The sequence below is a fragment of the Stegodyphus dumicola genome, chromosome 6 (genome assembly GCF_044657685.1).
Source record: "Stegodyphus dumicola isolate Sdum_Otavi_A_Nest chromosome 6, ASM4465768v1".
In the NCBI taxonomy this organism is placed as follows: domain Eukaryota; kingdom Metazoa; phylum Arthropoda; class Arachnida; order Araneae; family Eresidae; genus Stegodyphus; species Stegodyphus dumicola.
Genome location: NC_140773.1, coordinates 83,235,253 through 84,388,685, shown reverse-complemented (window position 1 = coordinate 84,388,685; position 1,153,433 = coordinate 83,235,253). Strand labels below are relative to the sequence as shown.

The 1,153,433-nt window shown below is 33.7% G+C and overlaps 9 protein-coding genes and 1 long non-coding RNA gene across 20 annotated transcripts; 6 read left to right on the top strand and 4 right to left on the bottom strand.

Annotated features, from left to right (window-relative positions):
• Positions 1-44,488: 44,488 nt before the first annotated feature.
• LOC118200555 (glutathione S-transferase 3, mitochondrial-like) lies at positions 44,489-93,541 on the top strand. Its single transcript, XM_035372517.2, has 6 exons — positions 44,489-44,764; positions 53,916-54,049; positions 62,531-62,595; positions 82,104-82,161; positions 89,796-89,868; positions 93,255-93,541. Exons 2-6 carry the CDS (start codon positions 53,924-53,926, stop codon positions 93,353-93,355), a joined length of 423 nt encoding a protein of 140 aa, XP_035228408.1. The 5' UTR covers positions 44,489-44,764; positions 53,916-53,923; the 3' UTR covers positions 93,356-93,541.
• Positions 93,542-238,469: 144,928 nt separating this feature from the next.
• LOC118190147 (glutathione S-transferase 3, mitochondrial-like) lies at positions 238,470-302,398 on the top strand. 3 transcript variants are annotated; one of them, XM_035360832.2, is made up of 6 exons: positions 238,470-238,837; positions 243,981-244,113; positions 255,231-255,295; positions 255,376-255,433; positions 255,531-255,603; positions 302,177-302,398. In XM_035360832.2, exons 2-6 carry the CDS (start codon positions 243,985-243,987, stop codon positions 302,275-302,277), a joined length of 426 nt encoding a protein of 141 aa, XP_035216723.1. In that variant the 5' UTR covers positions 238,470-238,837; positions 243,981-243,984; the 3' UTR covers positions 302,278-302,398. The 3 variants fall into 3 exon arrangements, with proteins under 3 accessions (XP_035216723.1, XP_085674748.1, XP_035216722.1); XM_085818622.1 differs by lacking the exon at positions 238,470-238,837 and adding an exon at positions 239,748-239,997; XM_035360831.2 differs by lacking the exon at positions 238,470-238,837 and adding an exon at positions 240,024-240,158.
• Positions 270,709-277,701, top strand: LOC118190148 (uncharacterized). The gene is made up of 4 exons (XR_004758370.2): positions 270,709-270,901; positions 271,980-272,085; positions 274,136-274,178; positions 277,496-277,701. It is a non-coding gene; the product is annotated as an uncharacterized LOC118190148 (long non-coding RNA).
• Positions 302,399-302,423: 25 nt separating the features above from the next.
• On the bottom strand, positions 302,424-414,934 carry LOC118190146 (WD repeat and coiled-coil-containing protein-like). 2 transcript variants are annotated; one of them, XM_035360830.2, is made up of 10 exons: positions 414,794-414,934; positions 392,129-392,249; positions 391,856-392,037; positions 385,194-385,317; positions 385,035-385,101; positions 374,535-374,599; positions 374,272-374,425; positions 348,590-348,712; positions 318,038-318,133; positions 302,424-303,461 (listed from the first exon to the last, which is right to left on the bottom strand). In XM_035360830.2, exons 1-10 carry the CDS (start codon positions 414,846-414,848, stop codon positions 302,502-302,504), a joined length of 1,947 nt encoding a protein of 648 aa, XP_035216721.1. In that variant the 5' UTR covers positions 414,849-414,934; the 3' UTR covers positions 302,424-302,501. The 2 variants fall into 2 exon arrangements, with proteins under 2 accessions (XP_035216721.1, XP_085674747.1); XM_085818621.1 differs by lacking the exon at positions 414,794-414,934 and adding an exon at positions 406,439-406,481.
• A 160-nt stretch (positions 414,935-415,094) lies between these two features.
• Positions 415,095-575,684, top strand: PolZ1 (DNA polymerase zeta catalytic subunit). Its single transcript, XM_085818620.1, has 20 exons — positions 415,095-415,278; positions 415,421-415,577; positions 415,752-415,956; positions 424,382-424,456; positions 424,562-424,643; positions 424,966-425,147; positions 438,278-438,369; positions 452,250-452,354; positions 454,401-454,482; positions 457,758-457,804; positions 474,689-474,748; positions 486,553-486,903; positions 488,966-498,042; positions 501,101-501,211; positions 506,414-508,015; positions 530,463-530,600; positions 531,705-531,895; positions 542,563-542,790; positions 549,443-549,671; positions 566,207-575,684. Exons 2-20 carry the CDS (start codon positions 415,439-415,441, stop codon positions 566,351-566,353), a joined length of 13,143 nt encoding a protein of 4,380 aa, XP_085674746.1. The 5' UTR covers positions 415,095-415,278; positions 415,421-415,438; the 3' UTR covers positions 566,354-575,684.
• A 6,832-nt stretch (positions 575,685-582,516) lies between these two features.
• LOC146996792 (protein GVQW3-like) lies at positions 582,517-582,936 on the bottom strand. Its single transcript, XM_085819668.1, has one exon. The coding sequence runs from the start codon at positions 582,934-582,936 to the stop codon at positions 582,517-582,519; it is 420 nt and encodes a 139-aa protein (XP_085675794.1).
• Positions 582,937-586,243: 3,307 nt separating this feature from the next.
• Positions 586,244-911,670, top strand: LOC118204554 (uncharacterized). 4 transcript variants are annotated; one of them, XM_085818614.1, is made up of 7 exons: positions 586,244-586,356; positions 864,537-864,845; positions 865,857-866,407; positions 891,043-891,182; positions 896,541-896,775; positions 908,142-908,413; positions 908,520-911,670. In XM_085818614.1, the coding sequence occupies exons 2-7, from the start codon at positions 864,627-864,629 to the stop codon at positions 909,899-909,901; spliced, it is 2,799 nt and encodes a 932-aa protein (XP_085674740.1). In that variant the 5' UTR covers positions 586,244-586,356; positions 864,537-864,626; the 3' UTR covers positions 909,902-911,670. The 4 variants fall into 4 exon arrangements, with proteins under 4 accessions (XP_085674740.1, XP_085674737.1, XP_085674739.1 ...); XM_085818611.1 differs by lacking the exon at positions 586,244-586,356 and adding an exon at positions 649,939-650,335; XM_085818613.1 differs by lacking the exon at positions 586,244-586,356 and adding an exon at positions 757,800-757,960.
• Positions 590,666-594,346, bottom strand: LOC146996791 (THAP domain-containing protein 5-like). Its single transcript, XM_085818610.1, has 3 exons — positions 594,274-594,346; positions 593,017-593,174; positions 590,666-592,559 (listed from the first exon to the last, which is right to left on the bottom strand). Exons 2-3 carry the CDS (start codon positions 593,167-593,169, stop codon positions 592,251-592,253), a joined length of 462 nt encoding a protein of 153 aa, XP_085674736.1. The 5' UTR covers positions 593,170-593,174; positions 594,274-594,346; the 3' UTR covers positions 590,666-592,250.
• LOC118183211 (ribosomal biogenesis protein LAS1L) lies at positions 910,663-1,074,115 on the bottom strand. 5 transcript variants are annotated; one of them, XM_085818615.1, is made up of 14 exons: positions 1,074,043-1,074,114; positions 1,073,842-1,073,906; positions 1,067,904-1,067,996; positions 1,039,780-1,039,920; positions 1,039,616-1,039,688; positions 1,034,245-1,034,475; positions 1,027,240-1,027,328; positions 1,013,744-1,013,826; positions 1,002,076-1,002,282; positions 989,119-989,236; positions 970,036-970,181; positions 968,601-968,672; positions 968,360-968,516; positions 910,663-911,642 (listed from the first exon to the last, which is right to left on the bottom strand). In XM_085818615.1, the coding sequence occupies exons 1-14, from the start codon at positions 1,074,073-1,074,075 to the stop codon at positions 911,513-911,515; spliced, it is 1,638 nt and encodes a 545-aa protein (XP_085674741.1). In that variant the 5' UTR covers positions 1,074,076-1,074,114; the 3' UTR covers positions 910,663-911,512. The 5 variants fall into 5 exon arrangements, with proteins under 5 accessions (XP_085674741.1, XP_085674742.1, XP_085674745.1 ...); XM_085818616.1 differs by having other exon boundaries at positions 1,073,842-1,073,959; positions 1,074,043-1,074,110; XM_085818619.1 differs by lacking the exon at positions 1,073,842-1,073,906 and adding an exon at positions 1,045,084-1,045,117 and having other exon boundaries at positions 1,074,043-1,074,103.
• A 379-nt stretch (positions 1,074,116-1,074,494) lies between these two features.
• LOC118183210 (transforming acidic coiled-coil-containing protein 3-like) lies at positions 1,074,495-1,083,917 on the top strand. The gene has a single exon (XM_085818609.1). It carries the CDS (start codon positions 1,074,620-1,074,622, stop codon positions 1,076,123-1,076,125), a length of 1,506 nt encoding a protein of 501 aa, XP_085674735.1. The 5' UTR covers positions 1,074,495-1,074,619; the 3' UTR covers positions 1,076,126-1,083,917.
• Positions 1,083,918-1,153,433: the final 69,516 nt, after the last annotated feature.

Genomic DNA, 1,153,433 nt, shown 5'->3' with positions numbered 1-1,153,433 from the left:
CTATCATCAATGACAATAGCTAGCTTTTAAATACTTTTAATTTTGCTGCTTAAAATTTTTACATTTCAAAATAATATTTCTATGCAGCTTTTAAATAATTTTTAATGCAACAGAAATCTAAATAACATATTTTCCACTGCAGTGGAATTCTAAATAACTTCAAATACTGACTAAAATTCATTCCAATAATTCGTCGCTTTAAATTTCTGTTCCTTGCAGATGATACAGGAAAAACCTTTTCTAATAATATATTTCTAATACTACCAGAAATTATTGATAAATAACCCGATGAAAAAAATTGATACAGGAATAGATGGAGGAGATGTAAATAATTATTACGAAATAATGTGAAGCAGAATATAGCAAGTGTTTGTAAATCACACTGAAGAAATTTTATAATTCCTTAATGCTGTTTATTTAATTCTTTGAAATAAGAAAATAAAAGCGCGAATATACGTTAACAAACTAAGCAGGATAATCCAGTTTACATTAATGAGAATTATACATAACATGTAAAAAAATTACATCTAAATAACGAATTATTAAGCTCAATATATGTTAAAAATTATTAAATGCACTCTTAGACAAATTAAAATGAAACACATATTAGAAAAATAAGCAAGTGCAATCGGTATGAACGTTAAAATAACTAATAAATAAAGTTCCACAACATTGCAGTTGTAAACATCACTCGACAGGCATGGAGATTACGAATAAGCTAGCGTAGGGTTGCTTTAGTCGCCAATATTTCTCCCCGCGCCAAAGGTTCACCATCAAGTATGCGCAGTAAGCAAAATTCGCTTAACACTGTTCAACTCAATGTGCGGTCTGCCATTACCCTTCCCGGACGGCTTCGCATTGACTCAAATACGCAGGCGTTGTTCTCCCTGCCTGGTGATTGCAAAACGTATCCTTCCCACATATATCATAATCCGCGCTTTTTTTGTTCAGAAGCATACGCTAAAGCATGATTGTGTTATATATTTGCAAGAAAAAGGTGGCAAAGCATGTCAAAACCAAAAATGAAATAAAAAATTTACATCCTTCGCTGCATCGTCATCGAAGGTTAGTAAAACGAAAGAAGTAAAGAAATCTGCGTGCTTCTGAACCTACAAAGCCACAAAATTTAAAACTTGAAATAATGGCAGAACAACAGTTGAAGTAATCTGTGAATCTGTAAGTCCAACCTCGAAAGGCCGAAGTAAGCAGTGTAATAAATTGCAAAAATTATAGCTTCAGAAACATAAACAGATTTAGAAATATTATCATTCTAAGCAGACTGAGTCCAAAAAGCAAAACATGCAAATATAAGCAATCCAATACATGAAAATATAAAAAATGTGTGCAAATTTTGAATTCATACAGGTTGGATTAAAAACTTCAAAATATGTTTTTATAGCAACAAAATCGTAAACAAGCAAAAAAGCTTAAAAATCTAACAATGATAATTTCATTTGAAGTGGACTGTGTCCACATAAAATGTAAAAAGAAATAATCTAACATATGAAAATTTGAACTAAATTTATAAAAATAAAAATTGAAATAAAAATAAAAAACGCAAGAAAAAATTTGAAAATCATTCAGATTTTATATTTTTATATTTTTTTTAATATTTTTTTATTTCAGATTTCAGATTTTATACTACGCTCGCTTGCTGGAGATAAAAATGTTTTATTCTGCACAGTGTTGCTGTTGCTCGCTTTGAAATCGTTGAGTTTGCTAATCAAAATTCGCTAAAGTCTTACGAAATTTGAAATAGATTAAAAAAATGCGAAATCATAATTCGTGCTTTCAGGTGCCCATCTATGGGTAAAGGATTACATTATTCAAAATTTGATGGCTCTAGGTACCTTTGTTTTTTCACAATACAAGGACTATCTGAAACGTTTCCGACCTCAATAAGCAGATGGCAACTCAGATCAACCGAAGTGTGGGGAACCCGTTTGGGATCACTTGATAACTACCAATCAAAATTTTAGCTGTTTTGAACAGGAATGTTTTATTTGATAGTTACTTTTGTGAGCTAATGTAACAGCTTTTGGAAAAATAGGAAAAAAATCGAGCATCGTGCTGTCATTAGACTCCAGTTTTTGAAAGGTAATACGCCTACTCAGATTAAAGAGTAGTTGGACATAGTGTACAAGGACTCTGCACCATCATTTATTAATGTGAAATTTTGGGCAGTTGCATTTAAACGCGGGCGTACCAGCTTTGATGACGAGGAACGTTCATTAAAAAACTGCAACCACTGAAGAAAACATCGCTAAAATCGACCAAATTGTGCTAACGAGCGTCGAATCAAGGTTAAAGAGATAGCAGAGGTTATTAGCATGTCCAAAAAATGTGTTTACCACACACTGAAGCAAGGTTTAGATATGCGCAAGCTGGCTGCCCGTCATGTGCCGCGTTTGTTCACTTTGAACCGAAAAGTGTCAGAATAACATTTGCACCGTTCTGCTGGCGCAATAAACCGGAGGTTTTTCGACTATTAATCACTGTAGATGAAGCTTGGATTCATCATTACAGCCCAGAAACAAAAACACAGTCAAAACAGTGGACTGCAAAGGGGGAATCGGTTCCAAAAAGACAAAAAATGTTTCTTCTGGTGGTAAAGTGACGACAACAGTTTTCTGGCACAGCCATGGGATTGTCTTTATAGATTATCTTGAAAAGCGGAAAACATTACCGGAGCAGATTATGCAACGTTACTTGGCAAGCTGAAGGCAGAAATTGCGAAAAACGGCCACATTTGCTAAAGAAAAAAATTTTGTTTCATCAAGGCAGTGCTTCTTCTCACACATCAGAGTTTGCAATAGCGAAAATCCATGAATTACGGTATGACCTATTCGCCACCAATAACATTTTTTGTTCCCTAAGATAAAAGAAACACTTGGAGGACAAAGATTTTTCATCAAATGAGGATGCATTACAGAGAAAGATTCCACATATTATTTATGCGAGTTGAAAGGATAGGAGCATCGCTGGAAGAAATGTATGGACTTACAAGGAGACTATGTCGAAAAATAAAGGTAATTTTGGAGAAAAAATATCTTTTTTCTTTATTAGGTGGGAAACTTTTCAGACAGCCTCCGTACATTCATACACATTTTCCTTTATTTAATTTCTTTTAAAATAATACAAGGCTATAATTTTTGGTGGTAACAATTTGAAAAATGATTCAACCTTTTATAGTGATTCAACTCAAAATCCCGTTTCGAAACTAATAGCCCTTCTACGTTAACGCTCCTGAACTAACAAAAATGCTATATAGTTAAAGTAAAAGAGAATAAAGGCAGAAAATAAAAAATATTGTCAGATGTTACAGAATATAGAACTCACTTAAGCGGGCTTTCTTGAGACTTGGAAGCTGATAAGTCCATTTTGTTAATAAAAGAGCTATGTAATTAGTACACAGTCTAACTACACAGTTTTCATATAGTTAAAGTTTTTAACATATAAATTTTCTTTTTTCGTGTATTGGATTGTTTATTTTTGCCTTTTTTTAGGACTTGATCTGCTCAAAATAATAATATTTTACAATTTGTTTTTGCTTTTGATACTATAACTCTGTATTTTTTACACTGCTTACTTTAACCCGTAGGTGTTAGACTACTAAAGACACATATTACTTTACATTTTGTTCTGAGATTATTTTGAGTTTTAAACTTTATTTTGCGTCTTTGTTCGTTTAGAAACAAGCTGATTTATTTACTTTCGTTCCATCAATCCTCCGACGACGATGCAGCGACGGCTATAAATTTCTTATTTCATTTTCACACGTGTGTGTTTATGTATGCAGGGATGATTCGCTATCGGTGAGACGAAGTTATAAGAGATACATGGGTATAAAGATGATTCGGAATCACAAAGCATTGCAATGTCGAAATGTCTTTGTCGTGTTAAACGGGAGGTCGTGTGAACAGCGATCCTGTTGGAAATCAGCATTTGCGAAGCGGTTTTCGAGGCAGTGGGATGAACGGATATTGAAACGTTGAACTGGCCGACATGCACTTCGCGTATGGAGCTGCGGACGATAACGAGCGCGCAGCTATGCGCTTGTACCAGCTCCCGCACAGACGTGCTGCTCGTCATACGATCTTCTGACGTCTCCACGGGAAGTTACGTGAGACTGGTTGTTTCATGAGACCTACGGTGAATCTAGAGCGAACGACGAGGAAGTTAGACAATGAGGAGAATGTCTAGCAGAAGGTAATACGTGTACCAGTATTCGTGAGGTAACCTAACGATTGGGTTTATCCCAATCGATTGCACGGAGGATACTGTCAAGAAACTAAATTCGTTCGTAATCTACAACGCATCCAGGCATTGAAACCTGCGGAATATCTTCTCTGGAGGAATTTTTCTACTTGGTATCTTTAAGAGAGTGCGGCAGGTAGCGTATTTGCGTCCGTATTGTTCACGGATTGGGGCATTTTTCATAAGAGAGGGAGCTTTCAATCAACATAAAGCCCATTCATATGGGCGTTGGATAACTCTCATGCCACACGAACACGTGCAACTCAAACTCGTTCTTTATCAATGTTTGGGCCGACATTGTTGGAGACGTTCGCCTTGGATCCACTCGTCTGGACGGTAGAGCATACTTTATCTTCTTATATGAATTCCTACCCGAACATATTGAAGAAGCACATGTTCTTCAGTTGCTGCGTCGTTAAATGCGGCTCGAGCATGATGGGGCACCACTACTACAGTGACATCTCCAGCACCTAAGCCGTAACATTTGGACAGCATACTGGATAGGTCGTGTTGCTTCGGTTCAGTTACATCGCCGGACCTATCATGCCTCGACTTCTTCTGGAGTCAAATGAAGACACTAAAGTATCATATCTCCGTTGACTCAATAGAAGATCTCGTCGCTAGCATCACTGTAGCTGCCGGGGAGACAAGAGACACACCAGGACTCTTCCAGAACATAGGAATGCCACTGTGAAGTTTGTGTGCCTGCTTCTGGACGTCATTTCGAACACCTTGAGTAGCATGTAGCCTTTTGCTAATATAAGCTTGTAACAAAATAAATTGTGTTACGCTAATGTGTTGCTGTTCTTTTTTTCTTTCTTTTAACCGTAGCTCGAGTAGAATGTATTTGGGAATTCCGCAATGCTATGTGACATCGAATCGTCTTTGTGCCACCTATATCCCCTGTAAGTTTGTTAAAAGCTATTGCTAAAAAGTACATTTGACACTGTAGTTCCTGTGTAAAACAGTTACATCACGTAAAAAAAAACTAACAATACTAAATAATTCTAAGTCATTGCTTAAAAAATTATTGTAAAAATTACAAAACGAGATAATTTAAAATATTTTTAAAATTTTGCAGCTCTATGCGCAAAATTCCTGACCACTAAGGTCTCTCTTGTTCATGTTATCTTTCTACTTTTTTATGTATATATATATGTATATAACTAAAGGAAATTATATATATATATAATTTCCGATGATCTGAAACAGGGTCAATACAGAAATTGTTTTTCTCTTTTCAAAAGCATCTTGAAATATATATATATATATATATATAAACTTAGAGCATCTAAAGTTAAAAGTAAACTGAAGTCAAAGCAAGGCAATTCCTCAACAATATTAATAATTGCATCATTGTATGAGATGTTTAACACAATATCTAAACAATTCAGTATTTAAAAAAAATGACCTTAGTAGTAGAAACTCAAAAACTAAAAATGGAAAAGGGAAAACTTGTACAAGAAATAAAAACATAAAATTTAATCTTCTTTTACTGAAACTCCAATTCAGAACTCATCAGGGAAAAAAGAAATTAAAGCTTCATAAAAGTTAATTAATATGCTTTGAAAACGTGCTTCGTTCTGCAAGTTTTCCGAAGTTTATTTTTAATTACTATTAAAATATCTAGAAGAACATGACAAGCACAATATCGCAAATTCTGAAAATCTGGACACTTAGGGTAAAGATCAGGACTATTACGGCTCTTCGAGTTCTGCTGGACGGATACAAAATCTCTTGTCTAAATGAAATAGATAGAAATTGTCCAAACTCTTTAAAAACTTTTAATTACGTTTGGGGAATTTATGAGGACGTCTATTAAGAAGTCTTTGAAGAACGATAAATAAAAGCATCTGAATTCATTATTGTTATTAGTTAAGCGTCTTCCGTTAACCTTCATTGGTTCTTTAGCTCCAGTAGTAATAAAAGTAATTTTTGCCTCCAATAGTAGTAAAAACAGTAGCTAGATTCTTTAATTTATTATCTGATTTATAGGCCTACCCACTATCTGTTCTGTAGTCAAACACTTGAATGACTGTTTCAAAGCAATTATACCTTTCCGTATGTATTTACTTTCAAAACATTGCCACACACTTTCTGCAATTCTTTAATATCTCCAGGTCTGTATTATTTTACGGTGATTCTCGCTTGAACATTGTACATTTATAATTCTTTTAGGAATCATTCCAAAACAACAAAATTTTTTTCCGTTTGCCTCTGGGAATTCACAAAGGTGCATCTGTGCTTTTTGGTGAAAAGTTGTTCTGATATTAAATATTACCAAAAGTGTACTTCAGTTCTTCAACATATCCCCTTCAATTTGCTTTTTTGAAAGAGAATTTGTGGTGCACCATTATCACCATTGAAAAAAATTGTTATGATCATGCGATGATCTGAAACAGGGTCAATACAGAAATTGTTTTTCTCTTTTCAAAAGCATCTTGAAATGTCAAAATAAGATTAGGATTAATTTAGGTTAAAATAAAACGCCGAACAAATATTAATTTAGAAGTCAAACAACAAAAATCAGCGCTATATTTGCAAATTTTCGCAGGACTAGTTCATTTGCCCTTTGGCAGCTGAGGATAATGGTTCAGTAAAACCATCGAAACTAGTCCTGTGAAAATTTGCAAATATAACTGAGTTTTGTTACTTGACTTCTAAATTAAGATCAGGATTAATTACACTGCCTTTGTAATGCAAGTATGTTAGAATTCGGAATAGCCACAAATCAATCATTTGCATGCGTTTCAGATCTTCAAGGTTATGTCCGAAGACATTCAGATCATTATTTTCTTAGAAGTTAAGGATTAAAACGGCAAGCGAGATAAGAGTATTTGAAAATTAATGCCATCAAAATTTAAAAGAGTGTTCTCAGGTTGGCAATAGAAAACGAAAAATTTTAAAATGACTTTAGCCTTTCCAGGCATTTAACTTGTAATTTTAGTTCCATTTTCAGAAGCCAATTGGCTAATAATTTTAAACGTTGACGGAAGTTTATCCTTCCCACTAACAAGAATGCCACTGGCAAATTATTTGAACTTCGGGAAAGCTTCAAATGGTATTAAAAAAAACTATAGTATTTCAAAGAATCATAAATAAAATTACATACCATATTAAGTAAGAATAATCATATTAAATAAGGATAAGTATAATCTGATTTTGTTGTTATGAAAGAGATTATTAGCGTTCCACAAATATATTTCTCATCCTTGAAAGGACGTTTTAAATTAAGCATCATAAAAAGAACTCAAACTATAAAATCTTCAAAAGGGCTAGTAGAACTCAGCGAAATAAGAGCAGATTCTGAGTTTCCCAGAATGCGTCTATGAAGGCTTGTTACTTTACCTATACAGAAGAAAACATTTATTAATCATCTATCCCCTTTTTGATATGTTTAACATCCTGTAGATTACTTTGTGGACCAGAGATCTTGCGTTAAAGGGCGAAGTTTAACAGCATTACAAAATTTCAGAAAAACATAACAAAAGACTAAAAAGTAATTACAAAATAAATAAATTGCTACCTACTGAAGATAAACAAGTGTTTACACAACTAAGATTTAAAAATTTAATCTCACTGTAACTAGTTGCAAATTCCTAAGACATTAACAAAATTCTGAATCATTAATCCCTTTGAGGCATTAAAAAACTTGTATCATTGAACGGGTACTTAAATCTGCTAATGTTACTGCATGTTTTTGACTGCGTAATTAATTAAATTGCAGACCTAATACTGCTCAAATTAATTATCAGGCAAATACAAATTCAAATACCTCAAATGTACAGTACACCAAGGGTATTCATTAGCACTGCATATAATTAAATAAAATAATAAAACATTATTAATTATTTTATAGTAATGACACATAATATAACTGTCAAAGCATGATTTCCTGGTTAATATTTGAAAAAAGACAGAAAGTCCCTGGAGTTGTACGGGAAGTTTCTCTAAACTGGACGTGTGCCATCCCAATATTTTTAGTATTACTCATTACGCTCATGCAGCCTTGATCTCAGGATTCCGTTTAACTCATTTTATGGTACGTACTGTTCAGGTACAGGATAGAAGCGTCGTTACATATTCAAAGATCAGTTAAAACATGCTGGTCTGTTGCCATCACCATAATTTATATGTTGGAAAGAGAATCACAAATGATTTGCCGCCGCATAAGTTCCTGTGTCCAGCATTAGGAAGCATATACCCTTGGATAATTATTCAGATGAATTTACTGTACTGTATTAAACGTTAAGGGTTTATGATAGGAGTAAGGGGCTTCCCAGATGCACTCCAGCATAGCGAACTAAATCACTGATTATTCAACATGCAAATGGAATGCATTCAAATATGAAAATCTGCTGAAAAGTAAGAAGCGAAATCCTTTACAAATATACCAACTGACGATCTTATGCATAAAAGTATTAAATGCTGATAACTTCGACTACGAACTGAATCACAGAGTAATGAGTTAGTTGTTAAGTTTATGGGTATTTTTTAAGAATTTCCCCTTCCATGAACCAGCTTCAAATAGAAATTCTTCGACAGTTGATGTCTTTCATAAAGCTTACAGTTTTCGTATTAGAAGGCATCTGATGTTTCCTGGTACATGACTTTGACACAAAATTTGCTCAAACGTTTGCGAGACTTGAGTGATCAGTGTCACTTAAAAATAATTATAACATACTTAGATAATGGAAAATAAATGCACAACTTTTGTTTAAAAGGAAAAATGGGCAAAGATAAAAACTAAAATGTTTAGTGTTTTATATTTAAGTCACAGTTAATATAAATTTTATTTGAAGGATATCATGAAAATCCATTCGCAATGAGGCCTAAGCTATGTTTAGTCATTACCTGTGACTCTGAGTCAGCCTTAGATCTTGGCAATTTGCGAAACTAGCGTGGCGGAAAAAAACTTAAAAATGATTGTATGCTTTTAAGAGTTTCCTCAAGTCAGTATAAATACGACATTCTCGAAAATTATTCTTTCGTTTAAGAGTTAATGCATTGTACAAGCGAGTATAATGTCCTTCCTCTTCCTTATTATTAAGTGAAATTTATTGTTTTCCTTTTTCTTGGATAATTTGCACCATGTCGTGTTGTTAGAACTAAGCTGAAAAAAGAAGTATCGCAAATGAAGAATTTGTCTTTTATATATTATGACAGTAACATTTTATATTTCTTTCCTAGGGTTATTATTAAGATGCCTTTCCTGTTGTTTATTTATCTGCGAAAAATATAAAAAGTAGTTTTTGATGCATTTAGTCGACTTTCTTGAAATTTTGCGTACATGAGCATTTGCGAAGTAAAAGCTCACCAGAGGTTTCATAAAACAGGACTTAGTGAACAATGTATACCTCTCCGTGAGTCATAGGGCTATTTTAAAAAGATACATCATCGAAAAATATTTTGGAAGGACGAGATTTTAGAAGTGATGGCATATGGGCTCACAGATTTTTTTATCTCAGAGGAACAATCAAACAATCAAAAGAAATAAACCTATTAAAAATGGTCCCAAAGATCCCAAATTAGTAATATAAGACCTACTATTAAAATAAAAAAAAATGAATTGAGACATACACGACATATACACATCAAGGTTTGAAAAGCTTTTCGTTGTTGATTTCAGTACCGATGGTCTTGATACTTTAGCGAAGTGTAAGCGTGAAGATCCTAATGAAATTTTACTTGAATTCCTCACTAACCTTGAAGATTCTGCAAAACTTTTATTATTGATGTTTATAAATCAAACTTGGAAAAATGGTTTGATACGTGCCTGGAGAAAGGTTATGATTATACCAATTCTCAAACCTAACAAATCTGTAGAGAATTTTGACAATTATTGCTCGATCTCTCTTAGAAACATTTTATGTAAATTAACTGAGAGATTGGTTGCTAACAGATAGTTGTTTGTGTTGGATGAAGCTCGTGTAATTTCTGAAAGACAGGCGGGTGTTCGAACACATAGATGTACTGCTGAACAAAGAGTACGCTTATCTCAAGCGATAAAGTATCGCTTTCAAAGAAAGCAAAGTACTCTTGCTATAGTCGTAAATTTTTAAGAATTATTTTGATAAAATTTGAAGAGCTAGTTTGCTTAAAAGACTGATTCCTGTTGCATTAATGGCAACTTATATAACTGGATTAAAAGTTTCCTTGATCAGCGATTTACGAGTGTTAAATGTGGCCAAAATATGTCGGGTTATCGACAAACAAAACAAGGTTCATCTCAGGGAGCAGTACTCAGTCCTATTATTTTTAATGTTATGATAAATGATTTAATTGACTATATTTCTAGACTTGTCCTGGCCATTAATATCTTGTTCTTTGCAGACGATATAGAAATGAGTGCTACATGATCCGACTTTTCTGCCCTGGAGAGTGTCACACAACAGACCTTAAATGTCCTTAACACCTGGACTCATGAAAATAATATGGTAGTAAATACTGAAAAAAGTACCTACCAGTTGTTCTTAGTACTATGACATTCTCCTTCATTATAATAATAAAGTTCTAAACAGAATACATGATTCTGTTTACTTAGGCATTCATTTGAAGCTAAAATTATCCTGCAAGAAAACAAATAAATTCAACTATTGATGGAGGACGTTTGTGATCTAAACTACTGAAACGTTTGGCTGGTTATTACTTGGGTTTCGATCCAAGATATTTTGTATACAGCCTATAAAACTTATGCGCTTCCTGTTGTTGAATATGGTAATCAGGTTTTTATTGCTGCCTCACATTCTAATAGAAACAAGCTGGATATTTTCCAGAACAACATGTTGCTATTGATCAGTGGTAGCGCAAATTCTACTCCTATTATTGCTCTGGAATTACAGACAGATTTGGAGCCTTTAAGTGAAAGGCGTCAAAGAAGTGCTATGAATCTTGTTGAAAAAAAAATCTTCGGAAGAAAATAAATTTATTTTAAAGTGAAAGAACTAAAGATTTAGTTCTATAGACCAGTAAGTTCTTCCTTTCGACTGTATATGATCTTTATGATACTTATGATATTCTTACACCCAATCGTCAGGTTTTCTCGCATGAGTGGAATCCCATTTTCAATTTAGATAAGCTAGAGAAACACCTAGATCTTGTTTGGAATAACAAATATCCTTCCAGGAAAACAGGAAGAGGTAAGAAAACTTCTAAAGGGTATGCTGGAAAGCCACGTTAACGAGCCTTCAGCAAGTCCTTGAGCCTCTTTCGTCCTTGGGCTCTAGTAGTACCTCCTACATACCCACACATCTGTTTCATAAACAGATGGCGCCAGTAGCTTATCTACTGTCCAGGCTTTCTTATCTTATCTAATTATTATATCCTATCTCGTTCATTTGCGCTTTTGCAGCTGAGGATGATGGTTCGGTAAAACCATGGAAACTAGTCCTGTGAAAATTTGAAAATATAACACTGACTTCTGTATTAGTATTTATTCTGCGTGTTATTGTGTCTTAACCTAATGTCTCTACATCTTTATCTCATAAAGTATGCAAAGCTTTCTTTTAACGTAGCGTAAAATAATGAAAAATAATCTAGAAAATTTATGCAATGAAAGAAACATTAAACGCACATTAATGACTTTGGAATAACGCTAAAGTATAAATCATCGTAAATTAAAAAGAAAAGAGCTGTTTAAATTGCAAAACATATTCGAAAACATTTTGTGTCATATTTTATTGAAAGCTCTAAGGTCAACCATGAATTTATAAACTAGCTTACTCAGAAACGTGTATTTTTTCAAATAGATCAATATAAAAATCTGACTTTTGCGAAAATATCGCAAAGATCAATACAAGGTTTAGCAGAAACTGATCCAGTTTGCTAACTTAGATACGTTTCTGCAAGATCTTGAAGACAAACTTTTAATTATAAGAAGGTTATTGAATTCACAAGAACACCGATTATTTGAGAAAACAGTATTAAGAAAAAGATCGAATACATTTTTTCAAACCTAGTGAAATCTGTGAATGAGATGAACTTCATTATCAGATCCTAAATATTACTAGGAGATTCTTTGAATACCTCATCCAAAAGATCTCCAAATCAAACGAAAAAGTTTCTAATTTGGTACTGATATGTGCCTACACTTCTGTTAAATATAGCATTATGTCTTCAGAAGAAAAGAAGCTATAATTTAGACTTTTTGACAAGTAAGGGCAAATATTTCTTGAAGAAAGGTCAAGAGAAAATGCTAAAGAAGGAAGTTTGCTAGAAAAAATTGGGAGGAAGCCCGAAAACTTTGAAATGGGAAATGCATTTAGTTCTCTGAAGGTTCAGCTGAGATGGGTCTCTTTCTTCATAAATCCGTCACTGATGCCAAGCCTGAAGATTATCGAGTATAAGACATTTCCCAATAAATTAGCTATCACTGTTTTAATAGTCCAAATTTCACTTTTTATTCTATTTGGACAAGATTATTGGCACTTCATGAAAAAGATATGTTGCAGTGCTAGAAGAAGAGAGGTGATAAGAGTTTTTTACTAATATCATCTTGAAATTATGCCAATGCCAGTAGTATTAATATTTGAAAAAGATCTGGATACATGAGTGGCAAAGTCGTTTAAAAAATACGACTGTATAATTAGCTAATGCGTCTCGTATAAAGTCATTTCATTAAGTAAGAAAAGCTCCAGGCTGATAACAGAGAAGTTTTTTCAATGATACTATTTGGCGGAAGTTTCGGGCTAGTAATTGAAAAGGTTTTTTGATGACTCAGTCAATAATAGTATGAAGGCTACTCTACTGCGTGACAGTGAACATTATTTATTTAAATGAATTGACTATACAGGAAAAGAAAACGCGGATGTTTACAAAATCAGCCCAGGTTGTTGTCGAATCTTCCTCTTCCCCAAGAAGTATTATGACACGAGACATTTTAGATAACTTTACTGTATTCTTTGTCTAAGCTGTTAAAATTTTAAAGCGAACCACTCTAGGTTTAAAAAGCGTAACACCAAACAAGAAGGTAAAGCGTAACTAGACTAATAATGTAATTCTGAAAAAAAGTTTATGATAATAATTTACTGCGTTTTGAGTTTGAGCTCACTAAATATAACAAAAATCAAGCCATAACATTCTTTTAATAAAAAATATACTTTTCTACCTTAAACATAAAACTAACTTAAACATAAATCTAACTTAATAACATAAACTAAACTATAAAAATGCTGTGTTTCTTGAAATAAAAGAGAACAATCAGAAAAATCATATTAAACAAAATTCTTGTTTGCTGACATTCCTTACTTAACTGGCAGAGCTTATTTCATTATCACATTTCAGTCACAGTGTATTTGGAGACATGTATCTATGTGAGCTAATTTTTCTGATGAAAATGTTAAAAAAAAATACCGTATAAACTACTTTTGCGATTCTAATAAAATTTGGAGCGAATACATTAGGAGCTTTTAAAACAGGGCAAAAACGCTTTATATTTTTATTAGAAAATTAGCTTATAGAGATTTCAGCCCGCAAATGAAGTGTGACTGAAAGGTGACAATGCTATGGGCAGACGACTTAAGTAAGGAATGTGGTCTCTTATTAAAATCAGATGAGAACCAATACCCAGGGCCGGCGATAAAGTGTTCGGAACCCTCCTGAAAATTAAAAAAGAAAAAACATTCTTCGAGATTCAACATTTTTATTTTCATTTTCTATCAATGACAGAAAAACGTTTAGAAAAAGAAAAAACAACATAACCGCATTCTAAACAATTAAATTGTATTTCAATAAAAATATAATTATAATTAAAAAATTAATTAAATATATTAATAAATATTTAAGTAATTAAAAATAAATTAACTTTTTTACACCTGAATTTTAATTTTTCGTATATTAGATGAATGAAATTATAAATTAATTCTTTAATGGCTAATTCGAGTATTATAACATTTAATGTAATTAAATATTATAAATATGATTAAAATAATATAAATGTAATTAAAAACATAATTTTCAACTGCTATCAGTGCTAGTGTCAAAAATCTTTCCTGAAACATACTCATATGTAAATCAAACCTTATTTAATTCTGATCTTTTACTGCTTGCAACCCAACAGGCAACGTCAATAATATTCTTAACGAAGTGGGCAAGTTAGAAACAATAAATAGATGAATGTAATTAACTGCAGAATGTCCAGACTCGCGCCAAGCCTAATCGGCGCAGTCGTGAAAAATGTCTAGCGAGAGCCTTTATTTAGTGGCGATATTAAAGGGACAAATATTACTCATGGTTAAGATTTAAAATGAAGCATTATTAACATAATAATATGAAAAACCAAAAAAATTACATTTTATCTTTTGGCTAGATATACAAACATTTTGTGCTGCGTTATAACCCCCACTGAAACATATTTTTTGAAGAATTATACATACATTTATGTTATAAAAATGCCGCCCAACCGGTATAGTGGTTAGCGTTGCTGACTGTCGAGCCGAAGGGCTCGGGTTCGAATCCTGGAGAAAACATGGATATTTGTAAATGCATAGTGTCCGTGTAGCATGAGGGTACTCTAAATATGTGAGGCGAAAGCCCTCTCGAAAGATTGGTGGTAGGGTAAGAGGGGTGGGAGACGCTCGGAGCCGTTACTCGATAAAAATTGCGGGCGAAACTGAGCTTACAGGTGACAGTAAAATGTAAAGTGTTGCCAACGACAGGCGTATGTATCTTGCGCTCTTTACCAAGAGAAATTTCGTGGGCTTGGGCTGACAAGTGAGCATTATTAGTCAACAACAACATGTTATAAAAAAGTAACACTGCAAGCGAAGCGAAATTAATATACTAAATGCATTGCGTACCAAATATGTTGCTGAACACTATTTATTATCTTAAAATTAAAAACAAATTAGTGTACATATAAGTTTGCACTGAATAAATTGTTGTACGCAGCGTAGTTTACGACAAGGTTCAAACTGTGATTAAAACAGGGCACAAAAGATGTTCTAGGGATATCTAGGAATATATCCAAAATTCTTTTCTGCACACCGCTATGTTGACAACGATATAGCATACAGTTTCAATCGGTGATGCTACATTTCCCCCAAAAGTTTGCAAAAACTGCAGTTCATGCATAAGATCTTTACTATTTATATCGCTTTGATTTTTATAAGTTAATACTTTTCGCAGTTTTTGACATAAGTTGAGCTGATCTTGTATATGTGTATCTAATCTTCTATACTAATATATGATTTTGTATACTAATATATGTGAACAAAAATACGTGATGCCGATGCGTATGTAAGGGTATAGGAGGCGCCGTAGACGCGTTCGACAAATTGCTTAGTTATTATTTTGTGTCTATTGTTGCAATCGTAATTTGTGCAATATTATCTTTCCTTGTTTTTTATTTGGTGATTGCTTATTGTTATTGTTAATCTATATAAAAAAGGTAAGTGCATTTACATATTTTGTTAAACTCAGGTTATCTTTTTAATTCAGAAAACCGACAATTTGAGCATAATTACTCGAAAAATGGGGTATTTTTTTTTACATGAACCATTTGTTTATTAAACTAAAAATTATCATCTTTCGAGAAGATAGTATTGACATATTTACGGAGTACCACTGAATTTAAAATATACCTAATTGAGTTTTGAAGTGAAGTAAAAATATTCAATTTATTCTGAAATCCAAAATTGGTCATTTTCCGATTTTCAGCTATACGGAAAACCGAAGGAAAATGTTTCGTTATTTAATTACGTCTTAAATATCTACTTTTAGAAAATTTTGGTTTATTTACTTTAATAAACAAAAGAGTACCACCACCTCCTTGAATTATTTGGTATTGATCTAATAGTTCATATATTTTTCAAGCAATGGTTTAAGATATACTCACTTTTTCAGAAGTAAGGTGGTATTTCAAACAGTGACTCTCCAAGTGTTTTAAAGAAAAATATATGTTTTACGCAATAGTCCTTATAATAGTTATTTTCTACTTTTATTTTTACTTCCACTTTTTCTGTTTTCATTTTCACCCCATATGTCGGAAGAAAAACAGAAAAACTGTCTAAGTATCAAAATATAATGAAGAAAAAGTGAGGGAAGACTTAATAAACCAGAACTTTAAAATTACTCAGTTTTTCCAAAACCCAAAGAATACCCAAGCTGACACTACTAACACTAGTTGTTCATCAACGTCTCAGCTACCATTGTAATTACCAAATGAACCTAATAATTAGAAAGAGTTAGAAAGTGTTTTCACCCGGGAATTACCTTTAGTTTCAATGCAGCCGGTCGGAAATACTATTGAAATCTACAATTTCTGCAGTAGATACGCATTTGCCTGTACCTTATGATTCCGCATTAAGCCCAAGTCCATTATTGCCATCCCAAGTTCAAGCCTTAATAGAAAATCGTCCTCGATATTACCAAAACCTGGTTTCAGTTTTAGTTTCCCAAAAGACAAAAATAGACGTAATTTTTTTTTTTTAGATGTACTTCTGTCGAACCTTACCAAACAACGAAAGCGTTCAACCTATTTTTTAAAACGATTACGAAAGAATAAACCTGTTAATTCCGAATTTCAAATTTTCTTAAAAAAAGCGACTAAACATTGACGTGATGTTATTGAAAGAATTATCTATGCCATTCAGGTTTTAGCCAAACAAAATTTAGCCTTCCGTGGTTCCAGTAACAAATTATTCGAAAGACATCATAATTGTTTAAAGTTTATAGAAATGAGCTCAAAATTTGACACTATGATGTCAGTATATACTAATAAAATTCAAAATATAAAACATATGCTTCATTACCTTGAAGATAAAATTCAAAATAAAACAATTAGCTTATTAGGGGATAACATAAAGCAAATTATTTTAAATAAGGTAAAACAACCAAAGTATTTTTCTATTTTACTTGATTGTACCCCTGATGCCAGGCATCAAGAGCAGATATTAATTTGCATGAGGTACCTTAATTTAGAAAATACGGACATGAGTATTGAAGAAAGGTTTTTTACCTATTTGTCGAACGCGTCTACCCATACGCATCGACATCAAATATTTTCACATTTAAATAAGACAGAAGAGAATGGCAAACTCCTGCCCTGGTTGTAACTTTCGGTCAAATGAGACAGTGTGCTAAGAGGAAGGGGCCTTCAGACCTGGCAAGTTCCAGGCGGCCTTAACACAGTTAAACGCCCCAACCCCTAGAGGCGATTCAAAAGGCCGCTAACCTATGGGTCGAGCCGACGAGCTAAGACTAAGCTGAGTCGACAAGAATACTCAGCAACTCACATTCCCCGTCTCCGTTCTGAAGGGGTGGTAAAAACATCTGCCATCAACAGGGACCCCAACCCCGGACACTTAAACACTGTCAGACAGACCGGGCTACCAATCCGGCCTGCTAACACTACGTCATGATATACAGATTTCGGCTTTAGGCACGACAAGAGGGAAGCTAAGGAAGGATATAAATATGCAGTTTTGAGGCTCCAGGCGTCCACTGAAAACCTCAAGCAGTTTAAAGGCTCGCTGAATTCGCCAGCTCTATCGATGGGACGTTTCGCCCCGGACAACCATGAACATCTGGCTGTATAGCTCAACCGCAACCAACGGAACGGACAATGGTCCCTGCAGAGCCTTAAACAGTCATCGTCAGCGATGACTTCAGTCTTGTGGAGACTGAATTTAAACACCCGTGCCGAGACTGCCTATGTACAGATCTTAATCAGTAACTTCCCAGGTTTTACCTGAATTGGTCTCCGGAAGAGGCGTTCAAATAAGATAAGAATTTTCTTGTTAAGACAGGCAGGGAGATTAACTGCTTGTTTTAATGATTGCTCGGTGCCTTTCTGACTCAGCGCCGTCGTGCGCCGCAAGACCATGCACAGTCGGCGCGGGCCTGAGAATGTCAAAGGGAATTTGAATGGTTTCCTTTAATTGGCTTTTTAAGTATATCTTCCAAAATATCTTTAAAAGCATATATTTTTAGATTTCCTTCCCCCACGCTGTTATAATATTTCTGTAGATCTTTATTATCAGCTTCTGATAAATTGTATAGAAAGCTAAAATCATCGTAGTATAATTTTAGAAGTTAAAAACATTCCTTTAAGGATGTCCATGCAACATGTAAAAACGTATAAAATTCATAATTCTAAATTTGACGTCAGAAATTTTCAGTGATTTCTCTTGACGTTCAAACCGAAACTGATATGTCTTTTGCCTTCGTCGGATTTTAACTTTAAATTCAAGTTTTCCATTTATATTTTTATAAGGTATTTCTCTCACCTTCCTAGCGTGCCTTTGTAGTGTAGTAGTCCAGAGGTCCGTGGTTCCATTCCCGGCGAAGTCGATTGCTCAATTTTTCATTTTGTCTGCTTCCAAAAATACCTAATGTCTCTACAGTGCCGCCCGAACTAAAAAGGGTGTTGGATGATGATTCTCCTCGCCCAGGATTTGTCGACTGGGTCCCCTAAAAAATTCAGTCGCCCCTTAAAAAAGGGAAGTATATAAGGTATTTTTCCCGCCTTAATAGTGTGCCTTTGTGGTGTAGTGGTTCTGCACGCTGGGCCGGTATTCCAGAGGCCCGTGGTTCGATTCCCGGTGAAGGCGTTTGCTCATTTTTCATCTTACCTGCTTCCAAAAATAATGTCTCTACACCTTCTTTATATGTTTAGGCAATTTTAAGCATATTGCCGTGATTAGAATCATTTTGATCAGAACTCTAATAAAAATATTTATTTCTCTTCAATGGATTCTAAAGCAAGATTGATATTTATAGTTTTATCTTGAATCTGTTTGCCAGTCGGATTTATTGTGTTAAAAACATTCAATTAAATTACCATAGAGGAAATAAATTTAAATGTCTTTAATTTTAACACACAAATTTTGTGTTTAATATTATACTGCTTTTATTTTGTCGTTCATTATTTTATAAAATGCGTCACAAATTTCTCGCAACTGGTATCATCAAATTGCTTTCTTTCCTGCTGATTTGTATCTGATAGCTGCTACAGCACTGAATTGGATTCAAAGAATTGTTCACAACTCTTTGGTGGAGAAGCAAAGAATGAATATTTAGTTACAGATATGAGGGAAAAGTTCTTTCATATCTGTAACCAGCAGAAAAAATGAAGTAAAACCCAGCACATGAAACTATTAAGTAAAATCATAGGCTTTTTTAACGAATTGGAAGAATATTAGTGGCTTTATAATTTTAGAGGCCAAGTGCTGAAGAATTCCTGAGGGTATAACGACTACCAACTTTAGGGATAATAATAGCATTTGAATCACAAATTTAATACATGAACGTTTTTAATTTTAGATCAAAATTACAATGGAATTATTTTTGATTGATTTATAATTTAAATTAATAATAGCAGAATTTAAAGTATTGTCACCTGGACAGTTTTTCATCCTCACAGTCAAATTTTTCAAATAGTCGAAGGATCCTCCAGACGGTCTGCGGACCAAAATTGGCCAGCGAGCGTCACCAATTCGGTCCACAGTAGGGGACCTAACATGATCGGCATTTGTCCCCCACACACAGTTCATTTTGATTATATTTAACATTTACAACAGGAGTAAATCTTACAAAATAATAATCAAAAGAAACACAGTAATTGTCGCCAACCGGTATAGTGGATAGCGTCACTGACTGCCGTGTCGAAGGGTTCAAGTCCCAGAGAAGGCGAGGATGTTTGTAAATGTACAGTACCCTTGAGGCATGGGGGCACTCTAAATATGCGGCAAGCAGAAAGTCCTCTCGAGAGGCTGATGGTAGGAGGCCCTAGTACCTGCCCCCTCCTGGATGCTCTTCATATAAAGTGGAGGTGGAAATGAGCTAAATCGCACTGTCACCTGTAAGGTGCTCAAGGTCGTTGCCAACGACAGGAGTAAATTTGCGATCCTTGCCACGTGGGATTTCGTGGGTTTGGGCTGACTATAAGACAGAAAATGAGCATTAACAACAACAACACAATAACTGATATACATTATGGAACTAAGCATTTTAATCGTAATTAATGATATGACCTCAGACAGGCCTTCAACTCACTATGGTGGTCTGAGGTACTAGGCACACTTAAAGAAATCAAATGCCCGAAGAACCTGTTTAAAGTATTCCAGAACTATTTGTCCAACAGAAAGAGCATAATAATAACCAACAGCAGAACCATCGACAGAAAACAAAAAAGAGGCTGTCCGAAAGGTTCTTGTCTTAGTGCTGATTTCTGGAATCTAGCATTTAACAAAATAGTACAACATTAGTGGCCAGACCACACAAAGTGCATTGCATTTGCTGATGATGCAACCTTTGTAATCAGTGGACGCTCTAGGCAAGTATTGGAGGTCAATGTTAATACCACTCTGGAAAAATTCAACGAACTTTGCAAGCACCAAAAACTAACAATATCACAAGAAAAATTTCAAGACATGATATTTCATAAGTCTTCTAAAAAAATAACCAGGTTACCGAAATTCCACGTTAACAATAACAAAATTAAAATAGTCAAATCCTTAAGATATCTTGGGAATAGATAATAAACTTAACTTCAGTGAGCACCTACAGCAAATTAAAAAGAAAACCTCCAGTATAGTTAACAACCTGAAACGAATACAAGGTGTCGGATGAGGCTTAAACCCCCAGATACAAAAGCTGTTGTATAACACTGTTATAAAAAATAGCATTGTATGGTGCAGTGATATGGGCGTCACCAATGACGGTGAGAAAACGAAAGCAACTCCAATCCATCCAAAGGCCCTTTCTCTTAAATTATTTCCGAGCTTACAGAAAAACCTCAAATGCTGCACTGTTTCAGCTCACCAGCAGCATCCCCTGTTCTTAGTTGCGGAGCAGGAACATGCAAAAGCTTCAGTTCTTCAGCTAAGAAAAGACTGCAAAATTAAAAATGAAATAGTATCTGCTAGCTCCTACACTTCATTGACCCATCCATATAAAAGACACTCAGGTAGCCGAAATAATATCACACTATGCATAAGGCAGAATAGATACCAAGCATTATTTCCGAAGATCTACACTGATGGTTCTGGCATAAACAACGAAAAAGGATGTGCTATAAAAATATATCTCAGTGACCATGACATAAAAGACTTCAAGTTCCAACTTGACAAAGAGAATAGCGTTTTTCAGTCGGAAATGTTCGCGATTTTGCAGGCAATCAACGTAAGCACACCTCATCATTTTCCAATGACTTACATCTATACAGATTGTCTCTCGGCAATGCACGCACTCGCGAACACAAATAATAGATCATCATCATTATTAGCTCAAGAAATTCTTAGAAAGTCCTCCAATGCTCAAGGCCAACATTTCTTTATAATCTGGATCAAGGTCATAAGGGAAACGAAGTGGCTGACATATTAGCCAAGGAGACAGCACAGAGAATCAATGCCAAGAAAATAAGCATCCCCTGGTCAGCTTCTCACCTCAAACTAAAACTACAGATCACAACTAGAGACTTTTGGCAACAATTGTGAAACGCTGCAAATACAGGCAGAAGAGTTTACAACCTCTTTCCCAAAGTTGACTCTCTTCCAATCCATCTCCCCAGACATATCCCGTGGTTTATCATGGGCCACGGTCCTTTCCTACGTACCCTCTATGAAAGAAATCTCTCTTCATCAGACTCATGTGCATGTGGTGAAAAGGGTCACCCCGAACATTATCTATTTTCCTGCCCGTTTACAGATTTCCTTCATCTAAAGAAGCCAAATTCAGAAGAGGATTTATTCCCATTTCTAAGATATGGAGTTAAGCATAAGCACTCGAGGAATAAAATTACGAAGGTTATTGACTTTTTGGGTGCTAGAAGTCAAGAGTTATGTAGTGTAATTTAACCTTCAAAGAAATGCTCCAGCAATAGCAAAATAAAGCAATTAAATGCAGATATAAGTATACCCGGTCGTACCTTTATAGGAAAGAAATAAGCATCGCAAACCATATGAAGCACAAAATAGGTCACTCACAAATATGGTAAGGGGCTCCTATCTATTTACTTCGGGTAAATAATAGATTACCCCCACATTTCTATGTAACATAAGGTCACATTACCTGATAAGTGAATACATATAATAAATTACGAGCATTGAGTTGGTAAAGTATCAACAATGTAATGTATCATAGAATGCAATTCTTGTAAACTAATTATTGTAAAAACACACGAAATTGCATACAATGAACTGACAAAAATAAATTGGCAATGTATCAGCATATGATTGCAGGGTGTCCGCCGATAACATCGCGGCAAAAACATCGCGGACGAAAACGTCGCGGATAAAACCACGCAAGGCGAAAACGTCGTGCTACAAAACATCGTGGGAGAAAATATCGCAAGGAGAAAACATCGCAGTTCTAAAACATCGTGGTACAAAACATCATCGTCGAAAATAAAGCGGTTCAAAAACTTCGCAGTTTAAAAACATCGTCGTCGAAAATATCGTGGTAAAAAATAAAGTATCTACAAATCATCGCATGACTATAACATCTCAGACATGCTTTTTTCAGGCTTTGATAATTGTAAATAGATATTCCCATAATGATTTGTGAGCGTAAGATGGAAAAAAAGGATAATTTTTACTCTTCTGTAAGTTTTTATTAACTAATAAATTTTTGCTGATAAAGTAAGAAGGAAACTTAAGCATAGAAAATTAACGCGACTTACAGCACTTAACAGAATTTTAAACCGACATAGTTAACTAGCAAAGGTCATTAATAAATTATTTTTTATAAAGTTTTTACTGGTAATTTATCATGAAAAGTATAATCTAAAAAAGATTAGAAAAAGGAAGGTAAGAAACTGCATGACCTTATCTATAAAAAAATTGCTAACTTAATTGTGAGATTATTTTCTTCACTTTTGTTAATCTAATACTTTATATTGAAAATTATTTCTTGTTTTGCTTCAATTTATTCTTAAAGTGTTATTAAAATTTTCATGCACAGCGTGCAGTCAGTTACTTGAATCTCGGTTTGTTAGTTATGACGAAAGTCAGCTACATAATATTTTAGTAGGGTTTGAATTTACTAGATTATGCCAAAGCACACTACGGCTATCTGTTTAAGGGGTGGGGTACCTTTGTGGAGTACAGTCTCAGGAGCTGGTTCATATACTTTATTCATTCATTATACTTTAGAAAATCCCGAAAATCTTCACGCAGTTTTTTGTTTGTTTGCTTTTTGTTTCTTAGAAATAATGTATACTTGCAGTGAACCTTCTTGGTAACTATCTCCCTAAGACGAACAGTGTTTTGATCATTACGCAAGTTCAGCACATTCAGACAAGATTAAAAAAATGCAAAATTTTGAGTGGTCGCTTTAAATTGGATTGCTTAAATTTACGTTTAGATTTAGACATTTCTTATTAGCACTTTTAAAGTATTATTTAATTTTTCATATGCATTTTATTCGAAAATTTCGTAGTTAATTACTGAACTTACAGTGACCAACTTCCTAAGACAATTTTAATGTTTTTCTTCGGTGTTTCTTAATTTTCAAAATATCTTAATTTATGCGCTCGAAAAATCTGTAGCGAAATTAATATTTCTGAGTGATCTTCTATTTTGCGGCGATTCTTTGTCGTCGGAATTCTTTGCCTAGCAACTATGAAGCAACTAATTTTTCTTGTAAATGTTTAATTAAAGATAAAATTTAATGAAATAAAAGCTTAATTTTCCTTAAATTATTTTCAAGGATTAAAAACTGCACACATTTTACATTGACTTTTATTTTCAGTGACCGAAATGTTTCAAGTACTTTATTTTTTGTATTTCAATGACAAACTCTTTGGAATAAGAAACTATGATATTTTTATGTATCATTTTAAATGTTTTATAAGCATATGATTTTGAATATCCACCATAACTAAATTTTAAAATCCGGGTTCGCTTCGTGCATGATTACTTTTAATTAAAATAATCAGAAAGAGTATTATTTTTAAATAAAATGAAAGTATTAGTGTTCTACGCAGTCAACTGAAAGTATCTAACACATTTCGGAAAAAGATATCTTTAAACAAGGCATGTTTTCCATAGTTTACGTTTTAAATCAAACAAAAATATATTTTTCATCTTCATATTTCGTGGAGTTAGCCATTTCTTATACTTTATGCGTTCTCTTTAATATACATGCAAGGCTTAATTAGTATGTTGGTTCTGATTCATACTATATATTAATACTTGTATACACTTGAATCACATGTTTTTTTTCGGGGGGGGGAATAATGGTTTGCTTAGACTCCCACTTTTTTGTTCATTTTATTGATGCAACATGTTTAATTTTTATATAGTGGCCATGGTGTGGGAGTGTGAGAAGTTGTGTATAGTCCTTATTTATTTTAAATATTGTCCTCATTCATTTTTGTAGTCTTTATTGTATTGTATATTGTCCTTATATATTTTGGTAATAACCATGGTTTATTACCAAAATATATAAGGACCTGTGATTCAATTATTTTAATGATACTGTGACTCAATTATTTTAATGCATGTTATATGTTAGTGCATATTTCCCACTGAAAATATATTATAAAACTCTATTTATATACGTCTTCAACATATTAAAAACAATTAATTCAAACAGAGTTATCAATCTATGAGTTTTTATGAGCAAAATTTTATAATTTTACATGTGATATAGTGCAGAATATCAAAAACAAAGATGTACTAGTTGTCAAAATATAAAATCTTTAAATGAAAGGAAAAATACTTTTTGAGGAGTTAAATACATTTGACAAATGGCATTTGTAGACGATGATTTTGGTGCTTGAAATCTGAATAACTAAATACTGAAAATTTAAAAAACATCTTTAATTGTTTAATCCTTTCAGTCCCAATTTATTTGTTTGTTTCAACTGACTTGATTTTTTTTTATGTATTCTTGGTAATTATCACAAATGATACAAATGAAATTGACATAAATTGACAGTCTGTCACGAAGCCTCTATAAGAAGAGGCGCGTTACAATTTTGTAGTAGGCATGTTAGAAGTGATGCCTACTTTTTTGGATTTTCGTTCATTCGAAGACTGTTAAAAATGCCTCCTCAAGCATCTGGGAAAGCTGTAAAGAAGGCCGGAAAGGTGTGAGTGGTGATGAGTAAACCGACGAGTGAGTTTAACCCTAACGCGGATAGCTTTCCGCCGCTACCCCGTGACTCCGGCGACACGGATATGGAGTGTGGGGTCGCCGCTACTTCTGTTTCTTCTACGCCGTTTCCTGTGGATTTTGCTATGACTGAAGACGACCTGATTGATAGTGTTGCGGACTTATGGAAACTACGTGCCAAGGTGCAATTATATGGTGATACCATCTGCGAAATGGAGCGGATACGGCAGCCATCGGAACCCCCTTCGGAGACTTTGGTGAGCATGAACCAGGCACTGAACAAGCTGGTCCCGGAGATCGAGATACTGCAAGGTAAGTGCGAAATTATGGCAAGTTATTTTCCCCATTTGAAAATTAATCTTGGCAAAGCTGGTATTGATAATGTAAATGATAATAATGGAAATATTTCTTCTAATTTAAATGATGCTACTGTTGATGTATGTAAATCCGGAGGAAATTCTAAGTCAGTTTCCAACGGCAGTCAGTCTTCTCATGTGCACACTCCCGCCGTTACGCGCAGTGCTGCTAAAAGGAAGTCGTATATTAATGACTCTTCGGATAGCGACGGCTTTGTGAAACCTATTAAAACGGCTAGAGCCGTACACATGAAAAATTCTCCAAATAATGATATTGCTACTAAAAATAAATTTGATGCTCTAGCCGAGGCTTCTCATGATAATGTAAACAATGATATGGTCAATTCTAACGTTGCCGCTAGTCTCAACAACTTAACTTTAACTGACGGCAATAACTTGCAGCAGCAACAGGCGAGCGTAAATTCTGTCCCCCCTATTATGGTCAAACCAGGAGCGGAAGCACGATTCGACAACTATCTGGACGAGTTGGCTGTTAAACTACCCAATGTTGATTTTCTTGGCCGCATTAGCGGTGAATTTTTAAAAATCATGCCAAAAACGCCGGATGATCACAGGATCATCAGCGACTATTTTCAAAAAAATAATGTTGAGCATTTTCTGGTAAATTTACGGCATGAAAGGCCAATTAAAATTGTTATACGAGGATTGCCCTCGAATATGGATAAAACAAAAATTCATAATGCGCTTAGCACGAGAGGCTTTCACGTTCACAAAGTTGTGCAGCTTACGAAGTTCCGTACCAAAGCCCCTATGCCACTGTTCCAGGTGCAGTTATTTAAAAATGACCGAGTTGAGGACATCTATTCACTACAAGATCTACTGAGGTTTTCCATCACGGTGGAAAAATATATTACCAAAAACCTGGTGTCGCAGTGCTTCAACTGCCAGAAATGGCACCATAGCTCCGAGAATTGTCACTTCGCTCCGAAGTGTGTAAAGTGCGCCGGAGACCACCAGACCAGGAATTGCACCAAAGGACAACTGGAGGAACCCAAATGCTCAAACTGCTCTGGTAATCACCCAGCAAGTTATCGTGGATGCCCACGCTTCCCCTCGGTACGGAAGAAAACTCCAAAATTTTCAAATACTGTGTCTGGATACAGCTATGCACAGGCGGCTAAGGTCGGATCACAAGATGCACGGAACTCAGATCGGCCCATTGGCCACGCCCATAGTGCACGCCCTGCTGCTGCAATGCGGACACCATTGGTCAATGCTGCTAGCCAAAATAATATTACCACCAATAACGCTAGTACAGGACTGCTTAATTTTAACTCAAATAATAATGTGTCTAATATATCTGATTTTATAGAGCTGATGCAAATTATGTCCGAATTTCAAAAAGCATTTGGCCCTAATCTAAACCATATTCTCAGAGCTTTCAAAACTGAATTGCCCAACATTCAAAATTGTACGTCGCTAGGCGACAAAGTTAATATCCTATATCGCGTCGTTGAAGACGTTAACGGGATAGCTAGCATGAATTGATTATGGCCAGTGGTGTTCGTATCGTAACATGGAATGCTCAGGGATTGTTTCACCGAATCCATGAACTTAGAGAATTTATAAAGGAGTATGACCCTGATATCATCCTCATACAGGAACACATGCTTGGTCCTAATGTAGTGTTTAGTATCAATAATTATGTTTTGTATCGCCTAGATCGGATCAGGAGCTCGCGGCATGCTGAAGGCGGTTTGCTTGTACTCATTAAGTGCTCTATCCCTCATACTCGCATAACACTTCCACAGCTTTTAGCCGTAGAGGCATTAGCTATCACAGTCACTCCACGCACCTCACGACCATACACTGTTATCTCCACTTACATTCCACACAACAAACCCAGGCATAAGCATGTAGCTGCCGATTTACAACTACTTTCGAGACTCAACAATAGAATAATTTTAGGTGGAGATTTTAATGCACACCACCGCGATTGGAACTGCGTTAACACCAATTACCTTGGACGAGTAATCCACCAGTTCGCCCATACGGCCGGTATTACCATCGCAGCTCCCCCCACCCCAACACGTTACGGCGAGACTACTGCTTCGGTTTTGGACTTTTTCCTCATCAGGGGAATTATGCATGCTACAGCCGAAGCAGTCGATGATCTTTCCTCGGATCATAACCCTGTTATTATCAACTTGGATATTGCTCGCCCTAACTCACCAGACCAAAGAGCTTTTGTCACTAATTGGTGCTCTTACACCAAAGCTCTAAACAACACACACTATGCAACACATGAAATACACAGCAGGGAACAGATTGATAACTTGGTGAGTGAACTAACTTCCGAAATGCATGCAGCACTCGAGCAAAACAGCAAAGCCATTCCAGATCGTCGAATGCAAAGAAACGCGGAGGTTAAAAACCTCATCAAACGTAGGAATGCGGCACGAAAAGAATGGCAGAGACGCAGGCATCCGAGTGACAAGCTGTTGCTCAAAAAATTAAATCACGAAGTCAGGAACCTTACACGACAACAGGCACATAAAGATTGGACTAACTACTTACAGTCGCTTAACCCGGAAGATAACTCTATCTGGGAAGCGGCCGCTAAGTACAAAAGATGCTACAACAACATTCCGCCCCTTAATGGCCCGCAAGGAATTGCATACACTGACTCTGAAAAGGCTGAATCGCTTGCCGATCACTTTGCCGATCAGTTTCATACACACAACATTTCTCACCCCCCCACAGAAAAATTTGTTACTGACACTGTCACAAACTTCCATTACAATCCCAACGCATACAACATTCCTCCCGTTCTCCCATCGGAAGTTCTTATGCACATCGTTAAACTTAAAACGCGTAAGAGTCCCGGACGGGACAAAATCACTAATAAGATGCTTAAAAATATGGGTATAATTACTGTCTTCAAACTAGTTCACATCATAAATCTGATTCTACGATACGGCTATTTCCCCTCGGCGTGGAAAACAGCAGTTATTTCACCTCTCCTAAAACCAGGGAAAGATCCAACTGCAGCGATCAGTTATAGGCCAATCAGCTTGCTGTCGGCACTTAGCAAAGTCGCAGAGCACGTGATCCTGAGAAGACTTCTTCAGTTTGTGGAGGAAAAACACATCATCATTCCCCAGCAACACGGATTTCGGAAATCACATTCAACCACCCATCAACTATACAGAGTTACCGAACTTATCTCCTATGGATTGCAGAACAGATTAGCTACTGGTGCCATATTTCTCGATGTTGCTAAGGCTTTCGATAGGGTTTGGCTGGAGGGCTTCATAACAAAGCTCATAGTGCAGGGAGTCCCTGCCTACATTACACACACCATCTCTTCCTATCTACGTGATAGAAATTTCGTCGTTCGTGTTAATAATACATACTCCACAAGTCGTACCATTTATAGTGGCGTCCCACAAGGGTCGCTTTTAGGACCATTACTTTTTAGTCTTTACACGAACGACATTCCACACATGCACGACTCTACACTCGCAATGTACGCAGATGACACCGCAATCCTTGCCCAAAATGCATCTGTTAGTTCAGTCGTACAAACACTCCAATCCCACGTTCATGCATTGGAAACCTGGCTTCAGCACTGGAAAGTTAAGGTCAATGTTGAAAAATCGGAGGCCATTCTGTTCACCCATAAAACTAAAATGGATGCCTCCTGGCAAATTTTTATGAATAACAGTACAATTCCCTGGACCAAGCAAGCCCGATACCTAGGTATTATTCTTGATAGCCATCTCACATGGAAGCCCCACATTGACCATGTTATTACAAAGTACCGAGCTCGTAAAAGTGTACTCAACCCCTTAATTGCTCGGGACAGTGGTTTATCTTTAGCAAATAAGTTACTCCTTTATAAATCCATGTTACGACCCATCCTAACATACGCAGGTCCCGCATGGGGCTTCGTATGTGACTCTCGGATGAAAAAATTGCAAGTGAGCCAGAATACCTACCTACGACAAATTACGCGCTGCCGGTGGTTCATACGTAACGAGGCATTGCACAGGGAATTAAATATTCCCACCATACGTGATTTCATCAAGCATCTATCAAAAAGATTTATCCGAAGGATTCCACGTACAGGCAACTGTACAATTCCTCGTCTCTCGTACAATTTTCGCCATCCTCGTTATCGTAGAAGACCACTAGCAGTGCTCAGATAATTGTCGCTGTTGTATTTCGAATGAAATCTTTATCCTTATATATTTATTGAAAAAAAAAAAAAAAAAAGTTTAAAAATTTATGTGCACAAAGAAATGCCAAGAAAATCAAATAATCAGTAAACGCACTTGTGTATATGAGGGAAAAAAAAAAAAAAAAAAAAAAAAAAAAAAAAAAAAAAAGGATTTGTATATATATTTTTGATTATGTGTGTTCAAAGTTAATATAATGCTGTTGTTAATGTGTAAAAAGCTTGTAACATATGGTATCATTTGCATACCTGTGACCTTAGCTTACTTACTGTACATAGGTTTAGCCCGAAATTCCGACCGGGCTAGAATTGTTCCTGTCTCTATTTCAATGTTTTGTATTATATTGTATTGTATTTTTTGTAAATTCTGGCTCACACGGCAATCATCCGACTGTCTAATTGCTCCTAATGTATAATATGTTATTTCTAATATGTTGTATTTCTGTAAATTAGTCCAATACTCAGTACCAGCTTTTCCTAGCATCTGATTGGTTGCTAATAACAGCCTCTCGCGCTACCAGACTCCACCCCTTTTCTCCTGCAGCTTGCCATGATTTCGCACATGGACTTCCCACTTTCGACCAATCAGCGTAGCGCCTGCTCTGTAGCGGGCAACTGATCCTTCGGCGACCTTTCTTACAACAATCCGTTCATCTATAATGTTCGGGCATGTTATTTTCGGCCCATCTTTTGTTCTCTGTACCACATGTTTTGTTTTTTCTCTACATTTCAGGAACATTCTATGCTCAGTAAAAATCACAAGTTCGAAAATCGCCAACACTGGTTATCCCGGGATAGCGCAACCGCGCGGGAGCCCGCTTTAGCGAACTGCGTTCGCCTGAGTCGCCTACTACCAGTGGGACATCAACTATGTAGTAAATTGATGCGTGTAATTCCATCTAGGCTTCTTTAAACATACTGGGACTTATATAACCCATTGGGACTGAAAGAGTTAAGGGAAAGAATTAAATGCTATATTTCACCGCAGTTAAAATTTTCAGAATATTGATTTATGAGTTTTACAAAAGTTTATTTTTTAATAAATTATTTAGTTTCACATTTTATATTCAGTTATTTTATTCATAAAATGAAATTTTTTCTTTCATTAATAGTAGTATATATTTGTTTGGAAAGAGAAGTGAGAATCCGGGTTTGGCTGGAAACTGTAGTAATCTGTGTGCAAGATGAAAACAATTAGGAACTTTCGGGAAACTAACGCTTGAAGCTCTTAGTTCTGAGAATTACGTTGAAAAACAAGCTAAGCGGCTGAACTCAGGAGGAGGGAAGAATTACAGCTACTAAAATGCCATGGATGTAGGACCCAACTTTACCCATTTTTAGCTCGAAAGAGCAATCTGTCAATTAAAAACAAAATCCTTCTCTATACTTCCATAATAAGACCTGTCTTTATGTATGCATGTACAATCTGGGGTACTGCTGCAAAAACTCATGTGAAAAAACTTCAATCTTTTCAAAGTAAAACCTTACGTATGGCCCTTAACGCAGCTTGGTACGTCCGTACAGATGTGATTCATTCGGACCTTAACATTAAACCTGTTGATTACCTTATCAAAAAACATAGTCAAAATTTATTCCTCAAAATTGAACAGATTGATAACCGAGCACTTCAGCAGATGCCAGCCTACGATCCTACTATTCGCAGCTCACAGAAGAGACCAAGAGCCGTGATTGGCCGAGAGTTCGGCATCTACCCTCCATCTAAAAGGGCAAGACACGCCCTCTCAACATCAGTTCCAGCTCCCGCGCCATGAAGGAAGGAAGTCTCTTCAGCGAGCTGCCATATAATTGCTTATTACCATCTCTACCTGCAACCAAGATCTTCAAGCAAAGTTATCAATCTGTTCGCATAGAGTCACATCTCCCGCAGATTTTTTAAAATCTGCCTATGAATATTTTCAACGCGTTCATATTTATTATTTGCACTATCCTACACAAGCCACATGCCAATGAGCCTATTAATCTTAAAATCTTTCCTCTCCGCTTTCTGCTTTAGTGTTGTATTGTGTATAAAAAAATTTATAAAAACCAAAAAAAGTATAAAATATAAAATACAAAAAAAAAAATTATAAAACCTAAAAACTTTTAAAAAATATTATGATTCTTAAGTTTTTATTATCTCATCTCTATCCCTAAACTTTCTTGAGCCAGTGGCTCCCTCTAGTGTGCATCAGGTAATTCACTTATGCAAAATTTTTTTTCTCATTTCTGCTCGCTTTTAGTAATTCTGATGAGGAGGTAAATGGTTTTGAACCATAGGAACTCCGTAATTTTCAAATCATTGGCATTGAATGTAGGAAAGGACTTACTTCCTACCTCCATGTAAAAAGCTCGGGGGGGGGGACGAATTACAGCTAGGAGAGTCAACCATTAGAACGGATGTTTCGATCAAGCTTAACTTCTGGGGATCTCTCCCCTCTAGGCGCTTAAGGCTATTTGGTTAATAAAAGACAGCTGAAAATTTTTAGTCATTACTGATGATGCTCCACGTACAGAACAGAAATAGCATTTCTTATCTTATTAGTATTTGTATGTTTTACAGCTATTACACAGTTTAAAAAGAGAACCCAGAAAAGCTTAGTTTAGAGTTTACCAAACAAGGAGCTCCTTGTTACCAAACATGTTTAGACCGCTCTTCCTTGTTTGGTTTTGATAAAGCCCTTTGCCTCTTTTGCATATATGTATTCATACATACAGATTTATTTAATTAATATATAATTCCATCAAAGAATTATATTAAAAATATAGATTTAATTGACATTTTTTCCTTTTTTTTTTTTTTTTTTTTTTTTTCTTTTTTGGCCAAACTTGGCAAACTTTGGCAATACGAATAATGAATAATACAACATTTTAATCTTTTTCCAATAAAATGAAATATTCATGCAGTTCGATTAAGGAGGCGAAACTTCCCGATTATACGTATGATAAAAACATCATAAATTAAAACTTTGTCGCTGAAAATGGAAAATATTTAGCATCTGAGTAACAACATTTTCCAAAATTAAATACATATTTTTTTAATTATATAAATTTTAAGCAGTGTGTTTTTAGAGCTGGGCAATATGCATTTTTTATTTTTATTTTTTATTTTTTATTTTTTTAATTTTATTTAATTATTTATTATTATTATTATTATTATTATTATTATTATTTTTCTTTATTATTAAATACTTCTTCAGACCAATAAGAGAAATATACAAATTTTCCCGAAACATGTTTAACTCTGTCAAAATAACGTTAAAAATTTGCTGTCCGGTCTTTACACGCAAAAATTATAAATATATTAAATCGTAAAAGCAAATTTTAAGGCATAAAACTTTATGTAAATAATAGCTTACGTAAATAATGAGAATAATATAAATAAAAAGAAATGAAAAAAATATAAGTGCTTTACAAGTATATGAAATTGGTATAATGCTTTAAAAGTACTGTGTTTTTTTCCAGTTCAATCATCAAAAATCAGACAAGCAATTAGTATATCTGTTATTTACAGTGGTGTACATGGATAAACTAAATTCTACATTTACCTAATAACACACCTCTCATTGATTTAGCTAATTCATTGTATATCTTTGTTTATTATTATGAACAGTAAAACTAAAACTAGTTAATTACAGAAAAAAAAAAAAAAAAAAAAAAACTATAAGATTTGTAAAATTGTTAAAGCGGAAAGATACTTTTGTTTGATTTAAAACGTAAACTATAAAAATTAACATGCCTTCTTCCAAGATATCTTTTTCCAATAGTTTAATGCGTAGAAGCACTAAATACTTTCATTTTATTGAAAAAAATATTCTTTCTGGTTACTTTAATTAAAAAATAATCATGCAACAAAGCGAACCCGAATTTTAAAATTTAGTTATGGTTGATATACAAAATCATAAGTTTATAAAACATTTAAAATGATATATAAAAGTATCATAGTTTCTTATTCGAAACAGTTTGTCATTTAAATACAAAAAAATTGTACTTGAAACCTCTCAGTCACTGAAAATAAAAGTCAATGTATAATGTGTGCAGTTTTTAATCCTTGAAAACAATTTAAGGAAAGTTAAGATTTTATTTCATTAAATTTTATATTTAATAAAAATTTACAAGAAAAATTAGTCGCTTCATAGTTGCTAGGCAAAGAATTCCGATGACAAAGAATCGCCGCAAAATAGAAGATCACTCAGAAATATTAATTTCGCTACAGATTTCTCGAGCGCATAAATTAAGATATTTTGAAAATTAAGAAACACCGAAGAAAAACATTAAAATTGTCTTAGGAAGTTGGTCATTGTAAGTTCAGTAATTAACTACGAAATTTTCGAATAAAATGTATATGAAAAATTAAATAATACTTTTAAAGTGCTAATAAGAAATGTCTAAATCTAAACGTAAATTTAAGCAATCCAATTTAAAGCGACCACTCAAGATTTTGCATTTTTTTAATCTTGTCTGAATGTGCTGAACTTGCGTAATGATCAAAACACTGTTCGTCTTAGGGAGATAGTTACCAAGAAGGTTCACTGCAAGTATACATTATTTCTAAGAAACAAAAAGCAAACAAACAAACTGAAGATTTTCGGGATTTTCTAAAGTATATGAACCAGTTCCTGAGACTGTACTCCACAAAGGTATCCCACCCCTTAAACAGATAGCCGTAGTGTGCTTTGGCATAATCTAGTAAATTCAAACCCTACTAAAATATTATGTAGCTGACTTTCGTCATAACTATCAAACCGAGATTCAAGTAACTGACTGCAGGCTGTGCATGAAAATTTTAATAACACTTTAAGAATAAACTGAAGCAAAACAAGAAATAATTTTCAATATAAAGTATTAGATTAACAAAAGTGAAGAAAATAATCTCACAATTAAGTTAGCAATTTTTTTATAGATAAGGTCATGTAGTTTCTTACCTTCCTTTTTCTAATCTTTTTTAGATTATACTTTTCATGATAAATTACCAGTAAAAACTTTATAAAAAATAATTTATTAATGACCTTTGCTAGTTAACTATGTCGGTTTAAAATTCTGTTAAGTGCTATAAGTCGTGTTAATTTTCTATGCTTAAGTTTCCTTCTTACTTTGTCAGCAAAAATTTATTAGTTAATAAAAACTTACAGAAGAGTAAAAATTATCCTTTTTTCCATCTTACGCTCACAAATTATTATGGGAATATCTATTTACAATTATCAAAGCCTGAAAAAAGCATGTCTGATGTTATGGTCATGCGATGATTTGTAGATACTTTATTTTTTACCACGATATTTTCGACGACGATGTTTTTAAACTGCGAAGTTTTTGAACCGCTTTATTTTCGACGACGATGTTTTAGAACTGCGATGTTTTCTCTTCGCGATGTTTTCTCCCACGATGTTTTGTAGCACGACGTTTTCGCCTTGCGTTGTTTTCTCCGCGACGTTTTCGTCCGCGATGTTTTTGCCGCGATGTTTTCGGCTGTAACCGTATGCAGATATATCTAAAAGTACGTAGTACGCATAAGTATGCAGATGAAGCTATTTTTTTCTTTTGTTTTCAGACTTATTTATTTATGTCTTTTATTATTTTATATTCTTTTCTAATTTTGACTGCTGTTTGTAAAAAATGATATAAACAAGTCATGATTGCAGGCATGGTCTATATACTAGAAATAAGTTGCTTCTAGCCACCACAATTTATAATGTCATGATCAATTTTTACATGCAAATAATAATGTACTCTAGATAATAATGTAATTTCTGAAAATTAACACAAACATATGTTACAGCGTTATGAATAGTCAAAATTGAGCTTTTAAGGTTTCAGCACAACTTAACAACAGTACTGAAATGTAAGCTTTGTAAAAAATTTTATAGTTCTTAATTAATTCTGATAGTAAACAGATCATGTTTACAAAAATGATTTCTAACGTGGGAATATCACGTCTGTTTCTAATGCAATATATAATGTCCTGAAACATGTTGCCTGTACCCACTACAATAGATAACATCTTAAAATATGCACCTGCACAATTATGTATATCGCAATGTATATCATGTAATTTAACCCCCTTTACTTGAGCTAATTTAACGCTGAAAGGTAAGAGTACCGTTGATGCCGCCGCCAGTTGGCAGTACTTGTAGTGCTCGCTGGAGTCACAATTTTCATCACGACTCGAAGAAATGATGCCAGAATGTTGTTAGTTTTCTAGTTAGTGTGTAGGGCTAATACCTACTTACTTAGGGTAAATATCAGGTGATCCCCCTCACTTCTACATAACATAACATAATTAATGATATGACATTTATCCTGAACTTACAATAAGTAACGTACATACGCAATTCACACAATGAAATTAAGCTTTATAGTTTGTAGAGACATTACGTTATTTTGAAGAAGGAGACAGGAAAAATTTGATAATTGTTTGTAGTTGTAGAGTCAAGTTTACTAATAGAAATTATCAACAGTGACTTGGATCAACAGTGACTCAACTGCTCAGCGGTTAACCTAGATCTGCAATTTTTTTTTTTGTATATTTTGTTTTGGAGAATACATTTTCAGACAAATAAGTACTTCCGAAAGCGGAAATAAAGCCACAAGCAAATTTATGAAACTGATCAAATTATGGGAGAGCAAGACTCTTGTAAAATTCCAGCAATGATGCATTACACTGCAAATCAATCTGGTTCAAAGTTCTGGGGCAAGCGTTTTTATGTCTTTGTTGGATTTTGAAAAATCTTGACAACGTTTGCCATTCCTTCAAAATCTGAAGAAAGAGACTCAAAATTTATTGTTTAAGCACCTAAATCTTTAATCTCAAAATCCATGAGAAATAGAGTCTCAGTTTGCTGACTGACTGTTTGGCGTATATTAAAATGCGTGAAAGTTTTTTATTTTTTTTTTAGTTGGGGTTAAAACAAAACTATTTTTTGTCGAAAGAATAGTGTTGTTGCTTATGTTCACTTGCCTGACGTAGTCAGCTCAAGCCAACGGAATTCCTCGTGGCAAGGAGCGCTAGATCCCCCCTGTCGTTGGCAACATCCTTGAGCACTTAACAGGTGTCAGTGCGATTTGGCTCAGTTCCTCCCTCAATTGTGATGGACAGCACCTCGGGCGATAGGTCCGAAGGTCTCCCATCCCTCTCCCCTTCCACCAAACCACATTAGAGGACTTTCAGCTCGCCGCATATTTAGAGTGCCGCCATGCCGCACCGATACTATACATTTACAAGCATCCATGCCTTTTCGATATTTGAATCCAGAGATTCGAACCCGGGCCTTTCCGCTCGGCAGTCAGCGACGCTAACCACTATACCGCCTGGGCGGCAGAGAACTTCATATGAGTATTAATCAAGCAGAAGTTAATTTTCTATTAGTAATAATAAATTAAGCTCATTCATATATTTAATTAAATATGTATGAAGTGAGCACTTTTATAACCATTCATTGTTTTTAACTCTGTCAATGGACGAATCTTTTCATTCAAGAAAATTTCGTTACTTGCTCGGAGCTGAAAAAAATCACGTTAGAACTTTTCCGAAGCTAAGCGCCATACTGCGGTATAATATGGTAAGTCATTTCTCCAAGCTATTCATTAAACTCGAGGAATTGACGATGATTGAGCGCACGTGATCTATAATTAACAGCTGACATAACTGGCTTTCAAACTTCTGATATATCCAATCATTTTCCGCTCAAAGACTGTTGATACAATGTATAAAATTAATAGTTTTGAACAACGTCATTTTCCACGGTCTTTGATGGAAGAACAACATTACTTTTATTTTTTCCACACAAGTATTTGCCACCATCCGCAGTGATATAGTTGAATTTTTTTCATTTAAGACTGTTTTTATGAAAAGCATTTTCAACTCCTTTAAAAATATCTTCTTCAGTAGTCGTGTTGTTAATGCTATGAACTGCTGACACTTCGATGATGCTGAGTCTAATTATGTGTGTCTCGTTCCCTTCAGACCTTTACAATTTTATCTACTGATTTAGGAAATCAGGATTCGTTCGTGAACAAGATGTTGAGCTAATATGAGATAGTCTAATAGAGATGCTGACGACACTACTTCTTGTCCACACATTCTTGTCCACACAGACCCGGACACATACTCGCACGCACGTATTCGGACAGATTCGTCCTCTGACGCACAGACCTTTCATGTGAAGCCTTCAGCACACAGTACTTGCAGACAAAGTGACGCTGCAGCTATGGACATAACAGTTGTGGAGGTGGCTCATATATTCCGCTTGACTACTATTGCAGTATATTGACTTTCAGAAAAGGAGGTAACCCTTAATAGCCCTATCACAGGTTTGCCTTCGATATTATTTATTCGATATTTCCCTTCGATATTTCCCACTCAGTATTGTATCCTCACAGTATTGTTTGACTTGTTCTGCATTGGTTCCACTTTTGAGAAATTACAGAATGGTCAACACCATAGGAAAGAGTGAAATCTTTGGCTCACTGCTTTGCTTCAATGTTTTCGACGGCATGACAGCACTCACTATCTACTATTTGTCGTCTTTCAGACATAGAAGTATGGATTTCATTATAAATTAGCGTACGAGAGTTATAAACCCTTCGTATCAGCATTTAAATGAACCTCCTCATACAATTTAGAATGCTGGCATCTTCAACGACCGTTTAATACATAATTCACACTGAATGCTTAACTTCTGGGAGCCAGTGTATATGAACTATTTCTTGAGCTCTTTATCCGCGCATTGTCGCATACATATTACTCTAGATTGTCTTTGGAAAACATAGGGAACATATTTCATTTTCCGCACGGAACTTACAGATAAAGCGAATCTTATTGCTAAGCCTGCGATGAATTGAGTTTAATAAACTTTTATATCTACTGTCGTAAAACAGAAACGGCGTGCAGAAATTTGCAAAAATATCGAGTCTTTGGAGTTACTTCTAATGTTCAAGGGTTTAAAAATATAAATGAAGGAAACAGAAGAAATGCAGATGGAAAACATCGTGAACAATAAAGATAGTAGAATTTTATAAAATTAACGCAGTTTAATAACAAAGACTGAATAGAAACCCAGAAGAAAGTAAAGAGGAAAGTGAAGTAAAGATGCTATAAGAGTAACCACAATGACGAACTAAAAGTTTTAAACGAACTGTTGGATTTGTATAAACGTAGCTTGAATTAAATGCCGTCACAGATCTACACAGAATTCTCTATTGAGTCAACAACATAATTATCGAAAAGAATACAACAGAAGTTAGAAAGATAGAAGATAGAAAAGAATACACATAAGTTTTCACAAAGAAATATTGGAAATGTACGTAGGTACAATTCCAATATTTCTTTGTGTACTGCTGCTAAACCGCTGCTAAATAAATGTACTGCTGCTAAACTTTCTGTCATTCAGAGTCTATAGACTTTTCCCGTCTACTAACTTTCCCCGCCGGTGTCCTCGCAAGGGTGGGGTGTCTGCCCTAAATATACCTAAATTCTAATATTTAATTGAATTCTAAAAATATTTTACATTATATATTTGCGTTGAAAGCAATTTCTTACACATTTTTAAATTCAATTACACAATTCATTACACACTTTTTAATTTGATTTGTTTTTTTAATTTGTTTATAAACACATAATTATTAATAAAAATCAGGAGGCTTAAACTACTATCAGAGAAGCGTGTGCGGTAACTCCCCTTTCATGCCTTCCTCCATATGCGGTGCAAGTACGCTTCTTTTAGTCCTGCCAGTAGCGTCAGTACACTGCCATAGTAGCCAAGCGGAATAGTTCTTTCAGGCAATTTGATAGCCTTTTTTTTTTTTTCTGGATTATAAGTCTGCATCGTGATGTCGAACATAGAAGGGATTTTCGTAAATTTTCTAGAGGTATTGTTTACTATTCCTCTTCCACTACTTTTTAGAGTAAATCAATCGTGGAGGTTGTGCGCTTAGAAAATGCTCTTTTTAAGAAACGAAGGGCATAATAATCCGTTGTTGAAACAATAGCGGATTTTGCAGGAATACATTGAAAGGTATATATGCAATACCTTAATCCACATTTTAATAAAGAATACATAGGTACTTTTCGGATTATGATTTGTTGATTTGTCTTGACGAAGTTTAATTCTTTGATGTAATTCGGATTCTCTTTACATTTTTTCCGTAAATATCGGACATATAACTTTCTCTTGATAATACGTGAAGTTTATTTTAACATATTTCTCACTCTTCTTATTTTTAATTTCGCACTGTAAGCGGATCTTGCGAGAATTATAAGCCCCTTCCTGAAACTTCCTTTGCATTAACGGAGGCAGATTTATAAATTTTTTCTCTTCATTCTCAATAATAATAGACGTTTTATTTTGCAGTCATTTAAGTAAATCTATGCTTTATCAAGGATCACAATGTATTTCCCTTTATCTCCCGATAAATAGTTTTCATATAGAGTTTTACAAATCGTTCTGCATTGAGCCATATGCTATTCGGCAAAAGCTGGTGAATGTTATGGCTTTTAACTTGTTTAAGTTGTAAATCTTGGTTTCTTTATTTTATTTCTTATTGATACAGTTTCACTTTCCAAATGATTTCAGGGTCGGCGGATTATCTCTTGGCATCAACTGTTTATCTTTAGAAACATTAGGAAAATTACATACTTTTTTCTGGTATTCATTTGAAGTTTTCTTTCCATGTAGAAGTAATGATTGACGGTTTTCCTTATCCGAATAAAGTAATGTTGCTTATTGTGCATTTAGAAATTTTAATACCATGTATTTCAGCACGCTTTTGAGTTATGGAATAGGAATATTTCTTTTCATAAAAGTCAAAATCGTATCCCTCTGCCCACAGCTTTTCAGATATTATGAAAGAAGAATAAATTTAAAAGTAGCAGATGATATTTCTTATTTTTCAAATAATAAGCTTCTGTCAGAAATTTTTTTTTCAAACATTTTCTGTTTTAATTGTTTACAGAAATCGTTTTAAAAATGTGTAAACATCTTCTGTATTTGCGGAAAGTAATTTAGAATTTCATATGGAAATAAATATGCATAACGTTTTAAGGAAATGTATGTGTATTTATGATGATTGCCGACATATATGTAGATTTGAATTATGGAACTACAGAAATGAATGATTTTGTGATTTTGTGAAGGATTTATTAAGGAAAATGGATTTTATTTTATATTAGACAGTAAAAATATCACGGAAACTTCAGTCTTTCCGTTTTGGCAAAGGAATTCATAACAGGGCTAAACTAATTTTCATCATTTTATCAAAATGAATCCCTTTTCGCCTTAGCTGGTAGAAAAATGACTTTATCTGCAATTATCCTGTTTAATTGTTATGTTCAGACAGTCAAACAGCCATACTGTCCATCCGAAACCCAGGCAACCATTTTCATTTGGTCACCCATGAAATTAAGGAAATCTCTAAAGATCCATAACTTGGATCAAAGGGCACAGCTGCAACGCTGGCAACGACACAGCCGGCAGTCTTGCAAAAGAAGACGTTGTTTCCCAAGTAGGAGGAAGACTAAAACATAATATTATTAAAAAGTGCCTAAAGACAACAGCTGCCTGCAGAAAAATTGCATTATTTTCTATCTGATACAATCCTGCTTAAGTATTGTGTGAACTGCAACTTGTAGTAATGCATTAACTATGAATTAGGCCTTTATTAAGTACAAAACATATTTGCAAAAAGTAAGTTTTGCTGCAAGCGAATAGCTTACGCAGGAAATATTTTGGATAAAGTAAATATGCAATCAAATGATAAAGGTAAAAACTATGAGTTTAATGTTTATTTAATTGAACGCGGCAAAACATCTAAGATTAAGGGTGTCTTCGTGGAGGACTTTCTAAGGGAAACTGGTTTGTATTAATGGAAGGGAAACCCCGGAGATACTCAGACATATAGACTATTCTCTAGAGTTCGAACCAGAACCTATCGACTACTATAAAAAAAATCAAGTACTTGGTTACTGTTAAGCCAAACATTTAATTTCTTTGCAGTTGTATTACAATTCTAAATGCCGTTATGTTATGACTGCAATAATAGTTGCATTAATATAGTTTTAACTATAAAGTTACTACAATGAATTATCAATTTTGTTCAATAATAGATAACTTAATTTTGAAAGATAAATTAAAGACCTGCTTTACCGAATGATAATATTCTGAGAAATTACTATATGCGAGGGCACATGATAGTTTAATTATGACCTTATATTTCGCGCATTGGCAGTACTTCCCGAAAGCTGATTTTAGATTATTTCCGTTCATCCCTTCAGTCAATTTCTGAGGCATGTTCGCGTCTGTAAATTTTATTTCCGAGGACAATGTCATAATAAAAATAATGCGCTTCAAACTGCGGCTAAAATTTAATTGTAATTATAAATCGTGCAACATTATAATTAAACTAACTGCAGTTACAATTTTGTTGCAATTGTGCAATTTGTAATATAATTACATTGCATTTGAATTAATTGTAATTGCTCAATTTATAATTACAATTACATTGTAATTGAAGGGTTTCAAATTTCACTTACATTATAATTGCTATAACTAGAATTACATTGTAATTTTAGCTTCAATTACACTGGAATTGTAAGTTATTCAATTATAATTTAATCAGTTAGGCTATAATTGAATTACTTATATTTGCAATTAAAATATAATTCAATTATTAATCAATTAAATTGTAATTCAATTATGACCAACACTTCTATAGACCCATTTCAATCATTCTTTCACATATGAGGGAGTTACGTAAATTACTGACAGAATAAAGATCTCTAAAAAGCCTCATATATTCAGTTCGGTAAAAGATGGTACAATATTTACAGTAGCAACAATAAAGATAATTGTAGATGAGTCCGTGTAAATGCCTCCTCCGTTTTGAAATTAATTATGCATTCGTTTTTGTTCAGAGATCTTAAATCTAGGCCTTATTTAGTTAGGGTTTTATGTTTATTAATTAGTTATTTTATTATTTTGCTTGTGCTAGCACTTCTATTTTTATCGGCTCCCCTCCAGGATGCAGTACACACGAAAAGATTTCTTGAACTTGAGAGAGAGTTTTCTGGCAACGAACCGCTGACCGTTTTGATCCGATGTTTTTCCCACTTATGAATTTATTTGAATCTTCTTTAACCAGAGCTAGCCGTGTTTGCTTGCATGAATCGAGGGTCTGAGACAAAATTTATAGGCAATTTGTCTTGTGAATCTCTCATATTTTAAATACTTGAGCTTTACTTTAAATTTTATGCTCGGTAAATCTCGCAAGTAGCAGAGCTTTTATGTTTTATACATGAGTTTTATACATAAGTTTTATACATAAGTTTTATACATTTTTTGTGTTTGATACATAAGTTGTTAAATTGAAGAGCCAGTAAAAAAGGTTTGCTTTAAACTTTCTCCTGATACGGTGCTGCTTTACAAGATTACGATGAGCGATAAGTCGCCCGGCCTGCCTTTATGAAGACAGGAATTAACATTTAATGCAGTTATGCTTCGCTCATGCTTAGAAATTGAGCTCACAATGTATGAGCAAATAGAAAAGCTCGTATTCATTATCATATCCTGTACAGGGTACCTCTAACTGTCACACATTTGGCAAACGAAGTATTTTAGATCTTTTTCGATAAAACTACGAATTTTTTTATTTATATTCATATCGTGAAATATCGATTCATTGCAAAATAAATGTTTTTAATTTATTATTTTCTTTCAGATACTGAAATGACCTGGACTAATATTCACAAGGTGTACTTATGGGGCATTTCTCTATTAATTACGTGGCAAATTTGATGATAATCGTTAGCTAAATTTCGGAAAATTTTCTGATAGTTCCTGAAGTAATGCAAACTAGGGTAAATATTTTATTATTTTAAAATAGTGCCTATAGTAATCACAGCAAATGTCCAAAATTATGGATCTTACCAATGCAAACTTCTTTTTGAGGTGAGTTAGTAAAGAGCTATAACAATACCTGAGGATTTTCTATATATGAAATCTCTTGTTCTTTAAGAAAGTAATTTTGTCTATTGAAGAAGCAAACATTATGGTAAATTCTGTGAAAATGAGCACAAAATTTCCGCAGAACTATTAAAATCTAAAATCGGATTTTCTAATTCAGTTACACAATTACAATTTTACAATCTAAAATCGGATTTTTCTAATTCTGTGATTTAGAATTTTACAAAAGCGTTTCATTTCAGAAAACGCTATATTGAATAAAAAAAGAGGTTATCATTACCATTTTCAGTAAAATGTTTCTAATTATACTTCAAGATAAGCCATGTCTTTTTTAATATGCTAATGATAACATTCTCCGTCATAAGGATTTTATTTCAAAATTTTGTTCGATAACGATAGAGGATCTTCTACCTACTGCCTTTTTTGTGCACTTCTCTAGCATTCAAAAGAAAATCATTTTTATTTCTCATTGTTTGATGACGATTAACTGAAACGAGAAATTATCATTATCGACTAAATGTCCCGCAGTCATGAAACTGTCGTAATATGTTTCAGCAAAACTGAATAATTATACTGATTTTCATAAGAGACTTTTCGGGTCACGTGATTCTTAACACTGAACCATGGCTGAACTGAGTAGGGAAGGAAGTATTTACACCGCAAGGCAAAAGGGAAAGTTGTCCTTCACCGAATGTTGTAGCACTGTCTTGAAACTGATTAAAAGGTTGTATTGCAAGGCAATTCATATTTCTTGCATATGATTGGTGATTCATACTTCTCTTTTGAGATGAATAAGGCGATTCCTTGAAAGTACAATATTAAATAAGAGAACTGAGATAAAGGATAAAAAGACAATCACATTAATTTCTATTGTCTTTCTGACTTCATTTTCAACACCAAGCTGGTCAACATCAGTTTCCTGAATACTTCTGAAAGTAGCGCACGTGAGTATATTCTTTCGGATATTATTTCGTTATCGTTGAATATGTTTGAAAATAATTGTAATTTTTCTAACTTTCGTTTCTTTTTCTTTCCTGTGTATAAGCTTAATTTTGGAGCCTTACACAGATCTTGTTATCTCAGCAAAATTTTGCTATGTTTGCAAACAATTTGTGATGTTTAAACGGAATTAATTTTAAATACTTCAAAAAATATTTAAAAACTGCTTGTAGAACCGTTTATTTATGTTTAACATTTCCTACGTTTAATTTAATGCATTCAGTTTTACAGTATACATAAATACAGATACAGATTTTTAAGCGATTAATATTATTTTTTTCTGAAAATTTATTTCCCCAAATTAAAATTTCCAGTTTTTAACTTCGGTTTGTTGCCAAGCTGTCAGTGTTTGATTAAACTCATATTAAATGAATTTAAAATTTCTTATAATATTTAATCTTATTGTTCTCAAAATTTAAATATTCATTAACGTTCTTAATGAGAAAAGTTGTGTCATAAATAAATTTTTTCAATATTATAATTTGACCACTGAACTTGGTTAATTTAATTCTTTATAGTTTTTCTAACTAAAATAAATTAAAATTTCATAAATTAAAATTTCATGAAATTGACTATCTCGTACTTTAAAATTCTTATTCAAAAAGGTCTTTTAGTCATTTTGAAAACTGAATTCATACTTTTGTTGATGAGATGGAATCTATGCATTTCCTTTTATACAAGCAAACGTAGCAAGTCAGAAATGTTGCAGAAATTCTGAAGTCATATGGGAAAGATATCTAAACAAAGGGTAAATCTCATTCAAAACTGAATATAAAAAGTCTTAGTACTCGAAAAAAAGATGAAAATATCTTCAAGAAATAATAATGAAAATTAAAAAAAAGAATAAATAAATTTAAAAAAAAAAAATTCTTCCCCCCCCAAAAAAAAAACTGCATTTGGTTTACGTTGCACTAATGTTAAAAAAACATTAGATATGCATACATACATATCATATTTCTTTATTTTTAAGACATCATCGTTTATAAGCCGCACCTCTTGATTTCAGCACTGTCAATAGAAGAAAATGATTTTAATTCTAAAACAAATAAATGTATTAGCAAAAGCTTTTTTAATAATAGACTTCAGTTTACTGACAACAGTAATACAACTATTAAAATTAGCAATTTGAAAAATCATTTGTTTCGAGATACTTAGTAATTGGGGGGGGGGGGAATCTACGCTTCTAAAACACCATACAATCTAAGACGTATCTCGTCTTTTGTGATATTTAAAAGGGGGAAAATGCTCACCTTAGAATGCAAGAAATATGGCAACACATCTTACAAATGAAGAAATGTATTATATTAAAATATGTTGAGCGTAAACTTTAATAGTTTGAATAAGATGAAACGTGAAGTTTGAAAAATCAGACATGAAAATTTCAAAATTCACCTGTAGACTCAAAACAAAGATCATTTACAGCTACGTTTTCATGTCCTATTTAATATCTCCACTTTACATAAGGCTTTTCGTTTTTATTTCATGCTAGAATGAGTTTGTTTTCTCCTAGATGAGAAAGAAAAGAATTTTCTTCACGCATGGTTCAATAGCAGTGTTGAATCGTCTTAGCGTGTTAGAAGAATATTAATATATTTTATTTTATTCTTCACACGTATGGAAATAATTTATTATCACCAGTTAGTATGAACAGGTTACAAATAAAATAACTGTTTTATTTATCTGTTTATTCATGATTATATATGTATTAAAAATAATAAAATGCAAAAATTAGTTAAAGTCGACTTTAAAAATTAGAATCCGGGGATAATACAGTTGAGAGTTTTATTAAAAGTATAAAATTAAATAAATTAAATTAATACAATTAGGAGAATTTTGAATTAATATTTTTTTAGAAATGCAAAATTGGAGTGAGAAAAATCTTTGAAGTGTAATTTGAAATTAATGTATGTGCATGTGAGTTTGAAGTAAACACAAAATAAATATAATTAAAAAAATTGTTGCTAATTAAATGATTTTATATTGACTCATTAGGTTTCAAAAATTAGTTAAAGTGGACTTTGGTTTTCCTGATTATTTAAAAGCCCATTAACTATTTTTTAGAAACAAATATATGCTTTCATCAGGTCAGGAGAAACAGAAAAACTTATTTTAGGATTCTTAAATTGTTGACTGATAGAATGATTGGGGTTTACATAGCCAGAGAAATCAATTTAAAATCATTTAATTAGAAAGAGTGTGCTTGATTATGTTCATTTTTATGTATTTATTTAAAACTCCCATTTACCTACATTAATTTAAAATAAAAATAATTTTTTTTAATTTTAAATTACAGTAGATGTAGGGCTTTAAGTAATTTGTTTCACTCCTCTTTTACATTTCCAAACTAAACAAAACTATCCATACTGAATTCTAAAAATTTTACAACAAATTTTGAGTTCAAAGTCTTAAAATTTTTTCAGATACAAACTCGGCAAATTAAGCTCTAAGTTGTAGAGTTATGAGAAAACTGGTGCAATTAAATTATTTATTAGTTCAATAGTATATGAATAAATATTGCAGAGACATTAGGTTATTTTCGATCTCAGGAAGTTGAAAAATTAACAATGCCCTCGCCAGGTCTCAAAACCGGATCTCTCGAATACGCCCGGATAGTGCTAACCGTTACACCACGAAGGCACACTGTGAGGGAGAAAATACCTTATATACTCCCCCCTTTTAAAGGGAGACTGAGGATTAGGGGATCAAGCCGCTAAACCCTAGTGGTGAAGAATCATCATTCACCTCCTTTTAGTTCAAGCGCCACTGTACATACATTAGATTATTTTGATGCTGGAGACGTGAAAAATGAGCAATGCCCTCGCTGGGACTCGAAACTGGACCTCTCGAATGCGCTCCGAGTGTGCTACATACACTACGAAGGCATGCTGGAAGGAGGTAGAAAGTATCTTAGATACTCCTCCAGTCGCCAAATCCTGGTGGTGAAGAATCATCCTCCACCACCTTTTAGTTCGGGCGCCACTGTAGAGACATTAAGTTATTTTCGATGTCAAGAAGCCGAACAAATGAGCCGTTCCCTCAACGGGACTCGAACCTAGACCTCTCGAATACGCACTGAGTGTGTTAACCGTTACACCACGAAGGCGTGCTGGAAGGAGGGAGAAAACACCTTATTATATAAAATATGATATCACAAAATTTCAGTATCTTTCAAATGTAAAAGAAATCAGTTCTTTTGGTGGATCAGTCCGGAGTATTTATGTCCCGACCATCTTCAAAAGGAACTTTTGTTTTGTTTAAAAAATAATTTCATCTCGTACATTGTAGATCTTAATTTTATAATTTTAAATGAGGAACACTGCAGTGTTTTTTTTTACTTTCATTCATATACATTAAATAATCATTAATTTACGTAAAATCTTTTAATAAATTGAATATTCCGACAAAAAGAATTTTCCAGGCCCCTCTGCATTAGTCTGTTTTTGTTTTACATTACATTAGTTTAGGTTTTTAGTTTACATTATATTAGTTTACGTTTAAGTTAAATTAGTTTACGTGTATGAGCGTATAATCTTAAGATATCTGTTAAAAATTTTAATCGACAATGTTCTTTAAATTTCTTATATAACAAAAAAAAAAAAAAAAAAAAATGTTTGAAAATATTCTGTTTAGAGCAAATTAGTTATTAAGGATTGACACTGATGTTTTCTATCTCCATAAAAGAGAAATTTTCCAGACCCGTTTTTAAAAATTAAAATGCGAAATCGGTGGGGGGGAGGAATTCGGAGTTTAGCCTTTTGTTCCTGCTACTAAACTCATATTTTTGTAATTTGTATTTTATTTCGATACAGTTGGAAAAAATAATAAAATTTTTCATATTTTAAATATTCTAAGAAGATTTAGAGACCTCCTGAAATGGAAGGCTTACTTGAAATGGTTCGCATCAGCGAAAAATCAGCTTATACTAACTCTTAGGAATATAACATTGAAAGACACTGTGGAAATCTTCCCATGCACTCTTGTGGGGCAGTGGTAGTACATCTAGATAAAGCAGGTATAAGATTCATGTTTAGTTTCCTTGCGAGGATGCAGTTCATATTTCATGCTTCTCGGGGAGGCACTGAGAGAACTGATTTCTTTAGTGGCACCCGAACTGAAATATGACCTATCCAAGCCCATGCATACCTTTATTCGGCTGACAAGGTCTCGTTCTCATAGTCTCCGGAGGGCAAACATAAGGAATTATGGCATTCCTTTCATGTGCCTTTGTGATGTACAGGTTAACACGTTTAGTTAGCAAATGGGAGATTCACGGTCCGATTTCAAGAGAGACTTTGTTGACTTTCAGACTTCCCACTCCGAAAAAAACTTAATAGTCTCTCAAACTTCAACAAAACAACCTTTACTAACGTTGAAACGTGCCTTCTCGCTGATTACCCAATTGTTTACAAGATGCATTAACTGTTTATTTAATTTTTTATTTATTACAACACGTAATTTATGAATACAAATTTTAATGTGGATACGTGTATATTTTATTTTATTTCTATCGTTTCAACTTTAGTTTTGTTTACCTCTGCATATACTATGCCAGTTATTGCATATTTCTAGTAAGTATGTGAAGCGAAAAAGATTGAAAGTACTAATTTTAAATATTATTCTAGTCTTCCTTCTTCTAAATTGTACTGCATCTTCAAAATTCGATGCAAATTTTTCATCATCAATATACGCAATCTGGCCTTTTTGAAATTACTGCGTTTACCTATGAAACACAGTTCACAGATTAAAAGCCTTGACACTCTTCTCTTTGCATCATGAGGACTGCTTGTGCTTCTCTCCTTGATTCCCAGATTTTTGAAGTAGAATTTGGGTTACAGCCTAAAAATTATTTCCATCTTAAATGTTGAATAACCTTAAGGCAGTGCAAAAAATAGTCCAATGAAGGGTAATATGGCTTAATCTGGGCTGCCCTACACAGTATAGTGATTGACGGAATGTATTCCATACCAATGGAGTTGGGAATGAGTCTCATGTAAATTTTGGAGGTTTGTCATCCATGTATTTACGTGAAGCAGAAACGCATATAATTTATAGGTTGCAATTCCCCTTGTGTAGCTCTTGCACTAATATTCTTCTAAACCAATAAACACCACCCTACATTGTTTTTTCTTTAAATCGAATGCTGCGGGCTTTGTTAACGGATATTGCTGAAGAGTATCTTTCTGCGTACACTAATCTAACTTGGAACACATTTTAATATTTTCAACAGCTATATCATTCTGAATGCATCAGCCTCATTTGCTCGCATCTTAATATTGAAGGCATAGCTGCCGAGCGGTAAAATCGCTGAACACGGGTAGTTCCGATCTGGGTTCGATTGCAGGCGAACGAGGTGGTTGCGTGAACATTTTCGTGGTTTTCCCACTGCGTAACCTATATATGAGCCAGTTTCCCTTAGAAAGTCATCCAAAATGACCTCCTCCCTCAGGCAGATAACCCTAGAGTGCTTTTCCGTAATCTCAATAAACCAAACCAATTCAAACTTAATATTGAGAAGCAGAGATAAGGTTCTTACTGTCTCTGTGTAACATCAACGATATTTCAGAATGGCGAATAAGAGTACATAACCTTTTATAGCATTGCACAGAGAATTCATCTTAACTTGTCATACGGTGATAGTATGAAAATTTATATTTTTTAATGCAGCGAAGGTACATTATAATTTTAACAACACAGAATCTGGTGAGGTAATGTTGGAAATATTCCCTGATTATCGTATTTTGAACAAACTAAGAGATCTATGATAATTCTTAATATTTGGTTTCGTAACCTTAAAAATATTTCTTCTGCACTTATCAGAGCCAAGGAAAGAAAAGATTTTATACTCGTTTGAATACCATGCTACTCCTAACTGCCGCTAAGTTTTGATTAAGTGATATGTTTTAGAGGAGGTATTCAAAATTTTGCTTCTACCAAAAATAATATCTCAAGGATGTCTTCTGTTTATTGATGGAGTTAATAAAATAACGGAGGTCAACGGAAAACATCGCCTGTTGCTTCTACCAAAAAGAATAGCTCAGCCATCATTCTTAAAACCAATTATTATTCTTTCTGAGGAAAGTTTGAAACACGGAATTCTCTTTTAAAGATATCATCGAATAAGCTAAACTAATACGATATTTCTAGTTGGCAAAATCAATTACAATAAGAAATTATTTGGAGTTTTTCATTCCATGAAGGTTAAAGTAAGTAAACAACTGATTTCTTTGACCTTCAGTCACAGAGTCAAATAAATAAAAAAAATATTAACTTATGCTATCATTTTATTAAAAAGCTATGGTTTTTCTCACACTGAAATTTCTAAACTACGTACAATCGAAACTACTTTATTTAAAACCGCACGAAATAAGCAGATGTCCGAATTTTTTTCCCTTTTTCTTCTTACTTTACATTCATAAATTAATATGGTTATAAATGCCACCATAGAAATGATCATATGATTATTATTAATTATCAAAATTTATTATAGACCACAATTTCGAATTTCAAATATCGGTTTCTTAAGCAAAATGGCAAATTTCTCATACTGAAAAATAAACCCATTTGCAGACTTTAAGAACTAAATTCTCGCTAAATCCGAAAGAATATTTCATTCAGAATTCAGAATTTTTTCGAACTCCGTAGATGTAGTGAGGAAAGAAACATGAATTCAGAGTTTGAGGAAAAAAACCTTTTGCTTTTCAAAATCAAACAACCTTAGTTTGACATTCGTCTCAGAAAAACTGTTTATTTCAAAGAAAAGTAATTATTCAATAAGCAAACAACTTGCGTCTGATTTAATAATTCTTAAAAATATGTAAACATATATATGAATCATGGAAAGAACAGATAGGTCGAAAATTTGCACCTGCGAAAATATTAAAAACATAATATCCGTTTTATTTTATATATTCTTTTAACCTCTAGCTTAAAGATATATTAAAATGAAGTTACAGTTTCTTACAGTTGTGAAAAAATGTTTTTATAAAGAGATAAAGTTTTTGATTATTAAATTAATTATATTTCAGTGAAACGCTGACCGCTTTTTACATTTAATTGCACTAGTATTTGCAATGATTAAGTATTAATTATTAGCACCTTTTGCCTTAATTTTAGGATTAAATTTATATGCTTTGTGAGTGCTTCTAATAGTTGCATGGCATTTCTTATAATCTTTAGTGCAGCATTTGTTGATACAGGTGAATAATTACACCGAAAATTCATGCGTTTCATGTAAAATACCACTTCCGGTTACTCCGTTTTACCCTAAATCTAGTCAGCTTTTTGTATTAATATAGAAAGCTTAAATACAGAAGACGGGAATTTTTTAAATATTTCATATAAGAGTTATAGTGGACAAAGATCATCACATCCATACACACATAAAAACACTTAGGCAGATAGACATCATTGCAAAAATAGTAAAATCGTGTTATGAAGCCCCTGATTCGTGTGTATTCGCTGAAAACTCACTATCAAATTTTTGCACCAAAAACGTTACCTCCTTTATCTACGTATATATGTTGGGAGGTAAGAAGGGAAGTTACTAAATTCCAACCAACATCCGTAGTGATGATAAGCACTGAAAAATAAAATAGAGCACTTAAAATAATATAAGTAATGACTGACATTCAGATGGAACAGAAATTGTTTCATAAATCGGATTCGTATAGTATTATTCTCTTTCTTTGCTTTTTACTTGCACGTTACATATAATTTTACCATCTAAATTTAGATTATTTAGGTCATGGCAAGCCGTTCAAATAATATGTGGTAAAAACATGGAAGCCTACGTGAAAGAATTTTTTAACTAAACTACCTCGTTATCATGTTACGCATTTAGAAAACTATGAAAGCTTCCAAGCAACTAACCCATTCTCTGATATATGAAGCGTTTCGAACTATCAAATTAAACGGCTTCACCGCTTGGCTGCTGGTAGGCTTGTTTCACCATTAGATGCTTGAACTAATTGAATCGAAGATAGCTCAGCTCCATTTTATCTCTGCTGTTTGTTGGGGCTTATCTTACTTGTCTAAAGCAGAGTAAGTCCACGAATTTGAATGTGGCAAGAAGCGCATGACTTCATTTGTCGTTGACATGAGTCTAGAGATTCGAATCGCATTGTTCATCGTATAACAACAATACGACTCTATCCAGCTCCTTCCTAGTTTTGAAGGGAGAATCTGGGAAATGGATCTAAGGGTCTCTCACCTTTCTTTCGCTATCACCAAACAGCTCAAGGGTGTTTTCGATTCGCCGTGTATTTTGAGTGGTTCTATGCCGCATAAGGACTATTTTGTTACAAACATGCCTGCCTTCTCATGCGAGCGGTAAAATATTAACAAAACCGGGTAAGTTAAACCCGGATTCGAGACTCGCGCTGGCTGCATGGGCGGTTTCGTGGTTTTCATTGAGTGTATACACTCAGGTGAGTGTAAGACTTTATAACGTGGATACAAGCCGGTTTCCACTAGAAAGTTCTCCAAGAAGATATCCCTTCTCTTAGGCAAATAGTCTTTTACCATAATCAAGAAAACCAAAGCAAACTAATTCATTTCTTATCGGGAATTCGAATTCAAACCTAAAGAATGATACAGCAGCCAGGAACTCTAAGCACTAACAGGTCGGCCATTTTTTATCTCTAACAAATTTAGAGATAATTTATTTTTCGAAAGGATAATTCTATGTATTGAAAGCAAAACATCTAAATTTTTTGGAGAAGATAGTTTCTAAAAATATATGATATATGCGTTCTTCTGCGTGCTTCATCTGGAGTACGAGTTTACTCCATAGGCGCAGGTGTATGATAAATGCATTCTTCTGCTTGTTTCATCTGGAGTACGAATAGGCAAATATATGATGTATGCATTCTTCTGCGTGTTTCATCTGGATTACGAGTTTATTCTCTAGATATCACTTGCGTCTCATTAAGTTTCACTGTACAATAAGAGAGGTTTAACAACAGAAATAATAAACGTGGCAATTTCTGTGCATTACAGTGTATAAGAACTTTTAAGATATTATCCAAACTTTTAGTTCTGTTAACCTTAACTTAGAGGCACCTCAAAAATAAAATTTAATTTTTGTTATTTTTCCAGCATCAGTGATGGCTGTAACATTGGCGATTGATGAAGACTATGGCTATGTCATTCTCGTAGGTGTACTTTCTATGCTATTCGGCTATGGACTTGGTGCAAATGTTTTCTTAGCGAGAAAACGTTTTGGTATAAAAGTGAGTTAATTTTCTTATTACCTTTTGCAGTGAAGTTTAATATTTTTTTTTTATATTTATTTCTTGCATTACGTATTTTTTACATTTGTATTAAGAACATTTTATCATTGCTTATTTCAATCCCTAAATAAACCACTTCAAAAAATGACAGAGACGCTTTAAAAGTTATTATTATTATTTTTATAGGAAAGGATGTCCAGTGTATAAAGGAGACAAATTTGAGATTTTAAAAGTGACTACTGTAATAGCTGTGAAATTTTACCTGAAATTAGAATATTAATCAGATAGATCTTTTTTCGATGTGCACATTCAAATTGCAGCACAGCTTCGTTTTTGGCCTATCTTATGGAGATGTGCTTCACTTATCCTTAAGGTTGCTTGTAGCGTTTCCTTTAAATGTTGACCTTCATTTAACTAACTTTTATTTGACTAACTTTAAATTACTTTAAAGTAATTTCTGTTGAATTAAATTAATGTTTTAGATTCCTAGTTACCATAACAGTACTTTCCTTCAACAATTGCCCCCAAAATTTTTGATTTTCCGAAACATGTTAGTTGACTTTTATGAAGCTTTAATTCATGTTTCCTTGATGAGTTCTGAATTGAAGTTTCAATAAAAGGAGATTAATTTTTATTTGTATAATTTTGTATATTTTCCTTTTCGCATTTTTATTTTTCGAGATTGTTCTACTTGAACTCTTTCTTTAATTGGATTAGTTTTGATACTGTGTTAAACCTCTTATACACGGTTGCAATTATTATATTATAGTTGAATTGCCTTGCTTTCATTCCAATTTACTAATTAATTTAGATACTTTGCGTTTATATATATATATATATGTAGAATCGGAACTTACTGTCTAGGAATATGATGTTTGTAAACTTACTTCCGATGTGGCTGTCTAGGGGCTAATAAACTAGTCCGATTTATGTAAAACTTGAATATTTAATGAAACATGAATAGTTGCTACAAACTACAAGGTAATTACATACGTAGAAGGAAACAGATGAGATTATTTACAGATGAAGAGAAGGAATCGTATTTTATAAGCAAACATCTTTGAATCGCGTCATCGTCTTAATGGCGGAATCGTCTGCCTTCTATCATCGAGAAAGTAAAAGATTTATTCTCACAGCTTGTCGCGTTGTCCGATAATAATGAACGATGCCATCCCACATATATATATGTAGATATTTATTTTTAAGAATATTTAAACTCCTTATGCACTACATAGTATTACGCAAAGATTACAAGGGTAAGTAAAAACAATACCACAACACAAGACAAAATATAACAAAATTAAAAATTCACAAAGAAATGTAAGAAATTAATGTACAGGAAGAAATGAATGCCATTTTATCTTCAAACACATAGAAAGGGAAGAAATCTTAATGTTTAAAAAGTTACAAATGAATTCTTTTCTTCGTTCCTAAGCTTTGAACAGTAAAACAATGAATATTCGATATTTTGCACTTCCCCGAAGCTATAAGAATACATGATTGTACTAGATAGCCCAAAATCTATCCGGATATGGTTGAAATTACCATGCTCAGTTAGGAATTTAGTAATTTTTAAAACTGTAGAAAAAAGGTTTATTAATTAGTCTAAGAGAAATAGAAGGAAACATTATTTAATCAGAAAGGCAGTAGAAGAATTTCTGTATCCTTCCACCTGCAATAATACGGGATTCTTTCAATTCTGCAATAATACGGGAAATAGTCTTTTCTAAAGATGCTCCCCACACTTTAGAAGCATAGCAAACAAAAGGGACTATAACCTGTCTATAAATCATACCAATAATATTAGATTTTAAACATAAAGCATTGCAAAAGATACGATCAACCTTCTGAGTACATTTTCGCATTTTTTGAATAAATACATATTACGATTTTCCAGAAAAACTTATGATCAAGAATAATGTCTAAATATTTTATTTCATTCACAGTTTCGAGTAATATATTATCAAAGTACAGTTGCTGGTTTGTACAACTGACATGCTTTCTTTTAAATTATCATAATTTTAGATTTATTAGAGTTGAATTCCAACTTCTGCTCCCTAGACCAATCTGAAACCCAATCAAAATTGTTCTGAGCCTTGTTAAAAGGAGTATTGGAACACTTCCCTTGAAAAGAAATCAATAGATCATCGGCAAAAGCAATTGTTTTACAGCCCGAAAAATCTGAGAGTATATAAGGTCATTCATAATTAAATTCCACAGTAAGGGTCCAGAAACAGAACCTTGGAGAGCAAATCTTTCTAAACTGTGGGAAGTAGAAACATGGCCAAGGGAGAGCAACGCAGATCTGTGATGAAAAAAATCTTCATTAAGGTGAAAAATATTGCCTGGAACTAACTCTAGCTTTTATTAAAAAGGCAAGTATTCCAGGCCACTATTTAAAGGCGCCTCTGATATCAAGAAACACGAAAACTATGCGTAAATTCTAAACGAGCAGTCTTTCAGGTACATCAGAGCTGTCTTTCGGGTACAGAAGAGCAGTCTTTCAGATACATGAGAGCATTTTCACAGCTCTTATGAGGAGCAAAATCAAACTGTACTTTGTTTAAGAAATTTTTATTATGTAGAAACTAAATAAGTACATTAACAAACAGTTTTATAGGCATTTTTCTAAAATGGGAACAAAATTAATGCATCTCAAATTTTCTGATGCAAAGACCATTTTTCTTAGGGATCGAAATGACATTTGGTTTCTTTCAGCAAGAGGAAATGAACCAAGTTTAAGAAAAATATTGGAGATTTTAGAAAACAAATTTTACAATATTCTATGAACTTGCTTCAAAATTTCATTTGAAATAGAATCAAGATCAGGAGGCTTATTGTATTTAAGGCTTTCAATTACACTATTGAACTAGTAAAAGGAATCCTGATTAGTAACATTGTTTATAGAAGCTTTAAGCCGAATCATAATATGAAACGAATTATGCGTGCTGAAAAGGTCAGTGAGAAAACTTCTGTTAGGAAACTCGTTTACTATTTTAGCGATTTCCTACGATTACCACATAGGAGATAAATTCCAGTAACTTCAATTCTTTTCATAAAATTTTGCTTTGTATCATTCGTATATATTTTGTTCCTTAACATTCTTTTCATTCATTAGAAAAATCACTCCAAAGATTACGCTTTGCGCCTTGGAGCTTTGAACTGTAACTATGACAGAAATGAAAATATTTTTGTTTTTAAAGGTCTCTAATAGTAGGATTGCGATTTCGTTTAAACCTACATCTAGCAGGATTAATTTTCGTTTTCATAAATGCGACTTCAGTACCTTGTGAACTCTTCGATTTAAGCTTTTGATGCGTTATATAGAATAGAGTCCAGTTTTTAAGTACAGAGTTTAAGGCATGCTTATCTGAACAGCAGTCAATGAACTACCACAGCTCATCAACCGATTGTCTAGATGAAAAATAAAAAATATGCCAGTTAGCTTTCTTTACCTCGAAGACTATCTTGCTGTTGTCTCTGTCACAAAGAAAGTCATCAGGTGTCGCAGATAGATCAAACTGAATTACACTGTGATCAGAGAGGGATTTATGACGCGTTACACACACACACACACACACACACACCCAAAAAAAAAAAAAAAAAAAAAAAAAAAGACTGGTCCAATAAATCATTGCACTTACAGAATCAGTTCTCCATGACATGATCACCATCAAAATAGTTCCCTTCAGCATTTACACACTTCTGCATTCGGTGCTGGCATTGCTAGTAACAGTTCTGAAACGAGGTTTTTGGAAGGAGGAGATTCTCCGTTTTTGCCTGAACTCTTCAACTGAGGTAAAATGGGTTCCCTTTAAGCAAGATTTAACTTTAGAAAATAAAAAAGAAAGTCTCATGAATCCGAATCAGGTGGATAAGGAGAGTGCCCCATCACAGTAATATTTTTGCTGGTTAGAAACTGCTTGATAGACAGGGCCGTGTGAGCGAATGCATTGTCCTGGTGCAACAGCCATCCATCACTTCTGAACCATACTTGTATGTAGTAGAGTTGATTAACAGTCTGACCACTGGGAACACTTGAGTGTGTTCCATTATAATAATAATTATAATTATAATTGATTATAATTCCATTAATGTCGAAGAAGACAATTAAAGATTGCCTCTAATTTTCATGTCTTGACGTTCATTATCTTCCACACTGTCCTTTCCACATGAAAACTTCTTATGCCATTCAAACACATGTGCACGAGACAAATTTTCATCTCCTTAAGCTTCGGTTGACATTTGAAATGTTTCCGTGACTGATTTCTAAAGTTTCACAAGCAACTTGATTCGCTGTTCGGTTTTTACATTAGTCATTTTTCTAGCAGAATGCAGTTGCACGTGTTTCCTCAATGACGCAGTCCTCCCAACTGGCGTGATCGGTTAAGTCAAAACTGGGCGCATGGATAGAGGAGGTGTGTGGCATTACATCACCAAAACAGTTGTCGCCAACTCCACTCTTTTTTAAGCTACACACTTAATCTCGTTTAATGATAATTTCAATACAGCTTGAACATTGAGTACTGCAGAAAGTGAGACCGCAGTCTTCATTGATAACGAAAAGATTATTCCATTAAATGCTTTTCTTTTAGAGTTAAAAATGCATTAAGTGCTCCATTTATCATAGAATAGCTGTTAATTCATTCTATATATGACGATTTCTTATAAATCTAATTTCTGAGCTAGCAATTATTTTGCAATGAAACACACTACGTATCAACATGCATGAGTTTTTTTAATTTTCCAAGCGTAAAACATAATTTACTGTTGTTAATGCTTTCATTATCCCTAAATATGTCAGGATTTTGATCACACAGAACAATTAAAACATCTCTATTTTCAGTTTCATTTAGCGCATGAACAGAGCGCGGCATTTTTAAGGCTTTGAAGCAGAAGAAATTAGCTCAGGTTTGTTCTTTATTTCATCTTTTAGTTTGTCATGATTAGTAGAAGAACAGCATTGCGCAAAAATTCATCCTAATATCACTAAATTCCTAAATCTCGAAAATTATCCCGATAAGAAGTCATCCTAATATTTTTAATATCTTATTTCTTTTCTGTAGAATTAATCTTTTCTTTCAAAAGTATTTTAACATCGAGGGATGAAAAATTTTCCAATCCAACAGCTGCTGTAGTCACGTGACAATTTATTACATTTTCTTCCCTAAATAGCGAAGAGTATCATATCAGCATAGGAAGGTTTCATAACTTAAGCTTTCAAACTTATTACGCAAGCTTCGCGATAATCAGCAGGTCTTTCGAAATTCTTAGTTATAAGAGATTTTAACTTACCCTAAGCAGTCCTGGCATGTTCTCTCTGCTCACCATTCATATTACATTTACACAATACTGATGTGTTGAAAGTACCATAATGTTTTTCAAGAGACTTGTAGAAAGCTTCTTCATCTGCTTTCTGAAGTCTTGTACCCGTAATTTAATTATTATGCAAGATCAGTTTTCTGTTCGTTCAGACAGTTGATAGCATCTTTTTTGAAATGGCTGGTAGATTGTTTGGCCAAAACAATTACCTTCATTATGCTTAAGTGGTTTTGCTGAAAGGAATCAAGCCTTTTTCATGATTCAAATTAATGAGAACGCTTAGAGTTTTGTGAAAAATGATCGGCTTAGAAACGCTCCACTTTGTCTATGGCTACCAGAGCATTCCGTTTCTTGATAAAGTTTTAGTCATTGTCATGAAATACACATGAACTAATGTTAGATGTTAAATGCTAATACTTAGAACCACCGGAAGCTTTATTCATCATTTCTGATAGGCTACCTTTCCCTTCGGAGGAAATCAGCAGCTTATACATTTTTAAAGCATGTCCTTGTTTGCTAGAATTTTCGAAATTTTTTTTATACTTCGAAGCTGTATAATAAAATTTCAAGCCCAAATCTTTCTTAATTCAATGATTCTAATATTTTCAATTTTCAGCAATTCGGTGGATAAAAATATCAATTTTGCTTATGAGTTTTATTTAAACAACCTATTTGTATCTCTTTTGTATCTTTGATTTATACCAACGTAACCCATTCTCAAAATACGGAAAAAATTTCTATGATTAGTAGCCAATAGTGAACTAAAGTATTTGTGTTCTTATTTTTTTATACGAACCTTTAGGAAGACTTTGTGAATGAAACTTTCCATTTCGTTTGAATCCCATTCTTGTTGTTGCATGCATCTACTTTTTGCAATAAGTTTTCGTAGTATTTTTCACGACTGGTAAATCAATGTCAATGGTTTGTTTTACGAGGGTTGGAACTTTAATAGTGGCAACTATTTATTTACAAGGAATACAAAAGTGATTCATGTCACCATGTTTTACAGTCCTTCAATATAGTCGCCAGCCTTGTGTACAACCCGTTTCTAACGATGTGGAAGTCGCAGAATACCTGTAGCAGCGCCTGTTTTGTTGATAGTTTGAATGGACCGGTCTACTGCCGCAAGAATCTCAGGAACAGTTTGGAAGCGAGTGCCACGAAGTGGTTCCTTCATCTTAGGAATTAAGTCATAGTCACAAGGGCTTAGATCTGGGGAGTATGGTGGATGGTAAAGCACTTTCCAGCCCCATCGCTTGAACAAATCAGTCACAGCTTGCGCTGCATGCGGCCGAGCATTGTCATGCAAAATGAGAGGAGCGCTCTGCAGAAAGTGTCGCCGTTTTTTTCTCAAAGCTGGTCGGACATTGTTCTCCAAAAATGAGCAGTAATACTGCGCAATGACGGTCTGCTGTGGGGGAACGGTATGCGTTAGGATGACACCATCACAGTCGTACACGAGAATCACCATAACTTTCACATTGCTGGGGTTCTGTCGAAATTTCGAACTTCGTGGTGACCTGTGATGACGCCATTCGTTTGATTGGCCTTTCAGTTCTGGCTGGTACGATCGGGCCCAAGTTTCATCCAGCGTACTGATACGGCGTAAAAAAGCATCTCCTTCGCGCTCATAGCGCTCCAGGTGGGTTCGGGCAGCATGGTATCGTAGCCATTTCTGCATTTCCGTCAATTGATGTGGAACCCATCGTGACGCAATTTTTCTCATGGACAGGCGTTCCTTCAGAATGTGCAGCACAGTCGTATGCGCTAATCCTTTTTGTCCGGCTAGCTGACGAATCGTTTGGCGGCAATCACTGTCCATTAGTGCGGCAACAGCTTGCACGTCTGCATCGCTGACACTCCGACGACCTGGCCGCAGCATGTCTGCCACGTTTTGCCGTCCTTTATTGAATGCTTTAACCCATCTTGCTACGGTTCTTTAAGGCAATGCAAATTCCCCGCAAGCCTCTTGTAGCCCTTGATGACACTGTCGTGCTGTACGACCTCTGGCACATTCAATTTTTATCCAACATCGTTGTTCTTGTTAAAAAACATCCTGACAACACTTACTTTAGACCGCGAGCTAATACAAGGATTCGTTCTTCGCGTCACTCCGCATGCGCGTGACGTAGGCAGGACGAGTCTTTTTACTGAGAGGTAAGGTAGGTATGTAATTTACGTGTGGTATACTCGATATTCTTTGGTTTTGTTGCGTAACGTTTTTTTCAGCTGTGTTGCCACTATTAAAGTTCCAACCCTCGTAATAGTGCACTTTTCTCCTGCCTGCTGAGATATTTTTCTCTAATGTCAAAAATTCCTTGACATAAAATATGTGACCTTGACTTAGAAGACAATCGTGGCAATGAAGTCATATTCTCTTTAAAGTCATATATAGCAATCGCATATTATAACCACGCTTTTATACAGACATATTTATTTACTAAACGAGAAGATAACTCCTGGGAATGCTTTTATCAAAGAGTACATCAACTCTGTAGTATAAAAGAAACTAGCATTGAAAGGGACTAGGAATTGGAATCTCGAAAGTATTAGCAAATAAGACTTTCGATGAACATTATACTATAAATAAATAAATAAAACTGTTTTACGCAGAACTGCAGTGCCAACAGTATTTTTAGTAGCATTCTAAGTTCAAATATTTAATTTATTTAAGTTTTTTTTTATTTTAGGTATATTAATTTAACATACGGCACACAATTGTGAGCATTTGAAACGTCACTTTGGTCAATTTACATTATGCATCCTAAAATTTTACCGCATCCTGAAATTTATTACTTTAAGTAATAATAGGCAATTTCACTAAACCACAATAACCTACTCCTCTTAAGACCTTTTATAGTCGCGAACGCATAGAAATGTAGTCTGTTGAAAAGTACTTCAAAATACAAAAGTCACCCTCTTATACAACTTGCAAAACTACCTACTTCTACAGCTTCCCTGTATTAAAAAAATTTAAATGTGAGTTTTATTAACCAAATGTTAATTTTAAAAAAGGAATTCCTTATATAATAACTGATAAACTTTGGTTAAACCTAGATACCACTGTTGTGATTTCAAATGTTTAACAATAATGTATGGCAATGAAATTCTGTTAGATTCAATTATCTAGTCACTAATTAATGTGTACTTTTTCTATAGTATCCTGCTATGTTCAGTGAGACAAATATGCAGTTTAACTGCATGCAGCGAGTGCATGGAAATTAGTAAGTTCTATTTTCTATATTTTCTTTGAAAAGAATGTTGCATATTTTTAACATTCTGAATAAAATAATATAGCGCATTAGCCTGCATTTTATGTACAAAACTAAGCTCTTGAATATAAAACAGAAACACTTAATTGTTGATTATTTTTGGTAACAAAGCGAAAAATGTTGTACAGGATTTTACTTTAAAGTATTATCGTGGTTATTACAGATTTATTATTATTAATAAAAAAAACTTATAAATAAATGTAATTGCAAATCTTACTGCAAACTAGTAAGGATTTATCAGTTGCTGTTTGTAAGCTATCTATTCATGTGACAAATATCAGTTATTAAGAGTTACGGAGTTATTATTCTATTCGAAATAAAAGTACACAAGATCTTTCCCATTCGCAGTGTAATATTACTCAAGTGTATAGCGGGGCATAGGCCAGTATTATGGTTGATAATTGTTAACGATAATACTGGCTTGTAATGCTCCTTAGTACTTTGTCTGTGTTAAAGTGTCGAGAAACACAGTAAATTAAACAGTGAATTATCTCAAATATGTATGATAGAGTCTTGAGAAGGGTTAAAATACTTTTTTGCTCACTCAGAGAAATAATAACAGATGACCTCCTTCACGGGCTTACAGGAAAGCCTCTACTCCGGCTTTTAAATCAGAATAAGAAAATAAGAAACTAATCTAATTCTAAACTAGACTTAGCCGAAGCTAGACACATATACCTAACGTAGTTGGCCTTTTAATTAACCTAGCCGGCGATTATCAACAGGCGCGTACAATGCGGTCGAGCGTACTAGATTCAAGAACAAAATAGCCAAAAGGCATGTACGGGCCACTAAGGACTCCCAAGCACTCTCTCTCGAAGTAAGTAGAAATTCCCTTAAATACTCCTTCTAACTCATTTGCGTAAAACGTAATACTAAAAAACTCATTCTGGTAGGGACTAGTAGATGGGAAAGGAAAATAGATAGTAAAGCATGTTTAAACTTAAAATAACTGTTAGAAACTTGCTGCCTTTCAAAAATAAAACTACTGCTTGTTACCAGGGGAACTGCATTAAACTCGTCAAACAGCCGCATGGGACTCACGACACGCAGCTTGAGCACACGTACTCTAGAGATCTAGATTTCCACTCTACTACACTCCACTATCAACATCATATTATGTAGTGCTACTAGGGATTTATCATTCAAACGGCCTAGAGAAATGCCAGACAAGAGAAGGTGGGGCTATTCGACGCTTCATGCGATCTCTATATTTCAAAATAAAACTGCGCATTGTTAACTAATCGGAAGGTAAAAGCAAAGCACGTATTTTTGAATGCTTTATATCTTAAATTTATTTTAAGCCCAAAGTGACTATTAGTGTAAAAACACGATTTTGCGTGGTTTCACAGTTCTTTCGAGAATGGCAATAAACTTGAAAGAACTAAAAACTGAAAACTGAAAGAACTAAACTTGAAAATATTAAATATGTCTGTTATTAATTAACAAACGAAAATATTTAAAAGCAACAGATGCAGTTCTTAAAAATATTTGTTTTTTACATTTAATCTGATTGATTTAAATAAAAATGTATTTAATTCAAGGTATAACTAATTAAAAACATTAAGTATTTTTAAAGAATCACATCACATATTTTTTCACTTTTTAAATACACAGAAAGTATAAGAACGGTCCCATGTTAGTCTAAGGGCGTATTCATCTAATACCCTGTAATGTTCATCGATAATCATTACTGATAAATCATATTAAACTTTAAAAGAACCTTTTGGGGGATCGTTAAAAATGTTTTTTAATTACATTCTATAACTGGTGTAATTTACAATTCATCTAGTTTATGGGAATTGTAATATACCTATCCCATATTCTAGCTGCCCATAATTCATATATAGCTAACTAATATTCGTTATAACTAATATTCAACTAGTTTATATGATTTGTAATATAGCTAAACTTTCTTTCTTTCCACCGACGGCCGGGCAGCCGATCCACTGGGACAGTTAGCATTTCGTACAGGTGGCTCCGCTGACGAAATTAATTTTGTTACAAAAGTTCCTGCATTATTGGCGGCCCAGGCCTCTGTTTGATGAAGAGGCAAGTATACTGCTGTGTTTCAGTCCTTTTCAGAAGTCTATAAAACACTTTGGGGGGTTTTCTGCAAGACGAGTGCTTTGACAATTGCTGACGGATTCGAAAAAAAGTGCAGGGCGAGTCAGTGGTTCAGAGATGGAAGAAGGGTGCAATACGGGTAAGGAGAGAACTTTCGTGTCCACAATATACAAAGCTAGAGATGGACAGATATAACTTAAATAATGTTAATGGTCTTCACAACATGAAACTTTAATGAGCTCTTTAGATACAGGTAAAGGTATGACTGAGTTACATGGGTATACTTGATACCATAAGCTATATAATACACTGGTGTGATAATGAAAAACTAACGAGTTACCGATACAAAAGGATAAAATAATACATTAAGTAAGGCAATATACGCAATTATATATACAATTCAAGGTTAAAATTAGAGTACATAAATTTACTAAAAGATAATATATGTATATGTTACGGTGAAACACCGAAATCTGGAGAATGTCGACTTTCACCGGTGAATGTCAACATTCACACAGTCTCTTGGTGTATGTCCGAAATATTTTCCAAATACTCTTATTTCTGACTTACACCGGTCAATGTCGGCATTCACCATATACTAATTGTGAATGTTGAACATATAAAAATATTATATTTTCTTCTCCGTAATTCAGTCGCGAATAAACGCACTTGAAACTTGAAATAAGAACTTAAGAACATGAGAACCTAAAACACACAATACATTCAAAATGAGAAAGGATAATAATAGAAGTTAAAAACTTACTTAATTATACAGTACGTTCTAAATGAGAAAATAAAATAACAGTAACAAAAAACTTACTAAATTATGTGATTCAAATTTTATTTATTTATTGCAACAGCTTAAATTATTATGGCACTTTATAACCTCTCTTTTCGACTTTCACCAGAGCATATCTGTGATTGTCGACATACACCGGTGAGGTTCCGAATATATAAGAATGTAATGAAATATTCGGTCTTTCACCGACATATTTGGTGAATGTTGATATTCTCCGGTGAAAGTCGACATTCTCCAATTTCGGTCTTTCACGTTAACATATGTTTATATAGTATGCATTTAATGTGTATGTGTGCATATATATATATATATATATTGTTGCGTGCGTACGGGTTCGTTACGAAATGAATGCACAAGTCCGATGAAAAATGAACAAAAATTTATTATTATCACAACAATAATGCTTAAATTTTCTCAAATTATCATGCAGTATTACAATATCTCACAGTAGTAATCTTTTAACAACTCAAATGTCCAATAGAACGTAATTCAAAACAGCTAAAGAAAGCTAATCCGCGAATTCGCTACAATCAACAAGAGCAGTTTTCTAATCAACAACAAACTAAGCAACTACTACAAACTGAGATGTTTTCCTCCTTTTATAAGATTTTAAAATCACGCGCTAGAATTTTCCAGTACTTTCTCGAAATCAAAAAGAGATATTTATTTATTTAATGCACGCGCTCTTGTATTTTCAATTTTCCGACTTAGCTTTTTTTTAATATTCGTCACGCGCTGCACTGCGCGAGAAATAAAACAATTTAATTTATAGTTGAACTAACATTAGCTTTTTAAATACCAAATTCGTAACACTGCCCCCTTCCCAAGGACTGCACATCCCGGGCAGTACAATCCCTGGACAGGAAGCTAAATTTACAACTGTGGCATAAATGCATTAATAAGCATTACAGCACAATAATAAACAACATGAACAATAAATGCAATAAATAAAACAAATCAAATGCTATCAAATACAAATCAAATACTAAATGCAAATCAAATACTAAATACAAATCAAATCAAATACACATTTAAAAACAAAAACGACCATGGTCTTATACTATTTACAATTATTTACATTACGTAATATGGCCATAGTAATGAGCTAACCTGTCGTAATGAACGACTTTAGGTTTAGAGTTCGAAGACTTACGAATCCGAACCACGACGTCATTCAGCTTGTTTAGGACTGTGTACGGGCCATCCCAAGGTGACTGTAATTTCGGACAAAGTCCTTTGCGTCAAGTCGGATTCCACAACCACACCTTGTCTCCTTCGTGGAATTGATGTTCAGTAGCTCTTGTGTCGTATCGGGTCTTCATCTTCTCCGTCGCCAAGTTGACTCGCTCTCGTGCAAAGTTGTGCATCACTTCAAACCGGGCCTGGAGATCTTGAATATATTCCTCAGACGAAGAAGGAGCATCCGGAGGGCGGCCAAACAGTAGATCACAAGGCAGACGAAGATCACGATCGAAGAGCATCTGTGATGGAGAATAGCCGGTAGTCTCGTGGACAGCACTGCGGTAAGCCAGCAAAAAGAGTGGTAATTTCTTGTCCCAATCCTGTTGGTTTCTGGAAACCACTAATGAGAGGTTATTAAGGATGGTTCGATTGAACATCTCTACTATGCCGTCCGACTGGGGATGCAATGGCGTAGTTTGAGTTTTGTCAATGCCGAGTAGTTTGCATAGTTCTTTGATTACTGCCGAGGCAAAATTCCTTCCCTGATCGGAATGTAACTGAAGAGGCACTCCGAACCTGGAAATCCAGTGCTGTATCATTACCTCAGCTACTGTGACAGCCTCTTGATCAGGAACAGGGTACGCTTCAGGCCATTTGGTGAAGTAATCAATGACAACGAGTATCTATTTGTTGCCATCAGCAGTTCGTGGAAGAGGTTCCAAGATGTCAAAGGCGATACGTTCAAAAGGCGCCCCTACGTTGTAACGTTGCAGCTTGCCTCGGCTGCGTCTCTTCGGTCCTTTTCGACCTGCACAGGCATCGCAGGATCGGCACCACTTTTGCACGTCATCATTATTCCAGTAAAAGCGCTCACGAACTCTCTGTAAGGTCTTCATTATTCCAAAGTGACCTCCCGTAGGGCTGTTATGTAGTTCTTTAAGGACATCAGGAATGCGAGATCTTGGAAGTATCAGCTGCCATCGGAACGTCTTTCCATCATCCGATTCGAATTTCCGGTATAAGACGCCGTTTCGAATGTGAAGTGAATCCCAGAGTGCCCAATACTGTTTGGTTGAAGGATATATATGCCGTATAGATAGAAATGTCTTGCCAGGTAGGTTTTCTGGTTGATGACTCCATTAAATCAATTATGGGTTTAATGTCGCGGTCTTCCAGCTGGTCTTTCCTGACTTCATCATCACTCCACGGTTCTCGATCAGCCGATGTTGATGTTGTAATTTGTCTTGCAACCGGAGTCAGCAGCTCGTATTTCGCTTCCACCCTGGAACAATATCGGCAGCTTTCTTGGCAAGGTCTTCTAGACAGGGCGTCGGCGTTTCCATGTGATGATCCCTTACGATGACGGATAGTGATGTCATATCCTTGGAGTCTTTATCCACTTGGCTATTTGACCCTCAGGATTCTTGAAATTTAAAAGCCAGGTCAATGATGCATGATCGGTGCGGAGCAGGAATTTTCTGCCGTATAGATAGTGATCGAACTGTTCTACAGCTTTAACTATGGCGAGCAACTCTTTCCTGGTGACACAATAATTCCTCTCCGGTTTAGACAGGCATTGCTCCAGTACGCCACTACAAGTTCTTGGCCGTCTATTTCTTGGGACAAAACAGCACCGACACTTTCATTGCTCGCGTCGGTGTCTAGAATAAATGGTCGGTCGAGCTGAGGATACGTCAGGATTGGAGCAGATGTTAAAGCCTCCTTTAAGTTGTTAAATGCATCCTCGCATTCTTTTGTCCACAAGAACTTTTGGTTGCTCTCTGTCAGCTTGTGAAGGGGTCTTGCCATGGAAGAAAAGTCCTTCACGAATCTCCTATAGTAGGTGCAAAGACCTAGGATGCTTCTCAGCTGATGGACATTTTCGGGACGTTTCCAGGATTTAACCGCTGATACCTTTTCAGGATCCGTGCGCACACCTTCTGCAGAGATAACATGTCCCAGGTAAGTCACTTCCTTTCGGAACAATTTGCATTTAGCGGGACTCAGCTTCAGATTGGCTTCTTTCAGTTTCTGAAGCACCTTCCTAAGATTTTCTAAATGTTCTTCAAAACTCTTTACGACGATGATGATGTGGTCCAGGTATATCAGGCAGGCTTCGTAGGAAAGGCCTTTCAAAACAGTCTCCATAAGACGTTCGAATGTTGCCGGCGCATTACACAGTCCAAACGGCATCCCCTTGAATTGCCAAAGCCCTTGTCCCGTAGTAAATGCCGTCTTTTCTCGGTCTTCAGGCTGTATTTCTACCTGCCAATACCCACTCTTTAAATCAAGTGTTGAGAACCACTTGCTTCCAGAAAGAGTGTCTAGAATGTCGTCAATGCTAGGAAGAGGGTAACTGTCTTTCTTCGTAACCTTATTCAACCCGCGATAGTCGACGCAAAATCTTGTTGAGCCGTCTTTCTTTCTGACTAGGACGATCGGAGATGCCCATGGACTTACTGAAGGCTCGATGACATCGCCTTCTTCCATATCTTTTAACAGTGTTCGCACCTCTTCCTGTTTAGCAAACGGTAGACGTCTTGGATGTTGCTTGATCGGGGGATGATCGCCGGTATCTATTCTATGTTGTGTCAAACTAGTTCGACCCATGTCAGAAGATGAGCGGGAGAAAACAACTTGAAGATCTTTAATGACGCGATCGGCAGCATTCCTCTCTTTATCGTTTAATTGTGCATTCTGCAATAACTCCGATGTAATGATCTCTGAGGACACGGATTCTTGGATGTTACTCTTTCTTTCAACGCTGGTTACTGGAGTACATGCTGCTACCACTTCACCTTTCTTAATAACTCTCGCCTTCTCAGTTACATTGGCGACTCTCACCGGGATAACCGTTCTGGATAGGTCGACGAGTGTTGAGGCTACTAGTACTCCTTTTGGGCTATTACAGTTATTGGGATATTCTATGATGCCGTAGCGGAAATTTCTGTTTTCGGCTATGGATCCAGGAAGTAAAATTTATGTTCTTGCCGGTATTGAGATATTGTCTTGTGCTATGATTTTATGAACAGATTTAACTTCTTCATCATTAACTCCAAATAACGCTATGTCCTCAGATGTAGAATGCAATTCGTTGTTTTTAAAGTCCAAAGAAAAACTGTATTTCCTTAGAAAGTCCAATCCGAGTATGCAAGAATCAGTGATCTCTGCTACATATGCCGTGTGATGGTAAGCGGCACTTCCAAACGTGATGTTAACATTTACTTTTCCGTCGATGTCGATCTTCTCACCGGACACAGTCTGGAGGTAACGCAGGGCGGCGTCCAGATAAGTTTGTTTCCTAGTTGTTGAGCCAAATCTTTACGGATGATGGTAACGTCGGCTCCTGTATCTATAGTCATATTGTACAGAATTCCATTAATATGTCCTATTATGAAAAGTCCATTACTGCCGCCTGTCACTGCAGAAATCTGAAGCGCTTTAAACGGGGGTTTTTCATTATCTGGCAACCTCCGCCCCGCAAGATGGCCACTAATTAGTTTCCCTGCTGCTTGTTAGAAGCGGTCTTAACATCCGTACCCTGGGGTATTCTGCAGTTTCGTCGTATGTGCCCTTCAGCACCGCAGTTCCAGCACTTAACGGTCGGTTTCTTCTCACCAATATTCCGTCTCAAGGCGTTCAGATGTCTAGTTAGATCGTCTAGACGAGCGGTGACTTGATCCCCTGGCTCCTGGACTTGAGCAGCTCTGACTTGGTGTCGGTCTCGACGAGTGGCTTGCTGGGCTGCTTCGAATTTCATGGCGTACACTAGAGCACTTTTAAATCTTTTACATCAGCCATTCGTAGAGCTTTCTGTATTTCAGTATCCCGGATGCCGTCGATAAAGTATTGCAAGGACAGGATTTCCCTTGTTTCTGTTAAACATTCCAAAAAGGCGAGATGGGACAGCCTTTCAACATCCGTGGCGAGCTCCTGAAGTGTTTCGGTAGGCTTCTGTTGACGAGATTTTAATTGGAGCCTGCACTTCTCCCCAAAGCGCAGCTCCAAGGCGCCGGACAGAGCTTCGAAATCTAACCTTTTGTTTTCGGGAAGAGTCTGAAGGATATCCGCTGCGTCGGCTCTTAAAGAAGCGGCGAGATGACAGGCTTTAGCTTGGGAATCCCATCCATTCGCATCCGCCACGATAGAAAATTGTGTCTTATACACCTGCCAGGAGGTCTTCCCATCATATGTGGATAGCTTCAGAGGTGGACGAGCAGGCATCGGTAGGAATTTAAAATCATCACTCCTGCTCCTTGCCGACGCTACGAATTTCTTTAAAGTATCCATTTCTTTGGCAACTGCAGAAACTCTCTCATCAATTTGTTGTTCGATTTGTTGTTTAACGGAACAAACTCTTCCTTCTATTTCTTCTTTGACTGAATCAACTCTGTAACCTATTTGTCGTTCCACTGCCGAAACTATGTCTTCTATTTGCTCTTTCACAGAAGAAACGTTTTCTTCAATTTGTCCAACTTTAATTTCGACTGCGTCTATTCTGCTTTCCATAGCCTCAAATTTATTTTCTATTACGCAGGTAATTTCTCTTTTCATTTCGTCCTGACCTGCTTTCATCTCATCTTTAAGCGATTTCATCTCTTCCTTAACGGATTCCTGGCCCAATTTCATTTCTTCCTTAACGGATTCCTGGCCCAATTTCATTTCCTCTTTAATTTCTTCTTTAAAAGATGTTTGGCCAGCTTTCATCTTTTCTTGGAACGCAGCAAAAGCAGTAATGAGCTGTCTCAATTGTTCTTCCATCCCTCTTGTTATTGGCATTCAAATCCCACCTCTGACACCAAAAATTGTTGCGTGCGTACGGGTTTGTTACGAAATGAATGCACAAGTCCGATGAAAAATGAACAAAAATTTATTATTATCACAACAATAATGCTTAATTTTCTCAAATTATCATGCAGTATTACAATATCTCACATTAGTAATCTTTTAACTACTCAAATGTCCAATAGAACGTAATTCAAAACAGCTAAAGAAAGCTAATCCGCGAATTCGCTACAATCAACAAGAGCAGTTTTCTAAACAACAACAAACTAAGCAACTACTGCAAACTGAGATGTTTTCCTCCTTTTATAAGATTTTAAAATCACGCGCTAGAATTTTCCAGTACTTTCTCGAAATCAAAAAGAGATATTTATTTATTTAATGCACGCGCTCTTGTATTTTCAATTTTCCGGCTTAGCTTTCTTTTAATATTCGTCACGCGCTGCACTGCGCGAGAAATAAAACAATTTAATTTATAGTTGAACTAACATTAGCTTTTTAAATACCAAATTCGTAACACTATATATATATTAAATAAAAATAATTTAAACTCATGAAAAAGAGAAATAAGACAAAAGAAAATAAAAATAAAAAGTACAGAAAATGTTAACACGTTCGCTGCCAACCATGAATTATCTGGCGGTTCGAAATTTGTGTTTAGACGCCAGCTACGAGTTAATTTGCAGAACGTTTTCGTTTAAACTATGCCACATAGATCAAACTCGTAGTATTTTCATGTCCTTTGAAGTTATCAGGCTTTGGGGATTAACAAAAAAAAAAAAAAAAAAAAGAGAATTTGGCGCAATTCAAGAAATTTATTATAATTTATATAAGTCTAATATAAATAGTTATAAAGTAAATAACATAGGACCTGTAAAAATAATCAAGCAATTTATAATAATCTTTGTTATAATAATTGTAAAAATAACCAGTCTTTGTTACAAGCAACCCCCAACTACGAATATACTCGTTACGAGTATATTGGTAGTTGGCGCTGTCATAAAACATTTTAACGCAAAAAATCGACTACAATATAACTCGTATAATTAATAAAACGATTAATAATTTCCTAAATTCAGTATGTTTCCCATAAACACACCTTTTGTATTTTTATTTTACAATTAAGTAGTTAAAATTTGTTGGCTTGGTGGAACCGTTTTTGAAAATGTCGCTCGATAGCGAACATGTTAAATATAATAAAGGCAGGCACGGAACGTAAAGGGGCTGTACTGACGACGAGGACAACAGCTAAAAGTTACTCCATCCCGTCTGAGATATTAGATGCGATTTTGGCGAAACTGAGTATGCATTTCAAAGCATAGACATATTTTAAAATAATTTCAGCCCACATATGGATATGCTCATCTATTTGTTGGCTAAGGTGATGTTCTGGAGTCTCTCTACAAACGAACATATTAATGATCTGGATCTCATGCCGCCCCCCCCCCCGCAGGAGCACTCGTCATTTTCACGTCGTCTAAAGAGGTAGGTAAGTCATGAAAAACTCCTGCCCAGTTAGAAATTGAGTAAAGTGAAGCGATTCACTTCTTAGAAGCTGACCTTAAAAAAAAGATTTTAGACTCTTCTGTCAGTATTCTTTGCTTCCCACAGACGTTGCCAACGATTCAATAATTCTCTTTCGAGCTCAGCTTTTAAGAACGAACCATGGAGAGGCAGATGAAATGCGCTTACGTGGGGCTCAGTTGTTGATCTCGTGGCTCTTACATCTGCAATTTCGTTACCCACTATTCCTATGTGGGTATTTACAAATTGGAGTTTGGGCCTATGATTACAATATATATATATATATATATATGGTATATTTATGAAACGTTTTGCACGATTCTAACGAGTAAAGTTTTACAGTATGTATCTTGAAATGCCTGAAGGCTAGAGGCAGAGTCTGTGTAAATATTAGAATAGTTATTAGGCAATGTATAAGCAAGTGCATCTTTATGCAAACAACTCAGCGTGCAAAAACTGAGTTATACTAGCTGAGTCTTTTTTCCCAGGTCTTTATGATATGGCTTCCATGCAGTCATGACAATATCCACTGTCGAGCCACATTCTCCTTTGGACCCATCAATGTAGATTGCGATGGCTTTGAACCACACCAGAGACTTAAAGTAAATTGAAATACTGAATTCAGCCGAGTGACAAGATAGCATACTAATTCAGAAATCAAACAACAAAAATCAGCGTTATATTTACAAAGTTTTCACAGGACTAGTTTCGATGGTTTTACCGAACCACCATCTTCAGCTGCAAAACCGCAAATGAACAAGATAGGAAATAATGATTAGATAAGATAAGAAAGCCTGGACAAGAATAAGCAAGTGGCGCCATCTGTTGGTAAAACCAGAACTAAAACATAATTTCTTTAAAGGCCGAAGGCAAATTTGGATTGGAATTAGGATCGTTAACTAGAACAGAAAGATTTTTATGAATGTGAAATGCCTCTAGAAAATCCAGTTCTCCAATGGAAGATGTTTTTTGAATAATTTTGGCAGCAGTAAAACTGAAAGTGTGGTTTTCGGACCAACAATCTTGAGCAACAGAAGACTTCTGTGTTTCCTTTTTTCTAACATATGCCTCATGTTCCTTGACGCGAAATTTTAAGGCTCTCTTAGTTTGGCCAATGTAAATTAAACCACACTGGCAAGGAATCCTATAAATACCCCAGGAATTCATATCCGGAATGGGGTCCTTGAGTATGGAACTCGGAATTTTATTGATGGGAGAATAAACAACCCGAAAGTTAAATTTCTGCAAAATATGTGCAACTTTATAGCTAATTGATGGAAAGAAGGGAATGACAACAGAATTTTTATAATCTCCTAAAACAAGATTGTGCCTTTTAGTGTGTTGAGATGAGAATTTTTTAACTGCTTGATTAATAATGTTGGGTGGAAAGCCCCTGTCAATAGCTGTTGCTTTTAAATACTTTAGTTCTTCATCAAGGGCTAGTTTGGAGGAGCAAACTTGAAGAGCACGGAAAACATAGGAATAAAAGGAAGCTAACTTTTGTTTAGTCGGATGACATGATTTAAAGTGTGGTGGAAGGCAAACCGATGAAGTTTTACGGTAAACCGTAGTACTGAAGTTGGATGTGTTACGTGTGACCAGAATGTCGAGAAACGGAAGAGAATTGCAAGTCTCAAGTTCAAAAGTGAACTGAATAGCAGGATCAATAGAATTCATTGTTGAAAGAACTTTATTTAAAAAATCATCTTTATTACCTTCAAACAGAGTAAAAGTATCGTCTACGTAGCGGAACCATGCCGGGAAGTTTAAAGTTTCAAACAATTTTGATTCATAATAATGCATGTAGATATCAGCCAGGATGGGACTGAGGGGGCTTCCCATGGCTAATCCCTCAGTTTGCTTGTAATATTTATTTTGGAAAACAAAATGTGTTTGTTTCAAACAGAGTTGAGTGAGAGAAATTAGCTCATCAATTTCGATGCAAGAGAAATGAAATTCGCGAAGTCTGGTTTCTAGACATCTTAATGCACCCTCCACTGGGACATTGGTGAATAATGATTTTACATCAAAAGAAACCATGAGTAAATTACTAGGAGAAATGTTTTTAACTTTTTTTACAAACTCTATTGAATTTTTTATGGTGTAAATGTTATTGTCTAATAGAGTTGAAAATCTAGAAACTAAATATTTAGCTAATGGATACGAGGCAGTACCTAAATTTGATACAATAGGGCGGAAAGGAATACCACTTTTATGAATTTTGGGAAGAGCATATAATCTGGCACAATTCGCAACAGATGGGATAAGTGAATTTTTTAAGTTGGCCGAAATGATTTGCGAAGATTTGATCGCAGTTTTTATTTTTGACAAATCCGAAGGTGAAGGATCTTTAGGGACCGGATTATATGGTCCTTCGTTTAAGAGTTTAGTGACACCATCGATGTAAGTGTTCCTATCCATGACGACTATCTGGCCACCTTTGTCGGCCTTTGAAATAATAATATCCGGGTTAGAATGAATTTCACGCAATGTAGCTCTTTCTCTCGCAGTTAGATTTGGTTTCAAAGGTTTATTAGTTTATTATTGAATTTCACATTATGAGCGATAAGATGCCTAATCATTTCTTTCTGTGAATCTGAAACTTTACTGAACTTGAAAGCTTTTTCGATAGGAGCTAAAATCTTTGGAATCGAGGGTTTACAGGTTTGTGAGAAGTTAAAATTATATTTTAGAATTCTCTCTTGTTCTTCTGAAAGACTAACATTAGAAATATTAACTATTGGCTTGATGTTTACAATGGGAAGATTTTTTGAACTACTTGAACTGGAAGATTGTAAAAGAAGTTTTTTCGAATTTAACTGCAAGGGTGTTTTTATGACGGTTAACTGCATTCTCCGTTCTAGACCAAGACTTTTGTTCAAGGGCAGTGAATTTTGGATATGATTTAGCGAGTTCCAGATGAAGCTTATAGAGTTCACGTTCAATTTTGGACAATTGTTGACGTGTATCCCTTATGACGGACCGAAGTAAGGCAAACTTGCAATTTAACAGAATTCTTGAAACGCGACTCGAAGGTTTTTGATTAGATTTGATTTGAATAAAATTGGGGATCAATTTTCTACATTTACATTTAAGTAAAAAGTCAAGATGATTCAGGAATTTTTGCCGTTTCAGGCATAATTTAGTGAAACGATTAACGGATGAAGGCATGATAAACAATACAGAAAATCAAACTAAATTAACTAAACAATAATAAAGCACACACAAAACAGCAGAAAAATTCCTCACTGAAATTAATAGAAAACAAAACGTTTGTAAGCAAAATGCATGAAATCAGACAAGCAAAGCACAATATCCAAATATACAAAATATAAACATAACTTGAAAATTGCAAAAAAGTACTTACCGAAACTCATGCAATCACAAAATGGCGGCCACACCACGTGCAAAAAAGAAAGCAAAAAGTAAGCCTGTTTGGGGCTTCTATAATTAAGACACATTAACACGCCGAATAAATACTAATTCAGAAATCAAACAACAAAACAATTGTAAACATCAAGCCAATAGTTAATATTTCTAATGTTAGTCTTTCAGAAGAACAAGAGAGAATTCTAAAATATAATTTTAACTTCTCACAAACCGGTAAACCCTCGATTCCAAAGATTTTAGCTCCTATCGAAAAAGCTTTCAAGTTCAGTAAAGTTTCAGATTCACAGAAAGAAATGATTAGGCATCTTATCGCTCATAATGTGAAATTCAATAATAAACTAATAAACCTTTGAAACCAAATCTAACTGCGAGAGAAAGAGCTACATTGCGTGAAATTCATTCTAACCCGGATATTATTATTTCAAAGGCCGACAAAGGTGGCCAGATAGTCGTCATGGATAGGAACACTTACATCGATGGTGTCACTAAACTCTTAAACGAAGGACCATATAATCCGATCCCTAAAGATCCTTCACCTTCGGATTTGTCAAAAATAAAAACTGCGATCAAATCTTCGCAAATCATTTCGGCCAACTTAAAAAATTCACTTATCCCATCTGTTGCGAATTGTGCCAGATTATATGCTCTTCCCAAAATTCATAAAAGTGGTATTCCTTTCCGCCCTATTGTATCAAATTTAGGTACTGCCTCGTATCCATTAGCTAAATATTTAGTTTCTAGATTTTCAACTCTATTAGACAATAACATTTACACCATAAAAAATTCAATAGAGTTTGTAAAAAAAGTTAAAAACATTTCTCCTAGTAATTTACTCATGGTTTCTTTTGATGTAAAATCATTATTCACCAATGTCCCAGTGGAGGGTGCATTAAGATGTCTAGAAACCAGACTTCGCGAATTTCATTTCTCTTGCATCGAAATTGATGAGCTAATTTCTCTCACTCAACTCTGTTTGAAACAAACACATTTTGTTTTCCAAAATAAATATTACAAGCAAACTGAGGGATTAGCCATGGGAAGCCCCCTCAGTCCCATCCTGGCTGATATCTACATGCATTATTATGAATCAAAATTGTTTGAAACTTTAAACTTCCCGGCATGGTTCCGCTACGTAGACGATACTTTTACTCTGTTTGAAGGTAATAAAGATGATTTTTTAAATAAAGTTCTTTCAACAATGAATTCTATTGATCCTGCTATTCAGTTCACTTTTGAACTTGAGACTTGCAATTCTCTTCCGTTTCTCGACATTCTGGTCACACGTAACACATCCAACTTCAGTACTACGGTTTACCGTAAAACTTCATCGGTTTGCCTTCCACCACACTTTAAATCATGTCATCCGACTAAACAAAAGTTAGCTTCCTTTTATTCCTATGTTTTCCGTGCTCTTCAAGTTTGCTCCTCCAAACTAGCCCTTGATGAAGAACTAAAGTATTTAAAAGCAACAGCTATTGACAGGGGCTTTCCACCCAACATTATTAATCAAGCAGTTAAAAAATTCTCATCTCAACACACTAAAAGGCACAATCTTGTTTTAGGAGATTATAAAAATTCTGTTGTCATTCCCTTCTTTCCATCAATTAGCTATAAAGTTGCACATATTTTGCAGAAATTTAACTTTCGGGTTGTTTATTCTCCCATCAATAAAATTCCGAGTTCCATACTCAAGGACCCCATTCCGGATATGAATTCCTGGGGTATTTATAGGATTCCTTGCCAGTGTGGTTTAATTTACATTGGCCAAACTAAGAGAGCCTTAAAATTTCGCGTCAAGGAACATGAGGCATATGTTAGAAAAAAGGAAACACAGAAGTCTTCTGTTGCTCAAGATTGTTGGTCCGAAAACCACACTTTCAGTTTTACTGCTGCCAAAATTATTCAAAAAACATCTTCCATTGGAGAACTGGATTTTCTAGAGGCATTTCACATTCATAAAAATCTTTCTGTTCTAGTTAACGATCCTAATTCCAATCCAAATTTGCCTTCGGCCTTTAAAGAAATTATGTTTTAGTTCTGGTTTTACCAACAGATGGCGCCACTTGCTTATTCTTGTCCAGGCTTTCTTATCTTATCTAATCATTATTTCCTATCTTGTTCATTTGCGGTTTTGCAGCTGAAGATGGTGGTTCGGTAAAACCATTGAAACTAGTCCTGTGAAAACTTTGTAAATATAACACTGATTTTTGTTGTTTGATTTCTGATTTAGTATTTATTCGGCGTGTTATTGTGTCTTAATTTAAGATAGCATACATAAGTCCTATGTTTCTTTGAGTCATAGCGCACGCACTATTGCACTCTCGGGTTGAGCTAATAGATGAAGGGGCGGCAGGTTCCAAAATCATGTTTAATGCATTAGTAGGCGAGGTTTTGTACCTCGGCAAATGTTTAGGAGGAATGGTATTTGTGCAGAGCGTAGCAGATTCTCCAATTTAATAGTGACAGTTATGCCCCACATGGAGGCCCCTGAAAGTGCTATTCGCTTTACAACTATTGTGTACCACAAAGATACCCTATATGTTCTATTGAGATGAAACTGTGGCTGATTATTTCTTCTGTTGTTTACTATTATTTGTCGTAAGTCTTACGGCACAGGGTCCACCTATCTGCCAGGAATGAAACCGTGTTGCCTTTCACTTACATTTTGTCCAGAAAGGATATAGTGTTTCAGTGTTTGAAGGACAACACTCTCTAGAAGTTTACCGAAGGCGGGCAGGAGGCCAAACGGTCAATAAAACGCCCCACATTACGGTCTTTGTTCTCTTTTAGGAACAGCAACACCTCGCGAAGTTTCGTGCCAGCTGAGGAATACTTGTTGCACCAAGAAGGTGTTACACAGACGAACAATAACACCGAATGTGTGCTGTTTATGATTTGCATAGTCTACCCCATCAGAACCTGGGGCTTTATTGGGTTTTAATATTTTTACTATATGCCGCCCAATCGGTATAATGGTCAGGGAAGTTGACTGTGATACCGAAGGTCCTGGGTTCGAATTCCGGAGAAGGTGTGATTGTAACTGTCCGTCCCTTCATTGAAAAAGTGATAGTGGCCCACTTATTAGGTGACTCCAATTGTTATATTATGCAACTAAACTTCAGTATGGGATGAGAGTGCGTGTTTAAATTTTATGTTAATATATTTCGTTTTCCATTAGTTCTTTGACATAAATATAGCTAGCTAACTGATAATTTTTATAAGAATTTTCGTTGTTGCTGTAATAATTAATATATGTTTCTTAATTTCTAATTTTGCGTATTGCGGCATAACTAATGCCGCATAATTGTCTGGAGCCGTCTAAAAATGAGTCTACTATTCTTTTAAACATAACAAACAGAGAATAACGACACTTCGAGTATTATTGTATATGTAGCAAGGATGATAAATTTTGAGATGAATTTCCTTATACTATTCGAAAAAAGCTAAGAGTTTTTAAAAGTTTCAGCGATATTTAATTTTAATCATCAAATTTCAGATCTAAGAAATTAAGGCTTTGAATGCTGCATCTTAACTTTAAGGTGCATTAAATGTTAAAACTACCGTTAGAAACTCAGAATAAATTTCTAACATATCTATCTATTTTTATTTCCTTGTACGAAGTAAAGAAAGTTATAAGATATTTCTCACGCTTTCCTAGCGTGCCTTCGTGGTGTAGTGGTTTGCACACTGGGCCGGTATTCCAGAGGTCCGTGGTTCGATTCCCGGCGAAGGCGTTGTATATTTTTCATCTCTCCTGCTTCCAAAATACCTAATGTCTCTACAGTTGCGCCCGAACTAAAACGGTGTTGGATGATGATTCTCCTCACCCAGGATTTTGCGATTGGGTCCCTTAAAAACCCCAGTCGCCCTTTAAAAGGGGGAGTATATAAGGTATTTCTCCCGCCTTGCTAGCGTGTCTTCGTGGTGTATTGATCTGCGCGCTGGGCCGGTATTCCAGAAGTACGTGGTTCGAGTTCTGGCGAAGGCGTTGTTAATTTTTCATCTCTCCGGCCTCCAAAAAATACCTAATGTCTCTACAATGTATTGTAATCCCGAAAAATTTCGGATATCAAATTTCAACGAAAATAGCAATTTTGACCGCTCTCGAATCCATTCATACGACTTTACATCTGTAGCAACGGGCAGAAAAAAGGACTCTTTTTTCCAAAACATTCTAAAAGAGATTCAGAAAGGCCGTTTTTTCATGACGTCTGTGCGTATATATGTATGTATCTCGCTTAACTCAACAATGATTAGCCGTAGAGCACTGAAATTTTGTATTTGGGACTATAACGTCTAGTTGTGCACTTCCCTTTATTATTGCAATCAGTGAGACAGAACGTATATATAAGTAAAGAGTTAAATAGATTGATAGGTAAAATAGTAAGAAATTTAAAACCGTAGCCACAACGTCAAGAAAGAAATTATATATCTATATATGTCCACTCTCTTATCCGGCTCGGTGAGCTCTATTTTTTTTATTCTTGTTCCTAAATTGTGCATGTTTTATTTTGAAAGTGCCTTTAATTAAGCTGCATGCAATAGTTGTATAATTATCAACAATTTAAAAGTGTAGGTGGAGCTAAAGCTAATCTAAAGCGAATTTGTTTGCATCTGAAATTAACTTATTAGTAAATTAAGTCAGCTAGTGCACTAACTTCAGCGGCTTTTTATCCAGTAGAACCAAAAGTTAATTTTCAGTTTTGTCTTTATGCCAGTTGACCGAATTGCTTGTTTTTTGCCTGAAACTTTAAAGTTATTTGTAAAAATTGCTTTTTTATCGTTTTTAATTATATTTGGTACATTAGGTTTCCTGTACTTTGAAATTTTTAATGGAGATATTTTAAGTTTTTATGAATTTTTGCCTTGCAAAGTGAGAACTGAATTGATTGAATGAGAAATATGAAATTGGAGGAAATAAGTTTAAATGAAGTGCAGCCAAAACATGCGTGTAATTTAATAGCCGTGCAAGGAAGGATTTAAAGCCGTGCGTGTTCATGTGATAATCACATCAGATTTTTCCTGATGCTAACCAATTTGTCTTTCTATTGTTCATATTATTTAGGCATCGAATATCATGTCAATTTTTAGCTATGGATTTCCTTAGATGTCTGATAAGATTATTCTTACGAAGTAGTCTGCATAATAACATAATATTACTATAGCCAACGATCTGTCATTACGCTTACACGCATTCTTTAAACTGGTTTTAAAGAAAATAATAAGGTTCCTTTAAAGTGGTATTCAGATATAATTTCTTTCTTTTCAGCTACAAAATCTTTCAGCCACAGAATGCACGTTTCTCCCAAATAAATAAAAGATGAATAAAAAATTACTTGTGAATAATCCCTATTTCATGCGAAAGTTACATTCATGTACACCACGGAAGCTTTTATATTTGCAAAGCACGTTCTAAAGATTTTCAAATACCGATAAGAAATGATCAGCTTGCAAATGAATTTTGCTTAATCCAGATTAAGAAAGCGTTACCGCCAAACGAGTGAGATAAGTCAAAACAACAGCATATGGGATTGATAATGCACCATTATGTGATGATTCGAAAACTTTTCTGCGTATTATTTTCACTCAGTAACAAAATAATCGTTTGGCTTCGTATAACAATGACTTTTTTATTTTACTTTAGTAAATGAATTTCTTATTTATAATTCTTTTTTGTTTAGCATATAACTGAAAGTATCCTTATTTCTCTTTGTAGTTTGGAAATGTTCCCAACATTTCTGGTCCTGCTATTCTGCGGTGGCTTAGCACATCCAGTAAGAAATTTTTTAATTACGGGATAAATACTTCACATGCACCATCCTTATATTTGCATTTATCTTGTTATTAAATAATATGAATATTTGCTCTACGAACACATACATAATTCTTGAACCGTATTATTTTGTGGAAAAACTTACATTTATTACAAATTAAACAATTGAAATTAAGTACAGCACCTTTAGAAATTTGGCAATCTTCGGGACAATCGATCAAGAATCTTCAAATTAGCTATATTTTGAAGGTTTGCTCTGCCAGTCAATATCTCAAATAAAACCCAAGATATTATTTTACTCAGGTCATAATATATGAAAAGAGAAAAATCAGAGTTACGTTTTCCAGACTGCTAAGCTGCGTTCGTTTTTAACACTCACATAGCCTACAAAGACTAAGTACGGTGAGCATTTCTAAATTTTTCTAATTCACAACTACTGGTTTCCCTCTCCCCTGCACTACAGTTTCTGAAACCATTGATTTTATTCTTAGTTTAGTGGATATATTCTTTTTCTCAATGACTATAATTTTTCTACACTTATTAAGTGTTATTAAATTTTGAGGCCAAAGTTACCTTGCTTTAATTGAGTATAAGGATAGCCAAACTTAAATGCAGTGTCATTTTTCAACATCCAAATAAGTGATAAAGTGAAAAAGATACCCGAAGTAATCTATTTAAACATTTATATGATATTCCGTTTACTGCCCTTAAGTACCGTTATACCGAATAAAGTAAATTGAATACTTTCAAATAAATTTCCAAAGACAAGTCTCATAAGTTAGAGGATTTGTATTTCCCCAAGTTCCAGAAATCTTTCTTCAAAGTTACTGCATCGAAGTCTCTCTGCCTAAGGATGAGAAGGCATTCTTGGAGGACCTTTTAAGGGGAACTGGCTCGTATTAATAATACACATGAGGAAGACACAAAAATTTCCCTACAACTAGCCAGTTCATCGAAAAAGAATCCAGGTCAAAATCGCAGTGTCAACAGTATCTGGATCCAAATGTTTTTGGAAGAAAATGAGGCCAAAATGTTATGGAATATGGCAAAATGTTTTTTAGCGGGAAAATGAATAGAGAATTCGTGAGTAAAATAATCAGAATAAATCAATTTATTGATTTAAAGCAGCCAAAAATCTCTTAAAAGGAAACACACATAAAGAATTAACTTAAAAGGATAATTTATTTCATCAGCAAGATAAGCACATTTTTTTTCCCTGGGGAAAAATATTGGCGTAGAAATAAAAGTACTCAAGAACGCAATGCTGTGAAGTCGATTTCAAGAAGTAAATTATCTATTTTCTAATTCCAAAAGCATTAATTAACAAGATGTAGTAAATTTCAAACAACACTAATATGTTAAATGTCTTATACAGAGAATTTGTTCGCATTTGCTCAAATCCTGCATATACTAAGATGTACTGAAAGAAATAAATTTTTCTTCGGCACTATGGATATGAGAGAGTCAGCTTTAAAATTTAGTGTACACTACAATACAAAGACACTGTTTTTGAAATAAATGACTCTCAGAAAAATTGAACTTGGTATTCTATTATTTCATTATAACCACTGCAGCCCACTCGGGGCCCAGCAGCAGTAAAATTGCTAAACTCTGGTAATTCGACCCGGGTTCAAATCCAGGCGAACGATATGTTCTTATGGAAGCTTTCACGGTTTTTTCTTATGCAATGTTAAATAGGAACTAGTTTTTTTAAAAAGGCCTCTACGAAGACTTTCTCCTCTCAAACAGAAAGCCGTCGAGTATTTTGCCGTAACCCAAATATTTACTATGATATTTACGTCAAATAGCATAACTTGCATCCATTAACTTGCTTTGTCTAATTAAATAAAATCTGTTCCTTCAAATTTCTGCCAGAACAACTGGTACAAGTTTGGAGCATTCTTCGGCAACTCTAATGGTCGACGGGTACCATTTTAACTATTAACAGTTTAAGACATTAGAAACTCTAATGGTACCATTAACAGTTTAAGAGATTAGAAAGATTTATATTTCAGTTTTTAATCAGAAACTGCAGGGCAATTTTTAATTTGTGATTGTAATAAATATTTGAAATGCAGTTTGTAACGTTACTGTGATAGACATCGACTTAGTAGTATAGCCAGAGCTTTTGTCGCCCCTCTCAATGTATATTAAAAAAATCTCCAACATTCTAAACTGTTATTATTTTTTGTTTTGTTTTGTTTTGTTTTTCTGTTAGCAAAATCTTCGAGAAATTCTAGTAGCCTATCTTTACTCTAGTTGCTCTTCATTAGACAATACAGTAAGATTTCTTTTCTTTTTTTTTTTTTTTTTTTTGTTTAACACGTGCTTTTTAATCAGTTCGTATCTAAACAAAATCCTCTCGTAACAAGTAATACCTATACAGTCATTGTGAGAAAAATTCTTAGTAGTATTACAAATATTTTAAAGTGCGTTCTGGAAATCTCTTTTTTTAGAATAAACTGCAGAAGTCGAAAACGCAAACCTTCCCTAGCATTGCTTCGTCTTCCCTAGCAGTAGCGACCCACTAGAGGCCGCGCAACAAAGTAGCTGAATACAGAAGTTTTAACCAACAATTCGATTCCACTCAAACGGGCTGATTCCATCGGCCTCTTACTGATTTTCCTCCTGTGTAATGCGGATACGAGATAGTTTCCCTTAGAAAATCTTCCACAAAGGCGTCCCTTCCCTTAGGCAGATAGCCCTTGAGTGCTTTGCCGTAATCAAATAAACCAAATAAAACCCTTTGCAGAAGCAGAAATAAAACTCTGCGGTATTTCTCTCTCAACGAGTAGTTCTTCCTCGTTGATGTCATCATGATTCATAATTTAATTAACAGCCGTATTTTTCATGCAGAAGTTTCGATGGGATAAGAAAGGCAAAACAAGAATATGAAGTTGAAAATGAAATTATTTCTTTTAATATTCCTTCCAGTATAAAATTAATTTTTCTTTTTAATTTAGATTCACGTTACAGTTCAGCATTTCTCGATTCCTTTCCTATCATCATTTTCTCATTTTCGGCTTTGTGCCTCCCTAGATGATACAATGCAAATTATATTTCACGTGAGAATTATCCCAAAAAATGTGCTTCGCCTCTTTCAACAGATTTATTAAACAAAATAGAAAAATCAGATGTTCATGCAATCGAGCATCAAAGTTGTACCTTTATGCGACACGTGTCTTCTGAGCCGTTTGAACTTTTATCATCTATCTCCAAGGTTATGATGAAGAAGTCAAGGCCACTTTTGACCTTGACTCACTCAAAGAAACAGTCACGATCTACATTACGGCTATCAATGTAGTTCCTAAAATTCAAAACATTTTGTTAGTACTATGCTGTTTTCCGTCTTATTTCATCGTAATGATTTTTTTCCTTTCATTACTTTTTTATATCAGTAAGAATTGACCAAAAATATCCAATGCAATATTTCTATAAAACTTAGTAATTTAACAATAATTTATATAAAATTATGAATTAAAACAAAACGTTGCAGCAAAATGATTAGAAATGGAAAAGTAAATTTACAAAGCATATATCTCTCAACTTCGAGTTCTCAGTATTTCTGGAAAAAATCCGTTTGTCTAAAAATACATAATAAGAAAAAAAAAAAAAAAACACTATGTTAAAACGCTGTACAAGCGAGAAAGAAAGGTAAAAACAGCAACATTGACAATAAATTCTATTTTGAGATTTTCCTAATTTTAGAATGCTATTTACAGAGCTTCCAAGTATTCCACCAATGGCTGAGTGATTAAGACCACTGATTGCTGGTAGTTTATCCTGAGTATGAACTCAGGTGAATGGGCTGGCGCACAGTTGGTATTCGTAGTTTTCCCGATGAATAATGAAAGTGAAAATATGAGCGAATTTCCTTTAGAAAGGCTGCCACGAAGGCATCCTTCCTTTAGGCAGCTTGTCCTCATAATCTCTGTTGTATTCTAATAATCACACCAGCCATAAGAATACAGAATCTTTAAATAATAGATACTTAGAATAAATGTTTAAAATAATAAGCGATTAGATACATGCAGAATTTTAATTTGCATTTACATACTCTTTAAGGACTTTCATTTCTACTTTATTTATCACTTGTGTTTTCCAACATATTTGTTTTCAGTCAGGGTTTTTTTATTTATGAGTGGAAAGTGTGTGGGATTATGGCAAAGCCTCGAGAGCTATCTGCCTAAGGTGAGGAATGCCTTCGTGGAGGACTTTCTAATGGAAACTGGTTCGTATACACGTTACACATGGGGAAAACCAGGAAAACGCCCATGCAGCCAGCCCGTTCGCGGGATTCGAACCTCGGACCGAACTACCAGTGTTCAGCGACTCTACCGTTCGGCCGCTGGTGGGCCTTAAGAGTGGAAAGAAAATGTTTATCATATTTTTCCAAACATGTAATCCACTTTTTATTCTATTCATGAAGAAAGCTTGTGATTTATTTTTCTGCCATTTGAATAGGAAATTTTCGTTTCGATTTTAAATTATGAGTATTGATTCTTAAACATCTGTTTCAATTCTGGGAACAATTAATATCGGATAATATACAACTAGGCTGTAAAGAAGGCGACGGTTAAATATGAACTTAAGAGCTTGCCATTGTTTCTATCATTTACTCACTTCAGTGCGGCCTTGCATTGTCGTGATTCCAAGAGGAAAATAAGTTTCTCTTTTCTGGCCTTATTCTATGAATCCCTTGTTTAAATGTTCTCAAGACTTCGAAATATCTTTCAGAAGGAACGGCCATTTCCTTAGCCAGAAATTCTGAACAACTCACAAGTTTGTGTCCTGAAAATGGTGAACATGGTTTTACGTGCTGAAGAACTTACTTTAAAATTCTTAATATGTAAAGAACCTGAATGAAGATATCAGAGGCAGGATCATTTGTTGTCATCCATACAACGATCAGCAAAAATTAGTATATAGATAAACTGGTATTCAACTTTGAAGTGCAAAAGTTTTTATTACTGATTAATAATTTATACGTAATTCAGAGACAATACTCCTGATTAATGAATGCTAGTCCTCAAATGGTTAAACAATAAAATAATACTGAGAATTTTTGCACCTAAGAATTGAAATTATAGGAAGTAGGTGAAGGCAATTTATTTTCTGCACCAACTACTAGTGAAGCTATGCGGTAGGAGATCCTATTTATCAGTGAACCTATATGTATATTCATTATTATCCCAATAGGAAGTAAATTAATAAATCACAATAAAATATTCTGATTATTTAGAAGTACCGTTTTGCAATTTTTTAAGTAATAGTTTAATTTATTTTCTGTGAGCAGGAATTAATTTAATTAGCATTTTTAATATTAATATATGATAAAATATTTTTGTTGAAATTATTAAAGACAAGTTAACAGCCACTGATTCGATATTTTAGATATACGCTTATGATTTTACTATGTAGATTTTTTCCCCTACAAGAATACGAATATTTGTGGAAGAAGCTTTGAAATAGACATAAATTAACATCATGCGAAGATGACTTACCATGTTTCGTAATATTTTACTTCATTCAAAAATAAATTGACACAGTGCTGTTTTTTCGTTACTTTTATTATTTAAGTTACCATCCAAGGCTTTTAGGTATCACATACAAGCAATGCATTTTTAATTTATAATTTAATCGGGTTGCTACATAGACTATTTTATTATACCTTAAATCAAGGAATAATTACATGTACTATCTCTGGAGCTGTACTAAAACTAGTAATTTTCCTTTTTAAATCCAAATCTACCCTATCTAAATCCGGTATCACATCTACAAGCTACCCTAAACAGCCACCTATACAAAACCAGTCCTTTGGAGAAATCATTTAAGGGACAAAGTTTCAAGTAAAATACTTTCAGTTCGGTTTCAAAAAGTCTCGCGTAACTAGGCGGAACATCGGTTGCAACGTACTATGTTTAGGTTAGGAACTCTCCAACGGTAGGAGAAGGAAGGGCTCGTTTCTCGGAAAAGTTTTCTTCCACCTTTGAGCGTCCTTAGATGTGATAACCCCATTAGATTATGATTAGAACATCTGCAGTTTCAGATGATTTTGATCGTCTGTGGAAGGGTTCTTTTTAAAGAAACTTTTTATCATTGAGGACGATTATTGATATTCATAATGACTTTACCCAATTTAAGGCTCTCGCGATCTGTTCAAGAAGAAAAATGGAGCTCAGTAATGACGTTCAATATACCAGTTTATTAATACAATTACGAATTGATTATAAAGATTAAGTAGGAAATTATGTAGCAGAAAACAATGAGAAAAATTTGTCTTACAGTATTTATTCTTAAAACTATAAGTGAAGAACTTACTGAATTCTTATAGTGACCACTTATGGTTTCAGACTATTATGGTTTTCCGGGGAGGTAATCATCTTAGAAAGGTTATCATCAGTATTGAAATTTATTTATTTTCTGAGCAATACTGATAATTTCAGCAGGTATTAAGAGAATCGACAGTAAAACTCAGCTGTAAGGAAGTTGCCACAAGATGGCTCGCTGATCTTTAAAATACTAAATGCAGATCTTATACGTAAACCCATAAAAAAAGAATTGTATAAAACCCAAGATTAAGAATTTCGTTTAACAATTCGAAATACACTCACTTGCTATTACAACGTTCCTCAATTTTAAGAGTACAAGTTGCGTGCTTTATTTTCCCTCTTAATTGATTTTTTTTTTCTAAAGCAGTTTGAATTGCGTAAAATAAATCATTTAACTTATTGCTGTCTACTTCTTTAAATACTAATTATTTTAAACCAATATCTTTAACAACAAAGATTCCTTTGCCAGTAGCAGCTTCAGTAGCCTGCAGTACGCCTCTAATGCTGTGACATTTTATTCTTCAAAAATTTTAACCGAAGGCTTTTAAAATATATTAATCTAAGATTAATCAAACTTATGAAGTTTAAAATTTTAAAAGATATATATACCCATACACGGTCTTAACTTCCCACTAGGAAAGAAACATGACTAACTACAATCGTAGTGAAAACAGAAATGAACTGCTTTGGAATCTCTCGAACATTCAGAAAATGAAAAATTAGTACAAATACTTAAAGAATGCGAAAAATAATTTAACAGTTCATTGTAGTACATATGATAAATTACGCCGTATTAAGAAAGGCCAATGATAGTATTTCAGTAATCAATAATTAGTAATTAATTTTCAGCAATGATTAATTTTCTATAAAAATAATTTTTTCTGTTGCAGTAAGAACTGAAAAAGTAAATCCTAGATCTCTTAAGCACATAAAATAGTTTAATTTGGTAGCCAAATTAGATGTTTAGGTGGTAGCTATAAAACATATTGTATAATCTCGGTTTATGTTAGGAAATGGTTTTATTACAGAAAATATTTCAGTTACCAGTACGAATGTTTATTTATGTTTTCAGAAATACTTTCTATTTTCAGAAGTGATTGCCTGGAAACGGTACACTGACTCTGTATATAAATATTGATGAATACTTTTTTAGACTACAACTTTACGATAAAACCTTTTTTCATTTGTAAGTAATGAGAGGTGGCGATGTATTCTAAAACTAATATGTCCGCCTATTTCACCATTTTGAGTTTATGAACGTTGACTTGTATTTAATTTTATAAAGAATATATATATTTTTCAGATGTATTGTGCTATCGCTGGAGTTATTTATCTCCTGGGAAGATTAGTTTATTCTATCGGATACAGCACTGGAGGTAAGAACCGATTTCGAATGTAAATGAAAATACGTTGTATTTACGTATTATATTGAATTTTTTAATGCAGTTACTATTTATTTTACAAATGTCTAACATTAGTGTTTAAGCCATTAGTTCACGAGCTTTTCAGTACTTTTTAATAGTATCCTCATACCAAGAAAGTGCAATACAATTATTTAAATGTTCAAAAATCTTAGGCTGATTGAAGTCACACAAAATACAGTTTGGGGAATCCACCACTCCAATTCTATAGAGGTGGTCTCGCAAACAGCCAAGTCTGGTCAAATATCTAAAGAGCTACCGCAGTCTTTCTTGGAAAATTGGGAATGAAAGTTGTCTCTTTCCCCAGAATCCTCCAGCTCTTATCCATAGCACGTTGAATCATATCCTGCTTAAGAATTTCCTTAAGAGTCAGGTTAACAACACATAAAGGAAAGCGGTCTATTAATGCGTTACATTATGAAAGTTTCTTTCTTAGCCAATGTATCAGCTTTTTCATTTCTCATAATTCCATAGTGGGCTGGAATCTACTAGAAAGAAATTTTGTATGCCATTGCCTTAAGGAAACGCCTACTGTCCAAGATTCTTTGGAAACTATTTTGATTATTCAGAAGAGCTTTAAGCGAACTTTTGAATCTGACAATAACTGCCTTTACAAAAAAGTGGCTAAGAATCGGCAGTTGTTGAATAGCCACAGCAATAGCATCGATTTCACCATCAAAAAAAAAAAAAAAAAAAAAAAAAAAAAGGTGGTCATTGTTAAGTAGAAACTGGAAAGCTCGCTATGAATACCTGCTCCAGCACCGCGCGTTCTTTCTAACGTAGAGCCGTCAGTGTAGACATGCAAACGCTCATTTTGAGGATAGCGAATCCCAATAGTTTCCATTGCAATAGATCTTAATTGTGAAACGGTCATTTCGTTTTTAACAACTCTTTGAATAAGGTCAAGATTTATATTCAAATTCAAAAAGTACAAGAGACAATGAGGAGGGGGGTAACATTAGATAATCTTGGCTCAATTCCAAAGCATCAGAGTCTCTCTGAGCAACCTGTATAAAAAGCCAATTTGAGTTTTAAGATTTCCCGAAATTTCCTTATCATAGTTACTCCAAAAAGCGTTGTCGCGCAAATGCACCAACTTCTGGTATAATATAGTATATTTTTGCAATTAGTATAATAATTATAATATTTTGTATGTTCCTTTATACTTTTCATAGTTTTCCTTTAACTGTAAAATATGTATAAAGTGCGATCAAAGAACAATAGAATTATGTAGACTTTGCCCAACAGAAATATCTTAAGATCACTATGTTGAACCATTTAAACACGACAGAGTAGTAGTTATATTAGGTATAGCGACAGTTATTTTCTTCCTTTTCACATTACGCCCACCAGCGGCCGAGCGGTAAAGTCGATGAACACTGGTAGTTCGGTCCGAGGTTCGAATCCCGCGAACGGGCTGGCTGCATGGACGTTTTCGTGGTTTTCCCCATGCGTAACGTGTATACGAGCCAGTTTCCCTTAGAAAGTCCTCCACGAAAGGCATCCCTCCCCTTAGGCAAATAGCCCTAGTGTGCTTTGCCATAATTAAATACACCACACCACCACCTTTTCACATTACAAAGAGGAAAGTTTAGAGGAATTATAACGTATTTCTTAGCAAATGTTTTCAGTTTTCTTTCAGGAAAGAATAAGTAAACGCATTATATGATAATCATCAAATAGTTATGCGAATCTTTCATGTCATAAAATCAATGTCACGAAATTCTAGAGGATCGGAACTTTCGATTGAACACGATCATTATCTCCAGGTATGTAGAAGAGCAGGTTAGCTTGTAGAGACATTAGGATAATTGGACGTAGGAGAGATGAAAAATGAGCAACACCTTCGCCGGAAATCGAAGCACGGACCTTCTAGAATACGCGCCCGGCGTGCTGACCACTTCACTACGAAGGCATGCTAAGAAGGCGGGAGAACTATCTTATATACTTCCCCTTTTAAAGGGCGAGTGGGGTTTAGGAGGTCTAGTCGCAAATCCTGGGTGTGGAGAATCATCATCCACCACCCTTTTAGTTCGGGCGCCACTGTAGAGACATTACGTTAATTGGAAGCAGGAGAGATGAAAAATGAGCAACGCTTTCTCTGGGAATCCAACCTAGGACCTCTGGAATACGCGCCCAGCGTGCGAATTCTACACTACAAAGGCATGCTAGGATGGCGGGAGAAATACCTTAAAAGCTTACTTGGGTAAACCAATGGAAGTGCGTTCTCGCCCTCTGTTGGCTGTACGTCATTCAAGTTCTCTCTAATCAGAATAGTATAAGTTTCTCCGCTGATTTCAGCTGAATGCAATTTTTTTACCGCTGCAGGGAAAATTAATTTTTTTCCTATAACGAATGTTATTAAATAATTACAGCGTAATGATTGGTATATACTGTGCGGTAGCATTATGCACTAATAATGTATGAAACAAAAAATTATTAGCAAAGCGTATCATTTTAAATTATGAAAATAAGTTATTATAGAATAATATGTAGTAAAATCTTTCTTTTTGTATTTTTGGTGAATGAATTTATGTTTCTTCACTGCAAGGATATTTGAGTTATCATATATCAAATACATATGTCTGCTTTATTTAATTTTAGGCAAACCCAATTTAAACATTTTAATTGCTTCTCAAAACACAAAACTGCACAAGTTATTGAAAATGTCATTTTTATCCATGCGATTTAATTCTTTAGCATATTACATTACCGCCCCCCGAAGATTGTCGTAACATTTACGGGACACCATGTATATACACTCTGTCACAAAATAAATAAATAAATAAAACGTATATATATATGGACTCAGAAGAAATCGAGCCACAATCACGAAACAAAAGAATCAGTCTTAAAATTTTTCGTTCAGTCTTCGCATTTTAAAGTGTTTTAATAGAAATATTAGAAATTTTTACATTTGCAGTAAGTCGTTTATTTTCGAAAACTAATGCTGAAATTTAACCCTAATGCGATTCAAAAGATTATTTTCTTAATAACTTTTATCACCGCTGAACGAGTGTAATCTTCGAATGCAAAACATAGAATAAAAAAATTGGATCGCTACTCTAGTCATAGAAAATTAGTTTAACTGTTTGGCAAAAACGTTCTGTCAGTTCGATCTTCGATACAAAATAACAAAAGCTAGAATTATTTATCTGCTTTTATTTTAAAGTAAAATATTTTTAGTGAAATTTAAAGACCTGAACACGAATACATGTTAAAGTTTTTGATTTAAAATATTAACAAAGTATTAAAAAAAGAAGTTTTTTTTAAAAAGTTTTTTTTTTTTTTTTTTTTTTTTTTTTTTAAGTTTCATTTCTGTATTCATTCTTTCCATTTAGATCCCGAAAAGAGACTGTTTGGACTTTTCTCCTACCTTGGACTTATCTACCTCCTGTACAGCACTCTAGAACTAGCAGTAAGATTACTGCGATGGGTGTGAAATGAAAAAAAAAAAATAATTTTCAAGTAATCTTAAAAACAAAATTAATTTTCCATCAGTACTGATTTTGTTGAATTTAGTCTTCATGTGTACATCTTTTTATTGTTGCTTGATGGCTAGGACATTTTATACCTTACTTTGTTGAATTTGTATGTAATTTAACAATAAACGTTTTAAAAAAAATGACGTTTAGAGATTATTTATCATTTTTAAGACAGATCACATAATTTATCTGTTTATGTGACTACGGGTGTACTCCAACTGCGCTGATGAAAATCCCCCCCCTCGTCCTGAGATAGTCCAACTGCGCCGATCAAAATTTCTTTCCCCCGTTGGCCACAGGGTTACAATTTTATTTTTCGAAGCCAACTGTAGCCAAGAGGAAAATAAAAATAAAGAAATATATTTTATGTAAATGAATAGATGAATAGCGGATTAGTTGCCAATCTAGAGAAACTAAGCTTCGGCAACAACAAAGATAACGCCTTCTTTTATTATTATTGTAAATTAAGTCATGCTTAATCCTTTCTGGAATTTATTCCAGGAAATAAGTGTTTAAGATTTCTAGAGTAAATTTCTTAGGGGTTGAAATTAAAAAAATACAGCAGAAATGAGAAGAGAATTTAGATCTCTTTCATATCATAAGTTTATTAAGCATTATATACCCTATACGGAGCACGCACTCCTTGAAACTGAAATACGGACATAGCGGAACAGAAAAATATTTTTTTGAAAAGAACTATGTAGTAATGCATAAATGAAAGAAATTAAATAAAAACTATCAAAGAAAATATATAATAATTATTACATCAAACACTCTCTTGACCGCAAGTGATAGAATTTTGTTTTCTCGTTTATCTTTCAGCAAAGCTTATACAATTAAATAATCACTTTCATTCGTGTAAAATTATAAACAAATGTAAATTATTATAGAAAACGCATAAAGTTAAACACTACAGTGTGAAAGGAAAATTTTGGAATAAAAATGTTAAGAAAATTAGATGAGAAATAATCAATAATTTATTGATATCCATATAAACTCTATGCTTTTGGAAAAAGTTACACATAATTTGCACTGAGGTATCAATCACCGAAACCAAGTCTTAATTTCTTTCCTTATTTTTTCTTATCAGAGGGATTTGTAAAAAGACACGCTAAGGTGAAAAATTTTGCAATATTTTTAAAGAATAAATTTTAAAAGTATTTTTATTTCATGAAGTGAAATTTTTACTATACATTTTTACAAAAAAAGAAAGAGCTAGGGGATCACTGGGACAAGAAACTCGAGTCGTACTACCAATGTTTAGTGACTTTTCCGCTTGATCATAAGACCTTTTGAAATTAGGCTGAACAGTATATTAAAGAAAATAGAAGATACAGCACAAGTAAGAACAAAAGTGGGCTGAATTAGATATTTACATGTTTAATGAATAAGTTAAACTTACCTGTATGACATTATGAAATATTAGGAAGTAGCATTAAAGCATGAGTGAAGAAGGCAAAGACAACTAAATCATTCTAATCTAAATGTATAACATTATCCGTATCTGCTATTAATTTCAATACTGCTGAAAAAATTATAAATGAATTATATGATAAATCGTATGAACTCGTTGCATTATAAATTACAACAGTTAGAAATATTATTAGCGTGATTTAGCGACCATCTTTGTTAACAAATAATTTCAAGTAACTAATTTTACAAATACGTCAGCCTGAAACTAGGTTAGAAAATAAGCTACATGCTGAAGATTAAGCTTTGCCAAGGTGTTAGAAACATCTTCTATTAACTAGAGTTATGAAGCAAGAATTTGTAAAAATTATCATTTAAATATAAGTTGGCATAAATACAATACAAATTATATAAATTTTACATACATGAAAACTTGAGTACAGTGCAATAATATGTGAAAAAGGTGGTGGTGTGTGTGGTGGTGTATTTAATTATGGCAAAGCACACGAGGGTATCTGCCTGAGGGGAGGGATGCCTTCGTGGTGTATTTAATTAATTATGGCAAAGCACACGAGGGCTATCTGCCTAAAGGGAGGGATGCCTTTCGTGGAGGACTTTCTAAGGGAAACTGGCTCGTATACACGTTACACATGGGGAAAACCACGAAAACGCCCATGCAGCCAGCCCGTTCGCGGGATTCGAACCTCAGACCGAACTACCAGTGTTCAGCGTCTTTACCGCTCGGCCGCTGGTGGGCGGATGCCTTCGTGGAGGACTTTCTAAGGAAAACTGGCTCATATACACGTTACACATGGGGAAAACCACGAAAACGCCCATGCAGCCAGCCCGTTCGCGGGATTCGAACCTCGGACCGAACTACCAGTGTTCAGCGACTTTACCGCTCGGCCGCTGGTGGGCCCCTGTGGGAAAAAGGAATGGATTAAAAGGGAGACTGAAAAATCCCAGGATATGAATATAAGGGAGTTTGAATTTTTTTTTTTTTTTTTTTTTTGTTAATTATAAAAATTCTGATGACGCTCATAATTATCAATTTATTAATTAAATGTGTATTAGAAATTAAATGTATGCCAAGGTACATCAGGTGGAAAACAGAATAAATATTTTCTAGTATTAGAATATGGAATTTGTTAAAAGTTCGTTTCTAGTATTAAATATAATAAAGTTAAATATAATAAAGTTCGTTTCTAGTATTAAAATATGGAATTCGTAACAAAGTTAAATAACCTTAAAATAACTAATGATTAAAAATGGAAGGCTTAATACGGGAATATATTGCAATAATATTAGTGTGAATTTAGAACGACTTAAGAAGTCCAATTTTTAGATTTAATAAAGAGAATTTTTATAATTAAATTAGAACTGTTTACCTAAAATGGTAAATTTGAAAGTTAAAACCATTCTGCTGTCTAAGAAGATTTGTTAATATTTATCTAGACAAGAAACTTATTTAAGGTGAGCTACAAATCCGATATTTGATACGTTGATTATGTATCAGTTTTGTGTATGTCATTATCTATCAATTTTACTATTCAAAACTGATATATATATATATCAGCGACTAAAATCTACTAATGGAAAGTTTTTAATTCTTACAGAGAATAAAAAAAATCTGGCTCATCATTCCTTTAAGCATAATAAAACTTTAAAATGAGTGTAAAAGAAATTTATTTTTTATCACACGCCAGACTTTAAATCAATACTTGTTTTACATGCACAGTTTTTACAATATTGATAAACGAAAATAAAGGCTTGCAGTCTCAATAGAATGTCCTATTAATGGCGATAGACGACTTCTTGTAGCACACAATCTTCTTGGAAAGAAATGGGGGCCAGGAAACGTCGCGCAGTTCGTGGATTAAAAAAGAGGGGGACGGGGATTTTCGATCAAATTTGGCGCAGTTCGTACCCTGTTTATCTGTTTATGTGACTTCGTACCCTGTTTATGTTTTTTTTTCTTATTTTATTTTCTTATTTATGATATAACTTGGTTCCAAATGCTGGGAAATATACATTGGCAACGGATTTTCTTAACGGTAAGTTGACTTAACGGGAGCAGAAAGATAAAGTAGCTAAATACTGGTAATTGGACGTGGGTTCTGATATCGGCGAATGGGTTGCCTGCATGGGGTTTTCGCTATGGATAACGTAGATATGAACGTTTCTGTTAGGAAGCAATACATGGAAGCCTCCCTCCCTATAGTTTCTGAAGCTAATAATATTAGCAGATAGTCCTCAAGTTCTTTTACCTAACCTGATAGATTAAAGTATATGGGAATTATTTTTCTTCAGTAAGAGTATGTCATCCATAGCAAATAAACCTTATGTGACTATTTGGTAATTAAGAAATTTTGTACTAAAATAACCAATCCAAAAGCAGTTCTTTAAACTCATATTCGTGGCTTTCAGAAACTGGCGTCAGTTTTATCGTATTTTATTGTTAGAAAAGTATCAACATATGTGTCCAAAACATGACCTCCTGCCAATTCCATGTTTTTAATAGTAACAAGCTTTAAGTAAAGGATCATTCCTAGTCAATCGTTTGTAAACAAAATCAAATTTGTTATTTCAATAGTTAGAAAGGTCCGTAATACAAAATTTTAGATAATATTTCATTAAGTATTCATGGACATTTATTAAAACTGATCAGCATAATCAAATATTTGCCCCTTTATTTCTTTTCAATTAAGGAAAATCAAGTGCTTATAATTTATTTAATATTAAATAATTTGAAACGATACCATATTTTAATTTTCGTCTGTGTTATTTCTACAGCACCCACAAATCTGAATTCATTTTGATGTGCGCGTATTCCCCCTTTCTGATATGTAGATATCAGTAAACAATGCTGGTTAATTTGGGAATTACGGTTGAATAGTGACCTGTGTTTTCTGGGTACTGTAAAAAGAAATAGATGTTTTCTAATTTTCTATTTACACTTGTGCCTCGTCGTTCTCATCAGTGCAAAAGAATAAAAATCTGATGCGTACACCACATGACTTCCGTGCATGGAATATTAAATAATACGAATTTTTTCCTGCATTTCATTTAAACTTATTAAATTAAATTAAATATACTTCGTCGATAGCTCATAAACCACAATAGAATAAATGCACTCTTTAAAATTCCCTATATTTATTTACCATAGTGACACTCTGGCGCTAGGTTCACTTAACAGCGTTACATCTCATTTATTTTATAACTCGGAATAAGCAAAAATTTTATTATCTTAAGAATTATCTAATCGTTGCCACATGTTCTATTCAAGTATTATAATAATTCTAAAAAAATGTACAAAAGAAATTAGACAAAAAATCTGATGTGTACACCACATGACTTCCGTGCATGGAATATTAAATTATACGTATTTTTTCCTGCATTTCATTTAAACTTATTGGATTGAATTAAATATACTTCTTCGACAGCGCATAAACCACAATAGAATAAATGCGCTATTTAAAATTCACGATATTTGTTTACCATAGCGACACTCTGCCCTTAACAGTGTTACATCTTATTCATTTTATAACTCAGAATGCACGAAATTTATATCACCTGAAGAATTATCTAATCGTTGCCACATGTTATGTTCAAATACTATAATAAATCTAAAACAATGTATTAAGGAAATTAAAAAAACAAACAAAAAATAAATAAAAATTTTAAAAAATCTGGGTTTTCAGATTTTAAATTACGCCCAAAGGGACGTTTTTTAAACGTTTTGTGTGTTACATTTATTTATTAAATAGTAAGTTCTTTGCACTTAAACCATAAAATTCAGTTCAATAGCAATGTCGCAAAATAATTTTAAAATGAGCATATCTTTAGAATTTCCGATACACAGTTCCATGCGTTGGAGATAAAAAGGTTTTTTGTTCCCCGTAGAGTGTCGCTTTTAAATCGTTGAGTTTGTTACTCAAAAATTCGTTAAAGTTTTACAAAATATGAAATCGATCATAAGACAAATTCCAAATTTCAAATTTGGGCTTCCACATGCCCATATTCGCAGTAGGATTACGTCATTCAAAATTCGATGGCTCTATGTACTGTAGTTTTATCACAATGCGAGAAATATACATACATTTACTCATATTTTTCATTATTTAATTTCTTCAAATATAATGCAGGACTCTAACATTTTGTGGCAACAGTTTGAAAAGTGATTCGCCGTTTATAGTGATTCAACGCAAAATCGCAAAACGAAAACAATAGTCCTTCAGGGACAAAGCCATTTCGGACTAATAAATACTTCTCAAAGTATTACTATTTTCTAGGGTTAAATGTCACTAATTTCTTCTACCAAGATCAGAAATAATGGAAATGTATAAACAAAATCTCAGCCTATTTGCATAAAACTATAAAGGCTAATTAGAAATTGTGAATCCCTATATTTAGACCACACACTGGCATTACACCTGATTTCGTCTACGTAAAATAAAGGAACCACGTAAAAAAAGAGATTTCAGAATAAGCTAAATTAATCATCAAGGTACAAACATATAATCTGCACTAAAAAAAAAAAAATAAATAAAAATAAAAAAAAAAAAAAAAAAAAAGCGATCAGAGACATTTTTGAATTGCGAACTTTTGCAAACATTACGCCAATAAAATTTCAGGTCAATACTATGCTCTTTCTGTGCTAATTTCATTGCTTGCCAAAGTGTCTAAAATTAAGCTTAATACCTACAATTTTTAAAAAATTAGACGTGGTAATGAAACTTAATTTTAAAATATTAGAATGATTTATATAGATGCTTGCTAGAAGCCTAGTAGATAAACTGTGATCCCCTGATCCGAACAGAAGCATTTTATCCCAGTTTATTCATTAATATATTTATATAAGTAAATCTAATCCAGTTTGTTTATATTGTAAGGATCCTAAGTTTTACTAACGTTCATTTTATTTTAAAACTGTACTTCATTCTCTTCATCATTGCAATAACTGCAACAGTCGTTCTTATCATTGCAATAACTGCAACAGTCATTCTCTTCATCATTGCAATAACTGCAACAGTCGTTCTTATCGTCAAAATACGCAATGAAAACTCATCTTAATTTGAACATTTTAATTGCAGGATTTTGTTTTCCTTCTGAGCATAACACACATGTATATACACACACAAAAAAAAATCAATAATCAACTTATAAGGTATTTTCTCCCTCCTTCCAGCATGTCTTCATGGTGTAACGGTAGCACACTCGGCGCGTATTCGAGAAGTCCATGTTCGAGTTCCGGCGAGGACATTGCTCATTTTTCACGACACCTGCATCAAAAACCCAAATGACTTTACTTACTTCAAACCTCTGAGAACTTCAGCGCATAAACATTCCTAACAAGAACGTCAACCCATGGGAAAAACATGCTTATAGAAATAAGGATGCAGAGTATTTTACGTTAATTAATTAATTATTGCGAATTAAAACTTTTACTATAATTTCTTCTCTCCGTAGTCATCACCATGTTGTAGATTAAATGGTGCAATATTTAAGTCGAGAATTCTGAATGTTTTATAAACATCCGCGACTGAACTTAGACTTTGACATTGTCGCCTACAGCTGAAGAGAGATTTTTGCTTCATCGCCAACAGTTACGTTCTGACTTAAGTTTGCGTGAGGAAATATCCCGGCTTTAGACATTCTGCTAGCCGACGCTAAAACGTGTCATTAAAAAACCGAGTCATAGGCGGGTTTTTTCATTAACGTTCATTTCATGAACTGCATTAACTTTAATCTGAAATTTATTATTTTAAACAGCCGCAAGTGGCGCAGTTTATTTATACTTAAGAATTGCGTTTTTTTTTCATTTAAATAAATAATTAATACAAGTATTATTTAAACTTTTGCAAGACTGTCATACTGCTTCGTACAGAACGATAATTCGCTTATCAGTCTAACAGAGTCTGAAGGAGTTAATTTTTACACATCCAGGACCCTATAAGGAGCAACGTAAACAAAGGTGAAACTAAACATTTCAACTTAGGTATAGCTGAAAAATAAAATAAAGGCCTAGATAAAAAAAAAAAAAAAAAAAAAAAAAAAAAAAAAAAAGATGCTGAGAAACTTAATTACAAACGTGGTATGATTTTAATAAATTTCGCTTTGAAATTTTTTATATCAAAAGTTGTATCTTTTATTCTCAAAGAAAAAAATGCTATTTTAATTCAAATATTATTATTCCGTGTTAGGCACTATTTGCCGCAGTTACCGAACATGAATTTGATTAAATATAAATGCAGAAACAAACTCATAGATGAATATCGTCATGACTGACTTCGAATCGGAAGTACCAATGAGCAATCCATATGTTAAAAGTGATTATCGTACTTCCCAATCGTTAAATTCGTTTATCATTCGTTTAAATTTAAAATTGTATTTTATCCCAGTTTATTCATTAATATATTTATATAAGTAAATCTAATCCAGTTTGTTTATATTGTAAGGATCCTAAGTTTTACTAACGTTCATTTTATTTTAAAACTGTACTATCACTTCTTATTTTCTACTTCCGGTCAGAATTAAATGCTTTAACTTGGTTATGCAAATTGTCTTGCTAACGGCCAAGTACTTAAGTTGTGGCTTTTTGCCAAGCGAGAGAGAGAGGAGTTTTAGGAAGCAAGCCGCTTGCCACTGTAGTTTTACGAGTTTTCACTCGGTTGCTGGTTGCCTTTAAGGCCAGAGGTTTAGCCCTCTGGCCTTAAAGGCATACACGGTAAAAAAAAAAAGTCCGCTCTTTACAGGCAAAAGTTTTGTAAAGTTACAGAAATAAAAAAGTTACACAAGAATTTCCTGTAATGGTAACAGGTTGAAAGCAAACTGTGGCGGATACAGCAGATTTGCCTGTAACATTACAGATAATGTTTCACTAGCCGCGCGGAAGAATCACGTGACTGACTGAAAATTAGCCAATCAGGAGAAAAGTGTTTGAAAGCTAGTTGCAGAAAAAAACATGGCTAAATGCATGCTGCTTGTATAGCGCAGGTAAGTAAGAAAATGTTTACAATTACTGTTTGAAATATTTTTTTGTTCATTTTATGCAGATTATTCTCATGCACTTTGCACTGTTACATGTAGTGAGTAATTATTTAAACGTTTAAGCTTAGCGATTAATTAATATCAGTGTTCGTAATGTCTAATGAGTTGAAAGAGTGCAAAATATGTATTCCAAATGCAGATCTAATAGTAGTATTTTGTCATTGTGCATCCGATAAATTACGCCTTAAATTGCCCGTATTATTATAACTAATTATTCCAAAATTTAATCACTGTTATGGTATTTAATTGAACCGGTAATGTGGTTGTTGAAAACAATATTAATTATGTTAGCGTTCGTTTGCAATCGTCTGACCAAAGAACGTTTGACATCTTTTTCCCGGCAGGCCTTGCGAGAAAAGTTTATGTAAACATTTAGAATTCTGAATGTAATAATGTATATATTTTTTGCTTACTAGGTTTAGTTTATTCTTTCTTTAGGATTACCTGATTAATTATACTTGATTTATAATTCAGTCTAATAATATGTTTATGTACGAGTGTGTTATGAAGTAAAATTACAAAAACTTGAACAACGCGGTCGAGAATCTCATTTATTCTTTAGTGTAATAATATTATTTTTCTCACTGGTATTAATTTCTTACGAAAATGTTATAATTCCAAAATGAAGTAATTATATTGATTAAAAATATGTCGCATCAAATACTTTTCGTAATGTTCTGTTTTACTAACTAGATGCAACTTAATTATTCCATATATTTTAATATACCAATATCAACAGGGGAAAGATGGAAATGACCTAAAATATTTTTCTAAAAATTCGTTAAACTAGTTATAAACGAAAACTAAAATTTTGTACATTATTTTCAAAAATATCATTTCATTATTATTTTATAAATGACAAAATTTATTATATTGTATAAATATCTACCACTGCATACTTATAAGTTTTAAACATTTAATGTAGAATTTATGTTGATTTTATTTTGCCCAGTTTTAATACAGTTTTGAAGTATGATAGTCTTGTTACTAGGATAGCATGAATCTGCTAATACAAGTTTAATACATTTCTTGACAAATGTTTCTCTTATTCATGTAATATAATATATAAATCATAAAATAAGTTTTCTTTAAAATAAATTATGATTGTTTATTGGAATTTAAAACAATTCTGTATCTGTATGTTAGTATTAAAAATAAAATAATAATTAAATTTTAATGAAGCATTGATTTTAGCATTTAACAATGTAAATATATATACTATATACCCACATGAATAAATGGAAGTGCAAGCTATTTTTCCTTACAAAGCCGTCCATGAATATATACTTTCCTTTAGGCTGATAGCCTTTGCATGCTTTGCCATATTCTATCAATCAAATGATGCAAATATGCAAAAAATTTTACTTTTTAAAGTTAATGCAGGAAATAAAATTCAGTGCATTTGTAAACTACATTAGTTCTCTTATAGCTTGCCATTTAATTGCCCAATGATTTACTAGTCCAAAGTAATGCAGAATTCAAATATCGTTCAAGTAAAAGAAATTTATGAAGGTCTGATGTTTTAGACGTATATATGAAGATTAATTTTTTTAAATATTATTTTAAGTTAACCAAATTAATTTCAAATTTAAGTAAGTATTCATGTCTTTCAGTAGCATTATTTTTGGAAATCTTAAATTAAATATCTGAATGCAATATTTCTTGTTAATAAAAGAAAAGCAATGTTATGAAAGACTAGTGAAGTCGATTTGCAAGTTCTAATTACGAAAGGCCATTTTTAAAAATAATTAATTTAAAGAAAAGTTTTTAACGTAAAACTTCCAAACTCACACATGTGGAATCATGTGTAATTGATCATGTATATTTCATGTGTCATAAGTCTTTAAAATGAACTTAATTCTCATCATATTTATTAACACAAATTTTTTTAAAGAAGAAAAAGTCACATTTGTTTTGCTTAGTTGCACACGAAGAAACATGCCTATATATATATAGAGAGAGAGAGAAGCAGGAGTTATGTTTACTTGCAGACTTTTTTCTTCCTTTTTACTAATATTATAGTATGAAAATCAAGGGGTAAATTAAGCAATCAATTTAATTTTGAAGGATGTGATTACAGTAAGATAACCAATCAAAAATATCCATTAATGAACTACTGGTAACTATCATATTATTATTTAAAAGAGACCTACATTCCAATAAGAATGCTTAGTAACATTAACATTTCAGTATCTGATAATAATAATTTTCATTCCTACTTCCCTATACCTTGAATTTCACTCTTATTATTGTCCATTTCTACTCCCTAGACCTCAAAGCACTTAAAGAATCTGGAACTGCAATTTGTGTCGTCTTCTACAGCATTCAAGTCATCACCGTTCAGTTTGTACTAGCACGACCAATGATCTTTAGAATTACCGTATTGCGTTGCATTTTCCACTCCACCCAGCTTTAGAACCAGATTCTCAAAGTTAGAAAAATATTTGAAGAATTTTCCAATTTTTAATGCATTCAGAAAATGAAGATCCTAAGATTTTAAAATGGATATTCGATATAGTGATTGTTTTCGTCATACTAACAAAGGCAAACTTTTGCACACTAAAGGCCCTGTTGAATATTATGTCAGGCTAATAAAAAAATGATCTATGATAGTTAAAGCAAATACCAACTGCCATTCACTGTGCAATTTTGCCATATCAGTTGCATATTCACCTTCTCTAATTATTTATGTATGATCTGAGGCCTAAGGAGTTGCAAGAACAACAATCAGAATGAAAGAAATTCAAATTATAAAGAAGTAGAAATGAGATAACTTATTAGATGTTGCAATTGTGTGTATTCTTATTGAAATATAGGTTTCTTTTAAAGAAATAATATTGTGATAGTAGTAGTTTATCCATGATTACTTTTCATATTACTGTGACTGTGTCCTTTGGAAATTAATTTATTCACCTAATTTTTCCCTCTCAATTTTCGGAAGATAAAATTAGTAAAAATAAGTGGGAATATGGCATCAAGAGCATTAGATAACCCCATTTTCTTGAAGCTGTTCACTATTATTGTTTCATCAATGATAGGCCATGTACCCAAAATCCCCTAGCAAATCGGTTAGTAAGATGAAAACGACCACTATGCGGACGAAAAATTTAGGGTAACAAACATTATTAAAATCATTAAAACATATTCAGAATCCTGTGCTAAAAGAAAGCTAGGGGGAAAATGTTGTCCGAGTCCCAGTGATTCATTTGGACCAATATGTAATATTGTTTTAGAAATTTAAGGTAATAAATACAATATTTTTCGAATGCTAGAATAGTTCGAGAAATTTATTCAAGTTATAAATTCTGAATATAAGTATACTGTATATTATATTTAATAACTATGGTGGCTTCATTTATGAAAAGATTTGCATATTGGCTGTTTTTATACAATGAACCTTCTCTAAACTAGCTATACGTGATTCCTGAAGATTTTGATCTTCAGTGATAGTGGGCATCCTAGAGAAGTTATGTTTACTAATTAGTTATTTTATGAGGAATGCTGGGTAAATTTAAAAAGTGGTTGACAGGGGTAGTTTGTCGTAATGAGATGGTTCACTGTAATCCAATATTTTAAAGAATTTAAGCTGTTCTTAATTTCTTAAGATATTATAAAGAAATATGATTAGAAGTGTTATATAAGCACACGTTTAAAACATCTATTAAAATAATTTTTATAAGCTTTTAAGAGCATGGTTATGATTTTAAAAGAATGTTTGTTTCTTTATTTAGGAGGCATGGTTTACAAAGAGGGAAAAACCATTCTTTTTTTCCAAGCAGTCGAAACGAATTTTTATGAAATGTTATATTGTGTTATTTTTAATTAATTCTTTTTTCAGATTTTATGTAAAGTTTATGAATTAAGTAATAAAGTATTTTTACTTCTGTATTTTAGTTAGCATATTATTTGCTTCATAATATTTCACAATAAAATTATAAATTAAATAAACTTCTTAATTAACATGCTGTAATATATATATATAAGGCATAAAGTTTGTTTTCTGGTGCCACGTGTATATTTCACAATTTTGTATGCAAATCTCGAACTTTATAATAAATAGGACTACTTTTTTAGTATCACTTTCTAAATGGTAAATATTAAGCTTAAATTTATTACATATCATGTTTGTAAAAAATTATAGGTAAAAATAAAATGCATTAAATTTTAAGATAAAGTGAAGTATTAATTTTTTAAACAAATTTGTTAAAGGCATAATTGTATTAAACATTAAGAATTTTAATGGAAGCAAGGCTTTGAAAATTAAGGTCAGTTGGTGAAGTTTTATACTTATTCAAAAAACATGACATTAGGCTTTTAATGAAAGACTTCTATCTGTTAATTCAAAGGAAATTATTTGAAGGTAAGTTAAAAACGTTATGCATTTACCATCTATTATTTCAAGCAATAGCAGACTGTTGACAAACACTAAGTGCAGATAAGAATAAAAAGATTAGTTGGACGTTGTAATGCAAGCTTATGAACAAAATTTTGAATTCCTTGTAGTAACAAAATAAAGTTCATTGCTATGTTGAATTCTTTAATTTACTGAAAATGTCATTTTTTAGAAGGAGAGAATATAATATTTTTGAAACATAAAGAACAGCTGTTCTGAGTTCTTCATAGAAATATTTCACAAAATGTCTTTTACAGTAATAATATGATTATATCAACATGCAACATATTTACTCATATAATTTAAATCTAAAGCAACATGTGTCTATTTTAGCTAAAATTACTAAAAAGAAAGTTCTAGAACATATCTTAATAATTGACACTAAAACATGCAAATAAAGCATTTTTTTTTCTCAGCTATTTTACAGGCCAAATATAAATTCCAGATGCCATTTCATTATTTTATATAAAGGATATACATGTAATTTAATGTAAGGAGTAGCATATCAATTTAAACTTAATTATCAAATTAAACTCAAATCGATTATTAATCAAAATGATATATCTACATACAGATATTGTTTTACTCAAAATATATTGATTTCAATGTATTTTATTATAATAAGCATCATTTTAGACAAAAATCTATTACTTTTATAGACATATCCTTTAGTATTTCATCTATGAAAAATATATTCTGCACACATATAATTACTTAATGAGATATTAGAAGGAAATAATCTGAAACCTTTACAGATACAACCATTGGAATTTTACGTAAGAAAAGTATCTTCTAATCACATAATAACTTGCTGAAATAATACAAGCAAATAACCTGTAACGGTTACAGATATATCTGTTGAGATTTTACATGAGAAAAACATGTTCTTTTTACATAAATATTTGCTGTAATATTACACGCAAATAATCTGTAACCATTACAGATATATCGTTTGGGAATCTACATGAGAAAAATATGTTCTACTTACATAATATATGCTGTGATATTACAAGAAAAAGATCTGTAACCATTACAGGCAAAACTCTTGTAATGGTACAAAGAAAACACCTGTTTCTGTTACTCAAATAACCCATGGCATCCCAGTTTCCATGAGTTTTCTTAGTAAACTTACAGATTTTTTTTTACAGTGTATTTGCAGACGTATCGTAGTTTTAGCAGCTCGGCGTACTACATAAGTACCTTTTCTAAAGGCCAGTCTTAGTGCTAGGCATTTGTATACTAATTCAAAGTTAGCTTTTAGTTAGAGTTTTAGTTAGTAGTTTTTATGTTCTTACGTTCAGACCACAAGTGGTTGGTATCTATTCCGAAGTTCGGAAATATCTGTAAAGTATTGAAAATAAAGGGTTTTGTATACCCTTCCTGCTTGTGTTGTCTACTTCACACCCTCTTGAACATAGCTTGAGTAAGTTCCCTGTTCCTATTCAGGATCATTCATGTTTCCAACGCAAATAAAGAGAAACACAAGTCCTGACAGTGGCGCCCGAAGAAGAAGAATAACCATGGCCGAGTTTCAAGAAGAAACCTGAGGTGCCTGCAGCAGCGGCTCAGAATCCAGAAATGCTAGCTGCCGCCCTAGAAGGATTTGGTCACATCGTCCAGACCATGCGTGCATCGATGAAACCAGCAGCAATCTTTGACGGAAACTCACAGGTGACCAGACCAGTTTTTTGGAAAAATTGGATGACCACTTCATGCTATATTCAGTCCATGAGTTCCAGAAAGTCACCTTAGCTACCAGCGGTTTGAGGGGCCAAGCGCTTAATTGGTTCAAATGTATAGGAAGAAACCTCTTGGGTCAAGCGGGAAGTCCCACGTATACTTACGAAAATTTCAAGACTGCCTTAGTAAAAGCCTTCCCTGTAGTAAGAAATCGCGCAAAATTGGAAGCGGAACTCTTCAGCATATACCAGCAACGAATTGAAAATCTCTCAAACTTTATTTTAAGAAAAATACACGTATATAAACTCTTGTATGGAAGCCGGACGGATCCTGAAATAATCCAAGTAATTTTGCCTAGGTTACTTCCCCAAGTACAAGATTTTATTGAATTAAGGAATCCGACGACATTGGAAAAGTTATTTGCGCTCGCAATCCAGTTTGAAAGTAGAAGAACTGCGGACATTTAAAGAAGACGCCAGTACGAGCAACGAAGCCAATTTTGTGCGCCAAGACCACAGCAAAGGCAAGAGCATGGCTACGGAAGCAAGTCGAATCAGTGGTCAAGGAAACCCAAGTATCCAAAAACAACCGGCGAACGTCGACAGTTCAATAATAAGTCAGAAAAAAAACTGAAGGCCAGCGGAAAAAGAAGGAAGGCATGGAAAAGAAGAAAGAAGATTTAAACTAAAACGGATTTCTGCTGACGCGAGGGTGCGGAAATCCGAAGGCCGAGAAAATCCCTCTTCCTTCAAGCTAAATACAGTTATTGTGAAAAATTTGATTCTTCCAAAGATTGAAGTTTTGGTGAACAATATTCCAGCCACCGCACTTCTGGCGGTGGCGGGAATATTATTCACAAAAAAAAAAAAAAAAAAAAAAAAAAAAAAAAAAAAAACAGGCGCGCATTGTTCCTGTGTGGCAGAAGATTTTTTTAGGAAATACTGCCGTAAATATAGAATATATAATTCGGATAATACGACAGTGTTAGCTGCCCAGGGGGAACGATGCAAATGCATAGGTAAAATACCACTCTATATCCGTATTAAGGACGAGCAGGTAAAACTTATGTTTTTTATCGTAAAAAATGTACAAGCACATGTCATTTTAGGGATAGATTTTCTTTCAGAGGCAGGAGCAACGCTGGATTTTAACCAAGCGTCCCTTAAGCTTACCATGAAACCAGTACTCGAAGAAAAAAGAGAACCACTCACGTTAAATCTCAACCACCTGCCTACGGGAGAGCAACAAAAAATTCGCCAAGTGGTAAGTGAATTTGCTTCGTTATTTAGTGATATTCCTGGATTTACTCAAGTGACGAACCACGAAATCGATACAGGAGATTCACTGCCAGTTCGCCACAAGCCGTATCGGTACGATAAGACTAAAGAAAAAATTATAGAGTGGCACATTCCAGATATGTTGCGTAAAAAGATCATAACGCCCATCTCAAGTAGTTATGCCAGCCCGGTTGTGTTATATAAGAAAAATAACTATTATCCAGTAACACATCCGAAACGGTGGCGTTTTGGAATTGACTATCGTAAATTAAACTCCATTACTAAATATCCGATATATCCGTTACCTATTATTGAAGAAATTCTAAGGAACATAATTTCTACGAAATACATGACTACGTTAGACCTAACGACCGGTTATTTTCAAATAGGTGTGAAACCAGAAGATGTGCCTAAGACTGCTTTTATAACTAAGTCTGGCACTTATGCATTCTTGCGTATGCCGTTTGGCCTTTCAGGGGCACCGGCAACATTTCAGCGATGTATGGACATTGTGCTAAGGCCTATTCTAGGAAAGACCACATTTATCTATTTAGACGATATCATTATTACTAGTGATAATCTGGACCAACATGTACAGGATTTAAGACAGGTGTCGCTCTTAGGACCGCAAAACATGATACGACGGGCAAAACTCCTGCTGAGTTATTTTTAGGCAGAAAGATTATAACGCCGTTAGATAAATTATTTTATGTTCAACAAAGAGCCCCTGAATTTCAAGTGGGCGATATAGAAAAATTAATTAAAGAAGCAAAGAAGAACACTGAAGTAGCACAAAGAAAACAGAAGCTGTATTATGACATGAAACGACAGGGAGTAGCTTATAAAGTAGGGATGAAGTGTTAAAAATTAAGCATTCACTTTCTTCAGCACCAGAAGATAAAATTGCAAAGTTATATCCACGGTTTGAAGGACCGTATGTAATAGAGAAAGTAACTCGGGCTGTAGTGGACCTGCACCGCAAACATTGACCAGATCAAACCATTCTATAATCGTAATAAAATGCATATATTTAAAGATCTTTTGCAGGATGCGGCACGGCAGGCACAATCTCCAGAGGTGGTACAACGACAATCACAAGAGAAGCCATGAGTAGTGAGGTCCGTATGAAAAGAAAGTTCCCCCGTTGGAAAACTGAAGGTAACGAGAAAAAGAAGCCTTTCCACCGACCAGAAAAGAGAGGGCACGACCACCCCCAGCAGGAAGAAGGGAAAAGTTCTATTAATGGAAAGAGAGCCAGGAGAAATGGCAGCAACCATAACACGGGTCCAAAACGAAAGATGTACCCATCGGATAGGAGTCTACGCAGCAAATGTCGACGAATCGACCCGGGAAAACCAGCTGCAGATGCAAGGAAGCAACAAACGTTTGAACAGCCAGCAACTAGATTCAGGCAACAACGGGAGAGAGTTGTCCCGATTCCGCCAAGAACAGCTGCCATCAAGCGTCCGGGAGTACAATCAGATGCTAAAAAGAAGTTCTTCAAGGGTCATCAAACAGGAAAAAAGAAAGCTCACTGAGGAAGGAACTGAAGAGCGAACCCGAACAAGACGAAGGATAAACCAGACTATAGTCTTCGCCACTTTCCAGGACTGGGCGGCAAAACGGATGTCGGAATATCACAAATATAAGTAAAACTTTATGTTACTTTGAAAGTTTAAGTTAATTTTTCATTCTTACTGCAAGTGGCAGAATTTAAGAAGTTTTACCTAATGTGAGGCCTACCTTTATCGCCAAAAAGGCGAGAAATGAGTTTTATCTATTTTGTCACTACGTTTTTCAATCACTCGCGAGTAAAACTAAAATTATTGTATAATAGGAATGTGTAAATACTTGAATATTGTAAAAGCATTGGTAATCTTTGAGAAAGGTACCTTAAGAAAATTGTAAAATTATTGTATAGAATTTTATTTAAAAGATTCTGTCAAGAAAAGAAGTTTTAGTCTGAAGGACTTTTGAAATGTTGTATTGCAACGTAAAATAATTAGCACTTGCTTAGAAAGAAATAGAAGTTAACAAACATTGTGCTACTAATGTATGTTTTAAAATGCGTAAAATTAACGGCATGTTAATATGTCCTTATGTACAATGTGAACTGTTATCTTAAAAGTTAAGAAATACTGTGATATGTTAAAAATGAAAATGTTATAGTAATGCCAAAATTTTAACTTATTGGTATGACTGTAAAAAGAGCAAAGTAGTGTGAGTATGTGCTAAAGGTTGAATGAATGTAGTTAGAATGTAGTTCTGAAAGGTTGAATGAATGTAGCGTGTGCACTAGTAGTTCAAAGGTCAAGTTCAAGTCCAGTAAGTTGAAACATGTACACTTTTGTTTTATGGTTTGTGTTCTTAAACTTAATACGTTTCACAAACAATAATCAATCAACAAATGGACTGTATTCCTACACTTTTATTTTATTATACTTGTCAGCGATGCGAAATAATTGATACAAAATAAGCGAGCCATTCTACATGGCTGTCACAAACACAATTCTATCAATCAATTATCTTGTTGCCACACATAAAGTTCAAAACTAAAGGAAGAAAAACTAAAGGAATTTACGCTGTTTGCAACAATAAAATGAAGCAAACGATACTCACATAAACATCCTGGCCCTCGTTGAAATCCCAGGGGATTTCAACAGTTGGAGCATTTTGAAACTTCTTAGTCTGTAATAAAGATAAACATAAGAAAAATAATACAAAATATTATATGCGAAGCAGTTCATAGTTTTTTAGTCTGAATAGGAAGAGGACACAATTTCACGACTGGTCGTTTAATGACACCATGACCAGTTTTAATACTAGCAGGCGGAAGGTTGTCTTCTTTGATGAGGACTAAGTCATTGAATTCTAAATTCTTTTGACTTTAGTTTGCCATTTAGGTCTTTGTTGAAGCTGAGACAGGTATTCTCGACTCCATCTTTTCCAGAAGTGCTGAAAAATAAACTGTCTCACATGCCATCTGTCAATGTGATTGAAGGAACTATAATTTAGGTCTGGTTCAGGTATGGCAGTTAAAGACGTTCCTATTAGGAAATGACCAGGTGTTAATGCAGTTAAATCACTTGGATCAGCCGAAGTTGGACACAATGGCCTAGAGTTGAGACAAGCTTCAACCTGCGCTATCAAGGACTGAAATTCTGGATAGGTCAGCACAGTATCACCAACAGTCCTTTTTAGATGTAATTGACTTTACTGCCGATTCCCATAGTCCACCAAAATGGGGAGATGATGGCGGGTTGAATATCCATTTTATTTCCTCTAAAAACAAAAATTTGTGAATTTCTTGATTTTGCTTACATTGCAAAAAACATTTTCTGATTTCTTTGTCTGCACCTTTAAAGTTAGTACCGCAGTCATTATAAATCTCAAATGGTTTCCCTCTTCTTGCAATAAATTGTTTCAATGCACTTAAAAATGCTTTTGTTGACAAATCTTCTACCACTTCAAGATGTACTGCCTTGATTACAAAACACACAAATAAGCATACGTAATATTTAAATGATTTTTGTCCACGTCCTGCACGATGTTTAATCATGAACGGTCCAGAAAAATCTATTCCAGTTCGATGAAATGGTCGCGATTGTGTTACTCTAGATTCCGGTAGATCAGCCATTATTTGACTTGCAGTTTTAGCTCTAATTTTGCAACACGTGATACAAGATCTTACTACTTTTCGGATAGCAGATCTAGCAGCTATGATCCAAAATTGCTGTCTAATTAAAGATAGAAGAAGTTCCGGTGCTGCATGCAGATATTTGACATGAAAGTGTCTAATTATGATTTCTGTCAGATTGTGTTTTGAAGGTAATAAGATTGGATGTTTTTCATTTTCTGATAGTTGCGCATTTTTCAGTCTTCCTCCTACACGTAACACTTTGTTGTCATCTAAAATTGGACACAAGCTAAGGAGGTTGCTGTTTGTAGGTAAGTCCTTTCCCAACTCCAAACATTGAATTTTTTTTAAAAAGTGAAATCTCTGCATTATTCGGACAATACAGAAAGTTGCAGCTTGAATTTCATTATTAGATAAAAAAGACGTATTTCTTTCTAGATATGCTACTTTAGAATTCGATATGAATCTTAATATCCAAGCAAATATGCGTTGTAACTTTGGAAATGAAGAAATATTTGATATAATAGCAAGTTCCTGTACAGGTTCAGAAACTACAAATGAGACTGTTTTACGTGCATCTGGTAATGCCTCTTCATCTATAAGAATATTTTTAGACAAGGAAATCTCACTGCACTTTAACCAAGAAGGACCATTCCACCACAATTGATGAGATAATAGTTCTGAAGGAAATAATCCACGTGAAGCACAATCAGCTGGATTTTCCTTTCCATCAACATGACAACAGTTCTCAGGTGGTAAGATGGATTGTATTTCAGAAACTTTATTGGATACGAATACTTGCCATTTTTTAGGATCTGACCTTAGCCATGACAACACGATTTGTGAATCACTCCAAGCTTGCACTAAATCAAAATTTATAACTAATGCAGCTTTTACAGACTGAATCAAGCGTGCCAATAACACTGCTGCACATAATTCCAGTCTTGGAATCGTAATAGATTTTAATGGTGCTACACGAGTTTTCGCTGTTACGAGTTTAACATTAATGTCAGAGTTATTGCAAGTTTTGATATAAATAACTGCTGCATAACCTCTTTCAAACGCATCACAAAATCCGTGAAGTTCACATCGAAAATAATCAGGTAGCAGAATTTTCCTAGGTATATTTATAGAATTAAAAAGTTTAACTTCTCTACATAGATTTCTCCAATTTCGATCAATCTCTTCTGTTACAGGATCATCCCATGATAACTGTAATTTCCACAATTGCTGAAGGATCATTTTAGCGAGAATTACAAACGGAGCTATCCACCCCAATGGATCGAATAGTTTTGCTACGAATGACAAAATAATTCTTTTAGTCGGAACACTTTGATACTCTATTACACCGACATTACATTTGAATTCATCATTGTCCGGATGCCATTCCAATCCCAGAACTTTCAATGGTTTGTCTTCTATTACACGATGAATATTGTCACTATCTGTGTTTGTTAAGGCAGAGGTTTTTAACAATGACGGTTCACTTGTCGACCATTTGTGAAGCTCAAAGCCATCCCTTTTTAGCAGTTGTTGCAATTCGTATATCAATGCAATACCTTCCGAACTATCTTTTACACCAGTTAACATATCATCAACATAAAAATCTCTTAAAACTATATTCTTTGCCTTTGGAAAGTTCAATCCTTCATCAATCGCTAACTGACTCAAAACTTTGGTTGCAAGATATGGAGCAGCTGCAGTTCCATATGTAACTGTTTTCAAACGACAAACTTGTATTTGCTTATACGGGCTATCTCTCCATAATATTCTCTGAAAATCTCTATCTTTTTCATGAACCTTTATCTGTCTGTACATCATTTTAATATCAGCGGTTATTGCAATGTTATGAAGTCTAAATCTTAGTAAAATACAAATTAAGTCATCTTGTATTTTTGGGCCTATCATTAGTGTATCATTTAAAGAAACACCTGTGGTTGTTTTAGCGCTCGCATCGAAAACAACTCTCAATTTTGTTGTTAAGCTAGAGTCCTTCAACACGAAGTAATGTGGGATATAATAGTGTTTATTCTCTAATTCATAATCTGTGTCTGGCACTAATTCTACGTGTTCTAGTGAAAAGTACTCTTTCATAAACTGAATATACTGGTTGTAAATTTCTTTCATAGATAACAGTCTCTTCTCCAAGTATTGAAATCTTCTGTACGCCATTTCACGGGAGTTACCTAGAATATCTCTATTATGTTTGAATGGTAATGCAACTGAATAACGACCTGATGTGTCTCTAAAATACGAGTTTTTAAAATGTTCTTCACAAACTTTCAATTTTCTTCATTTGTTAAAGGTTGTACATTTGGAAACTTTTCTAACTCCCAGAAAGAATTTACTATCTCATCTGTGTTTGTATTCAAATGATTTACATATACTGGCTCAAAATTTGTAGATTCAAAATTTGTAGTACCCGAAATTATCCATCCCAACCTCGAATTTAGAGCAAATGGTAGATCAGGACCACGTTTGACAATTTCTCCCGTCATTAAATGCAGAAATACATTTACTCCAAATAAAATGTCAAATGGTTGTGACTTGTAAAATAATGGATCAGCTAATTGTAAATCACTGAAGTTATCGAATGTGATTGATGGCAAAGATACATAGGGAATGTTATCTGTCACCTTGTCCAGTACAAACGCTGATGTTGATACACGAATATCACTTTTAAAATGAAAAGTGAATACTAAATCAACTTCCCCATTACTTATAGTATTAAATTCTCCTAGACATGATACAGAAATGGAATTATCTTTCACTCGTAATCCTAATTTCTTCACACAATTCCTTGAAATAAATGATCTCTGAGATCCAGTGTCACATAAACATCTACACTTCACAAATTGTTGCTTAGAATTTTGAACTTTTATTAAAGCAGTACACAATAAAATGTGACTGGTTTGATTACCTTTTGCATTCGAATCATAATGAGAGGCACCAACTGTGGCTGAAACGTCCTTAGGACTCGTTAATTCATCTCTTTTAATGATAGATTGCGTAGGCGGAGATATACTGTTTAACTGAGTTTTATTCTCTGAATTATTTACAATATGCAAAATACTGTGATGCTTCTTAAAGCAATTTTGACATGTATTTAAACTCTTGCATTTTTTGAGCAAGTGCATATTAGATAAACAATTAAAACAGTAACGATTAGATTTTACAAATTCTATCCTTTGCTGAACCGATAAATTTAGAAATTTCGAACATTTGGCTAAACTATGATCTTCTTTACAATAACCACAACCCAAAGTAGCAACCAGAACATTATTCTTATTTTGAAACGCAGATTTAGGTACCTTATTACTTGTTGATTTGCTATTTTGAAGTGTTCTTGCATAGTTTTTTAGGAATTCAATTAAAGTCGTAAGTTTTGGAATTTCATTAGATCTTAACTTACGTTCCCACCATAATTTTGTAGAAGGTCTAATTTTTGCAAAATTAAATAAGTCATTAAAGTGTCACCAAAATTATCAATGGTTTGATTCAATACTTCTAAAGAACGAATTACTTCAATAATATTGTCAACTAAATTTAAAATAGCAAATGCTGATTCATTTTGAATAGTTGGTAAACTTAAAAAACGTTTAATATATGCAAAAATTTGTTCTCTCTTATTTGAATATCTTTCGTCTAACAGATTCCATGCTATTTCAAAATTACAATCCGAAATTTGAATGGTTTGAATAATGCGATATGCTTCACCTTTCAACGAAGCCTTCAAATACTGCAATTTTTGAGCATTAGATAAATTTGTATTATTTCTTACACAAGCACTGAAAAGATCTTTAAAAGCTATCCATTCTGTAATATTACCACCAAAAGTCGGTAATGTTAACTTGGGTAATTTAATATTGTCAAGAACCTGTTCTGAAATTACACTATTAGAATTATTTTTATTATTTTTATTTTTTAATAATTTTTCACCTTTAAATTTCCACAAATAAATTTTATCTGTGTACTCCTGAACATTATCTATTTCGTTTTCTAATTCTTTAGTATCTGTAATTAAACTTTCGATTTCAGAATCAAGCTTCCTTAACTCAGTTTCTTTTTGTGTCAATAATTCGACACATTCCTCTAGTTGTATTAAATTAATTTCATCTGCCGTTAAAATAGTTTCAATTTTCTTTACATAATTAGTAACACTCCTGCGTAAGACCGCTCTTTTTGTTTTAAAAGTTATAAGTTCACTCATAATTGATCAATTCAAAAACAGAAATTGTTCTTAAATCACTTAACACTATTATTAAAATGAAATCGAATTCTATGTTGTATTACAACATTGTTCTTAAAATTTAAACAGTAACTATCTTCACTAGCTCTCCGGCTAGACTTTTGACGAACAATAAATGTTCTTAAACTTAATACGTTTCACAAACAATAATCAATCAACAAATGGACTGTATTCCTACACTTTTATTTTATTACACTTGTCAGCGATGCGAAATAATTGATACAAAATAAGCGAGCCATTCTACATGGCTGTCACAAACACAATTCTATCAATCAATTATCTTGTTGCCACACATAAAGTTCAAAACTAAAGGAAAAAAAAACAAAAGGAACTTACGCTGTTTGCAACAATAAAATGAAGCAAACGATACTCACATAAACAGTTTGATTTATGGGTTCACAGTCGGTTCATCCGTATTTTAGGTGTGTACTGTAGTAACTGAAGGCAACAAAAAACAAAGTAAGAAGCTAAAAGCAACTAGATTTTTTTGTGTGGTTTGCTTTTACTTAAATCTGTATAAAACTAAAGTTGCCGTCCCAGAATATTCTCGCGAACGCAAGAAGGCAATGTTGAAAGTTCTCCATCTCACCATATGATAGCGCAATTACATTGCGCTTTTATACACACGGCGAGGTGCCTTGAACCTTCGCGACAGATTTGGACTGTTCTGCAAGATCTTCGTAAAGTATATAAGCAAGCGTTGCCGGTTCTATTCAGCCAGTCGATTTATAATCTACGTCTAGTGGAATTAAACTCGGCGCTTCATATAAATGAACAGTGATATAAATTAGCTCATATAGTATAGTTAATGTTACATTACTTTTTATTTGTTGTTTTGATACATAGTTTTGCAATCTTTTACTCTTGTATCTTTGGCAATGGATCGATTTTTGAACAATAATAAAAGTAATAGCTAAGGATAAAGAAAGTACGTATTCAACCAATGGCACGACTGTAAATTTTTTAAGCCGGCGGTATAGCAGTTGTACCGGGAAAATGACTTTCTTTAACGACGGCTGTGGTAAAACCTGTAGTACCAGCATTCCTTTCCCTATTTTAGAGTAACCGCCTATCTGTAGATCTCTGAGTGGTCCATTGTCGCTGCTCAGAATAGTCGCTGGCTGCGCATTATTTCCTTCTTCTCACCAGTTTGGCTACATTTTGACGAAAACCGCAGGTTTCGTCTCACGCCAATATACACTCATTGCCATAAAAATTTGCACATCAAGAAATAATTATGGGATCGTAACGAAAGTTGGCATGAAGGTACATGTCGGGTAGATATGCAAATGATTAGAAATGCAGCTTGATTGCGCATTGCGTAATGCCACTAGAGGGCGTTGAACTTCGTTCTTCTTGGAGTATAAAACAGGTAAGCAGAGCTTGTTTGAGTGTACTTAACATTTTGCTAAGAAAACGCTGAGGTAGACATGCCGTTACGCCGCCATCGAAGACAATATCAGCACTGTCAGAGTTCGAGAGGGGAAGAATCATCGGGATAGTGGAAGTTAGGTGATCAGCTCGGCGAGTAGCTCGTAAGGTAGGCCGTTTTGATTTTACTGTCAAGAGGTGTTGGAACCAGTGGACGGAAGATACGTCATTTACACTGCGACCAAGCTCAGGACGCCCTCAACAGACCAGTCGTCGAGAAGACCGAAACATCCTACGACACGCACGCGTAGAGCCAACTGCCTCACTGGCCGCTATCCAGACACAGGCAGCAGCTTCATTACGGGTCCCTATATCTTCTCGAACCATTCCAAGGCGCCTGGTTGAAGGACATTTGGTATCGCGGCGCCCATTCCGTGTGCTGCCAATGATACCCAACCACCAACGCCTCTGTTTGGAGTGGTGTCGCGCATGACTGGATTGGACTTTAACGGAATGGAACCAAGTTGTCTTCAGCAACGAATCTAGATTCAATTTGACCAGTGATGACAATCGTGTTCGTGTGTGGAGGCTCCGTGATGAACGCCTCAATCCTGCCTTTGCTTTACAGCGAAGCACCGTTCCCACAGTCGGTGTGATGATATGGGGTGCCATTGCTTACGACAAACGGTCACCCCTAATATTGATCCATGGCACAATGACAGGCCAACGGTACGTCCATGACATCTTTCAGCCACATGTGTTGCCACTCATGGCAGGGCTGGACTGTGTCAACGCTGCTGCTTTCTGAATTATAAAGTTTATCCAAATATGTATGTATACGCTAACCTTCGCATCAACAATTTTTGTGTTGTACTTCTCGATTGCTGCATATTCTGCTTGATACTTTCCGCTATCCGGATTCTTCAGAAAACTACTAATTAATAAATTCTTTTCAGATAGGGAAAAAGAGATTTAATTTCCTTTTCCTGGGCATCATCATTGGTACAATCCTAGTATACGGCACGGCCTTGATTTCGCTAACACCAAAATGTCGCATTTGAACCCATCACCAGTCGCCAAAAATCTCCAAATCCCATGTGTACCGTCTACTAGGATCAGACCTCATCAGTATTCACGTTTTAAATCAAAACATTATAAGACCTAATAAAGTTAGTAGTGATAGGTGTCCATCTCTCAACGATCAAATCCATTTTCATGTCGATTTTAAAGAATTCTTACTTCATTAAAAATTACACGTACCTTCTATTTACACACACACATCCTCCAGGTTACTATTTATTTGACGCTCTATTTGAAGTTTGTTTCATTCAGTCGTTTCTTCACTTATAATATGTTTACATTGTATCTTGAAGAAGCAAAATAACAAGCAATTTTTCTGACTCGATTTCATTTTATTATTTCATCTACAAATAATGATGCCATTCCCAAAATTTCATTTTATTTCCTGCTCAACAATAAAATTGATTTAGTTCAGGGCCAATAGCGCTCATGACAACTTTCATTATTGATTGAAGAAAGAGTGAGCTTTTCAAAATATTTTCCAGATAGCTCTTTTTTGTTTGTGCGTTTTGTTTACTTAAAAAGACTGATTCAGCAAAAATGATGAATAGCTTTTTAAAATTATATCTTAATGATACAGTTTCCAAGCCAAGATTTAAACAATAGTTTCAAAAGTTAGCGTATTTACGTTGATCTTTTATTAATCCGATATTCGTGCTACAGGCATATAAAAATTACGAAATGATCCCGGGAAGCATTATTCACTAAACCAAGCTCAGGAAGTTTTTAATGGAGTTAGTTATTTACATGTGACTTTTAAAGCAAGTTTAAATATTTCAACTGTTATATTTTAAATTATTTTCAATCTTTACTTGGGAAACGGTCTTTACTTTTCAATCTTGTGAATCAGCAGTGGTAAGTAGAAATTTTTATGTTAAATCGAAAAAAAAAAAAAAAAAAAAAACGAACCGTTACAATGCAGACAGAACGGCAAACATATAAAGTATTTAGGTGTGAAATTGCTAAATATACTACTGACCAAAGAAGAGAAAAAAAATATCTAGTATAGCTAGTAGTTTTGTTTAAACATTTTATGATATCTCCAAAGTTGCGTTTATTTTTGTAGAACTCGAGGGCTGGTAAATTCAAATTCATTGTGGATCCGTTAATGTTCCAAAGGGTTTCTACGCTAAAATAAGATTTTTTATTTAGCTGCAGAACGTTCTTTAATCTGTAACACTTCTGTTGTAGTTTTTAATAAATAGCTTAAATAACTGCTACAAAAAACTGGCAAATACTCTAAAACGTTGCTGTTAAAATTAAACTTGTACTTTTAAAGTATGTCTCTCACGGTTGAATTTGCATAATATTTCTCCATCTAAGCGAATATTGTAACATGTTCCAAAGAGGATAGGATAAGGTTTAACCCATCTTTATCGCTTGATGAAATTGAAAATAATTATCACAGATTTAGCATTGAATATTAAATAAATATGGTCATTAAAATATTATTCCCTGCTTGCAGTCTCTGGATGACACATCTCAGTCACTGTTCGACCATATGATTAGAAGCTTCATGCTTTTTAGAGGGAATATGGCCGAAGATTGTTTTTTTATTAAGATTAAAATTATATTGCACTGTTGCCGCATTTCATTTCTTATGAATAAAACAGGTTACAGAGGGCCACGAAATCATATTAAGTGATATTAGTTTGTAAAGAAGAGAGTCCTATAGGCCTTTTAAAGTCAATCTAATGCTGAATTTTGACCAAATTATCAAATTATTAAGTTTAAGTTAGCTATGCTTCTTATATCTAAAAACAATCTGGTTTAAAGTCAGTTGGTTTAATCATTAGACTATGAAATCTAGACCAAAAAACATTACGGACTATTGGCCGGCAACATTTTAGTAGTAAAATAATTCAAACACAGCTGGAGATGGTAATACAGAAGGAATTCTAGAAGATCGTATTTAGTATAAAAAGCTCTCTTTAAACTAAACATTTAATATGCAAAATGAGAAGAAATACTGCGAAGAAGATACGTTTGGTTTTTAATTGAAATTTCTGTAATGTCAAAAGAGGATGCTGGGTGTAGAAATGCATTATATTTGATTGAAGGGGGTATAAAGTGCAAGAAATTAATTACCTTTGCTAAATCACATTAAAATAAAATTATTAATGTTTCACAAAAGGCACAACGCATTTCAAAATACAGACATTAGAGTTTCTAATGGCTATTACTCATAAATTAGCATTCTTACTGTCCAGAGAGAAAATGTTGTGCAGTTTTATGGCATGCAGTATAATTTTGTACTTTAACATCCGTAATTTTGCAGAACAGAATATGGAAACCTGTTATGCATTATGCCCAGCATGCGGGAGAAATCATTGTCAAAATACTTTTTTGAAAGCAATAGGAAGAAACTGTGAGTAAATGTTATTTTATTTCATCAATAACAGAGTACTTAATTGCGACCTATAATTTTTATCTTGTGATTTATTTAATTTATTACTTTGTCTTTCTGCATTAGCATTCGCTAGAAATCGGAAAACGTGTACCATTATCAATACTATGCTGATGAAATTCCTATTTCAATATTTAAGAAGTTAAATTTTCTATGTAAAAGAAAAAGCACTAAGTTACTGGCAATCTATAAAACTTTTTAGCGGATAATAACTCAGCTACGATAAATCTTTAAATTTTATTAATGCAAAGGCTATTAGATTAACTATAATTTCTCTCTGCTAATCAAAATCAGAAAGTACTTTAAGTTAATAATAACTAAAAAAAAATTGTTAAATGAGTCTCAAAATCATTAATCTACAAATCTTTTACAAAATGAAAGGGAAAATTTCAAAACACAGAAATATAAAATATCACATCTAAATGATAGTTAACGCTTTTATAGTTAAGTGAGTACTAATAAATTTGTTCAAGCAAAGGGGAAAAAAAAGAGAAAATTTTAAATAAAAATATCTGCACGTACTAATCTTATGAAATCAGCAGATTTTCATTTTTAAACAATAATTGCTATTTATTTGAAGAAATTACCATCAAATTGATACATGTTTGCCCTTTGTGTATTAAACCTTTAGTTTTGTCTTTTGTTAGATTCTGAGAAACAAGCCTGAATAAACCTTGTGGAACACCAGTCATACACTTATAGTCTTGCTATTCAACCAGTCGTACATTTTGAACATTCAGAGTGATAGCAAAATCTGTTTCATGGGGGAGAAAATACTTTTCCTTTGTAACGAGGTACATAAAGATTGCATAAGGTCTTTCAGAATAAATATCTGAAACCTGTAAAGTGGTTTCGAGATGTTACACAAGCTGTCAGATCTAGAAGCTTTTAGCTCAAAATTTATGTGTCAAAACTGTGATCCAGATATAAAAATGGGTACTACTTTGGTAGACTTCGGGAGCACGGATTTTTGACGAATTATTTTATCGCCATTGCTGGCGCGGTTTTTACGATCGCCTGTCACCTTGATAAATACTGCTAAGCATAGCAAAGTATTCTAAACTTCAAAAATATGCGATATCGTTGAAAATAATGAATTGATTCTTTATTGAAAGCATCGTTTTCAATATGGCAGATAATTGGAAATAAATACATTTACCGAATATAAAATACTAAAATAAGGTTAAATTATTACTTTTATAACAAAGAAATATAATAGAAACACAGCTTTAATTGAAACACAGCACCAGCGTTTAATAAGATTAAAATATTACTTGAATTGAAGCACTTCAAAATAAAGTAATTTTATAAATACAGTTATTTAAGTGCAAAATATCTGTGGCAATAAAAAAATGTGCTAAATGTGCTAAAAAAGCAGCTAAATTCCACAAATTCCTCATAAACTGTTCCTATTACAAAACTTTCTTGTTGTTATTACAAAACTTCCAAATCGAGGTTTACAAGGCTCTGCTGTTGATTATAATCAAGGCATAATGAGTGATCATGAGATCTATCGATAAATGTTTTCAATCTGCCAGTGTAGTTTGTTAATTATTCCCTAATACAAGTAGTTTATTATGTTTAACTGACTCGTAGCATTTTATTAAAAAAATTATCTTTTTAAACCAGCCAGTAATTTGCAAATTTCAGCAATAATTTGTGTAACGAGGAATACATATATTAATCATGCATGTGTAATACTTATGGCGCAATGGTGAATTTTTACAGTAAAAGAACTTTTGTTTACACGCTTGTTATACATTTACTGTTTAATGTAATCAATTGACATTACATGTGATGAAAGTCTAACTCAACATAGCACTTACTCGAAAATAAAATACTCCCCGAATTTAAGAGTGCCTTTACATTCTAGGATAAATTTCAAGCAATATACATTAAGTGAACATTTATTTTATCTTGTAGTAATTCTGTAAAAGGGAATCTTGGAATTTTTTTTTTCCTTTCAGAATTTCCTTGAAATAATAACACCGTTAGTTAGTCGTCCAAGGACATTGATTGCATTAATATCTACTTAATTAAGATGCAATAACACGGCGAAACAGAATTAATTTAGAAGTCAAACAACAAAAATCAGCGTTATATTTTCAAATTTTCATAAGACTAGCTTCGATGGTTTTACCGAACCATCATCCTCAGCTGCAAAAGAGCAAAATACAATTCTGTAAGACTGCCCCCTTCCCAAGGGCTGCACGTCCTGGGCAGTACAATCCCTGTACAGGAAGCGAAACTTATAACTAAGGCATCAGTGCAATAACAAACATTACATTACAATAACAAACAACATACACAATAATTGCAATAGTACCTTAAAACAATTCAAATACTATCAAATACTAAATACAAATAAAGTAAGTGCATAAATTTTACAAATTTAGAGAAAAAAGGACTATAGTCTTATTCTATTTACAACTATACACACTACGTACTATGGCCATAGTAAGGATCTAACCTGTCGTAATGAACGACTTTAGGTTTAGAGTTCTAATGTTGAATTTACGACTTACGGATCCGAACCACGACGTACTTCAGTCTGTTTAGGCCTGCATAAGCACCATCCCAAAGTGCTCTAGTTTCGGACAGAGTCCTTTCCCTCGAGTCGGATTCCACAACCACACCTTATCTCCTTCGTTGAACTATGTCCAGTATCTCTTGTGTTGTATCGGGTCTTCATCTTGTGTCGTCGCCAAGTTGACTCGCTCTCGTGCAAAGTTATGCATCACTTCAAACCGAGCCTGGAGATCTTGGATGTATTCCTCAGGCGATCAAGGAGCATCCGGAGGGCGACCAAACGATTGATCACAAGGTAGACGAAGGTCACGAACGAAGAGCATCTGTGATGTGGAATAGCTGATAGTCTCGTGGACGACACTGCGGTAACCTAGTAAAAACAGAGGCAATGATGTCATCCAGGTCAGGCTTCGTAGGAAAGACCTTTCAAAACAGTCTTCATCAGGCGTTCGAATGTTGTCAGCGCATTACACACTCCGAATGGCATCACTTTGAACTGCCAAAAGTCCTTGTCGCGTAGTAAATGCCGTCTTTCCTGGGTCATCAGGATGTATTTCTACCTGCCAATACCTACTATATAAATCAAGTGTTGAGAACCACTTGCTTCCAGAAAGAGTGTCCAAAATGTCATCAATTCTAGGAAGAAGGTAACTGACTTTCTTCGTAACCTCATTCAACAGGCGATAGTCGAAGCAAAATCTTGTTGAGCCGTCTTTCTTTCTGACGAGGACTATGGGAGATGCCCATGGACTTGCTGAAGGTTCGATGACATTGCCTTCTTCCATATCCTGTAAGTGTTAAAAGTGTCCCTATTTAGCAAACGGTAGACGTCTTTGGATTTTGCTTTATCAGGGGATGATCGTCGGTATCGATTCTGCGTTGTATCAAACTGGTTTGATTGACGTCAGAAGACGAGCGGGAGAAAACAACTTGAAGATCTTGAATGACATGTTCGGCAGCATTCCTCTCTTCATCGTTTAATTGCCGCATTCTGCAATAACTCCGATGTAATGCTCTTCTAAAAACATGGATTCTGGAGTGTAACTGTTTCATTTAACACTGGTCACTGGAGTACATGCTGCTACCACTCCACCTTTCTTAATAACTTTCGCCTTCTCATTTACATTTGCAACTCTCACCGGGATAACAGTTCTCGATAAGTCAACGAGTTCTGAGGCTACTAGTACTCCTTTCGTGGTGTTACAGTTATTGGGATATACTATCATGCCTTAGCGAAAATTTATATTTTTGGTTATAGACCCAGGAGTAAAACTTCTATTCTCCCTGGGGTTGTGATGTCGTCTTTAGCTATAATTTTGTGAACAGATTTTTATTCCTTCATCATTAATCTCGAAGAAGGCTACGTCCTCAGAGGCAGAATACAATTCGTTAAAGTCTAAGGAAAAATTGTATTTCCTTAGAAAGTCCAATCTGAGTATGCAGGAATCTGTAATATTTGCCATATATGCCATGTGGTGGTAGGCGGGACTTCCAAATGTTATGTTAATGTTTAATTTTCCGTCGGTATCGATCTTCTCGCCGGTCACAGTCTGGAAGGTAACGTAGGGCGGCTTCCAGATAAGTTTACGTTCCATTTATTGAGCCAAATCTTTTCTGATTATGGTTATGTTGGATCCCGTATTGATGGTCATATTGCGCGGAACACCGTTGATGTGTCCCATGATGAAGTGTCCATTACTGCCGCCACTTACGGCAGAAATCTGAAGCGCTTTAAAATGGGGCTTCTCATCATCTTGCAACCTCCATCCCGCGAGATGGCAACTAATTAGTTTCCCTGTGACTTGTTAGGAGAGGTCTGAACATCCGTACCCTGGGGTGTTCTGCAGTTTCTTCGTATGTGCCCTTCAGTACCGCAGTTCCAGCACTTTACGATTGATTTCTTGTCACCAATATTCCGTCTCAAGACATTCAGTTGTCTAGTTAAATCGTTTAGACGAGCAATGACTTGATCCACTTGCTCCTGGACTTCAGCAGCTCTGATCGGTTGGCGGTCTCTACGAATTGCTTGCTGGGCTGCCTCGAATTTCACGGCTTACACTATAGCGCTTTTCAAATCTGTAACGTCCGCCATTCGCAGAGCTTTCTGTATTTCAGGATCCCGGATGTCGTCGATGAAGTATTGCAGCGACAGGATTTTCCTTGTTTCTGTCGGGTACTCCGAAAAATTGAGGTGAGATAGCCTTTCAACATCCGTGGCGAGCTCTTGGAGTGTTTTGGTAAACTTCTGTTGATGGAATTGTAATTGAAGCCTACTGTAGTCTTTCAAACACTTCTTCCCAAAACGCAGCTCCTATGAGCCGGACAGAGCTTTGAAATCTAGACTTTGGTTTTCGAGAACAATTTGAAGGATATTCGCAGCGCCTGCTCTCAAAGAAGCGGGAATATGATAAGCATAAATAGGTTCACATATGACCATTAAGGGTGCACTATGCACTCCCCAAAATGTTATATTTATATTTATGTAGCTATTTACATCTTTAAACAATGGCCCAAGCAGAACGATGAGAAGTGGATGTATGTTCGCAGCAGCAAGTGAAGAAGAAAAGGAGGTCAGCATTCGCAAAGCGCGAGATATAGAAAAACGTTTCTTCAATCTGATTGTATGAGAATTGTCCGAATTGCAGCATGATTGCATGAGAAAGCATAAAATTAATTAATTTGGAAAGATCTAACCTGTTACTATAAACCATATTATAAGCAATTTCCACTTTTAGAACAGAAAGGGGGATAATCAAATTTAAATTAGGAATAAAAAGAACTATTGGAAAATTAACGTTAATACTTTTTTTCATATATGTATATAAATATGTATATATATTCGGGATTATACTGGTTTTAAATTTCATTTCTTTCTTGTCTTTGTGGTTTTAGTTTGAAATTTACTTTTTTTATCTATCATTTTATACACACACATACACACACACACATATATATATATATGAAAGATCTAACAAAATATGATAACTGTTTTTAAAAAAATAATTGGCGACCTCAAAATTAACATCCTAAATTTGGTATTCTGTCCCTAAATTCATCTCTTCTCACAGGTTCCAGATTTTTCTATGTTAAGTAAAGTTTTAATGCAGATACCTCTTGTCCAATCAAATTAATTGTAAACCAAAACTCAGAAGTGAAACTTTCCTACTCCCAACCTTTTTCCTCTAAAAAGTACTATAACTTTTAGCATAAGCTCTCCTGCCGGCAAGACGCTTTTCATGCATGCTGTTGCTGCTTACTTGCTTAAGATGACGTCGAACTTCAAAATGAAACTTGTTTTCAAATATAATTAGGAAACATCATGTCTGCAAAAGGGTGGTTTGATATACGTAAAAAAATTAATTTTGTGATTCTTCAAGATCCCGTTGTGCCAAATGTGTCATCATGCTTTTCCACTCAGCCACCAAACCACTACGCTCTTTTCAACCATCAACGTAACATCGAAAGCTGTTAAAAGTACCTGTCTTCATCTACACATTTTAAAATTATTACTTATTTATAAAAAGTCAAAACAGGATTAATCTGGTGCAAGTTTCCCTAATGGTCTTCGAACTCTGCTGCCTTAAACTTCCAGTGAATCATCAAATTCGTTTCTGGTGTGTGATTTAACGGCAAAATAATCGAGTATCTGTAAGTTCAAAATCGAAAAGAAAAGTTTTTCGAATCCAGGTCAGTGCCTCTCTCTCGTTGCGAATGTTTATAATGTTTATATATTTCCGATCATCGCCTAAAAAGATAATTAAACATCCAAAGTGCTTTGGAGGTCAGCAGTCTCATCAGTGAAATGTGAAACACGAAATAGTATTTTGCGCTCTTTTGCGTGTTCAGAGCTTTATTCGGCAAATTCTTCACATTCAAAGAATACAATATTATCAAAAGTCATCAAAATTTATACTGAAGTGGTATTAAGTTCCAAATTGAGAAATTACGTTTTAAAATAACTTTGTATTAGAAGTAACTTTGCATTTATAAGTAGTTGTGTTGTTTTGTGATTTATTGATGGTAACATTTTGCTGAAATCATTTTAAGATCAAAGTTAATAATTAAAAAATTGTATGGTTTACTTATTTTATTTATGGTTGTATTTCTGAATCGGGGTGGAAAATATTGAATTTGATAAAAATTAGGTAAGGAATTTGAAGGTTTATCTTAGGGAAGGTTCCTAATATGAATAAGATTTTTGTACTATTGAACTTTTACTTTAAGAAAGAAATTATTGTTTGAAATTTTTTAATTGTAGGTATTTAATATTTTCAAGATAAACGTTGAAAGCTCTCCCCTTATGAAAAAATACATTTTTTTAAATTTAAGTATTTTAATTTTTTCATAAAATAGAGTGTGTTTTTAATTTTTTACAATGGAATGACAGCAGTTGGAAAAAGGCCAGTTGTCTCTATTGAAGAAACGGATGCCTTTTCTACAATAGCTGCTAATTTGGCAATTCTTTTGGCCACTGTTGTAGAATAAACACCAGTTTCTTCAACTAATAAACCAATGTGAAACAAATACTGGTATTTAAAGAAAGTTGTGGAGTCTTCAGGTTTCGTAAGGAATAAGTAAATTTTAAGTGTCTTAATAATAGTGAAAAGTTTGAATTTTGTTCTGTTTATGAATGACGTGTTATAAATTTTTTATATTTCAAAATGCCTTCCTTAAAAAAGCATAATTAAATAACATGAAAGTTGGCATCTCAACCTGTATTTTAGTAGAAATATTTTCATCAACAAAAGTTGGAAAGACTTTTGTTGAATATTTACTTTGTGAAAAATTTTGAATTTTTACCATGTAGAACTGTTTTCATAAAGAACTTTCCAAATTTCATTGGACGTTCTTATCTCAGAACTCTAAAATGTGATATTGTTTTAAAAGAATACAATGTCTAAAATTATTATCGAATTCAAAATTTAATGGCTTTCAGTGAAAGGTCAAAATATCGGTCAAAATTTTATGACAATAATTTTTTGTTTACAAGTTAATAGATTTGTTAATATGTTTTGTGGTTTGTTAACATTATTTTGTATTTTCAAAATATCTTTAATATTTTGCTACTCTAACGCTTTTTCTTCCATCCTACTCACAGAGCCGTCCTTTCTCTTGAAAAGTGGGGAATAACCCACTACGGTTTTCTCAGCCATCAAGGCAACATCGAAAGCTGTTAAAAGTTCCGATGTCTTCATCTACGCATTTTAAAATTATTACATATATATATGTGTGTGTGTGTGTGTGTTATTTAAAAAGTAACATAACAAAGACTAAAGGACTTTTAAAAAACATAATCAAAATGTTGTTCAAATGCTTAATATAGTTGCTAATTGCTTTCTTATTAGAGTTAAAATGTTTCTTAAATTTTCCAGGGTAGTATAATCTTTACGGTTTACTGTATTTTTTTAACTTTGCAAAACTATATATATATGTATATTACATAATTAGTACTACCAAATTTGAGAACACAAATACAGCAAAAATATTTTAGAGCTACAAGAACTTTCAAATTTTAGGACAGAAATACAGCAAAATAGAAGTCTTCGAGTAAATACTGTAATCAATAAAACCTGTGTTTCGTTCGTTTTACCTTTTAATAGCTCAAATTAACGTCTTTTCTAACATTAGAAAGGCCTATTCTTTACATTTTTCATGTCAACGTCAGGCTAGCTTCCTTAGTATGAAATGCATTTTTAAAACAGGCACTTCCCTCATATTCAGTTGCTACATTCCCTCATTTTCAGTCGTCGGAAGTCATAGTTACTGTACAATAATTATTTTCTCTATGTCATTAGAGACTGTAGTTCAAGTCAGCCTTCATTCACGCGTTCATGTTATCAATTTTCATAAGATAAAACATGCTAAGAGGAAATGGAATGAATATAAATAATTAGGCGACTCGAAACAAAATGACCTTAGAGCTTCTATTTTGATTTCACAGAATATAGGGTAAAAATTATTAATTGCCCTTCCAGGCTGAAAAGTGATTCTCACAGCTGTTGCAAATTTTTCGGAAGAAGACTTTGCATTTATGTGTTCTGGCCGTCTAATAGAAGACTACTGTCAGTCTTAACATAGAAATTTTTTTATTATATTCCAAATTAAGATCTGCTTTGCACAAAACGCTGTAAGTTGAGCAAATTATAAATAATACGCAAAGTTCTTAATGGGTTTAATGATCACAAATGCAATATTTTTTTATAAATCAAATAAATACAATACGCATTTAATTCGTGTTCTAAAATTTAAAGCGATTTATACTTTTTAATTTTGTAAATCACTGAACGAGATAAAAGGTTTTATCAGTTAAAACGTAACGTATTTAAACGTATTTTATGCCTATACCCAAAAATATGAATGTATAGAGTTCCTCACTTTGTAATACTAAGTTACTGTTGGAAGTGAAGACTCTTAAGAACTGTAAGCGAATAATCGCTTGAGTTCGTGTGACAGGAAACAACAAGGTAGAAGATTAAACTAACCCATTATTATTCCAAATAAAGTTTAACAAAACTCCGTCTTGGAGTGTACAATAAAGCCGACACTTCGGCTTGAATTTAAGATACTAAGAATTTAAAGAGGTATAGCCGAAGCTATCAAAATTCTAACAGAGTTGGCCTCTTAACGTTAATAAACTGCGAAGCTAACAAGGGCCTAAAGTACGGCCGAGCGTTATAACAGCTTACGAGAGAGTGGCTTAAAACGGCGGACGCGTGCAGCCAGAATACCTGGTATCTCTCTCTCTAAGACCGAAGAACTTCGCGGTTAAATACCACTCTTCCTCATTATGTATTCAGACGTGATTCTAAAACTACGTTCTGGCCGGAAGTGCTAAGTTGAAGTTAAGAATCGATAGGAAAGGAACTTAAAATTTAACTGTTAATAAAATTAACATAATCCTTACAAATGTTTACGCAAATTTAAAAAGCTACGAATTTATTTTGTCATGTAAAGATACGTGATAAATTTCTATCTTGCTTTCTCGTGAATTATGACGAAGAATAATTTTCATTTCTAATATTTAAAGGTATTGACTGCACCTGTAAGGATTACAATAAGTCAAGAATCAAGAATGAAGTATGCAAACTATGCAGAATCAATAATGTATCCAAAGCTATTAGCTTAATAGATTGTGGAAAAAGAAGAAGCGATTGCCGATTTCGAATTCCATACGCCCTTAACCACTTCTATCGTTGCATTCCTGAATACGGTATTGCCAGAGATTTCAATCTCCCGATGCATTATTGGAACTGCGTAGGTAAGAGACGTATTAAAATAAATATTCCAGTAAAAATTTGGCCATTTAACTATATTAAAAAAGGGAAAAAAAGAAAGAATATCAGAAAATAGCTTTTCCTTGAAGTCGAAAAAAAAAAAAAAAAAAAAAAAAAAAAAAAAAAAAAAAAAAAAAAACACCTTTTTCATAATTATTATTTTAATCCTCAAATGCATATAATATTTTATCCTTGTAATAGAATTATATTAGGAAAATAGGCTATAATCACATAAAGGTGCATTTAAGTGTAAAGAAAATAAACAAAGTAAAGAAACAAGATTTGTATAATAAAATTTTTTTAAGACAGAAATATCAATCAAAGCATGTATGGAAATGAAACATACTGCATAGAATATTTCTAGGCGATATTTTCCAAATGGGAAATAATTTGTAGATCAGGATTCTATGTTCCTATTTTATTGTAACCCTAATTTTTTTGTTATTTCCAATGGCTAGGCAAAAAGTTACAAAGAACTAAAATCTTATAAGCAGAAGTTACAAACAATAGAACTAAGAACAAAAAGACCGAAGTCATTGCCTAAAGAGCCTTCTTAACTCCCAGTACCTCGACTCTTCTATAAGACTACCGAACAGCCCAATATCGGAGTAAGTGGTTCCTGTCTCTTTCTTCTCCAGATTCAGAAAAGTGAGCAAATAGGATCGGTTGAAATGCCTCTGCGGTGCAGGTGAGCTACGATAAATTCATGTCCTGCAGACAGACGGAAAGCCGCACCTGCATTGCGTTCTCGGACAATCAGGAGTAGAGGAGAACTTAACCGTCTTCCAACTTTTTAAGTCCGTATGAGTCTGAAGATCTCGTGAGATAGTTAGATGTAAATATATATATATATATATATATATATATAAACAGTTTAATCCTTAAATAAGAAATGGCTGTATTGATATGTTGTAGTAAGCTGGCACCTCTTTTTGCAAGGAAGTCCGCTTGTTCATTGCCTCAAGGCCACAATAGCCAGGCATCCACTAGAGAACGATTTGTTTTCCCTCTAAAGTGGGAGTTCTCGAAAATTCTTGATAATGCAAAATTTCAGGTGTTAATGAGTGTTCAATAGAGCTAATTGATTGAATGGCTGCGTGAGAATCAGAAAAAATTACTGCTTTTGCAAACTTGTAATGGATAGCTAATAATTGCTTTAAGGCTATACATGTGGCTATTACTTCGCCATCAAGAAGGTACCAATGTATCCTGCAGGGACGTAAAAAGAAAAAAGATCCGAAAACACACTAGCTCTAACAATATCTAATACACATAATCGCTGTTACATTATACAATTACTATGCACAATATTTCATCAGCATATAGCTTAAATAGATACGATCCTGATTGCGTACTAATATATTGTTCAGTTACTATTTTTTGGCATAAACTGAAACGTTACACAAATACAGATTCCATCTTACCAAATCCAATACATTATACAATTGTACCTTATAGAGCAACCTCGGACTAATGCAAAAAAAAAAACTACTAAATAATTACTTATACAATTGCTAAAATGTTACAAGACCTTTATAAATGCCAATACCAATGTGTAATTTCCCAAATATAATTACCAATGTATAATATAATTACTGATATATATTATAAGGCACGCTCAGTTGCAAATACATTATACAATATATCGTACCAGAACACAGTACAAATGTACTACCATACACATGGAGCATTCTAATTTGCTATAATCTTCATATAATTACGAATGGCCTATCCCTCATATCCGTTTACAGCATTTCCTCGTTGAATTAATTATGCTGAAATCACTTGCCTATGTTAAGATTATTTGTCTGCACACCAGTCAGTAATGCTTTTGAGCCGGGTGGTTGCATACTTATTATTATTGGAGACTCTTGTACCATATGGGCTTATTGCTATAACTTGGCTGCCTGAGTCTCTGATCCCTACGTAAATTGAAGCTAAATGCAAAGTGGTCCGGGCTGCCTTCCTCACTACAGTCACAAGAAGCATTATCTCTCTTCTTAAAGCGATTGAGATAAGAGGGAAAAGGGCCATGGCCCATCAAAAGTTAGTAGTATAGTAAGGCGGAATATATCCGTCCAGGGAGAACCTAAGGATGTATTTATATACTCTTTGTCCTGTGGTGCTTCTATTCAATTCGTATTGCCATTTAATCATAAGTTGAGACATTGTTTGTTGGTTGAGGAAAGAGGTTTGGTAGCTGGTAATTCTGAGAGTTTGGTTAGAACATGTCGCTTCTTTGGCAATATGGCCAGCCATTTCATTGCTACATATGCCAATATGTGCGGGACCCAGTGCAGATGAGGCCTATTGTCTGAATGGAATAATTGTAGCAACAGGTGTATAATATTATTCACTAATTGACTGCGTGAAGCAGTCCTTGTTATTGCAGCTAACCTTGTGACGAAGATGTTATGAGATACCAGAGGCGCTTCGAAAAGATAAATTATGGCTTCTCTAATCACTAGCAACTCTGCTTGAGAAACTGATTTAAAAGTACACAGTTTATTTTGCCACCGGTAAGTAACTCTATTGTTTTCTATATAGTAGAGGTCATTCCCTGTTCCCTCTAAGGATTTAGAACCGTCTATGTGTATTCCATCTGCACTATTAAGGTTATTTGGTTTCATAAGTGAGACATACTTCTCGAGGTTATTTGCCGCTGGATGTCAGGGATCTTTTGGGCTATGTTGTTCATAATCTGAAGTCACGTACTTTTGTCCCCATACATTAACTGTGTCTCCACATCGGGAAGCCTTCACTATCGTATCTTCTCGCTCTGTGACTAAGTCAAGAGGAAGCGGTACCGGTATCACTTGTAGTGGCGTTACCGCTATTACTTGTAGTCAGAGATGTGCGATATGCCCTTTAGACCACAAGAAGTTTCTGTTTCTGGATATAATTAAGCATACGTCTCATTTGCGGTGTAATATGTATACCGCAGACCGCACAGGCCCTACTACATAGTCCCTCCAGAAGGAATTCTCTATTGCAGTAAATTTTCATAAAGAACGAAGGCTTTTATTTTCATAATTTCGTGGAAGTGTTTATTTCCTGTCAAAAATAGCATTGCATCGATAGGTGTGGACTTCACAACTCCTATAACCAAGCGAAGAGCTTGGTTTTGCATCACTTCAAGTTTATTAACCATCGATTGTGGGGCTGTGATGAGAGCTTCACAATAATACGTCATTAAAGGCAGGATATACGAATTAAATGTAATGTTAAGAGTGGACCGAGAGCACCTCCAAATGCATCCTGCTGAACGTTTAAGAATACTAAGTCTATTTAAAACACGTTCAATAAGCTGCTCAACATGAAGCTTCCAATTAATTTATTATCAAAAGTCACTCCCAGATAAGTAAAGTTGTCCGGGTTGGCAATCAAAGTATCTTGGTACTTTCACTTTGAGCAAAAAATTTCATCGGTTAGAAGTGTGAAGTTGCCTTTTCCAAATTTACAGTCGTGTTACTTTACTCACACCATTTCAAGACCACTTGCAGGGCCTTATTTAATCGACTTTCAATGAGGGTTTTTGCATCGTGTTTTGCAGCCTGTGTCCAAATTACCATATCATCAAGAAATAGAAGACAATTAATACCAGGTGTTGATTTAAGAGAAAAAATTAGATCGTTGACGTACATATTAAATAAGGTGCAGCTGCTAACTGCTCCCTGAAGAAGCCCAGTTTGTAAATTAAATTCTTTGAAGGGGTAATCTTTAAACTTTACCCTACATGTCTTCTGGATCGTGAAAGACCTAATCCAGTTAAATAATTTTGATGAAATACCAATACTCAGGAGCTTGTAGTAGAGTTTTTTCCCTTCAGGCAGAATCATAAGCCCCCTTAAAGTCAACATAGACAGCTATAAAAATGTTTCTGTCATCCAAAGCATCCTTAATAAACTGGTTGAATTTTGTCACCTGGGTCACACGTTGATCTATGCCTTCGGAAGCCAACCTGTTTTACAGCTAAAATACTATATTCCTCAAGATACTACTAGTTCAATCGGTTTACCACAAGCCTTTTCATATTCACATAAAGATGTGAAAGTGCAAGAAATATTAACGACACTTTAAGAATAAACGGAGACAACATATAATTTTCACCAAAACAATATCAGATTAACGAACGTGAAAGAAAGTAATTTGATAGTTAACTAAGCGATTTTTAGAGAGGTAACGTCATGCAGTTATTTATCTTCCTTTTTCTAAAAATTCTTAAACTGTATCTTTATGAAACATTATGAGTGAAACTTTATAAAACAATCTGATGTGTACACCACATGACTTCCTTATCCGGAATATTAAATTATACGCATTTTTTCCTGCATTTCATTTAAACTTATTGAATTGAATTCAATCTACGTTGTCGATAGCACACAAAGCACAAGAGAATAAATGCGCTTTTTACAATTCACTGTATTTATTTACCAGAGCGATAATCTGGCACTAGGTTCACTTAACAGAGTTAGTATCGCTCCTTCATTTTATAACTCACAATGGAAAAAAATTATATCATTTGAAGAATTATCTAATCGTTGCCACATGTTTTATTCAAATACTGTAATAAATTTAAACAATGTATAAAAGAAATTAAAAAATAATAAATAAACAATTTTCCACAGACGATTCAGCGCTGCTTACCTAATGCGCATGCGCTAAATATGTCCTAAACAGATTGACGACAGTACTTTTCTGCTAATATGAAACACTTTACTTCCTCGAATTTCATTAGAGATGAATTTCTCATTCAATTAATTCAGTTCTCACTTCGCGGCAAGACTAAAATAATAATAATAAAAAAAAGTCTTCATTAAAAATTTAAAGATATAAAAAACATAAAACACCAAATACAGTTAAAAATTTTCAAAAATAGTTTTTATGATTAAAATTACAATTTCTATGCAAAAAACAGGCAATTCGGACAGTGGGCAAGAAAACAGGGATATCATAGATGTATCTTATCAAGGGGAAGTTGCCCCCAAACCTACTCAATTACTCAATTCGTGTTTATATGGATGACGAAACACGAATTGAGTAATTGAAGAGTTAGGTTTAGGGGCAACTTCTCCTTGACAAGTCTGTCTACTGCCTGCTCGACAATTATTCACTTATGCAATTTTTAGGAATAATAAATTTAATTTTTTGGAATAATATATTTTTTCATGGTTTTAGATAAGTGAAATTAATTTACATATGCTCTTAGAATTTAAATGATATTGTAAATCAGTTCGCAGCAATAATAATTATTTTTATTTTTATTTCTTTGCAATTAAAATTTCTTAATTAAATTTTTTATTTTAATTTTATATTTGCTTTATACGAGCAGAAAATTTTATATTTGCTTTATACGAAGAGAGAATATTTGTTATATATATATATATGCTTTTGGTGCGGTCGATTGCAACGAAAAAGAGTTGTGCACGTCTACATGTTATAGCAGTAGACGAATTTCAACGTTCTGAGGCTATTCGTTTCTGAGTTATGAGAGATACATACATACTTACGCACGTACGTACGTACGGACGCCACGGAAAAAATGTCTTCTGAATACATTTTATAATTCGTTTGGAGAAAAAGAGTGCTTTATTCTGTCCTTAGGTACATATGTCATGCAAAAACATCGTTAAATTGCATTCGATAGAGATCAAACTGGATATTTTCGTTGAAAATGGTATACGGAATTTTTCGTGATTACAATACTTCCTTTAATTTGTACAAGGAAGTAAAAAGACCAATTTATTAATGACCTTTGTTAATTAACTATGTAAATTTAAAATTCTATTAAACTGCATTAATTTTCTACTCAGTTTCAATTTTTTTAATGCTTAAGTTTCCTTCTGACTTTTTCAACAAACATTTATTAGTTCATTCAAATATACGAAACATAAAAGTAAAAAAATCCCTCTTTCCTTCTTGCGTTTCCAAGTCATTACGTGAAAGTGCATTTACAGCTTTTGAAATCTGAAAAATGCATGTCTGCAATGTTATCATTATGCGATAATTTGTAGGTACATTATTTTTTACCAAGATATTTTCGACGACGATGTTTCTAAACTGCGAAGTTTTTGAATCGCTTTATTTTCGATGACGATATTTCGTACCACGATATTTTAGAACGGCAATGTTTTTCTCTTTGCTTTCTTTTTCCCTATGATGTTTTGTACCCCGATGGTTTCTCCTTGCGATGTTTTCTCGAAGACGTTTCCGTCTGCGATGTTTTCGGAGGACACCATTATTGGAGGACTGCTCTAGAAAGTTCATGCTATGTCTCGTGGAACGTAAATGATCGTAATTCCTCCTTAGACATTTAGCTCATTCATGCTTTCGATATGTCTCTGTTATTCCAAAGAAATTCTTTAAAGTTTTAATTTGGGTACCATAAAGACTGCTATCACTTGGAACTTAGATGAGTATTTCTCCAGCCGTGCATCAAATAGTAGATTTTAGTCTTATGTTTGCGACACTAAACTACTAATATTCGTCATTTATCATGTAAATAGGAAATGTGATTCATTTTATGACACCATTTTACAAAAATATCCCTTCTTACCACTAGACAACGTATTCGGTAAGATGGAAACACTATTTTTTCAAAATTTATTACGTGCTCCGCCATTATGCACTATCCGGAAAAAGAGGAATGCCCCTTAGAGAATTTAATGGAAACTTGCTCGTGTCGATGTTACGCATGGGAAAAAAGCCATAAAAACGCTCATGTAGCCAGCCAGTTCGCCGAGACTTGAATCCCGGACAGAATTACCAGTGTTCAGCGGTTTTTACCGCTCTTCTGGTGGACGCGGGAACACTATTGTCACATGAATAAAATGTAGGCTTCTGCATTCTAGAAAACTCGGCATTCATCGATCTGTTTGCTCTCTAAAATCCTCGATATTCCAATATAAAATATATAAATGGAATCTGTTAAATTCCTGCCCTTTGATTCTGTCTCTAGTCGTCTATAAAATCTACACTATTCTCTAAGGTGAATGGCACTTACGAACCGCAGTTTGATCAGTGGTGGTTGGCTCATCCCTCAGTTTCATTTCACAGATACGTTTTGCTTTATGAACATTCCTTTTAAGAAAATTTGCTTTTGTGAACAATGTAAATTACCACCTTTTAAGATAAGGTGATTTTTTTAATGTGACGATAAGGCTTTTAAAATAAGAGAAAAAAACATAACTGTAGTTCAGTTTAGGCAGTTATTGAAGAAAAGTACAAAGAAATATAATATAGATGTGGTTTTAAGTCTGTTATTGAAGGATGTTTGAATTGTCTGCAAAGAAGCCAAGCATCGTACATCGAGTTTTTTACGCCAGCAGAAAACAAACAATTTCTGTTTTCGATATTGGATCAAGTAGGAGCGTAAATTATAGATATAGTGGCTTGATGAATACAAATGATGTTAAGGTAATGATTGATCTCTGTTCCATCTCGCCTATATATTGCATCGAGTATCCTGCCCTAAAGAATATCCGATGGCTCAACGCACCATTGTCACTGGCACTACTATGATTTCGAGTGTATTCGCTCTTTACTTAGTTTTGGAAATAGAAACTACATCGTACACATGTTATTTCTATTTGTATGGTTTATTTAATTACGGCAAAGCATTCAAGGGCTATCTGCCTAGGGAAGGGAATGCCTTCGAGAAGGACTTTCTAAGGGAAACTGGCTTGTATGCACGTTACATATGGAAAAAAACACGAAAACGCTTATGCAAGTTATCCCATTCGCAGGGATTCGAACCAGGAAAGATCACTGTGAGTGAACTGTTCAGTGATTTTAGCACTCGACCGCTAGTGGGCCCCTATTTATATGATCTGTGTTTCTATAACATTAATTTGTTGTGTTAATTTGGGTTTTAAAGTTAACATATTTGGTATGATTTGATAGATGACTTTTTCTTTGAAATCAGGACTAACTCAGAGATTCTTTCCATATAAACTAATAGTAATTGTTTCAGCACGTTATGACATTTTAGTTAAACAATATGTTCCACGGGAATGCTTTATTTTAGGAAAGCAGAATAATCTCGTATGTCTTTATAAATAAATAAAATTAGTTTTAAAAATTGTTCTTAAGAATGCCTTATAAGGCTATCTGAAGAGCAATCATATCAAGTATCTACCGATCTTATGAGATCTTAACTGTGGAATATTAATTAAAAATTTCTTTCTAACTGTATTATAATGGCAAGCAAATTATCGTTTCATCTGAAACATTACAAGTCTTAAGATGGGTTTAAAATAACATTTTTATTTAATCTCAAAATGAACAGATGGCACACTTGTGAGTATAAAAAAACTCCACCACTTATGAGTATTTTAAAATAATAAAGTTAACCTGTGTAGTCTTTGACCTGTGTAGTCAAAGACTACACAGGTTGGCCTACTTAGGCTGCTCAAAATTTTAATGGCGCGTTTTAATATTGGCTAGGAGAATTGCTAATGCCAGTAATTGACAGGCAGAGCTCAGCGATAGAATGTAAACTGCAAGCGTCGCTACCTAAAGCTCTAAAACCTTTGAAACTCTTTACTTAGATACGCTTCTACATAATTTGCGTCTTGATGAGCTCTAACGGAAAGGAGAAGTTATAATAAATATTCAAATTATAAAATTTTGTTAACCTAAAATACCTTGCAGTGTATATATTCTAATCGTGCTTCTTCTGCTCTTCCGCCATTTCAGAGATAGAATGTCTTCCCTATCTTGAAACTCATATACCTATACATACACAATCAAGGTATCTAAAGTCGCCACTTTAACCTATTTCTATGAATAGCAACATTATATTTTGAGAAGTTTAGATATTTCTTCTTTGGTTTCGTTTCACTACATTTGGGCAAGCAAAGAAGTACTTTCACATCACTATAGCATTTAATGTTTTTGTCATTTGCAATATAATTCAAAACACTTTAAAAAAACTGCTAATTTAATCGAAGTTATTTAGTAATTTAGTTCGAATCGAACAACTTCATATACAAAATGCGCTTAGAATAATTCTCCAATTTTAGCTCTCTCACCATTTTCTTCTATTTCAAGTTAAATTCTATTTCATGAGAATATAGTTGGTTTCTATTTACTAAATTATATAAAAAATGTAGTCCGAATAAGCAATTAAACACAACGTCAATCTTTAGAAGAACCATTTTTCATTTATTTTAACAATAACGACGGTAAAAGACTGGTAACCAAGGTAACACTTTGCGCACATAAGTCTCCCAGACGATTCTCACAGACAATGTGCCAGCGTAGCAGAACAAATAAAAAACTTTTAAACACACCCCACCTGTACTCTGTTAAAAGTACATTAAATATTAACAAGAGATCGAATACAATACAAATTAATAAATATAAAATAAGTATAACATAAATACAAATAGTACTATATGAGCATACACTGTAATGACATTTGTTATGCATAAGACAATATTAAAAGAGAAATGTCAGGTTATTTTAAGTGCATAAATGAACTGGATTGGTCTTTTATACTGTCCTTGTCAGTTCGAATAACACACGTACGTACGTGTCCATCACGACCAGCAAAAACCTCTTCGCCAATACCAAATGGCCATAGAAATTTTGATTTAGCGGCCCCCTTCAAGCAAAACTACATCTACTCTTTTTAAGATCCTTTCCTGGTGATGGATTTACAAAATTATATGCATTTTTCAATTGCATCAAATAATTATCTTTCCATTTCCTCCATAGTTGACGTAAAAGGTTAGTCTGATATAATTTTCGACGAGTCAAAGTCTCCTTTGTAGAAGGTTGACTGCCGAAAATTTCAACAAAATGTATAGGATAGCTAACATTCTCTTGACCAGGAAACAAAAAATGGGCTGGAGTAAGAGGTTTGGGTTCATTTAATTTATTGCTTACTTAAGTAAGGGGTCTGTGATTTAATACCAATTCAATTTCAGCTAGAATGGTCGTCATTTCCTCGAAGCTAAGACAAGCCTTTCCAAGGACTTTCTTTAAAGGTTCCTTTATGCTTCTAATGAGTCTCTCATAAACCCCCCCCCCATGGGGCATGAGGGACGATAAACTGCCACGTTATTTCATGTAAAGCAACAAATTTTTTTAAGTTCGAATCAACCAAAATTTGTGCGAAACCTTTCAAAATGTTGTCTGTGGTCATAAACCTCTGAGCATTATCAGAAATGATGACCTTACAATACCCCTTCCCAAAAACGTTTTAAGGACAAAATAAAATTTTCGTCGACATATCAGTAATTAATTCGATATGAAGTGCTCTAGTAACTCCGCACGTGAATAAGGCTATGTATAATCTTTGTTGAGTCTCCTTTTTGGAACGAAGAAAGACTGTAAATTCAACTTCAGATACAGTAAATGGAGGATTTTCCAATATTCAATACCTTCGCAATTGAGCTGTTATCTTTTTAGCAGGTTTTACGGAATATCTGCTGCAAATGAGACAATTTTTAAAACCTTCTTTACAATTTGTTTACCCTTTGGAATCCAAAACATATCTCTAATTTTAGCAAGAGTCGCAGATACTCCACCATGATAAAATTTGTTATGATCCTTTAAAATTAATAACTTAGAGAATTTTGACTGTTTGGATAATATAACTGGATGGATTTCATCAATGGCAAAACCGCTTTGCTCAAACCTACTTCTTACGCGCAAAATACCGCTTCCATCGAAAAATGCGGCTAGCTTATAAAGAGACGATTGCTTAGGACCTTGGGTTTCACATTTAAGGCATTCTAATTCAGAAGATTACACAAGTCCTTGTTTATACTTTATCCAGTTCTGTTCTGCCTTCAAGAATTCAACTGCAGGCTAAGGTTATATTTTTACATGTTCTTTTCTAAGTTTACCAAAGAATCTTTTAATTAATACCGTAATTTTCAGTATCTTAGATTAATTGAGAATTCTCGACTGCTCCTTTATTTTGTGTTATAGTTTCAAATTGCGTTCTCAATTCTAAATTCTTAGACAGATTCTCAATTTTAATTTTATCAGGCCAAAACTCATAAGGTTGACTCAACCAAGGTGGCCCATGCCACCAGAAAGCGTCTCCAGTTACGTTCGAGGCTGAAATACCCCTAGAAAGGACATTCGCGGGATTTTGAGTTCCAGAGCAATGATACCATAAGTTACGATCGGTCAAATTTTACAAAGGGTTTGTATTTACAGGCCTCCCCCCGGGGGTTGACTCAGGAGAATTCCTGGGAACTACTGGCTATGATCTGTACTTAAGCAGTCTCAACCACGGGGGTATATAATCACTCTTCGCAGAACTAGAGTCTCCGTTAATTCTGGGGATGGTTCAGGCTTGGCAGGGACCGTACTGGTACTGTCTTGCCTGTCCGTTGGCTGTAGGGTTCTTACATCGTATGATACGTGGCTATCTTTTGAGGGTTTGATCTCATTTGGCCCCTCTTGAGGGACTTGTGCTGTTATGGACCACCCTTTTGAATATTCGATGCTCCCAGAGAGGTGACCGGGGCAAAGAATCTGCGTTTCAAACTCGTCATAGCGTTGTTTGGTCCCATGTTTCGTGGAAGCCCAAGTGGGACCGGTGGGGCTCGTGCCCCCTGGATGTTGTCCGGAGTATGGGCACAATTCCCCGAAGGCATAGTACCATGGCGTGGTTCGTCACTGCTGTTCTATATTTACCCTTTACCCAAAACAGACATATTTTGGAATCAGTCCAGAAGTAGCAATTTACATCAAATTTCAAACATTTACTTACATTTTTAGCAAGCCTAGAACATAGCAAACATGCTAACAGTTCCAAACGTGGGAGTCTTATAGATTTGAAAGGGGCGACTCTATTCTTAGAACATATAAAACTAGTAATAACTCTGTCATCTTGAGTGATCGCGCTCAAATATACCACTGTCCCGATACCGCTATAGATGCATCCGAAAAAGAATGAATATAAAATGAAACAAAATGACATAAATAGAATTCAGGAAGATAATATCTAGGAACTTCGACGTTATTTAAACGTTAAACTTCGCTGCACCACAACTTTCACTTGTAGTCCAGTGAAGAGGGGAGTTCATCATCCCAGTCCACGCCAGTTGTCCATAGCTCTTGAAGTAATAGCTTAAGTCGAACTATAAAAAGTCCGATGAATCCAATTGGGTCAAAGATACGACCCAATATGTGAAAGACGAAGCGCTTTGTACTGGATCTGTTGGAAAGAATATTCATCAAATTTTTTATGTCAAAAAAAATCAAGTCTGTATTCCAGACCATTCCTAGAACTTTCGACTGCGTACTATATCCAGTGATGACTTCTTCGTTATCAATGGTTTATATACCGTCTCTGTTCCATAGGTTGCGAAGTTCGACAGAATTAGTCTGTCATTTCCTTAGCACCATTCCAGCATTCTTAAGAATTCAGTGCTTTCGAGAATGGTTTTCAGAGCTGTCTCTACTTCGTCAGCTCCAGCAACAAAATCGTCAACTCAGAAGGAATTTAGTAGCAATTCACAGGTTTCTGGATACAAATTTCGATAATTTTCAAAATGAAATTTCCGTGTAGCTGCGAGCAAGTATGGACTTGATGTAAATCCAAACAATACACGAGTAAAATTCAGCACAATAAATTCGCTTGAACTTAGATCATTAATCCAGAAAAATTTAGTATACCGACGATTTTCTTGGTCGATTTGAATTTGCAGGAAGACTTGCTGTATGTCTGATGTATAAGCTGTAGAATTTTGTCTAAATTTTAATAGCAGTTCAAATAAATTAGGATACAAGTTCGCATCAGTGTTGAGACAGTCATTTAGTGAAAGTTCTCCTTCTGTATGAGCCATCAAATACAATTCGCAGACGGCTTCTGACTTATGACTCGAATAACAGCGTGGTGGGGTAAGTAAAATGATAATTCATCCCCTACAAATCAGAAGATGTTTCAACTATTCCTTCTTTAAGATAACTATCAGCAACCTTCCGATATTGCTTATACAACGACAGATCTCTCTAGATCCTCTGAACTATTGAAACGTACGTTTCAATGCGACCTCCCTATAACTTCCCAATTTCTCCCGCATACCTGCTATCCACGGGAACTTCGCACAGTATCTTCCATTTATAAACTGAATCGATTCGTTAAACTCCTTCAGAATTTCCCTTTCTTCGACACGGAAATACCTGTTTCGTCACTTTTAATGCCCAATCTTTTCAATTCCAAAAAGCGTCTTAGCTCAGCGGAGACTCAATCTCTTTCATTGAGAACGAAATTAATCGACGTGGAATTACTTAAATCATCATATTTCCCTTTTAGTGACCATCCAAAGGCAATTTTTATACTTACTAATGACGTGTTTAACAGCTCAAATCTCTTTATCAAATTCCAGTAATAATCTTCTTCTATCAACAATGAAATTTCACAGTTGCTAGATAACTCTTTAAAATCAAAAATTTGAGAGAAATCCTTTGGACTTCATTTCTGCACAAATACCTCGATTTGGAATATTTATTGCAGCTTTTGATATTTCATCAATTTCTATTGCTTCAATAAGCACATCAGTTCCATTCAAAATATTTCTCAACTTCAATTCCACTCTTCGGCAAATCTGCCCTTTCGGAGTCTTTGCGCCAAAGCTATAAATATTCAATTTTTCTGAACCAACAAACCTTTAATCCCAAACTTTCAGAAACTTCTTTCTTTAAAAATGTGCGCTCAGATCCATTATCAAATAAACTAGAAATAAAATCGACGACTCTTTTCCAACAATTTCCACCTTTACACATTGCAACAAAATTCCTCTTCTGCCATTCAGCATATACTCGTAATTCGATGAAGTAGCAACTGTTTCATTACATTTTATTTCCGAACCATGTTCGATCCTTTGACATATGGGCATTGATTAATACATCTTTCTCTGGCCAAAGGTATCTTGGATTAATTTAAGAATTGATTTAGAGTTGTCTGAGGTAAGAGCAAAACCTTTAATACAAGAAAAAACTTCGCCTCCCAGGCAACTAAACAAATAAGAAAATGTTTCGGAAAGGGAGGATTTTTGTCAATAGAATTTTCGAATTGATTCCAGAAATTTAAATACTCAGACGGGCCCCCGTAATACGTATGAACTTTCAGTTTATGTAACTTCGCGTTTGTATTTGGTCTACTTTGGTTTGTTACGTGTTGCACACATGCGGATTCTTGTACAGAGAAGGATTGCAAAGATTTTATTTTATTTTTATTTTTACAGAGTATAATTACTGCATTATATTCGTAAATACTCTCTATTTACGATTGCATTTCTGCATCATCTAAACGATCTTCGATTTTATTATCAGTAGGTTTGAGTCTTTGATTTGAATTGAACTAAAAGGCTTTCCAATTAATCTACTGATAATAATCTACTTCTATATTTGGTTTCAGACATACGATTTTCTATTTTTGATATTAATTTCGTGACCTGTCCTCTATGGTAGGTACGTTGCTTCTTAAGTCTATCTAACTCTTTAGCCATTATAATAACAATACTACAATAAAACAATTCTATACTGCCGAACGAAACCGTAAACAAACTACTACTACAGAATGCAATTTCATTTAAATTCTTCGAAACTCAAACAAACTATTATCAACAAATTCTCTAAACTAAGTACTATTACTTACCACACTTTCGAGTGTTCAAACGATTTACGAAACGAGATATCAATTTTACACCAGGTGGTTCATACAATTTCTCAGAACGATGCACCAATATATAAAAAATGTAGTCCGAATAAGCAATTAAACACAACTTCAATCTTTAGAACAACAATTTTTCATTTATTTTAACAATAACAAAGGTAAAGAAAAACTGGTAACCATGGTAACACTTCGCGACTAAGCAGACAGTCTCGCAGACAATTCTCACAGACGATGTGCTAGCGTCGCAGAACAAATACAAAAATTTTAAACATACAGTGTCTCACAAAAGTGATGGGACACTTGTGCTTTACGAAAGGAAACTGTAGTAAAATAAATTAAAAAAACATGAAAAATTTTTTGTGGGTGTGTTTCATACTTAAATTTAGTAACAATTATTACATAACATACATTTTCTCAAAATATTAAAATAGTAATTTAATAAAAATACAATTGTTTAGAACGGAGCAAGAAATGGCTCACATAAGTTATGGGACACTTACTTTTCCATCAAATATTTATCCAAAAATGTTACTTCTTAAAATGTTTTAATATTTTGTTGGATTTCCTTTTACTTTTAAAACGTGATTTAATCTTCTTGGGATGGCTTCGACTAATTTCTTTTTTTGTGATTTCTGGAGTGATTTTACCCCATTCTTCTTGAAGCAGTGATTTTAATTGTTGTTCTGAAGAAATTGTGTGTTTGCGAATTCTTAATTCCAATTTTTGCCAAATATTCTCTATGGGATTTAAGTCTGGAGATTGTGGTGGTGTTTTTATTATTTCAGGACAGTTATACAGCAGCCAGAGTCTAACGTTCAAAGCAGTGTGCTTGGGGTCATTGTCCTGGTAGAATTTAAAATCGTTATGAAGGGTCAATTTTCGTGCTGAAGATTTCAAATTTTGATTTAAAATGTCAATATACTTGTACTGATCTATTATACTGTCAATAAAAACAAGATTACCAACTCCAGCGGACGACATACACCCGCATACAATAACTCCTCCTCCAACATGTTTTACTGTTGGCACCAAGTTCTGTTTGTTTGCGAAATTCTTTCTTGGGAATTCTCTACACCAAGATTCTACCGCAGAACCAAATATATTAAATTTACTCTCATCAGCAAATATAACTTCATTCCAGTAATCAGAGTTCTTATTTATGTTGGGATATTGCGAAAGCCATTCTGAGTTTTCTATTCTTTTCACTTACGAAGAATTTTTTCCTGGCTGCTCTACCGTGATATCCAGCAGATCGAATTACTCTTCTAATAGTCTCAAGATTAACAATTATTCCACATAATGCTTGTAAATCAGCAGCAACTTTAGGAGTACTCATTCTTCGATTTTTTTAAATATTTTGAACAATAAATCGCTTTATTCCATTGGATAGCTTTGATGGTCTTCTTTTATCCTGAATCATATGATTCTTTTTATATCTTTTAATGATATTGAAAACTGTTGAATGACTCATGTTAACTGTTTCAGCAGTTTCTCTAATACATTTTTCACGTTCAATATGCAAATTAATAACTAATTTTCGAATTTCAGGCAAAGTTTCTTTTTGTTTAGCATCCATGGCTGCACAGAGCTAAAAAACACAAAATTTCCAAAACAAACTGGAGAGAAATACTACAGACGATTTTATAAATCATTGCCAATTGCTTTTAAGTAAAAATAAAAACCCCAAAAAATATTTTTATTGTAGTACGTAGTAGTATCTAATGGTGTCCCATCACTTATGGAAGCCATTTTTTGCTCCGTTCTAAACAATTGTATTTTTATTAAATTAATATTTTAATATTTTAAGAAAATGTATGTTATGTAATAATTGTTACTAAATTTAAGTATGAAACACCCCCACAAAAAATTTTTACATGTTTTTTTAATTTATTTTATTACAGTTTCCTTTTGTAAGCACAAGTGTTCCATCACTTTTGTGAGACACTGTAAATGTCTAGCTTATTCACTCAAAAAAATTTTCGCCAGAATTTCCTTTTCAGAGGAACCTTTCAAGACTCCCAAGATTCTTTTGCAAATTTGGTTTCACCAGAACCGAGTGTTTAAGACCGCTGAATGCTACGTGATCTAACCTAAGAGAACGGATTGGCTGCATGGTTTGTTTCGTGGTTTTTCTTTATGTATAACGGGAATAGAAGCCAGTTTCCTTCATAAACTCTTTCAAGAAGGCATCCCTCCTCTTTGCGAAATAGTCGTCTAGACTTTGCCATATTCAAATAACCTAACTCAAGCCTTTCAAAACCTAGTTAAAATATGTTAAAGTTGTTTAATTTTGATAGCTTGATTTTATTATGCAATCCGACAAGTTGATATTTACAAGTTTTATTTTGTAAAGGTCATTCACACTGCAAACACGGCCAGTTAGGCACTATTGAAGAAAAGGCTCTCACTATGCAGAAAGACGCATGCTTGAAATACATCTAGAAAAGTGAAATATTATGATTATTAAAAAATAAAAATTTTAATGTTTTCGTTAGATAAGCATGTAAATCTTCTCCAGATATTTCCAATAAAAGTATCAGTATAAATTGTTTGTTTATCATAATTTGAAGTTATTAAAATAAGAGTTCTTTGCAATAGAAGTAAGATTCGAGAAACGATTCTAACTATGAAAAAAGGAGCATGCCTGAAATACATCTAATAAAAAGAGAATTATTCTAATCATCAACCAAGTAATCATTTGAATGTTTTTGTTAAATAGTAATAAGCAAATTTTCTCCAAATATTGCCAAAAAAGATATGCGAATAAATTATTTGTTTACCATAATTTTAAGTTATTAAAATAAGAGTTCTTTACAAAGGAAAATTCAAGAAATTATTATTTTCGTGTTTTTCTTCATGTGTTAGCCATGTGTTGCCAATAGGAGCCAGGTTCGCATAAACTGTCCCACAAAGGCACCCCTTTTCTTTGTGGTGCTACTAGAGCTCACTAGGCTCACTAATGGCGAGAGAAATTTTCCTTGTAGATGGACAGATCATCGCGTTCGTTTTCAAATGACGTGCGCCTAAAGATGGAATGATAACATAACATGTGTAAATATGAGCAGATTCTACTTACCGTTAACTTGGCATATTTGCGAATTGAATTGTTATTTTTCTATAAAATTTCGTATTTAACGTAGTGTTCAACGGATTGCTTTTAAATTTACAAATTGTGTGTTTCTTCACGAATAAGTATCTGAAAGCTGGTAGGATCATTGAGAAAACAGACAGCGCAGGAGACAGTGATGAGAAAAACTCTTCGAATTCCGTTTCTTTAACTTTCGACATCAACCAAATACGTCTGGAAGCTTCTGCCTCTACAGAGACGAGACATAAACAAATAAGAACAAACAAATGAGTTCGTAAATTTGACAATGAGTATATACAAAACCATACAAAATATGATTTTGTGATTTTTATCATCTTCAGTACATACAAATATGATTTTGTATGTACTGAAGATGATGAACCAAGTGCTAAAGGCGTTCCGTTCCTGGAAGTACAGTCAGACTAGTCACTGTAACCAAATAAACTGCAAAGTCATATTTACACGCCAGGAACCCAGAGAATATTTTCAGAAAAATATGGCACTTGAAATGTAAGCAAAATTATTACTACTTTAATCGATATAAACAGAAACGCTTTGAAGGCTTCTTACTGAGTGAGCTATCGTATAGCTAAAACTGGCAAGCCATACACAATTGCTGAGTAGTTAATTATTCCAGCAGATACAGGGTATTGCAGGCATTAGGTTTGGCGAAATGTAAAAGCAACAGACATATCAGATAGCACTCCCTCGTATAGCAAGTGTCGCATAATATACAAAATGGCAGATAATGTGGAACGGAAACTTATAATCAAAATAGCAAAACGTAAATTTTTTTATCTTCATCTGGATGAATCGGCAAGTCGTGGAAAACTTTTCAATGTTCCTATTTACTTAGTCTATGCTGAACGTAGAGAAACCTAGTGAACTGTGTAGTGACTTATCGCTGAGATCAAGTATTTAACGCCAAAGTACAAAGAAGGGTTAAAATACCATTTTATTCCCTCAAAGTAATATTAGCAGTCGGCCCCTTCTCGGGCGTACAGGGAAGCCTCCACTCGGTCTTCAAATCAAGATAAGAAAAATAAAAGACCAATCTAATGCTAAACTAAACTGACTTAGCCAAAGCTGGACACAAATACCTAAAGTAGCTGGCCTTTAACTAAATTAGCCGGCGATTATCTATAGGCACGTAAAATACGGTCGAACGTAGTAGGTTTAATAACGAAGTAGTTTGACGGCAAACATGCGCCACTAAGGATTCGTTAAGCTAATCTTCCTTAAATACTTCTTCCTTATGCAAGGCGATATTAAAAGCTCATTCTGGTAGGGAGTTGCAAGTGGGAAACAAAAATTTAAAAGAAAGGTACAAACTTCTTTTCTTTTTCTTTTTTTTTTTTTTTTTTTTTTTTCTTTTTTTTTTAAGGAACTGTAAAGACTACTAAAGAAAAAACTTTAAATTATTAAATTCTTATATTACGAGGAATAAAATTTCTTGGGGAAAATGTGTCGGAAAGCGCAGTGAGGGATAACATGGGCCCATTACATGATTCATAGAGAAGCGATTGTATCGAAAAATATGCCACTGTCTAAAAAGACTGTCTTTGATAATGGAGTTAAAATAATAAATTTTATGAGAGCGCCTCCTCTGAACTCTAGAATTCTTGCGCTAAAAATGCGGAGAAATGAGCAGGGAACATCGGCAGCTTCTGATACATACAGAAATGTGTTGGCTTATAAGAAGCGGGATCCTAACGAGTCAGTCTGAACTCAATGATGAAGTGTTTGTATTTTTAAACGACAATGATAATGGTAAAAATAATTTTAAACTTTTCATTTGATGAAGAATGGCTACATACGTTAGCTTACTTAAGTGATACATATTTTTTTCAAACTGAACGAGTTGAATTTAAATATTCAACTCGAATAATTAAATAAATTTCTAGCTAATGTAAAACCAAAGTCATTACAAAGAAAATTGCTTTGTGGTGTTCATACTACAAGATAATTAATTTTGAAGCATTTCCTACTTTAGAAAGTTTTATTACAGAAAACAAACTAAAAGTTATTCAATAGGTTGTTAAAAATCCGTCAATTTATTTGACAGATGTAGAATAAAATGACGTCTTCCATCTACGTGACAAACATTTATTAATGCTATGAAGACGTAGAACAACGGAGTAGCAACATAGTAAGATATTATGATTACACAGCTCTTAGCACGTCTCGCTCACATACTTATACTCACCATTGACAGTGACTACATGTTAAAAACGTATTGCGAAGCAGAAAGCTTGCTTATCATGAGCATGCACTAGCGGAATCAACGGCGGTTGCCAACATACCCCTTTCGACGTTAATTCTTCTATTCCTGAAAAAGTAAAAAAAAAAAAAAAAAAAAAAAAAATACATAATAGACAGTATTCAGTCCTATAATTGTACGACAGGTTTGTTGTTTAACAGGAGTCAGGGGTTTGGTTAACACATCAGCTCCCATTTCACTGCTGGGTACATCCAATTCACCGCGTTCATATACTTCGCGCACAAAATAATGGCGAATGTCTGTGTGCTTTGTACGGGAGTGAAACACTGAGTTCTTCGTAATTTGAGCTCCTTGATTGGTGCAGTATATTTTTGTTAGATTTCCTATGCTGTAACCCAGCTCTTTCAGGAAATGACGTAGGTAGACGGTTTATTTGCCGGCGTCAGACAGAGCCATATTGTTAAGCTTTCGCCATTCACGTACGTTAAGCTTTCATTGATTTAGAATAAATAACGATCACACTTGATGAAAAATCGAAAAAAAAAATATTTTCCAGTATAAATCAAGACAGCTCCAAAATCACGTTTACAGTCTTCGAAGAAATACTATAAGCAAGCTGAAACAACCAGCGACGCAGCCTTCGGGTTATCAGGCTATAACGGTGTAGACAGCTTCACGGCAAAGCACCTGAGTATAGCTCCCGACTCTGCTCTGTCGTTCTGGGAACTTTACGTACTCTCGAGACTCTCCACGATACAACTCACGATACACTGGAGTACAGCTCCCTACTCAGTTCGGTCGTTGCTCGACGACCAACTTGGCACTAGACTTCGAGAAACTCGCCTACTGACTATTAACTGACTCAATTAGCACTCACAGACTGACTATCAGCTCGTTAGACGAGACACTAACTAACTCTCCGCGTACCAGCAGGGTTTATATAGCTTTTGGCTTGCGTTCGAGAACACTCTGGGCTAAACCAGTAGGAATTCATTCCAGAAGTTTCTCCTTCCGCCTATGGCATATCGCCAATTTTGTCGCCAAATGGTGATATCTCGGCAAATATGGCAACCTTGCCTTCCCTTTCCATTTCTGGAAACCCTAAACCTGCCTTCGGGGAAGCTATCTTACTGCGCTTGGATATTTCGTAATAATATTTTCCGACTCCGTTGAAGATAGAGCTACACTGTATTGTTTTCGTCTTTTACAGGTTAAGGCTGAGCAACTTAGTATATATACAAAACCTGTATGTGATTTTCGATCATCGACATTTGATGCCTAATCTACATCCACAAAGGCGATGAGTGGTTTTACTGATTTCGTATAAATTAGTCCTTGATCTTGGGTTCCCTTTAGATATCAAAGTATTCTTTTCGCACCATGCCAATGTTCTTTTCCTGGATTGTTGTTAAATTGAGTTCAGAAATTCACGGCGTATGTGATATCTGGTTTAGTAGCTACTAAAAGGTACACTGCGCAAAAAAAAAAAAAAAAAAAAAAAAAATGGGGGGGGGGACAGTTCTGTATCTCTCGTTCCACTGGGACGATTGACGAAATTCAAACTGCGTTTTTCATGTCCCGAACGCGCAACTTAGGATACATATTAGATTTATATATAGCATTAATGTAACATTGGTATTTTGACAGAACATCAGACGTTTTCTGAACATACCAATTTTTTTTTTCACATTACGATTCAAATTATGCCTAAATATTAAATTTTGTAAAATTTGGTGTAAAATTTGCAGTTAAATTCAAAAGTTTATCTTGGCGTATAATTTTCAGTTTGCGCTTAGAAAAATTCACTCGGCGAACTTCTTAATTTATAGCAACATATTTTGCTTTCCCTTTTTACGTCGTGCACGAAGGGAAAAAAGCCACACCGTTCCTACTTTCAAATAATTTTAACAAAGTTACTAAACTACATTTGATGTTTTAACGCTTTTAACAAATATGCCAAATTTCATAACTCGCCGATGTATAGATTTAGGTATATCTTCGGAAATTTTGAATAAAATACTCTTAATTTTTTGCAGGTATGCTTAGAAATACATCTACTTTAGATGATGGTAAAAAATTTATAGGTTATAATTCAAAATGTTTTTCGAAAAATTTATAACAGTTATTCTAAAAAACAAATTTCAAAAATAAATCATAAAATGACCGAATTTTATTTGGAAAAAACTTAAATCTCGAAATGTGAAAGGAAGAATCAAATAAGTTTAATAGAAAAAGATTAATAAATATATATCAAATTCAACAGGAGGAGCTAAAATTTTGAGTGCTAATGTTTTAAAAACTACTCGTGCAATTTTTTCAAAACTTGGTAGTTTGGCATAATTTAGTCGTAGAATCGAAATATGGAAAAACCTTGGCATGTCATATCAGAAAAAGTCCGATTTTGTGTCAAAATACTTATATTAAACAATGCTGTATATAAATCTGATACATATCCTAAGTTTTTCTTTCGAGACATGAAAAATGCAAGTTGAATTTTTTCAACCGGCCGAGTAGAACGGGAGATATAGAACTGTCCCCCCCTTTTTTTTTCTTTTTGCATAGTGTACATAAATGATCCTATTAGATTTCTGAATAGAACAATTTTCATGTAAGCGATATCGTTTTCGTTTTTAGGACTCATCTCTTTTGATAATTTTTGCTATTATCTATAAGTGAAGACACGGATTTAGCATTTTGCATATTATACCGATTTAAAATATCATCAATGTATTTCTTTTGAGAAATTTTAATTGAATTCTTATTTTGGCAAAATTCTATGCCTAAGCAATTATGTAATTTCCATAAATCTTTCATTTTAAAAGTAGAAACGAAGCTAAACTATCGCGAATTGTTTCATTGGTTTTCGTAGAATCTGTAAAAACGATAAGATCGTTTACATGTACAATTATAATAGTTTCAATAATTTGCGTATAATTTACGTCTTTTTAATGTAAACAATTATCTGAATTAAGAGTTTTAATTTTTCGTCTTTTGTACCACTGACGTCCTGACTGTTTAAGGCCGTAATAATGATCTCTTTAACCCTCTGAGCGTTACGGGTTTAGCCTTGAAATTTCAAAGTTCCTCAAAATGTCATGAATAAGTGATATTATCTTGATTTTAATTAAAAAATGTCTCTTTCATTTTGCACCTTTATTCCTTTTCTTCCAATATACATCCAAACTGAAATCAGATACATTAAAAGCTAGCAGAAATTTTCATGTATAATGAATGTGGAAGGCAACCTTCTGTACGGAATTTTCCGGCCTTAACGCTGAGAGGCTGAGAAAGATACACTTTATCTAAATTAGTTTGCTTGCGAAAACCTTCAGGAGTTTCCATACAGATTTCTTCACCTATATTTCCATTTACATATACCATTACAAAATCTAACTGCTAACTTTTCAGACTGTGTTCTACAGCGTAGGTTAAAATTGTTCTTATGGAACTTAAGGGGAAAAGTTTTCAGTGAAATCAAGATCAGAGGTTTGAGCGAAAAAAAAAATTATAGACTATGTATCGGAAATTCTAAAGATAAGCTCATTTTAAAATTATTTTGCAATACTGCTCTTAAACTGAATTTTATGCTTTAAGTGTGAATAACATGGTATTTAAAAAATAAAGGTAACTCACAAAATGTTAAAAAACGCCCCTTTGGAAGTAATTTAAAATCTGAAAACTTTAAAAAAAAATTTTTTAATCCAAAGGGGCTTTTTACTCTACGGGGGAAAAAACCTTTTTATATCCAGCGCCGCGAAACTGTGTATCGAAAATTCTAAAGATATGCTCATTTTAAAATTATTTTACGACATTGCTATTGAACTGAATTTTATGGTTTAAGTGCAAAGAACGTGATATGTAATCACAAAACGTTAAATACACAAACGTTAAATAAAAACGCCCATCTGGACGTAAATTTAAATCTGAAACTTTTCAGATTTTTTTTAATTTTGTTTTTAATTTTTGTAGTTTTTTAATTGAATTTTATTTTCAGTTTCTAAGTGCAATACGCCAAGGTTTAATTTGCAAATGCTTGATGCTAGTCAATTTTTCAACTAAATATTTGGCAACTACCGACTAGATGTTCAGTTCATTGTATTTGTTTTGACACTAGCGTTTATTTTCTATAAAAAAAAATAACTTAGCTTCTTCCTAGATTCCTGTTGGAAATCATCTGATCTATAAGTAGGAACTTAGTATATGGCAAAATTATGTAACATGTTAACAAATTTTAGAAAATCGCCTAATTAATATTTTTTTTTAAATAAGGCTAAGTGTTTTTCTTATAATATGTGTGATTATCAAGAAGTTATAAACGATAGATTTTCAGTACTAGAAAATTTAGACATACTACGTACATAATAATAAAAAATTAATCGATTTTCGATAAGTTGCCAGAAATCGATAAACAACTAATGACCTTTGTTTATGTGAGTATCGTTTGCTTCATTTTATTGTTGCAAACAGCGTAAATTCCTTTTATTTTTCTTCCTTTAGTTTTGAACTTTATGTGTGGCAACAAGATAATTGATTGATAGAATTGTGTTTGTGACAGCCATGTAGAATGGCTCGCTTCTTTTGTATCAATTATTTCGCATCGCTGACATATTATTTATAATTAGTGTAATGAAATAAAAGTGTAGGAATACAGTCCATTTGTTGATTGATTATTGTTTGTGAAACATATTAAGTTTAAGAACATAAATTGTTGGTCAAAAGTCTAGCCGGAGAGCTAGTGAAGATAGTGACTGTTCTAAGTGTATTCTAACAACACAAATATGCATATGGTTGGTGAAAATTATCCACTTTGTGAGGTAAGTGGATTTTGAACAAAAATTCGTTTAATTTGTTGTTAAATTTTAAGAATAATGTTGTAATACAACATAGAATTCGATTTCATTTTAATAATAGTGTTAAGTGATTTAAGAACATTTTTTGTTTTTGAATTGGTCAATTATGAATGAACTTATAACTTTTAAAACAAAAAGAGCGGTCTTACACAGGAGTGTTACTAATTATGTAAAGAAAATTGAAACTATTTTAACTGCAGATGAAATTAATTTAATAGAACTAGAGGAATGTGTTGAATTATTGACACAAAAAGAAACTGAGTTAAGGAAGCTTGATTCTGAAATCGGAAGTTTAATTACAGATACTAAAGAATTAGAAAACGAAATAGATAATGTTCAGGAGTACACAGATAATATTTATTTGTGGAAATTTAACGGTGAAAAAATATTAAAAAATAAAAATAATAAAAATAATTCTAATAGTGTAATTTCAGAACAGGTTCTTGACAATATTAAATTACCCAAGTTAACATTACCGACTTTTGGTGGTAATATTACAGAATGGATAGCTTTTAAAGATCTTTTCAGTGCTTGTGTAAGAAATAATACAAATTTATCTAATGCTCAAAAATTGCAGTATTTGAAGGCTTCGTTGAAAGGTGAAGCATATCGCATTATTAGAACCATTCAAATTTCGGATTGTAATTTTGAAATAGCAAGGAATCTTTTAGACGAAAGATATTCAAATAAGAGAGAACAAATTTTTGCATATATTAAACGTTTTTTAAGTTTACCAACTATTCAAAATGAATCAGCATTTGCTATTTTAAATTTAGTTGACAATATTAATGAAGTAATTCGCTCTTTAGAAGTATTGAATCAAACCATTGATAATTTTGGTGACACTTTAATGAGTTATTTAATTTTGCAAAAATTAGACCCTTCTACAAAATTATGGTGGGAACGTCAGTTAAAATGTAATGAAATTCCAAAACTTACGACTTTAATTGAATTCCTAAAAGACTATGCAAGAACACTTCAAAATAGCAAATCAACAGGTAATAAGGTACCTAAATCTGTGTTTCAAAATAAGAATAATGTTCTGGTTGCTACGTTTGGTTGTGTTTATTGTAAAGAAGATCATAGTTTAGCCAAATGTTCGAAATTTCTAAATTTATCGGTTCAGCAAAGGATAGATTTTGTAAAATCTAATCGTTACTGTTTTAATTGTTTATCTAATATGCACTTGCTCAAAAAATGCAAGAGTTTAAATACATGTCAACATTGCTTTAAGAAGCATCACAGTATTTTGCACATGGTAAATAATTCAAAGAATAAAACTCAGTTAAACAGTATATCTCCGCCTACGCAATATATCATTAAAAGAGATGAATTAACGAGTCCTAAGGACGTTTCAGCCACAGTTTGTGCCTCTCATTATGATTCGAATGCAAAAGGTAATCAAACCAGTCACATTTTATTGTGTACTGCTTTAATAAAAGTTCAAAATTCTAAGCAACAATTTGTGAAGTGTAGATGTTTATGTGACACTGGATCTCAGAGATCATTTATTTCAAGGGATTGTGTGAAGAAATTAGGATTACGAGTGAAAGATAATTCCATTTCTGTATCATGTCTAGGAGAATTTAATACTATAAGTAATGGGGAAGCCGATTTAGTATTCACTTCTCATATTAAAAGTGATATTCGTGTATCAACATCAGCGTTTGTACTGGACAAGGTGACAGATAACATTCCCTATGTATCTTTGCCATCAATCATCTTCGATAACTTCACTGATTTACAATTAGCCTGATCCATTATTTTACAAGTCACAACCAATTGACATTTTATTTGGAGTAAATGTATTTCTGCATTTAATGACGGGAGAAATTATCAAACGTGGTCCTGATCTACCATTTGCTCTAAATTCGAGGTTGGGATGGATAATTTCGGGTACTACAAATTTTGAATCTACAAATTTTGAGCCAGTATATGTAAATCATTTGAATACAAACACAGATGAGTTAGTAAATTCTTTCTGGGAGTTAGAAAAGTTTCCAAATGTACAACCTTTAACAAATGAAGAAAAACTTTGTGAAGAACATTTTAAAAACTCGCATTTTAGAGACACATCAGGTCGTTATTCAGTTGCATTACCATTCAAACATAATAGAGATATTCCAGGTGACTCCCGTGAAGTGGCGTACAGAAGATTTCAGTACTTGGAGAAGAGACTGTTATCTATGAAAGAAATTTACAACCAGTATATTCAGTTTATGAAAGAGTACTTTTCACTAGAACACGTAGAATTAGTGCCAGACACAGATTATGAATTAGAGAATAAACACTATTATATCCCACATCACTTCGTGTTGAAGGACTCTAGCTTAACAACAAAATTGAGAGTTGTTTTCGATGCGAGCGCTAAAACAACCACAGGTGTTTCTTTAAATGATACACTAATGATAGGCCCAAAAATACAAGATGACTTAATTTGTATTTTACTAAGATTTAGACTTCATAACATTGCAATAACCGCTGATATTAAAATGATGTACAGACAGATAAAGGTTCATGAAAAAGATAGAGATTTTCAGAGAATATTATGGAGAGATAGCCCGTATAAGCAAATACAAGTTTGTCGTTTGAAAACAGTTACATATGGAACTGCAGCTGCTCCATATCTTGCAACCAAAGTTTTGAGTCAGTTAGCGATTGATGAAGGATTGAACTTTCCAAAGGCAAAGAATATAGTTTTAAGAGATTTTTATGTTGATGATATGTTAACTGGTGTAAAAGATAGTTCGGAAGGTATTGCATTGATAGACGAATTGCAACATCTGCTAAAAAGTGGTGGCTTTGAGCTTCACAAATGGTCGACAAGTGAACCGTCGTTGTTAAAAACCTCTGGCTTAACAAACACAGATAGTGACAATATTCATCGTGTAATAGAAAACAAAACATTGAAAGTTCTGGGATTGGAATGGCATCCGAACAATGATGAATTCAAATGTAATGTCGGTGTAATAGAGTATCAAAGTGTTCCGACTAAAAGAATTATTTTGTCATTCGTAGCAAAACTATTCGATCCATTGAGGTGGATAGCTCCGTTTGTAATTCTCGCTAAAATGATCCTTCAGCAATTATGGAAATTGCAGTTATCATGGGATGATCCTGTAACAGAAGAGATTGATCGAAATTGGAGATATCTATGTAGAGAAGTTAAACTTTTGAATTCTATAAATATACCTAGGAAAATTCTGCTACCTGATTATTTTCGATGTGAACTTCACGGATTTTGTAATGCGTTTGAAAGAGGTTATGCAGCAGTTATTTATATCAAAACTTGCAATAACTCTGACATTAATGTTAAACTCATAACAGCTAAAACTCGTGTAGCACCATTAAAATCTATTACGATTCCAAGACTGGAATTATGTGCAGCAGTGTTATTGGCACGCTTGATTCAGTCTGTAAAAGCTGCATTAGTTATAAATTTTGATTTAGTGCAAGCTTGGAGTGATTCACAAATCGTGTTGTCATGGCTAAGGGTCAGATCCTAAAAAATGGCAAGTATTCGTACCCAATAGAGTTTCTGAAATACAATCCATCCTACCACCTGAGAACTGGAGTCATGTTGATGGAAAGGAAAATCCAGCTGATTGTGCTTCACGTGGATTATTTCCTGCTGAACTATTATCTCATCAATTGTGGTGGAATAGTCCTTCTTGGTTAAAGTGCAGTGAGATTGCCTTGTCTAAAAATATTCTTATAGATGACGAGGCATTACCAGATGCACGTAAAACAGTCTCATTTTTAGTTTCTGAACCTGTACAGGAACTTGCTATTATATCAAATATATCTTCATTTCAAAGTTACAACGCATATTTGCTTGGATATTAAGATTCATATCGAATTCTAAAGTAGCATATCTAGAAAGAAATACGTCTTTTTATCTAGTAATGAAATTCAAGCTGCAACTTTCTGTATTGTCCTAATAATACAGCGATTTCACTTTTTTAAAGAAATTCAATGTTTGGAGTTGGGAAAGGACTTACGTACAAACAGCAACCTCCTTAGCTTGTGTCCAATTTTAGATGACAACCAAGTGTTACGTGTAGGAGGAAGACTGAAAAATGCGCAACTATCAGAAAATGAAAAACATCCAATCTTATTACCTTCAAAACACAATCTGACTGAAATCATAATTAGGCACTTTCATGTCAAATATCTGCATGCAGCACCGGAACTTCTTCTATCTTTAATTAGACAGCAATTTTGGATCATAGCTGCTAGATCTGCTATCCGAAAAGTAGTAAGATCTTGTATCACGTGTTGCAAACTTAGAGCTAAAACTGCAGGTCAAATAATGGCTGATCTACCGGAATCTAGAGTAACACAATCGCGACCATTTCATCGAACTGGAATAGATTTTTCTGGACCGTTCATGATAAAACATCGTGCAGGACATGGACAAAAATCATTTAAATATTACGTATGCTTATTTGTGTGTTTTGTAATCAAGGCAGTACATCTTGAAGTGGTAGAAGATTTGTCAACAAAGGCATTTTTAAGTGCATTGAAACGATTTATTGCAAGAAGAGGGAAACCATTTGAGATTTATAGTGACTGCGGTACTAACTTTAAAGGTGCAGACAAAGAAATCAGAAAATGTTTTTTGCAATGTAAGCAAAATCAAGAAATTCACAAATTTTTGTCTTTAGAGGAAATAAAATGGATATTCAACCCGCCATCATCTGCCCATTTGTGTGGACTATGGGAATCGGCAGTAAAGTCAATGAAATTACATCTAAAAAGGACTGTTGGTGATACTGTGCTGACCTATCCGGAATTTCAGACCTTGATAGCGCAGATTGAGGCTTGTCTCAACTCTAGGCTATTGTGTCCAACATCGGCTGATCCAAATGATTTAACTGCATTAACACCTGGTCATTTCCTAATAGGAACGTCTTTAACTGCCATACCTGAACCAGACCTAAATTATAGTTCCTTCAATCACATTGACAGATGGCATGTGAGACAGTTTATTTTTCAGCACTTCTGGAAAAGATGGAGTCGAGAATACCTGTCTCAGCTTCAACAAAGACCTAAATGGCAAAAATGTCAAAACAATTTAGAAGTCAATGACTTAGTACTCATCAAAGAAGACAACCTTCCGCCTCTTAAATGGAGGTTAGGGAGAATAATTGCTGTTCATCCGGGCTCAGATCAAAGAGTCAGAGTTGCTAGTATTAAAACTGGCCATGGTGTCATTAAACGACCAGTCGTGAAATTGTGTCCTTTTCCTATTCAGACTAAAAAACTATGAACTGCTTCGCATATAATATTTTGTATTATTTTTCTTATGTTTATCTTTATTACAGACTAAGAAGTTTCAAAATGCTCCAACTGTTGAAAACCCTGGGATTTCAACGAGGGCCAGGATGTTTATGTGAGTATCGTTTGCTTCATTTTATTGTTGCAAACAGCGTAAATTCCTTTTATTTTTCTTCCTTTAGTTTTGAACTTTATGTGTGGCAACAAGATAATTGATTGATAGAATTGTGTTTGTGACAGCCATGTAGAATGGCTCGCTTCTTTTGTATCAATTATTTCGCATCGCTGACATATTATTTATAATTAGTGTAATGAAATAAAAGTGTAGGAATACAGTCCATTTGTTGATTGATTATTGTTTGTGAAACATATTAAGTTTAAGAACAACCTTCATTTTGGATATCAGTAACCTTTCTATCATTTGGCATAAAAGCTGATATTATGCAATAATTATTTCCATCGTAAAGCAAGGGTACGTGTGATAAGCAATATATATGCATACACATATACTTCAACATTTTTTAAATAAATTCAAATTTAAACTGCATTTCCATTACAAAATTACTAATTTAAATTAATTTTATATGATGCACCTAAAATACAGAGAGCTCTATGAAACAATATATTGGTTCAATTCAAGATAAATATGTTTTCATTTGTAATTTCATTTGCAATAATTTCATTCGTAACTTCATCTTTCATATGTAAGAAAGCAATTACAAATAAAGTGATTAAATTTTGTGTTTTAAAGCATATGTATTTGATTTGTAATCTCATCACGTTGTGTTAATTTTATCTAAAAGTTAACAATACATTTGTAATTAATGCTGCGTATTTATCGATTGCAAGAAGTTATATCGATTTGATAAGCTTTTCCGTTTCTCTTTATAAGGCTTCCATCGATCACGCCACGAGATGAACTGTCTTATGACAAGTATTTTATTTACCAAATTGGATTACGCGATTACTTTAAATGGATTGTAATAACAAGATCTAATTTGAGTCATATGTCTGTTAAGTCAGAAAAGTCTGATTCAAATGACACATTAAAAAATTTTTTGACGTCATTGGATACTCTAAAACAAAGGCAATCTTAGAAATGGGATTGAATTACAGCTCGACAAACAAGAAAGCTGTGAATGTTGTAACTGATAACAGCCGAAACTTTTCGCTATTTTTCTCCGACTTTTTTCTGATGTTCAAACAAAAGTGCCACAATAGAAATTCGTTTGCAAAAAATATTAAAGATGTAAACTTTCCTTTTGGATATGATGCTCAAACGATGGAGACAATAGTACATCTGTGGTTTGTAAATGGCCTACACACAGCAAAATGGCAGCGCTTGAAACAGAGCCTAAAAAACCGACTGATGAGAGATTTTCTCGATACTTTGTACTGCACCTCTCAAGCATTTGATGAACTGTTCTTACTCTTGTTCGCAAATGCTAAGTCCCGTTGTTTCATCATGGGTCATAATAACCAAATTGGTATGTCTTCAGAAGAACTGCAAATGATAGTTGAAGACATTTTAAAATATTCATCTGTGTGGGAACTTAAGTACTTTCACATTGTGAATGGGCAAAGGCAAGTTGAAAATCTTGTGGATTTCCCTTTAAAAACCTTCAGTCTTTGTCCTTGTACTAGAAGGCCACTTTATGTGGCGATGTATCTCAGCAGACCAGATATTGTGTATTTACTATTGAAGAACGGTGCTAGAATACCTTACGAAGATATCTGTATATGCACAGCAGCACTTCATCACCCGCTAAAAAATGTAATGGATGTCATCAGAGTACATTTTGATGGAGTGACAGACTCAAACTTTCACCGAAGGGAAAGGAATGCTATGTCACTGAAGCTACTTCTTATTGATCTTTTTCATTACAGCCACTTGTGGAAACAGGTGTGCGAATTATACCAAGAACTAAGTGAAGATCCAGTAACTGATATTATTCCTTCATTAAAACATATCTGTCGTGCAGAAATTCGTCAGAAAATGAGAGAAACTCGTCATCTTTGTCAACCTAGCGCATGGGATAATCTGAAACTGCCTAGTACATTGATAGCGTACATTAATATTGATGAACAGTTTCGTTTTTGCGTGGGAGAAAATACATAAAAAAATATATTTTCAAATCTGTCTAAAATATATATTCTTTTCATAATTCTAAGAATAAACATTCTTTGAAAATAAAAACATATTGAAGAAACGTCTTCAATTTTTTTCTTCAAATCATCTTTTAGGTAAGTCCTCAGGTTTTATTTTCTTAAATTAGAGAAATTAATTTTAAATAAACAGTTTCCATACAACTCTTTATAAATTTCAAAGAAAAGTAAAATACAGCATTTAAGTTTTTAGTAATAAATTATTCGAGTTCTCATTTCTGGTTAATGTTAGTCTTTCAAAAAATTAAATCATACTATGCGAGAAATAATTTTTAGATTGTAGTGTTCTTACGAATGTTTGTTATTACGATAACACGTCTGCTATTTAATTATTTCTAGCTTTATTTCACAGCCCTTAGTTTCAATATATGAATAAAATTGTAAAAGTATTAAAAGGGTTTTTCGTTTCTTTTTCTATAGATTGAAAAAAGGGTAACGCTTCCACTGTTGTTTAATACGCACTTGGTACACCGTATGAAAAACTAAATTACTACTTCTCGTAATATGGATCTCCTGATTTCATTGCTGTTAATCACCTTTATAATAATGCCATTTAAGTTAATTATTTACATGCAGAAATTTTATAATCAAATTTATTTTAAACAGAAAATTGTAGAGCAGATTTAATTCATAGATCTGAATGAAATAGAAGTAAAATACCCTCTTAATCATGACTGTATATGTTCATTCTGGGTAAAATTAAATGACAAAATTAAATACAAAAAAATTAATTATATAAAATATGAAAAGTTTAAGGAAACGTGGCTTTATTTAATTTCCTCCTTGACAATGCAATTATTAAAGATTTTTAATTCTGTCGTGTTTCGGACACCCACCGCTATACGCAGGTGCTGCGTCCCCACAACGTCGTCAAAAATATAATTGGTGTCAAATGAATTCTTATATATTGTAATATCCTACCTAAATTAGATTTCCTTGTAAGTTAGCATATTGAAGAAATGTTTAGCGACTGCTCGCTGAGTTCGTATAAGTAACAAGTCGAAAGAAGGGTTAAATAACCCCTTATTCGAATCAAAATAAATTAACAGATGACCCTCTCGGGCGTACAATAAGCCTTCTCTTGGGCTTTAACTCAAAACAGAAAGTATAAAACTAATCTTCTATTAAGTAAAATTAACCAGCCGACGCTCCGCAGATTCAGCTAACGGAATTGTCCCTTATTTAAGATCACCAGCGTATACTAGCAGGCACGTATACTAGAAGTACGACCCTAGAACAATAAGCTTAGATTAGCAGCAACAACGTGGACCCAGACTTCAGCTTAAATACTCGTTTCTACCTCATTTGCTTAAACCATAATTCTGAAAACTCATTCTTGCAGGGAAATGTAGGTGGAAACTTAGACTGTAAAGGAAAGGCTTGTTCAAAAACTAAAAAATTAAAAAAAAAAAAAAAAACTATTGGAAAAATAAAAATTCTATAATATTCTGCGAAAGGGAAGAAATATATGCTTCACTCATCGTACAACGTTTTTCCTATTTAATAAACCCATCTTAATGTGAGGTTTTTAATACCCTAAAGAAGGTGTTATAACTGTCATTACGCGAATGTTTGCCCTAGCGAAACAGAAATTTGTGAGACTTAACGAGAGAGAAATATTTGCTGTAAACAATAAGAGATGACCCAATGAAACAAATGTTCAGTAAATTTTAAATAATTGCATCCCATCTAAATGTTAAGCTTTCCATGAAGGTTTAATTTATAACAGAATAATATCGTAATAAGTCCCCTTCCTACAATTTGTCATCGCTATTTCGAACGGTTATTTTCAAATACATAATTTCATTCTATATCTTAAATTTATTTCTTATATTAATTATTTATCTTAACACTGCTATTGAAATCTGAATACGAATGGAGAGCAGTTCTTTAGTATTAAAATTAATATTAAATACATATTTTCATATTAATAAAATAGAAAATCATGAAATTACAATTTAATTATTTTTCTTACCACTATCAAAAGGCATACTAAAACTCAACTAGTTTAAAAAAGCGCAATATTAGACAGCAACAAGACATAAAGTTAGATATCTGTAGATGAGATAACTGAAGCAAAATGTCCATGGTAAGTTAAAATTCTAGAAAACTTTTGCAATAATCTACCAACTTATTTTCATAGATAAATGAAAATAGCATTAAAGTCCATCATTTGAGTACATAAAATAAAAATAAGTAATTTTGTACTACTTTTATTTATATCATTTGTTTTATCAGTTTACTACTTGCATAGTAGAATAAGGAGATGAATTAAAAAAAGAACAGGTATTGGATAGTAGAAGACATTCTGTTATCTAAATAATTTAACTATTCTTCATTTTACATGGCAGATGATTTTTCTGACATTTTGTTCTCTAATGAAATTTCTAGAACAGGAAAACCAAAATCAAAATCTCCTGTCACAAGTAAAATGCACTTCTGTCTTATAAAGATTTTGCAATCAAATTAAACTACTTCCTGCGCTGGTCAGAATATTTTCATTCCGTGTGTGCGCCATTATCCTTAAATTCCATTTTTTACTAAATTTTTCTAAATTCCATTTTTTTACTAAATTCCATTTTTTACTTTTTATCCTTAAATTCCATTTTTTACATTTTTTACTTACATAGATTTCAAATGATATTTTATCTAGAATAAACATAACTCTGAACAAATGTAACAACAATGTCTTAATGGTACTGGAGAGCCTGTGATTGGTAATGAACAGCTTGTAAAGCAGTTTTGTGTCTTATTTGATCTTGAAAAAAAAAAATGTTAACTAAAAGAGAAGCAGGACCCTTCTAAATCTTCAGCATGTAAATATAATCAGAAAGCAAGCTTTCACGTAAGTTTACCATGAAAGAGTTAGGAAAATGAAATAGACTGCGAAAGACTCATTTCGACGGACTTTCAAAGAATATGATTATATAGCATTTCAAGCTATCCCAAATGAGGCTTTTTTAAAAGTCGGTGCATTTCAGCTTTTCTCGATGGGGTAAATAAAAATAGTTCCCATTTCAGTCTTCCATTTCGGGTCAACGCTAAATTTTAAAATATGATTGGAGGCTATGTTGTAGAGTTTTCCTTATTTTGCATAACAAATCTATTTTAAGTTTGATTTCCTGTTCTAAACTTCTCAACTTCCCCCTACATTCTCTCGCGAGGATGTAAATTTGCATCCCATCTAAATGTTAAGCTTAAGTGAAGTGCTATTTAAACGTGTTAATATCTCAGTTTATTCAGAGCATGTTTCGCTAGCCAACCGCACGTTTCGTTGTTATTTCGTGGTCACGCTAAGTAAGCCTCTTGGCCTTATCAGATTAGTATCATTCCGGTTAGATTTCTGTGAATCCACTTAGACGTAAACTTAAGTGCGCTCGTGCACTATTTATTTCAGGTTTGACTTATATCATATTCTAGGTTTTAGTTCCCACCGCAAGTGGACGGTGTTTCTGTAACGCACGAAGTCCGCGCCTTTCTGTTAAATGTTTGAATTAATAAAGGGTTATTTTTCACTCTTCTTCTGTGCTGGTAATTTATTCACACCTGTGCGAGAATTTGCCAGGTTCATTGTAGGATCTAATTTAGTTTATGTGGAATAATAGAGAGAGGTCTTATAATGTGAATACGAAATATGTACGAAATGATGTCAAATGATGCTCCGTCCTTAAATTTCGTATTCAGACAGTGTTTATAGGTATAATATTAATGCCGCATAGTGCCGATATTCTAAAAATTTGATTGTATTTCATTGTTTTTATCTTTAGATGTGAATACATTGGTTTCTAAAGAATGGCTAAAATAATTTGAGAATTCTACATCTTAAATTAAAACGAAAGTTGAAAACTTTTGAGATTTGTCTAGTAAAAGATTTAATTTTAAAATGTAATGCTTCTAATTCTCATCTAGTTTTAGTTACCAAAGAGTGTGAGATTCTATAAGGCATAATTATATTGCAGTTATTGGACATTAATGATTTGGAAGGAGTAGTAATGTTGCACCTTTCAATTAACTTTTCTTCTTAAAGTTTTTCATTCTACTTTTCAAAAAATTTAGATTATTTGTTCAAGATAAATAATGAAACAAATGACAGCCAATAATTAAGAAAAACAGTTTTTTTTAAACAACTACGTTACCAACACATGGATAAAGACATTTTATATATATGACGCAATTCCTTTAAGATTGTTTTTATTTCTAGTCTTTATTATGCAACATATTGATGCGATTGTAGATATAGCTTCAATGAAATTCAAATCTTCCTAATATGTGAGTGTCAAAGATTTGTAGAACTTTTAATCGAATCTGGAAGGAATTTGTAAAATTTTAAACACATGTAGGATGGTTCGTATAACCGCCACTGCAGTTGGCTGACAGAGAATTGCACTATAAAATAAATTATTATGAACTATGTAAAGTACAATTCTTTCCCTACTGTTGATTTGACAATTATTTTTGTCACAGAAACTAAACTTCCGTGACCATCTTTATGCTGTCACTAACTCTGCGAGCGTGACACTTGGCATGCTTGGCAGGATGGATAGGATAAGTGCACTATGTATCCATTTTAAACCTTTTATTGCCCATTTCCACAACTTATATGCACAGCTATACAAAGACTCATGTATATTTTAAAGAAGCAACTGTAGGTTTAAAGGTCTTTAACTTAAATGTTATTTCAAAATTTTACACAGTTATACTAGCTACACTAACTAAAACACAAGTGTCAAACTCTGGTGCAAACAATTCTACAAAAGCACATCCGAACTTCAAATGTCTTTCTCTCTCACTAGCTTATCTCTGGCAATGAAGATAAAGTTGATTGGCTGATTATGGAGAAACAGATGACTGTTGCGTATTTATAATTTAATCAATTATGTGTAAATTATAGCAACATGAAAATTATTTAATAGTTTAGTTTTGAGGAGCTTGTATATTCCACCAATAAAACGCAAAAAAATTTACATATTACAATGTTTGTTTCCCTTTTTAAAGGAGAAAATAAATTGCGTTTTTTTCCGTTTCGAGGTGAAGATAAATGGGTAATTTATTTAAGACTCCACATTTCGGTCACCACCGGACGTGATCGTTTGGAAATACGTTCATATCAGTTTTCTATTTGAGACATTTCGTTGAGTTAGACTTTATTCTGAGTATTAAACTAATGTAGGTAATAAATGTTTTAGGAAGGAAAAAGGCGATTAAGGCTGAATTCACCAAGCTTTTAAATTGATATTTAAATTGATTGATTAAAATTGGTATCTGTTTTCGTTTGGAACACTCGAGGGTTCGAAGGTGGGGTAAATAATAATGTTTAGTTTAAAGAATTTGTTGATAATAGTTTTCTTGAGTTTCGAAGTTAAGTGAAATTGTATTGTGTAATCTGAAAAAAAGAAATAAAAACACAATGCATAAAAATTGCATTGTGTTTGTTTACGGTTTCGTTTGGCAGTTTAGAATTGTTTTGTTGTAGCACTGTTATTATTAATGGCTAAAACGTTAGATAGACGTAAAAAGCAACGTACCTACCATAGAGAACAGGTCACGAAATTAATATCAAAAATAGAAAATCGTATTTCTGAAACCACATATAGAAACAGATGAATTTGAAAGCCTTTTCGTTCAGTTACAAATCAAAGATTAACAACTCAAATCTATTGACAATAAAGTCGAAGATCTTTTAGATGACGCAGAAATGCGGCGGGAAATAGAAAGAATTGATGAATGTAATGAAGTAATTGTATTTAATTTGGTAAAACTAAAAAATAAAATCGTGGCAATCCTCATCTGTGCGAGACCCCGCATGTGTGCAACCCATAACAAAACAAAGTAGACCAAATACAAAAGCGAAAATATCTGAACTGAAAGTTCATATGTATTACCCACCTGAGTATTTAAATTTCTGAAATCAATTCGAAAATTCTATTGATAAAAATCCTTCCCTTTCAGATGCCAAAAAATTTTCTTATTTGTTTAGTTGCCGTGGAGGTGAAGCTCTTTCTTGTATTAGAGATTTCGCTATTACTTCGGACAAATATTAAGTCTGCTCTTAAAATTAATCCAAGATATCTTTGGCCAGAAAGATGTGTTAATCAATGCCTATATGTCTAAACTGTTGAATATGACACCGTTAAAGAACGTTTCTAATTTACAACAATTGAGAAATCTATACTTTAAATGCCAAACCCAAATTCCTTCTCTTGAGAGTTAGGTTAAGTCAGAAAATTATAGCGTAATGCTTTGCGCTGTAATTTTGAAACTTTTTCCCAGCGACTTCGTTTTGGAATTCAGCAAAAATCAAATCTCGAGCACTAATCCCATAATTTAAATGAGTTGATGGATCTTTACATCATTCCATTACTGCAAGGGAAAGAACATTTCATATACACTCTTCTTCGCAGGCAACACTTAGCCAGTATGTAAAGGCCTGCAAACGCGCAAACAGCTCCTTTTGCAACGGTAAACCCTCCCGCGCAATGTGCTTTAAATTAGAAAATTCTAAAAATCAAAGGATCGAACATAGTTCGAAAACAAAATCTAATGAAACAATTGCTACTTCATCGAATTATATGCTGAATGGCAGAAGAGGAATTTTGTTGTAATGTGTAAAGGTAGAAATTGTTGGAAAATAGTCGTCAGATTCTATTCCTTGTTTATCTGACAATGGCTCCGAGCCATTTGTAAAGAAAGGATTTTCTGAAAAGTTAGGATTAAAAGTTGTTAGTTCAGAAAAATTTAATATTTATAGCTCTGGCGCAAAGACTCTGAAAAGGCAGATTTATCGAAGGGTGGAATTGAGAAATATTTTGAATGGAAATGAAGTGCTTATCGAAGCATTAGAAACTGATGAAATATCGAAAGCTGCAATAAATATTCCAAATCGAGGTATTTGTGCAGAAATGATGTCCTAAGGATTTCCATTAGCATTTGATTTTAAGAAGTTATCTAGCAACTGTGAAATTTCTTTGTTGATAGAAGCAGATTATTACTGGAATTTGATAAAGAGATTTGAGCTGTTAAACACGTCATTAGTAAGTATAAAAATTGCCTTTGGATGGTCACTCCAAGGACAATATGATTATTTTGGTCCATGTCAATTAATCTCATTCTCAATAAGAGATTTGGTTCTCCGCTGAGCTAAAGCGTTTTGGGGAAATGGAGAGTTTGAGCTTTAGAAGTGACGAAACAGATACTTCCGGTTTCGAAGAAAGGGAAATTCTAAAGGAATTAACGAATCGATTCAATTTATAAATGGCAGGTACTATGTGAAGTTTCCGTAGATGCCGTCGAAAGTTCCAGGTATGTTCTGGAATACAAACTTAGACCTGGTGTTTTTCGACATAAAAAAATGTGATGAATATTCTTTCCAACAGATCCAGCACAAAGCGCTTCGTCCTTGCATATATTGCGTCGTATCTTTGACCAAATTCGATTCATCGGACCTTCCATAATTCGACTTAAGCTATTATTTCAAGTGCTGTGGACACCTGGCATGGACTGGGATGATGAACTCCCCTCTTCACTGGATTGAAAGTGGCAGTTGTGGTGCAGCGAATTTCAACATTTGAATAACGTCGCAGTTCCTAGATATTACCTTCCTGAATTCAATTTATAAGATATTTCTCCTACTTCCCTAGCGTGCCTTCGTGGTGTAACGATAACACGCTGGGCCGGTATTCCAGAGGTCCGTGATTCGATTCCCGGCGAAGGCGGTTGCATATTTTTCATCTTTTCTGCTTCCAATTCAACCTAATGACTCTACAAGTGACGCCCGAACTAAAAGGATTGTGGATGATGATTCTCCACACCCAGGATTTGGCGAGTAGGTCCCCTAAAACCCTAGTCGCCCTTCAAAAAGGGGAGTATATAAGGTATTTCTCCTACTTCCCTAGCTTGCCTTCGTGGTGTAACGGTAGCACGCTGAGCCGGTATTCCAGAGGTCCGGGTTCAATTCCCACGAAGGCGTTTTCTAATTTTTCATCTCTCTGGCTTCCAAGAAATCCTAATGACTCTACAAATTTATGTGATTTTGTTTCATTTGATATTCATTCTTTTTCAGATGCATTTATAGCGACATACGGGCCAGTGGTACATTTGAAAGTAGTCACTCGAGACACTAGAGTTATTATTAGTTTTATATGCTCCAAGAATAGAGTCGTTCCTCTCAAATCTATCACACTCCCACGTTTGGAACTGTTAGCATGTTTGTTATATTCTAAGCTTGCTAAACAAGTAAGTAAATGTTTGAAATTTGATGTAAATTGCTACTTCTGGACTGATTCCAAAATATGTCTGTTTTGAGTAAAGGATAAGGCCTGTAAATACAAACCCTTTGTGAAGAACGGAGTAGAAGAAATTCAAAATTTGACCGATCCTAACAAATGGTATCATTGGCCTGGAAAGGAAATTTCTACGGATATCCTTTCTAGTGGTATTTCAACCTCGAACTTAGCTGGGGATCCTTTGTGGTGGCATGGACCACCATTCAACGTTATGAATTTTGGTCTGATGAAATCAAAATTGGGAATCTCACAGAGGATTTAGAATTGAGAAAGGAATTAGAAACTATAACACAAAATAAATGCGCAGTGGAGAATTCTCAATTCCTTTTAGATTTGAATAACTATAGTAACCTGACTAAGGTACTGAAAATTACGATATTAATTAAAAGATTCTTTGGTAAACTTAGAAAAGAATATGTAAAAATGGGACATAATACTGCTGTTAAACTCTTGAACCAGAACAGGACAGGATAAAGTATGAACAAGGACTTGTGTACTCTTCTGAATTAGAATGCCTTAAATGTGAAATCCAAGATCCTAAGCAATCGTCTCTTTATAAGCTAGCCGCATTTTTAGATGGAAACGGTATTTTGCGCGTAAGAAGTAGGCTTGAGTTAAGCGGTTTTGCCATTGTTGAAATCCATCCAGTTATATTACCCAAACAGTAGAAATTCACTAATTATTACTTTTAAGAGGACATAACAAAATTTACCATGGTGGAGTATCTGCGACTCTTGCCAAAACTGGAAAAAGGTTAAAAGGTATTTCTCTTGCCTTCTTGGTGTGATGGTCTGCACACTGGGCGCGTGTTTCAGAGGTCCATGGTTCGATTGTAGGCGGAGTAGTTGCTAATTTTTCATCTTGCCTGCTTCCAAAAATGCCTAATGTCTCTACAGTAGCACCCGAACTAAAAGAGTGGTGAATGATGATTCTCCACACCCAGCATTTGCCGACTGGGTCCCTAAAGGGGAAGTTTATAAGGTATTTCTCCCACCTTCTTAGCATGCCTTCGTGGTGTGGTGATCTGCCCGCTGGGCCCGTATTCCAGAGGTCCGTGGTTCGATTCCCGGTTGAGGCTGTAGGGTTTATATTTATTTTAACTAACATTTATTTTAAATTTAAACTATCTTTCCTGTCAAGCCTTACTTTCCCCTGGAACTGCCAATGCCAGAGTATGTAAAATCTAAATGAGATTATGAGTTATAAATTGACGGATTTTGGGATGTATGCTTTTTTTGACGTCGGTTCGCTTGCACCTACTCACTTTTTACGTTAGTTTAACTAAAAGGAGCGAGCTACTGTTATCATAATGAGAATGAATTCCTTAAATGAGGAGGAAGTTAGACGAATTTTAGAGGATATTGACCCTTCACGGGTAAATCTATCGGATGTCGAAACACTTCTTCAGCTTCAGGCTGCACACGTAAATAGTCTTAAATCAGGTATTTTTAATGCTGAGGTAACTTAGAGAATAAATTTCTTACAATCAGTGAGTGAAATTTTGGCTCAACTTCGTAGTCAAGACTCAAATACGCAGCTTACACGCACTCCAGTAAAGAAGGAAGAAAGAAGAAAATATTAACCAAGATGAGGTCTGTGTTACCCCGTGTAACGCTCTCAAACGCACCAGATCAAACACCGATGTTTCTGAGCCATCTCAGAAAAACAAGTTCTAGGAATTAATCAACGATGACGCGATGGAAGAAAATGACGCTGAAACCGGCTGTATACAGCCACATAAAATAGCTGGACACATTCCTCCTATCGTTCTTGCGGACTTTAGTCGGAATTGGGATAAATTGGAAGAGAAGATCGAAGATAAACTTGAAATAAAGAAATATAAAGCTAACATGAAAGGTGATACTAGAAATATTCGCGCTTATTCAACTGATGACTACCGTACTATAAACACTCATGTTACAAGACGAAGGAGTTTTGTTCCATACATTTCTCATCAGTTCTGAACGGCCTGTTAAGGCTATAGTGAAAAGATTACCTCACAATCCTACGAAGTGTTAAAACAGATAATTCTCGGATTAGGCATACCAGTGCTTAAGATCAGACAACTTACCAGCTATCGGAATGGACAAGTCACCAGTCTGCCGCTGTTTTTGATAGACACAAAAAGGAACGAAGATGGTAAGAAAATCTACAAAGTCGAAAAATTACACGGGTTAGAAATCACCGTGAAAACGTAAAAAAAGAAAAGGGCCGGTACAATGTTATAAGTGATCATACAGGAGAGCTTTGTAACTATGATAAGCGCTGCCTAAAATGCGCTGGCCCTCACGAAACTTATCTTTATAAGCAGAAAAAGAGCGAATTACCAGCGCACTGTGCCCTCTGTGCCGGTCCTCACGTTTCGCTGGCTGTACCGCGGGTATGAGTAATACCTCCAAAACAGAAGAATTGCAGCTCAAAATACAGCTGAGGAGAAAAAAAAAGAATTAACAGGGATTTAAGCTAAATAACAAAGAGTTTCCCTCTGTTGTATCTTTCAATAGAATTCTAAAAGTTAAAAAGAAATCTCTTATGTTTTCTTTCACCCGGGAGCCGAGCTTGATCCATTCCAAACTCTTATTCGATGAAATATCTAAATAATTCCAAGCTTCTGCACAAAGACTGACACTTCTGTATAAATAAAGATATTATATTTAGATACATTTATACATTTTATATACAATTATTAGGTTGTAAGGATCTTAAGTTTTACTAACGTTTATTTTATTTTAAATCTTTACTATCACTTCTTATTTTCTACTTCCGGCCAGAATTATAAGCGTGAAGGAGTTTATGCAAAGTTGTCTGGCGAACGCCAAGTATTTAAGTGTGGCCTTTTTGCCAAGCAGAGGAGAGGAAGCCGTGAGTTCGAAGCAGGCCGCTTACCTTAGAAGTTACGCAGTTGCTACTTTGCCTTCCAGGCCAGAGGTTTTAATCCTCTTGATAAATTAAACGTATTGTAGTGTTCACAGTCTCTGTGCTACATACGCTTTCTGTTATTATAAGGCCAATCTTATTCTAAAGTTAAATTAGAGTTTAGTTTTATTTTGATATCTTTTAAGTTAGACCCCGAGTGGAGGGTCATTGTATTCCGAAGTACGGAAGTCATTGTATATAAAGAAAAAAATAAAGGGTTTTGTATACCCTTCGTCTGTATCCTGTCTACTTACTACAATTAGTGAACATAGCTTTAGTAAGCTCTCTGTTCTAGTCAGGTCATTGTATGTTTCCGAAGAAGGTTAGAAGAAACATTGAACCTGATAGTGGCGCCCGACGAAGAATAACCATGGCCGAGTTTCAAGAAGAACCTGTGCTGCCTGCAGAAACAGCTCAGAATCCAGAAATGCCAGCTGCCGCCCTGGAAGGATTTGGGTATATTGTCCAGACCATGCGCGCTTCGATGAAACCAGAAGCAACGTTTAATGGAAACTCACAGGTAACCAGTTTTTTGGAAAAATTGGATGACCACTTCATGCTCTACCCCGTGCACGAGTTTCAAAAAGTTACCTTAGCTACCAGCGCTTTGAGGGGCCAAGCGCTTAACTGGTTCAAATGTATCGGCAGAAGTCTCTTGGGTCAAGCAGGAAGTCCCACCTATACCTACGAAAATTTCAAGACTGCCCTACTAAAAGCCTTCCCTGTTGTAAGGGATCGTGCGAAATTAGAAACAGAACTTTTCAGTATATATCAACAAAGAATGGAAAACCTCTCCAGGTTTATTTTAAGAAAAATTCACGTTTTCAAGCTCTTGTATGGAAACCGTCCGGATCCTGAAATAATTCAAGTGATTTTGCCGAGGTTACTACCCCAAGTGCAAGACTTTATTGAATTGAGAAATCCGACTACACTGGAAAAATTATTTGAGCTAGCAATCCAGTTTGAAAGTAGAAGAACGGCGGACGTCGAAAGAAGACGCCAATATCAACAGCGAAACCAATTTGGTACGCCAAGACTACAGCAAACTCAAGCACATGGCTACGGAGAAAAAGCGAATCAGTGGGCAAGGAAACCCGAGCATTCAAAAACAGCCGGCGAACGTCGACAGTTCAATAGCAACCCAGGAAAAAAGTCTCAAGGCCAGTGGAGAAAGAAGGAAAGCACCGAAAGAAAAAATAATTTAAACTAAAACGGATTTCTGCTGACGAGAGGGTGCGGAAATCCGAAGGCCACGAAAACCCCTCTTCCTACAAGTTAAATACAGTAATGGTGAAAAATTTAACTCTTCCGAAGATTGAAGTCTTGGTAAATAATATCCCGGCCACCGCACTCCTGGATACCGGCGCGCAGTGTTCCTGTGTGGCAGAAGTCTTTTTTAGAAAGTATTTTCGCAAATACCGCATATATAAGGCGGATAATACAACAGTATTAGCGGCGCAAGGAGAACAATGTAAGTGCGTAGGTAAAGTACCTTTGTACATCCGTATCAAGGACGAACAAGTAAAGGTGATGTTTTTTATAGTAAAGAATTTGCAAGCACACTTAATACTAGGAATAGACTTTCTTTCAGACGCACAAGCTACACTGGATTTTAATGAAGCGTCTCTTAAGCTGACGATGAAACCAGTGCGTGTAGAAAAGGTTGAACCGCCAAGGGTAAATCTCGACCACCTGCCTAATGACGAGCAAGATAGAATCCGACAAGTGGTAAGTGAATTTGCTTCCTTATTTAGTGATATTCCAGGATTTACCCAGGTTACTAACCATAGTATTGACACCGGAGATGCATTGCCGGTTCGTCAAAAACCATACCGGTATGATAAGAATAAGGAAAAAATTATAGAATGGCATATTACCGATATGCTACGTAAAAAGATCGTAACGCCTATCTCAAGTAGTTATGCTAGTCCGGTGGTTTTATGTAAGAAAAATAATGATTATCCTTTGGAGCATCCAAAAAGGTGGAGATTCGCTATTGATTACCGTAAATTAAATTCCATAACGAAATATCCGGTATATCCGTTACCGATTATAGAAGAAATTTTAAGGAACATAAAATCAACCAAATTTATGACAACTTTAGACTTAACGAATGGTTATTTTCAAATAGGGATCAGGCCTGAGGACGTGCCTAAGACTGCTTTTATAACCAAGTCTGGCACTTATGCATTTTTGCGAATGCCGTTTGGCCTTTCAGGCGCCCCAGCAACATTTCAGCGATGCATGGACATTGTGTTAAGACCTGTTCTCGGAAAGTCCACATTTATCTATTTAGACGATATCATTATTACTAGTGATAATCTAGACCAACATGTACAGGATTTAAGACAGGTGTTTTCTTTATTAAATGAGGCCGGTCTAAAAGTTAATGTCGAAAAATGCAAATTTGCAGCCCCTGAATTAAAATATTTAGGTTACAAAATATCGCAAAAAGGGATCGAGACAGATGAATCAAAAATAATCGCTGTACAAAAGTATCCGACTCCAAACACGGCAAAGAAGCTCTCTTCTTTTCTAGGACTTTGTTCATATTATAGGTCCTTTATAAAAGATTTTGCGGCTATCGCTGAGCCATTGTTAAAATTAAAAAGGAAAAAGGCAAGATTCTCGTGGACGGCCGAAGCCAATAGTGCTTTCGAAAAATTAAAACAAGCATTAACGCAAGCCCCTGTGTTGAAATTTCCTGAAAAGGATGAAAATTTAGAAATTTCAGCGGATGCTTCGGATTATGCGGTAGGAGCGGTACTTTCGCAAAATCAGCAGCCAGTAGCATTTTTTAGCCGAACTTTAAATCAAACACAAAGAAACTATTCCGCGACCGAGAGAGAGGCACTTGCAGTTCTGTTAGCAGTGCAAAAGTTCCGAGTCTATTTTGGAAAGGCGCCGATAACAGTATATTCTGATCATGCGGCGGTAACTAGATTGTACTCTGGAAAAAATTTATCCCCAAGGTTAATAAGATGGGCACTCAAGCTGCAAGAATATAATCTGGTAATCAAGCATACCCCCGGAAAGGAAAATATCGTAGCAGATGCCCTGTCACGAATTAAATTAGACGAACAGGGTAATACCGTAAAAGTTGCAATGCTGACAGCGTGTACAATAAATTCCCGAGAAACTGTAATAACCGAACTGGGTAAGGATCCTGAGTTTGGAAGTATTTATGAGTATTTGAAGGATCCTGAAAATTTTAGCCACCAAGATATTGTGGCGATAAGAAATAGGGCGGCCCATTACGAACTAATAGATGGTCTATTATTTTATACAAAAACTACGAATTCCAACAACGAATTTCGACCTGTTATCCCAGCTAGTCTTAGATTAAATATCCTGCAAGAGCTCCATGACAGCCCTTTAGCTTCTCATGCTGGTATTCGAAAAACTACTCAACGCGTACGCGAGGCAGTCTACTTTCCTGAACTGCAAAAGTTAACAAGGGCGTATGTCCAGTCCTGCCCAACATGTCAAGCCGTTAATTATATTAATTTCCGCCCGGCCGGGTTTCTAAATAGTATTAAATCCGAATTTCCAAATGAAATAATCGGTATCGATTTATTGGGCCCTTTCCCAAAAAGTCAGTTAAACAAAAGTCGCTATCTCCTTGTTATAGTTGATCATTTTAGTAAATGGACCGAAATTGTTCCCTTAAAACGAGCCTCCGCGAAATTAGTTACCGATTCTATTTTAAATAAATATATTTTAAAATACGGGGCGCCCCTAAAAGTTATATCGGATAATGGTCCTCAATTTGTAAGTAATATATTTGAAGACATGTGCCAAAAACTGGGCATACGTCATTTAAAAATGGTCCCGTATCGGCCGCAATCAAATATAGCGGAACGGGTCAACAGAAATATAGTGAAAATTATCCGTAGTTATGTTAAAAATTTTCATAAAAGCTGGGATAACTATGTCAATGAATTTGCTTTCGCCCTTAGGACCGCAAAACATGATACAACGGGAAAAACTCCTGCTGAGTTATTTCTAGGCAGAAAGATTATAACACAGTTAGATAAACTATTTTATGTGCAACAAAGAGCCCCAGAATTTAAAATGGGTGATATAGAAAAACTAATAAAAGAAGCAAAAAAGAATACAGAAGTAGCACAAAGAAAACAAAAATTGTATTATGACTTGAAACGACGGGGAGTAACTTATAAAGTAGGGGATGAAGTACTAAAAATTAAGCATTCACTTTCTTCAGCACCAGAAGATAAAACTGCCAAATTTTTCCCACGCTTTGAAGGACCATATGTTATAGAAAAAATAACTCACGCTGTTGTAGTATTAAAGGCAAGAAATGGTGAAACCTGTTCCGCAAACATTGACCAGATAAAACCATTCTATGACCGTAATAAAATGCAAATCTTTTCAGATCTTTTGCAGGATCCGGTACGGCAGACACCGCAGGTACAAGTTCCAGAGGTGGGAAAACGACAAGTACAAGGGCAAGCCAATGAGAGACAGAAGCAAGTGAAAAGAAAATTGCCCCGCGGAAAAATTGAAGGTACAAAGAAAAAGAAGCCGTTCCACCGTCCAAAAAACAGAGTTCACGAACACCCCCAGAATGAAGAAGGGAGAAGGACGACGTATGTGGAAAAGACCGGGAGAAAGGACGGCAACTATAACCCGGCTGTGAAACGGAAGATTGACTCATCCGACAGAACTCTCCGCAGCAAAAGTCGCCGAACTGCGGAAGGGCCATCAGCGGCGGAGGAAAAAGTACAAGAAAAATTTGAACGGCCAACAACGAGGTCCAAGCAGGATCACGACAGAAGTTTCCCGGTTCCACCAAGACCAGCTGCCTTCAAACGGCCAAGACCACAAACAGAGGACAGAAGGAAGATGTTCAAGGGTGGCCGTAGTGGTGAAAAACGGAAGCTTCCAGAGGAAAGCACTGAAGGGCGAGCTCGTACAAGAAGGAGGATCAACCAAGCTACGGTCTGCAGCACCTTTAAAGACTGGGCCCAGAAAAGGATGTCTGAATATTACAAAGATAAGTAAAATTTTGTGTTACTTTACAAACTTAAGTTAATCTTTCATTCTTACTGCAAGTGGCAGATTTGAAGAAGTTTTACCTCATGCGAGGTCTACCTTTATCGCCAAAAGGGCGAGAAATGAGTTGTGACCGATTTTCTTATTATGTTTTTCAATTACTCGCGCGTAAAACTAAAGTTGATGTATAATAGCGTTGTATAAAGACTTAAATATTGTAAAAAGTTATTGTATAAATTTTATTTAAAACATTCTAACAAGAAAGAAGTTTTAGTCTGAAAGACTTTTTGAAATGTAGTATTATTTCAATGTAGAAAGAATTGGCACTTGCTTTGAAAAGAATAGAAGTTAACAATGTACTACTAATGTATGTTTTCAAATGTGTAAAATTAACGGCATCTTGATATGTTCTTGTATACATGTGAACTGTTATTTTGAATGTTTAGAAATAACGTGATATGGTAAAAGTGAAAGTAATGTTAAAAAATTTGTTATTCGTGTGACTGTAAAGATTAAATCATGGTGAATATGTGTTAAAGGTTGAATGATGTAGTTAGGCTCTCTGACGCTACACTTTAGAGTTAGCCACTTTCAGAATAGTACCTCAGGGTCTAGAGTTGAAATTAGGGTGTGTTAAGAGGTCTCGTATGTTGAATTTTAACACGTTAGTGTTTTGATTGTAGGAGGAAGTGTTGAACACATAGACAGAAACACATTCGTGTTTGGTGTTTTTACAACACATGTCAGAGAGCACGGGGAGAGATAATTAAAATAGTCATGAATGAAATAAGAATGTTAAGAAAAGTATATTCTATATGTTATTTGCAATGTCATTCTGTAACATTTCATTAAACTAGTTTTCCTTCCAGATCTCTGGAAGGAACCAGAATTGAATAAAGCTCCTGTTTTGATGCAGTACAGATGAAAAAGAAAAAAGATTGTTGTATATTCCGGGAGCTGCTATTGTAACAAATTTCTTTCTTTTAAAATTTTCTAGTTTCTAGCTAAGTTATGTTTGTAAAAGTTTGGCCTCGCGTTAGTTTCTAGAGCTAAAAGTTTTCAACAAGGTCGTTTTAGACCTCAGTTTCAAACTAATTAACTCTGGCGGGAAGTATGTAAGGATCTTAAGTTTTACTAACGTTTATTTTATTTTAAATCTTTACTATCACTTCTTATTTTCTACTTCCGGCCAGAATTATAAGCGTGAAGGAGTTTATGCAAAGTTGTCTGGCGAACGCCAAGTATTTAAGTGTGGCCTTTTTGCCAAGCAGAGGAGAGGAAGCCGTGAGTTCGAAGCAGGCCGCTTACCTTAGAAGTTACGCAGTTGCTACTTTGCCTTCCAGGCCAGAGGTTTTAATCCTCTTGATAAATTAAACGTATTGTAGTGTTCACAGTCTCTGTGCTACATACGCTTTCTGTTATTATAAGGCCAATCTTATTCTAAAGTTAAATTAGAGTTTAGTTTTATTTTGATATCTTTTAAGTTAGACCCCGAGTGGAGGGTCATTGTATTCCGAAGTACGGAAGTCATTGTATATAAAGAAAAAAATAAAGGGTTTTGTATACCCTTCGTCTGTATCCTGTCTACTTACTACAATTAGTGAACATAGCTTTAGTAAGCTCTCTGTTCTAGTCAGGTCATTGTATGTTTCCGAAGAAGGTTAGAAGAAACATTGAACCTGATAAGGTTACATGAAAATTATGCGCTCTCCAGCTGACAGTCATTCGAGTTCGAGTTCAATGTTCTAACTACGTTCTTACGTAGGATTATTCTCGAGTTTAGATGTAATGGTGCTGATAGTTCGGAGTTTAGATGTGGTGGCGCTGATAGTTCGGAGTTTAGATGTAACATGACCTCCCACCATTGAGATCTAATGATGCGGAGGAACTCAATACACACAGGTCCAGTCGATGAGGAGGCCGAACAACTCGTCCAGCTCTGGTCATGACTCGAGGACTTAAAGGCAGGTTCTGGAATACTAGCAGCCTGATCAGCCTGACCAGTTGCATGGTCGTTTGTATTTCGAGATGCTCTGTCGGGGAACGTAGGGCCAACGGATTCGGAAGTAGAGATCTCCAACGGGAAAGCCGGGGCACTGGACGATACAGAGTTCCATTTCTTGTCTTGACCCTCGCTAGTCTAACTATCCCGTCTTTACTGGTGAAAAGCTCGACTATCTTGGCTAAAGGCCAATGTATGCGTCGTCTCTGGCTGTCTTCCAACAGAACGACATCGCTTACTTGCAACTGTTGAAATTTTCCCTTCTTTATTGCCTGTTGTCTCAACTAACCAAGATATTCATTGTGAAATCTGTTTCGTAGATCATGTCTTATTCTCTGTCGGTATTTGGCTCGGCGTCTTAGTTCTTTGGAATCTACGTAGTCCATATCAGGAACTCCTGATGATGGCAATTCTTGCAGGAACATCATAGGGGTCAGTGATGATGGATCTTGATTATCCTCTGATACGTATGCGATAGGTCGCGAATTAATCACTTGTTCACAGTCACATAATATGGTATATAATTCTTCATAATTTAAGGACGTTCGACCTAATACTCTTCTTAAATTTTCTTTCACCATTCGCACAAGCCTCTCCCACCAACCTCCCCACCAGGCGGCGGTCGGAGGGTTGAACTTCTACTTCCGAATCCGTTGGCCCTACGTTCCCCGACAGAGCATCTCGAAATACAAACGACCATGCAACTGGTCAGGCTGATCAGGCTGCTAGTATTCCAGAACCTGCCTTTAAGTCCTCGAGTCATGACCAGAGCTGGACGAGTTGTTCGGCCTCCTCATCGACTGGACCTGTGTGTATTGAGTTCCTCCGCATCATTAGATCTCAATGGTGGGAGGTCATGTTACATCTAAACTCCGAACTATCAGCGCCACCACATCTAAACTCCGAACTATCAGCACCATTACATCTAAACTCGAGAATAATCCTACGTAAGAACGTAGTTAGAACATTGAACCCGAACTCGAATGACTGTCAGCTGAAGAGCGCGTAATTTTCATGTAACCTAATAATTGTATATAAAATGTATAAATGTATCTAAATATAATATCTTTATTTATACAGAAGTGTCAGTCTTTGGATAGAAGCAGCTGAACATATGGCGTTCCAATTAACTTTCTTAAGAACACTGTTAGTCCCAACAAAATTAGTTCCGTTGTCGGAATATATCACATAAGGTCTACCTCTTCTGGTAATGAATCTACGTAAAGATTGGATGAAAGTTTCCGTAGATAGAGAAGTAACTAGTTCGAGGTGAATGGCTCTATAAATGGCACACGTATACAAGACTATCCACGCTTAGACCCCTCACGGAGATAGAGAGAACCCGCTAGATCTACACTGACGACTTCAAAAGTCGCCCCTTCTCTGACTCGGTCTTCGGGTGGAAATCCTGGCTCGACTTCCACTCTTTGTGTAACAAATCTTTTACATCTTACACATTTTCTGATAATATTTCGAATACCTTTTCTGGATTTTAATATCCAAAAGTTTTCTCGAAGATTTGTCATTAAAGTGCTGAATTAGCATGCTGGAGTTCTAGATGCTTCTTGTAAATTATTCTCTCAACAAAAATATGTTTTGAAGGTAAAATGATAGGATATCGGACATTTTCATTATCTTGACGCTGTAGGACGTTCGTTTTGGCTCTTAAAATTCCATTTTGGTCTACGATTGGTCTCAACGCACGAATAGCGGGATCGTTTATGCCTGTAAATGATTCTTTCTGTACCAATCTACAAAGTGCCTTTTCAGCATTCTCCAAATCATCAACTGAGACATCAGGAGTGAGGTTTTTATCTTTGTTCTTTAAATTGTGATAAAACCTGAAAATCCAAGCGATCATTCTCACGGTTTTTCTATATGAAGAGAAGTATTTGTAGTACCGGTCCAAATTGTCTCCATGATCTAGAAGAGTCAGAATCGTTTTCCCCATGCTTGATCTCTTCTTATCCACCCCAAAGCTGTAGAAGAATCACTACAGAACACTGTTCTACAATTCTTAAGTTTCAAATCTGACAGAATTGTTTTGGCAAGCCTGGCACCTATCAGACAGGAGAGAAGTTCAAGACGTGGAATCGTAAGTTCCTTAATAGGGGCTATTCGACTTCTCGCGCTTACTAACTGAACCTTTACACCTTCGATGGTTTCAGCTCTTAAAAATGCACATGTGGCATAGGCTCTTTTACTAGCATCCGAAAAAACGTGGAGCACTATCTTCGTTTTCGTAATCAATATTTACCCAACGAGGAATTTTAATCTGAGATAACAGAGACAATTGGTTCAACCAAGTCCCAAACTGCTGACTTAGAGAAAGAGGAAGATCTTCATCCCACTTAATCTTCTGGTTCCAGGTTTCTTGCAAAATTATTTTAAGAATTACAGTTAACGGTGCAGTAAAGCCAGTGGGATGAAAAATTTTCTGGGTAATTGACAAAACTTTTCTTTTGGTAATAGGTTCCCTCAAGTTAAATGTTTCTTCGATCTTGCAACTCAAACTATCTTTTTCTAAATCCCATACTAATCCTAATACTGGGACAACTTTTGTCTTGTTCTCTATATCATCGATCATGTCAATGCGAAAATTTGATCGCCAACATCTTAAATTGAAAAGCCCCGAAGCCAAAATCAATCTTGCTTCTTGAACGAAATTTTCGGCTTCATCTACGTGATTTAAGCTAATTAACGAATTATCGAGGTAAAATGAATCCTTCAAAATATTAAAAGTTTCTACAAACTTTTCTGGGACTGTAGTCAAAAGGTGACTAAGTGTAGCGGCTAGCAGAAACGGACTTGATGTGAGTCCAAAAACAACTCGGTTATGTCTGTAAATTTTAAACTTATGTTGATTATCGAACCATAGAAACCTTAAAAAATCTCTATCCTTTTCTGCTATTTTGATTTGACAAAAGGCCTTTTCGATATCCGATGACACTCCTGTGCGATATTTTCGAAAACGATTCAATATACGTGGAATAATTTCTATTAAATTTGGTCCTTTACTCAATCATTGAGAGAAGGTGAATTCTTAGAACGTCCAGATGCATTGAAAATAGGCCGTATCTTTGTAGTTTCACTAGACTCCTTTATTACAGGTCTGTGTGACAAGTAGTGCACTCCTTCCTCCTTTTCCTCAGTTACTACCTCAATAATGTTTTTCGCTTCCCACTCATCAAATATTTCTTCGTAATCTTTTCTTCTGCGTGTGCTAATTAGTTTACTTTCGGTTTTGACGAGGTGTCTTTCTGCCATAGTACGGTTACTGGATAAGATGGATTTATCTAAAATAAAGGATAAGGTTACTTCATATCTCCCTGAGCTATCTCGTTTTACACTCTTTAAGAAATGTTTTCGGGTTTCTTCTTCCAAGACACTTTTCGTTTTGTTTTCCTCGCTTGAAATTCCCAAGGTGTCTAAACGCCAAAGATTGGACAAATTTGTATCGGAAACATGTAAGGATAAAAAAAGAACGGACAGGGAACTCGACGTATTCGCATTCTCTTTAATCTTGCCCATTAAAGTCCAGCTTAACTTGGTCTCAAAGGCTACGTAATCCCCCTCAAAATGTTCAATTCTTTCAGTGAACAATTGTGCTGCGGTGTCCGCTCCTAACAGCATATGAATCTCATCCGGATTTTCTTGAAACAGACAGAGATTTCCATTCTCATGATTGTCGTTGATAAGGATTTTCCTTTTTTCCATTACTTTAACCTTTAACTACTGTGACTTAAATTGTCGCATAACTACTGTGAGCGGTCTCTCAGACCGCTTCTGCTAAAAACAAAATAAGATTTTTTTTTTTTTTTTTTTTTTTTTTTTTTTTTTTGTTCCTTATTTGAATAAATATTATTTAATTTCATATATTTAACTTTTTCATGAAGATATAAAGCAATTTTTATACTTAAATTAATTCATTAATATAAAATATATACTATGATAATAATTCCTTCGCTTACGTATCTGGATGGAAGAAGTAAATTTTAAAATTCAACTTTTTTATTTTGCATTAAAATTTGCGATAAGAATGATTTAATAAGAATATAGAAAATTAATTTTTATTTTATAAATTATATTTCGAGCTGCATTTTATACATACTTTTCTAATGCTTTGTAGACACACTGATTCTTTGAGTGCTATATATTTGTAAGTTTTTTTTTTTTTTTTTTTTTTTTTTTTTTTTTTTGCTCAGTGGACAAAAATAGCACGTTCTTTTTTTTTTTTTTTAATTTAATTTATCGTCTTCAATATCAATGTTTCCTTCATCATCATTTATTCCGAAAACTAAACCAACTGAATTGCTAATGAAATCTTTTCGTTTCATTTTCGGAGCCAGTGGGATAAGATTGAAATAATACGAATGCATTTGTTGCACAGATATCCAAGTTTCTGAAGAATATTGCCATAGGCCAACGTCGGGTTCGACGAGCAGTTGAATAGATTGAATAGATTGATAATATTGTGACTACGAGTTCGAACATCCTTGTTGGGCTCTTGAATAGACCATTTGAATTCATATTTTCCAATAAAAAATCTCTTGTAGAAGGGGAACATGGATTTTCATTTTCATCAGCAGATATTTCTGAAGTTGTGTAGTGGTCGCTCTCAATAATTTCATCATGGGAACCTTCATCAGAGAACTCTAAATTAGACCAATTTCGAACTATATATTCAATTTGGTCTTAGGTAAGATATATAGAACGTTTTCTGCACGCATTTGAAGCCATTTCAAGAATATTTATACAAAAGCGAAATATGTAACAACAACGAAAAGTGAACTTTATCGGCCGAAATTTGAATCGTATCTGCTGTGATCGGTCTCACAAACCGCTGAGGGAGAAAAATTAAAAAAAAAAAAAAAAGTGAAAGAAGAAATATAGTTACCCAAATGCAACTTGGTATGTGACCTTGGACAACTGATTTAGAAAGGTACTAGGAATGGCAATACCCATTAATTATTCTAAGGGGTGGAAGCATTTAATGGAAAATGTCTTGCGGTCTGAGAGACCGCTCACACCAGTTAAAGGCTAATCAACTTTTCGTCTTTGATATTAGGTAGTGACGAACAAATTTTCCTCTGGTCTAGTGCTTCGATTTTACACCTGTACATTTTATCTAAACTAGTTAAATCTATTTGATAACGATTATGATCTTCCGAAACTTCTACACCCCCAAATAACCCATGTTTAATTGTTTCAGTTCCTATCTTTTCTAATTTCAACGTTTTAGCAGCATATTGACTTATGTACGTGTTCTGATTTCCGGTGTCTATTAGCAGTCTTAAATAACCCTTAAAGGTTTTCCTAGCTACCCCTACGACCAAAGTTTGTAAATAAACTTCAGAACGGTTACTTTGATTCAAAAGTACTTTATTTTCAACTTCCCGGACGGTTTTGATCGTTCCCTTTTTACTCTCGGAATCAATTCTATTGCACATAATCGTACTAGAATGCTTAGAGTAACAATGGGAGCAAAAAATGTTAGAATCACAAAATTTGCTGATGTGACCCTTATTTTGTAAACACCTAAAACAAGTGCCACTTCAACCTTTTCGTCATTCGTTAGTTTCTGTTCAATAGGACATTTATGGCTTGAATGGGAAAAATCTCCTCAAAAAACGCATGCCTTAATCAATTTTTCTTTAATACCCGTGGACACTAAATCAGAAGCAGAAGAAGCTTTCGTTTAATTTATTGCTCTTTTCATCGCTGAAATGACGAGTGTTTATTTTCTGGACTGCATACGCCATGGACCTTATAAGAGATAGACTAACCCAGTGGGCGGGGCGCGCGTCACCGACATGTCGGCAAGAAAGAGTAGGGACGATCTGGTTTACTTTAACACTGAAACCTATGGCGTTTGTATCACATAACTCTTTTTAATTTTTAAATGTGATACGTTGCATAGTGATGAGATTATAAAAGCCACAATTTCTTCCAAATAGGATTTAATATATCTCATTGAAGCACTTTTTACTGCATTTCGCCCATTTTGTTTTTACGCGTAACTCTTGTACAAACATCTTTATTTTGGTAAAACAGTAAGAATTCTAAGCACAAAATTTATGAACTTAATTTTGCGTAAAAATTAAGTAAAATTAAATAAGATTGGTAGTACGCGATGCTTTGAAATAAATAAGGTAAAATTAAACAAGATCTGATAAATTTTTTTTTAATTTAATGAACATTTTCAGGCATTTTCCAAACTATAATAACATTACAAACGATCATATTTATTTCATTATATGATCATTAAATTAATAACATTAAAGTGGACTAGGTATTTTAATAATTCATAAAATCGGAGCATAAAATTTTCTGAGCGTAATGAAGGGAAAAAATGAAATAAAATAAAATCTAGCAGCACTTAGATTTTATATTACGCCCAGAAGGAACCATTTTTTTTAAAGTTTTGTGTGTTACCTAGTATATTTATTGAATATAAGGTTCTTCGCCCATAAACCACATACATTTGAAAACAGAGTCTTTAGAATTTCCGCACCGTTATTTTCCATATAATGCTCGCTCTGAACACGTTGAGTTTGTTAATCAAAAATTCGTTAAACTTTCACAAAATATGAAATAGATTGAAACAAATTCAAAATTCGGCCGTCCAGATGCCCATGTTCAGGTGGAAGATTACATTATTCAAAGTTTGATGGCTCTAGACAGCATCGTTTTTGTCTCAGTGCGAGAAACATACATGTATTCACGCAGATTCTTCATTATTTAATTTCTTTAAATATAATACTGGGCGATAATATTTGGTAACAACAATTTGCAAGGAGACACGGACATTTATAGTGAAACAGCGCAAAATGCCGCTTCGAAACTAACAGCCTTTCTAGGCTACCGCCCCTTTGGGCTAATAAATTAAATTAACAGTAAATAAAAAAAATCTTATGCAGAACTAAAAATAAATTTACAAAACTGATCACTATAAAATACAAGCAAAATTAATTATTACGGTTAAATACAATTTTAATATTAGCAATCAATGCATAAAAATTTTTAAGGAGTCAAAAGTGTTTATCGCTCTGATTTATGAAATATAATTGAAATAAAATTCCTTTATAGAAATTGTGCTATGATACACATCTATAATTTTAAAAAAGCAGCACAATTTAGAATTTTAAACAAAACTTTCAAAAATTCGTTTTTAAATTAACTTTAGTAAGTTAATTCAAAATTTTCAAACTTTCAAAAATTCGTTTTTAAATATTTCAGTATTTTTTACTTATTTACACCAAGAAAAAGCATAAAAATTGCAAGAGAAAATTGTTTGTTTGAAATTTTCTATTAGTTCAGATTTAAAATATTATTTTCTAAAAGAAGCAGTTACAAATTTCCTTACGGCATAGGAAAAGCTAAAAAAATATCCAGCCCTGAAAGTAATTTTTATATTATTCATATTATGCTTATTTTCGTGTCAACTGCCTCTCACAGTAGAAATTCTCCAATTTAACCCTCATGTGCTCAAGACTCGAACTGAAATTCTCTCATTTACATCCCTCAGGGGGCTCACTTTTATGAGTACGGGTGTGGCAATCCCGAGGTACCCTAGCCCTTCAGGGGATCATCTTCTTGGTGAGACGGGTGTCACGATCCTGGAGCCCCAGTGATCTTTCCTCTTTTCCGTCTCCTCTCCTCTTGGCTGGAACTTTTCCCCTTCCCTTCTCCCTTGTGGTTTCTCTCTACGGAGTTTGGGGCTCGTCACGAGAGACTGAAACAGACCTTGTCTCTAGTTTTCGAGTGGCGAGAAAACTGCCCACGTGTTTGCCGTGCGTGGAGACCCGTGTCGCTGGAAAGGAGGGTCCTGGTAGTTGAGGGGCGAGGTACTGTCCCCAACACACTGCTTTGGCCTCTGCTTCAGCTAAACGGGAGGCACCTTAGTCGTCCTCACGGGTGTCAATCGGCTGGTCACTAGTCCTTGTGTCAGTGGCTTGGGGTCAAGCTCTCGGGAGTACCTGCTTTCGGGAAAGCCGACTGTGGGGCTTCAGTTTGCGTATAGGTCCGGCTAGCCCTAACACAGGAATCTGTGTTCCCTTGTTGGGCTCCGTGGTGGGCGGGGCCGTCGGACCCAAATCTTTTATTCTTAAATATGGCTTCTCTCTTTATCCTTAAAAAACCCGAGTCTAATGAAACCAACCAAGAAATCGAAATTGTCGACAAATCCATTAACAAGAAGATCCGTACAGATACAAATGCCAAAGATATTGAAATTGTTGACAAAACCATTAGCAAGAAGATCCGTACCGATGCAAATGCCAAAGAATCTACTGTTTGTCCGCGCTTCCTTGTTGTCTCTAGTCCATCTGGTGAACTGCAAAAGATGTCTTCTTTTCTCGTAAGCAAATACATTCAATCATGCATATGTGAGCCAAAGAACATAAAGCGTCTCCGTTCTGGAGACCTGCTTATTGATACCAAATCGGCCACCCAGTCTGCTTCTCTTTCTCGACAAACCAAACTTGGAGAAATATCTATAACTGTGTCAGCACACAAAACACTTAATTCTTGTAGAGGTGTGATCTCGGAGATCGACCTTCTGTGTGTTTCAGAAGAAGAGTTCGTCTCCGAGTTAGCTGACCGAAATGTCTGTGGTGCTAGGCGGATCAAGATGCGAAAGGAAGGTAAGTTGATTGACCCGAAACACGTGATCCTTACCTTCAACACGCCTGTTCTGCCTAAGAATATTAAGGCCGGATACTTAAATTGTCCTGTAAGACCTTATATTCCTAACCCTATGCGATGTTTCCAATGCCAGCGTTTCGGCCATTCTAAGATGTCTTGTCGTGGCAGCCTCACATGCGCCCGATGCTCAGAGATTGGCCACGATTCTGAAAATTGTACCGCTGCGCCTTCGTGTATAAATTGCAAGGGTCAGCACCCAGCATTTTCACGCCTGTGCCCAAAATGAAAATCCGAAAAAGAAGTGCAGACTGCAAAAGTTACCAGAAACATCTCGTACGCTGAAGCCAGAAAACTAGTTCAAAGCACACAGTTCCAACAAAACAAATCATATGCCAGTGCCGTTAAAACAATACGTAGCATTGCCACCCAAACATCAATAGGCACGCAGACTGTACCAAATAAAGCCCAACCGAACACATCCAACAAGAAAACGGAAAAGTCAACTCATTTAATACAAAATAAAGAAACAGTCATTCAAAGTAAACCCAAAACTGCCACTAAAATGTATCAAATAAAAATAGAAGTTTCAGCAATAGCTCTTTTGATAAAATGATTTCTAAATCTGCGGATTCAGACACTATGGAAGTAGAGGAGGGTCTAGAAGTTCCCAGGCATCTACTTCCACGAAAAACCAAACAAGAGCACAGAAAGAACAAAAACCAGTCATAATGGCCACCCTCGTCTCGTGGAACTGTCGCGGTTTCCACCGAAATTTGCTCGACATCAAAGCCATAATTAATGCTTATCATCATGTATGCTTCGCAATACAGGAAACAAATCTAAGACCAGAACAACAGGCAAAACTTCGGAGGTTTTCCTTCGTCAGGAAAGATAACCTTGCAGGTGAGCGTGCCAGTGGAGGTGTAGGTCTCGTCACCTCACTGGATTATCCCTCAAATGTGCTTTCTTTGACGACATCCCTCCAAGTTGTCGCTACTCAAACAAATTTTGATATTGTTGTTACAGTCGTTTCTCTGTATTTGCCTCCAAATGCGCATATTGATCAGCAAGATTTAAATGGTCTTTTAGAGCAGCTGCCTGAGCCTTTCATCATAATAGGAGATTTTAACGGCCATAGTCCGCTCTGGGGTAGTAAAGATACAAATTGCCGAGGAAGACAAATTGAGCAGATGATCGAAGATCATAGCCTTTGTCTCCTGAATAATGGGCAGGATACTTACTTCCATGAGCCTTCAAAGACATTCCATGCTCTAGACCTTGCCATCTGTTCACCATCTCTGTTGCCTTTTTGCACTTTTAATGTGGGAAAAGATCTTTACAACAGTGATCATTATCCCATTTTTGTGTCTCTTGCACGAAGAGGAGCAAATCCCATGTCGAGACTCCCTCGGTTTATACTGGAACTGGACTGGGAACTCTTCTCTTCCATTGCAGAGCTCACAGATCAAATGGTAGAAGATGGGCATATCGATGACGCTGTTGAAGCTGTTACTAATACTATTATTCAGGCAGCTATGCTCTCCATTCCTAGAACATCAGGAAAACTACTAAAATATTCAAAACCATGGTGGAATCGCGACTTTCATGAAGCACTGAAAAAAACAGAAAAAATCATGGGGTATTTTTCGTAGATATCCTACTCTGCGAAACCTCATAGCCTTTAAAAGAGCCAAAGCAAATGCACGAAAAGTAAGAAGGCAGAGCCAGAGGGATTCCTGGATTTCATATGTGTCGTCAATAACATCCTCCACGCCTAGTAAGCGGATTTGGGAAAGAGTTCGAAAAGCATGCGGCATATATAAAGACCACTCACTTTCCTTTTTAGAAAAAGATGGCCGAGTGATTAGCTCCATAGAAGAAATTGCGAATACTATTGGTGAGGCATTTGCTGCCGTTTCTTCCAGCTATTCACCTGCATTTCTCTCTATGAAGCAGAACTCTGAAATAAATCCTATCGCATTCAACTCTTCCAAATCTGAGCCTTACAATAGAGACTTTACTATGCTTGAATTAAGGAGTGCTTTATTGCAGACACATAGGTCGGCTCCGGGTCTTGATGGCGTGAATTACGAAATGCTAAAGCATCTGTCCTATAAGTCACTGAATGCCCTTCTCACGCTTTACAATAGAGTGTGGAAGGAGTGTACCTTTCCCAGTGCATGGAGAAGAGCTGTTGTCATTCCTATTGCTAAGCCAGGGAAAGATCCAAGGAATCCCTCCAACTATCGGCCAATAGTTCTTACGAGTTGCCTATGCAAACTGTTTGAAAAGATGGTAAACAGCCGCCTAGTCTACTTCTTGGAAAAGAATAATATTATATCGTCTTATCAAAGCGGTTTTCGAAAGGGAAGAACGACCGTAGATAATATGCTTCTTTTAAAGACATCTATTCGAAAAGCTTTTGTCAAAAGAAGTCACCTTGTCTCAATATTCTTTGACATTGAGAAAGCTTATGATAAGGCATGGAGATACGGTATAGTTCGCAATCTCCACGAGAGTGGCTTGCGCGGCAACCTACCAATTTTCATTCAGAATTTCTTGAACGCTAGAACTTTTCAAGTAAGAATTGGCTCTGCTTTATCGAATGTTTTTAAACTGGAAGAGGGTGTGCCTCAAGGCTGTGTGCTTAGTGTAACGCTGTTCAGCCTAAAAATAAACTCTGTATTAAAAGAACTTCCTCCTACCATCTTGGGATCTCTATATGTAGATGATTTACAGATTAGCTGTCGAGGGGCATGTGATGACTTTGTGGTTTAATAAGGCACCATTTAGCAAGACGAAACAAACATTTATTAAATATATAATTCAAAGCATAATATAATAGTTACTCAGAGCAGTACGTCGCTCCTACCGCATAGTACAATCTACTACCTTCCTCCTCCGAGGCTAACATGCAACTCTTAATAAATACATTAACCCTTTTCGGAGAAGGGCTACCTCTGCCAAGCATGCTCTGTTGATCGCCAAACAGTCGCCAGATATCATACCCCCATCGTAAGATTGTTGTTGATATTATTTACAAATCAATCAGCAATCTGGAAACTAAAACCTAGCAACTGTCTGCGATCAACGTGAAAAAGAAAAAAAACTACGTATACTTTTATACATTCTATCCTAATTTTCAAATCTCAATTACTATAGACATCTGCAATATACCTATAATTGCACCTCAATTTACTACCTAAACATAAATAAATATAACCAAAACATTTTTGTATATAAACATAGATAACTCATTTTTAACTTCACTTGTTCCGAACCTTATTATTATTGTAATAATTTATCAATTCTTAATTCAAAGAAACCAAGTTGATATTTTCTTTTACAAACATGTTAAAATATACTTTAGTATTATTCCAATGGTGACAGTAAAATTATTAAGTTTCTTATATATATATATAAAATTATATTCTTAACATTCTTTTTAATTAATGATGCTGCAGCATGATTTAAATCCTTGGGAGACAATTATCTAAATTTACCACTTACCTCGAATATTTGTTATCCAATAATTTTTCTATCTATTTCAAATTACATAAACATCTTATTTGCACAAAATTGTAAAATGATTATGAAAAGCAAAGAAAACTATCTAATCATTAACTATACAAAATGTTCGTGAAGATGAACAGTAAATTAATGTTCAAAGTTCACAAGTGGGAAGTCTGGATAATGCATCCGCGTTTGACAGTTTTTTTCCAGGGCAATGTTCTATTTCGAGATTATATTTCTGCAAAGCTATGGCTCATCGTTGTAATTTGGATGATTGCGGAGCATTTCTTACTATAAAGGCTAGAGGATTACGATCAGTCACAATTTTCACTGATGAACCGAATATCCAAGGTTCAAACTTCTTCAATGCCCATACTACAGCATAAGCTTCACGCTCTATAGTCGGCCAGCTCTGTTGAGGTTTCGATAATTTCTTGCTCGCGTAGCAGATGGGAAATTGCTTCTCTCCCCTTTGCTGTGATGAACATGCACCTATTCCGATTTGGGATGCATCAGAATGAATGACAAACGGATCCTGCAGTGTTGGGGTGATCAGCTCCGTTGACATCGCTAATCGTTCCTTCAGTTGTTGAAATGTTGACTCATGAATTTCTTTCCATTCGAGTATTTCCGATTGTTTATTTTTCGTGAGTTCTGTGAGTGGGTAGGCGATCTCTGCATACCCTGGGATATAATCGCGATAATAATTACATAATCCTAACAGACTTTTAAGATCTCTTTTCGTTTTCGGTGTTTCCAGCTTCTTGATTGCCTCTATTTTCTCGGGATCTGGTTGATGTTTTCCTGATCCAATAATGTGTCCTAAATATTTAATTTGAGGTTTTGCAAACGAACATTTCTTCGAATTGATAGTAAATCCAAGTGACTCTAATTTGGTAAAAACTTTGTCCAGATGTTGGAGATGAGTGTCGAAATCCGTGGAAAATATAGCTATGTCGTCAATATAGGCTCTTGAAAATTGTTGAAATTCTTTCAGCGCGTTATTCATTACTCTCTGAAAAGTTGCTGCTGCGTTCCTTAATCCAAAGGGTAGCACTTTAAACTGATATTGACCTCGATGAGTTTTGAAGGATGTGTACTCTTTACTTTGTTCCTCCATGGGAATTGCCCAATATCCTTTCAGCAAATCTAAAGTTGTTATGACGTTGGCTCTTCCTATACTGTACATTAAATCAATGGCGTTTTGCATAGGAAAGTCATCCGGCTTCGTTACTGCATTCAAAGCTCGATAATCTAAGCACAATCTGATATCTCCATTTTTTTTTTTTTGCTTACACAAACTACTGGATGAGCTATATCTGCATTACTTTCTTCTATTAGCCCCGATTTCAATAATTATTCTACTTCTTCATCGACCTTGGGCTTCAATGCTTCAGGAATCCTATAAATTTCCGGTGAATAGTGCTCGGTGTTTGTTGATAAGAGCTATCAATTTTCTTCTCTGCTGCGGATTCAAATTTTCTAAATTCAGATTTGCATCTATTTTAAAATCTTCCAGGGGGATCGAGAGATCTTTTCCTGGTAAAGTTATAATTTCTCCAAATTCTTCTTCATTTTCAAATATCACTCCAACTGCATTGACACTAGCTTGGAATTTTCTAATTTTATTTGCATGAACATGTTTGAAATCAGGTAGTTTTACTTTATAGGAATGAGGTGGGCAATGATTTACGATTTCTCCTGGACCAGTCCATCGTGCATAGAGTTTGTTATTTGAATCTGGTATGAGTAAATAAACTTGTTCTCCGATTTTGAAATTTTTTGGTATTGATCTCCGATTAAAGTAGTCAACATATTTTTGTTGTTTATCACTTGCAATTAAATTGGCTTGTTCTAACCTTATTTTTAAAAGCTGTAAGTAATCCACTGCCGATTCACTTAGATTAGGTGGTATAGGTATTTCTCCTGACCATGAAGACTTCAGTACTGCTAAAGGACCTCTTGGTTGTCTTCCATACATTAGCTGAAATGGTGAGACACCCGTGGTGCAGTTTGGTACTTCTCTGTATGCAAAGAGCAAGCTTGGATGTGCTTATCCCAATTCGAAGGATCAGTCCTGATGACATGATGTAACATTTGCTTGAAGGACTTGTTCCATCTTTCTACTAATCCATTTGAAGCACTGTAAGCAGGTGTAGAGAACCTAGGGTGAGAACCTAGTCTTTTCTGGAATTCTTTAGTTAATTTTGAAACAAAGTTACTTCCGTTGTCACTAGCTATTGTATTAGGGATTCCTGTTCTCATGAAAATCTCCAAAAGTGCGTCACAAGTGGCTTTTGCTGTCAAACTTCTCAGTGGAATGGCTTCTGGCCATCGGGAATGTTGATCTACCAGACATAACACATATTTATGTTTCCTAGCAGAGGGGGGTTCAATAGGTCCAATAACGTCGATGTTAACTGTTTCGAAACGTAATCCTGGCCTTTTGACCGGTGTGATGGGAATCTTGTCAGATCGCTTTTCTGGACTATTCAACTGACAATCTTTGCACGTTTTACAAAAGGTTTCGACATCTTGTGCTAATCCAGGTCAATAAAATGAATATCGTATTCGCTCCTTTGTTTTTCCTTTGTTTTTCTTATTCCAAGATGTGCACCGAAAATGGAACTATGTGCTAATTCCAACACTTGTGCTCTTCTACTAAGTGGAAGCACTAACTGAAAAAAGGTCTGTCCTAATATTTTTTCTTGGTGATGTAAAAGATGATCAATAAATAAATAATTTCCTTTTTTTCTATTGCTAGCTTCCATGCTTCTCTCAGCGAGGGACAGTTAGCTTTCTCTTCGCGTAGGCGTCCAGCAGACGATAAGTCTGTGTTTACATAAACACTCACCTTCTCCCCTTCCTCCTCTTCGTTTTTCTCCTCCATAAGTATTAGCGGGGGGGGGGAATCGACGCTGTCGTTTGACTGTGCATTGGCGAATAAACTTCGAGCGTTCTCGCTTCCGTAATTATTTCTTTCTGCGTTTGGTTCTTGTGCCGCAGGATTAATCAATAGTTCGTATATTTCTGGAGTTATTAGGCAAGGCACATTTAGCTAATCAGTCACTGCAATTAATGTATCCACAAAATTAAATATATTGCTTCCATGATCTTTATGGTAAATAGGTACACAGCAAACTTTTGCTTCAATTGGTTGTCCGAAAGCAGGTGTTAGCAATATTTTACCTCCTTCTCTCTCCTCTAAATTTGGAATGAGCGATGAATGTACGATCGTTATCTGCGTTCCAGAGTCTACGATAGCTTCGATTTTCTCAGAGTTAATAAAAATATCTACTTTTTGCAGTGGTTGAACGATGCGTTTTGCGAATTCAGATCGTAGATGGGATGAGTCTACTTTAGCTACAATGGCTTCTTCTTTTGATGTTCTGTTTGAATTTTTTTGAGTTTTGGAATCATCCTTTCCCTTCTTATTTACTGCAGTTTCGTTCTTTCTTCTTTTGTCTGGGCAATCTCTTGCGATGTGTTGATAATTTCTACAAATATAACATTCTTTTCTTCTCGCGTGAGATCTTTCGTGTTTTGGATATTCTTTGCTCATGGGTGGCGGAATATATTTGTCTTGTGCACATATCGTATCCAGGAATCTCGGTGATCGCTTAATTCCATTTCGAACTTCGTCGAAAGATTTTCCTTTGGCCGTGAAATAAATATCACATTCTGTAGCTAATTCTTGAGGCTTCAGCCATTTATTTCCTTGGCGTATTGCGACGTGTGCAGCTGTTTCTTCATCTAAAGCTTGGAATAATTTATCGGAAATAATTAGCTCCTTGAGTGTTTCGAAATCCTTTACTTCTCTTGACTTGCAGTAATAGTCCCATGTAGCTGTTAGTCTTGAAGCGAACTGGATATGCGTTTCGCCGGAATAACGTTTAATTCTTCTGAAGTTTTCTAAACAGGTTTGAGGAGTAGGTTGATATTCCTTCAGAACAAGAGTTTCCACTTTTTCGTAATTTTGCAGATCTTCCTCCTTTATATAAACAAGAACATTTGAAGCTTTTTCTCCAATTAATTTCAATATTATTTCTGATTTGTATTCTTCGGGAACCTTCTTGTGCTTAAATGCTCTTTCGATAGAATCGAAAAATATATTCCATTCTTCTGCTCTCTTCGGTACTGGTATAGTCTGTGTTTCTACTCCTTTGATCAACTTGTCCAGGGAAATTTCGGTTTCTCGTTCCGTGTTTTGGATTAAAGGTGTTGGACTTCTACTTCCTTCATTTTGAGTTGCTCGAATCTTCGCTAGTTCTATTTCGTGTTCTCTTTCTGTTCTTATTCTTTCTTCTTCCATTTGCATTCTTTCCATTTCTTCTTTTCTTTTTCTATTCTCCACTGTAGTAATCAGAATTTCTTTCACGAAATCAGCATCTTCGATGTATTCCTTGCTATTCTGGAGTTTGTCTTTCAGTTCTACCAGCTTCAAATCTGGGGATGCTTCTTCGCCAATTTCCAATAGAACTGTTACTAAATCCTCTTTCTTTGCGTTTTTGAAAATTTTCTTCTATTTTCCTTTAGAATCAAGCCTTTCAAACTCCCGATTAAATAATTCTCACGTTTTTACTCTCTTTTTCAAATGCACACTTCTTTCGTTAGTTAGGCTTAACTTTACGCCATTTCCGTTTTCAACGCTCTAAGCTTCTAACCTCTCTGGTTTTCTCGTAAGAGAGCGTGTTGTGATGACTTCGTGGTTTAATAAGGCACCATTTAGCAAGACGAAACAAACATTTATTAAATATATAATTCAAAGCATAATAAAATAGCTACTCAGAGCAGTACGTCGCTCCTACCGCATAGTACAATCTACTACCTTCCTCCTCCGAGGCTAACATGCATCTTTTAATAAATACTTTAACCCTTTTCGGAGAAGGGCTCCCTGCACCAAGCATGCTCTGTTGATCGCCAAACAGTCGCCAAATATCACAGGGCAGACATGAGATACATAGAGAGGCAATTGCAGATGGCTCTGAATAAGATCCAAGAATGGTCAAATAAACAGGGATTTACTTTTTCAAAACAGAAAACTGTGTGCGTGCACTTTTGTAGGAAGCGTTGTCTCCATCCTGAACCTGAGTTATATCTTAATGGTACAATTATTCCAGTTGCGCCTGAAGTAAAATTTTTAGGAGTGACGTTCGACCGAAAATTGACTTTCCTTTCTCATGTTTTAAACCTGAGAAAGAAGTGTCTAAAAACGCTAAATATTTTAAAAGTGTTGGCGAACACCTCCTGGGGTGCAGAGCGTTACTCCATGCTTCGCATTTATAGAGCGCTTATCCGCTCTAGACTGGATTATGGCTCAGTTGTTTATGGATCCGCTCGCCCATCTGTTTTGTTAAAACTGGATCCTGTTCACTATCAAGCTCTGCGGATTTGTTCAGGAGCTTTCAGGACTTCTCCTGTCCAGAGCCTGTATGTTGACTCTAACGAACCATCACTTTATCTGAGACGTGAGCAATTGTCCCTTTTGCAATATTTTAATATTCTATCTCAACCTGAACATCCTAATAAGCTATGCTTACTTGATAATGAGTGTAATACATTATTTGAAAGACGTCCATCCTGTATTCCTACCTTTCCTTTAAGAGTTCGCCCTATCATTGAGGAACATTCACTCTCTGATATGCGCCCCCAAGTAGTACAGAACTTTGAAATCCCACCTTGGGAAAATTCACGGATTCAGCTTCTTGATGTTTTCAAACATCGCGTGAAGGCAAGCACTAACGAGATCGTATACAGACGACTCTTCGCTGAGCCCAGGCACAAATATAGCAGTTATCTTCCAGTCTATACAGATGGATCCAAGCCAAAAGATCATGTTGGGATGGCATTTGTAATTGAAGATCGCATGGAGGGCAGACGCTTGCATCGTGATTTCTCTGTCTTAACATCCGAACTAACTGCGATATATTATAGTCTCTTGTACATCTTAAGGCTCTGCCACAAAAAGTTTATAATTTATACAGACTCGTATAGTGCGCTTAAATCAGTAGAAGCTTTTTCTAACACTCAAAATCCAGTAATAGTGGATATTCTTAAGTTACATATAAACTTAACAGGTCGTGGATATGAAGTCCTGTACTGCTGGGTTCCCAGGCATGTGGGAATAAAAGGGAATGAGCTGGCAGATATCACAGCGAAATGTGCTGTTGATCTGTCCAGTCGCCTCATCCCTTTTGGAGACATCTGTTGTGTAGTCAAAGAGAAGATCCGGAAAAAATGGCAGCAACTTTGGGATGTTCAGCTTCAAAATAAATTAAGACATGTAAAGCCTAGAATTGAGCATTGGGAATTAACCAAAAATCGTAAGGAGGAAGTTCTTTTGACTCACCTCAGAATTGGCCACACTAGAGTAACACATAACTACCTTTTAAAAGCTGAGAATGAGCCTGTTTGTTCAAATTGTAATGTTTGTCTATCTATCCGTCATATTTTAATTGAGTGTCCAAGTTTTAATAGTCTTCGTCAGAAATATTTTAATAGCTGTGACTTACCTGTCGACCGTTTAATCGGAAGAGAGGTCAATATTAATTTGTTTTATTATTCAAAAGAGACTGGATTTTATCACCTAATTTAATTTGTTTTGAAGATTATGTCTTGAATTTTAATGTGTGCTTTTAACTTGTTTTTATATGACTTCATCCTCTGGATTTGATACATTTGTATACTTGTTTTTAATTATTGTATTTTAATTTCATCATTTGTAATCATCCCATCTTGTGTTTGGCGCGCTGTAATCATCTTTGGTTTTGAGCTATAATCTCTCACTCACTCACTCACTCTCTCTGTTAGAAATTTAATCTGCATTTACAAGAATTTCGCTATAAGTTTTAATTATTCAAAAATTTGAAAATTTCAGTAATTTATGTCATTCACATTATTATACTGTATTGCTTTATACTCAACGTACTCTATTGCATTCTATATTCAACTTATATAATTTAATTGTGAATTTCAAGCAGTAAGATATTATACACGCTCGTTCTTCTCATGCAACTTAATTGTTTTCACAAAACCTTGACTCCCCTTTCCACGGCCGCAGTATCTCCGCCTTTGGGTAAGTGCGTTCGCACCTTGATCTGTTTAAATACGCAATTGGCCTAAAGCATATGCAAAACAAACTGGTTAAAATCTTAATGTGATTGTGAACCAGTATACCAGAGACTATTCGGATTAGGATCTCAGTTTCAGTTGTTTAGATAACTGTTATTTGTTGATTGCAGCGAATTCGCGGTGAGATCGAATTAGCTTTCTCTGCACTTTGGATAGCGTTCTACTTAACATTTTAGTAGTTTAAAATATAATTACTACATGATATTGTACGAATATCTGCGAGGAAAAATTTCACCATTTTGTTTTATTTCTTGTGATTAGAATAAATTTTATTAACTTTTTATCGGACTTGTGCATTTACTCTATTAGGAACCCGTAAGCAGGCAACACTTTTTGCTGTCAGAAGTGGAATTGAATTGAAATGACAAGACCGATGAAAGAGCAATTCAGGAAGTTGATGGCTGCATTTGCTGCATTCCAAGAAAGGATGGAAGGGGCCGTCAACTCAGTTAAAGAGGAAATGAAATCGGGCCAAGCCGAAATAAAAGCAGGTCAAGAATCCGTTAAAGAGGAGATTAAGGCGAATCAAGTATCTGTTAAAGATGATATGAAGTTATTCGGCAAGCTGTTGAAGAAGAAATCAACCTGGACCAAGAAGAAATGAAAAGAGAAATCACCTGCATAATAGAAAATAAATTTGAAGCGGTGGAAGACAGAATTAACGCGGTTGAAAACAGAGTTGGAGAAATTTAAGAAAAAATTTCTGCAGTTCAACAACAAATTGATGAAAGGTTTTCTGCAGTAGCCAAAGAAGTTGATGCCCTGAAGAAATTCATAGCGACGGCAGGGAGCAATTCTGATGGTTTTAAATTTTTACCCATGCCTGCTCGTCCCTTCCTGAAGTTATCCACATATGATGGAAAGACCTCTTGGGAAGTATATAAGACAAATTTCTATAGTGGCTGAAGCGAATGGATGGGATCCCCAAGCCAATCACATCTCGCCGCTTCTCTGAGAGCAGACGCAGCGGATATCCCTCAGACTCTTCCCGAAAACAAAACGCTAGATTTCGAAGCTTTGTCCGTCGCGTTGGAGCTACGCTTTGGGGAGAAATGTTTAAAAGACTACAGTAGGTGTCAATTAAAATTCCATCACCAGAAGCCAACGCAAACACTCCAGAAGCTCGCATCAGATGTTGAACGGCTGTCCCATTTCGCCTTTTTGGAGTGCCCGAGAGAAACAAGGGAAATCTTCTCCCTACAGTACTTTATCGATGGCTTCGGGATTCGGAAATACAGAAGGCTCTACGAATGGCGGGATGTCACGAACATAAAATGCGCTCTGTTGTACGAGCTGAAATTCGAGGCAGCCTAGTAAGCAACTAGTAGAGATCCCCACGCAGTCAGAGCTTTGCAAGTCCAGGAGCCAGTGGATCAAGTGATGGCTCGTTCAGATGATTTAACCACACAAATCAATGCTTTGATACGGAAAAGGAGTGAGAAGAAACTGATTATAAAGTGTTTTAAATTCGGTGCTGAGGGCCACGTATAAAGGAACTTCAGTACACCCCAGGGCACGGAAAATTAAACAGATAATTTGATCGGACAAATTAGTGCTTTGAGAGGAAAAAGGAGGGAAAAGATATTAATCCTGAAGTGCTGGAACTGCGTTGTTGGAGTCCAAGTACGGAGGAACTGCGAAACACCCCAGGACACGGAAAATAAGACCATTACCCAGCATCAACGAGAGAAGCAAATTAATTATCCAGGAGAGGAATTAGAAGGATAATGAGAAGCACCATTTCAAAGTGCTTCAGATATCTGAAGTTATCTGCAGTGAGTGGCGGCAATAACGTACTCTTCATCATGGGACATATTAATGGAATTCTTTATAATATGATGATCGATAAAGGAGCGAATGTTACCATCATTCCGAAAACTTTAGCTCAACAGTTTAAAGATGAACTCATTTGGACGCCATCCTGTGTTACCCTCCAGACTGCGTCTAGTGACAAATCCACATAAATGGGAAGTTAAACGGAAACATCACGTTTGAAAGTGCAGCCTACTATCACATTCTATATGTGGCAGATATTACAGATCCTTTTATACTCGGATTGAACTTTCCAAGGAAATACAATTTTCCTTGGACTTTAAAAATAATGAACTGTATTCAGTCTCTCAGGACATAACTATCCATCATCAGAAGGGATCCTCGCCTGAAAACGACGAAGCCTTGTCTGGAAGACTCTGCTCAGAAAGCTGCCGATATCATACTAAGGTAGTAGAGCTGCTAAATCCAGTCGCACGACAAATTACAGCATCAACATCAACTGATCGAGACCCATGGAGTGACAAAGAAGTCAGGAAAGAACAGCTGGAAGATGGCGACATTAAACCCATAATTGAATTAATGGAGTCTTCAAATAGAAAATTACCTGGCAGGACTTTTTGATCTACAGTCCTACGCCAAAACGATATTGCGTTCTCTGGGACTCACTCGACATTCGAAACGGAGCCACGAACTGGAAATTCGAATCGGATGAAGGGAAGACATTCCGATGGCAGCTGATACTCCCAAGATCCCAGACGGACTTAAAAAACTACATAGCAGTCCTATAGCAGACCACTTTGGAATAATGAAGACATTGCACAGAGTTCGAGAGCGTTTTCCCTGTAGCGATGCAAAGGATAACGTTCAAAAGTGGTGCCGACCTTGCGATGCCTGTGCGGGTCGCAAAGGACCGAGGAAACGCATCCGAGGCAAGCTTCAAAGTTACATCGTAGGAGCGCCATTTGAATGCATCGCCTTTGGCGTCTTGGGACTTCTGCCACGAACTGCTGATGGCCACAAATACATCCTTGTTATCAATGATTACTTCACCAAGTTGCCAGAAGTACATCCTATTCCTGATCAATAGGCTGTCACAGTAGCAGAGGTAATAATACAGCACTGGATTTCCAAGTTCGGAGTGCCTCTTCAGTTACATTCCGATCAGGGAAAGAATTTTATCTCGGCTACAATCAAAGAACTCTGCAAGCTACTCGGCACTGACAAAACTCAAACGGCGCCGTTACATCCCCAGTCAGATGACACAGTAGAGAGGTTTAATCGAACCATCCAACTTTCATGAGTGGTTTCCAGAAACCAACAGGACTGAGAAAGCAACAACATATGGGCTTCCTTGCTCCATGAACTTGCTCGCACTACAAGTCCCCCCACTCGTCAGAACCAGGCGTGGAGGTTCAACCTCCGCTCTGCCCCCTCAGAGAGAGAGGTGCACCGCGTGGGAAATTCTCCCAGCACTGGTCGCTAATTTGCTACCTCCCAGTCGCTCGGGCTGCCCGTCGCAGGGGGACATTACCCAGCGAACCCTAGGGCGCTACCCACCGGGCTACTAGACCCATACGACTCAGGACGTGCCATAACCCAGGCCGGCCAATAAGTGACCTTTCGTGGGACCTTCAGAACCACCAAGTTCATAAATTTCATACCCCCGTGGCCGAGACTGCCTATGTACAGATCCCAGGCAGTAGCTCCGCAGAGTTCTCTACGTCAACCCCGGGGGGTGGACTAGGACAAGAAGTTACCACTGTTTTCACTGGCTTACCGCAGTGCTGTCCACGAAACTACCTGCTACTTCCCATCTCAGATGTTCTTCGGTCGTGACCTTCGTCTGCCTTGTGATAGTTTGTTTCGTCGTCCCCCGGATGCGCTTTCATCGCCTGGGAAATACATTCAAGATCTCCAGGCCCAGTTTGAAGTCATGCACAATTTTGCACCAGAGCGAGTCAACTTGGCGCGGAGAAGATGAAGACCCGATACGATACAAGAGCTACTGCACATCGATTCAACAAAGAAGACAAGCTATTGGAAAGAGGGTTGAACACCTAACAAGTGCCTGACCACAAAGACAAGCTGTGGTTGTCGAATCCGACTCGGCGAAAATAACCCAGTCCTAAACCATAGTCATCGTGGGATGGTCCTTACACATTCCTAAACAGGCTGAACGACGTCGTGATTAGGATATGTAAGCCTTTCATTACGACAGGTTAGCTTCTACGCCCATAGTACGTAGTGCATATAATGTAAATAATAGAAGACCATAATCCTTGTTGTTTCTAATCTTGTAAATTTATGCATTTATTTATTAATTTGTAGTTTTCCTTATTTTAAGTTACTTATTGCAATAAGTTTTTATGCTGTTACATGGTAAGAAATAAAATATTACATTTTTTTTTACTTGTTTTCTTTTAGTTGCTTTGTTTCCCCTCTAACTTGTGTAAAACGTAAATGTATTTTAATTTCTAAATTGCGACGTATTTGTATATTTACTTTTCGAAATTTGTCTTATGAACCTCTATTTAAATATTTCACGAACCGTCGCTGGCCCTACGACAAAACAATATTGGGGTCTTTGGAACTCACTCCATATTTGAAACGGCATCTTATACCGAAAATTTCAATTGGATGATGAAAGGCTTTCCAGTGGCAGCTGATACTTCCAAGATCTCGGATTCCGAACGAATTTTAAAGAACTACATAGCAGCTTTACAGGAGGCCACTTCGGAAAAAAATGAGGACTTTGCAGAGAGTTCGAGAGGCTTCTACTGGAGCAGTGCAAAGGATGATGTGCAAAAGTGGTGCCAATGTTTGCAATGCCTGGTGCGGAGGGAACCTACAACGTTACAATTATGGAGGTTAGACCTCCATGGTTACAATGTAGGAACGCCTTTGAGCGTATCGGCTTTGACATCCTGGGACCTCTGTCACGAACTGCTGACGGCAACAAATACAGTCGGTCACAAAAGTATTCGAACACCGGTACCCTATCAGAAAATGACAAGATGGCGTTTTTTTTCTCTTTCTCTCTCTGTGTCGTGTTATTCCATCCTAGGTTTTCTTCTCCCCCCCCCATCTTGGAAAAAACTGGAAAAAATTGGTCACGATCTCTTTTTGAATGGGGAAATGCCATTTTGAGAAAAAGCTGACGACCCTATCTTGGAGAATGAACATGACCGCTCTACACACCCTTTCTCTCTCTCTTTGAATTGGGAAGCCATTTTGGGAAAAAGCAGACGACCCTATCTTGGAGAATGGAAATGAACGCCTCTCCCTCTCTCTTTGAAATGGAAAGCCATTTTGGGACCCTCTATTCTTGGGGAGGGAGAAAACTGAAGTCTGCACTTCGCTGTCTCTGAAAAGCGGACCCTCTTCTTCTGATCTTGAAGAACTGGAAATGAACGCTCTACACGATCTCTCTTTGAATTCAGAAGGTATTTTGGGACCTTCTAATGTTGGAAAACTGAAATGAACGCTCTACGCATTTTCTCTGTCTCTCTCTCTTTGAGATGAGTAGCCATTTTGGAGGATTCTCCACCACCATCCTAACCTTGGAAAACTGAAATGAACGCTCTACACCTTCTCTCTCTCTCTCTCTCTTTCTCTGAAATGGGTAGTCATTTGAAAACTCCCTAACTTTGGAAAAAACAGAAATGAACACTCTACACCATCTCTCTTTGAAAATAGGGGGTGTCATTTTGAGACCTCCCTCCCCTATACTTGGAAAAAAAAACTGAAATGAACGGTCTACACTTTCTCTCTTTGGACATGGGTAGCCCTTTGGGGACCCTCTCCTCTTGGTAGAAAAAAAAGAACTGAAGTGAAGGCTCTACACAATCTCTCTTGGAATGGGATCCATATTTCGGGAAACGTGGATCACCTCATGCTGGAAAACTGAAGTGAACCACCAAGATTGGACTCTATATAATATTTTTTTAAATTGACATCATGACCCTCCTCCAATTTGTTATTAAAAAGTTTTTTTGTTTTGGTTTTTATCCCATTTCCGATGTGATTTCAGAAATGCAATTCCATAACAGTTCAATTTCATTCGAGGTTAAATGATCTAAACAGTCTTTGACCCACCCATCCGTATGATTATTTTCTTCTCCTTCCTGTTGCATCAAATTTTGTAAGTCCATATAATCATTCCATACGGGAAGGGCTGGATCCTCACAAGGCTGTCTTGAAACACCTGGAGTCTCTTTGGGATGAGTGGAGGGATCTAGGATGTCTGGACCCGGCTGCGATTCTACCTCCATGATTTCTGGACCCGTTGGAACTTGTTTACCCGGCTGAAATTCTACCTCTACGATTTCTGGACCCGTTGGAACTTGTGAACCCGGCTGTGATTCTGCCTCCATGATTTCTGGACCCGTTGGAACTTGTGGACCCGGCTGACATTCTACCTCTACGATGTCGGGACTTTTTGAAGCTTGTGGACCCGTCTGACATTCTACCTCTACGATGTCGGGACAGGTTGGAGGAGGAGAAGAAGAAGAAGAAGAAGAGGATAGTGGAAGAGGTTCTGTCTGTGAGGAGTCCGAAAGAGGTTGCCTGTTTGAACAAGTCGGGGAAGAAGAAGAAGAAGCTTCTGGATTCTGAAGCGGATCTTGCACGCCAGGTAGGTTCCGGTAAGTCGACCGTTTTTTAAGAGGTAATTTTTTTTCTTCCTCCTCATCTTCAAATGTGATGACTTCAATTTCATTCCGTTGCCGGGTCGATTTTGTTTCGGGCCATGACGGTTTGGTCCAGCTCCTCTTATCATCTAAGGAAGGGATGGGTAAAGGTGGCGGAGGGTTTTCGTTTTCTTGAAACATCATCGGCGATTGGAAAGAAATCTCCTTTTTCAATTGTTTCCAAAGCGAGTACGAGCACCGATCGACGAGAAAGAGACTCTTCTGGGTTGTGACGATGAGATATTGCGTTTTCGGGGGAACGACATAGTTTTGAAAAGGTCTTAGAATATATTTCTTATATTTCATCCTGTCGCTGACTTTAAAACTTCTTTCCTTCAGATTGGGGGACGATGATTCGTAATAGGCGAGAGGAGCGGCTGTGGTTTGAACAATATGAACTTCGTCCTCAGCCGTCGTTCTCACTCCAAACGTAAAATATCGTTTCGTGAGAAAAATATTCTTCCACCGAAAACTCGTGCGCGGATCCGTATATCGCCGGTCTGTTTGAATGGGCCGTCTCAAAGCTCGATCCATCCGATTCCAAGAGAAGGGAGATTCCTCTTTCGTTTGTTGCGATTCGAATAAATTTCTGTATATATTCTGAACGAGCAGGTTGGAGGATTCGACATCTTGGTTGAAAGAAACGATCGCTTGATGAGGTGGTAAATGCGGAATAAATGTCGCACAATGACACGCCAAAAAAATTTTCAAGTTGGAGATTTGCTTTAGCGTCTTCAAATCCTCCCCGTTCGAAATCCGTTGAGTTGGAAAAACGTCTAATAGCGACATGGCTCCCAATGGAAAAGAAATGATCTCGCCCAGTACTCTCGCCTTTATATATATATATAGAGAGAGAGAGAGAGACACACACACAGACACACATAGAGGCTCTATGACGTCCGTTTTATTTTTTTTCTTTTTTGTTTCTCTCTCTCTTCTTTCCAAGAAATCTTATCTCCATGACCTCTTTTTCTTTTCTTAAAAAGATGAATGTGTGTGGGAATGAGGAAGTGAAAGTAATAATTTAATAAACAAAAAATTATCCAACCATGACCTTCTTTTTTTTTCAAAGTCATCCTTTCCAATCCAAGAACGTCCAGAGATAGAGGAAGCAGGGCGAGAGGAGGAGGGAAGGGAAGGTCACACTCTCTTTCTCTCTATAAATAAAAGGGGAGAGCCCCAAAGTCGTATTTTTGTCCAAGTGGATCATGAGGAGGCATCCCCAGCTCACTACGTGTATTCCTTTCAAATATAAATATGTTGATCTTTCCTTTTATATCATCCAAGGAGTCGTTTACCTGAAAGCCTCCGATTTTTCAAAATGTGCGGGTTATCATACCGTGGGGAGTTATCAAAAGATGCGGGACGAAATTTTGTCCGACTAAAACGTGTTGATGGCTCGTGGCATTCCACCTTTGGATGCACAAATTTTGTTAATGAAACGAGCCAAATATTTTTACACGTCCCACTTTCTAACCGTCTCGCAAATGAATAGGATTATGGATCGTCTTGAGAAGACAAAAGGGATTCTCGTTCATTTTAGTGAATGGTTGCACAAATGTTTGCACGAACCTCTCTCGATCGAGAAGACTGGGAAGAATACCTATTATATTCTTCTCGAGGACTCTCCTCCTTCGTCTCATCTTAAGGAGGCCACGACTTTTGAAAAAATCCTCGAGCAAGAAAAAATAGAATGGTGGAACAACTACCCCATCCCTCTCCCCGAGCATCAAGAGGAGCCTGTTCAGAAGAAAAAGAAAAAACCTTTCCAAAAGCCTATCCTCATCCTCCTCGATAATGATGGGGATGAGGAGAAACCTGTTCAGATTCCTCTCCGTTTGTCAAAACCCGTCGAGGATGAAAAACCTCTCCCTTTCTCAAGACCCCTTGAGGAAGAGAGACCCCTCGAGAAGGAGAGATCTCTCCCATTGTCAAACCTCCTCGAAGATGAAAAACCTCTCCCTTTCTCAAGACCCTCGAGAAGGAGGGACCTCTTCCTTTATCAAACCTCCTCGAAGATGAAAAACCTCTCCATTTATCAAGACCCCTCGAAAATGAGGGACCTCTCGATTTGTCAAAACACCTCGATAAGGGAACCAAAACTTCTCTCTCTTTCGAAGAGGAGGGACCTCTCAATTTGTCAAGACCCCTCGAGAATAAGGGAACCGAAAATCCTCTCCCTTTCCCAAGACTTCTCGAGGAGGAGGAGGAGAGACCGCTCCATGTCTCAAGACAGGACCCCCCTCTATCTCTTGAGGATCCGAGGGAAACGATTCCTATTGAAAAACCATCTATCGACGATCCCCAGAAAAGGTCTTCGGAGGAGATTAGACTTCCATGTAGAAAACGAATCTGCCACAATCATAATAATAATAATAATAATAATAATATACCCCCTTCTCAACAACAGAATCCTACAACATTTGCAGATAAATGCACTCAAACCAATCCCTTTATAGTAACCCTTTTGATTGGAGAACCCGTGCATTAGCCTCGAAAAAAAAATGAGATTCTAGACTGTTTCTATGACCAGAATGTTAAGCCAATAGATAAGTCTAGCTCAGAATTTTTCTTTTTAAAAGAAAATAAATAAATAATCCAAAGACTATTCGTAAATATAAATGGTAAAGTCTCGAGTCGGCTGGAAAAAAATTTTCAGAGCTGAGAAAAATTCTCCAACTCAAAAAAAAAACTTTTTGTTAATTTTTATCATGTCTTAGACATGATAAAAATTAACGACCCCCATCCCTTTTCGTCTGGGAATAATGTCTCACTCTTGAAAAACAAATCGTCATTCATTCATGGAATGATTGCCATTAGAGAAAGGATGAGTCATGGTCTATTTTTAGAAAGGGTGAAACATCCTTCCCAGACAAAAAGGGAGGGTCATTAATTTTTATCATGTCTAAGACATGATAAAAATTAACCAAAAGTTTTTTTTTTTAGAGAATTTTTATCTCAGCTCTGAGAAATTTTTTTTCTCCCAGCCGATTCAAGACTTTACCATTTTTTTTTAAGAATGATTTCTCCCTGATCTATTATTTCAAAATTCCAAGTTTCGCTTCAGAACCATCTGTGCTGTTGAAGAAGTAACGTGATATATATATTTTTTTAATGAATTCTGTCAAGATTGAATTGTGCAGGATCGACCTTGCGAATTTCTTCTCTGTGTCTTTAAATAATAATGATACCGAACCGCTTTTTGTAGAGCGCAATGGAAAAAACCTTTTGTATGGTTAGGACAATTCATGTGTTCGATCCCATTGTATTTGAGAATCTCTTGCGTCGATCCCGAAATGCAATAAATGGATCTTTGCAACCATTTCTCTAAAAACCGCCGTTTCATTTCTCCTCGCACCCAAATCATGGAAAAAGGTTCCGTCAACATCGTTAACACCCATGGAAAATAACTGTACGGAATTTCTCCTTCGTACCACGACATGCCGTGATAATAATCACTCGCCCACACAGCGGTTCGTTTTTCTTTTTCGGTGAGCATTTGCCATGGAAACGGGGGTTTAAAAACAAATACCCCTCGAGAAGTACCGTCCAATGTGACGTACGCCAATTCTTTCACAATAAAGGCTCCTTGAGAATCGTAGAAACCTTCAAAGTCGAGCACGAGTTCCATGTTTTTTTTTCCAAGGTGACCTTTATTATTATTATGATGGATGTGTATTGAGATACGCACGATATTATTCAAAAACAAATATATATACGAATGTGACCTTTCCCAGAATTCATACGACCTGTCACGTGCAACCTTCTCTCTCTATATATAAAAGAGGAGACGGCGACAGAACGCTATCCATTTTTTCCTTCAGGACACACAGCGAGAGAGAGAGAGAAAATTTTGTTTTCTTTTTTCCTCAATTGAAGAAGATGGACATTTTGAGTGCCAAACCTCTCAAAGATTCCTACATTGTTCTGGACATGGAATACTTTCACTGTTATGATCCAAAGACGGGAGATATATGTTTCATCTTGAAAGAACTGGGCTACATCACTTGCGATTTAACCTTATGCGGATCCATGATTTTTCTCCCTCCTGTCCATTACGATGACTTATCGTCCCGCAATCAAGCTGTGGTCAACCAGACTACAAATAACCGACACGGCCTGCAATGGACCGAGGGTCGTCTTTCCTACGAGCATCTTCCTACGATCCTGAAAATACTGACCGAAAATGTGGAGACGATCTACGTCAATGGATACGATAAAGCCGAATTTTTCAGCAAGCTCTGCCAGCGATCCGTTTACGAGTTTTACATCCCAGGGAAAACCGAGTGGCGGAACAAGTCGAAATGCACGCGACACCAATATTTCCAAAAGATGATTCATTGTGCCGAGAACAAGGTGAGAAATTTTCGATACCATTTGATAGAGGGTAGTTACGTTTTTCGGAAATTACATTGTTACCCCTCCAAGAGCAAAGCTGTCGAAGACGAAGAGGAGGCGGAAGAATCTCCCCAGGAGAACTCAAGCGACGATGAGGAGGAGGAGGAGGAGGATGAACTTTCTAATAATAATAATAATAAATGTCTAAGTTGGGATGCTTTAGAGACCCAAGAATATTGGTCTCAACCCTTATCTCACCTAGACCTGAAAGAGGATCCTCAAGTGTACTCTTTGTGGTCCTCTTCTAAAATTTGGTCTTGGAGAGAACCCTTGAATGTTCATGAATGAAATGGTATGTAAATCCCTAGAGAAAAAATAGAAAAAAAAGTTCCTTTTTTTGTAATATGTTGATTTCTTTCCAATCCCATTTCTTTTCCATAACTCCAGCCCAATCGACGAGAAGCAGAATTTTCCAAGTTACACAAGACGAATCTTCCAAGTTACACAAGACGTAGAAAGATTTCACAAGGATTTATAAATCACACTCTCCCACATGATATATGTATAGAGAGATAAAGACCCTCTGTTCTCTAGCCAATACGTCAAGACTTCCCTAAACTAAGAGAGACCATGAGTACCGATGAAACCTTAGCAGAGCAAGTGGAAAGACTTTCAAAGAGATTAGAAGAGTTAAGACAGGATAGATTTACAGTTCCGCCGACTAAAGAGGAAATTATCATCGATTTCAATAAACCGCTGTACTTTCATCCCCTACCCCAAAGAATGAGACGAGTGGACTCGCCGTTGAACAGTTCCAATGAGAAACAAAATGTCACTTATTTGAATAGCCAATTTCAACACATGAATATTTCATAAGTATTTTTTTGTTTTTTTCCCTAAAGCGTAGGGAGATCGGATCAGTAGTTTTTCCCTTTTCATCGTCGAAAAAGATTGGGAGGAAAAATCTTTCTCAGCTCTCTCAGAAAAATTTTCAGCCTTAAAAAAAAAAAAAAAAAAAAAAAAAAAAAAACTTTTTGTTAATTTTTATCATGTCCTAGACATGATAAAAATTAACTCTACCCCCCTTTTGTCTGGGAATGTTGTCTCACACTTTCTAAAAATAGACCATCACTCCTCCTTTCCTAAAGAATAGAATTCCAAGAATGGGATCTGGTCTATTTTTAGAAACGGTGAAACCCTATTCCCAGACAAAAGGAGTCTTAGAGTTAATTTTTATCATATCTAAAGTTCAGGGTCCATCCATCTTCTTATGTGAAACGGTGACCCTGACGAGATCGAGATAAACAAGTCCTGTGAGTTGTTTTGTAATCTTGACGCGATCCAAGAAAGACTTTTTATTTTTTTTTTTGAAATAGGCGGGGGGTGGGGAGAGAAAATGTTCTCACGACCCTCAGATATCTTTTCATAAATATATTTTTTGTCAAAGTGTTTCTTTCATTCCGATCCTTTTAAGAGGTTGGAATGACCCTGACATTTAGATGGGGTCACGATCCCGACAGATGTCGCGCGAGTATAAAAGTGTGTGTCCTCCGCAACATTTCTTCAGAGAACAGAAGAAGACGTGAACTGAGCTGGTAAGTCCCTTTGGTCGTATGAATATGGTTATCTATAAAATCGATTTGATTCTTAGTTTTTTTTTTAATAATCATAATAATCATAACTTCATTTAAAAAGAACTCTCTTCTTAACTCTTTGAAAAGAAAAATGTCTCTTTCAAGACGACGACTCTAAAACGTTTTATTGTTTTTTTCCCCCTTTCTAGATCTTCCCTGTTATACATATATACCTTTTCGACTCTTTTTTTGCTCCTGTTTGTGGGAGACATCACCTTATTCATCGCCATGGCGTGTTCAGAAAACTTTATCGTGCTCGATCTAGAGGGTTTCCAGTCCTACAACCACAAGAAGGGTGAATTTACCTACGTTTTAAAAGAATTGGGCTATGCGACAAAAGATTTGTTGACCGTGGGATCGTTGACGTTTGCTCCTCCTCACCCCTTCCACCAATTGAGTGACAAAAACCCAAAGACGAATGCCTGGCTGACGAGAAACCGGCACGGACTTCGTTGGAACGAGGGTCATATTCCCTACAACCATTTAGGACGCATTCTTCAATCGCTCACTCACAGCTTCTCCACGATTTATGTGGTGGGATGCCAGAAAGCTAAATTCTTTGCTAAAGCCTTGGATTATCAAAAACCCGTGACGGAAATTTATGTGCCAGATGGAATCATTTGGAAGTATCGGGAAAAATGTGCCCGACATCATCAAAGGAGGAAATATTTCCATTGTGCCGAAAACAAAGTGCGCAACTATCAATGGCATATTCCGGAAGTAGATTTTCATATCAATCACGTCTATCCAGACGGAACGGAGAAAGAGGAGAGGATTCAGGAGGAAGCAGACAATCCTCTGCAAGCTTTTGATAAGGCCTACGATCAGTTAGAGAAGGATCCGTCCCCAAAAGCGTACGATAACCTCATCCAGAAATGGGATAATCTGTCCTGTTTCCAAGTGATGGAACATCCGGATGAGCATACGCCTTTAAACTTGATGGGCTCTTCTACTTCTTCTTTGTCGTCAACTTCCTCCAATAACTCGAGGAAGACGGAGGGTTGGGGAGACATACCTGAAAATATTCCCCATTACGATCCAGCAGCCTGTTGGGACGAACCTTCCAAAGAATCTCATGAGACCCCCCAAAATATCTTCAGAGGATCCAAAGACAAAATCCACTGAGTGTTGGGACGATGAACGGACGACTCATGCTCCAAAATCCACTAAGACTATGTCCACTGAGTGTTGGGACAATGAACAGACGACTCATGCTCCAAAATCTATTGAGACTATGTCCACTGAATGTTGGGACAATGAACTGACGACCCATGCTCCAAAATCTACTGAGGCTATGTCCACTGAGTGTTGGGACGATGAAACCGAAAAGACGACAGAGAACTGGGATGACCGTTCTCAAAAGTATTTGAATTTATATATACATAAACTCACGAGAAAAAAAAAAGGAAAGATTTTTAGAAATAAGTAGGGAAAGGTTCTCCGCTTTCCCTATATTTATGGAAATGGACTAAGAAGAGAGAGAGACGAATCAGGAGACCAAAAAAATGGGTCTTGGAAGGAATGAGTGCAAATGCATTCGATTCCTTCCGAGACCCATTTTTTTGGGTCCCTCTCTCATCCAATCTTGGAAAAGAACTTTGTCCTATTTTTCTAGGTCCATTCAAAAAGAAATGAATCTATCCATAAATTTTCTTAAAAGAAAAAAAACAAACAGATCCTTTACCTCTTGACGGTCCAAAGTCGAGAATCTTGGAAAAAGTCATCCACTCTCCATCCAGTCAAGCTTCTCTGTAGAAAATCTAGTAGGTGCATCTGCATTCTTGAACACCCGGCAGTTATTATTGGACGCGAAACGTCGAATGCTGAAATAGTTAACAGTGAGCCCATTCTTAAAGAAACGGGGATGTTTTATTCATCCATTCGAGTGCGGAAAAATTTCTGAGAGCCGGAGAAAAATTTCTCTGGTTGAAAAAAAAAAAAAAAAAAAAAAAAAAAAAAAAAAAAACCCTTTTAGTCTGAAAATTGATGTCTTCAATTTTTCAAAAATTGAAGACATCAATTTTCAAATTTTCAGACTAAAATGGGGGGGTAATTTATTTTTCTAATTGCATCCAATGTAAGATCCAAGTCACGGTTTGTGTTTTCAAAAAATTGAAGACATCAATTTTTAGACTAAAAGGGAGTATTTTTTTTTTTTTTTTTTAAATCTAACTTTGAGCCACAGAAATTTTTTCCGGCTCTCAGAAACTTTTCCCAGCCGACTCGATGTGAATAAAACTTTACTGTTTTTTAAGAATGTTATTTCATGGATCGATTTCAACCTATCGAGTTTCGCTTCAGTTTTAGATGTGAATAAAACTTTACTGTTTTTTAAGAATGTTATTTAATGGATCGATTTCAACCTATCGAGTTTCGCTTGAGTTCCGGCCGTGCTGTGGGCCCACCTGAATACACGTTTTCCCCTTTTGGAATAGAATTTCCGTCAAGGTAGGCTACTTTTCCTCTTTTTGCATTTTTCATGTCATTTCATTTGTATTACAATATACTGAAAACGGGCGTTCGAACTGATTTCTACGCTATTTCTATACAAATGGAGCTCGATCCAAGAAAGAAATGATGTCTTTTTTTTATTTTGTGGACTACCAATTTGTATTGGAATATGCTGAAAACGGGTGTTTGAGTCGGTTTTCAGTATATTTCAATACAAATGGAGCTCGATCCAAGAATGAAATGATGTCTTTTTTTTATTTTGTATTGGAATATACTGAAAACGGGCGTTCACGTCGGTTTTCTGTATATTCCAATACAAGTGGAGCTCGATCCAAGAAAAAAATGATGTCTTTTTTTTATTTTGTGCACAGCCAATTTTTTATTGGAATATACTGAAAACGGGCGTTCACGTCGGTTTTCAGTATATTCCAATACAAATGGAGCTCGATCCAAGAAAGAAATGATGTCTTTTTTTTTATTTTGTGGATAACCAATTTTGTATTGGAATATACTGAAAACGGGCGTTCACGTCGGTTTTCAGTATATTTCAATACAAATGGAGCTCGATCCAAGAAAGAAATGATGTCTTTTTTTTATTTTGTGGACAACCAATTTTGTATTGGAATATACTGAAAACGGGCGTTCACGTCGGTTTTCAGTATATTTCAATACAAATGGAGCTCGATCCAAGAAAAAAATGATGTCTTTTTTTATTTTGTGGACAACCAATTTTGTATTGGAATATACTGAAAACGGGTGTTCACGTCGGTTTTCAGTATATTCCGATACAAATGGAGCTCGATCCAAGAAAAAAATGATGTCTTTTTTTTATTTTGTGGACAGCCAATTTTGTATTGGAATATATTGAAAACGGGCGTTCACGTCGGTTTTCAGTATATTCCAATACAAATGGAGCTCGATCCAAGAAAAAAATGATGTCTTTTTTTTTTATGTTGTGGACAGCCAATTTTGTATTGGAATATACTGAAAACGGGCGTTCACGTCGGTTTTCAGTATATTTCAATACAAATGGAGCTCGATCCAAGAATGAAATGATGTCTTTTTTTTATTTTGTATTGGAATATACTGAAAACGGGCGTTCACGTCGGTTTTCAGTATATTCCAATACAAATGGAGCTCGATCCAAGAAAAAAATGATGTCTTTTTTTTTTATTTTGTGGACAGCCAATTTTGTATTGGAATATACTGAAAACGGGCGTTCACGTCGGTTTTCAGTATATTCCAATACAAATGGAGCTCGATCCAAGAAAAAATGATGTCTTTTTTTTATTTTGTGGACAGCCAATTTTGTATTGGAATATACTGAAAACGGGCGTTCGAGTCGGTTTTCAGTATATTCTAATACAAATGGAGCTCTATCCAAGAAAAAAATGATGTCTTTTTTTTTATGTTGTGGACAATCAATTTTGTATTGGAATATACTGAAAACGGGCGTTCAAGTCCTTTTTCCGACTATTTCTATACACATTCCACTATATTAAAATGACGTCATGGTTGAGTCCAAACAGAGTCGTCCCCGGACAGATTCGTCTCCGGACAAAGTCGTCCCCGGACAATTTTATACCGAATTTGTATAGAAATATACTTAAAATGGGCTTGGAGGGGGGCGCTTTCTAGTATATTCCTATATACATTCGGTTGCATTCAGAAACAAAAAGAATGTCTTTTTGAATGGACAGGATGACTATGGAAACCGGATCTCTCTCTCTCTCCCAAGATTGGATGAGAGAGTGCCTCCTATTTGTATTGTAATATACTGAAAACGGGCTTTCGAGTCAATTTCTAGACTATTTCTATACAAATGGAGCTCTATTTACGAAAAAAATTATTTCTTTTTTATTGTGTGGACAGCCCTATTTGTATTGCAATATACTGAAAACAGGCGTTCGAGTCGGTTTCTAAACTCTTCCTATACAAATTCCACCATATATATAGAAATGATGTCATCGTTGAGTCCAAACAAAGTCGTCCCCGGACCATCTTGATGACCGAATATGTATAGAAATAGTCTGAAAATGGGCTTGAGGGCCGGTTTCTGGACGATTCCTCTACAAATTCGGCCGCATCCAGAAAAACAAAAATACATAATTTCTTTTTGGGTGGACAGGAGATGATAATTTCTTTTTTTCTCTCTCTGTCTCCCAGGATTGGAGGAGAGAGTGGCCCAAAAAAATGGGTCTTCGAAGGAATCGAATGCATTTTGAAATGCACTCATTCCTTCCATGACCCATTTTTTTGGTCTCCTGATTCAACTCTCCAGTCTATGGTATAGGGAAAGCGGAGAACGTTTCCCCTTCCTTAAGCGACTGGAGACCATAGCGCATCATCATCATCATCATCATCATCACCATCTTTCTGATACTTTTCAACGAAGGCTTGATGTCTCTGGATGATTTTGGGGAGATGATGGATCCCGAATTGAGTGATGAAAAAGAGAGGACTCTTTTTCCTTTCTTGTTCGTCTTGCACAGTCTCTCGGAGGGTGATATACGTTACCCCGTCCTCCTCAATTTTCGTCAGAGGTCTCATGAATATTTTACACATCCAAGGGAAGAGCGACTTGTTATGCAGGGATTTCGAAGCGACGAAGGCCGCTTCATTCGAAGTGAGGACAATCTGGTTCGGATGACCCCATTCTTTGGAGTAGTTGTCCAAATCGCCTAGTCGAAGAAAATGGTGTCGATTAGGGAAAAAGACTTGGAGAACACTCGTCGTATGCGAGACGTTCGTAGGCAAGAGAGTCAAGATATCTTTGGCATTCCAGTACAGGAATCCTAGATCCACATACGCGTGCACGTAATAGTCATCGTTATATTCCAGTTTGAGCAGCATGGCTTTTGTATTTTTTTCCGTTCTCAAGGCGAAACACTCGTCTGATATGAACAAGAGCTCGCTGGCGATCCGTTTATATAGACTCCTCAGAGAGAGAGAGGGAGAGGGGAGGAGGAACAAGGTTGATGAATTCTAAAATAAAAAAAAATGATAAAACATGAGTGTTTGTGAAGGTCATAGAGAGATGATTATAAAGTTGTTTTATTTTTTATTTCCTCAAAAGAAAAAACCAAAAGGGTCCCATTCCATACGACATAACCTTTGAGAAGGTGACGGGGTCATGTGTCTACAAAGTTGATAAACTCTAGAATAAAAAAAAAGCTGTCATCACGTAGCTCTCGAGAAGAAAATGACAGGGGTCTCTAGGAGAAGGTCATAGGTAGTATACAAAGGATGGTTGTTTTTTTTGTTCCTCTCAATCCCATGACCTTTGAAAAGGTGACGGGGTGTCCTTTAGGGAAAAAAATAGAAGGTCATAGAGAGAGTAGAGAGGCGAGTGGAAGACAGACTCTATTTCCCAGAGAGAAAGACTGCTGTGCGTAGCTGTATTTATATTCAAGATGATGATCCGCGTCTTATATAATGAGTTTGTGAGCATTCGCTGTTATGTGGATGACGGAAGATTGTTTTGGAACGCTACGGACATTTTGCTTCTGATTCATACTTCCAGTAAAAAAACCTGGGACATTCTCTCCGTGTTTTTCGACGAACACCACGTCTTCAGGAAAATAAAAGATCTCGAAAGTCTCGGGAGTTCTCAAGAGGGATATGTCCTCTCCAGCGAAGAAATGTTACATCTGGCCGAAAAGAATCCTAAAAATAATCAGCTTCTGGCCTGGGTGTATAGCATTTTAACTCAGCCGCTGGTTCGAGTTGTACCCAATCAACCCGTTTACCGACTGCTCTATCCGGGGGAGAGATTTCCCTTCATCACCCTCTTTAATCTGGGAGTGCGCTACATACCGCCTCATCCAGGCATGACGGACTCTTCTACTTACCCTAAACAATATGCCAGCGCTTATTGCCAGACAGACCCCCATCAAGAAAAGGTCGTCGAGACTCAAACGGATCCTCTGGTGGTCTCTTTAAATTTCACTAAAGTCATCACCTTCTAAAAAAACAACCACCACCACCCAAAAAAAAATTTGCTCCTCCTCCAAATTTTTTTTATCTTCTCGAAAGAAAAAAAAGAAACTTTTCCATCTAGCCTCTTTCTTTCAATCCCTCTTAAGAGAGAGAGGGAGGAGAAAAGAAAGAGAGTTCTGAGGAGGCAAAAGAAATGGGTCTGGAAGGAAACGGGTGCATTGCGAGAAAAAGAGGGTCCTCTTTTTTTTGTCGAAATGCACCCGTTTCCTTCCAGACCCATTTTTTTGATCACTTCTTCAAACCAATCTTGGAAAGGGGGGGACACAAATTGTGCGTAAAGTCCATTTCGACCAAGACTGGATTTTTTTTTGAAAAGAAAACATAATGTTATATATAGATAGCTAAATCTTTATCATGATATTCTTTAAGAATTTCTTAGCCATTTGTCAAAGAAGGGGACTATAATTGAAGAATTTATGAATTTGGGAACATGTCACCCATGGCAAATCTAAAATCTTGGAAGTGGATACTGGAAAGCCCCGCTCTAATTATAATTCTGAGTTCTAGCATGGGACATTTTTTAGATCAATAAGCTAAACTATTTTCCTAGTCTCATATTCTCTCGTGACTAGGGTTCCAGATTTGGGTAGAGAGAGACACTGTTCTGAACAGAAACGTGGAATGCTTTTATAGAAAAGTGAAGAGTTGAAAGTGAAAGTCGAAAAACGAAATGGGATCGGCTAGGAAAAATTTCTCAGAGCTCAGAAAAAAATTCTGAGATGTAAAAAAAAAAAAAAAAAAAAAAAAATTTTTGTTAATTTTTATCATGTCTTCTAGACATGATAAAAATTAACTCACCCCCTTTTGTCTGGGAATGTTGTCTCCCACTTTCTAAAAATAGACCATAACTCATCCTTTTAAAGAATAGAATTCCAAGAAAAGACTGGGTTCTGGTCTATTTTTAGAAACAAAAAACGGTGAGACAACATACCCAGACAAAAGGGGGGTGAGTTAATTTTTTTCACGTCTAGAAGACATGATAAAAATTAACAAAAAGTTTTTTTTTTTTTTTTTACATTTCAGAATTTTTTTCTGAGCTCTGAAAATATTTTGCCAGCCGATCTCATTTCGTTTTTCGACTTTCACTTTCAACTCTTCTCTTTTCTATAAAAGCATTCCATGTTTCTGTTCAGAACACTGTGGGCTGTTGAAAAGGCAACACGCCTCCCTCTCTACCCTAATCGGGAATCCTGATCCAGGTGTCCCCCGCTTCACGCTACCCATCTTCACCCATTTCTAAAGAATCTCAGAGAAAACTAAAAGCGAGATTGCAAAAAAAGAAATAGCCTCCAGTGAACACAATTCCAACGACAGTGGATAGCTTTTTGGGGTCCTTCCAGATATATTACCGGTGACCGATAGGTTGTTCAGGGTCTACAGCACAGACTCAATGTACCCCCTTTTGTCTGGGAATGTTGTCTCACCATTTCTAAAAATAGACCAGAACCCATTCTTTTCTTGGAATTCTATTCTTTAGAAAGAATGAGTCATGGTCTATTTTTAGAAACGGTGAGACAACTTTCCTAGACAAAAGGGATTAGTTAATTTTTATCATGTCTAGAAGACATGATAAAAATTAACAAAAAGTATTTATAATATATATTATATAATATATATTATATAATATATATATTATATAATATATATATTATATATTTTTTCTTTTTTTTTCTGACTCAGAATTTTTTCTCGGCTCTCAGAAATTTTTCCCAGCCGATCCCATTTTGCTTTTTGACTTTCACTTTCAATTCTTCTCTTTTCTATAAAAGTATTCCACGTTTTTGTTCAGAATAATGTGGGCTGTTGAAAAGGCAATATGCCTGGTCATCAAGATGGTCCGGGGACGACTTTGTTTGGACTCAACGATGACATCATTTCTATTAGATGGTGGAATTTGTATAGGAAGAGTTTAGAAACCGACTCGAACGCCTGTTTTCAGTATATTGCAATACAAAGAGGGCTGTCCACACAATAAAAAAGAAATAATTTTTTTCGTAAATAGAGCTCCATTTGTATAGAAATAATCTAGAAATTGACTCGAAAGCCCGTTTTCAGTATATTACAATACAAATAGGAGGCACTCTCTCATCCAGTCTTGGGAGAGAGAGAGAGATCCGGTTTCCATAGTCATCCTGTCCATTCAAAAAGACATTCTTTTTGTTTCTGAATGCAACCGAATGTATATAGGAATATACTAGAAAGCGCCCCTCCTCCAAGCCCATTTTAAGTATATTTCTATACAAATTCGGTATAAAATTGTCCGGGGACGACTTTGTCCAAAGACGACTCTGTCCGGGGACGACTCTGTTTGGACTCAACCATGACGTCATTTTAATATAGTGGAATGTGTATAGAAATAGTCGGAAAAAGGACTCGAACGCCCGTTTTCAGTATATTCCAATACAAAATTGATTGTCCACAACATAAAAAAAAGACATCATTTTTTTCTTGGATAGAGCTCCATTTGTATTAGAATATACTGAAAACCGACTCGAACGCCCGTTTTCAGTATATTCCCATACAAAATTGGCTGTCCACAACATAAAAAAAAGACATCATTTTTTTCTTGGATGGAGCTCCATTTGTATTAGAATATACTGAAAACCGACTCGAACGCCCGTTTTCAGTATACTCCAATACAAAATTGGCTGTCCACAACATAAAAAAAGACACCATTTTTTTCTTGGATGGAGCTCCATTTGTATTGGAATATACAGAAAACCAACGTGAACGCCCGTTTTCAGTATATTCCAATAAAAAATTGGCTGTCCACAACATAAAAAAAAGACATCATTTTTTTCTTGGATCGAGCTCCATTTGTATTGGAATATACTGAAAACCGACGTGAACGCCCGGTTTCAGTATATTCCAATACAAAATTGGCTGTCCACAAAATAAAAAAAAGAGATCATTTTTTTCTTGGATCGAGCTCCATTTGTATTGGAATATACTGAAAACCGACGTGAACGCCCGTTTTCAGTATATTCCAATACAAAATAAAAAAAAGACATCATTTCATTCTTGGATCGAGCTCCATTTGTATTGAAATATACTGAAAACCGACTCAAACACCCGTTTTCAGTATATTCCAATACAAAATTGGTTGTCCACAAAATAAAAAAAGACATCATTTTTTTCTTGGATCGAGCTCCATTTGTATTGAAATATACTGAAAACCGACGTGAACGCCCGTTTTCAGTATATTCCAATACAAAATTGGCTGTCCACAAAATAAAAAAAAGACATCATTTTTTTCTTGGATCGAGCTCCATTTGTATTGAAATATACTGAAAACCGACGTGAACGCCCGTTTTCAGTATATTCCAATACAAAATTGGTTGTCCACAAAATAAAAAAAAGACATCATTTCTTTCTTGGATCGAGCTCCACTTGTATTGGAATATACAGAAAACCGACGTGAACGCCCGTTTTCAGTATATTCCAATACAAAATAAAAAAAAGACATCATTTCATTCTTGGATCGAGCTCCATTTGTATTGAAATATACTGAAAACCGACTCAAACACCCGTTTTCAGTATATTCCAATACAAATTGGCAGTCCACAAAATAAAAAAAAAGACATCATTTCTTTCTTGGATCGAGCTCCATTTGTATTGAAATATACTGAAAACCGACTCAAACACCCGTTTTCAGTATATTCCAATACAAATTGGTAGTCCACAAAATAAAAAAAAGACATCATTTCTTTCTTGGATCGAGCTCCATTTGTATAGAAATATACTGAAAACCGATTCAAACACCCGTTTTCAGTATATTCCAATACAAATTGGTAGTCCACAAAATAAAAAAAAGACATCATTTCTTTCTTGGATCGAGCTCCATTTGTATAGAAATAGCGTAGAAATCAGTTCGAACGCCCGTTTTCAGTATATTGTAATACAAATGAAATGACATGAAAAATGCAAAAAGAGGAAAAGTAGCCTACCTTGACGGAAATTCTATTCCAAAAGGGGAAAACTTGTATCCAGGTGGGCCCACAGCACGGCCGGAACTCAAGCGAAACTCGATAGGTTGAAATCGATCCATTAAATAACATTCTTAAAAAACAGTAAAGTTTTATTCACATCTAAAACTGAAGCGAAACTCGATAGGTTGAAATCGATCCATGAAATAACATTCTTAAAAAACAGTAAAGTTTTATTCACATCGAGTCGGATGGGAAAAGTTTCTGAGAGCCGGAAAAAATTTCTGTGGCTCAAAGTTAGATTTAAAAAAAAAAAAAAAAAATACTCCCTTTTATTCTAAAAATTGATGTCTTCAATTTTTTGAAAACACAAACCGTGACTTGGATCTTACATTGGATGCAATTAGAAAAATTAATTACCCCCTTTTTAGTCTGAAAATTTGAAAATTGATGTCTTCAATTTTTCAAAAATTGAAGACATCAATTTTCAGACTAAAAGGAGAGTTTTTTTTTTTTTTTTCTTTTTTTTCGACCAGAGAAATTTTTCTCCGGCTCTCAGAAATTTTTCCGCACTAGACTGGATGAATAAAACATCCCCGTTTCTTTAAGAATGGGCTCACTGTTAACTATTTCAGCATTCGACGTTTCGCGTCCAATAATAACTGCCGGGTGTTCAAGAATGCAGATGCACCTACTAGATTTTCTACAGAGAAGCTTGACTGGATGGAGAGTGGATGACTTTTTCCAATATTCTCGACTTTGGACCGTCAAGAGGTAAAGGATCTTTTTGTTTTTTTTCTTTTAAGAAAATTTATGGATAGATTCATTTCTTTTTGAATGGACCTAGAAAAATAGGACAAAGTTCTTTTCCAAGATTGGATGAGAGAGGGACCCAAAAAAATGGGTCTCGGAAGGAATCGAATGCATTTGCACTCATTCCTTCCAAGACCCATTTTTTTGGTCTCCTGATTCGTCTCTCTCTCTTCTTAGTCCATTTCCATAAATATAGGGAAAGCGGAGAACTTTTCCCTACTTATTTCTAAAAATCTTTTCTTTTTCTTTTCTCCTGAGTTTATGTATATATCAATTCAAATACTTTTGAGAACGGTCATCCCGATTCTCTGTCGTCTTTTCGGTTTCATCGTCCCAACACTCAGTGGACATAGTCTCAGTAGATTTTGGAGCATGGGTCGTCAGTTCATTGTCCCAACATTCAGTGGACATAGTCTCAATAGATTTTGGAGCATGAGTCTTCTGTTCATTGTCCCAACACTCAGTGGACATAGTCTTAGTGGATTTTGGAGCATGAGTCGTCCGTTCATCGTCCCAACACTCAGTGGATTTTGTCTTTGGATCCTCTGAAGATATTTTGGGGGTCTCATAAGATTCTTTGGAAGGTTCGTCCCAACAGGCTGCTGGATCGTAATGGGGAATATTTTCAGGTATGTCTCCCCAACCCTCCGTCTTCCTCTAGTTATTGGAGGAAGTTGACGACAAAGAAGAAGTATAAGAGCCCATCAAGTTTAAAGGCGTATGCTCATCCGGATGTTCCATCACTTGGAAACAGGACAGATTATCCCATTTCTGGATGAGGTTATCGTACGCTTTTGGGGACGGATCCTTCTCTAACTGATCATAGGCCTTATCAAAAGCTTGCAGAGGATTGTCTGCTTCCTCCTGAATCCTCTCCTCTTTCTCCGTTCCGTCTGGATAGACGTGATTGATATCAAAATCTCCTTCCGTAATATGCCATCGATAGTTGCGCACTTTGTTTTCGGCACAGTGGAAATATTTCCTCCTTTGATGATGTCGGGCACATTTTTCCCGATACTTCCAAATGATTCCATCTGGCACATAAATTTCCGTCACGGGTTTTTGATAATCCAAGGCTTTAGCAAAGAATTTAGCTTTCTGGCATCCCACCACATAAATCGTGGAGAAGCTGTGAGTGAGCGATTGAAGAATGCGTCCTAAATGGTTGTAGGGAATATGACCCTCGTTCCAACGAAGTCCGTGCCGGTTTCTCGTCAGCCAGGCATTCGTCTTTTGGTTTTTGTCACTCAATTGGTGGAAGGGATGAGGAGGAGCAAACGTCAACGATCCCACGGTCAAAAAATCTTTTGTCGCATAGCCCAATTCTTTTAAAACGTAGGTAAATTCACCATTCTTGTGGTTGTAGGACTGGAAACCCTCTAGATCGAGCACGAAAAAGTTTTCTGAACACACCATGGCGATAAATACGGTGATGTCTCCCACAAACAGGAGCAAAAAAAGAGTCGAAAAGGTATATATGTATAACAGGGAAGATCTAGAAAGGGAAAAAAAAACAATAAAATGTTTTAGAGTCGTCGTCTTGAAAGAGACATTTTTCTTTTCAAAGTGTTAAGAAGAGAGTTCTTTTTAAATGAAGTTATGATTATTATGATTATTAAAAAAAAAACTAAGAATCAAATCGATTTTATAGATAACCATATTCATACGACCAAAGGGACTTACCAGCTCAGTTCACGTCTTCTTCTGTTCTCTGAAGAAATGTTGCGGAGGACACACACTTTTATACTCGCGCGACATCTGTCGGGATCGTGACCCCATCTAAATGTCAGGGTCATTCCAACCTCTTAAAAGGATCGGAATGAAAGAAACACTTTGACAAAAAATATATTTATGAAAAGATATCTGAGGGTCGTGAGAACATTTTCTCTCCCCACCCCCCGCCTATTTCAAAAAAAAAATAAAAAGTCTTTCTTGGATCGCGTCAAGATTACAAAACAACTCACAGGACTTGTTTATCTCGATCTCGTCAGGGTCACCGTTTCACATAAGAAGATGGATGGACCCTGAACTTTAGATATGATAAAAATTAACTCTAAGACTCCTTTTGTCTGGGAATAGGGTTTCACCGTTTCTAAAAATAGACCAGATCCCATTCTTGGAATTCTATTCTTTAGGAAAGGAGGAGTGATGGTCTATTTTTAGAAAGTGTGAGACAACATTCCCAGACAAAAGGGGGTAGAGTTAATTTTTATCATGTCTAGGACATGATAAAAATTAACAAAAAGTTTTTTTTTTTTTTTTTTTTTTTTTTTTTTTAAGGCTGAAAATTTTTCTGAGAGAGCTGAGAAAGATTTTTCCTCCCAATCTTTTTCGACGATGAAAAGGGAAAAACTACTGATCCGATCTCCCTACGCTTTAGGGGAAAAAAACAAAAAAATACTTATGAAATATTCATGTGTTGAAATTGGCTATTCAAATAAGTGACATTTTGTTTCTCATTGGAACTGTTCAACGGCGAGTCCACTAGTCTCATTCTTTGGGGTAGGGGATGAAAGTACAGAGGTTTATTGAAATCGATGATAATTTCCTCTTTAGTCGGCGGAACTGTAAATCTATCCCGTCTTAACTCTTCTAATCTCTTTGAAAGTCTTTCCACTTGCTCTGCTAAGGTTTCCTCGGTACTCATGGTCTCTCTTAGTTTAGGGAAGTCTTGACGTATTGGCTAGAGAACAGAGGGTCTTTTTCTCTCTATACATATATCATGTGGGAGAGTGTGATTTATAAATCCTTGTGAAATCTTTCTACGTCTTGTGTAACTTGGAAGATTCGTCTTGTGTAACTTGGAAAATTCTTCTTCTTCTCGTCGATTGGGCTGGAGTTATGGAAAAGAAATGGGATTGGAAAGAAATCAACATATTACAAAAAAAGGAACTTTTTTTTCTATTTTTTTCTCTAGGGATTTACATACCATTTCATTCATGAACATTCAAGGGTTCTCTCCAAGACCAAATTTTAGAAGAGGACCACAAAGAGTACACTTGAGGATCCTCTTTCAGGTCTAGGTGAGATAAGGGTTGAGACCAATATTCTTGGGTCTCTAAAGCATCCCAACTTAGACATTTATTATTATTATAATTAGAAAGTTCATCCTCCTCCTCCTCCTCCTCATCGTCGCTTGAGTTCTCCTGGGGAGATTCTTCCGCCTCCTCTTCGTCTTCGACAGCTTTGCTCTTGGAGGGGTAACAATGTAATTTCCGAAAAACGTAACTACCCTCCATCAAATGGTATCGAAAATTTCTCACCTTGTTCTCGGCACAATGAATCATCTTTTGGAAATATTGGTGTCGCGTGCATTTCGACTTGTTCCGCCACTCGGTTTTCCCTGGGATGTAAAACTCGTAAACGGATCGCTGGCAGAGCTTGCTGAAAAATTCGGCTTTATCGTATCCATTGACGTAGATCGTCTCCACATTTTCGGTCAGTATTTTCAGGATTGTAGGAAGATGCTCGTAGGAAAGACGACCCTCGGTCCATTGCAGGCCGTGTCGGTTATTTGTAGTCTGGTTGACCACAGCTTGATTGCGGGACGATAAGTCATCGTAATGGACAGGAGGGAGAAAAATCATGGATCCGCATAAGGTTAAATCGCAAGTGATGTAGCCCAGTTCTTTCAAGATGAAACATATATCTGCCGTCTTTGGATCATAACAGTGAAAGTATTCCATGTCCAGAACAATGTAGGAATCTTTGAGAGGTTTGGCACTCAAAATGTCCATCTTCTTCAATTGAGGAAAAAAGAAAACAAAATTTTCTCTCTCTCTCTCGCAGTGTGTCCTGAAGGAAAAAATGGATAGCGTTCTGTCGCCGTCTCCTCTTTTATAGAGAGAGAGAGAAGGTTGCACGTGACAGGTCGTATGAATTCTGGGAAAGGTCACATTCGTATATATATTTGTTTTTGAAAAATATCGTGCGTATCTCAATACACATCCATCATAATAATAATAAAGGTCACCTTGGAAAAAAACATGGAACTCGTGCTCGACTTTGAAGGTTTCTACGATTCTCAAGGAGCCTTTATTGTGAAAGAATTGGCTTACGTCACATTGGACGGTACTTCTCGAGGGGTATTTGTTTTTAAACCCCCGTTTCCATGGCAAATGCTCACCGAAAAAGAAAAACGAACCGCTATGTGGGCGAGTGATTATTATCACGGCTTGTCGTGGTACGAAGGAGAAATCCCGTACAGTTATTTTCCATGGGTGTTAACGATGTTCACGGAACCTTTTTCCATGATTTGGGTGCGAGGAGAAATGAAACGGCGGTTTTTAGAGAAATGGTTGCAAAGATCCATTTATTGCATTTCGGGATCGACGCAAGAGATTTTCAAATACAATGGGATCGAACACATGAATTGCCCTAACCATACAAAAGGTTTTTTTCCATTGCGCTCTACAAAAAGCGGTTCGGTATCATTATTATTTAAAGACACAGAGAAGAAATTCGCAAGTTCGATCCTGCACAATTCAATCTTGACAGAATTCATTAAAAAAATATATATATCACGTTACTTCTTCAACAGCACAGATGGTTCTGAAGCGAAACTTGGAATTTTGAAATAATAGATCAGGGAGAAATCATTCTTAAAAAAAATGGTAAAGTCTCGAATCGGCTGGGAGAAAAAAAATTTCTCAGAGCTGAGATAAAAATTCTCTAAAAAAAAAAAAAACTTTTGGTTAATTTTTATCATGTCTTAGACATGATAAAAATTAATGACCCTCCCTTTTTGTCTGGGAAGGATGTTTCACCCTTTCTAAAAATAGACCATGACTCATCCTTTCTCTAATGGCAATCATTCCATGAATGAATGACGATTTGTTTTTCAAGAGTGAGACAACATTCCCAGACGAAAAGGGAAGGGGGTCGTTAATTTTTATCATGTCTAAGACATGATAAAAATTAACAAAAATTTTTTTTTTTGAGTTGGAGAATTTTTCTCAGCTCTGAAAATTTTTTTCCAGCCGACTCGAGACTTTACCATTTATATTTACGAATAGTCTTTGGATTATTTATTTATTTTCTTTTAAAAAGAAAAATTCTGAGCTAGACCTATCTATTGGCTTAACATTCTGGTCATAGAAACAGTCTAGAATCTCATTTTTTTTTCGAGGCTAATGCACGGGTTCTCCAATCAAAAGGGTTACTATAAAGGGATTGGTTTGAATGCATTTATCTGCAAATGTTGTAGGATTCTGTTGTTGAGAAGGGGGTATATTATTATTATTATTATTATTATTATTGTGGCAAATTCGTTTTCTACATGGAAGTCTAATCTCCTCCGAAGACCTTTTCTGGGGAATCGTCGATAGATGGTTTTTCAATAGGAATCGTTTCCCTCGGATCCTCAAGAGATAGAGGGGGGTCCTGTCTTGAGACATGGAGCGGTCTCTCCTCCTCCTCCTCCTCCTCGAGAAGTCTTGGGAAAGGGAGAGGATTTTCGGTTCCCTTATTCTCGAGGGGTCTTGACAAATTGAGAGGTCCCTCCTCTTCGAAAGAGAGAGAAGTTTTGGTTCCCTTATACTCGAGGTGTTTTGACAAATCGAGAGGTCCCTCATTTTCGAGGGGTCTTGATAAATGGAGAGGTTTTTCATCTTCGAGGGGGTTTGATAGAGGAAGAGGTCCCTCCTTCTCGAGGGATCTTGAGAAAGGGAGAGGTTTTTCATCTTCGAGGAGGTTTGACAATGGGAGAGATCTCTCCTTCTCGAGGGGTCTCTCTTCCTCAAGGGGTCTTGAGAAAGGGAGAGGTTTTTCATCCTCGACGGGTTTTGACAAACGGAGAGGAATCTGAACAGGTTTCTCCTCATCCCCATCATTATCGAGGAGGATGAGGATAGGCTTTTGGAAAGGTTTTTTCTTTTTCTTCTGAACAGGCTCCTCTTGATGCTCGGGGAGAGGGATGGGGTAGTTGTTCCACCATTCTATTTTTTCTTGCTCGAGGATTTTTTCAAAAGTCGTGGCCTCCTTAAGATGAGACGAAGGAGGAGAGTCCTCGAGAAGAATATAATAGGTATTCTTCCCAGTCTTCTCGATCGAGAGAGGTTCGTGCAAACATTTGTGCAACCATTCACTAAAATGAACGAGAATCCCTTTTGTCTTCTCAAGACGATCCATAATCCTATTCATTTGCGAGACGGTTAGAAAGTGGGACGTGTAAAAATATTTGGCTCGTTTCATTAACAAAATTTGTGCATCCAAAAGTGGAATGTCACGAGCCATCAACACGTTTTCGTCGGACAAAAATTCGTCCCGCATCTTTTGATAACTCCCCACGGTATGATAACCCGCACATTTTGAAAAATCGGAGGCTTTCAGGTAAACGACTCCTTGGATGATATAAAAGGAAAGATCAACATATTTATATTTGAAAGGAATACACGTAGTGAGCTGGGGATGCCTCCTCATGATCCACTTGGACAAAAATACGACTTTGGGGCTCTCCCCTTTTATTTATAGAGAGAAAGAGAGTGTGACCTTCCCTTCCCTCCTCCTCTCGCCCTGCTTCCTCTATCTCTGGACGTCCTTGGATTGGAAAGGGTGACTTTGAAAAAAAAAGAAGGTCATGGTTGGATAATTTTTTGTTTATTAAATTATTACTTTCACTTCCTCATTCCCACACACATTCATCTTTTTAAGAAAAGAAAAAGAGGTCATGGAGATAAGATTTCTTGGAAAGAAGAGAGAGAGAAACAAAAAAGAAAAAAAATAAAATGGACGTCATAGAGCCTCTATGTGTGTCTGTGTCTCTCTCTCTCTCTCTCTGTCTCTATATATATATATATATATAAAGGCGAGAGTACTGGGCGAGATCATTTCTTTTCCATTGGGAGCCATGTCGCTATTAGACGTTTTTCCAACTCAACGGATTTCGAACGGGGAGGATTTGAAGACGCTAAAGCAAATCTCCAACTTGAAAATTTTTTTGGCGTGTCATTGTGCGACATTTATTCCGCATTTACCACCTCATCAAGCGATCGTTTCTTTCAACCAAGATGTCGAATCCTCCAACCTGCTCGTTCAGAATATATACAGAAATTTATTCGAATCGCAACAAACGAAAGAGGAATCTCCCTTCTCTTGGAATCGGATGGATCGAGCTTTGAGACGGCCCATTCAAACAGACCGGCGATATACGGATCCGCGCACGAGTTTTCGGTGGAAGAATATTTTTCTCACGAAACGATATTTTACGTTTGGAGTGAGAACGACGGCTGAGGACGAAGTTCATATTGTTCAAACCACAGCCGCTCCTCTCGCCTATTACGAATCATTGTCCCCCAATCTGAAGGAAAGAAGTTTTAAAGTCAGCGACAGGATGAAATATAAGAAATATATTCTAAGACCTTTTCAAAACTATGTCGTTCCCCCGAAAACGCAATATCTCATCGTCACAACCCAGAAGAGTCTCTTTCTCGTCGATCGGTGCTCGTACTCGCTTTGGAAACAATTGAAAAAGGAGATTTCTTTCCAATCGCCGATGATGTTTCAAGAAAACGAAAACCCTCCGCCACCTTTACCCATCCCTTCCTTAGATGATAAGAGGAGCTGGACCAAACCGTCATGGCCCGAAACAAAATCGACCCGGCAACGGAATGAAATTGAAGTCATCACATTTGAAGATGAGGAGGAAGAAAAAAAATTACCTCTTAAAAAACGGTCGACTTACCGGAACCTACCTGGCGTGCAAGATCCGCTTCAGAATCCAGAAGCTTCTTCTTCTTCTTCCCCGACTTGTTCAAACAGGCAACCTCTTTCGGACTCCTCACAGACAGAACCTCTTCCACTATCCTCTTCTTCTTCTTCTTCTTCTCCTCCTCCAACCTGTCCCGACATCGTAGAGGTAGAATGTCAGACGGGTCCACAAGCTTCAAAAAGTCCCGACATCGTAGAGGTAGAATGTCAGCCGGGTCCACAAGTTCCAACGGGTCCAGAAATCATGGAGGCAGAATCACAGCCGGGTTCACAAGTTCCAACGGGTCCAGAAATCGTAGAGGTAGAATTTCAGCCGGGTAAACAAGTTCCAACGGGTCCAGAAATCATGGAGGTAGAATCGCAGCCGGGTCCAGACATCCTAGATCCCTCCACTCATCCCAAAGAGACTCCAGGTGTTTCAAGACAGCCTTGTGAGGATCCAGCCCTTCCCGTATGGAATGATTATATGGACTTACAAAATTTGATGCAACAGGAAGGAGAAGAAAATAATCATACGGATGGGTGGGTCAAAGACTGTTTAGATCATTTAACCTCGAATGAAATTGAACTGTTATGGAATTGCATTTCTGAAATCACATCGGAAATGGGATAAAAACCAAAACAAAAAAACTTTTTAATAACAAATTGGAGGAGGGTCATGATGTCAATTTAAAAAAATATTATATAGAGTCCAATCTTGGTGGTTCACTTCAGTTTTCCAGCATGAGGTGATCCACGTTTCCCGAAATATGGATCCCATTCCAAGAGAGATTGTGTAGAGCCTTCACTTCAGTTCTTTTTTTTCTACCAAGAGGAGAGGGTCCCCAAAGGGCTACCCATGTCCAAAGAGAGAAAGTGTAGACCGTTCATTTCAGTTTTTTTTTCCAAGTATAGGGGAGGGAGGTCTCAAAATGACACCCCCTATTTTCAAAGAGAGATGGTGTAGAGTGTTCATTTCTGTTTTTTCCAAAGTTAGGGAGTTTTCAAATGACTACCCATTTCAGAGAAAGAGAGAGAGAGAGAGAGAAGGTGTAGAGCGTTCATTTCAGTTTTCCAAGGTTAGGATGGTGGTGGAGAATCCTCCAAAATGGCTACTCATCTCAAAGAGAGAGAGACAGAGAAAATGCGTAGAGCGTTCATTTCAGTTTTCCAACATTAGAAGGTCCCAAAATACCTTCTGAATTCAAAGAGAGATCGTGTAGAGCGTTCATTTCCAGTTCTTCAAGATCAGAAGAAGAGGGTCCGCTTTTCAGAGACAGCGAAGTGCAGACTTCAGTTTTCTCCCTCCCCAAGAATAGAGGGTCCCAAAATGGCTTTCCATTTCAAAGAGGGAGGGAGAGGCGTTCATTTCCATTCTCCAAGATAGGGTCGTCTGCTTTTTCCCAAAATGGCTTCCCAATTCAAAGAGAGAGAGAAAGGGTGTGTAGAGCGGTCATGTTCATTCTCCAAGATAGGGTCGTCAGCTTTTTCTCAAAATGGCATCTCCCCATTCAAAAAGAGATCGTGACCAATTTTTTCCAGTTTTTTCCAAGATGGGGGGAGAAGAAAACCTAGGATGGAATAACACGACACACAGAGAGAAAGAGAAAAAAAACGCCATCTTGTCATTTTCTGATAGGGTACCGGTGTTCGAATACTTTTGTGACCGACTGTACATCCTCGTTGTCAAAACTGCTGCACAAAACCAAAATAAGAAGTCAAAGAATTGCACAAACTCGGTGTCCATGTACACATTGATCAATTTTCACTTAAAAACATGAGAAAATTGCACATTCTCGGCATTACCAACACCGACTCTACTACAAGTCAGATGGCGGTTTTGTGACGTCACAAGTTGTGATCATCGGGAATTTAATGCGTCGTCCGTTGTAACGAAAGAAGCGTGGTTGTTGCTATCGCTATTTTACAGTGTTTTTTTGTTGACATATTTGTTGGTCGATTCCGACTTAATTTTGACAAATGTGGGTGGATGTGTTGCATCAAATTGTTCCAATCATTCAAAAAATAAGTTTAGGACGTTTCGCCAAAAATGAAGAAAGACGAAGAAAATGGATAATTAATTCTCGTCAAAATCAATGGATTCCGATCTCAAAAGCCTGTTTTTGAGGTAAGTTCAGCTTCGAATTTTCCCATAGAATGTTAGAATAAATTACTCTTCATATTTCTTTAAAACGTGCATTTTCGTTTAACTATCATTTATTGATGATCAAATGATTTTATAAATACAAAATAAACTGCAGAATGTGTGTTTGTGCAGTAAATTATAGCCGATACTGTTTGTGATGTTTCTTTTATTATCGTGAATAGTTTATGCTGTTAGTTAAGTAGAGTCGGTGTTGGCTTCATACGAAGTGGCTAATCGTACCGACGGTGCGAATAGCTAAAACAGGTTATTCACACCTCCTACTTTTGCGCATGCGCACAAGCAGCCAAGGTACCAGCATTTTACCAAGGTTTCTACGGACCTTGGCCAAAGATGCCTTGGCATTTTACGCCGATTTCCGTAAGGCAGGCGGTAGTGAGAGAGAAGGTTGTTAAACCTAACTCAGCAATAGAAAGGGTTGTTAATAGTTCATCATCAAGAGAATAATTTGCAAGTAATAATTATCAGTTACAAAGACGAGGTCAATCTATATACATGATAATGTTCAGAAAATGATTAGATAAAATAGGGATTTAATGATGGTTGTAATTGCAAGCGAGGACGAGTAATTAGTTAAAAAATCTTTAGTGTATTGACAAAAAGGCTACAGAAATTACTTAAATTCTTTTATTTAACAGAGGAATTTTTATGCAAACTTAGACCCTATTCTTATAGGACTGTCAGAATTCATTATCCAATAAGAAAACTTACTGAAAATGATAATATTCTTATATATTCATCACTTTTTCAGTATCCTCACAGATTCATAGGTTCAAATGCCATGTTTCAAAATCAAAGTTATTTATGAGATAAAACCTTACAAAATCTGATAAATCATTTGTGTGTGCAAATTTTTAAATCTGAATCTCTTACGTTAAATTATTTCTGTCTTTTAAATTACATCCCATTATTTATTTCAATTTAATTGATTAATGTGTTTGCACTAATATTTCTTTGAAGCACTTTTTGTGTCGTGAAAATGCCAAGTATTTCCATAAAAAAAAATAAGCAGGCATACAGAATAATTCATTTAATAGTTCATATAATCGCTTTTAACTTATTTCATGTCTAAATTTTCTACACAGAAATCCGCTGTCTAATTTTTAGTATCGTTTATCGGACGAAATTTTGCAAAGAGGAATGAATTAAAGGCTTTATTGAGCCAAACACATCTTTAAAGCTAAATGTATTCTAAGAAGTACAAAAACTGTCAACACGATTTTGCCCTCCCCCTTCAAATCAGTCATTTAAACTATTCAAACCGTTCAAGAAAAGGTTAAACATTGCGAACATAAAAAATCTGCCCTTTTTTATATATATTTTAACAAAAGGAAATGTGTTCCTTCTTTTTATAAGAAAAGGAACCCATTTTCCTTTCTAAACTTTTGAAAGTCGCCAACGCTTAAAAAATGATTAACTACGCCAAGGTAGAAACCCGCCTTTGACAACTTAATGCGCATGCGTGGTTAAGATTGGTGCGAATAGCTTAAGCAAAGAATCTCTAAAGGCCCGTCCACACGAAACGTAGCTGACGAACGCGCTTTTACGTTACCAGCGTAAAAGCGTCCAAACGAGTACGCTTGCGAAGAGTGCGTTTAACCAATAGAATTATTTTGCGCAAAAATCACGTGACGCTGTAATATAGCGTCAACAGAGCTGTATCTTATTACTTCGCTGTTCTTCTGTATGTTTGCGGCAAGTTGTCCGAATCAGATAATATTTTTTATAGCTGAAACTTTACTATTATGTGCAATTATTAAGCAAAGGCAAAACCACAAAAAATGGCAAGAATGGGTCCGAAAGATTTATTTAAAGCGACCTGTTCAAAGAGATTTTTTTTTTTTTTACTGCCTTGTTTGCGAAAGGAATATCTGGAATTATTAAATTCCTACTATTAGCTCACACTCGCCCTATATCTTGTTCAAATTTTCAGTACATAAAATGCTTTTTATTCATCCACTCAAGTTCAAATACAATTTTTTAAACTTGCAGTGAATGACACTTGATACAGCTTTTTCACATATTAAATTTTTTTAAATTTTTAATTTAAAAAATTATGTTTGTATTTTTATTTATTTATTTATTAATTTTTGTATTTTTAAACTTTTCTTTGTGGACCTAAGTAGGAATTGACTTAAATTTTTTTTGGAGGGGGTATATTACTTGTTTTTTAATTCCTTCAGGATGAGTATCGACCAGTTTGACAGACTTGCAGATTCTATATCGTATGAAAATTAGGATTTATAAAATTGGTTTGGAATACAGTATATAAAGAGAATTAAATTATTTAATTATTTAATTAAATAATTTAATTCTCTTTATATACACCATCCACCATATAATAAAACCAACTTCATATTTTTTAACTCGCCCTTGGTCTTTTGTTTTTCTTTTTATTTATTTTGGAATTTAGAATGAGGTTCAAACTTTGGACAGTTTATGAGAAATTATGTGCATGATAAAATATGCAATAAAGTAAAAATAAAGAGAGAATTTATAGATGATATATGATAAAGAGATGCAGATATATTTTTGCATAAGGATTTCTATTTGCACTGCACATTTTAAACTAAAAAACAATAATAAGAAATGAAAATAATAATAATAGGTAAAATAAGAATATAATGATTCATGATTAAACGTAAGAAGCACGTTTCAAAATGAGAAAATCTAACTGAATTATACCGTCTACGGGTGAGGTTCGAACTTGCAACCTTTCCATTCCTCCGTCACCAAAGCCGCGCGCTGAGCACTCAGCTATCTGTGAGAGCAGTGTTTGTGAAAAATAATGTAACAAGTAGAAGTCGCTGCAAAGGTAATTTAATTAAACTTCAATAAATGATCGCTGTATGACACAAGTTGTAACTTTCCTCCAAAATTTCGTAATTGTATTTTATTGAATACTCTTTCACAGTCAACTGCTTTATTTTAGAAGTTATTATATTGCTGAAGTTAGTTTTTGGTGTATTTAATATTGGGATATTTATAGAGCTTCTTGTTACACATGATATAGCAATATTTATAATAATTAAGGAGAATTTTGTAAGGCAGAAACTTTGATTTGGTAGAAACTGTAATTTATTTAGGTTCTTATTACTTACGGTGTTATAAATAGGTGAAGCATATGGATATACTGGTCGGATCATTGCTTTATAAGTGTACAGTTTTCGCCTTTAATGAGAATTTTAAATGTATACTAATATGTACGGTTTGAGAAATCTGAAGATGGCGTGAACAATGCTGATTATTTTATTGCTGTATACACTTATATTTCTAAGCAAAAACTCATCTCTGTGTGGCTCTGACGCCATATTGAAACGGGTAAGCAAGAAGGTTTTCTGATTATGACACGTGATAAGAACTCGGTCGGCTATTGGCTATACGCGCGCGTCGCGGGCGAAAAAGCTGAACAGGAGCGTACTCAGTTTTACGTCTTCTGCGTCCTGCGAATTTACGCCGGCGTCAAAAAAGTTACGTCAACTACGTCGGGAGATACGTCGGGCTTAAGCGGCTATTCGCCGGTGCGAATAGCATCGGCCGATTTGATAGAACCCGCCCCCTTGCCTTGCCCTCCTCCTTCTTCGCCACTGGACATTTTTATTTTCTTTCAAAGAAGGAAATAAATCAAAATGATTTTGAAGGAAGTAGTGTAATCGTAAAAAAATTGAAAAGTGCTGACTGATATCCTTCGTCCAATAGTATTTTGACAACCTTATCTGCGTTTTTATTAAGGGTTGATTAGATAATCACTTGTTATGAAACCTGTCTAATCGTAAAGCTCAAATTCTCTTTTCTAACAAATGTGAATAGAGGTTTACCGGCAAATTGCTTCTTGAAAGAGCCTTGCATTTCTAGGTACGTAAAATATTTTTTACTGTAAGGATATTGCTTATTACAAACTATCTCAATCAAAGCAAGTTCAGGAAGAATAACCTGTTTTACTACTGAAAAATGAAAATTGAAAAAAAAAACGTAAAAGGCCTTATATTCAGTTTTATGCTTCGGTACTTGTTTCAGTGCTGCTTTCAAAGATTTAAGTGTTTTACTGATGAACTAATCATGAGTTCAAATAAACGAATTGGTTGCATTACGCATGATTTAAATGTAAATGTTATACTAACAAGCTAAATTTATAGTTTTTCGCAGTTCACTTTTCAAGGAAAATGATTTGCTTAAGATATTTATAACTTATTTCATATACTTGCTTGACTTACTGCTAGAATAAAGCTATAAGTTATATTTCCTTAAGAAAATATTGGTAAAAGTTTACAATTGGGTGCTACTTGTTTCTTGGCGATTCTTTTTTGATGCCAAGATCGGCGCTTGGAAGTCACAATATCAAGATGGCCCATACACAAAACCAAAATAAGAATTCAAAGAATTGACAAACTCTGTGTCCATGTACACATCGATCTGTTTTCATTTAAATAAAATCAGGAAGCTAAAACAACGTTAAAACTATCATGGTAAACAGAAGTGAGGTTTTATCGCCAAAATTTAAAAAAAAAAAAAAAAAATTTTCGCTAATCGAGGGGGCACCCAGATCTACACTAGAGCAAAAATATTTTATATTAAAATATGGAGAATTTTTTAATTGTATTGTTATAGTTTATGAAATTTTGATTTTACTGAAAAGAAAAAAAAAAAAAGTGGCTCTAGTGTAGAATTGGGTGTTCCTTCGATTAGCGACAATTTTTTTTTTTTTTTTTAATCTGGTGATGAAACCTCACTTTTGGTTGCCATGATAGTTTTAACTTTGTTTTAGCTTCCTGATTTTATTTAAATGAAAATAGATTGATGTGTACATGGACAAATGTAATGCAATGCCTAGTTTGTGCAATTCTATGATGTTTTTTTAAGTGAAAACAGATCGATGTGCAAATGGACACAGAGTTTGTGCAATTCTCTTTGACTTCTTATTTTGGTTTTGTGTAGCGGCCATCTTGAAATTTTGCCTTCCTGGCGCCGATCTTGGCGCAAAAAAAGAATCGCCAAGAAACAAGGGGCACCCAATTGTAAACTTTTAATAATGTATTCAAAAAGATTATTAGTGCTATTTATAAACGTACTAAGCTGCATTTTATCTCGTTTATATGTTTATGGAAAGTAACACATGAAGTGAATGTGCTTTAAAATTGACAGAATTCTCCCTCAACCTGAGTGCAATGACTAAAATGTAAATTTTTTTTTTAATCAAATAAAAAAGTAATGAAAATTTAAGTAAGTAGGAATAAAACTGTGATAACAGCCTTTAATTTTGAGTTTAAAAGTGACATTTTGTAGTAAGAAAATACCAAACTAATTTTCAAAATAAATATCAGTGGAAGACTATTATGAATGATTAACTTTATATATATATTAACTGTAAGACTGATGAATCACATGGAATGTTTTCATTAAAATTTTGCTTCAAATCTTCATTTAATAGGAATCTACAGAATTTCTTAATAGTGTCTGTTCAATATTTATTTTTAAAATGTACGAAAAAGGTATATGCTTCTGAAAAATTAATGTACTTCAAAATATTTTAAATGTCTATTCACTCAAAGTACATATTTTCATTTTAAAAGTGCCTCTTCCCAATGTAAAGTATTTTATATTCAACTACAAATAAATTCTGATTTTATAGTTTATTTTCTCATGCAGAAATATTTTTAATGATATTTATATGTATTAATAAAATGTTATGTTCTTTTTAAAGCAGCATTAAATAAATGTGTATTGTATAAAATTTTTGATAAATGTAGTTGTATATGATTGCTGTTACATAAATAACCATATAAATAAAATAGGAAATTTTTATTAACTGGAACTATCCGATTTGCAACATTGTCATCATTTAGAATAAAAAGGAAAAACCTGTACATCAATTTTAACTCAAAAAGTTCAAAATTATTGTTGGAATTTTTTTAATCTGTAACTCATAGTTTACTAATAAGTCAGATTTTTTTTAAATATTTTTATTTTAAAAGGAAATTTTTCATTCAGATAAAAAAAAAAAAAAATTTTTTATCTGAATGAAAAATTTCCTTTTAAAATAAAAATATTTAAAATAAATTTTTAAGTATTTATTAGAATTGCTTTAATGACAACATGTATAAACAGTAAAGATATATAAAAAAAAATATTCCAGTTTATAATGAACCCTTTGAGTACTGAATGATTTGAATATTTTTATGCCCATAGGATGGATTTAATTTGTTGTTATATGGATTAATATATAAAAGTAATGCATTTTATTTGAAATATACTTATATTGGTGATATAAATATATTTTTGAAACAACATTTTAGTTACAAAATTATAAATAAATATATAAAGGAAACAAAATAAAATTAAAAAAGTATGTAAGCAGATGAAGAGTCTCACTCGTCAAAGGTACCCAAAAGAATAATTATTATTTGGTACCTGCAAAACACTTTTGTTGGTTATGCTTTGTAATTCAAATATATCGACTGGTAATTATTGGTACGTAGACTAGCTTTTCTTACATGTTTAATTAATCATTAAACAACTTAGTTTCATTTAAACTAAAAATAAACAAATTACGAGACTTTATAAGTTTTCACAGAAAATTAATCAAGCGGGACAAAACTTCAAAATAAATTATGACAGCTTGGTTTCTTTCTCTTATCTATGAAATGTTTTTCAGCCCATAAATAAAAGTACATGTTTCTATATAAATAATTATCAACTTCTTTATTTCTGACTATAGCTTGACAGTTGATGGCATGTTGATTCTGAAAAAGTTTGTTCATCCTTGGAGAGAAATTAATAGAAATTATCTTCCTTGCAGATTGTAGATACTGATCTGTCATTTATATTTTTCTTTATTAATTTGCAGCTGTGATAAAAAGTCTGTTCATGTGTAAAAGTATTTCCAAAGTGATTATTCATTGTGCAAAAATTAATTGTGTGCAAAGAATAATCATTGAATTGCTGATTTATTTCTGACATGTACAAATATAAGATAATGAAATATGTCTTTTGAAATCTTTGAATAAGATTTATATCACATTTGAAATTAATTAGTTTCTTCATTTATATATAATCTACATTAATTAATGTAGATATTCTAGTTTGTTTTTCATATAAAAGAAAATGATGTAAATTCAGACTTCAAAGTTGAATGCGATAGAAACCCTATTATGGCATAATTGGTTGCATGATTGTGGTGAATTTGAATGATGGGGAAAATTTAGAAAGGCTTGTGTGTCAGATTTTGGATAAGAAGTACGTTGTTATTTTGTAGTTTACATGGTAAAATGGTTGAATGTGGTAAGATTAATTTGAAGTTTCTCTGTGATTTGGAATGAAATGAAAAAGAGCATTAATTGACTGGTGTGTAAATGAAGGTTTACTTAGTAGCAATTATAAGTGTCCTGTTTGTAGGAAGGAAATGTGTATGGTCGAACGTCGCATGATACCAGCACTACGGAGGGTGCCAGCACGATACCAGCACCAGGCCTCTCGGAGGGTTAAAGTAAATGAAGGTTTATTATGGTTTAAAATATTACTTTAATTTGTATGTGGCATCAACTATACTGATAGCTTAGGATGTAAAAAATTTGGGAGCTTAGCCTATTTGCAATGTATATATTTAGTTCAATTTTGATAATATAGTAACATAAAAAGAACAAAATTAGGTACTATTCGGTTTCGAGGGCCGTAAAAAATCGCCAAACTATTGTTGATGCCAGTGCTGCCAAAAGCAATTGCGGCAACCCTAACGTAAGAAAGGAAGTATAATAGTAAATAATTATCTAAATATTGATGTTTTAATTTAGATGAAAGGTTAATTTCATATAATATTTCGCTACCGAGTTATCGCTAAAGCATAATGTCATCTCGTTGGTTGTTCAAACATAATTTTCTATGATAAATGATGCCTTTTCTTTGAAAACATTTTCGGTAAAATGCAGAATCGTCCGCTTATTTCTTTGCTGCTTTTTACAAGGGTAAAAACAATTGGAATTTTGTCAATTTTCTTTTACTTTTTACGTGACAATATGTCGATGTGTACATGGGGTCAAGGGTGTGCGCGGTGCCATTTTTGTGCAAGTCTGGGAATTTTTTTAAAGTGAAACTAAGTCGATGTGTACATGGATACCGAGTATGTGCAATTCTTAAAAACGCGTCAAGCAGTGGGTGATTCTGCACTTTACCCAAAATTCTATCGCAGACTTTTCATCATAGGCAATTCCCAAATTGTTAAATCCATAGGATATTAAAAAAGGAATTAAAAATTAAATTATTATTTCAATGGCGTCTTAAGAAGTATAGAACTATATAAACTTACGCAATCTGAAATCAGCTCGTACGCGAGATTTGGCACGCTGTTAAATGGGCGTGTTTGCTAGATTTGGCGCTTTCGTGCATACATTTTCATTGCAATTTTTTTACGGCCCTCGAAACCGAATAGTACCCAAAATTACATATTGATTCCATTGTGTAGTAATCATGTCTGCTTTTGCAACAGGATATAACATAATATGTATATTTCATTTGGTGTCTTCTTTAATAACTGTTATTTGGTAATACATTACTTAATATGTCCAGTTACCAAAAAACTTACCTGTGGCCAACAGGTAAATCACAGAACAGTAGCCTGGGGTGAAATTTCTGGTGAATTGGCTAGCTATATGGAAGTTCTCCTAATTTTCCCCTTGCATAATGTGAATATGAGCCAGTTTCTTTTAAAAAAGCCTACATGAAAGGACATAATCTTTTTAGGCTGGCATTTCTGGGCTTTGCTGCAGTCTAAATAATCCAGTCCAGTCTTATCTAATTACCAATCAATTATCAGTACTTTACTGGTGTAAATAATGATATTAAATATTTTTAAATACATGTATTGTGCATTATTTATTTTTGAAAATCATAACTTAATTAATATTATTTATCTTTAGAGATATTTAATAATAGTTAAAGTGTGATGAAAGAATGCCTTTTGAAGAAATATTTTGATATTCAATTTACATTTATTTGCTTTTTTCAGAATCATGAGTCTTGTAAGTTTTCAGTTACCACGAGAATATGGATATGTCGTACTCATTGGAGCTTCATCTGTTTTTGTTGCAATGTGGCATGGAATAAAAGTTTCACAGGCTCGCAAAAAATTTGGAATAAAAGTAAATCATTAATTGTTATATTATAATATCTGTTAAGGAAAAGCAAATGATACTGTGTTATTTGTTAAGATAGAACAAAATGTATTTGAATTTTTAAGGCAAATGTTATTATTTAGTAGATGTATTAATAGCATATAAATATTTAATGACATTTGCTGAGATTTTAAGTGCATAAAATTTGCAATTTTTTGCTAGAAGTCATTTAAATTATAAAAGTAAATAATTAATTGTTATATTATAATATCTGTTAAAGAAAAGCAAATGATGATACTCTATTATTTGTTAAGATAGAACAAAATGTATTTGAATTTTTAAGGCAAATGTTATTATTTAGTAGATGTAATAATAGCATATAAATATTTAATGACATTTACTGAGTTTTTAAGTGCATAAAATTTGCAATTTTTTGCTAGAAGGCATTTAAATTGGGCCTATTATACAGCAGCAAGTTTTTTTTGGGGAAAAAAGTTAAATCATATATACATCCACATATACATAATTTTATTCTTTACATTAATGTACCCATCAGAGGCCAGATAGATAAACTTTAACAGTGATAGTTAGGTCTAAATTAACTGCCCATGTGGGATATTGATGCTTTATCCCCAAATATAATCTGTTTTTCCTAGAAAATCCTCCATGAAGGAATCTAGGTGCTTAGGCAGATAGTTTTGAAATACTTTGCCTTAATCAATCGACCTTCACTAATTTTCATATCTTATTTATTTCAGTACTTACCTGTTATTTTAATGACCTTAGTAGAAGTCGCCAAAGTTTTGGAATATGCCAAACTCTGTTAACCATGTGCATAACAATTATTTAGGCAACCATGCACATGACAAATATTTAGTTTCCAACAATGCCATTTTTGTATGTGTTTTTTTGCTATATTAAAAGTTTCAACAGCTTTTATAGAAAAATTGAGATTATTTTTTGTCTTAAATTTAATTTTTAAAATTCATGCTTGTGAGATTTTCCTATAATAGAAAAAACAAAGATGAAATATCTATGGAAATACAGTATTTAGCTGCTAAATTGCTGAAGGAATAATGGTTTGAATCTTTTCTAAAGGCAATTGCTACGAAATTTTCACCACGTCAAAAACATAAGTCCATTTGTAATGAGGTTTATTGACTCTTTTTTGGGATAAATATATTTGTTAAAATGTAAAATATTGTTGTGAATTTTGTATAGAGATAGGTAATAAGTGAAATTATATGTGAAATTGTACAGTACAAAGTCTGTAATCCAGACATCCATTATCCGGAATGATCTATAATCTGGACCTCAAAGCCACAAACTTTTTTTTTTTATGCTTTGCGCATGCATGTTTAATGTTTACACGTGCATGTTTAATGTTAGGCATGCACATTTAATGTTTACGCATGCACGTTTAGCACAAAAAACGAAGCAACTTAAACAACTTACATTGAAAGAAATGTTTAATAAAGTAAACAAATAAATATTAAGCTTTTTTTTTTTTTTTTTTTGTAAATTTTGATTTCTTTTAGATCATAATTGCTCTTTATTTCATAAATTAAGGTTTCATATTTTTAATCATATAATTTCTGCATGCTATCTTGCCAGATTTAAATTGATGATCTATAATCCGGAAAACCCCTTAATCCTGAATCGCCGAAGTCCCGACGAGTCCGGATTATGAACTTTGTACTGTATTTATTTTGCCTGAAAATCTAAAGGAGCTTCTATAAAAGCTTGCCGGAAAAGTAAGAATGTAGGGTCAAATCTATTTAACATTCAGTAAATGGCTATCTCCCTAATTTGTCGAGATATCGCCAAGCTGGCAATGGTTTTAATGACTAATTTTTGTCCCTGAATTTGGTGAGAAATTGTCAAAAGTGGACAACTTGGTGGCATTTTGGTCAGTTCCCTGTATCACTAATAGATATTGCAATTGAATAACTGTAACTGATTTTGGATGTTTGTAACCTTATTCAGCCTTCCTTTTCAGTAATTTCGATAGAAATATCTTTATGCCAGATGAAAAACTATAAAAATGCAGATAGAGTTCTGCTCTCTGTTGTTGTTGGAAACTGTATTGGAGTATTGAAAGCTTTGCCTTTTAGATACGCTTTGCTTGAATAGTGTTTAATGTTCCTAGTAGTTTGAAGTGTAACTACTGATTGTACTTTGCATTACTATAAACACTTGTATGAATATTTCTATGGAAAGTTCCAGAACTTTGAAGTGTTTCTTTTAATAAAATAAATTTTATCAACATATCCTCAGACCAGTATGAATTCGATTTGTTACAAACCCATACACAATAATATATATGTATATAATTTATTTACAATAAAATTAATTGTTCTTTTACATTCACTTCCAAAAGTTAAGCACGAAGATGTAAAATGCAAAAAAATCAAAAAATACTGCTTTGATTGACACAAAATTCGGCAGGAAAGTAGCATACTATATATTTATGCATAAAACAAAATCAATAATTATATACAGAAATGAAAACAATATTAAATTTTTGAAAGTTATCAGATAATGACATACTGGAGACTTAAACAGAATTATGTAAAAAGTGAAAATAAACAGCAAAAATGAAAAAAAGGACATTAATAAGGTATGTGATACTCCTTCATCTGTATACAAAGTTTACACCTTGTGACCATGCTTTCAATTAGGTGGTTAACCACCACAGAATTAAGCAATCACCATTCTTCTTGTAGAGCAGTTTCCAGCTCAATAAGAGTGGCTGGAGGGGAGAAACATGAACATACAGCATGGCCGAGAGCATCCCAAAGATTTTCAATGGGATTAAGGTCGGGCGAATATGCTTTCCGTGCCATACGTGCAATCCCTTCACTTTCCAGGCAGTCATCGATGATGTCAGCTCTATGGGGACGTGCGTTATCATCCATTAAAACAGAAGTAGGGCCAACTGCTGCAGCGCACAATCTCACAATGGATTCTAGGACTTCATCTCGTTATCGAACAGCGGTCAAAGAATCCCGTTTAAAGATGTGCAGGTCGGTGCGGTATCCTAATGAAATCCCTGCCCATATCATAATGCTTCCGCCTCGGAATGTGTGATGTTTTGGGACTGATTACGTGTTCGTTGTTCACGCCATATCTTTATACGCTTGTCATCTGACTCCAGAGCAAATCTTGACTCGTCAGTAAACATGACATTGCCCCAGTCAGACACATTCCAATAGACATGTTCCAGGCACCACTGTAATCATGCCCCTCTTGATTGGATGGATAGAGGAACACAAACTCAAGGTACCCGGGCGTACAGTAGGTGCAGATATCATCTTACCAATGGACGCGGTAACCAATGGTGTCCCACGTGTGGAGGTCGCTCTGCGATTCCGCTTGGCTACAATAGCAATATATCGGTCTTGTGTACTTCTTTATTAAATAAGTGCATGCTTGTAATTTGAGGTGAATATTATTATTATTTTTTGTTGTTGTTTTTGGTACTTTTTCGTTTTGTCAACGCAGGCGATAAAGTCGCCAATAATGATACAACTGATCCCAAACGGAATATCCTCGCTGGTAACCTTTTACGCCTCATTTTCAAAACAAGTAGCAGCCATTTCTTATCAGATTGATTGTATCTTTCAATACTAGCATACAATAACATAGAATTTTTACCCAGGTAGTTCAATTTTATGGCCTAAGGTCATTCGTGGTAATTAAGTCAATTAGGATGCAATCACACCGCTCACCCGAAGACAAAGATATAGAAATGCAAAGTCGGGTTAAACTCATCAATTCGAATGAGAATGCACTAACGAAGTAAAGCACTACGGTTTTACATAATTTCTGAGTAAGCTATTCGTACGAATTGAAATAATTCTTGCATTTAAACTTGTATTTCAAATTAACATTTAACTTGAAATTAATGTAGATAATTAATCAGAGAATTAGATTTTTGTAGTTTACATGAGATGAGATCACTTGGGGTCACATGATATGAAATGGCGAATCGGGATGTTGAACCGTGAAAGCTAGTAAATTCTTAAGTTAGTGTCTTTTTACAAATTTATTGTCTTTAACAAATTTTAAAAGATATTAAAATTTTTATGCCTTCGAAATAAATTCTTAGAACTAACATTTGTTAACATTTTTTAAGTGTATACTGTATGTTGTCGCCAATGAAATCTGCTTGGCGAGATTTGTGCCGGCGAAACGGAAAAGTACTTTTTTGGGGGGTTATCATTTGGCTTGTTTTAAATACTATATGAGTTTATTTTTTATATCTTGAGTGACCAAGGGATTCATTCTTTAAGGCTTAAAATTATTTTAGGAGTAAAGTTAAAATGTGCATCTAGAGTTCTGAAAAAAAATTTTAGGATAGTAAATTTTTAAAAAATTGCATAGTTGCAAATTTTTAGTAACTCATGATGTTTATGTTTTAAATTATATTTTTTAAAACTGTTTGAAACTTTAGAGACAATAAGCTGTTTAAACTTTTTGAGAATGCAATGTGAAATTTTAAGATTGTAATTTTTTCTCCTCCAAGTTGTAAAAATTATAACTTGTTTTTAATACGTGTTATTGAAAGAAATGGAATATTTTCTTAAAGCTGTAAAAATTTTGTTTATATTTTATTACACTTTCTTATAATTTTAGAACTGTTATATATTTTTTCTTTTTTTTAATGCATAAGTGTACTGAAAGTTTTATTGTTCATTTTTATTAACTTTAAAAAATAATTCTATTCTTAAAAGAATAGAATTTATAATTATTTGAAAGTTAAATTATTTTTATTGTTTTTTCTGCATTTCTTTTATTTCGTAATATTTGGTGATTTCTTTTGATTACTATATGTATGTTCACAATAAATAGATATATCAGCGTTTTGTTTAAAATTTTCTCCTGTTTCGTTATTAACATCATTAATAATACACGCTATTTGTTCACACATGCTTGCTATTTGTTCACACAGTTGATTTTATTTTTATCATAGAAAAGTTTTTAAAAATGTTATTTTTATTGCTAAAAATGATTGGTTTTATATTTGTATCCTTTCTAAGAAAGGTTTCCATGTGGCTAAATTAAAAAATTGTTTAACTCTATTGCTTTAAAAAGGAAATTGTATTTGGTCTATGTTGTAATGTTCTACGCAAAATCAAAACCTAGAGGAGATAGTTTTGTTATACTGTTAAGTTTTAATTATCATAACTCCTTAAATACAGTTTAAAAAGCAGTGTTCTAATGCAGGCCAAAATCGAAGAATGAAAAAGAATTAGAGAAACACTGGGAAAAAAAAAAAAAAAAAAAAGCTTTGAAAGTAGATTTTTAAAAATGCATAAAATTCCACATTAAAAATTACCTCTTTGTTTCAGAAACACATATCTGTATTTAAAGCTTTGGTTTTAATAATAAAGAGGAATAGCTGAGATGCACTGCACATTAATAATTCATTCCACATAGCTCATTATATGTTAAACCAAATACTAGTATACATGTTAAAGAATAAACCAATGGCTTTCATATTTTTTCATTCCTTGAAATAACATTTTCTTACAAAAGAAAGAAATTTTGTTTGAAAAATATCTGGTTTTTGAACTTCTACATCTTTAGAAGAATAATTATATAATGAGATTTTAATTCCAAGGAGGAAATACTTGAGATTGGATTTAGTATTATATCTTTTAGTGAAACTCCGAGATTCGGACTCGTCGGGATTTCTGCGATTCCGGATTTGGGATTTTTCCGAGCATTAGATCATCAGTTTAAATCTAGTAAGATGACATGTAGAAATTATAAATCTGGGTCTAGAACCATACAATTTGCCACCCATTAATTGACTGATGATTGGAGCAGTGTCATCGCAATGAAAAACTTCTGTTATATTATCTTCATTTATTACCGCTTCTTCACATTTCTTGACAAAATCCATTAATTGAAAAATTTTACCTGTGGTTTGTGATATCCAAAAGCCTTCAAATTCGCAGCTATCATCTTCTTCATACTCACCATAAAATATGGTAGCGGGTTGTAAATTATGCCAAGTATTTTTTAAAGTATCTGGAAGCACATCCTCCCACAATCTTGCGATGCTCCACACAGCAGATTTTATGCTAAAATATTTCAAAAGTTCTTGAATAATCTTGCCATTATTCAAGAAATTTAAGATGGATTTTTAAAATGCTACTTTATATTTACATTTCGGCGTGCACACTATTCCGATATCCATAGGCTGAATGATGGATGTACAGTATGCAGGAAAGAATAACACGAATACATTATCTTTCATTAAAACTATGAGTGAAATATGAGCTGAACAGTTATCCACAATCGGAAGTTTTTTTGTCATCAGGGACAATTGGGACAATTTTTGTGTCATCAACCTAATTCAAATTTTGCCGAACCTTAGGTATGAAATAATTTTCAAACCAATCGCACATTAACACTTGTGTCATCTGTGCTGTTTTATTTGCATCATATATAATGGGAAAATCTTTACTCCTTTAAATGCTCAAGGCCGTGTATTTTTTCCCAACTATGAAAAGTTCTTGCACTTGTGCATTCCTGCAGCATTTGAACATGCTAAAATTGTTAGTCTCACTTTGGAATCTTTGACACCAGTTGGAGCCTTTTCTGTAGAAGTTGCCAAAGTATTTTGCTGTACATATTGCCAAAAAGACCAGTTTCATCAGCTTTGTAAATTTGTCCTGGAGATACTATTTCACTATTAGTGAGTTCAATGAATTCATCTGCAAATAGTTCAGCAGCTTCAGTATCAGCTGAAGCTTTTTCACCTGAAATTTTTAATCGCATTATATAGTGGCGATTTTAAAATTTGGTTAGCCAATCTGTTGAATATGTGTACTCAGTTTTTAAGTTCATTTTTTCATGAAATATATTGTTTTGAGCTATTTGCATTGGACCCGTCGGTGGCCCGCTCTCACTGCATCTCTGTCTGACCATTCAATCACCACTTTGTCATGATCCTCACTTTTAGCATAGCGAATAATTTTTCTGTTATTCATTGTGAGTGCAATGCCGGAATCCAGAAAAAATTCATAGTTCTTTTTTCTGTTATATCATATACAGTTTACTTTCCAATGCTATACTCCTTGCAGAATTTTGAGACAGGTATACCTATATCCATTTTTTTGCAGCAATTCTACTTTTTGTTTAATGAACATCGAAACATGCTTCTACTTTGTAGATCCTGTTGCAGCTCCAGACTTAGAAACTCTTTTTGACATAATCAAAAGTTCAAACTTTAATTTTCATAAAATTTCTGTAGTTATAAGAGCCTGCAGAAAATAATAAACTGGATCAAATCATAAAGTTAAGGAGCAGCCCAATCTGCTATATTAACTGAAATTCTTTGAAATCAGTGAAGTATAATTTTAGCCTAGCTTAACAGCGTCCACTATATATTATTGGCTATGTAGCGTGACATTGACGATGAAAGACAAAATGTTCCATTAAATTTTGTCTTTCTATTGTGCACTGAGACAATTAAGCCTGAATTGTATTAATTTCGTTATTTATTATACTTATGTCTAATTCTTGCACATGCTTAAGGCTTCTCTGAGTCCTGAATAAATAAATTCACACATATACTTGAGCTTACTGAGGGCTGGCACTAGATATTTTGTCACCTGATGCAGTCTCTGTGGGTCCTAAATTCTTCTGTCAAGCGCCTCCCTAAGTTCTGAATTTTTGCACCCTAAGTTTTGGGTCCCAGTGCTTTCCCTAAATTCTAAAAATTTTATCATCCCTTAATTTTGTTACTCAGTGGTTCTCTAAACTCCAAAAGTTTTGTCTTACCTAAATTCTGGCGTTGGTTCGGGATTTATGCTAGTAAAAAATCAGTTATTCCTAGTTTAAATAGCACTAAATTCATTCTTTTGGCACATGAATATCATTAACAGAATCTGTTTTTAGCATATAGAAAGAAAGTTTTGTTAATTTTTTCCTCGTCAATATTTAGTGCATTTAACTTAAATCTGTAATCATGGCCAAGCGTAATGTCAACATAAAAGGTTTCCATACTCTTTGTGATTCTAGGTATCACTGTGTGAGTCATTACTCAAGTTGTCATGAGTTGATAAACATATGGTGATGAAAACAAAATATAATAAATAATGATTCGCCAGGTTTGCATCGGGGATATAAAATATTAATAGCTGTAAAATCAACATGTTTCTATGTAGAATGTTTCAGTTTGAGATGTATGCTAAGCAGATACATAGCTACAGAGCAAAATTATTGATCACACAAATTTATGCTAAAATGATTTTTTCTTTAATAATGAGGTATTTTACTTAATGCCAAAGTAAAATTAAGAATCAGGATTCTCCACGTTTTTGGAAAAAAATCAAATGCGCATGTGTAAAGCATAAAAAAAAAATCCTAAAAACATTTTTTGGTGGTGGCTTTAAGGTCTGAATTTCAGATCATTCCGGATTTTGGACTTAATCCTGTAAATATATATTGTGAACACAAAAATCCTTGTCTGACCTTTACTTTTGTACATTCATTTCCAGTTAGAAAAATGTTTTAAAAAATAGAAATATTTATGTTCTGGCATTTTTAAACTAAACAAAAGAAATTATAAACATTATGAAATTTAACAATTCATACATTCTCCTAGTCATTATATTTGCAGTTAGAAAACTGTTATACTCATGGTAAATAAAATATAAAATAGAAAAGTTGACTGAGATATTTAGACTTAAAAGTTTCCGACAGTTTTTCTTGAGAACTCGGGAGTTGTATACGAATTGCAGAGAATAATATTTAAATTTGAATGTAACTGAAATAAAATATCAGTTAAAGAAAAGGCCTCTGATGTTAATGGATTAAGTGCTGCATACTTATATCCAGACAGTAATAAAAAATTTTGATCACTACAAAACTTTTAAATATTTTTAGCACAGAATGCAAATAGCAAGAGTCCATTTGCAAAACAGTTCTCTAAATGAAAAAATCAATCTGCATATTCATTTGAACAGAAAGAAAAATTAAAGATGGAATGGTATTTTTTCAATAATCAGAAACCAAAGTGTATGTAGTATTTCAGAAGTTGATGGAAAAACCTCTTATAGAAAACAGCAGCAGCAGTAACAACAGCAATAAAAAATCAGCCTTACAAGTAACCTATGTTTGGTAGTACATAATAAAAAATATGAAAACAAATAACTAATTCATGAAAATGAAACATACAGTTAATTGAAATTAAAAACAGCTATAAATAGAAAGCCATAAAAAAAATGAGAAATTCTAAGGCAAAACACAGGTTTCATTAATTGAATGAATTCAGTGTAATATTTGTTCAAAATATCTACCTACATCTACTGCATATAATTGTGTTCAAGTATTGTTGAACTCTATTAATATAATTTATGTAATTGGTATTACACGTGTACTCATGCCTAATATATTATTGAGCAGGTCTATATGATTTGTTGATTTTGTTTCATACACTCTGCTTTTTGAAACCCCAGAAAAAAATGTGCTGTGTTAAAGTCAGCTGATCATAGCATTCCACAGTATTCAATAATGTAATAATGTTAGTTTTAAATGTGTACTTTACAAAAACTTGTTTGGTCCTGCAGACATGTGCTGGAGCACCATTATGATGAAACTACACAGATGACATAAGTGAGACATTATCATCTAAGAAGTTGGTCCATTTAATATTTGAAATTTTATTTATGTGCACTTCTCGCCAGTTAAGATACCATAAAAAGAAGAATGCTCCAGTCATCATTCCATAATTCATACCGAACAATTACTAATTATAAAAATCATAAATGAAAAAATGTTATAGATTAGTAAATCACAAAAGAATATCATTGAATGACATTAAATGGAAGTAATTCAATTTATTTTAATTTTTTCTTTTATTAACTTACTCATCAAGGAGGGCATTAAATTCAGTTTTTTGGAATTGTAAAGTCTTTACAAATCACAGACTTTATATACATTGAGCAATTTGTGAAAGTCAAACATTTTGTACTTTATATTTTAAACTGATTATAATATTTTCTTAAGTATAAATGTAAGAGCTGGAATAACGTACTATAAAAAAGTTAGATTTCATAATTCTTACAAAATTTATTTTTTAAAATTCTAAAGCATAAATATTTGCATCATTTAAAACATTTTTTTTAATTGAATGTATCTGCTTGTGGCTAATGGTTGCGAAAATAATGGCCTAGTAAAAACTTTCGTGGATGTAGTGTATTTAAACTTAAGCCATTAAAATTGCTAAGCTATGAAGATATCATGCAACAGACATCAAATTTACATGGAATTTGCACATGTTGGGACATGCAGTTAATTAGAATTTTAGTGCAAATGTACAAAGCAGGCATGAGTAATGCCATCTATATTGTGTATAAATGGCAAGATTGTAGAGTGGGTTTTCTCATTTGAATGTTGGTTTCCTCATGTAATAAGAAGAAATTTCTACCAATATGTGTCAGAATTTGATCATGACAGGATCGTGATCCCAAGTCAAGCAATTATGGAATCAGAGAGTCAACGAGGGCCAACCAGTCCATCCATCATCTTTTCATTACTTTTTCAGATGTTTCCTGATTTTGCACATTACCATCTTTTCAGATGACTCCTGGTTTTGCATATCATCATAATGGATGTATCAATCTGTGGAAGCACCAAGGAGAATGAATGTTGCCAGCTTTCATTTATCATAATCATACAGACCCAGCACTTGGCATACTGGTATGGGGTACCACTGGATACAATTCCCAAGTCAACCGAAGATGATTCACTTGAACATACAATCCCAGAGAACAATTCATAAATCTATGAAATCACTTTGAAAGGTAGAAAATTGTAGCCTGAGAATTAACTAAAATGTTTACTGGCATATGTTAGCCAATTTCTATCAAATAACATAGAAAAGATTGCTGAAACTCTGGTTTGATTATGTATATTAGTGCGAAGATAAAAATTATGATGTTTCAATTCATGAAAAATATGGAAATAATAAAAATAAAATGTAATTTGTGTCAGCCTGTAAAATTAATGTTCCAAATTAATTTTTAAAAAATTCGTGTATTTTATTTGAATTTTATTCATTTTCTTTTGACACAAGAAAATCTATAATTCTAATATATATTGTTAATTATAATTTTTCTTTTCAGTATCCCATAATGTACAGTGATAGTAATAATGTTTTCAACTGTATTCAGCGTGCACATGGAAATTTGTAAGCATAACATTACATTCTGCAATATTTTATTCTAATTATTCTGTGTATTTTTTATTTACAATTCCTTTCAATTTTAGCCTTGAAAATTATCCTCAGTTTTTGTTTTTACTGGTGACCGGTGGCTTATCATATCCAGTAAGTAATTAATATGTCTATCAATTTATAATTTATTTGTTTATTTTTCAAATGTCTTAGTATTTGTGTTCTAATTGTTGATTATAAATGTCTACAGAAATTAAGTGCTGGTGCTGGAATTGTTTACCTGTTAGGAAGAATTGTTTATGCACTTGGCTATTCAACTGGAGGTAAGCTGTAATTTTAAAACAGTGCAATTTATTTCTGTCTTTGCTGTTATTATTAACTCCAACATAATATCTGCAATAAACAAATTTATCAATAATTATTTTAACATAACAAAACCACTGAAAATAAAATGCAGAATTATTCAGCAGATTAAAATTATGGTAGTTTTATTCATGTTTGTTTATACAGAAGAAAAGTAGGCATTGATATAAATTAGAATAGCTGTAAAAAGCAATTTTTGCAAAACTTGGCATTTATACATAACTAGGTGTGAAATTAATCTGTGGAGGAGAAACAGGCATTTCTTTAAAAAAACATTTACTTATGAAATAATATATATATTTAACTTAGCTTTCTATATATATGAATGCACACATACCTATTAAATAAAAAATATAAAAATAAATGATATGAAGCAGATATTTTTATTTTGAAAGTACAGTGTCTCAAAAAAGTGATGGGACACTTGTGCTTTACAAAAGGAAACTGCAATAAAATAAATTTTTAAAAAAATGTAAAATTTTTTGTGGGTGTGTTTCATACTTAAATTTAGTAACAATTATTACATAACATACATTTTCTCAAAATATTAAAGTATTAATTTAATAAAAATACAATTGTTTAGAACGGAGCAGAAAATGGCTCACTTAAGTGATGGGACATTACGTACTATGCAACAAAAATCGTCTGATGTAAGCAATAAAATATCTTTTGGGGTATTTATTTTTACTCAAAAGCAATTGCCAATAATTTATAAAATCGTCTGCAGTATTTCTGTCCAGTTTGTTTTGGAATTTTTGTGTTTTTTAGCTCTGTGCAGCCATGAATGCTCAACGAAAAGAAACTTTGCCTGGAATTCGAAAATTAGTTATTAATTTGCATATTGAACGTGGAAAATCTATTAGAGAAACTACTGAAACAGTTAACTTCAGTCATTCAACAGTTTTCAATATCATTAAACGATATAAAAAGAATCATATGATTCAGAATAAAAGAAGACCTGGCCGACCATCAAAGCTATCCGATGGAATAAAGCGAATTATCGTTCGAAATATTTTTAAAAAATCCAAGAATGAGTGCTCCTAAAGTTGCTGCTGATTTACAAGCATTATATGGAGTAATTGTTAATTCTGAGACTATTAGAAGAGTAATTCGATCTACTGGATATCACGGTAGAGCAGCCAGGAAAAAATTCTTCGTAAGTGAAAAGAATAGAAAACTCAGACTGGCTTTCACAAAATCCAACATAAATAAGAATTCTGATTACTGGAATGAAGTTATATTTGCTGATGAGAGTAAATTTAATATATTTGGTTCTGACGGTAGAATCTTGGTGTGAAGAAAACCCAGGGAAGAATTTCGCAAACAGAACTTGGTGCCAACGGTAAAACATGGTGGAGGAGGAGTTATGGTATGGGGGTGTATGTCATCCGCTGGAGTTGGTAATCTTGTTTTTATTGACAGTATAATGGATCAGTACATGTATATTGACATTTTAAATCAAAATTTGAAATCTTCAGCACGAAAATTGAACCTTCATAACGATTTTAAATTCTACCAGGACAATGACCCCAAGCACAGTGCTTTGAACGTTAGACTCTGGCTGCTGTATAACTGTCCTGAAATAATAAAAACACCCCCACAATCTCCACGATTAAATCCCATAGAGAATATTTGGCAAGAATTGGAATCAAGAATTCGCAAAAACACCATTTCTTCAAAACAACAATTAAAATTCGTGCTTCAAGAAGAATGGGGTAAAATCACTCCAGAAATCACAAAAAAATTAGTCGAATCTATCCCAAGAAGATTAAATCATGTTTTAAAAGTAAAAGGAAATCCAACAAAATATTAAAACCTTTTAAAAAGTAAAATTTTTGGATAAATATTTGATGGAAATGTAAGTGTCCCATCACTTAAGTGAGCCATTTTCTGCTCCGTTCTAAACAATTGTGTTTTTATTAAATTAATATTTTGAGAAAATGTATGTTATGTAATAATTGTTACTAAATTTAAGTGTAAAACACACCCACAAAAAATTTTACATTTTTTTAAAAATTTATTTTATTGCAGTTTCCTTTTGTAAAGCACAAGTGTCCCATCACTTTTTTGAGACACTATATATATCTTGGACTGTTATGCCGTGTAAAATTCCATAGCAGTGAAGCACTTGGAATAGACAAGTTTTTGTGCGCCTTCGTTACACACATCTGCCACCAGTCCATTAAGAAATGCTGGAACTCTTTATTTATTGTTTGCTAGAACTATTCATTCTCAGCAAAGCATTTTCCTTAAAATTTCTGATAACGTGATTATAACTGAAGCTGATGAGGGCTGTAAGCAGGTAGCTTTTACATTTTTACTGAAAGTTTTGAAGCATCTTTTGAGTATATGCAGCTGTGGAAGATGATCACTTCATCAACCAAAAGGCCTCTAATGAAATCTGCTCCCCAACACATGTTTATTGTATTTCTTATCAGAAAGGAATTTCTGTAGTTTGATGAAAGAATAAAAATGGGGATGATGCCATGCCAAGGATTATCATTTGCATTCAAGCATAAAACCAAGGTTCATCTGCATAAAACCTTTCATTTCCATATATAAAAAATATCAATGTAATTCCTATATATTCTTTTTCTATATTCCTTTTTAAGTATACATAGTACCCATTTGGCATAAACCTTTCCATAGTTGAAGTAAATGGATAATAGTGTCATTCATAATTGATCTTGGCAGATACATTTATCAGTGGTAATATAGTATGCGATTGCATTGCATGACTTCACCTACATTATTAGTAACTCATCCATAATGATGGGCAGATGGTCAAGACATTCATTATGTTGTACATTGCATCTTCCAATTTCAACGTTGACTCAGCCATCATGTCAACATCATTGCAGTGCATGACTTTACCTACATTATATAGCAATTCATTCATAGTGATGAGTAGATGGTCAAGACATTCATTATGATGTATACCAGCTCTTTTAATCCCAAATATACAGTGTAATAATTTCAACATTGATTCAACTATCATGTCAACATCATAAACTCTTAAGGGTACTTGCTGGTTATCTGATACCTGTCAGTACACTGCAAATAATCTATTGGTGTCCTTTGATAGTGGAATCTGATTTTTTGATTTCTGGTGGATTTTGTTTGATGGTCACAGTCAAAATGGCATCAAACACATTATTAATTTTTTGCAACTTCTCTGCCTTCATATGAACTCTGGTAAGTGCGAAGTGGTGACGTGAAGCGACATGTTGCCACTTAGTCCTCCATTTTTGCTGATTCTTATGCATTCCTGCTGTCCTTTAACAGGAGAAAAATATTGTCAAGAAAGAAAAAAGAAATGAAAATCTTATTTATATAGAAGAATCTAGAGTGACTTTAAAGATTGCCAAACATATACAAGAATTAGACATGGGTGATATTTTTGGTGATGTATCAGTGGATGCCAGATAACCAGCAAATACCGTGTTAAGATCTCCCAATCAATTTCACACTGCCTGGTGTTTAACATGCAAAAATCAAACAACAACTTTTGCTTTGAAAGATCTCAGTTATGCAGTTTGCTTCAGTTATTGTACATTTAGATAAACCTCAGAATGTATGACAAAATTTACTGCATTATTAATTAAAAGCCAGTTTTATCTAAAAAGTTTATCATAAAGACTCCTTAGTAAATATCCTTCATTTTTTTGGTCATAATTAAGTAACTAGCCGGCAGTTTGCTTCCACAAGAAAAGTATACTCACTGTACTCTAGAACTCTATAAGTATTGAGATATCAATTATACATATTGCTTGTTCTTTTGAAATGATTTAACACTTTATTGAAATTTCTTGTATGGGACTGGTATAACATCTAATTGTACACCTCATTTTTTATTGCAAACAGCAGAACCATATATATATATATATAATTTATTTCCTAAACAATATTGATTAATTGATTATATTATCTCCTAAGTTTAATTAAAGTAGAAGTATTTTAAAAGAGTGAATCCATACTGGTAAGTTGTATTTTGAAAGATGTATTGAAGTAATTTGAAAGCAAAATGTTAATAATGTTTTAACGGGGACTGGAGTTAAATCATCATGAAGAATAAAATTTCAATTGTAAAAGAAAAATTAAAAACATGTAATCATTGTCATTGATCGGAAATTAGTTGACTTTTCAAGGGGAACAAACCAACTCCCGTTCAATGAACAATAATTGATAAAAATACATAAATACAAAGGTGTTTCGTCTTTACTCGAGTTATAAGTTAAAGCCAAACCGGCAATTCTAGTCAGCCAAATATTTCCGTGAATAGAAGAGATTATGAACCAATGCTGATACTCAAAGAACTTATTCTTATGAAGCATTTTAGTCAATTCAATTTGGAGTAAAAAGCAATTTCTGTAGAGAAATCTGAAATAACTCGAGTAACCGTCCCCGACACCTTCCTGTTTATGCATTTGAGTTCTATATTATATGTAAATGTATTGTATATTATATGTATTGTATTGTATATTATATGTATTATATGTATATGTATATTATATGTATTGGAAATTGTCATTATGAAATCGAATTCAAAGTAAAGTTGAAATAAACATAGAAGATTACAAAATAAGATAAATAATGCAAACTTTGTAAAAACAAATCAAAGACAATATAAAAATAATATATAAGAAGAACAGTGAATGTACATGAAGATATAAAGGCCAGAAAAGGTATTAAGTAACTTACATTCTTTCTAGTGGGGGAGTTGGCAAAGTGTTTTTTTCATGTCTGACTCATAAGTGTAGGGTGTCCAAAAATTCTTAGCAGCTGTGGGGGCTTTGAATAATATCAGTAAGACTTGGGTGAAGTAATTTATGGTAGTGGGTGGGACTCGGGAATTCTTGAGGGATGTATTATGTGGAGTTCTTATTTGAGTGAGACTGTCTGTTAAGATTTTTTTTTTTTTTTAATACTAGTGAATGGAAATTAATTAATTTCTGGCTAATTGTCATGTCGCAATGATTAAGAGTTTAAGAAAGGAAAAAAGGAATTTTCACTGTCCAAGAGCTATTAGACAGACTAAAGTCATGAAATAGGCCCATTTTTTTAGTAACAGCATAGTAACAGCATAAGTCTGAAGACAATTAGCTTTTTACAATATATACAATTGAGTAATTACACTATATACAAATCCTTCAACTGACAGTCATCCAACTTATACTGCCTTCTCAGGTTTAGGAACAAATTATCATATCCCTATCAGTTAAATGATTTAGAGTGAGTATTTAACGCCTTCTCTTTTAAGGCAATGGTTGATAAATTGAATGGGTATTAGATTATTTTTGAGAATTTTAATAAGGAGTAAAATTTTGCTCCTTATCTATTGTATCTGTGTGCATATAATTTTAATTCGTTGTATTTGATTAATTATAGTATCGTTAATTACTTTTTTGGATATGTTGGAGTTCCAATTTATTAATTTGTTAGTATTGAAATTGAAGTTTCTTGTTTTATCAAAAAGTAAAATTTTTTTGTAGTTAGCTATTTTGTGAATTATTAGTTTTATTAAGTGTAAGACAATTCGGATAAATCTCGGAGTGTTCAATTTTACCAAAATTATTAATTGTAATAAGGTCATCAATATATCTGTAGGTGTGTTTGTAGTAATTTAACTCTTGTGGTTGTAGATTTTTTTGGAAGTTAAATTCTTTGACAAATAAAAAGATATTACAGATTGAGGTGCTGGAATGTAAGCCCATTGGCAATCCTCTGACTTGTTTAAAAAGTTGATTTTGAAACTTGATGTAGTTATGAAAAAGTGTGCATTTTAGGTAGGTTTTCCATTTGTCAAGAGTCATGATATTGAGCATATCAGGGAAGAGTTTAGGTAGATCAAGTAGACTGGTATAGATTTCTTCTAGAGGAAGTGAGGTATATAAGTTTTCAAAGTCATAGCAGTTAATGTTTTGGATGTTAATGGTTTGAATGGTATTAATGACAAGAGTGTTATTATGAATGATCCAGCAATAGTTATGATTAGTGTTACAATCATTGAAAATAAATTTACAGATTTTATTAAGTTGAATTGAAAAATAATAGTATACATTTTTCTTGTAATTGATGAAAATTAAGGGGGTGACCTGTGCTGTAATATCCTTAAAAGCTGAAGGTAAGGATGAATTGGAATTAACCCCTTAACTGCCTCAGGCATACGCCTTGCTCAGCTGATGCGTTAACTGCCTCGAGCATATATATACGCCCTTCCAAAATACTATCCTTTCTTTGTGCTGCTACCCATAAAATTATTTGCAAAGCTTTGGAATGCAACACCACAATGACCTTGACAAAGTATGCGAAGAAGGATACTGTTTCAAAGAAGTGTGGGGATAAATTGGAGAGAGGGATGTGTCTAAAGTGGTGAAAGTAATGACTGCACGGTATTGGCTGGTGTTGTTTGAGTAAAGCATACTTTTTTTCATTCTGTGTCCTTCCGTTTTCATTTAAATTTCGTTTACATTTACGTTACTACTTTCATTCATTACTTTCATTTTGTAGTAGGTTCCAGGAATAAAGAAAGATATAACGGGTGTTTCAGACCCATTTATCTTTTTTTTTTTTATAAATTTTTTGATGAACTGCTCATGCTTCATATTGTTACTGAAACTAACCGTTTTATAGACGAGTATATGAACCAACAGCTTGCAAATGAAAAATCAAGAACAAAATTGTGGCATTCAGAAGTTGAAGAAATGTATGTTTTCTTAGGCATACTGATTTCACAAGTTATAACACTGAAATCTGATATTACACTTTACTGGTCTAAAATTAATTGATCAAAACTCCATTTTAGGGATCTTTTTTATTATAAAAACATCATTTTTATTATACTTACATCTTTTTATTATACTTTTACTCTAAATATTAAATTTTGTGCATTCATTTTTTTCTTTTATTCTTTATTTTGTGAAAGTAAGCAGTTTTTAGAAAGTAAAACTTGCACTTATTTTTCCCCTAATACATCACATAACTACGCGCGCCTGTGTGAAAAAACCGTGGCACTGGAAAATGAATCTTGTGCATTTTCCGCGGCAGTTAAGGGGTTAAGATTGTTAACTAGAAAATTTTTATGAATCTCAAACACCTCCAGAAAATCTAATTCACCAACAGAAGATGTTTTTGAAAGAAAAATGGAAAATGTGATTTTCTGACCATCATGGTTGGGCAACAGAGGATTTATGTGTTTCTTTTTTTCTAACATATGCCTCATGTTTAGCACAAAATTTTAAGGCTCATTTAGTTTGACCACTGTAAATTAAACCACACTGGCAAGGAATCCTGTATATACCCCAGTTCATATCTGGAATGGGGTCCTTAAATATGCAATTGCAAATTTTATTGACACAAGAAAAACGATCCAAAAGTAGAATTTCTGTTAAATATTTGCAATGTAATAAAATAGTACTATATGTGTGATATAATAGAAGCAAAAAGAATGTGTTTGGAACTCCTAGATTCCATACTTCGAATAAAGATGTCATTGAAAGAAAAAGAAATCTGCTGCATTGACTTTATATCCTGTTTACCCATGCTTACATATAGCTCTGATATTTACAAAGAAAAAGAAATGAGGATAACAGATCAAGAAATTGAACAGGATGATGAAGAGCTCTTAAATTCAGTTTTCTTTTAAGTAACTGTAAAATAAGAAATGCTCATTTTTATATGAATTTTTCCTTCTAAGCAAATAGTAGATTAATCAGGTAAGTTGTGATAATATGTTCTGTAATATATATATTTTATTTCAGTTCAAGTTCCAGACAATTTAATTTTAAAATAAAGAACAATTTTATCGGAATTTATTTTGCAAAACAAAGTGCAATACAGTCAAAAGTTGTTAATTCGGACCTCAAAGCGACGCATGCGCTTTACGGCTGCGAATATGTTTGTGCACGTGCACAAAATACATTTACGATTGTGTGTTTAATGTATAACAGACGTTTTAAGCTAAGCTAAAATTATCTAATTATCTATTTCAGTTAATGTTGCAGATTGCAATGTTCCTTAATCTTTGAATTGGATCCGGCTTATTATTTTTTGCAAACTGTTAGAGCAATTTTATAAAAGTAAGCTTGAACTTTCGATTATGTCAAATAGAATTTCTGATATATATTTACTAATATGTAAAGGATTTACAAAGCGAAAGTATGTTTCGAAGTTCGTTAAACAAAAAGTGGAATTGCTGCAAAAAATGGATAAAGGCATATCCTTTGTTTATCTAAACTTTAACGTTTGTTTATCTAAACTTTGTTTATCTTTAACGCCGCAGCGGGTGCGCTATCAATTGGAAGGTGATCTGTCAGCACTATCCTTATCTTCAGGACAGATGTTTTTATTTTATTTGGCTTATAATTCCTTACTAAATGTAATATTTCATCTCGATGTACTCCGTCTTTGATATGATTTAAATCAAATTCCTCGTCGTTATAATTTGCTTCCGATAGTGAAGGAAGTGACAGAGGTTATTGAAAACGAAAAAAATTTGGATTGACAAATTAGTCAGTAGACACAGCAATTATAGGACTTGAACAGCGGAACTTTGTAACTGAACAAGAAATTATGTCTGTTTATAGAATTCAAGAGAATGTATTATCACGTAAAAAACGAAGCAACTTAAACAACTTACATTGAAAGAAATGTTTAATAAAATAAACAAATAAATATTAAGCTTTTTCTTTTTCTAAATTTTGATACCCTTTAGATCATAATTGATCTTTATTTCATAAATTATGGTTTCATATTTTTAATTTTATAATTTCTGCATGCCATCTTACCAGATTTAAACTGATGATCTATAATCCGGAAAAATCCATAATCCGGAATCGGCGAAGTCCCGACGAGTCCGGATTAACGACTTTTTACTGTAATTAAATGTGCAAGTCTTTTTTTTTTTTTTTTTTTTTTTTTTTTTGGTGATACTAGATATCACACTATAGTTGAATAAGATTACAAAGCAATCACTTCTTAAAATGGCCTGTATTTGTAAGAACAGAATTAACATTGACTTCATAAAATGATCATCTCCCCAGAAAATCAAAATTATCTGATTTGTTTTAGAGAGTATTTACTATGTTTGTTCTATAACATATTTTATTTCAAATGCTATTTTATTAGCTTTGAAATGAAATATTAGACAATGAATACATGCTAACAGCAAAACAGAATTAAAATTGTAGAAGTTAAGACATGAATGTCTGTTTATAATTGGAATAATTGTTTTATTATATGTATAAAATTCCAATATGATATTACTTAAAGTTTCAAAGTTTTAAAATCCAGTAAAAAATTTCAAAATTTGTAGCAAAATTATAGCCCAAAAATTTTTCTTTTGAACTCAGCAAAGATTATATTGTATTATTGATTGATAGGACAGTTCCGTATAAACAGTAGCAGTAAAAGGAAAAATGTTGCAAAAGAGTGTAAAATAGAGGGTTATGTACCTTAATACAGTCAAAAGTCGTTAATCCGGACTCGTCGGGACTTCGGCGATTCCGGATTATCGATTTTTCCGCATTATAGATCATCAGTTTAAATCTGGTAAAATGGCATGCAGAAATTATAAAATTTAAAATATGAAACCGTAGTTTACGAAATAAAGAACAATTATGATCTAAAGGGTATCAAAATTTACAAAAAAAAAAGCTTAATATTTATTTGTTTACTTTATTAAACATTTCTTTCAATGTAAGTTGTTTAAGTTGCTTTGTTTTTTATGTGATAGTACATTCTCTTTAATTCTATAAACAGACATAATTTCTTGTTCAGTTACAAAGTTCCGCTGTTCAAGTCCTATAATTGCTGTGTCCAGAATACCGACTAATTTGTCAATCGAAATTTATTCGTTTTCAATAACCTCTGTCACTTTCTTCGCTATCGGAAGCGAATTATAATGACGAGGCATTTGATTTAAATCATATCAAAGACGGAGTACATCGAGATGAAATACTACATTGAGTAAGCAATTATAAGCCAAATAAAATAAAAACATCTGCCCTTAAGATAAGGATAGTGCCGACAGATCAACTTCCAATTCATTGCACGCCGCCGCCGCGTTCAAGATAAACAAAGTTTAGATAAACAAACGTTAAAGTTTAGATAAACAAAGGATATGCCTTTATCCATTTTTTGCAGCAATTCCACTTTTTGTTTAATGGACTCCGAAAGATACTTTCGCTTTGTATATCCTTTACATATTAGTAAATATATATCGTAAATTCTATTTGACATAATTGAAAGTTTAAGCTTACTTTTATAAAATTGCTCTAACAGTCTGCAAAAAATAATAATCCGGATCCAATTCGAAGATTAAGGAACATCGCAATCTGCAACATTAACTGAATTCACACGCAAATTCGCAGCGGTAAAGGTCTTACGCGCATGGGTCAAAGCGACGCATGCGCAGAAAGTTTGTAGCTTTGAGGTCCGGATTATAGATCATTCCGGATAATGGGTGTCCGAATTAACGACTTTTGACTGTACTAATGTTGATGATTTTAGTATTGTACAAATTTTGTTTTCAAGTCAGTTTTCCTCCCAGTTCTCTAGTGATAAAGAATCAAATGAAAGAATTTGTAGCCTACGTGAACAATATTGGGTACTCAAATGGAGGGGGGAAAATGAAATTCATTCTCCTGGAAAGAACTAAACAATCGAAATAACTTAAAAATAAAACCAGCATCATTTTTCTAAGTAACAGTGCGAAGAAATTTAATGGTGAAAGAAGTAGTACAAGTTACTTTCATAAGTAATCAGAATCTGATAAATAAGTCTATTAAACAGAATGAAAAATTCAGTAACCATTCAAAATTATACATTTATAATTAAATATTCTGTTTACAACTAAGTAAAAATTAATTAATTAAAAAAATTAACTGCCAACTAAAAAAAATTAGTATAAAAGTGCTAGCAATCTTAAATGTGAGGAATCATTTGAGAATGGATATACAAATTAATTTTAAAATAAAAACCTAAATGAGAATTAATTTAAAAAGAAATGGATGTTTAAAAAGTGGAATGTGGGCAATAAAGTTTTAAAATTTTGGCAAAACTAAGATGTGTTATTAAAATGACTAAGAATCAAATTACAATCCGTAACTTACAGAACCAATAGGAATTTGTGATGACATCATGGGTCATGTGAACATGTAACAAAATCATGTGGTCTCTGACATCATTTGACATTTTGCAACTTTTTGACTGTTCTTCTGCTACATTCGTTAAAAATTTTTTGGCAATACTTCTAGATTAAATTTAGGCACTACCTTATACCCATTAGTTAAATATTTAGTTTCTAGATTTTCAACTTTGTTAGTTAATAGCACTTACACCACAAAACATTCAATAGAGTTTATAAAAAAAGTAAAAAGCATTTCCCCTTGAAATTTCATCATGGTTTCTTTTGATGTAAAATCATTATTCGTCAATGTTCCAGTAGAAAGTGCCCTTAAATGCCTAGAAACAAGAGTTCAAGAATTTCATTTCTGCTGTATCAAAATTGACGGGTTAATTAATTGCTCTGTCTGAAACAAACACATTTTGTTTTCCAAAGAAGTAGTACAAGAAGATTGAGGGATTAGCCATGGAAAGCCTTCTTAGATATCCTTGCTGATATCTATGTGTCATTATGAATCAAAATTATCTGAAATTTCAACTTCCCTGTGTGGTTCCACTAAGTTGACGGTACCTTTATATCCTGTTTGACAATAATAAAGGTAATTTAAATAAAGTTCTTTCAAGAATGAATTCCATTCATCCTGCCCATTTAGTTCACTTTCGAACTTAAGACATCCAGTTCTCTTCCATTTCTCGACATCTGGGTCACAAATAACATATCCAACTTCAGTACTAGTGTTTACAGTTAACCTTCGTCTATTTGCCTTTCACACACTTCAAATCATGTCATTCAACTAAACAGAAATTAGCTTCGTTTTATTCTTTTGTTTTCATGCACTTTGAGTTTGCTCCTCCAAATTGTCTCTTGATCAAGGATTAAATTACTTAAAAGCAGTTGCTATTGAAAGAGGCAGTTGCTATTGCTGAGCATTTCAACACATCAATAAACACCTTCTTCTTTTAGGAGATTATAAGAATTCTGTTTGTCATTTTTCCTTTCCATTGATTAGCTATAAAATTTGCATGTGTATTACAGAAATTCAACTTTCAGGTCATTTTCAATAAAATTCATAGTTCCATACTTAAGGGCCCCATTTCAGATATGTACTTTTGGGTTATATGCAGGATTTCTTGCCAATGTGGTTTAATTTACATCGGCCAGACTAAGAGAGCCTTAAAATTTCACGCTAAAGAACATGAGACATATGTTAAGAAAAAAGAAAGACATAAATCTCCTATTGCTGAATATTGTTGGTCAGAAAAATCACATTTTCCATTTTTCTGCACCAAAAATTATTCAGAAACATTTGTTGGTGAATTAGATTTTGAGGCGTTTCAGATTCAAAAAAAAAAAAAAAAAATCTTTCAGTTAACACTCCCAATTCCAATCTGTCTTTACCTTCAGCTTTTAAGGAAATTATTGTATAGGTTTTTTTTTCTCCCATTTTTCACCATTAGAGGGCACCAGTAAGACTTCTTTCCACTTATTCTTTTCCCCTTTTCTTATCTTATCACTGCCTTTTCCTTTGTCATTATCACTTCTGCAGCTGAAGAAGAAAGTTGCATAGTTAACCCTCTCACTGCGCATCCCCCGATTTCCATGGGCAACGTAGAAGTAGCAAAATTTGCGCAACCCACGATTTCCGCAGGGATGAATTTTTGCTGTCTATTTAACTGTGCAAACCGCTCTTTCCATGTTCAAGGTTTCCTTTCGGCTTTTCTGTGATGTTTAATTGTGCTTTTAGATGTGGGCTAACAGATGGTATTAGTTGCCCACATTTCTGCCTAATATACAAGAATACATAATGTAGTATTTTGCGCTCTTTTCAGAGCTAAAAAATGTATGGCAGGAAGCATTTTGCGAGTGATGTAACCTATATTCCTGACGATATTTCCGACACTGATAGTAGTTCCGACTCTGATTTCAAGTATATTGAAGATAGTTATAGCGAAACTGATGAGAATTTCTTGGATTCCTCTGTAAATAGTGATGAATCTGAAAATTAAATTTCTATTGAAAACATTCGACAGTGGTGCAGAATTAATATGCAAAATATGACATTATCCAAATATTTTCGTTAATATGTATATGTTTTATCTTTGTATTTTACAAAATAAATCATAATTTAACCAATATTAATTTTCAAAATTTTCCTTTTATATCATTATTCTTCAATTTCAGTATTCTGACAACCTTTTTCTATGATCTAATTCCAAATTGAAAAAAAAAACTCTTTTACAAAGATTTTTCATATATTTTAACTCTAAAATATATGTTAATGTATTTTAATATATTTTAACTCTAAAATATATGTATATTTGAAATATGTAATAAAAAATATGCAATTTTTAAACCTATTTTGATAAAAAAAAAAAAACAAAGTACGCAGTGAGAAGGTTAAACATTCAAAACCAGTCCTGCAAATTTATGAATATTCGCCGATTCTTGTTGCTTTTTTAACTTCTTCAATAACTGTTATTCGGTGTGTTATTTTAACTAAAATATGATGTCTTTTTATCTTGATATCTGAAAAATAAAATAATATATTTAGTTTTAGTTGAAATAAAAATGGACTTTTAAGGCAAATACAAATACCCAGGCAGCACGTCTCCAAAAATATACGTATAATTTTGGCGAAATAAGCGTATGGTATTTTTTGCACGTTACTTTTACGAAATTTATACGAATGAAAAAGGCTGAAGTTACTGTTGACTCTATATCGTTATTTTCCACACATTATTTTTACGAAAATTATACGAATCCGAATGTACTGAAAAAAACTACCGCCATAATGGTATATTTTATTCGTTACTTTTAAGCATATTATACGAATCCGAATGTTCTGAAAGAAACGACTGCCTTTATGGTATATTTCATTCGTCACTTTTACAGATATTATACGAAGTCTAAAAAGATTGAAAATGAAGTTTTTTTAATTCAAAATATTTAGCGCATTTTTGGCATTTCACTTTGTTTTCCTTGTCCACGAACATGAAAAAAGGGGCATTCATATATGAGGCTAAAATTTTTCTATAAATTTTAACATGTGAGCTAAATCTTTACGTGCATTTTTGCAAAAAATTATATTTTCTTAATTTAAAGATCTTCAAAATAACTTATTTATTTTCTTATATCAAATTTGTTATTTTTATTCATATCAACACTTGCATTAATTTACACAATTTAATTTCTTTTATGAAAATCCTATTACCCATCTAACTGGAATAAGCTGTATATTAAATTTGTGTACTTACTGAGTTTGGTACAATACTCGCCTTATTTTATTTAGCAAATGTGGGCATTTAAATTGGAATAAGACTAGAAAATCTTTCATGTCGAGGAATAGAATAATAAATAGAGCAGAAGATGCTTGAAAATGTTTAACTTCTTGAACAATAGTTTAATGTAGACCAAAGGATCATTAATTATAATCAAAGATATACTAATATTTTTATTTAATAATAATAACTCTACGAAATTGCAAGCTGAATCCTGATATTTTGCATATATTTCAGTCCCTTTAATCTTTGTTATAAAAATCGCATGAGGCTAACATTTTTTAATTTTGTTTAATGTACGGGAAAAATGATATAGCGATTTTAATAATTTTTATATGAGGGAAAAATAAATAAATAATGTAAATAAATAATTATATTTTTCCTGAAACAGTTAAAGACATTCTTAATATGGAGATCTACAGAATAAGTACAAGGGTCCAGTTAAATGAACTCAAAAAATTTGCATAGTTAATTTTACGCTAACTTATAAAAATTGACCGGATTTACGATTATACACTGAGCATGCGCATACACAGACAGAAAAATTGAATTATTACCTTAATACAGAGATGCTGTGAATATAAATTTATATAATGCAAAAGTAAGTTTATTTCATATGCTAATTTAGAGGCTTTCTTAATATGTTTAATTATAAAGAAAAAAAAAAAAAAAGCGTTGCAATTCTTGTTCACTGACCAATGGCAAAGCAGACACTTTCTACTTCCGGTTGCGGCGGGATATTTGTGAAGTCAGCAATGGCGGTCGAAAAGAATGGTAAAGTTGCAAAGAATACTGTTTGTTCGTGGATTGGTGTTTGTGACTGAATCCATCGATGTTACTAATTATTTGAAGAAAGTAAGTGAATATTTTATATTTTCAGTGTTTAATACTTGTACTTTCTTCACCTATATAAAATTTTATAAATAGCATCTGTGTAGGAAATGTGATTTTCCATGTGTTGTTCTTTTGTGTACGTGCCTAATGATTCATTTTCAGGATTTGGTACTGTTAATGACATAGAATACCAAATCAATAAATTGAAAAAATTTGCACTAGTCTGTTTCTTACTGTTTGTGTCACTCCTGTTTGTATGTGTCTCACCTTTTTATAGTTATATTATTTTTACTCAAATGTTTTAATATTTATCTTAAAGCATACTGTAATTAAGCAGGAAATAGCTTTTAATGGAAAAAGAAAGGCAATATTAACGTGATTAATTATTCAGAAATCTGTTCTGGAAATATCTACCGAAAAAAAAAAGCATGTAAATTTCATTTATTTATGAAATTCAAAATTTTGTATTTGCTTAGTGTTTCCCCTAAAAATAATTTAATTTCTTATTTTTGAATTTAGTTTTATAAATTTGCTTTAATATATAATCTTTAACTCAAAGATATTGTGCTATTAAACCAGGAAATTTTATGCGATAGAAACACGGGTACTTTGTTCCAAATCTTTGTTCATCTTATTTTATATATATTGAATTTTCATGCACTTGTAATAATTACTGAAATAATTTTCTTTTTTAAGTCCTTTCATGAATGCATTTCTTTTTTGTTTGTTTGATTTTGTCGTTTTAAAAGATCTGCCATAGTTAAAGAAAGAAAATAAAGTAAGAATGCTTTACTTTCAGTTTTGAATAAATTTATTATTATTTACTGCAGCCTCAGGTTTCTCTAAAAATAATTTTCGAAGTCAAAACTTGATAGTTATGTCGATTATTAGACTTGCATGAAAAAATTTATTGAAAAGTTAGTATTTGAATACCGTAAATTATTTGAATTCTATTTTACTAAATCATGTATTTTGATATAACTAGTTAGTTAAAAAAATGAAAATTATAAATGTGCAGAAATGCTTATATAAAACCAAGAAATTGTTTATATTATTGTTGCTTTTTCCCTTGTAAATTAAATATATATATATATTACAGTCTGGGGAGTCAGCACCCTGCTGAATTGTAGTAAACGAGACATCCAATCTACTAGACCATACAAAGACGTTGGATTTTCTATTTCATAGTTATTGAAATCATAATGGTATGTTTGTTTAAATTAGTACTGTTTATGAATGTGATAAAAATAAATTCTGATAAGCTAAGAATGATTTATTTTCTATTAATTATGAACTGTAAATAATGTAACCAATTTTCTTCATAGTATTTACTAAACATTTTTTTTTTTTTTTTTTTTTTTTTTTTTTTTAAGGGAGGTAGTTTTATTTATACTATTCTTGCAGAGATACCATAAAGAAATAAAACATTTCAGGAATTTTCACTCAGTATATCTTGATGTGTAAAATCATGTTGTTCAATGCCATATTACTTTTTCACAGGAAAGTAATTTTATTGATCTAACTTCTGCATAAATCAAACTTTTTTAAGAATGATTACAGTTTCTAAGCTAACTTAAAATTTTCTGATTTAGAAAATTTATGTTTAATGAAGCATTAGTTTTCCATGGAATAGAAAAGGTTTTAAAAATGTTCAGTTGTTAGAGGGAAATAATATAAATGAGATTGTCCTGATATAGTTTCAGCTGGAAATGAAACTGAATTTTCGGATAGTGAAGATTTCATTTAAGAATTCTAATAAAACTGATTAATGTAAATCCTATGATTCATGTAGGTATTCTTCTGTTATCAGGACCAGATTCAGAAATGTGTGTTTATATTCATGCATTTTAAAATGTAGGTGCTCATGTGTGCATGTGTATATTCTTTATGTATGTATGTGTTTACTTATACACATATATGCGTATACATGCATATACACATGCTTACATATCTACAGTGGAACCTCGAGATACGAGTTTAATTTGTTCCAGCATTCAACTGGTATAGCGAATTTCTCATATCTAGAAACAAGCTTCCCCATTGAAAATAATGGAAATTCAGTTAACCCGTTCCACACCCCAAAAAATATCAACATTTTAATATCAAGTCAATTTTTCCTAATAAATAACACTGGTAAATAATATAACCATAGTTTAACTTTTTTACCAACATTTTAACTCCTTCTCATTAATCCACGCCAAATACAGCTTCTCAACATCTAGGAGTACTTTTATGGTGCTTGGAAGCAACGATAATTCCTTTGGCTACATCAGGTTTCTTAATTTCTTCCTGCTTCTTCAGAATAGTATAGATTTTCAATGTTGAAAAGCCGCAAGTCTTCGCCAATTCCATCACCATGCTTATGTTTATCTATGATTTCTTTCTTGATATTGACAGCCATGGCCTCCTTATTTTTCTTTGCAGCACTATCTGAGGCAACAATCTTCTTGCGAGGCATCTTGAAATAATTATTTTCACGTTAAATGTCAAAACAATTATTTACAAGTGCACAAACACGTATATAAAAGAACACTGAGTGATCTGACGAGGGGATTCCCCGAGTTGAGCCAGATAGGGAAATGGCGCCACCCATACCAACACCCTGGCTCATTGCTCGTTACTGAGTCAATGCTCGTATTTTGCTCATACTTTCCTCGTATCTCGAGGTTTCATTGTACATTTCTGAATCCCATCCTAATAACAGAGGAGTACCTTTGCCAGTATTGCAACTGAGCTAGAATGAATTATTGTGTTAAATATGTGGAAAATGCATGCTTAAAGTACTGTTATTTTCTGAAAATATTCTGTATGTCTATTTTTTACAAGAAGAAAAAATAGCTAAAATTGTTAATTTATTTATTAGTCCAAAGGGGCTTAGTCCCTAAAGGACTATTGTTTTTGTTTTGCGTTGGTTCACTATAAATATCTGTTTCACTTTTCAAACTGTTCCTACCAAATGTTAGAGTCCCTAGTGTGGGATTAATACTCTCTATCTTAGTGCCCTCTATAACCTATGTTAGGGTTAACCTGTATAACCTACAAGGATTGCCTATTTAGGCGAGATATCTAGGTAGTCATCATAATACTACCTTATTTTTTATTTTTTTAAAATTAAATTGAAAGTAATAAAGTAGTTTTCAAGAATAGAGTTAAACTAGATTTGCATTCAACTCTGGTTTATTGTGTTAGTGATGTGTTGCTGTAACAAATATGAATTTTTTGTTTAAGTATAATAATTTAAAATGTTTTTTCTAGAGAATGAAGTACTGCCACTAAGTCGTACTGGATATGTTGCAAGGTAATTTTCTATTCTACATTAATCTTTATGTCCTGTTACAGATATATTGGCAGAAATAATGAAAACCTGACATTCAAAAAGAAAAATAATAACGTTGAATGTAGTATATTAGATGGTTAACTGTGGTTTGGCAGCTCATTAATAATCTTACACATATTGAATACGAATAATTTTGACAATTACCGGTATTTTCAATAGTATAAAATTAGGCAAGAAAGCAGTTTTAGTTTAGCACCGATTTTAAATACAACTCTCTTAATTTCGAAGATGATCCTGCACACACAGGTCCTGTGTAATAGAAGACTCGCCAACGGTAAAGTTGCTGAACAATGGTAGTTCGGTTCAACGTTCGAATCCCGCAAACGGTCTGGCTGCATGGTCGTTTCCGTGGTTTTCCCCATGTGTAACATGTATACGAGCCAGTTTCCCTTAGAAAGTCCTTCACGAAGGCATTCCTCGCCTTAGGCAGATAGCCCTATTGTGCTTTACAGTAATCGAATAAACCTTAACCAAACCTGTTACAGATGTATTTTTATGTTACTAAAATAGTAAAACTTAAAACTAAACTGGATGGCACAAACAGCCCTTAGAGAGCCATGGCTGGCAATGCCTTGATATCTTACTTTCTAGATGGTGAGCTCTGTGGTGTTTGTGCATAAGTGGTCAGCTTGTTGCAGACCCCCCCCCCCCCCCCGGTATTCAGTCTCCAATGGAACTTGGTACTAATTGTATCGACCCACTCAAGGGATGAAAGGCTGTTTCAACCTTGCCCAGCCTGGGAATCAAACGTCGAACCTCTGGTGCTGCTGCGTGACACACTAGCCACTGTACTACCGAGCCTCCCTAAAATAGTAAATTTATGAAAATTATTAAAAAAATTCAAAATATCAGGGTACTTTTCCGTTTTGCCGGGGCAAATCTTGCCAAGCAGACTTTATTGGCGACAACACACAGTATACACATAAAAAATGTTAACAAATGTTAGTTCTAAGAAATTTTTATTTTAAAGGCATAAACATTTTAATATCATTTAAAATTTTGTAAAATGATAATAAATAAAGACAATAAATGTAGAAAGACATTAATTTGTATTTGTAAAAAGAGATTAGTTTAAGAATTTACTATGCTTTCATGGTGCAACATTCTGGTTCGCTGTTTCATATCACGTGACCCCAAGTGATCTCATCTCATGTTAAACTATGCTAATTCTCTCAGTAATTATCTACATTAATTTCAAGTTAAATCTTAATTTAGAATACAAGTTTAAATGCAAGAATTATTTCATTTCGTATGAATAGCTTACTCAGAAATTATGTAAAACCGCAGTGCTTTACTTCGCTAGTGCATTCTCATTAGAATTGATGAATTTAACCCTTGATTTTGCCTTTTCTATATTTTCGGGTGAGCATGTGATTGCATCCTAATTGATTTAATTACCGCGAATGGCCTTAGGACATAAAATTGAACTATCTGGTAAAAATTCTATGTAATTGCATCCCAGTATTGAAAGAAACATTCAGTCTGATAGAAATAGCTGCAACGTGTTTTGAAAATGAAACGTAAAAGGTTACCGGGGAGGATATTCTGTTTGGCACCGGTTGTACCATTTTGGGCGACTTTATCGCTTGCACCGGCAAAATGGAAAAGTACCAATATTGGCTTGACAAAGGTAAGATATAATTGAATTTAATAAGTTGGAAATACTGTCTGTCTTTCCATGAGTTAAAAAATAATTTCAAATAAAATTTCTTTTTTCATGTTATTTGTTTAATGTTATTGTAATCTGATTTATCATATTTAGTCACATATTCCATCCCTCTTTGCACAATAGTATATAATTCAAAGGACAATTATTTTTTAAATTGAGATGCTTTTTTGCACCCAAATGTTTAAAGCCTTCCAGATTTGTTACTTGATCTAACTTCTATTCCTAATAAATAATCTAGCTGCATACAGTTTACTCAATTTCTGCCATGTGTAAGGTAAACAGTATTAGTTTTTCTTAAATATATCTTTTACAACTATTCCATCAGGTAGATTTTTTTCATATTTTGCCTTAATCGAGTTATCCTGCTAATTAAGAATTTATTAAAGTTAATATGGTAAGTTTTTGTGTGTATAATTCATTTTAAGTATGTGCAAGCAAATGCATACATTAACAATTACGTAGAATTATGTTTTGGGTATCAAATTCAGAAATTTTTGGGCTGTTTTTAGAAGATTTATTAATGATTTATACTATATTAATATTGGTAAAAAAATTCTGTGGCTTTCATATGAGAGTATATACGTATTTTAAAATAGCTGCATGATATGGTAGAGGTAAAAAGCTTCATGAGGATCATAAATTAATATTATGTGGGAATTTTTCATTTATTTAATAAAGAAAATATTCAAGCCACAATTAATTTTTTTTCACTGGCTTATTTGCATACAAAGTTTGCAGCAAATATTTCCTGCAACAAAAGTGATAATTTTTATTTTGCCAAGACAGGAAATTTAGTTAGTGAAAGCAGTAACCCTATTTTTAGATGTTAAACAGGAAGGCAAATTTTTGAATTTAAATTGATTTTTAAAGGAAGACTTAATTTAGTCTTGCTATCATTCTATGTGGCTTTTAAGTTTTTTTATGGTATTTATAATTTTATTGTTATTCAGCTTTCTGTTTGCTTAGAATGCACATGAATGCAGACTTGAAATATTTTATATTGCAAACTGAGATGCCATTGTTATCATAATTAAAGATTTGTGTTCTGATTTTGGAGGAATTTACTCATAATACTTTTAATTCTGTATTGGTTTCTGGTTTATTGAAATGTGTAAAATAGCCTCTTAATGTATATACATATGTTAATGACATGTATATGCTTATGAAGTATTCTGTTATATGTATATAGTGTTGTGATTAGTTTTCTGCTTACTCTTTATTTAAGAAAAAGTTATCTGTAAGAAAGCGAATATTCTTTACTATATGTAGGAGTAAAATTGAAAAGGCTAATGCAATATAATTAATACAAAATTAAGTTTTTTCTCATGTACTTAAATACAAACATAGCCATTAAAGACTTTCTTAACCTTGCAGTTCTAAACAAATCTTTAGGTATTTTTTACTTGAAATTATAGGCATTGTGTAAGGTATATAAATGAAGTTTACTGTGTGATAGTATGAACTTAAATTTTTAATTACTGAAATGTAAATTTTTAAATATGAAATACTCAGTGCATTTTATATGCATCTTTTAATACTTCAACTATATTTAAAAACTGAAAACGTCTGAAGTGTGAAATTATTACAAATTTTTCTTTTTCTTGTTTAGGAGCTGTTCTCAAAACATTGGGTGACAAAGAATTCACTTTTACAAAAATCGAGCAGGATATTAAAGACAGCGAACTATAGAACAAATATGGCGAAGCTGAATGAAATCTATGTTTAATTTTATTATTGAAAAAAATTATGATCTTCAGAGTTAATGTTAGTTTTTATTGTTGTTTTCAAATACCTGTAAAATAAACCTAATTCTTAAATTAATTTCATGTGTATTTCTTTTGCAAGTATTACAGTTCATAATACTTCAAACAAGTTGAAATTTGATACTTGTTAATTTATGTGGGATATGTTCATAATAATTTTATAATTTAAATAACTCATTGTCATCATATGAGCATAATCTAAAATGCACAACAAATTAATAAAAAATTAGCCAACTTCTAATTGCTTTCTTTTGTCCAGTTGCCTCCTTTTAAATCATTTAATACCATAAAGCTATTTGATGAAAAAAAAATAATTGGTATGTACATTTATAATGATGTTATGGAAAAAGTCACATGAGATAAATATTTAAAAACTTCAATATTCCTAAACAAATTAACTTTTTAAAATTTTATCTGGTATATAAGATAAAGAACATATTTAGGTAATTTTGAATTTGCATATGAACTTGTTTATGAAATTAACAGTTACATTGTAAAAGGGAACTTTTTAAAAATGCCTCGATAAAGCATTTCTTTTGTAGAGGTGAACTTTTAGTACTGATCTTATATATTTATAAGATTTTAAATTGAGAAAGATAACAATAATAGATTACAATACATTGCAAGATTGACTGATAAATGTAAAATTTTTACATATCATAATTATGTGTGTAATTAAAATAGAATTTACTCGATTAACTTACATGCAAATTATTTTCTTTAACATGTTTGGGATAAACTAAATTTTAATAAATAAGTATGTATATATTTGTGTATTATCTGAAGATATGAATGCAATATTTGTGACATTAAACATTCAACTTCGTAACTATTGGAAAAGGTAAGTTTTCTACAATTTCCTGGTCTATATTTAACAATTTTAAAATTTAGCACACTCATTCAAATAATCTAAACGTATGATGTTTTCTTTTGCGCTACAGTTGTTTACTGAATTTGGTAATTAATTACCAAATTCTACTGAATTTGGTACTGATCTAATATATTTCTAACTACTAAATTCTACTGAATTTGGTACTTTAGATAGAAATTAACGTAGATATTCCCCGTATTTTACGGTACAAAAACTTATATATTTGATAATAATTGACCTAAAAATTTCCTATGTTTTCTTTGTATATACGGCCCACCAGCGGCCTAGCGGTAAAGTCGCTGAACACTGGTAGTTCGGTCCGAGGTTCGAATCCCACGAACGGGCTGGCTGCATGGTCGTTTTCGTGGTTTTCCCCATGTGTAACGTGTATACGAGCCAGTTTCCCTTAGAAAGTCCTCCACAAAGGCATACCTTCTCTTAGGCAGATAGCCCTCGAGGCTTTGCCATAATCACACACACACATTTTGTATATACGAATGACTTTGGTAAAAATTTAGTCCGATGTCTTATCCTCTTTACTGTGTGTAAGTGCACATTTTTGGCAAAAAATTTGCATAAATCTCCAATTGCCTATTTACTGCATTTTTCATAAAATGTGCTTATTTTAATCTCGTGTTTTTTATATAAATCTATGCAAAAATGTTCTGCATATTATGATTAAAAGATAAAATGTTAATTTGATATCAAATTTTTACATATCCACCTTTTAGGTATGTACAGCAATATAGAATATATATAACTGGAAAATTTAAATGCAAAAAAAAATTAATTTCTATTCAAAAATTACATAACACTTAAAGACTGAAAATCACTTTTAATATTTCATTTCAAAGTGACTACAAAATATGCAATAAATTTTGTAAACCTGAGTTTTATGTTTTAAATCAATGCTATCGCTCATTTACATGGCATAAGAAAATGTCCTTCGGAAAAGCAAATAATTTTTTTAAAGTATTATTTATTAATAATGAATTTAGTAAACAACTGTTTGCTACAGTTATTTACTAAATTTATGAAATGAATTTAGTAAACAAAAATGCAAATGAACGATAGCATTAATTAATTTAAAACATAGAATTGATGTTTACGAAATTTATTGCATATTTTGTAGTCACTTTGAAATGAAATATTAAAAGTGATTTTCAGCCTTTAAATGTTATGTAATTTTTGAATAGAAATTTCTTTTTTTTTTTTTTTTCCCATTTACTAGTGCATTTAAATTTCCCAGTTATATATATTCCATATTGCTGTACATAACTAAAAGGCAGATATGTAAGAATTTGATATAAAAATGATTTTACCTTTTAATCATAGCATGCAGAAAGTTTTTGCATAGATTTATATAAAAAAAATATGAGATTAAAATAAGTACATTTTACGAAAAATGCAGTGAAAAGGTAACTGGAGATTTATACACAGTAAAGTGGAGAAGACATCGGATTAAATTTTTACCAGTCATTCGCATATACAAAGAAAACGTAGGAAAGATTTAGGTAAATTACTATCAAATATATACGTTTTTGTACCGTAAAATACAGGAAATATCTACTTTAACTCTTTCGCATCAAAGTTGCCCGTAGCACCCGTTCATTCAGGCAACGGCAAACCGCCCCCAACGCCTCGTTTATTTTGTACCTAGTTCTTTCCCCTCCACGTTAGTGTATGGCTCATTGGTTTTGCGAGTTGTTAAAAGACATGTCAATCATTCTTTTGAAGCAAATAAAGGAGAAATACGGAAAGCTATTGACGTTCGCAGGTGCAATCCGGCCCTAAGGTGAAACTGCACACAATGGATGAAACTCCAGAAGGGGGAAAGGAAAACCATTCCCAGACACATTCGTAAACACGGGCGTTTTCGATGTTTGTTGAAAACAGATTTGGTCGTCTCTCGATGCGAAAGAGTTAATTTTTACCTAATATATACGTTTATATACAGTAACACATCGGGGAAATTTACGTAAATTTTTACCAAATATATACGCATACGTGAAGCAAAAAATTGAGATTTACGTATATGCGATAAATATACGTAAATCCCTGAAATTTACATATATTATACGTAAAAGTTGCGAATGAACAGCAGTCTCTCGCGCAAATATACCTACATTTTACGTAATAGTTACGTATAGTATAACGTAAAAATATACATAAATATTTAGTAATTGCCACTGTACACTTTTTATGATATTTTTATGTTCAACTTGAACGATTTTTATACGAAAGGCCATTCGTAAATTGCACTTATTTTTCTCATGCAATTTACGAATGCATGCTGCCTGGGTATAACTTTGACATTCAAGTATTAAAATTTTTTTTTTTCTACACTTTGTTTAACAAACATAAAAATGTTTTATTTTTATATCTATGAATGAATATAAAAATGCCAAAAATATAGCAGGCACTCACTTATATTACAGTAAATATGTACCTGGATGGTAGTCTTTATTACTGAAGGAAACTGGAATTCTGTTATATTTAGTTTATTATTTCCCATTTGCACAGTACAAATATGAAAAGATTCCTTAGCATCTACTTTCATATTTATGCTTTGCTCCATGAAATTTCAAATATAGAGGAGTGCTTTAAATTAATTTATTGAAAATATTTAGTTTTAAAATACAAAGAAATGTAAAAGATCTAACATTTGATAATGTAACTAAAAAAGAAAGAAAAGAAAAAACTTTTAAATTATCCATGTTTATTAGGTTCCAAAATTTAAAAAAAAAAAAAATTTAAAACATATCAGTTTAAAAACTAAGTTTTAGCAAGTTTTAAAATATTAAGTAATAAATTACTATGAACTTCTCAATAATTACAGCTGTTTAATAGTATAGTGTAGATTTATGATGGCTCCAGTTTGTGGAAACTTTTTTTTTTTTTTTTTTTTTTGTGTGAATATTAAAGGAACTAATTTTACTTAATTTATTTACTTGAATTTTATTAATTTAATCTCATTAGGAACATATTTCTGGTGAGATTAATACATATTGCATGGGATTATTACAATTCTACACTAAACTTTTATATTAAATTTACTTTACATATTTTAGTCTCCTTGTACCATGATTTTAAATTACTGCTTTCATTTATATTTTATTCTGAATATTAGAAACCCCTAAAAAGTACCATGAATATTTATAAAAGAATATTCCAAGTGATACTTAGTTTTGTGAAAATTAATTATATAAACAGAGAAATAAAAAATAAATAAATAGAAAAGAATTATGACATTTTCCATGTAAGCTAAGAAAGGAAAGTGTATATTTGAACTGAATTATATACATTTACAGAAAGCAATTTTTTTAATTATAATCTTTTATAGCATTTGCCTGAAGAAACCATTCTTAAAGTTTTTTTTTTTCATTATCGTAAATATTTAAATTTCAAATTCTTTTATATGAAAGTTATCACAAAAATACCTACTAGATGAAATTTCATTACAAAAATAATTTATGGCTACAGAATTTCCTATACATATATTCTCTTTGAAGTAGCTGTGAACATTATTATATATAAATACAACTATTAATGTGCTGTTATCAACCTAGCATCTTATATGCCAAAACCTAAACTTAATACTAATGCATATACTTAGATATATCACTATTTTAATATATTTAGTTTTAAGTATTTTAAAATATTTAATGAATGCTTCTGACAGATTTGATATTATTTTTCTTCTTTTCACGTTCGTGAGTACGGGTTCATCGGATTTGGAGTGAATAATGAAGACACTTGATGAAGTATCGAAGCAATTGGCCAGTATTATTCAAAACAGGTCCAATAACATGTTTACACAGTTGTCAAAGAATTATTGTAAACATGCTGACACAATCACTGACACAGCCTTTGCACTATCAGACTATAACGGCGGAGACAGCTTCATGGCAAAGCACCAGAGTACAGTTTCCAACTCTGTTCGGTCGTTCTCGGAACACCACGCACTCTCGAGACTCCACGCTACAACTCGCGATGCACTCGACAATACACTAGAGTGCAGCTCCCGACTCTTCATTTCAGTCATTCCCGAAGCTCAATACACTCTCTCGACGATGCACTAATTACGATACACTAACAGACTCTTTTAGTGCACTCGGCACTCGCTGACCGACTGTCAACTCGGACTAACTAACTAGATGATACACTAACTCTCCACGTACCGGCAGGTTTTATATAGCTTTAGGCTTGTGTTCAAGAACATTCTAAGCTAAACCGGTAAGAATTCATTACAAAAGGTTTTCTATCCATCCATGACACATCAGCAATTTTGTCGCCAAATGGGCGATTTTTTGCCAAATGTGGCAAACCTTTGCGGGGTAACCTACCCCACCTCGCCTTGACATTTGGTAACACTACCCCCTCCCAAGGACTGCACGTCCTGGGCAGTACAATCCTTGATCAGAAGCATAATTCGATACAAACAAAAGGTAAACACAAACAAATAACATAACTAAAGAAACAAATATTTACACTATGTACAAGTTATATATGCAAATTAAACACATAACAATTTCAAATTATACAAATTAAAGTTCTGAATGAATTTCAGTCTCAGTCTTGTCATTAAGTAATACCCAGGTCAAATACTCTTCCACTGCAGTTCTCAGATATATTTATGTTTTGTATATCACTGTCTGAATAGTCAATCCTTTCAGACATTTCATCTACAGAAAGATCTGAAACAGTTTGTTCACCACTCTGTAGTTTTTTCGCATCATGTGTACAGTTTTCCTCAGTATTTTCAGCAGCTGGTACATGTTCATTTTCCTCCATTTCTTGGGAACCAGCTCCAAATTCTGCATCGGAGTCATGAACAGAACCCGATTCTTTACAATCACAAGTATCCTGGCTCAGAATCAAGTCCGTGTCTGCACGATCTGTATTAGGAGACACGCACTACGTTTGTGGAGTGGGTCAATTTTCTTGCAATACTGGAGTACACTGCTTAAGCTGCACATCAACTTCTCCCATCTCCACATGCATTTTCAGATGGTTCCATACTTGCTAACTGCGACTTCATAACTTCACTACAAGTTTCTACCAACTTAACTGTCACATTTTTGCGTTCTTCAATATCTACTTCAGGCACCTGAGAATCAGGAACTTTATTTACATGAAGTATTTCTTCACCTCTTTCAGAAGCCATTACAAGCTACTTCATTTATTTCTTCATCTTTACAAACAGTATTATCACTGTCTTCTAGTTCAACTTCGGACACCTGAGGATAAGAAGCATCTTTCCCATCTTCATCTTTTCACTCTCTTTCTTTAATCTCATAAGATGTTTCATCCTTTATTTAATTAGCTTTCTCAAATACTTCACCAGCTACTTCCTTCATTTCTTCATCCTCTGATTCTTGAGATGCCACTTCCGTCATTTCTGCATCTTCTTTTATGGCTCAACTTTCATCTGTGGAAGTTGCTCTCGCAGCTTTTCTTGGCCGGCTTTCATCTCTTCTCGTTCGGTCTTCACCTCTTCCAGTCCAGCTTTCCTGTCATCTCTTCATATTGAGCTTTTATCTCTTCTCACCTGGCTCTTATCTCGGCTATCAGCTGCTCTTGTCTGGCTTCCATCTTTTCTTGGAATTCAGCAAAGGCAGTCATGAGCTGTCTTAATAGCTCTTCTATTGCTCTTGTCACTGGCATTCACACACAAATCCCATTTCTGACACCAGTTATTATGTTATTTTTCTTCTTCTGACATTTGTAAGTATAGGTTCGTCGGATTTGGAGTGAATAATGACGACACTTGATGAAGTATTGAAGCATGTTTTATTGGCCAGTATTATTCAAAACAGGTCCAATAACATGTTTACACAGTTGTCGAAGAATTATTGTAAACACGCTGACACAACATCTTTAAATTTGGAGACAGTTTCATGGCATGAAGTACAGCTTCCGACTCTGCTCGGTCGTTCTTGGAACTCCACGTACTCTCCACGCTACAACTTGCGATGCATTCGATGATACACTAGAGTACAGCTCCCGACTGCTCGGTTCAGTCGTTCCCTGAACTCGACACATTCTCTTGACAATATGACTCTGCGATATACTAAGAGACTCTCTCGATGCACTCGACGACCAACTCGGCACTAACTGACTGACTATCAACTCGATGGACTCCGCACAGACTAACTAACTAACTGACGAGACACACACACTCTCCGCATACCATCAGGGTTTATATAGCTTTTGGCTTGTGTTTGAGAACATTCTGGCCTAAACCGGTAAGAATTCATTCCAGAAGGTTCTCCATCCATCCATGGCATATTGCCAATTTTGTCACCAAATGTGGCAACCTTGCCATTTTATGGCAACCCTAAAACTGCTTTTCTGGGAAGCTGCCCCATCGTGCCTTGACATTTCGTAACAATATGTTTCATACAGGGTTTGTACGGTCCTTAAAAGTCCTTAAGTTTATTGGAATCGATTTTTGGTCTTTTAAAGTACTTAATTTTGGCCAAAATCAGCAAAAGCTCCATAATTTTAATCATGTGAAATTTCTGTGTTTTTACAACTGCCATTTTGAGAGTGATTTAGCAGTTTGGAGGTATATTTTTGGCGATTCACTGATAAATATGGTTATTTGAATGGGTTATGATTTGTTCCTACTTCTAATATAAATGGTGGGATACTCGAGTTTCTGAGCAAGAAGTGAAACAAGTATTTCGAAAATATTTCACTTTTTCTAATGAAGAGCTTTTAAACAACTTTTCGCTTTTGGAGATGTGAATTCTTTTATTTAACAGCTTTAAATTTGGTGACTTATCAACATTTTGACGATTTTTAAGATCAGTTTCTATAGAAAATTTAAAATTCCATGATCTGGGAATTTTTCGATGATTTTTTTTAACATTCTAACATTGATAAATATCATTAAAATAATGGTAATATATCGAAATTATATTTAAAAAATAACATATTAATTAAAAATAACTTCTTTTAACTTTTTTCATGATAAGTGTAATTGTCTCAGAGTGTTCAGAATTCTCAGAATATGCATCAGTTTTCTCTATAAAATTAATTTCACACTTTTTCCATCTGATTTTTACTTCCTTGTACGAAGCAAAAAGGAAGTATTGTAATCGCGAAAAGTTTCAGGCAGCATATTTCAACGAAAATATCCATTTTGACCGCTATTGAATGCAATTTAACGATGTTTTTGCGTGATATCTGTACGTAAGGACAGAATAAAAGACTCGTTTCCTCCAATATATATATATATATATATATATATATATATATATATATATAAAACTGCTTTAAAATTAATTCTAAAAAGAAATTTTTGTGGTGTCTGTACGAACGTACGTACGTATCTCGCATAACTCAAAAACAAGTAGCCTCAGAACGTTGAAATTTTGTATATACGACTGCTACAACATGTAGATGTGCACCTCGTATTTTGGTGGCAAGCGGCCACACCAAACGTATATAAATATATTTATATACATATCCATTCTGTTACCCGGCTCAGTGATCTCAGTTTCTTTACTCTTATATGTTTGTAAATTGTACATTTTTTGCTTTAAAAATGATTGAATTATGTTGTTTTTATCTTCCGGTTAAGGTTTTTATGCCTTTAGTAAATCTGTATGCAATATTTTTAGAATTATCAACAATTTTAAAGTTGTTTAAATGCCTCTCATCCTTTTTTTTTATGGCGGCCATTGATTGTTTACATTTGAAACAGCAGGCTAGTGGATTTGTTGCCAATCTAGAGAAACTTAGCTTCGCAACAACAAAGATAACGCCTTCATTTATTATTGCCAATTAAATCATGCTTAATCCTTTCTGGAATTTTTTCGAGGAAATAAGTGTTTAAGATTTACTTCGTAATTTTTAATATAGATATTTGAGTTTTTATGTATTTTTGTCTTCTTGCGAAGTGAGAACTGAATTAATTGAATGAGAAATACTCAATTGTCTGTGAAAAACTGTTTCTTTTTTGTTTTATTTGCTTAATTTCTTTTATACATCATTCTAGCTTTATTATTTATTATAGTATTTAAATAGAACATGTGGCAACGATTAGATAATTCTATTCTTTAAATGATATAAATTTCATGCATTATGAGTTATAATATGAACGAAATATAATATTGTTAAGTGAATCTAGCGCCAGAGTGTTGCTATGGTAAAGTGATGGCTAGAGTGAATTTTAAAAAATGTATTTATTCTATTGTGGTTTATGCGCTGTCGGCAAAGTAGATTTAATTCAATCCAATAAGTTTAAATGAAATGCAAGAAAAAATTTGTATAATTCAATATTCCGTACAAGGAAGTCATGTGGTGTACACATCAGATTTTTTTTAAATATATTTCTGGCTGTTTGCTGTTACAAAATTGGTAGGCGTAATTTTTCTTCAGAACATTAGACATTGCTACTTGGAAAGTTTAGAAGGATTTGAAGGCAAGATTTATAGACTCACCATTTCAGAAGATTTTAGAAAAATGTGACAAAATGAAAAATGTCTCTATGTTATTAACACATAATGGATGTGTTTTACAGAAAGTTTGCAATGAATTTCTTACTTTTTGGAGAATATCTGGAAGAACAATGAAAACATAATATTTGAATGTTTTACTTCTGATACTAAAATCTTTTTCTTAACATCCTTATCTTCCCTTTATTTTCTCTACTTTTCGCTAGACACAAGTATGGAAAATATTAAAAATGCTTCTAATCTTATCACATGGACAGGCATTAAAGAAAAGAATTTTTTTATTAATAAAGAAATTGAAAACTGGCAATTTCAAAGATTGATCTAATATTTCTTAATGCATCATATACAGGTCTGACGCTAGACGTTTTCCCACCTGGTGCAATCACGTGCACTATTAAATATAAAGAAAGAATAAGAAGTAAAATAAAATATAAGAAATAAAATTAGCAGCTTTTTCTATGCATTCTAAATGCATCTAGTTTTTTTAGAATAACAGAAATCTTTAATTAAATCCAAAAATTCTAAAATGAAAAGGAAGCGCTTTGAAGAAAGAAACTGAGTACATACAGAGAAAGAAAATTATTCTTCATATATATATATATACAGGTATTATTATGTAAATTACCCAGTTGTTTATAATTTCAGCCTTTACTACAATTTCCCGTTTCTATTTCCTCTCCAGAATACAAATCACTTAGGCAGTTTTTAAACTGAGGTTTTTGGTGTGTAAGATGGAATGTGTTTTTAATCTCCACTTGTTCGCTGCATTAGTTCCTGCCAGCTCTGATAATTTGTAACTTTTTGTCTTTGCATTATCGCTGCTGACATTTGAATTTGTTATGACAATAGAGTTACTGAGCCAGCTTAAATTAAAATTAAATTATATAGTCATTGACCATTAGTCCAAGTATTTTTGTTTGAATTTGATTGTTCTTGTTTAATTACATCACCACAAACTGCAATTGAATTGATTAGCATAAGAACAAGTTCTTTTTAAATAAGAGGCTTATTTAAACCTTTGTCTGGCTTTGTAGTTACTTTGAGACATAGCGATAACTTGCTTCACGTTTGTCGGGAGTTTTTGGACTATTTAACTTTTACCAGCTCAATTAAACCCTCATAGGTACATTGTGGAGAGGTTGACAAGTTAGGAGATAAAGCACGCAGAAACTAGTCAGAACATTGGTGTGTGTATTCAAAAAGATTTTTAATTGTTAGGAAAGATGTTTAAAGAAAAGAAAATTGATATAAATTAAGCCAAAATGTCTGGAAAGGCTTCAAATTAAAAAGATGCATAAATATTTTGTTAAAGTGTTGTTGCTACAAAACATAAATGTTTTGTAGCTTTAATGTATAATTATCCTAATATCGTTTAAGAATCAATGAAATAAATTGCATGTATTTTAAAGTGTGAAATTTTATTAGATTGTGATTTTAATAGGGACTTTTAATAATATTGTTAAACAATAAGTAAAATTTAATAGTAATCGTAAATCCATAATGACTAAGGTTATCTAACTACCTAATTTAATTTATAACTAACTGCTTACCCTTAAAAATTATCTCCGTGTAATAAAGTGAGTTATTGCCTTTCATTATTCCTTAGCGTGGTACAAGGTAAAATACAAAAATGTAAAAATTCATGTAAAACTTATTCTTAGTATCTACTGAGACCTAAAATAATACAAAACAACTTAGTGTCACCTCTGGTGCTTTAGTGGCTTATTGGAACCTTAAAGTATATTAACTTGGTTACAACCCCTGGAACTCTACACGGAGCTACGACACTAACCGCAACAGACAGAGCACAACTAACTTTCAAAATTAGCTAGCCGTGCCCACATCAGGCCTCTCAGTTTTGTTCTGATCAGCAGGTATCTCTCTAGGTAAGGAGCAGCGGTGACAACAGCCAGTCTTTTGTTATAAATCATTCTGATTCTGATTTTACTTCTCATTTTAAACTATGACGCTTGACATAAAATCTACCTGCTATTTACTAAACTTCTAGATTGAGCAAGTAATGAGACATAAAAAAAATCAACATGAAACTAACTATAAGTAAAACGTAAATAAAATGTCACTTATCTTCTTTCAAATATACCGAACTATTGTAAGTGTAAAATATTTAATGTTGCTTGATAAATTTCATAAAGTATATTTTATGCTCAAACTAATTAATAATTAAGTTATGTTTAATAATAATGCTTCCTACTTACGGATCTATTTTGTTTTTTGGGTGGTATTACAAAAGTGAAGTTCAGGCACATATAATATTTTAATTGAATTTATTAATTTGCTATTTGCTCATAAGTCCTTAATTTTTTTTCAGTAATGGTCCTTAAAAGTACTTAATTTCCTTGTGCAGAAATGTGTATGAACCCTGTTCATACCTTTAGTTAAATGCTTAGACACTTCTGTGAGAAATGTTTTTTCTCTTGTAGAGAATCTGTAACTCTATTAACCCCTTAACTTCCGCGGAAAACTTACAAGATTCATTTCCCAGTGCGACGGTTTTTCACACAGGCGCACATTGTTATGCGATGTATTAGGGAGAAAATAAGTGTAAATTTTACTTTAACAAAATAATGAATAAAAGAAAAAAAAAATGAATGCACAAAATTTAATGTTTTGAGTAAAAGTATAATAAAAATTACTTTTTTTTATTAAAAAAGATCTATGAAATGGAGTTTCGATCAATTCATTTTTAGACCAGTAAAGTGTAATATCAGGTTTCAGTGTTATACCTTGTGAAATCAAGTATGCCTAAAAAAACACATATTTCTTCTGAACTGGTTGAATGTCAAGATTTTGTTCTTGATTTTTCGTTTGCAAGGTGTTGGTTCATAACTCGTCTACAAAACGGTTAGTTTCAGTAAAATTATGAAGCACGAGCTGTTTATCAAACAACAAAAAAAAAAAAAATTCAAAAAAGATAAATTGGCTTGAAACATCCATTATATCTTTCTTTATTCTTGGAACCTACTACAAAAAGTAAACGGAGGACACAGAATAAAAAAAAAATACGTTTTACTCAAACAACATCAGCCAATACCGCGCAGTCATTACTTTCACGCAAACATCCCCCTCTTTGAAATAGTATCCTCCTTCGCATACTTTGTCAAGGTCATTGTGGTGTTGCATTGCAAAGCTTTGCGAATAATTTTATGGGTAGCAGCGCAAAGCAAATGATAGTATTTTGGAAGGGCGTATATATATGCCCTTCCAAATAACTTTCAAATTCCAGTTAACGCATCGGCTGAGCAAGGCGTATATATATGCCCGCTGTAGTTAAGGGGTTAAGAGATAAATTACATTGCATACATTTTTAATAAAATATTTATTTTAAGTTTCAAAAATGAAATTAAATTAGGAAAAAAGAAAAAGCAGGATAAAAATTAGCCATATATTTCTCAGAAGGAAAATGACAATCTTAGCCTCGCCAGTTTCTTCCATATTATTATAATTATAGAGAATCTTAAATTTGTATATGTATGTCAAACGTACTGTTGCAAAATGTACAGGCGCAGTAAGATGGCTTCCCCACAAAGCAGATTTAGGGTTGCCATTTAAATGGCAAGGGAAGCAGGGCTGCCACATTTGGCAACAAAATTGGCAATATGCCATGGACGGATGGAGAACCTTCTGGAACGAATTCTTACCGGTTTAGCCCAGAATGTTCTCGATAAGATGGCTTCAGGCACGGTAAGATGGTTTCCCCACAAAGTTTTAGGGTTGCCATTAAAATGGAAAGGGAGGCAGGGTTGCCACATTTGGCAACAAAATTGGCAATATGCCATGGACGGGTGGAGAACCTTCTGGAATGAATTCTTACCGGTTTAGCCCAGAATGTTCTCGAACACAAGCCGAAAGCAAGAGTGTCTCCTAAAACAAGAGTGTGCCTTTTAGTGTGTTGAGATGAGATGTGAGTCTGTTTGAAACAAACACATTTTGTTTTCCAAAATAAATATTACAAGCAAACTGAGGAATTAGCCATGGGATGCCCCCTCAGTTCCATCCTGGCTGATATCTACATGCATTATTATGAATCAAAGTTGTTTGAAACTTTAAACTTCCCAGCATGGTTCCACTACGTAGACGATACTTTTACCCTGTTTGAAGATAATAAAGGTGATTTAAATAAAGTTCTTTCAACAATGAATTCTATTGATCCTGCTATTCAGTTCACTTTTGAACTTGAGACTTGCAATTCTCTTCCGTTTCTCGACATTCTGGTCACACGTAACACATCCAACTTCAGTACTACGGTTTACCGTAAACCTTCATCGGTTTGCCTTCCACCACACTTTAAATCATGTCATCCGACTAAAGAAAAGTTAGCTTCATTTTATTCCTATGTTTTCTGTGCTCTTCAAGTTTGCTACTCCAAACTAGCCCTTGATGAAGAACTAAATTATTTAAAAGCAATAGCTATTGACAGGGGCTTTTCACCCAACATTATTAATCAAGCAGTTAAAAAATTCTCATCTCAACACACTAAAAGGCACATTCTTGTTTTAGGAGATTATAAAAATTCTGTTGTCATTCCCTTCTTTCCATCAATTAGCTATAAAGTTGCACATATTTTGCAGAAATTTAACTTTCGGGTTGTTTATTCTCCCATCAATAAAATTCCGAGTTCCATACTCAAGGACCCCATTCCGGATATGAATTCTTGGGGTATTTATAGGATTCTTTGCCAGTGTGGTTTGATTAACATTGGCCAAACTAGGAGAGCCTTAACATTTCGCATCAAGGAACATGAGGCATATGTTAGAAAAAAGGAAACACAGAAGTCTTCTGTTGCTCAACATTGTTGGTCCGAAAATCACACTTTCAATTTTTCTGCTGCCAAAATTATTCAAAAAACATCTTCGATTGGAGAACTGGATTTTCTAGAGGTTCTTCACATTCAAAAAAATCTTTCTGTTCTAGTTAACCATCCTAATTCCAATTCATCTTTGCCTTCGACCTTTAAAGAAATTATGTTTTAGTTCTGGTTTCACTAACAGATGGCGCCACTTGATTATTCTTGTCCAGGCTTTCTTATCTTATCTAATCATTATTTCCTCTCTTGTTCATTTGCGGTTTTGCAGCTGAGGATGGTGGTTTGGTAAAACCATCGAAACTAGTCCTGTAAAAATTTTGGAAATATAACGCTGATTTTTGTTGTTTGACTTCTGAAACATCCTTATTTCAAATCTCAATAGCAGAATGTTGTTTTATCAGTATCATTAATTCCTCTTTTTTAAATTAAATTTTAAAAGAAAACTGATTCATGAAAAATATCTCTTACATAGTAACACAAAAATGTGAGTAATATAAAAATTCCATGAAAAGAAAAGGTTCTGTTTTTTTTTAACACACATGTATTTTAACAATTAAAAACAAAACTGATAGGATAATACAGTCAAAAGTCGTTAATCTGGACTCGTCGGACTTCGGCGATTCCGGATTGTCGATTTTTCCGGATTATAGATCATCAGTTTAAATCTCGTAAGATGGCATGCAGAAATTCTAAAATTAAAAATATGAAACCGTAATTTATGAAATAAAGAACAATTATGATCTAAAGGGTATCAAAATTTACAAAAAAAAAAACCTTAATATTTATTTGTTTACTTTATTAAACATTTCTTTCAGTGTAAGTTGTTTAAGTTGCTTCATTTTATGTGATAATACTTTCTCTTTAATTCTATAAACAGGCATAATTTCTTGTTCAGTTACAAAGTTCCGCTGTTCAAGTCCCGTAATTGCTGTGCCGAGAATACTGACTAACTTGTCAATCAAAATTTTTTCGTTTTCACTAACCTCTCTGTCACCTTCTTCATGTCTTTATCCATTTTTTGCAGTAATTCCACTTTTTGTTTGATGGACATCGAAACATACTTTCGCTTTGTAGATCCTTTGGGAGCTCCAGCATCGGAAATTCTATTTGACATAATCAAAAGTTCAAGTTTACTTTTATAAAATTGCTCTTACAGTCTGCAAAAAATAATAAGCCAGATCCAATTCAAAGATTAAGAAACAACGCAATCATCAACATTAACTGAAATAGATAATTAGATAATTTTAGCTTATACCGTCCGTTATACATAAAACGCGCACGCGAAAACTTATTCTGAGCTTGCGCAGTCGTAAAGGTCTTACGCGCAAACGTAAACGCCTATGCGCATGTGTCAACGCGGCGCATGCGCAGAACATTTTTAGCTTTGAGTTCCGGATTATAGATCATTCTGGATTATGGGTGTCCGAATTAACGACTTTTGACTGTAATTGTTATAATAGCATTCAAAGTAAAATATTTTGTCATTAAACACATTCATAAATGTGCTATCATAGTTTGATAATTTTTAAACGCTTTTCAAAGAAATTTAATTACTTCAAGGAAAAAAGCACAGTATCATTCAGAACATCAGATGGTTTCACATTTTCCATCACTGTATGTTTGTGTTTAACAAACAATTTTAACAATAAAAAATAATAACAAATTCATTTGGGCAAATTATAAAGGATCTTGATTTTACTAAAAATACAAAAATGAAAAGTGCAGATATATATTTTCAAAATGTTAAGTGCATGTGAAAAAGAAAGCAAAAAAAAAAAGAATGAATCCCTCGTAAGGGAAGCAGATGACGAAACCAACATGTTTAAAACAATAAATTTTTAAATCCAGTTTTCTTTTGACATTAAAGTCCTCTTTCGGAAGGCTCTTCAATGTCGACGTCACGTTCTTCTTGATGTCTTCAATATCCACAAAGTGTGTTCCTTTGATCGCAGTTTGGAATGTTTGGTCATACCTCCTGACTTGGTCTTCGCAGACTTTTTTCTTTCTCAAACACAAAACTGTAACCAAAGGAACACGCTTTGTGGATGTTGAAGACATCAAGAAGAACGTGACGCCGACATTGAAGAGCCTTCCGAAAGAGGACTTTAAAAGTTGTTTCCACAACTTATACAGCCGAGCACAAAAGTATGTTATGGCCGATAAAGATTACTTCAAAACATATTAAAAGGTTAAGTTTTTCTCATCATCTGTTCTGGTGTTATTAGAGCAGTCCTGAAAATTAATATCCACACCTTATATGAATTTAATTTTAGCATTATTTTATTTAAAATATTTTTCATTAATAATTTTCCTTTTCAAATTAAAAGCCATAATTATTAATACCAATAAAAGACAGTGCTGCCAATATCAGTCTAAAATGCACACTTTTCATTCACAATGCTGGTATTTTATCATGAAGACATCAAGGAATTTGATAAGCGAATAAACTTAAAAAATGTGAATGTAACTTAAAATTTTTCCCTATATTTTCTCTCCATATTTTAGGCATGAACTCTTCTTCATTTAGATATTTACTTTAAATAATTATTCAAAACTAAGAAAAATCCCCAAGCATAAGATCTCATGTTTTCTTTATCAGAAGATAGATGGATGTGTATACACTCTGTTGCAAAAAAATCGAATCACCAAGAAGGATTTGTGATCATGACGAAATTTGGTATGCAAAAACATCCTGATCGAACATGCAAATAATCAAAGTTTCAAGGCAAATTAATAGGAATTGCGGTCATAGCGCACATTTCTAGTGCGCAATTTGCAAAGTATAAAACCATTAACAGAGGTGGAAAATGTATCCCTTTTTTTTTTTTGGTTGCTGCCATTGTAATTCTGTAAACAAGCAACTAATGATGCCATTACAACGATATCGAAGACCTTACAGACAACTAAACGACTTCAAAGTCGTTGCATTGTAGGGTTGCGTGAAGCTGGATGGTCATACCAAGCAATAGGCCGCCAGCTGCAGCATATAGACACTGCTGTGCAAACATGTTGGCAGCAATGGTTGCTTAGAAAAACAAGGAAACTGCTGACGAAATGAAGGCTCTGGAAAGCCAAGGAGCACAAATGCGAGGCACGATAGGATGATCGTTCGCCAAGCCCGAACCACCCCAACGGTATCATTGTCGGCTATTCAACGCACTACAGCCACGTCTATACCTCCCGTGATACCGTCCACCATCTCACGCTGCTTTTCTTAGGAGAGGTTATGCTCACAGAGGGTTTTAAGACGTTTGCCTTTGACCCCCACAACATCGGCGGAGTCATCTGGAGTGGTGTCGCAACCGATCATCATGCCTGCCATCAGACTGGCATCGTATAATGTTCAGCAATGAATCCTGCTTCACTCTTGAAGCAGATGACCACTGTGTTTGTGTCTGGAGAGGACAGGGCCAGTGGTCCCAATCAGCCTTTGTTTTACAAGGGCATACAGCCATAACCCCTGGTGTGATAGGGTGGGGCGCTATTTCTGATGACAGCAAATCATCTTAAGTCATCCTCCGTACATCTTTAACAGCTCAATGATATGTTGATACCATCCTGTGGCCGGTTGCATTACCCTTCATGGCACGTCATCCTTGGGCTATTTTCCAACAAGATAATGCCAGGCCTCATAACACTCGCATATCTCTGGACTGTCTCCCTGCGGTTGATACTCTTTCTTGGTCAGCAAGGTCACCAGACCTTTTAACAATCGAACATGTCTGAGACATGGTAGGCCGCCAGATTCAGGGACCACAAGATATCGCAGATCTGGAGCGACAACTGATGAATGACTGGCAGAGTATGTCGCGGAATGACATTACGAACATCTACCACCCCTTGCCTCGACGAATTTAAGCATGAATTGCCACCAGTGGCGGTTCGACCAACTACTAATTTGAACCCTCAGTGGGTGATTGTGAGGTGTGAACAGCTACTGTTATTAACAGGTACTATGATTTTTTAATCATTTTGTTATCTGTGTATGAGCTATACACATATTCAATTTCATCAAAAACAAACACTTCCTTCGTGGTGCTTCGATTTTTTTGCAAAAGAGTGTATGTAATATTTTAAGGCGTAGCTAAAGGCATGAAGAAGACGTTAACAAAACTGATTTCAGTGAATCACCATTTTTATTTTGACATATTTCAGATCCTCTCTTTGGCAAACAAATTACTTTTTAATCATGGTTGAATACAATACATTTTTATATGCACTGGTTTAGAAAGTGGGACAGAGAAGCACAGTGGCACAGAGTTGTTTGCATGGCAGAAGTCAGAAAAAAATTAACCATAGTTCCTCACGAAGCAGTATTTATACTGTGTAGGTGCACACCATTTAATTATCTTTTTCAAGCAGTGTTACATAATTTGGAATGATCTCTAATTCAGGGGAAAGGATGAACTTAGACGGAGAGTATAAAATCTGGAATCGTTAATTTTCAGGTCACCAATTATTTCTTATATAAGGTATAATAATTTTATTCAACCAGCTGAGTCTTATGTGGAGACAAGCGTTGCTAAGGCATGGTACGAACAGTCTGGGCACACCTAAAATTTTCCTTCTATACACACAGAAAAATTGAATGAAAAATGATTTATGTTACTGTAGGTTACTTTGATTCTTCTTTATTTATACTAAATGACAGCACAACAAAAACCAATTCATATATTTTAGCCATGTTTAGTTTTCAAAGTCCATGTTAGTTAAAAACCCTAATTTTTCAAACAAATATTCCAGAATTTTTTAGGAAATAAAAGAAATTTCTATGTTATTTTTTTGCTGTATGCTAATCTCCTTATGCATTATTTTAAAATTTTTACCTTGAAGTCTTGCCTAAAATCAAACAGCGAACATCAGGTGTGCCCAGAGTGGAATCACTGAAACACTAGGACCAGACCAACAACTGTATTTTTGCTTCACAGCAGCTCTCCATTGAGCTCATTCATAATAATACAGTGGGTCCACATCTGTGTTTCATTTCCTGCTTTTGAATCGTATGCAAAATCTTTTACTCTATTATGCGCTTCCCAGCAATGCTCGCTTCGGCACTCTTTTCGAAGCCCTATTCAATCAGCGAGTCTGTTTCGGGCACACCCACAGAATTAAAATGGCAAGTTTTATCTTCACAAAATTTTACCTGAGTACTTCTCTAAGCCTGATTAGGCTGCCAACCATTTTTTGTTTGGTGGGGGAGTCGAACTTTCCCACTTTTAAAGATAGCATGCCGGAAAGGGTTAAGAGGAACCCTGGATCAACTACATTACTGAAAAAGAACAAACGTAGGGCTCTAAGATCTTCTCTGTATATCTCATAGTTGTCACGGAGCCTCTGTTGAACATATTCTGAGGTGTGCAACTGTCCATGGTATCTTGTTCCAGGCTCTCTCCAGATACAGGTATATCAAGAATTGGTTTCCAGGCTGAGTCACAAATCATCTGTAAAAAGCACAGTGCTTCACATGAGTATAGTTCAAGGTGCATGTTGTCTCTACCATGCATGTAATGTGCTGCAGTAAGAGGGATGTAAACAGCCTTAAAGTAACTTAGACCATGAAACTAGAGTTCTAGTGGTTGCATACAACTCACATGAGAGCTGTGAAGCTGTACCAGCCCTGTTGCTATGCTGAAAATCCCAAATAACGAGGCCAACTTTGCCCAGGTCTTCTGAATATGGATCTAGTGTCCTGAAATTGTTTCCACCAATAGCAGACGACACTGGACATTACACTGAGCTCTGTAGTCATTTGCACTTGTGGTTGGCTTGCTTCCAATCTACCGAAAGGTAGGTCCACATCTGTGTTTCATTTCTTGCTTTTCTTTCTCACTTTTTTTTTGGGGGGGAAGGGAGGTTTGGTTTTAAACCAAGAAATTGTTGGGGTGATTTTGTGAAGGTCAGGAGTAATTTTGTCAGCTGTTTGGTTTTTCACTAGAGCAACTCTCTTTTTCGCTAACACCATAAAAAAAATAGATCAAAGAGTAAATATGAAATGTAAGTAATGTAAATATCATATACCGAAGTTACTTTTTTTGCTTAGCTCCTTGCTACTTATTTTACCTAATACTTTAAAAAATTAACCCAGTTCTTCCCAGAAACAGAGCAAATGTCACGAAGAAGTACGAACACACAAATCGCTAAAAAACCCTATGTGCTTATGTATTCAACTCTGAATTTGCATAATTAGTATCTTTTGTTCAATACGTTTTATTAAAATGACATAATTTGCAAATTCTCTTAATTCTGCATATAAGTGTACAGGTACAAAGCAGGTACCTTCCTTTACTGCTCATTTGATACAAAACTGACTAATTTTTGCATTTGCTGTATTGCCCTGGAAATGAAATATTCAATAAATATTTTATATTTGTATTTAAAACTAATATGCTGTATAATTATAATTACTTTCGATAAATGAAGTTGAAGCACACAAATTAAATTAATCCATCTATTAGTTTCATGCTATCTATATTTCATCTATTAATTTTATTGAATGAAGTTGAAACTAAATTTGTATAATTACTGTTGCTAAAAAAATTGTTAGTATAGCTCTTCTTGTAATAAATTTCCCTGTACCTATATACCTGAATAAATTTTTCTTATGCAACATATAATATACAGAATTTTTTATGTATAAATAAATATGAATTATTCTTTACTCAGTTCAGTCTGATTTTATTACTCATTCTGTAAAACTAATATAGGAATTCTGAATTATATTAAGATGTTTTCTTTGGACATTTCCTTGACTGCTATACACAAGGTTTCTATACATTTATACAGTCAAAAGTCGTTAATTCGGAATGATCTATAATCCGGACCTCAAAACTAAAAACTTTCTGCGCATGCGCCGCGTTGACACATGCGCATAGGCGTTTACGCGTGCGCGTAAGACCTTTTACGACTGCGCATATGAGTGTGCGCAAGTGCAGAATACGTTTTCGCTTGCGCGTTTTATGTATAATGGACGTATAAGCTAAAATTGTCTAATTATCTATTTCAGTTAATGTTGATGATTGCGTGGTTCCTTAATTTTCGAATTGGATCCGACTTATTATTTTTTGCAGACTGTAAGAGCAATTTTATAAAAGTAAGCTTAAACTTTCGATTATACCAAATAGAATTTCCGATATATATTTGTTAATATGTAAAGGATCTAAAGCGAAAGTATGTTTTGAAATCCGAAATCTGTTTATCAATTTCACGCTGCTCGGCGGGGGGGGGGGATCGCCGCGGCGGGCGCGTAATGAATTGGAAGTTGATCTGTCAACACTATCCTTATCTTCAGCGCAGATGTTTTTATTTTATTTGGCTTATAATTCCTTACCAAATGTAGTATTTCATCTCGATATGCTCCGTCTTTGATATGATTTAAAACAAGTTCCTCGTCATTATAATTCGCTTTCGATAGCGAAGAAAGTGACAGAGGTTATTGAAAACGAAAAAATTTCGATTGACAAATTAATCGGTGTTCTAGACACAGCAATTATAGGACTTGAACAGCGGAACTTTGTAACTGAACAAGAAATTATGTCTGTTTAATAGAATTAAAGAGAAAGTATTATCACATGAAACGAAGCAAAACTTAAACAACTTACATTGAAAGAAATGTTTAATAAAGTAAACAAATAAATATTAAGCTTTTTCTTTTTGCAAATTTTGATACCCTTTAGATCATAATTGTTCTTTATTTCATAAATTACGTTTTCATATTTTTAATTTTAGAATTTCTGCATGCCATCTTACGAGATTTAAACTGATGATCTATAATCCGGAATCGCCGAAGTCCCGACGAGTCCGGATTGACGACTTTTGACTGTAATAGATTACAGTATCTTGTGAGGTGGCATATTGAGGAGGGTAGTTCTAAAAACTGTTCAGTTTTCACATTTTTAGATTAACTATTCTTTTTTCCCTAATTTTCACATGCAGAATGAATTAAAAATATTTTATGCATAAAACTTTCAAAAATGCATTTATTCATATGTCTTCCCCTTGCATAGCTTATTAGCATAATGCAGAACTTTCATTAGCATTATTTTCAACTTATTCCAATAATTCAGTGACAAAAATGACCAATTCTTAGAAATTTTGTTCATATGCTTCAAGGCCCAACTTATTACCCAAATAAACATGAGAATGGACTTCTCTTCCCAAAAGCCGAAATGTTAAAATAATCCAATGTAACCCTATTGTCAAAACAAAAGATAAACACCAAAGTAAAAACATTAAATTAGCAAAACAGCAACCTTCTGTTTGGTGTACTCTATTGATTTCAAGAGCAAACAGGTACAGGCCCCTCTTCATCATGAGCAAAGAAATCTGTAACGAAAGACAAGGCCATGGCTGAAGTCAGTCTACACCAAACAAAAAGTTGTTGTTTTGCTCATTTTATGTCATCTGATTGTCTTTTTTCCCTTGTAATTAACCTCCAGCCATTAATTATAGGATGGTCTAGATGTTGAAGATAAACATAACAGTTTCTCCTTCCTTTCCTTTTAAAATTTATAGGTCTTTTTTTATAATAAAAATCTTTTAGCTTTGATTATGTAACTTAGAAATTCTGCGTTTACCTATAATCAAGGGATGGATAGTAATGCACAATGCAGAAATTTAAAAAAGAGGAGACAGTAATATTAGAACATTTAATTCATATGCACTTTTGAATAGTTATATGTATAAATTTTCCCTTTACCTTTACCCTCAGAGATGGTATACACCACTTTTTCGCTTTTCAAGCAATGAAATTATTGAAGAATTGGAAAAATTTGTTAGTACAGTCAAAAGTCGTTAATTCGGACACCCATAATTCGGAATGATCTATAATCCGGACCTCAAAGCTACAAACTTTCTGCAGGCGTTTACAACTGCGTGTAAGACTTTTACGGCTGCGAATATGCATGTGCGCATGCACGTTTAATGTGTAACGGGACGGTATAAGCTAAGCTAAAATTATCTAATTTAGTTAATGTTGCAGATTGCGTTGTTCCTTGATCTTCGAATTGGATCCGGCTTATTATTTTTTGCAGACTGTTAGAGCAATTTTATAAAAGTAAGCTTGAACTTTCGATTATGTCAAATAGAATTTCCGATATATACTAATATGTAAAGGATCTACAAAGCGAAAGTATGTTCTGAAATCTTTTTATCAATTTCACGCCGCGGCGCGCAATGAATTGGAAGTTGATCTGTCAGCACTATCCATATCTTCAGGGCAGATGTTTTTATTTTATTTGGCTTATAATTCCTTACTAAATGCAGTATTTCATCTCGATGTACTCCGTCTTTGATATGATTTAAATCAAGTTCCTCGTCATTTTAATTCGCTTCCGATAGTGAAGAAAGTGACTCAGAGGTTATTGAAAACGAAAAAATTTCGATTGACAAATTAGTCAGTATTCTCAACACAGCAATTATAGGACTTGAACAGCGGAACTTTGTAACTAGACAAGAAATTATGTTTGTTTAATAGAATTAAAGAGAAAGTATTATCACATGAAATGAAGCAACTTAAACAACTTACATTGAAAGAAATGTTTAATAAAATAAACAAATAAATATTAAGCTTTTTCTTTTTCTAAATTTTGATACCCTTTAGATCATAATTGTTCTTTATTTCATAAATTACGGTTTCATATTTTTAATTTTGTAATTTCTGCATGCCATCTTACCAGATTAAACTGATGATCTATAATCCGGAATCGCCGAAGTCCTGACAAGTCCGGATTAACGACTTTTGACTGTATTATGTATAGACAAATATTTTATAAAGCAATTTTTTCATAACGCTTATCTAATTACAACAGAATACTGTTTACTTAAAAGATTAAACAATGGATGACTGACAAAGACATTCACTTTTGAAAAAGATAATCTTTTTGTCCTAATAAATATCCACTTTTAAAATAAGATTTCTCTTGTTATTGATTAAAACTTGAAATTTTCCTCCTACTTATGTGGAAAATGTAATAAATGTCAAATGGAACTTTCTACTCAAATGCAATAAAAAGGAAGAATCTTCATTTTTCCCTTAAGTAATTCATTTTTATAAAACAGCTTTTCTTGTGCTTCACAAAATGTCATGTTGTTCTGGATTTAAATATGTTCAACTAATCTAATCTTACATCAGATATTCTACAAAATCATTTCTTGCTACACATGATTCATTTATATTTGATTGGAAATAAATATTTTCAGATAAATATATTATTTTTTATTCAGTAATATGGATTTTGATTTTTATAATATTGTACTTATCTAGCTTATTAAGTGAAACAACCTTCCATATTTTAAAATGCAGATTAAAATTTATAGTACTGCTTTTAATACTAATCTTATTTATATTTGAATTTCTGATTTTTAGATCCTCAAAAACGCATGCGGGGCATGTTTATGCATCTGGGTTTCCTTACTTTACTCTACACAACTGGATATTCTGCAGCAAATCTCTTGGGCTGGATATAAAGCATTATAATGACAACTATATTCACTTTTCTTATTACAAACTATTCAAAAGTGTATATTTTTGAAGCTATACCAACAAAAATTATGAAACTTCTGAAAATAAAAAATGATTCTTTTTGAATTGTAATAATTATTAAATACAAATATAATGTTGAGTGCAGAGTAGTAGTTTATTTACATGTTTTGAGCTTGACAATAACTAGATGAAACCTGAATAAATCCATCTATGAATTTTTTGAAAGTAAAGTATTTAATTCCTTTCGTATTTCACTTAGTTTTCGATCTTGATGTTTCATCCTAGAATTAATGTCTATAGTCATGCTGTCCAATTTATTTTCAACAACATGGACACTATGCTGTAACTCCTGTATATGGCACAGCAATTGTGCATTTGGAGGACTATTTGTACAAGCCATAGATCCATAATGTAAAGCAGAAATACCCGAAACTACTTTTTTCAACTCGCGCAGTTCTGCTTTGATATCATTGAGCTCAGTTGTATGCTTTTCAAACATATCTAAAACACATCTTTCTATATCAAATATTTTCCTTTCAGCATTGCCTCGTAAAGTACTACCTCGACTGACTGAAGAATATTGCCCAATACTGTAATAATCTTCATTGCTTGAGGAATTCATTTCAATTTTTTTTGGCATCACAATTGACTCGGCAGAGTAATAGCTAAGGACACTTTTATCATCATTTTCTATATCATTACAAGTTTCTACTTTATCTAAATGTACTTCAACAGCTTTGTCACAGAATTCTTTTTGACGTACGGTGGGATTAACTATAATATTATCACTATCAAAGGTTTTGGTAGCTTTAAGTGTAATGCTTTTAGATGTGATTTCAGCTTTGTTAGGAACACTTTCAGGCACTGGCATTCTTTCAGGCAACTTGATACGGTTTTCTGAACAAAATCGGCTCTTAGGAGTATTTTTTCTACTGTCAAAGCAGCTAGCAAAATCTTTTTCTTGAACAATAAACCTTTTCTCCGGTCCTAAAAGTGATTTTAATGCAATAACTCTAAATGTCATGTTGCAACTAATATAACCATCATCAGGAATGGTAAGTGAGGCAGTGCAGTCTTCACATGACTGACCACTAAGCAACCACAATAACTTTGTGTGATTGAAGGTGCTTATCGCTATACCTTTAGGTACTTTCCCTTTCTCCAAAACCTTAAAAAAGAAAACAGCAATATAAAAAGCTATACTATAGATATATGTACTTTATTTATATGAATGATACAAATTTAAATTGACAACAAAAATACAATAAACCCTTGCTTGCAATTATGCACATATGCATTATCTGAAGTTTTTCCGTTTAATTTGTTCAGTGCCAGAATTTCATTCATATGCAATATGTTTCAGAGTATCAGCCATGCTGCCATGTCAACAGTCTGTTTAAAATAATTGCTCCTAAATCATTTGGCATTTTTCAAACAATTCAACATAAGCCACTTGATATAAATAAACTAGCATGGGAACCAGTGAATTTATCAACACTGAATACTTGCTGGCATTGATCAGAAGTTGTCAACAGTTTTAAAGAATGTCTATCAATTGTAATTGAAGCCAAAGAAAGCATAAAAATAATTGCAGAAGCAATTAATAGTGAAGGATTTTCAGATATGAAAGGAAAAAAACAAAAAGGAAGTCTTAAGAATTAATCGAGACATGATGATGATGAATCAGATGACCTTGTAACACCAACCGGCAGTCAAAGGAGCACTACTGAAGAATATAAAACATCTTTAACTTACAAGAAGTTAAACAATTTAAACAAGCACAAAAACTGTCTGCTTTGTAATGCAGATTAACCTAAATGAAAGAGGAGAGAACATAAAAAGCACTGAAAAATTCTGCACTCTTTACTGCCAGACTTTAAAAGACCTACACAATCATTATTTCAAGCAAAAATCACCAGGTTTTTAAAAATTTACTGTATCATGTACCAACTTAGTAATCGGTAATAAAAATCCTTTAAAATAAAATTGCCTTCATTGTTTCATTTCTCCCTTTTTATTAACAAAAGTATCTAGGTTTGCTTAAATTATACATACACATTTAATTTGAACTACACCTAACACATTTTCTGTATAGATCATTTTGCAGAATATACAATTTGCATAATATACCCTTTTGTATAATAATTTATTTACAAAAGAAATATTGAATATATTATCTCCTAATGTAAATTTAGTAGAAGTATCAAGTATTAGTATTAATGTGCAAATATTTAGAAAAACTTGTTTTCGAACTAAGTGAATTTAAGATCATACAACTTTTGTATAATATATATACTTTCTATAGTTAAATTTGCAGAATGTGTTTTGCCATGCACACAATTATAGCAGCAAGGGTTTATTGCGTACCACACTTTTGCTTAATGTATAACTTTTATTGACATACATTTATTGGCATACTTCAAGTAACAAATTATAATTTGGACATACCGTATTTGACGGCATATAAGACGCACTTTTTTATTTTTTTCCTAAATTTGGTCTCAAAAACGTTACCTGCGTCTTAGACGTGAAGGACACAGGTTAACAGGACACGGTGAATGTTATTACCGGATAAAGGTCTAGACACACATAACTTTTTCTACATCTGCCATACTTATTTTGCGCATGCGTGAAATATCTGTCGCCAAAGGTCGAAGTTGATGTCGAAGTTCGAACAGGTTCGACAGTCACATTATGTCTATGGAGCCTTTCCTTCTTTACATAGACTTTCTTTGACTCAGCCGACACACGTGTCGGTATTGGTGCTACTCTGTATAAACGTGTCAGATGGAAAATATAACTACAGAAAACAAGAGATTAAGCTATACAATTCAGTATAAACTAGGAATGTTAAACTACGCCAAAGTGCATGGAAGCAGAGCAGCAGCAAGGCATTTCAGTTCACCACCTTTATTCAGTCCAAGTACGTATCCAAAAATTGATACGTACTTGGCGACTACAGGAAGATCAACTGAAAACTGCTAAAAAACAAAAACATAACCTTCGATGCCCAGCTCCATCTTGGCCTGAACTTGAAAATGCCGTAAAAATGTGGGTGATAGATAAGAGAAAATCTGGGATGTTTCAACCAAAATGATAATCAATGAGGCGAAAGGATTTGCAGAAAAACATGGGAATCAGAACTTTTCAGGGTCTGAGGGCTGGTGCTACAGGTTCATGAAAAGGCAAGGCTTATCAATACGCATAAAAACAACTATTGCACAGAAAATGCCAACAGATTATGAAGGAAAAATACTATCATTTCATAGGTTTGTTATAAATGCACGCAAGAAAACTTCTTTTGAGCTCGGTCAAATAGGAAATATGGATGAAATTCCACTCACATTTGATGTACCATCCAACAAGACAGTGAGTATTAAAGGGTCTAAATCAATAACCATAAAAACCACAGGTCATGAAAAAACCCGATATACGGTAGTTCTAACATGTTGTGCTGATGGCACAAAACTACTGCCGTTTTTCATATTAAAAAAAAAAACTTCCAACAGGTGCAATTGTTCATGTTCATCCGAAAGGCTGGATGGACGAAGCTGGAATGAAACTGTGGTTACAGAACGTATGGGCGAGGCAACCTGATGGACTCTTAAAAAAACCCTTTCTTTTGGTTTTGGATCAGATTAGCGCCCTTAGAACTGAAACCATAAAGAATAAAGCGAGAGAATTAAAAACCCAGATAGCTGTCATTCCTGGTGGATTGACTAGCGAATTACAGCCTTTAGATGTATCGGTGAATAAGCCATTTAAGGAAAAAGTGCGAGAACGATGGAACAAGTGGATAGGCGAGCCACATCACACCCTCAGGTAGAATGAAGCGGCTCTCTATTTCACAAGTGTGGGAGTGGGTACAAAGATCTTGTGAAGGACGTAAAGGCTGAAGTAATTGTTAAGTCCTTTAAAAAGTGCGGAATCAGTAATGCTCTTGACGGAACAGAAGACGATGCATTATTCGAAGAAGGTGATACTACCGATGACGATATTCTCGTTTTCGATGATGATGATAGTGAAAAGGATTTTTATGGTTTCGAAAGTGATTAAAGTCTAATTTCATGATATGCAACGTTTTCCTTGAATCTGTAGTTTTTGTTGTTTCTGCTTTATTTTGTATTATTGCTTGCCGTTCATTTTTTTTATTCATTATTGAAATTTACATATCATGTTCAAAATAGCCTGTCATTTGTTAATTTTAATTAATAAAAATATGTTTGGTAATTGCATTCAATGATTGTTTATTTGGCTTTTATGAAACATGAGAACTAAAAGAAACCACATTTTAAGTTATTGTGGACTATTGAAACTTTTTTTCCTTGTGTGTGGCCTTCTAAATAAGGGTGTGTCTTATATGCCAGTGTATCTTATATGCCATCAAATACGGTATGTATTATTTATTGTAACTAAGCATTTGAAGTTTCTGAGCCAGTTATGAATATAATCATGAAATTAGGCTATATTTTAAACATCAAGCAATTAGTGCATAAATGCATTAAAATATATTTGAAATTATTTTTATTTCGATCTAAATTCTGCATCAGCATTTCTTAAATTGGGATAAAAACCAGGAGTATGGAGAATATTCAAAAAAAAAATTTTTTTAATGAGATATCTCATCGGCAAAAACTAAATCAACTGCCATTATGTTCATTAACAAGAGAGTTTTATTTATAACTAATGAAAATAATTAAAAAAGCTAATTGAGACTAATTTAAATAAATTAATTAAAGACTGGTTATATGTAATTTTTTTTCAGTGATGAGATTATTTTCAACTGCACAGTTATTGTATTCTCACATTTCATACTAAAAAAAAAAATTACAAGAACTGTAAAAAATTTTACATGCTTTCTTAAAAATTATAAATGCTAGAAAAGTGTTTGTAAAAATTTTAAAAATTAGTTCAGTAAGATTCTATATTTATGTATTTCAAGATATAGAAACATTAAAATTTACTTTTATTATTGGAAAAGGTTTAATATGTTAAAAAAAATTCTTCCTAAGACAGAATTTGAAACTTACTCCATTTAACTACCATTATTATTTTATTTAATCAATAACACAGAAATTTAAGCACAGTAATTTTATTAATGAATGCAGTTCACTAATCTAAAATATTAAAAATCAAAATTAAGCATTAATCAAATATACCTTCATTCAACTCCTATCATTACTAAGTGTATATTCATTATATTTTTTGTAATTCTCCATTAATATGAGCTTGCATTAATTTTTTTAAAAAGATTCTGCAATTTAAATAAACATATTGTATTTATATATATCTAAGTTTTACTTTTATTATTGAAAAAGGTTTAGAATGTTAAAAAAATTCTTGCCAAAACAGAATTTGAAATTTACGCCATTCGACTACCATCATTATTTCATTTTTATTTAATCAATAACACAGAAATTTAAGCACAGTAATTTTACTATTGAATGCAGTTCACTAATCTAAAATATTAAAAATCAAAATTAAGCATTAATCAAATATACCTTCATTCAACTCCTATCATTATTAAGTTGTATATTAATTATATTTTTTGTAATTCTCCATTAACATGAGTTTACATTAATTTTTTTAAATAAGATCCTGCAATTTAAATAAACTTATTGTATTTATATATTTATGTATTTTTGGGGGGTGGACTTGCATTTTTTAATGATGCTCACTATCAAATACATATTTGATAATATATTTGCATTATTTTTTTTAAATCATTAAAGTGTTGTATAAAAGATTTTCCAACCATATGAATTTCTAAAACTTCACTTATGTCGAATGTAAAAAAGACATTTATTCAAGTAACAATAAATATAAAAATGAATATTACATTCATAATTTTCATATGCATACATATTTTACTGAGATGTATGCATTAAATTTAGTGGCTCCTTACTATCATCAAAAAATGCAGTTCAGAAAAAAGGTCTGTTAAATAAAAATTATGCAAGGTCTTCATATATTCAATACCATGTAATTCAATACCATTCAATAATGATGGCTTTAACAGTTATTTACTATACAGTAAATTATCTACAGTATCTGCTAATACTAGGTTCATCAAACTTTACATGAAGTATAACTGGATAATGCTTTAATTTTATTGTAAAAACATATGAGTAACTGATAAAAGATTTATATGCACATTTTAAAAAATGGGAGAAGAAAAACTTCATTATGATTGTTGAATGTAAAGTTTATTTTAAAAGCTAGAAGTAGAATTTTTCTGCATCATCAGACACAGTGGGGAAAAAAATCTTTTAAATGAAAACTTCTTACATAATTTCTTATTTTTTGGTAAATTAAAAAAAAAAAAAAACATTCAATTATTTGACATTTATTGTTTCAAAATTTCAACTAAAAATGCATCTCTTACAAAGCTTTGAAATTTTCACGTATTATAAAACAAACCCTTAGCTCTCTTTTTAAATAAGAATATATCAATTGATTTTCTACTCTTTTCTTTTTCATCTTTCTTTCTTTCTTTTTTTTTTTTTTTTTTTTTTTTTTTTCTTTAATGTTGCATGTTTCTTTAATGTTCAATTTAGCTTGGGTGATTGTTTTGCATCAAGTGATTTTCTTTTCTTTTCTTTTCCAATGGCAGATTGTGAACAGTTACAGTGTAACACAGTCCATTAGTCTATATAAGGCCATATGTGGTGGTCTCTTTATTATGGTGGCACCTAATAGGTGGGCCACCATCGCCTCCTATGAAGCGACAGACAGTTATAACCATGCCTTCTCCGGGATTCGAAACCAGGCCCTTCGCAGTCAGGCTTCCCTAACCACTATAGCGACTGGGTGGCTCAAGTGATTTTCTTGTTATATACATTTTTCTTAGCATTTCATTTTTATCTGAATTTTATTGTGAAATGTAATATTATATTCTTCTATGGGACTAAGATTTTAACATCCCAAAGTTATTATTATGTTATACAAAAATATGAAATTTTCACAAGTTTTAAAACAAACTCAACAAATATGATTGAATAATAATTACATGACTTTATAGAAATTTGTTTAAACCTAAATACTGGTATGGTCGGTCATCAAACTGGCATGACTTGCTTGACTGAGAGCAAATCAAATATAGTAATTGTATTAATGGAAAAAAACTATTTGCAGGTCAAACATACATTCTTTTAACAGAGTAAAGTCACAGGAAGGACTTAACATTCAAGAGCTGGATAGGATAAATCTGACTGAAAGAAAAGTCGTATAATAATAATGCGCACCTTCCAAGATAGTCTGAGGTCAAATACGTGAAATTTTTTTTATTGCAGATAATACATTTATATTTTAATGTAAAGTTCGAAATAATATATTTTATCAAACATTTGTAAATAATATCCGCACTGTAGGAAGTAAAAGTGATTATTCATTAATGAAGAATAATTTTTCAATTAAGTTATTTGACTAATAAAGTTTTGATTTTTATTTAAAGCTTGTAAAATAATTAACTAACTAAAGTAAAAAAAATAATTTATCATATAGTTAATGGGAATAAGATATTAAATAATTCCCTGTAACCTACAGTTTTATATCAGAAAATATTAAAGACTAAACAATGAAACCTAATAAAACTGAATTGTATTGTCAAAAGTATAAGCCATTATCTTTTATCACGTTTTAATAAAAATTCCCGCCACTGCAAATATCGCCTGAGCAAACAGTTCACATTGCCCTATGTAATCATATTTTGTTAAACGATTTTTGGCATTTGAAATAAAGAGACTTGCTTTAGAACACTGCATTGTGATATTTGCAAAAAAATATCATTATTAAGTACAAGGTGTTAAAATGGAACTATCATGCTACCAGATTAGAACTATCATTTATTTCCAGTTCTGATGCAAAAAGTGAGCTACAAAATGTCACCAGATCATGTGTATAGCTTTAGGTACTAATGTTGTATCATATGTCACTGTGAAGGTTTAGTATCGAAAGTTCAGAAACAAGGACTATGACATTCAAAAAGCAGAGCACTCTGGGCAGCCTACCGATGTTGATGAGGCCCGCCTGCAAGAACTTGTGGAAGAAAATCAGTATGCAAGCACTCAAGAATTTGCTAAGGAGTTAGACCAGAGGTGGAAAATGTGTGGCCTCTAGCTATTGTATTAATTAATATTTAATTATAGAGAATGTGACAATTTGAAAATTAATAGAGTTAAATAATATGCTGCCACCTAATGAGCATAACATGAATTACAATGCTGCATTGTTGCAGTTCTAGCAGTCTTTCATAGTCTAAAATTATTGTCATTCTGGCACACTTTTCAGTTTACCAATGTCCAACAACAGAAATTCTTCTTTGTTCTTATTTTTGGCCATGGCTCACTCTTACTTGAAATATACTTACACTGATGCTATAGCAACCGCCATCCACCAGATACAGTGTCAGTTCTGAGAGACAGACAGTACCTATTTTTCTTCCTCTGCCCTGCACCCCTCATGTTGCAGAGTTGGTGATTTGTAGTTATCTATGCATGCTTGTAACAGTCTCATCTCATACTGCTATCAGCCATCGTTAAAATCTAATTATTATTTTACTTTTCTAAAGTTTTACTAATACACAATTTTATTGTATTTTTAGTAATTACATGCTTTCTTAAAGATACTATTTGATATTCATTTTTGCTCCATCATGCCAAATTGTACAAGAAGAAAATTAAATGAAGAAAACAAAACATTTAATGCAGAACGAGAGTTATTTCTTATTATAAAATGGTGTGTTTTTTGTGCAATAGAGTTTTGACTACTCTGAAAAAAGCAAATCCAAATAAACTCTATTTGACTAATCAAGAACGTAAATGTTTTAATTAAGAAAATGAATCTCGACAAGCTGCAATTCAAAAATTGAAACATGGAAAGCATCTTCAACAGGCATTTTTTAATACTTTTGTAAAGAAAAATACCACTGCACTTGCTGTTACTTACAAAATAGCACACATACTTGGAAAAAGATGCAGACTATTTAGCAACGTAAGAATAATTAAAGAAAATTTTGTTGAAGCAGTAGGTATGTTTTCAGAAAAAGATGATAAATACAAAGAATTGCCTCTTTCAAGAAGAACCATAATGGATCGGCAGCACAAATTAGCTAAAAATGTAACACAGCAATTCTATACAATTATACAAAATGAAGAGGTTTATTTTTCAATTGCTTTAGATGAAAGCATTGATAAAACTGACTTGGCTTAAGTTTTATATTTTATTCATCCTGTAACTAAAGGTCTCCAGTGTTACGAACTTGTGTTGGGTACACTGACTGGAAAAACTTGCAGAGTTGACATTTTCGAAAACTTCGGAGATATATGCTATCAATTAAAATTAAATGTCAGTAATTTAAGCAGTCTCTGCACCGATGCCACACCTTCTATGAGAGATAAAAAAGACCGATTTATTGCTTCATTAAAAAAGGAAAATTTGAAAAAAAAATGATATAATTTCACTGCATTTTCTTCTTCTTCAATGGCTCAACAGTCCTGGTTGGGCCCTAGCTTTCTCCAGGCATCTCTACCTTTGGAAACTGTTTTCCAGTTTTTAACCTTTAAAATATTAAGATCTTTTTCAACACAATCAATTCATCTTAATTTTTAGCTAATTTGTGGGGGTCTGCCCCGAGGTCTATTTCTCATGGGCTTTGCGAGAAAGATTTTCTTGCAGCAACAATTTTCATTCATTCTAGCCAGATGGCCAGCCCATTTAAATCTCTGTAATTTGATGAATTTTACAATATCAGGTTGTTTGTAAATTTTATAGAGTTCTAAATTAGATCTTCTCTATGATGCATTCACTTGGACCCCACCAAGAATGCAACGTAACATCTTTTGCTCAAAACTTCCCAGAGCTTCCTCATCACATAAAGTCAATACCCAAGTCTCTGACGCATAAGTCAAGACAGATCTTTAGTAAAGAAGCAATTTAGTTCTTAATTTAAGAAAGCTGGATTTTAAATAACTCTTCAGGACATAAAAACATCTAGTTGCAGGAATGATTCTTTTATATATTTCTGGGGCCAAAACATTTTTATTATTTATCTCTGTTCCCAAATAAGTAAAACTGTTAACTTTTTAAAATTTATAATTGAAGTGATTAAAGTATAAGTCAGACTTTAAACTGGGTAAATAATTAGTTTTAATTTCGTTTACAAAAAAATGTATTTTTTAGCACTTTCTCCCAGTGCCATAAATGCCTGTTTGTGAGCCAGTTAGGTTCATGCAATAATGCCAATGTCATCAGCATAAGCCGTTATTTAAACTTAATAAAAATATTTACTCTAATATTGATCTTTGAGTCTCTAATAACTTTTTCGAGTGCTATGTTAAACAGGAGGCATGCCAATGTATCTGCTTGTTTGTTGCACTCTATTTTTTACCTCAAGTTGTTCTGTGTAATCATGCTGTATGCGTACTTGAATTATGGTTTCTTTGAGAGTCAAGGCTACAAGTGCAACAAGTTTTTATGAAATTTTCAATTCATGCATAGCTTTAATGAGGGTTTCTCTGTTAATATAATCATATGCTGTTCTAATATCGATAAAAAAGATTGTGAGTCTTGATTCTAAATTCTCTACATTTTCCAAGAATCTGTTTTAAGTTGAAAATTTGCTCAGTTGTAGATCTTCCCTTCCTAAATTCACATTGCCTATCAAGTTATAAACAAACAGCAAAAGTCTGTCAAAAAGAATAGTAGACAGAATTTTATAGGATATGCAAAGAAGACTGATTCCTCCATAATTATTACCGCCTAGTACGTCACCTTTTTTGTGTATCATGCAAATGGTACTAAGTTCCCTTTCCATTGGAAGTGTCTCACTCTTCCAATTATGTTGAATTAATTTCTTTATTAGCTGTACACAGTTAGATCCCATAACTTTTAAAAGTTCTTAACAGTATATTGTCAGGTCCAGGATATTTATTTATTTATTTATTTATTTTTTTTAAATAGTATTATTCACTTCTATCAATGGGGGAAGGATAAATAGGCTCTAAATTTCTGACTGTTGGTCCACTAACTTTTCAAGGCAGATCGGAATTCAGCAGCTCATTCAGGTGCTCCCTCCATCTTTGAAGAATGTCACCTTTTGCACTTAAAATATTGCCATCTTTTCCTCTGCATAGTGTAGTTCTTGCTTGAAGCTTCTTTGCCCACGATTAATATCATGAAAGAAAGCTCTGCTTTCCATTAAACTCACCTAAGATGTTCAACATCCTTTAAGAGATTTTCATGAAAATTCGTCTTCTTAATATGGCAGATCTTTTTTTTCCGGCACATTTATATTTGTGAATGGCTATTCTAGTACATTTCCTTTGTATCATATTCTTATATGCCCTATTTTTAAGTTCAGTAGCAGCTCTGCACTCCAGATCAAACCAATCATCAAATTTTTTTCTTTTTAACTTTTCCCATGACAGAGTTGCCAGTTTCCTTAGTAGCCAATTTTAGTGAATTCCATTTCTCATTAATATTTTTTAATTCATCCAATTTAATGTTTTTCAATTTTGTTTCCAATTTATTATGATATCTTTGCTTAATATCTGTATCTTTCAACAGCTGACAGTTATATTTTTCTAATTTCACCCCTTAGTTTTTACAAGCATTAGAAATTTTTGCTCTAATTTTCATCATTACTAGGTAGCGGTCTGAGTCAAAATTTGCTCCACGATATGATCTGACATCCAGTATGTCTGATGCATGTCTATGATCGATTAAGATGAGATCAATCTGATTAAAGTTGTCACAATCTGGAGAGCTCCATGTCATTTTGTGTATATGTTTGTGTTGAAAGGAAGTATTGGCCACCACCATATCATATCCTGCAGCAAAAAATACTTACTTCTATCTGTTATTATTTGAATAGCAATGTAGGCTGTGCCCACCAGTGGTGGGTCTGAACTTGTCTTCTTTCTCAATCCTGGCATTTGCATCACCTAACAGTATTTTTATACCATGTTTGAGACTGGAAGAATACAATGCATGGATTTTTTCATAAAAAGTATCTTTTCCTTTCTCATCTTTGTCCTTTGTTGGGGCATGTATATTTATTATACTATAGCTTAAAAATTTGCCTCTCAATTTCATCTTGCATAGTCTAGGCGATTTGGCTTCAAAATCAATGATAAGATGCCTAATCATCTTATGAACAATGAAGCCTGTACCAAATGTATGCTTCTTAGGATCACAACTGTAAAATACTGTGTGATTTCTGCCATCCTGAATTCTCTGTCCAATCTGTCTCATTTCCCGAAGGGCCATCAAATCAATCCTATAACTATTCATGATTTCTGTTAAAAAGGATAGACCCTTGTTTCTATAAAGCGAGCATAAATTCCATGTACCGAATCTCAAATCCTTAAAATCCTTTCCAAGTCCTCTCTGCATTGTTAGTCCAGAAAATTCCTCCTTTGATTTCGTAACAAGAGTTTTTTTACAGGGTGAGGTAGTTGGCCTCACGCCCAACTAGGAGGACCAGGCCTCAAATTTATAAACCCCCTGGAGGCAGGGACGCCCAACTATAGCCCTGGATACTGGGTACCCATTTTAGTCACCTTTTAAGACATGCATGACTATTCTTTCACACCCATTCAGTACACGGGTACATTGCATTTTGCTTCAGCAAAATCTTTAAGAAAAAAATAACCATTTTGCAAGGCACTCTGGGTAGAACTATTTCGATTGTCAACTTTATTCGCTTAAACGCAATGCGTCAATGTGAATTTTGGCAAATGCTAAATTTAGACAAAGAAATTAACAGTGTTGATCGTACCACTGCATGGCTATCAACAGGTCAGGTTTTGATAAAAGTTTAACTTTACAACCATAAATTTTAAACTTTTGTCAAGAACAAGGAAAACTAAGTGATCTATCAGATGAAGCATTTCGCAGAAACATTGTTTTTTTTTTTTTTTTTCTGATATTATGAAAAACAGAACAATTTAAATATTTGCATATTAAAATGAAGCACATATATGAAATGTGGAAAAGATCCAAGCATTTTGAAAAACAAAATTAACGTTTTTCAAAACACTGCTCTTTTGTTTAGATATATCTGAAGAAGATTTCCTGGAGCTACAAAAAAATATTGAATGAGCAAAAATGTAAAATTAAAACATTCGATGAATATGTAGGTGTGTTGGATATTTTAACAGATGAATATACTGGAAGATTTTCAAATTCTGATGAACACACTTCTGCTATGAAACTGGCATTTGAACCATTCTTAGTAGATATATCAAAATTTCCTACGAAACTACGAATAGAGTTATTTTAGTCGCAGGAAGATAGAATCCTCAAATCTGTTTTTGATGCTAAAAAGAATCCCATAGAAATCTGTAACAATGTTGTTGAATATCCATGCGAACTAGAGTATCTGCGCCATTTACTTTCCTGCTTTAGAAGAGTACTTGCTGCTGCGAAGCAACATTTTCTGTCATGACAAAAATGAATAATGCATTTAGTAGTAAAAAGTAGTAATAGCAATGAAAGTTAAAGAATGCAAATTACAGATGCTCATTTAGAGGATCTACTAATGCTGCACCTTATGAAACTTGATCCAAATATTCAATTACATTCAGGTAAAAATCAAATGCAAATATCTCACTAAATTAAATTTTCCATTGGATTTTAACATTATTTTACATACTGCTGCTATGTATTTTTTATAATTTAATATTATTTTCTGTTGTTTGTCTGTTGTAATTATTTTCTGTTGTTTGTCTTTAGAATGTAATACATTTATTGAAAAATACTTCTATTTTATAATTTTTATTTGAAACGGTATTTAAATACATATAGTTGCTTATTAAAAATTCTTAAAGATTAATGTTATGATAAGTTATTACCATAACATTAATCGATACTTACGTTTGATTAATGACACTTATGTGAATACAAAACTATTTTATATTGAAAATTTTTATTTGAATATAAAATATTTAATTAATTATTGTTTTTCTCCCTGTTATTTCTATATAATGCAATAAAGTGATTGAACTATACAAAACTGTAGTATTTTCACAAAAGCCACATGTATAGGTATATCAAGTTATGCAGCCTCCTTTATCACTGCCTAATTTAAATGTAGGGTCTCATGGTAATAAGGTTTCCCACCTCGAGTTAGACATTAGTGCAATGTCCATCAGTTGTGCTAAGCATTAAATAAACTTGACATACAATTTCAATCACTGGGTGCTGCATAAGCTGACTCAAGCAGATAAGGACAGAAATGTTTGGGCCTGCACTAATTTGCTCGAATATCAATGCAAGGACAAAATTCTGGACTGGATCATCACTTGTGATGAAAAGTGGATTTACTTCAACACAAGCCAAAATGGGGGTTGGTCTGCGGCCATTGAGCCCATTGGCAGCGTCGCAAAGCACAATTTGACTAACAAAAATATCATGCTTTGTATCTGGTGGAATTACCATGGTATTATCCACAAAGTGTATAAGGGAAAAGGTTAACCCTGAACAGTAAGGTGTACAGTGAGATGCTAGTCTGTGTTGACACTGCTATCAAGGGAAAACCTCGAATTGACTCTTTGTCACACCCACCATATAACCCTGACATCGCTCCTTCGGACTTCTACATTTTTTCACGCCTGCAGGTACACCTTGCTGGTGCTATCTTCTATTCTGCACAGGACATCCAAAATGAGGTTGATCTGTTTTTGGACTCATGGCCACCAAGTTTCTAGTACCGAAGGCTACTACCAAAACATTGGCAGAAAATCAGAGATTTGAATAGCGATTACTAACCGTACTAAAGCTTTGCTTTCATTTTTTCTAACTTTATTAAGAATGTTTTTTAGTCGAAAACTTTTATTACAACCAGATAAATTTATCAAGGGCACCTCATGGTTTTATTATTCATAATGTGAAATTATAGATAAATTTTTTACAGAGAATTATTTTTATCTCTTATTCCTGATAAAATATATACACAGTTTTTATCCTTTTTAGTTCATTAACTATTTTATAAATTTTAAATAAAGCTAATTTTGTAAAACCTTAGTCATTTATTTATTTTATTACATATTTTTTGGTTGCAATATATAATTGTTATGCACACAAAAATACAACTTTAAATATCACCATTTGGATGAAATGTGAATTTTCAAATTAAAAATTTTTCACATTTAGGATTCAAATTTAATTTAGTCAACCATTAGACAATACCCCTTGTGTTTTAATGGTTCTTGTAAATATATATTATATTCAAAAGAGCTTATAAATAACTAAGTAATTTCTGCAATAATAAATTAAGGTATTTTTAAATTATACTTTAAGTAAAAATGATATGCTATTTGTCTTTGACATAGAATAACAATTTTTAGATATACTTCTTAGCTGTTACTAAATGAATAATTAAATTCATTAGAAAATGCTCATTACATATAAATCCTTAAATTAGAAAATAAATAACAGTATATTTAGTAAGTAGAATTCTTAAATTTTTAGTTTCTGTAAAACCTACAAATTAATCAATTTACACTTCATATTTTTAACCTCTTCCAATAACAAGTAATACTATAGCTTAAAGCTAAAAATCAAAAGTATAAACTCAGGTCTGTGCTTAAATTTAGGTATGCTCTTACAAATAAAACGTAGCAAAAATTACAAAAAAATTTCACATTATATGAAATTAAGATTTTATAGAAATGTTTCAAAATATAGCTACATTTAATTTTAATTGCCTTAATCAAAAGAAGGATTCGAAAAGTTAATATTTACCATTTCTGCAATTTTTGTAATGGGCAACTTTTCTATTGAAAAAAACTGAATGCGAGAGCTACAGTTACTGGCAACTATGCAGAGCCCATTTGTCTCCTGTTGAAATAAAACAACTGTATAAAGAATCAAAACTATGCAATATATAAATGTCAAATACTTGTTATTGCTCATAATAGCAACTATGTAGCATGTTTAAGATACTTAAAATCAACTTATTATTTAGTACTATTAGGTTAGTTTTTATTTTTCCCACATTTAAATGATGCTGTTTATGCCCAAGTCCTAAATAGTCAAAGAGCAAAAATAGTATTTTTAAGAATAGTTTCATAATTTAGATACTACCTGATACTTATTATTCCAATCTTAAAATTTTGAACATACCTTCCTCAATGATGTTTATGTGAATTTTTTTTTTTTTTTTTTTTTTTTTTTTTTTTAATATGCAGGTCTCTCACTACAAAATTGGAAGTTTAAAAGAATATAATATACAAGTAATAATGTAAAGAATAAAAAGATACTTCTATATTTAATTTCCTCTGACAATCTTAAAAAGAAAGAGTAATAAAGTTAGAAATGAATTTTGTCTAACATTTCTATCATAATCTCACAGAAATTGCTAAAAAATTTATTTCATTTATTTATTATAACTAATAGGTATATTTAATTGAGCAATTCAATTATATGCAGTATTGTTTGAAAGTATTCAAATATAAACTCCTTTTACTTCTTGCAATCACATAAAGCATAATTAAGAACACATAAAAGATTACACGTTTTTCGTTTAACTCGAAAAACAAAATCATTATTTCTATTGAATTATCAGCATAAAATATTTAAAAAAAAATATTTTTGCTTTTATTGCAGCTTTGAACCTCTCTAGCACTGAGAAGAGTAATTTTACTACATCTTCTTTATTAGATCACCCACCTTAATTTGTACTTTTCTCAAACTGTTCTTAATTTCAGATTCATCAACAGTTGGTCTACAAAATCCTGTTTGTGTTTAATGTTATTGGTTTTGTGAACAATGCGGATATTGCAGGATTTGGAGCACCTCAGTAGCTTCTCCTTTTGCTGAATACAGTGAATTCTTGGTCACAAATATAATTTGTTTCTGGAGGCTGTTCATCACATGAAATATTCGTAAATAATTTTTCCCTCAGGAAATATTTTGATCCATTTCTGGACTACAAATGATTTCTTAATTAAATTTTTACAAGACTACTTAGTGCAAGGGTTTCTAAGAAAAACTTGATGGGAAACATCAAATCAAAGATAAAGAGGGGTAGAAACACAATACAAACAAATAAAAACTTAATTTTATTGTATTTATATCAAAAATTGACATCATATGTGGATGCTGGTTAGAAAGGGAAGAAGATGTTGCTGCTTGGTTGTGCACTTCCCTTTCATTTAAAAAAAAAAAAAAAAAAAAAAAAAAAAATTGTTTTCTGCTAATTCACTAGACCCCTGTCTCAATAAAAATTTGTCCAGTATTATTGGTTTCTGTCTGCAGTTCAAAATTTTCCTGAAATGAGACACACGAAAAATGTTTATGCTATGGCTTGCTATTGCTTTATCACGATATTATTCCATGGAACTTAATAACATTCTGTATAAATTTTGTGAATCAAAGAACTAGGATCATCTTCCTTTTATTCTTCATTTGCAAGACATTTTCTTTACAATTGTCCTTCACTACATTTTAAGTTATTCCAATCCTTCAGTCTTCCTCATTTTATGGTATTCTTACTAACTTCTTTATGTCTTCATTGTTAACTTCCAAATCCATAGTTTTGCCTAGACACAAAGTATCACAGATCACAAAAAAATCCTTACCATCAAAGCCTCAAAATTCCTGTATCATGATTTGGCCCTTACAGACCTGTAAGTCACTTGCTGCTGAGAGATAAAGAGTATCAAAATGTTTCCACAAGCCTCATGGTGCTAATTCTGTGTCTGAAATACTTCCAAAACGCTTTGAAAAATCATTTACCAGCTTGCATGTTCATTACTTGAGCCATTTCGAGACATTTTTTTTGTTTGGAAAATATATCTTGCATTCATGGCCCGAGACTCCAATGTAATTTTTAAATAGCTTAAAATTATACTCTGGTTCATTGTTTTGTTAATAACAAAATATTTAGTCAATGAAAATGAAGCCCACTTATATATCATAACAAATAAGGTTCATAAGACATTACCTAATCAACTTTTCCAAAAACTTTATATGTATCCTAGTTCTTTAATTGTATATCACCACCAAATACTAATACCAACCTTCATCTAACACATGTTCATCCTTTTCGTAATAATCTAATATATTATGACCTCTCATCAAATTAATCTGTGAAGAATGCTTTAGTCCATTAATCAGTTGTCGAATTTCTATGTTTCTAGCACTTTTCTTTGTTTTACAAAGGAAGGGTGGCGATAAGATGTTTTCTTGCCCTCAATAACTTTTTTTTAATGCTACGAAAAATAAAAAATTCACTATTTTTTCAATCTTCAGCAATCAAAGATACGATGGACAATATTTGAAAATACATTTCACATTGTTTCCATTCTTACCTTCGACAAAGATAGCCGATGTAAAAATAACCATCTTTTGTGGTTTTAATTGGTTGTTTTATACCGAGCAAAAGAGAGAATTGCAAAAAATTTTTTGAATGCGGGGTCAGAATGTAAAATCTTTGACATTGAGAATCAAAATGATTCCCACTTGTAATCATAGTGAAAAACACAGTTGTATAAAATTAAGTTGGGACTGTATACGAGTAAACTTGTATGCAACTGAATGCCGTTTAATATTTTATTTCATTTTCTCTGTACTTGCTTGGTTACTGATGCCAGTTTGTTCATCAGAACAATTGTGTTTTCTTTTTAGGTAAAAACAGAAATCTTCTGTTGTAAAATGCCTAAATATTACAGTTGTGATTGCTGTAAAGTTTGCAAAACTTCAAATAATTTGAAGTATCGGGTTGGAGGGAAAGTTCTGTCGTATTTTAAATAGGCAGGTGATTTTTCTTGTAAATAAAAAAAAATCTGGCTAGTGAGTCAATCGGATTTTTTTTTTTTTGTTTTTTTAGCTGCTGTATAATATAAAAGGTGCCCTTTTTTACCGTTCATCATTTACTTGTAATATTTAAAGGGAAAAACATTTCGGTAGATAAAGTGCATTTACGACACTGCATTTTATATGAATTCCAAAAAGGAAGCAACGCATCTGTTGCATGTAAAAATTTATGTGCGGTATTTGGAAAAGATATTGTAAATGTTCGTACTTGTCAAAGATGGTTTAGCAAATTTCGTTCCGAGGACCTGAGCCTCAAAGAAAGTGTTCGATCTGGACGACCATCCAAGATCGATAATGATGTTTTGCGATCCATGTTGGAAAATAATCCACATTTAACAAGTCGAGAAATTGCAGAAGAGTTTGGCATTCATCATAAAAGAAAAAAATCTTACTGCAAACCAGGAACATCATCAGCAACAGTTCCAAAACCAAGTATCCATCAACGAAAAGTACTGCTTTGTTTGTGGTGGGACAGGAAAGGTCCAGTGTATTACGAGTTGCTGAAACAGGGAAAAAACATCAACGCGGATCTGTACTGCAATCAGCTGGATAAATTGAATGCAGCTATCAAAGAAAAAAGGCCAGCATTAGCGTCCAGAAAAAGAATAGTGTTCCATCACGATAATGGATAATGCTCGCCCGCATACTGCAGTGGTGACACTACAAAAACTGAATGCGTTAAGATGGGAAATCCTTAGTCACCCCCCGTATTCACCTGACATTGCACCCTCTGATTATTACCTGTTCAGATCTCTGCAAAATTATCTAACGGGAAAAAAATTCAAGTCTTTTGAAAGTGCTTCTAAGGCAGTTGCTGACTATTTTAACTCCATGGATGAGAACTTCTACAAAACAGGAATTTACAGGTTACCTGGAAGATGGCAACAGGTAACAAATAACGGAGCATATATAATTGATTAATATTAAACACATATTTTTATAAATGAACTCAAATATTTTCTTTAAAATACGACAGAACTTTCCCTCCAACCCAATACTTGCAAAATATGGATTTATGAAACTGTTTTGGAAGAACAAGACAAAACTATTATGTCAGCAATGCTTCCCATAAGTATAATGCATCTGCAGAAATAAGAAATGGAACTACAATGTCTACTTCAAAAATCGTGATTCCTGTTGGTCATACTGCTGACACTCACAGGCAATGTATTACGGGCAGCAATCAAAACAGTCTTAACCATACCATTGGAGGCTCATTGTAAGTTATTTATAGACAATGGCTTTATTATAAAGGAGTTTGCTGTTGTCAAAATCATGTAGATGGATGATTTTTTAAAGACATCAAAATCATATCAAAGGTATCAGACTGGTGATACAGATTTTTCAGTGACACTGAAATATCAGAACTACTTCAGAGTCTAAACACAAACTGAAGGCAGAAAAGGTTTAAATTTCCTAACATATGCCTAACATATTTATGAACAAATATTATTGAAACTGACACTAACTTACTGAAATTTATATTGAATATTTTAACTACCTGTTGAACATCATAAAAAGTAGACTAAGAAGTTCAGTGACCAGAAGTGCTCAACTACATTAACAATCTTTTTTAACAAAACTTCAAAGTGGATTCTTTTATCACATTTTGTCAATTACTTTTGCATTATCCGAAGAGGTAACAAAAATATGTGATCTTTCTGTTAAAAAGCTTTCATGAATGAATTGTACTGGTGCATCTTGGCTTAAATCATGTAAGTAGATTGTATATCATATTATAGTATTTTTATTTTATTCAAAATGGTTAAGAAGTCTTGCTAAAACTATGTTTGCTCAATGAGGAGATAAAGGTACTATTTTGGTATTAGATGAAACCTACATCTATACAGAGGTGAGTTCTAGCTACTATTTTTGAAGAAAAACCTATTCATTACACAGGGGTAGACCACACATAAAGCCAGCATTAATTGTGAGTATAATAGGATATATTTTAGATGTTTTAGGCACTTATTTTGCTGATGGGAAAAATAATTAAGCCTCCATAATAACAGATCATGTGATAAAAAAAGTAGATGGTTTAAGAAGCTGGTTATAGGAGATAATGTTATACAGTACAAAGTCTGAAATCCGGACTCGTTGGAACTTAGCCGATTCCGGATATTAGATCATTAGTTTAAATTTAGTAAGATGGTATGTAGAAATTATAAAATTAAAAATATGAAATCGTGATTTCTGAAATAATAAAGTATTTATGATATAAAGGGGTATCAAAATTTACAAAAAAAAGCTTAATATTTATTTGTTTACCTTATTAAACATTTCTTTCAATGTAAGTTGTTTAAGTTGCTTCATTTTTTGTGCTAATACTTTCTCTTTAATTCTGTAAACAGACATAATGTTTTGTTTAGTTACTTTGTTGAAGTCCTGTAACTGTTGTTTCGAGAATTCTGACTAACTTGTAAATCGAAATTTTCTCGTTTTCAGTAACTTCTCTGTCACTTTCTTCACTATCGGCAGCGGTATTTTCTGGATCTAGAACCATACTACAGATTTCGCCATTCATTAATTTATTGATGATTGAGAAGCATTGTCATCACAATGAAAAACTTCTTATATAACATCTTCATTTATTACCTCTTCTCCATACTTCTTTACAAAATCTGTTAATTAGAAAATTTCACCTTTGTTTTGTGATATCCAAAAACCTTTAAAATTAGCGGCTATCATCATCAAATTTAGCTACCCTTCATTACATATTTGGCTATGCAACATGAGCTAGGCAACTAATGACAAGTTGTTCAATTAAATTTTATCTTGCTTCTATCACGCACTGAGACAATTAAGCCTGAATTGTATTAGTTTAGTTATTTATTATACTTACGTCTATTTCTTGCACATGCTTAAGGCTTATGAGTTCTGAATAAATAAATTTCCATATATACTTAAGCCTTATTGAGGGCTGGTGCTAGATATCCTCTCGCCTGATGCAGTCTCTGTGTGTTCTAAATTCTGCAACTCGGTGCGGCCATATGAGCCCTGGCACTGGTTCTGGGTTTATGTGAATAACACATCAGTTATTCTTAATTCAAATAGCCCTAAATGTAATCTTTGGGTCTATGAGTATCATCAACAAAATCTATTTTTAGCATATGGAAAGAAATTTTTGGTTAAATTTTTCCTCGTCAACATTTTTAGCACATTTAACTTAAATCTGTAATCATCGCGAAGCATAATGTTAACATAAAAGGTTAGCATACTCCTTTATTATTCAATTACTAACATAAAAAAAGTATTTACGCATTGCTACATGAGTCATTACCCAATTCATCGCAGATACGCAACAATGGAGCCAAATTACTAATCGTACAAATTTATGCTAAAATGATTGTTTCTTCAATAACAAGGTATTTTATTTAGTATCGAAGTCAAATTAAGAATCAGGACTTTCCAGATGTTTTATTATGCGTGGAGGGGAAATCAAATAGACATGCGTTAAGCCTGCAAGAAAAATGTTGTTGGTGGTTTTAAGATCCAGAATTTATATCATTCCGGATAATGGACGTCCAGATTTCGGACTTTGTACTGTAATAGTTGACAGTGGATTTACAAATACAGGATGCATTAGAAAAATGTACATATGAACTGTCATAGAAAATTTTATAAAATTTCTACAAAAATGTAATTTTTGTAATGTAAAATGTAATTTTTCCTCAATATGTGGCAGCAGAGTTGCCGATCTAGCTCTGCAACCTAGTTAATGCCAAGAGAGTAACATAGACATGGTGGATGTACATTTGAACTTCTAAGAGCAGGAGCAGGTTATTAAGTGGTACTTGAAGTTTAAGAATACCGTGCAATTCGAAGATAGTGGAGATGTGAGCAGAGGATAGATCCACCTTCAAGGTTCAAAATTTTCAAGATTCATGGAACAGTGTGTGATGTGTACAAAGGCTGATCTTATGCAGCTACATGTGATAAATTCTCAGTTCCAGTGCTGGAAGTATTTCAATATTCACTTTAAATATCGTCAAGACAAGGGTCACATGGAAGTGATTAAGTGATAGGGGGAGTGATAATGTTCCAGGCCAGTAGATAGGACACAAGAGCCCAACTGAGTTTCCTGCACAATCTCCGGAGCTTATGCCACACAATTTTTTTTATTAGGACTCAGTAAAGGATGAAGTGTACTGTCATAAACCACGTAACCTGGGCACACTTTGGGACGAGATCCAAACAGTATATGCAGAAATTCCATTGGACACTTTGGTGTGAAATACAGATTGAGTCGTGACTTGTACTCAGAAACATATTGATACTGAAGGCCAACATTTTGAGCATTTACTTAAAACATCATTTGAAACATTCAGTTTGACCATAAAATACACTTAGATTTCAAATTGGACTATAGCCTTACTTTTCTCAGAAATTTAACCTTGTAGGTTAGAAAATAAATTTTTTACGACAGTTCAAAATGTGTATACATTTTTCTGATGCACCATGTAGCATCAAACTAATGGATGACCAACTTGATCATCAGAGTGCCACATTCTCAATATACTACTGAAGAAGCTAATGAATCTTGATTAGTGACATTCATCAGGTGGATGGTAAAAAGTATGAATGGGCCAGTAAAAATATTTAAAGCACTTAATGTCTAATTCACATATGCCATTCATAGGAGGCTATGTTAGAACACTATGTTGTATTAAGACCTCCAAAAATAACAGATGATAATGAAATGTAGAATAATTGCAGAAAGGATGTTAGTATTGTCACCTCAATCAAATGGTTTACAAAAAAGAGTAAATCATGAAAAACAGTAAAAAATGAGTTATATGATAAGAAATGACAGGTAATAGCTTGACAGGTTTTCCACAATTAACAATAGAAGAACTGAGAAGACTGACCATGAGTATTTATCACTTGATGCATGCAAAGAATTATACATCTGAACATAATCATGATCATGGTTTTTTACAAGATGTTTATTCACAGAGAATGCTGATATAATAAGGGTTTTGATTCAAAGATATACATCATCAAAAGTGTATTTTTTATGGATTCAAAACATTTAATTTGGCATCCACTGCCTGTTACTGCCACTGTAAAGCTGAAGTTTGTGTGGTGGAGTGTTGTGCTTTCTTGGCTATTATAGACATACTTAGCATTGCACATTAAAATCATCACGTAAACCATCAGATGAATGACAAAAATGTAGTAATTATTACTTCTTTGAGAATATTGAGTTTGTTTTTTATTTGTATTTTATATAAATAAAAATACTAATGATATTCATGCTTTTATTTCAGACTCATTTGAGTATGAAATATGCTTTTCATTTCATACTCATTTTGAGTATTAGTACTTTTGCACCCGAGATATAGAATCTTTATGTAGGTGAATATTGAGGTGAAACTTATTTTTTTCCCTCAATGGTATATAGATAGATATTAATACACCACAAAAAAAAAAAAAAAAAAAAAAAAAAAAAAAAAAAAATACAGAGAATCATTTGGAGCTACATAAGGGTGTTATTGCCACCCCTCCTTTTGACTTAAATGTAGTCTGTTTCTTTAAAATAGGAATTTTAAGGCAGTAACCACTCACTTTGATTTGCAATCATATCATGTGTCATCATCATTGCACAGCACTTATTTTCTCCACCTAGTTTGAGACTGCACTTCAAGTCAGCCTTCAGTCATGAGATTTTAATACCATGAAACACACTAAATAGAAATATAGGGGAGGAAAAAAATTAAGCAACTCGAGCCATCTGGCACAGCTATCACTCCTATGGTTATGAGCCAAGTCAAGTGGTAGAAAATAACTTTCAAGCTCTAATTTTAAAATAACAGACTATAGTAATGGTTTCTTGGCACTAATGCATCCAAAGAAACCATTTTCATAGAATTTTATTAGAAGCCTTTGATTTGAAAATTTTTCTCTTTTTTAGAAGAAATTTCTTTCCCTGTTATATTAATTCAAAGGCTGTTTTCTTTCTCTTCTTTTTAGTCCAGAGGGGCTTTGTCCCTGAAGGACTATTGTTTTCGTTTAGTGATTTTGCGTAGGAAAAATTTAAAAAGCTGTATCACTTTCCAAATCATTGTCACCAAATACTATCGCCCTGTATTATATTTGAAGAAATTAAATAATGAAGAATCTGCATAAATGTATGTATATTTCTTGCATTGTGATAAAACAATGGTACCTAGAGCCATCCAATTTTGAACGATGTAATCCTACTGCGAATATGGGCATCTGAAAGCCCAAATTTGGAATTTGTTTTATTATTGATTTCATATTTTGTAAAACTTTAACGAATTTTTTATTAACAAACTCAACGATTTAAAAGCAAGCAATGGCAACACTCTACAGAAGGGGGAGAACCTTATTCTCCCGCATGCGGAACTGCGAATCGGAAATTCTAAAGATATGCTCATTTTAAAATTATTTTGCGACATTGCTGCTGAACTGAATTTTATGGTGTAAGTGCAAAGAACATGATATTTAATAAATAAAGGTAACACACAAAACTTAAAAAAAGCCCCTTTGGACATAATTTAAAATCTGAAACTTTTCAGATTTTTTTCTGTTTTCCTTTCTTTTAAATCTAACATTGTCATTGATAAGTTTACTTTGTCTCTGTCTTCTTTTCTTCTACTTGAAAACTATTGGTTTCTCCATCAACAGGATTAAAGCATGGGAGAAAACATTTTATGTCCGCTAGCAAAGATAGTTTCATATTATCCATTTAGCAGTTTATGAAACTTTTATTCTGCATCTCTGCTAGAAAAATAATTCTGATGAATTTGACACTAGATAAATGGAAGTACATTAAAAGCCTGACTATAGGGCATTCAGTTAAATAAAAGACTCAGTAAATCAGAATTTCAAATTTCAGACTCCTGGCCTTCAATAAAGCAGGAAAATGACACTTGTAAAACACATATATGAAAGTGTTGCCAAACAGTATGATTTAATTTTAATAATGGATAAGCAAAACATTACAACATAATCATAAAATTTTTTCCTTCGTATTATGAAAATCCATTTAGTTCTTGATAAGCTGATTTAGTTTTTGTAAAAAAAAAATAATAATAATTCGGTTTTCACATTCCATTTTGAAAAATTATTAAGAGTGGGACTTGCCTTTTAAGAAACATCACATAATGGAGTAATTTTAAAGTTCCTGGCACAAAGAAAAATGTGTGTTAATGGGCAGGGTACGCAATTTCAGTTGAAAACAGCTAGCAATGGCAATGCACCATGGAAAATTATAGTGAGCAGTTTAAGTGTTTTATATAGTACTATATCTGTTGATATCTAACTAATAAAGAATGATCTTTAAACTTCTGCTGGAATGATTAGTGCAAGTTTAATGGCACAGGCTACCACCTTTTATGGTTCAGTGGGAATTTATAATCGAATGTTTTAACTTCATATATTTAAAGCTTGCAAAATATGTTGTTCTTTATGTACGAAGTATAATTTTTTAAACCTTGCATAATAAATGTAGGTTTTTTTATATTCAAGTTTAAAACAAATAAAATGATTGTTTTCATAATATTAAGCCAGAAATTTTTTCTATTTGTCTTTTCTATCATGAACTGCATTTATATTTATATATGCTCAATTATTCAAAATTTTCACTTAAAAAATCAGGAGAGAAACTTTGGACACTTAAAATTTTTCTACTTAGTTCAAATTAAAAAGAAGAGGAAACCTTAAATATACAGCAAAAATATTAAATCATAAACAGAAATGCAAGAAAAAACACAAATTAAAAAATTATGCTACTTCGAATAAATCAGACTGCAAAATATCTGCCATTTAAAAACAATCACATTTTGCATGCAATTAAAATTCTTGAACAAATTAATATGCACATTTTTTCATATTTTGGAATTTGCAATATTTTTACAAAAACTGGACAGCCATTCCCACACGGAAATTTTAATGAAGGTAATTTCAACAAATGAGAAAAACAATATTTGAATTTTATTTATACATATATATATATATTTTTTTCTGCTGAAAAAAATTTTGATCTGCGTTTCCTTAGCAACTATCAATGCATTAAAGGCTAAATATGTATATACTATGGTGCAAGTAACAGAATTTTATTTTTTTCTTGCATTTTATTTCAACAAAGATCATTCAGTTATCTGAGATTCTGCCATTATCAACCACATATTTACAGGCCAAATTTTAAAAATAAAACAATGATTCCCCCCCTGCTGCAAAGACTATAAGAACAAAGCATATGTGGAAATTATTTTGATTAATTGATAGATGGAGCTAGCGTTTCGTGTTAAACGCAACGCGATGTGCCTTTTGAATTTCCATAGGCTCTCCACCAGCAGCTTGATAGATGGATGTATAGATGCTTCACGCACTAGTTGATTAGGAACACTTTGGCTCCTATTTAAAAGATTTCGATTTTTGATTGTGAAAGCATACAGATTTTGTTTGATCACCGAACCACCAAATGCTGTAATTAATGATATGTAGATATTAAAAGTACATTTTAAAAGTGATTATAGTAATCTTACAATATTTTGAAACAGCTGGTGCATCGGCCGCCAAAATTGGATTAGCATATTGCAAGTGTGCGAAGACAGCAAAGGTAAGGCTAAACTTTCTATTTTTAAAGTAACAAAGGTGGAAGATTCTGTTGTTAAATTAAAATTGAAACAAAAAGTTATCAGGACTACCATGTCCAAGATTCAGAGAAAAATCGAAACGGAATTAAATAAAGAAGAAATTAATACAAGTATATTAGAAGAAAGTTTAGATCAATAATTTCTGGAATCAAAAACTCTGAGTGAATTGGATGCTCAGATAGAGGTTGACTTGAAATCAGAAGTGGAAAAATTTGAAACAGAAATTCTATCTTGTATCGATTACAAAGAAAAAATTCAGTTATGGCAATTCAGAGGAAATAAAAAATTGAAAGAATTAAATAAAGTAACAAATTCAGATAATGAAAACTTTCTTAATGGAACTAATTGTAAAAACGAAAGCAATAAATGTACGCATCTCCCAAAATTAAGTACCACTAAATTCTATGGAGATTACACCCAGTGGACAAGTTTTTGGAACTCTTTCAAAGTAGCAATCCACGATAAAGAATCTTTAACAAAAATCGAAAAATTTAATTATTTAAAATCGTACTTATGCGGCAACGCTGCAAACACGATAGAAGGTTTTTGTATTTCGGCACCAAATTACGATTGTATTAAGTATTGAAATACTTAAAAACAGGTTTGGTAGGAAAGATTCATTATAAACTCATACATGCAAAAACTCCTGAATCTTACCCCAGTAACCAAATCCAGTGGCACTTTAAACTTTAAAACTTCGTAAACTTTGTGACACTATAGAAACTCAAATACGCAGCTTGAAATCATTACAAGTAACACCGGATAAATACAGTTATATATTGATTCTGGTCATAATGAAAACTCTGTCGCCTATAACCTTAGAATTAAACCATAAAATGGATTCATCTTTTTTTGATGTGGATAAGTTATTGCAGTTTGTTTGCTCAGAACTGGAAAGTTGCAAGAGAAGCCATCTTTTGCTCATAAATCAGAAAACACTTCCTGTGTTTATAAAGAGAATGGAGGGAAGGGGAGTATCACCCATTCCACTTACCAGCTCTTGGCAGTGGTTAAAGAAAACAAAATTAATTGGTGTCTATTTTGTAATACATCCAAACATGTTACTGAAGACTGTAAATCATTGACAGCTGATGAGAGAAAAAATTTACTGCATAAGCAAACAAGATGTTTTTTATGCCTTAAATTGAATCACTGCATAAAGGAATGTAAAAGCGATGTTGTCTGCTCCAAGTACAAAGGTCAACATCATCGCTCAATATGCTTTTGAGCTGAGAAAGAACTAAAAGAAAAAATTAAAGTATAGAAAATTTGCATGTTTTCTCAGCATTCTCTCACAGCAATATTAAAACTATTTCGCGTCAAACGTGTTGTGTAACACTTCGAACAAATACATAGTCAGTTTTAATTAGAGCTCTGCTGGATTCGGGTAGTATGCATTCCTTCGTGAAAAAAAAAAAATTTGCAGATAAATTGAAGCTTTCTGTTATTCGAACAGAGACTCTTTCAGGATTTACGTTTGGAAATAAAACACTCATTAGAAAAACATTTGACATTGTTAAGATAAAATTACAGAACAAGGAAACATCAAAATTGAAGCTCTTGTGACTGAACAAATTTCAAGTTCTGATTTACCACCTCCTAATCTAAATAGGGCCCACCAGCGGCCGAGCGGTAACGTCGCTGAACACTGGTAGTTCGATCCAAGGTTTGAATCCCACGAACGGGCTGGCTGCATGGGTGTTTTCGTTGTTTTCCCCATGTGTAATGTGTATACGAGCCAGTTTCCCTTAAAAAGTCCTCCACGAAGGCATCCCTCCCTTAAGGCAGATAGCCCTCGAGTGCTTTGCTGTAATCTAATAAACCAAAATCTAATCTGGATAGACACATTTTAGGCAAACAGTTAGAAGGTTTACAACTTGCAGACTCTTTGGATTGCAAAGAAAAAATTACTCTTTTGATAGGAGCTGATTATTATTATGATACAGTGACTGAGAAACTTAAACATTTAAACAAACATTTAGTAGCTGCTGAAACGTTATTCGGTTAGTCTCTGCTAGGTCACATATACTTCCACAGCCTTTAAATATTATAGTTGAGGAAGATATAATATCTGATCAGATAAAGAAATTTTGGGAGCTTGAAAGTTTAGGTATATCATCCAACCCATTAGACAATATTATAATGGAAAAATTCGAATCGGAGATTTTATACAAAAATTCTCATTACAAGGTTAGGCTTCCATGGAAGTCTGATAGAAAATATGAGTTACATGATAATAAAGCAATTTGAGAAACTTATAAAGCAATTTCAGAATAGAATAACCATGAACTCTTTTTATTCATACCAAAGAGTTCTACAAGATTATTTAAAACAAAACATCATTGAACTAGTTCCAGACACTGTTGATAGTGAATCTCAAATCATTTTATTTGCCTCACAGAGAAATCGTTTGCAGCGATCAAACTAATATTAAACTATGTATCATATTGAACGTGTCTTCACATGGACCTGGTGAAATTTCTTTGAACGACTGCTTACATATTGGTCCAAATTTGTATCCTGACATTTTTTAACTTCTATTACCCTTCAGACTTCATCCTGTAGCATTCACAAGTGACATAAAGAAGACTTTTCTGCACAAAAAGTAGATGAGAAAGAGATGTAACATGTTTTCTGTTTACTAAAAACTTATTCAATGATCCACAAAATTTCACAAATTACCAGTTTACTCGTGTGTTATTTGGCGTAAATAGCAGTCCGTTTTTACTAGCGGCAACCATTAAACACCATTCAAAACAATATGAGAAAATCTACCCTGCCACTTGCGAATTTCTAAATGATCACATTTATGTAGATGACATCATTGAAGGACACCAAAACGCTGAACTTGCTTTCAATATAAGTTTAGAATGTGTCAGCATTTTTAGAGATGCTAGTATGATTCTACATAAATGGCATACCAATTCTCAAAAACTGCATGAATTATGGATTAAAGAAGGTATTGAAGCTGAGGAATCTCCTCAAGTTTCGGAAGCTAGAAACCCTCCATTGAAAGAGTTAGGAGTCGCTTGGGACAACCAAAATGGCATAATTTACTTTGATGTCAAAAATTTTTTATCAAAACAGGTTAATACTAAAAGTTTTGCCTTACAAGCAATAGGATGAATTTTTGATCCTGTAGGTCTATTATCACCTTTTGTACTTTAGAGTCAAAATCATTGTGCAATGAATTTAGGCACTTGCTTTAGACTGGGATGATGAACTACCAGAAAATTTATGTTCTGTATGGTAAAAATGGTGCAAAGAAGTTTCCAATTTGGAAGAAATCAATATTCCACGATATTATTTCCTGCAGTCGGTAATAGAGATGTGGAAAGGATTGAGCTGCACTGTTTCTCTGATGTTCAAAAAGTCGTATGGTACAGTAGCGTATCTGCGTATAATCTCTAGCAATGAACAAATATTTACGGTTTTTGTAGCCTCCAAGACTACAGTAGCGCCTTTAAAACCGCTCACCTTACCTAGGTTGGAACTATGGGAGCTCTTTTGTCAGCCAAACTAGGCACTAGCATTGTTAAAGTTTTGAAGTTACATTTTTTTTTTCCCCCAATTCCAAAATCACATTTTTCTGGATAAAAGACAGTGCAAATAAATTTAAGCTCTTCGTTAAAAATTGTATTCAAGAAATAAAAAATTTAACATCCCCAGAAAATTGGCTTTATTGCCCCGGTAAATGTAATCCCGCTGATTTGGCTTCAAGAGGAGCTAAACTTCATGAGTTGAGAAACAATCCTATCCGGTTTCAAGGACCAGAATGGCTTAGAATGTCGTGTGAATTGTGGCCTCGACAGAATGAAGAGAAACCTATCATTAAAGAAGAATTAGAATATAGCAAGAACATTAAATTAATGATATTTATGAATTTGTGTGCACAGCAGTTGAAGAAGGCATCTCAAAATATAGTAATTTAAGAAAATTGTTGAGAATAACTGGTTGAATGAAGCGATTCATTGGTAAAATTAGGAAAACAAACCATTTGACAGGTCCATTAATAACTGAAGAATTAGTAGATGTCAAAAATCATTTGGATTCGATCTGAACAAGAACGCTTTTATCCCAAAGAAATTGAGTCTTTGAAGAAAGCAAATAAAGTCGAAAAGAAATCATCTTTACATCTTTTTAACCTATTTTTGGACCAGAACGGGATACTGAGAGTAGGTGGAAGATTAGAACATTCTAGTTTGTCACATGATGAAAACCATCCGGCAATTCTTTGAAGAGACTCCTGGCTATTTGAATTTGATAGCAGAAAGTGCACATGTTAAAATGATGCATGGAGGAGTAGCAACGACCTTAGCTGAAATTCAAAGTCGCTTTGGGATAATAAACAGGTGTCTTATTTATAAAAGATATTCATTGAAATCGGCTGACCAGACCACTCCTCAACATCCAGAAGATAGAATCAATGAGACACCACCATTCTACGTGCCTGGTATCGATTTCACTGGACCGATTTACGTAAAAAACATCGAAGGAAGTCAAAAAGCCTATGCAACATTATTTACTTGTGCTATCACTAGAGCCATACATCTGGAACTTGTACCAAATCTCTCTACAGATTCTTTCTTAATGGCATTCAAAAGATTCACATCTAGGAGAGGCAATTGTCGAGTAATTTATTCAGAAAACGCAAAAACTTTTAAAGAGGGAAAAAAAGGAACTCGAAAATTTCTCTAAACTATTGTCGAATGAAAGAATCAGTTGGAAGTTTATAATAGAATGAGAGGCTTGGCGGGGAGGCTTCTATGAGAGATTAGTAAAATCAGTGAAAGAGTGCCTAAGCAAAATTCTCGGTAAAGCTTTACTAACGTTTGAAGAACTGTGAACGGTTTTAGCACAAGTGGAAGCTGTTTTGAATTCTTGTCTTTTGACTCATGTATACAATGACCACAAGGAACCACTGCCACTGAAGCCAGTCAATTTCTTGATTTTTGGAAACGTTCTACATTACCTATTAACTTTAACTCCATTGTTAAAGATGGCTCTACCAAATCCTCTCTGACCAAAAGAAAGATTTATCAAGATTTATTGGTTAGACAATTGTGGACTAAATGGAAAAAAACAATATTTGATGGATCTTTGGGCAGCTCATCAATTAAAAAATCTTTTTATGATGATCTTGTATTAATCATAGGTAACAACAAGTGCAAATTTTTGTGGAACTGTGGTAGAGTGATAAACATTTTTCGTGGTCGTGATACCAAAGTTCGTTCTTGTGAACTAAAAACTGCTGATGGAACAATAATAAAATGACCAGTTCAATTATTATATTCTTTAGAACTTTAAAAAAAAATTATTGTTTAATAATATGAATAAGAATGAATATGTTTTATGCAACTGTTTATTTTGCTAATTTAGTTTCATATGATTAGATTAAGAATAGTTTAGATTTACTGAAGTAGTGTCAAATTGTACTTGATGTTAACATACATTTTTTAGAATTTAGTATAATGATTATAGTTTGGACATATTTTCTATTCATTTAATATACTTATTAACTGTTTTATAATTATATGTTAAAATACTTATTGATATAAATTTGATTGTTGTTAGATTAATGTGAACTCTTGACAGAGTTCAGGTGGGGAGTGTGTGGAAATTGTTTTGATTAATTGATAGATGGCGCTGGTGTTGTGTGTTAAACGCGATGCAACGTGCCTTTTGAATTTCCATGGACTCTCCACCAGCAGCTCGATAGATGGATGTATAGATGCTTCACACACTAGTTGATTAGGAACACTTTGATTCCTATTTAAAAGATTTCGATTTTCGATTGTGAAAGAATACAGATTTTGTTTGATCACTGAACCACCGAATGCTGTAATTAATGATACGTAAATATTGTACATATTAAAAAGTGATTGATGTCGATTTATAGTAATCTTAAAATATTTTGAAACAGCATATAAATTATTTCTCTTGGGTTAAGATAAAACTAAGGCATTATTTTGTTAACACAAGTAAAATAATAAAACAAAAACAAAAACAAAAAAATAACCCATAATGCAATATTATTACACTTTTGCATTTGTAACTTATCAAAATTTATGATTTTAATGTAAGCATGCAAATGAATAAGCAAGCTTATTCTTAATCACGACTGATAGATTCTGGAAAGTAATAGAAATAAATACCGTTCGAAATTTTATGAAAATTTCTTCTACATTGGAAGTCATGACACAGACGAACTCAGAAAAAAGGTTATCACACTGAATATTTCAAAAAATAATTTTTCATTTTAAATATTAATTAAATGGCCCTGAAATTGTTTTAAAATGTGTTAATACACTCTGTATATACAGTCAAAAGTCGTTAATCTGGACTCGTCGGGACTTCGGCGATTCCGGATTATAGATCATCAGTTTAAATCTCGTAAGATGGCATGCAGAAATTCTAAAATTAAAAATATGAAACCGTAATTTATGAAATAAAGAACAATTATGATCTAAAGGGTATCAAAATTTGCAAAAAGAAAAAGCTTAATATTTATTTGTTTACTTTATTAAACATTTCTTTCAATGTAAGTTGTTTAAGTTTTGCTTCGTTTCATGTGATAATACTTTCTCTTTAATTCTATTAAACAGACATAATTTCTTGTTCAGTTACAAAGTTCCGCCGTTCAAGTCCTATAATTGCTGTGTCAAGAACACCGACTAATTTGTCAATCGAAATTTTTTTGTTTTCAATAACCTCTGTCACTTTTCTTCGCTATCGGAAGCGAATTATAATGACGAGGAACTTGTTTTAAATCATATCAAAGACGGAGCATATAGAGATGAAATACTATATTTGGTAAGGAATTATAAGCCAAATAAAATAAAAACATCTGCGCTGAAGATAAGGATAGTGCTGACAAATCAACTTCCAATTCATTACGCGCCCGCCGCCGAGCAGCGTGAAATTGATAAACAGATTTCGGATTTCAAAACACACTTTCGCTTTAGATCCTTTACATATTAACAAATATATATCGGAAATTCTATTTGATATAATCGAAAGTTTAAGCTTACTTTTATAAAATTGCTCTTACAGTCTGCAAAAAATAATAAGCCGGATGCAATTCGAAAATTAAGGAACAACGCAATCATCAACATTAACTGAAATAGATAATTAGATAATTTTAGCTTATACGTCCATTATACATAAAATGCGCACGCGAAAACGTATTCTGCACTTGCGCACACTCATATGTGCAGTCGTAAAAGGTCTTACGCGCACGCGTGAACGCCTCTGCGCATGTGTCAACGCGGCGCATGCGCAGAAAGTTTTTAGTTTTTATGTCCGGATTATAGATCATTCCGAATTATGGGTGTCCGAATTAACGACTTTTGACTGTATAATGGTTTTAATGAATCCAGCTTAGTAATTAGCAATAATGGAAAGGAATTTGTGTTTATTGCTTTTAAATTGCTTGGTTTGTTAATTAATAATAGAATAATTTTTAATGAAAATTAAATACAGTATGCTTTAGTAAACAACAATGCAGTGCCGTGTTGAATATGAAAATAATTCAAGCAGCGACAACACATTTCTTGCTGAGTTCCTGGATTAAATCTGAAAAACAAATACATGGTTTTTAACAAAAGTTTCCCGCCACCACAAATATCACCTGCGCAAAAAGTTTGTGTTGGCGTGCTAAATCATATTTTGTCAAATGATTTTTGGCATTTGAAAGAAAGAGACTTGTTTTAAAACACTGTGATGTGAAATTTGTCAAAAAATATCATTATCAGTAAGTATAAGGCATCTGAAATGGAAGTATTGTGTTACCAGATTAAAACCATCATCTACTTCTAGTTCTGTTGCAAAAAATAGGCTACAGAATGTCACCAAATCATGTGTACAGCTTTAGATACTAATGTTGCATCATATGACACTGTGAAGGTTTAGTACCGAAAGTTCAAAAACAAGGACTGTAACATTCAAGATGCAGAGAGCTTTGGTCGGCCTACTGATGTTGATGAGGCCCACCTGCGAAAACTTTTCAAGGAAGATCAGTATGCAACCACTTGAGAACTTGCTAAGGAGTTAGACATTAGTGCCATGTCCGTTAGTTGTGCTGTTCATTGTATAAACTTCAGGTACAAGTTCAATCACTGGTTGCCGTATGAGCTGACTCAAGCAGATAAGGACAGCCCCATTTGGGCCTGCACTAATCTGCTCCAGTACAAATGGAAGGACAAAATTCTGGACCGGATCATCACTTGTGATGAAAAGTGGATTTACTTCAACAACACAGGTCAAAAAAGAAGTTGGTCTGCACCCAGTAAGCCTGTCGGCAGTGTGGCAAAGCACAATTTGACTAACAAAAAGATCCTGCTTTGGATCTCGTGGGATTGCCATGGTATTATCCACAAAGAGTATCTGAAAAAAGGTAAAATCCTCAACAGTAAGGTGTACAGTGAAATGCTAGTTTGTTTTGACACTTCTATGAAGGAGAAACGTTGAACTGAGTTCTGGTGCAAAAAGGTTATATTCTATCAAGATAATGCAAGACCACATGTGTCTGCATTTATTGGCTGAACTCTGTAGACTTGAATTGAATCTTTTGCCACACCCATCATATAGCCCTGACATTGCTCCTACAGATTTCTACATTTTTTTCACACCTGCAGGTGCATCTTGCTAGTGCTATCTTCCATTCTGAATGCATTCAGGTTTGTAAAGGAATGAATGCACAGAGAACCGATGGCAGCTTGATAAAAGTTATTTTCACAAAAGAAACACGTTACAGTTCTCAAATATTCAACAAAAGTACTTGTACAGCCCTTCTCAGTGAAACAGAGCACAATCAATTTTTATCACTTCAAACTGCTAAAAATTAAACACAACGCAATGCAAACCACTGGAAGGAATGTTATTTTTAAACTAACCAGTTTTGTTCAGTTACTTTTTTCTGTCTTTCCTAATTTCCTGACAAAATGATATTTCAGTTTTGGGTGATATGCAAAATAGGGTAGAAAGATACTATTTAAGCTGGTGTCTGAGTTACTTCAGACACAGTGTGTTCTGCAATTCAGCCACATTGTTCCACTGAGTTAAACTTGCTATTTTCTAGCCATGCATTTTAATTGCTGGTTTTTATACATTGGTGGTAAAGCATAAGAGACAGCTCGTGTTAATTGTCTCTGTTAATTTAACTTGGTTTTAATTTTACATTTCTATCTTGAGTTGCAGCAAAAATTATTTTCTAACCAGAAGTGCTATCTGTAAATTATTTCTTCAGTTGAAATAAAAGGGTCTTTTCACCCTTCTCATGTCTTGTCATTGATGCAGTTTGAATTTAGTGAATAGTTGCTTCACAGTTCAAGTAAAGATCTAGCCAGCAAATTAAATTAGCTAGAATCTTACATACGGCACCTGAAAAATTTATGAACCATGTCACAGGACACTAGAAAATTTACTTTGGCTCCTCCAAGGCTTCAAGTCCACCAGCACCAGTTAACCCAATGGAAGGTTTTGGCTTCATAGTTGAGACCATGTGGGCCATTACGAAACCTGCTCTACTTTTGACGGAAAGAGTTCTGTTATGTCATTCCTGGGGCAATTGGATTTGCATGTCATATTATATCCTGTTCTAGAAATGCAAAATGTTACAACTGCCACAGCGAATTTGAAAGGCCAACTATTATGCTGGTATAAACAAGTTCCAGCTAGGTGAGCCAGAAAGTGACACCTACACCTGGAAAATTTACACTTTACACTGCTATCACGGAAAAAAATTGAACTGAGTTATGGTGCAAAAAGGTATGTTCCATCAAGAAAATGCAAGACCACACATGTCTGCATTCACAGGCTGTATTCTGTATAGACTCGAATTGAATCTTCTGCCACACCCACCATATAGTCTCAACATCGCTGCTTCGGACCTCTACCTTTTCTAACAGCTGCAGCTATATCTTGATGGTGCTATCTTCCATTCTCCACAGGACGTCCAAAATGAATTTGATCTGTTTTTGGACTAGCAGCTACCAAGTTTCAGGGCTGAAGGCTTTGAAAGACTATCAAACCATTGACAGAAAATTGTAGATTTGGGTGGCGATTACTACTTGCATGTTTTGTGTTTCTTTTTCCTAGCTTTATTAAGAATGCTTTTTGGAGGAAAACTTTTGTTACAACCAGATGTACTGAGTTTTGTTGACACTTCTTTCATATTACTAAGTTTCCTGATTAAATTTGATAAATAAATATATTGTTGAGCGACAACACTAAGCTTCTTTATATCATTGAGATTTTAGTGAAAAGATTTTCAAGTCAGAAGAAATACAAACTAAACAAAAATAATTTCAAACTTCAAAATTCAGGCTTCAAGATGCACATGTTCAGGTGGAAGATTATGCGAGTTTAAAATTTGGTGATTCTATGGTGCCACTGTTTTTCAACAATGCGAGGAACATACAAACATACAGATCCTTCATTATTTAATAGTAGATACATATATTTTACATATTTCCACTACATTACAGCAACCTTCAGTATGTGGTTTAGTTAGCAGCTTTTTAAGTATTGTTGGTTAACTCAAAACAGGTTATAATTTTACATTTCTCTGACCCTCTGAGGAAAATGTCATGAGAAATATAAAAACTTCTTAGGTTAAAGCCTTTCATTTAAAAAAAAAAAAAAATTGTTTATCACCTTTTTCCGCAGTAGTTTATTTACTTCTTTAGACACAAAATACACTTTATAACACATTTTATTCGAATGTACCAAACATTCATATTACAAAGACCTTATCGATGCAAGGGAAGCTGCTCAATATGGTTTTCTTCTTCAAGATGTCTGCAGTCTATGGACAGCCAGGGTTCATACATATTTCTGCACACGGAAATTAAGTACTTTTAAGGACCATTGATGAAAAAATTAAGGACCTATGAGCAAATGGGAACTGAATAAATTCAATTGAAGATATTATCTATGCCTGAATTTCACTTTTGTAATACCATACTAAAAATAAAATAGATCCCTAAGTAGTACGCATTATTACTAAACATGAATTAATTAACATAATTGTTAATAAGTTTGAGAATAAAATAAACTTTATGCAATTTATCAAGTAGCATTAAATATTTTACACTTATAATAGTTGGTCATATTTGAAAGAAGATAAGTGACATTTACGTTTTACTAACAGTTAGCTTTATGTTGATTTTTAATCTCATTTTATCACATACTTGGTCAGTCTAGAGGTTTAGTAAATAAGCAGGTAGATTTTATGTCAAACAGTTTCATGTACAGTTCCAGGGGTTGTAACCCAGTTAATATACTTAAAGGTTCCAATAAGCCATTAAAGCACCAGAGGTGATAAGTTGTTTTGTATTATTTTAAGTCTCAGTAGATGCATAAAATATGTTTTACTTGAATTTTTACATTTTTATATTTTATCTTGTGACCACAGTGAGTATTAATGAAAGGCAATAACTTGCTTTAATATGTAGAAATAATTTTTAAGGGTAAGCAATTAATTATAAATAATTAAATTAGGTAGTTTGATAACCTTAATCATTATGGATTTACATGATCACTATTAAATTTTATTTTTCAACAATATTTGTTAAAAAAAGCCCTATTAAAATCAAAATATAATAAAATTTCACAGTTTAAAATACATGTAATTTATGGCACAGATTCTTAAACGATATTAAGATGACACATTAAAAGCTACAAAACATTTATGTTTTGTAACAGCAACAGTCAACAAAATATTTATCCGTCATTTTAATTTCGTTCACAGACATTTTGGCTAGTTTATATCGATTTCCTTCTCTTTTAAGCATCTTTTCTAACAGTTAGAGATTTGTCTGAATATGCAAACCAAGGCTCTTGCTACTTTCTGCGTGCTTTATCTCCTAACTTATCAACCTCTCCACAATGTACCTAAGGGGGTTTAATTGATCTGGTAAAAGTTAAATAGTCCAAAACTCCCGACAGACGTGAAGTATATTATCGTTATGTCTGAAATTAACTACAATATCAGATAAAGGTTTAAATAAGCCCATCTTTTCTAACAATTACAGATTTGTCTCAATATGCAAACCAATGCTCTCGCTAGTTTCTGCGTGCTTTATCTTCTAACTTGTAGACCTCTCCACAACGTACCTAAGGAGGTTTAATTGATCTGGTAAAAGTTAAATAGTCTAAAACCCCTGACAGACATGAAGTATATTATCGTTATGTCTGAAATTAACTACAATATCAGATAAAGGTTTAAATAAGCCTTTTATTTAAAAAGAACTTAAAACATAAAGGCATGTTCCGATGCTAACAAAATCAATTACAGCTCACAGTGACATAATTAAACGAGAACAGTCAAATTCAAACTAATAACGTGGACTAGTGGTCAAAGATTATACAATTTAATTTTAATTTAATCTGGCTCAATAAATCTATCATATTAGGAAATAGAAATGGGAAATTACAGTAAAGGTTGAAATCATAAACAATTGGGTAATTTACATAATAATAACTGCACATATCTTTGAAGAATAATTTCCTTTATGTATTCAGTTTTTTCCTTCAACACATTTCCTTTTCATCTTAGAATTTTTGGATTTAATTAAGGATTTCTGTTATTCTAAAAAACCCATGCAAAATCAGCAAAAAAAAAAAAAAAACTTAAAACATGCAAAATCAGCATATTTAAAATTCAGCTTTCCAACAGAAATATATATGCACATTATGCTGATAAGAGGAGCACAATTACATTAGTAATTCCTACAATTAACATTTATATGAGTAAATATAGATATGTTTACCATAATGTAAAGAAACCATAAACAGAAAATGAATTCAGTTACTGATTAAATAATTTTTTAATTAAGTATAATCATACCTAACAAATAAAAAATAAAAAAAATATGAGGAAATAAGAGAACAATGAAAGCAAAATATAGTTAAAAAGGAAACAAAAATATATTACTAATTGTAATCCCAAATTATGCACTGTTCCCTCCACAGAATTTACGATAACACAAAATTCATTACTGACTGGTGTTAATATATGCTTCTTCTCTAAGCATGCTATGCATATATTTTTTTGTCTTACATCTGCTTAGATATCTGAGGATAAAGCCACACCTACAAAAAGTGAAAAATACTAAGAATGGGCTAAGTGACATTTAAATATAGCATAGTAAACAACAAAACTCATACATTGTTGCATCTAAGTTTCCTGCAACACAAAATAATTTCTGTACATTCAAGTGGGAAAAAATTTCTCATGTGATGTTGGTGTATTTAATTATGGCAAAGCACACTAGGGCTATCTGCCTAAGGGGAGGAATGCCTTCGTGGAGGACTTTCTAAGGGAAACTGGCTCGTATACACGTTACACATGGGGAAAACCACGAAAACACCCATGCAGACAGCCCGTTCGCGGGATTCGAACCTCAGACCGAACTATCAGTGTTCAGCGACTTTACCGCTCGGCCGCTGGTGGGCTAATTTCTCATGTGAAAAAAAAAAAAAGTTGATTAATTTACTGTTTCTATATATCAACATATTCAAAGCATATATATGTATGTTAATCTACAGATATGTAGAGTGTTTTAATACTTATTTGAATCAGAGTTACTGAAACTGAAAAATGATATTCAAATAAAGATTTCAATGCTTTATTACAAAAAATAAAGAATTCAATGCTACACTTTAAATTTTTTAATTTCACTCAAAAATATCGTTTGAAATTTTATTTAAATGAACTGCATTTTCAAATATAGGATCTCATTGAACACTGCATACCAAAATTACACAAAAGACCATTTTCTAATTCTCATCCTAATTCAGAGTGATTTTGTATGCAATGACTGTATATTACATTATTAAAAAGTATTAGTCAACTGAAATTATGGATTTCATTTTCAGTTACTATTAAACTCACATTTGTCATATAATTTTCCCTATATTTTGTAAACAGTTCCTTTATACAGTTATACAGTTTTATATTTTAAGACCATACCCTATTCTTTTCATGCTTTCTGCCTCTTTATGATGTTTAAATAGTATCAAAGAGAGTTACATACTCATAACTTGATGTAACAAACTCTCTAAAGAATTTTAGGCACTTTACTAAACGAATTTAATATACACAAAAACTAAAATATTATAAAACTGACTTAAACTGTTGTATCATTTATCATGTTTGCAATTGGCATTAATTTTTAAAATTAGCTTTATTTTCAAAATATGGTATATAGAGGAGTTCTTTAATCAGACTATTTTATGAACTAATTGTATAGACACACTTACTTTGAATAAGTTCTGTTAAGGATCATGCACGAACTCAGTTAATGCACAATAATTTAATATATTCATTATAATGTAGATTTTTTGTGGCAGCAGTGATGTTTTGTTTACATATGCTTTGAGTGTGATAACACACGCGATGTTTCTTCTTTGATATGTTTAGAATGCTAAATAAATAAGTTCATTGTTGATTAAAAAGGTTTTCTCTGCGAAATATATTTAAATTTGTCCGAAGTTATTAAAGTAAGTTAAGAAATTGATTAATTTCAAACAACTGGCGTCTTTGACAGGATGAAATGGCTTGAAGAAAATGACACATCGAGTTCATATTGGAATTTATCAAGTGAGTTTATGATTTATTTGATTATATCCTTAGACATATCGAATTTAAAATCATGGAAATTTTATTACAAAAGCGTAAGCCTCTAAGGCAGTCATTTACGATTAATGCCAATGCTTTTAGATGCTGAAATTCTAAAGCCTGACGTGGAGATTAATCAACTCCAAGTATTGAGCTCGCAATTGGAATGTAAATTCAATAGATTAGATGAAGTTCAATCACAAATTTCCAAACTTTTGTTGGAAAGTGAAAAGGAAAGTGAATATTTGGCTGATTTTGAGACGAATGAAACATATCATAATAAATATATCAGTTATAAACCAAAAATAGTAAACATAATGGTGAATTCCACTCTTGTAATTACACTTGGAACTTTAGAAAATTCCACAAAGAAGAACTTTAAATTACCAAAGTTGGAGCTTCAAAAAATTCAATACGTTCAAAGACCCGAAATTGGTTAGAATTTTGGAGACAGTTTAAGATCGACAAAGATGTAAATATAGATGACGATAATAAATTTCAGTACCTATTGCAAGCAACTGTCGTTGGATCCCCAGCGAGAAAGCTGATAGAAAGTTATCCTCCCTCAGGTGCAAATCATAAAGAAGCTATCAAATAACTAAAATCTCGATTTGCACATGATGATTTACTAGTAGAAATCTATGTTCACGAATTATTAAAGTTGGTTTTGGCTCAAGCGGGCAAAATGGGAAATATATAACTCTATCCAACTTATATGATAAGTCAGAGACACAACTCAGAGCTTTGGAAACATTGGGGGTAAAAAGTAAGATTTATGCAGCTATGTTGTATCCCCTTGTAGAGTCTTCACTACCTGAAGAAATTCTGAGGGCATGGGAGCGATCTTGCCAGCATAGGGAAAGTTTTGCACACACAAAATTTGGAAAATTTATTACATTCTCTCTGAATTGAAGTTGAAAGTGAAGAGCGTCTTCAGTTGGCCCATACAAGTTTTTCTGCTCCAGACAAAGTTGACTCAGTTCCAGCCACAGTAGTTTGTATTTATGCAGGAGATTCAAAGAAAAAACAGCTTAATTTTTGTGTTTGGTGTGACAAGGAAACACCTAACTCTTATGAGTACTTTAAGCTGCACAGCCTTTCATTGGAAGATAAGAAAATTTACTAAGGAAGAACAAAGCTTGTTTTAACTGCCTAAAAATTGGACATGTTGCCAAAAAGTGTAAAAGTTCTGTGAAACGGCTATTTTGCAGCAAACGTCATGTAACGGTGATGTGTAGAGAACTAAAAGGTTCTAGAAGTTAAAAAATGGAAGCACCGAAAGTAGCTAACGAAACGAGTGAGACTTTATCGTCTAACCAAAAACTGCAAACAACTCTTCTCCAAACTATTATGGCGAAAATTGTCCATAAATGAAGAACAGAACTTATGAGAATGATTTTTGACAGTGGTCACAAAGACCTTACTTACAGAAAGACATAATAAAGAGACTAGATTTAGTCCCATTCGATCAAGAGAGTTGAGTCACAATCTATTTGGTGGAGTTGAAACTGAATCTCAGGTTAATGGTATTTTTGCTATTGAAATACAAGGTACGGAAAATAAATTCAAATACGAATTATCAGTTTTAGATAAAGACAAAATTTGTGGATACATTCCTATAGTGAAACTCAAACATATATGTTCCTCACTTCAAGAACATAAAATCAAAATCAGTGATTCTGGTAGCACTAGATATTGGACTGTTAATAGGAGCCAACTATTCCGGACAGTTGATGACGAATAATATCATTCCAATTGACAAAAACCTTATTGCCATTGAAACAAAATTGGGTTGGACCCTACAAGGCCTGGTTAAAAATCATAATACCTTGCTTGATACCGTCGGACTTTGCTATTTGGATCTCACAGAACTGTGGAATTTAGAGACAACTGACATTAAAGATCTGGCAGAAGTGAAGACTAAGGAGAATTTAGACACTGAAACGATCGAATTTTTCCTAGAAAACATTAAAGTAATTGAGGGCAATAGGTATGAAGTCTGTTTGCCTTGGAAAGATAGTCATCAGATTCTCAGAGATAATAAAGCAGAAAAAAAGACATTTCACCAACACACAATGCAGAAGATGGGATTTTTCGAAGAATATGATGGTATTATTAAAGGCTGGCACGAGGACGGTATAATTGAAACAGCACCAAATAATAGTGATACTAGTCACTATTTATCTCATCAAGCAGTAATCAAGGATTCCAGTCTGACTACAAAAGTGCGACCTGTATTTGATGCATCCTTGAAGGATGAAAATGGGAATTCCTTGAATGCTTGCTCGAAAAGGGGCCAAATTTAATAGAAATGCTTCCAAAAGCTTTGATGCAAATCCGGCAACATGCAGTTGGTGTTACTGCGGATATAAGGAAAGCTTTCTTACAAATCAGTTTGTGTACTAGAGACAGAGACTTTTTGAAATACCTGCAGTCGAAAGATTCAAATCAAACTGAAATTGTTACCTACAGACGTTGTCGTGCCGTGTTTGACATTTCTTCGAATCCGTTCCTGTTGGGAACAATGATTTCCTACCATTTGGATAATGCTTCACAAGCTTTAAGAGGAACGGCGATTGAAGAAATCATTTCATGTCGACCATTGTATAGCTAGTTTCGAAACCAAAAAAGGAGTAGTCAAGTTCAAAGTAGAGTCCCAAACTCTAATGTTTTCAGAAAGTTTTTACCTTAGAGCGTGGACTGCTGCATCATTTAAAGGGAGAAGCATGACTTCCTATCAGAAGATCATTCTAATTCTGGGACTCTCATAGGACATCGAGAATGATGAAATTTATTGCAATTTAACCATTTTGACATTTTCTGAGAGTGACCACACGAAATGATCTCTGCTGTCTCACAGAGGATATTCGACTCCATCGGATTTACTAGTCCAACTATGTTAATTCCAAAACTCATCTGCAAAAAACATGGAAAATGAAACTTTCCTGGGATGAAAATCTTCTACAAGGTATAGAAAGAGAATTTCAGGCTTGGCTCAAACGACTACACTTCTTGAATTATTGTAAAATTTCAAGAAGACTTGTGACTGGACCCTTTGATGCTCTATCACTCTACATTGTTTTAGTGATGCTAGTAAGGTATCTTATGAGGCATGCATTTTCTTACGTGCATATGTTGAGGACAAAACTTCAGTACAATTGGAATTATGTAAATCAAGAGTAGCACCTGCCAAAGAAGTAACTACTCTTAGAATAGAGTTGCTTGGAGCACTTATAGCTACTCTGTTGTATCATCAAGTCATTGATGCTCTTAAATTGACAAAGTGCCAAGTGTACCTTTGGAGTGACTCGTCCATAGTTCTGCCATAGATAAAAACATATTCCCACTGGAGTGATTTTGTGGCAAATCGTGTAGCTGAAATAAGGAGATGCACAAATCTGGATGACTGGGGGACATTATATACCAAGCTCAAGCAATCCAGCTGATATTCCCTCTAGAGGGTGCGATGCCAAAATGTTGCTACAGAGCAGATGGTGGAAGGGGCCGGATTGGCTTAAACAATGGCCTCTCTCTGAAGAGTCAGAACTAAAACCTGATGAACTGAGTAGAGAATATGTTTCAATTATTTCCATTTGTCCGAAGTTATTAAAATAAGTTAAGAAATTGACTAATTTCAAACAAGTTCTATAATCTGTTTGCCATATGCAGCTTTTGACTTTTATCTTATAAACACAAATGTGGCTCTACATTCATTTGGTTCTTTATAACAAGAGATTTGCACAACAAGAAAGAGTACATTTTCTCAAAAAAAAAAAAAAAAAAAAAATGTCTTATTATGGAACTCAGAGTTAAGGTTATGGATGAACTTATTCCTTTTTCTCTTTAAAATTAGTTACTTCTAAATTTCTACTGTGTCATTTTCTTTACTGTATTTTTCACTTTTAATAATTCTTGATGTTATATATATTTGTTTTTTCAGAAGGTCATGGAAAAAAAATTTTTTTTTTTTTAGTTAGACATATATTTTCAATCCCTAACTTGCAATTTTTTTGAAAAAAAAGGGGAGGGAAGAAACATATATAATTACACTATTTATATATAATTACTTAATCATGGATAACAATGTCTACAAAAACACATTGCAAGGTCACATTATAAATAAGACTATTTTGATGAAAGGAATGACAATACTTAATTACATCAAAAAACTGCAAAACACATAATGATTAATTTACATAAAAATTAAAAAGAAACAAAAGAATAATTTACCTCATACACCATGATATTTGGAGTTAGAATTTCTTCAATATCTATTTTAGTCATGATATATGGCTTACCATCAATTGCATTATAACCAATTAAGAGTAACTGAGAACTAGCTACAATAGAGTTCTGAAATAGAATTTTATGAGAGAAACTGGCATGAGTATATACACAAAAAATATAGCAAAGTATATGTAAAATATTATCTATTCATCATTTACAAACAATGTTAAATGTTAAAGAATATTACTGCTCATACATTAATCTTTTATTTTATTTATTTACCCTGCTCCCAATTCATAGTTGATAATTAAAAAATTCTTTTTACTATTACAGTGGTGGCCAAAATTGTGGACACTTTTGGAAATTTTTATGCTTTTGAACTTTGTATGCTTATAGAAAACGTTACGTTTCATAAAATGCAAACTTGTATATATCATTTTAAAGAGAATTTATTACTAAATTCAATACAAAACACAAAATTCAATTATTTGCAATACAAAAAAAGTTAAATGATAATAGTTATCGATATACATTAGATAGTGATGATTGCAGTGAGTTATCAGTACTTAGCAGGGTACCCTTTATTTTTTATTAAAGCTTCACATCGGCGTTTCATTGAGCTGACAAGAGTTTTAAGCTCTTCTTTCGTTATTACATGATGCCAGGAAACAATTATAGCCTTAATTAGTTCCCTTTTATTTGATGGGCGCCTCGTTCGGACAAGAGTTTTCAAACAGTGCCACAAATTTTCGATAGGATTGAGGTCAGGACTGTTTCCTGGCCATGACAACAATTTAATGCTCTTTGTACGAAACCACTCTTTCAATATTTTGGCTGTGTGGCAAGGAGCAGAATCCTGCTGAAAAATAAACGAAGCATTGTTGGGAAAGAGATCTCTGATGAAAGGTAGAAGTTTTGGTTCTAGAATAGTGTCAATGTATTTTCTGGCATTCAGTGTCCCATTGATGACATGAAGGCGACCAATACCATCTGCTGACATGCATGACCAAATCATAACACTAACTTGGTTCTTCACAGTTGCTTGAATGCAGTCGGGATGTAGCTCTTTTCCTATTCTACGTCTTACATATTTTCGCCCCTCACTACTGAATAACGATATCTTAGTTTCATCACTCCATATGACTCGTGACCACTGATCATCTGTCCAATTAATGTGTTCCTTTGCCCACTGTAGTCTTTTTTTTTCCGTTGCTGAAAATTAAGATAAGGCTTTTTTCGTGGAATTCTACCTCTCAGTCCAACATCTGTTAATCTTCTCCTGATTGTTCTTGAACTGACAGAAACACCAGCATCATTCAGATCACTTCTGATGGCCGCTGATGACATTTTTCTATCTTGGAGACATAGTCTTTTTATTCTTCTGTCATCAATAGATGTGGTGCACCTTTTTCAGCCTTTTCCTTCTTTGTTTTTTATTGAATTTGTCTCCTGATACCGTAAGCAAAACTTTCGGACTCCAGATTTACTCACTGAACCCCCCACCTGTCTTGCAATTTCAGCATAGGAAAGACCACTTTCTCGTAACACAATAATATTACATCTCTTTCTAGGTGCCCAATCAACTCTTTTACTTGATATCATTGCTTCTTGACTAAATATTAAAAAGTTTTACAAAAATTCTTACTTGTAATTGCAGTGTATAAGAAACAGGTCCTCCTTCTACAGAACAAAGAAAATAATGAATTGTTTCAAGTGTAAACATGATGCCAGCTTCTAATGGCAGTTAGTAACATTTGATTGGTTCTCAGAACAAGAACAAATGATTGGCCAGGAAAGCTAGACATTACAAACTACTTCATAACTGTGTTTTTTATTTATATTAAAGTACATATAACCTTCTTTGTATAGCAAATAATTGAATTCTGTGTTTTGTATTGAATTCAGTAATAAATGCTCTTTAAAATGTTATATACAAGTTTGCATTTTGCGAAACGTAACATTTTCTATAAACATACAAAGTTCAAAAACATAAAAATTTCTAAAAGTGTCCACAATTTTGGCCACCACTGTATGTACAGCTGACTTTAGTAATCATACTTTTTTTTTTTTTTTTTTAACTGGCCAAGTAAGAAAACTATGGAATAGAATATTGATTGTTAAGATGTACTTCCTGCATCTTGGTTTCAAACCAATTACAATATTTCTCAACAACAGCAATATAATTATCTCTTTAAATATATTTACACAATCCAATTTATTGACAAATTATATGTTTTTAATTCTGTTTTATATATGTGTACATATACTGCTTAAAACAAGTAGAAGCTATTATGATTTTAGATATAAACTGTGGCTGAGGAAATGTTTTGGTGGCTGATATACCATGTATAGGATGTGTAAGATACAAGAAAAGAAAAAGAAACAATGAACATAGAATAATTAAATTTTCTTGATAATATTTTTTGGTAAATAGAAAATGCACAACTTGTGCATACCATGCAAACAAACAAAAAATGTGACTTCTTGGATACAAATGAGTTTTAATAAGGGATATGTTTTTCCCTGACTGAAAGTGATTTCAAACACCTACAAAACTAGGAATCTATGAGGTTATAATTAGAGATTGTGGTATTCTCTCCTACTCCTGTAGAAGAGAGTTTCAAACTGCTGAATTGGTTCTAGAGGTGATAAGCCACTAGCACGCCTTCTTCCTAGAATATTCCAAATAGGTTCAATTGGGTTCATATGTGGAGAACATGCTGGCCAATCTATTTGAAGGATTCTTTTATCAAAAAGGAAATTGTCCACTAGCTTAGACTGGTGTGGCCTGGCCCTATCATCCATGAGAATTAATTCACCCCTACTGCTGCAGCATGAAGGACCACAATGGGTCACAGGATTTTATCCCAATATCACTGAGCTGTTAGTGTTCCATTTCTGATAATGAGGAGGTCTGTGTTGCCATCAATAGAAATACCAGTCCAGACCACCACTCCGCCTCTACCAAATTGGACACTTTCATGCACAAATACAGGGGTATTCTGTGTATCAGGTTCTTTCCAGATGAGAATCTGCTTATTGTCAAGTTATATACTAAAGTGGGACTCATCCATGAAGAGCATGTTGCTCCACTCATCTGGTTCCCATCTGAGATATTCCAGTATCCACCTTCTGCAGGTGGCACGGTGGTCCTATGTCAATGAAACATAAAGCATAGCTCTGTAAGCATACAAACACACGTGGTGAAGTCCATTTCAAACAGTATGAGTCGAAACTCTGGTACCATTAGCTCTCTGAAGATGCTGCTGCAAGAAAATATTATTCATACTTTAGTATCGTCTGGCCATTAGCATAAATACCAATCCTCATTTTGTGTAGCTACAGGCATACAGTTTGTTCCAATCTTGAGTGAACATTTCAAGTTCCCAGAACCGATTCCACAGCCTGGAAATGAAACTTTGAGAAATTCCTAACATTTCTGCTTCAACAGATTGAGTTTGCTGCCCAACTGGTATAGTAATTAGTGTTGCTGGCTGCCGTACCAAAGGGCCCAGGTTCAAATCCTGGAGAAGGCATGGATGTTTGTAAATGTATAGTGTCCATGCAGCATGGGGGCACTATAAATATGCGGCAAGCCGAAAGTCATCTCAAGAGGTTGGTGGTACAGGAAGAGAGGTGGGAGACCTTCGTACCCATCCCCTGGTGTTACTTCCATCAAAACTGGGGACTGAACTGAGCTAAATCGCACTGCCACCTGTATGGTGCTCAAGGCTGTTGCCAACGACAGGCATACACTTGCACTGCTTGCCAAGAGGAATTTTGTGGGCTTGGGCTGACAAGCGAGCATTAGCAACAACAACAACAGATTGAGTTTGACCAATCTCTAAACAACAGATGGCCCTCCAGGCTACTGATTCAGCTAAGTCATCTTACTGAGACATTATATTCACTGTTACAAAATATTCAATGCATGTCAATTATTATTAACCTCCTCCTACAGAAAGAATGCTGCAGGTCGTTTTTCACTCCTTATCTAAAATACGTGTAGTTTTTGAATTCACAGACAAAATTTCCTTAGTCCCACTTTGTAAATATTATGATTTTTCTTTTTAACCTCTTCCATTTCATTTTTGTTAAAAATGTTCTCCATTATATGGTTATTTCATATCTCCTAACTGTTTTAACCAGTATATATACATTTATATATATGTGTGTGTGTGTGTGTGTGGTATCCATAAGTGCAACACAGCCACCAGAGGGCCTCACCTATGCGCCAGCAGCAAGAGCGAGGTGAAAGAGGAGTATGACATATGTAGAGAGTCTTCTATCCCACACGAAGGTGGTAAGATGTCTCTACGAGAAGGTGGTAAGCTGTAGGTCTCCACAAGAAAGTGGTTAAATAATCAACTGAATGTTTCCATGAGTAGGTGGTAAAATGAACTGCATAATACGACAGCAAGTGCGAGTTGGCACTAAGCTGCTATGTTATAAAATTCTAAAAGTGATAAAGATATTATATATTATGATTGATTATATCTAACAAGCACGAGAAGGCACAACAGCATTTGTATTTAATTCAATCTGTACCTTTTTCTTTATTTTTATTAAATGTTCTGTGGCGTGGAAAACGTTGAACTTCTTAATGGACCCTAGACTAACATCCTCAGCTCCCCTACTACAGAAAATCTGGGCACTCAGTCGGGATACTTGGAATTGTTATTTAGCATCTTCAACTTGCCTACTACAGAAAATCTGGGGCCTCAGCCGGGATACTTCAGAGAAGGTACTGTGAAAACTTTGCTTTATTTCTTTCTTGAAGATAGAGACACTTTTGTTTCGTTTTTAAAATGAGTTTCTTAAATAATGTAAAGAAAAGTGATTTACTGTATTTGACGGTATATAAGACGCACTGGCATATAAGACGCACGCTTATTTAGAAGACCACACACAAGGAAAAAAAGTTTCAGTAATCCACAATAACTTAAAATGTGGTTTCTTTTAGTTCTCACAATTCGTAAAAGACAAATAAACAATCATTGAATACAATTACCAAACATATTTTTATTAAGGAAAATTAACAAATGGCAAGCTATTTTGAACATGATATATAAATTTCAATAACGAATAAATGAATGAACGGCAAGCAATCAAACGCAATACAAAATAAAGCAGAAAGAACAAAAAACACAGATTCAAGGAAAACGTTGCCTATAATGAAATTAGACTTTAATCACTTTCAAAACCATAAAAATCCTTTTCACTATCATCATCATCGAAAACGAGAATATCGTCATCACTACTGTTTCGGTCATCGGTAGTATCACCTTCTTCGAATAATGCGTCGTCTTCAGTTCCGTCAAGAGCATTACTGATTCTGCACTTCTTAAAGGCGTTTAAAATTACTTCAGCCTTTATGTCCTCCCAAGATCTTTTTACTCACTCGCACACTTGTGAAATAGAGAGCTGCTTCATTCTATCTGAGGGGGTGATGTGGCTTGCCTATCCACTTGTTCCATCGTTCTTGCACTTTTTCCTTAAATGGCTTATTCACCGATACATCTAAAGGCTGCAATTGGCTAGTCAGTCCACCAGAAATGACAGCTATCTGGGTTTTTAATTCTCTCGCTTTATTCTTTATGGTTTCAGTTCTATGGGTGCTAAACTGATCCAAAACCAAAAGAGAGGGTTTTCTTAAGAGTCCACGAGGTCACCTCGCCCATACGTTCTGTAACCACAGTTTCATTCCAGCTTCATCCATTCAGCCTTTTGAATGAACATGAACAATTACACCCATTGGAAGTTTTTCTTTCGGATGAGTTTTTCCTTTGAATATGAAAAACAGTGGTAGTTTTGTGCCATCAGCACAACATGTTAGAACTACTGTATATTGGGTTTTTTCATGACCTTTGGTTTTTATGGTTATTGATTTACACTCTTTAATACTCACAATCTTGTTGGATGGTACATCAAATGTGAGTGGAATTTCATCCATATTTCCTATTTGACCGAGCTCAAAAGAAGTTTTCTTGCGTGCATTTATAACAAACCTATGAAATGCTAGTATTTTTTCTTCATAATCTGCTGGCATTTTCTGTGCAATAGTTGTTTTTGTGTGCATTGATAAGCCTTGCCTTTTCATGAACCTGTAGCACCAGCCCTCAGACCCTGAAAAGTTCTGATTCCCATGTTCTTCTGCAAATCTTTTGGCCTCATTGATTATCATTTTGGTTGAAACACTTATCCCAAATTTCCTCTTATCTATCACCCACATTTTTACGGCATTTTCAAGTTCAGGCCAAGATGGAGCTGGGCATCGAAGATTATGTTTTTGTTTTTAGCAGTCTTCAGTTGATCTTCCTGCAGTCGCCAAGTACGTATCAATTTTTCGGTAGGTGGTAGACAGAAATGCCTTGCTGCTGCTCTGCTTCCATGAACTTTGGCGTAGTTTAACACTTCTAGTTTATACTGAATTGTATAGCTTAATCTCTTGTTTCCTGTAGTCATATTTTCCAGGGTATTTTTTTTTAAACAAATAGTTTTAAGCACCGCTACCGACATGTTTATATAGAGTAGCACCGATACTGACACATGTGTCGGCTGAGTGAAAGAAAGTCTACGTAAAGAAGGAAAGGCTCCATAGACATAATGTGACCATCGAACTGTTTTGAACTCCGACATCAGCTTCGAGCTTTGGTGCTTTTTGGCGACAGATATTTCACGCATGCGCAAAATAATTATGGCAGATGTAGAAAACGTTATGTGTGTCTAGGCCTTTATGCGGGCTAAAAATAGCATTCAGTATTGAAACTTAACCTGTGTCCTTCACGTATAAGATGCAGGTAACTTTTCTGAGACCAAATTTAGGAAAAAAAGTGCATCTTTTATGCCGTCAAATATGGTAATAGTAATTGTGGAACAAATAGGAGAGACTGTTCCAGAAAATGCTAAAAAAGCTGACATTAAAAAAATTATTCAAAATTCTGATGCCTTCAGAACAAACGTTGAATTTGTTCATGGTATCCTCAAATCAATTGCCGAGGATCAGACGCCTACATCAAGAAATGAACACTATCTGTTACAGATCAAACGTCTTAAATTAGCTCAAATTGAGAAGCAGATTGAGCTAGAAAATTTAAAATCGCAATCATTATCGGGTGATAGAAGAAACGCACAAACTAGTATTGAAGATATCATTAAAAGTGTCAAAACACTAACTATAGTTGTACCCCAGAAACCGGAAGCTCTGCATTTGTTTTTTCAGTCACTTGACAAAGCTTTTACTACTAAAAGCGTACCAGTGGAGTTAAAATCAGAAGTGTTGATTAATTTATTAGGTGATAAATGTAATAATGTTTTAACGTATGTTTCTGAACAAGAAATCGTGGAATATGATAAATTAAAAACTCTAATCTTGAAAGAATTTCAGCCGACGCTGCATGAACGTTTGAACAATTTTAAAAATGCACAGAAACATTCATCTGAATTGCATTTTCAGTTCGTCTCTCGACTCAGTGCAACTTTCAATTATTATTGTAAGTTAAGAGAGGTAGATGACTTTAAGAAATTGTGTGATCTTATTGTATCTGATAAGTTGTATGAAACTCTTGACTCTAAAACAAAGGAACATATTAGTGTTCGGGACGGCCAAAGTTGGTTCCAACCTAACCAATTGGGAAGAGAGTGTGATTTATTTTATTCATCAAGGGGTAAATCTTTAGCTGAAACCAGTAACATGTGAACCGAAACTCCAGAAAATAAAAAGCTTAATTTTTCCAAAAATAATCTTAGAAAAGCTAAAAGCAATTTCAAGGATTCAGGGAAGCTTGTAAATCATAATAGTAGTAAAACAGAACATATTTGCTATGTATGTGGGAGTAAAAGGGAATTGTTTCATTTTGTGAGAAATTGTCCCAAACGGTTAGAAAAGGAGGAACGTTTGTCTCAAAAAAAGGTATCTGGGTTAAAGATTGGATCGAATAATGCAGCTAGAAATAAGTTAGAATTTATTGAACTGTTGATTGATGGTAAGAAAGTAAAATGTTTAATAGATTCTGGAAGTGAATTGATAGTTGTAAAGAAATCTCTTTTTCCGAATAAAATATCATGTGGATGTATAGAACTCAAAAGTTCGTTTGGTCACGTGGTTAAAGCCGAAACGTCTAACTTTATTTTTTCTGTATGCAAAAGCAAAAAACCAAAAGAGATAGAAGCAGCAATGGTCTCTGACCTAAGAACAGAATGCATGATGCCACCTTCGAGTCTAGCTCACATCTGTTGTGAGGGGGTGATGATTACGCAATATGAAAATGATTCCTTCTCTTCAGAAAGTAATTTTTTTGTCTTTTATTTCTGCAGCCATTGAGGAAGACAGCGAAAGAGATTTATTGCACATTAAGAATGAAGGATTACGAAATACTGTTTCCACTCTTATTAATGAGTATAAACCATTAGAAAAGATGTACAGTACAGACTTAAAAATGAAAGTAATATTAAAAGATGAAATTCCAGTTTCTCAGCGTTCAAGGAGAATTCCTTTTGCTGAGCAAAAAATTGTTGATGATCAAATAGATGAATGGTTAAAGGATGGGATTATAAAGCCGTTGTGTTCAGAATATGCTTCGCCATTTGTTTTGTGTAGAAAAAAATGTGGCAAGACACGAATTTGTGTCGACTTCAGGCAATTAAATAAAAAAATAGTTAAGGATTCTTTTCCCATGGCACAAGTAGAAGAGGTTTTAGATCGTTTTTTTTTTTTTTTCGACATTAGACTTAAAAAGTGGTTTTTTCCATGTTCCAGCGGAGGAAAACTGCACTCAATATTTGACATTTATTACACATGCAGGTTTGTACAAATTCCTAAAAGCACCTTTTGGTTTGTGCACATCTCCTAATGTGGTAATTCAGCGAACAGGCTGGCTGCATGGATGTTTTCGTGGTTCCCCATATGTAATGTGTATACGAGCCAGTTTCCCTTAGAAAGTCCTTCACGAAAGCATCCCTCCCCTTAGGCAGATAGACCTCGAGGCTTTGCCCTAATTAAATAACATAACATAACGTTCCCTAGTGTGTTCCAAAGATTTATTTATAAAATGTTTAGAGATTAATTTCGGGATGACCCTGTTGTTACTTACATGGACGATTTTATTATTCCAGCACGAAATGAGAACAAAGGTTTAGAAAAGTTGAAACGTGTTTTAGAAATAGCCAAAGAATATGGTTTGGAGATCAGTTTTAAGAAATGCCAATTTTCGAAAACAAAATTCAAATTAGGGCCTGAACAAAAAGATGCATTTAACAAATTGAAAGAACTTTTATCGACAAGTCCGGTTCTTTATACTTTTAAACAAGGAGTAGCATTAGAATTGCATACAGATGCAAGCAGTCATGGTTTCGGCATTGTATTGTTACAAAAGTCAGATGATGGACAATTATACCCCATTTACTTCATGAGTAAAAAAACGAGTCTCCAACAAGAGAAGCTATCTAGTTATGAGCTTGAAGTTTTAGCTATAGTAGAAGCTCTAAAGAAATTCAGGGATTACCTTTTAAGATCTAATGTCAGAATAATTACGAATTGCGATGCTTTCCAGAAGACTATGTTCAAGAAGGATCTAACCCCTAAAGTGGCGAGATAGGCGTTACCTTTAGAAGAATTTGACTCTGAAATTGTTCACAGATCTGGGCAGCAAATGAAGCATGTGGATTTGTTAAGTAGAAACACTGTCATGGTGGTTACTTGTTCTCAGGGAGAAGTTACAGACAAAATTGCAGCTGCGCAAAGAAGTGATGAGAGTCTCCAGTTGCTAAAATCCTTAGTCGAACAAGGACTAAAGAAAGATTTCTTATTGAATAATGGTATACTATACAAGTTTGACAGTGGTCGCGAGTTACTTGTGGTACCCAAAGCATTAGAGCTAGAAATCATATGTAGTATCCACAACAAGGGACATTTCGCTGTGTCTAAAACGAAAGATCTGCTGAAAATCGACTTTTATATTCCTAACCTTAGAAAACAAATTGAACAAGTTATTTCAAGTTGTGTAGAATGTATTTTGTGCAACAGAAAATGAGGTAAGGGTGAAGGGTTGTTGAATCCCATACAAAAAGATAGTATCCCATTGAGCACTTTTCATATTGATTTTATAGGACCGTTATCTTCGACAAATAAGAACTACAATCATATCTTAACCATGGTTGATGCATTCACAAAGTTTGTGCAGCTCTATCCAGTAAAGTCTACATCAGCTCAAGAGGCATTGCAGAAGCTGAAACTGCAACAACCAACTTTTGGTTATAAGTGACAAAGGTACAACCAACTTTTGGTAATTCTTTGAGAATTATAAGTGACAAAGATACGGCGTTTACCTCTAAAGACTTTGAATATTACTGTAGTCAGGAGAAGATCCAGCACATATTTACAACTACAGGCGTTCCTAGAAGAAATGGACAAGTGGAAAGAATTTATCTCACTCCGATTCCAGTCCTATTCAAATTATCCATAGATGATCCCAACCAACTAGTACAAATATGTTGGAGATGTACAAAGGATCTTGAACAGCACTAAGAGCAGAAACACAAAGAGTTCTCCCTTTGAGCTTCTCACTTGTGTCAAAATGAGAAATCGAGAAGACTTAAAGATTATGGAAATTCTTGAAGAAGAAAGAAATATTATGATGAAAGATTGAGAAGATATGAGAGAGGAAGTAAACAAAAGCATTCTAAAAATTCAGGAAGAGAATAGAAAAACATACAACAAGAAGAGAAAAGAGGCACAGGTATACAATGTGAACGACCTAGTTGCCATACAAAGAATGCTGTATGGAGGTGGTCTAAAGTTAAGGCCAAAGTTCTTTGGTCCATATCGTGTAACAGCGAGGAAAGGCAAAGATCGCTACCAGGTGGAAAAAGTGGGACACCATGAAGGTCCTGGATGTACCACTACAGCAGCTGATCACATGAAGGCTTGGACTACCTAGGACTATGTGTGGTTCTTCCTCACTTCTTTTTGTTTTAGTTTTAAATTTACTTTCAGGTGCTGTCTTGATGTTCAAGTGTTGCTGATCCGGGTTTTCAAGGACAAAAAATGGTCAGGAAGGCCAATATTGTGGTATCCGTAAGTGCAATACAACCACCAGAGGGCCTCACCTATGCGCCAGTAGCGAGAGCGAGGTGAAAGAGGACTATGACATATGAAGAGAATCTTCTATCCCACGTGAAGGTGGTAAGATGTCTCCACGAGAAGGTGGTAAGACGTAGGTCTCCACAAGAAGGTGGTTAAATAATCAACTGTATGCTTCCACGAGGAGGTGGTAAATTGAACTGCATAATACGACAGCAAGTGCAAGTAGGCACTAAGCTGCTATGTTATAAAATTCTAAAAGTGATAAAGAACAGTGTTTATATCTAACAAGAGCGAGAAGGCACAACAGCACTTGTATTTAATTCAATCTGTACCATTTCTGTTATTTTTATTAAATGTTTTGTGGTGTGGAAAACTTTGGACTTGTTAATGGACCCTAGACTAACATCCTCAACTCCCCTACTACATATCTATATATATATATACTAAAGAAATATTGATTATATTATCTCCTAATATAAACAGTAGAATGTATCTAAATGAAATAACCCAGAAGTATGAAAATTTAATCCCAAAAATATTTTTAAAGTATAATATTTAACTTGTATTTAAATCATGAAAAATAGGAATTCAAACTTTTAATATGAAAATTAATAAACCAAGTAATTATCATCAAGTAATTATCGTCAACCAAGTAATTATCGTCATCGGAAATTGGTTGACTTTTCAAGAGAAACAAATCAACCCCTGCTCAATTAATAATAATTAATAAGGTTTTATAATTTCACTTACATTTTAAATTCTTTGGATTATGTGCTATTTGTTTAAAAGTAAAATTTTGATTTGAATTTTTCACTGAAGTACTTTATTATTTCACTTACATTTTCATTCTTTAACTAGAAGTCTTTTTATTTAAGGTATACAATTCTAATTGAATTTACTTTGTTTTTTTCGTTGCTTTGGACAGAGGCTATAATTTTCGGGTGAACTATCATAATTAAAATACATTGAAATGGCTAATTCTGGATACAGAAAAGCAAGGATTTTTGTGGAAGTGAGATTTCAAATGATTTCAATGTTCCTCCTCCTGACACAGTGGCATTGAAGTTAATTGAATTCCTCTTCTATCATGTTCGTTTTTCTATAAATTTCTTTAATTTTTTGAATTGGGATATTGCTTGTTTGAAAATTTTTGTTTTTAATATTTTTTAATTCTTTATTGCATTTACAGGATTATTTGAAATTTATTAATTATGAATTTCAAATTTTGGTCTTTGTAAAAAATTAGTTCTAAATTTCTTATTTTATGTCTTTACTGATAGCTTTTCAGCAGCTTAATGCACGGAAATACTTGGCATGTTTATATTTTGTTTTTAAAAAATTGTTTTGTAATTATATACAGGGTGTATCAGTACAGCGGTAACAAACTTTCAGGAGAGATAAAGTGCACCTAGACGATGGGAAATCACATAGCAATGCATGGTTGGAAACGCTTTCCTGGCACGGCAGTCATGACACAAAAAGCAAAAAAGGAGGGACACAAACAGTGAGACAAAACATGTTTTATTATGTTTAGAGCAGCAGAAACCTACAAATAAGAAAAATCTGATGTGTACGCCACATGACTTCCTTGTACGGAATATTAAATTATACACATTTTTTCTTGCATTTCATTTAACCTTATTGGATTGAATTAAATCTACTTCGCCGACAGCGCATAAACCACAATAGAATAAATGCATTCTTTAAAATTCACTCGTATTAGTATTTGTTTACCATAGCGACACTTCGGCACTAGATTCACTTAACAAGTATTAATAATTATATAACAGTTAACTTATATAATAATTATATAATGGAAACTAACTGTTATATAGTCCAATAATTATATAAGAGTTAACTTATATATTTCGTTCATATTATAACTCATAATGCACAAAATTTATATCATTTAAAGAATAGAATTATCTAATCATTGCCACATGTTTTATTCAAATACTATAATAAAGCTAGAATGATGTATAAAAGAAATTAAGCAAACAAAACAAAAAAGAAATAGTTTTTCACAGACGATTAAATATTTCTCATTTAATTAATTCAGTTCTCACTTTGTGAAAAGACAAAAATACATAAAAACTCAAAATATCTATATTAAAAGTTACGAAGTAAATCTCAAACACTTATTTCCTCGAAAAAATTCCAGAAAGAATTAAGCATGATTTAATTGGCAATAATAAATGAATGCGTCATCTTTGTTGTTGCAAAGTTGTCTCTAGATTGGCAACAAATCCACTAGTCTCCTGTTTCAAATGTAAACATCAATGTTCGCCATAAAAAAAAGGCTTAGCGGCACTTAGACAACTTTAAAATTGTTGATAATTCTAAAAATATTGCACACAGATTTACTAAAGGCATAAAAACCTTAACCGGAAGATAAGAACAACATAATTCAATCATTTTTAAAGCAAAAAATGTACAATTTACAAACATATAAGGGTAAAGAAACTGAGATCACTGAGCCGGGTAACAGAGTGGATATATATATAAATATATTTATATACGTTTGGTGTGGCCGATTGCAACCAAAATACGAGGTGCACATCTACATGTTATAGAAGTCCTATATACAAAATTTCAACATTCTGAGGCTACTCGTTTTTGAGTTATGCGAGATACGTACATACATACGTTCGTACAGACGCCACAAAAAATTCTCTTCAGAACTGATTTTAAAGCAGTTTTATAATTTTTTTGAAGGAAAAGAGTATTTTATTTGTCCTTACGTACAGATATCACACAAAAACATCATTAAATTGCATTCGATAGCGGACAAAATGGATATTTTCGTTGAAATATGCTGCCTAAAACTTTTCGCGATTACAATACTTCCTTTTTACTTCGTACAAGGAAGTAATAAAAACAAACAACGATTGTTATTAAAGAAGGTGTTTGAAATTATGACCCCAACCATGATGCAAGCCTCATTTCTCGAGCGCATGGAAGATCTGCTTCATTAACCCCTTCGCGCCGACTGTCACGTATACGTGCCAGCAACGAACACACTTACCTACCGACCGACACGCAGGCGTGCCAGAGGATTGTTCCGTTCTCTACCGACTGTCACGTATTTGTGCCAGTAGTTTGGAACATTTTTCAAACTATAATTTCTGCCACAAGATGGCACTGTATGTCCATATGGTTTCAGATACATGTACATTAGACCTTCTACTCGAAATGAGAGAAGCATGACTCACATACACGTGTTTTTGATTATATAAACAAACGGGGAAATAAATGTTTCCGAATGGTGTGATTTATGACGTCTCTTTAAATCGCACTTTATTCGCACGTGGTAGTTGTTTACTGTAAGTAGAGAAGTTTGATTTGCTCTAAAGCGTTGGGTATTTCGGTTTGCCGTTCAGTTTTTAGAAAATAATTAGATCTTGTTAGACGTGAATTCTTTGTTTTTACCATTGCAATGTCGAAGCGTCGAAAATGTTTAACAGAGCATGAAATATCAGAAATGATGCAAAATATTTCAGATATTGATTCTGAAATTCTGATGTTCTGATATTGATTCTGAAAGATTAACTGAAAGACATTTTCCAAAACTTTGTTCAGAAGAGACTGATAAGAAAATGAGACGACGATGCTTCGTTTGTTCACATTCCCGGAAAAATCCTCCAAAACGGCAAATGAGTTATTACGAGTGCAAGGAATGTAACGTAAGACTATGTGTAGATCCCTGTTTTCAAATTTTTCATACGAAAAGAGAATTTTAAGTAATATATTTAGTTTTCAGATGTATAATGTTAAAATTCATAAAATGGTGAGTAATTGAAATAAAATGTGTAAAATATGCATTTAAACAAGAAATAAGGTAATTGAAGTATATATATAAAAATATCTATAAAGCATAAGCCGTTTAAATACTCTATAGAGCATTATTAAACAACGCATTGATACTTCGGAAATTTCATGGATTTAGGCTTAGTAGCAAAAAAGCCCCCGGCCCTGGAGAGACGCTCGCGTAAGACACTGCCGGCCTCAGCAATAAGCGCGCGTTTTCGCTACCCGGCTCGAAGGGGTTAAGGGAAGATCACATCATCACGGTCCAAGTCATAATTTTGAACACCTTCTTTGATGATGATCGTTGTCTCTTTATGTTGTTTTTTTTTTTTCTTTGTTTCTGCTGTACTCCAAATAATAAACATGTTTTCTCACCCTGTTCATGTTCTTTCCTTCTTGACTTTTGTTTCGTCACTACCGCACCAGGAAAGCATTTCCAATCATGCTTTAGTATGTGATTTTCCATCGTCTAGGTGTACTCTATCTCTCTTGAAAGTTTGTCATTGTTGTACTGATATACCCTGTATATTTCATTTGTTTTTACAAAGATTGCATTATTTATCTTATTTTGTAATCTTGTATGTTTATTTCAACTTTACTTTGAATTCTATTTCATAATGACAATTTTCAATGTTTAATTTTTACAAATAATATAGAACTCAAATGCATAAACACGAGGGTGTCGGGTACGGTTACTCAAGTTTTTCGGATTTCTCTACAGAAATTGCTTTTCACTCCAAATTGAATTGGCTAAAATGCTTCATAAGAATAAGTTCTTTGAGTATCAGCATTGGTTCATAATCCCTTCTATTCATGGAAATATTTGGCCTGACTAGAATTGCCGGTTTAGCTTAACCTGATAACTCGAGTAAAGATGAAACACCTTCGTATATTTACGTATTTATTAATTATTGTTCATTGAACGGGAGTTGGTTTGTTCCCCTTGAAAAGTCAACTAATTTCCGATTACATGTTTTTAATTTAATTTTTCCTTTTACAATTGAAATTTTCTTCTTCATGATGATTTAATTCCAGTCCCCGTTAAAACATTATTAACATTTTACTTTCAAGTTACTTCAAAACATCTTTCAAAATATAACTTACCAGTATGGATTTACTCTTTTAAAATAATTCTACCTTAATTAAACTTAGGAGATAATATAATCAATTAATCAATATTGTTTAGGAAATAAATTATTAGTAACTACCTTTGCAGCAGTTGCACAAGTAGTAGTAACTTGTTTTCGCACTAAATGAATTTAAGATCATACAACATTTGATATGCTAAATAGCAGCTATTAGCGCTATTTATCTCTTTCCTAATGTACCCACTTTATATATTATCTCCAACCTTTTTTTAATTTTTAAGTTTTAAAGTTCTTCTACAAAAAGTTTACTGCATTGAAGGTTAGCAGCCTCCTTACTTTTAAATCTTGCTAGTTTTATCTCAAATTGAAATCATTAAATGTCATTCCAATAGATGACAAACTTGAAAATTTAATGCCATGCCTGCTACAGGCAATCCCAAAAAACAATTTCAATGAAAAACATTTAACTGTATTTACATGATTACATGCGGCACCTGACATATGAAATATATAGGGCGGACTAAAAACAATCTTAACTTTTGAATCAATAACCATAGAGCTCAAATTTAAAAATTCAACGCACAAAAAAATAGCATTAAAATAAGTACACCATCACAACTCAATACAGCAGACTTAGAGCACTTTAAACACCATGACTTCAACTCTATTCAACTTCAGATATTAAATATAATACCCAATCACAAAACACGAATTTTTCAGGAATCTCTCTATATACTAAAACAATGTTCACTTTGTCCATATGGACTTAACACTTATAGTATGACTTTAGTCATAGAGATACTTCTAAAAAATCTATTTTCAGCCAATTTAAGCTTCACAGCAACAAAACGCAGAGAGGAAAAAGAGGAACCAAAATAAAAAATAATGCGAGATTTTTATCCACTTTGGATACACTTGCATTGAAAAACAATTGAAATGTTTTTCTGACTAAGACAACTTTCCCAAGAAACTTCTCAACTGGTTACACTCCTGTACTAATAAATTCCTTATCAAACTAAAAAAAATCATTCAAGAAAGCTACGACAACATACAAATCATTAAAGACATGATTCTCGATTTTAGTCTTTTCAGACTTTCTAATAGTCTCCCTCAACGCAAAATTTATTTTAAAGTCAATTTTCTGCATCCGCAGTTTGACAATATTCATTTCTCAAGAATCATCAGAGATTCCAGTTAAAACATTATTAACATTTTACTTTCAAGTTACTTCAAAACATCTTTCAAAATATAACTTACCAGTATGGATTCACTTTTTTAAAATAATTCTACTTTAATTAAACTTAGGAGATAATATAATCAATTAATCAATATTGTTTAGGAAATAAATTATTATTAACTAACTTTGCAGCAATTGCGCAAGTAGTAGTAACTTGTTTTCACACTAAATGAATTTAAGATCATACAACATTATATATATGTGTATATATATATATATATATATATATGTACAGTACAAAATCTTTAATCCGGACGTCCATAATCCGGAATGATCTATAATTCGGACCTCAAAGCTACAAACTTTCTGCACATGCGCATATGCATTTACGCATGTGCATAATACCTTTACGCATGTGCATATGCATTTATGCATGCACATAATATGTTTACGCATGCACATTTAATGTATAATGGACGGTATAAGCTAGGCTAAAATTATCTAATTATCTATTTCAATTAATGTTGCAGATTGCATTCTTCCTTAATCTTCTAATTAGATCCAGCTTATTATTTTTTGCAGACTGTTAGAGCAATTTTAAAGTAAGCTTGAACTTTCAATTTTGCAGACTGTTAGAGCAATTTTATAAAAAGTAAGCTTGAACTTTCGATTATGTCAAAAAGAGTTTCTGATTCTGAAGCTCCCAAAGGATCTACAAAGCAAAAGCATGTTTCGATGTTCATCAAACAAAAAGTGGAATTGCTGCAAAAAATGGATACAGGCATGAAGAAAGTGACAGAGAGGTTAGTGAAAACGAAAAAATTTCGATTGACAAGTTAGTCAGTATTCTCGACACAGCAATTATTGGACTTAAACAGCGGAACTTTGTAACTGAACATGAAATTATGTCTGTTTATAGAATTAAATAGAAAGTATTAGCACATAAAACGAAGCAACTTAAATAACTCACATTGAAAGAAATGTTTAATAAAGTAAACAAATAAATATTAAGCTTTTGTTTTTGTAAATTTTGATACCCTTTAGATCATAATTGCTTTTTATTTCATAAATTATGGTTTCATATTTTTAATTTTATAATTTCTGCATGCCATCTTACCAGATATAAATTGATGATCTATAATCCGGAATCGCCAAAGTCCCGATGAGTCTGTATTATAGACTTTGTACTGTATATATATATAATAATTTATTTCCTAAACAGTATTGATTAATTGATTATATTATCTCCTAAGTTTAATTAAAGTAGAATTATTTTAAAAGTGTGCATCCATACTGGTAAGTTATATTTTGAAAGATGTTTTGAAGTAATTTGAAAGCAAAATGTTAATAATGTTTTAACGGGGACTGGAGTTAAATCATCACGAAGAATAATATTACAATTGTAAAAGTAAAAATTAAAACATGTAATTATTGTCATAGATCGGAAATTAGTTGACTTTTCAAGGGGAACAAACCAACTCCCGTTCAATGATCAATAATTGATAGAAATACGTAAATATGAAAGTGTTTCGTCTTTACTCGAGTTATAAGTTAAAGCCAAACCGGCAATTCTAGTCAGGCCAAATATTTCCGCGAATAGTTGTTACTCAAAGAACTAATTCTCATGAAGCATTTTAGTCAATTCAATTTGGAGTAAAAATCAATTACTGTAGAGAAATCTTGTAAAACTCGAGTAATCGTCCCCGACACTATCATCTTTATGTATTTGAGTACTATATTATTTGTAGAAATTAAACATTATAAATTGTCATTATGAAATCGAAATCAAAGTAAAGTTGAAATAAACATAGAAGATTATAAAAAAGATAAATAATGCAAACTTTGCAAAAACAAATCAAAGAGAACATAAAAATAATATAAAAATAATATAAAAATAAAATAGAAAATAATATAAATAAGATCAGTGAATGTACATGAAGATATAAAGGCCAGAAAGGTATTAAGTAACTTACATTCTTTCTAGTGGGGGAGTTGGCAGTGTGTTCTCTTCGTGTCTGACTCAGAAGTGTAGGGTGTCCAAAAATTCTTAGCGGCAGTAGGGGCTTTGAATTATATCAGTCGGTAAGACTTGGGTGAAGAAATTTATGGTAGTGGGTGGGACTTGGAATTCTTGAGGGATGTATTTTGTGGAGTTCTTATCTGAGAGAGACCGTCTGTTAAGATTTTTTTAAAAATACTAGTGAATGGAAATTAATTAATTTCTGGCTAATTGTCGTGTCGCAATGATTAAGAATTTAAGAAAGGAAAAAGGCATTTTCGCTATCCAAGAGCTAGTAGACAGTCTAAAGGCAGGAAATAGGCCCATTTTTTTAGTAACAGTATAGTAACAGTATATGTCTGAAGACAATTAGCTTTTTACAATATATACAATTGAGTAATTACACTATATACAAATCTTTCAACTGACAGTCATCCAACTTATACCGCCTTCTCAGGTTTAGGAATAAATTATCATATCCCTATCAGTTAAATGATTTAGAGTGAGTATTTAACGCCTGCTCTTTTAAGGCAATGGTTGATAAATTGAAAGAGAATTAGATTATTTTTGAGAATTTTGATAAGGATCAAAATTTCGCGTTGTAAATCTATTGTATCTGTGCATATAGTTTTAATTCGTTGTATTTGATTAATTATAGTATTGTTAATTACTTTTTTGGATATGTTGGAGTTCCAATTTATTAATTTGTTAGTATTGAAATTGAAGTTTCTTGTTTTGTCAAAAAGTAAAATTTTTTTGTAGTTAATGATTTGAAGATCTAGAAAGTCTATGCTATTTTGTGAATTATTAGTTTTATTAAGTTTAAGACAATTCGGATAAATGTCGGAGTTTTCAATTTTACCAAAATTATTAATTGTAATAAGGTCATCAATAAATCTGTAGGTGTGTTTGTAGTAATTTAACTCTTGTGGTTGTAGATTTTTTTGGAAGTTAAATTCTTTGATATATATATATAATGTTGTATGAACTTAAATCCATTTAGTGCGAATACAAGTTATTTCAATGATTGTAACACTAATCATAACTATTGCTGGATCATTCATAATAACACTCCTGTCATTAATACCATTCATACCATTAACATACAAAACATTAACTGCTATGATTTTGAAAACTTATATACCTCACTTCCTTTAGAAGAAATCTATACCAGTCTAATTGATCTACCAAAACTTTTCCCTAATATACTCAATATCATGACTCTTGACAAATGGAAAACCTACCTAAAATGCACACTTTTTCATAACTACATCAAGTTTCAAAATCAACTTTTTAAACAAGTCAGAGGATTGCCAATGGGCTTACATTCCAGCACCTCGATCTGTAATATCTTTTTATTTGTCAAAGAATTTAACTTCCAAAAAAATCTACAACCACAAGAGTTAAATTACTACAAACACACCTACAGATATATTGATGACCTAATTACAATTAATAATTTTGGTAAAATTGAAAACTCCGACATTTATCCGAATTGTCTTAAACTTAATAAAACTAATAATTCACAAAATAGCATAGACTTTCTAGATCTTCAAATCATTAACTACAAAAAAATTTTACTTTTTGACAAAACAAGAAACTTCAATTTTAATACTAACAAATTAATAAATTGGAACTCCAACATATCCAAAAAAGTAATTAACAATACTATAATTAATCAAATACAACGAATTAAAACTATATGCACAGATACAATAGATTTACAACGCGAAATTTTGATCCTTATCAAAATTCTCAAAAATAATCTAATTCCCTTTCAATTTATCAACCATTGCCTTAAAAGAGCAGGCGTTAAATACTCACTCTAAATCATTTAACTGATAGGGATATGATAATTTATTCCTAAACCTGAGAAGGCAGTATAAGTTGGATGACTGTCAGTTGAAAGATTTGTATATAGTGTAATTACTCAATTGTATATATTGTAAAAAGCTAATTGTCTTCAGACATATACTGTTACTATACTGTTACTAAAAAAATGGGCCTATTTCCTGCCTTTAGACTGTCTATTAGCTCTTGGATAGCGAAAATGCCTTTTTCCTTTCTTAAATTCTTAATCATTGCGACACGACAATTAGCCAGAAATTAATTAATTTCCATTCACTAGTATTTTCAAAAAAATCTTAACAGACGGTCTCTCTCAGATAAGAACTCCACAAAATACATCCCTCAAGAATTCCAAGTCCCACCCACTACCATAAATTACTTCACCCAAGTCTTATCGACTGATATTATTCAAAGCCCCTACTGCCGCTAAGAATTTTCGGACACCCTACACTTCTGAGTCAGACACGAAGAGAACACACTGCCAACTCCCCCACTAGAAAGAATGTAAGTTACTTAATACCTTTCTGGCCTTTATATCTTCATGTACATTCACTGATCTTATTTATATTATTTTCTATATTATTTTTATATTATTTTTATGTTTTCTTTGATTTGTTTTTACAAAGTTTGCATTATTTATCTTTTTGTTTATTTATCTTCTATGTTTATTTCAACTTTACTTTGAATTCGATTTCATGATGACAATTTCCAATGTTTAATTTCTACAAATAATATAGTATTCAAATACATAAAGATGATAGTGTCGGGGACGGTTACTCGAGTTTTACAGGATTTCTCTACAGTAACTGATTTTTACTCCAAATTGAATTGACTAAAATGCTTCATGAAAATAAGTTCTTTGAGTAGCAACTATTAGCGGAAATATTTGGCCTGACTAGAATTGCCGGTTTGGCTTTAACTTATAACTCGAGTAAAGACGAAACACTTTCATATTTACATATTTTTATCAATTATTGTTCATTGAACGAGAGTTGGTTTGTTCCCCTTGAAAAGTCAACTAATTTCCGATCAATGACAATAATTACATGTTTTAATTTTTCCTTTTACAATTGAAATATTATTCTTTGTGATGACTTAACTCTAGTCCCCGTTAAAACATTATTAACATTTTGCTTTCAAATTACTTCAAAACATCTTTCAAAATATAACTTACCAGTATGGATGCACACTTTTAAAATAATTCTACTTTAATTAAACTTAGGAGATAATATATTCAATTAATCAATACTGTTTAGGAAATATATATATATATATATATATATATTATCAAAAATTTTTATTTTAAAACAAAATATCATAATAATTGAATGAGATTTTGATTACATTACTCCTCCTACATCTTTTGTAGTTCATATATCTGCAGTTTTCAGAAATTCTTCTGATTTGGTGACAATAGGTGATTTTTTACAAATTTATGGGGAATTTTGAGTTTTACTGGTTTTGAATTTCATTTCTTTCATGTCTTTGTTAATTTGGTTCAAAATTTCTTACTATTATGAAAAAGAGAGAAATATTCTATATTGTCTATATTGGAAAAAAAAAAAAAAAACGGAAAAATAAGGAGAAAACCAGTTTTTTCAATTAAAAATTCTTCAAATTTTAAAGTTTACAATCATAACTTTTTTTAAATGATTCAGAGTCACATAATTATAATATTTTTATTTTACAGTTCAGATAATCCCAATATTTTTTTCAATGTACAGGAAAAGCACAATTTAGAATAGAAGACCATTTAAATACACAACTTACTTTCTAATAATAGTTTGCACTATGAATATATAGATAATTAATTCCAAAAATTAATTAGCCTAATCTTATTAATATTTTACTTTTTTAATTTTATTTATTCATGCTGCACCTAGATTTTTGTGAAAATAATGTACAAGAATTTATCTTTACTGTAGTCTGTCCTTCTAAGGATATGACTTGATGTAATAATAGCATCCTGTGACTTCACAGATTCAGAATGGGATATCAAAGAAGTTTCTATAGTTAAGTGAAAACGTTCAAAATTTGGTACTTCTGTATTATCATGATCACCTTAGTAGAAGTTGCCAAACTGTGGCAACCATGCGCATAACAGTCCTTTAGGTAACTAAATCTGTTGTAACTTGGAAAGTTTACTGAATCGCCTATTTCTTCTGTAAAAAATTGCGAGACTGCACTAAAGTGGCTGCACTAATATGCAATTACCAAAACTTAAACAAAGAATTACCAATGAATTTGGTAACCTGAATAATGATCAAGAGTTAAGAATTAGCCACAAATATTTTTAAAAGGTACCGACTAAGATTTCTTTAAGGTAAATGGAAGGTCCTTTGAATGCCTGATAAATTTTGAGCATTAAGTTGATGTGTACTTTTTTATGTGAAAATAATTGCATTATAAAATATAAAGTTGAAGCAATTTTTAGAAAACATGTTCATTCTTATTTAATGTGTTATTACATTAAAATTATCACTCTCCTTTTTGAAAAAATTCAATAATAAAATAAAAAAAATTCTAAATCAATATTTTATTAGCAGACCAAATTTACAGTGTACTCTTGATTATCTAGGTGAGGATTATAAAGCATGTGACCGAGATCAAGATCTGTGTGTGACCAAGATCTCTTGCACTTGCCTTTAATGTGCGAGTATTACTCGCACATTAAAGGCAAGTGCAAGAGTGTGTGAAAATTCAAAATTTATATAATAATTTAAATATATATATACACACTCTTTTGCAATAAAATCGAAGCACCAAGGACGACTTCTGCGATTGTGATGAAATTTGGTATGCATCTTGATTACGCTTGCAGAGGCCTTTAAGACATTTGCCTTTGACCCCACAGTATTGGCGGAGCCGTCTTGAGTGATGTCGTAGCCCATCATCATGGCTGCCGTCAGACTGGCATCGTATAGTGTTCAGCGAAAAATCCTGCTTCACTCTTGAAGCAGATGACCACCATATTCGTGCCTGGAAAGAACGTCCAGTGGTCCTGATCATGACGAAATTTGGTATGCAAAAACATCCTGATCGAACATGCAAATAATCAAAGTTTCAAGGCAAATTAATAGGAATTGCAGTCATAGCGCACATTTCTAGTGCGCAATTTGCAAAGTATAAAACCATTAACAGAGGTGGAAAATGTATCCTTTTTTTTTTTTTTTTTTGCTGCCATTGTAATTCTGTAAACAAGCAACTAATGATGCCATTACAACGATATCGAAGACCTTACAGACAACTAAACGACTTCGAAGTGGTTGCATTGTAGGGTTGCGTGAAGCTGGATGGTCATACCAAGCAATAGGCCGCCACCTGCAGCATATAGACACTGCTGTGCAAACATGTTGGCAGCAATGGTTGCTTAGAAAAACAAGGAAACTGCTGACGAAATGAAGGCTCTGGAAGGCCAAGGAGCACAAATGCGAGGCACGATAGGATGATTGTTCGCCAAGCCCGAACCACCCCAACGGTATCATTGTCGGCTATTCAACGCACTACAGCCATGTCTATACCTCCCGTGATACCGTCCACCATCTCACGCCGCTTTTCTTAGGAGAGGTTACGCTCACAGAGGGTTTTAAGACGTTTGCCTTTGACCCCCACAACATCGGCGGAGTCATCTGGAGTGGTGTCGTAACGGATCATCATGCCTGCCATCAGACTGGCATCATATAATGTTGAGCAATGAATCCTGCTTCACTCTTGAAGCAGATGACCGCTGTGTTCGTGTCTGGAGAGGACAGGGCCAGCGGTCCCAATCAGCCTTTGTTTTACAAGGGCATACAGCCATGACCCCTGGTGTGATAGGGTGGGGTGCTATTTCTGATGACAGCAAATCATCTTAAGTCATTCTCCGTACATCTTTAACAGCTCAACAATATGTTGATACCATCCTGCAGCCGGTTACATTACCCTTCATGTCATGTCATCCTGGGGCCCTTTTTCAACAAGATAATGCCAGGCCACATACCGCTCGCATATCTCTGGACCGTCTCCATGCGATTGATATTCTTCATTTTATTATCTGTGTATGAGCTATATACATATCCACTATCATCAAAAACAACCACTCCCTTCACTGTGCTTCGATTTTTTTGCAAAAGAGTGTATATAGAAATATAGAAATCAAAGACTTATCTAACTGTGAAGAAGTCATCGCAATAACTAAAATTGTATCCAAAAAACTGATAGAGTAAAATTCTTCGAATATGCCAATTTTGGAAACATTGAGAAATAATTCAATGGTGATTAAACTGACCCAGACTCAGTGAGGTGTCACAAGAATAGAAAAGAGGAATACTGAAGGCACAAATGAAGTTGATACTGACAGTTACATTAATCACGAGACAGCAATCACTTCTGTTGAAACTCTGTTGAACTTTGTTGACCAAAGGGGATTTGAATACAGTGATAAAATAACATCATGAAAAATACACAGTGAAATTCAGAAAATATTTAATGTTCTCAAAAACAAATTACTAATTTTTTTAAGAAAAAATATTTAATGCATGAAAACTGATAGACTGTCAAGAGTACACTGTATGCACACACAACACATATACATATTATATAACAGTTATGCAACTGTTTAATGTCTCTTTATAAACTAAAACATATTAATATTCAAGTAGAATTCAGGACATGTCAATCTATTCCTAGTTACAGAAAACTTACAGAAGTTGATGATGCATTTGTAATATTTTCCACTGCTGGTGGAACAGGTGTATCATGTGCTATATTTTCTAACTGATGGCGCATGACATCACTCAAAGGCAGTTCTATGGCACACAGAAGACGAGTCTGGTCTACAGTTTCTAAGCTGCAAACTCTGGGGGGGGGGATTACCATAAAAGAAAAAATATGAAAGCCATATTAAAAAATATACAAATTCTACACTATATCAGCACTAAAAAAAATAATTTTCAAAAGCCATTTACCTTCCAATAACAAAGGAGAATACAGGCTCGCAAGGATCACTAGTATCATAAGTAAAGTTATAAAACTAAAAAGGAAGGAAGAATCACATTATTTTATTTCTTAACAAGTTAATATTACAAATTAACTTATCAATGACAGCTTTATTTTTCAGCTCATTTACATCTTACTTTCGAATGGAATTTTTGACAAATTACTTCTATACTTCAACTCATCAGTTTTTCAGTGCTATTAAACAGAAATGATTGTTTACAAAATGACACCAGGACTAATACTTACATCTTGTGATTTATAAGGAACTGAAAATTTAAAATGTACTTTTTTATCTCTATTTTCTGTTTATTTTTTAGTACCTTTAGCTCTTATCTCCCAAACATGGTTAGGAGAACTTAAAAATATTTTATGAAAAAAAATAATGATATGAATGGTTATTCAGAGCATTAGGTGGGGAACATCTGTATATTTTAAAGTGGGATTAACTCTGCATCAATTATTTGGCTAAATGCATTGAGAACTTATTTAGCCAGATCAGAGGTCTAGTAAATTTTAATACTGTCCATCTCTATCAGGTGTAATAATTCATTTGAAAAGCTTGCTATTGGGAAATAAATTATCTAAATTGTCACCAAAGGTAAATCTTGCAGACTGTGAAGATAAAAAACAATGTGAAATTTCTGTAATGAAAGAAATGTTAGAAACTGCTTTTTCTTCTAATGATACGGCAGAAATTTTTCAGTCTTCTGCAGTCGAAGAAGAATCAATTAATTATTAAAATATCTACTGTGAATTTGAAATCAAAATTTAGGATTCAACAAACAATGTATAGGCAAATGAACAAGAATCCCTCGCTTATGTGTCAAATTATGTTAATTGTTATGTGAAACATAAAGATCATATAGTGTCAAAACATTTTGCGGATGTTCTAACTCAAACTTCATATTTTTGTTGTCTAAGTGAGGACTAACTGTACCATTGCCAGTTTGGATCGAAGTAATGAGAAAACTAGAAATTTTTTTCTATTATTTTCACTACAGTAATTTTGAAAAAAGTACAGGTGTAGTTGAAAATTTGATTTCTTGGCTTGAGAAAAATTTTCTCTATATGAATAAGAATGCAGCTCATTTTTTCCCCCATTTACAAACATTCATAAGGGTTTGACAACTGAAAGGAAAGCATTATTTAGTGTTATTCTAATCTAAATGCTAATAAACATCTGAAAACTAAATGCAGACTAGCAAAATTAACTATATAGGAAGAAAATTGTGTAATTTATTTCATTCATTATAAAAACAATGTTTTGAATCATTTAGCTTATTATTCACATAATTTATTAATAATTTATTTTATGAAGTTCTTAAATATTTATATATAAAATTATATAACATAAAACGCAAAATTCTACATAATAAATTAAGAGCAGAGCACAGGCTTTTAAAATTAGGAGCAAAACTTGCACACAATATACTAATTTGATTTGTTCCTGTCATATTATGGGCCAGGGATGCTTCCAAACACAAATGGTCATGAAAGGGAACCTGTATGTTAATACAGAACTCATACAAGCTGCTATGGTGAGGGCCTTGAGACCATATAAAAAGAGACAGAAATCCACTGGCTCAGAGTGCCATCATTTATGCAAAAGTAAGATATTTTGATTAAAAATTTGATCTCCAGTAAAACAAATGATCAGCAGTGTTTTATTTTAGATATACTGTGTCAGTGACTGACACTGCATATAATGTGACAATTTGATTCGAGAGCAATGAACATGAATTTGGCCCTCTAAAATAAAGAGCGACAAATTAAAGATTCACTCAAAGGAATGTCACAACTCACATTTAAAGAATGAGTTAAATCTAATTGCACTTCTACATTGCTTTATATCCTCTCTTTTTAACTGCTTCCAGTTCAAATGTAGAGAACATTTTGATGAAGAACTTTGTAAGTAAAATTCTGAGGTGGTCAGAATTTTCTCAACAACTCAGTTAGATTCACCATATACTATTCTTATATTTATACATTGGTTAGCCTAAATAAATATAATTTTCTCAATATATATGTCTAAGTCTAATACAATTTTAATTTAAGATTTATAAATATATATAAAGTCTCATTATACCAAGTAATTTTTTTTCAAAAAATTCCTAAATGATTTCATATCTTTTTTCTAATAAATTTTTATTGTCTGAATGCAAGCTCATTTCACAAACGTAATATAGTACAACCCCTTTTAATCAGCAGCAATGGGATCACATGAACTCTGAACAAGAGATTTTTTAGGGCAATTGAATATACATTTCTAGAACTTAATTGCCCATGTTGTTTGATGCGATCTGTAAGAACTGCAGCCTGCCAAGTCTGCTGATAATGTATTTGATCTATTAGCCATAATTAAATAAATAATATCAAAACTGTACAAAGTGCTTAAAAAAAAGATTTTATATTTCAGAAAAACAAAAATAAAGAACATTTTTAAATAACCATATTTATTATTGCATGGAAGTAATAACTTTTTTAGTGTGATGGAATATAATTTCCTAAGTCTACCTGCTTACAAAATTATCACTGTAGTTTTTAAAATTTGTTGTGCAATGAAGCATCATAAAATATATATACAGATATAGATGAACATTTATCCAGAAATATTATGAAAATCTCCAAACCTTCTTCAGCTTCATTGTCCCTTTCTCTTAATCATATTTCTCCTTTATCAATACATGCCCAATTATTTCATTGTTATGTGGCAAATTTTAATTATATTAATGTTTGTTTTAGGCAGTGGCGTGCGGTAGGTTTTCATGCAGGATGTACAGAGAACAACAATAATAATAATAAAACCATAAAAGTGTACATTAAACACTTCTTTAACTTTTCATTTGTACACAAAATCCATACATCTATCTGCATTACTAACAAAATCATCAATTACATGATCATAAAACTCTGGTTTTGACTGTAATAAGTGTAACATTTCATTTCTTTTTCTATTGTTATTAGAGATAAATTTAGATCCTGGCTCATTGTATTGCGTGCATAATTTGTTACTCTTTTCAATGCTGAAAATGATCTCTCCACCGAAGCAGTTCAAAATGGAATTGTACAAATTAAATGTGCCAATTTATTTACTTCGCTTAGGCCATCTGTCAAATCATTCAGCATTTTATGCTGAATAAGTTTCGATAAATTCATTTCATGGTATGACTCACTACAATAAAGAACGCATAATTCATTGGTTAGCTTTACAAAATCGAAATGTTTTGCATAAGTGTTCTTTAACGAATTAAGGCATTCATCCAGAAATTTACTTTGATATTTCTTAAAAAAACTGAAATTCAAATAGTTCAAAAAAGTTGAGCGAATTTAATTCTTTAAAACGGACATCTAACTGACAATAAATAGTGTCCATTATTTCATAATATTAATTTTTAAAATGTTAGTCTTGGTCTACACTTGAGTTTTGTAAATTTACACGACATTTTTTTTAATTTGGGGGACCCACTACAGAAACAGTCTCTTCATAAACTTCCTCAAATGTAACAGAAGTTTGCATATTTTGAATTGCACCTTTTACTTCCTCTACTTTTTGACTATAATATGCTATATCTAAGTTTGTTTTTTGTAAAATATCAAATAGAACATCAGTATAACTAAACATTTTGGCAAAAATATTTAGGAGAAAATTACCGTTAAATTCTTCAAAAAACATAAGATAACTCTTTGCAATATTAATTGTATCATTATCCCAGCCTTCTGGATTCTCAATAATATTTTCAAATAAATCAGATAGGCCTTGCCTTTTGCTTTTTAAGGTATTTACCAAACGAGATGAATAGTTCCAATATGTTGTAGCTAATTTTGGAAATTTTCTTTTAATAATTTCATTTAAAACATGATTTCTTTTTGTAGACAACAAAAAAAAAAAAATGAGGCTATGCCAGAAATTGTTGCAAAAAATAATTTAAATCTTTTATAAACAATACAGATTGTGATAGAACTAAATTAAGTACATGTACACAACAATGCACAAACATAGCTTCTGGGAAAATGTGTTTTACTTTTTTCTGCGTCCCATTCTACGTTCCTGTCATGACTGCTGCCCCATCGTATGTTCGAGCAATCAGTTTATTCTCACAACCCCAACTCAAAATTGTTTCTTGCACAACATTACACAAAGCTTCCGCTGAACGATCATGACCAACATCTTTAAAAAACAAAAATCTTTCCACTGATGCACTACAATTATTAACTACATTCGACACAAATCAAGTTGTTAACATATCGTAGCACAGCCGACAATTACGATTTGTGAGATATGTCAGATGTTTCATCCAGTATAATAGCAACGAATGGCGTTTCTTTTACCTCATTTCTAATTTCTGAAATTACAATATTTTTTATCGATGTAATAATATCACTTTGCATTCTATTAGAGGTTCCAGAAAATACAGTTGCAGTTCTTAGATGGGTTGCTAAAAGGTCATTATATTTACTAATTAAAGTTATTAAAGCTATATAATTTTCTCGATTAAGGGAATTTATATTCTCATTGTTTCCACAAAATGCATCTTCTTGTTTTGCTAAGTAACAAACTACATCTATTAATCTTTTGAGAATATTTCTATTTCTTGCTACTTTTTCATTGTGTTGAACAATCGGTGAAGCCTTTTGTTGATCTAACATTAAATCTATCCTGGCGGTACCAAATGTTTTTAATAGTATTACAGCATTTATGTTAGATTGCGTTTTTTCATGTTTCTTTGCAGCTTCGTGGAGATGACTTAAATCACTGTAGCCTTGTTTTTTCCAAATATTCTTGTCCTTTTCAATTACAACAAAAAGTAAACATGGCCAACAGTACAACTTATTCAATTCACTACAACCAGTTAACCATTTAAATTTTTCATACATAGAATTTTGAAAATGTCGTACACACTGTTGTCCTTTAATCTTAATGTTTTGCGATACAATAATATCCGGCATCAGTCTACTTAATTTAAATATTTCGTTTTTAGTAGTAACGTCTCGTCTCGAAAATGAATTTTCCAATAAATCTTTAATTATTGAGACATCTGAGTTCTCCATTCTAAAATGGGTTATTTATTATGAATATAAATTTAAGGAATAGAATAAATAAAATATTTACCTACAAGTAGTCGAGGTATAACTACAAAAACAGCTAAACTTACGAGAATTCTACTAGCACTGAAGCAAAAATCATGTCTTGTGTTGTATGGTGTCATATGGGCGGTGAAAAAGCAACGCTTCAGGTTTCCACGAAAAACTTATATTTTCAGCAAATGTAGTACCACATGGTGCCTGTTGATACAGTGCCTCATCATCAGCCTGATGACATCAGGATGCTCATTGGTGCCGACAAACCGAACGTCCATTCCACGTGCAGAGGATTTCACTACACGCTAGCACAATAGAACAAACTGCTTCTTGTTCGGTCAGTGGATTAAATTAAATTTATTAATTTTTTTAACATTTGGAAATCATATATTCTGTGAAAAACATCTTGACAATTTATAAAAACAAAACCAGGGATATAGTGTTAGACAGATATAACTCTTATACTGTCTGTAAGACACAATAAATGGTAAAATTTGGACTGTTCTGTTAAAATTCGTTTCTTTTTTGTCCAACAAAACAAAATTTTTTTCAGCGAATTATTTCTATAATCATCGAAATTACTTTACCACATTAAAACATTTCCCCTTATACTGATGAAATACTTCTTTTATATTTCCATAAAAACAAAATCTTACAATATATAAATTTAAACATTAACCGTCTGCAAAATCATATGGCCAGTTAATCAGTTAAAAAAACAAAAACGCTTCAGCACATAAGTCCCCGCTCTAATACCACGCTTAATAAACCGTACCTTCGGATGATTCTGAATGCCAAGTGCAGGAAAAATAGCTGCACTTGCCTCAGTGCTATAGTATGCTGTGCTTCTCCAGTAGCCCATACATATAAAGCGTGATTTTCTATTAGTGCGCAGTGTGTACACATCAAAATTTCTTATGTTCGTTTGCTTTTGAACGCGCTACGTGGTGCAGCATGCGCTACGTGGTGCAGCATGTACCGCATGCACCGCGGGAATACAAGCAAGCAAAGCAACATAATATTTGAGTATATTATAAACTATACTTATTATATACTATATAAAGATAGGTACAGAAAATTATTGTCTCTCATAATTTTGCCAGGGTGTGCCGTGCACACCCTGCACATATGGACCGCACGCCACTGGTTTTAAGTTATCATTATTCTAGTATTTTTATTTGTACTCATGTATATTTTAATCTGGTAAAAAGAGTATTCTTAAATTGTTAAAGCCTTATTTAGCTGGTGGTTCTTGAAACTGTTTTTGTAACAGAGACAGGAAATGTTTGTGAGGAGACACCTGTTTTATGGCCTTTTACTAACAGTGGAAGCCGTTAAGGTGTTGTGTTGTGTTGTTGCTTTTCTTTGCTGATGGCCTTTTTACTAATGGCACTGAAAAAAAAATCGTAAGCCATCTTTCTCATTTCTCACTTGCTTTTATATTTGCAATGTTTCTTTCAGTAAGCTTAGGTAACCGGATTTCTTATCACCAGTTTCTGCTTGTTAGCTGGGAGGTTTAATTCCCATGTTTTTTCCACAGTACAGATGGTCAGGATTGTCTAGTTGTGATTTGTTGTGGGGGCAAAATTTCTCAGTTATAGATAAAGTTAAATTCTAGGTTTGGTGAGATTTAATTTTATAATTTTTTGGCAAGCCTATGAAATTTCTGGGGGCAGAGAGATCGAGTTTACTTTGCTTGCACATTGTACAAATTCATTCAGATTTAAAAAAAAAAAAAAAAAAAAAAGGAAAACGAGAAGCAGAAAGCGGCGGCAGGGCTTCCCCTTTGATGGGTGAGCGCTGGCTGTTGATTCAGATTTCGGAGCAGAGTTCGATATGGAGTGATTTGAGTTGCAGCATTTTAAGTCTCGTAAGAGTGCACAGGGGCTTTAGCTCTGTGGCGGGCTTCGGCCCAAGCGGATCGGGATTGCATTGACTAGGCTACTAGAAGAGCATTTTCTTCTAGAAAGATTTAAAATAAAGTGAGTACTTTACCGACAACCTTTAGCACTGATTACTTCTGGTACCTTCTTCTTTATTCTTTGAGAACTCTCTGCCGTTATGAACGCAGCACCAAAGGCGAATTATTTTAAAATCTGTGAGGAGTATCTGGTGCGGTGCGGGTTTCGAAAACGGTTCTTTAGAGGTCAAAGGAAAATATGAAAGAAGAGGTTTGGATTACTAAGGCTCACCTATCTACCAGTTATGCTGACTACCTCCCACAACAGAGTTGTGACTTCAAGGAAAAAAAAAGAGACTTTCTATGTGAGTAGAAGGATTGTATGTTTCGGAAGAAATCTACCACGAAATCCACGAAAAGGAAATGAATGAATTCATGAAAATGAAAGAGACTTTTCTCTGTGAGTAGAAGGATTGTAATGTTCCTAAGAAATCTAAGAGATAAAATCCAGGAAAGGAAAGAGACTTTTCCCTGTGACTAGAAGGATTGTATGTTTCAGAAGAAATCTAAGAGATGAATTCGTGAAAAGGAAAAAGACTTTTCTCTGTGAGTAGAAGGATTGTAATGTTCCTAAGAAATATAAGAGATAAAATCCAGGAAAGGAAAGAGACTTTTCCCTGTGACTAGGAGGATTGTATGTTTCAGAAGAAATCTAAGAGATGAATTCGTGAAAAGGAAAAAGACTTTTCTCTGAGAGTAAAAGGATTACATGTTCCAGAAAATCTGTGAGTGATTGTCTTAAAATTTTTATTTACTTTGAATTACCATGCTGATTATTCTTAATAACCAGGCTAGAGTTGTTAGTTTAACGTTTGCTAAAATTTGAATATGATATTGTAGGGTTAAATTTGCTTAAAAATTAATTAATCGTTACACTGCAAATTTCATTATTCTTAAAGGAAATTATCTTGATTAATACTTTATGTCAAAAATGAAATGAGTTAAATATTAGTGTTACATTTATGATACTGTAGGATTTGAAAATGTTAACTTAAATTAATGTAGGCTGTAATTTGGTGTGATATTCTGTGTTATTTTGCATAGTATTATTATGGTAGGGAACTGATCAGTTTACCCACTTATGTTATAGTGTTCTAGAAATCAATAAATGTGTGTGTTTAAAATTTAATTGCATTTGTGTATTTATCTTGTGTGTATATTTTTACAGTGGTCTGTCATGTCACTCTATTTGTTTGAGCCTTGAGGCTTTTTAAGAAACATGGAGCTTTACTGAATTTGGATTATTGTTTTTCCCTGGTGGGCTTCACAACATGCCCTATTGTACTAACCCATTACCACTATATGATTGTTCTTATGATACATGATGAATATTTATTTTGAGAGTTTGTCCAGCACCATAAGTCAGTTAAGATGAGTCAAAGTTAAAAGTCATAAAATTTAAAAACCCAATAATTTTCAGCTTCGCAACATCATCATCATCTTGAGAAAATGCGACAGGAAAATAACTGCCTACATCTATCCTCTTCAATAACACTAATCATCTCTGAATATGTAAATTCAAGATGCATAACACAGGTGCCACACTTGTATTAAAACCAACAGAATCTTTGTCACTCAACCCACTTCCTACAAACATGGTTATAGGGTTCAAATTATGCCAATAATAATGTAAAATAACATTCTTTGTAGCTTACCAGGAAACAAAGTAAATACGGCAATCATCAATGTGAATTGTTTCTGAAAACCATGGACACTACTTCCAAAGTTCACACACGATGCATTTAAAGAGATTAATAGTTCATCCTTATATTCTAGATACTAATTCCTTGATTCATTAGTTGCATAAGACTTGTTACCTTTGGAGCAGGAAGCATAATACAGTCAAATACCAAAAACCCACTGACCTGAAATCCGCGTTGCTTCTCAAAATATAAACATTTAGTTTATAGGTTGCGGAAATTGCAACATAGAGTACAAAATATCGAAGAAAAAATACTTACCGAATAATAATGAGTCATAACGTAAATACCAAATTATTGACCTCATGATCAGAGTTTTCCCCCTCCAATCTGCATCGAGGTAAAAAAGCAGACAGCTAAATCACCTCTTCTTTTAAGTTCACGTTTCCCGTTGTTGTACTTTCTGAGCTTTGTTATTTCACAGGATTGTTTAGTGATGTTGTTTTTTTCATCCGAATATTTTGTGGATAAATTAAAAATATTTTAAATTTAAGTGCTTTTTAATATAATGACAGATAAGAAATGCACTTGTGATTTTACTGCTTGCAACGTTGAAAAACATAAACACGTTGCATTGATGGTAATGAAAAAAGTGGAAATTCTGCTAAAGATGGAGGCAGGTGCTACTGCTCGGTTTATAGCTGAATCATATGGTATTGCCACACGGACTGTGTATGATATATAGAACAATAAAGAAAAGCTGTTGAAATTTTACAGCAACAGTGATTCTAACACCAGAATCCGAAACCGAAAATCTTTACATGAGGCGAAATCAGGAAACCTTGATGCTGTCTTGTACGAGTAGTTCCGGCAGTGGCGGAGTGATGGAGTACCTATTTCAGGATTACTCCTGAGAGAAAAGGGGAAGCAGATCCACGCTGATTTAAAAATAGAGGAGCCTAATGTAAATGAACAATATAATATAATAAGTTTATATATGTAATAATAATTTAATGCATATAATTAATTATTGTATTAATGTATATAATGATTTAATTAAACATATCTAATACACTTATTTATTTTGCACTTTTAGTCTGAATATTATCTTTTCTGTCCTGAAATTCGCAAAATATTAAAATCCACACAACCTCTGGTCCCAAGCGTTGCAGATTTCTGGACTTCTACTGTACAAATATTTTTATCATTTAGATCACCATTTTTTAACCTTAAGACTATTGGCCCATTACATACTTTCTTAGCTCACAGTCCTAACATTGTCGTTCCTAGTGGGGATGCAGCACATAAAAAAGTGTGGGCAGCGAAAATCAGGGGCTGCTGGATTCTCATGTTACCACGATTAAATATTTTAAATTCATTAAATTCATTGTAAGTACACTTTACACAGTTTGTTATATGCAAGTATGAAATAAAAATTTTACTGATCATTGAGCCTTTTTTTTTTTTTTTAAATATTTTTGGGGCGGCAATCCAAAGAAAGTACGCGGGCAGCCAACGACCCTGAGGCCTAAATTTCACATTTAAATGCAGACGTTCAAAACTGCTACTATTTTAATATTGCAAATTATAAGAAATTTTAATGCAATGTCAAAATTCACTAAAATAACTTATTACAAATATGTGATAACATGACAAAACATAGTATCAGACAGATCAATTTATCATTCCTAATTTCTTTTCTTGGATTAAAACCTGCTTATTGTATTCCATAAATTTAGCTAGCATACCATAAACTATGTTTTTAATAAAAATTACTGACCCATACATACCAGTAGTTTAGAATGTGTGGCAAATATTAACAAGGATCCAGAATAATTCCAACAACAAGAGGTAAATCTGTTAAAGAAATAAGTCATAAATAAAGTACTACAGCTTTAACCTGATTTAACAGATCAATTCTAAAATTAACAGCTTAAAATATTCTTCACCTTTCACTTCCAGAGAAGCTTTTTAACTTTTCCAACGAACCCTTTTTTGATTCATTACTAAATATAAATGCTTCATTCTGGCATACTGTACAAAGAATATTGTTAAGAGGGTGCCAAGATAAGCCTACAAAAAAGGAAGGGGGAAAACGCAGAATAAAAGCTACATTCCATAACAAGATGTAATAAAGTGACAATATTCAGATTTTTTTAACTTGAATAATACCTAAAAATGTTTAAAAGTATACTTCTTAAATCAAGTATTTCCCCATCTAACGAGAAGGAATTAGCCATTGCTATAAATTTAATAAATAAAAGAAATGCATGTAGCAGTAAAGAAGTAAATATTATTTTCTTTCATTGTTCTAATTTATTCAGTTATTACAGAATAATACTCTTGAATATCTCTCGCATATAAAGTACATCATACACTAAAAAATATTTTTTAATATACAAAATGGCATTCTTAAAAAATACATATTTTAGCAAACCATTTCTAAGAAATCCACATAAATCTCACTTGAACTAGTGAGAGACATAAATAACTTGCCTAATTTATGAAAAAACAGCCCAGTATATCTTAGAGTATAGGTAAATTATTTATTACAATAAAAAATTAAGGCTATCTATATGATTAGGATGTAATGTCTTTATATAAAGCAAATGTTAAGCATATTTTATCCACTTAATAATTTCATGACAACAAACAATTAGATATACCTAAAAAATTAATGAAATGGATACGGAAAAGAATATATGACTTTTTAAGTGGGTACTGATGATAAGAATATAAAAAATATTAAATAAAATTTTAAAAATCCATGTTCAAATAATTTTTAAAAACAAATACTGCTAAAAGTAACACCATCAATTCCTAAACTATTCTGTGATTTTATTTGCTAAAATATTCTAGGAAATGAAACCAAATGAAGATATAAAACTGACCCTAGTTTTCTTAATCATACAGCGTAATAAAAAAAAAAGCTATTGAAAAAGCTGTTGAATTTTATTCAATCTATAACAACTAACTGTTTTCACAAAATTAAATTTTTTACTTTTATGTTTATATTTGTAATTTATTTTTTGCTCATTATTAAATTATATAATTATTTTATCATGTCCAGTTTTAAATAAGATATATATATGTGTGTGTGTGTGTGTGTATAGAAATATTCATTCAATACTTTATTTGTTTACAGCAATAAAATATATTTTAAAAATCTGCTTCATTTTAATTCAAAATACAAATAATTAAGAAAATAAGACTTCAAAAATTATATATAATAATTATTATAAGCGATACCTATAACCTTTATCAAAGGTTCAAACATTTTAATATGCAGATACTTTTCTCAAAGCATATTTATACTGGTTAGTTGATTAATTAATTATAGCAAAGCATTCAACAGCTACTTGCCTAAAAAGACAGGAAGCTCTCAAGAAAAAAATGATAACAGCAGAAAATTAGCTCATACTTTTGTTTACATTTGAATAAAAGATGAGAATTTCATTCATGAAAGCCATTCTTTACAGTAAAGCTTGACTATCCAGAAACTCAGGAAATATTGAATTCCAGAGATGCAAAAATTCTGGATTACTAACCATATAAAAAATGTAATTCAAAGTAGAAAAGCTAAATGAATAGAAGAAAAAAAAATTCCAGTCTAAAATCATAAAAAAATTTATTTGTTATCAATTTGAATATCAGATGCCTACATTTAAATTGTGTGAGATTTTAGAAGGAAAAAGGACATTTCAGACATAAAAGCCGAAGCAAAATAATTACAAAACTTTTCAATTCAATTACAAAACTCTATCGATCATAAAAATTAGTGTGGAGATCTCTCCAAAATTATGCCAGTCATTCTGGCAGAAGTTTGAAGGAACAGATCGATCTTTATTTAGTTAATCAATGAACAGATGTTAACATACAAAAACATTAAGTTATGTATATAACATATAAAAAACATAAATCGCTTGCCATAATTATCCATGTTGCACAGCATGCGTTTATATATTTCAAGCAAGTTGAACTTTTCTTAATGAAAGGATGACACAACCTTAAAATCCTATTCTAGCTATTAAGTTGAAGACAAGTCTCAAATTTTAAACTTGTTTGCAAATTGCAACTAAAAAACAGATAAATGGCAATTAACTTTATTGTTTTACACAAAAATTAAACTGATTTACCAACAATTAATCAGGTTCCCATAAAGAGAAAATGTTACATCACATTTATCGATTACAGTGTTAAATCACACTGTTTGGCAAGAGTTTTTGTTTGATTCAAATCATATTCTATTTGTGCTTTATAATAGAGTTACAAATTTCTTATTTTCTTAATTTTACATAAAAAAAGTTCCTACAATTCGAAAATATTCCAGTTACTTGAATGCCAGGTAGTTGGGCTTTATTGCAGTTTAATAAATTAAATAAAATTTCTTTAAATATTGTATAAGAATTCATCACTAGAAGGCAATCATAAAGTGTCCTAATTCATTTTTCATTTAGACACATAATTTTCTATTCTTGTTATTTTTCTTACCTTTCTTTTCATGAATCTTGTCATTTATTTTTCTGTATTACATTTCTAAGAAAAATTCGCCATTTTCCAGATATATGAGACAACATTTCTAACAAGCAAATGAAGGAAGATGCCCTTTCCAATTTTTGTTAATCTTTCTAAAACTCTAATAATCTTTCAGCTATTTAAATTGGATCAGGGTTCGTAGCCATATTTTAGTTAAAAAAATAAGCACCTATAAGGACTTTTCAAACACATTTTAAGGAAAAAAAATAAGTACCTGTCTAATTACATTATAGACAACTGCATAACCTTAAAAAAAAAAAAAAAAAAAAATTAGACTTGTAATTTAAAATATGAGAAATTCAAAATACGAGAGAGAATGAGCATTACTCAACCATGGAAAACAATTACATTCTTCTTTTTTTTAATTTTAAATAACAGTTCAATTTATAGAACTAGTTTACAATGAGAGGAAAAAACTATGCAGAACTAAATTATATTATAAGACTTGATGATGAAATTTCAGCTCAAAATAGAGAAAATAAATAATAATAAGCCATATTTATTACATTCGCTTGGCACCTATTTATTTTTCCACTCATATTAATATTTAAATAATTTCACTTAAATCAAAATTCTGAACATTTTCTAAATTTGCATTGTATAACAGTTTTCCCTTAACAGGTATTGCAAGTGAAGTAATTTAAGTAAAAATAAGTAAAAAAAGGAACTTTTCTGAAATCAGAAGATGAGAAATTGCTTCATGCAATCATTCTTTAACAGTAAAAGCTTAACTAAACCAGCATACTCGGAAATTCCCAAATATCTGAAAATTCCGCATAGTCAATTCCGGATAAAAGAGGAAGGGGATAGATTGTAGCCGTCCTTTGGATTTTTCAGCTAAATAATGCTTTTGACATTTTTATATGTGCATCATATAAAAAATAGCTTAATGAAACTGAAAAATAATCTGCTTAGCAAGCACAGTAAAACTGTTTTATCTCTCTGAAATATCGCAAACGTTATTGCACAATATGTGCACCTTAATTCTTCCGCATGTGATATTGCGCAATCGGAATCAACGGCTGCCAGTATTCGGAGAATAATTAACTAAATAAAGGAAAATGCCCCTTTGCTTCGTCTGGTTTTCACCACTGTGCGCCCATGTGGCATATTTATCACTGAGCAGGACACGTGACGCTCTGTGCGATATCCCTGCCATACTCATATTGATTAATAAAGAGATTTATCAATCTGGGATATTTTTCATTCTAATTTTGAACAGACTGCATTAAATTTCCGGAATAGAATCATTCTTCGCTTGGGTTGGTAGACCACAGAACTTTTAGTTCTATTCAACCCAGGCTGGAAAGTGACAAAAAAAAAAAAAAAATCTGAAATGTTTCAGATTTTAAATTACGTCCAAAGGGGCGTTTTTTAACATTTTGTGTGTTACCTTTCTTTATTAAATATCATGTTCCTCGCACTTAAACCATAAGATCCAGTGCAACAGCAATATCGCAAAATAGTTTTAAAACGAGCATATCTTTAGAATTTTCGATACAGAGACTCACGCGCTGGAGATAAAAATGTTTTTTCTGCACAACGTTCCATTGCTCGCTTTGAAATCCTTGAGTTTGTTAATCAAAAATTCATCAAAGTTTTAAAAAATAGGAAATCGATCATAAAACAAATTTCAAATTTGGTCTTCCACATGCTCATATTCGTTGGAGGATTACGTTATTCAAAATTCGATGACTCTATGTACCGTTATTTTATGACAATGTGAGAAATATACATACATTTACGCAGATTTTCATTATTTAATTTCTTCAAATATAATGCAGGACTCTTAACATTTTATGGCAACAGTTTGAAAAGTGAACCGACATTTATCCGTCCGACGCAAAATGCCAAAACGAAACTAATAGTCCTTCGGGATTCAAATCCCTTTGGACTAAAAAAAAAGAGTCCATTGCTTTTCTTGCTGCGAACTGTAACGGTTTCAATATTCGAGATTTTGCGGAGAAAGGGGAGAACTCCCAACTTCCATACAGTATAATGCATTGGCAAAAAAAATATTTTTTTTTTACTATTCTATTACTTTCACTTTATTTATGCCATTCCGAATATTATTCCTTAGAAAACTAACCTGTGTTAAAACACAATTACTCATTTTTGAAGTTTATCTATATTTCAGCAGTTACTGTAAATATATTAGTATTATAAATATTCATACATATGCTCATAATATAAGCATACTGATAAAAATAAATGCGAATATGAACTGAACACATGGAACGAGAATGTAAATTATTAAAATCTTGATAGAAATTCAAACGTGTGTAATACTGAATGGGAGCAAAAGAATACGGAATGTACAGGAATTGTCTACTGCTTTTGCAATTCTTTGACCAATAGAGCGATGTGCACCTGTCTGTACTCGCATGCACCAAAGGTTATGTTAATGCAGAGAAAGGGGCGAAAAGCTATTTCTGGGAGTATGATTCACCATCTGACGTTCCATATTATGTCCAAAAGGGCCTTTTTTAACGTTTTGTGTTTTATCTTTATTTATTAAATATTACACCAGGTTAACGATAAAACGCGGGGACCCCTTTTACGAACCTGTTCAAGTTTGCCGAGTCGATGTTCCATATAAGAAAGAAAAGTTGTTTATTTAGTTTCAGCTTTTTTATGGAGGAAAAATGTGCGTTCATTAAAAAAAAAAAAAAAAAAAAAAAGCACTATAAGCAAAAAAATAAGCACTGAAAACAAAAAAAATAAGTGCTTTAGAGAAAAAGTAAGCGCCTATAAGGGCTTTTATACTTTATTTTCAAATATAAGGACTGATAAACACTTGTAAGGACCGCTACGAACCCTGTAGATTTCACTTTCAATTAATAATCCAACAGCATTTAATTTCAAACTCTTATAATTCTACTTTGTTTTCATTAAAATTTTTGTTTTCATAAAACAGGAAAAAACTAAAGAACTAACTTTACTTCAGTGAAAACAGAAATAATAACAAGAAGAAGAGAAAGAAATGAATCTTTAATGATAGATAAAATTAAAAATTAGCACTGTTTTTCTTTTATTTATTTAAATTCATACCATGTTAAATATTCTCCCAAAACCTTAAAAAAGTAACTCCATATAATTTAAATCCTCAACAGAAATTTTTTATGAAACACTTCACACTTTCCTAATACATACATAATAAACAGACAAATTTGAAACTGATATTCTACATAAGCAATAATTATTCAATTAAATTTTTCCTTCATATCAACAAAATTTCTCCATAACAACTTTCTTTCTTGTTATGAAATATCACAAACGAAAACTATTACATAAAATAAAGTTTAATGAAATAATCATTTATGTCACAGAATATTACATACAATTAGAAGAGATTAAATCAGGGATTCCCAACCCTATGCCTGCAGGCACCAGCTGACTGTTTAACATGCTCCCGCCGCTGTGCGATGACAATAAAAATGTTTTAGTTTTCAATAAAATTTTATGTGAAAAGTTTTCTCATTTTAATGAAATAGAAATTGCATCCTACACAGATACCAGCATAAAGTAAAATGTGGCCGACCTCTTTTTTTTTTTATGTGCATGTATTATTAACTTTATCCAACTGTAAATTAACCTAAATAAAAAATAAATGGTGCCCACCATCCAAACAGATATTCTAGAACATGCTCTCAAGGTCAAAAAGTTTGGGGACCCTTGGATTAAATATTCAAAGTAAAAATATCTACATCAAAAAATGTAAAAAATATGTCTTAGTACTAGAAAGAGATATATTTTTCCTATATATTAATTTAGGATATTTCAATAAAAATGTGATTAAATTAAAAACAATACGAAAACGTAACAAAAGATAGCAAGTGTATGTTTCTTAACATGGCAATTATACTCTATATTAAAATTCCATACAAATTGGAAACTGCTGAAAAATTACACACAAAAAAATTACATCATTTTAAAAAATACATTAAGTTTATTTTATTACCTGAAAATTTATTGGGAAGAAAAAAAATTACTTTTCTAAGAAGTAGTGGCTATTTTTACAGTGATTGTACCCACATTACAATAGATTTTCATTTCAAAATATTCTTTTCCCTACCTTGTCCTTGAGGTAAAGGATTTCCACATATATATGCATCATTTGCTTTTTGGAATGGTTCATTCAGCTCTTCTTCAAGTGCTTCCCACACTGAGACTTTTAAACCTGCCTCTGAAGATGTTATTACTGCTACATAACAGTGATTCAAGTAACATGGACTACAACTGATATCATGAATAAGCCTAATAGAAAATGAGTAATAAAACATGGCTATAAAATAAATCTCAAAATTATATAAACAATAATTATAATTCTAATAAATAAATGACTTACCCAACATTTTCAAGTTTTAATACTTTTGGAAGTAGATAACTCTGGTCATCAACAGAAGATATGGGCAGGAGGAAAACTGAGGCTCCATCACTGTAAAGTAGCCCCCAAATTGGGTTCACACCTAATATAAAAATTTCTTCTTTTAATATAAACAGAAAAAAACTATGTTTAATATTTTGTAAGAAATAATAAAACATTAAACTTTTCGAAACACAACTTTTACTTCTGGGATGCCAAGAACTATTTACAAAGAAGCAAGTCATTTCTCATGAAGATTCTACATGCCCATCCAATGATGGTATTTTTGCTGCAGTGTCTGCAAATGTTTAAGAGGAATTGTTCATAGCCTCTGAGTAAACCTCTTTATGCAGGTCCATAAACTAATCTTTGAGAGGGCATACTGGACCAACCAAGTTGAGATTAACATATATAAAATATTTACTTGGAAATCACTGGACAGACTCTCAAAATATACTTGGATCTTCATCCATTGTCACTGCAGACGTCTAGTTTATCAAATCTGCCTTCATACAAGCAGGCATAGCATTGTTACACAAGCTTCTTAATGGTATATATTTAAAAATGACAAAAATCTGATGTGCTCACCACATGACTTCCTAGTACGGCCTATTAAATTATACATATTTTTTGCTGCATTTCATTTAAACTTATTTCATTAGAGATATATTTCCCATTCAATTAATTCAATTCTCACTTTGTAGCATAGCAAAAATACATAAAAACTAAATATCTTCATTAAAAATTGTAAAATAGAAAAAAACATATAACACCAAATACAGTTAAAAAAATTTTTTTTAAATAATTAAAATTAAAATTAGATATCCTACTCAAAAGCAAGCAATTTGACCAACATGCAAGAAGGCAGATTTTTCTGTGCACAAAACTATAAGTTTACTTTTGGCCCCACTCGGCAAAAAGACATTGAAGGTGCAGATGACTTAAATTATTATTTTACATTGTTTCAAATGTAAACAAATCACGATTCATTACGCTTAATTCGTAACTTAAACTTTTAAATTGTTGATAATTCTATAACTATTGCATGCAAATTAACTAAAGGCATAAAAACTTAACAAGAACATAAAAACTAAATAATTCAATCACTTTTAAAGCAAATAATGCACAATTTACCAATATATATGAATAAACAATCTACACTGACTGAGCCAGGTTACAGAGTGAGAATATATATACGTATATAGAAATGTTATCTTCTGAATCCATTTTAAATCCATTTATTCAGTTTATATATATAGATGTAGTGCAAAAACATTGTTTAAATGGTTTCGAGACCCCAAAAAATGAATATTTTCGTTGAAATATGACACCCAAACTTTTTCACGATTACAATACTTCCTTTACTTCGTACAAGATCATTGTGTACATGGGGAGAACAACAATGCAAAACAGAAAGATTTCTCGAGAAAAGTCAATGTTTCTCGCTTTTTAAATTTTATTGACTGCAGTTGTATCTTAGTGTGCCACTATTTTGAAAATGGGTGCTGCCTTTTGTGCATATGTTCGGCGAAAAATTTGCCCTAAATAAATAATTCACTAAGGCTCTCTTGAGTCTCTAATGAATTCGCAATTTTTCAGTAATGGTATGGTTAATCAGAAAATACCAAATGATCTTTGTTGTCAATTCTGCATAATCTTTCTTTTATAGATGTACTCAAAGTTACAAGTTAGTTTATATTTCTTTGATAGATGTACTCAAAGTTACTAGTTTATATTTCTTTGATAGATGTATTCAAAGTTACACATGTATACAAAGGAACAAAAGAGTGATTAAAAGATTTTGAAATTCTATTTTCAATATCTTTTAATCACTGTTTGATTTCCTAGATGATTTGAATAGATAATACTTAGAGACACCAAAAAATAACTTTCATTTTTAAATCAAAGTCTGAAATTCTAAGTATATGGGTAGAAGCATTATTGCTTATTTACATCACTTTCAAAAGTAAATTTTAAAATTGGCATTAAGCCTTAGCTACTGGAACAAAATGATACTACCTAGCATTCAAGATCAGAAATTATCAAATGTATGCAAAAAAATTCCTCACGACACATAAAAATCTCTTCTCTGCAGTTTGGGTAGGGGCCACTAAATGCATAAATATGGTATTACTGTATTATACTAAAATAAGAATTTTGAAGTAAGAATTATATAAAAACTGTTGGAAACTGAGCAGAATTTTAAAACAATAAATTTAATTTTTCATCAAAATATAGCTATTTAAGATTTCGAGATTGTATTATTTAATTAAGGCAAAGCACACAAAGGCTAACTATCTAAATACCATCCTAATTTTGGCTAAGCATAGTAAGAAACCTCAGTTTAGTACTTAATATTGATTACTGCCAGGAAATCTCAACTGACACTGCAATCATTTGCCAGGGTCTACTTCCTTGCTGCTATCATGCCTTCAGCCTCTGCTGTCTTCTTTCAGCATCCTCTTCAATCTTGTTCTGCTAGTTTTAATATACAGTAAAAGCCCAACTATCTGGCATTCAACTAACCAAAATGCTCAAATAACTGAATATTTTCAGAAACTTATTTTAGTGTAAAATTAAGCAATTAAGACATTTGTAACTCTGTTATACAGCACAAATAGAACTATGATTCAAATTAAACAAAAATTGCCACGAAAGAATATGATTTAGTACCAATAATGGATAAATGTGATGTAACACTTTTTCTTTATGTGAACCCATATAATTCTTGATAAGTTGGTTTAATTTTTGTATAAAACGATATAAGTTAATTGCTGTTTATTCTTTTCTCAATTGCATTTTGAAAAAGTGATTAAAATTCGTGACTTGCCTTCAATAAAATAGCATGGAGTAGAAAATTTTAAGTTTATGGAATCCTGGCATCAAGATGTTCGACTTACGTGAAAATATTTAAACACTGGCTATCAATGTAAAAAATTATATTAAGTGCTTTAAGTTTTTTACATGTTTATGTCTGTAATTTGCATATATTGATCAATTAAATGAATAGGGATCTATTCCTTCAAATTTCGACCAGAACGACTTGTATAAGTTTGGTATGATCTCTGCCAGTTTTCAAGATTGACACAATTTTGTTATTAAATATGATATTTTACTTCAGTGTTTATGTCTGAAATGCCCCTTTTTTCTTTTAAAATCTCACACAATTTAAATGTGGGTGCTTGACATTCAAAAAGATAATAAATAAATGGATTTTTTTTATAATTTTATGCTGAAAACTTTGTTCTTCCATTCATTTGCTCTTCTACCTGAACTGCATTTTTTATGCGCCCAGCTATCCAAAATTTTTGTGGATCCGGAATTTGACATTTCATGAATTCTCTGGATAGTTGAGCTTTTACTGTCTTTGAAATACTAAGCACTTTTATATTCTTAATGTACTCTAGGATTTGCAAATAATGAAACAAAAGTTATCCACTTTTCTGAATCCTGAAATGTTATGAAATACTTAAGGGTGTTCTAACAAAGAATATTGACTTTCTTTGGTTCTAATCCTCTCGGCATGAAACTATATATCATTAAAGAAAACGAGATGAAAAAATACAACATTGAAAAGTGCAGCTACAATGTGTCAAAAGAATTTGAATGGTGACACATATATTTTTGGCATATAAAATTGTTTATATGAATGTTCATAGAATATTAAGTTAAAGATTGTAAATAATGTATATAAGTGAATACATAATAAAAGATTATAAATACCATGAAGATTCCATTTTTGGACCCCGAGATTACTAATTCATCATACCCTATAATCCTTATTTAATAACTCAAATCTGTGATTAAGACACAAATCTGTATTTTAGATCTATATCAAATCTGTATTTTAGATGATAATATTTGAGAACATATGATAAATAGAAATAGTTTAGGGATCTTAAAAAGTTCCAAAAATCACCAACTTGCACTCTATAAGAAACTTTTACCTTTTCATTTACAAATATTCATCAAGTTACACCAAGGTGGTTGCATTAATGGCTAAGTACCAGATTTCCTTTGAGAAGGTTTTCAAAACAGAAGAGCAACCACAGTTTCCATTCTCAGACTAACACCGAAGTCAATTTAATGCCATCAGTCAACATTTTATCAAGAACTGGATACTGTAATTAGTTTATAGAGATTTTCTTTGAGATATTTGCACTGTCAGGATAGAAAAGGAATCAAAGTTTCTAGGTACCAATACTGCCTTCAAAGTAATTTTAGTAACACCATTAGTTCTCACTTAGAGGTAAAATGCAAATATTGAAGTTTTTATGGCCCTTGGACATTATCCAAAGCTAGAACAAGTGTTAGAAGTGGTGATATGCGACCACAGTATGTTTCTATATTGTAACTATGTCTTTGATCTTCAGCATGTAGTAGGGAAAAAAAATTTATTATCTTTCAAATCTCAACAGTGAACTGAATAAAATATACTGAAATTCAGAGATGATGAGTTCAAAATCTAGCACAACGAATGAACTTTCTGTTGATGAATGAACCCTTCACTCCTCTTTTATATTTTAACACTATATTACAGAGAATGGTTAAGTTGTAACTATCAGTAATAAAAATATCAAGACAGCCAGATTATTTCCCTAGCTATCCAGAATAAAAGTAACATACTGTTGTGAACATGCAGTGGCTGAGCGGCTGATCAGTGAGATAACTTCCCCACAAAGCAGTGCTTGAAAATGGCAGAGTCACCAGATTTGGTGACAAAATTGACAATTTGTCATAGATGGAGTGAGAACATTCTAGAAAACATTTTTACCATTTTCTTCAGGAATATTTGTAAAGGTAAATTAAAGCTATATACCTTGTCTGTATAGGGAGAAAGTAGTGTGAGTTCAGAGAATGAGAGTGATCGCTAAAGTTGGGATCTGTAGGTGCTTTGAAATGAAGCTGTGTTCACTATTATACCTGAAGGCTCTGTTGCTGATCGTTTCAATATGTTTGTTGTACTTTTTCAATGAGTGTAAACGTGCCTTCAGAACTGTCCTGTGTTATAGTGCCTACTGGCAAAAAAAAAAAAAAAAATTTGTTTTGATTCTTCATCAAGTGCTGTTATAATTACTAGAAATCCACAAACCCATAGAATGCAACAATATAATGAAATCCCCATTCAGGTTGCCTTGTCACCTATTATAGTTCCCATTTCCTGATAACTTACGAGTTAACTTATATAGCTTTTATAGCACTGTAAGTGACCAAACCATATATGTATAAGAAATTTAGAACCAATTTTTTGCAAAGACCAAAAATTTAAATTCATAAGTAATAAATTTCAAATGGTCCTATAAAAAATTCATTTATGTCTTAACAGTAAGGTTTTATAATTTCACTTACATTTTAAATTCTTTGGATTGTGTGCTCTTAGTTTAAAGGTAAAATTTAGATTTGAATTTTTCACTAAAGTATTTTATTATTTCACTTATGTTTTCAATTCTTTCAATAGAATTCTCTTCATTCAATATTTTAATTTGAATTTACTTTCCTTTTTCTTTGCTTTGGGGAAAAGCCAGAATTTTCAGGTGAACTATTATAATTAAAATACATTGAAATGGTTCATTGTCTAATTCTGAATACAGAAAAGCAAGGATTTTTGTGGAAGAGAGATTTCAATTGATTTTAATGTTCCTCTCTCCTGACGAAGTGGCACTGAGGTTGATTGAATTCCTCTTCTATTATGTTCTTTTTTCTTTAAATTTCATTTATTTTTTAAATTGGGGGTCTTGCTTGTTTGAAGTGTTTCGGTTTTAATATTTATCTAATTCTTTATTGCATTTATAAGATTATTATTTGAAATTTATTATGAATTTCAATTTTTGGTTTTTGTGAAAAAATGGTTCTAAATTCCTTACTTTATGCCTTTACTGATAGTTTTTCAGAAGCTTAATGTGCAAAAATTCTAGACATGATTATATTTTGCTTTTAAAAAAATAATTTTGTAATTATATATATATATTTAAATTTAAACAAATTTAAATTTAATTTTTTTAATTAAAATCAATTTATTCTTATATATATATATATATATTCAAAACTATTAGTCTTTATATTTTTAATATACAGACATGCATATTAAATTGTATTCAGACAATTAAAATAGCATCTATATTGGGGGGGATACCATTCTGTTATCGGGACCGGATTCGGATACTGCCAACAGCTGAAGATCTGGCAAAAAGCATAAAAATAATCACCAAAATATTTAAATTAAGATAAATAAAATAAAATATGGTTAAGTTAAAGAAAAATCCAAGGGTAAAATTAGAAATTTTAATGTGAATTAAACAACTTGCCAAAGAAAGCAGGAAAAAAATTCATTTTATTATTTCTTGTGTACTTATTTTCAGACTGAATAATTCCTCGTTCCTGGGGAAATCGTATGGAAGATATTTCATTCATCAAGTTTTTTTTTTTTTTTCCAAGTTCAAGCAAATTTTCAAATCCATGGTAAATACAATAATAGTAAAAACACAAGTGATCATTACATCTTTAGAATTTGCATTCTCATTGCCAATTCTGAAAAGACATTCTTTTACTTTTTCTTAAAAAAGTTAAGATTATAATGACTTAGAAGTAAACATTGACGACTTCATACGAATCAATCTCTTGGCAAGTTTAACAAAACATTTGGCGACGACTCTGGTCCGGATATCAGAACAGTATCAAAAAAATGAACCAAGGTACAAATTGAGAGGATGATTTATAATTAAGAAAATATTTGTAACTTATGGTCATTTTCAAAACTTTATGAATTTGGTTAAAAAACCTCAGCAACTTGGAGGGTTAATTACATTATGTTCATTTATTATATTTGGAAGTAATTGAAGGCTATTCACCAGTGGTGGCTCTTCTGTTTGTGCACATAAGCTTGTGAAAAATGAGGAAATAAATTTATTAAGAAATTAAAATGATGTAATATTCAAACACATGCAGATTTTTGTCAATTTCCCGGATGTGTCCCCCCCCTTTTAAATATGCACACGTACTGGATGGTCAGTTATAGCCCAAAGCATTTTGTGTCTTTTTATTATTATTATTATTATTATTATTGCACGTGCTACCGGCAAAATGTCCTTAAAAACTAGTTATTGAGAATAGAAGCTAGCATAGTTGCTGGAAGGGAAAGCCATTGCTAATAGCATTTCTTTCGCACATGCTCAGTGTGCGAGAGCTCAGATTGTTTGCAGTTATCTCATCCGAATTCTTTGCTTACTTGGTTCATTATTTCTCTTTTCCATTTTCTTATTATTTTTTATTGTTATTTTATGGTACAGTCAAAAATCGTTAATTCGAACACCCATAATCCGGAATGATCTATAATCCGGACCTCAAACTAAAAACTTTCTGCGCATGAGCCGTGTGCGCAAGTGCAGAATACATTTTCGTGTGCGCGTTTTATGTATAACGGACGGTATACGCTAAAATTATCTAATTATCTATTTCAGTTAGTGTTGATGATTGCGTTGTTCCTTAATCTTCGAATTGGATACGGATTATTATTTTTTGCAGACTGTAAGAGCAATTTTATAAAAGTAAACTTGAACTTTCGATTATGTCAAATAGAATTTCTGATGCTGGAGCTCCCAAAGGATCGACAAAACGAAAGTATGTTTTGATGTCCATCAAACAAAAAGTGGAATTGCTGCAAAAACGGATAAAGATACGTATGAAGAAGGTAACAGAGAGGTTAGTGAAAACGAAAAAAATTTCGATTGACAAGTTAGTTGGTATTCTCGGCACAGCAATTATGGGACTTGAACAGCAGAACTTTGTAGCTGAACAAGAAATTATGTATGTCTATTTATAGAATTAAAGAGAAAGTATTATCACATAAAATGAAGCAACTTAACTTACATTGAAAGAAATGTTTAATAATGTAAACAAATAAATATTAAGCTTTTTTTTTTATAAATTTTGATACCCATTAGATCATAATTGTTCTTTATTTCATAAATTACGGTTTCATATTTTTAATTTTAGAATTTCTGCATGCCATTTTACGAGATTTAAACTGATGATCTATAATCCGGAATCGCCGAAGTCCCGACGAGTCCAGATTAACGACTTTTGACTGTTTACATATTTTTTAGAATTAGTGTAAACAGTTACAATAGCATTTAGTAAAATCAGTGTTTCGGAGCTAAATTAATTAAATCTTCAACACTGTCTTTGGAAAGAAAATATAAATGAAATACTCAGGCCAATACCTTTGCTAAACCTTATCCAGGTGATGAAATGCAGGATTATAGATTTCAAAAGGAATTTCGATCCTAACTTATAGGAGAAATATTCATGGATATGTGGATGTGAATTAATTAACAGGCTGTTTTGTTTTGCATGTCTCCCGTTCACAAAACACAATGGTGATTCACATTGGGTGAGTTACTGTGTTGTTGATTTATCACATTTAACTCAGAAAATAAAGAAGCATGAATACTCACAATCACATTTAAACTCCATCTTAGAATTTAATTAACTAGGAAAGGTGGAACAGTCACCAACAACTCATTTCAGCAATGTTTCAGCACTAGTTTTTTTCTTCTAGTTTTCCCTTCAGCACTAGTTCTCTTTTTTTTTTTTTTTTTTTTTTTTCTTTCTTAGGGTATAAGAAGCACAGGAGGGTTTCTTTAGGAGTTTGTTAGTAAAGTACAGAACCCAGCTACCGAACTATTTTAGAAAAACCGGAAAAAAGTTTGTACCCCTCAGAATCTTCTAATTTTATGCTCACATTGACAATCGCTCCCTTTTTAATTTCTGCTGCAACAGAATTTTCATCTAGAGTAAATTCAAAGTATGGCCTTTCTTCCGGAGAGCTTTTCAGAAATTTGGGGCCTAAATGCTGAGGAGTGCAGACATGCGATGACAGACCTGCAGGATTCATTTCCCTGGGATATGTCTCCAACATTCCTGTTTCGAGAGTTTCTGAATCTCCTCTACTCTATTATTTACAAATATGCCCCAGTTTTTCTCTTGTTATGTCTAGCTAAGGGAAACAGTAGCATCTGTCCAGTAATATATTGGGACATCAACTAAGAACAGGGCTTCAAGAGTATGCCAAGTGTGCTCCTAGATCACTAGCTAGCAACTTCAAACGAGGAATAATTATTTTCTTTAAGGGTGATAAGCGGGATTTTGTCATGACGAATTTCATGAAAATTTTGTCTTCCTTACTACTTAACAAAATGATGATTGCATAAGTGGCATGATTGGCATCACAAAAGACGTGTAATGTCCACGAATCCTTATTTCTATAACTCATGCGACAAGGTAATTTAAGGCGGGAAAGTCTAGACAATCTCTTGTACCATACCGTAAATCTTCCTTGAAGTTAATCTGGTAATGGCATGTCTCAGTTCAACTTTGTTGCTCAGGTTTCTTGAATTATTAATTTCGCAGATAATACTGCAAATACAAACAAACCCAGCGACTCAAAAAACCACATGGATTAGAGCTAATAGTTTTCTTTTTGATAAGTCTCTTTTAACGATTTCTCTATGAACAGATATAATAAGGTTGTCATCTCATCTTCCCACTGCAAGCCTAAAACTGCAAAGACTGAATCGCTATCTTCAGCTGCTAGCTCATGATCACCATAGCGATTAAAGTCCACATTCGAAGATCTATTTTGGTTTCTGCTGTAATAGTAATCGATTGGCCCATAAAAATTTTCAGCTCATCGTTTTATCATTTACTGATGTGACACAGTTGTCAACATAAAATGATATGGCAAGTGTTTTTGCAACAGCCTTGAATTTAGGTGCAACATGTGACAAATGAAATCATAACTACCAATAAATACGGGCTACTAGTTAACCCTAAAACAACCCTCTTGTGACAAAATACTCCGATTCTATTATTTATCCACCACAAAAATGTTAAGTAGTTTTGATCCTCATGCTCTATCTCAATCTGTAAAAAAGCCTGCCTAATATCGGATGTTACGCCAATTGCCTTTTTTCTAAACCACATTAGAATGGCTAAGATTTCTTCTCTAAGTTTTGGACCTTTTATCAAGTAACGATTTAGTAAAAGCAAACTAAAAATTTTGCTCAATGCATTGAATACAGGCCTAATCTCGGTAGCGAGGCTACCTCATTTTATTACTGGACTAGCAGCTTCGCTGCCAGCCTTCATCTGGCTTTTAAATGTACCAGAAAAATGGCTGAAGGAAACACCAAACATTAAATTTAAAAACTGTGTAGAATTTTACTCTGCAGAACAACTTCATAAAAAAAAAGTTATTACGTATAACAAAATTACAATGAAATAAGCAATATCCCTTAACACAAATATTAATTATCCTAATAAATAAAATTAGCAAATTTCCCTTTGCAAAATCTTAAGAACTCAAATGGTATAAAGGAGGTTAAGAACTTTGTTTCTTAAAAAAATCACTCAAAACTTTTCAATATCTTAAAGAGAGTGAAATGAGCAATAAATATCATAAAAGAATACAAAAAAAAAAAAAAAAAAAAATTCTGAAAAGCGAAGTATGATATTTTATCTTATATTTTCAAGAGAAAAAAATTACAATGAAATAAGCTATATCCCTTAATACAAATATTAATTACATAATCTTAATAAAAAATTAACAAACTTTCCGTTGAAGAAAAAAAATCATGCAAAACTTTTCAATATCTTACAAACAGTGAAATAAGCAAAAAATAACATGAAAGCAACTCAAAAAACAAAAAATTAAGCGCAGAATTTTACTCTGCAGAACAACTTTATCAAAAAAAATCAATAAAAATGTATTACCTATATGTATATAAATGAAAATGAAATATGCCAATCTCTTAAAAACAGTGACACAAGAAATATGATGAAAAATTGTTTGCCAAATCCATATTTCTAAAGGAATGAAACTATTCAAAATGATGTGATTTCATCAAAAATCTATCGACAACAATAAGAAGACAGGAAAATTGTTGCCAAAATCACATTTTTAAAGATGTGAGATGTGAGAAGTGTACTCGGATGGTTCGTTTAAATTTTTTTTTAAATACAAAATATTATCATTTTTCCAAACTTCTTTTTGTGAAAGCAGTCGCAAGGATGAAAGTTTAACGTGTCCAAAAATCAAAGAAAAATAAACGGTACATTTTTAAAAATAAACTTTTTTAGAAAAAATCCTGTTGAAAAGGTGTTAAGCTCCCTTTGTTAAATAAATTCGTATTTAATCGATTTATTGAAACACAAAATTTATTTTAAGTTCGTAAAATAGCTAAGTGCCTATGTTTCATGACCATGTGAAAATGGAGTGTGTAGAGTAAAATCTTGCTTTCCTATAGCCCATTATGTCTCAAAATGATGCGATTTCATCACAAAAACATAAAATAAAAAAATTCGAATTCGAATTTCGAAAAAATCGCTTGGAGGTGCACTGGCTCTTGTCTAGATGCACCTATGAACCAAATTTCGTAGCCTATTAGGTTACGCGCAGCGCGAAAGAAAGACACACACACACAGACAGACTCTTTCTTTTATTATATGTAGAGATGATGTGGTAAATAATTTCCTCTGTCACTCTTATTCTGATTTTGGGACAATTTCTATGACATCTTCTGACAGCCATTTGTTGAATACCGTACTATACTCATCACATTTAATTTTCTTATAGTAACAAAGAGCCTCTTTTCTACAATTTGGCAGTTGAGGGAATCTCAGGGGGGATTTTAGAACGCAAGGTGAACTCGTGCAATATCTACCATCTTCGGCTCTGTGAAGGCTCCTAAGAAACTGCTCTTGTGCCAGTTGGTTTCTCCAACTTTAGAAATGCTCTGTGCATCATCTGCAATGTTTCTAACTTTCACATAATGGAAAGTTCCACATTTTTAATAAGAAAACTGGTTACTAACATAGATGGTGTACCCTCAAAACTTTGGATAATCGTTCTTTTTGATTCTCCACACAACATCCATCCCAGTTTGGTAGTTAAGCTGAATAACTTTACCAGTGATTGCCCATAAATATCACCCCCAATGAGGATTTCTATTTCCGTGTGACCCCCACCAACAACCGGAATCCAAATTCTGTGTCTTTTTAATCCCTTCAATAACAGCCCTCTAAGAATACATAGTATCCCTCCACAAATATTATCTTGATTCAGAAAACAAAATCGGTACATTCTGCTTTTTCCAACTGGGATTATAGAATATCGCTTGTGATTTTCTGGCCTCGGTCCTTGCTCCCCCAAATAGCATGCGAGTTAAATTCTCAGAGGAAGTGCCTTTCAGATTTAAAGCTTCAACAGTGGATTATAAAATGTAAGATCATTGGCATTCATAATCTAAGAAGCACTTGACCACTTTCTTTACATTGTCTGCGACTACTTCAACGATGAAAGTTATAAGAGTGACTTCATTCATACACAGGGAAAAGGACATTGTGCCATTACTAACTCTTTTTCCTTTTCCTTATTCTCAATATTATTCTCTGATGCCTCCAGACATAAAATTACAGTGTGAGATCGCTTGCACAGATAACACTGAATAAACCGTTGACGCTGCTTTGCAAAATGCCCAAGTTTAAGACAGCGAAGGCAGCATTTTAATTATCTTAATTTGTGTAATCTTTCCTTTAAGCACACCAATCGAGCTGTAAAACATCCTTTGCTTTCATGAGATTTTCCGCAAAAAAAATACATTTTTGTTCTTTGACAACAACTAGACTTGCTGCACTCACGATTGTTTTTTTTTTTTTTTTTTTTTTTTTTTTTTTTTTTTTCAGATTTTACATCTTTAGAATGCTCATTGCACAAAGTAGAAGAAATTTCAAGTCCATACACGGCCAGTTTAACTATCTGCTCTCTTTCGACCTCTTTACGGAAAAATTCCAGGAGATTTGAGAGATGTAATCCCTCATTACTGAACAGAATGCTTCTCTGCCATACTCGAAGCACCTCAGCTGACAGACAAGACTCGACCATGGGATATAACCAGGACACATTAGTATCCAGGGCTAAACTTAAAGACTAGAGATCTGAGTTGGGACTCGATTTTGTCAAACAATTACACTAGCGGCAACCGATCCTTCCCTTGTAAGCGTACATTTTGGATAGTTAATTTTAACAATTCCCTCACCTATAACACAGTTAAAATTTCTCATTCCCAAAATGCTCCTCAAATGCAGAAATGACTTTTGGGTAATTAAAGGGTAATTGGTAACTATTAGCCCTTAAAGGGTAAATATCAACTCACTAGTCCGAGTCCCAGGTAGCATTGAATGAGCTAAATAATAGAATTTGTCAATGTCATCAAGTTCCTTATCCTCATGGATCTTCTTAAATTGACCCCAAAATGTAAAAGTAACTTGATAATTGCCCATCAAATTTTTGGCAACTTGTACCATTCTTCATTAGAAGTGCTTACGCTACTAATCCGTGATAGAACTGGTATTGACACTAAGGTCATTTGCATTATCTGTACTCTCTTTCACCTGATGATAAAGCATGATAAATTCATCTGAATAGTATTTGTTACAGCTTATAACTTTGGTTTCTAGATCATCTTCAGCAGCTTTGCCCTTAATCAATAAATCTAATATCTCTGAATCATGAGATTTTAACTCGGCAATTATCATTTGTAACTTCACAACCTTATCTTTTAATACAGCTTTATCCACTCGGTCACCTTTCTTAGAACCTTATCCGTTCCAGTGAAAGCACTGAAAGCCGTTGCACACCTTTTCTTTAGCATATCAACATCCATTTTTATCTTTAAATGCAGACCCACTTAAAACTCAAAATCTGTAATTTTTATCAGCATTTCTAGCAAATCCTCAAAAAAATCTTTACCCAGCAATTCATAAAATATAACTCAATATAATAAAAATAAATAAAAAAAATCATAACATTTATATACAATAAATTGAAATTATTTAGAATATAAATACGCAATTTAACATTGCAGATGATTCAAAGCACAACTTTTCCAAAGAAGACTTGATATTTATTCTATAATAATATAATATAACCAACACAATACTTTCTCAACTACATATAAATATAAAACAATTATCCTTGCTACCTAGCCACTTTCTATGTCATGAGCAAAAATTCTTACTTTTCATGCCTGACTGCAACAGGCTCTGACATAGAATGTATAATAACATCTAAAACATAATTCCAGATTTTTTAAAACCATTTAATAGAATTCTACTCCCAATTACATTTGCAAATTACATACAATCACAATAACATAAAATTTCACTTATCTGTACATTGAGAATAAACCAAGCATATTGTTTCTAAACTCGAGAAAACTTTTGTAATTTAAATACCATAAACTTTCAACATAGAAGTCCTCATTTTCTAAAACACAGCAAATTGAAAAATATCCCTAATATCCACAGGGGATTTCATTTCATCCAAATTAGAACTCAATTTTGTTAGAGTGTATTTACTGGTGCCTCTTGGGTTAAGATGTTGTTTCATTTATGGTAGTCTGGGTAGTTGAATGTTATGGAAACCCTTCATATTTGATACATATTTGATTCATATTTGGACCTAAAGTAAGATATAAAGTACATATGTGAAATATATGTAAGATATACAACAAATGTAATGTAAGATAAGCAAGATGATGTCTTTCTAAGATCCTTGCTATCTTTCTATTTTTTAAAAGTGAAATTGTATATTTATTATTTCTGTTACACATATTGCATATTTTTCTTTTCTTTCCTCCTGTTTGGCATCATGCTAAAATTTATGTATTTGCTAATATTAATACAATATATTTACTAATAATATTACAATTTACTCATGCATAATTTTTATGTTATTATTTACATCTAAAAATAATAAATTCTTTTTTCATAAATTAATCATAACTGTTTCTTCAAACTGAGAAAGAAATAAGCCAATGTGAAAATTAAACTTGGACAAAACAGTATACTATCAATTTGGTGTAGTTTTATATAAATCTGTCATTTTGAAGGTAATTAGACTCATATCTCTATTCTTGAGGAGCTAAAACATTTTGCTTTTAAAGAAAACTGGTTGCTCTAAAAATTTATAGAATATTTTTTATTTGAAATCTAAACCACACAAAGGTTACTACTCTCTTGTCTAAATTTAACATCTCATACAAATACTAAACAGATTTTCATAAAAATTCTTCACAACAGCATATATTCAAAGGTTTTATAATTGATAGTTCTGGTATATTTTGAGTTACAATTGTATTAGTATTACAATAAATTAGGATCATCAAATGTGAAATCTTATATTGGCCAAAACATATAGACATAAAAAACACAAAACATAACTTCATATTGGCCAAAACATATAGAAGGCTCACATTTGTTTTTGCGCACTTCTGTTTTCTATTTTATTGGCAAATATCAGATACTAACTTTTAAAATAACTTACTTTACTTTCACATATACTATTGATAATTTTTTTTAAAACCTGCTAATTTTGAAAAAAGTTACTGAAAACATTTTTTGAGAAATAATAAAAATAATTTATTCAACACATTCCAAAAATGAACTAATATAAGTATTTGGACACTTTGAAAAAACAGTTTATATTTAATAAAATAATGGAACATTTAATATTTTGTTGAATATCCTTTAGCTACAACACAGCCAGCCCTAGGCGACAGGCAACTGCCTACAGCTGCAAAACCAACTGAACTAAATGAAAACTAAAAAAATATACTCCAATTACTTGAATCTAGAAATAAAAGAATAGTAACATCAAATTAAATACACCAGCAATTGACAAGCTTCTGGCCATTCTTATTCTTACATTTTGAGATGCACAGCAGACAAGAACAGTCAAGCCTCTAAGTTTAGGATAGTGAGGTAATTGTATACGTGATCGGGCCATGCGAAATGAGAACTGTGCACTCATTGGTGACAGAATTTAACAAGCTTTTCTTAAATGAATGCCAATAATGAACCTCAACTTTCTAATAAATGAGTCATATTTTAAACAATGTCTTACTTATGCAATGACGTCCACTGTGCCTATTCTGATTGTGGCAGTGATACAGTTTATATGTAGCATTTACAGTGTAGAGAATGTGAAAAGTGCTTTTTTGAGGTAAGTTAGTATTGTTTGTTTTATCTACACCTTTAACATTCTTGGTTCTCTCAACGAATTTCAATACAGAATTTAAAAAAATGGAGAACAAGTGTCAAGAGATTGGTTGGTACATTCCAAGTCAAAAGATTCTGTGTTCTGTTCCTGTTGCAAACTTTTTGGTAATTCAAAATCAAGTTTGTGTTTAAATAAGGGTTAAATAAACTGGAAAAATATCTGCGAGATACTAAGAAAGCATGAAAGAACTGAAAGGAAGGTTGGAAACTTGTCAGACAGTAGATTCAACTGCACAAAGATTAATCAATTCTGAAATTAAATATTTGCATGAAGTAATTTTATGTATAATGTCAGTTATTAATTAGCCTTTTGGGGTACAAGTGAGAAGCTTTATGAACATAATAGGGAAACAGGAAAGTAATATCGCTCTCTTAGAATGATTTCAACCAAATAAATTTTAACAAGTTTTCATTTTTAATCAATAATATAATTACCCTTGTTATCAACAACGTTTTGTTATCCAGTGTGCAGATTTCCAATCTTGGACCGATAAAAAAACAAATGGTTTTTGAGTAAAATATCTCAAGAAAGCATTTTGGACATCATCCAATTTTTTAATTGTTTCTCACTAAAAAAATGTTGTAGGGATAAAAAAAATGGAAATCGAGGTTGCGATATCAGACAAGTATTGTGGGTGAGGCAGTACCTCCCACCCCAATTCATTAATGTTTTCCAGTGTTCGTCTTGCATTGTCATATTACAGAATGATGCCTTTTCTGTTGATAATTGCTAGATATTTTTCATTTAAAGATTGGTTCACTCGATCCAATAGTTCACAACAAAGGTCTGCATTAACAGTTCATGCAGATTTCAGCAATTCAAAATGAACAATTCCGCTAATACTCCACCAAACAAACAGAAGCACCCCTATTAAAACTGTGTTTTGCAATTTGGATTATCATATAGGACCCATTTTTCGTCTCCAGTAATCAAACGATCAAAAAATGGTTCTGTATGGTGTCATTGAAGCATTACGTTGCATGTGATGGATCGGTTGGCTTTGTTCTCTGTGGACAGATTATGGGAGACTTAAACACCTGCTCTGCTTCTTTTCCAATCTGCTTTAAATGTTCTTGGACGGTCGACCAAGGTTGGTTAAGGGTGTTTGACAGTTCCTCGATTGTTTGACATGGATTTGCTTGTACTTCTGCCCTTAGCATGTCGTTGTCTAATGTTGTTGGTCCTCTTGATCGATAGGAGACAGAGAGATCAAAATTACTGGATTTGAGCTTGGAAAAGCATCTTTGGCCTTTAAGAATGTCTAATGCGCATGGATAAACATCGCAAATGTTTTTGGTCGCAACTGTTGTGTTACTACCCTTGAGAAACTCAAAAAGCATACCACGCCGGATATGCTCTTCTGGTATTTGGCTGGCCATTTCACCCCAAATTGAAAAAAAAAAAAAAAGTTTAATATTGAATTATTTAGAAGTGATGAATTCACAATAACCTTAAAATAACTTTGGCATGCCTTTGAGATACATAATAAGCTGACAAATGACAATCAAATATTGACATGCACAGAAACGACATTACTTTCCAGTCCCCCTGTTATTAACAGAATTTTTCTGAAGTTAATTCAGTTGCTAGCTGAATTTGACCCAATAATAGGGGAACATGTTCATAGAAGCCTCAATAATGAAGAAAAGACATCAACATATTTAGAAAAATCACTGAGAATGAAATTATTGGATTGTTACATGATAACAAAGTCTTCTATTATAAAACAAGTTCAAAAAGCAAAATATTATTTGGTCAGTCTTGATTGTACTTCCAATGTGAGTGCGGTTGAACAAATAACATTTGCAGTATGATACATTTCTGTTGATCAATCAGAAGTGGGATTTGAATGCAACATTAATGAAAATTTCCCAAGTTTTCTTCCTATTGAGAAGATCTACTTCTAGAGAATTATCTCAATTTTTAATTTAGAGTTGGAGAAAAATGCATTAAAATTAGAAAATATGAGAGGAGATGAACTGGAAATACAACCAAGAATAAAAACTTAGTAGGAGCCTTAACTTAGTAAACTTGGTAAATCCCAAAGCTTTTACATAACTTGCAGCAGCCATTCATTAAACTTAGCAGTTAATGATATGGCAAAATCTCCCTTGGAGGTAGCAATTTTTTTTTTTAAATGGTTCAAAAGCTACATACATTTTTTGCATCATCTTTTTTTCGATAGCCCATATTAATTCTTAAACTGAAACCACTGAACGATACTTGTCGGAAAAGTGGTATAAATTCCCCAAAGCCTATATGTCTTGAAATTTAAAATATTCACAATGCTTCATTAAGTATTTATGAAAATGTAGAAATAGATAATATGATTCGAGATGAGGCCAGTGATTTATTGATCGCAATAAAACAATTTAAGTATTTATATTCGATAGTCATTTGGTATACAATTTTGAATCATATTAATCCAATAAGTAAACTATTTCAATCAAAAGATTTTGATTTATACCAATCCACTGACTTATTAAATAGCTCATTAACTTTTTTTAAGGAATTAAGATTGGATGAATCCTTTGACAATGTAAGCTGAAAAATTAGCAAAAAACATTGAATTCACTATACCACATCATCGCGTTCGATCTAAAAATCAAAATTTTTCATACGAAAGTGTAGATGAACCTATACAAGATTCAAAAGAGAAATATAAAATAGAATTTTTTTCTTTACTATAGATAAGACGATTGGCGCACTGGAGCTGAGATTCAACCTATTCATTAGTCATAATCATTCTTTTAAATTTTTATACCTTATGCACAACTTAAAGACATGTGTAAAAATGAATTACTGACACACTATAAAGATCTGGAAAACGTCTTAACAGATTGTGGTTCTGCCAATCTTAACGCTATAGAATTGGACGATGAAATAAACCTTGTTACTTCACTTTTAAAGAAGAAAGAGGGTCCAGCTGACCCACTTAAATCCATTACCTACCTTAACACCAGGATAAATTTCAGGATTGCTTTATGAATTTAACTAAAACTGCCCATAACTAAAGCTACCGGTGAAAGACCTTTGGGTAAAGTACAAAATCGCCCACTTATTTGTTTGGCGCTTTTTTCAAGAGTAAGAAGAATTGGACTTTTGTCAATTTTCTTCGACTTTTTAAGGGAAAATAGGTCGATGTGTACATAGAAAAAGTCAAGGGAGAGTGCAATGCCAATTTTGTGGATTTCTGGGATGTTTTTTTAAGTGAAAATAGGTAGATGTGTACATGGATACCGAGTATGTGCAATTCTTAAAAACGTGTAAAGCAGTGGGTGATTCTGCACTTTCCCCAGACCTTTTTCTAAACAAAAAACAATAAAAAATTACTTAATTTATTTAAAGTTGCCTTAATAGGTTAGCAATGTTGGCCACTGAACATGAACTGAATGATTAAATTAGATCTGAATGAAGTTATTTTCATTTTTACAGATAAAAAGGTTTAAATGAGATTAATTTAATTTAGGTTTTAACTTTGTATATTGTACTAATATTCTTCCTTCTTTGATGTTTAAAATTATGGTTTGTATTAGAGTTAGCTCCAAAGTTTTGCACTTTTAATGAAAAAAAAATTACATACGAGTGTTACTGACTTAACTCAATAGATTTAACAATATTTTTCTGGCTATCACGTGTTTTAATAACTCTGTTTTCTCTTAAAGTTTCTAAAGTTTGGGAGGCGGCACTTTTGAAGTTTGCCTACGGCGGCAAAAATGCTAGGGCCAATAATAACACTTTTCATGCACTTTGACATAAATTCAATTTACTTTTTAGTGTAAGAATGTTCCATTTTGTTCCATTTCCCCATTGCCTATTGTAGAGTTTTTAATGAAATGTCATGTTCCCTCCATGTATGTTCAATACGATTTAAGAAGGGTGGAAAATCTGGAAGAGTTTTGATAATTACAGGACAGCTGTATAATAACCAAAAACCAACATCTAGGGCTCTACATTTAAGATCCTTATCCTAATAGAACTTGAATGTATTCAGTTTTAACAAAAGTTTCCAGCCACCGCAAATAACGTCTGGGCAAACACTTCACATTGGCAAGTTTAATCATATGTGGTCAAACAATGTTTTTGCATTTGAAACAAAGAGACTTGCTTTAGAATAATGTATTGGGAAATCTGTAAAAAAATATCGTTACCATTAAGCACAAGGTGTCTGAACAACTATCACACTACCATATTAGAAACATCATTTACTACCAGTTTTTATGTGAAAAGTCAGCTACAGAATGTCACCAAATCATGTCTACAGCTTTAGGTTGGAGAGCTTGTTAAGGAGTTGGATGTTAGTGCCATGTCCATTAGCCGCATTACGCATCGCGTAAACTTGACATACAATTGCAATCGCTGGGTGCTGCATGAGCTGACTCAAGCAGATAAGGACAGATGTGTTTGGGCTTGCACTAATATGTTTGAATAACTATGCAAGGACAAAATTCTTGACCGGATCGTCACTTGCGATAAAGAGTGGATTTACTTCAACAACGCAAGCAGAAAAGGGGGTCTGTGGCTGGTGAGCCTGTCAGCTGCGTCGAAAAATACAATTTGACTAAAGAAAAGATCATGCTTTTGTATCTGGTAGGATTGCCATTGTATTATCCACTAAGAGTATCTCAAAAAGGTAAAACCCTTGACAGTAAGATGTACAGCGAGATGCTAGTTCGTGTTGATGTTCTTATGAAGGAGAAACGTCGAACTAAATTCCAGCGCAAAAAGGTAATGTTCCATCAAGATAACGTAAAGCCACATGTGTCTGCATTCACTGGCTGGACTCTGTATGGATTCGAATGGGATCTTTTGCCTCACTCACCATATAGTCACCTACCCGCACTAAAGGTACTGCTTTCATGTGTTTTTCCCTAACCTTTAAGAATTTTAAGAATGTTTTTTGGCAGAAAACTTTCGTTACAACCAGATATTTTACATTCCAGATTTTCTCATGAATGCTTTCAGGTGTCATTTAAGAGTTTTGAGATAATTAAGATTATTTATTATATTCTACAAAAACTAACTGTTATAGATTGGAACAATTACACGTGGGAATTATGTGTCTTGGATATGGCAAATAAAGCAAATAAGAAGGTAGGTGGACCAGATTGCATTGTGGAAATCGATGAATGTTTGTTTACTAAGCATGAAAATAATTGTGGTTGAGTATTGCCCAAACAGTGGGTGTTTGGTAGTATAGACAAAAGATTCATTTGTTGTCACTGTTCCTAATAGAACTGGCTCTACCCTTCTTAATAAAATTATTGAAAACATTGCAGATGGTGGCACAATTTATTCTGACAGTTGGAAAGGTTACCAAACAAATAGAATAGAAAAAGGATTCCTGCATGTTAAAGTTAATCATAAATGCAATTTTATTGATCCCGATACAGGAGTTCATACACAAACACTTGAGAGAATGTGGAGCTGTGCTAAATGGAGGAACAAAAGACATAGGAAAACAGTGAGACATCATTTAGAACCTTATTTAGCAGAGTTTATATGGTGATAGCATCAGGTCAAAGAAAATAGAGTTGTTTTGAATCTATAACTTTATACCCGCCCATTTTCCACTGAAATCCAATTGACTACTTTGATTTTAAATAAAGCATTTTGATTTATGAAAGTGTTTTAATTTTGATTTTAAATAACGTGTTTTAATTTATGATTTGTAGCAAAAATTTGAGGTGTAGATTGGTGGCACTTAAAAACCACTAAATCTGCAGCTGTTGTGGCGTTAATATGTAAGTACCAAACTTGTCATTAATCTGTAGCAACCTGCCATGTTCCCTTCAGATATGGAGTTTATTTTTCTAAATATGGAGATATGGAGATTTCTAGATATGGAGGATATTTTTCTAAACAAGCAATAATTTCAAAATGCTAGATGATAATTCTTGTGATGTATTTTCATTTAAACTCATAATTATAAAAGGAAAATCGTGTGCCGAAACATCTCAACAAAACTTTCAAGTGTTCAACACTTTCTGAATAAATTATTTTATCACAAGAATTATTTTTGATATTTATTTTGTAACAAGCAAGGCTTAAAATAGAGAAAAAAATACTATATTCGGAAAAAAAATTGGAATGAGCGTTTCAATATTTAAAGCAATATCTGTGCAAATATATTTCGAAAATATAAGTGTCCGAAAATAAACGTGAGCCATTGTAAATATACATTTATCAATACAGTCGTAAACTCTTTACATGCATGCATTTATAATAATTATATTAGTTAGATTCTGAATATTGCAGTTCACAACATTCTAAAACGTTTTTTAGCTCTGATATTAAAAGTTATTCTCATTGGTTTACTTCATCAACTATGCATTACATATAATAAATCCCATAAACAGAAAATATACATTTTCTTCCGACCAAAAAAAAAAAAAAAAAAATATATATATATATATATATATATATATTTAATAGAATAATAGCTGCAGTAAAAAAATAACTTAAAAAGAAGAGAAAATGACAAATTCAATGAGATCTTCTAGTAAAAAAAAAGCAAATCCGAAACTTACAATTTTTTAATAAGTTAGCAGACGTCGTTTTTAATAGCCAACAGCCGACATCCATATTATTGTCGACTTCATGCCGTTAAGGAAACATAATCGGAACCGCAGGTTTCAATTTCTGTTAACTCTTTCCGGGTTACTCTGATATCAGAAATTCATATTTTTCTCTCCTATTTTCATGTATATTTAAAATAAACAGCAATAATAAACTTTCGTTTCAAAAATTATATTGTAAGTTAGAAGTAAGTCTAAAGTTCAAAGTTCAAATGCTAGCAACAATACATCTCAACTCATCCTGAAAGTCTGAATTGCACTGTTTGTATGTTTATTTACGTGCAGTATTTTTATTTGATGGGAAATAATCCGTTTCGCCACCCACAATTTAGGATATTATCCGGCAGTCATGAATAAATTGTGTTATAAACTTTCTGGCTGTTTGCCGATACTAGATTCCATCGTAATGATATGTAAAATACACACTGTATGACCAAGTGAGCCTTTTGCATTTTTTTAAAGGAAGATGTACCGTTCTTATCTTTAAATGTTGAAAATAATATAAAGGAAACTTTATTTGTAGTTTATATTTGTGTATCAAGTATAATAAATTTTTGTTTATGACTCTTCTTTTAACAGCAAGAATCCGTACGAAAGATGTTTTCCCTTCGGATTGTGACAGTTGATTCGTACCAGGCCTTTCCAGTTAGGGGCTATGATATATGTTACTCTGATTTCCGGGGCTCTGAGATTTATAAAGTTCCGGTTATTCGAGTTTTTGGCATTACGCCTGCTGGTATATATATATATATATATATTTTTTTTTTAATTGATACAATTTCTATGATTGTGTGTACGTATGCTAAAAATAGTAATAAAATTTTACATAAACTTCTATATCTTTTTTGCTTTAAAAATTACCTATTTTAATCTGTCATCTTATATTTACTCAAGTGTATTTGTTTTATAGGTCAGAAGGGATGCATTCACGTTCATGGTGTGTTTCCGTATATCAGTGTCAAATATAAAGATGTGTTCCCTGATGCAGATGCTAAAAATTCCCGAAGATATATGCAAGAACTTACTCTAGATATTGATAAAGCTCTCAATGTGGCAGCCAGAAATGCCAATTCACACCGACATCATGTTTACAAAATTATTTTAACTAAGCGAATGTAAGTATGTTTTCAAACATATGATTAAGTAAATGCTGATGAAATCTTTATTAATTTAATAAAAACACATTTCATATTTTAATGTTCGGTGAAATGATTTGAAAACACGTAGCAAAATTTTCTGCTTTAAAGTGGGAAAATATAGGAAAAAATTTTAAACTGTTTATTAGTATAAATTGTTACATCTCCTGTAAAAATTGCCGTATGTTTTGAATTCATAATGAAAAGTTTTGCATTTGATGAAATAATAAAAGATGGGGTTGATCTTTGGATTATGGTAACTTGGCGATTTGTTAGCGAAAATTTGGCGACCAACTCTGCTATAGCAACCTTCTACTTTTTTTTTCGGCGCCATTTTCTCTTCACGAAGTAAAGACTTGTTTCTTTTCTTTTTAGTTACTGAACACTTTTTGCAACAATCTGCTAGCCGAATTATACTTATGTTAGAAATTTTATGGAACAAAACTGCTTAATCATGACAAATATTAACTGCAAAATTGGGAAAAAGTGCAGAGTCGCAGACTCCTTGCCGTGTTTTTGAGAATTGCACATACACAGTAACCATGTACACGTCGACTTATTTTTACTTAAAAAAACATCCCAGAATTGCACAAAAATGGCATTGCGCACACTCTTCACTTTATCCATGTACACTGCTTTTTTCTCATAAATTAGAAAAATTTGCAGGAAAATTTTGTGAATCTTTAAACTCGGTAAAAAGCACATATATGAAATTAACCTAATTGCGAAAAAGTAGATACCCTTTCCAAGGATGAACATTTCCACGTATAAAATAAATAAAATATCCAAAAACTTTTCCCTCTAAATTATCTATTATAAAACGTCACCAATGAATTTATAACGCAAACATTATACATGGTTGCAAATACTTAGTGTCAAATATTTAAATTATTTCCATGCACGTTTACTTCTACTGAAACGTATTCCAAATTGCTATAAACATATAATTCACAAAATAACTATCATTTAATTCAAATATAATTAAACCATGTACACGTCGACTTATTTTTACTTAAAAAAAAATCCCAGAATTGCACAAAAATGGCATTGCGCACACTCTTCACTATATCCATGTACACTGCTTTTTTCTCATAAATTACGAAAATTTCACGAAAATGCAGGAAAATTTTGTGAATCTTTAAATTCGGTAAAAAGGACATATATAAAATTACCTAATTGCAAAAAAGTATATGCCCTTTCCAAAGATGAACATTTGTACGTATAAAATAAATAAATTATCCAAAAACCTTTCCCTCTAAATTATCTATTATAAACGTCACCTGCAAATTTATAACACAAACATTAAAAATGATTCCAAATACTTAGTCTCAAATATTTAAATTCTTTCCATGCACATTTACTTCTACTCAAACGTATTCCAAAATACTACTAACATATAACTCACAAAATCACGATCATTAAATTAAAATATAATTAAATTGAAAACACTACTTAAAATATAAATAAGCACATACATTAAATTAATAAAAATTCACTTACAATCCTAATTACTTTAATTCATTACTAATAACAATTTCCCAATAATACCATATTAATTTATTTATTCCTTACATGCATAAAAATAATATCCTCAAATGATTAAAAATACTAACTTACCTAATCTTCTTCACAATCTTGATTGCATGGCGGATAAACTTTTCTTATAGATTAAATAATCCAGTAGTCAACTGGCAGTCTATTCACCCACTAAATAAGAAATTAATAAAATTTCCCCATACTCAAATGAGCACACGTACCCTTCCTTATACTCCGTTTTACAAAATGTCCATTTTCACCAGATTTCTTGCACCGCCATTCAAACTTATCTGTAATATCTTTCCTTTCACACAATCTCATTTCATACCCACATGTTGGACATTCATACTTATCCGCAATTAATCCTACACTCATACACCGTTCAAGCAATTCTTTTCGATTACACATAAACCCAATAAAAATTTCAGATTTACTTTACATAGGGCCATGGGATCCAAATATTAAGCAACACTTTCACAGAACAAAGAATGAACCTAATGCTATAAAGTAAGGCAGATATTTTTACAAATTTACCTCCTTTTCCGATTAAAGAACTGTGATTTGTCCATAAATGTCGCATGACATATCTCATGATCTCTCATTTCCCTCACACAAAATAATGCATAATCGGAACTGACTACTTCTCACATTATTCCCAAAGTCCTAGGTAGTAACCTTTATCGCCTACCAAAATGTCGCCAAACTACCTGTTACCATATTCCAAAGATTAGCCAAAGATGGCTTTTTTTTTTTTTTTTTTTTGCGTGAAGCGAAAAAAATCTGATAAAATTGTCTATTACAGATATTGTTTAATTAATAAAAATTTTGCATGATTTTGCTTTAATAATTTTTTTTATCTATTGTAATGCACCTTCTATTCTTCCAAAAATCTAAAATATATATTTTTAAAGATTTAACTATATAACACTCTCAATAGGTTCTCTCAGTAGGGCATAATTGGTTTCTAAGCATACATAAATTATAGATAGTGCTGAATATTATAGTTAAAAAAAAAACATGGTATTCAATTATTTTTTTTATTTATTAGTATGTCTATTCAATATCAGTAGAATGATATTCAGCCATTTTGGCACAAATTAATTAATTCTTATTACTGATGAACTTCCCAGTCGATCCTAGATGAAATAAAACTTTTATTATTTAACTTAAGATCAGTATGATGTGTAATGTGCTGTAGATTTAAGTTTGGCCCAGAAAAATTGCACATCATAAATAAATTCATGTTCTCATAATTTGTGCTTATAGAGAGCATGAGGAATTGTATATATTTTTCAGCTTATTGTTATAATTATTGTTTTTCAGCTTAATAAACTAAAATATACTTTTACTTAAATGTACAATAAAATACTATTCCCAGAGAGAAATATATTTGTATTTCTAACTAGCTATCAGTCTGACTTAGATTATATGAATTACTTTTAGAAACTTCTTAAAAATTCGATATTACCGTCTATTCCTTTGAACCATTAATTAATAATACTTCCATTTTGTCAGTTAGACATGCAGATTTGATTCATCTTTTTTATTTTCCAGTGAATATAAAGCTTTAGCATAAACTGTCATAATAGTATTAAACAGGTACTTAGTTTACATGGTATTTTAACAAAAGCAGGAAATGTCAATTAAGATTCAATCATGACCATTAACCCGCGAAAACACGCATCAGGCCCGCGAGGCCCGGTCGTTACAAAAACATAATACAAAAATTTCTCCCTTTGGTGAAATTTTTCAACCTTCTCAATAGCTGTGTTTAAGGCCATGTACTTGTCATTCACAAGCATTTCCGGAATTTAACCCTTCATCTTTTCTCAGAAACTGAGTAACCGGGCTTCCCAGGCCCGAGGCACGCGCTCGCATTGTCATTTAAAATTGGAAAGAGATCAGGCAGTTGCAAAAAGGTCTTGCTATTTGAGTTATGACGATGAAATGAAAAGACTGCAGAAACTATTAGCCGAAGTGTCGATTGATGAAGATACAATTAATGAAGAGGACGAAGAAATAGTTGGTGAAAAACAGTTTAGTGATCACCAGTCGAATTCTGAAGAGGCATTAGACTCAAGTGATGAATTAAGTAATTTTGTGTCCATCAGCAAATTGGTTTCTTTGAAAATATAATATGACAAAATGGAATAAAAATGAACCAAGACTTGCTGTAAGAACTCTTGCTCACAACATTGTGAGAAAATTGCTCAGAAATGTTTGTGAAGCAAAATTTGTGTCCTTCCCTATGAATTCTTATGGATAAAATAATAGTAAAAATTCTAGTAGATTGTGCAAACATTTACACTGGTGTGCAAAAATTAAGGACGAAGTCGAAAAATTAGCATATCAGCTGAACGAAGACGCAGAGCGGACAGAAAGACCATTCGGGAGATTAAGTAAGGTGATGTATGGTAGCACATGCGCAGATATGCAAGTAGACGTAATGGGGGAGTGTCTGAGTAGTATAAAGCATGTTGTCGGTGTAAGATCAGTATTTCTGGCAAAGAGATTGCACGCCGTATAGCAGTTAAAATCACACCAGTAACGATTCCGGAGCTTCAATTGGCGCTGCAAGACGAATGGGCAGCAATGCCTCAATAACTCATTGACACCCTCATTCTCAGCATGGGCAGACACTGTGAAACCTGCCTAGCAGTCAGGGGAGATCATATCCCCTATTAAAGACCGGATGTTTCTTGCTGGACACCCATCACAGGGATGTTTCGGCCTTCAGTCACATTGCGCTCCATGCTACTTTTTCAATAAAGCTTCTTTTTATCCTCTGATTTCTATTTTAGTAAGTGTTGCTTACATTACTAATGTCCTTACGTATTGGGGATCTTACGGTATTAAATGTGTTGATTTGGAAAGCTTTTGTACAAAGGTATATTGAAAAAAACCGTCTCTTCCTTAGTTTTTGCACACCAGTGTATATTGAACCCATTGTCGTCAAATTTGCAAGATATTGAGATGTTCGATTCACAAATATTACAGAAATGAGAGTATTTATCAGTCTTCTTCGTTTAAGAAGACTCCACAAGGCTTCTCACGTAAATGTTCTTCACCTTTGGTTAACTAAAGGAGCAGTGCTTGACATTTTTTATCGACCAATGTCTAAGAAACGTTTTTTATATCTAATGAGATGTTTGAGATTTGATTACATAAGAAGGGAAATAAATAAACTGGCTCTGATAAGATATCTCTTTGAAAAGTTCGTTGAAAATTGCGAAAAAGTTTACATTCTTGGCGTAACAGACCGAAAATCACAAATTTGCTGTGCTATGTGCGAGAAAAATGTTTGTGGTAGATACAGCAAGATTATTTGCAAAATAATGTGAAATGTAAGTTTTATTTTGCAATTATTGCTATAAAAATTTAATATTGCATAAATTAGTACTAAATTTCATTTGTGCTCAAAAAGAAATCAGTTTAATTTTTATTATAATGGTAAATAATTTCAGTCTTAAAATTGTTTTAAAATACAATTTTATTAGACTTATTAAATTAAAAGTATATTTTTATATCTTATACACTCTTTTTTATTATTTAAATGATTTTCTTCAATTACACAAGCAATTTTATTTTTCTTTTGTTCAGAAAAACGCTTTGAGCCTACGGAGCCCGACGCGCGTGCGCGTAGCTAAAAATAACGTCCGTTTTTGCGGGTTAACTATTTATACTTTTTTCTTTCTTTCAATGACCATTTTGCATCTTTTCCTTGACGTAACTTTTCAAATTTTTGATAGAAAGAAAAATTGGTACTTACATATTATTCTATCAGCTGTGAAACTTTTGCCAAGCAGCATGATTTAGCAACAATTATGGATAAGTGTGATGTCAAAACGCATAACTTTTTTAACTTGATGTTATCTGAGTTGATGCTCCATAAGCAAATGAAGAATTAATTCTTCCTTTTTATGTCGTTAAGATCACAATTTAATAGTGATTCATATTTTCTGTTTAAAAGTTTTGATAGAGTAAGGAAGGCATATCAATAAAGTGATGTTATTGAAGTGTATTTGTAATTTGAATACTTTGTCCTCTTTAAAAACAATCACTTTCACATCACAGTTCAGCATCTCACGATGGGCCCACCAGTGCCTGACTAGTAAAGTTGCTTAACATTGGTAGTTCATTCTGGCCTTGATTCCAGACAAATGGGCTGTCTGCATGAGTATTTTCATGTGTAATGTGGATATAAGCCAGTTTTCCCTAGAAAATCCTTCATGAACCTGTTCTTAGGCAGATAGCCCTCGAAAATAAAATAGAATGAATAGATTTTGCCATAATCAAGTAAACCAAACAAGATCTTGTGATTCTTCATCTGACTTATTTCTGAGGGAATAAGATGACTGAATATTGGTAGTTCAACCTGGAATCAAATCCATACAATAACCTGACTGCTTTATTTGTAACATAGGATATGTAAAGTTATATTCACATATGCATGGCATGTAAACGAGCCAGTACTCCATTTGTAACATGAATAAGAGACAGTTCCTATTTTTTAAGCAACTGACAGAGAATTTTAGTCCTCCATGAAGACATCTTACTCTTTAGACATATAACCATACTGAATTTTGCTCGTCTTAAATCGTCGAAGTCAATAAATCTCTGTTAAGACTTTTTCGGAACTGAAGATTCTTATGATTAACCCCCCCCCCCTAATAATATGTTTCACATAAAAAATGTACTGCCTGTTCAGAGAAGGGGGAGACTGCCCTCTCTGCTCCCATATAGAGGCGTGTTATCATGTTCTTAATTTTTATGAAAATTAGTTGGTGAGAACAATACATATTCTTTATGAATGAGGTAATCATTAATCACTATATGATAGTCAGTCTATTATAAAAAATTTTTAGGTATTCTGAAACTCTGTGAATTCTAGCTTTGAGTGATTCTATTTTGTTGTTCTTATTCATGTGAGCAAAACTGTCATGTTATCTGAAGTTTCTACTTCAATTTAAAATGAACTGCCAGCTCTGAAGAAAAAAATAAGAAACATGCATGTAATTGACCTTGCTTTTCAATTATCTTTTTATAGAATATTTTATTTGTTTATAAGTATTTTCAATTGAAGAAGTGATATTCTTTTGCTTTTCTCTTTGTTTAAATGAATATAATGTTCTTTCTCTTTAAAAAAATATGTGCCAGTTAGGTGATATAAAAGTTAAATTTATGTACATAATTCTGGAAATTGTCTATCAAAATCTGGTACTAACTGGTAATAACCTAATGTCTCTACAGTAGTGCCCAAACTAAAAGGTTGTGAATTACGATTCTTCACCGCCAGGATTTGGCGGTTTTCACCCTTTAAAAAGGGGTTATATAAGGTATTTCTCCCAACTTTTTAGCATGCCTTTGTGGTGTAGTGGTCAACACGCTCGATGGAAATTTGAGAGGTCCGTGGTTCAAGTCCTGGTGAGGGCATTGCTCATTTTTCATCTTTCCTGCTTCGAAATAACCTAGCGTCTCTACAACCAATATTGGGAGATCAATTGCCAGAACTGGCAGATATAATCAGAGGATTTTTAGCAAGCAACATGTTTCATTTTCTGACTTTTGATTACTGATTTGTCCATAAGATATCATCAGTTCAATGCTTTTCTTCCTCTAAAATGTTTACCATTTTAAATTTATAATCATCTGGAAAAGAAACAGAAATTTTTTGTGTTATTTATAGCATCCAATATATTTGAATTTCATGCTCACTTTAGACTGTGTGACACCGTTCCTTCATTACTAATTTTCTCCTCTAAAATTTTGCCCAATTTTAACTTTTCATTGGATGGAATATAAACAGTAGTTTCTTCATAATATCATTAATTCTTTCATATTATCGTCTAAAATGTTAATTATATTTAACTTAACCCTAATTTGAAAAAGATTTTCTCTAAGAGCATGTAATTTTTCATACTGAGTAAAAATGGCTGCTGTTTTATTGGGTAGAGCAAGTGAAAAATTGTAGAGCAAAAAAGTCTTTGCATTGAATTTGTTTCATGGCTGCAGGTTACTGGTTTGCACTTCATATGCTATGTAGGGTTCTATGTGTAGGAGCTTGTCTCAGTATCCTGTACACCATACTAGACTGCAGAGTAAGTTACCACCTTAGTCTTATTAAGTCATAGAAAGGTTAAAATAACCATCTTATTAACTGAACAGAAGGCACTGCTTTTGCTAAAGACAAAAATCCACTACTTTTAGGTATTTAACATAAGATGAAATGAAATAATTTTGATGTAGGTAACATAGGCTGAGACCACATACAAAGTAGACTACTTAAGCTGGCTCAAGACAATTGATTGCATGTATTTAAATGTCAGCTGGCCAGATACCGAGAATAACTTTGGCTGAGCTGGTGATAGTACATAACTGAAAGGTAAGGCTGCCAGAAACTCTAACCCTAAAACATTCGAGCCCTAAGTTTATATAGACTGCAACTAATTTGCATTCTGGTGAGGACTGTGGAAAGAAGAAGTTCAACTGATAATAACTGGTTAATTAACATAAAATTCTACAACAATTGGGCTGAGGAACTAACTCATCAGGCTGCATAATAGATAGTTAAATATGGGTGAAAATTAGGTAGTACCACTGTTTGATTCTCTAACAGCAGCATCTTTTAAATTATAGCTTCTACAAAGATAAATGAATGTTACTTACCTCCCTACTCTGTGGGTTTCCATTTTTTAAATGTTGCCGTAGTGTTCCTCTAGTTTTCGCCAAATTAATTTTAAATGTCGCCAAGTTTTTGTGAAGCACATTCATTAATCTCTTTAACAATGAAGTTCTTAAAATTCTTCCACAATACATATTGATTATTAAAATTATATATATATATATATATATATTTTCCTGCTTACAGACCATTTTATGGCTATCATGAAACTGAAGAAGATTTTCTGAAAATATATTTTTATAATCCAGTTGATGTCAATTGGTAAGATGCACATTCTTTAAAATGAAATGGTAGTTTTAAAAATTATTTGTTTTCAGTGAAATCATTGACTTGTATTTTAATAATCTCCATATATTATTTGCTTAGGACATCTGAACTGCTGACCAATGGTGTGATATTGAACAAATTTATTCAGCCTTATGAAGCTCACATTCCTTACATTTTACAGGTATTGTTGCTAATTTAAAATTAGAGAATAAAATTTTATGTTTAATAATGCAACATATTCTGTATGTATAGAAGTATAAAATTATTTGAGAGTGTTAATGAAGAAAATCTTTACCTCATGGTGATAATGTATTTGCTTAAACCTAAAGTGAAAATTTGCTCATAGAGCAGTTTTTTTTTTTTAATCTCTGCTTGCTTTCCTTTGTATTTTTTTTTTAATTTAAAAATAGATTGTATTACAGCTTGTACATTTGTTCAGCAGTGTTTTGTTTCTAATAGACTAACATGCTTTAATTAAATTTTTATCATATTTCTCCTTTCAGTTTTTTATTGATTATAATCTTTTCGGTATGAATCTTTTAAATATTTCGAAGTTGAAATTTCGAGCTTCAGACAAAGATTTGAGAACAGCTTTTTCACCTCTACGAATTAAAAATGCATCTCAGTTATCAGAACAAAGTATTTCCATCTCTGATAAAGTGTGGAATGTTTACACAATGAGCAGGTATGTCACACATTTAATTATGCATTGGTTTTTATCTTTATAAGAAATGACAATAATTAAGATAGTTAAGTTGTTTAATTTTTGTTGTTGTTGTATGGTTTTCATGCATTGCTTTAAGTTTATAGTGTATTGGTATTTCTTTAGAAATGTATTTTATTGCCATAATATTTGCAGAAAAATATACTTAAATTCATTTTTTTGTTTTATAATTTGTTTTTTTATTTGTATCAATTATTTGTAACCAACATTTTCATTTACACTGGAGTGTCTCTGAATTTATAGGCCAAACTTTAAGGAGTATGTAAAATACAAGTAAAGAATCATTTTTTATATAGCAAAGCGGAATCAGAAATAAAAAGTATAGATGAAAAAACTGGAAATGCTGAGGGAAGGAAAAAAGTCTTTTATGTACATAATATTGTAATAGGACTGTTACATCCGACCATTAACAGTGATAAAGGTCTGAAAGTGTTAAATCAACATTTTCAGTGATCAGGGTAGATTCTGAAATAGTGGAGGGTAGCGTTACAAACAGTTACACTGTATGTATTTTCGTAAAAGATTTTTAGAACAGACTATGTTACACATTTAGTGATGTAGCTTAACCCTCTGACAATTTGTGGACCGAAATCGCTTCAAAAATTGTGTAATTTTTTTTTTCATATTTTAAATCTATATATATTGGAAAATTGAAATATGCATTTTTCCTTTCTAGAAAATATTTTTTATATAGATTTTTATCATGAGAAACTAAGTTGCCAGAGAAACGAATTTCAGATGTTATCACCCCCAAAAAAATTTTTTTAAATAAATTTCAGTCGAATTACAGTTAATTTCTATTTATTGCATAATATAAAAAATTAAAATATATAAAATTTAAGAATATATAAAGCACTGAGGAAAACATATCTTAGAAATGCAGTTTAGTAAGAGTTCAAAACAATGTTCAAGGCAAAGTCCAACTTCACAGTCTTTTCACCAGATTCAATAAATCTAATTAATAATCAATCTAATTATAATATAATTAATAATTCAATAATTTAATTAAATAATCAGGATAATTGCTGAATGTTTTCTAGCAGCCATTTCTGTAAGAAAAAAGGAGCAAAAAGTGAAGTTTGAGCGGTAATACCACATGTCTTCAAACGCCACAGTTTAGTGGACAGTTAATGATATCTGTTGGCCAAAGCGTAAACTAAACATCTAATACTGTATATAATTTATTTCAGTGGTTAAACGGAGAAAAAATGGGATGTGCTTCTCAATAAAGGAAGAAAAACGCCCGCGGAAATCGCGGGATGTGCAGATTTTGCTACATTTGAGTTGCCCGTGGAAATCGCAGGATGAGCAGCCAGAGGGTTAAAAAAAGTTTAATTTGGGGGAAGAAAAATAGTTGAATATGGAGTTTTATTTAATTTTGTATGATCTAATTGTCTACAAAACAATTTTATTGAGATTGAATGGCATTACGTGAGCTTCAAACTATTTCTTTGTTGTTCGACATTTTGTGCATGATGGAGCAATTTACGTTCTCTGAGAAAACAGACGTGCATCCTATGTATTGAGTTGCTAATTGTAACAGAAGAGAGGTGTTAAGATTGTACCATGAACGTTTCCTCAATAGCACAAACTGGAACTTTTCCATGTTTACACTGCCAGCTTTGCAAAAGCATCTCATTTCATGTCAAGATGCCAGAGACATGTACCAGTTCCAAAAACATACGAATGTACTTTGAAAGAGGTTAATCTAACCAATAGCACAATGGCAATTGCACTGTGTACAGGCATGAGTAGACACACCAAAATATTATATGGAAAACTTTGTATGAGGAAAGACTTTTTCCATATTCATTGACAGAGAATGCAAGCATTGAATGTAGCTGATTATCCTCAGTATGTAGATTTCTGTCATTGGTTTTTGCAGCAGAGTGCATTCACTCTGAACTTCTCTGCAAATATACTTTTTACAGATGAGGCTATCTTTACACGAGATGGAGTTTTTAATTTTCACAATTCCTCTGTGAGCCATGTCTAATCCACATGCTTTCCAGAAGCGATTCTCTGTTAATGCATAAGTGAATATTGTGAATGATTTCCGTATTGGCCCATACTTGCTACCACATCGACTCAACTGCACAATAAATTGAATCTTTCTGGAAGGAATATTATCAGAATTACTTGATAGTGTTCCATTTACTGTTCAAAATATTATGTGGGTTCAGCACAGTGAGCTCCAGTTCATTTCGCAGCAGTGTGCATAATTACCTCAAAGTTACGTTTGGACCTTGATGGATTGGACAAAGTGCGCCAGTTGCTTGGCCAGCATGTTCACCAGGTTTATCAAGTATCAGTTTAATCACTCGTCTAAGAGACTCCAATTGACTTATGGCAATGTTTTATTGCCATTAGACTGCATCATTGGAAAGGCCTAAAGATCATAAATCTTCGTCTAACAATTAAAACCAAATTTATAACATTTAAAACAGGAAATTGCATCTCATAAGGGGCTGAACATTTAATCATCAACATACACATGAGCCGATGCTAGACACCAACAATGAACACACACAGTAAGGTGAGAAATAGATAGTAAGTCTCGGCGAGCTGTTTTAAGTTTTTATCCTCGTGCTATGACGAGCACATATGCATATTGCACAGTAAAAAATTAATGTTGCCACTCACTGCAATGAGGATTTCTGCCATAATACTCTTTTCTCCACATGCCAGAGGCATAAGAGGTCAGAAATCTTTCCTGGCCACCAAATATGTTGATTATGGGGCAGTCCAAGCTGTTGATGAGGATCCTTTTGAGGATGGCAGGGCCCCGATTCTACCCAAATGCACATGTTCAAAACTTTGACTGGATACAACAAAGGGCAGCACTGGATTATGAGTATGCCATATAATTTTGGAATTCTGGTAGTCGATGCAAGCATGAGTTGAACAATCCTTTGATTCAGAAGGCCTGACAAAACAAGAAAGAATCAATCTTTTAATTGGTCATTAATCCTGGATGAGAAAGTCCGTGGAGTGAATCAAATACTGCTCTCCAGAGTTGGCTGGGAACAAAAAGATGTACATCACAATATATATATATTTAGTGCAGGAGACGATTCCATCATTTGTAGTTTTAATGAGCTACTTTCAGCAGGCAACAGGTGATTCAGTTTGGGATCAGTATGTTGAAATTCAGCAATCCTTGTTATATTGTGCTTGTTAATTAGTAATTCATGACAGTGTATTTGCCACTGTCTTTTCTGGTCCAAGAAAATACTGTATGTCAGTAATGAATTGTATAAATATAATTCATATGCTTAATCTGCATTTTCATTTTTCAATGCCACGGTTGTTTCCACCATCCAAGGAAAGGGAGGCTTATTGTTCTTCTTAGAATCTTTTAAAAAAGAATAAAGCGGAGCTTGGGTAGTAACTGCCTTAGTCAAAAAATGTCAATAAAAAATTCAACATTGCCAAAAATCTCTTTAATTCAGACATTATTAGAGGTTTAGGGAAATTAGAAAATATAGAAGTTTTTTTTTTTTTCTTTTTTTTTTTTTTTTTTTTTCTTCCAGGAAGAAGCTGAATATTTGAAAGGTTAATTAAACAGCTGAGAAATCATGCTGATGACTTTCGCAGAATATGTTTAGGAGAATTCAGTTTTAACCCATATTTTTACAATCTATCCAAAATCATATAGGTGGCTGTCATGTTTATTTTCATTTGCTGAAGTCACAAGCATTTCATCAAAATAAGAAACACAAAAGTCTAAGCCAGAAAGTACTTGATGAATAAATCTTTGGAACATTTGGCCCGCATTTTGCAAAACAGATGGGGTTTTAAGGAACTCAAATAATCCAAATTGGGTAGTTATTTTAGGCATATGCTTTGGATTAACTTGATGGTATGCTGTAGCCAAATCAAGAAAATTGATTTGAAATTGAAAAAATATTTTCCCCCAAAAACATGTCTATTATGTTAAGCATGCAGTATGGCATATTGATCAGGAATAATCATGGCATTCAAGTGACAGTAGTCACCACAAGGATGCCATTTAACATTATCCTTATATACATACCATGTGAAGAGGGCTGGCCGAAGCACTTTTGGACAACCAAATGATTCCTTGTGACCTGAGCTACTCAAACTCTTATTGCGCCACATGGAGTAAATCCGGCGACAAACAACTAGGTTTAGAAAACACAGGGGTAACTTTAGACTCAATGTCATGGAAAATTGTTGATGTTTGATTGTTGTTGGTTACATAAGAAGAAATAGTGAGCTCAAGATACTCAACTAATAATTTATCAGATTTTGAGTTCACCGTGAAGTGCAGCTATGCCTAACTCAAATGAATTTTTAAACAGTTTCCCACGCAATGACAAACTAGTCTTGAAACCGGTAAAGCAGTTATTAGCAACGTCAACAAGTAATTTGAATTTTTTAAGGAGATCTCCACCAAAAATTGGCTGATTTACATGCACAACAACAAATAACCAACTAAACATGTGTAAATTTAAATCTAAAGTAAAACGTTTAGTGCTAAATGTGGGAATCTTAGTTCCATTTGCAGCAAACAAATCCAAATCCTGAGAAGGCCTAAAACACCATACTTTTTTGCTAATACTGACACACCTTCCCTGTATCAATTAAATATCTTTATTTTGACAAGGGGTTGGACAAAAGAATACAAGTCACCCAGCAACCATCACATTGGCCAGCAAGCAATTTGACTTTTTCCATTTTACGTAAGGAACGGGGAGACTGGCATTTTCTTGCACTCTTGCCAAAATTTACATGATAGAGACAAAAGTCGTCTGTTTGCTCTTTATAGCAATTAGTGCATTCATGTGACTCACTGTGCCAGTATGAATGCCGAATATTGTGCTTAGGAGTATAAGAATTACGTCCCAAGGCAGAGGTTAACTCACCAATTTACATTGTCACTTGCTGTACCTGAAGTTCCAAACGAAAAGTAGACTCACTTGGCTCAGGGTCACAATAGCCATATTCAGAGATGTGAGCTCAGTTATCTTATCAGTTATCGTAGCCAATTTATTCAAGTCATCTTCATAAAGAGCAGCTTAAATGGATTGTGTATTATTGCAAAGCCTTGCAAGCCAGAAAGATTTAACAATGGTCCACTTACGCTATTACCAGCTAAAGTTCGCACATGAGTCAATAACTGAAAAGGGCGCTAGTTGCCAAGCTGAAGACTTACAACAGAGTATGAGTTTTTACAACAGAGTACGAGTTTTGAATGCTTCACATTCAGAATGTATTGCAATCAGTTTTGTTTGTTTTAGAATATCATATTTTCCAGTAGGGGGAGGTTTTTAAATAATATCGCTAACAGAATTAAGTGTATCTGAATCCACAGTAGCAACAGCAAGGTTATATTTTATTCTGTGATTCCAATCTAACAAAACATAATGCAGGCCTTGTTTTCCAAAAAGTTGGTAATATTATGGAAACATCCAATACCTGCATAGCTGTTATATTTTAAGTTGGGAAATCAGAAATTTCATTATGCGACTTGATTATTAAATTCAGAAAAGAGGTATGATTCTAATTGCAAACGCAAGAAAAATATCAATACTAAAGCTTGGTATAAAAGATAGAAAACCTATTACATATCTGTCACCATTAAGAATACATACAAGAATGAAAAATACATTAATGTTAACAAAATGTGAAATATTCTCTCGTAAAAATATACTGTTCACCTTATCATTAAAGAAAAACCAACTCGAGTGAATGCCAAAAATGCACGATCAAAATATTTTCTTTAAAAAATGCACTTTAAAGATTTTCTTAAAATCATTTTAAAAATCCAATAAGATTTGAAAACGCTTACTCTTAAATTCCAAAACGCTATTATGCAAAGAAATATTTAGTCCTACCTGCATTAAAAAAATATAATTTAAAAGGGTAGTCCAGTTTCAGCACTTTCGCACAAATTGCTCAAAACCTTCAGCAAAATATTCTTGAGAATCATTCTATTGATTGAGGTCCTCCAGCAGCCACGTGGTAAAATTGCTGAACACTGTTAGTTTTGACCTGGGCTCGAATCCAGGCAAAGAGCCTGATTGCATGGCCATTTTTGTGGTTTTTCCAAGTGTAAAGGGTATATGAGCCAGTTCCCCTTAGAATGTCCTCCACAAAGGCATCCCCCATGAGGCAAATAGCCCTAGTGGGCTTTGCCATAAATCAAACCAAACCATTCTAATGATGCAATACTGCAGTGAAATCATAAAATCCAACCAGGTTGCTCAAAAACTCCTCCAGTAGCACGTAAAACTGTAGCATACTTCATTTGGATAAGTTCTGGACCACATGATTTTATAACTGCAGAGACATCTTCTGTACAAAATAATGCATGAAATCACAACCAGTTTTCAAAGCAAGTGTAGCTAAAATGTATAGTGCACCAATGAAGTTCTTATTTTACGTCATCAAATATGGCAATGTTTTATCACTATTAGCCTCCATCAAAAGATCATCAGGAAGGCCTAGAATCATAAAACTTCAGCTAACAGTCAAAACCATTTTATTTAACATTTATAAAACAGGAAAGCACATCTTGTGAGAGGTTAAACATTTAACAGTAACACACATGATCTGCTTCAGACATCAGAAATGAACAAGGCGAGAAGTAAGTAAGGCAAAAAAGTTCAAGATTTTATCCTCACACTACAGCGAGCACATATGCATATTGTGCAGCAAAGATGAATGTTGTAACTTACTGCAATGAGAATTTCCACCATAGCTTTACTACTAAACTTTCAGTTGCTACAGCAGTTGTTCGTGAAACACTTGGCATCTTTGAAAGCATATGCCATTCACTTGCTAGATGCTGAGAGGCCTATATCGATGTTGGTGGTGGCACATTTGAGTACTTACAGTAATATTATGTAAATAAAGAGCTTTTTTCATTTCCTGTATATTTCCTGTTTTTCTGCTATACTTTTTATTTCCACCCCCATATGCTAGACAAAAAATGCCTCTTTGATATGTATTTTACTTACCCTTAAAGTTTAGTTCATGAATTCAGGGGCACATTGTATGTATCTGCATTTCAGGGGTTAAAAATAGGTAAAAGTGTTTTTTTTTTATTTATTATTATGGTTTTTAGTATTCACCACATTCTTTTCTCTTTTTTCATAAAAGTAAATCATTTAAATTTTTATGTCCATATTTAGAATAATTTTGTAATTTTTTTCATATCTAAATATAGTCTGAAGCTAAAAGAATAGCAGTATCTTGTATTATTTTACCATGTAGTTACTGTATTATTTCACTTAAACTGTAAAATTGTATCCTGTTAAATTAAAATATGTAGATGTTATCAGTGCCTTAGAAACTGACAGTAGAGAAGAATGGAAAGACTCTAGAAGGCCTTGCAATGTGCTGCAACTATGCGAAACATTGAACTTTTAATTTTCTCCCACGTATCTTCATGCAAAGTGGATGTGGATTCTCAGAGTATTGCCATCTGACAAAATATAAGATCATAAATTTATATTTTAAATTTAATGAGTTTGTTGCTGATTAACAAACTGAATAATTTATAAGCCAAAAAAATCTAGAATTTTATTTTCCATTTTAAAATTATATATCTAATTGGTATAAATTGGAGTACGTGTAATTTAAATATAACAAACTGTTGAGTTTTATTAACATTTGCTGCTTTTTTATAGTTAAAAAAAAAAGATACCTACCATTTCCTATCATTTTCTACATAGATTTCTAACAACCAAAGCTGGGTTGTTTTACCGAAAATTCGAATATGCTTCAATTATTTTGAAATCTTTTATATGAAATGGTGTTGTATTTTGGAGATAGCTTTCAATGGTGGGGCAGCATTTCTGCTTGTCACACAGCAAAAAGAATATTCATAAAACATGATTCTAATCATCAATAAAGTCTTGATGATTAGAATGGTTTGATGTCTGTGAATGAACAAAATAAACATTTTCAATTTATGCTATTATTTCTCATTGAAATAATTGCTTCTGTTTTGCTTAATGTATTTGTTACAAATTTTATGGGTGCATAAATAATTTTAAAGAAATTATATTTTATATAATGTAACATAAAAAGTCGGAAGAGAACCTAGCTGTGCCAGAAAAATAAGGTTACGGGGGAAGGTCTGTTTAATGTTGAGATAAATAATATTTAAGTAATGTAATGTTGAGGCTTGTGGGGCAATCTCGCTAAATTGTCAAGAAATCAGCAATGTGGCAGTGCTTTTGGTGACATGTTGGTTTAGTCCCTGTATAACTGTAATTGATCCTTATATGTAGCTGTAACGGTATCCAGTACTTACGAGGTAGGATTCAAAAGTTTCTGGACTGAGTCTATAATGTAAAAAATATTATGAATTAAATTGCAGAAACACATCCTCCTTCAAAATAAGACCCTTGCGCAACAACACACTTTTGCCAGTACCTTTTAAGTTCATCAAAGCATGTCTGGAATCCATTTTTTGCCATGTCCTTTAATTCAGCCTGCGATGCACGTTTAACTTCATATGAAGATTGAAATCTGCAAGTGTCTTGCCAATTCAGGAAATGGGAAGAAATTGCAGGGTGAGAGATCAGATGAGTAAGGAGGATGAGGCAAAACAGTTGTTTGTGTTTTCGCAAGAAAGTCATTGACGAGTAAGGATTGTGGAGCAGGTGCATTGTCATGCAACAGTGCACCGGTGACTGCTCAGCCCACTTTTTTTATCTCTTCTTCCAGATCAACTCGCACAAACAATTCAGGAGTTCTTTGTTCACAGTGCATCCTTTAGGGATAAATTCCTGATGCACAATGCCCTGAATATCGAAGAATACCTCTAACATGACCTTTCCTTTAGAGCGATCTTGGCAGAATTTCTGCTTCTTTGAAAATTGTGGTGATTTCCACATTACTGATGCTCTTTTGGTTTGCGGCTCGTACAAAAAACACCATTTCTCATTTCCAGTAACAATTCTGCCAAGTAGGGAAGGATCTTTGTCAACAGCCAAGATTAAGTCTCCTGCCATTTCCATTTGAATTCTTATTTGGTCTATGTTTAGCATGCAGGGAATGATGTGATGACACACCCTATGCATGTTAAGATCCTTAGTCAATATCGGCTGACATGTGGCCTCTGATATCCCAATTGATTCTGCTATTTTGCAAATTGTTTGCTGCATATTCACACATACCGCCGCAGACACTTTTTTTATGTTTTCATCGGTGCGCAAAGTCACAGGGCCGCCACAGCATTCGTCGTCTTCGGCACTTTCCCTGCCTTCTCTGAAACAATGATGCCACTTGAAAGCTTGCATTCTCAATAATGCCGTACACATGCTTCAACTTTTCGAAAGTCTTCGAAGACTTTTTCCCAAGCGAACACAAAATTTGGTATTGGTTCTTTGCTCAACTGACGACATTTCTTCCTATCGCCGGTTACTAAATGCAGCTGCGTACAAAAAATGCTGTCACCTCAAGTTTTCGACTACGTGATTTGGGACAAACCAGTTTTAGAAAAGGGGAGAATGTAGTAACACAAAACCATTCTCGTAGTCACACTACTAAAAAAAATTTTTACGGTATAGACTCAGTCCGTGAACTTTTGAATTCTACCTCGTATGTAAATTTAACAGTGTATGCCTTCCAGTAATTTTGAGAAATGGAAGGTAGTAGAGATTACTCTGCAGCCAGTGGGAAACTGTGGGAAGACCGGCAAGAGTATCATTTCCCAGTTTTTAGTTGAGAACTTTGAAGTATTGAGAGATGATGCAAGCTTCTCTGTTTGGATGCGCTTTGCACTGTGTTGTATGTAACATTATAAGTAGTTTGAAATAGTAACTACTTACTCTATTATACCAAAAAGAGCTGTATGAGTACTTTCGTGAAAAGTTCTAAATCTGTAAAATGTTTCTTTTTTGTTAAAATTAATTTTATCAAGCTATCATTGGTTATATGTGCATTCAATCCATTATGAACATGTACACACGCAACAATATTTTTCCTACTGATGTTGGTATTTCAGGTCTTCAACCAAGGATGAGATGATGCAACATCACCAAACTGGGGGGTGGGGCGAACCTGCTATTGATGATATATGTGCGCAGCTAAAGAAAATGTACCCCATTTTGTAATTTTTGATGTTTTAAAATTATTTTGAATTTTTTTAATGGTAAACTCTTTGAGGTAATCTTAAGTTCTTCGGATTATAGTGTCCTTTTTTATTTTCTTCACACCCTTCTTCTGACTTTTCTGTTGTAAAGACCTGAATAATTCCTGATACAGCTAGTTAGTTTATGCTTTTAAAAAGAGCGAGACTCTATCTGCTTATGAACTTGATAGCTTCACTAAAGAGAAGGGGGGAATCTCAATTTTTACCTCTCTATATACATGGGTAAGGGAGGTAATGTTTTCGGTTCAAAAATTTGATAGTGAATTATCAGGGAATAAGCAAGTATTGTGGTTCCCACTACACATTTTTACTATTTTTACTATTTTTACAATGATATCTGTGTGTGACATTTTCATCCACAATAATTCTTACATGAAACTTACAAAAATTTCTAGTTTCCATATTTAAGCTTAACCAGAAGGAGTAGTTTAAAGGAAGCCCATAGTAGTTTTTAATGAAAAACTTGTGTTAAAATATAATCCAAAACTTTTCAATTTTAATGTTAAAACCATTATATGAATGGGAACAACATATCAGATTTTGGCTAAAATAGTTAAACCCCAAGTGACACTTTACTTGAAACTCTGATGGAACTTTCAGAAAAAATTATATCAGATAAAACTTGTTAAATTTTGTATTTGAAGTAGTTATATGATTGAGAACAACATATCACATTTACAAGCATTAAATGTATTCTTGGAATTATGCTAAATGCACTGAGAATAAACTCATTATGAAGGCACTCAGGTTATGAATCAATTAAATGTATTAGCCTCAATCTTCAATTCTGTGATTGTTTCATTTTTGTGTCAAATCATTTTTCAAAAAAAGGATGCAGTCACCAAATGTTAGCACTGTATTATTTTATATGCTTCAATTCAAAGATATAATACAGTAATATTTTAAAGAAATAATACAACTAATATAAATATAGTGCATATAAAAAGAAATGTATGGTAACACTCTTTCAAGAATTCTAAAGATAATGCTGCTGTAAAAAATTTTGGAATTATTAAGTTATATATTTGGGAATCCAAAACACTATATGACCTGATGATATGCTACGACCAGTGCAATATTTCCATTCAAAGCATGGAAACTGATGTGTACATGAGCACGTATAATTATCATTATCCATTCTATAGGAGAGGAGAATGAGTTACATTTAAAATTAACATTGAACCACAAAATGTATAAACAAATTAGATTTTTATTTTGAGACATGATAAACCAGAAATGATAATTTACTTAAAGCTTATTGCTGTTCTCCCAATTGTGTTTTAAGACATGAAATTGGTGAGAGATCATATGCTGTCCAAATATATATATATTTTTATCTTAGAAATGAATGAAAACAATGACTATGGACTACAAATTATGGTAGAGCTATCATATAAATCTTTATATATATAAGAGATTTAAAAAAAAAATCTGTAGTGTTCAGCAAGATTATTACCAAGTCTTGATTCAAGTAAAAACACTTTTAGCTTTTCACAGCTTGCAGGCATAAATATAATCTGTAAGTAATATAGTACAATTTAATGTAGTATAATAATAAAAATAGTGATTTTTTTGAATGAATAAATTCTGAGATCTAAGAGTTCAGTCACATTTTAAAACTTCTTGGGTTTAGAATTAGCCAATATAGAATAGGTTCCTCTTTCTATACAATATCTTTATTTCCACATTCCTTTTTCCATATTTTAATAATTTTTCTGATGATATGCTGTGAAGAGCTTGTAATATTAATACTAAAAAGTTCAGAGATCTATTGCAAAAGTTAAAGATAAATCAAAGCAAGAATGCCACAAGTTATATTAAAAGATTCTGTTGTTCCACCTACAGAGTAAAAATTAAAGCAGATGGCAGTTCGTGTTTTTCTGTTCTTTGCATAGCAAAAAGGAGACATGTTGTGTTTGTTGACTGTAAAATTATTAAATAATTTCCATTTGGCATTAGGAAGAGATATTTCGTGATTGTAAGAAGAAACAAAACATAATATTTCTCTTAACTATGCAGAAAATGTTATGTTTGAATGATGTGAAAATTTCATGATAGCTGTAGCGCTGGAATATAATCAGAAATATATTTCGTTCTCAAATACAGTTCACTTCCATTAAGTATTGTTTCAACATAAATAATAAATTCAGTTTTCTTACGAGTCGCATTAGTTTTACCATATAATATTAAAAATTAAAATAAGTAATTAAAAAGTGAAGCATAAAAATTTAATTGTATTTAAATATAAGATGAATTTCTTCTAAAAATTCATTTTATATTAAAAATAATACATAGTGCAGAAAATTAATAAAAATATAAGTTTGATAATCCAGAAGCATCCAGATGCATATGAATGACTAAGGAGCCAAAATTAGAGAATTGCACTATTAAAGATGATACATGATTTAACAGTAATTTATTGATTTCTGGTACCATCATTTTATTATTTCCTTACCACAGGGTTTCCAACCTTTCTGTTCCTAAGAGTGCATTCTAGAATATCTGTTAAACATTGGGCACCATGTACTTTTTCAAGGTTAATTTATAGTTGGCTAGAGTTAATAATGCATGCAGATAAAAAAAAAAAAAAAAAAAAAAAAGAGAGAGATCAGTCACATTTTGCTTTGTGCTAGTATACAATTTCTATTTCATTAAACTCTCACATAGAATTTTATTAAAAACTGAAACACTTTTATTGTGATCGCACAGCGGATGCCCGCATACATAAGGTTGCGAACCCCTGCCTTACTATTTAGATAGATCTACCATGATTATTTTAAGCCAGTTGTTTTGTATGGATAGTTGATAGCATTTAAATACATATAATAATAAGTCAGTATTTTCTTTTTAAGGTGAAATTTTTTTCTTTAGAAAATCAAAATTCACCTAATCGCAACAAAGAAAGTATTAAATGCAAAATAAGTTATAATAGTTTAATGGTATATATTGTTTCATTTAGTTCTCAGCTGAGCAACTTACAAAGACAGACTACGTGTGAATTAGAAGGTGACTGCTGCGAAAGTGAAATTTTGAATAAATTAAGTCATTTATGTAAGTAATTGCTTTCTATGTGTGATTAACATATATGTTTTGACATATTTTTTTATTAAATTACACAAGCATGTTGTTTATTTTTGAGAGAAAATTTTGCTATTTTTCTGTTAATGGAGTGCCATATACCATTGGATCTAAGTAGATAGTGGCAACCCTGTCGGCATATAAAGCTTGATGAAAAGGAGAATTATTTTTCATTAAATGAATATAGTATATGTAATGTTTAATACATGCAATGCAAAATTTGCGAAATGCTGTGATTTTTTTTTTTTTTTTTTTAAGTGAAAAACATAGCTGTGTACATGAGGAGAACAGATGTTGTTATACATACAGCATTCTGTTTTTGCTTAAAAAATTAGAGGAATTGTGCAAATCTGGTATTACGTACAGCTTCAGCATTGCACATATTAAACATTTTATATATTATCATTGCTTAACTGTTTACAATATGATATAAATAGACTACCACATTTGACAACTGCCTCTCCATTAACAGAAAAGTAGCAAAATTTTTGTCAGGAAACTTATTAAAAGGATTTATGTATACTTTTTTTTTTTTTAAGTTTCTAAATTGTTTTGGATCTGAATTAATTTTGGAGCCATTTTTTCAAAAATTTATTGTTTGTCAGGGGGAAAAAAAAAGTTGCAACTTAGTCTTGGAAGTAATATCTGTCATGTTTACTGTAGGTACTGGATAAGCGCTTCAAAAAAAAAAAAAAAAAGAAAAGAAAAAAAGAAAGATGGTACTGTTTTATTTAGCTAATATTAGTACGTTTTACCAATTTATGAGATGCTTTAAAATGTATATGGACCAAATGATGTAGAGTGAATGAAAGAAATGGTCATCTGTAGTTTTTAGACCTATCAAATAAGCTACATAAAGGAGAATTTCCTGCCTCAAGTCTTTGTGATTTTGCCTTATATTATTGTGTTGAAGTATCATCTACTGAGTTTCATTACTGAAGAACTGTCCTTTTCTTTAGGATGCTTCAATTGTTCTTTACAATGCTTAGCAATATAATTTTCACCAGATTTAAATATAATCTTATTAAATTCACAGTATAATATATTTCTCATGGTTTATTAAATGCACAAAAACACTTCTGTGAAATGGTCGTTTTAGATAGAGTTATAGAAGAGTCCTGTATAGTGTAACAAGTACTTATTAACAGGTTTAAGTTACACACGGACATTGCATTTAACTTTAAGAAAATTACAGAGCAAGAGTCTGGTACAACCTATCAAGTGGGACACTTGGCTTTTACTGAAGTACTTCTCTGGCTACTCACCAGAGGGCAGCCTTTTTGTCACAGTTAGTCCAACAGTTTATGTTAAGGGATTGGTTACAAACTCCCCCTCTGGCTCCACTGACATCCCGGCAAGGAGACAGAACTGGAGGATTTGGGAGCTATTGTAACATTGTCTCTAGTCTCAGGTTTTTTTTTTTTTTTTTTTTTTTTTTTTTTATTATTATTATTATTATTATTTCCTGGGCATGGGGACCTCTCTTTGAAGCACTGTCCGGAACCACAAGTTCTTGATTATTTCGGGAATGCAAAGTAACTTTTGGTGGTCTACCTTTCTTCCTAAGCGGAACAATGGGAGAAGTGGACAAGTCTTTGAAGGGTGTTAGTGCAGACGTATGATACGTTCCTAACGGTTCTGATGGTTTATGAAAGCTTGAAATGACATAGGAAGTAGGTGATTTCTGTGTCATTACCAAGTGTGGACTGTCACGCTTTGGTATGAACTTTGAAGTCTTTTTGTTTTTTGCATTCCTAATGGGATGTAAATTGACCCATAACTTATCACCTGGTGAATAAAACACTTGTTGCCTTCCTTTATCATATTGCTTTTTACGTTGATCTTGCTTTATTTCGATACGCTCTCGTATGTGCTTTGTAATAGTTGCGAATCGTTTAAGATAAGGGGTGATTTCAGGAACAAAGTTATCATTTTCAACCACAACTTTGAAATTGGGAACAACGTCGTCGACAGTCCTCAGCTCTTTTCCAAACATTAGGAATGCTGGTATATGGCCTGTAGTGTCACAGACGGCCATATTCATAGCGAAGCGAATAACTGGGAGTTTTGAATGCCAGTTGTCATGCGCATCTCCTACTAGGATTGCAAGATGAGGTTTTAAGTCTATTTTTCCGTTCCACAGGATTTGACTGAGGAAAGTAAACTGGTATCAAGTTTTGACTTATTTAATGTGCAGCAAACTTGTCGCATGACTGCACTGATAAACTGGGCTCCGTTATCGCTAATGATTCTTCGTGGGATACCATGCCGCATGAATGCTTCTTCGATGGGGGTTATAGCGCAGTCGCGTGCTGTAGCTTGAGAAAGAGGAAATAATTCAACCCATCGCGTAGCTCAGTCTTTGACAATGAAGATCTATTGTTTTCCAGTGTGAGTTTTTGGCAGTAGTCCAAACAAATCAATAGGTATGATCTCAAGACATTGAGAATAGACAGGGGTTCTTAGCATTCCAGCTGGCTTTTGTAATGATTGCATTCAGAACAGCTTTTCACATAGTCGGATATATACTTTTTCATACCAGTCCAATAATAGCGTCTGGCAATTCGTTCGAATGTTCCTTCCTCTCCATAATGTCCAGCTATTGGGTCATCATGGTGCTTTTGCATGATGGATTCACGCTCGGCAGTTGCAATTACTAACTGGGCCTCTTCTGAATCAGAGTCAGGAACATCTCGGTAGAGAACACCTTGACCCATTAAGAATCCCTGTTCAGTGCAGTTGGCACATTCTTCAGTTTTCTGAGTGGATTTGAAAATTTCTATAATCTTTCTTAAGTTTTCATCTTTAAGTTGAGATTCACGCATGTCTTTTGGACTTCTTGTGGGCATGTCCACTTCAGATATATTTGAAATCTCGCAAGGTGAAACTTCATGTTCGGAGCTTGGAAAGGACAGCATGTCAGGGATGATGTTTGCCTTTTCAGGAATGTATTGTACTTTTAGGTTGAAAGACTTGATTTCAAGCGCCCATCTAGCAAGTCTTCCGGTTGGAGGCTTAAGGTTCAAAAGCCATTTCAAAAGTTGATGATCGAATGCTATAGTTACTTCTGATTCTTCGACATAACCACGAAATTTCTTCAGTGCCCAGACTACAGCGAGGGCTTCTCGTTCAGTCATCGAATAGTTTCGCTCAGAGAAAGCAGTCGGCGGGCATATTCGATAGGGTGCTCTTTAGACCCTTCCCCTTGAAGAAAAGCGGCTCCAAGAGCATAATTGCTTGCATCTGTTCGAAGAATATACGGTTGAGGTCCATTTGCTTGCTTCAACACAGGAAATGTTATGAGGCAGTTTTGTAAAGTTTCAAATGCTTTTTGCTGGTTGAAACCCCATTCCCATTGGACTTTCTTCTTTGTCAAATCACTAAGAGGTCTTGATATGTCCGCGAAGTTTTGTGTGTATCGTCTAAACCAAGAACACGTTTGAAGGAAGGATTGGAGTTCCTTGATGTTTTGGAGAGGTAGAATTCTCTGGATCGATTCCTTTTTGTGTAATCCAAAATCCCAAGTATTTGACACGAGAAGAAGCAAAGTGGCACTTTTCACTGTTTGCGTACAGTTTGAAGAGCAAAAGCCTTTTGAAAACAGCTTTGAGATTGGAAAAGGGTTTCTCAAATGATTCTGACAACACGATTATGTCGTCCAGATAGGTGAGGGTTAGGATGTCCTCAAGTCCATTGTGAAAACGGTCTATCCATCTCTGGAATGATGCTGGGGTATTCTGAAGACCAAAGGGCATTCGTAAGAAACGATATGCTCCGAAGGGACACACAAATGCTGTCTTGTCTTGATCAGCAGTATGAACCTTCACTTGGTGATAACCTGCACGAAGATCAAGGTTTGACATGAAAGGAGTAGGTTTTTCCTCATGTACCAGGTCATCCATTCTCGGAAGTGGGTAGGAATCTGGAACTGTAATCGCATTCAATTTCTGGTAATCATGCAAAGGCACACTGTTCCATTAGGTTTCGGTATTAAAACAACTGGGGATGCATAAGGGGATTTGCATTCTTCAATTATTCGTTCAGATAAGAGCTTGTCAATTTCTTGCTTTAAGATTACTTTCTTAGCAGGGTTCATTCCGTATGGTGGTACAGCTACTGGGGGATGGTTTTCAGTTTTAATTCAATGTTCTATGAAAGGTGTTGCTTCTCCCCCTGGTTTTAAGATAGTTGAATATTGACTCAATAATTCATTTAATTGTGATCTTTGATGAGCCGATAGATGTTGTCCTTCACATTCTCTTAACAGTACAGTGTCAACTTCCAACGTGCATTCAGTTTGCTCATTGGGCTCAAAATCATCGTCAATAAACTTAAACTTTTGCTGCATATTATCATGGTAAAACCAACAATGATTTTGCAGATCTAAAACAATTCCAGCTCTTCTAAGAAAATCCAATTTTAAAAGTGTCCTGTTACCCTTTGCTGAGGGAAGCGCAAATAAAGTTATGCGGAATGATCTTCTTTCAATGTGAATGTCTTACCTGGGTCATGTGGACCTCTTCGTCCCTTTGAATACCATTGGCAAGAGTGACCTTCGTAGTAGTTTTCTTAAATTATGATCCTTGTTCTTTCAAGAGATTATATAATGTATCTCCCGCTATAGTGTGAGTAGCACCAGTATCAGCACAGATAATTCCCATAAATCCGTTCATTTTTACTCTTAAAAGAGTCATGTGAGGTGTCTCTACAGACACTGTATGTAAGTTTATTGCTTTGAAGTCGGCTGATTCTTGAGCAGGTTGGACACAGCCTTAACGACGTCTCATTTTCCACAACCATAAAAATTAACAGATGGTCGATCTTCTCTCATGCCAGAATACCTTGTTGCTGAATTTGTAACAATTTGAGGGTTATTTTTATAATTTTTAAGACCACTACGATGAGACAGCTTTGGAGTGTTATTACTGATGTTTCAACTCCTGATGTTTTTAGCTTCTTTATATAAATCTAATTTATCAGCCAGTTGAAGCGGATCAATGATCCACAAAATGTTCTCTATACTCAGAAGGGGACCGTCTTTTAATTTGGTCCGGTATCATCAAGTCCTTTAACTTCTCAAAAGTATTAACTTTTAATTCGCCAATCCAGCCATCAAAGAAATTTCTCAAATTGAAGTAAAAATCTCACCATGCACTATCAGGACTTTTGCGATGTTGCGAAAATAACTGTCGAAACTTTTATGCACTTAATTTAAAACGCTTTAAGAGATTTTGTTTGATGTTGTCATAATCTTGTGCATCACCAGCAGATTCCTTTGCAATCAGTTTTGACATGTCAGTAGGTAACAAACCTAAGAGATACACTACCTATTTCCTTGAGGTATCTTCAAAATTGTTAGTTGCCTTTCAAATAAAGTGAGAAAAAGGCTCATGTCATCACTTTTTGGATTAAAGTTTAAAGTTTGTAATTGTAGCTTAGGGATATCCGTGTCAGTGAGTTTCAAAGCAGATACAGAATCATGACTAGCACCTGAACTAGCTGCATTTATTTTCAATTTCTCAAGCTCGTGCTTGCGTTCTTCTATCTCTTTCCTTTCGTTATATTCACATTCCTCACGCCATTTTCTTTCGTTAAATTCACGTTCCTCTATTTCTTTTTGTTCCGTAATAATGCTAAAAAATATATCTTTAGTGAACTCTTCATTATATCCCTTACTCGTTAAAATGCCATCCTTAATATCAACTGTTGTCATTTGTTCCATAACATTCACACCAAGTTCGTTTGCTAGAACACACATATCTTGTTTACGTCCTTTAGCAAAAAATGACATGATGATGTGTTTCACTTAAAATAAATTCTTCGATGAAAAAAAAACACTTTATTGTGGCATTAATTAGAAGGTTGTAATGAGGTCACCTTACCCAGAAACGGTTTGTAGTAATTTTACTATAGAATGGCACTATACTGAAGTTAGTTGTATCAAAAGTTACACAGCGTCAAAATAATATATAAAAAAGACTCTCTTCCTTAAAAGAAAACATTTTACAGGGCTTAGAAATAGCATAGTTTAAATAACATTGATAAAATTCTTTTCCGTTAATTATTTCTATTCTGAAAGAACAAAATAAAACATTCATAGCTAGCAATACACTTATGAAAGTAAAAGAATTACACACATCTGAAACGTATATCAATCAGTATTAAAAAAATAGCATTTTGCTAGAAAGAATCTTACGCTTCTTTTTAATCGTCAAATATAAACAATTTTCAGCAATGTAACCGGAAATGCAAGAAAAAAATATCTTTAAATAAAACCATTAAGGAGGCAACAGGGTAATAAACATATCATTGAGCCAGTGGTTCGTCAAGTTAAGCTCAAATCGAAACTGTTTATAAGATTGAATACATTCAGTATATTATAATAACAATTTCTAATACAGAATTTTACTCTTAAAATGCCTTGCTTTGAATATATTACACCTTTTTATGTTTTACCACATTTACCATTTCGAAACAAAACTGAATGTTATGATTATGCAGTTCTCAAGCACTCATTATGTGTAAACAAAATGAAAGAATTTCTTAATCACTTCAAAATGATACAATATTCATAAAAGATATACATATATACTTTAAGAACACAGTAAAGTATTTTTATGTTTTCATGTTTAAGTATTTTCACGTTTTCAACATTAAGGGTTTGTGGCACCAGGCAGCAGAATTTAGGGGAAGCAAAATTTTTTAAAGTTCAGAAAATAAGTGAACGACAGAATTAAGGAATGGCAAAATCTATAGAATTTAAGAAATCACTGAGACATAAAATTTAGGGGCTGCGAAAACTTTTCAAATTTAAGGAAACATTTGGCAGCAGTATTTCAGACATGCAGAGAGATCAGGCTGCAAATGTTTAGTATGGTCCCTTTATAAGCTTTGAGTATGTGGGGGAATTTATTTATTTGGTACTCAACCGTAAGCATGTGCAGAAAATAGATGTAAGTATAATAAATAACTAAAATAATATGCTTCAAGCTTAACTCATTGTGCAAATAAGACAAAATTTTACAGAACACTATGTCTTTAGTTGCCAATTTCATAGTACATCATCAATAGTGTATAACTGACATTAGGGCTAAGCTTTATGATAATAAGCTACGAATCTGAAAGTGTTCAGATATCAGAAACAAAAAAACAAAATTTTTCAATTAATGGAATTTGTGGAAAAGTACTGAGAGGTGGCAATAAATGAAGATGATAAAGAAGTGGTAATGAATGAAGCTAATAAAACAAGTTTTTCATAGCAGTGACAATGCCCAGTCATCAATCAGCTAACGAGGGTGAAATCTGTAGCAGGGTTCTAAATCATGAAAATATCGCTACTAATTGTGAAGAAAGTGACAGAGACGTTGTTGAGAATGAAAAAATTTCGATTGAGAATTTAGTGGTAATTCTTCACACAGCAAATGCATGCAGATCTTGAAAAATGGAACTTCGTAAATGAACAAAAATTTATATCTGTGTATAGAATTACAGAGAAGGTATTAGCACAAAAATGAAGCAACTTAAAGAATTTACATTGAAAGAAATGTTTTACTAAGCAAGTAAATAAATATTGAGCTTTCGAGAAAGGATAAATTTATTAGCACAAAAATGAAGCAACTTAAAGAATTTACATTGAAAGAAATATTTTACTAAGCAAATAAAGAAATATTGAGCTTTTGAGTGAGGATAAATTTTGATTCCCTTAAGGTCATAAATGCTGCATTAATTCATATTTTTAATTTTATAATTTGTACGTGTCATTTTACTAAATTTATACCCTATATCCAGAAAAATCCCAAATCTGAAATTGCAAAAGTCCTGATGAGTTGAGAGCTCTGACTTTGTATTGTATAAGTTCTCCCCCCCCCAAAAAAAAAATAAGTATATTTTTATTTTATTGATGATTTTATTATTGATTTATGATGAAAAAATTTACTAAGATTATATATATATGCATAATATAGTCATCATAATTTTCTGTTTTCCAATGATCTACAAGTTTGTGAAGTTCCTTCTTTGTAGAAACTGTGCATCTTTTTTTCTACAAAGAAGACTGTTAGTTTTGAACAGCTTCTATGGAATCAAATTTCTTGTCATTCAAATTCCCTGTATGGAGACCTGAATCGATGAAGATTTGAAGGAAGAAGAAGGTCTAAAGAATGTGTTTGCAGAGTGATTTTCGATTTTAACTGTTTCAATTTTTATATCACATGAATACTATTTTTTTAATTACTTTGAACAGGCAACATCTTCATTACATAAAAGGACAGCTCTTATCACAGGCTTTATTATTTCACTTGCTTGAATTTTGTTCCTTTTTCATTTATGTTTCATTTTATGTATAGGATCATATTTTCATCACCTCTTACTACTTAATATACGAGTAACTGTTTCCCATGGCATTAGAGCAGATAAATCTTTCATACAGTGCAGCACCCATGTATTGAGCTTGAAGGAAAGCCTAGCTTTTTATAAATGGTGAAATGCAGATAAATTGTCACTTTTAAGTTTATCTGTAATCTTCTGACTGAAACTTTATATTGATATTAAAAAAATGCTAGTCCCCCCCCTTTAGGGTGGTTGATGACATTTCAGTTGTAATAGCTGTGTAATTTATATTGTGATGATAGCGATAAGGAGCACGTCTTCCACCCGCGTTGCTGCTGATAAGTGCAGCAACCCTAAGGAGAAGTTCAGAACAAGAATAGAGATCAGCTGTCGAGGAAAAGTACGTATGTTGGTTCCTGAAATAAGACTATTTATGTGTGTGTGTGTAATTACATCTGGTATTAGAATATTGAATATGATACAGACAATGAGGTTCAGTGCATACAACTATGGTTTCTACAGTATGCTTAACAATGTAGGGATTATGTCATCAGTGTTTCCCAAACTATTGATATATGTAATAATATTATGTCCCTTTTATAATTTTTATAACACTGATTACCTCTCTTAAAAAAATGGATGTATTTTAATAACAATCAAAATATATTTATTTTTCTCTTTTTTTGGGGGGGGGAGTGACACACACAAATAATAAGAAAAGAGAAATAAAATTATAATAAAATATAAATAACATTTATTTGGATTAATGAGAAGGATGAAATTGTTTGTGCTGAGATGACAGATCATCGTAAATTGGTTCCCTGGTTTTTTATTTTAATCTGAGATTCGGTTCCATGTCCAATAGTTTATTCCTTCAATTGCTCTTCTTCTGCATGCAACATGTCTTCTGGCATGGATGTCGTGTTAATGTTAAACAGATATCTTATCCTTTCAATAATTTTGTTTAAATCAGGGAAATAGTTTTTCAAGCCCACTTGCAAACTCTTTAAATGCTGTGTTATGCATTTCCGAGTATTGGCATCAATTTTAGTAGGCGAATTTGTTATAAACTCAGGAAGAGAGAGAAACGAACTACATCTCAATTACCAACTCTCTTTTCTCTCTTTTGCGATGGAAGGCATTCACTTTATCTTGAATGTGAAGAAATTTCTTTGCCTTCTAATCATAAGTTGAGGCAATTTGAAATAGAGAATATGTCTGCTAAGTATGCTAGTTTACAAAGCCATTTCCAGTTTTGTAAACAATTTCTCAAACCTATCATTAAGAAAACAATGAAGTTCATGTCTAAATTCAAACAATTGATTTAGAATTTTTCCTCGAGATAGCCAATGAACATGGGTATGAAAAAGAAGCCGAGTATGTTTACTTGCCATTTCTTCACATATTTGCAAAGAAGTCGTGCATTCAAAGGACGATTTTCAATGTAGTTAATGATTTTCACACTTTCATCCAGAAGTTTCAGTAGATCAGTAAGCATCTTACGTGTTGCCAAAGGCCTCTTTGTGTATGCAACAACGTGTGGACATGATAGTCTGACCATACTTTTTGCTCCATCTGTGCTTATTCCAACACATCTATGCCAATCAATTTTTTTCTCTTATATAAATTTATTCATAAAATTAAAGATATCTTCTCCTATTGTGTGACCTAATAAAGGCTGGCAAAATAAGTCATCATGAATTTCTTGATTTTTTTTGTATCTAACTAATGCTAAAAGATTTTCAAAATTTGCAATAACAGTGGATTCATCTACTTGAAATGCATAATAATGATTTTGAAAAATATCAGGTAATAACATCTGTTTCACATTATTAGACATATCAATGATTTGTCGATGAACTGTATTATTCAACAGAAGAACGCAGTCAAAAGTTTGTTTCGCTCTATCTCCTATCAGTACTTTTGCCATTATCTTGGCTGCCGGCTTGATTAAAATTTTGCTAATGGTCTCTGCTGCACTACATTTTGCAATTAAAAGCGACACATGATACGAAGTTTCTGGCATTTTTTTATTGTCACCTCCTGTCAGATCCGCATTACTTTTGGAGATTGATTTAAATCCTTAAGTTTATTTTCAAAAAAATCTGTGGGCTTATCTTTGTACTGATTACAGTTTGTCTCAAAATGGCATTTTAAATTGGATGGTTTCATGGTTTCATTTGATAAATTTTCAAAACAAATGACGCAAAATGGAATAGGCTTGCTTTCATCTCCAATCCATAAATAAATGTAAGATATTCTTTGTCATACTTGCGAGTTTCCTTACTTTTTTCCTAACAAGTTCTTTCAAAATTGAAGTTGATTTGTCATTAATTTCATTATTTCCTGTTAGTGGATTGTTACTATAATCATTACTTTCTTTCGGTGTAGTAGTTCCAAATTTCAACCAGCGATCCATAACCTATGTTAGGGATAAAAATTGTATTTTATAAAAATTGCCAAAATCAGTAGGACTTACTAAAGCACATAACAAAGATTTCCTATAAGAAAAATTGCACAAAAGCTAAAAATACACAGGTACCTCGAAAAGCCACTAACTATTAACGAAGCAAGATGTCTCTGTGACAAAGTGTAGTATATTTCTGCCATATCACACTGGACCATGACTTGACTCGTGAGAATGTAGAATCAGGCACAATTAAACACAGTGCAGTGCATATCCCCACAAACTCCGATGCAATACATACCCCTACCAAACTCTTCCCGTACACCCAAGGGTATGCATATCACACTTTGGGAAACACTGGATTATGTTATAAATAACCATAGCATAGAAAATTGCCAAGAAGAAACTATTGTAGCCTCACATGAGAAAATTCTCAGTCATATGTATGTGAATTAGATTTGAGGTGCAACAAACAAATTTAGTTGCTTTTTGTCTCATAATTTAGGGAATGTTAGAGGTAGATTTGGGCATTATGTGATTGAAATAAAAATAGATGTTCTGCTTACTATATCTTTGGCTGTCTATCGAGGTGATCAATTTTTTTTACGTTGAAAAGGACAACAAAAAATTTAAGAAAAAAGTACAACGTAAATAAATGAAACATTTTATTAGTTCAAACAAAAATATACTAATTATGCTTACATCCTTTCACTTATTTAATTAAGCGAATATTTTTTCATTGAATGAATATTTTTTGTCAATATATCATTTTCTAACAGTATATTTGAAATTTCGGTGCAAGAAATATCATCATACTAAATTTTACAGTAAGTGCTGCAGCTAGAGTATCAACATTCAGTCCTGATTTCTCACTTACTTGTCCAAAAATCATTACCATTGAAAAAACTTTGCAAATGCTAATATAATTTTATTAGTTTTGAATTTATACTTCAGCATTTTTCAATACTGATGTGCTAACAAAAAATACAAAGAAATATTTTTATTTTGCTTCAAGCTGTATATTTTTAAATTAGGGCTGCCAGACAATCAGGAGAATGAAATTCCCTGACTTTCCCAGGTTTTCCAGGTGTGTTTCAAGAAAATTCCGTACTATCCGCATAGTGCACATTGGCTGTGGTGAGGGCAAATTAATTGTAGTACCACTTGAAAACAAAAAAATTTGTTAATTTCATATAACTTCATATGATTATAAAAATAAGAATGAATATATATATATGATTATAAAAGTAAGAATGAATATATATATATATATATATATATATACTCGCACACATGCATATATATATATATATATATGCTTAGGGGATTTTATATATATATATATATATATATATATATAAAATCCCCTAAGCATTACTTTTATTACTACAATAGGAGTTGTTTTCTCCACTGAGGATTGAGATTAGAATTTGCCCAATCGGGATTTAAAAATATCTTCTGCAGACATTTTGCAGCTAAAGGAAGAAAGAAATCTATTTAATGATATTTAAAAATAAATTCAAGTATTTTGTATTTATATAGCAGCATACATAAATAAAAAATATAAGCATTAAATTTCGTAATGGTATGTCATATTATTGCTAGAATTAGTTTCACAAGTATGCCAAAAAAATTGCCGGAAATTTGAAAGTATTATTAACTAATAGTAAATAAATTTAGAAGGAAGAAGACACATTAAATGATTTATGTATTTTGGCAAATATCGATATATTAAATGGTTAGTCTAGATGATTGGCTGCTATTTATTTTTATTTTACTGCAGAGTGACAAATAAGACATTTAAGAAAGAAGAAAAGGTTTAAAAGATTTTTGTTTTATACGAGAATGGAGGGAATTTACTTTTGTTCATCATGCATTGCAAATGCGCATGCGAATCTCTGGATTCTCAAACTTACTGGAAACTTGTTTTGCCTTTCTAAAAGACAATCTGATTGGTGCTGCGAAAATTGCCTCTACACTAGCTGTCTGAATGATGCTCACATGATATATGATTCCCCACGAATGTGATCACTTCTGACGTTGGCATGAAAATCACTTTTTGGGGTATCTCAGTATGAAATGCTCTGACTTTTCCCAGTTTTTCAGGTAGTATAGCAACCCTATTGAATTCATTAGAAAGTTTTTAAAAAAGCTATAAGGTATTTCTCCCACCTTCCTAGCGTTTTGTAGTGGTTCTGCACGCTGGGCCAGTATTCCAGAGATCTGTGGTTCGATTCCCACCGAAGGCAGTTGCTAATTTTTCATCTCTCTTGCTTCCAAAAAATTCTAATGTCTCTACAGTGGCGCCCAAACTAAAGAGGTGTTGGATGATGATTCTCCTCACCCAGGATTTGATGATTGGGTCCCTTAAAAACCCAGTCGCCCTTTAAAAGGGGGAGTATATAAGGTATTTCTCCTGCTAGCATGCCTTCATGGTGTAGTGGTTCAGCATGCTGGGACAGTATTCCAGAGGTCTGTGGTTGAATTCCCAGCGAAGGCACTTGCTAATTTTTCATCTCTTTTGCTTCCAAAAATTCCTAATGTCTCTACAAAGATATCGTTCTTAAGTACAAAGTTATCGCTCTTAAACTATCTTCATCTGTTTCTTATTTCTTCCATAGTTCAAGAGTTAAATAATTCCAGTTTCCATGCATTAAAAGGCTTCTTAATTGTAATAAAGTTATAGGTTTTTTTTACAATTTTTAATGCAACCAACAAAATCCCTGAAAACAGGTGCTTAGGATTGTAATAATCCCATTATTATCACTCAAAAATCTTGATTTAAAATGCATTTGCATTTTTCCCCTTCTTGTTTTGAAATTCGTACAAATGCTGTTAGTTTTGTTAAAGTATTGGCAGTTTATTAAATGCATTTTAAAATTTTAATCCTTTGTGCATTTTATAGAATTTTATCAAAACACATCCCCCCCAATTCTCAATTCATCCCCCCTCTCAATTCCCTTTGAGTAAAATATGTTTTTTAAATGATCTCAATTTGAATCTTCCTTCAGTCTTATATTTTTTTATTTTTTATTATCTTCCTAATATTGTTTTCTGTCAGTTTAAATATCTATGCAATGTGTATGTATCAATGTTTATATTTGTTATATCCATAAAGCATGTGAAGGTAAAAATCCTGGTCTCGTTGCTATTTGGGAAGAAGAGAAACAGCGGAGGCAAGCTGATAATGATACCTCACAAATCACTCCAGTGCCTAGCCAAGGTAGGTATAATATAAGGCAATATAAACATAGATCTTTTTGATTTTTTAAAGTGTTTATATTAGGAATATGTTGATATAAGTCACAAGAGCAAATGGTTTAAAATTGCATGGAATAATTATATTGCATTGTCCTTGCATATCTCATTTAGTTGTCTCCAGTTTGTAAAAGAATAATTTTATATTTAATTTAATCACTTTTAAAGAAAAGTATATTATATGAGGGCAGTTCCAAAAAAAACGGTCTCCTGTATTTTTAGATATACAAAGAACCGTTTATTTTCTATAATTGCTACATTACTTTAAAGATTGAAGAATGCTTTATTTTTCAACATAATTGCCATTTCGGTCGATGCATTTTTGAAGACGCTATGGCAGTTTTACAATGCCCATGTCATACCAGCTTGCCGCCATGCCCTTCAAGAAGTGTTAAGGAGCTTCAGGAGCATCCAGAGTGATCCTCTGATCTTTACGCATGAGTTCCTCAACTTTCTTGATTGTCTTGTCGGCAATTGACGGCTTCCCACTCCTTTCTTCGTCATGAATTTCAGTACGACCGGCTGTAAACTCTCTACACCACTTGCGAACGTTTTTGACATCATGCACGACTGTTCATACACTTCCGTCAACAGGCGGTGAATTTCAACTGGTTTAACGCCTTTTGCGTTCAAAAATCGAATAACTGTGCGCACTTCACACTTGGCGGTAACGTTTATCAGGAGCTCCATTTCGAATGGCTGCCAAGCTAAGACTGAGCATCCGAGCGAAGCGCCTGTGTGCTTATGTGGTAGCGGAGAAGGCACCACTCACAACAGTGTTGCCAACAACCGTATTAAAACTTTCTCTATGTCCCCAAAAAATAGGAGACCATTTTTGGGGGGATTGCCCTCGTAGTTAAAATGTCAAGCTTTTGCTTTTCTGTTTGAAAAATCATCATCAAGAATTGCATAAAAATATTTAATCTAAGCCTTGTTCTTCGACATCAAACATATGCTGCTTATAAAACAAAGCATATTCTAGGGCTAAATTAGTTTAAACTTTAAAGGTGATAAAAGTGTATTGAATATATTTGAAAATAAAGTGCAAAAACATTAACAAAATAACATCTTGCATGTAAAAAATAGATGATTTTTCTTGTTTCTGTTATTAAAATTTCCTTATTTTTAAATGCTGTGTTTTCTGATTCAAGTGCAGTGATGGAAGAATATTTAATTTTCCTAATGTTTTGGTACTTATATGTTATTGCAGCCACTTTAGTGGAAGTCGCCATACTTTCAGAATATGCAAAACTCTGGCAGCCATGCACATAACCGTTCATAAGGCAACATGCTCATAACAATTCTTCAGCCAACAATGTTGTCATTTTTTATTCTTTCTTTTTGTTTATTCTGAGTTCCCATAGTTTTTATTAACAAAATATGATAAATTGCAGTAAAATTTCTGCAGGAATACAGAATTTTGATGCAAAATTTGTACAGGAAACAATGAGGAGATGCTTGGTAGATAGCCAGTATTACAGGTTTTGCGCAATGCTAAATCTGTGCAATTCTCTGAATTTTTTTAAGTGAAAACAGATCGCTGTGTATTTGGGGAGAAGAATAGCACGAAATATTACAGAATGATTTGGATATGAATGTAAATTATTATTTTTTTAACATATCACATAATCTTTATTTGATAATTAAATTTGTATTTTAAATTGCTAAAGTACTTTTCATATTAATTTAGAAGTCAAACAAATTTAAATTTGCAAATATAATGCTGGTTTTTGTTGTTTGACTTCTAAATGAATACTTGTTATTTTATATTAATTACTTTTCATATGTTTATAACGTTTGCTGACTTGTGATAAATATCAATATTGTGAGAATCTTAAGTCAAGAACACCATTAACTTGCACCCAATAAGTAATTTTTATCTTTTCATCCATTACAAATAACCAAATTGCCTCAAGGTGGTTGTATTAATATGTAAGTACCAATTTTTCAATTATTCTTTTTGCTTCTGTTATTAAGCATAATTTAAAATATCCATCTTATATTATTTCAGAGAGACGTGATATTATAGAAACAGAAACCGAAATGTTTTACAAAAGGAGATTAAGGAAAATTTTAGAAACATATGAAAAGCAGTAAGAATGATTTATGTTTCTCTTAGTGCATGTTTGTTAGCATTTTAGAACAATGACAGAATGGTATCATGCGAGAGCTATCGAAATTCTTTTTGAAATATGAATAGAAATATTTGTTTAAGGTAATAAAGCATTCCAATAAATTTTCATGCTGTGCTTTAAAAGATATGAAAAGCAGTAAGAAACTCTTAAAATTGCCCTCATAAACTGATCTCTTTCTTTGAACACCTTTCTTCAACAAATCATCTATAAATATTTTGTTTAAATGATCCTTTTTCCATATTTAAAATAGTGTTTAAAAATTCTAGTTTAGATAAATTTTAAAAAGAGGGGAAATTTTTTCCCTTGAAGTTATTTTTTACTTTTCACCTAAAATTTGAGATGTGAATGTGTTCTTGTCTGGATAATTTTAAGAATTCCTATTTATGCTAAAATATTCAAAATCACCCTAAAATTATGCCTTAATATATATAAAAGATATGAAAATGAAATATTTTAAACTTTTTCTGATATCAGCATTTTAACTTAAACAATCGTGTGAAATCTAAAACTGTTACAATAGTGTTAGTTACATTTCTGTATTACACATGTATCTCGTGTCAAAAAAGGATCAAGTAGATCATAGAGAACTTAAGATGAATCTCGTAAGAGTATAATAACGGATGCTCATAAAAGAAAAAAAAAGCCAAGCATTTTTACACTTTGTTGCTTAATATGAGAAAAAAAAAGGAAGATAATACATAATTTTCTCACAAAATTAACTGTTTAGAACATGCATCTTATATTTTAAATAAGTTTAGCATGTACACAAAACAATATCATGAAAATCACTTTATTTTTAAATAATGTATATTATATATAACTGCAGTTTCATTTGTGAATTAAATATTAGCACTTAATGAAATTGAATAAGGTTTAGCATTTGAATGTTTGAAATATGTAAATGAATTAACTGTGTCTAATCATTTCTGCAATCTAAAAAAGAGGAAAATTGCAAAAATTCTTCCTGAATTTTTCCTGTGTGAAGGATAGATTACAAAAATTTAAGTTATGTCATCTTATTTGTTGTAGAAGTATTTCATGTGAAGTTTTGAAAGCTAAATTCATTTGCCAAAAGTAAAATAAGATCAAGCTGAAACAGTAATTGAGAAAGTGATTTTAAATGCTGAGTGACATGTTTATCCAGATGATAGCTTTTTAGATTTCTGTATCAAGTGGAAGATCTAAGTCTCTATAACTTCAGTAAATACAGTTATATTACCATAATTTAAGAAATGCTCCATTAAGACAATTCTTTAAATTGAAAGAAGAAAGTAGAAGGAGATTTGTCTGAATAAATTACAGATTTGTAATATTTCTTTTAACTGTAGCTTGTGAATGTCACTTTTATCTGTTTCTGACATTAAACAGATTTATGTTATCTGTTATAACATTGGCGTGCTTAATCATATTTTGTCAAACAGTTTTCAGCATTTGAAAGAAAGAGACTGGCTTTAGAACACTCTATTGAGAATTTTGTAAAAAAAAAAAATCATTATCATTAAGTACAAGGTGTCTGAAATGGAACTATCATGCTACCAGATTAGAACCATCAATTACTTCCAGTTCTGTTGCAAAAAGTCAGCTACAGAATGCCACCAAATCATGTGTATAGCTTTAGGTACTAATGTTGTATCATATGACACTATGAAGGTTTGGTACCAAAAGTTCAAAAACAAGGACTATGACATTTAAGAAGCAGAGGGCTCTGGCCGCACTACTGATGTTGATGAAGCCCGCCTGTGAGAACTTGTGGAAGAAAATCAGTATGTAACCACTCAAGAACTTGTTAAGGAGTTAGACATTAGTTTATTATTACTTTTCTGTTGTTTGTCTTTATAATGTAATAAATTTATTGAAAATACTTCGGTTTTATTATTTGTATTTGAAACAGTATTTAAATGTAGTTGTTTATTAAAAAATTATTAAAGATTAATGTTATAACAAGTTGTTAGCCTTATATGAATACAAAAATATTTTATATTGTAAAATTTTAACTTAATAAACGACTAATTTTTTTAAAAAATTTTTTCATTATTTCTATAAAATGCAATAAAGTAATAAAACTACACAAAACTGTGATAATTTCACAAAAGTCACATTTATAGGTATATCAACTTATGTGGCCTCCTTTATCACAGCCTAATTTAAATGTGGCTTCTTATAAGGTTCCCCACCTCTGAGTTAGATGTTAGGGCTATGTCCATTCGTGCTATGCATCGCATAAACTTGATATACAATTTCAATCACTGGGTGCTGCATGGGCTGTCTCAGGTAGATAAGGACAGACATGTTCAGGCCTGCACTAATCAGGGTAATGCAAGACCGCATAAGTCTGCATTCACCGGTTGGACTCTGTATGGACTCAAGTGGGATCTTTTGCCACACCCACCATATAAAGCCCCTACTACCTTTTTTTCACATCTGCAGCTCCATTTGCTGGTGCTACCTTTCATTCTACACAGGATGTCCAAAATGAGGTCGATCTGTTTTTGACCGCCAAGTTTCTGGGCCGATGGCTTTGAAAAACTACCAAAACGTTGGCAGAAAATCATAGATTTGTGTGATAAATTTAAATTACTATCCTCACTGTAAGGTGTACAGCTCTCATTTTTTTCCTAACTTTATTAAGAATGTGTTTTAGTGGAAAACCTGTGTTACAGCCAGATATTTAAATAATTTTTTAAATATTTATGGAAATATTATTAGTTATCAGATATAAAGAGTATAAACTAATAGAAATATTAAATAAAAATTGGAATTCTATTTTTTTAATTATTTTATTTTAATAGTAAAATGTATGGTGAGTAGGAAAGTTATTTGCATAGAATAATGAGGTATGTATTGAAAGTGTTTTCTGAAATTCATTTGTCCTCTTTCTCAAAATATTGGGGGGGAAGTTGATATTGGTATCATGGTTCTTGAAATGTGATTCAAACTTAATAAGCTGTACTTCCTGTAAGTACTTATGAGAATTTTCACTATATTCGCCTTTCACTTTGTTTTGAAATCATATGCTGAAAGAACAAAAACTCATTTTTAAAGATAATGAATATTCTGAAAAAGATGTTAGAAATCAGAATATCTTATTTTATATCTATATTTATATCAGAAAATCTGAATTTTAGTACTATATTTTATTACATATGCTTTGAAATGCTTGCTGTATGTATGCTTGCTTTCTGTATTTAGTTGCAAAGATTTCAGTTGATTATTTTCTTTACATTTCTTTCCAGTGCAAGATTTAATTTTGCTGATACACTAAGGAATAAATGCACTTCAGGTAATGCAGTTTTTCTCTGTTTTTCCTATTCTATTTAATTGCATTGAAGCTGGTGGAAAACTCTTCATTTTTATATTTATGCAAGGAAAGTAAATTAATCAATTTTCAATTTTAAGAATTTTAATTATACTTTTATGTATTCATTTAAGAAAACTTAAGTGAAAATTATACCTCATTTCTTCAATTCTAAAGCATGTTCTTTAGTTTAAATGCTGCCAACAGTAGAAACTAGTTGATTTTAAAAGAATCAAATAGAATGCTAAAATTATGTCTACCAAATATTATTTTAAAAATCATTTATTTATTAACAAAAATGTGTTTCTATTTAAATTAGTAATTAAAAAAGCATTGCTTTGTAAAATTTAGCAATTCAAGTGGAAAATTTCTAACGATGCCACACTAATTAATCACATTTCTAATGATGCCACACTAATCACATTTCTAACGATGCCATTAATTCTGAGAAGTGTCTACCTTTAGCAACAATTATATGAAAAAATAGATCATCTTAGAATCAAAGAAATATGATATTTTATAGCATTTAATATTATATAGCAATATGGTATTTTATAGTATTTTTAGCATTGCTGTGAAGCTATTTATTTTAATTGTTTCAAGATGTATGATGTTGGAAGTTATCTTCTGTATTTTCTTTTCCTCATAGCACTAGAAAATCCTGATATCATAGGCATAGGGGTTTCAGTTGGAAAAATCTATAACTAATATGACTGGGCTGTGAATCAGTGTTACAAAGTTTTTATTTCAAACTATGGTTATATTTCATTTACTTTAGATCATTAGATCTTTCTGCAGTCAATTTTTACTTGTGTATATGTAGAGAGAAAGGGGTGCTTGAAAAACGTTGTTCCATTTTCCATCGTTCTGAAACATTAAGGATGGGATATTCAAATCTTTAAATACAATGAATCTTCCAAAGAAATTTAAAAACTTGAATGTTCATGCTTTTTTTTTCACCATTTAAAGCTTCAAATTCTAACATAAAAATCTGTTAAATGTTTAACTGGAAACTTTATAAGAATTGCTTGTATTACTATTCAGAAGAAACATTAACTAAAAAAAAAAAAGAGAGAGGAACAGAAAACCATGTTTTCACAATCATGCTAGGCTTAAAGTGCATAAAGAAGATATATAGTAAGTATTCCAAACTTATGTGACATACGCTTGTCTCAAAAATACAGAAGTATTAGTATCAAAATCGTAAAAACAACCTTGTATTTAGCGTAAGTATAATGAAACACTCAATCCATTTCGAGGGCAGCTAAAGGTCCCTCCTCATCAGGAGAAAGAAATACCTAGAAAGAAAGAAAATAAAGGAGAAGGAGTCTCAGAAACACGTGGTCCTTATCAACACTGCACGTGCTTCATTATACTTACACTAAATACAAGGTTGTTTTTACGATTTTGATTGTCACATTAGCGTGTTTCTCTTCTAGTCAAATATTAGTATATTTAAACAGCATTTTATAAACATAGTACAGGGACTGAAAAAGTTATTAAAAGAAGGTAATGCATCTGCCAGGAAAACTGCTTTCCAATTACATTCTGCTGCGACAAAATCTGAATTTATCCTGTGCGCAGGGCTAACTGCAAAGTATTCAGTTCTGCTAGAACCTGTCGCTAATATGTTACAGTACAAAGTTTAACTATACTACAATGTGTAGACCACATAAACAGAGTTTTAATGCTTGTAAACGAACATAGTAGAGCAATAGATGTTTTATGTCATGAAATTCTGTATTTCGCAAGTGCTATGACTGAAAGTATTGGCACTGAATTGCAAACACCTAGAATTGTAAAACTGCGAAAACATCCCTCAAATCCTCCAGCATCTACAGCTGATGAATTCTGGAAAAGGTCTCTTATTATCCCATATCTGGATTCCTTAATACTATCACTGGAAGAATTGTCCAGCAATAATTTACCAGCATTTCGTTTGTTGTTATTACATCCTGTAGCTATGCTAAAGATGCCAATGCAAGAATTTACCAAAAAATTTTTATAATTTGAAAAATTTTGTTAGTGAGAGAGAACTCTGGAATAATTTCTGGAAAAAGAAGAAGCTGGAGATCGACAACATGAAGGAGTTAACTGTGGAAGATCTGGTAAAAGAAGCAACAATTCTTTCCCAGAAACGAAACGTGCTCTTCGTTTAATCTTTGTCTCAACCATGTACTATGAGTACTATTGATCCCTCAATTAGTACCCTGTGCAGAGTAAAAACTTGGTTGCACTCTACAATAACAGAGAATCGCTTAAATGGGCTGTGTATGTTAAGTGTGTATCGAAATCTTGTTCAAGAAACAAGATTATAAATAGAAAAAGAAGTTTTAAAATGATTTAGTTCAGAAAGCTGAAAAATTGTTGTAATATGAATTAAAGACCAAGTAAAAAATGCTCAGAAGTCTCTTTATTTCTATCTCCCATATTTCAATGATCTGTTTAAACTCATGTATGCCAGTTTCATTATTTATTTGCTCATTTTTTTGACTGTAGCAAAGCATGTGAATGCTATCCTGAAGGAAAGCTGTCTTAGAGAATTTTCTGAGGTAAAATCATTCGTATTCAATTTATAATACATGAGGAGGAAAAAAAACCCCAAAAACACTCATGCAGCCAACCAATTAGTTCACTTTTGAATCAAATTAGTGGTGCTCAGCAATTTTATCTACTCTACCACTGATGGTGTCATATCGTACTTTTGTTTTCTCGATCTAAGATCGTTTGCACCCCCTAGCTCCGATCCAAGCTACCCCATGGATGTGAAGATTTAATTTTATTTGTGCTGATTCTTTAAATATATTTCTCCACTGTCTAAGTGTGCTTTAAATTGAATAGATTCTAGAAAAATATTTAAATATTTAAAGGAAAATACAGTCAAATACCGAAAATCCACCAACTCCCGAAATCCGCGTTGCCTCTCAGAATATAAACATTCAGTTTATAGGTTCCGGAAACCGGAACATTGAGTATGAAATATTGAAGAAAAAAATACTTACTGAATAATGACGTCATAATTACCAAATAATAATGAATCAAAATGGAAATACCAAATTATTGATATAAAAAAGTTTAAAAAAATAAGATAAAATAAAAAGAAGTTTTTCCCCCTCTAATCTGCATCGAGGTAAAAAAGCAGATGATTCACTGAACTTTTTGTTCAAGTTCACGTTGTATTTTCTGAGCTTTGTTTTTTCATTTCACGAGATTTTTTAGTGCTGCCTTTTTTTATCCAGATATTTTGTGGATAAATTAAGAATATTTTTAATTTCAGCCCTTTTTAATACAATGACAGATAAGAAACGCACTTGTGATTTTACCACTTGCAATGCTGAAAAACGTAAGCACGTTGCATTGACAGTAACACAGAAAGTGCAAATTCTGCAAAAGATGGAAGCAGATGCTACTCCTCGATTTATAGCAGAATGGTATGGAAGTGCGACACGATTGTGTATGATGTACGGAAAAATAAAGAAAAGCTGTTGAAATTTTACAACAGTGATTCTAACACCGGAATCCGAAACCGGAAATCTTTTCATGAGGCGAAGTCGGCAAACCTCGATGCTGTGTACATATAATACAATAAATAATATAATCAATTTATATATGTAATAATAATTTAATGTATATAATAAATTATTGCAACAATGTATATAATAATTTAATTAAATGTATCTAATACGCCTTATTCATTTTGCACTTTCAGTCTGAATACTATGCTTTATCTTTTCTGTCCTGAAATCCGCAAAGTCCTAAAATCCACACAACCTTTTGGTCCCAAGCTTTGTGGATTTCTGGAATTCTACTGTATATTTATTTGACTGTTACTCAAATTTTTTTTAGTAAATAATATTGAAAAAATGAACTTCAAGATTCAAGAGTTTTATTTTTATATTCTGTTGGTGTTCTTCTTTGTAAAATGCTTTCATATGAAAAGTGTGAGAGCTGTAAATTTTTCATATATTCAAACATGATAAATGTATGTTAAAAAATTTTTTCTTAGATCAATAAAATTAGACATTAAGAAGAAAAACTTTGAACAAAAGGTTCTTGACTACAAACTAGAATTGTTAAATGGAAATTAATAAAGATCGATGCATATGATTAAAATCAATTAATAATCTTGTGTTTTTAGGCATAGTAAGTTTCCCATTACTTTATAAAACATCAATAAACATTGAAATAAAATATTAACCAAAGTATATTTGCTTTCTAATTTGTATATTTAATGAAACTTGCCTTCCTTTCTTAGTTATTAACAAATATATTTGTTTTATTTCATATAAGTTTAACAAGTGTAACAAGAAAATTGTATTTTTGATCAAAATTCCAAAGTAGCAATTAAATAATAAATTAGTTCGTCTAGCACTATAGGCAGAATAGCAAGTGTATTTAATGAATCGTAAATAAATTGAAATTTGAATTTAAGAAATTTCTAACTATTGCAGAATATTTTTACTTCAAGCTTGAAAATATGCTTATGTGGCTTTAAAGCAAGTTGTACTTAAAAACTATGCATTTCAATGCTGTTACAAATCCTCTTGAAGTAGTTCTAGTAACAGATACTTTGTTCTGAATTCTGCTTAAAGTGTAATCTTTATTTTGTGTATATCTGTAGTTTGTGTCTTAGATACACACCATATATCTGTTTCTTTTAAAAGCTGAATATGCACTTGAAAAATGTGAACTTTTGCATGGTTCAATCTTTTATTGTGCCCTCAGGGGCTCACTCTGTGAATACAGATGTGGCAATACTGAGGTACCCTCGTTCTTCAGATTATCATTACCTTGGTGATATGGGTGTCGTGATCCTGGAGTCCAAGTGATCTATTTTCTTTTCCCTTCCCCCCCTCTTTTCTTAATTGTATGCTTCTTTTCTCCCTTGTGTCATTTACAGAGGATGTTGCTCAGTATAAGATGCTGTAATAACTCTCTTCTCTGTGGCTTACCATGGTGAGAAAACTGCCTGCACCTATGAAGACTGATGCAGCTGGCAATGAGGGTCATGGTTGTTTAGGGGTGAAGTACTGTCCCCAAGCCATTGCTTTGGCTTCTGCTTCAGTCCAGAGGGAAGACACTTAGTTGTCACCAATAGTGTCAATCAGCTGGCCACTAGTACTTGTGTCAGTGGCTTGGGAGTAAATTTTCGGGAGTCCTTGCTTTTAAAAAGCTTATTATGGGGCTACAGGTTGCATATAAACCTGATTAGCCTGTAGCCGCAATCTGTTTTCCCTTGCAGTCTGTATGTTGGCTGGGCCTGCTGCTAGCTTTATTTTTAAATATGGATTCTCAAAAAACCATTCATAAACATGATGAAAATTCAGATGTACTTAAAAAAACTAGAACTAAAGCAAATGCCAGTGACTTATGCCTTGACATATATCTCCATTTCATCCCTAGTACTGGTGAAGAACTGAGGAGAATATCACCATTTCTAATTCACAAATACATAGTTGCTATAGCAGGAAAACCAAAAAATATTAAGTGTATGCGATTTGGTAACCTCTTAGTTGAAATAGCACAGATTTGATGTTGGTTTTTGAAGAGGAAATTGTTTCAGAGCTTCAAGAGCAAAATGTGGTGAAAGTATAGTTTAGGGTACCCCTTGGTGATTTTTGGCGGTACATGGATACCGATTTTGTGCAATTCTTTGACTCATTATTTTGGCCGCAAAAATCGCCGCTACAAAAAGCCAAAATAACAAGACAAACAATTGCCAATGGTATCCATGTACACACCGACTTATTTTCACTTAAAAAAAAAAAACAAATTGCACAAATATGGCATTGTGCACTCCTTTGACTTTATCCATGTACACTTTGACCTATTTTCACTTAAAAAAAAATCCCCAAATTGCACAAAAATGGCATTGTGCACTCTTTTAACTTTATCCATGTACACGTCCAATTATTTTCAATTAAAAAAAATCCCAGAATTGCACACTCTCTTTACTTTGTCCATGTACATATCGATATATTTTCACTTAAAAAGTCAAAGGAGCACCGAATTCTAGAATATAGGCAAACAAAAAATACATAATCTCAATAAAATACATTTTAAACCAAACAATAAAATAACATAAAAAAGGAAAAACATGTTATACATTTAAGCACTACCAAAAGCAAATATTCACTTAAAGTCAGTTTAAGTGAATATTATGATTTTGGAGTTCGCTTCATACACCCAGAGCCACGTAAAAATCAAAATCATACTCAAATGACTTTTTTTCAAACCAGGTACTCTTTCTGATCTAACGCTTCACATAGTGACCATCTGAACTTTTCTTCCTACAAACCCATTCAAATCCATCTAAACGGTTTTAACACTCACCACGAAAACACTTACAGAACATCCCCTGATTAAAAATTTTCTAGAGTCATGCACCCGATTACGTCGCAATAGGGTTTCCATAACATTCAACTACTCAGGCTACCATAAATGAAACAACAACTTGGCGATAAATCAAACAACAACTTCACCATAATACTAGGGGTACCTTAAAGTCTACTCTACCCCAAAATGTATATAGATCTGAGAGGATACAGTTTCATACAGATGGTCAACTGATCTCTGCCAAGCATATCATATTTAAGTGAAGACTCCAGATTTACCAAAAAGCATAAAACTAGGCTACTTGCATTGTCATGTTTGTCTATGTATACCAAAACCACTTTGGTGTTTCAGTTGGCAGCAGTTTGGGCATACAAAGACTATTGCATATACATATTGTAACAATAACAATTATGTATATGCAAACTGCTCATTGGTTAGCCATGACTCTTAAAAATTGCAATGCTACTGTCTTGTATATAAACTCTAAAAAACAACATTCTATGTAAAATCCTAAGCACAGTTTTACTCTGTCTTGAACAAAGAGAAAGAAGTTCAGTACCTTAAAGTCACCAAAAACATATCTTATGTTGCTTGTAAACTCATTTCTTCTCAGATTGTTACTAATAAATCTTATTCCTCTACATTCACATGAACAAATCAGAAGAAACTCGAACATCACTGTCAAACCAAAATCTAATTCTAAACAAACAGTAATTTTAATTTCACATAAAGCAGAAACTTCTTATAAAGAACACAGAAAAGGGAGATATTAAGGAAAAGAAGAAAATTCAAAGATCCTCCAGAATTTAAATCATGAACTGGTTTGAGATCATGTGCTCAGAACATTTTGATTCTGAAATAGTTGGTAAAAGATGGATGAGATTTTTCAAAGCATCTCCTTCCACATAAATCTAAAAACACCTCATGACTTCCTTGTATGGAATGCAGTCAAAAGTCGTTAATCCGGACTCGTCGGGACTTCGGCGATTCCGAATTATCAATTTTTCCGGATTATAGATCATCAGTTTAAATCTCGTAAGATGGCATGCAGAAATTCTAAAATTAAAAATATGAAACCGTAATTTATGAAATAAAGAACAATTATGATCTAAAGGGTATCAAAATTTACAAAAAAAAAGCTTAATATTTATTTGTTTACTTTATTAAACATTTCTTTCAATGTAAGTTGTTTAAGTTGCTTCGTTTTATGGGATAATACTTTCTCTTTAATTCTATAAACAGACAGAATTTCTTGTTCAGTTACAAAGTTTCGCTGTTCAAGTCCCGTAATTGCTGTGCCGAGAATACCGACTAACTGATCAATTGAAATTTTTTCGTTTTCACTAACCTCTCTGTCACCTTCTTTGTGTCTTTATCAATTTTTTGCAGCAATTCCACTTTTTGTTTGATGGACATCGAAACATACTTTTGTTTTGTAGATACTATGGGAGCTCCAGCATCGGAAATTCTATTTGACATAATCGAAAGTTCAAGTTTACTTTTATAAAATTGCTCTTACAGTCTGCAAAAAATAATAATCTCCGTATCCAATTCGAAGATTAAGGAACAACGCAATCATCAACATTAACTGAAATAGATAATAAGATAATTTTAGCTTAGACCGTCCGTTATACATTAAACACGCACACGAAAACGTATTCTGCGCTTGCGCACACGCATATGCGCAGTTGTAAAGGTCTTACGCGCACGCGTAAACGCCTATGCGCATGTGTCAATGCGGAGCATGCGCAGAAAGATTTTAGCTTTGAGGTCCGGATTATAGATCATTCCGGATTATGGGTGTCCGAATTAACGACTTTTGACAGTATTAAATTAAACTCATTTTTTGCTGTATTTCATTTAAACTTATTTCCTCGAATTCATTCATATTCATTCATTCATCATTCAGTTAATTCAGATCTCACTTCATGGCTAAGTAGAAATACATAAAAATCTCAGAATTTCTTTATTAAAAATTTTAAAATATAAAACACCGAATACAGTTAAAACAATTTTTGCAACTAAAATTAAAGTTTCTACATAAAAACAAGCAATTCGGCAAGCAGGTAGGAAAGCAGATTTTTCGGTACACAAAACTGAAAGTTTACTTTGGTCCCATTTGGCAAAAAGACACTGAAGGTGCAGAAACTAACTTAATTCACTATTCTGCTAAGTTTCAAATGTAAACAAATATGGCTGCTCACACTTAAACAACTTAAACAACTAAATTGTTGTTAATTCTACAACAATTGCATGCAGATTAACTGCTGCTTCTCGTATACCACCACAGTGTGGAGAAGCAGTCAGATGAAATGTCCACCTTATTCATTTGATAACCACCTTTGAAATTCTGAGATTGACTGGATAGAAGAAACTGTTTCTTTGAGGATTTTATTTGAATCAATGAAATTAGTTCCACAGTCACTTCTTATTTCTTAGGTTTTTCTCTCTTCAAAGCAAATCTTTTCAGAGCAGCTATGAATGCTTTGCTTAATAAGTCACTGACAATGTCTAAATGCATTGGCCTTTGTAGCTAAACAACTGTAAATATGACATTTCATTGGCCTTACTCCTCTTCCTCTTTTCATTTTCAGAGGAAGTGGCCGGCATAACCGACACCGCCTTTGAAAATGTTCAACTCCAGAATTACTCTACTTACTGGTAGACTATTGCATTCTCCCATTTATTGGGTAGATGTTGCTGCTCATACTCTGCAGCATTTCCCCCCCCCCACACAGATGCACTTTTTTATTTCATTCTTTGCACTTATTATCCAGTATCTTTGCCTTATTTGCTGATATATCTTGTATCTTTGCTGATAGTATCAGTTGTAATCCTTCGTGTAAATGTTTCTCATGATAATGTTGTATCAACAGTTTTGTAAAGTAATTATTCCTTGGCAATATAATATGATGTTTGCTTTCTCTGTTGCTTGTTTGCTTTCAACATTTCTTACCTCGTACTCTTAAAATTCCATTTTCATGTAGAAATGGTCAGGTGAAATGATTTTGCTCCTAGTTTTAATCAGTTATCGTGCTTTTAAAGGCTTGATTTCTTCTGCATATTTGAAGCTGAACATTTTTCATAATAAATTCTGAAACTTTCCTTAACTCATAGGCAGTAGGCACACCAGATTTCTTTTCACAAGCTGATTTACACCTGTTCTCAAAGTGCAGAATGTATGCCATTATTCCTGAAACCTTTTTTAATTTCCTTACAGTTAAGATTTAGTAACAGTTCTGTAGATTCCAGATATGTTTTCAAGGTAATATATTTTCATTCTTCGATAATATTTTGCAAGTTAACTTCGGTATTCATTTTGTTTATGTGACATGGAATATCTACCTCTGAAAGCCAAGGCAGTCTCGAAAACTAAACATTATCATTAATTAGAACTTCAGTGCTCATTCCTCTTGTCATTTTATCAGAAGGTTTGTCCTTCCTATTACAGACATACAATTGTTTAAATTGGGTTTTTCTTTGATCTTTACCACACAATTTCTAACAAATTGTTTCTACTCATTGTCAGGTCCCTTGATCTCATGGATACAAAATTGAGAGTCAGTCCAGTAAAATATATTTCCTTTATCCAATATTAGAAATATCAGTTGTAAATACAAACATGATCTTACAGCAGTATAGAGAATATGTTACTTCTATACCACAGGGATCAGAGGGTTGAGCTTACTGAGGCACTCCCAGACGAAGGGGCTGCATGGCACACGGGGGGGATTTATGGAGGAGTACATGCTAGTTGCTACGTCACCAACTACGGACACGTCGCATCCTGTTCATGATGTCATCACGCAATGTCACCTCAGATTATCTTGCTATTGCTACGTCAGCCGTACGTTTCATCCTGTTTGTGTTGCAATCCGGTTTCATGTCTGCGCTTATCTATTGACGCAGAATGATTCATCTGACGTCATGCTAGAAGTTTCTAGTGCATTCTATTTAGCTCAACAACGACCACTAGAGGGCAGTAGTCTCACCCACGTCGCTTTCTGATTGGTTTTCATGGATCCTGGCTAAGTTATTAACCATTATTTTTAATTGATTACACTATTTGACTTAATATAGTAGTATTTAATGGAAAATGTTCATGTATTTGCACAAGTTTAAAAAATAACCCTACGGCTGGGACTTGAACCTTGCATCTATGGCATAGGAAATATAGACGATAACACAAAGCCATGCTTTTGTCTTATGTATCCTGATATTTGACCATGTCTATCCTCTTCATGCAACTGATCTTGTGCATTGAAAACAAACATAAGGCTGATGGATTGCGCATAGGCAATTCTGCTCCAACTTACTCAGACCTTTGTACATTCTCGATAAAGAATGAATTCATAACTTTAAATTTATTTTGTTTCTATTTTAGGTTAAGATATTTTAAATTTCTCATTTCTTTATCTTACAAACATAATTTATGTAATTTTCTGTTCTTCTTGCCATTAAATTAAATGTACTAATTTTCACACCATATTTTTTATATACAAACATAAGATTTTCTTTCCACATTTTTAAGTTTTTCAATCTTTTCCCCTACGTTTAACTTGCAAAAGTAATGGATTTTATAAAAGTAATATGTTTTCACAATTTAAATTTTTTTTTCTCTTTTTATTTTACAAACTTTTTTTTTTTTTTTCCCCTTCAGCTTAATCTTTCCTTTCCATATTTTACATTTTTCACTTTATTTGTTTTACAAAAGTTGTACTTATTTTCATACAATTATTTTTTCCTATTTTTTACAAATTCAGTCACATACATATTTCTCTATCGATGAAATTTAAACTGGAACTTACACGCATATAAATTCCCTCTAGAGGCTTTCATGAATAATATTTTCTGTAAATTTAAACCAATAAGTACGATGTTCCTTTCAAATAGCTTACTTAGCATATTATATTTCTTATTTTTTTTACGCTACTAATACTTGAGATGCGCAAAACTTTCCCTTCTAATGTATTACACTATACTACTCACTTAACAGGTGATACTCCGAACTTTCTCTTCTAATGTATTATACTAACTTTTGGAAATACTACAAAACGTCGTGGATTTTCTTTTACACATCTCATTCTTGTTCAAAGGATTCACGAAATGTGTCAAAAAATGTAAATTTTTAACTTTCTATTTTCCATTTAGACATTTTGCGTTACATTTAACCTTTATCATGTTTTTAAAACATATCCCTGTTAATATTTCGATTCTTTTTTTCCTAAAAATAAATACAGACTTATATGGATTTTTTAAAGATTACCGACTTTGAATTAAACCTTATAATTCAGAAATAATAAAATTTCATGACATAAAATCTACTTGAACTAATATAGGGACATCTCTAGCCAGTTTAGTTCAAATACATACGAAAAAATATGAAATTTTTTATTATTGTACCCCAGTCTAATACATACCAACAGCATTTCATTTCTTATTATTTTACACTACAGACATTTACATGAATATATTCAGAACATTTCTTTTTATTGAGCAAGGAGATTCATATATATATTACTAACACAGATTGACTCTTTGAAATATTTTACAAAAATATCTTGGATTTTTCTTGTACACGTCATATTTAAAACACCGAACATATGCTAAATCTTGATTTCTATCATGCGAAAACATCACCCGGATTTTTAATGTGATCCCACCATTTACCACAGACCTTCATAAACACTGTTATATTTGAACTTAACACAGCCTTAATTTTTTGACAAGCTACAGAATTTTTAATTTCAGAGAAGAATATCCACATTGTAATGTAATATTTTAAATTCACCATATAGATATATTTGTGTAAAACATCTAAAAAGAAAGGATGTCTGTAATACACATGGAATTAATATTCAGTCATGGAAGTGAAACTTTTGTGATCTTTTTCCCAACTTAGAATATAAAAATTTCTCAGCTCGGAATATTTTTTCCCCCAAATGGTATGATCATTATTTTTACAAGTCTAAAAGCTTTTTAATATATTCCTTCTAACATAAGATATGCATTCAAAATTGACAAACACTTATAACTTTTTGAGAATGATTTTCAAGTTATGACACATAGAAAATAAAATCCTGCATAACAGGAAATATTGACATGAATTCCAAATAATAATACAGTGGAAGTGCAGAAATCCGCGAAGCCTGGGACCAGAGTTTGTGCGGATTTTAGGATTTTGCGGATTTCAGGACAGAAAAAATAAATCATAATATTCAGACTAAAAGTGTGAAATAAATAAGTTGTATTAGATACATTAAATTAAATTATTATATGCATTATTGCAATAATTTATTATATACATTCAATTATTATTACATATATAAACTGATTATATTATTCATTGTATTATATGTACACATCATTTGAGATTTGCCAATTTCGCCTCATGCAAAGATTTCCGGTTTTGGATTCTGGTGTTAGAATCACTGTTGCTGTAAAATTTCAACAGCTTTTCCTTATTTTCCCGTATATCATATACAGTCAGGTCGCAATTCTGTACGATTCTGCTATAAACCGAGGAGTAGCACCTGCTTCCACCTTTTGCAGAATTTGCATTTTTTGCGCTACCATCAATGCAACGTGTTTACGTTTTTCAACGTTGCAAGCAATAAAATCATGAGTGCGTTTCTTATCTGTCATTGTATTAAAAAGGGCTGAAATTTAAAATATTCTTAATTTATCCACAAAATATCAGGATTAAAAAAAAAAAGGCAGCAGTAAACAATCTCGTGAAATAAGAAAACTCAGGAAGTACAACAACGTGAGTCATGAACTTGAATGTAGAGAATGAAGCATTCTGAAACAAAAACATTCATAACTTATTGTGAAGACAAATTTGTACATGTTATACTTTTTGATTAATTTTCATACCACCCGATTATCTTTGAAAATTTGTTTCCTAGTCCAGCGGTAATATATTGCTAATTTTCGCTTTTTCAATGTATTTTGTATGTGACAAAAACTCAGTTTAGAACCTTTTCTTACTTAACACCTTGTATTGCATTGTTGAACCGAGGCCATGATTTATTACATATCATGCGAATATTATAAAAAAGGCATATTTTTTTCTTCTGTTAGCGCAATTTTAACGAGCAATTTACTATTACATAGACTTCTTTAATAAAATCTTAAAAGTTAAACTGAACGTTTCATTACTAATTTTGAAGATTCTGGATATATCCTATGTAAATGTTCCTAACTGGTTAACAAAATAATTTATGCATGTACTCCTGGTTAATTTTTAAGTTGTTCATCTATAACACTTGATTTCTAGTGAAGTATCGAAATGATTATTAACTATCCGTTTTCTGCAAAGAATTTCGTAGACACATGTGTTCAGTACAGAAAATTCTTCTAACTTAACAGTATTATTACTAAAATAGAAAACATGCAAAATTTCCCTAAAAATTTATATATTTGTTTCTTTACAAACATGTACACAAATATCCACATTTAATAATTTAATGAGTATTTTCATATATCAGAGCAAAAATTTTTAAATAATGTCGTGCTCCATAAAATTTATGTATTTGTGATATCATTGCCTCTTCGCAAACGTTTTGAGAGAATGTGCTCTCAGTACTCTTTCAAACATTTTGAAACAGTTTTCTGTTTGCTGTTGGTATATGCCAATGAATTCTCGATATATTTCCTCTTGGTTTATCTTCAGCTTATGAGTTATTTAAATACTTAAAAATATATTTGACACTTGTGATAGATTTCTTGGACTTTTTGAAAAATGTATCACGTGAATGAAACTGGTGTTTTCTTAAAATTTTATTGTTCAGAGTATTAGTCAATTATGACAGAATGCCGGATTTCGTCTCATTATTCAACATACATATGAACTTCAGTATTCCAACTTTAATTTTTCCTATCAGTAATAAGAAGACGAATGTAATAAATGCAGGTTATATAGACATAAGGTAAAAATCTGGAAGTAAATGAAATTGCTCAGATCTAGGAAATACAGTATGATGTGCAAATATTCGCATCCTATTCAAAGGTTATTTTTGGAATGACGTAGCAAATAAAATATAAATTTTCTAAAAAGAGATATAATGAAGTTTAAGTACTCTGCAAAATCTGGACGGTAGTTATGCAAAACTAGTTATATGGCAGATTCCATAAAAAGTGATTTCAGCAAAGGAAAAACGCGAGCAGTCTCCTAAAACTTTAAGTGAGCACATGATATTTGCTCTTACAAAAGTTAAGTAGAATTGTAAATTCTACATAAGAGCGGAGATCAAAGGCTCACTTAAAGTTTCAGGAGATTGTTGGCATGTTTCCTTTCGCTGGAACCACTTTTTATGGAAAACTGCCTTATAACTAGTTTATCTTGTCCCTCCTTACAATTTGATCCTTCATCCTTACCAAATATGAAACTATTAATAGTTGAATTTCATTGCAGATACCCATATCTGCTAATTCTGTTTCCTTATCAAAGTTCAATTCTTGTATCCACTGAGAAAGAATTTTTAAGTTGCCCCAGTATTTTAGAATCAACAACCACTGCATTAATTTTTATCCATTTAATTGGGATTGTTTACATTCTGCAATAGTATTTCTATGACATCATACAGATGTTCTTGTACATTTTTGCATCCAAACATAAAAATAATAAGTACTTCCGTGTTAATAATTTTCAACCCCATTGAATCAACCACTTCTAGCATAATACCTTTTCATTCCTCGCCCCCATTTATGCCCCTTTACACTCAGTATATTCAAATCTTCTGCCACTTGAAAGATGTATGTTGCAACTTACTGGTTTTCTGCTGTCTGGGAAATACAAAGCATTATATCATTAGCAGTAAGATGGCCAAGAATTTGCCATGTCCACATCTTTGGCATTCTTACAACAACTGAAACTTTTTCTGTCTTTAATATTTGCATTTATCTTGTGAATTTTATCCGAGTGATCAACATAAAATCAGTAAGTTTTCTTCTGTTTTATTAGGTGTGTTAAGGTTTTTAACTGTTTTTATTCATCCATTTATGTGGTGAATTTTATTTAACCTTTCATCAACACATTGAATTCTTATCAGAATATTGTACAGTCAAAAGTCTTTAATCCGGACTCGTCGGAACTTCGGTGATTCCGGATTATCGATTTTTCCGGATTATAGATCATCAGTTTAAATCTGGTAAGATGGCATGCAGAAATTATAAAATTAAAAATATGAAACCGTAATTTATAAAATAATGAGCAATTATGATCTAAAGGGTATCAAAATTTACAAAAAAAGCTTAATATTTATTTGCTTACTTTATTAAACATTTCTTTCAATGCGCACATGCGTAAAGCATACATTATGCATAGCCAGAATTAGAAAATTGCAACCAGAAAACTATTTGATTTGTATTCGTGATATTTATAATGACGAGGAATTTGATTTAAATCATATCAAAGACGAAGTACATCCAGATGAAATACTACATTTAATAAGGAATTATAAGCCGAATAAAATAAAAACATCTGACCTGAAAATAACGATAGTGTTGACAGATCAACTTCCAGTTCATTGCGCGTCGCCACGTCCCCCCCCCCTGCAGAGCAGCGTGAAATTGATAAAGAGATTTCGGAATGGTTAGATAAACAAAGGATATGGCTTTATCCATTTTTTTGGAGCAATTCCACTTTTTGTTTGATGGACATCGAAACATACTTTCGTTTTCCTAGATCCTTTGGGAGCTCCAGCATCGGAAATTCTATTTGACATAATCGAAAGTTCAAGCTTACTTTTATAAATTTGCTCTTACAGTCTGCAAAAAATAATAAGCCGGATTCAATTCGAAGATTAAGGAAGAACGCAATCATCAACATTAACTGAAATAGACAATTAGATAATTTTAGCTTATACCGTCCGTTATACATTAAACGTGCAGCGAAAACATATTCTGCGCTTGTGCACACGCAAATGAGCAGTCGTAAAGGTCTTACGCACATGCTTAAACGCCTATGCACATGCGTCAATTCGGCACATGCGCAGAAAGTTTTTAGCTTTGAGGTCCGGATTATAGATCATTCCGGATTAAAGGTGTCCGAATTAACGATTTTTGACTGTATATTTTTTTTTTTTTTTTTTTTTATTATTATTATTATTTTATTTTTATTTTAACAAGAGGGACTGTAATTACTGCACATTTTTCACATTGTAACCCTGTGAGGTATATTCCATTAAGTCAGCCTTTTTTTTTTTTTTTTTTGTTTCTTCTTCCCAAAATGTTTTACAACATTAATTTCAAAGCTGTGAGAGGCATTTCCTTTTCCAGGCTTTGTAATACAGATTGATATGCAGCTTAATATGCTACTGCACTGGAAAATTCATTGCATTAATTTATTCTTCATGCAGTCTCTCTACCATTTTTATATGGAGATATGTGTAGCTGTTCTTCTATACAGAAAAATTCGCTGTATAAATTCACTATTCAGGCAGTGTTTCTACTGTTTTTGTATGAAGATAACTGTTATAATTATGTTATTTTATTTTTGGTATTTTAAGTAGAATTGTATTATCTTTACAGATTCTGCAAATGCCCAAATCTCTCTGTATCATCAATCATTTTCTCAATTGTGTGATCTATGTAAGTAGCATAAATATTTATTTTCTAAATGTGTCTTCGAATAATAATTTTTTGTTTTATTTTTTAATTTCTACTGTACTCAAAATTGACTGTTAAAACTATTGAAGTCACATACAGTGAACTATATTAATTATAGTTATTATAACCATTAACTGGGGTAATTCCAGGAATGTCATCCATTATTAATTCAAAATCACAATCATCCTAAAGGTAGTAAAAAAACAGGGGAAAAGTTAATTATATAAATTAATTTAGTTTTCAAAACAAAATGAATGCACTATAAATTACAGAAGAATATCATCATTTGAAATAAAGAAAATATGTTTTAAATAAAATTGAGCTCACCAGTGATTGAGCGATTAAAGCCGCTGAACATTGGTAGTTTGGTACGGGCTTTGAGTCTCAGCAAATGCACTGACCATTTCGTGGTTTCCCCGTGTATAACATGGATACAAGCCAGTTACCCCCTTAAAAAGTCCTTCACTGAGCATCCTACCATTTACGTGTAGTGCTTAATGGTAGAGCACATAATAAATAAATATTAAATGGCATTCAAACACAGTATTTACAAGATAACTTTTTTCTTTATGTTATTCTTGTATTTCAATATGAGTCAATGCAAAACAGAAAATTAGTGTCAGTGCATTTATTTTTGCCATTGGGCAACTTTCTTTTAAGTAATGATATAATATTTTTTTATAATGCTAGATCATGAATAGTTAAATTACTTACTGTTGTGAATAAAGAAATTTTCCAAATAGCGTCACATCATTTTTACCCCACATATCTTTCCTTTCCTTTTTATAGTTTCTATTGGCAGTTTTTTTTTTTTTTTTTTTTTTTTTTTTTTTTTTTTTTTTTTTAAAAACCCAGTGGTTTGCAATGGTATTTTTTTCTTGACTCTGCAATAAGGAAACTTTTTTTTTTTTTTTTCAGACATAACCCAATTAGTATGTCTGGTAGATTTGTACTTAACTGCCCAGTATTCAGAAATAAAAATAATATGACATGAATTTGAGTTGAATATTGATTACATGTCATGGTACTTTGTATTAACACTACCACCTTTTGGTGCAATTTGGCAATTTTTACTGATGAAAAGTAAAAGTTACTTATCATATGCAAGTCGGTTGTTTTCGTGATTTTTTACAAAAAGATTTCCAAAGTATTGATAATTATTGTAAGTTGGCAAACATTATCAACATCTAAAAAGTCAATATACTGTAGCAATTTAAAGTTAAAATTTTAATTTTGAAATAAGGATTATGTGATGTATTAAAAAAATAAAATGCTTATATTCGTTCCAGATCTTTCTGTAATTTTTTTTTTTCCGCTATTCATCTCCTCGAGTACACAGTGAATTATTTTTGCTTAAACAAAGGTTAGAGACATGATATCTCTCAGACCTCAGGCAGCACCAGCTGTCTACCAAATGTATCTCCTCATTGTTCCCTTTAAAGATTTTGCATCAAAATTCTATGTTACTGAAGAATTTTTACTGTAATTTCATCCATTATTGGCCAGTTCCACTAGTTTTAAAATTGTTTAAGGCATAAAACATCACAATTTGTTTCAAAAAGCTTTTGGAATACACCCCAAAAAAATGGGAAAATGGTGACATTTCTTGACTGTACTTGAACTTGGTAGCCTAAAGAATCATTATATGCATGTGCTGCGAGTGGCATCATTCCACTGGCTAAATTGCAACAAGTGAAAGACTGATGTTGCACAATGAACTGTTGCGTATAATATCTTTAGAGTATAGCAACAAGATGTCATTTCCATAGTAACCAGATGTAGTCAGAAAAATGTTTGCATGTTTAATGTAGGTTTTCTATGTTATTAAATTGTGTCTTCTTACATGCCATACTATCTCTTTATTTTAGGAGTTACTGCAATAGCGTCAAGGAAATGCTCTTTATTGTGTTATTTTTCAGAGCTATCCTTCATTGCGAGATGAACAACATAAAATATTTTGGTGCCCAAAGTGGGATAATCTCGGTAACTAGTGATAGTAATTAATAAGAGGTAATGGAGGTGACACACTTGAAAATGCAGAGAAAGTGTTGAGAGCAATGTTTACGCCATGTGTGAACAAGATAGAAGATGAGTTACTTAAAGATGTTCTGAATGTGAAAATAATTTCATTTTTGGAGTCTCAGCTAAATGGTAAACTTACACATTTAGAAGAATGCCAAAGAGAGATGTCAACAGCTATTTTAAACAGCAAGGATAATGAAAAAGAATTTGAAGAAGATTTTGTATCTGCTGAAACTTATCGTGATAAATTTTGGAATTATGTCCCAGAATTGAACAATTATCAAGCAAGAAAACTGTATCAAATGTTAAATCATCTGAAGAAACTATTTCTAAAAAAAAGAAATTTACCGAAGATTGAACTGAAGAAATTTACTAGTGATGCAAAAGAATATTTGAATTTTGGAAATCAATTTTTCAAGATTAATAAAGATGAGAGCATTTTTGAAGAGGATAAATTCCACTATTTGCTTCAAATAATAATCGCAAATTCTAAAGCAGTGAGAGTAGTCAAAAGTTTTCCAGCTGTGGCCGTTGACTTATCCAAAAGCCATCAGTCAACTCTGGAAACGTTTCAGATGAGAGGGTTTACTTGTTCAAATTTGCATGCGAGATCTGTTGGGTATGGTCATGAAAAATGCTGTTTCTGAACATGTGAAGGTAGACTTATTGACGTTGTATGATAAATTTAAAGGGAAAATACGAGTACTAGAAAGTCTGGGAAGTGCACAGGGAAAGTATGATAATTTTGTAACCCCTCTAGTGGAATCATGCTTGCTAGAAGAAATTCTCTTTGTTTGGGAAAGTAAAAGAAGTTTAAGCGAAACAAGTGAATTAGAAGAATACTGCTTTAAGTAAGTTAAAAATGAAAAAAAATGATTGAACTTGCACTTTCAAGTTTTTTAGTGCTAATTTAGTTAGCAAGAAAAGAGTGTGTGTTGATACACCATCTGTTGAACCACCTTCTGCAGCAGCTTTGATAAGCACCTCGTATGATAGTTCATGTAAGCGAAATTGCAGCTGCCTTTTTTGTGAGAAAACACATCCTACTGATGATTGTTTTACTTCTAGGAGTATGATTTAGATGCTAAAAGGTAAATTTTGATGGGGAAAAAGACTTGCTTTATATGTTTTCATATTAACCATTTAGTGAAATTTCGTAAAATAAAAAATATTTGTTCTTATTGTAACTCTAAAACTTATAACAGTCTTGTGTGTGTCACCATAAAAATAATAATAAAAAACATAAGCCAGAAGTGCTTGAAAGTAAAGAAAAATGTGAATCAGTTCAGACTGATGCATTAACTAATGACTGTAGAAATGAAACTGTATATTTAATGACTGTAAATGGTAAAACTAAATAAAGTAATAGAGAAGGAATTTTAAAATGCATCTTTGACACTGGATCTCATCATTCATATATTAGCAAATTTACGATAAATATATTAAACTTAAAGCCACAGTGAAAAATCAAAGATGACACATAACTTGTTTCGGGGGAGAGAAACAGATAAGGCTGTTATAATTCAACATGGTGAAGGTTTACATGAACATGGTGTTTATAATTTGTCGATTTGCCCTTTAAGTAAGGAAACATCCTCCTTTCAAATATAAGCATTTTCAGAAGAAAAAATTTGCAACACAGTGCTTAGGGTCACTAATGCTTGTGTTTTGAATTAATTGAAAGAAAAACGAGTTTATTTAACATATCTGAAACTGCCGAATCAGGAATTAATTTGTTGTTAGGGACCAATGTAATTGGCTCTATTCTTGCAGAGCAGTCTGTGAAATTGAACTGTGGTATGTATTTATTAAATACTCATTTAGGAAATATTTTGATGGGAAAATGTAATACCTCTCAAACTGAGAAAAAGTAAAGACCTGATTTGTAATGTCATAGCTTTGCAAGTAAATAACTTATCAGTTAGTAAATTATGGAGGTTAGAAGCTACAGTCAAAAGTCTTTAATCCGGACTCGTCGGGACTTTGGCGATTCCAGATTATCAGTTTTTCCGGATTATAGATCATCAATTTAAATCTGGTAAGATGGTATGCAGAAATTATACAATTAAAAATATGAAACCGTAAGTTATGAAATAAAGAGCAATTATGATCTAAAAGATATCAAAATTTACAAAAAAAAAAAGCTTAATATTTATTTGTTTACTTTATTAAACATTTCTTTCAACTAGAAAATTGCAACCAGAAAACTATTTGATGTGTGTTCGTGATAATGACGAGGAATTTGATTTAAATCATTATCAAGTATCAGAGTACATCGAGATGAAATACTACATTTAATAAGGAATAAATATTATAAGCCGAATAAAATAAAAACATCTGCCCTGAAGATAAGGATAGTGCTGACAGATCAACTTCCAGTTCATTACGCGCCGCAACGTTTCCCCTTCCCCCGCAGAGCAGCGTGAAATTGATAAACAGATTTCAGAATGGTTAGAGAAACAAAGGATCTGCCTTTATCCATTTTTTCCAGCAATTCCACTTTTTGTTTGATAGACATCGAAACATGCTTTCGCTTTGTAGATCCTTTGACAGCTCCAGAATCGGAAATTCTTTTTGACATAATCGAAAGTTTAAGCTTTCTTTTATAAAATTGCTCTAACAGTCTGCAAAAAATAATAAGCCAGATCCAATTCAAAGATTAAGGAACAGTGCAGTCTGCATCATTAACTGAAATACAGAGTTATTTTGATACAGCTGTTGGAAGTCATTTGAAGAAAAGGATACAATATTTGCAGTTTAAGTGTTTAAGATTGTTTTTGAAAGAGATTCCATAAAGAATATCTCTCTGAGCTTTTAAGAAATCTGACCATTAAAGCAAAAAGTAATGTTCAAGTAGGAGATGTGCTTTTAGGATCTAATGGCTCCAGAAGAATTAACTGGCCTTTTGGAACTAGCTACAGGATGCGATGAGAAACAGCGAGTAGCTTGATTGAAATAGGCAAATGTAAAAATTATCTGTCTTTCAGCAATTGTATCCCTTGGAAATTACATCATCAGATTTAACCCTTCAGGACAAAGTTGGAAGCTCAGGGCCCAGGTTATGCCACCAAAGGAAAGAAGGAGATTTGCTACTCAGCAGTGATGATTCAAAACTACATCCTTCAAACTTCACATTATGCAGTGATAGAATTACTTCAAGTCCTGAAATAATACGCACTCAAAGTAGTCCAAAAGACTGAATTTTCAAGTACTCTACCTTCATGAGCATTGACTAAAATGACATTTTATCACTATCATTTTACATTAGGTCACACTTTTTAAGGAATACATCAGTTTTGTCTTGTAATATCTAGATGTACAAGACGAAAAGTGGGAGGATGTAGCATATTGATATTCATTGTTATCAGTTTTAAAACTGAGTTTTTATTTTGTATGTATCCATAACAGTGAGACATACTTTAATATAGAGAAAATGTTTTGTGAGTGACTTCTGATAATGTCTAAATTTTCAAAGTTAGTAAAATTATTTTAGTACAAAATAAAATATTTAGTTTATGACTAAAAGAAGCTTCTCTATTCCTTATCCTGAGGAGTTTCAACAGCTTTTTTACTAGCAAACGTTCTGCTCATTCTCCAAAAAGTTCTTTTGGAACAAAGCCTTCCCCAAAGAAGTTCAGATAATAGCACTTAAGTACTAAATTATTTAATTAAATAATATGTTTGCATTGTATTCCATTATTAATTTTGAAAGCTGTATATCTACCATGCTTATGCAGGCAACTATTCTTGATGCTTTATACAGGGTGTGGCAAAAAGAGCTCCCCGATTTGGGAGGATCATAGCTATGGGAAGGGAGCAGATGCAGTGATGCGAAACATATTGTCAAATAGTGAATTATATACACACCATAGCTTGATCAGGAGAACATCGCACTTTTGTTGTAAAACAGCTTATGCAAAATGATATTCAAATATCAGTGCGATATGCTTTTCGCATTTACTTAGTGCTTAGTCGAAGGGATCCTGTTCCCGACAAAAAAAAAATAAAAATAAAAAAATTACTACCGAGTCTCTAACTTTGGAAACTCTGAAGGATGCAATTATGCTCCTTCATCAACAGAAAGTTGCCATTTTGTTTACATTTAAAATGACAATTCAAGGAGTGAAATTCCTTGAACTCAATCAGTGCATAAGTGATACAGGTCACCACTTAAATGATGTTCTGTTCAAAATAAAAAAATACATTGATATAAAATTTTATTACATGTACTTTCAAAAATAAAAAGAGAATTTTCATATCTTATTTGGTTTGAATTTTATTGGCCTCCCAAACTGGAAGTTCTCTCTGCTGCATCCTGTATTTTCTATATCTCACAGCATTTACAAAAGAGCCTGTTTTTGGTGGGGCTAATTACTAATTAAATGAAAAATAACCATTATCGTGAATTTTACTCTGGACTCTTTACATATTAAAGTATCCGAAATGAAATTTGTGATAATGGCTATTTTTTTTTCCATGTGAATGTGGATAGTTTACTTTTTAAACTGTAAATTGAATTCATCTCGAAATAATATTTCACAAGGAAATAAACTATTCCAAGATAGACGAAAATCTGAATAACCTAACTTCATTTACAGTATTTAAAATTTATGATGAAAGTTTCATATATTTTCTGAATGCTGATTGAGAATTAATGAATAGTTGAGTGAAGGTAAGCTAACTTGTGATCTGCCAGCAAACTTAATAAGGTAACGAGTTCCTCAGATTTGAATGTGTAGTTAAAATGTAAAAGCCAGATTTTTTACAGTTATAGTTTCATCTGAGATTTAATACTATTGGGTCATCCAGAAAGTTCTGTTATTTTTCAAGTGCATTATCTGTTGATAAGGAATGACCTTAATCAAAGCAAATGTTTAAATATGGTCTTTACTGCTTCCATTATGTAGTTCTAGCATGTATTTTGAGTTTTGTTTCATTGTAGTTCTAAGAATGGTGAGTCCAGAAGTTCATTTTGATGATATTATGCTCTTTTATTTAAAAAAAAAAAAAAAAAAAAGGAAAGAGAGAAAGAAAAAGGTTTATCAGACTGCTTGTAAAATTTATGCTACATAAGAACAAAGTGCTTTTTTTTTTATGACAGTTCAAAGGTGGTTTGAGAAATTTATAAATTTTTTAACTTTCTTTGGCAGCATAAATTAGTTTCAAATTCCTAATAGACTTGGAGTAAATTATTGCTTGATCTTAAGTTAATGACAGAGACTCGAGAAGGTTAAAATAACCTTTTTTATGAAATCAAAACTTTAACATAAGCATACTTCACATGCTAACAGGATCAACCACCACTTGTGGCGATATAATGTAAAAGTAATAGTCAAGGCCTACACAATTGATTTTAAATTCTAAGTTGGCACAGAACTTCTCACCAGTTAACCCTTTTCGGCACGTTACCTTTTAAAGTTGGAGTTTTGATTAAAAAAGAAGGTAGGCAGTTTAATTAGACCTAGAGGAGTACACAAGTAAAATTTTGTGAAGATAGCACTTATCGTTTATTTCTGTGGGTGTGCCTAAAGAGGGCACACTGATTGAATAGAGCTTTGAAAAGAGTGCTGAAATAAGCATTGTTGTCAATGAACTGACTGATGAGATGCGCAGAAACAAAGAATACAGACTCTCAGTTGTCCTAGATTATCGGTGAGCCCGGTCTGGGCACACCTAGGGTTTGCGTTTGATTTTAGGCGAGATTTCAAGGTAAAAATTTAAAACTAATATAGAACCAAAAAAATAACATAGAAATTTCTTTTCAAACAATTCCTTTTATAACCTAAAAAAAAAAAAATCTTGAAGATTTCTTTGAAAAATGAGGGTCTTAAAAAACTAAACATGGGTAAAATATATGGACTGGTTTGTGTTGAGCTGCCATCTACTATAAATAAAGAAGGTTCAGAGTAACCTATAAATCCTTTTTCATTCAATTTTTCTGTGTATATAGAAGGAAATTTTTAGGTGTTTCCAGACCGGACACACTGTGCCGCAAAGGGTTAACAATTAAATGTCGGCAGGAATAACGCAAAACCAAAGAATTGCAGTCTGATCAGCTGACAAAACCTCAAGAGGCAAAAACACGCTCTGTCTCACAATCCAGAAACCTCAGTTTAAATACTCTCTCACTAACTGATTTGCATTTCTGGGAGGCAGATAGCTATTATCAACCAAATCAACGTGATATATATAATGTGAATTTTAGCTAACTTTGCATACAAACTTTTCTTCAAAAACATCCTTCTTTTTAGGCAAGTAACCCTGATGTGCTCTTTGTGGTTTAATATTCATTGATCAAAAAGTAAAGTTTAAAATTTTGCATTGAAGATAATTTTCATGTCAGGAAAGAAGGAATTAGTAAATTTTTCATTATTTATTATTTTTGCTCATTGATTTAAAAGTGCAAAATCTATATGTTTCCCCTTCCTTGCCAAGTTTGCATTTATTAATTCCGTATTAAAAATCAAGATTGAGCAAATCCTTTCTCAGTAGGAGCTAATTCGAAATTGGCATTTTGAATTTATTATGTGTATAGCCCAATATTTGGTCTTTGTGTTATAAAAAACTATTTTAGAGATAGAATAAAATATTAGTAGTTAATATTTTGAAATAATACTTTATTATTTCAAGGCTTATTCCTTAGCTCTAGAAAGATGGGATTTTGCTTTTACTAAAACGTCTAAAACCATCATTTTAATGGGCTGAATTGAAATCACCAATATAATATAGTTAACATATTTTATTTCTTTCAAATAATGATTCAATATTTTTAATTTAGAATTATTTTTCACCAGCAAACATTAAACTGTCATATATTTGGGTACAGTATTTTTATGAGCATATGTAATGAGATCCAAGAAAACATTTTAAATAAAAGTGAATGATATTTGCACTTAAACACATGAGAACATATTTGTGAAATTATGCATTGTTAATATAGGAAAAATGAAATTTATGAATTACATTAATTTGAAATGAAATGTGTGTAGATTATATAGTGCTATCATTAAGCGAAAAGACATGTTCAACTTTTTTTTAATTAATCAAGTTCTAATAAGCGATATTTGCATTTCCACATACTGCAGTCAATATTATTTTTTGTAATTGCTTTTAATTACTCTCCACTAACTGATCTGTTACATTTGTATTCAAAGGTTATAGTAAAGAAGTCTGTGTTAAGCATTTTGCTTTCCATAACTTCTTTATACACCATCCAAGTATTGATTGCAGCCAAATCTAAAATAATATGGAACATGTGCATTAGCCATCTGCAACTTCCCGCTTTTATTGAATATTTTCTGGCAATTTTTTCAAGAATGTCAGCACAATGTTTCTGTAAATATATATTCGTATAGGTACCATGTATGTAATGCCACAATATGAGGCACTTTCTTGCCATTATCTTTAATGTTAACATTTCGATGATTGCAAGATTAACAGTTTTTTCTTCTCAGATATGCACAATATCTGTCAATCGTAAATTTGCCATATGAGCTGTATTCGATTGTACCCATTGTGATGTATAACTGAAATGTGAGCTGGGCTCATTGATGACCATCAAAAGGTTAAAAGTTTGAAGAAGAATTCTCCTTGAGCATACAAAAGAAGTAAAAAAAAACATTGAGCTATCTAGGGACATTGATTAGTTGTAACTTTTGAAGTTGCCAACAAGCTTCTGTTTCAGTACTTTCTTTAACTATTCTGCTGTTTAATGCAACTATAAATAACTGTAATGAATTTGTGACAGTTTCATTCTTCACATTTCTCTTGCATATGTCATTATTCCAACAGATTTCAATTATATATTTTGATGCTGAAAGTATTCTAGTTGGCTTGTGTTAGGTGTCCACATCATGCCATCTCTTGCAACTTTTTTCAGATTTTGAAAAACCTATTCATGCAGCAACATTTTATGGGATTGTTTTAAATATTTGTGCTTGTTTTCCATAATATGAAAATGATGGCTCTAGACCAGTGATCTTCAGACTGTGTTGATTCGTAGAACTCTTAGAACTATAAGTTTTTTTTTTTTTTTTTTTTTTTGTTGTTGTTGTTGTTCCCCCCCCCCCCCCAGGGAACTTCATCATACACATAGGAAAATAATATTTGAAAATAGGTCAATGTTGTTGCAGGTACTTTAGGTAAAAACAATTAAAAAAATATGTTGCATCTTGTATTAAAATCTTTTTATATAAATTTAATGTAATTTACTCATTAATTATGTTAACTCATGATCTAGGTATCACATACTCTTGCATTAGAAAGAAAAGTTGAGAAACTTTTTTCACTTAAATACATTGTTCTGGATGGCATTAAAATGCTTATAGCCATCTGAGAAACTTCTAGGAATTCTGCATGAATTTACAACCAAAAATTTAGAAGTTGCTTTTGCTTAATTTAGATTTCAGCATTGAGTCTGTTGATATGTTGATAAGTTGTTCTTTTTCCTTCATTGGCAAGCTTTCTGGTTTATCATAGTACTCAAATGGATGTTTTATCAAGTTGTACTTAATCTCCTGAAAAATATTCTCGTATAGTTTTCTTCAATGGAAAAGATGCTTAATTCTATAATTTTTAACATTGTCATCTAAATTCATTTCATTTTCCATTAGAAAACTGCTTTAGTTTTGCAAAGCATTGTATGCCATTCTCTTTGAAACACGATGGCCATATGTTAAGTTTTAAAATTAATCTATAAATCTTCTCTGTATTTTCTAATTAATAAACAATAGTCAACTAGTGTGAGTGCTTTATAATTTTCTTTTCAAAAAAGAAAAAAAAAAAAAAAACTTTTTTGACTCCCAGAACTTTTGGGTTCTGTGGAAAACAGGTTGAAGACTTGTTCAGCTCTAGTTTGAATAGGTATACAGCATTTGTTTTTCCATAACTGATTTAAATTTTGTAAAGGCTATGTGTGTATTTATAATGCATAACGTTTGAAAAAATCAAAAATCTTCAGCTGCCTGAGCCCACAAATAAAGGTGTAGCACTCTAAAGTAAATCTGAAATCATTAAAATCATGATAATCTTCTTTCTAGTGTTAATACTGTATAATTAAAGCATATTGTATGGCCTGTGACCTCAGCCACCATCTTAAAATAGTTCTTGATGGTATACAAGTTAATCCTTATTTTTCCGTGTTAATGTTATTTAGCATATTCATTTTCAAATTTAATCAATTATATTAATGCACTAAAAGTTTGAATCTGTTAAACTTTGCCAATTTTACTCTGGTTTAAGGTCGCAATGAGAAAATACTTTGCTGGGTGCATGTTTGTCTGGTTTTCACCTTGTGTAATGTAAAGCCATGCATAATTTCATAAATAAGATCCACTTCAAAGATTTTTCCCGTTGGCAGATAGCTCGTAAATGCCTTGATGTAATTAGCAAATCAAGAAATAAAATAATCTGGATATTAAAATATCATAAAGAAATAATATATCTAAAATGGTTGTGCTTAAAAAAATTCTTTAATGAAGAATAAATAAGGTATGCTATTGATTGCCTGATTTATTGCTTTACTGATTTTCTTTTTATTCCCAAAAAGAAGTAATGCAATTTTTAAAATGTGCAAAAATTATTTGAACATAAGTTTTTTATTTACTTTTGATGTGAAATATTCGGTAGGGCATGCTAATGATTTCTTCTCAAGAGCAGAGAGTTTATATTGGAATTAAATAAAGTATGTGTTATATACAACATTTTAATGCATGCATATGAGAAAAACATAATTTAAATAATGTTTAATATTATTCACATTGCAGCTACCACTCAAGATGATGAACTGTTGGGGATGATTTTAAGTATGGCGGATAACCAATCAAATCAGCCTGAGGATGACAGCATACTTGGTTTAGGTGTTCAAATGAGTAATTCTGAGGAAAATAATGATGATTTTGAAACTTTTGAGATGTCTCAAATATTTTCTGATGAATTAGGGGAAGAAATTTGGGCCTCTCAAAACATTAGCCCTGAAAGCATGTCTGAAGAAATTCCCAGAAAAAACACTTCATTATTGTTTAATAGATCCATCAGTGAATCACTGTCAGCAATTCAAGGAAATTCATTCATTCCACAACTAGATGGTGCTTTTGATGAAGAATTTGAAAAATTTGGTAATTTTTCTTTATAAATAAATTGATATTGATTTTGTATTTCATTCTAATATCAGTGGAAGAATAATAATTGGTTTTTTGCCTATGCCTCCTTATGATATCATTAAAAAAATTTCTTAAAACCTTTTATAATCACATATTAATTGAATATTTCCGAGATGTCTATGTAATCTGAACTCGTTCGATTTAACAATAATTCATATAAAAAATTTAATGCCCTCATTTTCATTTTATAAAATTGCTTTAATTTTTCCTCCTTTTTATTTTAAACTCAAAAAAGAAAGAAAGAAAGAAATATATTCAATAAAATGCAAAAGACAAACTTCTAGAATTCTTTTAAATAAATTATTCCAGTGACTGATTTTGCTTCTACCATTTTGTGTTGTTTTTATAGTGAAAATACTTAACATGACAGCAAACCCTTGCCAAATTCTGGGGTTATGTCATTAATGCATTACACTTATGGCAAAATTGCATTCTGCAAACTTTCCTGTGAAAAAGATCGACTAGGTATAGTCCAGATTAAGAAAATTTGTATAATTTATGCAAACCTAAATATTAGAGTAATTAAAAGGAGGAAATGAAACAAATATTATTTGAAAGAATTTCTATTACTATTAAATAAGTAGGCACCCATCAAAAATGCTGCAATGAAATAGCCTATGGCAAAATAGCCCACAACTGAATAGCTTAAATATATAAATATGTTATTTCTAGTTCGGTTCTAAAAACATTTTGTGCGAATATCAGCTTTTTGTATCGTTCAACAAATTTACTTCCAGCTTTAGTATTTAAAAATAAATTATTTATTTTATGTACTTTTAAAACAAAAACAAGGCATGTAAGACCAGTAAAAACAACAAAATCAGTGTTTATTGACACTCATATTTGAAGGTGATTGCAATACTTTACTTTTTTGTGCAAAACATGTAAATTATGTGACAATTATAATTTAGAATATAAGCCAGAGGATACCAAACTTTTGTACACCATGATACAAAGCAGAGAGTATCACTGCATTTTTTATTACATGTGGAAATTATTATTATGGCACCCTACTTGACAAATGGTTCTAAAACATTTTTAATAAGATTTGTCTATCAGCCAGCATATGTAAATATATGTACAACATCAAGCTTGAGCATGTATATTTTTTTAATAATGTTTGCATGCATGATGTAGTTACTGATTTATACATATGCCATGGCTCTCTTTAATATCATGTATTTAGATATTAAAAATTTAAAAACTGTTTGGACCCAATTCAGAAGATTTTTTTTTTTTTTTTTTAATTTCTTTAGGCTATTTTGATAGGGTACATACATTATATCAATTATACCAGTGGATACATGATATAATTGTTTTTTTTTTAATAGATGGTGATTTTCACTTGAGACAATGTGTGACACAGCTCATGAAATAGTTCATAAGGAGTGTAAAGTTTCTCAATACTTCTCATAAAGTATCCTCTTTCTTTCTTCATTAGGGTCAATCTCCATTGCAGTCTAAGTCAGATAATTCCTGTGCCTCTTTTTAACAATTTGTTTAACGCCTTGAACATTAAAAGCTCTTTATTAAGATAGTGCATGTATGAAAAATAACATTCCTTAAGTCCATGTTCAGCAAGGGTTTACTGTATTTTTGTTTCATATTATTTTCAGTTACTGAGCCAGTATTAATAAATTATATATTTTTCCTTCGGGTTTTTGGTTTTAAATTTTAAGTATAAGAAATAATTAAAATTTAATAATTATAGTTTCAAACTAGTGAAATTTAAATTTTTTATTTCATTGAAGCAAAAATTGACATCAATTTGAAATTATGTAAAAATTAAAGAGAACATAAAATACCACTTTGACTAATTTGATTTCTAAAACACATTTTTTTCGCATAAATGTTCCTAAAGAAAGTACAGATTTATGTGGAATTTTTATGTGAATAAAAGGGTAAAGGATAATTTGGAACTTCATAAAACTGAAATATATACTTTTACTGTACATTAATTGATAAAAACAAACAGAATATTACCTGGTTTTAAATCATTTTCATTTATGTATTTCAGGTCCTAAACTTTTGAAAGAAGAGAATCATATTAATCCTCCGGTTCGGAATCGGGTTTTAGAAGATAGTGAGGAACCACCAGTTTTACTGCCTATGGTACCTGTGAAATGGGAGGGGAATGGTCAAGTTGAAAATTGTACTAAATTTTCTTCTGAAGAGCTTGATAAACGCCCTCTTCTTGAAAAAATAGATTCAAATATCTCTGTTTGTATTCCTCTTTTATCGGGGCAGCAGAAGTCCATACATTCTAATCCGAGTTCTTCTGATTCTGTTTGTAGCGATATTTCTAAAAATGTCAATTCTTATGTGGTAAAAAATACCTGTAAATATTCTTCAGATTTAAATTTTGATAAGAAAAATCCAGCAGATGAAGATCAAGAAGAGGAAGTCTCATTAGTTGTTGATGAATTTATGTCAAATGTTCTTTCAAAAATAGAAGCTCTAAGTAATAATGAAATGCCTCTTCTTGAAATGCAGAAGCATGTTAACAAAGAAAAGTATTCTTCAAATGCATTGGAACATAATTTGCTTGAAGCAAAATGCTCCAAATCTTTGGCACATCAATTTAAACAAAAAGGTGCTTTTATAGAGCATTTACGTAAGTTAAAGTGTAAAGTCAGTGAGAGATTTGTTAAAAGAAGCACTCAGGATTCAACAGAAATTTTAACAAATCCAACTGGACACCTATCATCTGTAGTATTAAAGAATCAAAAAGACCCTAAAGAAACGGAAAACAATAACAATTTGCTTGAAAATAAAATATGTGATCATGGCAATGATATCTGTATACAGTGTATTGATTTCTCTAAAATAGGGAGAGAAGTGGTTGTCTTGGAAAAATTGACTGATGAATATGTTGTCGCTCATAAAATTTCACATGTAAATAATGTATCAGTCTCAATTACAGAAACCCAAACTTTAAAGCACAATATTCAGAATGAAATATTCTGTAATGCCACCCAGCCTAAAAAATCACATAGCAAAGCATATTCTTCTTCTAAAAAACAGTGTAATGTAATACAAAGGCAATTTAATAAAAGAAATGTAGATGCAAAAAATAAATCTTCCAATTGTGATACATCTTGCACTAAGCAAAAAATATGTCTTCAAAATAATAGAAATTATTCTGCTTCTAAGAAACCTACATCTGTTGATACCCAAAAAACAAACTCGTCCAGAATATCTTCTGAGAATTTTGTTCTAGATTCTGAATATTCAAAAGATTGTTCTGTTGTACTTATTAATGATCAAACTTTGTTATCTAAGCATGTTATAAATCCTGGATTTGAAGCAGAAGATAAGCTAAAGCTAACTTTAGGTTTTGAAATGGACAATATTTTTCATCAGAAAAACAGTAAGCATGATTCCAAATCTCAGAAACAAAACTCACATTTCTCTTATGACTTATCACGTCAAATAAATTCCAAAGTATGCACAGTTACGGAACAAACTTCTAATCATATGGAAAGTAAAACTGATGTGCATAAAAGTCTTTCTAATAGTGGGGGAAAATCTGGTAGACAAACAATTAAAAGAAAGGCATTGATACAGGTTGGTGGTATCGTATTAGCTGAACATGAAAATTTCAGTTCTCCATTAAAGAAAAGAAAAACTGCGTCAGAAGAAGTAGAGGAAGATGAACTTAACACCAAAAAGACACAAAAACAAAAAGCAGTAAAACCAGTCAATTTTTGTAAGGAAACTACTAGTGAATCTAATACTAAACAAACATCACAACTCAGTTCTAAAATTAATATATTTGAAAATGATTCTAATACTGTGAATGAAAATCAAGGCATAGAAAGTAAATATTGCATTAGCATTGGTGAAGCTGTATTATCGAGGAAAAAACATTCCATTTCAAATGTGCAGAAAAGAAAAACTATTCCAAAGAATTCTAAGAAAAAGGAATTGAACAATGTAGAGTCTGTCATAGATAGTAATATTTCTGAAAATGCATCTATGCAGAAAAGTAAAACTGTTTCAAATATTTCTGATGAAAAGGAATTGCATAAGGACTGTGAAAGAGAGAATAATATTTCTGAAAATGTGTCTTTGCAAAAAAGAAAAAATGTCATAAAGAATTCTGAAGAAAAGGAATTGAGCTATAAAGAATCTCAAAGTGATTGTAATATTTCTGGAAATCTTTCTGAATTGAAAAGAAAAACTGTTAAGAAGAATTCTGAAGAAAAGGAGTTAAACAATAAGGACTCTCAAACAGGCAATAATGTTGTTTCTGAAAATACGTTTGTACAGAAAAAGAAATCTGTTTCAATGACTTCAGATGAAAAGACATTTAATAGTACAGACTCTCAAAGAGAGAATCTTTCTGAAAATCTGTCTTTGCAGAAAAGAAAAACTGTCCCAAATAATTCTGAAGAAAAGGAATTAAACAATAAAGAATCTGAAAGTGATAATAATATTATTTCTGAAAGTTTTTCTGTATTGAAAAGAAAAACGGTTTCAAAGAATTCTGCAGAAAAGCAGTTGAATAATAAAGGCTGTCAAAAAGCCAACAGTGTTGTTTCTGAAAATAAGTTTGCACAGAAAAAGAAATATATTTCAAAGAATTCTGATGAAAAGGAATTGAACAATAAAGACTCTGAAAGAGAGAATATTGCTGAAAATGTACGTTTGCAGAAAAGAAAAATTATCTCAAAGGAACTGAATGATAAAGAACTTCAAAGGGATAGTAATATTTCTGAAAGTGCTTCTGTTCTGAAAAGAAAAACTGAACTAAAGAATTCTGAACAAAAGCAGTTGCACAATGAGGACTCTGAAAAAGGCAGTAGTAGTATTTCTGAAAATAAATTTGTGCAGAAAAGTAAAACTATTCCAAAAAATTCTGAAAGAAAAGAATTGAACATTAAAGAGTTCCAAAGATGTAGTAATGTTCTTGAAAGTGCATCTGTACTGAAAAGAAAAACTGTTTCAAAGAATTCTGAAGGAAAGCAATTGAACAATAAGGACTGTCAAAAAGATAATGGTATTATTTCTGAAAATAAGTTTGCACAGAATAGAAAAACTATTCCAAAAATTTCTGCAAAAAAAGAATCGAACAATAAATTGCTTCAAAATAATAGTAATGTTCTTGAATGTGCGTCTATACTAAAAAACAAAACTATTCCAGCAAATTCTGAAGAAAAGGAATTAAATAGTGAAGAGGCTCAAAAAGACAGTAATATTTCTGAAAGTGGATTTTCCTTGAGAATGTATAGGAGTTCCAAATTCCGCAGCAAATCTAAAAAACAACTTGAAGAAAAAAACGAAAACAATTCCAAGTTAAAAGAGGTGAAGTTGAGCATGTCATCAGACAATAGAGTTATTGATCAAATGTCTTCATCTCAAAGTAATTTAAGTGAGGAAAAGTATTCTAATACTTTTGATATGTCTTCAAAATACTGCCCATATGTTAAATTAGTTGACTGTGCAAATTTGTTATCAAAATACTCTATTGACCCAAAGCTTTCTATGACAAAACAAGAGAGTTGTACTGTTTCTTTTGTTAATATACCTGAACTTAAGCCTATGCAAGATAAGAATAATTCAAGTGCAGAAAACCTATTCCACCGAGAATATTCTATTACAGCTACTGATTCAAAAAAGTATTCAACTTCCTCTGTTCCCAAACAATTAGTTGTATCTGATGTGGATTCCTTAAACAGAAAAAAAGGTAACATAAAAAGATCTGATTTTAAAGATAGTAAATTACCATCTAAATTAAGCAAGAGCCGTACTGCATGTAAAAATCAGTTTGTGGATAATGATCAGGTGATTGTTGACAATGATGATAAGTCTAATGATGTAGTTTTTATTTATGAGACTAGTAAGAAATGGAATGATAAATCAGGGGATGCAAATGTAAAATCTCATAAAATCTTAAATAAAGCTATGAAGAGTCAAGAAACAACTCATTTATATGATCCCCATTCAAAAATGCAAGTAAGTAATAAACTATCTCTTAAATTAAATAAGAAGAAAGGAATTTCTGCTACAGTCAATCAAAATAAAAATGAGCTCAATAAATTTAATGAAGATAAATATGCCAGTTTTTCAACCAATTCAGAATCTGATGTGGAAATTATTTCAGAAAAACTCTACAGGTTTAATAGTGACGCATCAAAAAGTACATCATCAGGAAAATCAGTCAGTTTGAAGCAAAAAAGAAATATTAATACTGTAGATTTGCAGAAGCAAAGCAAAAAAAATAATTCTGCTCAGAAGAAAGAAAAGAAATTCTTGTACCTTAAACGAAAAGCTGTAAGTGGTATTTCCTCAATTGATACATCATTCAAAGTAAGTTCTTTGTCTGATATGTCTGTTAAGTGTAAAGAAAGAACAGTTAAAAAGAAACTTCAGAGAAAACATGGAGCAAAAATTTATAAACCACTGAGAAATAAATCAAAGAGAAAATCTATATATATTAATAAGTCAGTAACAAAAAGTATTGAATCATCTTCAAATTCTGTTATTTCGCATAGAGATATTGATAACACGGATATTTCACATAGTTATGAAAGCTCTTCAAAACATTTATATTTCTGTGCTTTAAATGAAGGGACAGATAAATTTACTATTAAGAAGAATAAATCTCATGATTGGTGTCAAAAAGATGAAAAAAAGACAGAGAAAACCTTAACACTGTCCAATATTAAAGAACATAGAGAAAATATCTTTTCAAAAAAATCAAGTTTTAAACTAGGTAAGCTTGCTAAAAAGAAGAAAAAGTGTTCAGAAGAAAGACATGCTTCTAAGTTTGGTGAGAATACAACCTCTAGCAAAGTGCATGAAGTGAATCCAGATATGTGTAATGAGGGGATGTTAGACGTCACTCAAATTAAAAAAGAAGTAGAGATTGAAGATGATTTTGTTTTAAATAGCTCTCCCAATGTAATTAGCACAATTAAAGTAGAACCCATAGAAAATGATACTAAAAATTCTGAAACTTCTCAACAACCTGTACTGAAAAGTAGCTTGAGAATGAAGTTAAAACTTAAGAGAATATTGACTAGGAGTAATGAGCCCCGAATTGTTGTTGTAGGCAAAGAACTAGAAGGGCTTGATGATGACAATAGCTCAGATGCACCTGAAGATATAAAACCTGAATTACTTCCAACAAGTGATGCATCTTCACCTAAAATTGCAAGCTTACAGACATATGTAGAGGGTCATAAAAGTAGGTTGAAAAAGTCTTTGGGAAGAAGAAATTTGGTACATAAGTCACAATCAAATGTTAGTAGAAAATTTGTATCACCATTAATCATCTCTCATGCACCTGGAGAGTCAAATAAATTTTCTAAACATGAAAAAGAATATTCTGTCAGAAATAAACAAAATGTACTGCCTGTTAGCTCTGTAAAGGCAAAAGATAATTCTTTATCAAGTAAATACACACCAGTGTATCCTACTTTATCAAAGGATTTTATACCTACTGATACTTATCTTGTTGAAACAGATAAATCAGTTAGAAAGAAAAAAGTTAAAAACAAATCAACATTAAACAGGCGAAAAAAGGAGGAAAAATGTTTTTCTCCTGTGAAAAAAGTTTCACCTTTAAAGAATGCTGCTTCTTTTAAATTGGATTTAAAAAATATGAATGAGAGTATGCAGGATCTAACAAAATTAACTGCTGTTAATCACGAAGTGACTGATTTTAAGTGCAATACTGTAGAGATCGATTCTAAAGTTGTAAAAAATCAGGTTTCCATAAATTCTGAAACAACATGTTATATGCCTACTGAATCTCAGCATATTCGCAGTTTTAGACTAAGATCTAAATCTGCTACTGTCAGCAGTAAATCAAAAGTTGAAAGTTTGATTCGGAGAAATAGTCTGTGTGTTCAAAATAACTTTGTCTCTGAAAATGGGAGAAGTTCTGGTACTTCAGATTACTGTAAATTAACATTTGCTAGAATGGATTCAAGAACTGAGGAATTAAACGAAGAGGTTACTCAATGCCAACCATGTGCTGTTGCAATTAAAAGACTTTCTTCTGATGAACTAGATAAATACTTGTACAAAATGCAAGATAAAAAAGAGCATTTATTGAAAGATATAACTAAGGAGCCACAAGTTCTTTCTGTTCCATCACCTGTTATAGATCAGAAAATAGTATCAGAGCATATCAAAGGTTTTGACAATTTATTTAATTTTCCTACAGCTTGTAATTCACCTCTCAAATATAAATTAGATGCTTCACCAAGAATCAATGACAATGACAAGAGTATGGATTCTGTTTATGCAGAACCAGCAGATCCTGTTAAACAGGATTTTCATAATATTTTCAGTGGCATAGATAAAGTATTAAAAAAACCCAGTGAAGTATTTTCTAGTGTTGAACGAGAGGATATGGGTGTATTGTGGAATTTATCTTATTTATCTCCTCCTGCTTACAGTTCTGTCCAAGGATCTCCACCTTGTTGTTTTTCACCTGAGCAAGAGAAAGATTATGAAAAGCATTATGAAACAGATTGTAAGTATGCAGATAAAATTAAACCATCAAATTATTCTGATTCAATTTCTCTGCCAAAACAGTTGTCGCCAGAATTAGATATGAATACAAGCAGTGCTATGAATCAGTGTGATTCTTCGATGTCTCCTTCAATGTCAAGAGATGATTGTGAGAGCCATTATTCATCTAATAATGTACATCACAGGAAAGAACATTTTGTGACTTCTTGCAATAACAGTTCATTTAGAAACTTATTTTCAAATCTTGAAAGCAATACTTCTAACAACATTTCTTTTTCATTACCAGAAGATCAGAATGTAAATAATTTCAAAGAACAGTCATGTATGGGTCACAAGACAATTAGTGACAGTAGTATAAAAGATATTAAGAATAATGTTATTGATAAAGGGAACTTTATTCCAGCTGATATTAATCCTATGCCTCAGTCAGATTTTGAAAAAACTCTTAGTGAAATAAGTAAAGAAACAGTTTCGAATGTTAGGATACTGGACTTTCAAGAATTTTTTTTTGAAAATGATAATGATATGAACCTGTTGCTTAATGATCCTGAAATTCCACCTTTAACAAATCTGGAAAGTAGTGAACTTTATCCTAGTGATATTAACGATAAAGAAAATGTTAAACTACATGAATCTACAAAATTAGATTTGCTTCAAAGTTTTCCTGAGAAATCAAGTCATGAATTCATTGAGCCATTGTGTAATGATTTTGGATTTAAACGGGAACAAAGCAATGTGAATATTGTCCCAAAAGAAAAGTTACCAAAATTGGAAACAGATATCATATGTAATACTGCAATAATCACTGCAGCTGATACTTCAAGTGTATTAGTATCATCATACAAAAATAATACTGTTCCAGTATTAGCTGTTAATAAGTCTGAGAACAATCCCATATGCTTTAATGAATACCCACCTTCAGATTTTGAATCAAATAATCTTTTCCCTGTTTTAGGGATTTCAGAAACAGTGAATCAATCTGAAAATTATTTTGGCAACAGTTCTTCAATTGTTATTAGTGAAACCCCACCAAATGAACAGGATTGTACTAATTTTTTTGAAGGTAATGATTTGTTACAGAGTTGTTCAGTAAGCAGCACTTCAGACATAGATGCAAAAGTAGATCAATCTATGAATGTATTGGAAAATGCATTTAGTGGTGAAGAAGACATACTTAGCATGATTGTAAAGTCATGTGATATTGGTGAAGAATTCGACGTAAACCTTAATTCTAATGAAATAACTGATAATACACTAGAAATAATAGACTCAGGAAGTGAAAAACAGAGTGGATTTTCTTATGAAATAATTGAAAATTGTTCATCCAATGAAAGTATCTTTCAAATAAATCGAGAAAATGCTGTTACCTCTTCAAGTCAAAATAATGGCATATTAGCGCAAAAGCTGGACTCTAAGTGCAATTCTGAAATTAATCCTATAACGAAATCAAATTTTTCTAATGTAGAACATCACTATAGCAAAAATAATGATGTATTGTGTACACAAAAATCTGAAATTGAGAAATCAAGTCAAAATATTGAAATTATTGAAGATACTTTAGAGTTTGCTAGCATGATACACAGTTTTTATGGGGATGATCCATTATATGGACTAAATTCTTCCATAAATTCAGGGTTATCAGATCTTCATAATTTATCATGGTGTTCAGATCTGCAGACCTCAAACATTTCTGAAGAAACACTTATCAATTCCAGTGAAGAAAGAACATCCCAGAATATTTCTGAAGTAAGAAACTCTGGTAGTTCAAATAATATTTACTTCTCTAAATCATCTTATAATTTATTGGAAAGTTTATTGCAAAGTAATAAATCTGCATCTGAAGTAAAAGCTACAGGTGCAATATATAATAACAGAAATAGTTTTAATAGTTGTACTGTTATTCCAAAAAGCAATGATAAAATTGAAAAATGTTCTGCTTCAGATATTAATTCTTCTTTTTCTGAAATTACTGAAACATCATCTAAAGTAAATGTGGTGCCTACTATTATGCCACCTTCACGTGCTGAGGTGGAAGAGTGGCTGACATTAAAAAGTATAGGTTTGGATTCACCAAGTAAATTTAAAGAGAGTCTGAAAGAAATTGGTAATGATTCCTTGGATTCTGATAGCTCAAACAGTACTGAAACATTTTCAGAATTGGACACTTCAGATGGCAATATTTGTCATATTTCTTTTCCATTCCATAATTCGAATAAAAGTTTAAGACAGAATGATGTCACCAAATTACATTTTTCTCCAGAATTTGTTTTTCATTCATCAAATACAAATAAAAGTCACTTAAATACTCCTCTGAGTTACAAGCAATCTAGTGTTATAAAAATGCACTCATGTGCCACTAATTATGAATCAACCCCCAGAAGTACAAAGAAGTGTGAAAAAAGTCTTCCTTTCGATTTAAATATATCTCCAATTAATAACAATCCTTTATTGATTAGGGATAATAAAGAGCGAAAAAGGAAGCTTTCATTTATGGACTTAGATGTGCATCCGAAGAAAACTGCAAAAGCACCTGAAGAAATCAGGCATGAAAATAAAACACATGCTTTTAAAGACTGGACCGAAAAGCTAATGCTAAACAAAACCATGGTATGATTACTATATTTATAGCTTATAATTTCTATAAAAATATTCATATAGATCTTTTAATTACATTTTTATATTTAAGTAAGTTTAGCCTGCACATTCTGTTTATGCTGCCTGCCGTAGTAAATTTTTATTTTTACTCTTGCAGTAGATCATTCATATCCGTAATGTAATGTTATGCAATGAATATTCACATTAAATCAATTAAGTAAAAATAATCTTTTTCTTTTTTGTCCTCTGATAGGATAAATGGGGGGGGGGGAATACAGTTAAAATAAAAATTTATCTGGGAACAAACTTAAAAATTTGCAAGTGTTTTTCTTCTGTATTCTTTTTCTCTCTTCCACCTTTACCAATTTTTTTTGGTAGTGAAAGATATATCTATATTTGTTTATTACTGTGATTTATTCATTATGAATAAAAAAATTTATGTTTAGTAGATGAAAATAATGATTAATAATAAAAAAATGCCTTAAAAATTTTGCAGAATTAAGTTTTATATAATGGTGTTTGTGTTGAGGAAAATTTATGTATTTTGAGATAAAATGTGACGTCTCTATCATATTACTGATAAAAACCATAGTTATTAAATAGATGTTAAGGAAACATACAACTAAAAAATGGGCAAAACTTTTATAGATTGCTTCTGATTTTAGAAAAGCTTTGTGCATTACAAGAGACAAACTAAAATATATCATTTCTTCAAAAAACAGTAATCTGAATTTGAAAACTAGGAATTTTAATAAGATTATATGATATTATTAATAGTCATCATAGGAAAAATTTAATTATAATATTTACATGTGTATTGGCCAAATTTTTCTTTCCTGAATTTTATTCCTAACTTTGGATGTGGTCTATACTCAAGTTAGTGAACAATTTTGAAGCAATTTAGTATCATTATTTGTCTTTGTATATTGTAGAACTATAAAAAATGTAATCGATGTCTTCATTTCAAACTGATAACTATCATTCTTGTTCTTTACTTCGTACTTTTCTCTTATTTCCAGCATCACTTAAATCTTTATTCTTCGATTATAAGTGAGTCATACTACACATTTATAGTACATTCATAGGACCGACACTGCATAAAACTGGCAAGGAATCAACATCAGAATACAACTGACACTTGTTACAAGCATAAGATCAATATGATAACATAATTTTTTTTATAATTATGTAATAATGAGTAAGATAATTATTGTACATTTGTCACTTCACAGGTGTATGATCAACATTGGCATACCATCAATATAGCATGACAGTGGACATTGCATAATGTAGCCTAGGATTGTAATTAGCAACAACACATAATTGAAGGAAATAATTAGATAAAATTATTATTTTTTAATGACCTGTATTAGATTGGCATCAGGATATAACCAACATCAACATAGAGTCGAAACAATTTTTTTAGCAGCCTCATCAATTATGTGCAGGCAGAGATGTCAGTTCTGTACAATGTGTCTTATGTGACATTCTTTACTTCAACATTTTCTTGGCCTTTACATCACTTGGAAGTAAATGCAAGTTTGAAACTTCCTGACACCCTTTCTTTTGTCATTATTTTCAATGAAACTGCAATTGATGGACATCTGAGACAGGGATGGTTTCCTTAATCACTCATTTGGCATTGTCATTGATGTTAAATCATGGTGAAAATGTTGTAGATGAAGCTTAAAGAGGATGGTAGATAGACAATCCAGTATTTATCGCATTCCAGGTATTTTGTTTGGTATTGCACTTTTGTCATTTTTTTTCCTTTCCTCCTTTTTTTTCAGATTTTCAATCAAGTGGCCTTGGAATTTGTTGACAACTACCATTGACTACTTTCTTAGCAATTTACCTGGATGCTAAAACCACACTGATTTTAACCAGTTCATATGTAGCTGTTCTGTTATTCAGCTTTCATTTTGAATTTGTATCAGTATTCTAGGCTGTAGTTTTTGTTTTGCAGGGTTTTGTATTTGAATGTGACATAAGATAGCAACATGTTTCCATCAATGGTTATGCACAACATAATGCTGCTTTTCTAAACTATTGTTCCCACTAAAAATGTGTTCTACCTGCTTAATTTATTGTAGTGTTATTTGGCATATCAAATAAGAGAAGTTTCATCAACATTGCCATTACTGTAAAATAAATTACGTGTCTTTCTTAAACTGAGGACATAGTTCTGAAATGCAAGCAGTTTCTTTTGAAAGATGTGAGGAAACCACTGAGCCTTTGCTGAGTCGTGAACTCATGCCATAACATGAAGTGTTTTCGCTAATCATATCTTCTCTTAAATTCACCTTCGAGAATTTTCATGTATTGAACAATCTTTTGGTCTTTGAACTGAATCATTTCATCTAACTCAGAAAATCCATTTGCCCAAATTTCACAGATATGTCTGAAAAGATCTGGTTTCAGATTGGTGTATTTCCTTGTCTTTCTGCCAAATGATTGCTGATTTTTGTAATGTTTCCTTAAGCACATCCTTTGTTTGAATCCATCTCTGCACATTTTTTCATTGATATCAAACTTAGTTTAATATAAACAAAAAAATGATAAAATTATGCTACTCGGTTTCTGTTTTCATTACACGTAAATGCACTACTCGCAGTTTACACCATATAACTCACTGTCACACAGTTTATGATTAATATGCACTGAACTGAAACTAAACAATAAACATTAACTATCACTGTCAAACATCTGTTTAGAATTTGCTGAAATATTTCTGTCTACCTTTGTCAATATTTTCATCCTTTTTTTAGTTTAGGTTTGTGAGAAAAATTAGGTATTTTGTTGAATAAGAATTTTTTTAATACAGCACAAATCTATGAAATTATTTAATGTTTTGATTGTACTTTCATTGTAATTATCATAAAATATTTCCTATAATGATAGATTAAGGCTTTTGTAAATAATCTTAGACATCTAAAAATAGAAGTATGATATTGGTACTTTTTAAAAATGATTATAACAGTATGACCATAAGTGAATGTATATGGGCAAAATAAATAGATAACCAGGCTGTGATAAAGTCTTAGCAAATATCTTTCATTTTTCTTTAAAGGATACCTCAGGAAACTTAACCTACTCGCAGATTGAAGGACCTACTCTTGAGAATACTGGTGGTTACAAAGTCAATATTGGAGACAGTGGTAACATGCAAGTTAGACATGAAGTGAGATGTGTTTAATACTTCTTACATTTTTGATAAACTTTAATAATTGAATCTGTGAATTACTTACACTCTCTGTTCCAAATATAATGAGGTTAATTTTTTACACTCTACAGAAATGTCAGGGAAGAAAATTGGATTTGAGGCATGTAGGGAGGGGAAGCCAAGTATACAGTTTGACCTCATTGGAGTATGCCTTTTTGTAGCAGTCTATATGTTAGCAGTCAGTGAAGTAGTTTTTATGTCTTGTCATACATGAGTGTGGTGAAGAGTCTTCAGAAGTGTTACATGATAAAGCTTTGCATAAAATTCAGTATATCTGTTCCTGAAATGCTTCAGTTGTTAAAATGATCTTACGAAAGTGCTGCTTTGGGTGCAGGACTTCAGATGAGACAATATATTCATTCATCAAAGGTAGAGCACTGAGGACAAATGGCCTTGTAGGATATCCTTTAACTTAAAAATCTGAGAGGAGTATGGTTTATACAGGTGCAAGTACATAGGTAATCAGACATCTAAGAAAAAGTGTTTGGCTGTCATGAAATTGCAATATGTAAAATAGGGTAATTGTTGAATGTAAAATAGTACCACAGATAATTCATTCTAGGGCATACCATGGATAACAGTGAACACTGTGTAGGTCAAGATATGAATGTTACATACATAAAATTAATTCAGAAGTTTCATTAACTTGGCACAGCAAGACATTATCAGTATTAACAAATAATAATACAATATGCCGTATGTCATATTATTTCATGTACAGTATTGGTATTATAATAATGTGAAATTTACTGTGTAGAATCATTGCTTTCTCACTAATGGATAAGACATATTAGCTGCATCTTATGTTTGAAGCAGAGTTTAAATTGCATTGAAGCTCAAATCCAGTACTTCTCAATTTTTGAGATAAATTATATTTCTACCAGAGCCCTAAATTGCCCTCCTTGGCACTTCTTTTATGTAACAGAATCACAATTTTGGCAGAAAATTCTTTTATCTCGAAAATATTATTTTAGTAATTTAAGTCTTAGAAATCAGTTCTGACATCTACCTTTTTCTGGGAAAAAAGTCCTTTAACTTTTAAGGGATGAAGCTCCCATCCCCATGTAAAAGAATTGTTCTCTACCAAGAACTATGAATTTATAAAAAGTGGTAAATTTTGTATTCCCAAAAAGTACTAGAAAGGATCATCCTCGTTGTGCATATCAAATGTGAATGACTTCTCATGGGTAAGAGCACCTAAAGACTTTTTGAAATAAAGTAAACAAATCATAAGATAAAAATTGTTATTTGTGCAAAACTTTACATTTGCTGTAAGCTTACAGATGATCCCTCGAACTGGAGGGAAATTTTTCCCTCTGTTAAATTCTGTTTGATGGCTAAAATTATATTGGTTGGTGATTCTGGTCAGAAAGTGTTAAAACTCTTCTCCCTTTGTTTTCATCCCTATATATTTCCATTAAAAGTTCTTTCATACTTTCATGATGTTTCCATCTATTCTCATTACTGATGTGTTAAAGATTTTACCTTTTTTCATTGGTGTGATGGAAAAAGAATGGTCTTCATTTCTATCATACTTTGAAATAGTTCATTATGGTGTATATCAGGTTTGGGCTAATGCTTTTAACTACAGGCCAAACAGTGCATCATGTGAGTAGGGTTGTGACAATATTTGATGGTACCCATAATATTTGCAGGTCATGACGGTGAGGTGGGGGGAACACCCCCTTACAATTTTAAAAATTGCAAAAAAAATGTTGCAGTGCTTCCTCATCAGCCCTATGTCCTTGATTTGGCTGTGTATGATTTTTTTTATTTGTTAAAGCTCCAGTCAAGGGGAATTTTTTGGAAAAGTTCCGGCAGCTGCTATGATAGGTTTGAGCTACTTTCCAGATGACGATTATTTCACCGTTATTAAGAGTGGCTGCAATGCCTGGTACAGCTATATTTTATCTCAAGGCAGCTACAATGGCTTACAAAAGTTAAGGATGCAAAGGCAAAATCAACAGAAAGGTAAAAGTAACCTTTAATTAATAAAAATTGCACATGTGTAGAATCATTAGGTTTTTCAAAGCAGGAGACATGAGAAATATGCAATGCCTTTGCCAAGACTCAAACCTGGACCTCTCGAATATACGACGAGTGTGCTACCATTACACCATGAAGGCATGCTGGAAGGAGGAGGAGATACCTTATACATGAAGGTAACAAATGTGTTTATGCATGAAAGAAAACATGCATTATGTACAAAGATGAAAACAGTATTTAATTTTCATAAATTACATGAGGATATCACATTTGGGTCATTTAGAAATTGATGTTTAAAGGATCATTAAAAAACTGATGTTTAAACGATCATTAAAAACTGCTATTGAAAGCTAAAAACAAACAAAACATACATTAGTAAGGTGTATGACCACTCCAGATTTTCATCCAAATTTTACAACAATTTGCCTTACTTTCAATCAGGTGGCCAGTGATCAAAATTGTTAGTTATAGCCATTTCTTCATTAGGGCAGTGTCCAGTTGTCTGAAACTGGTTGGAGAAAGTAAACATGCAAAGAGAGCATGCCTGAGAGTATCACAAAAATTTCTTAAGTGGTAAGGTCAGAGTAATATGATGGCCACTCCATGTGAGAAATGCCATTACTCTTTAGGTAATTGTTAATGTTGATGGCTTGATTTGGAGGGGCATAATTATGCATAAAAAGGAAATCAGGACCAACGAGGTGTAGGACTTATTTTGGATAGCACGCTGCCACAGAATCACATTTGAAGATGTGCAGCCAAGTGCCATGTCCCATTGAAACAACAGCCAACACTATAATACTGCCATCTCTGAGTGCATGGTTTTCAGTTATGTTCTGGGCCTAATTTCACATGCTTCTTTTTACACAGACCTTTACATCCAAATGTCATCCAGTTCTAGGGCAAATCTGGATTCATCCTTAAGCAGGATGTTCTGCCATTTTGAAACAGTTTAATTGAGATATTGATGACACCAACTTAAATCTTGTCCTTCTACACTGTATGGTTAGTAGAATAAACAAATGCTTGGTACGTGGGCAAATAGTCATTTCATGTGAAAGCTTCGTTGTACAGTACTGGCAGATACTGTGTTACCAAGTAATGCTGCAACCATGGATGTATTAGCTATGGAAGTTACTTGTCAATTCTACTTGACTACTATAGCAGTATACTGGTCTTCAGAATGGGTGGTAACCTTTTATCGACTGGGTGCAGGTCTCCAAACAACTGTTTGATATATTTATAATTATTTACATGTTCAAGAAATTACTGAATGGTCTATGGCAAAGAAAAGAGCGGTGTCTTTGATGGATTATCCTGCTTCGAGTCATCTGACAGCAAATCAACACTTTTTACCATTTATCTTCTTTTAGCCTAAAAAACATGAATAGCATCAAAAATTGTCCTGCAAAGTTATAAATACTTCATATTAACACTTAAATTAACCTACTGTAGCCATCAGAATGCTGGCATCTTCAATAGCTGCCTAATTACATATGTTTGGACAGTCAGGCATGATTAGCTGTAACATATAATATTTGCAAAAATTTTCAGTTGCTCAAATTCAGCTACATATTTGATAATTGCTAATTTGCATTGCATGCTTAACTTTTGAAAGTCAATGTACACGTATGTCCAAATTGATCTTTACATACCCCAAGAAAGTGCTACTCCATGAAATATCTAATCGATGTAATCTATTTTTGTAGCATATGTGGGCAAGCTAATTAATATTATCCAATCAAAATTTATCAGCAGTTACTGCAATAAATTGACCAATAAATGCAATTCAAGGCATTACGCCACCTAACAGTAAATAAAGCACTTTTCACAAAGTGAATATCTGAGTGAATTTCTGTAATGGAAACAATTTCAGAACTCTGAAAGTATTGTAAGAAGGCCTGGACAAGGTTATCAATGAATAACTGCATCTCAGATCAATATCTGGCAACAACTCCCTCTTGTGAAAGGAAGTCTGTTGGTTGGCAGTTAAGTTCAGAGCTTGAAGCCACCACTGCAGCTGTTGTAGCATGGTAAACTGTATATAGAAGGCTTAACAAAAAAGGCTTTTATGCCAGAAAGCGAAGAGCCAACTGTCTTCATTACAAACAGGGATTGCTTTAATTTATACAAAGAACATCAGAATTGAAGTGAACAGAAATGATCTCATGTTCTCTTTATTGATGAGTCGAGGCTTAGTTTAGCATTTGATTCTAAATATGTTTACATCTGGAAGGAGTCAGGAACACGATATCTTCTTTTGAACATTATTCAGTGTGACCGTTTCAGTAATGCAGGTTTGATGGTATAGGGAGGAATAATGAATGATGGACATATACCTTTACTTATTTTCAACAGCATATTTATAACCAGCCAAAGATATTAGAATGTGGTCTTAAAACTTGATGTAAGACTTTTCAGAGGTGCATATGTATCTGACTTTTTATTTATGGAGGATAATGCTTCTCCACATCAAACAATCTTTATTGATGAATTCCTTGAAAGTGAAGACATTGAGCAAATAACATTGCCAGTAAAATCGCCTGATCTTAATCTGTTAGAGAACTTATCGAACTACCTTGGAAAAGCAATTGCAAAGAGACATCCTCCTTCTAGAGTTGTAAATGCTCTGAAGACTGCATTATCATAGAAAGGAACATAATTCCCCAAACTGTGGTTAATGATGTTATTGCCGGTATGAAAAATGCATTGTGATAGTGTTTAGAAATCAGGGAAGATCACATTCTGTATTAAATAAGCCATCTTTTTTTTTTTTTTTTTTTCATTGAATTTTTTTTAACTCTCCTTGTGTATTTATATGTTATGATGATATGTTTCATTCCACCCAATTCATAAAATTATAATAGCTCACAAAGAAGTCTATAAATTCATTCATGCATATAAAGATAATGTCATTTTTGAACATATTTAAATTTAATAAACTATAATTGCATTTATGTTCAAGTAAAAAAAAAAAAATTAATCATTCAGTTTCTTTTGGAACAGATGATGTGTATCATTAAATAACATATTTTAACTATATTAAATAACATATTTTATCTTATTATTTATTATTATTTATTTTATAATATTAAATAACATATTTTTAACTCAAGATAAAACATTTTTGCTAAGTGTATTTTCAATTTTTTTTTCCCTTTCTGTTTGTTTCAGATACAGCATCTGACTGTTATGAGCCTAGAAGTTCATGTGAATACTCGAAATGATCTGCTACCTGACCCCAAATTTGATGCAGTGGCTGCAATATTCTTTTGTATTTGTAATGATATTGGTGTCAATGAACAAGAAGAAGTAGTTGGCATTATAGTGAATGGACAATCCTTCTTGACTGAAAACTCTCAAAGTTCTATGCAGAAAGTATATGCATCATTTAATAATTGCCTTCTTCTTACATCTTCTAACAAAAATTGTCATGTTTTTTGTGTTGAAAGTGAAAGTTTATTATTTGAAAAACTTGCAAGTATAGTGATGGAGTGGGATCCTGATATCTTGATTGGCTATGAAATACAAATGGCATCCTGGGGTTATCTTACAGAGAGAGCACAAAGTTTAAATATGAACTTAAATGCAATGCTATCTCGAGTAATTGACAAAAAAGAAAGTAAAATTGTGCATGTTGAACATGATCATACTGTTACTGATCAAACTGCTGATCTGAGTGAAATATCTATCTGTGGTAGAATTGTTCTCAATGTTTGGCGCCTAATTCGAAAAGAAATCACTCTCAATGTATATACTTTTGAGAATGTATATTATCATGTTTTGCACCGACGCACACCACTGTATACGTTTCATGACCTAACTCGTTGGTTTCTTGGATCTCAGAAAGAAAAAGTCATTCATTATTATAGCATCAGAGTGAGAGGCTGTCTCCAATTTCTTGAAAAGTTGGATATCATTGGTCGCACGAGTGAATTAGCTCGGCTTTTTGGGATTCAGTTCTATGAAGTATTGAGTAGAGGTTCCCAGTTCCGAGTTGAGTCTATGATGTTACGAACAGCTGCTCCGTTATCATACATCCCAGTTTCTCCCTCAGTCCATCAGCGATCTCACGCTCGTGCTCCAGAATGTGTTCCTTTAATTTTAGAACCCGAGTCTCGATTTTATATTGACCCTGTAGTTGTATTAGACTTTCAGTCTTTGTATCCTTCAATGGTCATAGCTTATAATTACTGCTTTTCAACGTGCCTTGGTAGGGTTGAACATTTTGGTAAAAATGTGCCTTTTGAATTTGGATGCACTTCCTTAAATATATCTGATACCACACTTCATAAACTTCAGAATGACATTCATATTTCTCCAACGGGAATAGCTTTTGTCAAGTCCAATATTCGCCGTGGTATTCTTCCTGTAATGCTTGAAGAAATATTAAAAACAAGAGTCATGGTAAAACAATCTATGAAAAAAGTTAAGGATAATGTAGCTTTAAAGAAACTTTTAGATGCCCGTCAGTTGGGCTTAAAATTAATTGCTAATGTAACATATGGTTATACTGGTGCCAGTTTTTCTGGAAGAATGCCAAGTGTTGAGGTTGCTGACAGCATTGTTGGCAAAGCACGTGAAACTCTTGAGAGAGCAATTCAACTTATTGAAAATACACCTGAGTGGAAAGCTAAAGTTGTATATGGTGATACTGATAGTCTTTTTATTCTGTTACCTGGGAGAAGTAAAGATGAAGCTTTCAAACTAGGACAAGAAATTGCAGATGCTGTTACTTCTACAAATCCCAAGCCTGTAAAACTAAAGTTCGAAAAGGTATACTATGTCTAAAACTTCTATTTCATTCATTTTTCTGTATTTTTATAATTTGCTTTATCAATCTGATAAATGATACTTCTTTTTTTTTTTTTTTTTTTTTTTTTTTCAGCAATTTTGTATAAAAATTCCATGTATTTTAATGAATTTTCCTGTATAATAATGTATTTTGACATGTAATACATATATTTACTTTATACTGAGATATCATTTGAATTTTATTAAGGTTTTTTGCTTATATATATTTAAGGTTTTTAAGGTCATATTTATTTAAGGTTTTTTGCTTATATATATATATATATATATACATAAGCAAAAAACCTTAAATTTAGTGAAAATTTATTCTGAAGGACCAAAAAGAAAAGTCCTGTACGATTGCTGCAAAAATATTATTTAATTCAATACAGTAATAGAGAAAATAAAGGAAATCATCTGCTAGGAAATTCAAAGTGAAATTTAGAAAGGAAATGCATGCTGTTATTGTAAGAATTGGCAATTAAGAAAGCTAATATGCATTATTGGAAAAAAATGAAACAGAAAAATCATTACTGGTTCCATAGAAAAATCCCAACTTTTCAAGGAGAATTTAAATCTTTCCGTACAACTATCAACAGTTCATGAAAAGTGTGTTTCATCATGTCGTAAATCCGAAAAAATCCCCTTAACTAGCAATTTAACATATCCAAATTTCTTCTTATAATTTTAGTTTGCAAGATAATTCTGCTATGTGCTGCCAGACCATTTGAATCAATAAAAATCTAAAACAATTAACACCATAAACAAAGCATTAGACGTAATTTAAGCATTGGACGTATTTATCCAAGTTCAACAGTTAAAAGAAGTTATGAAATTAGGTTCTAAATGTAGGTCTGTCTACAGCATAAAAAAATTTAAATGCTGTAAAAAATAGGTTATAAACTTCAGTTTCCATTCAATACATTCTTAGAATGGAAAGTAAAATTTTATGACAACATCAAACAACAGTTTTCACAAAATTTAAATAGAAACAAACTTCAAGGTGTGATTCTTGCTCTTAAATAGAAATTTAATATCACAAAAACAGATAAGGTGAGTAATAACTTCAGTATTGTTTGAAAAAAAAAATTAACATCAACCTAGGTACTGAACTCCATCAACCCATTAAATAACTACTGAAAAAGAAAATCCATTTATTAACAAGATAAAGCAAACGTGAAATTTCTTTTCTCAATGAATGTAATAGATTTTTTAACCTCTGTGGTATTCTCAAATTCCATAAAACTACTTAAATTCAGATTTATCTCCAGTGAAATTAAAAATTATAAATGAACATTGACTACTTATTTGCATAACAGCTTAAAAGAATTAATAATTTTATTTTTAACTCTGCTAGAAAAGAACCCAAGTTTTGTTGGAGCATTAATAATAGGTTTACCATCATTTCTACTATTAAAGAACTTGAAATAAATTAACTATTATGATTTTGAGAATTTATATGCTAGTTTACCGTTACAAGAAATTTACAATAGTCTCCCACAACTTCCCAACTTGTTTTGAGAAATGCTCACAATAATTACAATAGATAAATGGACAACTTACCTTGAATGCACATTATTTTATAACTATATTAAATTTCATAACACAGTTTTAAACAAGTAAATGGCATTCTTATGGGAATGAAACTCCTGACACAATTTTCTGGCATCTTCATATTTACTCAAGAATTTAAGTTTCAACAGTCTGGACCAAACTTATTTAAAACTTTTTGCTAACACCTACAGGTATATTGATGATATTATTACATTTAATAATTTTGATGCAATAGAAAAATTCCAAAATAAATTCCTTTTTGCTTAAAAATTAATAAAACGAATAAGGGTCAACAAGAAATAGAATAGCATGATCTATATATACACTATCCAACATTGAAAATGTAACACCAAAAAGGAGTGGCCCAAAAATTATGCAAATTTCAGAATGGATGCAAGTTACCGAGTTATGTGAAATGTGCACCTCTCCAGCACATGTTGAAGAAGATTTAAGGGAAGGAACCTGTAGAATGTTCAATTTTTGTGCCATTATTTCTGCTAAGAAAATTTGTTCTTGTCTCAGAGGACACATGTAATAGCAGAGAATGTCAAGCCATCATCAACAGAGGCAGTTCCAGCAGACAGACGATTTTATGACTGGCTTGGTGACCGGACTGAGAAGGACAGGCTGGTCCATACAACAAATCTCAGCTGGCACACACCTGGACACGTCCAAAGTGCACAGGCTGTAGCAACAATTGTTAGAACAGGGAAATGTGGCAAGTTCGAGATGTGCCTGTGCAGCCAGAGTGACGTCAGCACGCGTGGATCAATACATACACTGACAAGCAATGAAGCAGCCACTTCTGTCTCCATTTTGCAGCATATGTTCAAGATCCCCTGAATGTTCCCATATCGTCAATTGGTTGCTAGTGGCCTCCACTCGTGGCATCTGTTAAGAAGATTACCATAGACAGCAACATCTGCAATGGTGCCGGCTCGAGCGATGGGGATGGTGGAATGGCTCAGGGTCATGTTCTCAGATGAGTCACGCTTCTGTTTTTCCAATGATAGCCGTCCCGTGCGAGTTTGGTGTTGATATGGAGACAGGTCCAATCTGGCAGCAGTTATCGAATGCCCCACTGCATGACAACTTAACACCATGGTTTGGGGTACAATTACGTACGATTCCAGGGCACTATGACGGCCCAATGGTACGTGGATAATGTGCTGCAGCCGGGGACACTTCCCTACCCTCAGAGATTGCCCAATGCCCTTTATCAGAAGGATAATGCCCAACTGCACACTACTCAGAAAGAGAGACTCTATAAGAGAAAGTTTTGGGCAAAAGAAGAATCTTTAATTTTCTATAATTAAACTTAATAACTGGAACTCCAGTATCTCTCAGTAAATTATTGGTAATACAATACTCAACCAAATTAATACATAATTTAAAAGACTATGCACAGATGTTCATGACTTAAGAGATTGTTTTACTTAACACAAGTGCTAAAACAAAAACATTACCACAACTTTTATCAACTATTATCTTAATAAAGCTGCTTTTAAATACCTTATCTAAGCTTTAAGCTAACAAGTAGTGATAAGCTCGTCTCAAACCTGTGGGAGGACAAAAGAAAATATCTGGAGATTTAAAGATTTGTATATTTTGTAATTAAACTGTATAAAAAAAAAAATTGTAAATATTCTGGCTGCTACCTTTTTTCAACGTAAAAATATTATCGCTGTAAAAAAATTTTTCCCTTGATTCACAGTCAGAATTAATTCTAAAATTCTAGTTATTCTCTTTTCTTAATTGTACAGTTAAAACATCTTTTATAGTTCTTTAAATTCAGTTTTCTAATCTGTTTGCTGTTTTGTCACACCAAAAGAAAATTCATGCCAGAAGCACCCCTTCCAATTTCAAATCCAGCCAACTGGTGCATTTTGCTTTACTCTTGGCAACCCTTAGCGTCAGACACTTATTTCTCTTGTGGCACCATTTTCAACTTTCTTTTGCTGTAGTCATATGTAAATAGAGTTTAAAATTAATTTTGACCTTTTTTGTAAAACTTTAACTGTTTTTGTGTAACTCTTTAGTTCTTTCTTTCATTTTTATTTAAATTTTTATTCCTTTTTGTTTTAAGTATTGTGCTGTATGATTACTCTGTGTGCTTTTGATTTTTATTGATTGAAATGGTCTGGCAGCCTGCTGGGGAACTATCTTGCGAATTGAATTTATGAGATGAGATTCAGATGTGTTAAATTATTAGTTAAAGGGTTTTTTAGGGGGGATTTGTGAGATTATGAAACGAACTTTTCATAAATTGTTAATGGTTGTATAGAGTCCTGCGAATTGAATTTATGAGATGGGATTCAGATATGTTAAATTGTTAGTTAAAGTTTTTTTTTTTTTTTTTTTTTTTTTTTTTTTGGATTTGTGAGATTTTGAAACGAAATTTTCATAAATTGTTGATGGTTGTATGGAGAGATTCCATTTCCTCTTAAAAAGTCGAGATCTTTCTATGGGACCAGCAACGATTCTGTTTTATTTTGTTGTTTTTCTTTTATTTTTCCATGGTAGTGCATATTAGCTTTCAAAAATGCTTTCTTAACTTGTAAGATTCCAACCTGAGTACCTTTAAGTTACAGTTAAATTGAGGAACCTTAAGAACTGATAAGCAAATAATCGCTTGAGTTCATGAAACAGAGAACAAAACGTGAGAAGGTTCAATTACCTTTTATTATTCAAAATAAAGTTAACAGACAACTCCTTCTTAAAGTTACAATGAAGCCTTCACTTGGGCTTGAACTCAGGAATAATAATCAATAAAACTTAACTAAAAAGACATAGCCGACTAACGTTGAAGCTATCAAGATTCTAAGAGTTGGCCCCCTTAATGCTAACTAACGTTGAAACTATCAAGGGCCTAAAGTACAGCCGAGCCTAATAATAGCTTAAGAGATAGAGTAGCCTAAAAAGGCGAACACGCACTAGTCAGAATCACTGGCTCTCTCACGAAGTCAGTAGAACTTAACAGTTAAATACTTTTCTTCATTTATATTCAAACACGATTCTGGAAATACATTCTGGCTGGAAGTTGTAAGCTGAAATTCAGGAAGATAGAAAAGTAACTTTTAACTAAAGATTAACTGTTAGAAAATTACATAAACTTTACAAACTGCCAATTTTTACTACATTTCATTCATGGCTAGTGTTGTAGATTGTGATGCTACTGATATGCATAACTATATCGCTGCACTTAGATGTAGCTGTCGTATTGAATTATCGCATTTTATCTGTAAACAAAATTAGATTTGAGATGATATGTTAGACGTGCATTTACCATTTATTTGCACCCTTGTTCTCACACATTTGTATTTTTCTTACATCTTATTATAAATATACTAGATGAAAGAAAGATATGAGCAGCAACATTTTAGCTGACATTAAGCATAGCAAGAATGTATTCAAAAGAAAGTGTAGGCAACAATTATTATTGGTTTATAATAACTACAACTACTTGCTAGAGAGAAAAAAATATATTATAATACAAAAAATTGATTCTTGCTTTTTTTTTTTTTTTTTCTGTTTAAATTATTATAAAAAAGAATGTAGTAAGCGACAACAAAAGCGTAGGAGAAAAATAAAAAAGTTATGATTCCCAAAATGGTATGTGAGTACCTGTATCAGCAATATTATATAAGATCATATGACGTGAATTAATTGTAGTTTAATGCAGCTTAAAATGATTTATTGCAAGCAGTTATTATTTTTAGGTCAGGAGAAGTATCCAGATTAAAATGAAGAGTTAAGGAACTTTTGCAAATTAGAATTTGCTGTGATCCCTTATTTTTATACACAAATATACGCAGAGATATATTTACAAACTTTAAAGATATTTCAATATACAGGAAGAAACTGTATTCATATAAGAACATATATCTGGGAATCCTACCAAGAATTATTTGAATGGTCTTTTATCACAAATCAATTAGGTAATGTAGCCACTGTTAGTTGAACAATTTGGGTGGGCGTACTGTGCAAGTTTGTTGCTTTAATATAAAGATGTCTTATGTGTGCCTTGCAATATGGGGCAATGATTTGAAATGGATGAGCTGTAATACAGTTGTATCATGAACTAGATATGTATTTTATTATCAAATGTTTATTTGCTTACGTCAAAGGTAATCTGAAAGCTGGTAATTTGAAGGAAGTAAACTTGTTTGTGATCAGAAAAGAAATTGCACTTTAAACTGAATGCAATCTGTATGAGCTATTTTACAACACTGATATTTTTCAAGAATTTCTCTGGTGAATAGTACAAGGAGCACTTTCCTTTCCTTTTGCAGTGGATTTAGTCATTTATGGCTGTAGATTACAAACAAAATATAAAATTTACACACTGCTTTTTGAAGTGATATATTATAGAGATATGTTATCATTATTTTTACCTCTTTGAAAAAGGCTATATATATATATATTAGGGCAAGTCAAATGAAAGTGAGCCAACCCCTCCTCAGCAAGAATGGTTTGGTCCATCATCTGCGGCGCATGCGCGTAGCACAGAGACAGCCTTCATTTACGAATGTGGCGCGAACGTGTGAGGTTAAAGTTCTTTAAGGCGCTTTTACACTAGGTTGAAGACGGTAGCGTGACATAATGGACACTCCAAAAGAGGAACAGCGTGGTGTGGTCAGGTTTTTGACAGCTGAAGGTGTTTCCCAACATGAAATTAGTCGCCGTATGAGTGCTGTGTACAGTGAACATTGCATCGCATTGGCCACTGTGAAGCGTTGGAGCAAACAGTTCAGAGAAGAACGTGAAAGTTGCAAAGACGATCCAAGACCGGGCCAAAGCCACCTTGCAATCACCCCCGACACAATTGCACAGGTTGATGAGCTGATTAGACAAGAACGGAGGATAAGCATCGATGAACTGGCAAAGCATGTGAACGTCAGTCACGGTTCAGTTCACACCATAATTCATGATCATCTCGGTTATCAGCTTTTGTGTGCTCAATGGATGCCCAAGATTTTGAACGACTGCCAGAAGACGGAGAGGTTCGGCGCTGCTTTGACTCATCTCATCCGGTATCATAATGAGGGTGACGACTTCTTGTCTGTAATTGTGACCGGAGACGAATCATGGTGCCACCACTATGAACCTGAAACACGCCGGCAAAGCTTACAGTGGAAACATTCGAATTCACCACCCCCGAAGAAAGCAAAGGCTGTCATTTCCTCGGGAAAGGTGCTATTGACTTTTTTTTCGATTGTCAGGAGCCATTACTGATTGAATTTGCTAAACGTGGAGAGACTATCAATAGTTCGCGATATTGTGCAACGCTGGATTGGCTGCGTATCGCAATCAAGAACAAACGACCTGGAAGATTGACGAATGGTGTGATCTTGCTACACAACAATGCTCGTCCCCACGTCGCTGATGTGGTTAAGACACAACTGGCAAAGTTCAAGTGGGACACGCTGCAACATCCTCCATACAGCCCAGATTTGTCGCCATGCGACTTTCACATTTTCGGGAAACTGAAAAAACATCTCAAGGGTACCAGATTCATGTCGGACGACGCCGTGAAGGAGTCGGTTACAGACTTTTTTAATCGACAGCCCAAAGAGTTTTATGAGATGGGGATCACCCGGCTCATTTGTCAATGGGATAAATGTCTCAATGTTCATGGAGACTACCTTTAAATAAAGTACTCTGTTTGTCATATATTCGCATTGGCTCACTTTCATTTGACTTGCCCTTATATATATGTAGAATTTGACTTAATTCACAGCATGAGAGCACGAAGTAATATTTAAATGGTTTATTTAATAGAAAGAAATATAAGTAAATAAGAAAAGTAAATAAAGATGAAGTTAACGGTATGCAGGATTAACATAATGATGCACCAACAGTCCTTTTATAAACTCTTGAAGACGTGTGAGCCGTCTGCTCACGTCTGCCCTCCACTCTCGACCAGGTCTCAGCGCTGTCTGGGATGATTCTTACTGCGCTGGGTGATGCTATACTGATGACGTCATAATCCTGGTATTCTAATTCAGCATTGGACGTTGATGACTCCCACAGCTTCGGCCAGCCTGAAGAGGCATCGTCCTCGATGTCTGTTGAATGGACATCACTATCATGTACCTGCAAAGATAATAAAAAAAACAAAAAAGAAAAAAAGAGTATCAGGTCCTTAGGCTTTGAGCTGATACAAGCATTAAATCAATTTGACCATGGCTTCATATGGTCAGCCGCAGTAGATGTCAAATTTGGTCCTTCATGGCATCCTACTTTCTCGACTTCATATCTGTCATTTAATCTTACAGCTATGATTTTATACGGTCCATGAAACTTAGGTCGTAGTTTCAAACCAGTCCCATATTGAGTTCTCTGAATGGCTACCAAGTCGCCAATCTTGTATAGTTTCGGTTTCTTACGTTTCTTGTTGAATTGTTTACGATTCTCTTCTTGTATCTTCAAAATGTTGTTTTTAGCATCTTCTCTCATCTCATCGCGTTCTTGTATCAATTGCTTTAAATATTCTTCATTCAATATTTCACTAATTCTCAAATCTTCTTTATTCTTCATTTTCGTGCCTATGAGAAGCTCAAACGGTGAATATTTTGTACTTCTCGTAGTTGTACTGTTGATTATTCTCTGAACATCTGAAACATATTTAAACCATTTCGTTGAATCTTCATGTGATAATTTTGACAAAACAGGAATCAAAATTCTATGAATTCGCTCAATTTGTCCGTTACCTCTTGGAATACCGGTAGTAATTTTGACATGTTCTATTCCTTCTTCAGTACAATAAGCTGAAAATTCTTTTAGTGTAAAGGCACTACCTCGATCTGAAATGATTCTGGCTGGATTTCCAAATACAGTCTGTTGTTGCTTCAATTTTGAAATAACTTCTTGTGTAGTTGGTGATTTCACTGGATAGAACCAAGTAAATTTCGTAAAAGCGTCGACAACAGTTAGAATGTGTTGATATCTCTTGTTCGTCGATGGAAGAGGTCCAATAAAGTCGATATGATACGTACTCAAGGGAACGTTTTCTTTTGGTACAGGATGAAGAAATCCTTCTGCTTTTCCTTGCTTCTTGTTGTACAGTATACATTCTATACAGTTAGCAATTACTTTTTCAACTTTGCATTTCAGTTTGGGAATATAGAATTCTTGCTCTACAGCATTCACAGTTTTATCTACAGCAAAGTGACCTTTTTTATGTACCTTCTGTATGATTTCATTCTGTAAGGATTCTGGCACTAGTAGAAGATCTTTACCATTTTCAAATTTGTACAAAATATCGTTTCTCACGAAGAATCCATTTTCTTCTCCCTTCTCAACTAAATTCTTGATTAACTTCACATGTTCATCTTCATTCTGTTGTTGTGCTAACCGAATCTTCTCAGTTACATCGGATGTGTATGATGTTAAAATTAAAGCATTTCTATTTAAAGCATCAACATGTTTCATTTGGCTTCCTGAACGATGTACAGTTTCGTAATCGAATTCTTCAATAAACATTGCCCATCTTGCAATTTTAGGAGTTAAATCTTTCTTATCTAAAGTTTTCTGAAAAGCGCTACAATCAGTTACAATTTTGAATTTAGTCCCTAACAAATAGTTTCGAAATTTCTTCAGAGCTTCTATTACTGCAAGGGCTTCTAATTCGTAACTACAGAGTTTCTCTTGCTGCGGTGAAGTCTTCTTACTCATATACTGGATTGGGTGATAATTACCATCATCAGACAATTGGAGTAATACCGCACCAAAGCCTTGACTACTAGCATCAGTATGAAGTTCTAATGGATATCCTTGCCTAAATATGTGTAGAACAGGTGCCTGAGAGAGAATTTCTTTTAATCTGCAAAACGCTTCCTGTTGTTCGGAATCGAACTTAAAACCAATACCTTTTCTAAGCAAGTCGCTAAGAGGTTTAGCTATTTTAGCATACTGAGGAATGAATTTACGAAAATATCCCGTTAGTCCTAAAAAGCTTTGTAGTTGTTTACAGTTACGCGGTTGTGGAAAGTTTCGAACAGCAACAGTTTTGGAAGGTGATGGTCGAATAGTTCCGTTTTCAATTACATGTCCCAAAAATTCAATTTTACGTTTTAAGAATTGGCACTTTTTGAAATTTATTTTTAATCCATACTCCGATGCAGTTTTGAATACTCTTTCTAATTTGTCTAAACATTCAACTTCATCATTAGCCGGTATGACTATATCATCCATATAAATAATTAGTACACCTTCATTTAGCAAGTCACGAAATACTGAATAAATGTACCTTTGAAAAACATTTGGACTAATACATAAACCAAAAGGAGCTTTAAGAAATTCGTAAGTACCATTATGTGTTACAAATGCGGTATATTTGGTGCAATTTTCGTCTATGTCTACATGGAAAAAGCCATTTTTCAAATCTAGTGTCGTGAAGACTTTTGACTGTTCTAAGCGATCAAGTACTTCCGGAATTAAAGGCAGTGGAAATTTGTCTTTAATAATCTTCTTATTCAATTTCCGATAATCTATACATAAACGTTTCGAATTATTACGCTTGTTACACAAAACAATAGGCGCCGAATAATTAGAATTGCTAGGCTTTATTATGCCCTCTTTCAACCATTCCTTAATTTGATCGTCAACAATTTTTTGTTCCGCGAAAGACATGTATCTTCTATTTTGACAGACAGGAATATCATCGCATAAATTTATTTGCATCTTGAAGTCAGATTGTCTATTTTTCCGTGGTTGGTACGAATTAATTAAATTACACAGTCTTTCTTTATGTTCTGCATTCGAAATATGCGATAAATCAATCTCGTTGACAGAAATAGCATTCACCAGATGTGAAAGGTAATTAAACGTCGAGCTACTTCCGCTTTCGGGACTTTTGTTTACATTAACAGAGACGCCAGACGATCGCGAAGGATCATAAACATTCTTCAATGAGATAGCAATATTCAAATTTCCCATAACGCAACGAACGTTAGAATTTCGAGATGACTCAGCAGTTATCAAGTTTACATTACTTTTATTCCGATGAGAAATTATTTGAAGGCCATTCTCGGTAAAAGAGAAGTTAAACTTATTCAATACATCTAAACCTAATACAATTTATTACATAATGACTTAACAACATAAATTTTCGTGCGAAGTAAAAAACTATCAATTGAAATATCAGAAATAAAAAAGCCGATAGGGTACGTTTGTTTTGATTCAATTCCGTTTAATGTGATATCGCTACAATTTAAATTAGGAGAACCAATCTGCTTGTGTAACTCTACGCTGCATATCGTTACATCTGAACCAGTGTCAACTAAACTATTAACTAAATGATTATTTATTTCTACAGTCTTCCTAATTCTATCCTTGTCACAAATTCGTTGTAATAAAGCTGCTTGTTGTGTCTCGGGGGTCTGCTCTGGACAGTTCGTTGAATAATGCCCGAACTTCTTACATTTTACACCCTTTGATTTGTTTACACAATGCTTTGAATAATGCCCAAATTCCTACAAATTAAAACATTTGACCTTATTAACGTTAGATTGATTTCGGTTTGATGACGAAAGCTTACTTCTATCTTTAACTTGAGTGTCTACTTTCGGTTTCGGATTTTTAAACTTATCATTGTCCGATCTCATTCTATCATAAATTTTAAGCCTCTGTTTAAATTCAGATATTGTTTCGCAACCATACAGTATAGTTTTCCTAACCACAGAATCGGGAATACCATCAATAACATATTTAATTAATGAAGCATCTTCAATGTTACCTCTCGAACACATTTCTTTCATTTTCAAAAAATACTCATCTAAAGATTCATTAGGCATTAATTTACGTTTACATAACATTTCATGCAACTCAGCAGAATTAAAAGCTTTACCATATTCAGATTTCAAAAGCTTTTTTAACTTACACCAGTCATTAACTTTAGGTTCACTCTGAATAAATAGTTTCGCTTTACCTTTTAATGATCTTTTAGCAAAAACTAATTTATGCAAATCACTCAATTTCAAAGAGTTTATAACATCTTCAAATTCATCAATCCATTTATCAACATTTTCATATGCATTACCAGAAAAAGGATTAACAATACTTTCGATATCAGAAAAACTAAGATGAGGTTTAAAATGATCTTGAATTGGAAGCTGCATACTGTTATTTACTTGAGACTCATTAAAACCAGGATTGTCTCTTTGATTATCATCAAGCATTACTTCAGAAAATTTATTAATAGTTTCATCTTCAATATCACTATTTTCTTCATGCAAAATATTTTCAAATAATACAGATAAATCACTTAGGTAAGAGACAATTCGGGTTACGACTTCCGTTTTTAAACCTTCTGAATTTATGCACAGTACATTGCAAATTTTAATTAACTCATTCAAAGTAAAACTATTCTGCACTGTATCTATTTTCTTATTAAATTCTTCAGAATCTGGTTTAAATATAAAGCCAGAAAATTCACGTAATCTTTTCCGGTTATTTCGATCTCCATCAGTATTAAAAATAAGCTTATGCAAACTTTTGATTTCAGAACTTTTACTGTTCTTTAAAGCTGCTTCCAATTCTGGAATTTCTACTAACTTCATATTGGAAAGAAAGTTTTGTACTCACCCGACAGATGATCGTCGTCAATTGGGTAATCCACACTTTATACGAGTAATCCAATAAATAGAATAACTTTCACTCAGTAGTTCAAAGGACAGTTCTACTACTCGCACATTTTGGAATTCGAGGCCGCACGGTTGGTCGCCATATTTTTTTGTAGAATTTGACTTAATTCACAGCATGAGAGCACGAAGTAATATTTAAATGGTTTATTTAATAGAAAGAAATATAAGTAAATAAGAAAAGTAAATAAAGATGAAGTTAACGGTATGCAGGATTAACATAATGATGCACCAACAGACCTTTTATAAACTCTTGAAGACGTGTGAGCCGTCTGCTCACGTCTGCCCTCCACTCTCGACCAGGTCTCAGCGCTGTCTGGGATGATTCTTACTGCGCTGGGTGATGCTATACTGATGACGTCATAATCCTGGTATTCTAATTCAGCATTGGACGTTGATGACTCCCACATATATATATATATATATATATATATAAACTTATTTAATGATGATTCTGTCGTTTATTTAACACCTTTCTAAAATGATTAATTGTATTGACATTGAATATACTGATGGCCCTAAAAGCAGCATTCCTGATTTGTATACCATATGTTAGCCAATTCTTGTAATTTTCTCTAATGTAGCAAGATTTTCTTTGTCATTTGTTTTAATTGTTCCATTTTTGTTAATATCTTTGGCAATTCTCTAAAGACACTCTCTTATTTTTCTTTCTAACTGATCCCTGCTTAACTCCTGTAGCTCTTTTGTCAGCTGAACATTGTATTCCTTTACCATCTTCTCTGTATCTATTTTATTAACTTCTAAATGTATGCTATTACCCTGGAAAATAACTGTATTTACAGTGTCAGTTTCATTTTTAATTCCTTCCAAAAAAAAATGCTTTGAGCATAGTGCTTTTGGAGGCTTTTAATGTTTGCACAGAAATATCTTTCTATACCTGGTCAATAAGATGCAAACAATGAAAGTATTTAAATAATTCTCCCAAAATTCATTGCTGGTTAATTCTGTATCAGTGGTACTTTCAAATATCTCTTGGAAAGAGCTTTGGTAACAAGTTTGGTTTTCTAAACTTGTTATTAACATTTTGATCCATTGGTTATATGTAAGTCTGATGTAGTATTCAGAGGGCAGAACTTAATTTTGATTATATTAAACTCTCCTTCCAATCCCCCCCCGACAGTGGTGAATATGCTAGATCATTATCCACTGTCAGGAGAACTTTCTCAGATACTCCCCCCCCCTTTTTTTTTTTTTTTTTTTTTTTTAAATACAATTTTATGGTGTAATTGAAATCTCCTGCTATCCATTCAGAGAAGGATTACTCAGTTTCCTAAGCTTTTCTGCTAGCTCTCACCATAACAGAAAGTTTATTCCTATTAGCATTCTGTTTTTGAGGGTTCTAGGATTATCAGAGTGATAAACCAAAATGGGTTTTATCTTCAGGTCCCACTGAGATTATCACAAAAAAGTCATCTTTCATTACTTTGTTTTCCTGGCAGTGTCATTTCTTCCTTTTTTCCAGAAAAGACCAGTTTCATTGCAGTTGAAGATTTGCTCTGGTTTATAATCTTTCCACTCCATCAGTTTCTAGAATCCCTGAGTATATTTTAGAGCTGCTTTATCAGCTTAGCACATTCTCCAAGTGTGATAACATTGTGGATATGCATTCTGCTCTTAAAATTCTCAAACCATCCTTTACTAGCTTACATAAATGCATATATTTTCATAAAATAAATTAGATGTTTTGTAATGGAACTTACAGAAAATATCTGGTTGTGACGAAAATTTTCTGCCGAAAAACGTTCTTAATAAAAATAGAAAAAAAAATGAAAACAGTACCTTTAGTACAGATTGTACTCACCACCCAAATCGATGATTTTCTGCCAATGTTTTGGTAGTTTTCCAAAGAAACTCAGAAACTGGCTGGCCATGAGTCCAAAAACAGATCAACCTCATTTCAGACATGCTGTGCAGAATGGAAGTTAGCACCAGCAAGATGTAGCTGCAAGTATGAAAAAAGGTAGAAGTCTGAAGGAACAATGTGAGGGCTATATGGTGGATGTGGCAAAAGATCCCATATAGAGTCCAGCTGGTGAGTGCAGACATATGTGGTCTTGCATTATCTTGATGAAAGATTACCTTTTTGCGTCAGCACATTTCATTTCACATTCAACATTTTTCATTGACAGCAGCATTAACACGGACTAGCATCTCGCTGGACACCTTACTGTTGAAGGTTTTACCAATTTTCAGATGCTCTTTGTGGATAATACGATGACAATCCTACCAGATACAAAGCATAATCTTTTTGTCAGTCAAATTATGCTTTGCGATGCTGCCGATGGGCTCACCGCTACAGACCAACCCCCTTTTTGTCCTGTGTTGTTAAAGTAAATCCACTTTTCATTGCAAGTGACGATCTGGTCCAGAATTTTGTCCTTGCATCGATATCCAAGCAGATTAGTGCAGGCCCGAACACGTCTGCTCTTATCTGCTTGAATCAGCTCATGCGGCACCCAGCTGAAGTTTATGTGATGCATAGTGCAACTTATGGACGTGGCACTTACATCTAACTCCTTAAGAAGCTCTCGAGTAGTTGGATACTAATCTTCTTTCACAAGTTCTCTCAGTCTGGCCTCATCAGGATTAGTAGGCTGGCCAGAGCACTCGGTTTCTTGAATAGTCTTTGTTTTTGAACTTTTGGTACCAAACTTTCACAGTGTCTTATGATGCAACATTAGTACCTAAAGCTGTACACGTGATTTGGTGATATTCTGACTTTTTGTAAGAGAACTAGAAGTAAATGATGATTCTAATCTGGTAGCATGATAGTTCGATTTCAGCCACCTTTTGCTTAATGGCAACAATATTTTTTTACAAATTTTACAACACAGTGTTCTTAGGCAAGTTTCTTTCTTTCAAATGCAAAAAATCATTTGACAAAATATGATTCAACATATCAACGGGAACTGTTTGTGCAGGTGATATTTGTGGTGGTGGGAAACTTTCATTGAAACCTGATATTTTAAAAATCCATATATGCTATATTGAAAAGTATGTATTGTAATATTAAAAATATTTTAGTGATTCATATCTTGAAATTAATTTTGTATATGATATATGTGCTACAGAATATATCCACTGCAGTTTTGAGTTAAAGCATTCTGTTTTTCTGTTAATTTTTATGTATTTTTGCCATGCTGCGAAGGGAGAACTGAATTGATTGAATGAGAACTATATCTCTAATGAAATTCAAGGAAATAAGTTTAAATTAAATGCAGCAGAAATGTGTATAATTTAATAGGAGGTCAAAGAAATCATGTGGTAGCCACATCAGTTTTTTTTTTTTTTTTTTTTTTTTTTTTTTTTTAATGGTTTTATATCTTTATCATGATTTGCTCTACCCATGCCTGAATCATAATTCGAATAACAGTATTTTTTGTGGAAAATTGCTGCATTTAATTCTTCATATTTTATGTAAGCTTTTTTGGATAAAGTGTATTTTAATGTTATATATCATAAATGAATTTTAATTGAATTACACCAGCTACAGAAAGACTAGTTATGCTTTGTTAAGCAACACTATAACGAATACACTGTAAGATTCTGTACTGCGTACTTTTTTCTAAGTTGCAGCTAGAATTTGAAGAATCTTAAGAACTGGTAAGCGAATGATTGCTTGAGTTCATGAGACAGTAACTAGACTTAAAAAGGGTTAAAGACTCTTTATTATTCCAAATTAAAGTTTAACAGATCTCCATCTTGGAGTTTTACAATAAAGCCACCACTCGGGCTTGAATTCGAAAACTAAGAAATTAACTAATCTTAACTAAAAAGATATAGCTGAAGCTATCAAGATTCTAACTGAGTTGGCTCCTTAAGCTGCGTTCAGACGTGGCTGTAAAGCGCATAGAGGCATAGTCATAAGGGCATAAAATACGGAACATCCATTCACACCTGCGAGACGGGTCTAAGCTCAACGAGAGAAGCTAAATTTGCGCATGCGTGGATGTGTCTACACCTTTTGCGAGCTGTTTTCTAGCTCAGTTGATTTCTCACGCTCACTCTGCTTGTTTTCGTTATTTTGTGACATGCCTTTTTCAGCTCACCACAAAGTTTTACTGGTTCAACAGAATGCTCTTTTATGTGCCCTTGTTATAAGCCAAGAGGCAACGGAAGATGGTAAAAAAAGAAAAAGAACGAAATGGTCTAGAGATATTTTTTTGAAAGACCAATACTTGGTTGCCACATATATTTCTGTGCAAAGCAGTATGGAATATTTCTGCATTGTACCGTAGTACTCTCTATATTATAAACATGCACATGCATATTTATATATATAAAACCTTCTTCAATTTTTATATATAATTTCTCTTAGGAGAAATACGATATTCTAAATATGCCTAATTAAAAAAAAAAAATCTTGAGGATAACTAACAGATAGCCTGTATATAATATTTTTCCATTTTGCAGGTGTGAAAGCAGTTAAGCTAAAAACAGTACTTACCATATATTATTATTATTATTATTATTATTATTATTATTATTATTATTATTATTTTAATTTTCAATCAAAAGGAACATGCTTCTATGACAGTGAAACATGTGTGCTTAGCACTCCTTATTCACTGTCCCTGTCAATCACTATAGTAGTTGGCTGCACTACCAGTATCAATTATCACTAGTACTAGTATCCCACAACCGGTCACAATGACCAGCAACCACAACTAGTGCAATACTCGGAAACGTTCACCCATCAGTTTATTTTATGCTCAGTCATTAAATACATTTTGCTGTGTTGCCAGCTGTTTGTATACATTTATTTCTAATAATTTGCATGTATAAGCTGAACCCCTGAATTTAATTTCAATGTATGCTGTCATTTCTATTTATGACCAAATCTCAAAAGTAATTTCACATTGACAAATTTTAGGTACCCAAGTCTTCAAATACAACAAAATTATAAGCATTCATACCTTATCCAGGAATTTCTACCAGAGAAATAGCATGAATTTAATTATCAAAATTCCATTCAAATGATAGTAATAAAGAGTGGATAATAATAACAAATACTATTCATCAAATTGTAGTCCATGTTATGAATTATGTGTGCTATTCAGTTTCATTAAAAGTAAATTCCTTTCATGGAGAACGTATTTAAAAAACACAACAGAACTTCAACAGGAGACAAAATTGTCTAGACTATTGACTGTTGTTTTAAGGATATTTCACTACACTTTTTCCTTCTTGGAATTCATAAGAGCATTTTCTCAAAAGATTAGTCTTTTATTACTTATACAAAGCTTACCCCATTGAATTGACTATTCTTAAATAAGTGAATTTTTTTTTTTTTTTTTTTTTTTTTAGTAATATTTTTACTGTTAAAAAAACTGCAGATTCTAGATATTGATTTGATGTTTTAGTAAAATTAATTCATGAAGTTTGTTTGGAAAGAAAATCAGCATTTGATGCAAATAGCAATACAATATTTCCAGCTTTTTCAATAAATTTATTCTTAAATACAAAAATAATTAAACAGGAAAAAAAAATGATAGTAATAATTTTTAAAAAAAATTATAAACAGAAAGAAAGTAATAATAATAATTTACACAGAAAAAATAAAATTTTTGCAAGCATGCATTTTTTAAAGAATTTTTATAATAAAATGAAAAATATTGGATGGGATCAATCATCTACAGCAGGGATGTCAAACTCATAGGTACACTTGGGCCAAACAAACAAGGTTTAACTTTAGGCGGGCCGCAAAAAAAAAAAAATCAATATTCATAGAAAGGTAGATTTATTTCGAATAATACAATAATAAACATATATATATATTTATATAGAAAAGAACAAGAAAAATTTAATGTTTACATCCTGATACTTGACATCTCTTCTCTGCTATTATCCTTCCTATTTCGGGAGAAATTTTGTTTGCAGTGATAACTTTCAACGCTGACCCAAGGTGAGCATCATTAATATGGTTTCTAATAGGAGACTTATTACCTTTCATGACTGAAAATAACTGCTCGCACCGATAAGTGCTACCAAACATGGAAATAATTTCATATGCAAATTTTCGAGTATTTTCAAACCTGGCTGGTAAATATTTGTAAAAATTCAGGCACGCCCACTTCAATGAATTTTGCTTTCAAATTTGAGTTGCATTGAATCTCGATCACCTCCATTTGCATATGGCTGGGTACTGAGTCAATACTTATTGAGAAAATCGAAGAAAACAAAAAAAAAAAATTTTTTTTGTCTTCAAGGGAACTAAAATCATTAAACCTCGTTTCAAATCCAGTTGTTAAATTTGCAATTTTTTCTGCGTATTTTCGATACGAACAAGTATCATCTAAACTTGATTTGTTCATGCTGCACAACGGGAAGTACGTCAAATCTTCATTTTTAAATTGTTTTTCCCAAAGAACTAGTTGACATTTGAATGCTTTAATTATGTCAAACATGTTCGTAATGATATGATCTTTTCCTTGTAACGATAAATTTAAATCAGTTAAGTGTTTGGTTATATCAACCAAGAAAGATAAATCTTGTATCCATATTGGATCATAAAACAAACTTGCGTCTTGATTTTTCGTTTTTAAAAACTGACATATTTCTTCTTTCAAATGCCAGAATTGTTTGAGAATCTTGGAGCAAGATAACCAACGTACATCGGTATAGTAGGACAAACCCGAATATTCACTATCTAACTCACTTAAGAAAGCAGTGAATTGATGCTGATTTAAACCTCGAGCTCTTATAAAATTTATAACTTTTTTTATATATGACAAAACATTCTCCATATTTATTACTTTCGTGCTTAGAACTTCTTGATGTATAATACAATGCATATGATGAATGTTTGAACCGTGAATTTCACTAAGTTTTTTTTTCTTAGTAATGCTATGAAGCCCTTGTTTTTCCCGGTCACTGATGGAGCGCCATCTGTAGCTACAGAATTTAATTTTGCCAAAGGTAGATTGTATTTCTGCAGAAGTCCAAAAACACAAGTAAATGTATCTTCTCTGTGGTAGTACCAGGTATCGGTATTAGTTCCAGTAATTCCTCAAAAATTTTAAAATTCTTGTCACAAGAATGAAGAAACACTGCTAATTGAGCTTTGCCACTAATGTCCGTGCTCTCGTCACAGGCAATGGAGAAACTTTCGAAACTAGATGATTTTGCTTTGATCTGATCACTTAAATTCGCGACTAAATCAGTAACTCTTTCTGCAACTGTATTTCGAGACAATGAAATTGATTGAAAAGCCTTCACATTTCCAGGACAAACAATTTCTCCAGCTTTCATTAGGCATTCCTTGATGAAATCACTGTCAGTAAAAGGCTTCGAATGTTTAGCTATCAACTCAGACTAGACGTAACTTGCATGTACCGCCGCTTCACTTTCTTGCAATACTTTACTAAACATGGACTGTTGCTTTTTCACTCCTAACTTGAGCTCTTTCAACTTTTCTTCTCTCATTAATACTTCGTAATCGTTATATTTCGATTTGTGTTGTTCGTAATGACGTTGTTTAATATTATATAACTTTAATACATTAATAGTATTATTACATATCAAGCAGATTATTTTATCTTTTATTTCACAGCAAAAATATTCTAATTCCCATTTTACTTGGAATATTCTATGTTCGTCAGCGATTTTTCGTTTAATTTTACTACCACTTGGTTTTGATATAGACATACTGAATGCAAAGGGCTGGAATAAACACGGTTAACGTTAAAAAGTTAACGAAAATTTATTCTTTCCACAAGAGATAAAGCAAAATTCTGAAATATTTCTTGAAAAATATTCTAACAATATCACAAAATATGAAACGTTTAGCAAAAATCAATTCAAAACAGAGAAACTAATTCTATCTCACAGCGAAATCGCTACAAATCAATCACAGCATTAAGTAAACAAACAGTTCGCTAGAAATACAGCTACTACTGAGATGAGTTGTTTGTTCTCGGCTTTTATAAGCTTTATAATTAATTTCTCGAATATACTGGAAACATCTATAAATATCTGCAATTTTGTGGATGGCAACAGCAATTACGAGATATTTATTTATTAGGTATTAAATGCACGCGCTGTTCTATTTTTAACCTTCCAACGCAGAGGTCTTTTCAAAAATCGTCTGCGTTGCTAAGACAACATGAAGCAAATCTAATTACAATTCTAAATAAATAAATAACTATGAAATCCGTAACAATATGAATTAAGTAATAATTAATAATAAAGCAAAGTGCATGCACATGCACCAATATATCGTACAAAACTATGATTAGAAAACTGAGACCATGAGTTCGGCTATCGAGGGATGCGTACAAGTTCTGAGTGCACGTGTCCCCCAAAAGCCGAAAATAGCTGAACGCAAGCTACTCACACGCATTTGTAATTTAAGTAGTGTATGTGTCAGCTCGCTGTGAGTAATCTAACAACACTGAATAAATTATCGTTAATTACTTAGCAGTAAACATTTCATTTTTTTCTTCGTTGATATGTTATTTTATTATTATATATTATTATTTGCCGATATATTGGCCGGGCCGCTAGTTTGACATCCTTGATCTACAGGATCATACACAGCGTGCATAATCCTGAGCTTAACTTTCGCTTAAGAGTTTCATCCATATTTTTCAATATAAATTGAAAAACTCATTAAAAAATGCATTAAAACTCATTAAAAAATGCATGTCATCATCGTAGATTTCTTGTGAGATCAGCTCATTATTTTGTTCGGATATGATGTGCTCCATGTTAAAAAAAAATGTCGCCTTCGATGTGACAGCAAAATCGCCTAAAAAAAGAAGCCGCTTCATTTTAGCTTCGCTCTGATTTGTCGACGCTTATCCCGAACTCGGCGTAAAGTTGAAAACTTTTAACCCTATGCCACGAGCCCTAAACCTGATTCTGTGATGTAGCAGGGACTGGTTGCCTTGGCAACGGAGCTCCACTTTAACCACTTATGCCCTCATCTGAATGGGACCTTAACCTTCCAGCACGTGAGTATGCGCAAAAGTTTCGACAAATTCTGTTTTTAATGCACATTTTTCATATATTGAAGCTGAGTCGTCTGAAGGTCATTTCTATTCCGCCTTTCTACCCTTCCACATATCATGGAATAAGCCAATAGGAAGTCATTTGACTTTTCTTTATTTTGGGGGGCTTTTGTGCTACGTGGAAGTTTCTTCGTAAAAATTACAACACACACGTGGTTGTGAGTTAAAATTCTAAAAATATTTTTTTCTCAAATATTTTGTAATTTTGTGTTATTAATTGCCGTGTGCTATTTTAATTTGCATACATTTGACTCTGTAATTTTTATATCAGTTTTCATGGCAAAAAAAATATGTGCAACCAGCTGATTTTGCTCGCATTCTTCAAGAATTATCTGATGAAGAAAAGGAAGACAAGGAAACCTTTGGATGGGAGAACAATAGTGATTTCCATTCCATATTTTCATTTATTTCTATTTTTTAGAAATAAATAAAAATATTAATAGTTAGTTAAAACTGTGTTTTTGTACCCAATAAGAAGTAAATTTCCATGCTGAATTAAGTAATACTAAACTTACTTTTTTTCCTACCAACGTGAGTGTGTTTTCCTTTTTTATCTGTCTATACTTGCCTTTGATGAATATTAAAATTAGCTTTGACATTTAAATATAATTTTGAAATAATAAATTTAAAATTTTCTATAATGAAATACATCATTGCATTTCCATCTCACTAACATAAGAACTTCAAAATAATTTACTTGTATTTGAGTGTGATATCATTTGTATTTTGCAATGATAAGGTTAATATTTTATTTCTTAACAAATTTATTATCAATATTCACTCATTTCTGTTGTTTTTCGTGCCGAAAACAGTAAAATGAAGGATGTCGTAAAAAATACGACGCGCACGTGCTCATGTAAAATTGCCAAGCACGCGTGCTGGAAGGTTAAAGCTGAATAACAGCGAAGCTATCAATGGCCTAAAGTACGGTCAAGCATAATAATAGCTTAAGAGAGAATAACCTAAAAAGGCAGACATGTGCTAGCCAGAATCACTGGTTCTCTCTGACAAAGACAGTAGAACTACATGCTGGCCAGAAGTTGTAAGTTGAAATTCAGGAAGACAGGAAAGGAACTTTAACTGTTAAAGAAATTAACATAATCCTTCCAACACAACCTTTAATTTTAGCATTTTTTAGTACTTGGAGTTGCTAAATATTTTAATAATGTAACATATATATATTTTTTTTTATTTTCATGAAAGGTGTATTTGCCCTGTGTATTGGAGACAAAAAAAAGATATGTTGGCTTCATGTATGAGACAGCTGACCAGAAAAAGCCTGTTTTTGATGCAAAAGGTATTGAAACAGTGCGAAGAGACTCGTGCCCGGCTACAGCAAAGGTAAAAATAAGCATACGTCAAAAGTTTTTTTTTTTTTAGTAGTATGCAAATATATATTTTTGGAGTGTAATGCTGAAATATACTGTTTCAATTAATATTTATACTATTGTATATACCAGGGGTGGCCAACCTGCGGCTCACGAGCCACATGCAGCTCTTTGAAGGATTATTTGTGATTTTCGATAAATGTACCCCAGTTCCCTTTTCATTTTTGTGTTATTATATTTTAAAAAATTATTATCATTCAGTATGTGTTTCAAAATGTCTTTTAAATTACAGACAACAAATATGAAAGACTAAGTGCAACGTTGTAACAAATTTCATTTCCGTTCATCGTCTCTTGATTTTTTTTCTGAATCCATTTGAAATTAACATAATTCAAGGTGAGTTTTCCATTTCCATCATAATTATGACCCAAAAAGCATCTGTAGAATTAAAATTAATAGAGATGCAAGAAGATCAAGCTCTACAAATATAAATCGACGCTGATTACTGAATTTTGAAAATTTGTACGAGAATCGAAGTATTATGAATTAAAAAAGGCTGCTTGTTGAATTATTTCAATATTCGGAACAGCGTACTTATCTGAATCATTTTATTCCACTTTAAAATTCATAAAATCCAAACACCGATCAATATTAACTAACCAGCATCTCAAAGAATTACTCAGAAGTGCTGTCACCAATTATTCACCAAATTATAAAGAATTATCAAGAGAAGTAAAATAAATGGGTTTAATTTTTAATATTTAAATTCAATATACATATTTTGTACTTTTATTTATATGTTTTCAATAAATATAATTTCTGTAAAAAAAATTTAATACCTTTTTCTCATACCTTTTAAATACATACATATTTATTTTTTGCATACGCATTTAATTGCGGCTTGCAAAAAATTTTAAATTTTGAAAAATGGTCGGACTATCAAGGAGCTTGGCCACCCCTGGTATATGCATTATGCATATTTTATCATGTTAATTTTTTGTTAAGTATGCTATCTATCAAATAACCACACAAGATTAAATTTTTATTAACTTATATTGTATGAAGTTGATATGGAAATTGCTCTATTTTTTAAATGATTTATTTAAAACTGTTTTAGATTTTGGAAAAGTCTTTGAAAATACTTTTTGAAACATATGATGTAGATTTGGTGAAAAAATATGTCCAAAAACAATTCAGCAAGCTTCTTAATGGCCAGGCAAGCTTAATTGACTGCATTTTTGCAAAAGAGTATAGAGGGATATCAGGATACAGGCCAGGTGCATGTGTTCCTGCATTAGAAATAGCTAAGTAAGTAGTTAATTAAAAAATTTTAATTAGTTCTTTTTTACCATCTGAAGAATATAAGAAATAAAATGTAAACTTAAAAATAATAACTAATAAAAAAATGCTGACCAATTACCCTTTTAAGAATAAGTCTAGAAATATTTAATCTTAAACTCATTTGATAGTCGATCTTAAATTCGTTATTATTTTTTGCTTCTTTGGAGTAGAACAAAAGCCTATCAATAATTTCATAATTTCAGATATATTTCTAATACCCATCATATTGTAGTGCTCTCAAAGTGGTCAGGATCTTTCAAATATGCAATAAATGTTTTTAAATTCTGGGTCTTTTGTAATTCTGAGATAATTTTCTTAGGAAATAAAATCATTAAGTTAATATTGCACATTTCATTCTCCTCATCATCTAGTTAATTTCTTGCTAGAGCATTTGCTACAACATTCTCTTTCCTGTGTGTGTTTAAGTATTAAATTATATTCTTGCAAATTAAGAGCCCATAATATGAGTCTGGGTGCTAAATTCTTCCTGAAATAAAAACAAATAATGGCTATATGGTCTGTATATATGATAACTGCAGCTTTTGCAAAATAAACTTAAAATTTTTGTACTGCCAAAAAGACACCTAATGTTTCTGTCTCAGTAGAGGTACAACTTCTTTGGGTTAAGTGTTTTGCTAAAACATGTTACTAGCTGTCCATCTCGTGAAAGCATGGCAAAATCCAATCCAATTCTAATTTACCATCCACTTCAGGGAAAATTTCAAGCAACTGTAAGTCATTCAGATGTGTGTTTGCTTCTGCTAACCAAGTGAACGTGGCTGCTTTTTAGTCTAAAGGGGCTTTGTCCCTGAAGGACTCAAAATCTTTGATGAAAGTGCCAGAGCACAAGCCCAAAAATCAGGTTAACCTTTTCATCATATTAAGCGGTGGATAATTTTTTATTGCTGTGGTTTTAGTTTCTTCTGTTTAGGTTTCCCTTTGAGATATCTTATCGCCCATGTAATGAAGTTCATTGGCCGTTAATTTCACTGCATTTATTTTTAAACTGGCTTCTTTTAGAAGTGAGAACACTTCATCAAATCCCGAAATGTTCATCAATTGTATCACTAGTGACTACAGTCAAAAGTCTTTAATCCGGACTCGTCGGGACTTCAGCGATTACGGATTATAGATCATCAGATTACGGATCTTTCCGGATTATAGATCATCAGTTTAAATCTGGTACGATGGCATGCAGAAATTATAAAATTAAAAATATGAAACCATAATTTATGAAATAAAGAGCAATTATGATCTAAAGGGTATCAAAATTTACAAAAAAAAAAGCTTAATATTTATTTGTTTACTTTATTAAACATTTCTTTCAACGCGCGCATGTGTGAAGCATACATTACACATAGTCGAAATTAGAAAATTGCAACCACAAAACTATTTGATTTGTATTCGTGATATTTATAATAACGAGAAATTTGATTTAAATCATATCAAAGACGGAGTACATAGAGATGAAATACTACATTTAGTAAGGAATTAGAAGTGGAATAAAATAAAAACATCTGCCCTGAAGATAAGGATAGTGCTGACAGATCAACTTCCAGTTCATTGCGTGCCGCGATGTACCCCCCACCCGCGCAGAGCAGCGTGAAATTGATAAACAGATTTCGGAATGGTTAGAGAAACAAAGGAGCTTTTATCCAATTTTTTCAGCAATTCCACTTTTTGTTTGATTTACATCAAAACATTCTTTCGTTTTGTAGATGCTTTGGCAGCTCCAGTATCGGAAATTCTATTTGACATAATCAAAAGTTCCAACTTACTTTTATAAAATTGCTCTAACAGTCTTCAAAAAATAATAAGCCCGATCCTAGTCGAAGATTAAGGAACAACGCAATCTGCAACATTAACTGAAATAGATAATTGGATAATTTTAGCTTAGCTTATACTGTCCGTTATACATTAAACGCACATGCGTAAACGTATTATGTGCATGCATACATGCATATGCGCATGCATAAAGGTATTACGCGCATGCGTTAACGCATTATGCGTTGACACATGCGCAGAAAGTTTGTAGCTTTGAGGTCCGGATTATGGGTGTCTGGATTAACGACTTTTGACTGTATTATATCATCTGAGTAAATCAGGACATATCTTAGTATAATATCTATGACAGGTGCTCTGCGTACGTCAAATGGCATTCAAAAGAAAAGCATAAACTCTTGATTTGATAATAAAAGCAGTTTTTGCACATACTCTAATTTTGCACATATCTGAAAATATCCGGAAGTGAGATCTAGCATCGTCACGTATTTTGTGGATTTGATGTTCCTAATTTTTCATCAATTACTGGTAAGAGGTAAACTGTATATTTTGCTATGTTATTTAATTTTCTTTAGTCAATAGCAAAATCCCATGCTTTAAAATGAGTTGAAAAGAGATTTTTTCCTTTCTGCACAGTACTTCAAGGCTATCATAAAGGCTACTTAGGGGGATTATAATTTTATTTCTTAGCATTTCTGCAATATGTTATTTGATTATTTTTTCCTTCGCCTTATAATAGTGGTAGGGTTTTGCTTGGCAGGGAATTCCAATTTCTATTGTGTGATTTACTGCCTGAATCAACCCTGGGACATCATCAAATAAATTTGAATTCAAGTCCAAAGCCGACAGCTGGACTTCTTTTTCTACCAGCTTATTCATTTCCAATTGCATAATAGCTTCCTGAAAATTAATTTTTGCCCCCCAGCCTTTAAAAAGATCCTGCCTCAAAATTACACTAGATTGTAGATTTCTCACTACCCCCCTCCTCCAAAAAATAAGTAAATAAAATTTTAAAAAATCTGAAAGGTTCCAGATTTTAAATTACGTCCAAAGGGTAATTTTTTTTAGCATTTTGTGTGTTACCTTTATTTGTTAAATATCATGTTCTTCGCACTTAAATCATAAAATTCAGTTCAACAGCAATATCGCAAAATAATTTTAAAATGAGCATATCCTTAGAATTTCCAATACCCAGTTCCGTGCGCTGGATTTATCTCCAGCGTTCCCCCCCCTTAGAGTGTTGTCATTGCTCGCTTTTAAATCGTTGAGTTTGTTAATAAAAATGAGTGAGGATATTGAAATAAAACTTGCTGAACAGCTGAAAACAAGAAAATTTCCGGTACAAATGATTGAATCAACTTTGAGAGACAGTGAGGCTGTACGTATAACTTATGTAAGATATATTGGTAAAAGTGATTTTGCTAAAGAAATGTTCTGTAAATCATTAGAAAATGCCACTACCTCCAAAGATATTTATAGTAAGCTAAAAAATTACTTAGATGTCAAAAATATACCAATGAAAAATATAACATCTTGTGCTGCAGATTGTGCTCCTAATATGATGGGGAAGAAAGAGAGTTCCTTAAAATTGATGAAAGATGAGAATCAAGAAATGCTTTTTGTGCATTGTGTTATTCATGAGAAAAACCTGGTAGCTGAAAACATTTTGCCTGTTCTAAATGAAGTATTAAATGCAAAGTGGAATGCTATTAAAGCTAGCCCCAAATGTGAATGTCTCTTCAAGTTATTTTGTGAAGAACAAATGAAGGCTACATGAGACTTATATTTAACACTGAAATAAATCGGTTGTCAAAAGGGAACTGCTTAAGAAGATTTATGGAACTATTTGATACTCTTGGTTATTTTTTGAGTGGCGAACCTGAAATGAAAAATCTGTTAACAGTTGAAATTTTCAAAAAACTAAATGTATTAAATAAAAAACTTCAAGGAGCAAATAAAACTCTTGTCGATGCAAAAGCGAAGATATTTGGTTTCATCACCTTTATTGAATTATATCAGGCATTTATTTACAACAAAAATTTTGAAAAATTTCACAGATTCCAAAAATGTGAAGTGATTGATATCACTATATATGTTTTAGTCAATCATCTGAAAATTTTATTGGCTGATTAAAAGAAAGATTTTCTGATTTGAAACAAATTTATTTCCTGACTTCTATGATGCAGCCAATGTTAGTGGATTTGGCTGATATTTCAAATATGTAGTATCAAGAAAAACTTACTGATAGCAAAATAATGAGTCAATTAAAACTTAATTTAAAACAGAAGGAGCGATGACAGGGCTTTGTGAGGAAACCTAAATCAAATATCTGAATGCAACAAAATGTAGAAGAGAACTTTTGTTACCATTTCCTTCTTCATATTTAGCTGAATGCGGATTTAATGCCGTAAATGATTTGCTGCCCCCCCCCCAAAAAAAAGAAAAGAAATTGTCTGCATATAATAAAACAGGGAGTGTTGAGATTGAAGTTAACTAAACTAGAACCTGACTTAAAATTTCTTTGAAGCATGAAGCTTAAGGATCTCACTAAATTTAAATAATATATTATGACTTAAAATATTATAGAAACAACTTTCATTAAAATTATTTTGTACTTGAATTTCAGTTCTCCATTATATATTCTGAAAGTTTACTTGCTGTGTTTGCTCACAAAATTTCTTAGTGATTTCTTCCTAAAGTTTATTATTCAGTTTTCTTTCATGAACATTCCAATTTTTGAATATTAAAAATTATGTATATGCTAGGGGTAGCATAAGAATTTTAGAGAGGATTAAGTGGGGCATAGCATAAAAAAGGTTGGGAAACAGCTTTATACAGTTTAAAATTTTTCTGCCAAAAAAACTACTTTGAGTCTCTGTATCCAATAATGCAGCTACTAGTATGCTATTTAACAGAATTTGAATCACTGGGAGGGACAGATTCTTTATCAACACCATATTTAATTGAATGTGAGAAAGATTTTCTTTTCTCTGGACTGACTGTACCATCAGTGTTTCAGTGCCACTGCCGAGCTTAAAAGCCAAGTATGACCCTCAGCTTCTTCTTTTGCGATATATTTTCAACTGGGAAAATTTCTTTTGGTTATCAAAACATATTCTGCCATCAAGCTTTCAGCTTCCTTCCACGATAAATCTATGGAAATATCCACTCGAACTCTGTTCACATCCCATTATGTGAACATTCATTGAAACTCACCTGCTTTCAAACTTTACCATTAGCTCTAATAGCTGCTCCAGCATACCCGGGTTTCGTGATTCAACAAAAGCCTGAATCTGAGGCAATAATCTAGGCAATATTATTTGCATAAACTATGCATCAGTCTTTTTCCCATAGAATAAGTTTACTGCTTGTATTTTTCTCAAAATAAACTCAGTTAACCCTTCAGCCTTGATTTTATATCTATCTACCAAAAAGTTTGACTTCTAGTTTTGCCCTATCTTTCACAAGGATAGTTTTAAATATTTTGAAATTATAACTCTCCCTGCCTGGTTCACTCAAAAAAAATTTCTCAGTGCCTGTGTACCAGCTCAGTGCCTGCCCTCTAAGCACTACACAAGCTATATTTGCCTTCTGTAATTTATCCAAACAATGTAGAAAGTGCATCACTGATTGTTCCAAAAAGGTCCTGACCAAACTTCTACCATAAAAAATAATGGCTGGTTTTATCAATGTTGGCCTGGTATCTAATGAATCCGAAGCCTTCCATTGAACTCTGTGATGCCAGTGGAGCTTGCAACCTTGGGCGGGAGGTAGACTAAATGTTGCTTTTCCTTGTAACATGATATGTAATTTGTTCGGGTGCCATCTATAGGGTCATCATTGATCTCATAATGCTAATTTTGATCCTGTGACCCTAACATATATGAAGTGAGTTATCGCTATGTCTGAGATAAACAACAAAATCTTAAGAAGGTCATAACAACTTTTTATTTAGACAGAACTCGAAATGTAAGGGCATGCTTTTGTGCTACAATAACCACAATTTGTGGTGATGCAAATAAACAGAACAGTCAAATTAAATCTTGAACAGTAGTCAAAGACTACATAATTAAATATTAAATTGGAAACTGGCTTAATAATTGTACTGGAATATCAGAATTAAATTATCGGTCTGAGAGGACTGCAGAGCCAAATAATTATAACTGTTAGAGCTAGCAGGAACTAACCATGTAGCACACAAATGCCAGAAACACTCTTATAAATTCCAAAAATCTAAGCTTAAATACTTACAATTAATTTGCATTCTGGTAAGGAGCACAGAGGATGTTTTAGTAAAGAATGAAATTGTAATAAGTAGTTAATTAACATATATTCTTTAGTTTAATTGAATGTTGCAAAATGCAAGACTGACTGCCTAAAAGAAGGAATGTGAATAGTGGATTTTCTAAAGGAGTGGCTCTAATTCTTTCCTTTGTAGTAGCTCATCTCTTTGTGGAGAATTCCATGGAAAACTCATTCAGTCATCCTTTTCATCAGGAATCAAATCTAAGAATCGATGGTGTTCGGCAGCTTTTAAGTGATCAAGTTATGAAGTATAAAATTATATTAACCCATTAGCCGCTAGTGTTGCGTTGATGCAACGGTCAAAATAAATATGTATATAAATATAGCTACCTAAGATATTTTAGACCAGCAGATGATTTTGTGTAGGGAATATTATGAAGATTATTTCTGTAAAAAATATTTGCCTTCAACAATCATTTTGTGTATAATAATTAATCTCATACTTTAAGCAAAATTTTCGACCAGGTATTTTTGCTGAAAACATTTAACGAAAGAATCGCCGTCTTTATGATTTTTAGTCAAGGTCACCATTTATCAGAACATTATATCAGTCAGATGTTTATATTTGTGTTGAGAAGCAAGGGAAAACAGGTGTTGCGCTGACGCAACGTCAGCAGAAAACGGGTAGTCAATCTCCTTTTCACTCATTTCTTTCGATGTTCTGGTTCATGTTCTGGTTGTTTCAAAATGCCTAGAACAAGGTATCTTACATTAGAAGAAGCCCTTCAAAGATTTTTTGATGAAGAAACAGATGATGATAATGTTAATAATGACCAGAATGAAACTGATATTGTTATTGTTCCTCCAGAAATTGCAGAAACTAGTGACGAAGAAGAAAGGAATGGCAATGTTTTAAATAATGATAATGATATTTTACCAAATCATACTGCTGGGAAAGTTGAAATTTACGTAAGTTTCAGCCTTCTAAAAGCAGTTATAGTCATACTAAAAAGTTAAAAAGCAGAAGATTGAAATCTTGAAGTGGATAAAAAAGGAACTGTTAGTTATGTCTCAGGAAGAACATGAAGAAAGAAATAGAAGAGAAATTATAAAAGACAAAATACAAGGTAAAACTAGTGCACAGATTTTCGATTTTCGTTTTGGTTTAGACATTTACTCTCTTCTCGATGAACAGACAAATATATACGCTCAGCAAAAAAAAGAAAAAAAAAAGGCCCAGAATTTATTGCATCTGAAGCCTATATGAGAAGATTTATTGGAATATTATTGCTTACAGGATATTATTCTATACCTCAAGAAAAAATGTATTTGTCTTTTGATAAGGACATTTCTGTTTCTGTTGTACGAGAATCGATATCACGTTTGCAGTACAGGAATATGAAGCAGAATTTGCATTTGACAATAGTCAAATTGACAATACTGATAAATTATATGAGGTGAGACAGTATCTAAACTTACTAAATATCACCACTTTTTACTACTGGAAATATAAAGTCTCTTTTAGATTTCAGATGCGAGAATGCATTATTCCTTTTGCAAACTCCTATTGAGAGTGTAGAATTATCCAGAAATAGATCAGCAACAGGAAGTTTCAACATTCAAAAACCATTGCATGGAGATGGTAGACATTTTATCGTAAAGTCTGTTGATAACAAAAGACTTTGTTGTAAAGAGTACCATAGCCAGACTGTTTATAGATGCAAAGTATGTAATGTAGCTTTACATCATGATTGTAATCAAGCTTTTCAGACTTGAATCTTTCAATTGAAATAATCTGTATTTGTAAAAGAAATACAATGTGTATTTTAATATTAAATTAATTACAAGTAAAGTGATTTGTAGACTTATAAAACGTTATACACCTAAAAAGTAATTCTGTGCTCCACTCAAAAGAAACATCACACGAGTACAATCCTACTCTCTAAACTTCCGTAGTCTTATTCCGCTGACGTTGCGCGAACGCTACACTCGCGTTTTCCACAGGTAAGAGCATTTTTTTTTTATTTTCAATGTAAATTTATGTTATAAATGCTTAATTTAATATTTGTTTTTATTTTCATGAGAATAGAAACATTCCTTGTAGATTTGGCAGTTATTGGGTTAAATTAGTTCCAAACGTTAGTGCACCCATAGAATAACCAAATCAAAAGATCAAGCAATAAAATTCTTAAAAAAATGAAAGAATAAATGTTTGTTTAGAAAGAGTGACATCTCAGTTCTTGTTAAAGCCATTTTAAATTGATTATTTTGCCATTTGCATATCAAAACTCCATTTTCTTTTACTGAGATAACTTTGCTTTGACATGTTCCATCTCATGTTATAATATTGAATTTCGTTTACAAATTAGGTAAATCTGCTACCAAAATGTCAGAGATAATTCACACAGTATAGAGTGATGCATTGTTATTAAGAACACCAATGTATGAATGGTTAACTGTAAATATGGGCTCAAAAGCATAGAAGATAAGCAAAAATAGGGTGCCCTTCAGCTTCAAAGAATGAAGAGAAAATTTGTGTTTTGTTAAAAGCAGATAGACATATTATAACTTGGCAAATTTTAACAATGCTTGGGATAAGCAAAGAAAACTGTAGGTTAATTCTAATTATCTAAAAATGAGGATAGTTTGTGCATGATCTGTGCCTCTTATTTTGATAAAATAGCGATTGAAGACAGATATGCTGGCTGTGAAGATATGCTGAATACTGCAAAACAGGACAACAATTTTTTAAAATGTGTCATTATGGGAGATTAAAGCTGGTGTCTATAGTACGACCCAGAAACAAAGCGACAAAGTGCACTGTGGAATGGACTCTATTCTTCCATATAAAAAACAACATGAATGTCAAAATCAAAGACGAATGTGATGTTAATTGCCTTTTTTTATTGCAAAGGACTTATTTACCATGGATATGTCCCTGGAAATCACTAAATTAATTAGTATTTTTATAAATAGTTGCTTTTTTGAATAAGAAACAGAATTAGGTGAGTTAGCAAGGAACTTTTGGATTCTGAACAGTGGTTTCTTGTACATGATAATGCGGGGCCCCATACAGCATTGTCTGTGCAGCAGTTTTTTTCTAAGCATTTAATTGCAGTGATAAATTACCAGCCATGTTCTCTAGACTTATTGTAAACTGATTTTTACTTCCTTGTACGAAGAAAAGGAAGTATGAAAATCGCAAAATATTTCAGTTATCATATTTCAATGAAAATATCCATTTCAACCACTCTCAAAACCATTTGTGCAATGTTTTTGTGAGACATATGTATACATACAGAAAGAATAAAAGACTGATTTTTTTTTTAAATGGATTCTGGAGAGAATATTTTCTTGATGTCTGTACTAACATATGTATGTATCCATCTCACAAAAATCAAGAATGAGTATCCATAGAATGTTGAAATTTTGTATATGGGACTGCTATAACATGTAGTTATTCGCCTCTTTTTTTGGCTGCAATCATCTGCACCAGTTGTGTATTACCACTCTGTTATCGGGCTTGGTGAGCTTAGTTTTCTATTCTTATATGTTCGTTAATTGTGCATTTTTTGCTTTAAAAGTGATTGAATTTTGTAATTTTTATGTTTCATTAAAGATGTTATGCTTTTAGTTAAACTGTATGAAATAGTTGTAGAAATATCTACAATTTAAAAGTTTAAATGGTGAGTTAAGCCTAACGAATCGCCATCTGTTTACATTTGAAACTCAGTAGAATAGTGAATTAAGTCAGTTTCTGCACTTTCAGTGTATTTTTGCCAAGTAGGACCAAAAGTAAACTTTCAGTTTTCTGCACCAAAAAATCTGCCTTCTTGCCTGCTGACCAAATTGCTTGTTTTTGCATACAAACTCTATTTCTTTCACTCTATTTGGTGTTTTATGTTTTTATGTATTTTTGTTTTGCCGGGTAGTGAGAACTGAATTAATTGAATGAGAAATATATTTCTAGTGAAATTCAAGAAAATAAGTTTAAATGAAATGCAGCAAAAAACATGTATAATTTAAAAGGGCATGCAAAGTATTGCAAAACATTATTGAATGCAGTGTTCATTTTTTTCACAAAGCCATTTTAGCATACATAAGACGTTATGGGAAAACAAACTGCTGCTCACTTTCCTTTGCCAGACAACAGACAAAACGTACTTCTAAAGGAGGATAGCAAAATCTGCTTTAGGCTCTTCTAATTCACTTGCCAGTCAGCATACCATGACTTTGTGATTGGTGCATGACAGTTCTAAGTGGACATATTTCCTGCTGAGAAGTGATATAATTTTAAATTGGGTGGCAAATATGCAAATTAACTGTGCTTGATAAAAGTTTTCTTGCAGTATATTTTTAGACAAAAGTTTATAAAACATAACCTTACTTGGCAAATATATATTTGTGAAATGGATGTATTGTAATATTTTCTGTGACTGAAATATGTTGCTAATTTTCTCTATCTGGATATATAAAGATTTAGATTTTAATTTCAAATTTTAATAAGCTGCCAGTTTTATGTTTTATTTATACTTTAGATATTTCATGTTATTCCTATTAATAAAATTCTTACTTTTGTAAAGTCTTATTTATTAAATCGTTTATAGGAAACGGCTGTCAAGGGATCCAAGATCAGAACCTCGGGTTGGAGAAAGAGTGCCTTATGTAGTTGTTTATGGTTTCCCAGGATTACCCATTATTCAGTTAGTTCATGAACCCATTGATCTTTTGAATGACATTAGTCTTCGTATTAATGCTACATACTACATTACCCGTGTGATATCACCACCTTTGGAAAGAGTATTTTCCCTAATTGATACTGATGTCAAATCATGGTAAGTATTTTAAGATGTAATAGTACTCTGTTTAGTTTTTTAATTGGATAGTTTTTACTGATAGGTGAAGTAATGGTACTATTCTGTTTACTCCAGCACACTAACTAGTTTTTTTAATTTCCTTATATCATAGATTTTGCTTGTCCATGTAAATTTAGCTGAAACAACTCTCCAAAAAAGTATGCACTATAAAAATATTCTTAAATTTAAAAGCAACATTAGAATGAATAAAAGCTGTGATAGGGATTATAAACTAAATTTAAGGTTAAAATGTAACCCCCCCCCCTTTTTTTTTTTTTTTTTTTTTTTTTTTTGTGTGTGTGTGTGTGTGCGTGTGCGTGTGTGTGTGTGCGCGCGCGTGCGTGCAAGTATGTTCTACCTAAATATTTGTAAAATATGTAGGTAGTTACAAAAAACAAAGGCAAACTTTTTTTGAATGAAAAATGCCTAAAAACTCTTGTTGATAACTATACAATATGCAATATTATAAAGGAAAGTATCAGAAATCATCAATTAGAATATAAATAAATCCTGAACTTTAATACTTCAATGCAAACACTTCTTTTTATGAAATGCACACTGTGCAAAAAAAGGGGGGACAGTTAATCTCCCATTCTGAGCCGATTGACAAAATTCAACTTGCGTTTTTCATGTCTCGAAAGCAGGACTTAGGATATGTATTAGATTTATATATAGCATTGTTCTAATATAGGTATTTTGACACAAAATTGGACTTTTTCCAAAATGACATGCCAATTTTTTTTTTTCCATATTTCAATTCTACGACTCAAATTGTGCCAAACTGCTAAGTTTTGTAAAAATCATGCAAGTAGTTTTTAAAAAATTAGATCTCAGAATTTTAGCTCCTCAGTGTTAATTGAGTTTGGTACAGCACAAAGTCCATTATCCGGACTCGTCGGGACTTCGGCGATTCCAGATTGGGGGTTTTTCCAAATTATAGATCATCAATTTAAATCTGGTACTGAACACTAGCACTTGGACCTGCATTATATTGAGTTGTCAGCTGAGCCACTGTCTGGTGCCGATTTTGTTGTACCAAGCAGGACAGTCATTGATGTCTTTTTTCTTTGATGGTGTCCAACACATTGCCATCTATTGCTGATTTCTCCATAATTTACCCACTTTACATAAATATTAACAGCAGCAGATTGTGAACAAACTCGTGAACCATTTTCAGAGGTACTCGAAAGCTTCAGGCCATTATAATCCTGCCCTCTATCAAATTTGCTTAGATCAGCAGCCTTTCCTGTCAACTGCAAAAGTAAGTACAAGAATAATTCCTTGTACTTACTTTTGCCTTAGAGATAATGAAGCAAGTGAATGAAAATAATTATATCCAAGAAACTACAGATTAATGTAAAATGTAGAAAGGTGGCCTAACCGTCAGATTGCTAGCAATGACTAGGATGACTTCCTAACCCTGTAGTGCCATTAACTTAGTTTGGCAGAACAAGTTAAGTAAAGTGACCATATATCCCATATATACCTTCTCCAGCAGCAGTTAAATACCATTCTTATTTAATCACGTGCCCTCCATGTCATTCAGATGAATTCATTTGAAAAATTTGCGGATGGTCATAATGTGTTGGCTCGTCATTGTATTTTCCTTCACATTTTAAAAAATATATACAGTACAAAACCCAAGATCTGAAATCATCAGGATGTTGGCAAATCTGGATTTTGAAAAATTCCATATTTTAGATCAAATTAATCATCTAAAATGAATTATACATGTGACATGTAAAAATAATTAAAATTAAAAATATAAAATGCTTATATTGGAATAGTGAAGCATTTTTATCACCTCAAGGGAACCAAAGTTTACAAAAGACACTTTGCGTCCAAGTTTATTTTATGGAACATTTCTTTCAACGTAAGTTGTGTAAACAATTTAATTTTTTATGGTAGTACTTTCTCTATAATTTTATAGAGAGGCTATATTTTTTGTTCAGTTACTAACATCTACTGTTCAGCACTTGTAAATGCTGCATCCAAAATTCCCACTAAAACAACTGAAATCTTCTCATTTTCTAAAACCTCTTTGTGAGTTTCTCTTCTCTATGAATGGCATAGAAAATAGTCAAAATTCTGTATTTAAACCCATACTATCATTTACCTGTCCATTAATTGATTGACTTGAGTTATAGTAGCTTCATTTAGCATTCATTTGCATTTTTACACATAGTCCCTTAAATGGAAAATTTTTCAGTGCTTTTCCCTTAAAGCCATATCACTAGGTGCTTTTTGTTTTTACATATTCCCTTGATGTCATATGTAACCAGTCTTTCATGGTCTCTTTCCTGACTAATTTTTTTTTTTTTTTTTTTCTGATTATAGTTAATTTTTTTCTTTACTGAAATGAATTTTCTCTGTTTTCTATTTGCCAGAAAATGAACAAGTGTATCTATCATAGCTCTTTAAGAAAGAGATTTTCTACTTAAAGATTATGTTTGACTAACCACAATGTGAAATTAAAATGTAATTTGAAACCAAAATTTATTTAAAACCATAGTACAGCTTTTGTCATTCCATTGATTGGGGCATTGTCATTGCAATAGAAGTCTGATTATATCACCTTCAATTTTTCTTCACATACTACATTAATCTCAGATTTTGCTTTTTACTAGTGATATCTGAAAATTTTCAAATTCACAGATTGATTATCCCTGACAAATCCCTGATTCAGTTACATGAATTTTCCTTATTAATTCATTCTTGGCAGTGTAATTTATTAACCTTTCTTTTTAGTTCCCATTCAAATTCTGTTGAGTTATTTATTTCTAAAGCTAAATTTTTGCATTTCAGAAAATTATTTTCAGAAATATTAAATAAATATATAATCCCTCTATTAAGCATACAGCTTTGTATACAGTTACAGTTAGGGACAGGGCTTTTATGTACTTTTTCTGTTAATTGCATTCACAAAAATTCACTCAAATTCTGCGTGGATAATGTGCATTACAAATTTTAATTGATTTGCTTCAAAATGCTGTTATTCACACCAGTGCAATGATTTGTCATTTGCTGCCATATGTTTTAATAACTGATGTTTTTTGGTTATCTGTAGATCTGAATCTTGAACAGAATTTGCTTTTGATGCCTATCGAATCAACTCATAACACAGAAAAAATTTGCAGATCTTCTATAGTTTCAAAAAATATTAGCATGCTTAAATTTCTAGAACTAGCTTTTTTGTATACTAAATTTAAATCATGAGCCAAACAAGGAATATATTTAGCTTGATCACTTCTTTTCCAAATTAAGGCTTGCACACCTTTGTACAATCCAGCCATATTGGCACATAATAATTCTCATGATCTCGAACTATCCAAGACCATCCTTTCTAACTTATAATAAAATCTCATTTATTGAACTATTGTCAGTTTTCTCTTTTATTTATATAAAATCACTAAAACTTCCACCAGTTGTTATTGGTTCATTATTTATATGCCTGTATATAGTAAGTTGATACAGATGTTCATAACGCAAAGCATATGACACACATTCAAAAATGAAAAAAAAAATATTTTGTTTCTTATTTTCCAGAAAAAAACTTCAAATCAAATATGGTTGTTGCATATCAACCATCATAATTTTTTTCTAAATATAAGAAATATATACAGCTTAATAATAATAAACAAAGAATGAAGCAGAAAGACCTATGTTGAAAAAGCTTTTTTATTGAAAATACTTACTTTGAAAACAATATTTGCTATCAGAGATAAAAACAATGCAATTAATTTACCAATGACTAAGCCCATACATCTTTCTGCAGAAAATTATCTACCATGTGCCAATCTATAACAGAAAATAACTTAATTAATGCAAGCTAGGTTTTGTTGTATGATGTTTGCAATAATTTGCTATCTTAATTAATTTATTAACACCTCAAAATACGTAACAAGTGTTAATTTACACTAATAATTTTATATAGATCATGACATGTATAGAAATGGAATGAAAATTGGACATAAGGAAAATTTCACTCAAGTCTTAAAATTATCCAAATGTGTTTCCATAACTGATGCAGTAGATTCTAATGCTTTTTCATTTTTTTTCCCCTCCCATCCTTAATATTAGGTCAACAAATAATCCAGCAACTTTCATTTCAAAAGATATTCCCGACTCCAGACATTTCACTTCCTAGCTACTAAATATTAAGTTTACGTTTTTGTTTTGTCATTAACATTCATTGCCCACAAGCAGTAGAGTAAGTAATACCGGCTGCTTATGGTTTATGGTAAATAGGTTGGCTGCATATGATATTTGAACATTTTCCATGTGTAACTTGAATATGAAACTGTTTGCTTAGAATCTTTCATGAAAGCACCCTTCCTACAGCAGATAGCTTTGTGTGCTGTACAAAAACTTATTTATCAAGGAATCAGTCTTTAACATTCGTACACCTTTTATCATTCAATATCCCCCCCCCCCAAGAAAGGCTTATTTGAGCTTGAACTTTATATGCGGGCTAACTCTTAAATGTGGCCGGTAGTTTGGCTTTCATATAATATTTTTATAGACTATCATAAGAATAATATGATCCTTTAATTTAGGTAAGTACAATTGTAAAATTAATGAGATTTAATAATCTTTGTTTTTTATTTTATACCTGGTCTCATTAATTAGCTCAGGGGGGTTTTAGTGTGTTAAATGTAGCAAATATATGTTTGCGATTAATTTTTATTCACTACAATAAACTAGTTTGCCACACTTGATCTGATTGTTTTTGATGTTTTAATTTCATTTTTTTTTTAATCAACAGCTGTAGTGCATTCATTTGCTTCTCTTTTTTCATATTTCAGTCTTTTCAAAACTAATATTTCTTAAGCTTTGTTTAGCTAGAATATGTTATTTATAAGAATGTTTTTATATTGATTATCTTAAAGTGAACGTAATGTAAAAAATGTACTTTCATAGCAATATCATTTATATTAAAATTAGCCAGAGTGGTTTGTCTTAAATTCAAAATATTAAATTTTGTTCTTTATTCCTTTAATAGAAAATAAACACCACTATATGTATTTGCAATTAATAATATCTATCGAATATTATCAAATTGTCAAGATTTCATTCATTTGTAAATGAAAACAAAAATAGTGCACTTATTGGGATCAACAAATTGGCTAATATGATCTAAATATTAAAGAATTTTTTTTAACTTCAGTTCAGCAAGTAAGGTCAAAATAGATTATAAAAATTGGCAAGTAACAGAGAAATGTCGCCAAGTAAAGGATTAAGTCACTAAACAGCTTGGTTTGGTTTTAATCAGCCATTTAAAATTAATTCGAAAAAAAAGCAACCTTAATTTAGCATAGATTTGGAATAACTATATTGATTTTGAGGGTGATCAGACACATGTCCCTCATGTTCGGCAGAATTCTTTTTCCCCTTTTCCTTGCTTCAGGGGGGACATAAGAACATCCACTAATGTTGAGTTAAAATAGCATGTCGAATAATGATTATTGATGATTATTGGAGGTGCTAAGGCAATAAGAATCACTGTATTATTTGTAAATTTGCAAGACTAGTATCAAAGGTTTAAACATAGAATCTGCTGCTTCAGCTGCAGAAGTGCAGGTGAAGAAAGAAGAGCTTGTGCTCCAGAAGTGCAGATGAAGAAAGAGAAGCCTGTGCTCAGACAAACATTGAGAGAAAATAAATCAAGCTATTGGTGGTGCCATTTATTGATGAAAAAGGCAGACAACTATGAAATGATTTTCTTAAAAGCTGAGGATAAAGGCATATTGGAATTGGGATCAGTATCTAGAACTGAAAGATTTTTATCTATGCAAAACACCTCTAGAAAATTTGATTTGCCAACAGAAGATGTTTTTTGAATAATTTTAGCTGCTAAAAAATGGGATTTTCTAAACAACAAATGTGGTCAACAGAGAACTTATACGTTTCTTTTTCTCCTAAAATATGTCTCATGTTCCTCAGCACAAAATTTAAATGTGGAGTATGTGTGTGTTGCTTAAAAATGACTTAGAACTATTTTAAAAACATCCTAATGAATTTTGCATAGTTACAGTTGATGTTCATTGACAGCTTAGGAAGTGTCGATTAGCTTCTAATGAAAATTTTGTTTTATTTAAATCACATCTTAAATGAAATAGCAGTTAAACAGTAGTTCAAGCCGGTAAATCTGTCCCAAATGATTTGAAAACAGTATTACCAGCAGAAAAAATTATCTTTTAAAAGGGGAAAAGTTTGTTTTTTTTTTTTTTTTTTTTTTTGTTTTTTTGTTTAAATACGAAGTTATGTTCCATATCATTCATTTCCAAAAATAAAATTATAGGAATTATAACTTAATTCCCCCCTCCTCTCCTTTAGATTTGGTCATTGCAGACTGTTATTTGTTTGAAATATTTACTGATAAGAAATTCAAAGTAGGAATGTATTATTTTAACTAATATCTGCTGCTCAAACTTGTTTAAATCATGTTTTAGGTTGTTAAAAAACTGGAAAATTATTGGGCTAAGTATATTTACTTTAGGTATGATTATGTAGAGAAATGAAATAAAATTTCCAGTAAAACTCTTTTTTTATTACATTTGTATGGATTTATCTAATGACCTCTTTATTTATTGGTATATAATATGTTATTTAAGGTTTTTAATATATCTAGGTATTCAAGTCTTGCACGAACATTTAAACCAACTTTGCCAATGTTACGCCCTGTTAATCAACAGAGGGGAACAATTTCACAATACTTTGCCACATTAAGTTGTCCGGTCTGTGAAAAACCAACATTCTCTTCTATGTGTGATAGCTGCCGAGAAGACCTTCAAACAACAACTGTGACTTTAAATGATAAAATTCGTCAGTGGGAAAGAACTGCAGATCACTTAAAACAGGTACTAATTAATTATGTAGGGTTTGAGTTAATGCTATTTCTGTGACCAAGTGCATTGATAACAGTTTGACAAATAAGATTGGAAACAAATGTATTAACATTTTTATTTGTTTCTTATGATGAATTGTCAAATATTTCATGAATGGACCTGTCCTTTTCTTTTGTTTAGCAATAATGATTCTATTTCCAATGGAAAACTCTTATATTTCTTACTTATTTAATCTCTCATACAGTGGTAATTTTAATCAAATTCTACCATTTGATTTTCAAATGTTTAATCAGAATAGACTCAAATACATGTAATATTTGATGAAATACATGAATCTGATTTTTATTAGATGAGATGAAAACTTCCATTGATGAATAGTGTAATCAAGTTGAGCATAGCTTTCTTTTTGAAAAATATATGTGTAAACATGAAGTTAGATTCTTTGTATGATTATTTAAGACTAATTTGGTTTAACAATGTATGTATTACCTAAAGTATATTACAAGAAATGTATTAGTATACAGCATTTATGGTTTGTTCTTGAAACTTTGGTGGCTAAGAATCACACCATAGCAGTTATGCACAAATATGATTTCAACATTTGTAAGTTCCAGCATGCTTTTTTCTTTTTTTTTTTTTTTTTTTTCAGATGCACAGAGTCATAATACTGTCAATTATTGTAATTGCATTTGAATTGATCTTCATATGAGCATGTTTATGTTTCATTCAAAGCAATAAAATTTCATAGGAATTTATCTGATTATTCTATTCCAGTTGGATCCTAACAGCCAGCCTTTTCTCTGTCAACACATGAGAAACTCAGTGCATAGTAATTCTAAACATGTGTAACATATCCTTTAAAATTTTAATGTACTGCATAGTAATTCGTCACTTTCAAAAGCTTCTGCAAATACCTGATAATATTTCATTGCTGCATACCGCTTAATATCCAGTTGAATTCACCTTAAATTTGCATTTTCAATTCTAAGCCAAGAATGCTGCTGTAACTAGTTTCATATTCTTTACGAATTGCATAAAGCATGTGCAACACAGAAATTACTGCATTGCAAGGAGGAAAGGTTTGACCCTTTACATGCCAACACAGTCAAGATCACAGATATCACCATTCAGGCACTCTTGTGATTACTTTTAAATTTCCGTTCATAGTATGCTATAATTAACTAGCCAAAAAAAAAAATTAAAAGCTTGTCCCACTAAAATGTAACACACGAAGAAAAAGGAAACAAAAGTTATCCACTTTAAATGAAAGCAAAACTAGAGATTTTTAATTCATCTATTATAAAATGGTGAACTTTCATTCATGTAATAAAAAATTTTATTGACAGTTTAAATGTATATTAATTTTTTAGACTAAAGCTAGCTCATGTTAAAATTGGTTATTTTAATAATAAATGTAAACAGTAAATTAAAGCAATGGGTAGAAATTTTAAAAGCGATTGATGTATTTGTTTTCAATATTGCCTACTGTATGAAGTCACATACTTAGAGTTACTATTTATAGGAATGAGAATCCAAGGCCATGGAATTTGCAGTTGGAGGAGATCATTTCATCTCAAAATCGAATAAAGAATATGTTTATATATCGATGTAGGTGTAATGCATGTATAGGTGTGGTACATGTATTTTTGTATTGATGCAATACTATAATCTATTATCTAAACTGCTGGCCATCAAAATTACTATGCCAGAACAAAAAGCAAACAGCAGAATCTTATTTATTGTACATATACAATATAATAGGAGAGAGACGTGGTTAAATTCACAGGTAATTTGGGGTATACAGTGTGCAGAATTCAGTACACAAATATAGGGCAGTAACAGCTTAATCTGGCTTGGCATCAAGTTGAACTAAGCTGGGATGAAAAATGCAGGTACTTCATTCCATGGATCTTGAACTTTATGTTAGAGTTCATCAATCATAGTGGATGACAAATGATGGTGTGCTAGTCTCTCTGTAACCCATGATCATATGGGCTTAATGGGAAGAGATCTGGAGAAGGAACTTACCAGGACAGCCTGGGCAGTCATGCATCATCCTTTTCAAAGATGGCATCAAGTAGACCTCGTAGATAGGGCACAGACATGGATCTTATCATGTCAGAAATTTAGCAACAGCTGTTCCCATTACTGGTTATATAAACAAGGGAGGAGCAGAACGTGTACAATAGTGGCACTCCATACCAACATGACAGACATTAGGTTGGTATGGAGTGTCGACTGTCCAAGCTATATCTGAATGTCTGGTGATTGTAATATGTTGCATAATATGGTTGTTGCAAGTGTGAAATATGTTTGTAATGAGAAGTGTAGTAGAAATGAAATGTGTGCATGCATGTGTATACATACATATAAACACTTATGTGATACCAAAACTTCAGAATGAGCAATTATTGCCACAGAATTTAGTAAATCAATTTGTTTAGGGCTTGTATAATTTTCATACTTAAAATATGTGACATAGAAATCTAATGAATGTGGAGGTTTCTTGGTTTTCCATTTAAAAGTAAAGTGGTATCTTGAAAACAGATAGAACAAAAAATCAGTACTGCCAATGGGCATGTATTTCTAAATGTGGAAATTCTAAACATTAAAAAATAAATCTACAAACATAAAATATGTTGCTCGGTGTTTGTTGCTCAGTGTTCTGGCATCTCAATGGCTTTACACGTCAAAAAATTTAGGAACATTAGAAACAGGTTTTCAGCCACCAGAGTTTCAGTGGAGTTTGGATTCAAATGAAGTGTTATATCCAGGCTTTAAGCACAAGGTTTGTATGGTCCTTAAAAGTCCTAAGGTTTTTTGGAGTCAATTTTGGTCCTTAAAAGTCCTTAATTTTGACCTAATTCGACAGGGGTCCTTAATTTTAGTCACCTAAAATTTCTGTCTGTTTTTACTACTGCAATTTATAATGTGAATTAGCATTTTGAACAAATATTTTTGGTGATTCATTGACAAATATAGTTATCTTTTGAATGGGTGAATAGGTTTATGGATTATATTTTGTTCCTATCTAATATAAATGTTTGGAATACTCAAGTTTCTGAGCAAGAAGAGAAACATAAACATTTCGATTTTTTTTTTTTTTTTTTTTTTTTTTATGAAGAGCTTTTAAACAACTTTTCGCTTTTGGGAATGTAAATTTATTAAATGGTTCCAAATTTGGCAACTTGTCAACATTTTCGAGATTTTAAGATCAGTTTCTATAGAAAATTTTTAATTCGGAAATCTGGGAATTTTTCAATGGTATTTTTTTTTAAACATTGTAACATTGATCAATTTCATCAAAATAATGCTAATATGTTGAAATTGTATGCAAGAAATAACATTAAAATGAAACATTTTTTTTCGCTATCATATTATAAAGTGATATGTAAGTATACGTTCCATTTTGGGAACTTATTATACAATATTTGAAATCTGAAAAATAACAAGGTAATAAATCCTTAAATTGCGCTTTAGCTCAATTTACAAAACATTTATTCGCAAAAGCAAAATAGCTGTGTAATTAAATCTAAATGCCTTCATTAAAATTTTTCCGTGGTAAGAGTTTTTCCCGTGTAATTGTCTCAATATGCATCAGTTTTCTCTATAAAATTAATTTTACCCTTTTTTTCCTGTGATTTTTTTCGACGTATTTCTGACTTTTTGCTGTTACAGAATTGGTAGGGATAATTTTTCTTTAGGATTTTAGACATTGCAACTTGGAAAGTTTAGAAGGATTTGAAGGCATGTTTTATAGACCCCTGAATCTAGAAGTTTCCAGAAAAATGTCTTCATGGTATTAAACATATAATGGATATATTTTACAGAAAGTTTGTGATGAACTTGTTCTTTTTGCAGAATTTTTGGAAGAACAATGGAAACATAATGTTTGAATGTTTTACTTCTGATACTAGAAGTCTAACCTAACATGTTTATCTTCCCATTGTTTTCTCTACTTTTCACTAGACACAAGCATGAAAAATATCAAAAATGCTTCTGATCTGATCACGTGGACAGGCATTGATAGAAAGGAATTTTTCTATTAATAAAGAAATTGAAAACTGAAAATTTTGAAGATTCATCTTATATATCTCAATGCATCATAAGTGGTGTAGCTAGGGTGGGACAAGGGGGAACATCTGTCCCTGGGCACAGCATCCATGGGTGGCCAAATTGATGTAACAAAATTTTAGAATGAATTGTTTTTCATTCTTGGCATTACAGAAGGGCATACTAAATCTTCAGCTGTGCCCGGGTGCTTAAAACCCTACCTCTGTTCATGATACACATGACTAGTGCTATGCATTTTCCCACCTGATGCAATCTTCTGTCTATCCTAAATTCTGCTGCCTAGTGCCTTTCTAAATTCTAGAATTTTGCCATTTCTAGATTTTGTTGCTCGGTGTTTCACTGTATTCTAAAAATTCTGTTACACAGTCCCTTACCATATATCATTTCATATTTATTCTGAATGTTCATATTACTAAAGAAATAAAATTAGGACCTTTTCCTCTACATTTTTAATGCATTTAGTTTTTTTAGAATAAGAGAAATCTTTAATTAAATACAAAAATTCTAAAATGAAGACAACGAGACATTACAACGAGTTACGAGTTTTTTTGCGATTTTTTACTGATCCAGCTGAGATTAAAATTAAATTGTGCAGTCTTTGACTACTGGTTCACATTTTTAAGTTTGAATTTGACTGTTCCTGTTTAATTGGACACTATAAGCTGTAATTGATTTTGCTAACATAAGAACATGCCCTTTATGTCTTTTTAAATAGAGGTTATTTAAACCTTTATCTGACTTCATAGTTACTTTCAGACATAGCGATAATTTTCTTCACATCTGTCAGGGGTTTTGGAGTATTTAACTTTTATTGGATCAAGTAAAACCTCATAGTTATACATAGTTGAGAGATTGACAAGTTAGGAGCTAAAGCACGCAGAATCTAGTGTGAATATTGATTTTCATATTAAAACAAATTTCTGATTGTTAGAAAGATGCTTAAAGAGAAGGAAATTGATATAAATTAGGCAGAATATCTGTAAAGGCTTCAAATGAAGAAGATGCACAAATATTTTTTATTGGGTACTGTTGTTACAAAACATAAATATTTTTTGGCTTTTAATGTGCAGTTATCTTAATATCATTTAAAAATCAATGTCATTGAAGTGTATTGCATGAAATTTAAAGTATTATTAATCAACTATAAAGGACAACTTCTTTAAACAATTTTATTAATGAGAAAATAGGATTGGAAAAAATATCAACTGGCCTTTTTTAAAACAAAATTCCAGTGAATAATAATCTTTCGAACAGTCTTTTTATGATGCCATTTCACGAAAATGTATAGAAATTAAAATACGATGAAGAGGAAACATAGGGGACACTGCACACTCCCTTCCCAGAGAAAACAATTAGCAGACATAATCCTTTAATTGGGGTGGAAACCTGACAGTCCTTCCACTGCATGTGGTGTGGTTGTGATTGACCACCTGCAAAATTTTCTTCCGAGGTTCACACTTTGTGTGCGGGTCCGCATAATCTCTGTGGGGGGGAGGGGGTTCAAGAGGCTGCTCATCATCGTCTCTTATGGAAAAACAAAGTTTCAATCTATCAAATGAAATTCTTTGGACAGTTCATTAATTTCAATATCAAAATACTTTGATGCTCAGTGTTTGACAGCAGAAGACCCAAAATAAACTGGTTGCAAAGATGAAGTGGCCGTGTTATTGTAGATGAAAATATGTGAGCAATTCAGAAGGTCCTTGGAAAGAATGCTTGAATTGCCATGGGTAGTCGTTGCAGAAGGTTTCATGTTATGGATATATTTTGGGGGAAAAGTCAGAGCGGAAATGCGTAAAATTAATTTTATACAGAAAACTGATGCATATTCAGAGAATTCTAAATATTCTGAGACAATTACATGGGAAAAACTCTTACTATGAAAAATTTAAAAAGAATGCATTTTTAATTAATTACATAGCTAATTTTGCTTTTGCCAAGAACTGTTTCATAAACTGTGCTTTATAGCATTATACCTTGTTTATTTTTCAGATTCAAAATATTGTATAAAAAGTTGCCAAAATGAAACTTTATACTATGACAGCATAAAATAAAAATGCTTTATTTTAATGTTATTTTTTTATATAATTTCAATATTTGACCATTATTTTAATGAAATTTATCAATTACAACGTTTTAAAAAAAATTGGCGAAAAATTCCCACATGTTGGAATTAAAAATTTTCTATAGAAACTCATCTCGCCCAAATGTTGATAAGTCGACAAATTTAAAATTGTTTACTAAAAGAATTCATATCCCCAAAAGTGAAAAGTTGTTTAAGAGCTCTTTATTAGAAAAAATGAAAAAAATTTCGAAATACTTATGTTTCACTTCTTGCTCAGAAACTTGAGTATCCCACCATTTATATTAGAAATAGGAACAAATTATAACCTATATTATATTAAAGTGAGTTATTGCCTTTCATTAATCTTTACCGTGGTTCCAAGATACAGCACAAAAATGTAAAACTGAATTCTTTGCATTTAGTGAGACTTAAAATAATACAAAACAACTTGTCACCTATAGTGCTTTGGTGGCTTATTGGAACCTTGAAATATTCTAACTGCATTACAACCCCAGGAAATCTACATGAAGGTGTGACACTAACTGCGTTAGACAGGCAGAGCACAACTAACTCTCAAAACTTGCCAACTGTGCCTACATCAGGCTTTCAGGTTTGTTCTGATGAGCAGGCCTCTCTAGGCAAGCAGCAGCGGTGGCAACATGCAGTCTTCTGTAATAAAACATGCTGATTATGATTTTACTTCTCATTTTAACCTATGTCGTTTGACATAAAATTAACCTGCTACTTATTAAACCTCTAAGCTGAGTAAGTACATGACAAAATAAGGCTTAAAAGAAAAAATCAAGATAAAGCTAACTGTTAGTAAAACATAAATAAAATATTACTAATCTTCTTTCAAATATGCCCAACTATTATAAGGGTAAAATATTTCATGTTACCAGATAAATTTTATAAAGTTAATTTTATTCTGAAATTTGTTGCATAATTATGTTTATTAACTTATGTTTGATAATAATGCATTCTACTTGTGAATGTATTTTATTCAGTTCCTATTTGTTGATGGGTCCTTAATTTTTTTTCATTAATGGTGCTTAAAAATACTTAATTTCCATGTGCAGAAATGTGTATGAACCCTGTAAGTAGCACTTCTAAGGAATGGAATATTCCTGATATCCAGCAAGGGTTACCTTCCATATGCATCTGTATAAAAAGACTGATGTTTAGTAGCAATAGTTAAATGTGGTTGTAGGAAAAAATCCCACAGGAATAATGCTCACAGGTATAAATACTCACAGGTATAAATGCTCACAGGAAAAAAAGCCCACACAGAAAAAAGCTCATATGGAAAAATGCTCACTTAGAAATATACTCACATGGAAAAAAGCTCACATAGATATATGCTCACATGGAAGCCCACTGATAAATAAAATACGTAGAAATATCCTTACATTAATCAATCAATAATTAATTGATCTGAACATCATTTACCTACTTAATTTTTAAAAGAAAAATTATTTAATCATTTGAAAAAATTATTGGACAAATGCTTAACCTTTTCAGAGGCGGTATATAAAAGAATGAAAACCACAGTAAAATTTTGCATGTACTGTAATATTTTATACCACTGCCCCATTTTATTTTACGACATTTTTATTCTTGTAACTGCCAATAGTTAATTTTTTTTTTACTCTATTTTTGCATCCTTTTGATGTGTATCTATAGGAATTAATGTTTGAATGTAGTTATTTAAGTTTGGAACCAAAAAAGTTCTAGAAGACTGCAGTTTCCAATCAAAGTGTGGAATCATTATGAAGCAGCCTCAGAAAAATCTCCTAAAACCATAAATCATTACAAAAGCTTTCATAAGGTATTAAATTAATTATTTAATTGTAGCCATCTTGGTATGTGGTTTTTATTTGATGGACTGAAAAAAGATTTAGCCTGTCAACGTTTATTATTAGCTATTGTAAATGCAGGGTGTACTGAAGTCAAAAAAAAAAGAAAATATGAAAGCTTACATTTAAGATGTAAGCTTACATCATGTAAGAAACTATGATAGAATCGATGATAAAATTATATATTTACACATATTAGCTAATATTCAGTAAATTTATGTATTTATAACTTTTAGCCACTTCTCTTGTTTGCTAGCCGAGATGGCTTCTTCCACCTTTGACTTACTTCTATAAGTTTACGTCTTATCTCCTCACTGTTGTTGCTTTGGAGTTCTTTACTGGTTTGGTCTCTATCCTTTATAAGTGCCTCGATGTTATAATCCTTCCAAAATGGAATCCAATCGTCCTTACGCTTTCCCCTAGGGATGTGATGTTTTGCTGCGATTTGGATGTGGCTAGTAAAGAGAGAGAGATGTTCTTCAAGGTTACTACAGACTGTTGGTTCAGAACATAGGTTCTCGGGTAAATCCAGGCCAGTCTGCTTTACGGAAGTTCCATGAGCGCCTGGATTGCGATGGACATTCTCGGTCTATTAAGAAGGTTGTAAGAACTGGGTAATGGTCACTGATGGCAGAATGTAGGACTCTCCAGTTTTTGTTCTGTCTGCTGAAAGGTGGCTAATGGCGGTGATGTCAAGTGCAGCCGTTGTTCCATTTGTTCTAGAGATGTAGGTATTTTCTCCTGTGTTGAGGATGGTTAAGTTCAAGTCGTCTGCTAGGTCCTCAACTTGGGTTCCTTTAGAATCCAGCAGATTGCTGCCCCAAGAGGGGCTCTTGGTATTGAAGTCTCCTAATATGATTTTTGTCTCTGAATTTGAAGATGCCAGGTCTTGAAGGAGGTCTGTATCAATAGAAGAATTGTTGGGATGGTAAACATTAATCATGGTAATAGTGTGCTCCGAAAGAAGGACATTTACTGCTTGAGCCTCCGTGCTGGTATCTGACAGGAAAGTTGAAAGGACTTCTACGTATTTAATTTCTGGTGTCTTTACAAGAAAAGCTATCATCCTCCGTTGCTGTTTAGCCTGTCCTTTCTGATTGTTGTGTACCCTTTAATTTTTAGACTAAGTTTTTGGTTAAGTTTTAGACTAAGTTTTTGGTTAAGATGGTTTTAACATGCCATAGATGTTTTCGTAATTTAAATAATTTTTCTTTGAAAATTTCAAGTAGATGTGCGATGTTCAGATCAATTAATTCTTGATTGATTAATGTAAGGATATTTCTATGTATTTTATTTATCAGTAGGCTTATTTCCATGTGAGCTTTTTTCTGTGTGGGCTTTTTTCCTGTGGTCATTTATACCTGTGAGCATTATTCCTGTAAGCTTTTTTCCTGTGGGCATTTTTCCGGTCACCGTTAAATGCAGTCAATGCTACATAACCAGCTAATTTGTACTTCTGTTGCAATATGGGAAAAAAGTTTATCCCACCAAGCAGAGGTGTGACATTTAAATTGCATAAGAGCTATTAAAAACTGATCATATACATGGCACTGTCCTGAGAGCACAGCATTTATAATGGTAACAGATACTCTGAAATTGGATAATATAGCCATAATCCAGTAGCTTGTTCTTCGGTGAAAGCTGGTTTATTGTGCAGTCAGATTCGGCTCACTTTTGTAAATATTGGTGTGGCAATCCCCAGGTATCCTAGCCCTTCAGGGAATCATCTTCTTGGTGAGATGGAGGTCACGATCCTGGAGCCCTAGTGATTTCATCTCTCCTTATCTTTGCTAATTTCTTTTCTTCTGCCCTTGTGGTTTTCCTTTTCGGAGGTTTCGTTTCAAAGTGAGACTAATACATCTCTTTGTTTCTAGTTTCTCACAGAGAGAAAACCGCCTATGCGTTTGTTGTGCATTGTGACCCGTAAAGCTGGAAAGGAGGATCCTAGTAGTTGGGGGGGTGAGGTACTACGTTGGCCTTTGCTTCAGATTGAAACAGGAGGCACTTAGTTGTCCCCACTAGTGTCAATCGGCTGGTCACTTGTCCTTAGGGTCAGTGGCTTGGGGATAAGCTTTTGGAAGTTCCTGCTTTCAGGAAAGCTGGCTGTGGGGCTTCAGATTGCATATAGACCCAGTTAACTCTGGCACATGTTTCTGCATCCCCTTGTTGGGCTCTGTGGTGGGTAGGGCTGCTGGGTCTGAATCTTGATTTCTTCTTCAGTGTGGCTTTTACGAATTTAATAAATATAAGTGAGCATAATTATGCATCAAAAAGAGTAAAAACAAATATAAATGCAAACCCAGATATAAATTCAACAAATCCACCAAAATTTCTTGTCGTAAATGATTTCACAGGCAATCTCAAAAAGCTGTCACCATTTTTAATTCAAAAGTACATCCAATCATCAATTGGGGAACTGAAGAATGTCAAATGGTTTGCGCTCTGGAGATCTTGTTGAAACTATATCAGCTACTCAGTCTGCAACACTCCTTGGATTGAACAAACTTGGACAAATCGATGTTAAAGTGTCGGCACATAAAACACTAAATTTTTCTTGTGGTGTTATCTCAGAGATCAACCTTGTTTACGTTTCAGAAGAGGAAATTGTTTCTGAGTTGTCTGACCAGAATGCATGTACTGCCAGATGGATCAAGATGGCACAAAGAAGGTCACTTGATTGATACAAAGCATACAATCCTGACCTTCAAGTCACCGGATCTGCCAAAAAGTATTAAGGCGGGTGCTTACACTGCCCTGTAAGACCTTACATACTGAAGACTTTGTGATGCTTCCAGTGCCAGCGCTTTGGCCATTCAAAAATGTCCTGTCATGGGAAAATCACATGTGCACGCTGCTGTGTGGAAGGCCATGATAGCGAAAATCGCAATGCTCGGCCACTATGCGCAAATTGCAAAGGAAACCACACAGCATTCTCATGATGATATCCAAAGTGGAAATCAGAAAAGGAGGTGCAAACAATGAAAGTAATGAAAAAATACCTTATGCAGAAGCAAGGAAATTAGTGACAGATGCGCAGCCCCGAAAATATTTATCCTATGTCGGTGCATTAAAATCCTTTAAATCTGTGAGCAACCTACCAATGCTTGCATGGCAGCCTACCAATTTTCATTTAAAACTTTTTGAAGGCAAGAACTTTTCAAGTAAGGATTGGCTGTGTTTTGCCAGAAAACTTTGAACAAGAAGAGGTTGTGACTTTGTTTAATTTAAAAATAAATTCTGTTTTAAAGGTGTTTATTCTGCTTTCTCCTACAGTTTTTGGATCATTCTATGTTGATGACCTCCAGATAAATTGCTATGGTGCAGATATGAGATATATTGAGAGACAATTGCAGATTGCCATTAACAGAATCCAAAAATGGTCCGAAAAGCAAGGGTTTGTGTTTTCAAAAGGGGAGACTGTTTGTACACACTTTTGTAAAAAGCGAGGTCTTCATCCTGAGCCTGGGTTGTATCTATGTGGATCACAGATTCCAGTTACATCAGAAGTAAAGTTCTCAGGAGTGATGCTCAACCAAAAGCTAACCTTCCTTCTGCATATCCGGTATTTGCGAGAGAAGTGTTTCAAAACTTTAAAAAAAGTCTTGGTGAGCACCTCCTGGGGTGCAGAGTGTTGTTCTTTGCTTCATATTTATAGAGCGTTCCTTCGCTCTAGATTAGATTATGGCACAGTAGTTTATGGATTCGTATGTTCTTCAACTCTCTTAAAACTAGATCCTATTCATTATCAGGCTCTGAGAATTCGTTCTGGAACTTTCAGAACCTCTCCTATCCAGAGCTTGTATGTTGATATATTTTGATTGTTATGAACAAGCTCTTGAGTTAAGGCATGAGCAATTGTCTCTTCATCAGTATTTCATAATCAATTCACAAACTAATCATCCTCTCCAGATCTATAAGCTTGATGACAGTTACAAACTTCTATTCTCTGTACAGCCTCTTAACACACACCCGGTTTTTTTTTTTTTTTTTGTTTTTTTTTTTGTTTTTTAGATGTGATTCACTGTTGAAAAATTACTGCCTATCAGATGTGATGGTCCAGCCAGTAAAACATCTAGAAATCCCACCATGGGAAAATCCACAAATTGAGCTTTTCGATGTGTTTCAGCTTCTGGATAAGAAAAACACAAATGAGATAATGTACAAGAAACTTTTTTTCAAACACAGGAATAAATACAGTGCTTTTATTCCGATATACACGCACGGGTCAAAATCAGCTGGCTATGTAGGAATATCGATCGTAGTAAGAGAGCATACGGACGCTAAAAGATTGCACAAGGCCTGTTCTGTATTTAGCGCTGAATTGGCTGCTCTGAATTCTACCCTCATGTTCATCACAAAGCAATTCGAGAGGAAATTTATCATTTACTCAGACTCATTAAGTGCTCTTAAAGCATTAGTTTGTATTTTTGACATCTGGAATCCTTTAATAATAGACATTTTATGTTTATATCGAAAATTAAAGAGCCAAAGGTATGAAATTTTTTACTGCCATGTATTTACCTGGCCATGTAGGTGTAAAAGGTAGCAGACATAACAGCAAAGTCTGCTACAGTTTTATCAAACCAGCTTGTGCCATCTAGTGATATTAGAGCAGTCATCAAGCAGAGAATACTAAATAAATGGCAAGCATTTTGGGACTTTTAATTCTTAAATAAATTGAGAAGAGTCAAACTGAAAATAGAAAACTGGGAGACCACTAGGAACCGTAGGGAGGAAGTTTTGCTTATTCGCTTAAGAATTGGTCACTCACGAGTCACGCACATTTACCTTTTGAAGGCGGAAAGTGAATCTCTTTGTTCAAACTGTAATAGTGTTTTGACTGCGCATCATTTTTTAATTGAATGTCCTGATTTTAACCATCTTTGTTTCAAGTATTTTAGCTACTGTGACTTGCCTCTTGACTGTATTATCGGGGAAGAGGTAAATGACAGTTTGTTCGATTACCTGAAAGAGATGGGTTTTTGTTGTTTGACTTATTTCTAAAATTTGTTCCTTGGAATTTGAATGCTGTAATTTTAATGCGTCATACTTTGTGTCTTTTAATCATGCTTCATAATTGAAACTATGTGTTTTATATATTAAGTTACTTCAGAATTCAGTATTTTCTCTCATCATTCGTTTTTAAAAGTGTCATCGAGTTTTAAACATGTTCTTGCCTGTATACTGTGTTTGTGAAATGTTAATTTCTGATGTTTTTTGACATGTTTTCTGGCGCATATAACCTTAAAGGTTTTGCGCCAGGAAATCCACTACCATTACTGCAGTCAGACTCCAGATGTCAGTCATACTGAGGTTGTGGTAAGGGATGTCTTCATGATTCTAGGAATCCCTATTTAGTAATAAGCAAGTATTATGATTTTTGCATCACATTTGAAGCAGACTCATTCTGTACTAAGAAATCAAATTACCTGGGCATTGGTAAGTACTTTGTCTATGCCCACATTTCTGGAAAAGATCTTTGATTTGTTGTTTCCAATAGGTTCTTAATTTTTATTTCTTTTAGGTAACTGGAAATAAATAACTTACTATATTTGTTTCCGTTCATGTAGGTTTTCCTTTTAAATAAATGCATGCCTATCTGTCTGTCTATCTAATGAGGGTAGTATGTTAAGAAATAAACAATATGGTTGAATATATGGAAAATTTAGAATAATAAATACTACTTTTGAATATAATAAATACTTCCGAAGAAGAAGGTAAACTAATCTTATTTATAATTGTTTACTCCCCATTAAGAACAAAATAAAATTTCAGGAAAAGGCCTTTCATCAGAGGCTTTGGTTCATGTAGTGCTATTTTTAATAATAAATGCAATATGACATAATACTTGCTCCGAAACCAGGTGCTCCGAAAAGGCATATATTTCTCTCTCTTCCTCCCCCCCCTTTTTTAAATAATCAAAACTTGTACTTGAAGTTGAAAAGATCTAGTAGTTTTATATATATAAATATCCATATATATATTGTGAAGGAACTATATTAATATAAAATTGGAAAAAATTCCAGTGTAAAATTTCAAGTTAGGCAAAGAAGTGCTAGTTTCGCATAGATGTTTAATAAAACTCTAGCAATTTCAAGATTGATCAGTCACAGGTCTCTTAAAATTAATAGAGTTTAATTCAAAAACTTCTCTAAACTAAATTGCTTTTCTGCCTAATTCAAATATATTAATGTAATTATTTGGGTTCATTTTAATATTTATTTTTTATTACTAGCCATTACTTGATTTACTCAGTCATCAGAGAGAAGAAATAATTATAGCTGCAGTGACTATACATAGATTGAATTTTGTCAACATGAAACTGTAGTGTTTTTTATCAAAAAAAGTAGAAATAAGAAACTGTACAAATTTTTACTTCCTCAGCTAGTGCTGAATAAAAATGAAAAGATTCAGAAGTTTTCTTTATATACTGAATTTAAACTGACTTGTCATCTATTGACAAAACTCAAAAGTAAAATCATGGACTTCCATTTTATCAGTACTTTTATAAAAGAATATATTTGTATAGCTATCAAAGAATTGAAAACGGTTTTGATGAAATAATAGAATCTAAGTGAATAAAAAAACCCAAAAGTCTAAATATGACATTTTGCCTGGCAGCTCTATTCATGGCACGTAAAATAATCCAACTAGAGATCAAGTCATTCTGCTTTCATATGTTTTAGATTGCATATTGAAAACATAATTTAATGTATTAAATGAATATGCAGTGAAAGCAGTTTTTTATTTTCTTTGTTTCTTTGTAGTTAAGAGTGTAGAATTTTGGTCAATGACAAATTTTTTGTTATTTGTGTGTTGACATTTATTATTCTAAACTTTACTTTTAAATTTTAGGAATTCCTAGGAAACCAGTTCTAATTTACCAGTCAGAAACATAGATCATAAGGTAAAAATATAAAAGTGAAATCTGAGCATTATAAAATTTCTAGAATATAATAAAAGTGAAAAAAAGAAATCCTTTGTATGTGAAATTAAAATAGTAAACCGAAGTTGTTTAATTTTAATGAGAAAAACTCTGCTGTGGAGAAATGAAACCTGGCAAAAATTCTTGGAGAGTTGTAAAAATATTTTGTACCAGAGAATAATTATTCTTTTGACATAAACATTTTAGTTACTGAAGAATTCATGAAAGATGTAAAGCTACAGTACATTTAACAGTGTCTCGTAACCAGTGATGTGTTCTTTTATCTTTATTTGATGCAACTACATTTACATAACCTTAAAAAAATGAAATTTGCTTTAATTTTTTGGAAAAAGTATGCATTTTATATCAGAAAAATATCATACATTGGTTTCAAACAGAGATAGAATTGCTAAGTTTTTTGTTTTGCCAGTAGTGGGACATGCAACTCGCCTTATGTTGTAGGGCATGGTTATTGTACTGTAGATATTACTTTCATAGCTGTAGCTTGCTGTATTCACCATAATTTATGGATGAATGGAATTTCTTATTCACCATGCTAAAATATAATTATTGATATCTTTTGTTAATTTGAATCTATCATTATTATCAGTAACTTGTATAAGAAAAAAAATTTTTTTTATTCTTTGCATTCTTTCCATTCTCTTTGCGAGGCCCAAATAAGAATTAAGTTAGATGTATTTTTACCAAAAAGTAATTCGTATCCAGGATTGTCAGTTTTAAGACCTACATTTGATTCATTTCTTAAATTGGAATTATGGGTATATAACTAAATATTCAAGCAATATATAATCATTTATCAATTATTTTTTTAACTTCATTAATGCTAATTATATGCATTGTTTTCAATAAATGGATTTTTTATCAAGTTTTAAATATTTAGGGGAAATATTTCAGTAAAGGATCAATGTTTTGAGCCTCAGGGCATGTTTGAGCAACAGTTTTTCATTGTGATTTCTCATCATAACCATGTCCCATATAAATACACGTATACATTCGGTGCTGCAGTTTATTTCAGTCATCTTACTTTTTTTTGTTCTGAATCTCATATCACTGAATCACTGCCTCAACAACCTCATCTACTGTGTTGAAGAGGTGTCCTCTAAATGAAATCTTCATAACAAGGAACAGATGAAGATCTAGTAGGTCCAGATTAGGGGAATAAGGTAAATGAGAAAATGAAGCCACAGTGGTGCAGCTTGTGCAGTTGTGGCACTATAAGAAGGTCTACCATCTTAATGCAGGATGACTTCTCTCTCAGTTTTACAGAAAACATATCACATTCGTAAAACCTAATACCCTACAAAATTTTAAATACCTAGTTTAATAATTTTAACATATGCTGTAATAAAAATTTAAACACTATCTATTCTCTCTGAGGCTCCAAACATTTTGCTTTTGTTATGTAATTAGTCAGTATTATTTCTGCCTATATTTCTAAAAAGCTTTTATAATTATTACTAGTTAATGAATAATTGTATGTACTGTTTAGTATTCCAAATTTAAAAAAAGAAAACTCTTTGATGTATGTATATATATACATTATAGACATTACAGATGTGTATATATATACATATGTATATTTATTTATTTATTTATTTATTTTCAGATATGTACTAGTTGTACAAAGTCAAGATGTTCAGTAGACTCTTGTCAATCTGTGGATTGCCCAATATTGTTTAAATTGAACATGGCTAAGAAAGACTTATCTCAGGTTCCATACTTAAAAAAAATATTAGCTCATGAACTATTTTAATGTGCAATTCTCTTGTTATACACTGATGGATGTGTTATTAATTCTTGTACAGTGTAAATGCCATTTATGTGTTCATTATGTAAATACTTATTATTTTGATGTATATACGAAAACATAAATCTATTGTAAATATTTTTAAAAAAAGAGTATCTACTTTATTTGTTTCATATATTTAGGAGATGTTTATTTTTCTGAAAATATATATTCATTTTATTAGATACATCTGCTCTTTGGTTATGCAGAGGTGACTGATATTGTATAAAATCACACAAAGAAGTATTAAATATCAAATTTTTCATTGGAATGTTTTGAAAAATCTAGACACAAAACCATTTGTTTGTTAAAACAAGATGTAGATTTGTTCTCATGTTGAAATAATGTATAGAATCACAACTTCATATTTTACACAAATATTTTTTATAAATTTTTATATATTTTTGTTCTTGATTTCTTGTGACATATTTAAATAGATCATTGCAATTTTCATTAAATTTAACTAACTGTAGTTGATTATTACTTAAAGAAAATGTAAGTTCTCATTCAAAAACTGTAATCAGTGACAGTTTTTGATTTTTCATGTATTTCTGTCCTGGGGGAAAAATTAAGTATTTTAGATAGTTTATGAAATATAAATTTAAACTATTATTGAACTATGTGTTATTTATGTAATAAAGCATACTTTAAATATAAATGGTTAAGATATGTTACTTATGAAATTTTTGCTTAAAACAGATTTTCAGGATTATATTTGTCATTCAATTAATAATATAAATGTCATATTTTTTTTTAATTTCTTAACTTGCTGTTGAAGTTTAGAATTACAGATTATTTAAATTGTGCTTGTGTTCATGTATTTTCAATCTTTTTATACTATTTGAATATTAAAAGAAGATACAGTATAAAGTCCCAGATCCGGTCTCGTCGGGACTTTCGCGATTCCAAATTTCGGATTTTTCCGGATATTAGATCATCATATTTAAATCTAGTAAGATGACATGTAGAAATAATAAAATTAAAAGTATGAAATCATGATTATGAAATAATGAAGCATTTATGATCTAAAGGATATCAAAATCCCCCCCCATAAAAAAAGCTTAATATTTATTTTTTTACTTTATTAAACACATCTTTCAAGTTGTTTAAGTTGCTTTGTTTTTTGTGCTAATACTTTCTCTTTTATTCTATTGACAAACATAATTTCTTATTCAGTTACAAAGTTCCATTGTTGAAGTCTTGTAATTGCTGTGTCTAGAATTCTAATTAACTAAAGACAAGCTGTTCCGCTAAATTTTATCTGGCTTCTATCGCACACTGAGACAATTAAGCCTGAATTGTATTAGTTTAGTTATTTATTATACTTACACCTATTTCCTGCACATGCTTAAGGCTAATTGAGGGTGGCCGCCTGATGCAGTCTGTGTGACTACCAAGCGCCTCCCTTTTGTCTTCCCTAAATTCTGCCGCCCAGTGCGGCCATATGAACTCTGGCGCTGGTTCTGGGTTTATGTGATTAACAAATCAGTTATTCTTATTTCAAATAGCACTAAGTGTAATCTTTTTGGCGTATGAGTATCATTAACAAAATCTACTTTTATATGAATAAAAATTTTTGTTAAATTTTTCCTGTCAACATTTCTTAGCACATTTAACTTAAATCTGTAATCATTGCCAAGCGTAATGTCAACATAAACAGTTGCCATTCTCTTTCTCAATTGCTAATATGAAAAAAAAATTCTTTAGATATCGCTTCATGAGTCATTTCTCAAGTTGTGATGTGTTGATAAACATGCGGTGATGAAAACAAAATATAATAATGATTATTTGGTTAGGAGCTAGGTTGGGAGTCAAGGGTATAATATATTAGTAGGTGTAAAATAGCCAAATTATTGGTCATACAAATTTATGCTAAAATGAATGTTTCTTCAGTAACGAGGTATTTTGTTTAGTGCCGAAATGAAATTAAGAATCGGGACTCTCCACATGTTTTATTATGTGCATGGAGAATCAAATGTGCGTGCATGCAGCTAAAAAATATAAATATATATGGTACGGTGAAACACCGAAATTTGGAGAATGTCGACTTTCACCGGTGAATGTCACCATTCACATAGTCACTCGGTGTATGTCAGAAATATTTTCCAAATACTCTTATTTCTGATTTACACCGGTAAATGTCGACATTCACCATGTACTAATGGTGAATGTTGAACACATAAGAATAGTACTATATTTTCTTCTCCGTAATTCAGTCACGAAAAACGCACTGGAGACTTAAAATAAGGACTTAACATAAGAACTTAAAACACACAGTACATTCAAAATGAGAAAGGAAAATAATAGAAGTTAAAAACTTTCTAAATTAAGTGATTCAAATCTTATTTATTGCAACAACTTAAACTATTGACACTTTGAATTGCACAAGGAACCCTTGCTTTTACAACTGCATTTTTTTTTTTTTTTTTTTTTGTGTGTGTGTGTGTGTGTGTGTGTGTGTGTGGAACACTTCCTTTTCCAATGACAGCGTGTACATTTACTCCTCTCTTTTCAATCTACACCAGAGCATATCTGTGATTGTCAACATACACCAGTGAAGGTCCGAATGTAGAAGAATGTAATGCAATATTCGATCTTTCACCGACGTATTTGGTGAATGTTGACATTCTCCGGTGAAAGTCGACATTCTCCAATTTCGGTCTTTCACGGTAACATATATATATATAATAAAAAATTTTTAAAAGTTGGTAGTGGCCTGCGAGGTCCTTATTTTAGATCATTCCGGATATTGGACATCCGGATCTCAGACTTTGTACTGTATAAAAATTTTTAAATTTGTATATTTAATTTAAAAGTTCTAAATATTTGTATGCTCATAAAAAATAAAATTAAAAAACTTTTTTTTTTTTTTTTTTTTTTTTTTTTTAAACCAAAAGCATTTTAACTGAATGCTATGTTTTTATCATGTTAATACTGTGTTTATAATTCAGCTCTTTTATCTGTTTTGGCTGTCCTTTAATTTGCAGCTGGCTGCATTTTTGTAAGTTATTTATATATTTTAAAAGCATAATACCCTAAATGCTGATTAAAATCAGTATATTTTAACAAAAAAACTGTATGTCACTTTTTTTTATTCAAAAATTATCTTTTCTCTTTTGGTTTCTATGTGCTGCAAAATATATTATATTTATATTTAATTTTTTAAAAATAGTAAATGTCATAATATATGGTAATTTTTTAATGAAAAAAATGGTGTTGATTTAAATATCTTTAAATTAATATCATTTTTGATGTTTTCCTTTAATATTTTCTCTCCTAAAGTTTATAATGATATATATGAAGTATAAAGGGATTTTGCATTTGTATATGGAAGTGAATTGAGAAGTTCTTTATTTTGAATTTAGGGTAATTCTTTGTTTTGCAGTAGATTATATGTAGAACTAATTATATTGGAAGTAATATTTTATTTCTATTTTGGGAGTTTAATAAGAATTAATAAGCTATGCAAGTTCACTGAAGCTGCAATAAATGTTAGCAATCTATTTTATTGAAACCTAAGGTTTAATGGGGTACATGTTATGCATAGAAATAAATTTTATTTTTCAGCTTGAATATAATGTTTATAAACTCTGATAAAATATGTCTTTAGATACTTGAAATACTGTAAAAAGTTTTAAAAATCTGTTTCCATTAACTGCTTGTTATAATGAGATTGATTTGATGCAGATATTTTACATATGAAAATACAAACTGTATCTATACTGTTATTTTTTAATTTTTCCATTAGCTATCAAGAATTATTTATATTATTATATATGAAATTCCATATAACATATTTTAATGATCATCTTTCTTGAAATTATTTTATGTCTTTCAGAATTAATTATGACTTTAAATAAACTGTCGTAGTTGCCAATTCTCTTGGTTTTCCATTACATGTTCTCGTAAATCACTGAACCTTCCAGTTTTTAATTTTTAGCCTTTACTAAGCAGAACCTCTCTGAGCAATGAATAAAATGTACTGAATTTATGAAACTTAAATTATGCAAATTCCGTCCCCCAAGGGATTTTCAACATAAATTTTCTTATTAAATTTTATATGATCTAAATTATTTTAATCTACTATAGACATTTATAAAATTTTTATGAAGATTGAACCAATATTTAATCTGAATATTTGTATTTTTGTTAATCAATCTAAGGAGCATTACTAAGTTTATCTGAACAATAGAATGTACATTAATTGTATATTTTAGTTTTACTATGTTTAAAAGTGCTTCAATAAATTAAAACTTTTCATTGAACTTCAGGATTTTTTCAGCATAAAAGCGTGAGAAAAAAGGGGAATTAGCCAGAGGGTATAAAATTTAGAAAATCTAATTAAATGTTAAAATATTTTATGTCAGGATCATGTCATAAATGGTGAATTACCTAATTCATATCTTTTAAAGCTTGGAATTCTTTTAAAAGGATGGTTCTGTGCAGCACAAAGACCATCCAGAAATTCCCTTTTTTTCGGGAGGGGCGGTAAGTGGGCAGCTATGAACTTTGCAAAACTGTGTCTGAAACTTTGCCCAACTAGAATACCTTTATTGTTGTTTAAACTATTCATGTTATCTGTATTTTGTAGTTGTTCAAACAATGCAAAAGTTTTTTTTTTTTTTTTTTTTTTTTTTTTTTTTTATTGTATTAATATTATGAAGAAATTGTTTTCTCTTTTGTAAATATGGACTGTCTTTTTGCATTTTGTAACTAAAGTGGAAATTATGTTTATTTCAGTACGGTGCTTGAACAGGATTCATACAATCCTTAAGAGTCCTTAAAAATCCTTAGGTTTATTGGAATTGATTTTTGGTCCTTTTAAAAGTCTTTAATTTCGACCAAATTTTTTGAAAGTATTTTTTAAAACATTATAACATTGATAGTTCATTAAAATAATGCTAATATGTTGAAATTCTATTCAAGAAATAACATTAAAATGAAAAATTTTTATTTTTCGCTATCGTACTATAAAGTGACATTACTTTCCATTTTTTTTACTAGTATAAAATTTATTATACAATATTTGGAATCTGAAAACTAAACAAGGTATTAAATGCTTAAATTGTGCCTTAGCACAATTTACAAAACATTTCTTAGCAAAATAGCTATGTAATTAATTAAAAATGCCTTCATTTAAATTTTTCCATGGTAAGAGTTTTTCCCATGTAATTGTCTCAATATGCATCAGTTTTCTCTATAAAATTAATTTTACCCTTTTTTCCTGTAATTTTTTTTCGACATATTTCTGACCTTTTTGCTGTTACAGAATTGGTAGGGGTAATTTTTCTTTAGGATTTTAGACATTGCAACTTGGAAAGTTTAGAAGGATTTGAAGGCAAATTTTATAGACCTATCTAATCTAGAAGTTTCCAGAAAAATGTCTTCATGGTATTAAACATATAATGGATATATTTTACAGAAAGTTTGTGATGAACTTGTTCTGAAAGAACAGTGAAATCGTAATATTTGAATGTTTTATTTCTGATACTAGAAGTCTAACCTAACATGTTTATCTTCCCATTGTTTTCTCTACTTTCCACTAGACACAAGCATGAAAAATATCAAAAATGCTTCTAATTTGATCATGTGAACAGACATTTATAGAAAGGAATTTTTCTATTAATAAAGAAATTGAAGTTTGAAAATTTTGAAGATTCATCTTATATATCTCAATGCATCATCAGTGGCATAGCTAGGGTGGGACAAGGGGAAACATCTGTGCCTGGGCACAGCATCCATGGTAATTGATGTAACAAAATTTTAGAATGAAATGTTTTTCATTCTTGGCGTTGCAAAGATGGGCATACAAAATCTTCAGTTGTCCCCAGGTTCTGAAAACCCTAAGGATTTTTAAGGACTCTTAAGGATTGTACGAATCCTGTTCAAGCACCCGACTGAAATAAACGTAATTTCCACTTTAGTTACAAAATGCAAAAAGACAGTCCATATTTACAAAAGAGAAAATAATTTCTTCATAATATTAATACAATAAAATTTAAAAAAAAAAAAAAAAAACCAATTAAACTTTTGCATTGTTCATGATACACACGACTGCTGCTATGCATTTTCCCACCTGATGCAATCTTCTGTCTATCCTAAATTCTGCTGCCTAGTGCCTTTCTAAATTCTAGAATTTTTCCATTTCTAGATTTTGTTGCTCGGTGTTTCACTGAATTCTAAAAATTCTGCTACACAGGCCCTTACCATATATCATTTCATATTTATTCTGAATGTTCATATCACCAAAGAAATAAAATTAGGACCTTTTCTTCTACATTTTAAATGCATTTAGTTTTTTAGAATAAGAGAAATCTTTAATTAAATACAAAAATTCTAAAATGAAGAGGAAACATATTGAAGAAAGAAACCAAATACATAAAGACAAGGAAAATTATTCTTCAAAGATATGTACAGTTATTATTATATATATATATATTAAGCAGTTGTTTTAATTTCAGCCTTTGCTATAATTTTCTGTTCTCTTACCCGAATGAAAGTCACTTAGATAATTTTTTAAACAAAGAATTGGTTTCTGGCCTCCGCTAGCATGCTGCATTATTCTCTCTGGCAATTTGCAATTATTCGTCTTTGTGTTATTGCTGCAGATATTTGAATTTGTTATACGATAACTACATTACAACATGTTATGAGTCAGTTGCAATTTGTTACTGAGCCAGCTGAGATTAAAATTAAATTGTGTAGTCTTTGACTACTGGTTCACATATTTAAGTTTGAATTTGACTGTCCCTGTTTAATTGGATCACAATAAGCTGTAGTCGATTTTGCTAGCATAAGAACATGCCTTTATATTCTAATGTCTTTTAAAATAGGAGGTTACTTTAAACCTTTATCTGACTTTGTTGCTACTTTCAGATATAGCAATAATTTGTGTCACATCTGTCAGGGATTTTGGACTATTTAACTTAAAACCTCATAGGTACAGTCGAGGAATTCACAAGTTAAGAGATAAAACATGCAGAAACTAGTGGGAATATTAGTTTGCATATTGAAACAAATTTCTAATTGATAGAAAAGATGCTTAAAGAGAAGAAAATTCATATAAATTAGCCTGAATGTCTGGAAAGGCTTCAAATTAAAAAGATGCATAAATATTTTGTTGAGTATTGCTACAGAACATAAATGTTTTGTTGCTTTTAATGTATTGTTATCTTAATATCGTTTAAAAATCAATGATATAAATTGTGTGTATTTTAAACTGTAACACGTTCATAGATTGTGATCTTAATAGTTCTTTTTTAACAAATATTTTTAAAAAATAAATTTAATAGTGGTCATGTAAATCTATAATGACTAAGGTTATCTAACTAGCTAATTTAATTATTTTTAACTAACTGGTCACCCTTAAAAGTTATCTCTGCATATTAAAGTGAGTTATTATCCTTCATTAATATTTACCGTGGTCACCAGATAGAGCACAGAAATGTAAAAATTGATGTAAAACTTAATTATTTGCATCTACTTAAAAATAATACAAAACAACTTATCATCTTTGGTGCTTTAGTGGCTGATTAGAACCTTAAAATATATTAACTGGGTTACAATCTAATGAACTCTACACGAAGTTATGACACTAACTACGTCAGACAGGCAGAGCACAATTAACTTTCAAAACTTGCCAACTGTGCCTACATCAGGCTTTCAGGATTATTCTGATAAGCAGGCCTCTCTCTAGGCAAGCAGCAGTGGTGGCAACACACAGTCTAATGAAATATGCTGATTATGATTATACTTCTTGTTTTAACCTATACCATTTGACATAAAATTAACTTGCTACTTACTAAACCTCTAAACTGAGCAAGCACGTGATAAAATTAGACGTAAAAAAAAAAAAAAAAACATAAAGCTAACTGTTAGTAAAACGTAAATAAAATATCACTAATCTCCTTTCAAATATGTCCAACTATTGTAAGAGATAAATATTTAATGTTACCTGATAAATTTTTTAAGGTATCAGGTAATCAGTTGATTTTATTCTAAAATTTGTTTGAAAATAATGCATTCTACATGTGGATCTATTTTATTCTTAGGATGATATCACAAAAGTGAAACTCAGGCATAGCTAATGTCTTTAATTGAATTTATTCTGTTCCCATTTGTTAATGGGGCTGGTCCTTAAAGGTACTTAATTCCCATATGCAGAAATGTGTACGAACCCTGTTGAAAAATTTAGCTTTCTTGCCACATGTCTGTGAATTGAATTGAGAAAATGCTATGCATTGCTTCATATTACATAACTTTAATATGTTTGACTGCAATGCTGGTATTCCAGAATTTACAAAAAGCTTTGATTGATTGAATCATACCATATTATTCGAATCTAATTGTAGTACATAATAAAAAAAATACATATAAAATGTATGGTTTTTAAAGGGGGACAAAGGAAGATCTCATGAATTATTTTGCTAGGAATGCTGTTATTAAGTGCTCAAGGAAAGAAAGTTCAGCAGCTGTAAGTTATCTCACAGTCAGTCAGTTGTCTTGGCTAAGATCACTTATTCTGAATTATCTCACAGTTTGCAGTCAACGTGTTAACTTAAAATTTGTTTGATTAAAATTCATATTATTATTTCTAGTTATGTTCATCAAAATATTATTTGACTGTTATCTTTTTTATGGAGATTACAAGCATTTCTCTTCATAATTGGTTAAGTGATGAAATGGTAATAATTAAATTCCGTCGTTTTTGTATAGTTTAAAAAATATTGTATGTGAAATAATTATATGAAAAATGTAACTTTTTTCTTTTAATTTAATTAATTTCCTTATATATTTATTTCAGAGCATAATAATTAAGCGTCATTGATATATGTGCATATGGCATTATTTGAGGTGAAGTTTTGCGAAAATTATTGCACTCTTTTGGAATATATATTTATTATTACTGTTCATTTTTAATTTTAAAAAAAAAATAATTTGAAGAAAATAGCTTATTTGAAATTGCTTGTGCTTATATTTTCAATGTGCATTACTTAATACATAGTATTGGAATGCAGCAGCTTTTCCATTAAAAGTATTTTGAGCGTGTATATTGCTTATGTATCAAAGACTTTAGGAGTATTTTGTTGTATTCATTTTCATCGTGTTCTTATGCCACTTCATGATTCAATAAATGCATATGTCATGAACAAGTTACTACTTCCTTTGCAGTTTCAAATGATTTATGTATTAAAATATTATTTAGAATTTGTGGAGTAGTTTTTTGTGAAAGAAGTATTCGGTTTTCAATGAATTTAATGATATTCTGCCAAATAAATTACATTTTTATGAAAACTCAGTACTTTTTGTGATTTATTGTTATGCCATTTAATTTTTATCAATTTGTCATTAAATTAAATCAATGTGAATTATTTTCATAATTAAAATGCAAGTCCAGTACATAGATTAATGGCTTAACATGGAAAAGTGTCATATATGTTAACAGTTAAGAAGAATATAAAGAAATCCTTTTTAAAACCTGATTTTGCGTGCGTATGAGTTTGTAATAGATTGAATGCACAAGTCCGATAATAGGTTAATAAAATTTTATTTTTATCAAAAGAAATATTTCAGGAGCCAGGTATTTTTCCACAGAAATATTTGTACAAGTGTTCACAGTATAATCAGTAGTTAGACTTCAAATTACTAAAAACGTTAAACACAACGCAATGCAATGCAAAGCTCAGCTAAAGAGAAAGCTAACTCTGATTTACAAGGGTCAGTCAAAAAGTTAGTTGCACTGACTAAGAAAACGAAACAGGAGCAAAATTTTACAATAACTTTATTTGTATCCTAAAGTTCCATTCAAAATCTACTTTTCAACGTAATTACCTTCGTTATTTAAGCATTTTGTCGAGACGTGTTACAAGTTTTTCGACGCCTTCTGCAAAGAAATCCCATCAAATGTTCACTAACCATTGTTGGGCTGCAGCTTTCACTTCGGCATCTGAATGGTACCATCGCTTTGAAAGTTCTTGTTTCATGTGACCAAACATATGGAAGTCAGGAGGTGAAAGGTTTGGGCTATAAGAAGGATGATTCCACCTAAACGTTTTCAGAAGGTCACACGTTTGTTTTGCTGCATTATCATGCAGGAGCATAATGCCGTTCGACAGTTTACCTGGCCGTCGATTTTTAAGTGATTGTCGCAATCGTTTTAGTGTTTCACAATAAGAAGATGCATTAATTGTGGCACCCTTCGGCATGAGTTCTGTATGCACCACACCTTCTCTGTCAAAAAACAGCGTCGTCATCACCTTTCCTGCAGATGGAACAGTTCGACACTTTGTTCGTGTTGAGGAACTGCAATGTTTCCATTCGAGCGAGCTGCGTCTCGTTTCAGGTGAGAAGTGGTGAATCCAATTTTCATCTTCAGTCACAATTTTGTCAAAAAACTCGTTTCCTTCCATTTGGTAACGTTGCAGAAATGCAAATGCACTTTCAAAACACTTTCCTTAATGTTCCTCCGTCAATAGGCGTGGCACCCATCAAGCACAAGCTTTACGAAATTTAAGGTGATCGGCAATAATTTTATGAACACTTCTATGAGAAATACCCAGTTCATTTTCGTCTATCGTTATGCGTCTCTTTGCAAGAATGCGTACATTCACGCGAGCAGCGATTTTCGAATTTGTTGCAGTTGATGGTCTTCTCTCGCGCTCAGCGTCGTCAATATCTGACGACCATTCTCAAACATGTTGTGCCATTTTGCGATAGCTTGACGCGACATTGCATTTTCATCATACACTTTATGGAACTGCCCATAAACTTCAGTGCAGTTGCACTCTTTTGCCCACAAAAAAACGAATCACTGCATGCATTTCCAATTTGGACGCTTTTTGCAGCTAGACATGTTTGCGACTGATTATCAGAAAAAACTAAACTTTCCTCGGGAAAGCCGCTACGTCACGCAATAAAGGTATATGTCTGAAGTGTTGCCACACAGTTTCATCCAAATAGTCTTAGACGGAACATATTTACACAGTAGTGCAACAAACTTTCTGACTGACCTGCGTATCTCAGTTCATGCGGAACTACAACTCACAACAACAATAACTAAGCAACTGAACTCAGATGCTCTCTTTCCAGGCTTTCAACCGACCGCCGATATATTCCTAGTACTTTCTGCTTCTCGAAATTACTAGAAAGCAATAATAGTGTGGATTACACTTACAGTTAACATAACAATTACATAGGACCCAAATGGCCACCACAATCCTACTAAAATTACCTGTTTAAGTACAAAATTCGTAATACTATTGATGGAAGCATTTACCACTAGAAATATGAATAGTTTGGTTTCCTACCATCATAAATGGTTTTGTTTTTCTGCGATTTTTGCAAGGAATATGTTCAGGGAGAAAAATGCCATCAAGTGTAAAAAAAAAAAAAAAGAAGGTGAAAAAACTGTCTGTTTTGAAGTTTGTTGGTGGCGGCCTGGGTGTTCTTACTTGTAGAGCAGAGATGTCAAACTCATAGGTACACTTGGGCCAAACAAACAAGATTTAACTTTAAGCGGGCCGCAAAAAAAAAAAAAAAAAAAAAAATCAATATTCATGGAAACGTAGATTTATTTCGAATAATACAATAAACATATATATATGTGAGGGTGTCGTCTTATCATCAAACAGAGATCACACTCACGATACAAAGCATCAGGTTGTATTCCTTTTTTATAGAAGAAAAGATAAACGGAATGAGTATGTACAAATGGATTAAATATGTTTAGGAGAGTAATCACACTGGTTCCACTATGGAGATGTGATGAAGTCACAGCTGCCCACCTACGTGCGGTCACTTTAGATAAGTTCTAAGTCCGATCGCCTACGCGCGACCAGTAAGCGTCTAGTTGTAGCTCCTTCCCGAGCGTTCTGTTAGACCGCTTCTCTCGGACTTCTCGAACCAACTGAAGATCCTGGAACCTGGAGAGGTCGTACAGAGTAGTGATAGGTAGTGACATCTGGTGCTTCCTTGAGGCACGATTCCCACAGACTCGGCCATCGACAGGTGAGGACCTCCGAACACTTGAATACATCTGTAAAACACAAAATACAAAAAAAAGAAAGAAGGAAGGAAACATTTGAAAAGTAGTTTGCAAAATGATCTCAAGTTGCGATGTCATGAGACCAAAGCTTCATGTTGTCTACCGAAGTGGAAATTGCTTCAGGTCCTTCATGAGATCCTACTTTGGCTACATCGTATCGATCATGTGGCTAAATCTTGATCACTTTATAAGGTCCTAAGAATTTATGTCTTAGCTTGAGACCGCCTCCTAACTGGGTTCTTTTAATGGCTACTAGGTCGTTGACTTTGTATAGGGGAGTGGTTCTACGATGTCGATTGTATTGTCGTCGGTTCTCCTCCTGCAGTTTTAAGATATTCGCTTTAGCCTCTTCACGAATAGACTCTTTCTCCTGGATGGTGGAGTTCAGGAATTCTTCATCGAGAATTTCTTTAATTCTTTGGTCTGCCTTATTTCTCCTTTTCATGCCTGTCATCAGCTGGAAAGGAGTGAATTTCGTTGATCTACTGACGGTGCTGTTGATGATTCTTTGGACGTCAGGCACAAATTTGAACCATTTGGCAGGATCATCTACTGACAGTTTTGCAAGCACTGGGATAAGGGTTCCATGAATTCTTTCGATCTGGCCGTTGGCTCTTGGAACGCCTGTTGTGATTTGTATATGCTGAATTCCTTCATCTTTACAGTATTCTTCAAAGTCCTTTGAAGTGAAAGCAGATCCCTTGTCAGAGATAATTCTTGAAGTATTTCCGAAGACAGCTTGTTGGATTTTTAGTTTCTGTACAGCTTCTGCCGTTGATGTTGTCTTGACTGGGTAAAACCAGACAAATTTTGTAAAAGCATCTACCACTGTAAATATATGTCGGTATCTCTTATCTGTAGATGTCAGGGGTCCTACAAAATCTATGTGATATGTGCTTAACGGAATATTGTCCTTTGGGATTGGGTTCAATAGACCTTCTGCTTTGCCTCGCTTTTTATTACAGAGGATGCACTCGACACAGTTCATTATAACGTGCTCTATTTTCTTTGTAGCATTCGAAATATAAAAATCTCTTTTCAACAGATCTTCTGTCTTTTGTACAGCAAAGTGTCCTTTGTTATGTATGCCACGTATGATCTCGAATTCTATCGCTTCCGGCACAACGATGAGTTCTCGACCTCTCTTCTGCAGATACAACACATTATCTTTTAGCAGATAGTTATCTCTAAGTCCTTTCTCGACCAGAGTTTTCAATAATTGAAGACGCTCATCAGCCTGCTGCGCCGTTGCGATCTTAGTAGTGATTTCACTTTGCGAACGAGTGACCATGCACACAGCATGCCTACTTAATGCGTCGACATGTCTCATCTGTTGATTGGGTCTGTGGATAACTTCATATTCGAATTCTTCGAGTAGCAGTGCCCATCTAGCTATCTTTGGTGTGAGATCTTTTTTCTGCATTGTCTTCTGAAATGCATCGCAGTCTGTGACTATTTTGATTTTTGTGCCTAAGAGATAACTTCGAAATTTTTTCAAGGCTTCGACGATCGCTAGCACTTCGAGTTCATAACTTGACATTTTTTCTTGTTGAGGTGATGTTTTATTGCTCATGTAATGGATTGGATGCAGCTGTCCATCATCTGAGCATTGAAGCAAAACTGCACCGAAACCATGACTACTAGCATCCGTGTGTAATTCTAAAGGTTTTCCCTGCTGAAAGATGTTAAGTACAGGACTTTTGCTCAAAAGTTCTTTAAGGTGGTCAAATGCCTGCTTCTGTCTTGGCCCAAATTCAAATTCTACACCATTGCGAAGCATATCACTCAATGGTTTTGCTATTTTCGAATAAGCAGGTACAAATTTTCTAAAATAGCCTACGTAACCTAGGAAGCTTTGCAATTGCTTAACGTTCTTAGGTTGACGAAAATTTTTAACTGCAAGGGTCTTATTTGGAGATGGACGAATTGTACCTTCTTCAATTAAATAACCGAGAAATTCAATTTTTCTTTTAAGGAATTGACATTTTTTAAAATTAATTTCTAGTCCATATTCTGAAGCTACTTTTAAAACTCGTTTAAGTTTTTCTAATCCCTCTTTTTCATCACGGGAAGGTATGATAAAATTATCCATGTAAATTACAACTGTATTATCCCTTATTAATTCCCTGAATACATTATAGATAAATCTTAAAAATACACTAGGACTTGTGGTCAAACCAAGCGGTGCTCAGTGGCATAGCTAGGGTGGGGCAAGGGGGGACATCTGTCCCCGGGCGCAGCATTCAGGGGGCGCCTAATTGATGTTACGGAATTTTAGAATGAAATGTTTTCCGTTCTTGGCACAGAGAAAGGGGCGCAAAATCTTCAGTTGTCCCCGGGCGCTGAAAACCCTAGCTACGCTACTGGCGTGCTCTTAAAAATTCAAATAAACCTGCATGACAAATGAATGCTAAATATTTGGTACATCTTTCATCGACTGCAACGTGGAAAAAACCATTTTTCAAATCCAAAGTTGAAAAAACTTTCGCTTCCCCCAAATGATCAAAGTACTTCCGCTACCTGGGCCATAGGAAAAGAATCTTTCACTACTTTTTTATTTAACTGTCTGAAGTCTACGCATAATCTATGTGTTTTATCACGTTTCTTACATAACAAAATTGGAGATGCGTATTCGGAACAAGATGGTTTAATTATCCCCTTTTGCAACCACTCGTCTATCTGTTTATCAACAATTTTTTGCTCAGCAAACGGTAATCTCCGAGACCGTTGAGATACTGAAATATCATCTTTTAACACAATATTCATTTTTAAATTCGTGTCTTTAGTTTTATTTCGTTTATAATTATGAATCAATGACGATAAATCCTTACGAATGTTCACATCAGTAACATGCAAGAAACCCACACCACATTCGTCAATCACATTTGCAAAATTTAATAAAAAACACTCTTGTAATGATGATTCACTTTTAAAATCATTTTCGGTATCAGGATTAGATGTTTCATGTTTTTCTTCCCGACTTACTTTTAGAAGTTGAGAATAAATGTTTGGTGTTAAAATTAAAGGAACAGATAATTTATTTACGGCTGCAACAATGATTTCTAACCTTGGTGAATTGCTATTTAAAGATAATCCTACTCTAGCGATATCTGCCTCTTTTTTTTTCGTCAAAACATGAGCTAAGTATTATTTTACGGTCCAGCGGTGTCTTTATTTGAATGAATGATGAATTTATGACCTGAACTTCAGCGCCTGAATCGATAAGTGCTTTTATTTCTTTATTTTCTGCGAAAATATCAGCATATTGCAACTCGTGAATAAAACTGACGTTATTAACACTTGTTTTGTTTTTTCTTTCTGTTTTCCTATGCGATTCGCTTTGTTTACGTTTTACGCAATCCCTAGCGAAATGAAAATTTTCACCCCTTCCCCCGCAGACGTAACATGATCTCTCTGGCGTCGACGAAATGACATGCTGTTTACTTTTAGATTTACTACGACGGAATGAGTCATTCTTAATATAAGGGTGAGTCAAATGAAAGTGAGCCAATGCGAATATATGACAAACAGAATACTTTATTTAAAGGTAGTCTCCATGAACATTGAGACATTTATCCCATTGACAAATGAGCCACGTGATCCCCGTCTCATAAAACTCCTTGAGCTGTCGATTCAAAAAGTCTGTAACCGACTCCTTCACGGCGTCGTCCGACACGAATCTGGTACCCTTGAGATGTTTTTTCAGTTTCCCGAAAATGTGAAAGTCGCATGGCGACAAATCTGGGCTGTATGGAGGATGTTGCAGCGTGTCCCACTTGAACTTTGCCAGTTGTGTCTTAACCACATCAGCGACGTGGGGACGAGCATTGTCATGTAGCAAGATCACACCATTCGTCAATCTTCGAGGTCGTTTGTTCTTGATTGCGACACGCAGCCGATCCAGCGTTGCACAATATCTCGAACTATTGATAGTCTCTCCACGTTTAGAAAATTCAATCAGTGATGGCCCCTGACGATCGAAAAAAAAAGTCAATAGCACCTTTCCCGAGGAAATGACAGCCTTTGCTTTCTTCGGGGGTGGTGAATTCAAATGTTTCCACTGTAAGCTTTACCGGCGTGTTTCAGGTTAGTAGTGGTGGCACCATGATTCGTCTCCGTTCACAATTGCAGACAAGAAGTCGTCACCCTCATTGTGATACCGGATGAGATGAGTCAAAGCAGCGCCGAACCTCTCCGTCTTCTGGCAGTCGTTCAAAATCTTGGGCATCCATTGAGCACACAAAAGCCGATAACCGAGATGATCATGAATTATGGTGTGAACCGAACCGTGACTGATGTTCACACGCTTTGCCAGTTCATCGATACTTATCCTCCGTTCTTGTCTAATCAGCTCATCAACCTGTGCAATTGTGTCGGGGGTGATTGCAAGGTGGCTTTGGCCCGGTCTTGGATCGTCTTTGCAACTTTCACGTCCTTCTCTGAACCGTTTGCTCCAACGCTTCACAGTGGCCAATGCGATGCAATGTTCAACGTACACAGCAGTCATACGGCGACTAATTTCATGTTGGGAAACACCTTCAGCTGTCAAAAACCTGACCACACCACGCTGTTCCTCTTTTGGAGCGTCCATTATGTCACGCTACCGTCTTCAACCCAGTGTAAGAGCGCCTTAAAGAACTTTAACCTCACACTTTCGCGCCACTTTCGTAAATGAAGGCTGGCTCTGTGCTACGCGCATGCGCTGCAGATGATGGACCGAACCATTCTTGCTGAGAAGGGGTTGACTCACTTTCATTTGACTCGCCCTTATACTTTGGTTTTGAACACTTGGTACTTTCGATTTATGAGACTGAACTTTAGGGTTATGTATTTCAGACAATGATTTTCCTCGGGATGAAAAATATAAATCACATTCTCGCCCTAACTGTGTTGGATTAAACCATGTTCTGCCCTCGCGAACACCTATGTATTCTTTCGTTTTGAAATCCAAAGTTTCATATAATTTGTCTGCAACAATTAAATCAAATAACTTTTTAAAAACCTTTTGTGTCTCCCTAACCTGACAGTAGTATTCAAATGTTGCGGTCAATCGCGATGCAAATTGAACATGCGACTCGTTTGCTGCGCGTTGAGCATGTTTAAAGGTGTTCAGAATCTCTCTTGGTGTCGGCTGAAATTCAGCTAAAAACAACTCTTTTAGTTTTTCGTAATTCGACAATTCTTCTTCAGTTGCATACGTTAAAACATTATTTGCTTTAACCCTTAGCAAATTAATTAGTATCTCAGCTTGTAAGTCTTTGGGAACTTCTTTGGTGGCAAAAGCTTTTTCCAATGAAATGAAAAACAAATGCAATGCCTCTGGCCGCTCAGGAACAGAGATTGTAAGCGTTTTAACGCTTTTCAGTAAATTTTCAACACTAGTCTGTGCGTTTCTTCTATCATCCGATAATGATTGTAATTTTAAATTTTCTAGCTCAATTTGCTTCTCAATTTGGGCTAATTTAAGACGTTCGATTTCTAACAGATAGTATTCATTACTTGTCTTAGGCGTCCGATCCTCGACGATCGATTTGACGACGCCACGAACAAATTCAATGTTCATTTTGAAGACATCAGAATTTTCTATAATTTTTCTAATGTCAGTTTTTTTAGCATTTTCTGGAACATTCTCTCCAATTCTTTCGGCAATTAATTTCAAATCACTCTTGTTTGAATTATTTAAGAAACTCATTTTAAAACGAAACACAAGTATCACTATCTTAAAGAAGGAAAAGTTTTCACAGTACTTTTTTTGAAGTTCGCCGGCTGCATATTTCATAAATGCACATCTGCGTAGCCACCGAGGGAGTGGCTTCTAGGATGGACCAATGGGCATCCAGTAATATTTCTGTCATGATCTTTCGCGTGCTTTAAGATTTAAACAAGATGGTTGAAAATATTCTGCCACGCAATTTTCTGTACAAAATAATTAAAGCATCGTCGATTTCTTCTGAAAATTTTCATTGCGAAGTTAGATCAAATATAAGAAATTGTGAAGATTTCGCTACCTGGTTGAAAGAATTTGAAATAAATACAAACAAAAAGAATGCAAGCATTGAAACAAGAAAACACTAGATTCATTGTAAAACTTCCAGCCTTTCTCAGCTCAATTAAAACAAAACTATACACTTGAATTCTCTTAATCAGCAGGTGTTAGTAAATCCATAATATCCGAGGCTAATTGTAACATGAGTCATTTTCTCGAGAGCGATAATATGCCGTGAACATCAATCCAAATATTAATGCGTGATAAAAATCGCGAAAGGGAAATGCCAGCGATTAATTAAACTCATAAAACGAAAGCACTCCGAGATTTTGTACTATTGTATTATTTATAACTACGAAAAAAATACAAATTAAAACATAACATACGCTCACGTGCATGAAGAATTAGCGTCACAAGAGCAGTAGAAGCTCATTGGTCAATTTTTGGACTCCCCTCCCTCAGTGGCTACGCTGATGTGCACTTGTGAAATATGCTCGCCGGCTTGGAGCCCCCATAGTTGTGAGGGTGACGTCTTATCATCAAACAGAGATCACACTCACGATACAAAGCATCAGGTTGTATTCCTTTTTTATAGAAGAAAAGATAAACGGAATGAGTATGTACAAATGGATTAAATATGTTTAGGAGAGTAATCACACTGGTACCACTATGGAGATGTGATGAAGTCACAGCTGACCACCTACGTGCGGTCACTTTAGATAAGTTCTAAGTCCGATCGCCTACGCGCGACCAGTAAGCGTCTAGTTGTAGCTCCTTCCCGAACGTTATGTTCCGCTTCTCTCGGACTTCTCGAACCAACTGAAGATCCTGGAACCTGGAGAGGTCGTACAGGGTAGTGATAGGTAGTGACATCTGGTGCTTCCTTGAGGCACGATTCCCACATATATATTTATATAGAAAAGAACAAGAAAAATTTAATGTTTACGTCCTGATACTTGACATCTCTTCTCTACTATTATCTTTCCTATTTCGGGAGAAATTTTGTTTGCAGTGATAACTTTCAACGCTGACCCAAGGTGAGCATCATTAATACGGTTTCTAACAGGAGACTTATTACCTTTCATGACTGAAAATAACTGCTCGCACCGATAAGTGCTACCAAACATGGAAATAATTTCATATGCGAATTTTCGAGTATTTTCAAACCTGGCTGGTAAATATTTGTAAAATTCAGGTTGCATTGAATCTCGATCACCTCCATTTGCATATGGCTGGGTACTGAGTCAATACTTATTGAGAAAATCGAAGAAAACAAACAAAAAAATTTGTCTTCAAGGGAACTAAAATCATTAAACCTCGTTTCAAATCCAGTTGTTAAATTTGCAATTTTTTCTGCGTATTTTTGATACGAACAAGTATCATCTAAACTTGATTTGTTCATGTTGCACAAATCAAGTTCATTCGGGAAGTGCGTCAAATCTTCATTTTTAAGTTGTTTTACCCAAAGAACTAGTTGACATTTGAATGCTTTAATTATGTCAAACATCTTCGTAATGATATGATCTTTTCCTTATAATGATAAATTTAAATCGGTTAAGTGTTTGATTATATCAACCAAGAAAGATAAATCTTGTATCCATATTGGATCGTAAAACAAACTTGCGTCTTGATTTTTCGTTTTTAAAAACTGACATATTTCTTCTTTCAAATCCCAGAAATGTTTGAGAATCTTGGAGGAAGATAACCAACGTACATCGGTACAGTAGGACAAACCCGAATATTCACTATCTAACCGTGGCCTTCGAGATAACATGGCCTGGTTAGCTGCGAGTGACGTCACGAAAGGCGTCCGATCCTTCCGTGACTTTCTTTGCTTCAGATTTGAATGCGAGAATTTCGTTCGATGTTTAGAGTGTTTTGTTCTTAATAATGCACAATGATTAAATTTCCAGAGACTTGACGGGAAAACGTATATAAAAGGTATATAAAGGTCGTATATTCATTTGCAGTTAAGATTAATAACTTAATAAATATTATTTTTTAAGAATTATTCACGAAATTTTCTATGCCATGTTTTAGGTTATCTTGTGAATTTTTTTACACTGTATTGTAATAATTTGTTAGGATACACTCAAAAAAGAAAGTTTTGAATTAAGGAAATAAAAAGGCTGTTATTTATTAACATAAAAATGTCTTTACAGTTGGAGAAGGAGAGGAATGAAAAGATTTAGAACTATAAATAATTCACTAACAAAAGTAAATATAATTTAGCAAATTAAAAGACATGAAAAATTATTTTTCCTTGAAACTATGAATATTTCAGGGCTTCCAAACACTATGCAAATACATTTTTAATTCATTTAAATTACTATCTAATAAAATGAAAAGCAGTTCAAAAGCCACAGAAAAAATTTAAACCTCAAAACTTTGTAAATTAAATAAATTACAATTTTCCTGCAACATTACAGAAAATGAATAATTTCCACATATTTATATGTTATCTATAGCAATAATTATAATAATATTTACGTCATTTAATAATATTTACATTATTACTTATATGTAGATGCATAATAAATAATATATTTGCAAATAAAAGCCATCCATAAAATGTTCCACAAAAGCGTAAAATCAATAAATTTGCCAACGAAAATCTCAAAACAACTATACATAGAACAAACCATCATTTCTGTCTAATTAGCAAATACTGTGCAAGTTGTACTAATATACTGAAGCAATAATTAATTGCAATTGATAATTTATTTTGAAAATTATGAAGTATTATCAAATAATAACGAAACAGCAAAAGCATTAATAAATTTAAATGTAAAAGGTACATTATTGAAAATATATTTGAACTGCATCATATTTAGTACACTATTTTTAAAAAATAAAACAATGTCATTTACATACTCATATCTTTTCCATCACGTATTCTTGACTTTTTTAAGTTTCCTTTCATCGATTTTTGTATGCATATTATTTTGAAGAACTTTAGTATACCGTATATACCCGCGTATAAGTCGAGATATCTTGGACAAAAAAAAAGACTTCAAAGTGAGGGGGTCGACTTATACCAGTGCCTCCTAGATATAAAGCCGTCGGACTGGTCTGTGACGTCACGAGCACTAGGCCGTATAATATGAAACGCGGAACTTCCGATAGCGATTTCTCCGTGCATACGAGTATGAATTTGCGTTAAATAATGAACTCTCAGAATAATCCAGAAACTATATTTCCGCAATAAAAAATTTATTTTACTATCGGAATATCTTTGAACATTACAATGCAAGAGCAATAAAACTCATTAAAGATGCATTAAAATTTCATATGTAATGTAATAAGATTTGATACTTAGTCCAGCAAAACTTGATCTTGAATATCGAATTTGGCTTTATAAAACGATTAGTAGATGCTGAATTTTCAAATCATTCAATTAAAAATTAGTTCTGAAAACCAAAACTCCTCAATATCTTAAAAATTTCTGATATGTTGTTTTTATCTCATCTATAGACATAATATCATGTTTTCATAAAATCATATTCCTTGAAAATCAGAATTTAAAATTTCATCAAGGAAAATTTACATTTATTAGTCTTAAATATACTCTCAAATGTGTGGAAATTATAACATATATATATATGATATAATTAAATACTCTGGCTATGTTAAGAAAGGATTGGTGGACAGACTTCTTGATTTTCAAGTAGAGGATCATAAGGCAATTTTCCATACATTAAATAAGATTGCGGAAGTTTTGCAACACAATGAGGTGTATTATTACATTATTCAGTAACTTGAGGTAACAATTTTGTCCATGCAATATTAGCCTGATAAGAATTTAATTTACAGTTTAATTATATTTGTTTGAGTAACTCGTTCAACTTTACCATTAGTTTGAGGCCCGTTAGTAGTTAATAATTGTTTTACATTATGATTTCTTAAAAAGTGCTTAAATTTGAAAGAAGCAGCATTTCTATCACTTAAAATTTTCTTTGGTACTTGAATTTGAAAAATTTGTCTTAAACTATTTATGTAACTATCTGTAGTTACACTTTTAGAAGCAAAAAATCCATATTTAATGAGTAGCATGATCAATAATTAAGTGAATATACATTTTAATATAATTATAATACTTTAAACCACCAACAGTATCAATAGATAATAATTCAAAAGGTTCACATTAAACCAAATCTCTTTTGTTTACTTTTCTTATTAAACTGGTATACTTCGCAATGTTTACAAAAAATTTTAGCATCTTGGACAGACAATTCCTGACCAATAATATTGACAAGATTAATATGAGCCTTTTAAAGTAATTTAGTACAAAGAGAGATTGCTATTATGATTTTGTATAATCCTTGCTTTTTAATAGTTAACACATCATTAATTTCTTTATACTTAGGATTATATACATTATCTAAATTTTGATGCTCTTTAATTTCTTCTAATGAGAATAAATTAACTTCCAAACTTAAATGTTGACAAATAGGATTTCTAGTTAACATATCAGCTTCAATATTAGTAGAACTATTTTCATATTTTATATCAAAATCATGCATAGATAATTTTAAAGACCATCTAAATAACCTACCTGTAAGATCTTTAATGTTCTTAAGCCAAACTAAAGCAGCGTGATCAGTGTGTACAGTAAAATAATTACTGAGTAAGTATTAATAAAATTCATCTGCATCACCAATACAAAACATTCTAATTCAGTAATTGCATAATTTTGCTCATAAGACCTTAATTTTCTAGAATGAAAACCAATTTGGATGTAGGTTCCCATCCTGGTGCTTCCAACAGCTTCTTCAGATGCATCTACAAACACATAATTACATATGTAAGATATAATAAAATATGATGGCTATGTTAAGAAATAATTGGCGACCTTAAAATTGACTATCCTAAATTTTATTTTCTCCCCCCTCCCCAAGTTCATCTGTTCTCCCAAATCCAAGATCTTTCCAAATTATTCAATTATATTTCCGAATTTCTGGGTTTACGCATCCATATTTCTAACCCTGTGATTAAAATATCATGCATGTAAATATATACACATAGTACCTACTAAGTTTTCTCATCGTACAAACTTCTAATATATCACATATATATAATAATATACAAAGATTACTTAAAAGTAACATCCAAGCATACAGTTTATATTTTAAATGAAAAAATATTTTGATGTGAAAAACATTAACATAAATCTAAATTAATTGCTGGTATGTAATGGACAACTATTGCTGTTACCTATATAAAATAATACAGTACAACAAATGAATTCTTTAAAATTATTTATTTATATAACATATTTAAATACATTTCCATAATTTTTAATATTTTAATACAGAAACAAGAAATTAAATTACAAAAATAATAAAATTACACATATATTTACTAATGCATGTTTAGGGAGCAATTAAAATTAAAAAAGTGAAATGCACTAAAATTATTTTCAGGCCAAAAAATTATATTGGTACATTTCTAATATATTCTTTGTTATGCTTACATAGCAAGTGTTTTTAGTTTTCTTTTATCTGAATATTTAGAAAAGCTATCATTTTTGAATTTACAATAATTGTTTAAAAGAGTATTTGTGCATGAGTATATAAGCAGTTGCATAATTTTACGTGACAAATGGTTTTTACAGGAAATAATTTTAATTTCCTTACACATAAGAATTTCTAATGTCATAGTGGATATTAAATTACGTTGGTTACATACTTGGAGGAAACTATTTTCATATTCAGGGCTTATGAGCTTCTGTATGACAATAAAATTATGCAGTATTACATTAATGACATCAGCAGATGGGTACTTTAACCCACCTCTATCACAATTATGAATATGTTTGAAATTGGGAGGAATTATTAGTGGTTTTTCAATAACTAAATTACCTCCACAGTCATCACATTTTAGCCTATTCATAAATGAGTGGCAACAATATCCAGCCAAGTATGCAATTAAAGGTAATTTATCAACCATAGTTTCAAGATCATTATCTGTGACATTAATATGCTTGGAATTATGAAAATATTTTACAATAGATTCATGGGAACTATCATTAATCAAATCAAAAGAGTTAGAAAAGTCATCGATAACAATTGTCCCTTTACTTTTTGATATCATAGTTAGATTTAATACAGAACATGCACGTAGTTTGTTTTCTACTTCAAAAACCTGTCGAAGTGATATATGATAATTTGTTCCAGCCATCCTGCGATATAAACTAAAACGATGTTCCAATTCATCTGTCTGAATTTTACCGGGCAAAAAATACGACATGTTGAGTTCACCTAGACAATACCTACACATTTCTATCATACACGTTGTTGTTAATATAAGAGCAGAAAGTGTCTCTTTTGTCAACCTACCCGTATCACTCTTCATTTCTTTCCATTTCATCAACCAATCAAGAAAATTATTTAAAAATACAAACTACTTGTCTGATTCATTCCATACTAATGGTTTACAGAAGTCATCACAAGAATGTACCCCCTTGTTTGGTGTTTTAACATTCATTATTGAAAACCACGACGAAAATATTTTAATATATGCAGATGTTTCGTGAAAATTTAACAAATTATGCTTTACTCCTAATTCTTTCAGGCCTTGTGATGTTTGATCATTGAAAATTTGTAAAGCCAGTTTCACACTTTGACGTTCTAAATTTGTAGGCCACAGAGCTTTACGAGATATTGTATATCCATATTTTAACAAATTACTACTTTCAGCTTCATACATATTTTTTAAAGTAAGAAATGAAGAGGTACATACATTATTTGAAGACAAGTCAAAATTTGGAAAATACATAGCTTGTTCAGGGTTTTTCTGGTTTAACCAGTTGTTACGAACACTTTTAATAATATGAACAGAATCAACTGCATAAAACAATGGACGAGTTGCATCAACAGGATGAGGAAATACAAAATTTGATAATGGATTATTAAACAGAGATATACATCTTCTATTAATGGAATTATTGTCACTAACAACAACAGTTACTTTGAAACCTATTGCTTCAAGACCAACAATTATTTTTTTCAAAACAGTGAACAAAACTTCAGCTGTCATTTTCTTCGATGGTAATATATGGACAACATCTTTAAAGCAGCACAAAATACTCTGTATCATAAATACATGTGCACTAGAAGCTAAGTTATCAACTTCCTGGCCAATTCCAACAATATCTCCGCTTTTGTAGTCAAGAAAAGGTCTGATGTGAATTTCATTCATCATTAATGAAACATATAATTCATGCTCTTTCAGATAGCAAGCTTTTTGCTTAGCATATGCCAAAAACAACATATCATCTGTTTCCTTTTGGGGATTTACATTTAATTTAGAACTTATTTTATGTATAGTACTTGGATGAGGCAAAATTAAATTACCAGATTGTCGGACAAATTTATATGCTTGGGGCGATAACAAATAAAACATAGAAGCTAAAATTAAGGTATTGGATGAATATTGACGATTCTGGGGCTTACATTTTACAAGAGAAAGTTGTTCAATCATGAACTCAAATAAAATTTTATCACCTTCATTTGTGAAACTTAAAGATTTCATCAGGTTGATTATAATTTCAATCGAATTCATTAAGTCTTTAGTTTCTAACATTTCAATATGATCAAGTATTTCATGAATTTCATTAATATTACTTACTTTTATAGGTAACTCATTATACTTACTACTGATATGAGTCAATAACTTATTTTGAAACGATACAGATAATAAAAGATCCGCAGTAATGTGGACTGCAAAAAGCAATTTTACACATCCATCAGTGCATTTTAAATTTAAAAACATCAAGATATTGTCTTTGTGCACAACGTTCCAAAATGTAGAAAATTTATATTGCATACAACAGGTTAAAAGTTCATTAAAGTCTGAAAATGCCCTCGATTTATAATACTCAGCAGCTGATAATTTACGAGTACTATGAGCAATAGCTTTATCATGAGGTTTTCTTCTCGTTCCATTTTTTTCTCATTCGGACTTTTTCTCGAACTACCAGCTTGTGAAGATAAATACGATGGACAGCCATCAAATATGCTAGGAAAAGCGCCTTCTTTTAGTTTTGGTCTCTGCAGTGAAGCTTTAATGATTTTCCCATTTTTTTCATCGAAAGCTGATGTTTCCCAGATGAGGTCATCAGGTTGAAAATGTTTATGGCACACCTATTAAGTAAAAGGAAGACATCATGTAACTAACTTCTTAAAACAACCAACTGTAAAGCAAGATTGAATCACTTTCCTTATAAATAAAAACATTCAAGCTTTGGCAATGCTTTGGGAAGGTTAAATTTTAAATGCATATATGCAAATTAAAATTTTTTTTCAAATATTTAAGGATCAGTTAACACTACATATAAAAAATGTGATCATGACAGCATACGACCTCCTGCCTATTCTATGGCTTATACAGCAACGAGCTTCGAAGTATCATTAGCCCTTGATTGTTTGTAAATTAAATGTAATTTGTTGATTCATCAAATAGAAAACTATACACTGAAACCTATTTATACATGTTGGCGGGAGGTAAAAATTATAGCTTGCAGAAAGTTTCCATAGCAGACTAAGAATATTCTACCAACAATTTATTGAATCTTAATAAATTAATTAGGATTACACCTACCCGAGAATATGGAGTTGCTGAGAAGTCCTTCCTAGGTATATTTCTTAGCCACCTCTCTCTAAGAGCATCATTTTTGGGAAAGGAAAATGTATGCACCTTTTCAGTACCTTTATAATTTCCCCGACAACCAGTTACACAGCATTTAAATGGCATATTTTCTGTAAAAACAGTACAAAAATCAGTTATATAAATACTAAATGTTATAACAATTTAAATTTGCATAATTATACATTGAAATTCGATACACCATAAACCAACGGTGGAGAATTTCAAATGTCATTCAAACATTTGAATAAATGAGACTTCAAGAAATTCGTATCTGAAGAACACCTAAGCTTCTATTAAGATATCTATTATTATACTGAAATTATTACTTGCATCAATGATGATAATTTTGATATTTAAAACATGCTGAAACAGTCAAATGAAAATAATATCAAACTTCAGGCGAATCATGTTTAGAATATTTAGAATATTGAACAGTAAAATATATACGTGAAATCTGAAGAAAGACTTTGTTTGGTAAACTAAACACTATTTATGGAATGTTAAGATGAATTTACTGCTTTAATATTTAAATACATTGTATGCAAATACACAGTATAAATTTAGAAACCACATAAAATACATCTTTCAATAGTGATAAGTTAATACAGAATTAAACTCACAATAAAACAAACGTTTTTACTAGACTGTTCTTCAAATATTGAACGCTTTGATCACATAACTTTAAAAGTTTGCCATTTTCACTTATACTTACACTCATTATACAATGCACTCACATATTAGCTATACATATTAGCTATTATATTTATTCTACACACTCACATATTAGCGTACATACGTTTGTTAACTGATATACGTAATTATTAATTTAACTAGATTTATTGTATATGTTTACTTTCAATTACATTTTTAAAAACTGTTAAGCTTTGTATAAATGATTAGGTTAAAAATTCGTAAAACAGTAATGAAATAATAAAAAAAACTTTTATAAAAGAAAATACGTAACATTAGATACTGCACACATAAAATTAAAACTTCGGTGATGCACTTAAACAAAATATATTAAGTAAATTCAGAAATAAGATTAATAATAATAATAATGGCTAATCAATACGGAGATAAACATAATAAGTATACGTGTGTTACTAATAATTAAGCAATTAATACTTAATTTAATTCAACATTAGTAATAGCAAGCGTTTATTTCAATGAACAAAATATAAAGTTACATTTCAATAAATACGAACTTACCAAGTTCTCCCCGACAGCACGTGCTAACATTCCAGTCTATGTACACCGCAAAGCAATGGCTTCCCAATTGAGAATCCAAACCTCGAGAACATCACGTGGGCCTACTAACTTTGACGTCACACTTGTTTCTACAGCCTATCCATTGGCTTTATAATCTAGGAGGCGCTTATACGCGGGGCCATAAAAAATTAAAAGAATTGGAAGTTCAAAAATTTCTTTATATAATGCAGTTGTTTTCTTCCCGCACTCAATTTGGACGACTTATTAAATAAGTCACTTACTTGAAGTAATTTCATGACTTAAATTATGTGACGAACTAATTACAGAGTCCCTCTGAAATTATTATAAAATCATTTAAAAAATGTTGTATTAGCAACGAACTAGACGGCGCGGAAGATGATGCTGTTTTTGAAAGTGAAAATGACGACGAAGGCTCTAGTAGTGATTGTAACAATACAGAGTTCGAGACTGAATCTCAGATGATTTTGAATAAATGTAGTACTTAAAAAAAAATTTTCGAAGTTTCTCGATCGATTTCGGAAGTGGGGGGGTTGACTTATACGCGGGTTTCTTATTTTCTACGAATTTTTTATGTCGAAGGGGGGTCGACTTATACGCGGGTATATAGGGTAATTGTTTAAAAAAAATATTTGAAATAGTGCTCATTATTTTTTTAATCTGCTAGAAAATAGAATTCCACACATTAAACAAGTTTCATGAACATCAAACATGTTAATGTTTTGTACATATATCTCGGTAAGTTTGACCAGTAAAGAATAAGGAGCCTTAGTAAAGAATGTTGTTCAACTTCTTTACTGGTTCTTCTTTACTTTCAACTGGAACAACTTCATCTCCTAGATAAACTGCTATATCCATATGAAGCGATACGAAGATTCTTTTCTCAATTTTAGGATGTGGATGAAAACTGAGCAATAAAATATAAATACCAGCAACAGATTTGTGTAAAATAATATTTGAAGTATCTGAAATATTTAATTTATTCGGTAACATAGAAGAAAAATTCTCAAATGATGCTATTTTGTTCTTTCTCAAAAATTCATTAAAAATATGCTTCTCCATCTTAGCTCTTTTTTCCTTCTTGCTCATCCTCTGAGGGGTTGGAATTTCAGATAAGTATTTTGGACAACCAGAAAAAATGCATGGGTAAGCATCGTTATTTAATTTAGGATGCCCTCTACACATCTGAATAAAAGTACCTTCGTTTGTTGGTAAATAATCATAGCGAATAATATCATCTTTTCGAAAATGTTTTTCACACACAACGCTGCGATCACTTGGAATAAAATTTTTCCTTAAAATTCTTTTGATCCATAAATCCCGTTTCACTGTATCTTTTGGAAATTTGAATACTGATACATATTCGTTGGTGCCATCGTAATTGGATTTGCATGCTGGAACGCAACATCGTGCAGGCATGATGAAGACAGCTCTACGTAGACGTCGATCGTTATTCTTGTTAACAAATAAGTTAACTAGTAATCTCAATTTAAAAACGAAAATATCCTTAACAACATTACTTAAATTTAGCAATAAAAAAGACACGAATAATAAAACAATACAGCACGCGATCAACGTAATAAGAAGTCATCGCTTGCAGTGTCCACACAATGCAGGGCGAAGGGTGAAAGTTCAGACGCCTTACGTGACGTCAAATCACGTGACTCTGCAGCTGACCAGGCCATCTAATCTCGAAGGCCACGATCTAACTCACTTAAGAAAGCAGTGAATTGACGCTGATTTAAACCTCGAGATCTTATAAAATTTATAACTTTTTTTATATATGACAAAACATTCTCCATATTTATTACTTTCGTGCAAAGAACTTCTTGATGTATAATACAATGCATATGATGAATGTTTGAACCGTGAATTTCACTAAGTATTTTTCTTAGCAATGCTACGAAGCCCTTGTTTTTCCCGGTCATTGATGGAGCGCCATCTGTAGCTACAGAATTTAATTTTGCCAAAGGTAGATTGTATTTCTGCAGAAGTCCAAAAACACAAGTAAATATATCTTCTCCTGTGGTAGTACCAGGCATCGGTATTAGTTCCAGTAATTCCTCAAAAATGTTAAAATTCTTGTCACAAGAACGAAGAAACACTGCTAATTGAGCTTTGCCACTAATGTCCGTGCTCTCGTCACAGGCAATGGAGAAACTTTCGAAACTAGATCATTTTGCTTTGATCTGATCACTTAAATTCGCGGCTAAATCAGTAACACTTTCCGCAACTGTATTTCGAGACAATGAAATTGATTGAAATGCCTTCACATTTCCAGGACAAACAATTTCTCCCGCTTTCATTAGGCATTCCTTGAAGAAATCACCATCAGTTAAAGGCTTCGAATGTTTAGCTATCAACTCGGACAAGACGTAGCTTTTGAGCTCTTTCAACTTTTCTTCTCTCATTAATCCTTCGTAATTTTATATTTCGATTTGTGTTGTTCGTAATGACGTTTAATATTATATAACTTTGGTACATTAATAGTATTATTACATATCAAGCAGATTGTTTTATCTTTTATTTCACAGCAAAAATATTCTAATTCCCATTTTACTTGGAATATTCTATGTTCGTCAGCGATTTTTCGTTTAATTTTACTACCACTTGCTTTTGATATAGACATACTGAATACAAAGGGCTGGAATAAACACGGTTAACGTTAAAAAGTTAACAAAAATTTATTCTTTCCACAAGAGATAAAGCAAAATGCTGAAATATTTCTTCAAAAATATTCTAACAATATCACAAAATGTGAAACGTTTAGCAAAAATCAATTCAAAACAGAGAAACTAATTCTATCTCACAGCGAAATCGCTACAAATCAATCACAGCATTAAGTAAACAAACAGTTCGCTAGAAATACAGCTACTACTGAGATGAGTTGTTTGTTCTCGGCTTTTATGAGCTTTATAATTAATTTCTCGAATATACTGAAAACATCTATAAATATCTGGATTTTTGTGGATGGCAACAGCAATTACGAGATATTTATTTATTAGGTATTAAATGCACGCGCTGTTCTATTTTTAACCTTCCAACGCAGCTGTCTTTTCAAAAATCGTCTGTGTTGCTAAGACAACATGAAGCAAATCTAATTACAATTCTAAATAAAAAAAACTAACTAAATAAATAACTATGAAATCCGTAACAATATGAATTAAGTAATAATTAATAATAAAGCAAAGTGCATGCACATGCATGCACCAATATATCGTACAAAACTATGATTGGAAAACTGAGACCTTGAGATCGGCCACATTCGGCTATCGGGGGATGCGTACACGTTCTGAGTGCACGTGTCCCCCAAAAGCCGAAGGTAGCTGAACGCAAGCTACTCACACGCATTTGTAATTTAAGTAGTGTGTGTCAGCTCGCTGTGAGTAATCTAACAACACTGAATAAATTATCGTTAATTACTTAGCAGTAAACATTTCATTTTTTTCTTCGTCGATATGTTATTTTATTATTATATATTATTATTTGCCGATATATTGGCCGGGCTGCAAAAATATTTGTTGTGGGCCGCATGCGGCCCGCGGGCTGCGAGTTTGACATCCTTCTTGTAGAGTGTATAATTGCATCTGTCATTGCCCCATAGGGGTGACAATGCGACACTGCTCAGCTCTAACCTAATTTTGAAAGAGCTCACCTCAGGGCGTGGGCCAGAGGGTGTCCAGTTTCTCTTCCCCTACTAGCAAACCACTTGAGAGGACTTTCGGCTCGCCATTTATTTTGAGTCCCTTTTGCTGCACAGACACTCCATATTTACAAACATCTATGTCGTCTTCTGACTTAAACTGGGTCTTTCAGTACAGCAATCAGCATCACTAATCACTATACTGGCTGGGTGGTGTTTTGAGATTTTATGATAATCCTTCAATAAAATTCTTTATCAAGTGATAAATTGGTCAAGTATTTAACAATTGTAATGTAATTATGTATTTTAACTATTACGTCCCTAAAACGTCATTTTAGGGACGTAATTGTTAAAATACATATATATTTTTAATTTCAGAATGTTGCTGAATTTAATAAAAAATTATTGATAATTATATTAATCTGAGAGTGCTGGATGTAGACAGAATCATGAGATATTAGAAAAAAAAATTTGTGGTAATAAAAATTTTAAATAGTTTCCCAGATAATGTTGTTAATATTTCTAGATGCCTGTCATTTTCCTTTTGCTACATAGTAATCTTGAAATTCTTCTACTAAAATAATCAAAGTAGAAATATTAAAAAGTAGTAATATAAAGTAGAAATATAAAAAATATTTTGTACATGATGGTTTGCATCTGCACATGGATGCAGTTGATGACAAATGTATGCATAAAATATGAGTTTTATTTCAACAGCTACTAATTTATGGCTGCTTTAATTTAAGAACCTTTAACGAAAATATAAAAATTTCTACTATTACAGGTATGTATAATTTATGAATTTGCTGATTTGCATTTTTATTTCATTTATCATTATTAAAAACGATATTTTTACATTTATATTATTAAAAATGATATTTTCAGTCCTAAACCATGTTACTTTTTGGCAAAGATTCAAAAACTTTTTATCTATAAAGCTCTTCAATATTTCCAATTTTGTTTTAAATTCAGTACCTCATAATATATTATGGCTTAGAATGAAAATACGATGCAGTAAAATGCTTGATATGGATATGCAAAAAAATCATCAATAATGGCTGAAAACAGCAGTGTTATAAATGCTGATGAAAACAGCAAACTATTCAAAAAGTTTAAATTTGTTATTGAATAAAAGATAAGTAATTGCGAGGATTTTCGGTAAGACGTTTTTTGACCAAAATGTGTACAATGTGATAAAATTATAACTAGCCTCGCCTAAAAATTTATTATAAGATATTGTTTGATTATTAATGCATTCCATTTGGCCACTCCTTCTCCGTCACTATATAAGAAAATGCTTTTTTGAGATTATTCTTAGAGATCAAATTTTAATCTATGTCTTTGGTTTAATACAAAGGAACTTAAATAATAATTCACATTCAATTTAGTATTTATTTGTATTATAACTATTTCAGGAATGCTTAGGGTTTTAATTAAAGACCTCAGTAGCTAATAAACTCATCAATTCATTCAGTTTTTCCTTTTCATTTTACAAACACTGATAGTCTAAATAATTACATAATTAATAATGCTATGTTTTGATTCAAAATTATGTACTAAAAATTTCTGTTTACTTGAAATAAATTGTGTGATGATCAGTCTTTGTTTACATATGTTTTTCTAACTTTATTCACTGTAGTCTGTTAATTTTATGATATAAGTTTAAAATAATGCAATAGTAGAGTATATTACAAAATTCTGGGAGAAAGCTGAAATGGGAAGTTGCAGTTACTTTGTAATTACAAAAGTGGGTTGAGTGTTCCAAATTAAAAAAGTTGAGAGTTGCTAGTTAGACAATGGACTGAGACGGAGAGCTATAGGTAGGCTTCAGGCTGGCCATTCTCAAGCGAAGTTCGATGAATACAAATGTCTCCAATGATGATATTCAGGGTATTGCACATTAAATAACTGACGTCATAGAGAGATGATGGCTAAAGTTCTATCAGGACCACAACGTTGCGTTTGCAAGAACAATTTCCATGCAAATCTTATACAGGTGCCTAGCAGAGCAGGCCCTTTATGTCCAGCGACCAGCGATACATGTCCCTATCAACAGATTGCAGAAGGGAACCTGTCTGTTGGCAGCCTGGCGCAGCAAGATTGGGGTCGTGCCCTCATCATTCATAAGTCGAGGAGTATAAAAGTGATTTTCGAGATGTCATTTTTTGGAAAGAGCTTGGGATCCATTATCCTTCCCACAACACCGAACATAAAGGAAATCTGCCCCTTTAGTGTAAGGGGGCCAACCAGCGGCCGAGCGGTAAAGTCGCTGAACACTGGTAGTTCGGTCCGAGGTTCGAATCCCGCGAACGGGCTGGCTGCATGGGCATTTTCGTGGTTTTCCCCATGTGTAACGTGTATACGAGCCAGTTTCCCTTAGAAAGTCCTCCACGAAGGCATCCCTCCTCTTAGGCAGATAGTCCTAGTGTGTTTTGCCATAATTAAATACACCAACACCTTTAGTGTAAGTCAAATCCTTGGATAGGGAAGCATCTTGTTGAAGGACCGCACACACAGTTGTATATCTTCGATGGGGGCAGTGTATTAGTGAGCGCACCAAAGATTTAAACCACTTTCTCCGACTTTAAAATCAATATGCTGTCTTTTCTTGTCATAATAAAGTAGTTTCTATTTTTATCTCGAAATATCCGAATTTCGCATGTTCCATGAACTAATTTCTGAATAAATTCCTGAGACCTCTTTTGAAGGAAAAATAGTTTATCCAGAGGGGCGATCAACTTTCTGCCAAGAAATAATTCAGCTAGCGTCTTCCCGGTAGGCGTATTTTTACTTCCTCCTTAGAAAACGTAATCCGCGACTAAATTTGGCGATTTACGAGGTCTTGGCGACATTGTGTGGCTAGCGCATGCGCAGAGATAGACGAACTATCGTGATGATATGTCGTATTTTGTAACGTGATACTTGATCGCCGATATTTCGTAATGACGGTTTATACGTAATTGTGGGTGTGTGAAACATAATTACTGAAGCAGCAAACTTCATATGTGATTAGTGGGGGGAGGAGTATTAAATACAGAAAAATGGCGAATAATATTTCAACAGAGTGTATTTATAGAGCTCTTTTTTAATGGCTTGACTACGTGTCGAGCTATTAGCAGTTACGAGCACTGCATATGGTTAGCGTGGTCGCATTACAGTAAAGATAAATATTAGGTATATACGGGGGGGGGAACCTCCTTCAGCTGAGTATGAGCTCATATTGTATGATAGCAATGTAGGTAGAAGTGCTTTTTTCGGCTTATGGAATGCTGGAGTTGTACGCACCATGTCTCAGCATCTGTGTTATTACATCTTTCCTGTAAATTTTTGGGATTTCGTAAACCATGATATTTAATAATGATTATATTTTGTTGAAAGTGAAGAATAAAATAATAATAATTCTTTCTAATTTAATAATGACTATTCTTAGTTTAGCCTATATGGTTCAATATTAATAACTCTGTAACTATAGCATGTATTGTATATATTTACCTATTAAATAATTCTGTTAAAATATGTATTGTTTCTTATAAAATATCAAGTGAATGTACAGTGGTTATCGTAAATTAAGGAAAAATCCACAAAAATCCTGATTACTAAAAAGGTTACATGTAGAATTTTATGATACTTACCCACAATATACAACACATAGTAAGGTATCAAATAACATACAAAGAAATTACCAGACAATTATGAAAGACAATAGAAATTAGCACATGTATAAAATGAACAAATCGAAGATGTCAGTTTGCTATAGTAAAAGTACCTTCAATATGGAATATAATCGCCTCTAGAAGCAATACAGCACATTCAGCGACGTGTGATGCTTTCAATTATGTGGGCTATCAGTTCCATAGGAAGCGAGAGCCATTTCTCTTGCAAAGCAGTTGCAAGCGCGGCAAGGGTCTGAGGGGGCGGACTGAGAGCAGCTAGACGTCTCCCTAAAGCATCCCAAACGTGCTCGATAGGATTCAAGTCCGGGGATCGAGCTGGCCACTCCATGCGCATAATTGTTTCCTGTTGAAGATAATCATCTACGAAGCGAGCCCTGTGTGCTCTTGCATTGTCGTCCTGTAACAGGAAAGCATCACCTATTGCCCCGGCATATGGTCGCATATAAGCATCAAGGATGTCATCTGTATAAACCTGAGCATTCACGGTTCCCCTTGGAAAGACATGAAGGTCTGTGCGTCCACCGAAAGAGATGCCACCCCAAACACAGACACTGCCTCTTCCGTATGCATCTCCTTCACGGATATTTGACGGATAACGGGTTCCAGGTTCTCTCCATATCAAATAACGTCTACTATCGCTTCCGAGACTAAACCTGGACTCATCTGTAAAGAGAACAGCCGTCCATTGATCAGGCGTCCAGTGAACATGTTGTCGTGCCCACTGCAAACGGTCCCTCCGATGGCGTGATGTGAGCGGAACGCAAATGGCTGGTCGCCTTGCATACAGACCTTCGTGAAACCTTCTACGCACAGTTGACGTTGACACCAACCTTCCGGTGGCTGCAGCAAGGGAGGATCTAAGAAGATCGGAGCACCGTTGTATTCGTGCGGGCACATAAATGTTAAATACCGGTCATCGGCGCTCGTCGTAACAGTTGGCCGTCCTTCGCTGAACCTCCTAGGTGCCGAATCTCTGGTTTGAAATTGCCTCCAAAGTCTTTGAACCACAGAAAGCCATCTGGCCACTTCTGTTTGACACCCGCCTGTAGTGTCCCAATGGCTCTCTATCGTTGTTCTGCAGGCAAATGATGCCTGGAGGTCATTGTTACGAATTGGCTACCTCAGATTTCTGACGTCACTATCACAGTGAAATACGTGGGCTTGCTCTCTAACATAGACTTTTATGCTCCTCGCATATGACGTATTCCGAGTGCAGCGCCACTAATTTGCATATTGCAGTTAGCAACATATTCAAATTTTACACGGTTTGGCTTATTTTTGAGGGAGTTATAGTTATTTTTGTGATTTTTTCTTAATTTATGATAACCAGTGTATAAAAGTTAATAATTTATTCATTTTAACAGTTTTTATTTAACTCATTTCATCTTTCTTTGCTTCCGTTGTCTAGTTTGTAACAAATATACAAACACTTACCAAACGTGAAATATTTTCCTTTATATATATCTATATATATATATACACCTTCAAGAAGAAATACTATACTTCGTGACAATCTTGAAAAATAACCTCATTCCTCAAAAAGTAATTAAAAATAATTTTAAAAAAGTTGGCATTAGCCTTACCCATTTTTAGATTTTTTGAGTTAGATAATGCTATTTTATAATTAAAGCCCAATGGGACGGTATAAAGTGGATGGCTGATTCTGAGAATCTAATGTATAAATGTAAAGATAATTCTTGTTACTACGTTTTCTTTCCTCCAAAAAATTTGGCACAATACTTTTAATACTATTGTTTAAATAGTTTTAAATTACTTTGATGGTCAATTCTACTACTATTATTAACAAACGGGCCTTTTCGTGAAGCTTGATCGCCCTCTAGCTTGAAGAATTACGACTTTCATTAACAAATGACTATTTTTTCCATTTTTCTCTTACTTTTGTGGCCATGTTAAGTAATTCTTAGCTGAATTAGCCATTTTCACTTTTGCACCAGTCCTTCTTCTTAAAAGTACTTGACAGACGCCATTTTGAACTTTTTCTACGTCTTTCGCCCCCTTTCGCTTTAGGCGGGTTCCCGCCAACGGACAGTCTTTTGACATTGGCTATTACCAAGTGACCTTGTTTCCCCCTTCCTACGTCACACGACAAGTTGGAGAGCAATGAAAAGCGCGGCGGGAATCACAACCCCTTTTTGTTTTCCTCCACGCAAGAGAAGACATCATCGCCACAGGTCTGTTTTTTTTTAATATTTCTTTAAAAAAATTTTTTTCTTGGTCTTAGCAAGACCCACGCTGTTGGTTGTTTTATTTTTTCCTTATTCCTTTAAATTTAATTTCAGATTCATTTATAAAATTTTAATTCTTTAAGCTTGCAGGTCCAGCCCGTACGTTATTGTATATTTTGACTAATAGCATACTGCTATTTATTTTCATTTTTATTTTTATTAATGCTGTACATCGGAATTGCATTTACAATTTTTACACCTTAATGTGTCAATTTATGCGGATGCGTCGGGAAACTGGAACAGAGAATTGAGACTAAAAAAAAAGTTTTAGGACAGTTTATTTAATTAATTAAAAAATTTTGTAACACAAAGTTTCAATTGTCTATTTCGGCGAAACGCGTAATGGAGTTAGCTTGGTTCGATGTTCACTCAGAAATTTCCCTTGAAAAGCCAGAGTGGACATCGAATTGAGCTAATTTACCATTTTCCGCTTTTTAACTTTTAATATATTTTTTAACTTGTTCCCTCGATTGGTTTTTTACTGTGTTTTATTTTTTGCCTTTAACTTGTTCTATCGATTAGTATTTTACTGTGTTTTATAATTTACATTTTATTTTACATGCAGCCTAATATATCACCTCATTCTATTTAATTAGTTTTTTTAAACTGCGTTAAAATTTCCGAAAATATTTAACATATAGTTTTTTATTCGAACTTGTAAAATCTACTGAATATGCATATGTTGAATTTTTCTTGGAGCCACAGCTCTTGGTAACTTTTTGGCGAAATAACTACAATTTCTCTTCTCATTTCCTTAATTTTGCAGCACATTCCGGAAAAAAAAAAAAAAAAAAAAAAAAAAAAAAGATCAAAATTGGTCTTTTTTTGTATTGTTCTTACAATTTGCTTATAAATATATATATATGTATGGGGACATGAGTGGCATTATATTCAAAATATGTATTTAAGTTTTAAAGGAAAATTCAATCTGAGAAATATTTTATCATGTAAGAAATGTTAATCAGAAGTAACATAGTTAGGTAATATATTTTAAAAATCATGTCAAGTAATTATTACATTTATAAGAGTTAGGTTTATTTTAGATTTTAACATATACTTGAGTAATTGATTATTACTATCCCTTTAATAACAGATTTAAATAAATTATAATTATATCTTTTCTTACTTAGACGTAAGTAATTATCATTTCTGTAACTTTTTCTTCATTAAGAGGCTGTTAGTTTTCACACTTTAAAAAATTCTATAATTTATAATTTAATAACTTGTCCTAATAAGACATAAAAAGTATATTTTATATAACTCATAATGATAGTGTTCCATTTAAAAACTGTTATTAGAAATGTAGGTGCTTTTTTCTGTTATATGGGCACTGAAAAAAACAGTGATAAAATATATGATAAATTGCTGAAGATAGCAACAATGTGATCAACTAAGTCATCTTGGTTTTATGAGTGAACTGAGCCAAATATTCATGTGTTATTATTTGTTTATTACACTTTCTTATTCTCGTTAAATTAATATAATTTACATGCCGTACAGCTCGGGTTATGCATTTTTACAATACTAACAGTAGTCTTTGTGCATTAGACTGCAATATAGTATAAAGCATTTGTAATGAAATCTAGAAATTGTTCCTTTTGATGTCATTTCAAAACGGAAGATATATTTTATTTCTCAGTCCTCTATGAAAGCATGCAGAACCTACTATTTATCGGGCCCTGTTTGACATTCTCATTCTGAGCATATGCCACAGAAATTTTAAAAAATTATGCACGATGTTCCATCGATTTAATTTAATGTGCTGCTGGACTTGTTTTTGGCTGTGCTAAGCAGCATTTCCGAAACAACAAAATGTTGTTCAGACCATGAACAACCTTGAAAAAGAAACTGTCACTGCAATTTTTTATATCCTGTATAGCATGGCTTTATACTGACTCCTGTTAGAGATATACTACAAAGTCAAAGATCTAGAATATTCGTGACATTGGCAATTTCAGATTTGGGATTTTGCTGCATATTAGATATTAAGTTTAAATCCAGTAAGATGTTAATTATAAAATTAAAAATATGAAATGGTGATTTATGAAATAACAAAGTATGTATGACCTAAAGGGAATCAAAATGTACAAAAAAAAAAAAGCTCAATATTTATTTGATTGCTTTATTAAACATTTATTTCAATGTAACCTGTTTAGTTTTTTCTGATAACCCTGTAGAGTCATTAGGTTAATTGAAAGCAAAAAAGATGATAAATATGCAACCGCCTTCGCCGGGAATCGAACCACGGACCTCTGGAATACCGGCTCAGCGTGCTACCGTTACACCACGAAGGCACGCTAGGGAAGTGGGAGAAATACCTTATATACTCCCCTTTTTAAAGGACAACTAGGGCTTTAGGGGACCTAGTCCCCAAATCCTGGGTGCGGAGAATCATCATCCACAACACATTTTTAGTTCGGGCGCCACTTGTAGAGTCATTAGGTTAATTGGAAGCAGAAAAGATGAAAAATATGCAACCGCCTTCGTCGGGAATCGAATCACGGACCTCTGGAATACCGGCCCAGCGTGCTACCATTACACCACGAAGGCATGCTAGGGAAGTGGGAGAAATACCTTATAACCCTTTCTCTTTAATTCTATAGATAGAAATTCTTGTTCAATAGCAAAGTTCCCTGGGATTTACAAAACAAAATGAGGAGGAAGCAGTGAAATTACTACAGAAAAAAGGGATTCCTCATAGCTGAAAATTTTGTAAAAATAATCCTGAAATAATGTGTTTTACCAATTACGATACACCAAAATAACGTTTCAATCTTAAATCTTGCCTAGAAAAAAAGTCTCAGATCTCGCACTTGGTTTGAAGGATCGCATCTAAATTTCCTTAGAGCTGTAAAATTTATGTACCATTCGTACTATGGACTGACCTCACTTGAGTTTTGTAATATGCAATACAGTTGTTGATTGGAACAATTATATGCGAAAATTTTTTTAACCATTTCATATCTCATACTTGTTTCTGAAGTTTGTTAATAAATGTTATTTTATCAAATCCTAGTTGATTTCTCATTTAAACTACAACAATGCACAATTCTAAATGTTGGAAATTATTTCTTACAAATTTTAATTTTTATGAAAATTGGTAAAAAATATATAGAAGCATTTATCATGCCAGCAAATTAATGGCAATCGTATGGACATTGAACAGGTTAAGAGAATTCTTAATCGACATAAGATTTACAATATAGAAGCATTTACTGCAAGAGAAAAATTATTTCTACTGTGTCAGCTAAGTAATTTGACAATTGTAGCGTGTAAATATTAATTACATTGGCAAAATGACAATTTTATGTGCTACCTCTCTTGCAGGAAATATATCTTATTTTAAAAGCATGGAAATATTTTAAGACTTGTTTTTAATATTTTTTCCCTCTTATTATACATATATTAATCAAGGATTATATACACCATAAGTTTGGCATATTGTTGCTATTTTAGGTTATAGGCTATTAATATGCACTACGCACTTGCAAGAAATAACTATCTTGAAATTTAAAGTTTGAAAATTATGGCAATTATTTTAATTAATAGTGTCAAGCTGATATAATTACAGAACAATTTTCAAATTTTAATTAAAATCAGATTGTTTAATACATAATGAAAGCAATCTTTCATTGAACATTTTTATAAACAAAATGGTATATATCAAAGAACTATTTACTATTAATTTAAATGGAAAAAGGTTCTCGGATTAAAGAAAAAACTTTCAAATTATATTTAAACAAATTAAAATTACTAAAACATAAAATGATGTAATAAATATACGAGGGCTGTTCATAAAGTATCGAGACTGAATTTATTATGCGAAACAGATTTTGAGTCAATCTCCTTCGAAATATGCTGCTTTGGCAGTAACACACTTGGCCCAACGATGTTTCCAGTCCTCGAAACATTTCTGGAACTCCGACTTTGGGATGGCCTGAAGCTGCTGCGTCGAATTCCGTTTTATGGTCTCAATGTCCTGAAAACGGTGTCCTTTTAAGGTGTTCTTGATCTTGCGAAAGAGGAAGAAATCTGGAGGTGAGATGTGCGGCGAGTAGGGAGGATGTGCTACTTGGATTGTTCCGTCTTTTGCCAGAAACTGCTGCGCAAGATTGCTGGTGTGCGCTGGGGCTCCGTCATGATGAAGCATACAGCGAGAGGACGCCCACAACACCGGTCGTTTTCTGCGAACAGCCTCTTTTAATCTTCTCATGACGTCCAAGTAGAATTCCTTGTTCACTGTCTGGCCCCGGGGTGCGTACTTATGATGAACAATTCCATCTGCATTGAAAAACAGAAGCAATATTGCTTTGATCTGGCTTCGCACCTGCCGTGCTTTCTTTGGCCGAGGAGACCCGGGGCTTTTCCATTGTGACGACTGCTGCTTTGTTTCGGAATCATATCCGTAAATCCACGACTGATCCCCAGTGATGATCAGCTTCATGAACTCCGGATCGTCGCTTGCACTTTGAAACAAATCAGATGAGATTGCCAGTCGTTGGAATTGCTGATCCTCAGTGAGGAGACGCGGCACAAACTTTGCAGACACTCGGCGCATGTTCAAGTCCTTTCTCAAAATTTCATCACATTATCCTATGGAAAGGCCACACTCCTGTTCAATTTCTCAGACTGTTAAATGACGATCAGAGCGCACCACGGCCTGCACTTGTGCAATCTTGTCCTCATTGCGATAGGTGGACGGGCGTCCAGAACGGGGATCACAGTCCACTGATTTCCGACCCTCCTTGAATCGCTGGAACCACTCAAAAACCCGAGCACGACTCATCGCCTCATCTCTAAATGCTCTTTTTATCATCTCGTAGGTTTCAGTGCCCGTTTTACCGAACTTAAAGCAAAAATTGATGCAGATTCACTGCTCCGAATTTTCAGACATTTTCTGTTTTCGACGAACGCACGCAAACACTCCACATGAAAGAAGTCAGTGTGACTGAACGGCGCGCTGTACAGACCTGCCGGTTTTTGTGAGACATGCGCGTGCATGATGCGCACAGTCCCACCGCTAGGGTTTTTCTGCAATAAATAGAATAAATTCCGTCTCGATACTTTCTGAAAAGCCCTCGTATAGTCTAATTAATAATACATATGTAATGTTTTCAGTTATTCCAACACATAGTGGGCGAATGGTGAGGCTATTCCATTACACGTTCTGGCAGATGGTTGACGAAGCTGGGAAGATTGAAGCACGAAGAAAAATGACGACTCAGGACTTTTCACTTTTAACAGCAAGCATATCTTTATTTTAATTTAGAACAGATGCCTTTTTCCAGATGGAGTTAATCAAATAACTTATTCAATAATTGAACTATTAGATACGATTGACTTTAAACTTTAATACGTCATAACGTTCTAACAAAGAAAGAGGAGCATAGCGGAAGTGTTAGCAGGACGAAGGCGAGATCCAATTGCTTTTCATTCTAGAAAAATGTAGAAAAACTTATGACACAGCATTTATATGAGGAGGTTATGTAATAAGCGCGAATGTTCTAGAAGGTAATGGTCTAAGGGGAGATGCTGAATTGCAGAAAATTAATTAAAGGTTGCTGGTTCGCAAACAGCAAAGCCATCGTATTTTTTTTTATATTTTACATATATATTATTAATTAGCATTTAAAAGGCCAGCAAGTGCATTATAATTACAGGTGGTTGAGTAATGATTATGTTTGGTATCCTAAGTTGTCAAAGATCTGATAGTAAAAGATGCAATTTTTTTATGCAGAAAGAAGAACGAGGATCCTTTAGTAGTATCTTAACCATTGCTTGAGTGTGCACTGTTCTTATAATTTCTATGCTTGTTTGCTTACAGAACTGGTAATTCAGGTTTATATCGTGTTATGGTTAGCATAAAATATTAAAATTAATACATTCAATAAACAAAAATTTGTTTTCATACATGATTAAAGAATTTTGAAAAAACTGTGTTATCAGGATCAATGTTCCTTCTAACCTTCTTCGGGAACATACAAGGACCTGACTCGGAACAGAGAGCTTACTAAAGCTATGTTCACTAATTGTGGTAAGTAGACAGGATACAGACGAAGGGTATACAAAAACCCTTTATTTTTCTCTATATACAATAACTTCCGTACTTCGGAATACAATGACCCGCCACTCGGGGTCTAACGTAAAAGTATAAAAATAAAACTAAACTCTAATTTAACTTTAGAATAATACACGTGGAAGATTGGCCTTGTAATAACAGGAAGCGTATGTAGCACAGAGACTGTGAACACTACAATACGTTTAATTTATCAAGAGGATTAAAACCTCTGGCCTGGAAGGCAAACAGCAACTGCGTAACTTCTAAGGTAAGCGGCCTGCTTCGAACTCACTGCTTCCTCTCTTTCGCTTGGCAAAAAGGCCACACTTAAATACTTGGCGTTCGCCAGACAAACTTTGCATAAAAACCTTCACGCTTATAATTCTGGCCGGAAGTAGAAAATAAGAAGTGATAGTAAAGATTTAAAATAAAATAAACGTTAGTAAAACTTAAGATCCTTACATACTTCCCGCCAGAGTTAATTAGTTTGAAACTGAGGTCTAAAACGACCTTGTTGAAAACTTTTAGCTCTAGAATCTAACGCGAGGCCAATCTTTTACAAACATAACTTCGCTAGAAACTAGAAAATTTAAAAGAAAGAAATTTGTTACAATAGCAGCTCCCAGGATATACAACAATCTTTTTTTCATCTGTACTGCATCTAAACAGGAGCTTTTATTCAATTCTGGTTCCTTCCAGAGATCTGGAAGGAAAACTAGTTTAATGAAATGTTACACAATGACATGGCAAGTAACATATACAATTATACTGCTCTTTAACATTCTTATTTCATTCATGACTATTTTAATTATCTCTCCCCGTGCTCTCTGACATGTGTTGTAAAAGAACACCAAACACGAATGTGTTTCTGTCTACGTGTGCCACACTTCCTCCTACAATCAAAACACTAACGTGTTAAAATTCAACATAACGAGACCTCTTAACACACCCTAATTTCAACTCTAAACCCTGAGGTACTATTCTAAAAGTGGCTAACTCTAAAGTGTAGCGTCAGAGAGCCTAACTACATCATTCAACCTTTAACACATATTCACCATGATTTAGTCTTTTTACAATCACACGAATAAAAAAAAAATTTAACATTACTTTCACTTTTACCATATCACGGTATTTCTTAACATTTAAAATAACAGTTCACATTGTATATAAGAACATATCAACATGCCGTTAATTTTACACATTTGAAAACATACATTAGTAGTACATTGTTAACTTCTATTCTTTTCAAAGCAAGTGCCAATTCTTTCTACATTGAAATACTACATTTCAAAAAAAGTCTTTCAGACTAAAACTTCTCTCTTGCTAGAATGTTTTAAATAAAATTTATACAATAACTTTTTACAATATTTAAGTTTTTACACAACGCTATTATACATCAACTTTAGTTTTACGCACGAGTAATTGAAAACATAATATCAAAATCGGTAACAACTCATTTCTCGCCCTTTTGGCGATAAAGGTAGACCTCGCATGAGGTAAAACTTCTTGAAATCTGCCACTTGCAGTAAGAATGAAAGATTAACTTAAGTTTGCAAAGTAACATAAAATTTTACTTATCTTTGTAATATTCGGACATCCTTTTCTGGGCCCAGTCTTTAAAGGTACTGCAGATAGTAGTTTGGTTTATCCTCCTTCTTGTACGGGCTCGCCCTTCAGGGCTTTCCTCTGGAAGCTTCCGTTTTTCACCAGTTCGGCCACCCTTGAACACCTTCCTTTTCTCCTCTGCTTGTGGTCTTGGCCGTTTGAAGGCAGCTGGTCTTGGCGGAACCGGGAAACTTCTGTCGTGATCCTGCTTGGACCTCGTTGTTGGCCGTTCAAATTTTCCTTGTACTTTTTCCTCCGCCGCTGATGGCCCTTCCGCAGTTCGGCGACTTTTGCTGCGGAGAGTTCTGTCGGATGAGTAGATCTTCCGTTTTAAAGCCGGGTTATAGTTGCCGTCATTTCTCCTGGTCCTCTTCACATACGTCGTCCTTCTCCCTTCTTCATTCTGGGGGTGTTCGTGAACTCTGTTTTCTGGACGGTGGAACGGCTTCTTTTTCTTGTTACCTTCAATTTTTCCGCGGGGCAATTTTCTTTTCACTTGCTTCTGTCTCTCATTGGCTTGCCCTTGTACTTGTCGTTTTTCCACCTCTGGAACTTGTACCTGCGGTGTCTGCCGTGCCGGATCCTGCAAAAGATCTGAAAAGATTTGCATTTTATTACGATCGAAGTAGGGCTTGATTTGATCAATGTTTGCGGAACAGGTTTCACCATTTCTTGCTTTTAACACTACAACAGCGTGAGTTATTTTTTCTAACATATGGTCCTTCAAATCGTGGAAAAAATTTGGCAGTTTTATCTTCTGGTGCTGAAGAAAGTGAATGCTTAATTTTTAAAACTTCATCCCCTACTTTATAAGTTACTCCCCGTCGTTTCAAATCATAATATAGCTTCTGTTTTCTTTGTGCTACTTCCGTATTCTTTTTTGCTTCTTTTATTAGTTTTTCTATATCACCCATTTTAAATTCTGGGGCTCTTTGTTGCACATAAAATAATTTATCTAACGGTGTTATAATCTTTCTGCCTAGAAATAACTCAGCAGGAGTTTTGCCCGTTGTATCATGTTTTGCGGTCCTAAGGGCGAAAGCAAATTCATTGACATAGTTATCCCAGCTTTTATGAAAATTTTTAACATAACTACGGATAATTTTCACTATATTTCTATTGACCCGTTCCGCTATATTTGATTGCGGCCGATACGGGACCATTTTTAAATGACATATGCCCAGTTTTTGGCACATGTCTTCAAATATATTACTTACAAATTGAGGACCATTATCCGATATAACTTTTAGGGGCGCCCCGTATTTTAAAATATATTTATTTAAAATAGAATCAGTAACTAATTTCGCGGAGGCTCGTTTTAAGGGAACAATTTCGGTCCATTTACTAAAATGATCAACCATAACAAGGAGATAGCGACTTTTATTTAACTGACTGTTTGGGAAAGGGCCCAATAAATCGATGCCAATTATTTCATTTGGAAATTCGGATTTAATACTGTTTAGAAACCCGGCCGGGCGGAAATTAATATAATTAACGGCTTGACATGTTGGGCAGGACTGGACATACGCCCTTGTTAACTTTTGCAGTTCAGGAAAGTAGACTGCCTCGCGTACGCGTTGGATAGTTTTTCGAATACCAGCATGAGAAGCTAAAGGGCTGTCATGGAGCTCCTGCAGGATATTTAATCTAAGACTAGCTGGGATAACAGGTCGAAATTAGTTGTTGGAATTCGTAGTTTTTGTATAGAATAATAGACCATCTATTAGTTCGTAATGGGCCGCCCTATTTCTTATCGCCACAATATCTTGGTGGCTAAAATTTTCAGGATCCTTCAAATACTCATAAATACTTCCAAACTCAGGATCCTTACCCAGTTCGGTTATTACAGTTTCTCGGGAATTTATTGTACATGCTGTCAGCATTGCCATCTTTACGGTATTGCCTTGTTCGTCTATTTTAATCCTTGATAGGGCATCTGCTACGATATTTTCCTTTCCAGGGGTATGCTTGATTACCAGATTATATTCTTGCAGCTTGAGTGCCCATCTTATTAACCTTGGGGATAAATTTTTCCCTGAGTACAATCTAGTTACCGCCGCATGATCAGAGTATACTGTTATCGGCGCCTTTCCAAAATAGACTCGGAACTTTTGCACTGCTAACAGAACTGCAAGTGCCTCTCTCTCGGTCGCGGAATAGTTTCTTTGTGTTTGATTTAAAGTTCGGCTAAAAAATGCAACGGTCTGCTGATTTTGCGAAAGTACCGCTCCTACTGCATAATCCGAAGCATCCGCTGAAATTTCTAAATTTTCATCCTTTTCAGGAAATTTCAACACAGGGGCTTGCGTTAATGCTTGTTTTAATTTTTCGAAAGCACTATTGGCTTCGGCCGTCCACGAGAATCTTGCCTTTTTCCTTTTTAATTTTAACAATGGCTCAGCGATAGCCGCAAATTCTTTTATAAAGGACCTATAATATGAACAAAGTCCTAGAAAAGAAGAGAGCTTCTTTGCCGTGTTTGGAGTCGGATACTTTTGTACAGCGATTATTTTTGATTCATCTGTCTCGATCCCTTTTTGAGATATTTTGTAACCTAAATATTTTAATTCAGGGGCTGCAAATTTGCACTTTTCGACATTAACTTTTAGACCGGCCTCATTTAATAAAGAAAACACCTGTCTTAAATCCTGTACGTGTTGGTCGAGATTATCACTAGTAATAATGATATCGTCTAAATAGATAAATGTGGACTTTCCAAGAACAGGTCTTAACACAATGTCCATGCATCGCTGAAATGTTGCCGGGGCGCCTGAAAGGCCAAACGGCATACGCAAAAATGCATAAGTGCCAGACTTGGTTATAAAAGCAGTCTTAGGCACGTCCTCAGGACTCACCCCTATTTGAAAATAACCAGTCGTTAAGTCTAAAGTCGTCATAAATTTGGTTGATTTTATGTTCCTTAAAATTTCTTCTATGATCGGTAACGGATATACCGGATATTTCGTTATGGAATTTAATTTACGGTAATCAATAGCGAATCTCCACCTTTTTGGATGCTCCAAAGGATAGTCATTATTTTTCTTACATAAAACCACCGGGCTAGCATAACTACTTGATATGGGCGTTATGATCTTTTTACGTAGCATATCGGTAATATGCCATTCTATAATTTTTTCCTTATTCTTATCATACCGGTATGGTTTTTGACGAACTGGCAATGCATCTCCGGTGTCAATACTATGGTTAGTAACCTGAGTAAATCCTGGAATATCACTAAATAACGAAGCAAATTCACTTACCACTTGTCGGATTCTATCTTGCTCATCATTAGGCAGGTGGTCAAGATTTACCATCGGCGGTTCAGCCTTTTCAGTACGAACTGGTCTCATCGTCAGCTTAAGGGACGCTTCATTAAAATCCAGTGTTGCTTGTCCGTCTGAAAGAAAATCTATCCCTAAGATTAAATGTGCTTGCAGATTCTTTACTATAAAAAACATCACCTTTACTTGTTCGTCCTTGATACGGATATACAAAGGTACTTTACCTACGCACTTACATTTTTCTCCTTGCGCCGCTAACACTGTTGTATTATCCGCATTATATATGCGGTATTTCCGAAAATACTTTCTAAAAAAGACTTCTGCCACACAGGAACACTGCGCGCCGGTATCCAGGAGTGCGGTGGCCGGCATATTATTCACCAAGACTTCAATCTTCGGAAGAGTCAAATTTTTCACCATTACTGTATTTAACTTGTAGGAAGAGGGGTTTTCGTGGCCTTCGGATTTCCGCACCCTCTCGTCAGCAGAAATCCGTTTTAGTTTAAATTATTTTTCCTTTCCGTGCTTTCCTTCTTTTTCCCCTGTCCTTGAGACTTTTTTTCCTGGGTTGCTATTGAAATGTCGACGTTCGCCGGCTGTTTTTGAATGCTCGAGTTTCCTTGCCCACTGATTCGCTTTTTCTCCGTAGCCATGTGCTTGAGTTTGCTGTAGTCTTGGTGTACCAAATTGGTTTCGCTGTTGATATTGGCATCTTCTTTCGACGTCCGCCGTTCTTCTACTTTCAAACTGGATTGCTAGCTCAAATAACTTTTCCAGTGTAGTCGGGTTTCTTAATTCAATAAAGTCTTGCACTTGGGGCAGTAACCTCGGCAAAATCACTTGAATTATTTCAGGATCCGGACGGTTTCCATACAAGAGCTTGAAAACGTGAATTTTTCTTAAAATAAAGCTCGAGAGGTTTTCGATTCTTTGTTGATATATACTAAAAAGTTCCGTTTCTAATTTCGCACGATCCCTTACAACAGGGAAGGCTTTTAGTAGGGCAGTCTTGAAATTTTCGTAAGTATAGATGGGACTTCCTGCTTGACCCAAGAGACTTCTGCCTATACATTTGAACCAGTTAAGCGCTTGGCCCCTCAAAGCGCTGGTAGCTAAGGTAACTTTTTGAAACTCTCGCACGGGGTAGAGCATGAAGTGGTCATCCAATTTTTCCAAAAAACTGGTTACCGGTGAGTTTCCGTTAAACGTTGCTTCTGGTTTCATCGAAGCGCGCATGGTCTGGACGATGTAACCGAATCCTTCCAGGGCGGCAGCTGGCATTTCTGGATTCTGAGCCGTTTCTGCAGGCAGCACAGGTTCTTCTTGAAACTCGGCCATGGTTATTCTTCTTCGTTGGGCGCCACTATCAGAATCAATGTTCCTTCTAACCTTCTTCGGGAACATACAAGGACCTGACTCGGAACAGAGAGCTTACTAAAGCTATGTTCACTAATTGTGGTAAGTAGACAGGATACAGACGAAGGGTATACAAAACCCTTTATTTTTCTCTATATACAATAACTTCCGTACTTCGGAATACAATGACCCGCCACTCGGGGTCTAACGAAAAAGTATAAAAATAAAACTAAACTCTAATTTAACTTTAGAATAATACACGTGGAAGATTGGCCTTGTAATAACAGGAAGCGTATGTAGCACAGAGACTGTGAACACTACAATACGTTTAATTTATCAAGAGGATTAAAACCTCTGGCCTGGAAGACAAACAGCAACTGCGTAACTTCTAAGGTAAGCGGCCTGCTTCGAACTCACTGCTTCCTCTCTTTCGCTTGGCAAAAAGGCCACACTTAAATACTTGTTCGCCAGACAACTTTGCATAAAAACATTCACGCTTATAATTCTGGCCGGAAGTAGAAAATAAGAAGTGATAGTAAAGATTTAAAATAAAATAAACGTTAGTAAAACTTAAGATCCTTACAGTGTTAGATCAGTATACTTTCTTAAAATTAAGGCGGGCGTACATTTTTGCAGCCATTACATTAAATAAAAATATTAAATAATAATTTTACTTTTTCGTTCTAGAAAAATGAAAATACATGCTTCCTTTTATAATCCTTAGTTCTTTCTGAGAGTAAATTTAAGACCTTTGTAAAAGAGAAGTGGCATAAAGGATTTAGTTATTATAGTTATATAATTTGGGAATAATAGATTTCCAAATATTAAAAATATTTATTAATCCTAATTATTTATTTTTAATATTTAGGAATTGAGAGGGATTTCTGCTAAATATACAGAACTTGCCATTGTTCAGATATAATTTCATTTTTTCTTTCAAATTCCTGAGGTCACATAAGAGATTTTTGAAGAATGAATTTAAAAAAAAAAAAAAAAAAATTGAGTACCACATATATTTTTGTTTTGATGCATTGTATTCATATGATAAATCTTTATTTATTTTGAAAAGTTTAGAATGAGAAAGGGACGCAGGTTGGGGGCATTTAAATTTCTCTTCACTTTGTCGCATTTGTGTATGTAGCAGAGCTTAAACTGTGCCGGAGCCCGGCTCCGGTACTTCTCAGTTTTCAAGATAAATTATAATTTCAACCGAAGCCCTAAATAAAAGGGCTCAGGCACTTTTTATGCAAGTGAACTACAATTTTAACACAGAAATTTTGTTTTAATAGTAAACATGTCTTAAAAATCGGATTCTAACTTCTGAATGCAAGCCTGTCTTTCCATCGCACTCAAGCCTTGCACAGAGGTTGAGACTTTTGAGAAAAGAAAAGCCCCCAATTATATGTCAAAGGCTTATTCTCCAGGATATGCAATGAATTTATAAGAGCGGGTAAGTTTTGTATTCCTCAAAGAACTAAAAGTGACACCCTGGTCGTGCACGTTCCATGCTAGCGACTTCCTTCTGAAGAGCTGTAGACTTTCTGAATGATGTAACCAAATAGGGGGACCACTGCTGCAACTTGCACCGAGAAGTCTTATATTTTTTCTCACGTTGTATTCAGGAAAAGTAATCAGGGAAAATTTCTGCTTGACGGCTAGAATTATATCGACAGGGCATCGCGATCAAGTAGTCTTGAACTCTTCCCTCTTTATCTTCAAAGCTACACTTTTCAGTTAAATTTCTTTCCATACCCTCATACTCTCTAGAATTCTCACTATTCTCCTTAGTGGAGCTTTAATCGTTTTTCCTTGGTGTGCTGCAAAAAAAAGACTGATACTTGTCATCCCTTGGAATAGTACATTTTATGTATAATCAGGGCTTAAACTCAGACAGAGATTGTCTGAGCTGCTTCTTAGCATCTAAGTGAAATTGTATTTCCGGACAATGCTTCAAATAAGACGAGGTCCGATACATTTTTTTTTCTATTTAACTATTCAAAATTAATTTAATAATTTATTAAATTTCTCTTTATCTTTACACTTTTCTTAATTTAATTAATTAAATTAGTTTATTTAATCAAATTAATTAATATTAATTTAAATTTATTATTTAATTATTAGCTATTTTAATTATTTATTTATTTTTTCTTTCCTTCCTCACAGTCTTTCATAGGGACTGTGTCCAAGGTTTAAACTAATGACAGACATAACCAAGTGCACTCTTGGTCAATGATTTCGTAGATGTTTTTGATGTCACTATCAGAGGAGTCTGTGATTATATTTAGAATTTAACTAAATCAAAAGTTACTACATGTTATTAATTGCTTCAGCATTCAATTAATTTACTATTAAATAATCAATTAGTTAAGTGATTTTTCCTTCTATAGTGTCTGAATAATTTTATATTCTGAAGCTGTCATATCAATATAAATATAGAAACTATAAATTTATTCATTATTCCTAATGTAATGGATGAATTAATATGCTTAACAATTGCAATCTAATGTGCTTTCAGCTGTTGCAAATAATGCCTTCAAAGCTTCTTAACTAGGGCAATTAAAATAATGCCAATATCTTAAGTAAAATTCATTGTACGAAATATGAGGTACTGAATATCACGAAAAGTAATAAAACATATTGCCCATTAGGTAGAACAATTCTATGTTCAGATACATGTTTATGAGGCTGCCTTTATCGTCACCATTTTGACGGTATTTACTAACAGTGAATTCTGTGGATCTGTGGATGTATAGCAGAATAGAAATATTATATTATTAATTGTTATTTTACCGGCACGATAGTAGCTGATGAACATTTCTTTCACCGAATCAATTGGGCGTAAGCAATTCTACGCTTCAGCAACATCACATCGATGTGTATGCCGAAATGAAACTTAAATCAAAGTGCACAGATTCTTTTTTTACATACTCATCACATCTTGTATATTGATTATTTTGTTTAATTCTGACATGCAAAGCAGCTAAACATTCTTTATTTCTGAAAACTACCAAACTAACCTCTTTCTTATTTAGTCTTGCATGTTGACACACATAATCTTTCTTAAAAATAAACTTTGCTGTTTCCGATTTGCATTGACTTTTTTGGAAGATACAATCCAATGCACGTGGGAAACACCTTCAAAATGTATTTCCCAATTCTCCCATCTATCTTCACTATTAAGATCACATCTGCTCTCAAAGTTGAAATCCTCTTTTCCTCCGAACTTGGAAGACACTACTTCGTAGGAATATCCACCAAATAAAATTTTATAAAATTTATTTTCCACTTCATTTGACATACTCGCAGCCATCACAAATTTGAAAAATAAACCCATAGCGTTACTTCTCTTTGCGCTTGCGCTTGGTGTCACAATTTCGCCAAGACCTGATAAATCGCCAAATTTAGTCGCGGTTTGCGTTTCGCAGGGAGGAAGTAAAAATACGCTCCCTGGATCTAGGGGGGGGGAGGCAAGCCGGGGTCTGTGCCCCGGGCGGCAACTTCTGATTCAAGCGTGGCGCTAGATCGTAATTGGAATGTTGTCAAATTTCGATAGAACATTAGATAGAACATTCTCTATAAGAATATTTATAATTAATTACTCGGAAACCTTTTAATGGAACAAACAGTTAAAAGTAAGCTAAGTACAGCCGAATACGACTTTAGTGATAAGACCAGAGAGAGGACAATAGAGGGACTCCAGGCGTCACTGGCAACGTCAGACGACCCTGTCCCTCTGCCAACCCAACAAGTAATTTTATTGCAAAGGTACTCCATAAACTCCTTGGTCTTTTCTCCCTGTAAGTGACCCCTGAGTCCCTCTGTTATCCTCTCTCTCTCTCTAGGCGGGGATATTCAAATGAGAAACAGAACGGTAGCATAGAGGGTCTTGTTTTCATACCGACGTCCCTTAAGAAATAAATGGAGAAGTAATGTAAATTGTAACTCTTTCCTAATACCCAATACAAATTAACCTTGGACCAATGAAATAATTCAAATTACTGTACGTCGAGAATATGCAACAGAAATGAAATAAGGTATTTTGATTTTTTGCAGCTAGTCGGCAACATAGGTTTTAAAAATGGATTTATTATTTTTATAGTTTTTAAAGTTTTTTTAGTTTGGGGGGGTTTTCTGTTCTCTCATTTTCTTTTAATATGCCTACTTCCCGTATTCCTCACCATATTTAGCGAGACGCAACCATTTAGTTAGCGCGCGCGTCCGCGACGCGGCCCTGAGAGTGTAATTACGTCAATTTTTAGCTTTTCTTATTAACGTAAGTTATACTGTATATTATTTAGGGTAAAAGAAATCATGAAAGCGTCTAGAAAAAACTCTCAGGGGCAGAATATAGAAAAAGAACAAAAGGTAAGACCGAACAGAGAAAACAAATTGCAGCTAAAATGAAAAAAAGGCTTCACAGAAAAGAACCGTCAGACCCTGCCGCAGTTTCCGATGGTGCCGAGATTCTGATACTGATATTTCTTGGAATTTGAATGACCTAGATGAAGAATCTTCATGTGTCATCTTCAGACTACATTTCAGCAACTGAGAGAGTAACCTTCTTCATCGACCTCAAACGAACATGTAGAGGATATAAAATTAGGATATAAAGTATTTTCTCATTTAGGTGCGTGTGGGCAGCAGAAAGAAGACTTAAAAACTTTTCATTTGTCGGACCCAGATAATTGGCTAATTGCAGAAAAAAAATTAGCGATCAGCAACGATCTTTCTTAAGCAGTCAAGCTGTATTATTAGCCGAAAATAATCCAAAAAACCTTAGGTCCACTGAACGTGGTGGAAGACATCTGACGTCTTCATTGTAGCACAGAACATTAACAAATAATGAAAAGATTAACAGATCATGACTTATATATTATAAGGTATTTCTCCCGCTTTCCTAGCGTGCCTTCGTGGTGTAGTGGTTCTGCACACTGGGCGGTATTCCAGAGGTCCGTGGTTCGATTCCCGGCGAAGGCGTTGCTTATTTTTCCTCTTGCTGCTTCCAAAAAAAAATCCTAATGTTTCTACAGTGGCGACCGAACTAAAAGGATGTTGGATGAGGTTTCTCCATACGCAGGATTTGGCTATTGGGTCCCCTAATAAAAATCCCAGTCACCCTTTAAAAAGGGGAGTATATAAGGTGTTTCTCCCGCTTTCCTAGCGTGCCTTCGCGGTGTAGTGGTCAGCACACTGAGCCGGTGTTTCAGAGGTCGCTGTTCAATTCCCGGCGATGGCGGTTGCTCATTTTTCATCTCTCGGCTTTTCCAATTAACTTTACATTATTCTAAACTTAAAAATGCAATCTTTGTACACTCTGTGAGATTTACCAGAACCATGCCACTGCTGCTACATCAGCATTCTGTACTACAGGATTCATTAACTGGAAAAAAGCTTCAGAAAGGTTATTAAGCACGAAGCCTCTGAAATCCACAGAGAATGAATGATTAAGTGGAAAATTCGACTATAACAAATGAAATGGTGTCAAGGCATCGATCATGACATTAAGCGACTAATTCACACAGGGAAAGAAAAATGGAGAGAGATCCTACAGGTAGTTATGGATGCTGTATTATATCTTTCAACAAACTGTCTTTCTTTCCAAGGGTGTGATGAAATCCCTAGCAGTCTGTTCACAAAGTGTCCTCGGCCTAGTCAAGGCAATTTTTTGAATTTAATGACTCAGCCAAACATAACTCAATTCTTAAGTACCAGTTAGAACACCTAAAAAAGGGACAAGTATCATATTTAACAAAGCTAATTCAAAATGAAATTACTGATATAATGGCAAAAATAGTTCGCAATAGCATTTTAAATTATTATATTAAAGAAGCAAAATATTATACAATAATGTTCGATTGCATTCCAGATGTATCGAATACAGAACAAATGAGTCAATGGTGATGTGTGTGAAATAAAGGAGAGCTTTTATTGATTTCATAGAAGTTGGTGGAAAGACAGGAGAATGTATTTCTCAACGCATTGTGGGAAAACTAACTCTTGATGGTTTCGATATTGGATAACGGATCTAATACGGCCGGTGCTTATAACGGAGTACAAGCCAGGATTACAGAAATGAATAAGCTGGCTAAATATGTGCGATGTTTGGCTTACTCTTTGAATCTTGACGGTGTGCATTCTGCCTCATCTTGCCCCGAAGTAGTTAACTTATTTGAAATTATCCAGGAGATATTTATCTTTTTTGATCCACTATTCGAAGATCCACTATTCGATGTGATATTACGAAAAGATGTACGAAAACCAACTTAAAAGGAAGCAGCCAGACGAGATGGTCGGCAAAATATGTGGCTGTGAGAGCTCTTCTAACGAATTTACCAAAAGTAGTAAAATCCTTGAAAGAAATTAATTATCTTTCTCTTAGTGCGAGGCCCACCAGCGGCCGAGCGGTAAAGGCTCTACACACTGGTATTTCGGTCCGAGGTTCGAATCTCGCGAACAGGCTGGCTGCATGGACGTTTTCGTGATTTTCCCCTATGTGTAACGTGTATACGAGCCAGTTTCCCTTAGAAAGTCTTCCACGAAGGCATCCCTCCCCTTAGGCATATAGCCCTCGAGGCTTTGCCATAATCACACACACACACCTTCTCTTAGTGCGGAATCAAATTACTAAGCAGGACATCTGCTACATGTAAAAAATTTTGAATTTATTATCAACCTGACAATTTGGGCTAATAGTCTTTGAGAAATCAATCGAATAAATATTGAAATTCAAAAGGATGAAACTGTTCTTGCGCGTTCCATCGCATTAACGGAATGTCTGACTTGTTCCAACTAAAATTCCCTAAACGGATAAGCTGATGTTTGCTTTTCCCGCGGCGGGGGGGGGGGGAATACAGTTAGACCACACAGGAACGATGATATGTTAAGATGTATAGATCCGGCACTGGGCAGTGTATGACATTGTTATCAATAAATAATCAAAAGACAACTACTGTGAATTAAATGACTCAATACTTCAAAACGATGATATGTTAAGATGTATAGATCCGGCACTGTGCCGTGTATGACATTGTTATCAATAAATAATCAAAAGACAACTACTGTGAATTAAATGACTCAATACTTCAAAACGATGATATGTTAAGATGTATAGATCCGGCACTGTGCCGTGTATGATATTTCATATTTGTTTCAATCATGCTGTTATTGTTATCAATAAATAATCAAAAGACAACTACTGTGAATTAAATGACTCAATACTTCAAAACGAAGATACCACAAAATAAGGTAAGTTAAGTAAAAATTAATATTGCAGATGATGTCATGATAGTTATACTCAGTCCACACAGGATTCATGTAATGATGAACATTTCTAACACATTCGTAACATCCACAACTAGCTTTAGATAATATGATCAGCTTGGCTACAAGGAACTTAAACATCCAAGGAAACCGTCTGTTTCCACCAACTCTTGGAGGATTTATAAGCCGTCTGCTTGCCTCCGCTCCTCTCCACGTCTGGACACTGGCGTTGTCTCGACTGCTCCGCACTGTGCTAATTTCATGGACCTTATAAGAAATAGACTAACCCAAACGGGTTTTCTCCCTCGTCTGAGGCGTTGCCGGCTGTCACCTTGATCACATCCGGAGGAGTAGGAACGATTTGCAGAAATTTAACATTGGTTGCCTATTGCTGCGTGTATAGTTTTCAAGAAAAAGCTGATTGTAGCGCCTATTTTCACAAATTAGAATTTCTCCATATTTTTATTTTTGAAATTGAGATTGATTTTTAAAAATTCAGCATATTTATCAAGCATAATTAACATTCCAAATAATTATAAAGCTATTGCATGCTTTCAGGACTGGATATTGTTTTAGCTTTTCCTATGTTGTAAGGAAATTTGTAACTACTTCTTTTAGAAAATAATATTTTAAATCTGAACTAATAGAAAATTTCAAACAAGCAATTTTCTCTTGCAATTTTTATGCTTTTTATTGGTGTGAATAAGTAAAATATACTAAAATATTTAAAAACGAATTTTTGAAAAATTTTTTTGAAATTTTAAATTGTGCTGCTTTTTTAAAATTATAGATGAGTATTATAGCACAATTTCTATAAAGGAATTTTATTTCAATTATATTTCATATTACATCATAGTGATAAACACTTTTGACTCCTTAAAAATTTTTATACATTTAATTCTAATATTAAAATTGTATTTCACCGTAATAATTAATTTTGCTTGTATTTTATAGTGATTATTTTTTAAAAATTTATTTTAGATTTTTTTTATTTACTGTTAATTTAATTTATTAACCCAAAGGGACGGTAGCCTAGAAAGGCTGTTAGTTTCGAAGCGGCATTTTGCGCTGTTTTACTATAAATGTTCGTGTCCCCTTGCAAATTGTTGTTACCAAATATTATCGCCCTGTATTATATTTAAAGAAATTAAATAATGAAGAATCTGCGTGAATACATGTATGTTTCTCGCACTGAGACAAAAACGATGCTTTCTAGAGCCATCAAATTTTGAATAATGTAATCCTTCACCCGAACATGGGCATCTGGACGGCTGAATTTCGAATTTGTTTTAATCTATTTCAGATTTTGTAAAACTTTAACGAATTTTTTATTAACAAACTCAACGAGTTCAGAGCGAGCACTGTACAGAAAATAACAGTTTTATCTCCAGTGCGGAAATTCTAAAGATATGCTGTTTTCAAATGTATGTGGTTTACGGACGAAGAACATGATATTCAATAAATATAGGTAACACAAAACTTTAAAAAAAGAGTATTTCTAGATTTTATTTTATCTTTTTTTTCCATTTCATTACGCTCAGAAAATTTTATGCTCCGAATTGTATGAATTATTAAAATAACAAATCCACTTTATTGTTAATAATTTAATGATTATATAATCAAATAAATATAATCGTTTTGTACTGTTATTATAGTTTGGAAAATCACTGGCTGAAAATGTTTATTAAATTAAAAAAAAATTAGCAGATCTTGTTTAATTTTACCTTATTTATTTCAAAGCATCAATCCTATTTAATTTTACTTTATTTTTACGCAAAATTAAGTTCATAATTTTTTTTCTTAGAGTTTTGACCGTTTTACCAAAGTAAAGATATTTGTACAAGAATTACGCGTGAAAAAAATGCGCGAAATACAGTAAAAAGTGCTTTAATGAGATATATTAAATCCTATTTGGAAAAAACTGTGGCTTTCATAATCTCATCACTATATAACGTATCACATTTAATAATTAAAAAGAGTTATGTGATACAAACGCCATAGTTTTCAGTGTTAAAGTAAATGAGATCGTCCCTACTCTTTCTTGCCGACATGTCGGTGACGCACGCCCCGCCCACTGGGTTAGTCTATAAAGTACATAGCTAATTTATGATGACGTAACCTCCCTAGGTATTCTAAGTCAGCATCGGTCGTCGATGATTCCCACAGTTCCGGCCATCTTGCGGGGCATCGTCCTCGATGTCTGTTGAGTGGACATCACCATCATCATGAGGTACCTGCACCAAAACTTTGCAAATAATGAGAGAAATTCTTATGTCGTATTGGATAGAAGAATCTAAAGCAGCAGCCGAAAAAATTGAGGTTGAACCTATTTTGACAAATAAACGATTTCTAAAGCGCAAAAAGCAGTTTGATGAATTGTACGAGAACGAATTGCGACTATTTCATCTTGTTATTTCTAATATAATGAAAATTGTATTTGATCGATCTTATCAGAAATTAAAGCGAGGGTAAACAGCGCTACTACATTTAATTAAAATTTCGCATTTATCAATGGTCATGAAATATTGAATATGTCAACTGAAGAATTTCAAAAGAATGGAGCAGGTCTTGCACGAAAACATGAGCGAGATCTAAACGCATTTGAGTTCTGCCAAGAACTTGCCGTTTTTAAACAACAAGCCTCGATGTTATTCGTCGACATAAAAAAGGCTAGAGTTTTTTATCTCTTGTGACAGATCTACACCTATAATTTTCAGGATGTCTTTTACAATATTTGTATCGCCCTGAAGATTTACTCTATGCTTCCAACTACATCCGCAAGTGAGTGAAGTTTTAGCAAATTAAAACTTAATAAAAACTATCTGAGATCATCGATGGGCCAGGAGCGTTTATCAAGTCACGCAGTTCTGGAAATCGAAAATCAAACAGTACATGAAGTTAATTATGACGATGCCATAGATTTATTTGCAGAACAAAAGGCTCGCAGAGTAAAATTTTAATTCCGTAATATTTTAAGAGCATTAGGTAAGAACTTAAAATTATTAATGAAATAAGAATTATGAAAAGAAGTACAAATACTAACCTTTTCCTTTCAGCAGTAGCCCGTATTGTTGTTATGTATAGCTAATGAAAGTTAGTTACGTAATTAATCAGCTCATCGATTGTCTCAGCTTATGTTATCTATCGTTTGTAACGTAAAGTGCCATTTCTATTTTTCGTACTATGCTGAACTACTTTAGCATTTAGTACTGAATTACTTTCCATTAGTATGGCTAGTTATTGTTGCAAACATTGCAAAACTGCATATTTCAGAGAAAACTTAAATTTGATTATTACAGTGCAAAAATAGTATTTTGTATGAATATGTAAATATTTCTTATGTTATCGGGCTGTAGTACTGAGGACGATAGTAGAGTTCTTGAGTAGCCTACATAAAGGCGTTACAGTGAAATGAATTTAAAGTGCCAGGTTAAAATTGTTGTTATTTTAGAGAATTTGGTGTGTTTATTATTGAATCCCTTTCATTCGTAATTTGTAACTTCGTAACTATTCGTAACTATTCGTAATTTGTATATTTGTTTAAGATATTAATTAGTAATGTGTCAGTTCTATTTTTTGTACTATGCTGAACTGCTTTACTATTGGGTCAGTCCATAAATTTCCATAAATGCGTAATTTTTGGTAAATTTTTAAATAATATGAAAAACACAATTAACCATTTTAATCAATTATATATTTTCCTCCATTATCTATAATGTCTCGCCATCTTACAGGCAGCTTTTTTCATGCCATTGCTGTAGAAAGACTCTGGTTTTGGTGCAAAAAACTTGAAAGTTCATTGTGTACATCCTGTTTAGAATTGAATTTTTTTTCCCAGTAAAAAATTTTGTAAGGCACGAAATAAGTGAAAATCACTTGAGGCAATATCTGGGGAGTAAGCAGGATGTGGGAAAAGCTCCCAATTAAATTCACTAATTTTTTGCAGCGTTGTTTGGGCAGTCTAGCATTATCATGATGAAACAACACTTTCTTGATATTCACCAATCGTGGGCGTTTTTTGATCAATTCTGAGTTTAGAAGTTAAAGTTGTTCACTATAAACTTCTGAATTAATCGTTTGATTTGGTTCTAACAGTTCAAAACGTCCTGAACGAGGTTCATCATCAATGCTGCTTTTTCCAACTTTAAACCATTTTCCATTTTTGGGCAGTCCTTACACTAATAGTGTGTTCACCATGTACAATACTAATTTTTATCGCTGCAAACCTGGCAGATTCACCACACGAAAATAAAAAATGTAGCACGGCTCGTTTGTACTGATTATCTATATTCATCCTCTATAGTTACTAAAATGCGTTCGATATTTACTAAAGTTGGTGATGAACTGACTAATATGTTAGTCAAACGATGACAAGTTTCAACAGGTTCAAAATTGTATTGTTTTAGTAAATACGCCATAGTGAATTCCACGCATACTCTTAATGCACACGAACTTATGGACTGACACGATATTTAGTACTGAATCATTTTCCATTGGTCTGGCTAGTTATTGTCGCAAATATTGAAAAATTGCTTATTTCAGAGAAAATATAAATTTGATTATTACAGTACAAAAATAGTCTTTTTATTATGTTACCGGGCTTCGTGAGGACGATAGTAGAGTTCTTGAGTTAGCTGCATGAAGGCGTTATTGTGATATGAATTTTTAATTACTGTAGTATAACCAGACTTATTATTATGTATTATTAGATATGTATTACCAGACTGCATGGCATCTAAACTAAGAAATTAAAAAAAACTCTTTTGAGGTAATCTTCAACCCAAGTTACGTTTTTTTTAATGCTAATGAGTAATTATAATTATGAAAGAGTTCACGTCATTTGTGTCATTTTCAGATTGTTAGTTAAAATTAGTGTGGTTTCAATCAACGATTATTTAAACCTGCTACAAGAGGAAAAAAAAATACATGAAAATTTTCCTTTAAAATATCAGGAATTATTGAAAAAAAACTTCTGTAATTTATAAACGAGGAAACATATTGTTGCGTGCGTACGGGTTCGTTATGAAATGAATGCACAAGTCCGATGCAAAATGAACAAAAATTTATTATCATCACAACAAAAATGCTTAAATCTTCTCAAATTATCATGCAGTATTACAATACCTCACAGTAGTTATCTTTTAACTACTCAAATGTCCAATAGAAAGTAATTCAAAACAGCTAAAGAACGTTAATCCACGAATTCGCTATAATCGACAAGAGCAGTTTTCTAAACAACAAACTAAGCAACTACTACAAACTGAGATGTTTTCCTCCTTTTATAAATTTTTAAAATCACGCGCTAGAATTTTCCAGTACTTTCTCGAAATCAAAAAGAGATATTTATTTATTTAATGCACGCGCTCTTGTATTTTCAATTTTCCGGCTTAGCTTTCTTTTAATATTCGTCACGCGCTGCACTGCGCGAGAAATAAAACCATTTAATTTATAATTGAACTAACATTAGCTTTTTCAATACCAAATTCGTAACACTGTCCCCTTCCCAAGGACTGCACGTCCCGGGCAGTACAATCCCTGGACAGGAAGCTAAACTTACAACTGTGGCATAAATGCATTAATAAGCATTACATTACAATAATAAACAACATGAACAATAAATGCAATAAATAAAAAAATCAAATGCTATCAAATACAAATCAAATACTAAATGCAAATCAAATACTAAATACAAATCAAATCAAATACACATTTAAAAACAAAATGGACCATGGTCTTATACTATTTACAATTCTTTACATTATGTACTATGGCCATAGTAATGAGCTAACCTGTCGTAATGAACGACTTTAGGTTTAGATTTCGAAGACTTACGAATCCGAACCACGACGTCATTCAGCCTGTTTAGGACTGTGTACGGGCCATCCCAAGGTGACTGTAATTTCGGACAAAGTCCTTTCCGTCGAGTCGGATTCCACAACCACACCTTGTCTCCTTCGTGGAATTGATGTTCAGTAGCTCTTGTGTCGTATCGGATCTTCATCTTCTCCGTCGCCAAGTTGACTCGCTCTCGTGCAAAGTTGTGCATCACTTCAAACCGGGCCTGGAGATCTTGAATATATTCCTCAGGCGATGAAGGAGCATCCGGAGGGCGACCAAACAAGATCACAAGGCAGACGAAGGTCACGACCGAAGAGCATCTGTGATGGAGAATAGCCGGTAGTCTCGTGGACAGCACTGCGGTAAGCCAGTAAAAACAGTGGTAATTTCTTGTCCCAATCCTGTTAGTTTCTGGAAACCACTAATGAGAGGTTATTAAGGATGGTTCGATTGAACCTCTCTACCATGCCGTCCGACTGGGGATGTAATGGCGTCGTTTGGGTTTTGTCAATGCAGAGTAGTTTACATAGTTCTTTAATTACTGCCGAGGTAAAATTCCTTTCCTGATCTGAATGTAACTGAAGAGGCACTCCGAACCTGGAAATCCAGTGCTGTATCATCACCTCAGCTACTGTGACAGCCTCTTGGTCAGGAATAGAATACGCTTCAGGCCACTTGGTGAAGTAATCAATGACAACGAGTATGTATTTGTTGCCATCAGCAGTTCGTGGCAGAGGTCCCAGGATGTCAAAGGCGATACGTTCAAAAGGCGCCCCTACGTTGTAACGTTGCAGCTTGCCTCGGCTGCGTCTCCTCGGTCCTTTCCGACCTGCACAGGCATCGCAAGATCGGCACCACTTTTGCACGTCATCCTTTGCATTATTCCAGTAAAAGCGCTCACGAACTCTCTGTAAGGTCTTCATAATTCCAAAGTGACCTCCTGTAGGGCTGTTATGTAGTTCTTTAAGGACATCAGGAATCCGGGATCTTGGAAGTATCAGTTGCCATCGGAACGCCTTCCCATCATCCGATTCGAATTTCCGGTATAAGACGCCGTTTCGAATGTGAAGTGAATCCCAGAGTGCCCAGTATTGTTTTGTTGTAGGACTACAGATAGAAATGTCCTGCCAAGTAGGTTTTCTGTTTGATGACTCCTTTAAATCAATTATGGGTTTAATGTCGCGGTCTTCCAGCTGGTCTTTCCTGACTTCATCATCACTCCACGGGTCTCGATCAGCCGATGTTGATGTTGTAATTTGTCTTGCGACCGGAGTCAGCAGCTCGTATTTCGCTTCCACCCTGGAACAATATCGGCAGCTTTCTGGGCAAGGTCGTCTAGACAGGGCGTCGGCGTTCCCGTGTGATGACGATCCCTTACGATGACGGATAGTGATGTCATATTCTTGGAGTCTCTGTATTCACCTGGCTATTTGACCCTCAGGATTCTTGAAATTTAAAAGCCAAGTCAATGATGCATGATCGGTGCGGAGCAGGAATTTTCTGCCGTATAGATAGTGATGGAACTGTTCTACAGCTTTAACTATGGCGAGCAACTCTTTCCTGGTGACACAATAATTCCTCTCCGGTTTAGACAGGCACTTGCTCCAGTACGCCACTACACGTTCTTGGCCGTCTATTTCTTGGGACAAAACAGCACCGACACTTTCATTGCTCGTGTCGGTGTCGAGAATAAATGGTCGGTCGAACTGAGGATACGTCAGGATTGGAGCAGATGTTAAAGCCTCCTTTAAGTTGTTAAATGCATCCTCGCATTCTTTTGTCCACAAGAACTTTTGGTTGCTCTATGTCAGCTTGTGAAGGGGTCTTGCGATGGAAGAAAAGTCCTTCACGAATCTCCTATAGTAGGTGCAAAGCCCTAGGAAGCTTCTCAGCTGATGGACATTTTCGGGACGTTTCCAGGATTTAACCGCTGATACCTTTTCAGGATCCGTGCGCACACCTTCTGCAGAGATGACATGTCCCAGGTAAGTCACTTCCTTTCGGAACAATTTGCATTTAGCGGGACTTAGCTTCAGATTGGCTTCTTTCAGTTTCTGAAGCACCTTCCTAAGATTTTCTAAATGTTCTTCAAAACTCTTTCCGACGATGATGATGTCGTCCAGGTATATCAGACAGGCTTCATAGGAAAGACCTTTCAAAACAGTCTCCATGAGGCGTTCGAATGTTGCCGGCGCATTACACAGTCCAAACGGCATCACCTTGAATTGCCAAAAGTCCTTGTCGCGTAGTAAATGCCGTCTTTCCTGGGTCATCAGGATGTATTTCTACCTGCCAATACCTACTATTTAAATCAAGTGTTGAGAACCACTTGCTTCCAGAAAGAGTTTCTAGAATGTCGTCAATTCTAGGAAGAGGGTAACTGTCTTTCTTCGTAACCTCATTCAACCGGCGATAGTCAACGCAAAATCTTGTTGAGCCGTCTTTCTTTCTGACGAGAACGATGGGAAATGCCCATGGACTTGCTGAAGGCTCGATGACATCGCCTTCTTCCATATCTTTTAACAGTGTTCGCACCTCTTCCTGTTTAGCAAACGGTAGACGCCTTGGATGTTGCTTGATCGGGGGATGATCGCCGGTATCTATTCTATGTTGTGTCAAACTAGTTCGACCCACGTCAGAAGACGAGCGGGAGAAAACAACTTGAAGATCTTTAATAACGCGATCGGCAGCATTCTTCTCTTCATCGTTTAATTGCGCATTCTGAAGTAACTCTGATGTAATGCTTTCTGAAGACACGGATTCTTGGATGTTACTCTTTCTTTCAACGGTTGTTACTGGAGTACATATTGCAACCACTTCACCTTTCTTAATAACTCTCGCCTTCTCAGTTACATTGGCGACTCTCACCGGGATAACCGTTCTGAATAGATCGACGAGTGTTGAGGCTACTAGTACTCCTTTTGGGCTATTACAGTTATCGGGATATTCTATGATGCCGTAGCGAAAATTTCTATTTTCGGCTATGGATCCAGGAACTAAAAACTCGGTTCTTGCGGGAATTGTGATATCATCTTGAGCTATAATTTTGTGGATAGATTTCACTCCATCATTAATTCCGAATAGGGCTATGTCCTCAGATGTAGAACGCAATTCGTTATTTTTAAAGTCCAAGGAAAAATTGTATTTCCTTAGAGGTCCAATCCGAGTATGCAAGAATCAGTGATCTCTGCTACATATGCCGTGTGATGGTAAGCGGCACTTCCAAACGTGATGTTAACGTATATTTTTCCATCGATGTCGATCTTCTCACCGGACACAGTCTGGAGGGTAACGCAGGGCGGCGTCCAGATAAGTTTGTTTCCCAGTTGTTGAGCCAAATCTTTTCGGATGATGGTAACGTTGGCTCCTGTATCTATCGTCATATTGCAAGGAACTCCATTAATATGTCCTATTATAAAAAGTCCATTACTGCCGCCTCTCACTGCAGAAATCTGAAGCGCTTTAAACTGGGGCTTTTCATTGTCTGGCAACCTCCGCCCCGCGAGATGGCCACTAATTAGTTTCCCTGCTGTTTGTTAGGAGCGGTCTTAACATCCGTACCCTGGGGTATTCTGCAGTTTCGTCGTATGTGTCCTTCAGTACCGCAGTTCCAGCACTTAACGGTCGGTTTCTTCTCACCAATATTCCGTCTCAAGGCGTTCAGTTGTCTAGTTAAATCGTCTAGACCAGCGGTGACTTTATCCCCTGGCTCCTGGACTTGAGCAGCTCTGACTGGGTGGCGGTCTCAACGAGTGGCTTGCTGGGCTGCCTCGAATTTCATGGCTTACACTAAAGCGCTTTTCAAATCTTTAACATCCGCCATTCGCAGTGCTTTCTGTATTTCAGGGCCCCGGATGCCATCGACGAAATATTGCAGCGACAGGATTTCCCTCGTTTCTCTCGGGCACTCCGTAAAGGCGAGGTGGGACAGCCTTTCAACATCTGTGGCGAGTTCCTGGAGTGATTCGGTGGGCTTCTGTTGACGGGATTTTAATTGAAGCCTGCTGTAGTCTTTTAAACATTTCTCGCCAAAGCGCAGCTCCAATGCGCCGGATAGAGCTTCGAAGTCAAGTCTTTGGTTTTCAGGAAGCGTCTGCAGGATATCCGCTGCGTCTGCTCTCAGCGAAGCGGCGAGATGACAGGCCTTAGTTTGGGAATCCCATCCATTCGCATCCGCCACTATAGAAAATTGTGTTTTATACACTTGCCAGGAGGTCTTCCCATCATAAGTGGATAACTTCAGAGAGGGATGAGCAGGCATGGGTAAAAATTTAAAACCATCATTATTGTTCCCTGCCGTCGCTACGTATTTCTTTAAAATATCCACTTCTTTGGCTACTACAGAAACCCTATCATCAATTTGTTGTTCGATTTGGTGTTGGACGGCACAAACTCTTCCTTCTATGTGTTCTTTTACAGAAGAAACTCTTTCTTCTATTTCTTCTTTAACCGAAGAAACTCTTTCTTCAATTTGATCTTTTACGGAAGAAACTTTTTCTTCAATTTGTCCAACTTTATTTTCAACTGTGTCAATTTTGCCTTCCATAGCTTCAAATTTATTTTCTATTATGCAGGTAATTTCTCTTTTCATTTCTTCTTGACCAGCTTGAACGGCTTTCATTTCGTCCTTAACGGATTCCTGGCCCAATTTCATTTCTTCCTTAACGGATTCCTGGCCCAATTTCATTCCCTCCCTAACAGATCTCATTTCTCCTTTAACGGAATCTTCCATCTTTTCCTGACCAGTTTCCATCTTTTCTTTCATTTCTTCTTTAAATGCAGCAAAAGCAGTGATGAGCTGTCTCAATTGCTCCTCCATCGCTCTTGTTATTGGCATTCAAATCCCACTTCTGACACCAAAAATTGTTGCGTGCGTACGGGTTCGTTATGAAATGAATGCACGAGTCTGATGCAAAATGAACAAAAATTTATTATTATCACAACAAAAATGCTTAAATCTTCTCAAATTATCATGCAGTATTACAATACCTCACAGTAGTTATCTTTTAACTACTCAAATGTCCAATAGAATGTAATTCAAAACAGCTAAAGAACGTTAATCCGCGAATTCGCTATAATCGACAAGAGCAGTTTTCTAAACAACAACAAACTAAGCAACTACTACAAACTGAGATGTTTTCCTCCTTTTATAAGTTTTTAAAATCACGCGCTAGAATTTTCCAGTACTTTCTCGAAATCAAAAAGAGATATTTATTTATTTAACGCACGCGCTCTTGTATTTTCAATTTTCCGGCTTAGCTTTCTTTTAATATTCGTCACGCGCTGCACTGCGCGAGAAACAAAACCATTTAATTTATAATTGAACTAACATTAGCTTTTTAAATACCAAATTCGTAACAATATTTAACCAGATTTTATATATGTGAAAAAAATAATGAATTATGATCTCCTCTAGTGGAGATCTTTGTAATTATATTTATAATTCCAAAATCATAGTGAGAAATCTAGTCGCTGAAGCAACACAACACTATCAATTCTTGTAGGCTTCTATTTTCAGCGACGGAATAGATATACTGCATGGAATTTTCATGATTTTTCTCTATATGTAAACCTAAATGAATGTAAGCTTTCCTTAGAAAGTTCGTCGGAATATTTCTATCTTAGAAGATAGATATCGCGTGCTTTAGTAAAGTTAGCAAATCTAAATACAGGGTCGACAGTAATATGTTTGGGGCCCTATTCTAAAAATTAAAAGTAGCGAAAAACACCCTACATAGCCCCTTTTGCATCTAATGGTTCTGTGAGACTAAAGGTGCATCCAAGAGATAATAAGAGGTTTTGTTAACAATAACAACATTTATTTACAAGAAAATGATACGAAAATTTCAATCAATTAGAGATATATTATTAGGCATCTCTGCCTTCCACGTCCTACACCTTTAGTATCCTGCCTGCCACACTATTAGGACGAACGCAGCGCCCTCTAGACAGAATGACGCTGAAATACGTAATAGCCCCCTTTTACTTACTTTTATACTTTTATCTAAAAATTATATATTGCATCCATAAAAATTTCTCTAAATTAATGTTATTTATTGCAAACCATTTTATGCTAAAGTACATCTTCTTAAATGGTCGCTTTTACTCATTGGGAGTCGATGCTTCTTGAAGATGCCGATTCATGAGTGAAAAATTATTTTATTGCTTTTCCGGTTTTCCCTAATCGTTTACACAAATTCCGAACCTTCGGGAGAAAACAGCCTATCTATTGGTGTTAATTCGTCAGTAAAAGAGATACAGCACTGAACGGAGGAAAGTAATTTTATTTATTTATTTATTTATTTATTATTTTATTTTTTATTTTTATTTGTAGAAATCTTAACTTTCCTTTTCCCTCAAAATTCAAGCAAAACGAGATCTACTAGAAAAGATATATTCTCTAAGGTATAAAACTTTTGTGTAATGAAATTATAAAATGCGGTATATATATATATATGTTGAATGATTTAAAATTCACTTAGCTCGAAAACGAGTTTTTTTAATACTTGCACAAAGTAAGATAATAATAATTTATTTACTAAAGAAATATTGATTATATTATCTCCTAATATAAATTTACTAGAAGCATCAAAAAAGAGGGAACCCATATATAGGAAATTTAATTCCGAAAATTGTGTTTTAATGTAACTTGAACGTAAATTATGTAAAAAACGTTTTACGGGGTTGTTTCACCTATAAACATACTATAATGGAAAAGTGATACCAGAAAAAGTAAATTTGAAAAATTTGCGAAAGGCGGAATTACAGGCGGACCTTGGATTTTTTCGAAGCAAGAAATGCGAAAATTCAGCAGTGCTGTCATTATTCTTCTACCAACAAAGTCTTCCAAATTCTAATTGGAAGAACATCCATTTGTAGCAAGTTAGGGAGAATAGCATAATTCCTTATTTTTTCCCTCTTACAGGGCGAAAGAGAAGAGGCACGAGACTCTGTCGGCCTAATTCATGTGTTCACGAATTATCGTCTATCACGTTTCCATACATTCCGTTTTTCTGAGGAGAAAATACGAAAAATCCTCTATGCTTTCGCAAGGATACGAACCGCAGACCTTTCGACTGCTAGTCCGGTATACTATCACTTACAACACAAGAGCCTTCAAAAAAAGAATGAGATAATTTTTTATAATATATACGGATAAACAAACTGATGATTCTAAAATTTTATTATCATAAGACTGGAAAAATTTCAGGATTTAATTCATTTTTATACATTTTAAAAGAAATTCAATTTTTCAGAAAGTTAAGATAAAATATTTATTAGAATGTCAAATTTAAGCATTTCAATTATTTATATAATAAAGGATAAATCTTATATTATAAAGAAGAATTGTTAATAATATCCCTCTGACTTTAGAAAGAAATTTATTTCAAGTGATATGTTTAGCTTAAAAGTAACGGGAGCAAAACTATGCTAAAACAAAAGGCACACATATCGTAATTATCTCCTTTAAATTAATGATATCTATACTGCTGACAAATTGTTACTTAACGTGCCTACTACAATATTTACGCATAATTGATCCTTTCTAGACTAGTACAGGCACAGCATATTTCTATGGAATGATTTGCTATAATTCCTAATTTAAGTTTCATATACTTTCATATTTAGGGAATTAATTACATAGCACTAAAGATTACTCAATGTATCATAAAAGATGTGCTATCTGATTTATGTTTAATATGACTAAATTTAAATGTTATATGCTCACATGTACACATACTCCAGAAACCTGACACATTTCGAAATTTCTGATAAATCAAAATTACTGGAATATTTCACCAGAAAGCAGTTTTTTTAAATTTTGGTAAATTTCGTACGATTTCAACATAAATTAGCCTGATCAACAAAAATGCAAAGCTCATGAGGCCCATTAGAACACAAGTGATTGAGGTCATTGAACCACAGTAGTTAAACCTGGCTCCGAATACTGATGAACGAGCTAATTATACGGATCTTTTCGTGATTTTCCCTCCATGTGTAGCATTAATACAAGTAATTTACCCTTATAAAGTACTCTCCCTAAACATTCTTTTCTTAAAATAGAGAGTACTCATATGTTTTGAGCTAAACGAAAGAAACATAAACAAAATTCGGATGCATGAAATTCCCTGATGCATGAAACGAACGCGAACCAATTTCCTATAAATCCTACCTGAAGGCATTTTATCTTTCAGGTTGAGAGGCTTTCTCTGCTTTGCCTTTATTCATTGAAAACAAACAACAGTAAACAACGTCCCCTAATAACAACAAAAACCTAACATCAGGGAAGGAAAGAGGTGATAAACACTTAAGCGAAAGGCTCTTTGTAAGTGTAAGGTCCTACCTGTGGCAGCCGAATTGGTAGTTCAACCGGTATTCGATCCCAGGCGAAAATGTTGAGCGCGTGATTTGTTTTCGTGGTTTTCCACCTGTGGAATGCGAATACGAGTCGGTTTTCCTACGAAAATCCTTCACGAAAGCATTCCTCACCTTATGCAAATAGCCCTCATCTACTCTGTCATATTCTAATAGCATAACCTTTTCTACTACACAGAAGAATCTCTTTTTTTAATGTATGACTCCTAATGGCGTCAAAAACTGCAGTTTTCTGTCCCTCCCCCCTCTTCAATGCAAAAAATACACATCGATCAATCGATGTTACTTTACATAAAATCTACGTGAATTTGTATTTTTTCCACTATTTATTTACATGCTGGAGTGTTTTCATATCCGTGAACTGAAACTTGACGCGGACAATAAGCTTCTCTCTATTATAAGAGCAGAATGTTTCCATATTAACTTTCTCTGGAATATTCAAAATTTAATATTTCGTGAATATGATGGAAAAAAGTTTGCATGTAACATTAAACATGTTACGTGTAACATTAAAACATAGTCTCTAATTTCTAGAAGTTTACTGTCACTAGTTTTTCAAACAGAAATATCGTTTATAATGTACATTAAAGTTGTACATTAACTTGTAGTAGCAGGGAAAGAAACTCGAAAATCGTTTCATTCAAATGTTTTGATCATTTTATTCAAATTTATACAGCAACTGACACTGAAATATTTACACGATGGCATTAAGATTACTTGCTAATTAAAAGTTGTTAATAATATAACATTTTATTTTGTAACAAAAAAGCTTGCTTTGAATTGAATAATTATAACATTATAGAATATTAAATTTTTAGTTAAAATTTTAAGTTTATGAATTAAAACTGTGATAATTCGCTAAATTTTCATAGACAAATACCTCAGCAATCCTTGTGAAAGTTAAAACGTAGTTCTAATTTAGAAGTTAAAAATTTAAAGGTAGTATTAATAAATTTGACATTTGTGAAATTTTTAACAATTATTCAACCTGAATGGCAATATTGTGCATTTCTTTTGAAGCAATTAGACATGAATCAAATACTGAATGATTTTAAGATGAAGCATTGTTATTAATAACCAATAAATAAAACAAAAATGCACATAATTTGACGTAATTGACATCCAACTTGGTAAAAAGTATTTCATTCTTATAACAAAAATTTTGAGGATACAATATTACTAATCATGAAAGAGATGGGATATGTTTATATTACTTGATAAATTAAATAGAACAATAGTAATAAGTATAATAATTTTAGTTGTAACAGAAACAAGTGCTTTTATTTTATTTCTGACCCAACTTAATAATATTTTACACACCCAATCAGTTCGCAGGAAACATTTTTAAATATATAGTTTAATTTCCACAAAAATCTCTACAGAAATTAATTTCAAATATTTAATGGAACTATAATCATATAATAGACTTCTGTATTCATAAATGTGGTTATAAGAAGCATAACATGAAAATTAAATATTATTGTAGGGTTCCATAGAAACATTTATTGCTTTATATTGTAATATCTAGATTAACAGGAAAGGCTATCTTGCTGAAACGTCGTAGAAACTCTAATCCTTAATTTTTGCTTCATACAAATACCTCAGTCATAGAATAAGTCAGGGACACGAGGTAACGTTTTTACAGAACACAAGTTGAAGGCTTTATGGTTCATCCCTGCCTCAAAAAACCCGAGGGGAAAATTAGGAGGATCTAAGCTTTGAATACGCTTCAGTTTTACAAATCTCTCATCTTGAATGCTTAACCAGGTGGAAAACGAATAGGGGGAAGAAATGTTTTTGCTGGAGGCAAAACCATTTTGAGAAACCCTGAGTCTTGGAGGCAAGCCCGTTTCGAGGACAAAAGTGAAAACTTTTGTGAGACATTTTGGTCTGTTTTCGCCATCAAAGTGAAAACCGGCAATGGGCTAGACGAGGCACTCACTGACTGCGGACCAGCAGGGTTTATATAGCTTTTGCCTTGTGTTCGAGAACATTTTGGGCTAAACCCGTAGTAATTCGTTCCAGAAGGTTCTCCATCCGTCTATGGCATATCGCCAATTTTGTCGCCAAATGTCGCCAAAAGGGCGATTTCTCTTCAAATGTGGCAACCCTGTCGTCCCTTCCCATTTTATGGCAACTCTAAAACTGCTTTGCGGAGAAGTTATCTTACCGCGCCTGTACATTTCTTAACAATATATTCATTCAAAAATTATTTTGCGATATTGATGTTGAACTGAATTTTATGATTCAAGTGTGAAGAACATGATATTAATAAATAAAGGTAACACGCAAAACATTAAAAAAGTTAGGTTAGGCAACGTTAAGTTTGGAATGCAGGGCAGCACCTGCGAATTCTATAATCCTGATAAGCTGTTTAGTGATGGAGAGGCTTTCTCGGAACCCGAATTTTTCCGGAGGTAGAGTAGGTAGCGGTAATGCTTCATTCTGTTAAATAAGATTGGTTCATACACTTTGCCAAGTCCGGTAATAAACTAATGGGACTAAACCCATTGTGCTTGGTATGGTCTTTATCCGGTTTCGGAATGAAAATGATTTTAGCTCCTTTCCATCGTTTCGGAAAGTAAGACAGAATCAGGCAGGCATTGAGGATGCTAGCAATTTTACATATCACATTACTCGAGAGACTTTTGATAGCTCTATTGGAAATGTAGTCAATACCATGAGCTTTTTTTCTTGTTGAGTTTTTAATAATTTCTTTAATATGGTGTGCTCAGCGAAATGATGTTGTTTGCAGTTTGAGACTCCAGCCGATTATGAACTTTGTTGAGCGTAGGTACTTTAAAATCAGGATCTGCCGGCCAATCGTTTGGCTTAAATTGTAGCCTTGGCTACTAATGTTTAAAATTAATTTATGACTAGTAACAGCATGAATTATAAACAAATAGCTAAGTTATTGCATTTTATTTTCCAGCTATCGAAATACGACGCTACGAGCAACGTTTTGAAACCAAAACCTAGCAATCATGAATCAGAACTAGAACTAGTTGCCATTCAGCATAAAGAAATTTAAATATAAATATGAATATTAACAAAATATTAAAGTTAATTTTATAAAATAATTAAATATATGAACAAATATATGAAATAAAAAATAATTATTTCTCATGCACTAACTGGGCCACTACACTACTCCCCCACCAGTAACTAAGTTACGTTACGAAGATGGAGAAATAGGTAGTAACTAGTATTGCAGTGTTAACCACTATCAAAATAATTTAGTCAGTCCTTGAATCTAACAGGTAAACGTATAGTTCTGCCTGTGCGAGAATGTTTTTGATTCACATCCGAATTTGAGTCCGGTCTCTGCAAATTAGTGTAGTCAGGTTGTATCAACTGAGAATTTTCCTCAGCTAAAATATATGCTGGTCAGCTAAAATATCAAGCGATCCAGGGATACATTAACATGTTTTCCTTTTATGCTAACAGTAAAATATTTGTCCTTGCGATCAATAACAGGAAATGGTCCTTCATAAGGAGGTTCCAAAGGTCTGAAAACATGAGAACAAGTTTTTAAGTCTTTATGGACAAATATCTGTTCAGATGAATTTTTACGAATTAGTCTCGGTCCAACAACTTCCATCTGTTTCTGGAGTTTATTAGCAAAAGTCTCCGATGCTGTCTGGATACTTGGTTCGCTGAAAAACTCTCCAGGAAGTCTGAGACTCTGGCCATAAACTACTTGTGCAATAGAATGATTGGTATCTTCTTGAATAGCAGTACGCAAACCCAAAAGTACTGTTGGTAACGTGTCCGTCCAAGATATGTTGTTGTGGGCTTTTAATGCTGTTTTTAATGTTCGATGAAGGCGCTCAACTTTGCCATTACACGAGGGGTGGTAGGCAGTAGTGTGTTGTAAATTGATGCCACAGATTTTGGACAAAGCTCGTAATGTATCACTTTTAAATTGGGATCCACGATCACTAATGAGTTTACTTGGCGTTCCGAAACGCGCAATCCAGTTGCTATAAAAGGCTCTTGCGACGTTCTCAGCGGAAATATTTTCTAAAGGAATTGCTTCCATCCAACTCGAAAATATATCTATGCAAGTAAGACAATAAATATTCCCTTTAGATGGTGGAAGTGGTCCTATGAGATCGATATGGATGACAGAAAATCTTCCTGGTGGTACTTCAAACTCACCTAATTTTGTTTTGGTGTGCTGACTGATTTTAGCTTTTTGGCAAGGAATGCAGGTTCTTGTCCACAACTGTACATCTTTTTTTTATGTTAGGCCAAATGAATTTTGATGTCATTAATTTCATAGTCGATTTTATTCCTGGATGTGATAAACCATGAATTCGTTGAAAGACGTGTTGTCTGAAAGCCTGAGGAATATATGGCCGAATATGTTTAGTTGATGTATCACACCACAAATATTTCCCCGAAGGTAGAGAACATTGCTTGAAATTCAAGGAAGTAGTGGTTTGCAAACTCTTCAGTTCTTCATCTTGAGTTTGTTCATCAGCTATTTTATCATAATCTATCGATGAAATTTCATTAACTCTAGATAATGTATCCGCCACAATATTATTCTCACCTTTTACATATTTGATATCAGTCGAAAACTCGGAGATGTATTGAAGTTGGCGAGCCTGTCTAGGTGTTGCTTTGTCAAGTTTTTGACGAAAGGCGAATATTAAGGGCTTGTGATCTGTATAAATTGTAAATACTCTTCCTTCTAGATAATGCTTAAAGTGTCTAACTGAAAGATATATGCTTAATAGTTCTCTATCATAGGTGCTATATTTTTGCTGAGTATCACTTATTTTTTTAGAAAAAAATGCTATTGGCTTCCACGAGGAGTTTTCATATTGTTGCAACACTGAGCCAATCGCCATATCTGAAGCATCTGTAAATAACGCCAGAGGTAATTCAGAATTGGGAAAAGACAACAGTGCCGTGTTCACCAGGTCATTCTTGCACGTTTCAAACTGTTTTTCAGCTTCTTCAGTCCATTCGATTTTACGTTTGTCCCTTTTTTTAGCTCCCTTGAGATACGCATGTAACAATGCTTGATTCTTCGCTGCATCCTTTATATAACGACGATAAAAGTTAAGTATTCCAAGAAAAGTTCTAAGTTCATGAATTGTTTCTGGTCGTTTGTAGTTAGTAATAGCTTGAACTCTTTCTGGCAAAGGACGGGAACCCTTAGGTGTAATTAGGTAGCCTAGAAACTCGATTTGTGGAACAGCAAACACAGATTTTGAAACATTAATTCTTAACCCAAATGTATGTAATTTTTCCAAAACTAATTTAAGGTGTTTTTCATGTTCTTCATGGGTACTGGATGCAATGAGTATATCGTCTAAATAGGGAAAAACGAATTCTAATCCTCTAAAGACTTCATGAATAAATCTTTGGAACGTTGCAGGAGCATTTTTTAAACCGAAACTCATTACATTAAATTCGTATAAACCGAAAGGAGTGATGATAGCCGTTTTACATTTGTCTTCTTCTGCAATGGGAATTTGAAAATAAGCTTTGAATAAATCAATTTTAGAAAAAATATTTGTACCTCTTAAAATATGATGAAAATCTTCAATGCGAGGAATTGGGTATCGATCAGGTATCGTCTGCGCATTCAATCGTCGGTAGTCTCCGCAAGGACGATATGAACCATCCTTTTTCGTAACAAGGTGCAAGGGGCTTGACCACTGGGAGTTTGATGGACGAATTATTCCATTGTCAAGCATAAATTTAAATTCCTCTTTAGCTATAGCTAAGCGGTTTGGATCGAGCTGTCGTGCCTTTGAATAAACGGGTTGACCATCAGTCGTAATAAAATGTGTAACACCATGTTTAATTTGTGTAGGAAAAAGGTTAGGTTTAGAAATTTCGGGATATTTCGACAGTAAATCGAAAATTTTTATGGATTTATTTAATGTGGTTACTGAGTAATCACTGGAAATAGCAGCGACATCACACTGGACACAAAGCTGTGTTACGCCATCAATTAATTTTTTCTTATTTATATCGATAAGCAATTTATATTTGTGAAGAAAGTCAGCTCCTAAAATACCTTTTGTGACATCAGCAATTATGAATGGAAACTGAAAATCACGACGTAATCCCAAATCAAGAGTTAGCGTTTTTATGCCATAAGTGGAAATATTTGTGCCATTAGCTGCATACAGTTTATATTCAGTTTTACATTTATTCTGTGAAGTAGCAGGAATTATGCTTACGTCAGCTCCGCTGTCAATAAGAAAGTGCAAATTTGATCTTCGGTCACGAACGAATAAACGAAATTTGCGACAATCCTTCATATTTTCTGCAGCAGCGTTTGCCGCTGAACCTACTGCAGATTCGAGTTTTCCTGGTTTTTGAAATCATTTTTTACCCAAGCACACGGAGGCTTGCATTTCTCTGGAATGCATTTTGCTCCAAAACTAAAGTGATAAAAACAAAATTTGCCAGTAGGGTCATATCGTTTACGAGATCGGCTTCGAGATCGTGAACGTGAATTACGTAAATCCGAGTCCCTGCGTCTTGAGCGAATGGTTATTTGATCAATTTTTTGTTCAAGAAAGGTAATTCTTTGCAACAAATCATTTGCGGGAACGGAAGGAGCATTAGTACTAAATACTTCTGGTTTCCGATTCATATCACTTATTTTATCTGCCATAGACGCTAACTTGGTTACATCTTCATCACTAACTAATAATATATTTTTTATGGAGTCAGGTAGCTTCTCCAGCCATAAAGTTTTGATTAGATTTTCAGACACATCTGTAGTAGCAACTGATCTCAACTTCTGCAAAAGTTGGCTTGGTTTCATGTCTCCAAGTTCGATACCAGTAATCAAATGTTTAATCCGTACATTTTCACTTTCTTTGAATAAATGTAATAACCTAATTTTAGCATCCGAATATTTTGTGGCACTATCGTTCGTTACAATGTCCCAAATATTTTCGATGAACTTAGGTTCAAGCTGTGAAACTAAATAATTAAATTTCGTTTCTTCTGAAACGATATTACTAATTTTGAACTGAGCTTCAACTTGAAAAAACCATATTTCCGGTTTATCAGTCCAAAAATGAGGTATTTTTACACTCACCTTATGAAGCTCCGGTGACTGCATCTTATCTTTCATAGCAGTTTCAGAAGAGTCATTTGTTGACATTTCGAAAATTAATCAGGGTCACCACAATGTAGCCTTGGCTACTAATGTTTAAAATTAATTTATGACTAGTAACAGCATGAATTATAAACAAATAGCTAAGTTATTGCATTTTATTTTCCATCCTTGCATTTTATTGCATTTTATTTTCCAGCTATCGAAATACGACGCTACGAGCAACGTTTTGAAACCAAAACCTAGCAATCATGAATCAGAACTAGAACTAGTTGCCATTCAGCATAAAGAAATTGAAATATAAATATGAATATTAACAAAATATTAAAGTTAATTTTATAAAATAATTAAATATATGAACAAATATATGAAATAAAAAATAATTATTTCTCATGCACTAACTGGGCCACTACAAAATTGGAATTCTATATGATCAGGGAAAATGTTAGTCTTATCTTGATTAGAAATTCCAACACAGTTATTATAGTGGACAAGGCGACTGCTAGTAAATGTGGCATTTAAATTCTTAATTTAGAGTCTAAAATGAACTATCTTTTGGATCCAGATTTAGAATCATTTAGTATCTTATCTTGCCACAATTCTTTTTTATGTTCTTTGATGAGATTCTTAATATTCCTGTTTAGTTGGTTAATGTCACGATTTAAGGCTGGGTCCAATGTAAGATAATAAAGTTTTCTGATTTTGTTACGCTGCCTAATGAATAGCCGAATATTTGCAGGGAGACAATAGATTTTATCATGATTTGTAATGACATGAATGGCCTCCGTAATAGCATTTTCAATAGTGTTAGTGAGCAAATCAACTGCAGCATCAATTCCCGGTACTGTTCTTAAGTTATGTAAATTTGGTACGTTATTTTTGAGAAGATTTTCAAATGAAAGCTAGTCCGTGATTGTTTTATTCACAGGGGTATCCAGTTTGAATATACCAAGAGTTACAATCACAGGCAGATGGTCTGAACTCATGTTATGTTTCACATTAAATAGCGTGAGAACAGTCGTTGTAAATAAGACGATATCAAGTATGTCTGAATGTTCTACACTTTTTGGTCGATCAGTACACTCGGAAGGAGCGTGAATAACTACAGGATGATTGGTAATGTAGTTATGTAAGATATTTCCGTTAGAATTAGTTCACTGACAGTTCCCTTCAACATGCTTAGCATTTAAGTCTCCTGCAGCAGTGACCGGAAGATCTGGAGGAAGGAGAGAATTTAAAATACTGTCATTTAGTCTGTTTTGTTGGGGGTTATATAATGCACTAAAATAGACATTTTTATATGACGGTAACATGACACATATTGTGACTGGTTCACAATTATTAGCTCTATTTACACTGCTAAGGCCGGAAGGAAAGTTTTTATGTACATAAATCATAACACCTCCGCCGCGATGACTAAGTTTATCACAGCGATATGCACGATAATTAGCAATGCAAAGACAATGGCAAGGCTGTGCGTGCGTTTTAGTAATAAATCCGATATCTATGTCATTTTCTGAAAGAAAGCGCTGCAGTTTGTGCAAACGAGAAGGAAGCGCGCAGGCATTCCATACTGTGAAGAGTGCTATTGAACACTTGCGGACGTAGTTATCCATGGGATGGATCAGGGAGCGTTGTATCTTGAGATCCGGATTTGTTGTCTTGTGATGATTGCTTAAATAAAACAGAGAGGCCAGCTTCTTTAATCACTGAAAAAGAACATTTTGAGCTCAAATAAAACGAACTTAGCTTCTGTTAGGGCTTCAGGTGCTAGACCACCAATCAGGGCTTGTGCGAATGATTTGTTAGTAACAAATCGGTCAGTGTAGATTTTGGGCTACGAAGTAGCCCTGGGTTTAGGAAATTTTTCACAACCTCTGCAATTCGCTATGTACCCTGTTTGTAAGCAGTTTGCACATCTTGGAGGTTCGGATTTATCCTTTTCCGGATTTATCCTTTTCAAACTGTTAGGACTGATATGCATCACCACATTTGACACATCCGGATTCGTAGTGGCAATGGAACGGCGCGTGGTGGAGCCCTTAACAGCGATAACCCCGCAAGGGTCCCGTGCGTCCCTTACATCGCTCTACCAGAATCTTCAATCCTAACGCAAAGTGCAGATTGTAAATCTCGCTGCTGTAATCCTTTCTATTAAGGGTCACCAGGAATAACGAAAGTTTAATTACTTCGCCGTTTCTACGCCGTGTAAGCTGATTTACTCGTATTACATCAAAACCTTTCATTTCTCGATCAATTTCTTCGGTATTCGTATAAGCAGGGAGACCTCTGATCACAGCTTTCACAAATCTATTTTCAGGAAGTTCGAAGCAGTGGTACAGGATACTCTCATTAGTTAAGACCTTAGTCATCTGTCGACAGATTGTGGGTAAATGAACTTGAATTTTAATTCCTCCTCTTATGTGCTGCCATGAAAGGAAAAATTATGTTTGTTTAGCAAGGCTTTAAGTTGGTTCCACTCATAATGTGAATCTTTCAACATTATCGGAGGAGGCTTACGTCCATTGGCACGAGGTTGATTGTTTTCGGTTGGAAATACGTCATCTGTAGGACAAGAGACATAGCTTGCGTAGGTTGCGGGGAGACAGGCGGATCATCGGGCTTGCTGGGTAGCGAATCAGAAATTTGCCACGGTGCAGGCTATCCATTGGTTTGCGTGGGAGGCGTGCAACATCACCGCGAGGAGCTCCATCAGAGTCAGAAATCGCATCGATCGCTTTATACTTTCTAATATTTTCGTCGGATCTCGCTAGACTACTTGCACGACGTGCATTAGTCTTAATATTGGGAACAGGAATTGAAATCTCCATGTTGTTTAGGAGCAGCAGGATTTTGTGGTTCTTCATTAGCTTTCATTCGATTTCGTCGCTTAAGGGGAAGGCCGTTAATGGCGTTTCGGATTGCATATAGAAACTCTGGTTCTTCCTTTTGGGAGTCACTGATATCATCTCTTCTGGCTTCTAGATCTGAAGTCATGGAAGCTAGAACGGCAAGCAGTTGCTCAGTCATGGTGCCAAAAGACGAAAAAAAAAAAAAAAAAGAGCACATTACTTCAAAGTGCAAATTCCTAGCAGCGTTAATAATTTGAGCAAGGAAGTAACCTGAAATAATAACACATAAAAAGTACGCAATAAATTCCAATAGCAAATATTAGAGCGCTATTTTCTCGATGGAATGATGTATGAAAGCTGCTTTTTTCTGCTATTTTTTTTTGTTTGTCCGAAATGTGGTGATAATATGCGTTTGTGTGAGAGAAAGGGAAGAACGATTGGGTTTGAATGACGATGTAGAAAGCAAGGAAAAGGGCATCCGCATGATGTTTGTAGGAGTATAAGAAAAAGTTCATGGTTTAGTCATAGCCATTTGAGTATATGTGACATTTTGAAAATTACGAGTTGTTGCTTTATGAAAATGGGAAATGAATCTGTGATTCAAAAAGTGAAAATGCATGAGTATCATGCTGTTGTTGATTAGTTTATTTTTTGCAAAGATATCTTGCGACTGTGATAAATGATAGTGTTCCGATTGGTGGTAAAGGAGTGATAGTTGAAGTGGACGAGAATAAGTTTGGAAAAAGGAAGTATTGAAGAGGAAAGCCTTTGAACGGTACTGGATAATTGGTGGCATATAAAGAGGAACGAACAGATGTTTTTATGTTTTTTAGAGAGTTTGAGAATAAATCAAAGGTTAGTTTGGAGAGAATGATAGTTGAAAGAGTGTTGCCGGAATCAACTGTGGTTTCAACTCGACGGAAAGGACTCAGTCCTAAATTACAGTCACCTTGGGATAGTCCGTACACAGTCCTAAACAGGCTGAATGACGTCGTAGTTCGAATCCGTAAGTCTTCGAACTCTAAACCTAAAGTCGTTCATTACGACAGGTTAGCTCATTACTGTGGTCATAGTACGTAGTGTAGATAACTTTAAATAGTGTAAGACCATGGTCCTTTTTGTTTCTAAATGTATATTTGATTTGACTTGTATTTAGTATTGGATTTGTATTTAGTATTTGATATCATTTGATTTGTTTAAGTTAGTTATTGCATTTATTGTTCATGTTGTTTGACATTGTAATGTGATGTTTATTATTGCATTTATGCCTTAGTTGTAAGTTTGGCTTCTTGTCCAGGGATTGTACTGCCCGAAACGTGCAATCCTAGGGGAAGGGAGCAGTGTTACGGATTTGGTATTTAAATAGCTAATGATAATAGAATTATAAATTAAATTGTTTTATTCGCCTTACAGTGCAGCACGTGACGAATATTACAAGGTAACTACTGTGAGATACTGTAATACTACGAATATCTTAGGGAGGAAATTTAAGCATTTCGTTTTATTTGTTGTGATAATAATAAATTTTGTTCACTTTTCATCGGACTTGTGCATTCAATTCATAACGAACCCATACGTACTCAACAATTTTTGGTATACGCTATAGCTGTCTGCGACGCTGTAGCTTTCTGCAAAGACAGCTATTCGTTGTACGCTATAGCATTGTCTTTAACATTAAACGAAAGCTCCATAGTACGAAGGAAGGTAAATGTAATAAAGTCTTGTTAATTATTAAACACTAAAATAGAATTCAAATCTAAGTGTTCTTTACAAATATGAAGTTATACGTTATTTTAGGCTGCAATGTGAAAAAGAGGACTTTATTTAGGTGCCTCTATTTTTAAAACCTAAATAAATTCAACATTCTTGTTAAACTACCATGACATTCGACAGGGACTTTCAATGATCTTTCTCCTTGGGTCTTTGGTCTTCAAAGATGCAGAATAGAAGAACATTAAATGCGTGTCCCTTTCTTCTCTTCGCATTTTTATTGAATGTAATGAAATTTAAAAATGCTTGAGAAACTAGTCATAGTTCCCAGAAGTATAGCTTTTATTTTCTTTATTTATGTTATTTTTTTGGTCAATACATTATGAAGTTCTAATCTGACAGTCATTTCAAACGAAAGTTCATTTTCACGTATTTATCCGACATCCTTCGGCCGAAAAAAATATTTTTATTTTTGGATCAAAGTTTTTATTTGTGAGTTAATTTTGGAGTTTTTGAACCTATTGAGCACAAAAATAACTTTATTTATTGATCCGGATACGTCAAACAGATATTTTAAAGAAGCATATACCTATTTAATTTTCGCCAACATATTATAAACAGCTCCTACCCTATCTCTCCTCCTTCCTTAAGATAGCAACCTCGATAGCAGATCGTTGCTTAACGTTCGCCTACCTCCGTAATGGCGGTGTGGCGAGTGTTGAATCCTCTCCAAAGTACTGGAAAATATCAGTTTATGATAGTTGTTCGTGTGAAGCCGAGATCCTGAAAAGCTGGAACAGTTGTCAGGGATGTGTGAGAGTATAACTTTGTCCTTGCCGAGGACCAAATGCGAAAATGTCCGAGTTGTATTTTCTCGAATCCGGCTTCTCTTTGGAGTTTCCGTGGATCCGTCTCCGGACGCGATTTTCCAGGAGCAGCACCCACCTGGTCAAGCGAATATTATGACAGCAGGAAAATTGAGTTCTGAGTGCTCTCAGTTTACGCTTACAGTGTTGGAAGGCAGTCATGAACAGCTGGATAAAGCTAAAGTGAATATTTATAAAATTATTCTGATATTATATTAATATTACTAAAATTAGATTTTATATAAATTGCCTTTTATCTTGCCCATGTACTCAGAATTCTAATTATTTAGAATTTAGATTTGAGAACTTCGAACTGGAAGCGATTTCTTTTATCATATATCAGGTTATAGTTCCCATATTGCTTTCTGTCAGAGCTACAATTTACACTTTGTAACTAAGTTATAGCGAAATAAGATGAAAACTAAAGAAACAGACTTGTGAGCTGAGCTTTAATTTAACAATTTTAATATTTGCAAAAGCCAAACAGATTTTTATGCAACACTCTTTCACGTCATAGTCAGCATTTATTAAAATATTGATTATTTGAAAATAAGTTGAAATTCTTATTAACTAAAGTCTGAGTAATTAATTTCATATCATATTCATTATGTATTCATACTAGAATTTTCATTGCTAAGTAATTTAAAAGCATCAAAGAATTTTTACTTTTAGATATTTTGCTGTTGAAGTCCATTGTTTTGCAAAATATTATTTGCTTTGCAACATGATTCGCACTTTATATGCTGAACGCTGAAATAATTTAAATCACTGATTCTGCAGTTTAAATGAAATGACCTTTAAACCTTTTAAATTTAAATTTTATTCTAATTGTGGAAATAAAGAGGAAAAAGAAGAAAATGATGTGTATTAAAATCAAAATAAACTCTTCCCAAAATAATGGAAGAATTATAATTTATGATCTTATAAAAAAGTTTTAGTGCTTCAACTTGATGGATTTGTGGTGATAAGGAGTGAGGAGTAGCATGCATATATGAAGTCCCGAAATAAAGATAAATTGTTACTGTGTAATATGTCTGCTGAAAGTTCTTGATGAATACAGTGAGAACATTTAACTCAATATGGGCAAATAGAATCCCGTGGGATCTACAACAATTACTGCAGATTCTTGACGTATGTAAAATGCTTACTAACTGTCTACTAAAGAGAAAGACCTTCATAGAGGGCTTTCTAGGGGTGTTATGTTAGCCTCCTAAACTTAATCACCCATAAACAACACATGTAACCAACCAACCTGATTAGCCTTCAGGTATAAAATTCTTTTGATACTTAGAAATTTATAAAAAAAAAAAAAAAAAATTGTATTTTGATACTGATTTGCTGATTATTCTAAGTTTTTATCGATATTTAAAACATGCTTTTACATATCTCTAATTGTATAGTAAATTCATCTAATTCTATCAGGTTTAACATCATTGATTAAGATTGATTTGTTAAAACTGCTGACTTTTGTTTGGGTGGCAAATTTGGTAAAATAACACTTTTTTCATAAAATAGCTGTAAATAAGAAAAAGAATATATATATATATATATATATATATAAAGAAGAAAAGAATAATATTACGTTATGGCCAAAGGGGCATTTTTTTAACATTTTGTGCGTTATTTTTATGTATTAAATATCATGTTCTTCACGCTTAAACCATAAAATTCAGTTCAATTGCAATATTGCAAAATAATTTTAAAATGAGCATCTGTTTAGAATTTCCGATACACAGTCTCGTGCTGGAGATAAAAATGTTTTTTCCCCCGTACAGTGTTGCCATTGCTCACTGGGAAATCATAGAGTTTGTTAATGAAAAATTCATTAAAATTTTACAAAATATGAAATAGATAATAAAACAAATTCAAAATTTGAGCTTCCAGATGTCCATATTCGGGTGGAAACGAACATTATTCAAAATCTCATGGCTCTAGGAACCGTTGTTTTTTACAGTGCGAGAAACATACATAGATTCATGCAGGTTCTTTATTATTTAATTTCTTCAAATATAATGCAGGGCTCTAATATTTGGTGGCAGCAATTTGAAAAATGAACTGACATTTATAGTGAATCATTACAAAATGCCAAAACGAAATTAATAGTTGCCCAGAAGGACTAAAAAAAAAAGACTAAAGAAGAAATAAACTTAAGCATAGATATTTTTTTCTGTCATGGTGAAATTACTTTATGGTGTTAAATGAAGTGTTTCAAAATATTTTCTTTTATGTTACAATATTAATCTTTAGTTTTATATTGTTTTTGCATTTCCTCTTTATACGTATAACCAAAAGAATGTCACTCGGATAAAATTAGTAAATAACCAAAGAATTTTGACAGCCTGAATTTGTCTAAGTCTGTCGGAAGAGGAAGAATGGAAGTGCTGGAAATATCTACATAATAAATTACAAATGATTTGTATGCTGAAGTCACTTATGAAATGGATTTTTTGATAATTCAGAATAAATCAGTACCTTACATAATTTTAACTATTGATTTAATTTCCTTATTCATTCAGATTTTAAGCCAAAATTATATATATATGCTGTGGTGAGTTGACCCCCATTTTTAAATCAGTTTCATATCTAGACTGTAGTTTCTTCACTACATGTGTTCAGAGTCGTAGCTAGGGTTTTCATCGCCCAGGGACAACTAAAGATTTTGCGCCCCCTACTGCTTGCATTAGGATGGAAAACATTTAATTTTAAAATGTTGTAACATCAGTTTGGCACCCCTTGGATTCTGCGCCCGGGGACAGATGCCCCCCTTGCCCCCCTCTAGCTATGCCCCTTTGTGTTATACTGTCGATTTTTATCATTTCTATAGAAATCCATATGGATTAAAAAAATTACTGGTTCTGTTTTTAAGTTATGTCATAAGTATTTTACATTATTATAAAGACTAGTAATTTTTCTTTTGTTTTCTATTATGTTTATTAACATCAGTTGATAATTATAATCACAAAATACTTGGCTTACTGACTGAAAAAATATTGGTAAGTTTCCGTTTCGCCGCTGCAAATCTTGCCAAGCACTTTGTTGCCGAGAACATACAGTATACACATAAAAAATGTTAACAAATGTTAGTTCTAAGAATTTTTTATTCTGAAGGCATAAACATTTTAATATGGTTTAAAATTTTGTAAAATGCCAATAAATAATAAATTTGTAAAAAGACACTAATTTAAGAATTTACTATGCTTTTATGATTCAACATCCTGATTCGCCAGTTCGTATCACGTGACCCCAAGTGATCTCATCTCACATAAACTACGCTACAAAATTCTAATTCTCTCAGTAATTATCTGCGTTAATTTCAAGTTAAATTTTAATTTGAAATACAAGTTTAAATGCAAGAATTATTTCAATTTGTATAAAGAGCTTACTCAGAAATTATGTAAAACCGTAGTGCTTTACTTCACTAGTGCATTCTAATTAGAATTGATGAATTTAACTCTTGATTTTGCCTTTCTTATATTTTTGCTTTCGGGTGAGCGGTGTGATTGCATTCTAATTGACTTAATTACCGTGAATCGTCTTAGGGCATAAAATTTAACTATCTTGTAAAAATTCTATGTAATTGTATGCCTGTATTGAAAGAAACAACCAATCTGATAAGAAATGGTTGCGACTTGTTTTGAAAATGAGGCATGAAAGGTTACCAGCGAAGATATTCCATTTGGCATCAGTTGTACCATTATTGGCGACTTTTTGTTTTGCGCCGGCAAAACGAAAAAGTACCAAAATATTCAGTTTGTGGAGTCATTTAGTTTATTTTGGAGTGTGGAACATGCAAAATCAGCAATGTCCTGATCGGGACTTGAAGTTTGACATTTTGATTGCCTACCGGGCATGCTTCTAATTACACCATGGAGAGCATCTGGCAAGGAATTAGAAAATTCCTTTCATTCTCCCCCTTCCAACTGGAAAAGAGGGTACCCAATCACCAAATTCATGTGGTGATGAGTTATCATCTACCACATTTTAGTTTGGGCACCACCTGTACTCTTACTTGATTAATTTTATAAATAATTAATTAATTAACACAAAGTCTTTATTTGCTTGAAACATAAACTTTTATTTAAACACTGTTTCACTAATTCTAAAGCAGTATAAGTATCTCATTGCAGCTGTTATAAAATTTGTATGCTGTCCTTGAGCATTTCTGAATTCTGATGATATGGGGTTTCTACTAAAGTGAACTTTGGCCTACATGTTTAATACTAGATGCAGCCAAAGTTAATGTAATTAGAAGCCCATATTAAAATGTGGGTATATTTAAGAGCTGTTATTGTTATGTGTATTGTTGTAGGGTTTTCCTTATTTTGGTTAACAAATTTATTTTAAGTTGATGCCTTTTTTGTAAACTTTTCAACTTCCCCTCACATTCTCTTGCCAGGATGTAAATTAAAGTTAAGTGAAGTGCTTATTTAAACAGGTGAATCTCCGAGTTTATTCAGAGCGTGTTTTACTAGCCAAGCGCATGTTTCGGTGTTGTTTCGCTGTTACGCTAGTAAGCCTTTTGGCCATATTGGATTAATCATAATGCCGGTTAGGTTTTTGTGAGCCTACCTGTTAGGCGTAACTGAAGTCTGTCTAGCAGTATTTATTTTAAGGTTTGACTTAAATTATATTCTACGTTTTAGTTTCACCGCAAGTTGGACAGTGCCTTTGTAACACATGAAGACAGTGCATTTTTCTGTTAACTGTATTGAATTAATAAAGAGTTATTTTTCATCCTTCTTCTGAGTCGGTAGTTTTCTTCACGCCTGTGTGAGAATTCTCCAGGTCATTTTAGGATCTACTCTAGTTTATGTGGAACAAGAGAGAAAGACTCTATATTGTTTTAAAAGTTGTAAAATAGTTTTTGTATAGAAAGAAATGGTTTTAGTAAATTATCAAAGATTTGGCATTTTTAATTAATGTTATTATTTTAAAATATAAATAAATAATTATTGTTTTTGCTTTGTATTCTGAATGGTGTGTTTCTATGCAGTTTAAAATCTGTTAATTTTTCATAATGTATTGAATATTCTTTTTCAGATCATTGTAATAAAAACCAAGTATTTTCTTCTGATTATCATATGCTTTATTACAGTTCTCAACTGATTTTAATTAAAATAAATTTTAAATGAAGGAAAAAGTCGGAAATTTTCAGTAACTTAAGAAATTTTTCATTCAGGTGAAGAATAATGGAGTAATAAAAAAACAGACCTAGTAGTTTTTCTTTATTCTTATCCCATATGCACTCCGTTGCAAAAGTTAAGAATGTGTGAAATGTGGAGAAATTACATTTTAAGATTATCAGATTTTGAAATATCTTATTATGGTTTTGTCTTAAATTAATTGCGTAGATTTCTGCACAGTTACTAACAGGAAGGCAACTTAGCTGTAAATCATTTGACTTATTCATTATATGTTAGGTATGTTTTATTTTTCCTGGTGCAATTTATATACAGATGCTATCTATTATAGAAGTGAGTTGCACTTTGAATAACCGGTCATACCATGAATTTAAAATGTTTCTAGGTACTCTGTCTATCCCCTAATGATTTTCATGAAATAAAAGCTATAAATACTACAGTACAAAGTCTTTAATCCGGACGTCCATAATCCTGAATGATCTATAATCCGGACCTCAAAGCTACAAACTTTCTGTGAATCAATACGTTTACACATGCGTGTTTAATGTATAACGGACGGTATAAGCTAGGCTAAAATTATCTATTTCAGTTAATGTTGCAGATTGCGTTGCTCCTTAATCTTCTAATTGGATCCGGCTTATTATTTTTTGCAGACTGTTAGAGCAATTTTATAAAAAGTAAGCTTGAACTTTCGATTATGTCAAAAAGAGTTTCCGATTCTGGAGCTGCCAAAGGATCTACAAAGCGAAAGCATGTTTCAATGTCCATCAAACAAAAAGTGGAATTGGTGCAAAAAATGGATAAAGGCATATCCTTTGTTTCTCTAACCATTCCGAAATCTGTTTATCAATTTCACGCTGCTCTGCGGGAGGGAGGGAAACTTTGGGGCGCGCAATGAACTGGAAGTTGATCTGTCAGCACTATCCTTATCTTCAGGGCAGATGTTATTTTATCCTTAATAAATGTAGTATTTCATCTTGATGCACTCTGTCTTTGATATGATTTAAACCAAATTCCTTGTCATTATAAATATCATGAATACACACCAAATAGTTTTCTGGTTGCAATTTTCTAATTTTGACTATGCGTAATGTATGCTTTACGCATGCGCACGTTGAAAGAAATGTTTAATAAAGTAAACAAATAAATATTAAGCTTTTTTTTTTTTTTTTTTTTTTTTTTTTTGTAAATTTTGATACCCTTTAGATAATAATTGCTCTTTATTTCATAAATTACGATTTCATATTTTTAATTTTATAATTTCTGCATGCCATCTTACCAGATTTAAATTGATGATCTATAATCCGGAAAAACCCCTAATCCGGAATCGTCGAAGTCCCGCCGAGTCTGGATTAAAGACTTTGTACTGTATCAAATAAATGATTAAAAATATTTTTAAAAAATACATTTTAAAATTTAAATATTGAATATTATAAATATGTGAAGAAGTATTATCATTACATACCTCGGGCTGTCATCTTTGAGGCATGTGTGGATGAGGTGACAATGAGGCTTGTAGACTTTTATATGGGTGGGGGTGAATTAGCATCTGACTGAATCTCTGAAAATTCATAAACAAGAAAAAGATACATTTGTGATGAGGCTGCTGTATGTGGAAGGAGGTATGTTAGATAGGCTCAGCAGCATTGATTTCCCAAGTGCCTTTCTTAAGAAAATGAATACCTAAACTTGTATGAATATATTTTCATTTCCTTTCACCATAAATAAAGCATACAGTTTTACACCATTGTGTACTTCTTCTTCATAAGCTCCACAGCCTGTTACAAGCTAAGGCTGTCTCTCCAAGTTTCCTCCACCTGGCCCCATTCAGCACAATAGCCTTCCATTGGTTAACTCTAATTAACCTTAAATCTTGCTCGACATCATCTAACCATCTAGTGGGTGGTTTTGCTTTTCGTCTTACTCCTTCAGTTCTCGAAAAAGTTATCTTTTTGGTTGGAAATGCATCATTCATATCTAAACATATGGCCTAGCCATCTGATACGAGATGCATTTATAAATTCTCACAATATCATTTTCACCATATTTTCAATATTTTGCATATAGTTCATGGTTATAAAGAATCCTCCACATACCATTTTATTGTACTGTTCCAAAGATCTTTCTTAGGATTTTTCAAAATTGGAAATCAGGTTTTTCTGTGCTCTGTTAAGCATCCAACATTCACTTCTGTAAATGGCAACAGGCCTTATTAAAGTTTTATATAAATTAATTTAGTTTTTACACTTAGGTTGGATTTAAGTTGTTTTTTAAGGCCATAGTAACGCATTGTGTACTGCTATTTGTTTATTTTTTACTTCAAATAAATTTTATACTTTGATAACAAGTTTATTCGTAGAATAACAAGTTTATTCGTAGCTATGAAAATTCATAAAGTGGGGAAAATCCATGTCATTCAGTAAGATTTGAAGTAAATTAGTAATATGGCATGGATTTGCATTTTCTGTTATCTCAGTTACCGTTACTTCCTCTAAAATTTACAACATGACAGTATTAAGTTGTAGAATTATTTGCCTTTTGTTTATTATTAATTATTAGAGCATGATGTGGAGTTTGAAAGTACCTGAAATTATTATGGGCATAATGCAGTAATGTATTGTTTTTAAAAGAGCATATTGTAACACAATTTTTATTTCAAATTATAATTAAATTAAAAAAAATTTTATTTGTTATAACATGAGCAACTTTTAACAGATCAAAGAGACTGGATTTGCCATGCTTGATACATTGGAAAGCCTACATCTTCTAATGAAATTTATTTCATTGTGTAAATGGTTTTCCTCCCCTTTTTTCTTCATGTAAATGAATACTTAAGGATCTGAATTAATCCAAATAATTTAACTGCTTGTAAGTTTTATTTTTATTAGTCTACTAGATTATAAACCCATGTTAGTATATTTAAAAGTGTCACCCAGGCGGCATAGTGGTTAGGGGAGCCGACTGCAATACCAGAGGCCCCTGGGTTTGAATCCCAGAGAAGGTATTGTTGTATTTGTCCATCCCCTCATAGGAGGCAAAGGTGACCTACCTGTTAGGCACCTCCATAATAATGTGACCACCGCTTCTAGCCTTGATAGTGGCCAACGTCTGTGGACAGATTGGGCCAGCCATTGGAAAGGATTTAAAAGTCATATATTTTCTTAAAACTGATTTCAGTAATTTTATAGTATGTCTTTTTCCTTGTACAGTCAAAAGTCGTTAATTCGGACACCCATAATCCGGAATGATCTATAATCCGGACTTCAAAGCTGCGCATGCGCCGCGTTGACATGTGCGCATAGACGTTTACGCGTGCGCGTAAGACCTTTACGACTGCGCATATGCGTGTGCACAAGTGCAGAATACGTTTTTGCGTGCGCGTTTAATGTATAACGGACAGTATAAGCTAAAATTATCTAATTATTTATTTCAGTTAATGTTGCTGATTGCATCGTTCCTTAATCTTCGAACTGGATCCGGCTTATTTCCTTTTTCAGACTGTAAGAGCAATTTTATAAAAGTAAACTTGAACTTTCGATTATGTCAAATAGAATTTCCGATGCTGGAGCTCCCAAAGGATCTACAAAACGAAAAAATGTTTCGATGTCCATCAAACAAAAAGTGGAATTGCTGCAAAAAATGGATAAAGACATGAAGAAGGTGACAGAGAGGTTAGTGAAAACGAAAAAATTTTGATTGGCAAGTTAGTCGGTATTCTCGGCACAGCAATTACGGGACTTGAACAGCGGAACTTTGTAACTGAACAAGAAATTGTCTGTTTATAGAATTAAAGAGAAAGTATTATCACATAAAACGAAGCAACTTAAACAACTTACATTGAAAGAAATGTTTAATAAAGTAAAGAAATAAATATTAAGCTTTTTTTTTGTAAATTTTGATACCCTTTAGATCATAATTGTTCTTTATTTCATAAATTACGGTTTCATATTTTTAATTTTAGAATTTCTGCATGCCATTTTACGAGATTTAAACTGATGATCTATAATCCGGAAAAATCGATAATCTGGAATCGCCGAAGTCCCGACGAGTCCGGATTAACGACTTTTGACTGTATTAGCTTCATCTGGAACAGATATTAAAAACCTGTTTATAACTTATACTGCTAATGGCTTTGCCATTGATGATATGAGTATTACATAGTATAAGCATTTACAAAGTTATTCAAATGGCTATAAGCCCAAGAATGGATATTAGTTACAACAAAAACAAAACTAAAGTAATAATTAAATGCTTATTTACATTAATTTTAAATATTTCAGCAGGGCATGGATCTTAGATGCAAATATTACTAGCAAGCTATTAAATAATTTTACAGCTATAAATACATACAGTCAAAAGTCGTTAATTCGGACACCCATAATCCGGAATAATCTATAATCCGGACCTCAAAGCTACAAACTTTCTGAGCATGCGTCGCGCTGACGCATGCGCGTAAGACCTTTACGGCTGCGAATATGTGTGTGCGCGTGCGCAAAATACGTTTACGAATACGCGTTTAATGTATAACGGACGGTATAAGCTAAGCTAAAATTATCTAATTCAGTTAATGTTGCCGATTGCGTTGTTCCTTAATCCTCGAATTGGATTCGGCTTATTATGCAGACTGTTCGAGCAATTTTATAAAAGTAAGCTTGAACTTTCGATTATGTCAAATAGAATTTCTGATATTTATTTACTAATATGGAAAGGATCTACAAAGCGAAAGTATGTTTCAAAGTCTATTAAACAAAAAGTGGAATTGCTGCAAAAAATGGATAAAGGCATATCCTTTGTTTATCTAAACTTTATTTATCTTTAACGCCGCGGTACGCGCAATGAATTGGAAGTTGATCTGTCAGCACTATCCTTATCTTCAGGGCAGATGTTTTTATTTTATTTGGCTTATAATTCCTTACTAAATGTAGTATTTCATCTCGATGTACTCCGTCTTTGATATGATTTAAATCAAATTCCTCGTCATTATAATTCGCTTCCGATAACGAAGAAAGTGACAGAGGTTATTGAAAACGAAAAAATTTCGATTGACAAATTAGTCGGTATTCTCGACACAGCAATTATAAGACTTGAACAGCGGAACTTTGTAACTGAACAAGAAATTATGTCTGTTTATAGAATTAAAGAGAATGTGTTATCACATAAAAAGCGAAGCAACTTAAACAACTTACATTGAAAGAAATGTTTAATAAAGTAAACAAATAAATATTAATTTTTTTTTTTTTTTTTTTTTTGTAAATTTTGATACTCTCTAGATCATAATTGTTCTTTATTTCATAAATTACGTTTCATATTTTTAATTTTATAATTTCTGCATGCCATCTTAGAAGATTTAAACTGATGATGTATAATCCGGAAAAATCGATAATCCGGAATCGCCGAAGTCCGGATTAACGACTTTTGACTGTAATACATTTACTTAATTATTTGCCGAATAAGTGTTACATAAGTCAAGATATGAAATTATGTAACTAAAATAGATTTGGTGCATAAAGATAATATTAAGTTAATAAAGTGGATCACTGAACATATCATTAAAATGGAAATATAAGTATGATGTTGGGAGGTTTTTTTAAAGATGTTGTTTTCATGTAATCATTAGTTAAATTTAGAGTAAAAATTACCATCAACGTAATTGTGCTCTTTTAGATATATACATAATTTGATGTTAATCACTGTTATCAATGTTAGATTTTTGTAGCACACTGATAGACATTAGAAGACTGCAAATCTGTGTAATACCAACAGTGAAATGCCATTTTTAGTGAGATCTGGCCATTATTGGTGGCAGGTTCCTTTATTTAGTAATAAAGCAAGCTATTATATTCTGCTGATAATTGATTTTATAACTATCATAACTATTACCAAATAAATATTTGTCCAGTTATTGCTTAACTTGAAATTAATCTTGTGCTGTATTAACTGAGCTAGATTGCAGTTATTGGAATTTTATGTTCCAATTATGGAGCAGCTGGCAGAAAATTCACAAATGGACCAAAGATTATAAATAGCTATGGAATATGCTAAATATTGTAACTTTAAATTGTGCCTTTAAATTATTTCAGAAAAGGAATTAACCATAGTGAAAGACTTTACAGAAATAATGATGATTTTATATTTTTGAGAGGTAATCTATTATATTTTTTATCAATGATTAGTCATGAAAGCATCATTAGGGTTGCTATTATTATTTCAGGCTTCATTTCATGCCAACATTTATGTTTGGCGATGACTTGCCTATTAATTTTATTCCCCTATTAATTATAACTTTACTCCACTGTTATTAAGTAGAATTTTTAATTTTTATTATGGGAAGAACTAAAATCAATATCCCCCCCCATATTAGAATGGGAGATTTTAAAGGAATCCCTAGTTTTTCCTAGCAGTGGGGAAAAAAAAAGAGTTTAGAACAATAAAACTTTATGACTGATCAGATGATAATTATTCTGTAATTTGAGTGGAGCTGGAAGTAGAATTTCCTAAAAATTTATAAGGAACTACTGTAAATGGATGTTGCAAAATATGAAAAACAGTTTTTATATGCTTTTTATCTTTATTTTTATTTAATGTAAAAGTAAAATATATTTAATATATATTTCTGTATAAAAAGTTAAAAAGAAATTATTGCATTAATGTGCTTTTTTAAAAAAAATATTTAGTCTTCCTTTTTATTTTCAGTTTAAATTCATTGATTTTTATTTTTTGAACTGAAATTCACAGTATACTAAAATCTGCACATCCACCCAGGTTGGGCAGATTTTTTTTATTTTCTGCTGTACTATAATTCAATTTTGAAACTAAAAGAAGGGGAAAAAATTACTAATGGCAAAGATCAATGTTAATTTTGAATTCTGCTGTAACATTCAGTTCAGTTTATCAGAATTCAAATAACTGAAGTTCAACTATATATTGATTGTCCTTTCTAAAAATTTACCACATAATCAACAGTCGTTTTTGTTTTTAGTTATATATTTCTAAACAATACTCAGTCATTTCATAGTTGTCATCATATTTATGTATCAATTAATGCCATTTCTGTAGGAGATATGTTGCTAGTAATGATGGCTTTGTATTTTCATTTGTGAGAATGTGATAGTAAACTTCTGACTTGCTGTTGCATAAACATAACTTATGTATTATTTTTCTTGGAGTACCTTCCCTCTCAAGTTTTATAATTATACGTTTCTAGGATTAAACACAAAGCTATCTACTTTTTCTCATTTGTAAGTGCAGATAAATTTAATTAATACATTTCTCTGAAGGAAACTAATCATATTTATGACTACTGTGTGATTTAGTTACTGCTAGCGTTTATATAATTATATATGCATGCATTAGCGAAAGAGAGAGATTTACTTGCTAAATTAGTATTAGTAGTGCTATCATATATATCAGTTTATAAGTGTGATAATCGCTATGATTTGAAGCAATGAGAATTATGCTTGATTAGTAATTTTAAGACCTTGACAGAACTATGCATTGATTCAGTCATGCCATGAGGCTAAGCTCATTTTCTGAGTGTTCTGATTTTATTTAAACAAGGTAAGTGCTCTTTGCAATCTGTCTTGATACAGTTTTGCTGCAATATACTAAACATAAATTAAGAAGACTGTGAATTGGGGCATTTGTGAAATTAGATGGAAAGGATTGTCTGTACTAATATAAAAATTATCTTGTGTTAGATCCTGTGGTTCAGATGTACACTGTAGATGGTATTTAAGAATTTAAAAAATTGAATTAAAAATCGTCTAATAGATTGTAGAGACATTAGGTTAGTTGGAAAGGCCGGAGAGATGAAAAATTAGCAATCGCCTTCGCCGGGAATCGAACCACGGACCTCTGGAATACTGGCTCAGCGTGCAGAACCACTACACCACGAAGGCACGCTCATAAAGCGGGAGAAATACCTTATATACTCCCCTTTTTAAAGAGCGACTGAGGTTTTTAGGGGACCCACTCGCCAAATCCTGTGTGTGGAGAGTCATCATCCACAACCCTTTTAGTTCGGGCGCCACTATAGAGACATTAGGTATTTTTGGAAAAGCCGGAGAGATGAAAAACTAGCAATCGCTTTCGCCGGGAATCGAACCACGGACCTCTGAAATATCGGCTCAGTGTGCTGACCACTACACCACGAAGGCACGCTAGGAAAGAGGGAGAATAACCTTATAAGTTGGTTAAAGAATTTCTGTAAGGGATGTGAAATATATTTAAGAAAATTTGCTGTAATATTTGGCATGTTTTCAAGCAGCTGATAAATAAATGAATTATGTTATATTAAATTTCCGACCTGCTATTAAGTGGTTTATTTTTCTTTAGTATATTTTTATTTCCTTGTACGAAGTAAAAAAGGAAGTATTGTAATCGCGAAAAATTTCGGCTATCATATTTCAACCGCTATCGAATGCAATTTAAGTATGTTTTTGGGTGACATCTGTACGTACGGACAGATTAAAGGACTCCTTTCCCTCAAACAAATTATAAAACTGATTTCAAGTGCATTCAGAAGAGATTTTTTCGCGGCTCCTGTGTAAGTACTATTGTAAATTATTTATTGTTATTAGACAAAATATCTATTGAGAAATGGCAACAGCTTATTTCTGGAAGTCGTTCTTTTATTATTTTTTTAAAATATTCAGGTGATGTACGATTGAAATGTATATTGGTAAGATGCAGTAAGAACGTCTGTTATGTTATGCACGTTTACGAATACGTTACGTGTAGATTATTAAATAACGAGTGCGATTTATCTTTAAATAAATGGGTGAATCTTCGGATTATGGTCACTTGGCGATTTTTTGGCGAAAATTTGGCGACCAACCCTGCTACAGCAACCTGCTAGTTTTTTTTTTTTTTTTCTTTTTTTTTGGACGCCATTTTGTTTTCACGAAGTAAAGGCATGTATTTTTTTTTTTTTTTTAACTCAACATTTTTTCCAATAATCTGCTAGCCAAATTACGCTTATGCTAGAGCTTTTATGGAACAAAAGTGCTTAATCATGACGAAGATTAGGTGTGAAATTGGGAGAAAATGCAGAATCGCCCACTGCTTCGCGCGTTTTTTAGAATTGCACATACGCGGTATCCATGTACACTGTAACAGCTTTACATATTATTAAAATCTTGTAGTTTAAATAATTTAAATAGATGAACATTGAGGTATTTGTGAATGGCAATATTTGAAACCAGACTCGAGTGCAACGTGCGACTCTCGCACAAAGAATGTAATTTATTTTTAAATGTTAGTATATGTTTTCTCTTCTTGTTTGTATGTCGCCATTTTTTTAGTGTTAAATAAAAGTTATTGCTGTGTTCCATCATTGGAGTTGCTTCATTTCGCCAAAGAAGTATTACAACACGTCGACCTATTTTCACTTAAAAAGTCAAAAGAAAATTGACAAAAATCCAATTCTTCTTACTCTTGTAAAAAGCGCCAAACAAATAAGTGGGTGATTCTTAGCAGCGAAATTGTTTCCAAGTGCTTATTAGCTAAAATCACGATCGGAATTTCCCGGAAGATGTCACATGACGTGTCTCATGATCTCTCATTTCTCTGAGACAAAATAATCTGTGATTCAAACTGTGTACTTCACAGATTATTGCTAAAGTCCTACCTAGTAACCTTTATCGCCTTACCAAAATGTCGCCAAACTACCTGTTACCATATTCCAAAGATTAGCCAACAAATGTTTGTTTGTCTTTTAAAATTGTCTTATGAGTGATTAATTTAACTACAAAAGGAAGCTAACACAAATCAGAAGGGGGGTAATTCTGAAACCTAAGCCTAAAGCTACAATGATTTGCTACATGTAAATAAGATGTAAAGAATTTGAATTTCAAGGTATGTGTATTGATTGATGTAATATACGTATTTATTATATTATTATTTATTATAAAATTTAATTTTGTTATTTTTTATTTAATTTAATTTATTTATTTTGGCAAAGGACTAATTATTTTTTCATTTATTTAATTTCGAAATACAGGGTGTTTTTAAAGTCCCGGACCCATTTTGATGTCTAATAACTCATAAAATAATAAAGATAGATTGAAATTAATAACATAAATGGTTAGAAAGACTCAAAAAGTTTTATGACCCTTGTCAATGAACTTCCACGTGCCCCTTCGTCGCACGGAGAATATCAAGTCTATATTCAATTTCACGCCAGGTACCGGCAAGCATGTCGGCATCCACGGAGGCTATTGCGGTTGTAATTCTGGCTTTTAGGTCATCAATGTTTGACACTCCTCTTGTAAACGTTGTTCTTTACAAATTCCCAAAGGAAAAAGTCCAGCGGCGTTACATCAGGTGATTTGGATGGCCAAGGATTGGACCTCCTCGCCCAATCCATCTTCTTGTAAAATGGTCATTCAAAGAACTACGAACGATGGTACCCCAATGAGGTGGTGCACCATCTTGTGCATAAAGACATGTATGTGGCTGAAGCTCTTCTTAGTTGTGGAAATACGAAGTTTTCCAACATGTCTTAAGTATATGACTGATGAGACTGTCTTTTCTGTAAAAAAGAAAAGGCCCAGTGACTCGGTCGTGCGTTAGTCCACACCACACATTAACCTTTGGGGATCCCTTTGTGCCTCGTCCGATGCTATTCGCACCACCGGTGCGATTAGCCGCTTAAGCTATTCTCACCAATATTAACCACGTATGCGCATTGAGTTGTCAAAGGCGGGTTTCTACCTTGGCGTAGTTTATCATTTTTTAAGCGTTGGCGACTTTCAAAAGCTTAGAAAGGAAAATTGGTTCTTTTTCTTATAAAAAGAAGGAACACATTTCCTTTTATTAAAGTATATATAAAAAAGGGCAGATTTTTATGTTCGCAATGTTTATCCTTTTCCAGAACGGTTTGAATAGTTTAAATGACTGGTTTGAAGGGGGGGTGGACAAAATCGTGTTGACATTTTTTGTACTTCTTAGAATACATTTAGCTTTAAAGATGTGTTTTGCTCAATCCAGCCTTTAATTCATTCCTCTTTGAAAAATTTCGTCCGATAAAAGATACTAAAAATTAGACAGCGGATTTCTGTGTAGAAAATTTAGACATGAAATAAGTTGAAAGCGATTATATGAACTATTAAATGAATTATTCTGTATGCCTGCTTATTTATGGAAATACTTGGCATTTTCAGAACACAAAAAGTGCTTCAAAGAACTTTGAAATATTGAAACAAACACATTAATCAATTAAATTGAAATAAATAATGGGATGTAATTTAAAAGACAGAAATAATTTAATGTAAGAGATTTAGATTTAAAAATTTGCACACACAAATAATTTATCAGATTTTATAAGGTTTTTATTTCATAAATAACTTTGATACTGAATATAACATTTTAACCTATAAACATGAGTGAATACTGAAAAAGTGATGAATATATAAGAATATTATAATTTTCACTAAGTTTTCTTATTGAATAATAAATTCTGACAGTCCAATGCTATACGACTAGGGTCTAAGTTTGCATAAAAATTCCTCTGTTAAATAAAAGAATTTAAGTAATTTCTGTAGCCTTTTTGTCAATACACTAAAGATTTTTTAACTAATTACTCGTCCTCGCTTGCAATTAGAACCATAATTAAATCCCTATTTTATCTAATCATTTCCTGAACATTATGATGTATATAGATTGACTTCGTCTTTGTAACTGATAATTATTACTTGCAAATTATTCTCTTGCTGGTGAACTATTAACCAAGATCAGTAAAATACTTTCTTTTTTCTAATACTTATTCTAATACTTAGGATATTTTAGAAACCTTGCTATTAACAACCCTTTCTATTGCTGAGTTAGGGTTAACAACCTTCGCTCTCACTAACGCCTGCCTTGTACCTGGGCTGCTTGTGCGCATGCGCGAACGTAGGCGGTGTGAATAGCCTGTTAGCTATTCGCACCGTCGGTGCGATTAGCCACTGCGTTGTGCCTCACGGTATTCATGGGGGTTTTCAGATCCCCATATGCGCACATTATGTCGATTAACAATGACAGAAAGATAAAAGGATGGTTCGTCGGAGAACATTATGCACTTCAGAAATTCAGCATCATTTTGTATCCTCCTTTGCATATCCGTTGCAAAGGCCATCCTCCTAGGCCTATCGTCCGGTTCCAAAACTTGAACAATTTGAACTTTGTATGCATGCAGTCTTAATTTTTTCTTAATAACCTTGTACACCGTCGAAATTAGCATATCCAATTCTTTTGCCGCTGATCTCACAGATCTTCTAGGATTGTGTAAAAATGTCTCTCTGACACGCTCAACATCAAAATCACTTGTGCAAGGACGTCCGGAACGTTTCTTACCTGCGATACTTCCAGTTTCTAGAAAATTCTTTTTCCACCGCAAGATGCTGCTTTTGGATGGAGGATCTTTTTGGTAAATTCTTCTGCAATTTTTCTGTGTTTGCATTATGGATTTCGTTTCTATGAACTACCATAAAATCTGTGCTTTCTGTTGTGGTGTATGCATTTCCCTTAATATCTGGTCGAATAAAACATACATACAAAAGTACTAGAACAAACACATAAGAAGTAAACATAACATTGCAATAGTTGCCCAAAACAAAAGAGAGAAAAATGAAATTAATAAGCAGACGATATTTAAAAAAGTACAGATATTTAGACCGAAAAATGAAATGAAATTAACCACACGCGCAAACGATATTTACAAAAGTAAAGATATTCAAACCTGAAAAGAAAAATATATAAGTTATTCCATCAATAAATGCCATAAGTTTGTTTATATCGTCATTATTTTATGAGTTATTAAACATCAAAATGGGTCCGAGACTTTATAAACATCCTGTATATTCAGACTGTCTGTCAAACTTACAAAATACAAATAACTTGTGTTCTACTACGTTGTCCAATTGGAAGTGAATAATAATAGTATATACAGTGGCTCCCAAAAGTGTTCGTACACTTATGATTTTCATTGAAATAGGGCTCTATACATTAATTAAAAGTAAACTTTCTGAATGAGATTTTAATAATAAGATCTATAATCTATTCGTAACAAAATTACATGAAATATTTTTAAAATATAGCGAAACTTTATTTTTAAAAAATTAATAATAAAAAATGACTAACATTTTATCTCACAAAAGTCCTCGTACACTGAAATATTTTTGGATAAAATCAAAATTAGAATTATCGTTTGCCGCTTTTTTTAATTTTTGCATTGTGGAGGTATTTAAAAAGTCGTTTGCTTTAATTTTTTATTGTTTACTTCATAATATTTTATATATTACTAGCAGCTTCGCTGCCAGCCTTCGTCTGGCTTTTAAATGTACCGGAAAAATGGCTGAAAGAAACATCAAACGTTAAATTTAAAAACTGCGTAGACTTTTACTCTGCAGAACAGCTTCATAAAAAAAGTTATTACGTATAAAAAAATTACAATGAAATAAGCAATATCCCTTAATAAAAATATTAATTATCCTAATAAATAAATTAACCAACTTCCCTTTGCAAAATCTTAAGAGTTCAAATGGTATAAAGGAGGTTAAGAACTTTGTTTCCTAAAAAATCACTTAAAACTTTTCAATATCTTAATAACAGTGAAATGAGCAATAAATAACATAAAAGAATACAAAAAACAAAAAATTCTGAAAAGCAAAGTATAATTAATCATATTTTATCTTATATTTTCAAGAGAAAAAAATTACAATGAAATAAGTTGTATCCCTTAATACAAATATTAATTATCGTAATAAAAAAATTAACCAACTTTCCTTTGAAGAAAAAAAATCATGCAAAACTTTTCAATATCTTACAAACAGTGAAATAAGCAAAAAATAACATGAAAGCAACTCAAAAAACATAAAATTCCGCGCAGAAATTTACTCTACAGAACAACTTTATCAAAAAAAAAAAAAAAAAAAAAATCAATAAGAATGTATTAGATATATATATATAAAAATGACAATGAAATATGTCAGTCTCTTAAAAACAGTGACATAAGAAATAGGATGAAACAATGTTGCCAAACCCATATTTCTAAAAGAATGATGAAATTTCATCATTTTGAATAGTTCAAAATGATGAAATTTCATCACAAATCTATCAACAACAATAAGACAGGAAAATTGTTGCCATAATCACATTTTTAAAGATGTGAGATGCGAGAAGTGTACTCGGAAGCTTCATTTAAAAATTTTTTAAAAAATACAAAATATTATCATTTTTCCAAAATTCTTTTTTTAAAAGCAGTCGCAAGGATGAAAGTTTAACGTGTCCAAAAATCAAAGGAAAATAAACTGTACATTTTTAAAAATAAACGTTTTTAGAAAAAATCCCGTTGAAAAGGTGTTAAGGTCACTTTGTTAAATAAATTCGTATTTAATCGATTTATTGAAACACGAAATTTATTTTAAGTTCGTAAAATAGCTAAGTGCCTACGTTTCATGACGATGTGAAAATGGAGTGAGTAGAGTAAAATTTCGCTTTCCTATAGCCCATTATGTTTCAAAATGACGCGATTTCGTCACAAACCATAAAATAAAAAAATAAAAAAAAAAAAAAAATTCGAATTTCGAAAAAATCGCTTCGAGGTGCACTGCCTCTTGTCTAGATGCACCTATGTACCAAATTTCGTAGCCGTGGGTCTATTAGCTTACGCGCAAGCGCAAACGAAAGACACACATACACATACACACACACAGACAGACTCTTTATTTTATTATATGTAGAGATTGAAAAATGGGTTGCAGTCGTAAAGAAATTACAAACAGCATTCGAAAATTGATAATTTTTTACTATAGTAGTAGTAAAATTCGAAATATCGCTAAATTAGTTAATTTATCCCATTCTACAGTGCAGTATGTGATTAAACGCTTGAAAGAAGAAAATCGGATCGAAAACAAGGTAAGAAAAGGTCGACCGAGAAAGTTAACTAAACGTGATGAGAGATTTATTATTAGAAAATTAGTGAAGAACCCACGTTTGAGTGCTGTAAAAGTTTCTGCAGAATTTAATGCAAAGTTGTCTACTTTCATTTCACTTGAAACTGTTCGACGAGTTCTCAGAGAAGCTGGATTATATGGGCGTTCTGCCCGTAAACCATTTTTTGTTTGTGAGAAAACCGGAAAGCTTAGGCTTTCATTCGCAAAATCAGTGATAAATACACCCGAAATGTACTGGAATAATGTCCTATTTGCTGATGAAAGCAAATGTAACATATTTGGTTCCGATGGCCGAATAACTGTATGGAGAAGAAAAAATAAGGAACTTCATTCTAAGAACGGAACAGTTAAGCATGGCGGTTGAGGTGTTCTTGTGTGGGAGGTGCATGGCAGCATCAGGACTAGGTAATTTGATATTTATTGATGGCATAATGAATAATTCTCTTTATTTAAATATTTTAAGAGACAATTTAAAACTATCAGCCCAAAATTTGGGTATTGGAAACAACTTTAATTTTAATCATGATAACGATGCTAAGCATACGGCTCTCAGCGTTCGCCTGTGGTGTCTCTATAATTGTCCACAGGTTTTGTAAACACCACCTCAAGTCGCCAGATTTAAACCCCATAGAACACATTTGGAAAGAACTGGAGGTTAAAGTACGAAAAACAAAACATCAAAACGAAAAGCGAACTCCAAACAGTCATTATGGAAGAATGATGAACATTGATACAGAAATTTAAAAAAAAACTAGTAAAATCTATTCTCGGACGTTTAAAAGCTCTTGTGGATGCCAGAGTCGTAGCTAGGGTTTTCAGCGCCCAGGGACAACTGAAGATTTCGCGCCCCCTACTGCTTGCCAAGGATGGAAAACATTTCTAAAATGTCGTAACATCAGTTTGGCGCCCCTTGGATTCTGCGCCCGGGGACTGATGCCCCCTTGCCCCCCTCTAGCTACGACACTGGTGGATGCTAAAGGATATCCTACTAAATATTAATTTAACGAAAAATGAAAATGTTTACTAATATGTCAAGATTTTTTTTAAGTGTGTACGAAGACTTTTGTGAGATAAAATGTTTGTCATTTTTTATTATTAATGTTTTAAAAATGAAGTTTCGCTATATTTTAAAAATATTTCATGTAATTTTGTTACGAATAGATTAAAGATCTTATTATTAAAATCTCATTCAAAAAGTTTACTTTTAATTAATGGAAAAAGCCCTATTTCAATGAAAATCATAAGTGTACTAATACTTTTGGGAGTCACTGTATATGTTTGCATTTTAGTAAGTATGAAAATGTCTATTTTCGGTAAGGCAAAGAAATTCGATTTAAGAATATTAGCTGAAGAATTGGGAGAAGATGTAAATGAGAGTCATAAAATGAGGGATTTCAAAAAGATAATTTTGTCTAACAAAGAGTACGGTGAAGAATGCGCCAAAAGAATGGTTGAACATTATAATAAATGAAAGAAAAGAAAAAGAAGAAATTGTTCAAGAGGAAGAACGTAGGCGAAAAGAAGAATATGAGGAACGAAAGCGAAAGTATGAAATGGAATTTGAGCTTCAAAAATTACGTATTGAAGCAAAAAGTAGATCTACAAATTCTGGCACCAATCAAAATGTTAGTGGTACGCACATGAATCCAAAGTTAGAGCTTCATCGTTTGATAAAAAAATTTAAACCTGATAAGAATAATATCAGTTTATATTTAATCATGTTTGAACGTTTGACTAAACAAGTTGAAGTACCAGAAAATACATGGGTTACTCATTTGCTTGGCTTATTCCGTATGATATTGCTCAGTTAATCGCCAGAGAAACGGATGAGATTGCAAACGATTATAAAAAAGTCAAAAGGATCTTATTAAAACGTACAAGATGACACCTGAAAATCTATTAGTTTCTGAAGATGTATATAAATAATTGTTTTATCAAACATTAAATTGCATGTATCTTTTACGCTGCATTTTATATAACTATTTAGTTTAATACAACTTTGTTTGTCATCCCTCCTCCTCCCTTTCTCATTTAACTATCCTTTCAAAAAGTAAGGTTTCTGAAAAGAGTCTCCCCGTCCCCCAACCAATTGCCATGACTTGCACACTCTCTCCTACAACCACTCCTGACACTCCTACTTACCACCTGACCTATAACTACACCCACGCTTCTACACCACGCAAGTTCTCTCGCTTCAAACTATGCCTTGTTCATCTGAGCGACGGAGACCAAGCTAGCTGCTACGCCACTTCTCTCTCTTATATGTCATCAAATGTTTCTATGAATGCTTTATAATTGTCATTATTATTCTTTTGCCATTGTTGCGTTGAATCTACCTGAATATTATTTCATTCAGTCGTTCTCGCCTTTAAATTAAATCTGACCTATTCTATAACACTTGAAAAGAAATATTTTGAAATAAACAATTGCACTTTCTTGCTTAAGAAAGCCAAACTTTATTCGTTTACACACTTAAGGAAATCAAAACCTTATTCTAATCTTACTGTTGCCAAACTACAAAAGCAAAACTCTGTCTAAAAAGGTACAGAACGGCTGTTGAATAGCGTTAACAAGTATAAATCATGGAGCTCACAACATACTCCCATCTTTTGATTTTCTTAAAATGGTCTATGAAAATCAAAACATTAAATAAAACTAAAAATTGAAACTTTCTACTCAATAGATTTGTATATAATACTCAATATACTCACAACATAAGTTAAATAATAATATAGAACATATACTTAAAAAATTCACTTATAACGAGAAGGTTTGACAATTTTTCTACCACATCTAGTTTTTAGTTCAAAATCAGTCCCTTTAAAGTCACTCACTGTCCTTCTTAACATTTTCAGATTTATGAGGAATGTTCATTTTATGAGAAACAGTTGGCACGAAATTTCGTTCAAGTTCTTTAGCTCTAAGTAAAATGTTCGGATTAGTTATCTCTAAAGGGTAACTCTAAAGGGACAGGGCGTATGAGTTCTCCTACTTCTGTTTTTACTTTCACTACTCTCACATGATTGTCCTTTCCAGGAAAGACCTCTGTGACTATACCCAAAGTATAGTATTCGTTTTTTATTATCACATTAAACCAGAACAACTTCACCGACACTTATTTGTTTCAGACTGTTCTTACTAAAATTTTGCTGAATTAAAAGACCTAAATATTCTTCCTAAAATCTTCTTAACTCTTGCCATAGCTTTTGTTGATATCGGTATCTTTTGGTCAAATTGATACTGTCCAAGTTATTTAAGTCTGGTACTCCTATTGTCTTATTATCTTGAAGAAACATGGAAGGTGTTAACGGCATTAAATCTTATGCATCTTTGGATAAGTACGTTAAGGGTCGGCTATTGATGACCGCTTCCGTATCACACAAAACAGTGTACATTTCCTCATATTTTAGGGAGGCTTTTGCTAGTACTCTTCTTAAAAGTTTCTTAATCATCTGAACTATCCGCTCCCACCGTCCACCCCACCACCAGGCAGCTTTAGGAGGGTTGAAAATCCATTGGATCCTCATTGTGGAATTTTCTTGAGATCCATTGGATCCTCATTGTGGAACTTTCTTGAGATATCTTATCCCAGTCAAGAGACTCCAATGAGTTACTGTCCCATTATCGCTGTACAGTTTTTTTAGTTTTGCCTCGTCTCTCTATAAATCTCCGTAATCCTAACAAAAAAAGCATTGGTGGAAAGGCTTTGAATCAACTCCAGATGAATAGCTTTATACACAGAGCAAGTGAATAGCAGTATTCAACTTACTTCCATTCTTTAAGTGTAGAGGACCAGCTAAATCCACTCCCGTAACTTCAAAAAAGAATGCACCCTGAACTCTGTCTTCCGGCAGTGGAGCTGGTTCAGTTTCCATTTTCTTCGAAAAATATCTTCTGCACCTAAAACATTTTGTGATAACCCTTTGGACTGTCTTCCTTCTTCTCAAAACCCAAAATCGTTGACGAATGTCAGCTAGAACAACTTGTACTCCTCCATGCAGCAGATTCAGGTGACGTTCATAAATTAATTTTCTCACCAATTTATGCTCTGAAGACAAAACAATTGGATTTACGAAGTTTTCATCATCTTCCCGTCGAACAATTTTTGTTTTTAATTCGTCGACTTTCCATTGAAAGCTTCCCTTTGAACAATTTTCATGAGCATCTTTTCTGAATTTTCAATTTCTTGTGCAGACAACTCTCCCTTTATTATATTCTCAGAACTTTTATAGTAATTGTAGAAACGCAATATCCAGGCTATTAGTCGCAAAATCTTTGACTGCTTGGAAAATCGTCGTAAGTACCATCGCTCGTCTGACACAGAAGTGTTAACTAAAGCAGTTTCTCTCTTCTTTCGCTCTTCGTAAACTTCTTCACTATTGGTTTGAATCTGAGATTTGGGCCAATTGGCTTCGGATTGCTTTAGCCACTCTGCTCCCTCCCACCATTTCGATGTAAATAGAAATCTTGAAGAACAACCTCTGGATGGGAGGTCTGCTGGATTATGACTGCCAGGAATATGTTTCCATGAATCCACTGAAGTGATACTTCGAATTTCCTTAACTCTATTTTTAACGAAAGTACTCCAATTATCTTCATGTTTAATCCAAAACAAAGCTGTTGAAGAATCTGTCTAACATGTGGTTGGGACTTCATGTCGACAACATGTAGCTGGGAATTTATTTCTTTTATAATGTAAGATATAATGCGTACTCCTACACAACAGGCTAATAATTCCAATCTGGGAATTGTTGCTTTCGCAAGAGAGCAACTCTGCTCTTAAAGCTTGAATTAAATGAATTTTTACTTCATCACGGTTTTCTTTACGAAGAAATACAACTGCGCTGTAAGCAGATTTACTAGCATCTACAAAAGTGTGAAGACTTAATCATTTCAGGAACCATCACAATCAACATATCTTGGAATTTTAATTTCCGATAATAAATGAACATCTTCCGTCCGCAGTGAAAATCTTTTACAAACACTTTCAGGACATACCTCGTACCAGCCTAATTTAAGAGTCCTGCTTTCTTATATGAGCATCTTCATGCATACAGTTACTGGGCACAACATTCCAATGGGATCAAAAATACTGTTAACAGCTGAAAGAATATTTCTTCTTGTTACAGGTTCTTTCTTAAAGGAAACATTTTCTATGCTACAAAAAAGGACATTTTTATTTCTGTCCCACAATAATCCAAGAACGGAAGATTCCTTTTTCCTTTTATCTCCTGTTAAAGAAGTATATTCCCATCCACGTAAGTCAAAACATGCTGAAGCTAGAATTTGTTTAGCCTTATATACAATTTGCAGTAATTCCTTTTCATTAGAAACATATATTACACAGTTATCCACATAAATGGCATTTCTTAACTTCCACACAGTTTCTGGAAAATCACGGCATTCCTCTAAATGAAAATTAATGACTGCAGCTAAGAGTAATGGACTTCATGTGAGTCCAAAGACTACCCTTTTATGACGATAAATTTTTAATTTTCTTTTTCTCGAAATTCTCCCACCATAAAAATCTCAACGATCTTCTTCCGCAATATAAATTTGTAAGAAGGCCTTTCTTATGAAATGATGCCAATCGATCTTTCCCGAAACCTCAGTAGCAGTGGAAGGATTTTTTCTAAGAGGTTTGGTCCTTTCTCTAGAACATCATTTAGTGATGCAGAATGACCAGATCTACATGAAGCATCGAAAACAGGTCGAACGCTTGTGGTGGAGTTTTTCTTGAAAACGCCTCGATGGGGTAAATAATGGCATGGGATTTTATTTTCTTCCTCATGTGGTACTTCTTCAATAATATTCTCCGCTAACAATTTCTGGAAAACAGCATCATAATCTGCATATCTGCCTTCCTTAATAAGTTTCTCCGCAGTTGATGCTCACCTGCGCTCTGCAACCAGTTTATTTTCCTTCAAAATCTCCTGTCCTTCTAGCCAAGGCAGCTTCACGATGTAACGACCTTCTTTATCCCTTCTCACCGTTCGCTGGAACTGTTGCATAACTAATTGATGTGTCTCTTCTTTAGATTTTATTTCAACAGGATCTCTGGTGCCTGAAGTATCAGAGTTCCACAGATCAGCTATTGATGCATTTTTTATAAGTAGAGAGGTGATTAAGTTTGCAGAGGTGCTAGCAGGATTCTCATCAAACATTTTCCCCATATTCAGCCAGCCCAAAAGCGTTTCATATGCGACTAAGCCACACTTAAGATAATGAGTTTTCCCCGTAAACAAATGACCACAAAAATCAGCTTCAATCACTATCTCAATATCGGGAAAATTCTATCCATAATCATTAAGCCATATCTTCTTTTCCTTTAACTCTTTTTCCCCATGATCCTCCTTTCTTTAGTCGCGGAATTTTTCCACAAATAATAGACTGATCTAGAGCTTCTATCTTACAGAAAAATGTATTGTTTAAGGATTCAATGTCAAGTTCATACTGACGATTCTCCTTCATCTCTGTCGTTAATCCTTCAAAAAGTGTGGGAATCAAAAACCTGTTACCATTTAGTTCTATACCAATCTCTTCTACAGTTGTCTTCAATATGTATGAATGTTGGGAACCACTATCAATGAGTACCCGTACTTGTTTTTCTTTATTTCCTGATTTCAGTCTGACTTGTAACGTCTGAAGTAGAATTTCACCAGAGTAACAATGATTTGACAGGCTGTTATCGCTTGGTTTTGATTCTTCAGATTTAAGAGAATTATTAATTAATTTGTTAGTTTTCAGCTCTGGGCACATTAAAACCACATGTCTTTTCCCACAAAGAATACATTTAATATTTGTCTTGCAAAATTTTGACCGATGTCCAGCTCTTAAACATATAAATCATACTTTCTTATCCTTTAAAATATCTTGTTTCTGCTGGAAATTCAGAGTTTGAGCCTTAAAATAATCTCTGCTCTCGTGTGCCTTTTCACAAAATACACACGCTACGTTTTGTTTCTCTTTTCTCTTTAAGAGCTTTATTCATCTTTTCTTTCTCCCCTTTTTCATATGTATCTGTGAAAACCCAGATTTCGCTAAGAGAACTCGCTCTTCTCCTTCTACTTCCATTTTCATAAACAATAACAAGCTTTTAAGCTCCTCACTGTATGGATTCTCCGCCGACTCATCCAGTGTGCTAACTATCGGATTTCGCAACCGCACCCTAAAAATGTCCTCCGCTATACAAGATTCAATGAGAGGGAAAAGCATGGCAGAATATTTATCCGAAGTCAAACCAATGGATTCCAGAGCTCTCAAATAGGATTCCAGTTTATCGTTCAGTCTAACAGTGTCTAATTTTCGGTTATTGCTTGTAGCATTTTTTACGATTAACTTTAATAGTTCTCATACATAGAACTCAATAAGTAAATTCATCTAGACCAAAGCGAGATTTTAGGCATTCTACCACTTTATTATAATTTTCACCTGTTGGCGGATAACTATTAACAATATCACGAGCTCTTGTGTCTTCCGACATGCATTGTATTAAATACTGAAATTTATCCTCATTTTCTATATTTTCATCTTCATGAATTCTTTGGAACTGACTTCAGAAGGCAAGCCAGTCCTTAATTTCACCGGTAAATTTAATGAGTTCAATCTTCGGTAATTTCAGTTTTCTTTTAATATGAACGGGAGAACAACAAACTAACGTGTTACACTGGTCCTTTAAAATTCTATTTATACAAATATCTACGTTTACTGTAATACTATCCATCTTCTCATTGTATTCTTCAATAATCAAATACTCGCGCTCATATTTTTCTGCATCAGCATCTGCAACTAATAAATTACTTATTTCAAAATCGAAACTAAAAAGCTGAGTATACGTCCTTTTTAAACTAGTAAAATTTGATTGAATTTCTAACTCATTAGGTTTTTCCTGATTTAATAAATCATTCAAGGTATTAAAAGTTTTAGTAAAATTAGCTCGAACAGGCGAACGTTTCTTTACTAATAATTCCATGCTTAAAAGTTTAACGGTATTTACCTTCAAAATGCAAAGAGATCACATCCCGGTTGTCATCACTAATGTTGCGTTGAATCTACCTGAATATTATTTCATTCAGTCGTTCTCGCCTTTAAATCTGATTCCATTCTATAACACTTGAAAAGAAATATTTTTAAATAAATAATTGCATTTTTTTGCTTAAGCCAAACTTTATTCGCTTAAACACTTAAGGAAATCAAAATCTTATTCTGATCTTACTGTTGCCAAACTACGAAAGCAAAACTCTGTCTAAAAAGGAACACAACGGCTGTTGAATAACGTTAACAAATATAAATCATGGAGCTCACAACAGCCATCATGCTTCTACAACCACTCTCGGCGCTTCTTCGACTCATATGAGCTTTCTCACGGATTATTTCCCACTTCGGCATTTACTACCATTCTATTACGAAATGCTATGGTACTCCATCAACATGTTCTACCCTGAATGAGGCTTTCAAGCCTGGGTGCCTGCATCAGTGTAACTTAGTACACCAGCGAAGTATGAGGTTTTGATTATGAATGCAGAAAATAAAATTAATAGGCACGGCACAGACTTGCATTAAAATTTTCGGTGAAACAGGACTTTTCTCTGCGGTCGGGAGATCATGGCTTGCGAGTCAAATGTTGCTCTTGGGCTCCTTGAGTGTGTCTTTTCCACAAAATAGCACATGCGGGCGGGCGCACGCAAAAGCAAGAAAATCCTGAAAATACAACACAAAGGCAAATTTTACACAAGCGTGAAACAACTGAAAACATATCCCGGAGAAGGCATGGTTGAAACTGTCTGTCCCTTCATAGGAGGCGATGGTGGCCCACCTATTAGGTGCCTCCATAATAAAGAGACCATCACATCTGGCTTTGTATAGATTAATTGACTGGATTACATTGTAACTATTCACAATCTGCCATTTGAAAAAAAAAAAAAAAGGCATTTTGATTGTACTGATTATACATCAAATTGTGGTAATTGTCATATGCTAAATTGAAACTAATGAAATGCTTTGGATTAATAATACCATTCAGTGGCAATTTTAAATTAAATGAGATACCAAATAACGTAAGAATGAAGTTTAGTTTCGAAATATCAGGATTTTTAGCTTCTAAACCTTTCAAATTTGAAGTTTTTTCCAATGTCCAGCTGTCAAAGCGCAAATGAACAAGATAAGACAAGAATGGCTGAACGGGAGTTAAGCTACAGGCGCCATCTATTGATGAAACGAGAACTAAAACATAATTTCCTTAAAGGCAGAAGGCAAAGATGGATTGGAATTAGGGTCGTTAACTAGAACAGAAAGATTTTTTTTTGAATGTGAAACGCCTCTAGAAAATTTAATTTACCAATGGAAGATATTTTTTGAATAATTTTGGCTGTAGAAAAATTGAAAATGTGATTTTCGGACCAACAATGCTGGGCAACAGAAGACTTCTGTGTGTTTCCTTTTTTTCTAACATATGCCTCGTTTTCCTTAACGCGAAATTTTAAGGCTCTCTTAGTTTGACCAATGTAAATTAAACCACACTGGCAAGGAATCCTGTAAATACCCCAGGAATTCAATTCCGGAATGGGGTCCTTGAGTATGGTACTTGGAATTTTATTGATAGGAAAATAAACGACCCGACAGCTAAATTTCTGTAATATACTCGTACATGCAATTCTATAGCTAATTGATGGAAAGAAAGAAATGATAACAGAAATCTTATAATCTCCTAAAACAAGGGTGTGCCTTTTGGTGTGTTGAGGTGAGACTTTTTTAACTGCTTGATTAATAAATGGTGGATGAAAAGCTCCTGTCAATAGATACTGCTTTCAAATAATTTAGTCCTTGATCGAGAGCCAGTTTGGTAGAGCAAACTTAATGTGCACGGAAAACATGGGACTAAAATGAACCTAACTTTTGTTTAGTCGGATGACATGATTTGAAATGTGGTGGAAGACAAACAGATGAAGGTTTACGGTAAATCGTAGTACTGAAGTTGTATGTATTACGTGTGACCAAAATGTCGAGGGACGGAAGAGAATTGCATGTCTCAAGTTCAGAAGTGAACTCAATAGCAGGACAGCGGAATTAATTGTTGAAAGAACTTTATTTTAATCATCTTTATTACCACCAACCAGGGTAAAAGTATCATCTACGTAGCGGAACCATACCGGGAAGTTTAAAGTTTCAAATAATTTTGATTCATAATAATGCAGGTAGATATCAGCCAGGATATGATTGAGGGGGCTTCCCATGGCTAATCCCTCAGTTTGCTTGTAATACTTATTTTGGAAAACAAAATGTGTTTGTTTCAAACAGAGCTGAATGAAGGAAATTAGCTGATCAATTTCGATGCAAGAGAAATGAAATGCACGAAGTCCAGTTTCTAGGCATCTTAATGCACCCTCCACTGGAATATTAGTGAATAATGATTTTACATCAAAAGAAACCATGAGTAAATTTCTAGGGGAAATGCTTTTAACTAATTTTACAAACTCTATTCAATATTTTATGGTGTAAATAAATGTTATTATCTAATAGAGTTGAAAATCTAGAAACTAAATATTTAGCTAATGGGTACGAGCCAGTGCCTAAATTTGATACAATAGGGTGGAAAGGAATACCACTTTTACGAAAATTTGCAAATATAATACTGACTTTTGTTGTTTGACTTCTAAATTCATTGTCCATGTTGAAACATCGCCAAGAAAATAATTCCAATATTGACATTTGCTATTTCAAAGCAACAATTTTAAATATGAGAAAAGTTTTCCTCAGCAGGTTTCTGGAATTCAGAAAAAACAAAGCCACATCAGCCTTTGTTACAAAACCTCCTAATACCACTTTAATAGAATAAAATTTTTCTTGCTTAATACTGACATTGGCAACTCTGAAATCCAATTGTTATATACAAAAAACAAAGAATTATGGAGTTCTAAATTAGAATGTCTTAGCGCTGACATAGAAACATCGGAAAAAAACAAATGAAGCTTAGTTCACTGCACAATTGGTCTGCTTTGAAAGACCTGGAGAAGGAAGATATGTTGATTTTTAATACATGGGATAGTATTCCTAATTCATATAATCAGTTGAAAAAAAAACTAGTATCTGCTGTTCTTTCCTAATTCGGCTCATATTCATGCGAATAATAATTTTTCAAGCATGAATGTTATTACGAGTCAATTGAGAAGTCGTCTTACTGATGAGAATTTGGAATCATGCTTAAAATCAAAAACAGCAACATACAAACCTGAGTTATACAAGCTTTCGAAGGACATGCAAGGCCATTGTTCGTCATTATCATGGTTTAAGTTTTCGGATGCCTTGCAGATGTATTTTACCAATAAATAGTATCCTTATTAAGTGCTATACAAGCTCCTATTACCTATTTAACAGTGAATGAGCCTTGTGCGCAAGTGTCTGTACTTTTCGATTTGAGCGCGAGTGTCGTGCACGCAAGTGCTACTAAATCCGTAGTTCATGTTGCATCTGGACTCGTAAGTAAACAGCACACGGTACCATTCCTCTTGGCTCCATTGGACATTATGACGGACACCATAGATTATGGCATGAACTACTTTGAGTTTTTACCAGTAAATCGAAACGCGCACTAAGGCCTTTCACGTTAGTTATAAAAATTAAGGTGCTATGCATCACACCCGAAGGCGAAAGAATGAGTTGTGGCAAAAGTCAGACGAGCAGTTGTGCAGGTGAGTTTGAAGCAGGTAACCAATTAGCATATCTTTCGTAAGATAAGCAATTAGCATCGGAGTAGCAATAAATGAGGATTTACGCGTAAAGTTCTCTTTAAGGTTGTCATCAATAACTTGACTTATATTTATGATTATTTATAGTGAAAGTTCATAAACAGCTTTTCATGAGCACGTGACATCAGTCAGTGAATAGAACTACAGTTCAATCAACAACACTTAAGATACAGTTCAATTAAATTAATCATTGAAGTATTAGAAATCAGAGCTCATTTCATCAGGGAATGAATTGAAAATTAATTGAATTTGAGGTTCACATAGTCCGAAGGCGACGACACCACATTAGGAATGGGCTTTTTGGAAGATGATGTGAGCGAGACACAACACATTGTTTTTCTCGAATAAAGTTAACCTCGTGAAGTTATCGCACTGCAGCAGAACTGCTGATTAGAGTTCCTGTAGCAGCCTGAAGATTTACGCCTAGGATTCCGAACAGGGTTGGTAATTAAACCCCTGGGGTTGAAATTTTAAAGGGGTCAATGATGATCGAGGGGTCGATTGGGAATAAGCGCATGCAGTTGATCGGCATAATCAAGATCCCATTAAGAAAATTATTAATAAAATTTTAATTTATTTTTATTAAATTATATCATGTAGTAAGAAAGAAATAATATAAAATAAACATGAGGATTAAAATTCTTTAATACATTTTTTAAATCGACAATTTTTTTCCTTAAATATATAAACTTTTATGTAATAAATGCAATATAAAAAATTTGATGTGGACACCACATTACTTTCTTGTATGACGTATTAAATTATACACATCTTTTTTCTGCATTTCATTTAAACTTATTTTCTCGAATTTCATTAGAGATGCGTTATTCATTCAATTAATTCAGTTCTCACTTCGGGGCAAAGCAAAAATACGTAAAAACTCAAAACATCTTCATTATAAATTGTAAAATACAGAAAAACATAAAACACCAAATACAGTTAAAACAGTTAAAAAACAATTTTAGCAATTAAAATGTGAGTCACTACGCAAAAAACAAGCCATTCGGCCAGCGCGCATGAAGGCAGATTTTTCGGTGCACAAAATTGAAAGTTTACTTTTGGTCCTACTCGTCAAAAAGACATTAAAGGTGCAGAAACTGACTTTATTCACTGTTCTACAAAGTTTCAAATGTAAACAAATGGCGGTTTACCAGGCTTAATTCCCCTCTTAAGGTTTTAGATTGTTGATAATTCTACAACAATTGCACGCAGATTAACTGAAGGCACAAAAACCTTAACTGGGACATAAAAACTGCATAATTTAATCACTTTTAAAGCGGTCTGATTTTCGGTCTGAACGGTCTGATTTTCTGGTAAAATTTCGTAGGCTAGAATATTCGCAAAATTTGCAGGATTATTACTTATGGTCCTCTTGTAAAACTTTTCATTTAATCTGTTGATGAAATCTTGTATTGCTTCCATTTCAAGGTCCGAGTGAAGACTTTTATTCCTGACAAAGTAGGGAGCATTGGTGATGAAACGTAAAACTTTGTTTTAAAGAGTCTGAAGTAGTTTAATTTCTTTTTAACTGGCGTTCGCCCATGCGGGGGACGCGTAAGTAATAATCGGACGGATGATGGAAGTATACAGTCTCTTGCTCAAGTTGAGAGAAAGACGTTGGCTGTTTAGTAGTGGAAAAAGGCCTGAATATAATGCCATAAAGCTTTGCCATACACTCTATACATGTGGTCAGATCAGGTGAAATTTCTGTTAAATGTGATACCCAGATACCCTGTTGAATGTGATAGCACAATTCATCTTCGAGACTTGGGCTCCGAAGAGCTTAACATCCGACGTGATAGTGTCCCTTTTCTTATATTCCCTTATTAAGCAGTATTTTTGCTTTTCTATTTGAATGCATGTCTTTCACCATCTCTCGATTTCTGGAATTTTCTCCTGCATTTTTGCTAAAGCAGGGTTTGGTCTTCTCGATTTGATGACGAGAGCCGTATCGTCGTCGTAACAGGCCAGAAGGGTATTAGCATGTCCACTAAAATCGGGAAAGTCACTTGTGTAAATAATATAAAAAAACGGTCTTGAATTTGACCCCTGGGAATTCCCGCGTTAATAGGCTTCACATTGGAGATTTCTTTCCCGTACTTAACCATAAAAGTCCTATTTTCTAGAAGTGATTGAATCATTAAAATCAGTTCCCGGGAGAATCTGAGTAAGTCCTAGATGCCAGACGCGGTCGAAAGCTTTCGCCACGTCTAGCATCGGGATTGAAGCACTCATTTTGTTGTGTAGAGCAGAACCGATGAATTCCGTGAGGCGATCCAAATAGGTGGAAGTGGAGAGGCTTTTTCTAAAACCGTGTTGATGATTAGCTAGAAAGTCCAGATTTTCCTGCATTCTATTGATGCAGTGTCTTAACCCATGAGGTACTACCTGTAAATCAGCCACTCGAGTATTTTGCTTTATAAATAGCAAATTGGTCTGTAGTTAGCCGCAATATTTTGCGGTTTTTCTGGTTTAGAATAATAATAAAGATGTTAATTAAGACACAATAACACGCCGAATAAATACTAATTCAGAAGTCAAACAACCAAAATCAGCGTTATACCTACAAAATTTTCACAGGACTAGTTTCGATGGTTTTACCGAACCATCATCTTCAGCTGCAAAAACCGCAAATGAACAAGATAGGAAATAATGATTAGATAAGATAAGAAAGCCTGGACAAGAATAAGCAAGTGGCGCCATCTGTTGGCGAAACCAGAACTAAAACATAATTTCTCTAAAAGCCGAAGGCAAATTTGGATTGGAATTAGGATCGTTAACTAGAACAGAAAGATTTTTATGAATGTGAAATGCCTCTAGAAAATCCAGTTCTCCAATGGAAGATGTTTTTTGAATAATTTTGGCAGCAGAAAAATTGAAAGTGTGATTTTCGGACCAACAATGTTGAGCAACAGAAGACTTCTGTGTTTCCTTTTTCCTAACATATGTCTCATGTTCTTTGACGCGAAATTTTAAGGCTCTCTTAGTTTGGCCAATGTAAATTAAACCACACTGGCAAGGAATCCTATAAATACCCCAGGAATTCATATCCGGAATGGGGTCCTTGAGTATAGAAGTTGGAATTTTATTGATGGCAGAATAAACAACCCGAAAGTTAAATTTCTGCAAAATATGTGCAACTTTATAGCTAATTGATGGAAAGAAGGGAATGACAACAGAATTTTTATAATCTCCTAAAATAAGAGTGTGGCTTTTAGTGTGTTCAGATGAGAATTTTTTAACTGCTTGATTAATAATGTTGGGTGAAAAGCCCCTGTCAATAGCTATTGCTTTTAAATAATTTAGTTCTTCATCAAGGGCTAGTTTGGAGGAGCAAACTTGAAGAGCACGGAAAACGTAGGAATAAAATGAAGCTAACTTTTGTTTAGTCGGATGACATGATTTAAAGTGTGGTGGAAGGCAAACCGATGAACCGCCTTCCACCACACTTTAAATCATGTCATCCGACTAAACAAAAGTTAGCTTCATTTTATTCCTACGTTTTCCGTGCTCTTCAAGTTTGCTCCTCCAAACTAGCCCTTGATGAAGAACTAAATTATTTAAAAGCAATAGCTATTGACAGGGGCTTTTCACCCAACATTATTAATCAAGCAGTTAAAAAATTCTCATCTGAACACACTAAAAGCCACACTCTTATTTTAGGAGATTATAAAAATTCTGTTTTCATTCCCTTCTTTCCATCAATTAGCTATAAAGTTGCACATATTTTGCAGAAATTTAACTTTTGGGTTGTTTATTCTCCCATCAATAAAATTCCAACTTCTATACTCAAGGACCCCATTCCGGATATGAATTCCTGGGGTATTTATAGGATTCCTTGCCAGTGTGGTTTAATTTACATTGGCCAAACTAAGAGAGCCTTAAAATTTCGCGTCAAAGAACATGAGACATATGTTAGGAAAAAGGAAACACAGAAGTCTTCTGTTGCTCAACATTGTTGGTCCGAAAATCACACTTTCAATTTTTCTGCTGCCAAAATTATTCAAAAAACATCTTCCATTGGAGAACTGGATTTTCTAGAGGCATTTCACATTCATAAAAATCTTTCTGTTCTAGTTAACGATCCTAATTCCAATCCAAATTTGCCTTCGGCTTTTAGAGAAATTATGTTTTAGTTCTGGTTTCGCCAACAGATGGCGCCACTTGCTTATTCTTGTCCAGGCTTTCTTATCTTATCTAATCATTATTTCCTATCTTGTTCATTTGCGGTTTTTGCAGCTGAAGATGATGGTTCGGTAAAACCATCGAAACTAGGCCTGTGAAAATTTTGTAGGTATAACGTTGATTTTTGTTGTTTGACTTCTGAATTAGAATAAAGATGTTAGTTTGCTTCCAGGTCGACGGAAAATACTAATTGTGGAGACAAGCATTGAAAATGCCCGTAAGTTTGCAATTAAGCATGAACAGCATATTTTTTAGTATTTAATTAGTGATTTCATCTCTTCCTGAGGCCTTATTGAGTTTCAAGGATTTAATTATAGCATTAACTTCATGCGGAGTGGCGAAATTACTGTTGTTATGTGCACTAGGCGAGCTGAGCCAGCTTTGGGCGAAATCCAGAACTTCTGTGTCCGACTCGTTATCCATGGGAAATGCGTTCGGAGTACGTTGTCCTGAGAGATCGGCGAAAAGTTCAGCGTTTTCTCTATCGGAATAAACGAGGCCCGTGTCACATTTGAATGGGTTTTTGCGTGTACTTAGTTGTTTTAGTGACTTTGTCAGCCGTCAGCGTCGTACTTCAACGTCTCAATGTTATTTTGCCATTTACTACTTCAGTGAGCTTGAATTTGCTGTTTAATCTTGTCATTAAGCCGGTAAATCTCCGTCTTGATATTGGGGTCCCAAGTACGACCAAAATCTTTACAGAGACGGTTTTGGAAAGAGATAATCTCCCTGATGTTAGGCGGAAATTTATGCTCGTACTACAGTTGATCAACATCTTTTGTGGCTTGAAATTTAAAATTATGGAGGAATTTAGAGAGATTTTTCAACAGCATTATTAATGCCTATATTCCAGTTCGTGATTTTACGGTAAGTCCTTGCGCTTAGTGACGCCGAGGTAAACGAGCACTGGTACGTGATCTGACGTCATGTCTCATATTACTGCGAGAGACATGAAAATGTTTATGTTCGCGATGAATAAGTCCAAAATATCGGTTAATAACATTAGGTCTGTACGTTGCTTCGTTAGGTATGTGTAGAAAAATTGGGTTGTAAATTATAAAATCGTGCACTATCTGTCCATTGTAGTTTGAGATGTTGCAGCCACAGTCTCGATGTTTGGCGTTGAAATCTCCTCCTAAGATTGTTGGGAAGTCCTTTTCAAATAAGCCTTCGAGATAAGCAGCACAAAGACGGTTTCCCAGTTTTGTTATAAATGGCACAGAAGGTGACATCACCGAATTTCGCTATCTTAATCACAGCTTTTGCATTTTCCATACCATTGGAGTTGTATGCACTTTTAGAGCAGGATTGTAATATCCTTTTTACAAAGATGAACGCTCCACCACCTCTCTGGTGGAGTCTATCACTGCGATAGGTGAAGTAGTTAGCAAGCTTAAGGTTGTCTGAAGGGGTTGGCATGAGTCTCGGATATGAGACAAATATCCACGTCGTGTTGAGTGATAAATTCCTGGAGCTCAGGCATCTTGTTGGTGAGGTTCTGCGCGTTCCACAGTAGAATTTTTATGGGTTGCAGCGCTGTGACATGTAATTATCTATGTTGTACTGTTTCGAGCATGGCTGGAGTTGCTGCTGCGGGCAGTAATTTGGGAAAACATAACTATGGCGATGGATGATTTGCCGATAAATATCATTAACCACTTCTAATTTGGTTTTTAATTCCTGTAACTGAGGGAGAATCATTTCTGGTTGCACTTTACTCCTTGTAACAGCTTTAAATAATATTAAAATCTTGTAGTTTAAATAATTTAATTAGATGAACATTAAGGTATTTGTGAATGGCAATATTTGAAACCAGACTCGAGTGCCTCGTGCGACTCTCGCACGAAGAATGTAATTTATTTTTAAATGATAGAATATGTTTTCGCTTCTTGTTTGTATGTCGCCATTTTTTAGTGTTAAATAAAAGTTATTGCTGTGTTCCATCATTGGAGTTGCTTCATATCGCCAAAGAAGTATTACAGTCTTAATTATTTTGGAGGCACCGACGAGATCGAATAATCGTGCGTATTTTTATTTTATTAGTTCATCACTGAACATAATATTAGTGATACCAGATTATTACTTCCTGTTCATATAGAATTGCTTTATTTTATTAGTTCATCACTGAAATCAATATTAGTGATACTAGATTATTACTTCCTGTTAATAATAAATTGTCTTATTTTATTACCGTATTTGATATTATATTTAATATTCATTTTAGTTGACCATACGGTAGATATATATATATTGCTCTGTTATTATTCTTATTTTAATCACAATTAATGTGGTAGAGAGAATGAACTTCATATAATTTAAATATTTCATTTTTGAGCTATTTTGAGGAAAATAAGGAACACAGTGTTCGTTAATTTTAAACATAGAAACAATGTCTTACTTAGGAAGAGCTCGTAAGGAAGATATGCAAAATCTCGCAACTGAACTGGGAGTTCATGTGACTGCAGATTTGAAAATAGTTGATTTAAAACAGAAAATTGTTGAAAGTAAAGATTATGATGAAGTCTTCGTCAAAGGAGTCTTAGACACAATAATAGAAGAACGGAAAGAGAGGGAGGAAAGAGAAGAACGTAGGAGACAGGAAGAAGCAGAAGAGCGGAGAAGGAACGAACAACAGTATGAATTAGAGAGATTAAGACTTGAAGCAGAGACAGTCTCAAAATACCGGACAGATCCGGCAGCTGCGTCACCTTATGCAGAAATTCGATGACAAGAAAGGAGATATCAGTCTATATTTGCTATTGTTTGAAAGGCAAGCAGAATGGGCTAAAATTGATAAAGAAGAATTTGTATCTCATTTACTAGGACTACTTCCTTACGAAGTAACCCAGTTAATAGCCAGAGAACCCTTCGATAAAGCTAAAGACTATGAACACGTGAAAAATTTATTGTTAAGACTGTTTAAACTAAGCCCGGAAAAGTTTAGGCAGAAATTTATGAAACATCAAAAAAGTACCGAATCCACATGGGTGGATTTCAATTATGAAATAGAAAATTATTGCAAAGAATGTGTGACTGGTCTAGGAGTTAAGACTTTTGATCAGTTGCTAGATTTGATGGTGCTTGACCAACTTAAACGTCGAGTTCCTCCTGAAATTCGAGATCATTTTCTTGATGAATGGGTAGAGATGATTTCATCTAAAAAATAGCTGAAAAACTTCATGCCTATGAAAACGTTTGCGGAAACTTTCAAAAAAAGCCTGTAGTGGATCGGCAGAAAGAAAGATACAATGCACTAACTCAAGGTAAATTGAGTTCAGATAATAAAAATAAAACTGAAAAAAAATTGTCATCAGGATTTAATTCGCAAAGCTGGTTTCATAGACCTAGAAGTCCACGTCCAGATGATAAATATGAAAAACGCCACAATGCTATCAGTGTGGGTCCTACCAACATTTAAGACCCCAATGTCCAAAACTTAAGAATAGTACTGAATCTCCTGCTAATCTTAACAGAATTAGTGCAAAACCAGAGGATAAATTTCTATTACCTTATACTAGTATGGGTTACGTAAATGGTCATAAAATTCCTATATTAAGGAATTCAGGTGCTAGTATTGATATAGTTTGTCGCAAATACATCACGTCGGAAATGCTGACAGGTGAAAATGTGTGGGTGCAACAGCCATTAGATTTGAATCCAACCTGTTTACCATTGGCTGAGATCGAACTAAATTTCGATCTTGGGCGAGTAATAACTAAGGCTGCCATTATTAGAAATGAACTCGACAAAGGAAGGTATTTATTAGGCAATCGAACTTTTGCACTGTTGAATAAACAAGGAAAGGAACCTGATAGTTGTCCTCACCAGGTTAATGCTGTCTCTACTAGAGCTCAGAAGAAAAGAGAAATAGCCGAAGAGAAGATCTTGGAACCGATGAAGGAAGAAAATAAAGCATCCAGAGATGTTTTTGAAGAAGAAGATAATTTACCGGAGCTAAATTCGGAAGATGAAACTCTCATGAAACTGGTAAACATTGGCTCAGAAGAAATTGCACAACTTCAGCTTGCTGATAAGGAACTGTCTAAAATCATCCAAGAAGTTAAAGAAGGTACATGCAAAAATGAGAACTATAGTCTGACAGGAAAATAACTTTTAGTTAAAAAAACGACGGATAAAACGGGCTTTGAAAGACAGCTTGTCGTTATACCTGAAAAACTCAAGCCGTCAATTATAAAGATGTGCGACGAAGGAATTTCTGGTCATTTGGGTGTCAAAAAGACCAAAGACAGACTTGCTAGATATTTTTACTGGACGAGGTGTTACAAAGAAACTGAAGATTTTGTAAGAACCTGTGATGCTTGTCAGCGCGCTGGAAAAGGAAATGACAAAAAGAAGGCTCCAATGACATTAGTACCAGTAATTTCCGAAATATTCACTAAAATAAATGTCGATGCCGTTGGTCCGCTACCTATTTCAAAGACTGGAAAAAAATATATTATTACAGCTCTGTGTATGTCGTCCAAATATCCAGATGCTGTAGCGGTGACAGACATTTCTTCGCCATCTGTGATTGATGCTTTCTTACAGATTTTCAGTCGTATGGGTTTCCCAAAAGTGATCCAAACAGGTCAGGGGACCTCTTTCGTCAGTGCTTTGACAGAGGAATTTTTGGAGCGTTTTGGCATTAAACATGTAAGAAGCTCTGTGTATCATCCGCAGAGTAATCCCGTTGAGCGATTCCATAGAACGCTAAAAAGGGTGTTAAGAGTCGTATGTATAGGAGCGACTTCGGATTGGGAGAATTATCTGCCATCAGTTCTTTTTGCTCTCAGAACAGTCACACACGAAAGCACTGGTTTTACACCAGCAGAATTAGTTCATGGCAAAAACCTACGAACGCCAGTCACTTTACTTTATGAGCAGTGGCTAGAACCGATTGAAGAAAGTAATAATGTTGTCAGTTACGTTTTCGAACTTATTAATCGAATGAAGAAATGCCAAGAACTTGCCGTGAAAAACATGAAAGAAGCTCAACAACGGAGGAAAACATGGTACGATCGAAACGCAGTGAAAAGAGAATTTGCTAGAGAAGATTTAGTTCTTGTTTTATCAACGAATCGTCAAAATAAACTAGAAGTACAGTGGAAAGGACCTGGAAAAATAGAGCAGAAAATTTCAGAAACCAATTATATTGTAAGTTTCGAGGAACAAAATGAGCCAAATCAAGTATATCACATTAACATGCTTAAACCATATTACAAAAGACCAGAAATGATTAATATGATAACTGAAGTGGAAGGAGACTTAGAAATGGACATTCCTCGTTTACCTTCCAATCCAAGTATATTAAATTTCTCGGACATCATAGAGGAGAATGAACTCGAGAAAAGGTTGAAATCCGAGCAAATAGAAGATTTACGAAAGATTTTATGGAAATATTCTGGTTGTTTTTCAAATAATCCTGGACTAACAAACTTAGTTTGTCACGATATTGAGCTATTAAATAACGAACCAATACAAATAAAGCCATACAGACTGTCACCCCGACAGACTGAAATTCTCAAAAAGGAAATACAGAAAATGCTTGATCTTAAAATTATAGAGCCGGGAGAATCGGACTATACATCTCCCATGATTTTGATAGAATTTTCATCAAAGGATCCTCGGCCTTGTATTGATTATCGTAAACTCAATGCTGTTACTAAAACTGAATACTATCCTTTGCCTAATATTGAAGAACGTATCGAAACTGTAGCAAAAGCAAAATATATTACCCTATTAGATTTATCTAGAGGCTACTGGCAAATTCCGTTAACAGAAAGAGCCCAAAGGTATGCAACATTTGTAACTAGTTTTGGAAGTTTCAGGCCTCTACGTTTACCCTTTGGATTAAAAAATGCCCCATATTTTTTTAGCAAAGTTATGACTAAAGTCCTGGCTGGATGCGAAGGTTTCGCTGTACCATACCTGGATGACATTGCCATTTACTCAGAAAATTGAGAAGAGCCCTTAAAAACTTAACTTCTATTCTAGAAAAAATACAGAAAGCAAATTTACGATTAAAACCATCAAAATGTAAATTTGCACAAGATCAAGTGAGATACCTAGGCCATGTTGTGGGACAAGGACAACGAACCCCGGATGAAGTAAAGATCCTGGCTGTAAAGGAGTATCCTACACCTAAAACCAAAACAGAAGTACGTGCTTTCTTAGGACTGGTAGGGTATTATCGCCAGTACATACCGAGATTTTCGGAAATTGCTTCACCCCTCACGGACGCTTTGAATGGGGTAACAAAAAAAAGGAAATATACAATGGTCTGAAATATGTGACAAAGCTTTTAAAAATTTAAAAGAGTTGCTATGCAAGAAACCAATTCTGTATGCTCCCGATTTTGATAAAAGGTTTATTATACAAACCGATGCCTCAGACAATGGCATGGGTATAGTACTATGCCAATTAGGTGATGAACAACGTGAACATCCTATCTTGTATATAAGCAAAAAATTTACTAAGTTTGAAAAGAATTATTGTACTACTGAAAAGGAGTGCGCTGCTATCATCTACGCTATCAAGAAACTGGGTTTTTATCTGGATGGTCAGCAAGAATTCTTGATTCAAACTGATCATAATCCTTTGGTCTGGCTACAATCCAACGCCAAATGTAACTCTAGATTGATGCGCTGGGCACTCTCATTACAACCTTATAATTTTAAGGTCATTTATCGCAAAGGATCTTTGCACAAGAACGTAGATGTTCTGAGTAGAATTAAGTAATGTAACTCTTAGTGTATGTAACCACGTTTAGAATTAATTTTATTATTTAATGTATGCTCAACTAATGTATTTGAACGTTCTCCATTTCTTTCTTTTTAAATGTGGTGTAAAAGTATTGTTTAAAACTTAAAATTTTTTGGCCTGAAATTTAGAAATTTATAAGAGAAATAACCTTTTCTCTTTAAGCAATCGAGCAAGCGGAGCTTATAAACTTTCGAAATTTACAGAACTTTTCCCTTCGGTAAAAGTCTCTCCGTTGGGGGAGAGGTTGTAACAGCTTTAAATAATATTAAAATCTTGTAGTTTAAATAATTTAATTAGATGAACATTAAGGTATTTGTGAATGGCAATATTTGAAACCAGACTCGAGTGCCTCGTGCGACTCTCGCACGAAGAATAATTTATTTTTAAATGATAGAATATGTTTTCGCTTCTTGTTTGTATGTCGCCATTTTTTTGAGTGTTAAATAGAAGTTATTGCTGTGTTCCATCATTGGAGTTGCTTCATATCGCCAAAGAAGTATTACATCCTGCTGTTGCTTATAACGCGGTCCGCGTAACCGACCCCTTTTTGCATTAAAGCCGACCGGTGTTTGGGATAGAAAGCACGTCTTTTGAAACTAACAGTGTGATTCAAGCCACAGTGAAAGCAGCGCGGATTATCCTTTTTAGGTTTTCTACAGTCTCTTGGCTTGTGATCGACTCTACACATCACACATCTGGGTGCATGGCGGCATTGGCTCTGGGCATGAAAAATGGCCTGGCAGCGGAAGCACTGCGTGATACCGTGCCTGCTCTTATATCGCTCCACCGTGATGCATAAACGCATGAGGTATTTGACTTAAAAGATATTCCTAGACTTGTCACTTCTTTGAAGCATCACCAAGAAAAGGGCATTTTATAATTTCTGGACCCTTACGCCTGTTCATTTGCACCACCTTGTTCACGCTGAAACCTTCAGCTACAAGAGCATCTGTCTTGGATTTCGAAGACATCGGTGTCAATCGAGATGCTGCGTGTGACAACTTTTAAATTTGTATCGTCAGCTAGCTGGTAGGCATGAAATTTGATGCTCTTGCTCTCGAGCAATGCAGTCATTTTCCTATATGCCTCTATCTAGAATTTGATGTGAAATTCATTTTCGCTTTTAAAATCTTGATTTCCAAATTTTTCTAGAAGTTCACAGAGGGTTTTCCGTGAGTAATCGGAGTTCTTGATAACTAATGGAGGAACTTTCGAGCTTCTCGTAGGGAAGATAAATTCATCGTCACGTGAGTCTGCAGTAATTTTCTCTTTGATTGAATTTTCATCCACAGGCGGAGCCTTGCACGGTGCGGCATCCGGTATTGGCCCAGGGGACTCCGGGGTAAGCTAGAAGCTTTCCTGTGATTTACTACTCTGGCTCTTCCCAACTGAGAAGAGATCTTTCGTAATAGGTTGTTTCTTTTTCTTTGATGATTTCTGCTTTGGTGAGCTATCGTCGTCGTTGGCCAAGGAGGTGTCGTCGCATTCCCTCATTTAGTGCGACGAATCTATGTCCTTGAAGTGCGGGGCTGAGTTCGGAAATCTGCGTTTTTTCCGACAAGTTGAAAATCCATGTCCTCATCCTCATCATCCTAACATGGGAAACCAAAGAGAAGGGTCAACTTGAATAAAAGGTGGAATCACCACAACAGAAGTTTCGGATTCAGCCATGTTCTTCAGGTGGAATACGCGTCAGCGGGAAGAATCTAAACCAGAAGTTTTAAGTTAATGTAAAAAGATTTCACATTCTAAAATCGCCATTGAAGAGTGAATGTTACTAAAGGGGATATTGGTTGACCTGACTCCATAAATTGAATGAAACGGTATTTGATATAAAAAAATTTTTTAAGCTTACAGGAATGAGACTCGTACTGGGAGCATTGCGTAACGTTCTTTTTATGTGAGGCGAGATACAAGATGTGACATAAAACATAACAGGTGATGTGCGCCTTTTCCTGATTGGCTGATGCGGCACCTCTCGCAAACATGATGAATTTCTACAAAGCAATTATATAATCAGCTGTAAAAAATTGGAAGTAATTGCTTTTAAAATAAAAGTTAATCCAATTCTTGCAACAGTAACATATTCTTTGAAGGTGTACGAGACCCCTTAAGTGGTCTAATTTTCATATTTTACGCTCTAATCTATGCGCGCAAGTCCACTTTTGCGATCGTATGACGGTAATTAAACATGAATAATTCTACCATTGGATATTTGTTGAAAATTTTCCTCTCATTGTTGCTACAAGGTCTCATTTTTAGAAAATATGAATGTCTCTTTTATAATCACTGACCTCTATTGAAGTATCTGCCCACCAGTGGCCGAGCGGTCGCTGAACACTGGTAGTTCGGTCCGAGGTTCGAATCCCGTGAACGGGCTGCATGGGCGTTTACGTGGTTTCCCCATGTGTAACGTGTATACGAGCCAGTTTCCCTTAGAAAGTCCTTCACGAAGGCATTCCTCCCTTAGGCAGATGGTCCTCGTAGCTTTGCCATAATCACACACACACTATTGAAGTATCTCAGAATTAAGTTTTTATTTGGAATTTTTCTTTTGGAATTATATGCAGAAAAATTCTGTTTTCTAACTGCTTTAATTAGGTATTGGTAATCTTAGTATTTTTTACTCTTTCATTCTTCAAATACCTTGAGGTACCTTTTTTTAAAAAACTTGTAATTAAAATTTAATGATTTCGTACAATTAATATAGATATTTTAGGCAATTTATATTTTATACACTGGATATCTAGGGCGGTAGTACTGTGGGCATAAGATATCCGAGTGTTTGCTATTATTTTGTCTGCATGTTCAGCTGTGTTCACGAGCACAGCAAAATATTCTATGTTCTTCTCTAAAATTGAAAAATTGATGAAAATGAATGCTGAATGTGAAATATTTTTGTCAGATTTGTATTTTTTATAGATGTGATTTTAGTTAAGAATGCATGTCGGCTACCCATGTATTTCAATTAAAGGAGGTATGTTGGAAAATTCTGAAAGTAATTTTCCTTTCTAATATATCCGAGCGAACATTACTCTTTTCCACAAACAAAAAGGGCACTACATATAAAATTATGTGCATAATTTTGTCGTAAACCTTTCCGTTAATGCTTAAAAGAACTATGGCTAGGTGCCGTTGAACTGACTTCAGAGATATGACTGTGTTTTATGTGCGGTTGCTTTTGTGAGATAAATCATTCCTGCAGTTGTTTATTAAAACATGTTCTCCCGTAATTAACCTTCTGGTCTTAAAGCTGCGGAGTCATTATGCTTTGTAAGGGCATGGAGTTTTAAATATTTTCCTCTCAACAGCCTAGTCATTGCAGAAGTTTTCTTTATGTTTTGCTATTTTCAAAATAAATCTTTTATGGTGGATTTTGTAGACATTTTTATTGTTCAAAATTTTCTGCTCATACCAAACGAAATTTTGGAGAAAATCGTATTATTTGGTTTATTTACGAAACTGATCATTAGGAAAGAGCATTTTTTCTAATAAGTGATATCACTCAAGTGGCAAAATTAAAAATTATTATCGCATTACATCTGTAGATCGTGTGACACCGAATGATATATTTATTGTTTTCCCATTGGGAGCAAAGAAGTAAAGATTATCCTTTCTTCCCACTCTAGAACAACCAACATATAACTGGCCGTGTGAAAAACATAGACTTTGTAGGTTTAGCGCAACAACCTTTAAAGACTGTCCGTGTGCCTTGTTTATACTTATTGCAAAACTTAAAGATATTGGGAACTGAAGCCGTTTAAAATGAAATGGTACATCAGATGGTATAATGGGAATTCTTGGAATGAACACGTCTTTTCCTTTTGCATGACCAGTTAAAATAGTTGCTTCAATAACATTTTTCATGAGCTTCTTGACAGATAATCTTGTACCATTGCAAAGTGAATGGGGGATCTAAATTTCTCAGCAGCATTATGGATTCACCAACTTTCAACTCCAGAATATGCGAAGGTACTCCAGGCAGTTCCAAAGAATTCAAAAATTCGGTTGGGTAATTTACAGCCTCATAGAACACATAGTATCAACTGACTTGTAAATTTTAACACTGCCTGGCAACTGTCCTAAAAGATGTTTCTTAATGGCTCTCACTGTATCATTTTTTGGTGCAAGAATGGATCTGTCACATAGCCAGCTGTGATCGGTGAAGTGCTGTCTTAAGTTAGGAAATATTGCAAGTAAATGGTTTTGGTGGCTTTTCACTATGTTTCCAATACATTCCAGTGATATGCATCCATCTTTTTTTATGTGGGGTGAAGAATCCATTTCCTAGTTTCAGCAAATTGTCAGCAAATTCTTGAGCCGTAGTATCTCCATTAATCTGAACTCTCATATTATTTCTGAGATGAAGTCTGAATTTCATTCCAAATATATGATGATTTTAAGATGCATGCATTTGATCAACTCGTGTCCCTCGTGGTGTCTGTCGAAAATCTCCGGCAAGTACCAGTGTAATGCCTCCCATTTTTCTGTTATTATGTCTCAGGTCTTGCAAAGTAACATCAAGGGCTTCGAACGCAGTTTTATGAGACATTGTACATTCATCCCACACTTGCACTCTTGTAGAACTTTTGCTTTGGCAGAACTTCTAGAAATATTAAACGTTGGTGTTTCGGTATTTTCCAGATTCAATGGCAATTTAAATGCTGAATGAGGTGTTCTTCCTCCCATTAGCAATGTAGCAGCAATTCCGGATGATGCAACAGCCAGCGCAATGTGTTTCTTAACTCGTGCTTTTACCAGTATAAGATTAATGAGGAATGTTTTCCCAGTACCACCTGGTGCATCAATAAAAATAAATACCACCATCTTGATTAGAAACTGCGGTCATAATTGTTTCAAATGCTTTCTTTTGATCTGGAACCAGTTTCTTTTCATGTGCTAAGCATTTTGTAAGTTCTTGCAAATTGTAACTCATTTCATGACAAATTTCATTGTGCATTGCCGATCCAACATTTCGCTTTGGTTCAGGTACCCCGAATGACTGCAAGTTTTGTCCACATAAGAAGCGAATTTTGTCCTCAATCATGATAAGAGCTCTGTTGTAAATTTCTTCATTATAAACGAGATTTATATTATTCTGCTGAAGTCTTGATTGATGCAGTAAGTCGAAATCGAAATCGAGTCAATGGCTAGGCGGCAATTAGTAGCCAACCGCTACTTTAACCGTCTCTGTTGGTAAATTGCCCTAAGGCGTTGGTACTTAAGTTTTTAATTAAGGCGATTTACGCCGCGCCAACTAGGCGAAACTTGTCAAATTTTGTGAAATGTAGGTGGAGTAAGGGAGATGATTGGCAGGAGCCTGTCACGCGGGTGGTCACCAGCTTACGCGTACAATGAGAAATATTGGAAATATTAATAATTATCAAGTTTTGAAACAGGTTATCTAGATTGGAATAATTAAACTAATATCACGATCTAAATGAAGACAAATGGTACAACTAAGTGCAACAGATTAGCTAAACAAAATATTCAAATTCATCCTTTCTGTAAAACACAGATTGGACAGTGGTAGTCACGTGGGAGTCACCCTCCCGTGAACTGTCCACAGCCCAATGCATCTTGAAATAGTAGATATCACAATTCAGTGAAGTCTTGGTCTGAGAAATTAAACACTAAAGTTCTTGTACAACACTGAGACACATGAGTTACTGTAACTATACACTATGTACATATAGGGACGGCGGTATTTGAGCGAAGTGGCAAATGGTGAAAAACATTTTACACTAGCAATAAATAATCAGAGCTTTGAAGATCCAGGTACACGGATCATGTCCATAAGTCCACAATATTACAAAGTCTCTGATATAACAATAAGAAGATTACGAAAATGACAAATATAAGATCAGTGCTTTGAAGATCCAGGTACACGGATCATGTCCATAAGTCTATAAAGTTTCAAAGACATTGGTAAAATGACACAATGAATATAAAATAAAGATAATAGTACTAAGTACAATATATACACATTTCACCATTTGCTGTTATGGAAGATGCCTCTTGGGCGCTTTGCTGCAATTTCTATAGTAGGATCATAATTTATCAGATTACGGATATGTTCGTATTGAGAAAGTTCTATTTTAGCATAGAAATTGTGGCTCGTGGTGAGAATTTGATCATCTATGGGTCTTATTTTTAGTTCTTTATGTATCTGCAGGTTACGTACGAACCATGAGGAGTCAACAATTTGTCTGAGTATTTTGTTCTGAAAGACCTGTAGTTTGTGTCTATAAGTCTTGTACACAGTGGCCCAGATAGGCACTGCATAAAGTAGGGTGGGTCTTATTAAGCTGGTATAGATCTTCTTCTTGAGACTGTATTTAATTTAGCATTTCTTCTTATTAAAGGGTAAAGAGACATTTTAGCAGCGGTGGCTTTGCGCAAGGCATACTCCGTGTGTTCTTTGAATAACAGCTGTGAGTCGAAGACCACTCCTAGATACTTGGTACTTGAAACAATTGCTAGGGCTTGATCATTAATTTTTATATTTACATTTACAGGAGTGAACTTCCGATGACGTCTGAAAAGGAGAATTTGGCTCTTTGACGGATTTACTTTTAATTTCCATGAATCATAATAGTGTGCTATGATATTTACTGCGCTTTCAAGTTTATCTACAGCGAGCTGAGGTTTTAGCGACTTGGTTAAAATTGCTGTGTCGTCGGCATATTTCACTGCTTTTGCATTCAAAGGAACCGGCATATCATTCGTGTAGATATTAAACAGAAGCGGTCCCAGAACGCTTCCTTGAGCCACTCCGCTTTTAATTCTTTTTCTTGAAGAGAGAGAGTCATTAATTTTTACCTGAAAGGTCCTGTTTTTAAGATAACTTTTCATGAGCTTAATAAAACTGATGGGCAGATGAACAAGGTGCAGCTTGTAGAGGAGACCCTCATGCCACACCTTGTCAAATGCTTTTTCTAGGTCTAGAAAGCAGCTGGCGATTGTGTTCTTTTTTGCGAAGGAGTCTGCAATAAATTCTGTAACGTTCAGTAGTTGGTGCACGGTACTATGACCGGCTCTAAAACCAAACTGCTCTTTACATATAATTTCCTTATCCTCTAGATGTTGAGTTAATCTCTTTTGGAGCACACGCTCAAATACCTTTCCCAAACTGGGGAGAAGGCTGATCGGACGGTAGGAGTTTAAGTCCTTTGGGTTTTTCCCCGGCTTGACAAACGTAATTATCTGCGCGTGCTTCCACTGTTGCGGAAAGTAATTGAGCCTCATACAAGCATTGACTATGTTTGTAATGAGGACTATGTAGGTTCTTGGGAGAGCTTTGAGAACCGTATTGGTGATGCTATCGTAGCCGGGAGCTTTCCTGGACTTTAAGTTGCTAATTATATTACTTATTTCTGCTGGAGAAGTTGGGTTGAAGTGATTATTACAATTTCTGTCAGCTAGGTGGTTAATGAAATTATCGACTTCTTCATCTGTCTCATCATTATTAGAGGCATGATTGGTGAACGTCTTTTCTAGATGCTGCGCAAGGGCTTCAGCCATGTCATGTTCAGAATAAGCAATTCCACTACTGGTGTGGAGAGGACCAATATTTCTGTTATTAGTATTCCTTAAGGAATTTCCAATACGCCAGACTGTATTCGGAGAGAAATCCATGGAGTCTAAGAAATCGTCCCAACAATTTGATCTGTACTCTAGGAGGAGGGTCTTGATGTTCCTAATTTTTCTGTTCAGATTTCTTTTAACAGTGGGATCGCCTGTTCTTCGGCAGATTTTTGCTGTGCGGTTTTTGTCTTTTATTTTCTCAATGATGTGGTCGGGGAGCTTATCTTTCTTATAATCTTTGAATTTGGTGGAATCATCAAGGGCTTTCTTAATTTTACTATTGATCTTAGTGATATTGTACTCAATGTCTACAATATCGGCAAGAGCCGGGTGTGCAGGTAATTGTTCTAGAGAATTATTGAATTTCTGCCAGTTTATAATTTTCTTTAAAGGCAAGGTCTTCTCAAAGCCATGGTAAGTAAATTTAACAGGGGGATGGTCAGAGGTTAATTGATTAATCACCTGTAGGAAAGGGATTTGCTGGATATTTTTTGTAATAACAATGTCGAGAACATCCGAGCTGCCTGTATGATGATACCTGGTAGGTTCCGTTGGTCCAAAAATTCTAAGGTCATTCGTAAGAGCATAGTTGTAAAGTTTGTTGCCATTTGTGTTATTTCTTTGAGAATTCCAGCTATGATGTTTAGAATTCAGGTCCCCTGCTATAATAACAGGGTGAGTGATATTGTTAAAAATTTGCAAGTCATTGTTGGTGAGAATGTTTCTGGGGGGATTATAAGCCGAGATGATGACAATCGGCTCATTTGTTCGCGAATGCACAACGATCGCAGTGGTTTCAATGCTGCTGCTATTGGGAATATTAAACTCGTTCGCGTGCAGATGCCTTTTAATTAATATCATAGTACCGCCGCCCCTGTTATGGTCTCTGTCCGTCCTGAATGCGTTGTAACCATTGATCTTGAACTTATCATTAGGTCTGAGCCAAGTTTCATTCACTAGAAACACATCAATATTATGGTGAGTAAGGAAGTTTGCAACTTCAACGTTCTTGTGGCGAATACCGTTGGCGTTAAAAAATGCAAGATTTAAACTGCTGGGGGCAGTGAGGTGAGTTCTTGAATTACTGTTAATGTGGTTAAAATTCATAATTGATGCTTGATAAAAGTTCAAAGGCTTCCCAGCCGACTTGGATTTTTTCCAATATTGATTTACATTTTAAGAACCGCTCGAAGAGATTTTTTCCATGCAGGAATAATTTCTTCAGCCAAATTATGAAATCGGAAACGGAGCCTAAGTTCTCACTTTCGACAGCTGCGTCCTGATTGGTGGATGAAGCATTCTGCTCATTAACATTTTCACTGCTATTTTGAGTTATGTTTCTTCTTGGAAGAGGTGGGAAATTTTCTAAGTTGATATCAGGGGGACTATTTTTTGAAGTTTTTCTCGCTTCTTTTTGGAATTCTTTTTCTGCAATTTTTCTTTTCAAGTTATCCGGATGCATTTCGCAACCACGGTACGAACTAATGTGGGGGCCTCCGCAGAGGCAACATTTGCCGGGTAAGTTTCTGTCTTTTGTACATGTAGTAGTAATATGGTTTTGCCCGCATTTTAAACACCTGGGCTTGTGCTTACAGTGAGCACGACTGTGGCCATACCTCTGACAGTGGTGACACTGTTTGTGTCCTGGAGTGGGTCTGAAGGGAGTAATTTTAACAGCCAAATCTAGAATATGCGTTATGTTGTATATTTTCTTGCCTTCTATGCTGCGTTTGACTTCAACCATGAAAGTGGGTAGTTTGACAATTTCATTGTCTATTTTCTTGCTAACTTGTCTTACTGTTTTAACCGGGATGTTATTGTCTATTAGTTCTTCCATAATGTCCTCGGGTTTGGTGTGAACAGATAATTTTTTGATTACAACTCTTATCGGTTTATCCTGAGGGAGAGGAAAGGTATGGTAAGGAATTTCCTTTTCGTCTAGGTATCTCGTGACTTCACGATACTCAGTGTCCGATTTAACTTTAATGTGGATATCACCACCTTTCTGTACACACTCCATGGATATGGTAAATTGCTTAATATTATCTCTGAGGGCTTTCCAGTCCGTGACATCTGAAATGATAATCGGCGGAATTCTGTTAGCCTTTTTGTTGGGCGTAATGAAATCACCTTCATTATTAGTACTGTCTTCTTGTGAGTTTAGTGAACTAACATTTGTAGTGTCCATTTTATCATCTATTTTTAGTGAAGCGTATTTATTTTTGGTTGACGTCATTGAACCGTTGCTGCTTTCACTAAGTGTGCGTTTGTGGTATTTTTTGGGTGTAATCCATTTTTCATTATAATTATTTATTTTGCTTATTTCCTGAATAACATTTGAAACTGGTTTGGGTTGCTTTGTAGTTTGATTAGATGTCGAATCATTGCTAGTATTATCTAACGGGATGCTACCGCAGATATTTTGCATTGAATCTCCTGCAGCTTGTTTAATCGCTACACACTTCTCAAGCTCTGCATAGGTTTTTTGGAGCCATTGCTCCATTTCTGGGGTGATTTTCCGTAAGCCATTTCTAAGCGTGTTAAACGCTAAGTTAAACTCAGACATAATCTGCCTACAATCCTCAATCGTGCCATGTTTAAGAATATTCTCAACAATATCGCGCTTATTAAGGATTGCTAAATCATTTATCTCATCCATATTTACCAAGTCAAGCTATCCTATCGATGTACAAGACAATGTCCATAATGAAAGCGTAGAAATCAAAAATATACTCACGAACTTGTCCAGATGAGCTACTCCAAGTACACCTCTCGAAAGAGACCAACGAAAAACACTTACTATTTATAAATAAATTTCCTTCACTTCCTAAATTTTAGAATCACACTCGTAGAGCAAAATAATAATACGAACTCAAACAACATTCGTATCAACTCAAATTCTGATGCAGTAAGTCTTCAGACAGGCTATTCTTATATGACCACAACTGATGAGGATTTGACATGGCACATGTCTGTAACATAACAACAAACAGATTTCGTAGCATTCTTGGGGAGCAAGTCACAGCAGCTTCTTCCAATGTTGCATTCCAGTGTTCATCATTTCCCAAAGTTCCTCTAACTTGGCAAGCTTCTTTATAAGTTTTGCATACTCTTCCTTCCACTGTTCGCAATTCTTGAAATGACTTGAGGCCTTGAACTTCAAGCAACAACAATCTCAGGTGAAAACATTCCGAGTTGTTCGGATGTACGGTATACACTCGACCGAGAGCGTCACTCGACTTGATTCCAGGACTCGACATTGTTTCCAATTTTACGCCCGTTCCATTTCTTGTTTGCATTCTTCCATGTATAGTACTTTGGCACTCATCTTCAATACAAAAGCAGAAAAAAGAGGTCAAAGTTGTTTCTTGAGGAGCCTGAGCCCGTTCAATTGCATTAGCAGAGGTGAAATATACTCGTTGTCCATTCTCAAGGTGGACACTTAAATGAATAACAGTCGGATAACGCTCGTGAATCGGAAAGTTCAGAATTCTCCACACAGCTTCATTGCTACTGATATATCTTCCCATTTCATATTGATGAACTTCATTTATTTCATTTCCAGAAGTCCTTACATCAAAAACAGCCATGTCAGATCCTTTGTTTACATATTTACAGACATACTTTATGGACTTCACTGAATTACAGTATTCAACGTTTATATGAGCATTGAAAATTTTTGAGAGAAGAGGACAATAGGAAACAATCCATCTATTTTCCACTAACACTTCACACCTTCGAACATTGATGTTTGCAGTAAATCCCCCGTCTTTTGGCTGTCTCCGACGATAAAGTGGGTATCTTGTCCTGTCTGTGTTTCTCTCCGAAAATTACGTGGGTATTTTTTAGTACATTTTCCATTTGTCATGCATGGAGAATGAGGATTGATGAGTCCACACGGGCCATAAAACATCTGTGTAGTTATGCATTTAAACAAATTTTTTATGCATTTAAACAATTTTTTATGCATTTAAACAATTTTTTATGCATTTAAAAAATTTAAATAATTTTGAGTTTCACTTTTCCACTTCATAGCAGCACAGTACTGCCATCTTTTTGACATTGATCCAATGTCACATGCTGGATCAGAAGCATAATCCACTGCTGGATTATAGAAGAATGCTGCATTTTCTTTTTCTCTCCATATCTGCAATCGAGCAGAAACAGTAGCAAATCGATCCTGTTGTAGTCTTCCTTCTCTTTCTTCAGATGTTTCCCTTGCTCTTGCTGCTGCTCTAATCGTCCTATCCCTTTCTTTTCTTGTTTCTCTTTCTTCAGTCATTTCCCTTACCCTCGCTGCTGCTGTAGTATTCCTATTATTTTCTTGCCTTGATTCTGTTTCTTCGGGCGTTTCAATTGACCTCGCTAATGCTTTAGCCCTCCTATTATTTTCTTGCCTTCTTTCTCTTTCTTCGGGCGTTTCCATTGCCCTTGCTACTGATGTAGTATTCCTATTATTTTCTTGTCTTGATTCTCTTTCTTCGCGCGTTTCCCTTGACCTCGCTAGTGCTGTAGCCCTCCTATTATTTTCTTGCCTTATGTTTGTTTCTTCGGGCCTTTCCCTTGCCCTTGCTGCTGTTCTAAATGTTCTATCCCTCTCTCGTCTCGATTCTCTATCTTCGGATGTTTCATTTGTCCGGGATAATTCTCCACGTTCTCAATCACTTGCTCGTCTTGCGCGCAAACATTTCTTTTTTCTTGGTGGCTAAGGCATACTTTCAAGAATCTTCTAGAAAGTATTCTGAAAACGCAAATAATAATTAGTGCAATTTTATCACTTTTTCTCTCGACAAACGTCCAGTACCCAAGAAAAATATTAAATTTAAAAACTGCGTTGAATTTCACTCTGCAGAACAACTTTATTAAAAAAAAGCAATAAAAATGTATTACATATATAAAAAAAAATTACAATGAACTAAGCAAACTTTTCAATATCTTAAAAACAGTGAAATGAGCAATAAATAACATAAAAGAATACAAAAAAACAAAAAATTCTGAAAAGCAAAGTATAATTAATGATATTTTATCTTATATTTTCAAGAGAAAAAATTACAATGTGAAGTGTCTGGTATGCAAATATAGGAAAATAACACTTCTCTGACTCCAATAGAACCAATATTTTATTCCTTACGAAGTTATAGATTCTTATTCATGAAATTTATTTGCATTTTACATGCACGTTGAATCGCGTGACAGAAAACCGAACTTTGTTTACTTCGTTCTTCGCGGAGACTAAAAAGTGTTGCCATTCCGCTTTAACTAAATTTAATTAGAAACTTGACGGAACTGAAGCGACACTACACAAAGAAATAAGCTATATCCCTTAATACAAATATTAATTATCCTAATAAAAAAGTTAACCAACTTTCCGTTGAAGAAAAAAAAATCATGCAAAACTTTTCAATATCTTAAAAACAGTGAAATAAGCAAAAAATAACATGAAAGAAAGTCAAAAAAACAAAAAATTCCGCGCAAAATTTTACTCTGCAGAACAACTTTATAAAAAAAAATCAATAAAAATGTATTATATAGTATATAAAAATACGACAGTGAAATATGCCAATCTCTTAAAAAACAGTGACATAAGAAATACGATGAAAAATTGTTGCCAAACCCATATTTCTAAAAGAATGAAACTATTGAAACTGATGCAATTTCATCAAAAATCTATCAACAACAATAAGAAAGGAAAATTGTTGCCAAAATCACATTTAAGAAATTTTTTTAAAATACAAAATATTATCATTTTTCCAAAATTCTTTTTGTAAAAGCAGTCGCAAGGATGAAAGTTTAACGTGTCCAAAAATCAAAGAAAAATAAACTGTGCATTTTAAAAAAAAACTTTTTAGAAAAAATCCCGTTGAAAAGGTGTTAAGCTCACTTTGTTAAATAAATTCGTATTTAATCGATTTATTGAAACACGAAATTTATTTTAAGTTCGTAAAATAGCTAAGTGCCTATGTTTTATGACGATGTGAAAATGGAGTGTGAGTAAAATCTCGCTTTTCTATAGCCCATTATGTCTCAAAATGACGTAATTTCGTCACAAAACATAAAATAAAAAAAAAAAATTCGAATTCGAATTTCGAAAAAATCGCTTTGAGGTGCACTGGCTCTTGTCTAGATGCACCTATGTAGCAAATTTCGTAGCTGTGGGTCTATTAGCTTACGCGCAGCGCGAACGAAAGACATACATACAGACACACACACAGACAGACTCTTTTATTATATGCAGAGATATTATCTCTTAATATAAATTTAGTAGAATGTATCAAAATGAGGGAACCCATGTAGGAAGTTAAATTCCGAAAATCGTTTTTTAAAGGTACTTGAATGTAAATCGTGAAAAAACTCCTTGAATTTAAATTCAATAACAAAATTTCAGACTTTGAAAAAGAAATTAAAAAATTAAAATTAAGTAATTATCGCTATTGATCGGAAATTAGTTGACTTTTCAAGGGGAATAAACCAACTCCCGTTCAATGAACAATAATAAATAAATGCGAAAGTGTTTCGTCTTTTACTCAAGTAAGAATGATGATGTCAAACTGGCAAATTAAGTTAGGCCAAAATTGTAGTTCCGTGAAGTGATTGGATATATTACCAGAGGATCAAAGAAGTCATTCTGAATGAAGCATTTTCGCTAATACAAGATTCTTTAGAAATTTTGAGTGAAAAGCCAATTTATGTAGTAAAATTTACAAGATACTTGAGTAAATGTCTCCCGACACCTTCGGTTTTATGCATGTTAATTCAAGACTATTTTAATAAAAATAAGCATAATATACAGTAGTAATCTTAACTGGAATTATGAAATAGAACTCAAAGTAATTGTAATAAACGTGAGAAACATAAGAAACATAATTATGCTATCTTTGAAAAAACAAATCAAATAAAAGTTGAAAAATTGAAATATATATATATAATAAGAAATAGTGAAATGTAAAATGTTAAATGTACATGAAATATAAAAGGCCAGAAAATGCGTTAATTAACGTACTTTCTTTCTAGTGGGATATCAAAAAAGTGTGCTCTTCTGTGTCTTACTCAGAAGGGAGTGTGTCCGAAATTCTGAAATGCCGTTATCGGCAGTGGGGATACTTTGAATTATTACAGGCGGTGAATCTTTGAGAAGCTATTTTGGGTACGTGAGAGCTCTTCCCCTAAATTCGTCTGTTCTCCCAAATTCGAGATCCTTCTATGTTATGTAATAACCTCAAATTAATCAATCATAGCTTGTCTGTACAATTACATGAGACTTAGTATAAATACTCTTGGCACAAAAAGCTACGTCATTCTTCTCCTAGCCTCCGCCACGCCAACATCCACTCTGCATCGCTTCCCCGTCTAAAATGCCTACGTCTTATTTAAAAAAAAAGTCATTGTATATAGAAATTTATCATATTAATTATGATTGAATAAGTGTCTCCCAAACTAATTGGATATGTATGAAAAAAAAGATTGGTGCCGGTACTGATGTCATCTTCGTCTTTTCTTGCCACTCTGCCAGCACGACTACGTAACAAAATTGTTACATATATATATTGCGGGTTGCAAGAAAGTAATTTCGGTTTGCACAAATAGATAGTATTATGTTTCTTTTGTTATTCTACTGTCAAACACATACAAATTCCGTATATTTTTGTTTACAATTATTAGTTTGCAGTTAATTTTAACATGGGGTGCAAAAATAAACATTTTCGACATATTTTACTTTCTTTTCCAAAAGGCAAGAGAGCGGCTGAGATTCACAAAGAGATATGTGAAATTTATGGTATTGACTACTTAACTCATGTGTCAGAATTGGTTTAAAAAATTTCTTTCTGGCGATTTTTCACTTGAATATCGTTTCACGTTCTGGCCGACCTTTTGAATTTGATGATGACAAAATTAAAGCCATAACTGAATCGAATCCTCTAATAATATTATTCAAGAGACTGCCTAGTCACACACAACAAATGAAATCACATAAGATGTTTTGGACTCGTTAAGAAACTGGATATTTGGGTTTCGCGTGAATTGAAAGAAATTCAGTTAACAGATTAATAATTTCAATGCACATTTGAAACGTAATGTAATCAACCCTTTTTAAAAACTAAGTATGAGTGGAGATGAAAAAATAAATCTTTTACAGTAACATTAATCGAAAAATAGCATGATGAGTCAGCACAAATCATATCGAAAGCTAAATTGCATCGGGAAAAGGTCACGCTGTCAATTTGATGGGATTACAAGGTTTTGTGTATTTGAACTGCTTCCAAGCAACCAAACGATCAGCTAAGATGTTACTGTTATTAACTTATAAAAGTAGAGGAAGCGATCAAAGAAAGAAAGGCAGAATAGTCAAATCGCAAAGGAATCATGTTTCACCACGACAATGCGAGGCCTCACACATCTTTAGCAACACGTACGTCATTATTTGAGCTTGGTTGGGAAGTGTTGTCGCATCTCCCATATAGCCCCGATCTTTCAAAATCAGATTATTATTTATTTCGAAGTTCACTAAACTTCTTAAACGGTAAATATTTCAGTAATAACAATGACATCAAATCGCAATTGGTTCACTTTTTTTTTTTTTCCTGCTAAAGACCAGAAATTTTAAAAGCTTGGAATGATGAAGTTACCAGAAAGATGGCAAAAGTCATCGAACAGAATGGAAGATGTTTGACACATTAAAGTTCATTTTGTGTATAGAAAATATTATTTATTGTGTTTATTATTTTTGTGTATAGAAAATATTCAGACTGAAAAGCTGAAATTCCTTTCTTGCCAACCCCATGTATACAGGGTGATTTGCTACCAGACCAAACGATCAGCTATAGGGTGTGTAGGGTACAGAGGGAGCTGGAATCATATAGGAATGCAAGGTCGCAAATGCTGTAGTTGCGAGCTATGGTGCAAATATGCAGAGGAAATGAAGAGAGCCGTCAACACGTTAATAGGAGAGAACACATTTTATTGAAAGGTTATATTACAACAGGTGTTTGAAATTACGATTAGAAGTCGTCAGGCGGACCTGACAGCGGCACCGCATGGAATTCCTTACGTTCTGGAAGATTTCACTCCGTGGTCTTGCAGTAGATGGCACTGAAGAGAAGGTTGCGTGAATAGCGATCCTATTGAAAGTCGTTGATTTGCGAACGGTTTCCCAAGGTAAGGTAATTTTGGCTTCCCCGCCTCGTGAACTCAATCACATTACGGGTCCACTCCCCCTTTGGGCACATCGTGGAGGTTCAACCTCCACTATTACCCCTCCAGAGGAGCGGCGCACCACCTGGAAACGTCTCCAGGCAACATTGGTCGTGAATTGCTACCCGCCAGTCGCATGGGCGAGCCCGTCGCAGAAGGCCGTTACCCAGCAAACCGGGGGGATACCCCCCTCGGCTACGGATCCAACCGCTCAGAACACGCCAGACCCCCGAGGCCGACCAATAAGTGACCTTTCCCTGGGCCTTCTGAACCACAAAATTCATAAATTTTATACCTCCGTGGCTGAGACTGCCTGGGTATAGATCTACTGGGTAACAGTTGTTTCGCAAAATTCTCTACATTGACCCCCCGGTCCGAGGTAGTAGGACGAACGCGTATTCAAACGATGAACTGGTTGACATGCTGATTGTGTATGGAGCTGCGGATTGCAGCTGGAACGCCGCTCGGCGGTTGTACCAAGCACGTTACTCGAACTGACGAACTCCACATCACATGATCTTCGCTTGTGTGAACAGAAGGTTACGTGAGACTACAATGAATCGAGAGCAACAAGAAGGACACCTGGCAATGAGGAGGCGGTCTTGCGTCTGGCAGAAGACAATCCAAGAACGAGTACTCGAGTGATAGCCTAACAAGTGGGTTTATCTCAACCCATTGTCTGGAGGATACTCGTAGCAAACCAAATGAGCACATACTATCTTCATCGCGCCCAATTATTAAAGTCTGAGGATTATCCATTCTGGAAGACGTTTGTTACATGATTCCTCTAGCAGAGTGCTACAGACAGCGCATTTGCTGCGTCTGTATTGTTCATGGATGAAGCATACTTTACATGTGAGGGAGCCTTCAATCAACATAACGCCCATGTGTGGGCTTTGGAGAACTCTCATCGTACGCAATAACGTGTAGCTGAAGAGCGTTTCATGGTCAATGTTTGGGCCGGTATTCTTAGAGGCTACCTCATCGGACCGTACTTTCTGCCCAATCCTTTGGACGGTAGGGCATACCTGATCTTTTTGCAACAAGTCCTGCCCAAACTTCTTGACGCAGCACATGTTCCTCCGTTGTTGCGCCGCTCCATGTGGTACCAGCATGACGGGGCATCTTCACATTACACGATTGACGTCTGCCGAAACCTCGACGTAAACTTCGACAGCAGTGGCTAGGTCGATGTGGCCCGGTTCATTGGCCTGCCAGATCACCGGACCTCTCATGCATGGACTTCTGGGGTCACATGAAGAATCTGGTGTACGAGACGCCCGTTCCTTCAGTTGAAGATCTCGTCGCTCGAATATCTGTAGCTGCCGGGAGGATACCTGACATGTCAGGAATCTTCCAGAACGTAAGGAATTCCATGCAGCGCCGAGACCTGCCAGACGACTTCTGATTGTAATTTCGAACACCCGATATATAGTACAATCTTTCAATAAAATTATTTCTGTTCCATTAATGCGTTGCTGTTTCTGTTCTTTCTCTGCTTCTTTGCAACATAGCTCGCAACTACGGCATTTGCGACCCTGCATTCCTATGAATCCATATCGTCTCTGTACTTCCTATAAACCCTACAAGTTTGCGGGTCTGGTAGCGAATTACCCTGTGTAAGGTAAGCGGGCGTTGTGAGCTTTTTTTTTTTTTTTTTTTTTTTTTTTTTTTTTTTTTTTTTTTTTATTGCTATATATTGGTAAATTTTATATGTTTTTCTTTAAAAGTTATTGAATTAAGTTGTTCTTGTGTTCCAGTTAAGGATGTTATGCTTTAATTTATCCGCATGCAATAGTTGTAGATATATCAACAATTTAAAAGTAAGGGTAGCGAAGCTTAACGTGGCTCGATTATGTTTACATTTGAAACTTTTAGAAACTCATATTCTTTGAAATTGCTAATTTTAAAACGAACTATATTACAACCGCAGATGTGCAAACAAAATTTAGAAAATGAGGAACTGCGTAACTTCAAGTTCGGTTAAATTCAGAGTATTACAGTACAGTAAATTCGAAGGTGAAACATAACCTACTTTATAATACGGGCGAAGGAGGTTTGATTAATACACTTTTATATTAATTCCTGTTGATAATCTTATAATCTTTCGGATTAGGATCTTGAAATATTAGATGCCTCGTTAAGTTAAACGGAAAATCTTCTTGTTAGTGCAAATGTGAGATATTAAGCACTTAAACCTTTAGCTTCCGAGTTTCCCAGTTATCTGAATACTATATTTGAAACTGTTGAAAGACAGTGCGTATGTAAGTATGCACCCCATAATACTTCTGAAATATATGTACTATTTTTTGTTAATTCAGTATCTTTAATGAGCTAAGAGTTTATTTAAATCTCGTGCGCTGTATTTAGTACGTGGATTTATGGTGGCTTGTACCAGAGGTAAGTTTTCCGTAGCTGAAGTGAGTAAAGATAGCCACGATTTCTGTTTACTAGGTATAATTTAAATAAATGGAATAATTATCAAGACAAATCTAACAAGGCGAAAGGAATTACGTTCGTCTGTGGGATTTTCATTTATTCCGAGGATAACAACCTGTTGCGTGCTTAGACGTCCTTGAAGGATCATTGCTCCACCAAGCCGGAACTGCGACGACCTTGTTGTTGACATTCATGTTACGCATCTTTTGCGATCTTCGAAGAAATTAAAGTAGGGAAATATTTAAAACGGTCCGTGTGTTTGTGCAACATGAATGCATAACCCTCTGAGACGTTCCGTCCCTTTTCTGCTGTGGAGATGAAATGTCTTAGTATTCATAATTAAGAATTTAAAATTTGATCACATAAATATGATGAAACAGTTTTGAAGATGAATTAATCATGATGACGTATAAGAAATAAATCCCAGGGTTTCTTTTCGGAATACGGAGTTTGCATCAGACAGCCGTTTCCCATTCTTTTCTCCGACGTCCTTCTCTCGTTATGAAATTAGTTGTTTTTGTCGAACAAAGCTACGAAGAGATCACAAGCATTACAAACTTTGTTTTGTCAGTCAACCGTAAAATCTTATTTTTAGTCTTATGAATGCAATACTTATTGATACTTTAGTGTTGATTTTAGGTCCACTATTATCCTTTTAAATAGTATTAATATTGTCATCTGGGTTATAATTTCAGATATTCCTTTTTGCATATTTATACTTAGTTTGTCATTTATGCAGTATAACGTTGGAAAGGCAGTCTTCAGGAAGGATGGATTTTTTGAGCAAGGCGAACTACTTTTGTATTTTATTAGACTTTATTTTTGGACTTTGAATATTAAGCTAACCTTCGCATTCCCTGTCATTATGATCAACGTCTAATTATCTCGTAAACTGTGTTTTCCCCGCTATATAATAACGAATATATTTTGTTTGTCTTTGCTCATAAGATGAACTGTCGACGTGGGGCAACTTTATTCTGAGATATTCTGTATATAACATGTATCTGCCCAAAATTATTTTTTAAAAAAATCATTTTGCATCAAGCATATATTAAAGATTAAAGTTTACGAAAGCTTAAACTTCGCGGATCGAAGTATTTTCAGTACTAGTTAAGAACCACGTGAATTCACCAATTTTTAAAATGCGTTAATAACTTTTATGCAGCTGATCAAGCATATAGGGGCCGTTCATCGTGATTCAGCCTCGTTGTTTCTTTTTTTTTCTAATATAAAAACATAGAGTATTTCCCTATATAAATGTAATTATATAGGGAAGTGCTATCTAATATTTCTTGCTTTCGTGCTTATATAGGGTACTGATATTTCGTGATTTTTGTAGTCCGAGAGCTACAAAAGTTAAAAAAAAATCCAGGATAGAGAAATTTTTTTTTGGGGGGGGGGCACCAGCGGCCGAGCGGTAAAATCGCTGAACACTGGTAGTTCGGTCCGAGGTTTGAATCCCGCGAACGGGCTGGCTGCGTGGGCGTTTTCCCCATGTGTAACGTGTATACAAGCCAGTTTCCTTTAGAATGTTCTCCACGAAGCTATCCCTCCCGTTAGGCAGATAGCCCTAGTGTGCTTTTCCGTATTCTCAATACACCATTAACAGAAAATCTCTTTAGCTATTTATCTGTATTTTCACGCAGTTTAATGTGAAGAATGAATTAGTTTGTTTCCTAAATTAAAGTAATATTCAAAATGAATGCAATGTAAATAATAACGAAAAAAATACACATAATTAGATATGAAAAAGAAAAAAAAAAAGAATTATGAAACTGAAGAACAATAAACTCAAATGCGGTTATAAATTCAAGAGCAACTTAAAAAACAATATTTACAAAGGAATTCAAACAATGTCAGTGGCTTCAAACTCCCGAAAAAGAAACAACTTCCAAATAATATGCGCTGTCGCTGTTTCACACTTTTTTCTTTTCCTTTTTGTATTTTCCATAAATAATTTTGCTCTCGCTAATGATTTGCAATAATTTTTTCCAGCGCCTTGAATTGCAGTAAACGAACAAAACGTGTTTTTTAGATATGGTTCGTATAAGCAAAATCTACTTACATTAGATGCAGAATAAAGACGCTTAGTAGACATCTTGTAGATAAAATGGCGCAGAAAATCACAGAAAAATCAAGAGAACGTTCACTCAGCAGCATCCAGAATAGAAATGACTGCAATCGAAATCGAGCGAATGGTTAGGCTTCAATTAGTAGCTTCTGCTACTTTAACCGTCTCTGTTGGATATATGCCCTAAGGCGTTGGAAAAGAATTCTAAATAGCAGACGATTAACGTCGCGTCAACTAGGCGAAGCTAGAGCAAGTACTCAAGGTACGTGAGTTGTGAGATTTAGAATTTGGAGGTCCAAGCATCTGGTCGTGAAGGACCTCATTGGTCGCCGTTCGAGCCGTGATAATCCATCGCTAGTCAGAAAGAGATGATTCGTCGAGGCCAGTCACGTGGGTGGTCACCCACCCAAGTACTGACCCCGAGAGGAACCGCTTGAAAATGTAAGTCCATGTAAGGGTTTGGTTTTCGGACCGACATTCCCCCCTGAATTGGAGGGAATGCGTCCTTGTGGTTTAACTTGTAAATAACTTTGTATTTGAGTATAAGGCGCCAAAGGGAAGCCAAGCTTCAAGAAGAAGAAGATGTAAGTCCAACCTAAGGAGATGGGAAAAAGTAAAGTAAATTTATGAAGTTCTTGTATTCCTTCGATTTTCATCGGATGATGAGAATTATTCCCTATCTTCTGCTAAACTCATGAGGGCCACTGTTGCTCTGAATCCTGCTGTGAACTTTTCTGCAGTTGTCTTAGCGGCACGTATCCTCTCTACATGGTTTACTATGATTCTGAGAAAATTATTAATTTTTGGATCCTGGATCCATTCCATCGTTTCTTTATATTCTGTCGGAGGCTGCAGTTTTTTCTTCACTTTCTCGCTAAAGAGAGTTTTTGGTTGCGTTCTCTTGTTGACTTCTGAACTTTCTGCTAGTTTAGGGAAGTTAGCTGGGATAGGGACTAGTGCTGCAGGTTTCTGAGGTGGTTTTATTACTTCAAACCTTTTCTTATAAACGGGGCTACCCCGTTACGAACATACGTGCTATTGAGCGCAGAAAATGCACTTAGGTTTATCTTCTGTTTTAATTCACAGTTCTTGCTTCTGTGCTGTTTCCCACACTTACAGCACCGCTCTGAATTAAAGCACAAATGCTGCGAATGTCCATATTCCTGACAGCGATAGCATTGGATTATCCTTCTTTTAGGTGCGTATTTTTCGATCTTTATATTAACGCGGAACATATTGTTCAGTTGATGAATAGCTTGTCCTTCTTTGGTTTTTTCCAGTTCTAGCAGAAGGATGGGGAGTTTCTGTAATGTTTCGCCTCTTCGTCTGGTAAATTGCTTGACTTTCCTAATTGGAAACTTTCTTCTTTACCAAGTCGGCAAATATTTTCTCCTCTTGCATGGTTGAGGACAAATTCTTCAGTACGACTTTCGGGGGTCTCATACTTTCCATACGTTCCACTTAGCAACTGGAACGTATGGAATGGTATACTTTTCTTCTGTAATATGGTGGTGGCTTTCCTATAATCATCAATGTCTTGACATTTACGTAAAGTAGTTTTCTCTTCATTTCCCCTTCAAATTCTTCACTGCAAGTTTGCAGTAATATCTCATGAATTTGTGACCAATTAACTGCACTTTGCTGAAATACAATGGGAGGGGGCGCATCATCTTCTCTGGCTCCTCATACTTCAGCATTACTGTCCGGGTTCAGAGTTTCAAATCGATTTTCGCATGAAATTTCCATCTTTTCTTCTGTATTAGCCGGTTTTGCAGGTGAAATCCAACTTTCTACAGTTTTCTGCTGCACTGATTCGATTCCCTTCAGTAATCGGCCCAAGCCTCCGGCTTGTCTTCGGCTGTCTGTTCTGGCGTTGTGGGCTCGTATTTATGTCTAAATTCTTCGGCTTCAAGATCTGGGTTGCTTTGCTTAGCAAGGGTGAGAACTTCTGCATATCCATACTTCTTCAGTAGGTTTTCTATCAGTTTGTTAGTCTTCGCTTTTCAGGCTGAACCGATTGCATTAAAAGCTGCACTTGTCTACACACTGGAAAATAACTATTCCAGTATTTATTCAGACTCAGCCTCTAGCCTCCAGGCAATCCAAGGCACTTGCAGTAAAAATCCACTCGTCAGGGCCATACAAAAACTCTTACTAAGAACACCTAAATACTATAGGCCTGAACTCCAGTGGGTACCTGCCCACACCAGAATACTGGGTAATGAAATTGCAGATGCAATAGCCAGAAGAGCAGCAACTGACCCCTACGTTCGCACACTTGACGTGCCTCTCCCGGATTCGTTCTTAAAAGCTGAGCTCGAGAGATAATTACTCAAACGTTGGCAACATCTGTGGGAGACGGAGACCACCGGCAGAAGAGTTTACAGATTTTTTTCAAAAGTCTGCCGGCTTCTAAAAAGTGGCTCGTCTCACTTCACTCAGTATCTAACAGGACATGGTCCCTTCATGACTTACCGGATGTAGCAAACCACATCCATGCATGGGTCGAAGCTAAAAATCGCATTGCATTGAAACGCATATCCGATTGCATAAATATTGCACGCAAAATCTCAGACAGACTGGAGTAATTCTCAGCTACCATCCTCGTCACCAGCACAGCCCCTGTATGCTCCATACCTGTAATGAACTAATTTTATCTTAAGTTAGCTTATTCGGCTTTTCTTATTCCCTGTATATATTTATCTCTTGAAACTGTAAACCTTGAATTATGTATTTTGCCTTATTTTATGTAGTTTTCACTGTTTTGCCTTTTTTTATTTTATGTATTATTTCACTTTTTAGTATTTTACTTCTTATTACTTTTTGTATTGCTATCTAGTATTTAGTCCTATTTTAGATATTATTTTTACTGTTTTATCAGTCACTTTGTTAATTGCTCATATATTGCACTGTACTCATTTATTGTTCACGTTGTGGATGTCTTTTGTAACCGCCTATCCATAACTCTGTAAATATGTAACTGAAATTGTTCTTCTCACCCGCAATGCACCCTTCTTCCATCACTGCAGTATCGTCTTCGTCCAGCATTTGTTTGCACTGCCCCCAGCAGTCGTCTTGAGCACAATATGTATATAAAAGTGTGTTATTTTGATCAAGTTATTTCCGTCAGCGGGGCTACCTGACCGATATGCTAACTACCCAGTCGACTGGCTGCCTCGCTGTCGGTGGAAAGAAAGAAAGTCTTCTCTGCTCTTGAGTCAATCCGTTTCTTTTTTCCATCTCGTCATTGTTAGTCACTTTGCCATCTCCTTTGATCTTGGTGTTTCCGCCATCTTTCTTTTTAGTGGAATTCTGATTCTGCGTCCGACATAGTCTTAGCCTTCTTCGCTTTGCTTTTCTTTGGCAATCAGGATAAAGTCTTCTTTTTTCAGGCGACAAGTCCTAGTAGAGTTGTAAGAGCTCTCTGATTCTCGTTCGCTATTTTCGTCTTCATCGGAACTGTCTCATGGAGTCCTATAGAAAGACATTTTTGGTTACCTGAAGGTACCAAAACTGCTATCAATAGTAATATCACCGACCGCGTACGGTACTGGGTCAGTATCTGTTCAAAGATGAGCGCATCCAATGTGCGTGCTACACTCTTGAAGTCTCAGCTCTGAATGTCGACGACTGCAATCACCAAAGCGAGCGAATATATAGGCGATGTATAAGAAACAAAAACACTGATTGGCTAAAATAATATACATATTAATAGCAAGATTCTAATTTAGTTGTTAAGATTATATTCGTTCGCTATCGCGGATGTAGAAAACGTGAAACGGTTTCGGCATGCTGCAACGTGAAAGAGATTACGTTTGCGTGTTTCCTCCAGCCTATTGACGTCATGGTTGTTTTCCTACTCAACGCGATAATCTGACTTTACTTGAAAGGTCTCGCTGGCATCGTGGTTTGGGCAATCTCCGTCTTTAAAATTCAGGGAAAATAATATTAAATTTTATTAAAATTAATTAAAGGCAATAATTAAAATAATAACGAATTAAATAATTAAAATACTTATTAAAATAGTAAATAAGTAAAATTAATGATATACAAACTAATATTAATCACGTGTCAAAAAATTGAAAATAATAAATTAAAGTGATGTCATTCCAATCACGTGGTTCAAGAGCTCGTTGCCACAAAAAGTAAAAACTTTCAAAATAGGGTTGTTGTCACAGAATAAAAACGAAACTCAACACGATTGTGTCATCCAACCCATCTACGTCACTTCCGTTTGTCATGTGGAACAAGACGGAGACACTCCCCTTTCTGTGACGTCACTTCCGCCACACGAGTACCCCGGCTTACTACTCATATGAAATATGCGTCTTGAAGTATTGTTACTTCTGCGAACGACTGAATGTTTAAAATCATGAATATATCATACAGTTGTTCGTTTTTCAGGACCTGGTGTTCCCTTACAGTAATCTATCTACATGAACCAGTTTACCATAAAAATATCCTTAGAAAAGAAGGAAGAGAAGCTGATTTGAAGACTTTTACCTCTAAGATATAGCCATCGCGTGCTTGTCTGCAACAAAATACCAAAATTGTATGGGAATGTGGAAATTATTTTTTGAATGCCGTTTACTCATGGAGAGAACCTGAAATAATTCATTCTTACACCGAGAGAAGGAATTCTGCTCAGACAGTTGTTGAAGAGTTTGAGTTATACAGTTTGGTCTTTTTCTCCCCCCTTTTTTTCATAAATCGAGTTATTTATCTCCAATTAGCTCGTCCGATTATGAAATCCTTATTCCGCCCCCCCCACCCAGAAAATAATTAAATCGTTGCTTGGAAAAACAAGTACGTGATTCATAATTAAAAACAAGAATCATCTGGCATTAATATCATTCTGCCTTTACAAATTCAGTTTACCCCCTTCCCTTCACCATCAAGGACAAATTCTCTTTTATTATAGAACTAAATTTATATGATAGACACCCATTATTAGAAATTCGTAGTTTGTGGTTTAAGCAAAATAACTCTTTAGTTGAAAAAATGTCAAAGTGTAGAATATTTTGTAAGAAGGGAACCCCCCTCAAACCGCTTCCCCCTTCCCCCGCATCGTCAATTTCAAGCTCTGCTTAAAAGCAATGAGTGAATCGGTTTCAGTATAGCCAAAAATTCACAGAAGACAGATTTTTATTCCTTCTCAACTTCCTAACACAAGAGAGGAGACACTGCCACGGCACTTCATTCGCAGTTCGCACCGCACTTCTCGAAATATTCACCTACAGCTTTCGTTATGAGAAATTTCGTTTAAAAGAAACAACTTCCAATTCTTCTTCATTTATTTATTTTCTTTTTTATGCCAAGAGTCAATTTTGTATGTAAAGTTCTTGCCACGATTAATAATTTTGAGATATGCGCCTTAAAATTTTTTCAAATTATCACTTATTTTTAATAATAAATGAAAGAAAATTTATTTTATTTTTAACTTACAAGAAAATTAGTAAACACCTTGAAAAACACTTTTTCAGGATTATTTTTTCTCTTAGATTTTGTGTTCCTGCAAAATAAAAATATTGCCACCTGAGGAAGTATTTATTTGTGAACTTCGTCTGCAAACGATCTATAAAATTTATTCATTTTACTTTTCTTTATTTAAAGTTCAATTTTTATTAAATAAACTCATAGTAAATCTCCAAATGGCAGTAATTTGTGATGAAATGAAAACCATAGCAAATTTCTTCCCTGCCGTTTGATTTTATCATGAAGATTTTATGTTCTGTAATTCCTGAGAAAAATATTCGTAAACTAATAGGCCTGTTGTAACTGTTCAGCTTAAAATTGTTTCAGATGTTAAAACTAAAATTTCCACACCAAAATCAAATTGAATTTCTTTCTAATCTCAAGACTGTTACAATTTTTAATTAAACAATTATTTTCTGATAATTATATGTTTTTATTTTTCATTGAGTAAATTTTTTGAGGTATTAGATTATTATCTGAAGTTTTCAGGTCACAATTAAAAAACATTATTAGTTAATAAATATGTGCTAAATTTCAACCGAAATATTTAAATTCCAATAATTTTTTGCTTTATTTGTCCAATTACTATTCAAAGCATAATTGCATGAAATATAAATCTACCAATAGAGGTCGAAAAAGGGAATTTAAAAATGCATCTTTTTTCGTTAATGAATATGTTTAAATTAAATTTTAATACCTTTGCAATTTGTAGCTGTTAAAGAAATCTTTCTGTAAAAGCATTTGTATTTCGAAACATTTCTCAAAACGATTTTTACGGTCTTTCAACGTATATATGTAAGCGAATTCAGTTACTTTATTCATTTATGTTGAACCAGTCTCTGCAGTTTGTTTTATTTATTTATTTTTAATATATGAAGATTACCAAATCGTTTTTTTACCGATATTTTCGCATCTTTTCTTATAATCTGCTGCTTGGCTATACCTTTTTACTTCCTTGTACGAAATAAAAAGGAAGTATTGTTATCGCGAAAATTTGCAGGCATCATATTTCAACGAAAATATCAATTTTGACCGCTATCGAATGCAATTTAACGATGTTTTCGCGTGACATCTGTACGTAAGGACAGAATAAAAGACTCTACCATAGGGATAACAGTGAAATATTTTACTTAAGCTCTTATTTAATAAAAAGCTTGTGACCTTGATGTTGGCTTGGCTGTGGGGTTGTTACATCGTACGATACGTGGCTATCTTTGGGGGTTTGGTCTCATTCGGTCCCTCGTGGAGGACTTGTACTGGTATGGATCACCCTTTTGAGTTTTCGATGCTACCGGTGTGGTAACCGGGGCAAAGAGTCTTCTTTTTATAACTCGTCATAGCGTTCTTTATTCCCATGCTTCGTGGAAGCCCAAGTGGGACCGGTGGGGCTGGCGCCCCCCTGGATGGTCTCCGGAGTACAGATGCAAATCCCGGAAGGCATAGTACCATGGCGGGGTTCGTCTCTGGTGTTAGGGAATTTTAGTTGGAAGATACTCCGGCCCGCGACGAAAGCATAATTCAAAATCGTACAATAAAATAGTACATCTTATACTTTTACAAAACTTGTAGCGTACAACATAGCATAAATACATTGTGTATAAAGGACAGTTTCATCATACTAGCTACTACTATACATTTTATTTTACTAACTACCACAAGCTAAATGCAAATACAAAAGAAAACAATTATCATCAAACAATAACTAACACAACTAACAAATTTCAGTTACTAAAGAAATACTAAATAGATATTTGAAAATTCTGAAAACAATCATTCATATCTCTTTCCAAGTTCCAAATGATATAGCATTTGGATAGACCTTTTTATTACACTTGAAGAAGTTTTCACTGTGATACTTCTTACCTTGTTATCACGGCCTCTATGCAAATCCATCACCTTTCCCAGCTTCCACAGCTGCCGTGATAGTTTGTCAGCCCCTATCAAAACTACATCATTTATATTAAAATCAGTGATTACATTAACAGGTTTGAAACAATTTGCACCTTTTAATTAGAGAAGATACTCTCTTTTCCATCGTCTCCAAAAATCATTTAAAAGTTTCTCTCGATTTAAATATCTTTTAATTAAAGTCCTTTTGTTGCTTGCAATATTTTCTTTAACATGACCAGCCTGATGCGGTGAGGATGTTAACCGTTTGCCAGTTAGGGAATGAGCAGGAGTGAGAGGGAATGGCTCTGATGGATCATTGTAAACATAAGTAAGTGGTCTAGAATTTAGAATAGATTCTATTTCTGTCAAAATGGTTTGTGATTCTTCAAAGGAAACTGAAGCCTTTCCTAGTATTTTTCTCAAAATACCTTTTGTCATCTTCACCATTCTCTCCCAGTATCCGCCCCACCAAGCTGCTCTTTCGACAATAAAATGCCATCTTATTCTTTTTGTACCAAAATAATTTTGTACAGATGGATCAACAATATTTGTATATAACTTCTTCAGTTCTACATCTGCACCTTTAAAAGTTTTGGCATTGTCAGAGTTTATAGTTCGGCAAACACCTCTTCTTGGCACAAAGCGACGAAATGCTAGAAGGAAATGTAGGCTAGAAACAATTTCAAGATGAACTGCACAAGTAAACAAACAAATATAAACCTTGTCTCCATTTTTCGTAAACAAAGGTCCAGCAAAATCAAAACCTGTGATTTCAAAGGGATTAGCTTCATGAATTCTATCCGTATCTGGTAATGGAGCAGTCACTTGAGTGCCCTTTTTAGCCTTAAATTTCCTGCAAACGAAACAGTTATTCAAGCACGATTTTACAGCTTGTCTGCCTCGGATGATCCAATACTTTTCTCGAGTTCGACCCATTACGGGATGCTACAGAACAGTCTCTACCACCAGCCTACAGGTCTTAGCTGGGGTTATGCCTATAGACTTAGTAGCTGAAGCTGAAACGCTGATTTATAAAGCTGTTCATATGAAGAAGAATATAGATTATTGTGACCTGAAGATTTGTAATAGAGAAATTGATCCAAAATTAGAAAAGTTTCATTTTCATCCGGCACAATTTAAAGAGGTTACCTGGAAGACACTTCTTCCAACTGGTGTTGGTTTGGAATTATTCTCTGATGGCTCCGTGATTGATAAAAATGTTGGAGCAGCATTTGTTGCTTTTGCAAATAATAAATTTGTATATAAATCTAAATTAAGATTGAATAATAATTCAACTATTTTTGATGCAGAACTTATTGCCTTTGAATACGCCATAAGATGGGCTAATGAGGAAGAAAATGAGAAATATATTACAAATTGGGAGATTTCGGTGTTCACAGATTCCCAGAGCATCCTTAGAGCTCTTAATTCTAGAAAATGTTTATCTGCAAAAGTAGATAAAGTCAGAAATTATATTCACAATATTAATTCAAAAATGAAATTACATATAAATTGGATAAAAGGACATTCGAATATTTATGGAAATGAAGCAGCAGATTCTGCTGCTAAGGAAGCATGCTATAATACAGATATTGATATCACGGTTCCTTTATCTCTTAATTATATTAAGAGTGTACTACATGACAAGATTCTCCACACATGGCAACAAAGATGGCATTATGACAAAACTGGACGAAAGGTTTATAAAATATTTCCTGTTGTCAAAGAGCAAAGATTAAGTTACAATAGATTGCTAAATCAATTGATAACAGGACATGGCCAATTTCCAGAATATCTAAAAAGGTTTCATGGGAAAGATATTCATTGCCGATGTGGTCAGGATGCATCTGGAGCATCTAATGGACATTATATTTGGGACTGTGCCTTAACGAAGGAAATTAGAGGAGAATATTTTCGAAATATATCTGTAAATAATGAAAAATATCTATATAGCAATAATAAAGCTAAATTAGGACTTCTAAAAATTATTACCAATTTGAATAATTATGTATATTTCGATCCTTTTGTTTAATTGCTTAAATTTTTGAGTTGAATTGCATAAATTATAATGTAATTTGTATACATACAATGTATAATTTACTGAAAACTGTAAATGCTTATTGTTCGTTAAGCTGGGCAATATTTGTATTTTATAATTGTTGTTTAGGTTAGCAGTGAGTTGTTTAGGTTAGTTGTTTGAGTTCAATTTAGTCATTTTATGTTAAGAAATAGGTGGTTTCTATTCCGAATGAAGGTCGAGATGACCCGTTGGCGACGCCGACACATCTCCAGCGGAGAATGAGTTTTTGGATAAGTAGTCCTTATTCTGTTGTAGTGTTTATCCAGTTATCTTTCAGTTTGTTTCTTTTAAATTGCCGGTTGTGCCAATTTTGGCGGTACGGCTTATTTTCTTAGATTAGATTAGATTAGATTCTCGAGTTTGAGTGAGTGTATCTGAAACACCAGCATGAAGTAAGTTCTCATGTTCTCTTTTGATTAGCAATTCAGTAAATCTCGATTTTTTTCGGTATAATCCATGGATGCTTTTCTTGAAACTGAAAATCAGAATGTTGTAATCTACCACCAAGACATATGAGTCCTTCTGCCGTCAGGATCGGGTTTGGACCGTATAATTTGGAATCGGAACTGTTTCCTTTCGTGTCAGTTTAATAAGATCCCTTTCAAACTCACTTCGGTGTATAAATCGAATCCAATAGCGTTCAGCACTTGCGAGTTCTTCAGCAGTTAGCGCTTCTTTACACCTTTCAGAATTTCTCTTACAGTTATTAATAAACCGTAGGACGTATGCAGTGATTCGAAGAACCTTAGATAAGTCACTGTATCTGTGCAAATTTAACAAGCTATCTGTACGTTTAAAGTATGTTGGTAAATCAATACAGTTCTTTTTTCTCTCCTTTTCCGCTTCAAATGCATCAATATCAGCATTCGGTATTTCTTTACTGTTTAGAACATCACTTTCTATTTACCACAAGGGGCCTCTCCCCCATGTATTATCATTAATTAAAGATCGTACGCTTACTCCCCTAGTAAGTTTATCTGCAGGATTCAGCCTTCCGTTGCAAAAATTCCAATTCTATGGATTTGTCTTTTCTTTGATTTCCAAAACTCTATTGCGGACAAATTGCTTATAATCGTTTACAACACCTCTAATCCAATGTAGACATATTGTGGAATCTGTCCACATGAAAATATCACATTCTTTTAAAGAAGAAAACGTTGATCGTATATAATCAGACAATCGTGTGAAAATCAAGTTTCCTAGTAGTTCTAATCGCGGCAAAGTCGTTTTCTTCAGTGGAGCTAGACGACATTTTGAAATTATAAAACTTGTCGCACATTTGTCATGGTGCCTAATCCTGAAATTTGCGACCGCACCATATGCTTTTGAGCTTGCATGAGAAAATATACGTACTTCTAGCTGCTGAATCTCCAGCTCGTCAAAATATATTCGAGGTATGACAAGCCTCTCAAGCTCGGTTACTTCATTCTACCACGCCTGGAACATATATTCCAATTCTGCTGGAATATTTTTATCGCATTTTAAGCCTTTCTCCCAAAGAGCCTTTTCCCCCACTATCAATTGAATTCTAACAATGAATGGTGTAATTAAACCTAATGGATCAAACAACATGCCACATGCACTTAACTATACGTTTTGTTGGTGTCACATATTTAAATTCTGTAAATTGATTCATATCTATCTTCAAGGTTCCTTATCACTGTCCCAAATTAATCCTAATACATTTAACGGTATATCTGTTTGATTCGATGGCTTCCGACATTCCATTTGGGTTTCCTTCCATCTTTGATTAAGGATAGCTGAATTCGAAGACCATTTCCGTAAATTTATGTTTGCTTCATTCAGTATAAATTCATTCAGTATACCGCTTCTTCAACAGTGCAAAAACTTTCGATCCTTCTCTACTATGCCAATGTCTAAAAATGCTCTCTGAATATTAGCACAAAACGTAATTGAGTGATAACGAAATCTAAAAATAATCCTGAGCAAATCTGGATTAAGGTTGGGAACACTATCTAAACAATCATTGAGCGACTCTCCATCTCTAATTTTCGAGAACGCATCATACACAATCCTAACTTTCGTACTTTCTTTTTGATTCGCGTACTACAGTATGATGAGGAATAAAATAAACAATTTTTGTATCGCAATCTCCATGAAATGCAACTTGCTCAATAATACCATCCCTTAATTGCTTATTAATTATTTCTTTATAACGAAAATACAGATGCGGATCATGCCTAAATTTATTATTTAAGCTTATCAAACGTACTTCTGCAACTTCATAAATATTGTTCAATGTGTTACAACCCTCCTTCCATAATAATTTAGTTTCATACCTCCCATTTTTAAACGTGGTATTTCTTTGAAACATGTCTATGACATCTGCATCTGATCGCGAAATTTTCTTCTCCTGATTTATTCCTATAGCCTCCAAATCCCATAAATTATAAAAAATTATATCCATAAATTATAAACTCTTTCATAATCTGTTTCTGCTTATATAGGGATGTGGTCTACACAAGTCTTATCATAATTTGCATAAAGCCCACCAGCGGCCGAGCGGTAAAGACGCTGAACACTGGTAGTTCGGTCCGAGGTTCGAATCGCGCGAACGGGCTGGCTGCATGGGCGTTTTCGTGGTTTTCCCCATGTGTAACGTGTATACGAGCCAGTTTCCCTTAGAAAGTCCTCCACGAAAGCATCCCTTCCTTCAGGCAGATAGCCCTCGTGTGCTTTGCCATAATTGAATAATCCAATCCAATCCATAATTTGCATGATTATCCGATCCCATTTCCTTACCCTGGATTATAAACCCAGAGAAATTGACCGTAATAACTAATCGTTTCCCTAATCTTATGTTTCTTTCATACATAATTTCCCAAATGTAATCTGAGCCGATCAACATGTGTATCTCCTTCGTATATCCATTGTCGGCCAATTCTATTCCCTTACTTAGAGCGATGTTTCTAACCCACTTTGAAGGAACTTTTATGTGGTCATGCGTAATCGCATCAATTACCACTGCCTCTATGCTGAGTTTTTTACTAGGGTTTATTCTCTTCCGCAAATCAAGTTGAATACTGCTGTTCACTATATTATACTGCAGGGTTTATATTTATTTTAACTAACATTTATTTTAAGTTTAAACTATCTTTCCTGTCAAGCCTTACTTTCCCCTGGAAATGCCAATGCCAGAGTATGTAAATTTTAGTAGAACGCGCAAGGATTCAAATTATCAGCGGAAGTATTCTGAGTTAAATAGAAAGGAAACGAGTTCGAAGTGTGCTTTCTTGCTTCACGAGCGTGGAGGTGGCTAGTTAGAAATTGAAGAACGACGCGTTTCGGCCTGTGTGCTTGCCTCGGCAGATTGTTAATCTTTCAACGTAATATTCAGAAGTTTGCTGAATTATCAGCGGTATTTTAGAACGCGGTGAGGTTAGTTACGTTTAGAGAGCCTCGTAGTTACTCACTTGTTACTATTCTTTTTTTAGTTTCTTATTTTTATTTTACCGCCGGGTCGGCGTAGTTTGTGAGCGTCAAGAGCACGCATTTGTAACTTCTAAAGTTGAATGAAAAGGGACTTAAACCCTTCTCAAGACTCTGTCTAATTTCCTGTTTTCAGCAGTCACCACTTTGTTGCGTGCAGGTTGGAAGCGCGCAACTTTACGTTGGCGCCCGAACACTTGTCGAACTGAAATGGCCGAAAATCGGATGGAAGCCGCGGGACAACAAGAAATGGCAAGCCAATTGGAAGGATTTGGATACCTGGTCCAGACGTTTAGAGCGTCAATCAAGCCAAACGTCAATTTCGACGGAAAAAATTCGGTGGCGATATTTCTAGAAAGCCTCGACAATCACTTTCAGCTCTACCCTGTGCCTGAAAGACAAAAAGTTGCCATCGCCACATCTGCAGTAAGAGGACAGGCCGCGCTATGGTGGAAGAATATAGGCAAATTTTTATTAGGGGAATTCGGAGGCCAGACATATACATTTGAAAATTTCAAAAAATCGTTATTAAAGGCCTTCCCCATAGTGAAAGATCGAGCAAGGCTAGAAGCCGAACTATATAGTTTCTATCAACGGGATATAGAAGAGTTAACGGACTTTATTCTGCGAAAAATTAAGCTGACGGATATGCTGTATGGGAAGAAACCCGACGCGGAGATTATTGAAATAATCTTACCAAGATTGTTACCTGATGTTCAAGGTTACTTTGAAATTAGAAACCCAAGCGCATTGCAGGAGATCTTCGAATTGGCGGTCAAGTTCCAAAATCGCAGAATAGCGGAAAAAAGCTAGAAGGGCATCGTATTCTCAAAGTATCCGAAGGCAATCTTCAAATGAGCAGACCAGAAATGCAAACCGCTCTTATGGGGCAAAGAGCTCTCAAGCTAACTCATCGAAGCTCGAAGGTCAAGGCCCAAAAAGGAAATTTGAAAACAACCGTCCGCGTACCCAGAAGGCAGAAGTTGGAAGGAAAGCTTTAAACGAGTAGAGGGGCCTGTGAAAGCGAGGGTCCAGACCCCGGAAGTTTTGAAAAAACCCTCAAGAAGACACTTAAATACGGTCATCGTAAAGAACTCACAGTTACCAATTATACAAGTCCTGGTTGGCGATGTACCAGTAGAAGCCCTCATCGATACAGGAGCAGAAGGTAATTTTATGAGTGATATTTTTTTTAAGAAGAATTTTAATAGGTTTCGATTATTTAAAAATAAAAACACAGATATCATAGCAGCGCAAGGACAAACTTGTCAATGTATTGGAAAACTATCTTTAAAAATACAAGTTCAGAATGAAAGCCTGAAAGTATTAATTTTTGTAGTAAAAAACTTGCAAAATCCACTTATTTTAGGTATGGAGTTTTTAAGGGCCGCGAGGGCCAAATTGAATTTTCAGGACAGTTCTATTGTGCTGGAGATGGACCAGAGGTTGGTGGAACCTGTGGAACAACCGCAAGTTTACCTTAGCCATTTGAATGACCATGAAAGTCAAGCCATCCAGCAAGTGATGAGTACTTTTTCAAATTTGTTTTCAGAAAGGCCTGGTAGCTGTCAAATAGTTACGTATCAGATACAGTTAACTGCCGACAAACCTTGTAGGACTAAACCGTATCGCTATGATAAACAGAAAGAACTAATCATCGAAGAACATATTCAGGAAATGTTAAAGAACAAAATAATAACGCCCATAAATAGTGAGTACGCGAGTCCAGTCGTACTATGTAGGAAAAAGAACGAGTTTCCTCTTTCGGATAAAAGGGCTTGGAGGTTTGCTATCGATTACAGAAAACTGAATAGTATTACTAAATTCCCAGTTTACCCTTTGCCGGTTATAGAGGAAATTATTAGAAAGATTAAATCTACTAGATACATGACTACTTTGGACTTAACGTCTGGCTACCATCAAATAGCTATGAGACCCAAAGACATACATAAAACCGCGTTTATAACAAAATCGGACACTTGTGCATTTTTACGCATGCCCTTTGGGTTGTGTGGGGCCCCATCAACGTTCCAGAGAGCTATGGACATTGTTCTAAAGCCTGTCCTAGGAAAATCAACTTTAATTTATCTAGATGATATAATTATAATGAGTAGTACGTTGGAACAACATATTAAAGATCTAGAAGAAGTGTTTAAATTATTAAAAAAGGCCGGTCTTACAGTTAACGCCTCAAAATGCAAGTTTGCAACTAAAGAACTTAAATATCTGGGTTATAAAATTTCGCAAAAGGATATAGAAACTCATTCAAAAATAAAAGCAATCAAGAATTTCCCACCTCCCAACACCGCCAAGAAACTTTCTTCTTTCCTTGGGTTATGTTCTTATTATCGGTCATTCATAAAAGATTTTGCTAATATTGTTGAACCCTTGTTAGTAATTAAAAGAAAGAAAAGTAAATTCACGTGGACAGCGGAAGCAAATACCGCTTTTGAAAGGTTAAAAGAAGCGCTCATCAAAACCCCTGTTTTGAAATTCCCGGAGGGGAACGAAAACCTGGAAATTACAGCAGATGCGTCGGACTATGTGGTGGGTGCGGTTCTTATGCAAAATAGCCATCCTTTGGCATTTTTTAGTAAAACGTTGAATCATACACAAAGGAATGATACAGCTACAGAGAGAGAAACATTAGCCGTATTAATGGCTGTACACAAATTTCGAGTTTATTTCGGCAAAGCGCCAGTAACAGTCTTTTCTGATCATGCGGCTGTTGGTAGACATTACTCGGGGAAAAACCTAACGCCCAGGTTAATAAGATGGGCTTTAAAATTCCAAGAATATAATCTAATAATAAAATATAAACCGGGTAAGGAAAACAATGTAGCTGACGCACTTTCTCGTATAAAACTGGACGATGAAGGTAATGAACTTAAATGAGGTGTGTTGACTTCAAAAATTTTATATTCTAGAGATACAATTATCGCTGAACTGAAAGCTGATCCTGAATTTGGAAGTATCTATGCATATTTGAAAGACCCCGAAAGCTTTGAACATACAGATATCGATGCGATAAGAAATAGGGCAGAAAACTATGAATATAGAGAATTTATTATTTTATACGAAAACAACAAACGAAAATCTCGAGTTCAAACCAGTCATCCCAGCCTCGCTTCGATTAAGCATTTTGAAGGAATTACACGACGCGAAAACAGCGGGTCATTTAGGGGTCAGAAAGACTTTAAAAAGGGTACGCGAGGCGGTATATTTCCCGCAATTATACAAAATAGTAACTGCGTATGTCAGGTCCTGCAATCAATGTCAGTTAATAAATGATATTAATTACAGCCCGGCCGGGTACTTAAATAGCATTCGCGCTACATTTCGGAATGAAATTTTAGGCATATATCTTCTTGGTCCTTTCCCCCAGAGTGAGTTAAATAAAAATCGTTTTCTTTTAGTAATTGTAGATCATTCTTCAAAATGGACAGAAATTGTTCCACTTAAACGCGCGTCAGCCAAAACAGTCGCAGATGCATTCTTACACAGATACATTTTAAAATACGGTGCACCGATAAAATTCATTAGCGATAACGGTAAACAAATCATTAGTCAAATATTTGAAAACATATGCACTGGACTTGGCATACGCCATATCAAAATGGTTTCGTATAGACCACAGGCAAACATAGCAGAAAGAGTTAATAAAAACATCGTAAAAATAATTCGCAGATACGTTAGCACACATCACAAGCGCTGGGATGGCTACATAAATGAGTTAGCTTATGCTTTAAGAACGGCAAATCACGATACTACGGGAAAAACCCCAGCAGAATTATTTTTAGGCCGAAAGTTAATTACGCCTTTAGATAAATTATTCTTTGTGCAACAAAGAGAGGAAGAATTTAAACAGAAAGATGTGCAAAAACTTATTGACCAGGCGATTAACACGGCAAGAAATAGGCAAAAAGTACATTATGATAGAAAGCGCTGTGAAGCAGATTTTAAAGTTGGGGATAAAGTATTGAAGCGGAAATTTTCTTTATCAAGTGCCCCAGACTCTCCACCATGTGTGGTGTCAAACGGGAATATTCGTGTTTTAGTATTGCAACACTTCCCCTAACCACAATGATTTGTTAGAATTCAACGACCAAATAGACACACTTTACTCGACATTCTACAACCCGATGGGCTATTTTAACATTCTTAAAATTCAAGTGTAGGTGGAGAACCCTACAAAACACATTCATTCTAACTTCCCCCTCATTCATCTTTAAACATGCAGGCTTTCGCTCTAAAGCCTGACTTTATCTACAATTTACTACTTAAATTTTGACTTCATTGCTTTTAAGCATTCACTTTTAGCATCTACAATTTTATGCTTCTAGACTAAATTCTACTTTTACATAACATGCAAGTATTTACATACATTTACAAAAGTTTAATACATATGCTTTTTACAATTTACCATAAAATGAATAAGAGAAAATAAATTTTTACTTTACTCATTCTTCGCCAAACTGGCGGCACTGAAACTAAAATTCTTATTAGTACAAGAATACGAAGTTATTTTTATTTCCGGCCAAATTTTGGCTTTAACATAACAGAATTAGTCTTTCGACCAACAGAAAATGCTTGTTTTTAGCTTTTACACTTAAAGAAAATAATACTTTTGCCTTAGCTAAATAAAGTAAAACAAAACTAAGTCTCAACCGAGACATATTGACTTTCGTCAAAACATAGAACTTCGTACTTATGCATAACATTTCGGAACAAAAGAGAAAAAAAATTTATAGAAGGTTTTAACTTATCTTTGAGTTTTCGATGCTTGAAACTCCGTCATCCGTTTTTGACAAAATTGATCCCAAGTTAGAGGTGTCATGCATGTCAATCTTCTCCTTATTGGTCTCCGAGTGTCGTCCCCGTTGCTCTTTCTTTTGCGTCCTCTACATGCTGGCCTCTTGACGGAGTAATCCTCTGGTTGTTGGCCTTTGCGTTTCTGCCTGGGACGGCTGGTCTTGACGTCCTCCGGTCTGGAATCATGCTTGAATTTCTTCTGTTGGTGGTGGTCTTTTCGTTCCTCCTGCTGTCTTTTCGTTCTCGGGAACGGCGGCCTTGTTTGCACCTGACTCTCTGGCCCTGGAAGCGTTCTCCTCGATGTAGAATTTCTACTGCGATACGTTGTAAGTGGTGTTTTCCTCTTTACCAAAGTTTCTTTACGCGGCGGCTTTGCTTTCTTGTATTTCTTAAATGCTGGAGTCTGACCGTTTTCATTTCTTCTTTTCGGTACCGTCGCATGACTTGTAGAAGGGCTAGGTTTCTCTTCAGTTCTCTGCTTCTTGGGTGGTGGAACGGGTGACGTTACTTCTGGACCTTCTACTTCTTTTACGCTTGAGTCCTGCAAGAAACTTTTAAGGATTTCAAAATCATTTTGATTATAATATTTTTTCACCTGGTCGGGACTTGCTTTACAGATTTCCCCTCTCTCGTTCTTAAGGTACAATACGACTCCCTTGATTTCCTGAATTACATAGGGGTCTTCAAATTTTGGAGCTAACTTTGCAGTAAAATTGTCTGGGGCACTTGATAAAGAAAATTTCCGCTTCAACACTTTATCCCCAACTTTAAAATCTCCTTCACGGCGTTTTCTATCATAATATAACTTTTGTCTATTTCTTGCCGTATCCGAGCTTTTAACCGCTTGGTCAATAAGTGTTTGCACATCTTTCTGTTTAAATTCTTGCTCTCTTTGTTGCACAAAGAATAATTTATTTAATGGCGTAATTAACTTCCGTCCTAAAAATAATTCTGCTGGGGTTTTTCCCGTAGTATCGTAATTTGTCGTTCTTAAAGCATAAGCTAACTCATTTATGTAGCCATCGCAGCGCTTGTGATGTGTGCTAACATAACTTCGAATTATTTTTACAATGTTTTTATTAACTCTTTCTGCTATGTTTGCCTGTGGTTTATACGGAACCATTTTGATATGGCGTATGCCAAGTCCAGTGCATATGTTTTCAAATATTTGGCTAACGAATTGTTTACCGTTATCGCTAATGACTTTTATCGGTGCACCGTATTTTAAAATGTATCTGTGTAAGAATGCATCTGCGACTGTTTTGGCTGAAGCGAGTTTAAGTGGAACAATTTCTGCCCATTTTGAAAAATGATCTACAATTACTAAAAGAAAACGATTTTTATTTAACTCACTCTGGGGGAAAGGACCAAGAAGATCTATGCCTAAAATTTTATTCGGAAATGTAGCGCGAATGCTATTTAAGTACCCGGCCGGGCTGTAATTAATATCATTTATTAACTGACATTGATTGCAGGACCTGACATACGCAGTTTCTATTTTGTATAATTGCGGGAAATATACCGCCTCGCGTACAATTTTTAAAGTCTTTCTGACCCCTAAATGACCCGCTGTTTTCGCATCGTGTAATTCCTTCAAAATGCTTAATCGAAGCGAGGCTGGGATGACTGGTTTGTACTCGAGATTTTCGTTTGTTGTTTTCGTATAAAATAATAAATTATCTATTATTTCATAGTTTTCTGCTCTATTTCTTATCGCATCGATATCTGTGTGCTCAAAGCTTTCGGGTTTCTTTTAAATATGCATAGATACTTCCAAATTCAGGATCAGCTTTCAATTCAGCAATAATTGTATCTCTAGAATCTAAAATTTTTGAAGTCAACACAGCGCATTTAAGTTCATTGCCTTCATCGTCCAGTTTTATACGAGAAAGTGCGTCAGCTACATTGTTTTCCTTACCCGGTTTATATTTGATTATGAGATTATATTCTTGGAGCTTAAAAGCCCATCTTATTAACCTGAGCATTAGGTTTTTCCCCGAGTAAAGTCTACCAACAGCCGCATGATCCGAAACGACTGTTACTGGCGCTTTGCCGAAATAAACTCGAAATTTGTGTACAGCCATTAATACGGCTAATGTTTCTCTCTCTGTAGCTGTATAATTCCCTTTGTGTATGATTCAACGTTTTACTAAAAAATGTCAAGGGATGGCCGTTTTGCATAAGAACCGCACCCACAGCATAGTCCGACGCATCTGCTGCAATTTGCAGGTTTTCGTCCCCCTCCGGGAATTTCAAAACAGGGGCATTGATGAGCGCTTCTTTTAACCTTTCAAAAGCGGTATTTGCTTCCGCTGTCCACGTGAATTTACTGTTCTTTCTTTTAATTACTAACAAGGGTTCAACAATATTAGCAAAATCTTTTATGAATGACCGATAATAAGAACGTAACCCAAGGTAAGAAGAAAATTTCTTGGCGGTGTTGGGAAGTGGGAAATTCTTGATTGCTTTTATTTTTGAATGAGTTTCTATATCCTTTTGCGAAATTTTATAACCCAGATATTTAAGTTCTTTAGTTGCGAACTTGCATTTTGAGGCGTTAATTGTAAGACCGGCCTCTTTTAATAATTTAAACACTTCTTCTAGATCTTTAATATGTTGTTCCAACGTACTACTCGTTATAATTATATCATCTAGATAGATTAAAGTCGATTTTCCTAGGACAGGCTTTAGAACAATGTCCATAGCTCTCTGGAATGTTGATGGGGCCCCACACAACCCAAAGGGCATGCGTAAAAATGCATAAACGCCCTATTTTGTTATAAACGCGGTTTTATGTATGTCTTTGGGTCTCATAGCTATTTGATGGTAGCCAGACGTTAAGTCCAAAATAGTCATGTATGTTGTAGATTTAATCTTTCTAATAATTTCCTCTATAACCGGCAAAGGGTAAACTGGGAATTTAGTAATACTATTCAGTTTTCTGTAATCGATAGCAAACCTCCAAGCCCTTTTATCCGAAGGAGGAAACTCGTTCTTTTTCCTACGTAGTACGACTGGACTCGCGTACTCACTATTTATGGGCGTTATTATTTTGTTCTTTAACATTTCCTGAATATGATCTTCTATGATTTGCTCTTTTTGTTTATCATAGCGATAAGGTTTAGTCCTACAGGGTTTGTCGGCCGTTAACTGTACGCATGCGTAACTATTTGACAGCTACCAGGCCGTTCTGAAAACAAGTTTGAAAAAGTACTCACCACTTGCTGGATGGCTTGACTTTCATGGTCATTCAAATGGCTAAGGTCAACTTGCGGTTGTTCCACTGGTTCCACCACCCTCCGATCCATCTCCAGCACGACAGAACTTTCCTGAAAATTGAGTTTGGCCGTCGCGGCTCTTAAAAACTCCATACCTAAAATAAGTGGATTTTGCAAGTTTTTTACTACAAAAATTAATACTTTCAGGCTTTCATTCTGAACTTGTATTTTTAAAGATAGTTTTCCAATACATTGACAAGTTTGTCCTTGCGCTGCTATGATATCTGTGTTTTTATTTTTAAGTAATCGAAACCTATTAAAATTCTTAAAAAAAATATCAGTCATAAAATTACCTTCTGCTCCTGTATCGATGAGGGCTTCTACTGGTACATCGCCAACCAGGACTTGTATAATTGGTAACTGTGAGTTCTTTACGATGACCGTATTTAAGTGTCTTCTTAAGGGTTTTTTCAAAACTTCCGGGGTCTGGACCCTTGGTTTCACAGGCCCCTCTACTCGTTTAAAGCTTTCCTTTCAACTTCTGCCTTCTGGGTACGCGGACGGTTGTTTTCAAATTTCCTTTTTGGGCCTTGACCTTCGAGCTTCGATGAGTTAGCTTGAGAGCTCTTTCCCCCATAAGAGCGGTTTGCATTTCTGGTCTGCTCATTTGAAGATTGCCTTCGGATACTTTGAGAATACGATGCCCTTCTAGCTTTTTCCGCTATTCTGCGATTTTGGAACTTGACCGCCAATTCGAAGATCTCCTGCAATGTGCTAGGGTTTCTAATTTCAAAGTAATCTTGAACAGCAGGTAACAATCTTGGTAAGATTATTTCAATAATCTCCGCGTCGGGTTTCTTCCCATACAGCATATCCGTCAGCTTAATTTTTCGCAGAATAAAGTCCGTTAACTCTTCTATATCCCGTTGATAGAAACTATATAGTTCGGCTTCTAGCCTTGCTCGATCTTTCACTATGGGGAAGGCCTTTAATAACAATTTTTTGAAATTTTCAAATGTATATGTCTGGCCTCCGAATTCCCCTAATAAAAATTTGCCTATATTCTTCCACCATAGCGCGGCCTGTCCTCTTACTGCAGAAGTGGCGATGGCAACGTTTTGTCTTTCAGGCACAGGGTAGAGCTGAAAGTGATTGTCGAGGCTTTCTAGAAATATCGCCACCGAATTTTTTCCGTCGAAATTGACGTTTGGCTTGATTGACGCTCTCAACGTCTGGACCAGGTATCCAAATCCTTCCAATTGGCTTGCCATTTCTTGTTGTTGTCCCGCGGCTTCCATCCGATTTTCGGCCATTTCAGTTCGACAAGTGTTCGGGCGCCAACGTAAAGTTGCGCGCTTCCAACCTGCACGCAACAAAGTGGTGACTGCTGAAAACAGGAAATTAGACAGAGTCTTGAGAAGGGTTTAAGTCCCTTTTCATTCAACTTTAGAAGTTACAAATGCGTGCTCTTGACGCTCACAAACTACGCCGACCCGGCGGTAAAATAAAAATAAGAAACTAAAAAAAGAATAGTAACAAGTGAGTAACTACGAGGCTCTCTAAACGTAACTAACCTCTCCGCGTTCTAAAATACCGCTGATAATTCAGCAAACTTCTGAATATTACGTTGAAAGATTAACAATCTGCCGAGGCAAGCACACAGGCCGAAACGCGTGGTTCTTCAATTTCTAACTAGCCACATCCACGCTCGTGAAACAAGAAAGCACACTTTCGAACTCGTTTCCCTTCTATTTAACTCAGATTACTTCCGCTGACAATTTGAATCCTTGCGCGTTCTACTAAAATTTACATACTCTGGCATTGGCAATTCCAGGGGAAAGTAAGGCTTGACAGGAAAGATAGTTTAAACTTAAAATAAATGTTAGTTAAAATAAATATAAACCCTACAGTATAAAAAAAAAGAAGAAGAAAAGAAGTTGGAGTATTTAATTTTAAGATTTCCTAGTTATTATCTAAATGGTAGGGTACGAACTGCGCGAAATTCGATCGAAGATCTCTCCCCCTCTTATCAAATCTACGAACTGCGCGACGTTTTCCTGTCCCCTCTTGAACTGCCAGGAAGATGGGTGCTACAAAAAGTCATTTATCGCCATTAATGGGACATTTTATTGAGCTTGCAAGCCTCAACTTTCGTTTATTAATATTGTAAAAATTGTGCATACAAAACAAATACTAATTTAAAATCTGGCGTGTGCTAAAGTAAAAATGAATTTCTTTTATACTCATTTTAAAGTTCTATGACGCTTAAAAGAATAATGAGCCAGATCTTTTTTATTCTCTGTCAGAATTAAAAATTTCCCAAGTTGTAGATTTTAGCTGCTGATACCAGTTTTTAATAATAAAATCGATAGATTAATGACATACATAAAACGGATACATAATCAATCTATCAAATATCGTATTTGTACCGCAACTTAAATAAGTTTTTCTTGTCTAGATAAATATTAAAAAATCTTCTTAGATAGCAGAATGGTTTTAACTTTCAAATTTACCATTTACAATTGGGTAAACAGTTCTAATTTAATTAAAAAAATTCTCTTTATTAAATCTAAAAATTGGATTTCTTAAGTAATTCTAAATTCACACTTATATTATTGCTGTACATGCCCATGCCGTATTAAGCGTTTCATTTTTAGTCATTGAAGTTATTTTAACGTTATTTAACTTTTTTACAAATTCCATATTTTAATACTAGAAACGTTTAAATATTTATTCTGTTCTCCAGTTACTCTATCTGATGTACTTTGGCATACATTTAATTTCTAATACACATTTAATTAATAAATTGATAATTGTGAACATCTGCAGAATTTTCATAATTAAAAAAAAATCGAACTCCCTTATATTCATATCTCAGGATTTTCAGTTTCCTTTCTATCTATTCCTTTTTCACATATTGTTGCATTGTATTCAAGTTTTCATGTATGTAGAAACTTGTATATTTTGTATTGTATTTATGCCAATTTTTATTTAAATGATAATTTTTACAAATTCTTGCATCATAACTCTAGTTAAGAGAAGATGTTTCTAACACCTTGGTAAAGTTTAATCTTCAGCATGCAGCTTATTTTCCTAGCTAGTTTTCAGGCTGAATTATTTGTAAAATTAATTGTTTGAAATTACTTGTTAACAAAGATAGTCGCTAAATCACGCTAATAATATTTCTAACTGTTGTAATTCATAATGCAACGAGTTCATATGATTTATAATATAATTTTTTCAGCAGTATTGAAATTAATAGCAGATACTGATAATGTTATACATTTAGATTACAGTGATTTAGTTTGCCATTGCTTTCTTCACTAATGCTTTTATGCTACATTCCTAATATTTCATAATGGCATACAGATAAGTTTAACTCATTCACCAAACATGTAAATCTCTAATTCAGCCCGCTTTTGTTCTTATCTGTGCTGTATCTTCTATTTTCCTTAATATATTGTTCAGCCTAAGTTCAAAAGGTCTTAATGGTCAATCGAAAGAGTCATTAAACATTAGTAGTTCGACCCGAGTTTCTAATCCCAGAGATCTGCCAGCTCTTTCTTTTTTTGTATTTATTTACTGTGTAAAAATGTATCGTAAAAATTTCAGTTTATGAAGTAAAAATACTTTTTAAATTTACTCTTTAAAAATATTGCAAAAATTTCCATCTTTACCTTAGCATATCTTTACAAATCCCTCTAATACTAAAAAATAAGGAAAGAAACTAACTCGTTTTCGGTGATTGATACCTCGAATTATATGTAACCTCTTCCAAAAGCAAAGAATTTATATGGATATCAATAAATTAAAAATTATTTCTCCATCTAATTTTATTAACATATTTATTCTAGAAGTTTCTTTTCACACTGTAGCGCTTTATGAGTATCCTATAATCTTTCAATTTCTCTACCTATGGCAACTTTGCATACCTTCTGACAAGTAGTTATATTTTTAACCACTGTATTTTAATTCCTGTCTGTTGACTGTCAGTACATTATTCATTTATTTCACAAATATTAATTTTATTAATGTACGTAAAATAGCAATAAAACTTCAGTTATGCGGAGCTCCTGATTGATTGCTTGTTTTAGATTGAATGAAATTGAAATGAAATTAATGTTTATTAAGATTGAATGAAATTAATGTTACTGTTAATTAGCTTGTTATTAATTTAATTTTACATTTCTTATTAATTATATGTTCAGATATTTCCGAGTATATTACACAAACTTTTGCATCCCAATTTTTAATTTTTGGTTAAAAAAATAAACTTTTATTTATTGAGAAGCCTGATTGATTATATTAATTTGCAGTACTGTTTGTCTAATTCTTTTCTTCTAGGTAAATTTTAGAAAAAACTTCTTAACATAATAATTCAAATTTATTTACAATTTATATGCCAGCGTTCCAATCGCATAGTAATGTTGTTATAGTAGATTTCATGCTAAGCTTTTTTTAAATTTAACTATTAATTTCTGCAAACATTTACATGATTAGTTTAATTAACAAAAATATTTTAGCACACTTTAACACACATTGATATGGAATAATCTTTTGCCCGCCAGTGACTCTATTAAATTTTCCAGTCTAGTTCAGACATCTTGACTATTATTGATGTACTTTATAAAAAATATAATTGGTATGCCTTATAATTATTTAATTTATGATATTATTATAATAAATGAAAGATGTTTGTAATGCTAATATGTATGTTTACCAATACCTTTTATTTTCTTTGTTAGCTCTCGCATTTATTACTGTTATTCAAGTAATTAGCCTGCTTGTTAGATATTTTTTACTTGTTCTTGTGATATGTAATTCTATTTCTTTATTTTTATTTTCCTCTTGGCTATAATTGGCTTCGAAAAGTTAAATTGTAACCCTGTAGGCAACAGGGAGAAGAAATTTTGATTCGCGCAGTTAGACTATAGCAGGACCCAGGGGGGTTTCATTCGCGCAGTTGGAATACACCTATCTAAATATTGCACAAAAGACGGAAGGAAACACAGAAAAATAATTTTTAGTGATTTTTTTAACATTAATTTCGAATTTCAGTTAAGTCAATAAATATAGCAAAAATATTAATATTTTTTCGGAATAATATAGAGAGCATTTCTGTGTCGATGCTTTCAATGCAATGAATTTTATTTTCTTAGTCATCTGGCAATTTAAGTTCTTATTTAAAATGATTTAATAGGGCAGTTGTTAAATACACAGATAGTTCATTCACTGCAAAGCATTTTATTTTGCTATATTTTATTTTTATTTTATTTTATTTTATTTATTTATTTATTTTTAGGACAAATAATCAGATATTTACCAATTAAAAGGAAGCATAAAACAAGATAATTTAATAGAATGAAAACAGTACATAGCCTATTAGTGGGCAAAATGTATAAGATTGCCGAACAATAATAGTTCGACATAGGTTAGAATATCAACGAACGCGCTGAAAAAGCTTTTATGGTCTTCCTTATGTATAAGATAAGTATAAACCAGTTTCCCTTAGAAAGTCGTCCACAAATGGGATGATATCCCATCCTTGGAGTCTATGGGAAGGCATCCCTTCCCATAGACAGATAACTTTTCGTATGCTTTCCTGTACTAAACTAAACAAACAGTAGCAAGTATATATGAAATACTAATTATAATGATAAAAATTTAATGTGATTCTAACATCATATACATCGTCGACATCAAACCGAAAATCACGAATCAACAACATCCCTTCCGAAGGAAATAATTTAATTGGCATAAACTTGATTTTGCAAAAATCGATGTTCTACGCTAATTTCTAATATGCTTACCAGAAACTTCAATCAATTTTACTTTTTGATCATAATGCAAAACAGAAAAATAACAGAAAAAGAATTCAATATGAAGATGATACAAGAATTCAATATTATGTAATTAAAGGGTATCACCGTTGACCTCGGATGGGAATGCGAAAATATTGTTCATTTTTTCTGGTTCATTTACATCATATAATAGTTTAGATTCATGGCTTAAAATTTTAAAATGATAGTTCTTCATCTTTAAATTCTATGGTGTAGAGCACCGATTTCTGAAAAATTCTTAAAACTCCTTTTTTTCCTCCCAGTTTAAGTTTCTATGCGTTTTTAAATAAAAAGTAAACATCTAAAAATAACACAAAACGTAGGCACATGCTCGGTCTTCTGTCTAAGAACAAAGGCGTGTCGACGAATAGAACAGATCTATTTTACTAAATCGCGAGAATCACTATAGGAGGTCCAATCAGCTTTTAGGGATAAACAATGAGAGGTCTGGCCAATTACGAAGTTGATTATGAGAAAGTGAAAAGTAACAAATTAGATTTAACGTCTCCGAAAGTTACTGTTTCCCTACATACTAGAAATAATGCGTTAATTTGTGTTGAGTTAATATAAATCGCTTAATATGGAACGCCCTGAGGGGGGGAAGAAAGCTTGAATTGGAAAAAAATTTCAAAAAAGCGTAAAAAGATTTAGAATTTCTTTTCTACAAAAACTTGTACATTTTCTAACGAAGTGAACTCTATCGGAAGCATTTCTGTTTGGGGAAAAGATCAACAGTCTTCCCCCTGAAATTCTGACTATTATATAGCTATTTTAATAATAGATATAAATAAAATAAATAAAATAACTTTTTATGCCATTTAACATTCATGCAGTGTGTGCAATTGTGTATTTAAATGTATTTATCTAAATTGAAAAATTTTGTAAGTGGTAAATTTGCTTAATTATTAATTATCTGCGGTTATGAATTTTACCCGAAACATTAGCTTCATTTGCAATAATTTTAATTTTATTTAACTATACTATTCAGAAATATTATCATACAGATAGTTAATGCTTCAAAATTGCGCAGTTTGAGGAAATAATTTTCTTTACAAAATTATTTCTTCAATGTATGATATTAATGAGGAGACAGTTATCTTAGTTCTTATTTGAAGATTTTCTCGAAGTGCAACACTAAGCCTAAAGGAATGACTAAATTAAGATTTGCTAATAATGTCTCAATTTCACCGATTTTATAGAGCTGTAAAAAAAAATGTCTTCTACTTATCCATACGCTGTGACATATTCATTGCTCCTACATCCAAGAATTGAATTGTTTAATCTCTTATGCTCTACTAAATATTCTAAGAAATATGAGAATCATTGAGTTAGTGACGGGAAAAAAGCACAAAGCCCTCTAACTCTTTTACATTGAAGAATCTACTGTAAACAAGTTAATCTGTGTCGCTTCTGTCAATTAAAAAGACGGAGTCAATATGTAATTTGACTTAATACTTATGAAAAAGTTTAAATGTGAGCTAGCATATCTAAAATGTTATAGAAGTTTTCACAAAATTTTAATCTATAAACTAATCAACTCGGAGTTAAAATAAAAGTTAAAAAGTAATTTTATACTTGAATGATAATTTTAATGTCGTAAAAGTAAATGAATAAAAAATAAGGTACTTACGTATTATCGCAACCAGGTTGGCGCGATTTGTAAGTTTGAGTAAAAAAGTATGAATAGAAAGAAAATGTACATTTATTAATTACAGATAATTTTTAATACAGTTTTTTATAGTATTTTGTTTTAAAATATAAAATAGCAAATAAACCCTTCCGGTTTCGAATTTGAATAAGTTGCAGAATTATTTTTTCGGCGGAAATCTTTTGGCTATTGCTTTTAGCACTGATTGAAAACAGTCTTCGCCATTAACAGCTTGAGCTTGACGCCATATAAATTCGATAAGGTACGAGTCAAGATGATGACGGGCTGTTCCTCTCTGTCTTTTGTTGCGCCATTTGGCTGAGCCCCACATGCGCTCTACATGTTGTGTGTGAACGCCCGTGTTGGGATCCACAAAGTTATATTTGTGATTAACAGTTCCATGCAGAAATCCAGCATTTTCGAACTCACTTGTATTGTATCCTTTCCAGCAATCCGAATAAATGATGCTTCCTTCCTTGATATTTTCGCAAACTTTTTCCATGAGGGTAACGGCGCTTCTCTTAGGTACAGTAACCAAAAAAGTTTCTTTCTTTTCTCGGCAAATTCCGCCGAAAACCCATTGCTGTGGTAGTACACGCCGAGTGTTATTTTTTTCTTTTTACAAAACTACGTATAACACGTAGGGTTGCCGTAAGTAGGGTCGCCAAATTTGGCGATTTTTGCGAATTTTGGCCTGGTTGCGTTAATACGTAAGTACCAAAAATAATAGAAGGCAATCATTTTGTTTGTAAGATATCATTATTGTTTCCAGCTATATATCCACGTATTCGAATGCTATTTATCAGGGGAAAAATATATTTTTCTGTTTTAAAAACAAATTAAATACAAGGAATCCTCTTAAGACCATCTTCTAAAAGTGAACGATATTTCTGAGAACGGCGACTATTTGCTTAAAAGATCAAAATTGTCTGCAATAAAAGATTGTCGTTTTAAAAAAGACTCATATTATTTAATGCATTCAAATTTCGCAAAGAAAAGTTGAATAAATAATACAAATAAAAATAATTCAATTTTATGTTGAAATCAATGAATTCCAATAAATCGTTTAAATGAAGAGAAAAAAACTGTAAATCCTTCAGGGTATTGACTAGCACATAAAAAGCGCAAAATCGCATTATGTAGCTTAGCAGTCGTTAACTCTTCTTACGGATAAAGCATTGCCCGAAATCCATTTTTATTTACATATAATTTATTGTTTTAAATTAAAAATCTTACTTATATTGAGATTAAAATCCGTGAAATGAATCTATCTTGCGATAAGTTTCAAATACTGTTTTCACTATTCTTCTTATGATATTATGAATTTGCTCCTCTGTGCAATATGATTAAATGGCTAAATTTATATATAAGTCTATTTGTACCTTATCGTGTAAAGTTTTTGGTGGCTAATAAATTCGCATTTTCGGTTACATTAACCATCGAGTCTCCCTCCAAGGCAAGGCTTTTAAAATTTACGTGAACGACATTCCCACCACACATGACACAGCACTTACTATGTATGCGGATGATACAGCGATCCTAGCACAAAGTGCATTTGTTGGTCCAGTTATCCAACGATTACAAAACTACATATATTCGCTAGAGATTTGGCTTGCCAAATGGAAAATTGCTGTGAATGTGGACAAAACCAAGGCTGTTCTCTTCACAAGGAAAACCAAAATAAGAAGTAACCTGCAATTTTATAATTAATGCATTCCATGGGCCAAGCAAGACCTTTATCCTGGGGGTGATCCTCAATAATACTTTTACATGGTCCCCACACATCACTTCTATTATCCAGAAGTTCCGAGTTCGTAAAGCACAACTCTACCCCTTAATTGCTCGGAACAGTGTTTTATCTATAGACAACAAGTTACTTGTTTACAAGTCCATTCTCAGACCATTACTTTGTTATGCAAGCCCAGTATGGGCACATACAAGAAAATCTAACAGACAAAAGCTCCAAGCATGTCAAAATATGGTATTAAGGCAAATAACCAGTGCTGCCTGGTATATCAGAAACAATCGTATACATCAGGAGTTAGATGTGAAGCAACTTAGATCTCATTATTATAAATTAGCTAAGAATTTTCGTGCAAAACAGAACACAATTGATAACCCTAGTATAAAAATATGTAATTATGATTATAATAACCTAGATAATATGGATAGGCCATTGGCCCAACTGAACACTATGATTATATAACCTTAGTATCACCTGATTACATGTACCCTAAGTATCCTCTGCACAGTGTCTGTACATATGTTATTTAATATTGTAGTTATAGTATTTATTCCTTATGTTTTATTATTATTATTATTATATATAAAAGGATTCAGATTGTGAAATTACTTGTATGTATACTTACCATGTGAGTTTCACTGCGTCACCAGTTCACCTGCTTCTGTGCTAATCCTTCTTACAGCTTATTTTCCCAATACCTATTGAAAATTAATTACTTTAGTTACTTAAATTAGTACAGTTATATTATTAATCTTAATATTTCATAATAGCAAAATCTTAAAATATTAATTAAAAAAATATGATGTATAATTAACAATACTTGGAGCTAATTAAATGCTTAATTGCTAAGTTATCTTCATTAAACTTCGAAGCTACGAAAATATTCTACAGGAGGTAGAGCCTAGGCTCAGGCACCCTGGTGTAGCAAGCACTATTCCACAGAGGAGACCAAGACAAGGCATTCTGTTTCTTAGATAGCTTTTAGTTATTTCTAAAGGAAAACTGCAAAAAACATTGCGTACATTGTTATGCACTTATTTCATTATGCATCACTAGAAAGCCTGGCGGTCATACGAAATGACCGCTGTTCTATATATTATAAATTGTAATTAAAATGATTTATGCAAAGGTGTCTGCTAAGTTAAACTGAATTACCCAGGGCAGGCGGCGAGGACGCCCCTTTGCTTACTGCCCCACGGGGTTTCCCCCTTACTTAATTGCTTAAAGTAGAGTGCAATGAAGGAAACCACTGGCGGTACATTTCTTAAGAGCCACCACTAGCTCAATCAATAAAAGTTAATTTAAATAATAAAATGTTAATTCACATGTCAAAGATCTCTTTGTACACAACATTTCTTGTGTAGATCTTTCCATCATTTTTAAGCTGGCCTTGCAGAGGACCATCCATTATTTTTAATTTTACCTTTCTTTCACGAACTCTTGAACATGCAACATAAAGTTGACCGTGACCAAACGCAGGCGGCTCAGGTAAAAAAATGCCAACACGCTTAAGCGTTTGGCCCTGACAGTTATGGATGGTTATAGCAAAGGCAAGTTTTACAGGAAATTGTCTACGTCTCAATTGAAACGGCAACCCTGTGCCGGTGCAACTTCAGCCCATTAGTAGTACACTTACGCAAGCAACCAATAAACTATCGGCGACAAGCAGACACTTAAGCCGCATATATATATATATATATGGGGTGAAGTAACATTATCTCCTCCGAAACGGCTGGCTTCCGGGCTTAGCGAAGCACACCGTTGGATTCCGCAGGTCTGTGGCACGCCATTTTGACCATTCGCGTCTTCTTGGGACTTTAATTAGCTGAGATATTAATTAAAAACTAATTTTCCCCCTACGTTTTCCACTTTCTTTCTTGGGTTTCCCTATTACAGGGATTTGGCTACGTGCCAAATTCTTTTTTCTCGAATATCTACAGAACGGCCCCGAGTTGAAATTCGAGACGCGTATCCTCGGATTCCAAAAAATTCTCCGAATCCATCGATACCGTTCTCATCTTCGTACGACTTTAATCGGCCGAGATATTAATTAAAGACTGCGGAAACGTTAATTTCCGCGCTAATTTTTCCGAGTGGCAACAATAAACTATCGGCGACACACATTTTAGCCGCTTATATGTATAAAGATACTCTGTAAATAAAATACTTATTTACAATCTTTTCGAGAATTACAATTAAGATTTAGATTACGATTAAGATTAAGAATTACGATTACGATTTTTAAGTACTCTGGTTTTAGATGTATTATAAATGTATTATGTGAAATATTTTAAAACATACGTGAAAGAGATATCTGAAATTTTTAAATAGTACAGAAAACTTATTAGCTAGAAATTCAAAATTCCAAAGAATCCGAAATTATCGAAAATTCATAAATTTTTCATATTAAGTAGGCTTTTAAATGAGATTTTGTTTAATTACTAAAACAAAAACACTAGATAATGTATTTAAATAAGAGCAATACAAGTCGAGAATATACCATCAATAAATAGTGCAAAAGAAATCACGAAAAATAAATTTTATTTATTTTAAATTTTATTATCATTTTAAATTTCGAAAAATAAATAATGTCACGGTAAATAAATAAATGTTTGTTTTTCAAACACATTATGTAGTTCGGAAAGTGCAGGAGATGCTTCCTTAAAAATTAACGATTTATTTATGTAAAACATGTAACTTCCGTATTCTAGACCGCATCGCATTTTACTTTTGCATCACTCATTAAAAACAGAGTTTCAAGCTTCACACGTTCTGAATTTCATTATGAATGATTTTACGCTTATGAATAAAATTGCTGAACACTAGTAATTTTCATTGGGGCTGAAATTCCGAGGATCCGGATGGCTGAGGCATGGGTTTTTCTCAGTTTTCTCCTTGTATAATGTGAATACGATCCAGTTTCTATTAGAGAATCCTTCACGAAGGTATCCTATTCCTTAGGCAGTTAACCCTGAGAAAATGCCTTTACCATAATCATATAGTCTAACCTAAACTTTTACACTCATATTTTTGTGCAGAATTGATTTTATTTTTTTTAAAGACCTTCGTGCAAAATTTTATTCCATTATGCCTGATGAAGGTATTTCTCCAGCCTTCTTGGCATGCCTTCGTGGTGTGGTGGTCTGCACGCTGGGCGCGTATTCCAGAGGTGCACGGTTCGATAACCGGCGAAGGCGTTGCTCATTTTTCACGTATCTTGCTTCCAAAAAAATCCTACATTTTTTTCTATGAAGTCACTTCAAATAATATGGAAACTTTATCATTGTGTATAAAATTTGTCGACTGTCAAAACAAAATTATAGAATAGTTTTTAGAATTTCTCAGACTAGACAGGATTGCTGGGGAATTTATTTCATCCTCTATAATTTCAATAATTTCAAAATTCAGGTTAGATGCTAGCAACATTAGAGATCAGAGTTATGATGGAGCAGGTAACATGCCATCAAAAAAAGTTGGAGTTCAATATTCGGATGAAAGCTTTCGCACCAAAAGCAATGTATGTGCATTGCACTTCTAATTGCCTGAATCTCGTAATCGTACACTCAGGCAAAGAAATTCACAATATGCTAAACCAATTAAATTATTTATAAACAGTCTTGAACGAAATTATATTCTTAGTCAAACTGTCAATCAGAAGGCGTCACGATTTAGGTCGACGAAAAATATTACTAGACCTTTGCCGGACAAGATGGGCCATGCAGCATAAGGCGAACTAGCATTTTTATGAAAGCTTTTTCGATATCATTGAAGCCCTAGAGCACATTGTGTACTCAATAATCAATCGAGTACGCAATGTAAGCAAGACTCTATGCTTCTGCTGAATTCAATCATTTAATCTGCTTTCATTGTAACATTCTTAACACATTATCTATCTCATTTAGAAGGAATTACAGTTAAACTTCAGGGGCAAGCTTTGGATATTGTGGAAGCCTACACCATGGTCCAGGAAATAATTGAGTTTTATATTTTTTTGAACGTGACATTTTTTTTTCCCCAATGGCGGGCCCTCAGCCGACTTTGGCTGGGCCACTACTAAAGCCAGAAGTGGTGGTCACTTTATTATGGAGGAACTGAATAGGTAGGCCATCTTTGCCTTCTATGTAGGGAACGGACAGTTACAACCATGCCTTCTCCGGGATTCGAACCCGGGCCTTTTGTTATCGCAGTCGGTTCTTCTAACCACTTTACTGTCCCGGCGGCGGCGTGAAAAGGTAGAAAAGAGTTTTGAGAGTATTTTTGATCATGCTGTGGAAATGTGTGAAAGATTACATGTAGAGCTTACGCATCATTCGAAAGCAAGTCTGTCGAAATAGTACTCATTGTGATTCTGTGTTTAATTACTACAAAACTATATTTTAACAATCCTTTAACTTGACCAGCTAAGTTTCCCTTCAAAATCTCAATTTTCAAATTTGGAAAAGACTGCATTATTCTTGTTTTGCATACTACCATTAGTTTACGCTGATCATGTAAATGAAATTGCTGTCAGTGAGTTGAAGGTGACATATTAAGATGATTTACCCTATCCGGAACTTCTAAAAGAAAAGACATGAAACGTTGGCGACGACATTTTATGTCTATTCCCAAAGCAAAGCTCCCAGACACACCAGCTTTGGCTTTAAAAGCTTCAAATAAAAACTTTGTACCAAATATTAATGTGCTTTTGCACAAAGCAGCTACACTGCCGATAACATCTTGCGAATGTGAGCTTTCCGTAAGTGCTTTGAGAAGGTTACAAAATTATAATCGAGATACTATGACGGAAGAGCGCAGAAGTTTTTTGGCATTAACGCGTATTCATTATATCAAGGAAATATGAGAAAAAGTTGAGAAAGTTATTGATATATTTGCCAGTTTACAGCCACGAAAAATGAAATTCAGGAATATTTTATTTGCCCAACCAAAGTGAAAGGCCAGAAACATTTTTGCTTTCTTTTTCTTTTTAGTCCAAAGGGATTTGAATCCCGAAGGACTATTAGTTTCGTTTTGGCATTTTGCGTCGGACGGATAAATGTCGGTTCACTTTTCAAACTGTTGCCATAAAATATTAGAGTCCTGCATTATATTTGAAGAAATTAAATAATGAAAATCTGCATAAATGTATGTATATTTCTCACATTGTCATAAAATAACGGTACATAGAGTCATCGAATTTTGAATAACGTAATCCTCCAACGAATATGAGCATGTGGAAGACCAAATTTAAAATTTGAAATTTGTTTTATGATCGATTTCCTATTTTTTAAAACTTTGACGAATTTTTGATTAACAAACTCAAGGATTTCAAAGCGAGCAATGGCAACGTTGTGCAGAAAAAAACATTTTTATCTCCAGCGCGTGAGTCTCTGTATCGGAAATTCTAAAGATATGCTCGTTTTAAAACTATTTTGCGATATTGCTGTTGCACTGGATCTTATGGTTTAAGTGCGAGGAACATGATATTTAATAAAGAAAGGTAACACACAAAATGTTAAAAAACGCCCCTTTGGACGTAATTTAAAATCTGAAACATTTCAGATTTTTTTTTTTTTTTTTTTCCTTTTTATTTGCAATTTAATTTTTATGTCCAAAATAAATGATGCACTCACAACGTTTATGTATTTATTTCAATATCTTTATTATGTAACTATATAGAATAGAAATATCGATTTTATATATTTATTTATCTTTATAGGAGTATTATGAAAAAGTAACATCAACTTCAAAATTTTTTTAGCATTCCTTTGTATGTGTATGGTGTGTACATCAGAAATGAACGTAAAATACTAGAAGTACTTTTACGAGCATTATTCTATTTTTGTTATTTATTACTTCTTTTACTATGATTTTTAAAATTTTTTTAATGAAAGTTAAAGCGGTTAAGGTGAAAAACAAAAATACTGAGTTATGCATTTAATATGTTTGTAAGGTAATAATGATAAATACGGTAACTAAATGCATTACATAATTTTATTATTAATAAAATTTATAATTATTATTTATATTAAGATAACTGTCATTAACATAATATATTTGTCACGTAATAATTACCCATATACTTGAAGATACTGTAATAGGTAGAACAGTATAGCCATAGGAGTCGTAGCGTGCACCCCCCCCCCCGTATTTTGAGCTGGCTACGCCCATGCACTCTGTTAACCAGCTCTTATATGTTTGTAAGTTGTGCATTTTTTGTTGTAAAAATGATTGAATTATATTGTTCTTATCTTCCGGTTAAGGTTTTTATGCCTTCAGTAAATCTGTATTTTATTTCAACAAATCTTCAGTAAAAGATTTGTGGAGTTATCAACAATTTAAAAGTTGTTTAAGTGCAGCTAAGCCTAATGAATTTGGGATGGCGGACATGTTTGTTTACATTTAAAACTTGGCAAAATAGCGGATTTGTTGCCAATCTAGAGAAACTAAGCTTCCCAACAACGAAGATAACGCCTTTTTTTTATTATTGCGAATTAAATTATGCTTATCCATTCTGGAATTTATTCGAGGTAAAGTATTTAAGATTTACTTCGTAATTTTTAATATAGATATTTTGAGTTTGTATGTATTTTTGCCCTGTCGGGAAGTGAGAACTGAATTAATTGAATGAGAAATACTGAATTCTCTGTAAAAACTGTTTCTTTTTTGTTTTCTTAATTTCTTTTATACATCGTTTTAGATTTATTATAGTATTTGAATATAACATGTGGCAACGATTAGGTAATTCTTCAAATGATATAAATTTATATGCAGTCTGATTTATAATATGAACGAAATGTTAAGTGAAGTGTTCTATTAAGTGAAGAGCGCCAGAGTGTCGCTGTGATAAACAGTTAATTTTAAAGCGCGCAGTTATTCTATTGTGGTTTATACGCTATCGACGAAGTAGATTTAATTCAATGCAATACGTTTAAATGAAGAGCAAGAAAAAATGCGTATAATTTAATATTCCGTGCAAAGAAGTCATGTGGTGTACACATCAGATTTTTTTTCTTTATGTGCCACTAAAAAGAATTTTCCTTTTGTGATTGATCGCATCACTTATTCTTGCGTTAAATATTAGTTCCGGATAGTTTCAGTTGTCGCATTGTAAACAAAGTTATTTTTTTCCTGACCCTGAAAAGAGATATGAATGATTGCTTATATTCCTGCAGTTATCGCCTGGGGCGCCACCTGTCGACTGGAATGTCTTACCTCACGTCAAAGGACAGCTCAAATCACTTACCCGAAAAATTTTATCGATTTTCGGTGGTAATCGAGTTGCTTCCACAAAATACGCAATAAGCACTGAAGGCATTATTTTTATATTTAAAATATCTAGAAATTGTAGTTGTATTAGTGTGTTAAAATTATTTAATTTTAAATATTTTTTATTCGTTGGGGAACAATGTTTTCAGTCTAAATTATAATAAATTATAATATACATTTTAATGTTAGCTTATGAAATTAATTTTTCCCGGTATGCTGATCATGTAATTGTTGTTCCTATTAGAAGAAATGTAAAGTGTCCCGTGACTTGTTTTGAAAATATTTAACTTTATCGCATATTAATTCGAACTATTGACTTTTAAAAAAGATTTAATTTTATGCAAACACATCTGCTGAATTGTTCGAAGACCTTTTATTTGTAGTACTAGCAGGAAAAGATTGATATGGAATAATAGCAAGTATCAAAAGTTTTTAACTTCGCTAATTTTTCTTGTCCTTTATGCTTGATCAGATAGCCTGGCTCAGTAAAAGTAGGCGGCCAGTGCAACTCTGATTAAAAATCCAGTTATAACCACGTGCAGTGCTGATAAGGACCACGTGTTTCTGAGACTCCTTCTCCTTTATTTTCTTCTTTCTAGTTATTTCTTTCTCCTGATGAGGAGGGACCCTTAGCTGCCTTCGAAATCGATTGAGTTTTTCATTATACTTACGCTAAATATAAGGTTGTTTTTACGATTTTGATCAAAAGTATAGTTAATTTTTTTTTTTTTTTTTTTAACTGCGGCACTAGCCATTTTAGGCTTAGTTAAAAGAAGTAGAAGTTATAGAAACGAAACATAATGAAAGTAAACGTTGTTTGACAAGGAGTTCGAAGTTCATGAATTTAGTAGTACTTGATTGGAATACCGTTCATTGGTTGAAAATTAATTAACTGTATTTTCATGGTTGCGTTGTGTATCTTAAATGGATACTCCTCGATTTTCTAATGAATCGAATAATGCTTTATATAAAAATAACTAACAAACGTGCCTGTGTCCTGTCCAACGTCAACCCTTATTTTCAATTCGAAGTGATTTGTCTCTAATTTGTTTCGTGTGTTAAAACTGATGTTAATTCGTCCAGCGCACGGAGAGAACTAAACTTTTTTTTACTACTCTATGTTAACTCGTCGAACGCCCAATAATTTTGCTTAGATTGTTTTTGATTACTCTCATTTTCGAAAACATTACTTGTACAGCTGATTGCGTCCACGCCATATCCTTTTTTTCCTCTTCGCCATTCTCTTTTATTCGCAGATTTTTCTGCTCGCATTCCTCGATCACATTAGCTAAGATGTTCATTGTCACTGCTAACGATTGAAATGATAACTAAAGTAAAAATAAATAATATTAAAATAAACAGTAACTAAAGAAGACAATTCATCTCATAGTATCTTAAAACTAACATCAAAACAGTTCTCAGAATGTCGTCCCTTGTGGATCGTGTTTAAGACACCCGGGTACCTGGGCGAATCCTACCCCAAATCGAAAAATACAAAGCTTCGAAATAGTATTTAGGTTATTTCGAAGCAAGTGTAGTGAAAAATGAGCAACCGCGAAACCGTGCCCAGCGTGCAGACCACCACACCACGAAGGCATGCGAAGAAGGTGGGAGAAATGCCTTATATACTCTCCCTTTTTAAAGGGTGACTGGGGTTTTTAAGGGACCCAGTCGCCAACTCCTGGGTGTGGAGAATCATCATCCAACACCCTTTTAGTTCTGGCGCCACTGTAGAGACATTAGGTATTTTTTTGGAAGCAGGCAAGAAGATAAATGAGCAACGCCTTCACCGGGAATCGAACCGCGGACCTCTGGAATACGCGCCAAGCGTACAGACCACCACACCACGAAGGCATGCCAAGAAGGCGGGAGAAATACCTTATAATTTAAGATTGATTATAATAAAATTATATATATATATATATATATATATATAATTAAAAGCTAGGTCGTAAGTACAATATTAAAAAGACCAATTTGGTCTAAAAATGTTTTGCGCAATATGCTGCAAAATTAAGGAAATGAGAAGAGAAATTGTAGTGAGCTCGCCAAAAAGTTACCAGGAGCTGTGGCTCCAAGAAAACGTTCAACACAGTTTTTTAACAAAACAATGACATTGAAGGGTGAAAAATTAGGCCACACGCGAAATAAAATGTAAAATATAAAACACAGTAAAATACAAATCGATGGAATTAATGGCAAAAAATACAGTAAAATACCTGTCGATGTGACAAGTTAAAACATATAAAAAAACCAATCGATGGAATAAGTTAAATGAAATAAAACAAATAAAAACATATGAAAATTATAAAGCGGAAAATGGTAAATTAGGTCAATTCGAAGTCCAACCTGGCTTTTCAAGGGAAATTTCTGGCTAAACGTCGAACCAAGCTTAACTCCATTACGCGTTTCGCCGAAACAGACAATTGAAACTTTTGCGTTACGAAATTTTTAATTAATTAGATGAATTGTCGAAGAAAATTTTTTAGTCTCAATTCTCTGTTCCAATTTCCCGACGCGTCCGCACAAAATGACACATTAAGGTGTAAAAATAACGTAAATGCAACTCCGATGTACAGCTATAATTAAAATAAAAATAAATAGCGGTCTGCTATTAATCAAAAAATATACAATAAGTACGGGCTGGACCTGCAAGCTTAAAGTATTAAACCTTTATAAATTTTAGAAATCTGAAATTCAATTTAAAAGAAAAGAAACAAAGTGGGTCTTGCTAGGACCAAGAAAAAAAAATTTTTTTGTTGTTTTTTGTAAAAAAAAAAACATAAAAAACAGACTTGTGGCTATGCAGCCTTCTCCATCGTGAAGCAAAACTGAAAAGGGGTTGTAATTCCCCTCTGTGTCCTTCAACGCTTTCCCACTCGTCGTGTGACGCAAGAAGGGGAAACAATGTCACTGGGCAACAGCCAATGTGATAAGACAGTCCGTTGGCGGGAACTCGCCCCCAGTACTAAAATGGGGGTCGAAAGACTCAGAAAGATTTCAAAATGGCGTCAGTCAAGTTGTTTGAAGAATAAGAACTGTTTCTAAAAGTGAAATTGGCTAATTCAGCAAAAATTACTTAACATGGCCACAAAAGTAAGAATAAAAAGGAAAAAATAGTCATTTGTTAATAAAAGTCGTAATTCTTCAAACTAGAGGGCGATCAAGCTACAATGAAAAACGAAAAGGCCCGATTTGTTAATAACAGGAGTAGAATTGGCCATCAGAGTAATTTTAAAACTATTTAAACAATAGTATTAAAAGTATTGTGCCAAAATTTTTTTGGAGCAAAGGAAACGTAGTGACAAGAATTATCTGTACATTTTTACATTAGATTCTCAGAATCAGCCATCCACTTTATACCGTCCCATTGGGCTTTAAGTATAAAATATCACTATCTAACTCAAAAAATCTAAAAATTGTTAAGGTTAATGCCAGCCTTTTTTTAAGGTGTTTTTAATTATTTTTTGAGGAATTAGTTTATTTTTCAAAATTGTCACGAAGGTCATTTCTTCTTGAAGGTGTTTTGTTGTATTGTAGATTCTTTTTATTCTAAGTAGCTGTAAATAGATTGTGTTTAAGATGACTTTTTTGGAAATATTTGAATTCCAGTTGGTTAATTTTAGTGTTGAAAAATCGAATTACCTTCTGTTGTCGTAAATATATATAGAATTATACAAATATTTCTTTTCTCTCTCTCTCTGCTAATAAAAAAAAGGATTAAAATTTGTACTAGGAAATGGATAAATGGCGAGAAGCATCAGAAAGCGTTGAGCTGGTACAATGAGCAATGGTGAGTAAATGCGAAAAGTCATACCAACAGTGGAAATGTAGAATAAAATTTGCATATAAAAATACACATCAGTAAGAAAAGAAAACAAAGTAATAATACATTAATCTTCCATAATAATTCTAGGATTGAGAATAACCATAGGCCGTCTTATGTTTTGCACGTTATTATAATCGTAATTGTAAATTCGCAGTTCAGTGTTGTAACTATTTCTCATACGACAATGAAAACTTTTAGCAAGATGGTAGTAAAAGGTTTAACAATGCCAAGCTCCTCATGAATAGGGTTATTACGAATGTATCACGGTGCGTCCGTAATCTGTCTCAGAACACCATTCTGGGCAGTTTGCAACTTTTTCTTGTAAGATTTACACGAATATGACTAGACTGGACAAGCAGAATACAGCATGGGCCGCAAAATGCATTTATAAATGAGCAGTTTGTTATCAATATATAGAAGGCAGTTAGAGGGTAGAGTCTAGCTTTATGCATCCAAAACTTCTGGATGATAGAATGTTATACGAGAGAATTTGTGAGGATCATCCCGAGATAAGGGTCTTCTAAGGAAAACTGGCTCGTATCCACGTTACACATTGGGAAAAAACTACGAAATCGCCCATGCAGCCAGCCCATTCGCAGTAATTCAAACCCGGTCGAACTACTAGTATTCAGCGACTTTACTGCTCGGCCTCTGTTGGGCGTCCTTATTAGGCGAGACTAATAGCTGTTTGAGACAGACATATGCAACTCATCGTGCCATTCACGGGCAGTAAGAAAACTTATGTGCCAGGCAATTCCAGCTCTTTGGAAATATTGGTTCAGATAAGCCAACAATTGGGGAGGGGGGATCTGATCCAGTGAAACATGAAACGTACAAGGACGCAAAACATAAAAATTACAAATTACTAACACTTGAATATTACTAAATGCAAACACCTGAAAATTTGTAAATGTTAATAATTGAAAATAATGGAAAGCCGTGTTTTTGCAATGTATACAGACCATGCAAAGTAATTAATTACCATCTCGCTCGATGGTAAATATTTCGAGGAGCTTGCTTTAAACTTGGTTATCCAGCGATAGGTCATAAATTCACTAGGCTAGCTAGATGCCTCAACTGAGAACTTTCCAACTTTGTAAAGAAATTATGCGCTATTGTCAGTCATGGATATTTACAATTTCCATCTCTCTGTGAATTTATGTGTTCTTAACGAACCATGGAGCATTGATTATCATATATGAGAAAGAGATTAAACTCAGGCGTGTCATATATAATGCGAATAATGAAATTCACAGCTTTTACATTAATAAGATTTAGTATTTCTCATAATATCCATTTTTTATGGTGCTACGTGTATATTATATCCATGCGCAATTTTTGTTTTTATATGAATGGAATGGGAACATTTAATAAAGAATATGTAGATTAATTTTGTTAATAAGTAAAGTTAAAAAAAAAATCAATGTATAAACAGTTGTCAAAGTACTTTATACTTTTTGACGTTTTCCTGTTGCTGTATGATTATTTTTAAAAATACATTTTCTTAAAAATTATACTGCTTTAAAAATATAATATTCTTAAGAATCTGAATATTAATAGTGATATCAACGATTGAAAATATTCAGCGTTGTTCGGCATTAATTTCGAATGAGAAGTTTCCGTGTATTTCGAGTTGCAAAATCGGCCTTTTTATTCAAAAGCAAATTGGGCATAGCTGTTTCTGATTATTACCATTGGGCAAAGCGTAAGATCTTTAATTTATTTCTCGAATTGAATCAATCTATTATCAAACTGAGCGATTTAAAAACAACGAAAGTACGTCTTAATAATTGAAATATTTATTTTACCTTTTTAAAATAATTAACTGCTATAAACTAAAATACATTAAATTAAATAATACACCGATGTGATAATTTTTATGAACATTTTCAGCTATTTAATAAAGTCGCTTCTAAAGCCATTTTTACGTAACTAGTACACAATCGTTTATGCTTTTTACTTTTTTGGGGGGAGGGGGGATTTTTAATGGTAAACTCTTCTTTGTGGTTACTGCAATCTTTCTCTGAATACGATTATATTTTTATCTGCATCTTATCTGTATTTACAACTGATGATTGATTCACAACTAAACAGTGATAGTCACCGGTTATGTCTATTGATACGGAGGAAGGAACAACAAACTTAATGAAGGGATATGTTCCACTGAACTTTTTTCTTTCCTTTGGTCAGTGATTCCGAAGAAGAGTGCTGGCCTGGTTGTTCTATATTTTTTCCTTTTTGCATCCTGGAAACAGGTGTACGTTGGACCAGGATATGTTTCAGGTAACCTGCTGCTGGCAGCCGGATCTTCTTCTGTAGGTCATATATGGCGGCAGTCTGCCTAGCCTGTAATTATTCACTGGTCAGTTGCTCATCCACCTTTTCAACGTTGTATTCTATCACTTCTATCGCCATAGTTCATGTTACTTCGTGAAATCTATTTTTTGTTTAATTTATTCTTCCGGAAAATTTTGTGTAACGAACCTCATCACTGACTTGCCGAATTTGTCTACCTTTCATTAGCGGGTAAGTTGAGTGTTTTTTTTTAATGTTTTCAATTTAGTTTTGTTTTATTTTATGCATAGAATATAAAGCGTCCCAAACTAAACACAAAAATTATATAACATTCGATTTTCTTCCCTGTTTGTACATCGTTATTATTTTAACATCGTAACATTTGTACTTCGTGATTGTTTTATTTTCAGTTTTATGTATTTTTGTTATTTTAAAACGGTGATTGTTTTTTTCAGGTAAACCTGAAATAAACAGTATAATTTTCCAAACGAAATATAACTCAATTCTATGAAAAAGAAACCGTTTCGCTTACTGTGAAATTCAAATAATTAGCTGATTACAGTTGATGATTGATGAGAAATTAAAATAATCAACTAATTACAAATAGTCAATTAATAAACAATTAATGAATCAAGAATGTGATAAAAGGGATTATAACTTCTTCTATTTTTTAACCGTCTGAATTAGTGTATTATTAAATACATTTTTTCAGAAACGTAAACATCAAATTCGTATTATTTTTTTCACATCCCATTTACTATGATAGCTCGAAAATTCAAATGTCAAAAGGGCAGAGTTTTAGTTGTAACATCAGTGTAGTTCTTAGTCTTTGAATATAATTTAACTTTGATCGAATATAAAATACGATTTAAAAGTATCTGAAGATAGCAACTGAATTCAGTATAAAAGCTAAACCCTGTATAAAAGCATAAAACAAGCGCTGCAGAAACAAACTGGCGCAAAAAATGAAAAGAACATGCGCAATAGATACTGATTTACAAACTCGTACAAAACCCAATAATATTCTTGTTATTTCCCATTCTTCTATAAATCTTAGTTATTTCTATTGTAAGTTGCTGCATACTTTAGAATCTCAATTTATGCGCCAAATATAATTTTAAATGCTTTTACTTTTTCGGTTGAGGTTGCAGAATTTTAGTATTTTTCTTTTATTGAATAATAAAGAAATAATCCAGAATTGCATGTCATAAGTTTTAATTGCAAATTCCATCATAACCTTCTTTGTAGAAATCTTTATTATATTTTTTTAATTAGATATATTGTATCTCACAAAAATGATACGACATTCTTAGCTTTCGGAAAGAATGCCAGTTATTATTATTATTATTAAGTATAGATATATTGTGCCTCACAAAAGTGATAGGACATTTTTAGTTTTCGGAAAGAATGTCAAAAACTTCAAATGCTCTAAGTTAAAATTATAAAACACTTTTTTTTTTTTTTTTTTTTTTATTTTACTTCCTTGTACGAAGTAAAAAGGAAGTATAGTAATCGCGAAAAGCTTCAGGCAGCATATTTCAACGAAAGTATCCACTTTGACCGCTTTTCGAATGCAATTTAACGATGTTTTTGCATGATATCTGTACGTAAGGACAGAATAAAAGACTCTTTTCCTCCAAAAAAACTAAAAAACTGCTTTAAAATGAATTCTGAAGAGAATTTTTCGTGGCGTCTGTACGAACGTATGTACGTACGTATCTCGCATAACTCAAAAACGAGTAGCCTCAGAACGTTGAAATTTTGTATATAAGACTATTATAACATGTAGATGTGCACCTCGTATTTTGGTTTCAGTCGGCCGCGCCAAACATATATAAATATATTTATAAATATATCCCACTCATCCGCGCCAAACGTATATAAATATATTTATAAATATATCCACTCTGTTACCTGGCTCAGTGATCTCAGTTTCTTTACTCTTATATGTTTGTAAATTGTACATTTTTTGCTTTAAAAATGATTGAATTATGTCGTTTTTATCTTCCGGTTAAGGGCTTTATGTCTTTAGTAAATCTGTATGCAATATTTTTAGAATTATCTACAATTTTAAAATTGTTTAAGTGCCGCTAAGCCTAATTTGATGGCGGTCATTGCTCTTGTTTACATTTGAAACAGCTGAGTAGCGGATTTGTTGCCAATCTAGAGAAACTTAGCCTCGCAACAACAAAGATAACGCCTTCATTTATTATTTAAATCATGCTTAATTCTTTCTGGAATTTTTTCGAGGAAATAAGCGTTTAAGATTTACTTCGTAATTTTTAATACAGATATTTTGAGTTTTTATGTATTTTTGCCTTCTCGCGAAGTGAAAACTGAATTAATTGAATGAGAAATACTCAATCGTCTGTGGAAAACTCTTTCTTTTTTGTTTTGTGTGCTTAATTTCTTTTATACATCGTTCTAGCTTTATTATAGTATTTGAATAGAACATGTGGCAACGATTAGATAATTCTTTAAATGATATAAATTTTGTGCATTCTGAGTTATAATATGAACGAAATATAATACTGTTAAGTAAACCTAGCGCCAGAGTGTCGCTATGGTAAACAAAGTGAATTTTAAAGAATACCTTTATTCTATTGTGGTTTATGCGCTGTCGGCGAAGTAGGTTTAATTCAATCCAATAAGTTTAAATGAAATGCAAGAAAAAATGCGTATAATTTAATATTCTGTACAAGGTGTACACATCAGATTTTTTAAGTATGCTCTTACATGGCTCCTTCCTTCCCTCCCAAATATTTTTTCTAAAATAAAATATTGAACCTAAAACTTTATATCTTGTATTCTAAAAGGAAAAATTATGTCGTTAAAAGTCCTTAGAGAGCACTGAAATTGAAAGTTGAACCATTTGCAACAGAGCAATAAGTAAAGTTATCATATTATTTTGCGCCGAAACAATAGGTGATACCTAAAAAATCATCTCGTTGACTTTTTCAGTACAGAATTAATGTTATTTTAACACTTTGTTGTCCTTGCTGCTTCAAAACACATGCGACCTTAAATCTGCAACGAAAAACTGAACTCTGTTATAAAACTTACGTAAATATAAAAAGGGACAGCTTTTATAGTACTCTGTCAGAAAGATGCAGGCATAAGATTTCATTTGCTTTACACCAAACTGAAATATTACCTGCATAATGTATGAAGTTGCGCGTGCCGTTATGAATGTTGGTTTTTAAAATAAAAAACTAATCTTCATAAGTGGTCGGGCACTTCTATATTGGTGCATCTTGATGAAGGTTTCTATCTTTTCGAATAATAGTCGACTTGCATAACAGTGCTGCAACCTTTTGACGACGGCATTATGAAGCGGTCAAGTTTAAACCATTTAATAATTTTTGATTTAATAAAACAATTTAAAAGCATCACTGAATTTAAAATGAATGAAAATTTAGGAGATTACCAGAACTTTTAAAAGCATTACACAATTTAAAATGAAAGGAAACCTGGAAGATTACCAGAACTGTCCTGTAAAATACAAAGAAATGTTAGCAAAAATATTAAAGTAATCGAAGAATCCGAAATTTCAAGAACTTAACTAATTATATAGAGTATATGTTAATCCACAGGTTACTGAAATATACATAGGCGAAGTAATCTAGCGTGCTGGATGTAAGTCATTGTTAAGGGGGAGAAAAATTCAGAATAAAAGACGGAACAAAAAGCTTTTCTTTTCCGAAATCTCATGCAAAATAAGACTTTTAGTACCAGAGTACGATAATATGATTAGATCGTGGAAACGATATCCCCCCCCCATTGTTTTATTACGGCGTTGCACGTAATGGTATTGTCTAAAGGGAGGAGGACCTTTAAGGGAAATGCCTCATATCCACATTACATACGGGGAAAACCACGAAAGTGTTGATGCAGCCAACTCGTTCGCCAGGATTCGAGTCCCGGACTCAACTACCGATGTTCAGCGCCTTCACCGCTGAGCCGCAGGGGGGCCAAAAATATATGCTGTAAAGTAATTTAAATCCTTGGTCAGGATGGTTAATTTATATTAGGTTAAAGAATCGAAGGGGAAATTTTTTTTAATTGGATTTAATGTCAGTAACTGAAAGACCATCGGTGGCCAAATAAGACCGCTGAACACTGGCTATTCGATTCGGGTTTAGAAACCAGGAAACAAGCTGTCTGGTCCTTTTTTTCGGGGGTGGGGGCGGGGACCTGCCAGTTTTCCTTAAAGCCTTATTTCCACCATGAAGGCACCCTTCCCTTAAGTATCCCTTGCGTGTTTTGCCGTGATTCATTTAACAGATAAACATTTCAATAGTTGAACATGGTGGAGGTAAAGTTGTGATATAGAATTGTATGTCGTCCGTTGAACATCTAAGCTTACTGATGGTGTAATGAATGAGTACAAACATATTGACATTTTAAAATGAAACTAAGTAAGAAAAAATTAATATGTAAGATAAAATTAAATTGTAACAAGGCAATGATCCTAATATTGCTGTGAATTTGCTAACATAGTCAGATATTTTCACTGTCTTAAAATAATGAAAATATTTCTTCAGTGTCCCGATTTCAGCCTCATCGAACGTATTTGGAAGAAATGGGAAATAAAAAATCGAATATTTGTGTAAAACAACAACTGAAATTAGCAATGGAAAGTGAGTGAAACAAAATTAGGTTGGAAAATCTAGTTGAATCTATGCGGCTGAAGTTAATAATAATCCAATAAAATATTACTGAAGACATGTTTTTCTATTTTATTTGGCAGAATACTAAGTGTCGAGCATTATTTATTATATTGCGAAAAGATCTTTCATAAGCGGACAAGGTCCTCGCAAGGGACGATGGTGCTTGTGCGACCATCTTTTGCAGTCCTTTATTATTTGCCAGCATACTATGGAGAAAGGGAGTGGAAAGCACCTCCCTGGTAGAAATTTTAAAAAATATATACTTTATAGCTGAAAATAATAATTAATGCATTTAATTTCGTATTTGTTACTTTAAATAATTCCTGTAGAGTCATTAGGATTTTTCGGAAGCAGGAGATATGAAAAATGAGCAATTCTCTTGCCGGGATTCGAACTACGGACCTCTCGAATTCGCGTCGAGCGTGCTGACCCCTACACCACGAAGGCATGCTAAAAAGGCGGGGAAAACACCTTATGTACTCTCCCTTTTAAAGAGAGACTGGGGTTTTAGGGGACCCAATCGCCATATCCTAGTGGTGAAGAATCATCATTCACCAGTTTTTGGTCGAGCGCCACTGTGGAGTCATTAGAAATTTTCGGAAGCAGAAGATGTGAAAAATGAGCAATGCCCTCGCCGGGACTCGAACCCCGGACTTCTCGAATTCGCGTCGAGCGTGCTGACCACTATACCACGAAGGTATGCTAAGACGGCGGGAGAAATACCTTATTAGATGGTGAACATGAGGTCAAGACGGACCTGCATGCGGATCAGTCAATGAAATATAAAATGTATGTGTAAACTTCAAGGAATATGAAGCAAAAATAGGCATCGATGATTAATCAAACATTTTAAATAAATTTAAAACTTTGCATACATTATTTTATTACTATCATTGTGTTATGAAAATAGTTATTAGTTATAAGACGTGAAATCGCGAATGTTCGTTTACGATTATTTCATCCGAATTAGGTTTCCAACTTGTAGCAATCCTTTTGTTGTTGTGACTTATCCCACCTGCTCGACATTAACATCAGATCAAGTTTCTGAAATCAGAACAAGCCCACGAAATTCATCGTGGTAAGGAGTGAAGATTGCGTCTGTCGTTGGCAAGAGCCATGGGCGCCGTACAGATGACTGTACGACTTTGCCCAGTTTCGCCCCCGTGATTGGGGACGGTTTCGAAGTTCTCCAGCTCCTCTTCCTCTATCATCAACCTCTCGAGAGGACTTTCAGCTCCCGATGTTTAAAGTGCCCCATGCCACACAGACACTATACATTAACAAACATCCATGCCTTCTTCGAGATTCGAACCTGAGCCCTTTGGTACGGCAGTCAGCGTCGCTAACCGCAGTCTCGGTTCGGCGGTGTAGCAATCCTTAATACCGAATGTATATTTCCAATAGTTTGTGATCGATATTTATCTTTCATGCACTTCATTAACAAAAAAGTTCTTTCACATAATTATGTCAATACAAGAAAAATTAAACACTTTTTGACATAAACCAGAACATTTTTGAATTCACCTGCACTCAACAAATCATAAACCACCGTTAAATACCCTTGAATAGAATTTTTCCTGTAACTAATGATCCGACTGCAAATAAATTAATTCTCACCGAATCTGAACTGGAGCATCCTGCACGTTACAATTAAACAGCGTACTTATTAAACATTTTTAATGTACTTTCAACTTTTTTAAAGTTTTTAAATCTACTACCAGATTCAGCATGTACCTTTTTTTCTATTTTTCAATACTTAACAATATCACCATTTCGGGTAGCAAAGAGATGAAAATATCGTTGCACAAGATTTCATAACTGACCGGATTATGCAATAAAAGGGCCGCATGTGGCCCGCCGGCCACTTTTGTCGACTCCTGCTCTAATGCATGTTATATTTCTCGCATTCAGTTTATAATCTAATTGCTATGAAATGTACATAAAAGTGCGAACAGATTATTGCAAATTACAAAATTATGTTATAATAATTTGTCTAGGTTTTCAGAAAGGTTAATACCGAATGTTTTCTGTGAGACATTGTAACTTAGCAAATTGAATCTCGTTTAAGCTGTGTCGTTATTTTGTTGCAAATTTGTACCAAGAAAAATAATGCGTAGATATAATTAAAATAGTAAATTTTAAAATGTGTACTGTTAGATGTATTTTAATTTTTATGACGAAAACAATTTTAAATGATCTCAAAGCAAATTTTAAAAATAAATTTCATGAAAAAAACCAGACTCCTGACATAAATAGGTAAAATTTCACTTATTTTACATATGTCACACCTTAGCTATATATTATTTTTCTGAAATTATTAATTGATTGATTCCCCTACTCCCTCTCTTCCTCTCTCTCTCTTTTTTTATTTTTTTTATTTTTTTTTTAAAGATTTATGTAAAGGAATTGATTGAGAACTAGGTCAATATTTCTATCTGTGAACATTAGTTACAGTAATGTTTATGTTTATAGGATAATTTGGAAATTACTTTCAACTCCCAGTTAACTGGGCCCTGACTTTAAAATAACACATTAATAAATAAATTAAAAAACGTAAAAGTTTGCCGCCCAACCGGTATAGTGGTCAGCATCGCTGACTGCCGTCCCGAAGGAAATGTATAATGTCCATGAGGCATTGTGTGTGTGTGGGGGGGGGGTAACTCCAAATACGTGGCGAGCCGAAAGTTCTCTCGAGAGGTTGTGGTAGGGAAAGAGGGGTGGGAGATCTACGGACCCGTCCTCTCGGTGTGCTCTCCATCAAAATTAGGGGCGGAACTGAGCTAAATCGCACTCTCACCTGTATGGTGCGCGAACTTGTAAACATACACCCCTTGCCATGGTGATTTTCGTGGGCTTGGGCTGAGTATAGGTCAGGCAAGTGAGGATTAGCAACTACAACAAGAATATAAAAATTTTATAAATTATTTTTTTTTATTTGGGAACAAAGGAAAAATTAATGTCATAAATTATCTGCCTAAAATTAAATTGTTTACGGAAAGTACAAAAAGGAAAAGGAAAGTACATTGGATAGATAGTAAATGATTTAACAGTCTTTGGGAGTTGTTTTTGTTCATAGAAATGAGTAATTGAATTATATGTTCTGGAATATATAAACTTTATAGGAAAAAAAATAATAAATAAATAAATAAAGAAGTTCTAACCGACATTTTTAGACCCATTTGAACTCGATGGCATTATTCAAATTCTGCAAATACTGTCTCTTGAATGTCATTTATAACTTAGTTTTTTCATTTCTGATGACGTTTATACTTCCCTTATTAGCAGTGCGTTACTATTATTACTATTATTCGCTAAGGAAAACTGATTAAGTTTATGTAACCAATAAAATTGTTCTTCAGATTAAGCTGTTTCAAATCACAGTTAAATTTTTATTGGTATTTTTCTATTAATTATTATGTGGTTTATCCTTTGTTCTTTCATTTTTGGGGCCGTTCACTAATTAAACTAACGTAATAAAAACAATAAACTACTAAAAACATTTCCATATTTCCATTCGTATATATTTTCAGGAAAAGTGCATTAATATACAATTGCAAATTAATGCAGTGAACTACAGAACACAGGTTTTTAGAGGTGGTCGTTTTAAGAAAGGATTGTCAACAAACAATATTTAAAAAACTGCATACATTGTTTATAGTTAGTTAATTATTTTTTGCGATATTTATTTTTGCGTGTTGTTTTTAATATTAACTAAATTGATTTTAAACATGAATTCAATAGTTTAGGAAACTTTAAAACATTATTTTAATTTTTTGTTGCTTTTTCAAAAGTTTCCATTTATTTATGTGTACTCGAATTGAAGCCATTTTCACTATACTTAGAGGTTAATTATAAAAAAAAAAAAAAAAAAAAAAAAAAAGACAGGAGATGAGTGCAACAGGAATATTAATCAGTTTTCCTTATAAAACTATTCAGTATGGCTTTTTATCTTGTTGAGACATTAGGATTTTTGGAAGCCGGAGAGATAAAAAATGAGCAATCGCCTTCAGCGGGAATCGAACCACGGACCTCTGGAATACCGGCTCAGCGTGCAGAACCACTACACCACGAAGGCTTATTCTAGTGACTGTTACCATTTTTCAGATACACAAGATTTTTTAATCAACTCGTCTTATGAAATTATCTAATAATTTCTATTAATTATCTAATAATATAATTTTTTAGCATATCTTGTGGTTATCAGTCAGGATCTATCAACTAGAAATTTAAAGGCTTTGCATAAAAGTTAATATTTGAGTAGTTGATAAGACAACGAACGACCAACTGTTCTGAGAACAATCTAATTCCTAATTCGTAATCCTTCAATATGGGAAACTTTTAATATTCTTAGGGAACAAACTTTTAATTGCTATTATAAATTTAAAGCAACTTAACGTGCCGTTCAATTTATTTTTACAGTTGGCTAATTCACTTTCTAGTTCATTGTAACGGCTAATTGAGGTTTGCGCATGCGCGTTTGCAATTTTCGGCCCACATTTCTATCCCCCTTCCTACTTACGAGTAAAGAAAATTGTGAATGGGGAAGGATGCTCGTATGGATAAATTAAGTACCGGGTCGATCTTTTTATTTTTTATTGCATTTTTTCTCCTCTCTCATAAACCTTAACCTCTCATTATTTTTTTTCTTCCTACCCAAGAGACTGAAGTTAGGGATTTTTTGATTGCATTGGTGGGGAATTTTGATTATCCCCAAGGAACCCTCGTGGTACCTGCGGTTTGTTGATTTTTCAGGTTCTTAGTCTGGATCGTGACGTAGGCTTTTAGGGCGTACTGATGAAAATCGGTGTCGGGCAAGGAATGACATCCAGAATAATAATGGGATGACGATAAATACAGAATGATGCTGCTGGTTGTTGCTTATGATTAGTGGTAATCTTTTCTTAGTGTTACGATTATTGTGATGGCATTTAAGTGTTTTTATTATACTAGAGGGCGGGTGGGAGATGGAAGAAATGTACATTTTGTGTTAAGTAACGGGTCTAGTTATAGTGATAGTAAAAGCTAATAAAGCAGTAAAATCAGTGGTACTGTGAACCATGTTAAAGTAATGCATTTTAATTTATTGGGTGGGTTGTTTAAATGATTACGACAAAGCGTGCAAGGACTGTGTACTTTACAAAAATTGTTTTGATGGACGATTTTCTGCAAGAAATTGGTTCATATTCATATTATACATGAAGAAAAATGCAGCCACCCGTTCAGCAGAAACTGAACAATTATCAGTGTTCAGCGCCCGTATTCCCGATTGCTAATGGATGTGTTTCAGTTAACTATTTTTAAGCATTTTTAAGTAGTACGGATCTGTCTTATTAATGCTTTAAAAAGCACCTTAAGGTATAATTAACAAGCTAGTTAAAAAGCGAACTCATTGTTAAATGGTGCCAAACAATTATTCTGTGGGTTAGGTACGCAAGTTACGGCGTTAGGCATTTTATTAGTCTTGAAACAGCATTTTGCGTCGGTTTACTACAGACGGCGTATCACTTTTTAAATTGTTGCAACCAAATATTATTGTCCTGTATTATATTTAAAGAAATTAAATTATGAAGAATCTGCGTCAATGTATGTATGTTTCTAGGATTATAAAAAAAGACGATGCTACCTAGAGCCACCAAATTTTGAATAACGTGATCTTCCATCCGAACATGGACACCTGGAAGGCCGAATTTTTAATTTCGAATTTGTTTTATTATCTGTTCCATATTTTGTAAAACCTGAACGAATTTTTGATTAACTCAGCGATTTCAAAACGAGCAATGGCAACACGCCCCCCCCCCCGAAAAAAAAAATTGCTCTATCGCGCGAGACTGCCTATAAGTTGTTTTTAAATATTATAAATCCCTCTCTATATATATTCAGTAGGTTCTTTAATGTACCGATTTCGATTTTGTTGTATAAATTTTATAAAATTTTGTAGTATTTTCAGTAGGTTTTTTCGCTAAAATTTAACTGCTTTCGTTTAATGTAATTGCTATAACTTGGTGTTACATGTCAACTTAGGAATTAGCTACAAATGTACTTTAAGGCTTTTGCTAATTTTTTATTTTCTTTTCAATCTAAATATATATATATAACTTTAATTTGCGTTTTACGAATACAGAATATTTGTTAAATTCAAATATTTATATAAGGCTGTTTCATATTATGTAAAACTTTAACGAATTTTTGATTAACAAATTGTACAATTTCAAAGGGAGCAATGGCAACACTGTACAGAAAAATAAAAATATCTCCAGCGTGCGAGACTGTTTATCGGAAATTCTAAAGATATGCTCTTTTTTAATTATTTTGTGATATTGCTGTTGAACTGAATTTTGTGGTTTAAGTGCGAAGAACACGATATTGAATAAATAAAAGTAATACACACACACACATACACACACACACACACACACACACACACACACAAAAAAAAAAAAAAAAAAAAATCCTTTGGCCGTTATATAAAATTTGAAAGCTTCCAGATTTTTTTTTTAAGATAAAAGGATGAAAAAATAAGAAACTTTTAGTCTTTTTCGTTTCTATTTCGTGTCATATGATGTTACCCTGCCATAATATTAATCCACAATGCGGACCGGTAAATTCCTCTATCTCTTTTACTGAATAATGAAGAAATCTATATGCAGGTATGTGCCTTGCACTCTGGAATGACGGAGGTACCTGGAGTCACCAGATCTTAAACATACATAGTCCTCCATTCGAAAATGTGCATCTATAGGCCAGGATTTTGAATTTCGAATTTGATTTTTATTTTTTCACTAGCAGCTTCGCTGCCAGCCTTCGTCTGGCTTTTAAATGTACCTGAAAAATGGCTGAAGGGAACACCAAACGTTAAATTTACAAACTGCGTAGAATTTTACTCTGCAGAACAACTTCATAAAAAAAATTATTACGTATAAAAATTACTATGAAATAAGCAATATCCTTTAATACAAATATTAATTATCCTAATAAATAAATTAACCAACTTCCCTTTGCAAAATCGTAAGAAGTCAAATGGTATAAAGGAAGTTAAGAACTTTGTTTCCTGAAAAAAATCACTCAAAACTTTTCAATATCTTAAAAACAGTGAAATAAGCAATAAATAACATAAAAGAATGCAAAAAACAAAAAATTCTGAAAAGAAAAGTATAATTAATGATATTTTATCTTATATTTTCAAGAGAAAAAAATTACAATGAAATAAGCTATATCCCTTAATACAAATATTAATTATCCTAATAAAAAAATTAACCAACTTTCCGTTAAAGAAAAAAAATTCATGCAAAACTTTTCAATATCTTACAAACAAAAAATTACATGAAAGCAACTCAAAAAACACAAAATTCCGCGCAGAATTTTACTCTGCAGAACAACTTGAAATATGCCAATCTCTTAAAAACAGTGACATAAGAAATACGATGAAAAATTGTTGCCAAACCCATGTTTCTAAAAGAATGAAACTATTGAAAATGATGCGATTTCATCAAAAATCTATCAACAACAATAAGACGGGAAAATTGTTGCCCAAATCACATTTTTAAAGATGTGAGATGTGAGAAGTGTACTCGGAAGCTTCATTAAAAAAAATCTTTTAAAAATACAATATATTATCATTTTTCCAAAATTCCTTTTGTAAAAGCAGTCGTAAGGATAAAAGTTTAACGTGTCCAAAAATCAAAGAAAAATAAACTGTACATTTTTAAAAATAAACTTTTTTAGAAAAAATCCCGTTGAAAAGGTGTTAAGCTCACTTTGTTAAATAAATTCGTATTTAATCGATTTATTGAAACACGAAATTTATTTTAAGTTCGTAAAATAGCTAAGTGCCTACGTTTCATGACGATGTGAACATGGAGTGTGTAGAGTAAAATCTCGCTTTCCTTTAGCCCATTATGTCTCAAAATAACGCGATTTCGTCACAAAACATAAAATTAAAAAAAAAAAAAAAAAAAAATCGAATTCGAATTTCGAAAAAATCGCTTCGAGGTGCACTGGCTCTTGTCTAGATGCACCTATGTACCAAGTTTCGTAGCCGTGGTTCTATTAGCTTACGCGCAACGCGAACGAAAGACACACACACACACACAGACAGATATTAATATGTAGTTTTATTAATATGTAGAGATATTATATGCGAATTTAAGGAACTTTTAGTTAAGATCTCAGCGATATAAAAGCTTTTGTTACTACTCAGCAAAGTATAATATATTTATGTTTCAAATTTAATTAGAAAGTTCAGGGGTCACTGAGTAAAGCGCAATATATAAGTAAGCTCCAGATTCTCTAACGAATAGAACGCTTGAAATTCGCTACGGTATGAATTTCATGGGAATGAGAATGGGAGAATTAAAAAGTAGAGAATAAATCCAACTTTAAAGTTTTATATATGTTTTGAGACTCGACATTAAGAATAAATGATTGGTTTGGTTTATTTAATAATGGCAAAGCACACTACGGCTATCTGCCTGAGGGGAGGGATGCCTTCGTGGAGGACTTTCTAAGGGAAATTGACTCGTATACACGTTACACATGGGGAAAACCACGAAAACGTCTATGCAGCCAGCCCGTTCGCGGGATTCGAATATCGGACCGAAATACCAGTGTTCAGCGACTTTACCGCTGGGCCGTGGAGAAAATACTGCACATCAAATAGAGAAATATTTGGCTTACCCTATAAAATCGCTCGAGATAAGCTTTTCCAGCCTGCATCAACGTATCTTTCAGAATCATCACTTGCTGGGTCTAGCCCAATAGAAAATACTATTAATGATATTCTAGCATCAGTTCTTCCTCAGGATGATATTACAGATGACTCCCCAGAGCACTTGTCAATTAGGCAGCAAACTTCTATTCCTAACACAGAGGATGATCCACAGATTACAATTACAGAAATTAAAACCACTCTTCGAAGTATTCCAAAAAAACGGGCCCCAGGCCCCGACGGGATTGACTATTCTATAATTCGTGTAATCATTAATTCCCACATCTTCTTTTTCTGTGATTATTTTAATAAGTTATTTCTTAATGGTGTATTTCCTCGTATCTTCAAAGCTGGAAGAGTGGTTCTTTTTCTCAAAAAAGGCAAAGATCCGCAATTATCCACATCTTATCGACCTATATGTCTATTATCTGCTCTGGGGAAAGTTTATGAAAGAATAATTGTCTACCGTTTAAAACATTATCTTCACAAAATTCACTTTTTAAGTGATCACCAATATGGCTTTAGACCAGGTAGGTCTACCCTACAAGTATTATCAAAAATTACAGAAGATATACATCGTAATCGCAACAATGGTCACCACAGTGCTTTCATCAGTATAGATCTTAAGAATGCTTTTGACTCACTGTGGTGGCCTGCAATACTGGAGGCACTTCGACAAGCTGATTGTCCTCAGAATTTATTTCTTGCATTTCAAAGTTACTTGTCGGAAAGAAAAATTATCTACTCCACTAATCATGGCATTATTACAAGACAACAAAACAGAGGCTGTCCGCAGGGTTCTTGTGCTGGCCCTGATTTATGGAATATAACATTTAATTCTGTTATTGCCGCAAACTGGCCAGCACATACCCGGGCATGTGCGTATGCAGATGATACAGTTTTTATCATTCAAGGACGAACTCGAGAAGAGTTGCAAAGAAATGCTATTGAAACCTGTGATCTCTTTTATAACTTATGTTCTAGAATTAAATTAACAATTTCCGAACCAAAATCGCAAATTTTATTAATCCCTAAAAAAGGAGGATCTTTGGTTCGACGGCCTCGAATCACCATTCATGGTACACGTATACCTATCAAACCGCAGCTCAAATTTCTCGGCGTTATCTTTGACGAGAAACTGAACTGGATGCCGCATGTTTTGGAACTAAAGAAACGAACTGTTATAATTGCATGTAAATTGCGTCAAATGCAGGGTCGTGGATGGGGAATTAGTCCCTATATACAAAAGGTTCTTTATCTCACCGTTATCGAGAGAATGGTCACCTATGCGGCTGCTATATGGGCTGAACCCATGCAGGGTCGCAAAGTGCGCCACTTGCAAAGTCTCCAGCGTCAATTTGCCTTACAGATAACTAGGGCGTTTCGTACTACCTCATCCAGTGCATTAAATGTCATGGCGGGACTGATACCTCTTCATCTACGTATTCTGCAGGAAGCAGCAATACAATCCGTCAAGGTTTTGAAAAAACCTTTCATCCTATTTGATGAACTTTTCACACCATTGCACTATGAACAACCCTCACAACATTTGGATGTGCATCCAGTCCTTCAAGGAACAGGACTTCGGATTTTCCTTAAGGACGTAACACTGCCACCTATCCCAAGCATTCAATATTACACTGATGGATCTAAAATAGATCAACAGACAGGCTGTGCCCTTGTAGCCTTTCATAATGGTCAGTCAATTTATCAGTGGCTGGGTCATCTCCATGGAAATAATAGTGTATTTCAAGCGGAGGCCCTAGCCATCCTCAAAGCAGTTCAACACTGTAAAACAAGTGGTGCTATGTAGGCAATAATTATCACTGATAGTCTTTCGTCGCTTCAAGCGATTCAAAACCCCAGACATTCTTCTTCGCTTATCTCGGACATCCAATGTGAACTTCGTAATCAAGTGGGAAATAACATCACGCTAGCTTGGACTAAGGGCCATGCTGGGGATCACGGTAATACTTTGGCAGATAAGTTAGCCAAATCAGCTGCCGAAAATACCGATGCCGAGGCCGAAGAAGTGATTCTTAAGTGGCCAACATCTCACTTAAAACGAGCTCTTCTTTTAAAAGTTATATCCCAATGGCAACTAGAATGGGATACTGATGAAACTGGTCGACGAACGTACAATCATATTACGTATGTGGATCAATGTCGTCAGATAACAAATCATCAACTAGTAAGATATATCTCGGGGCATGGTCCATTTCCAAGCTACTTTTACAAGCATGGAATTGCAAATAGTGAATATTGTGTCTGCGGAACTCTAGGCATACCTGAAAATTATATTACTACATGCCCGTTAACGGAGGAATTTCACATTCCTTTCCCTGTGGATAATCAACTAGCATTTAGTAAATTTTTAATTAAGCAGAAGTACCTTATCAGAAAACTCTCAAAAATTATGGACATTCTCCACAGTTATGGATCTGATCTATGTCAGGTTGTCTAATGTTAATGGTTTTTTCCTGTTTTCATAATACAACTGTATTCTTGTACACTCCAGTTGCATTCTTGTCTGTTTACATAGTGTTTTCATAATACAATTGTATTTTTGTACACTCCAGTTGCATTCTTGTCTATTTACATATTATAACTATATTCTTTCTTTTTAATAGTCCCAGTATTGTTACAAATATTATTAAAAATTGTATTGTATTTTAAATGCACTATAAGATATTGCACAATAAGTATTATACTCGCAACCTCAAACTATACATATGGTATTACTATCTTACTGAATTACAAGCTACATATTAAGTATTCTAATCTGGTTATATATCAAAAATATTGTATCGGGCATTGTAATAACTATTGTATCAAACTATTAGCATTGTATCATATTTCATTATAATTACAATATACAATATTTGCACTCTAAGTACTGCATTATATTCTAACTAGTCTATTAACTTAATTTACTTATTATTTTAATTCTTGCATTAATTATTGTATTAAGTTGGTAGTTATGTAATATTATGTTGAGTTACAAGCTCTACCCTAAGAATAAATGATGCAACATATTGAAATTATGAACATCGTATCGCTATGTATGCTTTAGTATGGAACTGTAAATTAAATTCTTTGCAATACAGAAACTGGATTATTAGCATAACGTTATAAGTAGTCTTGATTCAACTTGGCGTTAACTATTTTATTGAATTACATGCAGAATTTTAGACTTTAGATTTCAGATTTAGTTTATTGATTATATTGAATTATATGTCGTGTTTTGCATATTGCACAGAATTATTAATATTGAATTGATCATAAGTATTTTTTATACATTATATTGGTATAACTATATTGTTGCATTGTATCGCATATTGCACAGAATTAATAATATTGAATTGATCATAGGTATTTTTATACATTGCATTTGTATATATATACTGTTGCAAAATATGTCTTTTTATCCTCAGTATTGTACTGAAGTGTTGCTTTTGTGTATTGTATACAAAGTATTGCATTTAATTCGCTTTAGTTATTAAGAACATTGTCTTATAGGCATCATACTATTAAGAATAAATATATTGTACTTCTTTTTATACCCTGAGATACGTATTGAATTAAATATTGTATTAATTATTTTACTGAACTAGCAATTATGTTAAAATACTGTATGAAAGTTAAAGTAGTATTTTGGTCTCTTTTTGCTTTAAATATTCCATTAAATTATAAATAGTATCATAGACGTAGCTTATCGATTTTATACTGTATCATATGTCTTGTATTGCATATTGCATAGAATTATTACCAATTACTTGACAATATGTATTTTTCTACATTGCATTTGTCTATATACTGTCACATACTCTATTTATTTACTCTTAGTATTGTATTGTACCTATTGTTGTGTCTTGTATGCTAACCCTGTAAGCATGTTAATTTACCTATTGTATCACATATCTTACGTATTTGCAGTACATTATATTATATCGTATAACCGTATTGTATAATATATATATTAAATTGTGAGCTATGTATGGATGTGTATCATCTTATATGAAATTGCAATGTTGTGAGCATCGTATACATAATAAAATTGCACTATAAGTCCCCTGCAATACAGGAAATGTGTAGTTGGTATCGTAATATAAATAATTTTGCATTAACTTTTGTAATTGAATGATATAGCATCCATTATCTTACGTATTAGTTGTAAATCATATTGTACTGTATAATATATTATATAATATATACATTAAATTGTGAGCATAGTATAGATATGTATGATCTTGTATAAAATTGAATTATAAGTTCCCTGCAATACAGTACTGTGTTATATATATTAAATTGTGAGCATCGTATAGATATGCGTCGTATAAAATTGCACTAATATAGGAAATATACAGTTGGTATAGTAATATAAATAGTGTTTTATTAACTTTGCATTAACTATTGTATTGAACAATATGGCTTATTGATCTTATATTGAATTATCTATCTTGTCTTGCATCTCGTACAGAATCATTAGTATCGTTTTACCTTGTATTAGTATATATCTGTATATGTGTATGTATGTATATATGTGTGTATGCGTGTATATATAGTTGTATAATGTATCCTCTTTACCTTGCATTGGTATTTATATAGTTGCATAATGTATTTATGTATTGTATCCTTGCTTTGTACACTAACTATTGTATTGAACTTACCATCAGTATTAAGATCATTACATCATCGATATCATGCTATCAACATTATTATCAGCCTAGTATGTAGCAGCAGTAGCAGTTTTGTAATATTTAGCATTGTATCAGTTTGTAGTACTGTTTGTAAGTATTCTAGTAGTAGTTTTGTAGTATTGTAGTATGTAGTAGTAGTAGTTTTGTAATGGTGTTTACTCCTTTGGTTTTCTATTGTTATCGCTATCTGTATGTGTTTTGTTCTAATTATGTCTATGTGATTCTAGTATTTATTCAAAACTGGCACTTGCACCTTTGTAATCTTATGCTTTGTCAAAACCTCAAATGTACCCTTTATTTATCTATTTATTTATTTATTTATTTTTTTTTTTTGAGCCCTTGTCTGGCCATGTATTTGTTGAACTTTGACTCAATAAATACTAGGCCCGGGCGGTTGGTGTGAACATGCTTCTGGGGGCTTCTTTGGTCTTTTGGACTGCCACCTGGATGGCCTGGTCGCTGGGTTTCGGTGTATGGTGCGAGGCGCCTGTGTGGTCCATCTGGCTCAAGATAGAGGTGGACGTGTTGCATATGCCAATTAACCATTACGGTAAAGGGATGGTGCACACGTCCCCCGTCAACTATCAACTATAGTTTCATTTTACAATATAATTCAAACTTTGCGCAGTAGTGAGCAGAAAAGTAAAAATAAACCAATTTGTGAAGTAAATATAGTGTTTCGGATAAGAACATTGTTAAAGATCGAACACCTGAGTGCGTTCACGCCACAAACATTTTTTTCTCTTCGACTTTACTAATATAAGATTATAAATGTCTGTTCGTACGAGCTGGTAGTCATTCAAATTATAAAAGTATTGTAGAGACATTAGGTTATTTCGAAGCAGGAAAGATGAAAAATGAACAATGCCTTCGCCGGGACTCGAACCACGGATCTTTCGAATAGATGCCGAGCGTGCTGACCACTCACCCACGAAGACATGCTAAGAAGGTAGGAGAAATACCTTATAGTGTAACTGAAAGGAAATAAATAATAATAATAATAAAAAAAACCCATTAAATTAAAGTTTTATTGTTATATAAATAAAAATTTTAATGCGTAATTTAATTTATAGTGTATACAATTAATGCTTTTTATAAAGATTAATGTCATTAGTGTAATTAATAACTTTATTAATTTTTTTTCTAATGTCATGTAATATGATGTGTTTGGTTACAGTTCTTTGTGGGAGGGATAGGAAAGCAAAGTGAAATAGCAATTACTTTTAACGTTAAAATTAATTTTTATAAATATATTTCTGTATTTATTTGAGGCTCTAAGATAGTCGCAATTAACGTAGAATTTCATCAGGATTTTTTAAATATTTGATGTAGAGATGAGTGTATTCGCTATTCAAAAATCCGATTTTTAAGATGATTGGTGCCTTACCTGCTGATCGTGCGTAAAGGTTAAAGAGACAAGAAGAAAACAGGTCCAGCTTGTTTTATGCCGCCCTATTTGTTTTCATTTGTCTTCCGAAATGGAAACAGAAGGGAAATTCATAGGGAAATGCTTCTTTAGGAGGGAGAAAATGCTTTCTCTGTTCATCTAGCAAGGTTCATCCGACCCCTCTTGAAAATCTTGTTCTGTAGTTCTTTCACAACAGGATATGCTTGGGGCAAAATCCCGGGTTCATAAGTCAAATAAGGGGTTCCCTCCTATAGAAAAACAAAAAAATATCCAGATGGGGCACCCTTCTATCACCTTTAGCCCACGCCGAGTGTCGCCGCTCACTCTGTCTTCTGTATCGTGACTGCTTGAGCGTGATCGTGATCGTGATCGTGAGTGTGAGCGCACCCGCGTGACTCACGTCGCAGGTTCTATCATTTCGAAGAGTCTTCCTGCAACTTGTTTCTTTTTTTGCCCATTCGTGCGCTGTTTTTATTTTCATTGATGGGCTAGCTGTCGGACGAAATGGGAACAGCGGAGGGGGGTGAATTTTTTTACTCAAAGCACCTTTTACGACCCCTGTGTCTTCATCCGGGTTCCATAACCACGATTCAAGAAATATTTTTGAACTCCTGTATCTCTGGGCTATGTCAGCGATGCACGTTTGTGTGGGATGTCCATATTTTTCATTTTCTCATAATGTGCACTATGGTTATTAGATTCGTTTCACGAATGCAGATTGGGACGCTTGTTTATCATTTTTGCTTTTTGCATCGCAAGTTTTCGATTTGAATATTTATAATGAAGGACGTCAGATGTCAGTCACTCAATTTTTTTTTTTTTTGGTTGATGCTTAAAATTTTTGGTATTATTAGAAAAGTGCTGTAGTCTTACATGAACTGAGCATAGGGAATTTCGAACCGATTTCTATTCTGAGTTTGAAATACCAATTATATAGTTACATTTTTGTTACTATTTTATATAGAATCACAATGAATAGCTTTCCTCATTATTAAAATACTAGTGTATATATATTAAAATATTATTTATTTATTACAATAATGCTGCAAATGTTCATAAGAGTTATCAGTCATAAACTACAGTATATTTATAGTATTTTAAATTTCTGTAATTAGGTATATCATCAAAAGTAAAATAAATCTTTAAACTAATAAGAAATATCTTTATTGCCATTAAACCGCTCAGTTTGTTAAGCAATAAATTTTGAAAGCTAAGATCACATGTCACGGCAGTAGTGATGGGCAACTTCGGTACATTCTTGTACCCGGTACGAGAGTAACGGGTACAGATAAGTACCTGGTACAAAATACCCGTTACTCAAGTAACCGTTACTTTGAAAAGTACCGAAAACCGATTTCAACTACTGAGTACCCAAGTAACGATTTGGAGTACCGAAGTAACGAAATACCGGAGTAACGGTTTGCTGTACCGGAGTACCCTAGTAACGGTTTACTGTACCGGAGTACCCGAGTAACGATTTGGAGTACCGAAGTACCCTAGTAACGATTTGGAATACCAATGTACCCTAGTAACGATTTGGAGTACCGAAGTGCCCTAATAACGATTTGGAGTACCAAAATACGCAGCTAACGATTTTACGCACTGAAGGAACTCTGCCACGTCACCACATGTTTGATTTTATCTGTACGGAGTAAGATTTTGAATATCAGAAAACATGTCAACTACGAAAGTGTCTGAGGAGCAGACCATTCATGGACACAAGGAGCGCATATCACCATTTCGCAAATACAACCAGATACTACTGTCCTCGTACCAAAACCGAAGTGAGCTGAACCCTCATCGATCCTCCAGTAACGAATACCGAAATACCGAGAAGAGACGCATATTTTCGTTACAAAGTAACGAATACGGAAAAGCACCCGTTTCGGTACAGAAGTAACGAATACCGAAAAGTACCCGTTTCGGTACAGAAGTAACGAATACCGAAAAGTACCGATTTCGGTACTGAAGTAACGGGTACTTGGATGTACCGATTTTCAGTACCCGTTACAAAATACCCGGTTCGGTAGTACCGACTCATCACTACACGGCAGTACTGTGGAACCGGGCTATTTGCCAAGCCGTGTAGGAGACTGATTAAGGACCTTATCTTTCACCCAACGCAACACTTGCTAAATCGCGTAGATGAAAATACATGGTAGTGTAAGGTAACGTAAAGTTCCAAAGATTTTGGAAACACAGCTCTGAAGGCATTTACTATTTTGGTGCTTCCTGAAATTTCTACAATTGCCACTAAGAATTTATTTTATTTTATTTGTATCTTTTGAAACGTCAAATATAATTACAATTATTTAATTTCGCTCCTTGTAATGAGATACAGTGGATGGACAAAAATATGGAAACACCTTGTGAAATGCATGTTTGAAAAGAAAGATTGATTTTAATGAAATATGTAGGTGGCGCTGGCGTTTTTGACTACTGACGCCACCTATACAACTTCGTAAATGTGCTAAACAGTTCAGTTGTTGTCGGAGTACTGTTATGTGAGGTTGTCATTGCATTATGTCAGAGTTAACAGACTTCGAACGTGGGCAAATTGTTGGAGCACGTATGGTAAGTGCTTCCGTAAGCAAGGTAGCCGAGGTGTTTAGTGTTTCAAGAGGTACTGTATCGAAGATTTATTCCGCATATTTGAAAAGCGGAAAAACATCATCTGCTAAATCACAGCGCGGACGAAAGTGTGTCCTGAGTGATCGTGACAGACGATCATTAAGGGCAATTGTGACGAAAAATAAGACGACCACAGCTGCAAAAGTTACTGCTGAAATGAATGTTGTGTTACCAAACCCTGTGAGTACCAAAACAATTAGAAGGGAGCTTCATAAACAGGGAATTGCTGGCCCTGCTGCAATTGAGAAGCCACTCATCAGTGATACTAATGCCCGTAACAAGAAAAGGTGGTGTTTAAGTCATAAAGCCTGGACTATAGAGCAGTGGAAGTGAGTAATATGGTCTGACGACGAGTCTTCTTTCACATTGTTTCCTACTTCTGGCCGAGTTTACGTTTGGAGAACGCCTTCTCAAGCCTATAATACAGACTGCTTGTTGCCAAGAGTGAAACATGGCGGGGGTTCTGTTATGGTTTGGGCAGCCATATCGTAGTTCTCTGCTAGCCCCATGATAACTGTGTCAGGGCACATGACTGCCAAGACTTATGTGAACATTTTGGCCGATCAAGTTCATCCCATGGTACAAACTTTGTTCCCCGATGGTGATGGTGTCTTCCAAGACGACAAAGCTCCTGTTCACACAGCTCACATTGTCCAGGACTGGTTTTCTGAGCACGAGGATGAGTTGTCCCATCTCTCCTGGCCACCACAGTCACCAGACCTGAATATTATCGAACCTTTGCGGTCTACATTGGAACGGAAAGTGCGTTCTCGTTATCCACCGCCAACATCGTTATCTAAACTTGCCACCGTTTTCAGAAAGAATGGTATAATATTGCCTTGGCAAACATACAGGAACTGTATTTATCCATTCCGAGAAGACTGCAAGCTGTTTTGGATGCCAATGGGTTTCCTACACCATATTAAGCAAAGAAACATGTTTTTTTAAAGATGTTTCCACATTTTTATCCAACCCCTGTACATTCCGGTGACGCCGGAGGTTACGTGATGTAAGAACTGCTAATGCAAACAAACAAGCTTGTGCTGCGGTAGATGTGTTGAAAATTCGGAAACTTTGTTTATTTTTAATTAGTTATGAAATTTGCATTTCATCTTTAATTATTATTTCATCCATTAATTAACTATTCATTCATTTGGTTAATATAATTTTGGTAACTCTTATATGTTATTGTTATCTTCATGATACTCTTTTGTTTCCTGCTTTACCATGTTTTGATAGTGAATATTTATTTATGAATTTGTAGGGTTTATATTTATTTTAACTAACATTTATTTTAAGTTTAAACTATCTTTCCTGTCAAGCCTTACTTTCCCCTGGAACTGCCAATGCCAGAATATGTAAATTTGAGTAGAACGCGCAAGCATTCAAATTATCAGCGGAAGTAGTATGGTTTAAATAGAAGGAAACGAGTTCGGTGAGAGAGTTATTCTTACTTAGCGAGCGCGGAGGTAGAAATCGAGAATTGAAGAACCCCGCGTTGCGGCCTATGTGCTTGGCGGGAAGGAGTTGCAATTGTTCCAGTGAGCTTCAAGTCTGCTGAATTAGCTGCGGTATTTGTAAAACGCGGTGAGTTAGTTATTTTAGAGAGCCTCGTAGTTAGAATATTGTCTTTATTTTCTTTTCAGGTTATTATTTTTATTTTGACTGCCTAGTTGGCACAGTTTGTAAGCGTCAAGAGGACGCAATTGTAATTTAGTACGTTGAATAAAAAGGGACTTAAACCCTTTACAAGACTCTGTGGTTTATACAAGCTTTCACAGTCACCTCTTGGTTGCGTGCTAGTTAGAGGCGCGCAATGTTATATTGGCGCCCGAACACTTATCGAACTGAAATGGCCGAAAACTGGATGGAAGCTGGACAACACCAAGAAATGACAACGCAGTTAGAAGGATTTGGATACCTGGTCCAGACTTTGAGAGCATCAATCAAGCCAAACGTCTATTTCGACGGAAAAAATTCGGTGTCCGTATTTTTAGAAGGTATAGAAAACCACTTTCAGCTCTATCCTGTGCCTGAAAGACAAAAAGTTGCTATTGCCACATCAGCACTAAGAGGACAGGCCGCGCTATGGTGGAAAAATATAGGCAAATTTCTTCTAGGTGAATTTGGAAGCCCGACGTATACATTTGAAAATTTCAAAAAATCGTTAGTAAAGGCCTTCCCCATAGTGAAAGATCGCGCACGGCTGGAAGCCGAGCTATATAGTTTCTATCAACGGGATACAGCGCAATTGACGGACTTTATTTTACGAAAAATCAAGCTAACGGATATGCTGTATGGCAAGAAACCCGATGCGGAGATTATTGAAATAATATTACCAAGATTGTTACCCGCTGTTCAAGACTACTTTGAAATTAGAAACCCAAGAACATTGCAGGAACTCTTCGAATTGGCGGTGAAATTTCAAAATCGCAGAATAGCGGAAAGAGCGAGAGGGGAAACATAGTCTCAAAGTACCAGAAGGAAGGAGGAAACCAGAAATGGGAATCGCTCATATGGGGGAAAGAACTATCAAGCTAACGCATCGAAACTCGAAGGTCAAGGCCCAAAAAGAAAATTTGAAAATAAGCATCCGCGTACCCAGAAGACACAGATTGAAAGGAAAGCTTTAAACGACTAGAGGGGCCTGTGAAAGGGAGGGTCCAGACCCCGGAAGTTTTAGAAAAACCCTCAAATAGACATCTAAATACAGTCATCGTAAAAAACTCACAGCTACCAATTATACAAGTCCTGGTTGGCGATGTACCAGTAGAAGCCCTCATCGATACAGGGGCAGAAGGAAATTTCATGAGTGAAAAGTTCTTCAAAACTTTTCTTCTTCAAAATTTTTTAGGATACGACTCTTTAAAACCAGAAATACGGAAATTATAGCGGCGCAAGGAAAAACATGTCACTGCATCGGGAAAGTATCATTAAACTTACAGATAAAAGAGGAACATCTCAAAGTATTAATTTTTGTGGTGAAAGACCTCCAACACTTTCTTATTTTAGGTATGGACTTTTTAAGGGCCGCGAGGGCCAAAATAAATTTTCAAGATAGTTCCGTGGTGCTGGAGATGGACCAGAGGGTGGTGGAACCGGTGGAGACACCTGAATTGGACCTTAGCCATTTGAATGACCAGGAAAGTAAAGCAATACAGCAAGTGGTGAGTAATTTTTCTCATTTGTTTTCAGAAAAACCGGGAAACTGTCAGATCGTGACTCACAAGATTCAATTAAATGCCGAAAAACCTTGTAGGACTAAACCGTATCGCTATGATAAACAAAAAGACTTAATCATCGAAGAACATATTCAGGAGATGTTAAAGAATAAAATAATAACGCCCATAAATAGTGAATACGCGAGTCCAGTCGTACTATGTAGGAAAAAGAACGAGTTTCCTCCTCCGGATAAAAGGGCTTGGAGGTTTGCTATCGATTATAGAAAACTAAATAGCATAACTAAATTCCCAGTTTACCCTTTGCCGGTTATAGACGAGATCATTAGACAGATCAAATCGACGAGATATATGTCTACTTTGGACTTAACGTCTGGCTACTATCAAATAGCTATGAGACCCGAAGATATACATAAAACCGCGTTTATAACAAAATCGGGCACTTATGCATTTTTACGCATGCCTTTTGGGTTGTGTGGGGCCCCATCAACATTCCAGAGAGCTATGGACATTGTTCTAAAGCCTGTCCTAGGAAAATCAACTTTAATTTATCTAGATGATATAATTATAACGAGTAGTACGTTGGAACAACACATTAATGACCTCGAACAAGTTTTTAAATTATTAAAAGAGGCCGGTCTTACAATTAACGCCTCAAAATGCAAGTTCGCAACTAAAGAACTTAAATATCTCGGTTATAAAATTTCGCAAAAGGGTATAGAAACGCAAGATTCAAAAATAAAAGCTATTAAGAATTTCCCACCGCCCAACACCGCCAAGAAACTTTCGTCTTTCCTTGGACTATGTTCTTACTATCGATCTTTCATAAAAGATTTCGCTAATATTGTTGAACCACTCTTAGTAATCAAAAGAAAAAAGAGTAAATTTACGTGGACAGCGGAAGCGAACACAGCTTTTGAAAGATTAAAAGAAGCGCTTATCAATGCCCCTGTTTTAAAATTCCCTGAGGGGGATGAAAACCTGGAAATTGCGGCAGATGCATCAGACTATGCGGTGGGTGGCGGTTCTTATGCAAAATAACCATCCGCTGGCATTTTTTAGTAAAACATTGAATCAAACACAAAGGAATTATACAGCTACAGAAAGAGAAACATTAGCCGTATTAATGGCTGTACACAAATTTCGAGTTTATTTCGGCAAATCGCCAGTAACAGTCTTTTCGGATCATGCGGCTGTTGGTAGACTTTACTCGGGAAAAAACCTAACGCCCAGGTTAATAAGATGGGCTTTAAAACTCCAAGAATATAATATCACAATAAAATATAAACCGGGTAAGGAAAACAATGTAGCTGACGCACTTTCTCGTATAAAACTGGACGATGAAGGTAATGAATTTAAATGCGCTGTGTTGACTTCAAAAATTTTAGATTCTAGAGATACGGTTATTACTGAACTGAAAGCTGATCCTGAATTTGGAAATATCTATGCTTATTTGAAAGACCCCGAAAGCTTTGAGCACACAGATATCGATGCGATAAGAAATAGAGCAAAAAACTATGAAATAATAGATAATTTATTATTCTATACGAAAACAACAAACGAAAATCTTGAGTATAAGCCAGTCATCCCAGCCTCGCTTCGATTAAGCATTTTGAGGGAGTTGCACGAAAAAAAAACAGCGGGCCACCTCGGGGTCAGGAAGACTATAAAAAGGGTACGCGAGGTGGTATATTTCCCGCAATTATACAAAATAGTAACGGCGTATGTCAGGTCCTGCAATCAATGTCAGTTAATAAATGATATTAATTACAGCCCGGCCGGGTACTTAAATAGCATTCGCGCTACATTTCCGAATGAAATTTTAGGCATAGATCTCCTTGGTCCCTTCCCCCAGAGCGAGTTAAATAAAAATCATTTTCTTTTAGTAATAGTAGATCCTTTTTCAAAATAGATAGAAATTGTTCCACTTAAACGCGCGTCAGCCAAAACAGTCGCAGATGCATTCTTACACAGATACATTTTAAAATACGGTGCACCGATAAAAGTCATTAGCGATAACGGAAAACAATTCATTAGTCAAATATTTGAAAACATATGCAATGGACTTGATATACGCCATATCAAAATGGTTCCGTATAGACCACAGGCTAACATAGCAGAAAGAGTTAATAAAAACATTGTAAAAATAATTCGCAGTTACGTTAGCACACATCACAAGCGCTGGGATGGCTACATAAATGAATTAGCTTATGCTTTAAGAACGGCACATCATGATACTACGGGAAAAACTCCAGCAGAATTATTTTTAGGCAGAAAGTTAATTACGCCTTTAGATAAATTATTCTTTGTGCAACAAAGAGAGCAGGAATTTAGACAAAAGGACGTGCAAAAGCTAATTGATCAGGCGATTAAAACCTCGGATACGGCAAGAAATAGACAGAAGTTATATTATGATAGAAAACGCCGTGAAGCAGATTTTAAAGTTGGGGATAAAGTATTGAAACGGAAATTTTCTTTATCAAGTGCCCCAGACAATTTTATGGCAAAGCTAGCTCCAAAGTTTGAAGGCCCCTATGTAATTCAGGAAATCAAAGGAGTAGTCTTATATCTTAAAAACGAGAGAGGGGAAATCTGTAAAGCAAGTCCCGACCAGGTGAAAAAATACTATAATCCAAATGATTTTGAAATCCTTAAAGTTTCTTGCAGGACTCAAGTCTAAACGAAATAGAAGGGCCAGAGACTGCAACAACTATTCCACCACCCAAGAAACGGAGAACTGAAGAGAGACCTAGCACTTCTACAACCCGGACGTCGGTATCAAAAAGAAAAAAAGGATTTTCAAACTCCGGCGTTTAAGAAAAACAAAAATACAGATGAACCGGGTAAAGAAACCGTGGTAAAGACGAAAACACCACCTACAAAGGATGGCAGGAGAAATTACACATCAAGGAGAACGCGCACACGGCCACAGAGTCAGGTGCCAGCAAGGCCGCCGTTCCGGAAACTGAAACGCCAACAGGAGGCACAAAAATACGACGAACAGAAGAAATTCAAGAAGGACTCCAGACCGGAGGACGTCAAGACCAGCCGTCCCAGGCAGAAACGCAAAGGCCAACAACCAGAGGATTACTCCGTCAAGAGGCCAGCATGTAGAGGACGCAAAAGAAAGAGCAACGGGGACGACACTCGGAGACCAATAAGGAGAAGATTGACATGCATGACACCTCTAACTTGGGATCAATTTTGTCAAAAACGGATGACGGAGTTTCAAGCATCGAAAACTCAAAGATAAGTTAAAACCTTCTATAAATTTTTTTTCTCTTTTGTTCCGAAATGTTATGCATAAGTACGAAGTTCTATGTTTTGACGAAAGTCAATATGTCTCGGTTGAGACTTAGTTTTGTTTTACTTTATTTAGCTAAGGCAAAAGTATTATTTTCTTTAAGTGTAAAAGCTAAAAACAAGCATTTTCTGTTGGTCGAAAGACTAATTCTGTTATGTTAAAGCCAAAATTTGGCCGGAGATAAAAATAACTTCGTATTCTTGTACTAATAAGAATTTTAGTTTCAGTGCCGCCAGTTTGGCGAAGAATGAGTAAAGTAAAAATTTATTTTCTCTTATTCATTTTATGGTAAATTGTAAAAAGCATATGTATTAAACTTTTGTAAATGTATGTAAATACTTGCATGTTATGTAAAAGTAGAATTTAGTCTAGAAGCATAAAATTGTAGATGCTAAAAGTGAATGCTTAAAAGCAATGAAGTCAAAATTTAAGTAGTAAATTGTAGATAAAGTCAGGCTTTAGAGCGAAAGCCTGCATGTTTAAAGATGAATGAGGGGGAAGTTAGAATGAATGTGTTTTGTAGGGTTCTCCACCTACACTTGAATTTTAAGAATGTTAAAATAGCCCATCGAGTTGTAGAATGTCGAGTAAAGTGTGTCTATTTGGTCGTTGAATTCTAACAAATCATTGTGGTTAGGGGAAGTGTTGCAATACTAAAACACGAATATTCCCGTTTGACACCACACATGGTGAAGTGCCAGGGTAAAGTTAAATTCATGTTTGTATACTTGAATGAATGTGAATTAAGCAGTAACTGAGGAAAATAAATCGTTCAAAAACAAAAACTTATTCAGTGTCAAGAAAGTGTAAATTATAATGTATTTAGAAAGATACTGATACTTATTCCTTCCAGATGCTGGAAGGAAGAGAACAGATTGATTGATGAAGTCCAGGAAAAGTTGCTGTAAGAAGAAAGCTTTGTAACGACTAACAGAATTTTAATATATAATTGTTACATAAGATTTTTTTTTTTTTTTTTTTTTGTGTATACGAGGCTTTCGCCAGTTAGTTCAGAATTAGATAAACTTACAACAGGTCGTTTGTAGGACCTGCTTCCAAGTTTTCCAAATTCTGGCAGCGGCAAATGTAGGGTTTATATTTATTTTAAGTTTAAACTATCTTTCCTGTCAAGCCTTACTTTCCCCTGGAACTGCCAATGCCAGAATATGTAAATTTGAGTAGAACGCGCAAGCATTCAAATTATCAGCGGAAGTAGTATGGTTTAAATAGAAGGAAACGAGTTCGGTGAGAGAGTTATTCTTACTTAGCGAGCGCGGAGGTAGAAATCGAGAATTGAAGAACCCCGCGTTGCGGCCTATGTGCTTGGCGGGAAGGAGTTGCAATTGTTCCAGTGAGCTTCAAGTCTGCTGAATTAGCTGCGGTATTTGTAAAACGCGGTGAGTTAGTTATTTTAGAGAGCCTCGTAGTTAGAATATTGTCTTTATTTTCTTTTCAGGTTATTATTTTTATTTTGACTGCCTAGTTGGCACAGTTTGTAAGCGTCAAGAGGACGCAATCGTAATTTAGTACGTTGAATAAAAAGGGACTTAAACCCTTTACAAGACTCTGTGGTTTATACAAGCTTTCACAGTCACCTCTTGGTTGCGTGCTAGTTAGAGGCGCGCAACGTTATAAATTCTTTCCTTGATCTGATAATTAATTCATTTATAAAAAATGTAAAAATGAATATATAAAATCATATTTACATAGATTGGTCTTCTACACTGAAAAGAAAGTTACTATAAATATTTTAAGTCATAATTTTATCAGCTTATCAAGCAGTTCTGCGCAGGTCAAAATTAATATATAATTTTATACAATTTAAAAATTAATTTTTAGAACTGACTATTATTCTATTGATAGTATATACTACAAATTAACACATTTTGTATACTATAATATATATGTCAAAGAAGAAAAATATAGAGATTTGGGCAATTGAGTTCACTGCAATACTAGCTGTGAAACTAATTTTTCGTAATAAATTTTTCTTCATTTTATAATAATAAATAATAAAAACTATCTGTATATATTTTAATCTGTATATATACTATCTGTATATATTTTAAATATTCAAAAAATAAATTTGAAGTTATTTTTAATCTTGTAAGTTACATAATTAATGTGCAGAATTTTTTATTTTAAAATCATGCAGCTCAAAACGATTTTCAAGTGTACGAGTATTTATTGAAAAGATCTGCCATAGGAAGTAGACTAGTGTAATTTTAATGCATATACCTAAGGCACATGTTATCTCAAACTATGGACCGACACTACCACTGGTTTTCAAGGACTAAATATGCATGCTAATTTAATATTTAAATTGAAAAACTCGGCAATTTCCCATGAAAATTTAGAATAAGTATAAATTCTTATAAAAGCATCCTTTTTATATTAAAATGTTTCAGTATTACTGATGCTTCTAATATTAAAGCTATTGGTATCCTTAATATCTACAATGGAAGGTATTAAAAAATTAACATTCCGATATTCATGTGTATTCATTAAAAATCGATTACAACAGCTAAAATATTAAAACATATCCTGATGAAATTAATAAAATTTTAGCTGCATAAAATATTCTATGACACTAATTAATATTACAGAGAAAATTGGATTTGTAATTTATGTTCTTGCAGATAAAGTGATCTTTCACGAATTTGGCTATTTCAGTAATTTAGAACAACTATTCGTGAAGTATGAATGTACTATTATTACACTTACATTTAAAAGTTTGGAAAACGTTATTCAAAGTTTTGGGAATAGTTTTCAATTAACTGATATACACTTAATTTTTTAATAAAAACATTATTAATACTGGCAAGCATCAATTATAAATCTTACCTGGCTTTTTGCAGAAATTTGCACAGATGTTTATTGATTTCTTCATTTGGTCCTTAACACAGCTTGTTATAAGTACCGTGATATCCGGCATTACTTTGAAACAAATATTGTTCACATGTTTTTCCATGAATAACAAAAGACCCTTCTTGTTGACATCAAGGAGAGAGAAATCATTTCCCAACGTATTTTTTAATTTCTCGCATTAGCCATAAATTTCTAAATTCGAAAAATTAATTAATTTCAGCGGAATATCTGCTATCGACTCCATTGTAAACATAGCACATGCGGATGTTGTTATTATTAAACCACGTGACCACATTTTCCCTCTTCTTCTGTTGCGGAATGTATCTCATTATGCATTTTATATTAATATCAGAAAGAAATTCGCTTCATCCCTCCTGGGTGCCTGCTGCTGCTTTGTTATCATTCGCATTACGATTTCTTTATTTTATTGCCAAGTCATTTGAAGAAAACTGCAAATAAATATGAATGAAACCTCCATATGGAAACCATGTTCAAGCGGCATGTTTGTAATTAAACAATCTGCTACCATTGAAAAATTACGAAATATCACTAATGTATATTGTAATTGTAAGTGATGAGCCGCATATTGTTAACAGTTTTAACCTAATTAAGACACTATAACACGCCGAACAAATACTAATTCAGAAGTCAAACAACAAAAATCAGCGTTATATTTACAAAATTTTCACAGGACTAGTTTCGATGGTTTTACCGAACCACCATCTTCAGCTGCAAAACCGCAAATGAACAAGATAGGAAATAATGATTAGATTAGATAAGAAAGCCTGGACAAGAAGTAGCAAGTGGCGCCATCTGTTGGTGAAAACAGAACTAAAACATAATTTCTTTAAAGGCCGAAGGCAAATTTGGATTGGAATTAGGATCGTTAACTAGAACAGAAAGATTTTTATGAATGTGAAATGCCTCTAGAAAATCCAGTTCTCCAATGGAAGATGTTTTTTGAATAATTTTGAATTCTTGGGGTTTTTATAGGATTCCTTGCCAGTGTGGTTTAATTTACATTGGCCAAACTAAGAGAGCCTTAAAATTTCGCGTCGAAGAACATGAGGCATATGTTAGAAAGAAGGAAACACAGCAGTCTTCTGTTGCTCAACATTGTTGGTCCGAAAATAACACTTTCAATTTTTCTGCTGCTAAAATTATTCAAAAAACATCTTCCATTGGAGAACTGGATTCTCTAGAGGCATTTCACATTCATAAAAATTTTTCTATTCTAGTTAACGATCCTAATTCCAATCCAAATTTGCCTTCGGCTTTTGGAGAAATTATGTTTTAGTTCTGGTTTCGCCAACAGATGGCGCCACTTTCTTATTCTTGTCCAGGCTTTCTTATCTTATCTAATCATTATTTCCTATCTTGTCATTTGCGGTTTTGCAGCTGAAGATGGTGGTTCGGTAAAACCATCGAAACTAGTCCTGTGAAAATTTTGTAAATATAACGATGATTTTTGTTGTTTGACTTCTGAATTAGTTTTAACCTATATTAAAGGTTTCGCGTGTTTAGAAAAGACTGATTTCTAAAGCCGAATTCTTCGTTTCTTTTTTTTTTTTTCCTTTCTTTCTTTCTTTCTTTCTTTCTTTTTTTTTTTTTTTTTTTTTTTCGCATAATAGAAGAAAGTTGCATGACGAATTTAAACCAAGTATTTTGTATTAAGAACTAATTTGAATCTGGGCAAATGCAGCATGCTGTCAAATTTGTTTTGCAAAGCCTTAAATTAGGAATTGAAAATCGTAATCAAGCTTATTTTCGCCTTCTTAAATTATTACGAATAATTTATAGAATTAAATTTCCCTTTTTGTTTTAATTCCAAAGATAAACTTTTTTTGAAATTAATTATTTCTAGCTGATCAGTTATCTTTATATTTTTCTTTCGATTTTAAGTTATACTCTTAAATATTTCCTGCAGCCCCTGTTTTTGATTATTTATTTTTTATTATTATTAATTTTTTATCCCTGTTTCCCATCAATCTACCCAAACGAGAAAACCGCTCTCTGAAAGGAATCTGTTGTTAACTAATGTACTCCCCACCCTTCTCTTAAAAGAGGGGAAATCATGCTGAATACTTTGATTTAATGTCACGTTTTTAGTTTATTTTTATTGTTTGTGTTTGTAGATCGCAAACGAACTTGTTTTCCTGCTCGTTTTGGACCTCTGTTTCGCGTTCCCACCTTAACTGTAACTTTGTCGTATGCGCTGCTCGTATTTTATGCAACAGGATACGATATTCGTGAAGAGAACCGGAGAATAAAAATAATGGCAACTTCTAATTGGTACTATAAATCCCAGTGCATGAAACGACTGACTTCGCTAAACATTTCTTTGTGCTTTTTAATGCGCTATTTCTTTTCATGACCTTTTTTTCTAAAACCTAATTTTATTATATGTCTGATTACGAAAGTAGAGAAAATGGTTTCAACAGATTCTTCCAGCGTAGTCTTTGAATCACGTTTCATTCGCCACGGAGTTAATAAATATGAGCACGTGAAAGAGAAATTTCAGTGGATTGGCCGGTGCATCAAATTTTTCGTTGATTCGTCTACAGAGACGAGATGAGTCATACTTATAAGTAATTATATTCATAATTGAATTGCTCAAAATAAATTCACCTGCCTCTAATGGCTCTGTTTGTCTGGTTAGCCTGTGAGAGTTCTATTAAAAACACCGTGTAATATATCAGCAGCATCAGAGACATATTTATGTGTCACGGCATGCCTAAATGCTATGTTTAGTGAATCTGAGTACGCGTCCCATTTATGTTTCTTGAAGTAGAGAAGTGCAAAAAGCAAAATTTCGAGGGGAAGAGAAATAGTATATATATATATGTGGGGATTTTAAACGATGAACAAATTAATTAACGAAAGACATTTTAATTAGACAAACGATTATTACATAAATTTAACATTTAAGAGAATTAAACAAGTAATGATTCGTCAAAGTTCTTTTTTGAACAGAAGCAGCGTCTCTGCTTTCATGTCAATCGTCTATCATCTCAAAACGGTAATTTCCCTAATTTTTGCTTGGCGCCTTTGCAGCTCGTAGAGAGAATGACGTCACGGCATCTGGTTTTCATCACAGCTCCAAGCGATCGGCACTACATTTCGGCCATCCGAGGGTGGACTAGCCCTCCAGGACACTGCAAAATACAAAAAAAAAAAAAAAAAAAAAAAAAAAAAAAAAACAAAGCAACAAGCAAGAATATACAATAACAGAAATAAGTGTTCGTGAAAAATTTTAAGGTGCCGTCCATTTCTTGAGGAATTCGGCACATGTGGTGGTGCATATGGGACCCTCATGGCATCCTTCCTTTATTACGTCATAGGTGTTGCCACCCTTAACTTTCGTGATCTTATAAGGTCCAAAATACTTCGCTCATAATTTTAAGTGTGGTCCGAATTGAGTCCTTTTGATTGCCACTAAGTCACCAACTTTGTACGGCTGTGCTTGTCTTCTTTTGGCATTATATGTCTTTTTATTTTCCTGTTGGACTTGGAAAATTTGCCTCTTGGCTTGCTTTCGTAATTCTTCTCTTTGAGACTCGAATTGAGATTGAAACTCACTTTCTATCAGCTCTTTAAGCTGATCGGTGCCCTTACTGTTCATTTTAGTACCGAAGAGTAATTCGAACGGAGTGGTGTTAATGCTTCTTTGATATGTTGAGTTAAGCGTCCTCTGAACTTCGTGTGTGTGTTTATACCATTCGGTTGGTTTTTTTAAGGACAGTTTCGCTAATACTGATATAATGACTTGGTTGATTCGTTCGACTTGTCCATTTGCTCTCGGCAGGCCTGTGGTGATTAGATGATGTTTAATATCTTCTTTAGCACAGTAGTCAGAAAACTCACTGGATGTGAAAGCCGTTCCTCTATCAGAAATGATCTGACAAGGGCTTCCAAAAATGGCCTTCTGATTCTCTAACTTCGCTATCACCTCGGCTGAGGTCGTAGATTTTGTTGGATAAATCCAAGTAAATTTAGTAAAGGCGTCGACCACTACTAATAGGTGCTTGTAGTTTTTATGGGTACTTTCCAGAGGACCCAAGTGATCTATATGATAAGTATGCAACGGAATGTCCTCTTTGAATCGCGGATGTAAAAATCCTTCCTTTTTCCCTGCTTTGCGATTTATTAAGATGCAATGAACGCAATTCGCGATAACGTTTTCTATCTTCTGCCGAAGTTTGGGAATGAAATAGTATTCATCCAGGTGTTTCTCTGTATGTTTGATACCGGTGTGCCCTTTCTCGTGAGCATCTTTTATGATTTCAGTCTGCATACTTTCCGGTACGACTATCAATTCTTTACCGTCAATAAACTTGTATAGTACGCCATTTCTATTACAATAATTTTCATAACTTGAGGTTTTCAATAATTCCTTAATGGTTTTTATTTCAGTGTCATTTTCTTGAGCAAGTTTTAATTTAGGTAAGATATTTTCAATAGAAATGCATAAGACGTTTACAGGAGCTCTACTTAGAGCATCTACATGTGGCATTCTAACACCTTTACGATGCTCTGCAACATAATCGAATTCTTGTAACAACAGAGCCCAACGAGCAACACACGTCGCTAAATCTCTTTTTTCCATCGTCCGTTGAAATGCTGAACAGTCCGTCACTATCTTAAATGAAATTCCCAAAAGGTAAACACGGAACCTTTTCAGTGCTTCTACGATCGCGAGGACCTCCAACTCGTAACTTGAGTACTTTTTCTCTGCATCAGAGGTTTTCCTACTCATAAAATAAGTGGGGTGAAAACTGCTATCACCTGGGGGTTTCTGCATTAGAATCGCCCCATATCCTTCTATACTGGAGTCTGTGTGTAGTTCGGTTTCATAATTAGGGTTATAAATTGCAAGTACAGGCTTCTCAGCTAGCGCTGATTTCAAACGATTGAATGCGATCTTTTGTTCTTCACCGAATTCGAACTTATTACCCTTTTTTAACAGGTCGCTAAGTGGCTTGGCAATTATAGAGTATTTATTAATAAATTTTCTGAAATACCCTGTCAGCCCAAGAAAACTTTGGATCTGTTTTAAATTAGATGGTTCAGGGAAATTTATAACAGCTTGCGTCTTCAAGGTGGATGGGAAAATTTTACCCTCTTCTATGACATGACCTAAAAAGTCAATTCGTTTCTTTAAGAATTGCGATTTTTTAAAATTTATTTCCAATCCGTATTCACTCGCTAGATTTAAAACTTGACTCAGCCTCTCGATTCCCTCTTCGTATGAGGCGGATAAAATGATGATATCGTCCATGTACGGCAAAACGTGCCATCGTTAACTAACGGTCGGAAAATGGTATTTATGAATCTCTGGAAAACAGCTGGTGACTTACAGAGTCCAAACGGCACTTTCAAAAACTGGTACTGTCCTTCATGCGTAACAAATGATGTGTACTTCCGACTTTCCTTTTCGACGTCCACGTGAAAAAAGCCATTTTTGAGATCAATAGTGCTGAATATACGTGCTTCTTGAAGGCGGTCTAGGATATCCTCAATCAGGGGAAGGGGAAATCTATCCTTTACGACAACTTTGTTTAAACGACGATAATCAACGCAAACTCTTGGTGTCCCGTCTTTCTTTTTAACGATGACCAATGGGCTGGAATATTCCGAAGAACTCTGTTCTATAATTCCTGACTTTAGCCATTCGGATATTTGGATTTCAACAATTTTCTTTTCCGCAAACGGTAATCTACGCGGTTGATGCGATACTGGTTCGTTATTTTTAACGAAAATTTTTAACTGTATGTCCGTAGATTTGGTCTTACATGGCATATAGTTCGAAACTAACTGTTGAACAGTCTCTTTAAAGTAGTTTGGAACGCTAGGTGCAATGTTTATTTCGTCTTCGATACTAGCTAGGTCAACAGGTAAAACAGATACAATATTTACTTTCTCTACACTCTGTGACTTACTTTTTATGGTAACCTCATTTTCATTTATTAATATTTCACCTTTTAATATTACGTTTAAGCCTAAAATGGCTTCATGTGTCATTACATTGTTGTCACCAACACAAATATCTGCAATACACTGGAAATCATTAATTTTAATATTACCTTTAAAGAAACCTAGAGGTTTTACTTGACATTTACCAAACCCACTCAGCGTTGAACTTACGGGCACGAGGCCTTCGATATTCAGTTTATCAAAAGTCGATCTACATAACAAAGTAGTTTGACTTCCTGTGTCTATTAACGCGGTTACATATACATCATTAATTTTTACTTCTTTGGTCAACTTCGAGACTACATCAATATTCACGGTTGATACTTCTGGTTTCGAATTCGTATTTGAGCATTCGAAACTTCGGTGCCCAAATTCTTTACATTTAAAACACTTGACTCCCTTATCTTTATGAACACATTGTTTGGAAATATGACCGCTTTCACCGCAGTTGAAACAGGTTGTATTGCGTTTAATTTCAGGAATTGTTCCTCGACTATCGGTTACGTTACGCTTTGTTCGGTTAACAGAATTTTTTGAGTCATATTTATGTCTAGATTCAATTTTTTGTTTACTTTCAAATTTTGTTTTAGACGTTCGCGACTTTTCTTCATCATCACATATCTGTTCATAAAGCTTCAATTTGTTCTTAAAATCAGTTAATGTTTGTGACCCATACAAGCAAGATTTTTTAAACGCGGAGCCTGGTATACCATCTATAACATATCGTATTAAAGCAGCATCTTCAATTTGACCATTTTTAGCAATTCTTTTCATATTTAAAAAATACTCATCAAATGTTTCATTGCTCTTCATTTTTTGTTTTGATAATAACTCATGCAGTTCGGCCGAATTGCAGCTGGACCGGAATTCATCAAGAATAGCATTCTTAAAAATTTGCCATGAGTTCAACTTTGGTTCACTAAGAACAAATAGTTTTGCTTTGCCTGTCATCAGGCGTTTAGCAAAAATCAGTTTTTGTAAATCATTTAACTGAAGAATGGTAGCTGCATCTTCAAAACTTTCGACCCAACTACTGACATTTTCGTGGCTTTGGCCATCAAATTGAGCAACAAAAGATTTGATGTCTTCAATAGTAACATTTATACTACAGTTATGAAATACATTCGACTTGTTTTCAAATGTACTAAGAATATTATCATTAGCACATTGGGAAGGAAGTTGTCTCACTGTGGCACCAGAATTGTTTCTTAGTTTCGTTTCATCTCGAACATTATCATCTACTTCATTTTTATCCCCACCATCCACACCCTCTAAATCACTTTCGTTTTCACTTTCTTCTAAAATTACATTATTTTTAAGCAATTCTAAATTATTCAGATAAGAAACAATTCGGGTTGCTAAGTCATCTTGTGCGCCAGAGCTATCAATGCATAAAACATTGGCAATGGAAATTAATTCATAAGCCTGAAAATCTTGTTTGATTTTTTCGAGTTTTTCATTAAGTTCTTTACTATTCTCTTCTAAAGAGAAACCACTAAATTGTCTTAACCTTTTTCGATTATTTCTGTCGCCCACATCGTTAAATATTATTTTGTGTAATAATTTTATATTATGCCCTTTTTCACTTTTCAGGACATCTTCCATTCCCGGCACATCAATTAGAAACATAGTTAATAAAATTGACAAAATCACTCACTTCATATAATGGTAATCCACGATGTTCCTGGCTCTATAATCCGGAAACAGAAACGAAACAAATTACTTCCATACCATCCAATGGATCACAAATGGTGTCGACAAAAGGCGAGTAGAAACAGGTTATGTCCGATGGATTTTTGGCCACAATTCACGTCTTGACACTTGACATCCAGTATTATTAAAATTAATTCCAGTCCTTAATAGAGCCGCACACTATTTACTCATTATTACGCAGTTTCAGTTCAGGTAAATCAGCATACATTCCTAGGAGTTTGATGAGGTTTTTGTTCGAAACATAGTTGATTATACATCGTAAAACAGTCCAGCACAGCAACAGTTATTCTTCAAAACCGGTAGTAATCCAGGAAAGCAGGTAAAACTACAGTTCATTCGAGTGCTGAAGTGCTATCCCACTTCTGAGAAAATTTTTGTGGGGATTTTAAACGATGAACAAATTAATTAACGAAAGACATTTTAATTAGACAAACGATTATTACATAAATTTAACATTTAAGAGAATTAAACAAGTAATGATTCGTCAAAGTTCTTTTTTGAACAGAAGCAGCGTCTCTGCTTTCACGTCAATCGTCTATCATCTCAAAACGGTAATTTCCCTAATTTTTGCTTGGCGCCTTTGCAGCTCGTAGAGAGAATGACGTCACGGCATCTGGTTTTCATCACAGCTCCAAGCGATCGGCACTACATATATATATATTTGAATGAATTTAAATTTGATATTAAGCCCAAAGGTGTTTTTTCCCCCATTTACAGATACATACACGTTTTGAGAGCATTTGGGCTGACGCCTCTTTGGGCTAAAATTATTTAAAAACAGAGTATCTTTATAATTCCCGACGGGCTGTCTCGTGCGCTGATGATAAAAATATTTTATTTCGTACAGTGTGTTGCCACTGCTTGCTTTAAAATCGTTGAGTTTCTTGATCAGAAATTCGCGAAAGTTATAAAAATATTAAACAGATACTAAAACAAATTCGAAATTCAAGATTCCGGCTTCCAGGTGCCAAATATTCGGTTGAAGAGCTACACTATTCAAAATTTGATGGCTCTAGGCATCGCTGTTTTTTCACAGTGCAAGTAACATACATAGATTCATGTAGATTCTTTAATTTTTAATTTTTTTAAATATAATGCAGGGTGATAATATTTGGTGGCAACAAATTAAAAAAATGATAAAGCCGTTTATAGTGATTCGATGCAAAATGCCGTTTGGAGACTAATAGCCTTCAGGGCCTAACGCCCCTTTGGACCTTAAAAAAGAAAAAAAGCGTGATAGAGAAAGGTGCAAAACTTTATTTTCAATAAAAACTTATTAAAAAAAATATCAAAACGTGTACATTTTCATTTCTCTTTTAATTTACTGCTCATCTTTTTTGTGACATATATACGAGATAAAAAATATATTAATCAAAATTCTAACTTAAATTTGAATAGCCTCTTAATTCATTTTAATTTGAGTATTTCCCCTGTTTGTTCTAAAAATAATAATTACTTATAATAAACCTCTAAACTGCATCATTTCAAAGGTAGCAACCGCTGTCATATGACCTTTACATAACGCTGAAGTTGGCCATTGAAATTTCAAAAGTCGCTTTTGTAAGCCAATAAAGGTGAAGACTGTTATTCTTTGTAATAAATTCCCCCCCCCTTTTTTTTTCATTTTTCCGTGCTTTTGCCAGAATTTAATTTGAATGATTTTTCCATTTGAAGGAACAATTTTTCTTTTAGTTTTGAACTATTTTTTTCATGCCCATCAGTGGCCGAGCGGTAAAGACGCTGAACACTGGTAGCTTGGTTCGAATTCCGCGAACGGGCTGGCTGCATGGGCGTTTTCGTGGGTTTCCCCATGTGTAATGTGTGTACGAGCCAGTTTCTCCTTAGAAAGTCCTCCACGAAGGCATCCCTCCCCTTAGGCAGATAGCCCTCGAAGCTTTGCCATAATCACACACACACAACCATTTTTTTCGTGAGTGTTGTTTGGCGGGATTAAGAACCGTCAAAGGTTACTTGTTAGCAAATTCCGAAGTCTTATTTTGTGCTAACCTAACTGGATATAACAATCATTTTATAGTCAGATTTTCAACATGTATGTATAATTACATTTGGCTAATTTTATTTATTCTTTTTGTATTTAGACGTGAAGCATTTAATTAAATGTAAGTGTAGTTGGATGAATTCCAGAATGTACTATATCACAGCATTTTTTATACTTATTTACAGTTTTCTTTATATAATTATTTCTGGAGGCAGTTTAGCCATTTTTTTCATAATCTACGAATTTTTATTTATTCTTTTCGAATAATTAAAATTGTTTTACTTTTATTTTTGTAAAATAGTTGTGTAGGGAGGCGTTTGTAATTTCCGGAGATATAAATAATTTAAAATAATTAATTTCGGTGCCTCAGCTAATTTGAAACGGATATAAACGTAACTGTTTTGCCACGAAAAAATTATTTCGTTGAATTCTTCTTCATACTACTTTTTCCTTTTACATGTTTACTTTTTGTGTGCTTTTATTTTATGCCCAGATTGCTGTACTAGCTCAGTCCAGGTTTAATGTAATAGTTTCCACTAACTTTTAACCTGAAATTTCCAACTTTTTATCATACTTTATCTGGGTCAATGTTCCTTCTTACCTTCTTCGGGAACATACAAGGACCTGACTCGGAACAGAGAGCTTACTAAAGCTATGTTCACTAATTGTGGTAAGTAGACAGGATACAGACGAAGGGTATACAAAACCCTTTATTTTTCTCTATATACAATAACTTCCGTACTTCGGAATACACCGACCCGCTACTCGGGGTCTAACGTAAAAGTATAAAAATAAAACTAAACTCTAATTTAACTTTAGAATAATAAACGTGGAAGATTGGCCTTATATTAACAGGAAGGCGTATGTAGTACAGATAACTGAGAACACTACAATACGTTTAAAAGTTATCAAGAGGATTAAAACCTCTGGCCTGGAAGGCAAACAGCAACTGCGTAACTTCTAAGGTAAGCGGCCTGCTTTAACTCAACTGCTTCCTCTCTCTCGCTTGGCAAAAGGCCACAACTTAAATACTTGGCGTTCGCCAGACAAACTTTGCATAAAAACCTTAACGCTTATAATTCTGGCCGGAAGTAGAAAATAAGAAGTGATAGTAAAGATTTAAAATAAAATAAACCTTAGTAAAACTTAAGATCCTTACATACTTCCCGCCAGAGTTAATTAGTTTGAAACTGAGGTCTAAAACGTCCTTGTTGAAAACTTTTAGCTCTAGAATCTAACGCGAGGCCAATCTTTTACAAACATACTTCGCTAGAAACTAGAAATTTAAAAGAAAGATTTTTTTTTTTTTTTTTTTTTTTTTTTTTTTTTTTACAATAGCAGCTCCCAGGATACACACTTTTTTTTTCATCTGTACTGCATCTAAACAGGAGCTTTTATTCAATTCTGGTTCCTTCCAGAGATCTGGAAGGAAAACTAGTTTAATGAAATGTTACACAATGACATGGCAAGTAACATATACAATTATACTGCTCTTTAACATTCTTATTTCATTCATGACTATTTTAATTATCTCTCCCCGTGCTCTCTGACATGTGTTGTAAAAGAACACCAAACACGAATGTGTTTCTGTCTACGTGTGCCACACTTCCTCTTACAATCAAAACACTAACGTGTTAAAATTCAACATAACGAGACCTCTTAACACACCCTAATTTCAACTCTAAACCCTGAGGTACTATTCTAAAAGTGGCTAACTCTAAAGTGTAGCGTCAGAGAGCCTAACTACATCATTCAATCTTTAACACATATTCACCATGCTTTAGTCTTTTTACAGTCACACGAATAAAAAAAAAAATTAACATTCACTTTTACCATATCACGGTATTTCTTATCATTTAAAATAACAGTTCACATTGTATATAAGAACATATCAACATGCTGTTAATTTTACACATTTGAAAACATACATTAGTAGTACCTTGTTAACTTCTATTCTTTTCAAAGCAAGTGCCAATTCTTTCTACATTGAAATAATACATTTCAAAAAGTCTTTCAGACTAAAACTTCTTTCTTGCTAGAATGTTTTAAATAAAATTTATACAATAACTTTTTACAATATTTAAGTCTTTACACAACGCTGTTATACATCAACTTTAGTTTAACGCGCGAGTAATTGAAAAACATAATATCAAAATCGGTAACAACTGATTTCTCGCCCTTTTGGCGATAAAGGTAGACCTCGCATGAGGTAAAACTTCTTGAAATCTGCCACTTGCAGTAAGAATGAAAGATTAACTTAAGTTTGCAAAGTAACATAAAGTTTTACTTATCTTTGTGATATTCGGACATCCTTTTCTGGGCCCAGTCTTTGAAGGTATTGCAGATAGTTGTGTGATTTATCCTCCTTCTTGTACGGGCTCGCCCTTCAGTGCTTTCCTCTGGAAGCTTCCTTTTTTCACCAGTTCGGCCACCCTTGAATACCTTCCTTTTCTCCTCTGCTTGTGGTCTTGGCCGTTTGATGGCAGCTGGTCTTGGCGGAACCGGGAAACTGCTGTCGTGTTCCTGCTTGGACCTCGTTGTTGGCCGTTGAAATTTTCCTTGTAACTTTTCCTCCGCCGCTGATGGCCCTTCCGCAGTTCGGCTACATTTACTGCGGAGAGTCCTGTCGGATGAGTCGATCTTCCGTTTTAGAGCCGGGTTATAGTTGCCGTCATTTCTCCTGGTTCTCTTCACATACGTCGTCCTTCTCCCTTCTTCATTCTGGGGGTGTTCGTGAACTCTCTTTTCTGGACGGTGGAACGGCTTCTTTTTCTTGCTACCTTTAATTTTTCCGCGGGGCAATTTTCTTTTCACTTGCTCCTGCCTCTTATTGGCTTGCCCTTGTACTTGTCGTTTTTCCACCTCTGGAGCTTGTGCCTGCGGTGTCTGCCGTGCCGGATCCTGCAAAAGATCTGAAAATATTTGCATTTTATTACGATCGAAGTAGGGCTTGATTTGATCAATGTTTGCGGAAGAGGTTTCACCATTTCTGGCTTTTAACACTACTACAGCGTGAGTTATTTTTTCTATAACATATGGTCCTTCAAATCGTGGAAAAAATTTGGCAGTTTTATCTTCTGGTGCTGAAGAAAGTGAATGCTTAATTTTTAAAACTTCATCCCCTACTTTATAAGTTACTCCCCGTCGTTTCAAATTATAATAGAGCTTCTGTTTTCTTTGTGCTACTTCCGTATTCTTTTTTGCTTCTTTTATTAGTTTTTCTATATCACCCATTTTAAATTCTGGGGCTCTTTGTTGCACATAAAATAATTTATCTAACGGTGTTATAATCTTTCTGCCTAGAAATAACTCAGCAGGAGTTTTGCCCGTTGTATCATGTTTTGCGGTCCTAAGGGAGAAAGCAAATTCATTGACATAGTTATCCCAGCTTTTATGAAAATTTTTAACATAACTACGGATAATTTTCACTATATTTCTATTGACCCGTTCCGCTATATTTGATTGCGGCCGATACGGGACCATTTTTAAATGACGTATGCCCAGTTTTTGGCACATGTCTTCAAATATATTACTTACAAATTGAGGACCATTATCCAATATAACTTTTAGGGGCGCCCCGTATTTTAAAATATACTTATTTAAAATAGAATCAGTAACTAATTTCGCGGAGGCTCGTTTTAAGGGAACAATTTCGGTCCATTTACTAAAATGATCAACCATAATAAGGAGATAGCGACTTTTATTTAACTGACTTTTTGGGAAAGGGCCCAATAAATCGATGCCAATTATTTCATTTGGAAATTCGGATTTAATACTATTTAGAAACCCGGCCGGGCGGAAATTAATGTAATTAACTGCTTGACATGTTGGGCAGGACTGGACATACGCCCTTGTTAACTTTTGCAGTTCAGGAAAGTAGACTGCCTCGCGTACGCGTTGGATAGTTTTTCGAATACCAGCATGAGAAGCTAAAGGGCTGTCATGGAGCTCCTGCAGGATATTTAATCTAAGACTAGCTGGGATAACAGGTCGAAATTCGTTGTTGGAATTCGTAGTTTTTGTATAGAATAATAGACCATCTATTAGTTCGTAATGGGCCGCCCTATTTCTTATCGCCACAATATCTTGGTGGCTAAAATTTTCAGGATCCTTCAAATACTCATAAATGCTTCCAAACTCAGGATCCTTACCCAGTTCGGTTATTACAGTTTTTCGGGAATCCGAAGCATCCGCTGAAATTTCTAAATTCTCATCCTTTTCAGGAAATTTCAACACAGGGGCTTGCGTTAATGCTTGTTTTAATTTTTCGAAAGCACTATTGGCTTCGGCCGTCCACGAGAATCTTGCCTTTTTCCTTTTTAATTTTAACAATGGCTCAGCAATAGCTGCAAAATTTTTTATAAAGGACCTATAATATGAACAAAGTCCTAGAAAAGAAGAGAGCTTCTTTGCCGTGTTTGGAGTCGGATACTTTTGTACAGCGATTATTTTTGATTCATCTGTCTCGATCCCTTTTTGAGATATTTTGTAACCTAAATATTTTAATTCAGGGGCTGCAAATTTGCACTTTTCGACATTAACTTTTAGACCGGCCTCATTTAATAAAGAAAACACCTGTCTTAAATCCTGTACATGCTGGTCGAGATTATCACTAGTAATAATGATATCGTCTAAATAGATAAATGTGGACTTTCCAAGAACAGGTCTTAACACAATGTCCATGCATCGCTGAAATGTTGCCGAGGCCCGTGAAAGGCCAAACGGCATACGCAAAAATGCATAAGTGCCAGACTTGGTTATAAAAGCAGTCTTAGGCACGTCCTCAGGACTCACCCCTATTTGAAAATAACCAGTCGTTAAGTCTAAAGTCGTCATAAATTTGGTTGATTTTATGTTCCTTAGAATTTCTTCTATAATCGGTAACGGATATACCGGATATTTAGTTATGGAGTTTAATTTACGGTAATCAATAGCGAATCTCCATCTTTTTGGATGCGTCAAAGGATAGTCATTATTTTTCTTACATAAAACCACCGGGCTAGCATAACTACTTGAGATGGGCGTTATGATCTTTTTACGTAGCATATCGGTAATATGCCATTCTATAATTTTTTCCTTATTCTTATCATACCGGTATGGTTTTTGACGAACTGGCGTTGCATCTCCAGTGTCAATACTATGGTTAGTAACCTGAGTAAATCCTGGAATATCACTAAATAACGAAGCAAATTCACTTACCACTTGTCGGATTCTTCCTTGCTCGTCATTAGGGAGGTGGTCAAGTTTTAAGATCGGCGGTTCAGCGTTTTCTGTACGAACTGGTTTCATTGTCAGCTTAAGGGACGCTTCATTAAAATCCAGCGTAGCTTGTGCTTCTGAAAGAAAATCTATTCCTAAAATTAAATGTGCTTGCAGACTCTTTACTATAAAAAACATCACCTTTACTTGTTCGTCCTTGATACGGATATACAAAGGTACTTTACCTACGCACTTACATTTTTCTCCTTGCGCCGCTAACACTGTCGTATTATCCGCATTATATATGCGGTATTTGCGAAAATACTTCCTAAAAAACTCTTCTGCCACACAGGAACACTGCCCGCCGGTATCCAGGAGTGCGGTGGCTGGGATATTATTCACCAAGACTTCAATCTTCGGAAGAGTCAAATTTTTCACCATTACTGTATTTAACTTGTAGGAAGAGGGGTTTTCGTGGCCTTCGGATTTCCGCACCCTCTCGTCAGCAGAAATCCGTTTTAGTTTAAATTATTTTTCCTTTCCGTGCTTTCCTTCTTTTTCCACTGGCCTTGAGACTTTTTTCCTGGGTTGCTATTGAACTGTCGACGTTCGCCGGCTGTTTTTGAATGCTCGGGTTTCCTTGCCCACTGATTCGCTTTTTCTCCGTAGCCATGTGCTTGAGTTTGCTGTAGTCTTGGTGTACCAAATTGGTTTCTCTGTTGATACTGGCGTCTTCTTTCGACGTCCGCCGTTCTTCTACTTTCAAACTGGATTGCTATCTCAAATAACTTTTCCAGTGTAGTCGGATTTCTTAATTCAATAAAGTCTTGCACTTGGGGCAGTAACCTCGGCAAAATCACTTGAATTATTTCAGGATCCGGACGGTTTCCATACAAGAGTTTGAAAACGTGAATTTTTCTTAAAATAAAGCTCGAGAGGTTTTCAATTCTTTGTTGATATATACTGAAAAGTTCCGTGTCTAATTTCGCACGATCCCTTACAACAGGGAAGGCTTTTAGTAGGGCAGTCTTGAAATTTTCGTAAGTATAGGTGGGACTTCCTGCTTGACCCAAGAGACTTCTGCCTATACATTTGAACCAGTTAAGCGCTTGGCCCCTCAAAGCGCTGGTAGCTAAGGTAACTTTTTGAAACTCGTGCACGGGGTAGAGCATGAAGTGGTCATCCAATTTTTCCAAAAAACTGGTTACCGGTGAGTTTCCCTTAAATGTTGCTTCTGGTTTCATCGAAGCGCGCATGGTCTGGACGATGTAACCAAATCCTTCCAGGGCGGCAGCTGGCATTTCTGGATTCTGAACCGTTTCTGCAGGCAGCACAGGTTCTTCTTGAAACTCGGCCATGGTTATTCTTCTTCGTTGGGCGCCACTATCAGGGTCAATGTTCCTTCTTACCTTCTTCGGGAACATACAAGGACCTGACTCGGAACAGAGAGCTTACTAAAGCTATGTTCACTAATTGTGGTAAGTAGACAGGATACAGACGAAGGGTATACAAAACCCTTTATTTTTCTCTATATACAATAACTTCCGTACTTCGGAATACACCGACCCGCTACTCGGGGTCTAACGTAAAAGTATAAAAATAAAACTAAACTCTAATTTAACTTTAGAATAATAAACGTGGAAGATTGGCCTTATATTAACAGGAAGGCGTATGTAGTACAGATAACTGAGAACACTACAATACGTTTAAAAGTTAACAAGAGGATTAAAACCTCTGCCCTGGAAGGCAAATAGCAACTGCGTAACTTCTAAGGTAAGCGGCCTGCTTTAACTCAACTGCTTCCTCTCTCTCGCTTGGCAAAAGGCCACAACTTAAATACTTGGCGTTCGCCAGACAAACTTTGCATAAAAACCTTAACGCTTATAATTCTGGCCGGAAGTAGAAAATAAGAAGTGATAGTAAAGATTTAAAATAAAATAAACGTTAGTTAAACTTAAGATCCTTACAACTTTACCTGTTTTAATTTAAAATAATAAACAACTAATAGTAATAATTAATAATTTAAAATAGTTATGTATTCTTAGCAGCAATTGCGCAGGATATTATTTTGTAGCCCTGTTTACATAATTTCTCTCTCTATATGCGTATATGTCATATTTTGGGATGATACATTGAGAGAATTAATTGCGTCTTAGTCGTGATGGGGAACGAACGACGTAGTTGCAATTAACAGTGAACAACGTTACAGTATGTAACGACGATACGTTATATGATAGTAACGTTGTATACTACATTGCAGTGTATAACAACGCAGTTGCAATCAACTGTAGGCATCATGGAGATTAAATATCTATGTTTATTTCTGAACATCAGGATGCAATCTGCGCCCCACCATTCCGTATACATATATGACATCTTAAACAATAGAAGATGCTGCAGAGCGGCGAACAAATGTATTAAGAACGCGACAGTTAGAGGAAAAAAGGTGATGTGTATTAAGCAGCAGAGCCTATATATAAGCTCGGCTCCTATGTTTTAATCCCGCCTTTTTTTTTTTTTTTTTTTTTTTTTTTTTTTGTTTTTTTTGTTCGTATAGTGTTACCATTGCTTGCTTTGAAATCATTGAGTTTGTTAATTAAAAATTAGTTAAAAATTTTCAAAATATGAAATAGATAATAAAGCAAATTCCAAATTTGGGCTTCCAGATGCCCATATCCGTGTGGAGTAATCCTCTATTCAAAATTTGATGTACTATCTTGATCTCTATGTACCGTTGTTCTTTCGCAATGCAAGAAACAGACATTCATGCAGATTCTTCATTATTTAATTTCTTTAAATATAATATGGGGGTCTGATATTTGCTGGCAACAATTTGAAAAGTGATTCAGAATTTTATAATGAACGAAAGCAAATTGCCAAAACAAAATTAATAGCCTTTCTGGGCAAATTGGCCCTTTAGTCTAATAAAAAACGTCTATTGTGTACACCACAGGACTTTCTTGTATGGAATATTAAATTAGACGAAATTTTCCTGCATTTCATTTAAACCTTAAATTGAATTAAATATACTTCGTCGATAGCGCATCTGAAGAATTATCTAATCGTTACCACATGCTCTATTTAAATAATATAATAAATCTAAAACGATGTATAAAAGAAATTAAATAAAAAGTAAGCAGTTTTTCATAGATGATTCAGCGCTGCTCACCTAATGCGCTACTCGTAAACATTCTGCTCTGTCCGAAACAGAATGGCGACAGTATTTTCTTCTAATATGAAATACTTATTTCCTCGAATTTCATTAGAAATATATTTCTCATTCAATTAATTTAGTTCTCACTTCGCGGCAAGACAATAAAAACAGATATAAAACAAAGACACTGAAGAAGACACTGAAGGCGTAGAAACTGATTTGGACGCTTAATGACGTAGAAACTGATTTAGAAACTGTTTTGGACGCTTTGCTGATTCAATACATTTAATAATTTAAAAGATAATTCCAGAATGGATTAAGCATAATTTAATTCGCAATAATAAAAGAAAACGTTACTTTGTTGTTGCGAAGCTTAGTTTCGCTAGATTGTCAACAAATCCACTGTTCTACTAAGTTTCAAGTGTAAACAAACATGGCTGCTATGGAAAAAAAAAAAAAATTAGGCGTAGCTTCACTTAAACAACTTTTAAATTGTTGAAAATTATACAACTATAATAAATTATACAACTACAACATAATGACTACAACATAATAAAGCAAAAAATGCGCAATTTACAAACATAGGATTAGGGTTAGGAACGGAGGAGACGGGCATCAAACCTTTACCATTTGGTTAATTGGTTTAGCGCCGTCTTCCCACTACGTGATCCCAGCCGTTTATTGAATGAATACATAAATTACATAATGCATAAATAATACATACATAATAATAATACATAATTTGGAATGAATACGTAAAGATATTATGTTTGAAACAGAGGATAAGTTTTCGACGGAGTGATTGATCTACATTTAACTTGTTGGATACATAAATCTTTGTTTCACCAGTTAGTGGCTTGTAACATTTTGGTATGGCGTTGTGGAAGATGTGCTTTGCAGGTATCTTCTTAAGTTTGTAAGAGGCTATTTGTAAAGTTATTAAGATCATCTGTTGTTTCACATGATTGAAGTGTGGTACTATACTGGAGAGGTGTCCTCGTATACTCTCTGTAAATATTTGAATTTTCTTGCCAAGCAACTTATATCTTTTGATTATTACGGTAGATAAAACTTGTGCGATTTGGAAGGTTATATATTTATGATCTGAAGGATTCATCAGAGACTGTCCATTCTTAAATATATGGTGCTAAGGATTGATTCGATATTGTTAAGTCAGGCCATCCTATTGCAAAAATACCGTCAAAAGAAGGGGGAGAGTCTGTGCTATTGTGAATTATAAGATTTTTTAAGGCGATATAGTCTTCTAATTAGGGGCCTTTAGTATCTGTTGTATTGTAACCCCAAATGGTATTGTGGGCATTGAAATCACCGACAATAAGCGGATGAGTTGAAGTTTGAGAACACATATATTTATATACTTTTGATTCGGCCGACTGCAGCCAAAAAGGGAGTTGCACTTCTACATGTTATAGCAGTTCTACATACAAAATTTCAACATTCTGAGACTAATCGTTTTTGAGTTATGCGAGATACATATATACGTACGTACCTACAGACCTCACAGAAAAATCTCTTCTGAATCCTTTTTAAATCATTTTTATAATTCGTTTGGGGAAAAAGAGTCCTTTATTCTGTGCTTTCATACAGATGTCACGCAAAAACATTGTTAAATTGCATTCGATAGCGGTCAAAATGGGTATTTTCTTTAAAATTATGATACCCGAAATTTTTCATGATTACAATACCTGAAATATCGGTCAGGAAAATTCTGCCCCCTTAACTCCTCAGACTTTGAGTACAGTTATTGTCCGATGAACTTCCTTCTCGCTTGTCCGATGACATTCGCGCACAACTATATACAGTTTCTTAAAATTTCTTTCGTTTTCCTTCAACAGTTCAATGTTATCTCGCGGCTAAAAACCTTCAACGTGTTTAGAATAATTCACTTTCTCTCCAGAATTCCAAGGAGGTTAGAATAGGAGGAGGGAAGGTTCAACTTAAACGGTCAAGCTTGGCCGCCATGTTACTATTATCGCTGTGACCTGAAGGAAGTCTGTAATTGTAACATTTTTTTTTTTTTTTTCCTTTTCTTTTTGAAGCATGACAGCTTATGTTGCATATGAATGCACAAATAGATTTTCGAAAAAGATTACTGGAATTACTTTTCTTTTCTTTTCTTTTCTTTTTTTTTTTTTCATGTAATTTGATAAATATTTTAAAACATATCACTGCCATGTTGTTTTCTTTCCAGATGTGTAAAAAAGGATTTAATAACAATCAAAATATTTTAAATACATTTTAATGTTTCTGCTTATAGCTGATATTTTCGTTCCTTAACATACAAAGATATATGCTAGGATTTAAACTGTATAATTTGAACGTTTTAGGTAATTCGTTTTATAATTTTCATGAAAATTAAGAAATCAATTGTTACTATTTTTATGAATCGTAAAGGTGTTAAATAAAGCAAAGCTTTTCTTTATGTATTAATTATTATTCATTTTTAAGTTTTATGAACTGTTACGAATATAATATGTGCATTTCATCAAGATAAACTGTTCTGTTGTTAAAATGTTTTTGCACAAACTTACAAATTTCTGGGCAGTATAGCGATAAAGTAAGTAAAATATTTACACAATTGAACATGTGGAAAGATATATCATGAGCATATCTTTAGAATTTCCGATACACAGTTCCTTGCCGCCGGAGATAAAAAGGTCCCCCCCGTAAAGTGTTGTCATTGCTCGCTTTTAAATCGTTGAGTTTGTTAATCAAAAATTCGTTAAAGTTTTACAAAATATGAAATCGATAATATATTTGCAGTAGGATTACGTCATTCAAAATTGGATGGCTCTAGGTACCGTTGTTTTATCACAATGCGAGAAACATACATAAATTTATGCAGATTCTTCATTATTTAATTTCTTTAAATATAATACAGGGCGATAGTATCTGGTGGCAACGATTTGAAAAGTGATACAGCCTTTTAAAGTTTTCAACGCAAAATCGCAAAACGAAAACAATAGTCCTTCAGGGGACAAAGCCTCTTTGGACTAAAAAGTTTAGGAAAAAAAAAAAAAAAATCTAAAGAATAATATGAAAATATCTGATGTGTTACACCACATGATTTCCTTGTACGGAATATTAAATTATACGCAATTTTCCTGCATTTCATTTAAACATATTGAATTAATAGTTAACGAATTTTGAATTAAATCTACTTCGTTGATAGCGCATAAACCACAATAGAATAAATGCACTTTTTATAGTTCACTGTATTTGTTTACCATAGCCACACTTCGGCGCTAGGTTACTTAACAGCGCTACATCTCATTTATTTTATAACTCAGAGTACACAAAAATTATATCATTTGAAGAATTGCCACAGTTTCTATTTAAGTACTATAATAAAGCTAAAACGATGTATAAAGAAAATTAAACAAATAATTAAAAAAAAAAAAAAACAGTTTTTCACAGACGATTCCGCGCTGCTTACCTAATGCCCATGCGCTACTAATTAATTCAGTTCTCACTTGGCGGCAAGGCAAAAATACATAAAAATTCAAAATTTTCGTTAAAAATTGAAAGAGAAGTATAACAAGTACAGTTAAAACAATTTAAAAAGAACAATTTTTACAATTAAAATTACAGTTTCTAACCAAAAATATGCTTATAACTTAAATGATAATTCCAGAATGAATTAAGCAAAATTTAATTCGCAATAATAAAAGAAGACATTACTTTGTTGTTCCGAAGCTTAGTTTTGTAAGGATCTTAAGTATTACTAACGTTTATTTTATTTTAAAGCATTACTGTACTCTCTTATTTTCCATTTCCGGCCAGAATTAAATGCAGTTTTGTTTATGCAAATTGTACTTGCTAACGCCCAAGTATTTGGCTTTTTGCCAAGAGTTAGATAGCGACGGAAAGTGAGCCTCTTTGCCACTGCATTCTGTAGTTTCTGTAATTCATTCTGCATAAGTTTTCAATCAGCTGCTGTCCGCCTTTAAGGCCAGAGGTTTAGTTCTTTTGATATTTTAAACGTATTGTAGTTTCGGCAGTTTGCGTAGTACATACATAATAATTTAAAAGGCCAGTCTTAGTGTTAGGCATTTGTGTAAACTAATCCAAAGTTAGCTCTTATTTAAAATTTTAGTTAGTCGTTTTTTTATATTTTACGTTCAGATCACAAGTGGTTGGTCTTTGTATCCGGGAGCAAAGTATATTAAGTGTATCCGGGTCTTTGTATCCGGGAAGTGCCGGAGCACCTGTAATATCGTGAACAATAAAGGGTAAAGTTAACCCTTCCTGCATGTGTCGTCCATTCCACACATACTTGAACATAGTTTGAGTAAGCTCCCTGTTCCTATTCAGGACACGTAATGTTGCCGAAGCAAATAAAAAGACATACGAGTCCTGACTGTTTCTCTAGATGGCAACAAATCCACTGTTCTGTTAAGTTTCAAATGTAAATAAATATGGGTACTTTGCTAAACAAAAATTAGGCTTAGCCGCACTTAAAAAACTTTTAAATTGGTGATAAATCCACAATTATTGCAGGCAGATTAACTAAAGGCATAAAAACCTTAACCGGAAGACAAGAACAAGATTCAATTATTTTTAAAGCAGAAAATGCACAATTTGCAAACATATAAGAATAAAGAAACTGAGCCGAGTAACTGAGTGGATATATATATATATATATATATATATTTAAATTTAAACAAATTTAAATTCTTAACAAATACGTATAAAAGTAAAAAAGCAAATTTAAATTCTAAAAAAAAAAAAAAAAAAAAAAGAAAAAAGCCAAAATAATTTTTAAAAAAAATGTGCAAACATGTAAAAGATTTAATTCTCGAACTAATCTACAATATCATTTAAATTCAGAAGCATAAGCAAATCAAGTGCAAAATTTATCCATGAAAATAAATCTACTAATTTAATAAATTAAAATTAAATTAAACATTTTTTTTTTTTAAATGCATATGTGAATGACCGTTGAGTAGGCAGGAGACAGACTTATCAAGGGGAAGTTGCCTCCAAACCTAACTCTCCAATCATTCAATTCGTGTTTCGTCATTCATGCAGGCAAGGGTAAAAGTCAAAACTAAAAGTAATTCCAATAAAGTGGTACCCTTAGAAATTAACATTTAAGTATTAACATTTAAGAATTAAAGTTCAAAAAGGAAAATATATATATTATTTATATACTTTTGGTACGGTCGATTGCTACGAAAATGGGAGGTGCACATCAACATGTTATAGCAGTCCTATATACAAAATTTCAACGTTCTCAGGCTACATGTTTTTGAGTTACTCGAGATACATACAGACAGACATAGATACATACGTACAGACGCTACGAAAAAATTCTCTTCCGAATAAATTTTAAATCACTTTTATGTAATTTTTTGGGGGGGAAAGTGGTCTTTATTCTGTTCTTACGTACAGATGTCAAGCAAAAATACCGTTAAATTGCATTCGTTAGCAGGCTAAATGGATATTTTCGTTGAAATATGATACCCGAAATTTTTCGCGTACAATACTTCCTTTTTACTTCGTATAAGGAAGTAAAAAGAATAAACGCATTAAAAAAGAAAGAAAGCGATTATCACAAAATGCAAGAAAGAAAAGTGAACAGTGATATGGTTCGAATGACGAAATACTTGCTACAATACAAAGGGGGAAAATCAGTGTTTTTTTTTTTTTTTCTTCTTTTTTTTTAACTAAATTAAAATATATTTTAAAAAAAAATAAGCTAGTATCACAAAAGTGCAAGGGATTTGGTTAATATATAGCGCCGTTCGCAAGCGCAGATTCGATCGGTAGTTAAAACTGGTTCTTCCAACGTGTTCCATTCACTGGGCGACAAGCATTAACTGCTTCTCCGAATTGGAGGTAGAACGTTCCTACCTCTCGGGAGCAGGGCAAATGGGGAGATTTCCCAAACTGCACTGCGCGGTTCACTTAATTTTAACAACGTGGCTGACGTGCAACTGACTGCTCGCTGGACTGTCAGCGAAACAATCGCGTTGGTAGATATCTGAGGATGCGATATCATCCAAAAAAATTACATAGAACCGTAAGAAATATGGAAATTTGTAAACAAGTACGGACAATGTTATCTGATGCTGGGTATTCCAGAAATACCATTCAAATTAAAACTAAAGATGCGCAAATCGGCTTCAACTCGACAAGGGGACTTGGTACCTTTTGAATGTTTTCATCTAGTTTTTTGTGAATATTAAATGGTTTTGTAAGAAAAAAATATTTTAAGCTGAGAAAAAAATTTTTACCAGTATTTTTTTTTAAATTAAAATTTTTGGAAGAAAAGTTTAACAATTAAAATGTCATTCTTCTCTCACAATTTTCAATGATTTTCCCCCAATTTTCTTATCGTATTTATTAGAAAGTTCTTAATAACTTTAAGGATCGATTTTTGCAATTAATGAATTAGTTTCTGAGAAAAAATAAAAGCACATTTTTATGCAAAAACTTTAAAACAAATATTATCTCAATTACATTTCCACTTCAAATAATTTTTCTTTTCAGTATTTTGCAAAACCCATTCTTGTTTCTCTAAAGTATATAATTTTAATTAAGCGGTAAAAATATTTAGGCCATATTTATATAAGTTTTAGGACTTTAAATAACAGGATTTATCGAAAAATGCAAACTGAGAAAACGCAGTTTAAGGAATATAAGCTGTCTATATGGTCATTAAATCATTTCAAATTTCCTAAAAATTTTATTACTGAATTTCATTACACACACATATATATACATGTAATTTGACATATATATATATATAAAATAAAACCTAGTGCTATTCAGTTGGTTAATATAAACATAAATTACAAACTTTTATTTAAAACCTTCGTAAAGCAGGTTCAAAAAAATTTTAACAGATGAATTAATTATAATATATTTTCTAAAACATTTATAATCAATATTAAAACATTCATAATTAATATTAATGCTATTAATTTGTCATTTTATTCATTTTTCCAAAAAGCAAAGTTTGAAATTTTAGCAGCCACAAAACATTTTATTTAAAACCGCTCAGCAGCAAATGTGGTTTCTTTTCTTCTTTTAATCATTTGGTCTCGCATATAAATTGCGTTTTAAATTAATTTAAGTGTATTTTAATTAATTAAAGAATTAAACTCCGATGGCGTTCTATAGCAATAGTAAACAATGTCAAAAAAGATGTAAGTAAACGTTATAAATCCGCCACTCTGATTCTCGTTTGTGACATCATTCATTGCTCGCAGTGGCTCCTCGTTTCTCCCTTATACAAACGGTGGCTGTGGGAAAGAGCGTTGCATGTGAACGGGGCTTATAAGGGCTGTTCAAATAAAGAGGTGCGAAACGTCGCAACAACCAAACCGGTTGAAATTTGAATATGCCGCTTTGGCATAATGTAGTGAGACATCTAAAAAGATGGGAATGCAGTATCCGACATGCTTGTGCGCATGCGCAAGCGCCTGCACATGACGCCGGAGTAAAGTAGGCAGCTGTGTGTTCCATCCAATTAATGCGGTAGTGCGTGTGATGATATCTTGGCATTCACAATGCAAAATTCGATGATTGTGGAGCAGCGAGATGTTTTACGATTTCTTGAGTGTAGAAGGGGCTAAACCGGCCGATATTCATCGCCGGGTGGTGGCCGTATACGGAGCAGACTGTGTCCGACAAGTCAGTGAGAAAGTGGACGGCCAGCTCTGCCACAGTCAGAAATCTGATAACATCTCGCTGCTCCTCAACCGTCGAATTTTGCATTATGAATGCCAAGATGTCACACCCTACACCCCTTATATTTGTAAACAGCTAAACATGTTACTCAATTTTCATAAAAAAAAAAAAAAAAAAAAAAAAAAAAAAGAATGAAATCGAATTGCCGATTTGTGCATGAAACGAAAAGTCAAAAATCATTTTCCTGTATAAATTAAAATTGTTATTCAGTAGTACATGTAATTCTAAACTATATTCAATTTGAAAAACTAAAGCTGCTTAGAATATGTATTGATGTTAAGCATATAAGGTATTTCTCCCGCTTTCTTAGCATGCCTTCGTAGTGTAGTGGTCAACACGCTCGGCGCGTATTCGAGAGGTCCGTGATTCGATTCCCGGCGAGGACATTTTTCATTCTCATTTTTCATCTCTCCTACTATGAAATAACGTTAATAATAATCAAAATGGTTTAAATTACAAGATGCCTGAAACAGTATAAACATTTTTTTATTACACCGGTATTATTTTATTTTTATGCAATTATTTTGTATATTAATTTATATCAAAATAATCCGTTCTAATAATCGAACAATCAATAGACATATTTTTTAAATATAAATCAAAGAAGTAACTAGGCACGATTCGGTTACTTAATTTGGAATAAACTTTGCAAATTAAAAGAGAAATTGTGGTATGATTTGCAGTTCTCAGTTTTTGAAACATGTCATTTTCAGCGTTTAATTTTGTTCTTATATTAAATCTGTTACTAGCATTTCGATTAAACTAAAGTCCAAAAATCAGTCTGAATATTTAACTTAAAATCAAATGTATTGGTATAAATGATTCTTACAGTTTAATATAACGTGTATTGCGTTGGTTCACTATAAACGGCGTATCAGTTTTCAAATTGTTGCCACCAAATATTATCCAAACATATTTAAAGAATTAAATAATGAAGAATCTGCATTTATGAATATATGTTTTTTGCATTTTGACGGTATACCTAGAGCCATCAAATATTGAATAATGTAGTCATCTACCAGAAAATGTGCACCTGGAAGACCGAATTTTGAATTTCCAAATTTTTTTAATAATTTATTTCATATTTTATAAAACTTGAAGCGAGAAATGGCAACACTGTTCAAAGTAGTCTCCAGCCAAGGAGATTAGAATAAATGGATTAAGCCTTCCGCGTATGTCCCATGCACTGAAATGCTGTGAAAATGAAGCTATTAAACTTCACGGCATGACGTCACGACCCATCATGGCCACTGCCATGAGCGGACTTCTGGTTGGTTTTGTCTACATTCTAATCGGTGCTATCTATATGTTAGCTATTCATCAATGAACGTTTACAAGTCTCCCGCTCTAATTTTGATACTTAACATAAAATATTTTCTACTTTGCATATAGAAAAACCACTTTGCATATTAAAAAGAGGACTGCAAATAACTCTTTCAGATTTAATAAAATCTAGGTACATGAAAATGTGAAAATGGTAACTATAACACAAATGTCTACATGGTAAAACCTCGAAGATCAGCAGATTTTTCAACGGTGTTGAGCCTGCGTACATTAATATTTGCTTTCAAATTCAGTGTAATTTTATTTAACAGTATGTTTCGTAGTCTTACCTGTACGCTGTGTGGCGGCCATGATAAGTTTTGACGTAATGTTGTTGAGATTTCTTTGGCTTCACCTTTGTGACGCTATGCTTACTCCATCTGTTCTAACTTGACTACTTGTCTTCAGTGAGCGAGACTGTTGCCATTTCGGAAAAAAATATAAGATATTTATCTTTCTCTTTTAATTAACAAACTTGACTCCATGAAAGCAACCTATTGCTGCTGCCGAAAATAAAAATCTTTTATCTTCCACGCGTCAGCGTGTATCAGTTCATTAAGCCTAAGACAACTTCAGATTTAATCTGGAAGGTACTAAATAATAAAGTTAATTACTATGAACAAGAGAATATTTTTTGCAAGTTAAAATTTTAAATTTGATAACATACAGAAGCATCCTTCCTTTGGTCTTATGCAAACTACTATTATTTCAAGTTTTTTAAAGTAATAAAAATCATTCAGATGTTAAATTGTTTGTATATGAGAGAATGGATTTTCATGATATCTTCCTGATGAAATTAATTTTGAACTTTCAAAAAATTGCTGATCTATATTTTTTGATAAAGTTTCTGATTAATTTATTAACGTACATCAGAGAATTAGCACAAATTATGGAAAGAAATGTAGATACTTTTTCTCTCTTTATGAATTTTAAGTGTATTTTGTGAGTCAAATTTCTCTCACAATAATGATAAAAATGACGTAAAAAGAAATTATACTCATATCGGAACTGAGGAAACTGAAATGTCTTTCCGCTAAATTTCAACATGCTTCTTCAAGCAGATGGAATCTAATAAGCGTTAACCGGTACGCATATAATAATTTTTGGTGTCAAAAGTGGGATTGAATACACGCAGAAGCGCCACATCAAACTCCTATGAATGTTGAACATAAGGCAATGCAAAGAGCATTTACAAGACCGTATAGTGGTTAGGAGAGCCTACTACGGTACTAAAGGGACCAGGTTCGAATTCCGAAGAGGACATGGATGTTTGTAAATTTATAGTGTCCGTGCAGCATGGAGGGCACTGTAAATGTGCGACGAGCCGACAGTCCTTTCGAAAGGTTGCTGGTAGGGCAAGAGGGGTGGCAGATCCTCGGACCCGTTCCCCCGGGGTGTTCTCCATCAAAATTGGGGGCGGAACTATAAGTCTTACTATCACCTGTATGATGCTCAAGGCTCTTGCCAGCGACAGGCGCAACTTGCACTCCTTGCCACAATGAATTTCGTGGGCTTGCTCTGATGATGTTACTGTCAGACAAATGAGATAAGTCACCGACGCAACAAGAGACTCACCCGCAGTGATATCTCAGTACTCTGAACTCAACTATCTGCTGCTGTCTCCTGCATTTGATGCTCTTTCTAGTCTGATTCAGTTTTCCAGTGTTACGAATTTTGTATACATGTAAATAATTTTAGTGAAATGTAAATTGTAGTATCTCTTGTATAATGTTACATGAAAAGCGTCAAAATACGAAGTATCGCCGGAAATACGGATTACAGGAGTAAGGCCATTTAAAACTGAGTCTCGCCAGCTTGGCGACTAATGTTTTTCGCCAAATTTGGTGATAAATCGCCAAAAGTCGCCAAGCTTGGTGACCATTTGTCTTTTAGATATATGGACATGCTAACCTAATGTAATAAGCTATGGAATTTGCACCACCAGAGGAATTTGTAGAATCAAAAAGTTTTTAGTATACACTAGTTTTTTCCTATGCACAGAATCATCGTGTTGTATTATCAAGTCATATGTTCTAGATTATATTCAAAATATATGTAACTCTCCTGAATGTATGTGAAAATATATATGATATTTATGTTTTAAAAAAGCACTCAAGCACGTTTTATTAGATCTATCATTCATTTTGCAGTAGTACTCACACTTTTCAGTAGTAATCATCGCAAAAGAATTATTTGTTATCAAAAACATCTGGCATAGTTCTACTAATCAAGGATTAGCTCTTTATCTGAATGCTTTCGTTTCTGTTTCAGCGGGAAAAGTGTTCTAATCTCTTTATCCCGAAACCTAGATACTGTCAGCTGGGAAGAACAAGTTCTTTGCGAGTGCTGGTTTAATTAGTTCGGAAAAATCCTCTCCATTTCACGAACAGGTAGCGAATAGAGATGAGATTTTTGAAGAAACATCATTTTCCTTTTAAGTTGTGATTTTGTTATATAATTAGTACCGGTATACATGAATAATCAGCCACGGTGAAGAGCTGTAGCTATGAAATGCCGAGAAAACGTTTCTTCTGAGAGGAATGTCATATAAATGCGAATGTGTAAATTTTTGATTCCATTAAAAGTGTTAATGAAGTGCTGATTCTAAATTTATACGACTTTATTCTAAATTTATACGACTTTAGGTTTTAATTTAACGCGTTTTAAAATTAAGAAATTAGTTTTGTTTGTTTGTTATTAATGTTTAATTGTTTGTTTAAAAGTAGCAACTATATTCATAGCACGTAATATATTAAAAATGTAATGATGTTTCTGTTTTGCCAAGGAAATTGCTTTTCGGGAAAATGGGAAGCTGTTTCTTGTTATGCATGCAGCGTACCATCTTTCAGGTACCATAAAAAAAAAAAAAGTCGAATACAGTCAAAAGTCGTTAATTCGGACACCCATAATCCGAACCTCAAAGCTAAAAACTTTCTGCGCATGCGCCGCGTTGACACATGCACATGCGCCGCGTTGACATATGCGTGTGCGAAAGTGCAGAATACGTTTTCGCGTGCGCGTTTAATGTATAACGGACGGTGCAAGCTAAAATTATATAATTATCTATTTCAGTTAATGTTGATGATTGCGTTTCGAATTGGATGTGGCTTATTATTTTTTTTGCAGACTGTAAGAACAATTTTATAAAAGTAAACTTGAACTTTCGATTATGTCAATTTCCGATTCTGGAGCTCCCAAAGGATCTACAAAACGAAAGTATGTCTCGATGTCCGTCAAACAAAAAGTGGAATTGCTGCTAAAAATGGGTAAAGACATGAAAAAGGTGACAGAGAGGTTAGTGAAAACGAAAAAATTTCGATTGACAAATTAGTTGGTATTCTCGGCACAGCAATTACGGGACTTGTAACTGAACAAGAAATTATGTCTGTTTATAGAATTAAAGAGAAAGTATTATCACATAAAACGAAACAACTTACATTGAAAGAAATGTTTAATAAAGTAAACAAATAAATATTAAGCTCCTTTTTTTGTAAATTTTGATACCCTTTAGATCATAATTGTTCTTTAATTCATAAATTACGGTTTCATATTTTTAATTTTAGAATTTCTGCATGCCATCTTGCGAGATTTAAACTGATGATCTATAATCTGGAAAAATCGATAATCCGGAATCGCCGAAGTCCCGACGAGTCCGGATTAACGACTTTTGACTGTATCTGTATAACAGAAATTTTAAATATGTAGTTCCTAATTATAGTTTAGCAAGATTATTATTTCTAAGAGTATTTCTTGCTTGTGTCAAGGCTTTTATAATTTAATGTCATATTTATTTATGAAAATATTATTGAATTTTTTCCTGTATTTGATACTTTATAAATATTTCTGCTTCTAATATTATAAGCAAAAGATGTTTCTTGCTCTGTGTATTTATATGCCTTTCAACAGAATTATTTTGTGGCTGTACACTATCTTCTTCAGTGAAAATAAAGCCTAATAATAACAGTTATAAAATTCTGTAGCGACATATTGTCTGTAATATCTGTAGATTTTTATTGCTTAATTAAAACTGCAAAAATTTAATTTTAAGGGACGGCTGTATTCGATTTCATTTTTATGTGATATAAATGAAAAGTTTGTAACAGTTTTTGTTACTTTAGTAACAAGAAGCTTTATCTTGCATTAAGTTTTTTTATATCTATTACAAGACAGTTTCGAAAATTTTGCGGTAAATTTGGCAGATAAAGTTCTGGAAATTTGAATCTAGTGAATATCTTATAAGAATTATTATCAGATAAAAGATAATTCTGTAGATTACAGAATTTCGAAGTTCTTATAAACGTCATCTTATTACTAAATTAAAATTTAATTTGGGAAAATTTTAAACATCAAAATTTAAAGAGAAAAAAACATTTTTTTTTTACATGATTGCTTGGAAGCTTTAAATGAATGAATCACAATACTGAATAAGCATTTTAGTTACTGTTGCATTTCAGTGATTTATATTTTAATAAACTTCTGATGAAAACTGCGAAAAACTTCTCTGCGATACTTTTTGCTTTTCGAATGGCTGTGCAGTTTTTCGGGCACTGAGAAGTTTCACTTCCTTTCTGACATATTTAACCTTAATGATGTATATTTAGCCCAAGAGCAGTTCGACGCTCACTTGAATGGAAATGGCCGATTGCTCTGAGAATTATCTTTTTCGCCCATCAATTGACAATTTTTGTCAGACAATTCCAGTCCTTCAAAGAAAACTTTTAAAACGAAGATCATGTTATTTTAGAGTGTCAGGAAGCAAAAGGGCCCTTTAACTCTGTGTCAGTTAAATGACCCTCTAAACGGGAGGGAGGAGAGGAAGCATGAGCAGACGTTTTTGACTAGTGTTGAAGACATTCTTACTGAGTATTTTTTTTTTAATGCGATTGAAGTAACATAAAAGTAAATTAGTTGCCTTAAACTGTGGCAATTCTCCTAAAAGATAAATCACGTTACATCGGATTATAAAAATATGCAAAAAGGAAATCAGTTATGTCGTCTTTTAGAGAAATTCACCCTAAAATAGTGGGTGTTTCTGTGGGCAGAGGGAAGAAGCCATTTTGGGCATCTTAGTATGTGCTGAAGTGTGAAAGTTGATGGTTATGGGGCAAGAAATGGTAGTAGAAAGAAAAGTTCGCCTATAAAATACATAGGCGTTGGGCCGAAGTTAAATTAACTATATCAGTATCTGAAAAAGGAAGCCCTTAACTTCGCAACATTTTCTTGAGAAATCGAAGAAATTATTCATTGAAATATGTCTCAACTATGCTGTAAGACGTAGTTGTAGAATTTAAAGCTTTGAGCATATCTGAAATTTAAACTGCTTGCTCAGTGTATTTTTCTGGCGATGTCTGGTCTAGGTGCTGATCATAATTGTCAAATAATGAGAGAGGAGGAGCTAAAGTTTGAATTAATTCTTCAAAAATTTTAACTGCTGGTTAGCTGCTAAATATATGCCATAATAATTTAAATCTGAATTACTAAGATGTAAGATTAGGGAGCTTGGTGCATAAAGATGGTAGCAGCGGTCAAAGTCGGTTCACTATCGACGAAACATTCTTGAACACAAAACATACAGCTTAATTAGCGCAATCTGTGCTTCATTTATGAGAGAAAATATAAAAGAAAACTATTTATTTTAATTTGACAATTGTCCTCTTTATCTCTCTTTCTGTTCTAAAAGTAGAAATTGTTTATAATAACTTTCTGGGTTGCGACTTTCCAAATGAATTCATTTCTTTGCTTATGTAGTCATGATGCAATGCGAAGGGCCCTTATCCAGTCAGATTAAAGAAACCTTTTACTGTATGTCTTGTGCTTTGCTGATGCATACCCCTTTTTTCTGCTTCGTTGCTTAGACGCGTCGCTTTCTTCTGCTGTATCTCGTCCATTGTTTGAGAATATAAGCTGTAAAAAACTGTACGCTAAATATCGCACCCATAATCACGTATGAATCAATATTGCGCCTGTAGAATTGCTATATCCAGCAATAAGATTATATTGTTTTCGGCCACGTCTGTCGGCATTATTCCATCTACATAATAAAGCCTCTCCAAGTAATTACAACATATATAAACCTCTGATTATCATCTCTGATTTGGAAGCATTGATAGCTTTGAACGTAGAATCTTGAATCTGTAACGAACAACAAGAATTTTGATTGCGTATAGTGCTGAAGCGTTGATCCATAATGAATAGGAAAATGGCAGCCGAGGTGGATTACATATTCATCCTTATTTCAGTTGACATCCGAGACAAATTAAATATTCATCTTTATTTCAGTTGACATCTGTGGCCAAACACTTGGCACTTTGCCTATTCAAGAACATTTGTATTTTTGATGTTATTGTGATAGGAAGAGAGCAGCGTTTTAGGGAGAGCAGAGATCGAAGCAAAAGGGCGCAGTTATTCAACATGGCAGCTTATTAAAAGAAAGTCTCGGTGAAGTTCCGAATTAGCTACGTCGTCGGCGTTATGCAAGTCATATGATATAGATCAGCGGTTCTCAACCTTTTGACTAACGCGTACTATGTAAGCAACAGCTGAAACACTTTAGTACCATCACTACATTTTACAATGATTATTTTTCCATTTCTCAATAGAAATATTAAAACAAGTTATATTTTGCCATTTGAACAACCTATGGGCTATTTGTGTTAAATATGCACAGCAGTAAATTAACAGAGAAGAATGCGCAGATTGCAAATATAATTTTATTTTATTTCGATCAGTTGGTAAAAGTTTTGTTTCGCAAGTTTTAAGGTCTCCTTTTTAATTTGGTTGTTTCTTTTGTCTGTCCTTAAAAATAGTAATATGTTTATAATGGAGCTCTCCTTATTGCGTCATTACAAAATTAATCAGGTCATGATTCTTATATAACGCTCATGAAGCATGTACTTTCATGATTTAAAATGTCTTTCAGCCAATAACAATGTGTTAAGGGGTTATTACAAATTAAAGTAAAACGCTTTGTCTTATATTTTCGGTATCTTACAGCTTTAGAATATTTTTCCAGAAGGTGAGATGGTTTATCTGAAATGTTAATTACGAAATATGCAGCCTTTTCTTTGTGTCATATTTCTGTTAACTGTTGAATTTATGTACTTGGTTCTGTATTAAAAACACTGTGATTTTTATTCACTGCAATCAAATGTTACGCCTTCGGATTAAATGCTTTAAGATTTATATTATTTACGTTGAAGTCAGTATTTAACAATTTTTTATATATATATTTCTTTGAATTTATTATTATTATTATTATTTTTTATTTTCATGGCTCCGCCTATTTTAGATTTTCGACGTTGTACTGATTTAGTTTGTATAATGTGTTATATTCAATAGAATAACAAAATATCTGATTTAGCCATTCTTCTTGCTGATTTCCTTCGGTTTCTGAAAAGAGTGCAGTGGGTCGTGTATGGGAACCTTGTATCTTTGCTACCCATTCTAGATTTGTATGCAATACACATGCGTGTTACTTACTCCGCCTATTACTCTTATTCATCTCATTCGTGAAAAACGAATGCTTTGTCATTCTAATATGTATTTAGCTCCGCATTCCTTTTTGTTAGATTTCTATTGTGTCACTCTATTACTTGCTACATCGCATTGTGACATCACTTTCACCCAGTTAAACCGGAACTATACCCGTTAAAGTTGACTTAAAGAATGGTGGTGGACTTCACATGTGAGAGCTGTTTGCTAAACAATAACGTGTAAGGAAAATTACGACACCATTCTTTCCATTCTTTTTAAATTTCTGTTTAGATTTCTTATCTCCTGCATGTTTTTAGCGGTAGCAAGTATTTTTGTTATCGAGTTCTTCTGTTTCCGTCCATTTTTTAATTTTCCTCTTCGAACATGTTTTGGAGGTTTGGCTTCTGACGTAGATTCTGTCGCCTTCTTGAGCGTGTTTAGGGGCTGTTTATGGATTGCGAGATATGTGCCCTTGCAACTCTGTTGAAGGTTCCAAGCCACTGCATTTTGTGATGCATGACCAATTTGCATTCAAATAGAAAAACTGCGTTTCACTGATCATTACTTTAATGGAATTCTATTCCTCGATGAAATTTCTCCTAGGAAAATTTTCAGTGATTACTAACATCACGAAATACAATTCTTCGGGAACAAAACTGGAAAAAATTTTTCATGATAAATTTAGTCTGAAGTCAGTGTTGCAGGGCATCTCACAGTAATTTGATAAGTTATCTATCTTCCTTTGAAGCTTCTCCCTGACTTGCTTACATATTTTCTGGCGAAGACTCGGGGGTTCGCCTAAGGGGAGGGTTCGAACTCTTCAGAAATGAGATAGGGGGATAGATAGTTAATTTTTAACTGCTAATCAGCTGTTAAATATATGTGAATGACCACATCCAAATCTCCAGTTTTCAGATGTTCCAAATTGCTTTTGAGCTTTATATTTGCTTCTGATGACATATATCTGCATACATAAAACTGATTATATTGATTTAAATAAACTCAGATTAATGAGACTAACAAGCATTTCAGCTTGATTTTATCTATTATGTAGAACGTATCACCTTCCTATGAATTTAATCTATGGTAATGTGAGTTGTCAGGAATAAATGTTTTTAATAAAAATTATTTTAAGAAAATTGAGATTTTAAGAAAATATTGCATCAAATAGTGACTAATAACTCGAACTCGAATTTTGCTGTAAATGTTAAAGAATTATTTTCAAATTTGTATTTTTATGCTCATGCAGTAATGGAAATTTTGCCTTGATTTTTTTTCCCCCGTGAAAAAATTATTATGCGATTTGCGTGAATGAACAAAAGTATCGGTTTAATTTGTTTTTATATCTTCTTTCAGTCATGTTTTAAATGGTCATAATTTTGGTTGTCTTATGAAATACGGAATATTAAGTTAATAATGAGATAAGGAATCTAAGCAGGAATTTAAGAACTCTTGAATAAGCATTCCTGGAATATTCGTCGTTAATAGTGCAGTTATTTCTTATTTTGGCAAATGGCTTGAATAAGAAAACGCCGAGTTCATATTCTAGCAATAAATCTCAGTTTGACATCTAAATATGTATAAATGCATTACTCATGTTATTCTCCTAGTTATAAACTAGTTTCCTTTATAAAATCCTCCACGAAGATGTGTCTCGTAAAGCTCAAAGCTCTTGGCTACCCTTGCCAAATTATATGTAGTTAGTTGGTTTGTTAAATAACGAAACAACTAACTTCATCTAAATGTAATAAATTCGACTCGTATTAAAGTGATCCATATGAAAATCTCCATGTATTTTCCTTGTCTGTCTTCGATTCGATACAGCGACCATTTGATAGAACGTTCTTTTTTAATCAGTCTCTAGAGGGTAGTCATAACGCCAGTAAATTTTGGTACCTAGATTTTCATCTATTCCTCCTTCCAACCTTTATCTTTCCAAATAAATAAATCAAATTTTTGAATCTCTTTCCTTTGAGTGTATTATTTATTGTCAGTCTTGATGTATGGAAGGGAATTATTGCATTTGCTTTTGTATTTTTGAGCTTGTGAGTATCAGACCTACAGAACGTGGAAATTTGTATTTGATGTTATAAGGTATTTCTCTCGCCTTCTTAGCATGCCTTTGTGGTGTAGTGGTCAGCACGTTCGGTGCGTATTGGAGAGCTCAGTGGTTCGAGTCTCGGCGAGGGCATTGATCATTTTCCATCTCTTCTGCTTCTGAAATAACGTAATGTCTCTACAGGGTTCTAAGAACAATGCTCATTTCGATCACATTCTACATCCAACTGGATTATTTTTCAAATGTCTCGTGTCTATTGAATATACAGTATAGCATGATGCACATGAGGTAATGCAACAATGATTCAAAAAGTAAATGTTTCTAAATCACATCTATCACAATCTGAGATTTCCTTTAATTTTTACCGATTTCTGTCAGAAGATGCAATGTTTTTGAAAGAGACATTTAGAACTTCATTATTAAAATCGAAAAACTGAATTTCATGACCGGACCTGAAATATACATGTCCGTGATACTATATAAATAACTGTTTCACTGCAACAATTCTGGCAATATGAATTTCTAATTTTTTTATTGTAAATAGAAATGTCTGGTGCGTTTATTATTTTATATTCTTAACGAGGATAATTTTTAGTGATGTGTATTCCACCTCTTGAAATAAATACTACAAAATACTATTAATGGATAGAGTGAAACAAAGCTTGTAAAATCTGCACTTTGGCAGAGACTTGTGGTGAGTGGCACCAGCCGTAAATGCAAAATACATGGATCAGCAATTTGTTTCGAGTTCTGTTCCTGTAATTTACAGGGCTTTGGTTTGGTTTACGTTACGGCGAAGCCTCGAGGGTTGTTTGCCTAAGGGGAGGGATGCCTTCGTGGAGGTCTTTTTAAGGGAAACTGGCTCGTACAAGTTACCCCTAAAAATTTCTCGTCCTGGCAAAGTAAAAAATAATGCCATTGAGTGAACCAAGTAGGCTAATCGCAACTGTTTAACTTAAAATTCTTTCAGGAGAAGAACTGAAATCTGTAACCATGATCAGACTGCAATTTTTCTTCTATCATTTTTTTCTGATTCTTTTGTATTTTTTAATTAATTTTTATATATCTTTAATAATAAACTTGTAGAGATACTAGACTCTTATCACTGTTATCTGAGGTTTTCAGACTGAACTGTTTTCTTCGTTTGTGTTGTGTGTGTAATTCACTATCTGAGGTCATTTTATGCTGTTGCTGTTTGAGAAGAGAAACAAGATATAGCTTAATATCATTAACTACGTAAATTGTATCCTTGACTAAAAGATAATTTTAAATGTTGTTCGCAGTTTAGTTGTAACTTAACGTTTTCGTTAAACTATTTCATTGTCTACACTAGAAATAAATGAAATCTTTTCATGTGTTGCTTTCAGAGATTGTCATCTTGTCAGTCAAGTCAAGGCTAGATTCTTTAATTGATTTTGAGACTATAATTGTCTTGGTCTGCCTGTCGATCAATCCAGAACTGGATTGTTAATTAGAAGCCAGTCTTGATTATTTATACGTTTAAATTTGCGTGAAGCCAAACGAGACCTTTCTCCACCGCAGATTATTCGAAGCAGTGGCAATTTGCAGACCCGTACAAACTGCAAACAAACATCAGATTTTAATACTCTCTTTTAATCATTAAGGTTGGTTGATAATGTAAAAAGAAGTTGGAATTCGGGATTGAATAATCATTTGATAAATTATGGTTAATGATGCTAAATTGTGGCTAACTAAAATCTAAAACTAGAATGGCTTCGTTTTTCTAACCGCGTATGCAGCTAAATTAACACCCAAATATGATTTCGTTTCTTTTCTTTAGTTTTATGTTAACGCATATGAAGATTATGAACAGCTACAATAAATAATAATAAAATCGCTCGCTGCATGAAAGCTTCTGTTTAGCGGCTTATATTTTATTCGCAGTCTGGTTGCCTTTGAGAAATATCAAGATACTAAGAAGCGCACTTGTTTATTTTTTTGCCCTGATAACCAGTATACTATTACAATTTAAAAAATGCCGCGAGGGTCGCATTAATGTATCGATTTTCGGTGCTGGTATTTCTTCCTTTTCTTTTTCTTTATATATTTATACACTTTCATCTTGACCATTTTACACTAAATAAAGCAATAAAGTTCATTATTGACAATGCTTTTTTCTAGCAATAAATACATATTTTGAAATACCTTTTTCTGTACGTGTTCCGGAACTTGTCTTGGGAACTCATCAGGTATTCAAGACATTGAAGATTTATATTTTAAAGTAATCCGTTACCCTTCTGTATAGACAATATCAGTCCTGTTTGTCAACTATTGTTTGCTTGATAATAAACAAACTCACAAGCAACATTTCATTTGATTAAAGTTGAAATAACCATTAAAAATATTCGTAATTTAAGAGCTTTGCATTTCGTCTCCAAAATAAAAGAGAACAACTGAGTAAAATTTCATTGGCATTGGACAGAAGTTGGTGAAGAGATGAAAACTGCAAACGAATACCCATATTTTGAGTTTTATGTTAATTATTTGCCCAGTTTATTATAGAGTAAAAAATTCGAAAGTTAAATTAAACATTTTATTTTTTGCCGAATGGAAACACTCTCAGAACTGATAAAGTGAAAAACCATGTAGAAGATATGTTAAGTACCTTATGTTTCTAACTGCGGTAACTTTTGTTAAGGCGAGGAGATGATATATTTTTGGTAGCATTAAGTAACGTAACATAACATAATGTTCCAAACGTTTTAGGAAAATTTCTCTTCATTTCTAGCAACAAAATTAATGAGTTGCAAAGTGGTTACTTATTTCATTATCTGAAGAAAAGAGACTGTACTAGAAAAGCGCACTCCTAGAACAACGTAATAAAAAGTATATTATGATTGTTCATTTGTAGTATAATCTTGTTGATATAGTGACTGAGGTCTTGTGTTAAGTTTTTTTAGTATTAGGGAAGTATTTTTAGGAATATCTAAATAAACAAAAGTATATTCTATATCCAAACATGCCATTTGATTTCTTTCTTTGGTTTATTTCTCTAAATGTGGATATAGGCTGTGAAAATTTGACATAATTTATAACAATTATTCAAAGTTATTTTCTTTAGTTTAAAGAAAAATCAAAATGTATTACATATTAACTGTTATTATCGTATATGGGAATATTAAAATTTCAAAACTTTCATTAGCACATTGGCCATGGAAGGTAAAGAAGTTAACCTTCGAATGATAATATTACAGTGTCTCAGATTTGTTTTCGGACATTTCTTTTTTGAAATTTATTTGCATAGATCTTGTACTAAATATTGAAATACAGACTTCAAATTTTTTCTAATATATTATTTTTTCTTTGTTTTAAGCCCTCTTATTGTATACTAAATGTGTTAATCACTTTTTTTTACTTTTACACTGCTAAGGAGGACTACTGACCGGGAACAAGCCCTTGCAGTATGATGTCCGCCCTGCAGACATTTATTAAGTCTAAATTTAAAAAAAAAAAAAAAAAAAAAAAAAAAAAAAAAAAGGACAGAGTCACATCTAGATAGGGAATACATGTGTTAATCACTATCTTACATAATAATTAGGACTCTTCAAATATTTGTTGAAATGCTTTGGTTACTGTTTGTTGCTATTTGCAAACTATTTATTCAGGCCTTGATGCAAAATAAGTGCCCGAATACTTAAGTTAGTTAATTTTCAGAACTTTTTCAGCAAATTATTTTTTAATTAAAAACGTTTTGTATAATATTTTCCAAAACAAGCAAGTTTTAATAGTTAGTCAGTATTATGTGAAAGAAAAACAATGCCATTTTGCTACTGTTTAATAACTGATATTTGCAAATAAAACTGAAAAACACAAGTGCCCGAAAACAAATGTGAGCCACTTTATATATGTGTTTATGCAGTGTTTGACATTTTATTGAAAGTTTATCGCATCTACTTCAGGGCGAATTAAGTTTTGGGAAATATATTGAAATTCCGCAAATCGTAGCGTCTGAATAGTACAGTGGATATTTACACATTTTTAAAGATTTCGCGGCTATTTAATTAATGTTTAAAATGTAAGAGTATTTTTTAATGCTAGATATGATAGCGTTTTTCTAGGTTTTACATCTGCATTGTAATTTTTAAAACAAAAGGGTTTCTCGTAAAATCTTCAATTCTTCTCAATGGTATTCTTCTCAAATTTCTTCTCAGGGTTATAAAATCATATCTTCTCAAGGGGATTGATTTTCACTTCTGTTCCGCGACTTTTAGAAGTTCGTCAATCATGGTTGATTTGCGCTTAGAGAGAGCTCTTTTTAAGCGACTTAAGGCACAATTGTCCATGAGTGAAATATCAGGGTACCTCGCAGGAATGTATTGAAAAGATATATATGAAATACCAGTAGCAGCTTTCGTTTAGTCAAGAAGTGCAATGGTACTTTCCAAACATGACTTGTTGTTTTGTCTTGATGAAGTTTCAGTCTTTAAAAGTTGTAAGGTATATCCTAATTTTAAAGCAGTCATTTTAAGTTTATAGCACTTTCCTATCTCTTCTAGCTTCAGTTTACAATTCTTTACCAGACTGAGTTTTTAGAATTGCGTTAAATGCAAAGGAGTAGCAGAAAGTATTTAAGTTCCACTAACTTCGAGAGAGAGTTAAGATTCCTGAATAACGTTCATTTGCCTTTTGGCTACGTCTCTCTAGTTGTTAGTACTCTTGGCCGTATTACGTGCCTTTGATAGCTTCGCTAGCTAATTTGCTATCACGGGCCAACTAGTTTAGAATTTTTGTTAGCTTCGACTAAATCTCTTTAGTTCACTAGTTAGTTCTTATTTCTTACATTTTTGAGTTTAAGTCCTAGTGGAGGCTTTGTACGCCCTGAGAAAGGGGCCATCTGTTAATTTTTATTTTGAGCAATAAAGAGTAATTAACCGTTCTTGAGTTTACGTTCCTGTTCTTGGACTAGTTCTCGATTATTCGCGTAGCTGTTCACTAGGTTCCTCAACACTTAGTTTATATATAAAAGCGAAGAACCCTACATAGTCATTAAGCTAAAGAAATGAAATTTCTTCTGTAAATATCGGACGTTCTGTTGATAGTACGTTGAGCTGATTTTACCATTTGTCCCTATTCTTATTTTTAATTTCTCACTGTAAGAGAATCCTGCGACGATCATAAACCCCATACTGAAACTTTCTTTGCATTGACAAAACCAGATTTGTACACTTTCTCTCTTCGCTTTCGATAATAAATAGACTTTTTTTTTTTTTTTTTTTTTTTTCAGTCATTTAGGTAAAAACATGTTTCAAGATCACGATGTATTCCATTTGTCTCCTGCTAAGTAGTTTTTATGCAGTATTCTGTAAATTTTCTACGTTGAACTACATGCCTCAGCAAAAGTTGGTGAACATTATTTTTTTAGCTTTTGCAAATCTTGGTTTATTACTTCATTTATTTGTTGGTACAGATGTATTTAAAGACTCCGAAAATTGATTTCTGCGTTGGCGGATTTTCTCTTGTTACCAACAATGTAATTAAAAAATAAATAAATAAATAAATAAATAAAAATTTTTTAAAAAATTCGGGTATTTGTTTGGAGTCTTCTTTTCGTGCAGGCTTAAATGACTGACGGATTTCCTATGTCCGATTAATAATGTTGTTTATTTTGCACTTGGGAATTTTAATAGAATGCATTTCGGAGCGTTTTTAAATTATAGAATAGGAATATTTTTCTTCGGAACGCACAACATATTCTTCAATCCACATCTTGTTTACATGCGACATTTTGAAAGAAAAATAAATTTAAAAGAAGCAGACGATATTTCTCATTTCAAATAATAAGCTGTTGCCAGAAATTTTTATTCTAAAATAATTGCTTCTTTTTTAATTCTTTATCGAAATCGTTTTAAAAATGTGTAAACACCCTCTGTATTTTCCTGTTAAAAGAAACATTTTACGAGTATTAATCGGAACTACTGACATTATATATCAGTTTCTAGTCCGCGATAAAAAGTTAATCCCTGCAATCTTCAAACTCCCGATGAATAGTCGCCGTGCATAATTATTTTACAAGATAACATAAACGTACAGGCAAAGGTACATTTGTTCACAAGTTGGAAACGCGGGAATTTAAAGTGGTGCACCAGTTTAAATGTATTTATAAAAACACTATCAGTTAATTCGTTATCGGAAATAGGAGGAGAACTTATTTCTTTTTATGTAGTTTTTGGAGTGTTTGAGGTCTGTATCTTTTCTTCAAATTCTTATATGGTCCTATAGTTCAGTAAGTCTTCAAACTATATTCTGCGAAACTATGCAGTTTCCATGCAGGGGTTCCATGCAGTTTCTCTATGGATTCTGCAAGTCAAAAAAAAAAAAAAAAAAAAAAAAAAAAAAAAAAAAATTATATATATATATATATGTAATAATAAAATTCCATAGTCAAGATTACACTTAAAATTCTAACTGTATGTTCTTTTTATTTTTAACGGCGACGTTCTCTTATTTGAAAGTACGTAAAATTAAATCCACAGCCCCGTAGTCAAGTTGCTTTTCCCGCCTTTTCTACACGTACAGTTTTAGAATGTTCTGGAAATATTTAAAGCGAACTGGATTGGCTGACGAGGCTGACGTCATTTCTTGGAAGCTCCGTCTTTCCAGAGGCTATAAAAGGACTCGCAAAGGAATATCGGGGTTTTTTTCTTAAATGTCACGATGCAGTAAACCTTCATACAAAATGTTATTAGTAGTTCTTTTTTATTTACTCCGGATAACTGATTTTGTAACTGCTATTTCTCCTGACCAATAATAAATGGATCCTGTTTTTTAAACTTATCGTCTGATAATTTAAGCTACGACTACATTTTATGATTCTTCACCAATCTTTTATTCTGGGCAAAAGCTGGTACATCACACACACACACACACACACACACACACACACACATATATATATATAAATACCGCAATGATTACATAGCTAAGCATATACGTAAAATCATTAATTAAGTAATATTTTTCTGTTGTTGTTTAAAATAGGGTGAAGCGTATCTACAACGTATGATTGTAAAGTTTGGGGAATGATTTTATAGAAACATGGAAAAGATATTCCATAACGTATTTGAGCATATCTTAGCGTCGTATAGTAATATGGAACGTAATTACGGATTTCTATTAGTAACACTAAAATATGCAAAGATGTAGCAGTGGCAGTAAAATGGAGTATCGGACGAATTTAAAGTTTTGTGTTAAGCTTGGTAAATTTGCGAAAAATCGGAACGGGATAAAACTAGATTACGAAGATGAAGCTGTATCCTTTAACAGCGTTATTAATGGATCAAACGTTTTCAGGACAAATGAAATTCCATTAGGAAAAACAAAAAAAACAAACACACACACACACACAAAAAAAAAAAAAAAAAAAAAAAGATTATGTTAGCGGAAAGAGCAATAATGAATGCTAATACGTAGAAGAATACCCTGTAAATTTATTGCAAAGAATATGACATGTATCTCCAGAAAACTGTGAGGCGGGCTTTTGATGCTTTGTCTGACCACATTCGGCCTTCGTCGTAAAATAGTTCATGGCCCGTAGAATTCGGTCAATCACCATGCTACCTGATCATGCTTCAGTAGACTTCTTTAAACAAGCCCTGAAATGGGGAAATTTTCAGATATTCCAGACATTCAAAGCCAGATATTCGAGACTTTCCATAGATAACTTTGCCCGCAGTTTTCAGAAATTGTGCAGTCGTTGTCAAAAGTGCATTGAAAACGATGGGTATTACTTCCAAGGCATATAAAACGTTTTTCCTGATTTTTGTTGTTTATTTGTAAAGTCGCCGAACTTTATTATCATACTACGCGTTTTTAAGAGAATTATTCAACCGTTTGTTTGCATAGGAGTCTATGGATTTTTTATATCTGCTAACTTCAAAATATAAAGATGCATAAATTTCAAAGACTGAATAATATATATATTTTTTAATTTTATTTTTGTTTAACTGTGATTGCAGACTACTTCATGTTCTTGACAACTCAACTCGTTGACTTACAATTTACAGCTCTAGTTATAACTGATATCTCACTAGACACTACGCTAAAAATTGAATACTAGCGAGATCCTGATTTTTGGTTATTACAAATTCGTGCAGATAATCTCAAAATTTCTGATAACATCAAATAAGTCAAACTTCATTATTTTGTATAAAAAGTGAAAGCACACTCTGAGCATTAAATTTACGTAATGTAAAAAAAAATAATTAATAAATTAAAATATTTATTCTTTTTTAAATTTGTGTTTCTCGAATATTCAATATAAAATTATAATTTTCCTTTCAATTTTCATTTAAGTGGACACAATACTGATATATTTTATTTTCAATACATCTTTTAACATATCCGTTTTTAAGATGGAAGGGATTCTCACTCCCCTTGGGAAAAAAAAAAAAAAAAAAAAAAAGGATTATGAGTAGCTCCTTGGATAGACAAAGTTTGAAGACCACTGCAGTATACTTAGTTTTATCTCTTGAATAAGCATAGAAATACAAGTTGTTCATATGTTTTAAATTTGAAGTCTGTTTTATTGATTATTATGGATAGAAGACTCATAGCCCTTTAAGGTTCAAAGTTTGAACTTTAAAGCTTTTTAAGTTTGAAATATTTAAATTCATTTCAAACTTATTTCTGTATTTTTTTTATTGATTTTTTGAGGAAAGAGACAGCGATATATTTTACCTACAATATTTTCAGCATACCAGCAGTGAAAATTTTATTTTATTAATTAATTAATGAATTTATCTTTTTCGAATCAGCCACTATCAGAATTTTTTAATCTTCATCTTCCACTGTTTTTATTTAATTTTAGAGCTCGGAAATTTAAATTCTCAAGTTTCGAATTTTTATTTAGCATTTTTTCACCGCTGCTACTGTCGATATCGCAGATGTTTCCAAAGAAATTTTCTGTCATCATGTGGGAGCATTGTTAAATAAGAGAGATGTTTTTATATTAGAAGCACTTTTATTGAAGTCTTCCCAAAATTTTGGACTGTTACGCTATGCATGTACGCTAGTTGGCAAGTGTTTATATTGAGCTCAAACGTTTTTAGATTGTCTTCCACTCGGTCTTACGAAGAACTAGTTCTCAATGTATTGCCATTCTACAGAGAGGATTTTAATTTATCTTTCAGATATAATGAGGCTGTAATTGCTCAAGTTAAAAGAATAAAAGTTTACATTTAGAATTAAATCTGTATTTTGTTTTTTAATAATATACCTAATTGATATAATTAAAAAAAATTGGTTTATAATGTACATCAATTCCCCCCCTCCCATTTACGGCGTTATTTTAAGTGCTAAAAGATGTTTTTAACATTGTATGTTTCATGACCTCTGTAGACAATTACTTGCTGCTTTTTAAATAATATATGTAATTGATTTGTTCGCTATACTAATATTTTCATTAATCTTTTGAACTTTTGAAACTGAGTTGTTTATTTATTTATTTATTTATGTTTTTACACTAAAAAAGGGGAATGATTTGATATAGTATTGGTTGGGTGTAGTGTAGTTTTACTTGTTGCTGAGTGAATAAGGCAGCTCAACGCTTGTAGTTCGACCGGTATTCGAAACGTGGCTGCGTGGGCGAGGCCGATCATGGGGATGGGGGGGGGGCAAGATGGGTCACAGCACGTGGGCAGCGAAATGATTGTCAAATGTATTATATTTCTGTTAAAAAAAGGTTGGCTAATTTTTATTTGCACATGGGCGGCCGACGGTCTAGTATCGGCACTGGCGTGGGCATTTTTGCCATTTTCCCCATTTGTAACGCGAAACAAGAGCCATTTTCCCCGAGAAAGTCTTCCACGAAATCATCCTTTCCATTAGGCAGTTGTCTTTGCCGTAACCAAATAAGAAAATAAACAATAAGGCATAACCTGTTTTAGAAGTGACATACGTAGTTTTTATTTATTTAATAATCCTTTTCAGTGTTTATTTGTTTTTCCTTTTATGAGTTTAGTTATCATTTGTTTGATATCGCAAATAAAGTTTATGAATTTGCATTTCTTGAATGTTTAGTTTTCTGAAAACTTTATACCATATTTTCTATTAGGGAAGCCATACTGTTTTCTAATTAAGCAATAAATCTTTTCATACTAATTATTATTGGTCATTTACCCATTCTTTCGATTAGAATTATTCAAAAACCTTCTTCAGGTGGTAAATTGATTTCTGTAAAGTCTTGCACGTTCATCAAAACTGTTATCTTTTTGTTAATGATTTTAATTCCAGTCCTGTATTTCTTAAAGTGCTTCTAAGTAGTATTTTATAGTTTTTCAATAATTTTTGTTTTGTTCAGTATGAACAAAACGTAGCAAATGTGTAAAGTTTGTTCAATAAGTTCCAGTAGATTTTCTACTTAATAAATCGTGGCGACATTCTTTAGAATGTCGTCTGTTTGAAGAAGAAGGAAAAAAAAAAAGAAAAAAAAAGATTAAATGGAGCATTTGGTTTAAATTTATGTTGTGTGAATCTGTTGTGGGTCGAAAGTTTGCAAAATGGAAAGAAAGGAGATTTGATACGAATCCTAGATAACGATCTCTAGTATTCTGAATAAATTTTCTATTATGGAAACTTAAGGTTCTACTTATAACCTACTAGCAACAATTTGTTTGATTAAGAGAAAAACCGTGAAAATTCGCGGTAGGCAGAGAAATTAAGAAGCTTTGAAAATTAGAATCGATTTTGAAAATTAGAATTGAGAGAAATTAAGAATCATGCTGGTGAATTTTTTTATTTGTAAGCAATAATTCACAATGAATTTTTGCTTGAAGTGTTATTCAGTATACTCTACGTTCTTCAGAAATCCTATAGTCGATTTCTGAAAAGAATTCGTGACGTTCGACTAGAAGAACGAATTTCTATTCCCTCCGGCAACGGATTTTTCGTTCCCACTTTGATGGTGATTGAAAAATGCAATCATGGTCGAGCTCTCTATTGCAAATAAAAAGTCATTTTTATTAATCGTTTCCGTATTGACCACATTTGTTATGTTCTGGATAACTTTCTGTTTTTTGAAAGTGAAATCTTGCATTAAAGAATTCGGTTTTAACAATACTTAACAAATTCCTAAAAATTAATTAGGATTACATTGGATTACTTAATTTTTTGCCTATAGCACGAGAACTATCTGCTAAACTTCATCCCAGTTTTTGAGCGAGAGCATCCCACGGCCAAGAATTTATCGAGAGACCTTTTTCTATCCTCGGCCTAGTATCGTATGCAGTCCGCAATGAACACTATACCATCTCAAGCGGCATAAAAAATTAAGATAAGCATAACAACAGATTACAAAACGGCATTCTAGTAGCTAGCTATTCGATAATTTATATAAATATTCAAGATATATACAGTGTTAGAAGGTATGTTTATGGAAAGCTAAACATAAAAGTTTTTTTTCTTCAACTACGATTTCTTTTCAATTTAATCTGAAATTTTATAATGTATATAATATGTAGTATAGTGTCGGTAAAATTATTGCTTTTTAAAACTATTTTTAAGTGCAAATTCACGTGCGTTTTTTCCATGTAGTTATGCGATTACATTGATAAAATAGGGTTTAATTAAAAATACTTTGATATATAAAATAAGTTATTTTTCCAATTCATAAATATTTGAATGATATTTGATAATAATATGGTATTTGAATAATAATTTGCTTTTATTTCGACATGTTTTTCGAAATGAGTTTGATAGATTTTTTATCAATGAAAACCGAAAACATTGCACTTAGTTTAAAATAGTTTCTCTTTCGTTTTTTCATTTTTCAGTTTGTAGTTGTTCCCTGTTACTTTTATAAACGCTTTAGTGAACAGCGCGAGTCTGCCGTTCGTTGTCGTGGCAACGTTTAAAAATAATAATAAAAAAACTTTCCAGCCTCACCCTGCGGTGCGTACAATGGAATGGTTAGTTCATCAGCGAGTCCGGTTTGTTAGAAGCTCTCGCCCGATATTCCATTCCGTTCTTCTTCCCCTCCCCACATCCTTCGCTCCCATTCTTTCAGAACGGGCGAAGATTTTTCTTTTTCTTTCTGTTTTAATTCATTCTTTGCTTGACTAATTTTAGCGCAAAAATGCCCGTTGGTACTGAGGGATAATGCGCTTCTACAAAGGAAGCGCACCATAATGCAGTTTTTAAATTAGAAAAATTACTTATTTTTATATACCAAAATAATTCTAACTAGGCATATTTTGTCAGTTTTAAATGTATCATTAAATTTTGTTGGCATTTTTAATTAGATGTACTAATGTTAAAAATACTTCTAGTGGAGGCTTTCTAATTTTTTTGGGGTTGTTTCATTGTGTTTCACCGATTTTATGAACGAATTCAGTTATTACTCATAATGCTGCAGTTTTGTTTAGGCCGTTCTACAATTCTATGTAAGAGGTTGTCAACATCTTCTGTTCACGTTGAAACTTCCCAGTGCGTTTCTCATTTACCCTACCCCCCAAAAAAATCCGAAAGATTTCAGATTTAACATTACGCACAAAGGGGCTTTTTATTTTATTTTATTTTATTTATTTTTTTTTTACGTTTTGTGTGTTATCGTTATTTATTAAATATCATGTTCTTTGCACTCAAACCACAAAATTCAATTCAACAGCAATATCACAAAATATTTAAAAGAGCATATCTTTAGAATTTCCGATACACACTCTCGCGCGCTTTAGATAATTCCCCCTCCCCCCGTACATTGCTGGCTTTGAAATCGTTGAGTTTGTTAATCAGAAATCCGTTAACGTGTTACAAAATATGAAATCGATAAGAAAGAAAATTCCAAATTTGGGCTTCCAGATGCACATATTCAGGTGCAGACGTACGTTATTCAAAATTTGATGGCTCTAGGTACCGTTGTTTTATAACAATGCGAAAAAACATACACACATTTATGCAGATTCTTCATTATTTAATTTCTTTAAATATAATACAGGGCTCTACTATTTGGTAGCAACAATTTAAAAAGTGATTCGCCATTTATAGTGAATCAACGCAAAATGCCAAAACGAAATTAATAGCCCTTCTGGGCTAACGTCCTTTGGGCTAACAAAACCCTTAGAGATTGGGTTGGTCCTCCCGTATTTAACCCTTTGCGACACAGTGTGTCCGATCTGGACACACCTAAAAATTTCCTTCTGTGCGCACAGAAAAATTGAATGAAAAAGGATTTATAGGTTGCTATAGGTTACTCTGAGCCTTCTTTATTTATAGTAGATGGCAGCTCAACACAAACCAGTTCATATATTTTAGCCATGTTTAGTTTTTTAAGACCCTCATTTTTCAACGAAAGCTTCCAGATTTTTTTTTTTTTTTTTTTTTTTTTAAGGGTATAAAAGGAATTGTTTGAAAAGAAATTTCTATGTTATTTTTTTGGCTGTATGCGAATCTCCTTATTCTATATTAATTTTAAATTTTTACCGTGAAATCTTGCCTAAAATCAAACGGCGAACCCTAGATGTGCCCTGACAGGGCTCACCGATAATCTAGGCCAACTGAGAGTCTGTATTCCTTGTTTCTCCGCATCTCATCGGTCAGTTTATTGACAACATGCTCGTTTCAACACTCTTTTCGAAGCTCTATTCAATCAGTGTGCCCAATTTGGGCACACCCACAGTATTAGAACGATAAGTGCTATCTTCACCTCCTCTAGGCCTAATTAGACTGTCTACTTTTTTTTTAAATCAAAATTCCGACTTTAAAAGGGAGCGTGCGGAAAAGGGTTAAATCAAAATGACACCCGTAAAAAGCGAATGATATATTTACTTTGAATTCGCGTAAAAATAGAATTAGGTGTACATGAAACAAATAATAGAGGTGGTGGTTTTTTTTTTTTTTTCTTTAAATTTATTTATTTATTAAATCAGTTATCAGTGGAAGTGGAGATTGCGTTAATTGTTCGTATGTGTTTTTACTCTTCAACCCATCTGATAGCTTTAATTAACATTAACATTTTAACTGTAACATAATGTGCTTTAATTATTTTTTGGCTAAGAAGCTAAACGTTCACTAAGTCGGAATACTTGTTTACAAATAATATATTTTCATTAAATACTTTTCTTTATTTTTTGAATATTTAACCATCATGCTGATGAGCGTCTTGAAGGCTGTTGGCTGAATTTAATGTACAGAATTTTATGACGTCTAATTCTAGCTGTTGCTGCTGTATTATTAATGTTATCTGAATATGGGAAAGAACACAAAGGCAATCTGCCTAACAGTAGAGATGTCTTCATAGAGGGCTTCCTAAGGGAAGTTGTCCTTATTCACGTTACACATGGAAAAACCACCATGCAGCCTGGCATCGAATCTAGGTTAAACTCCTAGTGGTCTTAATCACTTCGGCACTAGTAGGACCGTTGCTGCTGTGATATGTTGGAAATAAGCACTGCTGGATATGTTATAACTCTTATACCAATACGTACGCGCTCTAGCTCGTAAAGAGATGTTAAATCCGATTTTTGCTATACTCTACATGAAATTCAGACTTTATGTAGAGTAATGGATTGTATAAGTTTATTTCAACTAATGGAAAAATCCAACTTCAAAAATAAATTGCTAGGAGCAGTACAAAGTTAAGAACAATTAGTTTGAAGAGAGAAGTCAAAATTGTAATTCCCCTGTCATATATTATACTGCTTTTATTTTAGGCTCGTCTACTGTCGATAGACTATTTAAAATGTTAGAAAATAGCAAAAGTGTTAACTTATATTGGCGATCTTTAAACAACGATTTATTGGGAACATGATTTGCTATTAGGTATCGCGTTTCCGATATATTGTCGATCCTTAAACAACGATTTATTGAGAACATAATTTGCTATTAGGTATCACATTTCTGTGACTATATATCACTTTTTGATGAAGCTGTTGTCGTGTAGGATACTTGCTGATCATGACATTTTAAAATGCTTGATTAATTCGTCGGTGTTGGTGTTATATTTTTACTGTTATCATGCTTGTATGATAGATTTTGATGGTATTCTCAATTTCTTTTAGTTTTGGGATACCAGCTCTAATATTTGATCTGTTTAGATCCAGAAGGATGTATTTTTCAATTCCTGACCGCACCCCATTCGTCCAAAAGGTTTTTCTATGCCTTCTGAAATGTTCCATATGGTAGTGATTTTCGTTTGGGGAACTTTCTCGTCTTTATTCCTTGCATCCGATGAAACTAATCACCAAGATCTCGCAGCGGGATTGCTTCTAATGCTTCTCTGCAACGTGATACTGGATCGAAATTGATGTTTTTATTTTAGGCTCGCCTACGTCTTATTGACTAAGAGAGCAAATAATATCAAGTCTCTGTCCATTGAGTTTTCTCCTCCAATTTCTGGACGTGGGAGAAACACGTGGGCGTCGCAGGTGCGCAGATTCGTATGCGCTGTGAATAACATCCCATCCTCACAAAATCGATCACTAGCAAATAATAAATAAATGCCTCATGTATTGAAAACATACCCATACATGTTTTCGACAGTTTTTGAAATATGTTTCTATCTTAACTTTTGATTAAAAATTATTTGGGAACGAAAAGTAGCTGGGATTCGTTCCTGAAAATGAAGTTGATGCTTAAAGCTCCCCCCTCTCAATTTTATCACGTGTTATTTATTTACGTTTTCTTGGAAGAAATGGAATGACTTGAAAAATGTTGTGTGTTCCAAGTTAGTTTTGTAATATTTTCATTTGATTTAACATTTATCCTATTTATTTTCTTTTCCTTCTTATTCCTTTTTTTCAGTTTATGTATTTTTTTTTCATATTCATAATATGGAATCTTTAAGTGAAATATCCTACCACATACATGTCGCAGTGTTCTTTCGCTGTTAATAAATGAATGCTTTTTACTCTCATATTATAATGTAATTTCCTTTTCCAAGCTATATTTATATTTTAAGAAAGGTTTCATGATGCTAAATTTTAGTAGAATTAGGTTTCGAAATTTGTTTCATAGGATCCTTGTATGTTCTTGAAATACACTTTCACATTTATACTCGTCTGTGTTTGAATCTGGTTGTCAAAATAGAATGAATTTGATTCTCAAAATGACTGGTATGTGTAACTGGTCTTAAAAACACCTAAAAAACGCGTCAGATTATAAATATCAATCAGAATTTGAATTCCTTAGGCCAGAATTCGATGTACGAGTATAATTGCTGTATAAATATTTTCTTATCACAGTTTTCATTATTTCGGAAAAATCATTGGAATATCACTCATGAATGCGAAAATTTATCGGGTCATATTTACAATTCAATGCATAAGTGACATGAAATCTTATTTTTATCACTCGTTTTGGATAGGACAAAAATGCCCCCCCCACCGAAAACAAAATATTGAGAACTTACCTCAATTCAGTTTGATTTCCGTCCCCTTTAAAATAGTCCCCTTCTGTGTTTGTGCGCCGATCGTACTGCTTGCATACTGATTGGAATATGTAAAAATTAATTATTTAAATAAGTATTTGAATACTTCTGGATTTCGTAAACAATAAGTTTTACGAAGTTCCTTCGTCAATCTGCTTTTGGAGGGAAGAGGATTCTGAGTTCGTTTTCTTTCAGTATCATTTTAAATCGTGTTTATTTGCTTAGACATGAAAAATAATTCAAACAGTAATACATGCGAATAATAGCGGATGCTCTATGAAAGTAAAAATTAACCCATTCCTGCTACAATTTTAAGTAAACAAAAGGGAAATCTAAATTAGATTTTTCGTTTGCTTGTTTCTTAATCTGTATTCTCCCTACATGTGCATTGTGTAGGTGACATTAAGAAGCAATATTATTTGGGGCATAAAGCTGGAAGGTATTTGTTAGAGAATCTCGTATGTTCATTTCTTACCACTTACAATACAATTTAAGGAATTTACAAATTTTGTGGGTTTGTTCAAAGAAGTTAAAATCCGCTGCATAAGGTGGGAAGGAATACAGTGAATACTTTATTGAGATAGAATTGAATAAAAAAAATGTGTTGAAAGATTTTTATATTTAAATATCTTTAAGCAATCATATTTGTTTATCGGTATAATCTGACAGATACGAGTTTTTTCATGTTAAAAATTGGTTTTAATGAATAAAATAATTTTGGGCTGAAATTAATATTATAAAACTGTGTCTCAATATTTATATTGCGTATGTTCCTTTCCATTCGTAGTGGGCAAAGTCTTCAGTAATCCATAATTATTAAATAAATTTCGGTTTTGTTGCTTTAATTTTCTGAATTCCTATTTTTATATATAATTTATTTTATTATTTTTTAATGAAATGCTGGAAGATGATTTGGAATTGTTGTAAAAATGGGTTTTGTTTTTCAGTGCGATGTATTTACGGCGTGAAATTATTTAGGTTTTTTTTTCCCCCTTTTTTAAATTCAATTGTAATAAAAGAGAGTGTAATTTTTTAATCGAAGAAAATATTTAAATTCAGACAGTAACCTCATATGTGTGGAATTGAGGTGATTTAAAGAGAAATTAAAAGGAAAAACGTCATCCTACCCTCATTAAATATTGCTGCTTAAATTTAGCGCAAGAGTCATTAATTAACGAATTACAGTCAACTCTCGATTAACCGGGAATGATGACCACAGCTGATTCAAAATCATGGTTAATCCGAGGGCAGGTAAACAGATAGAAAAGATGAATAACCCATATTATAATTTACAAAAAAATACTGTTAACAATTTACGTGTATTTTCAAACGACACAATCTGAAGAATAAGCTCATTAGATGGCATAAATTAAGTCAGCATTCAAATATCTTTGTCTCTCCAGGGCGTGCATGTACCTTCTATCTCATTCTGTCACTCTCTATACTTTTTGTAACTTCACAATGTACATATGTTTTGTTTTTCTTTAGTTTATCCTTGTCTTTCGATAGTTGTTAATGTGAAACGGAATATCCACTTGATTCATTTTAAAAATTCAGTAATTTACGTTTCGCGAATTATCTTTCGATGTTTATATATTCCGGATAACACCGCTTAGACGGTATAGTGATTAGGGAAGCCTACTGCTGTACTGAAAGGCCTAGGTTCGAATTCCGAAGAAGGCATCGTTGTAAATGTCCGTCCCTTCCTAGAAGGCAACGGTGGCCACCTATTAGATTCCACCATAATAAAAATTTTCACCACCTCTTCTGGCCTTAGGAGTGACAAATGCTTTATAAGCAAGTGCTCTCCATTAGATTTAAAAAATATATATTTCAGATTACACCAGTAATTTTGCTACATGTTATTAAAGATAAAAACAGCATCCTATATTTTCACTTCTGTTGGCCCTCTCATTTATTGTATTTTTCGCAGACTGTCTTGTTTACTTTGATAGTAATTTTTCCATCGCTTAGCAAGAAACAGATTTTGTTTCTGTAAAGGACCTTTTAATCCGCCTCCAGTTTCTCGGGAGTTGACTTTATCTACTTATGGAGAGATTCTTTCACAGAGGACAGTATGGATAAAAACAAAGCAAGAATCACAACATAAAGATAACCAATTTAGTAACTAAATTATTTCAGTTGTGGAAATAATAATAAAAAAATAATAATAGAGCAAACAAATGTAATGAACCAAATTTTTCTTTGTTGTATTCAATTTGGAATCTGAGTAAAACTTTCAGAAAAGGGTAATTATGTTGAAGAACTCTTTATCAGGATGACAGACGCTAGTAGAATAATACGAGACCGAAATTTAGAATTGATTTTTAAAGTAACTGAATGAACAGTAAAGAGGAATAAATTGGCATTTACTTGTAATTAAAATAGAATGACCCAAATATAAATAATTATGAAAGTTTCTCTCTATCATATCCAAATAGATGCAGTTTCAAATTAAACAACAATTTTATGAGCTATTAAAAAAAAGAAAGACCGACATGACAGAGCTAGAAACAAATAATATTGCAATAACGTGAACTGAAGAAGAGAGAAATAAATATAAGTGTGTGTAGAATAACAATGCGAATGAAGCAAAAGGGAAGCAAAGATTGTCCAGTATATGCACTGAATGTATCACTTATTTCGGTGTATCACTTAATGGGGGGGGGACTGCTGGATTTTTAAAATTTGGGAAAGTTGAATTGTACGCTACTTTTTGGAAGGCAAGATTTAAATGAATCTTGTGGAGTGAATAAGTAATCTAACGGACGGCTTCAAGAAAAGGAGAAAATGACGTGAAAGAAAGGAGCGATAGATAACACAGAAACAAACAGGAAGAAGTTTTCATTTATAATTGTAGAGTACTTGGAAAACAAAGTATCCTTAGTACGGTGGAAAAACAAAATAAGCTTGGTGTTGTGTGATGTACAGAGGTCTAAATTAATCTTTTAAATTGTTTGTCTTAAAGAAGCTGTCTAAAACGAAAAACAAGTTAGTGTATGAATAGAGCCTTCCTAGGCCATTGGCTGCCCGCGTACTTTCCTAAGATTGCCGCCCCCAATTTAAAAAAAAAATCCAATGATTAATAAAATTTTTATTTCATACTCGCTAAGTACTTACATATGACAAATTGAATAAAACGTACTTACAATGAATTAAAAATATTTAGACGTGGTATCGCGAGAGTCCGGCCGCCCCTGATTTTGGCCGCCAGCGTACTTTTACGCGCTGCCCCCCCCCACTAGGAACGGGCTTGTTGAATGAATAGGAAATATTTAAAAAGTGCAAAATATACGTATGTGTTACTTCTTCTGCTTAATGGTATATGTTATATGATAATTTTGACTAATTAATACTCCCGAACATGTAACGTCCATATATCTTTTGTTCTTTGAAAGTGGAATGCATTCTGTTGTTTTCACTTTTAATGCCTGCCACCTGTCGTTACACCGTCGTCTAGAATACAACACCGCTGTATACTTTTTTTTAAAACAGAGAAGCGCAAAAGAAAAGGAACTGCAAGTCTTTTCCTTTCCCAAGAGCGCACCCCCGACTTCGTGCCCTTGCCCTCCTTCGGTCGTGCGCTTCGAAAAACATTGTACGCTAAAAAAGGTTGCATCCTGGTCGGGTACGGGTTTAGTTGTGTGCCGTGCCCATTTGCGCTGCGGGGCTCGCAACAACCGGACTTCGGCAGGTAGAAAAGGAAAAGATAGTTGTGGCTCCATTCTTCGTGAACTCCGAGACGCTCTGTTATGGTGGATTGCCAGACAGGCGCACTTATCGCACAACTGTTCACGTTTCTCATGTTTGCATTGAGATGTCAAGTATAGTAGCTGTAACAAGGCAGCGTTAAATACTTAACTCTTAACATTTGCACAGAAAAGAACTCCTACGATGTAATTGACAGATTTAAATCTCGAATTATTGTTATATAAGCTGCTTGCATCAATCTTGGGGAAATCAAAATTTTTCTACTATCCCTGAATTGTTAATTTTAATGACATTCAAAATATTCTTCAAAAGTTTGTAATTTTAGAAACAGGCATCAAAATATAAGCCGAGAATTTTCTTTTATTCGTATTTAAAAAAATAATATCTGACGAACTGGCGTTATTTATTTGTTTATTTTTTTATTTGTTCTCTCGCTCCTCTATTAGTATTAAGAAAACATGGTCGGTCAGCGGTGCGATGAACTGTAAATTTTTTTAAACCACTAGTGTTGATATAATTGTCTTGTACACATTTGTTCAAAATGGCAAAGGAATATAACAAGGAACATAACAGCACACAAATAAAATTAATTTGTGTATCTGCAATTTGAAAATCTGATAGCATATGCTAGTAATGGATGTACAGAATTAGTAAAGTAGTCAGTCTATTTCTTTCTACTTATTAAGTAGAGACTATTTCTTCTTCCACGATTGTTAATTGCGTCCTAGGTTCTGCTTTCTGCGACAAAGTGGCGCACGTGGCAGGATGGCGTTTTATTCCGAAGTGTAACCGTAAATGCGAATATTTTACTGTAGAAAGCTCTCTGTGATGGTATTCCTTCCAAAATATGTCATTTCAGTGACGTAGCTAAAGGTGGGCGGAGAGGGCGGTTTGCACTGGGCGGAACACTTTTGATTGCGCATTTTTAGTGTGAATCAATCATAGGGTTAGCCGTAAGAATGTGGGGAATTTATTGGATTACAGCAAATCTCACCACAATTACTGTCTAAGGAGAGGGAGAGATGTCTTTGTGGAGAACTAAACGTCTTCACTAAGGGCGTGAAAATTGGGAACTAGCTTATATTAAAATTATACCTGCGTTAAATACAACATTCCATACCCTACGTAACACATAAGGTAAGCCACGAAAATGCATATACGGTCAGTCGATTTTTTGGAATTTGACTCCAGATCGAACTACCAGTATTCAGCTATCTTATCCACCCAGTCGTTGGTGACGGGAAAAATCACGTGATGCTGAATATTCGTGTAAATTGAAATTTAATACTTATTATTATTATTATTATTATTATTATTATAGCGGACAGAATATTCAAAGAAATTGAAAGAGATTTCAATAGCTGCACATTTTGTTTTGTCTTCCTTATTCCATAGAAACTTCTGAATGAAAAATATTAATGCCAAATTATAATCATTAAATCATTTTAAGAAAGTTCTTCACTGAGAGAGAAATACCTCAAGACTTTTATTTATGTTACTGCTTGGGAAGACGAAACATAGATATGGAACACTGATGACTATGAAATTTTGCGGTTTATTCTAAAATGCAGTCTCTCGAATGCAGTTCCAAATATTGCAGTATTAGAGTTTCTCGCACAATTAATTTAAGTTTTACTCTTGAGAGAAATTTTTCAAAATAAAAATCGTTTAGAAACCATCTAAGTTCTAAAAATGAGTACCTTGCGTTTAAGAAATCTTACTTTACTATATGCAGAAGAACAACTGGAGTAATGACACACATTTTTAGAATGCTATCCGCAATTTTACAATAAGAACAAATAATAAAATAATAATAAGCAAATTAGTACTTTAAAATATTAGAACTAAAATATTATTTCAATAATAAACCGCGTAGAGCTTTCATTTATTGCCCCATATGTCATTTTGACACTTATAGATTTCTATGCATTGAGAGGAAAATAGAGTCATCAGTTTTTTTTTTTTTTTTTTTTTTTTTTTTTTTTTTTTTAAAGCATGAAAACATGAAAAATGTTCACTGCAGTCGCCGTGACTTCAACCTTAGACCCCTCGAATACGCGTCAAGTATGCTTCCAATTACACAACGAAGGCATGCGGAAAGGAGGAAGAAATACCTTAATATATATTATTTATTATGTAATACCTTACCTTATAACTGGCTTATATAGCCAGAAAAACAAAAGTTCTCGCTGTGCCACTGCATAATCCGAGGGCTTTGTCTTATTTAGTGTAACTTGAATCAGTATGGATGCTTCTGAAATATTGTACTTTGATGTGTCATAAGGTAATTAGGTAACAACTTTGTTTCTGTTGAGAAAGAGCTAAAAATTTTATTAAATCTCTTATATAGGACAGTTGTGAATAAACTTGTAAATTTCAGGGTGCAAATGGTTAAGAAACCATGGGTTTCTGCATTTGTTCTCTTTCCGTTAGGATACTTTTTAACAACCTTTATCTTTCTATGTATCAAATCCCTCTCTCTTTTTCCTGTTATTATTTTGTATATTTGCTTTATTAAATGTACTAATGTTAATCTCAGTAATATTTACTTTACAGGACTGGAAAAATGTCTTTGTTGTTCTGATTTTAGAGATATTTAAGTTCCGTTCCTACGGTCATTTGTGAATTAATTAGTTATAAATATCAGATATTTTCTTATTAAATATTTCAGTTAAACTCTTTAATGAAGCAAAAATTCATATAATTTATAACCCAGTGATGCTTTTAGCCTTTGTTGCTCAAATTCATCCGGCACATTTAATACCTTCGAAAATTTTCCGATTATGCTGTCGTCTCTGAATTCTTTTTGTCTCACTATTCCTTCAAGAGAACAAGAATTTATATATTTAACAATATTGTGCTTTATACTGTTATCCATAACATTTAAATCATGTGTTTTTAAAGGAGTTTGAGCTTTCTTCTAGTTTAATGATAGAGTGTTTTGATCTTCGTATTTCTTCTTTTCTGTTTAAGGGGCAGATGACTTCTCTAAGCTGATGATTTGCAAATATTTCGTGATCCGTAATTGTGTGATTTCCTTCCTTACCGCGTGCCTTCGTGATGTAATTGGAAACACGTACAGCTAGAGGTTCGGAGTTCGAACCTCAGTAAAGGGTACGCTGATTTCTTATGTTTCAAAAGAATTATAGAAAGTGAAAGGTTACAAAAGAATTATAGAAAGTGGCGCCCGAATTAAAATAGGAGGACGATAATTCTTCATCACCAGGGCTCTGTAACTGGGTCTCTGCATTTTCAATCGTCCTTTATGTGGGATAGAATGTAAGATAATGCATACAGATTGAATTCATCATTGAGCGTAAAATGTAAGATATGAGTAATTGGAATCATATACGGCTAGCAACTGAAAAGTCCGAAGTTCGCATCCCAGCGACGGCATTGCTCATTTTTCTCATTTTCTGCTCTAATGACTCTACAATGTCTTTAGAAAAAAAAAAAAAAAAAAAAATGTGTAATTTACGTAAACTCTTTCGTATGTCGTTACAGATGCTGTGCATGGAACGTAGTTTATTTCTTTTAGGCAACAAAAATGAAAATAAGATGTTAAGAAACTGAAACTGTGAAGGAAACTCTGCCTCCTACAATTCACTTTTACTTTTGCCATGCTTCTATCAAAAGAAATTCACTTTTTTTTAAAAATCTGTTGTTAATTTTCAAAAAATGAGGTCGTGTTGAAAGTGGCTGTATTTTATTCTTTTATCTCATAACTTTATATTTATCATAGAAAATTTTAGAAATTTGTAACTGAAGGATTTCAACAAAAGCTTGCACTAAAGTCAGAAATGAATCTATAATTAAAGTGAAACTATCGGAATTTTTATGTTAAATCATGAAAGATTTCCATCTCAAGGGACTTCCTAAACTGAAGAATATTATTAGGTTTTACCTTTTAAGGGTAGAATATGTCTCTATTCAGCGTATGATTAGGTTCTACGCGAATATTTCATTTTGCTCTCATTCCTGAGATCCCATAGGTTTCCCAAGTTTCTTGGAAACAAGCAAAGTTTGTCAACAAAAGCTTGCACTAAAATGATAAATAATATTACATACTGTGCACTGAAATGCACAACGTATAATGTATCTGAATTTCTCGGCTGCTTCTTTTTAAACAGGGAAACATTAGCGTCCCAAAAGTATTTATTCCTTAGGACACCGGAACTTCTTTTCTCAAAACAGGATGTATGTGGGCTTAGATTCACATCTCGAAGTTGGGCGTCTGTTGTATCTATCTTGTACAGCTAATTTTAGATTTTATTATTAAATCTTACTTTCTACAAGTTTAGTTCGTAAAACCGTTACTTGTGATCTAGATTCTTTTCCCGGATGAAATAAGTTGCCACAAAAAACAACCTGATTTGTTAATAAGGTTTCTGTTTAAGATATTTCATAAAGGTGAAAGCCTTTCATGTGCTAGGAAGTAACTGTATGTTAGTTCAAATTAGAAGGAATACTAAGTCTGAATAATCACTGTACGAGAATTGTAATTGTTTTTGTTACTAAAACCAGTCATAAATGTTATTAATTTTTCAAGAAAGCTTTTGATTACATTTCAAAGAAATATACTTTCAAGTCTCGGTCATAAAAATTTATTTAATCAGTTTTATGCCTTATTTAATTCCCGTTGTATTTATGTCTTTGCGCGATATCTTTACTATATTATTACAGTTTATTATTATGTTTAAAATTAGTGCTAATTTCAAAGCTTCTTAAATTCCTTCTTCGGTGGGTGATCACTTATTTCAGTTTATGCTTACCCATATGCAGTTGTTCCGTTCTGAAAATAAATAAATCGAAAATCAGAGGCGACAAATATGTATCCATTTTCATAATACCTGCGACTAGTTTAACTACGTAATCATAACTTAAACGGCCATCTGTAGCTCGGCCCCGGTACTTCTAAGTATTAAGTCATAGTGGTGTTAAGTGAAATATTTAACTTAGTCGATTTTTTTTTGAAGTCCTAGAACTTATTTAATTTTTTTAATCTTTGAAATAGTTTAGTTTGTTAATAAAAAAATTCCTTAAAGTTTTACAAAATATGAAATAGATAATAAAACAAATTCCAAATTTGGGCTTCCCGATGGCCATATTCGAGTGGAGTGCTACGTTATTCAAAATTTGATGTCTCTAGGTGCCATCGTTTTTTCACACTGCGAAAAACATGCATAAATTCATGCAGATTCTTCATTATTTAATTTGTTTAACTTTTTACTCGCCAGTGTTCCATAAATGGAACATCAATTTTAAAATTTTATAAAAAATACAATTTTATTCATATTGCTTTGTAAAAATTGTTATATGGAGAGAGAATATGGATTAATTTTTAGCAGAAATATAATGTTGCTAAAATAAATAGTGATTTGATGATTAAAAAAAAAAAAAAATTGTTTCACCTTCTTTCTCACTTCTCTCCGGGCAAAATTCAAAAATTCATATAAAATTAAAAGTTCAACAGATGTCTTTATAAACCGATGAGAGTAATTAAGAAAGATCATTTTATATGGACAAATAGTAAGTTATCATAGAAAGATGATAATTATTTTTTACTGTGAGCTAAGAAAAGCGGATGTTCCAAAACGGGACATTGGCGTATAAAGGTATGTATATCTTTTAATACCATAACGTACTTTGGTTACAGTGAATAAAAGCACGAGAGAGATTTTTCTAAATGTGAAAATTTTCAGGAAGTCTCGAGAAAAGATGTTTATGACTGTTGAGATTTGTTTTCGACTCCCGTATTTCCCCCTTCTCCTCTCCCCTCACACATTCGCACCTCAGACCTCCTCTTATCCCGTCCGACTGTTACGTCATGTACTTATATGGCAGATTTATCATTGAGCCGGCAACATCGCACATATTAGCGATAGCCCGGCAATACATGTATTGATTGATTGATTGACGGTATAGTGGTTAGGGAAGCGTGACTGCGATGACGAAGGGCCGGGGTTCGAATCCGGAGAAAACATGGATGTAAAATTGTCTCGTCCTTCGGCAGCGGTGGCTGCCTGTTAGATGCCTTCAAAATAAAATGGCCACCACTTCTGTCCCTAGTAGTGGCCAATGCCCTTATAAGAAAGGACGCGCCATTGAATATATATATATATATATATATATATATATATAATTTATTTCCTAAACAGTATTGATTAATTGATTATATTATCTCCTAAGTTTAATTAAAGTAGAATTATTTTAAAAGTGTGCATCCATACTGGTAAGTTATATTTTGAAAGATGTTTTGAAGTAATTTGAAAGCAAAATGTTAATAATGTTTTAACGGGGACTGGAGTTAAATCATCACGAAGAATAATATTTCAATTGTAAAAGGAAAAATTAAAACATGTAATTATTGTTATTGATCGGAAATTAGTTGACTTTTCAAGGGGAGCAAACCAACTCCCGTTCAATGAACAATAATTGATAAAAATACGCAAATATGAAAGTGTTTCGTCTTTTCCATTCACTAGTATTTTAAAAAAAATCTTAACAGACGGTCTCTCTCAGATAAGAACTCCACAAAATACATCCCTCAAGAATTCCAAGTCCCACCCACTACCATAAATTACTTCACCCAAGTCTTACCGACTGATATTATTCAAAGCCCCTACTGCCGCTAAGAATTTTCGGACACCCTACACTTCTGAGTCAGACACGAGGAGAACACTTTGCCAACTCCCCCACTAGAAAGAATGTAAGTTACTTAATACCTTTCTGGCCTTTATATCTTCATGTACATTCACTGATCTTATTTATATTTTTTTCTATATTATTTTTATATTATTTTTATGTTTTCTTTGATTTGTTTTTACGAAGTTTGCATTATTTATCTTTTTTATACTCTTCTATGTTTATTTCAACTTTACTTTGAATTCGATTTCATAATGACAATTTCCAATGTTTAATTTCTACAAATAATATAGTACTCAAATACATAAAGATGATGGTGTCGGGGACGGTTACTCGAGTTTTACAGGATTTCTCTACAGTAATTGATTTATACTCCAAATTGAATTGACTAAAATGCTTCATGAGAATAAGTTCTTTGAGTAGCAACTATTCTCGGAATTATTTGGCCTGATTAGAATTGCCGATTTGGCTTTAACTTATAACTCGAGTAAAGACGAAACACTTTCATATTTACGTATTTTTATCAATTATTGTTCATTGAACGGGAGTTGGTTTGTTCCCCTTGAAAAGTCAACTAATTTCCGATCAATAACAATAATTACATGTTTTAATTTTTCCTTTTACAATTGAAATATTATTCTTCGTGATGATTTAACTCCAGTCCCCGTTAAAACATTATGAACATTTTGCTTTCAAATTACTTCAAAACATCTTTCAAAATATAACTTACCAGTATGGATGCACACTTTTAAAATAATTCTACTTTAATTAAACTTAGGAGATAATATAATCAGTTAATCAATACTGTTTAGGAAATAAATTATTATTAACTAACTTTGCAGCAATTGCGCAAGTAATAATAACTTGTATTCGCACTAAATGGATTTAAGTTCATAGAACATTATATATATATATATATTGTGTGGATTGGAATCACGTGATTAAAGATTTCCATTACTTTCCCGTTTACATACATTATGTTGATGTCTCATTCAAAACCATTTCAGACTGTTGAAGAGACATTGGAATATTTTTATACATTATTTGATGATAAAGAATGTATTGATATTTGTCAACTACCCCCAGAAGAAAGTGGATGTTTGACGGATAAGGAAGGTGTAAATGAAGATATTTTTGAGCCTGTTCTGCCAGCGGATTTATGTGGAAAACTAGAATTTTCTAATAAAATAGATGATGATGAAATATTTCATGAAATCCTTCAAAGGGAAGGCAGAATTTGAAACTAAAACTCCAAGAGTCCATTTGAAGTCTAATGAGAAAAACATTGAAAATCGGTGGGGAAAAAATTTAAATTTTATCAAGATTCTAAAAACTGGCAGCATTGAAAATATTTGCGGTTTCCCGAACTCCTTTATCTCCAGTTGAAATTTTTCACAAGTTCATATTTGCTGCATTTAGCAAATATGACAGGAGTTTACGTAATGCAGAAAGGAGTAGTAGATGAAAACGATATAGGAACTTTTTTTTTAGTCCAAAGGGATTTGAATCTCGAAGGACTATTTAGTTTCGTTTTGGCATTTTGCGTCGGACTGATAAATGTCGGTTCACTTTTCAAACTGTTGCCACAAAATGTTAGAGTCCTGCATTATATTTGAAGAAATTAAATAATGAAAAATCTGCATAAATGTATGTATATTTCTCGTATTGTGATAAAACAACGGTACATAGAGTCATCGAATTTTGAATAACGTAATCCTCCAACGAATATGAGCATGTGGAAGACCAAATTTGAAATTTGAAATTTGTTTTATGATCGATTTCCTATTTTTTAAAACTTTGACGAATTTTTGATTATCAAACTCAAGGATTTCAAAGCGAGCAATGGCAACGTTGTGCAGAAAAAACATTTTTATCTCCAGCGCGTGAGTCTCTGTATCGGAAATTCTAAAGATATGCTCGTTTTAAAACTATTTTGCGATATTGCTGTTGCACTGGATCTTATGGTTTAAGTGCGAGGAACATGATATTTAATAAAGAAAGGTAACACACAAAATGTTAAAAAACGCCCCTTTGGACGTAATTTAAAATCTGAAACATTTCAGATTTTTTTTTTTTTTTTTTTTTTTTGTGTGTGTGTGTGTGTGTGTAACGCGTCATAAATCCCTCTCTGATCACAGTGTAATTCAGTTTGATCTATCTGCGACACCTGATGACTTTCTTTGTGACAGAGACAACAGCAAGATAGTCTTCGAGGTAAAGAAAGCTAACTGGCATATTTTTTATTTTTCATGTAGACAATCGGTTGATGAGCTGTGGTAGTTCATTGACTGCTGTTCAGATAAGCATGCCTTAAACTCTGTACTTAAAAACTGGACTCTATTCTATATAACGCATCAAAGGCTTAAATCGAAGAGTTCACAAGGTACTGAAGTCGCATTTATGAAAACGAAAATGCGAACGAAAACGAACGAATTGAAGGTGTTAAGGCAACAAGAATCAGAGTAATATTCGTACAGTTGTAGGATTAGTTTCGAAGGTTTTGAACATGTATGCTTTTTTTTAGCACTTTAATAAAGAAAAAAAGTTTTGATTTTGTGAGGCATTTAATGTTATAAAATTTGTACATGTTTTAGATTAATTTGAAAGCTTTCTCAGTTAAATAAACAGAAACAGGAAAAAGTGGCCGGAGCACCAGAACTTTGCATGTGCTCACACAGGTTCAATTAATAGGCAGTGTGAAATCAAAATATTCAAAGAATTACTAGTTTTCTTTGTCTGGTTGGCTTTTCCAGTCCAACGACATAGATTCATGAAAAGTGGCGTTTTCGGCATTTTACTAAATTAAATTGAAATCAATATCTATGGCGCAGGAAATCTCACTTAAAAAAAAAAAAAAAAAAAAAAAAACTCAATTGTTTTCGGTGAAATTACTTTTACATGCCTTCTTGGGTCAGTGAACTAATCTTTTTTCAAACCCTTGCTGTAGCATTTTACTTTTACGGAAGAAATTGCAGTTATTTCCAGTCATTCAGTCTGCGTAAAACTTCTAAATTTCATCTCTAACGCTAACTAAAATGTCAAGTACTTATAACATTAAAATGATAGTTTACTGTTATTGTTAAAATCAACTCTCCAAGACATAACCATGATAGCTTTCTCTCAGTTTAGGCTATCCATCTAATATTTCAAATTATATATTTTCGATTAAAAAAAATATACAGGTATTATTAAAAAAATACCATACATAGAAGTTTGTGACAAAATGCGCTGAAACGTGCGTTATTTATTTTATTTTATGTATAATTGTAATGTAGATCATAAAATGCCAATATTCTGTGTAAAGTTTGCTTAATTTATATTGTTTCATATTCTCCAGCATTTTGGAATGTATAAGAGAAATGTTGCGGGGATGGTGTTACGTGATAAGTAAATTTCGTATTTTTAAGATTCACTTTCGTTTATTATAGTTTTTTTTCTATGTCAAATTTTTTTATTTGTTTATGTGTGTTCTCTAACTATAGCATCATTTGAAAATAATACTATATATGAGAGACAGAAATGGAAACACAAGAAAGCAGCATCTCTCTTTTTTTTGGCAGATTTCGTTTCATTTGGCGATGATTTGGCGAAGCGCTCGAATAACCGGTAACCTTGCTGAGGCTTTGCACGTTTGTTCAGCTTCGAGGATTTCTACCGCACTTTATCCTGGAGCAGGATGTAACACTTGCTGATGTTTTGTAATCTTTTATCACTTACGAAGTACCGCTTTCAGAATTTTCTTACATAATGATTTTTGAGTTTGCTGTTGCCGTGTTTGTGTAAGCGCCTAGATCCGTTTTATGGTGTTTTTGTGCATCCAAGTTAAAAATTGTCTTTGCGATAACTTATCAGAAATTCAACACACTTTTATGAGTAACAATTTCATTTTTTACCTATCTGGAATTGTCTGCGCAATTGCATAATAAATCAAAGATGACGAATATTTTTTATCTTTTCGCGATGATCTTTTTGAACTAATTTCAGTAGAGTAACTTTGCCCGTTAAAAAAATTCACTCTCAGGAATAAAGGACAGGTCAGCTAATGAAGTTCCGCTTTAGATGGACACGAGGTCAAACCTTATGACAGACCTTGTTCTGTTAATCTGTTCATAATTGCTCTGTATGATTGTGATTGGAGTACTACTTATCATGGATCTGTGCCGTAGATGATTCCATAGTCATGAGTCGACAGCCCATTTCCATACTACCAGCAGTTGCCGAGCGAACTAAATGGGTAAGTTGCGCAAGCTTGTGTTTGGATTCAGAGTTCAGAGAGTCTTGTAACTAAAATTACAATAGGTTCAATTGCGCCACTCTTCTGAAGGGAAAATGATAGTTTACTGTTTCTGTATATTATCAGCAAAGAGTTTTTATTTTTTATGTTTTGCTATTTTGTGCATTTAGAATTAACGGAACTAAGGGGAAGGAGGCAATGATTTGTGTGTGTGTACAAAATTCAAAGATTGTTAGATGTATATTTTGAATACCTTGTAAAATATGCATTAAATCAAGCTTTCTCCAACTGGAGTGATTTCCAACATGAAATCCATTGATTGCATTCATGTGTTTCTTCTGCTAGAGTGAAACAAATGTTTAAATATCATTACTTGGTTTGCTGTTAAAATGTAAAATTATTGTGCCACCTAATGTAGAAAGTGCTTGTTTGCAGATTTTGCATATGTTCAAATTTTAACACTATATTGTGGAAATAATTTTTTATTAAAATTTTCGAATTCATATTAAAAATAAATGAAATTTTGATTTAATAACATATGTACATTTTTAAGACATTAATTTATTTTAAATTTTATTATGCGTATGCTATTCATTTTTTAAATGTCTGTAGTTTAATTACCTTTTTATTTTAATTTTAAGATCATATTTTTGGTTTGCTTCTGTGTAAGAATGGTTGGTTGAGATTCTGTACATTGTATCTGTTATGTGTTTAAGTGAATTTATGGATTGTAGTGTTTGGCAGATGAGTCTAAAACTGTGACATTTCGCCATAAAGGATCCAAATTCCGTAAGGGTTGTCAGTCAAGCACTGAATTCTCCGAAATTAATTTTTGAACGACAGTTCTATGTCTTTTGTAAAGGAAGAAAACCTTATCAGCAAAAGAGATAATTTGAATATTTTTTCAAGGCAGGATTTGAAATTTAGAAACTTTTTCTGTCAAATCCAACATTAAAAAAATACACATTATCATTATTGCCGAAATTCTAAGAAAAATATTTCCTTATGTTCAAGAACTTGTTTGTAAATTTCTTCATATTTAAAGGAAATATCACTCTTTTTTTTTTTTTTTCTCTCTTTTCTTTTCTTCAAAGTATTTAGTGCAGACGTCCTTCATTATGTAGTGAGCTGTCATGAAAGTTGCCTTGTTTTATCTATTTGTTCCCTTATTCCTGATTTTAATTTCTTTCACAGAACAGAAACTTTCGAGATTAAAAATAAAAAATTAATTTGAAGCGAAAATCATGGAAATGGTAAATTTGAATTTAGAGAATGCTTATTAAATGACATATTTATTATTTTACTTGTTTGTGTTTAATTTAAAAAATTCAAAAAAGTTTTAAAATAATTAGCAAAACTGCATAGTTTTCATGATTTGCCTTCCAGTAACTAATTATGAAATATGAGATGAACATTAATATTTATTTTCTGATCTAGTAATTTATTTTCTAGTTATAATTTATTGTCTGGTTATTTTCCTTGTAAATTTCATTTGTTGGCCTATGTGTATAAAATATATAACCATATATATACCATATATATACCATATATATTTATTATTAGAAATATATATATGTAAATAGAGTGAAAGAAGGGGAAAAATTTTAATTTGTGTATACATTAATATTACCATTTTGTCAGGAATTGGAAATACAGGTACAGGTCGAAGCTAGATCAGTACCTCCTGTGCCACAGGTAATTGAGGTATCGCTGAACTTAGCTAACTGTTAAGCTTACCCAATTTTGAGAAAACACCCCTCTTTTAACTACCACCAACTCTCGAGAGGACTTTTGGCTTGCGGTATATTTTGAGGGTATCCATGCCTTCTACTGGAATCGTAATAGCCCGGGCCCATCGGTACTGCAGGTAGTGTCACTAATAACTATACGGGGTGGGCGGCGCTGAGCAAAGAATCTTCACATATAATACAGGGAAGAGATTGTACGTGAAATCTTAGGCTATTGAGACATTCAGAAAATTCAAAATAGCGTGCCCCATATTCTTCAGGATTTTCTTGTGAAATTGGTATTAATATTTATTCCTGGCACATAATCCGCTTATTGGAATTACACATCTGGATATTAGGCTTTTTATATTTCACGCTATCACGTTTAAAGTTTTAAAGAAAAGCTTTAACGTCAAATTTATTTTGAGCTTCTTTTGGAATTTTCATGTCTGTGTCTAGGCATATGCGTTCCATCTCAAACTTCAAGAGGTAGAAAGGCATTTAAATATTTTTTTTTTGCTGATATTTTGTGTCGAGTTTTTCTTTAAATAGTAAATAAATTCGACTGAATTGCTTTTGTGTTATTAGTATATTCTGATGTATATATGTTATGAGAATCATGTAAACTTTTGAATGATAAAATATTTTTATTGTTTATAATTGATGGACAACTTCGGAATTTCCACCTGTTGTCGGATGGTTAAGTTTGTATTCGATTGCGCTAACCGAAGTAAAAATATGCCATTGTGTTCGAACTGCATCCGGGAAGCGCTTCATTGCCAAACAAAAATGAAACCCGTGATCATACGGGAACGTGTCGAAAATACCTGTGTTTATTCGGTTTCACCATCTCCGTCCTTCTTTTCCCGCTCTCTGGCCTTCGATGGTTCTGATGTGACGTCACGCTAATTCAGTATGACGTATTTTGATTTGATGTCGTCATAGGCATCGCCTAGTGTCAGTCTTTTCGTGTTGACCTTGTCACCAGCCTTTAGGAACTATTTTTGCTTCTTTTTCTTCCAGATCGCGACTTGGAATAGTTTATAGTTTATATATTCCTGACGTGAATGTAATTGGAAAGAGTTTAATACATGTCTGCTTGTGACCGGTTTGGTCTTGCATTCAAAATTCTGTTTAATTGATGAAACGTGAGGTTTGTAAACAGGTTGTCGTGGGTTTTTAAGTCAGTGTTGTGATAGTTTAAAAAACTGAATAAATTGTATAAGATTTTACTGCTTGGAATTGAGGCTACATGTTAGTTTATGATTTCTTTTCGTCTCTTTGCATTATGATTGAAGTCATAAACCATATTTTTGCAGCAGTTGGTGAAATATACTTATAGTTTCCATTGTTTATTTTAATAAATTCTTGTATAGGTACGTAAAAAAATGTCGTTTCTTACTTTACTGTTATTTGTCCCCACCGTCACAAATATCATTATTATTATTTATTTATGATATACTCATGCTCTTGATTTGTGACAATTCAGTATAGTGGCCAGATCTTCAAATCACTGATAATCCAATTTGGCTTCGAATTCCGGTGAAACAGACATAAGGTATTTTCGTTTTGGGGTGGGGGCAATTTGGGTTATTCAACCGTGCGTTTGCATGAAGGCATTGGTCGGAGAAGACACCGAGAGTTTTGCCAGGTAGACCAATTTTTCATGTGTGTGTTGGGAGGGGGGTGGAGGGTTCAAACACCAAGACGCGTTGGAGTAAACCCACACCGTTGGTTTTGGGTTAGCAGCCAGCAGCCGCTAACCTTTGTATCATTTAGGGCGGCCGTAATATAAATACGAGTCAGTTTCCTTTTTATAAATTTGAACGAAAGACATTCCTCCCCTATTAGGCAAATATCCGTGGTGCGTTTTTTTCACATTCACTTAAACAAAAAACATCCGTCGATTGCTACTTTTAAGCAGAGAAATGAAAAATATAACTATTAAGAACTGCTGCAATGTTTATATTTTCTCTTTCAGATTGGCACGTTAAAACTGCAGCTATCTTTCTTAATGAGGTGTGTTTCTTTAAGACTAATTAGCTCTAATGATATTGATTAATCGAGTTTATTGTTCTGCGGCATTATTTCAGTAATTTAATCTAAAAGATAAATTTAATTTCTCTGCGACTGACCCACGGTCGAATTACACGATTTTTACAGGATAACGTCTTACATGATATAGGTATCGTTTACTAGAGTAGATGACGATAACTATCAAGGAAGCGAATTACAAGCTATTTTGAGACGCAGCGGATTGTGTGGTACTATTGTATTTGTTATTTCGGAAGTCAAAGTGCAATTCTGACTTTTATTTTTAATAAATGATTTTCGATTTTGAATTTCTTTTGTCAAGATAAAACAATTAGTGATTTTATTTCCTAAATTATTTTTGTCCTGTGAGGGTCCCCCCTTTCCTTTCTCTCTGTTTTGTATAAGGCTAATAATGAAACGTGTAAGTATTATACAAATATATGAATTAGTTAACAAATTACATATTTTTGGTAATAACTAGATAAATTTGTTGAATTGTAATGGGAAATAGATTCAATTTAGAAATAACGTGAAATGAGCGGATTACTTGAGCAAATGGGATATATGTGTTACATATCTATATCTGAGCCGAGAAATTAATATGAAAGCAAAGAAATAACGTTGCGCAATTAGTGAGAATAATATACAGGGTGGTCATAAAAATTTCCCCAAATATATGAACCCCTAACGGCCTGTCCGCTCAACCAATCGGAATGAAATTTCAGATATAGTTATTTAAAGCTATGCTCTCAAGATTGTGATGATTTAAAACAATGGAGTTCTCACGGTTACGGTTATAGTGACAAAATTTCGAAATTTTAAAATGGCAACACCCATTTTTTTCCCTGCGCAAATTGATCAGCGCATTGAAAAAACATGGATGGCAGAGGACTGATACACGTATGGCGAAAATTGCCAGCGTGAAACATTTGCAAAGAAGTGTTGTCTATTGTTTTAAATCATTACAATCTTCAGCGCATACCTTGAAATAACAATATCTGAGATTTCATTTCGATTGGTTGAGCGGATAGGATTTCATTTCGATGGGTTGAGCGGAGCTCTAGGAGTTTATATCAGAGAAGCTTTTCTATGACCACCCTTGTATCACTTCATCTTAATGATTCCAACTTCATTAAGTTTCGCCATAAGAATGTGGGTGCCTTGCGACAAAAACTGTAATAAATTTAGAAAACAGGCTTAACTTGCAAAGTTTAAGTTCAACGTTAAGTTCTACAAACAATAACTTAATAATTATATTGAATGTGAAACATCCACAGGTATGCAATTTAAATTCATACCAATTAACATAAGCACTACTTGGTGCCACCAAAAGCATGCGTTTATTATGGTGTCTCCTGTTGCAAAACAGTTTAAACGAAGAAATTTGAAATCCATTTACAGTGGGTGTGGCATCAAATGAACAAATTTATTGACAAATAACGTCTGTCGCTGCATAGGAACTCCAATTTAAAGAAATGTAATTCTAATTAAATGCAAACAAACAAACAAACAAAAAAAAAAAAAAAAAAAAAAAAAAAAAAAAAAAAAAAAATTCCACCACATATATGTTTTCAAAAAATGTTTTTAAATTTCTTTATTGTTGACTCTTTTCTTTGATTTTGAAGCTCTTTACTTCATGTGAACAAATTTTTAATTAGTGATAATCATAATAAACCAAGTTTATAAAATCTCAAAGTGAGTAATTGTTTCTAACAGCTACCAGAAAAACCTATTCAAGAAAATAGTGGTAATTATTTTCTAAAAACTTAAATTTGTTCACTTTTGAAAATGCTGCTAAGTTTAAAAGTTCTGATTCCTGTAGATATAAATAGCTTGTTATAAAATCTAAAATCTCAAAGTGAGTAATTGCTTCTATAGATATAAGTATCTTGTTATTATTTTAGTATAAAAAGTATTACCATGGACCTCCCGTGTACCCTCTGTGTGTTACCGTAAACTTCGGTGTGTTGAAAAGTGTATTGTATGAAATTTAACTTTTAAGGTTACAGTAATGTTGAGAAGTACTGCGCTTGTCGTTACCAGCTACCGTAAACTTCTTAATCATCATGAGTATTTCCCAGTTTCTTTTGGAGACGTGGAAATTAAATAAATATGTTTTCATATATTGTTCCGCCGCCCAACTGGGATAATGGTTAGCGACGCTGACTGCCATACCGAACGGACCTGGTTCGAATCCCGGAGGAGGCATAGATGTTTGTAAATGTATAGAGTCTCTGCTGCATGGGGCACTCTAAATATGCGGCGAGCCTCTCGAGAGGTTGATGGTAGGGAAAGAGGGGTGGGAGACCCTCGCACCCATCCTCCCCCGCGGTGCCTTACATCAAAATTGGGAGCAAAGTTGTATTGTCACCTCAAGGCTCTTGCCAACGACAGGCACAGTCTTGCACTCCTTGCCACGATGAGTTTCGTGGGCTTGTTCTGATGTTACTGTCAGACAAGTGACATAAGTCACAACAACATATATTGCTCCATTTTTTTTAGAAATATACGACTAGATGCAAAAATAAAAATTAAGTAATTATTCGTAAATGTACATAATTGAAATTGAAAATACCTGAGGTTTCATCATTGTTTTATTCTGAAAGTTTCCAAATGAGAAAATTCTGATCATATCGGGATGAAATGCCTAGAATTTGAATTAGTCATCTAGACAATCCTAATAGTTTCTTAGAAAAAAAAATGTTGCTTTTTGTTGAATATAAAAATATTGCAGCATCTAATTTAAAAATTTTTGACTTATGATAACAACATAAGACATCTGGACCAAATACATTGTGCAAGGAAAAAGAATGACATTAAAAGCAATAACTGTAACTTAAACTAAAGTACAGACTATTGTAATTATAGAATGATGCTGATTCATCTTCATAGGCTTTTCTATCTGCTAAGTTCATCTTTCAGGTCTTCCCCTCAGAAATGATATACAACGGTTAATTTTTCTTCTGTCGATTCCCAAACGGTAAAATTACTAGAAAAGGAAGGAAATACTGGAGTAAATTCGATACATTTTGACGAATAATAAAATAGTTAAATATTTTATGGTATATATTCATCGTTACAGGCTGAAAGGAGACTGATTTTTTAATGCATTTTATTTCGGAATCCGATTGTCCTGAATGATGATCCATAAGTTTAGTTTTCATTTGATCATGAATGTAAATTTTATTGCTGTTTTGGAAATGAAAATCAAATGGAAAAAGTGATTTTGTTAAATGCCATGTACCTGTAGAGACATTACATATGTTTTGAAAGCAGGAGAGATGAAAAAATGAGTAATGCTCTCTCCAGGACTTAAACCACGGACCTCTCGAATACGCACCGAGTGTGCTGACCACAACACGAAGGCATGTTAAGAAGGTGGGAGAAATACCTTATATACCAATCATCTCGTTGTAGTATTTTACCATTGTCTTCATAATTGGTTTCTTTCCTTTTGACCAGGGCCGGATTTACTTATAAGCTACACAAGCTATAGCTTAGGATCCCCCAAGAATATAGTATAAATAGTATTAAAATATATTATAATAGACTTATAAAGGTCCCCGTATCTCAAATAGCTTAGGGCTTGAAGTCTAAATCTGGCTCTGCTTGTGACTGTAAACAGGGCCAATGCTAGACACTTTGCTACCTCGTGCAGTCTCTGTTCAGGTCCTAAATTCTGCTGCCCATTCCTCCCCTAAATTCTAAAAGTTTTGCTATTCCTAAATTTTGTGGCTTGATGATTCTTTAAATTCTAAAAATTATACTGTCCAGCACAACCGCACGAGTTGCACCGGCCCTGATTTCTAAAATGCAATCACCTAATGGTCTGGGATATTAGAAATCTTTGCAATATTATCGAATAACTTTCGATAAAATATCCCTTGGTCTGAAATTCTAATATTTTTCTACATTATAGTGAGCTTTTACTGTATTTTTATGACTTAAATGCTATTTTTATCATCTGTTTCATTTGCCATAACAGCTGCTTTCCTGTTTCAGGATTATTTGCTCGCTGCATGTTCGGACGGCACCTCTCGTTGTGAACGGCGCTGCCAGTACGCTGCTGATATCTTCCAGCAATTGGTCCCAATGCGGGACGAGGTGGAACGTGAATCCAGTGCGATGGTTCGTTTCGAAGGCCCCGATAACCAAGTCTTAATCACTGGTCAGGAACGGAATGTCCTCACTGCCATTCGCTTTCTCGATGCGAAGGCCCAGGATATCGCACTTGCCAAGTCCAAAGGGAAAGCCACTGACATCATGGGAGAGCTGGGCCTTATCAGCCAGACCGGAACGCAATCTCGAGAGGTAAATTTCGATTTTTTCTGTTCTAGAAAACTCAGAACTGATGCTAATTTTACTGGTTATAAACTTTCCTCGTCGAGAAAGGTGTTGGCTGCAAAGGTGTTGCAGTCCACCTTGTCTACTAGTTAGATGTAGACACGCGAATTTATATTAATGGGTTTTCCTTCTTATCATTACCTTGGGTGTATCTTGGCAAAAAAGAATGGCTTTATGTCAGAAGAGGTAAAGTTTCTTTTCTTGTTATTCGGAGTTCTATGCGATGAATGCAAATTTAGGTCTTTTCAAACTTTAGGCGTTTAATGGAAATGAAACCGAAAGGGAATGTGATTTTCAATCCCCTTTTCTCATTCATCTAAGCGTGACAACTTAATGAATAGCCTTGTTCGTTGCATTAGTCATGAGACTATTTGCTGGAAATTCTTTGCATTCATATATGTAGTACATTGCATCTGATGTATAATTCCGCCCATATGATTCCACTTTTAATTTTCCATTGTTGAACGAATAAAAAAAATCTAAGGTATGATACAATTTATAACATAATTGTCTTTTTGCTGCTTAAAACAAATGTAGCTCTTTATCGATGAATTATTTAATTTTAAATTTAAGTTATTTTGTCACAATTTAAATCGTCTCTCCCCTTTACCGTTTCTGTTTCAGCGACAAAGAAAAAAAAGTTATAGTTATAAAATAAAATTTAAAAATAAAAAAAAAAAATAATAATTGCAAAAGTAGTATTCTCTAAAAACTGACCTATTCTTCAAAATAACATACTGACGGAATCTTCTTTGGTCACAATTTATTTCTTTTACGCTAATACTAATTTTAAGTGTAGCAGATGTAATGTCGCTAAAAATCCTCTTTTCCTTATTAAAGTATCCTTGTTACTTGCTATTACCATTGTCATACATATTGTGTTAGAGGTTTAAGTTGCTATTTTTAGCTACTTGAATGAAAATAGGGAGGGATATTGTACGGAGAAGTTATTTTAATTATACATATATATTTTTCTAGGTTTTTCGACAGGGGCGAAATCTCGAATCCGAAGATTCCAGCTACGATTCCGATTACGAAATTGCCGAATCTGTTGGTACTCCACAGAGTGAGACTCAGGAGCTTTTTGATCCTCACCATGATGACGTTAGTCGGACAGTTTCAGATACATTAGCTGCAGAATTCGCAGAATATGTTACTAGAGATCCAAATGCAGCTGATGCTAATCGTAGGGAACTTGATTCTATTCTGGCAGACCCTAATTATACGAGTCGTGTCGAATTCGCATTGAAGCTTGGCTACACGGAAAACCAAGTGCAGATTGCACTGCAAAAGCTGGGTGCGCAGCCCAGTCAGAATGAACTGCTAGCTGAATTGATCAAATTGGGCGCCTCTTCTTCAGCCATTTTTCAACCACCTTCGCCTCCAAGGAGACTGGAAAGAATGGGTGGTGAGGACATTGTGGTAGATCCTGATAACCTAGAAGGCGGAAGGATAACGTGTGATGCACTTCTTGACGATCCATCAAATCTGCGACATATCGTCATAGATGGAAGTAATGTTGCCATGAGGTAAGTCTAATTCTCGAATAATTTTCTTTGATTATTTGCAGCGAAATAAGCTCACCTCCAAAAAAGTAGATATTCAGGATTATTTACGGTTGTTGTTTAAACTAAATCTATCTGTGTGTATAAAGTTTGCGTTAATCATGACTTTTATATACAATAAAATATACGTAAAATGCAGTTAATTCATTAAGTTCCTCTTAAACTAGCAGAAAACAAAGGTTTTGATGTAATTTTTTAAACATAAGCTTCATTTCGTGGAATACAAGTGGGAAGATAGTCGAAAAATATTTAAAAACTCATTAATAATGTTAGTAATATATTAGTTTAAACACTATGAATTATCAATAAAATGGTGTAATTTAAATAGTGTAGCATATTTAATATTGTATACCACGCGCGCTGCATAGAAAACAAGAGATGCTGTTCTTTATTTCACTGTTCCGAGGAATACAATATGAATTGCATTTAGCCGTTCACCATTATCGATGTGCCTTCAGATACATAACTGTTAATGATTGAAATTGTTAATGATCCGCTTGATGCATCAAGATATCGTATATTTTAGGTAGATCGCGAGCAAACAGTAGAAATACGTGCAGGGCCGTAAATTTTGAGCCGTCATATATATATATATATATATATATATATATGCCAATTTCCTTCTGGCTCGGTTTTGGTTTAGCTTTACGATAAATTACTTGGTAAAATTGGCATGGAAGGTTTTTTGTAGTGTCCCTTTTCCTTGATATCCTAAGCATGTGCTTATTTTGCTCCGGCTTTGATAAGATGTGTTTATAAATAAATTATGATATCTGCTGTAAATGAGTTTTGCTTCAAGATTCATATCTGAGAATGAAAGGCAGAAAACAGCATTGGATTCATGCTTATTTTCGATTTTTTTCCTCCGTGGAAAACTGGACATTCCAGACAACTTCCACTTTTTTACAGAGCATTTCAAAAAAGTAAGTCTTCAGTTGCACAGTATGAGAGCAAAAAATATTTACCGATTTTTATTGGGCAAAATGTATACTAAGCTTTTGTATGCGTTAAATGACGGATAGGTCAAAATTTCCAATTAACATGAAGATATCAAATTTTTCCATGTGAGATTTTTGCTGCCATCAACTCAATAATATGAAATCTATTGCAAAATTTTGTGCGGGAGGATGAATTGTGTGCAAAGCGCTTTGGATAATATCATGCTATTATTTGCATTTTAGAAACAAACAAACCAAATACGATTGAATAATGATATTTAGTTTGCATTTAGCTCATTATATCAAAAATAGATTGATTGATTACTTTATGAAACATCATTATTTTCATGTATGTAAATATGTTTTTGAACAATAGTGTAATTTGTGTTATAAAAGTATTTCTACTATGCATGATAACTTTTCCCTTTAATTTTCAAAGTACTATTTAAGCATAATACCTTTTAATCATTGAATTGAATTAATGGAAAGCGGTTTGCACTGAAGTATAGAAAGGTTTCGGTAATTTAATATATTTAAGTCTTCGCAAAAGAACGTCGGATCACTCGCAAGGTAGATATTACCGTTGATATAAAAGTATTAAGATTACTGAATCTTATCCTGCCCACAAACAATTGCTTAATGCATGGCTGATCACTACTGATTTAATGTAACTCTGTTGAAACCAAATCTTAATGTCGAGGTTGTACTGAAGCTAAAGTGTACTGCACATTTGAATCGGAAGGTATAAAAAGGGACTGTGTGACAGAAGACAAATCTTACAGAAGCAGCTGAAAACTAGCCTATTTCTCATAAGAATCTCAAAAGAAGTTTGAAAAACGCTGAATTGCATGGAACCTAGTTATATCAATCTCGTAATATTTTGTTGTTGACTTCTGACATTATTGTGAGGAATGGTATAGTTTTTGTTGCTCCTATAAAATCTGACTTTTGTCATATAGTCACGTTTTACATCTTTCGACTTATTTATTTCCTTGATATGATCTCAAAAAAGAATTTTTTGCAAATTAGGGAGTTGAGGAAAAATGAGATTTTTGGTCGTTACTTCGCTTCTCAATCGATTTTCATTCATACTGAAATTCACTTTTAAATTTAGAAAAAGAGGATCTTGGGACAGGTGAGAGTCGGGGCGCAAAGCTGAGGACGCAACGAAATCCCCAAATACATCCCAATTAGGTCATCTAGCGTTCCGCTGACACAGTGACATCCCTCTTCTTGGCATATCCGGTTCTATTTCCTTGCTCATAGTCGATCAGCGGTTGCTACTCGGAAATCACCTTGCGCTGTCTCTCATTCACAATCTCATCGCCTGTCTTCAGTTTATTTATTTGCTTATTAATTAGTATGCGTCAGGCCTTATCTTCCCGGACCTCCGCTTTTTATTTCCCTTTTTGTTCCTAGATTAGTTCACTGATATCTTTCTCTTTATCTGACTCTTTGCTTATTCTTATACTGTGCGGCTTTCGGTCATAATTGTAACTTTAGTTTTTTTGATTGTTACTTTCTCATTTAGCTTTTTTTCAAATTTTTTACTTGGCTAATCTGTATATATTCTTTATTAAATTTTATCAGTTATGAGGACCTTGAACAGAAGGAATTTGATGATTGTAAACTTTTAGTATTATTACTAGCAGCTCCGCTGCCAGCCTTCGTCTGGCTTTTAAATAAATGTACCGGAAAAATAGCTGAAGGGAACACCAGACGTTAAATTTAAAAACTGCTTAGAATTTTACTCTGCAGAACAACTTCATAAAAAAAAAAGTTATTACATAAAACAAAACTACAATGAAATAAGCAATATCCCTTTATACAAATATTAATTATCCTAATAAATAAATTAACCAACTTCCCTTTGCAAAATCTTAAGAACTCAAATGGTATAAAGGAGGTTAAGAACTTTGCTTCCTAAAAAAAAAAAAAAAAAAAAAAAAAAAAATCACTCCAAACTTTTTCAATATCTTAAAGACAGTGAAATGAGCAATAAATAACAGAAAAGAATACAAAAAACAAAAAATTCTGAAAAGCAAAGTATAATTAATGATATTTTATCTTATATTTTCAAGAGAAAAAAATTGCAATGAAATAAGCTATATCCCTTAATACAAATATTAATTATCCTAATAAAAAAATAACCAACTTTCCGTTGAAGTAAAAAAATCATGCTAAACTTTTCAGTAGCTTACAAATAGTGAAATAAGCAAAAAATAACATGAAAGAAACTCAAAAAACAAAAAATTCCACGCAGAATTTTACTCTGCAGAACAACTTTATTTAAAAAAAAATCAATAAAAATGTATTATATATGTAAAAAATCTGATGTGTACACCACATGACTTCCTTGTACGGAATATTTCTCGTATTTCATTTAAACTTATTAGATTGAATTAAACCTACTTTCCCGACACCGCATAAACCACAATAGAATAAATGCATACTTTAAAATTCACTTTGTTTACCATAGCGACACTCTAGCACTAGGTTTACTTAACACTATTATATTTCATTCATATTATAACTCAGAATGCACAAAATGTATATCATTTAAAGAATTATCTAATCGTTGCCACATGTTCTATTCAAATACTATAATAAAGCTACAACTATGTATAAAAGAAATTAAGCAAATAAAACAAAAAAGAAACAGTTTTTCACAGGCGATTGAGTATTTCTCATTCAATTAATTCAGTTTTCACTTCGCGACAAGGCAAAAATACATAAAATCTCAAAATATCTGTATTAAAAATTACAAAGTAAACCTTAAACGCTTATTTCCTCGAAAAAATTCCAGAAAGGATTAAGCATGATTTAAATGATAAATGAAGGCGTTATCTTTGTTGTTGCGAAGCTAAGTTTCTCTAGATTGGCAACAAATCCGCTATCCTGCTGTTTCAAATGTAAACAAGAGCAATGGCCGCCATCAAAAACATTATTAGGCTTAGCGGCACTTAAACAATTTTAAAATTTTTGATAATTCTAAAAATATTGCATACAGATTTACTAAAGGCATAAAAACCTTAACCGGAAGATAAGAACAACATAATTCAATCATTTTTAAAGCAAAAAATGTACAATTTACAAACATATAAGAGCAAAGAAACTGAGATCACCGAGCCGGGTAACAGAGTGGATATATATATAAATATATTTATATACGTTTAGTGCGGCCGATTACTACTAAAATACGAGGTGCACATCTACATGTTATAGCAGTCCTATATACAAAATTTCAACGTTCTGAGGCTACTCGTTTTTGAGTTATGCGAGATACGTTCGTGCAGACGCCACGAAAAATTCTCTTCAGAATTCATTTTAAAGCAGTTTTATAATTTTTTTTGGAGGAAAAGAGTGTTTTATTCTGTCCTTACATACAGATATCACGGAAATACATCGTTAAATTGCATTTGAAAGAGGTCAAAATGGGGTATTTTCGTTGAAATATGCTGCCTGAAACTTTTCGCGATTACAATACTTCCTTTTTACTTCGTACAAGGGAGTAAAAATGACAATGAAATATGCCAATCTCTTAAAAACAGTAACATAAGAAATACGATGAAAAATTGTTGCCAAACCCATATTTCTAAAAGAATGAAACTATTCAAAATGATGAGATTTCATCAAAAATCTATCAACAACAATAAGAAAGGAAAATTGTTGCCAAAATCACATTTTTAAAGATGTGAGAAGTGTATTCGGAAGCCTCATTTAAAAAGAAATTTTTAAATATACAAAATATTATCATTTTTCCAAAATTCTTTTTGTAAAAGGAGTCGCAAGGATGAAAGTTTAACGTATCCAAAAATCAAAGAAAAATAAACTGTACATTTTTAGAAATAAACTTTTTAAGAAAAAATCCCGTTGAAAAGGTGTTAAGCTCACTTTGTTAAATAAATTCGTACTCATTCGATTTATTGAAACGCGAAATTTATTTTAAGTTCGTAAAATAGCTAAGTGCCTACATTTCATGACGATGTGAAAATTGAGTGTGTAGAGTAAAATCTCGCTTTCCTATAGCCCATTATGTCTCAAAATGACGCGATTTCGTCACAAAACATAAAATAAAAAAAAATTCTAATTCGAATTTCAAAAAAATCGCTTCGAGGTGCACTGGCTCTTGTCTAAATGCACTTATGTACCAAATTTCGTAGCCGTGGGTCTATTAGCTCACGCGCAGCGCGATCGAAAGACACACACACTGACACACAGACAGACTCTTTCTTTTATTATATGTAGAGATTATTATGCATTTTTCACTGACCGATTCTCTTTTTAATTTTAATTTTGATTGCTTTGGAGAGGGTGGGGCTGTTGAGCATCTAAATCAGTTTCATTTTGTTGTGTCTTTTTGTCTTTTTTGAAAACACTGAAAACGTTGCGGAATAATTTACATTACTGAAAAATTTCAGTAATGGAAATTATTTCTCACCTGCACTTTATATATTTCACAAGTATGTTATTGTGATACTATCCAACTTCTGCAATTGTGCAATACGAATTCCATTCATGATATGTAATATTTGTTAATTTATAACAAATTTAAGTAAATTTCACTTATTTTATACGCATTTGATCACTTGACTCTCGTTTTAGTGCGATTTTTTAAACTCCAGCTATCTTCCTAAATTCGTAATAAGGTCTGAAGTATGAGATGCCATTCGTGTGATTACATGAGTCCTTATTGTAGTTAATTCTAAACTTGTGTGCTCTGTAAACTGTTCGCGAAAAAAGCATATAATTTTGCGGGGTTTATTGTATAAAATGAAAATGGGTGTTTTTCTTTTCTTTTCTTTCATTTGTAAGAAATTAAATACCAGAATTTTAGAATAATGTAAGAACACTGACTGATAAATCTTCAAATGAAAGAAATGAAGTGTAAAAGAGCCATGTATTACTATTTGAAACAATTGTGTTATGAAAAGCATAACACAAAATATTAAAACCCCTGCCTCCAAATTTCAACTTTTATGCGAAAAAAATGTTCTATCATTAAAATACAGATTTCTTTAATAACTACAAAGGGGACTATTTTTATAGAACTTTTACAATAGTAAGAGAATTTACAAGTACTTTAAAAAAGAATACTCCTCCCCCATGAATTTATCTTTGAAAACAAACAGAGTTGTTCTATGGTTCCATCAGACTGCTGCTCCACTTTTATTCCGTGACAATCAATTCTATTCCATTGCCAGATTTATGTACTTCCAATTGCACTTTTTTGTGTCCAGCTTCTTTGAATCTGAAGAGATGTATCATATTTAAGCCTTTAAAGTGTTATCGAATATAAGTCATTCAGTGCCTTTAAAATGTTATCAAATGTAAGTCATTGAATAAGGAAATTCGACTGCATTTAATAATGATTTGGGGGGGGGAATCAAGAAGAGCATTGGAAAATATTTTCAAAAATTTTATATATTTCGTTTTCTGAAGTCGTATTAAAATATTATTATTTTAATACGACTTCAGAAATATCGAATTATTGTTTAATAAATACGATTTTTCATTTTGCATTGAATAATCAAATTATTGTACATATAATTGTTTAAAAATTTTGAAAACTCTGAAATGTTTATAAATGAGGGGATGTGATCCTGATCTTTCACTACTGATTTCAATTTGGCATTTGCTACATATTATAATTAACTAATTTATTATTATGCTTTTGACTACTAATTCTACTGAAGCCGAGATTAGTTTCTGTAAAATGGCAGCACAGCAAATGCTTTCTTTCTTCCCCCCCCTCCACCGCATAGAATTTTTAGTTTGGAATGTGTCTTGAAACTGTTTAACTAACTGAAAATGCTGTCATGAACTGCTGAATCTTTCATTACTGAAGATACTAGATTTACTATTAGATTACAATTAGATTTATGATTATTATTAGATTTATGAGTAAACTGAGAAGTCATAAAAGGAATTAATGTCGTTGTTGGTGTTACTGAAAAGAAATAAAATTTTAGAACTTCATTAATGAATTAAAAAAAAAAGCGAAGAGATTTATGACTCATTCGTGGGAGCTCATTTTTTTTTTAAAGCTGTGTGTAATTTCTTAAGCCACAAAGTTTAAATGTTTCTAAATGGTATTGTTTTTCGGTGCAGTCTTCATGTGAAAGAGGTAGGGGAAACTCCAGAATTTCGTCTATTATTTGCCTTGAGACGTTGAAGTGGGGATTATAAAACTTGAAGGCGAGAGAGGAGGTGGAAAAGGGAAAGTTGCCCATTGTATAGCTTAAAGCATCGAGGTTGCTTACCTGTTCTGTTCGTCGAGGAACTTGAGGAAGCAAAGTTGGGGGAGTGAGCTGTCCGATGAGTGGTGGGAATCCTGGGAGGTTGGGGGGGGCAGGAAGGTGGAGAAAAGGCGGATGCAGAAGCGGATGTGCTCGTCCAGTAAAACGGGCGGTCGTTTTCCAACCTGAGATGTCTCTGCTGAAGGGAAAAGAATATAAGAAAGTAAAAGCAAATTTTCTTTAGTGTAGAAGAAGCATATTTACACTTGTGCGTTATCAGATTGTTAATTATGTGCAGGAAATCTCTCGCTATAAATTAAACAATTTTTTTTTGTTTTGTTATGGAAATATGTTTTTTTATGCTATGCAGATTTTGGGATTAAAACATCTGTGGAAGATATCAAAATAAAATTTGATGATATTATAACGTATCTCTGCTGCATCAGATTTTATTAATTACAATAATGCTTTGCATAGAAAATATATATTGTATAATAAGAAGAAATTTTACTGTTAATTTTAGTTTCAGTATAACCAGAGCCGAGTATTCGTTTCTTATACGTATTCAAGTCAGAATCTGATTATAAGTGCCGCGACTACATAACATAATTTTTATATTGGTGACCTTGAATGCGAATTTGATTCAAGCATTTCTTCTGAGAGTGGCCGGAGGATGAATTTGACACAACGCTGTTATGACGCTAAAAAGAAGCTATGAATGATGTACTGAACATTGTAAGGCTTTAGAAAATTTTGGGTGCCATTGAGTATTCTCTAATCTTATTAGTTTATTCTAAAGTAAAAATGGTTTATTATTATTATAATGTTAAGTAGATTACATACATTAAAGGGATTATAATTCAAGTTCCACTTTAAATTGGTCATAGCAGAAAATCTACTGGACCAAATGTTATCAGATTTGGTAATCTTGTCAAGGAGGTCATCATGGGAATATATTCTCCGCGCGGGGGAAAGGGAGTTCGAAAACTCGCTACCAGGGGGGAGATGGCGCTGCATGCATTATTGTTAAATGAAACAAGGGTTGGAATCTAACTTAACGTTTTGCTACTCGGTTTAACATGTTGTATACCCTTAAGAAACGTTGACATAAACAAAATTACCATTTAAAGGCGTAAAAGACGGTAAATGTCGAGTGCGCCATCAATGTAACGGAGAAATCCGTCGGTGAAAACCACAAATTAGCGATTTGAAAATTTGAGATCGCAAATCACTGACAAAAATGTGCTCATTCCGGAAACCGTTTTCTTATATATCACTAATTTGTGATTTTTGAAGCCTGAATTCGGCCCAAAGACATAAAGATATCGGTTTAAAACGATTTTAATCGTTTCTAAAACGAAACTGTTTGTGCGGTTATGCAAAATAGCATTGGCTTGTAATTGCCTTACAGCAGCACTGTTTATGTAGGTAATCTGAACAATTTTGCGAAATTGAAAGATGGGATATACTGACATGTCTGTAACATTCCTCCTGATATTCTAATAGCTGCTGCTGAAAATGCAGTAATACGATTTAACTTGCTTTCGGAAAATGGTGGACGCCACATTGAGCACCAACAGCTCTTGCATGTATTACAATATCTCTGTTCGATGGAAGAACTCCATCTGCACTCTTGAAAACAACTACAACCTCATTTTCTTTTGGAGCGTTGTAACGTCCCCTGTGCATACCTGTAACAACACTTTCGCTCTTGAGCAGTAGTTTCAGCAGCTTGGTCTTGTGGAGTTCCTTCATTCTCATTTTCATTTCTCATTTCTAAAAAAGTTTCTCATTTTTTTTTCCAGCATCTTGTAGGCTTCTGCATATGGATTAACATTCCTTAAAATTACATCCAATTGTGCCAGCAGTTCAGCATTCAGAGCAACATTTCCAAGTATATTCATTCTCAGGGCCGTTCCTAGGCCATTGGCTGCCAGCATACTTTCATACAATTGCCGCCCCCAAATTAAAAAATAATGCTCAATGATTAATGAAATTGTCCTATTCACTAAGTACTTACGTATGACAAATTGTATAAAAAGTACTTACAATGAATTAAAAATATTTAGTCGTGGTATCGCGAGAGTTCAGCCCGCCCTGATTTTCGCCGCCCGCGTACTTTTACGCGCTGCACCACTGCTAGGAGCGGCCCTGTTCATTCTCTGTCTGAGAGCTTCATCCGAATCTAAAATATACAGCTGGGCATACTGTTCTTAATCAGGATGAGGTGGATGAAGGTGGTTGGCTCGACATGGCACCATGAATTATAAAGCAATAGAACCTGTAGATATTTCTATAATAACACCCAAGAAAGCAAAACTAAGAAGACATTTATAATTACGCATGTTAGAGGAAAAAAAAAAAAAAATCTTGAGAGAATTGGTGGTTTTCATTCATTAAATTCCCCTATTCTTCTGGATATCTTCTTTCAGCTTTTACAATTTTTCCATTGTGACAGCAGTGCACATATCTTCCGTATTCCTTTCTCCTGGAAAGAAGAGTTCAGTGTAGAGATAGCAGCAAGCTTCCATTGAACCGACACTGTTACTCAACGTAAACTTCGAGTCTACATCTTCCTGCATAGTAAAGAGGGCTACGTGAATGCCGTGCTGTAATGATGCGAAGCCTGTCTTCTGGTATAGCCGTTGTTTTTCCGGGTCACACTTATCTGCTATGTGAAGCTTCTTGCGTTCGTCATTTAGTGGCATACTGTTCTAAGTCTTCTACTCGAATTTGACGGTTATGCTGAGTCTTGCGTCTTTCCGTCTACTTGCAACTTCTTCTGTATCTTCATCACGCATATTATGTTGACGTTCCACTTGTCTGATGAACCTCCTACTCGTTTCTGCTTTAATTTCTTAAGCACGCAAATTTTCTTGGTTTTTTGCTTGTCTGCTGAGCCTCTTACTCGTTTTTGCTTCAGTTTCTTGAGCAAGCAACGTTTCTTGAATTTCTGCTTGCCTACTGCTCTTCCTGTTTGTTTTTTCTTCAGTTGCTTCAAAGCGTAAGTTTTCTTGTGGATGTGCTTGACTGCTGAGTCTCGTAGCCGTTTCTTCTTCAATTTCTTGAGTACATAAGTTCCTTGTCGTTTTGCTTGTCTGGTGAGTCTCCCAGTCGTTTCCTCTTCAGTTTCTTGAGCACAGAAATTTTCTTGTTGTTGTGCTTGCCTGCTCGATCTCCTAGTGGTTTCTTCTTAATTTGCTGCAGCTCGTCGTAAACTTTGTGCCTCAGCTCTTTGCCTTCTTAATGCATCTTCTATAATGTCTCTTTTGCACTTTGGCATTTTAATAAATTTAAAAACTAAATAGCTTTGTACTAAAATAGTAATTCAACTAAGGTACATTAAATACCTACAAAAGTTTAAACTGTACTCAAAAAGAAAATATGTAATAAAAGAAGTTGTCCACTTCATATGTTAATGTTCGTTTTAAATTCGGTAATCGACACTCTGTGTGGATGTTTTGCTTTGATTTTACTGCATTTTATTGAATAATTAAAATTGTGAAATATTTTTAATGAAGGTAAATTCTAGTTCTATTCATTTTAAAAGCAAAGCGCCTAGAAAGATTTAAAGTTATATCATAGCCACATTATGATATATAAAGTTTCCGCTATTCCTACCTACCATAAACATTTTTCCCTTCTATAATTCCTATTCATAGCTAGGATTAAACCATGTTAGATAAATTAATTGGTTTGTAATTCATTAATCAAAGATTTTATCGTCAGTAAGATGCAATTTTTACTTGAGATTTTCATGCCGCGCAGTTTTAGGACACCACAGTAGCGTATTAGGATCGAGACGAAATATTCTAACATTTCCATAGAAATGATACGTACTCCATGTGATTTTAGAATCGGATCATAAATATACTGATGTTATGATACAAGAAGGACATCTAACAGGATTTATACAAAACACTGTGTTTGAAAAGCACTTATGAGCCTTATCAACTGATTTGAAAATTACTTTCAAGAAGGCAATGATGACAAGTTCGCGTGGAATCAAAGCCTTTTTACAGTCATATAAATTTACAGGTCTATGTAAATTTACTTTCATAGCTCCACATAAATTTCTTTCCATAGAAGCTTCATATAAATTCCCTTCCGTTGAAAGAAATCGTATTTAACTGTTCTTCGATAAAAATAAAATGCTATAGCAGGAAATTAATTGATTTATTAAATCACTAAAATATGGAACATTCTATGTGCGAAATCATGTTTGTGCAAAGCTGGACTTTTTACGGATTGGGTTGTGGTAAAAAGTTGGATTGGACTGTAGTAAAAACTAACCATCTTGAGAAAAGCTCGCCATTTCCATTAATACCGACTCTTTTGTTTAATGATATGGCTGTTTCAAATATGTACGTAAGATAAAAAAAATATGAAAGCAAACTTCTAATTTTAATTGGCTGTAATCTCTTTTATTTTTTTATTTAATTTGGGGACTTCCTCTCTGTATCTTAAAAATAGTGCTATAAGTCTAAAATCCGTCATTCAAATTAATCGTGCGATCCTACGTAACGTTTAATTCAGACACCTCTTGCCCAATCACTAAATAATTCTAAGCTAAAACATTTTTAACTCGAACTGAAACTTTTTGACCCCCTCTCTTCTTCCTCTGAATTGCTGCGACACTCTCGCTTACGCTTTCCTCCTGGCAAGACGCTTTGCTGCTACCTTCTTTGTTCACTGAATATGTGCTGAGCTAACAAAAATATAGAGAGCATAAGACGCCCATCCGTATGTGAACCAAATATTGCGAATCCAGAATTGCTTTCCTCAAGAATAAAATTATCTTGAATCCGGCCTTGTCTGTCTTGCCCAGTTTCTTTGCTAGGCATCTATTAGGATGCTATCACACGTCGGTGTTTTTCAGAAGAACAACTTTTCTTTGTCACAACAGCCAATCACCATAGATCGCTTTGGGATCAACACAGGGAAAACAGGTTCCCCATTACAAACAAGCTGATAGCTGATTGGTTGAAAACGAACACCTTGCAATTTTTTTGAAAAGAAAGGGAAAAAAAACGCGCGTCTTTCTTTCAATAGTAAGCCAGGCAAAAAAAAAATTGTCTGAAACAGTTGTAAACAAACGCCGTGTGATATGGGCCTTACGCTACCACCAAGTTCCAAATCATTCATATCGTGACATGTATTTATTTTGTACTTTTTACATGAATTGTTTTTGAACTTAAAATACGTATTCATTTGTTTTTTAATTTAACAAACTTAACTGCATCAGCTGCGCGCCTTAAGTGTTAGGTAGGCCTATTATATTGTAACTTTAAGCCCCGTGGAAAAAATTTGTTAAGAGCACCGATAATATTTGGGGATCCGTGACTTAACGGATTGTAATCTAGCAAATGAATCTGAAAGGCGTTAGATATTGCTGAAAAATTGTGCACGTGTGTTTCAAAACTTCGTTTAGCAAAAGAAAAAATAATTTTTATATTTAGTGAACGAATTGGGCAAGGGAAGTTTAATTGCTCTTATCTAAAAATAATATGTTTGTGTAGAGAATTGTGTAGAGAGTCAGTGAATTTCTTCAATCTTGTATATACTGTGGTACCTTAAAACAGCTGATAATATTTCTTTTCTGGATAGATTCATATGTAGGACTGAAGGAACAGGGCTGTTTAAGGTTTCTTGTGGAGTGGTCGAACACTTTTAGATCTCCAGCGGCGATTGGAAACCGGTCGCATCCTGACTGCGCCTTGTATGAGATTGAGAATTCTTGCTGGAGTCCAGTCTGTTTTTCTACCGTGCACTCTTCTGCCATGTAAAACTCAACCTAAAACCTGTTCATTTTTTTTCACCGCAGTTTTTTAGACATTTCCATCGGCGCCCCACCTTCGCTCCCCCTTCACGAGTACTGCGCCCTCTTGCCCTAGAGGTCCGCAGCTTGAACTCAGGTAGACCGGATGGCGGCGATTTTGTGGGAGAAAATTGTTGTAATTCCCCCCCCCCTTTTCTCTTCGTCGACGTTTATTGCTATTATTTTCGTTTAGGACCTTCTCTCTAACTTTGAGGAAGAACCGGAACTATGAACATCTTGCCGACTGGCCTCTGGCCGGTTCTGTGTTTGCATCCCACACTTGTTTTGAATGTCCTCTAACAGTTTGCGTGTTTCCTTTAGCGCACTTCGAAGGAAATGTTTTCTTTGAAGTTTCTCCTGTAAGAGATGGCCATTTCCTTCATTTGTTGTGTGAAGAGTATTTATATTAAAATTTTGCTAGAATTGCGCGAGAACAGGATAGAAGAAAAGCTTTCATTTCTTGTTCTAAGTTATTATGTAAACATGTAAACTGCTTGTTTCTTTTCTTTTTCAATGTAATTAATTCTAGTTAAAGCACCTCTTCGAGATATAAGCTTATCATGACTGCTTAGTTAGAAATTGTTTCAGGTATTTAACTGAAATCTGCATACGACGATGAAACTGGATCTTACTTAATTTTATAAATTTCATATTTTAAAAATATTAAATCTTTCGAGTTTTATATAGTAAGCTTTTCGAGGTATTTGAAGTTTTTAGCTTGCAGATATTTTTAAATTCCAGTTACGGAATTATTTTACGATAAATCTCTCTCTCTCTCTTTTTTTTTTTTTTTTATCTTATCTTTTTTCATTCTTCTCTTTATTTGCCGAAATTTTATTTGAAGGTCAAAAATCACTTGCTGTCTATTTCCCACTCCCGCTGTAACCTTATTTTACAAATTGCATCTTAAGACCAAATTACGGAGAATCGTTGTTGACAAAGTAGCTTTGTCTTTTCATCAGCATTGATAATATGAAGTAAAATGAATAAGTTGCTTTTGAAAAAGGAGAGAGATACAAACAGTCATGAGAGGAATCTTTCTTTTTAATAAGGTTATATTATTTGAATATATGATATTTTTGGTGAGGAGAAAGAGTAGATAATAATTCCAGCATATAAGGATTTAAATTTGGAGATTTAAAATGGAGCGTAAGTGATTAAATGGAAGAAGGCTATGCTAATTGCTGTTATTTATAATTGCAAAAAATATCATTGTAATTTGTTTTTAATGTTGATGAAGCAATTACTTTTTACGCCTTTTGTTCTTAGTTTCCCGAGACTCCTTTAGTTAATGGCAGTCATTTGTTTTGACGTTGGATTACCCAATAGTGTAGTGGATCTTTCCAGTTTTCGTTATTTTAACGTTACCACAGGCTTAACCATCTACAGCTGTTGCTCTGAGAACTGGCAGTTTTGTCCGGACTGGCTGGCTACACAACGGCAGTCTTACTGCTGAGAGAAAACGAAATCTTGTGGCGGAAAATCGTTTATTTACCTTTCCTGACGAATTGCTGATTCTAACACTGTTGTCAGTTTTGGATATAGGATTTTAGTTTATCTTTCAAATTGTGGAAATAAACTGCATATTGAATGAAATACTGAGGTATTTAAAAGCATTATACGATTTGGTAATAATTTTGTATTTTTAAAAAATAATATGTCTCTTAGATAAAATTTACAAGTTTGCTTATTGATATTCTAATTCTTAACACTAAGTTCTAAAAAGACGTTTCGAACGTCATGTATTGTGAACCTGCTTATACGCTGATAGTTTTTAATGCTATGCTTTGATCTTATCAAAAATTCTGTTTATTTCTTTAATATATAAGTATAGTGATTGAAAAGACATGAATATATAATTTCCCGAGTTCAGCTAGTAATTAATAATAACAGAGATCAAGAGCATTTTTATTTTGTTAACTAGTAACCAATATAGCTATACTAACAGTGGAAATTTTCATAAAAGTTATCAATCAGACACACTGTGAATTATAAATTAACGTATAAAAACTATCAGCGTATAAGCAGGTTCACAATATATGACGTTCGAAACGTCTTTTGCGAACTTAGTGTTAAGAATTAGAATATCAATAAGCAATCTTGTAAATTTTATCTAAGAGACATATTATTTTTAAAAAATACAATATATTCGATGTCATTTAATCTGTTTCACTCTTTCCTTTTTTTTCTCTCAATTATTCTTGTCATTAATTTTTCGTTTCGTTCGGAGAAATTAGTTCATCTCTTAATTCTGTTTTAAATTAACTTTAAAATCACTCATTTTGTAATAAAGAAGCCATTAATGTCAGTGAGATTCAATTCTTGGATTGATTATCATCGAGGTTTATTGCTATACTTTGCATATATTGGAAAAATATGATGTTTCTTTTATGTTGTAAAAGCAGTACAGTAAAGTTTTAAAAATAAAGCAGTATTACCTAAGTAAGAGAGTATTAAATTATCAATCTAAGGCAAATGCTGAACCAAAATTTTGTTTATGTAACGATTTTATTTTAAATTTTAAATTTTCATTTTTTGAAATTCTGATGTATGTGTTCATAGATGTGATGTTTACAGGAAAAGCTCTCCCTCCCTTTTTTTAGCCTGTAGGATTTTCCACTGTGTAATTCTAAGTTACAGTTGAAAGTGAAGAATCTTAAGAACTAGTAAGCGAATAATCGCTCGATTTCGTGTACAGGAAACGACAAGTAAGAAGGGTGAAATAACCCTTTATTATTCCAATTAAAGTTTAACAAAACTCCGTCTCTGAGTTGTACATTAAAGCCGACACTCGGGCTTGAACTTAAGAAACTGAGAATTAAACTAAACTAATCTTAACTAAAGAGATATAGCCGAAACTATCAAAATTCTAACAGAATTGGCACCTTAACGCTAATTGACTGCGAAGCTATCAGGGGCCTAAAGTACGGCCGAGCGTAATAATAGCTTACCAGAGAGTAGCCTAGAAAGGCGGATGCGTGCAGCCAGAATATCTGGTATCTCTCTCACTAAGACTGTAGAACTTCGCGGTTATACACCGCTCTTCCTCATTAGCATTTAGACGGGATTCTAAAACTACGTTCTGGCCGGAAGTAGTAAGTTGAAATTAAGAATCGATAGGAAATGAAGTTTAACTAAAAATTTAACTGTTAATAAAATTAACATAATCCTTACAAGTCCAAAGGGAATTTGCCCAGAAGGGATATTAATTTCGTTTTGGCATTTGCGTCGTCCACTATGAAATTAAATAATGAAGAATCTGCATGAATGTATGTATGTTTCTCTCATTGTGAAAAAAAAAAAAAAACGGTACCTAGTGACATCAAATTTTGGATAACGTAGTCCTCCGCTCGAATACGGGCATGTGGAAGCCCAAATTTAGAATTTGTTTTATTATCTGAACTTTAACGAATTTTTGATTAACAAACTCAACGATTTCAAAGCGAGCAATGAAAACAACTGTACCGGAAAAAACATTTTTAGCTCCAGCGCGCGAGTTTGCCTATCGGAAATTCTAAAGATATGCTCTTTTTAAATATTTTGTGCTGTTGCTGTTGAATTGAATTTCATGGTTTAAGTGCGAAAACCATGATATTTCATAAATAAAGGTAACACATAAAACGGGAGAAAAAAAAAAAAAAAAAAAAAAAAAAAAAAAAAAAAAAAAAACGCCGCTTTGGGTGTAATACAACATCTGAAAGCTTTCAGATTTTAATTTTTTTTTTAAACTTTGAACTGATTAATGAAGGATTCGAAATCATACAAATGGGATTTAGATGAGCGTATGGAACTGTGATTCTTAATAACCTGTCATAGGGGAGTATTTATTATCAGTTTACGCTATTCATGCATAGATTTTGCAGTTTTACTTATTTCTAAATAGTATTATCATGTTGTGCTGTTTGTAGAAAGATATAAATTTGTGACAAATAAATTAAAATTCCGTAGTTTATCATATGTGACGCTTCGTCTGGAATTACGATTTTACTCAAAGCTTAAGAAGTATCAAAACCAAAGACTCTCTTTGTATGATGAAATGCAAATCTACGTAACAGGGCTATGAAAAATGGTGACACTACTTACTACGTATAAATGGTATTTTGTAAATGGAAATAGTTAAACAAATATTCCCTTTTCTTTGAGTTTTTCAAACTTCATTTATTTGCTTGAGCATTTTTGTTGGAGCTAGCAGAAGATTTTTTTTTTCTTTTTAAAGTTCTTTCGCAATCTATTCATCTTTGTGGATATAAATCTGGAGGTATCTTGGATAATTCAAGCAGGGGAGAGCATAAGGAACTGCTAACATAGCAAACCCCTAGTCACGCCTCGCTATCATCTCTTGTGATGTTGGGGCCGACATTAATTTTCTTCAACGTTTTGCTCCACCTGCAGCTTCCACTCTCCCTGGAACATCGTTTCTTTTGAATGGGCGAAGCTGAGACCGGAAATTGCTGAATATTAGGCAGTGTTTTTGTATCTTGTTTCGTAATAATTGTATGCGAACCGCACCTATTTTTGTACTCCAAATGTATGCGGTTAGATGGGGACGAAAAGAGAAGTACATAGCACATATATACTCTTAAATGGCGGCATTCTATGAATGACAACTGATGCCACTGGCTCTATCTCGTGTAGGTACTTATTGCCAGAGTGAGATGACCTGGTTTGTTAGAGAGATGAATGAAAGAATCATGCATCAGGTCGTGTTATTAAAAATAATAATTTCAACCTTTCGTTGAAATCAGTATTTCTTAGCAATGACATCCACTTGGAGGTGATATAGACCAGTTTGATAACACTAGTGATGTCACTTATACAAGGTGATGTTATGCCTCAAAGAAATGGCAGGAGGGCGGCCTCTAGATTCCTGTGAAGCAGCAGTACGAGCAAATTATTAATCTTGTAATTAATTATTAATTAAATTAAATTAATCTTGTAATTATAGTGATAGAAATTTATTCGAAATACACCCTTCTTACATTTTAGAATAAATTTTAAGAAATAAAATTGTAGAAGAATATTAATTTTGCGTTGCAGCACTTTTGAGAAAGGGAACTGGTCGCCCTTGCTTTTGAATTTTCTTGAAATATCGTTATGCCGTTAACGAAATTCCTAAATGCACGTTGTTATCACAATCGTGCCAGGGGGTTCCCACATTCCCACAGTGGACCAATGGGTGTCTGACCAAATAGTTGTGTCTGAAAATCAAATGTCAGCTTCTGTTGTTCACTGAGAATTTTACCGCGATTTGTAATCGAAGAGAAAATTTTGCTGTTTAATTTCATTTTAGAAATAATTAAACTGCCAGTGACATGCAGGAAGATATCTGTATCTGATTAACTGAATTTAAAAGGAATAATATGAATACATCTTTCCGCAGAACTTCAGGAAATGAATTCTTGTTTTCCCTTTTCACAAAACAATACGTAAATCAATTTTGCAGTTGAAACTTAAGGGTTATAATGCTATTATTGAAATGTATCTGTTATTTACAATTTCAGCCCGCACTATAACTTCTTATTTCCGTTTTCTCACCAGAATGTAAATGAGGTTAGATAGTATTTAATGAGGTTTTTAGATTGTAAGATAAAGCTTGTTTCTGGCCTGCGCGTGAACGCTGTGTTAGTTCTTGCCAGTTATGATATTTTGCAATTATTCGGTTTTGCGTTATCGCTGCCAACATTTGAATTTGATGCGCCGATTAGAATTTTTGAGCCAACTTAGATTCAGATTTAACTGGGTACCGTTTGACCAGTTCGGCTCTGTATTGAAATAACAGTTTTAATTTTTTTTTCGATTACCGTCACGTGATAACATGCAAGTACATGATAAATTGTCGATTTGGGCGTATACTTGCTAAGTTTCAGTTTCTCAATAAGCTAAAGTAGTATTTGCTATTCGAATCTCAGTGAACACGTTATTCTGAAACTTGTCGAGCCCTATACAAGCTGTGGAAGAAATATCACGACCGATAACTTTTCCACTAGCATGTCACTCGCGACAAAATTATTGGCCAAAAAAACAACTCTAGTTAGTACTATTAAAGGAAACAAAAGACAACTACCCAAATCAGCCAAACAAACGAAGGATAGTGTGCCTCGTTTTTCCACTCTACTATATAAACCAGAGAATTGTGTTCTTACAATATATAAAAGCAAGCCAAATAAAAGAGTAGCTGTTCTAAGCATAAATTTGTGAAAATTGATAAAAGTAATTAAAAAATGTTACCGGAATCTATTCAGTTTTATAACAGCACAAAATTTGGAGTTGATATGACGGATCAAACGACCAGAAAATATACTAGTTCTCGTAGGTGGCACCTCCAAATATTTTTCAATATTTTAGATTTGCTGCTATAAATGCTTGGATCCTTTACAAAGAAACAACAGGAATACAAATACAACGAAAAGAGTTCTTGTTTTAATTAGCTGAACAGCTTTCCACCGAATACAGAGCTGCAAGATAGAAAATGTCATCAGAACATGAAGACTCACAAAGATCAACTGCAACATCATCAAATGCAACTCATTCTAACAAATGCAAAATTTGTGAAGTACAACTTGTCAAGCCACAACAACAAAACAAATAATATCCAAGTGAAGTAATATTTTTATTGTTAATATTTACTAATAACTTGTTATATAACTGTAAATATTAAAAATTAATTTTAAACAAATTTCTTTACACATTAGTTATTCTTTCACAATGCAGTTATTTTGACTGCTTTTGGGCAATATAGATATATACTAAGTTTCAGTCTTTCTAGTATTAATAGACGACTCAATGAACGAAGACTGAAATCATGGAGGCCATTGCGCTGACTGCTGCTCAGTTGCACAATAACTGTTTACTTTTGCAGTGGTGCCAGGCGCATTCTACTTGGGCTCTCATGGAATAAAGTAGAGTTGTTTTCAGAGACGAGTCTCGCTTCGTATTGAGCCCCGATAGCCAGCAAAGACATATATGGAGACGTCTAACAGAGCAGTGGAATATTCACGTGACAGCCGTCCGCCACATAGCGCGACAGTCAGGATTCCATATGATAGCCGGATTTCTTGGTTGTCATCCGTGATACCCTTAAGGCTCGGTGGTCCTTCGATGGGATTGTACTCCCCCTAGTATTGCCCTTACTTACACGGAGTCCTGGGCTTACATTTTAACAGGATAATGCCCGGCCGCACAAAGCACGCCCTTCTACTGCTTGTCTTCATGTGTCTCCAAAATTCCCTGGCCGACGCGATTGCCAGACATCTCCCCAACAGAGCCCGGATAGGCGCTGATGAGCAAGGCATCTCCGCTCGTCTCTGAATGGCACCGATCCAGTTAGTCGCTTGTTCAAACAGGTATGGCAAGCAATACGGCAGGAGAATATCCGCCAACTTTACGAGCCAATGCCCAGCCGGATAACAGATTGCATCAGGGCTAGACATTAATAACTTTTTTATGCTCTTGTAGCTGTATTTCCCGAATAAAACATTCAGTGCCCATGATAATGTTAGCGTTTTGTTTTCAATACATGTGCATCACATCTACCTATTTTCATCCCGTTCGTATGACTCCTTCTTAGTACGTCACATTATATACGATAGAGTGTAATAATTAAATTATAATATGTATACAAATATGCGAAAAGTTTAGGGCGGCTCCAAATAGAGCTATAAAAGGGTAAGCTGTGACCAAAAAAGTGTGAAAAACGTTGGTTCATGTAGTCGTCATCATTCTCTTTCAGTAATTTTAATACTTAATCTGAAAAATCTGGAATTTTGCACATGAGTCAAAACTGGAGTAAAATAATTGCATAATTGAGTTTGTGCCTATCCATTTGCGTCCAAAATGTTTACAAAATGTACAAATTTGTTACCTGATCTCGGTCGGAAATCGTATAAATCATCCATCGTTACCCCCTCCCGCTATTCCCCTTTTAAATAAAGAAATGAGAAATTCTTCCTCTTAAACTCAGGGTATTTATGTTAATGCGCCCATAGCTAGGATATGGAATAAGCACTCGGTGAAATAATTCAGTGGGAGCTACAGGTTTTCCCGGCATGACCGATAATACTAATATTTGTATTTTTGATAGCGTTAATTAAAACATGAAACTAATAAGTCGCGTAAAAATTGACATAGCACTGCAATTAATGGTACAGTTTAGGGGTTCAAATTCTGGGCAACGGCTTGGCTTGTGTGTATGTTTTCCATATTTTCGCTATGTGCAACGTGAATACGAGTTGGTTTTTCTTAGAATGTTCTCCATGAAAGCATCTTATCCTTAGGCAGATAACCCTCGCTTGCTGAGCGTTTAAACATATAGCTTAGCCTTATTGTAAATTACATTAAAGGGAAATGCGCATGTTCCTGCCTTGTTTGACTACTAAAATAGAGGTTCAATAACCTTCTCGAGCATTTGTAAAAATTTCCGTACCAGTGGTTTCCATAGTGACTGTTAGTTATTTTCTTGATCTTGTTAATGAAGGCTCATTAAATACTAGAAAACGAATAAATAGAAATGAGTATAAAGATTTTTATTGCTCGAATTTTAATATTATTAAGATTGAAGTTGTTTCTGACTACATGAACATTAAAATAATTAGGAGATATATGAATTAATCTTTCAAAATTTGTAGTTATATGATTTATCAATTTTAGCTTCGAGTTACGAAGAATTTGTTACTTCTGCACAAAAGTATGGATGAAAGATAATTGTAGTAGTTACATTCTGTATAATAAACGACTGTTAATTTTGAAAATTACAAAAATAAAGTTGAACATGATGTGGATCAGAATTTGTGCATTTACCACGTTAAAAAATGGAATAAAAATAGCGTCATATTTAAGTGCTAGAGAGCCACTTAGCACGTATCTAATTTTCATAACATTTTCATTATCTATAAACAAATAGTGTTTTATTCAGTTGCAGATAAATCTGACACTTTGTTTTAATATGATATTTGAAAATTTTAGTGATTAGTAGAGGCGAGAAGGAAGTTATTCTACATGAAATGCAAATATCTTTTAGTAACGTGTGTTATGTTATGAAGAAAATGAAAGGTGCTTATTTGTTTTTTTCGTCCTGTGTTCTTACCTCAGATTTCTCGGTAGGATCATAAAAAATGTGTAGTATGCATGCTTCTTTTGGTATGTTATCTTCGAAAACGGCAAAAATTGAAAATCCATTCATACTCAAACTTCGATACAAGGTCTTTAGGATATACGATCATTTTACTTACAGAATAACATTTTTAAAGTGATGAATATATGTAATTCTGAAGTTTATTACATATAATGTCAAATCAATAGTATTTGTGTTATTTATAAGCGCGTTCCAATTTGTAAGCCTAAGTTACGTCTATTGAGGAGTTCAGAATTTTCCTCCAAAGTGCAGTTATCATTGTTTTATTATCGACAATATTCGAAGTTATTTCTGGTCACTGCAACTGCCTCATTTTCGGCAGTTCCCCATTAACGACCTTATAACGAAAACTGAACACTGATCTGAACACGTTTCTCACGAGCCCAGTTAAATTTATCAGTTTTCCTTTCAGTTCGATTAGATTAGATGATTTTAATTATGGCAAAGCATACTATTTTTATCCAGGCATGCCTTCAATCCAAGGGAACGGATGAATATGTGGAGGGTCGTTTTCACATCACACAAGGAGAAAAACAAGAAAACAGCCACGCAGGAAGCTCGTTCACTGAGATTTGAACACAATTCGAGTTAACAGTGTTTAACATACTTACCACTCGGCCACTGATGGGCCTTCCTCTCAGTTTGGGGGGAAAGATAAATAAATACGTTGTTTGCTTTATAAAAATTTCATGACAATGATTTTAAACACTGGTAGTCCGAGAGATCACTTTTCTATTTTAAAAAGGTACTCCTATAATTTATGGCTATGTTAAGAAAATGTATCTTAAAAAAACACTGACATGGAAGCAGTTGTTCCAGCTAGCAAATTTTGAAATTCAGATTTCTTGAGAGGGGATAGAAAGTCATAGTTTTAATGGCTTTAAATTAGGATCAAAGATTGTTATAAATGAAATTTTAATCTTAATCTCAGGTCATCAGTATCAGATGAAGACATTTTCACACCCCACGAAAGGCTTCGTAGCACCCCTTTCATACAATTTCAGGAGGGAAAAAATACTATTTATCCATTTATTCATATAATTTTCTGATTCATTCTGAATTTGGTGTTGCATTAATCCTAGCATTTCGCGCGGCCACAAATACAAACCCTATAAGTAGGTGCTGCAGATCATCGCAAAAGATATGCTTTCATTGGCAACGAAAAAATAAATAAATGTACTTTTGTAAAGAATTTTACTACTAAAAGATTAAAAAATATTTAAAATACGTAATATTAGTGTTCATTAAAATTATATTTCCGATTTCAAGATTAATTCATTAACTGTTGATTAAAAACAACAACATTTGAAATAAAATATAAAAGTAATAAAAGAAGTTTTAGAAGCTTCCAATAACATGTGGTATTATTTTTTTGTCTCCCTTTTTCTCGACGGATTAAACTGAATTATGGAAACCACCGGCTGAGAGACGGCAGAAAACAGTCGGCCGGAAGACATTCAAAAGAAGAATTTTTATTAACCCTTCCCAAGAAACTAGTAACCTGTTAGTGGTAAACTATAGTAACAACAGATAACACGAATTATAAAAATATTTCCAAGTGTAAAAATAATAAATACTACACAAATGAAGCTAATTACGTTCATTTTGAGATGATTCAAACACGAATTAGGTGAAAAGGCAAATTGACAATTAACTCGGCAACCAAAAATGGCCTCCTGAACTCATTGCGCGATTCCGTAAACAAACTGAAGCGTCGAGTAACCTGTCGTAGTGCGCTTAGAAAAAATTTTGCTCTCTTGAAAAAAAAAAGTCCTATTCCGCAAAGGAAGGGAGGAATGACGACCCAGATATCATCTGCAAAGTTCTTCAGGTCCTCGGAAACGGGATCTATCCTAGAGGTCAATAGCATAGATATATACAGACAACAACACGATCGACTAAGAGACAAAGATAGTGCTGGATCTACCTCAGAAAGCGTAATCTACTTACCCCTAATGTCAAAAAGCTTTTCCAATTGTAATCATAAATGCATATATATGATATCTGGTCTTTATAAGAACTAAAACTATGGACCATTCCCGGATCAAACAGTTAACTACACATTTTTTATGATCCTACCGAGAAATCTGAGGTAAGAACACAGGACGAAAAAAACAAATAAGCACCTTTCATTTTCTTCATAACATAACACACGTTACTAAAAGATATTTGCATTTCATGTAGAATAACTTCCTTCTCGCCTCTACTAATCACTAAAATTTTCAAATATCATATTAAAACAAAGTGTCAGATTTATCTGCAACTGAATAAAACACTATTTGTTTATAGATAATGAAAATGTTATGAAAATTAGATACGTGCTAAGATGAAATTTAAGCAGGAAATTATCTAGGGAAATGTATGCAACAGGTATGAAATGCTCAGCTAATAAACGGTGGATTGAAATTTGAATTTAAGTATAGAATATCATATCGTGAAGTCTCTAACACAGCATTATTTTTTTTCTCCCCCAGTCACGGCAATAAAGAATGCTTCTCCTGTCGTGGTATTAAAATTTGCGTGGATTGGTTTCGCGCAAGGGGCCATCAAAACATCACAGTTTTCGTACCTAGGTGGAGAAAGGAGAATTCTCGACCTGACGCACCTATCAAAGGTAAGTGGGCTGCATTTCATGCTTTACTATGATCATATGTGATTAAGTAATTTAGTAAAAGAAGTAATATTGAGTTGAGAACTTCTAGTAAGCAATTCTGATATTGCTTAGCCATTTAGCAGGGACATTTGATTTTAAAACTTTGAGGGCTTGAATATCGTATTTCGTGCATTTTATCTTTTTTTTAAAATTTTTTTAAATACTTAGATGGTATTAATATCAATCGCAGAATGAATTTTCTAACCCTTCCCTGTTTGATTTTGTTCGAAGCATGGAATTTTTGTTGGATATTGTGTATTATATTTAATGAATATTTCGTTTAGGCAAATTTTGCTGGATATCTTATTAATTTATCACTTACTGGTTGAACTGACCGGCGTAGCCAGGGCTTTACGCAGAATGAAGAGGCTTCATTTAGGAAGATGTAGAGAAGTGGTTCCCCCCCCCCCCAAATGCCGTTTGTGAAATAAACGTGAAAAATTGATACAGGAAGTACTTAAAATCCTCTTTAAACTTTTCGCTGTTGTGGGAAGTTGTTTTAAACAGTTATCGAACATGGTGCTGTCTAACGGTTTTAGTAAAAACGGATAACAGGAACACAACGACGGCGACTGAACCTGAGATGGGTGACGTGATTTCAAAGTTGAAATTGCCTAGAAATATTAATATTTATTTTTTTTGGGGGGGGTCGGAAAAAACTTTCAATTCCTAGCTTAGCTTGTATTTCACCGATATCGATTGTGGCCGTAAGAGGGGTGACGAGTACGTATCGTGAACGCAGCGCTCTAATGTAAACTACTCTGAGTATGAACTCCGTGGGACGTTTTTTGAAGATCTTATGTAGACAGCGACCTTCCTCTTTTTTTTCAAGGTCAAGTAAGCGAAATTTAGTCAAGATCGGAATAAAAGTGTAAATTTATATGAATTACACACACGCAAACAAACAGGCATTTTTCTTTATATATATAAAAATATAGATGATTTTAATAAATCCAGCTACTGTAATTTCACGTTTCCAGCTAGTAATTAATAATAACTTAAATGAAACTGAAATTTGAAAGGAAATTTAAACGTCTTACGCTTTGCTGAATGATAACACATTTAAAAGTATTTCAGTTTGAACAAAGGCAACATTTTGTCTTAAATCGCTGAGTTTGTTTATTAAATTCGAAAGAGAAATAAAGTTATTGCGTTTTTTCGAGTGGCAACACAGCTCGAAGATATCGGCAACACAACTCGGAATATCTCACAAAATTGATCGGCCACTGTAATTTTTTAAGTAATGGGAGACAAGCTTTGAAATGAAATAATAAAGAATATTTTCCTTTTGAATGCATATTTTCTTCGCTTTCTCTTTGTACTAAATAAATCTGAAAAATAAATAAATAAGTAGTAAATTTAAAAAAACAACGTTTTAGGCTGAAATGACGGGGGAGGGGGGAAGATACCACAGAATTAATCGGACATTTTCATAATTTCTAATTAAAGTCATCTGCAATAAATAAAAAACGAACTTTTACGGAATTAGTTTAAATAAAGAAAATAGGCGAAAATCTAAAAATCATTTGCTTTTATAATTCGAATTTTCTTTTTAGAAAATATTCGTTATTTTAATGTTTTCGTGCAATGGCTCGGTCACGAAAGAAAACATTGTTAGAAACCCGCAGATTAATAATCGATTTGCATCAAAAGAAAGTGAAATCTGTTAGAAAAATTGTCTGCTTACTTAATTTAAGTAATTTTAGAGTTTTTACTATTATTAAGAGTTAGAAGAATCAGAATCATATTCACAAATAGGTAAAAGTGCATGGGGCACCAGAAACTTCACTACAGAATCGAACAGGTATTGCCCCAATACACTAACCAGCTAGAGTATGAATGTTTATATGCTATTTGTAAGTAACACTGGAGTTATACATCGGAGTTGTTACATTTAAAAATAAGATGATAATAACATAAAATTAGGCAAAGTTACATAAATAACACAAACTGTTTAGTATACTCATTAAAATATTGAATTACGCAAATACAGTAGAGCTGATATTTTGGAGATTGCTGCACTGGAAATTTTGCATTTTTATGTAAGTAGATAAACATATGGGATTTGATTTTCCTAATATATATGGAGTCTTATTCTTGTTGTGTGAGGATATTTGTTACAGGTGAGACTTTACTGAGCTCAGATCTTTCAGTCCAAAGTTCATGCTCTCAATAAGTTTGATGTTCTGAAGCATTATGGAAATTGTTAATGTTGCTCGAAATGAATTATTGGGGTGTAGCCTAGACATTGCTCTTTCCGCTTTTTCATTTTCGGTCCTAAGGTGTGACTTGGCATAGGTCCAATCCTAGAGCACTAAGCTTTTGGCGTACTTTCATGATTTTGGGATACAGGAGGCTTTGAGATATCACCAATCTTTAAAGAGGACAGAAGAACAGGTGATGATTTGCATCTCCTTTGACTCCACACTCCTTTGTCGTTATTAGAGAGGTTTCTTTTAAGAAAATAATCTGGATATGGGCTATGACCGGTGAGGTAATAAGGAACAAGAAGGGCTTGGAGCTTCTGATTTCTGTGCCGATTTTCGGGAAGAACTGGTGAGTTCGTCGGCCTGTTTTAGCATTATTCCACTCTTCTTGCCACCCGTGGCTTAGATGTTTGTTTAGGATTTGTCGTAGTTGCGATTTCAGAAGCATGATGTTGACGAACTCCCTTTTTTGGAAAAAAGTTGATGTTTCTGTCAGATTGTCGGCGGTATCACTGCCAACGTTGCCGCTGTGCCCTTTGATCCAAGTTATGGTTATTTCAGTATTGAAATTTGATTAATTTCATGGGCCAGGTGAGAACGGTTGTCTGGATTTCGGATGGAGAGTATGGTTGCTTGGCTGTCAGAGTTAATGGATATTTTGGAGAAATTTATTGACGCAATGTTGATTGTAGCTTTTATTGCTGAGAGTTTCGCTTGATGTATGCTATTGAAGTTGTTTAAGTACCTTTTTCACTTTATTTCAGAGTCCAAATGTTGTTGCATTGGAAAGAATGCTGCACGTCTGACTTTTCGTTCGATTTTTGATCCATCAGTATAAGCTTATATTCCTTTGTTTCTTGGGTCGATGTTCTTTTAGATTTTTATTTTTATATGGGGATCGGCTGGATGTCTTTTGTATGGAGGAGGGCGTTGTTCGTAGTCATCTGCAGAGCAGCTGCAATCCTTGAAATTATGCTTTTTCTGAATTAAAGACTGAACAGTAACTAGCCTCATCAATTGTTTGAAGATGTAGCAAAATCGATGAAGCAAAACACACCCGACTACTTGAAAAAAGTGTTGTTTGCTGATGAAAGCAAATTTAACATCTTCGGTTCAGATGGACGAGTGCTGGTATGGAGAAAATTTCGGAAGTAAAACTTAGTACCAAGTGTTAAATGAGGTGAATTAGGAGTTATGGTATGGGGATCTGTGGCATATTCTGGTGTTGTTAATATAGAGTTTGTAGATGGTATTATGGACAGTGTAAGTATCTTGATATCTTGAAGTGAAATTTGGCATCATTAACACAAAAACGTAATATGCAAAATAGTTTTAAATTCTACGAGGACAATGATCCAAAGCCTACTGCGCACAATATTAGACTTTGGCTGTTATATTAGTGTCTAGAAGTAATTAAGGCACCATCCCAATAGCCAGATCTTAATCCTATTGAACATATTTGGCAGGAACTAAAATCGAAAATTAAAAAACACGTTAATCAGTGATTCAAGAAGAGTGGCATAAAATAAGTAAAAAAAAAAAAAAAAAAAAAAAAAAAAAAAAAAAAAAAAATGAACTCAATGCTTAAAAGATTAAATGAAGCGATCAAGTGTAGATCAAGTATCTCACAAGACATTAAGAATGAAAAGCAATGTAAGTTTTTGTCATTTTCAGATGTTACTAGTATCATCTATCGTCTGATTATTTTTGTGAGTTTTTCTCATTAAACAAACGATATTGATTTTTGAATTTAATTTTCAACTTTTCAAAAATGTGTTTACTATAAAAAAAAAGATGAATTTATATATAATCAAAGTAAAAGCGTTCTGTTTTAATTTATTTTGGTTTTTATGTTCATTAAAGACTACAAAAATTCAAAGTATTCGATCATTTTTGTGAGCCACCATAAATATCTCCGAGCTTTCTGATTAAATTTTAAACCTAAATATCTCAGAGTAACAATACAACCCGTGGGGTTCCTTTGAGAAATCTTATGTGGACAATGATCTTCCCCTTATGTTAAAGGTGTCAAATGTGCCAAATTTCATCAAGATCGGGATAAAACTGTAGACTTGTATGAAAGACAAACACACGAACACTCTTCTTTATTTATATGGAAGAATGAGATTACAAATATTAGAGATTAATTTCTGGGCAAATGAAGTTTATGCACTTATTTTTTTGTGCATTAGAAATTGATGATTCTATTAGTGATAGATCCAGGAAGTTCTGACCTTACAATTCATTAAGTGAAACAAGAAGCTTTTCGAATTTTTACATTTTATCTGAAGTTAGATTGGATGGTGATTTAGAGAATTTTTACATTTTATCTGATGCTGAAGTTCGATTGGATGGTGATTTAGTTTTTTCTGAAATCGATGTTAAGATTCACGAAGCTTTCGAGGATTTTTATTCCCTGTTTTAAAAGATATCGCACTAAGTTGGAACGTCAACTTGCATCTATATACGAAATGTCAATCTGTGTGAAATTAGTTTATTATCCATAGTAGATTGTGTGAGAAAAGCCTACATTAAAGAGCTAAAGGCAGCTCCTATGTTTCTCTCTGTTTATTTTTGGTCAGCAATGAATTTTCGCTTACATTTTGTGAAAAATGCAGCTTTTTTTTTTTTTTTTTTTTTTTCTTTTCAATTTCTTAATTAAAAAATTAGACGATTTTTTTTAAACTTGCTGAACTGATAAGTAGTTAATATTCACGTGTATTATGCATAACCTGTGATTTCTTTAGTAAATCAATCATTAAATTCGTATGAGAAGGAAAATACATTCGAAAAGTGTATATCCACTAAAAGATATAGCCATATCTAAATTTAAAAAAATTAATTATTATTCAAATTTGTATCGTTAAAACATTTGCAGAATATTTTTTAAATTCGCAAAATCTATTTTTCATGAAATTTGCACCGTCTTTTTCTTTCCATTCTAAACTTTTTTTTTTTCGTGCAAATTCATATTATTTACTAAAATATGCTAGCGGTAATGAAAATTAATCATCTGCTCCAAATTTGTATATTTTTTTATTATAAATATAAAATTAGAAAGTGAGAAAATTTTATATTTTCCATCATAAGATTTCCCTTTCTCTTTTAACAGACCAGGAAATTCTTGCTCAGTTAGAAAAAGAGCGGCTTCTTGTGTTCACGCCATCTCGTCACGTTGGTGGGCGACGTTTAGTTTGCTATGACGACCGGTACATCTTGCGTCTAGCCGTTGACAGCGACGGAATCGTCGTCTCCAATGATAACTACCGGGATCTTGCGAACGAAAGTCCAGAGTTCAAAAAGATTATTGAAGACAGACTACTTATGTACTCCTTCGTCAATGACAGGTATGATCACATTCCTTTCTTTCACATTTTTTATAGAAGGCGTTCTCCGTCATATGAAGCTAGACTTTATAATTTTGACACGAATTAATAACATACCTCTTAATAGAATAATTGAAAGGGAAAACTAAAGTTTATATCATACACTGAAGAAATAATAACTTTTTTGCAACTTTTCTTTACTACTCTATGTAGTTTTACCAGGTACAGAAAAGTGAATTTAGTTGCTGAATTACTGTTTTCGACGATGATGACGAAACGAGAATACCGTATTTACGCGAATCTAATGCGCATCGTTTTTGGCCAAATGTAGTATTCAAAATTGGGGTGCGCATTAGATTCGATGGCGCATTAGATTCGAGTGCAAAGTTCGCCGATGACGTCAACCAAATTTCTCGACTACATTTACCGATACATTTATCGTTGACACATTATTGCATAGAGGATACAAACTGCAGAGTACGTAGTCACGAAATGGAGGGCAAACAGAGAAGAATGTCATATGACGCTACTTTCAAACATAAGTAATTCTTTATGCTGAAAAAAAAAATGGCAATAGAAAGGCAGGGAGAGAGAGAGTTCAACGTAGCTGAGAGCAATGTTCGCTTGTGGCGGCAACAGAAATTGGCACTGTTTGCAACTAAAGCTAGTAGAAAGAAATTCACTGGCCCTCGCAAAGGAAGACACCCTAAAATTGAAGAAAAAGTTTTGGAATTTGTACGCGAAAGGAGGAAGAATGGACAACCTGTGACTAGTGACACCATAAGAAATAAAGCAAAAGAGGAGGCTGAAGTTCTTGGAATACCGAAACAAGAGTTTAAGGCTAGCCGTGGATGGGTGGATCGGTTTATGAAGCGGATGGGTTTATCTCTAAGACGCCGTACAACAATATGCCAAAAGCTTCCTGCAGATTTTGAGGGAAAACTACTAACATTTCAGCGGTATGTCATCACACTTCGGAAGGAAAAGAATTTTTCAATGGGGCAAATTGGCAACGCTGACGAGACGGCAATTTGGTTTGATATGCCTCGTAACTACACCATTACGGAAGGGGACTAAGGAAGGTATCATCAAAACTTCGGGATGTGAAAAAAAACGCGTAACAGTGATGCTGGCAATAACAGCAGACGGGTGCAAACTTCCCCCTTTCTTAATCCTCAAACGGAAAACATGCCCTAAAACCCCTAAGAATGAAAAGCTGTTCCCAGATGATGTCCTGATTCGAAACCAAGAGAAGGGGTGGATGACGGAATCATTAATGCTTGATTGGCTCCGAAATGTATGGAAACGCCGTCCCGGTGGGCTCTCTAATCCACCATCAATGCTTTGTCTGAACGCATTTCGTGGTCATCTCACCGACGACGTAAAAAAGAAGATGCACAGCCTAGGCAGTGATCTTGTTATCATTCCTGGAGAGATGACGTCTGTGTTACAACCCCTGGACGTTAGTATAAATAAACTTTTTTAAGGGGTACGTTCAGGCGGAGTACGAAAAATGGTTTTGTGAGCCAAACTGTGTATTGACCCCGACAGGAAAAATTAAGCGTGCTGCACCGCACATTGTTGCACACTGGGTTTCTGCTGCCTGGAAAAGCATCGAAGTACCAATGATTGTGAAATCTTTCAAGAAATGCTGCATTTCAAATGCATTGAATGGCAGTGACGATGACGTGCTCTGGAACGCCGAGGATGAGGATGACGATGATGAGGAAAGAAGAAATGAATCTGCTTCTGACGAAGAGAGCTGCGAGGATTCCAGTGATGAAAACATTAGTGAATAAAGACGTTTACTATTAATCACTGATTGTAGAAACTGTTAGCTAGATAGAAATGTTACGATTTATTTCATGTTCATATTTTACGATAGATACCGTATATACGGTAGTGCTAATTAACAATGATTGTTTCACATGACAATAGCCCACTAATAGGTTAATTCTATGTTCTGCTGCTTTATGTATAAATCCATGGTTGTATAAAATATGGTATCTAAATTTAAATAAAATTATCATACCATTAATTGATAGTTCATATACAAATCCATTGTTGTATAAAATAAGATTCAATAAATTTAGATTCGCATAAATACGGTATTCTTGGTTGACTGATAAAATTACATCTGGGAGGTGTTTTTTTTTTTTTTTTTTTTTTTTTGTAATTGATAAAACCGGTAGAAAATTCTGAACACTTAGCTGTTCGAATTTGTTTGTATGTAATAGTTTTAATTCGTAAAAATGTGACATTCAGTCCTCAATCGTGAATAATTCATTTCAGTTTTTACGTAAAAACTTCACGTATAGAATTCAGAAATCCATGTTCAGAATTTCATTTATGTTGCACATGGTGGAGGAAAAAATTCTTTTGTATGGAAGGGGAAAATGTTTCCACTTCAAATGTTTTAATGCAGCTTTTTTCTTTCTGAATAAATTAAGCATTTTAGAAATGTGCCAGTCCAGAATCATAAATTAACTTTGATGGCTATTAAACTTCCTCAATTAATCAAAAAAGGGAGTTTTTTAGCCCAAGGGAGCATTAGCTCAGAAGGGCTATGAGTCTCGAAACGGCATTATTTAAACGAAACGAATTATTTACAAACGGCGTTATTTAAACATTATTTACAAACGGCATTATTTAAACGTGATATGCCGTGGCACATCACGTTTAAATTGTTGTCACCACATATTACATTAAATTGTTGTCACCACATACACATACAGAATTTAAATAATGAAGAATCTGCATGAATGTATGCATGTTTGTCGCATTGTGAAAAAACAACGGTACCTAGACCCATCAACTTTTGAATAACATAGCGTCCAACCCGAATATGAACACGAGGAACCCCGAATTTTGAATTTGTTTTATTGTCTATTTCTTATTTTGTAAAAATTTAACGAATTTTCTTATTAACAAACTCAAGGATTTCAAAGCGAACAATGGCAGCACTGTACAGAAAGAAACATTTTTATTTCCAGCCTGCGAGACTGCGTATCGAAAATTCTAAAGATATGCTGTTTTTAAATATTTTTTGCCGCATTGGCCCAAATGCTATCAAAACGTGTATGTGTATGTAAACGGAAAAAACGTCCCTTTGGTAGTAATATAAAATCTGAAAGCCTTCAGTTTATTTATTTATTTATTGAGCCGGTCAAAAGTGATCTAATAGTGCAAATTTCTCTTACCTTGGGAAATTCCTGCCAACATTTTTACGTGTGCAGTGCTCCCTTTTTATGAATGTTTTTAAACTTAGATTGAAATATTCTTGACTAGTAGAAGCAGACCAGCGAAGTACTTCCGTGTTAAAGCGACCATCAACTTTAGTCGCCGAGAATTGGCAAACTTAAATGTTCAGTCTGTAAAGTGCAAATTAATGTTGCTAAAGCAGTGGTCACTTTCACAAGGAAGTAGTGAAGTATAGAAAGTATACAATTTCGATTCAAAACCTGTGCAGCGCCTGTACTTGGCAAATTGAAAAAGTTAGAATTCCTTTCTCCAGAACGAAACAAGACGGCCGAAAATTTTTTAGTTGCAAATTTTTAGAATATTCTATATTTTTATTTTGTGAAATTCAGAGTTCTTGCAAATAGGCGTGTTAATTAAGAGTCACTAATAAGGTAGCCTTTGCAGAAGTTATTAAAAGTATGCAGACTTTATTACTTTTTATCCATTAATTTTCCTTAATAATCTGAAAATAAAATCAGATTTAAGAATTTCATTAAAGTTTAGAAATAGTCTCTTTTTAGAGATTTTCTTTAACCCATTTGCATTTTTCAAAGATATAAAAATAAGCTCTTAATCTTTATTTATTTATTTATTTAATTTTATAGGCATACCTTTAGAAAGTATGAGAAATTATTTCGTATACTGTATTTATTATTTCTAGTACTTTTGGATGATGAAAATAATATATATTACGTGTTAATAATCAGGATGCAAATCCATGCCTTAAAGTGGTTATATGGATTATCCCTTTGTCTTTCCGCTTATTCTGGGATGTATATAAAATGCCCTTCTTTAACACCCACCGCGCCGCTTACTGCTATTTTGAATTTAGTCACTGACATTATGAATTTCGCGTATATTCTCTTCATTGGTAAATACCAGCAAAACAAATATAGGCGTTTTTGATGCAAACGAATTAATTCGGGTCAATTGGATTGTATATTTTTAAATTTAATTTTATTTTCAATGTTTGCTTTTTCAGTCGCGTAATTTCCATTTAGTTGAGAAATGGTTTTGCACCTTAAATCAACAAACTTACAAACCACTTGGTCGAACTAACAGTACGAAATACCTTTAATGAACGCTGTTTATGTGTCAGTTCTTTTTTCAAGCGGATGTTCATCTTAAGAGCAAAAATTTCATTTTACATTTGTGCTTGAGGTATATACACTCTTTTGCAAAAAAATCGAAGCACCGTGAAGGAAGTGGTTGTTTTTGATTAAATTGAATATGTGCATAGCTCATACAAAGATAATAAAATGATTAAAAAATCAAGGTCATAGTACCTGTTCACAGCTGACAATCACCCATTGAGTATTCAAATTAGTAGTTGGTCAAACCGCCCCTGGCGGCAATGCATGCTTGAATTCGTCGAGGCAAGGTGTGGTAGAGGTTCTTAATGTCATCCTGCGACACGTTCTGCCAGGCATTCATCAGTTGTCTCTCCAGATCTGCGATATTTTGTGATGCCTGAATCTGGCGACCTGCCATGCCCCAGACATGCTTGATTGGTGAAAGGTCTGGTGACCTTGCTGCCCAAGAAAGAGTATCAACCGCACGCAGACAGCCCAGGGATATGGGAGCGGTATGTGGCCTGGCATTATCTTGTTGGAAAATGGCTCCAGGATAACGTGCCATGAAGGGTAATGCAACCGGCCACAGGATGGTATCAACATATCGTTGAGCTGTTAAAGATGTACGGAGGATGACTAAAGATGACCTGCTGTCATAAGAAATAGTGCCCCACACCATCACACCAGGGGTTATGTCTGTATGCCTTTGTAAAACAAAGGTTGATTGGGACCGCTGGCCCCATCCTCTCCGAACACGAACACGGTGGTCATCTGCTTCAAGAGTGAAGCGAGATTCATCGCTGAACACTATACGATGCCAGTGTGATGGCAGCCATGATGATCGGCTGCGACACCGCTCCAGACGACTCCCCCAATGTTGTAGGGTCAAACGTCTTAAAGGCCTCTGTGAGCGTAACCCCGCCTCAGACAAGCGCCGTGAGATGGTAGACGGTACCATGGGAGGTATAGACGTGGCTATAGTGGGTTCAATAGTCGGCAATGACACCATTGGGAAGGTTCAGGCTTGGCGAACAATCATGCTATCTTGCTTCGCATTTGTGCTCCTTAGCCTTAATTTCGTCGGCAATTTCCTTGTAGCAACCATTGCTGCCAATATCTTTGCACAAAAGTGTCTGTACGCTGCAGGTGGCGGCCTGTTGCTCGGTATGACCACCCAGCTTCACGCAACCCTACAATGCGAGCACGTTCGAAGTCCTTTAGTTGTCTGTAAGGTCTTCGATATCGTCGTAATGACATCTTTAGTTGCTTCTTTACGGAATTACAATGGCAGCAACAACAACAACAACCCAAAAAAAAAAATTCCGCCTCTATTACTGGTTTTGTACTTTTCAAATTGCACACTAGAAATGCGCGCTATGATTGCAATTCCTGTTCATTTGCCTTGAAACTTAGATCATTTGCATGGTCGATCAAGATGTTTTTGCATACCAAATTCAGTCACGATTGCAAAAGTCCTTCTTGGTGCTTCGATTTTTTGCAAAAGAGTGTAAATGTATTGGAGATTTTGTAAGGTGTACAAGCAAAGGGACAAAAGTTTTGAGGTATTTGAGCTACAGTTTCTCTTCATGATTTTTCTATATTATCACCTCCGACATCAACAGACTTATACATTATGCTGCAGTTTATTTACGGTCATATTACAGAATGATTTGTCTTGAATCTCACGCTATTAAACGATCGCCCCAATGACATCATCATTCATGTTGAAGAGTCATCCTCGAAGTCAGTTCTGAATAACAGGAAACAGATGAAAATCTGACAGCGCCACGTTCTGCAGAAAAGTGAAAGGTTGCATTGTCATGATGCAGGATAACTTCTTTCTCAATTTTCACTGGCCTTTTGTCGTCCATAGCATTCCTCAGTTTGTGTATCAGATTGGCAAGCGGTTTCTCGCTGATAGTGGGGCCTTTCTTCAGGCAGTTCACCCAAATTAACCCTTCTTTTTTGTTTGGGGTAAAGTTTGTGGGACCAGTCGAGCCGAGCCTTTGTTCATGGACAGTGATGTGTCGTACATGCTTAGTCGAGCTTTGCAAATGTTGAAACACTGTTTACACAAACACAGTCATTTAACGATTTTTTTATATTTTTTGTTTGTCACCACTGAGCAGGCTTCTGACCTAAGTGTACGTTTACCAAACAGAATAGTGCCTGCTCAGCGGGAGATCAAGTACAATCCATCAGTCGCCACCAGCAGGGTAGGGCTGTACATTTTTTCAAACAAAATCAGAGAGTACATATAGTAGCAGTATTTCAAAGCCAAAGACAGCTTGCATTCATATGCTTCATATAATTCAGAGTTATAAGTTGGTACTGCTGATTAAATCTTACAAATACTTAATATAATAAACACAAATAAAAATAAAAACAAAAAATAAATTAAGGGAAAAATAAAATAAAGAAAGAATATAAATAAAATGTGTGTATTTAATTATGGCAAAGCACACTAGGGCTATCTGCCTAAGGGGAAGGATACCTTCGTGGAGGACTTTTTAAGGGAAACTAGCTCGTATACACGTTACACATGGGGAAAACCACGAAAACACCCATGCAGCCAGCCCGTTCGCGGGATTCGAACCTCGGACCGAACTACCAGTGTTCAGCGACTTTACCGCTCGGCCGCTGGTGAGCTATAAATAAAATGAATAAACATATGTAAATATAAATAATATATAAATGAATGAATATATTAAAAAATAAGAATGGCTTATACAAATTACTTAGCTAGTTGATGAGTATGAATATCGCTATCGAATGAGTACTTAACTAGTTGATGATTATGAATATCTTTCTTTACAGAATTGCAGAGCTTTACAGAGCTTCTCATTTAACGATTGTCTATGATCATATCCAGTACAAAGGAGCCATTTTTCTTTGTTGTTGCTATGCCGCTTTAATCAGTATAGTGATTAGCGACGCTGGCAGCAGAACCGATGGGCCCGAGTTTGAATACCGGAGAAGGCATAAATGTTTTTAAGTGCATAGTGTTTCTTGGTATGGGACATTCCAAATACAGGCAAACCGGAAGTCCTGTCGAGTGAGGAAATGTAAGGGAGGGTGGGAAGTGGGGTGAAGACCGTGAGGTGTTCTGCATTAAAATTGGGACGGAGCTGCATAGTTAGTGGGGTGATACTGTATCTGTATGACCAATGGTGAAATATAGGTGTCCCGCCCTCTGTACCCGTGTAAAATCATTTTCGATGAAACAGAAAAAAGATATGCAATTTTTTCTGTTTCATGGAAAATGATTTTGCATCCACGTTGGAAGTCAGCAGCTCATCGTTTAACAGTTGCAAATTTCCTAATGTTTGCGGCCTGTCTTAGTTAATTTCTGTTGCAATGAAGTATATCCGATTGAGATACTGTGTCAGGCCCTTCTACTCTCATATTTAATTCATTTTCTACTTGATAACAAAACAGAAGAAAATATGCAAATTTCCCCCTCACGCCAGACGCGGTCGAAAGCTTTCGCCACGTCCAGCATGAGGTTGGTAATATTTTGTCTGTGGCGTAAGGCATCTCCACAAAATTCCACAAGCCTTAGCAGCTGCTTGGAAGTACATAATTTTACGCGAAATCCGAACTGTTCAGGCGGAAGTACATCTAAGAAGGGGGCTTGAGCCGATTTAGAATAACACGTTCATAAACTTTTCCTAGCCCGAAAGTAAGTTAATGGGCTTGTAGACTTGTGCCGGGTAGTATCCTTTCCTGGTTTTGGCAATAATATAATTTTAGCGTGCTTCAAGCAATCGGGGAAGTAGCTGATGCTGAATGAGGCAGGCTTGTGTACTTCGTGATCATGTAAGAAATAACTAGCGTTGAACGTGCACATTTATAGTGATCACATCTTGCGCTTTTGGGGAACGGCAAAGTTACCCTTAGTCATTCACTTTCTGCAGAATAAGCCTTTGATATGTGGGAGAAGTCTTCTTTCCTTAATAGTCTTAAACTGCGTCCAAAAATTTCTTCTTTTTCAGTGAAAGATGGGCATACATTCAGAAGTTAGAATCAGTTTTTAAAGCTTACATATAAAATAAATTTTCCAGTTTAAAGGAATCTTCTGATAAAATTTCGGCTCAGTACATAAAAGAAGTGCCGCTGGCGCAATTTTAGCTCAGGTTATAATATATTAATGCTATCTGAAACAAGCAGATATTTATCACTACCTGAAATGTATTATAGAATTTATGACCAGACACGATTGCCGAATTGAGCTCTCTCCCTAACCTTAAGGGATGTCACGATTTTAGGTGTCCGACAGGTTAAAGAATAAAGCAAGTTCTTTTTTTTTTTTTTTTTTCAGAAACATCCATGATCGGCTGTTACGATTGAGTTCATTTTCCCATTTTCTTCCCTGTCCCCACCGCGCTACCATCTATTGTCACGTTTTGGATTCGTGAGTTTCGGGTTCCTGAGAACCTGAAGAACTGTTTTGTTGGTTACTTGAAGACCTTTTGGGGTACCTAAGCTGCAGTTTCTTGTCGTCTTCGAGCGTGATTTTTTTTAAGTTGCCTCTCTTCTGGTGATTTTCTTTTGATACTAATTTAGGATAGAAAGTGTATTTTCGCTTAAGATAGAATCGGGATCTCCTTTTGAAATCTATGATTTCGATTGTGTTTTGATTACATACGTAGGGAATATTGTGTTGTTGAGTATCTAGTAATGGGGGAAAAAAAAAAAAAAAAAAAAAAAAAAAAAAAACGCTTTAAAAATAGAATTCTAAAATCATTTAACGATTAATATGGGAGAAAACTTGCCAATAAATCCAAATTTATTTCCCCATTTTATTTGCAGAAAAAAATTAAAAGATTTTCAGAATTTGGTTGTATTTTTAACTTTTTCCCAGATTGTTTCGTTTAATATAGTTTAACAAATAAAAAAATGTTTATGCAGCTAACTTTACTAATGATTGAATACAGTAACACAGGTACAGGTTGAAAAGTAGGCCAGCACCTCCGTAGTACCACAGGTAATTGAGGTATTGCTGAACCTAGCTAACTGTTAAACTTTCCATCCCAATTTTGAGGGAGAACACCCCGGGGGGTGGTCCGAGGTTCTCCCGCCCCTCTTTTTTTACCATCAACCACTTGAGAGGACTTTCTGAGATAAATGAGTTCTGGTATTAATAGTGTACACAAATCATATCGAGAAAAGACTGTCCTTGAGAGGTTCAACAACTGATGCTTCCAAAAGTTTAAATGTATGAACAAATGTCCTTTCTAAGGCGGAAGATGTAATAACCTAGTCTTTGGAGCTCCCATCCATCAGCATTACATAGAAAAAGGAAATTGTTGGAATACAAATGAAAAATAATAAAAAAATATTTTAAATATATTAAAATTAAAAAAAAAAAATATATTTTAGAAATATATGGAGATGAATAAGCGATGACAAATGTCCAGTCCGAGTCTTTGGCTATGTAAAAGAACATCTCTGATTTTGGCTCTAAGATGTCTGTTCTTTATTGCATATTTCTTAAATGGTATTTAGATTGTTAGATTTAATCAGATGTTTGCCATTTGTTAGATTACAGTCAAAAATGTAATAATCTGGGTCTCCCCTTTCGCCACATATGCAGAGATCTCATGGGGCAAATGCTTCTGTCATGGAAATAGCTGGGGAAAGGACCGTGCCGTGATATACTGATTCAGAACATGGTCATAGTGTAGTGCCTCTTTGTCAGTTCTTGGGAAAAAATCGTGGACTCTTCTGCCTTGTAATGCAGAATTCCATTCTTCTCGCCACTCTGAGTCGACAATTGCATTCAGTATAAATTTTATATGGGACTTGGGCCATGGAACATGAATTACCTCACTGTTGATGTTAGTCATTGCATCCTTTGCAAGTCTCATTGCCGTCGTTCCCGTTATGGGCACAATTGAGGAAAATCTGGATTTCTGAGTGGGCACTTATCGTATTTTGAACATCCTGAACAAGTTGGTTATTATTGTTTCTGTAAAATGTAAAGCTGTTACATAATACCCATAAATAATAAAATATTTAAGCGCCAGCATATCCCCCCAATGGCGGACACTTGCCTATAACGGATTAGCCATTCCTAAGTGGAGGCATCTAATAGGCGGCCACCATCACCTCCTATTAAGAGACAAGACAGTTTTACATCCATGCCTTCTCCGGTATCGCAGTCAGGCTTCCCTAACCACTATACCGTCTGAGTGGCAAATGTCAGTACATCATCATTTGTTATTTTTAACTGTTTAATGAATATAAAAATATATGTATACAGAAGTTTATTTATTTTCAGTTTACTTATTAGAAATGACAATGAATATAAAAATATATGTATACAGCAGTTTATTTTTCTTTTTACTTATTAGAATTGTCATATATTTTATTTGAAGTAAATTAGTGTAAATGCTGATATGAAAATGTTGTAATTAATGTTATGATTCAAGATAAACACTTAAAATGAACCCTAAATAAACTGATCAAGAAACAATTTTTCTTCATATTTTGTAGGTTAAATTAATTATGATGCTATAATATTTTTATTTTAAGTATCAATTTATAACTGCATAAATACTGATATTTTTGCACTTTTTATTGAAACATTAAGAATCACAAAATGTAATATTTAAGTATCTAGCTATTTAACAAAGCTCGTTTAAAATTCCTTTTTTAATTCAATCATTAACAAAAATTGTTGATTACATTATTTGAAAAAGACCCAGTAATATATATTTTAAAATTTCACAAAACTCTCTGCTGCACTTGAGTATTTCATTTCTTAATGGCTTAGTTAACTGATTAAGTTAAACTACACAAGGGCTATCTGCCTTGAGGATTAAGCCTTTCTAAGGAAAATAAGTTAAAAATTTGTACTTTGCGTATGAAGTGCAGAGTGGCTTTCTACTTAAAAAAAAAAAAAGAAAAATGGCAATATAACTAAGAAGTTAATAGCAAAATGTATATACAGGTACACAAATAACTCACAATATTTATTTTTTCTTATTTCTATTACCAAACTAGTTATGATATGAAAACTATTTTTGATGTAATTAGAAATTTTATTCCAGTCTCTTTTTATATTCATAGGTTTATGCCGCCTGATGACCCGCTTGGTAGGCATGGCCCTTCTTTAGATAATTTTCTACGCAAGTCTCATGCTATTCTCCGCCCAGTAGAACCCTTGCCCCCACCATGTCCGTATGGGAAAAAATGTACTTATGGGAACAAATGCAAGTATCACCATCCAGAACGAGGAAATCAACCACAAAAATCTGTAACTGAAAGGCTTGCTGAACAAGCAAAAATACCTTTACAAGAAGTTAAATCTAGAGGATTGAAAAGTAGAGAATCATCTCCAGGTAAATATTTCTTCCAACAGCAGTATATTGTAATTTTTTATTATAGATATTTTCTTTATTACACAAGGCCAATAAATTATGATAAATGATTATGATTTTTCTACAGGTGACAAATTAAAATCTTCATCAAATGTATTGATTTCTGGAGGTACAAAGTCAAAGAAACAGCCATTATCACGAACAAAATCTTTAGTGCCATCATCAACTCCTCTAGAAGGTTCATCAGAGAAAAATAATTTGGTAGAACGAACAAAAAGTGACAGTTCTTCAACTAAATGCGAGGAAAAAGAGAAATCTATGTTTCCAAAAATGGGCACACCATGTTATGCAGCACCCACTGGTTATGGAACTACATGGTCATCAGCAATGCCACAAATATCTTTAACATCTGAATCCCCACAATTAACAGCTACAAACATTAGTGGAAGTTGGGCTACTATACCCACAACACTTCCTCCTAACATTCCTGGATCTTGTGCTGAAATTTTTCTAGAACCTGATGGTGGTGGCCATCTTTTTGTAGCAAAAAGGTTGTCAGACCCTGATAATCATGGTAATAAAGGAATGAAAACTTACACCAAACAACAGTCTCAGTCACATAGTCATCAGGTACCAGAGGTTGCTAACCTGCATCGTAAGTTGCAGCGTCAGTTAACTCTTAATCCTGCTTATGACCCTCGATTAGTTCAAATGGGAAGATACATGGATCGTTCTCACCAAATGCTTTTACCACCACAAGAATCTTACAGTATCTTAAAATCTCAACAAGAGCAACCAGATTTAATGCCACGGTCTAGTAGTCAAGAGAATATACATCTACTGCAAAGTGGTTATAGTGCCATGAGCCATATTGCTCATCAACCTTTAAGTAGAATGGGAAGTGACAGTAGAGTTGCTAGTTCTGTCCACATGACATCACAAGTATGGGAAGGTGTAGGTACTGAACATCAAACAGTGACACGCATTGCTAGTGCACCAGATTCATACAACCAGTGGCCACCATCAACTAGAATGCAACATCTAAATAGTACTTCTGATACTAGATTAAACATTTATCCAGATGGACAAATGCAAAGCCATCATCTTCAACATGGAAATTTTCCTGAAATACAGCAACGGCATTGGTTGTCACAAAGTCATGGATTGGATCCTCCAAGACCAATGTCTTCTGCTGGAATACAAATGATAGGATCTTCTTGGCAGGAACAGTCTTCGTCTGGCATGGCAAGAGGTTCATCACAAGTACTCAGTCAACCTGTGAGACCGTCTAGTGTTCCACCACCGGGAATGCAAGCTGGTTTAATTTCTCAGCACCCAGGAAGAGCTGCTTCTCCTGATTTTTCAGACAGTGCACGTTATAGACTATATTTCCATCTAGCTTCTATATTTCCAAAAGAACAAGTGCAAGCTGTAATGGACTTGTATCCCCAGGAAACTAATCCACAAAAAATATGTGCTGCAATTTTAAGCATGTTTCCTAAAAGCTGAATAATATACTTTTAAACTAAAGCGATTTATTCCTTTAAAAGAGATTTTTTTGAGAATTTGTTTACTGAGAGTTTTTGTTTTATACTACTGTATCATATATGAAAATTTTATGATTAAGAAATATGGTATATGATACATGCTTCACCAGCCACATTCTATGCACAAGACAAAGTTCTTATATTGGAATTATATTTAGATACATAAAACATAAGCAATATCTGCAATATTTGGTATAATTGTGACTTAGCAGTTCTGTTAATAACAGAACTTTTTAACTCACACACACACACACACACACACAAAAAAAAAAAAAAAAAAAAAAAAAAAAAAAAAAAAAAAAAAAATTACATAATCATTTTATTTTTGTCCATCATATTATGTGTATAAATGTGAACAACTAAATGTTTTTCTATGGTAAATTAATTCCATTTGCAGTTAAAAAAGAAAAGCCGCTTTAAAAAAAAAATTCGACTCTACTGTAATGTCGGCTTTTCTTAGCACTGTTTATGAACTTTGTTGTTCCAGATGTACATAAAACTTTATATCAATAACTGTTGTCATGAAGCATGCATGTTGTTACAGTTCCTACTGGCAGTTTTTAAATAGCAGAATATGACCAGATAAGGATGTGTTTCTAGTCCAGTAGATTTTCAGAAATGAAGATAATGCCGCAGTTAGTTTCAATTTATACAGGAATACATTGTAAAAATGACAATGGTACTGTCCTAATTAGTAAAAACATCCAATAAAGAGAACACAAATCTGTATTTTTAAAAAGGTTTACTTTTATTTTACATTATTATGTTAGGAGAAAATGAAATGTATTATCCAATGAGTCCTTTAAAAGTATACAAATCTTAATAAAAATTGTACATTTACAGTATGAAAGTAGAGTTATACAAATAAAAATTTTAAATACACAAGCAGTAAAGTGATCACTAAATCATTGTTTGCCAGCAGTAATACACTGCTTGATTTTCTAAATGAAAATCATTCTAGTGTTTTTTTATTCTTTATTAGAAAGTTTATGACTGTTAACATATTTGCCAAAATGCCAAAAATAATTATATTAATAATTTTACATGTTTTATTCAAATAATGATTAAATAGTTACTTACTCTTACATATTTACTCAAACATATTTGAGTTTTATATGTAGTGATTATTTTGCTTGGATGTGTAGAGTTTAAAAAGTACACACAATGAGCAGGCTCAGTGTTGTGTATTTATGAACTGTTGTAAAATGTATATATGTGTACAGGACAAAAATGGATGTGACATAAATGTGGATATATTTAATTTTGTTTTTGTTGTCATGTCTTTTTGCACTGCTGTATCTTCAGCACTTTCGCTTCTGGCAGATTTGCACTGACCTGCAAACCAATGTAGCCAGGAGCTTATTTCTTATAAAAAATGTGTATCATTATATGAATGGTGTTTACCTTTTTATCTAGTATAAACAATACTGTGTATTGTCAATTTATGTAAAAGGCCAAATCAGGTCATATGTTCAGAAAGCAGCTTGCTGAAAATGAGTAAATATAAATTTGTGTGTTTTACATTTCTCTCATCTGAACAACATTATATTAATGAAAAAATATTTATGATAAATTATTGCTTTTCTCTTTTCTGATATATTAGATCACAAGGCTCATAAGTGGTTGTTTCATCTTCCTCAAATACATTACTGTCAACTGTAATGCTTCCTTCAGCTAATAATTCTTCACTGTCATTTTTGTTGCTGAAATAAAAACAATTTCTCCAATTAATTTTGAGTTTTAATTAATGTAATGACACTATAAAATAAATATGATTAAAAATGCACAATTAATATAGACTTATGCAAATCCAAAGAATTTACATTATTTTATAATTTTTCCAATTAATATTCACAGTTTTATGGATAGATGAGGATTTATGGGTAAATAATCATTATAGAATGTAGTGGTGGTACTAACATTTTTGCCCTGGTACATTTGAAATCAAAAACTTCATGATGAATTCATTGAAGAACTGAAATATTTTTATTGCCGGCTTGCCCGGAATTTTCATGCTTACCTCACAAGTATCAACAACCCTGTTATAAGTGTCTACGAATATGATGTGAATGACCCAAATAATTGTAAACAGCCTATGGCCATACTTAACCCTTTCATGGGCCATTTATTTCTCTTTTGAATTTCTCCCTTTTTTTTTATGTTTTATTATCAACTAAACAATAGGATTTAAGGAAATATATTTTATTTTGCCAAATTTTTTGTTTACATTTAAATTCTAGGGGTGGGAAGTATACTTCCCACGGGACCTTTTATGGTCATAGAGCAAACGCAATGTAAAGGCGATTATTTGCCATGAAAAGATGAGAAACATGTTGCAGTGCACAAGGGTACATCACATACTGCACACATATAGCGGGTCCTCTTTTCTTGGGCCTTTGTGCTACATTTCCTACATCGCCTATAGTTAGAAGCCATCTTTGGCATATGATTTCCCACATTGGCTAAGCGTATATCATCCGGAACTGCACACCGTTTTGCTTGGAAGCTAGCAGAACGGCCTTTCCTTTTTCAAGGAATATCCGTCTGTTAGTTGACGAGCTAATGCTATACGGAATGTTAGCTGGTCTAAACTTCTGTTTCTCTTGTTTACTTGCCACAGTATAAAACTATTTACGATGCCAAGATCAGTAAGAAAATAAAAAATACGACGCCACCATTCTACAGATCTTCTTCCTATTTGGTATCTTTCATTTCTTTGATCGAAGCAATCAACCCTTCCCACGATATCGTTATATACGGCAACAGCTTTACGGCAAGGTATTTCAGTTTTAGTACCATCCTTTTTTGTATGATTTACAGATGTAATAATTGCTGAATTGTGTGCAGTAGTCAACAATATAACAGCCTTTTTGTCCATCCACTTTATTGCAGCAACACCTTCCTTAGCTAGGAACACTGATTTCTCCCTTAGTAGTTTGTTATTAGCCTTCAGTATCGGTGAAAGATCCTTCCTTTGCAGCCTAATAGTCCCCGCAGAAAACAGACCACTTATAAGTAGACTTTTTGCAAGCCTAAAAGATGTCAAATAGTTATCATAGGCTATAAGATGACCTGTCTGTTTCACATCTTCCGTTAGTTTAGTTATTAGTGTTTTCCCTAAGCTCAATATTTTATCCTTATTATCAGAAGTTTCTTTTCCACAATAAATTTCAAATTTTTGAATATATCCAGTCTTAGAGTTTGCTAAACACCACACCTTGTAACTTCTTTTTATAGTCTTCATTGGCATATACTGCTTCAATGAAGTTCTCCCATTGAAAGCTATCATACGTTCATCTATTCATAATGTTGACGAAGGTTCATAGACTTTAGGTATGGAATCATTGAGCTGTGAGAGGATTGGTCTGACTTTATGGAATTTATCATGCCCAAGTTGCCCACATGGATTTGCGCTGTTATCGTTTACATGTAAAGTCTCAGTTATTTTTTGAACCTCTTTGCGATTATTATTCTTGCTACTGATTGAACATTGAGAATAGGGTCTGTGCTCCAGTATTTTTTCAGTTCAGGCAATTGATGTATACCCATGAGTATATGCATACCTACCCATGTTTTCAATTCTTCTGATGTGATTTCCTTCCAGTTCAGGATGTTTTTTGGTATGACCCAATCTCTTCCTTTTCTTAGGCTGCTTTGCATATGAGTTTCGTCAACAATATTCTGTAAAATTTCCTCGGTAAAAATTATGCCAAAATAATCCTTTTCTTTCGCAGTAGAATTGAATGATATTTTCAAATGTATTTTCAAAAATATTCTAATTTTTCCAACATACCTATTGCATGTGGCTTTCATACATGATGCAATAGCATTTTCACCCATTATTTATTGTTCAATATTATATAGTTACTGCAGAAATTACAAAATAAGAGAACGTTATTATAATAAAAACAGTGTTTACTTACATTTCTAGCAGAAAAGTATAGCAATGCAAATGTCAAATCAAAACAGGTGTCTCAGTGGAACAGATCTCACACAAAGTGTTCGAACTTTCAAAACAAATGTGCTAATTCTGTTTTCAATCGATTGAACACAGATGGCAGCACTATACTGAAGTGGGAATTAGAGTTCCCAACGCCATAATACCAAAGCCAATATATTATAGTGGGTTTTGCGCATCCCACAGGTATATTTCCCAGGATCATGTAGGTGGGAAGTAACCTTCCCATGGCCCACGAAAGGGTTAAAGTACTCATATTGTTTGACTTACTTTACCTGTACTGTACTTTATGACTTATGCTATGATTTAAGTGCACTACCTGACTCAGATTATCTGTATTGTACCTATACAGATAAAAGGTTAAAGCCAACTCTTTCCCCCTTTCTCAGCTCTCCCAGATGGCATTTTCAGGTCTTTATTGGAACTCGGCGCACACTTTATTTCTACTAGAATATCTTATTATCCCATTACTCAAAACTACTATCATAATTTTAAAAAAAAAATATTATATCTTATGTTAGTTACTCATGACAGCATTCAAAACAACTTACATGTTCAACAAGGGGTAGGGTTCTTGATGCAGGCACCCTGGTGTTATACCACTTCTAAGTGCGATTAATGATTTTCAGTTTTTGTTTAGGTACGCATTCGTCAAAAGGTTGAGAATATTTACCACATATGCTGTCTGATGGTAGGCGGCACTTCTAAACAAGATGCTAACGTTTTACTTTCCATCACTGTCGATTTTATCACTAGACACAGCAGGTGATGCATGACATCATCCTGACGAGTCACCTTCCAGTTGCTGATGCAAATCTTTTTAGATAATGGTAACACTGGCTCCACTATCCATGGTCATATTGCAAGGAATTCCATTTATATGTCCTATGATGAGGAGTCCAGTATTGCCATCACTCACTGCAAAAATCTGAAGCACTTTAAAATGGGACTTGTCAATATCTGCGAACCTCCACTCTGGGAAATTGACCATTAATTTGTTTCCTGCCTCCTTGCAGTGCAGCGGTCTTAGCCTCTGTATCATGGGGTGTTCTGCAGTTCCATCAATTTAGGTTTGGTTTGTTGCCACTTCTAATGCACCTCAAGGCATGACTTTAAATTGCCGAAATGAGCATTAACTTAGTCCACTATAACCCCTGGACTTCTCTAATTTGATGGTATCTACTAGTTGCTTGTTGGGTTGCCACAAATTTAATGACATACTCAAAAGTACTTCTTAGATCTTTTTGCAGATTTTTCCCATGTCAGGGTTCCTGATGCCATAAATGAAGTATTGCAGGGACAGAATTTTCCTTGTTTCTGTTGGGCAGTTCAAAAAGGCTAAATAGGATTCCAGATGCCATAAATGAAGTATTGCAGGAACAGAATTTTCCTTGTTTCTGTTGGCTAAATCAAAGTTCAAAAAGGCTAAATAAGACAGCCTCTCAACATCTGTGGTCAGCTTCTAGCTGTTTCCTTGGGCTTGTTGGCGAGATTTCAACTGAACACTGCTAGTCTTTTAAAACACTTCAATATTAGCTTGTGGATCCTATTCTTTTGTATACTTATAGCGAATAGAGTTTGGTACACAAGCCAGGAAATCTTTCCATCATATGAGAATAGCTGTAGAGGGTAGAGAAGATACACGTAGCAACTGAATGACGTCGCAATTGTTTCCAGTTATTTTCCTTTTACAGTTCTGGAAATTTTTACAAAAGTACTAAGGCAGCTGTTCTCCGCAATGACAGAACACAATCAGTAGTTATCAATTCGAACTACTCAGAATGTTAAACACAACACGATGGAAAGTGCAACGCAAAGAGCAAAGCTCGCATGGAGATGACTGGACTAAAAACTGAGAACTGATGCTCTATCCAATCTTATATAGTTTTCTCCATGCCATTGAAAAATTTTTACTATGTTCAAATTCTCAAAGGAACAGTTACATGTAAGGCCAGATACAGTTATAAAGAGATCGGACCAAACTGCCAGATTAGGTTTGGAGATTTCTAGCCAAATTTTGTTAGAAAACTCATTTACCAAAACTACTGCCAGCTTGGGTCTACTCAACATTCTATTGCAACATAAACAATCTGAAATATTTATTTGGCAAGAAAGCAATTTCAGTTTTTTAGTGTGACATAAAACTCAATTCTTTCTATACAACAGGGTTTATACGGTCCTTAAAAGCCCTTAAGTTTTTTGGGATCAACGTTTGGTCCTTGAAGGTCCTTAATTTTAATTATCTGAAATTTCTGTCTGTTCTTACGACTGCCAATTTGAGTGTGAATTAGCATTTTGGAGGAATATTTTTGGCGATTCACTCACAAATATGGTTATCTTTTGAATGGGTTATAATATGTTCCTATTTCTAATATAAATGGTGGGATACTTGAGTTTCTGAGCAAGAAGTGAAGCAATCATTCGAAATTATATGATTTTTTCTAATGAAGAGCTTTTAAACAATTTTTGCTTTTGAGATGATTTCTTTTATTAAATGGTTCTAAATTTGGGACTTAGTTCTAAATTTGGGACTTATCAATATTTTAGCAATTTTAAGATCGGTTTCTATAGAAAATTTTTGATTCCGTTAACTGGGAATTTTTCGACGATTTTTTTTGAAAACATTGTAACATTGATAAATTTCATTAAAGTAATGTAATATATTGAAATTATATTTAAAAAATAACTTAAAACATTTTTTTTATGTTTCGCTGTCTTATTATAAAGTTCTATTTTGGCCACTTACATAATATTTTGAATCTGAAAAATAAATATGGTATAATGCTATAAGCACAATTTATGAAACAGCAAAAGCAAAATAACTGTGTAATTAATTAAAAATGTCTTCTTTTTAATTTTTTTACAGTAAAAATTCTTCCTATGTTTGTCTCCGATTATTCAAAATTCTCAGAATATGCATCAGTTTTCTCTATGAAATTAATTTTGCACTTTTACCCTCCTTTTTTTTTCCTCCCTCAAAATATTTCTGGCTTTTTACTGTTATAGAATTTGCAAGGGTAATTTTTTTTAGGATTTTACACACTGGAACTTGGAAAGTTTAGAAGGATTTTGAAAGCAAGATTTATAAACCCACGATTCTAGAAAAACGTGATAGAATGAAAAATGCCTCCATGGTATTAACATGTAATGGATGTATTTTACAGAAAGTTTATGATGAATTTCTTATTTTTTGGAGAATGTCTGGAAGAACAATAAAACATAATATTTGAATGTTTTTACTTCTGATACTAGAATATCTTTTTCTTAAAATATTTCTCTTCCCTTTACTTTCCCTACTTTTCACTAGACACAAGCATGGAAAACATCAGAAATGCTTCTAATCACATCACAAGGACAGGCATTATAGGAAGGAATTTTTTCATTAATTTATTCAGCTCTATTTAAATGGCCCTCACCATATATATTTCATATTTCACCTGTATGTTCATATGACTAAAGAAATAAAATTAGCAGCTTTTTTTAGATATTCTAAATGCATTTAGTTTTTTTTTTTTTTTAATAATAATAATAAAAATCTTTAAATCCGAAAATTCTAAAACGAAAAGGAAATGTGTTGTTGAAGAAAAAACTGAATACAAAAAGAGAAAGAAAATTATTCTTCAAAGATATACAGTGGTGGGTAAAATTGTGGACACTTTTGGAAATTTTTATGTTTTTGAACTTTGTATGCTTATAGAAAACGTTACGTTTCACAAAATGCAACTTGTATATATCATTTTAAAGAGAATTTATGTATACTAGAATACTAGTTTGTATATTGAAACAAATTTCTAATTGGTAGAAATGATGCTTAAGGAGAAGGAAATTGATATACAAGGGGTGATCAAATGAAAAGGTACGAAACGACGTAAAAATGTAAAATTTAAATATTTGCATATTTCGCCATGGGAGAACGTAGCGATACATCTCGGGATGTGATTGGAGTCTTACTGGGATCAGAGAATGCGCGGGCGCCCGCATGTGCAGGAGAGAGCAGTGGCTCTTATCAAAAGCGACGTCCAGATGATGCAGCAGTCTGTATGAGGAGAGGATGGCGTTCGCGTTGCAAAATTCGATGACTGAGGAGCAGCATGGTGTTATCCGATTTGACAGCGGAAGGTGAGAAACCTGCAGCTGTTCATCACCGGATAGTGACAGTTTACGGGGAGAAATGTGTCTCTGACAAGTCTGTCAGAAAATGGAGTGCCCGTTTTCGTGCAGATCGCAAGAGTGTGGGTGATGACCCGAGACCAGGCCAGGTAATCACTGTCATCATCAGCGATCTCATCGACAAGGTGGACGACCAAGTGAGAAGTGATCGGCGTGTCACATTGCAAATGTTGGCGGTGAAGGTGGATATCAGCTATGAAACCGTGTGGATAATCGTTCACGACAGGTTGCGACATCGGAAGGGGTGTGCCGCTTGGGTTCCGAAGCAGCTCACCCACCAGCAAAAGGAACTGCGTATGTAATTGCACTGCGACATCTGTTTCGTTATCAAGAAGACCCCGCTTTGGAGCGGATTGTGACAGGTGATGAGACCTGGTGCCATCACTACGAGCCAGAGACAAAGCGGGACAGCATGCAGTGGAAGCATGCATCGTCACCTCCTCATAAAAAGTTCAAAGCTGTGCCGTCAGCAGGCAAGGTGTTGCACACCGTTGTTTTCGACGTTCAAGGTCCACTACTTGTGGAATTCCTCAAGCACAGAAAAACCATTAACTCCGTTGTGTACAGTGAGACACTCCAACGCCTACGCAGGTCCATCAAGAACAAAAGACCGGGGCTGCTCACGGAGGGTGTGGTTCTTCTCCATGATAACGTGCGTCCACACGTCTCCAGAGTCACACACATGGAACTGTTCAAGTTCAAGTGGGAGACGTTGGACCATCCGCCCTACAGTCCGGACATGTCGCCCTGCGATTTCTATGTATTTGGTCCACTGAAGAAACACCTGAAAGGAAAGCGCTTCCACTCGGACGACGTACTCAAGGATGCTGTGAAGGATTGGGTCTCGTCATGGCCACAGGAATTCTGGGAACAAGGAATCCTGCGGCTTGTTCATCAGTGGGATCATTGTGCTCAAGCCTATGGTGTATATTTTGAATGAAGTCTACATTTGTACCCACCGTGTCGTTTCGTACCTTTTCCTTTGATCACCCCTTGTATTAGCTAGAATGTCTGGAAAGGCTTCAAATTAAAAAGATGCATAAATATTTTGTTGAGTGTTGTTGTAGCTCTTAAATGTGTAATTATCCCATTATCATTTAGGAATCAATGTCATAAATTACACGTATTTTAAACTGTGAAATTTTATTAGACTGCGATTTTAATAGTGGCCATGTATATCCATAATGACTAAGGGTATCTAACTACCTAATTTAATTATTTGTAACTAACTGCTTACTATAAAAAATTATCTCTTCATATTAAAGCGAGTTATTTCCTTTCCTTTACCCTTACCGTGGTCACAAGATAAAACACAAAAATGTAAAAATTCATGTAAAACTTATTCTTCACATTTAATGAGACTAAAAATTAACTTTCAAAGACTAGACTTTCTAGATTTAACTTTCAAAACTTGCCAAACATACCTACATAAGGCCTTTCAGGTTTGTTCTGATCAGCAGCGGTAACAACAGCCAGTCTTTCGTTATAAATCATTCTCATTTTAAGCTATGCCACTTGACATAAATTATAACCTGCTATTTACAGAAACTCTAAACTGAGCAAGTATGCAACAAAATGAGACTAACAAATAAAGCTAACCCTTAGTAAAACATAAATAAAATGTCACTTATAGCCTTTCAAATGTGTCCAATTATTATAAGTGTAAAATAATGCTACTAGATAAATTTCAAAAAGTTTATTTCATTCTCAAACTTTTAATAATTATGTTAATTTAGTTATGTTTAATAATAATGCATCCTAAGTATGGATCTATTTTATTCTTAGGATGGTATTACAAAAGTGAATTTCAGGCATAGATAATACAGTAAAGTCAGTAATGCGGACTCATCGGGACTTTGGCGATTCCAGATTATAGATCATCAATTTAAATCTAGTGTTCAGTAGTGATTAAGAGTTGCCGACAGGAGGCGCTGCTAGCGCGTTATACTCTCGACCTACGTAATTTGAATTGAGTATTCTTTTCTTTTGTGTACTTGCTGTAACAAATCTTACAGCTTTGTGATTGAGAATTTAAAATGTTTTGGAGCCAGATCGTTCCTCTACAGCAACAAAATGATTAATAAATATATAATAAAGTAAATATCTTTCTGATGATAATCTTTGTTATTAAATACAAAGTCAACCAGCTCCTGAGTACAGTTCAAGTGGTCCGTCGAGAATCGAAGGTGAGCTCTCCCATTTTAATTTCTATTAAATTTGAAGAGTATAACTGTCATAAATATGGAAGCTCTAAAAACTAGAAAAAGAGTGTTAAAAAGTTCACTGACGGGGCATAAAGATAAAGTTGTTTCGTCATTAGATGTTTCAGATTCAGTTGCGTTGCAGCTATTGATGAACCAAAACTAATGAAATTTCTAACGAACTTAAATCTGTATTTTATTCAATTTTCGAAACATGTAAACCCGATGAATTGGATAACTTTATTAAGGATAAAGAAGATACAGATGATGTCGTTGATGAGTTGCTTTTGATGATTGAACGTAAATTAGTTGTAAAAAATAAGATGAACTCTGAACATTCTGTTTCTTCTGTGCCGAGTAATAATAATTCAAATGTGTTTTCGGATGTTAAGTTACCGACGCTGTCGGTACCGACATTCAATGGTAAAATAGAGAATTGGATAATGTTTAAAGATATGTTTAAAGCTAGTGTAATAGAAAACAAATCTATTTCGAGTAATGCAATGAGATTGCAATATTTAAAAGCTAGTTGTAAGGACGAAGCTCTGAGAGTAATACAGTCTATTTCTATTTCGGATACAAATTTCGATATAGCTTGGAAAATTTTAGAAGATAGGTTTTCGAATAAACGTGAGCTTTTAAATGCAATAATAAAGCTTTTGAATCAGCCGAGTATTAGCGAGACATCTAGTTCTATTCTAAATTTAATTGATGTAATGAACGAATGTATTCGAACTTAAATATTTTAAACTACAAAGTAGAAAACTTATTGGAAATAATGATTGTATATTTGATAGTGGATAAGTTTGATAAATCGACTCGATACTGGTGGGAAAAGGAATTAAAAAACTCGGAAGAATTTGGTACGATTGAACAATTACTTTCGTTTTTACAAAGCCAAGCGAGAACGCTTCAAAATAGTAAAATAAAGAAGATAAAAAAGAGTAATAATTCTCCACATAAAAAACTTACGAGTATGATATCCACTTCTAATACAAAAAACATAAATTTGAAATGCATAAAGTGCCGTGGTGAAGAATTCCATTCATTATATAACTGTCCGGAATTTATACATCTTTCTGTCAATGACAGGTGTGAATTCGTGAAAAGAAATAAGCTTTGTTTTAACTGTTTGAAAAACCATTCCGTTCGAACGTGTCTAATTATCGATGTCAAAAATGCTCACGAAAGCATTCAACGCTATTACATTTCGAAAATGAAATACAAAATAAATCCGAAAGTGCTTATATTTCAAAGCCGGAAGTAGGGGGGGGGGAGAAGACGACAGTCAGTCTCAATCTGAATGCTGAAAAATTTGTTTATGACTCTTCTTCTACCAATAAAGAAAGTATTTTCGTCGGCACAGCTGTAAACGGAATGCGTCAGACCAAAAATGTTTTACTTTCTACTGCGAATATTTTAATAAGAGATTGCTACAGTGAATTAATATCAGTTTGCGCTTTGTGTGATGTAGGTTCGATGACGTCATTTTTAACGATTGAATGTGCTAATTCGTTAGGGATTAAAAGAGAAAAAATATCTGTTGCGGTTTCTGGATAACAAGAGAATAAATATTAATTCTAAAGTATGTGCTTCTATTTCAAATGGAATTGACTTTGAAATGAGTTTAGAATTTTTGTGCGTGCCTAAAATCTCGGACTCCATACCAATAAATAATATAGAAGTTCCGACTGAACATTTTCCTCAAAACATTAAGTTTGCTGATCCAAACTTTTATAAAAGAGGAAAAATTGATGCATTATTAGGCGCAGAGGTGTTTTATCAGATCTTAAAATTCGGTCAAGTTGAAGTGCCCAATTCAGAGCTAAGATTTCAAAATTCTGTTTTTGGCTTTATAGCCACTGGCAGCATTTTAGGTTCAGAGACTGAAGATACGCGAGCAGTTCACTGTGGATTAATTAATAATTATAGTGGTATAAAAAATGAAATTAAAAAATTTTGGCAACTTGAGTCTATAGGAATTAAAGATGATCCCAGTGAAAATGAGATAGATCAATCTTTAGAAACATTTGAAAAAACTGTTCGTTTTAAAGATAACCGGTATGAGGTTCAATTACGTGGAAAAGAGATTGGGGAGAGCTCAATAATAACTTCATCGTTGCTAAAAACAGACTTAATTTACTTATGCGTAGACTTCAAAAAGATCCAAATCTTCATTTGCAGTATATTGAAACTTTAAAAGACTATGAAAATAAGAATATTATAGAGAAAATTATATGTCCTAAGGAACCTGTTGATAAACCTGTGTTTTATTTGCCACATCAACCAGTTTTTAGAGAGGAAAGTGCAACTACAAAAATGAGAATAGTATTTGATGCAAGTTCCAGTCATAACTTTAAGCATTTAAGTCTAAATGATTGCCTGTGGTCAGGGCCAAACCTGAATTCGAACATATTCGACATTCTTTTTAATTTCAGATTAAACAAAGTCACCTTTACTTCAGACATAGAGAAAGCTTTCCTACAAATTTTATTAGCCGAAAAAGACAGAGATGCAGTTCGTTTTCTGTGGGAAGAAAATGGTAAAATTCAAGTTTACAGATTTAATCGTGTTCTTTTTGGTGTTACGAGCAGTCCATTCCTTTTGACTGCTACTTTGAAAACTCACCTGAGAAAGCACTCTGAAGAATTCCCGACTACAACAGAATGCTTAGACCGTTGTTTGTATGTGGATGATTTTATTTCTGGAGCTGATAATGTGTCGGATGCCTTTGAGATCTCCACTCATGCTACATCAATTATGAGCCAAGCTAGCATGGTGCTACGAAAATGGACTACGAATGACAACACATTGATGCAGTTCTGGACACGTGAAGGTTTCGATACACAGCCACAAGTCAACACTATTAAAGTTTTGGGACTGTCATGGAATCCTACTGAAGATTGTCTAATATTGGGAAAGCAAAGCCTAGTGGACAGTCTGTCTAAAAACGAAAGTACCAAACGATTCCTACTAGGTACAATTGGAAGGATTTTTGATCCACTTGGGTTGCTTTCGCCGTTTACTATTTGTGCAAAGTTCATTCTACAAGTCTTATGGATGAAGAAAATTTCTTGAGATGAAGAAATACCTGTAGATCTACAAAAAATATGGCTTCAGTGGTGCTCTGAGATTCCTAATCTTTCAGAGTTACGAGTTCCTAGAAACGTGCTCAATTTAAATATACAAGCGCCAACCGATATCTTAGAACTACACTGCTTCTGCGATGCTAGCCAAAAGGCTACGGTGCTGCTATTTATGCAAGAGTTATGAAGGATAATAACATCGAAGTGAATTTATTGGTTAGCAAGAGTCGAGTGACACCACTAAGGAAAATCACTCTACCTAGACTAGAATTACTCGGTGCTTTGCTTGCCGCCCGACTAGTGAGTAAAGTCAAGAAAACAGTGGATTTAAAAAAGCCCTCCTTAGTGTTCTTTTGGACGGATTCAAAAATAACTCTCTATTGGATTAAAGGATCTACGAAACGATGGAAATGATTTGTTGCCAATAGAGTTAACGAAATACAGAGTTTAAGTGATACCAGTGCCTGGGCACACTGCCCTGGGAAGCAAAATCCAGCTGATCTCCTCAGCAGGGGGGTCAGTGCTGACATTTTATTGAACAGTGATATTTGGTGGCATGGACCCCGATTTTTGAGAGAAAAGACTGATGTTCCGGTAGACAATAATGACATTCTAATTTCATTAGATGACTTTTCTGATGAACTAAAGAAAACTGATGACTCTAATGATCATTCTCCTATTGCCTTTACTGTTTTAAATCATAGTTCTATAGTTGATGATATTCTTTCCTTGAGTAATAATTCTTTAACTATTGTTCATGTTATGTGCTATGTATTTAGATTTATCAATAATGTTAGAAATGAAAAGCTTACAGGTCACCTTACATTTAGCGAGTTGAGAAGAGCAGAAATCTAGTTATTTAGGTCAATCCAACAAGGTGAGTTTGTAGATGAAATAAAACATCTTGAGAGAGGTGCCTCAGTACCCAGCAACAGCAAGGTAAAATCTTTAAACTGTTTTTTAGATAAAGACAATGTTCTAAGGGTTGGAGGCAGACTGAAACATTCTGACCTCAGTACATATGAGAAAAATCCAATTGTTCTGCCAGATAAGCATCCATTAACTTTAATAATTGTGAGATATTATCATTTAAAGTATTTGCATGTTGGTTTAAATACATTATTGTATCATGTTTGACGTAAATTTTGGGTCTTAAATGGCAGAAATGTTTGTCGTAAAGTTGTTTTTCAATGTATAACTTGTTTTAAAAACAAACCTGTTTTTGAGACTCAGATAATGGGTGATCTGCCCAAAGAACGAGTAACACCTTCTTACCCATTTAGTAATGTTGGAACTGATTTTTGTGGATCATTCCACATTAAATTTAAAAATCAGCGTAAGGGTAAACTAAACAAAGTTTATGTGTGCATATTTGTATGCTTAAGCACCAAAGCCATCCATTTAGATTTTGTCTCTGATCTTACTTCAGATGCCTTTATAGCTTGTTTGAAACGATTTTTTAGTCGCAGGGGTAAATGTGCAAAATTATTCAGCGACAATGCAAAGAATTATGTGGGTGCAAGCATTGAGCTCAGAAAATTGCATAAATTGGTTAAACACCCAGATGAAACACTGACTAAATACCTGCTAAGTGAAAACATTGAGTGGAAGTTTATTCCTTCTAAATCACCAAACTTCGGCGGCCTTTGGAAAGCCGGGGTGAAATCTTTTAAGTTTCATTTGAAACGAATTATTGGAAATGCTCATCTGTATCTTGAAGAATTTCTCACTGTGATTCTAGAAATTGAAAGCGTATTAAATTCTAGACCCCTTACTCCCTTATCATCCGAGTTTGATAATTTTGAAACCTTGTCCCCCGGACATTTTCTCATAGGGAGGCCTTTAACTTCAATAGCTGAACCCCAACTTGTTGAGATACCAGAAAATAGGCTCTCAAAGTGGTAAAAAATAACGAAATATAGTCAACAAATTTGGAAGTTATGGAAGAGAGACTATTTAAATAACCTTCAACAATGTAGTAAATGGATGTTTGCTAAAGATAATGTTAAGGTTCACTTGTGTTAGTCAAGGATGAGCATATGCCCAGTACAAAATGGTTAACAGGTAGAATTGCAGAAATAATTTTTGGAAAAGATAAAAAAGTTCGAGTGATTAACATAGTATTACCAGGTGGTAAAATGTTAAAAAGAAATGTGAGAGACATTTGTGTTCTTCCTGTGAAATGTAATTAGATTTATGTATTGTATATTGTAATGTGTTTCTTTCCAGTGTTTATATTGCATTTATGATTTAATGTGTATTTTAAAAATTTAACCATTGTATTGCTATTGCTTACAATTGTTTGTTATTATATTGTGCTTTAAAACAGTGTATATTAATTGTAACGTTTTGAAACCCGTAAGGTTTCAAGGTCGGGAGTATGTTCAGTAGTGATTAAGAGTTGCCGACAGGAGGCGCTGCTAGCGTGTTATACTCTCGACCTACGTAATTTGAATTGAGTATTCTTTTCTTTTGTGTACTTGCTGTAACAAATCTTACAGCTTTGTGATTGAGAATTTAAAATGTTTTGGAGACAGATCGTTCCTCTACAGCAACAAAATGATTAATAAATATATAATAAAGTAAATATCTTTCTGATGATAATCTTTGTTATTAAATACAAAGTCAACCAGCTCCTGAGTACAGTTCATCTAGTAAGATGGCATGTAGAAATTATACAATTAAAAATATGAAACCATAACTTATGCAATAAAGAGCAATTATAATCTAAAGGGTATCAAGATTTACGAAAAAAAAAAAAGCTTAATATTTATTTGTTTTACTTTATTAAACATTTTTTTCAATGTAAATTGTTTAAGTTGCTTCGATTTTTGGGCTAATACTTTCTCCTTAATTCTATAAACAGACATAATTTCTTGTTCAGTTACAAAGTTTCACTGTTTGAGTTTTGTAATTGCTATGTCGAGAATACCGACAAACTTGTCAATCGAAATTTTTTCGTTTTCAATAACCTCTGTGTCACTTTCTTCACAATCAGAAGCGCTATTTTCTGGATCTAGAACCATACTACAGATTTCGCCGTCCATTAATTGATTGATGATTGGGGCATTGTCATTGCAATGAAAAACTTCCGTTATAGCATCTTCATTTTTTAACGCTTCTCCACATTTCTTTACAAAATCCAATAACTGGAAAATTTCACCTTTAGTTTGTGACGTCTGAAAACCTTCAAATTCATGGTTATCATCTTCATCGTCCTCACCATGAAATATGGTAGCTGGCCATAAATTATGCCAAGCATTTTTTAACATATCTGGAGATACATCCTCCCTATGCGCATGCATAAAGCATACAAAAAAAAGTTTGTGACTTTTAGGTCCGGAATAGAGATCATTCCGGATAATGGACGTCTAGATTACGGACATGATTCTGCGCTTATAGAACTTCTGGCATTTATTAGCAAAAAACTCAACCAAGTACAGATTGAGGTCATCAATATTACTGAAATTTTTGCCATTTAGAAAATTTTGTAAACTTCAAAATAAATTATAATCCAAAGGTGCAAGATCCAGGCTATGGGGGATTTAAAATCACTTTCTAGTTGAGCTCCAATAATTTTGTACATGCTGCTAAATATGTGCAAGACCTCACTTTGTCATGATGGAGCATGATTTCTTTGTGATTTGCCCATTCTCTTTGATCGCTTCTTTCAGTTTCTTAAGTTGTTGGCAGTAAAGATCTGAGTTGACCATTTGATTGCTTGGAAGCAATTAAATATACACAATTCCTCTGCAGACCCACCAAATTGGCAGCATGTTTTTTGATGCAATTTAACTTTCGATGATTTGCACAGATTCATCATGCTTGGACCATGATCTTTTTCGATTAATGTTATTGTAGACAATTCATTTTTCATCACTACTTTTAAAAAAAGGGTCAACTGTATTACTTTTGAAATATGTATTGCAAATATTGATTCATTGCATCAAGTGTATTTCTTTGAAATGTGTCCAAACATCTTGCGTGACTTTTAATTGTTGTATGCGATATACATAACCTTTCTGCAATATCTCACACAGTTATATGATGATTTAATTCAATTACAGCTTTTATTTTATCATCATTAAATTCACAAGGTCTACCAGAATGTTTATCATCTTGAAGTGATAAGTCTCTGGAACAAAATTTTTAAAATGAATTGACACTTGTGTTTAGTTAAGGAATCAACACCATGAACTTCATATATCTCTTTGTGAGCCTTGACCCCTTTTTTGACTTTATTTAAAAAGTAAAATATGTCCAAAATGTTTAATTTTGTACTCCATGATAAAAGTGAATAAACAAATAGTTGTAAACAAAAATACACAGAATTTGTTTCTAGAGAAACCTAAAAGTGCCAGCTGCCAAATCTTATAAGAAAAGAAAAAAAAAAAAAAAAAAAAAAAAAAAAAAAGATTCACAGAAAGATAATAAAAAGACAGACATAATGTTATCTATTTGTGGAAACCAAAGTTACTTTCTTGCCAACCCAATATATGAGAAGAAATTGTTAAATGAATAATGTTGCCAAATGATAAAGAAGAATCAGATGTTAATACTAATATATGCAGATTTGGATCCATCAAAGAAAAGTAATTAGTTTGAAGGATTCCCCCCAGTGCGTAACATATTCCCTAGAGATCAAGAAAAAACTAAAGCTATAGCTTTATTTAGTGCAAATGATTTATTTGAATTTAATATGGAAAAGAATAAATTACTATTAAGCACAGAATTCATCTAGAAACAAATGATATAAAAAAGTGTTCCATTTTTTAATGTTATTGCGCACAAACTTAGAAAATGACTTGCTGTTAACAATTCATATGAGATTAATTAAAAAAGGAGGGAGAAAGATAGATAATTACTGGTCCACAAATCTGCAAGTGGGATCTCCAGTCTTTCAGAACAATATGAGTAGTAATAAATTCGGACAGACATTATTTATATAAAGCTCTTTTGCATTCTACCAGCAACAAATTGTATGATCTAATAAGATACAGTCAAAAGTCGTTAATCCGGACTCGTCGGGACGTCGGCGATTCCGGATTATCGATTTTTCCAGATTATAGATCATCAGTTTAAATCCAGTAAGATGGCATGCAGAAATTCTAAAATTAAAAATATGAAACCATAATTAATGAAATAAAGAACAATTATGATCTAAAGGGTATCAAAATTTGCAAAAAGAAAAAGCTTAATATTTATTTGTTTACTTTATTAAACATTTCTTTCAATGTAAGTTGTTTAAGTTTTGCTTCGTTTCATGTGATAATACTTTCTCTCTAATTCTATTAAAGAGACATAATTTCTTGTTCAGTTACAAAGTTCCGCTGTTCAAGTCCTATAATTGCTGTGTCGAGAACACTGACTAATTTGTCAATCGAAATTTTTTCGTTTTCACTAACCTCTGTCACTTTCTTCGCTATCGGAAGCGAATTATAATGACGAGGAACTTGTTTTAAATCATATCAAAGACGGAGCACATCGAGATGAAATACTAATTTGGTAAGGAATTATAAGCCAAATAAAATAAAAACATCTGCCCTGAAGATAAGGATAGTGCTGACAGATCAACTTCCAATTCATTACGCGCCCGCTGCGGCGTTCCTCCCGCCGAGCAGCGTGAAATTGATAAACAGATTTCGGATTTCAAAACATACTTTCGCTTTAGATCCTTTACATATTAACAAATATATATCGGAAATTCTATTTGATATAATCGAAAGTTTAAGCTTACTTTTATAAAATTGCTTTCACAGTCTGCAAAAAATAACAAGCCGGATCCAATTCGAAAATTAAGGAACAACGCAATCATCAACATTAAGTGAAATAGATAATTAAATAATTTTAGCTTATACATCCATTATACATAAAACGCGCACGCGAAAACGTATTCTGCACTTCGCACATTCATATGCGCAGTCGTAAAAGGTCTTACGCGTACGCGTAAACGCCTATGCGCATGTGTCAACGCGCCGCATGCGCAGAAAGTTTTTAGTTTTGAGGTCCGGATTATAGATCATTCCGAATTAACGACTTTTGACTGTATATTGATTGCAGACTAAAAAGCTTTAATTGCGCTTGCAAACATGAAAGTGTTAAAATGAAAACGCTCCTTGAATTACTTTCAACAACCAAGAAAAGGTTTATTTATTTATTTATTGTTGTAAAAGCAAAATGACATAAATAGTCATAAAGCAATACTTAATACATCCATTCAAAAACTGAAACTGTGAATATAAGTAACTTTTATATATTGAATTTCGACTCCTGCATCATGTAAAAAGCTTTTGTAATGTTATAATTTAGAAAAATATTACAAAAAATCATTAAACATGAGACTTAAAATCTAAAGGTATCAAATACTTTAAAATTCTAAATATTGGCTACAAAAATTTGATCAGCAATATAATCTGTAATTTAAATCTACTCCAGAGATATTTACTCATTGAAAACACACACAATAGAAGATTTGATGGAAAAGCTACTTTGTGAAAAGTACTGTTATGAATTTTGTATATATGTAAATAATTTCAGTGAAATCATGTGTGAAACTGTAGTATATTATGCATAATGTAACATAAAATGCTTGAAAGAGACAAAGCTCTGCCAGGTAAATAAGATTACAGGGGCAGTTCTATTTAACGTTTAGGTGAATGGCTATCTCGCTAAATTGAGGATGGTTTTAGCAACTAATTTTTGTTACCAAACTTGGGCACAATTTGAGTCCAGTTCCTGTATAACTGTAACTGGTAATCGACCCCTATATGTAACTCTAATTGCATCTGGCCCTTTCGCATTGTGTTACGTTTAACGTTCTCAGTTGTTTGAAGTGTAAGTACTGATTGTGCTCTGTGATACTAAGAAGAGCTGTATGATTGCTTTTGTGGAAAGTTCTAGAACTGTAAAATGTTTTTTAGGAAAATAAATTTTATCAAGCTATCATCGGTTCTGTGTGCATTCAGTTCATTATGAACCCATATGCACACAACAGTACGATGAAAAGATTTATTTTAATTAAAATAAAACTATATATTTTACTCAGTTCTTCCAACTAAAGTAATTTGTTTAAAAAATTAAAAAAGTAGCATCAAAAGAATAGGTAACTGTTATGCTGATACTTAGTAGATTTCATAAAGATACAGTACAAAGTCTTTAATCCGGACTCGTCGAGACTTTGGCGATTCCGGATTAGAGGTTTTTTCGGATTATAGATCATCAATTTAAATCTGGTAAGATGGCATGCAGAAATTATACAATTAAAAATATGAAACCATAATTTATGAAATAAAGAGCAATTATGATCTAAAGGATATCAAAATTTATAAAAAAAAGCTTAATACTTATTTGTTTACTTTATTAAACATTTCTTTCAATGTCAGTTGCTTCGTTTTATGTGCTAATACTTTCTCTAATTTTATAAACAGACATAATTTCTTGTTCAGTTACAAAGTTCCACTGTTCAAGTCCTGTAATTGCTGTGACGAGAATACCGACTAACTTGTCAATCGAAATTTTTCCGTTTTTCACTTTCTTCATGCCTTTATCCATTTTTTTTGCAGCAATTCCACGTTTTGTTTGATGGACATTGAAACATGCTTTCGCTTTGTAGACCCTTTGGCAGCTCCAGAATCGGAAACTCTTTTTGACATAATCAAAAGTTCAAGCTTACTTTTTATAAAATTGCTTTAACAGTCTGCAAAAATTAATAAGCCGGATCCAATTAGAAGATTAAGGAACAACGCAATCTGCAACATTAACTGAAATAGATAATTTTAGCCTAGCTTATACCATCTGTTATACATTAAACGCGCATGCGTAAATGCATATGCGAATGCGTAAATGCATATACACATGTGCAGAAAGTTTGTAGCTTTGAGGTGGTCCGGATTAAAGACTTTGTAATGTACTACTAACTAGAAAATACAGAAACCTCAAAGTTTCATACTGATCCTTAAAAGTTTTGTGTAGAATAAGAAGCAAATAAAAGAAAATTCTGGGTGGCCTAAGACTTGCAGCTCACAGGCTGTGATCCTTAAAAGTTTTGGGCAGAATAAGAAGCGAATAAAAGAAAATTCTGGATGGCCTAAGACACTGGTCTAAAACTTGCAGCTGACAGGCCGCATATGGCCTTGAAGCAATTTTATGTGGCCTGTGAATATATTTTAATTATGCATTTGTTGTAAATACAGTGATTATAGTTTTAAAGACATGGGCTGAATATGTGTGTGCAACTTACTGAAGGGAAAAAGAATGAATAGTCTGGGGCTTCGTCACTCATTGTATACTTGCACATCTGGTAATGTGACTAGGATAATATTAGAGAATTTCCCACAATAGTCAGTCAGTAAATTTTGTTTACTAGCCAATTAATTGGTGACGTTTTCAGCATTCTGAAATTTCTGATTTTCGGATTAAGGTTAAAAGTAAGCTAGTAGACAGTGAATTAAACATATTAACATTACCTGAAATAAATATCATAATAAAATAAATAAAGGCCGGGTTAAGTGGTGGGTTGTTTGGTATTGCTAACTGCAATAAAAAGGCACGTGCACAACTAAAGATGTTATAGCAGTCCCATATACAATGCTCTACCACTAATTGTTTTTCAGTTATGCGAGACAAATGCATACATATGCACAGACATCATGAAACAAATCACTTTTGAATCCCTTTTATAATCTATTTTGGAAAAATCAGTCCTTTATTGGCCTCTAGGTACAGACATCATCGAAAAAAATCGTCTAAATGTATTCGGGAATGGCCAAAATGAATATTTCTGTTGAAATATGATAAACAATTTTTTTTCCGATTTCTTTACTACTTTAATACTTTCTTTGCTTCATACAAAGACATAACAAAAATTAATTTTTGACAAATAACAAAACTTTATCCCGGTTCCTATACTGGCAATTTATACATTCATAAATTTGGAAAAGTTATGTAATTATTATGAAAAATAAAATAACAAGAAGTTTAATTCCTGTAAGAGCAAAACTGACCAGGATATTTAAAAATTTTCAACTTCTTATGTCATTTTCCATTCACCTTGAGCGATCGCTTAGTTAAGATAGAATAATTTGAGAAAATAAAAATTCAAATAAATGCAGCAAAAAATTTGCAGAACGTTTATAGGCCATACAGAGAAGTCAATGTGGAGTTCACATTATATTTTTTTTAGATATTTCTGTTGAAAAATATTTCTTTGTGTTTCTTTCTTTATCCTGTATGCTAGTTTCTTTTTCATCTTTGATAATTCCACAAATAATTCTACAGTAAAACTTAAATATTTTGCATTGTAAGATAAGAAAACATTTGTAATCAGTATACAGTAGTAGACTAAATGAAATAGTTTTATTATTACTTATTTAGGTAGATATATAATGTGTGTAATGTGCTACCCAAGCAAGTTGAGAGAATTCCAAACCACTTCAGTAACTGGAAGTCTTTGGACTGTGAACACGTGGAAAAATGTTCTTTGAAGTAATGAATCTCGCTTTATAATCTGGCAGTCCAATGGATGGGTTTGGTGGATGCCCAGCAAGCACTTCTTAAGTAACTATATTGTGCCGATTGTAAGGTTTGATGGTGGCAGCAACCTGGTTTGGTCGTCTAGGTCCCTTTTAGTTCCTGTGGTTCTAAACATAAACTCTGAGATGTAGGAGGACATTCTGGACAATGCTACTCTCCCAACTCTATGGCAATATTTCAGGAAAAGCCCATTTCTTTTCCAACAGGTTAACTGCTCCATTCACACATCAAAACTTATGCAGCCATGGCTTGACTAAACAGGTGTTCAAAAACTGGTATGGACTTTTCACGTTTCTGATCTAAATCCCAAAGAACATTTTCGGGACAAATTAGAACACGGATTACGTAGCCAGCCAAATTGACCATACGCTATGCCAACACTCACTTCTGTGATGGAGGCCTGAAAGTCAATTCCTATACCCAGCTATCAAAAACTGCTGGAACATCTCCCCAGATGTATGCAGACTGTCATCGATGCAAAAGGGAGACCAGTACCATATTAACATATACCTCAGGACTCTTAAGAGCCCATACTACTGGGTAGCCAGGTACTTTTGGCCAGATTAGTGTATATATACAGTGGTGTAGTGCGCGTTTCAGCTGCCCAGTGGGGGGAGGCTTAATTTCTCATCCTAGACGCAAATAAACGATTGTCCATCAATGACTGTATTTAAACTACATACTAGGATTTTCAAAATTATGGATATGTAAATTATGCAACTATTAATGAATTTATGGATTTAAATTATATAACTGATCTTTTTTTCTTAAAAAAATAGGTGTGTTATTGTGAATAAAAGTTAAATTATAATATTCACTATTCAGATATATACTTTTACAAATTTTGTACATAGATTATTGTAGTGCAATTATATGTGAAATTGTATTTTTCTGTATAATATAATGCGAAAAACTGAGAGGAATGATGCTTTACCAGGAAAATAAGAATACAGGGACAAGCCTATTTAACATTGCTTAAATATAGCTATCTTGCTAAATTGGCCTGATATCGTCAAGTTGGCAACTGTTTTGCTGACTAATATTGGTCTCCAAGTTTGGTGACCAGTTGGTCGGTCAGTGTATCACTGTGATGTAATTTATCATTATATTGCAGCTAATGTAATTGATCATCATTATATTAGCTGTAATGTAATTCGGTCCTCATGTCCCTTCCGGTAACTTTGAGAAACAAAAAGTCATAGAAATATCTCGGTGGGCGGGTGAAAACTATATAAAACTGGATAGAGTATTTGCTACCAGTTGTTGTTAGCTGCTAGGGCAACATGAGCTTGGAGTCTTGAGATATCTTCGCTCTTTAGAAGTGTTTTGCATCGTGTTATGTTTATAATGTTCTTAGTAGTTTGAAGTGTAACTAACTACTCTGTGATACTGCAAAACACCTGCACGAGTATTTATGGGAAAAGTTCCAAAGCTCTGAAGTGTTTCTTTTGACAAAATAAATTTTATTAATCTATCACTGGACCTGTGTGCATTCAATCTATTACAAACCCGTATGCACACAACACATTTCCACTATTCAGATATATACATTGAATTAAGACTATACACTAGTCTAATTGGTGCAGGTACAAAGAGTTTGGCTATTACTTACAAAATCAATTGTGTAATATAAAGTAAATATTTCTAACTCGTAGATAAATAAAAATAAATTGTAATACTCACACGGTTTATGTATGTCAACAGTCGAACATGCAGACCAATTTCTAGTTTAAATACAAATTTTCGGCAGAGTTCAATAAAAAACCATGAATTGTAACAGGTTAATTGAGACAATGTGAATTGGAGAACTGATGTTGCAGGTGTTATTAGATAATATTGAACATTTTTTATATGAAGGGGTTAATTTTTGCTGAATATTCATTGTGAACAATCCAAGCACAAAATAAAAGCATAAGAAATTATCACAAGCTACCTAATTGTATAGAAGATGCTGCCAGTTGCTAAAGTGAGTAAGATGACTACAATCACATAAAGAAAGGGAATTCGTCGGTTTCATCAGATGAAATAATAAAAAGTTCTGCACTCAGGGTTCGTACACATTTCTGCACACGGAAATTAAGTACTTTTAAGGACCTATGAGCAAATGGGAACTGAATAAATTCAATTAAAAATATTATCTATGCCTGAATTTCACTTTTGTATTTCCTAAGTCGTATGCATTATTAGTAAACATGAATTAATTAACATAATTATTAATAAGCTTGAGAATAAAATAAACTTTATTCAATTTATCAAGTAGCATTAAATATTTTAAACTTATAATAGTTGGTTATATTTAAAAGAAGATACGTGACATTTACATTTTACTAACAGTTAGCTTTATGTTGATTTATTTTAATTTTTTAAATTTTTTTATTATATGTCTCATTTTGTCACATACTTGGTCAGTCTAGAGGTTTAGTAAATAACAGGTAGATTTTATGTCAAACAGCATAGGTTAAAATGAGAAGTAAGATCATAATCAGCATGATTCATAACAAGACTGAATGATGTCACCGCTGCTGCTTGCCTAGAGCGAAACCTGCTGATAAGAGCAAACCTGAAAGGCCTGATGTAGGCACGGTTGGCAAGTGTTGAAAGTTAGTCAGGCTCTGTTTGATGCAGTTAGTGTCGTAGCTTCATGTTTCAGTTCCAGGGATTGTAACCCAGTTAATATATTTTAAGGTTTCAATAAGCCATTAAAACACCAGAGGTGATAAGTTGTTTTCTATTATTTTAAGTCTCACTAGATGCAAAGAATAAGTTTTACTTGAATTTTATCTTGTCACCACAGTGATTATTAATGAAAGGCAATAACTTGCTTTAATATGTAGAGATAATTTTTAAGGGTAAGCGGTTAGTTATAAATAATTAAATTAGGTAGTTTGATAACCTTAGTCATAATGGATTTACATGACCACTGACCACTATTAAAATAAAACTAACAATATTTGTTAAACAAAGCCCTCTTAAAATCAAAATCTAATTAATTTATCTAATTGATTCTTAAACGATATTAGGATACACATTAAAAGCTACAAAACATAAATATTTTGCAACAACAACACTCAACAAAATATTTATCTGTTATTTTAATTTGAAGCCTTCCCAGACACTTTGGCTAGTTTATATCAATTTCCTTCTCTTTAAAGCATCTTTCTCTAACAATTAAAGATTTGTCTCAATATGCATATCAGTGCTCTTGCTAGTCTTTGTGTGCTTTATCTCCTAACTTGTCAACCTCTCCACAATGCAGCTATAACGGTTTACTTGATCTGGTAAAAGTTAAATAGTCCAAAACCCCCGACAGACATGAAGCATATTACCACTATGTCTGAAAGTAACTACAATATCATGGAGATGGAGTATCTGGTCCTCATCTCTTAAGCAGAGGTATCACCAGAGAGTAACTACAATATCAGACAAAGATTTAAATAAGCCTCTTATTTAAAAAGAACTTAGAGCATAAAGGCATGTTATTGCTAAAAAAAATCAATTACAGCTCACAGTGACGTAATTAAACAAGAACAGTTAAATTCAAACTAATAATGTGGACTAGTAGTCAAAGATTATACAATTTAATTTTATCTGGCTCAGTAACTCTATCATATTAGGAAATAGAAATGGGAAATTATAGTAAAGGCTGAACTCATAAACAATTGGGTAATTTAAATAATAATAACTGCACATATCTTTGGAGAATGATTTTCTTTATGTATTCAGTTTCTTTCTTCAACACGTTTCCTTTTCCTTTTAGAATTTTTGGATTTAATTAAGGATTTCTGTTATTCTAAAAAACAGTAAATGCATTTAGAATGTACAGAAAAAGCAGCTAATTTGATTTCTTTAGTAATATGAACATTTTGAAGAAATTTGAAATATATATGGTAAAGGCCAGTTACAGAGCTGATGTGGCAGAATTTTTATAATTTAGTGACACACCGAACAACAAAGTCTAGAAATGGCAAAACTTTTAGAATTTAGAGCAAGCATTGGAATCAGAATTTAGAAAGGCACTAGGCAGCAGAATTTAGGATTCACAGAGATTGCATCAGGTGGGAAAATGCCTAGTGCCAGCTATGTGTATGATGCATTAAGGCATATTAGATGAAGCTTTAAATTTAAGTTTTCAATTTCTTTATTAATAAAAAAAATTTCTTTCTATAATGCCTGTCCATGTGGTAAGATTAGAAGCATTTTTGATATTTTCCATGCTTTTGTCTAGTGAAAAGTAGAGAAAACAAAGGGTCTATAAATCTTGCCTTCAAATCCTTCTAAACTTTCCAAGCAGCAATGTCTAAAATCCTAAAAAAAAATTATCCCTACCATTTCTGTAACAGCAAAACGCCAGAAATATTTTGAAAAAAATGGGGTGGGGAGAGTGTAAAATTAATTTTATAGAGAAAACTGATGCATATTCGGAGAATTTTGAATATTTTAAGACAATTACATGGGAAAAACTCTTACTATGAAAAATTTAAAATTACATAGCTAATTTTGCTTTTGCTCAGAGCTGTTTCGTAAATTGTACTTTACAGCATTATACATTCTTTATTTTTGAGATTTAAAATATTGTATAATAAGTTGCCCAAATGAAACTTTATAATATGATAGTAAAAAATAAAAATGCTTTATTTTAATGTTATATTTTAAATATAATTTCAATATATTACCATTATTTTGATGAAGTTTATCAATCTTATGATTTAAAAAAAAAAAAAAAAAAAAATCATTGAAAAATTCTCAGATCTCATAATTAAAAATATTCTATAGAAGCTGATCTTAAAATCGCCAAAATGTTGAAAAGTCGCCAAATTTAGAACCATTTAATACAAGAATTCACATCCCCAAAAGCGAAGTTTTTAAGAGCTCTTTATTAGAAAATAATTATTTTGAAATGCTTATGTTTTCTTGCATATACGTCAGTGAATCGCCAAAAATATTCCTCCAGGGTTCGTACACTTTTCTGCACACGGAAACTAAGTACTTTTAAGGACCATTAATGAAAACATTAAGGACCTATGAGCAAATGGGAACTAAACAAATTCAATTAAAAATACTATCTGTGCCTGAACTTTTGTAAAACCGTCCTAAAAATAAAAGTAGGATGCATTACTATTAAACATAACTTAATTAACATTATTATTAAGTTATAGAATAAAATAAAAATTTATGAAATTTATCAAGTAGCATTAAATATTTTACACTTATAGTAGATGGACATATTAGAAAGAAGATAAGTGAAATTTTATTTACGTTTTACTAACAGTTAGATTTATTAAGATTGTTGTTCGACTTCTAAATTAATAGTTAGCTTTATGGTGATTTTTTTTTTTTTTTTATGTCTCATTTTGCCACATACTTGCTCAGTCTAGAGGTTTAGTAAATAGTAGGTAGATTTTATGCCAAGCAGCACAGGTTAAAATGAGAAGTAAAATCATAATAAGCATGATTCGTAACAAAAGACTGGCGGTTGTCACTGCTGCTGCTTGTCTAGAGAGAAACCTGCTTATCAGAACAAACCTGAAAGGCCTGATGTAGGCATGGCTGGCAAGTTTTGAAAATTAGTTGGGTTCTGACTGATGGAATTAGTGTCGTAGCTTCACATAGAGTTCCAGAGGTTGCAACCCAGTTAATATACATTAAGGTTCCAATAAGCCAATAAAGCACCAGAGGTGATCAGTTGCTTTGCATTATTTAAAATTTCGCTAGATACAAAGAATAAGTTTTACATTTCTGTGTTTTGTCTTGTGACCACAGTAAGGGTTAATGACAGGCAATAATTCGCTTTAATACGCAGATAATTTTTAAGGGTAAGCAGTTAGTTATAAATAATTAAATTAAGTAGTTAGATACCCTAACTCATTATACATTTACATGGCCACTATTAAATTTATCTTTTAAAATATTTGTTAAAAAAGCACTGTTAAAATCAGAATCTATTAACATGTCACAGTTTAAAATATATGTAATTTACAACATGATTCTTAAACGATACTGGCCCACCAACGGCCGAGCGGTAAAGTCACTGAACACTGGTAGTTTGGCCTAAGGTTCGAATACCACGAACAGGCTGACTGAATGGGCATTTTCATGGTTTTTCCCATGTGTAACGTGTATACGAGCCAGTTTCCCTTAGAAAGTCCTCCACGAAGGCATTCCTCCCCTTAGGCAGATAGCCCTCGAGGCTTTTCCACAATCACACATAGTCTTAAACGATACTAGAATAATTACACATTAAAAGCTACAAAACATGTCTAGCAACAGTACTCAACAAAATATTTACGCGACTTTTTAATTTGAAGCCTTTGCAGACATTCTTGCTAATTTATATCAATTTCATTCTCTTAAAGCATCTTTTCTAACAATTACAAATTTGTTTCCAATATGCAAACCAGTGTTCTCACTAGTTTCTGCTTGCTTTATCTCCTAATTTATAAGCCTATCCACAACGTACCTATGAAGGTTTACTTGATCTGATAAAAGTTAAATAGTCCAAAACCCCAGACAGATGTGAAGCAAATTATCGCTCTGTGTTAAAGTAACTACAAAGGTTTAAATAAGCATCTTATTTAAAAAGGACTTACAACATAAAGTCATGTTCTGATGATAACAAAATTAATTACAATTACAATTAAACAAGAAGTGTCAAATTCAAACTAAAAATGTAGACTTAGTGATCAAATACTATCCAATTTAAATTTAATTAAAGCTGAGTCAGTAACCCAATCTTCATAACAAATTCAAATGTCAGAAGCAATAATGCAAAGACAAATAACTACATATTATCAGAGCTGACAGGAACTAATGCAGCGAATATGTGGAGATCAGAAACACACTCTGTTTAAAAACTATCTAAGCAATTTGCATTCTGGTGAGAAAACAGAAATAGGAAATTATAATAAAGGCTGAAATTATAAACAATTGGGTAATTTACATACTAATAGCAGTACATATCTTTGAAGAATCTTTCTTCAGCACATTTCCTTTTCATTTTAGAATTCTGTTATTCTAAAAACACTAAATTAGAAAGCATAGTAAAAGCTGCTAATTTTATTTCTTTAGTAATATGAACATTCAGAAGCAATATGAAACATATATGGTAAGGGCTGGTTACAGAGATGGCACAATTTTTAGAATTTAGAGCAGGCATTGGAAGCAGAATTAAGAAAGGCACTAGGCAGCAGAATTTAGGATACGCAGAGATTGCATCAGGTGGGAAAATGCCTAGCGTCAGCCCTGTGTATGATGCATTCAGACTATAATATGAATCATTTAAATTGTAAGTTTTCAATTTCTTTACTACGAAAAAAATTTCTTTCTATAATGCCTGTCCTTCTCATAAGAATAAAAGCATTTTTGATATTTTCCATGCCTGTGTCTAGTGAAAATTAGAGAAAATAAAGGGAAGATAAACGTGTTAAGAAAAAGATTCTAGTATTAGAAGAAAAACATTCAAATATTATGTTTTCTTTGTTCTTCCAGACCTTCTCCAAAAAGTAAGAAATACATCGTAAACTTTCTGCAAAATACATTCGTTACGTGTATTTAGCTCGGAGATATTTTTTTTGTAATTTTTTAGAATCTTGGGTCTATAAATTTTGCCTTCAAATCCTTCTAAGCTGCAATGTTTCTATCTTTCTAAGCTGCAATGTCTAAAATCCTAAAGAAAAATTCTGTAACAGTAAAAAAGCCAGAAATATTTTGAGAAAAAACATCAGAAGGAAAAGGTGTAAAATTAATTTTATAGAGAAAACTGAACACTCTGAGCCAATTTACACGAGAAAAACTCTTACCACGAAAAAATTTAAAAAGACATTTTAAATTATTTACATAGCTATTTTGCTTTTGCTAAAACTGTTTCGTTAATTGTGCTTTAGAGCATTATACCTTGCTTATTTTGCAGATTCAAAATATTGTATAATAAGTGGTCAAAATGGAACTTTATAATATGACAGCGAAAATTAAAAACGTTTTATTTTAATGTTATTTTTTAACCATAATTTAAATATTTTACCACTATTTTAATGAAAATTATCCATGTTACAATGTTGTACAAATAGTAAAAAAATTCCCAGATCTCGAAATTAAAAATTTTCTACAGAAACTGATCTTAAAATCGCCAAAATGCTGATAAGTCGCCGAATTCAGAGCCATTTAATAAAAGAATTCACATCCCCAAAAGCCAAAAATTGTTTAAAAGCTCTTCATTAGAAAAAATTAAATCATTTAGAAATACTTATGCTGCACTTCTTTTACTAAAAAACTCGAAAATCCCACGATTTATATTAGAAATAGGAACGAATTATACAGAGGCTGTTTGCACATTTTTAGACGATTTTGGTAAGTGGTAATAAAAACTCGTGTGCTACAAAAGAAGTAATTGCAATTGTACTATGTTTTTAAAAGTCAAAATTATCATTTGTGGCTTGAAAGTTTTGTTTTTATTCAAAATGGCGAATTAAACAAAGCAGTGGTTCGAAGGCTACATTTACGCTCTTTCTGAAGAGAAATATGCATACTCCGTTATCCAAAAACGATGTGAGAGTCATGGCTTTGTGATATCTAAAGCGTCGATAGGTAATATCATCAACAAGAAAGGGGAAAAAAAAAAAAAAAAAAAAAAAACAACACATAAAATTGGAGCCTCAAGTGGGACAAAAATTTAAAACAAGTATCCAAGGAAAAAAAACGGACATCTTCGACTATTGCAAAGGTACATTGTTTAATGTTAAAAGAAAATCCCCCTAGTCAAAGGACAGTTGCAAAATCATTAAAATGCTCGGTGTCCACTGTAAACAAAATGATAAACGTTGATTTAAATCTTAAGAAAGTGAAAAAACGCAATGTGCATCGTCTTCTTGCAAAGCATATCGCTCAACGCAGGACACGCTGCAGAATTCTATATGAGAAACACTTATCCAAAGAAAAATGGAAAACAATTGTCACAATAGATGAAGCATGGGTGTATTTAAATGATTGTAACAAAAAAAGAGCCATTTATTATCATAAAAGGGGAGAAAAAAAATTTAAGTACATGGTTCAAAGAATCGAAAGAAAGTTTTTCTAAGGGATTCATGATTGTTGCTGGTGTTTCTTATAATGGCAAGTTAAAAATAAAGAGAGTGAAAAAAAAAATGTCAAGATTAACTGAAATACTATCAGGAACATATTTCATTGCCAATTTTTCTGAATGAAATACCATCGCTTTACCCACAGTGCCATCAATCTGTGAGACTCCATCAGGACAAAGCTAGCAGTCACACATCAAAATCCACTGTAAATTTCCTAAAAGAAATGGAACAAAAAACTGGTATCAAGGCCATACCCTTCACTGATATTCCTACTAAATCTCCCGATGTGTCATTGTGCTTTCGGACTTTTAAAAACTGCATTATCCAAACGTTGTGCCCAAACCCTAACAGGACTCTGGAAAGCTGTTCGGGAGGAATGGGATAGAATACCTCTTCTGCCACTTCAAAAATCATTATTATCCTGGAAATTGCAGTGTTGAAAGATAGTTCAGAATAAGGGATGTGAAACAGAACATTTAAAACACAAGAATTTTATGTAATTTAGTTTTGTGAATACAATATTCATCGTCTAAAAAATGTGTGAACAGCCTCTGTAACACATTCACCTATTCAAAAGAAAACCATATCTGTTAGTTGAATCACCAAAAATATTCCTCCAAAATGCTAATTCACACTCAAAACGGCAGTCATAAAAAACAGACAGCTATTTCAGATGATTAAAATTAAGGACCTTTGCCAATTTTGGCCGAAATTAAGAACTTTTAACGACCAAAAATCGATTCTAAAAAACTTAAGGACTTTTAAGGACCGTACGAACGCTGTCCTCCAAAATGCTAATTCCCGCTCAAAATGGCAGTTGTAAAAACAGACAAAAATTTCAGATGATTAAAATTAAGGACTTTCTGCTGATTTTGTTCAAAATTAAGAACTTTTAAGGACCAAAAATTGATTCCAAAAACGCTAAGGACTTTTAAGGACTCTTAAGGACCGTATGAACCCTGGCACTCATTTTAATTGGTTCAAATTGTGTAGATGCAATAAAAATATAAAATTTTGCTGTCCCGATCACTATATATATACAGAGAGAGAGAGAGAGAGAGAGAATACACCAAACAGACATTATATTATGACCACCCTCCATCTGTAACAATGGGCCAGCCCAGAAACAAAACCAATGTACATGCGTGGCTGATGACAGAATACATAAAGTGGCTATGCATTATCTTTCCATACATAGTGTGATTAGCGACATAATGGGAAAAGCAGCTAATTTGTCAGACTTCGATAAAGGTCAAATCATTATGGCTCAGCAACTGGGAACGCCAATATAGAGGGCTGTTCACGTGCACCTGTTGTGAGTACATACCAAAAGTGGTGCATGGATTGTGGAATGACAAGTCGCCGGCCAGTAGTGTGTCATCAAGGGCGGAGATTGCTATGCATGGTTTGCCATGACCGAAGAGCTGCAGCAGACGGCTAATGACCGAAAGCACTGCCGGCTCCAATAGTAGTGACCTAGACAGTGTTTCTCAACACATTATACAGTGTTACATTGCTGCCTGTGCAGCCAAAGGCCGAAGCATGTCCCTGCGCTAACGGCACAGCATGGTTAGCTGCAACTGCAATGGGCCAAGAAACATCGGAATTGGACATTAACCCTTTCAGGACGGGCATCCCATATACGCATTCTCTAAGAACGTCTCTCACAGCCGGACGTCCCATCGACGCATCGCTAGAAGTTGCATTCAGAGGACGGGTGATGCGTATACGCATTTTAAGCTGGAACGTTTTTCTGAAAGCCACTAGATGGCATCCTATGTCCATTACTTTTGAAATGAACACAGTTTTAGGTTCCTGACCTTGAGTTAGATATATTCTGCTTGACTTTGGCATTTTACTCATCAGCTCTTGCGAGGGTGTGGGGGGGGGAGGGAAAGCGTAAACAGAGTGAGTGAGTGAGTGAGTGATTATGGCGCAAAAACCAGAGATGATTATGACGCGCCAAACAAAAGATGAGATGATTACAATTGATGACATTAAAATTCAATAAATAAAAACAAGTAGATAAATGTACCAAATCCAGAGGATGAAGTCATATAAACACAAGTTAAAAGCACATATTAAAATTCAAGACACAGTCTTCAAAACAAATTACATTTGGTAATAAAAGCCAATCTCTTTTAAATAATGAAATAAATTAGAATTGACCTCTCTTCTGATTAAACGGTCGAGAGGTAAGTCACAGCTATTAAAATATTTCTGGCGAAGACTATTAAAACATGGACACTCAATTAAAATATGACAAACAGATAAACAAACAGGCTCATTTTCAGCTTTGAGAAGATAGTTATGTGTGACTCTAGTGTGACCAATTCTGAGGTGAGTCAAAAGAACGTCCTCCTTACGATTTCCAACAAAATCCCAATGCTCAATTCTAGGCTTGACGTTTCTCAACTTGTTGTGATGCTGAACATCCCAAAATTGCTGCCATTTTTTTCGGACCTTTCCCTTGATGACACTGCAGATATCTCTAAAAGGGATAAGGCGACTGGACGGTTCAACAGCAGATTTGGCTGCGATATCTGCAAGCTCATTTCCCTTTATTCCAGCATGTCCAGGAACCCAGCAGTACAGGACTTCATAACCTCGAATCGTTAAATTTATATGAATTTTGAGAACATCCACTACCACAGGATTCTGAGTGTTGGGAAAAGCTTCCAAGGATTTAAGAGCACTATATGAGTCTGTGTAAACTATGAACTTTTTGTGGCAGAGCTTTGAGATGTACAAAACACCATAATATATTGCAGTTAGTTCAGATGTTAGGACTGAGAAAGCATGGTGCAGGCATCTGCCCTCTATGTAATTTTCAAATACAAAAGCCATCCCGACATGATCATTTGACTTTGATCCATCTGTGTATATCGGATAATAACTGCTATATTTGTGCCTGTGCTCAGCAAAGAGTTGTCTGTAAACGATCTCATTAGTGCTTGCCTTCACATGATGTTTGAAAACATCAAGAAGCTGAATCCGTGAATTTTCCCAAGGTGGGATTTCAAAGTTCTGTACTGCTTGGGGGCGTATATCAGAGAGGGAATGTTCCTTAATGATAGGGCGAAGTCTTAAAGGAAAGGTAGGAACACAGGATGGACGTGTTTCAAATAAAGTGTTATACTCATTATCAAGTTAAGCACAGCTTATTGGGATGTTCAGGTTGGGATAAGATATTAAAATATTGTAAAAGGGACAATTGCTCACGCCTCAGATAAAGTGATGGTTCGTTAGAGTCAACGTATAGGCTCTGTACAGGAGAAGTCCTGAAAGCTCCTGAACAAATCCGCAAACCTTGATGGTGAACAGGATACAGTTTTAACAAAACAGATGAGCGAGCGGATCCATAAACCACTGAGCCATAGTCCAGTATAGAGCGGATAAGCGCTCTGTAAATGCGAAGCATGGAGCAACGCTCTGCACCCTAGGAGGTGTTCGCCAACACTTTTAAAATATTTAGTGTTTTTAGACACTTCTTTCTTAGGTTTAAAACATGAGAAAGGAAAGTCAATTTCTGGTCGAACGTCACTCCTAAAAATTTCACTTCAGGCGCAACTGGAATAATTGTACCATTTAGATATAACTCAGGTTCAGGATGGAGACCTCGCTTCCTACAAAAGTGCACGCACACAGTTTTCTGTTTCGAAAAGGTAAATCCCTGTTTGACTGACCATTCTTGGATCTTATTCAGAGCCATCTGCAATTGCCTCTCTATGTATCTCATGTCTGCTCCTCGACAGCTAATCTGTAAATCATCTACATATAGTGATCCCAAGATGGTAGGAGGAAGTTCTTTTAATACAGAATTTATTTTTAAACTGAACAGCGTTACACTAAGCACACAGCCTTGAGGTACACCCTCTTCCTGTTGGAAAACATCCGAAAAAACTGAGCCAATCCTTACTTGAAAAGTTCTACTGTTCAAGAAATTCTGAATGAAAATTGGTAGGGTGCCGCGCAAGCCACTCTCGTAAAGATCCCGGAGTATACCGTATCTCCATGCCTTATCATAAGCTTTTTCAATGTCGAAGAATATCAAGACAAGGTGGCTTCTTTTTACAAATGCTTTTCGAATAGATGTCTCTAAGAGGAGCATGTTATCTACAGTTGTTCTTCCCTTTCGAAAACCGCTCTGATAAGGCGATATAATATCATTCTTTTCCAAGAAGTAGACTAGGCGGCTGTTTACCATCTTTTCAAACAGTTTGCAGAGGCAACTCGTAAGGGCAATTGGTCGATAGTTGGAGGGATTCCTTGGATCTTTCCCTGGCTTAGCAATGGGAATGACAACAGCTCTCCTCCATGCACTGGGAAAAATACGCTCCTTCCACACTCTATTGTAAAGAGTGAGAAGGGCAGTCAGTGACTTATAGGACAGATGCTTTAGCATTTCGTAATTTATGCCATCAAAACCCGGAGAAGACGTATGTGTCTGCAATAAAGCTCTCTTTAATTCCAGCATAGTAAATGCTTTATTGTAAGGCTCAGATTTGGTAGAGTTGAATGCGATGGGACTTATTTCAGAGTGCTGCTTGATAGAGAGAAATGCAGGTGAATAGTTTCTGCTGGAAGAAATGGCAGCAAATGTCTCACCAATAGTATTCGCAATTTCTTCTATGGAGCTAATCACTCGGCCATCTTTTTCCAAAAAGGAAAGTGAGTGGTCTTTATATATGCCGCATGCTTTTTGAACTCTTTCCCAAACCCGCTTACTAGGCGTGGAGGATGTTATTGATGACACATATGAAATCCAAGAATTCCTTTGGCTCTGCCTTCTTACTTTGTGTGCATTTGCTTTGGCTTTTTTAAAGGCTATGAGGTTTCGCAGAGTAGGATATCTACGAAAAATATCCCATGCTTTTTTCTGTTTTTTCAGTGCTTCATGACAGTCGCGATTCCACCACGGTTTCGAATATTTTAGTATTTTTCCTGATGTTCTAGGAATCGAAAGCATAGCTGCCTGAATAATAGTATTAGTAAAAGCTTCCACAGCGTCATCGATATGCACATCTTCTACCATTTCCTCTGTCAGCTCTGCGGAGGAAGAGAAGAGTTCCCAGTCTGCCCTATCGAGTATGAATCGAGGGGATCTCGACATGGGGTTTGCTCCTCTTCGTGCAAGAGATATAAAAATGGGATAGTGATCGCTGTTGTAAAGATCATTTCCCACACTAAACGTGCAAAATGGCAGCAGAGATGGTGAACAGATGGCAAGGTCGAGAGCATGGAATGTCCTTGAAGGCTCGTGGAAGTAAGTATTCTGCCCATTATTCAGGAGACAAAGGCTATGATCTTCGATCATCTGCTCAATTTGTCTTCCACGGCAATTAGTATCTTTACTACCCCAGAGCGGACTATGGCCGTTAAAATCTCCTATTATTATGAAAGGCTCAGGCAGCTGCTCTAAAAGATCATTTAAATCTTGCTGATCAATGTGCTCACTAGGAGGCAAATAAAGAGAAACGACTGAAACTACAATATGAAAGTTTACTTGTACAGCGACAACTTGGAGAGAAGTCGTCAAAGGAAAGGAACTTGAGGGATAGTCCAGTGAGGTTAGGAGACATACACCTCCACTGGCACGCTCACATGCAAGGTTATCCTTCCTGACGAGAGAAAATCTCCGAAGTTTTGCATGTTGATCTGGTTTCAGATTCGTCTCTTGTATTGCGAAGCACACAGGATGATAAGTATTGATCATAGCTTTCATGTCAAGGAAATTTCGGTGGAAACCGCGACAGTTCCATGAGACGAGGGTGGCCATTATGATTGATGTTTGTCCTTCCTGTGTTCCTTTTTAGTTTTGCGCGGGAGCAGATGTTCAGGAATTTCCAATCCATCCTCCACTTCCATACTGTCTGAATCTGCGGATTCAGAGATCGTTTCATTTACAGAACTATTGCTGGGACTTCTATTTTTGTTAATTGGTTTTGGAGGGATATGTTTTATGTGCTTTGAATAACTACTTCTTTATTTTGTATGACATGTGTTGCATTTTCCTTTTTCTTGTTTGCAGATTGTTGGGTTTTATTTGGTGGAGTCTGTGTACTTATGGAAGTTTGAGTGGCTATAGTGCGTGTTGATTTAACGGCGCCGGCATATGATTTGTTTGACTGAGGCTGTGTGCTTTGAACTTGTCTTCTGGCTTCGGCATAGGAAATGTTTCTAGAAACTTTTATGGTCTGAACTTCCTTTTCTAATTTCCATTTTGGACAGGAACGGGAAAATGCTGGATGGTTGCCCTTGCAATTAATACACAGTGCTGCAGCGGTGCAATTTTCGCTATCGTGGCCAACCGACGAGCATTGAGCGCACGTCAGGGTCCCACGACAGGACATCTTGGAATGGCCGAAACGCTGGCACTGGAAGCATCGCATGGGGTTTGGAGTATATGGCCTTACGGGGCAATTTAGATATCCAGCCTTAATATTTTTCGGCAGATCAGGCGATTTGAAGGTCAGGATCACGTGTTTTGTGTCAATCAACTGACCTTCCTTACGCATCTTGATCCGCCTAGCACCACAGACTTTTTGGTCGGCTAACTCGGAAACGAACTCTTCTTCTGAAACACACAGAAGGTCGATTTCCGAGATCACACCTCTACAAAAATTCAGAGATTTATGCACTGAGACAGTTATAGCTATATTTCCAAGTTTCGTTTGTGACAAAAGGGAAGCAGATTGGGTTGGCGAGACAGTATCTATAAGCAGGTCTCCAGAACGGAGACGCTTTATGTTCTTTGGTTCGCCTACGCAAGAATGGATATATTTGTTTATCAGAAAAGGAGACATCTTTTTAAATTCTTCAGAGGCACTGGAAACAACAACAAAGCGAGAACATTCAGAAGTTACTTTGGCATTTGATTCGGTACGAATTTTCTTGCTCACTGATTTGTCTATGATTTCAATGTCTTGATTGGTGTCATTTGACTCAGGTTTTTTTAAAATGAAAAGGGAAGCCATGATAGAAAATATAAAATTCGGGTCCGACGGCCCCGCCCACCACGGAGCCCTACAAGGGAACACAGATTCCTGTGTTGGGGCTAGCCGGACCTATACGCAAACTGAAGCCCCACAGTCGGCTTTCCTGAAAGCAGGTACTCCCGAGAGCTTGACCCCAAGCTACTGACACAAGGACTAGTGACCAGCCGAGTGACACCCGTGAGGACGACTAAGGTGCCTCCCGTTTAGCTGAAGCAGAGGCCAAAGCAGTGTGTTGGGGACAGTACCTCGCCCCTCAACTACCAGGACCCTCCTTTCCAGCGACACGGGTCTCCACGCACGGCAAACACGTGGGCAGTTTTCTCGCCACTCGAAAACTAGATGCAAGGGCTGCTCCAGTCTCTCGTGACGAGCCCCAAACTCCGTAGAGAGAAACCACAAGGGAGAAGGGAAGGGAGAAAGTTCCAGCCAAGAGTAGTGGAGACGGAAAAGAGGATAGATCACTGGGGCTCCAGGATCGTGACACCCGTCTCACCAAGAAGATGATCCCCTGAAGGGCTAGGGTACCTCGGGAATGCCACACCCATACTCACAAAAGTGAGCCCCCTGAGGGCAAAGCGTAAACAGAGGTAAGTTCTTTAAATCGCTGCGTGCTAATGAAAACATTCACATGTCTGATTTCTATCCAATTCCTTTTTTTATTCTATTTTTTCCTTTACTATGCACGGTCTTTTAGGGTTAGCTTGTGGAGTACTGTGACGTTTTGCATTGCCTTCAGATATATTTCCGTTTTTTCTCTTTTTATTTCAGAAAGACTCACCTCCAGTCTATTATGGTGGGAAGGCGCCATTTTTTAGAGGAAGAATACCCTTGTATGGTCAATGAACCATTTATTAACACACATGAGGGTGACGATTCATTTTCTAATGAGTTAGAAAGTGATACTTTTTCTAAAAGTTAGAAGTGATACTTCTCCGTGCTTCGAGATCACTCAGTCTTCATTTTAAATTTTGTTTCTTCTTACTGTAAATAGTCTTTGTTGTGTTGTTTTATTAATTTTAAACTTTATTGATGGATTTTTATCAATTAAAACTTTGGCATAATTTGAATAGCGCTACCGAAAATTATTTTACAAGATAAGGAAATTTTTAAGTATATTTTCATGTAAAATAAAGAAAAACACGTTATTAAGTGCTAATTTTAACATATATAAGAGCTCAAGTAATAATCTAAAATGATACCAAAAAGTACGATGCTAGAAGCAAAACATTTCCTTTTTCTGTTTTTTTTTTAATTATTATTTTTTATATAAAATTAGGCTTAGTGATGGAAAACCTCTGTCCTGTACGGTGACTGCCTTCGATTCCCTTCCGTCCCGCACGAGCGTCTTAAACAAAGGTGCGCCGTCACGAAAAGGTTAAAAGAATGGAAGAAAGTTGCACAGTCTGATGAATCATGTTTTCTGGTCCATCACATCGATGGGTGTGTGCTAATATGCTGCTTTCCAAATGAAAACCTGGCTCCTTGATGTTAAGTTGGACGGAGACAAGACATTGGCTGGGGTATTATGGTGTACGCAATGTTTTCATGGAGCACATTAGACCCATAATCCCCAGAAAACAATCCTCGACATCTGTGCGCTATATGAACTTCATTACAGATCAGGTTCACCCATTCATTACAACAGTATTTTTTGACATTGGCTGGGGTATTATGGTGTAAGCAATGTTTTCATGGAGCACATTAGACCCATAATCCCCAGAAAACAATCCTCGACATCTGTGCGCTATATGAACTTCGTTACAGATCAGGTTCACCCATTCATTACAACAGTATTTTTTGACAAAGGATTGATTACCAACAGGATAATGCACCATGTCATAAGGGTTGAATCATCAGGGAGTGGTTCGAGGAACATTCCAGTGACTTTCAAGTCATGTCTTGGCCTCCAAATTCACCTTATATTAATCCTCCAAATTCACCTTAAACAGCATTTGTGGTCTTGCCTGGAAAACCAAATTTGTGCTGCCACGCTACCCTCTCACAATGTGCGGGAATTGCAGGACCAGTTGGTACCAGATACCTCAGACTACCTATCAGCACCTTGTGAAGTCAATCCCATGCCGGGTGCTGACAGTTTTGAAGGCTAAAGGTGGTCCTACATGTTATTAACATAAGGTAACGTCAGAGCGGTCATAATGTCATAATTTTCCAAGATATTTAGATATAAGTTGGATTAGTGAAAATTTTGGATAGCTGAATGCATAAAAAGTGCAATTAATGGTAAAAAAGCCAAATGAATTAAAGAAGGAATTTTTGCTGTAAATTTATGAAACACATCTTATATGTTACCAACTAGAAAATTAAAAGCTGACATCTAAAATTATCTTTTTGAAAAGCAAAATGCATTTCAGGCATCAAAACCAGCATCTTCAGCCAGCTCGTTGGCCTAAGATTAAATTCTGAGTATTCAGCATCTTAACAACTTGTATGCTGGCAAAGCTGCTGTTTTATAGACACCTTAAATACATATGAAAGTTAAAATATTGTTGCTTTGTTTTTCTGACACCAGTTATGTTATTTTCTTCCTTCACGTTCGTACGGGGTTCGTAGATTTGGAGTGAATAATGACAATACTACTTGACGAAGTATCAAAACACACTTTATTGGCCAGTATTGTCAGGACAGCTCCCAAACACGTTTTTACAGTCATCGATGAAATGCTATACACACGCTGACACGATCAGCGATACAGCCTCCAAGTTATTAGGCTATCATGGTGGAGACAGCTTCACGGCAAAGCACTAGAGTACAGCTCCCGACTCTGCTTGGTCGTTCTCGGAACTCCACGTACTCTCGAAACTCTCCACACTACAACTCGCGATGCATTTGACGACACACAGAGCACAGCTCTCGATTCTTTGGTTCAGCCATTCCCGGAGCTCAGCACTCCCTCTGGACGATGCACTAACCAGGAGACACTACGAGACTCTTTCAGTGCACTCGGCATTCGCTGCCCGGCTGTCAACGCGATCAACTCTGCAGGGATTGACTCGCTAGACGAGACACCAACTCAATACTAACTATCTCGCCCTCTCGACGAGGTACACTCTCAATGACTGACTATTAGCTCGCCAGACGAGACACACACTCGATACCCACTAACTGCGGATCAGCAGGGTTTATATAGTTTTTGGCTTGTGTTCGAGAACATTCTGGGCTAAACCGGTAAGAATTCGTTCCAGAAGGTTCTCCATTCGCCCATGGGATATCACCAATTTTGTCACCAAATGTGGCAATGGTGCTTTCCCTTGCCATGTTATGGCAACCCTAAAACTGCTTTGCTTGTCATTTTACCATGGCTGGACAGTTCGTAACAATATCTTTTACAATAATAAAATCCTACTAAACTAAGAAAATTAGTGGAAATGCCACCAAACCTGCACTAATCATTTCAGGTGAAGTTTAAAGGAATAGATTGTTTATTTAGTTAGATCAGGGGTTCTCAAACGGTGGTATGCATACCACTGGTGGTACACACAAAAAAAGTATTTTTAACTATTAAATTCAAAAATCTCACGAAGAAAATGAAAAAATGAGAGATATTTTCTGTGATCGAATTCGAACTGAGGATTTAAAGAATAATACACTTGTTAACTTTTGTCTGAACCGAAAAATAACCTTAAAGGCGTTTCAAATAAAGCTATTAAATTTTTATTCCTTTTTTGCATAACCTATTTGTAGGTTTTTCTTCCATGTTATATTTAAAAATTAAATACAGAACAAAATTAAAAGTGAATCCTAATTTGCGGTTAAAACTAAGTGAAGTAAGATCAGACACAAAAAAAATTGGTCTCTCTTAAACAGGCCTAAATTTCGTACTAAATTTTAAAATTAAAGTATTATAACTTAAATTTTGATAATAAAAATGGTAACCCATTTTTAATCTAAAATATTTTTTATGTATGCAAATTTAATACAAACAGCTAATAGGTTGTGCAAATGGCAATATATATATATATATATATATATATTTAATACTTCTATTGAGAAATTGAAAAATAATCATTGTTAAATGTAGCGGTGGTACGTAAGCTTTTATTTAGATGGTATACATTAGTCAAAAAGTCGGGAACTGCTGAGTTAGATCAGGGGTCTCCAAACTTTCCAGCCTTAGGGCCATACTGATTACTCCAGTAAGTTCCGAGGGCCAAAACCATATTATGATTGTTGCCGGTGGTAAAAAGTGAAATTGTCCACTGATGAAAAAAAAAGTCCGAAAAAGTACACAACGTTTAAAAAAGGCTACAAATCGGACTAAAGTCCGCAAAACGGCAACACTGCATATTATTAATTTTCCTGTCATTATCTGTAATTTCTAGATTAGTCGTAGAGTACGAGCCATGAGGAGTAACGTGAAACGACATTTGGTGGACACAAGCGGAAATAGGTAGTACCTTCTATCGCTAACAGATGGTGTTAATAGCATGTACAGAAGTCAGTTCCTATGACACTGTTGTGAAATAAATGTGTGCGTACCTCCTTAAAACGTGTTTGTGCGTGTTTAAGTTTAAGACATCTTTGTAACAGTATTTTGATTTGAATTGCTGCTTTTGTGTGTGATTCAGTAGTATGGAAAAGAAGCGAAAAATTGATAGTGAATGCAGAAAATTCAAAGATCAGTGGAACATTCAGTATTTCGTAATTGAGTCCAGTAACAAGGCGCTATGTTTGATTTGCAATGAAAGCATAGCCGTTCTCAAAGAATATAACATTAAACGTCATTATGAAACAAAACATTTTCAAAATTACTCAAAATATACAGGAAGTTTGCGGACAGAAAAATTCGAAGCTATGAAGCGCGGATTGAAATCGCAGCAATCTTCATTAACAAAACTCAAAACTGAACAAGAGGCTGCAACTTGTGCCAGCTTTCGTGTGGCTCTTGAAATTGCAAAACATGGAAAACCATTCACCGATGGAGAAATGATCAAAGAATGCATAATTGCAGTAGCCGAAGAAATATGCCCTGAAAAGGTAAATTTATTAAAAACTGTCAGTATGTCAGCAAACACTGTGGCTCGAAGGGTAGAAAACATCGCTGAAAATATATCCTCTCAACTGTTCGACAAAAATGGACATGCTGAGTGGTTTTCTTTGGCCTTGGATGAGTCAACGGATGTGTCAGATACTGCTCAGGTGTTGATTTATATTCGAGGAGTAGATAAAAGCTATGAAGTGCATGCAGAACTTCTTGATATGTATAGTATTCATGGCACAACTACTGGTACAGATATTTTTAAAGGAGTTGAAATGGCCATTAATCAAAAGAACCTTCGATGGAAAAACTTGAAATGTGTTACAACTGATGGAGGCAAAAACATGAGTGGGAAAGATAAAGGAGTGGTCGCTCTTGTGTCAAAGGCTGTAGAAAATGATCGTGCTTCTCTTGGTTATGAAGAGTTACTCACCGTCTTGTGTGATTGTGAAAGAATTGTCAACTCAAGACCACTTATGTACGTGTCTGACGATATTGAAGATCCCTTGCCTTTAACTCCAGAAAAATTTCTGCATGAAACTCCACAGTCGGGTGTACCTGATATTGACAATGTGGACACAGAAAAATTGAGTAGAAGAGCGAAGTATCTCCAGAAAATGAGAGAATTGTTAAGAGTGAGATTTCGCTCTGAGTATCTAGGGCAGTTAAGACAGCAGTCTACCAGAAATTACAAAAATAAACCTCTCTCTGTAGGAGAAATTGTCTTGCTGGAGGATCAAAATAAAAACCGTGCATATTGGAATTTAGCATGCGTTATTCGAGTGATCCCTGGTCAAGATGGCAACATAAAAGTTGCTCTCGTAAAAAGTAATAATTCAGAGTTCTTGAGACCAATACAGAGATTGTTTAGATTGGAACTAGATAATATAATAGATAATACTCAAAATGAGCAAGTTCCTTTCACCACCAGTAGTGGTAGAGTTGTAAAATCACGAATAATGTAATTTATGTTTTTGAGTTATTATGATTAACGTTTGTGCTATTATTGTTGTATTATTACTCAGTATTAATTTTGTTTTCAAATAATATGATTTAAGTATTAAGTAATTTTCTTTGTTATATAACCATCATTTATATTGATGTAAGTTTTATGTTTTGAGTGTATAGCCATCCACTCAAAAGGTGGGAGAATTGTGGCAACACACTGCCTTTCTGTGGCAACCCTAAAGAATTCGTCTGTCACGAGGATCACGTGCACAGATGATGAGTTGCATTTAAGATTTTGTAGAATTAGAAATGGCGTGAAAATAAATGTTGGTGTTTTTAAAAAGTGTCGGCTCAGATTTTCGAACCTATGATTTACTTATTAAGCAACACATTAGCTTTAGCTAAATAGGTTCATTCAGGCACTTTTTTCTTGAACAATCCGGAATCGTCAGCATTGAAGATCTGATCAGAAGTGTAGGAGTCGGCAGCAACGATTTCAACAAATTTTGCTGGATATTGCTCTGCTGCATCTGAATCAGCAGATGCACTTTTTCCTTTCAATCTTAGATTATGTAAAGAATGACTGTTTAAATCTCTTAAAACCAAACATAACTTGCGGAAAAAGACACCCTTTTTTCATCTGACAAAGTTGATGGTGACTGATTTTTAAGTGCTTTATAAATCTTTCAAACCTTATTTGTAATAGCATTAGTATCAATTGGAATACATTTTTTAGTCTTCTATCCATATCACTAATGCCTCTTCCATATTTTCCATTGTATCATCTCTTACAAATGAAATTGTGCTCTTATTGCTGCAAGTTCCAGCTGCTACACTTATAATAATAGAGTCTTCACTTTTTCTCATGGAGTAAAATTTAGCAACATCTGTTACTCTTTTTCTATTACGTAGACGATCTAATAGTTTAATTTTTTTCCCTAAAGAAATAACTTTTCTTTCTGTTTGACTTTTTCCAATTCTTTTGGCATTATAAAAACTTAAAAATTTACGTAAATAATAAAAATGCCACAAAATTATAAACATTAAAAAATGTAGACAAAAATGATGTAAGCTTTACAGCTAAAACACTGATACTGCACTAGTTCACATGAATCAAATAACTTTACTATTGTAATATATATATATATATATACATACTACACGGATTTCCCTTTTACAACACGGGAAATCCATATCCTTGCTATTCCCACTAGTGTTGCTATTACTTCAAATACATGCATTTGCATATAAGCAGCCAATATACATTTTTATCAAGTTTTTTAAATCCGTTGATTTTTAAACCGTGTAAACCGAGGGATAGGTGTATATAGCTTTCTCCTGCCATTTTGAGGTTGGACTAGTCACGAAGACTTTGCTATCTTTGCCTTAAGTTTTGAACTTAGGACTTTGCCATAATTAGTGGTAAACAAAACGAACTGGTGCAATGATTTGCTGGTGCCATGGCATAAAAATGTGTAATCCAGCATGAGCTGTAATCTTATATTCTTTGCAATTATTTTGTTATGTTTCTAAAGAAAATATTTTTAAGTTGCTCTTCGAGTTATTTATTAAAGGTAATCCTTGTTCATGTTACAAAAGTGGTGCCCAACTTTATGCTACTGTCTTCTATGGTGGTTTCTGAGTTCTTTTCAGATTTAACTCTGTGTTCAAAACTTGCTGACGCATATTAAATATCAAGTTTTCTGAGTTCAGTTGATGTAGCACAGCTCTAATTCAATAGATAAGTGCTTCTTTTATAAATTGCTATGTTAATATTAAGAAGAGTCAATCTTGCTCACATTGATTAGTTTATCTTAACAACTTTATTTCCTTATTCAGGTTTAAAATAAGCAACGTGTTTAAAGCATGGACCTTATAAGAAATAGACCAACCCAAATGGGTTTTCTCCCCTCGTCTGATGTGTTCCCGACTGTCACCTTGATCACATCTAGAGGAGTACGGACAACTTGCAGAAATTTAACAATGGTTGCCTATTGCAACGTGTATAATTTTCAAGAAAAAACTTGTTGTAGTGCCTCATTTCACAAATTAGAATTTCTCCGTATTTTTATTTTTGAAACAGAGATTGATTTTTAAAAATTTAACATATGTATCAAACATAATTAGCGTTCCAAATAATTTTAAAGTTATTGCATGCTTTCAGGGCTAGATATTTTTTTAGCTTTTGCAATGCTGTAAGGAAATTTGTAAACTACTTCTTTTAGAAAATAATATTTTAAATCTGAACTAATAGAAAATCTCAAACAAGCAATTTTCTTTTGCAATTTTTATGCTTTTTATTGGTGTAAATAAGGAAAAAATTCTAAATTACTTAAAAACGAATTTTTGAAAGTTTTGTTTAAAATTCTAAATTGCGCTGCTTTTTTAAAATTATAGATGAGTATTATCGCATAATTTCTATCTCTCTCTATATATATAATATATAATTTCTATAATTTTATTTAAATTATATTTCATAATACATCATAGTGATAAACACTTTTGACTCCTTAATTTTTATACATTTAATTCTAATATTAAAATTGTATTTAACTGTAATAATTAATTTTGCTTGTATTTTATAGTAATTATTTTTTTAATTTACTTTTAATTCTGCATAAGATTTTTTTATTTACTGTTAATTTAATTTATTAGCTCGAAGCGGCATTTTGCACTGTTTCACTATAAATGTCCGTGTCTCCTTGCAAATTGTTGTTATCAAATATTATCTCCCTGTATTACATTTAAATAAATTAAATAATGAAGAATCTGCATGAATAAAAGTATGTTTCTCGCACTGTGACAAAAACGACAGTATCTAGGGCCATCAAATTTTGAATAATGTAATCATCCACCCGAACATGGGCATCTGGACGACCGAATGTCGAATTTATTTTAATCTATTTCATATTTTGTAAAACTTTAACGAATTTTTGATTAACAAACTCAACGAGTTCAAAGTGAGCAATGGTAACACTGTACGGACAATAACATTTTTATTTCCAGTGCGGATATTTTAAAGATATGCTGTTTTCAAATGTATGTGGTTTACGGGCGAAGAACATGATATTCAATAAATATAGGTAACACACAAAATGTTAAAAAAAAAAGTTCCTTTTGGGCGTAATATAAAATCTGAGTGCTTCTAGATTTTATTTTATCTTTTTTTTTTCCCCTTCCCTACACTCAGAAAATTTTATGCTTCGAATTTTATAAATTACTAAAATACTCCACTTAATAATTTAATGATGATATAATAAAATAATCGTTTTGTAATGTCATTATAGTTTTGAAAATCTCTGCCTGAAAATGTTCATTAAATTTTATAAAAAAGTTATCAGATCTTGTTTAATTTTACCTTATTTACTTTATTTTTATGTAAAATTAAGTTCATAAATTGTGTGCTTAGAGTTTTTACAGTTTTAACTACAGTAAAGATGTTTGTATAAGAATTACGCGTGAAAAAAATGCTTTAATGAGATATATTAGATCCTATTTGAAAAAACTGTGACTTTCATAATGTCATTACTAACAACGTATCACATTTAATAATTAAAAACAGTTATGTGATAAAACGCCTTAGGTTTCAGTGTTAAAGTAAACCAGATCCTCCCTACTCTTTCTTGCGGACATGTCGGTGACACGCGCCTCACCCACAGGGCTAGTCCATCTCTTATAAGGTCCTTGGTTTAAAGAACTGTAGTTACAGTCAAAAGTCATTAATCCGGACTCGTCGGGACTTCGGCGATTCCGGATTATCGATATTTCCGGATTATAGATCATCAGTTTAAATCTCGTAAAATGGCATGCAGAAATTCTAAAATTAAAAATATGAAACCGTAATTTATGAAATAAAGAACAATTATGATCTAAAAGAGTATCAAAATTTACAAAAAAAAAAAAAAAAAAAAAAAAAAAGCTTAATATTTATTTGTTTACTTTATTAAACATTTCTTTCAATGTAAGTTGTTTAAGTTGCTTCGTTTTATGTGATAATACTTTCTCTTTAATTCTATAAACAGACATAATTTCTTGTTCAGTTACAAAGTTCAGCTGTTCAAGTCCCGTAATTGCTGTGCTGAGAATACCGACTAACTTGTCAATCGAAATTTTTTCGTTTTCACTAGCCTCTCTGTCACCTTCTTCATGTCTTTATCCATTTTTATTGCAGCAATTCCACTATTTGTTTGAGGGCCATCGAAACATACTTTCGTTTTGTAGATCCTCTGGGAGCTCCAGCATCGGAAATTCTATTTGACATAATCGAAAGTTTAAGTTTACTTTTATAAAATTGCTCTTACAGTCTGCAAAAAATAATAAGCCGCATCCAATTCGAAGATTAAGGAACAACGCAATCATCAAAATTAACTGAAATAGATAATTAGATAATTTTAGCTTATACTGTCCGTTATACATTAAACGCGCACGCGAAAACGTATTCTGCACTTGCGCACACGCATATGCGCAGCCATAAATGTCTTACGTGCACGCCTAAACGCCTATGCACATGTGCCAACGCGGTGCATGCGCAGAAAGTTTTTAGCTTTGAGGTCCGGATTATAGATCATTCCGGATTATGGGTGTCCGAATTAACGACTTTTGACTGTATTATATGTGAAAGACCACCTTATTCTTTAGAAGAAAATATTTTTAAGTTAAATTTTCATTGTTCTAATTACTTTATCAGTTAATATTAGTGTAGTAATCAGAGATAAAAATGAAAGTAGGAAACTAAATGGATGTAGATTTTTTATGCTTAATTTGATTTTTTTAAAAATAATTTATTTTGGTTCCATGTGAAACATTATTTTGATAACATTGAAAGTGGATTGTTATTATTTTACTTAATATTTTTGAAGATGCTCTGATGTTGTCCATGCACCCCCAAATTAGTTTTAATTTGTCACAAACTCCCTCAGTGGTCAAACGGACTATCCGTTGGGTGGGGGTGGGGTCCACAGGAAGCACTGGTTTAGAAGGATCCTTCAGCTGTCTATAGAAAATATGCTCCCAAGAACATATAGTTAACTTTGTTCTCTGGCAAAACAATAACCTTATTTTGGAAGTTCATTCTTCTGTAGTGGATGTATATAATAAAGTCATTGCTATATGCATCTTGTACCATTACCAGGCTCCTGGAATGGAAGAAATTAAGACAGTTCGTCTTTTTGGACTTATTTTAAAAATTAATAAGTGAATTCTAGGTTATAAAAAAGATTTTGAATTAGTGTACAAAACCAGTATTACAGCAAAAATTTTCCAGATGCAAGGCGGGTCCTACTTGAACATCATTTTTCAGAAAGTTGCAAAATGAGAAATGGATAAACCATAGGCATGCAGTCCAAAAAAATCCCCTTCATTTAGTTTCACTCAATCTGGTATAGAGCTAGCCAGAAAAACTGGAATCTCTCCCATTAGAAAAAGAAACTCGCTAATTCCACACATGTGCTGTTTGTCATAATCTAACAGGGTTTGTAGCGGCCCTTATAAGTGCTATAAATCCTTATATTTGAAAATAAAATATAAAGGCCCTTATAGGGGCTTACTTTTTCTTTAAAGCCCTTATTTTGTTGTTTTTAGTGCTTATTTTTTGCTTTTAGTGCTTTTTTTTTTTTAAATGAACGGGCAATTTTTCCCCATACCAAAGCCGAAACAAAATAAACAACTTTTCTTTCTAATATGGAATGTCAGATGGTGAATCATACTCCCGGAAATAGCTTTTCCCCTTTCTCTGCATTAACATAACCTTTGGTGTTCGCAGAGAGTATAAACAGGTGCCCGTCGTTCTGTTGGTCAAAGAATTGCGAAAGCAGTAGAAAATTCTGGTACATTCGGCATTCTTTTATTATATACATCCACTACAGAAGAAAGATCAGAAGAAAGAACTTCCAAAATTAAGGTTATTGTTTTGCCAGAAAACAAAGTTAACTATATGTTCTTGGGAGCATATTTTCTATAGACAGCTGAAGGATCCTTCTAAACCAGTGCTTCCTATGGACCCCATCTCCACCCAACGGATAGTCCGTTTGACCACTGAGGGAGTTTGTGACAAATTAAAACTAATTTGGGGGTGCATGGACAACATCAGAGCATCTTCAAAAATATTAAGTAAAATAATAACAATCCACTTTCAATGTTATCAAAATTAAAATAAATAGCAATAAATAAACTAGTAGTGATTTTAACATCCTGAGTAAAATCTAAGTATATACAGCACATAAAATACAAGTAATGAGAAGCATTACATAGTAAAAGTTGAACTGATCATTGCCTCCTAAATCTTAAAGCTAATGAACAGTTTGTGTAGCATTTAACTACAGCAGTGTGATGTTCTCGATAAGTCGATTCTGAAGAACGAGTCCAATACTGCAGAAGCCATTTGCAGTGAAACATTTCAACTATCGAGGAGGCAAAATACTTGGTAAGTTTCTATTAATTTTAACATAATTTATGTTCATTGAAATAAATACTTGCTACAACTGAAACTGAATTGTATTAGGTATTAATTGCTTAGAACAGACATATCTTACAACATGTTTATCTTCTTAAACAAAGTTCAAATGAAATTACTAGAAGTGAGTGCTTAAAAATATACTTTATAATATATTTTAAATTATTTTATGAATAAATTCTATATTGTTATAATAAAATTAATCTTGGCTGTATGACATTTTGCATTTTTCAAGGTAACATTTTTAAACATTGTGTTCATTACGCTATTCACACTAATGTTTCCATGTAATATTTCAGTTGCTGAAAAAAAAAGCAATATTAGCAATACCCCCCCCAAAAAAATAGACTTTTATTAACTTAAGAATTGCAATTTCTTTATATTGATCTTTCAGCAATTTTTATGCATTGAAATTATCATCACAAATCTATGCAATAATTTCAATCTTTGTTAAATATATTTATATGGCTATCTTTATAAAAGCTTTCAGGCATGGCTTTCAGAAAGTCTCGTTAATTCGAATTTTCAATTATATTTGAAATTTTCCTCTATTCTTTTCGGCTTTAGCCTATTAAAGTTAAAATGCATATAATATTTTCTACACAAACATAACTCGGGGAAAGGAAAATGCTCTGTTTCCAAATCTTTCAAATTTATAATAACAAGATGTAGATGTGTTTGCTTTTAGGCAACACTTAAAGATTCTGACCTCAGCAAAAAATTTGAAGAAATCTTCACTTAATTATTCCTGACTGAGTGCTGTGTCCTTTTGCAAGTGACCCAGAAACTCAAATGAATCCATACTATTGCAGGAGAAATTTACTGTATTATCCACAAATGAGAAGATGAAACCAATGTTTGAACATGGATAGCACAAATTAAAGTTGCAAAAGTAGATACCAGTTTTATATCCAGCATTATGGGTCACTGTATGGATTACCTCCTCATCTTCCTCTTTAGTAGATAGTGGATTTAGTGCAGTTATGAGCTTCACCATGACAAAACGAAAGCGACTAAAAATTAGTGCTCACGGAGACTTACAAATGTTACCCATAAATATCGAGCTGAACATAAATAATCTCGTATCATCCCATCAGGTTCACCCATCTCATTGGAAGGAGGGGAGATTATGTGTTTTAAAACTAAATTTATAATTTTAATAACTACTACTTTAAATATCAAAATGTTTTATTTACATGCCATTTTTACATCACCATTTATCAGTCAAGGCATCAAAGTCAAATTTATAATTTTTCTAATAGGCAAGAAATCAAAGTCAAATTTTTAATTTCTTGTAAGATAGAGTTTTCGCTTAGTGGTTGATGGTCAGACTTTTACTATAAGGGGACCATGGGAATGAAAAGTTTGGGAACTACTGTTCTAAACTTTAAAAGTGCAACTGATTCTTTCATAACATGAATCTGAAGAATGAGCTCAAGGAACAGGTGATGCATATTTGCATTTTAAGCTGAATCATTTTTAAGGATCATTCGAAGCAATTCTGTATCCATTACTTTTGAACTGAACATCTGTTGGGGAGGGGCAGGGGGAGCATAATATAAATAAAAAGAGCTCAGCTTTCTAACTTACCATGTGATATAAACATTCCCATTTCTGATATCCCTCCAAATCCCCCTTTTTTATATTCTTTCCCCCCACCATTATGTAGGCCCTTTTAGGGTTGCAATGTGGGGTTCTGTTACACTGCATTTATTTTATCGCTTATATTTCACGTACTTCCCTTTTGATTTCAGAAAGTCTCTTTATTATGGCCAGCATGCATTATTTATCAAAGGAAAGATATAGTTACATGGTAAATGAGCCAATTAGTGACATAGATGAGAGCAACAATTCACTTTTTAAACAGTCAGAGGGCAATATTTCTAGCGATTCTGATATTGACATTTTGTCAGAGACTGAGCTCAATGAGTGCCTGCTTTCCATGTCTCATGAAAGATTTGTTACTAGTCTTGTAAGCAGTCTTTCTTGTATTTTTCTTACATTTTCTGAAATCAATTAAAACTTCAGAATAATTTGAATAGCATTTCCAAAAACTATTTATCAAAGCAAGCAATGTTTTTAAAATATTTTCATGCAAAGTAATGGAAAAAAGATTATTAAATGCTAATTTTAATGTATGATAGCTCAAGTAATATTCTAAAATGGTACCCAAAATTATGATGTTAAAACATAAGGCCTACTGTTTTGAAAGGTTTAACACTCTGTTGACGATTATTGCTATAAGCCAAAGGATCGGATTGAAAATGAGCAAGATTATAGGAAGCAATATGCTGATAAAAGTTGAAGACCTGAATATCAGTTTAAACCTGGAGATCGAATTTGGTTTTCCAAGTTCCCTGTGAGTACATCCAAAGACGTCCAAATTTACACTTTTTTGAAACAATTATATATTTAATGACTCAACTTTCACTGAGCAACTCTTTACGAGATTTTATAAATAAGTGATAGAGATACTCCATTAGATGCATACAATTCCTCGAACCTAAGACATTGCATTTACCTAAAATCATTAAATCTTCATTAAAGATTATGTCACCCCCCCAAAAAAAAAACACTCATCACTAGTTCCTTGTCGCAAGGTCAAAGGGGAAGACTGTAACAACCAGCAGGAGGGAGGGAGAACTACATAACTTTCTCCCCTTATTTTGAGGTTAGATTGGCTCTCCTCCCCACAAGTTCTGAATTAGGACTCTGCTGCTATTGGCAATAAACAACGAAAACTGCACAGTGACTTTGAATGTGCAATGGTTTAAAGCTGAGTAATTCACCCTGAACTGTAATCTTATATATGTATGTTTGTAAATATTTTATGTTATGTTTTAGAGTAAATATTTTTAAGTTACTTGTTGAATCATTATTATGGAAAGAAATTCTTATTCATGTTACAATATTAAAAATCAGGTTTTGGATATATATATACATTAGATGCCACTTAATGTGGTTGTAGTTAATGTTATGATTTAGATATTGCTATCGAGTTGACGAAGTCCTGCCCATTTGTACATAAAAACTAGGGAAATATTTTGCTTGTTGTGATCAACAATTCAATTAATATGATCAAATATTACATATTTTTTCCCTCCCACACTGAAGTCACCAAACAAGATCAAAATAGATAATAAAAAGTAGCAAATGACAAAGAAATATCGCCAAGTAAGTTATTAAATTGCCAAACAGTTTGGTTTTCGATTTTAATCAACCATTTCAAAATCTAGAAGGGAAAAAAATCAACTTTAGTTTGGCTTAGATTTTGAATAATCCTATCAATTTTTAGGGCAGTCAAGACACAGCTCCCTCTTCTTCAGGAGCAAAAGAAAATTCTGTAGAATTCCTCCCTTTTCCTTGCTTTTTGGAGGAACAAAAAAATCTATGAAAACATCTATTAAGCTTTGCTTTTTTAGGAGGGTTGAGCCTAATTTTTAATTTTAAATTGGCATGTTCTCTTTCAACGAGGCATGCTCTACAGCTAATAAAAGCATCAGTCAAATTATTTCCAGAAGCACCATGAACAAATTACATTGCTATTTTCAATTTTTCTCTTTGATTGATGTTATCAAAACACCCACAGTCAAATACGATCACAATTCAATATATTACTTTTTTTTTTTCCTCCCTTGTTTGTCTTTTGTACAGTCAAAAGTCGTTAATTAGGATACCCATAATCCGGAATGATCCATAATCCGGACCTCAAAGCTACAAACTTTCTGTGCATGCGCCGCGTTGACGTAAGACCTTTACCGCTGCGAATTTGTGTGTGTGCGCGTGCAAAATACGTTTACGAATGCGCGTTTAATGTATAACGGACGGAATAAGCTAAGCTAAAATTATCTAATTATCTATTTCAGTTAATGTTGCAGATTGCGTTGTTCCTTAATCTTTGAATTGGATCCAGATTATTATTTTTTGCAGACTGTTAGAGCAATTTTATAAAAGTAAGCTTGAACTTTCGATTATGTCAAATAGAATTTCTGATATATATTTACTAATATGTAAAGGATATACAAAGCGAAAGTATCTTTCGGAGTCCATTAAACAAAAAGTGGAATTGCTGTAAAAAATGGATAAAGGCATATCCTTTGTTTATCTAAATTTTAACGTTTGTTTATCTAAACTTTGTTTATCTTTAACGCGGTGTGCAATGAATTGGAAGTTGATTTGTCAGCACTATCCTTATCTTAAGGGCAGATGTTTTTATTTTATTTGGCTTATAATTGCTTACTCAATGTAGTATTACATCTGGATGTACTCTGTCTTTGATATGATTTAAATCAAATGCCTCATCATTATAATTCGCTTCCGATAGCAAAGAAAGTAACAGAGGTTATTGAAAACGAAAAAATTTCGATTGACAAATTAGTCAGTGTTCTCGACACAGCAATTATAGGACTTGAACAGCGGAACTTTGTAACTGAACAAGAAATTATGTCTCTTTAATAGAATTAAAGAGAAAGTATTATCACATGAAAAACGAAGCAACTTAAACAACTTACACTGAAAGAAATGTTTAATAAAGGAAACAAATATATATTAAGCTTCTTTTTGTAAATTTTGATACCCTTTAGGTAATAATTGTTCTTTATTTCGTAAATTACGGTTTCATATTTTTAATTTTATAATTTCTGTCTGCCATTTTACCAGATTTAAACTGATGATCTATAATCCGGAAAAATCAATAATCCAGAATCGCCGAAGTCCCGACGAGTCCGGATTAATGACTTTTGACTGTATTGCATTTTAAAATCCCTTTAATTAATGGACAGCATTTAGAGGGAAGAATTCATGATTTCATAAGTGTCCACTACATAGGGGTTTAAATTAAATCTTAATGTGAAACAAAAAAAAAAAAAAAAAAAAGTATCTGAGATCCAATTTTGTGGTTTGCATTTGTTCTTAAACTGGCCTTCTACTAGTTACATAAAAAATCTGATGTGTACACTACGACTTCCTTATATGGAATATTAAATTATACACATTTTTTCTTGCATTTCATTTAAACTTATTAGATTGAATTAAACCTACTTCGCCGACAGCGCATAAACCACAATAGAATAAATGCATTCTTTAAAATTCACTTTGTTTACCATAGCGACACTCTGGCGCTAGGTTTACTTAACAGTATTATATTTCGTTCATATTATAACTCAGAATGCACAAAATTTATATCATTTCAAGAATTATCTAATCGTTGCCACATGTTCTATTCAAATACTATAATAAAGCTAGAACTATGCATAAAAGAAATTAAGCAAACAAAACTAAAAAGAAACAGTTTTTCACAGACGATTGAGTATTTCTCATTCAATTAATTCAGTTTTCACTCTGTGACAAGGCAGAAATACATAAAAACTCAAAATATCTGAATTAAAAATTACAAAGTAAACGCTTATTTCCTCGGAAAAATTCCAGAAAGGATTAAGCATGATTTAAATAATAAATGAAGGCGTTATCTTTGTTGTTGCAAAGCTAAGTTTCTCTAGATTGGCAACAAATCCGCTACTCAGCTGTTTCAAATGTACACAAGAGCAATGGCCGCCATCAAATTAGGCTTAGCGGCACTTAAACAATTTTAAAATTGTTGACAATTCTAAAAATATTGCATACAGATTTACTAAAGGCATAAAACCCTTAACCAGAAGATAAAAACAACATAATACAATCTCTTTTAAAGCAAAAAAATGTATAATTTACAAACATATATGAGTAAAGAAACTGAGATCACTGAGCCGGGTAACAGAGTGGATATATTTATATACGTTTGGCGCGGCCGATTGAAACCAAAATACGAGGTGCACATCTACATGTTATAGTAGTCTTATATACAGAATTTCAACGTTCTGAGTTATGCGAGATACGTTCGTACAGACGCCACAAAAAATTCTCTTCAGAATTCATTTTAAAGCAGTTTTTTTGGAGGAAAAGAGTCTTTTATTCTGTCCTTACGTACAGATATCACATTAAAACATTGTTAAATTGCATCTGAAAGCGGTCAAAGTGGATATTTTCGTTGAAATATGCTCCCTGAAGCTTTTCGCAATTACAATACTTCCTTTTTACTTCGTTAAATTGCATTTGAAAGCGGTCAAAGTGGATATTTTCGTTGAAATATGCTCCCTGAAGCTTTTCGCAATTACAACAATTCCTTTTTACTTCGTACAAGGAAGTAAACAACAATGATAAAACAAATAGAGCAACTTGAAGTCATGTAACATAAAAATTTCTTCACAACATGAGAGAGAAACCACTAACAGATTTCTACTTTAATCAAGTCTTCATGGAACATAAAAAATAATTGAGTACTGTGTGTACATAATGCAATATTGGTACAGTGTGTGTCCCAATACTGTATTATAAAAATGTACATTGCATTTTATAATTATACTGTACTGCATCACATTTTATAATTAAATAAAACACCATGATGTATCTACGGTATCTTACTATATTTTAATATTAATTTTTTACTTATTTTTGTAACTGTTACCAATTACTTGGTTCAATATTTATAGATTTCTTATTTCACACTAAAATATCTCCTCTAAAAGTTGATCAGTTATTTCCATTTACATGTACATATACTCCTAAAAAACTTCTTCTACTTTACCACACATTGAACATCAGTAATAAATAAGAGATAAATGTACAATATGAATAAGCAAACAGTGAAGTTATGAGTGAAATCAATATTACTGATTTTTCGAATGATGCTAACATTCCTCTATGTTATATCATACAGACACAAAAATCTCTAGAAAGCATGAACTTAGTCTGACTATTAGTCATAGTTACTTAACAATGATATAACTAATTTCCTATAGTCTTCATAAAAATACAATACAGTCATTCATTGTATTAGGATGTATTTACCTACAGTGAAATCTTAATAAAAAAGCTGCATTACTGAAGAGCCTTAAAAGTTAATAAAGATACAACATTTGGTAGCATAATGTTGCCTATTGCTATCTCTAAAAATGTAATTTGAAACTTACGTAATAATGAAATCTTCACAATATTCAGAAATTTCATTTTTGGAAACATCAGTAGACACCTCCATTTGTTCATCAGCGGTATCTGCACTTCTCTCTGCATCTTCAGACAGTGGATTTAATATAGCACCTATAGGCAATTTTCTGTAATCGATATCATCTGCAATATGATGAAGAATGTTAGCTTAATTTGCCTTATAAACAGTTTAAATTTGTAAAAATTGTTTATCAAAATGCCATTTACCAGGTGCCAGAGACCATATACTTTCTTCAGGTGGATTATTTCTTTGTCGGAACTTATCTTCCAAAGCCTTCACTGCCCAAATACAAATGCTTTGTTTCAAATAATTTGTATTAACAACTAAAATATATACTTAAACTAAACTATGTCATTAAAGATATAAGACAATATATAGAATATATACAATAAAATTATATAAAGTAATACACAATACTTTATGTTGTGTGCTACATATTTATACAGATTTCTTTAAAAACTACACCATAAGAAATTTATAAATTATTGAAATAAATCAGAACTCATACAGCAAGGTACTGGTATTTTGGCAAATTTTGAGAAAATGTGCTGCCTGCATGGGAGCTTTCATGGTTCTCCCTCTGTATAACATGACTATGAATCAGTTCTCCTAAGAATGTTATCCACAAAAGCATTCACCTAAGACAGCCTTTGTAAGCATTATCATAATTCAAACAAATGTAATTCAACGAGAGCAAAAGAGAGATAAGATAAAGCAGACACATGAAGAATATTACAAATAGCCAGAATCATTCACACAGTGATGTCTAAATCAGTCATTTATAAGCAGAAGCTAACAACTATTAACTAATTACTATAACAACTGTTACTTATTTACAAAACTGCCTAGAGCTTCTAGAAGATTGGGGGAAATCGCTCGTATGACTTTGAAAATGTTTTGTTTTACTGAAAACTTCCAGATAAACAAATAAATAAAAACAATACAAAATACCAGAGTAATCAGATCTGAGGTTTTAACTGAACCATCTTAAAAATTCAAAATTACAAGCGCCACAACATAGCATATGAAATAAAAATTCCAATAAGTAGTAACACATCTGACCTAACAAAAATAAGAAATAAAATTATTTCACCCCCTCCCCAAAATTGTGCTAAATAAATAAATAAAAAGTAATAACACAACATAATTATGTAAACACAAATACTTATGTATTTTACAGCAATATATATATAATGAAAAGATTAACAGAACTTCTTATTTGATTGCAATATATTCCAAGGATTGTAAACTATCTAAAAGGCATTTAGTAGTTCTGATTTTAGGTGCATTTCTAACCTTACGAAAGTAGTTTATTATTAAAATTTCAATATCTAACCATAGCTTGGTGTTCAAAGAAAAATTTCAAATATTTTACCACAACAGTTAAAAGCCATGTCATAAAATTCCAACTGTCCCAATAACTAAATGAGTGTAGTAAAATAAAATAAGCTTTCTCCACTCTAGATGTGGCTATTTTATATGATTTATATACCACATAACAACAATAATTGCTTTTTTGATAGTAAAGAATGCTTTATTTTCCTACAGTTCACAGAAAAACATTAAAACATTTTTAAAATGTACAAAAAAAAAAAAAAAAAAAAAAAAAAAAAAAAAAAAGTATTAAAAAATAATGCATACATTTTTTAGCTTCATCCAATGTAAAAGGGCGGGCTCTGTTATTAATAAGCTGGGAACAACCATCAACAGCTTGTCCTTGAGAAATAGCTACAAGTAATACTATCTGCTTGAGAGATTCCTTATCTAAATCTTCATGTGATGCTATGCTAAAATTAAAAAATGCAATGCATAAACATTTGAGAGAAGATATACTGTACAGTATATTACGAAGATATTTCCTTTATTGCGGAAAAAAAACTAGCAATTAGTCCAAAAACCAGACAGTTATTCAGTCCTCAGTTACTTAATACACAGTATATCAAACACTGTAATAAATTTTTAAACACTATATAAATTTTGTCCTCTCATTCTGAGACTGAATTCTTCAGAGGGGCTTTGTCTCCCTCCCCAAAGCCTACATTGGGATTGTGCCACAACTGGCACAACCCAAACTCAAAACTGGGAACTGCACACATACATTAAAAACAGCTCGTGTTGTCTCTGCGCAGCTTTAGCTGATTATTTAACTTGGTTTTAACTTTACATTTCTATCTGAGTTGCAGAAAAAAGTATTGGCTAACTAGAAGTGCTATCTTTAAATTATTCCTTCAGCTGAATAGAAGGGTCTTTTCATCCTTCTCATGCCTTGTCATTAATATAGTTTGAATTTAGTGACTAGTCGCTTCACAGTTCAAGTAAAGATCTAGCCAGCATGTTAAATTTAAATTAGCTAGAATCTTGCATATGGTGCCTGAAAAATTTACGAACTATGTCACAGGACACTAAAAAATTTAGTTTGGCTCCTCCAAGGCTTCAAGTTCCACCAGCACCAGTTAACAAAATAGAGGGTTTTGGCTCCATAGTCGAGATCATGAGGGCCATTATGAAACCTGCTACAACTTTTGACAGAAAGAGTTCTGTTATGTCATTGCTGCTGCATGCATTTGCATGTTGGATTATATTCTGTTCTGGAAATGCAAAATGTTACAAATGCCACAGGAAATTTTAAAGGCCAAATATTACGCTGATATAAAGGCAAAAGCAAGTTCCTGCTAGGTGATCCAAGAAATGACACCTACGCCAGAGAAACGTACACCTTATGCTGCTATCATAGGAAAACGTCAAACTGAGTTCAGGCAAAAAAAAAAAAAAAAAAAAAAAAAAAAAGCAATGTTTCATAAAGAAAATACAAGACCACATGTGTCTGCATTCACCAGTTGGATTCTGTACAGAATTGAATGGGACCTTTTGCCACACCCACCATTTAGCCCTGACATCGCTCCTTCGGACTTCTACTTTTTTTCACACCTGCAGCTACATCTTGCTGGTGCTATCTTCCATTCAGCACAGGACAAACAAAATGAGATTGATTTGTTTTTGGACTCGTGGCCACCAAGTTTCTTCAAAAAAACTACCAAAACGCTGGTAGAAAATCATAGATTTGGGTAGTGATTACTATCCACAATAAAGGTACCGCTTTCATGTTTTATTAACCTTTTAAGGATGGGTGTCCCATATATGCATTCCATAAGAACGTGTCTTACAGCCAGGCATCCCATCCATGCATCGCTAGAGATTGCATTCAGAGGACGGGTGATGCGTATACCCATTTTCAGCTGGAATGTTTTTCTGAAGGCCACTGGATGGCATCCTATGTCCATTACTTTTGAAATAAACACAATTTTAGGTTCCTGGCCTTGAGTTTGATATAGTCTACTTGACTTTGGTATTTTACTCATCAGCTCTTGCGAGGGTGAGGGAAAGTGTAAACAGAGGTGAGCTCTTTAAATCGCTGCGTGCTAATGAAAACGTTCGCGTGTCTGATTTATATCCAATTCCTTTTCTTATTCTATTTTTTTTCCTTTACTATGTACGGTCTTTTAGGGTTAGTATGTGGAGTATTGTTACGTTTTGCATTGCCTTTAGATATATTTCCGTTTCTTCTCTTTTTATTTCGGAAAGAGTTACCTCTAGTCTATTATGGCGGGAAGGCGCTATTTATCAGAGGAAGAATGCCCTCGCATGGTCAATGAACCATTTATTAACGCAGATGAGAGTGATGATTTATTTTCTAAAGAGGAAGTGATACTTTTCTAAGAGTTAGTAAGTGATACTTCTCCGCGCTTCGAGATTTACCACACTCAGTCTTCATTTTAAATTTTGTTACTTCTTACTGTAAATAGTCTTTATTGTGTTGTTTTATTAATTTTAACCTTTATTGATGGATTTTATCAATTAAAACTTTGGCATAATTTGAATAGCTCTTCTGAAAATTATTTTACAAGATAAGCAATTTTTTAAGTATATTTTCATGTAAAATAAAGAAAATAATAATAATAATAATAATAAATAAATAAATAAATAAATAAATAAAATAAAAATAAACGTTATTAAGTGCTAGTTTTAACATATATAAGAGGGACACAATAACACGGCGAATAAATACTAATTCAGAAGTCAAACAACAAAAATCAGCGTTATATTTTCAAAATTTTCACAGGACTAGTTTCGATGGTTTTACCGAACCACCATCCTCAGCTGCAAAACCGCAAATGAACAAGATAGGAAATAAGTTCAAGATTGATGCTTTTTTGGCAGGCAGTATGCAGATTTATATTCAGGAATCTCCGGTTACGGATGCTGGTCATTCATCCATGGTAATTGAGAATTTCTTTGATTCGGCAATATCTTTTTTAATATCATTTTTGATTTTTTGTTTCTCTTCCATATGGTTATGAACAAGAGCCATTACAGATTTTTCGTTGGCTGGAAGCTTCATACCCCTTAAGGCTAATGAATGTAGAATATACTCTGACTGAGTGATCTGACGAATCGATAAACCATCTACTGCAGTTCATTTTTGCAACAATCTCTTCAATTGACGTTTTGATTACGAAATTATCCAAAGTTTTTGTTTTTTTAGCTCTCGCTTCTGCCTCTGCTTTGTCAACGTCAATGTTATGACCTCTGCTTAGATGACGACACATTGTTGACATATTTTCATTTAAAATGGAAATTTTTGTTATTGCATTCATTGCAGCATGCATAATTTTGGTCTGCCTCAGCAAAATGACTCCAAACGGTTGAGCTTTTGTTTTTCGGCATGATTACTATTCTGGGGGGGGGGAGAAAATACTATTCTAGAATATGTGTGTATTTACGGCTGTAACTCCAATAATATTAACCATTTTTACCAAAATATTGCTAAAAATTCGATTAAGTTTGTGTTGAGATATTAGTAATCGCATTCTTATTGGTTAAAAGGAAGTATAGCTTTCTATCACATCCAATGCATTAGCTTTCTGTCAGGTCCGAAGTATTCTAAAACTTAATCCCATTCTATTTGTTTATGATTTGTTAAAACACGATCTGCTTGTATTTCTGCTTGTGTCTCTGTGTGTATTTCTCTGCATATTATTCTGTAATAAATGTTCATTTTGGGAAACACGGCATTTTTAATGTTGACAGTTTGTAATTTTTTTTTTTTAACTGATACTAAGAAAATTATTATTTACATATACACATTACTACTTAAAAGTATATTGTTTCTATCGGTAAAGATTAAAAATCCTTGCATTTCTATGTACTGTATGTACTGTAGGCGGCAACAAATTCATCTCTTTACCAAAACAAGTTTCAACACTGTTCAGGTAAAAGTAAAAGCATTATTGTATTGTATATATTTATACTCCTTTTATTGTTTAACTTTACTTATCTGTAATACAAAAGTTTTAGTTTTTATGTACTTAAAAAGGAGCATTTTTATGACACCAATAAAATGTCTTTTAGGATTCTTAAGAAATATGTTGACAAATAAATTAAAAATAAAATGCAGAACGAAAAACATTTTGTATGAACAGAGCTTGAAAGCTCGTCAGGCTTTGATTTGAGTATTGAGTACTTGAAAATGACCAAAAATTATCGAGTATCAACCTCGAGCCTAAGCTCGTTCCAAACTCTAATACCGCCCAATCTGTATTTTACCACTCTTAAGCAAACTTTTAGAAAAACTTATTCTTACAACGCTATCATCTTTATAATCATAAATTGTTCATGAAAATCAGTTTGGCTTCATAATGAATAAAGCTATTAATCACACTCTATAAAAAAATGCACAAAGTTCTACAAAGCAAAACTAAACATCAACATTTCATACTTATTTCTCTTGATATAAAATCAACCTTTGATTCCATCTCTTTGAAAGATGTTCTCCTAACATTATGTTCCATCAACTGTCCAAAAGTTATCAAAGACTATCTAAGTAATAAGTATCTTCAATATAATTCAAATACAAATGTTGAGAGATATAAAATAACAAAGGGACGTCCACAAGGTTTGTGTCTGGGGGCCTGTCTTATGAAATTCAATCACCAACAAAGCACTCAAGAGCTATAACAAGGTCTCAGACACACATACCCAAGCCTCTGCAGATGACTTTTAATTGATAATAAAAGACAACAGCAAAAGAGAAATAGATAACAAAATGGTAAACTTTCTAGAAATATTGCATTGATGAGCAAATAAATTTCAGTTAATAATATCCATAGAAAAATACAAAGCCTTATATCTACCAAAACCTGGATTTTCTTTCAGAAGTATACGAAAATTATTTAAAAAATTTCACAAGAAGAAAATCAATATTGAAAATACCATCACATATTTTTGTATAACAACAGATAGCTACATCTCCTATAAACATATTAACTTTATCAAAAACAAATTCTTAATTATTTCTAATTATTTCAAAATCTCTAAAATCTATTTCAGCCAGCACCTGGGGAATATCCCCCTAAACTCAAAAAAATTTGGTTATCTCACAGTAATAGAAAAGAAAAAAAAAAAAAAAAAAAAAAAAGATCTTACCATGTAGCTTCTGCCTGGGGCACAAAGACATTTTCTGTCAACTCAAAGACTTTTCCTACTTTCAATGACAAAAATTTATATCACCTCATTTACAGACACTCTGCAAATAAATACTGGCATTTCACCAATAACTCTTACACTACAAAAAGAGGCAATGAAAACTAGTCTGAAGACTAAATCAAACAGGTCACTTCAATAACAACATCTCTCTCCCCTCAGACTACGAATAGCTAAAGCAAAACTTAGATTTACACTCCTTGCTTAATTATACAGATAATATAATTAATAAATATCTTGAAAATTATCCTCTATATGCTTTTTTCTTATATATATATATTGAAGGATCAAAACCTGATATAGGAGTGGGCAGTACATACACACATAAATTAAATCATGGAACATCAAGCTAAACAAAACATATTCAGTATTCCAACCTGAACTAACAGCAATTAAGGAATCTGCAAAACATTTTTCAAAAAATTGTCCTTCCAGACAGTGCCTCAGGCATTCAAGCAACAGCCAAACTAAATTGTTCACCAATATTAAAGAAATCCAAATTCTTTTCTCACTTTTTCCAAAATTTTTAAAACCCAAATTGCACTGGGCTCAAGCACATGTAGGCACCACAGTAAAATAGCAGATGTAAAAGCAAAGGAAGCAGAAAATAGTCCTATCACACAACTACCAACCTAACTAATCTAATACAGTAAAAAGCCCGAGAGCCAGACTCATCGGGACTTTGCCAATTCCTAATTTGGGATTTTTCCGGATATTAGATCATCAGTTTAAATCTGGTGTAATAGTATTCGTGATTTATGAAATAACAAAGCATTTATGATCTAAAGGGTATCAAAATTTACCCTCCCCAAAAAGAGGAGTTTAATACTTTATTAAACATTTCTTAATTATTTTTATTTTCTTTTAAAAAATTCTTTAAGTTGCTTCATTATTTATGCTAATACTTGCTCTTTAATTCTGTAGACAGTCAAAATTTCTTGTTGAGTCACAAAAGTTCCACTGTTCAAGTTCTGTAATTACTATGTCAAGAATTCCGACTAACTTGTCAATCGAATTTTTTTCATCTTCAATAACCTTTCTTGTCACTTTCTTCACTATTGGTAGTGGTATTTCCTAAATCTAGAACCATACTACAGATTTTGCCATCCATTAATTGACTGATGATTGGGGCATTATCATCATAATGAGAAACTCCTATTATATCACCTTAATTATTATCATATCTTCACACTTCTTTACAAAACCCATTAATTGGAAAACTTCTCCTATGGCTAGCGATATCAAAAACCTTCAAATACACGCTTTCCTCTTCATCATCTTCACAATAAAATATAGCAGTTGGGCATAAATTATGCCAAGCACTTATTAAAGTATCTGGACACGCATCTTCCCACGATCTTGCAACGCTCCACAGAGCAGATTTTGTGCTAAAAAATATTTCGAAAATTCTTGATTAGTCTTGTGATTATTCAAGAAATGTAACATGGATTTTAAAAATGCTACTTTATATTTGCATTTCAGCAGTGCACTACTTCGATATCCATAGGCTGAATGATGGACGCACAATTTGGAGGAAAGAATAATATGGTTACATTATCTTTCACTAAAACTTTAAGTGAAGTATGAGCCAAACAGTTCAATTTAAAATCAGGACAAATGCTGCATCATCAGGTAAACCAACCAAATTCAAATGCTGCCAAGCCTCAGGTATGAAATGATTTTCGAACCAATAATTCATTAATGCTTGTGTCATTCATGTTCTTTTATTTGCAAAACAATATAACAGGGAGAATCTTTAGTCATTGAAACCTCGAGGTAGTGTATTTTTTCCTATTATGAAAAGTTTACACTTGTGCATTCCTGCAGCATTTACGCATGCTAAAATTATTAGTCTCGCTTTGAAATCTTTGACACTAGTTGCAGCCTTTTCTGTAGAAACTGCCAAAGTATTTTGCAGTACATATTGCCAGAAAAGACCAGTTCTATCAGCAATGTAAATTTGTTCTGGAGAACTGGAAACTTTTCACTATTAATATATTGGTTTGAACCATTAGCATTGGACCCATCAATGGCACACTCTCGCTGTGACATTATCTGACCCATTCAGTCATCACTTTGTCATGATCCTAACTTTTAACATAATAAAAAAAAATTTCAGTTATTCAATGCAAGTAAGTAGAGTGTCAGAATTCACAAAAAAATTTAAAAAGTTAATTTTTCTGTTTTCTTATATCATATACTTCAGCATTGACTTTCCAATGCCATCTCAAGTAACTCTGAAACTGATATACCTTTATCCATTTTTTGCAGCTATTCCACTTTTTGTTTAATAGATACCGAAATATGTGTCTGCTTTGTAGATCATGTTGCAGCTCTAGAATTAGAAAATTCTTTTCGACATAATTAAAAATTCAAACTTTAATTCAGGGGCGTGGCTAGATTGGGGGCAAGGGTGGCATCTGTGCCCGGGCGCAGAATCCAAGGGGCGCCAAACTGATGTTACGACATTTTAGAATTAAATATTTTCCATCCTTGGCATGCAGTAGCACGAAATCTTCAGTTGTCCCTGAGCGCTGAAAACCCTAGCTAGGACTCTGCTTTAATTTTCATAAAATTACTGTAGTAATAACAGCCTGCAAAAAAAAAAAAAAAAAAAAAAAAGCTGAATTAAATCAGGACGTTAAGGAACAGCGTAATCAGCTATATTAACTGAAATTCCTTGAAATCAGTAAAGTATAATTTTAGCCTAGATTAACAGCATCTGCTATACATTATTGCCTATGTATCATGATATTGTTGAACAAAGAGAAAGTTGATCTAACAAGTTTTGTCTTGCTTCTATCACTCACTGAGACAATTAAGCTTAAATTGTATTATTTTAGTTATTTACTATACTAACATCAATTTCTTGCACACACCTAAGGCTGAGTCCTGAATAAATAAATTCCCACATACACTCTAGGATCGGTGCTACATATTTTACCACCTGATACAATCTCTTCTACTACCAAGCGCCTCCGTAACTTCTAAATTTTTGCCGCCCCTAAATGTTGGGTCCTAGTGCTTTCCCTAAATTCTAAAAATTTTATCATCCCTTAATTTTGTTGCTCACTGCTTCTCTAAATTCCAAAATTTTTGTCTTCCTTAAATTCTGCTGCCTGGTGTGGCCATATGAGCTCTGTCCCCAGTTCTGGGTTTATGTGCTTAAAAAATTAGTTACTCTCAATAGTACTAAATGTAATCTTTTGTTCTATGAGTATTATTAACAAAATTTATTTTTAACATATGGAAAGAAATTTTTATTAAATTTTCTCTCATGAACATTTCTTAGTACATTTAACTTAAATCTGTAATAAATGCCAAGCGCATGTCAAAATAAAAGGTTACCATTTACTTTGTTATTCATCTACTAATATAAAAATGTTTAGGTGTCGCCAAGCCTAATCGGCGCCGTCGTGCAAACATTTAGTGAGCGCATTTTATGCACTGACAATATTAAAGAGACATTGCTTATGGCTAACATTTAAAATGAAGCATAATTAACATAATAATATGAAAAACCAACAAAATTACATAAACAACAAAACAAAAAACAAGTTATCTCTTAGGCACAAAAATCAAAATAGTCACAGACTGCGATGCATTTCAGAAGACAATGCAGAAAAAAGATCTTATACCAAAGATACCTAGATGGGCACTGCTACTCGAAGAGTTCGAATATGAAGTTATCCACAGACCCAATCAACAGATGAGACATGTCAACGCATTAACCCTTTGCGGCTCAGTGTTCCACTACATGGAACACCCAAATTGAATCGCTTCTGAAACCTTTAAATTCAACCATAAATAGATAAAAATGCCTTTATAATATACTTTGAAATTTTTTTTTAAACAGTAGATAGCAGCATATCACAAGGAGACACAGAATTTTCATTTATTATGTGTTATTAAAATCCACTTTTTTTGAAGTAATTTTCTCTATTTTTTTAATGATATAAAAAATTTTATTTGGAAAAAAAATTAGGCATAATTTTGCTGGCTGTACTCCAAATTATTTGTTCTATTTTTTTTTTTAATCTTTCATACAAAAACCATACGCAGACTCATTGAATTAAACCGGGTGTTCCATTAGAGGGAACACTGCGCCTTTAGCGATCTCATGCTGTTACGAATCAGAACATCTGTGCTTAGGCGAGAACATCCGTTGTTTACGTTTTCTGTTTACGTTGTTTTGGTGGGGGAGAGGATGAATTCAAACAAAGCAGTATTGAGGGGAAAGCCTTAATATTGGCATCTCGAATTTCTTGGGAGTAGTTTTTTAGGCGGGAATTTTATTAGTAGCTTTACTTAGTTATCTTTACTTAGACCTGCGCTAATTTTTGCTGTCACTTTTTAGTCTCATTCCCGTTTATTTTCAATAATTGTGTAGATAGTTTTCGTGTATGTATATATTATAGGCTTATTTTTCTTTATTGTTAATAGTAATTGTAGTTAATTATTTTAATCGTAGTTGGTTTGTGCTTCCATCAAAAAGGTGCGACTTGCTTTGAACAATTTCGCGAAGCTAAGAAATAAGAAAATTTGTAAATATTTTTGTATATAGGGCTTGTGTATATAGATATTTATCTCATTTATCCGTATATATTCAAGAATATTATGTATATCCTAGAAACCATGTATACAGACATAATACACAGTTTTTTCATTCTTATACAAACGCTTCTACTCATTTTTGTGCTTCACTGCAATGCTCGCTTAGTCGCACTTTTAAAAGCTCTGGCGGCGCAGTGTTCCACCTTATGGAACACCCACAGAATTAAAACGGTATGTGCAATTTTTACAAACTTTTACATGTATACTCCTTTAGGACTAAATAGACTACATACAACTTTTTTTATTGAAATTCCGACTTTAACGTATAGTGCGTCGCAAAGGGTTAAGTAGGCATGCTGTGTGCATGGTCACTTGTTCGCAAAGTGAAATCACTACTAAGATTGCAACAGCGCAACAGGCTGATGAGCGTCTTCAATTATTGAAAACTCTGGTTGAGAAAGGACTTAGAGATAACTATCTGCTAAAAGATAATGTGTTGTATCTGCAGGAGAGAGGTTGAGAACTCATCGTTGTGCCGGAAGCGATGAAATTCGAGATCATCCGTGGCATACATAACAAAGGACACTTTGCTGTACAAAAGACAGAAGATCTATTGAAAAAAGATTTTTATATTTCGAATGCCACAAAGAAAATAGAGCGCGTTATAACGAACTGTGTCGAGTGCATCCTCTGTAATAAAAGGCGAGGGAAAGCAGAAGGTCTATTGAACCCAATCCCAAAAGACAATATTCCGTTAAGCACATATCACATAGATTTTGTAGGACCCCTGACATCTACAGATAAGAGATACCGACATATATTTAAAGTGGTAGATGCTTTTACAAAATTTGTCTGGTTTTACCCAGTCAAGACAACATCAACGGCCGAAGCTGTACAGAAACTAAAAATCCAACAAGCTGTCTTCGGAAATCCTTCAAGAATTATCTCTGACAAGGGATCTGCTTTCACTTTAAAGGACTTTGAGGAATACTGTAAAGATGAAGGAATTCAGCACATACAAATCACAACAGGCGTTCCAAGAGCCAACAGCCAGATCAAAAGAATTCATGGAACCCTTATCCCAGTGCTTGCAAAACTGTCAGTATATGATTCTGCCAAATGGTTCAAATTTGTGCCTGATGTCCAAAGAATCATCAACAGCACCGTCAGTAGATTCCTGAAATTCACTCCTTTCGAGCTGATGACAGGCGTGAAAATGAGAAATAAGGCAGACCAAAGAATTAAAGAAATTCTCGATGAAGAATTCCTGAACTCCACCATCCAGGAGAAAGACTCTATTCGTGAAGAGGCTAAAGCGAATATCTTAAAACTGCAGGAGGAGAACCGACGACAATACAATTGACGTCGTAGAACCGGTCTACTCTACAAAGTCAACGACCTAGTAGCCATTAAAAGAACCCAGTTAGGAGGCGGTATCAAGCTAAGACCTAAATTCTTAGGACCTTATAAAGTGATCAAGATTAAACCACATGATCAATACAATGTAGCCAAAGTAGCATCTTATGAAGGACCTGAAGCAACTTTCCCTTCGGCAGACTACATGAAGCTTTGTCTGATGATATCGCAATTTGAGATCATTTTGCAAGCTATTTTTCAAATGTTTCTTTTTTCTTTCTTTCTTTCTTTTCTTTTCTTTTTTTTTTTTTTTTTTTTTGTATTTTGTGTTTTACAGATGTATTCCAGTGTTCAGAGTTCCTCACCTGTCGATGGCCAAACATGTGGGAATCACGAGGCACCAGATGTCACTATCTATCTCTACTCTGTAGTAACTTTTTCCAGGTAAACACATCTTCACTTGGTTCGAGAAGTCTGACAGAAGCGGTCTAACAGAATGTTCGCGAAGGAGCTACAACTAGACGCTTACTGGTCGCGTGCAGGCGATCGGACTTGGAACTTATCTAAAGTGACCGCACGTAGGTGGTCAGCTGTGACTTTTACATCTCCATACTGGAACCAGTGTTGTGATTACTCTCCTAAACATATTTAATCCATTTGTACATACTCATTCCGTTTATCTTTTCTTCTATGAACCAGGAATAAAAACCTGATACTCTTAATCATGAGTGTGATCTCTGTTTGATGATAAGACGTCACCCTCACATTATCTTAAAATTAAAAACAATATAATTTAGATATTTAATACGTGTGCTCTGAATAAATTGTTGTTCGCAGAATAGTATACGACAAGGTTCAAAGGGCACAAAAAATGCTCTAGGGCTGATATCTAGGGATATATCCTAAATTCTTTTTTTGCAAACCACTATGTTTTTGACAATGATATAGTTTAGAGTTTCAACCGGCAATGCTACATTTCCTCCAAAAGTTTGCAAAAACTGCAGTTTGTGCATAAGGTCTATATACTATTTATATTGCTTTGATTTTTATCAGTTAATGCTTCGCAGTTTTTGACATAAATTAGGCTGATCTTATAAATATATGTGAACGAAAATACGTGATGCCGATGCATATGTAAAGGATACAGGCCGGTGCCATAGACGCTATTGACAAGTTGCTTAGAGTACATAAAAAAGGTAAGTGCAGTTACATATTACGTTAAACTTAAGTTAGATTTTTATTTCAGAAAAACGACAATTTGAACATAATTACTTTTTCTTTTTTTTTACATGAACCATTTGTTTATTAATCTAAAATTATTATCTTTTGAGAAGAAAGGATTGTTATATTTAGCACTGAATTTAAAATATACCTATTTGAGATTTGAAGAAGTAATAATATACAAGGTATTCATTCTGAAATCAAAAATTGGCCATTTTCCGATTTTTAACTTATCTGGAAAACCGAAGGAAAATGTTTCGTTATTTCATTACGTCTTAAGTACATACTTTAAATTTGATTTATTTACCTTAATAAACGAAAGAGTACTACCACTTCCTTGAATTATTTGGTATTGATCTAATAGTTCATATATTTTCCAAGCAATGGTTTAAGATATACTCAGTTTTTCAGAAGTAAGATAAAATATTTCAATCATTGACCTTCCAAATGTTTATACAAAAACAAAAAAAATCTTCTGAGTATCAGAATGCAATGAAGAAAAAGAAAGTGAAAGGAAGACTTAATAAACTAAAACTTTAAAATTACTCAATTTTTTCAAAACCCAAGGAATACCCAAGCTGACGCTACTAGCACTAGTTGTCCATCAACGTCATCAACAAGGAAAGAATTAAAAGGAATCAGTTGCTAAATTTTGTTGAAAAAAATTCTGTTTATTATTTTTGCTGCTAATTTTTTAAGTTTCAGCAACGTAAAACTGAGTGGAAATGAATTTAACGATTAAAACCACTTAAATAAGCACTTAAAACTTCATGAAAAAAATAAAATGCATTTCTGGAATCTACATCTTTGGTCCATTTTCTTAGAACGATTACGAAAGAATAAACCTGCTAATTTCCAATTTCCAATTTTATTAAAAAAAAAAAAGACTAAGCATTGGCACGATGTTACTGAAAGAATTATCTATGCCATTCAGTTTTTAGCCAAACAAAACTTAGCCTTCCCGTTGTTCCAGTAACAAGTTATTCGAAAGTAATAATAAATTTTTAAAATGTATAGAAATTATTCTAAAATTTGACCCTATCATTTCTGTATATATTAATAAAATTCAAACTCAAAAAAATATGCTTCAATGAAATTAAACAATTAGCTTATTAAGGGATAATATACACTGAAGTGACAAAAGTCATGGGATAGCAATATGCAAATATACAGATGGCAGTAGTATCGTGTAGAAAATGTATAAATGCGAAGTGCTTTGGCAGGGCTTTCATTTGTGTTCAAGTTATTCATGTGAAGTGGCTTTGACGTGATTATGGCCGCACGACGAGAATTAACAGACTTTGAATGTGGAATGGTAGTTGGAGCTAGATGCATGGGTCATTCCATTTCAGATATCGTTAGGGAATTCAACATTCCGAGATCCACAGTGTCAAGAGTGTGTCGAGAGTATCTAATTTCAGGCATAACATCCCACCATGGATAGTGCAGTGGCCGACCACCTGCACTTAATGACCGAGACCAGCGACGTCTGCGTAGAGTTGTCAATGTTAACAGACAAGCAACACTGCGTCAAATAACCACAGAAATCAATGTGGGACGTACGAGGGATGTGTCCGATAGGACAGTGTGGCGAAATTTGTCTTCCTTGGGCTATGCCAGCAGAAGACTGACTTGAGTGCCTTTACTGACAGCACGACATCGCCTGCAGCGACTCTCGTGGGCATATCAGTTAGTCCCTAAACGAATGGAAAACCGTGGCTTGGTCAGATGAGTCATGATTTCAGTTGGTAAGAGCTGATGGTAGGGTTCGAGTGTGACGCAGACCCCACGAAGCCATGGACCCAAGTTGTCAACAAGGCACTGCTCAAGCTGGTGGTGGTTCCATAATGGTCTGGGCTGTTTTTGCATGGCATGGACTCGGTCCTCTGGTGCAACTGAACCAATCATTGACTGGAAATGGATACCTTCAGCCACTTGGAGATCACTTACAGCCATTCATGGACTTCACATACTCAAACAACAATGGGATTTTTATAGATGACAATGCGCGATGTCACCGGGCCACAATTGTTCGCGATTGGTTAGAAGAACATTCCGAACAATTCCAGCAAATGATCTGGCCACCTAGATCGCCCGACATGAATCCGATCGAACATTTATGGGACATCATCGAGAGGTCAATTCGTGCCCAAAGCCCTGCACCGTCAACACTTTCACAATTATGGACGTCTATAGAGGCAGCATGGCTCAATATTCCTGCAGGGAACTTCCAACGACTTGTTGAGTCCATGCCACGTCGAGTTGCTGCACTTCGCCGGGCAAGAGGAGGACCGACAAAATATTAAGAGGTATCCCATGACTTTTGTCACTTCAGTGTAAAGCAAATTATTGTAAGTAAGGTCAAACAGGCAAAGTATTTTTCTGTTTTACTTGATTGTAGCCCTGATGCCAGACATCAAGAGCAGATATTAATTTGTACGAGGTATCTTAATTTAGAAAGTACAAACATGAGTATTGAAGAAAAGTTTTTAGTATTTTGTGTTTCAACAGATACGACTGATGAAGGATCAACAACATTCTTATTAAAGACTTTAAAGGAAAATGGTTTAGACATTAGTAATTTATGTGGCCCAGAATACAACAATGGTTCAGCCATGACAGGTTAACAGTTTTCATTTCCTCAAATCATTGCTTTTCCGAATTAAAAAGTTTATATACCCATGTTTAACATAATATGTAACTGCATTTACCTTTCTTATGTAGAAAACAACAGGCAACTACAAAAAAATATAAATGTTGCACAAATTACTGCTATTGCAACAGTAGACACAAAATAAGGATTAAGTAATTTGTCAAATACGTCTACCCTTACATACGGTTCAGCATCACGTATTTTCACGTTAAAATAAGACAGGAGAGAACACCAGGGATGAACTCCTGCCTGGTAACTTTCAGTAAAATAAGACAGTGTGCTATGAGGAAGGGGCACTCAGACTTGTCAAGCTTGAGGTTGCCTTAACACGGTTAAATGCCCCAACCCTTAGAGGCGATTCAAGAGGCTGCTAACCTTTCGGTTGAACCAACGAGCTAAGACTAAGCTGAGTCAAGAGGAATACTTAGCAACTCACATTCCATATCTCCGTTCTGGAGGGATGATAAAACATCTGCCATCAAAAGAGGCCCCAAACCCGGACAGCAGAAAGAAGTCACTTAAACACTGTCAGACAGACCACAGACCGGGCCACCAATCCGGCCTGCTAACACTACGTCATGGTATCGGCTGTAGGCGCCCCCAGGGAGAAACCAAGGAATGATATGAATATGCAGTTTTGAGGCTCCAGGTGCCCACTGGAAACCTCAAGCAGTTTAAAGACTCGCTGAATTCGCCACCTCCATCGACATGGATGTTTTTTGCCCTGGACAACCGTGATTATCCGTATAGCTCCACCACAACAAAAGGAATGGACAAGACAGTGCCATACGATCCCTGCCGAGCCTGAAACAGCCATCGCCAGCAATGACTCCAGTCCTTTAGAGACTGATTTTAAACACCTGTGGCCGAGACCACCTAGGTACAGATCGTAATCAGTATTTCCCAGGTTTTACCTGAGTTGACCCCCAGAGGGACGTTCAAATAAGACAAGAATTTTCTTGTTCAGACAGGCAGCAAGACGAACTGCTTGTTTTAATGATTTTACCCGGTGCCTTTTTTACTTAGCGCTATTGTCGGCGTGGCCCTGAGCATCGCTGCATGAATCATTACTCAAACTGTCATGTGTTGATAAAAGTGATGAAAGCAAAATATAATAAATAATGATTTGCCATGTTGGCATCAGGGATATAAAATATTAGTAGGTCTAATATTAATGATGTTCCTTTGTAGAATGTTTCGTTTTGAGATGTATGCCAATCAGATACACAGCTAGGGAGGCAAATTACTGATCTCGCACATTTACCGTAAAATGATTGTTTCTTCAATAACAAGGTATTTTATTTAGAGCCGAATTGAAATTAAGAATCGGGACTCTCTGTATGCTTTACTATGGAGATGGGGAATGCACATGCACAAAACATTAAAAAATACGGTGGTGGTGACTTTGCAAATCGGATTTTAAATCATTCCGGATACTGAACGTCTAGATCTCGGACTTTGTACTATAATATTTCAAATCAAAACTTTAAAAAGGTCTTACGCAGGTATGGAAATTCAACTGGTCTAAAGAAGAAACAGATCAACGAACTTATAAATTCATACCATTTCCATCACGAAACATCACACAAACAAGTCATACCCTCTTCTTTCTTACAGCCCACTGACTATTCATCTCATACTTAAAAAGATTCAACTTATACAGACAGCTACACTGGCTCAATATATTATTGAATATGATATTACCATTTTCCATCCTTACATATCACAAAATGCAACAGTCTGGTTTGAACAACTCCCAAAAAACAATATCCTCACACAAAAACTTGAAACTCTAATGGACTATCTGAAAACACATAGTGAACATCTCAAGGTAGCATAAATGCAATCCAAAAAACCTATAGACAAACACTCATACTTTATCTCAGCCCCTTTTGTTAAAATTATAAATTCTGTTATATGTAAACACTTAATTGTAAATATTCTGGCACTGTGTCAAACAATCTTGTATGTAAAGAAATTTTTATGTAAAATTTTATAATCTAAATAAATGCCACTGGTCTGCAGGCCCAACCTTTGGCTGGGTGAAGCAGATGGTAGATAGTGCCACGTTATGAGCACTAATGTTGAAAATTTTTCCACACAAGAGCAGCAGCTCATTTTCTGGTCTCCTGTCCTATCCACATGCAGAAAAGAAAGAATTAGAGTCTGAATAATTTAAGTACAATTAACATAACAAATTACATTCGTCTTTAACTTTCTAATTGTCAAAATTTCCATTCCCCATTGCAAGTGTGTACAACTGAGGAGGTGAAACATTCAACACTATATAATTCTGCAGAGGAAGACAATAAATGTGTGAAGAGTGTGTGTCCTCCTGATATGGCTATTCAATGTCTGTTTCATCTTTATTATCGACGTGGCCAGTAGCCACTGTTTTCTCTAGCATGGTGTGGCAGTTTGGGGCAACTAACATGGAATACAGCTGTTAAAGACTAGAATAGAAATAGGAATCTAGCAGGGTATTCCAGACAGCATTTATATGAAGTATCACATGGAATTGTTGCAATTTAGTACCTGCCGACATGCCAGTCCAATTAATCACCTATTATTCATCACACGATTTTCCTCGCATGTCATAGATTGACATGCCTTGTTCATCTGTTTTGAAAATCTCAAGAAAAGCATCCATTGAAATTAATGTTTCACTTACATAAAATATGTTCCACTGATAGGACACCACCTTTCCTACTTTGCAAATAATCTCAACATCATGCAAAACCAAAGAACACTAATTTATCTAGCTTATTGTTTTTATCTAGCTTATTATTATTACAGCTATCTTAAAAGCATATTTGGTTACTAGCTTTCTACAGTAGATATGGCGAAAGAAAATAGCACTGGTGCAATTCAGCTTCAAGAAGTGCAATTTCAAAACTGGAAAAATAACAACCTTTTTTTGGCATAAATTTTGAATGATATAGAAAAAAAAAAAAAAAAATTTAGCTGATGAAATTTGTGAAAAAATGCGTAGAAGTGATAATAAATGAAGATGATATAACAAAATATATCCACTGCAATAACAACACCCAATAATTAAGCAATCAACTAATTGATGGTAAAATATGTAGTAATGCTTTAAATCCAGAAACATTAACTACCAATAATGAAGAAAGTGACAAAGAGATTCCTGAGAATAAAAAGATTTTGACCGACAGTTTACATTCACTTTATAATTTACACATTCTCTCCTCCCCAAGGAGAAAAAGGCTTGGTGATAGAAAAGACCTTTTAGACAAAAAGCACTAGCAAAGGAAGAGAAATTTTTATATAAAATACAAAAGAGAATCACTAGCAAAATTACTAACTTAATTTGCATGTAGATTTTTAAATTCCGAATTTCAATCTAACGACAAACCCCTTTGTATCTGCACTGATGCCTGCAATATTCCGCATTGTGAAAGCTCTTACTCAATCACCATTCAGGATTAAAATAGTAAAGCCAAGCTTATAAATACTACAGCAACTAGGTATGCATCCTCTTTTGCCACCTAGACTTGCCAGCTAAACGGCATCTCTTTGCCTAGCCGCATTCTTTCATTGTTCTAAAATGTATGTGTGTATATAAAATTGTGGAGCATTTAGCACCCCTAGTGTTGTACCAACTAAGAAAAAATATCTCTAAAGAATTGCTCCTCTTCAAAAATAAAAATGATTTTTTACCATTAAGCCAGTTATGATTCTCCCTCCAGCCATCTACTAAGCAGCAATTTTAAGCTATTTTCTGTTATGTGAAAGCTTCCTCACTCTGGCCAAGATTGAAAAATATTCAGTGTCTTCTCCATTCTGGCCCATCATATCAATAAATCATTACATAAATTTTGCCTCTCCCTCCAGCCATCTACTAAGCAGCAATTTTAAGCTATCTTCTGTTACGTGAAAGCTTTATCCTTCCTCTGGCCAAGATTGAAAAATATTCAGTGTCTTCTCCATTCTGGCCCATCATATCAATAAATCATTACATAAATTTTGCCTAGCTCTTGATGAGATTTGTATCTGTAGTGCATGGATGGCTACTATGATCAACTCCGATATTAAGATTGTCTTACAGCCTCTGAAAACAAGCATAAACTGTCTAAACACTTGTATCATCAGTCTCATAAATAAAAGAAACGATTGTAATGAATCATAAGCACTGATGCCTTTTTCAAAACAACTGAAAAATGTTTCGTTTGACTGCTAATAGTTCAAGAGACCATGTATAAATCATCATAAACAAATGTGTTTTGAATAGGCTACCCATCAACTTAATAATATGACATTTCTAAAAAATAAGGTTGTAAGTTTACATAAATATGATGAATAAAGAAAATGCTTGTAGAATCATAAAAGAAACTTCTAGGGCAACCTAATATAATATTTATATAATAAAGTATACTTACACAGGCAAAAGATATGGGGTAAATTTGCATGGATTTTTTGTGCATGCATAAAGCAATCGTTTCCAGTTGTAAGATACTCCTTTGTTTAAAAAATAGTTAGTCATTTGTGATTCAGGAACTGAAATAGAATTTATATAAATGTACTAAAAAATTACAATGAGAACAGCAAATTTCAAAATGGGGAATTCATTTTAAAAAACAAAATGATGAGAGAGTAGCTCAGAAGAATTTTTCAAAAAATAATGAGAATGCACCGTAAATGTACATTTTCAGATTAATATACCAAATATACAGGGGTAAAAATTTTAATTCTATGGTAAAGATATTTGTTTACATCATGTGTAAACACATAAAGCTGTCATATACGATGTGTTTACTATACAAATATTCTTATTTCTAACACCATTAATGAGAATAACACAAATTATTTACAATTACTATATACTAACACATACTATTTCTTTATGTAGAATTTAGGCAGTATAAATGAAGAAGATCATTCTATATTATTTTTTATTGAAAGTTCATTAATGCAAATAAAAATACGTTAATAAGTAAAAAATAACAAACATAACCCCTATTTATTTTGTAATTAATAAAATTAGCATTATTTTACATGTCTGGAATCCAAGAAAAAGAAGCATAGTTCCTAGAAAGCTAAGAAAAAGTCAGTGCCTCTCCTTGGGAAGAAAATTCCCCGAATTCAAGAAAATGCAAATTTCAGCCTTTAAAACCACAAGTAAAATTGTAATTTACCTAATTATTGCAAAATCAAAGCAAAAGGCTGCTTTACCATGTATTGCATTAGTATTAATGAGGGTTAACTATGAAGGTTATGACAAAAAGAGGATAATGTATTAAATCTCTTTCTACTTTCCACATGTCAGCAGACACTGACTAAGGATCTTAGCATGCATAGGGTGTATCAACACATCGTTCCCCGCATGTTAAACCTAGATAAAAAGGGAATTTGAATGGAAATGGCAGGAGACTTAATCTCAGCTGTTGAAAAATATCCTTCCCTATTTGGAATTGTTACTATACATGAGAAATGGTGGTACAAACCGCAAACCAAGAGAGCATCGGCAACATGAAAATCACCCCAATCACCATAGAAGAAGAAATTCTGCCAAGATCGCTCTAAAGGATAGGTCATGCTAGAGGTATTCTTCGATATCCAGGACATTGTGCATCAGGAATTTATCACTGAAGGACACAGTATGAGCAAAGAACTCTATATCGATATCCTGCGTCGTTTGCGTGAGTCGATCCAGAAGAGACCAAAAATGTGTCATGAGTTCTGTTGCATGACAAAGACTCCTACTCACGAATCCGTACTCGTCAATGACTTTCTTGCGAAAACGAACACAACTGTTTTGCCTCATCAGCCTTACTCATCTGATCTCGCACTTTGAAATTTCTTCCTATTTCCTGAACTGGCAAGATGCTTGCAGGGTCATCGACTTCAATCTTCAGATGAATTTAAAATGTGTATCTCATGCTCAATTAAAGGACATAGGCAAAAATGGATTCCAGACATACTTTGAAGAACTTTACAGGTGTTGGCAAAAGTGAGCTGTTGCACAAAGGTCTTATTTCGAAGGAGGATGTGTTTCTGTAATTCATGATATTTTTTACATTATAGACTCAGTCTGGGAACTTTTGAATCCTACCTCGTAAAAGACAGTACACTCAAACCATTTCTTTATTCATAATTGCAAGAAGTAGAATTTGAGGGGAAAATTGCACTGTCAACTTCTGAATATATTACAGCAAATTTTTATTTTTGACAGGAAGTACTGACTGCAGAATGTTTCTAAAACATCATCTGACTGCAAATAATCGTGATCAAGCAGTCAGACATTTTGACGTAGGCCAAAGTGTCACTCAAGTTGCAAAACACCAACAGACATGTCACAGAGTATTTATCTCACACATAAACAAAGTTCCCAAATGTGGAAGTGCTACGCAAAAGCATGCTGGAAGCTGTAGAAGAACTACTACACTTCAAGAGTGTAGATGTATCACACCAGCGGAGAGAAAAAAAAAAAAAGAGCTACCCGTGGTTAGATAGCCATAGTCCTTGCATATCTGCGAGAACCAATTCTCAGGAATTAAAAAATATTGGCTTACTACAGAAACTGTTGTAGCAAATGGCCCAGACTTCCCTTCATTGATGAACATGCTCATGCATATCACCACAAGTGTTTATTGCTTATTTATCTTTAAATTATCAAATATAACCAGTGTGCAGAACTTAAGCAACTTTTCTGATTCGATCGTAATTCCACACAAAATCAACTGGAAGACAAAATACTCATACTACAGAGGCAAAATGCAGTACTTAACGATGAGAAAAGTACAGTAGCAGAAAAATGAATAATATACTTAAAATACAGAACTAACAGAATATGGTTAAGATACAACAGCATGCCGAACAAGTATTAATTTAGAAGTCAAACAACAAAAATCAGCATTTTGCTCTCAAATTTTTACAGGACTAGTTATGATAGTGCTTAGCAGAGGAAACATAATGCTGATTTTTATTGTTTGACTTCTAAATTAATAATAGGATGTGGCTTTATTGATAGAATGGTCTTGGTACAAAAACTGATCAGCCAAATGGAAGAACAAACCAAAGAGCTTTAGTAAGGGATAGTTCCACTGCACCATCTGTTGATACTCAACACCAGATTATTTAATACTTCTTGCGGTAAAGTTTTCCATTCTTCAAGGAGCATCTGTTTTAGTTGCCTAGTATTCTCTGGAGGGTAATATCATACCACCAGGCATCTGCCTAAAATATCCAATACATGCTCAATGAGATTTTAATCAGCAAAGCATGCTGCCCAATCTATTCTGTGAATATCTTCACTTTCCAGGAGGTTCTCAACAGCATGTGTCCTGTGTGGCCATGCACTGCTTTTCCATAAAAACAAAGTGGGGATCAATGGCACACTGAAAAAGATACACATGGGAAGATGAAATTTATCATAGCAATGAACTAAAGCGAACTTCTGATAAAAATATTGAGCTCCATTTGTCCATTTATTCATAATGACTCCTCATACAAGCACCCCAAGACTACTCCATTGATCTCTATCCCTAGTGAGATGAAAGCATGTCCCTATCTTTCTCCACATCAACTGATGCCGAGAAACATCTGTCAGATAGACATGACTCAGTAACGTCTTCAGTCGAAAGATTAGTGATAAACAGAGCGACTCCAATGATGAAGAGCCTAATCTTTGTGTTCTCTACACTATTGTAAATGACGCTGGTGATGATATCTAGCTTTCAGTACGGTAGGCGAATATGCCACACCTGTCGTTTGGTTGCCAAGCATAACTGCTGCGCAAAGTCGCTTGCTGTCTGGTTTCGATCATTTTTGGCATACAGGGTGATATATCAGTCATCAGTGACTCTAGTTTTCCTTGGCTGACAATGACTAAACTTTCTTACAACAGTTTTCAGCTTAACCCATTAGCCACTGGTGTTGCGTTGACGCAACGGTCAAAATAAATGCGTATATAAATATAACTAGCTAAATTTAAACAAATTAAAATTTTAACAAACATGCATATACGTAAAAAAGCAAATTTAAAGTTTAAATAATTTTAAAAAAGTGCAAACATATAAAAGATTTAATTTTCGAACTAATCTACAATATCATTTAAATTCAGATAGCATAAGTAAATCAAGTGCTAAACCAAACCATGAAAATAAAATTCACCAATTTAACAGATTAAAATTAATCTAAAAATTTCTTTTAAATGCATAAGTGAATGACTGATGAGCAGGCAGGAGACAGACTTATCAAGGGGAAGTTGCCTCTAAACCTAACTCTCCAATCATTCAATTCGTGTTTCGCCATTCATGCAGGCAAGGTTTTAAGTCAAAACCAGAAGTAAAGAGTGAAGAATGTCCAAAAAGAAATACCAAAGTGGTACCTTTAGAAATTAGCAATTAAATATTAAAGTTCTAAAAGGAAAATACCAATGAAGCCTTTTGAGAAATAAGCAATATAGTAAAGTCAAATATTAAATTAAACTTTAAAAAAATTAAAATTTTAAAAAATTAATTTTTCAGAAAAATTAATTCAGAAACCAATGCATTTTAGAAACCCTTGTCTACAGAAACCTCCCCGACACGAATATGCATATCAATAAAATGAAACTAAAAAGGAACTAGACATAATTTATATAAACCATAGAAACAAAAAGAACTAATTCATAATAAAAAAAAAAATCTGATGTGTACACCACATGACTTCCTTGTATTGGAATATTAAATTATACGCATTTTTTCTTGCATTTCACTTAAACTTATTGGATTGAATTAAATCTACTTCGCCGACAGCGCATAAACCACAATAGAATAAATGCATTCTTTATAATTCATTCTAGTATTTGTTTACCATAGCGACACTCTGGCACTAGATTCACTTAACAGTATTAATAATTATATAACAGTTAACTTATATAATAATTATATAATAGAAAATAACTGTTATATAATCCAATAATTATACAACAGTTAGCTTACATATTTCGTTCATATTATAACTCATAATGCACAAAATTTATATCATTTAAAGAATAGAATTATCTAATCGTTGCCACATGTTCTATTCAAATACTATAATAAAGCTAGAATGATGTATAAAAGAAATTAAGCAAACAAAACAAAAAAGAAACAGTTTTTCACAGACGATTGAGTATTTCTCATTTAATTAAATCAGTTCTTACTTTGCGAGAATTGATTTTGCAGTAATATTTATTGTATTTGTTATTTGTAGAGAATTTATAATTGCAAAAGTCAATAATAAGGTCTTTGATAATATTGTGCCCTGTAAAATGCTGTTTTACAAATTTTATAAGTAATTTTAAGAAATTGTGCTTACAAGTATGCAACCAAGTAATTAGATTTTTAGTGAAATTTTCAGCAAGAAAGTAATTATTAATATTATCATTTAACTTTTTTGTATCTATTGTTGAAAAGTTTATTTTTTTGTTTATTACCTGCTCTGGTTCCTCGTAATGTTTTTTTACTGAATAATTTAAAATGGCTGTAAGTTGGAATTTCAGAATTTAATTTAATGTGTTGGTTGAATGTATTGAGTCCATAAGGGTAAAGTGTTTTGAATTTAAGTATGTAGAGTGACTCTTGAAATAATCTAACTTTGTATTCAGGCACAATGTCCAAATTTTGAATATTAATTTTTTTGAAATCATGTATTTGAAAATGTTCTAATTCAGCTGTATTAAGTGTGTTAAAATTAGTAGTTGCAAATTTTTTAATGTGTGCTCTGTGGTTGTTAATTCTAATATTAAGACTATTTTTTGGTTTGTCCAACATATTTAAGATTTCATATGTTACAAGTGATTAGATAAATGCAATTATATGTTTTTCAAAAGGGGAGTTGTTTAGTGGCTGTGATATTAACCCTTTCGTGGGCCGTGGGAAGGTTACTTCTCACCTACATGTTCCTGGGAAATACACCTGTGGGAAGCACAAAACCCACTATAATATATTGGCTTTGCTATTATAACGTTGGGAACTCTAATTCCCACTTCAGTATTGTGCTGCCATCTGTGTTCAATCGATTGAAAACAGAATTACCACATTTGTTTTGAAAGTTCGAACTCGTTGTGCGAGATCTGTTCCACTGAGACACCTGTTTTGATTTGACATTTGCATTGCTATACGATTTTGCTACAAATGTAAGTAAAACACTGTTTTTATTATAATTACGTTTTCTTATTTTGTATATTTCTGCTGTAACTATCTGATATTGAATACTAAATAATGGGTGAAATGTGAAAATGCTATTGCATCATGTATAAAAGCCACGTGCAATAGGTATGTTGAAAAAATTAGACTATTTTTGAAAATACATTTGAAAATATCATTCAATTCTACTGCGAAAGAAAAGGATTATTTTGGCATAATTTTTACCGAGGAAATTTTACAGAATATTGTTGACGAAACTCATATGCAAAGCAGCCTAAGAAAAGGAAGAGATTGGGTCATACCAAAAAACATCCTGAACTGGAAGGAAATCACATCAGAAGAATTGAAAACATGGGTAGGTATGCATATACTCATGGGTATACATCAATTGCCTGAACTGAAAAACTACAGGAGCACAGACCCTATTCTCAATGTTCAATCAGTAGCAAGAATAATAATCGCAAAGAGGTTCAAAAAAATAACTGAGACTTTATATGTAAACGATAACAGCATAAATCCACGTGGGCAATTTGGGCATGATAAACTCCATAAAGTCAGGCATCCTCTCACAGCTCAATGATTCCATACCTAAAGTCTATGAACCTTCGTCAACATTATGAATAGATGAATGTATGATAGCTTTCAAAGGGAGAACTTCATTGAAGCAGTATATGCCAATGAAGCCTATAAAAAAAGGTTACAAGGTGTGATGTTTAGCAGACTCTATGACTGGATATATTAAAAAATTTGAAATTTATTCTGAAAAAGAAACTTCTGATAATAAGGATAAAATATTGAGCTTAGGGGAAACAGCAGAAACAGTAATAACTAAACTAACGGAAGATGTGAAACAGACAGGTATGATAATTATTTGACATCTTTTAGGCTTGCAAAAAGTCTACTTATAAGTGGTCTGTTTTCTGTGCGGACTGTGAGGCCGCAAAGGAAGGATCTTCCACCAATACTGAAGGCTAATAACAAACTACAAAGAGGGGAATCAGGGTTCCTAATTAAGGAAGGTGTTGCTGCAATAAAGTGGATGGACAAAAAGGCTGTTACATTGTTGACTACTGCACATAATTCAGTGATTATTACATCTGTAAATTGTACAAAAAATGATGGTACTAAAACAGAAGTACCTTGCCCTAAAGCTGTTGCCGTATATAACAATATCATGGGAGGGGTTGATTGCTTCGATGAAAGAAAAAAAAGGTTCCAAACAGGAAGAAGATCTGTAGAATGGTGGCATCGTATTTTTTATTTTCTTATTGATCTTGGCATCGTAAATAGTTTTATACCGTGGCAAGGAAACAAGAGAAAGAGAAATTTAGACGAGCTAACATTCCGTATAGCATTAGCTCGTCAACTAATAGACGGATATTCCTCGAAAAAAGAAAAGCCGTCCTGCTAGCTCCAAGCAAAACGGTGTGCAGTTCCGGATGATGTATGCTGATGTAAGATGGTTTTCAATTATAGACGATGTAAGAAATGTAGCACAAAGGCCCAAGAAAAGAGGACCCGCTATATGTGTGCAGTATCTAAAGTACACTTGTGCATTGCAACATGTTTCTCATCTTTTCACGGCAAATAATCGCCTTTAAATTGAATTTTCTCTATGACCATAAAAGGTCCCGTGGGAAGTATACTTCCCACCCCTAGAATTTAAATGTAAACAAAAAATTTGGGAAAATAAAATATATTTCCTTAAATGCTATTGTTTAATTGATAATAAAACATAAAAAAACGGCAGAAATTCAAAGAGAAATAAATGGCCCACGAAAGGGTTAAAAGGCATATTGCTAACTTTACAAGTAAGTCATTTGCTAGAATGACATTTATGGAAATTTACGTGATTGATATGAGCCATTATAAAAGTAAAGAGGGAGCTAACCTACAATACAGTAAATTTTTAAAGTAAAAATTTTTAACTAAATGTTTTGACAGGAAATTTTTAAAAAACTGGGAATTTAAATGTTATTGCTAATTAATTCACTAAAATTAATTAAAAATTGAACTATTGTATTAAACTATTTAAATTAATTAAACTAAATTATTTAGAGAGCGACTTTAAAATTAGAATTAATAAAATGCATTGGTTTCTGAATTAATTTTTCTGAAAAAGTAATTTTTAAAATTTTTAATTTTTTTAAAAAGTTTAATTTAATACTTGACTTCACATTGCTTATTTCTCAAAAGGCTTCATTGGTATTCTCCTTTTAGAACTTTTAATTGCTAATTTCTAAAGGTACCACTTTATTGGTATTTCTTTTTGGACATTCTTCACTCTTTACTTTTAGTTTTGACTTTTACCCTTGCCTGCATGAATAACGAAACACGAATTGAATGATTGGAGAGTTAGGTTTGGAGGCAACTTCACCTTGATAAGTCTGTCTCCTGCCTGCTCAACAGTCATTCACTTATGAATTTTTTTTTTTTTTTTAATTTAGATTAATTTTAATTTGCTAAATTGGTGAATTTATTTTCATGGTTTGGTTTTGCACTTTATTTGCTTATGCTATCTGAATTTAAATGATATTGTAGATTAGTTCGAAAATTAAATCTTTTATATGTTTACACTTTTTTTAATTATATTAACTTTAAATTTGCTTTTTTATGTATATACATGTTTGTTAAAATTTAAATTTGTTTAAATTTAAATTTCGTTCCTTGCAGGAATGGCACAAAGAATTAATTAAATTTGTATTTAAATTCAATTTATTCTTATGAAACAATATAACTACCTATGGTATTTTGTACCAGCAGATGATTTTGTGTAGGAAATATTATGAAGATTATTTCTGTAAAAAAATATTTGCTTTCAACAATCATTTTGTTTATAATAATTAATCTCATATTTTAACCAACATTTGAGCAAAATTTTCGACGGGGTACTTTTGCTGAAAATATTTAACAAAAGAATCCCCCTCTTTACAAGTGATCTATTTTTAGTCAAGGTTCCATTTATCAGAACATTACATCAATCAGATGTTTATATTTGTGTTGGGAAGGAAGGGAAAACAGGTGTTGTGCTGACGCAACCTCAGCAGGAAACGGGTAAGCTCCTTTTTTACTAATTTCTTTTGATGTTCTGGTTCATGTCCTGGCTGCTGTAAAAATGCCTATAACATGGTATCTTACATTAGAAGAAACGCATAAAAGATTTTTTTGATGAACAAACAGATGACGATAATGTTAATAATGACGAGAATGAAACTGATATTGTTGTTGTTTCCCCAGAAATTGCAGAAGCTACTGATGAAGAAGAAAGGAATGACAATGTTTTAAATAATGATAATGATATTTTACCAAATGATATCGCCAGGGAAGTTGAAATTCAAGTAAGAATCAAGTTTCAGCCTTCTAAAAGCAGTGGTAGTCATAAGAAAAAGTTTAAAAAGCAGAAAACTGAAAACTTGAAATGGATAAAAAAGGAACCTTCAGTTATGTCTCAGGAAGAAAATAAAGAGAGAGAAGAGAAACTATAAAAGACAAAATACATGGTAAAACTACTGGAGAGATTTTCGATTTTCTTTTTGGTATAGGCATTTACTCTCTTCTCATTGAACAGACATATATATGTGCTGAGCAAAAAAATCTCTCAGAATTTACTGCATCTGAAGCCTATATGGAAAGATTTATTAGAATATTATTGCTTACAGGATATCATTCTTTACATCAAAAAGAAATGTATTGGTCACTTGATAAAGGCATTTCTGTTCCTATTGTACGAGAATCGATATCATGTTTGCAGTACAGGAAAATGAAGCAGAATTTGCATTTAGCTGACAACAGTCAAATTGGCAATACTGATAAATTATATAAGATATCACAACTTTCTACTATTGGAAATAAAAAGAGTCTTTTAGATTTCAGACGAGAGATTGCATTATTCCTTTTGCAAACTCCTATTGAGAGTGTAGAAAATTAAACAGAAATAGATCAGCAACAGAAAGACCTAGTAAATTTAGCATTAAAAAATCATTGCATGGAGATAGTAGACATTTTATCGTAAAGTCCTATGACAACAAACGACTTTCCAATTGTTCATTTTTCAGTAAATTTCTGTGATACTGCTATAATTTTCATTTAATCTGCATTTATATTTTTGCATCTTAATTTAATTTGCTTTTCTACAACTATCAGCTAGTGTTTGTAAGGCAATTTCTTCCATCTGTCACTTTTTCTTTTACAATATTTCAAAATTCTTTTCAAAAATAATTTTTATTTTACCTTTTGGTTTCTGTAAAATAAATTTTTGATAGCAGTATTCCCATTTCATTCATTTGATTATGTTTAATTAAATCACTGCAGCCTAGGCACAGGCTTCTTAAATAGTCCTTCTTTCCCTTTGCTTATGTTATTATATATATATATATATATATATATACATGTTAGTTAAGTGTGCACATATAAAAATTACCATTTTTATGAAATTACATTAAAAGGACTCACTAACTTGCACCAAATTCAAGATATGTAAAGGTTTGCAGAATGCATCACTTACCAAACGCAAGAGTGCTACACCTAAATCTTTAGAAAAATCATTAATGACATAGCAATATCAAAATCAGTCATTTTTGAAATTCCTTCCAATAGCAGTAGCATTCAATAAATATTAAAAATCAAGTTTTATAATTTACTTGATGTTGAATTCATGAAAGACATATTTAAAGAAAACCTCAGTAATTCTTTTTTTTTTTTTTTTTTTCCCCTTAACACTTTTTAGAAACAACTAAAATGAATGTTTTCATGGCACTATCAATGAAAATAATTAGCATTTCTCTTAATATAAACACAAACTGACACTGAATCATCTATCTAAGACAATCCTTCCACAGCAGACTAAGTTACCTGACAAGATGGATGGTTGACTTGAAAAGAGTATTTTGGATCTAAGATTTGTAAATTTTTTTATCAAACAGCTAAAAACATTTTACTATAATTAACAGAAAAAGAAATTCAGAGTCTCTCTTAAGTTTTTCTCTTAAAGAAAATGAGAGATGATCATTTAACAAAATTAAAATTTCAAAATAATGAAAATGATGAACAATAAAAGCTTATAGGAATTGTACAGCAAAAGTAGTTCTTCAAATGCACAGGATGTGAAACAAATGGCTAATCAATTTTTATTCAAAAGTTAAGAAAAGGTTATAAAAAGAGAAAAATTGCTCTTCATTTGGTAGAACGAGTCCAATTATCCTAATGTATCTAAAATGATAAAAGAATATTTTTTTCCTTTACAAAGTAGCATATATAGTAACAAGGTGTTTTCCAAAGAAAGCACAATTCTGGGAAAAAAAAAAAAAAAAAAAAAGAACATAATTTTGTCCAAAAATGCTGCACGCACTATTCCTACTTTTAGAACACAATTTTATTAATTTTGAAAATAACAAGTATAAAACCCAAATAAAGAATCTCTGATATGTTTTATTATTTTGTAAAATCGCAAATCTGGCTTGATTCTTTTTCTTTAATTAAAAAATATTTTGCTAAAACTGGAAAAAAGAAAAAAAAAAAAAAAAAAAAATTCTTATATATATTGTAGCTGACAACTTCTATACAATGAAAACCTGGGAGTTTCCAGGGACATTTCACATTACAAAGTGACATCATTTCAAAAGAATTTCAGTTCAACTTAAATTCACTTTGTAATGCATAATTCAGATTACTGAACTATTTATAATGTGATTCTAATGTAAAATACATTAAAATTTAAATACATATTCTAAATTTTATGCGCTTAGGCTAATTTTGTTTTATAATTTCCTAGCACTTTACACTGAGAAAACACTGTGAAAGAAAGAAAAGCTTTCCTTTATCAAAATATATTTAAATGTAAAGAAAATGAAATTAATGTATATACTCTAAATGTGCATACTATTATGTGAATAAAACTTAGTAATGCACCTTTTTTAATGCAAAATAATTTTGTTTGATTCTTTTTCTTTAATTAAAAAATATTTTCTTATATATATTGTAGCTGACAACTTCTATACAATGAAAACCTGGGAGTTTCCAGGGACATTTCACATTACACAGTGACATCATTTCAAAAGAATTTCATTTCAACTTAAATTCACTTTGTAATGCATAATTCAGATTACCGAATTATTTATAACGTGATTCTAATGTAAAATACATTAAAATTTAAATACATATTCTAAATTTTATGTGCTTAGGCTAATTTTGTTTTATAATTTCCTAGCACTTTACGCTGAGAAAACACTGTGAAGGAAAGAAAAGCTTTCATTTATCAAAATATATTTAAATATAAAGAAAATGAAATTAATGTATATACTCTAAATGTGCATACTATTATGTGAATGAAACTTAGTAATGCACCTTTATTAATGCAAAGTAAAATTAAATATCAAAATTAACTGATTAAATATTGGTTCAATCTTCAAAAACAGTTCTACGAATTTCTACAGTAGACTTAATAAACAAATAAATAAAATAATGTGCTTAAAAACAGCCGATTTTTTTTTCATGATTCATTAATTAATAATAACTTTCTTATTAATTAATTAATAATAACTAAAGAATTCTCTAATTAAAAAGAATTAAAACAGAATCCTAATACTCATCGATTTCTTTTTTAAATTTATTTAAACGTTGGATACTTATAGAAAATCCCATCTACCATTTTTGCCTATTAAAGAAAAGATGCCAAACTACAGGATTTTTCACCAAAAATGAAAAAGTCTTCTTCAAACATGCTGGGTTTGGTGTAACCTTGATTACACATGTTCGTTATTATTCTAGAGTAAAGACTCCTTTTCCCCCTCTATCACACATTTTTTTTGGGCGGGGAGATTAAAATTTGGGACCTGCCTACTACAGAACAGTATTAATTTTTTATTATTATTTGAGGGGAAAAAAAAAAATATTTTGCGAGACTTATATTTTCTCGTGAAAATAATTGCTTTTACAGTATATCTCCTTAATAAAAGATAATGAAAAATTAAATATAAATAAATGAAAAATATAATAAATTTGAAATAAAAATAATAATAGAACATTTTTTCTTGTATTTAGTAAATGGGTTTTTCTAGTTTGGTGTGATTGGTACAGTCTCTTGCAGTCAATGGATTTTCCATATATGGGCATATCAACTATACTTCATAAAAGGAATTAATAAATATGAAAAATTTTGAAATCATGTTTCTCTCATACATATATAAGAGGCTAATACTGGAGAAAATAAATTAAGATATAACTTACAAAAAAAGACACCAGCCTGTATAAATTTGATTGCCCATGCAACTACTTGTTTTTGACAAATCAGTTCATCTGTTTGTTTAAGTAACATGAGTTCAACAAAGTCTGGTATTAATTCTGAATGATGTAAACTTCGGATAACAGGTAACCAAAATACTTCCAAAGCTGTGGGTAACTCACAATACGTATCATCACAGAGGAATATCTTCTCTGCAATTAAATAAACTATTATTACCATACAGAAGAAATTAAATGTTTAATGTAGAATAAAATATAAAAGAATTTAAATTTCTAGATCGCTTTTATACGACTAAAAAATTAATTTTAATTCTTCCAATTATCCTAGATTCAAAATTTACCTGGCAACCTCACGTTAAAAATATTATTGCGAATGTAAAGACGGGCAAAGCCAACCTGTGCCCCTTTTTCGCTAGAAATAGTGACCTGTCGCTTGATAACAAGATCTTGCTTTACAAATCAACGATCAGGCCAATTATCACCCATGCTAGTCCTATCAATGGGCTCAGTTGCTCTAATCGAAAACAGGTTCAAATTTTTCAATCGAAATTTTAAGACAGATACTAAACGCTCCATGGCTCATAAGGAACGATGACATTAACAATGAACTCAAAAGTATGCCCATTAATCACTTTATACAGCGACTTTTGGACAGATTTTTGAAAAATATCCATCTCATTGGATACTTTGCCTGTATATGATCCTGTGGTCACGTCATAAAAAAATCTGATGTGTACACCACGACTTCCTTGTACGAAATATTAAATTATACGCATTTTTTCTTGCATTTCATTTAAACTTATTGGATTGAATTAAATCTACTTCGCCGACAGCGCATAAACCACAATAGAATAAATGCATTCTTTAAAATTCACAGTATTTGTTTAAAATAGGGACACTCTGGCGCTAGATTAACTTAACAGTATTAATAATTATATAACAGTTGACTTATATAATAATTATATAACGGAAACTGAGTTAACTGTTACATAATCCAATAATTATATAACAGTTGACTTATATATTTTGTTCATATTATAACTCATAATGCACAAAATTTATATCATTTAAAGAATAGAATTATCTAATCGTTGCCATACGTTCTATTCAATACTATAGTAAAGCTAGAATGATGTACAAAAGAAATCAAGCAAACAAAACAAAAAAGAAACTGTTTTTCAGACCATTGAGTATTTCTCATTTATTAATTCAGTTCTCACTTCGCGAGAAGGCAAAAATATATAAAAACTCTATATTAAAAATTACAATCAATTACAATTAAAAATTACAATTATACAAAATATCTATATTAAAAATTACGAAGTAAATCTTAAACACTTATTTCCTCGAAAAAATTCCAGAAAGAATTAAGCATGATTTAATTGGCAATAATAAATGAATGCATTATCTTTGTTGTTGCAAAGCTAAGTTTCTCTATATTGGAAACAAATCCACTAGTCTCTGTTTCAAATGTAAACATCAATGGTCGCCATAAAAAAAGGCTTAGCGGCACTTAGAATACTTTAAAATTGTTGATAATTCTAAAACACGGTTCGTAGCCGCATTTTAGTTAAAAAAATAAGCACCTATAAGCACTCTTCAAGCACATTTTAAGAAAAAAATAAGCACCTGTTTAACTACATTATACACAACTGCATAACCTTAAAACAAAAATTAGACTTCCAATGCAATATTTATTAAGAGAATGAGCATTACCTCAACCATGGAAAACAATTAACTTTTTTAAAAATTTTAAATGATAGTTCAATTTACAGAATTCATTTACAATGAGAGAAAAAAAACTATGCAGAACTAAACTATATTACAAGATTTAATGATGAAATTTCAGTTCAAAATATAGAAAATAAATAATAATAAGCTATATTAATTGTATTCGCTTGGCACCTAATAATAAATACAATTTACTTTTCCACTCACATTAATATTTAAATAATTTAACTTAAATCAAAATTCTGAACATTTTCTAAATTTTCATTGCATAACAGTTTTCTCTTAACATATATTCCAAGCAAAGTAATTTAAGTAAAAAAGAGGAACATTTCTGAAATCAGGAGACGGGAAATTGCTTCATGCAGTCATCTTTTAACAGTAAAAGCTTAACTAACCCGCATACTTGGAAATTGCCGAATATTCCGTATAGTCGAGCGTAACTGGAAAAAGAGGAAGAGGGGGGGGAGAGATTGTAACCGTTCTTTAGATTTCTCGGTTAAATAAATGATTTTGACATTTCGATATGTGCATCATATAAAAATAGACCAACGGAACTGAGAACTGAGAAATATTCTGCTTAGAAAGCACAGTAAAACTATTTCAAGTGTTCATAAATAAATCTCAGACTGAACATCAAAATTAATTATCTCTGCAAAACACCGCAAACATTATTGCGCAATACGTGCGGCGTAATTCTTCCATACGTGATATTACGTAATCGGAATCAACAGCTGCCAGTATTTGGAGAATACACAACTAAATAAAGGAGAAGAAAGAGACTTACTAATCTGGGGTGTTTTTGATTCTAATTTTGAACAGACTGCCTTAAATTTCCGGATAGAATCATTTTTCACTTGGGTTGGGTAGACCGCAAAAACTTTTAGTCCTATTCAATCCAGACTGGACAGTGACAAAAAAAAAAAAAAAAAAAGTCCGCTGCTTCAATATTAGAGATTTTGTGGTGAAAGGGGAGAAACTCCCAACCTCCGAACTGTTTAACGTATTGGGGAAAAAAAAAAAAAATTATTTTGACTATTTGATTACTTTCCTTTTATTTAAGCCATTCCAAATATCATTCCTTAGAAAGCTAATCTGTGTAAAAACACACCCATTTTTGGAAGTTCATCTACGCTTCAGCAGCTACTGCAACTATATTATTATAAATATTCATACATATGCTCATAATATAAGCATAACTATCATAATAAACATGAATATGAACTGACCACGCGGAACGAGAATGTAAATTATTAAAATCTTGATAGAAATTAAAACGTGTGTAGTATTTGGATGGGAGGAAAAGAATACCGAATGTACAGGAATTTTCTACGGTTTTCGCAATTTTTTGACCAATAGAGCGACGTGCACCTGTCTGTACTATCGCGCGCACCATAGGTTACGTTAATGCAGAGAAAGGGGGAAAAGCTATTTTCGGGAGTATGATTCACCATCTGACGTTCCATATAAGGAAGAAAAGTTGTTTATTTAGTTTCCGCTTTGGTATGGGGGGAAAATGCGCGTTCATTAAAAAAAGCACTAAAAGCAAAAAATAAGCACTAAAAAAAAAAAAAAAAAAAAAAAAAAACAAGTGCTTTAAAGAAAAAGTAAGCACCTATAAGGGCCTTTATATTTTATTTTCAAATATAAGGACTTATAAGCACTTGTAAGGACCGCTACGAACCCTGTAAAAATATTGCATACAGATTTACTAAAGGCATAAAAATCTTAACCGGAAGATAAAAACAACATGATACAATCATTTTTAAAGCAAAAAATGTACAATTTACAAACATATAAGAGTGAAGAAACTGAGATCACTGAGCCGGGTAACAGAGTGGATATGTATATATATATAAATATATTTATATACATTTGTTGCGGCCGATTGCAACCAAAATACGAGGTGCACATCTACATGTTATAGCAGTCCTATATACAAAATTTCAATGTTCTGAGGCTACTTGTTTTTGAGTTATGCGAGATACGTACGTACGCACGTACATACATATGCTCATACAGATGCCAAGAAAAATTCTCTTCAGAATTAATTTTAAAGCAGTTTTATAATTTTTTTGAAGGAAAAGAGTATTTTATTCTGTCCTTACGTACAGATATCATGCAAAAACATCGTTAAATTGCATTCGATAGCGGTCAAAATAGATATTTTCGTTGAAATATGCTGCCTGAAACTTTTTGCGATTACAATACTTCCTTTTTACTTTGTACAAGGAAGTAAAAAGCAGCCAAGAGCAATTTTACAACCAGATTATTCTCAACCTCCATTCAAAAGGCATCATTATGCAAGTACGGTGGTCTGACTGGATACGTATTTCACATTCCTTTCCTAACACGCCATTGCATCCACAATGCAAAGGGCACTGGTGGGTAGATCCAACACTAAAGAATCTTTAACAAGACCCTTTAATAAAAGTCGTCTATCATCTCTTTAACAAGAGTCTGCGACTACGATTTAAATGCCACTTAAATGCTTCTTTCTTCCTTCATAAAAAGATTGCTTTTCTACCTTTTCACTCCACCCTAAGGGGTTGATTGCTATCTGGCTTTTTAAATGCTGCATTGAATAGCGGCCAAAATTCTCTCCTCCTACTCAGCTGAAAGACTGACCTTATACTTTCAGACTTGCTTAACATGTCCCCTCTCAAGACTCAGTACAAACGAGTTACAAGCTTATTGACCTCACGATTGCTCCCTTTCCGCGTTTTGCTTGCGACTTTTAGACTTTTTATTAAATGACATCAAGAATCAAGGAATTATGCTTGCCGACTTTTAAATTCTTTTTGAAATTTTATTGAATGATGACTGCTTTCTCCTAAACTGATTCTAGTCCTTACGTTTTGACACAAAATTTATATAAAAGACCTTAGATTTTTTACCTTTTTTTCTCATGTGGAAGGCATTATCTTATAAAGCTTTTAATTTGTTTTTGGCTTTCTAAATTTTTACTCTATTTGATGTACCCTTCTTTTGATGTAATTTATTTTTATCTTTGATGATGTGGAGCTAAAGGCCTGGCATAGCTTTGTCCTTTAGCTCCACAATCCTTGATTCAATTATCCTAAACTTCCTTAATCCAATTATGATAAATTATTTCAAGTTATTATATACCAAGAATAACTAAAACAAAACCAGAAGTCTATAATAAGGAGGGAATTATATTTAAGATAAATAGTACCTCGTGAGCCATCTGCTTTGAAATACACGCAACTTGGTAAACTGTTCAGATGTGAAATTTTTTTGGGGGATGTGAAATTTTTGCAGTATTTGTTTGGAATGTGACTCATGTTCAATTATTATTGCATTCATTACACTTGTTTACCTCCTTTGAGACAATGTTATGGCTCATTAAGAGCATCAGTACACCTATTGCTACCATTAAATAAACAGCGAATGTTATTAACCAACTTAACCAACTCTATGAATTTCCCACCCTAATTAACTGGTACGACAAATTTGATACTATACAATTTTCAAACCGGGAAAACAAAATAAAAGCAGTTAATTCAAAACAATTACATTGCACTCCCCCTCTGAGTTGATCTTCCAACCAAAAAGACAAAATAAAAAACTGAAAGCATAAAATAAACATTTTCTTCAAAAAGTGGTGTATCAGCAAATTTCAAAAATGTTCGATGCTGATTTAACTCGGACAAAAAAATCACTACAGAAAGGGGGGAAAGACAAAGCATGTAAAAAGAAATCGAATTAAATAAATACTTCTGCAATCTGCTGATAGATGGCACTTCAAAAAAAAAAAAAAAAGAAAAAGAAAAGAAAAGAAAAAAAAAAATTTAAGGGGGAGCAGGATAAAAGAAAGTAGTCTACAGAATGCGAGTGATGTCAGCTTACAACTGGTGTATATATGTACATAATTCGGGCATTAATAAACAAGATTTATTATACTATGAGTCACCCTGTTGAATCAAGGTAGACTAAAAGAAAACACCCTTAACATCTCAGAAGTGGGATATTATGTGAATTATGATGCCCCTTAGAGCCCATCGGATTACTCACGTAGCATGAGTGTCAAAGGAGAGGTAAGTTTCAATTTAAAAAATTTGAATGCATGAGAACTGTAATTAGATTGAAATACATGTGATAATTATAATGGAGTACAGAATTTAGAAGTATAGAAACATATTATTAATTAATATCATAGATGAGAATACTAAGATACTAAGAAAACAAACTACAAAACTTGAGGAGATTAACAACTCAAGTAATTAACAGAATATCTGAATTACTGTATTGAAAGAGAAGTCAAGAATAATCAAGAATATAGAAAGTGCATTATTTACATGAAAGTGAAAGTCACAAATTATCTTCAGAAATCAGATAGAAGTAAGATTTGTTGTTGAAGAGCAATTCTTCACTTATTCCAAACAGCAAATCGCAGAAACCTAGAATAAATTTCCCAAAGCTTCATGCAAAATCATTTCAGGGTAATTTCAAGGCGTTTTAGGAATTCTGATCACAGTTTGATAATGTGATTCACGTCAACGAATGCTTATCTAAAGTAGATAAATATAATTATCTTAAAGCTTTCTTAAAAAGGACAGCCTTAATTAGCATTCAAGGATTACTGGTATTGTAAAATAATTAGGATTTAAAAAAAAAAAAAAAAAAAGATATTGTTAAGATCTCATGTTAACCAGTAAAATTGGCCTCAAATTTAAAACAGTTATGGGAGTTATATGATACAACAGAAATACAAGTGTATGGTTTGCAAACTCTTGGCGTTGAACTGAATTCATGAAGTTTATTGTTCCCATTAATTAGCAAACTTTATTCCAGTGTCTATTGTGTTAGAATTTTATAGACAGCATGAGAAACAATTTTTGGAATGTAAAAGAATTATTAAAATTTCTTAATAAGGAAACAGAAACCCAAGAACGAACATTTTTGTTTCAACAAACAGGTGACAATAACAATGCAGTTAAAAGTGTAGAACATCGACAGTCATTTAATAAATTTTTAGAAAAGGAAATAAATTCCAGAAGTTTAAAGGGAAAAAGCAAGATTTGATTTCTAATGCAACCATACTGAGCCCATTTCAGAAAATTTGCATTTTTTGCAATAATTTTGAGTACAGTTGCAAAAATTGTGATAAAGAATGTGAGCAGAATACAGAAAGTTTAAAATGAAACGGAAAATGTCTCTTATGGCTGCGAAAAAATTTTATGGTTGGGTCATGTAAATTAAAAGAGCCCTGCTTGACATATAAGTGAAAAAACATTCTAGTTTAATTTCTGACCCCAACTGCTTTCCACATCAGACAAAGAATCGTAAAGAATTGGTGAATGATTTAAATAAATAAATAAAAAGAGATCAAAGCAGTCTTGTAATGAATCAAGACGAATTTTCTGGCATTTCAACGCACTTGAAGAAAGCAATGATTAATGACAGTAAGCTGACTGAATGTTTGATAGGTACCCAAAGTCTTTGGTAGCTTCAAAATGGAAAACTGCAACTGCCAATACAACCCCGAAGAGGGGAAAAAAAAAAAAAAAAAAATCGGAATCAGAAATGTAAATCACGCATCTGCAGCAACCTTGGATAAAGCTCAGGTTTCACTTACACAACTGCAAATTTGTTTATCGCAAATGATGAGGCTCAGCAGTATGACCTAATCATGGCAAGAGAGATTTTAAGGGATGAAACAATGGCTGATAGGAAAACAGGAGACATGTTTAACATATGCTAACATATGCTTATATGCTGAGAAACCAATGGAAATAAAAAGCAACACGATAAACTTTGTGCATACTATAACCTCATATATAAATAATGGACTGATTTTGTTTTGAAACATACACGGAAATCCGGATTCAGCAATGGAAGTAACTGATGGTACAGTCCAGTTATGAACATAGGAACACAATAACATCAGATTAAAAGGAGATTGGTGTATTAGCAGGGTAATAGATATAAGGGGCAATTGAGAATTAAAGGAAATAGACATGCCTAATATAAACAAAGATGAAGAATAAAACCATATATATTCCATTTCTCAAAATATTCCACCAATTAAGATAGACGATATAAAATTTGATGAAACAACTATAGATAGTGAGAGAACTGATCTTAAAATTATTAAATGAGTTTTCTGCTTCAAAACCAAAAATAATTCCTTAATTTAGTGTGATTAAATGAAAAGCTGGCAAGCACTCTTTGAAACCTAGCAGAACTCGTCATCGTTGTTCAAAAACAATTATCAGTCTTCATCAGCATTATCGTTAAATCACCATGTAAAAATTGAAACATTTTAAAAAACTTCTTTGAAGAACGAAACATGTATTATAAAAGAGAGGTGAATCAAAGTTATGATACACAGCATAAAGTGTTAAATTAGCCATGAAATAATCTTTGTATTTTGTTACTGCCTGAATGAAAAATTGTGATCTGTTCCTTAGAAGTTTTCATATGATTATCATCAATTAAATTTCACTGAAAACATAATAACTTTAACAACTATGGCAAGTATTTAATTTTTTTAATAAACATATCACTTCTAGCACTACTTAATAATCAGTATCATCTTCATGACTTTCAAATATTCATATATAATACGTACAACATTTTATGATTGATTCTTAGCAGTCGGCTAGACTCTTCCATGCTGTACTTAGCGTTGCCACCTCATAGCTGTCAAAATCCAGAAGAAAAAAAGATTCCGGAAGAAAAAAAAAGTTTTTTTTTTCCCCAGTCGGAACTGAAAAAATATCTGCCTCTTTTTAATCTCGTTTAAAAGTATTTTTTGAGCTGCAGGAGCAAGCACAATCTCACAAATACTTGTACATTTTGTTCTACCACAAGAAATTGTTTTTGGCAAAGAAGAATCTGAAAATAAGAGTGCTATAACAATTTGTGCTATCCTAGCTATTAAAAGTGTGATGATTCTTAATTCTATGCTAGACTGAGATAATTTCAATTGCTGATATATTGTCCTGTTCTTCTGAAGATTTCTTCATGAAAAAGTTTGAAACCGATAGCGAAGAATCCCTAATCAATATTAACGACTGGTGTTTCTTGCTTTGGGAATGTATAGTTAAACGTCTAACATCCTCGTACTTAATATTAATTATTTTCCGACATACTTTACATTATCCGTTAAAGTTGTCTCTCTTCATAAACTAATCAGATTGAGTTAAACACCTGTCTTGAACCAATGTCGAATATTTTGTCTTTTTTTTTTTTTTTCCCATACTTGTTTACTTGGAGAATCAGAATCGCTTTGTTTCACTAGACATTATTATGAAAGCATTTAAATAGATTCAAAACATGCACTTGTTTGTAGATAGCTAGCTAACTGCAGACTAAATGAAAGAATGACTTGAAAATGAGAGGATGAGGGAAGATGAGGGCACAAGCGCACGATGCGACACGCCGGCATGAAACCATGACTCATCCCGTAAGGTGCTTACTCAACGCTCACCGTAGATTGCTGCTGCAAAGAATATGTATTGACATAGATGTTCTTTGGCTGCTGTGCACAGTTGTATGATTTTTGATGCTCTCAATCATTTCGTCCGTGCACATTGTGTCGTTATTTTCGAGAAACTTGATATTCTGGGAGAGTAATATTTATTTTAATTTCCTTCTGGGAGCCGGGAGATTTTAATTTTCAGGACTCAATTCCAGAAGAATACTGGGAGAGGTGGGAACCCTAGCTGTACTTCCAGGAATTTGCGGCATCATAGCACCTGCAGATTCTTCTATAGCAGGCATCTTATTTGTGATGATTATTTCAGAAGTACCAGCAGTTTCATGATCGATTATGATACTAAGCAAGATATTCAAGTTGCAAGAACCAAACAGAACTTTTCTCGCTGCAAGAGAATGGAATATTTTAATTTCAAAAAACTTTACTACTGCCACATCAAAGATCTTATTTGTGCTATGAAATTGTTTTAATGATAAAGTCTTTCATACTAGCCTAATGCGATTAAGATCTACATTCTTAAGGTTCTTTTTATTTCATCTTGTTTTCATTGCTCTAAGTAAAGCTTAGCCCCTTCGCGCCGACTGTCACGTCTACGTGCCAGCAACGAACACACTCACTTCCCGGCCGACACGCAGGCGTGCCAGAGTGTTTACCCGTTCAGCCTTGAATGTCACGTATTTGTGCCAGTGTCCTGAAACGTTTTAAAAACTATAATTTTTGCCACAAGATGGCACTGTATGTCCATATGGTTTCAGATACATGTACATTAAACCTTCTACTCAAAATGAGAGAAGCATGACTCACATACACGTGTTTTTGATTATATAAACAAAAGGAGAAATAAATGTTTCCGAATGGCGTGATTTATGACGTCTCTTTAAATTCGCACGTGTAGTTGTTTATTGTAAGTAGAGAAGTTTTATTTTTGCTAAAGCGTTGGGTATTTCGGTTTGCAGTTCAGTTTTTAGAAAATAATTAGATCTTGTTAGACGTGAATTCTTTCTGTTTTTACCGTTGCAATGTCGAAGCGTCGAAAACGTTTAATAGCGCATGAAATAGCAGAAATGATGCAAAATATTTCAGATATTGATTCTGAAACAGATTCTGATAGTAGTGATAGTGATACTATGATATATTTTGATCATAAAGAATCTGGCGAATCTAATGATGATGAGGACATTTTGGACATCTGTATGCTGAGTACGTCGCCGCCATACAGATGTCCAAAATGTCCTCATCATCATTAATCCTTAATTAATTAATGTCATCATCATTAATCCTTAATTAATTAATGTCCTCATCATCAAAGTCGTTATTACAAGTGCAAGGAATGTAACGTAGGACTGTGTGTAGATCCCTGTTTTTTAAATTTTTCATACGATAAGAGAATTTTAAGTAATATATTAGTTTTCAGATGTATAATGTTAAAAGTCATAAAATGGTGAGTAATGAAAATAAAATAAGTAAAATATGCATTTAAACAAGAAATAAAGTAATTAAAGTATATATAAAAATATCTATAAAGCATAAGCTGTTTAAATAACTTTAGAGCATTATTAAACAATGCGTTGATACTTCGGAAATTTCATGGATTTAGGCTTAATAGCAAAAAAGCCGCCGGTCCTGGACAGACGCTCGCGTAAGACACTGCCGGCCCCTGCGATAAACGCGTGTTTGCGCTACCCGGCACGAAGGGGTTAATTATCTGGCAAATGATCAGACAGTTCCAAAAATTTCTGTGTTATAAAAGACTAACAAATTTTTATGTTATAAAAGACTGTGACTTTCTCTTCATCTTTACTTTTGATGCAATATTTGTACTTTTTCTGGTATTCCTTTTTTTTTTAGGGGGGGGTAAGACTTTCTAACAACATTTACAGCTAGCACATTCTACAGCAACCTTCCTTCTACATATAAAACCTACAAATTCAGTTTGTTAGTTTAGAAGTAGGCGTACTGCTTAGCAAATATAACCCAAGTACAATTAAACTTCTTTTTTGACAAAACTACTCATTAAAAATGAAGCTAGTACTAAAGTACATACAACAGATTGTAAGTGGTTAGTTAGTAATGGCTCCAATAATTCAGCTATCTATTATTCCAATAATTTAAATATTTTTATTATTTCAGTCATTTGTAGCCAACTGCTTATAATCAATTGCCACTGACAGGGCAAAAAAGTTATTTTCTGCCACTAGAAAACTAGACCTGATCAAGATTTTCAAAGAAATTGTTAAAGTAAATTCACCCCTGTGAATCAGTTGAAACAGTACTTATCCATAGAAATTAAAATATCTCATCAGGTATAAGAAATTATGTACGAGGTAAATGCAGGTTAAATAAAACTCATAATATGGGTGAAAATTTTTAATTTTATTACTAAAAATTATTTTATGAGAAACAATAAATTTTAAAACATGAACAGAAATGAAGTACTCTTGAAGAAAAGTAATTTTTTACCTGCTTCGGAAAGGACATTTTCTAAATCTTGTTCATTGAGTATAAACAGATCTGGCTGTAGGAAAATTTCAATAAATCTTTCCCTATTATCAATCAATAAATAAATACATAAATACCCAGAAATCAGCTTTTTACATATATAAAATAAATCAGCCATAGTTTTTGCAGGTTTACACAGATAAAAAAAGTAAAGAGCCTTAAAAAACTAAAAACCTTTCAAAGAAGACAAAATTTGGTACATGTTCTTTTTGAATATTATAATCCTCACATGGTGGAGGGGAGAGAGAATCTGGAGAGGGAAATTAGATAGCATTAATTAAACTATTTAATAAAGAGGCCATACCCTCCAGAAAGACTAAGTACATGGGAGTAAAATAAAGCATACAGAAAAAATACATAAGACCTTATTTGAATTTTATTTTCAGTCGCTTAACATTTAGAACATGAGATAACACTGCCCAGTTCAAATGCCATCTTTGATTAAACTGGTATTTAACTGCAGCATCAAGTAAGATTACAATGGCAAACAGAACAGAAATAGCATTTGTAGAGAATTTTCTGGCATTAAAAACTAAAGTCATGACACAGAAAATAAAACAGAAGAACAAAGACATTTTTTTTTAAAGTTAATTCAAAGCTTCATAATGGTGTTTTTGTTAAGAGCTAGTAATATAATAAATCCAACTCCATAAGACAAAATACAATGACAAAATTTGATAAGCGTTTTATTTAAGAAACATCTCTACTTTTCTACTTGGGGGTTGCTATAAAAGGTGTATTTTTAATATTCTAAAATAAACAGTTCCTCAATTCTTCAAAACACTTCATCATTTATCCCTGTTTCTCTCTGCAATATTTCTCCTTTGCACTGAAATTATTTACTTGCATACAAATGTATTTGAAAAATAAAATGATACTGTATTCAATACACCTTCATTAAATAATTTTTTTAAATATGAGTATGTTTTAGTTCATTATCTATGTGCAAACAATCCAGATTTAACGTAAAAATTTGAAGAAAAAAATGTAAACAAAACTCAAGAAAACATGACCTGTAATAAAAAAAAAAAAAAAAAAAAAACACTCTGATATGTACAATCTTTTATTCCAACAAGTATACATTATTAGAATTGCATAATACTAAGCTTTTACAAAATCTATGTGTTTATGTCAATTCATGCCACTTCAGCATTTTGGGCTTAGCATTTGGTGCAAAATCAAGAATAGTGCAGCATTTTAAGCTAATACAGCACACCCCTTTATTTTCAAACAGCAATCACATAATTTAAAATGATGTGCAGATGCACACTCACAGCACTTTGCAACATGGTAACTGTTCTTAGTCAGAACACACACTTGAACCATGGAAGTGTGACTGATGAAAATAGGTAGATTGTGAGAAGCAAAGTACGGAAGACAATTTTAACGAAGTGTAATTTTGAAAATAAGGGAGATTTCAACACTTTACAACCACCATTCCCTGCTCATATAATTCAGCTGCCTAGTAGAATGTCACAGAGGAAAACATTTCCCAGAATTTGAGTTATAGTCTATAACCTGAGAACAAATTTAAGGTTATGTACCAATGACCAACAGTTTCCCTTCACATTCTATTGTAAAGTACAGGATGACACTAAATTGGCAGATACAATGATATGACCAGGTTGATAACCTGGTCTTGTAGACTTTCATCTAATGAATAAATTAAAAGATTTATAACTGTAAAAATATTACAGGAGTTTATAGAGATGAATAAGGATGGACAGTGATACTGAAATGATAAATTAAACTGCAGTTTTAGTCAGTAAAGAAAAAGGTGCACAACAAAGGAAGGATTTAAGAATCTAATTGTAATTTTGATCAAACTGAAATCTTGATTTATTAAGTTTCCATGGGGCCTGGGAAATAGTTACACACTGTAGGTAAATAGCATATTTTGCTTTCAACATGAATATGCTACAGCAAAAAATTACTTTTTAACAAAAAACTGCACACTGTATTTTGCTTGAGTGAAAATTGACTTAATTGAAAATTAAAGACTTTGAGATTTTAAATGTTTTCACAATTTGCACTGCTTTTATTCTACAATAAAAGCAATGCAAAAATAAAATCAAAGTATAAATAAAATGTTTCAACTTTCAGTAATTTAAAAAAAGTGTCAACTTTCAATCATTAAAAAAAAAAAAAAAAAAAAAAAAAAAAAAAAAAAAAAAAAAAAACTCCAAGTTTCATAAGTCTTTGAAGCTCAGCCAGAGCTTAAATTTTAAAGATATATCTTACTTCTCATCAGACAGCACAGAAGCCGACAGTAAGAATGCTCTGGCACTTTTTTTATGAAACAATTTCCACAGCAAATTCTTTTACCTCCTAAAATTACATTTTAATTATAAGTCTTAAAATTTGATTCTAGCTTTTTAAATCAAGCCTGTCTCTGCTTGGAAAACAAACCTTCAGACACAGGATGAGATTCTTAAGGGGGGGAAAAGGCCATCCACATTTTGAAACATTATTCTTTAAGAAGTGTAATAAATTAAAGGGAGATTGTTTGAAAACAGGTAATTTTTTTTGGTTTCTGAAAGAATTTAAAGGTTATCAATCTGGTCATGCCAATGCATCTGCTAATTTGATGCCTGCATTTCTAATTTACTGTAGAACAGGAAGTGGAACCACTGATCTCTTGTACAGAACCTTGTATGTGCTCAGTTTATACATCATAACTAAGATTCTCTAAGTGCTTTCCTCTGTTAAATTCTACTTAGAAATTATTATGCATGCAGGCAGTTGTGGTCATAAAGTGTTGAACTCTTCTTTGTTTTAAAAACTACACTTCTACATTAAAATTTTCTACCACACTTTAATGCTGTTTTTCGCAATCTATCTATAAGTCATGTTTTAACTACCTTATCTTTTTTCACTGATGCACTGGAAAAAGAGTGATCTTTATTTTATCATCCCTTGGAAGAGCCCATTATACTGTGTACCAAGACTTAAAATTCATTCAGGACCAGGCTCCATAATTTTTCAGTTATTGAGTGAACTTGCATAATGCAGAAATGTGCTTAAATTCCTTGTAACTAAGCTCTTGAGTGAATTGATAACACTTCATCATTTTTCAACAATTTGGGCCTAGCATTTGGTGCAAAACTGAGAACACTGTAACATGATGAGCTAATATGGCACACCACAATTTTTTTAAACAGTTCCAGCAGAATTCCAAATAAGATGAGGTTCAATATATTATTTTTATCATTAAATTAATTACTAATTATATTAGTTATTTTATCTATTTATTTTTGTTCATCTTTCCTGAAAGCTTTCCACAGGACTCCAGCAGTTCTAATTTTAGAAACTTAACCCTGAGCTTGACATTATCTCTTCTTCACTTTTATGTTTTTCTTGTAAACTCCTAGTAGACCCAAAACGAAAATTAATCCTGAAACCCTTAAACTATCAGATGTAAACTTGTTGCAATTTCCAATGAAACAGCATTTAAAAATTTTATCAACAATGCTAATATCAAGATGAGGACCATATGCAAAGCATTACTGCATAGCTAGATTTACAGTCCAAAGAGAAGGTAATGTAAATAATAATATTTGATTCCGATGTTGAAATTTCTGTTTTGAATCTGAAACACATACAAATTTTTTTTTATTCAAAATAACTGTGTGTGTGTGATTATGGCAAAACCTCGGGGGCTATCTGCCTAAGGGAAGGGATGCATTCGTGGAGGACTTTCTAAGGAAAGTGGCTCGTATACACATTACGTACAGGGAAAACCACGAAAACTCCCATGCAGCCAAACCCGTTCGCGGGATTCGAACCTCAGACTGAACTACCAGTGTTTCAGATAAAGTGCCAAGAATTCCCATTTCCATGAGAAATGCTGATAACCCTCATTTCTTGAAACCTTTTGAAATACTGGTAGCATAAACAGAAAAATTACACATTACCTGTATAATTACTCCATATGTTAACAATTTATCAACTTCGATTGAGTAGCATCTTCTTCATGCAAATCAAAATTATCATACAGCATCTCCACCTACCACAGATACTGGAAGGGAGGAATCATCAATTGAAAAAGTCAAAAGTCCTACTGATTTATTTATTCCAGAAGAAGAAAAAAATTTAATCATAAATTGTATTCAGGTTCAAAGTGCAAATGAGGATGAATTAAATGTAGGTCAATGCTCAAGCCAGCATTTTTGAAAAACAAAGATAAAGTGCAAGATGTAACGCAACATTTTTGAAGATGTAGAAAGAAAGAAGAATGGATATTCTTTAATGAATAATTTGATTTATCATACTGAAAAGATTTCCAGAGACCAGATTAGTCAATTAGTAGTGCCAAAGGTCAGAAAAGATAAAATTTTTTAATTAGCACACAAATCTATTTTTGTAAATCATTTAGGGATGAGAAAAACAAAAGAAAGAATTTATTACTCATTTTATTGGCCAAATTTGACATGAGATATAGAAGAATATTGCAGCTAGGAAAAGAGACTTGTAAGGAATGTCAGTTACACAGCAGGGAAAGAGCCAGAAACTGTATGCCCAAAGTTCCAAATCAGAAGCCTGAATTTCCATTTGACAGAGTAAATATTGATATAATTGGTCCAAATGAACCTCTATCAGCATGTAAGCACATATGCATACTGTGTTGAGTACATACAAATACTTTAGGTGGCTAGAGGCGATCCCTTTGAAAACAATATTATCGACATGTGGTGCATTAGTGTAGATCTTTAAGAGAGTGGGCTCATGTAATAGCTAGCAATCAAGGCACCAATTTTAATAGCAGAAATAATATAAGAAGTTAATGCTATGTTGGAAGCAAGTCCTAATTCATGATGCCAGGGCATCCACAAAGTTCTGGAAAAGTCCAAAGCACAACCAAGTTCTAAAGCATATGCTACATCATTTCATTTAAAATGACTCTAGAAATTGGGATGAACACATCCCACCCCTGTTATTTACTTATAGAGAGATCCCAAATTGTGCTACCAGAGTATCACCATTTAAATTCATGTATAGAACAGAAGCAGTATTAACCCTCTCACTACATACTTTTTTTTTATCAAAATAGGTTCAAAAATTGCGTATTTTTTTATTACATATTTCAAATCTACATATATTTTAGAGTTAAAATAAACAAAAATTTTTTGTAAAAGTGTTTTTTTTTTTTTTTTCCAATATAGAATTAGATCATAGATAAAGGTTGAATACTAAATTTGAAGAATAATGATACAAAAGGAAAATTTTAAAAATTAATATTGGTTAAATTATGATTTATTTTATAGAATACCAAGGTAAAACATATATACTCATGAAAATATTTGCATAATGTAATATTTTGCATATCAATTTTGCACAACTGTTGAACGTTTTCAATGGAAACTGAATTTTTAGATTCATCACTATCTGCAGAGGAATATGAGAAATTCTCATCAGTTTCACTATAACTGTTAGCATAAATTTAGGTATTTTGCATAATGAAACTCGAAAGGCATACGAAACGAATGTGCAAGATATATATTGGCGAGAGAAAGTAAAGTTCGTGTGCAATGCAGTATATTTGATTTTTCACCCTAGCTACTTGTACCTGGCCAAAGGTCTAATCAAGTTAGTACTTTCTTCTTTTTCAGGTGCGGTGTCAAAGTATATTCCTGTTTCTTTTTTTCTTATTGCCTAAAATAGGTAAGCCTGGTGATATTTAGTACTGATGATGATTCTATGTAAGTTATTCTTTTGAATACTTCAATTTTAATATCTGTGAAGATTATTACTTTATTGTTATGCTTAAGTTAAGCAGAATTATCTTATTTTATTAAATAAAGATTTCGTAGTTAAAATTTTTGACTTATGATTCTTTAATTCTGTGCTTGAGGAAACGTACTCATTACGCCTTCAGTGCTAATGCACAACCAACAAAAGATTTTGAAACTGAGAAATTGAAATTTTTTAATGTTGTAAGATTCCAGGGGCATAAAGTATTAAAACTATTTGTTGAAAATACTAGTTACAAAGTTTACAAGAATAATTGTAACGAATAATTATGTCTATTCTAAAAGAATCAATATGTATAGAAAAGTTAACAGATGAAAATTATTCAGTGTGGAAATTTAAAATAGAACAAATTCTAATAAAAGAAGGTTTAGATGATGTTGTATTCGGAGAAAAACCGGAAACTGATACTGATATTTGGTTAAAGAATGATCGTAAAGCTAAAGCTTTAATATGCTTAAACATTTCAGATTCGCAAATTATCCATGTATTGCATAGTAAATCTGCAAACGAAGTTTGGCAGAAGTTAAAATGTGTCCATGAACGTGTAAATTTAACAAATAAGTTATTTCTTCTTAGAAAACTATATTCCATTAGATATAATGAAAGTTCTAAAATGCAGGAACACATCAAAGGAGTACTAGAATTGGCTGAAAAGCTGCGTAGTATAAGTGAAGAAATTAAAGAAAATAACTCAATAGCAGTATTATTATGTTCTTTACCAAATTCATACAATTCCTTAATAACTGCAATAGAAAGTAAATTGGAAGCTGAATTATCGCTAGAATATGTTAAAAACAAACTAATGAGTATTGTAGACGTGTGGAAACTAAGAAAGTTCAAAAATACGATTCAGTTGCATTAAAAAGTAAAAGCGAAAATAAATCAAAGTATAGTACACAATATTGTACTTATTGTAAGAGAAATAACCATACGATAAATGACTGTTTTCATTTAAAACGCAACGCTAGAACTCCCCAAAACAAATGTAAGTAACAGTAAAGCAAGAAATTATTCTCAAAATTATAAAAGTAATGCATGCCAAATAGCAAATAAGCAAAGTGTACAAAACATAACAAAAGTTAAAAGAAAATAAGTATCTTAAAAGTATTGAAACTGAAAATTCGCAGATTCAGTTTAATCAAGTTCTAAAAGTGGAAAATAAACATGAAAACACGCAAACGCAAGAATGGGTTATCGACTCAGGAGCCTCAACTCATATGACGAGTGATAAAAATTTTTTCTCTCAGTTAAATGACTCTAATAAACAAATAGTAACTGTAGCCAATGGTGATAAATTAAATTCTTATGGTATTGGTGAAGGCTATTTTAAAGTTCAAAACTTAAAGGGTCAGGTTACACAAATAAAATTACAAAATGTATTGTATGTACCATGTTTAGATAGTAATTTACTTTTTGTTCAACCTGTTACGAATAAAGGTTGCATTGTTACATTTGATAGTAATAAGTGTTACATAAAGCGTAACAATATACTCGTAGCCGACGGCAAAGCTCAGCAATGTTTATATAAATTGATCGTAAACCCAATTGATGAGAAAGCATACTTAGCTAATGATATTTCATGTTCTAATACAAACTGTATACTAAAATGGCATCAAAGATTAGGCCACAGAAATATAGATACCATGAAAACACTTGAGAAAAATGATTTGGCAGACGGCATTAAACTTGGCAAATGCACTCATAGTGTAGAATGTTCTACTTGTGTAATAGCAAAACTAACTGAAAAATCTTATCCCAAAACTAGTTTTAGATCTAAAAATCCACTGGATTTAGTGCACACAGATGTGTGTGGGCCAATTGAAGCCAACAGCTCAGGAAGGAAAAGATATTTCGTAACTTTCATTGATGACTATTCGCGTTATACTCAAATTTATTTTATTACTTCAAAAGATGAAGTATTCGACAAACTTAAACAGTATGTTGCATCGACAACAAATAAATTTAGAAAGAAAATAAAGGTTCTCAGATCCGACAACGGTACAGAATACTGTAACAAAATTACTGAAAATTATTTAAAGAAATTAGGTATTTTCCATGAAACTTCGGTTCCTTATTGTCCGGCACAGAACGGCGTCGCAGAAAGGAAAAATCGCTCTTTAATAGAAATGACAAAAGCTATGCTAATAAACTCTAAATTACCGAAAAGATTCTGGGCTGAAGCAGCTGCTACTGCCGCATATCTTCAAAATAGGCTACAAACTAAAGCCACAGATAGAACACCATATGAATTGTGGAATGGTAGAAAACCAAACTTAAGTCACTTACGAGTATTTGGCTGTAAAGCATTTTATTATGTGAATAAACAAAAACGGCGTAAATTCGACAACAGAGCCGAAGAACGAATATTCGTAGGATACGATTTACGAAGTAAGGGATACAGGATTTATGTAGGTGGAAGAAAAATAATAGTAAGTAGGACTGTTAAATTTTCAGAAAACGCGTCTTTATCTGACAAATATGCAGAAAATAATGCTGAAGATTTAGAATTAATTCACTTCAATAACTCGCAAGAAGATGAAGAAAATAATGAAGAAACATCTCTTGGCGATGATTTTACAGAAGATTCAAAAAGTTCTGAAGAGTTAATTAAATGTGAAGAAAATGTAGAAAGAAGGGTTTCTAGCAGATCAACCAAAGGAGTCCCACCGGAAAGATTCTCTTATAAAGCAGAAGATGAAGAATCAATCTTATCTAAAAATAAAGATCCAGAAAGCTTTGAAGAAATTCTAAACTTACCAAAACGTGAGCAAGAAGCTTGGATCAAGGCTATGCAAGAAGAAATACATTCTCTAAAAGAAAATGAAACCTATACACTTACAGAATTACCACCAGGAAAACATGCAGTAGGCAGCAAATGGGTGTTTAAGACAAAATATGATGAAACTGGTAAAAATATAAAATACAAAGCATGCTTAGTAGCCAAAGGATTTACTCAAAAATACGGCAGTGATTATGATGAAACATTTTCACCAGTAGTAAAACACACTACGATAAGAGTTTTCTTAGCATGGGCAGCGTATAATAATGCCAAGGTACATCAACTAGATGTTAAAACAGCTTTTTTGCATGGCAACTTAAATGAAGAAATATATATGGAACAACCAGAAGGATTTGTGGTTCCGGAAGAAAGACAATGTTTGTAAATTACAGAAGTCTATTTATGGTCTCAAACAAGCAGCTAGGTGCTGGAATGCAGAAATTGAAATACATTAAAGAATCTTGCGTTCAGTCAAAGCAAAGCAGATCCGTGTCTTTTCACAAAAGTGGTTCGTGATAAAAGAATTAATATAATAGTGTATGTTGATGACATCCTAATAAGTTCTACAGAAGAAGGACTAATTATTCAAACAATTAATGATTTAAAGAAACGTTACCAAATAACGCATCTTGGTGAAGCTAAATATTTCTTAGGCATGGAAATAAATCGCAAGGAAGATGGAAGTTATCTCTTATCACAGAAAAATAAAATAAATCAACTTGTCAAGCAATTTCAACTTGAAGAAGCGAAACCCGCTAGCACACCAACGGAAACGAACTATTATAGCCTAAACAAGGAAGAAAATCTCCTAACTTCAAATGATAAATTTCGCCAAGCTATTGGAAGTCTCTTGTATATATCGTCTATCACAAGACCAGATATCACAGCTTCAACTCACATACTCAGCAGAAGGTGTACTAATCCACGTCAAAAGGACTGGAATACTGTTAAAAGAATCATTAGATACTTAAATACGACAAAGAATCTATCCTTACAAATTCCGTCAAGTGAAGAACCTAATATTACAGTTTATTCAGATGCTGACTGGGGACAAGATATTGAAGATAGAAAGTCTACATCAGGAAGTGTTATTTTATTAGGAAAAAACTGTATTTCGAGGTTTTCAAGAAAACAAACTTGTGTTTCTTTATCCTCAGCAGAAGGTGAATATGTTGCACTATCGCAAGCTACGCAAGAACTATTATGGCTATTAAAATTAACAAAAGATTTCAATCTACCCCAAACTCTACCAATAAAGGTATTTGAAGATAATCAGTCTACTATAAGACTTGTAGAATCTGAAAAATTCAGTTCGTGCACAAAACATATTGATACAAAAGTTCATCATATATGCGACTTGAATAACAAAGAAGAGTAAAATTTGCTTATCTTTCATCAGAGCAAATGGTTGCTGATATTATGACTAAACAATTCCTAAAGCTAAATTTCAGTTTCGCAGGAATGAATTGCAATCGATATGAGTTTCATTAGCAAAGCAGGGGCAATGTTAGCATAAATTTAGGTATTTTGCATAATGAAACTCGAAAGGCATACAAAACGAACTTGCGCCAAGATATATATTGGCGATAGAAAGTAAAGTTCGTGTGCAATGCAGTATATTTGATTTTTCACCCTAGCTACTTGTACCTGGCCAAAGGTCTAATCAAGTTAGTACTTTCTTCTTTTTCAGGTGCGGTGTCAAAGTATATTCCTGTTTCTTTTTTTCTTATTGCCTAAAATAGGTAAGCCTGGTGATATTTAGTACTGATGATGATTCTATGCAAGTTATTCTTTTGAATACTTCAATTTTAATGTCTGTGAAGATTATTACTTTATTGTTATGCTTAAGTTAAGCAGAATTATCCTATTTTATTAAATAAAGATTTCGTAGTTAAAATTTTTAACTTATGATTCTTTAATTCTGTGCTTGAGGAAACGTACTCATTACGCCTTCAGTGCTAATGTACAACCAACAATAACTCTCCTCAATATACTTGAAATCAGAGTCAGAACTACTATCAATGTCGGAAATACTTTCAGGAATATAGGTTATATCACACGCGAAATGCTTCCTGCCAAACATCTTTGAGCTCTCAAAAGCGCGTGCAAGATGCTACATTACGTATTCTCGTATATTTGGCAGAAATGTGAACAACTAACGCCATCTGTTAGCCCACATCTAAATAAACAATTAAACATCACAGAAAAGCCGAAAGGAAACCTTGAACGGGGAAAGAGCGAGTTGCACAGCTAAATAGACAGCAAAAATTCATCCCCGCAGAAATCTTGGGTTGAGCAAATTTTGCTACTTCTACGTTGCTCGTGGAAATTGCGGGATGTGCAACGAGAGGGTTAAAAGCTGTCGTGGGAAAGAGAAATTCTGCCTTCTAACGAAATTGAGTAAAAATTCAGTTGAGTATCTACAGGAGCTAAAAATCAATTATATTACCAGGTTGGAATGTTCAAAAGAAATGCACCAAAAAGCTAAATAACAATCAATTTTTTTTTATATATGGAAAATGTTTAATTTCTTATTTTACATAAAAGATGGCAGCATCCTTAACTTAAAGCTAAAAAAAAAATTTAATTTAAAAATGTATACATATATTGTTTACATACTTATTTTTAAACAATTTTATTGAATAAAAAATTAGGCACCTTTTTTTTTCCCCCGTTTTGTTGAAAATGATGCCTTTAGGGCTTAAGACAAATTAACTACAATATCAATTTAAAGTCACACCTTTCTGCTACACAACACTGCAGCATTGTTTTAGAGAATGATGAAACCAAGCACTGACTAAATATGAAGATTTTGCTCAAGTCTATGTCTATGACAGAGCTGCAGTGAACACTTAGTACATCTCCAAATAATTTCTTCGAAACTGTCAGAACTAAAGTTTTCAGTAAATCATAAAAGAAATGCTACTTTAATAATTCTTACATTAAGTATTTGGGATATATCACAGGTTCCGGCAGTCATCGGACTGATCCAGACAAAGTTGGACGCTATCCAAAAACTGGCTAGATCTCAAACAAAGAAGTGACAAAGAGATATTTTGGATCTATGTAAGTATTACAGAGATAATATCCTACAATATGCAGAGACAGCTTATCCATTAACTGTCATAAAAGAAGAAGTCCTAAAGAGTTGTACTGGATAAAGAAACATAACAACATATTTAACCCTTTAACTGTCAAGTTATTTTGATGATTTGGGTACACAAATTGTCAAATTTTTTTATTGGAAAAATCAAATGTTTAGTACAAAATAAAATATACTTAAGTAGTTAAAAATTGATATTTTGAAGTGCATGGGTAAAATTTTTAAAGTTTTGTAGCCACTGCATATTTGCTTGAGGTGGCTGCCACATGGCAGTCGTAAAATTCGCTTCTAGTGGAGCATTATTTTTTAAAATGAAAAAAATAATTTTCCAAAATATAAATAAAAGTAAATACCTATTAGTAGTTTAGTAATTTAGTCTTGTGTGGTACAACTGGAAACACTTTTCCAAGCAACTCCACAATCACTACACCAGAATCGTGTTTCCTTCCTTATCTTTTTCACATTTTTATCCTTTTTTGAACAACACACTTTGCAATGTCTTGTAGGCTCACGTTTCACAGGAGTAGGAGGAATATGGGAAATAAAATGTTGTTCAGTAAGACGGGCAGGGTTATCTATTGTAGGTGGTCTGCCAACATTCTTTAGTCCAAAAGCTGCATCATCATATTTATGTAAAAGCTCTTCTACAACTTGGATTCGAAATTTAAAAAATGTAATACGTTTCTCAACTACATTTTTATAGAGCAAATATGAGTTCCAAAGTACCTTATCTAGTAAATGTAAAAATATCTTTTATAATATTCTTTCTGACGTTTTCGGATTGTTGGATGAAAGGATATTTCCTGATCACAGTGATCTACACCACCCATAGTCAGAAACAATCTTCAGCTTGAGTATATCTTCATTTTTTTTTTTTTTTTTTTTTTTTTTTTTATAAATTTTTGAGGCTGATTATGGAAGTACCATAAATACTGCTCATCAAACACATCCTTCATATTCGGTTGAAGAATCTAAATCTATATAACGTTTCAAAGAAGAAGACGCCATTTTACAACAAAAAAAATCACGTGCACTTTGAACCCAAGAACTTATAACCTCTAACCATTGAAATCTTCAGTAAAGTGCTGTCATCTATTGAACTGAGCACACATTAACTTTTCCCGAGATACAGTTGGGTTAGACAAAGAGATGAAGCCGAAATAAACGTCTCCCGATATATATTCGGGTATAACAATACGATGCCCACAAAAAAAAAAAAAAAAAAAAAATTTACCCCGAGAAATACTCCAGCGTGACATTTTCGAACACCAGTGCAATCTCGAGCATGACAGGTAAAAGGTTAAAGAGTTAAAAAAGTATCTTGTGGAGGCACCTGGCCTTTATCCCTGTTTCAAGGTTACTTTTTATAATTCAGTGAGATGTATCCTCGGCAGGTGATGATTCTTATCTCAACAAAAGAATGGAGTGTTGTGCCTGATTAGTTATGCTAGCCAGAAGTTAACAAAAGTGCAATAAGCATGGCGAACCATTAAGAGGAAAACCTATGCTGTGATTTACAGCTCAAAAAAAGTCTGAAACATTGCTCTTCGGATTACTCATAGAATTGATTATTGATCACAACCCATAAACTTTTTCAAACATTCTTGCACTAGTAGCCAAAACTTCTGTAGGAAGTCACAGAACTGGCAAATAAAATGTTTTTGATGTTCTAAAAAAATAATAAAATTTTGAAATGACTAAGCACTGAAATTTGTTAGTGTTAAATTTTTTATTAACACCTGGAAACTTCAATATGATGGCATGTTATCCAGAATACTCCAACACAAAATTACTATAAAACAAAGCAAAAATAATTAAACATACCTGTAATGCCTTATAAGTTTTTTCATTTCACTAAAAACTGAAATTGTTGCTTTGTCACGAACTTTTGTACTGCGTTCAATGTACAGCCGCTGAAACAAAACACACATACACAGCTTAGTACATACCTTAGAAACAAACATGTTCTTACAGATTTCCCGCACTTCTGGATTCAGAAGCATAATTAAACTCAAAATTAGACGCAAAATATCATATAAATTGCTTAATTCAAAGATATTTTTAAGTGTAAGGCTATGCATGCATACATGTCATTAAAAGAAATGTAGACAACATGTTTTTGTGTATTAGCCAAGCATTTTCAGCAAATATTTTGCTATTTAATTTCAAAGGTTAGCTTAGGCTGCTATCACACGTCGGTTTGTTTCGAAAGAACAACTGTTTGGAACAATTTTTCTGCTTTGTCACAACAGCCAATCACCACAGCTCACTTTGGGGTTAACACAGGGGAAACTGGTTCTCCATTACAAACAAGCTAACAGCATTCGGCGCTGATAGCTGATTAGTTGAAAACGAACAACATGCAAATTTTTTCGAAAGGAAGGAAAAAGTCGCACGTTTTTCTTTCAATAGTAAACCAGGCAGAAAAATTGTCCGAAACAGTTGTTTGTGTGAAACAAACGCCGTGTGATCCCACAGTTTCAGAGCAGCTTCCACTAATTCAATCACAAAGACAAATAAATGAAATAATTGAGAAAATACCTTTTTTTTATTTAATCCTAATACACATTAATCAGATTTCTTAAAATTAGTACTGGATTTAATATTTTCTAGCAATTCTCAACATCTTTCTCTCTACTACTGACAAATCTAAGAAAATGGATCATCCTCTATTTTACCATTAACATCACTATTATCCATCTTGTAAATAACAACATTTTCAGTTCCACACCATTGCTGATACGACATTTTTTTAATGACCTGATGACTGTTTCTGGTCTAACTTTTAAAATGATGATGATTTGGCACTCACCTTCAGTGTTTTCCCCCCTTCTTCTTATAAAAATAAAGAACATTTACATTGAAAGACCTGAAGCAACACTGTGCCTAAGTTTCTAGACATTTTTAACTGCTCCCTAGTCCTTCACAGCGAATGAAATTCTTATGGTAACCAAAAATTCTTATGGGCAGTTATGACAGAATAATATTTGATTTTTAATATAGCATGAACTTTTAAAATACAGATGAGAGTACACAAACAATTCAAAAGATGAAATTAATGATAAATGTAATTTTATAATGATTACTTATTTACAGCATTGTCGTTGTTTATCTGTTTCGAAATTAACTGCATTATTTGTCTTAGATTATGAGCATGAGGACTATCTGCCTTGGCTCTTTCCGAATATTGACCACAGCTCCTTCAAAGGATGTAATCCGAGAATGTTGATTCAAATTTTTAAAAGTTTTCATAGCATAATATCCATGCTACTAAGCAGAAAGATGATAACTCATAGATAGTGAGTGTTGGTGTGTTGTCAAATAATGTTGAAGCAGGACAGCCAATCAAAGATGCCACTTACTTTTTTCCTGGCGCGAATGTATTTCTTATACTGTAACTTTTGAATGTGGAGACAATTCTAAACATGTCAAACAACCATTTAAACTGTTACATCCATGGCTGTAATGTCACTTGCTAAGATAATATCTGTCAGTATTGTGTGCTACAGGCTTCACATGAAAGGGCTGTATCCAAGAAAGTACTTAACTAACCACCTAATCTAGACAGGCAAGATTAAATTGGTGTTATCAACATCTCAAATGGACTGTCTCAATTTGGTGCAACTTTCTGTTCACCAATGAGTCCCGATTTGCCCTGAAATCAGATGATGAGCATGTAAGGGTCTGGGAAGAGCAAGGCATTTGAAACCAGACTCTTTATAAGTGTATCACTGAACATTACATAATCAGAAGTGGAAGCATCATGGTGTGGGCTGGAATTGTAATGGGAATTCTAATGGAACCCAATGGGGATGAAGTCTTATATTTCCTAGTGAGACTGAAAAAGTTGGTTTGGATTCCCTTCTTATGGATGATAACGCCATCCTATTGAACTAACATCAATAACAAAGTACCTTGATGTTAGCGCGATAGGATGGGCATTATCATCCATAAGATTAAAATCCAAACCAACTTTTTCAGTGCATAGTCTCATTAGAAAGTGTAAGACTTCATCCCCATTGAATGAGGATTAATACTGGATTCACGTGGAATGAGAAAATGAGGAGCGTTTTCTCACATGGAATGGCTGCGATATTTCCTCGACCTGAATACTACTGAAAATTTTAAGGATGCTTTTGAGCATGCTGTTTCTGCGTGTTTACCTCCTCCAGCCAGTCCGAGCTGGAAACTTCGCTAATGGAGGAATGGTCACTGCAATAGTTGATCCCTTATTAAAAGCACGGGTGCTTTTAATAAATGCTGTAAAGTATGGGTGCTTTCAGTAAGTGCATGAAGTTTGAATGAAGATCCAACATTCTGCACAATTCTTTCATTTACAACTTCATTTGCAATTAGGTGTTAATTAGAGTTTTACTTTCCCATTTTTGTTGATTTTACAATCACACACTTTTGAAAGTCAAAATGTTTTACATATCTCCTGTTTTCTAATTATAATACAATTTTATTTCTTCAAATCTGCTGCTTGCTAAATAAACATATGCCTACAATGTTAGATATTATGTAGGGTAAATAAGATGTTGATAAATTAAAATTCTCTTATACAAGAGACTCTGGCAAACTAAAGTTATCTGAAGTAACTGAATAGATATTTAAGTAAAGCAAAGATAACACATATCCAATAAAAGGACGCTAGTTAAAATTTTCCTATTATCTGTTAGAGGCACAATTAAATTTTATCATGGTAAAATTAGACAGGGTTCGTAGCCACATTTTAGTTAAAAAAATAAGCACCTATAAGCACTTTTCAAGCACATTTTAAGAAAAAAAATAAGCACCTGTCTAATTACATTATACACAACTGCATAACCTTAAAAGAAAAATTAGACTTGCAATTTAAAATATGAGCAATGCAATATTTATTAAGAGAATGAGCATTGCCTCAACCATGGAAAACAATTAACTTTTTTTAAAAAAAATTTTAAATGAAAGTTCAATTTACAGAATTAGTTTACAATGAGAGAAAAAAAAAAACTATGCAGAACTAAACTATATTACAAGATTTAATGATGAACTTTAAGTTCCAAATATAGAAAATAAATAATAATAAGCCATATTAATTGTATTTGCTTGTCACCTAATAATAAATACATTTTCCCACTCATATTAATATTTAAATAATTTAACTTAAATCAAAATTCTGAACATTTTCTAAATTTTCATTGCATAACAGTTTTCTCTTAACATATATTTCAAGCAAAGTAATTTAAGTAAAAAAGAGGAACATTTCTGAAATCAGGAGACGGGAAATTGCTTCATGCAGTCATCTTTTAACAGTAAAAGCTTAACTAACCTGCATACTCGGAAATTGCCGAATATTCCGTATAGTCGAGCGTAACTGGAAAAAGAGGAAGAGGGGGGAGAGATTGTAGCCGTTCTTTAGATTTCTTGGCTAAATAAATGATTTTGACATTTCGATATGTGCATCATATAAAAATAGACCAACGGAACTGAGAAATATTCTGCTTAGAAAGCACAGTAAAACTCTTTTAAGTGTTCATAAATAAATCTCAGACTGAACATCAAAATTAATTATCTCTGCAAAACACAGCAAACATTATTGCGCAATACGTGCAGCGTAATTCTTCCATACGTGATATTACATAATCGGAATCAACAGCTGCCAGTATTTGGAGAATACAGAACTAAATAAAGGAGAAGAAAGAGACTTACTAATCTGGGGTGTTTTTGATTCTAATTTTGAACAGACTGCCTTAAATTTCCGGATAGAATCACTTTTCACTTGGGTTGGGTAGACCGCAAAAACTTTTAGTCCTATTCAATCCAGATTGGACAGTGACAAAAAAAAAAAAAAAAAAAAAAAAAAAAAAGTCCGCTGGTTCAATATTAGAGATTTTGCGGTGAAAGGGGAGAAACTCCCAACCTCCGTACTGTATAACGTATTGGAAAAAAAAAAAAAAAAAATTGACTATTTGATTACTTTCTTTTTAATTAAGCCATTCCGAATATTATTCCTTAGAAAGCTAATCTGTGTACAAATACACCCACTTTTGGAAGTTTATCTACACTTCAGCAGCTACTGCAACTATATCACTATAAATGTTCATACATATGCTCATAATATAAGCATAACGATCATAATAAACACGAATATGAACTGACCATGCGGAACGAGAATGCAAATTATTAAAATCTTGATAGAAATTCAAATGGGTGTAGTAATTGGGTGGGAGGAAAAGAATACCGAATGAAGCGAAATTTTTTACGGTTTTCGCAATTCTTTGACCAATAGTGCACCTGTCTGTACTCTCGCGCGCACCATACGTTACGTTAATGCAGTGAAAGGGGGAAAAGCTATTTCCGGGAGTATGATTCACCATCTGACGTTCCATATAAGGAAGAAAAGTTGTTTATTTAGTTTCGGTTTGGTACGGGGGAAAAATGCGCGTTCATTAAAAAAAAAGCACTAAAAGCAAAAAATAAGCACTAAAAACAAAAAAATAAGGGCTTTAAAGAAAAAGTAAGCACCTATAAAGGCCTTTATATTTTATTTTCAAATATAAGGACTTACAAGCACTTGTAAGGACCGCTACGAACCCTGTTATATTAGTCAACAAATAAATACAGATCATATATGTCATATTTTGTCACAAAAATATACATTGTCTAGAGTTTTACTTTCTTTGCTATCATACAAACTGTTTAACTCTGTGTAGACATTAAGACACTTATCGCTATGATCTAAGCAACGGCAGAGACTTGCGAAGAGTGTAAAAGACCCTTTGTTTTAAATTAAGTAAGATGAAAAGAAGGTGCTCTTAGTGCTTAAACCTCCGTCCTGTATGGTGACTGCATTCGATTCCCTTCCGTCCCGCACGAGCATCTTAAACAAAGGTGCGCTGTCGCGAAAAGGTTAATGTTGAACTTTGTTTTTTATTTTTTATTTTTATAAGATGTTATTTATCAAATTATTAAATAGAAAAGTTATTTTTCAACAATGAATAATCATTCTGTTACTTCCAACAACTCCATTACAGCAAATGATCGAAAAAAATTAAGCAAATTCGCCAGAAAATCAGAAATTCCATTAAAATCTTGTATAAAGTTCATTTAAAATATTTTTCCACTTTATTCAACAGTGGAGAACAGTAAAATTCAGATAGTTTGTTCATCAAGTGGATATATTTGCAAAATATGATGTCAATGTTAAATTAAAAAAAAAAAAATCTCTCCACTATATCCTACTATAATTCATGAGTGTGGGCGCAAAATGCCAGTTCTGTGAATAGTTGAAAAATGGAATGCAAAGATTTGACCGTAGTGAAAAATGACATGAACAAGTTAAATAAAAGCTTAGAAATGCATGTTTAATTTTAAAAATAATTCTAGAAAGTTACCTAATTAATATTTTTCTTTAATCATCTTTATTTTAAAAGAGAGTGAAGAATTTTTCATAATCACTGAAAATTTTACATCTTTATAACAAACAGATCTCTCTCTTTTTTTTTTTTTTTTTTTGCGGGGGGGGGGGGGGTATTAGAATTTTAAGAATGCTGAGAAAAATGTTTATTAACTTATGAAATTTAAAAAAAAAAAAAAAAAAAAAAAAAAAAAGGTGTAGTAGATTTCCTTATGATGCAATAACATCATAACTTTAAAACTAAACCTAGTAACATGACCTTGAAACTAAACCTAGTAACATTAACACTGAAACTTCTCAGCAGTTATGAAGGTAAAAGTGACATTTCCCTTTCTGTTTCCCACTGTAGCATATTTAACCCGTTCAGGACCAGCATCGCGCATACGCAACGCAACGATTCGACTCCTACGATTTATTTGAATTTTTAAAAGCTAGTAAATGGAGCTAAGTGGTAATTGTTTTTGCATAGGTTGATTCATACGGCATTTGACCTTCATGTACTGGCATTAGTTTCTGTTTTGTGCTTCTGGTTTTGAGAGATTTATTGAAATAAACAAACTGGAAATCATGACTGTTTATAAGTGCACCTGTGAATTAAAGGGCATTTTTGTTTATTTTGTTAGGATTTTCTTTACTTTTCATTTTTTATTTATTTATTTTTCCCTTATTTATTTTGAAATTTAACATAAGCTTTCTTGGTTAATTAAAAAGTAACATTGCAACATTATTACAGAAGGGGAAAGATTATCAGCTTTCTCGACGCGTAATGCGTCTTGCTAGCATTTCTCAGGAAAGAGCCAGCGTTTTTGTTTTTCTTATTCGATTTAATAGGTCATTATATATAATGCCTTGAATGGTCATTATATATAATGACACAGGCATTATATTTTGGTATATAATATATTTACTTTACATAGAATGTAATTTTAAATAATGTATATATTGACGTGATCAGTAACGCCAGTGAGGGTTCTTTCCTTGATCACTTTCTGGTTATCGTGGACACTGTTTTCGATTTAGAAAACCAGGAAGTTTTCTAATATAAACCTGATGTCACACAATGTTTCAGGATGAAATATTTCTGAGTGTCATTTGAAGTTCTGTGACATGTGTTGGGGTTTTAAAATTAAAAATAGACTTAATTAATTGTTCATTTGAAACTAGTATTGAATTTATAGGAAGAATTCTCAGAAAACTGTTGTTTTCATAAAAATTCAAAATAACTCTTCAACAGACTCAACATTCCTATAATAAAAGAAAAGGTTTCATCAACAAAAATTCCCCAAATTTCCAATCTGATGAGTATAGTATACCAACAATGTTAAAAAACTCAATAAAAAGAACAGTAATAGCAAATCTCATAAAGATATCAGCTTCTGAAATCTGAAGAACAGAAATATACATCCAAGATAATTTAAAAGTAGTCTTACATGATATTGTTGTGCTTGAAACTCTTTTATAGTTCTAACTACAGATTCAACTATATCTTCTGTATCAGGTATCTTCACAATGCTTTGCACATGTTTTGCTTCTTTTCTCCAAAAGGTTCTATTAAGGTAATCCAAAGCAGCTTTTGCACCCTTACGCAAAACTGGCAATGATGGTAGATACGAATGTGTTGCAAAATTTCTCAATTCTACTATCCATGCAGGAATACGCAGCTAAGAAAAATCAAAAGAACTTAACACAAAATAAAAAATTTATTACATCAAAACAAACTGATTAATTTTTGAAAAAGCCATCAACAAATAATAAAATATTATACAAACAAACTAATAAATATTATACAAAGATATGTCTTAATTCTGACAAATCATATAACATTGTATTTTAATGTATATCTTGTGAAGTCTAAATTACAACCAAAATAAGCCACACTTTAAAACTTAAATAATTTAATAATAAAATATTTTTACATCAATATCAAATCCTAGAAGTGTTTTACTGACATGAATCTCTACCTTAAGTATACCATGTAATTCTTATTAATTAATAACTATTTAACACCATCACATAATACAACATAATTGTTCTTATTTGCATACTGTAAGTGATGCAGAAATAGCATACTGAATCCCTAGAAGTTTTCTGTGGGAAAAAGAATATTTAACAATGCTCAAAAGGTCACTCATCTTATTTTAACTGACAAAATATGTCCCTTGCTAGTGGATTTAAGCGTGGATTTTCTTATCTGTATTTGCACTTTCATCATTGTACTTTTTATGTATTCTCTGTTTTATGTTTCTGTTCTTGGCAAATGATCTAAATAAATATACCTTTAACGTATAATTAAAATGTTTCCATTTGACAACAGTAACATGTTCACGTGCATTACATTATACTATTAGCTTCATAAGCTAATAATAAAGGTTATGCAATTTCCAAAGTATTTTTCTTGTATTAAAATTTTGTGTGAAATATACGGAACACGTGTTCTATATGCAACATTGATGACATTTCTGATTCAAAGCAGTATAACCTATATCTGGTACATGTAGTGGGATATCTATATACTTGGTACTTGTTAACCTGATAATTTTAAAAAGGTGTAATCTTACAACATAAGTATGCACTTCATCATGATCCCACGATTGTGAAACAAACGTAGATTCTAATAAAAATAGATCCTTTTCATTTTTAGTTCACCTGAAATTTCCCAGAATGGCTAACTGCTGCAATACAACAAAAACACAAGACCTGTACTGGACTTTAAAAATGCAAAAGATCATCAGCACAGAATTTATGCCACAGGGGCTAGTTTAAATTCTGTCCTGTTGTTGAGCGGGCCATACAATATGTTATGCTCAGTAAATGCATAGAAATGTTTCCTCTGATAATAAACATCAGTTATTTCAATATTCTTTTGGGGTTAAGTATTTTTAATATTTTTTTAATAATCTTCAATAATTAAAAGTATAAAAATATAAATAAATTCAGAACTCCGATGAATAATAAATTGTGTTAAATTAGCCAGAGAAAAACAATTCGTGAGTCATAAATGACCCATGAGTCACCAGTTGGATGTCGCTGCAATAGACTTGCATCAAAAGGATATGTTTACAATGGTTCATAAATGGAACAACTGTTTTAATGCCAGCAGCAATGTCTTCAAATGAAAGAACCTAACAGACCTACGAAAATGTTAACTGAAAAAAATTTATCACCCTTTACATTTATCATATTCTCTGTACTTTTAAATATCTTTAGCGAATAATAATTTCTCCTTCTGTTGCATTTATCTAGAACGTATTTCTATTTAAAAAATTATAAGACCCCCTCCTTATATGCTACTTTCTCTCTTTCAATATATACTTTATTTATTCTCATACAATGGAAAATGAAGTGAAAAAGAAAAAACTTTAATAAGCCTTTTATACATTTAATTGAGTCATTTAAAAGCCTCATGACTATGTATTACTTTATGTAAGAAAGCTTAGAAAATGTCATTCAACGGTCATAAAATGATTCATATCCAAAAGGTGGCATATTCTCTGATTTAGACTGATGATCATTTCCTTACACACTACTGTGGCATTATGTTCGAGTTGATTAACAAATATTTATTTAATTTACATCTTTCCCAGTTGCCTCATTTTACCAGAAAGTTCACCCATTTAAGAATTTATGGATTTGAATAATAAGCAGTTTTCCTATAAAGTTAGAAGCACTGCAAATAGCTGTATGTGAGAATTTTGGTACTCGTACTGACATTGCATTCCTATGGAATTTCTCTCTCTTAGTAAATTCACCACTGGTCTCGACCTAGACAGAAAAGCACAAAGACAGATTTGGTATGTTCAGAATTTGATTTACTGTTGTGATATTAGGTGCATCTTGAGATTCTCAAAATAAATTTTATTGTTTGAAATTATAACTTAATTATTAAGGAAACTTGTGTTTCAGTCAAATACAGGTGGATGGTACTTTTGTCTTGTAAACTTTGTATTTAACCCTCATAAGTCATGAGTTAACATATATTTATGTTTCTTTGGTTAGAAATTCAAATGGTGATAATTCACTCACAGAATCTATGTAAAACCTCAGTTAGATTGCAAGTTAGCTAGCTTAATTATGTACCCAAGACAAGTGTGACACTATAAGCCCTATAAAAGCACTTAGATAGTATCAGCTATTATAAAAGTGGTATTTCACTGCCTCTTGCAGAAAATAAGATCTACAGATCCCTCTCAGCACTCTATGAAGTAATCTTATAAGTACTGTTCAGTAATTTGTGCTCTGCAGGTACAGGCTGAAGTAAGGTCCACGCCTGTGTATCCAAGTAGTCATGTTAGGTACTGTTGGGTCTTACTAATTGCTAAGCCTCTGCAGGTTATCCAATGACTTCCTACCTCTCTTTCACTATCACCAACCTCTAAATTTCAGCTCGATGCCCCTTTGGCACATAGACACTACACCTTTAGGAGCATCCATGCCTTCTCTGGGATCACTAACCACTACCCTCCCTGAGCAGCATCTGTGTTCCACAAGTACAGGTAAAAGTGGGTAGGACACCAGAATTTCACCACTGGTTGTACAGATGTAGTCCTACCTCACTAATTGTGCAGTTTTGCCCCCATTTTCAGGAAGAACACATCGAGGGGTGTCAAAGGGTCTCCCACCTTTCTTTGTATTACTAAATACTACAGAGGGCTGGGCAGTATCTGTGTTAACAGTGGGCTAAAACTGGGAACTTGATATTCCACATGGAATGGTTAGGTTAGATATGTTATCTGAATATGGTGAAGTACAGGAAGACTATCTGCCAAAGGAGAAGGATGCCTCTGAAGAGTATTTTCTAAGTAAAACTGGCTAATATTCACATTACACATGGGAAATAACAACCACGCAGACAGCCTATTTACCTGGGTTCAAACAGTATTTAAGCAGTCTTAACCACTGGTGAGGTTCTATATGACTGAAACAAATACAATATTAAACACGTAAATGTGTTAAAACATTTTAATTTTTGAGATAAAATTTGTTTTTTGGCACATATTCAGAATAAAATATTTTTTTCATATAATTTTTTCAAGTAATACTTTTAATATATACAAAGATTTAAGAACATATATTTTTTTAATTAAAAGAAATTAAACAGTTGTTAAATTTTAACTAATTTAACTTTGTTTCTCATTAGCAAGCTTTTCAAAATTAAAAATCATTTTTCAACGATTTTCATTTTAGAAACTTACTGGTCACACAGATTAGTACAAGCAAACATATTTATTATTTGCCTGGAAAGAGAAGCTAGTAAGAGAAATTCTTCAATCAAAACGTAACTCTTAATAAAACTAAGTATGCTTAATTAACAATTAATAATTATAAGTAATTATAAATTGTATAATAAAGTTTAATAAAAATATAGTTTAATAAAAAGTTTTCAAATAGTTAACATTAAATTACACACAATTTTTAAAACACTTTATTTTATTTTACACTTTATATTACACTTATAGTATGAGGTGGAAAAAATTAAAGGGGCAGATATATAACTCTACTGGCTCTAATAAAAAGAGCTCAAAGTCAGTGCTGGACATCATAACACTGAAATGTGAAAAAATTTTGCACCCGCCCTTTCAGCAAACTTGAAGTGTTAAAGAATGATTCAAATATTATACAAGCAGTTAGCTAAAATTTCCATGCGTCAAAGGTGGAATAAAATCACTGAGAAGGCATCTGACAGATTGTGGAGAGCCTATTTCCAAAATTTTCAGTGATTATTCAAGTTTTTTTACTTGTCATACACAAACAATACTTTTATCCCCATATTAGGAATACCTCTTTATTGTATAAAGAACGCACCACTACAGTTTTCAAAAATGTAGAAATTTTGAAATACTCAGGCTGAATGTCAAAATTTGGTCAATAAATTCACTGTTTTGATTTATTTTAAATGTTTCGTTTTAAATAATCATTTCATTTTAAATAATTTTATGTAATAAATTTCAAGACACTTTGCTTGCTAATTTGCAACTTCATGTGTCTGCACACTCCAATTTTTGGTTACGAAATTTTGCAAAAAACAGTACAGGTTATTCAAATAAATACAGTATTATTTAATTCCTGTTGTCAAATCACAATTTCTATTTTCACCTGAATGAAAAGTAAAGTTTCCATAGGCCATTTCTGAAAGCTCAAGTGTTGCTCAGCACAGCTCTAACTCCTCAAGCATATTATTTATATGTTTGCATAATTATCCAAATTTTGCATTATATCCAGTATATGTGTATATGTACTTGCTATATATAAATTAAAATCATGATAGTTTTTTTTTGTTTTTAATTACAGGTCTAGGATATGTTATAATATATTTGATTACAGTTATATTAACAAATTTCCATGATCTCAAAAAAGTATAAAACATTTTATCATTTTAAAGACTTTAAATAAATTGCTGATATACTAGGTTGACCAAAAAAAATTCTGAAACAGTCATGGAGAAGAGAAACAGTGCATTAATCATTTTCCCACAATTTTAAATTCATGTGCAAAATTTTTAAGGCAATAATAAATAAATTAAAAACTAAACATATTTTATCATTTTAAAGACTTTAAATAAATTGCTGATATACTAGGTTGACCAAAAAAAATTCTGAAACAGTCATGGAGAAGAGAAACAGTGCATTAATCATTTTCCCACAATTTTAAATTCATGTGCAAAATTTTTAAGGCAATAATAAATAAATTAAAAACTAAACATATTTACTTTTGGCTTATAACTAAATAAATACATGTTACAGTATACACAAATGCAGTCAGAGTTTCACAATAAAAAGTCTAACGTTCTAAAAAAATTCTTACTCTTTTTGCAATGACAGACAATCTTTTTTTATTGAATGAGTTCTGACGAAGTTCAAAAATCAAATTTATAAACCTGTAAAATTTAAAAAAATTAAAAAGATAAAACATTAAATGCATATGATCAACATTCATTGATATTTTAAAATTATAACCAAAATTCCTACCTAACAAGAGCCATAGCATAAAACATTTGAATTTCATTTTCTTGACAAAGAGTTGCATTACTTTCAAATAAAGCATCTTGAATAACAGCTCTAACTATTACAGCAGTAGCTTCTACAGCAGTGGGCAATGAAGGATGACACCTTAAATAGCAAATTATATGCACAATTAAATAAATACAATTTTAAAAAATAATTTGTATGAAAATTTAAAGTAATATTGCCTGCATATGAGGGGAAAATAATACAGATCTCATCATCTAGATTGCAATTTTCTTCAACAATCATTTTGACTAGGTATTTTCAAATATTCTTTAATCAATGGCTTTGGAAGCGAGCTGAGAATTTAAACTAAAGTCAGTTATTTTAAGTACTAGACCAGTGGTTCTCAACCAAGGGGGAAATTCCTTTGGTTGAGAACCCCTGTATCAGACTCAGTTGTCAGCTATCAACAATTAATAGTACTTGCATCTTCTGAAATTTTTAATACATATAGTATATATGTAGTTTAAAACTTTTATAAGAACACTATTCTCTCTTAACAAATTTATTAATTGAGAACAGTCTTGTTTTAAAAATATAATAGCTTTGTTTCTGTTGAATGTTACATGTCCAATGCTTTCAGCAAAATCAAACTTGGAATTTCCCACTTGATAGTTCAGTAATTCTACCATATCCTAAGTTTATTATATAATTAACAAGGAAATTAACCAAGGAAAATGCTCTCAATGCAACAGTTGTTGGCATTTACACGTGTTCACCATGTCCTAAGGGGGGGGGAACAGCTTCAGTCAAAGGCTGCACTATATAGTGATAACAGATGATAATTATTAGAAAAAATTTTTTTCATGCATATGGATAAAACGCAGAGGCCTTATTTTAGGGCTTGCCTATAAATTTAAGTCCAATAAAAAATAACTTTTTATTTAACTCTATCATAAGATATCCATATTAACTACTTTTAATTTGTAGCTATACAACAAATCATTGATTTTACAGTCCAATATCCAAAACAACAAGAAGTTGCCTGCTTTCAGTTTCTACGTCCTCTCCTCATTGTAACAGGATCGTTTATAGCCATGCATATTTATTGCCCAATTGTCTACATCGGTGGTAGGGCTAATCGATCCAACAGGCTGAAAAACACCTAATCCAGTGGGCCAGCTGTTCAGTTGATGGTGAAAAGAAAGAAAGGTGGTAGGGCTAAAAGCCAGCTCATATTAACATTCTTTGGGCAACTTCGGCTGATTATTTAACTTAAATTTTATGTTTCTGTGCTGAGTTGTAGCAAAAGTATTGGTTTAATTTTGTAAGCACCAGGAGTGTCTACTGTAAATCCAGTTCTTGAGTTGAATAAAAGAGGCTTTCCAGCTTTCCACCCTTCACCTGCTTTATTATTGATACAGTTTGAACTTAATAGTCGCTTCACGGTTCAAGTTAAGATCTAGCCAATAAAGTAACTTTAATTTAGCTATAATCTTAACATTTGGCTCCCAAAAATTTATGAACCATATCATAAGACAGCAAAAAATTTTGTATTGGCTCCTCCAAGGCTTCAAGTTCCACCAGCATTGGTTAACCCAATGGAGGGTTTTGGCTTCATAGTCGAGACCACGTGGGCGGGCCACTATAAAACCTGCTGCCACTTTTGATGGAAAGAGTGCCGTTATGTTGTTCTTGGAACATTTGGATTTCATGTCACTGCATGTCATATTATATCCTGTTCTGGAAATGCAAAAGTTACAACTGCCACAGTGAACTTCAAAGGCTAAGCATTACACTGGTATAAAGGCATGAGCAAGTTCTTGCTAGTGAGCCAGGAAGTGAAGCGTGGGAAATGTCTAAAAATGCACTGATGAAAGTATTCCCAGTGGTAAAGGATCAAGCTAAATTAGAAGATGAACTTTTCAGCTAATAAACAGCTTTAGAATAAGGTTGAGGAAGTGACCGAATCTATTTTAAGGAAAATTCAGGTTTTCAATATGTTGTACAACAAGAGGCCATATATGAAGTAGTCAGAGTGATTGTACCGCCGCTGCCTACCCTAATTCAGAACATTTTCGAGGTGAGAAATCGTACTATGCTCAGAAATCTATTTCAATTAGCAGTAAAGTTTGAAAGTGGCAATCATAGGAAAGCATGCATACAACAGGATATGGATAGAGGGCTGACTGCCCACATCCCACAAAGTTTTTCAGATCCCCACCCCAGCAAAGCCACAAGGTAGTCAGAACAGACAATATCCGTACTATCAAATGGATGCAACCGTACGAGGTAGTAATAAAAATAGTGGTCAGAAAAAGAAAGGTTTTGCCGATTGCAAGATTTGGTGAAAAATCGTTCTGGCTTTGTAACTATATGAGTAAGCCCCACAAGAATTAAACAGGGGATGGAAGAACAAAATTCATGGTTACCCATAATGCAAGAAAGTTCCTGTACAATTAAATTAAATTAAATACAGTGGTCATCAAGAATTTGGCTCTGCTGGAAATCTTAATTTTGTTAAATAATGTACCAGCTACTGCTTTGTTAGGCACTGAAATGCCAAATGCAGCTTTCTTTTTGCAAAACTTTTTCAAGAAAAATGTTAAGAGATACCATGTGTTTAAGGTGACAAGAAATGATCACTGTTCTGGGCAAACAATGCATATGCCTCCAGAAAGTGGGTCTGCATGTTCAAATTAAAAATGAGGAACAAAGTAGTAAAACATTTGCTAGTGTCAGTAGTATTTACATGTGATGGGTGCAAAATTGAATTTTTAGGATGCCACATTACAGGTACAGATGGACAAGATACAGGAAGAGGAAATCCAAGCACCAGAAATGGAACTCAGCCATCTGTCAAAAGAAGAGAAGCCTAAGCTAGAAATACTGATATGAAAATTTTCACAACTATTTGATTCCAAGCCCGGCTACACCCAAATTGTGAGCCGCAAAATAGACACAGGAAAGAATCCCCCTGTAAGAGCTAAGCACTACAGATATGATAAAATGGAGGAAATAATCAAGAAACATATTAGAGATGTTAGAAAATAAAATTATTACCCCCACAAGAAGTCCACATACGTGTCTTGTAGTGTTATGCTATAAGAAAAATAATAACCTGTCTTTGGACTATAAATCATGGCAATTTGCTGTCAATTATCATAAACTCAATAGTATTACTAAATATCCAATATACCTGCTGCTAATAATGGAAGAAATCATATGGAATATAGAATTCAAAAAATACACAACAGCTATAAACTTAACTTACGGCTATTTTGGATCGACGTGAAGTCCCAAGATGTACAGAAAATGGCATTCATCACCAAATCCAGTGCATATGCCTTTTTAAGGATGCCATTTGGACTATGTGGAACTCCATTCCACAGAGCAATGGATATTCTTTTAAAACTCGGGCTAGGAAAGAGTACACTTTATGCACTTGAATGATATAATTATTACTAGCAAAACAACTGACCAACACATTGAACATTTAAATGAAGTATTTTTGCTGTTAAAGAAGCTGGCCTCAAAATAAATGCCTTGAAGAGTAGATTTGTCGCAAAAGAACTTTGTTACATAGGGTATAAAGATTTCCCAATAAGGAACTGAAGTGAAGCATTCAAAAATAGTAGCCACCAAAAACTAAAAAGAAATTATCGTTTCTTGGTGTGTGTTCTTATCACAGATTGTTTATAAAAGACTTTGCGAAAATTATTTAACGCTTACTAATTTTGAAAAGAAAAAAAAAAAAAAAAAAATTATGTGGACTGCAGACATAACAACTTGACACAGCCATTTGAACAACTTGACACTAATTCAGGCTCCAGTGCTAAAATTCTCGGAAGCAGATCAGAACTTGGATATTACAGCAGATACTTCGCAATTGGCACCATTCTGTCTCGAAACGGTCAACCAGTGGCATACTTTAGCAAAACCCTAAATGCAAACAAATTATACAGCCACAGAAAGGAAAACGTTAGCAGTTCAGAAGTTTTGAGCCTAATATGGAAAGGCACTAATAACAGTGTTCTCAAACCATACTGCCATTGGGCAGCTATATTCAGGCAAGAACTTATCCCTAAGGCTCTTCAGATAGGCCTTTAACCCTTCTGCGATGGGAAGAGCAAACGCACACTTATCAGCGAGGCCGGCAGTCTCTTTCACGAATGTCAGTCCAGGGCCGGAAGATTTTTTGCTATTAAGCTTAAATTCATAAAATTACCGAATATCAACACATTATTTAATAATGTTTTGTAGAGTATTTAAATGGCATATGCTTTATATTTTTATAGATACTTTATTTCTTGTTTAAATATATATTTTACACACATTACATAAGCATACCTTTCTGTATCCCTTTAAATCCTTTTTTGCTACTATGTAGAGTCTTTTAGGATTACTATGTGAGGTTCTATTATGTTTTCCATTGCTTTTATTTCGGAAAGCCTTTAGTGTACTTATATACCTTATACAACTTCAGTTTATTATGGCAAGCAAGCATTTATTTACCAGACGAATGATAAATGAGCTAATTACTGATACGAATGAGAGTGATGATTCATTTCCTAAAGAGTTAGAAAGCAGTATTTCTAGTAATTCTTATATGGACATTTTGTCAGAGACTGAGCTCATTTAGTTTACGTCTATCATCCAGTTTACGTGAAAGATTTTACTTTTTGTAAAGACTTTCTTGTATTTATTTTATTAATTTAAAAGTTTATTATGTATTTTATCAATTAAAACTTTGGAATAATTTGAATAGTGTTTCCGAAAATTTCTCAAAGTGAGCATTATATATATATATATATATATTTTCATGTAAAGGAAAAAGATATTTAAACGCTAATTTCAACATATATGATAGCTTAAAGATCCATTATAAGGCATGCCATTTGGAAATATTAATTTCCTCTTGGGTTAAGGGCTTAAATTGTGAGAATACATTTTAATATTAAGCAAACAACAGCAAAATAAAATGTTATTGTTGATGTGTTATCTAGAAAAGCGGTCGTCAACCCTCTGAACTTCACGGACTACTATAACTTTATATTTGGCGAGAACCACTAATATAAATTAAAAAAAAAAAAAAAAAACTTAAATCAGACCTTAAAAACAACATTCACCTTTCCAACACATGTAATTCTAATTTTCATTCGTTAATATAATTTTCGAAACATTTGGTTTTCCAGCAGCACGCCTTTATGGAAATACAGGTTACGCCCCTGATTATAAGTAACAATTAAAACACTCTTTAACAACTCACCGATACACATATTTTGTTCACATTGAAAAATTACATGAAAAGTACAAAAATCTTACCTTCTTGTACAGAAAGCTTCACATTTCCATTTCCCTGAAAAGGAATTTCACGAAAAGCAAGAACAAACCAGCAAACGCAAAGCAATATCAATAAACTGAAAGTATTATGCCACCAATTTTTAATTATAGTAAACATAATAATCATCGCTTACTCAGCAATGGCACTATCGATCAGCAGTTAGACAAAACAAAGATAGAAACTTCCAGTGATGTAATTATAAATAAGAATGCAGATGGTTCTCGTAAAAATTCATCAAGTTTCATATTCACTCGGAGGAAAACTGTGTTACTAATGACTACAATAGCATTTGTTTGTTATTCAAAAGGAAAGAGAATTCCAGTTTGCGGTATTATTGGTAACAGCAGCATTATCCACGAATGCCAACTTTCAAATGATGTCTCACTTTCAAATGTCGCTAGAGAGACTTGTAAAAGTAGCTAAAAAGTCGCTAAATTCAGAAGGAATTTCGCTAAAATTTTTTTTAAAAAAAAGTACAGTCAAAAGTTGTTAATCCGGACTCGTCGGGACATCGGCTATTCCGGATTATAGATCATCAGTTTAAATCTCATAAGATGGCATGTAGAAATTCTAAAATTAAAAATATGAAACCAGGACAATTATGATTTAAAGGGTATCAAAATTTACAAAAAAAAAAAAAAAAAAAGCTTAATATTTATTTATTTACTTTATTAAACATTTCTTTCAATGTAAGTTGTTTAAGTTGCTTCGTTTTATGTGATAATACTTTCTCTTTAATTCTATAAACAGACATAATTTCTTGTTCAGTTACAAAGTTCCGCTGTTCAAGTTCCGTTAATTGCTGTGCCGAGAATACCGACTAACTTGTCAATCGAAATTTTTTCGTTTTCACTAACCTCTCTGTCACATTCTTCATGTCTTTATCCATTTTTTGCAGCAATTCCACTTTTTGTTTGATGGACATCGAAACTTTCGTTTTGTATTTTCGTTTCATACTTTCGTTTTGTACGATCCTTTGGGAGCTCCAGAATCGGAAATTCTATTTGACATAATCGAAAGTTCAAGTTTACTTTTATAGTATTGCTCTTACAGGCTGCAAAAAATAATAAGCCGGATCCAATTCGATAATTAAGGAACAACGCAATCATCAACATTAACTGAAATAGATAATTTTAGCTTATACCATTCGTTATACATAAAACGCGCACGCGAAAACGTATTCTGCACTTGCGCACACGCATATGCGCAGTCGTAAAAAATGTTACACGCACGAGTAAACGCCTATGCGCATGTGTCAACGCTGCGCATGCGCAGAAAATTTTTAGCTTTGAGGTCCGTATTATGGGTGTCCGAATTAACGACTTTTGACTGTATTATGCATATTCCATAACAGGTTTTGTTACTTGTCATTTTTTAAACCAAATATTCATAAAAATATAAATAATGTCCCACATTTTTCTGCAGACCATCAAAAAAGTTTTTACGGACCACCGGTTGGCGACCGCTGATCTAGAATACAGCTAGATGAAAAGGAAAAAATTACTGAATATCCTACATTAACTTCAAAGATAACTGACTCGCAAAGTACAATTACTGCTGAACTGAACTTTGCAGAATTTCATGATTTGCCTATTTCAAGCTATGTTGGCATAAGAATGATGCTAAAGTTTGTGACGCAGTATATTTTCCCCACAGAAATTTATGTATCAGGTCATGCCATATGTGTCAGCTAGTTAATGATATTAATTATCATCGGGCCTGGTACTTAGATAGCATAAAGACCACCTTTCTTAATGAATTGGTCAGAATCAACTTACTGAGCTCATACCCACACAGTCAAATTAATAAAAATGGATACTTGCTTGTTACTGTAGACCATTTTTCAAAGTGGGTAGAGATAGTTCCCGTCAAAAGATTTACCTAAAAAATTGTCTCTGATTTGTTCTTAAATAAATATATATCAAAGTATGTGCCCTACCCCCTCCCAAAAAAAAAGTAATTTCAAATAATTGAAAGCAATTCATAAAAAAAATTTTCAAAAACTTATCTGCCGTGCTTAGCATAAGGTATGTAAAGATAGTCCCATATCATCGGCAGTCTAATACAGTGGAATGAGTAAATAAAAATACCGTCAAAATTATTTGTAGTTATGGAGAAAATTACCACAATCACTGGGATGACTGTGAAAATGAGCTAGCTTTTGCACTCAAAACAGAAAAACATGATACAACTGCAAAACATAATCTGAACTATTTCTCAGGAGAAAATCATTAATTCCCTTGGACAATTTTTTTTTTTTTTTCATACAACAGAGAAAACAGATTTCAAAATGCAAAATATTCAAAAGATGATTAAAGTGGCGATAAGAAAACTCAGATATGGCAAGGGGGAAGCAGTACTACAATGATAAAAAGAGAAGGCAGGTGGGATATAAGTTTAGAGATAAACTTCTCAAAGGAAAGCACACATTATCATGTGCTCAAGAAACCAGAATAGCTAAATTTGTGCTGTAATTTGAAGGCCCATTCATGATTGGCAGAATTCTATAAATGACTTCCTATCTCAAATGGCAAAATGGGCAACAAAGGTGTGGCAGATATAGACCAGATCACGCCCTATTATGACCATAAAGACATGGCAACATTTAAAAATTTCAAGCAGGAAACGGGTAATGAAGCTAGTACCAGTGCTGCAGAAGCGTGGGGAGTTTACAGCCTGGAAAACAAAAGAAGGGTAACTTCAAAAGAAAGCAAAGGTGTATGCAACCAGCAGAAAGAGAGAGAGAACATTATAAAAAAAAAAAAAAAAAAAAAAAAAAAAAAAAAAAAACCATAGCCAGCAATAGGAAATCAGCAAAAAGAGGAAGCAGTGCAGGAAGTTTCGTGAGAAACCACCAAAACATCTTCTGGGGGGGGGAAGAAGGTCAAGTGCCGGCTTCAAGGGTTAGCGGCGCTCCTTCCCGCAGATGTTTAAGACATAATCAGCCTACTGAACTGACGTCTCCACAGCAAGCAAGGCAATGGGAACTGAGGAAATGCATTTTGGAGAAAGTTCACAAGAAAAGCCAGCCAAGGGCGAAAAAGCGAGAAGGGTTCCATAAACTAGAAACAGGGGTCTGGAATTCCAGTTCCTGAGATGTAGGAGAAAGGTCTGGGGATTCGCTGATAGAGAAAGCAAAAGAATTGAAAGAGGAAGATAGAGGAAGAAAAGGAACCCTTTGACGCACGGTGGTCGCGTCCTGAAACCTCCAATTTTCGAATTTTTTTCTCCTCTTCCTTCCGAAATTTTTGAGCGAAAATCAATTGATTACTGATCTTTTACCTCTAAATAACACACAATTAGAACAGAATCGTACATGTTTTAGGTCTTAGTACTTCAAAACAGATGCCTTTTAAAATTTGTTTTCAATGAGACAAAATAACTTCCTTTTATTTATATAAACAACTTTAAATTTTAAATGTTATTCATCGCACATCATGATTTCTATCATAAACAATACAAAATAGCAATAATTAAACTGCATATATAAAAAAACCCTCTATATCAGTGTTTCTTAACCTTTCTAGCGAGTTGCACCCCATTGAAAAATGTGTTTTATATTTTTTTAGTCTAGAAAAATACATTTTTTGCGAAACTTATTGTTTATTGAAAAACATTGTACATTTTATATAAATACAAAACAATATTATTTTTATTAATGACTAGTCTGTTGTTGTTTGTTCATTATTATACTGGCGAAGCGAGGTTGCTTTTTTGAAAGACATACGCGTAAGTCACCACTTGCATTTAAGCGATTTCTCGCTTTAGATTTTATATGCAAAAACGATGAAAATCCCATTTCGCACAAGTAGGCGGTAGCAAAGGGTAAGAGTAACTGCAGTGCTCCGTTCGCCAATTCTGGATAACGTTGTAACTGTGAACACCAGAATTGTTGCAATTCTAATTGTTCAAATTCCATTTGAACATGTCCACTTGCTTGCATTTCAATAAGTTGATCTTTTTTCAGATCACTATCATCCATCAAATTTAAGTCAAATAGAAATGGATCCAGTTTCCATCTCTGAGTTTTGGTAATATTTCCGGTAGAAAAATATCCATTGAATGATTCTCTCAATCGTCTCAAAGGTATTACAATGTCGGGTAATGTCGTCTCAAATGTATTGCATTCTTTTCATTTTTTGCAATAACAGAATCAAGCAAGGGAAAGTTTGCAAAATTCCCCTTTTCTACTCGAAGTATCCAAATTTCTAATTTTGCGATAAATGAAGATGATTTTTCACTAGATATTATTATATTTATACCAAATCCTTGCATTGATTCATTTAAATGGCTAAATATGTCTGTTACACAGGCCAGCCTCAGCATTGCATCATTACTCTCAAAATCTTTTACTAAATAACAATTTTGACTAGTCAGTAATTTCCTCACGCAATTCAAAAACTCTGTTAAGCATGCGACCCTTAGATAACCATCGTATTTCGGTGTGATATAGGAGCACAGTATGATCAGCACAGATTTCTTCGCAAAATGCACGAAAAAATGCGATGATTAAGCGCTCGCCGTCGGATGTATTTTACTACATTTACCGCTGTAGTTAGATGTTGTTTAAAATTTTCTGGCAATGCTTTCGACGCAAGTGCATGACGATGCAACATGCAATGCATTATTATAACTTCTGGTAATTCTCTTTTCATGTGTGAAAAAAATCCTGAATTTTTGCCTAACATTGCTGGGGTTCCATCAGTGCATATTGAGCCAATCACATTCATTGGTAATTGATATTTGGTAAAAAAAATCTTTGATGCGATTGAAAATATCAATTCCTCTCGTATTCACCTCCAGTGGTTCACAAAATAGAAATTCTTCTATCACCTCTTTTTCCTTCACATACCTGACAAATACCAAAAGTTGGCTACTATCAACATCAGTTGACTCATCCAGTTGCATGTTTATTTTTAGTGGACTGATTTTCATGTCTTCAATTACTTGCATTAAAATATCTTCACTGAGATCTTGTATTCGCGATCATATAATATCATTCGATAATGGAATCTGTTGGATTTTTTTTATGTGATTCCGAATCTAAAACTGTTTTAGCAATAATTATCTATACAAATCTGTGAATCCGTAGATTTCATTGGAGTAGCACATGTTGAACTCAGCGCATGCGCAAGTTGGGATAACGTTCTCCGCTTGTATCGTCGTTTCGTGGCTATTGAGGTTTCTCGAAGGTCACGCTTGTATTCCCACAAAGTTTTTTTTCTTTTCGCTGTCACCTAGCTGCCTGTTCGCGTTCATTTGTAGTGTTCCATGCCTTTTCGTAGCATAGTGTATATGCCCATCGGCACCGGTTCTTTCCTGTGTCTTTTGCCGATAAGTGAGCTAGGTGCTACCAATTTTTATGAGCTTCAGTATTGGGGACACTACTGCAGATTTCAAATCTTTTATTATAAGAAATTTAATGAATGATATTTAATAATTTTTATGGTTAGGTAGGGGCTTCTCCCGCACCCCCACCCCAGGTTAAGAACCACTACTCTATATGTATGGCGTTTGTTTTGTGGTTTCAGGGCGCGACCACTGCCTCACTAAAGCATTGTGTCACAATGCTCTAGAGGCTCGGTGGTCGCACTTTGAAACCATTGCTCTTCACAATGGCATTTGCTTGCTTCTCAAATAGGAATGTTTATTTTTACCCGGATATAGATAAGGGGTTTTGAAATCACAGAGTTATTTTATTACTAAACAATACATGCACCTGCCCAGTAAAAAGGTCTTTCTTTTGCAGAGACTTTTCTCTGACCTCAACAGACTTGCTCCCCAAGCTAGTATTGTGATTTCATAAATTATTTTCTGTTTCATAAATTATGTTCTGTTTAAATTTAATGTAAATATACTTTGCTGTAATTAAAAATAGAAATTGCGTAAAGGTTTATTTAAATTAAAAATATTTTCTGAATATTTTGAAACGAAATACGAATAAAATAAGTATGAATGGGAAACGAATGATCCGTACCAAAGCCAAAAAGACCAAGCCCCCCCCAGGGTTCTTAGCCACATTTTAGTTCAAAAAATAAGCACCTATAAGCACTTTTCAAGCACATTTTAAGAAAAAAAATAAGCACCTGTATAATTATATTATACACAACTGCATAACCTTAAAAATTAGACTCGTAATTTAAAATATGAGAAATGCAGTATTTGTTAAGAGAGAATAAGCATTATCTCAACCAGGGAAAATAATTACTTTTTTTTTTTTTTTTTTTAAATTTTAAATAACAGTTCGATTTACAGAACTAGTTTACAATGAGAGAAAAAAAAAAAAAAAAAAAAAACTATGCAGAACTAAACTATATTACAAGATTTAATGATGAAATTTCAGTTCAAAATAGAGGAAATAAATAATAATAAGGTATATTTATTCTATTCGTTTGGAACTTATTAATAAATACAATTTATTTTTCCACTTATATTGATATTTAACTAATTTAAATCTATATTCTGAACATTTTCTAAATTTTCATCGTATATCAGTTTTCCCTTAACAGATATTGCAAGCAAAGTAATTTAAGTAAAAAAGAGGAACATGTCTTAAATCAGAAGACAGAAATTTGCTTCATGCAGTCATCCCTTAACAGTAAAAGCTTAACTAACCGCATACCTGAAAATTGGCGAATATTCGGACAGTCGAGCATAACTTCAAAAAGAGGAGTGGAGGGGGGATAGACTGTAGCGGTTCTTCAGATTTTTCCGCTAAATAAATGCTTTTGACATTTCGATATGTGCATCATATAAAAACAAACCAACGGAACAGAAAAATATTCTGCTTAGCAAGCACAACTCTTTTAAGTGTTCATAAACAAATCTCGGACCGAACATCAAAATTAATTATCTCTGCAAAATATCTCAAATGTTATTGCACAATACGTGGGCGGTAATTCTTCCTTACATGATATTACGCAATCGGATTCAACAGCTGTGGGTATTGAGACAATAAAGAACTAAATAAAGGAAAAGAAAGAGACTTACCAATCTGGGGTGTTTTTCATTCTAATTTTCAACAGACTGCGTTAAATTTCCGGAATAGAATCATTCTTCGCTTGGGTTGGTAGACCGCAGAACTTTTAGTCCTATTCAATCCAGATTGGAAAGTGACAAAAAAAAAAAAAAAGGTTCGTTGCTTGTTTTGCAGCGAACTGTAACAGTTTCAATATTCGAGATTTTGCGGAGAAAGGGGAGAACCTCCCAATCTTCGTACTGTATAATGTATTGGCCAAAAACATTAAATTATTTTGACTATTCGATTACTTTCCCTTTATTTAAGCCATTCCAAATATTATTCCTTACAAAGCTAATCTGTGTTAAAACACAACCATTTTTGGAAGTTTACTAATACTTCAGCAGATACTGCAACTATGTTATTATAAACATTCATACATATACAGTCAAAAGTGGTTAATCCGGACTCATCGGGACTTCGGCGATTCCGGATTATCGATTTTTCCGGATTATAGATCATCAGTTTAAATCTCGTAGGATGGCATGCAGAAATTCTAAAATTAAAAATATGAAACCGTAATTTATGAAATAAAGAACAATTATGAACTAAAGGGTATCAAAATTTACAAAAAGAAAAAGCTTAATATTTATTTGTTTACTTAAATAAACATTTCTTTCAATGTAAGTTGTTTAAGTTTTGCTTCGTTTCATGTGATAATACTTTCTCTTTAATTCTATTAAAGAGACATAATTTCTTGTTCAGTTAGAAAGTTCCGCTGTTCAAGTCCTATAATTGCTGTGTCAAGAACACCGACTAATTTGTCAATCGAAATTTTTTCGTTTTCAATAACCTCTGTTACTTTTCTTCGCTATCAGAAGAGAATTATAATGACGAGGAACTTGTTTTAAATCATATCAAAGACGGAGCATATCGAAATGAAATACTACATTTGGTAAGGAATTATAAGCCAAATAAAATAAAAACATCTGATCTTCAATTATAAGCCAAATAAAATAAAAACATCTGCCCTGAAGATAAGGATAGTGCTGACAGATAACTTTCAATTCATTACGCGCCCGCCACGCGGCGTTCCTCCCGCTGAGCAGCGTGAAATTGATAAACAGATTTCGGATTTCAAAACATACTTTCGCTTTAGATCCTTTACATATTAACAAATATATATCGGAAATTCTATTTGATATAATCGAAAGTTTAAGCTTACTTTTATAAAATTGCTCTTACAGTCTGCAAAAAATAATAAGCCGGATCCAATTCGAAAATTAAGGAACAACGCAATAATTAACATTAACTGAAATAGATAATTAGATAATTTTAGCTTATATGTCCATTATAAACAAAACGCGCACGCAAAAACGTATTCTGCACTTGTGCACACTCATATGCGCAGTAGTAAAAGGTCTTACGCGCGCGCGTAAGCGCCTATGCGCATGTGTCAACGCGGCGCATGCGCAGAAAGTTTTTAGTTTTGAGGTCCGGATTATAGATCATTCCGAATTAACGACTTTTGACTGTACTCATAATATAAGCATGACGATCATAATAAACACGAATATGAACTGACCACACGGAACGAGAATGCAAATTATTAAAATCTTGATAGAAATTCAAACGGTGTAACAGCTTTAAATAGTATTAAAATCTTGTAGTTTAAATAATTTAAATAGATGAACATTAAGTTATTTGTGAATGGCAATATTCGAAACCAGACTCGAGTGCCACGTGCGACTCTCGCACGAAGAATGTAATTTATTTTTAAATGTTAGAATATGTTTTCTCTTCTTGTTTGTATGTCGCCATTTTTTTGAGTGTTAAATAAAAGTTATTGCTGTGTTCCATCATTGGAATTGCTTCATTTCGTCAAAGAAGTATCACAGTCATAATTATTTTGGAGGCACCGACCGAGATCGAATAATCGTGCGTATTTTTATTTTATTAGTTCATCACTGAACATAATATTAGTGATACCAGATTATTACTTCCTGTTCATATAGAATTGCTTTATTTTATTAGTTCATCACTGAACGCAATATTAGCGATACCAGATTATTATTTCCTGTTAATATTAAATTGTCTTATTTTATTACCGTATTTGATATTATATTTAATATTCATTTTAGTTGTGCAGACGGTAGACATATATATATATTGCTCTATGTTATTATTGTTATTTTAATCACAATTAATGTGGTAGAGAGAATGAACTTCATATAATTTAAATATTTCATTTTTGAGGTATACGTACTTAACAAAGTGCATTTAATTTCGTGATTCCTGACTGCATTAATTAATTAAAGTAATTGAATTGAGCTATTTTGAGGAAATATAAAGAAAACAGTGTTCGTTAATTTTAAACATAGAAACAATGTCTTACTTAGGAAGAACTCGTAAGGAAGATTTGCAAAATCTCGCGGCTGAACTGGGAGTTCATGTGACTGCAGATTTGAAAATAGTCGATTTAAAACAGAAAATTGTTGAAAGTAGAGATTATGATGAAGTATTCGTCAAAGGAGTCTTAGACACAATAATAGAAGAACGGAAAGTGAGGGAGGAAAGGGAAGAACGGAAAGAGAGGGAGGAAAGAGAAGAACGGAAAGAGAGGGAGGAAAGGGAAAGAGAAGAACGGAAAGAGAGGGAGGAAAGGGAAAGAGAAGAACGGAAAGAGAGGGAGGAAAGGGAAAGAGAAGAACGTAGGAGACAGGAAGAAGCGGAAGAGCGGAGAAGGAAAGAACAGTATGAATTAGAGAGATTAAGACTTGAAGCAGAGACAAAGTCTCAAAATACCGGACAGATCCGGCCGAAAACGGAGCTGCGTCACCTTATGCAGAAATTCGATGACAAGAAAGGAGATATCAGTCTATATTTGCTATTGTTTGAAAGGCAAGCAGAATGGGCTAAAATTGATAAAGAAGAATTTGTATCTCATTTACTAGGACTACTTCCTTACGAAGTAACCCAGTTAATAGCTAGAGAACCCTCCGATAAAGCTAAAGACTATGAACACGTAAAGAATTTATTGTTAAGACGGTTTAAACTAAGCCCGGAAAAGTTTAGGCAGAAACTTATGAAACATCAAAAGAGTACCGAATCCACATGGGTGGATTTCAATTATGAAATAGAAAATTATTGCAAGGAATGGGTGACTGGTCTAGGAGTTAAGACTTTTGATCAGTTGCTAGATTTGATGGTGATTGACCAACTTAAGCGTCGAGTTCCTCCTGAAATTCGAGATCATTTTCTTGATGAGTGGGTAGAGATGATTTCATCTAAAAAATTAGCTGAAAAACTTGATGCCTATGAAAACGTTTGCGGAAACTTTAAAAAAAAGCCTGTAGTGGATAGGCAGAAAGAAAGATACAATGCACTAACTCAAGGTAAATTGAGTTCAGATAATAAAAATAAAACTGAAAACAAAATGTCATCAGGATTTAATACGCAAAGCTTGTTTCATAGACCTAGAAGTCCACGTCCAGATGATAAATATGAAAAACGAAAGACGCCACAATGCTATCAGTGTGGGTCCTATCAACATTTAAGGCCCCAATGTCCAAAACTTAAGAATAGTACTGAATCTCCTGCTAATCTTAACAGAATTAGTGCAAAACCAGAGGATAAATTTCTATTACCTTATACTAGTATGGGTTACGTAAATGGTCATAAAATTCCTATATTAAGGGATTCAGGTGCTAGTATTGATATAGTTTGTCGCAAATACATCACGCCGGAAATGCTGACAGGTGAAAATGTGTGGGTGCAACAGCCATTAGACTTGAATCCAACCTGTTTACCATTGGCTGAGATCGAACTAAATTGCGATCTTGGGCGAGTAATAACTAAGGCTGCCATTATTAGAAATGAACTCGACAAAGGAAGGTATTTATTAGGCAATCGAACTTTTGCACTGTTGAATAAACAAAGAAAGGAGCCTGATAGTTGTCCTCACCAGGTTAATGCTGTCTCTACTAGAGCTCAAAGGAAAAGAGAAATAGCTGAAGAGAAGCTCTTGGAACCGATGAAGGAAGAAAATAAAGCATCCAGATATGTTTTTGAAGAAGAAGATAATTTACCGGAACTAAATACGGAAGATGAAGCTCTCATGAAACTGGTAAAAATTGACTCAGAAGAAATTGCACAACTTCAGCTTGCTGATAAGGAACTGTCTAAAATCATCCAAGAAGTTAAAGAAGGTACATGCAAAAATGAGAACTATAGTCTGACAGGAAAAGAACTTTTAGTTAAAAAAACGACGGATAAAATGGGCTTTGAAAGACAGCTTGTCGTTATACCTGAAAAACTCAAGCCGTCAATTATAAAGATGTGCCACGAAGGAACTTCTGGTCATTTGGGTGTCAAAAAGACCAAAGACAGACTTGCTAGATATTTTTACTGGACGAGGTGTTACAAAGAAACTGAAGATTTTGTAAGAACCTGTGATGCTTGTCAGCGCGCTGGAAAAGGAAATGACAAAAAGAAGGCTCCAATGACATTAGTACCAGTAATTTCCGAAATATTCACTAAAATAAATGTCGATGCCGTTGGTCCGCTACCTATTTCAAAGACTGGAAAAAAATATATTATTACAGCTCTGTGTATGTCGTCCAAATATCCAGATGCTGTAGCGGTGACAGACATTTCTTCGCCATCTGTGATTGATGCTTTCTTACAGATTTTCAGTCGTATGGGTTTCCCAAAAGTGTTCCAAACAGATCAGGGGACCTCTTTCGTCAGTGCTTTGACAGAGGAATTTTTGGAGCGTTTCGGCATTAAACATGTAAGAAGCTCTGTGTATCATCCGCAGAGTAATCCCGTTGAGCGATTCCATAGAACGCTAAAAAGGGTGTTAAGAGTCGTATGTATAGGAGCGACTTCGGATTGGGAGAATTATCTACCATCAGTTCTTTTTGCTCTCAGAACAGTCACACACGAAAGCACTGGTTTTACACCAGCAGAATTAGTTCATGGCAAAAACCTACGAACGCCAGTCACTTTACTTTATGAGCAGTGGCTAGAACCGATTGAAGAAAGTAATAATGTTGTCAGTTACGTTTTCAAACTTATTAATCGAATGAAGAAATGCCAGGAACTTGCCGTGGAAAACATGAAAGAAGCTCAACAACGGAGGAAAACATGGTACGATCGAAACGCAGTGAAAAGAGAATTTGCTAGAGGAGATTTAGTTCTTGTTTTATCAACGAATCGTCAAAATAAACTAGAAGTACAGTGGAAAGGACCTGGAAAAATAGAGCAGAAAATTTCAGAAACCAATTATATTGTAAGTTTCGAGGAACAAAATGAGCCAAATCAAGTATATCACATTAACATGCTTAAACCATATTACAAAAGACCAGAAATGATTAATATGATAACTGAAGTGGAAGGAGACTTAGAAATGGACATTCCTCGTTTACCTTCCAATCCAAGTATATTAAATTTCTCGGACATCATAGAAGAGAATGAACTCGAGAAAAGGTTGAAATCCGAGCACATAGAAGATTTACGAAAGATTTTATGGAAATATTCTGGTTGTTTTTCAAATAATCCTGGACTAACAAACTTAGTTTGTCACGATATTGAGCTATTAAATAACGAACCAATACAAATAAAGCCATACAGACTGTCACCCCGACAGACTGAAATTCTCAAAAGGGAAATACAGAAAATGCTCGATCTTAAAATTATAGAGCCGGGAGAATCGGACTATACATCTCCCATGATTTTGATAGAATCTTCATCAAAGGATCCTCGGCCTTGTATTGATTATCGTAAACTCAATGCTGTTACTAAAACTGAATACTATCCTTTGCCTAATATTGAAGAACGTATCGAAACTGTAGCAAAAGCAAAATATATTACCCTATTAGATTTATCTAGAGGCTACTGGCAAATTCCGTTAACAGAAAGAGCCCAAAGATATGCAACATTTGTAACTAGTTTTGGAAGTTTCAGGCCTCTACGTTTACCCTTTGGATTAAAAAATGCCTCATATTTTTTTAGCAAAGTTATGACTAAAGTCCTGGCTGCATGCGAAGGTTTCGCTGTACCATACCTGGATGACATTGCCATTTACTCAAAAAACTGGGAAGAGCACCTTAAAAACTTAACTTCTGTTCTAGAGAGAATACAGAAAGCAAATTTACGACTAAAACCATCAAAATGTAAATTTGCACAAGATCAAGTGAGATACCTAGGCCATGTTGTGGGACAAGGACAACGAACCCCGGATGAAGTAAAGATCCTGGCTGTAAAGGAGTATCCTACACCTAAAACCAAAACAGAAGTACGTGCTTTCTTAGGACTGGTAGGGTATTATCGCCAGTACATACCGAGATTTTCGGAAATTGCTTCACCCCTCACGGACGCTTTGAATGGGGTAACAAAAAAAAGGAAATATACAATGGTCTGAAATATGTGACAAAGCTTTTAAAAATTTAAAAGAGTTGCTATGCAAGAAACCAATTCTGTATGCTCCCGATTTTGATAAAAGGTTTATTATACAAACCGATGCCTCAGACAATGGCATGGGTATAGTACTATGCCAATTAGGTGATGAACAACGTGAACATCCTATCTTGTATATAAGCAAAAAATTTACTAAGTTTGAAAAGAATTATTGTACTACTGAAAAGGAGTGCGCTGCTATCATCTACGCTATCAAGAAACTGCATTTTTATCTGGATGGTCAGCAAGAATTCTTGATTCAAACTGATCATAATCCTTTGGTCTGGCTACAATCCAACGCCAAATGTAACTCTAGATTGATGCGCTGGGCACTCTCATTACAACCTTATAATTTTAAGGTCATTCATCGCAAAGGATCTTTGCACAAGAACGTAGATGTTCTGAGTAGAATTAAGTAATGTAACTCTTAGTGTATGTAACCACGTTTAGAATTAATTTTATTGTTTAATGTATGCTCAACTAATGTATTTGAACGTTCTCCATTTCTTTCTTTTTAAATGTAGTGTAAAAGTATTGTTTAAAACTTAAAATTTTTTGGCCTGAAATTTAGAAATTTATAAGAGAAATAACCTTTGCTCTTTAAGCAAATGAGCAAGCCGAGCTTATTAAACTGTCAAATTTTACAGAACTTTTCCCTTCGGAAAAAGTCTCTCCGTTGGGGGAGAGGTTGTAACAGCTTTAAATAGTATTAAAATCTTGTAGTTTAAATAATTTAAATAGATGAACATTAAGTTATTTGTGAATGGCAATATTCGAAACCAGACTCGAGTGCCACGTGCGACTCTCGCACGAAGAATGTAATTTATTTTTAAATGTTAGAATATGTTTTCTCTTCTTGTTTGTATGTCGCCATTTTTTTGAGTGTTAAATAAAAGTTATTGCTGTGTTCCATCATTGGAATTGCTTCATTTCGTCAAAGAAGTATCACAGTCATAATTATTTTGGAGGGGTTGTAACAGCTTTAAATAGTATTAAAATCTTGTAGTTTAAATAATTTAAATAGATGAACATTAAGTTATTTGTGAATGGCAATATTCGAAACCAGACTCGAGTGCCACGTGCGACTCTCGCACGAAGAATGTAATTTATTTTTAAATGTTAGAATATGTTTTCTCTTCTTGTTTGTATGTCGCCATTTTTTTGAGTGTTAAATAAAAGTTATTGCTGTGTTCCATCATTGGAATTGCTTCATTTCGTCAAAGAAGTATCACAACGGGTGTAGTAATTGGGTGGGAGGAAAAGAATGCTGAATGTACCGAAATTTTCTACTGCTTTTGCAATTCTTTGGCCAACAGAACGACGGGCACCTGTCTGTACTCTCCGCGAACACCAAAGGTTATGTTAATGCAGAGAAAGGGGGAAAAGCTATTTCCGGGAGTATGATTCACCATCTGACATTCCATATTAGGAAGAAAAGTTGTTTATTTAGTTTGGTATGGGGAAAAATTGCGTTCATTTTAAATTTAAAAAAAAAGCACTAAAAGCAAAAAATAAGCACTAAAAACAAACAAAAAAAAAAATAATAATAATAAGGGCTTCAAAGAAAAAGTAAGCACCTATAAGGGCCTTTATATTTTATTTTCAAATATAAGGACTTATAAGCACTTATAATGACCGCTACGAACCCTGCCCTCCATTAGCAAAAAAAAGCCAGAAATTTAATGTACCAGATGAAAAGAAACTAAATAACGCTGGACATATACCAGTGACTGGACATATACCAGCGAAATTTAGATCCAATCAGTGTACATTTTGTAGCACAAGGAAGAAACATCATAGAAGAAGATACTTGTGCGAAACGTGCAATGTGCATACCAGAATAAGGCAAAAAGCGTGCACCAAAAAGACAAAACATGCTTTGAACAGTGTCACAAAAAATATTTGTTCTTTGAAATTTAAAAAAAAAGAACACTGAGTCTTTTTTTATGCTTATTTTAATGAGTTTTTTAATCCATGTAGCCAAATGTCCTTATTATGTAGGTATTTATACTTTCACTGCTATAGAAAAATTACATAATGTTTATTTTTTAATTTTTTCTGATGATTTAGTTTGTAAAATAATGGAAAAAATATATATATTATGCAATTCTTACATGCATTTTCTTTTAAATTCGTAAATTTCATCATTTGTTGGAAACGTACATGGAAAAAGGTAAGATTTTTTCCCCTGCTACTTAGGTAACAATATATGCCAGATGACACGCAGTGGAGATCATTGGAGAACAATGTTTCTGGATACGTATGCTCTTACTCACAAAACAGAAATTCTCATCTGATTTGCAAGGTTTTGTTTTAGATATAATCTAGAGAAAATTCAATTGCTTTCAGACGTCCAAAATCACTTTTTTTTGTTCATATAACGAAGTATTAAGCCAAGTTCAATAAAAATCATGAGAAATTTTAAGAATAAGAAAAAGTTGGGAGAAATATATTGTAAATCGGGTTGGCAGGACAGCGGTCGAAAATCGGGAGAGTTGGCAACTCTGGGTAAGTTTCAAAGTCCTAGACGTGCAGTGGTTTCACAGTGCGACCACCACCCTTAATGGGCAAGAGTAGATTTTTTTAAATTCATACATTATTTGTCTCTAGGATCATAATATTCAATTTCTAGTGTTTTTAGTTAAAAAAATTATAAAAATAATATTGCACACATCAAAGGGTTAACAACCATTTTCTGAAAGTCATTCCCAAAGGAGGCTGAGAATTCAGCATTTGAACACATATCCAACGTCAGATGAGAAGAGTTCGCACATATTTCTGCACACAAAAATAAAGTACTTTTGACGTCCATTAATGAAAAAAATCTGATGTGTACACCAGAGGACTTCCTTGTACAGAATATTAAACTGTATGATTTTCTTGCATTTCATTTAAACATGTTGAAATAAAAGTTAACGAATTTTGAATTAAATCTACTCTGTCGATAGCGCATAAACCACAATAGAATAAATGCACTCTTTAAAGTTCGCTATATTTATTTACCATAGTGACACTTCGGGCGCTACGTTTACTTAACATAAAAGAAATTAAACAAATAAAAATGAAACAGCTTTTCACAGACGATTCAGTGCCGCTTACTTAATGCGCATGCGCCACTAATTAATTCAGTTCTCACTTCGCGGCAAGGCAAATATACATAAAAATTCAAAATATTTTCATTAAAACTTGAAAGCTATAGGGGGGGGAAAGTTAAACTATTTTTTTTTTTTTTAATTTACAATTAAAATTAGAGTTTTGACGCCAAAACAAGCTAACTAAAATAATAATTCTAGAATGAATTAAGCATAATTTAATTCACAATAATAAAAGAAGACGTTACTTTGTTGTTGCGAAGTTTAATTGCTCTTCATTGGCAACAAATCCACTATTCTGCCAAGTTTCAAATGTAAACAAACATGGCTGCCATGGTAATCAGAAATTAGGCTTAGCCGCAATTAAGAAACTTTAAAATTGTTGATATTTCCACAATTATTGCATGCAGGCCAACTAAAGGCACTAGGAGGTGCACATCTACATGTTATAGCAGTCCTATGTACAAAATTTTAACGTTGCGAGGCTACTTATTTTTTTAGTTGTGCACAATATGTATGTATGTACAGACACCATGAAAAAAATCTCTTCAAAATTCGTTTTAAATCACTTCTATAATTTTTGGTGGGGGAGAAAGAGGCCTTTATTCTGTCCTTACGTACAGATGTCACGCAAAAACATAGTTAAATTACATTCGATGGTGGTCAAAATGAATATTTTCTTTAAAATATGATACCCGAAATTTTTCGAGATTAGAATACTTCCTTTTTACTTCGTACAAGGAAGTAAAAATTAAGGACCTATGAGCAAATGGGAATTGAATAAATTCAATTAAAAATATTATCTATGCCTGAATTTCACTTTTGTAATACCATCCTAAAAATAAATAGATCAGTAAGTAGGCTGCATCATTATTAAACATAACTTAATCAACATAATTAGTAATAAGTTTTAGAATAAAATAAACTTTATGAAATTTATCAAGTAACTTTATCTCAAGCGAGGTCATCATTGTTAACTTTTGTTCACAAGCAAGAAACTTTGAAATTGTTTTCACACGTATTCATTGTCAAGTTTAATTTATTGTTGATTTTAGTCAAAAAGACTCAGAATTTGAGAATGGTTGGTGAAATTTTGTAAAAGAATGTTAAAACTATGCATGGTTGATGTAAAGTGTAAGTGAACATTTAAAATTTCTTAGCTTATTGTGTAAATATGCATTAAGTACTGTAATGATATGTTTAAAGATTAAAAGCTTTTAATGGTAAAAGTTTGTTGAAGTTGTGTTTGAAATTAGCTGTTAAAGGAAGAATGAGAAATGTTCAAAGTTTAGTTAACTAAAAGGAATGTAAATGAAGTAACTGCAAAGCAAGCTAGAAGTATGTTTGAAATTCAAAGTTAGTCTCTCCAGATTGCACTAAAGTTTTAAACCACCTATGTTGTTAGCATATTAGTGTAGATTGAGCTTAAGGTTTTGTGTGAAGTTTTAAGTATAAAAAGCATTTCCTCCTGGAAGTGTTTTCAATGACATTTTGTCACTCAGTAACACTTTGAGATTTTACAAAAGAAAATCCTTGACATTGCAAAAGAAATCGCAAAATTTACATATGTCCTTTCGTCACAGCAAAATGAATTTGAAGCAGCATGGGGAAAAGCCAGTGTGTAAGAGACAAATGAATTGTTAGCAAAAAGAATGTATGTTGACAAATTTGAAATCAGGTGACTTTAATTTGAGATAAAATTTCCATTCCCTTACTAAACTTGAGTTTATGGCTCTTCTAAATGAAGAGAACTTTGCTTCTAATTCCCAAAATATTACTAAATAAATTAAGTGCTAGTCCATACTGCAAACTCTTTGATTTTGTAAAGCTCAAGAATGAACACCGATTGTTTTATATTCTTTTATGGAATTCGAAAATAAACCTGTATATGAACTAGTACCATATATGAATACTAACATACTGCTGCATTCTACAGATTTGTGGATTTGGAGCAATTGGCAATAATAATAATGCCTGATGAACAATCAAAATACAATTTATCCTACAATGTTACACAGGAAGGTTCCAAAGACACGTTTGCAGTTGTTGAAAAACTATGATAAACATGCTGAAACAATCAGCAACACAGCTTTCAGACTACAACAATGAAGACAGCTTCAGGGCTCCGAACTCGATTCGATCGCTCTCGAGCTAATCTCTTAAGTCACTGCTACACTGAACTCAAAATACTACTACTCTGTAAACAGGAAGGGTGTATATCTATATATACAGTCAAAAGTCGTTAATTCGGACACCCATAATCCGGACCTCAAAGCTACAAACTTTCTGCGCATGCGTCGCGTTCACGCATGCGCACAGGCGTTTACGAGAGCGCATAAGACCGTTACAGCTGCGAATATGTTTGTGCGCATGCGCATTTAATGTGTAACGGAGTTACACGCTATGCTAAAGTTATCTAATTCAGTTAATGTTGCAGATTGCGTTGTTCTTTAATCTTCGAATTGGATCCGGCTTATTATTTTTTGCAGACTGTTAAAGCAATTTTATAAAAGTAAGCTTGAACTTTCGAGTATGTCAAATAGAATTTCCGATATATATTTACTACAAAGCGAAAGTATGTTTTGAAATCCGAAATCTGTTTATCAATTTCACGCTGCTCTGCGGCAGAGGGGAGGGGCAGAAACGTCATTATTAGATTATGATAGATTAGAAAGATTATGTCAAATAGAATTTCCGATATATATTTACTAATATGTAATTTGTATCTACAAAGCGAAAGTAATGTTTTGAAATCCGAAATCTGTTTATCAATTTCACACTGCGGATTGGAAGTTGATCTGTCAACACTATCCTTATCTTCAGAGCAGATGTTTTTATTTTATTTGGTTTATAATTCCGTACTAAGTGTAGTATTTCATCTCCACATACTCCGTCTTTGATATGATTTAAATCAAGTTCCTCGTCATTATAATTCGCTTCCGATAGTGAAGAAAGTGACCCAGAGGTTATTGAAAACGAAAACATTTCGATTGACAAATTAGTCGGTCAACACAGCAATTATAGGACTTGAACAGCGGAACTTTGTAACTAAACAAGAAATTATGTCTGTTTAACAGAATTAAAGAGAAAGTATTATCACATGAAACGAAGCAACTTACATTGAAGGAAATGTTTAATAAAGTAAACAAATAAATATTAAGCTTTTTCTTTTTGTAAATTTTGATACCCTTTAGATCATAATTGTTCTTTATTTCATAAATTACGGTTTCATATTTTTAATTTTGTAATTTCTGCATGCCATCTTACCAGATTTAAACTGATGATCTATAATCCGGAAAAATCGATAATCCGGAATCGCCGAAGTCCCGACGAGTCCGGATTAACGACTTTTGACTGTATATAGAGAGAGATTTAACCTACATTCACGAACATTCTTGTGAAAACCACTAAGAATGTGTTGCAGAATATTCTTGCTCCCCCTATGGCATATCGGCAATTTTGTCACCAAATGGGAGATTCCTTGCCAAATCTGGTAACCCAAACCCCGCTCTGCAGGGAAGCTATCTCACCACAGGTGGGCATTTGGCAACACAGCCCCCTTCCAAAGACTCCTCCCAAGTATTTTACAAGAATATTTACAACAATATATTTAGCTCACATGTATCATCAGATCACTGTTAATCCAACCAATACTGAAAAAAACTACTGTAACAATCTAATTTGCTTAATTTGAATTTATTTAGCCTCAATAACACAAGGCAGACTTCTCAGAGGTACACTGCACAAAAAAAAGGGGAGGCAGTTCTATATCATTCCTTCTACTGGGTCAATCGATGAAATATAACTTGCATTTTCCATGTCTCGAAAGTGTGACTTATGATATATATTAGATTTATACACAGCAATTTTTCTTACATGGGTATTCTGATAGAAAATCAGACTTTTTCTGAAATGACATAATGATATTTTTTCCATATTTTGATTCCACGATTCAAATTATGCCAAGGTAACGAGTTCTGTAAAAACTGCTTAAATAGTTCTTAAAAAATTAGCTCTCAAATTTTTCGCTCCTCAATGTTGATTGAATATGATATTGGGTTTTAAAGAAAGTTTCCCGCCACTGCTAACATCGCCTAAGCAAACAGTTCACGTTGGTGGATTTAATCACATTTTGTCAAACAATTTTTGGCATTTAAAAGAAAGAGACTTGCTTTATAACACTATATTGTGAAATTTGTAAAAAAAATATCATTATAATTAAGTACAAGGTGTCTGAAATGGAACTATGACGCTACAGATTATTCCAGGTATGTTGTAAAAGGTCAGCTACATAATGTCAACAAATCAGGTGTATAGCTTTAGGTACTAATGTTGCATCATATGACACTGTGAAGGTTTGGCACTGAAAATTCACAAACAAGGACTATTACATTCAAGAAGCACAGCACTCTGGGTGGCCTACTCATGTTGATGAGGTCAGCCTGCATGAACTTGTGGAACAAGATCACTATGCAACCACCCGAGAGCTTGCTAAGGAGTTAGATGTTAGTGCCATGTCCATTAGTCGAGTTATGCATTGAATAAACTTGATGTACAAATTCAATCACTGGGTGCCACATGAGCTGACTCAACCAAATAAGGTCAGACATATTCGGCCCTGCACTAATCTGCTTGAACATCAAAGCAAGGACAAAATACTGGATCGAATCTTCACTTGTGATGAAAAGTGGATTCACTTCAAAAACAAGCCAGAAAGGGGCTTGGTCTGGTCCCGCTGAGCCTGTTCGCAATGCCACAATATGCAATTTGACTAACAAAAAGATCACGGTTTATATCTGGTGGGATTGCCGTGATATTATTCCCAGTTTCTGGAAAAAGGTAAACCCCTCAACAGTAAGGTGTACAGCGAGATGCTAGTCCGTGTTGAGGAGAAACATCGAACTAAGTTCCGACGCAAAAAGGTAATGTTCCGTCACGATACTGCAAGACCACATGTGTCTGCATTCACCGGCTGGATACTGTACAGACTCGAATGGGATCTTTTGCCACATTCACCATATAGCCCAGACATCATTCCTTTGAACTATGTTTCAAGCATTTGTTACCTAATTTATTTTCCAGAATGAAAATATTCCCAAGCCACACAAACAGAAAATAATGTTATTTTAAAATATGACATGGGAAAAAAATTGCTTCATTTTAATGTTATTTCTTAATTACAATTTTAAAATATCATAATTTTTTAATTATATTTATCAATTTTACTATGTTTATTTAAAAAAGTAAAAAATTCATAAATATCTGGATTATTACCAAATTTAGTACCGCATAATAAAAAAAGAAATCATATCTCAAAAAGGGAAAGGCTGTTTTTAATGTAATATTTTATGAACTATTCATTCTCAAAAAAGAAATAATTTCGAAACAATGTTTGACTGAGTCAAGGATTTACAGCCCTCACACCCTATTTAAGGCCCATATCACACAGGCATTTGTTTCACGTGAACAACGTGAAACAACTGTTTAGGACAATTTTTCAGCCTGGTTTACTATAGAAAGAAAGACGCTCGATTTTTTTCTTCCTTTCGAAAAAAATTGCAAGTTGTTCGTTTTCAACCAATCAGCTATCAGCTTGTTCATGGAGAAGCAGTTTCTCCTGTGCTAACGGCAAAGTGATCTGTTGTGATAAAGCAGAAAAGTCGTTCCAAACAGTTGTTCTTCCAAAACAAACGGATGTGTGATAGCAGCCTAAGAAGTAAGAAATTCAAATGATAACCTATCAAATACATATTTGTCAATAATTGGAAAAATATCTCTTCAAAATGTTAATTCACACTCAAAAGGTAGATGCACAAAAATAGACAGAAATGTCAGACGAGTAAAATTAAGGACCTTTTGCTGATTTGGGTAGAAATTACGAATTTATAAAGACCAAAAATCATTTAAAAAAAAAACCTAAGAACTTTTAAACAAAATCAATAAGCTCAGAACTAACACTACTACAGCAATTCAGATGCCAGTTTTAGCTGGACATAAATGACCATTAACCTCATGAAAAATTTATGAGCAAGAATTCAGAAAGATAGCTACCTTAAAAAACATACATCATCATTAGGACAGTAATAAAAACATTATGATTTAACACACATTATATATTTAAACCATGTGATATATATGTTTTCATAATTTAATACACACATTAGGTTACATAACTTTTCAGTTTTACTGTACGACTATTATTTTCTGTAACATTATGATTAATATTACTTTAAATTCAAATAGCAAAAACATCTCACAGCATATTTACAAAAAAATTTAAATGAATACTCACCGTGTTTCCCATACTGAAATCTGATCTACTGCCCATCGTTTCTCTGTAAGATCATTACTGTATAAAGAATGGTAAACCTTGCGGAACTGCTCCCTAAAATTGTGTGTTGAAGGATTACAGCAAAATATTATATATCAGGATGCAAAAAAAAATCAAGATTTTTTTTAAAATCACATTTCTTTTTTTCTTCAACAGTAATTTAATAAAAAGTCACCATGCTTTGACAGCAAAGTAAGTAAACCTCAAAATAGATGACACTAAGAAAAATAATACATATTTTTAAATATAAATTAAGAGGGTAATTAATAATTAAAGGAAAGATAATATAAATTGTACATAATTTTATTAATTAGTAGCATAAGAAAATACTTAAGCAGCATTTTGATATTAGTCACTTGAAATACTTAAATATAAACTAACATGTACAGGTACACTAATTAAAAAAAACACGGTTAATCTTTGGATTATGGTAACTTGGCGATTTTTTGGAGAAAATTTGGCGACCAACTCTGCTACAGCAACCCTCTATTTTTTTTTCCGCCGCCATTTTGTCTTCACGAAGTAAAGACATGTTTCTTTTCTTTTTATTTACTCAACACTTTTTCCAACAATCTACTAGCTGAATTACACTTATGCTAGAAATTTTATCTAAAAAAACTGCTTAATCATGACAAATATTCACTGCAAAATTGGGAAAAAGTTGCACAATAGCAAACTCCGGTACAACTCTAATATACGCCCTCATTTCACCAAATGTGGCGATATGTGTTCTGCGCTGGTTTTTGGCGCGACTGCGTGTTCTATGGCAACCCTGTTGACGTTGAAAAATCTTTCGCTGGAGCTCGTTGGTTCGCCTCTGTGTCTGAGAAGATGGGAGGGAAAGATAAAATGGTAGTTGTTGAATTGAAGTTCGGCAAAAGGAAATATGATTGTGGCTATCCTGTTGAGGGGTAGTGGGTATTTGGAAGTGTGGAAAGAGGGTCTGGGAGATTATTTTTAATGGCAGTGCATGATAGAAGTAGGGATTTGTGATTTTATTTATTTGTGAACCATAGTATAAATTTTCTGGATAGTGTGTCTGACTGTCATGTAAATACGATAGTAATTACGTGGCGGCATGTTAAAGGCGGTATGAAATTTATATTTCTGCTATTCGAAAACGCATTAATTCATGGTAAGTGCATTTTATTTTATCCTTGTTCTTATTTTGTAGAATGTTATGTTCATTGGTTCTTTAGTATGAATTTCTGTCGTTTTTTTAAATTGTTTGAAATTTATTTTAGTTTATTTTGTTGTTTATTTTGTCCAGACTGTACAATTCGTAGATGTTTTTTAAAGTTGAAACAGAACGCTGTGTACATGGTATTATTTGAAATTTATAGTTGTTATGTTACTTTATTAAAGCGAGGAGTGCGTAGATCGTAGATTCCTTCCTTGCCTAAATTGTGCAATTCGTAGAATTTTTTTAAAGTTTAAACAGGATGCTGTGTACATGGTATTCTTTGAAATTCATTGCTGTTATGTTAATTTATTAAAGCGAGGTGTGCGTAGTTTGTAGATTCGTTCGTTGCCTACATTGTGCAATTCATAGATGTTTTTTTAAGTTAAAACATGTTGCTGTGTACATGGATTCTTGTCAAATATTTTTAGTTAGAAACTTTACGTTTTTGCTATCTAAATTTTTTGTTTTTGTTTCGGATTTTTAGCTAAATTGTGTGTTCAAAACATAGTTTTTGCATGTGCGAAAACCGCGTTTTTGGAGACATTTTAGGCTAAAAGTTCAAAACGTAGACAAAAAATTTAGATAGTAATATGGCAGCGTGAAGTTTCTCGCCAAAATATTTGGCGACTTGAGGGCGCATATCAGAGTAGTTCCCAAACTCTTTGCGCGTTTTTCAGACTAACACGTACACATAAACCATGTACACGTCGACTTATTTTTACTTAAAAAAACATCCCAGAATTGTACAAAAATGGCATTGTGCACACTCTTTACTATATCCATGTACACTGCTTTTTTCTCATAAATTAGAAAAATTTCACGAAAATGCACGACAATTTTCTGAATCTTTAAACCTGGTAAAAAGAACATATATGAAATTACCTGATCGCGAAAAAGTATATACCCTTTCCAAATATAAACATTTCCATGTATAAAATAAATAAAATATCCAAAAACTTTTACCTCTAAATTATCTATTATATTATAAACGTCACCAACGAATTCATACCGCAAACATTACAAATACTTAGTGTCAAATATTTAAATTATTTCCATGCAGGTTTACTTCAACTTAAACGTATACCAAATTCCTACAAACATAAAATTCAGAAAATAACTATCACTTAATTAAAATATCACTAAACCATGTACACGTCGACTTATTTTTACTTAAAAAAACATCCCAGAACTGCACAAAAATGGCATTGCGCACTCTCTTCACTATATCCATATACACTGCTTTTTTCTCATAAATTAGAAAAATTTCACGAAAATGCATGACAATTTTCTGAATCTTTAAATCCGGTAAAAAGAACATATATGAAATTACCTGATCGCGAAAAAGTATATACCCTTTCCAAATATGAACATTTCCACGTATAAAATAAATAAAATATCCAAAAACTTTTACCTCTACATTATCTATTATATTACAAATGTCACCAACTAATTCATACCGCAAACATTACAAATGGTTACAAATACTTAGTGTCAAATATTTAAATTATTTCCATGCACGTTTACTTCCACTCTAACGTATACCAAATTCTACAAACATATAATTCACAAAATAACTATCATTTAATTAAAATATAATTAAATTCAAAAACACTACTTAAAATATAAATAAGCACATACATTAAATTAATAAAAATTAGTTTACAATCCTAATTATTTTAAACTAAATCATTGCCAATAACAATTTTCCAATAATACCAAATTACTTTACTTCCACCTTACATTTAGAACAATGCATAAAAATAATATCTTCAAATAATTAAAAATACTAACTTACCTAATCTTCTTCAGAATAATCTTGCTTATATGGTGGATACACTTTTATTATTGATTCAATAAAATTATTGAACGATTTTTTCTGCGAATTTTTCCTCCACACTTCCCCCGCTAAATAAAAAAGCAAAATTCTCTTTATCACAATGCCTCGGAATGGCACTTTTTATAGCACTCCACGTGCCCTCTATTGTATTGGTATGTGCACCTGTTTCCGGATCTTTAAAATAATATTACACAGCGCCATACAATCCGAAAATTATTCAACGCTACTTCACACAACGAAGCTTAGTACAAAATAATATACTGCCACATATATTTTTCCAAATCCCCCCCTTTTCCGATTAAAGAACTGTAATTCGTCCATTAATATCAAGACATATCTCATGATCTCTCATTTCCCTCACACAAAATAATGCGTAGTCGGAAATGAGTACTGCTCACATTATTACCAAAGTCCTAGGTAGTAACCTTTATCGCCTCCAAAATGTCGCCAAACTACCAGTTACCATATTCCAAAGATCAGCCAAAAATACTTCTATGATTTTATCTTTTACTGGTACTCTTCTGTTAACGGGAGAACATTCAGAAATGTATGCATATATGTAAGATTAAAAAAATATGTAAATGTAAATTATAATTTAAATTTGCAATAGCCCCTGCACTGTGTTACTTAAAGACTAATCCATGTCATATGACTCTTGCATAATGCTGGTGATGTAAATGGAACTAAAACAACTAATAATAATTTTACAGCAGTATTAAATACCTGATCAGATGCACTGAAACCCGAAATTAACTCATTCTGAATTAAGGTTTCAATACTTGATTTTCTTTTACATTTGTAGTAAATTCTGAAAATATTGTTTTTCCTCACGTAATATTATTTCAGTGCAATATACGAAGTGTATGTAGTTGCAGAGGTTCACATTATATGATACTTCCCAAATCTTTACCTAATATCAAAAGCAACAAGAATTGCAATTATGATATTTATAAGATTTTACACAACTATATGGCAGAATACATCAGAAGGGGAAAAAAATTGATTTAGATTTTATGGTACTTGTGCATTCACTGGTACCAAGGTGATTAAATATAGATTCTTTGTGATTATCTACACCTCCCTGAAAAGTATTCAGGTGATGTACACTGCAAAAAAGAAATGGGACAGTTCTATATCTCCCATTCTTCTGGACCTATTGACAAATTTCAAATTGTGTTTTTCATGTCTCAAAAGTGCAACTTAGGATAATTAGATTTATATATAGCACTGTTCTAATATAGGTATTTTGACACAAAAATCAGAAATGACATGCAAATTTTATTCTATATTTCAATTTAATGACTGAAATTATGCCTAAATATAAAATTTTGTAAAATTCGGTGCAAAATTCTGGGATAAAACTTTATGTTGGCGGATTTTTTCCAGTTTGTCCCCAGATTAACTCAATTGGTGAACTTCTTAATTTATAGCAACCTATTTTCCTTTCCTTTTTACTTCCTTGCATGAAGCAAAAAGGAAGTATTGTAATTGCAAAAAAATCCAAGCATCATATTTCAATGAAAATATCCATTTTGACCGCTATTGAATGCAATTTACTGATATTTTTGCCTGACATCCATACATAAGGATAGAATAAAGGATTCTTTTCCCCACAAAAAAAAAAAAAAAAAAAAAAAAATTATAAAACTGATTTAAAATTAATTCTGAAGAGAAATTTTCATGGCGTCTGTGTGTATCTCGCATAACTCAAAAACGATTAGCCTCAGAACATTGAAATTTTGCATACAGGATTGCTATAGCATGTAGATGTGCACCTCGTATTTTCTTTGCAATCAGCCGCACCAAAAGTCTATAAATATATGTGTATATATATATAGGCTTGCCAGCAGTCCCAGTTTTTGGACAAAATCCTGGTGTCTCGGCCGGTTTACTTCTCAATTGTCCCGCTAAAAATTAAATTTGATTTTATAGATGACCAAAAAAGTCTAAAAATATTTAACTGTTAAGTATTATTTAGGATAATTACTTTGTCAGTTATCTCTGCACTGTACGAAAGGTGAAAACTATAGAAGAGTGACAATCTGTCAATAAATAATGTCATCATATCTTGTCTGGCCAATTGTGACCATGCGTGATGTGAGAGACTTTTCAGACTCGGTGCCAGCTGCTTGCGATAGAGATCAGTCAGTTGTCAGTCCCTTTCTGTGGTGTTTGCCGAATTAATTTTAAAAAGATTTTAAAAGAATAATATCGCACGAAAGATTTTATTGGAGGTGATTTCTCAATACAATATCTCAGACAGCTAGAAAGCCTATGACTGCCTCTGTTATCAATTCTTCCAGCATTTATCAGTAAATAACTCCTTGACTTTCAAAGACCCCGAAAGGTCACCTAACCAACACAACTGAGAGTACGTGGAGTTAGATTAAGCTGGAGTTTCCAAAGTGAGGTCATTGGCAGTCATCAGATGACATTTTCGATTCCTACTTTGTGAAATTTATGTAGTCTACCCGTACCGGGATCAGGAAGATGATCCGTTCAGGGATTACATGAATTGCATAAAAGAACTGCAGATTCCACAATCATCGGACATTGACGATAAGATGTAGCCAAGAACAAATAAGGTAAGTATTTTTGTTTCTGTTTCGGCATTGTTTTGTTCACATCCATCCCGGAAATATTGCTTTTTGGGACCAATCTTGGAGTCATAGAATTGGGAAACATATCAAAAGACACCCGACTTTTTACCAAATGCTGATGCTGAGCTTACGGCAAAGCTCTAGATGAACATGTAATCTAAATTTCAGAGCCCAATATTCTAAATAGGAATGTAGCATCTTAAAGAAAACAGTACATTTAATAAATAAAAAATTATAATGCACAGTAGTATACGTATATAAATGCATCTAATTACTTACGGATTGTACCATGCTACAACACCTTTATAATTTCGGAACATTTCTTTCTTCGTTTTACGATATTTCTAAGTTTCCATTTAGATGTAAAAAATTAATTTGACAAAAAAAAAAAAAAAAACTGTAATGAAAATCAACGATATAGTAATATATTTCAAATAATTATCTATGTCTAGCAAGATACTTTGCAAACATATAACTCACAGAAAGAATAACTAAAGAACACGCATTGAACATAGATGTATGTTGACTGGAAACCTCAAACGAAAGCTGTTCCCTCGGCGATGTGAATAAATGAAAGGAATGATCTCGTGTGTCTTTGTTACTTAAAATATTAAAGTAATACTTTCAATATTAAAACGTATTTTCAAACATAGAAAATATTTTTATAGTTCTTAGATTAATTTATTATTGCAAATATTTTTAATATTACTAAAAGTATTTATGATATGTATTGTAATTCGAACTTTTTCTAAAATTTCTTATTTTTTTTGTTAACGTCTATGCTCTTAAATTGTGAAACTTACCTTCTTAAAGGTCTTAGCTTAATGTATACCAAAAAAATATATGAATGAGGATGTTGCTCCCATGAAGACATGATACTACGAACGGCCGAAATTGTTTCTTGGAATCCAGAAGGGGTATTACAACTCAACTAAAAATTAAAGTGTAAATTCAAAGCCCGCCGTAATATGTCCGTTAGTATACCTTTTTTGGTGTTCCATGTTTTTTTTTTTTTTTTTTTTTTAATTGAACCGATTGTTTTCGTTTTATAAAACAAATGGCAGAAGATAATAACTGTGTTCAAGATATCGATATTATACAATTGGATGAAAACAAAAATTCTTCAAGTAAATGGGATAAAATACCTCAGTCAAATGAAGGTGTTGAACTATCACCATCAACAAAGTGTATTGTTGATATAAATTGTGTTCCCTTATGTCAGAACTCGAATGAAAATATTATATCATTCGAGAGTCCTGAAAAAGTAGCTGATAATCTGGAAAAGTCTGCTGATACTGCCTTTAATTTGAGCTCTCAATCTATTATTGATACATGTAATAACAGCTTCAGTTCGAAATGTGAATTGCTAAATATTGACAATAACACGTCGCAAAATGCAGAAAATGTGAAATTAATTGACTTTACAGATACCAATTTAAATGAATTTAATAATAGTTTGGGAACTGTGTTTTCTAATATAAGTAGTGATCAAGATAACACTAATTTCAAAGAAGAGGACTTTCATGATGCTGTCCAATTCTTCAAAGATCCTTCCTCTTTCAATTTTCTAGAGAACGTTGGAACTTCTGAAAAATGTGATCCATCTATTCCACGGTCATCTTTGTATGTCAAATTTGATCCTTTGCTTTCAAACTCTTCTAATCAGATGTTAAATAAACCGAGTGGACTGCCAGATATCAATGAAAGTGTACCTGAACAAGATTCCTTGCATGAAGATTTGGAGGAGAAAAAATTATCATCTGTTAACAAACCTGTAGATACTTTATCACTTAGGGAGTCTCTAGGTAATATTCTGATCTCATTCGATTCTCCAATGAAGATAAGCAAAGCTGAAAAACAAGAAATTCCTGGAACAAGTCAACCACCAAAATTGTATACTGAGGAAGATTTTCAGAAAGCTGTTAAGATTTGTGAACTACAATTTCAAGAAATGTATCTAAAAAGGCAGAAAGAACTGGATGAAAAAATAACAAAGAAAACAGAAGAGATGGATTTGAAATTTGAAAAATTAAGTAAACTTTGCACTGCTTTTCATCAAGTATTGAGTACATTTTCTGATTTAACTCTGTCTCTGTCTGAAAAGCATAAAGAATTATGTGGAAATTTTGCAAAAAAAGAAATTGAAAATGAAAATTTGAAAGAGGAGCTCAAGACTTCAGCTGAAGACCTTCAAAGTGTTGAAACAACATTTTCTGACTTTCATAAACGTTATGAACAGTGTAAGAGTATGTTGAAAACATATAAAGATAATGAAGAACACTTAAAGCAAGAGCTTGAAAATATGCAAATAAAGTTAGAAAAACAAGAAGAAAAGTGTATGTTGCTCCAAAAGCAGATGCAGGAAATTGAAGAGAAAGCCAATGTTGAGGTTGCCCAAGCAAAAAAATGCAGTGAAGCACAGATAGTTGTGTTACAAGCTCAGCTAAAAAAAGCTGAATTAAAGATATCAAGTTTGGAAAGTGATTGTAAACAAAGAGAAAGTGAGAGTTCTAAACTCCGCAGTATTTGTGATGATCTTATTGCCAAAGTTGGTGAAACTTAGTTTTACATTTAATTATGTATAAATAGTGTAAAATTAGAATTTTCTGTATTTAAGTTTTTGGATCTTCTGACCGTCCACTTAGGACTGTCCATTCTTTAAACCTAATAATTACAAATATTTATAGAGATCTATTTTGCTATTTAAAAGTTAAATAGTTTTTTAACTTATGCTTTTAAGGGAATAAAATTTTTTTATGTATTTGTACTATCAGATCTAAAATAATTTTTCTGAATTAGTAATTATCATATATTAAAAATTTAATTTAATAGAGAGTACTCACATATGTTATTATAATTATTACTGAAAAAGCTATCTAACTGAATTTTTATCCCTGCAGTAGTATTTTTTAAACTAGTTTTTCTTTTATTAAACTTAATTATATGTTTTTCAAACTGCTTATCTTGCATTCAAACTTTCCCACATTTTTTTGAAAATGTGTTTAAGTATTGTATGATATGGCTCAATAATATGTATTGTTCTTAATATCATTGATGAGTGAGAATATCTTGAATTAACATTTTATTAATTCAAATATAAATTTTATCAATGGATGTCTAACATCAGAAAATTAAAAAACTAAGAATTGCAATGAAAATCCAACTGAAATCCCATTTCATAATTTTAATGATATAAGACTTGCAGCAGGCAATGGCAGTGAAATTTTGCATCGTAATTATTAGTTTATTGTACATTGGAAGATATGATTTCTGAAAGAAATAGCCAGTTATCTCCAAAATTTTAATTTACTGTGAGAAAATTATTACATAACACGTATTAAGGAGATTTATAAGTGCACAGGTTATGTCAGCTTGGTTTGACTCAAGCTGGTATTAACATAAAAAATTGTGATTGCAGACATTATTTAAATAAATGTGTTCCACCTTTTATACTCTATAGACTTCCTAGATATATGTATGCATAACTGCACACTCTTCTGGTTCATAATTTTTAGCTTTTATCAAGGAAAATGTTTTTGAGCAATAAATAAAATTTAATTAATGAAAATTAAAATTATGCATATTCTGTCTCCCCTGTCTGGTGATTTTTCAGCTTAATTTTTCGTATTAAATTTTATTTGATCTAAAAGCATTTCTAGAATTTATTATGAAGTTTCATGCAATGCTTAAAAATATTTTAGGTACTACTTTGGTAGACAGTTGCACGGATTTTTGGCGATTTACGTTGGCACGTTTTTTGCAATCATCAGCCATCTTGAAAAACACTATTTTTACTTATTTTGCGCATAGTAAAGTATTCAAAACTTTAAAATAAATAAATATTGCTAAAAATAAGGGATTAATTTTTTGTTAAAAACATTGGTTTTTAAGGTGGTAGGTAAAAGTAAATAAATACATTTCCTACAAGTATAAAATACTAAAGTAAGTAAGATACAATAACATGCCAAACAAATATTAATTTAGAAGCCAAACAACAAAAATCAGCATTCATTTTTCAAAAATGAATGCTGGTTTTTGTTGTTTGACTCCTAAATTATTACTTTCATATAGCAAAAAAATAGAATTAAAGCTGATTACATCATGCATGAAATTAAAATTATTTAAATAATCATACATAATAAAATCATTTTTTAAATGCAAAATTAAATTGTATTTTAATATTTAACAGCCATAAATAATGTTTAAATTATTAGATTAAATTTATAAATATTAAAACCAATTACTTTTAAAGTAGGGTGACATCACTGATTACATCGTCCACAACATAAAATTATATAAAATATATACAATAAAATTTTTATTTCAAATAAAAATACAAAATTTAATTTATTTTTAATATTTAGAAGCCATAAATAATATTTAAAACACGGAATGTATGCATAATAAAATGCATTATTTTTTAAATAAAATGACAACAAAGTCATACCATAAATAACTTGTCCAGGAATGGGTTTACCATAAGTTGTATCGCTCGCCAAAATCTGTGCAATTGTCTACCAAAGTAGCACCATATTTTGATAAATAAAAGCTTTCCTTTCCTACTCAGAATAAAAATGCAAGAAACTTTCTGAATGAAATTGGCTAAAAATTTAAAACACCAACTTTAGTTTTAATATATTTTACAAAAATCATATTATTAATAACCTGAAAATATTGTAAAGTGTATAAGATATTTCTCCCCCCTTCTTAGCATGCCTTTGTGGTGTTCTGGTCAGCATGTTCGACGCAAATTCGAGAGGTCCTTGTTTCGAGCCCTGGTGAGGGCATTGCTCATTTTTCACATCTACTGCTTCGAAAAATTCCTAATGACTACAGTGGCGCCCGAACTGAAAGGTGGTGAATGATGATTCTTCACCACCAGGATTTGGCGATTGGGTCCCCTAAAACCCCAGTTGCCATTTAAAAGGGGGATTATGTAAGGTATTTATTTATTTCTCCCACCTTAGCATGCCTTCGTGGTATAGTGATCAGCATGTTCAACGCAAATTCAAGAGGGCCGTGGTTCAGTGTCCCGGCGAGGGCATTGCTCATTTTTCACATCTTCTGCTTCAAAAAAATCCTAATTTCTCTACAAGTGAATTTAAATCAAGTTCGAGTTCTTTTGCACAAGGACCACCAGACTTTTTATGCTTTGCTAAGTTATTTGTAACTACCATACTGGTTCTATTAATAGCTAAATCTAGTTTACCAGAGTAAGAATAAAATAAAATACACTTTAGCTTCTTTTCAGCCTTCACAATATCGGAAGGTACTTAAAAGTTTTATTATGTACTCCAGATTGTAAACCACTGATCTAAGTTATTAGTATGAAAAAAGATTTGACATTATGTAGTATTTTTAAGTGAATTTTTCAAGTCTTATTTAATAATTTTCTTATTTGTAAGAAAACGTATTTTTGTTATTTATTTAGATGAAGAATATTTAATTGTGTTTTCAGAAAAATTTATGCTGTTTTGTTAATCGGTACTTTTCCGTTTTGCCGGCACAAGCGATAAAGTCGCCAATAATGGTACAACCGATGCCAAACGGAATATTCTCACTGGTAACCTTTTAAGCCTCATTTTCAAATCAAGTCACAGCTTTTTCTTATCAGATTGATTGTTTCTTTCAATACTGGCATATAATTACATAGGATTTTTATCAGATAGTTCAGTTTTATGTCTAAGGCTATTTTCGGTAATTAAGTCAATTAGGATGCAATCACAACGCTTAACCCAAAGCCGAAAATATAGAAAAGGTAAAGTCAAGAGTTAAATTCATCAATTCTAACTAGAATGCATTAGCGAAGTAAAGCACTGCAGTTTTACATAATTTCTGAGTAAGCTATTCGTACGAATTGAAATATTTCTTGCATTTAAACTTGTGTTCCAAATTAAGATTTAACTTGAAATTAATGTAGATAATTACTGAGAGCATTAGATTTTTGTAGAGTAGTTTACGTGAGATGAGATCGCTTGGTGTCACGTGATATAAACCGGCGAATCAGGATGTTAAACCATGAAAGCATAGTAAATTCTTATATTAATGTCTTTTTACAAATTTATTGGCTTTTTATAAAATTTTAAGCAATATTAAAATGTTTATGCCTTCAAAAAAAGAATTCTTAGAACACATTTTTTAAATATATTTTATGTGTATACTGTATGTTGTCGCCAATAAAGTCTGCTTGGCGAGATTTGCGCCGGCGAAACGGAAAAGTACCTGTTAATCTTCAGTTGAAAATATGCCTGCTAAATCCGTATGTTGGGGACAAATAGATGATGGGCAGAGTAATAACTAACTTTATTTTTAATGTGTTTAGAGCAAGAGTTTGGTGAGCTTGGTGCTAAAAAGTGCAGTGGGTAGTGTCGCCAGGGGTTTCTCTGCGGAAGTGCCAGTGGAAGGAAACCTGAAATATTTTATTGCAGAATACTAAAAGTTAAACAATTCTTAGAGGTACTTTCTTCTATAGTGGCGTTGGTAATATAAAAGTGTGATGCCACAGTTTAGGACAGTTTTTAGCTCAAACTTGTGGATATTGTAAACATCCACAAAAACCAAATTTGCTACAGTAAACAATAAATTAGGAGTTTATTCAATATTGTTTTAAATATATATATAGAGAGAGAAGATATTTAAATTAAATATGTATTTATTATGGTATTTAATAGAATTTTGTCAGCAATTTAAAATAACAATTTAACAGAATGTATTAAATTATTATATTTATATAATTATGTAAGCAGGTTCGGTGCATAAAAAAATTGTTTTTGGAAAAAATAACTTTACACATAGATAATTAACCCCTAATACAATGTCACTTCATGCAAAAAAAAAAAAAAAAAAAAAAAAAAAAAACAGGTTAACCTTAAAGGTAATTCATGATATGGTGGGATACCACTTGTCCTACATCGCATCTAGAGCAGTAAAAATGGCATCTTTGCCTCAGCATAAATTCTCCTAGTATGCTTATCTAAAGTGCTAATTTTAGCAACCAAACGAAGATATAAAAAATGTTTTTGAATAATTATCTAGAAATATTCTTAAAATGAAAAATATTTTTTTTTCAAACAAAATTACATAATTTAAAAAAAAAATAGCTCTCTAGGTTTGAAAAGGAAGATATTTAGAAGGCTGTCATGTTTATTTACAATTCACCTCTCGTTCCTCTGTTTAGGATATTTTTCTATGGTGAATCACACTCACGTATCCATTCAGTATTCAATGACATTTCATGTCACAGAGTTATATTTTCATTTCTTTTGGAAAAAATACTAAATATTTTTCAAGTTTTAACATTATTGCAATTTATTAAAAAATATAAATTTGCATTATAACATATAAAACGAACATGATACTTGAATTTAAAAAATATTTGAACAGTGCTGCCATCTAGTAGCAACAATTCTTGCATGCAAGGTGGGCGTATTTGGTCCCACCTTTTAATTTCAACCATTCTTAATTAATATATATGAATGCAAATAATAATTTTTATTAGAAAAGGAAACTTTTACATAAAAATATTTATTCTAACACTTAAAGTTGTTGTTCAGACGATTTAAATTGCATTAGAAATAAATACAAAAAAACTGCTTCAAAATAAGACCTTCAAAGAATTTTTTATTTTACATTTATATGAATGAATACTAGTGCTGCCATCTGTTATACATTTAGAGAATTAAAAGTAATAATTGTAGGTATTTTAAATGGAAATTTGCAGCTTTCGTCTGGGAGATAGAAAAGGTGGGACGCCTGTCAAAGGGTTAAATAAAATAATATATATAAAGATACCAGAAAATTCTATTATTTTACTTGTTGTCATGCCCATATTACATGAAACATTGGTTGCCAGAGCCTACTCCGAAGAGAGGTTGGACTTCTGTTTTCCACCCCCAATTTTGAAGGAGAGCACTCCGGAGGGATTCAGAGTTCTCCCACCTATCCACATGAGAGGACTTTTAGCACACCGCATATTTAGAGTGCTGCACTGACACTATACGTTTATAAACATCCATGTCTTCTCCAGGATTCGAACCCAGGCCCTTCGGTTCCGTAGTAGGCTCCCCTTACCACTATACCATCTGAATGATTATTTTATTTAAAATAATAATTTTATTAACAATTTATAAAAAAATCATGGTACTATTCCGTTTTGAGGACCGTAAAAAATTGCACCGAAAATGTTTGTGCAAAAGCGCCAAATCTAGCAAACGCGCCCATTGAACAGCGCCAAATCTAGCTACACGCTGATTTCAAATTGCGTAAGTTTAGATAGTTCTATATTTCTTAAGACGCCTTTGAAATACTAGTTTAATTTTTTAAATCCTTTTTTGATATCCTATGGATTTAACAACTTGGGAATTGTTTTAAGAACATGTTTTTAAGCATTGCACATATTCGGTATCCATGTACACATCGACCTATTTTCATTTTAAAAAAAAATCCCAGAATTGCACAAAAATGGCACTGTGCACACCCTTGACTTTATCTATGTACACATCGACCTATTTTCACTTAAAAAGTAAACAAAAATTGAAAAAAATCCAATTGTTTTTACCCTTGTAAAAAGCGCCAAACAAATAAGTGGGCGATTCTGCACCGAGAATTTTGTCAAAGAAAAAGCATCATTCATTATAGAAATTATGTTTGAACAACCAATGAGATGAAATTGTGCTTTAGCGATAACTCGGTAGCGAAATAGCGGTGCAGGAATCCATTCAATTATGTTTAGCTTTTTTTTATATATATATAAATTATAATAATGATCTGAAATAGTTATTTACTCTTATGCTTTCATTCAGTCATGTTTAGCCTTTTTTATATAAATTATAATAATAAAAAAAGTATTATATGAAATTAACCTTTTATCTAAATTAAAACAATAATCTTTAGATAGTTATTTACTATTATACTCCCTTTCTTGCGTTAGGGTTGCCGCAATTATTTTTGGCAGCACTGGCATCAACAATAGTTTGGCGATTTTTTACGGTCCTCAAAACCGAATAGTACCAAAATCACATATATGAACATATTGGAAAATAAATTTTTTACAGATTTTTTTCCTCTTGATGGAAGATTGAAAATAATGAGCATACTAAATAATTTTACAATGAAAAATTGCTCTATTAATACACTGCATGTATCTAAAATCAGTTATATTATTAATCACTTGTTTTTCCCACACGTGTGCAGATCATTAACTGTTTCTTGCACATGAGCAAATCAATAGCTGTTAGTTTCTTACCAAAGCCACTATGGGAGAGAAGTAGTGTTAAATAATACTGTATTTGACGGCATATAAGACGCACCCTTATTAAAAGGCCGCACACATGTAGATGTAGAAAAAGTTATGTGTGTCTAGATCTTTATCCGGGCTAAAAATACCATTCAATATTGAAAGTTAACCTGTGTCCTTCACGTATAAGACGCAGGTAACTTTTTTGAGACCAAATTTAGGGAAAAAAGTGTGTCTTATATGCCGTCAAATACGGTAATTAAACTATTCCAATAACATATTTATTTAACTTTCTCTACACTGTAGGAAGAACATGTATAAAAATCCACAAGTTATCTTAATACTTATTATTTCTGTTATAATCTTTATGCATCAAAGGATGAATTTTTAAAAATGAACTAAAAATTAATACTTATTTGTTTAGAGGTTGTTCAGCTTCAAAGCTGTTCCTTTTTATTGATATGGTCTTCAGTGTTATCTTCATTAATTCTTTTCTCACATGAGTCGCAACTGCTTCTAGGTATTTAGGGAAAAATAGTTCACTAGAACTACAGCATAACAATAAATTTCATCACAATGATATTGATTATTGACCGTAGAATAAAACAACTGACTTTTTCTGAAAAAGTTGTTGCTTAAATGATAATTTCTTCGAGAATTTTCTGTGGACAGATTTTATTTCCATTAGCTAAAGAACTTTTCAGAAATTATTAGTATCTTCTTATCGCAAATTTCTGAACTAGTTAGTAGTTTATTTATTATTATTTAAGTATTTTATTATGAGCTCCCAAAATAAGGGATTTTTTTTTCCCCCTTGTGGACCGTGGTTGGGAACACTGTTTTAGAATAATATATTTTGACCTATAAAAGTCTTTACAAAAGATGTAGAAGTATCAATCATAGCTCAACTGAAGATTTAACTACTTGTATAAATAATTATTTTGCTTTTATTTTGATTAGGTTTGTTGTTTGGATTCTTCATTAGAATTCTTTGGTTTTTGTTATTTTATCATATATGCTTGGCCACAATATCTTGCACCTTTTGTTCAGTGTTCTTGGAACTTATATTGTTAAGTAGTTTGTATATTTGTTTTGATGCATAAATTGGAGAAGAAAAATATGTTGAAACTGTATACTTATTTTTAAAATAAGTAAATCAGAACATTTCAATTCTAGCTATTCAAGATCAGATTAGCTTATTTTAAAGCCCAAAAAATTTTTCCTTGTAGAGCTCCGTACAAAAGATAGACCAAAAAAATTCCTGCTTTAATTAAAAAAACTAATGCACATCTTAATTTCTGTTAAAAAATTTTTCAATGTAAAATAAAACTGAATTTTTTTACTTTTTGCAGTAGAAACAAAAAGGTACTCTTCTGTTATCGGGACCGGATTCAGAAATGTACGTATGTGTATACACACTCCTGGATACTTATGTACATTTATACATGCTATGAAATAATTCTGTTTGTTACAATTAACTTGATCTTGGATGACTGCTTAACTAGTAAAAACTCCAGTTATTCTGCAGTTGTGAGTGGATTAAAGTTAGAATATCTCTGAAATTTCAGTTATGTACTAGGAGAAGTTTTGAAGAATTACAAAATCGCTTGATAATCCAAATATATCTTTATTTCTTGTTAATTACTCTCATAGCACCCCACAATTTTGATGATGGCACATTGCATTTTAATACAGTCAAAAGTCGTTAATTCGGACACCCATAATCCGGACCTCAAAGCTAAAATCTTTCTGCGCATGCGCATAGGCGTTTACGCGTGCGCGCAAGACCTTTACGACTCCACATATGCGTCTGCGCAAGCGCAGAATACGTTTTCACGTGCGCGTTTAATGTATAACGGACAGTATCAGCTAAAATTATCTAATTATCTATTTCAGTTAATGTTGATGATTGCATTGTTCCTTAATCTTCGAATTAGATCCGGCTTATAATTTTTTGCAGACTGTAAGAGCAATTTTATAAAAGTAAGCTTGAACTTTCGAGTATGTCAAATAGAATTTCCGATGCTGGAGCTCCCAAAGGATCTAGAAAACGAAAGTATGTTTCGATGTCCATCAAACAAAAAGGGAATTGCTACAAAAAATGGATAAATCCTTTGTTTATCTAACCATTCCGAAATCTGTTTATCAATTTCACGCTGCTCTGCAGGGGGGGGATGTCGCAGCGCGCAGTGAACTGGAAGTTGATCTGTCAGCACTATCGTTATCTTCAGGGCAGATGTTTTTATTTTATTCAGCTTATAATTCCTTACTAAATGTAGTATTTCATCTCGATGTACTCCATCTTTGATACGATTTAAATCAAATTCCTCGTCATTATAAATATCACGAATACAAATCCAATAGTTTTCTGGTTGCAATTTTCTAATTTCAGCTATGCGTAATGTATGCTTTACGCATGCGCACGTTGAAAGAAATGTTTAATAAAGTAAACAAATATATATTAAGCTTTTTTTGTAAATTTTGATACCCTTTAGATCATAATTGCTCATTATTTTATAAATTACGGTTTCATATTTTTAATTTTATAATTTCTGCATGCCATCTTACCAGATTTAAACTGATGATCTATAATCCGGAAAAATCGATAATCTGAAATCGCCGAAGTCCCGACGAGTCCGGATTAAAGACTTTTGACTGTATGTACATTTACTTAGATTATTTCCTAACATGTTTTATAAACTAAACGAAAAATAGAGAAAACGTTGGTAAATGGCCACAATTTAAACAAAAGTAGTTTTTTATAGTATTCATAAACATTAATAGCTAAATAAAAAACTGACTACATTCCCCCTCCCTGAACTATGAAACTGCTTCCCTGGTATCGGAATTTAGAACATTATCTGCTTTTCGGCATTTTTCCCATACTTGAATAAATTTCAGAGTTTTCATTTCACTATTCAGAAGATGCCAATCTTGTGAACAAAATAATAAAATGAATAGATATATCAATGGATTGATTCATCACAGCTAATACGCAAATTTAAAATTTTCTTAACCCTTTGCGGCATGGTGGGTCAATATATGTCCCACCTAATTAATATTTATTTTCTCACTTAGCAATTTCCGTTAGAAATTTTCTAATCTTTTAAAAATAATCTATTTTAGTTATTATTTTTCTCAGTATATGTTACTACTATACCAGGGCTTAAGTTTATAAACAAAAAATATTCAAAATTGGATCACAAGAGTGATATCCATGTATCTCGCATTTTTCCATATTTTAAAAATTTTGGTATACAATTTATGATATGTATGATTCTTTTTAATATTCAAAGGTATTTTATTTTCAAAAATCTTAATTGGATTCAATATTTTATAACATTAATTTTGCAGTTGAAATAAGTGGGTTAAAATTTGTCCCACCACACACTTGAATTTCCACTCAATAGATGGCAGCACTCACGATTATTTTTTTCTTTTCTTTTTTGCATCTACTTTTTTGGTGATTGTGCGCGCTTTTACATCCGTTGTATGCTCTGATGTGCTAAAATGTCTAGAAAAAAATTAACAACTCAGGAAGCTTTGGATCTTTTTGCTGAATTTCCATCCGATTGCGACTCAAATGCTTCAGATGTCAGTTCTGATTTAGATGAAATTGAAATCCAGGAGAGAATAACTGAGGTTGAAGTTATTGCTGAAGAAGAAAGGGAAGTAGTTATAATTTGTTTCGCTTTTTAAAGACACAGACCCATCTATGCATGTGACACTGTAAATATGGATCGGAAGTATCTATCCAAATTTTAAAAGACAAATTTATGTCAAGAGAATATATAGACTTTTCAGTTAGCGATGATTCAATTTATTGCATAAAATGGAAGGATAAAAGATGCATTTCTATCCTGTCTTGCTTGGAAAAGGCAACTGAAATGAAAGAAATTAATAGAAAAGAGCGAGATGGAAAGACAAAAAAAAAAAAAAAAAAAAAAGTACTGTGCCCAAACAGCATTATTCCATACAATAAGAATATGGGATATGTCGACTGATTGATCAACTGACAGACTATATGAAATAGACCGCAAAAGCAAGAAATGGTGGCACATGATTTTTTTTTTACTTTTTAGATGCAAGTATAGTAAACACATTTAGTCAAGTTTGTTTGATCAACTGACAGACTATATGAAATAGACCGCAAAAGCAAGAAATGGTGGCACATGATTTTTTTTTACTTTTTAGATGCGAGTATAGTAAACACATTTAGTCAAGTTTGTTCGCGAACCTGATCATGATGTAAAAACAATGAAAGATTTTCTTCCCTCAGTTACAGAAGGTCTAATGGCACTTCCAGGCAAGAAAGAGCTGAAAAGAAAACTGAAATCCCCAGTTCAAATAAAAACTAAAATCCCATTCGTACAACCAGAAAAAAGACTAAAAAATGTAAGTAAAACGCCAAAGAGAACGAGCAGGAGAAGATGTGCGTATTGCAGCATATCGAAAGAAGAACGACGAACATTTTGGATCTGTGAAACATGTGAAGTGCCTCTATGCTTACAAAAGAATGAAACAACATGTTTTTCAAAGTTTCATGAAAAATGATTTTTTTCAATTTTAATCATATATAAATGTTTTTGAATCAAGTGCCAATTTTAATATTTTATTTAGTATCATATGTACGAGTATCAAATTTTAATCTTAAAATAATATTCAAAAAAATATTTTCTTTTGTTCCTAAAATATTAAATATATACTATATGCAAAATTTTACAAGTCATGCATATATGCAAAAAGTACAGAATGCATTTTAGTGTGTTTATTATGAATATTTTAGAATGCACGCTTTATTTTGTTTATTCATTCCACATAGGATTTTTTTTTCCTGCTATACACCAATATGCTATAAGGCATGTGCTAGTTGCATGGTGGGACAAACGGTATCCCACATTCCACCGTAAAAAATAAAAGCGCAGAATTTTTTTCAAGCCTTAAAGGCACTTAAGTAAGTCCATCTGACTTATTCTAAGGCATTTTTTTAAAGATTTAAATATATTTTAAATATGCGTGTCGCAAAGGGTTAAAAGAATTTGGTAAAGTCTGTAACTGTACAAGAAAGGCAGGCATTTGGCAAGTTATTAGTACTTTTTACACTTACAAAAAGCTCCCGGTTCAGAGCTAAAATACTCCTTATTAAAATACATGAAAAACTAATAAAAATATTAAAACACTTTTCATTAAAACAAAGAATAATCAAAGGAAGATCATTTGGAGATTACTTTTCAATTCTATTACCTGCTACCAAAAGTTAAAAAAAAAAAAAAAAAGCATAAAACTTTAATCAAGTTATCAAAAATCTGAATGATCTGTTACATATCTTTGATGAATAAATTGTTCACAACTGAAAGATATATTCATCTTCACTCCTGTTTTCACTGAAGCCTCAAGTAAAAGTTTTCAAAACAGAAGATTTACAGAACAGAAGAAAAACAAAAATAAAATTAAAAAAGATTTAAAAAGATAATATTCAGAAATATATAAAAAAAATAAGAACAGATAATTAGCATCAGTCTCAAGTTTAGGTGATTTTTTTTTAAAAGATATTTAGCAAATTTTTACTTCCACAAAGTTCAACCCCCTCCCCCTAAAAAAGTCGTCATCAGAGAGTAATGACACATCTGAAATAAGCATAAAAAATGCTAGGAAATGTCATAACACTATTTCATGCATAAGGCCAATAAAATTGTCTATTTTCCTGCATTACATACGCACGATGACGTCATTTTACGTTAAGGAAGGTTGGTTTGGACAAGAAGGGATTTTGCACACTTTTTCGAAAGCTGAGGATGGAACCTCTCAGGTCAGTTTTTCCGTTTCTTTTGTATAAGTTTTTGGTCCTAATAAGACCCTGCGACGTTTTTTACTTACAATATTGATTACATTTTTATCTGTTTACAGCACCTTTCTTCTAATAAAAGTTACAAAGTCATTAAGGTCTAAAGGACCAGCCCGTACGTTGATGTGTATTTTGACTAATAGAAGACCGCTATTTATTTTATTTTATTTTATTATTTTTCTACTTTGATTTTGATTTTACATAGCTCGGAATAATAATAGCCTTTGACACCTTAATGTGTTTTTCAGCGAACGCGTCGGGAAAAAGAGACAGAGCAGTGGAGCTACAAAAAAGGATTTATTCCAGTAAAAATTTTTTCGGAAAAACTAGTATTCTTTTATAAAAAAATTTTTTCGCATTAAACAAGAGCTTCAATGGTCTGTTTCGGCGAAACGCGTAATGGTATTTAGCCTATTTCGTAGAACAGTTTTTTTCTCTTGAAAAGCCAACTGAGAGTACGAGTGGGGTAATTTACCGTTTTTCCGCTATTTAATTATTGTTTTTGTAGCTAGTTTTTGATGCTTTTTGTGTCTTTATTATATTTTTTTAATTTTGATTTTAATCTTTATGTGTAGGCATATTATATATTGGCAATTTTTAAATTTAATTTTTTATGTATAGGCATTTTATATATTGACATTTATAATCCATGTTTTTTGTAACTTATATATATACAGTTAAAAGTCTAATCCGGACTCGTCGAGACTTCGGCTATTCCGGATTATAGATCATCAGTTTAAATCTGGTAAGATGGCATGCAGAAATTATAAAATTAAAAATATGAAATCGTAATTTATAAAATAATGAGCAATTATGATCTAAAGGGTATCAAAATTTACAAAAAAAGAAGCTTAATATTTATTTCTTTACTTTATTAAACATTTCTTTCAACGCGCGCATGCGTACCTTACGCATAGCCGAAATTAGAAAATTGCAACCAGAAAACTATTTGATTTGTATTCGTGATATTTATAATGACGAGGAATTTGATTTAAATCATATCAAAGACGGAGTACATCGACATTAAATAATTACTACACTTAGTAAGGAATTATAAGCTGAATAAAATAAAAACATCTGCCCTGAAGATAACGATAGTGGTGACAGATTAACTTCCAGTTCATTGCGCGCCGCGACGCCCCCACCCCGCGCAGAGCAGCGTGAAATTGATAAACAGATTTCGGAACGGTTAGATAAACAAAGGATATACCTTTATCCATTTTTTGTAGCAATTCGTTTTTTGTTTGATGGACATCATATCATACTTTCGTTTTCTAGATCCTTTGGGAGCTCCAGCATCGGAAATTCTATTTGACGTAATCGAAAGTTCAAGCTTACTTTTATAAAGTTGCTCTTACAGTCAGCAAAAAATAATAAGCCAGATCCAACTCGAAGATTAAGGAACAACGTAATCATCAACATTAACTGAAATAGATAATTTTAGCTTATACTGTCCGTTATACATTAAACGCGCACGCGAAAACGTATTCTGCGCTTGCGCAGACGCATATGCAGAGTCGTAACTGTCTTGCGCGCACACGTAAAACGCCTATGAGCATGCTAATGCTAAAGCAAAGTTTAAAGTTTAAAGAAATTAAACATTTAGCAGTAGTAGCAATAAAAGCTCCCTGAGATATGTTGTGCAGACATTGAAGACAATAAAAGATTTTGAACTTAACCAATTTATTAACAATATAATAAAGAATAAAAACACAGAAAATAAATTTCAACAATATCAGAGTCCTAGGAAAAATATAATATAACCATCATTCATCAAATAATATTTTTACCTGGTCTCCAAAAACACTGGCATTCTATACAAACAAAATGTCCTAAACAGTAATTATGCGGCCTAAAAATGAAGCTGGCTACACATTCAATGGTCGAGAAAAACACCTGAAGTTCTTGAAAACACTTAAAACCGGCCTAACTCCGTTTGCACGAGGAATCGCAGCTCACGTGTTTTAAATGCCGCCGTTATTGAAGAACATGGATGCCGCCCACAGCAGTCACTCATATGGTAGCCTCTGGAACCAAGGAACTTTATTCTGGAACAATCATCTTATGGATGTGAACCAAGGAACTCATTCCGAAACAATCATCTCGCGGACAGGCACCAAGGAACTTTATTCAGGAACAGCCATCCCGCAAATCGGAACCAAGGCACTTTATTCACCGGACTGCATGCATCCTTCTGAAGGGGCTGGAAACCGCTCACTCAAGTGCCAGGAAAGCAGGAACTAGAAGGGTTGAGCCAGAGCGACGAGAGATACTTATAGCAGAAGTAGGAATGACGTCATATCACGGCAACCAATCAGCTATCGGCTTTTCAGATGACGTAACATCACGTTTCGTTTTTGCATCTCAATTAGGATGAAACAGTCCGTTCTCAATGCAAACAGTGGCAGCAAGAAAAAGAAGTAGAAGTAACTACTATATTACATTAAAATAAGAACTAAACTAAATAAACATTTCAAGGAGGAGGGATGATGCAGTAAAAGGTTTAAAATAAGCTATATTTTCCAACAAATGCCCCCCACATCATCATCTCCGACCTGAAATAAAAACTGAATGCCAGTATCTTTACAAAATTCAAAACAAGAATAACTAAATATCACAATATCTTTCAGAAATTTTTAAGAAAATTTTCCTTTGGGAACATCTTATCCCATTATTCAAAAACATTTACCATAACAAGAAAGTCCAACATGTTACAAAACAATACAAAGACATATGTATGATCATACACTCAATACATTTACCCAGGGCCCTGGTCACTCATACAACATTCTACACTATACAGTTTCACATTTACCTAATATCCATCATAATATGACTTATAACATATTAGTTTCAAATAAACAAAACTCTTAATTTAAATACACACAAAAACTAATTTCATAAGAAAATTGTTCCACAAAATCTTATCAGATTATGCTTAGTCAGCGGTTTTGTCATAGGATCAGCCAGATTATCTTTACTTGGAACATATTTTAAATCAAAAATTTCCCTGTTCAATAGATCTCGAATGAAAAATAGTTTCACATCTATATGTTTTGTCTTTGAGTTTTCAATGGGTGATTTTGTAAAACATATAGCAATAATGTTATCAGCAAACAATATTGGTTTTGAAACATAGTTACTTGCAATCTTAAACTGAATGCATTCATCCAAGATGTTTTTAAACCAAATTAATTCTTTTGCTGATTCAGTCATGGAGATAAATTCAGCCTCTATAGTAGACAAACTCACTCCCCTTTCTTTAAATGTACGCCAAGATACAGGTGATTCTCCCAACAAAGCTATTTGTCCACCAATAGACACCATATCACCCCTGCTTGAAGCAAAATCCGAATCTGAATATATATTGAGCTTCAGTTCCTTGCATACCAGTTTAAGTTTGTACTATCTGGTATTGAAAACGTACCCTAAAAGTTTAAGTAATCCTTCCCAGTGAAACTTACCAGGATTGCTTTGGAACTGAGAAAATATATTAACAGCATAAGCTATATCCGGACGAGTACGATTGCAAAGAAACGAGAGACATCCCAAAACATTTCTATAAGGATAATTCATCATTTCAGTCGTTTCTTCTTGTGTACTGGGACTTTGAGTATTTCACACCTTTAACTATTGGAAGGGAAGTAATTTGTATTTTAAAAGACTTAAAACGATCAACTATGTCTTCTATATATAATTGCTGATGAATTAAAACACTATTTTTTCTCATATTCAAATTCCACACCCAGAAGCTTTCTTGTTTTACCCAAAATTTTCAAATCGAAATGTGAACTCAGGACTTTTAATATCCTTTTGGCCTGAACTTCACTTTTCCCAAACACAGATATATCATCAACATAAACCAACAGAATGACAAAATCTTTTTTAAACGATAGACACAATTACACCACTCAAACTTGATAAACCCTAGGTTACATAGTGTTCTATCCAACTCGTAGTACCATAATCGCCCACTCTAATGTAAACCATACAAGGCTCTATCTAAACGACATACAAAAGTTTCTTTATCTCGCTCTACAAAACCCTGAGGTTGGGACATGTAAATTTCCTCTGATAAAGGAGCGTAGAGATAGGAACTTTTTACGTCGCATTGTATATTTGCCTATCAAAGGTGTGCAACTAAAAGGGAGAAAAAGAGCCTTATTACTGAAAAGTTGACTACAGGAGAGTAGGTTTCATCATAGGTATCGTATTTAATTTGCCGATAACCCTGAGCCACTGTCTTGTCTTTAGGAAGTGGAACAAGATGCCATACCTTATGCTTTCGCATGTTGGCCATTTCCTCTTCCATTGCCTCTATCCATTTAAGCTTTTCTGTGGATTTCATTGTCTGGTTATAAGTGTTTGGAATTGAAACCTCTAGTCAGCTATCTCGGGTATATGACGTTGAAGGAGTACCAGTTGGGTCGATTTCACCACTATAAGTATTGCTTCCCTTGAAATCAAACAAGGTAGGATCATACTGAATATTATGCTCAGTGCAATACCTTTCTAGATCATTTGGTGATCGTAGTCTTTGATTAGACCCCCTCTCAAAATAATACACATCCGTACGAGTGCCGTCTGGCCTTGGAACAGGTTTACGAAGCCAAGTTACTTGTCTCAATGTAGATTGAATATCAGTGTCAATTGTAGAAGAAGGTACATTGGTATCGGTTCTTTCCTCTATTTCAGGAAAATAGCCAACTGGAGTATCAGTAGATTGGAACTCTGCCCAGTACAGCTCCACTGCCACTTTTCTGCATTCCAATCGACTCTTTAAAAGTAGCATTTAGGGTTTCTACTACCTTTTGCTCATTTTCCAACCAAATCTTTTGTTCGTACACTGAACCCAATCAATCGGCCCTTCGTTGCCTTTGGATCAAGTTTAGAATTTCTTTTAGTCTTTGGAATTCCCACATAGGCAATCGTTCCAAATGCCGTAAGATGACGTACTGATGGTTTCCGCTTAGTGTATAATTGGAATGGGGTTCAATCTTGGCCCTTATGACAAATTCTATTAAATGAATATGCAAAATACATTACTGCATTTGACCAAAATTCGGAACTCATTCCACTATCGTGTAAGATTGCACGTACATTATTGAGAGCTGTCTGATTAAATCTCTCACAAACTCCATTCTGTTCTGGAGTGTATACATCTGTAAATTCGTGCTTTACACCATTTTTATTACAATATGACCTGAATTGATCTTTATCATATTCTCGCCCATTGTCAGTCCTAAAGTATTTCAACTTAAGGTTCAAAGATCTTTCCGCACGTGCTATATGCCTTTCAAATACTTCAAACACCTGACTTTTCTCCACAATGGGGTATACTACCACATAACGAGAATATTCGTCAATAAAGGAAACGAAATAACGTTCACCATTCCTACCTGGAATGTTAATAGGTCCCCATACATCAGAAAAAACCCTTTCAAGCGGTCTCTTTACTTGAATACTTTCTAAGGGTCTATAGGAGATTCGTCTTTGCTTATTGATTTGGCAATGTTCACAAAACAAACTAGGTGAGTGCTTTAACACAGGAAGACCTCGAACTGAATGTCTCTTACTAGTCCTGACAATAGCACCATAATTTATATGACCAAACCGACCATGCCATAATTCACTATTGTTATGCTGAACTGTGGATGCCTCAAATTTTACAGATTTGCCCCCCCCCCCTTTTTGACTATTTTCGGGAATACATGATAGTTACTTCCTATCAACTTAGTTTTGTACAAAGTTTCATTTTCATCATCAATAACTTTAATTTGCCCATTTTTACCATAAAATCTTGCTCCATTGATATCTACTCTAGGTCCAGATATTAAATTTCGTCTCAGTTCAGGTGAGTATAACACATCTTTAAGCAAAATAACCGTATCCCCAAATTTCATTTTAACAGTACCCTTCCCATGAATTGGAAAAGTTACCCCATCAATAGCTACTAGCATATTCTCATTTTTCACAGGAGAAAAAGTATCAAACAATTCACGATTTTGACGAAAATGATGAGGTGCAGCTGTATCAAAAATCCAACTATCATCATTTTCCTCCAAATTGTTAACATTAGCTTGAGCTATAAAATGGGACTGAGCATGGGAATTATTTTTACCTTTACTCAACTTGGGTTTATTTTTTCACTTAGAAGATGTTTTATTACTATTAGATACAGCTGAGGAAACAGAAGAAGCAGGTGAGGGCGATCTGGAAAAATTACCTTTCATTCTACAGTATTTTTGAATATGACCTGGACGGCCACATTTATAACACTTGAGCCCTTTAATCTGCTTAAATTTGTGTTCACAGTGAATACTTTGAACTTCTATAGTCTTATTAGAAATTTCCCTATCTATCTCTCTTAAGTTAAGACGCGTTTCCTCTGCTAGTATTTCAAGTTCAACATTTTTAAAAATGAACTTCTCATCTGGCCACCTCAAAACATTCTGAACTACTTGATCAAATTTATCTGGAAGGAACCTAAGAAACTGGAAACATATATATACGTCTCTTACAGCCTGATTAATATCAGCTAATTGTTCAGTTACGCGTTTTAATCTAGAAGAAAAGAAACTAATACTGTCATTTGGCTTAATTTTACAATTTAAGAACTCTGAAAACAGGGACATATGTTTAGACCGATAATCTGGCTGGAAGTATTTGGCAAGCGTATTCCATGCCACTACCGGGTCATCAATTTCACATATCAAATTTCTATATTCAGGGCTTACATTCATATAAAATAACGATAATGCCAATCGACTTCTATTTTGATAGACAGCTATAATTTCTTTTGTAATACCCTTAACATAATTTAAATCAGGACATTTTTCAATACCTTTGACCAAAAGCCATGCATTTTTTTCATTCAAGACAAACTTCATATCTTTCGACCATGTAAAATAATTACATGCATCAAGTTTAGCAATATTATGCATGACACTAACAGTAGCCATATTTGAATTTTAACAAAAACCGCCCCCCCCAATCTCTTAAGTCCGAAATTAACTTTAAACTTCAAAAGTCTGCACTAAAAATAACTCAGGGGCTGGTGTCCCATAACCAAAATAATGCTAAAGCAAAATTTAAAGTTTAAAGAAATTAAACATTTAGCAGTAGTAGCAATAAAAGCTCCCTGAGATATGTTGTGCAGACATTGAAGACAATAAAAGATTTTGAACTTAACCAATTTATTAACAATATAATAAAGAATAAAAACACAGAAAATAAATTTCAACAATATCAGAGTCTTAGGAAAAATATAATATAACCATCATTCATCAAATAATATTTTTACCTGGTCTCCAAAAACACTGGCATTCTATACAAACAAAATGTCCTAAACAGTAATTATGCGGCCTAAAAATGAAGCTGGCTACACATTCAATAAGTCCATAATCAATGGTCGAGAAAAACAACTGAAATTTAAATCAAGTTCTAGAAAACACTTAAAACCGGCCTAACTCCGTTTGCACGAGGAATCGCCGCTCACGTGTTTTAAATGCCGCCTTTATTGAAGAACATGGATGCCGCCCACAGCAGTCACTCATATGGTAGCCTCTGGAACCAAGGAACTTTATTCTGGAACAATCATCTTATGGATGTGAACCAAGGAACTCATTCCGAAACAATCATCCCGCGGACAGGCACCAAGGAACTTTATTCAGGAACAGCCATCCCGCAAATCGGAACCAAGGCACTTTATTCACCGGACTGTATGCATCCTTCTGAAGGGGCTGGAAACCGCTCACTCAAGTGCCAGGAAAGCAGGAACTAGAAGGGTTGAGCCAGAGCGACGAGAGATACTTATAGCAGAAGTAGGAATGACGTCATATCACGGCAACCAATCAGCTATCGGCTTTTCAGATGACGTAACATCACGTTTCGTTTTTGCATCTCAATTAGGATGAAACAGTCCGTTCTCAATGCAAACAGTGGCAGCAAGAAAAAGAAGTAGAAGTAACTACTATATTACATTAAAATAAGAGCTAAACTAAATAAACATTTCAAAGAGGAGGGATGATGCAGTAAAAGGTTTAAAATAAGCTATATTTTCCAACACATGCGTCAACGCGGCGCATGCGCAGAAAGATTTTAGCTTTGAGGTCCGGATTATAGATCATTCCGGATTATGGGCGTCCGAATTAACGACTTTAGACTGTATTTATTTTTTCCGTCCATCTATTTTTCATGTGAGTTAACTTTTCACATTTCACAACGGTCAGATTCATTAATTTTTTTCGAGCATTAGCAAGTCTTCCAGCACTAAAATTTGGCAGTTTTATCGCGCTTATACAGTTTTTCCAGTTTTACCAGACAAATATCTTATTATTTATGTAGTACTATGTTACAACATTTCGTGGAGCTACAGCTCCTGGTAACTTTTTAGCAAGGTTGCTGCAATGTTCCTACCTACTACTATTCCTTCAAATCTTTTTGCAGCATTATGCGCAAAAGTTTTTGAGACCAGATAGGTCTTACGTCTAATTACCAGTTAGCTTTACATTTTCTTTTTCAATTTGAATATTCAAAAGATATAACAGGCTCAGAAAATAGATCTTTTCATACAATCACTGGCATAAATAAGGGTATGCAAGGAATGCCGAAGGCTTAGGGGGCCCTTAATTGTCCTGCTGAATTACATTTACATGTTTAAACTTAAAAGAGGAATTCTATTACACACATATATATAGAAGCTTTAATTCATTTTCCCCTAATGAGTTCGGAATTTGAGTTTCAATAAAAAAGATTATTATTTTTATATTTTATATCTTGTATTTTTTCCCTTTTGCTTTTAATTTTTATTTTTAGAATTTGTACTACAGTCAAAAGTCGTTAATTCGGACACCCATAATCCGGAATGATCTATAATCCGGACCTCAAAGCTAAAATCTTTCTGCGCATGCGCCGCGTTGACGAATGCGCATAGGCGTTTACACGTGCGCGCAAGACCTTTACGATTGCACATATGCGTCTGCGCAAGCGCAGAATACGTTTTCGCGTGCGCGTTTAATGTATAACAGACAGTATAAGCTAAAATTATCTATCTATTTCAGTTAATGTTGATGATTGCGTTGTTCCTTAATCTTCGAATTGGAACCGGCTTATAATTTTTTGCAGACTGTAAGAGCAATTTTATAAAAGTAAGCTTGAACTTTCGATTATGTCAAATAGAATTTCCGATGCAAGAGCTCCCAAAGGATCTAAAAAACGAAAGTATGTTTCTATGTCCATCAAACAAAAAGTGGAATTGCTACAAAAAATGGATAAATCCTTTGTTTATCTAACCGTTCCGAAATCTGTTTATCAATTTCACGCTGCTCTGCGCGGGGGTGTGTGCGGGGGGGGTCACGAGGGGGTCGCGGCGCGCAAGGAACTGGAAGTTGATCTGTCAGCACTATCGTTATCTTCAGGGCAGATGTTTTTATTTTATTCGGCTTATAATTCCTTACTAAATGTAGTATTTAATCTCGATGTACTCCGTCTTTGATATGATTTAAATCAAATTCCTCGTCACTATAAATATCACGAATACAAATCAAATAGTTTTCTGGTTGCAATTTTCTAATTTCGCCTATGCGTAATGTATGCTTTACGCATGCGCGCGTTGAAAGAAATGTATAATAAGGTAAACAAATTAATATTAAGCTTCATTTTTTGTAAATATTGATACCCTTTAGATCATAATTGCTCATTATTTTATAAATTACGGTTTCATATTATTAATTTTATAATTTCTGCATGCCATCTTACCAGATTTAAACTGATGATCTATAATCCGGAAAAATCGATAATCGGGAATCGCCGAAGTCCCGACGAGTCCGGATTAAAGACTTTTGACTGTAGAAGCAGCCAAGTAAGAGACATCCTTTAGGTAGCAAGTGTAGTCAGAAAAAGAGATTATGTAGTTGAATTGCCACAGTACTTACAGTAAGATATTTCGTTAATCTGATTGGTTAAGAACTATATGCATTGCAGAAGGTTAAGGGGGCATAAAGGGCATTTTTTTTAGCAAACTAATTAAAAATTTCATATATGATGCAGTTTTGAAAAAAGTTATTGCCACTTTTAGAATTGTGCAGACAAAAAGAAGGAATTAAAGGACTAGTGCTAATATAAAGTATAATTCAGAGTTATATATTTTTTATCTTGCATACTTGCATACATACATTTCTTAATCTTATCCAGTAACAGAAAACAGCCAAGAAAAATTTATAATCTTATTTGAAATATCGCAAAATCTTATCATGTATGTATCAGTACAACAATATGATTAGAACTGTGTGATCATATCTCATAAATTTAAAAATGAAATTATATTCATTAGATCTGAAAACTGGTTTTAAAAACATATAAAACCAATTCAGTGCAAAAGCAAAACTGTCAATTATTTACTCATGACTAATATTCTCCAAAGCAGTTTGTTCAATGTATTGTAAGGCTAAAGTTTATTTGATTGGCTCAATAAGTGTCGTAAATAAAATTTTTATGTTTTTATCTGAAAATGGGCTTTTACCAGATGCATTTGATACAGAAAAAAAATATATGTGCAATAAGATTTTTGTGTTTGGAAATGTGGATACAATTTTTATGGTCTTAAATAAATTGTTGCATATCTATACTAAGTCCAATATCGAGGCTTATGTGGGGTTTTTCCAGATAATAGATCATCAGTTTTAAAACTAGTAAGATGACATGTAGAAATTATAAAATATGAAATAATGAAGCCAAACTCATTAAAAATATGAAACACCACAAAAAGGCTGAATATTTATTTCATTTATTAAACATTTCTTTCAATGTAAGCTGTTTAAGTTTCTTTTTTACTGAGAATATTTTCTTTAAATAAATACATAGACAAAAGTTTTTGTTTTGTTACGAAGTCTAGTTGTTTAAGACCTCTAATTGCCATGTCAAGAAGTCCCACTAAATTGTCAATTGAAATTTTTTCCATTCTCAACATTCTACCTGGCACTTTCTTCACTATTGGTAACAATATTTTCTGGATTTAGAACCATGCTACAGATTTTGCCATCTGTTAGTTGATTGATGATTGAGGCATTGTCATCGCAATGAAGTTTTCTCTTATGTCATCTTCATTTACTAGCATAATTTCCAACTGGTGATGAGAGCAAAAAAAAGTAAATCATGATTTACCAGGTTGTCATCAGGGATATATTATTCAGTAGATGTAGAATCAATGAGGTTTCATTTGCAATATGTGCTAAGCAAAAAGGCTGCTGCTGATCCAAATTATTGACCATATTAATGTATGCTAATAAGTGATTCTTCTGTATAGAGGTATTTTACATATGCTGAAGGGAAATTAAGAATCAGGACTCTTCACTTGTTTTATGAAAAATATCAAACGCTCATGCATAAAATACAGAAGATAAATAAGAATATAAAGAAAATAAAGGTAGCTGGTAGTCCAAATATTGGACATCCGGGTTTCAGACTTTGAGCTGTATCAATGTCATCATTGTACCATTTTTTTTAGCAAATTGGTTTGTTCAAATCTAATTAATACTTTGCCATCTAAAATTGTGTAAAACATTTTTTAAATCTTGTGAATATCTGAGTAACTTTTATTGCATATTTTTGGTCCAAATGATATTTTATCACAAATTGCATAAAAAGCATTTTCTTTACAGGTTTCTTTACCCCAGCTTGAACCTACATAACATGATAAACTTCATCAAAAAATCCTTTGCTTTTTCAAAATCCCCCCCCAACTAGAATAATTTCAAGAAATCCTTCTAGTTTCTTTTATTTGTGACACATTTAGCATTTCTTCTATTTCCAGAAATAAATTTCTAAACTTACTCATGTACTTAAATAATTGTAAAAAATATTTGCTGCAAATAGAATCGACATAGTAGGACCATGTAAGGATTTAATGCTTGTGTTTATTCTGAAAGAAATTTTGTCGCAAATAACTTTAAATAAAATGAATTCCAAATTATTAATTTTGTTTGCTTTTTTACAGAATATTTTTGAGACTCATCTAGAGATATATCAATTAAAACGTTTTTCACTTGGATCATACAGAAATGATTGACACAATGGCTCTCATAGCAAAACTATTACACTATGCAACAGGGAAAACGAGTAAAATAGACTCAAAGGGCATGAGCTACTCAGAATGCATAGGTGATGCTGGCCGAAAACGAACAGTGTAACTCAGCGCCCGTCCCTTTCGCCGTCATCATTGAGAGCATGGACAGAAATGATGGAAGGTGACCATCACAGACAGTGTGGTTCTTATGGAAGGAAGGGATACAGGGTAATGAGATCCATCGTTGTATGGTGTCGGTGTGTGGGAACAAAGCACCCTCAAGGCACACCATATCCCGTTGGTTGGCCAAGCTCAAGAGTGGAGACCACAACTCTGTGTGACAGGACAGCTCCCGTCCTAGCAAATTAGCCTTTCGGAATTGAGTGTCGTCCCGCACTTCTTACAATCTACCATGTTGCGACCCCACAGAGCAAGGGCAGACAAGGCAGTACCAGTACGATCCCTACCGAGCCTTACTCTGCCTCGAGAGCCCTCAGGCCTTCTGTGAAGTCTGTTTTTATGCCCCCGTGGTTGAGACTGCCTAGGTACAGATCCTAACCAGTACTTCCCAGGCATTCGCTTGAGTTAACCCCAAAAGTGTCAGCGCAGGACCACCAACAACATCGCATACAGCAGCAAATGGGCAGCCCTGTCAGATTTGATCATGGCGAACAGCCGCATAACATTCAACAAGATGCAGGAAGAGACAGAGGACTTGCAGAAGGAAAATTGCAGGTGATTGTGCATGGTGATTTGGAGGCAAATGTGTGTGCAAAGCGGGTGCCTCACGCACTCACACCACAACAAAAGGCGAAGCGCATCTACATCTGCAAAGAACTTCTTGCACTACACAATGCCGATACAGATGACTTCTTCTCTCACCTGGTCACTAGGTATGAGTCTTAGCTTTTGCATGACACTCCTGGAAGAAAAAAAAACGCAGCTCCATGGAGTGGGAACATGCGTCAAGCCCACATCCCAAGAAGCCTAGGTCTTGTCAAATATTCTAGAGCTCTTAATATTTACACTATGGAATAATTTACACTATGGAAAGCAGAAAAAGAGTTCATTGCTGCATGTGATGGAGGACGGGGACGCCTGATCACTACCAGACGTAAGCAGGCATGTGTCCCATGCCTTCCACTATCTAGTGGCAACAACTCCTTGGAGCTGCAAGAAGCCACCTTGAGAGTTAATTCAGATCTTAAGTTAGAAAGTACATTTACAAAAATAACTAATGCCCTTGTATTGCAATGTAACCCCTTGTATGGGTTACATTGCCATACAAGGGCATTAGTTGTTTTACAAATAATTATGGCTTACAGTGGTAGTTGATTGGTTACACTGTTACAATAAAATGCACATTAATATAAATATGACACATCCATCATGTACAACACATTAAACAAACCCACATAAATACAGTTACAGACATATATAGTCGTAGCTTATCAATGATATATGGTATATTCATGTGATTATTCACACAAATAGAGTACAAGGTACATGCTAGGACCGGAATACTTAATACTTGCTATATGCTAAGTGCTAAAATGTTTGCGTTACCGTATTTGACGGCATATAAGACACACCCTTATTTAGGCGGCCACACACAAGGAAAACGTTTCAATAGCGGGGTTTCTTTTAGTTCTCACGTTTCATAAAAGCCAAATAAACTGTATGGTGTCTCTCTTCGTGAGTCATAAATTCAAAGATCGTTTCGTTTCAGGAGTCAAGGTTGGGAGAGCATTAGAATTTCAAATCAAAATTTCAAGAGTTCACAGAACATAGAAATAACATTTATTAACGATAAACTTATATTACTTATATTACTTCCGCCTATAGCGGCCATGAAACATAATCAAGCATCAAATAAATATGACATGCGTCATTCTTCATGTTCAAGCGTCAAGTGATATATTTTTCATCGGCGCGCATCAAGAGCGCCACCTACCTACCAAAAAGACGGAACATACTCCGCCCCGATGAACATTGGTTCATTACAACATTATTATAAAGATCTTCAATTTTAGATTCAAACAAGTTTTCCAAAGTTCAACAGTATATCATATAAAATAAAAATGCATAATGACAAATTTTAATTGAATAACAACATTAAATTTAGCACAAAATTTTACAAATAAAACATACTTACAATCTCTAGAAGGAAAACAAAATAATGAAACTGCTAAATTACCATAATCCACAATTGTGGTCCATTCTCTGAATCTGAAACATAATTGAGTTAATAATAATAATAAAGACACAAATTATGAATATACAATTAATGTTTTTTTAGAGTCTTATTCACTCAATGGTAAGTGGGAAAGTTTATGTATAGGACGCTTCATTTCGCCCAATAAAGTTTTTAGTTTCACAACACGAACTTTTCCATCAGCACCAGGATATAGTTCAATTACTCGTCCAAGTCGCCACTTTAATGGAGGCAAATTTTCGTCCTTTATCAACACTAAGTCATTGAGGGCTAAATTTGGTTTATCCCTCAACCATTTGGTACGCCCTTGTAATTGTGAAAGATAATCTCTAGACCAACGTTTCCAAAAGCTCTGGAAAATTTGCTGTGTCAATTTCCATCTTTTAGCAGGGGTTAGCTTATTATTTGTAAGATCAGGTTCAGGAATTGCTGTTAATGTAGTCCCAATTAGGAAATGTCCAGGTGTTAAAGGGTTAAAATCTTCAGGGTCAGATGAGATGGAAACTATTGGCCTTGAATTCAAACACGCCTCGATCTGTGTAATTAAGGTGTGAAATTCTTCGTATGTCAGAACCTGGGTGCCAATAGTCCGCTTTAAATGAATCTTCATTTGTTTCACTCCAGCCTCCCAAAGGCCTCCAAAGTGAGGGGCAGCAGGAGGATTGAAGATCCATTGAATATTTTCACCGCTCAGGTAGTTTTGAAATGCTTCCTCAGAGGAAAGTGTAGCTTTGTATCTTCTTAATTCTCGATCAGCCCCAACAAAGTTGGTGCCTCTATCGGAAAAGATTTTCTTGGGTTTTCCTCTGCGTGACACAAATATTTTCAGAGATGCTAGGAATGCTTCAGTTGTTAGATCACTGACCACCTCTAGGTGAATGGCCTTTGTGGTGAAGCATATGTAAAGGCAAACGTAACATTTATATCTCGTTCCTCCTCTTCCTTTCCTAGCTTTAATTAAAACGGGGCCTGCAAAATCTAGTCCTGTATTCGAGAATGTTCTATCCGGCAATATGCGAGAAGCAGGTAGGTCGCCCATTATCTGACTGGATGTGCTTGTTCGATTTTTAAAACATTTTATACATTTCCAAATTATTTTTCTTACAATTTCTCTGCCATTAACGATCCAATATTTCTGTCGCAGAGCAGATAATGTTAATGTGGCTCCTCCGTGAAGTTTCACTTCGTGAAAGTTTTTGACTATCAATTCAGTAACTTGGTGACTTTTGGGAAGAATGATTGGATACTTTGTGTTTTCTGAAAGATTCGAGTTACAGAGTCTACCACCGACTCTAAGGATTTCTTCTCTATCAAGAAAAGGATTTAATTTCAGGATTTTACTGCTGAGATTCAATTTCTTCCCTGCTTTCAAAAGTCTAATTTCTTCTCTAAATTCGGAATTTTGCATGATTTTAAAAATCAAATTGCTTGCCTTATCCAATTCTTGAACTGTTAAAAAACCCTTGAGTTTTAAAGATGTAGGTTTAATATTGTGGCAGAATCTTAAACACCATGCAGTTACGCGTTTCAATTTTTTCCAGGATGAAAACCTGGATGTCAATTCAAATTCAGCCTCTTGGCTAATAACAGAACATACAGTAGTTTGACGCTGTTCTACCTGTACCTCTTCCACCATAGGCTCGATCAAAGGATCAAAAGATGATGAAGGTAAAATTTTCTCTTTTAACCACACTGGTCCATTGAACCAAAGTTTATTTTCCACTAGATGAGAGAGAACCAAGTTTATTTTCCACTAGATGAAAAGCTCTTAATCCACGTGAAACTATGTCAGCCGGATTGTCATTTCCCTTACAGTATTTCCATTGCGAAGATGATACAACATCTTGTATTTCACGTACACGATTAGCAACAAAGGGTTTCCATTTATCAGCGGTACCCCTGATCCAGTGAAGAACAATTTTAGTGTCAATAAAACAAAATACATTATCTTCTTGGATATTAAACAATTTCCTTAAATATTTAACTATTCTTGCGGCAATAATGGCTCCCATAAGTTCTAAACGAGGCAAGGTTAATTTTTTAAGTGGGGATACACGGCTCTTTGAAAGAACAAAAGACGTACAGCAAGAATCAGGATCACGAAAATATGCAATAGCTCCATATCCCTTGAGGCTGGCGTCACAAAAGACAAAAAGCTCTATTTTATCGAAATTTACACATTCATCATTTAATATGTATTTTCTAGGAATACACAAGTTGAGAATAACTTCAATTTCAAAGTACCAAGTTTTAAATTTTTCACTCAAATAACTGGGCAAAATTGTGTCCCAATCAATACCCAATTTCCATAACTCTTGTAATAAGAATTTTATTCTGATAACAAAGGGTGCAATAAATCCAACTGGGTCATAAATTTTTGCCACAATCTGTAATACCTTTCGCTTTGTAACGTATTTCCAGTCAACTGGTTGTAAAAGTTCTTGTACATCTAATTTCAATGTGTCCTCATCCAAATCCCAAATTATTCCCAGCACCTTTAACGTTTTCTTATCCAAATTATCTTCCTTATTAATTAAACCAATATCTTGCCAATGATTTTTTAAAGATACGGAATTTGATTCAAATTTTCTTAAGTTCATACCAGCGTCTTAAAGAATTTTAACTGCATCAGTTGATAATGAGAAAACTTCTTCAACGGAGTCTGCTCCATGGATAAGGTCATCAACATATAAGAACTTATTTAACATGTCAACAGCTTTGCTATATTTCTTTTCATAACCCTTAATATGATGTTTGATAGTGGCGGACAAAATAAACGGACTTGTCATTCCAAACGGCACTCGGCACATTCGGAAAACCTTAAAGCCTAAACTATTGTCACTATCGTTGTAAGAATGGTCAAACCACAAGAACAACCTTAAAAAATTTCTATCGTCACTATCAATTTGAATTTGGTGAAAAGCCTTCTCTATGTCTGCACAAAATGCAACTTTATGTACGCGAAATTTTAAAATTATACCCAACAAGTTAGGATTTAAATTAGGGCCTGATATCAAACATTCATTTAACGATTTAGCTCCTTCAGACTTAGAAGAGGCATCATAAACTATTCTTATTCTTGTTGTAACTTTTCCTTCACGTATAACGGGCCTATGAGGCATATAATAACAGTTAGGTTCATTTTCAACAAACTTACATTGTTCAACAATCTCCCATTCAACTTGTTCTCTAATTATATTATTATATTCATTATATAGGAAATCATTTCCCTTTAATTTATGCTTTAGTCCTAGAAATCGTTGTTTAGCAATGAAAAAATTATCAGCGAGTTGTGATTTATTGTCCTTCCAAAAGAGTTTTGTTTCGTACCTGCCGTTATTAAATTTTAAACTGTCGTTAAAATGCTTAATAGTATCCAAATCAGTTTCCGAAAATGTTTTGTTTTCATTTTCAATTCCTATCGAATCCAATTTCCAAAATGACTGCAAATCAAATGTGTTTCCTTCAACGGCAGATAAAAACAACGCATTAATTCGAGTATTATTATTTTTTACTTTACCCATCACTGTGTATCCAAATATGGTCGGTACTATAAACAAAATTGAAATTGAAGTCCATCATTTATCATTGAATTACTTCCTGTTTGTATATACCAGAAATGCTCCGCGCCAAGCAGAATATTTATGTTCTCATTAACGGGACTTGTATCCGAAAGTTCAAACCCTTTTTAGTCATAAATTCTTTAATGTTTTGACATGTTGATGGCGCCTGGAATTCTATTGATGATATTAATTCTATCCCTATAGCTTCTACAACAAGGCAGTGATCATCGTTTTTATTTTTTATTTTTAGACTATAGACATCAAGTTCTTGCGAGTTACCGCGCTGATTTCCAAACGAATAGATTGTTAGAGATTCTTTTCTAATGACTTGCAATTCTAAATCGCGCGCTAACTTGTGGGTGATGAAGTTTCGTTCGCTACCTGAATCAATTAATAATCTTACGATTCTCGATTTATTTTTGCTTTGAGCAATAACAGAACATGTCTGTTAAAGCACACTATTTTCAGGTTTTAGAGTGTTACAGTGGGAAGTAGATACTAAAGTTTTATTTTGCGTATCTGCGGAGTTAACATCTTCCATTTCTTTCGATTTCAAACGGCAGAAAAGTTTATTATGATTTTTCTCGTTACAATTTTCGCATGGTTGTATTTTTGACCAACAAAACGACGACAAATGTGATCTCAAAAAGCATTTGTAACAGCGACCTTCATGTTTCAATTTGTTTCGTTTTTGTTCGTCAGAAAATTTCAAACATCCGGCAGATGTATGTTCGTTTGATTTGCAGAATATGCAAAACATTTTTACCGATGTGTTAAAAGCACAAGCTTGTGATTTGACTTTATAATTTTTGAACCCTTGTTTAGGATTAACCCCTGTGTATTTATTACCTCTTGAGCTATTAATCAAAATACTTGCTTCTCGGCATTCAGTTTCGATTTTAATGAACTCTATTAATTCACTTACTTCTATATTTTGGTTAGATGTTCTTTTTCTATGGAATTCAAGAGCTAAATCTTCAGGTAACAATTTAAGAATTATTGGGTTCAATAACTGTCCGTATGAACCGCTAGTAACATCTAAACTACTTAAATTTCTAACACAGATTTGTAACTGATCATAGAGCTTTCTTAACTCAAAAAAATTTGAAGAACTATTAACTGGTTCTAACTGTAACAACATCTGCATGAATTTTGATATAACATCTTTACGACCAAACCTCTCTTCTAAACTTTTAATACATAGATCATAATTTTCTTCAGATAAAGCATAACCAGAAACACAATTATATGCTGAACCAGATAATAAACTTTTCAAATATGTAAACTTATCTATTTTAGATAAACTTGGATTAGAATGAATAGCATTATCATACAAATTAAAGAATTCGAGCCATTTACTGGGATCACCAGCAAATTTTTCAATATTTAATTTAGGTAACTTTACTGAAGCACTACTTGTAACAACATTATTACCATTCAGAGTAGTACTAATACCATTACTAGTTGCAATTATACTTCTTTCAACAACTTCATTACTGTTAATTTTCTTTACTTTACTAACAATCTTAGCTTTAAACGTTATAATTTTTTCATCATATTCTTCACATACAAGTAGTTCGTTATCATATTCTTTTTCATCAATTATGAGAGCATCGATCTTTGAGTCAAGAGTTTTAAGTTTCTCATGGTATTCAATTAACAATTCATATGATGAATTTAAATCTTCTAGATGTTCTTTACTTAATTCTTCCGATAATAATTTCTCAAGTTTATTTAGAAGTGTAGTAACTTTACTACGTACAATAGCACGTTTCTTTTTCTCTTTTGCTAAATCATCCATTATGTTTCGTTTTCAAAGATCGATACCAAGAACAAATGAATCAAAATTATTACCTTTCAAAAGGTAACTCCCCTTGTCGCGGGTTTCAGACACCAAAAAATGTATGGTGTCTCTCTTCGTGAGTCATAAATTCAAAGATCGTTTCGTTTCAGGAGTCAAGGTTGGGAGAGCATTAGAATTTCAAATCAAAATTTCAAGAGTTCACAGAACATAGAAATAACATTTATTAACGATAAACTTATATTACTTATATTACTTTCGCCTATAGCGGCCATGAAACATAATCAAGCATCAAATAAATATGACATGCGTCATTCTTCATGTTCAAGCGTCAAGTGATATATTTTTCATCGGCGCGCATCAAGAGCGCCACCTATCTACCAAAAAGACGGAACATAAACAATTATTGAATGCAATTACCTTCACGTATAAGACGCAGGGAACGTTTTTTGAGACCAAATTTAGGAAAAAAAGTACGTCTTATATGCGGTCAAATGCGGTATTTGCAGTATGATAAGCATTGGAAAACACATTACTGAATACATGAGAAATTAAACACACAATATACATAATATACAGGGTGTCCGAAAAGTCTTTCCCTGATTACATAAATTGATAACTCAGGTTAGAAGTAAGATACAAATATGAAACTTGTGTCTAATTGTTTAGAAACTATCAAAGTATTTTTCACACATCAGTAAACTTTCACATGAGCACCCTTGGTAGCACGTAGCACATCTAGGCGATATTCAGTTTCCGTCCACACATTAGCCAACATCACTGGAGGGATCGATTCAACGACTGTGGTTATCCGTTGCTGCAGGGTTTCAAGATCTGGTACACGGGTTCGGTAGACCTCGTCCTTGACATAACCCCATAAAAAGAAGTCTAATGGGGTTATGTCTGGAGAGCTTGGAGGCCAAACCGTTGGCCCATCATGACCAATCCATCGCCCAGGAAAGGTCATACTGAGATAGGCACGGACGTCCAAACCCCAAGGAGGCGGTGCACCGTCTTGCTGAAACAAGACATCGGGGTGATACTGAAGCAGCTGAGGAACAGCATACAGTTGCAACATGTCCAGATACACTGCAGATGTGATGGTAGCCTCAGCGAAGAAGAATGGCCCAATAATTCGATCGTGCAATAGCGCGCACCAAACATTCATCTTTGGACTGCCTCTGGTGCACTCCATGACCTTGCCAGGGGTTTGTGATCCCCAAATGCGCACATTATGGCGATTCACTACTCCACTGACAAAAAAGGTCGCTTCGTCGGAAAAGGCAATTCGTCTGAGATGACCATCATTGTCCTCAATATGTGATAGCATTTCGACCGCAAAGTCATATCGACGTGTACTGTCATTGGGCAACAAGGCCTGAACGATTTGCACTTTGGTATGCACGAAACAATAAACGTTTGTGTAAAATGTCATGGAGAGAGCTTTTTGGTATCTGTAATTCACGTGAGGCCCTTCGCACCGATTTCTTCGGACTTCGCAGAAAAGACTGCCTCACAGCTTCCACCCTGTCTGCTGAGGTTCTTGGTCGACCAGACCTCGGAGGTCAGCAACCGATCCTGTGTTCTTGAACTTCTCATACCAGGCTTTAATGCTCTTGACATCAGGTGGATTCCTTCCAAATGTTGTCTGGAAGTTTCTCTGCAGTGTGGTTGATGATCGCGTCTCATGGTACCACAGGACACACTGTGCCTTCTCCTGATTGGTTAACATGGCTTCTTGGGCACTGCACCTCATCTACTACTTACGTACTGCGAACCTAAAAGAGAAAAAAACTTTGATAATTTGATAGTTTGTAAACAATTCGACACAAGTTTCATATTTGTATCTTACTTCTAGCCTGAGCTATCAATTTATGTAATCAGGGAAAGACTTTTCGGACACCCTGTATAAGTAATAATGCTGTTTGCTGTTCTACAAGACCAGGGTTTCTTTAACTGTGGATAGCGGGACCTGCAGCAGGGGGTCGCCAAAAATTTTAGCAGTTTTGATATTTCTTTAACTTATTATAATGATTTCCAAATATTTTTACACAATGTATCTCAAAATAGAAAGATTAGACAATACAGACAGAGAAAAAACCCGAAAACGTTTCGATGCATTCTTTTTATAATATAAACATCCATTTTCCTTGCTTTGCAAGTGATGCTGGCATTTAGCCTGTTACTTATTTAAAATTTTCACAATGTTCTATGTCTTAAAATTAGACATTAATAACCTAAAACTGCAATAGTATATTCCAGTACAAGTGAAAAAATTGACAGTTTCACTCGCACGTGCGTCGGATTTCCGCAATACTTATGGTGGTCGCACAAAATTTTTGTAAATGTTTTGGGGTCCTGAGGGTTACGACTGAATAAAGTTTAAGAAACCCTGTAGTAGACTAAAACTGCACGCATTATTGTGGCTTGCAGATGTCCTGGCCATAGACCAATATAATGGTAATGATTTTGTTAATTTTACTGACTACCACTCTCTTTCTTGACAAGAAATTTGTGAAATGCTGCAAAGTCACCAGCAGACAATGGAATGCGATAGTTGGTCGTCAGAGGACAGTGAAAGGTATAATGGTCCGGGAAGCCCTCATCTCCGCATACACATTGCGCTGTTAGTTCATACTGCAGTGAAACACAAGGGAATTTTCACCTAAAAACTCATTTTTGCTACTACTCTAGCAGTACTTTCTCCAGAATTCTTTTTTTCCTAAATATTTATTTTCAATGATAGTGTTTATGTATTCTTCAACTAAATTACTTGCTATTAAAATTTTGACAGAATGCCTATTATTAGTAAAGTATCCTTTTACTCTTTGCAGTTTTCCAATCCAAATATTCTTCTGTGAAATTTGTTCCTTTCATCTAGAATATCTTGCAAACTTAGCAGTTAAATTGCTTTTCTTCTTGCATTGTACATTAACCATACTCGCTTATTTCCCCCCCCCCCCCCCACTGTTTGCTTTATTGTGAATGAAAATATTTTTCTTTAACAAATAAGTTACGGTTTTTCCAGTTTCTGTCATTGCAATTTTAGTGGTATATATACAAGAGAAATATTTGGTGCTGATTTATATTTAACAAAATAATATTACATCTCAGTCATTAAATGAAAAAATTAATATTGCATATCAGTTGTTAAATTAACAACTGATATGCAATATTAAACTTTTACAAAACTAAAATATCATTAATGATGTTTGGTGTATCTTCTATATTTTGCATTTCTTGCCCATCAGTTATTTTTTCCTTCCGGCAGTTTTTGGTGTGTCTCGTATATTTTTCATTTTTGCTACTTTAGCTTTATTTTTTTTTATTTCTGTGTGTACTTTTTGGTTTTTAAGAAGACTGACCAACTTCTTTTACTTTCACCGTTTCCTCAAACTCAACTTCTGCATTGATATTGTCTGTTTTTATGTGAATGACGTACTTTAAGTGAATATTTTTTTTTTCCTGTATCTTCTTCTTGTGCATTCATTTTTTCGAAACCAGAAGCATGGTGATAATTCATGTACCATAAAAAAATTAAGATACTTAAAATCTGCAGTATCACCTCAGTAAAATAAACAAATAAAATACATTAAAAGTCTGAATATTCTGCATTCAACTATCTGGAAACCTCGGGTAACCAAAATATTTTAGAAAAAAAATTAAGTAAATAATAGATTTATAGCACCATTTTAACCCTTTCTGGCACGCTACCTTTTAAAGTCGGAGTTTTGATTTAAAAAAAAGGTAGGCAATCTAAGGCCTAGAGGAGTACACAAGTAAAATTTTGTAAAAATAGCACTTATCGTTTATTTCTGAGGGCGCACTGATTGAATAGAGCTTCGAAAAGAGTGCTGAAACAAGCATTGTTGTCAATCAACTGACCGATGAGATGCAGAGAAACAAAGAATACAGACTCTCAGTTATCCTAGATTGTCGGTGAGCCCGGTCTGGACACACCTAGGGTTCGCCGTTTGATTTTAGGCAAGATTTCAAGGTAAAAATTTAAAACTAATATAGAATAAGGAGATTAGCATACAGCCAAAAAAATAACATAGAAATTTCTTTTCAAACAATTCCTTTTATACCCTAAAAAAATTCTGGAAGATTTCTTTGAAAAATGAGGGTCTTAAAAATCTAAACATGGCTAAAATATATGGACTGGTTTGTGTTGAGCTGCCATCTACTATAAATAAAGAAGGTTCAAAGTAACCTATAAATCCTCTTTCATTCAATGTTTAGGTGTTTCCAAACCGGACACACTGTGCCGCAAAGGCTTAAAGCTCATTTATTATTAGAACATATACATTTCACCAAACAGTGTGATCTAGTGCTAGAAATGGATAAGCAGCATTTCACAATACAATCATAAGAATTTTCCCTACAAGTTATGGAAACTCAACACTCTTGATAAGCCAGTTTAATTTTTTTTAAAGAAGGTTTAAAGTCCCCCCCTTTTTTTTCGATTTAAAAAATGATTAATATTTGGGGCTTTAATTTTTTTAAAGAAGAGTATCCCCCCCCCCCATTTTGAAAAAATAAATATTTTGGGCTTCGTTGCAAGTTCAAGTAAGGTATGATGTGTGGCTTTGTCTGAAAACAGATAAACAATGATGATGCAATGTGAAAAACTGTGATAAGTGATTTAAGTTTTTATATGCTGTATCCAAAATTTGCTTGTCACAGTTTATGTAAAGAACAGTCTTTTCCGTGGAAATTCTGACTGAATAACTGGGCTAAGTTTGACGACATATCCACCATTTTTAACATTCAACGGAATTTCATAATTTTATAAGATGCTTCCATGAAATACATCAGCTATTATGTCTGAAATGCATTTTTTTGCCTCAAAGATAAAAAATAAGAGCACTGTTTTTAAAATTTTAGACTGGAAATTTTTTGCAATCAGCTGAATTCCAATTTTTGTATGCTCAGCTATCCGGAATTCAACATTTCCTGAATAGCCAAATTTTTACTGTACTAAATTACATTAATATAAACTGCTGCATTGATGACTAATTAAAAAAATAATTTGAATTATGTTTTATGTGAGACAAACCATTATTTTACGATTTTTAATATGATATTTATAACTTGTGCTTAATTTTATGATCAAGATCAAAAATTATAATTTTAAAACACTGTTATTTAAACGGAAGGTGGTGCTTAATGTAATCATTTTTGTCCACTGCTATTTTGATAATATAAAACGATGAGAAAAAATATCCTTCAAACAGCAATGAAATTTTACTATTATAATATAAATATAATTCGAAACATAAGTGCTTTTGCAGCATTTTAATTGAAAAGATACAAAAGTTTATTTAGGAACTGTTTACATCTTTAATGCAAAAATTCAGTTATAAAATGTTCGTTACATTTCTGGAAATTATTCGATCAATGCTGTATCCGTAATTCATTGGTAAAGAACATGACAACCTTAGTTTAGCATAAATATTTTCAGAGTTTTGACTCTCGTCTGCAACTCTGTAAGGAGCAGAAGAGAAAAAAATGCTGCATTTCCCCCCTTTTTGTTTTAAAGAAAAGGTATCTGTGTCTGACTCTCAAATTCAATGGAAGTATTCTAAATCTGTGCTAAAGTTTGCTTTTATTTCAGATGGTTGACTGAAATCAAAACCAAGCTCCTTAACAGCGTTATCCTTTATTTAACAACATTTTTCTGTTAGTTGACAATTTTTATTATCTATTTTGACGTTATTTGGTAACTTTGCTTCATTAAAAAAATCATTCTATAATATTTTGATCATATTTATGGAACTGTTGAAACTATTAAAATCACAATAAACGATGTATTTTCCATGTTTTCATATACAAAAGGGTGGGATTTCGGCTATTCGATAACAATATCCAAATAATAACATTAACTGCAATCACATTAAAGGGTGTCTTCTGTGCTTATCAAATTAACAAGGGCATAATTAAAAAAAAAAAAAAACCTTAAGGGACCAGTGGAGCAGCGAGCATAAATGGCACCCAGGGCAAAATACCTTTTTGGCTCCTTCCCCCCCCGAAAAAAACAGTGATACGATGAAAACCTTGTTTGGAGACCATTTGGCGAGCGTCGCCCGAGGCATCATACACCCCCTTGCCCCCTTCGCTACGCCACTGAGTAAGGGCAACAATACAAAAATTCCCTTATAATACAAAGAACTGATATTCAACTAACTAATCACTTCTAGAAATTTTAAAGCATCTTTCTTTCGCCTCTCTACCGGAAGAAGTACTGTCACCATTATGTCTATGTGACTCGCGGTGATGGTCTATAGCAGGTAAGGCTCCTCTAGGAGCCATTACCTGCTATAGACCATTAAGGCTCCTATATAGGGATGGCCCAACTTACAGACGATGGGAACCGCATGTTTATGGACGTTTCGAGAGCCGTAAGTTCAAATTTATATCATTTCAAAAATAATGAAACAAGTAAATATAAAGAAATTTTTGAAGTAAATTAATGAATATGTGATTATCATGATTACATATAAATATGAATAAATACATCTTATTTCTTCTGGTTTTGTGTTCAGAAAAGTTTAAGTCCCTCCAAAAAAATGAAATTTGCAACTCTTCTTGTACTGGGCAACTGACCGTGTTTTTCTTGAGCTAGAGAAACCGAATCTGCTATTCAAGAAAAAATATTTATCTAAAAATAAGTTATTAACTTGTTAAGGCTACTTGATTAAACAGTAATTTTGTCTCTCTACACAATTAACATAAGAGCCAACATACTGAGATCATTCGAATCTTCGGATCATAAACCTAAGAAATCGTTAAACATTTTTCTCAAAATTTTGGAATAACTACCTTTACTGATGCCCAGTATAGAAGAATTCACACACACACACACAAAAAAAAAAAAAAAAAGAACATGATAGCAATTTCAGTAGTATTTGAATAATCGTATCTCTAATGACAGCCCTGATTGATATAGTATTTCAGCGTGACATCCAACAGAATCTGCCAGAATATTTTAGTAATCAGTACTCTGCGCATCATTGAAAATTCTCTAATCGTCCCGATAATTTTGGACATTGATAACGAAGTTCATGTTCATCATTCAAAATTCTCGAAACTATCTGGAAACATCCCGATAACTTTGGACATATATAATAAAATTCAAGCGCATTATTGAAAATTCTCGAATAATTCCGATAATTTTGTACATAGATAACGAAGTTCATTAGCTTCATTGAAAATTCTTGAAACTATCTCTCGAACTGTCCTTATAATTTTGGATATAGACAACGAAGTTCATGTACATCATTGAAAATTCTCGAAACCACCTCTTGAATCGTTAAGATAATTCTGAACATACATAACCTATTTCTAATAAATCTAGTAGTTCATTGCCGGGCTATATAAAAGCTTCGTCGAGCGCATATTCCATCTGTCTATTAGCCGAACTCATCAAACTAGCTGTTTAATTTTGAGCTGTTTTTCAAATACAGTCTTTTGCAAAAAAATACGAAGCACCATGAAGGAAGTGGTTGTTTTCGATGAATTTGAATAAATGTATAGCTCATGCACAGATAATAAAATGATTAAAAAATCAAGGTCATAGTACCTGTTTACGGATCACAATCACCCACTAAGTGTTCAAATTAGTAGTTGGTCAAACCGCTCCTGGCGGCAATGCATGCTTGACTTCGTCGAGGCAAGGAGTGGTAGAGGTTCCTAATGTCATCCTCCGACACAATCTGCCAGGCATTCATCAGTTGTCATTCCAGATATTCGATATTTTGTGGGGCCGAATCAGGCCCCAGACATGCTCGATTGGTGAAAGGTCTGGTGATCTTGCTGGCCAAGAAAGAGTATCAACCGCACGGAGACGAGACAGTCCAGAGATATGCGAGCGGTATGTGGCCTGACATTATCTTGTTGGAAAATGGCCCCAGGATGACGTGCCATGAAAGGTAATGCAACCGGCCACAGGATGGTATCAACATATCGTTGAGCTGTTAAAGATGTATGGAGGATGACTAAAGGTGACCTGCTGTCAGAAGAAATAGCGCATGACACCAGGGGGTATGGCTGTATGCCTTTGTAAAACAAAGGTTGATTGGAACCGCTGGCTCCATCCTCTCCAAACACGAACACGGTGGTCTCCTGCTTGAAGAGTGAAGCGGGATTCATCACTGAACACTATACGATGGCAGCCATCATGATCGGCTGCGACACCACCCCAGACGACTCCGCCGATGTTGTGGGGTCAAAGGCAAACGTCTTAAAGCCTCTGTGAGCGTAACCCCGCCTCAAATAAGCGCCATGAGATGGTGGACGGTACCACGGGAGGTATAGGCGTGGCTGTATAGTGCATATCGTCGACAATGATACCGTTGGGACGGTTCGGGTCTGGGGAACAATCATCATATCTTTCCTGGCGCTTGTACTCCTTGGCCTTCCAGAGCCTTCATTTCGTCGGCAATTTCCTTGTAGCAACCATTGCTGCCAACATCTTTGCACAGCAGGTGGCGGCCAATAGCTCGGTGTTGAAACTCTCACCGACAACCACGTGATTTGCGCATGCGCGCAGCAAAAACTAAAACAGAACTTTTTTAACTGAACTTTGAGAACTCATGATGGACGTTTGAGTGAAATACGTAATCCTTATCTTCTGTGTTATACATATATATTTTAGTTTAGTGATGTGATTGTGAATTAAATATCTTATTATCTTAGAAGCCTCTCTCTTTCTGTGAGTAGTGCATCGTTGAATGAAATAAACATTCCCGGATATGCCTTTGGATTAGAAAGAAGATCGATTAAAAGGTAAGTTATTTTACCTTTTATTTTCTAAGAAAGTATTATGATTATACAGTTTTTGGCATCCCGTGCCGCGAATGAAAGCAAATTGTTGATACTTGTTGAATTATTGAATATTAAATAATGACGGAATTCATCAATACATTGAAAAGGAAACGCGGCCACATAAGGGCTGCCGTTACAAAATTAATTGGCCGAATCGAAACTGAATTATCGAAAACAGAAGTGAATGCAGAGTAACTAGAAATTTCCTTAGAACTCTTAAATGAAAAATCGAACGAGTTAAAACAAATAGATGCCGATATAGAAAAATTAATAGACATAAAGGATCTAGACCAGGAATTAAACGGTGTTGACGAATATCGTGAAAGAATAACTACATTTAAATACAAAGCTAATAAAAAATTGAAAGAAATTAATATAGAACAACAAAAATTTAGTGTGTTAAGAAGCACTGAACAGTTAAGTAAAAGTATTATAGAAAACGTTAAAATCGAAAGTCAGAATGTGAAGCTTCCTAAACTTACGATTCCGAAGTTTTATGGCGAGAGCTGCGAATGGCTGACATTTTGGAACACTTTTTCATCAGCCATACACCAAAATAAAACGCTTGACGCTATAAGCAAATTTAATTATTTGAAATCCTTTTTGGGAGGTACCGCTTATAACACCATTGACGGTTTCGATTTAACCGAAGAAAATTACGAAACTTCAGTTAAATTCCTCACAGAAAGATTTGGAAATAAAGATGTGCTGATAAACGCCCATATAGATAAATTACTGAAAATAAGACCACTAAAGGATTCTAATGACACTCAAAATTTCCGTAAGTTATTCAATTACATACAAAAACATATTCGATGTCTTGAATCATTAAATATGACCTCAGAAACATATGGAGCTTTATTAACACCGATTTTGCTTAAAACATTGCCCGCAGGTTTGGTTTTGGAATATAATAAAACATTTCGAAAATCAAATTACGATTTGAATTACCTAGTGGAATTTCTTTCTCAGCAATAATTTGCACGGGAAAAAACAGCTTTGCAATCGAGAGAAGCGGTGTCAATTTCTCCTTCCCCCTGACAAACAAAACGCGGAAGCAAGCTGTCAACTTGGCATGATAAACGGGTACGAGATGTATCGTCTGCCTCGCAGTTGCTGTCTACAAATGAGAATCAAAATTATAAACATTCGAACTGCATATTTTGCGATTCAGATCATGAAAGTTCTGAATGTCGGAATGCGAGTCGTTTAACCTTAGATGAAAAAAAGCAAAAAATTGCTGAATCACGGATTCTGTTTTAAATGTTTGAAACGGAACCATATTTCCCGCTTATGCAAGACCAAAGTTAAATGTTCCATATGCGGTAAAGCTCATTTGTCAATAATGTGTAACTCTCACGGAAATAATTCTACAAACATTATTGGAGATGAAAATGATATAAAAGACTGTGTTCTGACAAATAAATCTTGCATGCAGTTAGTAAATTTGCAAACTTTAGTAGTAAAACTTCGTGGGGATAGTGGTTCCCAGCAATCATACATTTCGAAGTATGCAGTTAGTATAATGAATTATAAAACAAGTGGTAAAGAAGAATTAATCCATGGTTTGTTCGGAGGAATTGAAAAGAAAGAAACTCATAGTAAATATTTAATTAGATTGAGTAGTCTTAAAGGTGATTATCACTGTAATTTTCAGGTTTTGAATCAGGATAAAATATGTACTGACATTCCTCAAATTCGTAGAGATACATATCTTACTGAATTGCGAAAACATGGAATTTATTTAACTGACATGCAGAATAAATCTGTAGATTTGATGTATGAAGAATCACCTTTAGAAATTCATGTTCTTTTAGGTGCAGATGTGGCAGGAAAGCTTCTAACAGGGAAGGTTAGACAACTAAACTGTGGGTTATCATGCGTATACACTAGATTAGGATGGACAATGATGGGGAAAACTGAAAAGCGTGAGTTCTCTAACAGTACGAAAACTGTATTGTCACTTCATGTTAATGATGCTAAAATTTCGGATTTATGGTGTCTTAAGAATAACAGATCCTCGTTAAGAATAACGGATCCTGCTACAACCCACACAAGAAAGGAAATTGATGAAATCGCTAAAACATATTTTCGTCAGTCATTAAATAGAGATAGTGAGGGTAGATATCAGGTCTCTTTTCCTTGGTTAGAAGGGCATGAGGTTTTACCTGACAACAGATTATTAGCAGAGAAAATGTTAAAATCCTGCGTCAAAAATCTTCAGTCAAGAAACTGTCTGAAAGAGTCTGAAAATATTTTTAACGAATGGGCTGAAGAAGGTATTATAGAATCTGTTGAAGATAAGAAAACCGAAAATTGTCATTACCTACCACATAGGGCTGTAATTAAGGAAAGTTCAACCACAAAGATTAGACCTGTGTTCGATGCCTCAGCGAAGGAAAGGAATGGTGTGCCCTTAAATGACTGTTTAGGAAAGGGCTCAAATTATTTGGAATTAATACCGAGCATTTTAAACAGATTTCGCCTAGGTAAATACGGGGTTATCTCAGATATACGTAAGGCCTTTTTGCAAATAGGTGTCTGTCCTCGAGATAGAGACTTTCTTAGATTTCTCTGGTGGGAAGAAGGAGATTCCGAAAAATTGAAAATATATCGACATAGCGCGTTATGTTTGGCGTTAATGCCAGTCCTTTTTTTCTCGCCGCCACACTGAATTATCATCTCGAGAATGTTCCTGAACATCAACAAGTGGTAGCTAGGAAATTAAGTGAATCAATGTACGTCGACAATTGTGTGGCCAGCGTTGATACTATTGAAGAACTAAACACTTTCATTAATGTGTCGAAGGAAATTATGTCGACTGCTAAATTTGATTTAAGGGGATGGTGTTACAATGAACCTAGCGGTGAAACTTTAAAAGGAAATCCTTGCAATGAAGAATCCGATAAAGCCGTATCAGTTCTGGGGTTGAAATGGAATTTATCAAATGACACTTTGTCCTGTGACTTTAAAGATAGTTCTGTGAAACAGCCTGTCAGCAAAAGGAATATATTGTCAATAGTACAAAGGATTTTTGACTCGATTGGGTTTACAGCTCCTGTTACTCTGATTCCTAAGCTAATGCTTCAAGAATGCTGGAAACAGAAGATTTCATGGGATAACAATTTACCTAAAAGCATTTCTGACAAATTCGAAAGTAAAAATAAATTGCACAATTTGGAAAAAATAGCTATACCTAGAAGAATTTTTGCTGACTTCGAAAGAATTTCCGATTTATCTTTATACGTGTTTTATGACGCGAGTAAATCTGCTTATGCCACATGCATATTTATGCGAAGCTGTAATGAAAATCCCGTTACATGTCAGCTCATCTCAGCTCGATCCAGAATGGCACCTAACAAGCCGATTTCCATACCACGACTAGAGCTCTTAGTTTGTACGATTGGTGCTAGACTGGCACAACGTGTTAAGGAAGATTTGAGACTAGAAAGCTTGCCTATTTATTATTGGAGTGATTCTATGGATGCATTATTTTGGATAAAAAAAGATGAAAACTGGTCCGTTTTCGTTCACGATAGAGTGAAAGAAATCCGTACTCTAAGTAATCCAAACGACTGGAATTATATTCCTGGAACGCTAAATCCAGCGGACCTCCCTTCCCGAGGATGCAGTCTGGAAACCTTAGTCAAATCGAAATGGTGGGAGGGTCCCGATTGGTTGAGAAATGATCCAGAAAAATGGCCTACCTCTGAAATTGTACCGAATTTTGACATTATAAATGCTGAAAAAAGAAGACAATAATTTTTGCAGTTAATTCGAATGCTATGACTGAAGTTAATTTTGATAAGATTTCTTCGTACAATACCATTCTAAAAATAATATCTTGGATCTTCCGTTTTGTTAAAAATGTCAGACTAAGTCCTAATGAGAGAACTTTTGGAACAATTACAGCGGAAGAAATTAAAGGAGCCGAATTAACTCTTTTGAGATTAGTGCAGAGTGAATCATTTTCTGGATTAGATGACAAAAGATTACGTGTACTTCAACCAATGATTGATTCTAACGGAATCCTTAGGGTTAAAACCAGAATTCTGAGAAGAGATGATACAGAAAATTTTCGATTTCCTATTATTCTTCCTTCAGAATCATCCTATTGTAGTAAAATTAATTAGAGCTAAACATGAAATGAACAATCATGCAGGAGTACAATTTTTAATATCCGCTTTACGAGAACAATATTGGATTTTGAAAACACGAAAGATTGTCAAGAAAGTCATAAGAAGCTGTGTTGTATGTCAGAGGTTCGATACTAGTTCTTCGAAAACACCCATTACTCCTCTCCCTGAAGACCGAGTAAGAGAAGCAGCAGTCTTTGAGATTGTAGGTGTTGACTTGACTGGACCGTTGATATTGAAGGGAAATCAAAAATCATAGATAGTGATTTTAACCTGTGCTGTTTTCCGCGCAGTACATTTGGAATTGATTTTCTCGCTATCAACTGAAAGTTTTCTGCAAGCGCTGAGACATTTCATTGCTAGACGTGGAAGACCCCACACCATCTATTCCGACAATGGAACGAATTTCAAAGGAAGTGATAGATTATTCAAAAGCTTAAAATGGGATAAAATCTTAAAACATGCTAGTACCCGCAGGATCACATGGAGATTTTTTCCGCCATCAGCTCCTTGGTGGGGAGGATGGTGGGAGCGATTAATAGGAGTCCTGAAAAGAATCCTTCGCAAAGTTTTAGGACGATCATCTCTGAATCATGAAGAAATGATAACAATTTTGTGTGACTGTGAAGCAATCATGAATAATCGTCCATTGAAGTATGTCTCGGAAGATGTTGAAGATTTATCTCCGATCACACCTTCCATGTTTCTCCATGAGATTCGACAAATTGGAGTTCCTGATCTGGATAATATAGATGCGAAATCTTTAAACAAAAGGCTTATTTATCGACAAAAACTTTTACAAGATCTATGTAAAAGATTTCGAATCGAATATCTCGGACAGTTACGGCAAAATTATGAACATGTAAAAGCTTCACAACCTCTGAAAATAGGAGATCTTGTTTTAGTGTCCGATGATAATAAGAAGCGAACAGACTGGTTATTGGTGAAAATAACCGAGATTTTCAAATCTCGGGATGGACATGTGCGTTTAGTTAAGGTCAAGACTAAGCTTGGAGAAGTTTTGCGACCAACCAAGCGTTTGTATCCTTTGGAGATAACATCATCAGATGAAGAGTCTAGATTTGGAAATGTGACAAGCAGCTCCTCTGATGAAACAGAGACTTACTGCGATCCTGATATTCGTAATGAATTGCCTCAAGATCTTAAGAGCAAAAAGATTCCATCGATGACTACAAGTGGTCGAATGATAAGCCTGTTCAAAGGTTACAGTTTTAAATTTGATTTTTCAGCAAATTTAAAGATGGGAGTATGTTGAAACTCTCACCGACAACCACGTGATTGACGCATGCGCGCAGCAAAAACTAAAACAGAACATTTTTAACTGAACTTTGAGAACTTGTAATGGACGTTTGAGTGAAACATGTAATCCTTATCTTCTGTGTTATACATATATATTTTAGTTTAGTGATGTGATTGTAAATTAAATATCTTATTATCTTAGAAGCCTCTCTCTTTTTGTGAGTAGTGCATCGATGAATGAAATAAACATTCCCGGATATGCCCTTGGATTAGAAAGAAGATCGATTAAAAGGTAAGTCCTTTTACCTTTTATTTCCTAAGAAAGTATTATGATTATACACTCGGTATGACCACCCAGCTTCACTCAACACTACAATGCGACCACGTTCGAAGGCGTTTAGTTTTCTGTGAGGTCTTAAATATCGTCGTAATGGTATCTTCAATTGCTTCTTTACGGAATTACAATGGCAGCAACAAAAAAAAAGATAAATTTTCCGTCTCTGTTACTGATTTTATACTTTGCGAATTAAGCACTAGAAACGCGCGCTATGATTGCAATTCCTGTTCATTCGCCTTGACACTTTAATCATTTGCATGTTCGATCTAGATGTTTTTGCGTAACAAATTTCGTCACGATCACAAACGTCCTTCTTGGTGCTTCGATTTTTTTGAAAAAGAGTGTGCATAATAAATCAAAGCTAATGCTACAGAAAAGAAATCATACCTGTCACTACTATAATTTATTTCGCAAACGCAGATACAACATGAACGCGCACCTATTCATATTTCTATGGACATGTACAGATGTTCGATGTGGAGGCCTTTTTTAAGACGACAGACGTTTGCACAATAGGCCTGCCCTTGCCAAATAGGTGTACGGATCCGCCATATTCTAACTGTTGGACCCATAAAGGTGATCAAATGACTTACCATCTCGTGTTGAATTTCTAAATATCATAACTCAGAAAGTTTAAAATAAATTATTGTTCGCCTACAGTTAAATATTAAAACTTTCCATTAGGTTACCTAACCTGCGTACATAAAATAAATCTCAAATGGAGTCTGTAGGCAGAGGTTATTTTAGAAAATAAAAGATTAGACTTAAAAAAGAAACGTTTACGGGGGGTGGAATTTCACATTATTGCTTGAAATTTGTAGTGATCAAGCAGTGGATCATTGTACAACGTTTTATTTGGCTACTAAGTTTGTCAGGACTACTGTTCCTTCTAATTGCCTTTGGAAACATAACTTGAGTCCTGAGTAGGAAGAGGGAATTAACACAAAACTATGTTATGTTCGTGCGTTTGGTAGAAGATACGACAAAGATGAGAAGGGTTAAAATTACCCTTTATTTCTTACAACGTACAGCCGTTCCCGCATTTTGGGATACAAAGGCCATAACTTATGGTCTAAAACGTATAAAATAAAAACTAAACTAACTTAACTAGATGCTTTACAGCGAGTAATAACGCGAAGATTGGCCTTTTAACTCTACGTATGTAGTGAGCAGAATGCAGGAAACTAGATTACGTCTTCAAGTATCAGTGAAAATTAAGTTCTGGCCTTAAAGGCACACATGAACTGACTGAAAAGCACTCGCGAAAACTCTCTCTCTCTTTTCGCTAAAAGCCATATCTTAAATACTTACACAGTTTGCAACCTTATACGGTATTTCTCCTGCCTTCTTAGCGTGCCTTCCTGGTGTAGTCGTTTGCATGCTGGGCGCGTATTCCAGAGGTCTGTGGTTTATTCCAGGCGAAGGCGTTGCTAATTTTTCATCTTGCCTGCTTGAAAAAAATCCTAATGTCTCTACAACCTCATTAGCACAAAGAATACTTTCTCGCTTATTCTGGCCGGAAATGGAAAATAAGTGAGAATATTAAAGTTTTAAAGTAAAATAAACGTTAGCAAAACTTAAAATCCTTACATATTTCCTGCCAGAATTCAACAGTTCGACAAAAAACGATCTAAACGACCTTGTTGAGTACTTTAAATTCTAAATTCTAACTCTATAACGAGGCCAATCCTTAGAGAATTTCTAATTTAGAAATCCTAACCTAGAAATAATTTGTGTTGTTTCTACAGACGATAACCTCTGAAGACAAAGATTCTTCCTCTGTATTTGAATCTAAAATACAGTCTTCTCATTTATCTGGCTCCTTCCAGAGATCTGGAAGGAAAACTATTTTAGTGCTTCATACCATATATTAGATGGCAACTGATATGAATATATTCTTTTTAGAAGTACGCTACTCTCATTTGTCTATTTCATTCATACTTTTATTTAATTATTTCCCCGCACTTTCTCACATGTATTGTATAAAGAAAAATATCAAACACGGGTGTGTATAAGTACAGGTGTTCGACACTCCCGCCTACAATCAAGACACTAACATGTTAAAATTCGAAATATCCAGACCTCAGAACACGCCTTACAATCAGCTCGAAACCCTGAGATACTACTCTAAAGAGGTGAGCTAACTCTCAAGTGTACCGTCAGAGAGACTGACCTTTATTCATTCATTCAATATTTAGTACACATTTACAATGGATAGCGCTATTTTCATTCATACTATCACATTCTTTTAAGTCAAGAGTTTTAAACTTTTGCATTTATACAATACTTTTAGTATATTATCGTACATCTAAATTTTAAGAGAACAGTTCACATTAACATGTCCTTAATTCTAAACATTTCCAAAACATACAGCAGCAACAAAATGTTTTGTTAATTTTCTTATCTTTAAGGCAAGTGCTGTTTTCTTCTACATTTAAATGCTACATTTCATTTTTATAGCAGCCCTTCAGATTAAAATGTCTTTCCTTTACAGAATATTTCAATTAATCTTTATACAATACTTTTACAATTATTCTTAAAATTCTTTTACTATGCTGTTGCAAAGCTTTTATACTATTCGAGTACTTGTACATTACTTTTACACAATATTTTTAGATTTAGCCAATGCTGTGCGCGATGCCGAGTTTGTGCAAATCTGGGATGTTTTTTAAAGTGAAAATAGATCGATGTGCACATGGGCAAAGCCAATGTGGTGCGCAATGCCGAGATTGTGCAATTCTGGGATGTTATTTGAAGTGAAAATAGATCGATGTGCACATGGGCAAGCCAATGTGGTGCGCAATGCCGAGGTTGTGCAATTCTGGGATGTTTTTAAGTGAAAATAGATCGATGTGCACATGGGCAAAGCCAATGTGGTGCGCAATGCCGAAGTTGTGCAATTCTGGGATTTTTTTTAAGTGAAAATAGATCGATGTGTACATGGGCAGAGCACTACAGACTAGGCTTCGGGGCTCAGGTATAACCAATCGGAATAGTGCCTGACCTGTAGAAATTATGTACTATCTATTTCCGCCACTGCCAGGGCGAGCTCCGCAAACCAGCGACATTTATTGAGTCTAAGTCAGAAGTTACCGATTCACAGTAATGGTTATTACAATGGCACATTTGCAGACGTTGTCTGCTACATGAAAAGATGTAAGTGCTGTACTGAGCTGAGTATTATTCATACGCGCGTGTAATTAGAATTGCTCTGATTGTGTAATGTTCCATCGGCAGTAATGGGTTAAGAACACTGCGTGAAATTTAGTACATTGAGTTAGTAAGGTGTCCGGACTTCACTACAAATCATTATTGGTGAACTTGGCTTAATCTATGCTGCGTATCTGTCCGTGTCACATACTAAAGACATACTGTACATACATACATAGCATGATGATATACATAGCACTAAAAATTACACATAGCATTAAAAAATATATAGCATCAAACATTATTACTCATTATTACATTATTACAGAGACCGTGATCTTGTGGTCCCTTGCCCAGAAGCTAAACTTGTCGAGGTAGAATTGCGCTGTCATTTCTAATTTGGATCTTCCATGGACTATAATCAAGAAGTCGTCCGCGTAGGCCAGTATGTCACAGTCCTGGCAATTGTCATCAAATTCCTTGAAGATTGAGTTGGCAACTATCGACCAAAGTACTGGTCCAAGGCATGAGCCCTGGAGGCAACCTTTCTTTAGGTGATGTCTGACTATACCATCGTTCGCTGTATACTGGAGTGTGCGATCGCTGAAGTAACTATGAATTAGCTCTTGTAGTTCTGCCGGGCAGTTCATCTGAGATAAAGCCTGTATAACGTCTGGCCACCACAGGGAGTCAAATGCTCCCTGGATGTCCAGACTAATGATCAAGGAGTGGTGCCCCTTGCTTCTGTTGCACTCTATGAAGTTCATTAACTTGGAGATGGCGTGTTCTGTAGAAAGTCCTCCTCGGAAGCCAAATTGCCTGGGGTCTATGGAATTGTTTCTTTGTAGGAAAAAATTTAGTCTTCCAAGTACTACCCTTTCTAGCAGCTTGCCAAATGAGGGGATGAGACATATTGGCCTGTAGGATGTGGGTTGTTGTGGATCTTTGCTCGTTTTATGGAAGAGTGCTACCTTGGCATTTTTGGTCGATTTCGGAAAGTGTGTATTCTTCCAACAGGCACCGATGTGCTCTTCGACTAGGTCAGGCGCAAAAGCATAAATCATGCGTATTACGGCATTGTCTAGCCCGTCCGGGCCTGGTGCCTTCTTTGTGTTTAGGTGTTTGACGATAGATGCCTAGTAGGAGGGGGTTCCAAAGAAGTCTGATATCTGGTGAAGTTATTGAATGAAGTTCTTATCTCTGATTGCGCAAGGTTGTCATCTGTCGGTGGGTGTTCTTTGAAGAGTGACTTAAGTATGTAGCTGATTGCTTCGGTTGCCCTAGTGGCTGTTGGAGCTATTGACAGGGGGATTTGTGTTGGTCTAAAGACCTTGTTGGTTGCAATCTTGAAAACCTTGTCGTATTTCTCAACGGTGCGAGAGCAGTATTCGCGCCAGGAGTCTTGCTTGGCTATAGAGATCTCTCGCTTATATTGCGCTTGTTGTATTTTGTAACGGGCGAAGAGTGTCCTGCGGACCATTGGCTCCTGTGTGGATTGAGCTTGCCGTCTCAGTTTTCTGAGTTTGCTCCGTTCCTGTGACAATTGGGGTGTCCACCATGAGGCTGATGTCCAAATTTTAATTTTATTTGTCTTGAAAGTCTTGCGGCAGGCATCAGTGCATTGGTCAATTAATTGGTCATAGGCTTTGTCTAGAGCTGCTCTGGTCGTGCTATTCTGAAGTGCTGTTTTAATAGAGGGGATGAAGGGAGAAAGGTGTTGTTCCAGTTTTTGTGTCCTACCATATGCTGTCTTAAATCTTTGTTTAATTACAATGCTGCGTGGGGATTGCAAGTTAAACATGATAGCTTGATGGTCACTCTTGTCCAGGCTGCAATATGTGAGGATAGCTGTGGTGTTGCCAAAGAGAGATCAGGCCAGCCTCTGGCACGTATTGTGTCAAAGGTGGGAGGGGAGTCGCTTTTATTGAGGATGACCAATCCATGAGAACTTATGAAATCTATGACAGGAAAGGAGCGAGGACTGTCTGTTGGTGAGCCCCAAAGGCGGTTAGCAGCGTTAAAATCCCCGCAGATCAGGATGTGGGTTAGAGGAGTATGGTGTAAGAAGTCAAGTTCAGTTAGGAGGTCGTTGATACTGAGACTAGGGGGAAAGTAGCAAGAAATGACCATGAGGCTTCCCTCTATTGAGTCCAGAATGATGGCAATTGTGTGGTTTGTCGTTCTCCAGACCATGGGATTCATTGCACCGTTATAGACGATCATAGCTAGCTTGTTATGGGAAAGAAAAATTTTGTTGTGTGAAGTTGAGCCAACTGGAAGACCTTCTTTAGTAATATAAATCTCTTGAAAGATACCTAAGTCCGCCTGCTGTTGGAATTGGACATGCAGCATGTGACTTGTGGCTACTGAGGATCTTTGTAAGTTACATTGGATGACTTTGAGAACTGGAATTCTTGATCTTTGGGTGTTATCTATTGTTGTCCTGTTGTCCGCAGGAGTTTCTGGACCGTAGTCCTGTATACAGGACATTGTCTTGAACTAGCCGCGTGGTGGCAGTCGTGATCTGTACCTTGTTGCTGATTTGCCAATGTGCAGTTTTTGCATATAGGATGCTCCTTGCAGGATCCTATGGGCATGGAATGTGGGCCTGCGCACTGCAAACAAGAGGGTTGTTCTTGGCAATTCCTGCTGATGTGGCCTAGACCTTGACAGTTAAAGCAACGAGGGACACGGAGGTATCTTCTAAAAGGGCAGGAGAAGAAGCCTAAGTAGATGCGGCCGTTAGATCCAAGCCTGTTGAAGTAGTCCCTATCCAATTGGATAATCCAGTTATTCTTGGAGTTGGATTGGTGTAGGGGAGTTCTTGGGTGGATAGCCCCTACTTTGTTGGACGGGAGATGTAACTCAAATGCCGTAACGATGTCTTTTGTAGTGAATTCTTCCGGTTCACCAAAGAGGATTATCGACTCTCTTCTTGGCTTTGGCTCTCGAAGGGTGAGTGAATCTTTTAAAGATGGTACTTGTTCTATTGAACTTTTCAGCTTGAGTAATTGCTCGCGGGTGTTACACCTGACTAAAAGCTCTTTGGATCTTGTGGTGCGAATCTGCTGTATAGGGATGCCCAATCTAGAGGGTTTTAGCTGAGAAGTATGCTGCTTTTGGATGGCAATCGGGGAAGTGGTGGAATCTATGGGGGCTAGAAGTAGGACGTTGTCCGACAGCTTTTCCTGTGGCCGTTACTTTTTCCGTTGAATCAAGGTGAATGGACCTCCCTCGTCTTCTTGAACTTCCTGCTGTGCCTCTGTAGTGGTGGGGAGATGAGAGGAGGTTGGAACAGAAACTGATGTTGAGGAAGGTTCGAACAATGTTAGCAATTTCTGCAGGGAATCTGCTTGTCCGTTGTAGACTTCCAGTTGGGCTTGATGGGAGTTTATTATTAATTCCTGTTCAAGCACCAATTTCTGAGCCAGGTCCACAAAGTCCAGGATTATTTTGAGATCTTCTTTGTTCAGTTTGCGTTTGGCGTTGTTGGCTGCCAGGAACCGGGAAATGAAGGCGATCTGAGCCAAAAAGTTCTGCGTTCTTGAAAGGGATGAGTCGATAACGAGTGGACACGGTAAGCCTTCTGATGTAACGGAGGGGGGTGCGGAGGGAGGGAGTGAGGAGTCTTTAGCGGCCATTAGAAAATGGTCATATGATGAAATGGCATACACAGTGATTGACAACAGTATTATGACTGATAAAATGGTGAATTAATAATAAAGGTACTATACAATTATTGGTGTAAAGTAACAGGTCTTAAATGCAGCTTTGCAAAATAATTAACAAGGATTTGGTGTAGGTGACAAAATGGCCGACATACAGGATTTAGAAAAAAAAATTAAACATACATATGCTAATACAAAATCAAAACACTAATTAATGCAATTAAACAAAATTAATAATATAGAATGATGCAGTAATAAATTCCAAGATAATAAATACTTCTTTAGATGGTAAACTACCACAATTCATTACTGAGAAATTGATTTACAAAAATAAAGCAGTTGTTTAAGACTTAGAATCTGTCAACTCTTAGATACTGTCAACAGGTAATATCACATATACGCTTATTAATGTAGGCAATTAAAGAGATAATGCAGTACCAAATATAGAGATAACATAAATTAGCACTCTGGCTCAACAACGAAAATAGCCTAACGAGATTAATTTAACAATGAATAAATGATGTACTTAAGGTATAAATGCAACATTTTAGAGTAAACAATTAGATATATGAACAGTCGTTAGTAATGAAAATCATGAATGCAAGCATTTTAAATACGATTAAAACATCTGTAAATAGCTGGGATATTAAATAGAAAACTCCCCTTAAGTTTCTGAACTGCCTAAGCGGCTAGGTTTGAAGATTAATTACTAATTAACAAAAACACATTTTAGCAAGAGATCATTATAAACCACACTAAAGTATATGTAGATTAAGATTAAGAGCTTAGTAAATGTATAAGAACATTTCAAATCAGTTAAAAATTGCTTAAAAGTGACTGTAGCAGCCGAATTTACTTCAGTAAATACTCTAAGACCTGGTTATGCTGAATAGAACCAGTGTTCATAACTTTTATACATATTAATTTTTTTTAATTAAACAAAAAGAATGATCAAAATTCTGCCTCGACAAGTTTGCCAAACTCGATCTACTATATTGATATAAAAATTTTGGTTGTTCTAAGTATATTAGAAAAATATGACACTTTATATTACAATAGGTACATTGAAGAGTTGACACGCAGACGGGAACCAGTGAACATCTTACTATTAAGATTGCTGTTGCATACAAGATATTACAAAAACATAGTTATCAAACATTTAGATGTGATGTACAAAGAGAAACTTTCAGTTAAGAGTAGAATAGGCGTATTAAATGCTAATAGCTGTATTACAATTAATATAAACTATTGAGTTAAAATTGTTCAATCATAGAAACTGTGATACAAAGGAAGTGCCTGTTACTAGGCTCTATTGAGCTGTGTATGTGACCTTTGCCAAGGACGAGTTGTTGTTGCGTCCTCTTGGCAAGATGGCTGACGTAGAAAATCAGAGTCAACAGTACAAAATTACATAAGATATTACGATTTAACTAACAATGCTTTTACATGAATTATCAAAGATATTAGGAAAATACACAGCTCAATAGCAAGTTAAAAATTTGCCTACTTTGGTAATGATGAGATGAACTTGTTACAACGAGGTAATCCAAAGAAATGAATTTTACACAATTAATGCACTAATTTTGAGACTTAGAAAAAAAATCCCATACACTTATCCTATGCTTCACAATGCTGTAAACACGCAATGAACGCTAACAATGACACAACAATAGACGAATCACAAGAACACTTATTACTTGAAAACTACTGCACGCACAAACACAAAACTTATATCGAATTGCTCCGCTAACACTTAGACAACTGATTATCAACTTTGTTTGCACTTTTAATTAGGATTTCCGCTAATTACGAAAGATAATCCAGGAACTTCGGCTCTTGTGTACATGGGCAGAGCACTACAGACCAGGCTTCCGGCCTCAGGTATAACCAATCGGAATAGTGTCTGACCTGTAGAAATTATGTACTATCTACTTCCGCCACTGCCAGGGCGAGCTCCGCAAACCAGCGGCATTTATTGAGTCTAAGTCAGAAGTTACTGATTCACAGTAATGGTTATTACAATGGCACATTTGCAGACGTTGTCTGCTACATGAAAAGATGTAAGTGCTGTACTGAGCTGAGTATTATTCATACGCGCGTGTAATTAGAATTGCTCTGATTGTGTAATGTATCATCGGCAGTAATGGGTTAAGAGCAGTGCGTGTATTTAGTACATTGAGTTAGTAAGGTGTCCGGACTTCACTACAAATCATTATTGGTGAACTTGGCTTAATCTATGCTGCGTATCTGTCCGTGTCACATACTAAAGACATACTGTACATACATACATAGCATGATGATATACATAGCATGAAGATTACATACATAGTATGAAGATTATACATAGCACTAAAAATTACACATAGCATTAAAAAAATACATAGCATCAAACATTATTACTGTTTTGCTCAATGAACAAATTATATAACTTACTATCCGCACAAATATTGTACTCATTAGTAGCTGTGCACACAGAATATTATAAACATTAAATAGATCCTAGCAGCCACACGTTATTTACATATTATATAATACATGCGTTTCATAATATGCGCTTACATAATATATAGGATTATAAGATAAATAATTAAATACTCGAATGCAGAACATTGCAAATTTGAATAGGTAAGTAAATGAATGATACTGAGATACATTAATAACGATAATTAGTGAGTAACTAAAGAATAGTATTTAATACTAAAGCTCATAAGTGCATAACAAAGTTCGCAAATAGTACTATAAGTTTCAAAAGTTCTTAATTTAATGCAAAACATACAGCTGTGTTTCAGGAATTTTGTGCGGAAATCGAAATGATGCAACTATCTTATAACTATTAATACTAAGTAAACGCATGATAAATTCTAGATTAGATATGCTTGCTTAGTAGGTTACACGATTTGCAATAAGGCACAATTACATAGCAGTAAAATAATAAAGAATATAGGGAAGTGCTATGGCTGACATGACTTAGTGCGCATAGTGCACATTTTGATTACATGACACTTCTTGGTAATATGCAATAAAAACATAAGAGATAAAAATGACAACATACTGAGATGAATGAGTACTAAGAATGAAGTTCTGAGTACAGTAAGCAAAGCACAGAATACCATGGTACAATGATTAACCCTTTAACTGCTTAAGACGTGTTTAAACGTTTTTGGAATTTCTTTAAAAATGCTTAAGACGTCTTTACACGAATTTCAAATCGCACGAAAAATGTTTAAGACGTGTATACACGAAGCCCGAATTTCGCGAAGATTGCTTAAGACGTGTTTAGACGACGCGATCTGGTCTTCCTTCCCCTACCTTTCTGCAGGCGGCTGTCAGTTGACACAAAGGTCTTAATAGGGTGTGAAGTCTCTTTGAAAAGAGCACTTTAGGAAAAAGTCCTTAGAGTGAAGTATCTTTGTCAGACAGCAGGTATGTATTATCTGTGTGCCGACTAAAAGTTTGCGAAAGAAGATAAATCGTTTTACAACTGTTTGCCTTGTGGTACTTTATACAAATGAAAGTCAAACAGGATCCGACGTTGTTATAGTACTTGCCGAATTTTAGTAGAAACAAGAAAAAATAAGAATTGTAACGGAGGACGCCTTTATGCCTATATGTTATAGAATCAAATATTTTATTTTTGTATTGAAAAATGATTACAATTTCTGATTCGTCAGGAAACAATATAAAATGTTGCAACCAGCTTTCTTGTTTGCCTTCGTATTTCAAATGCGCGTTATTATAATGTTATATTCTTCTTTTTACATTTTTAAATGTTAAAACTGTGCTTTCAGCATGCCTGAGTTTTGTACTCGTATGTGTGGCTCTATGCTCCGTAGAAATGGCGAACTAACATATAAAAATTATATGAATGTTGAAAGGAAGATATTCTACTCGAAACTTCAACTAAATGGAACAAATGAATACGCCGAAGGAATTTCTAGAAATATTTGTTTTAAAAATTTTATTATTAAGATTTTAAATACAAAATGTTTTGAAATCTAAAGAAAAAAATATGTAATCCTTGAAACATTTTTGGAAAGAAATCTATCGATATAAAATCTCTTAAAATTAATGGAGTGTAAATTAATTAAAACAGTTAGTGTACGAAAGGGTTAGATATACTGCGCACAAAAAATTACAGTCAGAAGATCAATTATTTAAAGATATAAATTAATTACATTAAAAGAATTTAAAATAAATTAACATCTGTCCAAATGTCAATGCTAACAGCAATAGCACGAACGAAAGTTATTCTTTAAATTCCGAACTTAGTTCATCCGTCGGTACGCAATGATTGTGTCTTTGCGATTACTTTTCTTATAGATACTACAAAAGGCCGCCAACGAAGTAGCGGTAAAATCGTTGAATACTAATAGTTTGAAGCGGGTTCAAATCCTGATGAATGGATTGCCTGCATACCAGTTTTAGCGAATGTTTGTTGCGCATGTTTAATGTGAATATGAGACAATTTATTTAGCTTTTCATGATGACGTGCCTTGACTACGAGTCCTCGTTCGGGTTGTGTTTGGTTTGGCTTGTTAGATTATTAAGCACGTGAAGGCGATCTGTCTAAGGGGAGGTATGCTTTCGTGACAGATTTTCTAAGGGAAACAATCTCGCACTGCAAAAAGTTAAAACCATAAAAACGCCCATGCAATCAGCTTGTTCACGGGGGTTTGAATGTAGGTCAAACTACCAGTATGTTAAGAGAAGCGATTTCAAGAATGTTTAATTATTTTATTTAGTTTGTCATAAGCTAAATAAAATAATTAAACATTCTTGAAATCTCTTCACATTACTGAAATGGCAATAACTTCGAATTATACTATGCTACCACTTTTCCTCTAATATGAAATTTTGAACTTTTCCGTTATCGGACAGCCCACCAGGGACTGAGCGGAGTCTAACGGAACAACTGGTGGTTCTGTCCGGGGTTCGAATCCCGGCAAACGAGCTGGTTGCCAGGATGATATTCTTAGTTTTCCATATGTGTAACATGTATGCAAGCCAATTTCCGTTAGGCAGTCCTCGAACGAAGGCATCCTTCACCTTAGGCAAATAACCATTGAGTACTTTGCCATAATCAAATGAACCTTTATCCATAACATGCTTCAAATATTTTTATGTTGAAAAGTTCATGCGCCAAAGTTGGCCCCCGTTGAATGAAATATGTTGTTTATTTTTTCTTTGTTTTTTATAACAACAATGTTCTTGTTTTCAGAATCTGAATTATCAATAAAATTCTTTTAATAATATGCGATTCTATTTTGCTTTTTTGTTTAATGAAAAATTAATTTAAGCGACAAATCTCTTACAATTAGAAAAATTTTCGATTTTCGAAACGAGTTGCTGTCAAAAGCGCATCTTCTCGTTGCTGCATATATTTATTTAAAGCAAACTGCTTGGCGCGTGTGCTTTTATATTTGAAAAGATTCAGAGAATTTTCAACAGGGAAATAAAGTTATTAATTTTACTGAATTTTGTGGATTCTTTGTGTTTTGAGGTAAAAGTCAAACCATCAGATATGTGATAACCTTAAAATAAGGGTATATATAATCAGGATTTTGCGGCCAGACATTCCCAGCGAAATAAATTACAAAAAATTATCTATGTAGAATTAATGTATATTCCGTTTAGTATTTTAATTTATCAGTGTTATTACACATCAGTTTATCAGTGTAAGTTATATCGAGTTTTAGTTGTGTTCGATATAAGAATTTTATTTGGTTTATATAAATCCGATTAGTTTAATAATATTATATTTATTAAATACTATTTATTAGGTTTTCAAATCTGTCAAACCCAATCAATGGCCTCCTGGCTAAGATATCTGATTATTGCTATTTCGACTCGTATTCGAACCCAAACAAACGAACTGGTTGAATTTTGTGATTTCCCCTATGTGTAACATGAACATGAGTACGTTTTACTTAGAAAGTCGTCCATGGAGACATTCATTGCCTTCGGCTGATAGATCTTTGGTGGTCGTGTGTGCTTAATGCATGATATAATTAAAGAAAATAAGAATAGACAATCTCCTATAACAAAAGAATATATTAAGTATTAAATTACAATTTAGATTACATTGAAGAAATCAATACAGAGCTCGGAACACAGTTCATGCTACCTTCGCGTACAGTTGTGTGACGAGAAGTCTGAGTGAGTAAAGATGTCGCTTTGCTGCTCCGATTAAGAACTGGATTTTACACGTGGCGCCATCTCATGAATAAAAGTTGAAGTATCTGTCGGAACGCCACAGTACTCCCCCCAAGTACCATCGGTACGTTATAAGTACTTTGGGTTAAATTTAACCTTTCTTCCAGATCTGGTAGTTTTAGGTTGCTCTTTAACGGGATGTAAGCTTTCTTCCGGGAGTGATGTTGATGAGGAAGTTGTTGGATCTTGCATTAGAAATGCTGGTTTGAGACGATCGATTCCAATCACTGATTGTTTGCCATTGCAGATGATGGTGAAATGTTTCGGTGTTCGTTTGACAACTTTGAATGGACCATCATATGAAGGTGTTAAAGTTGGCTTAATTGCATCGTTGCGCACGAATACGTGCGAAGATGTCTCAAGCGCAGGATGTACAAAATAGCTTGGCTGGTTATGCGAAGATGCTGGGGTTGGCGAGATATTGCTCATGGTCTCACGTAAACGTTGAAGGAATGTTGGAGGGTCGATAACTGGAGTAGATTCTGGGTGAAAGAATTCACCTGGCAGACGGAGGGTTGCACCTTATAACATTTCAGCACAAGTGCTACCAATGTCTTCTTTGAATGCTGTGCGAAGACCAAGAAAGACTAGGGGTAAGGCTTCTGTCCAGTGTGTGCTACTGTGGCACTTCAGGCCTTGTTTGAGAGATCGGTGAAAGCGTTCCACCATCCCATTTCCAGATGGATGGTATGGTGTTGTGCGAATATGGCGAATGCCAAGAAGAGAGGTGAGGGATGCGAACAAGTGACATTGAAATTGTCGGCCTTGGTCAGTAGTGATGGTGGTAGGCATGCCAAATCTTGAAAGCCACTGGTAGATGAATGCTCGAGCTACAGTTTCAGCGGATATATTTTCAATAGGAATGGCTTCAGGCCATCTTGTGTACCGATCAATACAAGTGAGGAGGTAAGTGTAACCATTTGAAGGAGGCAATGGGCCAACCAAGTCCAAGTGCACATGATCAAAGCGTCTTGCTGGAAGGTTAAATTGTTGAATGGGGCTGTGAGTGTGACGGGATATTATACACCGTTGACATCTAATACATGAACGAGTCCATTCTGTGATGTCTTGATTCATTGCTGGCCAGACAAATCTGTCTGCGATCAGCTTTTTGGTGGCACGGATTCCAGGATGTGCCAAATTGTGCAAGGCATTAAACACTTCACGTCTAAAATTGACAGGAATATAGGGACGTATTCTATTGTTCTCTATGTCACAGTAAATTTTAAGCGTTGGATCAATGTGCAGCGGTTGTAACTGAAGGGAGGTTTGTGGATTTGAGATTAGGTTCTTGAGTTCCTCATCATGCAATTGAGCTTTTGCAATTTCAGAGAAATCTGGGGTAGTGAGGTTGATATTGTTTACCCGAGACAAGGCATCAGCGACACAATTATCAGTACCAGAGACATATCTGATATCTGTACTAAACTGGGCGATGAAATCCAGATGTCGAAGCTGACGAGGAGAACATGAGTCAGAGTTTTTTCTAAAAGCGAAGGTTAATGGTCGATGATCGGTGAAAATGATGAAGTCGTGTCCTTCCAAGTTGTGCCGGAAGTATTTAACAGCACAGTACACAGCAAGTAGCTCTCTGTCATATGTACTGTATTTCCTTTCTGCAGTAGTGAGTTTTCTGGAAAAGAATGCCATTGGGGAAAGTCCTTTAGTGGTATGGGCTTGAAGCACTGCTCCTATGGCCGTGTCAGATGCATCTACCATTATAGAGAGCTGATCACTAGGTGAGTGATAAGAAAGTGTGGCTGCATTTGCCAGATCGTGTTTGCATTGCACGAATGCTGCAGATGCAGATTCAGTCCAAGGGACAGCTCGTTGATCGTTTTTTTTTGCTATTCTTCAGAAACTCATGTAGGCAGGCTTGTGTTTTTGCGGCATTTGGCAGAAAGCGTCGGTAGAAATTTAACATTGCTAGAAAACGCTTCAGTTCAGAGATGGTTTTGGGCTGGGGTAGGTCGTTAATTGCTTTGACTCTTTCCGGTAAAGGTTTGACTCCATTCTGGGTAATAAGACATCCAAGAAAGGAAACTGAGGGTTGACCAAGTACACATTTGGATGGATTTAGTTTTAATCCATGATCTTTAAGGCGAGTGAAAATCTGACGCAGATGTTTAAAATGTTCTTCCGCATCTGTAGATGCAACCAGGATATCATCAAAATATGGGATGCAGAAATCGAGACCAGACAGTACTTGGTGTATGAAACGCTGAAATGTTTGGCCAGCATTGCGAAGGCCAAATGGCATATATAAGTACTCAAAGATACCAAATGGTGTAGTCACTGCGGTCTTAGGCACATCTTCAGCATGCACTGGGATCTGATGATATGCTCTGGCAAGATCGAGGGTAGAAAATATGTTTGTTCCATGAAAAAGATGGGTACAGTCTTGGATATGTGGGACTGGATATCTGTCAGGGACTGTGACGGCATTAAGTCGACGATAATCTCCACACGGCCGCCAGTCACCATTAGACTTTTTAACCATGTGAAGTGGACTGGCCCATGGACTTTTAGATGGGCGAATGGTTCCCTGTGCTAGCATGAATTCAAATTCTTTGCGAGCAGCTTTTAGCATCTCTGGAGAAAGACGACGAGGCTTGGAAAATACAGGTGGGCCATGTGTTTCAATGTGATGATACACTTCTGGCTGATGAGTATGCTGCCCTGATTTGGATGGGTTTAAAATGTCAGGGAATTCTGCTAATAACCGATGAAACCGTGTGCTGCCCGATAAAACACTTATGTTGGTAGGTACATTCGATATGTGAGAAGCTTGGCCCTGTGATGTCAGCTGAGTTGTAGCATCAATTAAGCAATTATTCTTGACATCCACTAGAAGGTGGAAATGTGTCAAGAAGTCGACACCAATAATTGCTTGAGTTACATCCGCAATAATAAAAGGCCAGTTGAAAGTCCGGCGCAAGTTTAAATCAAGTGTCAATAGTTTGGTGCCGTAGGTTGCAATTGGGGTACCATTGGCTGCATACAGTACAAGTTTATTAAGTTGGTGAGCATTTGTTTTAGTTCTCGGGAGCACTGATATGTCAGCTCCAGTATCTACTAGAAAACATAACTGAGTTGAATGATCAGCCAGTACTATTCTGTCGATGTGGCGGACATTCTGTTGGCCAGCAGAACACCGCCCATTTAGTTTCCCGCTTGTTCAAAAGTGCATGGAGGGGCACACTTGCGAGCTTGATCTCCAAAATTCATATGATAAAAACATATGCCACTTGTGGGTTCTTTGTACTGCGTTCGAGTATTAAGACGAGATCGATTTCTGCTTCGGGCACGAAATTTATTACGTGGGCCCTGATTTGATCGATTGTATCTCCGTGAAGCATGAAGACTTGTAGAGAGTTCAGATACTTTTTTGGTCAATTCAGCCACTTGTTGTTCGAGGGATGAACTGGAAGGTGCAGCATTAGCAGCACTGACATAAGCTGGAGTAACAAGTTCGTTAATTTTGTCAGCCATTGCTGCTAAACGGGTTAGATCTTCATTGGAAGCAGCAAGAATTATTTGTATGTTATTAGGGAGACGCGAAAGCCATAGTGACTTCAACAAGTCGTCACTAAAATGGCTTCCTGCCAGATCACGCATTCGTGACAGCAAGTATGAAGGTCGCTGATCTCCAAGTTCAAGTCCTTGTAGTAAAGTACGTATTTTTGAAGATTCACTTTCTGAATAGATTTCAATGAGCCGCTGTTTCAGTTTGGAGTATTTATCACAATCAGGTGGTTTGAGAATTAATTCATGCACTGAATTCAGAATATCAGACTCAATTGCTGCAACTACGTGGTTGAATTTTGTAGAATCCTCACTAATGCGAGCGATAGAAAATTGTGCTTCGATCTGAGCGAACCACAATGAAGGATTATTTTTCCAGAAAGGCGGTGGCTTCACCGCAACGCGTGTGATTTGTGGCTCTGGTGGAATATCGTCGGGCATAATTATAGATAATTTTCACTTTAATTAATAAACACTTAACAGCACAAATATTGTAGCAAGATGATACACTATTGATATTTTGCCATAACAAATATTTTAACCATGCATAAAAAATTTACGTAATGATACACACACAAATAATACAGGGTCAGCAATTACACACACAAATAATATTTTACCGAAATGCATTTGAAAAGAAACCCTTATTTGAGAAAAAAAAATGATACGTTCATTTTGCATTGCGCACACACAAAATCACCACTTCACACAGCTGAGGCACTTTCGAAGGGAAAAGGAAATCACTCCTGTAGCACATGGGAAAACAATTCACTACTTTCGAACACTGAGAAAAGAATTTTGCCGTAGCCCGTTTCACAAAAGTTACTGATGTGGCACATTTAGCGAAAATCACTGTTGTAGCACATTTGTCGTTGAATGATCGAAGAATTATTGCACGACTGGCGAAGTCAGCGGAACGGAACAGATCACATTGATGATTTGCTGAAGCTCCTTGCGATGATATGCACGACTTTGAAAAAACACAAGCAATATATATCAATACTTCTAGAAATAATTGAAGGGGTACGTTGTAGCATACGTTTAATGTCCATATTCGTTGTTATTTTTAGTCAGTTCTTCAGAATGCCTTGGATGCACGTGGCTTAGGGTCGTTGAAAATCCATTCTCAGTAGCGTGCTCAGTCAAAAGGTCACCACTTTTGGTGGTCGTGTGTGCTTAATGCATGATATAATTAAAGAAAATAAGAATAGACAATCTCCTATAACAAAAGAATATATTAAGTACTAAATTACAATTTAGATTACATTGAAGAGATCAACACAGAGCTCGGAACACAGTTCATGCTACCTTCGCGTACAGTTGTGTGACGAGAAGTCTGAGTGAGTAAAGATGTCGCTTTGCTGCTCCGATTAAGAACTGGATTTTATACGTGGCGCCATCTCATGAATAGAAGTTGAAGTATCTGTCGGAACGCCACAGATCTCGTTTCCTTTGCCCTACTCAAAAAATCTAAAAATTTTTCAAAAACACTAACAGATGCATATAACAAAATAAAATTAAGTAAATGCATATAAGAAAATAAATTAAGTAAATGCATATAAAAAAACTGAATTAAATGTATATAACGAAAAAAAAATGAGGTAAAAACAAATTTTCAATAATTTTTCAATACAGTAGTTTTTAAATTGCTTGTTTTCAAATTTTATTTCATTTTTATGTATGTACTAATATACAGTGTATGTGTGCGAAAGTGTGCTTGTTCGGCATATCCATATATATTAATTAAATAAATCTGATTTGAAAATGCATGCACTAACGCGCTATTCTCGTAATTTGAAAAACACTAAAGTATTGCCTGAGAAAAATATTTATAAAGAAAATTAAATTTCGTCTCCTTACTCGGTGCTGTGTAAAAAATTTAAATAAGCTTATTAATTTTTTCTTCTTTATTAAAAACAAATTAGTTTCTTTTCATCTATATATGAAAAATAACAAAATCTTGCTGTCAGAATGGAAATTCTTAAAAATATAAAACTCGTTTTCTTCGAACAAAAGTTTCTGAGAAATTTCTATAGGTCAGCAGGTAGTAACAGGACCACTGACTGCTTTGTTTGAAAAACCCGATGAAGTGGATGATTTTACCCCCAAAAGGTTTTCTTTAACAAAGCAGATGCGGTTCAAATGGCTTTGCTGAGAAGCGTTCGTATTTGAATAGTTTGAAGCTTGAAAGCTTGAGTTGAAAGACTTATTGTTTCCGAAGCAATCAGTCAGACAGCAATAAAATTTGTTATAAATATTTCTCTCTCTCTCTGTGAGTTTTTGAAATCTTGGAATGGGTGAAAATTTATTTTGTTTTACATGTATAAGGAAACTGCATGTAAAGCAAAATAATTCAAAGCACATATTGTATGTTAATCATTGTACGTCCCCTGAGCTCTTCGGTTGGGTATTAAGAAAAGAAATTCCTATACTGTTTTTGTATTACTTGTATATTGAAAGATTTGAAAAAAATAGCTTCATAGGAAAAGTTTTTCTCCGATGAACGAATACAGCTGAAACATGTTTCTGTCTTCAAGTATATCCACAAAACATGAAATAGTATTGTACTCTTTTGTATTCTATTGCATTTTTATATTACTTCGTGGTAAATTTTTTTATTCTTAAATTTCTCTCTCTCTTTTCTTATAATACACAAGTACTCTTTCAAATATGGCTGAGCTATGAACCTAAATTTTTATACTATAAAATTTTATATAAAAATTAGCCGTAATCATTAGACACAGCTTTGTGTATATTATATTCTTGAATACATGCCTGCAATTAATACTAAGAATACTATTGATAAAATTCGTGATATAATTAATAATGAAAATACTGTTTAAGATAAAAACCGATTTGAATCTTTTTTTCATTATAGGGTAACATGAGCCAAACAATTTTCGTTAGAAATATACAATTATGCTAACTTGACACATCAGATAGAAAATATTTTATCGTCATCATCGGCTATGATAAAAGATTTTTACGCTTAAGATTTTGGATTATGATAAAGCACACAGGACCTATTTGTCTAAAGGAAAGGAAGTCTTCGAGGTAGATTTTTTTTTTTTTTTTTTTGTTTTTTTTTTTTTTTTTTTGTGGGAAACAAACTGTTAATTCACAATCAATTGTACTTATGAAAAACCCCTAAACCCCCCATGCAGCCGCTAGAATTTACCGGTGCTCAGCTATCTTACCGCTTGGAGACTAGTTGGCTTTCTGAACTTACGCAATACCTATCTGAATTTGAATATTTGCATAAAAAACGAGCAAAATAAAATGACACATTGTAAATAGTACATTTTACTGAAATCAAACTTTCTTTGAAAAAGGAAAATTAATTGTAAGGAATAAGATGGATGCATTTAATTAAACGGCGGGCAATAACAGCGCTGATCATATGTTTCGTATAGGAAATCATTTTCTTCGTGTTATCGTATAACGGAAAATATCCACAGATTATATTTTACAGTTTTTAAGAAGTCATGGGTTATCTGCTTTAAGAGAACACCTTCGTGGGCAATTTTCTAAATAAAATTGGCTTGAATTCACGTTACGCATCGAGAAAATCATAAATTCCACAAGCAGCTAAACTGTTCGGTTGCCAACAACATACTACCAACATCTAGCAATCTTATTCACTCAACTATAGTGAACTTAAACTAATGTTTGTATATTATTAGTAGTATTAAAATAACGAAAATATTTATTCTAATAAAAATTTTTGTTTGAATATCCTCCCTAGTAAGGTATTTCCTTTGGTTGGAGATTTGTCAACAATAAATGCTCTGTTTAAACAAGACATTTATTTAGAGCATAATGCTTCAAAAATGTATGCTGGGATCCCTAGAAAAAAAATATCGCCGGAAAATATATCTCCGAAAAAATATTTAATTATTCATATTCTTATGATTAATTATTAAATAATTAATAACTTTTATAATTATTAAATGAAATGCTTATTTATACTTTACCAAATGTACAGCAACACTCTTTCTTTACAAAAATACCATATTGAATAAATTATATTGTAAGCTAATAAGTAACAACATTGCTTTGTTTAATTAAGATACAATAACAAGCCGAAGAAACATTAAATTGGAAGTCAAACAACAAAAATCAGCGTTATATTTTCAAATTTTCATTATATCTCATTCATTTGCGCTTTTGCAGCTGAAGATGATGGTTCGGTAAAACCATCGAAACTAGTCCTGTGAAAATTTGAAAATATAACGCTGATTTTTGTTCTTTGACTTCCAAATTAATTGCTTTGTTTGTTATTAATATGTCTCATCTTTCCTATTTCAGATAAAATTTACTAGTGTTTCTTGGACAGGAAAGCAAGAATTTTTAATTTGAATCCATAAATTTATGACGCACTGAAAACGGTTTCATGTTATAATTCCCTTTCTGAATATCTTGAATGTATATGAAAAAGTAAAATGCAAATTTAATATTAATATTACCACCCTTAAAAACACCCAAATATTTCGTTTATTACTCTCTTAAAACTACGTAATAATTAAGAAAATAAGAAATTATTTAAAACAATTATTAGTTGCCTGCAGTTGAAGAATATAGGAAAATGCAGAAGGTTTTAAAGATTTTTAATTAATGAAAAAAATACAGAAAATCGGAAACAATACGAAATGTTTCAGCAATATCTCAGAAGGAATGAAAATTGCACCAGATATTTGTCAGAATATAATTTTAAGTGATAGCAGTTTAATCAGTCTGCATTGAAATTCCGGTGATAATCAGTGACATACAGATTTAGGTTACTTAGGTTAAAAATGCGTAATAATTTAAAATTTAACCGGGTAAATTTTAAAACCAATTTATTTGAAAACTATCAGCTTCGCTGCGAGCCTTCGTCTGGCTTTTAAATGTACCGGAAAAATGGCTGAAAGGAACTCCAAACGTTAAATTTAAAAACTGCGTAGGATTTTACTCTGCAGAACAACTTCATAAAAAAGTTATTACGTATAACAAAATTACAATGAAATAAGCAATGTCCCTTAATACAAATATTAATTATCCTAATAAATAAATTAACCAAATTTCCTTTGCAAAATCTTAAGAACTCAAATGGTATAAAGGAGGTTAATAACTTTGTTTCCTAAAAAAATCAGTCAAAACTTTTCAATATCTTAAAAACAGTGAAATGAGCAATAAATAAAATAAAGAAATGCAAAAAACAAAAAATTCTGAAAAGCAATGTATAGTTAATGATATTTTATCTTATGTTTTCAAGGGAAAAAATTACAATGAAATAAGCTATATCTCTTAATACAAATATTAATTATCCTAATTAAAAAATTAACCAACTTTCCGTAGAAGAACAAAAATCATGTAAAACTTTTCAATATCTTCAATAAACAGTGAAATAAGCGAAAAAATGACATGGAAGCAACTCAAAAAACATAAAATTCCGCGCAGAATTTTTACTCCACAGAACAACTTTATCAAAAAAAAAAAAAAAAAAAAAAAAAAAAAAAAAAAATCAATAAAAATATATTATATTTATATAAAAATGACAATGAAACATGCCAATCTCTTAAAAACAGTGACATAAGAAATACGATGAAAAATTGTTTCCAAACCCATATTTCTAAAAGAATGAAACTATTCAAAATGATGCGATTTCATCAAAAATCTATCAACAATAATAAGACAGGAAAATTGTTGCCAAAATCACATTTTTAAAGATGTGAGATGTGAGAAATGTACTCGGAAGCTTCATATAAAAAATCTTTTAAAAATACAAAATATTATCATTTTTCCAAAATTCTTTTTGTAAAAGCAGTCGCAAGGATGAAAGTTTAACGTGTCCAAAAATCAAAGAAAAATAATCTGTACATTTTTAAAAATAAACTTTTTTAGAAAAAATCCCATTGAAAAAGTGTTAAGCTCCCTTTGTTAAATAAATTCGTATTTAATCGATTTATTGAAACACGAAATTTATTTTAAGTTCGTAAAATAGCTAAGTGCCTACGTTTCATGACGATGTGAAAATGGAGTGTGTAGAGTAAAATCTCACTTTCCTTATAGCCCATTATGTTTCAAAATGACACGATTTCGTTACAAAACATGAAATAAAAAAAAATTCGAATTCTAATTTCGAAAAAATCGCTTCGAAGTGCACTGGCTCTTGTGTAGATGTACACTGCTCAAAAAAAAAAAAAAAAAAAAAAAAAAAAAAAAAAAAAAAAGGACAGTCCTATATCTCTCGATCTACTGGGTCGATTGACAAAATTCAAATTGCGTTCTTCATGTCTCGAAAGCGCGACTTAGGATATATATTAGATTTATATATAGCACTATTCTAACATAGGTATTTTGACACAAAATCGGACATTTTCTGAAATAACATACCAATTTTTTTACATATTTCGATTCTACGACTCAAATTACGCCTAAATATGAAATTTTGTAAAATTTGGAGCGAAATTTACGGAGAAATTCACAAATTTATGTTGGCACTTTTTTGTCAGTTTGCGCCAAGAATAGTTCACTTGGCGAAATTCTTAATATATGGCAACCTAGTTTCCTTTCCCGTGAGAGGAAAAAAAGTCACCATCGTTCCTTTTTTTCCAAATAATATTCTTTATATTATATTTTTAACTATAACTTATTATTTTAAGTAATTTTTTCTTTTTCGAAATTCATTTTAATTGTTTAATTTGCACCTTTTTTTTTTTCCTCGAATAACTGTTTTAAAAATTTCTATTTACCTATTCGAACTGCGTAAATAAAGGTGCAGCGTTTATTTTTTTTCTCAAATAGTTTTCTTTATATATATTTTTCGTCATAGTTATTATTTTAGGTGTGATGTAGCCGTTCCTCAATAGACACTAATGCCGGCTAGCTTTAAAAGGATTTATTAACAGAGCACACAGGAACGGTTACAAACAAAAGAAATATACATAAAAAATGAAACATATACCAAATGGAACATCAAACATTGAGAATAACATAACATAGTAAGCTATCATCATGGCGGCTGGAGGTCGACTGACGTTTTTTTGATATCGCCACGAGATGGCGTTTAAATAAAATAGTTCAGTTCATGAGTTCATGATGTGAATAAAATAGCTCAGTTACACTTAAATAGGGTTGGGCGCCAATGTGATGTAGCCGTTCTTCAATAGACACTAATGCCGGCTAGCTTTAAAAGGATTTATTAACAGAGCACACAGGAACGGTTACAAACAAAAGAAATATACATAAAAAATGAAACATATACCAAATGAAACATCAAACATTGAGAATAACATAACATAGTAAGCTATCATCATGGCGGCTGGAGGTCGACTGACGTTTTTTTGATATCGCCACGAGATGGCGTTTAAATAAAATAGTTCGGTTACAGTTCATGAGTTCATGGTGTGAATAAAATAGCTCAGTTACACTTAAATAGGTCTGTTACATAGGTAATTTTTAAATTTGTATACTTTTATTTTAATTGTTTGTGTTGCATTGTCTCTTCAGATAATTGTTTTAAAATTTTCTATTTATTCCTTCGAACTGAGCATTTTAAATATATTTATTAATATCAACTTTCCAGAATTTGATTTTATTTATTTGAACTGCGTTTCTTTCGGAAGAATACTTTGTAACCCAGACTACGATGAGTTTGAAAACTGCATACTGTATTAAAAGAGAAAATACAGTAAAGCACAGTTTTACACGCCTTTCAGTGTTCCGTCCAGAGAAGATATATATAAATAAGAGAGATGTATAACCGACATTTTAACTTAGGATGACTTGCATACACTGCTTTAAACAGTTTTATCATTGTGCCCATTGCTTCACACAATTTTATCCTACATTTGGTTTCTTAAAATGTTATTCATATTTTAGTCAAATATTTTATTTTTGAAATCGCAAGAATCAAATATCATAACATTGAAAAGTCTTAAATTAAAAAAAATACAAATACTAAATTTTACGAAAAAATTTATTTTTCTTCTCTTTTTCTTAAGCATTCTGAAAGTATATTAAAAAGTATCCAACTTTTCAAAACATTTTGGTATTTCTGACAATCATTTTAAATAAAGTTATCGCCTTCCATTTCATAAAGGCCCACAAACGGCCGAGCGGTAAAGACGCTGATCACTGGTAGTTCGGTCCGAGGTTCGAATCCTGCGAACGGGCTGGTTGCATGGGTGTTTTCGTGGTTTTCCCGATGTGTAACGTGTATACGAGCCAATTTTCCTTAGAAAGTCCTCCACGAAGGCATCCCTCCCTTTAGGCAGATAGCCCTCTTGTGCTTTGCCATAATTAAATAATCCAATCCAATCCTTAATTAAATATAATTGATTTGTAACTTCTACTAGAACTGACGTTAAGAATTGAAGTGCAAATAAATAATATCGTGTGCAATCTTGATTAATATAAAATTAAAAATATTTGCACACAAAAATATTTGCTTTCAGACAGAAAGTTTTTTGAAATATTTGCAATTACTTTATAAGAAGGATTTATTAATAACCGTAATAATTACTTATTATATTACTGATGATTAGGAATCAGTTCTTGACAATTACATTCTAAATTAGAATTTTAAGAATTATTAGAATTTTAAATTAGAATAATGAAAATACGCTACGCACAAAAATACATTTTAGGATAAAAAATGAGTTGATTCTTTATGTTTTAAAACTTCTTGAATTCATTTAATAAACATCGTATCCTCGTTGTTAATTGAATTCAGAATGTTGGGTGTCGTTTATATAATTATTCTTACTAGTCCACGGAATCTGCTGACTTATCCAGCGATTAAGTAGCTGCAGATCATTTCTACATAACCTTTGAACTTCCATTAATTCAGTCTCTAGAGGGTTGTATATTTATATCATAATTTGACTTTTATAAAAATGATTATTCTAAATCTTATGTTTCTATAAAAATATACTGTGCTTTAAAAATATGGATGATAGTACCAGCCGCTCTTTCAGCCACTTCAAAAGCATCAGTTTGTTTAGAAATAAATTGTGCAGTTAATGTCATAAAATTCAAATAAACATCAAACGAAAATTCTCAGTTTTAGACAATTCGATTTAAACGAAGTAAAGTAGCAGACGATAAAACGCCGAAGGTAAAAATTTACTCTTATTTAAAAAAAAAAAAAAAAGATAGAGAGAAATAAAAAAAATATTAAAAAATTTATTTAAAAAAATAGCTTTTCATATAGTATTAATAAATATTTATTACGCATCATTGAGGGAAAAATGTCATATAATTAATTCTCCGTAAAATTTTACTTGAAATTTAAGGTTAGAAATAGCTGTGGCAATACCGTGTAACAAAAATCCATAGACCACATTTGGCGTTATTATCGCTGGAAAAAAAGATGCCAAATTTCAAAACGCGAAAATATGTAAATTTGTGTATATTTTAGAAAATTTTGAATAAAAAAGTCTAATTTTTTGCAGATATGCTTAAAAATATACCTACTTTAAGATGATGGTAAAAATTTTATAGGTTATAATTCAAAGTTTTTTTCGAAAAATTTTAAAAAATTATTTAAAAATAGAAATTAAAAAAATAAAACACAAAAAATGGGTAAATTTTATTTGGAATGAACCTAAATTTCGAAATGTGAGAGAAAAAATCAAAAAAGTTTAATAAAGAAAGAGATATAAATAAATATTTGCCAAATTCAATTAACATTGAGGAGCTAAAATTTTGAGAGCTAATATTTCAAAAACTACTCGTACGATTTTTACAAAACTTGGTATTCTGGCATAATTTGAGTCGTAGAATCGAAATATGTAAAAAAATTGGTATGTTATTTCAGAAAAAGTCCGATTTTGTGTCAAAATACCTATGTTAGAATAGTGCTATATATAAATCTAATATATATACTAAGTCGCGCTTTCGAGACATGAAGAACGCAATTTGAATTTCGTGAATCGCCCCAGTAGAACGGGAGATATAGCACTGTCCCATTTTTTTTTTTTTTTTGAGCAGTGTACCTATGTACCAAATTTCGTAGCCGTAGGTCTATTAGCTTACGCGCAGCGCGAACGAAAGGCGCACACACACAGACAGACTCTTTCTTTTATTATATGTAGAGAAGATATGTAGAGAGAAGATTGTTTAAGGGAAGGAAACTTTCAAGTTTCGCAGCTGTAGCCTGCGGCATTAAGACGATCATCACGGAGAGTCTAGCCTTTTGCAATTCTCTTGAGAGCTCACAGCTACCGAACAGTATATAGTAATCAATCTCACTTAGCGGAATCATTGAAGTAAAATTCTGGGAGGGATGGGAAATAACAAAAGAACTGCTTGACAATTTTCAGAGGTTTAGGGTTATTTTCGCGACATTTTACGGGAAGTTCGGTCCAAAACTAGCGACAGTTTTAAAGAGATTCGCAGATAATCACTCGACAGGCTACGGGTTAAACAAGCATGAAATTTTGTACAACTGGCAACACATATTATTGATACGCATACAGGATCTTGCTTACATTACTTATGGCAGTGCTTAAATATACATAATATAATACAGTCTTAAGATAATTTGCTTATGAAACATACTTATAAGAGTGACAGTTCATTACTTAATGCTCATGGGAGTCCACTTACATATATATACGTTGGATTATGTATTTACTACATTCAATTTAAGTGGAAGGCATAAGATTACGATTATAATGATTAAATTAATATATTAGACACGTTAAGGTGTTGACAACATATACTGTAGTTACAACATTCAGATTAAAATGAAAGCATATGATATCAATTATAATAATTAAGTTAATACTATAAACACATCGAGGATGATTATTACAGTCAAGTAAAAGTCACATAAAGTGTAGTATTTAATGTAATACGTTAAATGCATCTAACGAATAGGATAAGAGTATGATGAAAATAATATTGACATAACAGTAGTAAACAGATATTACTTATCTGGTAGCAGGGTTATGCGCTGAGAGGTACTAGGTGAAAAATGAAAAGTGTACCCTGCAGAACTTGATGATCTTGTGAAGCTTAAAGCACGCACCCCTCCGTTCTAGTAGCATTTTTGTCCATTCCCTCCAATATCTGTCTGAAGGAGGACGCATGTGGTGCACCTCTGTCAATCTGCATGTAAATGCATAATGATCTGGCGTTCCGACTAGTCCACATTCACAGAGATCATAGTCTCTAAGTCCAAATCTGTGTAAGTAATCAGGAAACGGGCCGTGCCCAGAGAGGAAAGTAGTCAATGAAGATGAGTTGGAGAAGACAAGGTCTGTAACTTTTGGGATAAATTTATACGTCCTTCGACCTGTCCGGGAAGTATCCCATCTCTGCTGCCATTCTGCGTAAAGATCGCCGCGTGTAATCTTTTTGAGATAAGAGGAAGGCAGAGGTAGAGCATGTTCTGGCAGGAAGATACCCGAAGCCGCTTGTTTTGCCTGTTCATCCGCCAGCTCGTTGCAGACTACACCTGTGTGCGCTGGTACCCAGCTAATGATGGGACGATAATTGAGTGGGAGGTTGACTAATGCCCTTTGTATGTTGAGTACGAAGGGGTCTCGGCTGGCTGGTCCTTCTATGGCGGCTATGCTCGACAGTGAGTCACTATAGATATAGACAGTTTCTTGGTGACTATATGAGAGATCGATTGCTTTTTTAATAGCTGACAATTCATCTTGGTAGACTGTGTTGTTCGGATTGAGTCTACGTTTCCAGCGGTATTTGATTTCTCCATCGATCATTGTGCATAAGCCGCATCCAGTGCCATCCTCTGTTTTAGAACCATCCGTGTGGATGGCTATTGAGTTCTGCCGACAGAGAAGTGTCTGCGTGTATATATTTTCCGCGAGGTTATGCTGGGCTGGGTGGCAGGGATAGCCAAAGATCTTGTGCATATACTCCGAGGTATACAAGTTCCTGTTCCAGAGTTTATAGTCTTTCCCAAGTCGGAGAGTATTGGAGATGGCCGCCTCTCGCTCTGCCACCAAGTCCAGTGGTGGTATCCCTGTTAGGACTTGCAGTGCCGCTGTTGAAGTTGTTTTGTATCCTCTGCTTATTTGCAAAAGGTGTGGGCGTTGGAGTGAGTTAAGTAGGCGCCTCTCTTGTACCGTTGGATGTTTTTCCCAAATGCCGGATCCGTATAAAACTATGGCCTGAGTAACGGTGAGATACCAATGTTTTAGCAGTGTCGATGAAATGCCCCAGGTTGGAGCCGCTGTTCTCTGCATGTAATTTTTAAGACTGTCTGTTTTTATTTTTAGATACTGAAGATACGGAAGCCAGGATAACCTTGAGTCAATGATTAAGCCCAAGTATTTGAGTTGTTTAATTATCTTGATGGGGTTGCCATAAAGTTTGATGGATGGATTCCTTTTGAGAGGTCTTTTGGCGCCTATGAGCAAAGCTTGGGATTTTGAGGCAGAGATCGAGATCTTGTGGTCCCTTGCCCAGAAGCTAAACTTGTCGAGGTAGAATTGCGCTGTCATTTCTAATTTGGATCTTCCATGGACTATAATAAAGAAGTCGTCCACGTAGGCCAGTATGTCACAGTCCTGGCAATTGTCATCAAATTCCTTGAAGATTGAGTTGGCAACTATCGACCAAAGTACTGGTTGAAGGCATGAGCCCTGGAGGCATCCTTTCCTTAGGTGATGTCTGACTATACCATCGTTCGCTGTATACTGGAGTGTGCGATCGCTGAAGTAACTATGAACTAGCTCTTGTAGTTCTGCCGGGCAGTTCATCTGAGATAAAGCCTGTATAACGTCTGGCCACCACAGGGAGTCAAATGCTCCCTGGATGTCCAGACTAATGATCAAGGAGTGGTGCCCCTTGCTTCTGTTGCACTCTATGAAGTTCATTAACTTGGAGATGGCGTGTTCTGTAGAAAGTCCTCCTCGGAAGCCAAATTGCCTGGGGTCTATGGAATTGTTTCTTTGTAGGAAAAAATTTAGTCTTCCAAGTACTACCCTTTCTAGCAGCTTGCCAAATGAAGGGATGAGACATATTGGCCTGTAGGATGTGGGGTGTTGTGGATCTTTGCTCGTTTTATGGAAGAGTGCTACCTTGGCATTTTTGGTCGATTTCGGAAAGTGTGTATTCTTCCAACAGGCACCGATGTACTCTTCGACTAGGTCAGGCGCAAAAGCATAAATCATGCGTATTACGGCATTGTCTAGCCCGTCCGGGCCTGGTGCCTTCTTTGTGTTTAGGTGTTTGACGATAGATGCCTAGTAGGAGGGGGTTCCAAAGAAGTCTGATATCTGGTGAAGTTATTGAATGAAGTTCTTATCTCTGATTGCGCAAGGTTGTCATCTGTCGGTGGGTCTTCTTTGAAGAGTGACTTAAGTATGTAGTTGATTGCTTCGGTTGCACTAGTGGCTGTTGGAGCTATTGACAGGGGATTTGTGTTGGTCTAAAGACCTTGTTGGTTGCAATCTTGAAAACCTTGTCGTATTTCTCAACGGTGCGAGAGCAGTATTCGCGCCAGGAGTCTTGCTTGGCTATAGAGATCTCTCGCTTATATTGCGCTTGTTGTATTTTAGAACGGGCGAAGAGTGTCCTGCGGACCATTGGCTCCTGTGTGGATTGAGCTTGCCGTCTCAGTTTTCTGAGTTTGCTCCGTTCCTGTGACAATTGGGATGTCCACCATGAGGCTGATGTCCGAATTTTAATTTTCTTTGTCTTGAAAGTCTTGCGGCAGGCATCAGTGCATTGGTCAATTAAATGGTCAAGCCAACGTGGTGCGCAATGCCGAGGTTGTGCGCGATGCCGAGTTTGTGCAATTCTGGGATGTTTTTGAAGTGAAAATAGATCGATGTGCACATGATCAAGCCGATTTGGTGCGCAATGCCGAGTTTGTGCAATTCTGGGATGTTTTTTAAGTGAAAATAGATCGATGTGTAACATGGGCAAAGCCAATGTGGTGCGCAATGCCGAGGTTGTGCGCGATGCCGAGTTTGTGCAACTCTGTGATGTTTTTTTGAGTGAAAATAGATCGATGTGCACATGGTCAACGTCAATGTTTTGCGCAATGCTGAGTTTGAGCAATTCTCTGA

Excerpts from the sequence above, each read along its gene's own strand:
- LOC118204554 (XM_085818611.1), top strand. The coding sequence starts at position 650,096 with ATGTGTGAGAGTATAACTTTGTCCTTGCCGAGGACCAAATGCGAAAAT. Across the intron at positions 891,183-896,540 it reads ACCTGACGCACCTATCAAAG|ACCAGGAAATTCTTGCTCAG; the intron begins GTAAGTGGGCTG and ends CTCTTTTAACAG. Across the intron at positions 908,414-908,519 it reads AAGTAGAGAATCATCTCCAG|GTGACAAATTAAAATCTTCA; the intron begins GTAAATATTTCT and ends ATTTTTCTACAG.
- LOC146996791 (XM_085818610.1), bottom strand. The coding sequence starts at position 593,169 with ATGCCATTTAAATGCTGTGTAACTGGTTGTCGGGGAAATTATAAAGGT. Across the intron at positions 592,560-593,016 it reads CAGCAACTCCATATTCTCGG|GTGTGCCATAAACATTTTCA; the intron begins GTAGGTGTAATC and ends TTTACTTAATAG.
- LOC118183211 (XM_085818615.1), bottom strand. The coding sequence starts at position 1,074,075 with ATGTTCAATGCGTGTTCTTTAGTTATTCTTTCT. Across the intron at positions 1,027,329-1,034,244 it reads TTCAAGCACAACAATATCAT|CGGCTGTACATTGAACGCAG; the intron begins GTAAGACTACTT and ends GTTTTGTTTCAG. Across the intron at positions 968,673-970,035 it reads ATTGGATGAAGCTAAAAAAT|TGAAGGCTTTGGAAGATAAG; the intron begins GTATGCATTATT and ends GTATTTGGGCAG.
- LOC118183210 (XM_085818609.1), top strand. The coding sequence starts at position 1,074,620 with ATGGCAGAAGATAATAACTGTGTTCAAGATATCGATATTATACAATTG.
- PolZ1 (XM_085818620.1), top strand. The coding sequence starts at position 415,439 with ATGTTTTCCCTTCGGATTGTGACAGTTGATTCGTACCAGGCCTTTCCA. Across the intron at positions 454,483-457,757 it reads TTAGAAACATATGAAAAGCA|TGCAAGATTTAATTTTGCTG; the intron begins GTAAGAATGATT and ends ATTTCTTTCCAG. Across the intron at positions 474,749-486,552 it reads TTCTCAATTGTGTGATCTAT|CTACCACTCAAGATGATGAA; the intron begins GTAAGTAGCATA and ends TTCACATTGCAG.
- LOC118200555 (XM_035372517.2), top strand. The coding sequence starts at position 53,924 with ATGGCTGTAACATTGGCGATTGATGAAGACTATGGCTATGTCATTCTC. Across the intron at positions 82,162-89,795 it reads GCGGTGGCTTAGCACATCCA|ATGTATTGTGCTATCGCTGG; the intron begins GTAAGAAATTTT and ends TATATTTTTCAG. Across the intron at positions 89,869-93,254 it reads TATCGGATACAGCACTGGAG|ATCCCGAAAAGAGACTGTTT; the intron begins GTAAGAACCGAT and ends CTTTCCATTTAG.
- LOC118190147 (XM_035360831.2), top strand. Across the intron at positions 244,114-255,230 it reads GCAAAAAATTTGGAATAAAA|TATCCCATAATGTACAGTGA; the intron begins GTAAATCATTAA and ends TTTTCTTTTCAG. Across the intron at positions 255,604-302,176 it reads ACTTGGCTATTCAACTGGAG|ATCCTCAAAAACGCATGCGG; the intron begins GTAAGCTGTAAT and ends TCTGATTTTTAG.
- LOC118190146 (XM_035360830.2), bottom strand. The coding sequence starts at position 414,848 with ATGGATGTCGGCTGTTGGCTATTAAAAACGACGTCTGCTAACTTATTA. Across the intron at positions 385,318-391,855 it reads TCCTTTACCTCAAGGACAAG|GCTTATCTTGGCACCCTCTT; the intron begins GTAGGGAAAAGA and ends CCTTTTTTGTAG. Across the intron at positions 303,462-318,037 it reads TTACAAAAATTGCAGAAATG|GTTTTGGAGAAAGGGAAAGT; the intron begins GTAAATATTAAC and ends TTCTTTTTTAAG.
- LOC146996792 (XM_085819668.1), bottom strand. The coding sequence starts at position 582,936 with ATGACTGCTGTGTACGTTGAACATTGCATCGCATTGGCCACTGTGAAG.